At 45.5% G+C, this 1,068,923-nt stretch overlaps 1 protein-coding gene across 1 annotated transcript; it reads right to left on the bottom strand.

Annotated features, from left to right (window-relative positions):
- Nucleotides 1–211,967: 211,967 nt before the first annotated feature.
- Nucleotides 211,968–844,604, bottom strand: NOX3 (NADPH oxidase 3). The gene is made up of 13 exons (XM_078647785.1): nucleotides 844,128–844,604; nucleotides 829,413–829,508; nucleotides 829,211–829,321; nucleotides 801,750–801,834; nucleotides 538,201–538,346; nucleotides 534,471–534,652; nucleotides 520,976–521,105; nucleotides 487,259–487,351; nucleotides 347,772–348,025; nucleotides 325,246–325,408; nucleotides 298,759–298,905; nucleotides 213,993–214,117; nucleotides 211,968–212,168 (listed from the first exon to the last, which is right to left on the bottom strand). The coding sequence occupies exons 1-13, from the start codon at nucleotides 844,602–844,604 to the stop codon at nucleotides 212,042–212,044; spliced, it is 2,136 nt and encodes a 711-aa protein (XP_078503911.1). The 3' UTR covers nucleotides 211,968–212,041.
- Between the last annotated feature and the right edge of the window lie 224,319 nt (nucleotides 844,605–1,068,923).

The raw sequence follows: 1,068,923 nt of genomic DNA, 5'->3' as shown, positions 1-1,068,923 counted from the left end.
CAGTCCGAACTACCAAGCCATGTCTTTCCCAGACCGGAATCAAGCATCCAAGGACCGGTTTCTGGCTATCAGCCTTCATCAGCCTGGATAGCTTGACTCCAGTGGTGTGGAGAGCCTGGGACTCACGTCTGATCATACCCAGACCACTCGGGGTGAAAATTGCAAAAAACACAGTTGATGGACAGAATGTAACAATGTCATACATTCACCCCAGTACAAGGATCTGGGCCTAAATCCATCGTTTTTTTGCACTCCACACCACCCTGGGTTAGACACTGGCTATATGCAAATCAGCTCTGACCCTGTGCCTCATGGGAACAGTCCAGTCCGAACTACCAAGCCATGTCTTTCCCAGACCGGAATCAAGCATTCAAGGACCGGTTTCTGGATATCAGTCTTCATCAGCCTGGATAGCTTGACTCCAGTGGTGTGGAGAGCCTGGGACTCATGTCTGAGCATACCCAGCCCACTCGGGGTGAAAATTGCAAAAAACACAGTTGATGGACAGAATGTAAAACAATGTCATACATTCACCCCAGTACAAGGATCTGGGCCTAAATCCATCATTTTTTTGCACTCCACACCACCCTGGGTTAGACACTGGCTATATGCAAATCAGCTCTGACCCTGTGCCTCATGGGAACAGTCCAGTCCGAACTACCAAGCCATGTCTTTCCCAGACCGGAATCAAGCATCCAAGGACCGGTTTCTGGCTATCAGCCTTCATCACCCTGGATAGCTTGACTCCAGTGGTGTGGAGATCATGGGACTCACGTCTGAGCATACCCAGCCCACTCGGGGTGAAAATTGCAAAAAACACAGTTGATGAACAGAATGTAAAACAATGTCATACATTCACCCCAGTACAAGGATCTGGGCCTAAATCCGTAGTTTTTTTGCACTCCACACCACACTGGGTTAGACACTGGCTATATGCAAATCAGCTCTGACCCTGTGCCTCATGGGAACAGTCCAGTCCCAACTACCAGGCCATGTCTTTCTTAGACCGGAATCAAGCATCCAAGGACCGGTTTCTGGCTATCAGCCTTCATCAGCCTGGATAGCTTGACTCTAGTGGTGTGGAGAGCCTGGGACTCACGTCTGAGCATACCCAGCCCACTCGGGGTGAAAATTGCAAAAAACACAGTTGATGGACAGAATGTAAAACAATGTCATACATTCACCCCAGTACAAGGATCTGGGCCTAAATCCATCGTTTTTTTGCACTCCACACCACCCTGGGTTAGACACTGGCTATATGCAAATCAGCTCTGACCCTGTGCCTCATGAGAACAGTCCAGTCCGAACTACCAAGCCATGTCTTTCCCAGACCGGAATCAAGCATCCAAGGACCGGTTTCTGGCTATCAGCCTTCATCAGCCTGGATAGCTTGACTCCAGTGGTGTGGAGAGCCTGGGACTTACGTCTGATCATACCCAGAACACTCGGGGTGAAAATTGCAAAAAACACAGTTGATGGACAGAATGTAACAATGTCATACATTCACCCCAGTACAAGGATCTGGGCCTAAATCCATCGTTTGTTTGCACTCCACACCACCCGGGGTTAGACACTGGCTATATGCAAATCAGCTCTGACCCTGTGGCTCATGGGAACAGTCCAGTCCGAACTACCAAGCCATGTCTTTCCCAGACCGGAATCAAGCATCCAAGGACCGGTTTCTGGCTATCAGCCTTCATCAGCCTGGATAGCTTGACTCCAGTGGTGTGGAGAGCCTGGGACTCACGTCTGAGCATACCCAGCCCACTCTGGGTGAAAATTGAAAAAAACACAGTTGATGAACAGAATGTAAAACAATGTCATACATTCACCCCAGTACAAGGATCTGGGCCTAAATCCGTTGTTTTTTTGCACTCCACACCACACTGGGTTAGACACTGGCTATATGCAAATCAGCTCTGACCCTGTGCCTCATGGGAACAGTCCAATCCGAACTACCAAGCCATGTCTTTCCCAGACCGGAATCAAGCATCCAAGGACCGGTTTCTGGCTATCAGCCTTCATCAGCCTGGATAGCTTGACTCCAGTGGTGTGGAGAGCCTGGGACTCACGTCTGAGCATACCCAGCCCACTCGGGGTGAAAATTGCAAAAAACACAGTTGATGGACAGAATGTAAAACATTGTCATACATTCACCCCAGTACAAGGATCTGGGCCTAAATCCATCGTTTTTTTGCACTCCACACCACCCTGGGTTAGACACTGGCTATATACAAATCAGCTCTGACCCGGTGCCTCATGGGAACAGTCCAGTCCGAACTACCAAGCCATGTCTTTCCCAGACCGGAATCAAGCATCCAAGGACCGGTTTCTGGCTATCAGCCTTCATCAGCCTGGATAGCTTGACTCCAGTGGTGTGGAGAGCCTGGGACTCACGTCTGAGCATACCCAGCCCACTCGGGGTGAAAATTGCAAAAAACACAGTTGATGGACAGAATGTAAAACAATGTCATACATTCACCCCAGTACAAGGATCTGGGCCTAAATCCATCGTTTTTTTGCACTCCACACCACCCTGGGTTAGACACTGGCTATATGCAAATCAGCTCTGACCCTGTGCCTCATGGGAACAGTCCAGTCCGAACTACCAAGCCATGTCTTTCCCAGACCAAAATCAAGCATCCAAGGACCGGTTTCTGGCTATCAGCCTTCATCAGCCTGGATAGCTTGACTCCAGTGGTGTGGAGAGCCTGGGACTCACGTCTGAGCATACCCAGCCCACTCAAGGTGAAAATTGCAAAAAACACAGTTGATGGACAGAATGTAAAACAATGTCATACATTCACCCCAGTACAAGGATCTGGGCCTAAATCCATCGTTTATTTGCACTCCACACCACCCTGGGTTAGACACTGGCTATATGCAAATCAGCTCTGACCCTGTGCCTCATGGGAACAGTCCACTCCGAACTACCAAGCCATGTCTTTCCCAGACCGGAATCAAGCATCCAAGGACCGGTTTCTGGCTATCAGCCTTCATCAGCCTGGATAGCTTGACTCCAGTGGTGTGGAGAGCCTGGGACTCACGTCTGAGCATGCCGAGCCCACTCGGGGTGAAAATTGCAAAAAACACAGTTGATGGACAGAATGTAAAACAATGTCATACATTCACCCCAGTACAAGGATCTGGGCCTAAATCCATCGTTTTTTTGTACTCCACACCACCCTGGGTTAGACAATGGCTATATGCAAATCAGCTCTGACCCTGTGCCTCATGGGAACAGTCCAGTCCGAACTACCAAGCCATGTCTTTCCCAGACCGGAATCAAGCATCCAAGGACCGGTTTCTGGCTATCAGCCTTCATCAGCCTGGATAGCTTGACTCCAGTGGTGTGGAGAGCCTGGGACTCACGTCTGAGCATACCCAGCCCACTCGGGGTGAAAATTGCAAAAAACACAGTTGATGGACAGAATGTAAAACAATGTCATACATTCACCCCAGTACAAGGATCTGGGCCTAAATCCATAGTTTTTTTTGCACTCCACACCACCCTGGGTTATACACTGGCTATATGCAAATCAGCTCTGACCCTGTGCCTCATGGGAACAGTCCAGTCCGAACTACCAAGCCATGTCTTTCCCAGACCGGAATCAAGCATCCAAGGACCGGTTTCTGGCTATCAGCCTTCATCAGCCTGGATAGCTTGACTCCAGTGGTGTGGAGAGCCTGGGACTCACGTCTGAGCATACCCAGCCCACTCGGGGTGAAAATTGCAAAAAACACAGTTGATGGACAGAATGTAAAACATTGTCATACATTCACCCCAGTACAAGGATCTGGGCCTAAATCCATCGTTTTTTTGCACTCCACTAACCCTGGGCGTAGTGGGGCGTAGTGGGGCTCCGCGGAGCTACGCGGAGAGGGCGAGAAGCTACGCCCACTCCCGCACTTCACGTAGCCCCACTACGCACCTCCCTCCCGCTCTCCCCTACATACTTTATTTAAGCATATACACGGATTAAAACAACTTAAAAGCACTTACCTTGTCCGGGGCTCGTCCGGGTCTTCATCTTTGAATAGCGTCCTTTGCCTGGATACCAATGCGCATGCGCGGGTGCCCGCGCATGCGCATTTCTCCCGAGAAATGCGCATGCGCGGCCGCCCGCGCATGCGCATTGGTATCCAGGCAAAGGACGCTATTCAAAGATGAAGACCCGGACGAGCCCCGGACAAGGTAAGTGCTTTTAAGTTGTTTTTATCCGTGCAAATGCTTAAATAAAGTATCTAGTGGAGGGCGGGAGGGAGGCGGGTGGCGGCTGACTCGGCTACGCTCACGGAGTGGGCGTAGTGTTGCCGGCTACGCTGTCTACGCAAAATGCGTAGAAGGCAACACTACGCCTACTCCGTGGGCGTAGCCGATTCAGACGCCCACCCTTACACTCCACACCACCCTGGGTTAGACACTGGCTATATGCAAATCAGCTCTGACCCGGTGCCTCATGGGAACAGTCCAGTCCGAACTACCAAGCCATGTCTTTCCCAGACCGGAATCAAGCATCCAAGGACCGGTTTCTGGCTATCAGCCTTCATCAGCCTGGATAGCTTGACTCCAGTGGTGTGGAGAGCCTGGGACTCACGTCTGAGCATACCCAGCCCACTCGGGGAGAAAATTGCAAAAAGCACAGTTGATGGACAGAATGTAAAACAATGTCATACATTCACCCCAGTACAAGGATCTGGGCCTAAATCCATCGTTTTTTTGCACTCCACACCACCCTGGGTTAGACACTGGCTATATGCAAATCAGCTCTGACCCTGTGCCTCATGGGAACAGTCCAGTCCGAACTACCAAGCCATGTCTTTCCCAGACCAAAATCAAGCATCCAAGGACCGGTTTCTGGCTATCAGCCTTCATCAGCCTGGATAGCTTGACTCCAGTGGTGTGGAGAGCCTGGGACTCACGTCTGAGCATACCCAGCCCACTCAAGGTGAAAATTGCAAAAAACACAGTTGATGGACAGAATGTAAAACAATGTCATACATTCACCCCAGTACAAGGATCTGGGCCTAAATCCATCGTTTATTTGCACTCCACACCACCCTGGGTTAGACACTGGCTATATGCAAATCAGCTCTGACCCTGTGCCTCATGGGAACAGTCCACTCCGAACTACCAAGCCATGTCTTTCCCAGACCGGAATCAAGCATCCAAGGACCGGTTTCTGGCTATCAGCCTTCATCAGCCTGGATAGCTTGACTCCAGTGGTGTGGAGAGCCTGGGACTCACGTCTGAGCATGCCGAGTCCACTCGGGGTGAAAATTGCAAAAAACACAGTTGATGGACAGAATGTAAAACAATGTCATACATTCACCCCAGTACAAGGATCTGGGCCTAAATCCATCGTTTTTTTGCACTCCACACCACCCTGGGTTAGACACTGGCTATATGCAAATCAGCTCTGACCCTGTGCCTCATGGGAACAGTCCAGTCCGAACTACCAAGCCATGTCTCTCCCAGACCGGAATCAAGCATCCAAGGACCGGTTTCTGGTTATCAGCCTTCATCAGCCTGGATAGCTTGACTCCAGTGGTGTGGAGAGCCTGGGACTCACGTCTGAGCATACCCAGCCCACTCGGGGTGAAAATTGCAAAAAACACAGTTGATGGACAGAATGTAAAACAATGTCATACATTCACCCCAGTACAAGGATCTGGGCCTAAATCCATCGTTTTTTTGCACTCCACACCACCCTGGGTTAGACACTGGCTATATGCAAATCAGCTCTGACATTGTGCCTCATGGGAACAGTCCAGTCCGAACTACCAAGCCATGTCTTTCCCAGACCGGAATCAAGCATCCAAGGACCGGTTTCTGGCTATCAGCCTTCATCAGCCTGGATAGCTTGACTCCAGTGGTGTGGAGAGCCTGGGACTCACGTCTGAGCATACCCAGCCCACTCGGGGTGAAAATTGCAAAAAACACAGTTGATAGACAGAATGTAAACAATGTCATACATTCACCCCAGTACAAGGATCTGGGCCTAAATCCATCGTTTTTTTGCACTCCACACCACCCTGGGTTAGACACTGGATATATGCAAATCAGCTCTGACCCTGTGCCTCATGGGAACAGTCGACTCCAAACTACCAAGCCATGTCTTTCCCAGAACGGAATCAAGCATCCAAGGACTGGTTTCTGGCTATCAGCCTTCATCAGCCTGGATAGCTTGACTCCAGTGGTGTGGAGAGCCTGGGACTCACGTCTGAGCATACCCAGCCCACTCGGGGTGAAAATTGCAAAAAACACAGTTGATAGACAGAATGTAAACAATGTCATACATTCACCCCAGTACAAGGATCTGGGCCTAAATCCATCGTTTTTTTGCACTCCACACCACCCTGGGTTAGACACTGGCTATATGCAAATCAGCTCTTACCCTGTGCCTCATGGGAACAGTCCAGTCCGAACTACCAAGCCATGTCTTTCCCAGACCGGAATCAAGCATCCAAGGACCGGTTTCTGGCTATCAGCCTTCATCAGCCTGGATAGCTTGACTCCAGTGGTGTGGAGAGCCTGGGACTCACGTCTGAGCATACCCAGCCCACTCGGGGAGAAAATTGCAAAAAACACAGTTGATGGACAGAATGTAAAACAATGTCATACATTCACCCCAGTACAAGGATCTGGGCCTAAATCCATCGTTTTTTTGCACTCCACACCACCCTGGGTTAGACACTGGCTATATGCAAATCAGCTCTGACCCTGTGCCTCATGGGAACAGTCCAGTCCGAACTACCAAGCCATGTCTTTCCCAGACCGGAATCAAGCATCCAAGGACCGGTTTCTGGCTATCAGCCTTCATCAGCCTGGATAGCTTGACTCCAGTGGTGTGGAGAGCCTGGGACTCACGTCTGAGCATACCAAGCCCACTCGGGGTGAAAATTGCAAAAAACACAGTTGATGGACAGAATGTAAAACAATGTCATACATTCACCCCAGTACAAGGATCTGGGCCTAAATCCATCTTTTTTTGCACTCCACACCACCCTGGGTTAGACACTGGCTATATGCAAATCAGCTCTGACCCTGTGCCTCATGGGAACAGTCCAGTCCGAACTACCAAGCCATGTCTTTCCCAGACCGGAATCAAGCATCCAAGGACCGGTTTCTGGCTATCAGCCTTCATCAGCCTGGATAGCTTGACTCCAGTGGTGTGGAGAGCCTGGGACTCACGTCTGATCATACCCAGACCACTCGGGGTGAAAATTGCAAAAAACACAGTTGATGGACAGAATGTAAAACAATGTCATACATTCACCCCAGTACAAGGATCTGGGCCTAAATCCATCGTTTTTTTGCACTCCACACCACCCTGGGTTAGACACTGGCTATATGCAAATCAGCTCTGACCCTGTGCCTCATGGGAACAGTCCAGTCCGAACTACCAAGCCATGTCTTTCCCAGACCGGAATCAAGCATCCAAGGACCGGTTTCTGGCTATCAGCCTTCATCAGCCTGGATAGCTTGACTCCAGTGGTGTGGAGAGCCTGGGACTCACGTCTGAGCATACCAAGCCCACTCGGGGTGAAAATTGCAAAAAACACAGTTGATGGACAGAATGTAAAACAATGTCATACATTCACCCCAGTACAAGGATCTGGGCCTAAATCCATCTTTTTTTGCACTCCACACCACCCTGGGTTAGACACTGGCTATATGCAAATCAGCTCTGACCCTGTGCCTCATGGGAACAGTCCAGTCCGAACTACCAAGCCATGTCTTTCCCAGACCGGAATCAAGCATCCAAGGACCGGTTTCTGGCTATCAGCCTTCATCAGCCTGGATAGCTTGACTCCAGTGGTGTGGAGAGCCTGGGACTCACGTCTGATCATACCCAGACCACTCGGGGTGAAAATTGCAAAAAACACAGTTGATGGACAGAATGTAACAATGTCATACATTCACCCCAGTACAAGGATCTGGGCCTAAATCCATCGTTTTTTTGCACTCCACACCACCCTGGGTTAGACACTGGCTATATGCAAATCAGCTCTGACCCTGTGCCTCATGGGAACAGTCCAGTCCGAACTACCAAGCCATGTCTTTCCCAGACCGGAATCAAGCATTCAAGGACCGGTTTCTGGATATCAGTCTTCATCAGCCTGGATAGCTTGACTCCAGTGGTGTGGAGAGCCTGGGACTCATGTCTGAGCATACCCAGCCCACTCGGGGTGAAAATTGCAAAAAACACAGTTGATGGACAGAATGTAAAACAATGTCATACATTCACCCCAGTACAAGGATCTGGGCCTAAATCCATCATTTTTTTGCACTCCACACCACCCTGGGTTAGACACTGGCTATATGCAAATCAGCTCTGACCCTGTGCCTCATGGGAACAGTCCAGTCCGAACTACCAAGCCATGTCTTTCCCAGACCGGAATCAAGCATCCAAGGACCGGTTTCTGGCTATCAGCCTTCATCACCCTGGATAGCTTGACTCCAGTGGTGTGGAGATCATGGGACTCACGTCTGAGCATACCCAGCCCACTCGGGGTGAAAATTGCAAAAAACACAGTTGATGAACAGAATGTAAAACAATGTCATACATTCACCCCAGTACAAGGATCTGGGCCTAAATCCGTAGTTTTTTTGCACTCCACACCACACTGGGTTAGACACTGGCTATATGCAAATCAGCTCTGACCCTGTGCCTCATGGGAACAGTCCAGTCCCAACTACCAGGCCATGTCTTTCTTAGACCGGAATCAAGCATCCAAGGACCGGTTTCTGGCTATCAGCCTTCATCAGCCTGGATAGCTTGACTCTAGTGGTGTGGAGAGCCTGGGACTCACGTCTGAGCATACCCAGCCCACTCGGGGTGAAAATTGCAAAAAACACAGTTGATGGACAGAATGTAAAACAATGTCATACATTCACCCCAGTACAAGGATCTGGGCCTAAATCCATCGTTTTTTTGCACTCCACACCACCCTGGGTTAGACACTGGCTATATGCAAATCAGCTCTGACCCTGTGCCTCATGAGAACAGTCCAGTCCGAACTACCAAGCCATGTCTTTCCCAGACCGGAATCAAGCATCCAAGGACCGGTTTCTGGCTATCAGCCTTCATCAGCCTGGATAGCTTGACTCCAGTGGTGTGGAGAGCCTGGGACTCACGTCTGATCATACCCAGAACACTCGGGGTGAAAATTGCAAAAAACACAGTTGATGGACAGAATGTAACAATGTCATACATTCACCCCAGTACAAGGATCTGGGCCTAAATCCATCGTTTGTTTGCACTCCACACCACCCGGGGTTAGACACTGGCTATATGCAAATCAGCTCTGACCCTGTGGCTCATGGGAACAGTCCAGTCCGAACTACCAAGCCATGTCTTTCCCAGACCGGAATCAAGCATCCAAGGACCGGTTTCTGGCTATCAGCCTTCATCAGCCTGGATAGCTTGACTCCAGTGGTGTGGAGAGCCTGGGACTCACGTCTGAGCATACCCAGCCCACTCTGGGTGAAAATTGAAAAAAACACAGTTGATGAACAGAATGTAAAACAATGTCATACATTCACCCCAGTACAAGGATCTGGGCCTAAATCCGTTGTTTTTTTGCACTCCACACCACACTGGGTTAGACACTGGCTATATGCAAATCAGCTCTGACCCTGTGCCTCATGGGAACAGTCCAATCTGAACTACCAAGCCATGTCTTTCCCAGACCGGAATCAAGCATCCAAGGACCGGTTTCTGGCTATCAGCCTTCATCAGCCTGGATAGCTTGACTCCAGTGGTGTGGAGAGCCTGGGACTCACGTCTGAGCATACCCAGCCCACTCGGGGTGAAAATTGCAAAAAACACAGTTGATGGACAGAATGTAAAACATTGTCATACATTCACCCCAGTACAAGGATCTGGGCCTAAATCCATCGTTTTTTTGCACTCCACACCACCCTGGGTTAGACACTGGCTATATACAAATCAGCTCTGACCCGGTGCCTCATGGGAACAGTCCAGTCCGAACTACCAAGCCATGTCTTTCCCAGACCGGAATCAAGCATCCAAGGACCGGTTTCTGGCTATCAGCCTTCATCAGCCTGGATAGCTTGACTCCAGTGGTGTGGAGAGCCTGGGACTCACGTCTGAGCATACCCAGCCCACTCGGGGTGAAAATTGCAAAAAACACAGTTGATGGACAGAATGTAAAACAATGTCATACATTCACCCCAGTACAAGGATCTGGGCCTAAATCCATCGTTTTTTTGCACTCCACACCACCCTGGGTTAGACACTGGCTATATGCAAATCAGCTCTGACCCTGTGCCTCATGGGAACAGTCCAGTCCGAACTACCAAGCCATGTCTTTCCCAGACCAAAATCAAGCATCCAAGGACCGGTTTCTGGCTATCAGCCTTCATCAGCCTGGATAGCTTGACTCCAGTGGTGTGGAGAGCCTGGGACTCACGTCTGAGCATACCCAGCCCACTCAAGGTGAAAATTGCAAAAAACACAGTTGATGGACAGAATGTAAAACAATGTCATACATTCACCCCAGTACAAGGATCTGGGCCTAAATCCATCGTTTATTTGCACTCCACACCACCCTGGGTTAGACACTGGCTATATGCAAATCAGCTCTGACCCTGTGCCTCATGGGAACAGTCCACTCCGAACTACCAAGCCATGTCTTTCCCAGACCGGAATCAAGCATCCAAGGACCGGTTTCTGGCTATCAGCCTTCATCAGCCTGGATAGCTTGACTCCAGTGGTGTGGAGAGCCTGGGACTCACGTCTGAGCATGCCGAGCCCACTCGGGGTGAAAATTGCAAAAAACACAGTTGATGGACAGAATGTAAAACAATGTCATACATTCACCCCAGTACAAGGATCTGGGCCTAAATCCATCGTTTTTTTGTACTCCACACCACCCTGGGTTAGACAATGGCTATATGCAAATCAGCTCTGACCCTGTGCCTCATGGGAACAGTCCAGTCCGAACTACCAAGCCATGTCTTTCCCAGACCGGAATCAAGCATCCAAGGACCGGTTTCTGGCTATCAGCCTTCATCAGCCTGGATAGCTTGACTCCAGTGGTGTGGAGAGCCTGGGACTCACGTCTGAGCATACCCAGCCCACTCGGGGTGAAAATTGCAAAAAACACAGTTGATGGACAGAATGTAAAACAATGTCATACATTCACCCCAGTACAAGGATCTGGGCCTAAATCCATAGTTTTTTTTGCACTCCACACCACCCTGGGTTAGACACTGGCTATATGCAAATCAGCTCTGACCCTGTGCCTCATGGGAACAGTCCAGTCCGAACTACCAAGCCATGTCTTTCCCAGACCGGAATCAAGCATCCAAGGACCGGTTTCTGGCTATCAGCCTTCATCAGCCTGGATAGCTTGACTCCAGTGGTGTGGAGAGCCTGGGACTCACGTCTGAGCATACCCAGCCCACTCGGGGTGAAAATTGCAAAAAACACAGTTGATGGACAGAATGTAAAACATTGTCATACATTCACCCCAGTACAAGGATCTGGGCCTAAATCCATCGTTTTTTTGCACTCCACTAACCCTGGGCGTAGTGGGGCGTAGTGGGGCTCCGCGGAGCTACGCGGAGAGGGCGAGAAGCTACGCCCACTCCCGCACTTCACGTAGCCCCACTACGCACCTCCCTCCCGCTCTCCCCTACATACTTTATTTAAGCATATACACGGATTAAAACAACTTAAAAGCACTTACCTTGTCCGGGGCTCGTCCGGGTCTTCATCTTTGAATAGCGTCCTTTGCCTGGATACCAATGCGCATGCGCGGGTGCCCGCGCATGCGCATTTCTCCCGAGAAATGCGCATGCGCGGCCGCCCGCGCATGCGCATTGGTATCCAGGCAAAGGACGCTATTCAAAGATGAAGACCCGGACGAGCCCCGGACAAGGTAAGTGCTTTTAAGTTGTTTTTATCCGTGCAAATGCTTAAATAAAGTATCTAGTGGAGGGCGGGAGGGAGGCGGGTGGCGGCTGACTCGGCTACGCTCACGGAGTGGGCGTAGTGTTGCCGGCTACGCTGTCTACGCAAAATGCGTAGAAGGCAACACTACGCCTACTCCGTGGGCGTAGCCGATTCAGACGCCCACCCTTACACTCCACACCACCCTGGGTTAGACACTGGCTATATGCAAATCAGCTCTGACCCGGTGCCTCATGGGAACAGTCCAGTCCGAACTACCAAGCCATGTCTTTCCCAGACCGGAATCAAGCATCCAAGGACCGGTTTCTGGCTATCAGCCTTCATCAGCCTGGATAGCTTGACTCCAGTGGTGTGGAGAGCCTGGGACTCACGTCTGAGCATACCCAGCCCACTCGGGGAGAAAATTGCAAAAAGCACAATTGATGGACAGAATGTAAAACAATGTCATACATTCACCCCAGTACAAGGATCTGGGCCTAAATCCATCGTTTTTTTGCACTCCACACCACCCTGGGTTAGACACTGGCTATATGCAAATCAGCTCTGACCCTGTGCCTCATGGGAACAGTCCAGTCCGAACTACCAAGCCATGTCTTTCCCAGACCAAAATCAAGCATCCAAGGACCGGTTTCTGGCTATCAGCCTTCATCAGCCTGGATAGCTTGACTCCAGTGGTGTGGAGAGCCTGGGACTCACGTCTGAGCATACCCAGCCCACTCAAGGTGAAAATTGCAAAAAACACAGTTGATGGACAGAATGTAAAACAATGTCATACATTCACCCCAGTACAAGGATCTGGGCCTAAATCCATCGTTTATTTGCACTCCACACCACCCTGGGTTAGACACTGGCTATATGCAAATCAGCTCTGACCCTGTGCCTCATGGGAACAGTCCACTCCGAACTACCAAGCCATGTCTTTCCCAGACCGGAATCAAGCATCCAAGGACCGGTTTCTGGCTATCAGCCTTCATCAGCCTGGATAGCTTGACTCCAGTGGTGTGGAGAGCCTGGGACTCACGTCTGAGCATGCCGAGTCCACTCGGGGTGAAAATTGCAAAAAACACAGTTGATGGACAGAATGTAAAACAATGTCATACATTCACCCCAGTACAAGGATCTGGGCCTAAATCCATCGTTTTTTTGCACTCCACACCACCCTGGGTTAGACACTGGCTATATGCAAATCAGCTCTGACCCTGTGCCTCATGGGAACAGTCCAGTCCGAACTACCAAGCCATGTCTCTCCCAGACCGGAATCAAGCATCCAAGGACCGGTTTCTGGTTATCAGCCTTCATCAGCCTGGATAGCTTGACTCCAGTGGTGTGGAGAGCCTGGGACTCACGTCTGAGCATACCCAGCCCACTCGGGGTGAAAATTGCAAAAAACACAGTTGATGGACAGAATGTAAAACAATGTCATACATTCACCCCAGTACAAGGATCTTGGCCTAAATCCATCGTTTTTTTGCACTCCACACCACCCTGGGTTAGACACTGGCTATATGCAAATCAGCTCTGACATTGTGCCTCATGGGAACAGTCCAGTCCGAACTACCAAGCCATGTCTTTCCCAGACCGGAATCAAGCATCCAAGGACCGGTTTCTGGCTATCAGCCTTCATCAGCCTGGATAGCTTGACTCCAGTGGTGTGGAGAGCCTGGGACTCACGTCTGAGCATACCCAGCCCACTCGGGGTGAAAATTGCAAAAAACACAGTTGATAGACAGAATGTAAACAATGTCATACATTCACCCCAGTACAAGGATCTGGGCCTAAATCCATCGTTTTTTTGCACTCCACACCACCCTGGGTTAGACACTGGATATATGCAAATCAGCTCTGACCCTGTGCCTCATGGGAACAGTCGACTCCAAACTACCAAGCCATGTCTTTCCCAGAACGGAATCAAGCATCCAAGGACTGGTTTCTGGCTATCAGCCTTCATCAGCCTGGATAGCTTGACTCCAGTGGTGTGGAGAGCCTGGGACTCACGTCTGAGCATACCCAGCCCACTCGGGGTGAAAATTGCAAAAAACACAGTTGATAGACAGAATGTAAACAATGTCATACATTCACCCCAGTACAAGGATCTGGGCCTAAATCCATCGTTTTTTTGCACTCCACACCACCCTGGGTTAGACACTGGCTATATGCAAATCAGCTCTTACCCTGTGCCTCATGGGAACAGTCCAGTCCGAACTACCAAGCCATGTCTTTCCCAGACCGGAATCAAGCATCCAAGGACCGGTTTCTGGCTATCAGCCTTCATCAGCCTGGATAGCTTGACTCCAGTGGTGTGGAGAGCCTGGGACTCACGTCTGAGCATACCCAGCCCACTCGGGGAGAAAATTGCAAAAAACACAGTTGATGGACAGAATGTAAAACAATGTCATACATTCACCCCAGTACAAGGATCTGGGCCTAAATCCATCGTTTTTTTGCACTCCACACCACCCTGGGTTAGACACTGGCTATATGCAAATCAGCTCTGACCCTGTGCCTCATGGGAACAGTCCAGTCCGAACTACCAAGCCATGTCTTTCCCAGACCGGAATCAAGCATCCAAGGACCGGTTTCTGGCTATCAGCCTTCATCAGCCTGGATAGCTTGACTCCAGTGGTGTGGAGAGCCTGGGACTCACGTCTGAGCATACCAAGCCCACTCGGGGTGAAAATTGCAAAAAACACAGTTGATGGACAGAATGTAAAACAATGTCATACATTCACCCCAGTACAAGGATCTGGGCCTAAATCCATCTTTTTTTGCACTCCACACCACCCTGGGTTAGACACTGGCTATATGCAAATCAGCTCTGACCCTGTGCCTCATGGGAACAGTCCAGTCCGAACTACCAAGCCATGTCTTTCCCAGACCGGAATCAAGCATCCAAGGACCGGTTTCTGGCTATCAGCCTTCATCAGCCTGGATAGCTTGACTCCAGTGGTGTGGAGAGCCTGGGACTCACGTCTGATCATACCCAGACCACTCGGGGTGAAAATTGCAAAAAACACAGTTGATGGACAGAATGTAAAACAATGTCATACATTCACCCCAGTACAAGGATCTGGGCCTAAATCCATCGTTTTTTTGCACTCCACACCACCCTGGGTTAGACACTGGCTATATGCAAATCAGCTCTGACCCTGTGCCTCATGGGAACAGTCCAGTCCGAACTACCAAGCCATGTCTTTCCCAGACCGGAATCAAGCATCCAAGGACCGGTTTCTGGCTATCAGCCTTCATCAGCCTGGATAGCTTGACTCCAGTGGTGTGGAGAGCCTGGGACTCACGTCTGAGCATACCAAGCCCACTCGGGGTGAAAATTGCAAAAAACACAGTTGATGGACAGAATGTAAAACAATGTCATACATTCACCCCAGTACAAGGATCTGGGCCTAAATCCATCTTTTTTTGCACTCCACACCACCCTGGGTTAGACACTGGCTATATGCAAATCAGCTCTGACCCTGTGCCTCATGGGAACAGTCCAGTCCGAACTACCAAGCCATGTCTTTCCCAGACCGGAATCAAGCATCCAAGGACCGGTTTCTGGCTATCAGCCTTCATCAGCCTGGATAGCTTGACTCCAGTGGTGTGGAGAGCCTGGGACTCACGTCTGATCATACCCAGACCACTCGGGGTGAAAATTGCAAAAAACACAGTTGATGGACAGAATGTAACAATGTCATACATTCACCCCAGTACAAGGATCTGGGCCTAAATCCATCGTTTTTTTGCACTCCACACCACCCTGGGTTAGACACTGGCTATATGCAAATCAGCTCTGACCCTGTGCCTCATGGGAACAGTCCAGTCCGAACTACCAAGCCATGTCTTTCCCAGACCGGAATCAAGCATTCAAGGACCGGTTTCTGGATATCAGTCTTCATCAGCCTGGATAGCTTGACTCCAGTGGTGTGGAGAGCCTGGGACTCATGTCTGAGCATACCCAGCCCACTCGGGGTGAAAATTGCAAAAAACACAGTTGATGGACAGAATGTAAAACAATGTCATACATTCACCCCAGTACAAGGATCTGGGCCTAAATCCATCATTTTTTTGCACTCCACACCACCCTGGGTTAGACACTGGCTATATGCAAATCAGCTCTGACCCTGTGCCTCATGGGAACAGTCCAGTCCGAACTACCAAGCCATGTCTTTCCCAGACCGGAATCAAGCATCCAAGGACCGGTTTCTGGCTATCAGCCTTCATCACCCTGGATAGCTTGACTCCAGTGGTGTGGAGATCATGGGACTCACGTCTGAGCATACCCAGCCCACTCGGGGTGAAAATTGCAAAAAACACAGTTGATGAACAGAATGTAAAACAATGTCATACATTCACCCCAGTACAAGGATCTGGGCCTAAATCCGTAGTTTTTTTGCACTCCACACCACACTGGGTTAGACACTGGCTATATGCAAATCAGCTCTGACCCTGTGCCTCATGGGAACAGTCCAGTCCCAACTACCAGGCCATGTCTTTCTTAGACCGGAATCAAGCATCCAAGGACCGGTTTCTGGCTATCAGCCTTCATCAGCCTGGATAGCTTGACTCTAGTGGTGTGGAGAGCCTGGGACTCACGTCTGAGCATACCCAGCCCACTCGGGGTGAAAATTGCAAAAAACACAGTTGATGGACAGAATGTAAAACAATGTCATACATTCACCCCAGTACAAGGATCTGGGCCTAAATCCATCGTTTTTTTGCACTCCACACCACCCTGGGTTAGACACTGGCTATATGCAAATCAGCTCTGACCCTGTGCCTCATGAGAACAGTCCAGTCCGAACTACCAAGCCATGTCTTTCCCAGACCGGAATCAAGCATCCAAGGACCGGTTTCTGGCTATCAGCCTTCATCAGCCTGGATAGCTTGACTCCAGTGGTGTGGAGAGCCTGGGACTCACGTCTGATCATACCCAGAACACTCGGGGTGAAAATTGCAAAAAACACAGTTGATGGACAGAATGTAACAATGTCATACATTCACCCCAGTACAAGGATCTGGGCCTAAATCCATCGTTTGTTTGCACTCCACACCACCCGGGGTTAGACACTGGCTATATGCAAATCAGCTCTGACCCTGTGGCTCATGGGAACAGTCCAGTCCGAACTACCAAGCCATGTCTTTCCCAGACCGGAATCAAGCATCCAAGGACCGGTTTCTGGCTATCAGCCTTCATCAGCCTGGATAGCTTGACTCCAGTGGTGTGGAGAGCCTGGGACTCACGTCTGAGCATACCCAGCCCACTCTGGGTGAAAATTGAAAAAAACACAGTTGATGAACAGAATGTAAAACAATGTCATACATTCACCCCAGTACAAGGATCTGGGCCTAAATCCGTTGTTTTTTTGCACTCCACACCACACTGGGTTAGACACTGGCTATATGCAAATCAGCTCTGACCCTGTGCCTCATGGGAACAGTCCAGTCCGAACTACAAAGCCATGTCTTTCCCAGACCGGAATCAAGCATCCAAGGACCGGTTTCTGGCTATCAGCCTTCATCAGCCTGGATAGCTTGACTCCAGTGGTGTGGAGAGCCTGGGACTCACGTCTGAGCATACCCAGCCCACTCGGGGTGAAAATTGCAAAAAACACAGTTGATGGACAGAATGTAAAACAATGTCATACATTCACCCCAGTACAAGGATCTGGGCCTAAATCTATCTTTTTTTGCACTCCACACCACCCTGGGTTAGACACTGGCTATATGCAAATCAGCTCTGACCCTGTGCCTCATGGGAACAGTCCAGTCCGAACTACCAAGCCATGTCTTTCCCAGACAGGAATCAAGCATCCAAGGACCGGTTTCTGGCTATCAGCCTTCATCAGCCTGGATAGCTTGACTCCAGTGGTGTGGAGAGCCTGGGACTCACGTCTGATCATACCCAGACCACTCGGGGTGAAAATTGCAAAAAACACAGTTGATGGACAGAATGTAACAAGGTCATACATTCACCCCAGTACACGGATCTGGGCCTAAATCCATCTTTTTTTGCACTCCACACCACCCTGGGTTAGACACTGGCTATATGCAAATGAGCTCTGACCCTGTGCCTCATGGGAACAGTCCAGTCCGAACTACCAAGCCATGTCTTTCCCAGACCGGATTCAAGCATCCAAGGACCGGTTTCTGGCTATCAGCCTTCATCAGCCTGGATAGCTTGACTCCAGTGGTGTGGAGAGCCTGGGACTCACGTCTGAGCATACCCAGCCCACTCGGGGTGAAAATTGCAAAAAACACAGTTGATGGACAGAATGTAAAACAATGTCATACATTCACCCCAGTACAAGGATCTGGGCCTAAATCCATCGTTTTTTTGCACTCCACACCACCCTGGGTTAGACACTGGCTATATGCAAATCAGCTCTGACCCTATGCCTCATGGGAACAGTCCAGTCCGAACTACCAAGCCATGTCTTTCCCAGACCGGAATCAAGCATCCAAGGACCGGTTTCTGGCTATCAGCCTTCATCAGCCTGGATAGCTTGACTCCAGTGGTGTGGAGAGCCTGGGACTCACGTCTGAGCATACCCAGCCCACTCGGGGTGAAAATTGCAAAAAACACAGTTGATGGACAGAATGTAAAACAATGTCATACATTCACCCCAGTACAAGGATCTGGGCCTAAATCCATCGTTTTTTTGCACTCCACACCACCCTGGGTTAGACACTGGCTATATGCAAATCAGCTCTGACCCTGTGCCTCATGGGAACAGTCCAGTCCGAACTACCAAGCCATGTCTTTCCCAGACCGGAATCAAGCATCCAAGGACCGGTTTCTGGCTATCAGCCTTCATCAGCCTGGATAGCTTGACTCCAGTGGTGTGGAGAGCCTGGGACTCACGTCTGATCATACCCAGACCACTCGGGGTGAAAATTGCAAAAAACACAGTTGATGGACAGAATGTAACAATGTCATACATTCACCCCAGTACAAGGATCTGGGCCTTAATCTATCGTTTGTTTGCACTCCACACCACACTGGGTTAGACACTGGCTATATGCAAATCAGCTCTGACCCTGTGCCTCATGGGAACAGTCCAGTCCGAACTACCAAGCCATGTCTTTCCCAGACCGGAATCAAGCATCCAAGGACCGGTTTCTGGCTATCAGCCTTCATCAGCCTGGATAGCTTGACTCCAGTGGTGTGGAGAGCCTGGGACTCACGTCTGAGCATACCCAGCCCACTCGGGGTGAAAATTGCAAAAAACACAGTTGATGGACAGAATGTAAAACAATGTCATACCTTCACCCCAGTACAAGGATCTGGGCCTAAATCCATCGTTTTTTTGCACTCCACACAACCCTGGGTTAGACACTGGCTATATGCAAATCAGCTCTGACCTTGTGCCTCATGAGAACAGTCCAGTCCGAACTACCAAGCCATGTCTTTCCCAGACCGGAATCAAGCATCCAAGGACCGGTTTCTGGCTATCAGCCTTCATCAGCCTGGATAGCTTGACTCCAGTGGTGTGGACAGCCTGGGACTCACGTCTGAGCATACCCTGCCCACTCGGTGTGAAAATTACAAAAAACACAGTTGATGGACAGAATGTAAAACAATGTCATACATTCACCCCAGTACAAGGATCTGGGCCTTAATCCATCGTTTTTTTGCACTCCACACCACCCTGAGTTAGACACTGGCTATATGTAAATCAGCTCTGACCCTGTGCCAAATGAGAACAGTCCAGTCCGAACTACCAAGCCATGTCTTTCCCAGACCGGAATCAAGCATCCAAGGACCGGTTTCTGGCTATCAGCCTTCATCAGCCTGGATAGCTTGACTCCAGTGGTGTGGAAAGCCTGGGACTCACGTCTGAGCATACCCAGCCCACTCGGGGTGAAAATTGCAAAAAACACAGTTGATGGACAGAATGTAAAACAATGTCATACATTCACCCCAGTACAAGGATCTGGGCCTAAATCCATCATGTTGTTTGCACTCCACACCACCCTGGGTTAGACACTGGCTATATGCAAATCAGCTCTGACCCTGTGCCTCACGGGAACAGTCCAGTCCGAACTACCAAGCCATGTCTTTCCCAGACCGGAATCAAGCATCCAAGGACCGGTTTCTGGCTATCAGCCTTCATCAGCCTGCATAGCTTGACTCCAGTGGTGTGGAGAGCCTGGGACTCACGTCTGAGCATATCCAGCCCACTCGGGGTGAAAATTGCAAAAAACACAGTTTATGGTTAGAATGTAAAACAATGTCATACATTCACCCCAGTACAAGGATCTGGGCCTAAATCCATCGTTTTTTTGCACTCCACACCACCCTGGGTTAGACACTGGCTATATGCAAATCAGCTCTGACCCTGTGCCTCATGGGAACAGTTCAGTCCGAACTACCAAGCCATGTCTCTCCCAGACCGGAATCAAGCATCCAAGGACCGGTTTCTGGCTATCAGCCTTCATCAGCCTGGATTGCTTGACTCCAGTGGTGTGGAGAGCCTGGGACTCACGTCTGAGCATACCCAGCCCACTCGGGGTGAAAATTGCAAAAACACAGTTGATGGACAGAGTGTAAAACAATGTCATACATTCACCCCAGTACAAGGATCTGGGCCTAAATCCATCGTTTTTTTGCACTCCACACCACCCTGGGTTAGACACTGGCTATATGCAAATCAGCTCTGACCCTGTGCCTCATGGGAACAGTCCTGTCTGAACTACCAAGCCATGTCTTTCCCAGACCCTGAACTACCAAGCCATGTCTTTCCCAGACCGGAATCAAGCATCCAAGGACCGGTTTCTGGCTATCAGCCTTCATCAGCCTGGATAGCTTGACTCCAGTGGTGTGGAGAGCCTGGGACTAACGTCTGAGCTTACCCAGCCCACTCGGGTTGAAAATTGTAAAAAACACAGTTGATGGACAGAATGTAAAACAATGTCATACATTCACCCCAGTACAAGGATCTGGGCCTAAATCCATCGTTTTTTGCACTCCACACCACCCTGGGTTAGACACTGGCTATATGCAAATCAGCTCTAACCCTGTGCCTCATGGGAACAGTCCACTCCGAACTACCAAGCCATGTCTTTCCCAGACCGGAATCAAGCATCCAAGGACCGGTTTCTGGCTATCAGCCTTCATCAGCCTGGATAGCTTGACTCCAGTGGTGTGGAGAGCCTGGGACTCACGTCTGAGCATACCCAGCCCACTCGGGGTGAAAATTGCAAAAAACACAGTTGATGGACAGAATGTAAAACAATGTCATACATTCACCCCAGTACAAGGATCTAGGCCTAAATCCATCGTTTTTTTGCACTCCACACCACCCTGGGTTAGACACTGGCGATATGCAAATCAGCTCTGACCCTGTGCCTCATGGGAACAGTCCAGTCCGAACTACCAAGCCATGTCTTTCCCAGACCGGAATCAAGCATCCAAGGACCGGTTTCTGGCTATCAGCCTTCATCAGCCTGGATAGCTTGACTCCAGTGGTGTGGAGAGCCTGGGACTCACGTCTGAGCATACCCAGCCCACTCGGGGTGAAAATTGCAAAAAACACAGTTGATGGACAGAATGTAAAACAATGTCATACATTCACCCCAGTACAAGGATCTGGGCCTAAATCCATCGTTTTTTTGCACTCCACACCACCCTGGGTTAGACACTGGCTATATGCAAATCAGCTCTGACCCTGTGCCTCATGGGAACAGTCCTGTCCGAACTACCAAGCCATGTCTTTCCCAGACCGGAATCAAGCATCCAAGGACCGGTTTCTGGCTATCAGCCTTCATCAGCCTGGATAGCTTGACTCCAGTGGTGTGGAGAGCCTGGGACTCACGTCTGAGCATACCCAGCCCACTCGGGGTGAAAATTGCAAAAAACACAGTTGATGGACAGAATGTAAAACAATGTCATACATTCACCACAGTACAAGGATCTGGGCCTAAATCCATCGTTTTTTTGCACTCCACACCCCCCTGGGTTAGACACTGGCTATATGCAAATCAGCTCTGACCCTGTGCTTCATGAGAACAGTCCAGTCCGAACTACCAAGCCATGTCTTTCCCAGACCGGAATCAAGCATCCAAGGACCGGTTTCTGGCTATCAGCCTTCATCAGCCTGGATAGATTGACTCCAGTGGTGTGGAGAGCCTGGGACTCACGTCTGAGCATACCCAGCCCACTCGGGGTGAAAATGCAAAAAACACAGTTGATGGACAGAATGTAAAACAATGTCATACATTCACCCCAGTACAAGGATCTGGGCCTAAATCCATCGTTTTTTTGCACTCCACACCACCCTGGGTTAGACACTGGCTATATGCAAATCAGCTCTGACCCTGTGCCTCATGGGAACAGTCCAGTCCGAACTACCAAGCCATGTCTTTCCCAGACCGGAATCAAGCATCCAAGGACCGGTTTCTGGCTATCAGCCCTCATCACCCTGGATAGCTTGACTCCAGTGGTGTGGAGATCCTGGGACTCACGTCTGAGCATACCCAGCCCACTCGGGGTGAAAATTGCAAAAAACACAGTTGATGGACAGAATGTAACAATGTCATACATTCACCCCAGTACAAGGATCTGGGCCTAAATCCATCGTTTTTTTGCACTCCACGCCACCCTGGGTTAGACACTGGCTATATGCAAATCAGCTCTGACCCTGTGCCTCATGGGAACAGTCCAGTCCGAACTACCAAGCCATGCCTTTCCCAGACCGGAATCAAGCATCCAAGGACCGGTTTCTGGCTATCAGCCTTCATCAGCCTGGATAGCTTGACTCCAGTGGTGTGGAGAGCCTGGGACTCACGTCTGAGCATACCCAGCCCACTCGGGGTGAAAATTGAAAAAAACACAGTTGATGGACAGAATGTAAAACAATGTCATACATTCACCCAGTACAAGGATCTGGGCCTAAATCCATCGTTTTTTTGCACTCCACACCACCCTGGGTTAGACACTGGCTATATGCAAATCAGCTCTGACCCTGTGCCTCATGGGAACAGTCCAGTCTGAACTACCAAGCCATGTCTTTCCCAGACCGTGAACTACCAAGCCATGTCTTTCCCAGACCGGAATCAAGCATCCAAGGACCGGTTTCTGGCTATCAGCCTTCATCAGCCTGGATAGCTTGACTCCAGTGGTGTGGAGAGCCTGGGACTCACGTCTGAGCATACCCAGCCCACTCGGGGTGAAAATTGCAAAAAACACAGTTGATGGACAGAATGTAAAACAATGTCATACATTCACCCCAGTACAAGGATCTAGGCCTAAATCCATCGTTTTTTTGCACTCCACACCACCCTGGGTTAGACACTGGCGATATGCAAATCAGCTCTGACCCTGTGCCTCATGGGAACAGTCCAGTCCGAACTACCAAGCCATGTCTTTCCCAGACCGGAATCAAGCATCTAAGGACCGGTTTCTGGCTATCAGCCTTCATCAGCCTGGATAGCTTGACTCCAGTGGTGTGGAGAGCCTGGGACTCACGTCTGAGCATACCCAGCCCACTCGGGGTGAAAATTGCAAAAAACACAGTTGATGGACAGAATGTAAAACAATGTCATACATTCACCCCAGTACAAGGATCTGGGCCTAAATCCATCGTTTTTTGCACTCCACACCACCCTGGGTTAGACACTGGCTATATGCAAATCAGCTCTGACCCTGTGCCTCATGGGAACAGTCCTGTCCGAACTACCAAGCCATGTCTTTCCCAGACCGGAATCAAGCATCCAAGGACCGGTTTCTGGCTATCAGCCTTCATCAGCCTGGATAGCTTGACTCCAGTGGTGTGGAGAGCCTGGGACTCACGTCTGAGCATACCCAGCCCACTCGGGGTGAAAATTGCAAAAAACACAGTTGATGGACAGAATGTAAAACAATGTCATACATTCACCACAGTACAAGGATCTGGGCCTAAATCCATCGTTTTTTTGCACTCCACACCCCCCTGGGTTAGACACTGGCTATATGCAAATCAGATCTGACCCTGTGCTTCATGAGAACAGTCCAGTCCGAACTACCAAGCCATGTCTTTCCCAGACCGGAATCAAGCATCCAAGGACCGGTTTCTAGCTATCAGCCTTCATCAGCCTGGATAGCTTGACTCCAGTGGTGTGGAGAGCCTGGGACTCACGTCTGAGCATTCCCAGCCCACTCGGGGTGAAAATTGCAAAAAACACAGTTGATGGACAGAATGTAAAACAATGTCATACATTCACCCCAGTACAAGGATCTGGGCCTAAATCCATCGTTTTTTTGCACTCCACACCACCCTGGGTTAGACACTGGCTATATGCAAATCAGCTCTGACCCTGTGCCTCATGGGAACAGTCCAGTCCGAACTACCAAGCCATGTCTTTCCCAGACCGGAATCAAGCATCCAAGGACCGGTTCCTGGCTATCAGCCCTCATCACCCTGGATAGCTTGACTCCAGTGGTGTGGAGATCCTGGGACTCACGTCCGAGCATACCCAGCCCACTCGGGGTGAAAATTGCAAAAAACACAGTTGATGGACAGAATGTAACAATGTCATACATTCACCCCAGTACAAGGATCTGGGCCTAAATCCATCGTTTTTTTGCACTCCACGCCACCCTGGGTTAGACACTGGCTATATGCAAATCAGCTCTGACCCTGTGCCTCATGGGAACAGTCCAGTCCGAACTACCAAGCCATGCCTTTCCCAGACCGGAATCAAGCATCCAAGGACCGGTTTCTGGCTATCAGCCTTCATCAGCCTGGATAGCTTGACTCCAGTGGTGTGGAGAGCCTGGGACTCACGTCTGAGCATACCCAGCCCACTCGGGGTGAAAATTGAAAAAAACACAGTTGATGGACAGAATGTAAAACAATGTCATACATTCACCCAGTACAAGGATCTGGGCCTAAATCCATCGTTTTTTTGCACTCCACACCACCCTGGGTTAGACACTGGCTATATGCAAATCAGCTCTGACCCTGTGCCTCATGGGAACAGTCCAGTCTGAACTACCAAGCCATGTCTTTCCCAGACCGTGAACTACCAAGCCATGTCTTTCCCAGACCGGAATCAAGCATCCAAGGACCGGTTTCTGGCTATCAGCCTTCATCAGCCTGGATAGCTTGACTCCAGTGGTGTGGAGAGCCTGGGACTCACGTCTGAGCATACCCAGCCCACTCGGGGTGAAAATTGCAAAAAACACAGTTGATGGACAGAATGTAACAAGGTCATACATTCACCCCAGTACAAGGATCTGGGCCTAAATCCATCTTTTTTTGCACTCCACACCACCCTGGGTTAGACACTGGCTATATGCAAATGAGCTCTGACCCTGTGCCTCATGGGAACAGTCCAGTCCGAACTACCAAGCCATGTCTTTCCCAGACCGGATTCAAGCATCCAAGGACCGGTTTCTGTCTATCAGCCTTCATCAGCCTGGATAGCTTGACTCCAGTGGTGTGGAGAGCCTGGGACTCACGTCTGAGCATACCCAGCCCACTCGGGGTGAAAATTGCAAAAAACACAGTTGATGGACAGAATGTAAAACAATGTCATACATTCACCACAGTACAAGGATCTGGGCCTAAATCCATCGTTTTTTTGCACTCCACACCCCCCTGGGTTAGACACTGGCTATATGCAAATCAGCTCTGACCCTGTGCTTCATGAGAACAGTCCAGTCCGAACTACCAAGCCATGTCTTTCCCAGACCGGAATCAAGCATCCAAGGACCGGTTTCTGGCTATCAGCCTTCATCAGCCTGGATAGCTTGACTCCAGTGGTGTGGAGAGCCTGGGACTCACGTCTGAGCATACCCAGCCCACTCGGGGTGAAAATTGCAAAAAACACAGTTGATGGACAGAATGTAAAACAATGTCATACATTCACCCCAGTACAAGGATCTAGGCCTAAATCCATCGTTTTTTTGCACTCCACACCACCCTGGGTTAGACACTGGCGATATGCAAATCAGCTCTGACCCTGTGCCTCATGGGAACAGTCCAGTCCGAACTACCAAGCCATGTCTTTCCCAGACCGGAATCAAGCATCCAAGGACCGGTTTCTGGCTATCAGCCTTCATCAGCCTGGATAGCTTGACTCCAGTGGTGTGGAGAGCCTGGGACTCACGTCTGAGCATACCCAGCCCACTCGGGGTGAAAATTGCAAAAAACACAGTTGATGGACAGAATGTAAAACAATGTCATACATTCACCCCAGTACAAGGATCTGGGCCTAAATCCATCGTTTTTTTGCACTCCACACCACCCTGGGTTAGACACTGGCTATATGCAAATCAGCTCTGACCCTGTGCCTCATGGGAACAGTCCTGTCCGAACTACCAAGCCATGTCTTTCCCAGACCGGAATCAAGCATCCAAGGACCGGTTTCTGGCTATCAGCCTTCATCAGCCTGGATAGCTTGACTCCAATGGTGTGGAGAGCCTGGGACTCACGTCTGAGCATACCCAGCCCACTCGGGGTGAAAATTGCAAAAAACACAGTTGATGGACAGAATGTAAAACAATGTCATACATTCACCACAGTACAAGGATCTGGGCCTAAATCCATCGTTTTTTTGCACTCCACACCCCCCTGGGTTAGACACTGGCTATATGCAAATCAGCTCTGACCCTGTGCTTCATGAGAACAGTCCAGTCCGAACTACCAAGCCATGTCTTTCCCAGACCGGAATCAAGCATCCAAGGACCGGTCTCTGGCTATCAGCCTTCATCAGCCTGGATAGATTGACTCCAGTGGTGTGGAGAGCCTGGGACTCACGTCTGAGCATACCCAGCCCACTCGGGGTGAAAATTGCAAAAAACACAGTTGATGGACAGAATGTAAAACAATGTCATACATTCACCCCAGTACAAGGATCTGGGCCTAAATCCATCGTTTTTTTGCACTCCACACCACCCTGGGTTAGACACTGGCTATATGCAAATCAGCTCTGACCCTGTGCCTCATGGGAACAGTCCAGTCCGAACTACCAAGCCATGTCTTTCCCAGACCGGAATCAAGCATCCAAGGACCGGTTTCTGGCTATCAGCCCTCATCACCCTGGATAGCTTGACTCCAGTGGTGTGGAGATCCTGGGACTCACGTCTGAGCATACCCAGCCCACTCGGGGTGAAAATTGCAAAAAACACAGTTGATGGACAGAATGTAACAATGTCATACATTCACCCCAGTACAAGGATCTGGGCCTAAATCCATCGTTTTTTTGCACTCCACGCCACCCTGGGTTAGACACTGGCTATATGCAAATCAGCTCTGACCCTGTGCCTCATGGGAACAGTCCAGTCCGAACTACCAAGCCATGCCTTTCCCAGACCGGAATCAAGCATCCAAGGACCGGTTTCTGGCTATCAGCCTTCATCAGCCTGGATAGCTTGACTCCAGTGGTGTGGAGAGCCTGGGACTCACGTCTGAGCATACCCAGCCCACTCGGGGTGAAAATTGAAAAAAACACAGTTGATGGACAGAATGTAAAACAATGTCATACATTCACCCAGTACAAGGATCTGGGCCTAAATCCATCGTTTTTTTGCACTCCACACCACCCTGGGTTAGACACTGGCTATATGCAAATCAGCTCTGACCCTGTGCCTCATGGGAACAGTCCAGTCTGAACTACCAAGCCATGTCTTTCCCAGACCGTGAACTACCAAGCCATGTCTTTCCCAGACCGGAATCAAGCATCCAAGGACCGGTTTCTGGCTATCAGCCTTCATCAGCCTGGATAGCTTGACTCCAGTGGTGTGGAGAGCCTGGGACTCACGTCTGAGCATACCCAGCCCACTCGGGGTGAAAATTGCAAAAAACACAGTTGATGGACAGAATGTAAAACAATGTCATATATTCACCCCAGTACAAGGATCTAGGCCTAAATCCATCGTTTTTTTGCACTCCACACCACCCTGGGTTAGACACTGGCGATATGCAAATCAGCTCTGACCCTGTGCCTCATGGGAACAGTCCAGTCCGAACTACCAAGCCATGTCTTTCCCAGACCGGAATCAAGCATCTAAGGACCGGTTTCTGGCTATCAGCCTTCATCAGCCTGGATAGCTTGACTCCAGTGGTGTGGAGAGCCTGGGACTCACGTCTGAGCATACCCAGCCCACTCGGGGTGAAAATTGCAAAAAACACAGTTGATGGACAGAATGTAAAACAATGTCATACATTCACCCCAGTACAAGGATCTGGGCCTAAATCCATCGTTTTTTTGCACTCCACACCACCCTGGGTTAGACACTGGCTATATGCAAATCAGCTCTGACCCTGTGCCTCATGGGAACAGTCCTGTCCGAACTACCAAGCCATGTCTTTCCCAGACCGGAATCAAGCATCCAAGGACCGGTTTCTGGCTATCAGCCTTCATCAGCCTGGATAGCTTGACTCCAGTGGTGTGGAGAGCCTGGGACTCACGTCTGAGCATACCCAGCCCACTCGGGGTGAAAATTGCAAAAAACACAGTTGATGGACAGAATGTAAAACAATGTCATACATTCACCACAGTACAAGGATCTGGGCCTAAATCCATCGTTTTTTTGCACTCCACACCCCCCTGGGTTAGACACTGGCTATATGCAAATCAGCTCTGACCCTGTGCTTCATGAGAACAGTCCAGTCCGAACTACCAAGCCATGTCTTTCCCAGACCGGAATCAAGCATCCAAGGACCGGTTTCTAGCTATCAGCCTTCATCAGCCTGGATAGCTTGACTCCAGTGGTGTGGAGAGCCTGGGACTCACGTCTGAGCATTCCCAGCCCACTCGGGGTGAAAATTGCAAAAAACACAGTTGATGGACAGAATGTAAAACAATGTCATACATTCACCCCAGTACAAGGATCTGGGCCTAAATCCATCGTTTTTTTGCACTCCACACCACCCTGGGTTAGACACTGGCTATATGCAAATCAGCTCTGACCCTGTGCCTCATGGGAACAGTCCAGTCCGAACTACCAAGCCATGTCTTTCCCAGACCGGAATCAAGCATCCAAGGACCGGTTTCTGGCTATCAGCCCTCATCACCCTGGATAGCTTGACTCCAGTGGTGTGGAGATCCTGGGACTCACGTCCGAGCATACCCAGCCCACTCGGGGTGAAAATTTCAAAAAACACAGTTGATGGACAGAATGTAACAATGTCATACATTCACCCCAGTACAAGGATCTGGGCCTAAATCCATCGTTTTTTTGCACTCCACGCCACCCTGGGTTAGACACTGGCTATATGCAAATCAGCTCTGACCCTGTGCCTCATGGGAACAGTCCAGTCCGAACTACCAAGCCATGCCTTTCCCAGACCGGAATCAAGCATCCAAGGACCGGTTTCTGGCTATCAGCCTTCATCAGCCTGGATAGCTTGACTCCAGTGGTGTGGAGAGCCTGGGACTCACGTCTGAGCATACCCAGCCCACTCGGGGTGAAAATTGAAAAAAACACAGTTGATGGACAGAATGTAAAACAATGTCATACATTCACCCAGTACAAGGATCTGGGCCTAAATCCATCGTTTTTTTGCACTCCACACCACCCTGGGTTAGACACTGGCTATATGCAAATCAGCTCTGACCCTGTGCCTCATGGGAACAGTCCAGTCTGAACTACCAAGCCATGTCTTTCCCAGACCGTGAACTACCAAGCCATGTCTTTCCCAGACCGGAATCAAGCATCCAAGGACCGGTTTCTGGCTATCAGCCTTCATCAGCCTGGATAGCTTGACTCCAGTGGTGTGGAGAGCCTGGGACTCACGTCTGAGCATACCCAGCCCACTCGGGGTGAAAATTGCAAAAAACACAGTTGATGGACAGAATGTAACAAGGTCATACATTCACCCCAGTACAAGGATCTGGGCCTAAATCCATCTTTTTTTGCACTCCACACCACCCTGGGTTAGACACTGGCTATATGCAAATGAGCTCTGACCCTGTGCCTCATGGGAACAGTCCAGTCCGAACTACCAAGCCATGTCTTTCCCAGACCGGATTCAAGCATCCAAGGACCGGTTTCTGGCTATCAGCCTTCATCAGCCTGGATAGCTTGACTCCAGTGGTGTGGAGAGCCTGGGACTCACGTCTGAGCATACCCAGCCCACTCGGGGTGAAAATTGCAAAAAACACAGTTGATGGACAGAATGTAAAACAATGTCATACATTCACCACAGTACAAGGATCTGGGCCTAAATCCATCGTTTTTTTGCACTCCACACCCCCCTGGGTTAGACACTGGCTATATGCAAATCAGCTCTGACCCTGTGCTTCATGAGAACAGTCCAGTCCGAACTACCAAGCCATGTCTTTCCCAGACCGGAATCAAGCATCCAAGGACCGGTTTCTGGCTATCAGCCTTCATCAGCCTGGATAGCTTGACTCCAGTGGTGTGGAGAGCCTGGGACTCACGTCTGAGCATACCCAGCCCACTCGGGGTGAAAATTGCAAAAAACACAGTTGATGGACAGAATGTAAAACAATGTCATACATTCACCCCAGTAAAAGGATCTGGGCCTAAATCCATCGTTTTTTTGCACTCCACACCCCCCTGGGTTAGACACTGGCTATATGCAAATCAGCTCTGACCCTGTGCTTCATGAGAACAGTCCAGTCCGAACTACCAAGCCATGTCTTTCCCAGACCGGAATCAAGCATCCAAGGACCGGTTTCTGGCTATCAGCCTTCATCAGCCTGGATAGCTTGACTCCAGTGGTGTGGAGAGCCTGGGACTCACGTCTGAGCATACCCAGCCCACTCGGGGTGAAAATTGCAAAAAACACAGTTGATGGACAGAATGTAAAACAATGTCATACATTCACCCCAGTAAAAGGATCTGGGCCTAAATCCATCGTTTTTTTGCACTCCACACCACCCTGGGTTAGACACTGGCTATATGCAAATCAGCTCTGACCCTGTGCCTCATGGGAACAGTCCAGTCCGAACTACCAAGCCATGTCTTTCCCAGACCGGAATCAAGCATCCAAGGACCGGTTTCTGGCTATCAGCCCTCATCACCCTGGATAGCTTGACTCCAGTGGTGTGGAGATCCTGGGACTCACGTCCGAGCATACCCAGCCCACTCGGGGTGAAAATTGCAAAAAACACAGTTGATGGACAGAATGTAACAATGTCATACATTCACCCCAGTACAAGGATCTGGGCCTAAATCCATCGTTTTTTTGCACTCCACGCCACCCTGGGTTAGACACTGGCTATATGCAAATCAGCTCTGACCCTGTGCCTCATGGGAACAGTCCAGTCCGAACTACCAAGCCATGCCTTTCCCAGACCGGAATCAAGCATCCAAGGACCGGTTTCTGGCTATCAGCCTTCATCAGCCTGGATAGCTTGACTCCAGTGGTGTGGAGAGCCTGGGACTCACGTCTGAGCATACCCAGCCCACTCGGGGTGAAAATTGAAAAAAACACAGTTGATGGACAGAATGTAAAACAATGTCATACATTCACCCAGTACAAGGATCTGGGCCTAAATCCATCGTTTTTTTGCACTCCACACCACCCTGGGTTAGACACTGGCTATATGCAAATCAGCTCTGACCCTGTGCCTCATGGGAACAGTCCAGTCTGAACTACCAAGCCATGTCTTTCCCAGACCGTGAACTACCAAGCCATGTCTTTCCCAGACCGGAATCAAGCATCCAAGGACCGGTTTCTGGCTATCAGCCTTCATCAGCCTGGATAGCTTGACTCCAGTGGTGTGGAGAGCCTGGGACTCACGTCTGAGCATACCCAGCCCACTCGGGGTGAAAATTGCAAAAAACACAGTTGATGGACAGAATGTAACAAGGTCATACATTCACCCCAGTACAAGGATCTGGGCCTAAATCCATCTTTTTTTGCACTCCACACCACCCTGGGTTAGACACTGGCTATATGCAAATGAGCTCTGACCCTGTGCCTCATGGGAACAGTCCAGTCCGAACTACCAAGCCATGTCTTTCCCAGACCGGAATCAAGCATCCAAGGACCGGTTTCTGGCTATCAGCCCTCATCACCCTGGATAGCTTGACTCCAGTGGTGTGGAGATCCTGGGACTCACGTCCGAGCATACCCAGCCCACTCGGGGTGAAAATTGCAAAAAACACAGTTGATGGACAGAATGTAACAATGTCATACATTCACCCCAGTACAAGGATCTGGGCCTAAATCCATCGTTTTTTTGCACTCCACGCCACCCTGGGTTAGACACTGGCTATATGCAAATCAGCTCTGACCCTGTGCCTCATGGGAACAGTCCAGTCCGAACTACCAAGCCATGCCTTTCCCAGACCGGAATCAAGCATCCAAGGACCGGTTTCTGGCTATCAGCCTTCATCAGCCTGGATAGCTTGACTCCAGTGGTGTGGAGAGCCTGGGACTCACGTCTGAGCATACCCAGCCCACTCGGGGTGAAAATTGAAAAAAACACAGTTGATGGACAGAATGTAAAACAATGTCATACATTCACCCAGTACAAGGATCTGGGCCTAAATCCATCGTTTTTTTGCACTCCACACCACCCTGGGTTAGACACTGGCTATATGCAAATCAGCTCTGACCCTGTGCCTCATGGGAACAGTCCAGTCTGAACTACCAAGCCATGTCTTTCCCAGACCGTGAACTACCAAGCCATGTCTTTCCCAGACCGGAATCAAGCATCCAAGGACCGGTTTCTGGCTATCAGCCTTCATCAGCCTGGATAGCTTGACTCCAGTGGTGTGGAGAGCCTGGGACTCACGTCTGAGCATACCCAGCCCACTCGGGGTGAAAATTGCAAAAAACACAGTTGATGGACAGAATGTAACAAGGTCATACATTCACCCCAGTACAAGGATCTGGGCCTAAATCCATCTTTTTTTGCACTCCACACCACCCTGGGTTAGACACTGGCTATATGCAAATGAGCTCTGACCCTGTGCCTCATGGGAACAGTCCAGTCCGAACTACCAAGCCATGTCTTTCCCAGACCGGATTCAAGCATCCAAGGACCGGTTTCTGGCTATCAGCCTTCATCAGCCTGGATAGCTTGACTCCAGTGGTGTGGAGAGCCTGGGACTCACGTCTGAGCATACCCAGCCCACTCGGGGTGAAAATTGCAAAAAACACAGTTGATGGACAGAATGTAAAACAATGTCATACATTCACCCCAGTACAAGGATCTGGGCCTAAATCCATCGTTTTTTTGCACTCCACACCACCCTGGGTTAGACACTGGCTATATGCAAATCAGCTCTGACCCTGTGCCTCATGGGAACAGTCCAGTCCGAACTACCAAGCCATGTCTTTCCCAGACCGGAATCAAGCATCCAAGGACCGGTTTCTGGCTATCAGCCTTCATCAGCCTGGATAGCTTGACTCCAGTGGTGTGGAGAGCCTGGGACTCACGTCTGAGCATACCCAGCCCACTCGGGGTGAAAATTGCAAAAAACACAGTTGATGGACAGAATGTAAAACAATGTCATACATTCACCCCAGTACAAGGATCTGGGCCTAAATCCATCGTTTTTTTGCACTCCACACCACCCTGGGTTAGACACTGGCTATATGCAAATCAGCTCTGACCCTGTGCCTCATGGGAACAGTCCAGTCCGAACTACCAAGCCATGTCTTTCCCAGACCGGAATCAAGCATCCAAGGACCGGTTTCTGGCTATCAGCCTTCATCAGTCTGGATAGCTTGACTCCAGTGGTGTGGAGAGCCTGGGACTCACGTCTGATCATACCCAGACCACTCGGGGTGAAAATTGCAAAAAACACAGTTGATGGACAGAATGTAACAATGTCATACATTCACCCCAGTACAAGGATCTGGGCCTAAATCCATCGTTTGTTTGCACTCCACACCACACTGGGTTAGACACTGGCTATATGCAAATCAGCTCTGACCCTGTGCCTCATGGGAACAGTCCAGTCCGAACTACCAAGCCATGTCTTTCCCAGACCGGAATCAAGCATCCAAGGACCGGTTTCTGGCTATCAGCCTTCATCAGCCTGGATAGCTTGACTCCAGTGGTGTGGAGAGCCTGGGACTCACGTCTGAGCATACCCAGCCCACTCGGGGTGAAAATTGCAAAAAACACAGTTGATGGACAGAATGTAAAACAATGTCATACCTTCACCCCAGTACAAGGATCTGGGCCTAAATCCATCGTTTTTTTGCACTCCACACCACCCTGGGGTAGACACTGGCTATATGCAAATCAGCTCTGACCTTGTGCCTCATGAGAACAGTCCAGTCCGAACTACCAAGCCATGTCTTTCCCAGACCGGAATCAAGCATCCAAGGACCGGTTTCTGGCTATCAGCCTTCATCAGCCTGGATAGCTTGACTCCAGTGGTGTGGAGAGCCTGGGACTCACGTCTGAGCATACCCAGCCCACTCGGTGTGAAAATTACAAAAAACACAGTTGATGGACAGAATGTAAAACAATGTCATACATTCACCCCAGTACAAGGATCTGGGCCTTAATCCATCGTTTTTTTGCACTCCACACCACCCTGAGTTAGACACTGGCTATATGTAAATCAGCTCTGACCCTGTGCCAAATGAGAACAGTCCAGTCCGAACTACCAAGCCATGTCTTTCCCAGACCGGAATCAAGCATCCAAGGACCGGTTTCTGGCTATCAGCCTTCATCAGCCTGGATAGCTTGACTCCAGTGGTGTGGAGAGCCTGGGACTCACGTCTGAGCATACCCAGCCCACTCGGGGTGAAAATTGCAAAAAACACAGTTGATGGACAGAATGTAAAACAATGTCATACATTCACCCCAGTACAAGGATCTGGGCCTAAATCCATCATGTTTTTTGCACTCCACACCACCCTGGGTTAGACACTAGCTATATGCAAATCAGCTCTGACCCTGTGCCTCACGGGAACAGTCCAGTCCGAACTACCAAGCCATGTCTTTCCCAGACCGGAATCAAGCATCCAAGGACCGGTTTCTGGCTATCAGCCTTCATCAGCCTAGATAGCTTGACTCCAGTGGTGTGGAGAGCCTGGGACTCACGTCTGAGCATATCCAGCCCACTCGGGGTGAAAATTGCAAAAAACACAGTTGATGGTTAGAATGTAAAACAATGTCATACATTCACCCCAGTACAAGGATCTGGGCCTAAATCCATCGTTTTTTTGCACTCCACACCACCCTGGGTTAGACACTGGCTATATGCAAATCAGCTCTGACCCTGTGCCTCATGGGAACAGTTCAGTCCGAACTACCAAGCCATGTCTCTCCCAGACCGGAATCAAGCATCCAAGGACCGGTTTCTGGCTATCAGCCTTCATCAGCCTGGATTGCTTGACTCCAGTGGTGTGGAGAGCCTGGGACTCACGTCTGAGCATACCCAGCCCACTCGGGGTGAAAATTGCAAAAAACACAGTTGATGGACAGAATGTAAAACAATGTCATACATTCACCCCAGTACAAGGATCTGGGCCTAAATCCATCGTTTTTTTGCACTCCACACCACCCTGGGTTAGACACTGGCTATATGCAAATCAGCTCTGACCCTGTGCCTCATGGGAACAGTCCAGTCCGAACTACCAAGCCATGTCTTTCCCAGACCGGAATCAAGCATCCAAGGACCGGTTTCTGGCTATCAGCCTTCATCAGCCTGGATAGCTTGACTCCAGTGGTGTGGAGAGCCTGGGACTCACGTCTGAGCATACCCAGCCCACTCGCGGTGAAAATTGCAAAAAACACAGTTGATGGACAGAATGTAAAACAATGTCATACATTCACCCCAGTACAAGGATCTGGGCCTAAATCCATCGTTTTTTTGCACTCCACACCACCCTGGGTTAGACACTGGCTATATGCAAATCAGCTCTGACCCTGTGCCTCATGGGAACAGTCCAGTCCGAACTACCAAGCCATGTCTTTCCCAGACCGGAATCAAGCATCCAAGGACCGGTTTCTGGCTATCAGCCTTCATCAGCCTGGATAGCTTGACTCCAGTGGTGTGGAGAGCCTGGGACTCACGTCTGAGCATACCTAGCCCACTCGGGGTGAAAATTGCAAAAAACACAGTTGATGGACAGAATGTAAAACAATGTCATACATTCACCCCAGTACAAGGATCTAGGCCTAAATCCATCGTTTTTTTGCACTCCACACCACCCTGGGTTAGACACTGGCGATATGCAAATCAGCTCTGACCCTGTGCCTCATGGGAACAGTCCAGTCCGAACTACCAAGCCATGTCTTTCCCAGACCGGAATCAAGCATCCAAGGACCGGTTTCTGGCTATCAGCCTTCATCAGCCTGGATAGCTTGACTCCAGTGGTGTGGAGAGCCTGGGACTCACGTCTGAGCATACCCAGCCCACTCGGGGTGAAAATTGCAAAAAACACAGTTGATGGACAGAATGTAAAACAATGTCATACATTCACCCCAGTACAAGGATCTGGGCCTAAATCCATCGTTTTTTTGCACTCCACACCACCCTGGGTTAGACACTGGCTATATGCAAATCAGCTCTGACCCTGTGCCTCATGGGAACAGTCCTGTCCGATCTACCAAGCCATGTCTTTCCCAGACCGGAATCAAGCATCCAAGGACCGGATTCTGGCTATCAGCCTTCATCAGCCTGGATAGCTTGACTCCAGTGGTGTGGAGAGCCTGGGACTCACGTCTGAGCATACCCAGCCCACTCGGGGTGAAAATTGCAAAAAACACAGTTGATGGACAGAATGTAAAACAATGTCATACATTCACCACAGTACAAGGATCTGGGCCTAAATCCATCGTTTTTTTGCACTCCACACCCCCCTGGGTTAGACACTGGCTGTATGCAAATCAGCTCTGACCCTGTGCTTCATGAGAACAGTCCAGTCCGAACTACCAAGCCATGTCTTTCCCAGACCGGAATCAAGCATCCAAGGACCGGTTTCTGGCTATCAGCCTTCATCAGCCTGGATAGCTTGACTCCAGTGGTGTGGAGAGCCTGGGACTCACGTCTGAGCATACCCAGCCCACTCGGGGTGAAAATTGCAAAAAACACAGTTGATGGACAGAATGTAAAACAATGTCATACATTCATCCCAGTACAAGGATCTGGGCCTAAATCCATCGTTTTTTTGCACTCCACACCACCCTGGGTTAGACACTGGCTATATGCAAATCAGCTCTGACCCTGTGCCTCATGGGAACAGTCCAGTCCGAACTACCAAGCCATGTCTTTCCCAGACCGGAATCAAGCATCCAAGGACCGGTTTCTGGCTATCAGCCCTCATCACCCTGGATAGCTTGACTCCAGTGGTGTGGAGATCCTGGGACTCACGTCTGAGCATACCCAGCCCACTCGGGGTGAAAATTGCAAAAAACACAGTTGATGGACAGAATGTAACAATGTCATACATTCACCCCAGTACAAGGATCTGGGCCTAAATCCATCGTTTTTTTGCACTCCACGCCACCCTGGGTTAGACACTGGCTATATGCAAATCAGCTCTGACCCTGTGCCTCATGGGAACAGTCCAGTCCGAACTACCAAGCCATGCCTTTCCCAGACCGGAATCAAGCATCCAAGGACCGGTTTCTGGCTATCAGCCTTCATCAGCCTGGATAGCTTGACTCCAGTGGTGTGGAGAGCCTGGGACTCACGTCTGAGCATACCCAGCCCACTCGGGGTGAAAATTGAAAAAAACACAGTGTATGGACAGAATGTAAAACAATGTCATACATTCACCCAGTACAAGGATCTGGGCCTAAATCCATCGTTTTTTTGCACTCCACACCACCCTGGGTTAGACACTGGCTATATGCAAATCAGCTCTGACCCTGTGCCTCATTGGAACAGTCCAGTCTGAACTACCAAGCCATGTCTTTCCCAGACCGTGAACTACCAAGCCATGTCTTTCCCAGACCGGAATCAAGCATCCAAGGACCGGTTTCTGGCTATCAGCCTTCATCAGCCTGGATAGCTTGACTCCAGTGGTGTGGAGAGCCTGGGACTCACGTCTGAGCATACCCAGCCCACTCGGGGTGAAAATTGCAAAAAACACAGTTGATGGACAGAATGTAAAACAATGTCATACATTCACCCAGTACAAGGATCTGGGCCTAAATCCATCGTTTTTTTGCACTCCACACCACCCTGGGTTAGACACTGGCTATATGCAAATCAACTCTGACCCTGTGCCTCATGGGAACAGTCCAGTCTGAACTACCAAGCCATGTCTTTCCCAGACCGTGAACTACCAAGCCATGTCTTTCCCAGACCGGAATCAAGCATCCAAGGACCGGTTTCTGGCTATCAGCCTTCATCAGCCTGGATAGCTTGACTCCAGTGGTGTGGAGAGCCTGGGACTCACGTCTGAGCATACCCAGCCCACTCGGGGTGAAAATTGCAAAAAACACAGTTGATGGACAGAATGTAAGACAATGTCATACATTCACCCCAGTACAAGGATCTGGGCCTAAATCCATCGTTATTTTGCACTCCACACCACCCTGGGTTAGACACTGGCTATATGCAAATCAGCTCTGACCCTGTGCCTCATGGGAACAGTCCAGTCCGAACTACCAAGCCATGTCTTTCCCAGACCGGAATCAAGCATCCAAGGACCGGTTTCTGGCTATCAGCCCTCATCAGCCTGGATAGCTTGACTCCAGTGGTGTGGAGATCCTGGGACTCACGTCTGAGCATACCCAGCCCACTCGGGGTGAAAATTGCAAAAAACACAGTTGATGGACAGAATGTAACAATGTCATACATTCACCCCAGTACAAGGATCTGGGCCTAAATCCATCGTTTTTTTGCACTCCACGCCACCCTGGGTTAGACACTGGCTATATGCAATTCAGCTCTGACCCTGTGCCTCATGGGAACAGTCCAGTCCGAACTACCCAGCCATGTCTTTCCCAGACCGGAATCAAGCATCCAAGGACCGGTTTCTGGCTATCAGCCTTCATCAGCCTGGATAGCTTGACTCCAGTGGTGTGGAGATCCTGGGACTCACGTCTGAGCATACCCAGCCCACTTGGGGTGAAAATTGCAAAAAACAGTTGATGGACAGAATGTAAAACAATGTCATACATTCCCCCCAGTACAAGGATCTGGGCCTAAATCCATTGTTTTTTTGCACTCCACACCACCCTGGGTTAGACACTGGCTATATGCAAATCAGCTCTGACCCTGTGCCTCATGGGAACAGTCCAGTCCGAACTACCAAGCCATGTCTTTCCCAGACCGGAATCAAGCATCCAAGGACCGGTTTCTGGCTATCAGCCTTCATCAGCCTGGATAGCTTGACTCCAGTGGTGTGGAGAGCCTGGGACTCACGTCTGAGCATACCCAGCCCACTCGGGGTGAAAATTGCAAAAAAACACAGTTGATGGACAGAATGTAAAACAATGTCATACATTCACCCCAGTACAAGGATCTGGGCCTAAATCCATCGTTTTTTTGCACTCCACACCACCCTGGGGTAGACACTGGCTATATGCAAATCAGCTCTGACCTTGTGCCTCATGAGAACAGTCCAGTCCGAACTACCAAGCCATGTCTTTCCCAGACCGGAATCAAGCATCCAAGGACCGGTTTCTGGCTATCAGCCTTCATCAGCCTGGATAGCTTGACTCAAGTGGTGTGGAGAGCCTGGGACTCACGTCTGAGCATACCCAGCCCACTCGGTGTGAAAATTACAAAAAACACAGTTGATGGACAGAATGTAAAACAATGTCATACATTCACCCCAGTACAAGGATCTGGGCCTAAATCCATCGTTTTTTTGCACTCCACACCACCCTGGGTTAGACACTGGCTATATGCAAATCAGCTCTGACCCTGTGCCTCATGGGAACAGTCCAGTCCGAACTACCAAGCCATGTCTTTCCCAGACCGGAATCAAGCATCCAAGGACCGGTTTCTGGCTATCAGCCCTCATCACCCTGGATAGCTTGACTCCAGTGGTGTGGAGATCCTGGGACTCACGTCTGAGCATACCCAGCCCACTCGGGGTGAAAATTGCAAAAAACACAGTTGATGGACAGAATGTAACAATGTCATACATTCACCCCAGTACAAGGATCTGGGCCTAAATCCATCGTTTTTTTGCACTCCACGCCACCCTGGGTTAGACACTGGCTATATGCAAATCAGCTCTGACCCTGTGCCTCATGGGAACAGTCCAGTCCGAACTACCAAGCCATGCCTTTCCCAGACCGGAATCAAGCATCCAAGGACCGGTTTCTGGCTATCAGCCTTCATCAGCCTGGATAGCTTGACTCCAGTGGTGTGGAGAGCCTGGGACTCACGTCTGAGCATACCCAGCCCACTCGGGGTGAAAATTGAAAAAAACACAGTTGATGGACAGAATGTAAAACAATGTCATACATTCACCCAGTACAAGGATCTGGGCCTAAATCCATCGTTTTTTTGCACTCCACACCACCCTGGGTTAGACACTGGCTATATGCAAATCAGCTCTGACCCTGTGCCTCATTGGAACAGTCCAGTCTGAACTACCAAGCCATGTCTTTCCCAGACCGTGAACTACCAAGCCATGTCTTTCCCAGACCGGAATCAAGCATCCAAGGACCGGTTTCTGGCTATCAGCCTTCATCAGCCTGGATAGCTTGACTCCAGTGGTGTGGAGAGCCTGGGACTCACGTCTGAGCATACCCAGCCCACTCGGGGTGAAAATTGCAAAAAACACAGTTGATGGACAGAATGTAAAACAATGTCATACATTCACCCAGTACAAGGATCTGGGCCTAAATCCATCGTTTTTTTGCACTCCACACCACCCTGGGTTAGACACTGGCTATATGCAAATCAGCTCTGACCCTGTGCCTCATGGGAACAGTCCAGTCTGAACTACCAAGCCATGTCTTTCCCAGACCGTGAACTACCAAGCCATGTCTTTCCCAGACCGGAATCAAGCATCCAAGGACCGGTTTCTGGCTATCAGCCTTCATCAGCCTGGATAGCTTGACTCCAGTGGTGTGGAGAGCCTGGGACTCACGTCTGAGCATACCCAGCCCACTCGGGGTGAAAATTGCAAAAAACACAGTTGATGGACAGAATGTAAAACAATGTCATACATTCACCCCAGTACAAGGATCTGGGCCTAAATCCATCGTTATTTTGCACTCCACACCACCCTGGGTTAGACACTGGCTATATGCAAATCAGCTCTGACCCTGTGCCTCATGGGAACAGTCCAGTCCGAACTACCAAGCCATGTCTTTCCCAGACCGGAATCAAGCATCCAAGGACCGGTTTCTGGCTATCAGCCCTCATCAGCCTGGATAGCTTGACTCCAGTGGTGTGGAGATCCTGGGACTCACGTCTGAGCATACCCAGCCCACTCGGGGTGAAAATTGCAAAAAACACAGTTGATGGACAGAATGTAACAATGTCATACATTCACCCCAGTACAAGGATCTGGGCCTAAATCCATCGTTTTTTTGCACTCCACGCCACCCTGGGTTAGACACTGGCTATATGCAATTCAGCTCTGACCCTGTGCCTCATGGGAACAGTCCAGTCCGAACTACCCAGCCATGTCTTTCCCAGACCGGAATCAAGCATCCAAGGACCGGTTTCTGGCTATCAGCCTTCATCAGCCTGGATAGCTTGACTCCAGTGGTGTGGAGATCCTGGGACTCACGTCTGAGCATACCCAGCCCACTTGGGGTGAACATTGCAAAAAACAGTTGATGGACAGAATGTAAAACAATGTCATACATTCCCCCCAGTACAAGGATCTGGGCCTAAATCCATTGTTTTTTTGCACTCCACACCACCCTGGGTTAGACACTGGCTATATGCAAATCAGCTCTGACCCTGTGCCTCATGGGAACAGTCCAGTCCGAACTACCAAGCCATGTCTTTCCCAGACCGGAATCAAGCATCCAAGGACCGGTTTCTGGCTATCAGCCTTCATCAGCCTGGATAGCTTGACTCCAGTGGTGTGGAGAGCCTGGGACTCACGTCTGAGCATACCCAGCCCACTCGGGGTGAAAATTGCAAAAAAACACAGTTGATGGACAGAATGTAAAACAATGTCATACATTCACCCCAGTACAAGGATCTGGGCCTAAATCCATCGTTTTTTTGCACTCCACACCACCCTGGGGTAGACACTGGCTATATGCAAATCAGCTCTGACCTTGTGCCTCATGAGAACAGTCCAGTCCGAACTACCAAGCCATGTCTTTCCCAGACCGGAATCAAGCATCCAAGGACCGGTTTCTGGCTATCAGCTTTCATCAGCCTGGATAGCTTGACTCAAGTGGTGTGGAGAGCCTGGGACTCACGTCTGAGCATACCCAGCCCACTCGGTGTGAAAATTACAAAAAACACAGTTGATGGACAGAATGTAAAACAATGTCATACATTCACCCCAGTACACGGATCTGGGCCTTAATCCAACGTTTTTTTGCACTCCACACCACCCTGAGTTAGACACTGGCTATATGTAAATCAGCTCTGACCCTGTGCCAAATGAGAACAGTCCAGTCCGAACTACCAAGCCATGTCTTTCCCAGACCGGAATCAAGCATCCAAGGACCGGTTTCTGGCTATCAGCCCTCATCAGCCTGGATAGCTTGACTCCAGTGGTGTGGAGAGCCTGGGACTCACGTCTGAGCATACCCAGCCCACTCGGGGTGAAAATTGCAAAAAACACAGTTGATGGACAGAATGTAAAACAATGTCATACATTCACCCCAGTACAAGGATCTGGGCCTAAATCCATCGTTTTTTTGCACTCCACACCACCCTGGGTTAGACACTGGCTATATGCAAATCAGCTCTGACCCTGTGCCTCATGGGAACAGTCCAGTCCGAACTACCAAGCCATGTCTTTCCCAGACCGGAATCAAGCATCCAAGGACCGGTTTCTGGCTATCAGCCTTCATCAGCCTGGATAGCTTGACTCCAGTGGTGTGGAGAGCCTGGGACTCACGTCCGAGCATACCCAGCCCACTCAGGGTGAAAATTGCAAAAAACACAGTTGATGGACAGAATGTAAAACAATGTCATACATTCACCCCAGTACAAGGATCTGGGCCTAAATCCATCGTTTTTTTGCACTCCACACCACCCTGGGTTAGACACTGGCTATATGCAAATCAGCTCTGACCCTGTGCCTCATGGGAACAGTTCAGTCCGAACTACCAAGCCATGTCTCTCCCAGACCGGAATCAAGCATCCAAGGACCGGTTTCTGGCTATCAGCCTTCATCAGCCTGGATTGCTTGACTCCAGTGGTGTGGAGAGCCTGGGACTCACGTCTGAGCATACCCAGCCCACTCGGGGTGAAAATTGCAAAAACACAGTTGATGGACAGAGTGTAAAACAATGTCATACATTCACCCCAGTACAAGGATCTGGGCCTAAATCCATCGTTTTTTTGCACTCCACACCACTCTGGGTTAGACACTGGCTATATGCAAATCAGCTCTGACCCTGTGCCTCATGGGAACAGTCCTGTCTGAACTACCAAGCCATGTCTTTCCCAGACCGTGAACTACCAAGCCATGTCTTTCCCAGACCGGAATCAAGCATCCAAGGACCGGTTTCTGGCTATCAGCCTTCATCAGCCTGGATAGCTTGACTCCAGTGGTGTGGAGAGCCTGGGACTCACGTCTGAGCTTACCCAGCCCACTCGGGTTGAAAATTGTAAAAAACACAGTTGATGGACAGAATGTAAAACAATGTCATACATTCACCCCAGTACAAGGATCTGGGCCTAAATCCATCGTTTTTTTGCACTCCACACCACCCTGGGTTAGACACTGGCTATATGCAAATCAGCTCTAACCCTGTGCCTCATGGGAACAGTCCACTCCGAACTACCTAGCCATGTCTTTCCCAGACCGGAATCAAGCATCCAAGGACCGGTTTCTGGCTATCAGCCTTCATCAGCCTGGATAGCTTGACTCCAGTGGTGTGGAGAGCCTGGGACTCACGTCTGAGCATACCCAGCCCACTCGGGGTGAAAATTGCAAAAAACACAGTTGATGGACAGAATGTAAAACAATGTCATACATTTACCCCAGTACAAGGATCTGGGCCTAAATCCATCGGTTTTTTGCACTCCACACCACCCTTGGTTAGACACTGGCTATATGCAAATCAGCTCTGACCCTGTGCCTCATGGGAACAGTCCAGTCCGAACTACCAAGCCATGTCTTTCCCAAACCGGAATCAAGCATCCAAGGACCGGTTTCTGGCTATCAGCCTTCATCAGCCTGGATAGCTTGACTCCAGTGGTGTGGAGAGCCTGGGACTCACGTCTGAGCATACCCAGCCCACTCGGGGTGAAAATTGCAAAAAACACAGTTGATGGACAGAATGTAAAACAATGTCATACATTCACCCCAGTACAAGGATCTAGGCCTAAATCCATCGTTTTTTGCACTCCACACCACCCTGGGTTAGACACTGGCGATATGCAAATCAGCTCTGACCCTGTGCCTCATGGGAACAGTCCAGTCCGAACTACCAAGCCATGTCTTTCCCAGACGGGAATCAAGCATCCAAGGACCGGTTTCTGGCTATCAGCCTTCATCAGCCTGGATAGCTTGACTCCAGTGGTGTGGAGAGCCTGGGACTCACGTCTGAGCATACCCAGCCCACTCGGGGTGAAAATTGCAAAAAACACAGTTGATGGACAGAATGTAAAACAATGTCATACATTCACCCCAGTACAAGGATCTGGGCCTAAATCCATCGTTTTTTTGCACTCCACACCACCCTGGGTTAGACACTGGCTATATGCAAATCAGCTCTGACCCTGTGCCTCATGGGAACAGTCCTGTCCGAACTACCAAGCCATGTCTTTCCCAGACCGGAATCAAGCATCCAAGGACCGGTTTCTGGCTATCAGCCTTCATCAGCCTGGATAGCTTGACTCCAGTGGTGTGGAGAGCCTGGGACTCACGTCTGAGCATACCTAGCCCACTCGGGGTGAAAATTGCAAAAAACACAGTTGATGGACAGAATGTAAAACAATGTCATACATTCACCACAGTACAAGGATCTGGGCCTAAATCCATCGTTTTTTTGCACTCCACACCCCCCTGGGTTAGACACTGGCTATATGCAAATCAGCTCTGACCCTGTGCTTCATGAGAACAGTCCAGTCCGAACTACCAAGCCATGTCTTTCCCAGACCGGAATCAAGCATCCAAGGACCGGTTTCTGGCTATCAGCCTTCATCAGCCTGGATAGCTTGACTCCAGTGGTGTGGAGAGCCTGGGACTCACGTCTGAGCATACCCAGCCCACTCGGGGTGAAAATTGCAAAAAACACAGTTGATGGACAGAATGTAAAACAATGTCATACATTCACCCCAGTACAAGGATCTGGGCCTAAATCCATCGTTTTTTTGCACTCCACACCACCCTGGGTTAGACACTGGCTATATGCAAATCAGCTCTGACCCTGTGCCTCATGGGAACAGTCCAGTCCGAACTACCAAGCCATGTCTTTCCCAGACCGGAATCAAGCATCCAAGGACCGGTTTCTGGCTATCAGCCCTCATCACCCTGGATAGCTTGACTCCAGTGGTGTGGAGATCCTGGGACTCACGTCCGAGCATACCCAGCCCACTCGGGGTGAAAATTGCAAAAAACACAGTTGATGGACAGAATGTAACAATGTCATACATTCACCCCAGTACAAGGATCTGGGCCTAAATCCATCGTTTTTTTGCACTCCACGCCACCCTGGGTTAGACACTGGCTATATGCAAATCAGCTCTGACCCTGTGCCTCATGGGAACAGTCCAGTCCGAACTACCAAGCCATGCCTTTCCCAGACCGGAATCAAGCATCCAAGGACCGGTTTCTGGCTATCAGCCTTCATCAGCCTGGATAGCTTGACTCCAGTGGTGTGGAGAGCCTGGGACTCACGTCTGAGCATACCCAGCCCACTCGGGGTGAAAATTGAAAAAAACACAGTTGATGGACAGAATGTAAAACAATGTCATACATTCACCCAGTACAAGGCTCTGGGCCTAAATCCATCGTTTTTTTGCACTCCACACCACCCTGGGTTAGACACTGGCTATATGCAAATCAGCTCTGACCCTGTGCCTCATGGGAACAGTCCAGTCTGAACTACCAAGCCATGTCTTTCCCAGACCGTGAACTACCAAGCCATGTCTTTCCCAGACCGGAATCAAGCATCCAAGGACCGGTTTCTGGCTATCAGCCTTCATCAGCCTGGATAGCTTGACTCCAGTGGTGTGGAGAGCCTGGGACTCACGTCTGAGCATACCCAGCCCACTCGGGGTGAAAATTGCAAAAAACACAGTTGATGGACAGAATGTAACAAGGTCATACATTCACCCCAGTACAAGGATCTGGGCCTAAATCCATCTTTTTTTGCACTCCACACCACCCTGGGTTAGACACTGGCTATATGCAAATGAGCTCTGACCCTGTGCCTCATGGGAACAGTCCAGTCCGAACTACCAAGCCATGTCTTTCCCAGACCGGATTCAAGCATCCAAGGACCGGTTTCTGGCTATCAGCCTTCATCAGCCTGGATAGCTTGACTCCAGTGGTGTGGAGAGCCTGGGACTCACGTCTGAGCATACCCAGCCCACTCGGGGTGAAAATTGCAAAAAACACAGTTGATGGACAGAATGTAAAACAATGTCATACATTCACCCCAGTACAAGGATCTGGGCCTAAATCCATCGTTTTTTTGCACTCCACACCACCCTGGGTTAGACACTGGCTATATGCAAATCAGCTCTGACCCTGTGCCTCATGGGAACAGTCCAGTCCGAACTACCAAGCCATGTCTTTCCCAGACCGGAATCAAGCATCCAAGGACCGGTTTCTGGCTATCAGCCTTCATCAGCCTGGATAGCTTGACTCCAGTGGTGTGGAGAGCCTGGGACTCACGTCTGAGCATACCCAGCCCACTCGGGGTGAAAATTGCAAAAAACACAGTTGATGGACAGAATGTAAAACAATGTCATACATTCACCCCAGTACAAGGATCTGGGCCTAAATCCATCGTTTTTTTGCACTCCACACCACCCTGGGTTAGACACTGGCTATATGCAAATCAGCTCAGACCCTGTGCCTCATGGGAACAGTCCAGTCCGAACTACCAAGCCATGTCTTTCCCAGACCGGAGTCAAGCATCCAAGGACCGGTTTCTGGCTATCAGCCTTCATCAGCCTGGATAGCTTGACTCCAGTGGTGTGGAGAGCCTGGGACTCACGTCTGATCATACCCAGACCACTCGGGGTGAAAATTGCAAAAAACACAGTTGATGGACAGAATGTAACAATGTCATACATTCACCCCAGTACAAGGATCTGGGCCTAAATCCATCGTTTGTTTGCACTCCACACCACACTGGGTTAGACACTGGCTATATGCAAATCAGCTCTGACCCTGTGCCTCATGGGAACAGTCAAGTCCGAACTACCAAGCCATGTCTTTCCCAGACCGGAATCAAGCATCCAAGGACTGGTTTCTGGCTACCAGCCTTCATCAGCCTGGATAGCTTGACTCCAGTGGTGTGGAGAGCCTGGGACTCACGTCTGAGCATACCCAGCCCACTCGGGGTGAAAATTGCAAAAAACACAGTTGATGGACAGAATGTAAAACAATGTCATACCTTCACCCCAGTACAAGGATCTGGGCCTAAATCCATCGTTTTTTTGCACTCCACACCACCCTGGGGTAGACACTGGCTATATGCAAATCAGCTCTGACCTTGTGCCTCATGAGAACAGTCCAGTCCGAACTACCAAGCCATGTCTTTCCCAGACCGGAATCAAGCATCCAAGGACCGGTTTCTGGCTATCAGCCTTCATCAGCCTGCATAGCTTGACTCCAGTGGTGTGGAGAGCCTGGGACTCACGTCTGAGCATACCCAGCCCACTCGGTGTGAAAATTACAAAAAACACAGTTGATGGACAGAATGTAAAACAATGTCATACATTCACCCCAGTACAAGGATCTGGGCCTTAATCCATCGTTTTTTTGCACTCCACACCACCCTGAGTTAGACACTGGCTATATGTAAATCAGCTCTGACCCTGTGCCAAATGATAACAGTCCAGTCCGAACTACCAAGCCATGTCTTTCCCAGACCGGAATCAAGCATCCAAGGACCGGTTTCTGGCTATCAGCCTTCATCAGCCTGGATAGCTTGACTCCAGTGGTGTGGAGAGCCTGGGACTCACGTCTGAGCATACCCAGCCCACTCGGGGTGAAAATTGCAAAAAACACAGTTGATGGACAGAATGTAAAACAATGTCATACATTCACCCCAGTACAAGGATCTGGGCCTAAATCCATCGTTTTTTTGCACTCCACACCACCCTGGGTTAGACACTGGCTATATGCAAATCAGCTCTGACCCTGTGCCTCATGGGAACAGTCCAGTCCGAACTACCAAGCCATGTCTTTCCCAGACCGGAATCAAGCATCCAAGGACCGGTTTCTGGCTATCAGCCTTCATCAGCCTGGATAGCTTGACTCCAGTGGTGTGGAGAGCCTGGGACTCACGTCTGAGCATACCCAGCCCACTCGGGGTGAAAATTGCAAAAAACACAGTTGATGGACAGAATGTAAAACAATGTCATACATTCACCCCAGTACAAGGATCTGGGCCTAAATCCATCGTTTTTTTGCACTCCACACCACCCTGGGTTAGACACTGGCTATATGCAAATCAGCTCAGACCCTGTGCCTCATGGGAACAGTCCAGTCCGAACTACCAAGCCATGTCTTTCCCAGACCGGAGTCAAGCATCCAAGGACCGGTTTCTGGCTATCAGCCTTCATCAGCCTGGATAGCTTGACTCCAGTGGTGTGGAGAGCCTGGGACTCACGTCTGATCATACCCAGACCACTCGGGGTGAAAATTGCAAAAAACACAGTTGATGGACAGAATGTAACAATGTCATACATTCACCCCAGTACAAGGATCTGGGCCTAAATCCATCGTTTGTTTGCACTCCACACCACACTGGGTTAGACACTGGCTATATGCAAATCAGCTCTGACCCTGTGCCTCATGGGAACAGTCCAGTCCGAACTACCAAGCCATGTCTTTCCCAGACCGGAATCAAGCATCCAAGGACCGGTTTCTGGCTATCAGCCTTCATCAGCCTGGATAGCTTGACTCCAGTGGTGTGGAGAGCCTGGGACTCACGTCTGAGCATACCCAGCCCACTCGGGGTGAAAATTGCAAAAAACACAGTTGATGGACAGAATGTAAAACAATGTCATACCTTCACCCCAGTACAAGGATCTGGGCCTAAATCCATCGTTTTTTTGCACTCCACACCACCCTGGGGTAGACACTGGCTATATGCAAATCAGCTCTGACCTTGTGCCTCATGAGAACAGTCCAGTCCGAACTACCAAGCCATGTCTTTCCCAGACCGGAATCAAGCATCCAAGGACCGGTTTCTGGCTATCAGCCTTCATCAGCCTGCATAGCTTGACTCCAGTGGTGTGGAGAGCCTGGGACTCACGTCTGAGCATACCCAGCCCACTCGGTGTGAAAATTACAAAAAACACAGTTGATGGACAGAATGTAAAACAATGTCATACATTCACCCCAGTACAAGGATCTGGGCCTTAATCCATCGTTTTTTTGCACTCCACACCACCCTGAGTTAGACACTGGCTATATGTAAATCAGCTCTGACCCTGTGCCAAATGAGAACAGTCCATGCCGAACTACCAAGCCATGTCTTTCCCAGACCGGAATCAAGCATCCAAGGACCGGTTTCTGGCTATCAGCCTTCATCAGCCTGGATAGCTTGACTCCAGTGGTGTGGAGAGCCTGGGACTCACGTCTGAGCATACCCAGCCCACTCTGGGTGAAAATTGCAAAAAACACAGTTGATGGACAGAATGTAAAACATTGTCATACATTCACCACAGTACAAGGATCTGGGCCTAAATCCATCATGTTTTTTGCACTCCACACCACCCTGGGTTAGACACTGGCTATATGCAAATCAGCTCTGACCCTGTGCCTCATGGGAACAGTTCAGTCCGAACTACCAAGCCATGTCTCTCCCAGACCGGAATCAAGCATCCAAGGACCGGTTTCTGGCTATCAGCCTTCATCAGCCTGGATTGCTTGACTCCAGTGGTGTGGAGAGCCTGGGACTCACGTCTGAGCATACCCAGCCCACTCGGGGTGAAAATTGCAAAAACACAGTTGATGGACAGAGTGTAAAACAATGTCATACATTCACCCCAGTACAAGGATCTGGGCCTAAATCCATCGTTTTTTTGCACTCCACACCACCCTGGGTTAGACACTGGCTATATGCAAATCAGCTCTGACCCTGTGCCTCATGGGAACAGTCCTGTCTGAACTACCAAGCCATGTCTTTCCCAGACCGTGAACTACCAAGCCATGTCTTTCCCAGACCGGAATCAAGCATCCAAGGACCGGTTTCTGGCTATCAGCCTTCATCAGCCTGGATAGCTTGACTCCAGTGGTGTGGAGAGCCTGGGACTCACGTCTGAGCTTACCCAGCCCACTCGGGTTGAAAATTGTAAAAAACACAGTTGATGGACAGAATGTAAAACAATGTCATACATTCACCCCAGTACAAGGATCTGGGCCTAAATCCATCGTTTTTTTGCACTCCACACCACCCTGGGTTAGACATTGGCTATATGCAAATCAGCTCTAACCCTGTGCCTCATGGGAACAGTCCAGTCCGAACTACCAAGCCATGTCTTTCCCAGACTGGAATCAAGCATCCAAGGACCGGTTTCTGGCTATCAGCCTTCATCAGCCTGGATAGCTTGACTCCAGTGGTGTGGAGAGCCTGGGACTCACGTCTGAGCATACCCAGCCCACTCGGGGTGAAAATTGCAAAAAACACAGTTGATGGACAGAATGTAAAACAATGTCATACATTCACCCCAGTACAAGGATCTAGGCCTAAATCCATCATTTTTTTGCACTCCACACCACCCTGGGTTAGACACTGGCGATATGCAAATCAGCTCTGACCCTGTGCCTCATGGGAACAGTCCAGTCCGAACTACCAAGCCATGTCTTTCCCAGACCGGAATCAAGCATCCAAGGACCGGTTTCTGGCTATCAGCCTTCATCAGCCTGGATAGCTTGACTCCAGTGGTGTGGAGAGCCTGGGACTCACGTCTGAGCATACCCAGCCCACTCGGGGTGAAAATTGCAAAAAACACAGTTGATGGACAGAATGTAAAACAATGTCATACATTCACCCCAGTACAAGGATCTGGGCCTAAATCCATCGTTTTTTTGCACTCCACACCACCCTGGGTTAGACACTGGCTATATGCAAATCAGCTCTGACCCTGTGCCTCATGGGAACAGTCCAGTCCGAACTACCAAGCCATGTCTTTCCCAGACCGGAATCAAGCATCCAAGGACCGGTTTCTGGCTATCAGCCTTCATCAGCCTGGATAGCTTGACTCCAGTGGTGTGGAGAGCCTGGGACTCACGTCTGAGCATACCCAGCCCACTCGGGGTGAAAATTGCAAAAAACACAGTTGATGGACAGAATGTAAAACAATGTCATACATTCACCCCAGTACAAGGATCTGGGCCTAAATCCATCGTTTTTTTGCACTCCACACCACCCTGGGTTAGACACTGGCTATATGCAAATCAGCTCAGACCCTGTGCCTCATGGGAACAGTCAAGTCCGAACTACCAAGCCATGTCTTTCCCAGACCGGAGTCAAGCATCCAAGGACCGGTTTCTGGCTATCAGCCTTCATCAGCCTGGATAGCTTGACTCCAGTGGTGTGGAGAGCCTGGGACTCACGTCTGATCATACCCAGACCACTCGGGGTGAAAATTGCAAAAAACACAGTTGATGGACAGAATGTAACAATGTCATACATTCACCCCAGTACAAGGATCTGGGCCTAAATCCATCGTTTGTTTGCACTCCACACCACACTGGGTTAGACACTGGCTATATGCAAATCAGCTCTGACCCTGTGCCTCATGGGAACAGTCCAGTCCGAACTACCAAGCCATGTCTTTCCCAGACCGGAATCAAGCATCCAAGGACCGGTTTCTGGCTATCAGCCTTCATCAGCCTGGATAGCTTGACTCCAGTGGTGTGGAGAGCCTGGGACTCACGTCTGAGCATACCCAGCCCACTCGGGGTGAAAATTGCAAAAAACACAGTTGATGGACAGAATGTAAAACAATGTCATACCTTCACCCCAGTACAAGGATCTGGGCCTAAATCCATCGTTTTTTTGCACTCCACACCACCCTGGGGTAGACACTGGCTATATGCAAATCAGCTCTGACCTTGTGCCTCATGAGAACAGTCCAGTCCGAACTACCAAGCCATGTCTTTCCCAGACCGGAATCAAGCATCCAAGGACCGGTTTCTGGCTATCAGCCTTCATCAGCCTGCATAGCTTGACTCCAGTGGTGTGGAGAGCCTGGGACTCACGTCTGAGCATACCCAGCCCACTCGGTGTGAAAATTACAAAAAACACAGTTGATGGACAGAATGTAAAACAATGTCATACATTCACCCCAGTACAAGGATCTGGGCCTTAATCCATCGTTTTTTTGCACTCCACACCACCCTGAGTTAGACACTGGCTTTATGTAAATCAGCTCTGACCCTGTGCCAAATGAGAACAGTCCAGTCCGAACTACCAAGCCATGTCTTTCCCAGACCGGAATCAAGCATCCAAGGACCGGTTTCTGGCTATCAGCCTTCATCAGCCTGGATAGCTTGACTCCAGTGGTGTGGAGAGCCTGGGACTCACGTCTGAGCATACCCAGCCCACTCTGGGTGAAAATTGCAAAAAACACAGTTGATGGACAGAATGTAAAACAATGTCATACATTCACCCCAGTACAAGGATCTGGGCCTAAATCCATCGTTTTTTTGCACTCCACACCACCCTGGGTTAGACACTGGCTATATGCAAATCAGCTCTGACCCTGTGCCTCATGGGAACAGTTCAGTCCGAACTACCAAGCCATGTCTCTCCCAGACCGGAATCAAGCATCCAAGGACCGGTTTCTGGCTATCAGCCTTCATCAGCCTGGATTGCTTGACTCCAGTGGTGTGGAGAGCCTGGGACTCACGTCTGAGCATACCCAGCCCACTCGGGGTGAAAATTGCAAAAACACAGTTGATGGACAGAGTGTAAAACAATGTCATACATTCACCCCAGTACAAGGATCTGGGCCTAAATCCATCGTTTTTTTGCACTCCACACCACCCTGGGTTAGACACTGGCTATATGCAAATCAGCTCTGACCCTGTGCCTCATGGGAACAGTCCTGTCTGAACTACCAAGCCATGTCTTTCCCAGACCGTGAACTACCAAGCCATGTCTTTCCCAGACCGGAATCAAGCATCCAAGGACCGGTTTCTGGCTATCAGCCTTCATCAGCCTGGATAGCTTGACTCCAGTGGTGTGGAGAGCCTGGGACTCACGTCTGAGCTTACCCAGCCCACTCGGGTTGAAAATTGTAAAAAACACAGTTGATGGACAGAATGTAAAACAATGTCATACATTCACCCCAGTACAAGGATCTGGGCCTAAATCCATCGTTTTTTTGCACTCCACACCACCCTGGGTTAGACACTGGCTATATGCAAATCAGCTCTAACCCTGTGCCTCATGGGAACAGTCCACTCCGAACTACCAAGCCATGTCTTTCCCAGACCGGAATCAAGCATCCAAGGACCGGTTTCTGGCTATCAGCCTTCATCAGCCTGGATAGCTTGACTCCAGTGGTGTGGAGAGCCTGGGACTCACGTCTGAGCATACCCAGCCCACTCGGGGTGAAAATTGCAAAAAACACAATTGATGGACAGAATGTAAAACAATGTCATACATTTACCCCAGTACAAGGATCTGGGCCTAAATCCATCGGTTTTTTGCACTCCACACCACCCTTGGTTAGACACTGGCTATATGCAAATCAGCTCTGACCCTGTGCCTCATGGGAACAGTCCAGTCCGAACTACCAAGCCATGTCTTTCCCAGACTGGAATCAAGCATCCAAGGACCGGTTTCTGGCTATCAGCCTTCATCAGCCTGCATAGCTTGACTCCAGTGGTGTGGAGAGCCTGGGACTCACGTCTGAGCATACCCAGCCCACTCGGGGTGAAAATTGCAAAAAACACAGTTGATGGACAGAATGTAAAACAATGTCATACATTCACCCCAGTACAAGGATCTAGGCCTAAATCCATCATTTTTTTGCACTCCACACCACCCTGGGTTAGACACTGGCGATATGCAAATCAGCTCTGACCCTGTGCCTCATGGGAACAGTCCAGTCCGAACTACCAAGCCATGTCTTTCCCAGACCGGAATCAAGCATCCAAGGACCGGTTTCTGGCTATCAGCCTTCATCAGCCTGGATAGCTTGACTCCAGTGGTGTGGAGAGCCTGGGACTCACGTCTGAGCATACCCAGCCCACTCGGGGTGAAAATTGCAAAAAACACAGTTGATGGACAGAATGTAAAACAATGTCATACATTCACCCCAGTACAAGGATCTGGGCCTAAATCCATCGTTTTTTTGCACTCCACACCACCCTGGGTTAGACACTGGCTATATGCAAATCAGCTCTGACCCTGTGCCTCATGGGAACAGTCCTGTCCGAACTACCAAGCCATGTCTTTCCCAGACCGGAATCAAGCATCCAAGGACCGGTTTCTGGCTATCAGCCTTCATCAGCCTGGATAGCTTGACTCCAGTGGTGTGGAGAGCCTGGGACTCACGTCTGAGCATACCCAGCCCACTCGGGGTGAAAATTGCAAAAAACACAGTTGATGGACAGAATGTAAAACAATGTCATACATTCACCACAGTACAAGGATCTGGGCCTAAATCCATCGTTTTTTTGCACACCACACCCCCCTGGGTTAGACACTGGCTATATGCAAATCAGCTCTGACCCTGTGCTTCATGAGAACAGTCCAGTCCGAACTACCAAGCCATGTCTTTCCCAGACCGGAATCAAGCATCCAAGGACCGGTTTCTGGCTATCAGCCTTCATCAGCCTGGATAGCTTGACTCCAGTGGTGTGGAGAGCCTGGGACTCACGTCTGAGCATACCCAGCCCACTCGGGGTGAAAATTGCAAAAAACACAGTTGATGGACAGAATGTAAAACAATGTCATACATTCACCCCAGTACAAGGATCTGGGCCTAAATCCATCGTTTTTTTGCACTCCACACCACCCTGGGTTAGACACTGGCTATATGCAAATCAGCTCTGACCCTGTGCCTCATGGGAACAGTCCAGTCCGAACTACCAAGCCATGTCTTTCCCAGACCGGAATCAAGCATCCAAGGACCGGTTTCTGGCTATCAGCCCTCATCACCCTGGATAGCTTGACTCCAGTGGTGTGGAGATCCTGGGACTCACGTCTGAGCATACCCAGCCCACTCGGGGTGAAAATTGCAAAAAACACAGTTGATGGACAGAATGTAACAATGTCATACATTCACCCCAGTACAAGGATCTGGGCCTAAATCCATCGTTTTTTTGCACTCCACGCCACCCTGGGTTAGACACTGGCTATATGCAAATCAGCTCTGACCCTGTGCCTCATGGGAACAGTCCAGTCCGAACTACCAAGCCATGCCTTTCCCAGACCGGAATCAAGCATCCAAGGACCGGTTTCTGGCTATCAGCCTTCATCAGCCTGGATAGCTTGACTCCAGTGGTGTGGAGAGCCTGGGACTCACGTCTGAGCATACCCAGCCCACTCGGGGTGAAAATTGAAAAAAACACAGTTGATGGACAGAATGTAAAACAATGTCATACATTCACCCAGTACAAGGATCTGGGCCTAAATCCATCGTTTTTTTGCACTCCACACCACCCTGGGTTAGACACTGGCTATATGCAAATCAGCTCTGACCCTGTGCCTCATGGGAACAGTCCAGTCTGAACTACCAAGCCATGTCTTTCCCAGACCGTGAACTACCAAGCCATGTCTTTCCCAGACCGGAATCAAGCATCCAAGGACCGGTTTCTGGCTATCAGCCTTCATCAGCCTGGATAGCTTGACTCCAGTGGTGTGGAGAGCCTGGGACTCACGTCTGAGCATACCCAGCCCACTCGGGGTGAAAATTGCAAAAAACACAGTTGATGGACAGAATGTAAAACAATGTCATACATTCACCCCAGTACAAGGATCTGGGCCTAAATCCATCGTTATTTTGCACTCCACACCACCCTGGGTTAGACACTGGCTATATGCAAATCAGCTCTGACCCTGTGCCTCATGGGAACAGTCCAGTCCGAACTACCAAGCCATGTCTTTCCCAGACCGGAATCAAGCATCCAAGGACCGGTTTCTGGCTATCAGCCCTCATCAGCCTGGATAGCTTGACTCCAGTGGTGTGGAGATCCTGGGACTCACGTCTGAGCATACCCAGCCCACTCGGGGTGAAAATTGCAAAAAACACAGTTGATGGACAGAATGTAACAATGTCATACATTCACCCCAGTACAAGGATCTGGGCCTAAATCCATCGTTTTTTTGCACTCCACGCCACCCTGGGTTAGACACTGGCTATATGCAATTCAGCTCTGACCCTGTGCCTCATGGGAACAGTCCAGTCCGAACTACCCAGCCATGTCTTTCCCAGACCGGAATCAAGCATCCAAGGACCGGTTTCTGGCTATCAGCCTTCATCAGCCTGGATAGCTTGACTCCAGTGGTGTGGAGATCCTGGGACTCACGTCTGAGCATACCCAGCCCACTTGGGGTGAAAATTGCAAAAAACAGTTGATGGACAGAATGTAAAACAATGTCATACATTCCCCCCAGTACAAGGATCTGGGCCTAAATCCATTGTTTTTTTGCACTCCACACCACCCTGGGTTAGACACTGGCTATATGCAAATCAGCTCTGACCCTGTGCCTCATGGGAACAGTCCAGTCCGAACTACCAAGCCATGTCTTTCCCAGACCGGAATCAAGCATCCAAGGACCGGTTTCTGGCTATCAGCCTTCATCAGCCTGGATAGCTTGACTCCAGTGGTGTGGAGAGCCTGGGACTCACGTCTGAGCATACCCAGCCCACTCGGGGTGAAAATTGCAAAAAAACACAGTTGATGGACAGAATGTAAAACAATGTCATACATTCACCCCAGTACAAGGATCTGGGCCTAAATCCATCGTTTTTTTGCACTCCACACCACCCTGGGGTAGACACTGGCTATATGCAAATCAGCTCTGACCTTGTGCCTCATGAGAACAGTCCAGTCCGAACTACCAAGCCATGTCTTTCCCAGACCGGAATCAAGCATCCAAGGACCGGTTTCTGGCTATCAGCCTTCATCAGCCTGGATAGCTTGACTCCAGTGGTGTGGAGAGCCTGGGACTCACGTCTGAGCATACCCAGCCCACTCGGTGTGAAAATTACAAAAAACACAGTTGATGGACAGAATGTAAAACAATGTCATACATTCACCCCAGTACAAGGATCTGGGCCTTAATCAATCGTTTTTTTGCACTCCACACCACCCTGAGTTAGACACTGGCTATATGTAAATCAGCTCTGACCCTGTGCCAAATGAGAACAGTCCAGTCCGAACTACCAAGCCATGTCTTTCCCAGACCGGAATCAAGCATCCAAGGACCGGTTTCTGGCTATCAGCCTTCATCAGCCTGGATAGCTTGACTCCAGTGGTGTGGAGAGCCTGGGACTCACGTCTGAGCATACCCAGCCCACTCGGGGTGAAAATTGCAAAAAACACAGTTGATGGACAGAATGTAAAACAATGTCATACATTCACCCCAGTACAAGGATCTGGGCCTAAATCCATCATGTTTTTTGCACTCCACACCACCCTGGGTTAGACACTGGCTATATGCAAATCAGCTCTGACCCTGTGCCTCACGGGAACAGTCCAGTCCGAACTACCAAGCCATGTCTTTCCCAGACCGGAATCAAGCATCCAAGGACCGGTTTCTGGCTATCAGCCTTCATCAGCCTAGATAGCTTGACTCCAGTGGTGTGGAGAGCCTGGGACTCACGTCTGAGCATATCCAGCCCACTCGGGGTGAAAATTGCAAAAAACACAGTTGATGGTTAGAATGTAAAACAATGTCATACATTCACCCCAGTACAAGGATCTGGGCCTAAATCCATCGTTTTTTTGCACTCCACACCACCCTGGGTTAGACACTGGCTATATGCAAATCAGCTCTGACCCTGTGCCTCATGGGAACAGTTCAGTCCGAACTACCAAGCCATGTCTCTCCCAGACCGGAATCAAGCATCCAAGGACCGGTTTCTGGCTATCAGCCTTCATCAGCCTGGATTGCTTGACTCCAGTGGTGTGGAGAGCCTGGGACTCACGTCTGAGCATACCCAGCCCACTCGGGGTGAAAATTGCAAAAACACAGTTGATGGACAGAGTGTAAAACAATGTCATACATTCACCCCAGTACAAGGATCTGGGCCTAAATCCATCGTTTTTTTGCACTCCACACCACCCTGGGTTAGACACTGGCTATATGCAAATCAGCTCTGACCCTGTGCCTCATGGGAACAGTCCAGTCCGAACTACCAAGCCATGTCTTTCCCAGACCGGAATCAAGCATCCAAGGACCGGTTTCTGGCTATAAGCCTTCATCAGCCTGGATAGCTTGACTCCAGTGGTGTGGAGAGCCTGGGACTCACGTCTGAGCATACCCAGCCCACTCGGGGTGAAAATTGCAAAAAACACAGTTGATGGACAGAATGTAAAACAATGTCATACATTCACCCCAGTACAAGGATCTAGGCCTAAATCCATCGTTTTTTTGCACTCCACACCACCCTGGGTTAGACACTGGCAATATGCAAATCAGCTCTGACCCTGTGCCTCATGGGAACAGTCCAGTCCGAACTACCAAGCCATGTCTTTCCCAGACCGGAATCAAGCATCCAAGGACCGGTTTCTGGCTATCAGCCTTCATCAGCCTGGATAGCTTGACTCCAGTGGTGTGGAGAGCCTGGGACTCACGTCTGAGCATACCCAGCCCACTCGGGGTGAGAATTGCAAAAAACACAGTTGATGGACAGAATGTAAAACAATGTCATACATTCACCCCAGTACAAGGATCTGGGCCTAAATCCATCGTTTTTTTGCACTCCACACCACCCTGGGTTAGACACTGGCTATATGCAAATCAGCTCTGACCCTGTGCCTCATGGGAACAGTCCTGTCCGAACTACCAAGCCATGTCTTTCCCAGACCGGAATCAAGCATCCAAGGACCGGTTTCTGGCTATCAGCCTTCATCAGCCTGGATAGCTTGACTCCAGTGGTGTGGAGAGCCTGGGACTCACGTCTGAGCATACCCAGCCCACTCGGGGTGAAAATTGCAAAAAACACAGTTGATGGACAGAATGTAAAACAATGTCATACATTCACCACAGTACAAGGATCTGGGCCTAAATCCATAGTTTTTTTGCACTCCACACCCCCCTGGGTTAGACACTGGCTATATGCAAATCAGCTCTGACCCTGTGCTTCATGAGAACAGTCCAGTCCGAACTACCAAGCCATGTCTTTCCCAGACCGGAACCAAGCATCCAAGGACCGGTTTCTGGCTATCAGCCTTCATCAGCCTGGATAGCTTGACTCCAGTGGTGTGGAGAGCCTGGGACTCACGTCTGAGCATACCCAGCCCACTCGGGGTGAAAATTGCAAAAAACACAGTTGATGGACAGAATGTAAAACAATGTCATACATTCACCCCAGTACAAGGATCTGGGCCTAAATCCATCGTTTTTTTGCACTCCACACCACCCTGGGTTAGACACTGGCTATATGCAAATCAGCTCTGACCCTGTGCCTCATGGGAACAGTCCAGTCCGAACTACCAAGCCATGTCTTTCCCAGACCGGAATCAAGCATCCAAGGACCGGTTTCTGGCTATCAGCCCTCATCACCCTGGATAGCTTGACTCCAGTGGTGTGGAGATCCTGGGACTCACGTCTGAGCATACCCAGCCCACTCGGGGTGAAAATTGCAAAAAACACAGTTGATGGACAGAATGTAACAATGTCATACATTCACCCCAGTACAAGGATCTGGGCCTAAATCCATCGTTTTTTTGCACTCCACGCCACCCTGGGTTAGACACTGGCTATATGCAAATCAGCTCTGACCCTGTGCCTCATGGGAACAGTCCAGTCCGAACTACCAAGCCATGCCTTTCCCAGACCGGAATCAAGCATCCAAGGACCGGTTTCTGGCTATCAGCCTTCATCAGCCTGGATAGCTTGACTCCAGTGGTGTGGAGAGCCTGGGACTCACGTCTGAGCATACCCAGCCCACTCGGGGTGAAAATTGAAAAAAACACAGTTGATGGACAGAATGTAAAACAATGTCATACATTCACCCAGTACAAGGATCTGGGCCTAAATCCATCGTTTTTTTGCACTCCACACCACCCTGGGTTAGACACTGGCTATATGCAAATCAGCTCTGACCCTGTGCCTCATGGGAACAGTCCAGTCCGAACTACCAAGCCATGTCTTTCCCAGACCGGATTCAAGCATCCAAGGACCGGTTTCTGGCTATCAGCCTTCTTCAGCCTGGATAGCTTGACTCCAGTGGTGTGGAGAGCCTGGGACTCACGTCTGAGCATACCCAGCCCACTCGGGGTGAAAATTGCAAAAAACACAGTTGATGGACAGAATGTAAAACAATGTCATACATTCACCCCAGTACAAGGATCTGGGCCTAAATCCATCGTTTTTTTGCACTCCACACCACCCTGGGTTAGACACTGGCTATATGCAAATCAGCTCTGACCCTGTGCCTCATGGGAACAGTCCAGCCCTGGGTTAGACACTGGCTATATGCAAATCAGCTCTAACCCTGTGCCTCATGGGAACAGTCCACTCCGAACTACCAAGCCATGTCTTTCCCAGACCGGAATCAAGCATCCAAGGACCGGTTTCTGGCTATCAGCCTTCATCAGCCTGGATAGCTTGACTCCAGTGGTGTGGAGAGCCTGGGACTCACGTCTGAGCATACCCAGCCCACTCGGGGTGAAAATTGCAAAAAACACAGTTGATGGACAGAATGTAAAACAATGTCATACATTTACCCCAGTACAAGGATCTGGGCCTAAATCCATCGGTTTTTTGCACTCCACACCACCCTTGGTTAGACACTGGCTATATGCAAATCAGCTCTGACCCTGTGCCTCATGGGAACAGTCCAGTCCGAACTACCAAGCCATGTCTTTCCCAGACCGGAATCAAGCATCCAAGGACCGGTTTCTGGCTATCAGCCTTCATCAGCCTGGATAGCTTGACTCCAGTGGTGTGGAGAGCCTGGGACTCACGTCTGAGCATACCCAGCCCACTCGGGGTGAAAATTGCAAAAAACACAGTTGATGGACAGAATGTAAAACAATGTCATACATTCACCCCAGTACAAGGATCTAGGCCTAAATCCATCGTTTTTTTGCACTCCACACCACCCTGGGTTAGACACTGGCGATATGCAAATCAGCTCTGACCCTGTGCCTCATGGGAACAGTCCAGTCCGAACTACCAAGCCATGTCTTTCCCAGACCGGAATCAAGCATCCAAGGACCGGTTTCTGGCTATCAGCCTTCATCAGCCTGGATAGCTTGACTCCAGTGGTGTGGAGAGCCTGGGACTCACGTCTGAGCATACCCAGCCCACTCGGGGTGAAAATTGCAAAAAACACAGTTGATGGACAGAATGTAAAACAATGTCATACATTCACCCCAGTACAAGGATCTGGGCCTAAATCCATCGTTTTTTTGCACTCCACACCACCCTGGGTTAGACACTGGCTATATGCAAATCAGCTCTAACCCTGTGCCTCATGGGAACAGTCCACTCCGAACTACCAAGCCATGTCTTTCCCAGACCGGAATCAAGCATCCAAGGACCGGTTTCTGGCTATCAGCCTTCATCAGCCTGGATAGCTTGACTCCAGTGGTGTGGAGAGCCTGGGACTCACGTCTGAGCATACCCAGCCCACTCGGGGTGAAAATTGCAAAAAACACAGTTGATGGACAGAATGTAAAACAATGTCATACATTTACCCCAGTACAAGGATCTGGGCCTAAATCCATCGGTTTTTTGCACTCCACACCACCCTTGGTTAGACACTGGCTATATGCAAATCAGCTCTGACCCTGTGCCTCATGGGAACAGTCCAGTCCGAACTACCAAGCCATGTCTTTCCCAGACCGGAATCAAGCATCCAAGGACCGGTTTCTGGCTATCAGCCTTCATCAGCCTGGATAGCTTGACTCCAGTGGTGTGGAGAGCCTGGGACTCACGTCTGAGCATACCCAGCCCACTCGGGGTGAAAATTGCAAAAAACACAGTTGATGGACAGAATGTAAAACAATGTCATACATTCACCCCAGTACAAGGATCTAGGCCTAAATCCATCGTTTTTTTGCACTCCACACCACCCTGGGTTAGACACTGGCGATATGCAAATCAGCTCTGACCCTGTGCCTCATGGGAACAGTCCAGTCCGAACTACCAAGCCATGTCTTTCCCAGACCGGAATCAAGCATCCAAGGACCGGTTTCTGGCTATCAGCCTTCATCAGCCTGGATAGCTTGACTCCAGTGGTGTGGAGAGCCTGGGACTCACGTCTGAGCATACCCAGCCCACTCGGGGTGAAAATTGCAAAAAACACAGTTGATGGACAGAATGTAAAACAATGTCATACATTCACCCCAGTACAAGGATCTGGGCCTAAATCCATCGTTTTTTTGCACTCCACACCACCCTGGGTTAGACACTGGCTATATGCAAATCAGCTCTGACCCTGTGCCTCATGGGAACAGTCCTGTCCGAACTACCAAGCCATGTCTTTCCCAGACCGGAATCAAGCATCCAAGGACCGGTTTCTGGCTATCAGCCTTCATCAGCCTGGATAGCTTGACTCCAGTGGTGTGGAGAGCCTGGGACTCACGTCTGAGCATACCCAGCCCACTCGGGGTGAAAATTGCAAAAAACACAGTTGATGGACAGAATGTAAAACAATGTCATACATTCACCACAGTACAAGGATCTGGGCCTAAATCCATCGTTTTTTTGCACTCCACACCCCCCTGGGTTAGACACTGGCTATATGCAAATCAGCTCTGACCCTGTGCTTCATGAGAACAGTCCAGTCCGAACTACCAAGCCATGTCTTTCCCAGACCGGAATCAAGCATCCAAGGACCGGTTTCTGGCTATCAGCCTTTATCAGCCTGGATAGCTTGACTCCAGTGGTGTGGAGAGCCTGGGACTCACGTCTGAGCATACCCAGCCCACTCGGGGTGAAAATTGCAAAAAACACAGTTGATGGACAGAATGTAAAACAATGTCATACATTCACCCCAGTACAAGGATCTGGGCCTAAATCCATCGTTTTTTTGCACTCCACACCACCCTGGGTTAGACACTGGCTATATGCAAATCAGCTCTGACCCTGTGCCTCATGGGAACAGTCCAGTCCGAACTACCAAGCCATGTCTTTCCCAGACCGGAATCAAGCATCCAAGGACCGGTTTCTGGCTATCAGCCCTCATCACCCTGGATAGCTTGACTCCAGTGGTGTGGAGATCCTGGGACTCGCGTCTGAGCATACCCAGCCCACTCGGGGTGAAAATTGCAAAAAACACAGTTGATGGACAGAATGTAACAATGTTATACATTCACCCCAGTACAAGGATCTGGGCCTAAATCCATCGTTTTTTTGCACTCCACGCCACCCTGGGTTAGACACTGGCTATATGCAAATCAGCTCTGACCCTGTGCCTCATGGGAACAGTCCAGTCCGAACTACCAAGCCATGCCTTTCCCAGACCGGAATCAAGCATCCAAGGACCGGTTTCTGGCTATCAGCCTTCATCAGCCTGGATAGCTTGACTCCAGTGGTGTGGAGAGCCTGGGACTCACGTCTGAGCATACCCAGCCCACTCGGGGTGAAAATTGAAAAAAACACAGTTGATGGACAGAATGTAAAACAATGTCATACATTCACCCAGTACAAGGATCTGGGCCTAAATCCATCATTTTTTTGCACTCCACACCACCCTGGGTTAGACACTGGCTATATGCAAATCAGCTCTGACCCTGTGCCTCATGGGAACAGTCCAGTCTGAACTACCAAGCCATGTCTTTCCCAGACCGTGAACTACCAAGCCATGTCTTTCCCAGACCGGAATCAAGCATCCAAGGACCGGTTTCTGGCTATCAGCCTTCATCAGCCTGGATAGCTTGACTCCAGTGGTGTGGAGAGCCTGGGACTCACGTCTGAGCTTACCCAGCCCACTCGGGTTGAAAATTGTAAAAAACACAGTTGATGGACAGAATGTAAAACAATGTCATACATTCACCCCAGTACAAGGATCTGGGCCTAAATCCATCGTTTTTTTGCACTCCACACCACCCTGGGTTAGACACTGGCTATATGCAAATCAGCTCTAACCCTGTGCCTCATGGGAACAGTCCACTCCGAACTACCAAGCCATGTCTTTCCCAGACCGGAATCAAGCATCCAAGGACCGGTTTCTGGCTATCAGCCTTCATCAGCCTGGATAGCTTGACTCCAGTGGTGTGGAGAGCCTGGGACTCACGTCTGAGCATACCCAGCCCACTCGGGGTGAAAATTGCAAAAAACACAGTTGATGGACAGAATGTAAAACAATGTCATACATTTACCCCAGTACAAGGATCTGGGCCTAAATCCATCGGTTTTTTGCACTCCACACCACCCTTGGTTAGACACTGGCTATATGCAAATCAGCTCTGACCCTGTGCCTCATGGGAACAGTCCAGTCCGAACTACCAAGCCATGTCTTTCCCAGACCGGAATCAAGCATCCAAGGACCGGTTTCTGGCTATCAGCCTTCATCAGCCTGGATAGCTTGACTCCAGTGGTGTGGAGAGCCTGGGACTCACGTCTGAGCATACCCAGCCCACTCGGGGTGAAAATTGCAAAAAACACAGTTGATGGACAGAATGTAAAACAATGTCATACATTCACCCCAGTACAAGGATCTAGGCCTAAATCCATCGTTTTTTTGCACTCCACACCACCCTGGGTTAGACACGGGCGATATGCAAATCAGCTCTGACCCTGTGCCTCATGGGAACAGTCCAGTCCGAACTACCAAGCCATGTCTTTCCCAGACCGGAATCAAGCATCCAAGGACCGGTTTCTGGCTATCAGCCTTCATCAGCCTGGATAGCTTGACTCCAGTGGTGTGGAGAGCCTGGGACTCACGTCTGAGCATACCCAGCCCACTCGGGGTGAAAATTGCAAAAAACACAGTTGATGGACAGAATGTAAAACAATGTCATACATTCACCCCAGTACAAGGATCTGGGCCTAAATCCATCGTTTTTTTGCACTCCACACCACCCTTGGTTAGACACTGGCTATATGCAAATCAGCTCTGACCCTGTGCCTCATGGGAACAGTCCAGTCCGAACTACCAAGCCATGTCTTTCCCAGACCGGAATCAAGCATCCAAGGACCGGTTTCTGGCTATCAGCCTTCATCAGCCTGGATAGCTTGACTCCAGTGGTGTGGAGAGCCTGGGACTCACGTCTGAGCATACCCAGCCCACTCGGGGTGAAAATTGCAAAAAACACAGTTGATGGACAGAATGTAAAACAATGTCATACATTCACCCCAGTACAAGGATCTAGGCCTAAATCCATCGTTTTTTTGCACTCCACACCACCCTGGGTTAGACACTGGCGATATGCAAATCAGCTCTGACCCTGTGCCTCATGGGAACAGTTCAGTCCGAACTACCAAGCCATGTCTCTCCCAGACCGGAATCAAGCATCCAAGGACCGGTTTCTGGCTATCAGCCTTCATCAGCCTGGATTGCTTGACTCCAGTGGTGTGGAGAGCCTGGGACTCACGTCTGAGCATACCCAGCCCACTCGGGGTGAAAATTGCAAAAACACAGTTGATGGACAGAGTGTAAAACAATGTCATACATTCACCCCAGTACAAGGATCTGGGCCTAAATCCATCGTTTTTTTGCACTCCACACCACCCTGGGTTAGACACTGGCTATATGCAAATCAGCTCTGACCCTGTGCCTCATGGGAACAGTCCTGTCTGAACTACCAAGCCATGTCTTTCCCAGACCGTGAACTACCAAGCCATGTCTTTCCCAGACCGGAATCAAGCATCCAAGGACCGGTTTCTGGCTATCAGTCTTCATCAGCCTGGATAGCTTGACTCCAGTGGTGTGGAGAGCCTGGGACTCACGTCTGAGCTTACCCAGCCCACTCGGGTTGAAAATTGTAAAAAACACAGTTGATGGACAGAATGTAAAACAATGTCATACATTCACCCCAGTACAAGGATCTGGGCCTAAATCCATCGTTTTTTTGCACTCCACACCACCCTGGGTTAGACACTGGCTATATGCAAATCAGCTCTAACCCTGTGCCTCATGGGAACAGTCCACTCCGAACTACCAAGCCATGTCTTTCCCAGACCGGAATCAAGCATCCAAGGACCGGTTTCTGACTATCAGCCTTCATCAGCCTGGATAGCTTGACTCCAGTGGTGTGGAGAGCCTGGGACTCACGTCTGAGCATACCCAGCCCACTCGGGGTGAAAATTGCAAAAAACACAGTTGATGGACAGAATGTAAAACAATGTCATACATTTACCCCAGTACAAGGATCTGGGCCTAAATCCATCGGTTTTTTGCACTCCACACCACCCTTGGTTAGACACTGGCTATATGCAAATCAGCTCTGACCCTGTGCCTCATGGGAACAGTCCAGTCCGAACTACCAAGCCATGTCTTTCCCAGACCGGAATAAAGCATCCAAGGACCGGTTTCTGGCTATCAGCCTTCATCAGCCTGGATAGCTTGACTCCAGTGGTGTGGAGAGCCTGGGACTCACGTCTGAGCATACCCAGCCCACTCGGTGTGAAAATTACAAAAAACACAGTTGATGGACAGAATGTAAAACAATGTCATACATTCACCCCAGTACAAGGATCTGGGCCTTAATCCATCGTTTTTTTGCACTCCACACCACCCTGAGTTAGACACTGGCTATATGTAAATCAGCTCTGACCCTGTGCCAAATGAGAACAGTCCAGTCCGAACTACCAAGCCATGTCTTTCCCAGACCGGAATCAAGCATCCAAGGACCGGTTTCTGGCTATCAGCCTTCATCAGCCTGGATAGCTTGACTCCAGTGGTGTGGAGAGCCTGGGACTCACGTCTGAGCATACCCAGCCCACTCGGGGTGAAAATTGCAAAAAACACAGTTAATGGACAGAATGTAAAACAATGTCATACATTCACCCCAGTACAAGGATCTGGGCCTAAATCCATCATGTTTTTTGCACTCCACACCACCCTGGGTTAGACACTGGCTATATGCAAATCAGCTCTGACCCTGTGCCTCACGGGAACAGTCCAGTCCGAACTACCAAGCCATGTCTTTCCCAGACCGGAATCAAGCATCCAAGGACCGGTTTCTGGCTATCAGCCTTCATCAGCCTAGATAGCTTGACTCCAGTGGTGTGGAGAGCCTGGGACTCACGTCTGAGCATATCCAGCCCACTCGGGGTGAAAATTGCAAAAAACACAGTTGATGGTTAGAATGTAAAACAATGTCATACATTCACCCCAGTACAAGGATCTGGGCCTAAATCCATCGTTTTTTTGCACTCCACACCACCCTGGGTTAGACACTGGCTATATGCAAATCAGCTCTGACCCTGTGCCTCATGGGAACAGTTCAGTCCGAACTACCAAGCCATGTCTCTCCCAGACCGGAATCAAGCATCCAAGGACCGGTTTCTGGCTATCAGCCTTCATCAGCCTGGATTGCTTGACTCCAGTGGTGTGGAGAGCCTGGGACTCACGTCTGAGCATACCCAGCCCACTCGGGGTGAAAATTGCAAAAACACAGTTGATGGACAGAGTGTAAAACAATGTCATACATTCACCCCAGTACAAGGATCTGGGCCTAAATCCATCGTTTTTTTGCACTCCACACCACCCTGGGTTAGACACTGGCTATATGCAAATCAGCTCTGACCCTGTGCCTCATGGGAACAGTCCTGTCTGAACTACCAAGCCATGTCTTTCCCAGACCGTGAACTACCAAGCCATGTCTTTCCCAGACCGGAATCAAGCATCCAAGGACCGGTTTCTGGCTATCAGCCTTCATCAGCCTGGATAGCTTGACTCCAGTGGTGTGGAGAGCCTGGGACTCACGTCTGAGCTTACCCAGCCCACTCGGGTTGAAAATTGTAAAAAACACAGTTGATGGACAGAATGTAAAACAATGTCATACATTCACCCCAGTACAAGGATCTGGGCCTAAATCCATCGTTTTTTTGCACTCCACACCACCCTGGGTTAGACACTGGCTATATGCAAATCAGCTCTAACCCTGTGCCTCATGGGAACAGTCCACTCCGAACTACCAAGCCATGTCTTTCCCAGACCGGAATCAAGCATCCAAGGACCGGTTTCTGGCTATCAGCCTTCATCAGCCTGGATAGCTTGACTCCAGTGGTGTGGAGAGCCTGGGACTCACGTCTGAGCATACCCAGCCCACTCGGGGTGAAAATTGCAAAAAACACAGTTGATGGACAGAATGTAAAACAATGTCATACATTTACCCCAGTACAAGGATCTGGGCCTAAATCCATCGGTTTTTTGCACTCCACACCACCCTTGGTTAGACACTGGCTATATGCAAATCAGCTCTGACCCTGTGCCTCATGGGAACAGTCCAGTCCGAACTACCAAGCCATGTCTTTCCCAGACCGGAATCAAGCATCCAAGGACCGGTTTCTGGCTATCAGCCTTCATCAGCCTGGATAGCTTGACTCCAGTGGTGTGGAGAGCCTGGGACTCACGTCTGAGCATACCCAGCCCACTCGGGGTGAAAATTGCAAAAAACACAGTTGATGGACAGAATGTAAAACAATGTCATACATTCACCCCAGTACAAGGATCTAGGCCTAAATCCATCGTTTTTTTGCACTCCACACCACCCTGGGTTAGACACTGGCGATATGCAAATCAGCTCTGACCCTGTGCCTCATGGGAACAGTCCAGTCCGAACTACCAAGCCATGTCTTTCCCAGACCGGAATCAAGCATCCAAGGACCGGTTTCTGGCTATCAGCCTTCATCAGCCTGGATAGCTTGACTCCAGTGGTGTGGAGAGCCTGGGACTCACGTCTGAGCATACCCAGCCCACTCGGGGTGAAAATTGCAAAAAACACAGTTGATGGACAGAATGTAAAACAATGTCATACATTCACCCCAGTACAAGGATCTGGGCCTAAATCCATCGTTTTTTTGCACTCCACACCACCCTGGGTTAGACACTGGCTATATGCAAATCAGCTCTAACCCTGTGCCTCATGGGAACAGTCCACTCCGAACTACCAAGCCATGTCTTTCCCAGACCGGAATCAAGCATCCAAGGACCGGTTTCTGGCTATCAGCCTTCATCAGCCTGGATAGCTTGACTCCAGTGGTGTGGAGAGCCTGGGACTCACGTCTGAGCATACCCAGCCCACTCGGGGTGAAAATTGCAAAAAACACAGTTGATGGACAGAATGTAAAACAATGTCATACATTTACCCCAGTACAAGGATCTGGGCCTAAATCCATCGGTTTTTTGCACTCCACACCACCCTTGGTTAGACACTGGCTATATGCAAATCAGCTCTGACCCTGTGCCTCATGGGAACAGTCCAGTCCGAACTACCAAGCCATGTCTTTCCCAGACCGGAATCAAGCATCCAAGGACCGGTTTCTGGCTATCAGCCTTCATCAGCCTGGATAGCTTGACTCCAGTGGTGTGGAGAGCCTGGGACTCACGTCTGAGCATACCCAGCCCACTCGGGGTGAAAATTGCAAAAAACACAGTTGATGGACAGAATGTAAAACAATGTCATACATTCACCCCAGTACAAGGATCTAGGCCTAAATCCATCGTTTTTTTGCACTCCACACCACCCTGGGTTAGACACTGGCGATATGCAAATCAGCTCTGACCCTGTGCCTCATGGGAACAGTCCAGTCCGAACTACCAAGCCATGTCTTTCCCAGACCGGAATCAAGCATCCAAGGACCGGTTTCTGGCTATCAGCCTTCATCAGCCTGGATAGCTTGACTCCAGTGGTGTGGAGAGCCTGGGACTCACGTCTGAGCATACCCAGCCCACTCGGGGTGAAAATTGCAAAAAACACAGTTGATGGACAGAATGTAAAACAATGTCATACATTCACCCCAGTACAAGGATCTGGGCCTAAATCCATCGTTTTTTTGCACTCCACACCACCCTGGGTTAGACACTGGCTATATGCAAATCAGCTCTGACCCTGTGCCTCATGGGAACAGTCCTGTCCGAACTACCAAGCCATGTCTTTCCCAGACCGGAATCAAGCATCCAAGGACCGGTTTCTGGCTATCAGCCTTCATCAGCCTGGATAGCTTGACTCCAGTGGTGTGGAGAGCCTGGGACTCACGTCTGAGCATACCCAGCCCACTCGGGGTGAAAATTGCAAAAAACACAGTTGATGGACAGAATGTAAAACAATGTCATACATTCACCACAGTACAAGGATCTGGGCCTAAATCCATCGTTTTTTTGCACTCCACACCCCCCTGGGTTAGACACTGGCTATATGCAAATCAGCTCTGACCCTGTGCTTCATGAGAACAGTCCAGTCCGAACTACCAAGCCATGTCTTTCCCAGACCGGAATCAAGCATCCAAGGACCGGTTTCTGGCTATCAGCCTTTATCAGCCTGGATAGCTTGACTCCAGTGGTGTGGAGAGCCTGGGACTCACGTCTGAGCATACCCAGCCCACTCGGGGTGAAAATTGCAAAAAACACAGTTGATGGACAGAATGTAAAACAATGTCATACATTCACCCCAGTACAAGGATCTGGGCCTAAATCCATCGTTTTTTTGCACTCCACACCACCCTGGGTTAGACACTGGCTATATGCAAATCAGCTCTGACCCTGTGCCTCATGGGAACAGTCCAGTCCGAACTACCAAGCCATGTCTTTCCCAGACCGGAATCAAGCATCCAAGGACCGGTTTCTGGCTATCAGCCCTCATCACCCTGGATAGCTTGACTCCAGTGGTGTGGAGATCCTGGGACTCGCGTCTGAGCATACCCAGCCCACTCGGGGTGAAAATTGCAAAAAACACAGTTGATGGACAGAATGTAACAATGTTATACATTCACCCCAGTACAAGGATCTGGGCCTAAATCCATCGTTTTTTTGCACTCCACGCCACCCTGGGTTAGACACTGGCTATATGCAAATCAGCTCTGACCCTGTGCCTCATGGGAACAGTCCAGTCCGAACTACCAAGCCATGCCTTTCCCAGACCGGAATCAAGCATCCAAGGACCGGTTTCTGGCTATCAGCCTTCATCAGCCTGGATAGCTTGACTCCAGTGGTGTGGAGAGCCTGGGACTCACGTCTGAGCATACCCAGCCCACTCGGGGTGAAAATTGAAAAAAACACAGTTGATGGACAGAATGTAAAACAATGTCATACATTCACCCAGTACAACGATCTGGGCCTAAATCCATCATTTTTTTGCACTCCACACCACCCTGGGTTAGACACTGGCTATATGCAAATCAGCTCTGACCCTGTGCCTCATGGGAACAGTCCAGTCTGAACTACCAAGCCATGTCTTTCCCAGACCGTGAACTACCAAGCCATGTCTTTCCCAGACCGGAATCAAGCATCCAAGGACCGGTTTCTGGCTATCAGCCTTCATCAGCCTGGATAGCTTGACTCCAGTGGTGTGGAGAGCCTGGGACTCACGTCTGAGCTTACCCAGCCCACTCGGGTTGAAAATTGTAAAAAACACAGTTGATGGACAGAATGTAAAACAATGTCATACATTCACCCCAGTACAAGGATCTGGGCCTAAATCCATCGTTTTTTTGCACTCCACACCACCCTGGGTTAGACACTGGCTATATGCAAATCAGCTCTAACCCTGTGCCTCATGGGAACAGTCCACTCCGAACTACCAAGCCATGTCTTTCCCAGACCGGAATCAAGCATCCAAGGACCGGTTTCTGGCTATCAGCCTTCATCAGCCTGGATAGCTTGACTCCAGTGGTGTGGAGAGCCTGGGACTCACGTCTGAGCATACCCAGCCCACTCGGGGTGAAAATTGCAAAAAACACAGTTGATGGACAGAATGTAAAACAATGTCATACATTTACCCCAGTACAAGGATCTGGGCCTAAATCCATCGGTTTTTTGCACTCCACACCACCCTTGGTTAGACACTGGCTATATGCAAATCAGCTCTGACCCTGTGCCTCATGGGAACAGTCCAGTCCGAACTACCAAGCCATGTCTTTCCCAGACCGGAATCAAGCATCCAAGGACCGGTTTCTGGCTATCAGCCTTCATCAGCCTGGATAGCTTGACTCCAGTGGTGTGGAGAGCCTGGGACTCACGTCTGAGCATACCCAGCCCACTCGGGGTGAAAATTGCAAAAAACACAGTTGATGGACAGAATGTAAAACAATGTCATACATTCACCCCAGTACAAGGATCTAGGCCTAAATCCATCGTTTTTTTGCACTCCACACCACCCTGGGTTAGACACTGGCGATATGCAAATCAGCTCTGACCCTGTGCCTCATGGGAACAGTCCAGTCCGAACTACCAAGCCATGTCTTTCCCAGACCGGAATCAAGCATCCAAGGACCGGTTTCTGGCTATCAGCCTTCATCAGCCTGGATAGCTTGACTCCAGTGGTGTGGAGAGCCTGGGACTCACGTCTGAGCATACCCAGCCCACTCGGGGTGAAAATTGCAAAAAACACAGTTGATGGACAGAATGTAAAACAATGTCATACATTCATCCCAGTACAAGGATCTGGGCCTAAATCCATCGTTTTTTTGCACTCCACACCACCCTGGGTTAGACACTGGCTATATGCAAATCAGCTCTAACCCTGTGCCTCATCCGAACAGTCCACTCCGAACTACCAAGCCATGTCTTTCCCAGACCGGAATCAAGCATCCAAGGACCGGTTTCTGGCTATCAGCCTTCATCAGCCTGGATAGCTTGACTCCAGTGGTGTGGAGAGCCTGGGACTCACGTCTGAGCATACCCAGCCCACTCGGGGTGAAAATTGCAAAAAACACAGTTGATGGACAGAATGTAAAACAATGTCATACATTTACCCCAGTACAAGGATCTGGGCCTAAATCCATCGGTTTTTTGCACTCCACACCACCCTTGGTTAGACACTGGCTATATGCAAATCAGCTCTGACCCTGTGCCTCATGGGAACAGTCCAGTCCGAACTACCAAGCCATGTCTTTCCCAGACCGGAATCAAGCATCCAAGGACCGGTTTCTGGCTATCAGCCTTCATCAGCCTGGATAGCTTGACTCCAGTGGTGTGGAGAGCCTGGGACTCACGTCTGAGCATACCCAGCCCACTCGGGGTGAAAATTGCAAAAAACACAGTTGATGGACAGAATGTAAAACAATGTCATACATTCACCCCAGTACAAGGATCTAGGCCTAAATCCATCGTTTTTTTGCACTCCACACCACCCTGGGTTAGACACTGGCGATATGCAAATCAGCTCTGACCCTGTGCCTCATGGGAACAGTCCAGTCCGAACTACCAAGCCATGTCTTTTCCAGACCGGAATCAAGCATCCAAGGACCGGTTTCTGGCTATCAGCCTTCATCAGCCTGGATAGCTTGACTCCAGTGGTGTGGAGAGCCTGGGACTCACGTCTGAGCATACCCAGCCCACTCGGGGTGAAAATTGCAAAAAACACAGTTGATGGACAGAATGTAAAACAATGTCATACATTCACCCCAGTACAAGGATCTGGGCCTAAATCCATCGTTTTTTTGCACTCCACACCACCCTGGGTTAGACACTGGCTATATGCAAATCAGCTCTGACCCTGTGCCTCATGGGAACAGTCCTGTCCGAACTACCAAGCCATGTCTTTCCCAGACCGGAATCAAGCATCCAAGGACCGGTTTCTGGCTATCAGCCTTCATCAGCCTGGATAGCTTGACTCCAGTGGTGTGGAGAGCCTGGGACTCACGTCTGAGCATACCCAGCCTACTCGGGGTGAAAATTGCAAAAAACACAGTTGATGGACAGAATGTAAAACAATGTCATACATTCACCACAGTACAAGGATCTGGGCCTAAATCCATCGTTTTTTTGCACTCCACACCCCCCTGGGTTAGACACTGGCTATATGCAAATCAGCTCTGACCCTGTGCTTCATGAGAACAGTCCAGTCCGAACTACCAAGCCATGTCTTTCCCAGACCGGAATCAAGCATCCAAGGACCGGTTTCTGGCTATCAGCCTTCATCAGCCTGGATAGCTTGACTCCAGTGGTGTGGAGAGCCTGGGACTCACGTCTGAGCATACCCAGCCCACTCGGGGTGAAAATTGCAAAAAACACAGTTGATGGACAGAATGTAAAACAATGTCATACATTCACCCCAGTACAAGGATCTGGGCCTAAATCCATCGTTTTTTTGCACTCCACACCACCCTGGGTTAGACACTGGCGATATGCAAATCAGCTCTGACCCTGTGCCTCATGGGAACAGTCCAGTCCGAACTACCAAGCCATGTCTTTCCCAGACCGGAATCAAGCATCCAAGGACCGGTTTCTGGCTATCAGCCTTCATCAGCCTGGATAGCTTGACTCCAGTGGTGTGGAGAGCCTGGGACTCACGTCTGAGCATACCCAGCCCACTCGGGGTGAAAATTGCAAAAAACACAGTTGATGGACAGAATGTAAAACAATGTCATACATTCACCCCAGTACAAGGATCTGGGCCTAAATCCATCGTTTTTTTGCACTCCACACCACCCTGGGTTAGACACTGGCTATATGCAAATCAGCTCTGACCCTGTGCCTCATGGGAACAGTCCTGTCCGAACTACCAAGCCATGTCTTTCCCAGACCGGAATCAAGCATCCAAGGACCGGTTTCTGGCTATCAGCCTTCATCAGCCTGGATAGCTTGACTCCAGTGGTGTGGAGAGCCTGGGACTCACGTCTGAGCATACCCAGCCCACTCGGGGTGAAAATTGCAAAAAACACAGTTGATGGACAGAATGTAAAACAATGTCATACATTCACCACAGTACAAGGATCTGGGCCTAAATCCATCGTTTTTTTTGCACTCCACACCCCCCTGGGTTAGACACTGGCTATATGCAAATCAGCTCTGACCCTGTGCTTCATGAGAACAGTCCAGTCCGAACTACCAAGCCATGTCTTTCCCAGACCGGAATCAAGCATCCAAGGACCGGTTTCTGGCTATCAGCCTTCATCAGCCTGGATAGCTTGACTCCAGTGGTGTGGAGAGCCTGGGACTCACGTCTGAGCATACCCAGCCCACTCGGGGTGATAATTGCAAAAAACACAGTTGATGGACAGAATGTAAAACAATGTCATACATTCACCCCAGTACAAGGATCTGGGCCTAAATCCATCGTTTTTTTGCACTCCACACCACCCTGGGTTAGACACTGGCTATATGCAAATCAGCTCTGACCCTGTGCCTCATGGGAACAGTCCAGTCCGAACTACCAAGCCATGTCTTTCCCAGACCGGAATCAAGCATCCAAGGACCGGTTTCTGGCTATCAGCCCTCATCACCCTGGATAGCTTGACTCCAGTGGTGTGGAGATCCTGGGACTCACGTCTGAGCATACCCAGCCCACTCGGGGTGAAAATTGCAAAAAACACAGTTGATGGACAGAATGTAACAATGTCATACATTCACCCCAGTACAAGGATCTGGGCCTAAATCCATCGTTTTTTTGCACTCCACGCCACCCTGGGTTAGACACTGGCTATATGCAAATCAGCTCTGACCCTGTGCCTCATGGGAACAGTCCAGTCCGAACTACCAAGCCATGCCTTTCCCAGACCGGAATCAAGCATCCAAGGACCGGTTTCTGGCTATCAGCCTTCATCAGCCTGGATAGCTTGACTCCAGTGGTGTGGAGAGCCTGGGACTCACGTCTGAGCATACCCAGCCCACTCGGGGTGAAAATTGAAAAAAACACAGTTGATGGACAGAATGTAAAACAATGTCATACATTCACCCAGTACAAGGATCTGGGCCTAAATCCATCGTTTTTTTGCACTCCACACCACCCTGGGTTAGACACTGGCTATATGCAAATCAGCTCTGACCCTGTGCCTCATGGGAACAGTCCAGTCTGAACTACCAAGCCATGTCTTTCCCAGACCGTGAACTACCAAGCCATGTCTTTCCCAGACCGGAATCAAGCATCCAAGGACCGGTTTCTGGCTATCAGCCTTCATCAGCCTGGATAGCTTGACTCCAGTGGTGTGGAGAGCCTGGGACTCACGTCTGAGCATACCCAGCCCACTCGGGGTGAAAATTGCAAAAAACACAGTTGATGGACAGAATGTAAAACAATGTCATACATTCACCCCAGTACAAGGATCTGGGCCTAAATCCATCGTTATTTTGCACTCCACACCACCCTGGGTTAGACACTGGCTATATGCAAATCAGCTCTGACCCTGTGCCTCATGGGAACAGTCCAGTCCGAACTACCAAGCCATGTCTTTCCCAGACCGGAATCAAGCATCCAAGGACCGGTTTCTGGCTATCAGCCCTCATCAGCCTGGATAGCTTGACTCCAGTGGTGTGGAGATCCTGGGACTCACGTCTGAGCATACCCAGCCCACTCGGGGTGAAAATTGCAAAAAACACAGTTGATGGACAGAATGTAACAATGTCATACATTCACCCCAGTACAAGGATCTGGGCCTAAATCCATTGTTTTTTTGCACTCCACACCACCCTGGGTTAGACACTGGCTATATGCAAATCAGCTCTGACCCTGTGCCTCATGGGAACAGTCCAGTCCGAACTACCAAGCCATGTCTTTCCCAGACCGGAATCAAGCATCCAAGGACCGGTTTCTGGCTATCAGCCTTCAACAGCCTGGATAGCTTGACTCCAGTGGTGTGGAGAGCCTGGGACTCACGTCTGAGCATACCCAGCCCACTCGGGGTGAAAATTGCAAAAAAACACAGTTGATGGACAGAATGTAAAACAATGTCATACATTCACCCCAGTACAAGGATCTGGGCCTAAATCCATCGTTTTTTTGCACTCCACACCACCCTGGGGTAGACACTGGCTATATGCAAATCAGCTCTGACCTTGTGCCTCATGAGAACAGTCCAGTCCGAACTACCAAGCCATGTCTTTCCCAGACCGGAATCAAGCATCCAAGGACCGGTTTCTGGCTATCAGCCTTCATCAGCCTGGATAGCTTGACTCCAGTGGTGTGGAGAGCCTGGGACTCACGTCTGAGCATACCCAGCCCACTCGGTGTGAAAATTACAAAAAACACAGTTGATGGACAGAATGTAAAACAATGTCATACATTCACCCCAGTACAAGGATCTGGGCCTTAATCCATCGTTTTTTTGCACTCCACACCACCCTGAGTTAGACACTGGCTATATGTAAATCAGCTCTGACCCTGTGCCAAATGAGAACAGTCCAGTCCGAACTACCAAGCCATGTCTTTCCCAGACCGGAATCAAGCATCCAAGGACCGGTTTCTGGCTATCAGCCTTCATCAGCCTGGATAGCTTGACTCCAGTGGTGTGGAGAGCCTGGGACTCACGTCTGAGCATACCCAGCCCACTCGGGGTGAAAATTGCAAAAAACACAGTTAATGGACAGAATGTAAAACAATGTCATACATTCACCCCAGTACAAGGATCTGGGCCTAAATCCATCATGTTTTTTGCACTCCACACCACCCTGGGTTAGACACTGGCTATATGCAAATCAGCTCTGACCCTGTGCCTCACGGGAACAGTCCAGTCCGAACTACCAAGCCATGTCTTTCCCAGACCGGAATCAAGCATCCAAGGACCGGTTTCTGGCTATCAGCCTTCATCAGCCTAGATAGCTTGACTCCAGTGGTGTGGAGAGCCTGGGACTCACGTCTGAGCATATCCAGCCCACTCGGGGTGAAAATTGCAAAAAACACAGTTGATGGTTAGAATGTAAAACAATGTCATACATTCACCCCAGTACAAGGATCTGGGCCTAAATCCATCGTTTTTTTGCACTCCACACCACCCTGGGTTAGACACTGGCTATATGCAAATCAGCTCTGACCCTGTGCCTCATGGGAACAGTTCAGTCCGAACTACCAAGCCATGTCTCTCCCAGACCGGAATCAAGCATCCAAGGACCGGTTTCTGGCTATCAGCCTTCATCAGCCTGGATTGCTTGACTCCAGTGGTGTGGAGAGCCTGGGACTCACGTCTGAGCATACCCAGCCCACTCGGGGTGAAAATTGCAAAAACACAGTTGATGGACAGAGTGTAAAACAATGTCATACATTCACCCCAGTACAAGGATCTGGGCCTAAATCCATCGTTTTTTTGCACTCCACACCACCCTGGGTTAGACACTGGCTATATGCAAATCAGCTCTGACCCTGTGCCTCATGGGAACAGTCCTGTCTGAACTACCAAGCCATGTCTTTCCCAGACCGTGAACTACCAAGCCATGTCTTTCCCAGACCGGAATCAAGCATCCAAGGACCGGTTTCTGGCTATCAGCCTTCATCAGCCTGGATAGCTTGACTCCAGTGGTGTGGAGAGCCTGGGACTCACGTCTGAGCTTACCCAGCCCACTCGGGTTGAAAATTGTAAAAAACACAGTTGATGGACAGAATGTAAAACAATGTCATACATTCACCCCAGTACAAGGATCTGGGCCTAAATCCATCGTTTTTTTGCACTCCACACCACCCTGGGTTAGACACTGGCTATATGCAAATCAGCTCTAACCCTGTGCCTCATGGGAACAGTCCACTCCGAACTACCAAGCCATGTCTTTCCCAGACCGGAATCAAGCATCCAAGGACCGGTTTCTGGCTATCAGCCTTCATCAGCCTGGATAGCTTGACTCCAGTGGTGTGGAGAGCCTGGGACTCACGTCTGAGCATACCCAGCCCACTCGGGGTGAAAATTGCAAAAAACACAGTTGATGGACAGAATGTAAAACAATGTCATACATTTACCCCAGTACAAGGATCTGGGCCTAAATCCATCGGTTTTTTGCACTCCACACCACCCTTGGTTAGACACTGGCTATATGCAAATCAGCTCTGACCCTGTGCCTCATGGGAACAGTCCAGTCCGAACTACCAAGCCATGTCTTTCCCAGACCGGAATCAAGCATCCAAGGACCGGTTTCTGGCTATCAGCCTTCATCAGCCTGGATAGCTTGACTCCAGTGGTGTGGAGAGCCTGGGACTCACGTCTGAGCATACCCAGCCCACTCGGGGTGAAAATTGCAAAAAACACAGTTGATGGACAGAATGTAAAACAATGTCATACATTCACCCCAGTACAAGGATCTAGGCCTAAATCCATCGTTTTTTTGCACTCCACACCACCCTGGGTTAGACACTGGCGATATGCAAATCAGCTCTGACCCTGTGCCTCATGGGAACAGTCCAGTCCGAACTACCAAGCCATGTCTTTCCCAGACCGGAATCAAGCATCCAAGGACCGGTTTCTGGCTATCAGCCTTCATCAGCCTGGATAGCTTGACTCCAGTGGTGTGGAGAGCCTGGGACTCACGTCTGAGCATACCCAGCCCACTCGGGGTGAAAATTGAAAAAAACACAGTTGATGGACAGAATGTAAAACAATGTCATACATTCACCCCAGTACAAGGATCTGGGCCTAAATCCATCGTTTTTTTGCACTCCACACCACCCTGGGTTAGACACTGGCTATATGCAAATCAGCTCTAACCCTGTGCCTCATGGGAACAGTCCACTCCGAACTACCAAGCCATGTCTTTCCCAGACCGGAATCAAGCATCCAAGGACCGGTTTCTGGCTATCAGCCTTCATCAGCCTGGATAGCTTGACTCCAGTGGTGTGGAGAGCCTGGGACTCACGTCTGAGCATACCCAGCCCACTCGGGGTGAAAATTGCAAAAAACACAGTTGATGGACAGAATGTAAAACAATGTCATACATTTACCCCAGTACAAGGATCTGGGCCTAAATCCATCGGTTTTTTGCACTCCACACCACCCTTGGTTAGACACTGGCTATATGCAAATCAGCTCTGACCCTGTGCCTCATGGGAACAGTCCAGTCCGAACTACCAAGCCATGTCTTTCCCAGACCGGAATCAAGCATCCAAGGACCGGTTTCTGGCTATCAGCCTTCATCAGCCTGGATAGCTTGACTCCAGTGGTGTGGAGAGCCTGGGACTCACGTCTGAGCATACCCAGCCCACTCGGGGTGAAAATTGCAAAAAACACATTGATGGACAGAATGTAAAACAATGTCATACATTCACCCCAGTACAAGGATCTAGGCCTAAATCCATCGTTTTTTTGCACTCCACACCACCCTGGGTTAGACACTGGCGATATGCAAATCAGCTCTGACCCTGTGCCTCATGGGAACAGTCCAGTCCGAACTACCAAGCCATGTCTTTCCCAGACCGGAATCAAGCATCCAAGGACCGGTTTCTGGCTATCAGCCTTCATCAGCCTGGATAGCTTGACTCCAGTGGTGTGGAGAGCCTGGGACTCACGTCTGAGCATACCCAGCCCACTCGGGGTGAAAATTGCAAAAAACACAGTTGATGGACAGAATGTAAAACAATGTCATACATTCACCCCAGTACAAGGATCTGGGCCTAAATCCATCGTTTTTTTGCACTCCACACCACCCTGGGTTAGACACTGGCTATATGCAAATCAGCTCTGACCCTGTGCCTCATGGGAACAGTCCTGTCCGAACTACCAAGCCATGTCTTTCCCAGACCGGAATCAAGCATCCAAGGACCGGTTTCTGGCTATCAGCCTTCATCAGCCTGGATAGCTTGACTCCAGTGGTGTGGAGAGCCTGGGACTCACGTCTGAGCATACCCAGCCCACTCGGGGTGAAAATTGCAAAGAACACAGTTGATGGACAGAATGTAAAACAATGTCATACATTCACCACAGTACAAGGATCTGGGCCTAAATCCATCGTTTTTTTGCACTCCACACCCCCCTGGGTTAGACACTGGCTATATGCAAATCAGCTCTGACCCTGTGCTTCATGAGAACAGTCCAGTCCGAACTACCAAGCCATGTCTTTCCCAGACCGGAATCAAGCATCCAAGGACCGGTTTCTGGCTATCAGCCTTCATCAGCCTGGATAGCTTGACTCCAGTGGTGTGGAGAGCCTGGGACTCACGTCTGAGCATACCCAGCCCACTCGGGGTGAAAATTGCAAAAAACACAGTTGATGGACAGAATGTAAAACAATGTCATACATTCACCCCAGTACAAGGATCTGGGCCTAAATCCATCGTTTTTTTGCACTCCACACCACCCTGGGTTAGACACTGGCTATATGCAAATCAGCTCTGACCCTGTGCCTCATGGGAACAGTCCAGTCTGAACTACCAAGCCATGTCTTTCCCAGACCGGAATCAAGCATCCAAGGACCGGTTTCTGGCTATCAGCCCTCATCACCCTGGATAGCTTGACTCCAGTGGTGTGGAGATCCTGGGACTCACGTCTGAGCATACCCAGCCCACTCGGGGTGAAAATTGCAAAAAACACAGTTGATGGACAGAATGTAACAATGTCATACATTCACCCCAGTACAAGGATCTGGGCCTAAATCCATCGTTTTTTTGCACTCCACGCCACCCTGGGTTAGACACTGGCTATATGCAAATCAGCTCTGACCCTGTGCCTCATGGGAACAGTCCAGTCCGAACTACCAAGCCATGCCTTTCCCAGACCGGAATCAAGCATCCAAGGACCGGTTTCTGACTATCAGCCTTCATCAGCCTGGATAGCTTGACTCCAGTGGTGTGGAGAGCCTGGGACTCACGTCTGAGCATACCCAGCCCACTCGGGGTGAAAATTGAAAAAAACACAGTTGATGGACAGAATGTAAAACAATGTCATACATTCACCCAGTACAAGGATCTGGGCCTAAATCCATCATTTTTTTGCACTCCACACCACCCTGGGTTAGACACTGGCTATATGCAAATCAGCTCTGACCCTGTGCCTCATGGGAACAGTCCAGTCTGAACTACCAAGCCATGTCTTTCCCAGACCGTGAACTACCAAGCCATGTCTTTCCCAGACCGGAATCAAGCATCCAAGGACCGGTTTCTGGCTATCAGCCTTCATCAGCCTGGATAGCTTGACTCCAGTGGTGTGGAGATCCTGGGACTCACGTCTGAGCATACCCAGCCCACTCGGGGTGAAAATTGCAAAAAACACAGTTGATGGACAGAATGTAACAATGTCATACATTCACCCCAGTACAAGGATCTGGGCCTAAATCCATCGTTTTTTTGCACTCCACGCCACCCTGGGTTAGACACTGGCTATATGCAATTCAGCTCTGACCCTGTGCCTCATGGGAACAGTCCAGTCCGAACTACCCAGCCATGTCTTTCCCAGACCGGAATCAAGCATCCAAGGACCGGTTTCTGGCTATCAGCCTTCATCAGCCTGGATAGCTTGACTCAAGTGGTGTGGAGATCCTGGGACTCACGTCTGAGCATACCCAGCCCACTTGGGGTGAAAATTGCAAAAAACAGTTGATGGACAGAATGTAAAACAATGTCATACATTCCCCCAGTACAAGGATCTGGGCCTAAATCCATTGTTTTTTTGCACTCCACACCACCCTGGGTTAGACACTGGCTATATGCAAATCAGCTCTGACCCTGTGCCTCATGGGAACAGTCCAGTCCGAACTACCAAGCCATGTCTTTCCCAGACCGGAATCAAGCATCCAAGGACCGGTTTCTGGCTATCAGCCTTCATCAGCCTGGATAGCTTGACTCCAGTGGTGTGGAGAGCCTGGGACTCACGTCTGAGCATACCCAGCCCACTCGGGGTGAAAATTGCAAAAAAACACAGTTGATGGACAGAATGTAAAACAATGTCATACATTCACCCCAGTACAAGGATCTGGGCCTAAATCCATCATTTTTTTGCACCCCACACCACCCTTGGTTAGACACTGGCTATATGCAAATCAGCTCTGACCCTGTGCCTCATGGGAACAGTCCAGTCCGAACTACCAAGCCATGTCTTTCCCAGACCGGAATCAAGCATCCAAGGACCGGTTTCTGGCTATCAGCCTTCATCAGCCTGGATAGCTTGCCTCCAGTGGTGTGGAGAGCCTGGGACTCACGTCTGAGCATACCCAGCCCACTCGGGGTGAAAATTGCAAAAAAACACAGTTGATGGACAGAATGTAAAACAATGTCATACATTCACCCCAGTACAAGGATCTGGGCCTAAATCCATCATTTTATTGCACTCCACACCACCCTGGGTTAGACACTGGCTATATGCAAATCAGCTCTGACCCTGTGCCCCATGGGAACAGTCCAGTCCGAACTACCAAGCCATGTCTTTCCCAGACCGGAATCAAGCATCCAAGGACCGGTTTCTGGCTATCAGCCTTCATCAGCCTGGATAGCTTGACTCTAGTGGTGTGGAGAGCCTGGGACTCACGTCTGAGCATACCCAGCCCACTCGGTGTGAAAATTACAAAAAACACAGTTGATGGACAGAATGTAAAACAATGTCATACATTCACCCCAGTACAAGGATCTGGGCCTAAATCCATCATGTTTTTTGCACTCCACACCACCCTGGGTTAGACACTGCCTATATGCAAATCAGCTCTGACCCTGTGCCTCACGGGAACAGTCCAGTCCGAACTACCAAGCCATGTCTTTCCCAGACCGGAATCAAGCATCCAAGGACCGGTTTCTGGCTATCAGCCTTCATCAGCCTAGATAGCTTGACTCCAGTGGTGTGGAGAGCCTGGGACTCACGTCTGAGCATATCCAGCCCACTCGGGGTGAAAATTGCAAAAAACACAGTTGATGGTTAGAATGTAAAACAATGTCATACATTCACCCCAGTACAAGGATCTGGGTCTAAATCCATCGTTTTTTTGCACTCCACACCACCCTGGGTTAGACACTGGCTATATGCAAATCAGCTCTGACCCTGTGCCTCATGGGAACAGTTCAGTCCGAACTACCAAGCCATGTCTCTCCCAGACCGGAATCAAGCATCCAAGGACCGGTTTCTGGCTATCAGCCTTCATCAGCCTGGATTGCTTGACTCCAGTGGTGTGGAGAGCCTGGGACTCACGTCTGAGCATACCCAGCCCACTCGGGGTGAAAATTGCAAAAACACAGTTGATGGACAGAGTGTAAAACAATGTCATACATTCACCCCAGGACAAGGATCTGGGCCTAAATCCATCATTTTTTTGCACTCCACACCACCCTGGGTTAGACACTGGCTATATGCAAATCAGCTCTGACCCTGTGCCTCATGGGAACAGTCCTGTCTGAACTACCAAGCCATGTCTTTCCCAGACCGTGAACTACCAAGCCATGTCTTTCCCAGACCGGAATCAAGCATCCAAAGACCGGTTTCTGGCTATCAGCCTTCATCAGCCTGGATAGCTTGACTCCAGTGGTGTGGAGAGCCTGGGACTCACGTCTGAGCTTACCCAGCCCACTCGGGTTGAAAATTGTAAAAAACACAGTTGATGGACAGAATGTAAAACAATGTCATACATTCACCCCAGTACAAGGATCTGGGCCTAAATCCATCGTTTTTTTGCACTCCACACCACCCTGGGTTAGACACTGGCTATATGCAAATCAGCTCTAACCCTGTGCCTCATGGGAACAGTCCACTCCGAACTACCAAGCCATGTCTTTCCCAGACCGGAATCAAGCATCCAAGGACCGGTTTCTGGCTATCAGCCTTCATCAGCCTGGATAGCTTGACTCCAGTGGTGTGGAGAGCCTGGGACTCACGTCTGAGCATACCCAGCCCACTCGGGTGAAAATTGCAAAAAACACAGTTGATGGACAGAATGTAAAACAATGTCATACATTTACCCCAGTACAAGGATCTGGGCCTAAATCCATCGTTTTTTTGCACTCCACACCACCCTTGGTTAGACACTGGCTATATGCAAATCAGCTCTGACCCTGTGCCTCATGGGAACAGTCCAGTCCGAACTACCAAGCCATGTCTTTCCCAGACCGGAATCAAGCATCCAAGGACCGGTTTCTGGCTATCAGCCTTCATCAGCCTGGATAGCTTGACTCCAGTGGTGTGGAGAGCCTGGGACTCACGTACGAGCATACCCAGCCACTCGGGGTGAAAATTGCAAAAAACACAGTTGATGGACAGAATGTAAAACAATGTCATACATTCACCCCAGTACAAGGATCTGGGCCTAAATCCATCGTTTTTTTGCACTCCACACCACCCTGGGTTAGACACTGGCTATATGCAAATCAGCTCTGACCCTGTGCCTCATGGGAACAGTCCAGTCCGAACTACCAAGCCATGTCTCTCCCAGACCGGAATCAAGCATCCAAGGACCGGTTTCTGGCTATCAGCCTTCATCAGCCTGGATTGCTTGACTCCAGTGGTGTGGAGAGCCTGGGACTCACGTCTGAGCATACCCAGCCCACTCGGGGTGAAAATTGCAAAAACACAGTTGATGGACAGAGTGTAAAACAATGTCATACATTCACCCCAGTACAAGGATCTGGGCCTAAATCCATCATTTTTTTGCACTCCACACCACCCTGGGTTAGACACTGGCTATATGCAAATCAGCTCTGACCCTGTGCCTCATGGGAACAGTCCTGTCTGAACTACCAAGCCATGTCTTTCCCAGACCGTGAACTACCAAGCCATGTCTTTCCCAGACCGGAATCAAGCATCCAAGGACCGGTTTCTGGCTATCAGCCTTCATCAGCCTGGATAGCTTGACTCCAGTGGTGTGGAGAGCCTGGGACTCACGTCTGAGCTTACCCAGCCCACTCGGGTTGAAAATTGTAAAAAACACAGTTGATGGACAGAATGTAAAACAATGTCATACATTCACCCCAGTACAAGGATCTGGGCCTAAATCCATCGTTTTTTTGCACTCCACACCACCCTGGGTTAGACACTGGCTATATGCAAATCAGCTCTAACCCTGTGCCTCATGGGAACAGTCCACTCCGAACTACCAAGCCATGTCTTTCCCAGACCGGAATCAAGCATCCAAGGACCGGTTTCTGGCTATCAGCCTTCATCAGCCTGGATAGCTTGACTCCAGTGGTGTGGAGAGCCTGGGACTCACGTCTGAGCATACCCAGCCCACTCGGGGTGAAAATTGCAAAAAACACAGTTGATGGACAGAATGTAAAACAATGTCATACATTTACCCCAGTACAAGGATCTGGGCCTAAATCCATCGTTTTTTTGCACTCCACACCACCCTTGGTTAGACACTGGCTATATGCAAATCAGCTCTGACCCTGTGCCTCATGGGAACAGTCCAGTCCGAACTACCAAGCCATGTCTTTCCCAGACCGGAATCAAGCATCCAAGGACCGGTTTCTGGCTATCAGCCTTCATCAGCCTGGATAGCTTGACTCCAGTGGTGTGGAGAGCCTGGGACTCACGTCCGAGCATACCCAGCCCACTCGGGGTGAAAATTGCAAAAAACACAGTTGATGGACAGAATGTAAAACAATGTCATACATTCACCCCAGTACAAGGATCTGGGCCTAAATCCATCGTTTTTTTGCACTCCACACCACCCTTGGTTAGACACTGGCTATATGCAAATCAGCTCTGACCCTGTGCCTCATGGGAACAGTCCAGTCCGAACTACCAAGCCATGTCTTTCCCAGACAGGAATCAAGCATCCAAGGACCGGTTTCTGGCTATCAGCCTTCATCAGCCTGGATAGCTTGACTCCAGTGGTGTGGAGAGCCTGGGACTCACGTCTGAGCATACCCAGCCCACTCGGGGTGAAAATTGCAAAAAACACAGTTGATGGACAGAATGTAAAACAATGTCATACATTCACCACAGTACAAGGATCTGGGCCTAAATCCATCGTTTTTTTGCACTCCACACCCCCTTGGGTTAGACACTGGCTATATGCAAATCAGCTCTGACCCTGTGCTTCATGAGAACAGTCCAGTCCGAACTACCAAGCCATGTCTTTCCCAGACCGGAATCAAGCATCCATGGACCGGTTTCTAACTATCAGCCTTCATCAGCCTGGATAGCTTGACTCCAGTGGTGTGGAGAGCCTGGGACTCACGTCTGAGCATACCCAGCCCACTCGGGGTGAAAATTGCAAAAAACACAGTTGATGGACAGAATGTAAAACAATGTCATACATTCACCCCAGTACAAGGATCTGGGCCTAAATCCATCGTTTTTTTTCACTCCACACCACCCTGGGTTAGACACTGGCTATATGCAAATCAGCTCTGACCCTGTGCCTCATGGGAACAGTCCAGTCCGAACTACCAAGCCATGCCTTTCCCAGACCGGAATCAAGCATCCAAGGACCGGTTTCTGGCTATCAGCCTTTATCAGCCTGGATAGCTTGACTCCAGTGGTGTGGAGAGCCTGGGACTCACGTCTGAGCATACCCAGCCCACTCGGGGTGAAAATTGCAAAAAACACAGTTGATGGACAGAATGTAAAACAATGTCATACATTCACCCCAGTACAAGGATCTAGGCCTAAATCCATCGTTTTTTTGCACTCCACACCACCCTGGGTTAGACACTGGCGATATGCAAATCAGCTCTGACCCTGTGCCTCATGGGAACAGTCCAGTCCGAACTACCAAGCCATGTCTTTCCCAGACCGGAATCAAGCATCCAAGGACCGGTTTCTGGCTATCAGCCTTCATCAGCCTGGATAGCTTGACTCCAGTGGTGTGGAGAGCCTGGGACTCACGTCTGAGCATACCCAGCCCACTCGGGGTGAAAATTGCAAAAAACACAGTTGATGGACAGAATGTAAAACAATGTCATACATTCACCCCAGTACAAGGATCTGGGCCTAAATCCATCGTTTTTTTGCACTCCACACAACCCTGGGTTAGACACTGGCTATATGCAAATCAGATCTGACCCTGTGCCTCATGGGAACAGTCCTGTCCGAACTACCAAGCCATGTCTTTCCCAGACCGGAATCAAGCATCCAAGGACCGGTTTCTGGCTATCAGCCTTCATCAGCCTGGATAGCTTGACTCCAGTGGTGTGGAGAGCCTGGGACTCACGTCTGAGCATACCCAGCCCACTCGGGGTGAAAATTGCAAAAAACACAGTTGATGGACAGAATGTAAAACAATGTCATACATTCACCACAGTACAAGGATCTGGGCCTAAATCCATCGTTTTTTTGCACTCCACACCCCCCTGGGTTAGACACTGGCTATATGCAAATCAGCTCTGACCCTGTGCTTCATGAGAACAGTCCAGTCCGAACTACCAAGCCATGTCTTTCCCAGACCGGAATCAAGCATCCAAGGACCGGTTTCTGGCTATCAGCCTTCATCAGCCTGGATAGCTTGACTCCAGTGGTGTGGAGAGCCTGGGACTCACGTCTGAGCATACCCAGCCCACTCGGGGTGAAAATTGCAAAAAACACAGTTGATGGACAGAATGTAAAACAATGTCATACATTCACCCCAGTACAAGGATCTGGGCCTAAATCCATCGTTTTTTTGCACTCCACACCACCCTGGGTTAGACACTGGCTATATGCAAATCAGCTCTGACCCTGTGCCTCATGGGAACAGTCCAGTCCGAACTACCAAGCCATGTCTTTCCCAGACCGGAATCAAGCATCCAAGGACCGGTTTCTGGCTATCAGCCCTCATCACCCTGGATAGCTTGACTCCAGTGGTGTGGAGATCCTGGGACTCACGTCTGAGCATACCCAGCCCACTCGGGGTGAAAATTGCAAAAAACACAGTTGATGGACAGAATGTAACAATGTCATACATTCACCCCAGTACAAGGATCTGGGCCTAAATCCATCGTTTTTTTGCACTCCACGCCACCCTGGGTTAGACACTGGCTATATGCAAATCAGCTCTGACCCTGTGCCTCATGGGAACAGTCCAGTCCGAACTACCAAGCCATGCCTTTCCCAGACCGGAATCAAGCATCCAAGGACCGGTTTCTGGCTATCAGCCTTCATCAGCCTGGATAGCTTGACTCCAGTGGTGTGGAGAGCCTGGGACTCACGTCTGAGCATACCCAGCCCACTCGGGGTGAAAATTGAAAAAAACACAGTTGATGGACAGAATGTAAAACAATGTCATACATTCACCCAGTACAAGGATCTGGGCCTAAATCCATCGTTTTTTTGCACTCCACACCACCCTGGGTTAGACACTGGCTATATGCAAATCAGCTCTGACCCTGTGCCTCATGGGAACAGTCCAGTCTGAACTACCAAGCCATGTCTTTCCCAGACCGTGAACTACCAAGCCATGTCTTTCCCAGACCGGAATCAAGCATCCAAGGACCGGTTTCTGGCTATCAGCCTTCATCAGCCTGGATAGCTTGACTCCAGTGGTGTGGAGAGCCTGGGACTCACGTCTGAGCATACCCAGCCCACTCGGGGTGAAAATTGCAAAAAACACAGTTGATGGACAGAATGTAAAACAATGTCATACATTCACCCCAGTACAAGGATCTGGGCCTAAATCCATCGTTATTTTGCACTCCACACCACCCTGGGTTAGACACTGGCTATATGCAAATCAGCTCTGACCCTGTGCCTCATGGGAACAGTCCAGTCCGAACTACCAAGCCATGTCTTTCCCAGACCGGAATCAAGCATCCAAGGACCGGTTTCTGGCTATCAGCCCTCATCAGCCTGGATAGCTTGACTCCAGTGGTGTGGAGATCCTGGGACTCACGTCTGAGCATACCCAGCCCACTCGGGGTGAAAATTGCAAAAAACACAGTTGATGGACAGAATGTAACAATGTCATACATTCACCCCAGTACAAGGATCTGGGCCTAAATCCATCGTTTTTTTGCACTCCACGCCACCCTGGGTTAGACACTGGCTATATGCAATTCAGCTCTGACCCTGTGCCTCATGGGAACAGTCCAGTCCGAACTACCCAGCCATGTCTTTCCCAGACCGGAATCAAGCATCCAAGGACCGGTTTCTGGCTATCAGCCTTCATCAGCCTGGATAGCTTGACTCCAGTGGTGTGGAGATCCTGGGACTCACGTCTGAGCATACCCAGCCCACTTGGGGTGAAAATTGCAAAAAACAGTTGATGGACAGAATGTAAAACAATGTCATACATTCCCCCCAGTACAAGGATCTGGGCCTAAATCCATTGTTTTTTTGCACTCCACACCACCCTGGGTTAGACACTGGCTATATGCAAATCAGCTCTGACCCTGTGCCTCATGGGAACAGTCCAGTCCGAACTACCAAGCCATGTCTTTCCCAGACCGGAATCAAGCATCCAAGGACCGGTTTCTGGCTATCAGCCTTCATCAGCCTGGATAGCTTGACTCCAGTGGTGTGGAGAGCCTGGGACTCACGTCTGAGCATACCCAGCCCACTCGGCGTGAAAATTGCAAAAAAACACAGTTGATGGACAGAATGTAAAACAATGTCATACATTCACCCCAGTACAAGGATCTGGGCCTAAATCCATCATTTTTTTGCACCCCACACCACCCTGGGTTAGACACTGGCTATATGCAAATCAGCTCTGACCCTGTGCCTCATGGGAACAGTCCAGTCCGAACTACCAAGCCATGTCTTTCCCAGACCGGAATCAAGCATCCAAGGACCGGTTTCTGGCTATCAGCCTTCATCAGCCTGGATAGCTTGCCTCCAGTGGTGTGGAGAGCCTGGGACTCACGTCTGAGCATACCCAGCCCACTCGGGGTGAAAATTGCAAAAAAACACAGTTGATGGACAGAATGTAAAACAATGTCATACATTCACCCCAGTACAAGGATCTGGGCCTAAATCCATCATTTTATTGCACTCCACACCACCCTGGGTTAGACACTGGCTATATGCAAATCAGCTCTGACCCTGTGCCCCATGGGAACAGTCCAGTCCGAACTACCAAGCCATGTCTTTCCCAGACCGGAATCAAGCATCCAAGGACCGGTTTCTGGCTATCAGCCTTCATCAGCCTGGATAGCTTGACTCCAGTGGTGTGGAGAGCCTGGGACTCACGTCTGAGCATACCCAGCCCACTCGGTGTGAAAATTACAAAAAACACAGTTGATGGACAGAATGTAAAACAATGTCATACATTCACCCCAGTACAAGGATCTGGGCCTTAATCCATCGTTTTTTTGCACTCCACACCACCCTGAGTTAGACACTGGCTATATGTAAATCAGCTCTGACCCTGTGCCAAATGAGAACAGTCCAGTCCGAACTACCAAGCCATGTCTTTCCCAGACCGAAATCAAGCATCCAAGGACCGGTTTCTGGCTATCAGCCTTCATCAGCCTGGATAGCTTGACTCCAGTGGTGTGGAGAGACTGGGACTCACGTCTGAGCATACCCAGCCCACTCGGGGTGAAAATTGCAAAAAACACAGTTGATGGACAGAATGTAAAACAATGTCATACATTCACCCCAGTACAAGGATCTGGGCCTAAATCCATCATGTTTTTTGCACTCCACACCACCCTGGGTTAGACACTGGCTATATGCAAATCAGCTCTGACCCTGTGCCTCACGGGAACAGTCCAGTCCGAACTACCAAGCCATGTCTTTCCCAGACCGGAATCAAGCATCCAAGGACCGGTTTCTGGCTATCAGCCTTCATCAGCCTAGATAGCTTGACTCCAGTGGTGTGGAGAGCCTGGGACTCACGTCTGAGCATATCCAGCCCACTCGGGGTGAAAATTGCAAAAAACACAGTTGATGGTTAGAATGTAAAACAATGTCATACATTCACCCCAGTACAAGGATCTGGGTCTAAATCCATCGTTTTTTTGCACTCCACACCACCCTGGGTTAGACACTGGCTATATGCAAATCAGCTCTGACCCTGTGCCTCATGGGAACAGTTCAGTCCGAACTACCAAGCCATGTCTCTCCCAGACCGGAATCAAGCATCCAAGGACCGGTTTCTGGCTATCAGCCTTCATCAGCCTGGATTGCTTGACTCCAGTGGTGTGGAGAGCCTGGGACTCACGTCTGAGCATACCCAGCCCACTCGGGGTGAAAATTGCAAAAACACAGTTGATGGACAGAGTGTAAAACAATGTCATACATTCACCCCAGTACAAGGATCTGGGCCTAAATCCATCATTTTTTTGCACTCCACACCACCCTGGGTTAGACACTGGCTATATGCAAATCAGCTCTGACCCTGTGCCTCATGGGAACAGTCCTGTCTGAACTACCAAGCCATGTCTTTCCCAGACCGTGAACTACCAAGCCATGTCTTTCCCAGACCGGAATCAAGCATCCAAGGACCGGTTTCTGGCTATCAGCCTTCATCAGCCTGGATAGCTTGACTCCAGTGGTGTGGAGAGCCTGGGACTCACGTCTGAGCTTACCCAGCCCACTCGGGTTGAAAATTGTAAAAAACACAGTTGATGGACAGAATGTAAAACAATGTCATACATTCACCCCAGTACAAGGATCTGGGCCTAAATCCATCGTTTTTTTGCACTCCACACCACCCTGGGTTAGACACTGGCTATATGCAAATCAGCTCTAACCCTGTGCCTCATGGGAACAGTCCACTCCGAACTACCAAGCCATGTCTTTCCCAGACCGGAATCAAGCATCCAAGGACCGGTTTCTGGCTATCAGCCTTCATCAGCCTGGATAGCTTGACTCCAGTGGTGTGGAGAGCCTGGGACTCACGTCTGAGCATACCCAGCCCACTCGGGGTGAAAATTGCAAAAAACACAGTTGATGGACAGAATGTAAAACAATGTCATACATTTACCCCAGTACAAGGATCTGGGCCTAAATCCATCGTTTTTTTGCACTCCACACCACCCTTGGTTAGACACTGGCTATATGCAAATCAGCTCTGACCCTGTGCCTCATTGGAACAGTCCAGTCCGAACTACCAAGCCATGTCTTTCCCAGACCGGAATCAAGCATCCAAGGACCGGTTTCTGGCTATCAGCCTTCATCAGCCTGGATAGCTTGACTCCAGTGGTGTGGAGAGCCTGGGACTCACGTCCCAGCATACCCAGCCCACTCGGGGTGAAAATTGCAAAAAACACAGTTGATGGACAGAATGTAAAACAATGTCATACATTCACCCCAGTACAAGGATCTGGGCCTAAATCCATCGTTTTTTTGCACTCCACACCACCCTGGGTTAGACACTGGCTATATGCAAATCAGCTCTGACCCTGTGCCTCATGGGAACAGTCCTGTCCGAACTACCAAGCCATGTCTTTCCCAGACCGGAATCAAGCATCCAAGGACCGGTTTCTGGCTATCAGCCTTCATCAGCCTGGATAGCTTGACTCCAGTGGTGTGGAGAGCCTGGGACTCACGTCTGAGCATACCCAGCCCACTCGGGGTGAAAATTGCAAATAACACAGTTGATGGACAGAATGTAAAACAATGTCATACATTCACCACAGTACAAGGATCTGGGCCTAAATCCATCGTTTTTTTGCACTCCACACCCCCCTGGGTTAGACACTGGCTATATGCAAATCAGCTCTGACCCTGTGCTTCATGAGAACAGTCCAGTCCGAACTACCAAGCCATGTCTTTCCCAGACCGGAATCAAGCATCCAAGGACCGGTTTCTAACTATCAGCCTTCATCAGCCTGGATAGCTTGACTCCAGTGGTGTGGAGAGCCTGGGACTCACGTCTGAGCATACCCAGCCCACTCGGGGTGAAAATTGCAAAAAACACAGTTGATGGACAGAATGTAAAACAATGTCATACATTCACCCCAGTACAAGGATCTGGGCCTAAATCCATCGTTTTTTTGCACTCCACACCACCCTGGGTTAGACACTGGCTATATGCAAATCAGCCCTGACCCTGTGCCTCATGGGAACAGTCCAGTCCGAACTACCAAGCCATGCCTTTCCCAGACCGGAATCAAGCATCCAAGGACCGGTTTCTGGCTATCAGCCTTTATCAGCCTGGATAGCTTGACTCCAGTGGTGTGGAGAGCCTGGGACTCACGTCTGAGCATACCCAGCCCACTCGGGGTGAAAATTGCAAAAAACACAGCTGATGGACAGAATGTAAAACAATGTCATACATTCACCCCAGTACAAGGATCTGGGCCTAAATCCATCGTTATTTTGCACTCCACACCACCCTGGGTTAGACACTGGCTATATGCAAATCAGCTCCGACCCTGTGCCTCATGGGAACAGTCCAGTCCGAACTACCAAGCCATGTCTTTCCCAGACCGGAATCAAGCATCCAAGGACCGGTTTCTGGCTATCAGCCCTCATCAGCCTGGATAGCTTCACTCCAGTGGTGTGGAGATCCTGGGACTCACGTCTGAGCATACCCAGCCCACTCGGGGTGAAAATTGCAAAAAACACAGTTGATGGACAGAATGTAACAATGTCATACATTCACCCCAGTACAAGGATCTGGGCCTAAATCCATCGTTTTTTTGCACTCCACACCACCCTGGGTTAGACACTGGCTATATGCAAATCAGCTCTGACCCTGTGCCTCATGGGAACAGTCCAGTCCGAACTACCCAGCCATGTCTTTCCCAGACCGGAATCAAGCATCCAAGGACCGGTTTCTGGCTATCAGCCTTCATCAGCCTGGATAGCTTGACTCCAGTGGTGTGGAGATCCTGGGACTCATGTCTGAGCATACCCAGCCCACTTGGGGTGAAAATTGCAAAAAACAGTTGATGGACAGAATGTAAAACAATGTCATACATTCCCCCAGTACAAGGATCTGGGCCTAAATCCATTGTTTTTTTGCACTCCACACCACCCTGGGTTAGACACTGGCTATATGCAAATCAGCTCTGACCCTGTGCCTCATGGGAACAGTCCAGTCCGAACTACCAAGCCATGTCTTTCCCAGACCGGAATCAAGCATCCAAGGACCGGTTTCTGGCTATCAGCCTTCATCAGCCTGGATAGCTTGACTCCAGTGGTGTGGAGAGCCTGGGACTCACGTCTGAGCATACCCAGCCCACTCGGGGTGAAAATTGCAAAAAAACACAGTTGATGGACAGAATGTAAAACAATGTCATACATTCACCCCAGTACAAGGATCTGGGCCTAAATCCATCATTTTTTTGCACCCCACACCACCCTGGGTTAGACACTGGCTATATGCAAATCAGCTCTGACCCTGTGCCTCATGGGAACAGTCCAGTCCGAACTACCAAGCCATGTCTCTCCCAGACCGGAATCAAGCATCCAAGGGACCGGTTTCTGGCTATCAGCCTTCATCAGCCTGGATTGCTTGACTCCAGTGGTGTGGAGAGCCTGGGACTCACGTCTGAGCATACCCAGCCCACTCGGGGTGAAAATTGCAAAAAACACAGTTGATGGACAGAATGTAAAACAATGTCATACATTCACCCCAGTACAAGGATCTGGGCCTAAATCCATCGTTTTTTTGCACTCCACACCACCCTGGGTTAGACACTGGCTATATGCAAATCAGCTCTGACCCTGTGCCTCATGGGAACAGTCCTGTCCGAACTACCAAGCCATGTCTTTCCCAGACCGGAATGAAGCATCCAAGGACCGGTTTCTGGCTATCAGCCTTCATCAGCCTGGATAGCTTGACTCCAGTGGTGTGGAGAGCCTGGGACTCACGTCTGAGCATACCCAGCCCACTCGGGGTGAAAATTGCAAATAACACAGTTGATGGACAGAATGTAAAACAATGTCATACATTCACCACAGTACAAGGATCTGGGCCTAAATCCATCGTTTTTTTGCACTCCACACCCCCCTGGGTTAGACACTGGCTATATGCAAATCAGCTCTGACCCTGTGCTTCATGAGAACAGTCCAGTCCGAACTACCAAGCCATGTCTTTCCCAGACCGGAATCAAGCATCCAAGGACCGGTTTCTAACTATCAGCCTTCATCAGCCTGGATAGCTTGACTCCAGTGGTGTGGAGAGCCTGGGACTCACGTCTGAGCATACCCAGCCCACTCGGGGTGAAAATTGCAAAAAACACAGTTGATGGACAGAATGTAAAACAATGTCATACATTCACCCCAGTACAAGGATCTGGGCCTAAATCCATCGTTTTTTTGCACTCCACACCACCCTGGGTTAGACACTGGCTATATGCAAATCAGCCCTGACCCTGTGCCTCATGGGAACAGTCCAGTCCGAACTACCAAGCCATGCCTTTCCCAGACCGGAATCAAGCATCCAAGGACCGGTTTCTGGCTATCAGCCTTTATCAGCCTGGATAGCTTGACTCCAGTGGTGTGGAGAGCCTGGGACTCACGTCTGAGCATACCCAGCCCACTCGGGGTGAAAATTGCAAAAAACACAGCTGATGGACAGAATGTAAAACAATGTCATACATTCACCCCAGTACAAGGATCTGGGCCTAAATCCATCGTTATTTTGCACTCCACACCACCCTGGGTTAGACACTGGCTATATGCAAATCAGCTCCGACCCTGTGCCTCATGGGAACAGTCCAGTCCGAACTACCAAGCCATGTCTTTCCCAGACCGGAATCAAGCATCCAAGGACCGGTTTCTGGCTATCAGCCCTCATCAGCCTGGATAGCTTCACTCCAGTGGTGTGGAGATCCTGGGACTCACGTCTGAGCATACCCAGCCCACTCGGGGTGAAAATTGCAAAAAACACAGTTGATGGACAGAATGTAACAATGTCATACATTCACCCCAGTACAAGGATCTGGGCCTAAATCCATCGTTTTTTTGCACTCCACACCACCCTGGGTTAGACACTGGCTATATGCAAATCAGCTCTGACCCTGTGCCTCATGGGAACAGTCCAGTCCGAACTACCCAGCCATGTCTTTCCCAGACCGGAATCAAGCATCCAAGGACCGGTTTCTGGCTATCAGCCTTCATCAGCCTGGATAGCTTGACTCCAGTGGTGTGGAGATCCTGGGACTCATGTCTGAGCATACCCAGCCCACTTGGGGTGAAAATTGCAAAAAACAGTTGATGGACAGAATGTAAAACAATGTCATACATTCCCCCAGTACAAGGATCTGGGCCTAAATCCATTGTTTTTTTGCACTCCACACCACCCTGGGTTAGACACTGGCTATATGCAAATCAGCTCTGACCCTGTGCCTCATGGGAACAGTCCAGTCCGAACTACCAAGCCATGTCTTTCCCAGACCGGAATCAAGCATCCAAGGACCGGTTTCTGGCTATCAGCCTTCATCAGCCTGGATAGCTTGACTCCAGTGGTGTGGAGAGCCTGGGACTCACGTCTGAGCATACCCAGCCCACTCGGGGTGAAAATTGCAAAAAAACACAGTTGATGGACAGAATGTAAAACAATGTCATACATTCACCCCAGTACAAGGATCTGGGCCTAAATCCATCATTTTTTTGCACCCCACACCACCCTGGGTTAGACACTGGCTATATGCAAATCAGCTCTGACCCTGTGCCTCATGGGAACAGTCCAGTCCGAACTACCAAGCCATGTCTCTCCCAGACCGGAATCAAGCATCCAAGGGACCGGTTTCTGGCTATCAGCCTTCATCAGCCTGGATTGCTTGACTCCAGTGGTGTGGAGAGCCTGGGACTCACGTCTGAGCATACCCAGCCCACTCGGGGTGAAAATTGCAAAAAACACAGTTGATGGACAGAATGTAAAACAATGTCATACATTCACCCCAGTACAAGGATCTGGGCCTAAATCCATCGTTTTTTTGCACTCCACACCACCCTGGGTTAGACACTGGCTATATGCAAATCAGCTCTGACCCTGTGCCTCATGGGAACAGTCCAGTCTGAACTACCAAGCCATGTCTTTCCCAGACCGTGAACTACCAAGCCATGTCTTTCCCAGACCGGAATCAAGCATCCAAGGACCGGTTTCTGGCTATCAGCCTTCATCAGCCTGGATAGCTTGACTCCAGTGGCGTGGAGAGCCTGGGACTCACGTCTGAGCTTACCCAGCCCACTCGGGTTGAAAACTTGCAAAAAACACAGTTGATGGACAGAATGTAAAACAATGTCATACATTCACCCCAGTACAAGGATCTGGGCCTAAATCCATCGTTTTTTTGCACTCCACACCACCCTGGGTTAGACACTGGCTAAATGCAAATCAGCTCTGACCCTGTGCCTCATGGGAACAGTCCACTCCGAATTACCAAGCCATGTCTTTCCCAGACCGGAATCAAGCATCCAAGGACCGGTTTCTGGCTATCAGCCTTCTCAGCCTGGATAGATTGACTCCAGTGGTGTGGAGAGCCTGGGACTCTCGTCTGAGCATACCCAGCCCACTCGAGGTGAAAATTGCAAAAAACACAGTTGATGGACAGAATGTAAAACAATGTCATACATTCACCCCAGTACAAGGATCTGGGCCTAAATCCATCGTTTTTTTGCACTCCACACCACCCTGGGTTAGACACTGGCTATATGCAAATCAGCTCTGACCCTGTGCCTCATGGGAACAGTCCTGTCCGAACTACCAAGCCATGTCTTTCCCAGACCGGAATCAAGCATCCAAGGACCGGTTTCTGGCTATCAGCCTTCATCAGCCTGGATAGCTTGACTCCAGTGGTGTGGAGAGCCTGGGACTCACGTCTGAGCATACCCAGCCCACTCGGGGTGAAAATTGCAAAAAACACAGTTGATGGACAGAATGTAAAACAATGTCATACATTCACCCCAGTACAAGGATCTGGGCCTAAATCCATCGTTTTTTTGCACTCCACAACCCCCTGGGTTAGACACTGGCTATATGCAAATCAGCTCTGACCCTGTGCTTCATGAGAACAGTCCAGTCCGAACTACCAAGCCATGTCTTTCCCAGACCGGAATCAAGCATCCAAGGACCGGTTTCTGGCTATCAGCCTTCATCAGCCTGGATAGCTTGACTCCAGTGGTGTGGAGAGCCTGGGACTCACGTCTGAGCATATCCAGCCCACTCGGGGTGAAAATTGCAAAAAACACAGTTGATGGTTAGAATGTAAAACAATGTCATACATTTACCCCAGTACAAGGATCTGGGCCTAAATCCATCGTTTTTTTGCACTCCACACCACCCTGGGTTAGACACTGGCTATATGCAAATCAGCTCTGACCCTGTGCCTCATCGGAACAGTCCAGTCCGAACTACCAAGCCATGTCTCTCCCAGACCTGAATCAAGCATCCAAGGGACCGGTTTCTGGCTATCAGCCTTCATCAGCCTGGATTGCTTGACTCCAGTGGTGTGGAGAGCCTGGGACTCACGTCTGAGCATACCCAGCCCACTCGGGGTGAAAATTGCAAAAAACACAGTTGAGGGACAGAATGTAAAACAATGTCATACATTCACCCCAGTACAAGGATCTGGGCCTAAATCCATCGTTTTTTTGCACTCCACACCACCCTGGGTTAGACACTGGCTATATGCAAATCAGCTCTGACCCTGTGCCTCATGGGAACAGTCCAGTCTGAACTACCAAGCCATGTCTTTCCCAGACCGTGAACTACCAAGCCATGTCTTTCCCAGACCGGAATCAAGCATCCAAGGACCGGTTTCTGGCTATCAGCCTTCATCAGCCTGGATAGCTTGACTCCAGTGGTCTGGAGAGCCTGGGACTCACGTCTGAGCTTACCCAGCCCACTCGGGTTGAAAATTGCAAAAAACACAGTTGATGGACAGAATGTAAAACAATGTCATACATTCACCCCAGTACAAGGATCTGAGCCTAAATCCATCATTTTTTTGCACTCCACACCACCCTGGGTTAGACACTGGCTAAATGCAAATCAGCTCTGACCCTGTGCCTCATGGGAACAGTCCACTCCGAACTACCAAGCCATGTCTTTCCCAGACCGGAATCAAGCATCCAAGGAACGGTTTCTGGCTATCAGCCTTCATCAGCCTGGATAGCTTGACTCCAGTGGTGTGGAGAGCCTGGGACTCACGTCTGAGCATACCCAGCCCACTCGGGGTGAAAATTGCAAAAAACACAGTTGATGGACAGAATGTAAAACAATGTCATACATTCACCCCAGTACAAGGATCTGGGCCTAAATCCATTGTTTTTTTGCACTCCACACCACCCTGGGTTAGACACTGGCTATATGCAAATCAGCTCTGACCCTGTGCCTCATGGGAACAGTCCAGTCCGAACTACCAAGCCATGTCTTTCCCAGACCGGAATCAAGCATCCAAGGACCGGTTTCTGGCTGTCAGCCTTCATCAGCCTGGATAGCTTGACTCCAGTGGTGTGGAGAGCCTGGGACTCACGTCTGAGCATACCCAGCCCACTCGGGGTGAAAATTGCAAAAAACACAGTTGATGGACAGAATGTAAAACAATGTCATACATTCACCCCAGTACAAGGATCTGGGCCTAAATCCATCGTTTTTTTGCACTCCACACCACCCTGGGTTAGACACTGGCTATATGCAAATCAGCTCTGACCCTGTGCCTCATGGGAACAGTCCAGTCCGAACTACCAAGCCATGTCTTTCCCAGACCGGAATCAAGCATCCAAGGACCGGTTTCTGGCTATCAGCCTTCATCAGCCTGGATAGCTTGACTCCAGTGGTGTGGAGAGCCTGGGACTCACGTCTGAGCATACCCAGCCCACTCGGGGTGAAAATTGCAAAAAAACACAGTTGATGGACAGAATGTAAAACAATGTCATACATTCACCCCAGTACAAGGATCTGGGCCTAAATCCATCATTTTTTTGCACTCCACACCACCCTGGGTTAGACACTGGCTATATGCAAATCAGCTCTGACCCTGTGCCTCATGGGAACAGTCCAGTCCGAACTACCAAGCCATGTCTTTCCCAGACCGGAATCAAGCATCCAAGGACCGGTTTCTGGCTATCAGCCTTCATCAGCCTGGATAGCTTGACTCCAGTGGTGTGGAGAGCCTGGGACTCACGTCTGAGCATACCCAGCCCACTCGGGGTGAAAATTGCAAAAAAACACAGTTGATGGACAGAATGTAAAACAATGTCATACATTCACCCCAGTACAAGGATCTGGGCCTAAATCCATCATTTTATTGCACTCCGCACCACCCTGGGTTAGACACTGGCTATATGCAAATCAGCTCTGACCCTGTGCCTCATGGGAACAGTCCAGTCCGAACTACCAAGCCATGTCTTTCCCAGACCGGAATCAAGCATCCAAAGACCGGTTTCTGGCTATCAGCCTTCATCAGCCTGGATAGCTTGACTCCACTGGTGTGGAGAGCCTGGGACTCACGTCTGAGCATATCCAGCCCACTCGGGGTGAAAATTGCAAAAAACACAGTTGATGGTTAGAATGTAAAACAATGTCATACATTCACCCCAGTACAAGGATCTGGGCCTAAATCCATCGTTTTTTTGCACTCCACACCACCCTGGGTTAGACACTGGCTATATGCAAATCAGCTCTGACCCTGTGCCTCATGGGAACAGTCCAGTCCGAACTACCAAGCCATGTCTCTCCCAGACCGGAATCAAGCATCCAAGGACCGGTTTCTGGCTATCAGCCTTCATCAGCCTGGATTGCTTGACTCCAGTGGTGTGGAGAGCCTGGGACTCACGTCTGAGCATACCCAGCCCACTCGGGGTGAAAATTGCAAAAAACACAGTTGATGGACAGAATGTAAAACAATGTCATACATTCACCCCAGTACAAGGATCTGGGCCTAAATCCATCGTTTTTTGCACTCCACACCACCCTGGGTTAGACACTGGCTATATGCAAATCAGCTCTGACCCTGTGCCTCATGGGAACAGTCCAGTCTGAACTACCAAGCCATGTCTTTCCCAGACCGTGAACTACCAAGCCATGTCTTTCCCAGACCGGAATCAAGCATCCAAGGACCGGTTTCTGGCTATCAGCCTTCATCAGCCTGGATAGCTTGACTCCAGTGGTGTGGAGAACCTGGGACTCACGTCTGAGCTGACCCAGCCCACTCGGGTTGAAAATTGCAAAAAACACAGTTGATGGACAGAATGTAAAACAATGTCATACATTCACCGCAGTACAAGGATCTGGGCCTAAATCCATCGTTTTTTTGCACTCCACACCACCCTGGGTTAGACACTGGCTAAATGCAAATCAGCTCTGACCCTGTGCCTCATGGGAACAGTCCACTCCGAACTACCAAGCCATGTCTTTCCCAGACCGGAATCAAGCATCCAAGGAACGGTTTCTGGCTATCAGCCTTCATCAGCCTGGATAGCTTGAATCCTGTGGTGTGGAGAGCCTGGGACTCACGTCTGAGCATACCCAGCCCACTCGGGGTGAAAATTGCAAAAAACACAGTTGATGGACAGAATGTAAAACAATGTCATACATTCACCCCAGTACAAGGATCTGGGCCTAAATCCATCGTTTTTTTGCACTCCACACCACCCTGGGTTAGACACTGGCTATATGCAAATCAGCTCTGACCCTGTGCCTCATGGGAACAGTCCAGTCCGAACTACCAAGCCATGTCTTTCCCAGACCGGAATCAAGCATCCAAGGACCGGTTTCTGGCTATCAGCCTTCATCAGCCTGGATAGCTTGACTCCAGTGGTGTGGAGAGCCTGGGACTTACGTCTGAGCATACCCAGCCCACTCGGGGTGAAAATTGCAAAAAACACAGTTGATGGACAGAATATAAAACAATGTCATACATTCACCCCAGTACAAGGATCTGGGCCTAACTCCATCGTTTTTTTGCACTCCACACCACCCTGGGTTAGACACTGGCTATATGCATATCAGCTCTGACCCTGTGCGTCATGGGAACAGTCCAGTCCGAACTACCAAGCCATGTCTTTCCCAGACCGGAATCAAGCATCCAAGGACCGGTTTCTGGCTATCAGCCTTCATCAGCCTGGATAGCTTGACTCCAGTGGTGTGGAGAGCCTGGGACTCACGTCTGAGCATACCCAGCCCACTCGGGGTGAAAATTGCAAAAAACACAGTTGATGGACAGAATGTAAAACAATGTCATACATTCACCCCAGTACAAGGATCTGGGCCTAAATCCATCGTTTTTTTGCACTCCACACCACCCTGGGTTAGACACTGGCTATATGCAAATCAGCTCTGACCCTGTGCCTCATGGGAACAGTCCAGTCCGAACTACCAAGCCATGTCTTTCCCAGACCGGAATCAAGCATCCAAGGACCGGTTTCTGGCTATCAGCCTTCATCAGCCTGGATAGCTTGACTCCAGTGGTGTGGAGAGCCTGGGACTCACGTCTGAGCATACCTAGCCCACTCGGGGTGAACATTGCAAAAAACACAGTTGATGGACAGAATGTAAAACAATGTCATACATTCACCCCAGTACAAGGATCTGGGCCTTAATCCATTGTTTCTTTGCACTCCACACCACCCTGAGTTAGACACTGGCTATATGCAAATCAGCTCTGACCCTGTGCCAAATGGGAACAGCCCAGTCCGAACTATCAAGCCATGTCTTTTCCGGACCGGAATCAAGTATCCAAGGACCGGTTTCTGGCTATCAGCCTTCATCAGCCTGGATAGCTTGACTCCAGTGGTGTGGAGAGCCTGGGACTCACGTCTGAGCATACCCAGCCCACTCGGGGTGAAAATTGCAAAAAACACAGTTGATGGACAGAATGTAAAACAATGTCATACATTCACCCCAGTACAAGGATCTAGGCCTAAATCCATCGTTTTTTTGCACTCCACACCACCCTGGGTTAGACACTGGCTAAATGCAAATCAGCTCTGACCCTGTGCCTCATGGGAACAGTCCACTCCGAACTACCAAGCCATGTCTTTCCCAGACCGGAATCAAGCATCCAAGGAACGGTTTCTGGCTATCAGCCTTCATCAGCCTGGATAGCTTGACTCCAGTGGTGTGGAGAGCCTGGGACTCACGTCTGAGCATACCCAGCCCACTCGGGGTGAAAATTGCAAAAAACACAGTTGATGGACAGAATGTAAAACAATGTCATACATTCACCCCAGTACAAGGATCTGGGCCTAAATCCATCGTTTTTTTGCACTCCACACCACCCTGGGTTAGACACTGGCTATATGCAAATCAGCTCTGACCCTGTGCCTCATGGGAACAGTCCAGTCCGAACTACCAAGCCATGTCTTTCCCAGACCGGAATCAAGCATCCAAGGACCGGTTTCTGGCTATCAGCCTTCATCAGCCTGGATAGCTTGACTCCAGTGGTGTGGAGAGCCTGGGACTTACGTCTGAGCATACCCAGCCCACTCGGGGTGAAAATTGCAAAAAACACAGTTGATGGACAGAATATAAAACAATGTCATACATTCACCCCAGTACAAGGATCTGGGCCTAACTCCATCGTTTTTTTGCACTCCACACCACCCTGGGTTAGACACTGGCTATATGAATATCAGCTCTGACCCTGTGCGTCATGGGAACAGTCCAGTCCAAACTACCAAGCCATGTCTTTCCCAGACCGGAATCAAGCATCCAAGGACCGGTTTCTGGCTATCAGCCTTCATCAGCCTGGATAGCTTGACTCCAGTGGTGTGGAGAGCCTGGGACTCACGTCTGAGCATACCCAGCCCACTCGGGGTGAAAATTGCAAAAAACACAGTTGATGGACAGAATGTAAAACAATGTCATACATTCACCCCAGTACAAGGATCTGGGCCTAAATCCATCGTTTTTTTGCACTCCACACCACCCTGGGTTAGACACTGGCTATATGCAAATCAGCTCTGACCCTGTGCCTCATGGGAACAGTCCAGTCCGAACTACCAAGCCATGTCTTTCCCAGACCGGAATCAAGCATCCAAGGACCGGTTTCTGGCTATCAGCCTTCATCAGCCTGGATAGCTTGACTCCAGTGGTGTGGAGAGCCTGGGACTCACGTCTGAGCATACCTAGCCCACTCGGGGTGAAAATTGCAAAAAACACAGTTGATGGACAGAATGTAAAACAATGTCATACATTCACCCCAGTACAAGGATCTGGGCCTTAATCCATTGTTTCTTTGCACTCCACACCACCCTGAGTTAGACACTGGCTATATGCAAATCAGCTCTGACCCTGTGCCAAATGGGAACAGCCCAGTCCGAACTATCAAGCCATGTCTTTTCCGGACCGGAATCAAGTATCCAAGGACCGGTTTCTGGCTATCAGCCTTCATCAGCCTGGATAGCTTGACTCCAGTGGTGTGGAGAGCCTGGGACTCACGTCTGAGCATACCCAGCCCACTCGGGGTGAAAATTGCAAAAAACACAGTTGATGGACAGAATGTAAAACAATGTCATACATTCACCCCAGTACACGGATCTGGGCCTAAATCTATTGTTTTTTTGCACTCCACACCACCCTGGGTTAGACACTGGCTATATGCAAATCAGCTCTGACCCTGTGCCTCATGGGAACAGTCCAGTCCGAACTACCAAGCCATGTCTTTCCCAGACCGGAATCAAGCATCCAAGGACCGGTTTCTGGCTATCAGCCTTCATCAGCCTGGATAGCTTGACTCCAGTGGTGTGGAGAGCCTGGGACTCACGTCTGAGCATACCCAGCCCACTCGGGGTGAAAATTGCAAAAAACACAGTTGATGGACAGAATGTAAAACAATGTCATACATTCACCCCAGTACAAGGATCTGGGCCTAAATCCATCGTTTTTTTTGCACTCCACACCACCCTGGGTTAGACACTGGCTATATGCAAATCAGCTCTGACCCTGTGCCTCATGGGAACAGTCCAGTCCGAACTACCAAGCCATGTCTTTCCCAGACCGGAATCAAGCATCCAAGTTCCGGTTTCTGGCTATCAGCCTTCATCAGCTTGGATAGCTTGACTCCAGTGGTGTGGAGAGCCTGGGACTCACGTCTGAGCATACCCAGCCCACTCGGGGTGAAAATTGCAAAAAAGACAGTTGATGGACAGAATGTAAAACAATGTCATACATTCACCCCAGTACAAGGATCTGGGCCTAAATCCATCGTTTGTTTGCACTCCACACCACCCTGGGTTAGACACTGGCTATATGCAAATCAGCTCTGACCCTGTGCCTCATGGGAACAGTCCAGTCTGAACTACCAAGCCATGTCTTTCCCAGACCGGAATCAAGCATCCAAGGACCGGTTTCTGGCTATCAGCTGAGCATACCCAGCCCACTCGGGGTGAAAATTGCAAAAAACACAGTTGATGGACAGAATGTAAAACAATATCATACATTCACCCCAGTACAAGGATCTGGGCCTAAATCCATCGTTTATTTTGCACTCCACACCACCCTGGGTTAGACCATGTCTATATGCAAATCAGCTCTGGCCCTGTGCCTCATGGGAACAGTCCAGTCCGAACTACCAAGCCATGTCTTTCCCAGACCGGAATCAAGCATCCAAGGACCGGTTTCTGGCTATCAGCTTCATAAGCCTGGATAGCTTGACTCCAGTGGTGTGGAGAGCCTGGGACTCACGTCTGAGCATACCCAGCCCACTCGGGGTGAAAATTGCAAAAAACACAGTTGATGGACAGAATGTAAAACAATGTCATGCATTCACCCCAGTACAAGGATCTGGGCCTAAATCCATAGTTTTTTTGCACTTCACACCACCCTGGGTTAGACACTGGCTATATGCAAATCAGCTCTGACCTTGTGCCTCATGGGAACAGTGGGAAAGTGTGGCAGGGTATGCTCAGACGTGAGTCCCTTGTTCACTTGGCCACTGGATTCAAGATAGCCTTCATCCCCTTTTGTATCGCTTTGTTCGCCCTAAGTGTGGCAGGGTATGCTCAGACGTGAGTCCCTTGTTCACTTGGCCACTAGATTCAAGATAGCCTGGCTGATGAGGATTATGAATCCGAAACCGGTCCCAGGATGCTTGTTTCTGGTCCAGGGAAGACATGGCTTGGCAGTTCGGGCTGGACTGTTCCCATGAGGCACAGGGTCAGACTGATTTGCATATCGGCATGTCTGAACTGAGGTGGCTGAGTGAACTAAAGAATGGTGATGGATTAAACCCAGATCAGTTGACTGAGGGTGAGTGTTTGATTTGTTCAAGCGCTCCGTCCATCATCCCCTTTTGTATCGCTTTGTTAGGCTTAAGTGTAGCAGGGTATGCTCAGACGTGAGTCCCTTGTTCACTTGGCCACTGGATTCAAGATAGCCTGGCTGATGAGGATTATGAATCCGAAACCGGTCCCAGGATGCTTGTTTCTGGTCCAGGGAAGACATGGCTTGGCAGTTCGGGCTGGACTGTTCCCATGAGGCACAGGGTCAGACTGATTTGCATATAGCCATGTCTGAACTGGGGTGGCTGAGTGAACTAAAGAATGGTGATGGATTAAACCCAGATCAGTTGACTGGGGGTGAGTGTTTGATTTGTTCATGCGCTCCGTCCATCATCCCCTTTGTATCGCTTTGTTCGCCCCAAGTGTGGCAGGGTATGCTCAGACGTGAGTCCCTTGTTCACTTGGCCACTGGATTCAAGATAGCCTTCATCCCCTTTTGTATCGCTTTGTTCGCCCTAAGTGTGGCAGGGTATGCTCAGGCGTGAGTCCCTTGTTCACTTGGCCACTGGATTCAAGATAGCCTGGCTGATGAGGATTATGAATCCGAAAAAGGTCCCAGGATGCTTGTTTCTGGTCCAGGGAAGACATGGCTTGGCAGTTCGGGCTGGACTGTTCCCATGAGGCACAGGGTCAGACTGATTTGCATATAGCCATGTCTGAACTGGGGTGGCTGAGTGAACTAAAGAATGGTGATGGATTAAACCCAGATCAGTTGAATGGGGGTGAGTGTTTGATTTGTTCAAGCGCTCCGTCCATCATCCCCTTTTGTATCGCTTTGTTCGGCTTAAGTGTGGCAGGGTATGCTCAGACGTGAGTCCCTTGTTCACTTGGCCACTGGATTCAAGATAGCCTGGCTGATGAGGATTATGAATCCAAAACCGGTCCCAGGATGCTTGTTTCTGGTCCAGGGAAGACATGGCTTGGCAGTTCGGGCTGGACTGTTGCCATGAGGCACAGGGTCTGACTGATTTGCATATAGCCATGTCTGAACCGGGGTGGCTGAGTGAACTAAAGAATGGTGATGGATTAAACCCAGATCAGTTGACTGGGGGTGAGTGTTTGATTTGTTCATGCGCTCCGTCCATCATCCCCTTTTGTATCACTTTGTTCGCCCCAAGTGTGGCAGGGTATGCTCAGACGTGAGTCCCTTGTTCACTTGGCCACTGGATTCAAGATAGCCTGGCTGATGAGGATTATGAATCCGAAACCGGTCCCAGGATGCTTGCTTCTGGTCCAGGGAAGACATGGCTTGGCAGTTCGGGCTGGACTGTTCCCATGAGGCACAGGGTCAGACTGATTTGCATATAGCCATGTCTGAACTGGGGTGGCTGAGTGAACTAAAGAATGGTGATGGATTAAACCCAGATCAGTTGACTGGGGGTGAGTGTTTGATTTGTTCAAGCGCTCCGTCCATCATCCCCTTTTGTATCGCTTTGTTCGCCCTAAGCGTGGCGGGGTATGCTCAGACGTGAGTCCCTTGTTCACTTGCCCACTGGATTCAAGATAGCCTGGCTGATGAGGATTATGAATCCGAAAACGGTCCCAGGATGCTTGTTTCTGGTCCAGGGAAGACATGGCTTGGCAGTTCGGGCTGAACTGTTCCCATGAGGCACAGGGTCAGACTGATTTGCATATAGCCATGTCTGAACTGGGGTGGCTGAGTGAACTAAAGAATGGTGATGGATTAAACCCAGATCAGTTGACTGGGGATGAGTGTTTGATTTGTTCAAGCGCTCCGTCCATCATCCCCTTTTGTATCGCTTTGTTCGCCCTAAGTGTGGCAGGGTATGCTCAGACATGAGTCCCTTGTTCACTTGGCCACTGGATTCAAGATAGCCTGGCTGATGAGGATTATGAATCCGAAACCGGTCCCAGGATGCTTGTTTCTGGTCCAGGGAAGACATAGCTTGGCAGTTCGGGCTGGGCTGTTCCCATGAGGCACAGGGTCAGACTGATTTGCATATAGCCATGTCTGAACTGGGGTGGCTGAGTGAACTAAAGAATGGTGATGGATTAAACCCAGATCAGTTGACTGGGGGTGAGTGTTTGATTTGTTCAAGCGCTCCGTCCATCATCCCCTTTTGTATCGCTTTGTTTGCCCTAAGTGTGGCAGGGTATGCTCAGACGTGAGTCCCTTGTTCACTTGGCCACTGGATTCAAGATAACCTGGCTGATGAGGATTATGAACCCGAAACCGGTCCCAGGATGCTTGTTTCTGGTCCAGGGAAGACATGGCTTGGCAGTTTGGGCTGGACTGTTCCCATGAGGCACAGGGTCAGACTGATTTGCATATAGCCATGTCTGAACTGGGGTGGCTGAGTGAACTAAAGAATGGTGATGAATTAAACCCAGATCAGTTGACTGGGGGTGAGTGTTTGATTTGTTCAAGCGCTCCGTCCATCATCCCCTTTTGTATCGCTTTGTTCGCCCCAAGTGTGGCAGGGTATGCTCAGGCGTGAGTCCCTTGTTCACTTGGCCACTGGATTTAAGAAAGCCTGGCTGATGAGGATTATGAATCCGAAACCGGTCCCAGGATGCTTGTTTCTGGTCCAGGGAAGACATGGCTTGGCAGTTCGGGCTGAACTGTTCCCATGAGGCACAGGGTCAGACTGATTTGCATATAGCCATGTCTGAACTGGGGTGGCTGAGTGAACTAAAGAATGGTGATGGATTAAACCCAGATCAGTTGACTGGGGGTGAGTGTTTGATTTGTTCAAGCGCTCCGTCCATCATCCCCTTTTGTATCGCTTTGTTCGCCCTAAGTGTGGCAGGGTATGCTCAGACGTGAGTCCCTTGTTCACTTGGCCACTGGATTCAAGATAACCTTGCTGATGAGGATTATGAATCCGAAACCGGTCCCAGGATGCTTATTTCTGGTCCAGGGAAGACATGGCTTGGCAGTTCGGGCTGGTCTGTTCCCATGAGGCACAGGGTCAGACTGATTTGCATATAGCCATGTCTGAACTGGGGTGGCTGAGTGAACAAAAGAATGGTGATGGATTAAACCCAGATCAGTTGACTGGGGGTGAGTGTTTGATTTGTTCAAGCGCTCCGTCAATCATCCCCTTTTGTATCGCTTTGTTCGCCCTAAGTGTGGCAGGGTATGCTCAGACGTGAGTCCCTTGTTCACTTGGCCACTGGATTCAAGATAGCCTGGCTGATGAGAATTATGAATCCGAAACCGGTCCCAGGATGCTTGTTTCTGGTCCAGGGAAGACATGGCTTGGCAGTTCGGGCTGGACTGATCCCATGAGGCACAGGGTCAGACTGATTTGCATATAGCCATGTCTGAACTGGGGTGGCTGAGTGAACTAAAGAATGGTGATGGATTAAACCCAGATCAGTTGACTGGGGGTGAGTGTTTGATTTGTTCAAGCGCTCCGTCCATCATCCCCTTTTGTATCGCTTTGTTCGCCCTAAGTGTGGCAGGGTATGCTCAGACGTGAGTCCCTTGTTCACTTGGCCACTGGATTCAAGATAACCTGGCAGATGAGGATTATGAATCCGAAACCGGTCCCAGGATGCTTGTTTCTGGTCCAGGGAAGACATGGCTTGGCAGTTCGGGCTGGTCTGTTCCCATGAGGCACAGGGTGACACTGATTTGCATATAGCCATGTCTGAACTGGGGTGGCTGAGTGAACTAAAGAATGGTGATGGATTAAACCCAGATCAGTTGACTGGGGGTGAGTGTTTGATTTGTTCAAGCGCTCTGTCCATCATCCCCTTTTGTATCGCTTTGTTCGCCCTAAGTGTGGCAGGGTATGCTCAGACGTGAGTCCCTTGTTCACTTGGCCACTGGATTCAAGATAGCCTGGCTGATGAGAATTATGAATCCGAAACCGGTCCCAGGATGCTTGTTTCTGGTCCAGGGAAGACATGGCTTGGCAGTTCGGGCTGGACTGATCCCATGAGGCACAGGGTCAGACTGATTTGCATATAGCCATGTCTGAACTGGGGTGGCTGAGTGAACTAAAGAATGGTGATGGATTAAACCCAGATCAGTTGACTGGGGGTGAGTGTTTGATTTGTTCAAGCGCTCCGTCCATCATCCCGTTTTGTATCGCTTTGTTCGCCCTAAGTGTGGCAGGATATGCTCAGACGTGAGTCCCTTGTTCACTTGGCCACTGGATTCAAGATAGCCTGGCTGATGAGGATTATGAATCCGAAACCGGTCCCAGGATGCTTGTTTCTGGTCCAGGGAAGACATGGCTTGGCAGTTCGGGCTGACTGTTCCCATGAGGCACAGGGTCAGACTGATTTGCATATAGCCATGTCTGAACTGGGGTGGCTGAGTGAACTAAAGAATGGTGATGGATTAAACCCAGATCAGTTGACTGGGGGTGAGTGTTTGATTTGTTCAAGCGCTCCGTCCATCATCCTCTTTTGTATCGCTTTGTTCGGCTTAAGTGTGGCAGGGTATGCTCAGACGTGAGTCCCTTGTTCACTTGGCCACTGGATTCAAGATAGCCTGGCTGATGAGGATTATGAATCCGAAACCGGTCCCAGGATGCTTGTTTCTGGTCCAGGGAAGACATGGCTTGGCAGTTCGGGGTGGACTGTTCCCATGAGGCACAGGGTCAGACTGATTTGCATATAGGCATGTCTGAACTGAGGTGGCTGAGTGAACTAAAGAATGGTGATGGATTAAACCCAGATCAGTTGACTGAGGGTGAGTGTTTGATTTGTTCAAGCGCTCCGTCCATCATCCCCTTTTGTATCGCTTTGTTCGCCCTAAGTGTGGCAGGGTATGCTCAGACGTGAGTCCCACTCCCTTGTTCACTTGGCCACTGGATTCAAGATAGCCTGGCTGATGAGGATTATGAATCCGAAACCGGTCCCAGGATGCTTGTTTCTGGTCCAGGGAAGACATGGCTTGGCAGTTCGGGCTGGACTGTTCCCATGAGGCACAGGGTCAGACTGATTTGCATATAGCCATGTCTGCACTGGGGTGGCTGAGTGAACTAAAGAATGGTGATGGATTAAACCCAGATCAGTTGACTGGGGGTGAGTGTTTGATTTGTTCAAGCGCTCCTTCCATCATCCCCTATTGTATCGCTTAGTTCGGCTTAAGTGTGGCAGGGTATGCTCAGACGTGAGTCCCTTGTTCACTTGGCCACTGGATTCAAGATAGCCTGGCTGATGAGGATTATGAATCCGAAACCGGTCCCAGGATGCTTTTTTCTGGTCCAGGGAAGACATGGCTTGGCAGTTCGGGCTGGACTGTTCCCATGAGGCACAGGGTCAGACTGATTTGCATATAGCCATGTCTGAACTGGGGTGGCTGAGTGAACTAAAGAATGGTGATGGATTAAACCCAGATCAGTTGACTGGGGGTGAGTGTTTGATTTGTTCATGCGCTCCGTCCATCATCCCCTTTTGTATCGCTTTGTTCGCCCCAAGTGTGGCAGGGTATGCTCAGACGTGAGTCCCTTGTTCACTTGGCCACTGGATTCAAGATAGCCTGGCTGATGAGGATTATGAATCCGAAACCGGTCCCAGGATGCTTGTTTCTGGTCCAGGGAAGACATGGCTTGGCAGTTCGGGGTGGACTGTTCCCATGAGGCACAGGGTCAGACTGATTTGCATATAGGCATGTCTGAACTGAGGTGGCTGAGTGAACTAAAGAATGGTGATGGATTAAACCCAGATCAGTTGACTGAGGGTGAGTGTTTGATTTGTTCAAGCGCTCCGTCCATCATCCCCTTTTGTATCGCTTTGTTCGCCCTAAGTGTGGCAGGGTATGCTCAGACGTGAGTCCCACTCCCTTGTTCACTTGGCCACTGGATTCAAGATAGCCTGGCTGATGAGGATTATGAATCCGAAACCGGTCCCAGGATGCTTGTTTCTGGTCCAGGGAAGACATGGCTTGGCAGTTCGGGCTGGACTGTTCCCATGAGGCACAGGGTCAGACTGATTTGCATATAGCCATGTCTGCACTGGGGTGGCTGAGTGAACTAAAGAATGGTGATGGATTAAACCCAGATCAGTTGACTGGGGGTGAGTGTTTGATTTGTTCAAGCGCTCCTTCCATCATCCCCTATTGTATCGCTTAGTTCGGCTTAAGTGTGGCAGGGTATGCTCAGACGTGAGTCCCTTGTTCACTTGGCCACTGGATTCAAGATAGCCTGGCTGATGAGGATTATGAATCCGAAACCGGTCCCAGGATGCTTTTTTCTGGTCCAGGGAAGACATGGCTTGGCAGTTCGGGCTGGACTGTTCCCATGAGGCACAGGGTCAGACTGATTTGCATATAGCCATGTCTGAACTGGGGTGGCTGAGTGAACTAAAGAATGGTGATGGATTAAACCCAGATCAGTTGACTGGGGGTGAGTGTTTGATTTGTTCATGCGCTCCGTCCATCATCCCCTTTTGTATCGCTTTGTTCGCCCCAAGTGTGGCAGGGTATGCTCAGACGTGAGTCCCTTGTTCACTTGGCCACTGGATTCAAGATAGCCTGGCTGATGAGGATTATGAATCCGAAACCGGTCCCAGGATGCTTTTTTCTGGTCCAGGGAAGACATGGCCTGGCAGTTCGGGCTGGACTGTTCCCATGAGGCACAGGGTCAGACTGATTTGCATATAGCCATGTCTGAACTGGGGTGGCTGAGTGAACTAAAGAATGGTGATGGATTAAACCCAGATCAGTTGACTGGGGGTGAGTGTTTGATTTGTTCATGCGCTCCGTCCATCATCCCCTTTTGTATCGCTTTGTTCGCCCCAAGTGTGGCAGGGTATGCTCAGACGTGAGTCCCTTGTTCACTTGGCCACTGGATTCAAGATAGCCTGGCTGATGAGGATTATGAATCCGAAACCGGTCCCAGGATGCTTGTTTCTGGTCCAGGGAAGACATGGCTTGGCAGTTCGGGGTGGACTGTTCCCATGAGGCACAGGGTCAGACTGATTTGCATATAGCCATGTCTGAACTGGGGTGGCTGAGTGAACTAAAGAATGGTGATGGATTAAACCCAGAACAGTTGACTGTGGGTGAGTGTTTGATTTGTTCAAGCGCTCCGTCCATCATCCCCTTTTGTATCGCTTTGTTTGACCAAAGTGTGGCAGGGTATGCTCAGACGTGTGACCCTTGTTCACTTGGCCACTGGATTCAAGATAGCCTGGCTGATGAGGATTATGAATCCGAAACCGGTCCCAGGATGCTTGTTTCTGGTCCAGGGAAGACATGGCTTGGCAGTTCGGGCAGGACTGTTCCCATGAGGCACAGGGTCAGACTGATTTGCATATAGGCATGTCTGAACTGAGGTGGCTGAGTGAACTAAAGAATGGTGATAGATTAAACCCAGATCAGTTGACTGAGGGTGAGTGTTTGATTTGTTCAAGCGCTCCGTCCATCATCCCCTTTTGTATCGCTTTGTTCGCCCTAAGTGTGGCAGGGTATGCTCAGACGTGAGTCCCTTGTTCACTTGGCCACTGGATTCAAGATAGCCTGGCTGATGAGGATTATGAATCCGAAACCGGTCCCAGGATGCTTGTTTCTGGTCCAGGGAAGACATGGCTTGGCAGTTCGGGCTGGACTGTTCCCATGAGGCACAGGGTCAGACTGATTTGCATATAGCCATGTCTGCACTGGGGTGGCTGAGTGAACTAAAGAATGGTGATGGATTAAACCCAGATCAGTTGACTGGCGGTGAGTGTTTGATTTGTTCAAGCGCTCCTTCCATCATCCCCTTTTGTATCGCTTTGTTCGGCTTAAGTGTGGCAGGGTATGCTCAGACGTGAGTCCCTTGTTCACTTGGCCACTGGATTCAAGATAGCCTGGCTGATGAGGATTATGAATCCGAAACCGGTCCCAGGATGCTTGTTTCTGGTCCAGGGAAGACATGGCTTGGCAGTTCGGGCTGGACTGTTCCCATGAGGCACAGGGTCAGACTGATTTGCATATAGCCATGTCTGCACTGGGGTGGCTGAGTGAACTAAAGAATGGTGATGGATTAAACCCAGATCAGTTGACTGGGGGTGAGTGTTTGATTTGTTCATGCGCTCCGTCCATCATCCCCTTTTGTATCGCTTTGTTCGCCCCAAGTGTGGCAGGGTATGCTCAGACGTGAGTCCCTTGTTCACTTGGCCACTGGATTCAAGATAGCCTGGCTGATGAGGATTATGAATCCTTAACCGGTCCCAGGATGCTTGTTTCTGGTCCAGGGAAGACATGGCTTAGCAGTTCGGGCTGGACTGTTCCCATGAGGCACAGGGTCAGACTGATTTGCATATAGCCATGTCTGCACTGGGGTGGCTGAGTGAACTAAAGAATGGTGATGGATTAAACCCAGATCAGTTGACTGGCGGTGAGTGTTTGATTTGTTCAAGCGCTCCTTCCATCATCCCCTTTTGTATCGCTTTGTTCGGCTTAAGTGTGGCAGGGTATGCTCAGACGTGAGTCCCTTGTTCACTTGGCCACTGGATTCAAGATAGCCTGGCTGATGAGGATTATGAATCCGAAACCGGTCCCAGGATGCTTGTTTCTGGTCCAGGGAAGACATGGCTTGGCAGTTTGGGCTGGACTGTTCCCATGAGGCACAGGGTCAGACTGATTTGCATATAGCCATGTCTGAACTGGGGTGGCTGAGTGAACTAAAGAATGGTGATGGATTAAACCCAGATCAGTTGACTGGGGGTGAGTGTTTGATTTGTTCAAGCGCTCCGTCCATCATCCCCTTTTGTATCGCTTTGTTCGCCCTAAGCGTGGCAGGGTATGCTCAGACGTGAGTCCTTTGTTCACATGGCCACTGGATTCAAGATAGCCTGGCTGATGAGGATTATGAATCCGAAACCGGTCCCAGGATGCTTGTTTCTGGTCCAGGGAAGACATGGCTTGGCAGTTCGGGCTGGACTGTTCCCATGAGGCACAGGGTCGGACTGATTTGCATATAGCCATGTCTGAACTGGGGTGGCTGAGTGAACTAAAGAATGGTAATGGATTAAACCCAGATCAGTTGACTGGGGGTGAGTGTTTGATTTGTTCAAGCGCTCCGTCCATCATCCCCTTTTGTATCGCTTTGTTCGCCCCAAGTGTGGCAGGGTATGCTCAGACGTGAGTCCCTTGTTCACTTGGCCACTGGATTGAAGATAGCCTGGCTGATGAGGATTATGAATCCGAAACCGGTCCCAGGATGCTTGTTTCTGGTCCAGGGAAGACATGTCTTGGCAGTTCGGGCATAACTGTTCCCATGAGGCACAGGGTCAGACTGATTTGCATATAGCCATGTCTGAACTGGGGTGGCTGAGTGAACTAAAGAATGGTGATGGATTAAACCCAGATCAGTTGACTGTGGGTGAGTGTTTGATTTGTTCAAGCGCTCCGTCCATCATCCCCTTTTGTATCGCTTTGTTTGCCCTAAGTGTGGCAGGGTATGCTTAGACGTGAGTCCCTTGTTCACTTGGCCACTGGATTCAAGATAGCCTGGCTGATGAGGATTATGAACCTGAAACCGGTCCCAGGATGCTTGTTTCTGGTCCAGGGAAGACATGGCTTGGCAGTTCGGGCTGGACTGTTCCCATGAGGCACGGGGTCAGACTGATTTGCATATAGCCATGTCTAAACTGGGGTGGCTGAGTGAACTAAAGAATGGTGATGGATTAAACCCAGATCAGTTGACTGGGGGTGAGTGTTTGATTTGTTCAAGCGCTCCGTCCATCATCCCCTTTTGTATCGCTTTGTTCGCCCTAAGTGTGGCAGGGTATGCTCAGACGTGAGTCCCTTGTTCACTTGGCCACTGGATTCAAGATAGCCTGGCTGATGAGGATTATGAATCCGAAACCGGTCCCAGGATGCTTGTTTCTGGTCCAGGGAAGACATTGCTTGGCAGTTCGGGCTGGACTGTTCCCATGAGGCACAGGGTCAGACTGATTTGCATATAGCCATGTCTGAACTGGGGTGGCGGAGTGAACTAAGGAATGGTGATGGATTAAACCCAGATCAGTTGACTGGGGGTGAGTGTTTGATTTGTTCAAGCGCTCCGTCCATCATCCCCTTTTCTATCGCTTTGTTCGCCCTAAGTGTGGCAGTGTATGCTCAGACGTGAGTCCCTTGTTCACTTGGCCACTGGATTCAAGATAGCCTGGCTGATGAGGATTATGAACCCGAAACCGGTCCCAGGATGCTTGTTACTGGTCCAGGGAAGACATGGCTTGACAGTTCGGGCTGGACTGTTTCCATGAGGCACAGGGTCAGACTGATTTGCATATAGCCATGTCTGAACTGGGGTGGCTGAGTGAACTAAAGAATGGTGATGGATTAAACCCAGATCAGTTGACTGGGGGTGAGTGTTTGATTTGTTCAAGCGCTCCGTCCATCATCCCCTTTTGTATCGCTTTGTTCACACCAAGTGTGGCAGGGTATGCTCAGACGTGAGTCCCTTGTTCACTTGGCCACTGGATTCAAGATAGCCTGGCTGATGAGGATTATGAATCCGAAACCGGTCCCAGGATGCTTGTTTCTGGTCCAGGGAAGACATGGCTTGGCAGTTTATTTATTTATTTATTTATTTACAGACTTATAACGCGCTAGGAACTCGACTCCCTAAGGAGTATCTCCGCGCCTTTGGCATCATCTGTGAACAAAAACTCAACCGAATGTGTAATAAATGCCCTAAAGAGCTAATAGTTAAACAGGAACGTTTTTAATTTTTTCCTAAAAGGAAGATGTTCCTTACACACTCTGATGTAATAGGGAAGATTATTCCACAGCTTTGGTCCAGCTACTGACAGAGCCCTTCCCCCTTGTCTAGATTTCCAGAACCTGGGGACACATAACAATTGTTGCTCTCCAGATCTGAGGGACCTCAAGGGGGTATAGGGAAGGAACTTTTTGGTCAGATAATCGGGACCTTTGCCAATAAGGCATTTGTGAATGGTGCAGCATGTTTTAAACAACACCCTCTGTTTTACAGTAAGCCAGTGGAGTTTGTTTAGAAGTGGCATAGAGGGAGTACGGGCTGGGGCATTGAAAACAAGTCGCGCAGCAGTATTTTGCACGACCTGTAATCTGGTCATGACATCCTCATTGGCGGCCAGCAGCAGACCGTTACAATAATCCAGTCTGCTTAACACTAGCGACTGTACTAGTGTTTTCCTTGTTGTATCAGGTAACATGGGAAATACCCGTCGGAGAAGACCAATAACATGGAAACAGGAGCTTACAATCTGGTTGGCATGATGTTTAAGAGTAAGCTCCTGATCCAATTTAACTCCTAGATCTTTCACAGCGACTCTAGGTAAGGGGACTGGGCCTAGATCTTGAGGCCACCAGTCAGGAGTCCAGAGTCGTTTGGCTTCCCCAAAGAGCATAACCTCAGTCTTTGAGACGTTACACTGAAGGAAATTTGCTGCCATCCAATGCGCCACCTCTTCCATTCCCTGTGCAAAGGAGTTGCGCACCTCAGGGGTCAAGGTTTTAAAGGGAAAGAGGAGTTGGGTATCGTCTGCATACGATACAGGAATGAATCCATGAGATCTCATGATGTTAGCTAGGGGGGCCACATAGATGTTAAAAAGCGTTGGGCTCAGACAGGAGCCCTGTGGCACCCCCTTTGAGATCTCAACCTCCTCTGACTGGTATGGACCCAGTATGACTCTCTGAGTGCGGTTGGTAAAAAAGCTCTTTAACCAGGCCAGCGCCTTGCCTTCCAGACCGATGTCAATTAGTCTGGAGGTCATGATCTCATGAGAGACAGTGTCAAACGCCGCTGACAGATCTAGGAGCACCAGGATAACGGAAAACCCTTTATCCTGTAGCATACGAAGATCGTCAGCGACGGACAGTAAGGCAGTCTCTGTGCTGTGCCTGGGTCTGAACCCCGACTGGGAAGGATCAAGCACCCCTGCACTCTCGATGTATCTAGACAAATGCCCGTCCACAAACTTCTCCGTAAGCTTCCCTAAAAAAGGGAGGAGAGAGATGGGTCTAAGGTTTGTCAGGTCTGTCCACGGAATGGAGTTATTTTTCCGTAGTGGTCTTACCAAAGCCTGCTTCCAACCAAGGGGGACTGAACTGTTCCCATGAGGCACAGGGTCAGACTGATTTGCATATAGCCATGTCTGAACTGGGGTGGCTGAGTGAACTAAAGAATGGTGATGGATTAAACCCAGAACAGTTGACTTTGGGTGAGTGTTTGATTTGTTCAAGCGCTCCGTCCATCATCCCCTTTTGTATCGCTTTGTTTGACCAAAGTGTGGCAGGGTATGCTCAGACGTGAGTCCCTTGTTCACTTGGCCACTGGATTCAAGATAGCCTGGCTGATGAGTATTATGAATCCGAAACCGGTCCCAGGATGCTTGTTTCTGGTCCAGGGAAGACATGGCTTGGCAGTTCGGGCTGGACTGTTCCCATGAGGCACAGGGTCAGACTGATTTGCATATAGGCATGTCTGAACTGAGGTGGCTGAGTGAACTAAAGAATGGTGATAGATTAAACCCAGATCAGTTGACTGAGGATGAGTGTTTGATTTGTTCAAGCGCTCCGTCTATCATCCCCTTTTGTATCGCTTTGTTCGCCCTAAGTGTGGCAGGGTATGCTCAGAAGTGAGTCCCTTGTTCACTTGGCCACTGGATTCAAGATAGCCTGGCTGATGAGGATTATGAATCCGAAACCGGTCCCAGGATGCTTGTTTCTGGTCCAGGGAAGACATGGCTTGGCAGTTCGGGCTGGACTGTTCCCATGAGGCACAGGGTCAGACTGATTTGCATATAGCCATGTCTGCACTGGGGTGGCTGAGTGAACTAAAGAATGGTGATGGATTAAACCCAGATCAGTTGACTGGCGGTGAGTGTTTGATTTGTTCAAGCGCTCCTTCCATCATCCCCTTTTGTATCGCTTTGTTCGGCTTAAGTGTGGCAGGGTATGCTCAGACGTGAGTCCCTTGTTCACTTGGCCACTGGATTCAAGATAGCCTGGCTGATGAGGATTATGAATCCGAAACCGGTCCCAGGATGCTTGTTTCTGGTCCAGGGAAGACATGGCTTGGCAGTTCGGGCTGGACTGTTCCCATGAGGCACAGGGTCAGACTGATTTGCATATAGCCATGTCTGAACTGGGGTGGCTGAGTGAACTAAAGAATGGTGATGGATTAAACCCAGATCAGTTGACTGGGGGTGAGTGTTTGATTTGTTCATGCGCTCCGTCCATCATCCCCTTTTGTATCGCTTTGTTCGCCCCAAGTGTGGCAGGGTATGCTCAGACGTGAGTCCCTTGTTCACTTGGCCACTGGATTCAAGATAGCCTGGCTGATGAGGATTGTAGCGATTGCTGGGTCCAAGGGGCGGGGTACAGGTCAGCTTGGAAAGTTCCGTCGCTGGTGTGTGCCTGGGAGCGTGTGCAGGACAGGCCGAACGAACTACAAGAACCAGCATGCCAAGGGACAGGTCAGAGGAGTCACGGGACCTAGCTCATTTAAGCACCTCCCTTCCTCCAGAAGGGTGCTTGTCAATCAATCCGGAGGCTGTAGGAATGGCGGATGGTGTACCCCGCCGGATTTCAGCTAGAAGCCTGAAGACTACCGAAGAGCCGAAGCCGTTTTGAAACCTGTTGTCCGCATTAACGATAAGTACTGAGGCGATTGGAAGCGGGCTCGCTTCCGTTGCAAAAACTGTGTTCGCGTTGTACCATAGTTAGTTAGGGATTTAATTGGTACAGTGCGACTGACTGTGTCTGGACCTTGTTTATACCTAGGAGGTCTCTGTGGGCGAACGCGTCTGCAGTTAAGACGGGGATTTGCCTTCATTCATTGCGCTTCTCTCCTGAGAGGTATTCTGGGAGACGTGGTTTCCTGTTGTGTCCCGGACGGGATTGCATTGCAAAAGAGACAGAGACTATTTTCTTCTTTGTTTTTGTTTACACTCACACTTCCTTGGACAACGGTCGTGTTCGGCTTGTGCAGTAACAGCCGTCACGGTATCTGTACTATTTACCGCTGCAGGCAACGGTCCGGAACTCCATAGCTAAAGGGAAATCAGCCATTCTCCGGACTCATTCATGCCTGTGCAGTCAGAGAGCTATCTGTCCCGCAGGAGTTCCGTTGTTTGTTCCTAACCAGCCTGGGTGGTGTGTGATTCTGGTGAGTGTCAAAACCAATGGGGGGTTAGCGGTATTCATAAGCACAGAGGGAGTGGTGATAACTATATTCCTTACTCTTCCTCGAACAGGCGGGATGCCCTTGTCTATTCTCGGCCACCGCTTGACCAGACCCAGAGGGATCCTGAAGATTCATCACTACCTGTTTTTTATTTTATCCACTTACCCTTTCCCTGCTGGGTACGTGTTCACACATTGAGTGTTCCTTTCGCTGTGGGATCCGTAGCTGGTAGGGACTGGGGAACTTAGCGTCAGACGTCGTTTCTGCCGGACATCCTGAGCAAAGGTTAGTGGCGATTATATGCTTGCGCTGCTGCCAATCCTCGACAAGGATTATGAATCCGAAACCGGTCCCAGGATGCTTGTTTCTGGTCCAGGGAAGACATGGCTTGGCAGTTCGGGCTGGACTGTTCCCATGAGGCACAGGGTCAGACTGATTTGCATATAGTCATGTCTGAACTGGGGTGGCAGAGTGAACTAAAGAATGGTGATGGATTAAACCCAGATCAGTTGACTGGGGGTGAGTGTTTGATTTGTTCAACCGCTCTGTCCATCATCCCCTTTTGTATCGCTTTGTTCGCCCTAAGCGTGGCAGGGTATGCTCAGACGTGAGTCCCTTTTTCACTTGGCCACTGGATTCAAGATAGCCTGGCTGATGAGGATTATGAATCCGAAACCGGTCCCAGGATGCTTGTTTCTGGTCCAGGGAAGACATGGCTTGGCAGTTCGGGCTGAACTGTTCCCATGAGGCACAGGGTCAGACTGATTTGCATATAGCCATGTCTGAACTGGGGTGGCTGAGTGAACTAAGGAATGGTGATGGATTAAACCCAGATCAGTTGACTGGGGGTGAGTGTTTGATTTGTTCAAGCGCTCCGTCCATCATCCCCTTTTCTATCGCTTTGTTCGCCCTAAGTGTGGCAGGGTATGCTCAGACGTGAGTCCCTTGTTCACTTGGCCACTGGATTCAAGATAGCCTGGCTGATGAGGATTATGAACCCGAAACCGGTCCCAGGATGCTTGTTTCTGGTCCAGGGAAGACATTGCTTGGCAGTTCGGGCTGGACTGTTCCCATGAGGCACAGGGTCAGACTGATTTGCATATAGCCATGTCTGAACTGGGGTGGCTGAGTGAACTAAGGAATGGTGATGGATTAAACCCAGATCAGTTGACTGGGGGTGAGTGTTTGATTTGTTCAAGCGCTCCGTCCATCATCCCCTTTTCTATCGCTTTGTTCGCCCTAAGTGTGGCAGGGTATGCTCAGACGTGAGTCCCTTGTTCACTTGGCCACTGGATTCAAGATAGCCTGGCTGATGAGGATTATGAACCCGAAACCGGTCCCAGGATGCTTGTTTCTGGTCCAGGGAAGACATGGCTTGACAGTTCGGGCTGGACTGTTCCCATGAGGCACAGGGTCAGACTGATTTGCATATAGCCATGTCTGAACTGGGGTGGCTGAGTGAACTAAAGAATGGTGATGGATTAAACCCAGATCAGTTGACTGGGGGTGAGTGTTTGATTTGTTCAAGCGCTCCGTCCATCATCCCCTTTTGTATCGCTTTGTTCACACCAAGTGTGGCAGGGTATGCTCAGACGTGAGTCCCTTGTTCACTTGGCCACTGGATTCAAGATAGCCTGGCTGATGAGGATTATGAATCCGAAACCGGTCCCAGGATGCTTGTTTCTGGTCCAGGGAAGACATGGCTTGGCAGTTCGGGCTGAACTGTTCCCATGAGGCACAGGGTCAGACTGATTTGCATATAGCCATGTCTGAACTGGGGTGGCTGAGTGAACTAAAGAATGGTGATGGATTAAATCCAGAACAGTTGACTTTGGGTGAGTGTTTGATTTGTTCAAGCGCTCCGTCCATCATCCCCTTTTGTATCGCTTTGTTTGACCAAAGTGTGGCAGGGTATGCTCAGACGTGAGTCCCTTGTTCACTTGGCCACTGGATTCAAGATAGCCTGGCTGATGAGGATTATGAATCCGAAACCGGTCCCAGGATGCTTGTTTCTGGTCCAGGGAAGACATGGCTTGGCAGTTCGGGCTGGACTGTTCCCATGAGGCACAGGGTCAGACTGATTTGCATATAGGCATGTCTGAACTGAGGTGGCTGAGTGAACTAAAGAATGGTGATAGATTAAACCCAGATCAGTTGACTGAGGGTGAGTGTTTGATTTGTTCAAGCGCTCTGTCCATCATCCCCTTTTGTATCGCTTTGTTCGCCCTAAGTGTGGCAGGGTATGCTGAGACGTGAGTCCCTTGTTCACTTGGCCACTGGATTCAAGATAGCCTGGCTGATGAGGATTATGAATCCGAAACCGGTCCCAGGATGCTTGTTTCTGGTCCAGGGAAGACATGGCTTGGCAGTTCGGGCTGGACTGTTCCCATGAGGCACAGGGTCAGACTGATTTGCATATAGCCATGTCTGCACTGGGGTGGCTGAGTGAACTAAAGAATGGTGATGGATTAAACCCAGATCAGTTGATTGGCGGTGAGTGTTTGATTTGTTCAAGCGCTCCTTCCATCATCCCCTTTTGTATCGCTTTGTTCGGCTTAAGTGTGGCAGGGTATGCTCAGACGTGAGTCCCTTGTTCACTTGGCCACTGGATTCAAGATAGCCTGGCTGATGAGGATTATGAATCCGAAACCGGTCCCAGGATGCTTGTTTCTGGTCCAGGGAAGACATGGCTTGGCAGTTCGGGCTGGACTGTTCCCATGAGGCACAGGGTCAGACTGATTTGCATATAGCCATGTCTGAACTGGGGTGGTTGAGTGAACTAAAGAATGGTGATGGATTAAACCCAGATCAGTTGACTGGGGGTGAGTGTTTGATTTGTTCATGCGCTCCGTCCATCATCCCCTTTTGTATCGCTTTGTTCGCCCCAAGTGTGGCAGGGTATGCTCAGACGTGAGTCCCTTGTTCACTTGGCCACTGGATTCAAGATAGCCTGGCTGATGAGGATTGTAGCGATTGCTGGGTCCAAGGGGCAGGGTACAGGTCAGCTTGGAAAGTCCCGTCGCTGGTGTGTGCCTGGGAGCGTGTGCAGGACAGGCCGAACGAACTACAAGAACCAGCATGCCAAGGGACAGGTCAGAGGAGTCACGGGACCTAGCTCATTTAAGCACCTCCCTTCCTCCAGAAGGGTGCTTGTCAATCAATCCGGAGGCTGTAGGAATGGCGGATGGTGTACCCCGCCAGATTTCAGCTAGAAGCCTGAAGACTACCGAAGAGCCGAAGCCGTTTTGAAACCTGTTGTCCGCATTAACGATAAGTACTGAGGCGATTGGAAGCGGGCTCGCTTCCGTTGCAAAAACTGTGTTCGCGTTGTACCATAGTTAGTTAGGGATTTAATTGGTACAGTGCGACTGACTGTGTCTGGACCTTGTTTATACCTAGGAGGTCTCTGTGGGCGAACGCGTCTGCAGTTAAGACGGGGATTTGCCTTCATTCATTGCGCTTCTCTCCTGAGAGGTATTCTGGGAGACGTGGTTTCCTGTTGTGTCCCGGACGGGATTGCATTGCAAAAGAGACAGAGACTCTTTTCTTCTTTGTTTTTGTTTACACTCACACTTCCTTGGACAACGGTCGTGTTCGGCTTGTGCAGTAACAGCCGTCACGGTATCTGTACTATTTACCGCTGCAGGCATCGGTTCGGAACTCCATAGCTAAAGGGAAATCAGCCATTCTCCGGACTCATTCATGCCTGTGCAGTCAGAGAGCTATCTGTCCCGCAGGAGTTCCGTTGTTTGTTCCTAACCAGCCTGGGTGGTGTGTGATTCTGGTGAGTGTCAAAACCAATGGGGGGTTAGCGGTATTCATAAGCACAGAGGGAGTGGTGATAACTATATTCCTTACTCTTCCTCGAACAGGCGGGATGCCCTTGTCTATTCTCGGCCACCGCTTGACCAGACCCAGAGGGATCCTGAAGATTCATCACTACCTGTTTTTTATTTTATCCACTTACCCTTTCCCTGCTGGGTACGTGTTCACACATTGAGTGTTCCTTTCGCTGTGGGATCCGTAGCTGGTAGGGACTGGGGAACTTAGCGTCAGACGTCGTTTCTGCCGGACATCCTGAGCAAAGGTTAGTGGCGATTATATGCTTGCGCTGCTGCCAATCCTCGACAAGGATTATGAATCCGAAACCGGTCCCAGGATGCTTGTTTCTGGTCCAGGGAAGACATGGCTTGGCAGTTCGGGCTGGACTGTTCCCATGAGGCACAGGGTCAGACTGATTTGCATATAGCCATGTCTGAACTGGGGTGGCTGAGTGAACTAAAGAATGGTGATGGATTAAACCCAGATCAGTTGACTGGGGGTGAGTGTTTGATTTGTTCAAGCGCTCTGTCCATCATCCCCTTTTGTATCGCTTTGTTCGCCCTAAGCGTGGCAGGGTATGCTCAGACGTGAGTCCCTTGTTCACTTGGCCACTGGATTCAAGATAGCCTGGCTGATGAGGATTATGAATCCGAAACCGGTCCCAGGATGCTTGTTTCTGGTCCAGGGAAGACATGGCTTGGCAGTTCGGGCTGAACTGTTCCCATGAGGCACAGGGTCAGACTGATTTGCATATAGCCATGTCTGAACTGGGGTGGCTGAGTGAACTAAAGAATGGTGATGGATTAAACCTAGATCAGTTGACTGGGGGTGAGTGTTTGATTTGTTCAAGCGCTCCGTCCATCATCCCCTTTTGTATCGCTTTGTTCGCCCTAAGTGTGGCAGGGTATGCTCAGACGTGAGTCCCTTGTTCACTTGGCCACTGGATTCAAGATAGCCTGGCTGATGAGGATTATGAATCCGAAACCGGTCCCAGGATGCTTGTTTCTGGTCCAGGGAAGACATGGCTTGGCAGTTCGGGCTGGACTGTTCCCATGAGGCACAGGGTCAGACTGATTTGCATATAGCCATGTCTGAACTGGGGTGGCTGAGTGAACTAAAGAATGGTAATGGATTAAACCCAGATCAGTACACTGGGGGTGAGTGTTTGATTTGTTCAAGCGCTCTGTCCATCATCCCCTTTTGTATCGCTTTGTTCGCCCCAAGTGTGGCAGGGTATGCTCAGACTTGAGTCCCTTGTTCACTTGGCCACTGGATTGAAGATAGCCTGGCTTATGAGGATTATGAATCCGAAACCGGTCCCAGGATGCTTGTTTCTGGTCCAGTGAAGACATGTCTTGGCAGTTCGGGCATAACTGTTCCCATGAGGCACAGGGTCAGACTGATTTGCATATAGCCATGTCTGAACTGGGGTGGCTGAGTGAACTAAAGAATGGTGATGGATTAAACCCAGATCAGTTGACTGGGGGTGAGTGTTTGATTTGTTCAAGCGCTCCGTCCATCATCCCCTTTTGTATCGCTTTGTTCGCCCTAAGTGTGGCAGGGTATGCTCAGACGTGAGTCCCTTGTTCACTTGGCCACTGGATTCAAGATAGCCTGGCTGATGAGGATTATGAATCCGAAACCGGTCCCAGGATGCTTGTTTCTGGTCCAGGGAAGACATGGCTTGGCAGTTCGGGCTGGACTGTTCCCATGAGGCACAGGGTCAGACTGATTTGCATATAGCCATGTCTGCACTGGGGTGGCTGAGTGAACTAAAGAATGGTGATGGATTAAACCCAGATCAGTTGACTGGGGGTGAGTGTTTGATTTGTTCAAGCGCTCATACCATCATCCCCTTTTGTATCGCTTTGTTCGGCTTAAGTGTGGCAGGGTATGCTCAGACGTGAGTCCCTTGTTCACTTGGCCACTGGATTCAAGATAGCCTGGCTGATGAGGATTATGAATCCGAAACCGGTCCCAGGACGCTTGTTTCTGGTCCAGGGAAGACATGGCTTGGCAGTTCGGGCTGGACTGTTCCCATGAGGCACAGGGTCAGACTGATTTGCATATTGCCATGTCTGAACTGGGGTGGCTGAGTGAACTAAAGAATGGTGATGGATTAAACCCAGATCAGTTGACTGGGGGTGAGTGTTTGATTTGTTCATGCGCTCCGTCCATCATCCCCTTTTGTATCGCTTTGTTCGCCCTAAGTGTGGCAGGGTATGCTCAGACGTGAGTCCCTTGTTCACTTGGCCACTGGATTCAAGATAGCCTGGCTGATGAGGATTGTAGCGATTGCTGGGTCCAAGGGGCGGGGTACATGTCAACTTGGAAAGTCCCGTCGCTGGTGTGTGCCTGGGAGCGTGTGCAGGACAGGCCGAACGAACTACAAGAACCAGCATGCCAAGGGACAGGTCAGAGGAGTCACGGGACCTAGCTCATTTAAGCACCTCCCTTCCTCCAGAAGGGTGCTTGTCAATCAATCCGGAGGCTGTAGGAATGGCGGATGGTGTTCCCCGCCGGATTTCAGCTAGAAGCCTGAAGACTACCGAAGAGCCGAAGCCGTTTTGAAACCTGTTGTCCGCATTAACGATAAGTACTGAGGCGATTGGAAGCGGGCTCGCTTCCGTTGCAAAAACTGTGTTCGCGTTGTACCATAGTTAGTTAGGGATTTAATTGGTACAGTGCGACTGACTGTGTCTGGACCTTGTTTATACCTAGGAGGTCTCTGTGGGCGAACGCGTCTGCAGTTAAGACGGGGATTTGCCTTCATTCATTGCGCTTCTCTCCTGAGAGGTATTCTGGGAGACGTGGTTTCCTGTTGTGCCCCGTACGGGATTGCATTGCAAAAGAGACAGAGACTCTTTTCTTCTTTGTTTTTGTTTACACTCACACTTCCTTGGACAACGGTCGTGTTCGGCTTGTGCAGTAACAGCCGTCACGGTATCTGTACTATTTACCGCTGCAGGCAACGGTCCGGAACTCCATAGCTAAAGGAAAATCAGCCATTCTCCGGATTCATTCATGCCTGTGCAGTCAGAGAGCTATCTGTCCCGCAGGAGTTCCGTTGTTTGTTCCTAACCAGCCTGGGTGGTGTGTGATTCTGGTGAGTGTCAAAACCAATGGGGGGTTAGCGGTATTCATAAGCACTGAGGGAGTGGTGATAACTATATTCCTTACTCTTCCTCGAACAGGCGGGATGCCCTTGTCTATTCTCGGCCACCGCTTGACCAGACCCAGAGGGATCCTGAAGATTCATCACTACCTGTTTTTTATTTTATCCACTTACCCTTTCCCTGCTGGGTACGTGTTCACACATTGAGTGTTCCTTTCGCTGTGGGATCCGTAGCTGGTAGGGACTGGGGAACTTAGCGTCAGACGTCGTTTCTGCCGGACATCCTGAGCAAAGGTTAGTGGCGATTATATGCTTGCGCTGCTGCCAATCCACGACAAGGATTATGAATCCGAAACCGGTCCCAGGATGCTTGTTTCTGGTCCAGGGAAGACATGGCTTGGCAGTTCGGGCTGGACTGTTCCCATGAGGCACAGGGTCAGACTGATTTTCATATAGCCATGTCTGAACTGGGGTGGCTGAGTGAACTAAAGAATGGTGATGGATTAAACCCAGATCAGTTGACTGGGGGTGAGTGTTTGATTTGTTCAAGCGCTCCGTCCATCATCCCCTTTTGTATCGCTTTGTTCGCCCTAAGCGTGGCAGGGTATGCTCAGACGTGAGTCCCTTGTTCACTTGGCCACTGGATTCAAGATAGCCTGGCTGATGAGGATTATGAATCCGAAACCGGTCCCAGGATGCTTGTTTCTGGTCCAGGGAAGACATGGCTTGGCAGTTCGGGCTGAACTGTTCCCATGAGGCACAGGGTCAGACTGATTTGCATATAGCCATGTCTGAACTGGGGTGGCTGAGTGAACTAAAGAATGGTGATGGATTAAACCTAGATCAGTTGACTGGGGGTGAGTGTTTGATTTGTTCAAGCGCTCCGTCCATCATCCCCTTTTGTATCGCTTTGTTCGCCCTAAGTGTGGCAGGGTATGCTCAGATGTGAGTCCCTTGTTCACTTGGCCACTGGATTCAAGATAGCCTGGCTGATGAGGATTTTGAATCCGAAACCGGTCCCAGGATGCTTGTTTCTGGTCCAGGGAAGACATGGCTTTGCAGTTCGGGATGGACTGTTCCCATGAGGCACAGGGTCAGACTGATTTGCATATAGCCATGTCTGAACTGGGGTGGCTGAGTGAACTAAAGAATGGTAATGGATTAAACCCAGATCAGTTGACTGGGGGTGAGTGTTTGATTTGTTCAAGCGCTCCGTCCATCATCCCCTTTTGTATCGCTTTGTTCGCCCCAAGTGTGGCAGGGTATGCTCAGACTTGAGTCCCTTGTTCACTTGGCCACTGGATTGAAGATAGCCTGGCTGATGAGGATTATGAATCCGAAACCGGTCCCAGGATGCTTGTTTCTGGTCCAGGGAAGACATGTCTTGGCAGTTCGGGCATAACTGTTCCCATGAGGCACAGGGTCAGACTAATTTGCATATAGCCATGTCTGAACTGGGGTGGCTGAGTGAACTAAAGAATGGTGATGGATTAAACCCAGATCAGTTGACTGTGGGTGAGTGTTTGATTTGTTCAAGCGCTCCGTCCATCATCCCCTTTTGTAATGGCTTTGTTGGCCCTAAGTGTGGCAGGGTATGCTCAGACCTGAGTCCCTTGTTCACTTGGCCACTGGATTCAAGATAGCCTGGCTGATGAGGATTATGAACCCGAAACCGGTCCCAGGATGCTTGTTTCTGGTCCAGGGAAGACATGGCTCGGCAGTTCGGGCTGGACTGTTCCCATGAGGCACAGGGTCAGACTGATTTGCATATAGTCATGTCTAAACTGGGGTGGCTGAGTGAACTAAAGAATGGTGATGGATTAAACCCAGATCAGTTGACTGGGGGTGAGTGTTTGATTTGTTCAAGCGCTCCGTCCATCATCCCCTTTTGTATCGCTTTGTTCGCCCTCAGTGTGGCAGGGTATGCTCAGACGTGAGTCCCTTGTTCACTTGGCCACTGGATTGAAGATAGCCTGGCTGATGAGGATTATGAACCCGAAACCGGTCCCAGGATGCTTGTTTCTGGTCCAGGGAAGACATGGCTCGGCAGTTCGGGCTGGACTGTTCCCATGAGGCACAGGGTCAGACTGATTTGCATATAGTCATGTCTAAACTGGGGTGGCTGAGTGAACTAAAGAATGGTGATGGATTAAACCCAGATCAGTTGACTGGGGGTGAGTGTTTGATTTGTTCAAGCGCTCCGTCCATCATCCCCTTTTGTATCGCTTTGTTCACCCCAAGTGTGGCAGGGTATGCTCAGACGTGAGTCCCTTGTTCACTTGGCCACTGGATTCAAGATAGCCTGGCTGATGAGGATTATGAATCCGAAACCGGTCCCAGGATGCTTGTTTCTGGTCCAGGGAAGACATGGCGTGGCAGTTCGGGCTGAACTGTTCCCATGAGGCACAGGGTCAGACTGATTTGCATATAGCCATGTCTGAACTGGGGTGGCTGAGTGAACTAAAGAATGGTGATGGATTAAACCCAGAACAGTTGACTGTGGGTGAGTGTTTGATTTGTTCAAGCGCTCCGTCCATCATCCCCTTTTGTATCGCTTTGTTTGCCCTAAGTGTGGCAGGGTGTGCTCAGACGTGAGTCCCTTGTTCACTTGGCCACTGGATTCAAGATAGCCTGGCTGATGAGGATTATGAATCCGAAACCGGTCCCAGGATGCTTGTTTCTGGTCCAGGGAAGACATGGCTTGGTAGTTCGGGCTGGACTGTTCCCATGAGGCACAGGGTCAGGCTGGTTTGCATATAGCCATGTCTGAACTGGGGTGGCTGAGTGAACTAAAGAATGGTGATGGATTAAACCCAGATCAGTTGACTGGGGGTGAGTGTTTGATTTGTTCAAGCGCTCCGTCCATCATCCCCTTTTGTATCGCTTTGTTCGCCCTAAGTGTGGCAGGGTATGCTCAGACGTGAGTCCCTTGTTCACTTGGCCACTGGATTCAAGATAGCCTGGCTGATGAGGATTATGAATCCGAAACCGGTCCCAGGATGCTTGTTTCTGGTCAAGGGAAGACATGGCTTGGCAGTTCGGGCTGAACTGTTCCCATGAGGCACAGGGTCAGACTGATTTGCATATAGCCATGTCTGAACTGGGGTGGCTGAGTGAACTAAAGAATGGTGATGGATTAAACTCAGATCAGTTGACTGGGGGTGAGTGTTTGATTTGTTCAAGCGCTCCGTCCATCATCCCCTTTTGTATTGCTTTGTTCGCCCTAAGTGTGGCAGGGTATGCTCAGACGTGAGTCCCTTGTTCACTTGGCCACTGGATTCAAGATAGCCTGGCTGATGAGGATTATGAATCCGAAACCGATCCCAGGATGCTTGTTTCTGGTCAAGGGAAGACATGGCTTGGCAGTTCGGGCTGAACTGTTCCCATGAGGCACAGGGCCAGACTGATTTGCATATAGCCATGTCTGAACTGGGGTGGCTGAGTGAACTAAAGAATGGTGATGGATTAAACCCAGATCAGTTGACTGGGGGTGAGTGTTTGATTTGTTCAAGCGCTCCGTCCATCATCCCCTTTTGTATCGCTTTGTTCGCCCTAAGTGTGGCAGGGTATGCTCAGACGTGAGTCCCTTGTTCACTTGGCCACTGGATTCAAGATAGCCTGGCTGATGAGGATTATGAATCCGAAACCGGTCCCAGGATGCTTGTTTCTGGTCCAGGGAAGACATGGCTTGGCAGTTCGGGCTGGACTGATCCCATGAGGCACAGGGTCAGACTGATTTGCATATAGCCATGTCTGAACTGGGGTGACTGAGTGAGCTAAAGAATGGTGATGGATTAAACCCAGATCAGTTGACTGGGGGTGAGTGTTTGATTTGTTCAAGCGCTCTGTCCATAATCCCGTTTTGTATCGCTTTGTTCGCCCTAAGTGTGGCAGGGTATGCTCAGACGTGAGTCCCTTGTTCACTTGGCCACTGGATTCAAGACAGCCTGGCTGATGAGGACTATGAATCCGAAACCGGTCCCAGGATGCTTGTTTCTGGTCCAGGGAAGACATGGCTTGGCAGTTCGGGCTGGACTGATCCCATGAGGCACAGGGTCAGACTGATTTGCATATAGCCATGTCTGAACTGTGGTGGCTGAGTGAACTAAAGAATGTGATGGATTAAACCCAGATCAGTTGACTGGGGGTGAGTGTTTGATTTGTTCAAGCGCTCCGTCCATCATCCCCTTTTGTATCGCTTTTTTTGCCCCAAGTGTGGCAGGTTATGCTCAGACTTGAGTCCCTTGTTCACTTGGCCACTGGATTGAAGATAGCCTGGCTGATGAGGATTATGAACCCGAAACCGGTCCCAGGATGCTTGTTTCTGGTCCAGGGAAGACATGGCTCGGCAGTTCGGGCTGGACTGTTCCCATGAGGCACAGGGTCAGACTGATTTGCATATAGTCATGTCTAAACTGGGGTGGCTGAGTGAACTAAAGAATGGTGATGGATTAAACCCAGATCAGTTGACTGGGGGTGAGTGTTTGATTTGTTCAAGCGCTCCGTCCATCATCCCCTTTTGTATCGCTTTGTTCACCCCAAGTGTGGCAGGGTATGCTCAGACGTGAGTCCCTTGTTCACTTGGCCACTGGATTCAAGATAGCCTGGCTGATGAGGATTATGAATCCGAAACCGGTCCCAGGATGCTTGTTTCTGGTCCAGGGAAGACATGGCGTGGCAGTTCGGGCTGAACTGTTCCCATGAGGCACAGGGTCAGACTGATTTGCATATAGCCATGTCTGAACTGGGGTGGCTGAGTGAACTAAAGAATGGTGATGGATTAAACCCAGAACAGTTGACTGTGGGTGAGTGTTTGATTTGTTCAAGCGCTCCGTCCATCATCCCCTTTTGTATCGCTTTGTTTGCCCTAAGTGTGGCAGGGTGTGCTCAGACGTGAGTCCCTTGTTCACTTGGCCACTGGATTCAAGATAGCCTGGCTGATGAGGATTATGAATCCGAAACCGGTCCCAGGATGCTTGTTTCTGGTCCAGGGAAGACATGGCTTGGTAGTTCGGGCTGGACTGTTCCCATGAGGCACAGGGTCAGACTGGTTTGCATATAGCCATGTCTGAACTGGGGTGGCTGAGTGAACTAAAGAATGGTGATGGATTAAACCCAGATCAGTTGACTGGGGGTGAGTGTTTGATTTGTTCAAGCGCTCCGTCCATCATCCCCTTTTGTATCGCTTTGTTCGCCCTAAGTGTGGCAGGGTATGCTCAGACGTGAGTCCCTTGTTCACTTGGCCACTGGATTCAAGATAGCCTGGCTGATGAGGATTATGAATCCGAAACCGGTCCCAGGATGCTTGTTTCTGGTCAAGGGAAGACATGGCTTGGCAGTTCGGGCTGAACTGTTCCCATGAGGCACAGGGTCAGACTGATTTGCATATAGCCATGTCTGAACTGGGGTGGCTGAGTGAACTAAAGAATGGTGATGGATTAAACTCAGATCAGTTGACTGGGGGTGAGTGTTTGATTTGTTCAAGCGCTCCGTCCATCATCCCCTTTTGTATTGCTTTGTTCGCCCTAAGTGTGGCAGGGTATGCTCAGACGTGAGTCCCTTGTTCACTTGGCCACTGGATTCAAGATAGCCTGGCTGATGAGGATTATGAATCCGAAACCGATCCCAGGATGCTTGTTTCTGGTCAAGGGAAGACATGGCTTGGCAGTTCGGGCTGAACTGTTCCCATGAGGCACAGGGCCAGACTGATTTGCATATAGCCATGTCTGAACTGGGGTGGCTGAGTGAACTAAAGAATGGTGATGGATTAAACCCAGATCAGTTGACTGGGGGTGAGTGTTTGATTTGTTCAAGCGCTCCGTCCATCATCCCCTTTTGTATCGCTTTGTTCGCCCTAAGTGTGGCAGGGTATGCTCAGACGTGAGTCCCTTGTTCACTTGGCCACTGGATTCAAGATAGCCTGGCTGATGAGGATTATGAATCCGAAACCGGTCCCAGGATGCTTGTTTCTGGTCCAGGGAAGACATGGCTTGGCAGTTCGGGCTGGACTGATCCCATGAGGCACAGGGTCAGACTGATTTGCATATAGCCATGTCTGAACTGGGGTGACTGAGTGAGCTAAAGAATGGTGATGGATTAAACCCAGATCAGTTGACTGGGGGTGAGTGTTTGATTTGTTCAAGCGCTCTGTCCATAATCCCGTTTTGTATCGCTTTGTTCGCCCTAAGTGTGGCAGGGTATGCTCAGACGTGAGTCCCTTGTTCACTTGGCCACTGGATTCAAGACAGCCTGGCTGATGAGGACTATGAATCCGAAACCGGTCCCAGGATGCTTGTTTCTGGTCCAGGGAAGACATGGCTTGGCATTTCGGGCTGGACTGATCCCATGAGGCACAGGGTCAGACTGATTTGCATATAGCCATGTCTGAACTGTGGTGGCTGAGTGAACTAAAGAATGTGATGGATTAAACCCAGATCAGTTGACTGGGGGTGAGTGTTTGATTTGTTCAAGCGCTCCGTCCATCATCCCCTTTTGTATCGCTTTTTTTGCCCCAAGTGTGGCAGGTTATGCTCAGACTTGAGTCCCTTGTTCACTTGGCCACTGGATTCAAGATAGCCTGGCTGATGAGGATTATGAATCCGAAACCGGTCCCAGGATGCTTGTTTCTGGTCCAGGGAAGACATGGCTTGGCAGTTCGGGCTGGACTGATCCCATGAGGCACAGGGTCAGACTGATTTGCATATAGCCATGTCTAAACTGGGGTGGCTGAGTGAACTAAAGAATGGTGATGGATTAAACCCAGATCAGTTGACTGGGGGTGAGTGTTTGATTTGTTCAAGCGCTCCGTCCATCATCCCCTTTTGTATCGCTTTGTTCGCCCTAAGTGTGGCAGGGTATGCTCAGACGTTAGTCCCTTGTTCACTTGGCCACTGGATTCAAGATAGCCTGGCTGATGAGGATTATGAATCCGAAACCGGTCCCAGGATGCTTGTTTCTGGTCCAGGGAAGACATTGCTTGGCAGTTCGGGCTGGACTGTTCCCATGAGGCACAGGGTCAGACTGATTTGCATACAGCCATGTCTGAACTGGGGTGGCTGAGTGAACTAAGGAATGGTGATGGATTAAACCCAGATCAGTTGACTGGGGTGAGTGTTTGATTTGTTCAAGCGCTCCGTCCATCATCCCCTTTTGTATCGCTTTGTTCGCCCTAAGTGTGGCAGGGTATGCTCAGACTTGAGTCCCTTGTTCACTTGGCTACTGGATTCAAGATAGCCTGGCTGATGAGGATTATGAACCCGAAACCGGTCCCAGGATGCTTGTTTCTGGTCCAGGGAAGACATGGCTTGACAGTTCGGGCTGGACTGTTCCCATGAGGCACAGGGTCAGACTGATTTGCATATAGCCATGTCTGAACTGGGGTGGCTGAGTGAACTAAAGAATGGTGATGGATTAAACCCAGATCAGTTGACTGGGGGTGAGTGTTTGATTTGTTCAAGCGCTCCGTCCTTCATCCCCTTTTGTATCGCTTTGTTCACCCCAAGTGTGGCAGGGTATGCTCAGATGTGAGTCCCTTGTTCACTTGGCCACTGGATTCAAGATAGCCTGGCTGATGAGGATTATGAATCCGAAACCGGTCCCAGGATGCTTGTTTCTGGTCCAGGGAAGACATGGCTTGGCAGTTCGGGCTGGACTGTTCCCATGAGGCACAGGGTCAGACTGATTTGCATATAGCCATGTCTGAACTGGGGTGGCTGAGTGAACTAAAGAATGGTCAAGGATTAAACCCAAATCAGTTGACTGGGGGTGAGTGTTTGATTTGTTCAAGCGCTCCGTCCATCATCCCCTTTTGTATCGCTTTGTTCGCCCTAAGTGTGGCAGGGTATGCTCAGACGTGAGTCCCTTGTTCACTTGGCCACTGGATTCAAGATAGCCTGGCTGATGAGGATTATGAATCCGAAACCGGTCCCAGGATGCTTGTTTCTGGTCCAGGGAAGACATGGCTTGGTAGTTCGGGCTGGACTGTTCCCATGAGGCACAGGGTCAGACTGGTTTGCATATAGCCATGTCTGAACTGGGGTGGCTGAGTGAACTAAAGAATGGTGATGGATTAAACCCAGATCAGTTGACTGGGGGTGAGTGTTTGATTTGTTCAAGCGCTCCGTCCATCATCCCCTTTTGTATTGCTTTGTTCGCCCTAAGTGTGGCAGGGTATGCTCAGACGTGAGTCCCTTGTTCACTTGGCCACTGGATTCAAGATAGCCTGGCTGATGAGGATTATGAATCCGAAACCGGTCCCAGGATGCTTGTTTCTGGTCAAGGGAAGACATGGCTTGGCAGTTCGGGCTGAACTGTTCCCATGAGGCACAGGGTCAGACTGATTTGCATATAGCCATGTCTGAACTGGGGTGGCTGAGTGAACTAAAGAATGGTGATGGATTAAACTCAGATCAGTTGACTGGGGGTGAGTGTTTGATTTGTTCAAGCGCTCCGTCCATCATCCCCTTTTGTATTGCTTTGTTCGCCCTAAGTGTGGCAGGGTATGCTCAGACGTGAGTCCCTTGTTCACTTGGCCACTGGATTCAAGATAGCCTGGCTGATGAGGATTATGAATCCGAAACCGATCCCAGGATGCTTGTTTCTGGTCAAGGGAAGACATGGCTTGGCAGTTCGGGCTGAACTGTTCCCATGAGGCACAGGGCCAGACTGATTTGCATATAGCCATGTCTGAACTGGGGTGGCTGAGTGAACTAAAGAATGGTGATGGATTAAACCCAGATCAGTTGACTGGGGGTGAGTGTTTGATTTGTTCAAGCGCTCCGTCCATCATCCCCTTTTGTATCGCTTTGTTCGCCCTAAGTGTGGCAGGGTATGCTCAGACGTGAGTCCCTTGTTCACTTGGCCACTGGATTCAAGATAGCCTGGCTGATGAGGATTATGAATCCGAAACCGGTCCCAGGATGCTTGTTTCTGGTCCAGGGAAGACATGGCTTGGCAGTTCGGGCTGGACTGATCCCATGAGGCACAGGGTCAGACTGATTTGCATATAGCCATGTCTGAACTGGGGTGACTGAGTGAGCTAAAGAATGGTGATGGATTAAACCCAGATCAGTTGACTGGGGGTGAGTGTTTGATTTGTTCAAGCGCTCTGTCCATAATCCCGTTTTGTATCGCTTTGTTCGCCCTAAGTGTGGCAGGGTATGCTCAGACGTGAGTCCCTTGTTCACTTGGCCACTGGATTCAAGACAGCCTGGCTGATGAGGACTATGAATCCGAAACCGGTCCCAGGATGCTTGTTTCTGGTCCAGGGAAGACATGGCTTGGCAGTTCGGGCTGGACTGATCCCATGAGGCACAGGGTCAGACTGATTTGCATATAGCCATGTCTGAACTGTGGTGGCTGAGTGAACTAAAGAATGTGATGGATTAAACCCAGATCAGTTGACTGGGGGTGAGTGTTTGATTTGTTCAAGCGCTCCGTCCATCATCCCCTTTTGTATCGCTTTTTTTGCCCCAAGTGTGGCAGGTTATGCTCAGACTTGAGTCCCTTGTTCACTTGGCCACTGGATTCAAGATAGCCTGGCTGATGAGGATTATGAATCCGAAACCGGTCCCAGGATGCTTGTTTCTGGTCCAGGGAAGACATGGCTTGGCAGTTCGGGCTGGACTGATCCCATGAGGCACAGGGTCAGACTGATTTGCATATAGCCATGTCTAAACTGGGGTGGCTGAGTGAACTAAAGAATGGTGATGGATTAAACCCAGATCAGTTGACTGGGGGTGAGTGTTTGATTTGTTCAAGCGCTCCGTCCATCATCCCCTTTTGTATCGCTTTGTTCGCCCTAAGTGTGGCAGGGTATGCTCAGACGTTAGTCCCTTGTTCACTTGGCCACTGGATTCAAGATAGCCTGGCTGATGAGGATTATGAATCCGAAACCGGTCCCAGGATGCTTGTTTCTGGTCCAGGGAAGACATTGCTTGGCAGTTCGGGCTGGACTGTTCCCATGAGGCACAGGGTCAGACTGATTTGCATACAGCCATGTCTGAACTGGGGTGGCTGAGTGAACTAAGGAATGGTGATGGATTAAACCCAGATCAGTTGACTGGGGTGAGTGTTTGATTTGTTCAAGCGCTCCGTCCATCATCCCCTTTTGTATCGCTTTGTTTGCCCTAAGTGTGGCAGGGTATGCTCAGACTTGAGTCCCTTGTTCACTTGGCTACTGGATTCAAGATAGCCTGGCTGATGAGGATTATGAACCCGAAACCGGTCCCAGGATGCTTGTTTCTGGTCCAGGGAAGACATGGCTTGACAGTTCGGGCTGGACTGTTCCCATGAGGCACAGGGTCAGACTGATTTGCATATAGCCATGTCTGAACTGGGGTGGCTGAGTGAACTAAAGAATGGTGATGGATTAAACCCAGATCAGTTGACTGGGGGTGAGTGTTTGATTTGTTCAAGCGCTCCGTCCTTCATCCCCTTTTGTATCGCTTTGTTCACCCCAAGTGTGGCAGGGTATGCTCAGATGTGAGTCCCTTGTTCACTTGGCCACTGGATTCAAGATAGCCTGGCTGATGAGGATTATGAATCCGAAACCGGTCCCAGGATGCTTGTTTCTGGTCCAGGGAAGACATGGCTTGGCAGTTCGGGCTGGACTGTTCCCATGAGGCACAGGGTCAGACTGATTTGCATATAGCCATGTCTGAACTGGGGTGGCTGAGTGAACTAAAGAATGGTCAAGGATTAAACCCAAATCAGTTGACTGGGGGTGAGTGTTTGATTTGTTCAAGCGCTCCGTCCATCATCCCCTTTTGTATCGCTTTGTTCGCCCTAAGTGTGGCAGGGTATGCTCAGACGTGAGTCCCTTGTTCACTTGGCCACTGGATTCAAGATAGCCTGGCTGATGAGGATTATGAATCCGAAACCGGTCCCAGGATGCTTGTTTCTGGTCCAGGGAAGACATGGCTTGGCAGTTCGGGCTGAACTGTACCCATGAGGCACAGGGTCAGACTAATTTGCATATAGCCATGTCTGAACTGGGGTGGCTGAGTGAACTAAAGAATGGTGATGGATTAAACCCAGATCAGTTGACTGGGGGTGAGTGTTTGATTTGTTCAAGCGCTCCGTCCATCATCCCCTTTTGTATCGCTTTGTTCGCCCTAAGTGTGGCAGGGTATGCTCAGACGTGAGTCCCTTGTTCACTTGGCCACTGGATTCAAGATAGCCTGGCTGATGAGGATTATGAATCCGAAACCGGTCTCAGGATGCTTGTTTCTGGTCCTGGGAAGACATGGCTTGGCAGTTCGGGCTGGACTGTTCCCATGAGGCACAGGGTCAGACTGATTTGCATATAGCCATGTCTGAACTGGGGTGGCTGAGTGAACTAAAGAATGGTGATGGATTAAACCCAGATCAGTTGACTGGGGGTGAGTGTTTGATTTGTTCAAGCGCTCCGTCCATCATCCCCTTTTGTATCGCTTTGTTCGCCCTAAGCGTGGCAGGGTATGCTCAGACGTGAGTCCCTTGTTCACTTGGCCACTGGATTCAAGATAGCCTGGCTGATGAGGATTATGAATCCGAAACCGGTCCCAGGATGCTTGTTTCTGGTCCAGGGAAGACATGGCTTGGCAGTTCGGGCTGAACTGTTCCCATGAGGCACAGGGTCAGACTGATTTGCATATAGCCATGTCTGAACTGGGGTGGCTGAGTGAACTAAATAATGGTGATGGATTAAACCTAGATCAGTTGACTGGGGGTGAGTGTTTGATTTGTTCAAGCGCTCCGTCCATCATCCCCTTTTGTATCGCTTTGTTCGCCCTAAGTGTGGCAGGGTATGCTCAGACGTGAGTCCCTTGTTCACTTGGCCACTGGATTCAAGATAGCCTGGCTGATGAGGATTATGAATCCGAAACCGGTCCCAGGATGCTTGTTTCTGGTCCAGGGAAGACATGGCTTGGCAGTTCGGGCTGGACTGTTCCCATGAGGCACAGGGTCAGACTGATTTGCATATAGCCATGTCTGAACTGGGGTGGCTGAGTGAACTAAAGAATGGTAATGGATTAAACCCAGATCAGTTGACTGGGGGTGAGTGTTTGATTTGTTCAAGCGCTCCGTCCATCATCCCCTTTTGTATCGCTTTGTTCGCCCCAAGTGTGGCAGGGTATGCTCAGACTTGAGTCCCTTGTTCACTTGGCCACTGGATTGAAGATAGCCTGGCTGATGAGGATTATGAATCCGAAACCGGTCCCAGGATGCTTGTTTCTGGTCCAGGGAAGACATGTCTTGGCAGTTCGGGCATAACTGTTCCCATGAGGCACAGGGTCAGACTGATTTGCATATAGCCATGTCTGAACTGGGGTGGCTGAGTGAACTAAAGAATGGTGATGGATTCAACTGTTCCCATGAGGCACAAGGTCAGACTGATTTGTATATAGTCATGTCTAAACTGGGGTGGCTGAGTGAACTAAAGAATGGTGATGGATTAAACCCAGATCAGTTGACTGGGGGTGAGTGTTTGATTTGTTCAAGCGCTCCGTCCATCATCCCCTTTTGTATCGCTTTGTTCGCCCTAAGTGTGGCAGGGTATGCTCAGACGTGAGTCCCTTGTTCACTTGGCCACTGGATTGAAGATAGCCTGGCTGATGAGGATTATGAACCCGAAACCGGTCCCAGGATGCTTGTTTCTGGTCCAGGGAAGACATGGCTTGGCAGTTCGGGCTAAACTGTTCCCATGAGGCACAGGGTCAGACTGATTTGCATATAGCCATGTCTGGACTGGGGTGGCTGAGTGAACTAAAGAATGGTGATGGATTAAACCCAGAACAGTTGACTGTGGGTGAGTGTTTGATTTGTTCAAGCGCTCCGTCCATCATCCCCTTTTGTATCGCTTTGTTTGCCCTAAGTGTGGCAGGGTATGCTCAGACGTGAGTCCCTTGTTCACTTGGCCACTGGATTCAAGATAGCCTGGCTGATGAGGATTATGAATCCGAAACCGGTCCCAGGATGCTTGTTTCTGGTCCAGGGAAGACATGGCTTGGCAGTTCGGGCTGGACTGTTCCCATGAGGCACAGGGTCAGACTGATTTGCATATAGCCATGTCTAAACTGGGGTGGCTGAGTGAACTAAAGAATGGTGATGGATTAAACCCAGATCAGTTGACTGGGGCTGAGTGTTTGATTTGTTCAAGCGCTCCGTCCATCATCCCCTTTTGTATCGCTTTGTTCGCCCTAAGTGTGGCAGGGTATGCTCAGACGTGAGTCCCTTGTTCACTTGGCCACTGGATTCAAGATAGCCTGGCTGATGAGGATTATGAATCCGAAACAGGTCCCAGGATGCTTGTTTCTGGTCAAGGGAAGACATGGCTTGGCAGTTCGGGCTGAACTGTTCCCATGAGGCACAGGGTCAGACTGATTTGCATATAGCCATGTCTGAACTGGGGTGGCTGAGTGAACTAAAGAATGGTGATGGATTAAACTCAGATCATTTGACTGGGGGTGAGTGTTTGATTTGTTCAAGCGCTCCGTCCATCATCCCCTTTTGTATCGCTTTGTTCGCCCTAAGTGTGGCAGGGTATGCTCAGACGTGAGTCCCTTGTTCACTTGGCCACTGGATTCAAGATAGCCTGGCTGATGAGGATTATGAATCCGAAACCGGTCCCAGGATGCTTGTTTCTGGTCCAGGGAAGACATGGCTTGGCAGTTCGGGCTGGACTGATCCCATGAGGCACAGGGTCAGACTGATTTGCATATAGCCATGTCTGAACTGGGGTGGCTGAGTAAACTAAAGAATGGTGATGGATTAAACCCAGATCAGTTGACTGGGGGTGAGTGTTTGATTTGTTCAAGCGCTCCGTCCATCATCCCCTTTTGTATCGCTTTCTTCGCCCTAAGTGTGGCAGGGTATGCTCAGACGTGAGTCCCTTGTTCACTTGGCCACTGGATTCAAGATAGCCTGGCTGATGAGGATTATGAATCCGAAACCGGTCCCAGGATGCTTGTTTCTGGTCAAGGGAAGACATGGCTTGGCAGTTCGGGCTGAACTGTTCCCATGAGGCACAGGGTCAGACTGATTTGCATGTAGCCATGTCTGAACTGGGGTGGCTGAGTGAACTAAAGAATGGTGATGGATTAAACCCAGATCAGTTGACTGGGGGTGAGTGTTTGATTTGTTCAAGCGCTCCGTCCATCATCCCCTTTTGTATCGCTTTGTTCGCCCTAAGTGTGGCAGGGTATGCTCAGACGTGAGTCCCTTGTTCACTTGGCCACTGGATTCAAGATAGCCTGGCTGATGAGGATTATGAATCCGAAACCGGTCCCAGGATGCTTGTTTCTGGTCCAGGGAAGACATGGCTTGGCAGTTCGGGCTGGACTGATCCCATGAGGCACAGGGTCAGACTGATTTGCATATAGCCATGTCTGAACTGGGGTGGCTGAGTGAACTAAAGAATGGTGATGGATTAAACCCAGATCAGTTGACTGGGGGTGAGTGTTTGATTTGTTCAAGCGCTCCGTCCATCATCCCGTTTTGTATCGCTTTGTTCGCCCTAAGTGTGGCAGGGTATGCTCAGACGTGAGTCCCTTGTTCACTTGGCCACTGGATTCAAGATAGCCTGGCTGATGAGGATTATGAATCCGAAACCGGTCCCAGGATGCTTGTTTCTGGTCCAGGGAAGACATGGCTTGGCAGTTCGGGCTGGACTGATCCCATGAGGCACAGGGTCAGACTGATTTGCATATAGCCATGTCTGAACTGGGGTGGCTGAGTGAACTAAAGAATGGTGATGGATTAAACCCAGATCAGTTGACTGGGGGTGAGTGTTTGATTTGTTCAAGCGCTCCGTCCATCATCCCCTTTTGTATCGCTTTTTTCGCCCCAAGTGTGGCAGGGTATGCTCAGACGTGAGTCCCTTGTTCACTTGGCCACTGGATTCAAGATAGCCTGGCTGATGAGGATTATGAATCCGAAACCGGTCCCAGGATGCTTGTTTCTGGTCCAGGGAAGACATGGCTTGGCAGTTCGGGCTGGACTGATCCCATGAGGCACAGGGTCAGACTGATTTGCATATAGCCATGTCTGAACTGGGGTGGCTGAGTGAACTAAAGAATGGTGATGGATTAAACCCAGATCAGTTGACTGGGGGTGAGTGTTTGATTTGTTCAAGCGCTCCGTCCATCATCCCCTTTTGTATCGCTTTTTTCGCCCCAAGTGTGGCAGGGTATGCTCAGACGTGAGTCCCTTGTTCACTTTGCCACTGGATTCAAGATAGCCTGGCTGATGAGGATTATGAATCCGAAACCAGTCCCAGGATGCTTGTTTCTGGTCCAGGGAAGACATGGCTTGGCAGTTCGGGCTGGACTGTTCCCATGAGGCACAGGGTCAGACTGATTTGCATATAGCCATGTCTGAACTGGGGTGGCTGAGTGAACTAAAGAATGGTGATGGATTAAACCCAGATCAGTTGACTGGGGGTGAGTGTTTGATTTGTTCAAGCGCTCCGTCCATCATCCCCTTTTGTATCGCTTTGTTCGCCGTAAGTGTGGCAGGGTATGCTCAGACGTGAGTCCCTTGTTCACTTGGCCACTGGATTCAAGATAGCCTGGCTGATGAGGATTATGAATCCGAAACCGGTCCCAGGATGCTTGTTTCTGGTCCAGGGAAGACATGGCTTGGCAGTTCGGGCTGACTTGTTCCCATGAGGCACAGGGTCAGACTGATTTGCATATAGCCATGTCTAAACTGGGGTGGCTGAGTGAACTAAAGAATGGTGTTGGATTAAACCCAGATCAGTTGACTGGGGGTGAGTGTTTGATTTGTTCAAGCGCTCCGTCCATCATCCCCTTTTGTATCGCTTTGTTCGCCCTAAGTGTGGCAGGGTATGCTCAGACGTGAGTCCCACTCCCTTGTTCACTTGGCCACTGGATTCAAGATAGCCTGGCTGATGAGGATTATGAATCCGAAACCGGTCCCAGGATGCTTGTTTCTGGTCCAGGGAAGACATGGCTTGGCAGTTCGGGCTGGACTGATCCCATGAGGCACAGGGTCAGACTGATTTGCATATAGCCATGTCTGAACTGGGGTGACTGAGTGAGCTAAAGAATGGTGATGGATTAAACCCAGATCAGTTGACTGGGGGTGAGTGTTTGATTTGTTCAAGCGCTCTGTCCATAATCCCGTTTTGTATCGCTTTGTTCGCCCTAAGTGTGGCAGGGTATGCTCAGACGTGAGTCCCTTGTTCACTTGGCCACTGGATTCAAGATAGCCTGGCTGATGAGGATTATGAATCCGAAACCGGTCCCAGGATGCTTGTTTCTGGTCCAGGGAAGACATGGCTTGGCAGTTCGGGCTGGACTGATCCCATGAGGCACAGGGTCAGACTGATTTGCATATAGCCATGTCTGAACTGGGGTGACTGAGTGAGCTAAAGAATGGTGATGGATTAAACCCAGATCAGTTGACTGGGGGTGAGTGTTTGATTTGTTCAAGCGCTCTGTCCATAATCCCGTTTTGTATCGCTTTGTTCGCCCTAAGTGTGGCAGGGTATGCTCAGACGTGAGTCCCTTGTTCACTTGGCCACTGGATTCAAGACAGCCTGGCTGATGAGGACTATGAATCCGAAACCGGTCCCAGGATGCTTGTTTCTGGTCCAGGGAAGACATGGCTTGGCAGTTCGGGCTGGACTGATCCCATGAGGCACAGGGTCAGACTGATTTGCATATAGCCATGTCTGAACTGTGGTGGCTGAGTGAACTAAAGAATGTGATGGATTAAACCCAGATCAGTTGACTGGGGGTGAGTGTTTGATTTGTTCAAGCGCTCCGTCCATCATCCCCTTTTGTATCGCTTTTTTTGCCCCAAGTGTGGCAGGTTATGCTCAGACTTGAGTCCCTTGTTCACTTGGCCACTGGATTCAAGATAGCCTGGCTGATGAGGATTATGAATCCGAAACCGGTCCCAGGATGCTTGTTTCTGGTCCAGGGAAGACATGGCTTGGCAGTTCGGGCTGGACTGATCCCATGAGGCACAGGGTCAGACTGATTTGCATATAGCCATGTCTAAACTGGGGTGGCTGAGTGAACTAAAGAATGGTGATGGATTAAACCCAGATCAGTTGACTGGGGGTGAGTGTTTGATTTGTTCAAGCGCTCCGTCCATCATCCCCTTTTGTATCGCTTTGTTCGCCCTAAGTGTGGCAGGGTATGCTCAGACGTTAGTCCCTTGTTCACTTGGCCACTGGATTCAAGATAGCCTGGCTGATGAGGATTATGAATCCGAAACCGGTCCCAGGATGCTTGTTTCTGGTCCAGGGAAGACATTGCTTGGCAGTTCGGGCTGGACTGTTCCCATGAGGCACAGGGTCAGACTGATTTGCATACAGCCATGTCTGAACTGGGGTGGCTGAGTGAACTAAGGAATGGTGATGGATTAAACCCAGATCAGTTGACTGGGGTGAGTGTTTGATTTGTTCAAGCGCTCCGTCCATCATCCCCTTTTGTATCGCTTTGTTCGCCCTAAGTGTGGCAGGGTATGCTCAGACTTGAGTCCCTTGTTCACTTGGCTACTGGATTCAAGATAGCCTGGCTGATGAGGATTATGAACCCGAAACCGGTCCCAGGATGCTTGTTTCTGGTCCAGGGAAGACATGGCTTGACAGTTCGGGCTGGACTGTTCCCATGAGGCACAGGGTCAGACTGATTTGCATATAGCCATGTCTGAACTGGGGTGGCTGAGTGAACTAAAGAATGGTGATGGATTAAACCCAGATCAGTTGACTGGGGGTGAGTGTTTGATTTGTTCAAGCGCTCCGTCCTTCATCCCCTTTTGTATCGCTTTGTTCACCCCAAGTGTGGCAGGGTATGCTCAGATGTGAGTCCCTTGTTCACTTGGCCACTGGATTCAAGATAGCCTGGCTGATGAGGATTATGAATCCGAAACCGGTCCCAGGATGCTTGTTTCTGGTCCAGGGAAGACATGGCTTGGCAGTTCGGGCTGGACTGTTCCCATGAGGCACAGGGTCAGACTGATTTGCATATAGCCATGTCTGAACTGGGGTGGCTGAGTGAACTAAAGAATGGTCAAGGATTAAACCCAAATCAGTTGACTGGGGGTGAGTGTTTGATTTGTTCAAGCGCTCCGTCCATCATCCTCTTTTGTATCGCTTTGTTCGCCCTAAGTGTGGCAGGGTATGCTCAGACGTGAGTCCCTTGTTCACTTGGCCACTGGATTCAAGATAGCCTGGCTGATGAGGATTATGAATCCGAAACCGGTCCCAGGATGCTTGTTTCTGGTCCAGGGAAGACATGGCTTGGTAGTTCGGGCTGGACTGTTCCCATGAGGCACAGGGTCAGACTGGTTTGCATATAGCCATGTCTGAACTGGGGTGGCTGAGTGAACTAAAGAATGGTGATGGATTAAACCCAGATCAGTTGACTGGGGGTGAGTGTTTGATTTGTTCAAGCGCTCCGTCCATCATCCCCTTTTGTATCGCTTTGTTCGCCCTAAGTGTGGCAGGGTATGCTCAGACGTGAGTCCCTTGTTCACTTGGCCACTGGATTCAAGATAGCCTGGCTGATGAGGATTATGAATCCGAAACCGGTCCCAGGATGCTTGTTTCTGGTCAAGGGAAGACATGGCTTGGCAGTTCGGGCTGAACTGTTCCCATGAGGCACAGGGTCAGACTGATTTGCATATAGCCATGTCTGAACTGGGGTGGCTGAGTGAACTAAAGAATGGTGATGGATTAAACTCAGATCAGTTGACTGGGGGTGAGTGTTTGATTTGTTCAAGCGCTCCGTCCATCATCCCCTTTTGTATTGCTTTGTTCGCCCTAAGTGTGGCAGGGTATGCTCAGACGTGAGTCCCTTGTTCACTTGGCCACTGGATTCAAGATAGCCTGGCTGATGAGGATTATGAATCCGAAACCGATCCCAGGATGCATGTTTCTGGTCAAGGGAAGACATGGCTTGGCAGTTCGGGCTGAACTGTTCCCATGAGGCACAGGGCCAGACTGATTTGCATATAGCCATGTCTGAACTGGGGTGGCTGAGTGAACTAAAGAATGGTGATGGATTAAACCCAGATCAGTTGACTGGGGGTGAGTGTTTGATTTGTTCAAGCGCTCCGTCCATCATCCCCTTTTGTATCGCTTTGTTCGCCCTAAGTGTGGCAGGGTATGCTCAGACGTGAGTCCCTTGTTCACTTGGCCACTGGATTCAAGATAGCCTGGCTGATGAGGATTATGAATCCGAAACCGGTCCCAGGATGCTTGTTTCTGGTCCAGGGAAGACATGGCTTGGCAGTTCGGGCTGGACTGATCCCATGAGGCACAGGGTCAGACTGATTTGCATATAGCCATGTCTGAACTGGGGTGACTGAGTGAGCTAAAGAATGGTGATGGATTAAACCCAGATCAGTTGACTGGGGGTGAGTGTTTGATTTGTTCAAGCGCTCTGTCCATAATCCCGTTTTGTATCGCTTTGTTCGCCCTAAGTGTGGCAGGGTATGCTCAGACGTGAGTCCCTTGTTCACTTGGCCACTGGATTCAAGACAGCCTGGCTGATGAGGACTATGAATCCGAAACCGGTCCCAGGATGCTTGTTTCTGGTCCAGGGAAGACATGGCTTGGCAGTTCGGGCTGGACTGATCCCATGAGGCACAGGGTCAGACTGATTTGCATATAGCCATGTCTGAACTGTGGTGGCTGAGTGAACTAAAGAATGTGATGGATTAAACCCAGATCAGTTGACTGGGGGTGAGTGTTTGATTTGTTCAAGCGCTCCGTCCATCATCCCCTTTTGTATCGCTTTTTTTGCCCCAAGTGTGGCAGGTTATGCTCAGACTTGAGTCCCTTGTTCACTTGGCCACTGGATTCAAGATAGCCTGGCTGATGAGGATTATGAATCCGAAACCGGTCCCAGGATGCTTGTTTCTGGTCCAGGGAAGACATGGCTTGGCAGTTCGGGCTGGACTGATCCCATGAGGCACAGGGTCAGACTGATTTGCATATAGCCATGTCTAAACTGGGGTGGCTGAGTGAACTAAAGAATGGTGATGGATTAAACCCAGATCAGTTGACTGGGGGTGAGTGTTTGATTTGTTCAAGCGCTCCGTCCATCATCCCCTTTTGTATCGCTTTGTTCGCCCTAAGTGTGGCAGGGTATGCTCAGACGTTAGTCCCTTGTTCACTTGGCCACTGGATTCAAGATAGCCTGGCTGATGAGGATTATGAATCCGAAACCGGTCCCAGGATGCTTGTTTCTGGTCCAGGGAAGACATTGCTTGGCAGTTCGGGCTGGACTGTTCCCATGAGGCACAGGGTCAGACTGATTTGCATACAGCCATGTCTGAACTGGGGTGGCTGAGTGAACTAAGGAATGGTGATGGATTAAACCCAGATCAGTTGACTGGGGTGAGTGTTTGATTTGTTCAAGCGCTCCGTCCATCATCCCCTTTTGTATCGCTTTGTTTGCCCTAAGTGTGGCAGGGTATGCTCAGACTTGAGTCCCTTGTTCACTTGGCTACTGGATTCAAGATAGCCTGGCTGATGAGGATTATGAACCCGAAACCGGTCCCAGGATGCTTGTTTCTGGTCCAGGGAAGACATGGCTTGACAGTTCGGGCTGGACTGTTCCCATGAGGCACAGGGTCAGACTGATTTGCATATAGCCATGTCTGAACTGGGGTGGCTGAGTGAACTAAAGAATGGTGATGGATTAAACCCAGATCAGTTGACTGGGGGTGAGTGTTTGATTTGTTCAAGCGCTCCGTCCTTCATCCCCTTTTGTATCGCTTTGTTCACCCCAAGTGTGGCAGGGTATGCTCAGATGTGAGTCCCTTGTTCACTTGGCCACTGGATTCAAGATAGCCTGGCTGATGAGGATTATGAATCCGAAACCGGTCCCAGGATGCTTGTTTCTGGTCCAGGGAAGACATGGCTTGGCAGTTCGGGCTGGACTGTTCCCATGAGGCACAGGGTCAGACTGATTTGCATATAGCCATGTCTGAACTGGGGTGGCTGAGTGAACTAAAGAATGGTCAAGGATTAAACCCAAATCAGTTGACTGGGGGTGAGTGTTTGATTTGTTCAAGCGCTCCGTCCATCATCCCCTTTTGTATCGCTTTGTTCGCCCTAAGTGTGGCAGGGTATGCTCAGACGTGAGTCCCTTGTTCACTTGGCCACTGGATTCAAGATAGCCTGGCTGATGAGGATTATGAATCCGAAACCGGTCCCAGGATGCTTGTTTCTGGTCCAGGGAAGACATGGCTTGGCAGTTCGGGCTGAACTGTACCCATGAGGCACAGGGTCAGACTAATTTGCATATAGCCATGTCTGAACTGGGGTGGCTGAGTGAACTAAAGAATGGTGATGGATTAAACCCAGATCAGTTGACTGGGGGTGAGTGTTTGATTTGTTCAAGCGCTCCGTCCATCATCCCCTTTTGTATCGCTTTGTTCGCCCTAAGTGTGGCAGGGTATGCTCAGACGTGAGTCCCTTGTTCACTTGGCCACTGGATTCAAGATAGCCTGGCTGATGAGGATTATGAATCCGAAACCGGTCTCAGGATGCTTGTTTCTGGTCCTGGGAAGACATGGCTTGGCAGTTCGGGCTGGACTGTTCCCATGAGGCACAGGGTCAGACTGATTTGCATATAGCCATGTCTGAACTGGGGTGGCTGAGTGAACTAAAGAATGGTGATGGATTAAACCCAGATCAGTTGACTGGGGGTGAGTGTTTGATTTGTTCAAGCGCTCCGTCCATCATCCCCTTTTGTATCGCTTTGTTCGCCCTAAGCGTGGCAGGGTATGCTCAGACGTGAGTCCCTTGTTCACTTGGCCACTGGATTCAAGATAGCCTGGCTGATGAGGATTATGAATCCGAAACCGGTCCCAGGATGCTTGTTTCTGGTCCAGGGAAGACATGGCTTGGCAGTTCGGGCTGAACTGTTCCCATGAGGCACAGGGTCAGACTGATTTGCATATAGCCATGTCTGAACTGGGGTGGCTGAGTGAACTAAATAATGGTGATGGATTAAACCTAGATCAGTTGACTGGGGGTGAGTGTTTGATTTGTTCAAGCGCTCCGTCCATCATCCCCTTTTGTATCGCTTTGTTCGCCCTAAGTGTGGCAGGGTATGCTCAGACGTGAGTCCCTTGTTCACTTGGCCACTGGATTCAAGATAGCCTGGCTGATGAGGATTATGAATCCGAAACCGGTCCCAGGATGCTTGTTTCTGGTCCAGGGAAGACATGGCTTGGCAGTTCGGGCTGGACTGTTCCCATGAGGCACAGGGTCAGACTGATTTGCATATAGCCATGTCTGAACTGGGGTGGCTGAGTGAACTAAAGAATGGTAATGGATTAAACCCAGATCAGTTGACTGGGGGTGAGTGTTTGATTTGTTCAAGCGCTCCGTCCATCATCCCCTTTTGTATCGCTTTGTTCGCCCCAAGTGTGGCAGGGTATGCTCAGACTTGAGTCCCTTGTTCACTTGGCCACTGGATTGAAGATAGCCTGGCTGATGAGGATTATGAATCCGAAACCGGTCCCAGGATGCTTGTTTCTGGTCCAGGGAAGACATGTCTTGGCAGTTCGGGCATAACTGTTCCCATGAGGCACAGGGTCAGACTGATTTGCATATAGCCATGTCTGAACTGGGGTGGCTGAGTGAACTAAAGAATGGTGATGGATTCAACTGTTCCCATGAGGCACAAGGTCAGACTGATTTGTATATAGTCATGTCTAAACTGGGGTGGCTGAGTGAACTAAAGAATGGTGATGGATTAAACCCAGATCAGTTGACTGGGGGTGAGTGTTTGATTTGTTCAAGCGCTCCGTCCATCATCCCCTTTTGTATCGCTTTGTTCGCCCTAAGTGTGGCAGGGTATGCTCAGACGTGAGTCCCTTGTTCACTTGGCCACTGGATTGAAGATAGCCTGGCTGATGAGGATTATGAACCCGAAACCGGTCCCAGGATGCTTGTTTCTGGTCCAGGGAAGACATGGCTTGGCAGTTCGGGCTAAACTGTTCCCATGAGGCACAGGGTCAGACTGATTTGCATATAGCCATGTCTGGACTGGGGTGGCTGAGTGAACTAAAGAATGGTGATGGATTAAACCCAGAACAGTTGACTGTGGGTGAGTGTTTGATTTGTTCAAGCGCTCCGTCCATCATCCCCTTTTGTATCGCTTTGTTTGCCCTAAGTGTGGCAGGGTATGCTCAGACGTGAGTCCCTTGTTCACTTGGCCACTGGATTCAAGATAGCCTGGCTGATGAGGATTATGAATCCGAAACCGGTCCCAGGATGCTTGTTTCTGGTCCAGGGAAGACATGGCTTGGCAGTTCGGGCTGGGCTGTTCCCATGAGGCACAGGGTCAGACTGATTTGCATATAGCCATGTCTAAACTGGGGTGGCTGAGTGAACTAAAGAATGGTGATGGATTAAACCCAGATCAGTTGACTGGGGCTGAGTGTTTGATTTGTTCAAGCGCTCCGTCCATCATCCCCTTTTGTATCGCTTTGTTCGCCCTAAGTGTGGCAGGGTATGCTCAGACGTGAGTCCCTTGTTCACTTGGCCACTGGATTCAAGATAGCCTGGCTGATGAGGATTATGAATCCGAAACAGGTCCCAGGATGCTTGTTTCTGGTCAAGGGAAGACATGGCTTGGCAGTTCGGGCTGAACTGTTCCCATGAGGCACAGGGTCAGACTGATTTGCATATAGCCATGTCTGAACTGGGGTGGCTGAGTGAACTAAAGAATGGTGATGGATTAAACTCAGATCATTTGACTGGGGGTGAGTGTTTGATTTGTTCAAGCGCTCCGTCCATCATCCCCTTTTGTATCGCTTTGTTCGCCCTAAGTGTGGCAGGGTATGCTCAGACGTGAGTCCCTTGTTCACTTGGCCACTGGATTCAAGATAGCCTGGCTGATGAGGATTATGAATCCGAAACCGGTCCCAGGATGCTTGTTTCTGGTCCAGGGAAGACATGGCTTGGCAGTTCGGGCTGGACTGATCCCATGAGGCACAGGGTCAGACTGATTTGCATATAGCCATGTCTGAACTGGGGTGGCTGAGTAAACTAAAGAATGGTGATGGATTAAACCCAGATCAGTTGACTGGGGGTGAGTGTTTGATTTGTTCAAGCGCTCCGTCCATCATCCCCTTTTGTATCGCTTTCTTCGCCCTAAGTGTGGCAGGGTATGCTCAGACGTGAGTCCCTTGTTCACTTGGCCACTGGATTCAAGATAGCCTGGCTGATGAGGATTATGAATCCGAAACCGGTCCCAGGATGCTTGTTTCTGGTCAAGGGAAGACATGGCTTGGCAGTTCGGGCTGAACTGTTCCCATGAGGCACAGGGTCAGACTGATTTGCATGTAGCCATGTCTGAACTGGGGTGGCTGAGTGAACTAAAGAATGGTGATGGATTAAACCCAGATCAGTTGACTGGGGGTGAGTGTTTGATTTGTTCAAGCGCTCCGTCCATCATCCCCTTTTGTATCGCTTTGTTCGCCCTAAGTGTGGCAGGGTATGCTCAGACGTGAGTCCCTTGTTCACTTGGCCACTGGATTCAAGATAGCCTGGCTGATGAGGATTATGAATCCGAAACCGGTCCCAGGATGCTTGTTTCTGGTCCAGGGAAGACATGGCTTGGCAGTTCGGGCTGGACTGATCCCATGAGGCACAGGGTCAGACTGATTTGCATATAGCCATGTCTGAACTGGGGTGGCTGAGTGAACTAAAGAATGGTGATGGATTAAACCCAGATCAGTTGACTGGGGGTGAGTGTTTGATTTGTTCAAGCGCTCCGTCCATCATCCCGTTTTGTATCGCTTTGTTCGCCCTAAGTGTGGCAGGGTATGCTCAGACGTGAGTCCCTTGTTCACTTGGCCACTGGATTCAAGATAGCCTGGCTGATGAGGATTATGAATCCGAAACCGGTCCCAGGATGCTTGTTTCTGGTCCAGGGAAGACATGGCTTGGCAGTTCGGGCTGGACTGATCCCATGAGGCACAGGGTCAGACTGATTTGCATATAGCCATGTCTGAACTGGGGTGGCTGAGTGAACTAAAGAATGGTGATGGATTAAACCCAGATCAGTTGACTGGGGGTGAGTGTTTGATTTGTTCAAGCGCTCCGTCCATCATCCCCTTTTGTATCGCTTTTTTCGCCCCAAGTGTGGCAGGGTATGCTCAGACGTGAGTCCCTTGTTCACTTGGCCACTGGATTCAAGATAGCCTGGCTGATGAGGATTATGAATCCGAAACCGGTCCCAGGATGCTTGTTTCTGGTCCAGGGAAGACATGGCTTGGCAGTTCGGGCTGGACTGATCCCATGAGGCACAGGGTCAGACTGATTTGCATATAGCCATGTCTGAACTGGGGTGGCTGAGTGAACTAAAGAATGGTGATGGATTAAACCCAGATCAGTTGACTGGGGGTGAGTGTTTGATTTGTTCAAGCGCTCCGTCCATCATCCCCTTTTGTATCGCTTTTTTCGCCCCAAGTGTGGCAGGGTATGCTCAGACGTGAGTCCCTTGTTCACTTTGCCACTGGATTCAAGATAGCCTGGCTGATGAGGATTATGAATCCGAAACCAGTCCCAGGATGCTTGTTTCTGGTCCAGGGAAGACATGGCTTGGCAGTTCGGGCTGGACTGTTCCCATGAGGCACAGGGTCAGACTGATTTGCATATAGCCATGTCTGAACTGGGGTGGCTGAGTGAACTAAAGAATGGTGATGGATTAAACCCAGATCAGTTGACTGGGGGTGAGTGTTTGATTTGTTCAAGCGCTCCGTCCATCATCCCCTTTTGTATCGCTTTGTTCGCCGTAAGTGTGGCAGGGTATGCTCAGACGTGAGTCCCTTGTTCACTTGGCCACTGGATTCAAGATAGCCTGGCTGATGAGGATTATGAATCCGAAACCGGTCCCAGGATGCTTGTTTCTGGTCCAGGGAAGACATGGCTTGGCAGTTCGGGCTGACTTGTTCCCATGAGGCACAGGGTCAGACTGATTTGCATATAGCCATGTCTAAACTGGGGTGGCTGAGTGAACTAAAGAATGGTGTTGGATTAAACCCAGATCAGTTGACTGGGGGTGAGTGTTTGATTTGTTCAAGCGCTCCGTCCATCATCCCCTTTTGTATCGCTTTGTTCGCCCTAAGTGTGGCAGGGTATGCTCAGACGTGAGTCCCTTGTTCACTTGGCCACTGGATTCAAGATAGCCTGGCTGATGAGGATTATGAATCCGAAACCGGTCCCAGGATGCTTGTTTCTGGTCCAGGGAAGACATGGCTTGGCAGTTCGGGCTGGACTGATCCCATGAGGCACAGGGTCAGACTGATTTGCATATAGCCATGTCTGAACTGGGGTGGCTGAGTGAACTAAAGAATGGTGATGGATTAAACCCAGATCAGTTGACTGGGGGTGAGTGTTTGATTTGTTCAAGCGCTCCGTCCATCATCCCCTTTTGTATCGCTTTTTTCGCCCCAAGTGTGGCAGGGTATGCTCAGACGTGAGTCCCTTGTTCACTTGGCCACTGGATTCAAGATAGCCTGGCTGATGAGGATTATGAATCCGAAACCAGTCCCAGGATGCTTGTTTCTGGTCCAGGGAAGACATGGCTTGGCAGTTCGGGCTGGACTGTTCCCATGAGGCACAGGGTCAGACTGATTTGCATATAGCCATGTCTGAACTGGGGTGGCTGAGTGAACTAAAGAATGGTGATGGATTAAACCCAGATCAGTTGACTGGGGGTGAGTGTTTGATTTGTTCAAGCGCTCCGTCCATCATCCCCTTTTGTATCGCTTTGTTCGCCGTAAGTGTGGCAGGGTATGCTCAGACGTGAGTCCCTTGTTCACTTGGCCACTGGATTCAAGATAGCCTGGCTGATGAGGATTATGAATCCGAAACCGGTCCCAGGATGCTTGTTTCTGGTCCAGGGAAGACATGGCTTGGCAGTTCTGGCTGGACTGATCCCATGAGGCACAGGGTCAGACTGATTTGCATATAGCCATGTCTAAACTGGGGTGGCTGAGTGAACTAAAGAATGGTGATGGATTAAACCCAGATCAGTTGACTGGGGGTGAGTGTTTGATTTGTTCAAGCGCTCCGTCCATCATCCCCTTTTGTATCGCTTTGTTCGCCCTAAGTGTGGCAGGGTATGCTCAGACATGAGTCCCTTGTTCACTTGGCCACTGGATTCAAAATAGCCTGGCTGATGAGGATTATGAATCCGAAACCGGTCCCAGGATGCTTGTTTCTGGTCCAGGGAAGACATTGCTTGGCAGTTCGGGCTGGACTGTTCCCATGAGGCACAGGGTCAGACTGATTTGCATATAGCCATGTCTGAACTGGGGTGGCTGAGTGAACTAAGGAATGGTGATGGATTAAACCCAGATCAGTTGACTGGGGTGAGTGTTTGATTTGTTCAAGCGCTCCGTCCATCATCCCCTTTTGTATCGCTTTGTTCGCCCTAAGTGTGGCAGGGTATGCTCAGACGTGAGTCCCTTGTTCACTTGGCCACTGGATTCAAGATAGCCTGGCTGATGAGGATTATGAACCCGAAACCGGTCCCAGGATGATTGTTTCTGGTCCAGGGAAGACATGGCTTGACAGTTCGGGCTGGACTGTTCCTATGAGGCACAGGGTCAGACTGATTTGCATATAGCCATGTCTGAACTGGGGTGGCTGAGTGAACTAAAGAATGGTGATGGATTAAACCCAGATCAGTTGACTGGGGGTGAGTGTTTGATTTGTTCAAGCGCTCCGTCCATCATCCCCTTTTGTATCGCTTTGTTCGCCGTAAGTGTGGCAGGGTATGCTCAGACGTGAGTCCCTTGTTCACTTGGCCACTGGATTCAAGATAGCCTGGCTGATGAGGATTATGAATCCGAAACCGGTCCCAGGATGCTTGTTTCTGGTCCAGGGAAGACATGGCTTGGCAGTTCGGGCTGACTTGTTCCCATGAGGCACAGGGTCAGACTGATTTGCATATAGCCATGTCTAAACTGGGGTGGCTGAGTGAACTAAAGAATGGTGTTGGATTAAACCCAGATCAGTTGACTGGGGGTGAGTGTTTGATTTGTTCAAGCGCTCCGTCCATCATCCCCTTTTGTATCGCTTTGTTCGCCCTAAGTGTGGCAGGGTATGCTCAGACGTGAGTCCCTTGTTCACTTGGCCACTGGATTCAAGATAGCCTGGCTGATGAGGATTATGAATCCGAAACCGGTCCCAGGATGCTTGTTTCTGGTCCAGGGAAGACATGGCTTGGCAGTTCGGGCTGGACTGATCCCATGAGGCACAGGGTCAGACTGATTTGCATATAGCCATGTCTGAACTGGGGTGGCTGAGTGAACTAAAGAATGGTGATGGATTAAACCCAGATCAGTTGACTGGGGGTGAGTGTTTGATTTGTTCAAGCGCTCCGTCCATCATCCCCTTTTGTATCGCTTTTTTCGCCCCAAGTGTGGCAGGGTATGCTCAGACGTGAGTCCCTTGTTCACTTGGCCACTGGATTCAAGATAGCCTGGCTGATGAGGATTATGAATCCGAAACCAGTCCCAGGATGCTTGTTTCTGGTCCAGGGAAGACATGGCTTGGCAGTTCGGGCTGGACTGTTCCCATGAGGCACAGGGTCAGACTGATTTGCATATAGCCATGTCTGAACTGGGGTGGCTGAGTGAACTAAAGAATGGTGATGGATTAAACCCAGATCAGTTGACTGGGGGTGAGTGTTTGATTTGTTCAAGCGCTCCGTCCATCATCCCCTTTTGTATCGCTTTGTTCGCCGTAAGTGTGGCAGGGTATGCTCAGACGTGAGTCCCTTGTTCACTTGGCCACTGGATTCAAAATAGCCTGGCTGATGAGGATTATGAATCCGAAACCGGTCCCAGGATGCTTGTTTCTGGTCCAGGGAAGACATTGCTTGGCAGTTCGGGCTGGACTGTTCCCATGAGGCACAGGGTCAGACTGATTTGCATATAGCCATGTCTGAACTGGGGTGGCTGAGTGAACTAAGGAATGGTGATGGATTAAACCCAGATCAGTTGACTGGGGTGAGTGTTTGATTTGTTCAAGCGCTCCGTCCATCATCCCCTTTTGTATCGCTTTGTTCGCCCTAAGTGTGGCAGGGTATGCTCAGACGTGAGTCCCTTGTTCACTTGGCCACTGGATTCAAGATAGCCTGGCTGATGAGGATTATGAACCCGAAACCGGTCCCAGGATGATTGTTTCTGGTCCAGGGAAGACATGGCTTGACAGTTCGGGCTGGACTGTTCCTATGAGGCACAGGGTCAGACTGATTTGCATATAGCCATGTCTGAACTGGGGTGGCTGAGTGAACTAAAGAATGGTGATGGATTAAACCCAGATCAGTTGACTGGGGGTGAGTGTTTGATTTGTTCAAGCGCTCCGTCCATCATCCCCTTTTGTATCGCTTTGTTCGCCGTAAGTGTGGCAGGGTATGCTCAGACGTGAGTCCCTTGTTCACTTGGCCACTGGATTCAAGATAGCCTGGCTGATGAGGATTATGAATCCGAAACCGGTCCCAGGATGCTTGTTTCTGGTCCAGGGAAGACATGGCTTGGCAGTTCGGGCTGACTTGTTCCCATGAGGCACAGGGTCAGACTGATTTGCATATAGCCATGTCTAAACTGGGGTGGCTGAGTGAACTAAAGAATGGTGTTGGATTAAACCCAGATCAGTTGACTGGGGGTGAGTGTTTGATTTGTTCAAGCGCTCCGTCCATCATCCCCTTTTGTATCGCTTTGTTCGCCCTAAGTGTGGCAGGGTATGCTCAGACGTGAGTCCCTTGTTCACTTGGCCACTGGATTCAAGATAGCCTGGCTGATGAGGATTATGAATCCGAAACCGGTCCCAGGATGCTTGTTTCTGGTCCAGGGAAGACATGGCTTGGCAGTTCGGGCTGGACTGATCCCATGAGGCACAGGGTCAGACTGATTTGCATATAGCCATGTCTGAACTGGGGTGGCTGAGTGAACTAAAGAATGGTGATGGATTAAACCCAGATCAGTTGACTGGGGGTGAGTGTTTGATTTGTTCAAGCGCTCCGTCCATCATCCCCTTTTGTATCGCTTTTTTCGCCCCAAGTGTGGCAGGGTATGCTCAGACGTGAGTCCCTTGTTCACTTGGCCACTGGATTCAAGATAGCCTGGCTGATGAGGATTATGAATCCGAAACCAGTCCCAGGATGCTTGTTTCTGGTCCAGGGAAGACATGGCTTGGCAGTTCGGGCTGGACTGTTCCCATGAGGCACAGGGTCAGACTGATTTGCATATAGCCATGTCTGAACTGGGGTGGCTGAGTGAACTAAAGAATGGTGATGGATTAAACCCAGATCAGTTGACTGGGGGTGAGTGTTTGATTTGTTCAAGCGCTCCGTCCATCATCCCCTTTTGTATCGCTTTGTTCGCCGTAAGTGTGGCAGGGTATGCTCAGACGTGAGTCCCTTGTTCACTTGGCCACTGGATTCAAGATAGCCTGGCTGATGAGGATTATGAATCCGAAACCGGTCCCAGGATGCTTGTTTCTGGTCCAGGGAAGACATGGCTTGGCAGTTCTGGCTGGACTGATCCCATGAGGCACAGGGTCAGACTGATTTGCATATAGCCATGTCTAAACTGGGGTGGCTGAGTGAACTAAAGAATGGTGATGGATTAAACCCAGATCAGTTGACTGGGGGTGAGTGTTTGATTTGTTCAAGCGCTCCGTCCATCATCCCCTTTTGTATCGCTTTGTTCGCCCTAAGTGTGGCAGGGTATGCTCAGACATGAGTCCCTTGTTCACTTGGCCACTGGATTCAAAATAGCCTGGCTGATGAGGATTATGAATCCGAAACCGGTCCCAGGATGCTTGTTTCTGGTCCAGGGAAGACATTGCTTGGCAGTTCGGGCTGGACTGTTCCCATGAGGCACAGGGTCAGACTGATTTGCATATAGCCATGTCTGAACTGGGGTGGCTGAGTGAACTAAGGAATGGTGATGGATTAAACCCAGATCAGTTGACTGGGGTGAGTGTTTGATTTGTTCAAGCGCTCCGTCCATCATCCCCTTTTGTATCGCTTTGTTCGCCCTAAGTGTGGCAGGGTATGCTCAGACGTGAGTCCCTTGTTCACTTGGCCACTGGATTCAAGATAGCCTGGCTGATGAGGATTATGAACCCGAAACCGGTCCCAGGATGATTGTTTCTGGTCCAGGGAAGACATGGCTTGACAGTTCGGGCTGGACTGTTCCTATGAGGCACAGGGTCAGACTGATTTGCATATAGCCATGTCTGAACTGGGGTGGCTGAGTGAACTAAAGAATGGTGATGGATTAAACCCAGATCAGTTGACTGGGGGTGAGTGTTTGATTTGTTCAAGCGCTCCGTCCATCATCCCCTTTTGTATCGCTTTGTTCACCCCAAGTGTGGCAGGGTATGCTCAGACGTGAGTCCCTTGTTCACTTGGCCACTGGATTCAAGATAGCCTGGCTGATGAGGATTATGAATCCGAAACCGGTCCCAGGATGCTTGTTTCTGGTCCAGGGAAGACATGGCTTGGCAGTTCGGGCTGGACTGTTCCCATGAGGCACAGGGTCAGACTGATTTGCATATAGCCATGTCTGAACTGGGGTGGCTGAGTGAACTAAAGAATGGTCAAGGATTAAACCCAAATCAGTTGACTGGGGGTGAGTGTTGATTTGTTCAAGCGCTCCGTCCATCATCCCCTTTTGTATCGCTTTGTTCGCCCTAAATGTGGCAGGGTATGCTCAGACGTGAGTCCCTTGTTCACTTGGCCACTGGATTCAAGATAGCCTGGCTGATGAGGATTATGAATCCGAAACCGGTCCCAGGATGCTTGTTTCTGGTCCAGGGAAGACATGGCTTGTCAGTTCGGGCTGAACTGTACCCATGAGGCACAGGGTCAGACTGATTTCCATATAGCCATGTCTGAACTGGGGTGGCTGAGTGAACTAAAGAATGGTGATGGATTAAACCCAGATCAGTTGACTGGGGGTGAGTGTTTGATTTGTTCAAGCGCTCCGTCCATCATCCCCTTTTGTATCGCTTTGTTCGCCCTAAGTGTGGCAGGGTATGCTCAGACGTGAGTCCCTTGTTCACTTGGCCACTGGATTCAAGATAGCCTGGCTGATGAGGATTATGAATCCGAAACCGGTCCCAGGATGCTTGTTTCTGGTCCAGGGAAGACATGGCTTGGCAGTTCGGGCTGGACTGTTCCCATGAGGCACAGGGTCAGACTGATTTGCATATAGCCATGTCTGAACTGGGGTGGCTGAGTGAACTAAAGAATGGTGATGGATTAAACCCAGATCAGTTGACTGGGGGTGAGTGTTTGATTTGTTCAAGCGCTCCGTCCATCATCCCCTTTTGTATCGCTTTGTTCGCCCCAAGTGTGGGAGGGTATGCTCAGACGTGAGTCCCTTGTTCACTTGGCCACTGGATTCAAGATAGCCTGGCTGATGAGGATTATGAATCCGAAACCGGTCCCAGGATGCTTGTTTCTGGTCCAGGGAAGACATGGCTTGGCAGTTCGGGCTGGACTGATCCCATGAGGCACAGGGTCAGACTGATTTGCATATAGCCATGTCTGAACTGGGGTGGCTGAGTGAACTAAAGAATGGTGATGGATTAAACCCAGATCAGTTGACTGGGGGTGAGTGTTTGATTTGTTCAAGCGCTCCGTCCATCATCCCCTTTTGTATCGCTTTGTTCACCCCAAGTGTGGCAGGGTATGCTCAGACGTGAGTCCCTTGTTCACTTGGCCACTGGATTCAAGATAGCCTGGCTGATGAGGATTATGAATCCGAAACCGGTCCCAGGATGCTTGTTTCTGGTCCAGGGAAGACATGGCTTGGCAGTTCGGGCTGGACTGTTCCCATGAGGCACAGGGTCAGACTGATTTGCATATAGCCATGTCTGAACTGGGGTGGCTGAGTGAACTAAAGAATGGTCAAGGATTAAACCCAAATCAGTTGACTGGGGGTGAGTGTTGATTTGTTCAAGCGCTCCGTCCATCATCCCCTTTTGTATCGCTTTGTTCGCCCTAAATGTGGCAGGGTATGCTCAGACGTGAGTCCCTTGTTCACTTGGCCACTGGATTCAAGATAGCCTGGCTGATGAGGATTATGAATCCGAAACCGGTCCCAGGATGCTTGTTTCTGGTCCAGGGAAGACATGGCTTGTCAGTTCGGGCTGAACTGTACCCATGAGGCACAGGGTCAGACTGATTTCCATATAGCCATGTCTGAACTGGGGTGGCTGAGTGAACTAAAGAATGGTGATGGATTAAACCCAGATCAGTTGACTGGGGGTGAGTGTTTGATTTGTTCAAGGGCTCCGTCCATCATCCCCTTTTGTATCGCTTTGTTCGCCCTAAGTGTGGCAGGGTATGCTCAGACGTGAGTCCCTTGTTCACTTGGCCACTGGATTCAAGATAGCCTGGCTGATGAGGATTATGAATCCGAAACCGGTCCCAGGATGCTTGTTTCTGGTCCAGGGAAGACATGGCTTGGCAGTTCGGGCTGGACTGTTCCCATGAGGCACAGGGTCAGACTGATTTGCATATAGCCATGTCTGAACTGGGGTGGCTGAGTGAACTAAAGAATGGTGATGGATTAAACCCAGATCAGTTGACTGGGGGTGAGTGTTTGATTTGTTCAAGCGCTCCGTCCATCATCCCCTTTTGTATCGCTTTGTTCGCCCCAAGTGTGGGAGGGTATGCTCAGACGTGAGTCCCTTGTTCACTTGGCCACTGGATTCAAGATAGCCTGGCTGATGAGGATTATGAATCCGAAACCGGTCCCAGGATGCATGTTTCTGGTCCAGGGAAGACATGGCTTGGCAGTTCGGGCTGGACTGTTCCCATGAGGCACAGGGTCAGACTGATTTGCATATAGCCATGTCTGAACTGGGGTGGCTGAGTGAACTAAAGAATGGTGATGGATTAAACCCAGATCAGTTGACTGGGGGTGAGTGTTTGATTTGTTCAAGCGCTCCGTCCATCATCCCCTTTTGTATCGCTTTGTTCGCCCTAAGTGTGGCAGGGTATGCTCAGACGTGAGTCCCTTGTTCACTTGGCCACTGGATTCAAGATAGCCTGGCTGATGAGGATTATGAATCCGAAACCGGTCCCAGGATGCTTGTTTCTGGTCCAGGGAAGACATGGCTTGGCAGTTCGGGCTGAACTGTTCCCATGAGGCACAGGGTCAGACTGATTTGCATATAGCCATGTCTGAACTGGGGTGGCTGAGTGAACTAAAGAATGGTGATGGATTAAACCCAGATCAGTTGACTGGGGGTGAGTGTTTGATTTGTTCAAGCACTCCGTCCATCATCCCCTTTTGTATCGCTTTGTTCGCCCTAAGTGTGGCAGGGTATGCTCAGACGTGAGTCCCTTGTTCACTTGGCCACTGGATTCAAGATAGCCTGGCTGATGAGAATTATGAATCCGAAACCGGTCCCAGGATGCTTGTTTCTGGTCCAGGGAAGACATGGCTTGGCAGTTGGGGCTGGACTGTTCCCATGAGGCACAGGGTCAGACTGATTTGCATATAGCCATTTCTGAACTGGGGTGGCTGAGTGAACTAAAGAATGGTGATGGATTAAACCCAGATCAGTTGACTGGGGGTGAGTGTTTGATTTGTTCAAGCGCTCCGTCCATCATCCCCTTTTGTATCGCTTTGTGCGCCCTAAGTGTGGCAGGGTATGCTCAGACGTGAGTCCCTTGTTCACTTGGCCACTGGATTCAAGATAGCCTGGCTGATGAGGATTATGAATCCGAAACCGGTCCCAGGATGCTTGTTTCTGGTCCAGGGAAGACATGGCTTGGCAGTTCGGGCTGGACTGTTCCCATGAGGCACAGGGTCAGACTGATTTGCATATAGCCATGTCTGAACTGGGGTGGCTGAGTGAACTAAAGAATGGTGATGGATAAACCCAGATCAGTTGACTGGGGGTGAGTGTTTGATTTGTTCAAGCGCTCCGTCCATCATCCCCTTTTGTATCGCCATGGTTGATATATGGACATATTATCTCCCTCAACAGGAGACGCAGACTAATATATTTACAATTTCTAAATAGAGTCTATTACACCCCGGAGCGTCTACATAGATATGACTTGAGAGAAGAGTCTACATGTGGTAGGTGCAATGCCCAGGCTGCTGATTTTTTTTATTTGGCCTAGACATGTCCAGATGTAGCTCGTTTTTGGGGACTGATCTTTGCAGAACCGAGTCGGGTGACGGAAATGCAGCTGGCACCGGAACCAACGCTTGCTCTGCTTGGATACTTCAAGGTGGTACCCAAAGGGAAATGGAAATTGATTGATATAGGCTTGTTATTAGCAAAGCGGTGTGTGGCGATATGCAGGTCGAGAGGCCCCCCTCCCACAATTGTACAATGGTCGAGAGACATGCTATATTGTAGCACTCAAACCGAAAATTATAGTTACATGCTACCACTGTGTAGTAGACCGAAAAACTTCTGGGCATTGTATAAAACATATGTGGAGAGTAAAGGTACAGATGAGGTGGGCCATGAGAGCGGGATGCGGGAGGCTGCACATCCAGTGACGCAGACGAACGTCTAGGGCTGCAGTAACGATGCCTATGTTGTATGCTGCGACGTTAATTTAGGAGGGAGCGTTAATAGCAGGTACGATTGGGCGGATGAGGATAAAAAAGACGCAAAAGTTATGTGGAACGCATAATAATTTATTGAAGTATGTACTGTGCTGGACCTCCTATATGCAAAATGCAACTTTGTTGATAATGCTAATGTATGTGTCTCATGCTGCGATGTATAAAACCAATAAACATATTTCAAAATATATATATATATATATATATATATATATATATATATATATATATATATATATATATATATATATATATATATATATATATATATATATATATCCATAGGCTATATCGCACTCCTGTTTCACTCCATAGAATCGGACTCCTCAACAGTGATAGATGCACACGTTGCTCCGCTCCAGCTTCTGATTTCTCATAATTGGCCTGGTTGTGTCCTAGGGTCTCTGCCTACTGGCTGACTGTATGTTAGACCATAGGCGACATTACGCTAGAGCGGCTAGCTCCGGATCCGTTGGTGTGTCTCCTAGGTTATGTCAAGCATGTGTCCAACGCTAACCGTAAACTCACTGCCATGCTTCTGGTTCTTGCCAGATGAAGAGTGTCTCTTCACTGAGGATGTCAACCGGTGCCCCCAGTCACTGGCTGGCTGGACGATGCTGCCCATTGTCAAACACTTTGGGAGAATTATGAGATTTAATGCCTGCCGCTAGCCAACCTCCTGACATTTGGGCCCCCTTGTCTCCTATTTGCATCGTATGCAGGCCACTGACAGCTCCACACCCGGCTCTCCCATTGGAGGTGTTCCAATCATTAACTATGGAGCTACCACTGAGCCTTCCAAGCCTTCCTCGCTTTCTAGCCCTTTGAGTGTCACACTTTAACTCCCACATGATATCGTGTAATATGAAGGTGCCTTGCTATGATCCGTGATTCTCTATTTTCTTTCCTAGGTTATGTTGTACAGGAATGATGTAACCCCAGTGAATTGCATCAATATGTTATTATCTACTGTGCAATGCCACCATTTGTTTTCTGTAGTGCCTTTTTCTTTTGAAAATCGATAAGTACAATAAAACATTTTTTTTAAATATAATTTGTTTCCAATATTCCGCTATGAGCCCACAGGACCAGGCAAGGTGGAGGAAATCTGCTTCGTCTGTTCCACAGCGTTTACATTTCGAGTCGTGGCCTAACCCATATTTATGTAACTGCTGAGGGGTATAGTGTGCCTAAATTACAATTAGAGGTGAGCTTATCAAATAAACCACAACATATTTCCCAGGCTTCTGGCGTGATTTGCTTATCTAGCACTGCATTCCATCTTTCTCTGGCATTGTGCACTGTACATTTGGTTTCTCTCTGTGCGGCTTTGTATAATTTAGTTATCAAGTTTCTCCTGTCAGTGCTCACTAGCATGGCACGCAGTGACAGTAACTCGGGTGGCTCCAGGGGGAAACTGAGGTATAGTGCTTTCATGGCCGCTCTTAATCTGTAGTGTACAAACCTCTGCATCAAATTGCCGCTGCGGCCACCGATAAAATCATCTAGCGAGATGAACTCCACGGTCGGGAAGACATCGCCCATGGTGCAGAACCCTGCTTCTTGTAATATCGCCTGTGCTCCAGAAGCCTCATTTATGAGGCCTTGCGTCAGTTTTGCGCTTCCGATGCGTCACTTTTTGTGGCGCATCGGTGGCGTAAAGCATGCCTCCTGTTGCGCTCTATTTACAAAGTGACGTATCTAAGCAGATGCGTCACTTTGTAAACCCCTGCGCTACATTATACCTGCATCAGGTATAATGTATGCAGAGGGGGCGTTCCCCCGCAAAAAGCCTCGTAATAGTGACGCAGTGAAATCTATGAAATTTCACTGCGTCACTTTTAGGACGCTGTTGCGTCAAAATCTTGCGCCTGCCTCACAGCAGGCGTAAGACTGACGCAAGCCCTTTCACACAGGGCTTTCCCCATGTGAAAGGACGTATTGCTGGAGTTGCGTCACTTTTGTGATACACCTCAGCAATGCGTGACTTTTTCGCTTACAGATACGTCAGAAATACTGACGTATCTGTAACTCCTTGCGACATGATGCGTCATACTGTAAATATGACGCATCAATCATGTCGCAAGGAGACCGCACTGAGAAGTGACGCATCGCTGCTTTCACGCAGCGTTGCGTCATTTCTCATAAATGAGGCCCCTGTTTCGCCTGTTACAGATATTGAGGGATTGTGGAGCAGTGGCAGCTTTCTACACACATTGGAAGTTTGCCTGATGTGATGGAAGTGTATTCTACGCTCTGATTGTGCTCTCTAGCAGGCTAGCAGTTTTAGGATTTGCTAGTTTGCGCTCATGTAGCAGGATGGCGTTAAGGGGTGTCAGGTACACATCATTTGATTCGATTGCCACATGCGCAATAAAGTTATAGGGTTGGTACCAGTATTGAGCGAAGTAGGCCTGAGCACACAAGTAATATAGATACAAATTGGGGCATTAAATCCTCCTTGTGCATATGGGCAGGGTCATCTACATTGGGCCCGTATACATTTACCAGCATTAGATTATTACCTCTACAGATACCCTACCATATAACAAACCTCCCTTGGCTGTCAGATTCCGAGTGAGTAGTAGCAAAGGGGACTCCCTTGCGAACCAGGGGAAGTACTCCTCTGGAATAAGATGAGTATGAAGATGCCTTTTTGTCATGTGCCCAGCGTGAATCAATGTTTGGTTCTGCGTGTAATGTGAGATGCGTGTCTTGGATGAGCGCTATGTAGATCTGGTGCCTATCAAGGTAGGCAAAGACCTGCTTGAATTTTTTTGGGTTGTTTAGCCCACATACATTCCATGTTACTATCGTAAGTGTGTGTACTTTAGTGTGAATTGAGAGAGCCTTACTGTTGTATCGGGGCGAACTAGTGATGCGACTTTAAACCGATCAAGTAGTTGTGATTTTCGAAGTAGAGGTGTGTGAACACTCGGTGACTGCAAGTTAAGAACCATGAAAAATAAAGCCCCTCCCACTCTGGTGAAATAACAGTGCCAAAGCCATACCCAACAGGAATAAAACATTTAACAGTGAGCCCTCCCGTACTCGCATTGGAGCGCAGTATGACCAAATTGTTTAATTAAGGTTGGGGTCTCGGAAGGGTGCTGGGAATATACCTGTAAGGCCCAGGAGATCTGGACTAGGCTTGTAATTAGGGGTGGGTGTGTAGTGTAGTTCCTATATTCCCAATAGGCTCTGCGCATTGGAATAATATATCCTATAGAATTGATGTAAGACTTAAGTCAATAGGTCTCTATCGAACATACTAAACTTAATAGTGAGTGCCAGCTAGCTCAAAGGTCACAAGAAACTTTCTCGAATTCACAAGAAGGGATTCGTTTCTGACCACCGCATAACCATGACAACTTTGTTTCCCAAGAATAAGAATATATCTCTCAGAGTCATGGAAACAATAGATAACTATTTTACTCAATCGTGCATGCTTCGTTTCTAAAGAGTTGCAGAGAAATAGTGAGACGGGTGTTTTCAATAAAAGATTTATTGAACAGTCTTCTTTCTCATGCAACAGAGTTGAACTGCTACAATCATTAGACAGAATGCAAAGTATAATGTGTACAGCGTAAACAGTAATATGAAATAATACTGTAGGAGCATTGTATGGTTTCTAAGCCATATAAAAATACATACATAAATAACATAGACTAAAATACTCAACTGGTGCTTCTAGAATACGCCTACCCCAATGTACCTAACCTACGTCTAATACGAGGGAAGTAGTAAGTATTGTTTAGCATAGGTTTTGTTTTTGCCAAGAATTTTACCAAAGGTTTCTCTAGGTTCTAATCAGCTCCATACCTTTTTAGAATGAAGGAGGTCTGGTATCTCTGTCTCGAGACTCGATTTCCCAACACCCCCCAAGGGTAGCCGGAAACACTGGAGCTGGATTCTAGGCAGAGAAGGGCAGCTTCCTGATCAATGCATTAGTTGTAGAGTTGGCTTCCTTCGGCACTTGCTGTAGCGAGCTGCGTTGGGCAAATAGGTCTTCGAACTGCCACGAACCACTGTATCTTGCTATAGCAAGTGATGGTATATTTATACCTTGAAGGTGTTTAGGAATGCCATAGTTGACGTAATTTCGAGCATATGAACTGCATGAATGAACCCCTGGGGAATAGTTGTTCATTGTAAAACTAACTGAGTTCTTGGAGAAATCAATATTCAAGCAAGGGGGAGTCCCTAACGGCTTAAGCTGGTTTTCCAAGAAATCGTTGTGATGTTTGGTGAACGGATGGAAGTAGCCATGCCTGTATTTGGGTAGCTTGGGCTATCCCTAAATAACGGCTTGATTTCAATGCCTATATAAGGGCAACGTGAATTGTACCTATATAAGGGCATGAATCAGGAAAATTCAATCGGAGCCTAAGACGCCACACAACACCCACTCCACTTTCTTATGTTTGACATTACTAAGTTCTAAACACGTTAAACATATCTAAACATGATGTGTTAAAACCCACCCAAAATACATAAAAATGCATTGGTACTGGTTGAACACGAAAAACGCATTGGTGCTGTACGCATTTAAAGCAATGTTTCATTCCAAGGATATAGGTGACATTCTCAAACAAGCATTGGCATAGCCAATAGGTCTTGCTTTTGGGACTTATAAGTATTTAGTTATACAGCACAATATCCTCGGTGCAACAACATTAAATGTTGCATGGCTAAACAGTTATAAGGTCCCAAAGGCGAGACCTATTGGCTATGCCAATGCTTGTTTATGTTGGCAACTGGAAGCAGGATTTAGGATTTTGGGAGAATAATATATTTAATATTGTATTCATTAATTATATATTCTCCTCAAGGATGTCTCATGCTTCTTCCAGGAGAAGGTTCTTCCACCAGCTTATTAAATTTGTTCTTGCTAAATGTAACAGGTTTCTGTCATGTGATTAGGTTCCATAGATTTGTGTTGAGAGAAAACAAAAACCTAGTTGTAAATTTCATGTATTTTAGTATTAGGCTCCAGCTGACCCTTTTCTAGTGAAAGCACTTCACAGTTGGAATGCCAGCTTGATTTTGATTACTTGCTGTGCAGCTTGATACTTTTACATTAAATACAAGTTATCCTTGTGGCTTTCTGGGAGAGTGAGATGTGCACCATTAATCCTTTCGAGGGAACCACTGCCTAATTCGTTTCCTTCCAAATACTGTCAAACATTTAATGTTTTTTCCAAACCATCACGCATTGCCCCCTACACTTCCAGCTGTCACTGGTTAGGCCTGAGGAGAAGAGTGCCACTGGTACGCTGTGCACACTCCTGTCTCACCTAAATATGGACCCTGTTTGGTTTGTTCACTTTTCACTGCTGGCATGAGTGTTAAATAGAATAGAGAGATAGCATAGCTGAGCCTAGGACCACAGTGTAGCAGCAGTGCCTGAGAATTGAACCTTGCGTCTCAATGTAAGTGGCCTTCCTTCATGCTGCCCCCACCCATCCTCCCTGACCATCACCCCTGTAGTTCTCCCTCTGCAGGAGCATTCTTCACTATTTCTCATGCCGGGTGGGCCACATCTTGCTACCCCTATCTACCCCTCCTGGTTATCCCTAAGCAACAACCTCAAACATGATGCAGATATGCCTACTTACATTTACAGTTGCGTACCTGGGAGTGAAAGGTGACCAATGTGTCTGTGGAATTGTGGAGTCAGAGATGAAGCAGTGTGAGTTAGGATTAGCAGTGGGCAGTGTGTGAGATGGGGCAGTGCAAGCAAGAATGAGCAGTAGGTTAGTGAGAGTGAGAATGAGCAGTGAGTGAGGATGAGCAGTGGGGCAGTGCCAGTGAGGAGGAGCATGGAGCGTTCTGTGCCCGTCTGGGCACAGGGTGCGTACTGCTGTTTGAGTGCAGGGTGTGTGCTAGGGTCACGCTGAGCCCTGCAGGGTGCGCCCTGTGCCCGGCAGAGCGCAGGGTGCGCCCTGTGCCCGGCAGAGCGCAGGGTGCGCCCTGTACCCGGCAGAGCAGAGGGTGCACTCTGTGCCCTGCAGAGCGCAGGATACGCCCTTTGCCCAGCAGAGTGCAGGGTGAGCACTATGCCCTGCAGAGCGCAGGATGCGCCCTTTGCCCGGCAGAGCACAGGGTGCGCACTGTGCCTGGCAGAGCACAGGATGCGCCCTTTGCACGGCACAGCACAGGGTGCGCACCGTGCCCGGCAAAGCGCTTACTGTGCCGTCAGAGCGCAAGGTGCGCACTGGGCGCTTGCTGTGCCCATCAGAGCGCAGGGTGCCCATTGTGCCCATCAAAGCACACGATGCGCGCTGTGCCTGTCAGAGCGTAGGGTGCGCGCTGTGCCCGTCTGAGTGCAGCCAAAGATTACACCTGTCTGACTCCAGGGTAAAAGTGGGGGTTTGTGTGAGTGCAGAGTGAACAATTCAACGGTGTGAGTGCAAGGATAATTAATGTGTCTCTATGCAGGGTTCCAGTGTATATCATGAGTGCAGGACGAGTGGTGTACCTCAGTGAGTGCAAGGTGGGGGGAGTGCCTATGAGATTGCTGGTTGATGGGAGTGCCTGTGCGAGCGCAGAATGAAGGGTGTGCCTATGCGACTACATTATGAATAATGTGCTGTGTGCAGAGTTTGACTGTGTATTTGAATGCAGGGTGAGGAGTGTGCTAATTTGAGTACAGAGACAGGGGTGTGCTTCTTTGAGTGCACACGCACGCTTGTGCTCAAGTGAGTGCAGGGTAAATTATGTGCCTACGTTCAGGGTTCCTGTCTGTGCCTGTGTGAGTGCAGAGAGGCCCATGTGACTTACCAAGAGCAGAGAGAGGAGAGTCTATGTGAGTGCAGGGTGAAAGGTGTCTGCACGAGTGCAGGGTGAGCAGTGAACTGATCGCCGCCATTCCAACCATCAACTGACTGGTCAAAGAGAGCTGCTGTTTTTTTGTTACATATCAAACTTTAAGAGCAATTAATATCGTCTGCCAAGTGGGAAAAGTACTAATTAAAGAGAAGCACAGTTTTAGCTTTACGTGCCAACCTTCCTGCATGAAGAGAAGATGGTATCCACTGGAGGCTGAGAGGAGATGCTCTTTGTCCCACTCGTATGCACCCAGCTGCCAGCTAACAGAGAGATCTTTCTGGCTAGACAAATAGGGGAGTAAGACAATGTACCCCCACCCCCTACTGGCCTGCAGCATGGAAAGAGAACAAAAACCCTTCACAGCTCATCATTTCAGAATCAGACATTAACTCATACAAACATGTCTGCGGCCTGTTTGGCTGGCGGCTTCAAAGAAAAGGCACCTATTCATCCCACAGGGAAATACGCAATGCACTGACCTAGATGACGGTTCTGTTTCCAGTGCACTAGTCATATGGATAAATTCAGCCCAATCTGCCTTTTATTTTCATTATTTTGAATTTCAGTTTCTCTCTGTGCAAGATTACAACCAGGACGCACTATAAGTCCTAATAACAAGCTGTGCTGCTACTGAGGGGGCTACAGCACCCTTAGTTTCACATTTTGAGAGGTAAACTAAGGGTTTAGCCCCCACCTTTGACCCATACATTGAAAGTAAGACTTTTTACGTGGAAATGGAGAAAGGACAAATGGGTTCTCAAGTTAGCTGGTGAATTCAATGGAGAAGACAGGCAGACTACATCATACTCCAAACAAATCATGAGAAACTGGTGAGTTACGTAAAACTCTAAAGTATTGAAGAGCTGTTATTCCCACTGCAAGAAAATTACATGGGAGAGAAAATCCATTTTGCCACTTAAGTAGCCAAATCATAAATAAAAGAGCAAGAATTCAGACTGCTCATCTAAAAAGGTGTTTTGCTGAATTTTTAATTGGAAAAAAAAGTATGCAAAACGGTTACACAGAATTTTTAATTTAAAAAAAATGTATGCAAAACAGCCTTGTGAAAAGCCCTCACTAATGTAAAGTAGAAGAAACAACTGAAACGATTGGTGGGGGGGGGGATATCTAAGGTAGCAGAAAGAAAGCCTGTTATACGTGCTCCGAGCAAAGAACGACACTGACAATTATCTTCTTACCAATCAGACTGAATAGACACTAATTTTGATGGACAGGAACTATAAGGAGCTGGGGTTCTAACGACCTGATAAACAACATAAGATGATGTAAATACGGAAATTAAAATTGACTGTAAACATGCTTTTGTATCAATATCAACATGTAAATATTTTTAAGGCTACAAACCTCTATTGATTGGGTACATTTTATTTACCTTACGTATTTTATTATGTGCCTTGCTGAAGCAGCAATCTGAAATAAAGCATTGAAATCTGTTTTTTTTACATACATATGTTTTATGAAATGTTTTGCTGCTGATGCTGCGCCGCGACATTAAAAAAAATAGTAATAATTCGGAAGTCAAAAGGATACAGACTCAGATTTGCCACCGGGACGTTAGAAATACAACAAAGGATTACTTCGACACAAACTGAGCAACGCCCAGAGCCAGGTTGCAGAAGTGTCATGTGATGAAAGCCCTTGTGAAAGCCCCGGCACATAAAATAGCTCCAGATACCAATTAGGGGATATTAAAGAAAGTGTCAAAAAGTTAACGCAAAAACAGGACCACATATTAATAATTTCACAATAACACTGTGTATTGTCTGACTAGGGCCACTGAAAAAATCCTATTTAGACCCAAAGCACCTGCAACCTATGTGAATGCAAGCAGTGCTTTCAGGATTCAAATGAACAATCCTGACCTGTGAACTTGGACCTTTAGTTAGATACTGCCTTGCAGACGACCATGTTATGCCACCAGGTAGTGCTGCTTTCACAAGCCGGAAAAAGACTCTTACACGACAGAGGAATCCCCTGAAATAGAATAATTTCAATTGTAACTAGGGCGAATTCAGTTTGAAAACAAGCACGCGCCTTGCTGGAGCGTGCGACCATATGGCGCCACACATTCACGCAAGGAAATCGACAAACGTGCACGCGTTGCTTTTTAGGCAATGCAACGCGTGCACGTTTTTGCCCCCAAAGCAGTGCTGATGGCATTAGGTCTCTCCTATTCAGCGCATGCGGGCTGCACAGGCGAGACCTAAAAAGAAACATTTTTATATTTGGATTTCTATCTTTATGTTTACATACACCAGCAGCCATGAAAATGATTTTAGGTAGTGTTTATTTAGAGAATGTGTTATTTCAATATTATATTCAACTTCTTGCTGCAGATGCTTTCATGAAAGGAGACCTCCAGCAGCCCCCTTCACCCACTTCTCATCTTTGGGATTGCCAAGACGCTAAAGAGGATTTAAAAGTATACGACTTTACCCACTTGTTAAAACGTATATGGGTAAATGATATATTTCTATGAGCTGTAATTCAGAATGTTATTCATTCCGGGTCTCATAAGGCAAGTATCTCCTTGCCGATCAGGCCCCATGCAGACGTCAGATGCCCTTGGAATAGTGCACCCCCCCCCCCCACCCCCCCTACAAGCAGTTACAATTCTCGTAACGCTTTCACGGAATGGCTGATTCTCGGCTGGCTGAAGGGGACAGATTCGTCCCCTGGGAGTCTGGCCCTGCGCCTGGATGTGCGGGGTTCTTTGAAAAGTGTTCAGAGCTGTCGCTTCGAGTTCTTTCGATGTGAGTTACTGTCTCAATATCCCTCCTGGTTCGAGTTCTTTCGATGTGAGTTACTGTCTCAATATCCCTCCTGGAATGCCTTCACGCCTGCAGTGTGTACCGAGCCGCGGGCGCCGACACATTTACATTTTAGTGGCGGGGAGCGATCGCCAGCGCGTGGCAAGTCAGCGGAGCCACATTTTAAACAAATCAAAATGACTGGCGACAAAGTCGTTTGCTCCTTATTTTAAAGCCTGCGTTTCTTGCATGAAATGTACAATAAGAACATTTGTCAAAAGGAAGACTGCTGCAGCTTTTCCTGGAACAAACAGGTGCAATAAGTCTTGAAAAGAATTGGGTGAATGTTCTTGGGCAGTGCACACCGAAAATGTAATCGCCGTCTTTCCTGATTTTTCTATGTCACTTTTTTTTGGGGGGATGATAATGTAAGAGTGCATCAAAACAATTCAGGCAAAAAGGAAGCGCTTTCAGCCCTCGTGATCATTTAATCCACTGCCTCTCTGATCATCACCCTGAGTGGTTATCGCAGCGGACTCCGGGATTCATTATCATCTGATCGGGAAGGGGTAATGGTAGACATTGGGAATTGTCGGCCTTGAGGGAGCTATTGTCCGCGCTATATAAAAGCGCATAAATAAATACATTTACATTACCCAGCGCTGTCGGAGCGCTTTAAAAGTACGTTACATGAGAAATTCCTAGTAACAGGCTAGTAGTATGGTAATCTGTAATGAATATGTATAGTCAACTCTCACCATGAGTAACCCTATTAGCTACATGTAAATTGCAAATACGTATTTGTAAAGATGTAATAAAGATGTGTCTAACCTTAGTCGGTTTAACTTTTCAAAAGTTAGAGCTGAAGGGTCTTGATAGCCAGGGCCGGACTGGCCGTAGCAGGCACTGGGCATTTCCCCGGTGGGCCGCCAAGGTGGGGGCCGGTATTTGACCCATGGGAGGCTGTTTTTGTTACGTTGGTCAGTTTTGCAGCATAGATGCAATATCGGCAAACTGTAACATAAGCTGCAGCAGTGAGATGGGAGTGGTGCTTCCACCTTGCAACCCCCGGCACCGGAGCCCGGCCGAGCTGTTTGCCAGGGCCGGTTTCGGTTCCCAGTCCGGCCATGATTATAGCTCTCGAGAGTTTCTTGTAACAGTGTATGGCTGGTGGAGAGCCTGGCAAGAAATGTTAGGCCTTAAAAATATTCTCTTCCAATGACATTTTTCTCAATGTTTTGTACATCCAGAAAGAGGTGGTTGTAGAAAGGCTTGGAGGTAGCGAGTTCCAAATTCTAGTCGCATTACCTGAGCTAGATTATGCCATAAATATTTCTCTTTCGAAATTTGAAAGGTTCAAGCAGTAGATTTTAAGCATTTCGTGAAGGTCTAGAGCCTTCTGATACCTTGTATTTCTTGGGCTTTACGGGTGATACAACCATTCACACTTCCATCTCTCGCTATATGGCAGTCTTGTATAGGGTTCTAGCTTCAATAGGAAGCCAGCGAAAAGTTATCATCATAAGTGTGATTTGGCCATTTCTTTTGGCCCCGTAGATGAAGCGTGCAGCCTAGTGGAGGATGGACTTTGAAGGAGATAGGTGGGCACTGAGAGTTACTTATTATTATTATTATTATTAATAAAACTTTTATAGCGCGCTCTATTACCACGGGGTATCCTGGCGCGGTGAGTAGTTTAACATCAGGAGTGATAGATCGGGAGCAAGTCTGTTAAAGTGGGGCATTAAACAGGTGAATCTTGAGTTCTTTCTTAAAAACAGTGATGGTTGAAGAGGCACTAAGGGATAGGGGGAGGGAATTCCAAGCATAAGCTGCCTTAACTGAAATAGATTGGCCACCCAGTCGAGCGTATCTATATTTGGGAATGATCAATTGGCATTGGTTGGCCGATCGCAAGGCACGAATGGGAATGTAGAATGAGAATCGTTTCTGCAAATACGTCGGTCCCTGGCCATGAGCTGCTCTAAATGCCAGCACAAGAATTTTAAACAAAATTCGGTGTGGTACTGGGAGCCAATGCAGGCTACGTAAGTGGCTCCGCACGCTCGACCTCCTGGGGAGCGAGAAAAGCAGACGTACTGCAGCATTTTGTATCACCTGAAGGCGATGAATCATGTACCCAGGCAGGCCGCTAAATAAGGCGTTAGCATAGTCGAGCCGAGACAAAATCAGGGCTCGAAGAACAGTTTCCTTAGCTGCCCTGGGGAGGAGAGGGAAAAATCTTCTCAGGGCTCGCAGGGTACCAAAGCAGATGCCAGTCAATTTTTTGACATGGTCCGAAAACTTCAGGTCCTGACCGAACCATACCCCCAAGTTCTTAGCTGGGCCTCCCATCGCACTAGGGCAGGGCAGGTCTGAGGGCCAAATCTGGTCCTTGAAGTTGACAGGGAAGGAGCCAAAAAACAGAACCTCAGACTTGTCTTCGTTGCACTTAAGTTGGACTTGTGCAAGCCACCGAAAGACTTCCGACAGACAGTGCTGGATTGTTGATGGATCCAACACACCCTTAGGCCAGGTGAAAAGCAGCTGTGTGTCGTCAGCGTAGGCCATTATTTTGGCTCCCAGTTGTTCCGCCAGGTAGAGTAGGGGGGTCATGTAAACGTTAAACAATAAAGGGCTCAACGTAGACCCCTGCGGAACTCCAGTTGTCAGTCTCTTTGGGGCCGAAGAGTAGGGGGGCATCCAAACCTGCTGAGTTCTATCGCTCAAAAACGATGATAGCCAGTCGAGGGCCAGCCCTGAAATGCCAACGGCTCCCAGTCTTGCAATAAGCAAGGCATGGGGCACCGTATCGAAGGCAGCAGAGAGGTCCAGTAGAATCAGGACCGCTCTGCCGCCCCCGTCCAAGCACTCCCGAACTGCCTCTGAGACCTCAACCAGTGCCGTCTCGGTACTGTAGGCCGCCCTAAACCCTGACTGGGCAGGATGTAGGGCGTGAGAGGACTCGATGAAACTATCCAGCTGTTTGAAAGCCACCTTCTCACACACCTTCGCCAAAGCTGGCAGCAGTGAGATGGGCCGATAGCTCGATGGTGTTGATGGATCTAGACCAGCCTTTTTTAACAGCGGGAGCAGTTTTGCCTCCTTCCAGCTTCTCGGAATCGAGGCAGTGGAAAGGGAGAGGTTGACGATCTGAGTCACCTCTTGATTAATGATATCCACTATCCCTCCCAAAACCCTGGCAGGGCAGGGGTCCGAGGGGGATCCGGACTTTAAGGCCACCAGGATTTGCCGTATGTCAGATTCCGAAGCCGGCCGGAAAGCAGCAAACTGAGCCTCTAGACATCGTCTATCAGATAATGACAGGACAGATGAGATCGCAGAGGTCTTTTGAGCCACTTCCAGGTCCAGTTGGATTTTTTTAATTTTGTCCGTAAAGTAACAAGACAATTCTTCACACCATTGAGCGGAAGAAGGGAGCAGGGATTGGGCGGCACATGGGGATAAGAAATTTTGGACAATTGAGAAGATCTCTTTGCTGTTGTTATCCGCCTTCTCGACTCTGTCCGAATAATATCTGCTTTTAGCTGTCTTAATCGCAGCATAATATTCCTTTTGAGCTACCCGTAAAGTCTTCTTATCGGCTGGCAGGTAGGCATGTCTCCAGGCTCTCTCTAGTTTCTTACAGACCAACTTCTGTTCCCGCAGAGCATGCGTGAACCATGGTTGAGAGGGTCTTGATCGCATCCGACGGATACCCCCCACATTAGTGGAGGCAGCGGAACCATTCGCAATCCAAAGATTGAATGCATCAACCGCCGCTTCCGTTTCCGTCATTGGATCCGGACGGGTGCCAGAAAGGGTCTCAGATAATGACACCAGATTAATTCGTGGCCTATGTACCAGAGAAGGAATTTTTCTCAGATCCTTATCTAACTGCCAAGCGAACTTAATCAAACAATGGTCGGACCACAACATAGGCATGGGGGGGGACATACTGATGTCAAAGTTGGTGCAAACCAAATCAAGGACGTGACCTCCCACATGTGTAGGAGCGTCCACCCATTGAGTGAGGTGAGCCATACTAAAAGTCTCGCTGAGACGAGTAGCTGCAGTGGTATTCCCGGAGTCCTCATGAATGTTAAAGTCGCCCAGCAGTAGGAAGCGGGGGAACCGTAAAGCTTGTGGCACGATGACCTCCTCCAGGGTTCCAATAAAGTTTCCAACATAACCTGGGGGACGGTAAATTAGCGTGCCACCTAAGGTAAAATGCGGGCTGAGCTCCAAGCAAAAGTGGAGAAGTTCTGCCTCCACCAGCTCATCCAGGTGTTCACAGGTGAAGGTCCAATGATCCCGATAGATCACAGCAACCCCTCCACCTCTTCCCTGTTTGCTGTCTGCACGGCAGATCCTAAAACCACGGGGAATAGCCAACTCGACTACTGGCGCGCAAGAATCAGTCATCCAGGTCTCGGTGACAAAAAGCAGGTCAAAATCATTTTCTGCTAGTAGGTCAAAGACCTCAGCCGTGTGGCACACCATTGATCTGGCATTGATTAAGCCCGCCTGAATGCTTTTGATTTCATGGCCGGGTTGGGTGGGCAGGGTTTCAGGACTGTTGAGTTGGTAGTTACAACAAGAGCAAACTCTGAACCGACTATCCAAAACCACCCAGGTATGCGCAGCCTCACAAGCGGGGACATTTAGAGTCCTTAGCTCTGCAGATGAGTACCGGAGTACTCCAGGAGGGGCAGAAAAATTGGGGGGAAAACTGCCAGGAGTCATGGCCCTGTGCCCGGCCGGTGCACGGACGGGCACAGACGGGCCCTCCTTTGGCGCTCCTTCGGCGCGCAGGCAGCGCGCACGCTGCGCGCGTCCGCTGCGCGCACGCCTCATCATGACGTTTAATACGGGCGGGCGAGCAAAAGGCTAGAGCGTCAACCCCTGTGCAATGCGGCCCCGCCTCACTTCCGGGGACCGCTGGGGCCGAACGCTAAGGGCGGAGGCATATGTAAAAGCTACCAAAGTGCACAGTGCCAGGGAGGAGCAACAAAAGAGGGATCAAAAAGGTAGGAAGAGGTTCTCACTATGGGGGTGTAACAGAAATCGAATCCTAACAATATAAGTTAAAAATGCTCACACAATGTCAGCGCTATAATATTGAAAGATATTAAAAACGAATTGAGTAAAAACGGCAAGTTACTATTTAAAGGAGCTAAGTACAGACAACAAAACGATAGACCATTGCAATTTCCAAGCGAGCTAGGAGCAAGATCGTGCACTCGTAGGTCAAATACTCACGTACAGCTGCGCTCGCCTCCCAGCTCCAAATTAATACGGGCGGGCGAGCAAAAGGCTAGAGCGTCAACCCCTGTGCAATGCGGCATAATAATAATAATAATAATAATAATAATAACTACAGTAGCCCACCAGCTACTGCTTGGAGACCCCTGTTTAAGAATGTTCAGATTACCTCAAACTCTCTACCTTTGAATTCCTTCTTATCCTCATCCATCCAAGATTGTACCAGTTTTAGAGGGATTCAGTTTTAGGTGATGAGATGTCATCCATTCTTAGATGGAGTTCAGGGAGGTGCTATAAAGCATTGTTGTGCACAAAGAAACCCATGAGCTAGAGTTGGGTGTCGTCAGCATAGAGGTGGTAAAGGATTGCGGCCTCTTTTAATAGGGCTCCCAGTGGTTCAATGTAAAAATTAAATAGGGTCAGAGAAAGGATAGAGCCTTGAGGGACACCTTGATCCCAGGGGCGGCTCCTCCGTAATGGCAGAGGAGCGTCGAACCACTGAGTCAGTCAGCAGAAAATAAAATGATAATATAACTTTATCATTTTTTTTCCGGCTGACAGATTGTGCTTGGGAGTCTTGGGTGGGGGCGGGCATGTAAGGGGGGAGGGAGTAGTGTGCACTGTAAAGTGCACATGTCGGTTTGGCTGTCTGTCGTAGGCTGGCCAAACAGACATGCACCGTTAGGTTTCTCCAACCCAGCTGCGTTGCACAGCACTGTTTGGGCCTGCAGAATTTCTCCTTCAGAGCAGCACCCGGATTGGTCTTAGCGGCCTTGTTTGCCGCTTAGATAGCATGAGATCTGCATCTGGATTGGCAGGGAGCCTGTGCAGGTGTCCTAAGCACTGCTGGGACACCATCATGAGTGAAAAGGAGCACTGACGCGTCAGGGGCAGGTGAGGTACGTTTTCTAAAATTGTATCTCCCTTACCTCCCCCGCCCCCCACTGGAGTTTGTGGTGGCCATCACTGGTTAATCCACGTCCTTTTCAAATCCAATTTTAATCATACTAGATTGCCTGTGAGATAACACACTAAAACCAAGAATGGGAATTGAAGGTGTAGTACTTATGTGGTTTGTATCTTAAGAAGTGTGTGATGGTTTACAGGATCAAAGGCTGCAAAAAGGTCAAGAAGGATCAGGAGGTATGAGCTGCCTGAGTCTAGGACTCAAAGGGTATCACTGATAACCTGTAGCAGTGCTGTTTTGGTGCTGCAGCCTTGACTAAAGCCAGATTGACATTTTTCTGAAAGATGTCTTGCGGAGCAACTCACCCAACACATCAAGGACAACAATCGTTTAGTAATTTTGGCAATAATAGGGAGGTAGGTGATAGGGTGGAAGTTGTTAGGATCCTTCAAATCAGCTGAGAGTTTCTTTAGTAGTGGGGTCACCTGAACAGTTTTGAGGGCTTCAGGAAAGAATCCTTGGCTGAGAAAGAGGTTAACCAGATTTGTCCAGTATGGGAGCATGTGGAAGTAGAGGTCTATTACAATGTCGTTTGGTATAGGGTCTAGACACTGGTTTGTAGGTTTGCTTTTCAAGATGTCTTCACTGAGGATGCCCTCCTCAAGAATGTCAAAACTGTGCCTGGAGCATTTGAATTTGTATACCTGATGTTGTGTTGGGTGTGTATCATGATCAAGGAGCGATTTAACTTTGTACGATTCTTCAATGCAAAATACTTCTGCTTTCTTGGGTGGGTTGTCAAATTTGATGGTTGAAGGTGAGAGGGGTTGCTGGTGGTTTTCATTAGCGATACAAAAGGGGATGATGGACGGAGCATTTGAGCAAATAAAACACTCACCCCCAGTCAACTGATCTGGGTTTAATCCATCACCATTCTTTAGCCCACTCAGCCACCCCAGTTTCGACATGGCCATATGCAAATCAGTCTGACCCTGTGCCTCATGGGAACAGTCCAGCCCGAACTGCCAAGCCATGTCTTCCTTGGACCGGAAACAAGCATTCTGGGACCGGTTTCGGATTCATAATCCTCATCAGCAAGGCTATCTTAAATCCAGTGGCCAAGTGAGCAACGACTCACGTCTGAGCATACCCTGCCACACTTAGGGCGAACAAAGCGATACAAAAGGGGATGATGGACGGAGCGTTTGAGCAAATCAAACACTCACCCCCAGTCAACTGATCTGGGTTTAATCGATCACCATTCTTTAGCCCACTCAGCCACCCCAGTTCAGACATGGCCATATGCAAATCAGTCTGACCCTGTGCCTCATGGGAACAGTCCAGCCCGAACTGCCAAGCCATGTCTTCCTTGAACCGGAAACAAGCATCCTGGGACCGGTTTCGGATTCATAATCCTCATCAGCCAGGCTATCTTAAATCCAGTGGCCAAGTGAGCAAGGGACTCACGTCTGAGCATACCCTGCCACACTTTGGGTGAACAAAGCGATACAAAAGGGGATGATGGACGGAGCGTTTGAGCAAATCAAACATTCACCCCCAGTCAACTGATCTTGGTTTAATCCATCACCATTCTTTAGCCCACTCAGCCACCCCAGTTCAGACATGGCCATATGCAAATCAGTCTGACCCTGTGCCTCATGGGAACAGTCCAGCCCGAACTGCCAAGCCATGTCTTCCTTGGACCGGAAACAAGCATCCTGGGACCGGTTACGGATTCATAATCCTCATCAGCCAGGCTATCTTAAATCCAGTGGCCAAGTGAGCAAGGGACTCACGTCTGAGCATACCCTGCCACACTTAGGGCGAACAAAGCGATACAAAAGGGGATGATGGACGGAGCGTTTGAGCAAATCAAACACTCACCCCCAGTCAACTGATCTGGGTTTAATCCATCACCATTCTTTAACCCACTCAGCCACCCCAGTTCAGACATGGCCATATGCAAATCAGTCTGACCCTGTGCCTCATGGGAACAGTCCAGCCCGAACTGCCAAGCCATGTCTTCCTTGGACCGGAAACAAGCATTCTGGGACCGGTTTCGGATTCATAATCCTCATCAGCAAGGCTATCTTAAATCCAGTGGCCAAGTGAGCAAGGGACTCACGTCTGAGCATACCCTGCCACACTTAGGGCGAACAAAGCGATACAAAGGGGGATGATGGACGGAGCGTTTGAGCAAATCAAACACTCACCCCCAGTCAACTGATCTGGGTTTAATCGATCACCATTCTTTAGCCCACTCAGCCACCCCAGTTCAGACATGGCCATATGCAAATCAGTCTGACCCTGTGCCTCATGGGAACAGTCCAGCCCAAACTGCCAAGCCATGTCTTCCTTGAACCGGAAACAAGCATCCTGGGACCGGTTTCGGATTCATAATCCTCATCAGCCAGGCTATCTTAAATCCAGTGGCCAAGTGAGCAAGGGACTCACGTCTGAGCATACCCTGCCACACTTAGGGCGAACAAAGCGATACAAAAGGGGATGATGGACGGAGCGTTTGAGCAAATCAAACACTCACCCCCAGTCAAATGATCTGGGTTTAATCCATCACCATTCTTTAACCCACTCAGCCACCCCAGTTCAGACATGGCCATATGCAAATCAGACTGACCCTGTGCCTCATGGGAACAGTCCAGCCCGAACTGCCAAGCCATGTCTTCCTTGGACCGGAAACAAGCATCCTGGGACCGGTTTCGGATTCATATCCCTCATCAGCCAGGCTATCTTAAATCCAGGGGCCAAGTGAGCAAGGGACTCACGTCTGAGCATACCCTGCCACACTTAGAGCGAACAAAGCGATACAAAAGGGGATGATGGACGGAGCGTTTGAGCAAATCAAACACGCACCCCCAGTCCACTCATCTGGGTTTAATCCATCACCATTCTTTAGCCCACTCAGCCACCCCAGTTCAGACATGGCCATATGCAAATCAGTCTGACCCTGTGCCTCATGGCAACAGTCCAGCCCGAACTGCCAAACCATGTCTTCCTTGGACCGGAAACAAGCATCCTGGGACCGGTTTCGGATTCAAAATCCTCATCAGCCAGGCTATCTTAAATCCAGTGGCCAAGTGAGCAAGGGACTCTCGTCTGAGCATACCCTGCCACACTTAGGGCGAACAAAGCGATACAAAAGGGGATGATGGACGGAGCGTTTGATCAAATCAAACACTCACCCCCAGTCAACTGATCTGGGTTTAATCCATCACCATTCTTTAGCCCACTCAGTCACCCCAGTTCAGACATGGCCATATGCAAATCAGTCTGACCCTGTGCCTCATGGGAACAGTCCGCCCGAACTGCCAAGCCATGTCTTCCTTGGACCGGAAACAAGCATCCTGGGACCGGTTTCTGATTCATAATCCTCATCAGCCAGGCTATCTTAAATCCAGTGACCAAGAGAGCATGGGACTCACGTCTGAGCATACCCTGCCATACTTAGGGCGAACAAAGCGATATAAAAGGGGATGATGGACGGAGCGTTTGAGCAAATTAAACACTCACGCCCAGTCAACTGATCTGGGTTTAATCCATCACCATTCTTTAGGCCACTCAGCCACCCCAGTTCAGACATGGCCATATGCAAATCAGTCTGACCATGTGCCTCATGGGAACAGTCCAGCCCGAACTGCCAAGCCATGTCTTCCTTGGACCGGAAACAAGCATCCTGGGACCGGTTTTCATTAGGTCAAAGAGTTTCTTTGGTCTGTTATGGGCAGAGATGAGGAGGGTTCTAAAGTGGTTTGATTTTTTGCTAATATGTTTGTGATAACGTACTCTTGCATATCGTAGGTTTGAGAGATTATTGACAGAGGGTGACGGTCTCTATTTCTTCTCCAGTTTTCTTAGATCTTTCCTTTCATCTTAGAGGGACTTATCAAACCATGGGGTAAAGGGTGTGGGCTTTGACATCAAAGCAAGAAGAAAATCTGTGATAATAGACAGGTGAAACAGTCAGTAGTCAAGTATTGTTGAGGAGCTATATTGTCTGATTTCAGGCTGATGTTTGGTAGTGCCTTCTTAGCGGTGTTGCTGAGAGTATTGAGGTCGATCTTCTTTGTGTTGTGAAACCAGGTAGTTGCCATTTTTGTTTGGCCCAGGATTACAACATAAGAAAGATGCCGTGACAAAAGGATGAGTAAGTGGTCAGGCCAGTCTACTGGTATAGAATCATTTACTGTGAGCAGGTCATCTTTGGCAATAATGTCAAGCATGTAACCCCTGGAATGTGTTGGTTTAGATTTGTGTTACAGAAGATCATCTCTGGAGAGAAATATTGGAAGCTGGTTGGCAGCCGAGTCTTCAGAGGTGCCCCAGTGAAGATTAAAGTCTCCAAAAAGCGATAATCTGCAAGTGACCAGTCTTCTAGAAAGATCAAAGTCAATGAATTCCTCAGTAAATGCGGAGCTGTCCCCTAGTGGGTGGTAAATGGTGTTGATCCTGATAGGGGAGTTGTGCTGCACATGAATGCCTTACTCTGGAACTTCAAGTGTAGAGAACGAGCTACTGGGGTAGTTCCCTGCATTGAAGGGAGTTTCTGAAGATGCCAGCTACGCCTCCCCCGACTCTACCTAGCCATTGCTGATAATAGGTCTCAGATATGTTCTTCTGCTCCCCCTAACTATTCTGATTCAATTACACTTCTCACACAATTCTCCATCACTCACTACAACCTTGACCTAGAAATCCTCACTGAGATTTCCAGTTTGTGTATTGTTGCCGATCTGCAGTTCTGAAGCATATAACACACCTCTGAGATGAGGGTTCCGATGTAGGGGGTGTCCGGGCTTTTGGTGTCAATATGAATGATGTTCCTATAGGTCGGTGCCCGGGTTTTAAGGGGCTGGCATTTGGTTCGGACCAGGGAGATTGTGGGTATTGTGAATTGTTTTGTATTGTCTGGAGAGGAGATGGTGGGGGTTAGAGGTATTATAGCTAGCGTTTAAATTATTAATTGCAGTTTGGGAGAGACTGTGCAAAGCTCTTTTGGGGCGTGAGAGAAGAGTACTCCTCGGGTTAAATGTTTGACTCCTTACTCCTCTAGGTGAGAACTCAATACCCCAAATACAGTGGACTTTTTTAGCTTAAATATGGCCAGCTCAACTGCACAATCTCCCAGCTTGAAGTCACTATCTCCTACTTGTTTTCTAGGAAATGCAGAGCTCTGAGGATGTGCATTCGATAAGACAGGAATGCCTAATGAAAGTGTTTTGACACATAATTACCTATGAATAGGAAAATGCAACTGTATTATCACTGTATTGCATTATCGAAGGATACACTTGAACTAATCATTGTATAACTCTATTAAACATCATACAATTTGGCAGCATGCATTTATCTAAAACATTAGTGCTATGAAGTCACCCCAAAGTAAACTGCATGGAATGATAAATGGTATGAGACACAGGGAGCAGCAAACCTTCGGAAGGGAGTTACAACTGCAGAACACAGGGCCACATTAAGCACAACTGCCCATAAGCAACTCCAACAGTGCAGGAATCAAACTTACATTTCGCCCTGGAAGAGAGTTGCCAGAAGGGCCCTGCTGGAATAATTTTGTTATCTGCGGGTGGTTGGGAGGACAAGAGAGGCGATTGATTATGAGAAGGATTATAAACCAAAGACTATCTGGAGCTTGCATGGGTGATGTCACCACACTGATTGGCATGTAGAACACTAGTGCCATACACAGTATAGTTGACACTTGGAAGGCACCTTCAAGAATATTTGTAAAATCTACTGTCTTGAGGTCTCTATCATTGGGTGTTTACAAAATTCACCAGTCATCTGCACGAGGCTGTCGTTAGGGTGAGAAGCCAGAGAGCTTTAAGGAGGCTAAAACAGGACCTCAGAAGGTTGTTCCATAAAAGTGCCAGATGCTTTCAACACAAAGCCTCCACTGTATCCTATCTCTAAGGGAGGCCTGTGTTCTCATGATCAGTTTATAGGGAAGGGCAGATCCCTCATAAGATACTGCCACCCTGAGACAAGGAGGTGCCTGAGGCTGTTCTAGATAAAGCACCAGTGCCTTGAGTTGCATACCTTTTTGGAGGAGAATCAGAGCTGCCGGGAGCAGACCAACTACTAGATTCGAGGAGCTTGTCAGAGAAGCCGGCTCTCTATATAGTGTACTTAAACAAAGTACGCTGTGGAGCGAGCCCAGTAAGTCCCAGACTGGTACAGAGGCAAAGGTAGATAATATTAACGCTCTATTTGTGGTAGTGTGGGCGATCAGTTAGGATTATCAGAGGGTAGTGCTAAGCATTTGTTGTACTCACAGTGGCAATAAATGACACAGACTTAAGAAAAAAATTATATAAACATCAGTATTATTTTTGCAGATTGGTCTCAGATTTAAAGACCAAGAACTTCGTTCACAGGTAGGTACTTTTTCAGTTATGACTTTTCAAAGTTCGGCAATAAACTCACAATAGACATTTATGGAGAAAATACCAAAAATGCACATAATTCGTACAGTTAGTTCTTAGGAGTCGGCAAGGTTAGGTTCAATGTTCCACCAGTGGAATTTTGAGGGAGTCCCAGATTCAGCCAGGAGCAGGGTGCTGAGGTCGTTGGTAGCAGGTGCGCTACAGGTAAGGGAGCAGCACAAGGGGACTAACAGGTAAGTACGGGGGACCCCAAATGAGGGATCTGGTTGCAAGGGTGAGCCAGGCTTGGTGCGTCTAGGCGGCGCTTGCGGTCATGGGAAGGCAAGTTTCAGGGACAATTCCGGGACAGCTGGGACATTCACAGAGTAGTTCTCAGGGGTCATTATGTCCCACAATTGGTGCATTCCTCCTGGGCAGTTGGCGTTCATAGTGAACTCTCGTCTCAGTGTAGGTTGCAGGGGGTCCAGAACCAAGGGTATTGGTATGGTAGGTCCTGGTGTCTTCATACTTGGTGGGGAAAATAGATCTGACCATCCGGAGCTGATGTACCTCTTCTTGTTTAGTTATTGCATTGGAGTCACAGGGAGCAGCAAGTAGGTAAGCTGGTGCTTGCCGAGTGAAGGGGAGTAGCTCCTCTGTCAAAGAACTTCCTTGAAGTAAAGGGCTGGCAGTGCATCAGGGTTCTTAGGGGCCTCACAGCAGCAGGACTAGTCAGCACACCATGATGGTTGAGTCCTTAAGGCAGCAGGCAGGGTTTTGCACCAATATTACTGCAGAAGGTACTTCGTTCTCGGGTCAGCATCTCTTATTGTTCTGTCTTCTTCTTGATCCATAGACTCTAAAGTTCAGGGTCCTGGTAAGCTACCTAAATGCTAAATTTACGTGCGTTACAGGGAGTGACAAGTAATAGCCAATGGGCTACCAACCTTTAGGGTGTCTACACACTATGTAACCACTTCCGTTGAGGCGTGGGCACAACCCTGACCTCAAGTGGCTAATTCCTTCCAACACAAGAAGGATCTGAAAGTGGGGTCCACATCACCTGCCCCATCTTATGGGTGGTGCTGGCTGTATGTAGGCCTACCTCCTCATCTAACTAATTTTTCTGCCTGTCCTCCCACCAAAAGCTGGGGCAGGACGGGGGGTTGGCATCCTCCACTAGAGGTAGATACCTGGGTTGCATTTCAAAAGCAGCACCACTATACAGGCTATTCAGGCATCCCGCTTGGAATGCCATACCAGCCTGGAGGAGGTGTGAAGCACCTCTGACTAGTCTTTGCCCAGAGCAGGCATTGTTCTAGACCTGGAGGTCAGAAACATGTCTTGCGATGGCAGGCAGGCTGAGGCCACACCAGTGTTAGGTGTTCAGGGGCCACCTCTAAGATGTGCTCTTTGTTCCAATCAAAAATCTTGTCTGGCATCAATGAGGATTTAAGTGTTGGATCTATTATTAATAGATGCACAAACATCCCTGGGCACAGTGAAGCCATCATGATGCTGGGGAATCCGTAATGATGGGTGTTCAGCGCATGTACTATCGCTTACCTGCGCACTTACAACATCCAAGCAGTTATGACCCTACAATATATATGACCACACATGTGATATAATGAACCCTGCCTTAGTGCTGTAAAGTCTGCAGTAGGGGGTGACTTACCTATCACAACACAATGTAGAGGGGGGGACCGGGAGCTAATTGGAAAGGAAGGTCCAGTAAGGGAGCTCACAAAGAATCACATAGTAATCACTAGGGGGTAACGGTTCCTAATGGAGAGAGACAGGGAGCAGCCTATTCTGGTCGCTGAAGTAAAGATTCAAGAGTGTGGTCTTGTTTGTGGGAAAGGTTGGTTATCAATAAGGTGGTGGAATTTCTCCTATTAGAAAAAGTGCCCTCACACACCCATGCAGGTGTCATGCTTCATCATCGGGTGTGTGCTCCTCGTGGGTGTGGCGCTGCTGCCCCCCACGGGCCCGCTGAATAAAATTCTGTGTCTGGATACCGCGGGGGTAGTTTTAACTCACTCAGACAACTTTTAGACCCACACGCACAATTGCAGCATCTCTCCTAAAAGATCTCTTACAAAGAGCCCTCTTGCAGGGCCCTGTGGGGGACAGCAGCGCCACCCCCACGAGGAGTACAAGCCCAATGATGAAGCATGACAACTGCATGGGTGTGTGAGGGCACTTTTTCTAACAGGTGACTTACCTATACCTCATACAGTGTCTGTGGGCATGGCACACATGTGTGCCATGTCGACTCTTCAGTTTTCTCTGCACCAACATACGGAGCCTGCAATGGCAGTTTGCATGATCTTGGTGAGGGGTCCCTAGGATGGCACAATTCGTTCTGCAGCCCTAGAGGACCCTCTTCAGTACTAAGGCCCTAGGTACCAGGGGTACCATTTAGGGGTAAGTGAAGTTGTGCCAATTGTGATACAGTTTGGGGAAAGAGCTCTAGCACTGGGAACCTGGTTAGCAGGGACCCACTGCACTTTGTCAAATTCACATACTGTTTCAGGCAAAAAGTTGGGGCTAAACAAATGAAAACAGGCACTTTGACCAGTATATTCACATGCAACCTGTAGGAAAGCCAAGAAAGGGTAGTTGGTCGCTTGATAGCAGCTTATGCAGATGTTTTGCTGTACAGCAAGCTCTCAGATCCAAAACATGGAACATGGGGAAATAGGTTGTCTGAAGTTTTAGTGTAACTCTGAGAATAAGATTCATCCAGGTAGCACACCATCCTGAACACTTTATGGTTAAAGATACTTAGGAGAGGTTGTTCTCTCGTGGCCCAGAATGGATATAGAATTTGAGCATTTTAGTCAAGTAGAACATGTGTGACAAGAGTAGGAGACTGGCGTAGCATACGGTGAACACTTCATTTGAGTTTGTGGAGGTTGATGGATATTAAAGGAGATACAAGAAAATAGATCACTTAAACATTTTTGGATTAGGAATTGGAGTTCTCTGTGAAGCACAAAGTAAAGCGGTCTCATGGGAATGCGAAATGACTTTATCCTCACCAATTCACACTTTTTGAGACTGATCCTCTCTCTCTCTCTCTCTCGCTCAAAAGTGTATTCCATCAAATGACAGACAAATGGCCACTGGATCAAAATAGTCTTCATTTTATCATTCTGGCATTCCCTGTGTGTTTTTCTGGCACAAGTGTCCAGTGTTGCAAGTCTCTTGCACCACTCATCTACATGATTATGCTGTGCAGCTCATCAACAGTGATAGACTTTGTTGCTTTATTGGAAACTCTATCCAGGGTGGTATTTATTTTAATATTGTCCTGAACTTAGGCCTGTCCAGTGATTAAGGGCCCACGGAATGGAGTGACGGAGGTAATGAAGCAAGTTACGGGGTTGACATGCCAAACAACGTCCAGTTGGCCTCTAGTGGGATTAACGGGGGAGGAAAAATGGCCTAAATGTATACATACATGGTTAAATACAGTAGTGGGGGTGGCAAAGCGCAACTTGGCAAGACTCTGGGGTGGATAGGCCCCCCACAGTGAGCGACTGGGAAGAAGAACTAGACTGGTGCCAGCTAGCAGAACGCGAAACCTATCAGGCCTGGTGTTGTCCTCATAAGTTCCAAACGGTCCGGGGACCGTGGATGCAGTACAGGGACATCAGTGTAGAGGGTTGAGAGAGGGGTTTGGGATATGGGTCAGGCCCCCAGGGCATATAGCAATGTCAAAGACCAGAGGCCATATGATCTAGCTAGTAGGGTTCAGGAACAGGGTCCATTTGGTTGAAGATACTTAATAATATTAGCAGGCCTCCTGTGTGTGTCCCATAATGTACTTGTTGTTTTACTGCTCGCCGCTTCCAAATGTTCTTAAATAATTGTTTAATAAAAAAAAAATATTAAAAAAATATATTGTCCTGGACTGGTCATTAGGATAGTATCTGCCAGCAACTTTTAGCATGGTTTGTGTCCAGCTATTTTACAGTGGAAAAAATGTGTACTAACTTTCCCTGGTAACTCTAATGTCTTATATGGCAGAGCACTCTCAATAGCCATTTCATGTATGGTGTGCTTGCCTGTGCTGATTCCATGTGAGGTGGTGTACTCATGTGTAGTCATTAAGCTCCTAAAGTAGTAGAGGGATCCATTGGGTTAGTGGTAACCTCTTCTCCCATGCAGGGCTCACACACAACTTTTTAAAGAATTTGTCTGGAAGGCATAATTTAAAAAGCTAAATCTAGTATGTGGATTTGAATCACAATCCAAAGGAAGGACCTTGTGTTTCAAATGCCAGAAACCGAACCATTTCAGGACAAGATTGTCGTGACATGGCCCAAGGGCCGCACTCAAAGGGTTAACTTGGATAGCAGGCCTTGATCCCTCCTCACATCCTCAGAGAAATACTGGGGCTACCCACATCTCTCCAATTCCCATTCTTTGTGCTGAGAGAAGGAACAGTCTATCTCTAATCCACAAAAGCACGCCAGCAGTGTTACTGTTACAATGGAGCAGGGAAAAAATGGAAAATGCACTTGACTGTGATTCATTCCCAATAACTATTTGTTGTGAGTGTTGAACTTGATTAGATATTTGAAACCACCAACTGTCGCCACAAATGAATATGATTTTGACCCTCAAGCATACAAAATGTTTATCTGTCACTCAAAGCAGCTCTACGTACTAGTATAGACAAAGGGGAAGACCAGAGACAGAATGTGTGTTGTCTCCCTTTTACAAGTATTGCCTTCATCTCTACTGTTGACAGCAGCTGCTGTAGCAGAGCTTTTTGTTGCTAAATAAACCTGGAGATTAATCAAGCAGATCATTTCCAGGCTAAACAGTCAGTCAGAGTTCAAGTTTCATCACCAGCATATACTGTGAGGATGACGGAAAAGCTAAGTTCGTTGAGATAAGGAACTCTGAATCTCTGCTCCTTCAATTTATGTGTTTCTTCTAAAGCCAGCATGCTCGCCCATTGCTGTGCACGTGATAGTGAGAGGCCTGAATCCTGAATTGCCAAATCCTTGTCTGCAGTTCGTGACCATGAAAGTCACTTCAGCCTGAATCCTACATCTCCACATCCTACCCTTCATTTTATTATCAGAAGAGGCTTGTGTGCCTGAACCCTGCACTGCCTCACCCTCTTCTACATCTGATTAAGTTAGGGGCCCTTGTGCTTGCCCCATGCATTGTTGCATTCTATTCTGCACCTGATGATCTGAAAGTCGCCATTTACAGTCATGTTACTCACAAACAGACCACATAAAAATGCCCAGATTCTCTTCTAACTCAAAATCTGACTTCACCAATGAAGGCACAGATTAAGTTAAATTACGATTTTAAAGATAGATAGAAGTATTTATCTACCTTCTCCCAAGCCAAGGTTTGCACTTATTAACTGTTATAAAGCAACCCAGTTGTATCATATGGGAGAGTACAACAACCAAAACAATTCAGGAATGTTTCACTACCAGGATATGAATAAAAATAAGATATCTTGGTTTAATTTTTAATACCATGCTCCCTACTTTTAAGGCCTTCCTTAGAGGTGACTTATGATTATTAAAAAGAAAGGTTTGGGTCTTGCAAAAGGTTTGTTTTTCCAGGTTAAAATAGCAGTATACAAGTGAACTACTGGCTGCAATGGCAGGCCTGACACCTGTTTAAAAGGGGCACCTTAGTGGGTGGCACAATGAGAACTGACGGATCACTAGTAGCATTTATTCACATTCTCTGGAGGCATGTAGTACCATCTACAAGGGTCTTACAAGTAAATTAAATGTGACAATTAGGTGTAGGCCAATTTCGCCATGTTATTAAGGAGAGAGCACAAGTACACTGTGCACTTTAGTACTCTATCACTAGTTAGCAGTGGTAAAGCCAGCAAAACAAATTCATAAAACAGGAGGAATGAAGGCTAAAGTGTTGAGGGTGGCCCTGCAGAGAGGTACATGTACAACACATTTAACCATATTACAAAGATTGTGAATATGCAGATGATGCAGAACTGTAACTTAGAACAATACTACAGATCACGTCACACTAGATATCAAGGGTAACATTAGCAGTGATGACTCTAAAGTAAAAGGACTGTTGCTCGCCAAACAGTTGAATTCATTGCAAGTGACTTGCAAAAAAAAAAAAATTACATTCATTGAGAGAGTCACAGTTTCACAGAGGACCAAATGGTAATCCACGTACATTGCATCATAGTAGGGAAATAGAAAGTAAAATCTAGGTGAATGGCTAGGGAGACATATTTGAAGGGAGATTGTCTTACAGACAATAGAGAATAATTTACTGTAAAATGATGGAGGTTAGCCCAGGTTTTGATGTTCATCTCCCCATCTCTAGCGGAAAAACCAGCAGGGATATACTCCAGAAACAGAGGGTGCCTCTTATGTGAAGCAAACAATGAGAATCTCCTGCACTTAACATGCATCTGCTCCGAGCTGGCCATGGAGAGGATGCGCCTCCTTAAGTTTCTAGACAGAATATCATGGCATGCTTACATGTACGGACTCCTTTACTGTTGAATAGAGCCAGACAACCCTGTATCAAACTGCTCCTACATGGTTAGGTTTTTTCAAATGTGTTTAAAAGTTCAAGTAGGTAAATAACTGCACTGTGGCCCAGTGAAGCTGCCAATCAACAGGGGCTGGCCACATCTTTACACTTGTCTAAATTATGGGCTTGCTGGAAGCCCCACATCCCGCTCCGGTGCATTTATACCTTACCTTCCAAATGCCGAGGCCACCTGGGGCCTTTTGGGTCCCCCAGGAAAGCACTAACAAAAGTATGAAAATAGGTTGATCTGTTAGATCTAATTTTAGAAGAAAAGGAGCGTGTAAAAGTCCATCATTAATTTGTCTTTCTAAAATACAAAGAATTATAATATTCATTCCTTAATTCTCATCAGTCCATTAAAAAAATAATCACTTGGGAGTATTGTGTTTCTTAATGGATCCCACATTTTTTATTCATTCAATGCTTTCCATCAAAAGCAGTCAATGCAGCCCCGCCAACGTGTTTCGTCCCTACGGGCATCATCAGGGCTGTAAATCAAAAAATATGTATCAATCATATGAAGTTGGCTTTACAATTTACATATTTACAACTATAAAACAGTATTCCCATTAATACAACAAATTGCACAAAATCCCCTCCACAATACTCCCTACCTATATAGACATTCTGTCCACTAACCTCTTAGTGACATATCAAAAATATTTTTATTTCTATTTTCATTGTATCTTGATACCCCCTATTTATGCATGGTCAACATCTCTAAACACACCCCCAATGCCTGTATACCACATCGTAATGTTTAGGAAAACCTCCCATCCATGTATTTTGCAATACTACACTCCCCCTCAAGGATTAGAAGTTCCATCTCGAACATGAGCAAAAAACAAGTAAATATTACCTCAAAATAAAGATTCAGTCACACACAACTGAGGAATTAACATAGTCTTCTATCAAGGTACTGCAAAATTCACATAAATGTTTCATATCCCATTCTCATTGTCCTCTTTAACAAAAGAGACACCACTTCAGATCAACATCCAACCAATGTCATTTAACCCAAATCGATAAATGTACATGCCAAATTGGTTAATTTACTTTAGCCAAAAATAATAATCAATTCGACAATTTACTAAAGCCATTTTCAGTGCCCAAGGTAAAGGTATCCTTCTTCTTGCCCCTACTCCACCTCTACCTATTTCTTTAAAATAAACCCATCAAAGCTGCCAATCTCCTTCCAGTTTTCCTCCACAATCCATTCCAGCAAATCCTCTACACTTGCCCCAATCAATTCCCTCCTTCTGTTCACATACCATGCTGTTAGTCCAAACACCGTGTCCATAGAGACCTCCTGATTGCTGCTCACCCAGTATCCATCTGGTTAATGCTAAGCCATAGTCTCCAATCCTCCCTTTTTTAAATACTTTTGAATCACCCAATCACGAATCTGTATGCACTAGTAGTGTGCAAGTTCCCTATCTGGGTCTCTCCCTCCGGGGACAATAAAAAATCTGGATTTCTATCCCCTCATTAGAATAAACCATGTATCCTCCTTCTTCGGTAACAATCCCTATTATGGCCCTAGTATCAGGCTTCCGTTTCCTAAGCCAATCACCTGCGAGCCGGACGAGAAGGGAAACCATTGGAGATGAAAAAAAAAGACTGTTCAGCCTGTGAAGATATCTAGAGCTGCTAAAATGGGATTTAGTTTCCGATCTGTGTTCTAACTCCTAAGGCAAGGGGGACTACATTCCAGCCTCTTCCTACAATCACCGTGCCATTTTAATTGGGCAAGTTATTGGCATCCCAGTCACCTCTCTCCAATCAGACTGTGCGATGGCGAGCACAAATTCCTGTGGATCTCCTCAAACTACATCCATGTACCAATCCCATGTCCCAACCATTTACCCATCTGTTGCATAACTCTATTATGTGACCTATAACACAAAGGACAGTGTACCCCACATCCCGATCCTAGGCCATTTTCATACATCCTGAGTCAGGATTACAAAAAGTAATGGAATTCATTTTCAATATTCAGGCCCACTTGCACTGTCCTCAATCTGCTAATCCATTTAGTCTCCTCCTGCCTCATTCTCAGTTCATATTTGCCTTCTCTCCTGTTGGGAACAATTGTTTGTATCCCATGAAATCTAAAACTGGTGTTTTCTGGGTGGCTGCCCTGGATTTATTTTTAAACCAGATTTTATTGATTTTCAAGGCGGTCATATTAATGGTGATGCATATGTTGTGTCTTACAGAGTTCCTTTATGCATTGCTGATAACTCATTATGGGTGGCTGTCCCTCATGTGTTAAAAATGGGGGACCTGCTGTCTTTATTGACTATGGATTTCTTATGGTCATGGATCCTGGTCTTCAACACTCTTGGTACTGCCACTGTATATGTCATTAAAGGTGAGTGTGGAAAAATTTACACCACAGCTATTGCAATTGATAAATCTACTGTTAGCATTGAGTTTGAAACTCACTGGGCCAGGCTGCTAACCTGGCTGTGGCATATTGGGCCCTATGATAAAACTGCCCACTGTTTTTTATCAATAGTGGCTAGATCTTTGAACCTACTTGAAACTGCCTGTGATTACTTTTTTTCTGTGTATATTTACCTTTAACATCTTGTGGACATTTGTACTTTAATCTAGCACCTGGATGGTGGGTGAGAGGGTTTGCTGGTGAAGTCATCTGCTTGGCAATTACTGGATAGCACCCATGAATGTTAATAGCTGCTGCACACTTGCACCTTACCTTACAGTTGCCCCATATATACCTTTGAGCAAACAGCTCAAGTGGGTAAAAGCATCATCTTTTAAACATCAGCTTCTACCCCATTAGGTTCATCCTCATTATGGTCTGCTTTTTATGAATTTTGTGATTGAGTCTTCTTTGATTAAAGAAAATCTTAATAATAAAAAATGCACCTGCTGTTTTCCGGCCCTGCTGGGGGACCGAGTGAGGAGGAGGAAGCTAACCAGGTCTGGGAGACTGGAGGAACTACACCTCCCAGCCACCCAAGGGGTTCTCAGCGCCGTCGCGCAGCCGCCTATGCTCACAGCGCGTCAGTCAGCACTTTAAATACCTGACGGGGCTCCTGCGTCGCGGGACACCCTTTTACTGCACCAGCTGTTTTCCGGCCCTGCTGGAGGGCCGAGTGAGGAGGAGGAAGCTGACCACGTCTGGGAGACCGGAGGAACTACACCGCCCAGCCACCCAAGTGTTTCTCAGCACTGTTGCGCAGCTGCCTACGCTCACAGCATGTCAGCCAGCGCTTTAAATTCCTGACGGGGCTCCTGTGGGCCCGTCTGCGCCCGTCAGAGCCCAAAGGAGACTAGGCTGGGTCGACCCTCTGATATAGTTGCTGAGAGGTGTTTGGATATAAGGTACTGCTGTTCTGTGTGATCCCTTTTTTGTCATGACGAAACATGTTAAACGCAGGGATGGCCAATTGCAAGGGGGTGGTTGGGTCGTGGGGACTCTGGATGCCTTTCTTTTACGGGCAGAGTCAGTATTAACCCATGAGATCCTGCTTTCAGAAAAGAGACTTTCTTTGGACACTATAGTTGCACAGAAGAGATCTTCAATGGGTGGACTAAGCAGGGCAAAATCCCCCGTAGCTGTGCTCCCTGACACCCTGTCTCTGTTTAATAACAAGGCGAGTGAGTCTTGCCCTGGGAAGGGGGAGGGTTATTGTGTACAAACTGATTCAGGGGACATGCAAAACTGTGTAATTGCTCAGGGTGTGGAATTGGGGAGCCTGGTGTGGTTGATATATCAAACCAACAAATTGTTATCTCGCCCCAGTCAATTATTATAAAGCTAGCAGTACCTCCCACAACGCTAGATGCTCAGGCAATATCTGTTGGTAGGAGTGGAGAAGTTATAACAAGGTCCAAAAGGAGCCAAAATGTTATCCTGGCGAAGGGTGGGGAGGCGCAGTCTTCTATCACTGAATCGCCTCTTAGGCGCCACGGGGTGGTACTTCGGACAATCCCAATTCAAAGTCAAAAGCAAAGCCCAGAGCAAAGAAGTATACCCCCAAGATACTCCCACATGATACCATGGTGATGGATAACAACCAAGGGTCAGCTGAGCCTATGACATGTTCGAGTTCAGTATCAAATTAACAGACTGGTGAATGTAATAACGACAAGTGGAGCAGTTTAGAGTTGCTAATCTCTGTATTGCTTGACCCTATTCGTAATAATTTACGTTTGATTGAGGATAAATTATCCAGGCTCGAGAATCTGATTAGCAAACACACTAATGGTGTTAATGTGGTGGTGACATCTCCCCCTGAAGATATAACAAATAATAACTTCCTTCCAATATTGCAAAGATTTGATCAATTAGAATCTACTGTAGCATCTATGTGCACAATGGTTTTATGTTCTGGGGTAAAATCTAAAGATTTAGTTGGGGGTTCAGCTTGTTGTGGGCACTCAGAATTAAATGAGAGGCCATCTACTAACTGCTAAGGTATGAACGCCTTCAAGGGATTTATTTCACAGAATTTTGTCTCTTCTTAGAGAGTTTCAACTTGTTAGGGTCAAATAAATGGACACCTTTCTTTTGAGGAACAATTCCTATTATGAATTTAGCACCATATAAATTTAATAATGTATGAAACTATGTCATTCGGTCTACTGCCAAAATGTATTAAGTAGACTTACACATATTGTCAGAGGAATCATGCAAATAAAAAGAAAAAGTTGAGAGGGTGTATATAAGAAAATAGATAATTTTATCTTGGTCAAATAAATTTTAGAGTACATAGAAAACAATTACACAAATGTGACAGATAGGTGACACTATTATTTAAATAACCTCACTGTGACATTAAAAAACACCTTTCTTCAAAATGTTAATTCAAAAAATAAATCGTGGAAGAGACGATGTAAGCCGACATTTCGGTCTCTACGTTGTCATACATGAGACCATTTTCAGGACAAAAAGTAAGTGTTACAGTTGACCCCTATTATAATGTAGAAAAAAGAATATTATTTCTTTTTTTTAGTTTCAAAAACCTTTATTGGGTCGTCTTACAATACACGGTTCTTTGCCTACAACCCGGAGGCCGGCAGCAATCGTCCAACAGTTAAACAATAATCACAGCTGCGTGGCCAACAACATCAGGGGCAGGCAGCGTAATGTTCAAAGTTGTGAGCTTAGTCAGTTATGGAATTTGAATCAGCGTATTGCAACACGGAACGGCAAATAGCACAGCATCAACATCTCACAGTGCAGCGGTTAAAGTCACATATTAAAGTCAGCCATATATGACCCACTTTCCCCCTCTCACATACCGTCTAGGTTCCTCAGTGTAGGCATATAACATGTCGCTAACGTGTCCCCCCGTATATTCTGGCGTTGGTGACTAACTGAGTGCGAGCTGTCCTGTCCGGGGGTCAACATCTTTCATTCTCAGCCATTCTGCAAATGGGGCCCATATGTCCTTTGGTCTAGACCGTTCCGGCATCTGTTCCCAATAACCCTCAAGTTGATCTTTGCAGTATGCAACTGCCTTTACCCAGGCCACCACCATCGGGGGTTGTCTCTTTCGCCAGTGTATGGCCACCTGTCTCTTGGCCATCAGTAGCAGCATTGCCGTGAGTTTCCGTCGCCTCACCGGGATATCTCCCACATAACCCAATAACGCCAGTCCGATCGTCCTCTCAACAGTGGTGCCTATTATGTGTTCAATGTGTGTGAGGACCTCCTCCCAGTAGCGGGAGATCTCCGTGCACTCCCATGCCATGTGTGTGAAGTGGGCGTTATGTACATTGCATCTCCAGCACCTGTCATCATCTCTCAGTCCCATACGGTGCATCTGAGTAGGCGTGCGGTATAAGCGATGCAAATAGTTAAAATGAATGAGCCTGAGCCTATAATTGGGCGACAGATACTGCAGTTGGGTACAGCAGTAAGACCACTGTTCCTCTGTAAGTTCCAGGCCTGCCTCATCATTCCAAGCCTCCCGCGATCTAGGACTTATGAGTGGGTTTTCCTTCTGTGATGCTATAAATGCGCGTGACTAACTTGTAAGGCGAGGCGTTTGCTAGAATGTTTTCAAGCGCCGGTAGCAGAGGCGGCTCGTTTGGGAAGTCGCCATAGGTGGCCTTGCATGCAGCCCTCAGCTGGTAGTAGAGCAAGGTATCGGACGCCGTAGGAGCCTCCGTGCCACACATAGCCTGCAGCGTCAGGAATGTCCCTGCTGGGTATAGGTCCCTCCCTTTGTGTAAGTTGTGCGCCTGCGCTCTTTTCGCTACTGCCGCATCCATCAGCGGTGTCAGCAATGGATTGCCCCTCAAGGGCATCGACGGGGCGTATAGTTTGTCAATGTGTGCTCTATTCGCTATCTTTCCCAAAGCCCATCTTACACTTTCGGCGGTGTCAACATCTTGTCGTGGGTGTTTGTAAGAGTGGAATACTGCCGTGTTTAAGGGGGTAGGGGAGACTCTATCTATTTCAATCGCTACGTGTGGTTGGTAGGGAACCGGATGTAGCCAGTAATGTAGGTACTGTGCTTGCGCGCTGTAAGCATATAGTTCAAAGTCTGGAGCCCCCAGACCACCTTGTGATAAGGGCAAAGTCAATACCTGCCAGGAGACTCGAGGCTGTTTATCCGCCCATATCAGGATCAGCACCGCAGTGCGTAAGCGTTTGAAAAAGTGCACATTCAGGGGAATGGGCAGGTTTACAAAAAGATATAGCAGCTTGGGAAGTATTATCATCTTCGCAATGGCGATGCGTCCTGTCAGAGACAACGGAAGGTTTTTCCATCTAGCCACCTTGCACTCTATCCAGTCTATGACCCTGCCATAGTTCAGTGTCCATAGTTCCTGTAGCGAGCGGCTCAGCTGTACGTCCAGATAGCGCACCCCCTCAGTTGCCCACCCTATAGGAAATTCCGAGGTAATCGGAGCTGTATCGTCAGTCAGAGGGAACATAGTGGATTTGGTCCAGTTAATCTGTATGCCTGTCAGACCGCCGTATCTAATGAACTCACGCATGATCGTGTCAAAGTTCTCCCGGGGATTATTGAGATAGACAGTTATGTCGTCTGCGTATAGGGAAATAAGGATTGCCCGCGTAGTGAAGCCTATGCTCTTATGGGCATGCTGCTGTCATACTTTAGCTGCCAGGGGTTCCGTCGCGATAGCAAATAGCAGGGGAGACAGTGGGCAACCCTGCCTCGTGCCTCTGGTTATGTGGATAGGCTCAGATGTGCGTCCATTCACTCGGATCCTGGCAGAGGGGTCGGTGTACAATAGCTGAATTTGTTTCAGGAAGAGAGGGCTGAAACCCAGCCGCTGCAGCAGGGTGAACAGGAAGCTCCACTCCAAGGAATCAAACGCCTTTGTGGCGTCCAGTAGAGCCGCCGCTGCCTGCGCGTGGGGGGCCAAATAGTGGAGCATACCAAAGAAGGTTCTCAGGTTATGCGCTGTGGATCTCCCCGAGACAAACCCCGACTGATCTGTTAGAGCGATTTGCGAGACCATGGGCGTCAGCCGATCCGCAAGCAGTTTAGCGTAAATTTTAGCGTCGAGATTAATAAGGGACAACGGGCGGTAAGAGTCCGTTCTAGTAGGGTCTTTATCCGGCTTCAGGATCGTAATAATTATGGCTTCGCAAACAGTGGGCGGCAATCTACCGACCTCAAGCGCCTCCTGAAACATCTCATGCAGCCAGGGAGCCAGTAACTCAGCATATTCCTTATAAAAGGCAGCCGTAAGTCCATCTGCTCCCGGTGCCTTGTCCCTTGGCATGGCGCTTATTACCTTCTTAATATCTTCTACCGTGAACGGTAGCTCCATATATTGCCGTGCTCTGTCGTTAAACCACGCAAGGCATATCTAATCTAAGTATGTAATCAGATCAGCCTGCGTCGGGGATACTTTAGAGGTGTACAGCTCCGCGTAGTAAGCAGTGAATTCCCTCAGAATGTCCGGTGGCGTGCGCACCGTCTCATCTCCCATCGTCCGTATCTCTGCTACATAAGAGGTGCCCCTTGGCGCTCGAAGCAAGTTAGCTAGAGTCCTACCACGTCTGTCACCTTCACCATATTTACGTGCTTGCGCGTGTTTATGTAGGTAAACTACTTCCCTTTCCGCCTCAGTTTGATATTCCGTTAGTTTGGATCTAATGGTTGCTAGTGTGTCGTGCGATGGGCTGTCTACCTGCCTCCTCTCTAGGTCCTGTAGGTCTCTCTCTAGTCTCTGCAGGGTGTTTCGTATGTCTCGTAGTAAACCAGTTTTCAGAGCGATGCAATCCCCCCACACAACAGCCTTAAAAGCCTCCCACAGCACCCCAGAGGAGTCCACCGAACCCACATTCAACGTGAAGTACTCTTCGATTCTAGTTCTAAGGCCCTCGCGGAAAACCTGATCTCTCAAGGCCTCGGACGGGAATCTCCACGTATAGGGCTGGGTGTATGCCGGGGGCACTCTGATGGTTAACTGTACAGGGGCGTGGTCCGACAGAGTGCGGGCGAGGTGTGAGGTCTCAGTCACCCACGCGTGTATGTCTCTTGTAAGTAACCAGTAATCCAATCGTGACCATGCCCCTCTGTGGCGTGTTATACAAGTGCCTTCCCTGCGCGCCGGGTTCGCCACTCTCCATGCATCTACCAGTAGGAGATCACTTATTATCTCATGTAGCAGTTTCGCAGCATTAGGGTAGTGCGTACGTGAGGCTCCCTGTCTGTTTAGTGTCGCAGATAGTGGGATATTAAAGTCTCCGCCCCACAGTATCGCTATAGGGCCTAGTTTCTGTATTTCGTGCCATAACTCACCATAGACCTCAGGGCTGTCTGTTTTAGGACCATATATGTTTACTAGGGCAACAGTCGTATTGTACAATGCTCCCACTAGTATGATGTATCTGCCCTCTCTGTCAGCAATCGTGGATTGTGTTCGCCAATGTAGGCCCCTCCTAATCATTATCGCCACCCCTCTAGAATATCTAGAAAACCCAGCCGCAACAATCACCTCCCATCTCCTATTCTTCAAAGTGGTCGTGTCTGTAGGGAGTAAATGTGTTTCCTGTAGCATACATATGTCCACATCATGCCTCGCCAGGTAAGCGTGTGTGAGTCTAATTTTTCGGCGGTCATTGAGCCCCCTAATATTCCACGTGAGGCATTTCAATGTGTTCATACAAGTCTCAGTCGTGCGTGTCGCCATATCTCAGTGAAGTCAGGAACAACTGTAAGTGACAGCCGCCAATACGGCGACTGTCTCGCGGGTATGCCAACCGGCAGTCCCAGAGTGCAGGAACAACACACAGCAAGCACGGCACACATGTCGCAAATCTGACAGTCACAACATTCCATTGCAGTGGTATGCTCGACGACCCAAAAGATAACAAGAATGCTAACAACAACAAGTTTCCCCTCCTCCCACCTCCCACACCAACCCCCCAACTAGGTTGTGTATCACGTTCCCCCCCACCCCTTCACACTTCCCAGTTTGCAGTGCAGTAGCATCGATCAGGGATCAGTTCAACTAGTTCAAAAACTGTGGGAATCCTCCCAGAGGGTACGCAGGGGGACCACCTACTACCCTGTACTCGCGACAGGGTAACCAATCGCTGCCAGGAGCACCGCCTCCCCGGAACCCATCGAAACCATACCGTACATCATGTCAGATGATTAGTCCAGGTCTCCTCTCTCCGCAGTTACGTCTCTTTCCCCTTCGCTGCGGCACAGGCCCAGGCAGCGTGCCTCAAATAGGCAGCGCAGGGATACATCATTCAACATCACTGAGTTGGCCCGGCGCACTCTGCTCGCCCTGATTTGTCTTTTGCTTTTGTTCTTTCACCAAGTGTTTAGCATACTGTAGTGTAGCTTTCGCATCAACAAAGAACGTCGGCTTTCCTGGACCCTGTACTCTCAGTTTTGCCGGATAGATCATACTTTGTTCCCGTTTTTTGGAATATCTTCTTTGCGGGTATGAATTCCCTGCGGGCCGCCTGTACCTGGAGAGTAAAATCCGGATATATTTCTATGTTATTGCCATTATACTGAATCTTGCCTTTTTCCCTGGAAAGTCGCAGTATAGCGTCTCTGTCCCTGTAGTTCAGGATTCGGGCCAGTATTGGCCTAGGCGGGGCCCCCGGTTTTGGCGTTGGCCCTAGTGATCTGTGTGCCCTTTCCACTAAGAACATTGAGGACAAGCCGTCGCCAAAGAGGTCTTTCAGCATGGTCTCCATGTATCGCTCCATGTTCGGGATGTCCGTGGATTCCGCCACGCCCGTGACGCGTACGTTATTTCGGCGCGATCTCGCTTCCAAATCCTCATTCTTTTGTTGTATCAGTTCCAGAACCTTATCCATGCCCCGAACCTTCTTCTCCAGCTCTGTCTGGCCCTCCTCAGTTTCAGTTACCCTAGTTTCCAGGACGCTCACCCTGCCTTCCTGCTTGTCCATGCGCTTAGTAATGCCATCCATTCGGGCAGCCAGGGTGTTCATTTTAGCGTCAATTGTCTGCAGGCTTGTTTTCAGTTCTTGAAACATGTGGCGAATATCCTCCGCTGGGAACTGCTGCGCGCCCTCAATGCCAGTATCCGGCTCAGATTGGTCCTGGTTTGGAGCCTTCTGCTTTGTTTTGTCAAATGTAATTTTCGGTTGCCGTGTATCTGGCTTCCCCATGGCGCCACCAGCCGCAGCTATGTATGTCCTGCACTACAATCCGTGCCACTCAGTGGTCCAGCTCGGGCACTAGCGCACCACTTGCGTAGTCAGCTTCCTGTGGCAGCTCAGACGTCACCTGTCTGTGGGTCGTCTCCCAATTCACACCACGCTCATGCCTCTCACGTATCAGCAGCAGGGCCCCCAGTTAGGCACGTGTTATTATGTCTATGTTCCCCCCCCACGGCCAGCAATGAGCGCCAGAAAGTTAAACCAGGGGCCACGTGTCCCGGGCCACTAAGCAGAACTCAGCCTTCAGACACAGCTCACCCGAGGTCGCTGCGCCTCCGCTCTCAGACCAGGCAGCCGTTTTCAGGATTCTTCGGCAGGGCTCGGGGAGTGCCCAGTCTCGTCGCCAGCATTCAGCAGGGAATGGCAGTGCGGCCAGGCAGGCCGACCGTTCCTAAAATGGCGGCTTGGATGCGACTCCCCTCGCGGGAGAAACAGCTCCGGTTGCTTCTGCGCTGCCGCGTCTGGGCGGCTCGACAAACTCCACAGGAGCCCGAATCGGCCCCCCTTCGCTCTCGTCGTGTCGCTCACAGTGCCGGCCGCATGGAGTGGAGTTCAGCAGGGGGATGCTCGTCCTCCCGTTTTCCCTCGTAGCAGCTGCTACGTCCCGCTCTGAGGCTCCGGCCGGGAGGTCCCGAGCACCAGCCCGCTTTCAGTCACGTATCAGCCGCAGGGGTTCCGCTTCGGCCAGCAGCCGTTATCGTGCTCCAGGCGTCAGCGATTACCCGCAGCAGCTCTTGGCACAGCCGCCGCTCCGGACTCCTCGCACTCGGGCTGGGTGTAAATCCAGTCCCCGGCTCAGCTCACTCGCGCACGCCGCGCCCCCTCAGTCAGTCATCGGGCAGCGGGGCCGTTTTCACGCGACTCAGGGATCCGGTTCCGTCAGGGAGGTGATCGGAGGATCGGTCAGACCGGTAGGCTCTTCGGGGGTCCTAGGTGCAGTGTCAGCTATAAGGATTAATGCCGGATTTATGGCTTGGTCGGCGGAGCCGCCGAGTTAAGCGGCCATTTCACTCGGTGGTCAGACCACGCCCCCCCAAGAATATTATTTCTTATTCGCATTATATCGAATACTTTACTGGAATCCATTTGACATATATATATAACACCCATCTCATACAATAAAAAGCAGCTTTTTGTAAGTATTTACATTAGATTTACTTGTGTATAGTACAATATTATATCCAATCTTATTGAGTTTCTACATTCAATGTTTCAAATTCACATTCTAATAGAACAGAGGAAACAAATGTGATTTCAATTGCTAATAATTCGTTATTCTGTTTAACCCAATTATTCATGTTGTCCACACATTGCTTTCGGACTATCAAATGAATACAATACAAGTCCTAATGCTATTTGAACACACATTTCGTAATTATAAAACATCAAGATTCTCGACATAAATCATGGGACATTCATTTTTGGGTGACCCAAGTAAAGCCCATCTGTTTTTTGTGCTATACGAAATATTGGTTCTATACCCATTTAGATATGTTATTAATTGGCTTTTACCTTGGTAGAGATTTAGATGACGTTTATGAATTTCCACCTTGGCAATAGGAAAGGGGCGACTTTTGTATGTCTGCAGGTTTATTTTCACAGGTTTATTTTTGCGGAGTCTATTAATCAGAAGCGAACATATATGAAAAAAGATTAAGCTCAACAGAATTTAAATGGAGCATACAAGGCTAGTGTCGTTCACTAAGTCGATAGAGTGGCTTATTTTTTAAAAAGGGTTTTGTTTATATCAAAAATAGACCTTTTGATCGACTGCATGATAGTCCCAAGCTAATTTAGACAAAGTTTGTCTATACACTAGTCTCTAAGATCTTATATCCTAGGCATCAAATGAGTAATATTAATGTTGCATTAGTTACCTCTTTTTTATGTATCAGGCTATTCCGTGCCTTTAATGGGGAGATAGTAGAGGCAATTCTATGTCGTGTCGCTATAAAACAAAGACCACAATCAAGTTTAAGGATTATTGGGATATTCATCTTTTAAAACCAAGATGACTATCCCAACTAAAAGACTTTTTTCATCTTTGCCTTTTAGTATAAGAAACTCTTCCAAGACTAGATCACCGTCATTGTGCAGTGCTCTGTAATCGATCTAGGAAGCCTTTCGGAGATATACACAAGAAGTATGCCATCTCGTGGCCTTTAAGTAACTTAATAAGGTAATATATTCCAAATGGTGTGTCCTAAATCGTAACCCTTTGATAATAGATAATAATCCTTAAACTTGATTGTTTTCTATGTACCCTAAAATTTATTTGACCAAGATAAAATTATCTATTTTCTTATATACACCCTCTCAGCTTTTTCTTTTTCATTTGCATGATTCCTCTGACAATATGTGTAAGTCTACTTAATACATTTTGGCAGTAGACCGAATGACATAGTTCATACATTACTAAATGTATATGGTGCTAAATTCAGAATAGGAATTGTTCCTCAAAAGAAAGGTGTCCATTTATTTGACCCTAACAAATTGAAACTCTCTAAGAAGAGAAAAAATTCTGTGAAATAAATCCCTTGAAGGCGCTCATACCTTATCATTTATCTTGCCCAAGCCCTCAAGGGTTGTTTGGGTTGCCCATTTTTCACTAGAGATCTACTAACTGCAACGCTGAATTGCTTAGGTTAGTGAGGAATGGTGTCAATAGAAGAAGAAGCTAGTGAAGATGTACAGAAGCACGGAAGGCCTGAATTCTCTAGCCACTTGGCAAACACGGATCGCCCCCCTAGTGGTAGCAGGCAAGGTCCCTCTTCTACAGATATTAATGCTACTAATAGGAACAACGGGAACAAAAAGGGTATAAATGAGCAGGCATCCCCACTGTTGTCCCCTAAAAGGAAAGTCGTCAAAACTCGAGATCATAAGGTGACGTTACATCTTCCACCAGATTGTGGTCTTTATGTAGCAATCCTCATGAATGTTCCTCCCTTGACTAACATGCAAGTTGAATCCCAGCCACAGTTAAAAAACAAAGTTTGTTATTGGCTCTCCCAGAATACAAATTTTCTAAAGTCAGATTTTGATGTCATCCTATTTGTGAGACGAGTCAACTGGGTGAGTCCTCTTTGCAAGTCCCATTATTGTGATTGCATTGTTATTAACTGTAGATCTCCACATATTACAGGTCGATTGTTGGGGTGGGGGACTTTTTCTCCTAATCGGAGGCTGGATAAGGCGATAACTATCTTACCGCTAGGTTTTTTCTATAGACATTGTGATAATAGAGGGAAGAACTTTGACGCTGCCAAAATGGATAGCACAATGCTCCGTGCACCCATTGAGGCACCACCCCTGGAATTGAGTAATAGGTATTATCCTCTGAGTGGTCTAGATTCCCAGGATTGACTGGGCAGTGAACTCCCCTCTTCATTACAGTCACATGAGGTTGGATCTGCTCTGGAATCTGCTGTTGTCCCTGGCACTATTTCAGTACCACACAATCATGGTAACTTAGGTTCTTGTGACCAAGTTACCAATACCTTGCTCCTTACCCATCATTATGATCTTGAAGGGCCCAAAACCCCAGTAGGTCACTCACAGGAAAATGTTTCTGGTTGCTGTGATTTAAAGTTTTTATCCTGGAATCTAGCGGGTCTAAACTCGAAGATAAATTAACCAGATTGGGGTAAATTTATGGATGCTTTTCAATCTGCCTACTACAGGAAACCTGGGCAGTACGGTATGTCCATAGAATTGGCTTCACCACGTATAGTATCGAAGCCATACAGCCTCCGGTTGGTCGCCCATCGGGTGGCCTCCTGATCCGGGTTAAAAACTCACTTATCTGTAAACAAAAGGTCTTGCGCCTTGGTTGTCCGGAACTACTTAGTTGGCTAACTACCTTGATTCGACCATGGGAAATAACCAGTTGAACCTGTGAATTACATACAGGATCTTATCCTAGAAGGGAATAAAGTTAGGGGGATTGCGAAACTCCAGATTACACCCATTAAGAAAACTACAAGGGTGGTTAACAAGTACTATCGTTTACTACTGCCCATGGTGTCAGAGCCTGTAATGGTCGAACCAACTGTGATAGAGCAGCAGGTCATACTTTTAAGAGGGGGGCATCGAAAACACGGATTGATTATATCCTTGTTGACCTAGATCTGTGGCCCTTAGTCAAGGATATGGTCATTATAGCCAGGGAAGATAGTGATCATAATGCTTTGGCACTTACAATGTCGGGACTAATTACCCAGTGTAGGCACCTAAGGCCTGAGTCCGCACAGGTCATCACAAATAATACCAATAGGAGAGTTAAATGGCCAATGATCCTAGCTGATTCAAACTCTCTCCCCCAAATATATTCTGTGGTGGAGCGGTCTCTTAAAGATCTAAGTACCCCCTACTATTGGGTTAGAGGCTGTCATGAGCATCTTTCAGGAATTAACTATAAGTCTGAAATCATTTTTTATAAACAAAGTTATAGAGTTAAGCAGCAAACAGCACCCTGGTTCAACGATGCATGCAAAAAGGCTAGGAATGAGCTAATGGTGATGGTAAAAACGAAATTCCATGTAGAAATTGCTAACAGTAGGAGGTTATATAAATTAGCCCAAAATAAAGAAAAAGAGACTGGGAGTGTGAAAACTGGAAATTGCTTTTAGAAGCCACTAAAAAGAAGAACAGTCAATATTTTTGGCATTTATTGGCAAAAGGATCACCAAATTTGGTAGCACAAACTGATTTCTACATTCAGCCCCACATATGGGAAGAATACTTTGGGGCTTTGTTTGCAGATCAAGGGCCGTTGTTCGCTTCAGCCTTAAGCTTTAATCCTTGTGAACAGGTAGTGGCTGATGTCGAAAATATCACTCTTGCGGAAACAGTTATGGCCATTAAGTTCCTGCAGAGTGGCAGAGCACCAGGCCATGACAAGCTTCCGGGGAACATGTTTAGGGCAGAACCGACTGTCTGGGATCCACTGCTTCAAAGGGTTTATTATACTATCCTGAAGGGGGGTGCTATTCGTGAGACCTGGCAGGGTGCCGAAATTATTCCCATTTATAAAAAGGGCGATAAAGGGTCGCCGGGGAATTATAGGCCCATCAGTCTTATCGATGTGATGCAAAAAATCTTCTGTAAAATCATTCTGATCAGAATTCAAAACTGGATAGAGGAAAATAATGTTCTGTCTAACTTACAGGCATGATTCAGGGCTGAAACTAGTAAACATGGACCAAGTATTTGGGTTCCTCCTGCTAATTTGGAAAGAAGTTACAATCAGAGGAGGGCACCTATATGTAGTGTTCGTGGATTTAAAGACCGCCTTCGATTCCATCGACCGGTTCCAACTATGGCTAGCGCTGAGCTCAATGGGATTACCATCTTATTTGATCAGATTTCTTGTCAGGTTACATCAATACACCTTCCCCTGGGTCAGGTGGAATACTGAAGGCTGTCTAACTAACGCCATAGCTGTTCAGAAGGTCGTTCGTCAAGGATGCGTTATTGCCCCTACATTGTTTATCCTTTACATAAATGGATTAATAGGAGAGCTTTTCTATTGTGGTGGCGATCCCCCAAAATTGGCTGGCAAGGTAGTGCCTTGTCTGCTTTTTGCAGATGATACACTGCTTATTGCCAGAGCACCCGTTGCATTCAAAATCTTTTGAATAAATTTGCCTTAGTTTGCAAAGATAAGGGTCTAGAAATAAATGTGCTAAAGGCTAAATATATATTTTTTAAACCATATAAATCAAATAAGAGGAAACTTACCGTGGGCACACATAGTTTGGAGCAGGTTAGTTTCTTTGACTACCTGGGTATCCGTATCAACGATAGGCTGTCATGGACACTGCAGATAGAACAAGCATTGGCATAGCCAATAGGTCTCGCATTTGGGACCTTATAAGTGTTTAGCCATGCAACAGTTTATTTTGTTGCACCAAGGTTATTCGGCTGCATAACTAAATACTTATAAGGTCTCAAAAGCGAGACCTATTGGCTATGCCAATGCTTGTTTAATAGTTCTGCCGGCACCAACATACACAAAGACAGACACACAGGGCGCATGCAGGAGGACACTAACGCCGCGCTGCAATAAAAAAAAAAAACAAGCATTGGCCGCTGGCGCTTGTTCTGCAGGCACCAACATACACAAACACAGACACACAGGGCGCATGCAGGACACTGTAACCCTGCGTGGCAATAAAAAGAAGGCAAAAGCTAGTTGGATTGCTCGGTAAAGTGGTTAATACCTTTAGTGAATGTGCAACAACTCCCTGACTGTGCAGTAGAGCCTGGTGGGGGGGCCGGATGCGAGCGAGGGGGAGGGAACGGGCCAAGCCGCGCTGGAGAAGCATCACGGAGAAGCGAAAGGGTAAGAGAAGAGACATGGGGGCGGGGGAGAGCATTCCATTGAAGTGTGAAGTTCTCGCCAGGTCTGATGGGGGCGGGGAGCGGCATCAATGCGGGACTCTGCACACCAAGGGCTCTTGCCTCGTGGCCCCTGAGAAAAAGGTTGCGATATAGCTGATTCTTTCTTTTTTTCACGTTTTTTTCCCTTTATGTCGTCATTAACATGCCCCCAAAACAAAAGATTTCTCACAGGTGTGCTTCTGCCAAAATACTGCAAAAGCAAGTCTGGCGACTAAAGTGTTGCAGCCTCTCTTTTCCAAACAAGCAAAGAGAAAAAAAACAAGATGACGAGGAAGGAGGGGGAGAAGGGAGGGGGTAGCATGAAAGAGATTCTGCAAAGCGGACACATGGCTCCGCCCGGAAGGGCTGAAGCGGAATTAGAATAGTAAACAAGTTGTGAATAAAAGAAGGGACAGAGAGGAGGAAAGGTGGGAGGGAACACGGCCTGGGGGAAGCTGGCTGGGGAGGGGGAGGAGAAATGCAAGTAAGGCTGTGTGCGGGGAGAGAGAGGGGAGGTGCTGGAGCTGGAGCTGGGGAACAGATGGCCATGAAAGTTTATGGCCCAAAAGCGCCTGCCTGTGGCCACGTGAACTCGAAGAAAACCGCAGGAACGAAACCCTTGGTTTCACGAGTTTTTTGAGCACTTGAATTCTCGCTCCACTCAATGCGCTTGCGCGCATTGATAGGTCGCGAGACCTAAAAAAGCATTGCACCCCTCCAGCATGTTGATTGTGCTATAGTTCAAAGGGCTAGAGCTTTCCCTTATTGGCCAATATCCCCCCTTATTGAAATTCATAGGGCTAAGGGATTAGGTGCAGCTCTACATGGGGCCGAATTGTGGGGGCTGAAAAACCTGACAGACTTAACTTGTGCTGAAAATTAATTTATCAGAGCCATCATGAACCTCCCAGTGAATACACCACTCTTCCCACTCAGACTAGATCTTGGCCTAAAACCTATAGACCACTATGCCACTCTGAGGTCAATTTTGTTTTTGATCAGGGTGTGAATAAGTAAAACACAGGTGCCCCTGAGAGAGGCAATGGTAGAGCTGATTGCCTTGCACAATCAAACAGGCCGCATTAAGTAGTTTAGTAAGATCAAGGTCTGGCTTACAAAAATTGGGATGGCGCAACTCTGGGAGGACCCAGGGTCTATGACTAAACTTACGATTCCTCTAGTAAAAAAAGGTTTGGGGAATTAATGGTCTCAGAAAGGGTTGACAGGCTTGCACATGGCACTTTTACTGCATTTTTTTTAATATTATAGGGGTATTTGCTTTTGAAGGGTTTCTGGATGATATTGAACCGCCCCAGGCACGAGCTTTGTATGTTCAGTTCAGATATGGAACCCTTCCTTTGAATGCATTGAAGAGCTCATGGGGAAACTTGTCTGTCAATCCATTGTGTCCTCTATGCCATATCCTCCCTGAAACCATCGAGCACTTTTTTTTCCTGTTGTTCCTTTTACGCTGAACTTAGGAAAATCTGTCTGGCCCCTGTATGTCGCACTTTATCTTTAAATTGTCCATTGAAAGCCAAACGTATATTTAAATCAGATACTACAAGTTGGTTAGTATTTGCTGTCTCGAGGTTTTTAATGTTTGCATGGTGAAAAAGGTTAAAAATGGGCAAACTTGTTCCTGTGTCGTAGTATCGTTAATGTAACTTCATTCAGGCTTAGTGGTATTTTTTTAGTCGCAGGTATATTGACTATGAAAGATTTAAAAGCTTGTTTTACTGTATTGTATACATTTTAATGGTTTTTATATTGGTGCACATTTTTTATTGTTTTATTGATTATGTACTGTATTGATTCGATATCAGAATAACAGAGCATATATTGCTGCATTGCAAATATTAACAAATGATGAAGTTACCCTGGTTAAAAATGCTATCTGTGTGTCTACATTACATTAGGCTTTTAAGGTATGATATATTATTGCTAATATTTTAATAAAAAGGTTTGGTCGATTCACATTCCTTCCAATCACGCCACAAACATTACCTACATTTGAAAATGTACTCGGAAGCACGGGCAGTTAGAGCAGCCACTTTGAAACACATTCATAGTTGTGAAATTACATTATATTTTGACATAAAAGTAGTGATCAACATGCTTGTTTTGTTGGCAGCACAAAGGATTTTTCTGAACCCAAGCTACACACAACTGCTCTCAGTGGGGCTTTTCTTTCGGTATGCTAAAAATACGCTTTCCATATACCAATGGATCTGGTTTTTAACAGTCCATGCATTGGGAGTAAACATTCAAACAGATAATCCCTGTAGAATGTAGAGCAAAAAATACATCTAAGGATATATTCAGGGCTGTGGCTCCATCTTTACAACCAGCACTGAAAGCAGGAGCTATATTCCAGTTCTCCAGGCGTTTCCCAGTGGTCAGTCCAGCTGTGGGTGAGATGTCTTCTCTAGAAAGGGATGTGTTTCAAAGTTAGTGTACAGGTAATCTGTGATCAAACCAGCTTTGGTTGCAATCTGGCATTCAGAACATGGGCTGGTCACCAACTGTCTGATCTCATATCCTTGGCAAATACATCATGTGGTGTACATTTTATGTATAGTAGGGTCTGCTTAAAGGAAATGTGCTGCTTAGAAACTCTCCTTATTGTAATGGAAGCAAACACCCCGCGGATCCGTCGAAGAATACACGCTGCTCATTTTTTGAAGCGTCTTGGACAATGCTTTGGGGCCACAGAAAAACACTCCAATGGTTTTGCTGAGGAAAGAAAAGATAAAAATAAAACTATTATTCAGGCTATTTGTATGTTTTCTATACCTGTCCACGGTTCAGAAGCTAGCACTTGTATTAAAACAGCAGCCTTTATTCACAAAGCTCCTAAGTCAGTGTTTATTTTTCCTGAACAGAGTGTCGGTGGGCATCACCTGAAACCACTGCCTCAAATTAAGTGCTGTTCCCCAAAGCTCACCTTGTATCTCTTTTGCTATGAAATAATCAGGAGGAACGAAGGAGGAAGAGGAAAACAGGAAAAAACAGCGACAAAGGGAGAAAGTAGGAATAAAAAAGAAACTGCAAGAATAAAATTATGAGACGAGGAATATCTGGTGGGGGAATAAAGGGACATGAGGTGGGATCAAGACTATGCAGCCTTAGGATTTGGCACCCCAATATTTTATTGTGCCAGCCGCAGGCTTCTGAACATAATTTTGTACTTGGATACCTTTTTCAAATGAATTACTGAGTGTAGTTTACATGCTCAACTAGTCTAAACCCACTTTAGCAATTTCTCAAAGGAGGGTTTACACTAGTAAAAAGATTTACTCGCACAAAGGGCAACCTTCTTACAAACATTGAGGTTTTCAAATGTCATGAATTCACAAAAGTTGAACGTTTTCAGGATTTAGAGGCAGATTGTGAATTCTCTCCTGCCTCTAACATTTTCCTGTCCTGAATGAGGTGCACTATGTAATATTACAAATCTGGAAAGCCCCACTGTACATGAAAAAAACGTTTGCATTTGTACAAGAAAGACTGATCACTTTTACTTAGGACATAGGAACTCATTCAGGAGACCACTTTTAATAGCAACATCAAACTCCTAAATGCCTTCTGTGAATACCGAAAGTCTTAAATTTAGGATTTTTCTCAGTTTAGGAGTTCTAAAGCTAACTTTACTACTTCTAAACTGAGAAAAATCCTAACTTTAAGACCTTTGGTATTCACAGAAGGCATTTAGGAGTCCTGAAGTTAGGAGTCCTAACTTTATTACTCCTATACTGAGAAAAATCCTAACTTTAAGACTTTCGGTATTCACAGAAGTCATTTAGGAGTCCTAAAGTTAGGACTCCTAACTTCTGTGAATACCGAAGTGAGTAAGTGCCTTCTGTGAATACCGAAATGAGTAAGTGCCTTCTGTGAATACCAATATGGTAGTAATTTTAGGATTTTGTCTTAAGTTAGTTCTGTGAATCGGGCCTGTTGTTTTAGATATACTTTCATCTAACCTATTTTCAAAAAGCAAAGAGGTGCCCAACCTTGCACTGCATATTGGACTCAGAATGAAGTGAGGGTTTGTTTGGTGATAAGGAGGAACAAAACATGCCTAAATTCTTGCTTTAAAGGAACCAATAACAAATAAGTATTTCTTCAGTGAAGATCAATCCACAGCGCTGAACTGCCTTTTCTTCTGTCACCGTACCACACTAAGAAGAATCATAATCTGGCAAGTGGGCCTGGGTACAAATATTTCATTGTTACGATGATAAAAAAAATAACAAATCCGTTCATCTCATTTTTAATAACCATCCTGAGGAAAATTAATGTTCCTCTGTCCTTTGTGCAGAAGAGTAATTGAATTGCGTGATTTAAATTATGCCTGGAGAAATACCAGAGAGATTGAGGTTTCCACCTATTAGATTTTTGCATACCAATATTAGATTTCGTTGGCGTTGTGTTTGAGATTTCGTCTTCTTTATGAACTCTGTTGGGTGTGTAACATTTGAAATCGCGCACGCTTGTATTTTATTAACGTTTTTGTCGGAGCAGCGCTGCACACCGACGGGAAACCAAAGCTAGTCTTACCTCGGGTGATTGTCTGCTAGTTGTCTGAACTCGCTGTGCCAGTTTGGTCTTCCGTAGAAGGTTTTCTGTCGCAAGCCAGTAATGACGTCCGTCTTGTCGTCACAGTGCAGAGCTATGTGGGCAGCCTGATGTAAAACATTAAATAGCTTCAATTTTACAGCAACACAGGCAACTGTCTAAACTGGCTAAGTAAGGCAAATATAACAAATACATCCCAACAGCGTCATCAGGTCGGACCTCATATGCAATTCGAACTATGTTATGCCAAAGTGTGTTCTGTGGTACAAGTTGTAAGTTCTCAGAATGGCAGTTAGACCACTACCTTCATAGCTCCTCATTTATGAGGCCTTGCGTGAGTTTTGCGCTTCCGATGCGTCACTTTTCGTGACGCATCGGCGGCGTAAAACATGCCTCCTGATGCGCACTATTTACAAATTATACCTGTGTCAGGTATAATGTATGCAGAGGGGGCGTTCACCCGCAAAAAGCCTCGTAATAGTGACGCAGTGAAATCTATGAGATTTCACTGCGTCACTTTTAGGACGCTGTTGCGTCAACATCTTGCGCCTGCCTCACAGCAGGCGTAAGACTGACCCAAGCCCTTTCACATGGGGCTTTCCCCATGTGAAAGGAAGCATTGCTGGAGTTGCGTCACTTTTGTGACACACTCCAGCAATGCGTCACTTTTGCGCCTACAGATACGTCAGAAATACTGACGTATCTGTAACTCCTTGCGACATGATGCGTCATATTATAAATATGACGCATCAATCATGTCGCACGGAGAGCGCAGTGAAAAGTGACGCATCGCTGTTTTCACGCAGCGATGCGTCACTTTTCATAAATGAGGCCCCGTGTGTTCTGTGGTACAAGTTGTAAGTTCTCAGAATGGCAGTTAGACCACTACCTTCATAGCTCCTCATTTATGAGGCCTTGCGTGAGTTTTGCACTTCCGATGCGTCACTTTTCGTGACGCATCGGCGGCGTAAAACATGCCTCCTGATGCACACTATTTACAAAGTGACGCATCTAAGCAGATGCGTCACTTTGTAAACCCCTGCGCTACATTATACCTGCGTCAGGTATAATGTATGCAGAGGGGGCGTTCACCCGCAAAAAGCCTCGTAATAGTGACGCAGTGAAATCTATGAGATTTCACTGCGTCACTTTTAGGACGCTGTTGCGTCAACATCTTGCGCCTGCCTCACAGCAGGCGTAAGACTGACGCAAGCCCTTTCACATGGGGCTTTCCCCATGTGAAAGGAAGCATTGCTGGAGTTGCGTCACTTTTGTGACACACTCCAGCAATGCGTCACTTTTGCGCCTACAGATACGTCAGAAATACTGACGTATCTGTAACTCCTTGCGACATGATGCGTCATATTATAAATATGACGCATCAATCATGTCGCACGGAGAGCGCAGTGAAAGGTGACGCATCGCTGTTTTCACGCAGCGATGCGTCACTTTTCATAAATGAGGCCCATAGTTTCTTGTTTTATTTTTTTATAAACTTTATTTAAAGTTTTACATAAACATTAGCATGGGTGTGCACCCAGTTGCAAGCAAAGGAAATACATATTCATGCAATGCAGTGACAGTGGTTCATGACATCGGACCCTCAGCAACACCCCCCCCCCAAATTCTAAGACTAGGCAGCTAAACATTCAAAACATTTACTCCCCCTCTCCATCAGAACTCACAAGACTACCCACTCCAGTGGCACTTTGTGAGCCTATCAAGGGACCATCAGCTAATAAATCGTGACATAGCTCCCTCCAAAGCCTCAAGTCTTCCTCTAATTTTTCATCCTTGCATCATAGTTTCTTGTTCGTCTCATAAATTACCTTTTTTAAAAGACCCTTGTGTGTGCTAGATTAATTCATTTTAGCGATGAGAACCCCCAGTCCTTGTATAGACATTTGGCCAACAAAAGGCCAGTGACAGTGGTACGAGTGGCACTTAGGCATCCTAGGAAACCCAATTGGAATTTCCAGGTCACCTTTTGTTGCACCTTATAGCAACTCTTTACTGGGGCGTGATGCAAGCCCTTGCGCAGCACAGGGGCCCCCCAAACTTTCGGAGGCCCGCAAACCGTTCAGGGGTCCCCACAGAGCCCAAGACCAATGAATATCCATGAGATATAGGATACTAAGGGCCTCCCTTCATATTCTGCAGACGCGTCCAATCCCTTTGCGTTACGCCACTTTTTTTCCACCCGGCGACAGTGTCAAGAGAGCAAATATCCTGTTTGACACACCATGGCAGCTCTACTATTTGCTGCACTGAGATTAGGGGAAGACCAAGAAGTGGAAACTACTTTTAGTTAAGCTATCAGGTCTCTTTCTTGTTTACTTTCTCTTCCTACAACAGCCTTCATGTCCAATTAGGCCAGGGATAGCAACGGCAGTGCTACCCCGTCACCTAGTTGAAGCACAAGAGCCCTGGCAAAGGCGGCTAAACATTTTTCATACCATCAAACATCCAGTCAGTAACGCACCCCCTCACATGAACAATTTTATTATTATATGTGAGGAATAGTGTGAAGATAGGAGTCACGCAATGCAATGAGACTTTGATGAAATGCGCTTCATGACAGGGAGAGGACAGGAATGCACCATTTCTACTATGATATGATGCATTCCTCCTCACTCCCTGCGCTTGCCCACTGACAGCAGCCTTGCGTCATAGTGCGCTCACACGTGCCACTCGCTGCGCCCACTGCATCCCTCTCAAGGAAATGGACAAAAGTCATTCCTGTGGTTTAACCAAGAGCGTAGCCTTTTAATCACATAGACACAACATTGTGCAAAGATAAGTGACCACTTTCGTCATAGTAAAGCATACATCGTTATGAGAACACCGTTCATAAGATCCACCAGATCACACATAATTGTTTGAGAAGCAGGATATAGGGCAGATAAACAGTTCATCGATTGTGTAGGCAACACATCAGTATCTCGACCTTCCTCTACCGAGGAACATTTCCAAAAGGTTAATGGCAAGTGCCAGCAGGCCCCTTACCTTATCCATCGCCCTCACCATCAATCAAGGGTATACATTTATTAATAACTTCCAGGGCACCGCAGCGCGGTCCATCCCTGGCAGAGTTACCTACCACTAGGTAACTCCCCCAAAAGGTTCAATTTTTCAGGCATCCTGGGGTAGAGCCGAAGGGTCCAGGACCACCAGCAAGGACAGTGCTGTTGTAGTGCTGAGTGATGATGTGGTGGTGCCCCTGAGTGATGTGGTGGTGCCCCTGAGTGATGTAGTGGTGCCCCTGAGTGATGTGGTGGTGCTCCTAGAGTGATGTGGTGGTGTCCCAGAGTGATGTGGTGGTTTCCCAGAGTGATGTGGTTGTGTCCCAGCGTGATGTGGTGGTTTCCCCGAGTGATATGGTGGTGTCCCCGAGTGATGTGGTGGTGTCCCCGAGTGATGTGGTGGTGTTCCCGAGTGATGTGGTGGTGCCCCTGAGTGATGTAGTGGTGCCCCTGAGTGATGTGGTGGTGCTCCTAGAGTGATGTGGTGGTGTCCCAGAGTGATGTGGTGGTTTCCCAGAGTGATGTGGTTGTGTCCCAGCGTGATGTGGTGGTTTCCCCGAGTGATATGGTGGTGTCCCCGAGTGATGTGGTGGTGTCCCCGAGTGATGTGGTGGTGTTCCCGAGTGATGTGGTAGTGTCCCCGAGTGATGTGGGGTGTCCCAGAGTGAAGGAGGGTGGCATTGGAGGGTGTAGTTGGAGGGTGGAGTTGGAGGGTGGATTTGGAGGGTGGAGTTGGAGGGTGGATTTGGAGGGTGGAGTTGGAGTTGGAGGGTGGAGTTGGAGGGTGGAGTTGGGAGGTGGAGTTGGGGGTGGAGTTGGAGGGTGGAGTTGGAGGGTGAAGTTTGAGTTGGAGGGTGGCGTTGGAGGGTGGAGTTGGAGTTGGAGGATGAAGTTGGAGTAGGGGGGTGGAATTGGAGGGTGGAATTGGAGGGTGGAGTTGGAGGTGGAGTTGGAGGGTGAAGTTGGAGTTGGAGGGTGGAGTTGGAGTTGGAGGGTGGAGTTGGAGGGTGGAGTTGGAGTTGGAGGGTGGAGTTGGAGTTGGAGGGTGGAAGTGGAGTTGGAGGGTAGAGTTGGAGTTAGAGGGTGGAGTTGGAGGGTGGAGTTGGAGGGTGGAGGGTGGAGTTGGAGGGTGGAGTTGGAGTTGGAGTTGGAGGGTGGAGTTGGAGGGTGGAGGTGGAGTTGGAGTTGGAGGGTGGAGTTGGAGTTGGTGGGTGGAGTTGGAGGGTGGAGTTGGAGGGTGGAGTTGGAGTTGGTATGTGGAGTTGGAGGGTGTAGTTGGAGGGTGGAGAAGGAGTTGAAGGGTGGAGTTGGAGGGTGGAGTTGGAGTTGAAGGGTGGAGTTGGAGGGTGGAGTTGGAGTGTGGAGTTGGAGGGTGGAGTTGCAGTTGGAGGGTGGAGTTGGAGTTGGAGGGTGGAGTTGGAGTATATTGTGGAATCTGAATGTAATTAAGGTAGAATATAACTTGCATTGAAGACTGTATTTTGTATTACTTTTTGTTTTAGTAACATTACTAGATTGATTTATGAATCTGCAATGAATAACTTGTAGCTACAGCTTGAAGAATAACCAGATATGTGGTAGTAATGTGAATTACACTTTAAGCTCATTTGGTCTGTTTCATATGATGAAACCACATCCTAGGTATCAGATAAAGGATACACGAATCCAGAATACAAATCATAATGAGGGTCAAGGTACAACTGATTGATTTTCAAATGGATATATTACACTACACATAAATGTCCTACTTTGGCTTGTATTGGTGAGTATGGGTAAATGGTTTGGAAATAACTGTGTACATCTACTTGAGATAATATACACTGGAAATGTGTGTGCTATTATGACCTGTGCTTGGTCAAAGTATTTTACTATGATCCAAGATGGCATCACTTTTTATACGTCGTAATACTATAAATATGTGAAGAGGTAGATGTCTCTAGCACATTCCAGCAATTTAAAAAGAGGATGAATTTCGAATGATTGTAATAATTTTCAAATTTAGGAATTATACATACGTACAAGTTTATCTTTCGATATGGTAATTTTTGGTGCTTCGCGGATGTCTGATTTAAAATTATGAAGGTGGAGTTTGCCTGGATAATACAGGCACATAAATATTGAGTGATGCAGCATCGACTTATGTGAACTGGAGATCGGGTTTATATAAATATATCTTTGCAAAACATGAACATTGAGGATTTACGGATTGACACAGGAGTCACGTGACCATAAGTGAAAGGTTAAGAATGCCGGATTCCCGGCAATCGTCCTCGTACTTGAGGGACCGGCACAAGGGCTGCACGCGCTGCGAGGGACGCATACACAGTAAGAGGAGACTGGGTTATGTGAAGTAGGATTTGGAATAAGCATGTTTGGGTGCCTGAAATATAGGGTATAAATGCAATTTGTTTGAGCTACATATTAATAGGACATTTTGAAAAATACGGAGCATATAGGGGATGCATGGCTACAATTGGGATACCGATTTAAACCGTACTTGGACGGTCGGAGGGATGTGTTGAAGTAAAGATACAAACGAGCTGGGAATGCAAGTGGGACTGCTGCCTGGCGCGAATGGCGTGAAGATAACAAGCTCTTGGCATTGCTGTGGCGGGGGCGGGGTAGCGCATTCCTTTGAAGTCCGATAGGGTGGGAGCCTCTGAAGTGATGCGAGGCACAGACAAATGGTGGAATGGTGGTGTGCGAGCGGTTTCCTTTCAAGTCGGATGCGGGGGCGGGGGAGCAAATGGCAAGCGCGCGCACGGAGCACATGCACTGTCCATAATCCGCATTCAAAAGCCCTCTCGGTAAGCTTTCCTGGAGCACCTCTCTATATCTCTCGCATAGCGGTTGCTTACGCAATACGCTAGGCGAGTCCTAAACGACTAACAGGGGAGAGGAGTTGGCCTAACGGCTAGGGAGGTCGACCTCAAATCTGGAGAGCCCGGTTCGAGTCTTGGCAATGACGCTGAACATCCCGTGATTCTGGGCAGATCACTTAATCTTCCCGTGCCTAAAAAAAAAAAAAATTAATATGTCCTCATGTAACACAACTGGTGCTATGTAAAAGCGCTCTGTTACCCAATACCGGGTCAAGTTTGCGCTATATAAAACACCGAAAAAAAAAAAAAAAGGAATCCAGAAACAAAAGTCTTGGAAAACACAAGGAAAGTATAATCACAATTTCATCAGAGGACACAGCCCTGACAAAGGCCGACGTGGAACAAACAAATAAGTGTTTTTCACTTCTAGAGCATCCACCTGCACATCATCTGATATCAGGATGGTCCTAGAGTATCCTTACAAGGGTCAAATAAATGCATTAAACACAAGACACAATGATATCATCAGAAACAACATCGAAGATGAAGCACACCCAGTAGGTGACAATAATGGCCAGTTGGGCCAGTCTGGTTTCTTTACTACGTTACTTAACACATTACAAGCCAGTACAAGGACAATGGTAATGCGGTAATCGGACAAGCTAGACATACAAATAGACCTAATGAACATAGTGGCCACTTACATTTCAGGAATTAACACAAAATTAGGACAACTTACAAACTTAGATCAAGCTACTCATAGTTCAAAACAGGTAACCTACCAATGTGGGCCGATAGTGGACAAACTAAGCTCCCTACCATCAATCCAGGAAGAAATAATAATAAAAAAAGCACACCTAGCAAACACACAAACTATCACTGAACAGCCAATCTACAAGAGGCTAGTAAAGGCAACGATTATCACAGAAAAATTCAACAAAAACCCAGTTATGGGGGGAGGAGCCGAACGTCGGCCCAAGATGGCAGAGTGAAACCTCGGCTCCCCCGCGACCATCCCCGGAGCCCAATATCCAGCAACTTATCCTGCCCCTGAAGTTCGGCCATCACGAGTGAAGTGAAAGCAGTGCCAATTGCTGCAAGCTCGGTTACCCGACATCCCGGGAAACCGGAGCTATGCGTCCTGCCAGTTTGAGCCTATATGAAGACGTGGAGCTGGGGTCCGGCGTGGTTTGCTTGCTGAGGTGGAGGGGAGCAACTTGGGCGGCCCGGACTGGAAGTCGCAGGTCGGACCAGAATCGCCACCCTATATCACGTCTGCCCCTGTAGTGACACTTGCGCGATTGACAAAGGAGAGGGGAGCGCCCCCCCCGGGCTCCCTCCCTGGGAATCCACTCACCTTGGAAGCCCGGCATAAGGACAGGCTCGAGTGACGCCGACGCGCCTGTGCTTGCCGTGTGTCAGTGACAGGATCGGAGCGTTGCGGGACAGCAAGCGGAGAGGGGGTGAGTAGATTTTGTGTTTCCCCCCCTTCCTTGGACTGTGTTGGGAAGCGGAGCAGCCGAGATCGGGGATCACTTTATCCCGCAAAGATACACTGTCCATCAGAAGGCCACTGTACCTGGATCAGGACACTGCCAGGGAGCGGTTGGGAATGAGGCCAAACCATAACCACGGGAGGTACAAGTAAAACTGCGTGTACAAGGGCAAAATGATACCTGACCAAATGAAGAGCGGTTGACCGTGGTCGTCCTGCCTGTGTGAGCCTGGGCAGTGCCATGATTTGACAACCTCCCCCCTCCTATTGACATTCCTCTGGGGCACCAGTAATACTTGGCGATTTGGTGCTGGTTATACTACTCTGTCAGACGGCCCGGAGTGGTCGAAAGCGCCCTATCCCACCCTGTGATCAGCATTTAAATTGGGCCCACCGAGTTCTGTTAGACTGATCGCTCCCACCAGGCTGCTTTTATTCGGTAGGGCCCCCTCCTTGTTTTCACCGACACTTGAATTTGGCAGCTAGATTCCTTTTCTAGGTGCCATTGGCATACCTCGTGAATCAGCCCTCCAATGGCAAACAAACCAGATTCAGATAAGAATCAGACCAGGTTGACCAAGGGAATGCGGCAGGTCCAGACCAACAAACTGGATCGCTTTAGCCTACCTAAAGGCTCACCAACAGATCACCGCCACGCCCTAACGGAGGGGGGGGAACCGCGAGCCCCATCTCAGAACTTACCCTGCATGACGTCATGGCAGCAATAGACGGGGTCAAATCATCCTTAGGGCACAAAATGGAGTCCCTGGAACATAAGCTAGACATGGTCTCCATAGAGGTGAATCTCATCCGAGTGGACCTGACTAAGGTCTATGAACAAGTCAAATCCCTTGACATAAAGGTGGCCAGTCTCATGGACGATGTGTTGGAACTCTAACGAGAAGTACGGGACCTTAAATCATTTTGTGCAACAGCCGAACGAAAGTTGAACTATGAAGGGAGATACAAATGCAATAATATTTGCATACTGGGAGTGCCAGAGAAATCAAATGGGCCTGCCCCGGATCTATTCGTGGAGGAAATTATTTTATCACACCTTAAACCCAAGGGACTGGGTAAATTCTTCACCATCCAATGTGCACATAGGGTCCCAGGGGGACGGCCAAAGCCCGGGGCGCCGCCTCGTCCGATGATTGCAGGTGTCCTAAACTTTAGAGACAGATATGCTATCCTGCAGGTTGCCCGAGCGGCTCCGCCCTTGCACTATGAAAATGCCACTCTCTCCTTTTTCCCCGATTTCACGCATTTGGTGCAGAAACAATGCAGGAACTTCCTCGCCTTCAAGAAGAAACTAAGGGACAAAGGACTCAAGTACGCCATTATGATCCCGGCGCACCTGCGTGTGAAGGCTGAGGGGAGAGCGTGGTTCTTCGACAATCCTGAAGTGGCATCTGACTGGCTAGACAGTCAGATCCCCTCAATGGTTCTGGGGCATGAGACCGATGGGGAGATCGGGAGGCACAGGAACAGGAGTGAGGTCCGGCGACAGTGATTGCAGACTGGGTAAATGTGGGCAGGTACAGGAGCCATAGTCCTACAGTTGGACAAAACTTTCACTATACTATGGTACTGCATCAATGCACTCAATAATCTTCAAGGGACAATTAGTTTGGGTAGAAATGGGCTCGGGGATGGAGGGGCGGAGAGCCAGCTCTCTTTACTACTTTTAGTTGTCAGTTAGTATTAGTGTGTAGGGCGACAGGCACTCTGCCAGTTTGTGATGTGTGGGGGGAGTTGGGAGAGGTGTGTAATGGTTTTCATTTTTGAATTTGAATTGTATAATGTTTTGAATTTTTCGACACTATCAAAGGGAAAAGCAGCGGTAGAGCGATATCCACAAAGACATAATGACGACGGATAAACAAGGATCGGGGGTCAGAGTCCTCAGTTGGAATGTGAATGGACTGGGGGACAAAATAAAGCGAGGGATGGTCAGCCAGTTTATTAGAAGACACGCCCCGGATGTGGTCCTTTTACAGGAAACTCACCTAATAGGAACAAATGCATGGCCTTGCATAGAAGAGGGTATAACTTGGTAGCACACGCAGGATTTACTTCTGGGTCACGAGGGGTGGGTATACTGATTAAAAATTTGTTCCCATTCGTAGTACAGGCCACATCGTCAGATAAGAGGTCTAGGTATATAGGGGTTTCGGGCCAATGCGAAAGGAAAACAGCCACATTCGTCTCAGTATATGTCCCATCTGGCCTGCAGACGGAGACATTCAAAGATCTGGGCTCGATTTTCTTGACATTTCCACTGGGATTTCTGATGTTGGTGGGGAGACTTCAATGCAGTGATGGACGGGGACCTAGATCGCCATCCGCCTCGGGTGATTAGACCCGCTCAGAGGTGGGTGCCTGAATTTGTAATCACGGTGGGGCTGGTGGATAGCTGTCGATCACACAACCCAGACAGAACACAATTTACACATATATCTGGTGTACACCGATGATGAAGCATGTCAACAACCAGTTTGGTGAGTGAGGGGTCTTCTAACAAAAGAATAATTTTATTTTGTTCTCTCCATCTCCCTACAGCCTGTTAGGACCAACCCCTTGATCCAATGGTAACACTACTCCTTTTGTTTATATAGTACACCACAGTTTGTCACGGATAGACTATATCCTTGTCCCGGCGGCACAGGCCCATATTATCCGAGAGATGCGTCATCTGGGGCGGGGCATTTCAGACCACTCCCCTGTGTAGTTTAGTGTGGAATTAGATCACGTAAGCGTTGGCAGGGTAGCCCCTATTAATCCGTGGTATTTGAAGGATCCGGATATCCGGAAGAACATCGTCAAAGCAACTGAAAATTACTTTCAAGAGAACGCGGGTACGGTTAACTCTGCTCAGACCCTATGGGAGGCATATAAAACAGTTATCCTGGGGGAAGTACTCTCCCTGATAACAGGCTGAAATGGAAAGGGCTGAAGAGGACGTGTTGAGAACAGAAGAGGAGTTAGACCGAGCAGTAACCCCTGAAGGCCTTCACCTCCTGCAATTGAGGCAAGATGAGTTCAACAGCATTGTCTGAGATAGAGCCAGGGCGCAGAGTAGAGAGGTTCAGAGTAGAATCTATGAACATGGAGACAGGGCCGGAAAGCTGATAGCGTGGCTCGACAAACGGGAGTGGGCATCTAGACTGCTGCCTGAGGTGCAGGGAAAAGACTCCAGTTCTATAACAGACCACAGGCCATAGCAGACACATTTGCAGATTATTATCGCTCGGTGCATACTACGGCCGGTAGATTCAATTAGGAAGAAAATAGTGAGATGATTAGGGATATTAGACTTCTCATGCTCTTGGACGAAAACAGAGACTACTTGGACTCCCCACTGACAGATGATGAAGTGTCTGAGGCTATTAGAGGTGTGAATTTGGGAAAGGCTACGGGGCCCAAAGGGATCCCCATTGAACTGTATAAACTGAGGCCTAATAAGCTAGCCCCTTACATCCGTTCTATGTCCATGGAGAGTAGAGAGAAATGAATGCTCCCCTATGATCAAAGCGTTGCCAACATAGAGGTCATATATAAAGAAGGCAAACCCAGAACCAGTGGCGCGTCCTATAGGCCAATATTGCTTTTGAATGTGGAGCCCAAAATCCTTGCAAAATTACTGGCGATGCGTCTGATTAAAGTTATCACCTCCCTGGTTCACCCAGATCAGACGGGCTTTATGCCTCATCGCAATACAGCCCTTAACCTGTGTTGACAACACGGAGTACTGAGTAGGACACCTACCATATTGGAGCCGGCATCGCTAGTATCACTGGACGCCACCATGGCGTTTGACATGGTTGAATGGCCCTTCCTATTTGTGGTTTTGAGTAGATTGGGATTTGGTCCGGAATTCACAGGCTGGATGTGTCTCTTGTACACTGGCCCGATGGCCCGGGTGGTTGTAAATAATCGCAAGTCCCCAGACTTTCAGCTAAGCAGGGGCACTCTGCAGGGTTGCCCCTTGTCACCGCTCCTCTTTGCATTGGCATTAGAGCCGCTGGTGGCCTGGAGTACGCAGGACCGGTCCATCAGTGGAATGTGGTGGTCGCTGGACTGGGAAGACAAGATCTCCCTATATGCAGACGACATCCTTCTTTACTTCACTAATCCAAGAGCATCATTGATATGCCTCATGGATGTGTTGGCAATATTCGGAAAATACTCTGGATTCACGGTGAACTGGTCCAAATCAGTAGTTTATGTCCTCCAAGGTGACCCGCCCAAAATACAGCGACATTGCCCGAGCCAGATTGCACCTGAGGGTTTCCAATATCTTGGTATCTATGTGACACTGCATTTGAAACTCTGCTTTGCCCGCAATCTGGACCCACCCATGCAGAGACTTAAGAACAATGTTGTGCACTGGAGATCACTTCCTCTTTCCATGCTAGGCAGGGCGGTTCTGTTTAAAATGATGGCACTGCCTCGTTTTTTGTATGTCTTCAGAATACGATGGATCCGGTTCCTGCGTCCTACTTCAGAGAGATTGAGAGTCTCCAGAGGCAGCTTCTCTGGGAAGGCAGGCCCCGCAAAGCATTCTCAAAGTTAACTCTCAACTGGTACGACGGGGGAATTAGTCTTCCTGACTTAAAGAAATATTATTGGGCATCGCAGCTAGCGGCTATCAACCACGGGATATATGGCCATCTGGGGGAGCCCGGATATGCCATGGACCGGTGGCTGCTCCCAGGGGGAGACTACACTAGGGCGTTATACGCCAATCCCCGCAGATTCCCACTGACCGGACCGATAGCACATGCCGTCCACATATGACACACAGTCATAAGTGGGAGAACAAACGTACGCTAGCCACTCCACTTTGGAGTTCGGAGAAACTGGGGAACCTCTGGAAATCCAAGGGTTTTGATAAGTGGGACCTCAGAGAACTCGCGGATCAAAGACATCTGGGGAGAGGGATCGATTTAGCCTTTTGCATCGCTCAAAATACAGTATAGCTTGACAGACACCGAGTACTACCGTTACCTCCAAGTACGCCATGCATTACTCACTCAAATCCCTAGCAACACAACACTTCCGGAAGCCTCCCCATTGGAGGATAGAGTGCTGGATGGGCATCTCCCAGAGAAGACCATTTCCCTCATATATAGAAAATTGATTAACAACATGGAAGATCCGTTACGGACCCTTAAAGGAAATTGGATCGGGGACGGGTTAGAACTTGATGACTAGGAGACTGGCAGAAGCTATTTCTTCCCCACGAGTAGTTCCAATCCAGACCAGACTGAGATTAGTGCAGCTTAAAATACTGCTTAGGATTTATGTGAGGGGACCCTGCCTGGTGCGTATGGGACAGGCAGAAAGCGGAGAGTGCAGGAGGAGATGTGGGGAATTGGGAATATTCATTCACATACTGTGGCACTGTCAACAGATACAGGTGTATTGGAGGGACATCCACTGCACACTGCGGACAGTATTTGGGGTTGAACTACGGCCAGAGGCTCGGAGGTGCATATTGAATGTCTGGAAGCCCACGGACCTCAACACATACACAACGCAGTGGGCAACATTAGCATATATGATAGCGAAACGAAACATTGCACAGTCGTGGGGCACTAGTCAGCCGCCTTAATTGGGGAAATGGAAGGAGGACCTAGACTGGTGCATGTACAGGGAAAAGTCAGTCTTCATAGCGAGAGGGTGCCCTGGGAAACGGAACAAGGTTTGGGAAGCTTGGAACCGCTACAGAGGCGACATTTGTCTCCCACCTAGTCAACAGGCGGACACTGACACTCTGGATACCCCCTGATCTAATCAAGAATATAACTGTAGTGTATTATGTACTGTATACAATGTCATTGAGAAATGGTAAAGTCGCCTGCATGTAATTAATTGGTATATGATGGTCGAACAGTTTAATAAAAAGAATTATAAAAAAAAATAAAAAAACAGTTATGATGAAACCCCAAAGGCAGTGACACATGGCATATCAGGTGCACCAACAGGTCTGCAGCCGCAAATACCTCCAGTTCGGTCTGGACTGTTCCCATGAGGCACAGGATCAAGACTGATTTGGATATGGCCATGTCTGAAGTGGGGTGGCTTGGTGAGCAAAATAACGATGGATTAAACCCAGATCTGTGACTGGGGGTGAATGTTTTGCCATTGTACAACATTCCGTCCATCATCTTGTGTGTTTTGCGTTTAGTGTTTAGCCCACTTCTCCATCAACCTCGACGGAGTTAACATAGCAAGCAGCACATTTTGTTTGGAGTACACAATTTAGCACTGGCAGGCACATTAAATACAACAATTGGAACTGAATGGAGTAGCGCACTACCGAAGTTCAGTAATGTTCAATTAGGAAGCACGATCAGTTTCTTCTTTAAAATATATTCTTTATTAAAGTTCATCAAAGACTTGTGCAAACACGAAACCTCAGCCCAACGCGTTTCGCTCAAGAAGAGAACTTCGTCAGGGCAAGATATTTTGCGAAGAGTCAGAGTCACGGTTAGGCAAACGAGGATGCAGTCTCATCCCAGATTCCATCAAGTTACAGAAAAATTCTTGAAGCCTCCATGATAAGGACCAATATTAACTCAATTGGGAATGTACGTGTCTCGGATCTTCTCAGTGTCTTAAATACAACAAACCTAAAACTTCTGAGGTGGACAAACACATCATCACAAGAATTGGATCTTATAATAATAACCTAATCTCTGATCAGTCGCAAGAACAAAAACATCGATCTAATAAGCACTTGGACAGACTTTACATCCAATATGACATCTTTAATTACAAACAGCAACAGGAGGAAATCAGTGAATGACAATAAAATCACCTCACACGAATTGAAAATACTAAAACAAGAACTGCGAAAGGCCGTCAGGAGCAATAAAACTACGGACAGAGAACACCAAGGATGGGAAAAGGTATGCCAGCTGAGTAAGGGCTACAAAAAACTCTTCTGGGAAGAGAAAAAAGACCTTACAAAAGGCAAACTGGGCCAAATTATTATTCAGTGCAAAGCAATTAAACTCGAGGGTTTTCTGGGACCAAATAATTAATTTGCATAGGCCAATTAATACTTTGCACATTTCCAAAGTGTAAGAGCTGATTTGGTCAGATTTCATGGTAAAAGGATTAGAGAGGAAAATCCTTTCAGATACACCTCAAACGAAAATACAAGATCACCAATCAAACAATAAAAATACAATAGTCAAGACAACCACAGTAACAGAACAACCAAAAAGAAAACAGTCTCACCAACAATTCTCAATCAATGACCCCAATGAAATAATAAAGAGAGGAAGAAGCAACGGGGCTCCGGGTCCAAACGGTATTCCACAGGCTATATTCAAGGGTGAAATTAAAGTTTGGGGTACACAACTTTCAAAGCTGTTTAACGAAATAGAAATACTGGGTAGTATCCCCCTAAGCTGGTATGGCTCCATAATAAATCCAATTCACAAGGAGGGCAATCGTACAAATCCAGCAAACTATTGACTCATCGTCCTACTTGATGTTGAAGCAAAATATTACGCTTCCATGATTCTGTCCGAGCCAATTGAGTGGTCAAAGAAGCAGAACCTGATTCCAGTTAATCAAACTGGATTCAAGAAAGGAACTGGAACCATATATTACTAGCGGTATCTCAGATCGTGACAAATCCAAATGGAGTAGGACCTGAAGGCAGCCTTTGGTTGATTGGACTTCAACAGGCTTTGGAACAACAGCAAAAAGACTGGAAAATTGCAGGAAAGATACTAAGTGGAATAACCCAACTATATACCAATACCTGGGTGAGAGTCAAAGTATGTGATGTGAAAAGGGTCTCGAGGAAAATCCTGACAAATAGGGGTTTGAAACAAGGATGTGTGCTGGCCTCCCACCTATTTAACCTGTTCATGAGCGACCTAGCCCAAAGGTTGGTTCAAATTAACACTCACACCCCACGGCTAGGACTGCTACCACTGTCACACCTCTCTCACGCTGATGATGTCACACTAATGTGCCATACGCAAGTAGATCTTCAGAGAGCGTTGACAGAAATGCAGAATTACGTAATAATAAATACACTGGAAATTAACATAAATAAGATGAAAACCATGCTGATTCAAAACAGATCCCGCTGCAAACTCAATATCTGGCTGAAGTGCAAAAAGCTGGAGGAAGTTACAAAGTACAAATATTTAGAAGTCTACTCAGACAACAGATTCAATCAACAAGCACACTGAAATTACATGGAAAAAAGGACTAGTTCGTTAACATTTGCCTTCAGCACTCTAGCAAAAAAGCTGGCGTGTCCATCATTCAAGCCAGTACTAGCAGTGATGGCAGCAAGGTTCCTGCCAACACTATCTTACGGCAGTATCATTAAACACGGGAAAGATTCCGTATTTCTAAACCAACTGCAGGTAACTACTTCTAAACGGACCTTCCAGCTGCCGAAAAACGCATCTCCAGCTCAGGTGAGGCTGGAATTTGGTTTAATAAATAAAAAACTGGTAAGGATGTTTGATAGTAAAAAGATTGTTCAAAATAAAACTTAATTGAGATCAGTGTAAACCCAGCGAAGCACTTTGTACGAACATTAAGAAAGAAAAAGAATCATCATACAATATTTTCTCCACAAAACCCTTCAAAACACCAAGACAAGATCTGTGGAAAAAAGTCTGTCCTTCTCAGAATTCAGATGCGTTGGCAACAAAATGGCAAGATTTCAACCATTGCTGGAAGATAAAACAACATTTAGCAGGTGATCACACGCATGGATGGTAATTAACTACGACTCCTTAACCCCTTCCATGCTGGTGACGAACCCCAGCCGTCACGCTCCACGGTGCTCGTGTGCTGATGACGGCTGGGGTTCGTCAGGGCCCCGCCCTGTTCGGGCCGGCGGCAGCACACGGGGGGAATCGCGGCCGCACGGAAGGGGTTAAAACAAGCTCCCTACTTAAGTGCCACATGCTCTGTTCTTTACAAGAAATGACTGAAGGCACTCCGGTTTGGCGACCTACCAACAACAGCAGACCAACTTAGCTGGAAATACAAAGGCCCCACCAACATGCAGACTTTGTGGTCAAATAAAAGAGGATTTTATTCATGTAATTTGCATTTGCCTGTATTTTTATCCAGCACGATTCACTTTATTGCAACCCAGCCTTAAAAAAAGGAATGTTAGGACATGCAGGGCTGCCATAACCCAGAGTCTTAACCCATTGGACACACAATTGAACTGTAAGATGATAACATTTTTAAAGTATCATGAAGTAGCTTTCAAAAACATACCACTTCAAATGATAACAAAGAAAACTTCTTGTATTACACAGAAAAGTCATTATTTTTTTCTTATTTTTACAAGTATCTGCTGAATTTTTATTATGTACATAAAAAAATGTTTTTATGCAATAGTAATACGGTTTTAATTAACTAAACAATAAAGATTCATTCATTCATTCATAGTTGCCATAATATTAGTGCACTGCTGCTATATTAGAATATCAAAACTGCATATACGATGGAAACATGGAAATATGTTTAGAATGTGAACTAGTCTGTCTGTGCAGTGTCAACGACCTGGTCAAAGAGGGCATGAAAAGGCTGAAATTTGTTCATAAATTTAAAGCTGTTCCGAAAAGGGGCCTAAAACATATGTTTGGCCCATGGCCCCCACAATCCTTAAGATGTCTCTGCCTTTTTAGCAGTGGTTTCACCACAACAAATTCTTCCATCTGCCGGAGAAGCGATGGTATTCTGGAAGAATGCAAGAAGTACTTCCATGATTATATGGCAGTAAATTCTGATATGCATATTTCGCCAGGAAAGAAAAGACACTTTTAGAAGACAATATGATTATGCTAAATTCTTATTGCTTCTGGAAGCTCTGCATTAGGAGTGTGCAGTTTTTACTAATCGAGAAAAGGCTTTCGTAGATCCTGATTACTGGCCTAGCCCTAGTTTGAGGAGTTTCCATCTTTTCTAACCTTTAACTCACGGATGTAGTTTTCTTTTCCTGGAAACAGGCAATAGTTCCTCAAAAGCACTAGTCGGCACAGGACATGGATGCAAACACAAGGAGATGATGGATGGAGTGCTGAGACTTTTCAGACACTCACCAACAGTCACAGATCGGGGTTGAATCCATTATCGTTCTTTAGGTCACTTTGCCACCCCAGTTCAGACACCGCTATATGGAAATCAGTCTTGACCGTGGGCCTCATTGGAACAGTCCAGCCCGAACTGCCAAGCCATGTCTTCCTTGGACTGGAAACAAGAATCCTGGGACCGGTTTCAGGCTAACAGCCCTCATCAGCCAGGCTAGCTTGAATCCAGTGGCAAAGTGAGCAAGGGACCCAGGTCTGGGCATACCCTGCCAACTTAGGGCGAACATAGCAAACACAAGGAGATGATGGACGGGGAGCTGAAACGTTTGAGACACTCACCCCCAGTCACAGATCTGGGTTGAATCCACCATCGTTCTTAAGCTCACTTCGCCACCTCAGTTCAGACAGAGCTATTTGCAAATCAGTCTTGAGCCTGTGCCTCATGGCAACAGTCCAGCCAGAACTGCCAAGCCATGTCTTCCTTGGACCGGAAACAAGAATCCTGGGACCGGTTTCAGTCTAACCGCCCTCATCAGCCAGGCTAGCTTGAATCCAGTGGCAAAGTGAGCAAGGGACCCACGTCTGGGCATACCCTGCCAACTTAGGGCGAACATAGCAAACACAAGGAAATGATGGACGGAGAGCTGAAACTTTTGAGACACTCACCCCCAGTCAGAGTTCTGGGTTGAATACACCATCGTTCTTTAGCTCACTTTGCCGCTTCAGTTCAGACACAGCTATATGCAAATCAGTCTTGACCTGTGCCTCATGGGAACAGTCCAGCCTGAACTGCCAAGCCATGTCTTCCCTGGACCGGAAACAAGAATCCAAGATGCACCATTTAAATAAATAAATCGTGTTTATCATTATTTCGGAACTGGACTGATGTTCATGACTTTAAAAGGGGTGCAGACGTTGCCATTGAAATACGAAAACCCCCATGCCAAAAACTTTGCATGTATTTGCAAAAAGTAAGAAAAGTCTGTGAGAGGAAAACTTCTCAACATCTTACACCCAAGTCTGCATACTAATAGAGTCCTAAACTGAAACCAAGGAAGTCATGAGCGTATAGATAATAATGGTTCTAGTTTGCACACATTTTCCAGCGTTTCTAGTTCAATCAATCAATCAGGGATTTATAGAGAGCACTACTCACCCGTAAGGGTCTCAAGGCCCTGGGGGACAAGGGGTTCGGCAGCTCCGAGGTCAACAACAGAGCCAGGTCTTGAGGTCCTTTCTGAAGGCTTGCAGTGTTGGGTTTCGTCTGATGTTGAGGGAGAGTTTGTTCCAGGTCTTGGCCGCGATGTAGGAGAATGATCTGCCTCCCGTTCTGGCTCTATGAATGCAGGGGATTTTAGCCAGGGCTAGGTCGGCAGCGTGAAGGTTTCTACTGGGGGCGTGGAAGGAGATTCTATTGTTGAGATATTGAGGTACAGTGTTGTGGAGGGTTTTGTAGGCATGTAGGCAGCTTGAAGGTCACTCTTTTTCTGACAGGGAGCCAGTGGAGGTCTCGTAGGTGCTGGGTGATGTGGACATGTCGTGGGAGGCTGAGGACATGTCTGGCTGCAGCGTTATGGATGGTCTGAAGTTTGTGAATGGAGAGATTTGTTGATTCCGGCGTAGAGAGCGTACCCATGGTCCAGCCTGCTGGTGATGAGTGCGTGGGTTACAGTCTTCCTGGATTGGGGGAATCCGTTTGAAAGTCTTACAGAGTATGCGGAGGGTGTTGAAGCATGTGGAGGATACAGCGTTGATCTGTCGGTTCAAGGTGAGAGAGGAGTCGAGTATGATGCTGAGGTTGCAGGCGTGGTCCATGCGGGGGAGGGATTCTAAGGGCGGGGCCACCAGGTGTCGTCCCACGCGTTGGGGATAGATTCGAGGATGAGGACTTCTATTTTCTCAGAGTTGAGCTTCAGACAGCTGCTGCTCATCCAGGATGAAACGTTCTTTATTCCTTCCTGGAAACTGTGCCTGGTGATATCGGGTAATTTGGTGAGGGAGAGGATGAGCTGGGTATCATCGGAATAGGATACTATGCTGAGTCCATGTTTTCTAAAGATGGTTGCAAAGGGGGCCCATGTAGATTTCGAAGACCGTGGGGCTGAGGGGGGATCCTTGGGGTACTTCACATCCGATCTCTGTGAGAGGAATAGCGGGAGTCTTATCCTTTGTATTCTGCCGGAGAGGAAAGAGCGGATTCAGTCTAAGGCAGTTTCCAGTATGCCGGTGTCGTGGAGTCTGGAGGCTAGTGCGCAGTGTAAGATGGTGCCGAAGGCTGCCGAAAGGTCTAGTAGGAGGAGGACTGCAGTGTGACCATGATTGAGGAGTACACGGATGTCATCAATGGCAGCTAGGAGGGCGGTCTCTGTGCTGTGGTTGCTGCGGAATCTGGATTGAGATGAGTCAAGGATGTTGTTGGATTCTATAAAAGAAGTTCATGGAGGAATGTGAACAGTATATTACACACATAATTTCCTGGGCAGGGAAGCCCACAGCTTTACATGACCACATCCCTGCAGCTAATCACAGCCATGGAATGAAGCACAGAAAGCACTAATCGTTGTGCTAAAGCATTAAGGAAAAGAAGGACAATGGGAGAGGTGAGTTGGAGAATAAAACAGTCATGCATTTTAATAAAAAAGGGAATCATTCAAATTGTTAATATTATGACAGAAGATGGCATTCAGCAAATACACAGCCACAAAATAAAGGGAGCAAATACTGAAGTGTTCCTAGGCATTTTACCCTCATGTCCAGAAAGAACATGGAGGTGAAATGCTCAATAACGTCACAGTGTTACTGGGCCTTAGAGCAGAGTTCTTCAATCTGTGGGGCGCGCCCCCCTGGGGGGGCGTGACACCATCTCAGGGGGGGGGGGCGCACTCCTCTGCAATCTGACCTTCCCCTTGGAGAACTCCGGTATGGCTGGAGGGAGGAGGGAGGGGAGATCGACGGGGCACAAAATGCCCTACTTTTGTTATGTTAACCCTCCCAGGAGGGGGTTAATGCTTCAGCTGCAGTGGGACGCAGGATTACTCCTCTGCTAAAACCGAAAACAAACCAAGAGACATGCTTTGGGTTTTAGGAGAGGAGACCTGTTGCCTCCCACTGCAGCTGAAGCATTTCAGCTCCATGAGTTAACCCCCTCCTGGGAGAGTTAGCTGTTCCCAGAGAGGAGACAAAGTTTCCCCGGACGTTGCAAGGCTTGAGTGAGGTGGGCCCTGGGCAAAGTGGGCTCTGGCCCAGGGTCCCAGCCTTTCAAGGGGGGTGGGAGGGGGAGTGGTTTTGGGGTGGGTGATTGAAAGAGCCAGCTCTGTTCTACAGAGTCTTGCCCTCATGACCTTGACATTTTTTTAAACAGTGTTGTAAATAGAGTTTTTCATTAATTTATTTTTAATGTGTAAGAGTATCACAGACATTTTGCAGACCAAATGTGTTTATGCGTCAAGCAACATCCATATAAAAAGTTTATTTTAGATTAATACAGGACCTCACACATGAGAAATGGGAGGGTGTGACAGATTATTCGCAGTAATATTAGTGAACTGCTGTTGTGTTACATACTGAAAACACACATCACTATCCCTGAATATCAGATGTTCACACATGTATTATTTGACCAAAGAAGGCATGAAAGAGCTGAGACTGGATCATAAAATCAAAGCTTGTCCGAAATGGGGCCCCAAAATACATTTGGCCCAGGGACCCCAAAATCCTTAAAACGTCCCTGAAAGTTTCTTTTAAAATTACACAGGCAGGCTCGCAAAATGCCAACCAGCCATGTGTTGTTTAAACAGCCTGCAAATTGCCTGTCTTGACACTAAAAAGTATGTATTCATGGCTGGCTTTAGCACTGGTGGTGCCTGGTGCGAGAATCGTTTCTGGTGCCCCCACACCCCTTGACTGCCTCCTCGGATCCTCTCACTACCACCAGACATATGTGCCATTCATAACTTATTGATAAACACAGCACCTCCCCATGAGGTCGGCGCCCCCTCCATAGGTCAGCGCCCAGTGCGGCCGCATCTGTTGCACTGCCCTTAAGCCGGCCCTGTACGTATTCATTTGTAATGTGACTTTTCTGTCTTTGTTCCCTGTTATTATCAGTCATAGATCCTTCAGGCAGATCTAGAAAACAAATAATAGTTATTTCTATTTATATTTGCTGTTCAAAATATGCACAGGCAAGTGCTGAAAATTCAACTTTAGGTGACGGCTTATTTGTATACCATCTGTGACATCAAAATAATAAGCTGGCAACTCTAATCATAAGATTGGAAGTTTGTTGAGGGATCAGCACATTATTTGTCTTCCACCACCCTGATCCTTGGTTACTGCCATAATAGCAATAGTTTATTTGAAACCCTACACTGCCGTCAATAACATGCTGAGTTATTTCAAGTGTCTGGGATTGCACCTTGCATTCAGACAACTCGCTCCTCATTCTCGCCCTTCACTTTCATCCTCACCCTGCACTCACACTGATCCTGATACACTCACACGATTCACCCACTTACCCTCCACTCACAGTGATCACTCTGCACTCACAATGCACTTGCGCTGTTCACCCTGTACCTCACCCTGTAGTCACACACAACATAAGCCTGATGTGTCCTGAAGCCCCATTACTTCAGGCAAGCAACTTATCGTACCACTAAGGAATTCTTAATTAGGTGTTCGTTCAGTGCCCTCTCTGCGGACTTTCGACTGTTTTCGAATCCATAACTGGTTGGTGGGCAAAAATCCCATTATAATGCTGCCTAAGACATTTGTAAATGATTTCTAGAGAAGATTTGTTTCTGGTGTATCAGCTCTGAGCTAGGGAGTGCTTGAAAAATCTGACAACACTTTCTCCCTTACGGTCCCTGTCTTGGCTGAAAATGTCTGCAGAATATTCAGCTTTGGGAGAAACTGCTATCAAACCTCTCTTGCCTTTCAGCTCGTCCTATTTATGTGAGATTGGGTTCTCAGCACTTGCAAAATTAAAGGCTAAGTACGGTTCAAGACTGGATGTGGAGCACAACCTGAGGATGGCAGTAGCAAAAATCCATCCAAAGATTGACCGTCTCTGAAAAACAGGCACACCTGTCACATTTATGTTGGTGGTGTTATTATCAATCTATGTTCTGTGTAAAACAAAGCTTTCTTGTAAAAACTATTTGCGCACATTTTATCTTGGAAAGTGGCGTTTTGAGCTGTGTAATAAGCCTCTGTCATTTCACCACACCCACTCACAAACCTGCAGTTTACTAAACACTCTTATTGTATTGAACATTATTTGCTGGATATGACCGGAATATGCGTGTGGGGGTCAATTCCAGACATTTCCGTCAGGTTGTGGGGGGCCCAACATCTAAAAAAATTGCGGTGGGAGGGCTCAGCCTACAAAAGTTTGAATACCTCTGCCTTAGAGTGAAACATGCTGATGGCAACAGTTCTGTGAATAGTGATATAGGAGATATTATGCTGATTATCTCTGGCAAATTAATAGTACCTCTGCTGAATCCACCATGACAGTTGATGGGATATCTTTAAAAACGGTGGCTGATCTCGACTCATCATATGCCACTGATCCTAAAATATTTGGAGTACCAGTCTCACAAATAAGTTAGACATATGTGTTAGAGGGTCTAGAGCTGACTGATGTCACTTTAGCATGCAATAAATTGGATTTTAGGTTTCAGGCATGTGAATTTATGGAATTTGCATCAGAATATCTATGTGGTGAGAAAGGGCTCATCCATTTTGGGATAGTACTACATTCTAACAGCACTCCCAACGTCAATGGATATCTGCGATAAAGCAAAATAGCATCAGAGCTAAGCTCCTTCAGGTCTTTAATGGGATTTGAATTCAGATGTGGCGCACCAGGTTAGTTCGAGATGCAGAGAATTTCCTCACGGAGAGATTAGCCAATACATTTAAAGGTTTTTTCAGTTGCAAGTTACTGAAATAAACGAGTCATCCCTGATGCTGAATTCTCAAACAATAGTGTAGAGTTAAGGTAGGGTAATGATCCTAGAAATCCTAATCATGATAAAGGGGTCTACTGGTGCCCTTTATCGAATCTTGGTGAAATTCTGGACTCCATCCATCCTGCAAAGATATTTAGCAAGACTAATCTTTCAGCTGCATTGAATCAAATACAACCTTACTGAAATGGCAGACAGTAAAGAGCATTTATTAGGCCCAATTGAACATTCCAATATAAGAGGTTGTTGGCCAGTTTTAACTCCACTGCAGCTATTTCCAAGTATCTTCAGAATAACATTTTGAAATTTGTCACAAGAAGAAGATATCTTGGGGCTTCATGATAATGCTAAAAATAAAATCCAGATTTTATGCCTGTGAACAAGTGACAGGAGAATGGTCAGTTCTCACAACAATCACAGCCAGCTAGCACAGTATATGCACAATGACAATTAATGCCCACTCAGCAATTATGCGTAGAGCAGATATACCTGAATGCATCCCCTTCCACAAACTGGACCCTATATTTATATGGCAGAACTGGCTCCACCTCACCGACCTCTCCTAGAATCAACTTAGGATTTATGTCTTGGATTTTCCACCTCATCACTAAAGTATTCACTAGCTTTAAGAACAGTATTTTGTTCCAATACTTCAAATTCGAATGCAGTGCATTAATCAAGGCCATGAACAACACAGTCTCAATCTCATAGCGACTGTGGCAGGTTGCTCTACTGGTCACAGGGCTAACCCACAGCATCAGGAACATCCTGAACCTCATCTTGCTCCACACTAACCAACGTCACTTGCTACCCACCAACGCATGTGGAATGGACTCATCTTGCTACAGTCACCTTTGACATATTCTACAAAGCTTTAGCACCCCCAGATCAATAAAAAAAATCCTAAAGGATGTGCTTAGTTTTAACCTGATATCATTGGCAGCCATTTTTGACCCCAACACAGAAGTTTTAATCTTACTAAAAGTTTTCAAACAACCCTTCCAGATGACTGCAGATGACCAACAATCAATGAAAGTCAAACACTCTGTACCATGGCACATCTAGAATCTCACTGACAGCAAATGTACCATCAGACAAGAGAAAAAGAAGAGCCACACAACTAGGGGAAACAACTTAGCAACATTGAAAGTCTCCTTTCCATATATAGTCTGCTCATTTCAAAGGACAAGAATGCCTAAAATGAAATCGTCACCTCTGAAATCTTCAACTTCATGCAAGCATCATGTGTAACCTGTAAGAAAGTCAACTGTCATCCACTCAAAAGAAAAGAGTTCAACAACTAATCCCTAATCCCTATTTTAAGGACAAGATTGAGAACATCTGACAACACATCAACAAACCAACTGCACAGGATATCACAACAGTGCCTGCAAGCATCTCACCCAATTGGACTCATTTCACCACCCGTTGCCATGATGACTTGGCTAAACGTCTATCCCTGAACACTATGTTATACACAGATCATACCTTCTTATCACCATCTGTGAAGGAGATCTGTAGGAATGCCCGTCACTTCTACTGAACATTGTCAGTGCATCACTAGTCCAGGACATCTATCTCTCTGGTCACCCTTCAGGTTGGTCAGACCCTGTCTCAGATGAATAATCTCAACATGATACCGGGAGAACTTGCAAAATATCCCGAGCTTACTCACTCACCATTAATGGAGATGATGATTGAGACGGTCATTGCCATCCAGCCTCATGAGTGTCCTGTGGCATGAAGCGCCACTAAGTTTCGATACTTCGGCATAAACATCTATCACTCAAATGTGGATCTGCTTGACAGGAACTTGATGAAGGCTGTATTTTCCTTATGCATGCAGGTTGCGTTCTGGTGGTCACTCCCACTAACAGTACAGGGGCAGGAGTTACATGCAAAAATGATATTGCTACAACAGTTTCTGTACTACCTCGCAAACCAGCCCAACCCAGTTCCTAAGAGCCTGTTTCATATCTTGAACGCCTTACTGGCAACCTTATCTAGATTAATGGCTGATGCAGAGTCACCCTAGCAAACCTAAAGGTACCAACGGATCTGGGTAGACTTGGTGCACCAGACTTTGAGCGCTACTATGTAGCTGCACAGCTCAAATTGCCAGCCTGTTTTCTTGCAGGCCGGCACCTCCTGGAGGAGGGCCATGCAAACAATAGAGCCGTGCAGAAGCTAATATTAGAGCGCTCTTCCCAAAGCAAACCAGCCTCGGGCCCCCTATAAATTACTTTACTCTGCTCACAAGAGGTACGCAAAGGCCCTGGAAGTCACATTGTCCCTAACGCCCTACATTCCAGAAATACCACTGCGATGCGCACACATCTTTTGTCAAGCTACACTGGGCAAAGTGGGAAGGTCCTGGGACAATGCAAAGATCACATGCATGGGCTACCTACTTCAAGATGCTGCACTGATTCCTTGATGGAGCAGTTTGGCCTACCAGTGGGCCAGTTCTTAAACCACAGACATCCTCTAGCTAAAGTATTGCACCTCTAGAGTATAACCAACACAGCAACGCCTCCACAGCACCTAACTCAAGCTCTATATCTCTGGGAAACGATTGATCACCTGGTTGGTCCAGTTTAGTCAATTCCACACCACCCACAACCCCCAGAGCCCACTTAGAGGCACAGTGGGAGACTAACCTGGGACATCCCTCCATAAGGAAGGAATGGGACAGGGCCCTTTCCCTCCTTCACAATATTTTCTGGAACACCACATTCCAACATATACAGCACAACATATTACATTGGACATACCACACTCCAGGTCGATTTAGCAGGACCTACACAACAGCCACCTCAACTTGCCCGCTCAGTCACATCACACAGGCAGCCTTAAAAAGTGTTTTGGGATTGCCTGAATGCCCAGACAATGGCGTTTCCTGTCTTTGAGTGTTGCCCGAGGGTCGGATTGGGATCACAATTTGGCCCGGGCACTGACGAAAAAAGTGGCCCACATTCGCGGGGCACGGCCCACATTCGTGGGGCGTGGCCCACATTCATGGGTCGTGGCCCACATTCGCTGGGCGTGGCCTACATTAACAGGCGTGGCCCTCATTTGTGACTGTGCCCTTTCATGAAACACACAAGGAATGTAAGTGGAAGGACATAGGGCCAAGGTGACAATGTCCTACAAGCTGAGCACCTGAAAAACAGCCAGCCCCCTTTCTATTACCAAATGATTCTCAGCCCTCCAGCGCAGGAGCATCTAAAAAGCAGCGAGGCCCCTTTCTCTTAAAAAATTATTCCCGAGCCCTCCAGCGCAGGAGCATCTGAAAACAGCGAAGCCACTTTCTCTTAAAAAATTACTCCCCAGCCTCCAGTGCAGGAGCACCTGAGAACAGCGAGGCCCCTTTCTCTTAAAAAATTATTCCTCAGCCCTACAGCGCAGGAGTATCTGAAAACAGCGAGGCCCCTTTCTCTTAAACAATTATTCCCCAGCCCTCCAGCGCAGGAGCATCTGAAAACAGCGAGGTCCCTTTCTCTTAAAAATGATTCCCCAGCCCTCCAGCGCAGGAGCACCTGAAAACAGCGAGGTCCCTTTCTCCTAAAAAATGATTCCCCAGCCCTACAGCGCAGGAGCACCTGAAAATAGCGAGGCCCCTTTCTCTTAAACAATTATTCCCCACCCCTACAGCGCAGGAGCACCTGAAAACAGTGAGGCCCCTTTCTCTTAAAAAATTATTCCCCAGCCCTCCAGCGCAGGAGTATCTGAAAACAAAGAGGCCCCTTTCTCTTAAAATATTATTCCCAAGCCCTCCAGCGAGGGAGCACCTGAAAACAGCGAGACCCCTTTCTCCTAAAAAATGATTCCCCAGCCCTCCAGCGCAGGAGCACCTTAAAACAGCAAGGCCCCTTTCTCTTAAAAAACGTATTCCCCAGCCCTCCAGCGCAGGAGTATCTCAAAACAGCGAGGCCCTTTTCTCTCAAAAATTATTCCCCAGCCCTCCAGTGCAGGAGCACCTGAAAAATAGTGAGGCCCCAGCTATTTGTAAATTACTCTGCCCTCCCCAGCTCTTTAGTGCCTCAGGGCAATGGCGTGGCAGGAGAGTGGCTAAAGCAAAAACACAGCTTCTGGGCCATCCATGGGGGTTGGGGGGAGGCTAAGGTGAAGATGGTGCGAGTTCCCCACATCACCTGGGCCCCATAGTGAGACCCATTCTTCCTCGCCCACTATGCCCTGAATGAGAAGGGCTGTGGGCGAGGACTAATGCAAGCACTGTTTCTGGGCTGCGTGGGCCCCTGGGGGGCCGAGATGAAAATGGCTCATAGGCCTGAGAAACACCTGGCCCCCTGGGAGGCACACACTCACCCTTTCCAAGCCCACGATCAGCATGATTGTGTGGCAGGGCAGGGGGTCAAGGAGAGGCCACAGCTGATCATCGCTGAACGGCCGGCCGCACAGCGAAGCTGCTTTCCTCTCCCTGTCAGTGCTCTCTGTGGGCTGGTAAAGGGGGAAAGACCAGCCCACAGAGTGCACTGAGACACCGGCCCTTCGGCCCATGCCCAAGTGTCCGCAGTGCCAATCCGCCCCTGCCTGATCCCCCTTTTATTTGCACATATTATATTAAAACACTTTGCCTGCATTCCTTCTTTATTTTCATGCACCATGGCAGTCAGCCTTCAGCTGCGGGCATCAGCGGCTGTGAAGTGGGTGGGGTTTCAATGATATTGACACCACACAGCAGTAGTATGAAGCAAGCGCAAGGCACCTAGGCCCAAAGTGCGCATGTCGAATTTCCCAGCTACCTTCCTCCAACCAGCCAGACATGCGCACTAGAGGCCTCTCTTTACCGGCACATTTGGGACGGGGGTTGATCAAAGCTGCAACCCCTGGTCTCCTAATGAGCAATGAGTGTGCCCTCTCCAGACAATCCTGGCACAGCTCTCATGCTGCAGCAGCATCTGGATTGGCTGAGAGACACCACCAGTATGCCGTTTGTTTTTCCATTACTCTCAGTTCGTGCGTACCTTTTTGGACATAGGTGGAGTCAATGCGTATGCAAGGCTGGAACGTCTTTTGGGATACTTCCTTCTGAGGGAGGGCAGACTCTCAAGAGGAGATTGAATCTCACAGCAGGAACGACAGAGTAATCTATGAGGAGGTGGAGGCAACCGGACTCGGTTGGTAAGTCCACTAGCTCAATATAAGCATTCGCAATCCAAACCAGACATCCGCTGCTCTTTCCTTCATCCACTGTTCGCGCAGAACAGTACCTGTACACCATGTCATGTTAGAATGTACGGCGTTTTTTTTTTTCATGTGCTTTTTGTTAGTTGCTTTCCCAGCTGTATAGTGTATTTACTGTAGTGTAGACTGCCTCCTGCACTCCCAGGGACGGAAGCCATCAAGAGCTTACTCGACGCTTCCCGTCAGTAAAGCACCAGGCACCTGTGCTAAGAGTCATCATCAGGACCTGGATGTGTTTATTTTGTGTGACGCGGGTGCGCCTCCCGAGACTGTCAGACACTCCAGAGCCTAAGATAAACAGATACTATAGACAGTTGCCTAACATTTAGGGCTAGATGTAGGTAATTCTATTTTACGACTCATAAATACCGAATTTTACCGATTCGGTATTTATGAATCGGTAAAATAGAAGGAGGGAGATGTAGGTAAAATCGTTATTTGATTTACCAAATCTGTAAAAAAAGGTATTTACCGAATCGGTAAATACCGATTCGGTATTGCCCATTGATTCCTACGGGCCTTGAAGCCCATAGGAATCAATGGGCAATACCGAATCGGTATTTATCGATTCGGTAAATACCGATTTCTGCAAGGGTGCAGGGGGTGTCACTTTGACACCCTCTAGCACCCCAAATACAGGCACGTCTAACATGTGGCACACATACATGCCCTAAGGGCATGTCTGTGTGTCACATTGCACAGGTGTGCATGCACAGATGTGCATGCACACCTGTATTCGGTATTTTACCACCCAATCGGATTGGGTGGAAAAATACCGACTCTTAAGGGCCTGTGGCACTTTCTGAAGTGCCACCTACATCTCATTTACAGAATCGATAAATTTACAGAATGGTATTTTACCGATTCTGTATATTTACAGAATTGGTAAATTTACCGATTCTGTAAATGACATGCCCCCTACATGCCAAATCCTAAATACCGGTCGGTAACGGCCAAAATCGGCCGTTACCGACCGGTATTTTGGCTCCTACATCTGGCCCTTAGTGAAGATTTCAGCCTTAAAGATGGAATGTACAAATCTGTGCAACCTCTTAGTACACATGAGACCCCCTCGCTCACCCCTCCATAAGCTAACACCACGATAGTAAATCTGAATGACCATTTAAAACATTTTCCAAAAACTCCTTTCATGAATGCTTTTAAATAATAATTATAACGGATTTTTAACTATTCAGAACAGCTCCCCCACTAAATTGAACACCTGTACTTATATCTGACTACGTCTTAACAGTGATTTATGCTTGCCCAGAAATTCGGAGAAGCCTACTTTAGTTGGTATTTTTCTCTTGCTAGTTAACATATGTTCTGCTCTGTCTCTGGTGATTCATGCTTGCCTGGAGATCACGTGGCCCAGCTTTCTAGATCTCTTGGGAGTACTACTGATTGATTTCACACCAAGGCAATAAAAGTTAGCCTGTTCAAACTGTTGCCATTGAATCTCTGTGCCACTGTGTAATGTCCCTGACAAAGGAGGGTGTCCAGTGTTACTGGGGTGTCAAATGTCACGACTATAATACGTAATCTATATGCTTTTGGTTTGAACTTGGGGCTTTAATTGTCTTAGAAAGTTAGACCCTCAAATTAACTCATATTTCCCTATCATAATCCACTTCCAATCGTTTTTGGATTCCGGAGTTGCCCAGAATGCCAATCTGACAGGTTAAGGAAACATCCTTGCTGCAGGCAGTAAGCCCCTACAGCCAAATCCAAGAGGCAAATAGGTTCTTCTTCTGTATAGCAGCGTATTATTTGGCCCAGTCCTGCATGCCATCAGCGCGGTCCAGGGGAAAAGAACAGTAAATGGTCAACTGAAACATGCATGCTGGAAACCATATTAGCCCTGGCCAAACTGTTTAAACTTTTCCCAAATTTGCTTGAAAATGCACCATTTGCCCACTCTTTTTTCAAAATTTGCTCTGGGCAAGAACCCCCCAAGCCCTCCTTATGACAAGCTCACTCGCTATGCTTGCTCACCATAGGGCACTCCTCCCAGAACTTTTACAGCCAACCACTTTCAAATGTCATCAGCCGCCACTGTGCTCAGACCTTCTGGAATACAGTTTGCATCACTCTCACAGCAACGACGGGCCATCCTGACCTTCACAAACTAAAATGCTGCCTACTTGTGCTCCATCGTCGTCCGTGACAACAGGAGTCACAACAACTTTCTCAACCTGGCCTTCCTCACTGCCCGGCGTCCAATTATGATGCGTTGGAAAGCCCCCAAATTATTAGGACTGACATTTTTGGGGCAGGAGACCATTCAATGGGCTTACGTGGAATCCACAGCCCTGTGGCATGTGGAAGCTTGGGGGCTCTGCAAGTATCCTATTGTACTATCTTGCGGTGCAACTGTCTTCTTCAAAGATTGTATAAAAGGCAATTGTAGGTGACCTCAAGTAACGAAATTCCTTACAATATAATCCAAACAGACATCAGCCTATACCGGTCACCTCTGGCCCTGCAAACCCATTCTCCCGTCCATACAGCATGCCGTCACTAAACTGCCACTAAGCGTGGCGGTGAACCATCCAACACATGACCCCCTGACATACCAGCTTTGAAACACTACACTGGGACCAGACCTGTCACAGTTACCATTGTTGTTACTCCTATTGTTTTTCTTGGTTACCTCACTGTCACACCTTTATACAAGTCCGCCATACGAATCTAGATTGCAACAACACAATCATCTGTTCTGTCACACTTTGCTTGTTGACCCAATAGACATGTGGCAATATAACACACCTTTGCATTGAACGGATATGTGTTCAAATGTTGCATCACTGCAAAAAAACAAAATAAAACTTGTTTAAAAAAAAAACCCAGCTTAATGAGCAATTCAAATTCAGTGCTCTTCTACATAACTACCAGTCTGGATTCAGATTGTAGTACAGTACAGAAGCAACCAACATTCTCATGGTTAACAATGCTCTTCTGATCTCAGACATTTTCAAACTTTGGCTTCTTGTCCTACTTGTATACAGTCTATCATTCAACACGATAAAACACTGAGCCATATTCAACTCTCTAGCATTCTGAATCTGTTTTGCAGTGCTTCACCTACTATGCGAAAACCAAAGTCAAACTAGTCAGACAGCCTCATCCAGGTTAGAAATCGTTCCCATCTCCTGTGGAAACACCCAGGCCTCTTTCCTCAACTCTAGAGTGATCTTCAAACTATTTACCGAGTCCCTGGGCGTCATTGTTTACAGCAGCATATAAGTATTCACCAATAAATGGATGACACAGAGTTGTATGTAAAATATCATTGGCCCACAGCATTGGCCACCACCATTCAAGAATGAATGAGCAAATACTTCCTCGAGCCAAATCCTATCAAGACATAGTTTGTTATCAACAACAAGAGCAGAAAGAATGTGTTCAGAGATAAATCTTCATGGTTTCACCACACGACTCATTGGCATCACACAGTCTGAGATCGTCCACGTTGAAATCAACCTCAGGTTCAAGGTCTACACCACACACAAGACAAAAACCGCCTGACAACTGCTCACCCTGTTGAGCAAGGTGAAGACAATCCAACCAGATGCTGATTTCAGAATGGGTGACCTGGCACTCATTTTATCCTAGTCACAACTCCGGGGTGACAGGAGAGTACGCCTTCCCTCACTCTCTCAAAATATCAATTCAAATCACAAATCAAGAAGGACTCTTAAAAAAAAAAAGCTAATAAACAAGATAAATACACAAAAGGGAGACCCTATGGACTACAACCTCCCAAAATACATTTTTGGGGTAAAACCTAAGTCGTTTTTCTGATTGCCCTCACCCACTAGAGAGTGGTATGTGAAATCATACGGCCCGCTGACACACCCTGAAGTGATCCAATGTTGAGGGTGGAGTGCTATTTTTTTACACAAAGAATTATATATGTGTTTGAAACACAGTGGTTTCGAACCTGGGATACCCTAATGCAGAAAGCAAAGAAAGTTGAAACTACCCAGAAGGGTACCCGCCTATAACTTTATTAAGGGTCCCTCTTGGCAGGATAACAAGTTCGAATAAATGGGTATATGTGAGAACCTACGACTCCATTACCCTGTCTGCTTATTCCAATATGTTTCAGCCTATTATGTCGCCCACAAGGGTGAAGGCCTTCCTAAGGATAGAGATCCCTTTCTAATAAGTTGACACTTACTCCTAGTGAATCACTCTATTTTAATTAGGAGTGTGTCTATGGCCATACTTTCCCTTTTTAGACAGTTTTGTAGACCCACATTGTGTGGCGTACCTAAAAACAGATAACAAAAATCTAAGTTATATTGGTCTACCCCTTAGCCAAACATTTTATTCTTACATGATACTATAATTCATGCAAATCAAAATAATTTTTTGAGTCAATACTCTGTGTTCTATATTTTACAAACCTTCTCCAGGCATTACACCCAGTGGTAATTCGTACTCTATAGTTAGTAAATGTGTCAGACAGGGAGAAACATGCTTCATTTTAATTACATGTACAAAGTAGGGAGCGTGGCCAGCCAAGATGGCTGAGCCAAGGCTATGCGGCAAAATATCAGAAAAGTCATACAATCAAGCACACTGCAGGGAAATTATGCCCCTACGGGTATTTATAAGAGCAGAAAGACACAGAGGAAAACAGAAAGCAGCCTGAGAGGAGCAACTAAGGAGCGGATGGTGATAGAATCACAATGAACCCTCAAGGCCCACTGATAACGAGACAGCCCTGGTGCAGGAAAAGATGGCAGAGAGACAAAGACTGCGTAACATCAGCACCTGAGCGCCCTTCAACTGACACTGGCGCAGTGAAGAAAGAAGCAGTGGGCGAAGAGTGGCAGCCCACCATGTACAGTCTCAGACCCAATGGACACTTAAGTGAAGCAGACGCGACACTGGAGAGAAGCGCTGGCTCTGCACAACCCCGTGACAGACAGGCATCAGCACTGAGGCCGTAGAGGTAATCGGACCTACCGGCAGATAGTCGTTGCTGCGCTGAAGTGGGAGAGGCCCTGGCTGGCTCCCAGGAAGATGTGTGGCAGCTGGCGCCTGACCCCAAGATGGCGGCCATGTGAGACGCGAGCACAATGGCAGACATCCAAGAGTCGCGAGTTGGTTAGAGAAAAGTGAGCAATACTACCAGCACAAAGAAATAGAGGGGTGGAGCCCCCCACCGGGCTTTATATATTTTGCCAGTGCTAATTCGTTGATCCCCCATCCTGGGTGCCTGATCTTAAAATGGCGCCTGTCTGGACGATCTGGAGGCAGACCCAAAAGTAATCTAGCTGGTAACTGTGGCATATCAGGGCCAGTGGGGGGTTACTGCCAATGGCAGACCGGTGGAGGCGGAAAGGACTGTAAACAACTGGATGCCCTAATCGTGCAGCAACAGCCTATGCCAAATCACATGCAATAGGAGAAAACAGATCTGAGCGGGAGAGACCAGGAAATTGAGACCTATTAGGATATCCTGTCAGATCAGAGAACATGACCTAGCACGGGTTGCTCCAGAGCCTGGGAACAGATTCTTCATGGAAAGTATGGGGAAACAGCAACCAGTATAAATCAACGGGCACAATAACAGCGACGTGCAGAAGCCCCAAACACATCGAATAACTCACAGAGCCAAGACTGGGTGGAGGCCTCTGAGGCACAGATGGCACAGGACAAGGGCGACCAGCACACACGAGGAGGGTCCAGCCTAGGACGATGCCCGCCCAACTCTGCGGGGAATCCCAGCAGGTACTGCAGACTCTATGCTACCCAAAAAGACCCAGACGAATAGAGTTTCCAGTTACTCCTCATGCATGTAAAAGAGAGGGTTGACTGCGGAAGAAGGATGGGAAGGAGGAATGGCCTTCACTAAAAAAGACCTGCTGGCTTCATTGAGAGACTTTAAGCTAGAGCTTGAAGAAGAAATCAGACCTGACGTGGCAGGTTTTATGGAGGCCTTGCGCCACGACATGCAGGGCAAACTCACATCCCTGCAGCAGGATATTGACTCAGTAGGCACCCATACATTAGACGTGGAATCGAAGATACAAGAGTTGGAACGCAAAGCGGAGGGAGTAGAAAACACGACAAAAATGCTTCAGGAGCAATTGCATGTCAATATCCTAAAATGCGAAGACCTAGAGAACTGGTCCAGGAATGACAATGTACCACTACAGAATCTGGAGAAAGGAGCGGATGGAACAGACTTGGACGCGTTGATTCTAGGCCTGTTTGTAGAGGTACTTGGCCCTGGAGGTATGACAATAAAAATAGGTAGAGTCCACAGGGTGGGCCCTCCAATAACTGGAGGAACTAGATGACTGAGGGACATCCTGGCCAAGCTACACTCCTTCAAGATGAGGGAGGCAGTTATCCAGGTGGCAAGATCAAAGGATAAGACAACCTTCCGAGCTTCACATGTTCCCCATTCCAAGATGTGGCCCCAGCGACACTGGCACGCAGACAACAATTTGGTACAGTCACAGAAAATCTGCAAAAGTGTCACATATAATACAGATGGACATACCCATTCGGAGTTGTTTTTTCCCTCCAAAATAAACATTATCACTTCATTTCCTATGCAGGAGCAGCGGAGCTCCTTGGCCTGGAATGTTGGCACATGACGTAAACAAAAGGGCGGATACTGAACATATATTAAAGGAACGCTCCTAAAGGTTTAGGCCCACCCAACAAGAAAGGCCAAGAGGCTAGGAAACAACTAGGTGCTACGGAAGTCTCAATGTCTGGAAGGTGTAATAAAAGTCAGGCACAGGGAAGACAATGGAGTAATGGTAATTGGGGGGGCATCTACCCACAATCTCTCCTGAAGTGATCTGGTAGTAATTGACTTGAATATAATATCCTAAAGCTCGCTATACAATATTTAAAGAGATCATTAACCGTCCTTGATTTTACAGGAACTGGGGACGTCAGCTACTTTACACAGCGGGTGGAACGTGTCCCCTTAGAACATTGAGAAATCTGTGAGAAGTGGGCAGGTTACCTTACTGTTCAGAAATAGGTTTGCATAGCACATGCATATTACCCAACTGATAGGTTGTTATACTTCTCATGAGCAATTTTTTGACACTGTATGTCATTGTCTACTTAGAAAGAAAATAGTTGGATATGAATACAGTAACTGTGGTCGTAGAAAGTGTTGCTGTTTTTGTTATTGGTGTCTGTTATTAGTTTCCAAACTAGTGTTACACTTTTGTTATTTATTTTGATAGTGTGTGACTACAGGGCAATGTCCCCACTCTATCCCCGGGTACGGACAACAAACAATGAAACTTGGGGAAGGACAAGGTGGATGGTACAATATTTTGCTTGTGTATCCCCAACATTATACTTTGTACTTTTAATTAAAATGAGGCATGTTTCTGCTTTTCTATCGTACACATTTACCAGCTATAAAGTATCGAATTACCACTGGGTGTAGTGCCTGTAGAAGGGTTGTAGAAAAAGGAGCAGAGTATTGACTAAAAAAATTCTTTTGATTTGCATGAAATATGGTATCATGTAATAATAAAATGTTTGGCTACGGGGGTAGACAAATATAACTTTGATATTTGTTATCTGTTTTTAGGTAAGCCACATCATGTGTGTCTACGAAACTGTCTCAAAAAGGCAAGTATGGCTATAGACACACTCCTCATTAATACAGAATGATTCACTAGGCTTAAGTGTCAACTTATTAGAAAAGGATCTCTATCCTGAGGAATGGCCTTCGACCCTTATGAACTAATGCCCTGTTGGCCGTTGTTCTGGATCCCCATTGGCCACAGCTGAAGAGAGATCAACATGGCACAGCCATCTTAATGAAGGTCTTCATAAAGATGATAGAATTACTTTAACACTCCGAGAACTCCACTGGATTCCACTACCAGCATGTGCTACAAGGCAGTCAACTCTAACCACGCCATACCTAGAGATCTAGATAAGGAACTCCAGAAGAACAGGCATAGCATGTAACAGTGGCATAACTAGACTGGAAATGTTAAAATGCAAAAAGAAAAAGGTGACACAAAGCCCTCTTCTAAAGTGAAGCAATGGAATGGATCTATATGCCATTTCAAATCTGGCAGGACTGATTCCATCTTCACTTCCAGAAAGAGAAAAAGATTAATCTTTTAAGACAACACCATGTCGCCATATAAACCTCTGTACCACTGAACTCTATGAGTGGCACCTCCCACAACCACTCACATATTTTTCCACTCCCCACCAACATCCTCCTCTCCCCTCTCTGTGCCCTACCATATGCTGCTCTACCTGCCCTAATGGAAATTGCCTGCACTCCCCAAACAAATGCCTCCTCTCTCTCCTGTAAATCCTGTGCCCACCTTTCAGCGTGTACTGTACATATCTCTCCTGTATAAACACCCAATTGCTTTGTAGCTAGATTCAAGCTTCATAGGTCTCAATGGTACAACATACATACATATATACATACATACATGCATACATACACACACAAATTGAAGGCGTGTACAATAAATTTAGTCGTTGACCCTTCATGGCTGTATACCAGGAAACTGGAAGTGATGGGATTCAACTGCAGAGCAGTTTAATAAAAGCCAGCAAGAGGGTCCCCACATGCACCAACAAAGTTGGCCCCATGGCTTTCCTTCAATTAATGGAATTTTATTGCAAATTAATGGCCAGATTTATTTAAAAGACTTTCCCTGCAAGGCATCTAGTAAAGAAAGTGTGTGCTTTGTGTGGGTAATTGAATGCAGTCAACCCTTCGACTGACAAAAGTGTGAGGATTTGATAGACCCTGCCTAACAGGTTTTTTTGGTCAATCTTTATTATACACCATCATGACACAGTACTTAATGCATACAAACAATTTTCTCTCAGTAGTATGACTGGGGTGAGGACATCATAGATGGTAATGATGATGATGGCAATGATTTAGATCTGTAGAGCACACTGCTACCCCAGGTGCAGTAGAGCTCTAACATAGATGAATAACGTAAATAAAGTAAGTAGAGCTGTAATGTGGGAAAAGAGGAAGCTTTGCAAGTGGGTTAAAAACGTTTAGGATGATTGGAATAGCACAAAAAGAAAAGAGGAGACAGTGGCAGCATTTAGGGCAAAAAATGAAAAGGTCCAGCCATCCATTACAGCTTTATGATTCTTGCGACCTGTAACAACATATGTAAAGAGGAACATAAGGTTTACCTTGGTGATAAGGAACCAGCATCGGTAAGAGTTACTTAAAGCTGAGGCATTGAATAGCTTTGTGAAGATACTGAGAGTCTTAAACACACATCATAGGCAACCATGGCATTTTGTAGCTGATATGAAAATGCCAACAAACATTCCTTTAGTAACTGCATGGAAATATTTCATATTGTATTGTGAGCATCAGCAAAAAGAACAATTGATTGACATTGTGAAACATCCTGTCCAACATTCACCCCAGTACAGAGATCTGGGCTGAAATTCACCATTTTTTTTCTCCCCAAGCCTTTCCAGTTCAGACCTAGCCATATGCAAATCAGTCTTGACCCTGTTCCCCCATGGGAACAGTCCAGACGAACTGTCAGGCCAGGTCCTCCCTGGACGGGAAAAAAATATTTACCCCAGATCTCTTGACAAGGGAGTAAATTTTTGATTTGCTCTGCATTCCGTCCATCATCTGTGTGTCTTTTGCTTTCTCGCCCATCGTGACCATCAGCTACTCACTAATTTATTGATAACTGCTGTAATGGTAAAACGTCTGTACAAGCTGGAAAGATTGCCTGATGCTTTAGGCGACTGTAAATATCTTGTTGTATAACTTACAGTCATAGCTTCAAATCCTGCCATTGCCAACTTGGCTAATAAAGTTAGTGCAATTGAAGGGGGCATAGTATCTTCAATTAATAAAGATTCTTGATGCACAAGGCCACAAAATCACAGGACACATGCTATACAATTGTGAGGACACATCAAAATATGAAAGGAGACAACTATTCTTTGCTGGACAATATGTCATCTTTCTTCCAGGAATATTTTGGCAATTACTATTCCCACTGGGATGCTCCCTTTTTATAGACAACATCTGGAATGATTTAAAAAAAAAAAAAAATATTTTTTTATTTCCAACCAGCAGTTACATAGCAGGAGTGGCTTTACAGTTTTCATGCATTAACTGTACACATTACTTGTTGTTACAATCTTTACTGTACACACAGCATGTATTACATTAGCAATTCCGGCTTCCGCAGGTGATAACCCTATCTACATGTGACTTTGCGCTTCCATCTGACACATAGCATCTGTTGCGTGCATGGCACACATGGCAATTTAGCATAAGAGCATGTGGAGCTACAAGTCTGATCGTAAATCGGGCTCCGGGGTCGCAAGTAAGTATTGGACAAGTGGTTCCCAAAAGTCTCTGGGTCGTGAAGCTTGGGGAATGTCCGCTGCATAGGTCTCTAGCGTTGTCTTACAATAGGACATATCCTTGATCCAGTCTTTAAGCCTTGGGGGTCTCTTGCTTCCCCATCTCATCGCCATGCGTCTTTTTGCTAGCATAAATGCCACAGCTAGGAATTTCCTACGTCTGGTGTGTTTAAGTTTCCTGACACCCAGAATGCACGCCAAAGGTGTATTGGGAATCTGTTCCGACAGCATGTCAGTTAGTGTGGAGGTGACTTCGCCCCAATATGTCTGCAGTTGTGGGCATGACCACGAGATATGTTAAAAGTCAGCCCTCGGTGCGTTACACCTCTGACAGGTGTCCGTCTCTCGTAGGCCTAGTCTGTGTAATTTGGCCAACGTGTAATATAGCTGATGGAGGAATTTGAAATGGATAAGTCGCAAGTTGCAATTTGATGTGAGCAGTGTGAGTTGTGTGCAACTGTATTGCCAGTCCTGTTCATCTATTGCCTCACCCAGCATCTGGAATGAATTTAGAACACTTTGGTAATATGTGTACTAAATAAGCTATGGTGGAGATATTTTCCATATTAATAGTTTTGCATTTATATCAACATTTAACATGAAACACGCAAATGTACTGATTGTGCATTATTTACTTTAGATTGACTATAGCTAATAAATGCTGTATTTTAAAACGGCTAACATCTGGCTGCAATCTTGCTTCAAATAATTTTGATGTGCTCTTGATTTGGCGTTCTCATGTGAAATGTGATCTTTTGTGTGATTCTTATAGAATACGCTAACGACCTGTAGCGATGCACCTGCAGAGTACAGCTTGGAGTTATATATATGTATATATATATATATATATATATATATATATATATATATATATATATATATATATATTTATATATATATATATATATATATAAAATACCCAGTGGCGGTCGCCAGTAGGTAGTTATAGTTAGGACCTATTATCCATAGGAAATCCGCAACATTCTATTACCAAAAACTTTGGCGCCGATTCATGAATCTTTGCGAAAATTTCCGAACATTTGACCAGCTTTTGTCTGCCACAAGAGGCCTTATTTTTGGTTAATAACAACCCAGTGACCCCGTATTTTTACGCACTGCCCAAGATACATAAATCAGCCAGGCCAACCCCTGATCGGCCCATTATATCGGGCATTGGGTCCCTTTTGGAGCCACTTTTTACGTTTGTAGATTTTTTCTTTAGACCTCTGGTCCGGAGGATGCCCACCTACCTCCAGGACACGAAGGACGTCCTTCGTCTGCTGCCTGAGGTGGAGTTCAACGTTGAAACTGACTACCTTGTCAGTTTCGACGTTGAATCATTGTACACCTGCATTCCGCAGGAGGAAACACTGCAGACAGTGAGGGACCTTCTGGAGGCTCAAGATCAGGCAAGCATTACCCCGATAAATTTCATCATGGAACTAGCTAGGCTAGCTATGACTGAAAACTTTTTTCAGTTTGAGGACTCACTGTATCTTCAAACTTCTGGGACCTCGATGGGGAGTGTTTTCGCCCCCAGCCTGGCGAACCTATATGTCCATCGATTTGAGACACAGTCTGTACTCGACCACAACAATCCGTTTTACCATCATACGTTGTTGTGGAAGAGATACATCGACGATGTCCTGGTAGTCTGGCGAGGTGATATAACCACCATACTTGCTTTTCAGAATTGGTTGTATACCCAGAACCAATTCCTCAAATTTACAGTGGAGTACAGCGTGACAGAGCTGCCGTTTCTGGACCTACTTATCTTTCCGAAAGACGGCCACCTAGCTAGCAAGCTGTATCGCAAGCCTATGTCGAGAAACTCTCTCCTTCAATTTGATAGCCATCATCCACGTTCCCTGCGAGAAAATTTGCCCTTTGGGCAATTCCTAAGGGTCCGCAGAAATTGTTCGGAGAAATGTGACTATGAAGAGCTATCTCGTGATATAAGCACTAAGCTTAGACAGCGTCACTATCCGAGTGTTTTGATTCGTAGGGCGCGGAAGAGGACCTCGAATAACCATCGCGAGGCGCTACTTGGTCCACCCGCGGAAAAACCTCCCCTAGAGAAATTGACCTTTGTCACTACATTCAGTACAGCCTCTACAAGGGTACAAAAAATCATTCGCAGGAACTGGCGTATTTTGAATACTGCCGGGGTTACTATTCCGCCCCCGCTTTCCTCCTTCAAAAGGAGTCACAATTTACGGGATGATCTAGTACACACAAGACCACACTCAATACAGGAAGAACCGATCACTACACTATGGGATCTTCCTCCAGTACAGGGTCATTATGCTTGTGGTGTGTGCTCAGTATGTCCACAGACAGAAAAGACCAAGACTGTGGACATTGACACGGAGCGCCCATGGCTCCTGAAACGTCATACCAATTGTAATAGCGAAGGGGTGATCTACCTGATAACTTGCCCTTGTTCCCTTCGCTACGTTGGTATGACCACGAGGAAAGTGAAGCTCAGGATTCAGGAGCATAAGAGTACTATCAGGTGCAACCGGCAGGCTACTCGAATGACCAACCACTTCCTGACCATGAGACATACCGCTGATGATATAAAGTGGATAGTACTTGAGCAACCTTTTGTTCCTCAAAATGTTAGTGATGTTTCTCGCTATTTATTTATCAAGGAGCAAAAATGGATTTTCAGATTAAAATGCAATACGGTTGTGCTAAATGATGAGATCCCCTGGGTTCAAATGTGAAAATTCCAGTGTCCATTTTGCTCATGGACATTTCCAATGTGACAGTCAGTTACAATGTAAATGGAGATTTTTATTAATTTAATGTCCGTCTTTACTGCTGTCACTGTCTCTTTTATAACATCGTCTCTGTGACTGTACATTGTGAGACACTGGGTTCACATGTGTTATCTTCCACTGTATAGTAGTGTGTTTCTCCATGGAGCCGCCATTTTCCACACTAGACACTGTACGTCCCTGGTGTGCTGTTGTACGACTGTTCAAGTCATCTGGACCATTTAGTCCTCCCGAGACCTTCTGACTACTCGCTGCTCTCAACATGCAGCAATGGTAGATAGTTATACTTGGGAGCTACTAAGATGTGTCTCCTTCCATTGCAGTTGCGTGCACTTAATACATACTTTATAAACATCTAATCTGGCCATCAGGCACTGTATGCACCCCCGCTGCGAAATGTTCTCTAACCACGTGTTCATTTAGACACGGGCGACTTACCAGCGCTACCTTTCATCGTTACATATCGCTGTGACTACTCGCTGTTTCCAGTATTCAGCAGCGGTCGGTAACTATACATGGGGGTTTGTAAGATGTGTCCTCATTGCAGCTGCGTGCACATAATATATACTTTATAAACACCTAATCTGGCCGTCAGGCACGACGTGCATCCCCGTTGTGACATGCTCTCTAGACATGGGCGACTTCTCAGTGCTACTTTTCACTGCTTTATATCGCTGTGCCTAGACCCACGGATCAGTCTGCGGGGTATGTCATGCAGCTTTACGAATTAATAGTTCAGGTGTAACTATGAGCCAAGTTGTTCATGGAATATCTAAGTACTCCCGGACAATCTACGGAAGTTACCTTAGCTATCGGGTTTTGCTGTATTCTATTGGCAGACAGGCCGACCAGTGGCGTACTAGAACACAAACGTGTAACCCAATCGAATGCCGCCTTCCTTTTTCTTTCACGGTTCTAGTCTTCTGCCGCGTGTTGTTTACATATGCCTGCAGCGTAGCGATAACATCCGGACCTGGAGGCGTATTCCGCAATTGGTCCGCTGTCTAACCAATCAGAGACTAGCGGTTACGCTCCCCCTCCGGTCCGCAAGGGCATAATTTAACCCGGCCACGCTGCCTGGTACGCTACCTTCCCCTCGGCTCAGTAGGGGTTGGAGGTACCGACGGACAGGTGGGTCTGGGTTTCTCGCCTTCGAAAGCAAGTTGCTCCTCTTTACTGCATGTCAGAGGCTTTCTCGGTGCCTTTACTCTTTATTTTGCCAGAGCTCTCTTGACCAGAAGCTTGCTTCAGAACTTACCTCTTTTTTAGGCAAGTACTGTATGTAGTAGTACTCTGCATGTGTAATAGCGCTGTAGTTAGAGCTGGCTCTATAGTCCAGGTATGCTTATAGTTTTACCTCCATCTTTTTCTGGTTTAACTGTTCACAGTATTGATAATATGTGAGTTTCACTTGTTGCAATTGTGCGATTTACAAGTATTGCAACAGAATTGTTTTACATAGGGGCTACATATGTCCTTTGGACAAACCCCTATTTTGCAGTTCCAATTTTGGGATTAAGTTGTGAAGACTGCATGGTTGAGTATTTTGGGTGCTTCATCTTACACCCAGGAACTTTGCAACTCTTTCTCAGAATTAACAGACATATTTTTTGACAACATCAACAAACACCATTTAAACAACGCTTTATTACCTAGTATTGATCATTACTCCACGGGGCTAGTGGAGTTCGCAGCATTTTTGATTCCCCCTAGACATTAGAGTTGATATAAGGAGATGGCTTATATACCATTGCAATTTTGATGTAATGGTGTGTTATGCTTTCCATCTCTTCAGAGCGGGGCCTCTTTTTCCTGAGCGAGCGCCAGGCGAGGTGATGCCACACCCAAGCAGATTTTGGGTGAGTGATTTAAACAATAAATTTTCTCGTACTGAGCTATTGCTCTTAGGCTGGTACATGTTAATAAACCATGTATATATTGCTTTTCATTTTTCATGACTGTGTGTCTGCATGTATCTTGTTCTGTTTTAGGAGAAGATCCCCTTAAACCATGACTTCATTGCCTACCATTTAGCATCACTTCATGGTATGTCACATGTTTTTTTGCATGGTCTTTCGGACAATTGAGTTCACTTTTGTCTCCACGGTTGCAGTAGTGCTAACAATAGGTCCTGAAGAAAGCCATTAGTGGCTAAAACATGTTGAACAGTACATTTACCATCGGATAGTAATATTTGTTTGAAATACTATCCACAACCTGCTTTTAACGTTCCCATCATGGTGGCCCTCTTAATAAAGTTTCTTGTTAGGCACCATGATAGTCAATTTTAACATCACATTACTACACACCTTTTTTGAGCACTGCAACACTCTTTCTTCCCACAGCCCCCAACCTTAACATTCTTTTGGCTTTTCATCACTGTTGGATACGAAACCAATAGTTCTCTTGCGATTCTCAGTAGTAAGGAACTTGGTGGATACCAGCATACACAAAAAAATCCCATATGATGAAGCTCCGCCATTGGGTGGGCTGATGGGTTTTCTTCTTTCTTCTCTTTACTCAGTAGTTTCTGCACACACACTATATCTTTAAGTAAGCATTAATCTTACCAGCCCGTATAGACCATTAGTACCCCCTTGTGTTCTTTTACTAGTTAGATTAGGGGATAGGGTGCTTGCAGGTCTTTAAACTTTCTTCCCCTGGGACCCTGTCACAATTTCTGTTTTTTGTCAGCTTTTGTCTGCTCCTATCCTGAAAGTTTTGGGATGATTCGTCAAACGGTGGCCGAGAAAAAAGGGGGGGTCCCAAAATGCATTTTCCCAAAGCAATTTCCCATAGGACCTTTAGCCACAGCTACAGCCCGAACTGCTGAACGGAATTACGCCAAATTTGGCAAAGATGTAGTCCTCAGTTCAGACTTGTGCCTTTTGCTTAAATGGTGTCAAAGCATTTATATATCTATGGGCCCGGTGGATCCGGGCACTCTGAGCACACCATGAGCGCACAATAAGTGCACCCTTCTAATCACACGCTGAATGCTAATTGGCTGTCAAGTGGTTGTCAACATTCAAAACCAGGAACTGTTGGCAGCCATTTTGTGCCTTGGTAGAAGGGAGGCTGAAGAAGTCAGTGGAACAAGTTTGCAAAACGTATAAAGGGGGCGGGGTAGAAATATCCTGATCTTCTAGACCTGCTTAGGGGGTCCCAGAAGGACCCCCAGGTCCCACAATTTTTTATTCTTTTTTAAAAAGACCCAGCAGGTGCGTGTAAGATGTGCGGACTCTGCCGTAAAAAAAATAAGAAAATAAAACAGAGCTTTTTCTATAAGAAGCCTCTGGGGGGCTTAATACCGGGGGCAAAATTATAAAATGTTATGGGGGGCCCAGAGGGGCGCCCCAGCCCCGGGGATCGTCACCCCCAGGGCTAAAAAAAATAAATGATGGTGGAGGGGACGAAGGTCCCCAAAGCCGTGGGGACCACCACCCCCAGGGCTTTATGTTTTGTGGGAGGGGGACTACGTGGCCACCCTCCTGGAGCACTGAAGGGCCCCATCACCCCCCTGGGCTACAAAAAAAATGGTTGGGGGGCTGTAAGGTCTTCAAAGCCCCAGGGACCACCATTCCCCGGGGCTTTATGTATTGTGGGAGGGCCGGTTCCTGCAGTTTCCCGGGGTGTCCATCCCGCCCTCCTATAGCAAGGAAATCTGTTCTCTTTCAAAATCTAAATCAGATTGCTTTTTCACATGGGGAGCTGCATGTTAGTAGCTCCCCATGTGGAAAAGCAATGCCGGCTCCCAAACGCGTAGAAGTTGTGCACCAAAGGCGCTGGAGTTGTGCACCCTACAGATTATGAGTCGTGCATTCAACGCGTGCACACCAGGGGGCCGCACTGAGCACTGCGCTGGGTGCGCGACTTCTAATTTTACCTTAAAAAAAAATAGTTCCTATCAGTAATTTCTAATATCCCCGGGGACACTTTCCCCCGGGTCTTATAAAAAATGTTGGGGACCGTAGGGGGAGCCACAATGCCCCAATGGTCCTGCCGGATCCCCGCGTCCTTTAGGAGCCGGCATTGTTTTTCCACAAGGGGAGATGCTAACTTGCATGTGGCAAAGCAATCTGGTTTGGATTTTGAAAGTGAGAACAGATTTCACTACTCTGTCTTTCAAAATCCAAACAAAGTTTGCTATGGGAGGGGCTGGAGCTGCGAGACTCCCGCCCTCTCATAGCAAACACCAGTGTCCCGGGGGTAGGCACGCGGGACACTGCAGGAGTCGGCCCTGGGGCGTGGCAGTCCCCAGGGTACTCAAGGGCTCCGGGCAGAAGGCCACGCAGCCTTCCTCCCACAATACACAAATCCATGGGGGTGGTGGTTCCCGGGGCGTGAGCGGGGTTGTTGAGGCCCACACACTTCTAATTTTGCAGGGGGGCCTTGGACGCCAAAGTGGCGCAAGGGGGTTGTAAATATGGTAAAAAGTGTTCTGTTTTACTTTGCTTTCCTTTATGTCATGTAGAGGATCCTGGGTAAATATAACAGTTTCTGTACAGCCAGTACCTTTCAACCCTACCCCCAAACTGCTTACTGCCTGTTACCATAGTAACAGTTCATGGAACACTTAAGTGAGCACAGAGGTTAGAAATTCACCACACAATGTTGCTAATCGAAACAGTTACTGTGCTGGAGTTTTAAATGTTTTCCATAGGAACAGTTAGTCGTAGCTATAGACTCTGGTAAAGAGTTAACCTCAGTATTATACTTCTAGTTATAAATATAATTTCTATTTTTAAATGTTTTATAACTATATAATTATCACACTAAATAATAGTAAATGTTGTCAGAAAAAGAAGATGTATATACTTTTTTTAATTAACTTTTATTAAAACAACAATAAATAACTAGAAACGTAACTTTAAGATAACAATATAATAAATAACTAGAAACATAACTTTAACATAATACTATAGTAAACAAAATGTTATATGGTCTCCAATGGAAGAAGGGTAGGTAATCTGCAAAACAAAAATAAAAATAAGTTCAAAATTAGATTGATGTGACTAAATGAGGTCAAACATTACAGTTAAGGTAATACTTGGCGATTTTTTTAAATTTGTGCCTGATACATTCCACCTCTCTTAAAGGCTCGCGTTCAAGAGGTGTCTGTACGGAAGTGGCTACTGCGTCAGATTTACAGTATGGATCAACAGGTCTTTAAAATTATTCAGATATGAGACAGAATTAGATGAGAGATCAAGTCATTATGCAGGACAATATTCTTTGGGGCTTATTTACAAGTCCCTTGCGCCACTTTTGCGTTATTTTCCCATGTTAAAAGTGACGCAAAAGTGGCGCAAGGGGCTTGTAAATAAGCCCTTTTATTTCTAACGCATTTAATCGGAGACATTATATATTTAGGCTGCTCTGCTTACCTTGTGTAAACACTGTGACTAACAGAGTTCACAACTTGAACTCAGCTTTGGTTGTACACGGCAGAGTGGACAGCAGCATCCATAACTTTAAAAGAGAAAGAGAAACGATGTGAGAGAGAGTAATAGAGAGAAAGAGAGGAAAAACGACATTAAAACGTGAGAGAGAGAAAGTTATAGATGGAGCAGTTAATACTGGAGTAAATACTCGTAGCTCACCTTTTGCCTTCGTTGTGTGTCCAAGCACGTGCTGGTTCATAGTGCACCCTCTAGTTTAGTGATCTGAAAGATAGTATATAGAGTTAGTAATAGCACAGTACATACAACTGCACAAGTATATTTTTGGTTTATTTATTTGTATACTCAGGATAATGTAGTTCATCAACTTCCACTGTAAGGAGGTGTCTGTGCGCTGTTTTTCTTCCAAAGTGCTATATCCCATGCACTCCTACTGCATAGCGGTGAGTTCTCAATATTGCGTACCTAGACTGTTGCACCCCATTGACTCGCAGAGTCCGGAGGTGAGTGCTTTTTCCTGCAAACTCAGAGGCAGATTTACAAGCTCCTCGTGCCACTTTTCCCATGTTAAAAGTGAAACAGAAGTGGCGCAAGGGGCTTGTAAATCTGCCCCTCAGACTTTTGTAACCTATCTATTCTCACAGCTCGGAGGTAATTGTACATTCCTATGCAGTGAAGCTGCTGCACACTATCCACTCTCTCCGTCCACAGATGACTTGTCGTTGTTTCGGAAACAAGCTTCTTTGCTTACGTTGTGCCATTGGCATGATTTAAAGAGGGTGCACCACATGTCGAGGCAGCCTTCTCAGACGTTGTTACGATGGCCACGCATCATCGCAGCATGCACGAACGTAGAACTTTGGAGGGTTTGGGGGGGATAACGCCAATTTATGAAACACAACCTGTAAGTTAAAAAGGAAGTTAACATTGTGTGTCATTTGTTTATCAAAGGAGAGAGGAAGTGAGAGAGTGACTGCAAATAATATTCGCAGCTCACCTTTCTGTCACCGGTGTGTCACTTTTTCACCACGTGCCAGAACATAATGCACCCTGAAGCTCTACATCTAAAAGATAGTAAAAGAAAGATGTTATGATTGGTATTTGTTACTATCTTAATGTGGAGTAGAATTACATCGCCCTTTCACACACCTTCCTCTCGCATTTAAAAAACCTATTTGTACAGTTTATATACCGGACATTTGACCGATTATAAAAACGTTCCTGCTGTTGGAGTTTTTTTTTTTTATGCAATAAGATACGGTATATAGGACTGGATACGCCTAAATTGCTGCGTCACTTTTTTGTATCTAATCTTGATATCGGTATGGCTAACGACATACTCGTGCTCCCATCATCATTGTAGGTTCCTCACCCGCTCAGTCCTTGCGGTACCACTAACTCAGTGACCAAAGAGGCCAGGCACGGTGGTTCGGGCCTACATGAGGCGTCTGAACCACCAGGATGGACCATCACAGCGCTTGCAATGGGAGCAACTCTAAAATGGCGTAGAGCATGTGCGCTCCGTATTTTTTATTGGTAGGGTCATGTATGTAGTGGCGCATGTGCAAGAAGGGTGCGGTGTGGGTGTATACCAGCCATGAGAGAGTGTGCGTGTACCGTTTTGACAACTAGACCTGGAACTAAGAAATCAGTACAATGGAAATCTGGCCAATGTTACGTTTTTGTTTTTTCCTGGAAGCGTAAGCGGAGTGGGCTGGTATGACGTATGCCGGTGCGTGAGAATCTGAACCATGATTCCGGAGCTATGGGAGTGGTTCTGTTGTGAGTTACATGAAAAATCAAGTGAATTGGGTGTCCGTTTTGTAGTGCTGACATCACCCGGTCTTAAACGCAAATGTATTATTATGTCTGTAACTTTTCACAACATGGCCAATATGAAAGGTACGGTGTATCACTGTGTTGTACCTTCCGTTATATTACTCTTCCATATCTTTTACCTTATTGCCTAATTGTTGTATTAGCGCTGTTGTATTTCTTCCCTTTATGAACTGAGACATCCACGTGACTATGAGTCACCATGGAACTCCCATTTGGTATAAATGTGTACGGGGTATCACTGACTCTATATTCATTCATAGATGCACACATAAAAGATGGTGGACAAGACGCATTTCTGTGATTATGAATGTTTGTTGTACATTCAGTGGAGTGTTGTAGCTGTAGTAATACAGGGCTGTGAAAGGTTTAGGTTGCAGTTTTTGGCACATGAAGGGCAGATAATATATATACGTATGTGGTCATTCAGGTACACTGTCGAACTTGGTGCTGGAAATCAGAGTTCGAGGCTTGGAATTGCATCCATATCCTGATATTGTAGAGTAATGACGTTATCTACGCGTGCCTGAAAATGTACTGTAAATACGGTGCTCATGTAAATTGCTGATATAGTTTCGGGTTGATTTTGCGCTGTATAAACACCCTAAAAAAAGGAGGAATAGTCCACACTTACTGTCGGAGGTAAGACGGTTGCATACGCTATTTATAGCACAATATAATGTGGTAGGGCGCAGGAGCAGCATTGTAGAAACATAATAAATACCCAGACACAGATAGATATTTGAAGTGGGTACGGGCACATGCGTTCTACTCCATTTTCTTACTTTGCTGTTGGTAACAAGTAGAATAGTAATCATGAAATCATACACAGTTATTCAATCATAAATGGTTTATGACTTCTGCTATACTAAGGTAAGAGCAGTATATGTGAAATAATAGACAGAAGATTCTATCGTAAAGTGCTCATGAGTTATGGTACACTGAGGTAGGGCGGTTTATGTAGAGCCTGCGATGATGCTTGTTTCAAGCAGAACGAACTGGTAGGACTATCTTTTGGCAACTGAATTTTGCCTTAATAAGGCCACGTGGCGATTATTTATGGTATACTGAGTTAGTGGTACGTCTGGTGCTCAGTGTGTGCTCACCCTGCGATAATGCGTGGTTCGAGCGATCTATACCCAAAATATTGAGTGTTGCATACTGGTCTGCATGAATTTTGAGGTTGGAAAAAAAAACTATCGTCAATGGTTATCAATTACTCTGCAAACTAGGTCTACCGATTGCTCTCCATAAGAAATGAAACAATTGCATTTCACGCAGTGCATTCTAACTTTCTCAAAATGGGGACGTATGTCTGGTTGTGATGTTAAAGGTGATACCCCAGAGGTACTTGGTATTACCGGTGGTGGAGGTACATTTTGGCGCTGTGTTGTACTTTCTTTGTAAACAAGTTCACAGGATGTAGGATTAAAGGTTCTTGTGCATACTAGCAGTGCCACAGGAGTATTTTTTGTGTGTGCCTTAAATAAACTAAGGCTAAAAGTTCTACTGTAGTGTAGATACAAAGCAGAATTGAAGTTGTAAACTCTGTTGTCCTCAGTGTAGATCTTAGGGTGGACTGCATCATCTGCGATCATGATTGAAGTAGAAGATAGAACATATATGCAGCGTACATTTTATTATTCAAATAAATCTATAAGTGATATAAAATAAGTTTTTCAAGGAAGCATAATAAAGGGATATTGTGTAGGGTTTGATAGGTGTTATACTTAGTTTAGTTTGCACTGAGTTAGTGGTATCTTAAACAACAAGGTTCTGGGGAGCCTGCGATGATGCGTGGTCCGGGCAGGCCGTACTGATAGTAATTTTTTTGTGTTGTGAATGCTGCCTTAGTAAGGCCACGTGATAATCATTTTTGGTGCACTGAGTTACAAGTATCTTTGGTGCTTAGCGTGTACATATCCTTCGATGATGCGTGGTCTCGGGGGGGAGGGGAGCACAGTAATTGGAGTAATGTCTTTTGTCGATTGGATTCTGCATGAATTCCACTTAAAAGTGATAGTATGCCTCATTGCTGATATAAAACTGTTCACTCTTCTTTCCGATGAATTATGGTGCACTGAGTTAGTAGTATCTTTGGCGCTGACCTTGTACGTACCCTGCGATAATGCATAATGCAGGGGGGCTGTACTGGGAGCAATGTTTGTTGCCTAGTGAATTCTGTCGCAGTGGTATAATGTCTCTTGTCTACTGGAATGCGTCATGTCCATTCGTCATTCTATCTGAATGGTGAGCCCTCACAATGTAGATTGAAGGCAGTAGTCATCACTGACATCAAGAAATTCTTTTTTGTCGTATCTTTTAACAAAATCTGAGGACATAAAGTCCAATTAACTCTACCTTAAAAAAAAACAAGGCTACATTTCATGCTGTTCGTAGTATAGATTCAAAGCTGAATTCAAGATGTGAACCCTGCTGTCCGCACTGTAAATCGAAGGCAGTAGTCAGCAGAGATATGGATGAATGATTTGCGTCACCAATTTTAACAAAATCAGAACACATACAGTACAATTGTCTCTGCATTAAAATAATCAAGGTTGAATTCCTTACTGTCCATAGTATACATGCAAAGGTGACTTCAAGTTGTGAACCCTACTGTCAGCAGAGTACATCGAAGGCAGCAGGTGACACAGACATTGAGGAATGCTTTTTTTGTCACATACTTTAACAAAATCTGAGGACACAGTACTATTTTTCTGCCTTAAATAAATCGAGACTGAATTTTATGTTGTCTGTAGTGCTTATGCGCCACTGGTATCAAGTGGTAAACTCTTTTGATCGCAGTGTACATTTGAAAACAGAACCCAGTACAGTAATTGAGGAATGTTTTTTGTGGCATCCTTTAACAAAATAGTATTTGCCTTACATAAATCAAGGATAACTTGAATGCAGTCCGTAGTATAGATGGAAAGCTGAATTGAAGTTGTGAACCCTGCTGTACGCAGTGTAGCTCGAAGGCAGTAGTCGACACAAACAACGATGAATGCTATTTTGTCACAGTTAACAGAATCGGAGGACACAGTTCAATTGTCTCTGCCTTAAATAAATCGAGACTGAATTAAATGTTGTCTGTAGTGCTGATGCGCTTCTGGTATCAAGTAGTAAACTCTGTTGATCGTCGTGTGCATTTGAAGGAAGTACTCAGTACAGACATGGAGGAATGTTGTTTGTGGCATTCTTTAACAAAATAGTATTTGCCTTACATAAATCAAGGGTAACTTGAATGCTATCCATAGTGTAGATGGAAAACTGAATTGAAGTTGTGAACCCTGCTGTCCGCAGTGTAGATCGAAGGCTGTAGTCAGCACAGTTATAGACAAATGCTTTTTGTCACATCCTTTTACAAAATCGGAAGACATACAGTACAATTGTCTCTACCTTAAATAAAGCAAGGCGCTGGATTCAATGCTGTCCATAGTGCAGATGCAAAGCTGAATTCAAGTTGTAAAACCTGCTGTCCGCAGTGGAGATCGAAGGCAGCAGTCGATACAGACATAAGTATGCGGTGCTGTGGCGTTGAGTTCGGAATGAGCCTGTATCGAGGAGGCACGTGGTCATGGCGGCAGCCACGAGGCAGGGTGGAGTTTCTTCTCTTTGCAGAAGTGAACCACGCCCAAGGCGTAGGCTAATTATTTATAGTCTTATGCTGACATTGCGTATGTTGGTGCAGCCCCCTCCGCTTCTGCTTCAAGGGAGGGGGGAAACAACACAGCTACATGACCAAAATATTCCCCAGTGTCTGAGATAATGTGGTTGCGTCCACTGTGCAGTACACTACACGTATCAATAGCATATCTACACACGGAAATGTTTTTGGTTTCTATAGTGTGTTGTGTATAGCATATCATCAGTAGTATTAGCAGTGTGTGAGATCTTCCCTTATCCATAGTTGATTGCCACATCTCTGAACATTGAGCTAGTGTGCTGTTGAGGGGATATATTATTTTGGGAAGTTCTGTTGTCCTGTTTTGTGCTGCGTCTGAGGTAGTAGAGAGGGAGCGGTCAGGAGGGGTGGTTCTTTTGGTGGGGGCGCTAAGTGTTGTTATTTTGTTGGGTGTTGGAAGTGTATAATTAGTACCTCTATTACATATTTGTCTTTAGATATGGTGTGAGTTGGATGTTCATTTCATGAAGCTTTATTCGGTTCATAACAATTAATGACCATAAAAGCACATAGCAAAATGCATCAAGATAAAATACAGGTAAATTACCATAATGTTTAAAAGATCATGCTTTTCCTAAAAACCATAGATTTACAAATAAAACTCGCAGTATTAAAACATATATAGGGGCAGTCCATATTATATAATAAACACATTGCATCCTCCACAGTAAGAATACCATACTTAGGAAATATTGGTTTTAGATATGTGATCCTTACATTATGGAACAACGTACAAATGAGCATAAAGTGCAAGGTGCTTTGTTTAGAGTGCCCGTCGCAGGGACAAGGGCCAACCGGGTGCCTTTTTTGATGTGGGAAGGCCACCAATGCATGAGCAATTCCAGCCCTTAATCTAGTCAATACAAATCTATGCGCAGGCCTAGTTACCACGCTCAGGTAATTCTGGAATCCCTCGGTAACAATATACTTATTATAAAGATTAACAGTGACGAGAGAATTAATCACATCTGAGCGTTTTCGAACTCTATGTAACTTAAAAGAATTTTTCATGTCCTGCTTGGCAAGACCTCTAGGAGGGCAATGATCTAACAACAGGTTGATATCATAAATACTCTGGTAGCAATCCACAACATATTTAAGCCATGGTATCATCAAACAGTTGTCTAAACCAAGGCAGTCCCTAATTACAAGTTGATTAAACTCGGTCTCTTCCTTGAGCCAAATTGCTCGATAGAGTGGTAGAGGCCTAAGTAAAGCAAGGTCGCCCAAATAAGCAAGCCCTACCTCTTTGTGAATCAACTCTGTTGAAGCAGATTTAGGGAGGCACAGTAATTTCTTTAGGAAGTTATTTTCTTCCCTCTGCAGACACTCAGTATTACAGTTGCCCCAAAGCCCCGCCCCATAAAGGGCGATGGATACACTACGTGCCTTATAGGTCTCCGTCATATCTTTGATTCGCCTATCCCCCAGCTTAGAGGCAAATTTGAAAATGCCATAGGCGCTTTTGCTCATTTTGCTCCTAACATTGGTTAATTCTTGCCCCCAACTGCCATCACTGGAAAAGGTAACCCCCAGGTAGCAGAAACTATTGACATGCTGCACTTTTACCCCTTATATAAAAAAGACACGATTGTTCCCCGTCTTTGTACCGCAGGTCATAGTGTGGGTTTTATTTTTATTAATCAGCATTCTCCTACTCCCAATGAAATCAGTGAACCTGTCCATCAAGCGCTGCAGGCCAACAGGTGTTTAGGACAGGAGCACCGCGTCATCTGCATAGAGCAGAACTGGAACACTATTCCCAGCAACCTGTGGGGCATCAGCTTTGGCAGTTTTCAGGGCAGATTCAACCTCATTAATAAAAAAGAGTAAACAACAGGGGGGCAAGAACACACCCCTGTCTAATTCCCCATTTGATATTATAATTTGGGGTGCACTCCCCACTAACCCCGTAGCGGACACATGTTTGCATCTTACTATACAATCTAGCAAGGAAAAAGATAATTTCTTTAGGGGCACCCATATCAAGCAAAACTGACCACAGGAGTGAATGGTTTACTAAATCAAAGGCAATGCTAAGGTCGGCAAAGCAAAGATAGATATTACCGGGCTTAGCTCTAGTGTACTTGCCAATCAATAATTCTAGATTCAGGCACTGATCTAAGGTCCCTTGTCCCTTCCTGAATCCGTATTGGGAATTGGCAAGAATCCCGTTCTCATCCGCCCACTCTTCCAATCTATACAGCAATACTCGACTCATGATTTTAACCGATGAGTCGAGCAGACTAATCGGCCGGTAATTACAGGCTGATGCCTTATCCCCCTTTTTATAAATGGGGACAATGATGGAGTCACCCCAAGAAGGTGGGATCAAGGTGGTTACTGCCGCATTGAGTGCCAAGGTGAATATTGGCCCCCAAAGCTTCGGTTGAGCCCTAAACACATCAATTGGGACTCCATCTGGCCCCTGGGCCTTACCACCCTTACTGCTTTTGATACTACTTTCCACTTCCTTCAGGGCGATATCTAAAGGCACCACGGGCCAATGCCTTTGCTCTATGGATATATGGGTATTGTCCTGGAAAATTGTGGAAAAGTGTTTCACCCAGTCCTCGCTGCCAACGTTGGAGGGGAGCTGTGGGTTTTTATCATCTTGGAGGAAAGGGGAGTTAACGGTGGACCAGAACAGGCGACTATCAGCGGTTTTTACTGCCTTGGATAGGTGATCCCAGGCTTCCTGCTGTAATTCCTTCTTCCTTTTGGCTAGCTCCTTTTTATATTCAATTCTTAAAAGTCTGACTCTATTCTTATCTCTTGGGGTAAGGGCTAAAGCGTGTTTAAGTTGCGAGAGAAGGGTCGAGCAGGTATGGTCAAACCATCCGATCCCTTTTCCGCTTCTGCCCAATTTAGTCCCCGTAAAGATGTTATTAATAACGTTGTTAATGTTAAGAAAATGAGTCATAACAGAATCGGGCGGACATCCTGGAGTCAAGATAATATCGATGTCCGCCAAGCATTTATTTACAATTATTGGTTCCACAATGTCTGCTTTTTCCCCTTTCCACCTAAGCCTAGTCCCATTAGCCCTTTGTGGCTCAATATCATCCAAAATTCTTGTAGGCAGTTCTACTCTGCACTTCCACGTAGTTATATGCATTGTGATATAATTATGGTCGCTCAGGGCAGACGCATCCTTTACCTTGGTCAGGCAGTGAGGTACCAAGCTAGATGAAACCATAATATGGTCGATAGTGGATCCGCTATTCCGCCCAGTAAAGGTTGGAATTGAACTCTCACTACCCCCCAGGTCAGTACTCACTAGCTCTAAATCATAGGGAGCCATGACGTTATTGATAGCTTCCCCATAGGCATGATGTGGGAAATGCAACATGCTCTCCCCACTATTGGTTTGAATCTCACATGCCCTGGAGGAGGACAAACTACAAACAGTTAAATTAAAATCCCCTAACCAAATATAAGTAAAAGTGCATTTTGCCTCAGATGTCAACTTCATGAGGGCACAGTGTAACTCCTCTATTACTTTGTGCCGTAAGTTGTTAAAAATATTGTTATAAAAATGTATTAAAAGCACAAAAGTAGTCCTCCCTTCGCTCTGCAATGCCTTGATTCAATTGCTTCTAGACTATAGCATGTGTACCCTTCGAAACTGGGTTTAACAGCACACCATGTCTCCTGTAGGCATAGGATGTCATAAGACCTAATAATGCCCTCCCACTCCAATTTGTGTACCTTAGAGGCCCAACCGGCAATATTCCAGCTAACAATAGAAATCCCCATGGTACAGTCACTATTTGGAATGCCAAAAGCATTCGTACTGTAATTGCCTTTACTACTTTGTTCAGTCACAGACCCCCCTATGTGACTACCTTCATCCTTCCCTAGGTCCTCGTAGATCTCAGTCACACAGGTCTCGATTGAACCACTACTCGTACTACCCATGGTATCATTAGTATGTTGGCTCTCAGCGACCACCTTTTCTTCACTAGGATTATTCAGATTAACATCCCCGGTGACGTCCCTCCCAAGCCCAGGTCCCTTATGAAGTCAATCATTCTGGTCCAGAGAGCTTAGGGGTTGATACCTGTTCTGGACCGGGACTTCATAGACATCCCATGAGTTGGCTGAAAAAATCTGTCACCAATAGGTACAAAGTTAGAGTTAGATGGAAAAAATCTATCACCAGTCGGTGTAAAGTTTGTTGTCGGTAGGGAAAATCTATCACCATTAGGTACAAAATTAGGAGTAGGTTGAAAAAATCTCTCACTATTGGGTACAGAGTTAGGAGTGAATGCCCTATCTCTGCTAATAGCAGATGGAATCTTATTAAGATGGTTATAAAAATAGCCCAAAGGACGTGCAGTTACATCGGTCTCATACTGTGTAATAGCAGCAGCTCTTAGTAGGACCGTCGCAACATGCTGGGGGTATTTAAAATTGACAATCACACAGTCTCCCCTGCAGTTCTTTCTAGTATTGCCGATCCAGTTAACCCTTCCGGTAGATAGAATTTGATCTGAAAAATTAACTGGAAACCCACAATGACTATGTAGCCAGGAGACCGTTTTGTTCTTTAACGAGTCCCGCGGCTCTTGGGAGGACAAGGCCTGGCTAAGTGCTAAGGGGGGAACATTGGTTAAAACCACTACGTAGGGTACACACTCGGGTGGGAGATCTACTACCAACAGATGCCCCTACAGCCGGCATTGCTGGTATTTGCACTGCCCCACCAGTCTTAGGAGTTGGTAAAGTTTTTTTATGAATAGGTCCCACTACAGACCCCACAGCTGCAGCCGCAGCCGTCGCAGGTGGTGCCTGCCCTACCCTATCCGGATAGCATGCTGGTAGCATACTCGTACTTGGCAAGGCAGATGGGACCTGCAAACTATCCTTGTTGGAACCAGATGTTGCATTGTTCGTGGAGCAAGGCATCCCCTTAGCAGGTTTTGGGACAGATTGAATACTAGGGGCATCCTTGCTAGCCGGTCCAGTGTTAACTATCTTGGCTGTATACACATCTAGCTGAGACCCCAATCTAGATACTTCAGCTGATAGGGCATCAATTTTAGAAAGTAACAGTTCAACAGTCAACTTCAGTTTACCATCTATACAACCCACTAACGAATCAAATTGGTCAGCATTAATAGTAACACAATTGTCTTTAGTTAAAGTCCCTTTGTCACAAACATTTTTCTTAGGTGTGGATTCCCTTTTCCTCCTGGTCATATGGCCTCCCCGCTTGGTAGTTAATTTCCTACATGCTCTCATAGAACGTGTAGCCCTTGTGCAGGGTTGTAGAGTACCATCAGGATTATCAGATTGGTCTTCCACATGGATAGAATCATCTAACACCTCAACGGGGGGAGTTCCGATGTTACAGCTGGTGTCCTTAGGCTCAACTGTCATAGTGGGAAAAGTGTTATCCTCGATAGTGGGATCCAGTGAAAAATCCGGTGGTGGGTCAGGTAGATTGCCATGACCTAATTATTTTCTTCTGTCACTGTTAATCCTACTAACAACTTTAACAAGATAGTTATCCATAAGAGAGGTTTGTTTTGTCATTGTTGGCAGCTATTTAAGGATATAGGGCACAAGTTGCAAGAAAGAATGGCGTTCAGAAATGTCAAATCACACAACATTCAAAAAACTTCTCGTTGTCCAACATATATAGTTAATGAAAGTCGGGGCACTTACTCCAAAAAACAGCCAAGGGGGGTGGCCCAGCCCTGCCTACTCCTGCCCCGGACGGCCACAGACGGCCCGCCCTCTGCCCGGGCTCAGCCCGGCGCCGCCCGCGCGCGTCCCGCGGGAGGAGCGCCGCGTCTAAATGCGCCTCCGGGGGCGGGAAAGTGGCGCTGCTGTGGGCGTCTCGTCCTCCCAGCAAGGTGCGGCGGGAAATGTAGTTTGTTGCTTGCTTGCTCGCTCCCCCCTCTCGGCGGCCGCGTGTGACAGCTGCGGCGGCGGGGGAGAGCGGTAGGATGCTGGCGCGGGTCCGAGGTTCAACAGGGCTGCCTGGTGGAGTAAGTCACAGCCACAGCCCCCAGTAAGAAAAATCCCCCGGAGAGGCGTGCATCGCCACAGGGGCCTGGGCTGCTTGGATATGAATGTGATACTCAGGATATACCATGATCCCTCTCCTGTCCTCCTGCAGGGTCCTCCCCGGGCGGGGCCTCCACACCTGTGCGTGGACTCCTCAGAGTGCAGTGAGATGTGGCGCACAGGTCTGCTTTAACACACGTGACATCACAAACACCCCCAGAGGCGCGGACCCTCTCCTACCTGAGCAGGGGCCAGGGTGGACATGTCTGGGCTCTCTCTCCTCCTGGGGCTGGGGCCGGGGGTGGGGGCGGGCCTGTGAGTGTCTGAGAGAGAAGCACACCGCACAAACAGACGCTCCTTGTCTGGACAGAGGGACAGACGCCCCTCCTCCTCTGGACAGACTGTCAACGCTCCTCTGACAGACGCTCTTCCCCCTCGGTACAGACAGACAGACGCTGCTCCTCCTCTGGACAAACAGACGTTGCGTTTCTGGACAGACAGCGCAGGGCCCGGCTTCCTCTGCTGCTCACATTCGCCACTGGTGCTGTTGGATGTAATTTACACAGTACATAGTCGATGTCCTTACACTAGTTAAATGTTAATATTAATTTGTTAGTGGTAAATGGTACTATTGCCTTTTTTTTGATAGCATTGTAGATTTGGTTTGTTTTTGAAAGTTTTTTTTTTCTATGAGAACGCCTAGTTTGTGTAATATTAACGTTAGTTGTGGTTCTGGTTTGTAGCGATTTTCTTGGAGGAAGGAATAAATTGAAGAGTGGTAATATTTGCAGTTTTTAATACGTTGAGAATGGGATGATTAAAAAAGATAGAAAAAACAGATATGCTTATTGAACATTATAAATAGGAATTATCATTTAAAAACCTTACAAATTCACTTAAAAAACCATAGGTTTCAAGCACGTTATAGTTAGGAATTATCTTTTAAAAAACCTTTGAAATTCACTGAAAAAACCATAGGTAACAGGCACGTTATAGTTAGGAATTAGCATTTAAAAAACCTTATAAATTCACTGAAAAAACCATACGTTTCAGGGGCGTTATAGTGAGCTGGACATTTCTCTCATACAAAACCATTGAAATCCCCCCATTATAGTTAGTTCAGCTAACTATAACTCGTGCGCCCGCAATGCACTGCTGATGACGTCACATATTACATCACTCATGACATGGTCAGTGACATTACTCATGAGATCACTTAAAACATCTAAAAAGACATCACTGATGACATCATCCTTGTGATAAATTTGCAGACCTCCTCTTACCCTAATATAACCTTTGATACAGTACGGAGAATTTCTGAGAGTCCGGCGGATATGCAGTGAACAAGATCAGTGGGAAACAAACAGCAAAAAGACCATGGAGAGATTCATAAAGAGAAAATACCCACAAAAAATTGTACGAAAAAGTTTGAATAGAACAAGGATGAAGACAAGAGAGGAATGTCTAGAGAGAAAAAACTTGGAAGAGGACACAGAAAAAGAAAAAAAAATACAAAAAATTCGTTTGATCATGGATTACTCTCAAGAAAGTGAAAAAATTGGGAAAATCCTAAGAAAGAATTGGAAACTGTTACAGTTGGATGACACAGTGAAGGAAATTGTGGGAAACCATCCAACGATAACATATAGACGTGCTAAAAATCTGAAAGATCATTTGATTCACAGTCATTTCCAGAAGAAACGACAAGATGATTGGCTCAAAACCAAAGGGTTCGTGAAATGCTACGGATGCAAAATGTGCCAAATAGCTAAACCTACAAAAGAGCTAACTTTAGCAAACAATAAGAAGTGGCAAATTAGACAGTGCATTACTTGTAAAACTCCATTTACTGTGTATGCAGTTGAGTGTCCATGTCCAATGAAATATGTTGGCAGCACAACAGTGGAATTGAAAAATCGAATATTGCAACATATGCGGGCAACAATCCACAAGGACCGCTCGAATGCCATAGCCAAACACATGGAACAATGCCATCAGGCAGACTGGCAAAAATTGAGATTTTATGGCATACAAACAATTCCAAAAGGAGAACGGGGAGGTGATCGTGAGAGAAAATTGAGACAAGCAGAATCGAGATTTATCATTAACCTGAGGAGCTTGCACCCAAACGGATTAAATCAATCAGAGGAATTATATGTGCACTTATAAAAATGAAACAGAGCAAAAGAACTTTATGATGAACAATGTCAGAACTGTGCTGAAGTGGCCATAGAAAAAGTCAGCCTATTGGAAGGCATAAAAATATAATATGGACAGCCTATTGGAAGGCAGTATGCACAGGAGGATTAAAAACATAACAAAGACCATGAATGGAAAAAAACTTTTGGTTAAAAAATACCACTAGGTGCACTATGTGGTCTTATCTTTTGTTTAAAACAATGCGAAAACTACAAGGACCAGAATCCTTGGGAAACATGTGACAGGAAATGAGAGTAACGGGAAAAAAATGTAATCTTTTAAAAAACAAAGGGGTGGGGCAAACCTATTGATCGTGAGCAAGGTGGCGAGACACCGAAACGCGTAGATCATTGCGCTATTGCCCTGTGAAACTTTGAGCAATAAAAAGAGATTGCTGTAAAAATCAAAACTGGTTGTGCGACCCATCTTTCCCCTTCGGGGAAAAGTTATTGTTATATTTGAGCGGCGTGGGTTCAGCCGCAGGATAACGCACATGCATGAGCGCTGCACAAATCCCGAGTGGTGAACCAACGTGGAGGTGATATATATATATTTATATATATTACCTACTGGCGATAGCCAGTAGGTATATATAGTTAGGATTTTTTCTCTATGGGATTTCTGAAAATTCTATGTCTAATAACTTTGGCGTTTGTCGACGGAATTGGCTGAAATTTTCAGGAAAATGGCACATTTTGTTTCTGAGCAGCCCCTGAAAATTTGGGGGGGTTTCGTCAAGCGGGGGCGGAGAAAACAGGGGGGTCCCAAAACGTGTTTTTAACATTGAGTTTTCCATAGGGCGGTTGGACTCACTTTTAGCTTGAACGGCTGAATGGATTTCCACAAAACTTGGCAAAATTGTAGGGACTGGTAGCCCGATGTGCCTTTGCTATGTCTCAAGATGTATGCTCCAGTGGTTTTTACGAAAATTAACTTTGAAAAATATATATTGGGCTACATTGGGCTATATATATGTTGGAGCCCAATGTAGCCCAATGTAGCCCAAAGATGGCCACCAGAGACAAAATAGCCCAAATGTAGCCCAAATATCAGCCAGATGTAGCCCAACTATAGCCCAGTGACAGAATGTCCCAGAGTGTTCTAAAGAACAACTAGAGCGCTAACAGTCTTACTTATGACAAAAGTATGGCACACCTGAAGTCATCTTGATTGGAATAAAGTGTTAACACTTAAAACATTTAATTTGCAAAGGAACAAAATGAGGGGTTTCATTTTGCCATAGAGATGTTATATATATATATATATATATATATATATATATATATATATATATATATATATATATATATATATATATATATATATATATATATATATATATATTACCTACTGGCGATAGCCAGTAGGTATATATAGTTAGGATTTTTTCTCTATGGGATTTCTGAAAATTCTATGTCTAATAACTTTGGCGTTTGTGGACGGAATTGGCTGAAATTGTCAGGAAAATGGCACATTTTGTTTCTGAGCAGCCCCTGAAAATTTGGGGGGGTTTCGTCAAGCGGGGGCCGAGAAAAAAGGGGGGTCCCAAAACGTGTTTTTAACATTGAGTTTTCCATAGGGCGGTTGGACTCACTTTTAGCTCGAACGGCTGAATGGATTTCCACAAAACTTGGCAAAATTGTAGGGACTGGTAGCCCGATGTGCCTTTGCTATGTCTCAAGATATATGCTCCAGTGGTTTTTACGAAAATTAACTTTGAAAAATATATATTGGGCTACATTGGGCTATATATATGTTGGAGCCCAATGTAGCCCAATGTAGCCCAATGTAGCCCAAAGATGGCCACCAGAGACAAAAGAGCCCAAATGTAGCCCAAATATCAGCTAGATGTAGCCCAACTATAGCCCAGTGACAGAATGTCCCAGAGTGTTCTAAAGAACAACTAGAGCGCTAACAGTCTTACTTATGACAAAAGTATGGCACACCTGAAGTCATCTTGATTGGAATAAAGTGTTAACACTTAAAACATTTAATTTGCAAAGGAACAAAACGAGGGGTTTCATTTTGCCATAGAAATGTTATATATATTACCTACTGGCGATAGCCAGTAGGTATATATAGTTAGGATTTTTTCTCTATGGGATTTCTGAAAATTCTATGTCTAATAACTTTGGCGTTTGTCGACGGAATTGGCTGAAATTTTCAGGAAAATGGCACATTTTGTTTCTGAGCAGCCCCTGAAAATTTGGGGGGGTTTCGTCAAGGGGGGGCCGAGAAAACAGGGGGGTCCCAAAACGTGTTTTTAACATTGAGTTTTCCATAGGGCGGTTGGACTCACTTTTAGCTCGAACGGCTGAATGGATTTCCACAAAACTTGGCAAAATTGTAGGGACTGGTAGCCCGATGTGCCTTTGCTATGTCTCAAGATATATGCTCCAGTGGTTTTTACGAAAATTAACTTTGAAAAATATATATTGGGCTACATTGGGCTATATATATGTTGGAGCCCAATGTAGACCAATGTAGCCCAATGTAGCCCAATGTAGCCCAATGTAGCCCAAAGATGGCCACCAGAGACAAAAGAGCCCAAATGTAGCCCAAATATCAGCCAGATGTAGCCCAACTATAGCCCAGTGACAGAATGTCCCAGAGTGTTCTAAAGAACAACTAGAGCGCTAACAGTCTTACTTATGACAAAAGTATGGCACACCTGAAGTCATCTTGATTGGAATAAAGTGTTAACACTTAAAACATTTAATTTGCAAAGGAACAAAATGAGGGGTTTCATTTTGCCATAGAGATGTTATATATATATATATATATATATATATATATATATATATATATATATATATATATATATATATATATTACCTACTGGCGATAGCCAGTAGGTATATATAGTTAGGATTTTTTCTCTATGGGATTTCTGAAAATTCTATGTCTAATAACTTTGGCGTTTGTGGACAGAATTGGCTGAAATTTTCAGGAAAATGGCACATTTTGTTTCTGAGCGTCCCCTGAAAGTTTGGGGGGGGTTTTGTCAAGCGGGGGCCGAGAAAAAAGGGGGGTCCCAAAACGTGTTTTTAACATTGAGTTTTCCATAGGGCGGTTGGACTCACTTTTAGCTCGAACGGCTGAATGGATTTCTATGAAACTTGGCAAAATTGTAGAGACTGTTTGCCAGATGTGCCTTTGCTAGGTCTCAAGATATGTGCTCCAGTGGATTTTGAGAAATTACCGTTCAAAAAAATATATATATCTGTGACAGCGTCCCGGTTAGCGCCCCGGTTCGCGTACCAGACGCGTAACGGAACTTCGCGAGGAGAAGCAGATTGGCTCTCCGGTGACTCTCAACATTCTAAACAGTCCGGCCGGAGCGGCCGCCATCTTGTCTCTCGGTAGGATCGAGAGACAAGAGGTGGAAATAAACAAAGGGGCAAATGAATGAAAGGGGCAAGGTAGACCCCTCCTGACCCCCTAGGATTGATGTGGGGGCTATTAAAGGGACCCCGCGGGGCAAAAGAATAAAATACATTTTTTTTCGATTTTTCGCGGTGGAAACGCTACCCGGTACGCGAACCGGGTAGCTCACCGGTAGCGTAACGGGAGTCCGCCATATTGTGTTTCGGACGAATTTAGTCACAAGATGGAGGATAAACAATGTTGGGAATGGGTATAAGGGGGCACGGGAGACATATCCTGACCCCCTAGGTTTTCTGAGGGTGGCAGAGGAGGCCCATATATGTTAAAAAAAAACACTTTTTTTTCATATTTTCGCACGGTTAGCGCCCGGACCGCGCACCGGGTAGCGTTCCGGAAAGCGTAACAAGGGGAAAACAAAGGGAAATAGTAAAATAATATTTTAGAGTGCTTTGAGGTAGGGTAGCTCTGAATAGAGCTGTTGTGTTGTGTGGGTGATGTAAGTACCAACATGTAGGTACCAATGAAGAGTCTAAAATTCAATGTACACCGTCTCCTCTGTAGATATTTTGTATGTTCTAATATGGGTTATTTAAATGTAAATGTGTGGAAAAGCACTTCATGCTTTAAAGCAATTGTATTTTTGAACTGATTGTTCTTTCCTCTTAGTCCTCCTCTTTGTTTTTTTTTTCCCACACTCTTCTTCAGCATGATAGTTGATAAATTTGTTCCCTCAAAAAATTTATATACATAAAAAAATTATATTAAATACATATAAAATATATTTTTCCTTTAAAAGAAGAATACATTTTACAGCTTTTGATATTTGCTATTAAAAAACCATTGAAATTCACTGAAAAAACCATAGGTTATAGACCATATATAGTTAGGAATTAGCATTTACAAAACCTTGAAAATTCACTGAAAAAACCATAGGTTATAGACCATATATAGTTAGGAATTAGCATTTACAAAACCTTATTTTACTCACACAAAACCATTGAAATTCGCATATATAGTTAGTTGCACTAACTATATATCGCGCACCCGCAATCCACTGCTGATCATGTCACATATTACATCATTCATGACATGGTCAGTGACATCACTGATGACATCACTGATGACATCTCAAATGACATCACTGATGACATCACTGATGACAACATCCAGTGACTGTATGTTTCTGTAAAGTTAAAATATGTCTAACATATTGAAGAATGAGTGGATGTATAAGTGTCTGGATGAAGGATTTAGTAGGTGCATGACTGACTGTATGAGTGAGTGATTAAATGTGTCTCACTGAGTGCATGGGTTAGTGACTAAACTGTCTCAATTTGTGCATCATTATGTCTGTTGTTCTGTAAACTGCTGCATGTGTTGATGTGGCGCCTCGGGGTCGCTATGTACGGCTAGCGGGGCAGGGGTCGGGACTACAGTCCCTTCAAACAGACTGACAGAGACCGGTAGTCGGGGTAACGCAGGTTTTATTGCTTTAAACGTTCTTTTACGGGGTACTGTCTTTCTGTAGTATGGTAAGGCTGTCTCCGCCTCTTCTGAGAGTCTTTGTAGGCGTTTCTCCCGCTCTGCTCTTCGCACGTCCCGGTGGGTTCTGGGACTGGGGGTCCTGGAGCTCTCCTCCACGATGTCGAGCCGTCCGCCGTGCAGGGGAGAAAAAAGAACAGCGTTTCAGCTGACTGTTTGAATCCGAATCACGGGTAAGGGAGTGAGGGTTCACACGTGCACAACTCCTTCTATGGACTACGGTAGTGGTAGGTGAGGGAGGGGTAGTGCATTAGGGTGTGAGTGCCAAACTACTTTCGTGGTCTAATCCACTTAAAGCCCACCCAGCCTGGAAGCCGTGAACGTACCTCCGGTAGCCACACTTCCCTCGATGAAGTGTGGCTGGGCGAAGCGCCTTCCTGGTGGCCTCCTGGCTTGTCGGTTTCTCCCTTCCGCTGTCGACTCTCCGTGCTTTTTTCACTCTCCTCGTCTGGGACCGCCTCCTCGCTTCTTCGCCGTTCTCCCGCTCTTGCCTCTGCCTCTGGCCTCCGATGTTCCTTCGTTTCCCGGCTCCACTCCGCTCCTCTGTCTCCCTCGCTCCTCAGCTCTCGGCTCTCCTCCGTACTCCTCTCGCCTTCGTCCTCTCCTCGCCAACCGTCCGTCTCTCCTTCTTCACCTCCGGGTGTGTAACACACCTGTGCGGAGTCATGGGCGGCTTTTACCTGCACATAGGGGGCGTGTTCAGCGACGTATTCCCTGTCCAGCTCCGCCCAATTAAAGTAGCAGGACTCTCCAGCCTCCTCGGGGTCCGGACCGTCTGTGTCCTCCGCGTTCCTCCAGGCGCCGGCATGCTGTTCAAAGAGAGGGGAGACAGGTAAGCCAGGCCTCCCCGGACCCACCCCGTCACACCCCTCCCCCCTTAGATTCTCCCGATCGGGGAGAGGAAACCGGGATAGAAAGTCCGCATTGGCATTGTCTTTCCCCTTACGGTGCAGTACTTGGAAGGAAAAAGGTTGCAACGATAGGAACCACCTCATGACTCTCGGGTTGTTGGAGGCGTTGCGGCTCATCCATTGGAGCGGGGCGTGATCTGTGTACAGTTTGAATGTGTGACCCTCCAGGTAATACCTCAGCTTGTCTACTGCCCATTTTATCGCCAGACACTCTTTCTCGATGGTGGGGTACCTCACCTCCCTGGGGAACAGTTTCCTGCTGATAAAGAGGATGGGGTGCTCGAGTCCTTCCTCTGTTATTTGTGACAGGACAGCCCCGATCCCAAAATCGGAGGCGTCCGTGTGCAGAACGAAGGGACTGGTGAAATCAAGGGATATGAGAACTGGGTGTGAGGTGATTGTCTTTTTGAGGGTAAAAAATGCTTTTCTCATCTCCGGGGTGGGATTCAGGAAGTCCGACTTCGGGGTTTTCTTCAGGGTGTCTGTGAGGGGGGCTGCAATGTTCGAAAAGGCGGGTATGAATCTCCGGTAGTATCCCACCAACCCCAGGAAGGCCCTCATCTCGCGGAGGTTGGTGGGAAAGGGGGTGTCTGCGATGGCCCGCACTTTTTCGTTTTGGGGTTCGATGAGCCCCCGTCCCAACACGTAGCCCAGGTATTTCACCTTCTGGAATCCGATCCTCGATTTCTTTGCGTTGATGTGGAGCCCGGCTTTGGTTAACTGCAGCAGGACGGTTTCTAGTTGTCGGAGGTGTGTTTCCCAGTCCGGGCTGAAGATGATGATGTCATCCAAGTAAGCTGAACTGTATGCCTGGTGTTCTCGTAGTACCTCATTCATTAACCGCTGGAATGTTGCGGGCGCTCCATGTAACCCGAACGGGAGGACAGTAAACTCATATAAACCGTCCGGGGTTGAGAACGCTGTTTTCTTGCGGTCTTCTTCCCGTAGTGGCACCTGCCAGTATCCCTTGGTGAGATCTAGGGTGCTGATGTATCTGGCCTCGCCCAACTTTTCGATTAATTCGTCTATCCTTGGGATTGGGTAGGCGTCAAAAGAAGACACAGCATTCAGGGCCCGGAAGTCCATGCAGAACCTGCTACTCCCATCCGGTTTGGGTACCATCACGATCGGGGATGACCACTCACTTCTTGAGGGGCGGATGACTCCCAGGCGGAGCATTTCCTTCACCTCTTTGCTTATGGCTTCTCTTTTGGCGGCCGGTATTCTATAAGGACGCTGCTTGACAATGGTCCCCCTTGGTGTGTCGATTCTGTGTTCGGCCAGGTTCGTGGATCCCGGGAGGTCGGAAAAAATGGTCTCCCGACGCGTAAGAACACTTTGTAGCCCTTCTCGCTGCTCAGGGAATAGCTCTTCATTGATAACAAGATGTTGTACGGTGTTTTCCTTCTTGGTGTCTTTAGCGGGGTGAGAATAGGCTATGACGGGAGGGGCTCCTAGCCATTTCTTCAGGACGTTGATATGGAAAACCTGGCTTCTCCTCCCCGATAGCCGTAGCCGGTAGGTTGTGTTGCCAATGCTTTCGATGACCTGATAAGGTCCCTGCCACTCCGTTCTGAACCTCTTTGTGGTGGAGGGTAACAACACTAGTGCCCAATCGTTTGCTTCCAGCTTTCTCCATTTCTTTCCTTTGTCGTAGTGGTGTTTTTGTTTGGTTTGACTCTTCTCCAGTTGTGAATAAGCCAGCTCCCGTATTTTCCCTATTTGGTTTTTCAGGGTTTGGCTATACTCAAGGAGCGTTTTCGTGTCTCTTGTAGGCTCAGCCTCCCAATACTCCTTTGTCATGTCTAACAGACTCCGTGGCTGTCTTCCGAACAGCATTTCAAAGGAAGAACATCCTAGGCTGCTCTGGGTTTGGCCTCTAATGACATAGAGAGCAAGAGGAAGTAGCCGGTCCCAGTCCTTGTGGTTTGCTGTCAGCATTTTCTTTAGGATGGTCTTGAGGGTCCCGTTATATTGCTCCACAAGACCGTCCGTCTGTGGGTGATATATTGATGTCTTGATCTGATGCATGTTCAACAGGTGGCACACCTCTTTCATGACTCGTGACATGAAGGGGGTGCCTTGGTCGGTAAGCACCTCCTTCGGGAAACCGACTCGGGAAAATAGTTCCAGGAACTTCTCGGCTATATTTTTGGAGGTGGGGGACTTCAGGGGAAAGGCCTCGGGATATCTGGTGGCGTAGTCCACAATGACCAGGGCGTATTGGTTTCCCCTAGTCGTTTTTGGGAGCGGGCCGATGAGATCCATTGCCACCCTCTCGAAGGGGGTCCCGATGATCGGTAGCGGCTGTAGGGGGGCTGCTGGGGGTCTGTGTACGTTTTTGCGCTGACATACATCACAGACCTGGCAGTGGGTCTTGATGTCTTGGTAGACTCCTGGCCAGTAGAAATTCCTCAGGATGTTCTGGGTGGTTTTCTCGCTCCCGATGTGTCCTGCTAGGAGATGGGTGTGGGCGTAGAACAGAATCTGATCCCTAAAACATACCGGGACCAGAAGTTGTTTTGGGTCGTTTTCCTTCGCCTGTCTGTATAACAGGTCCTCCTGTATCAAAAACCGAGGGTATCGGGGGCTCGGGTTGTCCTGCTCTGCATGGGCCTGTTCCCAGGAATTGAACAACGTTGAGTCGTTGGCTTGCGCAAATTGGAAGCTCCGGTCGCCCTCCCACGGGTCAGGGGCTATGAGCACTGATTTTGGGCCCACCCTCCCTCTGTTCAGCTTCTTAGCAAACAGGTCTAGGAAGTGGGGGTTATCAGTCCCCAGTAGGAGCTCCTCTGGAAGGTTGTCCATTATCCCCACCTTTACAACCACCTGCCGCCCCCCCTCCATCTCTATAGGGACGCTGGCGACCTGGTAGCTCTTTACGTCTCCATGCACGCACTTGATATGTACCAGGGAGTCGGGCATTACCTGGGAGTCACACACAAACCTACCCTGTATCACTGATTGTTTGCACCCAGAGTCCAACAGGGCTTTTACCATCCTGCCATTTACTAGGACACTCACGTGATAAGCGCCTCCAAGCTCCGCTGAAAACAGAACAGCACGAGGTAAGTAGCCAACCTCCATGGGTTCTTCTTGTATTCTCTTCTTTGGGCAAAACCGGGCTATGTGGCCCCATGTGCCGCAATCGAAACATTGAGGGCCTCTCGCAGGAGACGCATCTGGGTTCAGAGGTCTGGGTGCAGGAAGCCCGGGAGGAGGTCGGGGTTTCCGGTCTACTCGAACCGGTGGTCTTGTGGGTTTTTCGGGTTCCGTCGGGTGTAGCCTGGGTTGGGCCCGTGAATAGGTGGAGGCCATCTCCATCGCTTGAGCTGTGGTCAGGTTGGAGTGCTGTCGTAACCTGCGCTGGGTCCCAAACGGCAGAGCCTCCAGATATTGCTCTAGGTAGATCTTGTCCATTATGGCCTCCTTTGTACTCAGGGCTGGGGTCAACCACTTGTCAGCCGCCGCTTTCAGCCGGAAAAACAGTGTTTTAGGGTTTTCGCCCGGGGTTCCTCTCTCCTTGCGGAAGCGGGCGCGATAGGCTTCCGCATCCAGCCCTAAGTGATCAAGGATGATAGTCTTTATCTGCGCGTACGGGGTCTGTCCATTTCCGTTGGCCACTTGATATGCGGCCTGGGCTTCTCCTGTCAATAGCGGGGCCAGAAAGAACGGCCACTTCTCCAATGGCCACCCACACGCCAGGGCAACTCTTTCAAAGTTTATCAGGAAGGCATCCGGATCGTCCCCAGACACATATTTTTGTAATGAGATGCCGGATGGGGTGGGGGTGTGTTGTCTTACTACTTCTCTCACTGGGTTACCGGCGGGATCGGTCCTTAGCGGTTGCAGTTCCTCAATCGTCTTTACCACACTTTCTCTGAGTGCAACCCTGTCGGCCTGGGCGGTGACTAACTGCTGTTCCACGGCCCAGCCCAACTGCTCCTGTCCTTTCACTAGACGTTGTAGCAGCTCTTCCATCTTTGGATCCCAGATGGCTATCGGTGTGCCCGCATTCTCCACCACTTGTGGCGCCTCGGGGTCGCTATGTATGGCTAGCGGGGCAGGGGTCGGGACTACAGTCCCTTCAAACAGACTGACAGAGACCGGTAGTCGGGGTAACGCAGGTTTTATTGCTTTAAACGTTCTTTACGGGGTACTGTCTTTCTGTAGTATGGTAAGGCTGTCTCCGCCTCTTCTGAGAGTCTTTGTAGGCGTTTCTCCCGCTCTGCTCTTCGCACGTCCCGGTGGGTTCTGGGACTGGGGGTCCTGGAGCTCTCCTCCACGATGTCGAGCCGTCCGCCATGCAGGGGAGAAATAAGAACAGCGTTTCAGCTGACTGTTTGAATCCGAATCAAGGGTAAGGGAGTGAGGGTTCACACGTGCACAACTCCTTCTATGGACTACGGTAGTGGTAGGTGAGGGAGGGGTAGTGCATTAGGGTGTGAGTGCCAAACTACTTTCGTGGTCTAATCCACTTAAAGCCCACCCAGCCTGGAAGCCGTGAACGTACCTCCGGTAGCCACACTTCCCTCGATGAAGTGTGGCTGGGCGAAGCGCCTTCCTGGTGGCCTCCTGGCTTGTCGGTTTCTCCCTTCCGCTGTCGACGCTCCGTGCTTTTTTCACTCTCCTCGTCTGGGACCGCCTCCTCGCTTCTTCGCCGTTCTCCCGCTCTTGCCTCTGCCTCTGGCCTCCGATGTTCCTTTGTTTCCCGGCTCCACTCCGCTCCTCTGTCTCCCTCGCTCCTCAGCTCTCGGCTCTCCTCCGTACTCCTCTCGCCTTCGTCCTCTCCTCGCCAACCGTCCGTCTCTCCTTCTACACCTCCGGGTGTGTAACACACCTGTGCGGAGTCATGGGCGGCTTTTACCTGCACATAGGGGGCGTGTTCAGCGACGTATTCCCTGTCCAGCTCCGCCCAATTAAAGTAGCAGGACTCTCCAGCCTACTCGGGGTCCGGACCGTCTGTGTCCTCCGCGTTCCTCCAGGCGCCGGCATGCTGTTCAAAGAGAGGGGAGACAGGTAAGCCAGGCCTCCCCGGACCCACCCCGTCACAGTTGATCATTAGCTATATGATTAACTATATGGGTTATTGATTGGTTGCCCAAGTATTTGTATGGGAGACTGAGAGTGTGTATGGGTGGCTGGGAGGTGTATGACTCTGTGCATAGATGTGTGAGCAGTTGATTCACTAGATGTATGGGTTCAAAAGTGCATGTGGAAACAGCTGTATGGGCAGTTGACTGTGTGCATGAGTGTATTGGTGAGTGAATGGATATCTCAGTGCTACATGTCAAAGTAAGTACATATGTAAAACACAGTACATGTGAGAGTTGAGATATATAAATAACTGTGCATAAGAGCCAGTGAATGTGTGAGTGGCTGTATGGATCATTGTGAACTTGTATCAGGGATTGTATAAGAGAGTAAATATGTGTTAGTATATGTTTGAATAAGTAAGGTGTGTATAACTGTATAGTTGAGGAAATGGAGGTGTGATTGATTCTTTGCATGACTGACTAGGTGTGTGAGTAACTCCATGGATGAGTGACAGTCTGTGAGTGTCTGTTTACACTGAGTGTATCTAAGGTTATATTAGAGTCTGAAGAGGTTCATCGTATTATCACATGAATGATGTCATCAGTGATGTGATCAGTAATGTCAAATGAGATGTCATCAGTGATGTCATTTGAGATGTCATCAGTGATGTCATCAGTGATGTCATTTGAGATGTCATCAGTGATGTCATCAGTGATGTCACTGACCATGTCATGAATGATGTAATATGTGACATGATCAGCAGTGGATTGCGGGTGCGCGATATATAGTAAGTGCAACTAACTATATATGCGAATTTCAATGGTTTTGTGTGAGTAAAATAAGGTTTTGTAAATGCTAATTCCTAACTATATATGGTCTATAACCTATGGTTTTTTCAGTGAATATATATATATATATATATATATATATATATATATATATATATATATATATATATATCCAAGCTCACTGCTCCAAAGTCCGGTGCACACTTACAGCGGGTGCTCGTCTCAGCGCGTCAGAGCTTCGCGCTTCTAATATGAAAGCTCACTCCCTCCCAGTCCTGGGAGAAAAATAAAGACAGCACACACGGGAATCTTTGCAATGGCAACTTTACTCGCACAGACGCGTTTCGGAAGCAACGCTTCCTTCCTCAATGTTAGTTACACCGTAACACGCGACTTGGCGCCATTTATTTCAAATTCAACAAACGAGCTGTATTAGCAAACACAGAGAGAGGACTGACGCGTGTGCGCCATGTTGCTAATGCATTTCATCCCGCATTAACATACTCGTATTTAAACAATACATTTTTCATTCATTAATTACCACATTTCTTACTTGTGAAAAAGCCACTCGACTTTCCAACCAGAATTTACATAATAAAATACTGCCGTGAATCGGCACATCTCCTCTCATTAATCTACCGGGAAATGGATTATAAATCTTGCCGTGGATCGGCCTAAGGCAACGCTAAGGTTGCCGTATAAATTTCCAAATACCCAATACCATCATTTTTGCCAATCACTCTCGGATGTTGCATTATAAAATATTAACAAAAAAGTTGCAAGATTTCACAAAAATCCTGAAAAAACAAAAGAAGTATAATACATCACAGGACATGCATCGTCCCGTGATACCAGACACTCAATGATGACTAATTGCTGAAAGACACTATTTACAAACAAGCATTGTCGTGTAGCTGTAATTCACTTTATATTTACACTGGAAATACTGTGTGGCATTGTCATTTCAACTCCCTAGATGCACAGTCAATTCCTCCCCACAATTTAATCCCCAGGGGGCTTTGGTTTGACAATCTATGATGTATCGGGATTCTAACCTGCGAAGTTTTTGCAGTTTATCCCCTCCCCTGATATTGTCTGGGATCGCATCAAGGCAAAAGTACTGTAACAGGTTCCTGTCGCTCTTGTGTTTGATCGAAAAGTGTCTGGCGACAGGGTATGTAAAATCTCTGTTTACTATCGCCCGCATATGCTCCAGAATACGTAATTTCACGGGGTTGATTGTACTGCCTATGTATCTAAGCCCACAGGGGCAGAGAAGACAATAGACCGCAAAAGGGGAGGTGCATGTGAGGAACTGATTTATTTTCTTCTTCTTTCTAGTACCACAACCCATGATTTCATAAGAGTAAACCCTTTTACTGTTGGCACAGGCTTTGCATCGGCCACAAGGAAAGTATATATATATATATGCTCCAAGTTTACCCACCAGGTAAAAACGCACTCCGGCATCCATCAGCAAAAGTCTTTTAATGAGGTAAAAGCACGGTCAGCGTGCCAAACGAAATTACAGCATTCTTGTCATTTTAACGCCAGACGCGTTTCAGTTCTTCCTGCACTTCTTCAGAGGCGTGACAGTCTGATTTGTAAAGCTGACACATCTGCCCACTTATAAATTAGCTCGAATGAGACCGGGTTGGAATTATGGGACATGTAGTGTTAACAGCGGCTCTCAACTGCTGTAACAGCATTGCAAGCCCTCCAATGGGCCTCGGCATATGGATCCTGCCTATTAATGCTATCCAGATGTCTCCACAACCAACCTCCATTGGATATGAAGCTCCGTGGCCCCTGTGATCATGGGGTGGTGTGTTTTCTGAGGGAGGGCTGCCGCACATAATGAAAGCTCCAAGTTTACCCAGCAGGTAAAAACGCACTCCGGCATCCGGCAGATGAATGAAGTGCACTCATACAGTGTTTTAATAATGAGGCACACTACATTAACCAGAATTCCCTGCCCATCAGAGGGCGTGATATTGCCATAAAGGAAGGTGTGTCTTAAACAGCACATGGGAGTGAAGCCTTTGAAAAAGAAGCATGGAAGATTCGAAACGTGCCGGCGTAATCGACTTAAGCTGCGGAACGTGGTGAAACCAACCATAAAGCTGAGAAAGCAATCTTTCCAGGGGAAGCATTTTTACCAATAAATGGATTCCCTCCTGTCAATGGTCTGAGTGCGTTCCTGCCCGATGGGAACCGTGGAGCTTGATATATATATATATATATATATATATATATATATATATATATATATATATATATATATATATTCAGGGCTGGACTGGGACTCAAAACTGGCCCCGGCAAACTGCTCAGCCCCCCCCTGAGGGGTGGGGTGGCGTGCTGTTTGCAGGGCCAGTTTCAAATGATTTTGTTACAGGGGGCCGATATTGCCGGCCCCCAGTAACAAAAATGGACCTCCAGGGACCCAAAACCGGCCCCCACCCTGGTGACCCACCGGGGAAACGCCCGGTACCCGCTATGGCCAGTCCGGCCCTGTATATATCAAAGCTCCAGGTTGCCCAACGTTTAGGAAGCACTCTGGCCACAGTGCTTGCCATAAAAGCCTTTAATAGTTACGGACGTACTTCATCTTGCCGATAAATTTCACAACGGTTGTTCCGTATGCCTGACGCATTTCAAAGTCAGTGCTTCTTCATCAGAGGCTGAACGGAAGAGATTTGTGCTAGTGGGGGCACTCCCCATTCCTTTCCCTTTGATTAGCAGCGTGTTTTATGGCACGCCCCTCAATGGGCTTTTCAAATGAATCTGTACCAACGCATTATGGGAATTGTAGTGTCTGCATTATTTAGTCCTCAAATGGATGCACTTTAATGACTGTTTTTCATTTCTAAGCCCTCTATGGGCCTCCGCATTTGAAGACATCCTCAATCCTCACTGTAGTCCCCCTGTAGAGGCTCAATACTTATCCAACCTCTTGGCCCCCTATGACGGGGTGGTGCACTCTGCGCGGCTGGACTGCCGTGTATATATATATAAAACCCGTGATTTTGCACCTGCATCCTGATCACACTCTGGGCGCTGAAGAAGGCTACGACGCCGAAATGCATTCGCCATTCCGTGTGAACTGCGATTAAAGCTGGCTCCGAAACTTCCCCTGTGTGGCCTCTGCTCTTTCTTCGAGGGAGTTTGCTTTGACATTCATTCGCGCAGTTCCAGTGCTGCGCTCAAGAGGCTCTCGCAGCTTTAAGTGGCCCTGGTTTGCTGGACACTGCTTCGGCGGATCTTTGTTTCTTCCAGGTTACTGGTATTGCCAAGGCCCGCCTTCAGGCACGGGAAGACAGGTGGCGGTGTATGCGGTCATTGACTGCACCGTGGCAAGGTGTACCCACATACTTGCCCACGCTGAATTAATTCCTGATGTCTGGAGGTTGCTGCAGCGTGGGGACCAGAGGAGAAAGCAGAATGCGCACTAACACGGACTTTGGAGTTTTGTGCTAAATTATGTTGCTGTTCCACCCTCGCAATACCCACCCGTTAAGAACAAAGCATTATGGGATATGTAGGCGCCTGCCACTGGGCGGCCCACATAAGGTATTAGCGCATGTGACTCACCTGGGGGAGGAGCATCTGAACACCTATCAGGAGGGGGCTGGGTATTCTAAACCCGTGATTTTGCACCTGCATCCTGATCACACTCTGGGCGCTGAAGAAGGCTACGACGCCGAAATGCATTCGCCATTCCATGTGAACTGCGATTAAAGCTGGCTCCGAAACTTCCCTGTGTGGCCTCTGCTCTTTCTTCGAGGGAGTTTGCTTTGACATTCATTCGCGCAGTTCCAGTGCTGCGCTCAAGAGGCTCTCGCAGCTTTAAGTGGCCCTGGTTTGCTGGACACTGCTTCGGCGGATCTTTGTTTCTTCCAGGTTACTGGTATTGCCAAGGCCCGCCTTCAGGCACGGGAAGGCAGGTGGCGGTGTATGCGGTCATTGACTGCACCGTGGCAAGGTGTACCCACATACTTGCCCACGCTGAATTAATTCCTGATGTCTGGAGGTTGCTGCAGCGTGGGGACCAGAGGAGAAAGCAGAATGCGCACTAACACGGACTTTGGAGTTTTGTGCCTAATTATGTTGCTGTTCCACCCTCGCAATACCCACCCGTTAAGAACAAAGCATTATGGGATATGTAGGCGCCTGCCACTGGGCGGCCCACATAAGGTATTAGCGCATGTGACTCACCTGGGGGAGGAGCATCTGAACACCTATCAGGAGGGGGCTGGGTATTCTAAACCCGTGATTTTGCACCAGCATCATGATCACACTCTGGGCGCTGAAGAAGGCTACGACGCCGAAATGCATTCGCCATTCCGTGTGAACTGCGATTAAAGCTGGCTCCGAAACTTCCCCTGTGTGGCCTCTGCTCTTTCTTCGAGGGAGTTTGCTTTGACATTCATTCGCGCAGTTCCAGTGCTGCGCTCAAGAGGCTCTCGCAGCTTTAAGTGGCCCTGGTTTGCTGGACACTGCTTCGGCGGATCTTTGTTTCTTCCAGGTTACTGGTATTGCCAAGGCCCGCCTTCAGGCACGGGAAGACAGGTGGCGGTGTATGCGGTCATTGACTGCACCGTGGCAAGGTGTACCCACATACTTGCCCACGCTGAATTAATTCCTGATGTCTGGAGGTTGCTGCAGCGTGGGGACCAGAGGAGAAAGCAGAATGCGCACTAACACGGACTTTGGAGTTTTGTGCTGAATTATGTTGCTGTTCCACCCTCGCAATACCCACCCGTTAAGAACAAAGCATTATGGGATATGTAGGCGCCTGCCACTGGGCGGCCCACATAAGGTATTAGCGCATGTGACTCACCTGGGGGAGGAGCATCTGAACACCTATCAGGAGGGGGCTGGGTATTCTAAACCCGTGATTTTGCACCTGCATCCTGAACACACTCTGGGCGCTGAAGAAGGCTACGACGCCGAAATGCATTCGCCATTCCGTGTGAACTGCGATTAAAGCTGGCTCAGAAACTTCCCCTGTGTGGCCTCTGCTCTTTCTTCGAGGGAGTTTGCTTTGACATATTTATATATATATATATATATATATATATATATATATATATATATATATATATATATATATATATATATTTATATTACCTACTGGCGATAGCCAGTAGCTATATATAGTTAGGATTGTTTTCCATAGGGAAATCGCAACATTCTATTGGGAATAACTTTGGCGCCGGTTGAGGAATCTTCCTGAAATTTTCCTTAACATTGCCTCGCAGCGCTCCGCTCCTTCCCTGAAAGTTTGGGGGGGATTCGTCAAGCGGGGGCCGAGATAAAAGGGGGGTCCCAAAACGTGTTTTCCCCATGTTAATTTCCATAGGGCGGTTGGACTCACTTTTAGCCCGAACGGCTGAATGGTTTTCCACCAAACTTGGCAAAATTGTAGGGACTGGTAGCCCGATGTGCCTTTGCTATGTCTCAAGATATGTGCTCCAGTGGTTTTTACGAAAATTAACTTTGAAAAATATATATTGGGCTACATTGGGCTATATATATATGTTAGAGCCCAAATGTAGCCCAATGTAGCCCAAAGATGGCCACCAGAGACAACAAAAATCAAATGTAGCCCAAATATCAGCCAGATGTAGCCCAACTATAGCCCAATGACAGAATGTCTCAGAGTGTTCTAAAGAACAACTAGAACGCTAACCGTCTTACTTATGACAAAAGTATGGCACACCTGAAGTCATCTTGATTGGAATAAAGTGGTAACACTTAATACATTTATTTTGAAAAGGAACAAAATGAGGGGTTTCATTTTGCCATAGAAATTTTATATATATATATATTCACTGAAAAAACCATAGGTTACACACCAGTTATAGTTAGGAATTAGCATTTAAAAAACCTTTGAAATTCACTGAAAAAACCATAGGTTTCACACCAGTTATAGTTAGCTGGAAATTTTACTCGCATAAAACCATTGAAATTCCCACGTTATAGTTAGTTGGACTCACTATAACATGCACGTCTGCAATGCACTGCTGATGACGTCACATATTACATCACTCATGCATATATTTAAATATTTAAACATTACTCGCTAATATATGTATTCACTAAGATACACTTAATAAGCCAGTTAACCAATCAATTCATAGGTTTCAGGCCTCATATAGTTAGGAATTAGCATTTAAAAAACGTTTGAAATTCAATTAAAAAACCATAGGTTTCAGGCCTTATATAGTTAGGAATTAACATTTAAAAAACCTTTGAAATTCACTGAAAAAACCATAGGTTTCAGGCCTTATATAGTTAGGAATTAGCATTTAAATTATATGTACTCATACACCTATACATCCTGTTACACACCGCCACTCATCCATAGAGTTACTTACACACATAGTCACTCATGCTAATAAAGAATTAAACATCCATTTACTTGCATGTTCAGTTATACACACACCACTACACTCACTTCTACAGAAACGTACACATACTTACTCTCTTAAACAATCACTTATATAAAAACATACTTATTTATACAGGAACTTTTCCAATCTCTCACTATCACATATACTCACTTATATACACCAATACTTTCATATACTAGTTTAAAACATATGTAGTTATTCATAAAGACACTATTGAGCCAGTCATTCATTCATTAACACACTCATACACACACTCATCCACCCATACAGTCCTGCACACATGCTGTCTTCAGAACATACAAGCAGTGAGTCACTCATTCATGGAACTATGCACTACGTAAGACCCCCCACTGAACCATACAGACACTCAGACATTCATACAGATACTCAAAAAAACAACTAATAACCCATATAGACACTCATGTAGCTACTCACCAACCCATGCAGTAACATATACAAAGTGAAAGACTAATACTGATTATTATATATTTAAACATTACTCACTAACCCATATATTTACTAAGATACTCTTAATTAATGCGTTATACAATCAATTTTTCCCTTATATACCCATTTATTCTTCCATCTACCTTTACATATATATATATAAAACATATTTAATTTTCAAAGAAACACACATTCACTGGATGATGTCATCAGTGATGTCATGAGTGATGTCACTGACCATGTCATGAGTGATGTAATATGTGACGTCATCAGCAGTGCATTGCGGGCGCGCGAGTTATAGTTAGCTGAATTAACTATAACGGGGGAATTTCAATGGTTTTGTATGAGAGAAATGTCCAGCTAACTATAACGCCCCTGAAACCTATGGTTTTTTCAGTGAATATATATATATATATATATATATATATGCTCCAAGTTTACCCACCAGGTAATAACGCACTCCGGCATCCATCACATACAAAACCATTGAAATTGCTCCTATATAGTTAGTTGTACTAACTATATTGCGCGCACCCGCAATCCACTGCTGATGATGTCACATATTAGATCATTCATGACATGGTCAGTGACATCACTGATAACATCTCAAATGACATCACTGATGACATCATCCAGTGAATGTGGTTTGCTTCGTTATTTAAATATGCATTATATATATAGTAATTTACATTGAAGAATGAGTGGATATATATAAATAAATATTTGGATGGAGGATTTAGTAGCAGTGTAATTGACTGTTTACTTGACCAATTTATAATGTCTCACTAAATATAGTGGATAGTGACTAAACTGTGTGAATATCTGTATCACTTTGTCAGTTGTTGTGTAAACTGATTCTACAGTTGGTTACTAGCTATGTGAAAGTCTATATTAGTTATTGATTAGTTAACTGAGTATTTGTATGGGAGTGTGAAAGTGTGTGTGGTTCGGTGGGGGGTGTGTGACTGTCCAAAGATGTGTGAATAGTTGATTCAGTAGATATATGAAGTTAAAACTACATGTTCTAACAGTTTGGGTGAGGGAATCTCTTTATGGGTGTGGTGATGAGCAAATATATTTCTCAAAGGTACAGGTCCAACAAACTAGAAAAATAAAAGGCAATGTATGTGTCAGTTGTTGTATATAAATAAGTATACATAAGACACAATGATTGTGTGAGTGACTGTATGGATAACTGTATACTTGTAATAATGATTTTATAATTCACTAAGTATGACTTACTATCTAAATGAATAGAAGAAGTGGTGTTTGTATAAGTGTTTTGCTAAGTAAATATGTAAGTATGATCTATTGTTTGCATAAGTGAGTAGGATGACTTCATATGTGAATAGGATGCGTGCTGTTGTTTAATGTCGATATAGATGTATAAGTATTTTTGATAGTGTTCTATTGTTCATTGACAGCATGTATGAGTGAATCCATAGGTAAGTGATTAGATGTGTGTATACATCTATGAATCACTGAGTGGATTCTTAGCTACTTGTATTGCTGTGACAATGGATTTAAATATGATACTCTGTATTTTACAAACAGTGATGAAAAATTGTAATAATGTATGAAAAGGTGTATGTGATTGTCACGTGGATGATGTCATCAGTGATGTCATCAGTGATGTCATTTGAGATGTCATCAGTGATGTCACTGACCATGTCATGAATGATCTAATATGTGACATCATCAGCAGTGGATTGCGGGTGCGCGAAATATAGTTAGTACAACTAACTATATAGGAGCAATTTCAATGGTTTTGTATGAGTGAAATGTCCAGGTAACTAGAACACCCCTAAAACTTATAGTTTTTTGAGTGAATGTTAAAGATTTTGTAAATGCTAATTCCTAACTATATAAGGCCTGAAACCTATGGTTTTTTCAGTGAATATATATATATATATATACATATATATATATATATATATATATATAAAACAAGTGGCTGTGACTGCGAAACGTGTCTTGGCATTTCAGGAATAAAGAGAACTTGAAAAGCACTTACCTGGGTCCGTGTTGCGGCAAGCGGCGAAAGTCTGCGTGAGTCGTTTTGTGGAATTCTTTATATATATATATATATATATATATATATATATATATATATATATATATATATATATATATATATATATATATATGCAAAAAAGAAGGAGAGAACTCTGGGTAGGTCTCAGTTTAGGTGGAAAGCAGCTCCTGTTAGAGCTCTCTCAACACCAGCGACACTCTAGATCTGCTCACCTCAAATGTCTGTTTTTCTATCAAAGTTTTTAAGCATAGGATTAGACAGTGCTATCCATGCCGAGATAGAAAATGACAAAGTCTTTCGCCATTTAAACAGCAAAGTCTTTAAGCATAGGACTAGTACAGTGCAGTCCTTGCCGAGCTGTCAAATAACAAAAGGCATTTATCACTCCAGGCACAATATTACAGCTTTGAATTGGTAAAATACCAACTCAAGCCAACCTGAAATGAATAAAAGCAACCCCTGACACAGTGTTTCGCTCTAATTAGAGCTCTTCAGAGAGGTATAGCTTTGTCCAGACACAAGGGAGCACCCAGTATTAAGTCAAAACAAAACCCTTTCAGGCATAGAGTGACGCATAAATTATGCAAAAAAGAAGGAGAGAACTCTGGGTAGGTCTCAGTTTAGGTGGAAAGCAGCTCCTGTTAGAGCTCTCTCAACACCAGCGACACTCTAGATCTGCTCACCTCAAATGTCTGTTTTTCTATCAAAGTTTTTAAGCATAGGATTAGACAGTGCTATCCATGCCGAGATAGAAAATGACAAAGTCTTTCGCCATTTAAACAGCAAAGTCTTTAAGCATAGGACTAGTACAGTGCAGTCCTTGCCGAGCTGTCAAATAACAAAAGCCATTTATCACTCCAGGCATATATATTATTTGTATAATATATTATGTTGTATAAGTTTGAAGGACGTTTAGAGAGGTCTCATGGTGCAGTAGTTTCAGAAAATAATGAGCTTAGTTACCTGTGTGCACTTTAACATGATTGGTTCATTATGTGGGAGCCATGTGTATCAAATTTTAGAAGTGTATGATTTAAACTAGTGAAATGTAGATGATAATTTAGAACTCTTTCGTCCCAGGCCTACTAGTAGAAACTTTTCCCCACTTGGCAAAGTAGGGTTCTCTCTATATGGGAGAACTGATTTTGCTTAACTCTGCTTTCGAGACAATTTAGTAATAGTTGTCTTTGGGATATGGCTTTTTGGATTGCTTCGAAATATATTGATTCAATCCTTTATGTATTGGTCATTGATTTGGAACTAATTTGATGATTAACTTTGTTAATATTCCTTATGGTTTGAAACCTAACCACTCACTCTCTGTCTTCCTAGTGGAGGCTAATGGGCTTCACCTTATTGAAATGTATTCCTTCTGATGCCTAGCCTCAGTTGGAAATAAAGATTCAACAGAGAACGCTTAATCGGCCAAGAATCTGCACCGGTATTTGCACTGGTAAAGCCCTCAAACAACTATCCACCAGTATTAGCCTAAAGACTGAAAATATGTTTTTAATAGAGTGTCAAACTTCCAAGCTACAAATTATTGTATTTTTGCAAGCCATCTTGTCTAGGTTTTATCGCGAATGTAGAAAAGAAAGGCATATGTAAGCAGAAGAAACAGAGAGGCAGCTGCATGCTCTAAATTGTTTTTACTGGAGGCAGAAATCAGAAAATATAAGGTTTTATAATGTTTTGGCCTCATCTGTCAAGATCAGTAGCAACTTTGGCTATCTATAAGAACTCTCTGTAAGAAAACATCTTTGGACCTCACTACAATTTTCCCATATTGTGGTGTAAGCGTCCCGGGAACCAGAATTAGAGATTATGACTGACATTCCCACACCAAAATGCATGGTCTGCCAACTAAACTCCCCTGAATGGGGAATGGCATGCAGACCCAGGAACACCGGGACCAATACTCAATGCTCCTTGTTTTCCAAGGAATATAAGAGGCCCAAATCTGCATTCATCACTACCTAGTTGGAGCTGGTGGTAAACTGATGAGGCACCTATTTGAAGGCTGTGGTACACGTGGCTTTGGGAAGGCGGACGGAGGGAGGATAGAGTAGGTGAGAGAAGAGTGGGGGGAGAGGTTGTTGTTCACCCCAGCATGAAGGAGAAGGCCAGCTGCAGTTGCCGCAGTCCCTTCAGCACTGTCTTCATCTCTGGGTCAGGTGTGTGGGCACACAGTTTTGGGGCTAGGAGACACCAGGAAAGTTGAAATGGCTAGGAGTGGTGTCTACCTAGGGTTATTGCTCTTGCCGGGAGTGATATCTATCTAGGGTTATTGTTCCAGCCAGGAGTGGTATCTAACTATCTACCTACGGTTATCGCTCTAGCCAGGAGTGCTATCTACCTAGGGTTATCGCTCTAGCCATGAGTAGTATTTACCTAAGGTTATCGCTCCAGCCAGTAGTGGTATCTACCTAGGGTTATCGCTCTAGCCCGGAGTGGTATTTACCTAAGCTTATCGCTCCAGCCTGGAGTGGTATCTACCTAGGCTTACTGCTCTAGCCAGGAGTGGTATCTACCTAGGCTTTATTACTCTAGCCAGGAGTGGTATCTACCTAGGGTTATTGCTTGTGCAACTCTTGATGAGAGTCTTTATCAGCGTTTGTGAGTGGCGGAGAGTTAGCAGGTGTAGCATATCTATTAATCTAATTTTATAGGCCAAAAGTTAGGAGCAACACACTCGCTTTCATTTTTTTAAAATACCATACTGTATGAACTCTTAACCAAAGTAGAGAAAAGAGTGGTATGAAAAAGAAATAACGTCAAGGAAGTCATAAACCGTCAATTTCTTTTTTTTCCACGTGATTCAATGCAACTGTAAAGACGTTTATTCCACTAGCACAGAAAAAGATGATGTAGCGTTCTATGGCCTAGCTAAGGGATAGGGCCTACCCCTAGGTACTATCCAAGTCTGCTAACCAAGAATGTGCAGATTCCTCAACTGGTTTGCCAATATGGATGTCACTTGCAATGTGACCCATGTACTAGTAGGCAGCACAGCAAATTTCCCATTCGTAAAGTGTTGCAAAAAGACTCTTCTAAAGTATGTTTGTTTTTCAAAAGAAGCCCGTGTTGCATTAATCAAAAATGTTTTTCCTGTTTTTGAGAACATCATGAGCATGCGTGGGTCTCTAAAATTATTTTTGTAAAAAAATAAGTACTGCTTTTATGCAATGCTAGCTTGTTTAAGTGACGAGAAATTGATGAAACACCCGACATACAATTGGCTGTGGCTTGTTACCTGAGTTTCATCCCAGCCAGTCAGAAACAGGTGATAGCTCAAGAAATGGGTGCTGCCTCTTTCCGCCATTTGTGATTCTAGAGACAGCAGCAGATCAATAAACCACTCAAAGTAGCATGTATCCCGACAAATCCAGTAAAAATAGACCTATTGAAAAAAGGAGAATGCAATTTAGTTAGATATTCTGCTAAAACCCATATTCTACACAATCAAAATGATATGCCCATCTTAGTGCGAGGCCTTTCTTTTTGTTTCGACCACAGTGAATCTTATCATGTCAATCAGGCCATATCTGTTTTGCCAGAATTTGTATCCCAACTCTTGTCTTCCACTTTAACTTCTCCCACTAGTTTTGGACCAGTCTTGGAAAAGTTGGAATTTCCTATCCCCACGTATTGGATGGGGAGCAGTGGCAGTTGGTGATCACTCAAAATGGGCACGATAGGGTTTGAGTGGCGGCTCCTCCGCTATGGAGGAGGAGTGTCGCTCCCTCTGCCAACAGCTTCAAAACTTGAAAAATAAAACGGTAATAAAACAGGTATATTATCGTTTTATTTTTCAAGTTCTAAGGGCTGAGTCTTGGGGGGGTGGCCACCAAGGGGGTATTAATGGAGGGGGAGTGGTGGATACGGATATCAGTGTGCATGTGAGTTCAGCCAGTCATCTTATGACAACCAAAACGACAAGCGCACTGAGATGTCTCTAACCCGAGCTGCGTTGTCGGGTTGGAGACAGCAGATACAGGCTCCCAGTCTCTCTGGGAGCCCACATTCAGGTTAATCCCAACTCTGCTACCAGCGTCTGGATTGGCCCCAGTAAGTTATTATTATTATCCACTCTTTTGATAATTAAAAAACAGGGCTCAAACAAGCATGGCAGCGCCCCAACGCCCATTACACCTAAATGCCAATGTGCACTGATGTCACAGAAAGTCCCAAATTTGTTTAATAAGCACATACACAATTTGTATCTACGGAAGATGAATACACCCTCTGAAATGTACCAGTACATGAAGTACTGAGAAAAACGTAACTAACAAGACCAATGTTTCTGGGTTTTGTCATGGAAAAGATTTAATTATAGATGGCCGTCTTTGTGTGCATGTGGCGCTCCCAGCTGTTCGTGAATTAGAATTCCAAAACAAAACAACATCTTGGGCTATAACAATATGGAGGCTGGCTAGCTGGCTGTTTGGCCCCTGTGTAGTGCATAAGAAGAGGTAGACTGCCCTCACAGAAGAGAGTGCTGCACAGGCGTTAGAAGAAACATTTCTCATTATAAGTGGTGAAATTAAAAGGTATATGTCGGGACTCAGTCTGGGAAAATGACATGTGTCAGGGACTCTGGCAACTGGTGCCAGGGAAGACAACGTAGGCAGAATACAGGGTACAGAGCTGCCCAAGATCACAAAGCGAATCAAAGGAGAAAGGAAATCCAAAGAGGAAGCTCTGTACAAGAGAATAAGAGAGGGAAGACTCAGAAAGGACAGGTCCTCAGAGGTGATTTAGCATTCAGAAAACTACAGACAGGACGGATATGCAAGACATATATATATATACCAACATTAACAATAAAGGGAATGTAGGGTAAAGCACTCAGGAGCTCCACACGGTAAGACTGAAGATCAGTAAATTCCTCACCCACAAATGCTGTTAGAGATACTCACTGCACATTCCCACATATAGGACATGCATGCAAAGGCAGGGTCTGTGGAGCTGATACCTATGGTGATGTTATAAATGTAACTCAAAGACAATACTCTCAGTGAACAAGAAACACCAACTAGGTAGTCAGCTGTGTCCACGGATACTTACGATCAAACAGGATCACACAAGGCAGTAACAGCAAGGGGGTGAAACTAAACACAGGCAAAATAGACAAGGAGCTAGCACGGAGGAGTGCTCAACAGGACAGGAAGAAATCACAGGGCTCAAGTGGCAGAAAGCAAGTAACAAACATACAAAGTAATAGAAGCAAGACAGTAGAATAGAAAGACTGAAAACTATGAACTGGGAACAATGAAATGGGAAGAAAGGCAGGGACTGGAAAAGGATATACAAAAGGGGAGGCTACAAGGGTATACTAGAAGAGTGCTTGTTCAGAAATAAAGAAAACAAAGTAGCACTAAAGACAGTGCTGGAAAAGAACTAACATTGAGCAAAAGCTCAGGAGTCAAGGTAGCACTGCTGGCAGTGCTAATTCAGGAACAAGGGAAACTGCTGCAGGTCAGGAACAAGGAATGCTAAGGCTCAGGAAACAAAGATATCAAAGGCACAAGAAACACTGGAAATAAGGATATCAAAAGATCAGGAAACAAGGGTCTGTCTTACCGGTACACAGCTATAATGACCAACTCTGGACGGAAGGGTGCTGGGGCTTAAAAGCGCCCACATTAATCACATGCATCAGGTGTGGGCAGGCTAGCAGGGGCCAGACACAGGTGTGCCAAATTCCTAACCCATCCTTGACCTGGAGGGGTGGAGACGAGGCATTAAGCAGGGAATTCTAGGTAATGGAGTGTCAAACATGAGCAGGCGGGCTTCAAGCATGAGCAGGCTTGCTTTCATAAAACCGGGCATGGATTGGGAATGGATGATAATTTTCTAGTAGAATCCAAATGACTGGAAGTCAGTCTATGCATGCAGGGGAGGGTCTGGAAGCTTATTAGAACACTGGAGAGCCCCACAATTCAGCCCCCTGGTGGTGGGCACGAGAATTCAGGGAGCGAATTTTGACAGTATACATTTAAAATCATAGATTTTTTGGGAAATGTGACCCCAATCTGACACTAGAAAGTGAATTTTCAGAGCACAACACTGGAAAACAGTGAACGGCTGTGCTAATTACAGGTAACAAGAGGGAAGAAAATATATATATAAGTGTAGGTGGAAGTAAGCAAAATAAGTGTATATGAGGAGCGTCTCAACCACTCACTTTTCTCACATTTCTCTTACAAAATGGATGAGAGGGAATTTAGTAAGATTGCAGCCTTGCCACAAATTGTTGAAGCAGAAGAGGTTTTTTTAAACAAAAATCTTATCAGGAAATTCAACACGGTTAAATAAACGCACGAAAAGAGACTGTCAATCACATGCAGATGAACAGGGGAGCTGTTAGTTCGGAAGTAATCACTATAATTACACAGGCAGCGGAGCAATATCTCATGTACTGGAACCAAATCCAATGAAAACATCTAATTTTGGCTAGTAAGTTCATTTGTTTTTATCAATTGTTCACATACTATACACTGAGGGAGAGTAAAGGAATCATTTTGTCTCTTTATTTTGAGTTTAATATGTAATTTTGGAGGTCAATTGAGGTGCATTGCATCATGTATAGAAGAAAATGTTCAGAAAGATAGGTGAAGTTTCTGAAATGCAATAGAATAGTAATCTCAAAGAAATAGTGATTAGATACAGTTGTGTTATTCAATAAGGCAAATATGTTGGCATATAAGAGTGAAAGAGATTTTTATAATTTGAAAATTCCATATATTAGTGGAAGTGCAAGGTTGTTTCTTGTATGGGGAGGCAGATAATATGTTAACCCCTTTATGCAATGGGGCAAGGCACAATGCCTCTGTGGTCTGCCTACCACTTCTTTTTTTTTTAAAGTATCCCTGGTGTTTAGTGGGCTAGAGTATACCTTACAATCTGCCCCAGTGGAGTTGAAAGATTACTGGAGCCATTATGGGGTGAAGGCACTCCCAATGTATGTGCAGACTGACCCATCCTTTTTTTCCTTCATTTATTTGCCATGGTGTCTAGTGGCCTTTATGCCCCCAGGTAGAGATACTGTTTTGCCACTTGTGAGGTGGTGGCCAGGCCTTATGCTTGGAAAGACTGCCCCGCAACTGATGTTTTGTTTAAAAGTTATCTCTGTTGGTCTAGTGTGCATTCTGCCTTCTAGGAGAGTGGGCAGATTGGGGTAACCCCCAGGGAGGCAGAAGACTATTGATTTTCTTGGGGCGGAGTACTTCCCTTGTCCTAGGGGTGACTATTCCCCCCTCCAAAAGTATTCCTGGTGGCTAGTGAGTGGTTCAAAGTCATGGCAGAATCCCCAAGCAGGGAGACATTTTGAGTAGGTATTGGTAAAACAGGGTCATTGTTGTTCTGTACCTGTACCTCTGTCGTCTTGATCAGTGCACGAGGGCAGAGTTATGCTTGATGACGCTGACTGGTTTCACTTTCATCAGTGGGACATCAGTGTTCTGAGCATGCTGTATGTTACACTAATGATAAAACAAACTCATCTTATGAGGAAATCCTTCTCCTCATGTCCCTACGTTATTGTTTAAAAAGAAAATCCTTCTGGAACTTGCACCAGATTATTTTATGCAGTGACATTGCAGTGGAGAAACTATCCACTGAACTACTGAGTTAATACAGTGGACATGAACGGTTCATCTATCACATTCAAGCAGTGAAGATGATGTGATTGCTTGCCTCACACTTCCTTACACCAATTTACCAGCTATCAGAGCACACATCTTGTGCAAAATACCTAAATTGGACAGCTTGATATCAAACTGAAATTGGATCAACTTGCAGAGCGTGGGTGATTGGGACATACCGGGGTTGGATCAACCATCCCCTCCCACTGCACAAGGGCAAAGGCTGTGCAGAGCAGGGGGTTGAGTGGCCATGGGGAATGCAGGGCCTGGGCAGAGAAAACCCCATGAAGCCTACTTCATAATGCACATAGCCACAGGTTACGCTCAGTTGGAGCTTTGGCCTCAAGTTGCCAGAGGGGGTAGGCATATGCCAAACTTCAAATATGATAAAAACACTGAAATACCCTGAAAATAATTCTCACAGACATATACAGCATAGAGTTACTGTGTGTACATGTATGAGTGCACCAGTGGCTATCTGGACACAGGTCTACGCTAAAACGCTGTTATACAGAGCTTTAGACAAATTATATGTAAAGAGAATGGCATTACATGTCCTTATTATGCTTTGTCTGATAAACTACCTCAGGCAACTGTCTTTGTGACCCTGGGAACACTAGACGTATTTTATTGAAAGGAAAGGTACCATGTAGGTTGCACATTTGATAGAATATGTTGTGTGTGTCCATTGGAGAAGTGAAAAATAATGTTACCACTTAAGTGTTACGGAAAAAATATAAGTAGAGTGATCCCAGTTTTATTATCCGCAAAAGATGGTACTAAACAGGTCGCTGCCGCCTGCCCTCCATTTTTCTGTTATTCTCATATTTCTCTTTTCCTCATTTATATACAAAATTACAGTGTTGTTACTGTGTATTAGAATCCTGATTGTTGTCATAAGCTCTCAGAGCATCTAAGTGAAAATAATGGGGAAAAATTGTATGCTGCTCAAATGCAAAATTGAGATTTACTGTGTTCATATATGGATAGCTCAGAGCTGAGATGTCTGGCAAAAGAAGGGATGTATCATTACTGTGAACTTTATGTGCAACATTTTCAACAAAGATAAGTTGAAAAAACGAGTGATCCCAGTTATGAAGACATGGGATAAACTATCCTAAGACCAGTGATTATTGAACAATGATGTCAAATGTGTAGTGGCTTGCGAGTTAGAAACAATGGAACCCTTTTGACTCCTGATGGACTCCATAGAATTGTGACATGAGTGTTAGAGCAGAAAGCAATGAAGGTTGGTTTTGAATGTTGAGTTTGCGGTTACACACAGATGAATAAAGATGTGTAATTCTAAGCTCAGTGTGTGGCGTAGTCTTTGGGAGGTAACCAGGCTGGGGAGGATGCTACAAATGGCGACGAGTTAGGGGATAAGTAACCTGAAGAGCGACAGTGCTCTACCAGAGAGTTTGCTGTGGTCCAAGCAAACTGCCTGTGTGTGCTAAGTGTGTTACAGTTGAAATAAGGAACCAATGCATGTGAAGTCGACTCCAGCCGCGGGAGAGAAACTAAAAACAATGAAAGCATTGCAAAGAAATCTACTTCCAGTGACTATGTACAGTCTGACCAGCAGATTCTCATAGTTACTGTGCTGCTACACAACATACAGTCATATGTAATCCAGAGCATTAATGCTGAAGGCAGATGCAACCAGGTATACAAAGAGCAACTATTGATAATCATGAATTGCAAGATAACGTTACAGTTAGAAATTTGGGAAGACAAAGAGCTGGCAAAGAGCTGCCAAAGGATAAAATAGTTATTTACTCACCAGAACCTGAGTAAAGTGAGCCGTTATGACCTCAGCACCAGGTGTTGCAACACAGACAAGTGCATCACAAGTGCACGGCATTCACCACAATCTCCAATATGTTTGGAATAGTGAAATGCTACTTTTCTAATGGAGACAAAGACTGAGGCCTTCTTTCTAAAAATCATAAAGGATGATCCAGAAGCCAGCTGGTCCCAAGGCCCTAGAGATAACTTACACAAACAGGTTCAAGATGAACAGCCACAGAAGACGGAGATTGCTCCACACTTGATGCCGTCCACTTTCATAAATGGCTAAAATGCTGCTGTTTTCCGGAAACAGCCACCACCGTTTGGTACCGCCAAAAGGCTAATAATTGGTGAAAGATGGACTGCTTTGATGATTTCATTGATGCACTTGAAGAGACTGATTGCAAAAACATTAAAAAGTGTCTCAAAACTCATGCTGGTTGTGGGGTAAAAAAAGTCATAAAGAAAATGCTGGGGACCGATGAAGAAGTCACACATTGTCAGATTAGAGGAGTGTTGAATCTCAAGTTGGATCAGACACTGTAAATTCAATTATATTAATGACGAAGAAGCTATGCGTCTGAGAGTTATTGATGGATGCTTGTCAGATTCATTTATGAAGGCAAATGCTGAGAAAAACGTATAGTCTGGAGCTAGTGTTAATGGCGGCCAGGGCTGCAGAGCGTGCTGCTAGACAACAAGGTGCTGACATGGAGGCCAGAGATGCCCAGAATGAATATGTCATGAGTGTGAAAAGTAAGCCAAAACAATACTGAAGGACAAAAAGTGATGTCAACCCATAAAATGTAGTTGTGTTTGGGAGGTTGATTTTCATTTCCACACGAAAGTAACAGTCAGGACATATATGTAAAGGCGGTGGAAAGGACAACCATTTCATAACAGTTTGTAAAGCGAAGGAAAAAGTAAGCGCATCACATCACCAAGACAAAATGGTAGCCAGAATGTTGCAGGAGCAATATTCGACGAACACTCACAAGGCCAAGCGGTGACAACTCAACACTGAACGAAGTCGATCGTCATCTAAATCATTGTCAAACAGTTTTTCGGTATCAGTATCAAGTGAAAATGATGAAAATTATTGTGCCATATTGATGTTTACCTCATAAAAGTGTGTGCATGTTGGTTTGGGTGCTTGTGAAGAAAAACGTCAGTCAAAGAAAGATCGACATGCCAAAGCACCAAAGTCATTCAAACATTGTTAGAAGACTACACTGAAAGTAAATGGTTGTTCGATACCTTTCATTATAATATTTTTTTTGTGGAGTTCTATATAGCGGAACTAGACCCGGAGGTATCAAAGCACTTTACATGAACACCAGCTACATTACAGACAGACACATTCATTTTTCCTATGCACGGGGAGATTAAGTGACTGTCCCAGAATCACAGAATGTTGAGCGTCCCTGCTGAGACTCAAACCTGGGTCCCCAGCTCCGAGGTCAACCGCCCTTGCCGTTAGGCCACATTCTCTCCCTCATTATCGTGGTGCATTGATAAACATTCTTGAGGAGAAATACAGTGAACTATCTCCATTGCCGCAACATACGGCATAAAAAAACAAAGTGTATACATGGGTTGCATTGACGCCCTTTAAAAGTCAAGGTTCATTTGTAGCGACTATGAAACACAAGAAAACAAAGGGACATGCACCCATCCGTGTGCTTCAAAGCACAGCGTCAAGTGCCTGTCTATTCAGTCTATACACAGCCACTGATATGGGACTGATTTCCATGAATTACAACATGAATGCTCACCACGAAATAGTAATTCAGTTCCCTTTGTTATTTCATGGTTTAGAAAAGCTTAAGATTATGAAAGTAAAGTTACATATTAATGAGGACATACATCCTGTTGCTCAGGGGCAGACAAATTGCTTTTCATTTGCAAGAAGCTGTTGAAATAGAACTTGAAGCGTTACCAAAGCATGATATTGTTGAGCCTTCAACTGGTCCATCCGCATGGGTATCTCCCATAGCACTAGTGCCTAAAAAGGACAGCAAAGGAGCTGTACGTATATGCATTGACATGCGTCAGACAAACATGACAAATGGACGAGAACAACATCCAGGTCCACACATTGCTGACATGATAATGCAATTAAATAATGCAAAGGTCTTCTCTCACTTTGATTTAGATAAAGGTTATCATCAGTTCGAGATTGAAGATTACAGCTACATTACAACCTTTTCTACACATGTTGGTTTGTTTCAATAAGAAAGACTAACTTTTGGTGTGTCATCTGCTGCGGAACTATTTTAAGAAGTTATTTGACGTATCATATAACCTTTTATAAATGCTTTCAATCACAGCAATGCCATATTGGTTTTTGTGTTCGACACAAAAAGAACACAATAGAGCTCTTACTCAAGTATGTTGTTTACTTGCTGACGCAGGTTTGAATTTGAATGCATACAAATCTGAGCTCCATAAGATAAAGCTAAAATGCTTTGCCTACATCTTTTTTGACTGAGGTATGACACCAGATCCTGCTAAAGTACAGGTGTTGTCAAATGCAGATCACCCTACAAAGGTTTCTATGGTGTGTTCCTTCCTTGGCATGGCCAGTTACTGTTTCAGATACATACAAGACTTTGCACTGTGAGCGCTCCATTGAGAGACTTGACGAAAAAAAATGTTTTATTTCATTAGTCCCATAAATGTGAAAAAAGTTTAGAGAAAATCAAAAATAAGCCATTGAGCATGCCACTGATGAAATACTTCAACCCAAAGCTTCATAGAGAGGTTGCTTTTGATGCTAATCCAGTCTGGGTAGGCGCTCTATCCTTGCACAGAACAGCGTGCAAGGTATATTGTAGCATATGCAAGTAGAAGTTTGTCCCAAACAGAAAATGCTTACTCACAACCTGAAAATGAAATCTTAGCTGTAGTATAGGCTTGTGAAAGTTTCCATGTATTTCTGTACGGAAAACCTTTTACGCTTGTTATTGATCAACAAGCTTTAGTGACTATATTTAGCAATCCAAAGGAAAAAATGCCTCCTTGCATTGCACATTGGAGACTAGGGTTAGAAGAGTATATCTATATCTTTGTGCATCTTGCAGGGAAGGATCTGAACCCTGCTGATTACTTTTCCAGAGTGCATATCCAAGGTCACGGTACTCCATCCAAGACGGCTGAGGCCTACAACAAATTCATTGTAAAATTAAACACACCAGCTGCCATTTCAGTAGCCCAGATTAACACTGCCATGAGCATGATAGTTATATGTTAAAGTTGAAGGGTATAATTACATATTCATTCATGGAACCAACACACTTGATCGCTGACTAGTGTTATAATCCCTAACCTAGGCCTAAGTAGCAAAGTGACCTTTTACCTACAATTGTCCCACCTTGCTCTGCATAAAGGTTCTAGCACTGACCTTTTACCCAGTTATGTGCTGAATAAATGTCGATTGGTGTCCTTGAAACTAGCCTCATGTAATATGTAGAGGGTTCTTAGTAAAATCCCCTGCACATGACGTACATAACAGGATTAACATACTCTGCACAAAGTCATTGCTATCTTCATCCTAGGGCGACAGGGCTACTTTGCATAGATACAATTATTGATTTAGGCTCATCTACATAATTGTACTCACAACATATCGATTGTAGTAGAACCCTCCAGGCTACTTTTTTGGTATGAAAGAACCGCACCTTCACGAGGTAGGGGGAGGGGACGCTTCCACACTGACACAAACATGGAGGTCCCTGCATGCTGAAGCTTCAACACGCAGTGGTCTGACATCCCTTGCGGTGTTTTCAACTCATGACCAAGACGGGGTCCTTCATTCTCCCCTATCGGGTAATGGGGTTGGCTCTTTCCTAAGGGAATTTTTGGCTTCACACCCACTTACATTCTAGGTGCACTTAGGTACACCTAGGTAGAGTCCGCATTGTAGGAGTACGCTTGATTACTGACATGTTTATATGACTGCATATATTTACTGTTTTAACATCATGGTAACATTCTACCTTCTGTTTACTCTATTTGTGCTTGTAATCTCTTACATTTGCTTCTGTCTATTGATTGTCGCAGCACACATGTTTTATACTGGATTGACGTAGTTCAATAAATACTTATTGAAAACGTCCTCAACGTTTATTATGTGCATCTCTCTGAGAGTAAGTGAGCGCGATTGAATGAGCAAAAGTACTGTTTCCACAATCCCTGAATGGTCAAGGGTTGTCATGTTCAATGGTTGCCAGAACCTATTCACTCCTTGAAATGATTTGTGGAATTATGGTGGCACTGTGAGCTAGTTGGACTACAGGCTGACATATCCTGTGGGGGTGTCCGGAATCAGACTAGACACCAATCCCTTAGTTTATGTTATTAAACAATCACACGGATCCTTTGTATTTTTAGGAACTACACAACACCAGTGATGGTGAATATCAAAAATACAAAAATGTCAAGGATGTGCATGACTCTGGAAGGAGTTATACAACGAGCGTTGAAAATCCCGATTCTGGAGAATCTGCGACAGAAAATAATTGGAGTGGCCCATGAAGGACATTGTGAAAATGTTGCCACAAAATGAGCTCCACAAGACCAAATCTGGTATCTTTATCTTGATGACAGGGTTGAAAAGGAATTAAAGGCCAGTCATCTATTTAACTGCCGTTCTACAAAAACTACTCACCACACCTTGAACATATCAGAACTACCAGAGCATGCTTGGGAAAGAATAGCCATTAACATTTTCGGACCACTCAACAATGGACATCACCTGCTGGTAATTATGGATGAATACTCACGATTTCCATTAGCTGAATATTTTTCATCTGCTACTCAAGACGAGTCATTGAAAGACTAGATGGCATCTTTGCGACATATGGTGTTCCAGCCATAGTGAAGTCTGATAATGGCCCACGTTTCAACAGTCAAGAGTTTAAAGATTTCTTGGAGCATTTGAATATAAAGCATTTTAATTGCACACCTTTGTGGCTGTCAGGAATCATTCAGTCAGCTCTCTATACAACACAGGACATTTCCGCCCCAAGAAGACATTCAGGGTTGTGGTGAAACCTAGAATGGTGAACTTCTGGGTAAATATGAATTAGTTGGGGAATTCAAGATGGTCGCCGCTATTGCCGTGGTGACCTTTCGGCGACGTTCTAGTCTCCCGCTATCTTGAAGAGCGAGAGCGCTGAGAACTGCGCACTTCAAAATAGACTGTACCGTGAGTGGCCGTAATCCAAGGCGCTCACAGGAGTTTCGAGTTTAGTGTTTCTGTGAGAATAATTCATAGTCCTGTTCCTGAATATCTTAGTCCAGAGTCGAAGTTGGGTGTAGCTGTGAGAACCAAGACTGTGAACGGTTCTCGTCTTTCGACTTGTCAGTGAAGAGAAGTCCGTCGAAAGCAGGTTGCGCTTTGACAGCTATTCTAGCAAGAGTCTGAGGAGTTTTTGTGAGAAAGACTTTTGGACTCTTTCTGAGGACAATTATCCTCAACTTGCAGTTCCTTCCCCCGCAGCGTGGACAAGTCTACGAACGTCAGAGGACAGCAAGTCGGCATCCACTGAAGGACCAAGTAAGACTTTTCCAATTGCCTGGAAGATCTTCTAGTTTTCCCCAGAGCTCCCCCATTGCGATGCCCTATCGCTTCCCTTCCCCTCTCTCCTTCCTGATTCCTTTTTGCGCGCATCTTCCAAAAGTTCAAGGCTGTCTCCATGAACTGCATGACCAACTTCACATACTTGTGAACAGACTCCCATTTGACAGCAACGTTATCATTGAAGAAGGTAGGCGAGAGAATACTGGGTTTAAGATCAAGGAACATTTCCTCTAATTCAGTTACTAACGGGGTGTCCTCCTTTTTTCAGTATTGTCCACTCCTTCATGGTAACCACTCGCAACCACATACAGAGAGGGGCAAGGCTCTAAAGACAACTGGTAGGATAAACTGGATTTGTGTACTATATGTCCTGGAAGTGTAGATGGAGTTTCTGCATTGTCTTTCTCTCTTCCCTCTGTGCATTAGGAACTCATATGCAGTCCTGACCACCAATAGAATATAGAAGGTCAAGTGGGTGCCAGTTGTCGTTGGAGTGTCTCTCTTTTCTGTCCACTTCCCCTTTCCCTGTCTCTGGTGCCGTTGCTCGCGAAGCGGCGTCACTGGGGATAGGGCATTGGGAGCCAGCATCAGTTCTGCCTCTGCGAAGAATCTGGGACCTGACAGTTTGAAGTGCCCAAGTGGTTCACTCGCCCAGGCAGAATGGTTGAAGAGTTTAGTCTAAAGTCCCTTGGGGAAATGTTAGCAGGGATTCAGAGAGAGATTGGAGCTGTGAGGGAGGAAAATAAAATTTTTAAACAAGAGTTAGTAGTTTCCCGTCAGGAAACCTTGCTGTTGTCCCGGAAGGTCGATGGGTTGGCAATGAGTAATCCCGCAGGGCCTTCCCCAAGTGCTAGTAAGAGTACCACAGAATCTGATACCAGAACGGTAGCGCAAGTTATTCATTCTGTTTCTCCCTTAATTCCTTTAGCGGCTCCGGAGCGATTTCATGGGGACCCCCAAAAGGCCCAGTTGTTTCTGACCCAATGTTCGTTAAATTTTATTGTCGTCCTACCCTTTTCCCTGATGCTCAGTCTAGAGTGGCGTTTGTCTTGTCATATCTAGGTGGGGACGCTGCAAATTGGGCAATGCCTCTGGTAACACGAGATGATCCCTTCCTGCATGATTTTGATCAATTTAAAACGGAGTTTCTCCGCATATTTGATAGAAGGAGGATATCTCAGGCTACTGATAATGAATTGCTTGAGGTCAGACAGGGGTCAGGAGATTTGATTACCTATTTGGCACAGTGTAACAAACTCATTGTCGAAACTCAATGGCCTGAGGAGAAGAGAGCAGCTCTGTTTTACCGAGGACTTCGGGATGAACTGAAGGATTCCCTAGCCCAGATACCTAACCGGCCAACTGAGCTTTCGGCCTTGGTTGATTTGGTGTTGGAGCTGGATTTTCGTAGTGTGGAAAGAAAAGGGGAAAAGAAAAGAGATTTTCGAGTCAGTATTCCACGCTTTGATAGAATGAAGACAGAAGGGTCTAAGAGTGTCAGTGCCCAGTCGGATGTCGAACCAATGCAGATTGGAGCAGTTCGTGGACCCCTGAGCAAGGAAGAGAAAGAACAGAGAAGATTGAAGAGATTGTGTTTGTATTGTGGAACTTTATCAAGTAGATGGTCATCATGAGCAGGTGCAATCAGATTTTTGTCATGAACATTGTTATAGTCAGGATCCACCGAAGCTCATTCCGACTCAATCGCAATTACTTTCGTATGGGGGGCAGACGGTCAGTGTGATTACGTCTGTGGAAATCCGAGCGGAATACCAAGAATACAGGGAAGTCTTTAATGAGAGGGAAGCTGAAGTATTACCTCCACATCGCTCTTATGATTGTACTATCGATTTGGAGCCGGGAGCGGTGCTTCCTTGTAGCAGAATCTATGCTCTTACGGAAAAAGAGAACCAATATTTGAAGGAATATCTGGATCGTTATCTGGCAAATGGATTCATTAGACCCTCCCAATCCCCGGTATCCTCGCCATTGTTTTTTATTCCTAAGAAGGAAGAGGGAACCTTAAGAACCTGTATTGACTATCGAGCGTTAAACCGAGCCACCATCAAGAATCGATATCCTTTGCCTTTAATTTCGGTCTTGTTGGATCAGATCAAAGATGCTCAGATCTTTACTAAACTGGATCTGCGCGGGGCCTACCATCTGGTGCGGATGAAGGAGGGATACGAATGGAAGACTGCATTCCGAACTAAGTTCGGTTTTTTCGAATATTGCGTGATGCCCTTCGGCCTTTGCAATGCCCCTGCTGTGTTCCAGCATTTTATTAACGATGTCATGGGAGATCTGATTGACAAGATTGCAGTAATCTATCTCGATGACATTTTGATTTTCTCTAAAGACCCTCAAGAACATCCAGAACATGTGAAGACGGTGCTGCATCGTTTACAAACTCATCATCTATTTGTAAAATTGGAAAAATGTACATTCAGTTCCAATCGAGTGGAGTTTTTAGGATTTGTGCTATCTCCACAGGGAGTGATGATGGATCCGGGAAAAGTACGAGCTGTTGAGGATTGTCCGTCGCCCAAGGATGTGAAGGTGATTCAGAGATTTCTGGGCTTTGCTAATTTTTACCGTCGATTCATCTCCGGTTTCTCACAATTGATTGTTCCGATTACTCAACTTCTCAAGAAAGGGGTGAAATTCCAGTGGTCCAGTGAGGCAGAGAATGCTTTCGTTACCCTGAAGAAGAGTTTCACGTCCGCTCCGCTCTTACGTCATGCTGATCCAGCTGAACCTTTCTTTGTGGAAGCAGACGCTTCGGATCAGGCGATTGGAGGGGTCTTATCACAGAGACATCCAGATACAGGACAACTGCATCCCGTAGCTTTTCGATCACGAAAACTGAATGCAGCGGAAATCAACTACACGATTGCTGAAAAAGAGCTTTTGGCTGTGAAGGATGCCTTCGAAGACTGGAGACATTATCTTTTGGGAGCTCGACATAAAGTAACGGTGTTCACGGATCACAAGAACCTGCAATTCTTGAAGACGGCAAAGACTTTAACCCCCCGGCAGCTACGTTGGTCTCTCTATTTTTCTGACTTTGATTTTGTTATTACTTATCGACCAGGCAGTAAGAATGGGAAGGCAGATGCATTGTCCCGAATTGATACTGTAGAAACGCAGCATTTGGTGGAGGTTCAACCAATTATTCCGGAGACTCAAGTTATCTGCACAGTCACCTTGAATGGATTTCAAGAAGAAGTCAAGAAAAGACTGTCTGCAGAAGAAATTAAGGCTTGGGTAGCTCAAGATCCAGAACGCAAGTGTCACCAACAATTGCCGTACTATCGAGAAGCGTTATATCTCCCAACCCTGTCCTTACAAGAAAAGGCCTTGAGGATGTGCCATGATCAACCATTAGCTGGACATAAGGGCATTATGAAAACTCTAGATCTGGTTCAGCGTTATTTTTGGTGGCCTGAGCTGTCTGCCTCTGTCAAGCATTATGTGTTGTCTTGTGATTTATGTGCCCGAAGTAAAGCTACACGACAAGTTCCACAGGGTATGTTGCAACCCTTACCAACTCCTACCTGTCCGTGGCATACTGTATCCATGGATCTTATTGTAGATCTGCCCCTTAGCAAAGGGTTTAACACCATTTTGGTCTTTGTGGATACTTTCTCCAAGATGTGTCATTTTGTCCCCCTGACTGGACTTCCTTCTGCAAAAGAGTTGGCGAGATTATTTGGGGAATACGTAGTGAGGTTACATGGAGTTCCCAAGATAGTGATTTCTGATCGGGGGGCTCAATTTGTTTCCCACTTCTGGAAGGCTTTTCTTCATGGGTTAGGGGTTGAGCCTAGGTATTCTACAAGTTATCACCCCGAGACTGACGGTCAAACTGAGCGTCAAAATCAGGAACTTGAACAATATTTAAGACTGTTGCTTATGGATCAGGGAGGGGAGTGGGTTGATCAGTTGTGGATGGCTGAGTTCGCATGTAATAATGCGAATAGTGCATCTACAGGCTATTCTCCTTTCTATGTCAATTATGGCAGACATCCTAACCCTTTTTGTGTTCAGGAGGAATTGGGGGTGCTAGCAGCAGAGGAGTTGTTGAAAGACATGTCTTCCCTTCACAAATCTGCAGAAGAGAATTTAATTCAGGCTAAGGAAAAGTACAAGCAATATGCAGATAGACACCGTAAACCAGCTCCAGAGTATCAGGCAGGTGACAGGGTGTGGTTGTCCACTAAGTATTTGCATCTCAAGGGGAATAGGAAGTTTCAGCCTCGGTTTGTGGGTCCATACTTAATTGAAGAGGTTCTGGGTCCAGTCACGGTGAAATTAAAACTTCCTCCTACCATGAAGATCCACCCCGTCTTCCATGTGTCATTGTTGAAGAAGACTTTCCCTCAGGTTAGGATAGAGAAGCCTCCTCCTCCACTTCTTGTTCAGGGACATTCTGAATATGAAGTCAAAGGTCTTCTGGACTCCAAGATCCGTTCCAATAAGTTGTTCTATTTGATCGATTGGAAAGGATATGGTCCGAAGATCGCTCCTGGGAAAGAGCTGAAGATGTTCATGCTTCTCAGTTAGTCAAACGCTTTCATTCTCAGTTTCCATCCAAGCCAGGACCGCTGTCTCGGTCGTTGAGAGGGGGTACTGTCAGGAATCATTCAGTCGGCTCTCTATACAACACAGGACATTTCCGCCCCAAGAAGACATTCAGGGTTGTGGTGAAACCTAGAATGGTGAACTTCTGGGTAAATGTGAATTAGTTGGGGAATTCAAGATGGTCGCCGCTATTGCTGTGGTGACCTTTCGGCGACGTTCTAGTCTCCCGCTATCTTGAAGAGCGAGAGCGCTGAGAACTGCGCACTTCAAAATAGACTGTACCGTGAGTGGCCGTAATCCAAGGCGCTCACAGGAGTTTTGAGTTTAGTGTTTCTGTGAGAATAATTCATAGTCCTGTTCCTGAATATCTTAGTCCAGAGTCGAAGTTGGGTGTAGCTGTGAGAACCAAGACTGTGAACGGTTCGTGTCTTTCGACGTGTCAGTGAAGAGAAGTCCGTCGAAAGCAGGTTGCGCTTTGACAGCTATTCTAGCAAGAGTCTGAGGAGTTTTTGTGAGAAAGACTTTTGGACTCTTTCTGAGGAAAATTATCCTCAACTTGCAGTTCCTTCCCCCGCAGCGTGGACAAGTCTACGAACGTCAGAGGACAGCAAGTCGGCATCCACTGAAGGACCAAGTAAGACTTTTCCAATTGCCTGGAAGATCTTCTAGTTTTCCCCAGAGCTCCCCCATTGTGCTGCCCTATTGCGCTGCCCTATCTCTTCCCTTCCCCTCTCTCCTTCCTGATTCCTTTTTGCGCGCATCTTCCAAAAGTTCAAGGCTGTCTCCATGAACTGCATGACCAACTTCACATACTTGTGAACAGACTCCCATTTGACAGCAACGTTATCATTGAAGAAGGTAGGCGAGAGAATACTGGGTTTAAGATCAAGGAACATTTCCTCTAATTCAGTTACTAACGGGGTGTCCTCCTTTTTTCAGTATTGTCCACTCCTTCATGGTAACCACTCGCAACCACATACAGAGAGGGGCAAGGCTCTAAAGACAACTGGTAGGATAAACTGGATTTGTGTACTATATGTCCTGGAAGTGTAGATGGAGTTTCTGCATTGTCTTTCTCTCTTCCCTCTGTGCATTAGGAACTCATATGCAGTCCTGACCACCAATAGAATATAGAAGGTCTGGCGTGGCCAAGATGGCGTCGAAGTAGGTCGCCTTTCCGAGCCTCTCCGGCGCCGATTCCACACAGCTTCTAATAGCACGGTGCTGGGGGAGCTGCCTGGCTCCAAAAGGTTGGCAGAGGTTGCCGAGGTCTAGCGGAGCGGTCCGGTGCCATCGGCGGGGCTGAGTGGCGTTTGTGGCGGCCGCAGGAGCAGCAGCGCTTTGAGGCCTACGAAGCCCCGGCCTTGCGTAGATCGGAGGCCGGCTCGGTGGGTCGCGGCGCCCGCTGTGGAGGAGGAAGGACCCGTCCGCGACTCGCCCACGATTTTCCCCTGCGCCGGCCGACAGAGGAGGAACGCTCCTTGCCGGTGGTGGGCCGGACCTGGTCGCCAGTGGGCTCCGGGGGAGATACTGGCCTGAGGTGTGAGAGGAGGCCCAGAGGCGACGGAGCACAGAAACGCCGCAGCGCCCGCCCGGGGGACGGCCAGAGGCGCCTGAGTGCTGGCGGTGGCGGCGCTCACGACGGCTGCGGGGGTGAGTTGGCTCAACTAGCGGGCCCGCATTGGACACGGGAGGAGGCGAGTGGAGCCTGGGCCGGCGGGAAGGGCCCGGCCGGTGGACTGCGCTGAGCGCTGACGGCCCGCATTGAGGACGCGGCCTGGGGATAGCTACGGCGACTTGGCCGCCCAGCCTCAGCTTATGGATCTTCGGGGTGCTACCTGCCCCGGCCGGTGGGAAGCGTGACGCGCGTAGAAGCCTGTACGGCCCCGTGGGCCGCGTGAGCGGACCGGGACGCCTCGCTGCACGGACTGCGGTCTGGAGGGTGCGAGGAAGGGGCACTGGGAGCACGGACCTCGACTTTGGTTCGGAGATGGAGTAGGCTGCTGTTACTGGAGCTCTGCACCGACTACCCTGGGAGTGCACCCAGGCAGAGGACATCGCGGGCCATTTTGTCTGGCTATCACTTGCGCCTGGATTGAAGGAAGCTACCTTGCCTTTCCACGCTCTACCTTCCGGGGTACAGCCATCGGGGGTCGGGCGCCCCTTGACCCTTGACTGTGGAATACTCGCTAACGGTCTGCCGCCTGGTGCCTTGGCGAACGGGGCGGCTGTGAGGGCATCCTGGACAGAGAGGGGAGGATCGGCGGGGACAGTTGCCATACCTGCGGCCCCAGTGGTCCCCTATACCATAGCATCCTGCCTTGAGTGTTTGAGGAGGGAGGATCATCCGGGCTGGGGGCTGCCCGCCACAATGTCCAATGCGCTACGCAAGGGGCGTCCAGGGAAAGATGGGGCATCTAGATCCTCACAGCAGCCAGCATCCCCAGGGGCCAGTGGCTCGTCGAAGCACTCGGACGATGAAGCCCCTGTAACGAAGGCCTTTATGTCTGAGCTTTTTGCCTCCATCAAGGAAGATATTTCTGAGCTCCGTGCGCAGTTGGCGTCTGACCTCCGGGAAGTGCGGAGAGATGTGGATGGACTTGGCGAAAGGGTGGCGACCTTGGAGGACCATGATTTGAGTGTGGCCAATGATGTACACCAGCTGCAGCAAGATATCATCCGTCTCACGGAACAGAATTTGGACTTGCAGTCCCACACGGAGGACTTGGAAAACCGGTCCCGAAGAAACAACATCCGCATTCGAGCAGTGCCGTGGGATGGTGAGGCGGGCGACTTGTGTGGCTACGTACAGGAGTTGTTTTTGCAGATTCTGGACGAAGAGGATGTGCGGGAAATTAGAATGGACAGAGTACATCGAGTGGGGTTGCCCAGGCGAGGAGGGGGCCCCCCCCCGGACATCCTCGTCTGCGTACATGATTTCCAGGTGAAAGAGCGCATCCTCCGCAAGGCCAGGGCCATCACCTCACTGCGATTCAGGGACCACCACCCTCAGCTTTATCAGGACCTGGCAGCCTCTATGCTGCAGAAGAGAAGGGAGTTCCGTCCAGTGACTTCCTTCCTGCGGGAACGCAACATCGCCTACTCCTGGGGTCACCCATTCAGGATCATCTTCCGCTGGCAGAATCGGCTAGCACAGATTCGATCTCTCCAGGTGGCAAAGGACCTTTTGGGTTTGAACGACGTTGCGCCTTCCCAGGGAGCGAACACATCCCCGTCGCGGAGGCGCCGTCGCTCTTCATCGTGGCACAGGATTGGCGCATCCCCGGACCGGCGGCGACCGGATGACCATACCAGCTTGCAGGAAAGGGGTGCCGCGGTGGCTTCGGTGGCTTCGGCTACTCTGGCAGATTCCCAAATAAGCTCCGGAGCAGCATGACACCGGTTCTAAAGGCAGTTCGGCGCTCGAGGGGATTCGGCTCCTCGGTCCTGGGGTATGGTTGTACTTTTAGAGGAGAGACCCCGGACCGTGGCCGTGGGGGACATCAAGTTGGTTCCCCTACCCCCCCTCCAGTCTGGAAGAACTTTCACGAACTTTGGACTACTGGACCTGATGAGTATTATCCTTATCTTTAATGTTTCGGGTTTTTTCTTCTTGATAAGTTCGCTGGGTTGTATTGCCTTGGGCTCTTTCCTATTGTTCTTTTGTTTGGGGGGAGGGTTCGGGGGTGGAGGGGCTTGGGGGGGGGCTGCTTGGGGGTTCGAGGGTGGCGACATGGGTGCTCTTTGGTTTGTGTGGCTGGGATGGATGGGGGTGAGTGTGGAGTGTGTGCTGTGGGGAGGTCTGATGCCGCGGTCACTGACGGCCACTTGCCAGGTGGTTGGTGGCCGGGGGAGAAAAGTTGGGGTGCCTGTTCGCGATGCGTTTGTCTGATGGGTTATTGCATGTGGGTTGGGGGATTCCTGGGGAGACTGTAGTGCGTTCTGCTCTGTTACTCCAATATGCCTGTTAGTATAGGGACTTGGAATGTTAAGGGCCTGAATTCACCGCAAAAGCGACAGAAAGTATGGAAATATGTGACTGATCACCAGTTGGATGTGGTGGGGCTCCAGGAGACCCACTTAGCGCGCAAGGACGAGCTGCGTCTCAAGCATAGGGCGTATCCCCTTATATACAGATCTTCTGCGTCCACAAAACACAGGGGGGGTTGCGCTCCTGTTCCGCGCTGCGTTGCACTTCCAGCCTGTTGACGTACGCAGCGATAAGGATGGCCGCTGGCTGATGGTGAAGGGGCTCGTTCAGGGGCGCCTCTGTACCTTTGTGGTGGTGTATCTCCCTAATGCTGGCCAAAACAAATTCCTACAGAGCATGTTGCAGAAGGTGGGCGACTTTGTTGAAGGGCATCTGTTCCTTCTGGGGGACTTTAACTTGGTGTGGGACAAGATACTGGATAGCTCTGGGGCTCATAGGACAGATACTGGGCTGTTTTCTGCTTCATCGCAGCAGTTGGTGGAGGAGATGGGGCTATTCGATGGTTGGCGCTTTATCCATCCTGCCTCCCGAGATTACACATTTTTCTCCGATGTGCATCACTCCTACTCCCAATTGGACCACATTTTCCTTAGCCAGGCTCTTAGAGGGGATGTTCTTGATTCCGCCATTCATCCGATCTCAGTCTCTGACCACAGTTTGCTGGTGCTTAGCCTTCGCTGGACGTCGTCTGGTGCCGGGCAACGGAAATGGTACTTCCCAGCCTCAGTGGTAAGGGACGATACCTCCAATAAGGCGTTGCGGGGAGCTATCAGGGACTTCTTTGACTTAAATCCCGTGTCCGACACCTCGGTTTCCAACACATGGGACGCCTTTAAAGCGTCAGTCCGGGGCACGTGCCTAGGCCTCAGTGCGCACCTCAATAGGTTGCGGCGAAAGGATCGGGAGGATCTAGAGGCTGAATTGACGAAACTCGAACAGGCCCACAAGCTCAACCCCTCGCGGGTGACCCTCCGACCCCTGACAGCGGTCCGAGGGAAATTGAGGGCCCACTACAATAACAGGGCCGAATTTACTCTACTGCGGTTGGGGAGACAGTCCTACTCCTGTGGGAATAAAGTAGGCAGACACCTGGCGCGTCAATTGAGAGACAGGAGGGAACGGGAATATATCGGCGGGATACGTGATGCGGCGGGGGTACTACAACATCGGGATGAAGCAAAGGCAGCCGTTTTTGGCCGCTTTTATGCGGACCTCTACACGGGGGACAGGTTGGACGCCGGAGCTCAGAGGGAATACTTGCGGCGCCTGCCTCTCCCCCAGGTATCCAAAGAATGGAACGAGCTGTTGGGAGCCCCGATTGCCAGGGAGGAGGTGCTTGATGCCATCAAGAATCTCAAGTTACATAAAGCCCCTGGGCCGGATGGCTATACCACCGTTTTTTACAAAACATACGCTACCGATCTCTGTGATTTTTTGGTATCCCTCTTTAATGGCATGGCCGAGACCGGCTCTTCCACCGGTTCCCTGGCGGAGGCGGTGATAACGGTTTTGCCGAAACCTGGGAAGGACCCCACCCAATGTGCCTCGTTTCGCCCCATAGCGCTTCTCAACATCGACGCTAAACTATATTCTGCGATTTTGGCGCGTAGGCTGCAGGACTTAATGCCGGCAATCATACACCCTGACCAGTCGGGGTTTATCAAAGGGCGCCAGACTCACGATAACACCCGTAGGCTGGTCCACTTAATTGAAAAAGCGAACAGGTTCCGCATCCCGGCGGTCCTGGTGGGGCTGGACGCCGAAAAGGCTTTCGATCGTGTGGACTGGAACTTCTTGTTTCACACTATGACGGCCTTTGGCTTCTCGGACGCATTTATCACCATGGTGAGGGCTAACTTCTGCGGCCCTAGATCTCGCGTGGCGGTAAATGGCCACGTGTCGGGGTTTTTCCAGCACACCAGAGGCACTAGGCAGGGGTGCCCCCTTTCCCCGCTCCTGTTCGCGTTGAGCATAGAGCCTTTAGCGGTGGCGGTGCGGGAGCATGAGGGAGTTCGGGGCCTCCCGTTTACAGGAGAGCAACATACTATCACGCTCTTCGCGGACGATGTTCTATTTTCTGTAGCGGACCCGGAACACTCGCTGCCTTGTATCAGGGAGATCTTGTTGCAATATGAAGAGGTGGCCGGCTTCAAAGTTAACTATAGCAAATCGTATATCCTGAATCTTACGCTCTCACAGGCTGCGGTGGACCGCGTGCGGCCCTTGACGCCTTTAGCCTGGGCCGATGGTTCCATTGTTTACTTGGGGGTCCACCTGACCCCGACAGTGGGCAAGCTGTTCTCGGCCAACTTCCCGCCCGCGCTAGCGAAGTCCCGAGCGGACTTGGACAGGTGGAAACCGAAATTTTTGTCCTGGCTGGGTAGAATCCATGCTGTAAAGATGGTTCTCCTCCCTAAATTTCTGTACTTATTCCAAGCACTGCCCATTCCCCTGGACAGCGATTATTTTCGACGTCTCAGGACTCAGATATTGCGCTTTGTGTGGCAGGGGGGACGGGCACGACTCTCCTTCGCGGTATTGCGTCGGCCGAGGTCCGAGGGCGGAGTGGGACTCCCGGATCTACAGCTCTACTATAAGGCGGCGCAATTGAGAGTCCTGGTGGAGTGGTCGCAGCAATCGTCAGAAAAACATTGGCTGCATATGGACCGGAGCGTGGCTCGCAGATCGGTCTGGGACTTGGCATGGAAGCCGAAGAAGGACCGCCCCCTGAACGCCTATATCAGTACCCCCACGGGTACCACTCTGAAGGTATGGGACACATTGGCCTCGGACGAACAGTGGACTATGTTCCCATCGCCGTTCACGCCCTTGCACTTTAACCCGTCCTTCCCGCCGGCAGGTCGTGAGGGAGCCTTTGACGCTTGGAGGGAAGGGGGCTGCAGGGCCTTGACTCACCTGTTTCACGGACAGGATCCCCTCACTTTTGCTAATTGCGTGAGGGACTACGGGGTCCCCTTGTCCGACCGTTATCGTTACGCGCAACTGATCCACTGGGCCACGTCCCCTGGGGTACGGGAGGCGGCTACGAGGCCTCCGTCGCCATTCGAGGCCTTCCTTCTACGGACGTCCGCAATGAAGGGTGTCATCTCCTTCCTATACCAGCTCTTGCTTAAATCGGCAATGTCACCTCGGCCTCGCTACATGGAGCAATGGGAAGAGATGCTAGGGAGAGATATCCCTGATACTGAGTGGTCGGCGCTGTGGCGGGATCTGACGACGTTTAACCATTCGCTGCACCTACGTGAAGCGCATCTTAAGACCCTTATGCAATGGTATTTATGTCCGACCAGGCTTCACCGCATCTACCCGGCCACCTCCGATAAATGCTGGAGGGGCTGTGGTTCCCTCGGGGATTTCTGCCACATCTGGTGGGACTGCCCAGCGATCCGGCCATACTGGGAGGAAATCCTCTCACACATTAGGGATATTCTCCAGTACCCCATCGAGGATTCTATGGCTTCTGTCTTGTTGGGCCTGCGTGACCCCAACCTTGAACATCAGACCCGGGCGGACAAGAAAATACTATGGCTGTGTCTGGGTGCTGCCAAGCTCACGCTGGCAGCCGCGTGGAAACAGAAGGAGGCGCCGGCAATTTCTTTGTGGCACGCGAGACTTTGGAAGCTCCTAAGTTTGGAAAGAATGGCGGATATCTTTCTCAGCAATTTCAAGAACTTTCGCTATCAGTGGGGTCCCTTGGTTGCCTTCCTCCCTAAGGGGTTGCCTTCAGCGGTTTGCCCTGCGTCCTTGCGGTCACTCCACCTGTTTCAAGTCTAGTCTGCATGATAGAATGTGAGTTGGTATGAATGGTGTCACCACCCTGGGAGGGGGGGGAGGGAGGGAGTGTTACTTTCCTGGTTCACGACTCACCGGGGTGCCTGTAACTGGGACCATAGCTTAATTAGTTTGGGCGTGTGGGCCATGGACCGGACAGCATTCCTGCTTGGACTTTACGAGACTCAGGCCTGCTGATGGCCTCGCAGAACTGTCCCTACGCGCAGGTGTGGCTATGAGGGTGTGATTTCGGCCCTGCTTGCATGTGTCCTTTTTGAGAAAATGCTGTTTCATGGTCCCGGATTGTACCCCCTGCGTGGGGAAATGTGCGGCACCTCGGTGGCCGTTCTTGTTTTCCTGTTTTTCTCAAAAATAAAACTTGTACAAAAAAAAAAGAATATAGAAGGTCAAGTGGGTGCCAGTTGTCGTTGGAGTGTCTCTCTTTTCTGTCCACTTCCCCTTTCCCTGTCTCTGGTGCCGTTGCTCGCGAAGCGGCGTCACTGGGGATAGGGCATTGGGAGCCAGCATCAGTTCTGCCTCTGCGAAGAATCTGGGACCTGACAGTGGCTGCAGGCCAACAGACTTGTTGAGCATTTTCTGAGTAGGCTAATGAAAGCAGTGCAGCAGGCTACTCTTGAGAAGCTTGATTTGAAAATTGTGTTGAATTCTACCTTGAAAGCTTCAACACCCCACTCGACCACAGGTGAAATTCCTGCATCATTGATGTTCCGGAGAGCAATGAACACCAAGTTACCTCAATGAACCGATTGGAGAAAGAAAGATGAGAAAGCAACTCATGAGAAGGACTTAGTGAACAAATGAAAGATTAAAACATATGCTGACCAAAGATGACATGCAAAGAACATTGTCTTTCAGAAAGAAGATTAATTGCTCGCATGAAAAATGCGGGGAAGAAAATCTGATGCTCCATTTGATGAAGAACCTTTTCAAATGGTGCCTACCAGGGACATGTGGTAACTGTCCAGAGCCCTGGGAAATCTATTATCATAGACTATTCAATCTTTCGACACTTAACTAATTGTTCAACAGATCTATCTGTTGAGGAGAGAATGGGTCTGAAATATCAGTGACTGCTGTTGCATCTACACCTTTGACACAGATCCAGGACATTGGTGATGACAGTTCCCAGTTTACGAGCACAATTAAAGCACCAAAAAGATTGCAACCAGAGGTGCACTACATCCAAAGAATTCAAAATGATCACAGGAATTTTGAAAATTAGTAACAACGAATTTCATGAATCTAATGATATTCTTCTTTTATTAATAGTTGTCAAACAATTTGCAGTGAGGTAAGTAAATATACATAACTAAATAAAGGGGTAATATGAAGTCAAAATGCAAAGTAACATTCCACCCACAAACCACTGTGTGTTTCCCCCCCCCCCCTCGGTTTTTCATTTTATAGTGTATTCTCACAACCTTTCTCCATTCTGTTTGTGTCCCATTGTTTGTGTAAATAGGATTTATCAATGTGTGTCTATGCATATACTTGTATATATTTTTGTACAATTTGTTTATACATGTTACATATTTACTTAATTACAGCCCTGAAGATGTCCATTGTTTGTTGGACAAAACGCGTTGACTGGCTTTATCAATATCTTCAAAAAGCATCAATAAAAGAAGAATATCACTGGATTCATGAAATTCGCTGTGACTAATTTTCAAAATGTCTGTGATCATTTTGAATTCTTTGTATGTGGTACACCTCTGGTTGTTATGTTTGAAAAGATTTCTCTATTGGAGTGGAACATCATTTTGGGCAGATGGTGCATATAGGGTAGTGTACACTGTATGAAAGATATTTTCCAAATTTGCTTACTTTAAGGGTATAACGGTGTGGATATGACAATCCGTTGAAGTCCACTGCTCACCTTTGTTTTGGGGTTTTCACCAAAAAGATTGAGTGAAGTGGTTTAACTTTATATATATATATATATATATATATTGTGGAATTTCTTTTTTTATTTAACAGAGGGGGAGATGTTGTGGTTTTGGTTCCTGATGGACTCCATAGAACTGTGACGGAAGTATTAGAGCTGAATGCAATGAAGGCTTGTTAAGAACGTTGACTTCCCAGTTACACACAGATGTATAAAGATGTGTAATACTAAGCTCTTTGAATGGCATAGTCATTGGGGAGTACCCAAGCTGGGGAGGAGGTTACAAAATGACAGAGTTACTCATTTGATCCTTCAAACGCTAGGTACACAAAAGAATATGTCCTTTATTTGGGCTAGAAAGGGCTTTAAACAGTATGCCTTTCGTTGAATATTCTAATAAGCCACTATGTAAGCTTTGTTGATTTTGATAATGTGTTATCACTTACCTTCTCTGGTTTCTGTTGAGTTGATGAGCTGCAGAATCTGTACCAAATAGATTTTAGAACTGAAGCGAATGGTGTCACTCCAATTCCAGCTGCAATGCACACACTGACTTCATAATGGAACACACCTGTAGTTGCTGATCCAAATGGCCCATCAACTGCCAGTCTAGATGAATGAAAAAATTAAACACATGTTCAAGCAGATACTTTCATCATGTGTTGTAGTGAGCCCTTACAAAAATCACTGGTGTAATGTCATTTACATATTCACCAAGTCTAACTGCAGAAAATGAGACTGGCTAGACCATTGGATTAATACCAGTGCTGCACTCTGTGTACACAACTAGTTTTATTACATCCTTGGAATTTATTATGATGTTTATCCTCGTGTCTCTTAAATGATTACCTAGGCAACCACTATATACTCACAGTGCATGAAAATTCTACAGACCACCCTCAATGAAATGCGTTTATTTTTACTTATTTGTTTCTCAAAAGTGACTAATATTCAGCCAGATGGTGTCCTGGTTGTTAAGTAATCAGAAAATAGAGGCACTGAAGATCACAATCAGAGAAAAAAAGTCTAGTTTAACAAGAAAACAGCTGGGGTTTGAGCTTTCAACTGAAGCTGAAAGGACTTTTCATGCAACCCCAATCCAATTGAAGATTGTTCTAGGCTGTACAAAACATAACAGAGAACGACTAATGGAAATGCTAATGTTTTCAAAGTGTGCAGATTAAAAGCAGACCTTTATTGTAGAAGGTTTGATGGGTAATGTTTTCTGTCTTAAAGGTGATGTGTTTTTTACTGGAAGCTAGTGACCAGGAGATAGATTGGATCCATATAAGCTTTTAGTCAGGTGTAGAATCAGTCTTGTCAACGTGATTTGTATAATCTGAAGTAGTTGAATTAGTAAGGAGAGCAACCCCAACAGGAAGGAATTTTCAGTTTAGTCTGAGCCTAATGTTGTCTGGACCACAAATTTCCTGACGTTAGGAGATCACGCCAGAAGGGCCTTTAGAAATTATACACAAAAGTAAGACAGTTTCTTCACATGTTCTTAGACAATTATTAAAGGAGAGTTGTTCATTTGTTGAACTCTAAAACAGTCTAATAATTCACTGTGTAATGTCCAGGAAGGCATAAAACATAAAACTAAAGGACAAGATCAAACAGATAAAGAGGGACATGATTGTATGTCAGAATATTGATAGCAAAAATATTATCTGGCAGAAATATCATGTCTTAAATATCATTTACAAAAATATTGTCCCATTGGGTGTAGATTTTCTTTTGGTAATTTCAATGGGGTGACATGTTTGTAAATTATACTTGTAACATGATATTTGTGTCAGACAATATGTTGGTTATGAATTTATGGTCCCATATGAGGGCCAGAAATAGATTAAATGGATGTTTGAATGAACATTGAACCCAAAGGCACTCCACATGTACAGACCTACTTTCCAGTAGGATAGACGGAAAGGAGAATACCTAAGAGTGCCCTGGAACAAACACATCTGGGGCAGCATCTTCCAAGACACAAGTCATAAAGAAGAAGTGGGAGATCATGTCAATTGCCATCAACAGATACACAAGTTCCAGTGCAGCAGAACTTCCCAAATCCAAAAATGAACATAAGTTGGTTAAAGACTAAGACCAAAACTACTGGATGGGTGACATCCAGCTTAAGCAGACTCAAATTACTAGCATTTTTCGATGTGTGTTGAAAGCTGCATATTAAACACGTTTCACTTTTTAGCAGCTAAAAAGAGATGACATATTGGGCAAATATTGGCCTCCATATAACGCTCAAATTTATTTTATTTGAGAAGAGGTGTAACAATGGCTTTTTTCGAGAGGAAGAAACAAAGCCCTATTTACTAGGAAGAGATTACAAAGGTAGGTGAATTTTGGAGATAGAATCTGCCTATAAAGTTCAACTCTATTCACCACAAATAAGTTAAGGGGTGATACCAAACAGATCAAATACATTTTTAAAAGGATAGTGTGGCCCATAATGGTCTTAAGCAAGATAGGCACATTGTGGGGAGTGCATAATGCCAAAATAGACAAGGTGCATTTACTGTATGGTTTAAAATAGTTGTCACAAGTAGTGCTAATCTTGCCCTGGAAGTAGGTTGGGAGTTTTGAGCAGTACTCTTGAGAAGCAATGATCAACAATACAATACAATACAAATACAATACAATACAATAATCACTGTGGAATCTGTAGCACGATAGGACAGTGAGTTTGCAATGTGGAAGGTTTATTTCGGTTGGTTTGTGGTATGGGAAATATGCAAACGGTATGGGGAGTGTAGATTTTTAGCTGATCCCCATGTTTAGATACAACATCTAGAATATAAGTGCGTGGCATCAGCACTAGTATTTGCATTCTTTTTTAATGTCACTCAACTCCTGCAAGGAAGCTTCAGCTGTAGTCCAGAACAAGTGTTCTTTAAAACAAAAAGCTGGTTATATTATTAAATGTATTATTTATGCAATTTTTTGAAATTGGAAATGTAATATCTTTTTTCAATCAAGTTTACAATCTAGAAAAATTATGGTTATATATTTTGAAACGGATTGTGGGGTATATTGGGATATGGGTGGGTAGATTCTTTATAAAAAATAATAATAATACGTTATTAGTGATTACAAACTTAAATATGCAAAACAAAATAAGTATACTTTTTGTTTGTGTGTTTTATGTGAGTTTGTTATTTTTTTTATTTAGAATTTTTTTAACAATTCAGTTATTTTCTTACGTTTTTTCTTTGTAAATTTGGAATATTGTAATGACTTTTTAGTTTTTTTTTTAATTTCTGAAATCATTTGTATGGGTTAATAATACCATTTGGATGTAGTGAATCTGATCCCCAGATAAATGCACCTTGCCCATTGTTTAATAGACTGGGGTTAAAACAGTAAATTGGAACCACCCCTCCCATGTATGCATTTGTCTCAGTATTTATTGGAATGGAGTTAGAAGAGTAAATCTGACCACCCCATGTATTCTCTTTACCCGGCGTTTCTTAGCCTGTAGCTAGGCTTATAAACCCGATCTGCCCCAGTGGATGCACATTTCCCAATGTTTGTTAGACTAGAGGTCGAATACTAAATATGAACAACCCACTTTCTTGAAAGTTGATAGGCTGCAGTTAGAACAGTACATCTGACTTTCCCAATGTGTACATTACCACATGATTTGTTATTCTGGAGACAGAATAGTAAATGTGACCCCTCTGCCCCACAGTGTATGTATTTTATGCAGTTTGTAGAACTGTAGTTAGAGTACTGTATTTAATTTGTTTGTGTTTGTTTTTTTAATGCTTCTAGATTGGAGTTAAGTTACTACATTGACTTCATTCTGGAATTTTATCTGATATTTTGAGGTTGTTTCATTTTCAAGTTTATTTTATATTTTAGTGTGTTTGATTATTTTTATAATAGTCTAATTTTTACATAATTTAGATTTAACAATCATTTTTTATTACATATTTATAACATTTATTTTGAATTGCATAATAATATATGTGATTTAAGTGAATTAAAAATATTAATGATTATAAACGTTTATATTGGATTATATAAAGCAACATAAAGAGTATATTCTCAATTTACAAATTATATTTGTTTAGTAATGGATTTTGATTTATATGCCATTACTGGAATTCTTTATTTTATTCAATTAAATATATTTTACAGTTATATGTATTTTTAAGAATACCTTTTCAAAAGTTAGTATACCATTGTTCGTATGTTAGTTTTTGTTGTGTTTTTTAATGTGTTACACTTTTTAAAAGAATAATTCAACTTTTTAAAAATACAATAAGGTAAATAAAATTTAAATACACATACCTGCCAATATAATGTTGATATTTTTGGCCATGATATTTTTGTAGTCCTTATTCTTTCACTTGACACTTTATGTATTTAATGTCGATATTGTGATTATTGATACTTTCACAATGATATTCATTTGTTCCTTTTGCTTTTGTCGCCCTAAGTGGTATGTCCAGACATGGGTCCAATTACCACTGGTATCAAGCTACCCTGGCTGATGAGGGTTGATGCCCAGAAATCGGTCCCAGGATGCTTGTTTTTGGTCCAGGAAGGACCTGGCTTGACAGCTCAGGCTGAACTGTTCCCATGAGGAGTAGGGTCAAGACTGATTTACATATGGCTGGTCCAAACTGGGGTGGCATGGTGAGCAAAAGAACGATGGATTAAACCCAGATCTTTGTAACTGATGGTGAGCAAAAGAACGATGGATTAATCCCAGATCTTTGCAATTGCAGGTGAATGTTTGCATTATTCAGCATTCCATCCATCATTTGTTCTTTTTGCTTTTGTCTCCCTAAGTGGGAAGGAAATGCCCAGACTTGGGTCCTGCGCGCACTGCGCCACTGGATTCAAGCTAGCCTGACTGACATGGGGGGATCCCCGAAATTGGTCCCAGGATGCTTGTTTCTGGTCCATGGAGGACCTGGCTTAGCAGTTCTGGCTGGACTGATCTCATGAGGAGCAGGGTCAAGACTGATTTGCATACGGCTGGGTCCAAACTGGGGTGGCGATGGATTAAGCCCAGATCTTTGTGACTGGGGGTGAATGTTTGCATTGTTCTGCATGCTGTCCACCATTGTTTCCTTTTGCAAGAGTAATGTCTGGCATTGAAAATATTTTCCACCTTGTTCCAGTAATAAAAACAATATTCATTATGTGGCCAACAGTAAATCATTTCTGTGAGTGCTGGGCAAAGTGTATGTAGTAAAATACAATGAAAGGTCAGCAAGAGACATACTGAACGTGAAGAAAGCGGAATCAGGCCAGCGTTGTATGTTGCAGAGATCAGTCACAATACCAGGAGAAGGTTGCATCTAGCAGGGAGACATAATACTAATTTGCATAAGTTTGTTTTTTATCAAAGGCCCAAAAAAGAAGGACGAATTTCCAACTCTATACAGGGAAGGCACATATTGGAAGGGGAGTGACAAGCTTCTGTTTGTCAAGGTTTCGGCCTGCTAGCTGTGCACCCACTGCATGGCTGTACACACTTTAGGATTAAGTTTCCCCAGTATGTTCATGGCAGTGCCTACTGCCTGTGTATAAGGGACTTTACCATCATGAAATCTAAGGGCAGACCAGAAAGAAAGAAACCCCACCTGGAAAAGTGATTGTTGAGTGTATCGTGGAAAATAAAATTAAGCTAATATAAAAAGAAGTTATAGAACTCTGAGAACAGACAGCAAATAAAATAAGAAAAGCATAGAGCGCTATGAACTGGCATACTAAATTAAAACAATTTATTGGAGTTTAGGTTGGGGACTCAAAATTACCAGCTAAGACAACTGATAGTGGAAGAAGCCATTGAAATATGTTGTTCCAGCAATAGAATAGCTTCAGAAGTTGTTGCACAAGTTTTCACCTTGTTAATTCGATTTTCTTCACTGAGAAATGGCATCAGTTCATTTCTAACACTTCCAGTTGTTTCACTTCGGAATAGCAGTGTGATCCATTGACATTAGTTCAGTGCAGTGCCACTGTGAAAAGCAACACTTCAATGTTTTTAATTTCGAAAAGACAGAATACAAATAGTTTTACAATCATCACATGCCTTGAGCACTATTCAAGCAGAGACATTAAACAAATGCAACTCTTTCTTGAACTCTAAAAACTGCTTACTAACCCGTAATTCTATTTTTCCCTGAACCCTATAAACTCCTCAGTACCCATAATGCTGTCCTTCACTGCACCCCAAAAGTCCTTAATATCCATTAACGCTACCCATCCCTGAACCCTAAAGACACAATATTAACTCTTAATGCTAACCTTTCTTGAATCCTAGAAGCCCTTTACTACTAATATACATTGAGGAAGCCTAAAAATCCCTTACTACCCCTCCCTGAACTCTAAAAATTCCTGACTGCCACTTATCACCAATTCCTGCACCCTAAAAAACCCTTACTGTCCCTTAAAGCGATACTAAACTGAACCCGGAAAACCTTAGTATCCCATAACACTACTATTTCATTAACCTAAAAAACCCAACTACCCTTTAACGTTACCAATATCTGAGCCCCAAATACCCCTTACTATCCCCTAATGATGCCCTTCCCAGAGCCGTTAAAGACTCTTTCCTCCCATTTAATGCAGCCCTTTAATGAACCCTAAACCCCTTAATACACCTTATTCTACCTTTACCTGAACCCGTAAAAACGTCATACTACCCTTTAATGCTACCCATCCCTTACCCCTAAATATCCCTAACTGCCCATTAATGTTACCCATTCTGGAATCTTGAACAACCTTAGTACCTGTACATGAAATTTATATTTTTAAATAGTATAATCATATCCGTTCTATGCCCCTAGCCTTTGCAATAACTCTATGTCCTAATCATAGTCTTCCTTTTCACACTGTCCTTTACTTCAATATATTTTTGGAACAAACACTTTGGAAGTATTCCTTTCTGGAAGTATTTATTTTTAGAACTATTTCATTGGGACAAGTTTTTTTTAGAAGTGTTATATCAAATTATGAATCCATTACATTGCACAATATGGTAAAGCTGTGGACACATCATTGTGAAAAAGTACCTATTTTTCGATCGTCATTTCCATTTTATGTGGGCTGATGCTGCTGGTTTTTTGACTGTGTACTGGGACACTGCTAACCAACCTAAGTGTGAGTGCTTTGGCCACTAAAGACATTGAAATAGGCTAAACCCCTAATTGACATAATTAACTTTCCTATAGACCATAGTACACACATGGCATAGAATGGTGAGTTTCACCTGGAGGCTGATGTTTATTAGCTTTCAACTGTCAAGCATATGCTGAATGGCCTTGATGAGGTGCGAAAACTGCTCCAAGAGAAGAGACAATGGGCTGGGTGTTGTGTGGTGTTTTTTCTCTGGCAAGAATGCAAGTTGAGCAGTGCCCAGCAACATAATTTACTTCACAGGTGCATCTCATATCACAAGCAGATGGCAGTTGTGTTACCAGACAGGCCTCTTCATTCGTCTCACCAGCCAGGCAGGCACCATACCCATTGGTGAGAAAGCTGCTCCTAGAACTGATTTGCCGTAACCAAGGAGGAGGGGACTGTTCATTCCCTGGCCACACTTCATGGTGGGCACAAAGGCTCTGCACAAGGGAAAAGGGGATTCTCCATCTTGAATTTAGTGAGTGAGAGGCACAGTGATAATATTTACAGTAGGACACACAACAACTGCTGCAAATGTGGGTAGGTTCATGAACATTTAGCCTATTGGTCACCACCAACCACAAGTTAGTGCCAGGCATAAATGTGGCACCAAAACACCTTCTTCAAAACTCTATTGGACCTGTGGAAGAACAGGAGGAATGCACCTGCTGTGTGAGACCTCTGAGGAAACCTGAAAAGCTAGACCTGCTCCTACTTCTGCCCGGGACAAAAAAGTAAACTCCAAGGGTCTGTCGGCTAACCTCCTGAATAAGTCACAGTGCCACACTAAGCTGCAAGAGGCCTTTTCCATGAAAAGCCAACCTGACTAGTCCCAACTGGACCTTCCAATCAATCAGTCAATCAGTCATTTGTTAAGCGCACTACATACCCGTGAGGGTCTCAAGGTGCTGTTCCCGAGGTCTTGGGACCCTTGGCTGCATCTAATTGTACTTTTCCTAACAACCCTGAAAACCTGAGACCTTTTGGATTTGAAGACCTCTGGAGAACCTGGACAAACCTGCCAACCTGTTCTGCCCAAGACGTTTTGCCTCTGGCTGACTAAACAGGTTCCCCCATTCAGAGCTTCACCACAGCAGCAAATCAGATTTAGTGAGACCTAAAAGTATCTGGTCACGTAGACTCCTCTCTGGATGCAGCCCACAGTCCTGCCTGCTGGACAATTCTGAGCTCCAAGAAAAAGATTATGTGGAAACATAGAAAGAAGTCTTGTCCAGAAGAAGCTGCCAAAAGTATCCAACCAGCAAGAAGACTTACCTGGGCACGAAATTAAAATTCTTCCAATCTGAACTTTTCATGCCAAACCTAACAGGCTTTCTGGGATCTCATTCAATGCCTGTCTCATGTCATGGAGCCCTCCTCAAATACAACCCTCAAGCCTGGCCTTGCAGAAGAATTTTGTATTCCAGAGAAAAGTCCAAGTCCACTGTAAAATCTCTGACTGGGTCAAACCTGGTTGATGTATTGAACCCACGCTACATCGCAGTGAACCAGAAATCACACCTATATCCCGGTCTACCACGACCAGTTAACCCACATTGATGCTGTGCTTTTTTACTCTTTTTATTTAAACCGCTAAAAAATTGTGTCTCCGTTTCCCTGTACTGCATTTTAGTTGCTTTGGTGTAGTTTTGTTCATTAAATTATTCTCTAATTTTATAAATTGGAGTGTGGTTATTATTGTGTTTCTGATACCTCTTCATTTATGCCAGTATGCGCTGTTAGTAGCAACTAAGATCATGTTTAAATTACCTTTAACTGGACGTAAAAGATAGTAGCCTTATTACTTGTGGTGGACTTGCCATCCACCCCAACTAAGAATTCACTGTCTCAAAATAAGGACTGAATATCTGCACTGCTGCTTGTTGCCCAGAGAGACAGGATGCACGAAGAGCAAACCCATAGGGCAGAGCAGAGTGAGACCACCAGGAAAAACAAGTACAGCAAGCTAGAGTAAAGGCAAACACCTTAGCAGAAAATAAAGGCAAGCTATTGTGATGTATTTCCTATGGGTACTGTATCGATCCCCCTATTTCTGACCCTTGTCTGGTTAATAATTAACTAGCAGCCATTCAACTGCACAGAAACCCGTTATCTGATTAGCCAAACAACGGCACAGAAGCCCGTTATCTGATTAGGTCATACTGCATGCCATCTCATTAGGCAAGCACTATTTCTCCAGCCCCCTAATAGGCATACGGTGTTCTCAAAACAAATCAAACCTACCACGACCTGGGAAATCCCCACAGCCATTATTTTGATTTAGCCGAGAACTTCAGTAAAGAATGTGCGAACGACCAGTTCGTATGACATCCTTATTGACGTATTTATGTCCATCCTTACGTCAATCTCGGCACCTTTCAGGTACAAATAATACCGACATTGCCTTAAGCAAACACACGATGTGGTGACAAGATTGGAGCAGCGAGACTTGCCGAGGAGCCCAGCTGACAGCGAAGCCCACAGACGCTGCCCCTCCTTTCTGATGCGCTGAGAGAGAGACGCTGCCTTTTCTCCTGCCGAGAAATCCAGCTCCGGCGCTTCCAAGCCGCCCTCGCAGGCAGCTGGAATATCAAGCCCTGAGATAGAGATACCAGCCCTCCAGCCTTCTAAATCCCAGGTACTGAACTGAATAACCCCTTGCAGAGAATTCTTGAAGCAGACCCTTGGCAAAGCAAACTTAACTTAAACTGCTACTTATCTACTCCCGCCCACGTATTAGGCTTAGGTCAGGTACATTGGGGTAGGCGTAGTTAGAAGCACCAGTTGAGTACGATTAGTCAATGTATATATGTATGTATCTATTTTATCCATTTTAAATATCATATGGCTAAGAAACCATATCAATGCTTTTACAGTATTATTTTATAATTCTGTTATTACTGTATGCACTTTACTTAACAATAAGTATTGCAATAATAGCGATTCATTTCTCTTGTATGAGAAAAGAGACTGATCAATAAATAACATCTTTTTATTGAACACGCCCGTCTCTTCCTTTTCTCTACAATCTGGTGAAACTAAGGGTGCAGAGCGGGAATATCGTCGTAAAAATATCGACTAACCTTAATATCGCCGCAGAAATATCTACAAAAAGAAATATCGATGTCAAAAATATAGTTTGACCAGAATATCGACAGACAGGTAAGTAATATCGTTAACATTAATATAGTTGTAATAAATATCGTTTACAAAAACATAGTTTACAAAAATATCGTTTTTTAAATAATAATAAGTAATTAAGTGTTTTTAATGAGTATTGGTTGTCAAAGTAGTATTTTTTGTAGTATTTTATTAGTTAATAACGTATTTTATGTTGAATTTAGTGTTAATAGTTCCGTAGCGGGTTGTGGGTTTATAGGGGAGTAGGGTGGGAAGTAATTTAAATATAATAAAATAATTGATTAATTAATGTGTTAATTGAATATAAATAGTGTAATAAATAATAGTTAATTAATTTCAATTAGTTAATTGATTAATAATTATGTAAATTAATTATGTTAATTGTTTAATTAATTTTAGGTGTGTGTAGTGGAATTTTTAAGTGAAAAAGTAGTGAATTAATTACATTTTAATTGAATAATTATTTAATTAATGATTAATTAAATAAAAATAAAGATTTGTTAATTTTTAAACATTGTAAATACATTTAGTAATTTTTACCCCTACACTATCCAACACCTTCCCTACTGTTGCACCCTCTGGAGTGGGAATAGTAATTTTTACCCCTACACTATCCAACGCTTTCCCTACTGTTGCACCCTCTGGAGTGGGAATAGTAATTTTTACCCCTACGCTATCCAACGCTTTCCCTACTGTTGCACCCTCTGGAGTGGGAATAGTAATTTTTACCCCTACGCTATCCAACGCTTTCCCTACTGTTGCACCCTCTGGAGTGGGAATAGTAATTATTACCCCTACGCTATCCAACGCTTTCCCTACTGTTGCACCCTCTGGAGCGGGAATAGTAATTTTTACCCCTACGCTATCCAACGCTTTCCCTACTGTTGCACCCTCTGGAGTGGGAATAGTAATTTTTACCCCTACGCTATCCAACGCTTTCCCTACTGTTGCACCCTCTGGAGTGGGAATAGTAATTTTTACCCCTACGCTATCCAACGCTTTCCCTACTGTTGCACCCTCTGGAGTGAGAATAGTAATTTTTACCCCTACGCTATCCAACGCTTTCCCTACTGTTGCACCCTCTGGAGTGGGAATAGTAATTTAAACCCCTACGCTATCCAACGCTTTCCCTACTGTTGCACCCTCTGGAGTGGGAATAGTAATTTTTACTCCTACGCTATCCAACGCTTTCCTTACTGTTGCACTCACTGGAGTGGGAATAGTAACTTTTACCCCTACGCTATCCAACGCTTTCCCTACTGTTGCACTCACTGGAGTGGGAATAGTAATTCTTACCCCTACGCTATCCAACGCTTTCCCTACTGTTGCACCCTCTGGAGCGGGAATAGTAATTTTTACTCCTACGCTATCCAACGCTTTACCTACTGTTGCACCCTCTGGAGTGGGAATAGTAATTTTTACCCCTACGCTATCAAATGTTTTAACTAATAATATATTTTATATTTTAATTATATGTATGTATTATTGTTGTTATATAAAGTAATGTGTTAAATATATGTATATGTACACATTTATTAAGTTTAGAATGAAAAAGTGTAGTTAATTTGTTTTCAATAGTCAAAAAATAAAAGTAATGTAATGTATTTTGTTAATAGTACTTATATTTATTTATTATTTAATGTAATTTGAATTAATTTAAAAAGTCGATATTTTTTACATCAATATTTATTACAACGATATTTTTGAGTAGATATTTATGTACTTACCTGTTTAGGTATAGGGTGTCGATATTTTTGTAAACGATATTTTTACAACTATATTTTTGTCAACTATATTTTTGTAATCGATATTTCAACACCCTACCGAAACTAAGAATGCACTGAACTGACTGAGTAAAATAAATTGTCTTTTGTTTTCACACGACTCTAGAGATACACTCTTGATTAGGGGAGAGCAAAGTTGTCATGTTCTATGGTTGTCAGAAACTAAATCCCTTCTTGTCTATCCAGGGAGGTTAAACTCCTCCTTGTCTATTCGAGAAAGTTTCTAGTGAACTCTGAGCTAGCTGGCAAACATTAAACTTTAAGTCTAATATCGACAGTAGAAGACCTAGTTAACCTCTGTCCTACGTCTATACTATTGAAGATATTATTCCAATGCGCAGAGCCTATTGGGATAATAGGAACTACACTACATGGCGCCCAACGTTTGGATAGGCGATAAATCTAACGTAAGACATTAGAGTAACTCAGTCGTGCTTTTTCACACAGACCCCTTTTCCCCATAATACTCCAAAGACGTCTGGAGTGGGTGAAAGGTTAAATCCGCCAAACTTAGTAGGAGGAGACTCCTATGTATGGTTCTTGGTTTATTCAACGTTGAAGGATACACTGTTCCAAAATATTGTGCATCTAATCTTTGTTTCCATAGAAACCTGATCTGCAAATAAATAAAATAACTTTCTTGACATTAGAATGTCACAAGCTGAAGAAGAAAGGGAGACAGTTAGAATAGCAGCTGAACTCATAGCGGCTGACAATAGTCTCCTACAGCAAGACCCGGAGGCAATACTCATCCCGGTCAACATAAGGAAATCTATAACTTTAAAACTTATAGAAAATGGGCTGACACCGAGAGGTGGTACAGTCATATACGTAATTGAGGCACACGAATATCGGCAGACAGAGGTATTCTATTCATGGATAAACTTTCCAGCAGCAAACGCTGTAACAAAGGACTTCCACTATTACAAAATAGAGGAACCTCCTAATGAGTACACTCCTTTCGAGGAGGTGGAAATACCACTCAAATACCAAGAGCACCTGCTCTGGTTTAATGGCGCCCTAAAACATAATAATCACATCACCAGGCTCGGTCCACTAGGTAGACCAGGAGCAACGTGGCCGGTCCTAGCCGGATACACACCACATCCAGACATTGAAGAAATGTCTGCACCAGATCTTTTAGCACAGCTAAAACAACTAATTAAAATACACAGACAATTAGTCCAATATGTAATGCGGACTTCAACAGTCCAACCAGCTATTAAAATTCCACAGCTGATCCCTCACCAGGGGAACACAAATAAAATTACACCACAGAACATACAGTCCTGTCTAGGTAAAGTAACCGCAAAACGGGAACAAATTCCATTCTGGTTAGCACAAAAAATCACTCAAATAGAGGCGGTATATTCAGATACCACCCCGGTTGAGAAACACAGGATTCTGACTATCTGTCTTCCAATGGGAATCGCACCACAAGTGGAGGACTGTGACACTTGGGGTACAGTCTTTGCTTCCATTTACACAAAAACACATGGTGTTCCACCCATGTCAGTAATACCAGATGTGCTAAAACAAATTCAAGATGAATACGGTCCAGAACCTGCTTTAACTCTTGGTATGAAATTACTAAAAGACTTCAAGCAGGTCTCGGCAATATTATTAGCCAATATAAAAGGAGAAGCAGCAAATGTGGCGATCCGCCAGAGATTGAAAGAGACAAATATCGCAGACCAACCATTTGAAATTGCCAGAATCATAGAAAAATCCTATGAAGAACTAGGAAGAGATAGTTTGGGTGGAAAACCGGTGAAACCCCAACTTATTGAAAAACCTGAAAAAGTATTTATTAAAAATAATCTAAACACTCACAAAAAGAGCTGGGATGGAAATAAACAATCCACTCCTAAAGAAAAAAGATTCCAGTCCAGAGGAAGGTCTCCTCGGCGGAGAGAAAGATCTCCGGACCAAGGACACAAGTCTCCCCAGAGGGAGCCCTCTGAGAAAAAATACAACCTTAGAAATAGGGATAATCTGAAGAAACCTGATAGATATCAAGATATTGATACTCGTCCCTCTCAATCTTTTCAGACTTCCTTGCAGAAATCGGAAAGAAGAGGACGATCAGAACACAGGGAAGAGCACGTCAAGTCCAAAGACAAGGAACCTGCTCATCAAAATAAAAAATTACAGTTTCCAAAAAAGAAGGTAGCCAGTATTAAAGTAATCAACCATGCCGAGAATACTGAGGACACAGCTGAAAAACGGAGAATGGGCTCAGACAATGCTAGACAGCGCAGCAGAAGTGAGCATAGCTCGCAAGATCCTTATGAATCATCTGGAGACAGTGGACACGAATGAATACATTCAGGTGGAAACTGCAGATACCAGAGTTAGCAAACCTCATAAAATATATGAAATAACATTGCGTATAGAAGGGGATAAGACTAGGAAAATAAGGAGTCTCTTTTGGGATAATCTCTCCAAGGGCTATGATATCCTTCTAGCTGAAAGAGACTGGCCACCAGAGTTTGTCAGGGAGTGCCCTCATGGCGAAGAAATAATTATGCCTGCCTTCTCAAATCATATTCCAATTCATAAAAAATATACACTTGCAAGAAAGTGGGCAGTAGCCCAAGCTCCTGCATTATATAAAAACCATGTGGGATGGGATGAGGACTCTCCTCCTCACAAAATCCAGTTAAAATCACAACCTACTGCTCAGAGGCAGTACCCAATTAAGCAAGAAGCAAAAAAACGGGTAAAAGAGATCCTAGATCAACTGGAATACCAGGGGGTGATTGAAACTTGCACCTCACAAATGAATAATCCTTTGTTTCCTGTCTCCAAACCAGACAATTCATATCGTCTTGTTTTGGACTACAGACACCTTAACTCATGTTGCAAAACCTTTGCAGTACAAAACTCGCATAGTGCTGCACTAATGAATAACATAGTGCGCAAAAAATACAAAACAACATTAGACATTTCTAATGGATTCTTCTGTCAAAATATAGCACCAGAGAGCAGATATTTGACCGCGTTCTCAATAAATGGCGCTCAAAACAATTTCTGTCGTTTGCCCCAGGGGTTCAAGAACAGCCCAGGATTATTCTCAGCAAGAGTAACAGAGTTACTACAAATATATGATGATGAGGCATTATCTTATGTCGATGACATCTATCTAACAGATGATGACTTGGATACTCACTTGAAGAGAGTGAACACCATAATACTTGGGTTTGCAGCAGAGGGTTACAAATTCAACTTTAAAAAGTCAAGAATTGCCCATCTAACTGTCCTGTTTTTAGGATATGAACTATCAAGTGAAGGCAAAAGCCTGGCTGACAATTTCCTAGAGAAATGTGCTGTAATCCAAGCACCTAGAACACTAAAAAACTTACAATCAATTCTAGGTTTCCTAAATTTCGGAAGAACTTACATTATAAATTATGCAGAGAGAGTTAAACCTCTCTATGATCTTATAAAAAGTGCTTTGGGAACAAGTAGTTCTTTTACAGAAAGAACTACCAAAAACTCACGTGATACACTCACTGAGTCATCAGCGTGATGGCGTTCACGTTGCAGGGAATTCATTGGCTGAGACAGCCACAGCAGCAGCAACTAAATCGGCTTCCGTAGCTACAAAAAAGCGTGCAGTAAAATACATTGACGGTGAAACTGTGCTGGCAGTAAAAACGTCATCAAAAAGCGACTGCTCAGCACTACCGATCAATTACCCACTCAATTATACATACATAATCGATGCAAACTCAGTCCCTTTTGCTCGAATCCCTGGAGTGGGGGATAGAGTCATTCCAAACACGGACAGGAGAGGCTTGTTAATAGCAGACGCACATATGGGTGAGGGTCTCAGACACCTTAAGCTAAAAGATTTTCTGGAAGAATTACAATCAGTGTACTGGTGGCCAGGCATGAGCCTGCATCATCACATTTTTGTAAAAAACTGCCCAGACTGCAATAGAGATCGCAGTGGCGAGAGAAACGGTTTAATACCATGGCGTTTCACTCCAGAATGTATCAAATCAACAAAAAAATAAAAACCAGTATGAATAATGCGTCGTATTAACATGTAGAGACTATCTTCACTTATAAAGTAGACCCCAACTTTCGGCTGACGTCGGAACTGTTATACAAAGATTTGCGAGTCTATAATGGCATATACGCTAGAAGCATGTTACGTTCTGACCAAAATCTTTCCTTTAGCTCTAAAACAGCTTATGGGGGGTGCCTGGCCAGAATGAACATTGCATTGCGGGAGTCTTCTCACTTCCTTCCTGAGGGAAACGGGATGGTGTAAAGAAAAAACCAAGGCATAAAGCAATCTATAACAGCAAAGATATTAGGTTCAGGAGTTGGGTGGGTCAAACATTTAATAAGTGTCTAACGTAGTCTAAATAACCTGCCAAGAAATTCTCTGAAAGGACTCAGTCCGTACGAACTATTGTTTGGGACTAGAATGTTAATCCAGGACTTAGATAGTCAGACTTCAGTGGTTAAAGAAAAATGCTTTGATATCAAAGATCGCTTGGCTATTTTACAGGACTTAAATGAAACAAGAAAAGACCTGAGCAACATAAAGTTGAAACACCAGCCAACCACCTGTCCCAGAAAGGCCTGTCTGGATTCCAAAAGTCGGGGATCTGGTCAGAGAGAAGATCGCGGTAAAGAAGGAATTTGGGCCTTCTTACAGAAAAGCAGTTCCTGTCTTGTCTATCAACGGGACAAGATCAGTAGTGCTACCGCCCCTTGCTGGTAAAAAGGAGAACCGAGTCATATCCATCGACCTGGTTAAACCACAATCATGTGACCGATAACAAATAGTAGGCCAAGTGGACTCCCAAGAAGTAGCAGAACACCAAAGTTTGCTACATCCACAGAGGTTCAAACTGAAAGACTGATCACATTTGGAAAATCTACAGTGAAACAACAAGGAATATGCAACAAAGCAATGGAACTTGAACCTCTTAAAAGCCAAATAAAAGCTTTTCATCAAGAAACAACAACCTACGATGATGTAACTACAGACTTTTCTAATGAAACAAAGCAAAAGCCAAAAGCAAGAAGTAATCCAGAAGCAATTGGAACAATTGACAGAACGGCATCCGGCTACTTCGTCAACTTCGATGATTCTTCAGAAGAACAAAGCGAACCAGAAGTACAGCCATCAACAAAAACCTTTAAAGACAAAGCAAAGGAACTTTTTCATCAACTAAAGAGAACCTATCTGACTTCTCCATGGATTGAAATTTGGGTGACATTAGGTGCATTTATCCTCATACTTTGGCTCATCATGGTACTATGCTTGGGACATTTCATTGAGGGAAAATATGCTAAAATGGACACAGCAAGCCAGAAAATCAACTTGGTCCTTAAACCACACACATCTTCACACGTCAAGAAAAGAGAACTTTCTTCAGTAAACTTCACAGCCAATCCTATACCAGGCGGTGTAGCATGGGACAATACTGATTATGAAATCTATGGCCCGGTTGAAATCCTGAAGTATCCACACCAATTTAAGATCTCGTTAAGTGACTTTGTAAAACCAAGCACATTTGCTGATGATTGGGACTTTGAAAGTATAAATGATATGATGTCTGACCTAGTAATGTCTGCTAAATTTACAGAACATGATTATTTGCAGGGTTCATCTAATTATGATCAAATGTTCTGCTATAACCACTATGGTAACCATTATCTCCATAAATCTGCACAACCTAGAAATGTTTTATATTATAACCAATGGGAACATTGTGCTACTCCTCCAAAGGGTAGTTCTAAAACATTTTATGATAAATATTCATACTTTTCAGGGTTTAACACAAGTAATGCAGAAACATTTTATTTCAAATTATCGAATAAGACAGGTATGAAGACCATGCTTACAAACACGAAATTGATTTATTCAGATTCATTTTTTGAGCAAATGAATACATTTGGTTTTGATTTCTGGAACAATAACATTGAAACAAAAACTGTTTGGGGTACAAAAGATTGGCAAGTACAAGGTATAGAATCATTGTTCAGAGCCTGCATGATCCCAGAACAAATTAAATTTTTGAATGACACTATTCAACAAACTACCTGTCTTGGCTTAGCCAAAATCAAAGACTTAAACAAACCGTCTATTCCAAAGCCAACAACGAACAGTAATAGCTCTATAGATGTTGAGATAGACGTGAACCATATTTTAAACCAAAACAGAACACATCCTGATTGGAAACAATGGTTGATCTGGCCCACAGACACTAATAACTGTCAAGACAGATTCCTGAACAAAATACAGGGGTTCAAATTGACCAGGCCAGACCCTAGATATTCCCAAAGACAACATCCAGGGATAGTAACTACTTACAGTGTGGGCAAACTCTGCCTTCAATGGCTACAAACATCCAGACTGGCAGAAATTAAGCAACACCTAACTTTACTTCAAGAGGGTGCTGACTTGCGTGATTTCATTATGGCACCACGCAAACAGCGTCAAAAACGTTTCATAGCGGCCTCTATATATGCAGCTTACAATGAAGTTTGGAAAGTAACTCAAATTGAGACAGCAGAAAAAATACGGGAAATTGACCGTATTCATTTGGAAAAATCACTTTCTGTTGTGGACAATGGGTTAATGACTCTGTCCTCCAGAATATATTCACTGGACAGTATTGTGTCTTCAGCAATCGATATAATATCGCAAGACTTACTGATGTTACAACACGGTCAGTCCCAATTGCGTTCTATTGTACAACTTGGCTGGACGTTACAAAATCTGCGTTCAGGCTATGTGCCTTGGCGTTTAATCAACACAACGTCACTATTTAATATCTCTAAGCTTACTGATAAACAAATCAGTTTGGCACAGAAGGGTGCTGACTATACAATTCTGAGCATTGAAAAACTTGAGAGATTACCATTGACAATGTCAGAACGACCTGTCATTGAATGGATAATACATGGGATAATAAATATTCCGATAACAACTTTCCAGTTTCAATACTGCCAAAAATATATACAGGCAGGCCAGTATGAAAGGTTGGGTAAAGGATACATTAAGTCAACATGGAACTTGCCCTATACACACGCATGTGTTAGTAATAAAGGACAAAGTGTGTTCCTTAGTGGCACTAATTGTGAAAGGTCACTAAGCGGTATACTTCTGTGTCAGGGTATTAGTTTGCATGGAGCATGTGAAGGGACTTCAAATAACCTTTCAAGTCACCAGCTAGGCACACCTGCAACACAAATAGAACCATTCTTTAGGAGACTCTCGAACGGGAGTTACATTCTAATTGTAGATCGCAGATGTTGCAGTCTGCTGCCCGTAAAACCTTATCTCATAACCGTGACTACGAAGGTCATGTGCTGTGAACGAGTATTGTTCCCAAACGATGCCCGAGACAGGGAGGCAAGGTTATGGCCCAGTTTGAAAATGTCTTCTATTCAAATTGATACTTTAAGCAGACTGAAGACAGTGCTCCTACAGACGCCAACCATGTTAACGTCATCAAAAGAAACGTATGATCTCCAAGTTGCAAGGACAACTGCTGAGATTCATTAACTGTTATCAACCAATTCCTCCATACATTTCGCAGAAATACTGAGCGAAATCTTAAATATTTCTGATACAAGTGGAATCGCGAGTGTATTTAAGACAGTGTTTTCGGGAGCTTTAACCCCATTCAAAGCCATCCTGGGTATTTTTCCTGATTTTGTCCATTCCATCTTTGGCGGACTTCCTCTCCTTTTGGGACTAGTGGCAGGCATCCTATTTTTGATCCTGTTACTTCGCTATGCCAAACCACGTCACAGACAAGACACCAGCGACAATGGAAGAAACAATCCGAGCTATTGGCTACCGGGACCGCATAACTAAAGTCCTTGGACTAGCACGGCTACGAGATTTAAACATGACTTGGTTTCTTTCATTTAGACCGATGTGGCAAAGTTGTGTTATGCCTGTATTAAGGTGCTTGCTATGCGGCGAAGAATGCGTGTTGGACACCTGTCGGACACTACAATCGGATGTGCCAATGGACGCAGAGACTTTGTTGGGTCCGGTAACGGCTCATGCATTGTGCTGTCCCCAGCGGCTACCAATCCTGATGATGGCATTCGTGGGGACTTCACCAATACGATTGAAGAGTTGTGAAGTACAAGATGAAAGCAGCATCGATCAGGTACGACCTTCTGTCAGCTATGCTGATCGAAACATCAAAGAAGGCAATCATGCTCATGAATGCATGTTACAAAATTTTTCCGAGTTAGTGGAACTTTCACAAGAAACAGTTGACAGTTTTTTTGAAAGTCTCAACAATATGATGTTTTCACCAGAGCAGAAAGAATGACTTTGAACAAACTAGCACACGGCGTTCCCTACACCCTGAATTTGGCCTTCAACTTTGAAAATAAAGCAATAAGAAATTTTCTCACCAGTTTTTACGGAGAGCGAGACATTTTTTTTTCCCCATCCATTTCCAAAAATATTTACGATTTTTTGGGACACTTATCTTCTGCTTAAAGTAAAACTATTCTTAGAGAACAACATTTCTAATTTTAACTACTCTAGAGACATTAGCTACCCTCTAGCATGTTCACAAGTATTTATGATTTTTGTGATGAGATGGTCTCGACTTTTTCTTCTGTATTAAGAGCCATTTCATGTGTAATTTCCGCATTTCGTTCATGCTGATTTCAAAATATGCGTTTAGATTTAGCATTTATTATACTGCTTGAAGTGCATATAGTAACTATACTCATCTTTTCGTGTATTTCACATTTCCAATTTTCCGAATGCATTTGATTGTATTTTGGGGTGGTCAGGTATACACATGCACTACTAGTTTTGTTTACTATGCCTAGATTTGTAAATATGGATATAGATTACGTGGAGTGGGTGTGATGTATTTCCTATGGGTACTGTATCGATCCCCCTATTTCTGACCCTTGTCTGGTTAATAATTAACTAGCAGCCATTCAACTGCACAGAAACCCGTTATCTGATTAGCCAAACAACGGCACAGAAGCCCGTTATCTGATTAGGTCATACTGCATGCCATCTCATTAGGCAAGCACTATTTCTCCAGCCCCCTAATAGGCATACGGTGTTCTCGAAACAAATCAAACCTACCACGACCTGGGAAATCCCCACAGCCATTGTTTTGATTTAGCCGAGAACTTCAGTAAAGAATGTGCGAACGACCAGTTCGTATGACATCCTTATTGACGTATTTATGTCCATCCTTACTTCAATCTCGGCACCTTTCAGGTATAAATAATACCGACATTGCCTTAAGCAAACACACGAGGTGGTGACAAGATTGGAGCAGCGAGACTTGCCGAGGAGCCCAGCTGACAGCGAAGCCCACAGACGCTGCCCCTCCTTTCTGACGCGCTGAGAGAGAGACGCTGCCTTTTCTCCTGCCGAGAAATCCAGCTCCGGCGCTTCCAAGCCGCCCTCGCAGGCAGCTGGAATATCAAGCCCTGAGATAGAGATACCAGCCCTCCAGCCTTCTAAATCCCAGGTACTGAACTGAATAACCCCTTGCAGAGAATTCTTGAAGCAGACCCTTGGCAAAGCAAACTTAACTTAAACTGCTACTTATCTACTCCCGCCCATGTATTAGGCTTAGGTCAGGTACATTGGGGTAGGCGTAGTTAGAAGCACCAGTTGAGTATGATTAGTCAATGTATATATGTATGTATCTATTTTATCCATTTTAAATATCATATGGCTAAGAAACCATATCAATGCTTTTACAGTATTATTTTATAATTCTGTTATTACTGTATGCACTTTACTTAACAATAAGTATTGCAATAATAGCGATTCATTTCTCTTGTATGAGAAAAGAGACTGATCAATAAATAACATCTTTTTATTGAACACGCCCGTCTCTTCCTTTTCTCTACAATCTGGTGAAACTAAGAATGCACTGAACTGACTGAGTAAAATAAATTGTCTTTTGTTTTCACACGACTCTAGAGATACACTCTTGATTAGGGGAGAGCAAAGTTGTCATGTTCTATGGTTGTCAGAAACTAAATCCCTTCTTGTCTATCCAGGGAGGTTAAACTCCTCCTTGTCTATTCGAGAAAGTTTCTAGTGAACTCTGAGCTAGCTGGCAAACATTAAACTTTAAGTCTAATATCGACAGTAGAGGACCTAGTTAACCTCTGTCCTACGTCTATACTATTGAAGATATTATTCCAATGCGCAGAGCCTATTGGGATAATAGGAACTACACTATTACACTAAAAAAAAATTGTGTCTCCGTTTCCCTGTACTGGATTTTAGTTGCTTTGGTGTAGTTTTGTTCATTAAATTATTCTCTAATTTTATAAATTGGAGTGTGGTTATTATTGTGTTTCTGATACCTCTTCATTTATGCCAGTATGCGCTGTTAGTAGCAACTGAGATCAGGTTTAAATTACCTTTAACTGGACGTAAAAGATAGTAGCCTTATTACTTGTGGTGGACTTGCCATCCACCCCAACTAAGAATTCACTGTCTCAAAATAAGGACTGAATATCTGCACTGCTGCTTGTTGCCCAGGGAGACAGGATGCACGAAGAGCAAACCCATAGGGCAGAGCAGAGTGAGACCACCAGGAAAAACAAGTACAGCAAGCTAGAGTAAAGGCAAACACCTTAGCAGAAAATAAAGGCAAGCTATGAACAGAAGTCAAAGAACTCTGAGGCCAGAAAACAAATTCCAATCCAATTCATGAATATACCACTGTCATTACCACTCAATCTGTGTGTTAACTGTTGATGCCAATGGGCAGAGAGGTAAATACATTTATGTGATGACAATACATTTCAAACGTCTGGTTTCACAAAAACCAATTGGAAATACTTGTATTCCTTCTGTGGTTTCAGCAAAGGACAAAAAGAATTCCGACAGCGCTACAAACCTTGGCATTTTCCATGGATCCTGAAATTCTTTTTCCTCTGCACCACAAGCCTTCCAGAGGGCTTCTGTCCAGTCTCCCACTACTCTCACATGCACACTGAAGTATTCTTCTTCCGGGGCAGAAGTGAGGGTAAATGGGTGCCACTCTAGCTGAGATATGGAGGGGCACTGCAGAAAGACATATTGGCCAGGCTCCATTTTAAAATCACGCTTATTCATGTGAAGCTCAAGCACTCCAGAGGAATGAGCCATGACCTAAAAAACAAAAAGAAATGACATCACTATGTTCATTTTTCAACATGTCCAATATTGGAACAGTATTGCATTTTAAGTAGCTAATGGTACTGTCTTAAAATAATAATTTTCCCTACTTATGTAGTTATTACAAACAAGCTTGTCCAACCGGATTTATGCTACAGGGTGATAACCTCGTACCAGTCGTTATAGTGTAAGTCATGGAGGGCCATTCGAACAGGAATTTACTATTCTAGTCGTGTACCCCATTGTTTCTACTGCAGGAAGAGAAAGGCTTAACCTAGGTAGACTCAGCCCCAGCTCAGATCACATAAGAGAAGCTCACCAAATGCTCTGCTTATGTTCTCCTTGTGTTGAATTCATGGACATCGTTCCTATCCTGTCCTTTCAGGTATGTCATGGTTTAATATGTCAAAAAGTTTACTGTGTACTGCGGTCCCTTCATCTGTGCTTTAGCCATCTCAGGGATTTTAAATATGCAATTATCTCTATTTTGATATGAAATATCTACTTCAGTTGTCTCATTAAGTATTTATTAATATCTGCACTCATGCCTCCTACAACGGAGCCTCTTATGGCTTTATTCTAGACAAGTTTGGGTATATTGAGGTGAGTGCACATGAGCATTCTTAGTGTACACTCATATATTTTGGGTCTATCCTGCATGCCAAGTGGGTTGATGAGAAAACAATGCAGGATGAAGCAGAATGTTTCTTTTATCGCATGTACGGCCACCTGTGTCTGATTCCTTCACAGCGGCTATCAAGAGAGCGGGTGTCATCAGCATGACGTTCTTGGTTGGTAACATAAATATATGGAAAGCCTCCTTGTGTTGCTGAAGATGTTTTGCTTTGTCCAGTGTGGTGCTCACCTCTCCAACAATGGAGAGAAGAACACATTCTGCAAAATGACACCATATTGAACCCTTGCTAGCTGAGCCTGAGAATGAATCCTCTCAAGCTGATGATGGCATTTTCGATTATTCACATGCCATAGTCCAGGTTGTTAATAGAGCCTTGAGATCAAAAGAGGGCCCTACAATACCAGCATAAGGAGTCTTATTCTATGCCCTTTCTTAATGCAATTCTGAAAAGTGCTCAATAGAAAGTAGAAGGAGGTAGACCAGACTCGGTCTCCAATCTCCTTACTCATTTCTATCTCCTTTGACCAATTTTTGAGACATACATTCCTTCAATTGATAAGGAGGACGCCATCATAACTAGTTTGGCATCGCAGGGCATGATAGTGTCTGAGGATGGATCTCCCTCTGATGTTTTTGATCAGATGGGAAAGGTAGCTATTAAGTACCCTTATTTACAATCTAGGACTGATACTATGCTACCTAGCTATCTATGCAATTCAGTCCTTATTGTAAAATTTGGCTGAATGCAAGGAGAGGATTGTTTTATTTGATGCAGAAACAATGAAGGGTCCTTTTCGATTTTTCATTTGATTGTCTTTGATCAATCAGCAGCAGTACCTGGATTTTTTATATCAGACAGATGCTATATCTCAGGTCATGGAAGGCTAATACCACTTAGAAAGCTCTTTTGTCTCATATTCCTTTCAAGGAAGCCAAACTTTATATCTCAGCTTGAGGAACAGGTACAGTTTGTGAAGGATAGTGATCTGTTGACATCTGTCAATCCCCCAACTGCAAGGAGAGGTTGTGAATTCCATAGAGCTTTGGTCCTCCTCCTTTTGCTAGTATGCCCTTTCAGCAGACCTTTTGTGGCAGGGAATATGGCCAGGGAGGCCCATATGTCATGAAAGCACTGTATCAGCCAACCTACTCCGTTCCTGCTCCTTCCTACTCCAAACCTTGGCTTTGCCAGTCCAGTGTGACCTTATCTGTTGATTTTCACTATAATTACAGCGTTTGGGTGGATTCAATATTAGACAACTGAATTGCAGACTGTGGGAGGGGGCTACAGAACACTCTCCAGGACCATCCCCTGCTTTGCTTCAAAGCAACTACAGCTCCACATTGCCCTCTAAGACGTCTAGGTTTTCTGTTGGTAATTCAGGACTCAGAAGTTATTATCAAAGGCAGCAATAGTTTCAGATACAGACGCAGAGGGGGGTCAACAATTTTCCTCCATTTTGATTATTGTTCAGCAGTCTTTGGGAGGATATCATCCAATACTGGACTGTAAAGGGTTGACTTACTTGCTTACACAGCAGGCTTTTAAGATCACAAGAGACTGTCTGGCTTCACTGGATTTAAGAGCTGCTTTCCTTCACAGTGCAGTGTATCTAGACTCACAAAAGGACTAAGATTCTGTCTAGTGGGGGTTCATGATCAATTCTGAATTCTTTCATTTAGAGCAGCATCAGTTGCAAGAGTCTTCACCGAAGTGTAGGCTCCATTCATAGTCATTTTACATTCTAGAGGTAATCTAGTCTTTAGCTACTTTGACAACTGGTTACTCTACGTCCTTTTTTCAGCAGGGACCAATGCTGTTGTGCTGATATGCATACTTCTCTACCCCCATCCCTTTACTCTGAACCTTGACAAGTCTGTCTGACTCCGTCTCAAAATCTTCAGTTCAGAGGGACACGTTTCAAGACAGATTTAGAACAAGTGTTCCTTCTGTGGTGTCTTCCACTGCAGGGGGCTACCCTGGTGTAGTAATCCAGGAGTCAAGTAGATTGATTGAAGAGATTTATTAGATAAAATCTACACAGCTTATCATCTGCCAGCATTTCCAGAGTGTACAGTTTCCCAAGTCTTGAATCATAACATTCTATCATGTACATGAAGCAGATGACATCATAAGTAAAGGGACAGCTGAGCAAGACAGCTGAGTAAGACAATTCACTTAAAGTGACAGTGTACAAATTTAACAGGTAATGGAATATAACATACCTCCTTTGCTTCCAGCAAAAGGAACAAAATATATCAAAAGGAAAGATAAATAGGTATAAGCACTTATCATATAACATGTAAAGAATCTATCTAAAATAAGAAATTAATAAAATATAAGAAAACAAAAGTAAGAAAACAACAACGTAACAAAAGTCAATAATGAAAATAATGTTACTTACGAAACCTATGAGGCAAAATAATAGGTCTAGTACTTTTTCTACGAGAGGAATCCTTATTGTTGACATGTATATCATTTTCTTTAGGTACTTCAAGATTAGTTTTAACCTTTACAATTTTCGAGATGTTCCACCAGTACCCCCCTTCAACTTGAACAGCATTTCCACCAATTCTCACAATCTTGATAGGTTCACTGTATTTACTCTTTCCTTTCTTTGTGTGAGTAGAATTCTTTATCTTAACAAAATCCCCCACACATAACGTGACCATCCTGGCATTTTTCTTCTGATCAAACCACATTTTTTTTTCTTTTGTGTCAGGGTGGAATTAGATTTGACTGTTTCTAAAACAGACTCAATGTCAACTAAGGGACAAGACCATTTAGACATCCAATTGGGTCTAAAACTGGTGTTGGCTTTCCTCCCTCTTAAAACTTCAAAAGGGGAAACTTTCGTGGAAGAGTGTGGTGTCGTTTTATACGACCAAAGCATACTTTCAAGAGATGTAACAATATCATGTCTTCCCTCAACTGCCCATTTGATGCACTCACCCACAACACGATTCATCCTCTCAACTAGACCATTTGTTTGTGGGTAATAAAGTGAACTCCTAAGGTGTTTGATCCCACATGACTCAAGAAAGGATTTGAACTCAAAACTAACAAACTGAGTCCCATTGTCTGAGACAATAAATTCAGGAAACCCCTCTCTCAAAAAAACTTCCTTGAGAAACTTAATTACAGTAGAAGCACTGACATCCTTAACTATTTTGACCTCAGGCCATTTCGATGTGTAATCCATCAAGACAATAATGAATCTCAACCATAGAGGTAAAACTTCATAAGGACCCATGATGTCAATACCTACTTTAGTCCAGGGAATGGTGGGGCACTCAATAGGGGACAAAGGAGGAACAACAACTTTAAGTGATTTTTCAGACACAGAACATACTGGACAGTTTTCAACAAAAGTACGAATCTCATTGTCCATGCTTGGCCACCAAAAATCTTGTCGCACTCGACGTATAGTTAAAGAGATGCCCAAGTGTCCCTCATGAGCCTCCTTCATGATGACAAGTCTGAGACTATGAGGTGGAATAAGTTTGTCACATCTTACTAACAGACCGTCTTCAATCGAAATCTCAGATTCAACCTTCCAATACGGTTGCAACACGGAAGATAAAGACTTCTCCTTGGCCCACCCCTTCTTGACAAAATTGAACACTTCTTGTAACACCTTGTCCTTCGACAAAGACTCTCTCCAATCTTCCTCAGACCCCACAGCTAGGACAGGAACATCTATTGAAGCCACAAAACAATCGTCTTCATCTTCATCATTCAAGTCAATAAAACTTGTACCTTCGCTCACACCATCATTCTGAGGAAAACGTGACAAAAAATCTGCACGTGTGTTTTTGCCACCTGAAATGTGTGTGACATCAAACTGATATTGAAGTAATTTGGTAACCATTCTCGTGATCCTGGGTGTACAACATTTATTGGGACCAGCAGACAAAATAGACACCAAAGGCTTGTGATCAGTAATCAAATTGAAATGTCTACCCCAAACATAAGGTCGATATTTGTCAATAGCCCACACACACGCTAGTAACTCTTTCTCTATGACTGAGTATTGAATTTCAGCACTCCTAAGAACCCTGGAAGCAAAAGCAACTGTAAACTCTCTTTCACCAGAACGTTGAGTAAGAATCGCTCCTAAACCCACCTTGCTCGCATCTACAGTAATGTAACATGGCAGATCTGGGTGAAATGGAGTAAGAGCATCACCCTTTTTCAAAATATCTTTAACTTCCATAAAGGCACAATCACATTCACGTGTCCATGTGAATTTTGTGGAAAATTTAAGCAAATTACTAATGGGTCTAACAATTGACGCATACCCAGGCACGAATCTCGAATAATATTCCAACAATCCAAGTAGAGACTTAACACCAGATCTATCCTTAGGTACTGGTGCTTTCATAATAGCCTCAATTAACCCTTGTCTAGGTTTTATCCCTTCAGAGGAAAGCAAATGACCAAGATATTCAATCTCGTTGGAACTAAATTTACATTTCTCTGTTTTCAAAACAACACCATTTTCTTTAAAAATTCTCAAGACCTTTCTGACAATGTTATCATGGGCTTCATCATCTACAGCATAAATTAAAACATTGTCTTGAAAAACAAGTACACCCTCAACATCTCTCAAGAGATTTTGCATCACCCTCTGAAAAACAGAGGCTGCTGAGGCCAGTCCAAAAGGCATTCTTTTGTAGCGGAACGTACCAAGTGGTGATACAAAAGCTGTTAGTGAACGAGATTCAGGGTGAAGTTCTATTTGATGGTAGGCACTAGCCAGATCTAACTTTGAAAAATCTTAGCACCCTTGATATTGGTAAAAAGATCTGTAATCTTGGGTAGAGGATGGGAGTCAACCCAGATTTCCTTGTTTAAGGACCTAAGGTCCACACAAATTCTGAGTTTTCCATCTCTCTTCCGTGCGACGACCAAAGGGGATAACCATAGTGAAGACTCTGTGGGTTCTATGATTCCTTTTTCGCAGAGCATAGTGATTTCCTTTTTAAGATCTTCCCTAATGCTAAAAGGAACACTCCTAAGTTTGTGCTTGATGGGAGTAGCACCATCCTTAACAATTATTTTGTGTTTGAAACCTATGATCTTTCCAAGTCGATCACTAAACACAGAAGGAAATTCATTAACCCACCTTGTGTTTTCTTCTTCACATGAGACAAGTAAAACTTGTTCTTTCATCCCTGGTCTAAGCTGCATCCCAAAAAGACCCTGATGAAACCAACCTAGAATGTTGAGTCCGTCTACAGCTACATAAACTTTGCCTCTGATTCTCCTACCCTTAAACTCTAGATAATCTTCGAAAAATCCTAAAAGAGGAATTTTACGTTTTTGATAGGAAATAGGTTTCCTGTCAGGAGGGAAAAGTGCTCTTTCACCCCATGTTTTATTAAATAATTCATTGGTAATTATAGTAATCCTTGCACCTGAATCTGCTAAAAGATTGAGTTTCTTATCACCAACGAGTATCTCCACAATGGGATCTATACAGGTAGAAGGATCACCAGTGAGGGGTATTGATGTGTTATCAGAATCAGTAACAATAGAAATATTTTCAGAGTCCGATTCATCATCTGATTCTAAAACACAAGCTATAGTATTTTTTTGAAATTATTTTTTTTAAGCAAACAGTAGCATAATGTCCTATTTTTTTGCAATAGTTGCACGTAGAATTTATAGCAGGGCATTTCGAACCTTTGTTGTGAACAGCACTACCACAACGCAAACATACATTGCTTGGTACGGATACAGTATCCTTGAATCTTGAAGAAAGATTATCCTTAAGTTTTGGAGAGAAATTGTTAACAGCTTTAACAAATTTATTTTGGACCTTTTCAGAATTACCAACAAAATTGATACTATCTACTGGTTTGTCCTCTAATTCCTTAAGAGAAATATGAGAAGTTTCGATACTTTTTGCAATTTTGATAGTCTCATCAAGAGTAGGATTATCCATTGTGAGTAACTTTTGTCTAGTCTGCTTGTCTTTACAATGACCAGCAAATTGATCGCGAATCAACTGCTCAGTAAAGTTTTCAAAGAGACAGACAGAAGCTAGTTTCCTAAGAGTGGAAAAATACGAGTCAACATCTTCACATTCAGATTGTTTCCTCATAAAAAATGTATGTCTAAGTACAATTAAATTAGGCTTCTTATCAAACATTAATTTAAGTTTAGTAATAGTAGTTTGATACTCGTCTATTATTTCATAATCTAAAGGAGGATCAGGTAAATGTTTGAAAATAGATCTACCTTCAAAACCAAGAGAATGCAATAAAATACATTTTTTTCTTTCAGGACGATACCTTGAAGCACCTATAGCGCCTAAATATGTCTCAAATGCGTCAAACCAGATATCCCATTTCACAGGAGGTTCTCCTGGAGTGTCAAGGAAAGCAGGAGGAGCATTAATGGATTGCAATGTAGACATCTTGAAGGAAAAGCAATTAAAAAAACGTAAAGTACTTTTAAGGAAAATGTATGGGAAAAATAATCCTTTGTGGAAAATGGGGTTTTTCAAATGCAGTCTTGGATCAATATAGTACTTTTTGTGAAGTAGGAAAATAATAATCCATTGTAGAGATGTACCCTTGAATTGTTTCTTTGATAAAGATTTATCTTCTTGTTGATGGAAAAAATTATGTCATAGTGTCTTCTTGAACAGATGTCGTGGGAATGGAACACACAAAAGGATGCTAGAATGTGGGATTGTTGTTCAGCCAGTGATTGTCAAAACAAGAAAAAATTGATTGTTCAAAACAAGAAACGTTGCTAGGTGATGAAGTAGAATTCTTTCGTGTGGCCTTGGAATGACTCGTGTTGTTTTTCTCACGTGATGGCTCTCGAGATAACAACCTCGTGCGTGCGCTCATGTAGAGCTGATCATTTCAAATGTCAACAATTTGAAAGGTTGCTGGCGCTTGATAGCATGTGCGCAAGGACACGAACTGTATTAATGCCGCTCTAACGTTAATAGAATGGAAATGCGGCTCGAGTTTCACAGCGCGCTCTTGTTCTTGATAAATGTTTCTAAAATAAATAAAACACCAGTGAGAACATTGTTCAAGCTACTTAGCGCTGGCTTACATAGACGCTGGAAATGTTCAAAACTCAGCGCTGGTTCACAAATGTTGGAAGACGAGCATGTTGGGATTCCAAATTAGGAAAGGTCACTCGCTCGCTCTTTGACACACTCGTTCGTTCTTTGATAAACAAACACGCACAAGAAATGCTTTTGACAGGAGATGCTTTGAGCGAAGATTTATGTGCCAAAGTACTCGCTCCAGCAGTTTCTCTCCAGCAATGTTTATATATCGATTGCAGAGCTCAAGAGGCACAACGTAGAGGTTGAATAGAGATTGATACAAATAAAATGAAAAGAGTCACTTATCTGGAGATGAGTGGAAATTCATCTTGAGGGTTGAAAGTTGAAATTGATTAGAGTTGAGTTGAAGTAAAATTGAATAAATGTTCTTTTGAAGGGTTGAGTTGAATAAAGTTCCTTTGAAGAGTTGAAGATGGCAGATGGTTTGTAGAGGATAAAAATATCTTTGAAGAATTGAAGGTGGTTGCGTGGGTTCAGCTGTGTAGAACCGCGTCGCCAAAAATATGTAGTAATCCAGGAGTCAAGTAGATTGATTGAAGAGATTTATTAGATAAAATCTACACAGCTTATCATCTGCCATCATTTCCAGAGTGTACAGTTTCCCAAGTCTTGAATCATAACATTCTATCATGTACATGAAGCAGATGACATCATAAGTAAAGGGACAGCTGAGTAAGACAATTCACTTAAAGTGACAGTGTACAAATTTAACAGGTAATGGAATATAACACCTGGCCTTGCCACTCATCCCTTTCCTGGGTTCACAATGGTTCACACCACTGTGACATGCTGTGGAATGTCACAGTGGTGAAGGTTCTAAGGCGAGCTCCCTGTGCGGAGTGAGATAACACTGGTGACGAACATGGGATCTGAGAGTAGAGGAGCGCTAATGAAGGCGACCTCAACACGCTGAAGACTCCTATAATTACAGCTTCAGTACCGTGAGTACGGGAGGAGAGTTCCCTGCTGCCTGCCTGGGAGTCGCATGCCTAGGAGTGGAGTGTATGTGCACGACTAGGCGCAGAAGAAATATTAATAGTGCGAGGAAAGAATAGCAACCACCTTCTGCCATAAACGTTCATTAACCCACGTCTAGATGTAGCGATCATTCCCCGGCTGTACCCCTGACCGCCAGTCACTTTTACAGTCGTTGAGGCGAGTGATGCTTGGGCACAGCGGGGAAGGACATAGGCTGGGAGCACCTCATCAGGCAGTGGTCGCACCAGTGTGGCGAAGTGGTGTGGAGAAGATTGTTGGAGCGGGCAGCACCTTAGTCCCGTTTTGCCCTCCTCGCATATCACAGCATAACTGCTGCTAGTGGGACTGCTCATGGAAGCCTGCCGTTCTTGTATGGACACTTGGGGTGGAAAGCGCGTGCTTGAGGTGCTGGCTTGGATGGTGTTATTTTAATTGGTGACAGAAGGCTGTGGATAACTTAGTGGTCCCGTCATGCTGACTTCAGCCTTGGCAACATTGTGGTTAGAAGCCTGATGGAGCGACGTGGGAAGATTCAAACTGTCAGGAGTGAAGCGCCTGCTCTGAGGGGAAGGCTGCGGATCGTGTGGAAGAAACCGCCCGCAACCACGTTGTTCTGCCGGTCGCGCTGACTAGCACCGCTGGTAGAATAAATCTTCCAGGAAAGCCTAGGTTTGGGCCGCCAAAGTGGTCACTGTCAGCTTTCACCCTTTTGACTGACGACTCCCTCACACCCATCAGGCAGCAATAGCGTGCGCAGCGTTGGCACCAGGGGGAAACACCAACAGGAACCTGTGTCACCGTCGGGTGCTAGCGTGCGAGCAGACTACAAGGAGGATTGGCTTGCTGCTTTAATGGTGATGATGGAGGGGAAGGGGATGTGTTCCCTCAATTTCAGGATGTAATCGTTCTGCCAATCCCTTCTAGTAGAACGAGAGAGTGCTCCTTCACTAACAATAACAGTTTGACTTTAGAACAGTGCCATTTAGTGGTTCCCACTTCTGTTTTTCCCCAGTCCTTTAAAATATACTCCTATGCCACTGAAAGAAGCTGCTATTTTATGGTGACATTGCTGTTCCCTGCATATTCTTGGCTATGGTCAGTAAAGTGTGAAGGTCCGATCTAGCAGGGTACCTGGTGTTGGTTGTCTGGTCTCCCCTGGAAATGTCACAGGGCCTCCTTTCTTTTCTTTCTCATTCCCACTCACCACAGCCCCCAGTCACAATGCAGAATGTCACACCCCGCCTTTCTTTCCACTCCAGGGGAGCCAACCCTCAAGTGGAATAAATGGAAAAATATTTTCCAGAACTACGCAGTAGTATGTGGACCAAATTTGGGACTGGAAAGAAAAGTAGCTTTGCTGATAAACTACCTGGGTGCTGAAGGGCAAGAGATACTAGAACATCTTCCGGAGCTGAACGCTAATGATGCGAGGGGGATGAATGAATATGAGATAAATTTGAAGAAACTAGACACCCATTTCTTACCTAAAAAATGCACAATTATGGAACATTACCATTTTGGAAGGAGGGGACAGAAGAAGGGAGAGACAATGGAGGAGTTTGTCTGTGAGCTGCGCAAGTTGGCTGCTATGTGCAAGTTTGGGAGATCTTGTGAGGAACGGATACATGACCAGTTCGTCCTAACTTGTAAGACTGAGCGTGTGCGTGAAGAGTTATGGCTAAAGGATGACCTGCCCCTTGGGGAGGTACTCATTGTAGCAAAACAAGTAGAGCACATGATGAAGTGTGTGAGTGAAATAAAGCAGGATAGTGAAGGAAAAGCCAAAGTGAGTGAGGTCTCGGTCGCGATCGGAAGTATACTCGCAGTTAAAGAGCAAAAAAAAGAACAGAAAGAGGACAAGGGTGTTGGAGATTTAAAGGAAACTGTTACCGGTGTGGCAGACCAGGTCATTTAGCGAATGACAGGGAGTGTCCTGCTCTAAAAAGTACATGCAACAAGTGTGAAAGGAAGGGACACTTCAGACAATGTTGCAGAAGCAGTGCCAGCTACAGGAAACAGAGAAGACATGGCAATGCCCATGTCTGTGATGAGATAGTGTTACAAGTACAGGGTGGGTCAGTGAGCAAGCCCAAAGACTTTGTAGCTATGGAAGAAACCATAGTTGAGGCGATGTTTGATTCTTGTTCCAAACTGTCAATAATCTCTGCTGAAGAGTTTGAGAAAGTTTTAAAAGGTAAACTAATGCTGCAGAAGATGGATGTACGACCGGGAGGTTATGGTGGTCAGCCCATAAAAATGAGGGGTTATTTCTGGAAGACGGTAGGCTACAAGGATAGGTTGACTGTTGCTAAAATGTAAGTGTCCAGGAAGGGGGACAACATCCTGGGGTGGCAGGCACAGAAAGAGTTAGGTATCTATCTAAATCCTAACAAGAATCCCCAGATACTGGTACAGGAGGTGAGGAGGACCACGGTGGGGATAGAGGAAGAGTACAAGGAGGTCTTCACAGAGAAATTAGGAAGCCTCAGAAACTATGCCCACAGAATAAAATTTAGAGAAGGTTCCAAGCCAGTTACAGCCAAGGTTAGGAATCTCCCAATTTCCATAAAAGTGGCTGTGAAGGAAGAATTGGAGAAATTGTGCCGGCAGAAGTGATCAAACCAGTAGAGGCCATGGAGTGGTTGGCACCCATCATTGCAGCCAAAAAAGGGGATGGGACAGTGCGCTTGTGCATTGATCTTAGAGGATTAAACAAGGAAGTCATAGTCGACAAGTACCCCCTACCCAACATTTCACAGATGTTGAGCACATTAGAAGGAGCAAAAGTATTCACCACGCTAGATCTAACCTCAGCTTATTACCAAGTCAAACTCCCACTGACTCACAAGAACTCACAGCATTTGTAATACCTATGGGGGCATACAAATTCAAGCGGATGCCGTTTGGACAAGTATCTGCCACTGCAGTTTTCTCAAAGGATAATGAGCAACCTCCTCAATGGCATTCCGGGGGTCATGTGCTACCAAGACAACGTGCTGATCTTCGGAAGGGATGACAAGCAGCATGAGGTTAGGCTAAGGCAGGTCCTGGGAAGATTCCAAGAACAAGGACTCACGGTGAAGAAAGAGAAGTGCAAGATTGGCTGTGCGGAATTGGAGTTTCTGGGCCACAAGGTGACAAGGGAGGGCATTCGCCCAAAAGCAGAACTTCAAAACACGATTGTCAACCTTGAACCACCAAAAAGCAAGGAAGAAATAAAATCCTTCATGGAAATGGTGGCATTTTATAGTAAATGTGTGCAGAACTTTGCCAGACGCACATATGCCAGACGCAATCTGCTCAAGAATGGACTGCCTTTCGAATTGAGTGTGGAGTGCCAGAAGGAGTTTGAAGATACAAAAAAGGTGCTAGCTGAAGCACCTAATCTCAAATCGTTTATACCGGGCAGGAAGACCGTACTGACCACTGACGCAAGTTCGAAAGGATTGGGGGCAGCTTTCATGCAGGTGGGAGAAAGAAGGGAGGAAACAATAGCTTTTGCGTCATGCTCGCTACGAAAGGCAAATGTCAACTACTCAGTAATCGAGAAAGAAGCGATAGCGGCGCATTGTGGCATGAACAAATTCAAAGACTTCGTGTGGGGAATGAAGTTTCAACTGAGGACCGATCACAAGCCCCTAGTCGAGGTCTTCAGCAGAAAAGGGGTGGACTCCATCTCGAGCAGGATCAGAAGATGGGTAGTGAACCTCCAGGAGTACATGTTTATGGTGGAATACATACCTGGAGTGAAGAACCTGGCAGCTGACTGTCTTTCTTAGTTGGTGAGTGAGGACCGCGGTCAAGCAGTCGAGGAGGAGGAGGAGTTGGAGGCTGATAAAGAAATACCAGCGGAGAACGTGTGTGTCGTCACTCAAGGAGCCATTGAAGAAGGTAACTGGAATGAAGCACTCAGAGCTCACGAGCTTCTACAGAAAGTCTGTGAGAAGACAAAGGGAGGTTGGATGGACCAAGACAAACGAGAAGAGCTGCTTAGACCATTCTGGATGGTCAGAAACAAACTCTCTCTCAACTATGATTGCCTGTTCAGAGGTACTAGGTTGGTCCCCCCCAAGACCTTAAGAGAGTTTAGTCACCCTGACCCAAACAAAGATTGCGGTTAGACTACTGGTGGCCGAACATGGATATCGAAATTGAGAGGAAGATAAGAGACTGTGTGCCCTGCTCCGCCAGTGACAAGATCCTAAAACAGCACACACCACCCATGCAGTGTAGGCCCCTTTCCATGGGTCCACGGGTAGACGCAGTTTTGGACATAGTGGGCCCACTGGTCGGGAACTTCCACTGCAGAGGCCCACCCTGGCCTTGCCACTCACCCCTTTCCTGTGTTCACAATGGTTCACGCCACTATGACATGCTGTGGAATGTCACAGTGGCAAAGGTTCTAAGGCGAGCTCCCTGTGCGGAGTGAGAAGAGGAGTCGGTGACTAACAGCTGTGGCTGAGTTCCCTGTGTTGTAACTTTATAAATAAAGTCTCCCGTTTTAATAAGAGTGCTTCCTGGCTCATGATTGAACTATCACAATTTAACGCCTTCCTCCTAAAACAGCTGGATTATCTAACAGATCTTGTGTCACAGCCTTGAAAACCTGCATGTGAATGGTTGTGAAACCAGGGCAACATGAAAGTCTGATTCCTACTTTTTCCCTGGTCTCTTCATTATGTGTAACTTTTATTTCATCATCTACTGGGACATTGGACACCAGTAGTAGTAAATTGTTTATTTCAGGCACAGCCCATAAAACACATCAGGTTAATACAGCAAAAACACTCTTGAGTACATTGACAGGTTATGGAGTATAAAAACAGGAAAACATCATGGTTAGGTAGGCATACTGTTAGAACTGGGATTTCTGGTTTGGCTAAGGCTTGCGCCAAAGCCAGGCAGAAACCACCATTGTAGTCAGGGCAAGGGAGTCACACGCCAAGATAACCCCTGCTCACCCCCTTGGTAGCTTGGCACGAGCAGACAGGCTTATCCCGGAGGCAATGTGTAAAGCATTTGCACACGCACACAACAGCAACAACATCCCAGGCACACTACAAAAGGAACTCCACACAAGGTTATATAAAAATAACTTTTGTATTATCAAAAACACATCAGATAGTATCACACAATATACATTGTGCCAACTGGCACGGGCAATATTCACACGGGATTATTTACATAGGACAGTGCCACGTGGGCCACTGTCAGGAACAAGCACTTGTTAGAACTAGTACTAGAACAATTGTAGCACAAATAACAATTGTAGAACACCACCAGTAACCACTGGTAAAGGTAGGTACACACTACGTAATACTAATAACCATAGGCCTAGATCACGCAGGGATACAAACTCACTAGTATAACATACTAGGCAAAGCAAACTTCTAAGCATGAGCACCTTTAGAAGTATAACACAAGCATAAAGGCAAAGCACATTACGCAGCAATCACATTTAGGCCTAAATAGTATAAATACAGTAGGCAATCGCCTCACTAGTCTAAACACATTAGACCCTACCCCCTAAGCATAACTCATATTTAGGGGCGTAAATCACAGTGAAGTAAAATCTCACTAACACCAACCTCCATAGGTAAAACCATCTCTAGAGGTATCATCACAGGGTGCGTAAAACATACTAGATGCATTACATTTCCTAGCACCACATTTAAAGCACATGAATCACATTAGGCAATTATCATCACAAACCTAGTAGGTAATCACATTGCGCAAAAATCACATTAGGGCCTTGCGCCCTATCCATAAACCAGCCCCTCTGGCCAACTGGCCATCTCAAGGAGGGGCTCAAATGCCCTGTGTCCAGAATGTCAGGGCGCGCTGCCAATGCAGCGCCAGTCAGGGGTGCGCCGCCCTAAACGTTGCAGCTGCCCACTACTTGCTGAGCAGCTGAGAACAACAACAGGGCCTAAACATTGCAGCTGGCACTAAGTGCTGCGCAGCTGTAGAAGGCCTGGCACCTCTGTGCCACTGCTGTCCCTCTCAGGGACTCTCTCTCAATTGCGCCTAAATGGTGCAGCTGCCCACTACTTGCTGGGCAGCTGTAAATCAGCCAAAACTGTGACAGGGGCCCTCACTGCCCCTTCAGAACATTGCGCCCAAAACGTTGGAGACCTCTGGCTCTAAGAACAACTAGGCCCCATGGAGCACACTGGCTCCTTAAATAACTTGTCGGCACTAGGGAAAACTAGCCCGTAGGACAAATGTGCGCCTATTGGAGCCCCACGGGGCTCTGAAAATATATATTATGCAAACGGTGGAGCCCTCTAGGCTCTGCACACACATGTGCCCCCTGGAGCACTCTGGCTCCTCAAAAAAAAAACATAATGCCCCCAAAGTAATTATGTCCCAATGTGGAATGTGGAGCGATAGGGGCTTTAAGCAACACATGCCCCCCAAGTCCCTCGTGGGGACTCTAAAATCACTGTGGGCCTCGTTGGAGCCTTTAGGCTCTAAAGGGAATCATGAAGCCAACCAGAGCCATCTGGCTCAGAAAACTAATGGGGCGGGGAGCCACCTCGGCTTCTTAAGACAAACATGCCCCCAAACGTAGGAGCGGCCCGCTGCCAAGCCGGGACCGCTCGAGGCGCAACAAGGGCCTGGGACCTCGACTGACCCCAGGCAACATGGAGCCCCCACTCACCGGGGCTCCGCAAATGGGGGGGACAGCGTTGGGGCAGCCCTCTGCCAAGCGGGGCTGCCCTGACGAGAGGCACCGGCATGGTGCTTCCCTGCAACCCCCTCCAGCCGGCTTTATTTACCGGCTCAGAGGGGAGTCTCTCTTCGTTGCTTGATGGGGCAGGCACCGGCAATGTGCCTTGAGCCCCGCTGAATCTCCGTAATCTCCGTGGCGCCTGCGGGGCTCCGCCTTTGCAGCGCTAACCTTCACCCGGTCCTCTCTCTCCTCGGGGACCGGGACTCGAAAAGGGAGCCCGCGAGTCTCCGGACGTGCTCGCAAGCACTGGCCCCGCCCACCACCCTCACTTCCGGGTCGCGATAGGCAGCGGCACAGCAACGTTTCGCCAGACAACTCGGGCAGCAACGGTGAACTCTTTGGGCATAAAACGAGAGGTAGGCTCCCTCCTTAAATAAAAATAAACAGCCATTTTGTTTACAAGTTAGGAAGCGCCATGAGGGATAGGCTCCCTCAAAATTTGGCGATAAAGCAGGGATCGGCTATCTCGGGGGCATACACAGGGCAGGAGCGCTTCCCTCCGAGGGAAAACGACAGCGCCCTGCCCAGAGAGTAAAAATAAAGCGCTGACAAGGCGCTGTGGGCACAGCCAAAACCACAGGCCCCAGAGAAGGAAATAACCGCTACAGCAAAAAAAAGGGTCCAAAGAAGTCCTGGAGCATCAAGATGGAGCACAGCAGCTCCCAGTAAAGGACAGACCTCCAGGAATCTAGGGGCTGGGCAGGTCCCAGGGAGGCAAGCCTTTCCCTGGGCCCCAGCAGCAGCACGCCCCTGGTAGATTCAAGTTGGCAAACAAGAACATTGAACATGAGGTCACAGCCACATTTTATACACAAAAATCCCTTTGTCTCTAGGGTGCAGGGTGGGGGAAAAACCAGACGCAGCTCTGGAGCACTCTGCTATGCTTAGCACCTCTCACTATTCACTGGCCAGGCTAGGGTCATCAGTCGCACCACAGGGGGCGGAGCCAGCATTGTGGAGGTAAAGCCCAGCCCTATTCAGGTCCCAGGTGCACTCCTCCCCAGCCATCAACATGCATAGCTCCCATTCACCACCGGGGCAGACCCATCCTCAATCAATCAATCAATCAATCAATCAATCAAATCATTTGTATAGCGCACTACTCACCCGGAGGGTCTCAAGGCGCTGGGGGGGGGGGTCCGCTACTGCTCGAACAGCCAGGTCTTGAGCTGCTTCCTGAAGGCCAGGTGGTCTTGGGTCAGGCGGAGGTGGGTCGGCAGGGAGTTCCAAGTCTTGGCGGCCAGGTAGGAGAAGGACCTTCCTCCCGTGGTGACTCTTCGGATGCGGGGGACGGCGGCGAGGGCGTGGCTGGTCGATCGAAGCTGGCGTTTGGGAGCGTAGAAGTTGAGGCGGCTGTTGAGGTATCCTGGGCCTTGGTTGTGTAGGGCTTTGTGTGCGTGGGTGAGGAGCCGGAAGGTGATTCTCTTGTTGACCGGGAGCCAGTGCAGGTCTCTCAGGTGTCCGGAGATGTGGCTGCGGCGGGGGATGTCCAGGATGAGTCGTGCTGAGGTGTTCTGGATCCGCTGGAGTCTCTTCTGGAGTTTGGCGGTGGTTCCGGCGTAGAGGGAGTTGCCGTAGTCCAGACGGCTGGTGACGAGGGCTTGGGTGACCGTCTTCCTGGTCTCGGTTGGGATCCATCGGAAGATCTTACGTAGCATGCGTAGGATGTTGAAGCACGACGAGGAGACGGCGTTGACTTGTCTGGTCATGGAGAGGGAGGAGTCCAGGATGAAGCCCAGGTTGCGTGCGTGGTCTGTGGGTTTGGGTGCGCTGCCCAGGGCGGGGGGCCACCAGGAGTCGTCCCAGGCGGAGGGTGATGATCCCACGATGAGGACTTCCGTCTTGTCCGAGTTCAGTTTCAGGCGGCTGCTCGACAGCCATTTGGCTACGTCTGTCATCCCTACGTGCAGGTTGGCTCTGGCGGTGGCGGGGTCATTGGTGAGGGAGAGGATCAGCTGGGTGTCGTCGGCGTAGGAGATGATGTTGAGGTTGTGCTGGCGTGCGATGGCTGCGAGGGGGCTCATGTAGACGTTGAAGAGTGTTGGGCTGAGCGAGGATCCTTGAGGGACGCCGCAGATGACTTCGGTGGCCTCCGATCTGAACGGGGGGAGGCGGACTCTCTGTGTCCTTCCGGCGAGGAAGGAGCTGATCCACTCCAGAGCCTTCTCCTGGATTCCGACGTTGCTGAGGCGCTGTACTAGGGTACGGTGGCAGACAGTGTCGAAGGCCGCGGAGAGGTCCAGGAGGATGAGGGCCGCTGTTTCTCCGTTGTCGAGCAGGGCTCGGATGTCATCGGTAGCTGCGATCAGGGCGGTCTCGGTGCTGTGGTTGGCCCGGAAGCCAGACTGCGAGAGGTCGAGGGAGCCGTTTGTCTCGAGGAAGGTGGCCAGTTGCTTGTTGACGGTCTTCTCAATGACTTTTGCCGGAAACGGGAGCAGCGAGATGGGGCGGTAGTTCTTGAGGTCGGTGGGGTCGGCTGATGGTTTCTTAAGTAGAGCGCTGAGTTCGGCGTGCTTCCAGCTCTCCGGGAAGGTGGCGGTGTCGAAGGAGGTGTGGATGATGTCCCGCAGGTGGGGTGCGATGACAGCGTCGGCCTTGATGAAGACGTGGTGAGGGCAGGGGTCGGTCGGAGATCCGGAGTGGATGGAGTTCATCCTGCGGATGGTGTCTTCGGTGCTGATCTGGGTCCAGGCGTGGAGGGTGGTGGTGGGGGGCGCTGGTTCGGTCGTGGCGTGCGTCGGTTGGGTGCTGAAGCTGTTGTGTATGTCCGCGATCTTGTTGTGGAAGTAGGAGGCGAGGGAGTTGCAGAGGTCTTGCGAAGGGGTGATGTCGTTGTTTCCGGCGTTGGGGTTGGAGAGCTCTTTCACGATGTTGAAGAGTTCCTTGCTGTTGTGTGCGTTGATGTCCAGTCGTTCCTTGAATGCAGTTTTCTTGGTGGCGTGGATCAGTTGGTGGTGTTTTCGGGTGGCGAGCTTGAGGGCAGTCATGTTGTCCGATGTTGGGTCTCTGCGCCAGGTTTTCTCGAGTGCTCTGCAGTTCTTCTTGGAGCTCTTGAGTTCGTCGTTAAACCATGGGGCTCTCTTGCTGCCGACTCCTGGAGCCAGGCTCACCAGCCAGCTCCAGCCAATCACAAGCCAGCACATTCACTGCACAGACACATCAACTTCTAGAAGTGGCACTTCCACACTAGACACATTAAAGCCGCACACATCATCGCGCAGCATTCAATCTCACGAGTTCGCACATACCAAACTCGACCCTGCACTCCCCACACATCAGGAACTGCCATGGTCACACATATTCCCCATGCATTCCTATGGGAGGGCAGGCCACTCACCACACATACACAGAGAGCTCACACACTTTACACTGTACCACAGTGAAAAAGTGCACAGAGGCCTAAATTCACCAACACCAGGTTACAGAAATAGGCTGAGAAAAAGCAAAAAGTTTCGGGTGAACCTGCCAAAAAGGGCCAGGTCCAACACATATTATAAAAGAACAAAGTAAAAGTCAATCTATTGACATTAAAAAGAGAAGAAGGGACATCATCTGATTGGATAGTTTTTGGATCTGGCATGACAACCATTTATACAATTTGATGGTGGCTATGGGAAGGTATAAAGTGCTGAGGTGGAATTCCAGCTGCTGCCCGTAGCAACCAACCAAAGTGATATTGGCTACTTGCCTTGAGTCTGATAAGTCCAGACAAACTCCATAATAAAAACATGTTCTTTGGCACTCGCACTGGTCAAGAGAAATTCACTTAGTTACAACAGGGGGAATGTGCAAAATGGCAGTCAAAGGGGGATATGCAGAAAAAATATATACATCATTTCATGGTAATTAGTTTGGTAGATAGATAAATGAGACAATAATTGGAAATTAAAGAACAAGACCGGTGAGGACACAAAGTATCCTGGCAGGACTTATGCTTATCAAAGTGTCTATCATGCTTTGGGGTTGAGAAGGGCCTTCTTCCTTAGTACCCAGGCGATGTGCAAATACCAGGAGACCGCATAGGCTGAAAGTTTTCTTGAGTCTCAATGCTTCCCAGTAGCGTCTCACACCCATGAGGTTGCATGCGTTCAACAAACATTTTTTCCGAGACTTCCTGTATAGAGGATAGAATAACATAAAATAGGTCTCCGTTTCCACTACATTTGGACAGTTTGGACAGGAATCAGACTGGAAATGTGCAGTGGTCCATTTAGAAGTATGTAATCTCAAAGGCAGAACCCCACATCTATATTGCACATACAAACATTTTGAATGGTATGGGTGCATCCTGTTTATGTATAGTTCGAACCTTGGTGTGCTCCTTTGGTTCAGGAACATGCCTGAAAGGGTGTTAGTCTGATATACTTCCCACGTTTGGACTAAAACTGCCTCCCAAAAAGACTGTTTTACTCTTAAGGCGTCTCCTTTTACTATTAAGTCAGGGGCTGACCATAGCTTACTCCTGCCTATTCTATGTGTTGTTTCTTGAATATGTTTCAGCCTCGATCTCCTCGAGTTTCTATTGAGAGCCAAGAGATCTTTCACACACTCTCTGTATGTTGCCAGTTTGTGAGTAGACCATAGTCTGACCCAGTATAACAGAGGTTTTAAAACAGCTGTTAACTGGATAGGGTTGAGGGTCAGGTCTAGGCACAATGGGGTGGCAGGGGAGTCTGAGGGAAGTTTAAAAAGTGTTTTAATTAACCTATTTTCTACTTTTGTTAAAGTTTCTGCATTTCTCCAGATCTCAGCTCTATATATTGCTAATTCTATGGTTGAAGCGTTGTATGTGGTGATGAGGGGGGAGGCAGCTCCTCCCAATGCTATTTTGTAGAGCCTCACTATGGAAGAGGCATTCTGATGGAGAATGGTTTTGCTTGTTTCCATTTGGGAGCCCCTTGATTGTGTGTCACTTAGCCTCACCCCGAGATAGTTTAAATGATGGACTATCTCAAGAGGTAGACCCTCTACAGTCTTGATGGCTCTGCATTTTGTGGAGGGGTTAATCGTCATAACTTTGGATTTAGATGAGTTTAGTTCTAGTCCTCTTTCCCCACAAAAAGTGACAAAGGCATTCAGTTCAGATTGGAGGCTCATTGGATTTTGGGGAATAGCAGGGTGTTGTCTGAAAACATTAATATTGGGGTTGGTATTCCCGCCATTCTAGGGACATCGTTTTTGCATTCCTTCAGTTTCTTTACTACGCCATTGATGAATAGGCTGACCAATGTTGGGGCAAGGACGCACCCCTGTCTGACCCCTTTCCGAATATCTATCTTGTCTGTCATGTCCCCTGTGGAGTTCCATCACACCCTCGCATATGTGCTTTCAGGAAGAAGACTAAGTATTCTTAATAAGTCTGAGGTGATGCCATACCCATCTAATACCTCCCACAGTGTGTTTCTTGGGACCAGGTCAAATGCCCTCTCAGGTTGATGAAGGCGATGTATAGATGGTCATGTATCAAGGTGATCTATTTCCAGTTTATCACCTTGAAGAGGAGGACCTGGTCAGTGTGCTGGTCTTTGATCTAAAGCCTGCTTGGGACTCTTGAAGGATGTTGTTTTGATGTATCCACTTGTTTAGTTTATATAGAACCTGTCTGCAGAAGATTTTTTGCGAGTTGTCAAGTAAACTTGTAGGCCTATAATTTTAAGGGATAGTTCTCCCACCTTTTTTGTAGATGGGTATGATGACAGCACCTTGCCATGACAGTAGGATTGTGTTGCCTTTTATGATACTATTGGCTACAGCATTCAGATAGGAGGCCCAGATGTCTGGTTCAGAGAGAAAAAAGTCTCCTGGGATGCTATCCATTCCAGGGGCCTTGCCCTATTCCATTTGTTTTATTGCTTTATGTGTTCCGGATAGGGTAAATGTAAGGGTGGATTGTGCAACGTGGATGGAAGGTGGGATAATCTCATTTGATGTTTGAAGGCCACTAACCTCTTCTAGGGGAGTGCTCTCTACGATATTGTTTCGCTGCAGGCAATCATATAGTTCACTGACATGGGTGACCCAAGTGTCAGGCTTAATCACTGGGTCTAAAGAGTTAGAGTTAGAGGGGTTAACTGCTATCAGTTTCCAGAAGCTATTTTGGTCACCCTTCTCTAGGGTCTCAGCAATCATTAACCATTGGTCCTCTTCCCATTCTCTTTTAGCTTTGGCTAAGAGGGTTTTGTAGTCACGCCTGGTCATTATGATTTCAGGCCTAGAACCCTTTTTGATTGCAGTCAGCAGGTGGACCTTTCCCACAAGACAAGCCTTGCTGTACCAGAATGGCTTTTTCCTTTTAAGAACTCCTCTCCTGTGTTCTCTCATGAAACACGGTCTTAGTGTGTCCATGAGTTAAGTGTAAAGGGACAAAATTAAAGTTATAACCATTAGTTTGGGAAAGTTTTGGACACAAACAGATTGTAAATGAGTGTCAGTTTGTTTTCATCTGCCAACAGTTCTGCCCACTTAACATTTCTCATGTTGTTTGAGGTTGTAATTAACACAGTGGATACGGCCATTTCCAGTTTTACATCTCTGAAGCGGTACATAGAATGAGATGCGCTTAATGCCGGATAGTCGCTATCCGATCTGGGAATAACTTGCACATCATACAGGTTTGGCCAGAGATCATTGTCCATTAATATATAATCCATTCTTGATTTGCTAAGACCTCTTTTAAAGGTGAAGCAGGGGAGACAATCAGATTTAGTGTGGGCATTTACAATTCTTAGGCCATGATCAGTGATAAACTCAACAATTTGAGTGCCAACCTTTAATGTTTTTTGTTATTTTCTTTTGCTCACGAAGGGGATATATTGCTGGAAGTCTACACCCCACCGATAAAGTAATACAGGTGTTTATGTCTCCTGGTACGATTTTCAAGGATTTCTGGGCAAACTGTCCCAGGAGGCCATCTATCTTGCTAATTATGGGGGATTGTACATTTGGGGGTATTGACCTGATCTATGTATTTACAAAGTTTACATGTCTAGGGTCTAACCGGGTGTTAATGTTAATTTGCAGGGCACGTAGATCTTTGGATTCAGTCAGAATAATTTTGACCACTGGGAACATGTCCAATCTTAGCCATAGTAAAAGGCCACCTGATGGTCGCCAGATGGTGAGGGGACTGCGCTTTTACTAAAGGCGACAAAGCCTGGGTGGGGTACAGGTTCAATAGCCCAAGTTTCTTGAAGCAGACCAATGTGGTGAGAGTCGATGAATGTTCCCCACTCGGGGTCTGAGAGTTTGGACTTGATACCCGCTACGTTCCAGGATAATATTTTGGACACCATCTGGCTACCAGGCTTGAATTCCAATGACTTCTCAAATGTGTCAGAACTTGCAATATTGATACCTGTCCATTTGTGAAAGAGAGTTCCCCAAATCTCCTTGGTTGACCATCATAACAAGATACACAGGCAGAAAGGGTTGCAGGAGCTTTAAAGCACCAGACTGTATCAGACTGTTTGCCAGAGAAGGATGCAATGGGATCTTCCAGTTGAAAAGTCAGCTGCCATGCAATGTACCCAAGTTCCATTTGTTTCTTACTTGAAGGACCCAGCAGTAAGTTTCTGTGAGTGAGAAATAGGAAGCCCAAAGGCAGCCATCACTCAGTTGATCAACATTTGGGCAGAGTCCAATCTCCTTTACTTAACTGTAGTATTTTTTTCAGTAGAAGAACAATCGGTTTGTGGATAAACTGAGCAGAATTGTTCCATCATCATGCTTGTTATGTCTGTCCTCCTGCCTGTTTCAGGCGATACTGTAGCATTTCAGTAATCCCTGGCTAGACTCATCTGCCTTGAGCCCGAGCACTCATGTTTCTCATTTTTTCTCTATTTTCCAGCTCTGGGAGTGTAGGTAGTGGATGCAAATTCAATCATATGTTCAGAGGCCTCCTTTATGCTTTCCCTAATTTTCTGCTCATAGAGATTGTTCTCAGGAAGATGATGGAGGCCCATGTGAAGTTCTTCTGGTGGCTCCATATCGGTCACAGTGGACCAGCCTCTACCACTACAGCTATCTGTTCAGGCTCCGTGGTTCTTTCCAAGATATCCATCCTACTGTCAGTTCTTCTTTTGTCAGGTCTCCTTCTCCAATTCCAGCAAATGGAGGTATGGAACTTGAGAGGTTAAACCTTCTGGCTTTGGGATCTTTAGAAGTCATGGCTCTTTCTATTCAACAATCCAGTCTCCAGGTAACTTTAAACTATATTTCCGCCATTGGAGGCACTTAAATGTTGGTGTTCATTCAGAACATGAAGGCTTCTTCTTAGAAACCTGTTAGGGTTTCTGATTTTCTCTGGATGTTTTTTGCTAGATTTAGTCAGGGCACTCTAGGTACTCAGTAGCCTTCTATTCACGCCAACAGAGGTTCAGAGCTCCAGTTGATTCAGACTACTTTCTCATATTTTGAGAAGTTTCTCTTATGTACACCCAGTTCTGCATTTTCCTTTTTATGAGATTAGCCTTTAGTGCTTCAAAGTTTTTATGATCTTCCTTATGAATCCTTGGAAATAGAAATATATATATTTTTTTTAGTAAAATCGTTTTTTTGCTTGTAGCCTCTACCTGTGGACATCATTGGGGAGAAATGAGTGCTTTACTTCGCTACAAATTTTCCTCAATTTCTTCCAGCAAAGTGGTTATTGTGCCTCTCCCACATTCTTTGTGCACATTTCATTGCTCAGATCTGCTTCTACCAGTATTTTTTCACCCCACTCCTTGGATGAGGAAGTGTGACTTGGCAGTCTATATCGCACTCTCAATCTGTTTATCCTGAACAGTCTACTTTTACCAGGTTCATTGTTTTTGTAATTTTTGGCCAGAGTGGTCAAAGCCGTGGTCATAGCTTCTCTGAGCTGTTGTGTCCAGCTAGCAATCTCGCTGGCATATGAAGCGAGGGCAGCATCTCTTCCTGGCTGGGTAGAGGCTTATTCTACTAGAGGTATTGATGCATCATCATCAGATTTCAAGGGAGTCTCTTTAAGGGATATCTGCTGTGACTCCAGGTGAAAGAGATTTCTTTTTTCTGCTATAATACCTATTTACCTGCGTGGAGCAGGAAGGACATGATTGGTTCTTCATTCAGTGTTTCAATTAGCTAGGGTTAGCTGGAGTACTTCCTCACGACAGAAGAACTGAGACAAGCAAGGAAGTAATCTTCATTACCATGAGTCCTCTATGAGTCCTGGCCTTCGTTGTCATAGTCTTTAAGTTCCCTTCCATCTTGCTCGATACATTTTTCGGACCTTCAACATCTTCAGTAACTGAGGTTGAGCTTCCTTTTTGGAAACTGAGCAGGATTGGGGCCAACCTAGGGTGACCCTTCCCTTTTCTGATGTAAATAGTGGGGTGTAAAATAGAACCCAGAAAATTCATATCTGGGTAGCAAGACAAAGCTCATGGCATGAGACCTGCAAGAAGAAAAATTAATACTCCGAATAATGAAGTAGTCCATCGTTAAATTGTTTCAGCAACAGAAATGTGTACTGCAAACTACAGCACAGATGCAAAGAGGAAATAAAGAGGAGAAATCAAGCTGCTTAATTATTTTGAATTAGTTCAGAATTTTGTGTCTCTTAGGAAACACACCATTCTGGCACAAACCCAAGTCTACATCTTTGTGTGAAAATCTATGGATGGATGAATGGGAAAGGCGATGCATGACCAATGGAACTTCTACCTGATGCTAAGTAACGATGTGTCAAAAAGTGACGCAACCCAGATGTTAAATTTTTGTAAATGTGGGCCGACTGTAGGGAGGCTGCAGACATGTCATTTACAGCTGCATAATTAGTGGCTGCGCTGAAACACTGATTTACACCCATACTAGAGCTCGTCTTTATTTAGCGGCAGATGGAACACTAGATGCAGGGAAAAGATATTGCTTCTTCACATTACTTTTCATTAAGAGCTGTAGTTTTTATCAGTTCAGGATAGCAGAAATTTGGTTATGCCTTATAAGCAACTATTTTGAAGCCAGGTATTTGATGATACGGCTACCTTCATGCACATCAATGCCCCTGCTTGACCAGCTATTCGGCTGACGAAAGGCTTGTGCTGATAGCACAGCAACTCAGCTGCCCACAGCCATTTTGCCCTCTCATGTAAAGATTTAGTTCAGAAGGCTCATTGTTTTTGTAAGACATGTTTTTTTTAAAACATCCTTTTATTGAAGTTTTCGCAAGCACTGTAATCAATTCAACACCACATGACATGAGCTAATTACAATAACAGGAGCAATGTAAAAGTGCACTTGGTGTACTAGTTTCAAAACAAGTGGGGGGTAGGAGTGGCACAGATAAGTGCAAATGCACAGCTGCAGAAAAAAGGGGGGAGATAGATTGGGAGTGAACAACAGGTGTGCATCCAGGCAACACACAAAGACATCTGGTCCATCCCTGTGCGCCTAAGGATATTGATAAGGTAAAGTTGCCTTCAAGGGATTTATTCAATTACTTAATTTAAATTATTTATATAATTACAAGGTCAAATAAATGATTTCCTTGAGCAATGATAGATTCCAGCAGTTTTAGTACTTCCATTTCGTTTCGGTCTCTACTTTTTCATATACGAGACCATCTTCAGGACTGTTAAGAATCGAGAACTTTTTCACTGCAAGCACAGTCATTGCATTGTGTGCTCTATTTGTTTGGATACAACGCTCCTTTCACAAATTACACAGATTGAACACGTGTCTTTTGGCCAGACTAAGACTAATGCATGTCGGGGCTTAAATCTGAGAAGATAATCAGCTGAGTCACAAGATTCTGCTAAAATTCAGAGGTCAACAATTACAATACTTAACAGTTCTGAAGATGGTCTTGTATATGAAAAAGTCGAGACCGAACCGTCGACCTACGCTTTTTCTTCTGAAATTTGTTTTAATTCTCATTAAGAAGAAAGGTGTTAACAATTGTTACAGTGAAAGCTTCAAATCTATATCATTACCATCTTGTCACAACGTTTGTATTCCTTTTTTAAAAAAAAGACCCTGATTTGATTTATCAAGATAAAAAGTGAACATTTTTCGATATACACCCACCTTTGTTCTATTTTTTTTACATGCTTTTGCACTTATGATTCATAATTTGCATGATAATCAATGTTCTCACCTGTGATTCTTATAGATTATTGCATTGAAGGCTGGAACGAAGATGGCCGCCTGAGGAGGAGCTGCACTGGGAAGCTCCTGGTTTTGGGATCACCTTCGGGTGTAAATCCCTGATAAACCACCCAGCCCGCCCACCCTCCGTCCAACTACCACAACCGGAACATGGAAACAGGCGACACATGAATACAAACTGGAAATTGGAACGATTCTTACTACGTTCTCCTGTCTGGTCACTGTCTGGTCACTAAGCAGCTCGGCGTGCGGCGAGTTTCCTGTGATCGGTGGATCACCCGAGTGAAGTGCTGAGGAGCGGTTCTGAGACCAGGCGACGGACCACCGATGCATCTGCGAAGCTGGTTGCGGTGTGCCGGTAAGCGGGATCGGAGGAAATAGACCAGTGTTTTTGGTGCCGCGACGGAGGACCTGGAGCAGGGCTCATGACTGGAGCGGCTGTGCGGGAGCAATCAGGGGAGCGGGCGAGGAATAGTGATTGCGCCACCAGAGCGGCGGGAGGAATTCTGGGTACGCTACCGGGAATCCGGCCCCGGTGAGGAGCATGGACACAAAGGAAGGACAAGCGACGGCGAGCTGAGAGAAGAGTGAGCCACGATAGAGGCTCTGGATCTCCCAGTCGGCGTTTCCAGCAGAAGGGAGGGCAGGACAGAAAAGGTCTCCCCATCTCATTTGATTACACACGGCTACCGGGGAATCCTTCATAAAACAGAAGCTGTGAGACTGATACGGCATGCCTGACCCTAAGATGGCGGCTAGATCAGACAAATAATGACGAACAGATTTGCACAGAGAGACAAGAAATAGAGATAGGAATGTCACAGTCCCTTATTGGTGGAGGAAAGGGAAACTGATAATTGAGGGAAATCGAGAAAGGACATTTGAAGCTGATAATTGAGGGAAACAGAGAAAGGACAATCTAAACTGTGGACATATTGGAATAACTAAAAGTTACACCAGAATACCTAAGACTCAGCTTAACAAGAGCGATTGAATTAACGAACCAACAGGGGAGAGTCTCCTCAAGACCACTTAACGCGAAATTAAGATGGATGAAAGGCACACAGCAGCGGCTGGCTCCAATGCCTTGAAAATAGAATACCCTGCTAAACTATCCAAAGCTGCTGCAAAAAAATTCAAACACAATACCCTGAGAAAAAATCCGGACACACTGTTCTACGACCCTTATTTTAATATAGCTAAAGGCATAATATTGAACGACCTGATATTCTACACCAAGAAATCGGCTCAATGGCGTAATGCCATCACTAAAATGCTCTCCATAAAATCTACGAAAAACATCCCACATGGAACAAAAATTATGACCGCATCTTCAATAAGATGCAGAGCAGACCTATGCATAACCATTTACAAAACTGGAATAGTGCTAATACAAGCTGGAAACAACGAATTAAAGAAGTTTGAAACGATATTTCAAACGGTAAAAGAATCACTGGAGGGGCCAAGATATCCACAACACCAGTCACCAGCAGAAGACACCCCTGACAATAACGCCTTTAATACGGCCGGGGACGCCAATAGATATGAAGGCCTACACGAACAAAACAATAGCCCGAGAGTTAAAATCATAGGTGACTCGAGATTACCAGAGAATGAGGGTGAAGGGACAGAGGGAACCTTTAATCATGCAACTGAAGAGCATGATCAGCGCCGAAGGGAAGAACAAACGCCACCTCCAAAAGATGAGACTTCACGTCTAGAGCGTCCACTGACCCAGAGTGATTCACTCTATAGGAACCGAGAATTGAAGAAAACAGAAGAAACCTTCACTCTGCCACATACCTCAAGCACAACACCGGAGGCTTGTAGATTCTCTCTGTTAGAAACGGGACCCTGGCCGGCCAAGACTCGCGTCGAGGTCAGTCAGGGATCATCATTTCTAAGGTCAGGGCTAGGGAGTCACACACCAAGATAACCCCCGCTCACCCTCTAGGTAACGTGGCGCGAGCAGCAAGGCTAATCTCAGAGGCGATGTGTAAAGCGTTTGCGCGCGCACCCCAGCGACAACAACCAAAGGCCCACCACAAAGGAAACTCCACACAAGGTTATATCAAAAATAGCCTTTGTATTATAATAATAAAAACACATTAGATAACACACACACTTTACAATGTGCCAACAGGCACGGGCAAGATTTACAAGGGATTATGTACAGGACAGGGCCACCTGGACCACTGTCAGGGGTATGCACTTGTTAGAAATAATACTGGTAGGTATAACACTTTAGCACATCAACATATAATGACTGTAACACAGAAGTAGTAAATGTAGCATACAACCAGTAACTACTGGTAAAGAGAAAATACCTCCTACGCCACCCTAGTCTCTGTAGGGAAATCACGCAGGGAGCTAGGACCTATGGAAGGAAAACCTATCACCTACTACGCCACCCTAGTCTCTGTAGGGAAATCACGCAGGGAGCTAGGACCTTATCATCAGGACCTATGGAAGGAAAACCTATCACCTCCTACGCCACCCTAGTCTCTGTAGGGAAATCACGCAGGGGGAAGGAAACCTAAAATAATCACCTAGGCAAGTAACATTTAGCAAAGGCAATCAAACATCAACATTCCTCTAAGCAGGTTACTTTTAGCAAAGGGGAATAAAAGAACAAGGCATTACCTAAGCAGGTCACTTTTAGCAAAGGTAATAACAAACAAGAATTGCACATGAAACATTAAAACACATTCAGAGGTGCAGGTTAGAACTTTTGCGCAAGAATCATATAGCAAAGAAATCACAATGCGCAGGGTGCATGTAGCACAACACTCAAAATGTCCCTCAGGCCAACTGGCCTCGAAAGGGGCGGAATGCCCTGAGTCTCAGTGTCAGGGAGGTCTGCGCAGGCAGCACAGAACAACAGCCTAAACGTAGCAACTGTCCACTAAGTGCTGGACAGTTGTAAATATGGTAGGCAACGTTGGAGCCAGGAGGGCTCAAGAACAAAGTGGGCAAGGAGCCTCTTAGGGGCTCACAAATCAAAGTGGGCAAGGAGCCTCTCAGGGCTCGTAAACCAACTACCCCCTCGAGCCTCGGGGCTCGGCAAACAACTGGCGCCTCAGAGCCACGGGGCTCTACAATAACTACTGGGCGGGAGCCCCTCACAACAGCTGTGGCACCTTGAGGAGCCTCTCGGGGCTCGTGAATCTTAAATTGCCCCCATGAGCCTCTGGGCTCCTCTCGCTAAGAATGCGGGCGTCGTTGGAGTCCCTAGTGGACTCAGAAGGCTGAGATGCCCGCAAGAGCCTTGGGGCTCAAATCAATGCCACGGAGCCTCTCAGGGCCCTAACACCATGGCAAGACGACCGGAGCTCTCCCCCTGCCCGTGTACACTCACCGGGCTCTCAGGCGGAGGCTCCTCTCTCTCTGCATGGAGGCCTCGCGGCCAGTCCGGCGGGCGGCTTCTCTTTCTCGTGGGCGGCGGGGCTCTCCTTCTCACCACGGAGCCCCGCCTGCACCTTCCGCCGTCCTTCTCTTCGGCTTCCCCTCGGCAGCCAATCACCCCGCTGGTCGCCCGGCGAGCCTCCCGCTGCCTAAGCCAATGGCAGCGCGGCTCCCGGGTGACGTCAGCGGTGGTTCCCTCGGCTTCTCCTCGGCTCCGGGCTGCGGCGGTGATTACAACACGGGGTGGGCTCCCGTGTTAATTAAGTAAAGAAGCGAGGTAGGCACTCGCTCAAGGCCAAAAGAACAGCGCCAGGTCCCTGGTAGGGTGGGCACCTGCCAGGGGACTCGAAAAACGGCAGAAACGGGCCAAATGCCGGGTGGGCACCGGCGAGGAACAAGTAAAGCGCCCTCGAGCGCTAAGGGTAAAATAAAGCGCTCCCAGCGCTATAACCAGCAAATAAAGCGCTTCCAAGTGCTAGGAGGCAAATCAAGCGCTCCCAGCGCTAGAAATATAAGCAAAAGCGCTCCCAGCGCTGAGGGGAGAAATAAAGCGCTTCTAGGCGCTCTGGCCAAAAGCAAAGCTCCAGCAGGGTCTGGAGGCAGGCAGGGGGGCAAGGCAGGGCCAGAGCCAGCACACTGGGTCTCCAGGCAGGGAGACAAGCCAAGTGGCGGTCCTCCTGGCCCCAGCAGCAGCAACAGCCCCCTCTGGCAAGGATCCAAAAGTAGAACAACTTCTGTGGGGACACAGCCCCATATTTATACAGCGAAATCCTTTGTTAGGAGGTGCAGGGTGGGGGGAAACCAGTTGCAGCTGGCTTGGGAGTACCCTTGATGGCCCAACCACCCCTTTCATTCACTGGGGAGGCTTGGGTCATTAGACAAACCACAGGGGGGCGGAGCCAGCATTGTGTGGGGAAAACCCCAGCCCATCCAGGACCCAGGTGCACTCCTCCCACACATTACTCATGCTGATCTCACACTCACCACCGGGCAGACCCATCCAGACTTCCTGGAGCCTGGCATGCCAGCCAGCTCCAGCCAATCACGCTCCAGTATACTCACTGCACACATACATCAATGTCCAGAAGTAGCACTTCCCTTCTAGACACATACAAGCCGCACATACCATTGCGCAGCATTCATTCTCACGAGTTTATACATACTAAACTCGAGCCTGCACTCCCCACACATCAGGAACTACCAGGGCACACACATTCCCCATGCATTCCTATGGGAGGGCAGGCCAGCCATACTACACGCACGCACTTTCACTCTGGGACACAGGGAAAAAGTGCGCCAAGACCCAAAAATCACTACACAGGGTCACAAATAAAGGCAAAAAGATTAGGGGTGAACCTGCCCTAAGGCCCAAGTCTAACACGACCCCCTTCCAGCCAAAACGCAGGGCAGACCGATCACCACCGTGATGGGCTTCCCTGCTTGGGGCGATAAAACAAGGACGCGGGCCCACAACTGCAGGGACACCCTCCTGTTTTACGCCACGGTGAACCCCTAGGGTTCCTTCTAAAACTACTGTAGGGACTAACTGGGGTACCCCACTGATACTCTCCAGCTGCCCTCGGCCAGGACCAGGCCCTAGGCCATCCAGGTACCACTGGATCCTGCCTACTCACAAAGTGGGGGGTAGTAACCCCTGGCACATAATAGCCATGCTCCACTCTTCCTGTCTGCAAGACAGGGCTAGACTGCCACTGGTTCTCCAGCCTAGGGTCTACAACCTCAGGCGGACCAGGAGTCTCAGGGAAGGCTCTCCTCCCCTTACCTCTTCTCCTAGGGTTCCTCCTCCTCCTGCGAGGGGTTCCCTCTAAACAACATTCTCCCAACCTAGGGTTTAACCCCTCAGGTGGTACCGGGGTCAGAGGTGGGCTCTCCCACCCTCTGCACCCCCTTCCAGAGTCCTGCTCCCTCCCAACCGGGGCGGTACCTCTGGAGAAAGAACTGGTTAGGACACTGATTACAGTAGTCCCACCCTTCAGGTCAGGCTGATCCTGAACCTGGCCATCCAACCTCTGGTCTAAAACCTTCGGTGGAACCAATGCCTGGCACTCCAGGACTTCTGGGGATTCACACAACATCCCCAAATCACTCCTTTCACTGGACTTCTGTACTCTCCCTCCTGGAGCGGTACTGCCAGCTTCTAGGACCATAGAAGCTCCGCTTACAGATGCTCCAGGTTCTCTACACACTAGGAGATCTCCCTCAAGTGAACTAACAGGCAAGTCTAGGTTCCTTTCCTGGTGTTCCCTAAAGAAACCATCCAGGCTCTGTGACAGGGCTTCGGGCGTCTGGGGACTCTCGGTCACACACTCACTCCCGCTCCACTGAGACAGGCAGTCAGCCCCTACACCCTTCTCACTAACCAAGGACCTAGCTGGGCTACTCTCACCCTCCTCCACCACACTGGGCTGGAAGACACCTGACCCACTATTGTTGGAATCACTCACTAGTGACTCAAAAGAACCTCTCGCACTGTCCCAGCGTTCTGCTTCCTCTGCAAGGTCCCAAGGACAAAAACACTTCAACTTCAGCAGGTGCTGGCGCAACTCTGGACAAACAACACTGAGCAACTGCTCTTTGAGGAACATATTCACCACACCGTCCACCTCATTGTCCGAGTTAGCCGTCAGCCAACCCCACATTGCATCCGAACAGTCATCCACAAAATACCCCCACTTCTGGTGAGATGGTTTCTTAAGGTTCCTAAACCTCAACCTATTCTCCTCCTCTGGGGAAACAGGAACCATACTCGGGGAACTGGGAGTGGGACTGTCTACACTGACATTTAAAAAGCTGCCACCACTGGACTCCACCCTCCCTGGGGAATCCAGACAATTACAACTGTGCGCAGGGAAGAGTCTATCCTCTAGGGCTGCTCTCTCACGGATGATGGCCCTTCTCTCCACCTCTATCCTCTCCTGCGCTAAGAGTCTTTCGATCTCTAGCTGCGCCATAGCCTGGGCATGCTCTAACATGAGCTGTTCCATCGCTAACTGATGCTCCCTTTCTTTCTCCCTATCTTCCCACTCTTCTGGGGACAGGACAAGGGATGGGGCGCTGGTACTGACACTGGGCCTAGCAAGGGACTCCCTATCTATGGGGTCCTCACTATCTGCTGGGGCCCAACCACTGTCATCATCCAACTCACATTCTTCATCAGAATCTTCAGGGCTCCCTACAGACTCACCACCCTCATGGCATGTGGCCTGGGCCCTTTCCTCGCTGCGCTCAAGATCCCTTTGATCCTTATACCATTGGACCAGGTGGTTCCTAAGTTGGTTCTCAGTATCTGACTCATCCACCCCTATGTCTCTCTCTCTACAGAACCTTTCCAACTCCTGCATACTGTACCAAACTAGATCACTGAGATCAAAAACAGGCTCCATTTTGGCAGACGTTCTAGAGACGAGATCACACAGGGAACCTGGGGGTCTGAGCTAAACAGGAGTATACAATCAACAAAATTCAGCAAGATTCCTATCTCAGAACTTGCACTCCACTGTCCAGTGTAACACACCACTCATTCACACACACCCTCCCCTCGGACCGGTAAGGCAGTTTCTACCACCCCTGATTATCTCAACCTGACCACTAGCGACACAGGTACCAAACTCTGGGAGCAGGGCGGGGAACAAGGTACTGGACAAAATACAAATGACACCTTTCAGGAGAAGCAAAACTGAACTTCCCTAAAAAACAATAATCCCAAAAATGTGGTTATCTAAAATTGCAGAGTTTTGAAGTGTGGCCTGTCGCCACTGTGGTACAACGCAAACGCAAGTCCAATCCGCACCGCTAGCCACCAATGTTAGAAACGGGACCCTGGCCGGCCAAGACTCGCGTCGAGGTCAGTCAGGGATCATCATTTCTAAGGTCAGGGCTAGGGAGTCACACACCAAGATAACCCCCGCTCACCCTCTAGGTAACGTGGCGCGAGCAGCAAGGCTAATCTCAGAGGCGATGTGTAAAGCGTTTGCGCGCGCACCCCAGCGACAACAACCAAAGGCCCACCACAAAGGAAACTCCACACAAGGTTATATCAAAAATAGCCTTTGTATTATAATAATAAAAACACATTAGATAACACACACACTTTACAATGTGCCAACAGGCACGGGCAAGATTTACAAGGGATTATGTACAGGACAGGGCCACCTGGACCACTGTCAGGGGTATGCACTTGTTAGAAATAATACTGGTAGGTATAACACTTTAGCACATCAACATATAATGACTGTAACACAGAAGTAGTAAATGTAGCATACAACCAGTAACTACTGGTAAAGAGAAAATACCTCCTACGCCACCCTAGTCTCTGTAGGGAAATCACGCAGGGAGCTAGGACCTATGGAAGGAAAACCTATCACCTACTACGCCACCCTAGTCTCTGTAGGGAAATCACGCAGGGAGCTAGGACCTTATCATCAGGACCTATGGAAGGAAAACCTATCACCTCCTACGCCACCCTAGTCTCTGTAGGGAAATCACGCAGGGGGAAGGAAACCTAAAATAATCACCTAGGCAAGTAACATTTAGCAAAGGCAATCAAACATCAACATTCCTCTAAGCAGGTTACTTTTAGCAAAGGGGAATAAAAGAACAAGGCATTACCTAAGCAGGTCACTTTTAGCAAAGGTAATAACAAACAAGAATTGCACATGAAACATTAAAACACATTCAGAGGTGCAGGTTAGAACTTTTGCGCAAGAATCATATAGCAAAGAAATCACAATGCGCAGGGTGCATGTAGCACAACACTCAAAATGTCCCTCAGGCCAACTGGCCTCGAAAGGGGCGGAATGCCCTGAGTCTCAGTGTCAGGGAGGTCTGCGCAGGCAGCACAGAACAACAGCCTAAACGTAGCAACTGTCCACTAAGTGCTGGACAGTTGTAAATATGGTAGGCAACGTTGGAGCCAGGAGGGCTCAAGAACAAAGTGGGCAAGGAGCCTCTTAGGGGCTCACAAATCAAAGTGGGCAAGGAGCCTCTCAGGGCTCGTAAACCAACTACCCCCTCGAGCCTCGGGGCTCGGCAAACAACTGGCGCCTCAGAGCCACGGGGCTCTACAATAACTACTGGGCGGGAGCCCCTCACAACAGCTGTGGCACCTTGAGGAGCCTCTCGGGGCTCGTGAATCTTAAATTGCCCCCATGAGCCTCTGGGCTCCTCTCGCTAAGAATGCGGGCGTCGTTGGAGTCCCTAGTGGACTCAGAAGGCTGAGATGCCCGCAAGAGCCTTGGGGCTCAAATCAATGCCACGGAGCCTCTCAGGGCCCTAACACCATGGCAAGACGACCGGAGCTCTCCCCCTGCCCGTGTACACTCACCGGGCTCTCAGGCGGAGGCTCCTCTCTCTCTGCATGGAGGCCTCGCGGCCAGTCCGGCGGGCGGCTTCTCTTTCTCGTGGGCGGCGGGGCTCTCCTTCTCACCACGGAGCCCCGCCTGCACCTTCCGCCGTCCTTCTCTTCGGCTTCCCCTCGGCAGCCAATCACCCCGCTGGTCGCCCGGCGAGCCTCCCGCTGCCTAAGCCAATGGCAGCGCGGCTCCCGGGTGACGTCAGCGGTGGTTCCCTCGGCTTCTCCTCGGCTCCGGGCTGCGGCGGTGATTACAACACGGGGTGGGCTCCCGTGTTAATTAAGTAAAGAAGCGAGGTAGGCACTCGCTCAAGGCCAAAAGAACAGCGCCAGGTCCCTGGTAGGGTGGGCACCTGCCAGGGGACTCGAAAAACGGCAGAAACGGGCCAAATGCCGGGTGGGCACCGGCGAGGAACAAGTAAAGCGCCCTCGAGCGCTAAGGGTAAAATAAAGCGCTCCCAGCGCTATAACCAGCAAATAAAGCGCTTCCAAGTGCTAGGAGGCAAATCAAGCGCTCCCAGCGCTAGAAATATAAGCAAAAGCGCTCCCAGCGCTGAGGGGAGAAATAAAGCGCTTCTAGGCGCTCTGGCCAAAAGCAAAGCTCCAGCAGGGTCTGGAGGCAGGCAGGGGGGCAAGGCAGGGCCAGAGCCAGCACACTGGGTCTCCAGGCAGGGAGACAAGCCAAGTGGCGGTCCTCCTGGCCCCAGCAGCAGCAACAGCCCCCTCTGGCAAGGATCCAAAAGTAGAACAACTTCTGTGGGGACACAGCCCCATATTTATACAGCGAAATCCTTTGTTAGGAGGTGCAGGGTGGGGGGAAACCAGTTGCAGCTGGCTTGGGAGTACCCTTGATGGCCCAACCACCCCTTTCATTCACTGGGGAGGCTTGGGTCATTAGACAAACCACAGGGGGGCGGAGCCAGCATTGTGTGGGGAAAACCCCAGCCCATCCAGGACCCAGGTGCACTCCTCCCACACATTACTCATGCTGATCTCACACTCACCACCGGGCAGACCCATCCAGACTTCCTGGAGCCTGGCATGCCAGCCAGCTCCAGCCAATCACGCTCCAGTATACTCACTGCACACATACATCAATGTCCAGAAGTAGCACTTCCCTTCTAGACACATACAAGCCGCACATACCATTGCGCAGCATTCATTCTCACGAGTTTATACATACTAAACTCGAGCCTGCACTCCCCACACATCAGGAACTACCAGGGCACACACATTCCCCATGCATTCCTATGGGAGGGCAGGCCAGCCATACTACACGCACGCACTTTCACTCTGGGACACAGGGAAAAAGTGCGCCAAGACCCAAAAATCACTACACAGGGTCACAAATAAAGGCAAAAAGATTAGGGGTGAACCTGCCCTAAGGCCCAAGTCTAACACTCTCCAACAAAAACATCACCACTGGCTTCACCACCAAAAGATGAGACATCACGTCCAGAACGGCCACTGACCCTGAGTGATTTACTCGATGTGAACAGGGAATTGGAGAAAACGGAAGAAGTTAACACTCTGCCAGATACCTCAAGCACAACTCCGGAGGTCTGTAGATTCTCCCCAACAAAAATATCACCACTGGCTTCACTTAAACCTGAAACCACTCTTGTCATCCCAAATAATCTCGGAACTAGCAATAGTACAAGGGAGAGAAAGAAAAGGACTGTGGCTCGGAGTACTGATCTAAAACAGAGAAGAACAGAATACAAACCCCGAATACGCAGGCCAAACATACCTAAGAGATCGGCCCGAAACTTGAAAGATATTAAAGAGCTCCAAAACCTGGTTAGCAACCTAGCACTTGAAGCTAATAACACCTCCCAAGCAATCAGAAGAATCCTGGAGATAACGGCAAGCACCCACTCTAAGATAACGAATATCCAGAATGTCCTACACTCCTCAAATATAATGTTTAATGGTAGGGCCCTGGCACTAGCTAACAGATTGAATCAACCACATAGGACTAAATCCTTGACACAAGAGGAAATACGTGCCTTACTCCAAATATACGAATCATCTGACCCCGGGAGTGAGGAGATAATCAAAACAGTAGCAATCGATTCCAACAGAACATCCAGAAAGAACAACAGAAAACCTAACCTTCACAATCTACAACAAGTCCAGTTAACTACAACTGAATCCAATGACAGGGACTTCAGCAACTCAGGGAAACCCCTGTCGTGCCTCCTACTCAATTGTCGATCGGCAACAACTCATGCATCAGATATAGCTGCCCTCATCATCAATAAGGAAATTGATCTGGCAATCCTGACTGAAACCTGGTTAACGGAATCATCTGCTCCAACCATGGATCTGTTAGTACCACCACAATATAACATTGTGAGACGAGACAGACCAATAAAAACAGGAGGAGGTATAGCCTGCATCCACCGCTCGGAGATTGAGGTCAAAGAAATTCAAGCTGACCCCTTAGAATCATGCGAATACCTAGGACTTAACATAAAAGCGGCTAGAAATCAAACTTGCAACCTGCATGCGTTTTACCATCCACCGGGTGACAACGCAAAGTTCACAGAGCAGTTAATGGAAATCATAACTGCCTACCCCAACACTGATGTCAATAACATATTCCTAGGCGATTTCAACCTACACTGGGACGACCATAATGACAAGCTGGTTAATAAGCTTAAAGATTTCCTTGTCGAGCTAAGCCTAACTCAAGCATGTGCGCTACCGACACACCTGAAAGGATCGACCTTAGACTGGATTATTGCAAGAGACAAAAATGCATCGATCCTCTCAATAGACCCTTGTGATTGGTCTGATCATCACGCAATATCATTTGCGATACCCACAGTGAGAAAGGGCACGACTGTGCAACCCTTCAAGTGCAAGAAATGGATCCGCGACACGAAAGAGGCTAATACTGAGCTACTGGTTGAAAGATGTGAGAAAGACTTAAAGCCACCCAACCATCTACAGAATGTAAATGAGCTTACTGATCACTACCTTACATCAATTGAAAACATCGTCAACAACACCATGCCACTAAAACTGAAAAGAGTCACAGAGAAGACAAAAAATCCTTGGTTTAGTGGATCACTGAATGAAGACAGAAGGAAACTGAGAATGGCCGAAAGGAAATGGAGACAACACCCCTCATCCCCGGAGCTGAAAGCTCTCAGAAAAATCAGAAGCCAATATAACAAAAAGATCATCAATTCCAAAAAGGAGTTTATCCGATCAGAACTGGACAATGCCAAAAACAGACCACGAAAACTCTTTGAAATCCTTAAACAACAATCAAATAAACTAGCCAAATCCTCTCAAGAGAACACGATTACTCCGTTAGGCTGTGAAGAATTCTCCACATTTTTTACAGAGAAGGCAAAAGCGCTGGAAGAAGAGCTCACAAATGTGGCGACCAACCTCGCTATACATGCCTTGCCCCCGAACGATGACATCCAGTCACTAGAATGTACCAAGACAAAAAACGAGGCAAACTGGGACACATTCAAACTATACGACCAGTATAAGATCGCCAAAACGCTGTCGGAAATTAAACCTAATAACCACTACCAAGACCCTCTACCCGGAAAATGTGTTAGAGATATCAGCCACATCTTGGTTCCAATATGGACCAAAATAATAAATGCATCACTATCACAAGGGATCCTCCCTGATTGCCTGAAAACAGGCCAAGTGGTTCCCATAATCAAAAAACCTACAGCGGACGCAACAGATCCGAACAACTTTCGCCCAGTGACTAACATCCCTCTACTGGCCAAACTAATCGAGAAATGTGTACAGGGGCAGCTAAGCCAACACATCTCCGAGTTCTCACTACTAGATGACTGCCAATCAGGATTCAGAGCAGGACATAGCACGGAAACGGCTATACTACATATTGTGGACGACGCGCTACAAGCCCTAGACCAAAATCGAGCGTGCCTGCTGATTCTCCTGGACCTGTCATCTGCATTTGACACGGTAAATCACGAAGCCTTACTGGCTAGACTTCGAGATAGGATGGGATTAACTGGAAATGTGCTGAAATGGTTCGACTCCTTCTTACGGAACAGAACACAAAGATTCCTGGTCAATCATTCTACCTCAACTCCATGTCCCAACTCAATAGGAGTCCCACAAGGATCGACACTTTCCCCAGACCTGTTTAATTTGTATGTCGAACCACTCACAGAAATTCTCCGAGAATCTCAGATATCCTACCACATGTATGCGGATGATACGCAAATTTACTTAAAGGTCGCCTCTGTTGAAGACATTGATCGGATGAACGAGGCCTTGAGAAGGGCACTGCAATGGTTATCCACCAATCACTTGAAGCTAAACGCTCACAAAACAGAGTTCCTTCTAATTTCACCACCTAGGTGCCAGTCGGAAATAAGGGAATGGACCAAACTAGTGTCTGCACTAAACTGCACCCCAACACTAGTCGAATCAGCGAAATCACTTGGAATCACCCTAGACGAGAACCTCAACATGAAAGCTCATATTAATGCAATGGCTAAAAGTGCCCGCTTCCACCTTAACTAATTAAGGAAAATGAAACCCTACATCTCGGAAACTGATCTAAGATTAGCAATCCAATCTCTTGTTATCTCTAGGATTGAATATGGCTGCTCCACCTTAGCAGGTTTACCAAAAATCTCAACAGCTCCGCTAAAAGCCTGCCTCCACGCAGCGGCAAGACTGATCACAGGATCAAGGAAATTTGATCATATATCCCCTCACTTGAAAGCATTAAACTGGCTTCCTTATGAAGCCAGAATACAAATGAAGTTAGCATGTATCACCCATAAAGCGCTTCACTGCAACACTCCTAGATATCTAGCCAAGAAAATTAAGATATCTGGAGGTGACAGACCAGCTCGGAGTGCCGTTGAACTGCTATTGCGGCCAGCCAGATTCCGAAAGAAAAAGACTTACGACAGAGCGTTCTCTGGAACTGCCCCTAGAATCTGGAATTCTCTTCCTCCAAGCATTAGGAAGATTCGCAATATTTCATCATTCAAACGGGAAGTGAAGAGCCACATGATGAGCAAATATCTTGCATAGTGACGCTGATCTGGGGCTGCTCTCAGAAGGAGAAGCACCAACCTGAATAATATGAAAGCTAATTGTTTGACTCAAGACTGGCGCTTTATATAAGACGCAGATGTACCCTTACCTAATTGCCCTGAGGGGCGATGTGATAATATACATTTATCTCACAGTCTAAACCTACCCTCTCCTACCTCACCCCTGTCGGGGTATATGATATATGATATAAGCCCTACCCCACTTATTAATGTGAATTGCATGATGTCTGTGTTTTCATATATATACTGTCTCACATAGTCATAGCCACACTATTATCTATCTCACAACGGTTTTGTTCTTGGAAAGATTAACTTGTTGTTAAGCCAAAACCTGACCATCGCCTACCTCACTTTTCGATGCAGATGGCATATGAGTTAATCTTAGCTTTACCCCACCTCCTAAGGCGGTTTGCACATGTACTTATGTTTGCACTTATATTGCTTACACAATCACATTCATGCTATTATATACCTCATATCTGTTTGTTCTTTGTAATGTCAACACTTGTGTGAGTTAACTATTTTGATGTTAAGCGCTCTGATACCCACGGGTCTTGTTCGCGCTATATAAAACTCTACAATAAATAAATAAATAAGTACTAAAACTGCTGGAATCAATCATTGCCTAAGGAAATCATTTCTTTGACCTTGTGATTTAATTATATGAATAATTTAAATTAAATACTTGAATAAATCCCTTGAAGGAAACTTTACCTTATCATTTCATTTTGCCCGAGCCCTCAAGGGTAGTTTGGGTTGCCCATTTCCTTGTGTCCTATTGATATTGGTGATCATTATATGATAAGCAATCATAGAAGAGAAGCACCGATATGATGGGTAAGGGGTGAATTCAGGGGAACGGCGCCCAGGGAGTGCTCTGGGTTCTCTTCTAGTTGACGATTGTGGATGAAGGGTTGGGTGGGTCCTCTCTATCCCTTGTTTATTCAGGTGTAGGGTCTTTTTAGCGGATCACTGAAACAATATCGATGACACAAATATAGAACTACCAAAATATCGAGTAAAAAGATATAGAATGCAAAAATATCGACTTCCTACCTCCAAACAGGTAAGTTTTAAATGCTTTCAAGTAATAAATTAATTAAATAATAAATATAATTAACTTAAACATACTTAAAATACTTAAATAACCTTAACATTAATAAATAATTATTGTAAGTTTAAAAAAAACATACCAATTGATTTATTAATACATATATATATATATATATATATGAACGTAATTTTAATAAAAAATATAAAATATTTTTACCGTAGGATAGCGGAAAGGGTCACATTTACTATTACCACTCCAGTGAGTGCAACAGTAGAGAAAGCGTTGGATAGCGTAGGGGTAAAAATTACTATTCCCACTCCAGAGAGTGCAACTGTAGGGAAAGCGTTGGATAGCGGGAGGGTAAAAATTACTATTCCCACTCCAGAGAGTGCAACGTTGGAGAAAGAATTGAATAACGGGAGGGTAACAATTACAAATCCCACTCCACAGAGTGCAACAGTAGGGAAACCGTTGGATAGCGTAGGGGTAAAAATTACTATTCCCATTCCAGAGAGTGCAACAGTAGGGAAAGCGTTGGATAGCGGGCGGGTCAAAATTACTATTCCCACTCCAGTGAGTGCAACAGTATGGAAAGCGTTAGATAGCGTAGGAGTAAAAATTACTATTCCCACTCCAGAGAGTGCAACAGTAGGAAAAGCGTTGGATAGCGTAGGGGTAAAAATTACTATTCCCACTCCAGAGAGTGCAACAGTAGGGAAAGCGTTGGATAGTGGGAGAGTAAAAATTACTATTCCCATTCCAGTGAGTGCAACAGTAGAGAAAACATTGGATAGTGTAGGGGTAAAAATTACTATTCCCACTCCAGAGAACGCAACAGTAGGGAAAGCTTTGGATAGCGTAGGGGTAAAAATTACTATTCCCACTCTAGAGAGTGCAACAGTAGGGAAAGCGTTGGATAGCATAGGGGTACAAATTACTATTCCCACTCCAGAGAGTGCAACAGTAGGGAAAGCGTTGGATAGCGTAGGGGTAAAAATTACTATTCCAACTCCAGAGAGTGCAACAGTAGGGAAGGCGTTGGATATTGGGAGGGTAAAAATTACTAATCCCACTCCAGTGAGTGCAACAGTAGGGAAAGCGTTGGATAGCGTAGGGATCAAAATTACTATTCCCACTCAAGGGAGTGCAACAGTAGGGAAAGCTTTGGATAGCGTAGGGGTAAAAATTACTATTCCCACTCCAGAGAGTGCAACATTAGGGAAAGCGTTGGATAGCGTAGGGGAACAAATTACTATTCCCACTCCAGAGAGTGCAACAGTAGGTAAAGAGTTGGATAGCGTAGGGGTAAAATTACTATTCCAACTCCAGAGAGTGCAACAGTAGGGAAGGCGTTGGATATTGGGAGGGCAAACATCACTAATCCCACTCCAGTGAGTGCAACAGTAGGAAAAGCGTTGGATAGCGTAGGGATCAAAATTACTATTCCCACTCCAGGGAGTGCAACAGTAGAGAAAGCGTAGGATAGCGTAGGGGTAAAAATTACTATTCCCTCTCCAGAGAGTGCAACAGTAGGGAAAGCGTTGGATAGCGAGAGGGTAAAAATTACTATTCCCACTCCAGTGAGTGCAACAGTAGGGAAAGCGTTGGATAGCGGGAGGGTAAAAATTACAAATCCCACTCTACAGAGTGCAACAGTAGGGAAAGCGTTGGATAGCGTAGGGGTAAAAATTACTATTCCCATTCCAGAGAGTGCAACAGTAGAGAAAGCGTTGGAAAGCGGGAGGGTCAAAATGACTATTCCCACACCAGTGAGTGCAACAGTAGGGAAAGCGTTAGATAGCGTAGGAGTAAAAATTACTATTCCCACTCCAGAGAGTGCAACAGTAGGGAAAGCGTTGGATAGCGTAGGGGTAAAAATTACTATTCCCACTCCAGAGAGTGCAACAGTAGGGAAAGCGTTGGATAGCGGGAGAGTAAAAATTACTATTCCCACTCCAATGAGTGCAACAGTAGAGAAAACGTTGGATAGCGTAGGGGTAAAAATTACTATTCCCACTCCAGAGAGTGCAACAGTAGGGAAAGCGTTGAATAGTGTAGGGGTAAAAATTACAATTCCCACTCCCGAGAGTGCAACAGTAGGGAAAGCGTTGGATAGCGTAGGGGAACAAATTACTATTCCCACTCCAGAGAGTGCAACAGTAGGTAAAGAGTTGGATAGCGTAGGGGTAAAATTACTATTCCAACTCCAGAGAGTGCAACAGTAGGGAAGGCGTTGGATATTGGGAGGGCAAAAATTACTAATCCCACTCCAGTGAGTGCAACAGTAGGAAAAGCGTTGGATAGTGTAGGGATCAAAATTACTATTCCCACTCCAGGGAGTGCAACAGTAGAGAAAGCGTAGGATAGCGTAGGGGTAAAAATTACTATTCCCTCTCCAGAGAGTGCAACAGTAGGGAAAGCGTTGGATAGCGAGAGGGTAAAAATTACTATTCCCACTCCAGTGAGTGCAACAGTAGGGAAAGCGTTGGATAGCGGGAGGGTAAAAATTACAAATCCCACTCTACAGAGTGCAACAGTAGGGAAAGCGTTGGATAGCGTAGGGGTAAAAATTACTATTCCCATTCCAGAGAGTGCAACAGTAGAGAAAGCGTTGGAAAGCGGGAGGGTCAAAATGACTATTCCCACTCCAGTGAGTGCAACAGTAGGGAAAGCGTTAGATAGCGTAGGAGTAAAAATTACTGTTCCCACTCCAGAGAGTGCAACAGTAGGGAAAGCGTTGGATAGCGTAGGGGTAAAAATTACTATTCCCACTCCAGAGAGTGCAACAGTAGGGAAAGCGTTGGATAGCGTAGGGGTAAAAATTACTATTCCCACTCCAGAGAGTGCAGCAGTAGGGAAAGCGTTGGATAGCGTAGGGGTAAAAATTACTATTCCCACTCCAGAGAGTGCAACAGTAGGGAAAGCGTTGGATAGCGTAGTGGTAAAAATTACTATTCCCACTCCAGGGAGTGCATCAGTAGGGAAAGCATTGGATAGCGGGAGGGGTAAAACTTACTATTCCCACTCCAGAGAGTGCAACAGTAGGGAAAGCGTTGGATAGCGGGAGAGTAAAAATTACTATTCCCACTCCAATGAGTGCAACAGTAGAAAAAACGTTGGATAGCGTAGGGGTAAAAATTACTATTCCCACTCCAGAGAGTGCAACAGTAGGGAAAGCGTTGAATAGCGTAGGGGTAAAAATTACAATTCCCACTCCCGAGAGTGCAACAGTAGGGTAAGCGTTGGATAGCGTAGGGGTACAAATTACTATTCCCACTCCAGAGAGTGCAATAGTAGGGAAAGCGTTGGATAGCGTAGGGGTAAAAATTACTATTCCAACTCCAGAGAGCGCAACAGTAGGGAAGGCGTTGGATATTGGGAGGGTAAAAATTACTAATTCCACTCCAGTGAGTGCAACAGTAGGGAAAGCGTTGGATAGCGTAGGGATCAAAATTACTATTCCCACTCCAGGGAGTGCAACAGTAGGGAAAGCTTTGGATAGCGTAGGGGTAAAAAATACTATTCCCACTCCAGAGAGTGCAACATTAGGGAAAGCGTTGGATAGCGTAGGGGATAAAATTACTATTACCACTCCAGAGAGTGCAACAGTAGAGAAAGCGTAGGATAGCGTAGGGGTAAAAATTACTATTCCCACTCCAGTGAGTGCAACAGTAGGGAAAGTAAATACTTCAATTATTAATAATTTTTTTAATATTAATACCAATTACAAAATAATTAAAAATAATTACGAATTTAACATAATATAATAATTAATCAAATACAAATATAAATAAAAATGATTTATTAAAAATCATTACCTATTAGTACAAATTAATTACCAATTTACAATTAATTAATTAGCAAATGAAAAATATTTAACAATTAATTAAAAATAAATACCAACAAATAAATAAAAAAAAATAATTAATAACCATTAAATTACTTCCCACCCTATTCCCCTATAAACCCACAACCCGCTACAGTAAATAAATTAATAAAATTAACATAATAATCAATTTATCAATTAATAAAAATTAATTATCAATTATAATTTAATTAATTACCAATTAAAAATTGTTTAACAATTAATTCAAGATAAATACCAATAAATAAATTAAACCATTGAATCAATTATAATTAAATTACTTCCCACCCTATTCCCCTATAAACCCATAACCCGCTACAGAAAAAAAATTAATACAATTAACATAATTATGAATTGATCAATTAATAAAAATTAATTACCAATTATAATTTAATTAATTACCAATTAAAAAATTAATTAACAATTAATTCAAGAGAAATACCAATAAATAAATTCAAACATTTAATCAATTATAATTAAATTACTTCCCACCCTATTCCCCTATAAACCCACAACCCGCTACAGAATTAAATTATGCAAACATTAAATACCATAAAATTAATTACTTAAAATAAATTATAAAATAAATATACACTTTTCACACATATACTAACATAAAAAACCCTTAAAAAATTCGATATTATTAAAAAATCGATATATTTAACATCTTTATTATATACTTCGATATTTTGACTTTCTATATTTGTGTAAATCGATATTAACTTACTTACCTCAAATTCGATATTTTTGTTGTCTATATTCTGTCCATTCGATATTTTGTCCATTACATTAGATATTTTTGTTATCTATATTCTGTCCATTCGATATTCTGTCCATTCTATATTTTTAACTTGATATTAATGTAATTCTATATTTTTTACTCGATATTTTGACTGTATACCCTGTTTAGCCTCCCCTCTCACGCTTATATCACTTCTGTATCCTGTCTTGCCTGTTGTAGCATACTTGGGTTTCCTAGATTTGGTGACGTGGTTAATTGGTTGGGGGGTAGAGTTTATCGTATTTTAGTTTACACGCTGCAATGACATAGCCTGTAACATATATGACATCATTGTATAATCACTGTTAATCCTATGTCATTTGTTGCTGTAAGTACCGTCATTCCTTTAAAAAAATGCAATAAAGTTTGTGTTAAAAATAAAAGTTAGGGGAAGGGAGACCTGGGAAAATAAGGAGGGTGAGAAGCAATGATTCAGTCCTGCAGTGGCAGGCAGTCAGATAATGTAGCAGGCTCTGGTCAGAAAAGCAGACTTTGGGCTATGGGGGACTAACAGCTGTTCAGATGAGAGGGGGTAGGGGACATCTGCCCCAGATCCAAAAGCTTCAAGCAGGGCAGCCCACTGTTACGAGATTGGGAACTTCCGGAGAGCCCGCAGCTCATCAGACTGCAAGGCAGTACCCTCTGCTGGCACCCACACATCCAGTGATGAAGCTCAGGCAAGCGCCAAGGGTGAGGCTCTCAGCTTCCAGGCCCGTGTGATTCTCCCGATTAGCCAGGTCAATGAACCTGTTGACTGCCCTATTTTTATTGGGACGTGGAAACAGACCAAGGGCACACACACACACACCAGGTAACCAGCGAGGAACCAAGGTACACAGTGGGAGAACCCCAGTGGCATGGGAGAAACAGGAAGTAACAGACCATCAGTAGTCAGTGAGCAGAGGGTAGGACCAAAGCATGTGAACAAAGTTGTCATCCTCATGCTAGCAGGGTAGGCTTGAGGCATCTGTGCATTGGAAAAAACGGTTAATCTGCGCTGGGTAAGATATGCTCAATGCAGGACGTACAACTGTATTAATTTGAATCACACATTCTGAGAGACTATGACAAGGCAGGCAAGGATCGTGGTCGCACTCAATGCACGTTACCGCACGCCCCACCCAGATCCTCACTCCACCGATCATGAAAAGTCAGAATGGGAAGGCAGGTATGCTCAAGCAGTGCCTTGGTGAACCATGTGATCAAGTGACACCCGTGCCCGGCAAGGTGTATGTTTTGAAGCACCTGATGTGTACGTGGTTCGGGCTGCAGTGGCCCCCAGCGTGCTCAGAGTATTTAACATGGAGTTGTATGTGAGGAACTGTCTGGGGAGACTGTTTTTTTTCACTCAGATTAGCAAACAGGAAGAGCACAGCTTTCAAGAAGAGGTCACCCAAAGTACAAAGGTCTGCTTCAAGCTAAGGGGCGATAGCGCTGCCATACGACGCACTCGCCCCCTGGGTGTACTGAGCAGCAGTAGCAGGGGGCATAGGGTACTGAGGCATTAGTAAGGCATAGGCTACAGCGGAAGCAGTGGAGTGCCACAGACAAAACTCACATGGGCGGAAAGGGTGCTTGGGCTATGGAGTTAAAGAGGTCTAATAAGCACTCCAATGTACACAGGAGCGACGTCAACTTCCCTGTGTCATACCAATCACAGTTTGCAAACCACCATCCCACCCAGTGCAATTGAGCAGTAAGGTAATAAGGCTCCAAGTTGGGGCCCCCAGGCCTTCTGTATCTGTCGGCAGGCACAGTTTCCTCAGCGCAACATGGAGGCGGGTGCCGTGCTCTCCATGCCACAGGAGTCCAGTTATCCTGGCTGATGAGGGCGGAAAACCCGAAACCGGTCCTAGGACGCTTGCTTCCAGTCCAGGGAGGACCTGGCCTGGCAGGTCAGACTGGACTGTCCCATTGAGCGCAGGGTCAAGACTGGTTTGCATATGGCTGGGTCCAAACTGGAATGGCATGGTGAGCAAAACAACGATGGATTTAGGCCCAGATCTCTGTACTGGGGTGAATGTATGACATTGTTCTGCATTCTGTCCATTAATTGTTCTTTTTTCCTGTGCCAGAGGAAGTCACCAAGCAGGCGCTCAAGCGTAAAGAAGAAGGATTTCTCCAAGTAGATTGGGACGTTAACAAAATAGTAAAATAAATGCAGCAGCGTCACCATCTTAGATACAGCAATGTGCCCACACAGTGGTAAAGACGTCTAGAAAGAGATTTGCCCACGACGGGAGTACACCACAAGGCGCAGGTTTCCATCTGCCAGTGCCGCTCTATCACGTTAACTCAGGTACCAACGTAAAGGTTCGTGTCCAATTGCCACTGCACCAGATCCTCTCCTAACCGGAGGGCAGGGTCCACCACTCCAGTCAACGGGGGAAGAAGCAGAATTTTCCACAATTCGCTTGTAGCCCTGAGACAGCAGTAAAGGCAGCGAGCAGGCCTTCAATCGCAGGAAAGTGTTCAGAAATGTCAATCACGCAGAGATGCAGATCATCAGCGTAAAGCAAAATAGCCGTCTCCTAGCAGGATCCTCCAGTCTATCCTTGAACTCTCAATCAGGGGCTCCATAGCCAGAAGAAAAAACAGGGAGAGGGGACAGCCCTGTGGGTGCCGCAGCCTTTAAGATATTCCTGCCCATTGTGACGGGGACAGAGGTATGGTTTGAGCTTTATAAGTTCAAGCATGTGGGGCCCAATCCAAAACTAGATAGTATGGCAAAAAAGGAAGCTCCACTGCATGGAGTGAAAGGCTTTCTTCAGATCTAATACCAGGCAGCCAGATCGGGGCCAGTGGTCCAGCATCTGTTCCAGGACCTGTAAGAGGCGATGGAGATTCAGAGACGTGCTATGACCAGTAACAAATTCATTTTGTTTTTTGCGGACCAACTGCTGAATCACTAGAGCCAGGTGATCCGCTAGGATTTTACCAAGAATTTTGGTGCCTGCCTTGAGCTTCGCCATGGGTTGATATAAGCCAAGATTGCTGGGATCGCACAATGGCTTAGGTATGGAAATAATCAGTGCTTCCAAGAAGGACTGTGGGAGGCAGGAGCATGAAAGCACCTCATCATACAATATTTGGAGACAGGTGACCAACAGTGCGGCGTATGTTTAATAGAACTCCTGACGAAGCCCAAGGTTTCACCCAACGCTAGCAATTAGGTGGCTTCATGGATCTCAAAAGGATCAAAAGCTGCATTAAGTTCCAGTGCCAAATTGGGTGAGACCCACAGGAGGTTTACATCAAATAGGAATGCCTCAAGAACCGAGTCGGTGATCCCCATCACCGGTGTATAGTATTGAATAAAGGCTGCATGGATCTCGTGCTGTATTTGTAACTCTATGGTCGGAAGCACAGTAATGGACAAGAAAAGGGTGCTGTGGGCTATCGTGTCTAATTAACCAGGCCTGTATTTCGCCTGACTTGTCTGTCCCAGCATGGGTTGGGGCAGAGTGTACAGTGTAATTAAGGCAGTGCAGGCACTCCAGCAGGTTTGTGTGCTCCCTTCTCCCCTTAGTGAGCCAGCATCTACCCCGAGATCGCACTCTATTCCTGTAAGGTCCTAGTCCAGCTGTTTTCGCATGGCAGTGACCGAGCTCATACAGTGTCACCTGACAGCGTCTTTAAACACATCCCATTCCACTAGACAGGATGCTGGAGTGCCAGTGTTCACTTCAAAGTACTCTATACAGGAGGCACTCAGGGTGGTGCGAAGTGCCTCATCATCTAGTATCTCAGGGCGGAGGCACCAGGTTGGTATAGGAGAGGGCGCAGTGTCCCAGCTGACCTGCGTGTATTGAGGATTGTAATTGGAGTGTGTCCTTCTCAGAAAATTAGTTTGTGTCACATCCGTGCAACAAACAACATGATCAAGGACTATGTGATAGTCATGCGGATAGGAGAAACTGTCCCTTGCTTGGCGCAGGCACAATATGTCCACTGGTGCCCAGTGATGAAGCCAAACAGCCAAGTGTTTGGCACTGGGGTGTGTGGGGGACTGAGGAAGTGGGGGGTAGGAGCTAGGGTTATGTCCAGTACACTGTTGAAGTACCAGCCCAATAACCAAATAATGCCTCTCCAACACACATGAACTCCTGAAAGCTGATCAAGGAAAAATAGTTTGTTCCGTGTTCAGAGCATATATTGTGCCGAGCACCAGATGAAGTCCCTCCAATGTGCCCTCCACAAAGAGGTAATAGCCGCGGTGGCCAACAGCAGAGTCGATGACCACAAAGGGAATCCCTGATCTGATCCAGATTATGAACCCCCCCCTCCTAGTGTAAGAGGAGTAGTTAGTTGTGAAAACCTGACCCCTCCAGCACCAGAAGAGGCACGTGGGCTGTGGCTGGATGATGTGTGTCTCCTGTAGAAGTACTATGTTGGCACCCCAATGGCGCCAATAAGAGTAGATTGAGTAACGCCGGGAAGGGGTGTGCATCCCCTGAAGTTTCAAGTAATCACAATGAGCTCAGATGCAGAAGGTGTCGGATTGGGGTGATGGGTCAGGGATAGTCTCCTTGGGAGCAGCAGGGTCGGGGTAGAGTGTGAGTGAAAGTTAGGGCTTGAGGGCTAGGGTGCAGTCTAGAACAACAGAACAGGGGGAAAAATACTAAAGGCAGGGCGCAAACTATGACCCGTCCAAATTTAGCAGAGCTATATACCAAGTAAATAGTGCAGTAAGGGGAGACTCGGCTGTAGAGACAGAAAGGGATGCCTCCGGGCAAGACCTCATGCCAAAGTAGCAATCCTGCAGGAGGTTAGGAGTGTAGTGGAAAATGCTAGAAACAGGGATGTTGGGGCAGGAGCCTTGTGGCATGTGTGGGGGCAGGAGCCTGACCAGGGTGGAAATGAGCAGTGCTCACACTTTGCTACAAGGGTCATAGAACAAGAAGGAAAGAGAAGAGGGGGAAGATTGCAGCCTTTTGCATAGGGCACCCAGTGGGCAGGGGCGGGTATGGAGAAGCTGAGCTTCACATAGAAAGCCAAGTCATTAGCCAATGCACACGTGCAAGCTCGCAAGATGGGGGCAGAGGGGTCACTGGTCACACAGCAGCGTGGGGTGGAGAAGAGGAAATAAAGGAGACGGGTATAATCTGCCTTTTGCAGCATAACTGCTGGTGGTGTGATTGAGCTCCACATAGGGGAGCAGGACCACGACAAATCACTGCCTGTCTTGGAGGAACTCTGAGGACTGGCGTCAGAGTCCATGGCCCAGTCAGCAGCATGGAGGGATGCCTCATCTTCAAGAGTCCATTTTCTCTCGCGGATCACCTGCTCTAGGTCAGGGGCCCAGTGATTGTGTTTGGCCGAAGGTCCAGTCTGAAGCCGGAGGAGGAGTCACCGCAACCCTATTAGCATGTCGCTCCCCCCAGTCCCAAGCTGATGTGGGGTCGGTGAAGAAGGACTTCCTGTCAAGGACCATCCTCATGAAGGCAGGTAAGAGCAAAGAGTACTGATGGTGGAACTCTTGCAGCTTACATTCAACATGTTGGAAAGTGGCTCTCTGGCACTATACCACCAGCTTGTAGTCCGGGAACAGAATCATGTGGTGATTCTCCACCATCTAGAGGCCTGCAGTGCAGGCCCCACGGAGGATGGCATCCCTGTCTTTGAAATTAGTTTGAGGACCACAGGATGTGGGAAGGAATCTGGTGTAGGCCAACGGGCAGGCACCCTTCGTCCTTTTAAATTGAGAAAAAGGGCAATAGAGCGCGAAAGGGCGTAAAGGATAAGAGTCAGTCTTCAATGTAGATAACAGTATCTTGCCACTCTGAGGCTTCAGGAAGGCCCATAATGCACACATTGCTTCTCCGTGATCGGTTCTCCGCATCGTCTGCTCGGACTTCTAGTTGTTTAACACGGTCCTGTAGCACTTGTAAGCTCTTGAGAGTGGCATCAGATGCAGGTTGAAGATCAGCCAGTTTGTGTTAAGCTCCAACCACTTTGTCAGCCAATTCCACTGATCGTTGTGAAGGAGGTTGAAATCTACTGTCAGAGAGCTAATATTCTTTTCCATTGAGACATGCAACCTCTCAATTGCTGACAGCACTATGTGAAGTTTGTCCTCAGCAGGTGAGCATGGCGTCTGCTCACTCACTGCTCGGTGGATCGATACCCGCCATTGTGGATCTCCAGAGCACAGAGTTTGGGAAGCTGCCGTAGATTGAAGGCACCCATTATAGAGTATTGCCGTGCCTCACTGGTAGGCGGAGGCCGAAAAAAAGCACTTGAAGGGGGGTTCAGTAGGATATCCAGATGACAGGCAGAAGTCCCCTGCCGTCACAGATAAAGGGGTCTCACAGGGGAGGAGGCTTGTAGTTGGGGTATTTGAAGTGAATCTAGTAGAGGTCCCCTCGTTCAATGCATGACAGTTTCATAGCAGACAGTGCGTAGTTTGAAGGCAAGGACAAATTCCCTTGCAACCAGTACAGTTTCAGGGCAAAGAAGAAAACACACAGGGGTAGGGTGGCAGACACCCAGGCACCAGAGTCCATGAACCTACAGGCATCACCACAAGAGATGCTGATCTTCCTCTATAATCCCCTCAGGCCACAGCTTGGGCAGTAAATCAGAAGCTGGAGGAGGCAGGGGCCCGGGGATAAGAAAGGGGAGGAAGGAGGCAGCCAGAAACACCAAGTCATGGTTGGCTCCCAATGCTGAGAGCACAAAGCCCAGGTCCAGGCAGCAGCAAGCACTGTTGCATCATGCCTCACTCTGCTGCCTATCTCTTGTTGCGGCCCACAGACACCAGTATAGGAGGGGTATGATAATATTCCAGACAGGAGGGAGGGTAGAGTGTAGGCAGCTGCTGCAGCGGTCACGGTGCCCGTGAATGCTATTGGTAGCCCTCACCCTGTAGCTCACCCACTGGTTCCTACCCCTTAGCTCATCTGTCCTGCAGCATGTCAGCAGAAGCACAGAGGAAAGCATCAGTTGGGGCTATACAGGCAGACCGCGTTGCAGGGCTTCCACCATGGCCTGTGGCCTGGCCACCCTCCACCGCAAATTAAACCACAGGCCCCTCTGTAGCTCCGAACACAGCAAGGAAGGATCCACCATGCCTCTCCTGTCTGTAGCATCATGCAGTGAAGGCAAATGCACTCAATAACAGCTGGCTGAATGCAGATAAATAGGTGCTCGCCTGGGAGCCTCCGTGTATTCAGCCTGCCATCTTGGCTCGCCAAGACACGTTTAATTATGTATTTATTTATTCATAAAGTTTTAAATAGCGCGAACGTAACCCACGAGGGTATCAGAGCACTTTACAGTATAAGAACATAAATGGATGAGGTGGTATACACGTATTCAAATGTGTCAATTCGTACAAAAGAGATATAAAATATATGAATAACAAACATAGAGGACCGTGAATCTGCAGGACGTTGTACAATATACAGTTAATGAACATTAGGTGATTGTGCTAGCAAACAAACATATTATAACCTTGTTCGATTCACAGTGGATATAATGTAAATAGATTACCAAGGGAGACCCGGGGCCACCTAAGCTTTACACTACATACAGTTATTGAGCGATAAGGACTGTGGTATTAGTCTTACATAGAAAAGTCTTGTCCATTCCATCTGAGATAGGCAATGGTATTCGGGTCTTTAAGATGACTTGGTAACAGCCTAGAATTAAGAAATGGACATGAATTTGTTCATTAGTAGTATTTTTACTTCTTTTTTTAATGCGGTAAAGGAAGTGTTTCCACGCACTACTGGAGGTAAGGAGTTCCAAATCTTTGGTGGAATCCCTGAGAAAGCTCTGCAGCCAGTTCTCTTCTTATGGAAGGCTTGAGTTTTCAAAAGGAAAGTACTCGCACTTCGTAGTTGTTTGAAACCTCCATACCTTATCAGCTTTAGAGCCAAGTAACTGGGTATATTGTTGTGAATTGCTTTGTGTGTCATGCAGGCCACTTTAGGGTCTACTCTTGCCTCGTAAAGCAACCAATTCAGGGCTTCCAAGGTTGGAGAGAATTGACTATTTCTTTTGGTTCCTGATACCAGTCTAGCCGCAGCATTCAGAGATGCCCTCAGAGGAGCCAGCTTGTACTTATGGAGACCACAGAGGGTGGTGCTTCCGTAGTCTAATCTTGGCAGCACTAGGACTTGTACTGCCATTTTTAGATCAGCCTGAGGGAGGAAGGGTTTGAGTTCGCTTAATATACTCAACTTGAGATTAGCTCACTTGGTGGTAATAAAGATGTGCAACTCCATACTTAGATGTTTGTCTATGGGGATTCCTAGGGATTTTGCTGAGTCAATGATGAGGGGAACACAGTCAAAGGAGGTTAGGTGTTTTAACCATAGGTCTAGCTTCGGTGTGTGGCTCGGTGGCGAGATAAGAATGAATTCCGTTTTTTTGGTATTCAGCATGAGGTGGTTGTTAGTGAGCCAGCTTTGCGTGTTCAGTAGAATAGTGGTGAGGGCAATGAAGTCTTCTGGGGTGGAGATTTTCAGATGCAGCTGGGTGTCATCCGCGTACAAGTGATATAGAATATTCGCTGATTTCAGTGCCTTCACCAGAGGCTCCATTAGGAGGTTGAAAAGAATGGGTGATAGGGCAGATCCCTGAGGGACACCCAGGGTGACCACAGAGGGTTGCGAGAGTGAATTCTTCATTGATTCTTTGAGTTCTGTTATTCAAGAATGAGGAGAACCATTGCAATACTGTGCCCGAGAGGCTCAGCCTTCGTTCCAATAGGGACTGAAGGATGTCATGCTTAACCGTATCGAAGGCGGAGGGCAGGTCAAGCAGTATCAATAGGCATGATTCATTGCGGTCAAGCATTTTTAGTATGTCATCCATAATCCATAATATGTGTGAGTACAGATTCTGTGCTGTGTCCTTGGCTGTAGCCGGATTGGTGACTGTCTAAGAGGTTGTAACTCTCTATATGGTTATATAATTGAATTTGTACACATTTCTCCAATAGTTTCGCCAAAGTGGGGATGTTGGTTATAGGACGGTAGTTGTTTAGATCAGATAGAGTGGGATCAGCTTTCTTTAATATAGGTGTGACCTGCGCTATTTTAAGGGAGTCCGGAATGGCATCTTGACTCAGGGAGGTGTTTACAATGTTAGCCCATTGCAGTAGGATAGATGTTTTTAAAATTTTGAACAGGGCAGGAGGCAGGGGGTCAGAGAAATTATTGGAGGGGTTGATTGCTTGAAGAGTGTTGTCGATTATTTGTTGAGAGATTGGCGAGAAGGTGTGCCATGAGGCATTGTTTTTTTTTACTTCTTCTGGATTATTAAAATGTACTTTGAATAGAGCGCGACATTTAGAATCTTAGACTATAGTTTGCATGAGCGCCATCATGGATTTTATGTCTAGCTCGATGGTCTTAGTCTTTTCGTGGAAGAAATTGGCAAGTACATCACAGGTAGGTGTGGCCAGGTCGTTTAGTTCCCTAGAGTTAGTCGTATTGCATGATTGTTGCTTAACGATTTCAAAGAGTCTTTTTGGCCTGTTGTTAGCTTGGTTCAGCTGGGTTCTGAAAAAGTCTGCCTTTGCCTTAAGAATCTTCCTATTGTAAGAATTCATTAACCTTCTAAGGTGCTCAAGGTAATCAGTGGTAGGAGCAGATTTCCATAGACGTTCTGCAACTCTTAGATGTCAATGCTCCGAGTTCAGGGCCTCATTGAACCAAGGTTTGGAAATCTTAGAGGTGACTTTTTTCCTAGAGGGGTGCTGTAGAGTCCAGGATTTCAAGTAAAGTGGTATTGTAGAAGGTTGTGAGGTCATGTACATCAGTCATGTCCGTCATGAGGGTCAGAGCGGAGTTGCAACGGTTTACCAAGGTGATGGGGTTGATATTTTGTAAGTTCCTTTTCCTTTGCCTTGTTTTTGAGCCTTGGCCCGTTTTTTGAGTAGCTTCGACATTGATGGAGAAGACGATGCAATAATGATCAGACCAATCGCATGGGGTGATGGATTCTAGTAGGACGATGTTTGTTTTTGCAATGATAGGTCCATTGTCTCTCCCTTGTTATGAGTTGGGCTGTCACAGAACTGATATAGCTCCTGTTCTGACAGAAACTCTTTCAGACAGCCTACAATATGATTGTTTGCGTTTTTCCAATGGAGGTTAAAGTCACCCAAGAAAATATGAGGAACTTGTGAGTTGGCATTGGATGCCATGATCTCCATTATCTCGTCAATACAAGTCAAGTTATCGCATAGGGGGTGGTAGAATAGGTGTAGCTTGCTGGCGATGCGCTTAGCATCAGAGATATTAATACATAGATAATCACAGGATAGCCCGATGGAGTCCGCTTGCTTGACTGATATTGAGTTACAATAAATGCAGGCTACCCCTCCGCATAGTTTCCCGAGTCTGTCTAGTCGGATTAGGTCATGGGAATTAAGAACTAGTAAGTCGAGGATGGGTGAGGAGTAACTATTAAACCAAGTTTCTGTGAGAACCATAATGTCTAAATCATTCTCTAAAATGAGGTTGAATATATCAGTAGCATGTTTGGTAGCAGATCTACAATTAATGAGCCCGCACTTCAACTTGTTAATAGAGTGGTTTACGGTAATCTGTTCTAAGTTGATATTTGTGAGGTTATCTCTATTTACGGATCTGTTGTTGAGAGTCGCTTCTCTGAGGGGATTGGTTACAATGGATTGAATAGTGTCACATTGGGACTTACTGTTGTCTGTATTCCGGGCATAGGATGTGAGGAGGTTGTTTATGTCTCAGTCTGATAGTTCATCGCTTTACCTCCTAGGCCACGAAGGGGAGGATAAAGTACTCGGATTAGTGTTTTTGGGGAGTGTGAACTTGGATATGTGTCTAATAGGTTGGACGCTGATTTGGTTATACTGACTAGTGTTCTCGGTGTGAGCATTTGTGGGGATGCAGTTTCTCGTTTGGAGACTGATTTAGTTCACGGTGTCGTTGGTGGCTCTGTGTAAGTTAAGAAGTTCTTTAGTGATAGTAAATAGGTTATGCATTTCGTCCTGGAGATGGGATAGGCCAGTGGCTAACTCATTGGGAAAGTAGGTAGTAGGTGTGGGCATATCAGTTATGGAGGGCGATCCGCCCGTAGTGTCAGTATTCACTGTCATGTTCTCCAATTGCTTGGGGATATCTACATTAGGTATGGGTGTATGATCCGTTATGGAGTGCGGTCCACCAGTATGTTCTGTTTACAAAATCATGTTCTCCATTTACTTGCGGATAACTTCAATAGGGGTCAATGCGGGAAGCTGAACCAGGATGTTTATTGTGGGATCCACGTCCGTGAGTGGTGTGGAATACAGGCGGGGCAACCAGATGGGGGCTACCTCGTGAAGTTGGGGAATGGTCACTTTGCTCTGTGATTGGATGGGCGGGGTGAGTGTAGCGGGTGTAAGGGTTCACTCAGATATCGAGGGATATCCCTCTTCAAAGACGTTACCACACCTAATGTGTAGATAGATCAAAAGAGTGAATTAATTTAAAAGAATAAGTATGTGTCTTTATAAATGTTGCTGCTTATTTTGACAAATTAAGTATGTACAGTGCACTTTACACTTAATGTGCCAAAATCGTTTTCATGGGTCCGGGAAATGACTGAAATTCTGCATTTTTCTATTAAGTTTTAATGCCTACTTACATCTTTCATTATCACATGTTGTAATCGCAAATAAAATTGTATGAGAGAGAGGAGAACATATATGGAAGTATATAAAAATGTTACTTAACACACTCAGGCAAAATCCCCCAAAATATTTGAAATCCTACTCTCATACATTATCTCCCATGCACCCACTTTATTTCTGAACATTTTTTCTCTTACAGGGCCTTCCAGGATTCTGTTTGGTAATGCAGTTTTCTCAGGAGGTCTGCTGCAATTCTTAGTGAATTTTTGCATGTACAACTATACAGAGTATGTTTGCCAATGTGAAAACATCCAAGTAAATTTACTTTCTAACTTCTTTGTTTCTCTAGTGAGAAAATCTTTTTGCGCAAGGAAAACACCCTTCCCATACAAACCCACCAATTTTGAGAGTAGTTCCTCCCCATACCCAACCTTAAAAACGGTTTCTATCTTACATTTTACAGTAGTAGAGGATGGTTCAATAAAGCATCATTACAATCGTGAGGGCTTTGATTCAGTGTTTGCGACCATAAAAATGCTGAGATAGATTTATCACATTATTGGGCTCAGAAGTTTTTCTGACTCTTAAAATGGAATTGAGAATGCATACCAATTTGATTCCTGGAAGGGGTGTGTTGTATGCGTCCCTTCCAAATACCAAATCGGTATATGGCATATCAATGTTTTGTGACCGAAGTGAGGTTACAAAACATTAAAAGTAACAAAACCATCAATGTTGGTGGTAACCCACTCACAAAACGAAATAGATCCCCCAGGGACCATTTCCGCTTTGTGAATAAAAAAAAAAGTTTGTTGGGCTATAGGCAATGGATCATGGAAACACTGATAACTCTAAAAAGAAGGTGTCTGATTTCCATAAAGAAAATGGAGCTGTGTTTAAACAGACAAGGTTTTTTTTAAAAGTTTGCTTTATGTTAAAGCAATCACAGATATGGTGGTCTGCTCACCCCAGCTTGCCACCATCACTGAGATAGTCTCGAATAGTTGTGAGTCGGAATTTCCTTCCTTCTGAGTCCGACACACTATGATTCAATGTTTTATGAACAGACCTATTAGTACACATGTTGATTTGTAAAATTTGCCCTTGGTCTAAACAATACTGTTCTCATTTTGCAACCAATATTTTGCGACCAGTAATTCAGAAATCTGGCCAGTAATCCTCGACTAAATCCCCTCCAGATGGAATGGGTAAAGGAAATGTTTACAAAAACCCTTAAATCTGCACCAACTTTCCAGTGCATCCTGACTCTGGAAGGCCCACTCTCAGCCCATGGAAGTAACTGGGCATTGTATTATATCATACAGTACTTTTCCTGTGTCTCGTCTATTGCCAACAAGTCTCTGATGTTCGAGCCCTTGACCTTTTGGGTAGATCTTTTACTCCAGAAGGCGTTACCTTCCTGATTTCCAAGCAGACATAATCAGCAACCAGACAGGTGGTATTTCCAGCACTCCCAGGAGACAGGAAGCTCGGTGCAGTTCAATATCTACAAGATTATTAAAAGGTTACTGCCCTTTTAAGGACCATCCCTTCTGGTCCACTACTATTGGCACCTTCAATTTTTGAGCTCATTCTCCAAGAAGCCGTATCGTCAAAGTCTTCTTCTGTGGGAGTACTCTTTGAAGAAATTATCTGCATGGTTGATTGGTTGTCAGATTCCATGTTTAAATAGTCCCCCCAGAGGGGCGTGGCCAAGATGGTGGCGGTGTAGGACGTGTTTCCCGGTCCTCCGGCGCCGCCTAGCATTTAGCATTGAACATCGCCCTACCTGTGCCCATCCATGTTGCTGAAGGGGTGCCCAGAGGTCCTCTCCCTGCCCTGGCCCCAACGGTACCTTTATTTTGGTGCTGACCGGGGGGGACTCGCCTAGTTGCGGCTGCTCGGCCCCGGAGGCACCTGAGACCGGCCGGCCTCGTAGCGAGTGGAGTTGAGGCTGCTGCAGACTGCTGGCAGGCTGTGCTGGCGTCGGCTCCTAGCTTGAGGAGGTTCCGGCCCGATTGCAAGCGGAGGCCTGGTCCGGAAGGAGTTGGTGCTACCGGCTGGCTCCCGCTGTGGTTCCAGTGGTCGAGTGCTTCGGGTGGTGGTCCCTGGGCTGCCGTGGTGAGGAGTGAGGTAGCGGCTGACTGGCGGCTGGCGGATCGCTCCGTGGATCGGCGGACGAGGTGAGGCCCAGTGCGAGGGCGTGCGGCGGCAGGAGGAGTGGGGACGGACGGGCCCCCCCTGTGGTGACGGCCGGCCAGCTGTCTGGGCCTGGCGATCTTGGGAACCGGCAGCGCTCTGTCCCGGTCCGCAGATCGGGGGGCGGCGCATCAGAACTGGTGGGGATTCTGCCTCCCCCCCTTCCTAGCTGGAGCATTTGAGGAGGCGGCTTCGGCCTGGGCCCATGCTTTGGTGGACAGCGCAGGGCACCTTGCAAGCACGGACGGAGACGGTCCCCGGCGCGGGCGACGACTGCGGCCCCCCGCTAGGTTTGACCGCGGCTGGCGTTGCCCGAGGATGAGACCCGCAGGCTTCAGTTCGGCGGACAGGGAGCGCTAGTGCACTGGTGGGGCCTCCCTACACCTGTTGCTGGGGGCGCCCCGAGTGTACTGCTGAGGGGCTGGTGATCGGCCCAGCATCGGCCCGCTTTTCGGTAGGCGGAGGCTCCGCGACTGTGTGCCCCCCCATCGACTGCCCACGTGGCTGCTTGCTCGCTGGCCTTGGGTGGCTGGTGAAGGTGACTGAGTTATTGGGCCCCGGAGAGCTGCAGTGCCCTCCCACATAGCTGCTCCCTCCTGGTCTGGGGCCCAGCGGTGCTTGGTTTCGGCCTGCGGTTCGGCTGGAGGAGCGGCAGTGGTCCCCTCTCCCTTGCTGGCAGGTGCGCCTTGGGAGTGGTCGCCGCGGGCCTGGGCTGTGGCTCCATATCACCCTGCAACCCGGAGTGCAAGGACCGTTCGCACTGGCGCTTCCCCCCTTCTGCTTGGCCTAGTGCGGAGCGTTGTTCGGAGAGCGGGGGGCCTGCCATCGGACCACGTGTCGGCGGGTGGCGCTCTCTCGGCGCCCGTCGCAGGAGGCCTGGATTTGGACTGAACTGGGAGGAGTGGGGCCCCTAAAGCCTGTTGCTACCCTGCTGGACCCCTGGGGACGCCAATATGTCGGCTTCTCGGGGCAAGAAAGATAAAGTCCTGAAGGACTCATTGCAGACGCTGGCGGGTCGGCCAGCCTCGCGGTCAGATGCGCAGACCGCGCAGCATGAGGATGTTGACGCGCCGGCTACCAAAGCTTTTATGCTGGAGCTCTTTGCTGTCATTAAGGAGGACATCCCGGAACTCCGTTCCCAGCTTTTCTCAGACGTACGGGAGATGCGAGGGGACGTCAATGCCATTGGTGAGAGAGTAGCGACACTGGAAGAACATGACCTGGGTACGGCTGAGGAGCTGCATCAGCTCCAGCAGGAAGTTATCCGCCTGACAGGGCAGAATCTGGACCTTCAGGCGAACACCGAGGACCTGGAAAACCGCTCACGGAGAAACAACATCAGGATCCGAACGGTCCCCTGGAAGGGAGAGGGGGATAACCTGCGGGAGTACGTGACGGCGCTGTTTAGACAAATATTGGGTGAGGGGGATGACTTTGACCTCCAGCTGGACCGGGTGCATCGAGTTGGCTTACCGAGGGGCACCAAAGCTCCCCCTCCTGACATTTTATTCTGCGTCCATGATTTTCAGATTAAGGAACGGATCCTGCGCGAGGCAAGGGCACTCCCCTCGGTGCAGTTCCGTGGACATCAGCCTGCCCTTTTTCAGGACTTGGCGGCCTCGACCCTCGTCAAGCGTCGCAGTTTCAAGCCGATCACCACTTACCTGCGGGAGCAAAGCATCCCTTATTCATGGGGGTACCCGTTCCGCATCATATTGAAGTTTAAGGGAAAACTTCACTCTCTGGATGCGGCCTACGAGGTGTTGGGCTTGGAGAGGTCCGCTACACAGGCGGGGTCAACTGAATCACCTGGTCGCCAACGTAGGCGCTCCGCGGAGTGGCAGAGAGTTGGGAGATCGCCTCCGATGGGGAGGCCGGAACCTTCTGCGAGTCTTATGGAGCGAGAAGCAGCTGTATCCTCGGTGGCACTGGTGACCGACAGTGAGGGTGTTGCTTGAATGCTGTTACTTGGCCCAGGTGGGGCTGTGCAGCGGCGTCAGAGGGTGGGCAGGAGGGTTAGGGTTGTGTCACCTGCTTCCTTTTTGTCCTTGGTGGGTGGTGGTGCCCTGTATCAGGGTTGGGTGAGGCTCCGGATGGTGCCATGTTCCCCTTCCAGAGTGATACTTCTGACGGACGTTGGTCATCTAATGGAGCTTTTTGTTGTGTCGGTAGTGGTTCTGTACTGTTATGCGGAGGTTAGGGAGGGGTTTCTGGGGATGGGTTGTTTTTGGGGCTCCGCATCAGTTTTCTAGGGGGTTAGGGCTGGGTGGGAATGGATGTGTGCTGCCCATGTGCCCGCTTGCGACTCTGTCTTGGATACGCTGGCTAATGCTTTCCTCCCCTTTTTTGAATGACTATGGGTAAAGATCTGAAAATCGTTAGTTTGAACGTGAGGGGGTTAAATAACCCTGTTAAGCAAGCGGCCATCCTGTCCCTGTTGGAGAATGCAGATGGGGATGTATGTTTGTTACAGGAGACTCATCTCCTCTCCAAAGATATTGGGAGGATGAAAGACAGGCGCTTCCCTATGCAGCTATGGTCGTCAGGCCCGGCCAAGAAACTTGGGGTTGCGATTCTTTTCAGTGCCATGGCTCACTGCAAGATTATTTCCCAGGTTGCTGACATTAGAGGTAGATTCCTGGTGGTCCGTGTTCAATGGGGGAACATGCTACTTACTGTGGGCTCCCTGTATGCACCAAACGAACGCCAAGAGCCCTTTTTAAAGGTGGCTCTCTCTGAAGTGCTTGCTTCCCCAGATGCGTTTGTATTGGTGGGGGCAGACCTGAACGTAGTAATGGCCTCAGGTTGGGATAGCTCTGCTGCGCGCTCACACCAAGCGGGGGCCTCTCGCAAGAAGGGAAGCAATGGTTGCAAGAAGGGGGGTTACATGATGCATGGCGCACCCAGCACCCCCTAGAGCCCGACTACACATACTACTCCGCAGCTCATAAAACGTATGCGCGCCTTGACCACTTTCTAGCCATGACTTCTCTCTTACCACACTTAACCGAGGCTGCCATTGCCCCGTGCTCCCTGTCAGATCACACCCTTATCTCTGTGCAGCTTACTTGTAAGGGGCAGCAACCGCCGTCATCTAGTTGGCGTCTTAGAGACTCTCTCCTCAGCTCTGAATCTGCTTTCAAACTCATTAGGGATGCTATCACCCAGTACTTCAACGCCAACGATAGGGATGGTATGGCTTTGGGGTCCGTTTGGGAGGCCTTCAAGCTCGTGGTTCGGGGGAAGTTTATTGCGCTGTCAGCGACATATGCCCGGCTGCATAGAGAGAAACGCGGGGAACTAGAGAAGGAGGTGGGTGAACTGGAGATGATACATAAGAGGACAGGGGCCCCACGAGTATGGAGGACATTAGAAACTAAAAGGCGCATGCTGAAACACCTTGACTTAGATCGAGCAGAGTATGCCCTTTTGCGCTTGTGTCACAAGTTTTATCTTAGTTGGGACCAAGGGGGCCGGATGCTAGTGCATAGATTGCGGGCGAGGGCACAGCGTTCAGCTATCCTGTCCATTAGGAACTCACAGGCAATGGAACAGACCACCGATACCCTCATTGTAGATTCCTTTCTGCAGTTTTACCAAACCCTGTATTGTGGTGAATTCGTGGACCCCGAGCGAGTCGCTGCTTATTTGGCATCATGTGGCATTACACCTCTTGTTCAGGTGTTGGCGGAGGCTCTGGACGCTGGAATACGTATCGAGGAGGTCATCTCTGCGATCTCACGGCTGAAACCGGCTAAATCTCCGGGGCCGGACGGCTTCTCAGCCGTCTTTTATAAGACCTTTTGTGTGGAGCTGGCTCCCTTCTTGACGCGCCTTTTTAATTCCTTACTTGAGGTAGGGGAGGTGACCCCATCTATATCGGAGGCTGCTATCACAGTTATTCCCAAGTCGGGGAAAGACCCTAAGGAGTGCGGGTCGTATCGTCCGATCTCACTCCTTAATGTGGATGCCAAGCTCTTTGCCAGCATTTTGGCTGCACGCCTCGGCCCATTGATGGATGGCATTATTGACCCAACCAGGCGGGTTTTATTCCGACGCGACGGGGGGGGGACAACACTAAGAGACTACTGCACCTTATGGGCTTAGTCCATCGTTCGTGTGCTCAGGCCCTCTTCCTATCTGTAGACGAGGAGAAGGCCTTCGACCGTGTAGATTGGACATATCTGTTTGCTGTCTTGAAAACCTTTGGTCTGGGGGACAACTTCGTGCGGTGGGTCCGCTGTCTATATGCGGCTCTGACAGCGGCGGTCCGGGTGAATTGTTGCAACTCTACTCTGTTCCCTATCACAAGAGGGTCGAGGCAGGGGTGCCCCCTATCCCCGCTGCTCTTTGTGCTCTATATGGAGCCTTTTACTCGGAAAGTGCGATCCAGCGGGGGTATTGCGGGGATCCTGTTTGGCGCCGATACGCACAAAATCAGCTTGTACGCGGACGAGGTGATTCTCTCCCTTAAGCAGCCTCATTCCTCCTTGCGGCACCTGTCGACAGAACTGCACGAATTTGGTAGCGTGGTGGGATTGAGTTAATTTTTCCAAATCGCAAATACTTGATGTGTCGGTTCCAGCGGATGAAGTGCTGGATCTGCAGCAGGACTTCACCTTTCAGTGGGTTCACTCCGATATTCCGCATCTGGGTATCCGCCTTGCCCCCTATATTGCGCAGACAGCTTCAATAAATTATAAGCTCTTAATAGATCAGACAGCTAAATCCCTGTCCAACTGGTCCCGTCTTCATCTGGCCTGGTTCGGTAGATTGGCCGCGGTTAAAATGACAGTGCTACCGCGTATCTTGTACCTCTTTCAGCTACTACCACTGAGCCCTCCGTCAGGTGCCATTCAGAAGCTGCAGGGGCTTATTAATAAGTTCTTGTGGAATCGTAAACGCCCACGGCTCGCTTCATCGCTGGTTACGACCCCTAAGTCCAGCGGCGGATTGGGTTTCCCCCTGCTGAAGGCGTACTTCCAGGCTGCCTGCCTACGATTTATCCTTGAATGGAACAGGCCATGGTCCAGTAAGCACTGGAACTTCATGGACCAGACGGTGGCAGGGCGCAATATATGGCGAGAGTTGTGGCTTCCCCGGAAGCATAGAGCATGGGGTCTCTACTCTTCCCCAGTTAGGCCCGACTATGAAAGTCTGGGACCGTTTAGCACGGCGTAAAGGTTGGACTACGTTCCCGTCTCCTACGACACCCATTGTGGACGATCCAGATTTTCCGCCGGGATGTGCGTCCTTGACCTTTCAGCGCTGGAGGGAGGAAGGTTGCAAGAGAATGGGCTCCCTCTTCGATGTTGATGGCCTAATTCCGTTCAATACCAAATAATCCCTGTACCCTGGACATAGATGAGTGTTCTTCAAGTGGGCATGAGAATCTACGTGGTTGGAGGAACAACTGTTTCAATCCAAACTCACCCCCTCTATATTTGACGTTGGGTGTATTTTCTCTAATGCCTATTTGTCCATAACAACACGCTATTTGTGTACTGCAAAGGGGAGATCCCAGACAGTGTTCAACTCGACATTATCAGGAGTGTCTGTTCACTGAGACAGTACATCCATACACATTTAACCCATAAACCAAACTGAAAAAATGTGTGATGAAAAGGAAGGCACCTCACGAGCGAACAACCCTCAGGGAACTTGGCAGATGTTACCAAAACTATGCCCCTTTCTCATCATCGGTTGCCATTCCTTTTCAGAAAAAGAAATAAGTGTCCAAAGCAAATAAAACAAAGTGGGTGCTTGACAAGAAACGAATGTTCCTTGATGTGACAGACAGAAAAGTGATTAAAATCAACAACCACACCAATTGTACACCTTTATTACTAAATCAGGTGTGAGCTGTTGAAGTAAAAAGGCTGGTAGCTTACTATCGCATACCACTACCTGTAACCGACATGTTCACTGCCGAATAGATTTTATGGCAGATTCATCAGGGTTTCACCAATCGGTCACCGCACCAGTGTTGGACATAATGTTTCTGAAAACTGTCGAGTTGAAACACTGATTAAAAGACACTCCCGGCACCATGCTCCTCACACTCATCATATATTTTCAAATGCTGCAAAGTAAATATAACTGCCATTACCCTTAACCAGCAGAGTCCTCTCATACCAGCTGGCCAGGTGGGCTCTTAGCCCTAATGTCGATTGTGGTATCAATCTGTGGACAAACAGAACCTTGTTCAAACACAAGCTCATGTGGATAAAATGGCCTGACAGACATCAATATTTATCAAGTAATGAACAAGTCCCCCATCACTTTACTCATGACCTCTCATTACATACAAATATATCACTCGGCTAGCAGCCACGTGCTTGCTATGCCCTGGTTCACCAAACAGGGAACCTGATGTCTATGATTGCATAGCACCACCATCACTCTGCACTTACTCATAGGGAATAGCGTCACCATATCTCTACAAAGACTCATCGGGAGTGACTATGTTAAATAAGCACAGACTGAGCCCACTCCCAAGCAACCAGCTGAACACATGCCATACAGACTATACTGGTTCACCCCAAATAGTGAACCCGATGTCTATAATTAGATAGTGTCACCGTCACTATGCGCAGACTTGTGGGGAAATTTTTTGTTCAACAAGCACCGATTAAAAACATTACCGCGCAGCCAGCGAACCAGCGACATTTAGACTGCCCCCAACTCCTCACCGTACAAATAACGGAACTGGACCATAAATCATCCCAGGAACGCCGCGGTAACCCTGCACACGTCTTTTAAAGCTCAACCGCTTTACCGATCCCCTTGAAAGTTCCGATGACGTGATCGAAGTAGGCGTGATCCAGAGCAACATTCGAGATCGCTAGGGATTGCGGGCGCCATATTTAAACGGAGAGTGTCTCCATACATATCAATGTGTGTAGTGGCTTTATATGTAACATGTTGTACTCTTACACAACCCAAACCTTCTTGGAATCACGGCCATCAATTAGATTGCTCAGTCCTGTACCTTTGTTAAGGACACCACCGATGTTCTTAACATCTTGGAGAATGTCTCTTATGACTCGGGGGTACAGTTCTTGGTGACAATTGACATCGAGTCCCTGTACACGAGTATTCCCCAGGACGCGACGCTGGTGGCAGCAGCGCGCGCCCTGGGGGACCTCGAGTGGTCTATGACACCCCGCAATCTTTTGTCATGGAGTGTGTGGAGTTGGCCCTCACTCGTAACTACTTCATGTACAAAGACCAACTATACTTGCAGACGTCAGGCACGTCAATGGGGGCCACTATGGCCCCAAGTTTGGCGTGTATATACGTTGGACAGTTTGAGGAGCACATCGTATATCCAGATACCAACCCTTTCCAGAGGCATATTTGCCTCTGGAAAAGATATATAGACGATGTGCTCTGCATTTGGTCAGGCACTGAGGAGTCTCTGTTGGAGTTCCTTGCATGGTTGAACTCACAGATCAGAGTCTTAAATTCACCTGGACTTACAGCCACACAAACGCTACATATTTGGATCTTGAAATTGAGGCAAGGAGAGAGGGAGGTCTTAGCACCCGGGTCCATCAAAAACTTACGGACAGAAACTCCCTTCTTCTATATAACTCATACCACCCGAGGGCCCTCCGGGATAATCTCCCGGTGGGCCAATTTCTCAGATACCAGAGGAACTGTTCAGACACGGATGTGTTTTTGGAACAATCTCGTGATCTGACCGTGAAACTTGAACAGCGGAACTATCCTCGCAAGGTGGTCAGGAATGCGAGAAAGAGGGCATTGAATACTCCACGCAGTGCCTTACTTGAACATACTAGAAAAGAAAAACAAGACTGCTTACCTGTAGTGATGAGCTTCGATCCCATGGCTAATAAGATAAGGCAATCGATCCGGAGGCATTGGAATCTATTATCCAACAAAGATTTTTCGATGCCACCGCCTAGATTTGCGTTCAAACGTTCAGGTAATCTAAAGGACAGGCTTGTCCATACACGTGACCGAGTCCCCCAGGGTAATGAACTTACTACTATCCCTAATGGGCATTATCCCTGCGGGATGTGCTCGGTGTGTTCACTAACCAAGAAGTGTAGCAGTGTCACTTTGGCAGCAGGAAAAGAATGATTTCTAAATCATTTTAGCAACTGTAACACCACGAACGTGGTATACAGATTGTTGTGCAGCTGTGGTCTTCAATACATTGGACTCACCACGAGAAAAATAAAAATCAGTGTACAGGAACACTTAAGTACAATAAAAGCTGGAAAATTAACTACTAAACTGGTACAGCACTGTCACCACGAGAAACATAATTTCACATGGACTGTCCTGGAGACAGTGAAGGGCAATCCGAACAACATTGAGGCGGTGTTACTGAGTAAGGAAGCCAGATGGATATTTAGAGAAAGGAGTGACACACAGGGCCTTAATGAGATAATTGAGTGGAACAGAGTAAAATAAGAACCATCTACAGTGACCATTCAATCCAGATTTGCACCAGCTGAGTATTGGATAGCTGGTGGTTACACTGGACAGGTGCCCTTAGTGTACATTTGGAGTGATAGGTTATACCCTACTTTCCTCTATATATATGGCGATATCCTGTAAAGGACTGTCGGTGGGCCTTGTACTCCGATGCACGGTTGACACAAGCTGCCTGTGAAACCACTTATAAAGTAAGGGAATGTCCAGGCCTCCGCAATACAATTTGAATAATACCATTGCCTTTCAAACCGTTTCTCTGAATGGGGGTCTTGGTAGATGCTGGTGGCCGAATATTGGCCGTGTGTGTTAGAACTACACTTGACACAAAAAGATTATGTATATAATTATGAACACTCAATCACGTCCGAATATACAAACATCGTAATTCGCATCAGTTTCTCGGTTCAGGTACAGGACTGAGTAATCTAATTGATGGCCGTGATTCAAAGAAGGTTTGGGTTGTGTACGAGTACAACATGTTACATATAAAGCCACTACACACATTGATATGTATGGAGACACTCTCCGTTTAAATATGGCGCCCGCAATCCCTAGCGATCTCGAATGTTGCTCTGGATCACGCCTACTTCGAACAAGTGATCGGAACTTTCAAGGGGATCGGTAAAGCGGTTGCGCTTTAAAAGACGTGTGCAGGGTTACCGCGGCGTTCCTGGGATGATTTATGGTCCCGTTCCGTTATTTGTACGGTGAGGAGTTAGGGGCAGTCTAAATGTCGCTGGTTCGCTGGCTGCGCGGTAATGTTTTTAATCGGTGCTTGTTGAACAAAAAATTTCCCCACAAGTCTGCGCATAGTGACGGTGACACTTTCTAATTATAGACATCGGGTTCACTATTTGGGGTGAACCAGTGTAGTCTGTATGGCGTGTGTTCCGCTGGCTGCTTGGGAGTGGGCTCAGTCTGTGCTTATTTAACGTAATCACTCCCGATGAGTCTTTGTAGAGATATGGTGACGCTATTCCCTATGAGTATGTGCAGAGTGATGGTGACACTATGCAATCATAGACATCAGGTTCCCTGTTTGGTGAACCAGGGCATAGCAAGCACGTGACTGCTAGCCGAGTGATATATTTGTATGTAATGAGAGGTCATGAGTAAAGTGATGGGGGACTTGTTCATTACTTGATAAATATCGATGTCTGTCAGGCCATTTTGTCCACATGAGCTTGTGTTTGAACAAGGTTCTGTTTGTCCACAGATTGATACCACAATCGACATTAGGGCTAAGAGCCCACCTGGCCAGCTGGTATGAGAGGACTCTGCTGGTTAAGGGTAATGGCAGTTATATTTACTTTGCAGCATTTGAAAATATATGATGAGTGTGAGGAGCATGGTGCCGGGAGTGTTTTTTAATCAGTGTTTCAACTCGACAGTTTTCAGAAAAATGATGTCCAACACTGGTGCGGTGACCGATTGGTGAAACCCTGATGAATCTGCCATAAAATCTATTCGGCAGTGAAACATGTCGGTTACAGGTAGTGGTATGCGATAGTAAGCTACCAGCCTTTTTACTTCAACAGCTCACACCTGATTTAGTAATAAAGGTGTACAATTGGTGTGGTTGTTGATTTTAATCACTTTTCTGTCTGTCACATCAAGGAACATTCGTTTCTTGTCAAGCACCCACTTTGTTTTATTTGCTTTGGACACTTATTTCTTTTTCTGAAAAGGAATGGCAACCGATGATGAGAAAGGGGCATAGTTTTGGTAACATCTGCCAAGTTCCCTGAGGGTTGTTCGCCCGTGAGGTGCCTTCCTTTTCATCACACATTTTTTCAGTTTGGTTTATGGGTTAAATGTGTATGGATGTACTGTCTCAGTGAACAGACACACCTGATAATGTCGAGTTGAACACTGTCTGGGATCTCCCCTTTGCAGTACACAAATAGCGTGTTGTTATGGACAAATAGGAATTAGAGAAAATACACCCAACGTCAAATATAGAGGGGGTGAGTTTGGATTGAAACAGTTGTTCCTCCAACCACGTAGATTCTCATGCCCACTAGAAGAACACTCATCTATGTCCAGGGTACAGGGATTCTTTGGTATTGATTTGAATTGAGTGGAGGGCTATCCCATTGGTACCCGTACTTCCCTCTCTGCTCCTTTTTGTATTACACGGCCTAAATCCGTTCCCTGCGCTCCGTCGGGATTATTTTTCTCTTTTGGAATCCGATGCATTTCCCTACTCGCAGATCGCACATTGGGTCACCCAACCCTCTAATGTGGCTGCCATGTCCCGCCCGATGTCGGCTTTCGAACGGTGGGTGGTCTGTAAGAAAGGTGATCGCAAACTTATATCTGAGCTGTATGCCATGATTATGGCCCGCCCCAACGCTCCCCGCACTAAGGCGCAGGTACGCTGGGAGACGGAGCTGGGGCGCCCGCTGTCGCATAAAGAGTGGGAGCGGGTGTTCTATCGTGCGCACCACATCACTGCCAACGTGGCGGCACGGAGTCCGCCTTTAAGATGGTTACCTCTTGGTACTATACCCCAGCTCATATTTAGACTGGGGACCGGAAACAATCAGGCCTGTGTTGGAGGGGTTGCGGTTCCCCGGGCACGTTAACGCACTTATTGTGGCATTGTCCGAAGCTAGAGCGGTATTGGCAAGCGGTCCTTGACGACCTAGATGAGGCGTTCCATGTTGCGTTTCCTCGGGTCCCTGACCATGTGTTACTGGGGCTTCCTCATGCAAAGGCGTTTCCCATGCGCTCACTGAGGGGTAGACAGATGGCTTTGGCTTTGCTAGCGGCACGCTTAGTTATCCTCGCGCGATGGGGGTCCCCTGATGCTCCTGATCCAAGGGACTGAATCCGCCGACTGTGGCATCTTCTCGCTATGGAGAGGTTATCGCTGCGTATGGATGGGAAGGGGCAGAGTATGCGGAACTGTGGGAGCCTTTCCTCCATCTTCTATCCAAGTATCTGCAGGAAGTAACCTGTCCAAAGTATTTGCAAACTCTTCAACTTATTCCCCTGGAGCCTCGGGGTTCCGCCACGAAGACATAAGTGGGTTGGGAGTTGATGAGTGGAGGGTGTGGCACAGAGTCTGAGGGGGGTAGATGAGAATGATGCGGAGGAGGGTGGTGGGAGGTGGGGGAGGTGTGGAGGCGGGAGGGAAGGGGGGTTTTCTGTTGTCCTTCATGTTCCTGTTTTTATAATTGAGTGCAGTAGATTGGTGATTATACTGGCTGCTCATCAAGGCATTGCATTTTTCCTCGCGGGGTCGCCCCCCGGGGTGTAGGCCCAAACGCTGTGTTCCACTCTGATGCTGCTTGCTCTGCCGGCCAGTGGATGTAGGCAGCTGAGCTGTGATATGCGTTGTTAAACTGCCCAATAAAAATTATTTATTCTAAATAGTCCTCCCATAAGCCAGTCGGTAACCCTTTTTGTGTTGTGGTTGATTAGCTTTAAACTTGCATAATCTAAAACCTCCAGTCCTGACATAAAAGCACAAATGTTATAGCATTAGTGAACAAGAATTTTCAATTCAATTGTCAATTAATTTCTATAACTGTGTGTGTATTTTTCAAGGTTATTTTTCCCCCCTCAGTACTCGTATTCTCATTTCCACCCTAGTGGGGCGAATATATTGTGCAAATATTACCATTCTAAAATGACTACCATAATAGGTACCAGTATTTTCTATTGCAGTTATTGTACAGTTTAGAATCTAGGCACAAGGATAACCATTTGTAGACAATCATGAAAGTAATCAACTGTTATGTTATGAATTTATTCAGAACTTAACATTTATGTTTATGTATGGACTAGATTTAAAGTACAAGCCCAGTATGCAAAGATCATTTGATGTGTTAAAATGGACACCATCAAATAGGCACATCTACTTTCTTTTGTAGACCTTCACTAGTGATGATATTGAGAAGAGTATTCAAGCTGTTTGTATCAATTGCCCCCTAAACCTGTGAGCAAGGCTTTGGTAGCCGAAACTCTTCTGGGTCAGCAGCCATATCAATAAAGCACGATTCAGGCATCTTGGAGCGTGTGACTATTGTTATCAATGTAAAGCATGCAAAGTTAATTGCATATTATAGTTTCCCTGCCCATGGTAGTACCACTGCTGAAAGGGTTGAGTTGGACACTTGGGGAATGAGAAGTTGTGGAAGATGCATATAAATGTATATAAATGTTTCAGCATTTAAAAGGAAACATACTGTATGGTGAAATGCTTTGAGCTAAGCGTAATTGTAGCGCTAAAATTGATGCTATAGAATGTCACAAGGATATGATTGTGAGATTCAATCAAAGAGGGTACAGCGTGAAATTGATAACGCAAACAGGAGGTAGTGAATAAGAAAGAAAGGTATGAAATTCTGTTTGCAGTCTGAGAGCATAGTGAGGGGGAAATTAGATTAATAGCACCTTACAGTAATCAAGTTCAGGTAGTAAGATCACTAATTTACAGAAATTGGCACTCTTTATCTGTTGGATCCGGTTATAGAGTCTAAAGTCCCTAGGAGTGCCCTTATTGCGTATCGCAGGGCTTACTCAAAGAGGGATGGCCTAGTAAGATGTAGTCCTGAAATGCGTAAACCAAAATACTGGCAGAGTCCTAAGAAAGAATTCTATAAATGTACAAAAGGAAACGCATGCTCAAAAGGAATGAATGCCTTGGAGTACTCAACCCCCTTTCATGCAAAACCTCACAAAATTACTGGCCTTTTCAACTGTAGAACTGCGTTCACAGTGAAGGTACTGACATGCAGCTGCAATTTGCGCTATGTAAGGAACACTGTGTTACAGGTTCATAAGTGCATATGGCAACATATGTGAGCAAATACTAATGTTGATCAAACATATACACTGGTGAGGCATCGTGCAGAATTTCACATTTATGATGTGATGCAGATGAGGTACTTTGTAATCAAAGCAATTCCCAGCAAAAAAGGAGGGAGGAGATTGTGTGAAATCATTGAGGCAGTTGGAGACAAAATATATTTTGAATCTTAATTCAAAGTCCCAAAATGAGCTTAACAAGGATGAGGAGCTATATACTTGTCAGCAAAAATGAATTCATGCCACATCACAGTAATATAGACTTACTCTCCATATTTTGCCTTTAATTTACTTTCCTGTTCTGTTTCCTCTTTCTACTTTCAATTTATATATATATATAAATATATATATATTTATATATTTTTATATATATATATATATATATATATATATATATATATATATATATATATATATATATATATATATACACACACACACACACGTGGCAGTCTCACCGGTAGAGTGTAATTGATTCTAGATGATGATGTGGAAAAGTTGCTGCTAACCCTCTTGTAGTGTAGATCCTATCTTCCCAATAGGCTCTGCGCATTGGAATAATACCTACAGCAGTAAAGGCCTAGGCCAGACGTTAACTAGGTCTACTACTGTCGATACTAGACTTAAAGTTTTGGGTTTGCCAGCGTAGCTCAGAGTTCACTAGAAACTTTCTCGAATGTTCAAGGAGGAATTAACTTCCCTGATTAGACAAGAAGGGATTTAGTTTCTGACAACCATAGAACATGACAACTTTGCTCTCCCCTAATCAAGAGTCAATCTCGAGAGTCGTGTGAACAAAAGGCAAATTATTTTACTCAGTCAGTACGTGCATTCTTAGTCTCATCAGAATGTAGAGAAAAGGAAGAGACGGGTGTGTTCAATAAAAAGGTGTTATTTATTGATCAGTCTCTTTTCTCATACAAGAGAAATGGATCGATATTATTGCAATACTTATAGTTAAGTAAAGTGCATACATTAAAAGCAATAGTATAAAATAATACTGTAAAAACATTGATATGGTTTCTAAGCCATAAGATGTTTTAAAATGAATAAAATATATTATATACACATATACATTTGACTAAACGTACTCAACTGGTGTTTCTAGATACGCCTACCCCGTGTACCTGACCTAAGTCTAATACGTGGGCGGGAATAGATAGTTACAGTTTAAGTTAAGTTTGTTTTTGCCAAGTGAATAACTAAAGAATTCTCTGTGAGGGGTTATTCAGTTCTGTACCTGGAATTTAGGATGAATGAGGAATGGTATCTCTCTCTCTGGTCTCGATATTCCAGGCTGCCTGCGAGGGCTACCCGGAAACGCCGGTGCTGGATTCTCGGCAGGAGAAAGCAGCGCGTCTCTCAGCGCGTCAGAAAGGCGGGGTTGCGCCAGCGGGGTCTGCTCTGCTCTGCTCTTCGCTTCGGCAAGTATGGCTGCTCCGTCTCGTCACCACGCGTGTGTTTGCATATGGCAAGATCGGTAATATTTATACCTTTAAGGTGCCGAGATTGACGTAAGGATGGACATAGATACGTCAATAAAGATGTCATACGACTTGCTCGTTAGCACATTCTTTTACTAAAGTTCTCGGTGAAATCAAAACAATGGCCGCAGGGTTTTGCCCAGGTTGTCATAGGTTTGATTTATTATGAGAACTCCGTATGCTTTATCAGGGGCTGGAGGAATATCGCTTGTCTAATTAGATCGCAAGTGTTATGACCTAATCAGATAACACGTTCCTGTGCCGTAGTGTGACTGCGTCAGATAACGGTATCTGCATCATGGGGGTTTTCTGCCTCATGGGCTGACTGCTAGTTAACTTGTTGGTTTGTTTAACTAGAATAGGGTCAGGAATAGGGGGATCGATTCAGAACCTATAGGAATACATGACACCCACTCCACGCTAACTATGGACATATTTACTAATCTAGGCATAGTATAACATAGTACAACATACTATAGAGTAGTGTGTATACCTTACCACCCCAAAATACATAAATGCATTTTGAAATTTTCAAATATACTGAAAAAAATTGCAGACATATATATATGGTATGCACTCAAGCTGTAGAAAAATGCCAAAGTAATCGCATTTGTATACATTATTGCTTATTTGGTATATGAGAATTACACATGAAATGGTTTCTTACAGAAAAAAGTTTCGAGACCATTCCATCACAGAATAAAATATCTTTATGAACATGCCAGCGGGCAGCTAATGTCTATAAGCTATCTAAAATTTAGAAACCTTAGTTCTCTAAGAATAGTTCTTACTTTAAGCAGAAGATAGTGTCCCGAAAAATTTTCAAAAATATTTGGGGCTGCTGGAAAAACTGCTGTCCGTGAACTGGAGCGAAAATGTTCATGTGACTTTATTTTTAAAGTTGAAGGCCGAATTCAGGGAACGCCGTGTGCGAGCTTGCTCAAAAGTCTCTATTTCTGTTCGGGTGAGAACATCATATCATTTAGGCTTTCGAAAAAACTGTCAACAGCTTCCTGGGAAAGTTCCACTAACTCGGAAATAGTTGTAATCATGCATTCTTGCGCATGATTGTCTCCATTGACATTCTGATTTGCATTACTGACAGAAGGTCGTACCTGTTCGATGCTGCTTTCATCTTGAACTTCACTACCCCTCAATCGTAGTGGTGAAGCTTCCACGAATGCCGTCATCAGGATTGGTAGCCTTTGAGGGCAGCACAAAGCATGAACCTTGATCGGGCTCAACAATGTTTCTGCATCCATCGGCGCATCCGATTGTAGCGTCAGACAGGTGTCTAACACGCATTCTTCTCCGCATAGCAGACACCTCAATACAGGTAAAACACATCTTTGCCACATTGGTCGAAATGATAGAAACCAAGTCATGTTCAGGTCTCTAAGCCGGGAGAGTCCCAGGATTTTTGATATCCGGTCCCGGTATCCAATGGCTAGGATTGTTTCTTCCCTTGTCGCAAGAGTTTTGTCTGTGACATGGGTTGCCATAACGAAAAATAAGGACTAAGAATAGGATTCCTGCAATTAGTCCCAGGATCAAGGGAAGTCCGCCAAAAATCGAATGGACGAAATCTGGAAAAATACCCAGTATGGCTTTGAATGGTGTTAATGCCATCGAAAATACTGTCTTAAATACCTTTGAGACCCCATTGGTATCAGAAATATTTAAGATTTCATTCAGGATTTCCGCGAAATGTACGGGGGAATTAGTTGATAATAATGTATGTATCTCTGCAGTCGTCCTTGCGACTTGTAGATCATACGTTTCTTTTGATGACGAGAGCCTGGTAGGCGTCTGAAGAAGGACTGTTTTCATTCTGCTTAAAGTATCTATTCGAATAGAAGTAATTTTCAAATCGGGCCATGCCCTTGCCTCCCTGTCTGGGAAGGAGCTGGGGAACAATGTGCGTCCACAGCACTTGACCTTCGCAGTAGTAGTTACTAGATAAGGAGTCCCGGGCATAAGACTACAACATCTGCGGTCTACAATAAGAATGTAACTCCCATTATAGAGTCTTTGAAAGAATGGTTCTATTTCTGTTGCAGGTGCGCCTTGCTGGTGACATGAAAGGTTGTATGAATTCCCTTCACAGGCTCCATGCAAACTAATTCCGTTACACAGAAGTGTGCCACTCAGTGACATCGCACAATTGTTGCCACTAAGAAACACTTTCTGTCCTTTATTACTGACACATGCATGTGAATAGGGCAGGTTCCATGTTGTTTTAAGGTACCCCTTTCCCAATTTCTCGTACATGCCAGCCTGTATATATTTTTGGCAGTATTGAAACCTGAAGGTTGAGATTGGAATATTTATTATCCCATGTATTATCCATTCATTGACAGGTCGTTCTGACATTGTCATTGGTAATCTTTCTAGTTTTTCAATGCTCAAGATTGTATAATCAGCACCCTTTTGCGCCATACTGATTTGTCTATCAGTAAGGTTAAAGATTTGGAATAGTGACGTTGTGTTGATTAAACGCCAAGGCACATAGCCTGAACGCAGATTTTGTAACGTCCAGCCAAGCTGTACAATAGAACGCAATTGTGACTGACTGTGTTGTAATAGCAGTAAGTCTTGCGATAATATATCGATTGCTGACGACACAATGCTGTCCAAAGAAAAAATTCTGGAGGACAGAGTCATTAACCCATTGTCCACTACAGAAAGTGATTTTTCCAAATTAATACGGTCAATTTCCCGTATTCTCTCTGCTGTTTCAATTTGAGTAACCTTCAAGGCCTCATTGTATGCTGCATATACAGAGGCTGCTATGAAACGCTTTTGACGCTGTTTGCGTGGTCCCAAAGTGAAATCACGCAAGTCAGCACCATCAGTAAGTAAAGTTAGGTGTTGCTTAATTTCTGCCAGTGTGGAAGTTTGAAGCCATTGAAGGCATAATTTGCCCACACTGTAGGTGGTTATTATCCCTGGGTGATGTCTATGAGGATATCTAGGGTCTGGCCTGGTCATTTTGAACCCCTGTGTTTTGTTCAGGAATCTGTCTTGACAGTTATTAGTATCTGTGGGCCAGATCAACCACTGTTTCCAATCAGGATGTGTTCTGTTTTGGTTTAATATATGGTTTACGTCTATCTCTTCACCTGTATCAGAGTTATTGCTAAACATTATTGGCTTTGGAATAGACGGTTTATTTAAATCTTTGATTTTGGCTAAGCCAAGACAGGTGGTCTGTTGAACAGTGTCATTTAAAAATATCATTTGTTCTGGGATCATGCAGGCTCTAAACAAAGCTTCTATACCCTGTACTTGCCATTCTTTTGTACCCCAAACACTTTTCAATTCAACATTTTTGTCCCAATAATCAAATCCAAAAGTATTCATTTGTTCAAAAAATGAGTCTGAATATAACAATTTTGTGTTGGTTATCATGGTTTTGGTTCCTGTCTTGTTCGACAATTTAAAATAAAATGTTTCAGCATTACTTGTGTTAAAACCTGAAAAATATGAATATTTGTCGTAAACGGTTCTTGAGCTCCCTTTTGGAGGTGTTGCACAATGTTCCCATTGATTATAATTTAAAACATTTCTAGGTTGTGCAGATCTATGTAAAAAGTGGTTACCATAGTGGTTATAGCAATACATACTGTCATAATTTGTAGAACCCTGCAAATAATCATGTTTGGTAAATTTAGCAGACATTACTAAGTCAGACATCATATTATTAATGCTTTCGAAGTCCCAATCATCAGCAAATGAGTTTGGTTTTGCAAAGTCACTCAGTGAGATCTTAATTTGGTGTGGATATTTCAGGATCTCGACCGGATCATAAATTTCATAGTCAGTGTTGTCCCATGCTACCCCACCAGGTATCGGATTGGCTGTGAAGTTGGCTGAAGAAAGTTCTCTTTTCTCGACGTGTGAAGATGTGTGTGGTTTGAGGATCAAGTTGATTTTCTGACTTGCTGTGTCCATTTTAGCATATTTTCCCTCAATGAAGCGTCCCAAAGTTAGTATCATGATGAGCCAAAGTATGAGGATAAATGCACCAAAACCCACCCAAAATTCAATCCATGGAGAAATCAGATATGTTTCTTTCAGTTGTCTCAAAAGTTCCTTAACTTTGTCTTTAAAGGTTTTTGATGATGGCTGTGTCTTTGATTCGCTGAAGCCCTCAGAGGAATCATCGAAGTTAATGAAGTAGCCGGATGCAGTTCTGTCAATTGTTCCAATTGGTTCAGGATTTCTGTTTCTTGCATTTTCACTTGGTACTTCATTATAGATTGGTGTGTCTCTGCTAAATGTTTTTATTTGGGTATTCAGAGGTCTTAGTTCTATTGCATTGTTGCATAGTCCTTGTTGTTCTTCTGTAGGCGTTTCGAATGTGATGAGCCTCTTCGTTAGGACCTCTGTACTGGTAGCAAACCTTGGTGTTCTGCTACTTATTGGGAGTCCACTTGGCCTACTGTTTGTTATCGGCCACATGTTGTGGTTTTACCAGGTCGATGGATACAACTCGGTTCTCCTTTTTACCAGCAAGTGGCGGTAGTACAACTGATCTTGTCCCGTTGACAGACAAGACAGGAACTGCTTTTCTGTAAGAAGGCCCAAATTCCTTCTTTACCGCGATCTTTTCCCTGACTAGATCCCCGACTTTTGGAATCCAGACAGGTCTTGCTGGGACAGGTGGTGGTTCTTCAGTGGTTGTTGGCTGTTGTTTCAACTTTATGTTGCTCAGGTCTTTTCTTGTTTTGTTTAAGTCCTGCAAAATAGCCAAACGGTCTTTGATATCAAAGGTTTTTTCTTTCACCACTGAAGTCTGACTATCAATGTCAGAGATCATCATCCTAGTTCCAAATAATAATTCGTACGCACTGAATCCCTTCAGAGAATTTCTTGGCAAGTTATTGAGACTACGTTGGACACTTATTAGATGTTTGACCCACCCAGCTCCCGAACCTAATATCCTTTCCGCTATAGATTGCTTTATGCCTTGGTTTTTTCTTTACACCATCCCGTACCCTCAGGAAGGAAGTGAGAAGATTCCCGCTGGGCTATGCTCATTTGGTCATGTTTCCCCTCAGGCTTGAGGGCTAGAGTGGAGACAATGGTCAAACGTAGCATGCTCTTAGCGTATATGCCATTTAGACTCGCAAATCTTTGTATAACAGTCCGGACGTCAGCCGAGTGCTGGTGATCTACATTATAAGTGGAACTAGCCTGTATATGTTAATCGCAACCCTTCCTTTTTACTCCTGATTTTTTCTGGAGTAGAACGACGAGGTATTAAACTGTTTCTCTCCCCACTGCGATCTCTGTTGCAGTTTGGGCAGTTTTTTACAAACATGGTGTGACGCAGGCTCATGCCTGGCCACCAGTACCGTGATTGTAATTCTTCCAGAGAATCTTTTAATTTAAGGTGTCTGTGACCCTCGCCCATGTGTGCGTCTGCGATTAACAAGTTTCTCCTGTCCATGTTTGGAATCACTCTATCCCCCACTCCAGGGATTCGAGCAAAAGGGACGGAGTTTGCATCGATTATGTATGTATAATTGAGTGGATAGTTGATCGGTAACGCTGAGCAGTCGCCTTTTGATGACGTTTTCACCGCCAGCATTGTTTCACCGTCAATGTATTTTAATGTACGCTTTTTTCGATCTACGGGAGCCGGTTTAGTTGCTACCGCTGTGGCTGTCTCAGCCAATGAATTCCCTGCAACGTGAACGCCATCACGTTGATGACTCAGTGAGTGTGTCACGTGAGTCTTTGGTAGTTCTTTTTGTAAAAGAGCTATTTGTTCCCAGAGCAGTTTCTGCTTTATTGTTGCACCTGTGTCATCTTTGTAACCGTTTTGAATCCATGTCTGCAAATCGTTGTTATATGATTTGACGCAGTAATATGAATCGGACACTATAAGTGTCGGGAATTCGCGATCCGCATTATCTAGCGCCATTTTCAATGCTATTATTTCAGTTTGTTGTTCTGAATTAGTTTCTACTGAGTGTGTTTTTGTTAATAGAGGTTTTAGTTTACCTCCGCGCCACACTTCTTTTGTAATCTCACATGTGGGGTTGTATGCTTGTTCTCCCCAAACGGAGGGTTGAGCATGTCCGTCTGTATAGATTACACAGGCGTAATGTCGTAAAGGCAGAATGTCGATTGGCAGAGAATATGTTTCTTCATATTCTAGATTTTTTAATTCTTCTAGTTCTTAGAAAATTGTCAACCAGGCTATACTTGATAATTCATATCCTACGTACAAGACTGTTAGATGGGCAATTCTGGATTTTTTAAAATTGAATTTGTAACCCTCTGCTGCGAACCCAAGTATTATGGTGTTCACTCTTTTCAAGTGAGTCTCCAAGTCATCATCTGTTAAGTAAATGTCATCGACATAAGATAATGCTTCATCATCATATAGTTGTAGTAATTCTGTTACTCTCGCTGAGAATACCCCCGTACTGTTCTTGTACCCCTGGGCTAACCGACAGAATTGTTTTTGAGTGCCATTTACTGAGAATGCAGTTAAATATCTGCTCTCTGGTGCTATGTTTTGACAAAAGAATTCATTAGAGATGTCTAAGGTTGTTTTGTATTTTTTGCGCACTATGTTATTCATTAGTGCAGCACTGTGTGAGTTTTGCACTGCAAAAGTTTTGCAACATGTGTTAAGGTGTCGGTAATCCAAAACTAGACGATATGAATTGTCTGGTTTGGAGACCGGAAACAAAGGGTTGTTCATTTGTGAGGTGCAAGTTTCAATCACCCCCTGGTATTCTAGCTGATCTAGTATTTCATTTACCTGTTTTTTAGCTTCTTGCTTAATTGGGTACTGCCTTTGTGCAGTAGGTTGTGATTTTAACTGGATTTTGTGAGGAGGAGAATCCTCATCCCATCCTACATGATTTTTATATAAAGCAGGTGCTAGAGCCACTGCCCACTTTCTAGCAAGTGTGTATTTTTTATGAATTGGAATTTGATTTGAGAAGGCAGGCATAATTACTTCTTCGCCATGAGGGCACTCCCTGACAAACTCTGGTGGCCAGTCTTTTTCAGCTAGAAGGATGTCATAACCCTTGGAGAGGTTATCCCAAAATAGTCCCCTTATTTTCCTAGTCTTATCTCCCTCTATACGTAATGTTATCTCGTATATCTTGTGAGGTTTGCTAACCCTGGTGTCTGCAGTTTCCACTTGAAGATATTCATTCGTGTCCACTGTCTCCAGATGATTCATAAGGACTTTGCGAGCTATGCTCACTTCTGCTGCGCTGTCTAGCATTGTCTGAGCCCACTCTCCGTGTCCTCAGTATTCTCGGCATTGTTAACTACCTTGATACTGGCTACCTTCTTTTTTGGAAATTGTAATTTCTTTTTTAGTTGAGCAGGTTCCTTGTCTTTGGACTTGGCGTGCTCTTCTCTTTGTTCTGATCGTCCTCTTCTTTCCGATCTCTGCGAGGAAGTCTGAAAAGATTGAGAGGGACGCGTATCAATGTCTTGATATCTATCAGGTTTTTTTATATTATCCCTATTTCTAAGGTTATATCTTTTCCCAGAGGGGTCACTCTGGGGTGACCTGTGTCTTTGGTTCGGAGATTTCTCTCTTCGCCTAGGAGACCTTCCTCTGGACTGGAATTTCTTTTCTTTAGGATTAGATTGTTTGTTTCCATCCCAGTTCTTTTTTGGTGAATTATTATTAAAAAATATTTTTTCTGGACTTTCAGTCAGTTGCGGTTTTACTGGTATTCCACCTAAACTATCTCTACCTAGTTCCTCATAGGATTTTTCTATGATTCTGGCAATTTCAGCTGGTTGGTCTGCTATATCTGTCTCTTTTAACCTCTGGCGGATCGCCACGTTGGCTGCTTCACCTTTTATGTTGGCTAATAATATAGCCGAGACCTGCTTGAAGTCTTTCAGTAATTTCATACCAAGAGTTAAAGCGGGTTCTGGACCGTATTCGTCTTGAATTTGTTTTAGCACATCTGGTATCACTGAAATGGATGGAACACCGTGCGTTTTTGTGTAGATGGAAGCAAAGACTGTACCCCAAGTGTCACAGTCCTCTATGTGTGGTGCGATTCCCATTGGGAGACAGATAGTCAGAATCCTGTGTTTTTCTAGCGGGGTGGTGTCAGGAAACACCGCCTCTATTTGGGTAATTTTCTGTGCCAACCAGAATGGTATTTGTTCCTGTTTAGCCGGTACTTTACCTAGGCAGGATTGGATGTTCTGTGGTGTAATTTTATTTGTGTTCCCCTGGTGAGGGGTCAGCTGTGGAAGTTTAATCGCTGGCTGAATTGTTGAAGTCCGCATCACATACTGAACTAATTGTCTATGAATTTTTATTAATTGTTTTAGCTGTGTTAGCTCTGCTGCAGACATCCCATTGATGTCTGGATGTGGTGTGTATCCGGCTAGGACCGGCCACGTTGCTCCTGGTCTACCTAAAGGACCGAGCCTGGTGATGTGATTATTATGTTTTAGGGCGCCATCAAATAAGAGCAAATGCTCTTGGAATTTGAGTGGTACTTCCACCTCCTCGAAAGGAGTGTACTCATTAGGAGGTTCCTCTATTTTGTAATAGTGGAAGTACTTTGTTACAGCATTTGCTGCTGGAAAATGTATCCATGAATAATATACCTCTGTCTGCCGATATTCGTGTGCCTCAATTACGAATATGACTGTGCCACCTCTAGGTGTCAGTCCATTTTCTATAAGTTTCAAGGTTATAGATTTTCTTTTAATGACCGGGATGAGTATTATATCCGGGTCTGCATTTTGTAGTGCAGTATCAGCTTCTGCTATGTCAGCTGCTAATCTAACTGCCTCTCTTTCTTCTTCATTTTCTGACATTTTACTGTCCTGAAGGTTATTTTGTTTGTTTGCAGATCAGGTTTCTTATGGAAACAAAGATTAGATGCACAATATTTTGGAACTGTTTATCCTTCAACGTTGACTATACCAAGAACCATACATAGGAGTTCCCTCCTGCGAGGTCTGGCGGATATAACCTTTCACCCACTCCAGACGTCTTTGGAGTATTTGGGAAAAGGGGTCTGAGTGAGAAAGCACGACTGAGTTACTCTAAATGTCTTACGTTAGTTTTATCGCCCTTTCCAAAAGCGTTGGGCGCCATGTAGTGTAGTTCCTATCTTCCCAATAGGCTCTGCGCATTGGAATAATACCTACAGCAGTAAAGGCCTAGGCCAGACGTTAACTAGGTCTACTACTGTCGATACTAGACTTAAAGTTTTGGGTTTGCCAGCGTAGCTCAGAGTTCACTAGAAACTTTCTCGAATGTTCAAGGAGGAATTAACTTCCCTGATTAGACAAGAAGGGATTTAGTTTCTGACAACCATAGAACATGACAACTTTGCTCTCCCCTAATCAAAAGTCAATCTCGAGAGTCGTGTGAACAAAAGGCAAATTATTTTACTCAGTCAGTACGTGCATTCTTAGTCTCATCAGAATGTAGAGAAAAGGAAGAGACGGGTGTGTTCAATAAAAAGGTGTTATTTATTGATCAGTCTCTTTTCTCATACAAGAGAAATGGATCGATATTATTGCAATACTTATAGTTAAGTAAAGTGCATACATTAAAAGCAATAGTATAAAATAATACTGTAAAAACATTGATATGGTTTCTAAGCCATAAGATGTTTTAAAATGAAAAAAATATATTATATACGGTGTGTATCACTTACAACGCAACTTTTACGTCGTAATGCTGTTACAACGCAGCTATTACAACGCAGGATCCATTACAACGCATGGCATTAAAACGCATGGCATTACATCGCAGATGCTATTACAACGCATACCATTACATCGTAAGTATTGGTAAGTATATAATTTATTTTAATTTTATTTAATATTATATAAATGATTTAATTAATATTAATTATAAATAAAAATAAATAAAAATATTTATTTATGTTTTTAAATATTATAAATTAAATTTATTAATTTAAGTAATTTTGTACAGGGGTGTTTTTAGGTTTCAGGGTAGGGTTTAGGTTTTGGGGTACAGGGGTGTTTTTAGGTTTCAGGGCAGGGTTTGGGTTTTGGGGTACAGGGGTGTTTTTAGGTTTCAGGGTAGGGTTTGGGTTTTGGGGTACAGGGGTGTTTTTAGGTTTCAGGGTAGGGTTTGGGTTTTGGGGTACAGGGGTGTTTTTAGGTTTCAGGGTAGGGTTTGGGTTTTGGGGTACAGGGGTGTTTTTAGGTTTCAGGGCAGGGTTTGGTTTTTGGGATACAGGGGTGTTTTTAGGTTTCAGGGCAGGGTTTGGTTTTTGGGGTACAGGGGTGTTTTTAGGTTTCAGGGCAGGGTTTGGTTTTTGGGGTACAGGGGTGTTTTTAGGTTTCAGGGTAGGGTTTGGGTTTTGGGGTACAGGGGTGTTTTTAGGTTTCAGGGTAGGGTTTTTTAGGTTTCAGGGCAAGGTTTGGGTTTTGGGGTACAGGGGTGTTTTTAGGTTTCAGGGCAGGGTTTGGGTTTTGAGGTACAGGGGTGTTTTTAGGTTTCAGGGCAGGGTTTGGGTTTTGGGGTACAGGGGTGTTTTTAAGTTAAATAAAATTAATTATATTATATTAATTACATTTCTTAATTAAAATAATTAAATTAAATACATTATTTTAAATAATTTATTTTAATTACAATCAAAAAAATATTTAAATTAAACTAATTTAATTATATTAATTAAATAAAATTAATTACATTTTTTATTAAAATTAATTTAAATAAATAATTACTATTATTTTGATTAAAATAATTTAATTAAATTAAAATAATTACATTTTTTTTAAAAAGGTATACTTACCTATACTTACGATGTAATACCATGCGTTGTAATAGCATCTGCGATGTAATGCCATGCGTTGTAATGCCATGCGTTGTAATGGATCCTGCGTTGTAAAAATTGCGATGTAACGGTCTGCGTTGTAAAATAACGCGTTGTAACATCATAGATCCATTATATACACATATACATTTGACTAAACGTACTCAACTGGTGTTTCTAGATACGCCTACCCCGTGTACCTGACCTAAGTCTAATACGTGGGCGGGAATAGATAGTTACAGTTTAAGTTAAGTTTGTTTTTGCCAAGTGAATAACTAAAGAATTCTCTGTGAGGGGTTATTCAGTTCTGTACCTGGAATTTAGGATGAATGAGGAATGGTATCTCTCTCTCTGGTCTCGATATTCCAGGCTGCCTGCGAGGGCTACCCGGAAACACCGGTGCTGGATTCTCGGCAGGAGAAAGCAGCGCGTCTCTCAGCGCGTCAGAAAGGCGGGGCTGCGCCAGCGGGGTCTGCTCTGCTCTTCGCTTCGGCAAGTATGGCTGCTCCGTCTCGTCACCACGCGTGTGTTTGCATATGGCAAGATCGGTAATATTTATACCTTTAAGGTGCCGAGATTGACGTAAGGATGGACATAGATACGTCAATAAAGATGTCATACGACTTGCTCGTTAGCACATTCTTTTACTAAAGTTCTCGGTGAAATCAAAACAATGGCCGCAGGGTTTTGCCCAGGTTGTCATAGGTTTGATTTGTTATGAGAACTCCGTATGCTTTATCAGGGGCTGGAGGAATATCGCTTGTCTAATTAGATCGCAAGTGTTATGACCTAATCAGATAACACGTTCCTGTGCCGTAGTGTGACTGCGTCAGATAACGGTATCTGCATCATGGGGGTTTTCTGCCTCATGGGCTGACTGCTAGTTAACTTGTTGGTTTGTTTAACTAGAATAGGGTCAGGAATAGGGGGATCGATTCAGAACCTATAGGAATACATGACACTCTCTTGAGTTCGTTTTGTAAATATGCCAATGGATAATTATGAACACTTCAATTATAATGTTGGTGGCATGAATGGTGTGTTCAGTCTGCCTCATTTGGGCTTTAGGTTTTGTGCAATAAGATGATTAGAAAAGATGCAATGTAGTCATTATTAACAATGTAATTTTGAGCGTTGATAATTAATTTGCTCACTTGGGCTCAACTGTGTAGCAATTTGATTAGAAAAGATGCAATGTACCAATTATTCACAATCTGATAGGGGTTTTGAGCATCACCAATTAATTTGCCCACTCAGGATTAATTGTGTAGCATAATGATGATTAAGCACATTGAGATATTTGAAGTTAGAAATGTGTTAGTATCATATGAATATTTTATATGAGCTAAATATGAATTGTATCATTTGATGGGAAACCAATCATTGAACCGCCGCAAAAAAAACGAATGAGTGTTAATAATTTGTCAGTTTCCATGATGATATGATGAATATAAACAACAAGATGGTGGCGCGCATGTGATCAAGGCCGTGAGTGGCGGCAGAAATGCGTTATCACACACATTTGGCAATTTGAATATAATGAAATTATGAACAGTATCCTGAGTCTGCATCGATCCTGTGGGAGGTAACGCGAGCAGGTGATTGATTGTGTTTCGACATATATATATATATATATATTTTTGCACAGGATGGAGTAAGAAAAAGGAAAGGACTCGTAACAGTGATGGACACTGAAGAAGGCCTATTGCCGAAATGCATCTGCCGCCACTGACGACACCAAAATAAACGTGCTGTTTCCTTGAAGCTTCCTTCGGCCTCTTATTTCTTCCTCGAAGAAATTTTCCGCCATGTAATCTGCGCCTGCCAGAGACGCAGTAAAGAAGGCCCTGCCACGCAAGTGTCCCGGTTCCCATCTGGCATCCTGCTGCTGCAGCGTTGTTGATAATTGGGCTATCAATAGGACCGGAGACCGCCAGGACCCTCGGGTGAAGTTGGGAAGATGGGGGTACTTTATCGCAATTGGGCGTGACGCCTCGCATTAGGCAGCCCCTACCCGAACATTTACCTGAGAAGAATGGCTGTGGTGGTATGAGGGAGCCCAGGGGAGCACTCGTGGACTTTTGGGAGCTGTAGGGGTGCCGTTTCAACTCACCTGTTTGCCTGCACGGACCTACTGTCTTCTGTCTGCTCGCCCACGCCACCGGCCCAGTTTTGACCAAACAGTGCATTCTGGGATGGGTAGTTCTCAGGACTGACAATGAACTGCCCAGGTGTGTCTACTACTTAAGGGGGAGGAGTCGTAGTGCAGACGCGCATTTTGCACAGGATGGAGTAAGAAAAAGGAAAGGACTCGTAACAGTGATGGGCACTGAAGAAGGCCTATTGCCGAAATGCATCTGCCGCCACTGACGACACCAAAATAAACGTGCTGTTTCCTTGAAGCTTCCCTCGGCCTCTTATTTCTTCCTCGAAGAAATTTTCCGCCATGTAATCTGCGCCTGCCAGAGTCGCAGTAAAGAAGGCCCTGCCACGCAAGTGTCCCGGTTCCCATCTGGCATCCCGCTGCTGCAGAGTTGTTGATAATTGAGCTATCAATAGGACCGGAGACTGCCAGGACCCTCGGGTGAAGTTGGGAAGATGGAGGTACTTTATCTCAATTGGGCGTGACGACTCGCATTAGGCAGCCCCTACCCGAACATTTACCTGAGAAGAATGCCTGTGGTGGTATGAGGGGGCCCAGGGGAGCACTCGTGGACTTTTGGGAGCTGTAGGGGTGCCGTTTCAACTCACCTGTTTGCCTGCACTGACCTACTGTCTTCTGTCTGCTCGCACACGCCACCGGCCCAGTTTTGACCAAACAGTGCATTCTGGGATGGGTAGTTCTCAGGACTGACAATGAACTGCCCAGGTGTGTCCACTACTTAAGGGGGAGGAGTCGTAGTGCAGACACGCATTTTGCACAGGATGGAGTAAGAAAAAGGAAAGGACTCGTAACAGTGATGGGCACTGAAGAAGGCCTATTGCCGAAATGCATCTGCCGCCACTGACGACACCAAAATAAACGTGCTGTTTCCTTGAAGCTTCCCTCGGCCTCTTATTTCTTCCTCGAATAAATTTTCCGCCATGTAATCTGCGCCTGCCAGAGACGCAGTAAAGAAGGCCCTGCCACGCAAGTGTCCCGGTTCCCATCTGGCATCCCGCTGCTGCAGCGTTGTTGATAATTGAGCTATCAATAGGACCGGAGACCGCCAGGACCCTCGGGTGAAGTTGGGAAGATGGAAGTACTTTATCTCAATTGGGCGTGACGCCTCGCATTAGGCAGCCCCTACCTGAACATTTACCTGAGAAGAATGGCTGTGGTGGTATGAGGGAGCCCAGGGGAGACATCGTGGACTTTTGGAAGCTGTAGGGGTGCCGTTTCAACTCACCTGTTTGCCTGCTTTGACCTACTTTCTTCTGTCTGCTCGCCCACGCCACCGCCCAGTTTTGACCAAACAGTGCATTCTGGGATGGGTAGTACTCAGGACTGACATTGAACTGCCCAGGTGTGTCCACTACTTAAGGGGGAGGAGTCGTAGTGCAGACGCGCATTTTGCACAGGATGGAGTAAGAAAAAGGAAAGGACTCGTAACAGTGATGGGCACTGAAGAAGGCCTATTGCCAAAATGCATCTGCCGCCACTGACGACACCAAAATAAACGTGCTGTTTCCTTGAAGCTTCCCTCGGCCTCTTATTTCTTCCTCGAAGAAATTTTCCGCCATATATATATATATATATATATATATATATATATATATATATATATATATATATATATATATATATATATATATATATATATATATATATATATATATATATATATATATATATATATATATATATATATATATATTACCTACTGGCGGTCGCCAGTAGGTATATATAGTTAGGATTTTTTCTCTATGGGTTTTTTGAAAATTCTATGTCTAATAACTTTGGCGTTTGTGGACGGAATTGGCTGAAATTTTCAGGAAAATGGCACATTTTGTTTCTGAGCAGCCCCTGAAAATTTTGGGGGGGTTCGTCAAGGGGGGGCCGAGAAAAAAGGGGGGTCCCTAAACGCGTTTTTCCCATGTTAATTTCCATAGGGCGGTTGGCCTCACTTTTAGCCCGAACGGCTGAATGGATTTGCACGAAACTTGGCAAAATTGTAGGGACTGGTAGCCCGATGTGCCTTTTGTAGGTCTCAATATATGTGCTCCAGTGGATTTTGAGAAATTAACGTTTAAAAAAAGATATATATCTGTAACAGCGGACCGGGCAGCGGCCCAGGACGCGTACTTGTCGCGCAACGGAGCTTTGTGAAGCGAAGCTGATTGGTTCTCCGGCGTCTGTCAACATTCCAAACAGTCCGTAGCGGCCGCCATCTTGTCTCTCGGTAGGATCGAGAGACAAGAGGAGGCCGAAGCGAAGGGGCAAATGACCATAAGGGGGCATAGTACATTGTCGCTCACCCCCTAGGTTTGATGTGGAGGTTTTAAAAGGGCCCCGCGGGGCAAAAAAAAATAAAAATAATAATAATCGAACAGCTGAATGGATTTGCACGAAAGTTGGCAAAATTGTAGGGACTGGTAGCCCGATGTGCCTTTGCTAGATCTCAATATATGTGCTCCAGTGGATTTTGAGAAATTAACGTTCAAAAAAAGATATATATCTGTAACAGCGCACCGCTTCGCGTACTTTTCGCGTTACGGAGCTTTGCGAAGCGAAGCTGATTGGCTCTCCGGCGTCTGTAAACATTCCAAACAGTCCGTAGCGGCCGCCATCTTGTCTCTCGGTAGGATCAAGAGACAAGAGGAGGCCAAAGCGAAGGGGCAAATGACCATAAGGGGGAATAGTAGATCGTCGGTGACCCCCTACGTTTGATGTGGAGGTTTTAAAAGGGCCCCGCGGGGCAAAAAAAATAATAATAATAATAATCGAACGGCTGAATGGATTTGCACGAAACTTGGCAAAATTGTAGGGACTGGTAGCCCGATGTGCCTTTGCTAGGTCTCAATATATGTGCTCTAGTGGATTTTGAGAAATTAACGTTCAAAAAAAGATATATATCTGTAACAGCGCTCCGCTTCTCGTACTTTTCGCGTTACGGAGGTTTGCGAAGCTGATTGGTTTTTCGGCGTCTGTAAACATTCCAAACAGTCCGTAGCGGCCGCCATCTTATCTCTCGGTAGGATCGAGAGACAAGAGGAGGCCAAAGCGAAGGGGCAAATGACCATAAGGGGGCATAGTAGATCCTCCCTGACCCCCTAGGTTTGATGTGGAGGCTTTGAAAGGGTCTCGCAGGGCAAAAAAAAAATGTACCGTTTTTTTAGTTTTTTTGCGTGGAGTGCGCCCGGTTCGCGAACCGGGAAGCGGTCTGGGGAGCGTACTTTCTTGAAAATTAGTGAAAAAAGTTAGAGTAAAATAATAATTGTGAGTGATCAGATGTAGGGTAGCTCTGAGAAGAGCTTTTGGGTTTATGGTACATTTAGGTACTTATAAGTAGGTACCAATGCACATTCTTAAATTCAGAGTGAAAACTCTGTTGCCCTCATCTGAGAAGTGAACTCCATCTGCTCTGTAGATATCTTGCATGTAGTAACGCAAGTTATTGTTGTACAGGGAGCCCATTCCATGGTCTCTCATGTAAGCTGAAACAGATTTGTTTACATGCTTCCTCGATTTCTCAATTTGTGGACAAAATTGGTTCGACCACCTCCATTTCTGTCTTTGGCATATATTTGAATATACCAAGGCAGTCTGAGGAAAAAGTGCCATCAATTGCTCAAAGGTGTCCTTTAAAAGCATTTCCAGACCTACCCCAGTCAAAGTGCCCAAATCATTACCTCCACAGTGCACAATTAACAGGTCAGGTTTTGGCAAATGCATAAAGGTTTTCACCAATGGTATCAATTGGTGACATTTTAATCCTCTGTGGCCAAACCACTTAATTTCCACATCTTGTAAATTGAGGTTAGGTAAATTCCTGTTTTCAGCGTACCTTTGAGCCCAATAGATGTAGCTATGTCCAACAATCCAGACAGAAAACATGGCGAGAGAAGGTTCTCCTGCAGTCAGATGAAGTGTGGCAATGAAATGGCAGTTGAAAAAATGAGAGTGTAAAATGAAAAAAACTGAGGAGTTTCTGTGTTAATGAAGCAGTAAGAGTGATTGGTGGATTTTGATTGCTGAAAACAGAAAGTTAGTGTGCATGGATGAGTTCGTTGAAAGATGTATTTTGAGTGGCGAAGAAAAAATCATTAAATGAAAGAATGCTCTGGATATGCAGGTGCACTGAGAGTTCAGAGTTCAATTGCAACATTGTTGTGTGAGAGGTCTTGCAAGAGGTGGTTGCTATGCAGAAAAAGCAGAGAGGGGGCAGAGGGGGGAAGGGTTTTGCTTTGAAAAAAAGTGAGGGAAGAGTTTTGATTGGGTGACATGAGAGATCTGTGTGAGGAATTACAGCATTTCTGTGCTTTTGATAGCTGCAGACTCTGGAGTGCATACCTTTTGCTCTGCTGAAGACAAATTGGTGTGTTTCTGAGACTGTTTTGAAACTCAAAGTATTTGCTAAGGTGAGAAAAAATTTCTTTAATTTAGATAGAAAATAGTGTGCTTTAAGGAGAAAATTATGAAGAAAGTTGTGTTTTTCAAATGTTGCTTTGTCTCAAGTGTTTCACAAATAGATTTTGTTTCTTTGAGAAATTGTAATTGGAGAAAATGTGAAGTATTAGTACTGACAGGGCTTTTATGTGCATAGGAGCTGTGGAGTGTTTTCAAATTATGACTTGTAAATCGTTTTTGAGAAAAAGCAATGGTTTTAATATTGATGAGAAGGACATAATGGTGTCTGCTTCTTTATAAGGTAATTGAGAGTCTCTGATGTTATTTTTCCCATTTCAATGTAAGATGTTTGTCTGTGGAGCAAATTGCTTGTAAATATGCTCCCACCTGTGCATGGCAAATTTAGATTTTGAATGTTTCCGTTACATAGGCATGTTAAAGGTGACTGAAACATGCTGCAAAGGCAATCAAAAAATGCTTTTATGTGTTTTAAGGACATTTTAAGTCATTTCCCCATGTGCAGTGTTTTCAAATTATGAGTTGAAAATCGTTTTTGAGGTAAAGGAATGTTTTCAAAATGTATGTGCGCCATATGACCCCAAATTTTTTTTTCTTTTCAGGGGTGCAGCAGGGTGTTCTTGAGACACCCCTGCACCGTCGGAAAAATTCGTAATTTGTGATGAGGTAATTCCTAATCGCAAATTGCACCTTCATTCCTATGGGCCTCCTGCTGCATGGAAATGAATGGGTAATCTTGCTGAAATGCAAAGTCGAATCTGTATTTAAAAGGGTCTGCACCTCTGTACGGGTGTTCGCTATGTGAAGCACGAAAGTTTCACGGGCCGAACTCAAGGCCACCTCTCTCTGAGACAAAAGAGCTCTTATTCTTGCCATGCCGTTGAAATGTGCTCCCAAGGTTGGTATTTGTGGCCAGATTGAAAACTCCCTATGTTCATGTGTGGGAGGAAATAGAACATTTCTGCAGCAAATAACCCGTTCATTTACTGTTACGATAAAATGAATACTTTTAATTAACCCAGAACAATCTTCATTATTGAGCATCAAATAACTACCATTTTCCAAGAACTTGAACGTGGGGATGATAGCAGGAACTGGCGTGCCTTGCAACACGCAAGCCATATTTGGTCGGTGTTTGTTGCATGAACCGTGTAACTGTATGTGCCTACACATTAGTGAATGATCTGGCGTCTCAGTGCATTCCTCTCCATTCAGATAAAGGTCTTGATCATCTTTGAAAATCTGTATGTGTATGGAAGCGACCAGACCTCATGAAGAAAACCACTACCTAAAGGTTAATAACGACCTATTGGTATATATTTCATACAATTTGAAAACTTATATAAAGCAAAAGGCAGCGTTATTAAACCGTGGATAAGGCACGTTGCCAAAGCAGTGAACCTTTTGGATTTATACTGGAAATGTTAAAGGAAGAATTACGGAGTAGGGCCTGTAAATCTTTAATGGACAACGAGTAAAATTACTCCAACCATCATATTCCTCTAACTCCGGGATAGTAGGGGTGTTTAATTTTTTAGAAGTAGCCAATCCAAAGCATTTGGTCTGGGAAATTGTTTCATTCACAAACAACATATGATTTGGGATGAGACATGCACGGTGGAAAGCCTCAGTGCCTTGTACCTGCCAGGTTCGTGAACCCCAAACTGATATAGATCCTGGATATTTTTACACTGTGTTACGTTAGCATGGGTCATTACTGGTTTAAACGCCATTTTTCCTTTTTTGTAACTTCTGCACACGATACTTAGTTGTTGCTTTAGCTTTCAGCCTACCTGCGTCAAGATCTATGCCTGCTTCAAGCAGGCGCAGGGTTTTGATGTAGCTTTGTCCTATCTGATTGTAAATGCGGCACACCGTGGGTGGCAGAGCAGCGGTGCACGTTAACTGGTGCATCCCTGGGGATGTGCTAGTTAATATAAATCTGCCCCTTTACATTTAATTATGTGCAGGGGACACAGAGTAGGTGAGGTTTATCCAAGGTTAAGAAGAGATGAGTCCTGTTCAGTGAAAAATTGGAGATAGGCTTCAGTATATTATATACTTAAGTAGTGTGTTAAGTTTTTGATGACTGTTATTAATTTACTGTTGGGTAATAGTGGTTAATAACATTTTTTATTATATTTTACCACAGATTCAACTGCAGATTATTTCAAGATTTAAGGATGCCTAGCAAAGAAAGAGTAAGAAAGGCTGCAAAACGTCAAAGACAGCAGGACCATGGAAGAATGCAGCAGTCCTCTAACAAAAAGATTTGTCAAGTCACCAAGAAAGCACCGGGTAAGAGTCGAAAAACAGTCATAAGAAATATGTGTAGTAAAAAAAATATTACTACAGAAAATGTTTCAGTCCAGAAAAGGAGACAGAATTCAAATGGTAAGGAAAGGCCAATGAGAAATGTTACTGCTAGAGTAAGAGATAACTCTATGCATGAAAGTAGAAGGAAACAAGAGTTTAGGGATATTCGTAAACGAATGTTCCGCAACAGGATAATTGGGAATTTGTTAAAAAATATTAGGAAAGGTCAGCAGAAAGTGGTTTTTTATAAGAGAAAAAAAATTGTTGAGAAAGTTATTGATCAGGCATTTGAAATTAAACGTAAGTTATTTATTTTGACAATCAATAGAATTCGGAAGCTAAACAAGGTAATTTATGATTTCAAAAGAAATAGTAGATGGAAGAGAATAGTTAATCGTAGTAATTTTTGTGAAGTTTTTTCTGGAGAATGGATGCATAGTTCAAGCTCTGAGGCATTTTTTAATGAGGAGAGTTATTTCCAGGATAATGATTTGGTGCATGCAGTTGACACCAGTGGTCGAGCTTATGAAGTGAAAGATGGTTGTCCAGTTGAAAAAGAAAAACTTGTGACAACAGAGATAGAAGAGGTGTTAGGTAATGAGGTTTTAGGGAGACGTCCTAAGGGTCCTGTGTACACCTGGAAGTGTAGTAGTATTTGCAGTGTACGACAGGATTCCATCAATTTGCTTTGTGATTTTATACGGTCATTTAGTAAGAACAGTTTGAAGCAGAAAATGAAGTTGTTGCAAGAATTAGATCCTTGCAGAGTGAGAGAAGTGATAGGTTTGCATGGTCATTCACTGGCTTGTCTTTCCAGGAGAGTATGCCAGAGTGTTTTTCATCATTTCAGGATGCTAGCAGTGCATCATAATAAAGTGAGGAAATTAGTTAGAATGTTGTATTATGCTAAGAGTCCAGCAATTATGCTTAAACAATTATGCGCTGCTCTTTTGCATGGTTCTGAAATAGATGTGAAGAATATATGTGAAGAAATTGAGTTTTGTTACTTTGGAAGTAAAGAGGAGAATGTTGAAATTGACCAAGAAGAAGAGAGTAATGTGGAAGATAGTGTACAGGTTTCCAGTACAGATAATTTCCAGAGGGAAATTGCGACGTTTGAGGTGAAATCAAGTGAGAGGCCAAATTTCACTTGTGTGTGTTGTCGACGCACTTATTATAAGAATCAGACTAAGTTAGTGGATTTATATGGAAAAAGTGAAAGGGAAAATAATAGTGAATGGAAGGATTTTACAACATACTTGATGGTAGAAAATTGTTTTGATTTGGGATTGGATCAACGTGTGTGTACTTATTGTTGTAACAAATTAAATCAAAACCAGATGCCTGCTAGAGCAGTTCATAATAATCTGGAATTGGTTGAGATTCCTTCTGAATTGAAGGATTTAAATACTTATGAATCTATTTTGATTCAAAGTATCCATCCCTTTCAGGCTATTGTAAGAATGGAGCCAAAGACAGGGAAATTGCCTCCATCAGATTTACAGAGAGGATTAAAGGGAAGAGTTGTTTATTTGCCTCTAGATTTGAAGAAAAACATTAACACAATTGGAGTAGAAAAAGTGGAAGAGGAACCTCTTGTTATCTTAGTTAATGGGGTTCCGACAAAGAATAAGAAAATATGGCAAGATTTAGTAGATGTTAGGAAAGTCAAAAGGGCAACATTGTATTTGAAAAAATATAATAAGTACTATAAAAATGTATATGTTGCAGAAGGGGAAGTAAGTGAGGAAGAGGATAACGATTTGTGTGCTGGTCAAATTGAGAAAGTAGAACCCTGTACTAGTGAAGAAATATATGAACATTATAGTGTTCATCCTTTGCATTCCAAGGAAGTCATGGGGAATGCTATTGAGTTGTTTCAAATGAAACAAGCGAAAGGGAGTCCCATTAGTGTTTGGGAGGAAAGTTTGGAAGCTCGGTGTTTCCCACAGCTTTTTCCAACAGGTCAGGGAGGAAGATATGATGAGCGACCTCATCAAATTCCTGCTTCTGAATACCGGACTTTGCGATTGTATGCAGGAGATCCTAGGTTTCGACAATGCATTCCTTATTTGTTTCATCTCCTGTTTGAAAGCGATCTGTCTGGACTGTCATATGCAGTGAACCACATCTTGAAAAGTGGTATACACATGCAAAACATCTCGGCAAGTGACTTTATGGATAAAGTCAATGTCCAAGACAGTATTTTGGATTCTCACCTGATTAATCTCATGGCGTGTCAGCGTGGTACTAATGAGTACTGGTACCGTCGTCATGGTGATTTAAAATGTATGCTAAGGAACTTAGGAACTCCCACATGGTTCCTCACTTTGAGCTGTGCTGAGTATGGCTGGGAAGACTTACTTGAATTTCTACGAGAGGCAAATGCTAACGTAGAAAACATCGAATTCAAGACACCCGGAGAACTGTGCTCTTTGGATCCAGTCAATGTATGTAGGTACTTCAATCATAGATTTGAAGGTATGATGTCTTTCATCATGAATAAGAAGAATCCACCTCTTGGAGAGGTGTTGGATTTCTTCTGGAGGAAGGAGTACCAAGCAAGAGGTGCTCCTCATATACATATGTTGCTGTGGATCAAGGATGCACCTAAATTTGGAACGGATGCAGAAGACTCAGTGATGAGTTTCATAGAACAGTATTCTACGTGTGCTGTTCCAAACGCAAAGGAGAAAAAAAGCCTACGAGAAAAAGTTCTACGTTTCCAAAGCCATCGATGTGGAAAGTACTGTCGTCGTAAATTCCGGAACAAAGACAAGTTCTACACCAAATGTCGTTTCGGCTTTCCACGACCGGTGATTTCTAAAGGAAGAGTGAACAGTTTGATGTCTTCGCTGCGACATAATGTGATGAAGAAATCACCTAAAAACACATACAATTTGAAGAGGAACGAAGAGTCTAAGTACATTAACGACTACAACCCGGTGATTTTGTCCATGTGGAATGCTAACATGGATATACAGTTTGTGGCTGATAACTGTATGGCTGTGGCTCGGTATGTGACATCTTACATCACCAAAAAAGAGAAGACAGAATTGAAGGATATGTGGGAGGACATTTCCCATGAAAAGAGCCTCAGCAAGAAGTTGTACAGTTTCAGTCTGAAGATGTTGTCGCATCGAGAAATCGGAGCTTACGAATGTTCTGACCGGTTGTCTTCAGCAAGTCTCTATGCCAAGTCCAGGAGTATCGTTTGGGCGAGTGTTGGTCTTGCTGCAACGCGTAATCGAGTTCTGAAACCTGTGCGGGAAATTGAGTATTTGGCGGAAAAGGAGCCAAACAGTACCGACATTTTGAAGAGCAACATGTTGGATACATATTATCCAAATCGAAGCAGTCACCTCGAGAATGTTTGTCTGTATGAGGTTCTGCAAAATTACATATTCAAGAGGAACATCAAAGAAGATACTGAGAAAGGAGTGTATGCTGTAATAGGAAGTGAGGGATGTCTGGTCAAGCAAAGAAAATGCCACTTGATAAACCATCGAAAATTGAGTGGCGAATCTCCTGAAAAAAAGGAGTTTTTCTATTTAGCACTTTTGCAACTTTTTAAGCCTTGGCGTGCAGAAGAGGAACTGCTTGGAGATTTCCTTTGTTACGAAGACTCATTCAATGCTGCCAAGGAGACCATAGAATGTCCTGCTTTTCCCAAATATGTAGAAATGTTGAATGTGGAAATTGAGCAGGAAGCAACGATTGCAGCCGAGATTGCCAGAGACAGTTCTCAGGACAGTCAGAGTTCTGCTTCATTGAGTCAGGATCCACTAGGAGGACCTCTTATCGAAAATGAAGCTGCCACTGCTATGAATGAAGTGGAAAGAGCCATGGCACATGCTCAGGAGGATGCGGTTAACTTAGAAGAGTTGGAAAGACAACTCAACGTTGAGCAGAGGAAAATATATGACGAACTTACCATGCAAATTGATCATGGATTAAGTCATGACAAGAAAGAGTGCTCATGTACGTCGTTGAAGCCTGTCCGACTGTACGTGAGTGGAGAAGCGGGAACTGGAAAAAGTTTCCTTATTAAAGCAATTTCATGTTATTTGCAGGAAAGGACAGAGTCATCGCTGTCTTGTGTTGTCACCGCTCCAACTGGACTGGCAGCACATAACATTAAAGGGATTACTTTACATCGTTTACTGATGCTGCCAGTGGAGCATGACAACAAATTAGAATATCACAAGCTATCTGGAGATGCTTGTTTTGAAGTTTCAAGAGTCTTGAGGAAAATGAAACTTCTTATCATTGACGAAGTAAGCATGGTTTCCAATGTCATGCTTGCCTTTGTGCATTTGAGAATGCAAGAAGTTCTCAAAACAGAGTATGATGTGTTATTTGGTGGCAAACACATCATTGTTTTCGGAGATCTTCTGCAGCTGACACCAGTGAAAGGGCAACCTGTGTTCAAAATGCTCACGCATGAAGATACCAGGAAGTGCTTAGGGAGTATTGGCAACGTCAATATATGGTTAAACTTCAATTATGCTGAACTGCATGAAAATATGCGTCAGGCAAAGGATGAAGTTTACAAGACTATTCTACAAGATGTTAGAATTGGAAAAGTGACCGAGCATGGGAAAGAAGCTTTACATGCACGATTACTGACAAATTTATATCCAGACGAAGATGTTGTGCCTGAGAATATTTTTCAGAAAGTTACTGAGAAAAAATCTGGAATATGTTTGATGCCAACTCTTGCAGAATGTGCCAAATTCAACAACAAAATGTTGCATTTAGAAAAGCAAGAGATTGTGAAATTGGAAGCTATTGACAGAGTAGAGCATATGGGATCAACAATTATTTTGTCTGAGAATCTGAAAACAAAATTGGATTCATTAGAGAAGAGTATATCTAAAACTGCGGGTTTTGAAAAGACTCTGAATGTGTGCTTGAACTGCCGTATAATTTTAAGAAGGAATTTACATGTTGAAAGAGGTCTGGTAAATGGATCAATGGGTAATGTTGTTGATTTTGTGAAATACAGAAATAGAGATGGAATTGAATTTTTAAAAATTAAATTTGATGGCATTGAGGAAGTACAGCTAATTGCTCGTTGTTCTGCTAGATTTTTGCTTGTAAAAGACTTATATGTTCGTCGTAAGCAGTTTCCTGTTTGCTTGGCATATGCGGTGACAATCCATAAATCGCAAGGTTTAAGTGTAGACTGTGCATTGGTGAATATTGGCAGTTCTGTGTTCAAGGAGGGTATGGCATATGTGGCATTGTCACGAGTTAGGACTTTATCGGGATTGTACTTGATTGAGTGTGATGTCACAAACATTTGTGCGGATCTAGATTGTGTTAAGGAATACAATAGGTTGAGAAGAGAGTATGCGCCACATTTGCCTCAGTATCCTTTGTTTGAGAAACGTGTGGTAGGCCGGAAACGAAGAAATGTGACCAATACTGGGGAGGTTGTAGCAAAAAGACGAAAAGTCGATGAACCTGAAATTATAAGCAGAAACAAAAAGGATTCTGTTGAAGATGTTGTTGGTTTTCAATTTGAAAACAGTTCTGGTGTCAACTGCTATGCTAATGTAGTGATTAATGTTTTGTTTTCTCTACAAAATGTAAAAGAAGAGATTGTGGTCAATTCTGATCAAAGATTTTGCAGTTTGTTAAATTCTGTGTTAGAGAAATGTAGCACTGATAGAACAAACATAGAAAGTGTGTCTGAAATTCGAAATCTGTTAGACAGATGTTCAGGCCAAACACAATTCTCTCAAAATAGTCAGCAAGATTGTCAGGAGTTTTTAATGTATATGCTTGATGTATTGTATGCTGAAGGTGTAGATGTAGATCATCTGTTTGGGCTTTCTTATCAATGGCAGCATGACTGCGAGAACTGTAGGGTATCAAGTAGTACTAGTGTAGACTCAGAAAGATTTATATATTTAACTTTGCCAGACAGTAAATCAGTCTCTTTTAATAAGCTAGTAAAAGCAGCTGATCACAATATGGAGTGTAGGCAATGTAAATCTGAAATGATGTCCACATTATTTATACGAACATATGGCCAGTATGTCATTTTAATGTTCCAACGATGTAGGCCTGATGGAACAAAATTGACAACTTTAATTAAAAATTTTGTGGCTTCACAGTTGTCAATATCAGGAAGGACTTTTGTAACTGTAGCAATTATATATCATGATGGTTCTTCAATAACATCAGGACATTATACAGCTTATTTAAAGTGTAGAAATGGCTGGTCATTCTGCAATGATTCTGTTTTAATTTTCAAAAAAAAATTGCCATATGACCTTAAAAACTCTTACCTGGTGTTTTTAAAACCAAAATTTTAGGGAAAGAATCTCGGGATGTGCTCTGAGGAATTTCAAGAAGTTCTCATGGCTCCTACACTATTTGGCCTTGAAGATAAGTGTAGTACAGAGACATAACTTTTTACCATAACACTGGACGTTATTGAGAAATATGTGCACTTTGAATGAGTTCAGAAAAACTATTTCTTTTTATAAGCTAATTGAAGCAGCGAATCAAAACATGGAGTAGAGGGAATGTAAGTCTGCAATGCTGTCTACTGTTTTACATTGCTTTGTGATTAAAAGTGATGTAGAGAATTAAATAATTGTACTAGTCATAAAGGTAGTGTAAGTCTGCTTCATAGTAAGCAGTATCAGTGTGATAGGAAATGTAGAACATGATTGAGCAAGAAGGGGAAGATATTACTAGTCCAGGATTGTGTAAATGATCTTCAACATTTTAATTCTGAAAGTTGTGGAAATGCGAAAAGACGGGATTGGCTAACAAGAAATCCAAGAGTTATACATGGCTCTGACAAGATTTGGCCTTGTGGAATCTTGTGGTAGAGAGCAAGAAGTCATTTATTGTATGTAACATGTTTTTGAAAACGATGGAGGTTTTCTTTCAGAAAGTGGCGGGTTGAAAGTAATAACAGCACAACAGAGTGTAAGCTGTTCATAGGACATCCTTGGCCGTCATGGAAAGTAAGTTAACTTTAAGGAGTTCTGAATTCTGATTTCTAATGTTGTATGGGTTTTTTAAACACAATCATTTTGATTGTGTTTTTTTTTCCCCGCTGTTATATGATGAATACCTTCAAGTCACTGTTTTAGTGAAATTTGATACATTCCGAGAACAGCAAAAATAAACCATTTAACATGTATAATTAATTCTGTTCTGTTTGCATTTATGATGTACATGTAGAACTGTGTAGGAGGCATGGAGAAGGTGAGGCTTCTGTAAGTGTCAAAGTTGTTGCATACAGTGCTCATATTCTACGTAGTCTTTTATATTTCATTACTTTCACTGTTTCTGACTGATCTAAAAATTTTTTTTTTAAAAAGAACAGTAAGTATAAGGGAAGGAAACAGACAGTTATGTTAAAAGAAACACAGCTATAGGGAATAAACTAGGGATACTGTTACCCGCAATCCTCTGCTGATGATGTCACTGAGCATGTCATGAATGATGTAATATGTGACATCATCAGCAGTGGATTACGGGTAATAGTATCTCTAGTTTACTCCCTTATAGCTGTCTTTCTTTTAACATAAGTGTCTGTTTCCTTCCCTTATACTTACTGTTCTTTTTTAAAAAAAAAATTTTTGGGTTCGCTTCCGGTTCGCGTACCGGGGAGCGAACTGGGAAGCGAACTAAGAGAAATAGAGGTTGGCACAGTTGCAAATATTGTACCAATTTTTTAATAACGGGGAGGTAGTTCTGAAAAGAACTTTTTTTTAAATTGTTTTTGTTGTTTTATATTTTTTTTATTATTTTTCTGAACATTTTTTTACTTTTTTTGAATTTTTCTGAACAGTTTTATATTTTTTTTTGTTTTTTTTTTCGGAGGGGGCAACGAAAACGATTCATTGTAAAGGGCTCAACAGGAGCAAGAAAACAAAAAAAAAAGAATTTATTGTTTGGGGAGTTTCGGACAAACATGAGCATGATTGTCAATAGCTCTGTTGATCAGAGTGATGCTACTTTCTGCGTAGCAAATGAATCCACTGCAATGTACGCAGACTTGTTTTACTTCACGAAATCTCGTTTGTATATTTGGCACCATCTCCCTGCCCTCTGGTCCCGTTACTTCCGGTACAACAGATCTTCTGGCCATAATAGGGAGATTATCTAGGTCGTCCTGTTCCTCTTCTTCCTCTTCTTGCTGAATTATAACTTTAGCAGGTGGTCCACTCTTCCTTGGATGTGGTGGAGGTGGTGGGGAAGCACCAGCTGAAGCTAGTAAAGAAGCCATTGCTCACTGGTAACAAAGGGTCTTTCTCTCACAATGATGAAAGTCAGAGTGAGGAAAGAAGGAGGGATTTTCACCATTTGGGAAAAAAAATAGTTCTCAACCAATGAAAAGTGTTCATTTTAGATCATATGACCTAGTCTTACATCATTAGGAAACCGAAAGTGAAATGAACCAATGAAAAGTGTTATTACCAAGTCACATGACCTGCTGTGTGTATGTTACGCGCTTTGCAGGGCCTCCCGGTTTGCTTCCAGAAACCTGTGCTTTGCGACTCGGTAAGCGTACGAGTTCGCTAACGTAGCACGTCATATGACGTATCACGCGACAACGCGAAACGTCATGCGGACGGGAGGCGTCACGATGTTGTTTTCTAACGCGGCAGTTGCGGTAAAGAAACGTTTACCGGCTCGCGGTCTATTTCGCGGCATCAAGGTCAGCTAACGGGAAGCTTCCCGATTCGCGAAGCGGGAACGAAGAAAAAAAAATATTAAAAAAAAAAGTTATTAATAAACATATAAAATATATTTTGGGATTTAAAGAAGAATACATTTTACAGCTACAGATATTAGCTGTTAAAAAACCAATGAAATTCACTGAAAAAACCATAGGTTATAGACCATATATAGTTAGGAATTAGCATTTACAAAACCTTGAAAATTCACTGAAAAAACCATAGGTTATAGACCATATATAGTTAGGAATTAGCATTTAAAAAACCTTATTTTACTCACACAAAACCATTGAAATTCCATATATAGTTAGTTGCACTAACTATATATCGCGCACCCGCAATCCACTGCTGATGATGTCACATATTACATCATTCATGACATGGTCAGTGACATCACTGATGACATCACTGATGACAACATCCAGTGATTATGTGTTTCTGTAAAGTTTAAATATGTTTTACATATTGAAGAATGAGTGGATGTATAAGTGTCTGAATGAAGGTTTTAGTAGGTGCGTGATTGACTGTATGAGTGAGTGATTAAATGCGTCTTACTGAATGCACGGGTTAGTGACTAAACTGTCTGAAAGTGTGCATCAGTATGTCTGTTGTTGTGCAAGCTGCTGCATGTGTTGATCAGTAGCTATATAAGTAGCTATATGGGTTATTGATTGGTTGCACAAGTATTTGTATGGGAGACTGAGTGTGTGTATGGCTGGCTGGGAGGTGTGTGACTCTGTGCAGATCAATGTGTACTTGTATCAGTGATTCTATAAGAGAGTAACTATGTGTTAGTATATGTTTCAAAAATGTAAGGTGTTCTGTGTTTAACTGTATAGATGAGAAAATGGAAGTGTGATTGATTCTTTTCAGGACTGACTAGGTGTGTGAGTAACTCCATGGATGAGTGGCAGAGTGTGAGTGTCTGTATAGGTGTATGAGTGCATATGATAGTGTTGTAAAGATGAGTGATTGTATGTATGAATGATTGTATGAGTGAATGTGTGTGTAGACATAGGAATCAGTGAGTGCGTATGTAGTAACTAGTATTGGTGTGTCAATGGTTTCAAAAATGATACTCTCTATTTAACACTGGGTGTAACGGAGGTTATATTACAGTGTGAGGAGATGCATTGTATTATCACATGAATGATATCATCAGTGATGTGATCATTGATGTCAAGTGAGATGTCATCAGTGATGTCAAATGAGATGTCATCAGTGATGTCATCAGTGATGTCATTTGAGATGTCATCAGTGATGTCATCAGTGATGTCACTGACCATGTCATGAATGATGTAATATGTGACATCATCAGCAGTGGATTGCGGGTGCGCGATATATAGTTAGTGCAACTAACTATATATGGAATTTCAATGGTTTTGTGTGAGTAAAATAAGGTTTTTTAAATGCTAATTCCTAACTATATATGGTCTATAACCTATGGTTTTTTCAGTGAATTTTCAAGGTTTTGTAAATGCTAATTCCTAACTATATATGGTCTATAACCTATGGTTTTTTCAGTGAATATATATATATATCTATCTATCTATATATATATATATATATTTATATATATATATATATATATATATATATATATATATATATATATATATATATATATATATATATATTACCTACTGGCAGTCGCCAGTAGGTATATATAGTTAGGATTTTTTCTCTATGGGTTTTTTGAAAATTCTATGTCTAATAACTTTGGCGTTTGTGGACGGAATTGGCTGAAATTTTCAGGAAAATGGCACATTTTGTTTCTGAGCAGCCCTTGAAAATTTGGGGGGGGTTCGTCAAGGGGGGGCCGAGAAAAAAGGGGGGTCCCAAAACGTGTTTTTAACATTGAGTTTTCCATAGGGCGGTTGGCCTCACTTTTAGCCCGAACGGCTGAATGGATTTGCACGAAACTTGGCAAAATTGTAGGGACTGGTAGCCCGATGTGCCTTTTGTAGGTCTCAATATATGTGCTCCAGTGGATTTTGAGAAATTAACGTTTAAAAAAAGATATATATCTGTAACAGCGGACCTGGCAGCGTCCCAGGACGCGTACTTTACGCGCAACGGAGCTTTGTGAAGCGAAGCTGATTGGTTCTCCGGCGTCTGTCAACATTCCAAACAGTCCGTAGCGGCCGCCATCTTGTCTCTCGGTAGGATCGAGAGACAAGAGGAGGCCAAAGCGAAGGGGCAAATGACCATAAGGGGGCATAGTACATTGTCGCTCACCCCCTAGGTTTGATGTGGAGGTTTTAAAAGGGCCCAGCGGGGCAAAAAAAAATAAAAATAATAATAATCGAACAGCTGAATGGATTTGCACGAAACTTGGCAAAATTGTAGGGACTGGTAGCCCGATGTGCCTTTGCTAGATCTCAATATATGTGCTCCAGTGGATTTTGAGAAATTAACGTTCAAAAAAAGATATATATCTGTAACAGCGCACCGCTTCGCGTACTTTTCGCGTTACGGAGCTTTGCGAAGCGAAGCTGATTGGCTCTCCGGTGTCTGTAAACATTCCAAACAGTCCGTAGCGGCCGCCATCTTGTCTCTCGGTAGGATCGAACAGCTGAATGGATTTGCACGAAACTTGGCAAAATTGTAGGGACTGGTAGCCCGATGTGCCTTTGCTAGGTCTCAATATATGTGCTTCAGTGCATTTTGAGAAATTAACGTTCAGAAACAAGATATATATCTGTAACAGCGCTCCGCTTCGCGGAGATAAAATTATATGTGTATTACCTAGCTGTTGCTAACACCAGTTAGCGACGGCTAGTAGAATATAGCGACCATCTTGGGCCCCACTTTGCATGTGAGTGATATTTATCACTAATGACATGCAAAGTGGGCATGCCAAGATGTTAGCGACTGGAAACAGTCGCTAACATCGCTATCTCCTATTATCAACTTTTGGAAATATTCGAGATAAGCGCGAATATCTCCAAAAGCTACCACCTGCCCTGAGCAGTTCTTAGCCATGTTATCCAATGGGAGGTGGATAACATGGCTAAGAGCATTAGCTCGGTAATGCATGAATATCGCTGAGTTTTCAGCGATATTAATGCATTGCGGTCGTTTTTTATCGCTTAGGAGATAAACCTTGATGTCTTATGCATGGGTAATAAACCTCCCCCCATCTGCGCTGCTCTTCCCTGAGAATCACACCCTGTGCCCGCCCGACACCTCCCTTTCGCCCTATTCACTACCGCACCCTCTGACACTCCTTTTCCTCTGTGTCCGATTGTCCAGGCTGGTCCTAGGGTATCAGCTAGCCCTGCAGATGTAGTTTATGGCCACAGCTGTAAAGAATCACCCCTCTTCAAAGGAGTTATAGTAGATCAAGGCCCACACTCGATGAGATCCGTCACAGCAGAAGCGTTGCTATTATCTGAAAACCATCCTGTATTGTGATTGGGGAGGGGACCGAGCCTGAAGCGGAAGATTCCAGGGATGACTCTTTGTACATCAAAGTTTTTACAATTATGTGTCACATTAAAAATATATAGCACTCCGACAAAGTAGTAAGATTATAAAACTTTAATAATTTATAAATATATACAAGAAAATAAAAATAGTAATAACATATAAACATTTTTAGGGAAAAACAACGAAGTAGCGGTCGGCTGTGCGAATAGTCCCAACGCAGCACAACGTCCAGATTTCCGGCCTGGGGCGTCGCGGGGGGTGGGTCATCAGTAGCAAACTGTTGTGCGAATAGTTCCAAGGCAGCAGAACGCGCTGAAATCTAGATGACACGAAAGTGATGTCTAGTAAGTTGCCACCCAGCAAATAACGGCATGGGGCGTCGCGGGGGGTGGGTCATCAGTAGCAAACTGTTGCGCGAATAGTTCCAAGGCAGCAGAACGATGGCACCAAGGTGATGTCCAGTAAGTTGCCGCACTGGTTTTGGTATCCTACAATGCTGCTCCGAATAACGGCGCGGGGCGCCCCGGGGGAGGCGGCGTGAACGGGCCTCTCCAGGTGGAGTGTCATCTGTTGTAGTGGGGCGCCCCTTTACCGTTTCAGTTGCCATTCCGTCCGTTTTTGGTCCACTGTGTCAAAAGCCGCAATTCAGCTGAGTTGCGCCCACTCTTGCGGTGCAGCGATAGGCGGCTGTCACAGGACTCTAAAAATGGCGGCAGGCTGTTTCCTTTTTGGGCCTGGTCCACTGAAATGGCCCTGGGACACCTTGGAAATCGGACGCTTGTCTGCTAGGTCTTGGACCCCATTCTCGAAAGCGTCCCCTCCGCCTTGAGAATTCATCAAAAGTTTTGGGGGCTCCGACTCCTGCAGGCTTCTGGTGGGGAGCGGCTGCCATGATTGCTCGCGGAATGACCACGACTGAGCTACGAGATGGTGGTGCTCTCATGCTGACGCCAGCTTCAGTCTGAAACATCCAGAAACAAGGTGGGGCTTTCATCGTTTGGGAAAAAAAAAAAGTTTTCATCCAATGAAAAGTGTTGTTTTTAGGTCACATGATCAAGCCTTCCATCATTAGGAAACCAAAAGTAAAATGAACCAATGAAAAGTTTTATAAACAAGTCACATGACCTGTTATGCGGCATAGGGTGTAAAATGCGGAGAAAATACGTTGGCACGTGAGGCGGCGTCAGTAGCGGACCGATGTGCGAATAGGCCGAAGGCAACACAACGCGCCAAGATCCGGATGGCACCGAGGTGGTGTCCAGCAAGTTGCAGCACTGGTGTGGCCATCCTACAATGCTGAAAGTCGGCGTGGGGCGCCCCGTTGGCACGTGAGGCGGCGTCAGTAGCGGACCGATGTGCGAATAGGCCGAAGGCAACACAACGCGCCAAGATCCGGATGGCACCGAGGTGGTGTCCAGCAAGTTGCAGCACTGGTGTGGCCATCCTACAATGCTGAAAGTCGGCGTGGGGCGCCCCGTTGGCACGTGAGGCGGCGTCAGTAGCGGACCGATGTGCGAATAGGCCGAAGGCAACACAATGCGCCAAGATCCGGATGGCACCGAGGTGGTGTCCAGCAAGTTGCAGCACTGGTGTGGCCATCCTACAATGCTGAAAGTCGGCGTGGGGCGCCCCGTTGGCCTGTGAGTTTGCGTCAGTAGCGGACCGATGTGCGAATAGGCCGAAGGCAGCACAACGCGCCAAGATCCGGATGGCACCGAGGTGGTGTCTAGTAAGTTGCCGCACTGGTGTGGCCATCCAACAATGCTGAAAGTCGGCGTGGGGCGCCCCGTTGGCCTGTGAGTTTGCGTCAGTAGCGGACCGATGTGCGAATAGGCCGAAGGCAGCACAACGCGCCAAGATCCGGATGGCACCGAGGTGGTGTCTAGTAAGTTGCCGCACTGGTGTGGCCATCCAACAATGCTGAAAGTCGGCGTGGGGCGCCCCGTTGGCCTGTGAGTTTGCGTCAGTAGCGGACCGATGTGCGAATAGGCCGAAGGCAGCATAACGCGCCAAGATCCGGATGGCACCGAGGTGGTGTCTAGTAAGTTGCCGCACTGGTGTGGCCATCCTACAATGCTGAAAGTCGGCGTGGGGCGCCCCGTTGGACTGTGAGATGGCGTCAGTAGCGGACCGATGTGTGAATGGGGCCGAAGGCAGCGCAACAATATTTTCGGAATAGAAGACACCACTAGGCGCTGAGATTCCAAGATCCGGATGGCACCGAGGTGGTGTGTAGCAAGTTGCCGCACTGGTGTGGCCATCCTACAATGCTGAAAGTCGGCGTGGGGCGCCCCGTTGGCCTGTGAGTTTGCGTCAGTAGCGGACCGATGTGCGAATAGGCCGAAGGCAGCACAACGTGCCAAGATCCGGATGGCACCGAGGTGGTGTCTAGTAAGTTGTCGCACTTCTGTGGCCATCCTACAATGTTGAAAGTCGGCGTGGGGCGCCCCGTTGGCCTGTGAGATGGCGTCAGTAGCGGACCGATGTGCGAATGGGGCCAAAGGCAGCGCAACAATATTTTCTGATTTGAAGACACCACAAGGCGCTGAGATGCCAAGATCCGGATGGCACCGAGGTGGTGTCTAGCAAGTTGTGGCACTGGTGTGGCCATCGTACAATGGTAAAAGTCGGCGTGGGGCGCCCTGTTGGCCTGTGAGATGGTGTCAGTAGCGGACTGATGTGTGAATGGGGCCAAAGGCAGCGCAACAATATTTTCTACAATATTTTCGGAGTAGAAGACACCACAAGGCGCTGAGATGCCAAGATCCGGATGGCACCGAGGTGATGTCTAAGTTGCGGACCGATGTGCGAATGGGGCCAAAGGTAGCGTAACAAGATTTTCTGTATGGAAGATACCACTAGGCGTTGAGATGCCAAGATTCGGATGGCACCGAGGTGATGTCTAGCAAGTTGTGCCACTGGTGTGGCCATCGTACAATGGTAAAAGTCGGCGTGGGGCGCCCTATTGGCCTGTGAGATGGTGTCAGTAGCGGACTGATGTGCGAATGGGGCCAAAGGCAGCGCAACAATATTTTCTGACTGACAGCACAAGGCGCTGAGATGCCAAGATCCGGATGGCACCGAGGTGATGTCTAAGTTGCGGACTGATGTGCGAATGGGGCCAAAGGCAGCGTAACAATATTTTCTGTATGGAAGATACCACTAGGCGTTGAGATGCCAAGATTCGGATGGCACCGAGGTGATGTCTAGCAAGTTGGTGTGGTCATCCTACAATGCTGAAACTCGGCGTGGGTCACCCCATTAGCCTGTGAGATGGCGTCAGTAGCGGACCGATGTGCGAATAGGCCGAAGGCAGCACAACGCGCCAAGATCCGGATGTCACTGTGGTGGTTTCATAGTTGAGAGGCACTTCATCTGCAGTGGGGCGCCGAGATCCGGATGGCACCGAGGTGATGTCTAGCAAGTTGCTGTACTGGTGTGGTCATCCTACAATGCTGAAATGTATTGGGGCGCCCATTTACCGTTTCAGTTGCCATTCAGCTGAGTTTTGGCTGCTCTTGATGCTACAGCGACAGGCGGCTGCAAGAGGACTCTCAAAATGGCGGCCTGTTCTTTGGATTTGGGCCTGGTCCACTAAAATGGCCCTGGGACACCTTAGAACTTGGACGCTCGATTTTTTTTTCCTTTCCTGTACATGCAAAAAAAGGTAAATGCCCGGTACGTTACACGCTTCAACTGCCACGATGAACTCTCCAGAGGAACCGAAAAAAAATATAGTTGTGGTAACTATACCATGCATCGTCATATGGAGAGGTGGCACCAATTAATTATAGTGCTGCATAAAAGAGAGATTTGGAGGAGAACCCCTGACCTGCTAGTACATTCATCAAAGAAGTGGCACTGAGAGCTTCAGAGGCAAGGGAAACGGTCCCAAATATTTAGAAGAACTTTGGAAAGATTAAAATGACATGTTTTGATTGTGGTAAATTAATTTCATGTGGACAGATGAGTGTTACTCTAATAAATACAGCATATGAACATCATCATAGTCGATGGTTGGTAGAGACATTTTGACTATATCCTGGACCTGCCCGTCCTCGCCCAAAATGGCGCCGGAATAAATGGGACTCGTAACTCCTTGTTGTGTACTGGTTGCAGAACCTTGAAATCACGAGATACGTATGCAGTTTTGAAGCACATGGCGGGCGGGGACGAGAATTGATTGAATATTTCGACATCCCTATTGATATTAAGTTCTGATGTGTTATTGATTACTGTACTGTTGAAAGTTCGAATTAACGTCACCCATGGTACTTGCCCGCAAATGTATATCTAGATAATTTTATTGTAACTGGCCCTGTCGTATTTTAATTATAAAATGTACGTCCACCGATTCCGTAACTGTTAGACACCTTAGTTCTTGCAACCTAATGGCCCGCCCGTTACGTTCCTCTACAGTGTAAATGTCTATTCATCATATACGATTACAGTTTGCTCCGTGGCAGGCCCACGTGGTTATAGGCTCGTATTTGTATAATGAAATTTTCACAATAAAGGTTTTTAAAAGAAAACATGGTAGTAGTATATACATTGGTAAAGTTTTTAATAATAGTCACTGTTTTAGAATCATTAAAAGGCAAGTGAAATAAAGCAGACCAATTACATGAAGGGTAAAAGGTATAATACGAAGGAACGCAGTAAAGATAAATGGTCAAGGGCTGTTGTGTTTTCTATTCCTGCAACATAAAGTGATCGATAAGAATCTCATATTCAGGCGTATCGGCGACTAAGACAGCAGGTCGACCCTCTTTTGCTCAACGGCTCCGTCATGGGACGAAGAAACGCTCTTTTTCTCGAAAAAAGAATATATTTTACTTGCAGGACAGTTGTAAAATTTCCGGGAAAGTACATTAGCCTGGAACATTATAACATATATTTAAGAAAAAATAATGTTCGGAAGTAATTAAAAGCGTAATTTTTAGGTGATATGACCAAGGCTTTCATCCTTAGAATAAGAAAAGTAAAATGAACCAATGAAAAGTTTTATTAACAAGTCACATGACTTGTTATGCTTACGTTACGCGCTGCGCGCCCCGGATGACTTCCGGATGCGCTAACGCGGCGCGTCATATGACGCATTACGCGACAACGCAGGTCCAGAATATAGTCAAAATGTCTCCACCAACCAGCGGTCGAAACACAACCCCTTTCAGCAGGCTAAATAGTTCTGTTAAATGACAACAGAAGGGACAGGCAACAAGAACCATCAGTCAAAGAGGGGAGGGCTAGTTCTTCTCTACCGGGTTACATTGGGGCGCTACCGGAACGGATCGAATTGGTAGTCTACAGTGTTTCTGGATGTTTCAGACTGAAGCTGGGGTTAGCATGAGAGCAGCACCATTTCGTAGCTCCGTCGTGGCCATTCCGCAACCAATCATGGCAGCCGCTCTTTATCGTTATTTTGGGCGGGGTGGGTGGCGGAGCCGAGCTGTTTTGCAGCCATCATTGTGTGGAGTTCAGTTCATCTCACTAGTTTTGTATTTGTCATGAGGGGTTGTTCCTAATGTTTCTATTTTAGCGAGGTCAAAAAGAGATCCCATTAGTGGCCTACTGATTTTGCTCGATTCCTTTTCTTTTTTTTTACACGATTTTTCGTTATCTGCAAAGACTAAACAGAGTATTGCGACTCTGTGTTTGTTTGTAAATAGAGAATGAACCAAAGAGAACTAATTCTAAAACAGTAAATACTTGGATAACAATCAATCAAATGGAGAGAGAAGCAGGCACGGCGGATTACAACGGGGGCAAAGGCCTGCGTTAACTACCTTTCACTATCTGCAAAGAGAGAGTACTCCTAATAGAAATAAGGGGGGGGGCACCATTCAAAGCAGATCAGTGTGCATAAACACGAAAATGTTTTCACTTACCACGTACTTGACATTCGACAGCTTATGATATTTGCTATTAAAAAACCATTGAAATTCACTGAAAAAACCATAGGTTATAGACCATATATAGTTAGGAATTAGCATTTACAAAACCTTGAAAATTCACTGAAAAAACCATAGGTTATAGACCATATATAGTTAGGAATTAGCATTTAAAAAACCTTATTTTACTCACACAAAACCATTGAAATTCCATATATAGTTAGTTGCACTAACTATATATCGCGCACCCGCAATCCACTGCTGATCATGTCACATATTACATCATTCATGACATGGTCAGTGACATCACTGATGACATCACTGATGACATCTCAAATGACATCACTGATGACATCACTGATGACATCTCATTTGACATCATTCTTGTGCTAATACGATAAACCTCTTCAGACTCTAATATAACCTTAGATACACTCAGTGTATACAGACACTCACACACTGCCACTCATCCATGGAGTTACTCACACACCCAGTCAGTCATGCAAAGAAACAATCTCACCTCCATTTCTTCAACTATACAGTTAAACACACCTTACTTATTGAAACATATACTAACACATATTTACTCTCTTATACAATCCCTGATACAAGTTCACAATGATCGATACAACCACTCACTCATTCAGTGGCTCTCATGCACAGTTATTTATATATGCCAACTCTCACATGTACTGTGTTTTACATATGTACTTACTATGACATGTAGCATTGAGATATCCATTCACTCATCAATACACTCATGCACACAGTCAACTGCCCATGTAGCTGTTTCCACATGCAGTCTTGAACTCATACACCTAGTGAATAACCTGCTCACACATCTATGCATAGAGTCACACACCTTCCAGCCACCCCCACACAAACTCAATCTGCCATAGAAATACTTGGGCAACCAATTAATAACACATATAGCCTCTCGTATAGCTAATGATCAACACATGCAGCAGTTTACAGAACAACAGACATAATGATGCACAAATTAAGACAGTTTAGTCACTAACCCATGCACTCAGTGAGACACATTTAATCACTCACTCATACAGTCAGTCACGCACTTACTAAATCCTTCATCCAGACACTTATACATCTACTCATTCTTCAATATGTAAAACATATTTAAACTTTACAGAAACACACAGTCACTGGATGATGTCATCAGTGATGTCATCAGTGATGTCATCAGTGATGTCACTGACCATGTCATGAATGATGTAATATGTGACATGATCAGCAGTGGATTGCGGGTGCGCGATATATAGTTAGTGCAACTAACTATATATGGAATTTCAATGGTTTTGTGTGAGTAAAATAAGGTTTTTTAAATGCTAATTCCTAACTATATATGGTCTATAACCTATGGTTTTTTCAGTGAATATATATATATATATATATATATATATATATATGTATATATATATATATATATATATATATATATACAGCATGCCTGCTATTCAGTGTACCACTATAAAGTTTCACCATATAATGTTCCCTTCCGTAGCTTCTCATACATTTCAGAGCTTTCTTTAAAGCTCTGTCAATTGCCTACAAAACACTATATCAGAACACACCTAGCTTTTGGGGTTTGAAATTTATTTTGAATCATACAAGATGGTCCCTATGTTCATCAAATCAAGTCCTCCTTGTGATTCTGAACACAAGACAGTGACGCAGACCTGGCTATCTCCATAGGCGGCAAACGCTGGAACTACTGACCCTACCAAATGCGAGCAGAACCAAAACTTTATTTCTTTTAGGAAGCTTTTGACAACCTAGCTTTTTAATAAACTGTTTCTCTCATCTGCCTTAGTTCTTTTCGGTCATTTAGTCTTTTGCTACTGATGTTTTACTCACAATATTTTCAATTTCTTCTTGTCCGTCTTATGTTCTCACCTATGTCACTTTTTTTTACTTGGCTATGTCCTGTAAGTTAGTGTTAAAAAGCTCTGCAATTGTGCTCTCAGAAATAAATATTACATAACATATGGGTAGATGTAACGAAGTGTACCAATGTTTTGTGTCCCTTTGTGCTCTTGCAATAGCTGCAGCTATTGGTTTTGTCAAAGTTTCTTTAAAGTAAATTTTAGCTTAAGAAATAGCTAAGGACAATACAGTGGGGAAATGGGGCTGTGGGGGACAGATAACCAAAGGGAGGTTACTTCAGAGGGTGGCATAATGAGTGCTGCATGCCCACTAATAACATTCCATTTACAGACCCTGGATATGTGTAGTATCATTTACTATTAAATGTGGCAAACATATTTATGCCAAAGCTGGAAAGAGGGGAGATGTTGCTACCTACTTTTAAATTATTCAAGCCCCAGGACGATGTTTCAACAAATTTGAAACTAAATATAAGAATGAAATTCATGCAAGTTAAATGTAATGTTTTTGCATTAGGTAACCTATGTGCACACTGGAGTTCATAACGCAAGAAGACATGTAAGTGTTGCAGAGGTTGCAGCTACAAATGCTAAAAATTCTCTCATATATGGTGCATGTGCCTATAGAACCAAGGATTAGATTACTATGGCCTCGTCTTTTTAAAATTGAGGAGGCGCCGCTGCTTGTGTGCTGGTCCAAGATGTGCAGTTGATCTGCTGAGTAGTTACTATGAACTGGCCATCATAGAACTAGATAAGGTAACAAATAGAACACATGCTAGAGATTGCAGGGAAGGAAACCCCAAGGATTAATGTAGACAGTTGCCTCTGAGCAGCAGACTTCCCTCAAAGTGGCCTTAGATGCAGTGGACAGTATAATCAGTGTGATCCAGTACATAATTTAGTTTTAATCATAGATTTACAACCAATATTTAATGATGGATTTTATTTTTAGCTATCAATTCCACATTTAGCAGGTTAGATTGATGAATGGCAGACAGCCAATGATATTTGCAGATAGTACACATTCGTATTTGAAAAACTGCTCTTCTTTATTAAAGGGTTACTTGAAGCCACGCACGTTTTGATGAATTGGATTCAGGCTTTATGATATATATTACATTCTTTTATGATCAGGTCTTTGTAGCTTTTGCTATATGGCTCCATTTTATATCATATTTAAATGAACTGGCCATCTGAAGGGTGGAGTATCTGGGAGTATGTTCATGTGACAACTTCTCCACCCAGGACACATTGCACTTTGTTTTATATTGCAAATTCGGAAACGTTTTATCCTCCCAATTCTAAAGGACAAAGGATTTTTACAAGCAAAACCAGCACTTATGTATTTACAGTTGCTGTCCAATGTCTGGGAGATTTTTAGTATAGCGAGTTTCCTTACTGCAGCAGTTTGAAAAAAAGGAAAAAAGTGAGAGTGATTTCTATGACCTAGTTTACATTAATTCATTTTAACAAATCAGGGTTTTTAATGTCGTATTTTAAATAGTTTGTCTTTGATTATTCCATGTTTATAATTAGCGTAACATTTTTGCTGCTAACAAAAGGTATATCAATTTAAAGTTCTGTGTAAAGAATGCTTTTATGGTTTTAATTAACCGAATAAAGTACTTTTTGACTGACTAAACTGACCGTCAATTTTTGTACTGTTGATGGTTTACATTATTCAATAAAATGTATTATTATTAATACTTATGTTTTATTTCATGTAATCTGTTTTATTACATCAAAATGAAATATAACTATGAGTTTCATGAAACAGTCATTGAGTGTAGGCACCAACTATAATCATCTTTGAATGATGTTTTATCAGGTATATTCTATTGTTTCTGTTTTGTTTTATGCATGTTGTACGAAACAATGTCATTGTGAGTTTTCCCAAAATAAATTATTGATGATCTCTAACATATTCAAGGGCCTCAACATGCCTTATATAATGGAAACACTTCAGCTCACAGATTCATGGTCAACCTACTCTTATGGGGGATACTGCAGGTTGTACTTGTTAACCCTTTGGGTGCCGAGGATGTAAAGGTTACGTCCTCGGTTGAGGCGCTGGTTTGCCGAGGACGAAACCGTTACTGCCTCTGCACATCAGTGTGAAATCCCTCTGCTGTAAACAGCAGATGAATGTCCTTTTCTTTTTTCAGCCTTGGGAGCTTGCCCAGCTGCAAGAGGCATTTTCTTTTTCAGCGCGATGATAATCGGCGCACATTGTGTGCCATCATTACACTGAAAGTGAAATAAGCCAATTGGCTCATTTCACTTTCAGTTCAACAAAGCTTTATTTCGATATGAAATATCTTAAAAAGCACAACCCACTTAAAAATACATTTCTTACAGGGAATAATCTGATAAAAGGTTAAAACTAACAAACATTTTTATAGTACAATGGTAAAAAAGCATTAAACCAAGAATCAGCTTTGATTAAAGTTACAATACAATAAATATTATAAAAATACATTAATAAAAAGCTTGATTAGAAATCTAAATCCAATAACATCTTTCCTGAGGAGTAACCGTGACAATTCATCGTAAGGCTTTTGTTCTTAACAGCCAGGCCCAGCTTAGATATTTGGCCACCCCACATGCTAGCATAGTATTTGCATCCGACTGAAGAATCCTGAGAACGGTTGAATGGTTGCTTGTGTCTAACTGTCAGCAGACAGGTCTTAGCCATTTCATTCTCGGTTTAAGATAGGCAGGGCACACAAAGAAAAAGTGCGGGATAGTTCACTTTCACTGCCTACATGCTTGCATACCCTAGAGCCCATAGGCCGACGGGAGAGGTACCATTAAAAAAGGGAGAATCCTAGTGGATCCCTGCAATAGGGCGATCCCCAAGCAGGGATACATTACTAGACAACAGGGAGGGGAGGAGCAGCCCCTTGGGCAAGGGCCTTTGCTCCCCCATATTTATTTGGGATTTATTTTATTGAAAAATAGGAATGGGAGCTGCCCACAATGGGCAAGACCATGCCTCGAGGCAGAAAATTCACTAGGAACTAGGGATTTTTTTAAATGTAAATTTAGCGGTGGGAGCTGACCTGAATGGGCATTTTACTGCCCCCACCCCACCAAGAAATAGGCAGTCTTTCTGCCCCGCTGGCATGCATATGGGGACAATAGCACCCGATGTGCCCCCTATGGAAATCAGAAAGCCCACTAGGAACCCAGGGACTATTATTTTTTTTGTAGTTCACAGGTGGGGGCGGCCCAGAATGGGGATGCCAATGCTCCCAACCCTTCATAAAAAATAACCACATTTTTACTGCCCCTGGGGCAAACACGCCACGAGGCACCAGAGATATGTTTATGGGCATGTCTGGGAGCGGCCCCTTAGGCAAGAGTTGCTCGCCTTTTTTTTTTGTGCACACATTTTGGCTGCTTCTGCCCCCTCAGTGATATCTTTAGGCTATTGGGGTCACACAACCACTAGACACTAGCAAACGTTCCTGTGTGTATGTGAACTGAAGTTCAGCTGACAGTCTGTGTTTACAGGCGTTTGGCTGTGTTTGAACCTGCATTTTGCTTGCAGTGTGTGTGGACTTGCGCTTAGCTGGCAGTGTATGTGGACTAACGCTTGGCTGGGAGTGTGCATGGACTGTCGATTGGCTAGCTGCCTGTGTGGATGGCACATTTCTGGCAGTGTGTGTTGACTGCTGTTTGGCTAGCGGTGTGCATGGACTGTCACTTGGCTGGCGATGTGCGTGGATAGTGCTTGGCTGGTGGTGTGGCTTGCGTTAATCTTCCAGCATTTTACTACCCAAAATATACCACAAACCTGAACTTTAGCTTAAAAGTCACGCTCTCCTTATATATCTGTGTGGAATAATTGTGGGATCACTGGGCTGGCATAAATTACCCACCACCCAGCCTTCCCCTCTGACTCCTGATGAAAATGATAGTTCACTTGTGTGGGTGCTCAAAGCAGAGAACCTAAAAACATATCAAATAAAACCTTAGGGGGAAACCAAAGTGGGTCCAAAAGGGCAGTTTTTAAAAAAAAGTGTTTAGGTTGACTCCTCTTTGGGCACCCACACAAGTGAGGAATCATTTTTAGCGGGAGACTAATAGAAACTTTGGCTGGTGGGAAATTTGAGCCAGCGCGGTGATCCCAGTCAGTAATATAAGGAAAATGTGTTTTTTAGCTTAATTTGAGGTTTGCAGGAAATTTTGGGTATGAACATGTTGGGGGATCCACGCACGCCACACATCCCTGGACTCCCCTATGTATCTATCCTTTATTAATGTCTGGGTTTGTTAGGTTTCCTTAGATGGCTGCCGAGCCTTGGACCAAAGACTCAGATACCGCCTATCTATTACAAAACAACCAGTTTATGCAAGGGGGCACCAGCGTTTTTGGTCCCAGTCTCTGGCGGCCACCTAGGGAGACCTAGACAACCTAGATATTTTTGAATAGTAGACATCAGTGGGAGTCTACGGAGGTGTGACTTGTGTGGATCCTCCAACATTAATTTTACCAACAATTCCCTGCAAACCTCAATATTAGCTAAAAATAAAAAAAACACTTTTTCCTCACATTTCTCTGTGGGAAAGTGAGGGGATCACTGGGTCGACACAAATTTTCTACCACCTAGCATTCCCCCAAGTCTCCCAATAAAAATGCTACTTCACTTGGGTGGGTGGGCGAAGTGCCGCGACAAGGAGGGGCTTAACACGCATTGTGGAGGCATTAAAAATTATCAATCAAAAAACAACCTTTTTATGCCAGGTGGTCACCTGCGTTTTTAGTCCACGGCTCATCAGCCATTTAGGGAAACCTACCAAACCCAGACATATATAAAAACTAGATACCCGGTGGAGACCAGGGAGGCGTGCCTTGCATGGATCCCACAACATTTTCTTACCCAGAATGCCCTGCAAACCTCACATTTTAATAAACAAATCACATTTATTTCACATTTCTGTGTAGGAAAGTTACGGGATCACCAAACCGACACAAATTTCCTACCACCCAGCAGTCCATCAGGTCCCCCACTAAAAATGGTACCTCACTTTAGAGGGTGGGCCAAGTGCCTGCAACAGGGAAGGGCCGAAAACATATTTTGGCAACATCAAAATTATCTATCACAAAAATGACCTTGTTTTGCAAATGGAGCACCTGCGTTTTTTATTTCGGACTTGGTGACCATCTAGGGAAACCTACCAAACCCAGACACTTCTGAAAACTAGATATCTGGGGGGGTCCAAGGATGTGTGGCTTGCATGGATCCCCCGACTTTTTTAGGTCTCGGCCGGATCCAGAGCATGCGCTGGTCTGGCCGAGACATTTAGTAGCTGCTTTTAAAAGTGCTACTTTCCTGGCGACCAGCTTACTATCACGCGCACAAGAGCGCGCGCACATGCGTGTAATAGCAAGCTGGTGGACGGCAAGGTAGCACTTGCGGTGACGGGCGTGCGCACCACTCGCGTCACCACTCGCTTTTTTTTTTTCGATCACGCTAGGTGTGCGCTTGTTTGTAATCCTGTTTGACGGTGTCTCTTCCTCCGCTAGATCTCCCCAAAGGGAGCGACACACACAGAGTTCAGGCTGTTCCCAGTAATGAATTCAATTTCCCCGTCCCTCCTTGGGTCTTAATGAGGTCTCTCCTCCCCACCGCTCCCACTAATGTGTAATGAGCTCTGCTCACCCGCACCCATTTCACTCATGATTTCCCCCGGCGTCTCTTGCAAACGGCAATGCAGTGTTCACTGGGAAAAAGAAACTGGTTAGTAATGTCCGCGGGCTTAAACATGGATTTGCCCAGTTATGTGTCTAATCCACGTGCGCTTGTTTGTAATCTTGTTTGACGGTGTCTCTTCCTCCACTAGATCTGCCCAAAGGGAGGGACCCACGCAGAGTTCAAGCTGCTCCCAGTAATGAATTCGATTTCCCCGTCCCTTATTATGTCATGTGAATTGATGAAGGTTCTCCACTCAGGATCCACAATTTTCCCCTTTAACCCTGTGGTGTTCAATCACAATAGCAGGAAACGTACCTTGGGTACGCTTGAGTGTGTGTCAAGTTTGTTGGGGTGGATTGGGAGAAGCGTCTGGCGTGTGAGAAGATTGATGGAATACATGTGGTCAGGGAGGCTAGTGCACCTGGGAGGAGATTCAGTGGTAGTATGGTTCAGAGTGGGGCATGCTGGGTCGATCTTAAACACAACCTCTTCCTGTCTTTACTTTCGAGTGGGGGGTATGAGGTGTCTATAAAAGTACCTCACGGAACTATTCTCATACAAGTGCCAGCACCCTCCCGGTGCAGCCTGGTACCACAGTAGATTAGTCTCTCAACGAGGCTTGGATATCAACAGCTCACGACAATTCTTTCCCCACTCTCGTTTTTGGGTGACGGGCCAACCCACCAAACCCTTCTTACAAATTAAATGTCCTTTAATTCATTAATCCTACAGCCCTGCCCCAAGGACTTTACTTCTTCAATTAGGTTAACGATCTTGCACTAGAATTGCAGCAGCTGATCTACGGCCTATTAAGAATAATTTCACATTACATGGACACATTTGTTTTGTTCAGCTCGAGATGAAGTGTCACTCAATTATTACACTGAAGCACACTGCGACCATGGAAATGTTGTACACGAGCAAACTGAAAACGTGTGAGATATTGAATGCTGGCTCCACTAGTGTAACATTACTCATTATGTCATGTCACTTTGTCACTTTGTCACTTTTTTTCTCTTTTTGCCATCTGGGACAGATGACTCTCATGCCTGAGAATACTTCTGCCTGCACTAAGGATAAATACCTGTTTATTTAGGTTATGTTTGTTCTAATATGTGTAGTCCGTATCTTGAAGAGATAATGATTCTGATGCTATAGGAGCTAATCCCATGACTGTTTAAATTCAAATGTGTTATTTTTGCTCCATGGTGATTACTGATATGAATCTGATATTCATATTTGAAAACTGGCTCAGGCTGGACTCGAATGGTTCCAGTAGCGGCTGCTACCAGTAGAGATTGGGGGCGGCGGGCAGAAGGAAATGGAAATGGGAAAAAAACACTTACCTGGGCCGGCCAGCCGCCACCTCTCTTCCGTCCTCTTCTTTCTGTCTTTGCTGACAGCAAGAAGCAGCAGGAAGCACCCCATAGCCAATCACAACGCTGCCATGCATGGTCTGAGCGCTGTGTTTCTGCGCTCAGATGGGGACTGGGAGGCTTTGCAGGTTCCTCACCAGGCTGTGTAACGCAAGCCTGGTGGTGAAAATGGGCTATGGCGCGTAGCGGAATGGCTGCCTGTTAGAGGAGCTCCGCGTGCTGGAACCATATACTGGGCAATTACCATCCTTTTAAAGCTGCTGTGCACTGGAAAAAAAAACCTCGGAGGGCCCCGGGATGCCAGTGGCATGACCTGAGTCGGTGAGGAGGGCTTGGGTCCCGCGCTTCCTACCCTAGTGGAGTGCGGCAGTGGACTGCGGCGTGAACGAGAAAATGGCGCCGGCGTGACGAGCGGTCTGAGCGCTCTCAGCCTGTGAGGCTCCCCGGCGTGGCTGCTGTGTGGGGACGTGATTGGAGCAACCGACGTACCTCGGCTGAGGATCTAGATGCTGAGGCTGGCTCTTTGCTGACCAGCTGCTGCCTAGCGGGGTGAGGAGGCCCGGCAGTGGAGGTGGGCCTCTACTGACGGCAGGCACAGCCCCGTTTCATTGGTGGATTCCGTTCTGCACTGTTCGGCGAAGGACTGGCTGGCCGCTGCTGCAATCCGGGACCGGAGGAGAGACGCTGCCCTGCTGGAAGTCGCTGGTGGCTGCGGACAGAGGGCACGGAGGCGGGCTCTGCACGGGAAGCGCCGGAGTGGTGAGTGAGACGCCAGGGAAGGTCGGGCCTGCCGGGCCGGGCGGTGTGGGCCTCGCGGGGTGTTGTGCCCCCTCGGTGTGGCGGTGCCTTGCAGGGCCTGTGTGGCGGTGCTCTGGAGGGCGGAGGCTGGAGCGGCGCTGCTCACTGCGGCTGGCTGGGTGCTGGGCTATTCTCGGGGCCACTGGGGTGCTTCCTGTTGGCCATCTTGACTTGCTCTGGGCTGGGTACGGCCACGGGCGGTTGAGGGGCCGTGGGGTGGCTCCGGAGCGGCCGAGGACGGCAATAGTGCCTGTCCTGGTTTGCGGGTTCCTGCCCTGAGTGCTGTTGGACTGGGGCCCAAGTGAGAGGAGCGGTCGGCCGGGGCCTGATTGGCCTAGTGTGCTTAGAGAGGAAACAACCTGGCTGTGAGGAGCGGTGGTGCTATAAGGGGTGGTGCTCAGGCGCTGCACCAGGAGTACTTGGCCTACTGACGGATCGCGCGCCACCTGGTCGTAAGGCCATCCTGTTGGGCCCACGAGAGCGTTCCGCCAACTGGGCAGCTGTTGAATGTTGCTGTGTGGCAGGTCTTTACTGCTGATTGTTCTCCAGCTGGCCCGCTGGTGCTACCGGACTGCTGGTCCCAATAGCAGATCGCCATGGGCATGTCGGAACCTAAACAAGTGAAGCTGACTTTTGAGAATAAAAGGCTGATGCGCACCACAGATGGCTCGGGTGAGCAGGGTGATTCACGGGGTGTCTCGAGTCTAACAGATGACGCAGAAGACGACACCAGGACAATACTCCTGGAGCTGCGTGCGGGAATGAAATCTATAGACAGTAAAATTGATGCCTTGGCGACTGGACTGGATGTCGTAAAAAAGAAAGTGGACAAGCATGAACACCGCTTAGCTGTTCTTGAAAATTGGGTGTCTGATGGACACGACGCACAGGCTGATCCTACAAATGGAAAAGATACTTGAGGTGATCAGTGCAAAGAACGAGGATTTGGAAGCGCGCTCCAGGCGTAATAACGTACGCATTATTGGTCTTTCGGAAACCACGCCCATATCTAAAATGGAGCCCTTCATTGATGGCATGCTGCGTGAATTCTTTGGGTCCGTTTTATCTAATGTAATGATAGTGGAAAGAGCGCATAGATCTGGCTATGCTTTCACTGGTCTCGCCTGGGCTAGTGTGTATCATGTCGGCTGCGGTGCTTGGGTTGGGGGAGCGGGGACACTTGTCCTATTGGTGCTTCCTCTGTGTGTTTCCGGGGGGCTGCAATTATGATACTCATGATATTCTTTGATTGTGGCATGGCAGGTGCGATATTGGTATAGTTCCGGCGGCCGCACTTCGGTGCGTGTACACGCTGCCGTGCCTCTTCCCCAAGAGGGTATCACCCACATGGCTGTAGTATTGAGGGTGGAAGGGGGGGTCTGGTCTCGAACTGATTGGGAGGTTGGAGTGGGAGGTGGGGGGGCGGTTGGGTTTGGGAAGTTTTTGTATGTTTTGTATTTTTTTAGTATTGACTTCAGTCAACTGTGCGAGCTTAGACACGATGGTATTGCAGTGCTTGTGTTGTGTTACTGTTGCTTATGCCGTGCCCCTCTGGGTCCTATGCTACAGGCTGTAGTCAATAGGATTTCTATTGTTTGATGGCAGATAAATGTGCAATGCTAACCTGGAATGTCCGCGGCCTCAATTCTCCTAAAAAGGTGAAGCAGGTGCTCGCATACTTAAATAGACATGATATACAACTAGCGTTGCTGCAAGAAACGCATCTGACTCCGTTGGCGGCGCGTGGAGTGATGGGCAGATGGGAAGGTTTTCGGTTGGCTGCTTTGTATTCCTCCGATGCGAGAGGTGTGATGATATTGGTCAAGAAAGGTGTCGACTTTCAGGCATTACACACATATACGGATGATGATGGGAGGTGTGCAATGGTATGTGGGAAGTTGCGGGGCACGTTGGTCACCATTATAAATATGTATGGACCAATAGCAGATGACCCAGGGTGTGTTGACCGCATTTGTGGAAAGTTGAGAGAATGGCCGACTGCCCCTGTTGTCTGGGGTGGGGACCTGAACACCTACCTGAATGCGCAGCTACATAAGTCGAATCCTGTGTCACACCACACCCCTAGAGTAGCTGGGAGAGTGATACGGGCTAAGGAAGAGTTTGGGCTGTGTGATGTCTGGAGAGTGCGGAACCCGCAGAGGCGAGAGGGCACGCACGTGACACCTATGCATGGAAGTTGGTCTAGGCTTGATTACTGGCTGATTGGTGACGAGTTGATGGAATGGATTGAGGAGGTGGTGCCACTCGCTCGCACACTGTCATATCATAACCCGGTGAGATTGGTTTTGAGGAATCCGACAGGTGTGTATTTGCATGGAGGTTGCGCTCAGAGGCACTTCTGGATCCCATATATTAGAAGACCATACATGAGGCCATAGTTCAATATTTTGCGTTGAATAAAGGTCGACCAGGCAGCGACACTCTGGGAGGCCATTAAGGTCACCATTAGAGGGGTGTGCATCGGGACTGCTGCGGGCATACTCCGAGATATACGGATACAGCTACAGAGAGTTGAAAACGAACTGCGTGGCTTGGTAAGTGATTACACGAGTAACCCTGAGATGAACAAGCTGGCTAGGATACAAGAACTGATAGGGGAATATGATTCTTTTGCTGAGGCAGAGATTAAGTAATTGTCCCGTAGACATACAGCCAGACGGTACGGAGAGGCGGGCAGACCGAGTCGCACGCTGGCTTTGAAGATTAGGGAGAGACTTGAACACCAGCACGTGGATAGGATAGTAGATGACGCGGGAGTTGAGCATTACACTCCGGAGGCTATCACGGAGCAGTTCCGTGTGTTCTGTGAGGATTTGTATAGCACGAAGGGTCCACTGTCGGTGGCAGATTTTGACGCGTATTTGGAGGATATAGCCTGTGCTTGGTTGTCTGACATGCAGCGTAAATATCTCGGTCTTCCAATAGCTGAGCAGGACATAAAACTGGCGATAGCGGCGCTGCCTAATGGTAAAGTGCCTGGCCCGGACAGGCTCACGGTGGAATTTTATAAGAAATACACAGATCTGCTTGCGCCGCATCTGTTGGAAGTTTACGCGGAAGCGTATGATACGGGGATGCTGCCCCAGTCATTAAGGGAGGCACTAATTGTTACCTTGCTTAAGAAGGACAAACCGGCGGACCGATGTGAGTCATATCGCCCGCTGTCATTAATAAATAAAGACGCCAAGATTCTGGCAAAGATCCTCGCCACCAAACTGCAACCCCTGTTGCAGGGGTTGATATTACCTGATCAGTCGGGATTCGTGCCGGAGCGGTCCACCTCGTACAACCTTCGCACACTATTGACTCAGTGGAATGGCATTATATGCATCAGGTGCTGCGGCGTATGGGGTTTCCCCCATTGTTTCTCCAATGAATAACGGTGCTCTACTCTGCACCGTCGGCGAGAATACGGGTAGGGGGCTGACATCCGATTCCCTGCCTATTGAGAGAGGCACTCGGCAGGGATGCCCTCTCTCGCCACTGTTGTTTGCGATCATCTTGGAACCTCTGGCCTGTGTCATCCGTCAGCGTCACAGGGAGGCCGCACTTAATTTTAATTACCGGCCGGTATCAATATCACTGTACGCTGACGACATGTTTTTTTTTGTGCGTGAGCCGTCCAGGTATTTGGCGCAGTTGCTACGGGAGTATTTCAGATTCTGACTTATTTCCGGCCTTCACATAAATTGGAGAAGTCATTTATAATTCCACTAACAGCCGGGACTGCACAGCCAAGTCTGGAATTCCCGCTGGTGTGGTCTGCAGACCCAGTTAAGTATCTGGGTGTTTGGGTACACCGGGACCCCACAGTTGTGATTAGGGAGAACTACGGCAGGGCATGCTCGAAACTGGAGACTATGGTTGAAGCCTGGCTTTTATTACCACTGTCGCTGGCGGACCGCATTGCTCTTATTAAAATGGTTGTCTTACCTAGATTTCTTTATTTGTTTGCGAATGTGCCGATCGTGCTAAATATGGAGTTTTTTAAGACTCTCCATAGCCAATTGCTCAGGCTGGCGTGGGGGGGCAGAGCTGCACGAGTGCAGTGGTCGGTCCTCACCAAAGGATATGAGATGGGGGATTTGCGGCGCCGGATTTTTATGCATATTATCTCACTGCGCAGGCTCAATACCTATATTATTGGTATAGGCCGCATGCCTTTACACCGCACGTTGTAGTGGAAGAGGGAGATGCGGCTCACATTCCGTTGCACAACTGTCAGGACTAGGGTGGCTTGCGGTCTAGGGCCCGCCCCACTCTGCAGAAGTTGCTATCTTCCGCCATGTCTGCTGCCATTATGTGGTAAGATGCATCAGTCTCCTCCAAGAGGACGTTGGTGGCAGAAATGTTCAAGGGGGCTTTCTTAGTTTAATTGCCTCATGATTTGTGCTGAAACATCTATTTTGCCTATGTATCGTCCGCTTTGATGCGTGGGTTTTGGCACTCTTATCGCGTCCGCGAGATGCGTGAGGTTTCGTACCTTGGTCGCATGCGTGGGAAATGCAAGGGCGTAGTCACGTCGACGTACGCGACCGCGCCCTATCTTTCTTGCTCACTATTCTGTGTACATCGAGGGAGTAGCAGGCTGTTCCTATTGCTCCAATCTTTCTTGGGATATCTTGCATCTATTTCACAGAGCGGAGTTCAAGCGGTGAGGAAGCCATTCCAGGAGACGTGTTCGTTTCGAGTTCTTCGTGTTTAAAGGCGGAGAGGCTGATCCGGGTCTGATTTCTTCAAGGAGAAGCATCTTCGTTGGGTCCTGAGAATCGTTCAAGCCCTTCCATATAGTAGAGTAGGTTGCACTCTATAGGTAGGAGGATCTCCAGTGAAAAAACAGATTTCAAAGTTAAATTTCAAGAGTTAAAGAAATCGCTAAAACCTCTTGAATAGGGTAAAAGTTTCTGAAAGTCTGCAAGGTTATTTCATAAGTACTTATCGCTACAATTTAATGTTCTTTGAATTTATTTAGTGCATTTTATCTACAAAGTCCTTAGTAATATTGTGGCGCATTTGATTAATCCTGACATTGTCGCATAAGTAAACAATACCAAAGCATTAAGTATCATGTAAAGAATTCATTTACTGATTCTATAAAGACGCAAATTTCTTGTATTGTTGATTAATGTAAAGAGGTCATTTACAGGCTTTATGGTCACAAATTTCTGTGCGTTAATTCTTTGGGAGTCTAGTTCTTCGAATATTCTTGTTTGAAAAAGATTACAAGTTAAGAAAGAAGGTGAAGTTATAGTACATATGCATAAATACGTGATCAGTCTTTTTCTACTGAAAACTAAGTAGATTTCATTAATAGGCTGGCATAGTCTTTTGTGTTATTTTATTTCTTGATCGTAAAATAAAGCAATAGTATATGTGCAACAATAACTTTTCCTTTTCAGATCTCCTTCCCAGCTGTTCCCTTCCTAATCCCCTTTTCCCCCCCGCTTGATCACTTCAATATTCTGTGTATTTACTACAATCAGAATTGGAGGTATCGAGAGGTGGGTCCTTATTTCATCACATCAGATTCTGAGGAAGACTTCGTCTGACAGAATAGTGAGCCTACGAATCATTTTCCTCCCGATCTGATTGTGCTGTCATAATGGCCACCATCGATGACTTAATGACGGTAATTGTTCAGATGCAGGCTGATTTAAATGAAACCATGAATGCTACTGCATTACTGTCTGATAAGGTAGATCGTATTCAACTTTTGAACACTCCCCTTCCAGATGAAGCTCAAGACTCTGGCGCAAGGGCGACCACAAATATTGCAGTCACTGTTCTACCTCAAATTCCCTTGGCTTCTCCAGAGCGTTTTTCAGGGGATCCTACAAAGGTGCAAATTTTTCTAACACAAATTGAGTTGCATTTTTCTTGTAGACCAGCAGCTTTTCCTACCCCCCAGTCTAAAATTGCGTTTTTAATTTCTTATCTGTCTGGAGATGCTGCAAATTGGGCTGTCCCGTTAGTTAGACAAGATAGCACCCTATTGTATAATTGGCGACGCTTTGTTGAAGAATTCGAGAAAGTATTTGATAGACGAACAGTGACTTTATCTGCAGATTGTGAGTTGTTACAGTTAAGACAAGGAAATAGAGATCTTATTACCTACCTATCACATTTCAATAGACTTGTTGCGGAAACCTCTTGGCCGGAAGAGAAGAGAGCAGCTCTTTTTTATCAGGGACTGAAAGACGACTTGAAAGATGTTCTGGCTCAAATTGACGCGCAACCAACAGCTTGTTCGAATTTTATAAATCTAACTTTACGTTTAGATCACAGACTTTCTGAAAGAAGATCGGACAAGAAAAGAGGAGACAAACCTAATTGGAAAATTGAAAATAGATCTCAAACTCAATTAGTTAACTCCGAATCAAGCTCACAACCAACGGAAATAGGAACTCTTAGACAGCCATTATCTAAAGAAGAAAAAGACAACAGACGAAAAAATGGACAATGCCTCTATTGTGGTCGTAAAGGGCATTTCGTGAAAGACTGTATGATGAAACCAAAAGGTAAGTCTCCAACTGTCAGCAAGACAGCAGTAATTGAAACAACAGATCAGACATCGGAAAACTAACATGCCAAAGATGTTTAGAGGGGGATCTCTTGGGAACCATCGCCTTCCCTTCAATAAACTCTTGTGTGACCAATTATAAAGCTCATTTTCTATTAGCAGTCCAAATACAGTTAACTCATAAAATTTGGCAAATGGAAGTTCTAATTGATTCTGGTGCCACAGGAAATTTTGTAGATCTGGAAACTGCACAACGATTATGTATAATCTGTGAATAGAAAGAAACTCCAGAAATTGTTCAAGCAGTAGATGGAAAAATATTGTCTGGAGGCCCTGTCACTATGCAAACTTCAAAAGTGACTATGTTTTGTGAGGATTCAAAAAAAACAACAACATAAGGAGGAAGTTCAGTTTGACGTAATCCAAGCACCTCAATATGGATTTATTCTTGGGATGCCATGGCTTTGTTTACACAATCCTTTAATTGATTGGCAAAAAAGAGAACTTGCATTTCTCTCTGAGTTTTGCCATTCATCCTGTTTAAAGTCCTTCACGTCAACAGTAAGCCAAATAGCAACTGCTGACGAAAAGGAAACAATCTTACCCACATCTTACGAAATGTATCAAGAGGTATTCAGTGAAATAAAAGCAGCAGTTCTCCCTCCTCATCGTAGTTATGATTGCCAAATTGATCTCACACCAGGTTCTTGTGTACCAAATTGCAGAATATATGCTCTGTCCGAAAAAGAAAATCAACATTTGAGACAGTATCTGGATCAGTATTTGGAGAATGGTTTTATCCGCCCTTCTAAGTCACCAGCCGCCTCCCCTTTGTTTTTTATTCCAAAAGCGAATGGGGAATTAAGAAAATGTATTGATTACAGGGCGTTGAATAAAATACCAATCAAGAATAAATATCCTTTGCCGCTGATCCCAGTTCTTTTGGATCAAGTTAAAACAGCTGTAATCTACACAAAACTTGATCTTAGGGGAGCTTATCATTTGGTGCGTATTAGACATGGAGATGAATGGAAAACTGCATTCAAAACTCGATATGGATTGTTCGAATATTTGGTAATGCTATTTGGCCTTTGCAACGCACCAGCGGCTTTTCAGTTTTTTTAAATGACGTTTTAAGAGAATTTTTGGATCTTTTTGTTATCGTCTACATAGATTATATTTTAATTTATTCAGATTCCGTGGCAAAACATGAGGGACATGTCAAACAAGAGCTAAGTACCTTACAATCACATAATTTGTATTGCAAACTATCTAAATGTGACTTTCATGTTTTTGAGGTTGAATTCCTGGGAGTTTTACTCACACCAACTGGCATGAAAATGACTGATAGAAAAATCCAGGCAGTAGCAGAATCGCCCATATCCAGTACTTCGTCAAGTCAATCCAGTAACGTACAAATTATTGCTTCCCAAAACCTTGCGGATCCATCCAGTCTTTCATACTTCCTTGTTGAAACCAGCTAGACATGATATAGCGCCCAGGCCAGCTCCGGTTTTGGTCCATGGCAATTGGGAGTACGAAGTGCAAAGCATATTGGATTCTAAACATAGGGGAACTAAATTGTGGTATCTTGTGTCTTGGAAAGGGTACGGATCCGAGAATGACTCTTGGGAGCCAGCAGAAAATGTTCATGCCTCTCGCTTGATGCGACGATTCCACCTCCTTCACCCTTCGAAGCCGGGCCCTAGACCGCTCCAGGGAGAGGGGAATACTGTCAGTACTAGGGTGGCTTGCGGTTTAGGGCCCGCCCCACTCTGCAGAAGTTGCTATCTTCCGCCATGTCTGGTGCCATTATGTGGTAAGATGCATCAGTCTCCTCCAAGAGGACGTTGGTGGCAGAAATGTTCAAGGGGGCTTTCTTAGTTTAATTGCCTCATGATTTGTGCTGAAACATCTATTTTGCCTATGTATCGTCCGCTAGATGCGTGAGTTTTGGCACTCTTATCGCGTCCGCGAGATGTGTGAGGTTTCGTACCTTGGTCGCATGCGTGGGAAATGCAAGGGCGTAGTCACGTCGACGTACGCGACCGCGCCCTATCTTTCTTGCTCACTATTCTGTGTACGTCGAGGGAGTAGCAGGCTGTTCCTATTGCTCCAATCTTTCTTGGGATATCTTGCATCTATTTCACAGAGCGGAGTTCAAGCAGTGAGGAAGCCATTCCAGGAAACGTGTTCGTTTCGAGTTCTTCGCGTTTAAAGGCGGAGAGGCTGATCCGGGTCTGATTTCTTCAAGGAGAAGCATCTTCGTTGGGTCCTGAGAATCGTTCAAGCTCTTCCATATAGTAGAGTAGGTCGTACTCTATAGGTAGGAGGATCTCCAGTGAAAAAACAGATTTCAAAGTTAAATTTCAAGAGTTAAAGAAATCGCTACAACCTCTTGAATAGGGTATAAGTTTCTGAAAGTCTGCAAGGTTATTTCATAAGTACTTATCGCTACAATTTAATGTTCTTTGAATTTATTTAGTGCATTTTATCTACAAAGTCCTTAGTAATATTGTGGCGCATTTGATTAATCCTGACATTGTTGCATAAGTAAACAATACCAAAGCATTAAGTATCATGTAAAGAATTCATTTACTGATTCTATAAAGACGCAAACTTCTTGTATTGGTGATTAATGTAAAGAGGTCATTTACAGGCTTTATGGTCACAAATTTCTGTGCGTTAATTCTTTGGGAGTCTAGTTCTTCTAATATTCTTGTTTGAAAAAGATTACAAGTTAAGAAAGAAGGTGAAGTAATAGTGTATATGCATAAATACGTGATCAGTCTTTTTCTACTGAAAACTAAGTAGATTTCATTAATAGGCTGGCACAGTCTTTTGTGTTATTTTATTTCTTGATTGTAAAATAAAGCAATAGTATATGTGCAACAATAACTTTTCCTTTTCAGATCTCCTTCCCAGCTGTTCCCTTCTAATCCCCTTTTCCCCCCCCACTTGATCACTTCAATATTCTGTGTATTTACTACAATCAGAATTGGAGGTATCGAGAGGTGGGTCCTTATTTCATCACATCAGATTCTGAGGAAGACTTCGTCTGACAACAACGTGGTCACTCATCATTCACGGGGCACCCCGAAATCGGAGATCAATGCGGTAGACGCCACGGTCTCGGCTTGGTAGAGAATCGGGAAACTAGCACTGAAATTGCCGTTATACGCGCCGGATATGCGTCTGGAACATCATGCATACCATTCGGTTACACGCGAGTCCCCGTCCATGAGGGTGTTGAGGGAGGCAGGTCTTTCTCATATGCGGGATATCTATCCCAACGGCGCGTTTGCCACGCAGGAGGACTTACAGCATATTACTAGTCAGCAACTTCTCTTCCGGTTTACGATTCATAGGCTGAGACACGCAGCCCGGGTGCATTATACCACCCTTCCGACTGAGCCTCCGGAACTGCTGGTTCTACAATCTGTTCTCACTGTGCCCAATAATAGGAGGCTGATATCCAAATTATATAAACTTATTAAAGATGAAACGGTGGATGTAGCAGATAAGAGCTGGATCAAATGGAATGAATGTTTGCCTGCTGCTATTTCAGAAGATAATTTGAAGCATGTCTGCGGATTAACGGGGAAACTCTGTATGAACGGTAATCTTAAGATTATCCATTTTAAATACATACACCAAGTGTACTACACCCCGGCACGATTATATAGGTATGGGCTGCGCGAGTCTGCATGCTGTGACAGGTGCGGGCAAATGGTGCAGACTTTATGCATTTGGTGTGGAATTGCAGGACGGTGGCAGATTTTTGGATTGCGGTGGTGAATTGCTTGAGGGAGTTAGTTGCTGTGGACCTCCCGTGTACTCCCCTGGTGTGCCTCCTGTGCTGTGTGCCGCACGTGAGAGGGGCGAATGGCACTTTTGTACGACTGGCATTGCTGATGGCTGCTCGTAGGATGGCGATCACGTGGGGGAAGGGGCGCCGGCCTGTCCTCAAGGCGTGGCTGACTGACCTGGTGTACTGCCAAGATAACCTTAATATTAATGCGGAAGAACTCCCCCTTTGATCGAGACCAAGAGACATCTGGGAGCCGTTACGAGTATATCTGATTGATAAGGCCGAGTAAGGAATAGGTTGGCGTGGGGCTTGGGGGGGGGGCGTGGTATGTGGAGAGAGTGTCTGTGGGGATCCTCCAATAGGAACAACACAAAATAGAAAGGGAGCAACCGTGCGGACGGCTTGCACAGTGCCTGTGATTTGTAGTTGACACTGCTTTGTGCTTGTTAATGTATTTTTTCTTGGATTTCTTTTGTATTTTATTTTGGTCTTTAAATGTGGACTATTTTGTTTGATTGTTTAACATGTGGGAGAATTTCACTGCGGCTTATGGAGGTATTGTAAGATTTAAGCGATGGAAGTTGATGATGCCTTTATCATTGTACCATATACGAGTATCAGCTACAATGCAGGTGAAGATGTATTTTTGTTGATTTGTAAAATGAATAATTTTTTTTTTTAAAAAGCCTGGTGGGGAAAATGCAAAGTGCGCAGGACTGTTTGGCCGGTCCTAAAGGGCCGGACAAGCAGTCCTGAGCACTTAAGGAAAGCAAACCACTCCTCTCCCTGCCCACGCCAGCCCAGCCCTTCGAGCCACTGACTTCAATAGGAAAATAAAATGATAATAACAATACGTTATTATTATTTTATTTTTCCTCTTGAACAGTGAGGCGACGCACCTTTGCCTTAGTGGAGGAGCCGCTACTGCAGGGTACTGTAAAAAGAATGTTATAGTCATTTATTGTCAGGGCACGTGGATCTCTGCCAGTAGTCTCAGAGTCTAGGCTCTGTATTTCCTTTACTGCAAGTTGATACTGAAGTTATTTACTGTGTCCTACTTCTAAATTAGTTGCGTTTTGTTGCACTTTTTTCAAAATTCTTTTTTAGTGCTGATTTGACAGCTCAACTACTGTCTAACCTTGTGTGAGCAACACTGAAAGAGCTTTAAAAAACAGTCATGATAGGGGGTTTTGACTCCGCCCGCACGTTGATAGCCTTCGGTACGGCTGTTGATTGGGCAGATCTGCTTCCACTGAATAAGAGTGTATGTATTCCGGTTGGCTAAGGAGACAGGGTAATGATCAAACCTAAAAGCCTGATCTTATTACTGTTAAAAATTACGACAAAGTCAGTAGATCTAATTTTTTAATTGTGAAGGGCATGTATTAGAACACATAGGTATTTAGTATTGGGTTTTTATCATGCAGTGTTAAAGCAGGTGGGCAGCAATTTGATAGTTGAACTCTCAACAGATTATCCCAGTAAACAATGGCTTTGGTATTGATTACTTGCTTTGACAAAACCTGCGGTTAGAAGATATGCACTATGAAAATGCTTGTTAGACCCTCTTAGCAGGGGTTGTATATTGCTTTGCCATTTGTAATCATGTACGTATTTGCAGTTTTACGACAGTAAACGTAATAGTTGTCTTGTGGGAAATTTTATGTTTAAGGCCTGAGCTAGTTATGGTGACAAGCCAGTGATAAAAAACTTCACATCTGATTAGTTCATTGGTAAAAGTTACGTCAGATGCCATAGGTATGATCTGCTCATTATAAAAAGTTACAACAAACAGTATTCTTGACTTAATTTACTGTAAAAAGCATATTTTAAAACATTTAATGATGGATTGGTCTTACTCTGTGTGAAAGGATGTAGATGGGAATTTTGTAAGAGGAAACCTCGCAGACTGCTGTACCAATGATTCTGATTGGCTCATTGGGAAACATTGTGCCAGACCTCTGGTCTGTTTAGTATGAAAATCCACGACAAAAGCAAAAATCCTGGTTAATTCATTGTGAAGAACATATTATAAAGTATTCAATGGTGGATTCGTATTACACTGTGTTAAAGCCTGTTGACAGGCATTTTGTAACCTGTTTCTCACAGATTATATGGTAGGCAAGGGTGTTGTGTGTTTATTACCCTCTGTGACAAATCCTGGGTGTAGAAAAGTTGCACCTGTAATATTCTTTTTAAACCATTTTAGCAGGAGTTATATAATGTTTTGCCAACTGTTGTTTTGCACATATTTCTAATTGTATGACTGTATGCCAGATGTTTGCCTACTTTAAAAGCTTATGCTCAGTACAGTACTGTTGATTTGGGTATGGGGACAAGCCAATGATAAAGGCTGTAGGCCTTATTCGTTAATTGGGAAAAGTTGACAGACCATAACTCTAATATGTTTATTATAAAAAGTCACGACCAACAAAGGAAGTAGGTCTGCCTTACTTATTGTGAAAACAAATGTTAACGGACATAGGTTAAAAAAAGGCTGGTGTTGGGTGCGGCTAGGCAACTCATTGCTCTATACTGGAAGCGGGCTGAGGCACCGCCGATAGCCTCTTGGTTCGTGCGCCTCTGGCACGTCCTGACCATGGAGCTACTCACGGCGCGGATACAGTCACGGGGGGTACGCTTCAAGGCAGTGTGGGAACCTCTCGTGCGATACCTGTGCTCCATCAGCTATGCCCGCCACATGCCCCCCAGGCTCCGCGCCCTGCAATTGTTTGAGGATGCCCTCGTCCCTGCTGACCCGACCAGACTAGCCGCCTAGTCGCCTCCCACAGTGTCAATTTGCGCTCTCCATCTCATATTGGCGACTGCAGCCGCGCACCCTGGACCCCTCTCCACCCCGCTACAGCTCACTCCTCCTCTGACTTTTCTTCTTTCCTACTTGCCACTCTGGCTTCCACCCCTCTTTGGGGCAGTTCGGCCCCTGTTGGGCCTTTGAAAACTGTGGCACCATTGCTCTCCCTTACATACGCACCTCCCCCGTGCACTGATGCATTACCGTCATCTGACCACCTCTTGTTGCTCTATCCCCTAAGCCACGCGGCCGGCCCCCCCAGGGGTTGTAGGCAGAACGCTGTGTTAATGGTTCCACCTCCCCCGGTTACTACTACCCACTGATTTTTCCTTTTACATCTGCGCGGCCGGCCCTGAAATGGGGTTGTAGGCTTATCGCTGTGTTCACAATAAAAACAGATTTGAACAAAAAAAAAAAGGCTGGGTTGTTATTATACTGTGCTAAAGCCTGCAGACAAGTATTCTGTTTCATGAAATCTCACAACTTACTGTAGCCAATAGAGGTTTTAGTGTTGGCTACCACATCTGAAAAACCCTGGAGGTAGAAGATTTTCACTATGATAATTCTTAAGCGAACCTTTTAGGATGTTCTGTCAGACTGAGTTGCCTGCTTGTCATTTATAATCAAAACTATTTTTAAAGAAAGACCTGCATATTCATACCTACACATGCTGTTCGAATGTCATACTCTGCCTGCTTCCACCCATGATAAAATACAACAAGGGGCAATGGGACAGCCTATTTCAGCCTATGTCCTGTGTGTGACTGCATTTGCCTGACTATTTGTTCACATCTGTTTAAAAATTAATGCAATTTAGTGCCAAAGGTGGTTGGCTAGTCTTTTGTTTCTGAATTTTTGCTTTTTTTGTCCTCTTTCATTTCTGGCCTTTTTTATTCTGTTTTCAAAGAGCACAGCTGATGTCCAAACAGTAATGGAAGGCCGCTTGCTTGCCCCTCAATTTTGTCTGCAGTACACCTCATTCCACATGACCATTGCTTCTAAACCTGGCAGTCATCTTGGTATATTTTTGCTCATCTGTATCATTGTTGTTTTTTTTTCAAAAACCTTTATTAACAAAATTGCATAGACAAAATACATTTTTGCATCAAATCAGAATACCGTATACATTGGTACATTTGCGGATTACAAAGAGGGGGCAATAAAACAGATCAGCAATGAGCACATAGGCACCGTTGAACAATAAACAATTGTAGGAGTGAATCTTACCACTATGGGAGAAGGAGCAGGCCCGACTGGAGGGGAGTGAGGACAGGGAAGGAGGTGGCTACTGACCTACGCTGGGGGCCGCCGCAGGCGAAATGTTGGCGGGGAGCACAGGAGAGGCAGTCCGGCTCAGGGGTGAGCGAGCATGAAGGTATGTCACTAGGGGGCCCCATATGTCATGTTGGCGAAATCTCGCAGGCATGAGGTCCCAGAATTCAGATAATAGGGTCTGGCATTGCGATGCATCCTCAAGCCATTGGGCGAACTTAGGCGCGAGGACGAGAAGCATAGCAATCAAGAGGCTGGAGGTGTCTGGGCACTACTTAACAAAGCCTAGGACGCAGAGCAGGGGGTTGGGCTGTAAAAGAGAGGAGGTGATCTCGGATATGGCAGAACAGACCTCCCGCCAGTAGTTGGAGTACTTTGGGCATAACCAGGCAGGTGAAAGAAGTCAGCAGCAGGGACAGAACAGCGCAGGCACCTATCACTCGGAATGATTCCCAATTTGTGTAGCTGAACGGGGGTGCAATAAAGCCAGTGTAGATATTTAAAGTGTATAAGACTCAATCGTAGTTTGGAGATAATCGCTTCATTTGGTTGCAACAGTAAAGCCATTGGGCCTGGGAGATATTCACACCAAGGTTCTCGCCCCATGCCACACGAGCACGGTCAGTGGAGATGGAGGTGGCTGCCAGCGTGAGGGTGTAGAGATTGGTAACCAACTTCCGTGGAGTGGGGGATGAATATAGGAAGTCAAGAGTGGTCATCGAAGGAGGTGCTGGGGGATCGTGAGATGCAGCTCCCTACAGATGGCCCTTAACTGATAGAAAAGCAAAGTATCCATGGGACCTGAGGCAGCAGGGGGAGAATAAAACGTGTTCCCAGGGTAGAGGTCCGCCAATGTTGCCAGCCCCGGGCGGGTGGTCTGTATCATTGTTTTACCATTCCAATATGTTTTTTTGTTTTAGCAGCATTGTGTTAGCCATCTGAGATTGGTGCAACCATGATACTCTATGCACAATACCATTGTAGGATAGCTTCTCACTACAATGTTTATTGAGCGAATGGAGTACCACTGGATTTTTGCTTTCTGACAATCTGGTTTCGGACTTTACTGGACTGAGTCTCACCATCCAGGTCTCACTCCCTGTAAATTATGTGTAATTGGACTCAGAGATCTAACCCCCTACTGTCCGTCATTTAAGAGAAGGCCACTGTTGTGCAGCTAGGGTAAAAGGATCTTGGCTGGTTACAAGAGAACATGTGAGTATTTGCACGCATGTGTAGGTAGAGCATGTGAGACTACAGTCTAATTCAGCCCGGTATCTTCACAAGGTAGCCTGCCGGAGAAGGAAACTTTCAGGGATTGATGCTGACCTAATGTGAGTGTGCATTCATAATGTACATGTGTAATGATTATTGAGAAGCCTGTGAGATTTACTTGTATACACTTTACGGGTGAAATTTTGGCCACAGCATAGTTTTGCCCCATGTAGGCCTAGAGATACTGGTCGGGTATCAATCCAAGAGTAAACATGTAATGCAAGTGCAGAACCAATGTTTTTCTATGTGATAACTGTTCTGCAACTTGCTTTTTGACGATCATGGATGGACTTGTGCTATTTCACTTATTGCGCAGCTGCTAGAAGCCATTTCACCAACATTGTTATCTAAATATTGACCTTGATAACTGAGTCACCAGATCTGGTACTGGACGTAGAAATATTAGTATGGCCCTGAAATATGATGGTCAGGCAGGCTAGTTGTATCAAAGACCACTTGGGTTCTGTAGCACAGTCACATCCCTTTGCCCCGAAACACTAGGAAGACAGTGGCCTGGTCCGCAGGGATACAACACAGTCACAAATGTTACTGGTAGATCCTGCATCAAGTGTGTTGAGACCAGGGCCAGCACTTCTGCCTCCCATAGCCAGCCAACAGATTCCAATGGTGACAGTTTCTGCATACTCCTCCTACAGATGATCAAGTGTGAATTACATACTGGTCAAAATATGTATGTTCTGGTTGTTCCATCTGGGCAATACCTAGATGATACGGTGGCATTCCAGGTGACGCCACCATGTGTGTTGTAAGTTAATGAACCAATTACGCTTGGATTACCTCTCAGGAAACATGATGGGCAGCCATTTTGTGTTAACTTAGGGCCAGTGGCAAAGTGAGCAAGGGACCCACGTTTGTGTTACCTGATGGCAGGCAGATGACAAAAGAAGATTTTGGCTACTATTTAATTAATTTTAATAGTAATACGGTATGAGTTTTTTTCATTGATAAAATAATGACAGTTTCTGAACTTCTATGCATTGTTTTCCTACATCATTATCACAGTATTTGTTTTTAACATTAGCTTCTGATCACAACCTCCTGAGTGATCTCCTGATATTTTCGGACATACTAATGTGGTACAGGCATCAAAGTAGACCATAAGTTTTAGTATAAAGAAAAATGTGACTGAAATTATTCACAGTGGGAGAAGTATTCAAAACGGCATGCTGGCACACGATTAATTAGAAACAGGACGTAAAGAGGAAAGGAAAATGTAAGTTGCTAATAAATTGCCGATCCCATGTGTTTTTCCCCCCAAAACTTCGTTTACCTTTGTAATGACAACTTGCTGCTGGGAACGCCAGAACCTAATTATCCGTTCGCACACGTAGAGCACCATAGGACCCAAAATCCATTTCCAAGACTGAAAAAAATACCAAAGAAACAAAGCATCGTAAAATACAAATGGCTGCAGTCCCGGGAGTCATTAGAATGTTAGATTAAACAAATCTAAAACATAAACCTCCTATATAAGGCTATATGATGTGCTCAGTGCGTATCTCTACAGTGCTCGAAAGTGTTTTTCCAAAAGCAAAACCTTATTAAGAACCGTTTGGAGGGCTGGGATCCGAACTCAGGGCCTTATTTATCAGGCCGTGCGCCACTTTCACGCTGCCGGTTTTGTGACGCACCAGCAGCGTAAAAAATGTGCCTTGTTGCACCATATTTACAAAGAGAAGCATCTAGGTAGATGCGTCACTTTGTAAACCACTGCGCCACATTATACCTGCGCCAGGTATAATGTATGCAGGGGGGAGTTCTGATGCAAGAAAGGGTCATAGAAGTGACGCAGTGAAATCTATAAGATTTCACTGCGCCACTTCAAGGACACAAATATGTCAATATCTTACACCTGCCTCACAGCAGGCGTAAGACAGACGCAGGCCATGTGAAAGGACACATTGCTGGAGTTGCGTCACTTTTGCGCCATACAGATACGTCAAAAATACTGACGTATCAGTAACTTCTTGCGACATGATGCGTCATACAGTAAATATGACGCATCAATCATGTCGCAAGGAGGGCGCACTGAGAAGTGACACATCGCTGCTTTCACGCAGCGATGCATCACTTCTCATAAATGAGGCCCTGTGTATTTTGAAAAGGTTATAGGGGATAAAATAGAGTGAGTTACCAACACCTGGCAACTCGTTTCCTTGCTTTTCGGTGCTACACCTCGCACACCCTAAAGTCACCACGATCATATCCCATCAGAGAGCACTAAGTTCCCATATGCCCAGTGAGCCCACTTCCATCTCTACATCACTCAAAGCGCTACTTTGTTTTTTATACACAGGTCAAAAAACTACAATTTCCCATAAATACACAGACCTACGAATCTAAGATTTTTTTTTTGTCTGCTAGAGGGCACAGGGAAAAGAGGGAGTGGTTTTGGCGAAGGTGTGGGACAGGGTGAATGGGGCTTTGGGCCCCTGGCTCCGCCTGAACAGCCACAGCTACCTACTCACAGACGGCATGAGCAAAGTGGGCAATTGCACACGGCTCCCACCTACCAAGGTGAAGTGAACTATCTCTCCATCTCACATCTGTCTATTTCACCATCTCAACCTTTAATGTATTATTTAATATTACTTGGTATTGTGGAGCTGAAATTAAATGGGTAGTAAATTACAAAGATGTTCTAGACAGAGGCAACTACAGTTTGTCTTCCTGGTGCTCTCGAAATCCTTAAGATAGCACTGTACCTACCCACAGAGCAAATAGGCAACTCATTCGACACCAATTCCTATGTCCTAGGTGGGTTTTAATTGGAGCACAGCTGTGTAGAATGTTAACCGCTAAGTTAGAAACCTGTTTTGTAGAAGGGTTTCCAGCTCACAATGGGAATGTACCTCTTCTCTGTGTAACCTTGGGATGAGTTATTAATCCATGTGTGTCACAGTTGCACCTTGGGAGGTGGCAGGCCTCGCGGTCCCTGATTTCGAACTCTATTTGGCAGCACAATTGCAACTCTTCACGCAGGAAGTGGCGAGAGTATACAGGGGCCCAGTTCAGGAGAGGGAGGGGGGAACGCCGTGACATGTACTTGCGTACATAACACTGCAGCAGAGGCTGGCCTTGCGAGATCTTACTGTGGAGGAACAAACGTTCCGCCTTTGCTGGAATAGATCCCAGCGGCGGGCGGGAGTCCGCCACCCATATGCGCCGGAAATACCCATTGGCATGGTGACAGCGCTACCGCATGGAGGGGACTGGTCGCAGCTGCAGCTCTGGGAAGAGGCAGGGCTGCACGTGATAGGAGATCTATACGAAGACGGTGTGCTTCTGCCTTATCAAACGCTCCGGGAACGGTTTGATTTGCCGAGGGGAGATTTCCTCTTGCACGCCGCGCTCACTGGAGCCATGCAGTCACACTGGAAGGAGGAGCTATTAGAACCCAAGACAACTATGGCCTGTCAATACACCATGATGGCGGCGGGTACTTACAAAGCGGTCACATGTCTCTATGCTAGGATGCTCCGGGAATACTTGCCGCCTTTACTTGAGTTGAAAAACAAGTGGGAAGCTGATCTGGGAAAGGAGATCCCTGAAACAGTTTGGGTGCAGCTACTACGGAGAGCCCGTAAGAGCACCAGAAACGCACACTTCCAACTGGTGCATTTTTTTATACTCCACAGAGCGTACTTAACGCCAGGAAAAATTTGCCAGTATTTCGGGACGTAGGTAGCGGAGTGTCCTAGGTGCACCAAGGAAGGGGCCGAGCTAGACCACATGTTGTGGAATTGCCCGATGCTGGGAGAATACTGGAAGGAGATAGGAAACACACTGAATGAGGTGACGGGTAGACAGCTGCAGTTTGATATGGCTATCAGTATCCTGCATTGGTTCCCTCACACCCCCAAAAACAAGACTACAAGCAAATTCATTGACATGGGCCTTATCTTAGCCAAGCGTGAAATAACTAAACACTGGAAGGCTCGGAATGGTCCTTCGTACAGACGCTGGGTGAATGACTTCCTGAAATGGGCTGCCAGTGAAAGTTCCCTTAGATATCAGATGGCACGTAGAAGACGAGACGACAAAGCACAGGACGCGGCGACGGCGTGGGAGGGGATGGTACAGGCTTTACGAGACATAGACTCCCGCGATGAAGAGGAGGAACAGGTCGGTGAAAAGGAGCCCCTGCGACACAACCAGGTAGCATCACACGCCTAAACACTTAACACTCCTGACACATAGATACACATGACTAATTGAGAAGACGCGCGGAGGTGGTGGGACATTGGGGAGGGAGGGAGGGAGGGGGGGCCTGCCTGGTCTTAATCTAGAACCGAGTATTGAGAAACAGCGCCACTTAGCGGGTACTTCTGGGAGACCCTTTTGGATATAGAGCATGACATTGCTGGGCTGGCTAGGGGCACCCGGATTAGATGAGTGGAGGTCACTCTGCAAACCACTAAAATAGGGATGCTCCAGATGAATATAGTCACCTGCATCGGGGCTCACGCGGTGCCAGAGGGGGCAGAGGAACGATTTAGCCGGGGGGACGAGCCTGGATGCCACTGTTCGCTCATACTCGCCTACAGAGGCTGATCACAGGAAGAAGGGGTTGAGAGGGGGGGTTTTCTTGAGAAGTTTGTTTGACAAAATGAAAAGCGGACTTGAGATCATACTGTTGGACAGCTGCAACTAACTATTGCTTTAAGGTCGTTCTCCTCTCACAGTTTACGCCGCCCGGCCTCCGGGATGTGGGCAAAAGGGCTGTGTGATGGATCACGGAGCGATTGTTGAACTACGAATGCCGGAATTTGCCGTATGGAATATGGAATATGTAACTCTTCTATTGTCTGCAATAAAAATATATTTAAAAAAAAAATGGGAGGTGGCAGGCCTAACAGCACTCATTCAAAAATGTATTCTCCCTCTTTCAATGAGTCCCCTACACAGGAACTGGCTATCGACCACACTCCTCTGTCCCTTTACTCTGAGATTTCAGTTTAAATATTGCAGGATTCATAGATTTTGATGTTTCCCGCTCCTTCTCTGTATGTAGTATTCTTGCAGATTGTTATCAGGGCAGAAAATATCTCAAGATAAAGTTTGGGGGGAATGTACATTAAACTTTTTTGAGAAATCCCATACTCTGCATCCCCATGAAATATTGACATGTTAGTGAAATATTTGATGTCAAATCTTTTTATTAACGAGCGTAAACACATACCACAGTGTAAAGCATATGCCAGGCAGGTGCTGATAATCATTACTTGCAGATGAAAGGGAAGCCTCAAAAGCAACTGACATCTTGCATCACATGTCTAGGAGATTAAGGATTAAGAATGAAGCCATGACCGGCCGGAGAAGCAACAGCTGCGGCAATAGAAGGAAGCAAAAACGTTCCCTGGTCTCAAGGGGGAACAACGCCTTTGTCAACATTACATGAAAACAGGGCAGGGGAGAGGGGGATGGGGAAGGGAAAGAGCCAGAGGTACAGTAGGTGGTTGAGCCCTAACGGGCTAGCAATTGGTAAGGGGAGAGCAGAAGAATAGAATCGATTCGAATATAATAGAATAGAATACAAGGAAGAGAAATAGACAAAGAGAACCAAGATGGAAAGAAAGAGAAAAAGGAAATAGTGGGGGGGAAAGGAGAGGAGGGTGGAAAGAGAGCAGGGGATAGAGCATCTCGGGATGGGTCTGTCAAGGCCCCTGTCAGAGTGTGGTAAATAAATAATTAATTACCGGTACTATTTTTGAATACATTGAATAAAACAGATAGCTCAATAAATAAGAGACAGGATTCGAGGTATCTGAGTCTAACAGGCTTTAATCAGGCATGAGGAAAGGGACAGGAACGGGATAGCCTGCACGGAAATAGAATGGATGGCAGCTGCCACGTCTAAGTAACAGTACAAGATATATATACATTACAATTACATTCAATACAGTAGGCGTAGCAGTAGGCGTAGCAGTCGTGAAAGATAAGGACACTTTGGTGGAAGAAGAAGGCGTGTACAGGGCGTGCACTGAGACATGTGATGTGAAACGTCATAGAAATGTCATGAGTGGGCGGAAACATGGAGGGGGCTACCTGAGAGCAGCTGGGACCTTTAACCTAGTGGTGCGCGCAAACGGGCAATGACGTGTTACCAGGGAGAACTGGGGGCTATGACTTCTGCACTAGAAGAGGAGACTAAAGTCTACGGTGTCAGGACGACATGTACCTATGGCATATCTGGTATCTTGTGTTTGGAATACATGTTGATAGAAACTAAAAGTTATCAGGGCAGAGGCTACTTGACTCTAAGGCTGGTGCATGCATATATTCTTCGTGTAATGCGTGGGCTATGAATCTTCTATGAATATTAATACAGTAATTCTCTTGCATGGAGACATAAAGACTAGACTATAGCTGAAGCTGTTTATACGGTTCAGTAGCTAAGGAATGCAAAGACGAGGAGCTGAACTGATAACTAGAAGCATAACATACTCTTGGCAGACTGGCAGGCAGAGCTGGGCACCGCGCTGCGCGAAAGGAAGTAAGTGAAGGGTCAGGGATGCAGGTGGGGGCTGCATCGCTCCTCGGAGTGAGTTCAGGAGACTGGAGCTTGAATCTGGTGTCCGGGCCCTTTTGAGGCCTAGAAACGGGGACAATTCAATGAATTAACGTGCACACTGTAAACGTGGCAACATAGGCCTAATACTCGTTGCTTTCACGAGAACTGGAAACTGGCATACTAGAGTTGGACACAACTATAATTGCGTCTTTAATCGATCATAGGGGGATACATATGCATATTAATCATGCACATATAACATAGGATGGGGAACACGTAGGCACATATAACATGGCAAAATTTACTTTTCCACAAGAGACTAGGGTGAGGGCAGCAGGTTTCCCATATTATGAGGCTGAGCATCTTCAGAAGGAATTTCAGCTCCACGAGCTAGAAGGACATCCTCGAAAAGCTGGAGGGCGCGGAGTTGGGGAGGAGTGAAACAAGTGTGTTCCAGTTTGGAGAAGTGATCGATCAGTGGAACCCAAATGTGAGTGAATTTGATTTCATATGTGTGATTTGGCATGTTAAGAGTTCCATCACCATGACTTGCCAGAGACATTTAAACCAGAGTAATAGATGGAGCAGAGGTCTTCTTCCAATGAAGGGCAAGTACTTTTTTGCCCGCTCCAACATATACGCGATAAGGTGGTAGTAAGAGTGTGTCATAGCTGTGAGCAGCTGGGGGCAGACACCCAGGATGGCCACGGTATGTGAGCTTGGTAGGGGGAAGCCTACAGTGTCTTTGATATGGCTAAGGAGTTCCTTACAGAATAAGGTGAGTAGTGGGCAGGACCACCAAATGTGCATGAAATCACAGTCACCAATTGGCAACGGGAGAGGAGGTGGGGAACATTTTCTGTTAACATGTCAGAGTGTAATACTAGTGGGTCATGAGTTAATAAGCGGATTCGCTTTGGGGTATGCTCCTGTATGCTAGTGACATTTTACACCACATTTCCACACTTGCTTCAACTTTTGTTTTAGATTAAAGCTGCATATGCAAATGGAAGAAAACCCACTAGAGAGGTGTGTTGCCATCCAGAAATATACATCTTTGTGGGTGTTCACTACCTTCCAATTGAACACCCTTAGTCCCTTCCCTTCGAATTACCATGTTTTTGCCCTTACCTCCAAAGTTAACACTGCAGAAAATGTGCAGATTTGTAGTGGTATTAAGTTTCATTTGCCTTCATAAACTTTCAGAAATTCCAATCTACCATTCACAACCACAAATGGCATTTTAAGCACACCAAATTTTCCAAGTGGATCCACTGTAGACATAAACGAATCAAAGTTCGACTTTTCAAGCAGCAAAAACAGGATCACCAATGCATAGATATCTGTAAAGTGTCACTGTTAGGTGAAACCCAAAACCTCACACAAACATTATTGTGTGCATGTCAAGTGCATGTGTGAGTACAGTGAGCACTCCTTATTTTTAGAGAGCTACATTGTCAGTGTTGCAACAGGAAAGTTCTCTACTAGGTAGATGGGCGAGTCTCCCTGCCCTGAGTTTTCGGCTTCATGTGAAACTGGTATCATGACTTTCATTTTTGGCCATGGCATTACAGTAGTCTAGCATGTGCACAGAGACCTGTCCATGACAATGTGAGATTCTGGACCTGGACTATGACCTGGAGAGGCCCATCAAGCATGCCTGATAGTACAGTGGACTGCTGTCCCTGAGATAGAGAGATAGATATGAATTTTTATATTTTTATTACTAATCATTTTAATAATGTGTTTTTTAAATGCTTACATATTGTCTGCATTTTTTAAAATAAATATAATTAGAATATAGCAGCCGCACTGTGGACGAAGGGCAGTGGCAGTGCTCCTAGTCCGCTCGCGGTTCAATTTGGACAACAGTAACATCTTTTTAAAAAACTTTATTTTAATTTGTGGGCATTGCTCTGTTTTTTAAAACATTTGGGTGTGTGGAGTCTATGTGAGAGTGCCAGGCTTACCTGTGCTCGATCATCTGGTCTCCCTGCCTCGGTCGGATGCGGTGTTCGCCGTTGTGCGGAGGTCGGGGGAGACAGAGACAGGTACTTCCGGTTGGGGAGGGCAGCGGTCTAGTTGCTGGGAGGGCTCTGCTTTAAATTCAACATGCCCCAGCGGCTGTGCGCAGTGGGCATGCTGCTGGCATGCCAAAGGCAAGCCCGTCTGCGCCCGTCTGCGCCCGTCCGCGACCGACTGGACTAGGGGCTAGAACCCCTGCTGGATTTGGTTTGAGATGCCATTATAGTTCCCAGAACCTCCGCGCTCTCAGCCAACTCTGATTACTAAATGTAAGCACAGCATTAATGTTGGAGGGGAGGGCTGGCAATGTAACTACTGCTCATTTAGGGAGGAAGAACAAGTAGACATCAGGAAGGGAAGCCTCGTACTTAGGCTAGCGCTAATTAATTGTAGATCCCTGAGAAAGCACAGAATTGAGATCTGCGACCTATTATCGGAGGGTCAAACCGATGCTATATTTCTTACTGAGACATGGTTGGATGCTGACTCTGTGCTCTGAAATTCTGGAGACACTCCCTAGTGGCTATGGGATTATGAGAGTGGACAGACGGTCAGGAAGGGGAGGGGGCATCGCAATCATCCATAAGCATGATATTCGGTGCTCCCTTGTACCTGCTGACATAGCTGATGGTGAGGCTGGTTTCTTCACTATCAGGCTAGCCACTAACTACGTTATGAAGGGGCTATTGATTTATAGACCCCCAGGACTACATTCGCGTTTCATACCCAGCCTTGTTGACTATCTCATTCAACCAGCTCTCCGTTACGAAAAGCTACTGATGCTGGGGGATATAAATCTGCATTTTGATGATGCACTCGATTCCGGGGCACATGAGCTGCGCCAGGAACTTGAAGTGCTGCAAATATTCTTAAAATCGGAACTCATTTTCTGATCACGTTTGTGATAAAGCTGCCCCTGTAGCTTTCTCACCTCCGCTGTTACCCTATCTAGGTTTATCTTTGTTATCTTATTTAAGTTTTTAACCAGCTCTATTCCTAAGTATCTGATTTTTTCTCTGGTGAAGTTGCTGTTTACTTGAGTATTCCAGCTCATGATCTCTGTTTTATCTCGGTTTGTTTGATAGCCTGATACCTTCCCAAAGTCTTTTAGGGTTTCTTCGATTGCATAGATGGAGCCTGCATAGGTGCTGGTAAAGATCATCAGGTCTTCTGCATACAAGCCTATTTTTTTCCCATCCGCGGTAAGTAAACGGGTTTATTTCGGTGTGAGCTCTGAGCTTGTTTGCCAGTGGTTCGATGTATAAGTTGAATAGGAGTGGGGATAAGGGGCATCCCTGTCGGGTCCCTCTATGTATTGATATACTCTCTGTGAAGTTCCAGTTTACTAGTACCTTGGCTTTAGGTGTTCGATAGAGTTCTTTAATTGTTCGTTGAAAGGTTTCTCCCAGATTATATTTTTTTAATATTGCGTTCAGAAATGCCCAGGCTACTAAAAACTTGGGGAGGACTCCCCCTGACATTTCTTGGTAGATCTAATCTAATTAAAATGTCTATTCCACCCAAATTTACATTCCTGTTTAGTGCTTTACCCTTAGAATTTAAGATGGAAACCCTGAAGAAAATACAAGGAGAGCTAGCGAGTTTTATTTGGGCTTCTAAAAGTACACGAATAGCCTGGGCAAAACTGCGAAGACGTAAAGTAGAAGGTGGAATTGCCAGTCCAGACCTATTTGAATATTATAGGGCCTTTCAATTTAAACACATGAGAATCCTGCTGGGTAATTATGATCTATATCCGGAACGTCTAAAAGCAAATACCAATAACATCGGTCACTTCCTATTCAAATATGGTCACCCTAAGTACTTTAAGAAAGTTAAATTAAAGACATTAAGCTCAGCGGCAAAACTCTGGTACCAGATAAGGTGCACTTGGAAACAGTGAGTCTGCAACAATATGGGACTCTCCAGGAACCCCAGAGTGCCTCAAGGACAAGCTAGCTACACCGTTGAAAACATCAGGCTTTCAAGTTTGGGGCCAGTTAATGGTGGATAATAACATAATAGACTGGGAAACTCTATCAGAAAATACAAACGCATCCCTCTCAAAATTCAAATGTTACCAGCTCACTGGGTGGGCAAAAACAATAAAAGAGAAAAATGACGGAAACAAGTCCATAGAAATAAACATGACAAAGTACGGCCCGCTGAAAAAAGAAATAGCTTTATGGTACTGGGCCCTTATTGAAGCCGGGGAAGAGAACTTCTTGATACCAGAAGCAACCTGGGGGAAAAAACTGCCGTCACTGGATCTCCAAAACCTGTGGCAAGTGTCTCTGAGCAAATGTTGGTCCATTGCGAAATCTGCTACTCTAAGGAGAAACCACCTCTTTACTATTCACAGAGCCTACTGGACGCCAAAGCGACTATCCAAATTCAGTGGACCAAATATGAAGGTGTGTCCTAAATGTGGCTTGGCTGGAGCAGATGATGTGCATATGTTCTGGCAGTGCCCCCAGATTGATGGTTTCTGGCAAGAAGTGAGTAAAGTTATAGATGCAGTACTAAGAAGACCAGTAACTGTAAGTATGGATCTTGTTATCTTCGGGGTTAGCAGGCATGAGGGGTTAAATCTCTTAACATCTAAAGAAGAGAACCTTCTATTTATGATGATTTTATTAGCTCGTAGGGAACTCTGTATTAAGTGGATAAAACCGGTTGCCCCTTGTAGGAGAGTAGGGTCTGCAATCCTATGATCACCCAGATTTTTGCTTTTTGCTGCACTGGTTTACGACTTTCCCTGGCTGTGGGCCTGCTAATCAGACCCACAGCCTAGCTGTTCTCTCTATCCAAAATTGTACTCAGGTACTGAATTGGCACTGGGCCCTCTCCAAGTCCCTGTACCCAGGGCTGAGGTGCACCCAGAAGTCTCCCAGGGGCTGAAGCATGTATTATGCCACCCCTGGGCTGACTAACTAAACTGACACAACTGGCTGCACGACAGCTGGGGCAAGGTGGTGTACTCACCCTTTGCTTTAGATATAGTATACCTATATCTAACCCTAAAATGGACACACAGATCTCCTATCAGTCACTCCTATGGCAGGCCTTAACAATCCTGAAGGCAGAGTGCTTGGAATCGTGTGAGATGGTGCTCTGGCATGAGCTGAGCCTGTCTGCGGCTTTCGGGATCTATCCCTTAGCCGTTTCCATGATATCGCATACCATATACTCTTAAGTGCATTATAATCCTCGCGGTTATATGCCAACTCTGGTATCGCTTTATCAAAACATGTCGAGTAAGGTGTCATACGAATTGGAATACTAACCCCTCGCCAATTCTGGCGACGGGGTTAGCATTCCACCCTTCTAGAGGGACACGACATGTATGTAACCTGTAACCCCGGTTAAAGTCAGACAGAGCCTTAGCATCCACAAAATGGATGCTGCCACCGAGACACAAGTCTGCCCTTCTGCTGCTGGGAGTCCTCCCAGAGCAGGAGGCAAGGACAAAGGGTTTCCTGCCAGGGGCGGTGCCAGCACCGTCCCAGACAGGGTTTTGTGTATTCCAGGTAGGCAGGGCTACAGAGGAAGGTGACTGCAAGTGGCACCCCGGTGCTCACTGTGCATAGGCCGGCTGAAACCAGTTCCAGGGGCACTCCAGCCCCTGGCCTGGGGAAAGCCCGCCAAAGGAGAGGGGTGTAACCACCCCCCTCCTGGTCCCACCCATAGGGCAGGACTTAGTCGCGTGCCAGCCCCCTTTTCCCAGATAAAGGTAGGAGCAGGCCCCCTTCCAAATTAGATCATCTTTAGAATCAAGACACGACTTTCTACGAAAGGACATCAAGATTTCTTCTTCAAGATTCTCCCTTGTGGCTAAGGAGTAGTCACCCTGCATCCGCAGGCACCACCTTAAGAACACTGCGGTCTGCTGTAAGTCCTTCCTCCGTAATCCGACTGCCCAGCTCGACAAGACCCGGCTTCCCTGGCCCCTCCGACCTCTACTCACCTCTACAGCCAAGCTGAGAACCGTGAGTGCGACGAGACCTCAAGGGACCGACTATTGCCAAGACTGCACAACTTCTTCACAGCAAGCCCGCCGAGTAATCTCCTGGCGAGTGCTTTGGGGTCCGAGAAGCCCCAACCCTGAGCAGCTCCAGCACCGAAGAGCAGCCCCCCAGCATCTCCACGATCGGCGTGGGGCCCTTCTGCTTTTTGCTGCTCACCGCGTTGTTTGGCTACTAGCCCGCTGGCTTGTGGCCTTCTGAACGACGCCCGACGACATCACTGCTGCTGGTCTGGTTGCTCCAGACTGGCTCTTGCTCCCTTCCAGAAGAGGAGCACCCCGGACCCTCCTGGTCCACTCAAGACGCCATTTTGAGTCCACCGCGTGGGCTTGAACTAGCCAAGGCTTTGTTGCCCAATCCTGGGTTCTTCGACGCCGACAGCTTCATCCATCGTGGGACAGCTCGCCCCTCCATCCGGGTCGCCGACAACGCCTCCTGGTCCGTGAGATCTGCAGAGCACAGCGTCGCCCACTCACCTAGCCGAGGTGACTACCATCCGGTGCCCTCCTGGTGCCACCTGACTACTGGCTAGTAGTCACGAACTTGGTCCCCTCTGCTTTCAGGTATCATCCATCTTCGAGATCCAGGCTTGGATCACTTCGAACTCTCTTCACTGGTCGCCTGCCAGCATCTTTCTTCCAGGCTCCTGGTTCGTCTACGAGGATTCCCGACGTCTTTTGAGACCTATGCAGCTGCAGCCCCTGGGCTAGGTAACTTCGGCATTTCGGTGCCCCAGCATAGCCTCACTATCCAAGGGTCAGGATCCACTGTCGTTTTCTCCCTACCAGGTCGGGTTCGCCCGTGAACACTAACTTTAACTTTACTAGCTATCATAGACTTTGTCCCGCATCCCGCGTGAGAGTGCACACTCTGCACCCGAGTCCCCTGGGCCTCCTAGAAGTAATCTAACGATTCTATAGTCAAGTCCTAGCGATTCCAAAGCCTATTAGTACTGTACTTACCTGCTAGTAATTTCGCATTCCACTTTCAGAATATATGGTTTTTCGTGCCCCTCGGGCATTTGTGTATACTGTGCTAACTTAAGTATTTTTTATAAGAGTTTTGTTGTGTGCTTAGCTCCCTGTCTCATAAAGAGCCAGGGTAACCTTGTTATAAATAAATACACTGTTTATTTTCATAACAACTTGTGTGGTGTCCTTTCACTGGGTGTTCAAGGGGTAATGTGATGGTAAAACAGCTGGCTTAACACTCCCTCTAGAATCTTAGCCTTAGACTGCTCGTATCCATGCTACTAGGATAGCTGGTCTATAAGGTTGACTTACAACCAATCATCAATAAGGGTTGTTTGGACTGATATGTAGTGATCACTAGAATAGTGAACACTGCACATCAGGCCAACTTCTCACATTGGTGAGCAGCGGTTGGGATTTGAGCTTGCTGTTGTTTTACCACACATATCCTAAGAATATCTTGTGAAAGATCACATAAGTACTAAAGGTACATATAACTTAGCTTAGAATACTCTGAGTTCTACTGAACCAGCTGTTGTAGCTCCTAGGGCCTAGCACACCCTAAACTACAACTCTAGCAAGGGATCAGTAGGCAAACATATAGTGTAGGTAAGTGCACCACTTACACCTCACTAGAAAAAAGCATGTCTACCCAAGGAGAATCTACTGAGACTCCCCTTGTGGATGTTGACCCTCCACAGGTCAAATCAAGATATGCAGCTCTCAGTTTTCAGGAGATGAGACAAGTGTGTACCTCCAGGAAACTGAAACAGGGGTCTAACCCCACCATTCCCTTTTTAATAGGTCTCTTAGAGACTTATGATGCGAGAAAGCTTTCTCAGCTAGATGGGAATATGCCAGCCTTAGAGGGTACCTCTGGGGATCCAGACCTCCCCAACATTGCCAATGCAGTTGAGGAGGAGGATCAAGAGGAACTCTCTGGGGACGAGGTAGACAAAGGTCTTGAGGTAGTCAGAAGGCTAACTAGGGCCAACTTAGACTTGCTTGGGCTAGGATCTGGGGGACCCCCAGTACTGACCCTAAGTAGGCCTAACCTTGGAGTTAGGAGAGATAGATCTCTTTCTAGGGACTCCAATAGATCTCTGCACTCTAATGCCTCTTCTCAGAGGAGAAGGAACTCTCCCCAGAGGAGATTGACGTCCCCTCAGAGAATGGAGCATGAAGCTAGGATGAGACAGGCTACTCTGAGGATTGAAAGGGAAGAAATTGCCCTGGCCAAAGAGAAGCTTGCCTTGGCTAGAGAGCAGCAGATGAGTGGGTTAGCTCCCACTGGTGGCAGCAATCTCCCAAGAGATAGAGAGAAGGGTTTAGATACTAAACACCTGACTAAGATAGTGCCCCCCTTTAAGCAAGGGGATGACATCCAGAAATGGATGGCTGCTTTGGAGAGAGCCTGCACTGTGCAGTGCATTCCCCGAAGTCAGTGGGCAGCTATACTGTGGCTCTCCTTTGATGGTAAAGGTAGAGATAAGCTCCTCACTACAAGAGTGGAGGATGCTAATGATTACCAGGTCCTGAAAAATGCACTGGTTGATGGGTTTGGTTTAACCACTGAGCAGTACAGGTTGCTGTTCAGAGACACCCAGAAAACTCAGTCTCAGGACTGGTCTGACTTTGTGGATTGTGCCACTAAGGCTTTGGAGGGCTGGTTGCTGGGTAGCAAGGTTACTGATTACACAGGATTGTATAATCTGATGATGAGAGAACAAATTTTAAATAATTGTCAGAACCAGTTGTTGCACCAGCACCTTGTTGATTCAGATCTGACCTCTCCCCAAGAATTGGGAAAGAAGGCAGACAAATGGGTCAGAACAAGGATCAAGCAGAACCAGAACCAGAACCAGGGTGGTCAGAAGAAAGCAGACCAGAAGGGTAATACTAAGAGTGAACAAAATGACCAGAAGTCTTCACCAGGTCCCCAACAAACCAAAGAGGGTGGGGGTCAGGCTTCCCAGAAGAAGAAGGCTCAAGAAGGCCAGTCAAAGAGGTGGTGCCAGTACTGCAAAAGTAAGTCTCACTGGTTTAGTGAGTGCACCAAAAGAGGAGGACAAACTCCTGCCACTACAGCCCCTAAGGCAACTGCACCCCCTAGTACAGTCAGTAGTGGTAGTGTACCTCCCAAGGCATTAGTTGGGTTAACCGTGGGAACTGAGGGGTCTGACAACTTAGTTGGCACACTCACTCAGGCTGTCCTTGTCTGTACAGGGGATATGGATATATCCCCTGATATAAGTCCCAATACTTTGAGCAAATACAGGCAGACACCTTTGATTAATGGCAAGATGGCTCAGGCCTATAGGGACACTTGTGCCAGTGTCACCATGGTGACACCTAACTTTGTGGACCCTGGACAGATCATGCCAGGTACAGATTTCCTGGTGACCAATGCCAGCAACGTCACTACCAGTCATAGTATGGCGATTGTGGCTTTCTCCTGGGGTGGAGTGAAGGGTCAAAAAAAAGTTGTAGTCAGTTCAGACCTCCCAGTTGATTGTTTGTTGGGCAATGATTTGGAGTCATCATTATGGTCAGAAGTGGAGCAGAGGACTCACATGGAGATGTTAGGCTTGCCAGCACATGTGCTTGCTGTGACTAGGTCACAGGCCAGAAGATGCCCCACTGAACAGGTGCTGGATCCTGAAAGTATGGACCAGACACCTTCCAAGAAGAAGAGCAGTAGGGTTAAGGCTTTGCCTTCCCCCTTGCCCCAGGTTGAGGATCAAGTCTCTGAGGAGGCTGATCTGAGAGAGCTGAGAGAAACTGAGCCTAAAGAGCTTGAACTTGATCAAGTTGAGTTTCTGGGCTCAGGGGGACCCTCCAGAGCAGACCTGGGGAAGGCACAGTTAGACTGCCCTTCCCTTGAACCCCTCAGACAGCAGGCTGCTGCTGAGGCTGCAGGGAATGCCACAGGTGCCCACAGGGTATACTGGGAAGATGGACTCCTGTACTCTGAGTCAAGAGACCCCAAGCCTGGTGCAACCAGGAGGCTGGTCATCCCCTTGTCTCTGAGAGGTTTCCTTCTCACCTTGGCCCATGAGATTCCCCTTGCAGGTCATTTAGGTCAGACAAAGACGTGGGACAGGCTTGTCTCACACTTTCACTGGCCCCACATGAATGAGAATACCAAGGAGTTTTGTCGCTCCTGTGTCACTTGCCAAGCCAGTGGTAAGTCAGGTGGCACAACAAAGGCCCCCCTCATACCACTACCTGTGGTGGAGGTTCCCTTTGAAAGAGTGGGGATTGACATTGTTGGTCCAATGGAACCCCAGACAGCATCAGGGCACAAGTTTATACTGGTGGTGGTGGATCATGCCACCAGGTATCCTGAAGCTATTCCACTTAGGACCACTACAGCACCTGTAGTGGCAAGGGCCCTAGTTGGAGTGTTCTCCAGAGTGGGCTTCCCTAAGGAGGTTGTTTCTGACAGAGGTACAAACTTCATGTCAGGATATCTGACTGCAATGTGGAAGGAGTGTGGTGTGAACTACAAGTTCACCACACCCTACCACCTACAATGCAATGGGCTTGTTGAGAGATTCAACAGGACCCTCAAAGGGATGATTCATGGGCTACCTGAACCTCTTAGGAGAAGATGGGATGTCCTGATCCCCTGCCTCTTGTTTGCTTACAGATAGGTCCCACAGAAGGGGGTTGGCTACAGCCCCTTTGAGCTTCTGAATGGGCATCCTGTAAGAGGACCCCTATGTTTGGTGAAGGAAGGATGGGAGAGACCTCTCAAAAAGCCTGCAACCAACATAGTGGACTATGTACTTGGTCTCCGCTCCAGGATGGCTGAGTACATGGAAAAGGCATCTAAAAACCTTGAGGCCAGCCAAGAACTCCAAAAAGCTTGGCATGACCAAAAGGCTGTTCTGACTGTGTACCAGCCAGGACAGAAGGTGTGGGTGCTGGAGCCAGTGGCCCCAGCAGCTCTGAAAGACAAATGGTCTGGGCCCCACACCATCATTGAGCAAAAGGGAGAGGTTACCTACTTGGTGGACCTTGGAACTCCCAGGAGCCCTCTCAGAGTGCTCCATGTAAACAGGCTCAAGGCATATGTTGACAGGAAGGACATGAGCTTGCTCATGGCCACAGATGAGGGACAGGAGGAAGAGAGTGACCCTCTCCCAGACCTGCTCACTCAGAATCCTGATGATGGGTCAGTAGATGGTGTTGTCTTTTGTGGCAGCCTCACTGAGCATCAGCAACAGGATTGCAGGCAAGTTCTGCAATCCTTCAGACACATGTTCTCTCTAACACCCAGCCAAACTGATTGGTGCACCCATGATGTTGACACTGGGGACAGTCTGCCTGTCAAGAGTAAAATCTACAGACAGCCTGATCCTGTTAGAGACTGCATCAAAACAGAAGTGCAGAAAATGTTGGAGCTGGGAGTCATTGAGCCCTCAGATAGCCCTTGGGCTAGCCCAGTAGTTCTAGTGCCAAAGCCTCACACCCAGGGTGGTAAGAAAGAGATGAGGTTTTGCGTAGACTACAGAGGCCTCAATGCAGTCACTAAGACTGATGCCCACCCAATACCAAGAGCAGATGAACTTATAGATAAATTGGCTTCTGCCAAATTCTTAAGTACATTTGATTTGACAGCTGGGTATTGGCAAATCAGGTTAGCTGAGGAGGCCAAACCCAAGACAGCATTTTCTACCCCTGGTGGGCATTATCAATTTGTGGTAATGCCCTTTGGTTTGAAAAATGCACCTGCCACCTTCCAAAGGTTGGTGAATCAAGTCCTCACTGGGCTGGATGACTTCTGTGCAGCATACCTTGACGATATTGCTGTCTTTAGCTCCACCTGGGAGGACCACCTGGTCCACCTGAGGAAAGTGTTAGAGGCTCTGCAAAAGGCAGGCCTCACTATCAAGGCCACTAAGTGCCAGATAGGGCAGACACAGGTTGTATACCTGGGCCACCTTGTAGGTGGAGGCCAGGTTCAGCCATTGGAGAGTAAAATACAGGCCATCCAGGACTGGGCTCCTCCAATCACCCAGACTCAGGTTCGAGCTTTCTTGGGCCTGACTGGTTACTACAGGAAGTTTGTCAGAAATTATGGGTCCATAGTGACCCCTCTTAATGACCTGACAAGCAAAAAGATGCCAAAGAAAGTTCAGTGGACAGCAAGCTGTCAGAAAGCATTCAATGACCTCAAGCAGGCCATGTGCACAGCACCTATCCTTAAGAGTCCAGATTACTCCAAGCCATTCATTGTCCAAACAGATGTTTCTGAGTTGGGTGTGGGAGCTGTTCTGTCTCAACTGAATTTTGATGGTAATGATCAGCCTATTGCTTTCATTAGTAGGAGGCTGACCCCCAGAGAGAAAAATTGGTCAGCTATTGAGAGGGAGGCCTTTGCTGTGGTTTGGGCCCTGAAGAAGCTGAGGGCCTACTTGTTTGGCACTCACTTCACCATTCAGACCGACCATAAGCCCCTCTTGTGGCTAAATCAGATGAAGGGTGAAAACCCCAAACTGCTTAGGTGGTCCATTTCCCTACAGGGGATGGATTTTACAGTGGAGCATAGACCTGGTACTGATCACAGCAATGCTGATGGGCTCTCCAGGTATTTCCACTTAGAGCAAGAAGACTCACCTGGTCAAGGTTAGTTTATTGTCCCAAGTTTGGGGGGGGTCATGTAGGAGAGTAGGGTCTGCAATCCTATGATCACCCAGATTTTTGCTTTTTGCTGCACTGGTTTACGACTTTCCCTGGCTGTGGGCCTGCTAATCAGACCCACAGCCTAGCTGTTCTCTCTATCCAAAATTGTACTCAGGTACTGAATTGGCACTGGGCCCTCTCCAAGTCCCTGTACCCAGGGCTGAGGTGCACCCAGAAGTCTCCCAGGGGCTGAAGCATGTATTATGCCACCCCTGGGCTGACTAACTAAACTGACACAACTGGCTGCACGACAGCTGGGTCAAGGTGGTGTACTCACCCTTTGCTTTAGATATAGTATACCTATATCTAACCCTAAAATGGACACACAGATCTCCTATCAGTCACTCCTATGGCAGGCCTTAACAATCCTGAAGGCAGAGTACTTGGAATCGTGTGAGATGGTGCTCTGGCATGAGCTGAGCCTGTCTGCGGCTTTCGGGATCTATCCCTTAGCCGTTTCCATGATATCGCATACCATATACTCTTAAGTGCATTATAATCCTTGCGGTTATATGCCAACTCTGGTATCGCTTTATCAAAACATGTCGAGTAAGGTGTCATACGAATTGGAATACTAACCCCTCGCCAATTCTGGCGACGGGGTTAGCATTCCACCCTTCTAGAGGGACACGACATGTATGTAACCTGTAACCCCGGTTAAAGTCAGACAGAGCCTTAGCATCCACAAAATGGATGCTGCCACAGAGACACAAGTCTGCCCTCCTGCTGCTGGGAGTCCTCCCAGAGCAGGAGGCAAGGACAAAGGGTTTCCTGCCAGGGGCGGTGCCAGCACCGTCCCAGACAGGGTTTTGTGTATTCCAGGTAGGCAGGGCTACAGAGGAAGGTGACTGCAAGTGGCACCCCGGTGCTCACTGTGCATAGGCCGGCTGAAACCAGTTCCAGGGGCACTCCAGCCCCTGGCCTGGGGAAAGCCCGCCAAAGGAGAGGGGTGTAACCACCCCCCTCCTGGTCCCACCCATAGGGCAGGACTTAGTCGCGTGCCAGCCCCCTTTTCCCAGATAAAGGTAGGAGCAGGCCCCCTTCCAAATTAGATCATCTTTGGAATCAAGACACGACTTTCTACGAAAGGACATCAAGATTTCTTCTTCAAGATTCTCCCTTGTGGCTAAGGAGTAGTCACCCTGCATCCGCAGGCACCACCTTAAGAACACTGCGGTCTGCTGTAAGTCCTTCCTCCGGAATCCGACTGCCCAGCTCGACAAGACCCGGCTTCCCTGGCCCCTCCGACCTCTACTCACCTCTACAGCCAAGCTGAGAACCGTGAGTGCGACGAGACCTCAAGGGACCGACTATTGCCAAGACTGCACGACTTCTTCACAGCAAGCCCGCCGAGTAATCTCCTGGCGAGTGCTTTGGGGTCCGAGAAGCCCCAACCCTGAGCAGCTCCAGCACCGAAGAGCAGCCCCCCAGCATCTCCACGATCGGCGTGGGGCCCTTCTGCTTTTTGCTGCTCACCGCGTTGTTTGGCTACTAGCCCGCTGGCTTGTGGCCTTCTGAACGACGCCCGACGACATCACTGCTGCTGGTCTGGTTGCTCCAGACTGGCTCTTGCTCCCTTCCAGAAGAGGAGCACCCCGGTCCCTCCTGGTCCACTCAAGACGCCATTTTGAGTCCACCGCGTGGGCTTGAACTAGCCAAGGCTTTGTTGCCCAATCCTGGGTTCTTCGACGCCGACAGCTTCATCCATCGTGGGACAGCTCGCCCCTCCATCCGGGTCACCGAGAACGCCTCCTGGTCCGTGAGATCTGCAGAGCACAGCGTCGCCCACTCACCTAGCCGAGGTGACTACCATCCGGTGCCCTCCTGGTGCCACCTGACTACTGGCTAGTAGTCACGAACTTGGTCCCCTCTGCTTTCAGGTATCATCCATCTTCGAGATCCAGGCTTGGATCACTTCGAACTCTCTTCACTGGTCGCCTGCCAGCATATTTCTTCCAGGCTCCTGGTTCGTCTACGAGGATTCCCGACGTCTTTTGAGACCTATGCAGCTGCAGCCCCTGGGCTAGGTAACTTCGGCATTTCGGTGCCCCAGCATAGCCTCACTATCCAAGGGTCAGGATCCACTGTCGTTTTCTCCCTACCAGGTCGGGTTCGCCCGTGAACACTAACTTTAACTTTACTAGCTATCATTGACTTTGTCCCGCATCCCGCGTGAGAGTGCACACTCTGCACCCGAGTCCCCTGGGCCTCCTAGAAGTAATCTAACAATTCTATAGTCAAGTCCTAGCGATTCCAAAGCCTATTAGTACTGTACTTACCTGCTAGTAATTTCGCATTCCACTTTCAGAGTATATGGTTTTTCGTGCCCCTCGGGCATTTGTGTATACTGTGCTAACTGAAGTATTTTTTATAAGAGTTTTGTTGTGTGCTTAGCTCCCTGTCTCATAAAGAGCCAGGGTAGTCTTGTTATAAATAAATACACTGTTTATTTTCATAACAACTTGTGTGGTGTCCTTTCACTGGGTGTTCAAGGGGTAATGTGATGGTAAAACAGCTGGCTTAACACGCCCTCTAGAGTCTTAGCCTTAGACTGCTCGTATCCATGCTACTAGGATAGCTGGTCTATAAGGTTGACTTACAACCAATCATCGATAAGGGTTGTTTGGACTGATATATAGTGATCACTAGAATAGTGAACACTGCACATCAGGCCAACTTCTCACACCCCTGCACATTTGGAATGGGTGGCCTCTATAAATAGAATAAATAAATGGGATAGAGAAGGAAAATCCGGCAGGAAGCTTAAATATTGGGAGATTTGGGAAGAATCTCAGTTTGTGAATTAACCGGGTACTAACAGCATCGTCACGCTATGGCCTATATGTTCCAATGATTATGCAATGGCAATAAAAAACACAAACAACATGCTTGTGTGAGTGGCCAGGATGGCCAGCTCCCCCAGTCAGAGATTGAAAGTGTTAAGGACATAAGGGGACCTCACTCTGAACACACGAAACGTGAACACCTTTGAATCCATGGGCCGTGACGGAACAGAAAACAGAGAAGAGGGTCCCTGATAACTCCAATTAAACTCTATTGCAAAATGAGGAATAAAAAAAAAAAAAAAAAAGATAAAGCTGCCCCTGCAAAAAAAGCAGGAGAAAGCTACGTCTGATATTAGGAGAAGGAAGTGGGTGGGCTTTTCGCAAGGGGCCTTTAACCTGGCCTTATTAAGGGATGGTCCCCCTTCTGGCTGGGATGTAAATGGGGTGTGTAAAGCTCTCAAGAGATGCATAACTGCAGCTCTTGACTGCACTGCACCCTGGTCAACTAAAATGTCGACAAACAGACTTAGATCAGCCCCTTGGTTTAGCTAAGTGCTATGAGCTGCTAAATCAACGTGTAAACAATTAGAAAGGCGCTGGAGGAAGCATTTCTCAGTCGACCTGGAAGTAGAATATAAAGTCAGTCTTAAGAACTACCACTCGCGCATTAGAAAGGCAAAGGCAGCTTATTTTAATACAAGGATCCAAACAGCGGAGAACTCTACAAAAGAGCAGTTCAAGATCTTTAAAGCGATATCCTCCTTGGCATCCATTGCAGCGCCTCTTGCGGGCTCTGAAGAGTCATGCAATCGAGTTGCCGAATATTTTGCAGATAAGGTAGAGAGGATTTATTCCTCTTTTCCTGATTCTGCTCGTGAGGGAAAAAGAGTGGAAAAGGAATGTGTGGTCGTGTCTGAAATACAGGGTCTCCATAAATTCACTGTGCCCTCTCAGGACACTCTTAAAAAGGTGGCGACCTGCATTAAGTCGGGCTCGCCTAGGGACCCAGCTACCCCGAGGGTGCTTAGAGGCAGTATTGACGTACTTGAACCTTTTATGCGACATCTTTTAGAACTGCCCTTTAACTCTGGAGTGGTTCCGGAAATGTGGGACGAGGCTGTGGTACTTCCCTTACAGAAGAAACCCCATATTAGCACTGATCAGCTCGATGATTTGCGGCCCATCTCCCTGCTTCCTTATTTTGCAAAGGTTGCGGAAAAGATTGTAAACACTCAGCTCACTGCACATTTCTGTACCAACAACCTTCTTTATCCCTCCCAGTCTGGCTTTCGGGCTTTGCATTCCACCGAATCTGCTCTGCTTTACTCCACTGAGACCATCAGGAAGTATGTGGACGAAGGACAGACAGCGGCCTTAATTCTTTTAGACTTGAGTGCCGCGTTTGACACTGTTGCCCACCATACCTTGCTTCATGATCTAGCGAGAGGGGGTGTAACGGACGGAGCACTAAAGTGGATGGAATCCTTTTTATCTGATCGTAGCTTCTCAGTTATGCAGGGCAGCTTCTACTCCAGAACCATCAAGCTGACCCAGGGGGTGTCTCAGGGCTCCATTTTGAGCCCAACTCTATTCAATCTCTATGTTGCCCCCCTGGCTAAAATCTCAGATAAATTTGGGATTAATGCCCTGTCCTATGCTGATGACACCCAGCTGGTGGTCTCTATGACCCAAGCACAGGCCGTTGCTGCCTCCAACTTTGTATCCTGCCTTCAAGAACTGGCAGGCTGGATGGCAAACAACTGCCTAAGGCTGAATGGCAGTAAGACCGAGGTGCTGGTGATAGGCAAGGCTCCATCAGTATGGTCTTCGGTGTGTGGTGGCCCCAGTCATTGGGCCCTACCCCCATACCTTGTGAACAAGCTAAGAACCTTGGGGTTTGGGTGGATAATAAGTTGTCCTACCACATCGGGCGGGTGGCAGGCGCTTGCTTTGGTATTCTGAGGAGACTTCGGAAAACCCTTGACGCCCTCCCCACGGAATCTAGAAAAATCCTTGTTCATTCGCTGGTAACTTCTCGCCTAGACTACGGCAATCTTTTGTATCTGGGTGCAACTGTCAGATGCCTGCGGTGCTTGCAATGCATCCAGAATGCAGCAGCAAGATTAGTCCTCATACTCCATAAGAGTGCCTCAGTGACAAGTGCGCTGACTTCTTTGCACTGGCTCCCTATCAGTGAGAGAGTGAAATTCAAGGCTTTGTGTGTGAGTCATCAAATTTTACAGAGAAAAGAGCCCACATACTTGCATGATTTTCTAACTCCCTATGCACCAACTAGACTGTTAAGGTCCAGTGGGAAAGGTAGGGTCTATGTCCCCAAAATTGAAAGAGCCAGGATGGGTGGACGCTCGTTCTGTTATCTAGCAGCCCAGTTGTGGAATTTGCTTCCTCGGCTGGAGTCTTCTGAACCCATCTTCAGGAAAGGTCTGAAGACGCATCTATTTCCTGCTCCTTAATTATTGTTCTGTTAAATGCTTGCTGCTGCTGTTTTTATTGCTACCGTAGCACGGGGACACACTGGCCTCAGTGTAACCAGGCGCTTTACAAATGTAACTATTATTATTATTATATCGAAATTTTATTTTATGTTAATAAAATATATTTATTTCTTATTGAATTATTATTTTAAAAATGAATACTTTAAACCCATAACAAAGCATTGTAGATGTATATTTCAATATACTTCTCCTTGGACAATATCCTGGTATAAACAATTACAATAATGTAATTTGCATACAAACTATCGGGGACAAAAATATTTCGATACACTAATACCCCATGAAAAATATTTTTGTTGTCAATACTGAAACGTGGATAAATGAGTAAGTGGAACTATAATTTTATAAAAGGGTAAATGGATGAGAGGATGGATGGATGGATCAGATAGATGGATGGGTCAGAGTGTAGATGGGGGAGTGAAAGGCTAGGTGGATGAGTAAAAGGGAGGATAGTTGGAAGGAGTGAAAGTGTGGATGGATCAATGACTGAAGGAAAGGGTGGGTGGATGGATAGGCTTGAAGATGGATGTATAGGTTTGGATATATATATATTTTTTTTTTTTTTGGGAGTTTTGTATAGCGCTCGCCAGACCCGAGGGTATGGGAGCGCTTCACAACAGATTTTAGAGCAGAAGTCACATACAGAGAAACAAAAATGCCAAAGGTATACGTAAAAGTTTGACGGACTCCTTGAGGTTTGCGTCCTTGAGGTAGGGAGGTCCTGAGATAGCGTCGATGAGTGCACAATGTCCTGGGTTCAACCTCTTTCCATGGGGAGGGAACAAGGAGGGGTAGGGGAGTGGGGATGAGGTAGATCGAGGGGGAACATTGTCAAGGGGTTTTAAAGTGCTGTAAGAGGTAGGATTGTGGTGGAACATTGTCAGGTGCCAGCAGACTTCCGGTTTGTGCGCTTCATCGGCGATTCATTTTTCGGGAAGGAACGGTTGAGGTAGAGGTCTTTTAGGAGACTTTTGAATTTTATAAAGGAAGGGATAGTCCTGATATTGACTGGGATGGAGTTCCAGATTTTGGGTGCGCTTCCAGAGAAGGATAGTGCAGCGGATTTTTGTTTGTGTGTTTTCATCGGGATGAGTAGGAAGGTGTTGGAACTCCTGAGGTTTCTTGTCTGGCCAGCTTTCTTGAGTTTGGAGGCCAGGTATTCCAGTTTCCATGTGTGCAGGGTTGTGTGCGTGAGGCAGGCAGTTCTGAAGCTGGCATGCATTTCTACTGGGAGCCATTTTAGTTCTCTGAAGATGGGAGATAAGTGGTCGTATTTCTTAACCCCGGAGACCATTCTGGCATCAGCATTAAGGGTTGTTTTGAGTGGCGCTAGGTGGGATTGAGCTGTACCGGTGAGGGCTGCGTTCCCCTATTCGAGTTTAGATAGCACTAGAGATTGCATGGCTTGTTTGAGGTCCTTGGGCAGAATGAAGGGCTTAATTTTGTTTGAGAAGCTTTAGATTGAGGAAGGCACTCTTTGCGGAAGTCTTAATGTGGTCGGCCATGTTCAGTTTTGCATCCAGGGTGATTCCTAGATATTTTACAGAGTTAGCTAGGGTGAGATTGCTGTTGAGAGAGTCGATTGATTTCAGCCATTCCACAATTTGGGGGTTCTCTTCTTTGTTGGAGATAAGGAGGATTTCCGTTTTGTCTTGATTGAGTTTAAGGTGGTTTGTTGCAAGCCACTGTTGAACTTCTTTGAGAGTGTTGTTGAGTCTTTGAATGTCGTTGATGGAGGAGGTTTCCAAGTAGATCTGGGTGTCTTCTGCATATAGGTGGAAAGGGATGTTGGCTTCTTTGAGGAGGGTAGTCAGGGGTTCCATGTATATGTTGAACAATTGAGAGGAGATCACCAAGCCTTGGGGGACACCTCTGTTGATGGGGTGTAGGTCGGATGTGAAGGTTTTAATTTTTATCCTTTGGGCGCGGTTGTGTAAGGAGGAGAACCATTCTAGGACCACCTCATCTGCACCTACTCAGTCTTGAAGAGCCTTGATGAGTAGATTGTGATCCACCATGTCAAAGGCTGCCGTAAGGCCTAGGAGGATGAATAGGCAGCATTTGTTAGCATCAAGGGATTTGTAGATTTCGTCCACGATGTTGAGGATCGCAGTTTCAGTGCTACAGCCTTTTCTGAAGCCCGATTGTTGGCTATTTAGTAGGTTGATGTTGTTTATGTGCTGCGACAGTTGTTTGAGAACACACTTTTCAAGGATTTTGGATAGGAAGGGGAGGTTGGAAACAGTTCAGAAGTTGTTCAGGTCGGTGTTGTCTAGGCCTGTCTTTTTCAATAGAGGCGTGACTTGGCCTTCTTTAAGGCATTCTGGAATGCTGCCGGTTTTCAAGGAGTGTTTATGATTTCGCTCCAGAGTGGGGCAAGTGAGAATTTCAACTTTTTGTATAATTGGGAGGGTAGAAGGTCGAGGGTTGTGGGATGCAGGCTTGGAGGAGGAGATTAGTTTAAGAATCTAAGCTTTGGGTACAAGGTCGAAGGATTTCCAGGCTTTCGAGGAGGGCTTTTTTGGGTTGGTTTCGGTTGTTGGGGTTGGGTTTTTGCAGGAGTGGTAGAGGTTGGTGTCAAGAGATAGTTCAATTTTGGTGATTTTGTCATTGAAAAAGTTGGCGAAGTTGTCGCACAGGTCTTTGGAGGCCTGGGTTGGGGTTGCAGAGGTCTTGGAGGTCTGTTGCCTGATGATGTTAAGGAGTTCTTTTGGCCTGTTTTTCGCATTGTTAAGCGCGGTGCAGAAAAAGTTGCTTTTTCCTTGTTGATATGTTTTTTGTAGTTCCTTCAAGTTGCTTTGAGTTGCTCGCTGGGGCTTGTAGAAGGATTGTTTCTCCATAAACGTTCAGTAGCTCTAAGTTGTCTCCTTTCAGAGTTAATGTCCTCGTTAAACCAGGATCTGCAGGGAAATTTTTAGTTTTTTTCAGTTTCAGGGGGGCAAGTTGGTCTAGAATGGATGCCATGGTTGTGTAGTGTGATGTGAGTTCTGTTGCGGAGCGGCCGTCAGGGGAGATGGGCAGGAGCGTGCCTATTTTTTCTTCTAAGTCGCTCATGTTGATCTGTGATAGGTTTCTCGTCCACGTGGGAGGATTTTGGATGGGAGGTTGATACATGATCGGTTGCGTGATATGGAATCGGATTAAGTGGTGATCTGACCAGTCAACTGGTAGGATGTAATTTATTGTGATTGCGTCATGTTGGGCGATGATGGCATCCAGGATAGCCCCTTTGTTGTGTGTACCTTCTGAGCAGTGTTGGGTAAGGTTATTGATTTGTAGTAGCTCGTTCAGGTTTTGTATAGGTGGACTGTTTTTGTCATTCCAATGCAAGTTGAGGTCACCCAGAATTAGGTTGTTATTGTCTCGGAGTGCGCAGTGTGCAATCAGGTCTGACAGGTGTTCAGTGAAAGTGGGGGTGTTGCCTGGGGGATGGTATAGGAGATGGCATTGCAGTACTTTGTTTTGCTGGTGTTGAAGTTGGCGGTTAGACATTCAAAGGTGTTGTTGTTGAAGGTGTCTATTTGGGTCACAGACAGGTTGTTGTTGTGACTGATTACTAAGCCTCAACCTCTTTGGTCTTTTCGGTCTTTGTTGATGATTGAGAAGCCTGGGGGTAGGAGGGTGTCCAGGATTGGAGGCGAGCAGTCATCGAACCATGTCTCTGTTATGAAGGCTATGTCTATGTCATGAGTGAGAGTGGAGTCAGCAAACTCTGTGGCATGTTTGGTGGCTGATCTGCAGTTTATGAGCATGCAGTTAGTAGATGGTGACTCTATTACTGTTTTTTTCTTGAACCCCTTAACCGCGGCGGCAATTCCGCCGCAGTGCGGGTGTTCTATTAAGTGGGCGGGGCTGCGACTGCCGTTGGCCATTCGCAGCACTGGGGAGGGAGTGCTCCTGTCGGCCAACGGCCGACCGGAGCACGGAAGGGGTTAAGGGTGCAGTGGGAATGTTGATGAAGGAGGCTGGGGGTCTACAGGGTTTCGGAGTGGAGTGGTCTCTTCTGAATCCATTGATTACCTGATTCATAAATTGGGGAATGGAAGCAGCGGAGGTATCATACGAGAAGGCCAGATCAGCCGCTTTATCCGAGGACATAGCCTCCGTAGTTCTTTTGGGCCTCAGTGTATGACTCGAAAGGGGAGGTGAGGTCTCGCTGGGACGCATAGACTTGACGTGCCTTTGGTGTGCAGGGTTCGAAAGAGTGGGGGTACTGTGGTGGTTTTTGGATGGATTAGTGAGTGTAGCGTGGTTGTTTAGTATGTCGTTGAAACTCTGTGCTATAATAGCTCATTGGCTTTCAAGCCGGGAGAGCCGACGCCCCGTCTCATCTTGGGTTAGGCTGGATGGGTTCTGGGCGGGGTCTACCTGGAGGGGCGAATGCCTGATGATGTTGTGTTTCCTTCCCGTCGTTCTTGCGTTATCCGTGAGGGCTTTGGGGAGGGACTTGGGCGTGGGGTGCAGGTGGTTGTGATGTGTCAGCTGCTTTCTATTGCAGGTATATATGGGAGGGTTATTGGAAGTCTTTGTTTGCATAGTGGGGGCAGACGGAGTTGCTGGAGGCGGGTAATGAGCCGGGGCAGTTCGCGGGGGTGAGCTTGTGGTGGCATGAGGGTCTTGTTCTTGGTGCCAGAGGTGCTGGTGGTGGCACGAGTAAAAGGAAGGGGGTTTATGATATCGGGTGCAGGAGTATAGTGGGAGTTCCTCTGGGGGTTTGGATGTCGAGGTAAGGGGGTGGGTTGGGTGGTCGAGATGAGTATGAGCAGAGGCAGTCCTAAGTGAGGGGAAGAGGGAACCAAATGTCTCAAGGTTGTCGTTATTGGCTTGGATCAAGACTGTGTCATTGAAATAGATGGTCACCGAGGTGTACCCACTTCTTGTTGAGCGGTTAGGGATAGGGAGAGAAAGTTTGTAGCTATGGGGTGTATTCGTAGTTTTGGTAATGTGGAGTTGTGATCTGAGGGTGGAGATCCACTTTTTGGGTCTTTCGGTGTGAAAGATGAGGTTCATTTTTATTTGGCCTTTAGAGGAGCAATGATATATGTCTGCAAATAGTGATTCGGGGAATTGCCTGATCATTTTATGTTTGAGGTTTTGATGAGAGGTTTGGGGGTGATTAATCGAGAAGGAGTTCGGGCCGTGCGGTTTGACGTAGCTCGACATGAGGGGGTTGCCGTAGGTTGGTTTGATAGAGGGCATTTTGACTAAGCTGGGGGAGGGGTTGGTTACTATCGGGATTGGTGTGTTACACTAACATAGGGGTCACATGGGTTGGGAGGTGGCCTGGGCTGGTGGGAAGGTCGTAGGCTCTGAGCTGTAGAGGTAGCTTAATCTGGACGAGGCCGGCAAGAACAGGGGGTAAAGGCGTTTTTGGTGTGAAAGGGGACTCACTGGAGCAGTCTGATCCTCGGTGAGAGGAACTCCTTCTGTGTGGCCGGTTTGGGTTCAGGTGTTATAGAGATCGTGATTGCTCGCAAAATTGATTGCCCAGTGGATTTGTGTGCTTTCCTGGGGTTGTTTGTAAGCATGAGCGCAAAATCCGCTCCGATCGCGGATTTTGCGGATTTTCGGTAAATCCGCGATCCGCGAACTCTCGCGAATTTACCGAGAATCCGCAATCCGCAATCGGAGCGGATTTTGTGGTCAAAAGTTCAAACCTAAATAATTTACGATGGCGCCGGCAAGCTGCCAGCGCCATCCTCAAATGGTTACTTAATTAGCTTCGACAGGAAGCTCTAACAGATAAGATAAAGCAGGGGCTCGAGCGCCTGCTTTATTTTATCAGTTGGAGCTTCCTGTTGAAGCTAATTAAGTAACTTTTGCAGGATGGCGCTGGCAGCTTGCCGGCGCCATCGTAAATTAGTTACATGGTGTGTCTTTCTTCGTGAATAAATATGTGCCCTAGTTGAAGCTTAAATTCAGTGACTCATTCATCAGCCCAAAAATAATCACGTGGCTTTCACGTGCGCAATCCCCGTGCTGTTCCTGTGACCAGGGGCTTCTGTCTCTTAATCTGCTGCTCTGATCGGTCTCTGACCTTTTGTATTCACACAAGGGGCATGTGCGCTCGCATGGAAGCCCCGTCCGTTTGGCCCCGCCCACACACTCGAGGTGTGCACCCACCCGTCTTCCCGCCATTTACCCACTATGATGGACATTTCACTCAAGGGACCCCCCCTGCGCACTTCGGCGCGATTGCATAGTAACACACACTTGGTCGCTGGAACTAGTTGAAGCGCAAATACAGTGACTCATTCATCAGCCCAAAAAAAATCGTGAGCGTTGGGAGGCTGGGCAGATGTGCCTTCTTCCCAAATATACCATCGGAAATCCGCTGTGATGCTGCCCAGAGGCATTTGCATCTTTGGCTTTCACGTGCGCAATCCCCGTGCTGTGACCAGGGGCGTCTGTCTCTTAATCTGCTGCTCTGATCGGTCTCTGACCTTTTGTATTCACACAAGGGGCATGTGCGCTCGCATGGAAGCCCCGTCCGTTTGGCCCCGCCCACACACTTGAGGAAGCCCCGCCCCCAAATCCGCCAATCGGCAAAATCCGCGGATTTTGCGGATCCACGATCCGTGAATCCGCAAATTCGTGAATCGTGGATCCGCAAAATCCGCCCATGCTTAGTTGTTTGTCTTGAGCTTCAGTGTTGGAGTGCTCTACAAGGCAGCTGTTTCCATGCAGGGATCCTGCCTGCTCGTAAATTGATGGCCCAGTGGATTAGTGTGCTTATCCTGGGGATGTTTGTCATGAGCTTCAGTATTGGGAAGCTCTTCAAGGTGGAGGTTTCTGTGGAAGACTCACAAGCATTAGGTACTCGTGTTGGTTTAGGCAGCTATCTTAGGGCAGGCATTGTGGAGCTCTGTGTGGTGCCTTGAAATTGCGTGCAGTCTAGTGTTCCTGGAGGGTTATCATTGTCAGGTCCACATCGGGGTGGCCATTTTGGGTCCAGGCGCTGCAAGGCTCAACAGTAGCTTTTAGTGCGCTAACTGAAGACCCCTTGATATCCTTTTATTGACCCTTGCAGGTAGGAACTCTCAATTACCCCGATTAGAGTGATTTTTTTTCAGTTCACTTGCAGTCTGCTGGTCAAGCTTGTTTTCTTTAGTTATTATTCCATTTCCGGGCGGCCATTTGTAGGTCAGGCGTCGCGGGCTCGGCAGTAGTTCACGCTCCATTTTTCCCGTTCTTCCGCTTTTTAAGAAGGGGCCTTGGTTGCTAGTGCTCGCTTGTGACCACTCTGGCGTGTTTAGTGATGCTTGTGTCCACTGTGGGGTGTTTAGTGACGAACAGGGTTACTTTTATCTGCTTCATGATTGGTCAGCCATTTTGGGGACAGGCGCTGCGGGGCTTAGCAGAGGCTCATAGTCGGATATCTATGGGCCCCCCAGTGACCATTTGGTGGTCGACTGCAGGTCGTGATTCACTAGTGTCCACCTGAGAAACTAAGGCTTACTTGCAGTATGTTTGACCAGCCTAGTTAACTTTTTATAGTTCCATACCTTGTGCGGCCATTTTGGGGTCAGGCGGTGCGGATCTCATCCACCAATCATGCTCTGTTTTTGCATGGTTCGGCCCGTGAGTGCTGTGAGGAGGCAGCGGTCCGGTTTCGGGGCAGTCTGGACTCTCGCGGGTCCGAGAGGGATGTCCTTGAATTGGGGGAGGTCTGGTTCGTCGCCGATCACTTACGAGGTAACAGTTTCCCTCGTAGAGATGTTGGGGCGCAGAACCTCCACACTTCGGTTCCGGCTGAGGGCGGGAGCTTGATTCAAGCGTATCCTCCTTGGGTTAGACCGGTAAGTCCTCGTTTTCGGGTTGCAGAGATGGTGGGGGGCAGCATGGGTTAACCTTGTAGTGGTGATCCCAGGGCCCGGGAGCTCGGTTTCAGAGCTCTCTGCCCGAGGCCATCATAGAGACTTTGGGTATGGATGGGGCGGATGGAATGTTGACAAACATGATGGATGAAAGATTGAATGTATGACAGAATGTAAAGACAAAATGATGGATATCAGCGGGTGGATGGAAGGATGAATGGACAGATGCACGGATGGAAGAGAGAAGCCAGATCTTCTGGGGAGGGTTGCGACGATTTGCTTAGCTTGTTTGGGGTCATAAGAACATTGGTTCAAAGTGGGGGTTATTTTTATTTTCTGGCAACTTCCTTGTTCAGAAGTTTTGGTATGTGCTACTTCAACCCATGCTAGCATGAAGACCAAAGTTTTAGCAAGATCTGGATGCAGAAAGCAAAACGAAAAGCATGATGAAATAGAAATGATTCCCTTCAAATTTAGCTGTTGAGGTCAGAGGACAAGTGTTAGTACGAGTACACAAACAAACACAGAAAAACAAACACACACACACACAGAAAAACAAACACACACACACTCTCTCTCTCAGTACTCTTTTTAAAGAAATAAAGCAAAAAGTTCTTGCCATTTTAAAGGTCAAATTTGAGGCGTGATGAAACGTGTAAACACAACGCGCTAACGTGAAACACAAACATGAACCATGTTAACATATATCAAGGCCTGTAATATATCAACACCGCCATCGCACAGGCAATATGCAGCAACACGCCACACATTGACAGTCTGCAAATCTAGAAGACTTACAAAGAGCACATACTTCAAGTCGCTAGAACAGGGGTCTTCTATAGGCTTTTCTTAATGAGAGCTGCTAATATTGAATAAAAATCAATGCAAGCTACTAATATTATCAGTGTTTTAACAGAAACCTCATCAGACACGATTACATTAGTGGCCACCATATGCCAGATGCACGCAGTCATTCATCAGTTATCGTTGCCAGCAGTAACGAACGGAAGGCTTCGCCAATGCCTCTACGTGGTTTATACTTAAAAGCCACAGCTATAACGCCCATGGCAACAAGGTGATATTAGTAACAGGCCTTCCAGTGCCATATGCATTATAACTCAAATATCAGCTTTACCTTTTTTTTAATTCAATTATTTTTTTTCAAACATAAGCATATAAGGTCTGAAAATTAACATATTTTCGTTTCAAATACTGGCGTTTCCATTTTTGAATACATACATGAAAACGTTTTGAATTTAGAAAGATACTTACAGGTCGCTGGAGAGCTAACAGTAACTCACGAGCTACTCGTTGGAGAAGCCTGCTTCTAGAAACCTAGACTTACTTCCTCTTCGGTGGTGCTGTTCGGCATATTTGCATTTTTACAATCTTCCTACCACCCGAGACTGTATCTTCCTGGCACCCCATTGTGATGTTGCGTCCTCTCTTTATTCGTATACACTAGTCTTGAGTTCCCATTGTTTATGTACTATTATGTCTCTGTATCGTCTATGGCTATGCATCATGGTGCTTTGTACAGAGTCCGCCGGCCTCAGGGCCTAGATTCAGGTTTTATAAATACCCTGATAAAACAAAATTAAAAACACAACTTCTCTTGAGGCGATTATGGTCACCCATATCCACAGCTTCTTCAAGACTGATGTCATCCCCTTCTGCCATGGGACTGTTGCATCCATTAAGACCAGCTAGCAGGAACCCCCTGTCATTCACCTGCTTTCCTACCGGTGCCCATAAACATGCTGCAATACACAGCTTTAAGTGGACCGGGCCCTGCCTGTGCTCAGCACCGGCTGTTCTAAAAAGTAGGTGCAGAGACGGGTCCTATCAGGCTCTCCATTTTTGCTCTCACGTTCAGGATGAAAGGTAACTCTGCAACAGTACCACCACCATTCACTGCATTTATGTAACTTCAAAAAAACTGGTCATAGTTCTTTCACAGTCTCATCATTCCAAAACTGAGGTATTTTCAATGTTCTATACAAAGAAGCCATAGTTGTTGCTTATTTATCTTATGCAGTTAACAACCATTGGCAAAGCCAATAGCCCTGGCTTGTTGTAGGTGTAATGTTACTTTTTGTATTGCATATCTGGATGTAATGACAGAAGCAGCAAAATACCGGACGGGCAGCACACTATGCTAAGCACAGATTTGTAGCTTACTTTTTTAAGCTACCCTCTAATTGCATCGGCCACGTCCCTTTGAGAGACCCTCCAGTTTTTTCATCCCACTTCAAGCCCTGTGCAATAATATAGCTTACAATATGATAACATTATCAAAGCGTGGAACTACATTACGTTATCTAGAATAGTGCAATATTTAACAATGCATGGATAGCTTACCATAGCAGTACAGGGCATAACATAACACAACACACCTTAAAAAACATTTTGTAAGTGATAAATATTTAAACTATAATCAAATTTGATCAAAACTCAAGAGAAACGGTTTGCCAGTTTTAAGGTTGCATTTAAAACCACACCAGAAGGTATTGACATTTTCTGTAAAACATAGCATACGCTTTGCACATTGCAAGATCTGAACTAAATTAACTTATGCATCATTCAAGCACCTAAGTCTAGCAATATAATGACATGATATAAGGAAAATGAGTTACGGATACCGCTGGTTTGTTGCCGGAAAACTCTGGTAAGGGACATTGAGCATCTTCTCCCCACTCGTAGTAGTGATCTCTGCAGTGCGACACATTATGCATGAACAAGCTTTGTGGAGTCTGGCCTCGAACCATCTGACTTAAGATCAAAAGAAAAACACTGTAACTCAGTCGTTAAACAGACGATGGTCATCTACACTAACAGAAATATGTTAGCTTATAGACTATAAATCTTTACAGCACTCTATCTGACTTCAATCTCATTTACACTTGTCTTTCACACAGAAGGACATCATTTGTTCTGCAAATGCTAGTCACTTTGATAAGAAAGAAAATTGTGCAATCGAAATTGCAGAAGATGGGTTTTCACTTTTGAGATGATGATGTTACCTTTATTTTTTAGCACAACATATTTGTGTGGCTGCTTCATCAATAGACGTTCCAGTTTTAGCCATTTGAGACATTAGGAGCATTATTGAGTTCATATGCTTGATTCTAATTGTGCATTTATTTTGTGTATCCATCATACATTTATTCTTGCTGAGTATCCATTTATGCATGAGCTACTTTTACATGCTTTAAAATTATTGTTACATGCATTTATGATTTCACTGTTTTAATGTGTGTTTCAATTATACTTGTACTTTCAGTTCAGCACATGAGTCTATAATGTTACTGCTTTAACATGTGTTTCAATCATAGTTGTTTTTTCAGTTAAGAAATGCAGTTCTTCAATCATAGTTGTGCTGTCAGTTAAGATATTCAGTGTTTTTATATTTATGTTTGTGATGATAGTCAAAGGTCATGGGTGGAATGTAGTGTTGAAGGCACTCTTGTGGTCTGACACCCTGTGATGAACTCTGACTACCATTATTTTAACTGACTTTAGTGTGTTATTTTATCCTAGCCTGAATGTAGGACGGTCCTGCATATGCCTTGTTTCTCTTACAAGTTTCTTTCTTGTAATCTTGCTGTCTTTCAGTGGGAGCTGTCACGGAGTAGAACAGCCATGTCAAGAACAGAAGGTCAGGGATGTGCATTTGAAAGTGTGAGAGGGAGAGAGAGGTGTGGAATGTACTCTTTGGTTTCAAAGTGCAGTCTTGTGGGCAAGTGCTCGGTGTTGTACATTGAGAGATGAAGTATGTGATGTTATAGGATATTGAGAGATGGAGTATGTGAATCTATAAGCAGTTGTGCACAATTGTGCATTGTGTTGTACATTGATGAGAATTATGAAGTTCCTCCTATTGGCTTTGACATGGCCTCATGTCATCCTTTTTCTGACTTTGCCTTGCTTCAGCTTTTCTGCGTGCACAGCAGCGTTTGCAAGTTGTTTGGGTTAATCACGTTCACAGTCTTTTTGTTTTTGTGAGAGATTGTTTATGTACCCCAAAGGCTTTGTGAGCTTCGTCAAGATGAAGGCTGAAACATATGAGATTTGGAGAAGGGAACATGAGAACTCCTTTCTGCCATGGGAATGTTTGTTTGGAACCTGGCCAGTTCCGGTAAGATTCCTCTGGTCCGGGGGGAGGTCTTTCACGGACATTCTAGTGTGCTTTGAGATCATGAAGCTGAGGGTTATTGACTCAGAAACCGGGAGTTTGGAATCTGAGTGGGGACGGTCACGTCTACCTCGGAGTGTGGAACTCTGGTTGCTGAGGCTCTTAACCACAGCTGTTTAACTGCCCCAGTCAGAAGTGAGTGAGATGCAGTGTTTGCACCAGGTGAAGTATTGCGTTTTGGTTATTGCCATTGTGATATTTGGCCAGTGGCTTTGATCATTTGATGTGTTTTCTTTGTGATGTGTGAGTGAGTCAAGGTGAACCTCCAAAGTAATCATTTGATGTATATATATATATATCTTTCTGATCTCTTGCAGGACATCCTAGTATATTTGCTTGAGTCTTATTTCATATTATTTGCTGCTTGTTCATTCATCAGTATTATTCATGCATTGTATTTACCAAGTGTGTTATTATTGCTTGCATATAAACATATATATATCTCTTTGTGTATTTGAATCTTGTTCATTTGGCATCTGGGAAAGCCTTTCTGTTAGAGAGCATTGTGTAAAATAAAACCCCAAGCCTTTTTCTAAAAGAGAGAGAGTCTTGCATTTTGTAAAAAAAAAACCTTTTCTAAAGGTCCTGTGTTTATGTCTCCTGCTTCGCTTTGTGGGTTTGGGCTACCCTGTGGAAGATTCTGTATTATCTGATAGGCGCAAGGAAGACAACAACTTGTTAGATCCTCCAGGGGGCTGCTGGAGGGTATGAACTAACTCAACCTCCTGAAGCTATGGAGTACATAGCATGGCACTACAAGAGGTTACTCTTTTTATTCTCTCCACATGGGACCTTCTCCAGAATAGATGACATATTTTTTCACCCGAAACAAATTGTGCAATTTGTTATGGCCCAGTACCTGGAACAAATATTATAGGACCATGCGACACTCGCAGTTGAGTTGCAGGATCAAGCCTATTTGGCACCTGTGCCACAATGTTGTTTACAACCCCCGGCATTATTAGACCAGGTAGTTTGGGAGGAAATTAGGAGGCGGCGCCGGGATTTTTAACCATAAATACAGGAAGAGTAAAATTGGCTGGGTTACTTTAAGAAACTTTTAATGTAACCATACAGAAGAAATATATGGCCACAACCTATGGGGTATGTAGATCCCTGGGGAACACAGTCACAAAATTAGCACAGCACCTAGCGGACATTAACAGACAGGCCCCACACACTGTGAAAGTATGTGAAACATGAAAAGGATGGGAGGGGGAACTAAACGAGGTCTGGATACCCTCAGGAAACACGATTACAACTGTATACAGAAATGCAATGCTAGCAGGGAGACTATCCTGGTAGGCTTTTGGCTTGGATAGTCAACAAGAAGAGAGGAGGAAATGCTGGAGTGTCCATTTGAGATGCAAATGGGGTATTTCTGAACACCAAAGAGCACATTCTTACCCGATTAGCGGAGTTCTAAAATGCACTTTATGCACAAACGGGACTGGACAATGACCCGTTTGTGCACGGCAACCATTAGCCACACTAAATGCACCAATTGACGAGTAAGATATAAGATGGGCCATCAAACACATGAATATGGGGAAGAGGGTGGGCTTGTAAAATGGCCATACTCGAGTGAGGCTCCTGGAGTCCGGGGCAGTTATACATAATAATCCTGCATCTGACACATGTTCAGGCATTAAAAAACGTGTGGATTGAGTAGAAGAAGCTTTGGTGCATTAACTGGAGCTGTCAATCTAGACCTCGCTGGCAAAACAGCTGGAGCAGACCAGGCAGGGATGCCTACTCGAGAGCTGCAACAGACCCAGCAGGAGACAGAGACAGGCGAGTAAGCACTTAACACCTAAATAAAGCAGCACCCGGAGTCGCGATACTGGGGAGGTCTCACTGCTACCGGCAGTGGTCCCAACATGAGCAAGGACAGAGCAGCTCGGTCCCAGATGACCAACACTATTACTCAATACACCACCCCAGGCAGACCTCGCATAGACTGACAAGGCAGACGGGCCTGATGGAAGAGGGGGAAACAGACGGGCCTCCGACTTCGGAGCCATGCAGGCAGAGCACCTGATGGTCATACAGGGATACCACTCAGCATTAGAACATCAGACAGAAACAGTCTCTATTGACGTGAGGCTGCAGAGGGCCGACTTGCGTAAAGGCCGCTCTCGCCGCAGTAATATCAGGGTGCTAGGTTTCCCAGAAAGGGCAGAGGGAGTGTCCACTGAACAGTTTCTCGAAGACTGGATCTGGAAGGTCTTGAAACCAAAAGGACTCTATGAAATATTTATCATTGAAAGAGCACACAGAGCCCTGGTCCCTCCACCACCACCGCCCCCAAGAACGATCATTGCAATGATCCTTAACTATAGGGACAGGGATTGTATCCTGAGAGCGGCATGGAAACAGGAAATACCATGGTTTGAGAACTCCAGTATCAGCATTTACACGGACTACACAAAATTGGTCCAGGAGCAATGCAAGTCTTTCCTGGCCATTAAGCAAAAACTCTGGGGCTGGGACTCAGGTATATGCTATTATACCCATCCAAATTAAAGGTACTGTACAAAGACTTTTCTGACAGACCAGATGAGGTGTGGCAGTAGCTTGAGATCTGGGACCCTGGGAGGCCCAGAATGGGGGCCCCTCTGGCCGAGGAGCATGGGGCTGATGCTCTCGGAGACCTCTTGTGAAGAAGGCTGTCAGCCCAAGACCTGTGGAGCAGTCCCCTGGGACTCCGGAGAGAATCCATATTGCGGAGGACAGAACGATGCAGTTGTCCAACATCGGCATCCGGGGGTGCCCCTGCGACGAGGGCACCAAGCCCTACAGCTGAAATGATATGAATGAGGGGGTAACGAGAAGGGGTGAAAAGGAGAAAATTAACGACGTAGAGAAAGAACTGGTTGGGGAGGGGGGGAAACTGAAAGTTGGGACACTGTGCAATTGACATATATGCTTCCCACATTTGCACTGCAATGACAATGAAGAAGGGGGCAGGAGGTGGCCCACTTCCGCTATGAGGGGTAGGGGAGGTTTGCTTGGGCAAAGGTTCACGAGCAAAGGAATAAACAAGCATGGGAGATCTACGGGGTACCCGAGGGGAGGGGAGAAAGCATGGTTAGAGAGATTTTTCTTTGTTTTTGCTGGTCTATGTTGGGCCAATGGGGAAGTTGTGTCAGTCTTCGCACAACAGCAAGTGGGCTTCCGTAGGCTGATGTTGTTACTATGGCTGTCCGTGGGGGGGGGGGGAGCAGTGAGTTCTAAATTAATTGCTTATATTTACATGGTTGACGGGTTGTTCTTGAAAGGAAATAGCCATCTTTCTGCCCGGGATTGTGCGGGGATAAAAAAAACACACTATAGAACATAATGGAGGTCTCTAATAAAGCTAACTACTTTGAATGTATGGGGACTTGGCCCAGCCAGAAAAAGGTACAGTGTCTTCGACACATAATACTAGTATAGCAAGTCTCCAGGAGACGCATTGACAGATGTTGAAGCAGCAAAACTAGTGAAGAAATGAAGAGGACAGACACATCATGTAAATGTAAATGTAGTGTATTTTGTAAAGCGCACAGCTGCCCCAACGGGGCGTCCCGGCGCTGTATAACGCTGTGGAACCCTTCCTGGCTCTCCCTGTGAGAAGCCCCTCCTGGGCACCTCCAAGGTGAAGCCAGGCATCCCAGTGTTGTAGGGGCCGTTGTGGAGATTAGGCAAGCTATTGCCCAGAGTTGCAGCGTGGGACCCATGATTAGAGTAGGCGTCGAGGCGAAAATTATCGAGTCTGCGGACATTGAGCTCAAGACCCTGCCGCGTCGGGACTTGAACCCTGGTCCCAGGCCTGATCTCTGCTTCAGAGTCTGCCGCTCTAACCAGTGAGCCACACTTCTCCACTGTGTGTTCCTCATCATGCCACTTATTCATCCTTCTCTAGGGGAGTTTCGATCTGGGCAGCCCCGGGGGTTCCATTTGCAATTAAATATATGGAAGCTGACATGGAGGGCAGATACATACTGATCCATGGCACACTAGACGGATGGGAGATAGTAATCCTGAACTCCTATGGCCCGAATATAGATGATGGGACATTCTATGCTACATTGAGAGATGTAATGTCCACCTGCAGTGGGAAGAGATACCTTTTGGGTGGGGGACTTCAATTGTGTGATGAACGGGAGACTGGATTGCCTCCCACCCTGATAGCACACTAAACTGAGAATGACAGCGAACTTGTCAGAAGTGATGTCGCAAATGGAACTTGGAGATATTTGGAGTGATACACACCCGAAATACTGGAGTACACCTGCTACTTGGCCACGCCCGGAACCAACAGCAGACTCAACAGGGTCTTGGCACCTTGTCAGACGACTCTGAAGGTGCAAGAGGTCACATACCTGCCAAGATACTTGTCTGACCACGCACCAGTGACATGTGGTTTTAGGTGGGGGAGGGGGACCAGAACCCTCTACTCATGGAGGTTCCCCTTGTAAATATTGAAGGACCAAGTGGGGAAGGATGATATTGCTAATGCGCTGGATGACTACCTTGAATTAAACTGGATTATGGCGGGAATCCGCTTGATAGAATGGGAAACGATTAAGACTGTCCGATGCGGGTGCTGCACATTCTGCAGGAGACACTCACTGAGAAGGAGCTCGACTTAGCAGCCCAACAGGGGGAGATGGGGGACGAGGGGCGACAGAAAACTATAATTGAGTTTTTATGACAAGTTACGGAAGCACGAGACAGATTAGAAAAATACACACTAACATCATACCATCAGTTACTACATCAGTAGTGGTACAAATTGGGACAGTCCTAGACTGGATTCTGAAGTGAGAGATGCCACATACAGAGGTGCTCCATCTAATGAATCCCAGAGGAGGTGAAGCATGACCCAGAGTGCTATAGTGGAGGTATTCAAGGGCCTTTTCGAACAGCCATACGCACCCCCGGGAGACCCTACCCCAGAACAATTAGCTGAGTACTTAAGAGATCTCTTGGTCCCACAAGTGGGTTAGTAGGGGAGAGAAAACCTGTAGAAACCTCTGCTAGTGGAGGAAATACAGATGGCCATTAATATGTTGCCATATGGTAATGCAACGAGTTCACTGCGGAATTTTATCGGACATTCTCGGCAGTTGTGACCTCCCGCCTCTGGTAGGTTTATACAGAGGCCCTGGAAAGAAAGGGCCTCCCCCCACTTTTGAGAGGGTATTATAGCAATGATTCCAAAGACAGATGCAGAACCTTCTGACCCGGCCTCCTACTACCCAATCACAATGATAAACCTAGACATGACAATTTTTACCAGGACATTGGCCCAGAGGCTGGGTCCGGAGATGGGTGGACAGGTCAACCCAGACCAATGTGAGTTCATACCTAGTATAAAAATACCAAGATGAGCATCGGAAGGCTCATGCATGTCATTCATGAAGTGGAGGACGATGATCAGGATCTTGCCTTGGTATCTATTTATATAGCTAAGGCGTTTGACACAGTAAATTAGTGTTATCTCCAAGCAATTTTGGTGCGAATGTGGTTTGGAACCCGCTTACAGTCCTGGGTAAGTCTACTTTATATCGAACCCTCTGCCAGGGCCAGGCTGGGGAGATTAATCTCTGCACCCTTTGTGGTCCAAATGGGCACCTGGCAGCGGTGCCCATTGTCACCCCTGCTGTTTGTGCCAGCGCTGGAACCACTGGCCATCAGAATTAGGACGAAAATGTGTCGATATGGGATATAAATTTGGGGAAGAGAGCATCTGGTTTCTTTATACGCTGATGACATCTTGTTTTGGAAGAGGTGTGGCGCAGCGGCCAGTGTGCCCGACTCCGGACCACCGGGTTCACGGTTCGATCCCTGGCTCCGGCGGCAAGGTAGCCCAGCACCATGTGACTCTGGGCAATAGCTTGCTTAATCATCCTAATGGCCCCCAGCGCCGGGACACCTCTGTCGGAGGTAGCTGTGCGCTTTACAAATGCTGGCATTTACATTTATTTTATCTGATGGCGCCGGCAATTTCGCTACCATACTTGTTGGAGCACTTTAAGGCCTTCGGGAAAGTTTTGGTCTGTGTATAAATATGTCCAAATCCTTGATTTTTCCTCTTGCCGTTCGTGCCATACGGACCCCGCCACGCTTTCCCTGATGCCCTTACGTTGGGAGACGGGCTAGTTCCAATATCTGGGCATCATAGTCAAGCATACCGCCCAGAAACAGAAGAAATTTAATATAGACTGAATGGTAGAGGGATTGGTCAGTTCGGTCACCTTCTGGAAGGCACTCCCCTTGTCCCTTATGGGGCGGGTAGAGGTAGCCAAAATGGTGTTCCTGTCCGATGCCTATATACCCTTCAGCACTCACTGGACACACTCCCTTGGTCAGTGTTTAAACAACTTCATTCCCTGCTATTAAAACTGGTATGGGCGGATGGCAGAAATAAAGTGAGCAAAGAGATACTTCAGCTGCGCTCCCCAATATAGAACTCTATTATATAGCGTCCCAACTCCAACATGCAGCACACTGTCTGACTGAAGAGAACAACTGGGAGAAAGAACTCCTGACAGATGACGCCAGAGAAAAAAACCTTGCATCAGCTGTTGCATGGAGGGGGGAGGGGTCAGGGAGTGGACCCTTATTTGATTAAACACACAACAGCACTCTGGGAAAGAGCGGTGAGGGTGGTTCTGAGACACGCCCCCTTTGCCAGAAAGTTTATGTTTTGGGACCTGTCAGCGTTCATCCACGTGGATTTATAAGTGAATGTTATTGGCTGGAAAGTCGGGCGATGCTTGACGTTAGCAGACCTTTTCCCTAATGACAGACTGGTTTCTTTTGAGGCGTCGCAACAAAGCTTTGGGGTAAGACAGGGTAAATTCCTTCTCTACGCAAGCATTGTTAATATATTCCGGGACATCTGGCCTACGTGCCCGGCTGCCCCATAATCTTCAGCCCTGATCAGGACGCTACTAGAGTTTGGAGGGGGAAGACACTTGATATCCCACTTGTACAATGCTAGGATTATGGATATGCCTAGACCAAGACCAAGAGTGAGAATAACTTAGGAGGATCATCTGGGTGCACCAATGACGGATACAGGGTGGAAGGAGGCCTGCAAACTAGTAAAAAAGGGCTCATGTAATGCGTGGTTTAAAGTAGCCCATTGAGGGGGTTCGTATACCATAGAGCGGCACACACCACTCGTAATACTAGCGCCAGGGAGTCGGCGGTGAAACTGGCCATCTACTGGCACCTTACCCCGACAAGACTCAATCAGGGCAATCCTCTTCGAAGCGCTCTGTGTTGGAGGGGCTGCGGTGAAAGGGGCACTCTGACCCATCTCCTGTGGGAATGCAACGCTCTGCAAGGGTACTGGAAAGCGGTATTAGACGATATTGACTCCACCTTTGAAACTGAAATCCCGCGCTTTCCTGCATACACTATCCTAGGGCTACCCAACGCACTCACATTTCCCTTAAAGTCACTACGTGGCAAACAGATGGGCATTGCCATGCAGGCAGCGTCACAACACGTTCTGTCACTATGGGGCTCCACCACATTACCCACCCACACTGGCTGGTTACACAAATTGTGGTTCACACTGGGCATGGAGCGCATCCAAGCCACACTCACACATTCGACTGACTCCTTCCAGAAGACCTGGCAACCGCTCCTGTCCCTCTTATCCAGGGAATTTCACGAAATCACATGCCCAAAATATCTTCGCATTCTACGGCTCACGACACCACCGCAGAACCCGCCACAAACTTAGACACCTTGCTACACACTAGCCCGAGAGTGAACTCAGGGAGACTCCGAACTATTGGCATACTGGCCGGGGTGGGGGGAGGGGGGGAGGGGCTGTTGGGTGAAGGGTGGGGGGTTGAGTTTTTCCTTCTGTTTTGTTTGGTTGTAATTCCCACATGGCATCTTCACCTAAATGTCGGCAATGCAATATTGTGTAGGCGTGATTTATATGCTTCTTGGTTGCCTCTCAGAGAAGACGTGCCTGTCTGTCTCGCTCGCTACATAAACCTACTGCATGCTATTCGCCTTACTATGCCTGTTTTTCTTGCTCTTAAACTCAATAAAACAAATTTGAAATTAAAGTAGCCCATTTCAATTTTTTGCATCGTTCGTATGTCACCCTGGTACTGCTGCACCATATAGACCCCACGAAACCGGATATATGTTCCCGATGTCAACCCACACCAGCAACATTTCTACACCTGGCTTGGGAATGTCCCACAGTACAGATTTAAAGGGGCTGGCTGGTTGAGGCACTACAGAGTGTAGGAGGTGTGACACTGAGGCTAGAGCCCACTACCTGTCTGTTGGATATACTTAAACAACGCAAGGGTGGGAAAATGCAATGGAGATTTGTATAATTGGTGCTATTACTTGCGAAAAGACGAGTTTCTATGGCTTGGATGTGCAATGGGTGGCCCAATCTACAAAGATGGGGTAGAGATGTGAAAGAATGGGGCAGTAGCAGGGGAGGTCAGGCTACGAGAGTGTAGGGTAGATGAGCATGCCGGTAAAGATTTAGCGACATGGAGAAAGTTAACAGACGAGTTTGAAGCAGCAGTGGGAGGGCAGGACTCAGTGGATTCAGAATCCGACTAGGATGGATGTGGTTCGCCTACGGAATGTCCTGAGTCTAAAACAATGGAAACTGCTATACTAACCGCATGCAACATACGACCTGTATTACTGGGGGCCTTTAGAAAATGGGACTATTTCGCTAAAAACTGCACTGGGAGTGGGTGGAATGGCTATAACGTTTGTTTCACATTTGTAAATGTTGTTCAGTATAACGCTTTCCATGTGTTTAACAACTGTGAAATTGAAAAATAAACATTCTTTAAAAAAAAAGAGGATCTGGAGGCTAGAGGAATGACTGCTCAAGTATAACACAGGGGATAGGAGACCATGTTGATCTTGTGGATCAGTGCAGGAAAAGAAGCAGAACATTTATGTTGACAAAGGGCAAGTGAAATAATGATTGGGAGATGATTTGGTTCTGAAGAAGGTGAGAGTTAACCAGTTATATTTGTTATATATGTGGAGTCCTGTGCCGGATTCTCACGAGGGAGAGGCAGGGCTTAATTTGTTGAAAAAAAAAAGTAAGTGCCAGGACCCTTCTTGGGAGTCCCCTGCAGCTTGCAACACCCATTGCTCCTGCCAAGACTATCAATAACGGTACTAACATAAGTAATAACCATCTGACTTTTACAAGTGGGACAATTCTGAGTACTCCAGGCCACCCAAAGCTATACCTATGGCATAAGTGGCATATATTATTCATTTGTAATGCATATTAAATTATTAAACATCGTTTGCCTGCTCATCTAACAATTTGATAGGCAGCACCACCATATGGGAGACTGTCATTAGAGCTGTTGTTGAGAATAATGTGTTGGTGCCGAGCGCTGAAAACCATTGGCTCCAATACAGCACGGGGTGAGAGAGGCTTAAGGAAAGCATGCCAGTTCTTGCATGTAGAATACATACGAGGCAGCTCATGAAAGTCTTAAACCCCGGGAGTGGGTTGTACCCACCCAAATCCACCATATTTGGTCCTTTTACAAACAAGGATCAGGACTAGAGGTGTGTATAGTGCAATATTTGCACTAACCTATTAATGCCAGACCTAAGAGTGAGTGTAAAACATGTCATAGTGTTGATCAATGGCTGAAAAGGTCTCTACAGGGCATGGGCTAAGAGCGCGAACAGCCTTTCGGGGAAAGTCATGAATGATCATCAAAAATCCCACAGGAGCAGTGAGAGAAACTTTATGAGGGATTAGATGGGGTAAGAAGCAGGTACATGCTCCCTCAAAAGCACAGCACTGTTTGCTGGTATCAGCTAAATAATTGAGTACTCAAAATCCACAAATTTAAACAAAAAATTCAATTCAATTATTTTCTTCATTTGAAATCTATATAATCTTTTGTAAATGATTTTGTTTGTTGCAATGGTGTATTAAAAGTAATAAATTACATCCTTTTAGTACTTCATACTTTCGCTCACAATGCATTTTGGATGATAAACCGCGTACAACAAACGCTCAATAAGGCCCTTAGCTGCTTCTACTCCTACGTGAAGAACCTGTTTTTTCACCAGTAGATTGTCATTGGAGAGGTTTCATTGGTTTTCCTAGCCATTCAGTAGTGGAACACTGTAAGTAAAGGAATTAAGGAATGGTTTATAACTAGATGTTGTGATAATAAACAAGAAGTTGCTTTGTTGATGGGTTTTTGGGTAAGAGGAAATAAGAGTTTCTCATTATTGTCTAAAAAGGTACTCCCTTACTTCTTTAATGAACCTAAAACAATTATGCACTTGTGAACACAATATAAACAGGGAATGAAACTATTGGCTGGAAACTAATAGTTTTATGTTCTGAATATCAACTAAAACAAAAGTTACACATCATATGTATTGGCAATCACTACAGGCTTAGATTAGATTCTGGCCCACAAAGTACTCCACCACAAATAGTGCAGAGTATCCAGTCTGCTGACCTGAAGGTCCAACCACTCTAAATGGAGTCAAACAGCCCATCATATTTCTAACGCCGATGCTCCAACTGGCTTTGTCGGTGGAAACCCTACCTGAGCAGAGAAGGCCTGGCAGTCCAGAGCAGAACAAATTAAAAATGGCCCCTTCCACATTGACGATAACTCCCAGGGTGGAAGGATCACTAGTATTTTTTTTCTAAAACAAACTCCTGCTTTGGGAGTTTGTTTTTGAAAAACAAATAAGTCTGCTGAGTGGTTGAATGAAACAAGGCTGCTACTCAGCAAACTTACAGAGCCCACAAAGGAGATGCCATGGCAGTGGCTCGTCTGAAGGCACAGAGATCACCACAGGGCCGGGGTGGATTTAGTCTGGCCAGGGTGGCGAAGGTAAGGAGCTCTGCCACCGTGACGGATGGCTGACCACACTCCAAACTCTAAATCAGGCCCTGAATTATCATCTAAGCAGAGCTGATTTACAATATTTGCAATGCCTTAAGTTTTTGAGTAAGTGAAAGAACAACACAAAACTGCCTAATAAACCTAATTGGAGTAAAGGTTTACCTAAGAGAACAGCATGTAAAGAGGTCTGGGAAGAGTTCTCAATGTTTAATTGCACTTTTAAGATTTCTGTGTATAGGCTTGAAACGTATGATTAGACCTGGGGTGTCCAACACAAGGTCAAGAGACCTATTTAATCCCACATAACATGAAATTGAATGCACTGAATGTGGAGAGAAATCATTTAACCGGTTTTGGGTTATTATAAAAATGTGGCATGTAGCAAACCCACTGGACCTACATTGGACATCCTAACATTAGACAGAAATAAATGTCCCTACGTTAAATGCAGTTATATTACACAAAATTGTCCATTTTCAAATCCAACATCAGCGGACAGCTCTCTAGATCATGGAGAAAGTGCCGTGAATACATCTTGTCCCACAGTGGGAACAAGCACAAATTTTTATTTATGCTGAATATTTGCTGAATATACATGCCGTATACAGTCTACTGACACCTTCTCAATGACAATATTTACATTGCAAGTGCAGGAAGGTTAGACGTGTTGAGTGACTAAATGTGTTTTAATATATGATAATTTAAGTAAGTTCCTAAATAAAATTTTCTAGATATTTCTCAGCTCAAAGAAGTCGAGACCTCCTCTGGTTCTGATTTAGTGTCCTCTGCCTATCAGACCAGAATCTCAAGATCCTCATCGAATGAGTCGGAAAGACTGAGAAGCCTTATGAGAGAATGTATCCTGCCGCCATTCAAGGAAATCAGGAGAACGTAGTTTTTTCTGAATTTAAAATAAGTGATTTTAAAATAAGTGTGTTGCCCTCCCCCAGACTTAGGTCAAGGAAGAGATTCTGAAGGCACCAGATGGCACCAGTCATGTTAATGGTAAAAGCATCACAAATGTGTGTGTGGGTTTCCACCTACCCAACACCGTGGACAATGAGGCCAATGAAGAACGCGATGGCAAGATGATGCGTGTACCAGAACACCTCATAGAAGGACCTGCGAATCAGCTCTGTGGACGAGGTCAGTATCAGGATCAAGGCCAGGGTGATGACAAAGCCAGTAGCACCGGCTATGGTGCACAACACCTCCTTCATTGTGTTCTAAAGATGAAAGATTGAACAGAAAAACAACAAAGTTGCAATATACTGTGATAAAAAAAGAAGTTGACTAGCATAACATGTCTCATTCTACTCATTTTTTTTTGAGGGATGTGAGTATGAGTACAGTACCAAAATATCGTAGTTAGCATATCACCTGACATTATCATACCTTAGGTACCGTCTGCAAACATATCACGCCATTGGATTTAATAATGGAAAACTTATAGCCAATCGTGCGATATTTTTGCAAATGGAATTTAAGACAGAACATTTATGTCAGAGGATATTTTTGCTCACGATTATCATGCATATTTCCTTGAGTGTTTGCTGGGGACTGCAGAATAAACTGATGATGCCACCTGTGACGACAAGGGATCTACTCTTTCTTAAAGACTGTAATATTACTTTCAGCAGACCTGCATAGATGGTTTATTCCAGGCTATTTTTTCATGTGCAGATGTTGTAAACAACAAGAACACGAGGGGTTAAATCCATGAAATAGGATTGAATCTCAATAAATAATCGTGACTATGGGCCTGATTTCGATGTCAGATGGACCCGATACCATCCAACATCAATTGGGTACTGGGACCAGCCGACCTCCCGTCGGCCGTCCCAACCCAGCAATTAAGTTGCGACTCCTATTGTTTACAATGGAAGCATGCATTCCGACTGGAATACATGCTCTCTCTGTAAAGAGAAGAGGTGCAGTTCATCCCTGCACCCCGTGGCTGGCACCTCAAGGTGTCTGCCATGGGGTGCAGGGATCAACAGGAGGGCACCACAGGGGCCCCCACTGCCGCCATCTGGAGGCCTTGCATCCATGGGGCCCCCAAATTCGACTTCCAACAGCCTTTCTGTGTCGGAAAGGCCGACACAGAAAGGCTGTCGGAATCCAACATTGTAATCCCTAGGGCGGAAAGAGTTGCACATGAGATTATAGGAGGCTTCCTGAATGGCAGACTGGCTCTACAAGCCCATCGGAAGCCATTCGGAAATCCAGTTTTGAATAATTTCCTACTGACTCCATCCAAATGGGTTTGGTTGAAAATGAATCCAAACTGCTGATTACGCTGTTGTAGGAACAGCTTCGATCGAGGGTCGGAGCAGTTTCCTACGGCATCGTAATCAGCCCCTATGTGTCCAATGTTTCCCGCTGTGATTTTACTGTAAAATGGAATCTCTTAGTGATTTCACAATTTCGCTATACTGCACTACGCTAATAACTTGGAATATGACGTTTGCACTGTTGTAATGAATGTGTTTTTATTGGTTCACCTGTCCACATAACATGTTTTATTGGGTCACATATCCCCCACTGACATGGTATAAATGTATATTTATTTAAGATGTACATGCGTGGACACTTAAATCGTGTTTTTCCCGTCTTCTGAGATTTTGTGTTGCAGCCAGTATTGACCCTTACTTCTTTTTAAACTAAACCATCGCATCTCAGAATTGTGCTAGTAAATGTCATTGTTTTTTGTACGGAAACAAGTTTTAATGAGGATGAATCTCCCCCCTCAGGAAAGAACACTAGGGCCTTCGGTGGTAATAAACCTTGGGCAATAATGAAACCTAATATGCCTAAACAGTAATAAACAGAAGTAGGCCAGTAGTGAAGAACATTCATTACAATCTTGGTTAAGTAGAATAATCCACAGGATATTTACATTTTGGACTGCGGATAAAAACTGGAAACCACTTGGTTTCCTCGCTAGGGTGCTTCATTTTTAATTCCGAGCACATTGATCAAGAAGGACAAATAATGTGGTTAAAAAACTATTTTTTTCCCATCCGAAGTACTTTAGGAATATTTGCTGTCTGCTGCAGCGAAAACTGCTGAATGGAATAGCACTAAACTTGTTATGATGTACCCATAATAGATCCTTTTATTGGTGTGTTGGCCAATGAGTAGTTTTTGAGTTATTATTGTTTAAAAAAATGCTGGGTCAGCTTCCGGTCACCTTTGAAGCTTTTACCCACATACAGCAGTCTCGAGATCTGGGACATATTAAGGATTTTGGGGGCCCCTGTTCGGAACAGCTTTGAATTTATGATCCAGTTTCTGCTCTTTATGCCCTTTTTAGCTGGGGCACTGGCAGTGCCCAGACACACTGGTCCACATTCTAAATGTGTTTGCCTCTAATATTTAGGGATAGTTTTGTGTGGGTTTTCAATATTGTAACACAGCAGCAGCTCACTGATATTACTACAAATAATCTCTGTGACACCCTTCCATTTCTCATATGTGAGGTCCTATTGTGATTTGAAAAAGTTTTTTATGGATGTTGCATGAAACAAACACTTTTTCTGCAAAATATCTGTAATAGATTCTCACAAAGCACTCACATTTAAAATAAATGAAACAACGATGGTGTTTAAAACTATCTGTTTAAGAATTATTCAAGGTCATCAGGTCAGGACTCTGCAGAACAGAGCTGGCTGTATCAGGTGGCTCCCTGAAAGGCTGGGGCCCTGGGCCAGAGCCCACTTTGCCCATACCTTAAAAGGCCTCTGCTCGAGATGCATGACATGGACTTTGGCTCAGTGCAACAAAGCCTACTGCACTCATGCGCTCAGACATTGTGCACAGCACCAAGTTCTCATGGTTCCAGATTTCGCACTGTGCAGCCTTTGACTGTTAACAGTTGACCCTGGGAACAAACACTAGTGGTTGCAGCACAAAACCGAAAATCAAAAGTTAAAGTACTAGCCTCACCCTAACGTCATATTTTGAAAGGTGGAAACATGTGAATGAGAGTCTAGGAAGACTAGGCAATTCACTTAAATATTAGGTTTTGCGATTCTCAATTAGCAAATTTTTGAGAATCGCTATTTGAGAATCGCAAAACGCTATGTATGTAGGATTTGCAATACATTTTGGGAATCCTACATATTCCTTAATTTCGAATCGCAAATTGCAATTCACAATTAAGGAATACTTCTCCATTCATTCCTATGGGCCTAGAGGCCCATAGGAATGAATGGGAAAACATTCTCAATTTGCGATTCTCATTTAGGGAATCGCAAATTGAGAATGCAATTTCAAGTGTGCCAGGGTGTCAAAAGGACACCCTGTTGCACCCCTGAAATGAGCATGGGTGCACATGAGGCGCACATACATGCCCTAAGGGCATGTGTGTGCGCCACATGCCACTTTGAAAAATGCAAAAATGTGCATTTTTTAAAGAAATCGCAAATTATCTTCAACCTGTAGTTGGTGGTAATTTGCGATTCCTTATGTCATATTCGCACAACTTGGGTGCCTCATACATTCCATTTAAGGAATTGCAAATTACGATTCCTTAAATGCATTCGCAAAATAAGGAATCGCAAATTTTGTGATTCCTTTTTGTGCGAGGCAGTTTTTCTTTGATACGTACCATTAAGCCTAATTGCAATCGCAAACGCCGAAATTCTGCGAATTTCGGCGTTTGCAATCCCAATTTTGAATGATACATATAGCCCTTAGTCTATAAAACATATTTCAGTGTGATTTCCCGTTTAACTGTATGTAAAAAGAATGAAAACACACTACAACTCACTGTGTTGTAGCTTCTTATAGGGTTGAGGTAGGTCTCATTCGAATTCTCTCCAATGCATGAAAGCATGTTCTGAAGCGCTCCTGCGTCTTTTGATTGGCTCATGTGATATCTCTCCACGTTTACCAGATGAGCAACAACATGGATGGCTACAGGAAAGAGAACAAGAGATTTCACTGCAGGGAAAATGTTGGGTGAAGTTTTTTCAACCGCTTTTGTGTGTGCGGCTCTCAATCCGCTAACAATTCCTGGTGAAAGGAGATGGTGTGTCTTCCCAGACAGGCCCTGTGATCTCACAGTAGGAGGCTTAATATTACACCTTCATTACCAAGAGAAAGAAACTAACATTGATAAATAGGATGTACATTGAGGATTTGCACGACTTCTATGAGCAATACTTTGTTTATGGAACAGCACAGAACCTAGTTGGTTACAATTGCCTCTGAAAATAACTCTGTGAGGCCCTGGGGCCTCAGTCAATCTAGATCTAGAAATACCATAGGCGTCATGTTTGCCAACAGACGAAAGACAACCTCCCTCAAGAAAGCTCTCTAATATTTACCACCATGAGGTAAAACGAGGGAATTTATTCACATGCATTAACTTGCTGCTTTGTAGTGTCATGTGATGTTTACAGCAGCCTCAAGGAACTAGCAAAATTTCCCAAATGGAGCACGAGGATGCACAAAAAGTACACTACAAAAATCCTGATAACAAGGAAAAACACCACTTGTCTGCAAAAAAGTATTTAAAATGCAAGCAACTCAGAGTAGGGGAAAGCAAAGTTGGATCCATATAATTTTTGAACTGAATTAGAAAGTAAATGCATGATTACATACCCCCAGGACCCTAAAAATACCACATGTTGCATAATGTCCAACCTGTGATAACTGTTGACATAGTTCTTCAATAATAAATAAAGTATGCGCTGCTAAATCACAATCATGAAAGTCAGCAATAGAATTCAATAGAGTGAAAACGCTCTATGAAGTTCAAAAGTCTTGATATTAAAAAGAAGGAGGGAATAAAAGTAAAGTGCATGGTAGATTTCCACCTCCAATTTTCATACACCAGTGAAGGCTGGTGATCTTAGAAAGTCGTGAGGCAAAACATTATTCTGATGCACTATGCAGGCTCCATCTATTGGTTGTAAGTGATTTAAGGGGAAACGGTTTAATGGAATACCGTTAATGAGAGACTATTTAGTCTAAACAATTTAATGGACATGTTCTGGATAAATGGCATTTAGCATTCCATAGAAACCAATTTGTCTTTGAAATTTGAAATTTGCTTCTGCATAGTTATTTTTTGATGTGTAAATGAAACATTTTTGTCGAAGGTATTTATTTCAATCCTTTATGTTAGGGGACATTGTTTCAGATTTAAATCTTTTACATTGCAAACAATTACTTTGGATGCTTTTAATTAGCTCAACACTCACCACAGCTAACCACCATCCATTTATGCCCCTTAAAAATGCCTCCCCATGCATGTACTCCGCCCATCCCTGACCTTTAACCTCCACCCATCCCTGAACCTTAAAAGCTCTTCCTAACCATAAACTCCACCCACCTCTCAACTCTAAAAACTTCTCACCACACCTAAACTCCACCTATCTCTGAAACCTGAACCCCACCCATCCCATAAACCTTAAAGCCCACTATACTGCTAAACTCTACCCATCTCTTAAGCTAAAACTCTCTCACTACTCCTAAACCCCACCCATTCTTTTTTTGTTAACCAACTTTATTGGCATATAGGGATATCACACAATCAATTTGTACCATACGTTCTCCATGTACAAGTGTCCCTCATTCCTCCTGCCTCAACCCTGCATATATATGTAATCCAAATTACAATACTAGTTCGACATTTTCAGATGTGTCCAGGTTAGAGAAAAAGGAGGGACTAAGAGTTACACACATTCCCCAGAAATATAACTGGAGCACCCAATGATATTCAAAAGGGTACATATTTGACTTGACCATGAGTTAGCCATACAGGAGGAAAGACCATGTGCATCAGCTAAATAATACCCATGCCGATATAAAACTGTTTTTAACCCCTCCCCGCTTTCGTGTTAGGCCAGCACAATAAATAATGAGGCAAGACTTAAAATATAGATATGTATTTTTGTTACGCTCAGATGTTGCAGCCCTCCATCACCTCTAGGGTTCCTCATATTCACACACCCTGGGCAAGGGTTGTCAACTCGCCAGTCGCTCCCTCCAATGCAGGCGCCTTATGCAGCTCCCTTAACACAGATAGCATGGATGCTCTGGGCAGCAGATCATCCTCAAATTTTTCATCCCTTTGCACATGTTGCATTCGCACCTCCTCTACAATCGCCCACTCAAAGACATCCCTCAAACATACGTGGTACCTGGGAGGTGTAGGGCTAAGCCACTAAAACGCAATATGCCTCTTGGCCAAAACGAGACACAACATACAAATTTCTGCTCAACCTACTTTTCGTAGGGAAGGGTACCAATCCAAGCACTACCTGTCTAGTCTCCATTTGGATGCTCCACCTGAAGCCCCACTGAGGCAAGTAAGTATTTCTTGCCAATAGGAAGTCAGGGATGGGCATGTCCACACCATGTGGATACCATATGCCCTTGAGGCTTTACAACGTGGGCATTCCTCTTGGCGTTTGGGGTAAATCACGTGTAGTGTCCGTGGAATACGGTTGGTCTGGTGGACAAAGTTATATTGGAGAAGTTTAAAGTGTGCCTTGGAACTGACTGTTCGGACCCCCTCATGGACCTTCGCCCAGACCTTAGTGGACAAGGGTTCCTCCAATAGGGTGTCCTATTTTTTCTGTGTAGGAGCTCCACTTGCGATAAGTCATTGGGCAGAGCACAATAAAGTTAAGACACCAATCGGCGTCCCAGGGCCATGTACAACATGACCATTGATGTAGCACAAATTACACTTTTCATTTGTATGGGTGCATCATAATCATGAATAGTTCTCACCTGCATATATTATTTTTCTGTATTAATCTGGGACAGTAGAACGAGAACTGTAATAAAGTGAATTTTGGTGTATTAGGGATATTTTCAAATAAATGTGACAAAATTAATGTTGAATTCATACGTGTTTATCTGAAATCATTACCATGTACAATTCGTGCATGCTGCATACAATTATTCACATATTTGATGTGCTTATGTAACGTGTTAATTTAGAAATGCTCAGTAAAAGTCTTCATTTCATATGTAATTTCTTAAGGCTTGTTTGCTATTCTCTAATGTTGGTTGATTTCTATAGGCCTGAAATCCATTTTTCCTGGGAGCTATTGCATTAGATTTAGAAGCCGAATTTCATGTGCATGTAGGATTTGTTCTTTCCCATGTTTCTGTTGCCAGTGGAAAATTCATCTTTGTTAGCTAGAATAATGTCTTTGTTCTAGGAGCTAGGCTCAGGGAGAAGAGGATACATTGAGCGCTGATACCGGAGAACTGTTGTACTTTCTCAGCGGAGCAAGGCTGAGAATCAAGTTCATTTCGCCAAGGCCTAGGAGCATCGCTGCCTAATGGAAAATCACCTACGAGGAAGTGGCCTGACTGGATGGTGGACTGCTGCAATGCATCTGGGGATACCCCCTATGGTATTGATGTATCAAATTTAGGGAAAGTGTCCGTGGGACTTCTGCCTTGCGTTGAGAAAGAGAGCAACTTAGAATGAGCTCTGCAGCTTTATACTATTTGACCCATATAATGTGAAGATACTTTTTACAAAGACTTCACACGCTGACACCTTAATGAATCTTGCAGTGGGAAATGCTATTTAGGGATGTCATGCTAATGATAATGTAGGGGTTAATGCTTTACACCCACGAACTTCCAATGAAGGGTAATCTCTATGCCTGCTCTGTTATTTTCTGTATCCTGATTCTTGAACTCATCATCCTGTCCATGTTGTACCACCTTAACTTTATCCATAGATTTGGCTTTGTATTAGTATCAATGTATTTCTACACCCTCGCTTTGAGGTGCCTGTTTGTCCAACTGTTTTTGGCTTTGTAATAAACTAACTAAACTTAACTGGGAATCTGTGATTCTTAGGAGTCATGGTAAATTGGAACTAAAATGTTTGATTGGCTAATGATTTCTCTTCACTCCACGCTTTCACGCTGACAAAAAGTACTATCGACCTGAGGTTCTATAGCGGATCTAGAATGTGGAACCTGTTTCCTTCACCATCAATACATTGGACTTGGGAGGCTCTACAGGTAAGGATGGCCATAACTCTTGAGCAGTACTCGAAATGTTCATGTATTGCAAATATTGCCCAGTATCCGAGGCAAAGGTAGCTGTCGCCGCGGCCTGTGTGATAAAACTTTGGTTAATGTACAAGTCGGCTATTAAATTGCTGTCCCTATTTTTCCAACGCTGAACAAACATGGATTCAGAGATAGGCAGGAAAAAGGTCACAATGCCCATCGAGGCATATCTGGTGCATAAGGGGCTCCTCGGACAATCCTCTCCCATATGATCGCAACGTGCCGTATGATATAGGAACACAATGCAGGGGTGCGGGATCCAGCCATCAGAATAGTTGGTAAATGCCTCCCTCCATGTATGCCAATAGAAGCAGCTTCTCCCAATTATTGTCATAGTCCGACCAATGGATTGCATGTTGCAGCTGGGCTACCTTATAATAGAATTCCAGGCAGGGAACTTCAAGTCCCCCCTGACTCCAAGCTCTTTGCAAAGTGGCTAGCCCAACCCGCCTACATCTGGACCCCCAAAGGAGATCTATCATGAAAGCTCATAGTGTACAGAAATAGTGCCTACGGATCTCATAAAAAGTGTTTTGCATGGCAATGCAGTATAATTATCATTTTATCTATCGTGGTCCTGCCCATAAGGGACAGAGGTAAGTCCTTCCAGAACCTAACCAATGCTTGTATTCCCTCCACCACCCTTCCCTTGTTTAGATCCAGTAATACTAGAGCCAGGGGTGCCAGGTAAACCCCTATGAAGCCCATATCAGAGATCACCCAAAGGATCTCTATCAAGGGTAACGCATCTCCCAGTGCCCTTAGCAGCCTTCCCAAGGGGAGAAGCCTGAATTCCAGATTGATTCTGTGGCCCAAGACCTCTCCAAACATCTGCATAGCTTTAAGTAGGGTACTTGTTGAACAAACCAGTAGTCGAAGATATACTAAAGCATCATCTGCAGAGAGACAGACCACATGGTTTGTAGTCCCCAAGGGTATGCACCACAGTTACATTGTGCCGCTTAGGGTCTCCGCTAATGGTTCTTTGGCTATCGCAAGCAAAAGTGGTGACAGAGGGCATTCCTGCCAGGTGCTCCTGTGCAGTCGAAATGAATCAGAAATCCCACCTCCATTTCTCAACATACAGCAGTAGCAGAGTAAACAAATCCACTGAATAATACAGAGCCCAGCCCAATTTTTCAGAGCACCTGCCATAAGTAGGACCAATTAACAGAATCAAAGGCTTGCTCAATATCTAGAAACACCAGAGCAAAGTCATCTGTCAGAAGCCACGGGGCAAACCAAACATGAGCCAATCGCCGTAGATTTTGGGCAGTACTGCGCCTCGGGCAGGTGTGGAAGGAGACGTGCCGCCAGAGCTTCACTCAGAAGAATTTTTACATCTATATTTAAAACTGATATCGGTCTATACAAGAAGCAAGCGAAGGATCCCTACCAGGTTTTGGTATCATGACCACTAGGGCCTCAAGCATATAGGCCAGAATAGAACCAATGTCCAGAAATTCATTGTACACCACTAACAGTTGGTCTGCCACTGAGGCTGCAAACTTATGATAGAATTCTGCCGGCAATCCATCATTACCTTGAGTTTTGCAGGTTTAAGATGTCTAATTGCCAAAAGGATTTCCTCCTTCATCAGCGGGCTATCCAGGTCCTCCGCAACGCTTGGGTCTAGATTCGGGAGCTCAACGCTTGCAAGAAAATCCTGCATATCCTCCTGAAGGGTGTACAAGTTCCCCATCGACGCTCATGACGAGCTGGGCTCGTCATGTAGTAGCCTCCTGCTACGCTGATGACGAGCCTAGCTCGTCATGAAAGCATGAGGATCCCGGAATCCCAGCACAGCAGGGGAATTCCCATAGCATTCAACGTGTTAAGTGATCAGCAAAATCACCATTAATTGCTTTTTGAGTATAGGCCACGCCTCTTGTTGCTGTATGTAACTGTAGGAAAGAGGTCCCAGGGGCATCCTGTATAATTAATCGAGTCATCATGGCACCGGTCCCATCCCCATCCATATGTATTCACTGACAAGAGGCGTATAGGTATGTTTGCCAACCTACGCCAGTCCTCCAGAAGGGTCTCCCACATTTTGCACAATTCTGATAGCTTATGAGGGGCTGAGGGAAGTACCTGCTCAACCTTACCCAGCTTAGTCTCCTGGGTTTTGATGTTGCTTTCTAACTGACATAGAACCCCGTAGGACTTCTTCATACACACCCCCTGAAGAACAAACTTAATAGCCTCCCAATGGAGCACCTGAGAGGATGCTGACCCCCAGTTTTCCTAAAAATAATTTTCAAATGGATAAGTGACAGTCACAACAAAGGGGGAGGGGTCCCCCCAGGGGCCTCAGCGTGAAGAAGCTACAGGGGTATCACTGGCCAGTCAGGTGTACCACCAAGGCTCATCAAGACGGGAGAATGGTCTGACAGATATCTGGTAAGATAGGTGACATCCAGCAGAGTGGACACCAGATTAGGAGAAATAAAACAATAATCTAAGCGGCTGAATGTACCTGTTGCTGGGGTGTGGCAAGAAAACGCACATCTCCTGGAATGGCACTCGTGCCAGACATCACACAGGTGTAAACCATCCAGTAAGTCCCGCAGTGCCCCAGTGAGTGGGGTTTAGTATGTGCTCGATGGGGTTCTCAGTCCAACATCCCATCCATAACACTGTTAAAATCCTCTGCCAGGATCACAGCCGCAACCAGATAGGGGGCTGCCGCCAACATGAGTGTAGGGAAAAAATGTGTGCAGTCAGCATTGGAAGCATAGACATTATTCAAACAAATCTCACAACCTTCGAGTGTCCCATGCACAACAATGTATCGTCCCACTGGGTCTACAACATGGTGTAGGGGTTTAAAGGGGATCCCCGTAGCCTCCCAAACCACCATCCCTCGAGCAAACTGAATGGGGTTAGCATAAGTTTGTCCTCTCCATTGCCCCCACAGACAAGGGATGCAATCACCCCAGACATGGGTTTCTTGCAGAAATGGCACAGCTACTCTATAGCGCTTTAGATGGCCAAACACTCTTGTATGTTTCTCAAAGGTGGCTATGCCTCGGACAATTGATCAACTTTAAGGAGGCAGCCATTTCTAATAAACCATCCTTACACCCCTCCTCGCATGTGCAGCTCCAACACCCACAGAGCACCAGTAGGGGAACCCAGTCAGTAATCCAGGCATTTCCATTTTACACAGAAGCAGAAAATCCCAATACAAACCAGAACATGTAATTCACACCCCACCCACAACATCCCCCTCCCCATGGGCAGTACAACCATCCTACCCAGCCCATGCTCAGACAGGCTGGAGGCCAGCAGAAACCGCCCCACACCTCAATATGAAAAAAGAGAAAGATTAAAGACAACACCCCCCAACCGCAGCCCTCCATCTCTGGGGGCCAAGCCCTCCCACCAACACAGGTCACATATGAAATTCTATAAAAACCGTTAATAATAAGCATAAATGGCCCATTAGGTGGCTTGATAGGGAGGCGGAGCTAAGCCTAATGACCCTGTATTGTCACTCCAGCCCCCTTGCAGGCAGGGGAGGAAGGGGATTCTCCGCAATTTAAAGCAACTGTTTAGAAGCTTCATCCACCTTCCAGAACCAGGGCACCAAAGTGTAAATACTGGACCTCAGACACCACCACTTCAGTACATTTGTGGACCTGTGGATACTCTGCTAGGAAGAAGGATTGCTGTGCTGTTACTAGGATGGCCTCTCTGCTGGACTGCTACTCTGCTGGACTTGTGCTTTGCTGTGCTGACCTGCTGCCTGCTGCCCTCTTGACTGGGAGTGAGATGGACTGAACCTGCATCTCTCCAAATCAGAACCAAAGTGACACAAAGGGCTTGCCTGCGTGCCTCCTGTTCTGTAGTCTAAGGGACATCAAAGACTTCCAACCCGCTTACAAGAGTCTGCCGTCTGTGAGCCTTGCCCTGCCAAATGGTGCAAATGCATCCTTGAAAGTGGGTATACTTTTCTGCTCCTGTAGAACACCAACACATTGCTTGGCTGCAACTCACATCTATGTCGACGCAGCCAGTATTATGGAGCTTTTGTACAGTAGGCCTTAATGGGTCCCTGTATCTGACCTGGGCTTCATCGCAGCCAGCCTGAACTCTTGACTTTGTCCTGGTTCAACATGTCCAGATAACCCACATAAACACTCTTTGCTTCTAAGCTCTATTTTGCAGTTTGTTCTTTAAAAATCCACAACTTAAGTTCTACCTATTGGATTTTTGTTGTTTTGGTCTTGGATGGTTTATTAAATTAAGCTCTATTATTCTAGCTAGTAGTGGTAATGTTTTGTGTGCTCTTTTCACTAGTTTACTATTTTAAGTGTTGCACAAATACTTTACACATTGCTTCTTAAGTTAAGCATGACTTCACGTGTGCCAAGCTACCAGAAGGTGAGCACCGGTTAATTACGGGCATGTATCTGACTTACCCTGACTAGGATTGTGGTTCCCACTTGGATCAAGGGCATACCTTTGCCAACTAGAAACCTAGGGGCATATTATCAACAACTAGTGATATTTATCGCTAAATGAGCTTAGCGATTTTTTCTTATCGTCGCGCTTCGCCGGATTTTATCGCAGAGATAACCTGCTGTTAGCAACGTTTATCTCAAATGCGATAAAATATCCGGCGATAGTGGCTCAATGAGTGAATATAGCTTGAAATCCAGCAATATTCAGGCATTAATACCAATAGGGTCTTAACCTGAATAACCAACTCCCATTGGCTATACAGGTTAAGAAGTGGTCTGAACAGGCGTTAGTTTTTGGTGATATTCGCTCAGCGCAATTTTTTTTATCGCTGTGCCTGAGTTGATAATAGGCGATAGCGATGTTAGCGACGGTTTTCAGTCGCTAACAGGTTGGGTACGCCCACTTTGCATGTCATTAGCGATAAATATCCCTGATATGCAAAGCGGGCCCCAAACCGCTTCCTATCGCCTACAAACTGTCGCTAACAGCAGTTAGCGACAGCTTGCTAATAGAGCAATGAAATTATCGCCACTTTAGCGGGAAAAGTCCCGCTAAATAGGCGATAAGGCCCTTGATAATATGCCCCCTGATTTCTAACATTAACCCATCCAAAGTCCAAAGCTTTCCCTACTGTTGCACAGACTTGGGTGGAAATAGTAAATTTGAGCCCTCCTAATTCCAACACTTTCCTTCCTGTTGCACAGTTTGGAGTAGGAGTAGTAAATGTAACACCTCCGAAATCCAATGCCTTCCCTGCTGTTGTACAGACTGGAGTGGGAATAGTAAATTGTACCCCTCCGAAGTCCAACATTGTCCCTATTATTGGTTCACTGAAAGGGATGATGCGTGTATTCTAGTGACAGTGGCGCTTCCCTTTGTGTTTGGTCTAATTTTTTGATCTGGATCTAGTTTGTTATGGTGCTTAGGGAGGGGCTTATCATCCACAACCCCATCAATCAAATCTCAAAAGAGATCCTCAACAATTGTTGCAATGTCCTAGCACACATAAACCAATTGTATTATGTTTATGACATTAAGTATATACCACAGCAACAGTAATTCTTATCAGTCTTTTTTTCTCTTTATTCCAGTTGTTCCCGCCGACACGTGTTTCGTTGCTGATTGGGTGGGTCACTCGCGACTACGTCAGGGCTGGAAATACATATATACAATGTGATGTAACAACATCACACATATGTATTTCACAGTTTGACATAATCATTAGTGAGGAAAGCGCTCAGTCCCAATATGTAAGAACAACTCAAACACCCGGAATTGTGGGTTGGTGAGACAGAAACTATGTCATGTTATGTAACAATGTGCGTAATTCCATGTATATGCCAAATTCTGTTAAGCATCCTTTTAGATATTTACACACTACTAAATTTGATCGCCCCAAGTGCCAGGTAATATCTCGTGCTAAAGTCATTGTATTCAGTGTACAGAGTGTAAACCCCAAGTCATATGGCATACCGGTATTACTAGTATCTAAAGCGTCTGATCTGTAGGTTGTGAAAGTAAAATAAGCATACGGGCAGTGATGGAAATATGTATCATTCAAAGTTAAAAACAACATTAAGACTGTGTGTGATGCATACCTTACAGCCGGTTCTAATTCCGTCCCGGTCAAAATAGCGGCCTGGGTAGATGCACTTCCGTGGTCCTATTCTGAAGTTTTTTTAACACCTGTAGAATTCAAGGTGTATCCAAGTGTGAGTATACCTCCATATATTTAAGGCCAACAGCATTGTCTATTACATGTAATGCATGAGGCGGCAACTCTCTATCACGTGTGTCATATTGAGTCTGTCATATATTTCTAACATTCCCCAAAATTACGCGTTTAACAAAGACGATATGTATGACACACTGCCTGTATACTTATTTTACTTTCACAACCTACAGGTCAGACGCTCTAGATACTAGTGATACAGGTATGCCATATGACTTGGGGTTTACACTCTGTACACTGAATACATTGACTTTAGCATGAGATATTACCGGCACTTGGGGCGATCAAATTTAGTAGTGTGTAAATATCTAAAAGGATGCTTAACAGAATTTGGCATATACATGGAATTACGCACATTGTTACATAAGCTGTGTTTCAACACACAGATGACATAGTTTCTGTCTCACCAACCCACAATTGCAGGTGTTTGAGTTGTTCTTAAATATTGGGACTGAGGGGCTTTCCTCCCTAATGATTATGTAAAACTGTGGAATACATATGTGTGATGTTGTTACATCACATTGTATATATGTCTTTCCAGCCCTGACGAAGTCGCGGGTGACCCACCCAATCAGCGACGAAACACGTGTTGGCGGTAACAACTGGAATAAAGAGAAAAAAGACTGAGAAGAATTACTGTTGCTGTGTTGTATACTTAATGTCATAAACATAATACAATTGGTTTATGTGTGCTAGGACATTGCAACAAGTGTCCCTATTATTGCGCTTTTTGGTATGAAAATAGTACATTTTACACCTCTGAAATCCAATACTTTCCCTAGTGTTGAACTGTTTAAAGTGGCAATAGTAAATTTGACCCCTCTGAAGTCCAACACTTTCCATACTGTTGCTTAAACTGGAGTGGGAATAATAAATGTAACCCCTGCAAAGTCTAAAACTTTTCCTATTGTTGCAGTGACTGGCGTAGAAATAGTAAATCTTACTCCACTGAAGTCCATCACTTTCCCTACTATTGCTGTGACTGGAGTAGGAATAGTAAAACTAAGCTCTCCGAAGTCCACCTCTCTCTTAGACATCTTTTTCTTAGACTCCACAAGTTTTCATAATATTGGTTAAATAGATTTTATAGAATTGCTTTTTTATATTTTGTTATTATTTTATTTTTAAATTTATGTTAATGTTTATAGCATTTTTAGTAAGCATATATTTATATATAGTATTACATATCAGTTGAATGTATTTAATTTACATTATATTAAAAATATATATATATATCTATATATTTTTTTAACTATTTAACATTTACTATTTTAACCTGTATTTGAATGAAAACATTAATATTGTTGTATATTTTTTCACAGCTAGTGCCAACACTATTTTTTCCAACATTTTGGTGCTTACCATTATAAGTATAGGAGAACACTATTTTAGTAATTTATATTTTGTACGCAGTATTTTTGTCAACAACGTTGTTTATCATGATATTGTGTCAGTAATTCAAATTAGCTTCATGTTATTTACAAACTATTCGTCCTTTATGGCTTTGCATTATCCATTATTTCAATGATTATCTTTATGTTTGTTATACGGTGAAAGGAAATGGAGGGTAAGCGGGGTACTTGTTCATAAGTCATTTTAACACCTGCCTTATTCTTTGCCGAAAAGCTCTGTCTACCATTGTTAGTAAATAAGGCTTTTTATCAAAAACCATGGGTGAATAGATAGGAATGCCTTTTGGCCACCCATGCAATTCCACCTTGACACAAAACAATGCCAAGCAGGGTAAAGAACTGCATTGCATTGCTTTTAGACAACTTTCTAATACTAAACAAATTTTGCACTGGGAAGTAAATTGCAAAGAAACATGTTGTGCTGGGTTTTGTCACTTAACACAGGCCTGGGACAACATTTTGGTGAATATGCCAATTTGTTTGAAAAAAGAAGAACATTTAATAGTGCACACAACGACCAAATGTGGACATTATTACTGACCTTGCAGGATTGAATAATGAATATATGGAGTGTCCCTCCCTATTCTGGATATGAGATGCAGGGACAATGGATGCACAATGTTGACAAATAGTGTATGTAATCGTATAGTAGGTGAAATTCGTTGTGGACCACTTCACATGCACGTAAGAAATAAAATGAAACTGTTATTTAGCTACACTTACACTCAGAGTTGCAAGTTTCCATAGGGCTCAGGTCTCAGTCATCACTTCAATGAGGTAGTTTAGAGCCTGTCTTATTTTATGTCAAGAGCGTAAAAAGAGGGGGGATAGCCCTTTGATAAAGTGCTTTGATATCTTTGCTAACAATAGGCAAAGTTTTACACCTGAATGTAAGCTTAAACTCCCAAAGTAAACCTCCACTATTTATGCCAAATTTAACCTGTTTGGTGCTTGCATCGGGCAACGGCCGACGCATGCACTATCACCTGGTGCAGCGCACGTCCATTGGCTGACACCAGGGCGCGCTCCCTTTAATCTTCCGGAGGTTTCAACCCCCCCCCCACGGGAGACGGGAAGGCTTTCCGCGTCCCTCCCTATCCCCCCTCGCACCCATCTGTGACGTCAGCGTTCTGCGAGGCACTCAGACATCACAGTTTTCCCCACCGGAGCTGAGGAAGCAGCAGGTAAGGCTACGCTCGACTTTGATGGGGAAAGGAGACCAGCCGGAGATGTCATCAGTGATGTCATGAGTGATGTCACTGACCATGTCATGAGTGATGTAATATGTGACGTCATCAGCAGTGCATTGTGGGCGCGCAAATTATAGCTAGCTGAACTAACTATAACGGGGGAATTTCTATGGTTTTGTACGAGTGAAATTTCCAACTAACTATAACTCCACTGAAACGATGTTTTTTTCTGTGAATTTCTAAGGTTTTTTAAATGCTAATTTCTAACTATAACGTGCCTGAAACCTATGGTTTTTTCAGTGAATTTCAAAGGTTTTTTTAAATGCTAATTTCTAACTATAAGGTACCTGAAACCTTTGGTTTTATCAGTGAGTATATATATATATTTATTATACTATGTATACATGTGAAAAAATTTCGGTCTGCCTGTTTGCCTCGGTGGCACAGAAAAAATGGGTGGAACTGATGTCAGCACGCCGACGAGGTCCTCTTATGGCTCCGATGACGTCATACGGTGTCACGAGTGGAGCCATGCTATTATGACATCCATGTTGACGTGGGAGAGCAAGGGAAGAATTTCCGTGAATTGATGGTGCAGGGGATATTCACCTAAGTGTTCAGGCTAGTCCTTTGGGAGAAAATGTTTATGTTGCCACTTCAGAAACCGAAACCAGTGATCCGAGGGCAGAGGCCCTGCAAATGGCATACAAGGTGGGGTGCCCAGTCGTGTGCACCGGCGGGGCAGCGAAGTGACAAGCACCACAACTCACAAAAAAGGTACCGAGGGCACTGAGTAACACAGGATTTTCTCTTTGTATCTGGCAGGAACAACAAAGTTAAAATGCCCTAGTACCAAAATGTAGAATTAGTGCTACAACGGTCTTCAAGAGGACCTGCGATGCCGCTTCTGCCTCCCGTACCCTGGAGGCGGCACATGGGTCACGAGGTACGGTCATACTGCGGTGAGACGCACACTCGTTGACCTCTCATGGCACTGCTCCACACTTCAGGGAGGACGCTTTCCATTAGCTATGTTTTCTGATGACGTGTCGCGCCGGCCCCTTCCAATAACAGAACCCCTTTAGATCCAAAGAGACTCTTCCACTCTCTCAACGGAAGTGAAACCAGGCCACGCGGACACTTTCACAATACAACAGCCGGGAAGCACTTTTCGGTAAAAAAAACACATTCCTTCCTCCTAATTAATCAAATAAACGTCTCACTGAAGAACAGGGGTCAGCTTTGATTGGTAAACAGCCGTTACAACGACTTTTTTACTTCGCGATACCATTACAACTCATGCATTACCACGCTTGCGTTGTATATCGCAAAGTCATTACTAGGCATTTTTTTAGAACGCATGGTCATTTACCACGCATGCCTTTACAACGAATTTTGTTGTAAAGGTATGTTTGGTAAATGACCATGCATGCTAAAAAACATGTAGACGATCCACGTTGTTGCAAGGAAACAGAGGCTGTTCCATTTCCTCATAATGAGGTGCACCGCCCCTCAGAGACGACGTGAAGCAGGAACCACGAGTAGAAAGGAACCACGAGGAGTGAGAGGTAAGGGGGATTATGCATGGGGTGGGGTTTTTTTTCTAGGGTTTAGGGTAGAGCAGTGGTGTTTGGGTTGTGAAGGGGTCGTGCTGGGGGTAGTGTTTTAGGGTTTAGGGTAGTGCAGTGGTGTTTGGGTAATGTAGGGGGTCATGCTGGGGTAGTGTTTTAGGGTTTAGGATAGTGCAATAGTGTAGGGGGACGTGCTGGGGGTAGTGTTTTAGGGTTTAGGGTAGTGCAGTGGTGTATTGGTAGTGTAGGGGGTCATGCTGGGGTAGTGTTTTAGGGTTTAGGGTAGTGCAGCGGTTTTTGTGTAGTGTAGGGGGTCATGCTGGGGGTAGTGTTTTATGGTTTAGGGCAGTGCAGTGATGTTTGGGTAGTGTAGGGGGTCGTGTTGTCGGTAGATTTAGGGTTTAGGGTAGTGCACTGGTGTTTGGGTAGTGTAGGGAGTCATGCTGGGGTAGTGTTTTAGGGTTTAGGGTAGTGCAGTGGTGTTTGTGTAGTGTAGGGGGTTGTGCTGGGGGTAGTGTTTTAGGGTTTACGTTAGTGCAGTGGTGTTTGGGTAGAGTAGGGGTAGTGCTGGGGTAGTGTTTTAGGGATTAGGGTAATGCAGTGGTGTTTGTGTAGTGTAGGGGGTAGTGTTTTAGGGTTTAGGGTAGTGTAGTAGTGTTTGGGTAGTGTAGGGGTTCTTGTTGGGGGTAGTGTATTAGGGTTTAGGGTATGGCAGTGGTATTTGGGTACTGTAGGGGGTCGTGCTGGGGGTAGATTTAGGATTTAGGGTTTAGGGTAGTGCACTGGTGTTTGTGTTGTGAGGGGGTCGTGCTGGGGGTAGTGTTTTAGGGTTTAGAGTAATGCAGTGGTGTTTGTATAGTGTATGGGGTTTAGGGTGGTGCAGTGGTGTTTGTGTAGTGTAGGGGGTCATGCTGGGTATAGTGTTTTATGGTTTAGGGTAGTGAAATGGTGTTTATGTAGTGTAGGGGGTAGTGTTTTAGGTTTTAGGGTAGTGCAGTGGTGTTTGTGTAGTGTAAGGGGTTATGCTGTGGGTAATAATTTAGGGTTTAGGGTAGTGCAGTCATGTGTGTGTAGTGTAGGGGGTCATGTTTTAGGGTATAGGGTAGTGCAGTGATGTTTGGGTAGTGTAGGGGTCATGCTGGGGTAGTGGTTTAGGGTTTAGGGTAGTGCAGTGGTGTTGGTGTAGTGTGGGAGGTCATGCTGGGGGTAGAGTTAGGGTTTAGAGTAGTGCAGTGGTGTTTGGGTAGTGTAGGGAGTCGTGCTGGGTGTTGTGTTTTAGGGTTTAGGATAGTCCAGCGGTGTTTGTGTAGCGTGGGGAGTCGTGCTGGGGTAGTGTTTTAGAGTTTAGGGTAGTGCAGTGGTGTTTGCGTAGTGTAGGGGGTTGTGCTGGGGATAGTGTTTTAGGGTTTAGGGTAGTGCAGTGGTGTTTGGGTAGTGCTGGGGTAGTGTTTTGGTTTACGGTAGTGCACTGGTGTTTGTGTAGTGTAGGGGGGGTCATGCTGGGGGTAGTGTTTTAGGGTTTCGGGTAGTGCAGTGGTGTTTTTGTAGTGTGAGGGGTAGTGTTTTGGGGTTTAGGGTAGTGCAGTAGTGTTTGTGTACTGTAGGGGTCGTGCTGGGTTCTAGTGTTTTAGGGTTTAGGGTAGTGCAGTGGTGTTTGTGTAGTGTAAGGGGTTTTGCTGGGGATAGATTTAGGGTTTAGGGTAGTGAATGAATGAATGAATGAATGAAAAAGACATTTGTACAGCGTACGTACACCAACGGTTTCTTGGCGCTTTGGGACTAACTGAGACTAACAGCAGAGAATGAGGATTTTAATCAAAGGCCTGTGCAAACAGCCACGTCTTCAGGGCTCTCCTGAACACCGGATAGGAGGTAATGTGACGTAAGTCGGGCGGAAAGGAGTTCCTCAGGCGCGGGGTTTGTGATGCAAATCTGAGGCCCCCAAGCCTTTTACGCTTAAACGTACAGGTGGAGAGAAGATTGAGTCCAGCTGACCGAAGCGTTCGAGAGGGGGCATATCGATGGAGCAGAGCACCTATGAAGGAGGGACCTTGATTAGCGAGGGCTAGGTACGTGGTACAGCCAACTTTAAAGAGACTGCGCTGGACTACTGGGAGCCAATGCAGGCTTTTCAGTGGCGGTTTCACAGAGCAGGACTTAGGTTGACGAAAGATCAGTCTGGCGCCTGGTTTTGGGCGAGTTGGAGTTGATGGGATTGGTAGAGGGGAATCCCGATGTAGAGGGAATTCGCATAATCAATGCGGGACACTACTAAACCCAGTACGATGTGGACCAGGGTATCGTGGGTAAGAAATCTTCTGATCTTCCTGATGCGGCGCAGGTGGAAAAAGCAAGCCGACATCACAGATTTAATTTGGTGTTTCATGAACAGATCGTTACTGATGGTTACTCCAAGACTCTTGACAGAGCTCGCCTGACAGGGGGCTCCGCCCAGCGTGGGCGGCCAGAAGCTGGGATTCCATGGATTATTTGGGGGACCAGTGAGCACCAGCTCAGTCTTGTCTGGGTTGAGTTTCAACTGGTTAGCATTCATCCAGCTGCAGATGAACAACATTGTGCTCTGGACGTTTTCTATAGAGGAAGGGGAGGAGTCAATGTTGAAGATGAGTTGCATGTCATCTGCATAATTGAAAATGACCACTGGTTTCTCCCTAAGTTTGGCAATCAGCGGGAGGATGTAGAGATTGAATAGCAGGGGGGAAAGGGAAGAGCCCTGGGGGACCCCATAAGTAAGGTCCTTCGCCTTGGACATGAAAGAACCAAGACGAACTGCTTGCTTGCGATCTTGGAGGAATGAGGTAAGCCACCTGAGCGGGGTGCCCCTGATGCCGGCATTCTCGATCCGCTGAATAAGGATGGAGTAATCAACGGTATCGAATGCCGCCGACAAATCAAGGAGCACCAGGGCCTGGGAGATGTTCTGATCCGCTCCCTTCCTGAGTTCATCGTGAACTGCTACCATGACCGACTCAGTAGAGTGCTGAGGTCTGAATCCGGCCTGGTGCTGATCAAGGCACCCAGAGTTTTCTATGAAGGAGCCCAGGCAGCTGGCGACATGAGCCTCCAGCAGCTTGCCCAGAAAAGGAAGCAGGGATATCGGCCGGAAGTTACTGAGGGTGGCCGGGTCCGCCCGTGGTTTTTTCAGTATGGGTGTGGCAATGGCTGATTCAAAAGAGCTGGGAACCATACCCTGGCTGAGGGAGTTGTTAAGCAGGGCAAGGGGGACCTCAGGGAGGTCAAGAAAAACTTTCCGAGCAACATGGGCTGGGCAGCTGTCGGAAGGCGAGCCAGAGCGGACTCTACAGAGGAGCGGACGAAGTGTATCAGTGGTGATTGGGGGGAAATTCAACAGTGAAAAAGGATTGATTGGGGGGCTGCCTATGTCAAGTCCCGGGTCAGGGGTAGTGCAGTGGTGTTTGGTTAGTATAGGGGGTCATGCTGGGGGTAGTGGTTTAGGGTAGTGCAGATGTATTTGGGTAGTAGAGGGGGTAGTGTTTTAGGGTTTAGGGTAGTGTGCCCAACCAGCCACAATATCCGTGGACAAAGGGGATCCTGACTCTTTTGAACACTCTGCCAATTGAATTATTTGGGTCAAGGGCCCTACCACATCCAAGACCTATCAATTACTTTCTTGAGATCTCTCATATACTTGGAGAAAAAGGTACATAGTGTGTAATCAATTTCAGGCTTGTGTGCCACCTTCCCCTTCAGTGAGGGCCTGGGGCATTCTCCCCTCATCCTATTCCTGACCTCCCTTTAAAGAGGTTGATGGATTTTCCCCACCACATATTCTGCCACTTTGGCAGCAGGGGTCCACTCCGCCGACCTAGGATAGTAAATATGTATAGGCTCGAACATGTCCGAGGGGACCCCGTCCCCAACCGGGGACTGAGAGGAGTGGGACTCTGGATGCCAGGGACCCCCGAGTCCTTATCCTCATCGGTGGAGAAATCATCCTACGATACACCCTGTCCTACTAAGGGAAACCTGCCGTTGGGGTCTACAATAGTGGTGACAGCGTCGCAATTTTCTCCTGGCTCCTCCTTCTCCCAGCAGGGTGCATGTTTTAGCGTTTGCGCACTTTTGAGGAAGGTCTACGTAAGTTTATCAAATCCTTCCAAGTGCCCCGCGTTATGCTTAACCTTTATTCCCCATCTGGGAGCTACTGGGACCCGCCACCACCAGATCTGGGTCACTGAACATCCCAGGGTTGCTTTTCGCCAGCTTATCAACCTGATCCTAAGAGGAGCCAGCGCCCTAGAAATAGCCAGAGAGAGGGCTTGGTCCACTGCCGGAGGGAGAAGTTGGGGGGCCATTCCTCCTCCACTTCCTGGTAGGAGGAGTAAAACTGGTCTTCTGGAGAAGACATGATAGCAGAGGGTCTGGGCACAGAACAAATGCCCTTAAAATCCTTAAGGCAGACCCTTCGCCGGTGCTCCAACAGCTGGGCTTTCCCCGAAGCTGTTATAAGAATAGACTGAAGCGCAATACCAATTACCACCACCAGGTGGAGCTGGTCACTAACGTGACCATGTGGGGAAATCACCACGTAGCGGTGTCAAAATTAGGCGAGGGTTGGTCGGGAATCAAGCGGACACTAAAGGAGTGACCGGATTCACAAACGTGCGTAAAGACCAGCGGGAGTGCTCGATGGAGCTGCCTCGCTCGGACCAGACTCGTCTGACAGGATCTCACCACGCGCAGAGCGCACAGCGGGACAAACTGCGACGGGGAGAACGCGTTCGGGCAAGAGCGTGCTGCGCAGGGAATGTGAAACGATACATTGGCAAAAATGCTAATAACGTGCACAAGAAACCGCTATACAAACACAACAACGTCAGATTAAGCCAAGAATGTAAGGAATGCACTTAACTGATGGGCAGTGTAGAAAGAGGAAGCGGAAGGGACGTCACGATATTATATACGATGGACTGTGATATGATTGGACTATAGTTGCCTTGGAGACTACCCCCCCCCCCAATGGCTCATGGGTTGTGTAGTCTACATAAAAACAGTAAATCCTCTTTCCTAATACAACACAGTGAGAATTAATTAAAACCAGTAGGTAAAACCGGGTGATACAAAGCCCGGTTCAGAGCAACATCAGGTTAACAGAATGGTAAAGTTCAATGTTTCTCAAGATCAATCTAATGTACTTCGTGCAAAATACCCAATAAGGGGTCCAAGTAAGATGTAACGCTCCAACACCTGACCAGTCTGCACTATACAAAACTGCAGAAAAAAATAAAATACAAAGTGTTTTGCACAATTCTGTCATTGGGCTATATGTGGGTCACATCTGGGTGATATTTGTGCTACATCTGGGCTCTTCTTTCTCTGGTGGCCATCTTGGGAGACTTATTTGTTATGAAGTTTCCTAATTTCCTCATTTACTTCAGTCTCCTCAGTAGGAGATGTTTTCAGTTTTTTACTTTGATTCCATCAAGAAGGCATTCAGATGTGTCACACATTTGCCATAAATTCAGAATGTTAGCACTCTAGTTGTTAGAACACTGTAGTAAAGCTACTGCTCACCAGGGAGTTAACTGGAAGTCTACTGCTGGTATTGAAAGTGATTGTTTCAGTCTGCATGTCAGAATTTTCTAATGAAATAGAAGAGGATTTGAGATCTCACTTAAAACATGCCCTAAATGTTCTTTCTGCAGCACTAACTATAATTTCTATGGCAAGATGAACCCCCTCATTTTGTTCCTTTTTAAATTAAATGTTTTAAATGTTACCAGTTTATTCCAATCAAGATGGCTTCAGGTGTGCCATAATTATGTCATAAGTAAGAGTGTTAGCTCTCTAGTTGTTCTTTAGAAAACTCTGGAGGGCTGTAGTAGAACACAAAGGCATCAACTGACAGGCTGCTCCTGTTGACATATAACAGGAAGATATTTGAGATCTCACTTAAAATATGTCCTAATATTTCTTTCTACAGCACTAACCATACTTTCTATGACAAAATGAACCCCCTCATTTTGTTCCTATTTAAATTAAATGTTTTTAGAGTTACCAGTTTATTCCAATCAAGGTGACTTCAGGTGTGCGATCATTTTGTCATAAGTAAGACTGTTAGCACTCTAGTTGTTCTTTAGAACACTCTGGGAAGCTGCAGTAGAACACAAAGGCATCAACGGACAGGCTGCTCCTGTTGACATATAACAGGAAGATATTTGAGATCTCACTTAAAATATGTCCTAATATTTCTTTCTACAGCACTAACCATACTTTCTATGACAAAATGAACCCCCTCATTTTGTTCCTATTTAAATTAAATGTTTTTAGAGTTACCAGTTTATTCCAATCAAGGTGACTTCAGGTGTGCGATCATTTTGTCATAAGTAAGACTGTTAGCACTCTAGTTGTTCTTTAGAACACTCTGGGAAGCTGCAGTAGAACACAAAGGCATCAACGGACAGGCTGCTCCTGTTGAAATATAACAGGAAGATATTTGAGATCACACTTGAAACATGTCCTAATTTTTCTTTCTATGCCAAAATAAACCCCATCGTTTTGTTCTTTTTTAAATTAAATGTTTTAAGTGTTACCAGTTTATTCCAATCAAGATGGCTTCAGGTGTGCCATACGTTTGTCATAAGTAAGGCAGTTAGCGCTCTAGTTGTTCTTTAGAACACTCCGGGAAGCTGCAGTAGAACACAAAGGCATCAACTGACAAGCTGCTCCTGTTGAAATGTAACAGGAAGATATTTTAGATCACACTTGAAACATGTCCTAATTTTTCTTTCTACAGCACTAACCATAATTTCTATGACAAAATTAACCCCATCATTTTGTTCTTTTTTAAATTAAATGTTTTGAGTGTTACCAGTTTATTCTGATCAAGATGGCTTCAGGTGTGCCATACTTTTGTTGTAAGTAAGGCTGTTAGCGCTCAGTTGTTCTTTAGAACAGTCTGGGAAGCTACAGTAGAACACAAAGGAATGAACTGACAGTCCCTGCCCTAGTTGGATGTACATGTTTTACAGAGAATGTCAGACTTCATTCTCACATGACTGAGAAAGATAATGTGAATTTACAGGAAATATGCTCTCATTTTAGCTTCTGGAGCACCTTCCAAAACTCTATGGGACAAGCATGTGAAAATAGTTTTCTCTCAAAAATGATTCATGATATCCCAGCAGAAGGTTTTTCACAGGGTAAAATCACCTTATAACACACGACAATTCCTGAAATTAGTATGGTACCATCAACAAATGAATTCTAATGTAACTAAAGTCTGTTATCACCCTTTATAGTTCTCCTTTTGGTAACCCTCAAAATCTTCGATTCACTACAATGCATTTCAATGGGGTTCCATCATGTATATTGGTCCCAAGATGGCTGCCAGCAATTCCAGGATGAAGTGCTGACAGCCAATCAGATCTCACAATGACATTTGTGGTTAGGCTCTGCCCAGATATCGATATTTTTTCTTTTTCAAATTTCTCTGGGACTACTAAATGGATTTACACCATTTAACAACATGAGTTCTTTCTGAACCAAGGGCTACCTGTTTGCCAAATTTGGTGTAATTCCGCTCAGCAGTTCAGGCTATAGCCGCGGCTAAAGTTTCCTATGGGAAATTGCATGGGGAAAACATGTTTTGAGACCCTCCTTTTTTCTCAACCCCCGCTTGCCAAATCACCCCAGAACCTTCACGATAGGAGTGGACCGGAACGGGCCATAAGTTTTGAAAATTTTGCAAAGATTCGTCAATCGACGCCAAAGTTATTGGGAATAGAATGTTGCAATTTTCCTATTGAAGCTGAAAGTGTACTATCAGATCGGATACGAGCAACTTATTAACACAAACACCTCACATGTGGGTGTGGCCTGGCCTGTGGCCTCCTGGTATTTGAAGTTTTTCGTTTCAATACACCTCAAGTGAGTCTGTGTGAAGTGCACCAATTCATGCACAGCTGCCACTGACGAAGGGTCGAAAAGACTTGAAACGCGTTTGGCTAAACAGTTTGCTGGTTTGACGCTGTTTGCATACCTGCGTGATTAAAGGCTGGAACATTACTTACCTTGTATATAATATATTCACTGAAAAAAACATAGGTTTCAGGGGTGTTATGGTTAGCCGGACATTTCACTCGTAGAAAACAATTGAAATTCCTCCGTTATAGTTACATGTACTAACTGTAAATCTCGCGCCCGCAATCCACTGCTGATAATGTCACATATTACATCATTCATGACATAGTCAGTGACATCACTGATGACATCTCAAATGACATCACTGATAACATCATCCAGTGAATGTGGTTTGGTTCGTTATTAAAATATGCATATTATATATAGCAATCTGCTTTGAAGAAGAGTGGATATATAAATATCTGGATTGAGGATTTAGTAGCAGTGTGATTGACTGTTTACTTGACTAATTTATAGTGTCTCACTAAATATATTGGATAGTGACTAAACTGTGTGAATATCTGTATTACTTTGGCAGTTGTTGTGTAAACTGCTGCACCAGTTGGTTACTAGCTACGTGAAAGTCTTTATTAGTTATTTATTAGTTTTTTTTTTTTTTTTTAATATATTTTTATTGCAGAAACAGAAATAAACCTGTTCAATAGGCCAACCTATACACTGACGGCCCCCAACACGCAGTATAACAGCAAACCAGTACACAGCCGATTAGCCCACATCCCGGAAGCTGGGCGGTGCTTCAATTGACCAGTTCGCTGTAGGTACCTCAGTGCCTGCCCTGTCCGGGCCATAGGTCAGTTATAACACATCATATCTGCTTTTACCCCATAACAACCAACCCATCCCTCTCCATCTAGCCCTAGGCCACTCCACTGTCACTTCTCACCAATCGCTATGACAACCTCCCAGGGCCACCCGGTTCCGGGAGGCTGCCGCCTGGCGGCAACCACCCCCTCCTTCGGTTTCTTCCCATAACCCCCCCCCCACCAACTGCTGCTAATGCGGGTTCCAATATTCCCTTCCTGCTCTAAGGATGGACATCTACCAGGAGATTCAGACAAACAAGTAGTCCCCATGGAATCCCTTCCTATACCTGATCGAGCTCCTCGCCTTCAGTTATGTAGTCCCTTAACGCCTGCACTACCAGCTCCCAGGACCGCGCCAGTTCTAAACTTTTCTCGTTGCCAGTTCTGGTCGCTTGACGCATCCTAAGCACACTCTCACAGCCCGACCACTTCAACAATTCATTCCTCCATCTCCGCACAGACGGCCCCTCTTTAGATTTCCAATGCCAAGTGATTTCGCGCTGTGCCAGTATTAAGCCCATGCCAATGAATTTGCTCGTCACCTTGGTCTTCTTAGTGTGCGGGAACCAAAGAAGCAGACATGCAGCCATGTCAAAGTCCACCTCCCTATCCGTGACAGCGTTCAGGAGTTCCCCCACCTCCGGCCAGTAGTCCCCTAACTTCGGGCACCCCCACAGCATGTGGTCTAGATCTACCTCAGGCTCTAGACATCTCGGGCACATGGCATCAAGCACCTGGAAGTGTCGACGTAATCTCTCCGGGGTCAGATACGCCCGATGGAGAACGAAAAAATGCACCTGCTGAAACCTTGCATTCCTCGTCCCTTTCCAGGTCCTGTGTAACACCTGACCCCACACGGTGTCCGGGATTTGTTTGCCTATACTGGCCTCCCATCGCGATTTCAACTCAACCAAAGGCACCAGTCCTTCATGTAACATTCTGCTGTGGAGGCACGTCACCGCCTTGACGGTGCCCGCGGCCATCACCACATATTGGCACACCATCGTCACCTCCGGTTCCACTAGTCCACCCCCCCAATGCCGCTGCATCGCCGTTACGACCGCCGCATGCAACAGGAAGGTGCCACCCGGCAGGCCGAATTGTTCCTGTAAGGTCTGGTATGGGGCCAGCGTCCCGTCCACATAGAGGTCTCCCACCATCTGCAAGCCCAGTTCTTCCCACGTCAATAATGGGGACCAATCCCCCCCGTGCGGCAAGGCGGTCAGCATTCCCAGCGGAATCTCCGGCGCATACGGCCGGCGCTTCCCAGCCCTCTTCAGGTTCCTATTCCAACACAATCTCAGTGTCCGTTCCTCCATCGTGAGATCCCTTCCCGCCAGTCTCTGTTGCATCACGATAGATGACAGGACATGTCTCCGAACGCCGACCCCTCGGGCGCTATCAGGCCCCCTAAATTCTCTGGCCACGTTCTGTGTCAGGACCTGGAGCTGCGCCGCCAGATAATATAATTCAAAGTCGGGGACTGCCATCCCCCCCTCACACTTGGGTCTTGTCAAGGTGGCCAAAGCCACCCTTCGGCGACCCTGGCCCCAGAGAAAGCCAGTCACCAATGTCCTCAGCTCCCTAAAGATTCCCTGCGGGATCCATACCGGCAACGTTCTAAAATAATAAAGTAGCCGCGGGAGTGCCACCATTTTCAACAGTGCTACTCGACCTAGCACGGACAGTGGGAGAGAGGCCCAGAAGTCCGTACTGCCCCTCAGCGCTCGGATGCAGCGCCCCACATTCCCCTCAAGGAGGTCCGCTGCGTCGTGGTAGATGCGCACACCTAGGTAAACAAAACAAGAGGGTTCCCATACTACCGGTCTTGTGAGTTGTGGGCAGAGCGTGGACTTTCGCAACGGAAACACACATGTCTTAGACCAGTTCACCCTGAGGCCTGATAGCCTACCGAACCTGCCCAACATGTCCACCGCGCCTTCCAATGCCCTCCCAGAATCAGCCAGGTACAATAACAGGTCGTCGGCATACAACGATATATAGTGCGATTCAGGTCCCTGTGCAATCCCGTCGTAGACAATGCCCGACCTTGCCTGCGCCGCTAGCGGCTCCATTGCTAAGGCAAAGAGTAGAGGGGACAGTGAACAGCCCTGCCTCGTGCCCCTACAAACCGCATAAGCCGGAGAGACCATGGTCCCCAGCCGCACCCGCGCCGTAGCCGAGGAATAAAGCACTCTTGTCCAACCCCGGAACTCTTCCCCAACTCCGAACTTCTGCAGCACGCCATCCAGATAACCCCACTCTAAACTGTCAAACGCCTTTTCGATATCGACCGTCAACACTACCGGACCCTGTTCCGCTGTAGCAGCATCATCAATGACCCCGATCAACCGACGGATATTCATCGATGTGCTCCTAGCGGGGATGAATCCCGCTTGATCCCTATGCACCAAGGAGGTCATCAGTGGTAGGAGCCTGGTAGCTAGGATACGACTCAAGATCTTGTAGTCTACAGTTAGCATAGACAATGGACGGTAAGAAGAGACATTAAACACATCCCTGCTCGGCTTCAGCAGCGGCACTACCAGCGCCTCCCTCATAGAGTCAGGCAACCGCCCCACTCGGCTCGCTTCCGCGTACACAATCTGCAGCCTGGGTGCTAACTCTTCCATAAATTTAGCGTAGAACTCTATCGGTAGTCCATCTACCCCTGGGGTCTTATTCCGTGCCATATGACTAATTGCCCCTTTTATTTCTGCTAGGGTGATGGGGCCTCCCAGGTCCCGGGCGTCCTCCACATCCAGTAACGGCAAAGGGATCTGATCTAAGTAATCATCTATCTCCGTAGCAGCTGCTTCGAGGTGGCTAGCAAACAGTCTCGTATAGTAGGACTGAAAGCGCCCCAGGACCGCTGACTGCGAGTAGACCACTTCCCCGTCCTCCTGTCGCACAGTCATGATCGGGCACCCTCTAGGGTTCGGATCAGCCAGCTTTGCAAGGAGCGTACCCACTTTATCCCGCTCCTCATGCACTCTGACAGCATACAATTTATAATCAAAACACCTCAATCTCTCCGTCTCAGTCGCCACTCCCTCCTTAGCTTGCAACAATCGTTCCTGCAACTCCGGCCTCTCGGGTCTCTGTTGTTCCACCCCTCTCAGCACTTCCTCCGCCTTCGCAAGATCATTCAGCACTGTTCCTCTCACGGTCAGAAACCGCCCCATACACACCCCTCTCACCACCACTTTCATTGCATCCCATTCAATCGCTCTAGACGCCGTCGACCCAGCATTATCCGTAAAATAGTTGTCTATGCCCTGGCGGACCGCGTCGCAGAACACCGGATCTTCCAGCGTCTCCGGACGAAGTCGCCACGTTGGGACCGCAGATCTCGCCAGCTGCCACTGCATAGAGAGCAACAGGGGATTATGGTCCGAGATGGTCCTGGACAAATACTCAGAGTGAGTTACCACATTCGCCAGTGAGGCGCTGCACAGCACTGAATCCAGTCTAACATGCAGATCGTGCAGCGCGGAGAAGTAGGAGTAATCTCTAGTTTCGGGGTGTTGCGCCCTCCACACATCCACCAGGCCCCACTTTTCCTGCCAATCCCGCCTATGGGTCGCAAGGCGGCGCACCGGGGAGTCCACTAGGGGCGGGTGCGACCTGTCTAACAGCACATCAGTAATGGAGTTAAAATCCCCCGCCAGCAATACAGGGCCTGCCAAATAATACGCCAGTGAGCGCGATAAACCCTCGAAGAAATGTGCTTGATCAGCGTTGGGGGCATAGATGTTACACAGCACCACCTCCCTACCATATAGCCGTCCCTCCACTACTGCATATCGACCCTCCGGATCGATTCTCTGACTCTTGACTTGGAATGGCGTGCCCGCCCTAATCCATATCAACACCCCTCTGGCGAATGCCGAGTATGTCGTACCAAACACCTGACCCCGCCACCTCTTCTGCAATGCCCCGCACTCCTGCTGCGTCAGGTGAGTTTCCGGAAGCATCGCTATCTGAATGCCCCGCCTCACTAAGTAGGCATGTACCTTGTGGCGCTTCACCATAGTTCGAATACCTCGGACATTCCATGTGACACATTTCAGGTTAGGTAACGTCCCCATAAAGCATCAATTCCAACAGTGGCGCACGCCAATAAATGTGACCCGCATTGCAGCAATTGTGTAACCCCCTCAAAACATCCCCCTGAACTCCCACCAACCCCCTCCCCAGGACAGGGCCTAATAACCCAGCTTCAGCCCCGTTCCAAACCTTAAACACCCAACACATCACGCTAACCTGTGGTCGTCACCACAGAAGACCTTAAGGGTCTGAAGAAGGCTATGGAGCCCCAGACCAGGACGACAGAGCTACCACCCCGCGCCCGTAGCCCCACACTGCTAATGCAGCCCCATACCTGGCAGTCCAATAGAAGTTAGTAGTGTCCGCACCTACAGGTCTCCCAAAAATGTTCAGTTGCCATTGGCCTCATCCATTAAATATACCATCGGATGTCTGTGGGGTGACCTCTGGCCCCTGCGCTCCTCCCACCTCCGAGTCATCATCACCGGTCTTCTCCCCTTCCTCGTCCGAAGCGGAGCCTCTGGAAGCGTCCTCACGCTGCGATCCTGTGATGCTCGCCGTGGCCTCCAATGCGCTCTGTCTGTCGGCCAGCATTTGTGCCTCTCGTTCGGCCCGTTGGCGCCTATTCCGGGAGCGGATGCGCTGTGATTTCCTGATCTTGACCGGTTGTTGACGATCCCTGGTGGGCCTGTGTGCATGATCCGTCCCCGCACGGTACAGTTCCAGCCAGGACCAAGCTTCATCGGGCGTTTGGAAGAAGTGAGTCCTGTCATCAACGATGACCCGCAGCCTGGCCGGAAAAAGCAAGGAGTATTGGATCCCTTCCTCTCTCAGCTCTTTCTTCACCGACAGAAAAGAAGCTCTACTCCGCTGCACCTCCTGCGTGTAGTCCGGAAAAATTGTCACCTTGCTGTTATCCACCTGGAAGGGCCCTTCGGATCTCGCCCTTTGGATCAGCAGATCCCGATCCTTATAGTGCAGCAGTTTGACCACCATCAGTCGGGGCGGTCGGCCCTCCAGGGGCGGCCTGGCGGGCACCCTGTGTGCTCTTTCCAGAGAGAAGAAGGGGGACAGGCCCTCCGGCGCCACCACTGTCCTGAACCAGTCCTCCATGTAGGCCACCGCGTCACCCTTCTCGATCTTCTCCGGAAGCCCCACCACCCGCACGTTATTCCGCCGGTTGCGGCCTTCCGCGTCCTCTGCCCGCCGTTCCAGTATCGCCAGTCGGTGAATAACGTCTTCAAGCTTATGTTCCGCAGTGACCACTGCCGGTTTCTGCTCCTGGAGCAGTTGTTCGTTGGATTTCACTCTGTCAGAGAGCTTGGCGTGGTCTGCTCTCAGCAGGCCAAGCCCCGTCGCCACCTGCGCAATGTCCTGGTGCAGCTCATCCTTCGTAGCAGTGATCGCGGCCAAGATTGCATCAAGGCGGAGGTTCAGTCTCTGTTCTTGTGGTGAGGGCCCCGTTGGGAAACCGCCATCCGTGTCCTCTGGCTTCCTGTCCCCCCGCTCTGGCGGCGCGGTGTCGCCAGTTCCCTGCGCGGCCATCTTGAACGTAGGAAATCAGCCACTCGAGCAGCCCCCTCTGACGACGGCCAGGCCCACCCGGAATCGCCCAACGGAATATCTCAAAGAGCGCGGCTCTCCAATCCCCAGGTCCAGCGGGAACACGCGGTGCCAGCCGTCCTCCCTCCACGTTCAGCCGTCAGCCTCCAGTCCAGAAGTGCACTCCGTGCTGCCCCACTGTCACTCTCAGTGCGCCTGCAAAGTCTACCAGGTCCAGGGGGAGCAAGCCCAACCGAAAAGGCGGTCAGTTATGAGTTTGTGTCCCTGGTCAAACTGAGCCCGCTGCCCCCGGCAGCACTGGCCCTCGTGGGTCGCAGCGCACGTTGGGGTTCAAGCACCGTGTTGCCAGCCCGGCGCACTCCTGCCTTCCACCGGGTGGGCCCACCTCCAGAGACCGATCCGTCGGCCGCCGCCCTGTCCGCCCGTTTCTCGGGGTGCTCAAGCGCCGTGGGCGGCCGCCCCCCTAGTGCCTCGCCAACTCGCTGCACTCCTCCGTGTCTTATCGGCCCCTGCTGCGATACACTCAGTGGTTGGGCGGCCCCACACTCCAGCAGCGCCTCCACCGGCGCAGCGCGAGCCCAGGCCCAGCTCTCCAGCCGTCCGAGGGATCAGGTGGGGGAGGGGCGCCGCTCTCACCAGTACTCCCCCGCCGACCTCCTCCGCTGCTCAGGACCTGCTCCCACGGTCCACTCCTCGGCTCACCGCCTCGCGAGGGCCCTCCGGGTGCCTGCAGCAGGTCTGGCACCCCTCACCGCTCAGCCCCCGGAGCTCTCACACTGTCGGCGCCGCCATCTTGCCTTTGTTTTCCTGCCTGGCCGATCAGGTCGCCAGGTCCTTCCTCACGCGTCGCCCAGGGTTCCGACTGGGGTCAGATGCTCCCCACTAGGTCAGCGACCCCTCCGGACCACGATTTCAGCCGCCAGGCGATACGGGGCGAAGTTTTGCAGGAGGAAAGACGGGACTCGGCGCGGAGCAACTCGCTCACGCAGCCATCTCGGTCGGCGCCGAAACCACGCCCCATTAGTTATTTATTAGTTAACTGAGTATTTGTATGGGAGAGTGAATGCGTGTGTGGAATCGGAGGGGGGAGTGACTGTCCAAAGATGTGTGAATAGTTGATTCAGTAGGTATATGAGGTTAAGACTACATGTTATAACACTTGTTTGAGTGAGTGAATATCTTTATGGCTGTGGTGATGAGCAAATATATCTCTCAATGCTACATGTCCAACAAACTAGAAAAATAAAAGGCAGTGTATGTGACATTTGTTGTATATAAATAAGTATACATAAGACTCAGTGATTACATGAGTGACTGTATACTTGTAATAGTGATTTTATTACACACTAAGTATGAGTTACTATCTATATGAATACATGAAGTGGTGTTTGTATAAGTGTGTAGCTGAGTAAATGTAAGTACGATCCATTGTTTGCATAAGTGAGTAGGATGACTGCATAAGTGAATAGGATGTGTGCTGGTGGGTATTGTCGATATAGGTGTATAAGTATATTTGATAGTGTTCTATTGATCATTGACAGCATGTATGAGTGAATCTATAGGTAAATGATTAGATGTGTGTGTAGATCTAGGAATCACTGAGTGGGTTTTTAGAAACTTGTATTGGTGTGTCAATGGATCCGAATATGGTACTCTGTATTTTACAGTGAGTGATGAAAGGGTATACTAGTGTATGATGAGGTGTATCTGATTGTCACGTGGATGATGTCATCAGTGATTTCATTTGAGATGTCATCAGTGATTTCATCAGTGATTTCACTGACTATGTCATGAATGATGCGATATGTGACATCATCAACAGTGGATTGCGGGCGCGAGAGTTACAGTTAGTACAACTAACTATAACGGAGAAATTTCAATGCTTTTGGACGAGTGAAATGTCCAGCTAACTATAACACCCCTGAAACCTACGTTTTTTTCAGTAAATTTCTAAACTTTTTTACATGATAATTCCTAACTATAACATACCTGAAACCTATGGTTTTTTCAGTGAATTTTAAAGGTTTTTTAAATGATAATTCCTAATTATAATGTTCATTAAGCATATCTGTTTTTTCTATTTTTTTTAATTATCATCCCATTCTCAACTTAGTACAAACTGCAAATATTACCACTCTTCAATTAATTCCTCCAACAAAATTGCCACAAACCAGAACCACAACTAATGTTTATAATATACAAACTAGGCGTTCCCTTAGTAAAAAAACAAAAAAACACCACTTCCACATATTTTCAACAAGCAAAATCTGCAATGCTCCCTAAAAAAACAGGTGATAGTTCCACTTACCACTAACAAATTAACATCAACATTTAACTAGTGTAAGGATGTCGACTATGTACTGCGTGAATTACATCCAACTCACACCCATATTTAAAGACGAATATGTGAAAGAGGTACTAATTATGCACTTCCGACACCCAACAAAATCACAACACCCAGCGCCACCACCACTACAACCACCCCTCCCTCCCCCTCCCCCTCTACTACCTCCGAGGCAGAGCAAAACAGGACAACTGACCTTGCCAAAATAATATATCCCCTCAATAGCACACTAGCTGAATGTTCAGAGATCTGGCAACCAACAATGTATAAGGGAAGGAACTCGCACATCAACAATAATTTACACAATGCCAAGACTACCGGTGATATACAACTCACTATACAAACCAAAAACGTTTCCGTGTGGAGATATACTATTGATACGTGTAGTGTTCTGCACAGTGACACAACCATATTATCTCAGACACTGGGTAATATCTAAGTCATGTAGCTGTGTTGTCCGCCCCCCTTGAAGCAGAAGCGGAGTCAGCTGGTCTACCGTACGCAACTCCAGCGTAAGAGTATAAATAAATAGGCTACGCCTTGGGCGTGGTTCACTTGTGCAAAGACAAAAGACTCTACCACAGCATAGGTCCTCATTCTGCCACGTGGCTGCTGCCATGACCACGTGGCTCCTCGATACAGGCCCATTGCGAACTCAGTACCACAGCACCGCAGACTTATGTCTGTATCGACTACTGCCTTCGGTCTACACTGCAGACAGCAGGGTTCAAAACTTGAACACAGATTTGGATCTACACTACAGACAACATTGAATCTAGCCTTAATTTATTTAATGGAGAGACAATTGTACTATATGTCTTCAGATTTTGTTAAAGGATGTGACAAAAAGCATTCCTGGATGTCTGTCCTGACTACTGCCTTCGATCTACACTGCAGACAGCAGGGTTCACAACTTGAATTCAGCTTTGCATCTACACTACAGACAGTAGGAAATTTAGCCTTGATGTATTTAATGCAGAGACGATTGTACTGTATGTCTTCAGATTTTGTTAAAATAAGTGACAGAAAGCATTTGTCAATATTTGTGCTGACTACTGCCTTCGATGTACACTGCGGACAGCAGGGTTCACAACTTGAATTCAGCGTTGGTTCTACACTACGGACAGCATGAAATTCAGCCTTGCTTTATTTAATGCAGAGACAATTGTACTATATGTCTTCAGATTTTGTTAAAGGATGTTACAAAAAGCATTCCTCAATGTCTGTGCTGACTACTGCAATCAATCTACGCTGCGGACTGCAGGGTTCACAACTTGAATTCAGCTTTGGATCTACACTGCGGACAGCATGAAATTCAACCTTGTTTTATTTAAGGCAGAGACAATTGTACTCTATGTCCTCAGATTTTGTTAAAGGATGCGACAAAAAAATCCTCAATGTCTGTACTGACTACTGCCTTTGATCTACATTGTGAGGGCTCACGATTCAAGCGGAATGGCGATTGCACATGACGCATTCCAGTAAGCAGGAGACATTGTGCCAGTGCGACCAGCCCAAACCACGAATCATTGCAGGGTACGCACACGTGGAGTACTTCAGGTACCACTAACTCACTGCACCACTAGTCATCTTCACGTGGCCTTATTAAGGCAGAATTCACACGGCAAAAAACATTGCTACCAGTGCATGTTGCCTGGACCACGCATCATTGCAGGCCCCACAGAACCTTGCTTCAAGTGCCACTAACTCAGTGTTATTATCGCTGCCTGCACACACGCTAAATTACCAATACTGTGCACCTCTCCTCAACGCCACGTGTTCGTGGGCCCTTGCTATTCGCTGCCTCCTGCCTACACTGTGGTCATCAGAGCTCACAATTAAATAGACTCTTCATTCATTATTTGCAGAGTGCAGTACCAAATTAAGTATAACGTCCCTCAAACCTACACAAAATCCCTTTAGTATCCTTCCTTCAAGAATTTCTTTAATATCAGTTATAGGTTTAGTTCAATAGCAAAATTCACCCTGCAAGTGCAAAGGAACACAGAATGGCAGTCTACACTGAGGACAGCACAGGTCACAATTTGAACTATAATGTCCCTGTAACCTACATATTTCGAAAACGTATTCCATATATGTTTCGTCTTTTATTTGAATCATGATTAGAGATGATGCAGTCCAGTAAGCAACAGACAATGCTTCCAGTGCAGTCCGTTCGGACCACGCATCATCGCAGTGTGAGCACACGCTGAGCACCAGACGTACCACTAACTTAGTACACCATAAATAATCGCCATGTGGCCTTATTAGGGCAAAATTCAGTAGTCAAAAGACATTGTTACCAGTGCGGTCTGCCTGGACCACGCATGATCGCAGGCTCCACACAAACTGCCCCAACCTCAGTGCACCACATCTAATGAACCTTTTACAATAGAATCTTCTGTGTATTATTTCACATGTAGTGCTCCTACCTTTGTACAGCAGAAGTCATAAACCATTTATAATGGAATATCTGAGTATGCTATGATGATTACTATTGTACTTGTTACCAACAGCAACGTAATAAAATGAGGTCGAGCGCAAGTGCCCGTACCCACTTCAACTATCTATCTGTGTCTGTGTTTTCATTATGTTTGTATAATGCTGCCCCTGGGCCCTACCACATTATATTGTGCTGTAAACAGCGTATGCAACCATCTTACCTCTGGCAGTAACAAAAACTTTGGTTAAATAACTTTCTCTCGCTCATTCTACAAATACGAATTTTGAAACTGGATCATTACAATACTGCAAGCAAAGTGTAAAGTAAATTTATAAGTGTGTGCTATTGCTCGAGTTTTCTTTTTTTTGTAGCATATTTATATAGCGTGAAGTCGACCCAAAACTATGTCATCGATTTATATGAGCATCGTATTTACAGTACACTTTCAGGCACGCGTAGATTATGTGATTTGTCTACAATAACAGGATGTGGACGCTACTCCGAGGCTCGAACACTGATTTCCAGCACCAAGTTCTACAGTGTACCCGAATGGCCACATAAGTATATATATTAGCTGCCTTCATGTGCCAAAAACTGCAACCTAAAGCTTTCATAGCACTGAATTACTACAGCTACAACACTCCACTGAATGTCCAACAAACATTCATATTCTCAGAAATGAGTCACGTCCACCATCTTTTATGTGTGGAACTATGGATAAATGTAGGGTCAGTGATTCCCCGTACCTTCCATGTTGGCTATATTGTGGGACTTCACAGACATAATGACACATTTGCGTTGAAGACCCGGGTGACGGCAGCACTACAACACAGACACCCGAATCAGTTGATTTCTCATATAGCTAACGAAGGAGCCACACCCATAGCTCCAGAGTAATTTTTCACATCCTCGTGCAGCACTAGCATATGCCAGGCCAGCCTACCTTGCTTACGCTTACAGGAAAACACAACAACGCTACATGGTCCAGATTTTCATTGTAGTGATTTGCTAGTTCCAGGTCTAGTTGTCGGAACGGCACACACACACACTCCCTCATGGCTGGTATACACCCAAACTACACCCATCCAGAACAGGCATCACAACACATGTGACCCTACCAATAAAAAAGACCGGGCGCACGTACTCTATGCAATTTTAGAGTTGCTCCCATCGCAAGCGCTGTGATGGCCCATCCTGATGGTTCAGACGCCTCATGTAGGCCCGAACCACCAAGCAAGGGGGCCCACCACTACGTCCATGGCCTCTTTGGTCACAGAGTTACTGGTACCCACAAGGACTGAGCGGGTGAACAACCTGAGATGATGATGGGTGCACAAGTATGTCCTTTGCCAAAGCGATATCAAGACTCAGCACCAAAAGTGAGAAGGTGCTCTGTCTGCAAATACAAATAGGCGACAAAGCGATTTAGGCGTACGCAGTCTTACATACCCTATCTTATTGCATTTGTATTTTTTTTCTCCAATAGCAGGAAAGTTTTTATAGTCAGTCAAATGTCCGTCCCTCCCCGAGCGTAGCAAAGTAGATGAGCATTTATTTTTTAATCTATATACACTTAAATTTACCTTCTTATTTTGACAACCTTTCCTTTCTCAATTCATTTAGGACTCGCGCCTCCGTTGCTGTGCGCAGTAGAGTTCGTGCCTTTGTTGGAGTGCACAGCACTGCTCACTCAGTGCGAGATATTTTCTATGCGAAAAAACGGGGATATGAACTTAACCTTCGATTCGCACACGCTCGTGAGTGTCTGTTTCCTTCCGTGCTAAACCATTGACCTTTGCGTGCGACTTATTCTAAAAACTGCACGCAATTGGCCAGAGTCTGACTCCGTCCATGGCCTATTGGTATCTATTACGCATTTGCTGCGTGCAATAAACTTCAATAGCACATGATGTTTCAATTATCGTGCCCAGACACGGGCGTGATGATTGAAACCACGTGTATGACTGCGCACCACTTGTTTTCTATAACCGGATGGAAAACATTACTACTCTACTAATTGTTCATAAATCGAAGCCCATTAAACAAGTTGGAATCGTACAAATGGTTCTATTTTTAATGGGGGAGGGAAGGTGTGTGAAAGGGCGATATTATTCTACTCCACATTAAGATAGTGGCAATTACCAATCATAACATCTTTCTTTTACTATCTTTTAGATGTGGAGCTTCAAGGTGCACTATGCCCGGCACGTGGTGGAAGACACACCGGTGACAGAAAGGTGAGCTTCGAATATTCTTTTCAGAGTCAGTCTCTCACTCTCTCTCTTCCTCTCTCCTTTGATGAACAAATGACCCACAATCTTATCTTCCTTTTTATCTAACAGGTTGTGTTTCACAAATTGGCATTCCCCCCTCAACACCCCCAAAACTCAACGTTTGAGGAATCTGCAATGATGCGTGGCCATTGTAGCAACGCCTAAGAAGGTTGCTTGGGCACGTGGTGGACCCTCTCTGAAACACGCCGGTGGCACAAGGTGAGCAGAGAATCTTGTTTTCCAAGCAACCAGAAGTCACCTGTGGGCAGGGAGAGTGGATAGTGTACAGCAACTTGAGTGCATGGGAATGTACAATCACCTCCAGGCAGTGGGAGTGGATAGGTTGCAACAGTCTGGGTGTGCAGGAACAGGCACACACCTGCGGACACTTGAAGTGGATGGGGTGAAGCAGTCTGGGTGCGCAGTAATGAGAACTCACCGCTATGCAGTGGGAGTGCATGGAATATAGCTACCTGGGAGAAAAACAGCGCACAGACACCTCCTTGCAGTGGGACTTGATGTAATACAGTAGCCTGGGTGTGCAAAGGCGTAGCACGGAAATATACGTGTGCAGTTGTATGTACTCTGCAATTACTAATTGTATACTATCTTTCAGATCACTAAACTTGAGGGTGCACTATAGCCCGACACAAGGTCAGACACACACTGGTGGCAAAAAGGTGAGCTGCGAAGATTTTCTCCAGTATCAACAGTACCTCTACTGCTCCATCTATTACTTTATCTCTCTCACACTTTCAATGTCTTTCATTCTCTCTCTTCCTCTCTCTCACACTGTTTCTCTTTCTCTTTTCAAGTTATGAACCCTGCTGTCCACACTGCAGATGAATAAATCAAGGCTGAATTTAACACTGTCTGCAGTATAGATCCAAAGCAGAATTCAAGTTGTGACCTCTGTGTAGTGAAGAAGGTCCACTCAGGAAGGTAGTATTTCAAGATGATTTATTTCATGAAGATAACAGGTTGTAAGGTACAAGACATCATGTAGATATGTGGTAGATCAGAGCCCCACTAGGAGCTATCTGTCAGCTGCTCAGCCCATGACCAACTCACTCTGCCTCCCTTAGTCCCAATATTCCAAGGCATCATCAGACTCCAACATTCTAACGAGTCAGAGCACAGGCACTGGCAGAGCAGGGCTGGTAAAACACCTTACAGTATAAAATGCAGGATACTACACTCTGCTAAAAGCAGTGGTTGCAAAGGGTAAGCAGAGCGGCCTAGGTGCACAAGGCCTCCAATTAAACGAGGTGCGAACATACGATAATGTCCTGCATAATGATGTGATCTCTCACCTCATTCTGTCTCATCTCTGAATCATTTTAAAAACCTGCTGGACCATACTGTACATCTGAGCCAGCAGGCACTTCCCTACTGACACCTCTTCAGCGTGGGCCTACGAGAGGGGTGGGATACATTAGGCACACTGCACATGTGCGAACAAGGAATATTGCCAAGTATTATGTTAATTTGTGATCTTTAACCTCATTCAGTCACATCTCTGTCTCATTTTAAATGCCATCTATACCATAAGATAGGCCTAAGCCTATGAGCAGTGCTGCCGTACAGAATACTGTTGAGGGTGATTCAGCGGGAGGGGAGAGGTGGGGTGCACTACCCTGAGTGTGCATGTGAGAAAAAACGATCTTGCCTTCCGTAATGATATAATCTCTCACCTCATTCAATCACATCGATCTAATTTTAAGGACTTATGTTTAATTTTTGTTATGCAGGCTAACTACACTGCTACCACTGGAGTCCATCTCACGTTTTGTTTATTATATTGTTCTATTAAATTTCCGTTTCTATTTATTATTTTCTGTTTTAATAAAGGATCATTTAAAAAAAACCTGAATGTATTTGTCTTCTTTTTCTGACAAAATTTGACTATTATTTAGTGTGATAATCATCTGCTTAGAGAAGATTTTAAAATCAAAACTATTTTACATTACAGTGCACCTACAAAAAATAACTGACGGGGCTCAAAGTTTTACTAAGAAAATAATTATGTTTAGAACTAGACATGTAATACCAAAGCTAACTCTTTACCAGCTCTTTACCAGAGGCTGTAGCTTCGATTAACGGTTCCTATGGAAACATTTTAAAAATGAAGCACACTTTCTGTTAGCATTAGTAACATTGTGTGCTGAACTTGCGACCTGTGTGCTCAGTTGAATGTTCCATGAACTGTTACTATGGTAACAGGCAGTAAGCAGTTTGGCAGTAGGGTTCAAAAGTTCCGGCTGTACAGAAACCGTCATATTTACCCAAAGTCCTCTACATGACACAGGAGAAAGCAAACAGAGACGAAAGAGCACTGTGTACATTAGGAGCAAAAGAAGTACACAACTCTACAAATTAACTTCAAGAGAGGACGCCAGCAATAGCCACTGGTGTTACAAAACACCATGTACAATTCGCCTACTCTGTACTCAACAATGGGCAATTCTTTATCGATCCCAATCAGACACTGCTGCTTCACGTTTCACAGTATGCACTTCACTAAATAATTTGTGACTATTTAAAAGGAAGACGGCATTGTCGACATTCCAAAACTTAGGGGCATATTTACAAGGATGACGTTAAAATTATCGCCGCTTTAGCGTTAGCAAACTGCGGTTAAAACGGCGATAATGGACTTGAAAATCCTTTGTTGTCTTACTGGAAGGTTTTTTCTATACTGCTGTTTGCTATGGGAAGGTGTGAGCCGAAGCTCCCACCCTGCCATAGCAAACTTGGTTTGGATTTTGAAAGAGAGAACAGGAAAACCTACTCACTCTTTCAAATTGCAAAGCAGATTGCTTTTCCCCACGGGGAGCTGCATATTAGCAGGTCCCCATGTGGAAAAGTAATGGCGGCTTCAGAACGGACACGGGGAGCTGGCTAGGACCATAGAGACATTGGGGCTCCACGCACGGTCCCCAATGTTGTATATACACACCTAAACAGTAAACAAGGCGATATAATTTTCCCCACATTTTTGCCTTTTTTTTTTAAAAATGAGGCGAAATGACCCTTGTTAATATGCCTTCAAGTTTGCTATAACAGAGCGGGAACCTTGACTCCCACCCTGCCATACCAAACAGCAGTGTCCCGGGGTAGGCACCCCGAGACACAGCAGGAGCCAATCCTGGGGAGTGGTGTTCCCCAGGGGCCTCGACTGCTCCAGAATTGGGGCCACGCGACCCCCTCCTACAATTTAAAAAGCCCAGGAGGATGGTGATCCCTGGAGCTTAGAGGGACCTTCGAGCCCCCCCACCCATTTTTTTAAAAGCCCCAAAGAGTAGCGGTCGCCGGGGCTGGAGAGGGCCTTTAAGCCCCCCACCCAAGTATTTTACTGGGGGTGTACCTTTGAGCCCCCTCACCCATTTATTTTGTAGCACCGAGGGATGGCGGTCCCCGGGCTACAGGGCCCCTCTGGACCCCCATTAAATTTAATATTTTAGACCCCTGGATTTGGCCCCCCCAGGTAACTAATTTTAAAACAAGCACAGAAGCCCGCACTTCGTTTTTTTAATGGCGGATCATTTCACCCAGCGCACATTTCTCTGTTTTTTCAACAACAACAAAAAAAATTGGGGGGGGGGCCTAGGGGTCCTTGTGGGACCCCCTAAGCAGGTCTAGACGGTCAAGATATTTCTAACCGGCCCCCTTTATACGTTTTGAACACTTGTTCCACTGATTTCCAGGCCCTCGCTTCTACTGAGGCCCAAAATGGCTGCCAACACTTCCTGGTTTAGAATGTTGACAGCCAATTAGCATTCAGCGCAAGATCGGGACGGTGCGCTTAGGGTGCGCTCAGGATGCGCGGATCCACAGCGGGGACATAGATATATATGCCTTAACATAAAAATTTAGCAAAGAGGTAGTCCTTGGTTCAGACTCGGGCCTTTTGCTTAAATGGTGTACATCAGTACAGTAGTTACTGAGAAAATCACAATTAAAAGTACATATATATCTATGGCCGCGGTGGATCCACACATCCTAAGCGCACCCTGCCGTGCACGAGCTGTATTCTAATTGGCTGTCAACACTCCAAATTTGGAAGTGTTGGCAGCCATCTTGTGCCTCAGTAGAACCGAGGCACAAGAAACCTAAAAAACGTGAAAAGGGGGCAGTGTATAAACACCCTGACCCCTAGGACTGTTCAGGGGGTCCCACAAGGACCCCAAAGGCCCAAAAATCGGCATCCTGCACGGTGCCTGCTGATCAAAAAAAAAATGACGCATGGGGGCATGATGTAAGAAGAGTGTGGGGTGGGGCCCAATGCCCCCACACAGCCCCGGGGACCGCCACCCCGGGGCTTTAACATAATATAGGCGTGGCTCACGGCCCCCCTGCAGCCCCAGGGACCGCCACCCCCTGGGGCTTCTTTAAATTGGATGGGGGCTATCAGGCCCCCTCCAGCCCCGGGGACAACCACCCCCGGGGCTTCTTAAAATTTGGTGTGGGCTGGCTCTCAGGCCCCCCCAGACCCGGGGAACACCACCCCCATGGGCTTTAAAAAATGAATGGCGGGGGGCTCATGACCCCCCTGCGGCCCGTGGAAACGCCACCCCCCGGTGCTTTTTTTTATTTTTAAAAACCCTGTGTGGGAGGGCTCAAGCCTCCATCAGAAGTTAGTAGATGTTCAGTATTCTGTATGATAAGTATATTACAGTCACTGCACATAACGGTGGATTGGACATATGCTACGTTGTCACGGACTACTCGTGTATCACATTCTACCATTCTTCATTGTTTATGAAGGTCTCTTCAGAAAGCTCTAGAAAATTTCCAGCTTGTTTGTCTTATTTTCAAAGGTAGATGTGCTTGCTCAGTTCAAGGAATGACTTTGTGCGGGCACCACCCAACTTTCATCCACGAACTGGAAGGAGTTAGATTTAGCACAGTGAGTACGCTAATGGCACATGGAAGACATGTGGCTGACATGGGAGCCATTAGCAAAGGTTCACTCGGCATGCGTTTGGTAATGATCAGGAAGAAGGCGGTGGATACTTGACAGGTGGTAACCCGTAGTCACACTCATTAAGTCTGGTGGCATATGAATGTGATGGGCCCTTGAATTGTGGCAGTATGTTTATGTGAGCGCAAGTGATCTGTTTGACTGGGCCCGTGGCAGTCTTGTATGTGGTTGGTGAATGGTGTGTGAATGGACCATAAAGGGGTTGGTGTCGTGAAGTGGCTTTATGGCTCATCTTCAGAAGGCTTGGATTCAATATTGATATACTTTGATAAGTAATTGTGCTTTGAAGCCAGCATTTCTAGAGGTGTAAAAACCAACCAGTGTAAGTGGTGTATTAACTTTAGCAAATTAGTGTCCGATTTATATTTGTGGCGGTTTAATGGCCTTGTGTAAGAACTTTTTTTGGTCAATATTAGTAGCTGGGGACAGTGTGCCCTGGCTCAGGTATCACTTAGGCAAACTTTCACGTTTTAGATTATTAATCAATAAGGGGAGTACAGGGGTGAATGACTTGAGTGGCTCTGGCAGTTTTTTTTTTACCCAGAATCCACTGCAAACCTCAATTGTAGCTAAAACTCAAAATGTCTTCACATTTAAACAATGGGAAGTTCCGGATTCTGCGACGACCTACAAACTTCCATCCACCCTAGTGTTCTCCCAGGTCTTCCGATAAAAATGGTACCTCACTCGTGTGGGTGAGCCAAGTGCCCGGGACAGGCATGGGGGCCCAAAACGTATTGTGGAGACATTGAAAGGGGGTCACCTGGGTTTTTGGCCCCGGGCTCGGTGGCCATCTAGGAAAACCTACCAAACCCAGACATTTCTGAAAACTAGACACCCAGGAGAGTCCAGGGAGGTATGGTTTGCATGGACCCCCTAATGTTTTCCCACCCAGAATCCACTGCAAACCTCGAATTTAGCTGAACAAAATCAAATTTTTCTCACATTTCTGTGTGGGAAAGTTGTGGGATCACTTGGCTGACACAAATTTCCTACCACCCAGCGTTCCCCCAGGTCTCCCGCTAAAAATGGTTCCTTACTTTTGTGGGTGGGACAAGTGCCTGCGATAGGTAAGGGTCCAAAAGGTATTGTGGAGACATCATAACTGCCTATCACAAAACAACCTGGTTTCGCAAGCAGGGGTCACCTGGGTTTTTGGCCCGAGCTCGATTGCCATTTAGGGAAACCTACCAAACCCACACATTCCTGAAAACTAAACACCCAGGTGAGTCCAGGGAGGTATGATTTGCATGGATCTCCCAAAAAAATTCCTACCCAGAATCCCCTGCAAACCTCAAATTTAGCTAAAAGAATCACATGTTCCACATATTTCTGCGTGGGATCACCGTGCCGGCACAAATGTCCTACCACAAAGCGTTCCCCTCAGTCTCACGAGTAAAATGATACCTCACTTGTGTGGGTGTACAACGCAGAATTGGCTAACAAGGTATTTTTTTTAAATGTAGCGCTTAATCCCTATGTTTTTTGGCACTCCTCAGTCCAGGCCCTTGCCCCACCAACACAAATGAGGTATCATTTTACTATGGAGACTGAGCGGAATGCTGTGTAGTAGGACATTTGTGCCGGCATGAAATATTGCAGTTTTCATGTTCACTTAATCTTTTGCCTGTTTGACGAGAACATCAAATCCGAGGTAGATGAAAAATTGGTGTCAAGACATATTTTATTCTTGGTCACACCTTGGACAAATCACTTAAGTGGTTGACTAAATACTTCATTCTCAATGCCCATGTAGTCCTTTGCTCACTTTCACATTTCTTCAATGCTAATATTTAACACACTAGGTTGGTCAGGTTGTTCCATGTACACCAAAACTCTACACCTATCATTTTACTTTCTCTCCAGTGTTAAACGTACATTTAGTGTTCATGATGTCCTAAGTTGTATTTCAAGATTCGGATGTACGTTGTTACAACGCATGCTTTTACCACGCATACTTTTACAGCGCAGGTTTTTCAACGCAAGTCGTTACAACGCCCTGCGATGGGGGGTGCTGGATAGTGAATAGTTTAATTTACTATCCCAACTCCAGTCCCCGTGGATAGTAGGTAAGGTGTTGGATAGTAAATTAAACTATTACCTATCCTAGAGCACCCCCCACGCTCCCAATTCGTTGTAATGACTTGCGTTGAAAAACCTGCGTTGTAAAGGCACTGTGTGGTAAAAGTTGCGTCGTAAAGGATGTTTCCCCAAGATTCAAACACATTAAACCTGTTTTGGAATTTGGCAACATTATGAAACCCAAAAACCAAATGCGAACTAAATTATGTATAATTATTTTACCTTAATTGCATGTATTTCGTTTTTTCTTGCAGACTATGGCTTCAATGCAATACATTATTGTAAAGAGACACGGGTTGGAGAGCAAAGTGCCCTACTTAGAAAAACGCACACAACCATAAGGCAGCAGGCATGGATATCGATGAGATACTTTTCGAAACAATTGCCTGCCTGAAAGTGTTTTCTATTTCAACCAGGAGCAAGTCACCAAGCCAAACCTAAAAATAAAAGATTCAGAGTATAAACATCATCTTTTACCTGTAGGGCCCAGTGTTGTTACAGCAGCAAAAATAAGACATTGTGTTTAGACTACACAGAAAATTTACAGACACTGCTATTGACTGCATTAAAATTGTAAAGACATCTACAAGAGTTAAATAGAGCATAATTATAAATAAAGTATGTCAAGCTAAATAGCATATCAGTGCAAATTAGCACGACCTGGACAGTTAATGCAGCTTGAACCACTGCACCATTTTCAATGTGTGGAATTAGTAATGCAAATGAACTACGGAAGCTGCTCGTTTTCTGTGCATCCAGCCCAAAATTGCCATCGCTAATAAAAACAAATGCAGACATTATATGGCATGACATTCATTCGGGGTGCCTCTAGTCTTCTGCTATGCCCCTTAAGGTGAAAGAAAATTGCATGGCAGGTGAGAGGTGGATAGTTGCCTATTTTAGGTGCCTTCACATTACTGCTGATTAAAAACAGATAGTCTTACCTTCTGCCCACTTCAATTTGTTTGTTGTTAAATCTAATGCACAATGGATGAAAATCAGCCACCTGTTATTTCTGCAAATCTCGCAAGGTTGGAAAGGTTGCCTAGATATATGTTCCAGACTTGTACATTTATAACTTCCCAAAATGCCTGGGGTAGCCGAAGTGACTTAACTGTAACTTTGTACCCACAATTAGCCTCTCTCTGGCCACATGTAAGTTGCTTGTAAAAGGTACCATGGGTACCAAGGGCACTGTGATCAGGGAAGGCCTCTAAGGACTGCAGCATATATTGTGCCGCCATTAGAAGTCCTGAAACTTAACACACATGCACACACACTGCCATTGCAGACTGTGTGTTTAGGTGCAGAGAAAAGTGAAGAGTTGACATGGCACACATACCTGTCTGCCATGCCTGCAACCCACTGCCTATGGTATGGGTAAGTCACCCCTCTAAGTGGGTGCACTATACCACTGGGGGAGGCATCGTTGCATGAGCACTGTACTCCTACATTGTCTAAGTCCATTATTAGATATTGTAAGTGCAGTAAAGCCATAAAGATTATATGGTTCAGGAGTTTGTCATTAGGAACTCCAAAGCACCATAATGGCTTTACTGAATTTTAGGAAGTCTGGAACAACCAGCCTCTGGTGGATTCCCTGACTGGTAAATACCAGCCTGTCACCATGAGACACATTTCTGGATCCCTGGGGGGGGGAGCATTTGCTCCCTGGCCCCAGAAACAAATCCTTTCCTGGGCAGAGGTTTTCACACCTCCTCCAGGTCAGGAAGAGGCATCTGTGGCAAGGGAGCTTCAAAGGCCTTGCTGCCTTTGCAACACGACCCCCAGCCATTACTGCTATGAGGAGCGAGCCCCCTTCCAGTCTCACCCCCTTTTTGGCTGGAAGACAGTAAGGAAAGATTAGAACAGCCCAGAAGGTGTGCCCAGCTCTGCTAACCTCACCCATCGGGTGGGGGAGGTGAGTTGAAGCCCACTCTTCAGTGCCAGCCATTATGCAGATGGCAGGCACTCTCCAATCAGGATTAGGGATTGTGTCCACTCCTCTACATGGGGTGAGCACACCAGGGTGTAGTCTCCCTGAGGTCAGTTGCCCATTGGCTCCTACCTTGAGACCCCTAAAACAACCCCTAAATACAGTATTTAGGGGGCAGCCTTGAACCCAAAAGGGAGATTACTGCAATCTATGAAGAAGAACAAGAGAAGAAGTTGCACAGCAGAGGAGACTACATAGATGGACTGACTTGGCCTCAGCCCCACCGGCCAGTCTGCAGTTTCCGTAGATTCTGCGCCAAAAGTTGACTTGTCCTGCAGCCATTGACCTCCAAAACCCCTGGAGGGAATGACTGCCTTCAACAAAGACCTGATCTCTGGCGGACAGGAGCTTTGTTCAAAAGAAACTCCAAAGACAGACTCTAAGCCTGCTGAGGACGAAGAAACTCAACGCCTGGAGCCACCACTGAACCCATGGCCTACAGCCCAAGTCCAGGTGGCCCACCTGTCCCAGCAAAGTCCCTCAGTGCTCCAGAGTCCAGGTCCCCCGTGGGTTGGCCCCTTCAGAACTCCCCAAACTCACCTGCAGCGTCTGCATGGAGACCCCCTAACTGCGAGTGGCTCAGTAAGGTGAAATCCAACCTCAAAAGGCACCCCTGCATCTGGCAGCCCTGCTCCCTGGAGAAGAGGACCTGAGGTGCACCTACATCCCTGAGCCCTCCAACTTACCTGCCCTGCTGTTGGACCTTAAATCTAGGAGTTTTGCTCCCAAGATGGAGTAGCCTGCGGTGAGCAGCCCCCAACCAAAGTGCCCCTTAGACCAGAGGACTAAACTTTTTGAGGCCGAGAGCCACCTGTCAAAAACTTTTAGGCATACGGATCCATTCCTGACAAAAATTACTGGAACTTGGTCCTCCTCATCATTGCCAGCTATTAACAACCTTAAACAGCCCCAATTCCCACAGAAAATCATATCTACATTGGTGAAATAAATGAAACAGTGTTTAGCAAACCAAATGTCAGTGGTTGGGGGCGTGGTCAAAGGTGTGGCTAAAAATAAAGGGCCACATTTATGAGGCATTGGTGAAGGGCAACGCTGCAAGTCTTATGCAAGCTCACTCTGAGCAAGCCTTCAATGGCAGACCCGCTCTAACTCCGGCTCTGTCTCCTGCTCTGGCTGCTGGTTGCCGGTCTCACCGGTCTAGCTAGTCCCAATCTCCACAACACGGTCTCCCGGTCTCCTGTGTTGGCGCTGACGGCTCCCAACCAGCTGCGGCTCCAAGCACCGAACAAAACTCCTCCTCCTCCTAAAGCTGCAGCTCATTGAGACTCCAACTATCTTGAGTCACACACAGTGGAATATGGATCTACTATCCAAGGCAGCCTTTGTATGACTGCAGGAAGCCAATACAAACATGTAACTATTGCAAATTCTACCACTACTGCACTTCCTTGTAAAGTATTACATTGGAGAGTATATTTTACTTGCCTGTGCCAAGTCCTGCTCTGTTATAAAAATAAAACTTAGGTATACCTTTTTTATACTTACCAAATTGGTCTGGTTTCAGTCTCTGAGTGTATGCCATCAGTCTTGAGTGAGTGAATACAATAAATGCTTAACACACCTTCTAGATAAGCCTAACTGCTCACCCACACCACCACAAGGAGAGCTGTTGTACTAACCTAAGTTAGCCTCTGCTACGCCTATAGGGACTCCCTGGACTGTGTGCACACTATACCTTTCTTTGGTATAGAATATTCAGAGCCAGCTGTCTACACAGGCACACAAACACACTCTCACATGCAAGCATGCATACAACATGCATTTAACAGCATTTTTTTCTTACCTTAGCTTCCAGATTCCAGCTAATGTACTCTATTTTTTATTACACTAATAGTGAATGATATTGTTCACTTGTATAATAAAAAATTGAACAGATACCAGGCAAGTGGAGCGCCAACCAGCGTCCATTTGGAAGAGCTGTCCCTGTGTTCCAGGCATTGATTTTGCCACCTCTGAGGTCAGGAGTGGCAAAAGTAGTGCCAGGGGTAGCAAGGTTCAAGCCAGGGGGTCACAGCTGCGACTCCTGGTGACCCATAAACGCATACATGTGCACCTTACTGATAACTGTCTGTTAGGCCGAAACACATCTGGGAGCATATTTATTACATTTCCATGCAACGCAGGGCAGCAAGCAAAGATGCTGTGCTACATTGCAAAAAAGGGAAAGAGCAGAAATGCTCTACATTTACAAAAATATGGCACATTTCTGTTCTCTCTTTAAGCTGGTGCACTGTGTGCTACCTAGCGCCAACACAGGCACCCTTGCTCCATATAGCACAGGTTCCTCAGTTACGGGCGAGATTGTTTTAGTGCAGGAAGAGACAACTTCTTGCACAAAACCAATCTTAAGAGGTATATTTCTCTTGCTATCCATGCTGCCAAATGCAGCATACTTAGAAAGAACAAATAAGGGGAACAAATAAGATATTTCTCCCCGTTAAGCCTCACTGCAGAAGGTGTTGCATTTTGACGCATTCCCAAGTTTACAAGTCTGGGAATCTTGCTAAATCCATTGGTGGATGCATGGGCACTTCTATGCTCCATTCATGGCACACCTTCCAAGTTGAAATGTAATGTAATGCAGCACAAGCAGCTGTGCTGTGTTAAATGTATTTTCAAAGCCATGCAAGTTGATTCAAATCAGGCATTGAGTGGATTTGTAAATATTAAGGAAGCTTTTGTGTTGTCCTTGCATTGTCTTATGTGGCACAAGTATACCGCAAAGGCTTCTATCTGGCCCCTCGTGTAACTTGTGGTCTCATAATGGATTGAGGGGGTCTTGTAATTTTTGGTAGAGATTTCCTTTGGGGCAGGGCTCAAGGTTGATTTGTTTATTTGTATAATGGCACAGACAAGCTAAAATCAAAATAATGGAATGATTCCTACAGGTTTTACCAGTAGCTGCAAAGTGTTGGTTAAAAGATTTCCAAAATACTTAATTGTTTTGGTAATGCACTTTTCTAAGTGAGAGTTGGATTTCCATGCATGGGTTTCAAGCTTGCTGTTCCTGAAAACTCAAGCTGCACCTCATAGCTAAGTACCAAATGTAGGAGAGTAGGATCTGCTTCTTATAGTTACTCCCACTGTTTGCTGATGTTTCACTGTTTTCAACTTAGTCTGGCTGGGAACCTGCTATTCAGGACCCCAGCCTAGCTGCTTTCTCTTATAAACTGATTGCATGTACTTTAAGTACACTCCAGATTGGATTTTGGGGTACCCCTATACGTCCCTAGTATATGGTATACTATGTACCTAGGACATAGGTACCCCAGAGGCCTCCCAGGGGCTGCAGCATGTATTATGCCACCCCTGAGAGGCCACTCAAATTGACACCACAGGTCTGCTACTGCAACCTGTGTAAGGTGGTGCATGCACCCCTTACATAGATATAGGTTCACTATATCTACCTTATCACTGCACATATAAACCTTATAGTCACCTCATGGCATGCCTTATCAATCCTGAAGGCAGGGTGCTGGGTTTTATGTGAGAGGGTGCCCATGCATGAGCAGGGCCCCTTTGCAGCCTTCGGAATCTATTCTCCGGGGTTGTTCTGTGATGCAGCCATACCATAACCTTGCGGTAAATGCTAACTTTAAAACGGCTGCACAGAAAACTATCGTGTTTGGTGTCAAACACCTTGGAATCATACCTCCACACCAGTAACTGGTGTGGGAGGTATGATTCCACCCTCCTAGAGGTATAAATATAACAACACCGGTACACACGGTACCAGCTTTCTCGACCCTGCCATCACAAGATGGATGCTGTCAGCCACAGACACGAGTCTGTGTTCCTGCTGCTGGATGAAACTCCGTCAGGGGACGGCTGGACAATAGGTTTCCTGTCATAGGGAGGTATAACCACTTCCCAGACAGGCTTTAGTGTATTGGGGCTGGGTGAGTGCACTCTGAGAGTGCTTTGATGTCTGCACTGGGGGCACATTTGGTGTCCCTGTGCTTAGTCCAGCTCAAACCGGTTGCAGGGGCTATCAGCCCCTGCTCTGGTGCAAAACTGGACAAAGGATATGGGTGTAGCCACCCCTCTGTCCTGACCCTCTCATAGTTGGGTCCCCAGAGTTTGTCCCACCCCTTCCTTGGGTATAAAGTAGGAATCACTGGCTACAGGACTTTAGATTTACCTGGATGAAACTCTGTTACAGAAACCAAGTACTTCGACGATCTACACTGCGCTAGATGACTGAAGAATCTCCCTTGGAGTAAAGGAGTTACTCCCCTGCTAAGCAGGCAGGCACCAAAGATGCATCTCACGGGTTTGCAACTCTGAAGACTTTTGCAATACAGGAAGTGGATTTCCAAGTGTCCCCGAGGTCGACTAGTGTGCTCAGCAAACCTGAGTCGCGTATCCCTCGTGGGGACCGTGCAACCTGAACCCCTGGGCGCCGTGTTCATTTGCAGAAGCATCTGCTTTCCGGCAACCCCTGAAGCTGTGCTTTACGCTACTTTATAGTCCAGACCCCGAGCAGTGATTCCACTGAAGATTACTGGCCTACACTCTGCGAGTGTTTCGAGGGCTGGTATTTTGTGATTCCTCTCGAGGTCCCTTCGCAATCCCTGGCCCGTTGGCCTGTGGGGCCCTGTGAAGGCAACTTTAACTTTCAGTGTGCTTACCTGGTTGCTCCAGATGTGCCCTGACTCTCCATTGTTTGGGGAGTTCCCAGGACCTTGCTGGTCCTCACCGAAGCATCTTTTCTCTGACCGCATGGGTGGCAGTTGCCAAGGCTTGTTGGTGTTCAATCCGGACACTGACACCCCGCTCCCCCCCCCCCAGCACTCGACATCCTTCGTGGGACAGCTCGCCTGTGGACTTTGGTCATCGTAGACATTTCCTGGTCCCCGTGGCTGCAGAGTGAAGCTTCACCTCTTCTCACCTGCAACACCCGATATCAGTGGGCATTCGTCTACCGAGCCCCTGGTCACTGGCAAGTGACCCAGACTCCGTCCCCTCTGCTTTCAGGTTCTTCTCAGCTACGATCAATGCTTGGATCACATCGAAAACTTTTCCTCTTCACGGCAGCAGCACTTTGCAGCATCACGCCATTGAAAACAATGAAGATTCCAAACACCATTTGACACCTATGCACCCGGATTCCCTGTGTTAGGTAACACAAGTACTCCGGTGCTCACATGGGTGCTGGCCTTAGAACCTTCTAAGTCTGAAAGAGTTTACTCAAAGTCCTCTCCTAAGTGTACTTAAACTTTAAAACTCCAACTGCGACTTTCCTACAGGATTTTACGGAGCTCACAGCTGTGTTCTCACACTGCACGCATCCCCCGTGGGTCCCCTGTGTCACTACCTTGGGTGGTTCCTTGGAGTCTAAGCGATTCTATGTACTCTAGGCACTGTGTTAAGTCAAGTTGTGGTTGTTATACCTCTTTCTAGTTTATGGTTCGGTCTCCCTCTGGAGCCCGCTGTGTATTGAACTATTTACTGTCGTTCTAGTACTGTAATATTGTGTGCTTTGTTCTCTAATCTCATAAAGAGGTTAGTAGAGAGTGTTTAGTATTAAATACATATATTTTATATATACACCTTGTAGGGTTCTCCTTTCATTTGGTCATTCAGGAGGTTATAGACTGGTAAAACAAGCTGCTTTACATTCCTTCAAGACTTAGCCTTAAGACTGCTCTCCATAGCTACCACTAGGATAGCTTTTAATAAAGGTTGTCTTTAACCTAATCATCAATAAGGGTTGTTTGGACTGGTAGAAGGTGCCCACTTTAATTAGTGGCCAGCATATACCAGGCCAACTTCTCACACCAAACACATCTGGCATTGCTTCTAATCTACTGCACAGTGGAACTGGACCAGAAAAAAGAGCTGGACTGCTCTTTTTGGCCAGCTTCGAAGCTGGTGTCTTTTTGGTTTTGTTCCTTTTGTAACGACACAGTTCGAGCATTATAATCAGAGGAATGATTAGAGCTTTAGAGGCATCGGTTGAAACATTTCTGTCCTTTTAAGGTCGAGCATTCGAGACCTCTTGTATATACTTTAGTGGGCTCTGGAGATCAGCCCTATGACTTGTCTGCTTCCGTTTAGGGAGTTTTTGTTATGTTCAACTGCCTCTATTTAACTGTCTTGATAGAAAACGACCAGTAGAGGTCAGTAAAATACCAGAATTTGCTTTCTGCTTGTTCAACTGCCTCTATTTAACTGTCTTGATAGAAAACGACCAGTAGAGGTCAGTAAAATACCAGAATTGCTTTATGCTGAGGGACTTTCTTTTTTAAAATTTTCTTCCAACTGTCTCTATTTAACTTTCTTGATAGAAAACAATCATCAGAGGTCAGTAAAACACCAGAATCACTTTAGCATTCTCTAGATTCCAGTCCATAGAAATTGTCTTCCATGAGCACCACTAGACATTAATAAGTTTTTCAAATCTTGTATTTTCAGTGATATGACCACCTAAGGGCCTGATTTTATATTCAAAACAGAGCTTTGGACTATTTCCTGCTGAAAGGTAATATTTCTCTCCATGTGTTCCCATACCTGACGTGTCACGCAATTTGGTGCTTACTTTCCCTCCATGTTGAAGAACAGTAGATGTTTCAGCACCCAGGCTAATGTGCTGCATAGTTATATACATATTAGGTCCCAAAGGCAAGACTGATTGCATTGCCGATGCTTGTACTTTTCTCTGTGCTGTAAACCATGAATAGGCTAGAACGTGCAACCCCACGTATTAATTTGAAAAGTTACACATGTATAAGATACTAGCGATAGCTAAAGAATGTATTCAGGAATCGTAAAAAAAATAATTTCAAAAATCATTTTTACTCATCTTTCTTTTGGACATTCTGGATATGGACATTTGATATGCTAGTGTCACTTCAATAAACAAATAGCTTTCAAATCAGTCCTTGACAACCCTTTATACATTTCAGAAAATGTTCACATCCGGGGTCCAAGGAATGCATTGCCGGTGTGAGACATTACGTGATTTTCTGCGTGTCTGGAATTAGCAGTTAAGTTGAATGGCAAATGCAGCGTTTGTCCTCTGCTTTCAATGTTGCCCTCCAAAATACGAAAACAGCATTTGTTTTATGGACATTAATTCCTCTGTGGTAGGCAGGGTTTTGCTCAATGGAGCCCCGGGTCGGCTATAATAGCCGAGCAGGTGAAAGGTGGACACTTAGGGGCAGATTTATGCTAACTGGCGCATCCCCAGGGATGCGCCAGTTAATGTGCGCCACAGTGCGCCACAGCTCCGCAACCCATGGTGCGCCACATTTATAATGCGGCGCACCATGGTGCAAGGCAGGGAAGATGCGTGACGCATCTTTCGGCGTACGGGCGGCGCATTGCTGGAGTCATGTCGCAAGTGCGACATGACTCCTGCAATGCACAGGGGCCACCCCTACATTGCATGGTGCATCACCATTACGCCTGCTTCAAGCAGGCGTAAGGAATTGACGTAGAAAGTGACTCAGTGAAATCTTGTAGATTTCACTGAGTCACTGTCCAGGGGCGTTCCTGCGACGGAACGCCCACCCCTGCACCGTAACGCCTACATGAAACCTGATGCAGGTTTCATGTGGCGCAGGGCCTTACACCGTGACGCATCTCCATAGATGCGTCACGTTGTAAATGCCTCGTAGGGATGCGCCACGTTTACGCCGCCTTGCGTGACGCAACAGCGGCGTAAACGTGGCGCAAGGGCCTCATAAATCTGCCCCTTGCTATTTAAGATATAGGCACACATCTTTTTCAAATAAAATAATTCAGCCTTCTGCACCAAACCATGCATTTAATGTTAACTAATGTGAAATGGATGGGAGCCCGAGAACTGAATTCACCAGGCTCTCACAGAAATGCTGATAATATACATTTCAATCTATCTCAGGTCGCAAGATGGCACTGACTTTATGCAAATCCTCAGCAATTGCCTTAGACATTTTAAAGAGCTCTGAGGGGATACATGAAACCACTCGCCACTGCTTTAACTGCAGTGTTTTCGTTTTATTTACTATTTGCAGAAAATCTTCCTTTTTTCATGGTCATCCCAGATATTTTGCCATTTTCTGGACCCTCTTTTTGCTGGCCTGATAACTGTGCACTTCATCCTTGCTAACTGGAGAAACATGTCTGTCCACCCTTTAACATGTCGAAATTGGCTTAAACTTGATTGGCACAATTGACATTTTTTTTCTTTTTTTTTTAAACAGTGTTTTATTTAGCGCGAACTTGACCGGAATCGGGTATAAGAGTGCTTTACACAAGCACCAGTTGTGTTACTTGAGGACACATTCATTTTTCGAAGGAGATTAAGTGATTTGCCCAGAATCACAGGATGTTGTGTGTCCTTGCCAAGACTCGAACCCGGTTCCTCAGATTTGAAGGCGACCGCCCTAGCCATTAGGCCAACTGCTCTATCCAGACCAACTCATATAAGCCATAATATATAATGCAGAAATAAACTCCTCACATGGAAAGTTAAATGCCACCTGTGGACTGAGCGGTACAAAAGGGGGTGGTGATGGATGGAGCATTTGAACCAATCAAACACTCACACCCAGTCCACAGATCTGGGTTTAATCCATCACCGGGTGGGGTGGCAGAGTGGGCTAAAGAACGGTGATGGATTAAACCCAGATCTGTGGACTGCTCACTTTTCCACTGGATTCAAGCAAGCCGGGCTGAAGACGGCTGAAATGCCAGAAACCGCTCCTCGGAAGCTTGTTTCCGTTCCAGGGAAGGCATGGCTTGGCAGTTCGGGCTGGACTGTTCCCATGAGGCACAGGGTCAGACTGATTTGCATATGGCCATGTCTGAACTGGGGTGGCAGAGTGGGCTAAAGAACGGTGATGGATTAAACCCAGATCTGTTGACTGGGTGTGAGTGTTTTTTTTTTCTTTTTTAAAGTTCAAAAACCTTTATTGTGTCATCTCAGTTTTGCATACAATTAGTCGTAGCATGAATATATACAGTTTAGCATGGATCTTATACATCGTAATAAGCTGAACATGTTGCAGAGGTACATAATATTGATTGCGTAGTTGTAGCCATTGTTACAATGCAGTTTTAAAGGGGGGGGTGATACCTTTCTTCTCTTGATTCATATGTAAACTTTGTGTAAGTCGAGCTTCTGCCCAATGGATGTGAGTGTTTGATTGGTTCAGATGCTCCGTCCATCACCACCCCCTTTTGTACCACTTTGTTAGCCATAAGTTGGCAGGGTATACTCAGACGGTTGTATGTTCTTACAACAAACTCCGTTGTAACGCATGCCTTTACCACGCATGCGTTACAACGGAATGCTATTTTCACGCATATCCTTCTCCACGTAATTTTCCGTGGTGACGTCATACGTAATAAAAAAAACGGCCGGTTCCTTCCTCTATGACGCCGATTGCCTGCACATCTCGACTAAAGGTTAGTGGTTTTTTTGGGAGGGGAAACCCCCCACCCCCCTTTTTTTAATTGTACCCTTTACCAGACATGACTTTACTACGTACCTCGTAGTAAAAGTATGCGTGGTAAAGGCTTTCGTTGTAACCACGCATGCGTTGTAATGCATGCGTGGTTAAGGATTTCGTTGAAACGGCCGCGTTGGAGTGGCCGTTTCCCACTCAGACGTGAGTCCATTGCTCACTTTGCCACTGGATTCAAGCAAGCCGGGCTGAAGACGGCTGAAATGCCAGAAACCGGTCCTCGGAAGCTCGTTTCTAGTCCAGGGAAGGCATGGCTTGGCAGTTCGGGCTGGACTGTTCCCATGAGGCACAGGGTCAGACTGATTTGCATATGGCCATGTCTGAACTGGGGTGGCAGCATGGGTTAAAGAAACGTGATGGATTAACCCCAGAGCTGTTGACTGGGTGTGAGTGTTTGATTGGTTCAGATGCTCCGTCCATCACCACCCCCTTTTGTACCACTTTGTTCGCCATAAGTTGGCAGGGTATGCTCAGACGTGAGCCCCTTGCTCACTTTGCCACTGGATTCAAGCAAGCCGGGCTGAAGACGGCTGAAATGCCAGAAACCGCTCCTCGGAAGCTTGTTTCCGGTCCAGGGAAGGCATGGCTTGGCAGTTCGGGCTGGACTGTTCCCATGAGGCACAGGGTCAGACTGATTTGAATATGGCCATGTCTGAACTGGGGTTGTAGAGTGGGCTAAAGAACGGTGATGGATTGAACCCAGATCTGTTGACTGGGTGTGAGTGTTTGATTGGTTCAGATGCTCCGTCCATCACCACCCCCTTTTGTACCCCTATGGACTGCAGCATCTTGTGTGGCATCCAATACCCCAGCAGTGAGGACATGGCTTTAGGCCAAATCTGTGTGCCTGACAGTGGCAGCTAGAACCCTGCTGCACAGACTTGTCAAAATCACAGGATGGAAGAACACGAGGAGTTAAAATAAACAATATACATGGAATCTGTTCTGCAGCAAACATAGCGCTTTTATATGTAGAGGCAACAGTGTTACACTGATAGACTTGGGTCGTTGTTGATATATTCTTCAAGGTACAATATAGAAAATTAATTTGACAAGTATAGATTTTGTAATCTATTATTGTTTTAAATGTATTAGTGTACTTTTTGAATGAAATTATAACACTCAGTTATGCACTATAGTAATAGCTTTATTGTTACCTAACAGTGGCCCCTGACGAAGGGCGTATTCCACCAGAAATGCATTGGGCTATCAATAAACACTGCTTGGAATTGAACCTTGGCATCTTTCGTGTTTTAACAAGAGGCCTGGAATGGCACAGTTTTGACATGAGAAACCTGAAAAAAAGCCAAATGAATCCCGCATGTAGAGCGTTGTATATATATATATGAGAAAACATTAGTGAAACTGTGGATTAACTTGATAATATGGATGAATTGATGGATGTATAATGAAATGAATTGGCCTAGACGGCACCGATAGCTGTGCAATTGGTTTGGGACGTAAACTCGCCTCACTCTCTGACATTGTCACTATAAGTGCCACCAGGGCAGAGCACTTTACCAATGCTGCACGCATTTTCGCACAAGGTTTGGATTAGTTTGAGAAAATTGAAAAAGAAGGTGTGCACCCTGTTCTTCTTCACTGAAAATCACCCCTTTGCCAGGTAGGAAAACCTGTTTTTATATATTAAATAAATCACGCCTAAGCACACCTTGAGTCCCACAGTATAGAGTGCATAGTATCTAAGAGTGGAAATGTGTGACCGTAGAAATGGCATGATTTCCTAGTCACTGAACCTAAAGCAACATTGTCACGGGTCAGGCTGTAGCTGGCCCATAGAAAAAGTCAAATTATATACGGTACACTTTAATCTATAACTTTCAACTTGTACCAGATACAGACTCCATCCAAAGACTTATTTGAATATTTAATATAAATCTTATTTAATGGTGAAGTTGGATTTTTACTCAATGTATGGGAAATGTGCTTTTTTTTTTCACAACAGGTTTATTGATAAAGATGAGCACATGAATTAAAGTGGCATCCCACATTCAGGACGATACCACCAGGCATTGTAATTACAATCACAATATAAATCTGAGCGTTGAAACAATGAATCAATGGAATCAAGGATACACGAAAAGATTAACCCCACCTTCATCTTTTCAATAATCTACCCACCCAACTCCCTGAGCCCTCCCTCAACCCTCCCTAACCCCATGCATGTGTGTGTGAACCATGATGACGGAAGCTTTTGACGTGTCAAGTGTGTGTGCGGGAACGGGTTTCGCAGGAGCATATAGGGCTATAGGTCCTCCACTGGTTCCGCCGGGGGGTCCAGTGTCAACCCTCTGTAGTCCGCCCACCTCTTCCATATTTTGAAATGTTTACGAGGGCATCCTCGTGCCTCAAAGATTGGCTTCTCCAGGCCCATACAAAAGTCTAATCCTGCCTTCCATGCATTCAGGGGGGGGGCCTCACGTCCTTCCATGCTCGGGCCATGTCTCTTTTGGCTACCACCAGCCCCAGTAGGAGCAGATGCCGCTTATAGGTATTACCACCAACCCCTTCCAGGATGTGTAATAGACCCAGGCGGTGGGTACGGGGAAGGGTCCAGCCCAGCACCTCCGACAGACAGCCCCAAACACCCCTCCAGAAGCCAACTAGTTTGGAGCACGACCACACTGTGTGGAGCAACGTACCCACCTCCGCCCCACATCTCAGACATTCCGGGGACCCAATCAGGCCCGCCCTCCACAGACGCTCTCGGGTATAGTAGGCCCTGTGTAGAATCTTGAACTGTATGAGGCGAAACCGTATCGCTATAGCCGCCCCCCTCGGGGATTCTAATGCCTCCCGCCAATCATCCTCATCTAATGGTCCTACATCGGCCTCCCAGTGCGCCTTCAGCGGAAGAAGAGTGGATGAGCAATGCGTGACCATGGTCTGGTAAATGCGTGATACTTTTTTGTCCTCAAGATCGCCCATGAAGACCTTCGCTTCGATCGGGCTGAATTCCGGGAGCGAGTCAAGATTGGCTATACTGGGCGTCAGCGCATGTCGGAATTGTAAATAACGAAAGAATTGAGATTGGTGCATATCAAATTCGGTACGAAGGGCCTGAAAGGACTTAAGAGTCGTCCCGGACATCACATGGCCGAGCTGCGAAATGCCTATAGAGTCCCAGCCATCAAAGCCTGATAGCTTAGACAGTTCCGGCAGTAACCCGTTGCGCCATAACGGCGTTTTCGCGGTCAGTCGACCCCACCAGCCCACGCGACGCAGTGCCTGTCGCCATATCGCAAATACAAGTTTAGTGACTCTCGGCAGTGGCCGACGTAGCCGGGATGAGTATAGAATGGTGTGGAGCGAGTGATCACCCATCAGCGCACGTTCCAGGGCATAGGCCGGATCTCCACCGTCACCATACCACCATTCATTTAAAACAAGGAGATGAGCGGCTTGGTAGTACGACTGTATATCCGAGGCGGCTAGGCCCCCACAATATGTGGACAGAAAACAAGTGCGCAGCGCTACCCTGGCAGCACCTCCAGCCCAGAGGAAGCGGCCCAGCACCGAGTTCACCTGCCGAAACCATTGGGGTGGGATAGGATACGGATGGTTCTGTAGTTGGTAGAGTAGGCGCGGTAGTGCAACCATCTTAAAGATAGCTGACCGGCCAAAGATCGATAGTAGCATCCGGGACCAAGTCTTGACATCCGTCTGGACCTGCTCCCAGACGGGCAGCAGGTTACGCTCCCAGGCCGTATCCGCCGAGTTTGATAGAAACACCCCGAGGTATTTCATACCAACTGTGGCCACTTGCAGTTCCGAAGCCCAGGGTTCCGTCACCGTGTCCCCATGTAGTACCCATAGGGTGGATTTACGTAAGTTCAGGTATAAACCTGAAACTTCCCCAAACAGTTGCATGACCTCTAGGACACGTGGGCCGGAGCGCTGTAGATCGGTGAGGAAGAAGAGGACATCGTCCGCGTACAATGCAATTCTATCCGATAGGGTGGCATTCCATTCGAAGCCCCGAATCAGCGCATCACTACGGACTCTGGCAGCTAGGGGTTCCATGGCTAAGGCAAATAGATAGGGGGAAAGAGGGCACCCCTGCCTAGTCCCCCGGCCAATGTGGAACGTCTCCGACACCGCCCCAGCGACTCGCACCGAGGCCGTGATGTCCGTATAAAGTAGTTTGACATAGGACCGGAAAACTGGGCCTAGGTTGAGCCACGATAGCAATGTAAATATGTACGACCACCTGACCGAGTCGAAAGCTTTGTTGATATCGGCCAATAGTAACGCCGCCCGGTCCCCAAAGGCTCCAACAGCGTCTATCGCCGCCTGTGCCCGTCGGATATTATGTCGCGTCGCCCTGTGGGGCATGAATCCTGCCTGATCCGAGTGGACCAGATCCGTAATATACGGAGCCAGACGGTTTGCTAGGGCCTTGGCCAATATTTTGGCCTCGATATTGATGAGGGAAATAGGTCTATATGAGTCATGGCTACCCGGGGGTCTACCAGGCTTCTGAAATACCACTATTTCGGCATGGCGCCAATCGGGGGGCAACGCGCCCCGCGCTCTCGCCGCCTCAAGAACTCTGCGATAGTGGGGCCCCAGCTGTACGTGGAATTTCTTAAAAAATTCACACGGGTAGCCATTAGGGCCAGGAGCCTTGCCCGCATTGAGTTGCCCCAGAGCGTCTCCCAGCTCCTCCGCTGTGAGGGGTGCGTCCAAGGCCTTCCTGGCCTCGTCTGACACCTGAGTGGGCGGGAGGTCCGCGAAAAACCGGGCTAAATCGCCCTCAGGCAATTGGTCACATGAGGCGTATTGGGCTTCAAAGTACGTGGCGAAGCTCGCTGCCAACTCGTTAGGGTCAGTCAGTACCTCCCCATTGTCGTCTGTGATGCTCGGCAGCACGAGGGGTTGAAAGTTGTGTTGGCATAATCTATGGAGCATGGAGCACGACTTGTCCCCCCATTGATACACCCTACTTCTTGTGGCCAGCCACGCCTGTCTGGCTTCATCCATCAAGAGGGACGCGTACGATTGCTGTGCTTGTAGAAGCAGCCTCAGTCCGACCTCATCGCCACCCTCGCGGCGTTCCCGTTCAAGGGTCTCCACTCGCTCAGCCGCCACCGCAGTCTGTTCCCGGCGCCGCCTACGGGCCTCCGAGCACCATGCGATATCCACCCCACGTACGGTAGGCTTCATCGCTTCCCACACCACTTCCACGTCAGCCCCCTCTATCAGGTTTTCCCGCCAGTAGTGATCTATGGTTTCCCGCAAGTGTTTAGCATAGGCTGGCTGTAGCAGATGCCACGAGGACATCCGCCACCTGAACGGCTGCCGTTTTCGCAGGAGGTCCACGCTAACTGAAACTGGGGAGTGGTCGGATAATCCTCTCGGCAAGATGTCTGCGCTCTTCACCCTACTCAGGCATTCACGAGGTAAAAACACATAATCTAAGCGCGAGAATGACCCATGCACCGCCGAGACATAGGTATATTCACGGGTCGCTGGGTGCATATGTCGCCAAGCATCCACCCATCCCAGCCCCTCACTCATGGCATGCAGTCTGGTGGGTGGAAGGGAAAGGGGAGGAGTTTCAGTCGTCTCTTGGCGCCTCCGGCGATCCACACACACATCCATTACGTCATTCCAATCTCCCCCAATTACTGCCACCGACCCGGATATATCTTCCCATACAGAAAACAGTCTCTCAGCCAGGGCCCACTGTAGGGGGGGGGGGGGCGTACACACTCCCAAACACTATAGGTTCCGTGCCCACCATGCCTTTCACAAACAGGTAGCGACCCTGGGGATCCACCCATTGTTTCTCATGGACGTATGGTATTCTACGGTGTATCAATATGGCTACTCCCCTGGATCCCCTCGAAAACCCGGCATGGAAAACCTGCTGATACCCAAACCTCTGCAGGCCCAGCGCCTTTGTGCCCATCATATGAGTTTCTTGGAGCAATAACACATCTGCCGCTGCACTCTTACCCCATCGCAACACTGCCCCACGCTTGATTTTGTCCAGTAATCCCCTGACATTCCACGTAATCACCCGCATAGAGTCTTCTGGAAGCCGACGAGTCGAGTCAGCCATAGTCCTTTGGAGTCCACCACACGAGCCCCCCACTCCAGCGCCACCCACCCCACGTCACACGAATCATTATAACAACACACACATGCAGTGCACCATCTACCCCAGAGAACAGCACCAACCCCCTAGCCCCACAATCCCCAACATTCCCCAACCCCAACTCAGCAGCCACAACCCTGACCGCCCGTCCCCTGCCTCCCCCCACCCTATACCCCAATGAACTATGAGGTACCTGTCGCGGCATGGGTAGTCCCGAGACCAAAACAGAGGGCTCAGGCCCATCCATACCAATGGATCCCAACATCCCAAAGAGGAACAGTGAACTCACCCCCTCCCCTCAGTGTCCCTCTCACAAACGGGAGAGTGGCAGCCACTATTATGGAGTCCCCGAACCCCACCCCACAACCTCGTCCACGCCCAGTAGACATTAGGTGTACTGTCACAAGGCCGCGATACGGCTGAAAATACAGTGGGTCTCAGGCGACCAGGTGCGTCCATCTAGGATTGGCAGCAGTAATAGCAGAAGAGGGAGCCGAGGCCCCGGAGACTTCAGTGATCCGTGCTAGATTGTTCGGAGTCCTCGGTTCTAACAGTGTTTCGTGTGCCATCGGCCGAGGCTGCGCGCTTGCGTGATTTGGAGCGTTTGGTTCGTCCGTGTCTAGACGTCTGATCTCGCTGTGGCCGAGGCGAGCCCTCAGGGGAGCCTGGATTGAGCCCTGGTTGAGAATGTGGTCTGACCTGCACCGTTTCATCGGTCCATCTGAAAAGGTCCTCCGGCGTATCAAAGAACAGTGTCCGTGACTGGAAGATCACTCTCAGGCGCGCCGGGTACAGCAGGGAATACTGTAGCTTAAGGCCTCTCAACTTTGCCTTGGCTGCCATGAAAGAGTGGCGTTGCTGTTGGACGAGTTTGGTGTAGTCAGGGAAGATCAAGATCTTTTGATTTTCACATAAGAGGGTTTCTTTATTTCTAGCTTCCCTCAGTATGGCGTCCCTGTCGTGGTAGTTCAACAGCCGTGCGATTACCGCCCTAGGCCGCTCGCCCTCAGGTGGTTTCTGCGTCAGGGCGCGGTGCGCCCTTTCAATAACGAAGCATGCAGACAGCGTCCCCGGGGGCATCCATGATTCTAGCCACTGTGTAAGGAACTGTTCCATGCCACCCTTCCCACAGCTCTCTGGAAATCCAAGGAAGCGGAGGTTGTTTCGGCGCGCCCGCCCTTCTGCATCCTCCACTCGGAGCGCCGTAATCCGCTGCGCAGTTTCCATCGCCGCCATCCTCTTTTTAAGGTTACTCACGTCGTCCTCCACCACTGACACCCTGGATTCTGCTTCCGTGATCCGCGCCACGGCGTTCCTCAGGTCCTGGCGCAATAGGGTCACATCTGCGCCAACAGCCCCTATCTTGGCATCCAGCATGTCTCGTGACTGGGTTATGGCCGCCATAAGGGCCGCGTTGTCCGGCCCCCCTCCAGGCGAGCCGCCCCCTGATGGCCCAGGGCCCCCACCAGGCCCGGTGAATTTATCGATGGTTACTTGCTTAGCGGTGCTGCTACCCCCCCTGGTCATGATCGCAGAGTTATCAGGGCCACTGGACTGCTGCTGGCCCCTGGGAGGGGGGGAGTCTCAGACAAGTCACTTCGGGTCGGCTTAGTGTTGGGTATAGCACCGGGTGGACCTCAGTCACTGCCCCCACTTACGCTGTCCCCCCCAGCCGCCGATGGTTGTGGCTCTCAGTGACCGGTATCGCTCCTCCAGTCGGTGCGTGGACCCACTGCGTCTCGCGCCACAGCGTTGATGTCCCTTCTGGTCTGTGGGCCCGGGGGGGGGGGGGGGGCACTACTCACTGTTGCCGTCGGTAGGCCGAATAGTCGCCTCGGCACATTCACCGCCGATCGGGCTCTCCAGGGTGTCCGTCCCTCCTCTACGCTGCTGGCCCCTGACACCGGGCCGCGAAAATCGAGGTCCCGGCTGTGCCCGGGCCACCAGGCCACCTCTGCTGCTCCGGTCCGCCTGTCACGTCTACACTGCCCCAGGGCTCAGCCTGGCCCTGGGAGGATGGGTGCCAGCAGTCTCTCGGCCCCAGGGCAAGCGGGGCGCCGCAGCCGTCCCCTGGCCGCAACCCACTCCTCGGCTGCTCCAAAATCGAGGCCCCGGCTGCTCCGCAGTCCACTAGGCCGCACCTCGCACCCCGCTGCCCAGCTCCGCTCGGGAGCGCTGGATCACCACCGTACACACCGGATGGTCACTGGCGCCTCTGGTAATCTTAGCCCCGTTTTGGTTGCGGGTCAGTGGCTCGGGGACCAGGATAAGTCGTCGGATCAATGGCGGGCCGGCGGGAGCTCTAGCAGGCTACAACCGCCATCGCCGCTTGCGTAGCCACCGGGAAATGTGCTTTTTGAAAAGTTACTTTTACCATTCCCAAAGCTGCCAAAGGCTAATTGGCATTAGCTCTCCAGCAAGTGACCAATCTGTACTTGCTTTGAATGAGGTGTGAAAACTGTGCCCAGAGCAGAAACAATAACCTGGGCGTGGGAAGGTGTTTCCTTCCCCTTTCAGGAAGACCAGTTATGGTGGGTGCATTACCTTCATTAACTGGAAAGAAGATCTGTCCTTTCATAAGTAAATGTAAGAGAGACCTGGAGAAAGCAGTCTTTGTCCCCTTCTCAGGTTGGCAAAATATCTGGTAGGAGGGCAGCTACTTGGAGGATTGGTTTAAAGTCCACACAAGGGAATTGACCCCTCATTTACTCAATGGTTGGCCCACAGATTCTGCACAAGGGTGAATGGGTTTTTCCGTCCAGAATTTTTTATCTGAGTGACGCTTTTGGATTGATTGTAATAGGCCAAATAGGTAGTGCTCAAAAAGTGGTTAAGGTTGTCTCCGGAACTTTAACTTCATAAGGTAGGCAACAGGCAGCAGTCAATCCCACCCACCAGCTACTGCCAACCATAAAAGTGGCACCCCAAGTCACCGTCTTCAGAACACTTGCTGGACTCGTGGAAAAACTGAAGAAGACTGGGCCTACAGTCGGTGACCTGAGAAAAGCCCTCAAAATCTGCACCTGCTCCCTCTTGTACCCAGGACACAGAAATGAACTCCAAGGGTCAGTTGGCTGTCTTCCTGTCTGCCTACACATCAAACTGCAAAAGGTATTTTCCATGAAGTGCCCAGCTTATCAGTGGCATTGGGACCTAGATTGGATTTTGCTGTTAGCCTCTGCCTGACGCCCTGAGTGCCTTCCCCTGAGGATCCAGGGGACTTCAAAGCATACTCTTGTGTTTGTTTGGACACTAGAAGAAAGTTTGGGAAGCTTTGAAAGATTTTGCTCCAGAGCTTCAGCATGTCCCTGTGGGGAAAAGTATCCCAATGGCACAGCATCACATGGAATTTCAGCTTAATTCCAAGAGTCTCCCACATCTCAGAAAAAAATTACTTATTTCCATTCAGTATTAGGACTTGGATTAATTTCTGCGAGATGTCTCCAGAGCTCCAGAGGGACCAACCTGCTTCAAGTATCCGGCCTTAGGTTCCACCGTGACGCCCACAATTTCAGTGCCTTCCCAGCAGGAGAAGATTTTCCTTCTCAAACGATAAGGCCTCTTCTGAATTGGGACTTACAAAACGTTTTTTATGGTTTTCTGAAGAGGGACATGTGAACTTATTTCAACTTTTTGACCACCACACTTTCACCATGGCCAATTCATTTGGTGCACTTGACTCTGGCTCCAGCAAGATCAACCTCAAATTGCAGCCAGGTCCTAGTATACTGCTTCTGTACGCTATCATTGGCTCATAGTGCATTTTGGTGCTATATCTACTTAAAACTAACAAACATATTCAATTTGGTTACCCTTATTGGATTTTTGGCAATTTCGTATTTTTTTGTTTTTTAAATTTTACTCAAATTTTCTAATTCAGTTTGGGATTTGAATTGCATGGTGTTTATTACTGTTTTGGTACTGCATACATACTTTACAGATGACCATAAGATAAGTATGCCTGCTTTGTACCATAGCTACAAGGGGCTGAGCTCAGGTTAATATAGTGACATTGGGGGATGTTCAACCTGACAAGAGAGGTTATTATTCTTTGAGGTGGGCAGCTGCCTACTTCAAATAATAAATAATGTAAAAGGAATTTTGCAGGAGATTAGATTGGGGTATCCAGTGGAATAGTATTTGAAAAACGAATTTGATTAGGAGATTAAATATTAAATCACATTTTTAACTTGTAACATTCTACCTTAGGAAATATTTGCAAAAAATAGTAGGATAGTGTGTATTTTAAAGCGCCCTAAGTTAGGAGGTTGGGTGAATAGAGGATTTAATTTAGTAGGTGTATGCAAGGGAAACCCCTTAGGAATTTCTGTGAAATTTACGACAAAACATGTTTTAAAGCACCATATTTGAGCCCGTGAAATTGATAAAAGCTGAACAGAAAGGAAAAGTAGTTTATAAAGGGAGATGGGAGGTCTCGCCTGAGTAGAAAGCAGTGAATTTTGGACCAGGAACATTGGTAAAAACATTAAAGAATTTATATGCAAATTTATAGTGGATATGAGGGCACTCTCTGCTGGGATGTATGTGTAAACATATATCAAATGGTGCATTTTTAGACACATTAAAATTCTGCCTGTGCTGGAAATGAAAACCCAATTACTCAGCGTTACAGCGGAGCAGTTTGGGGTGTCTAGATATTAGTCAGCTGATAAACTATATAAGTAGAATATAGTGAAAGGAGCCCATTAAGTTACTACAATTTTAGTGAAATAACTTTTCACCAATGCTATGAAATCTAATATGATGAAGGGCCAACACTATTTAAGTGATGCTGCTATATGTTTCATGACCATTAGCAACATTTCTAGACAGAGCAGCTATATCTTTATTTGAGGCCATGAAGATATCTCTACAGTCAGCTACGCTTTATCACTTTCTAGCTCAGCACAGATGGCACTGTCCTAATTCTATGCTTAAAAAGCCTGCTAGAAAAACAGACATTTTGAGGTGAGCAGATTCAGAGAGTTGTTAATGTTGTAGTTTGCCCCATAAAAACGAAATGCTCTCTGCCTCAACTTGGGAACAACCTAGGGTTCCTTACTTATATACATATTTTTTTCACTGAAAAGAACAAAGGTTACATGGACTGTAGGAGGCTGGCATAGAATATGGTGTACATTTATTTGAGTGAAGCACCATGCACGAATCCAGACAACCTTTATGGGGGGTTTAGTGGTCTTAGACAACCTTCGAAAGCTCTCTAAATGGTAGCAGTGGGGAGCATCATTCAGGCTTCGTCCAGGAGTATTAAGCAGCTTGTTTTACCAGATCTAATCATGGGATCACTGACATAATATTGAATACAAAAATATAGGCATTTAAAATATCGACATCAAAATATCGACTACAAAAATATCGAAGTCCTATCTACAAACAGGTAAGTACAAAAATATCGAATCAAAAATATCGTTTAACAATAATATAGTTAGTCAAAATATCGAATTTTTGTAAATGTCTTAAAAGTAATTTAAGATAAATGAAATATTGAAAATAATTAACTAAAACATACTTAAAAATACTTAAATAACCTTAAAATGATAAAATTATTAATTTAAGTTGAAAAAAACAATTTTATTTTTTAAAACATATATATATATATTCACATGATATTAATTTAAAAAAACACAATATTTTTACCGTAGGATAGCGTAGGGGTAAAAATTACTATTCCAACTCCAAATAGTGCAACAGTAGGGAAAGCGTTGGATAGCGTAGGGGTTAAAATTACTATTCTCACTCCAGTGGGTGCAACAGTAGGGAAAGCGTTGGATAGCGTAGGGGTAAAAATTACTATTCCCACTTCAATGAGTGCAACAGTAGGGAAAGCGTTGGATAGCGTAGCGGTAAAAATTACTATTACCACTCCAGGGAGTGCAACAGTAGGGAAAGCGTTGGATAGCGTAGGTGTAAAAATTACTATTCCCACTCCGGAGAGTGCAACGCACCTGCCCCAACCATCAATATCCAACGCGTCTGTTCCCGTCATCGCCACCTATATCTCTGGCTCTCAGCTTGTCGAACAGAACATTGCCTTGGAGGATCTGTCTCAGAGAGACTTGAAAAACTCACCTCTAAGCCCTCAACCAGATCCAAGTCACCCTCCTTTTCAAAATGATCTCCTCAATCAAGAGGCTTGTCTCACCCAACCATCATCTCTGACTCACACGGGAAGAGAACCTCAAAATACACAACCAAGTCACTATCCCGTTTCAACCCAGCCACCTTTGCATCTTGACCCCTGCAAGCAAGAGTCTTGCTCCAGTCAATTATTTCCTTTGTCTTTAACCGCTAACCATAGCACCCAAACACGGCAATCTCAGCAACCAGAGAAATTCTCCGCTTGCTCACCACAAACCCATGGAGCCCCCAGGGAGAGCCCCTTAATGCCTCACTCTCAGCTAATCTTTCCACAAATACATGCACAAAAGGGTTCGGTATTTAATTCTGACATACTCAGTTCCCCTATTTCCCATGCCCTACGCCCACCAGAGGGAAGTGCACATCAGATAAACCTTCATCGCCCTCTCTGGGCACTTCCAGTTGAAAGAGCAGTCCTCATAAAACCTTCCCAAAATACAGATCCCAATGATCAATTGCTAGCGGACCTGTCATTCTTTTTTAAAGATTCTCAGAATCCACCTAATTTAACATCAAAAACAGAGTCCCACCCAGACACCCCCACCAACTCGAACATCTGGCACCAATTATTACTCACCTTTCAATCAACGGTCACCGCTCTAAACTATCACTCGGATAAACTGGACATCCAGGGCGACCTGCTAAACACTCTAGCTCTGTTTACAGCAGGGATAGACAACAAATTAGACAAATTAAATAATTTAATCACAGGAGCGCAATCATCCTCTAAACTAGTGCAATCTGTTTGCTACTGCTCGCCCATTATTGACTCGCTGTCCTCACTCCCGGCCTTTTCATCCACAGTCATAAGCGAGGTCAAGCAACTGCAGGGAGATTACCGACCAGAATGTCTGCTTAAGCCAAATCAAAAGTCTTCAACTGTGATCCCTGAATCATCTAACTCTGTGAAAGGCCCAGTGGCCACTCCACACTTGAGCGGGGGGTCAGACTTCTTGGCAATAGAGACCGCCCAGCGAGATGGGCATCGTTGCCCTAAAGACCTCTCCACGGCAGCGGTGCCGTGCGCGCCACCAACCACTAGCCCAGCAAATGGGGTGTCGCACTGTATCAACGACAACAGGGCAACGGTGCCTGTGAGCGCAGCCTCAGTGGTCATCGTGTCTACCTCTACCCTAGACACAGCCTTTGATCCTCCCCCTCACATTAGTAAGAGGGAGCGCAAATGACAGCGCAAACAGAGATATAAAATAAGATTAGACCCTATAACCGACCCTCCTAAACTATTCCCATTATTTTTAAACGCTAGTAATAAAAAAGTAAAAAATACCACTCAGACTACACCTACGACAGTAAACATCAGCCAAAGTACTCCTAAGGACGATCCAGCCCCGAGTGTCCGTCAACAGACTCTGGGCTGCAGACAAGACCTCATTATTACATCTCGAGAACCAGCAGCAACTGAGTGTCAACCCACAGTAGAATCACCAAGGGTCAACCCTAGTGACCCCATTCAGCCTATGAGCACTGTCATGAGAAACCAACCTCAACCCACCCACATATCTAGTTTATCCCCGCAGGCTAATCGAACCATTGGACACAATTTTGTTAAAGTCATTCACAATAACAAACTAACCCAGGTAACTCTAACCACTGGGCTTAATTATGCAAAAAAAACATAACAATAAAACAATTTCACCTCTTAATCTTGAGACATCAGGCACAGGCCCATCAACTTCTCTCCAGTCTCGTTCGGCTCCAGATGCAGGTTGTCTAACCAAAAAAACACCACATCCCAACGCAAGGCCTAGTAGTAAGGGGGTTCAAAGCAGCACAGAGGTCACCAAAATACTCCTTTCCCCGGAATACATTTCCAAGGGTCGGCATGACACCCTGAATAGGTCGAATATAATAAGACTAGCCAATGGTGTACCGGGTTTTGAGGCCCTTACTTCTGAAGACATTGACTCAATTGAATTCCTCCCACCTAGAGGCACACAACCATCCGAGGTAACCCTGGTGTCATTTAAATCATCAACCTGGGCGCGAGTATTCATTGAGCAAAGGGCTATCTTCCGGGAATGGGGTATTAAAATGTATCCGCACAATCCTCCAGGTTATCCTTTGTTACTGTTAAATCATCCGGAGACCCAGCAAAAAGTGGAATGCATGGCATTAGGAACCAAAAGTAGGCCCTACTCAATTCTAAAAAATGCCTTAGGCACAACAGAGGGAAATCAAACTCCTTCGATCAGAAATTCTAACCCGAACAACCCTCAAGATTGGGGGTGGCTTCCGGCAGTCTTGGTTTGCAACAAAAATGCCTGACCCCTGGAGTCTTATCTTGAACACTTAAACTGCAAGGTTTCTTCTCTAACGGTATCACAAGTACTTCCACCCGCAGAACCTTCAATCCTGGAACGAGCCCCCTCATTTACCTTGTGCTCATGGAACATCAGTGGGCTTCAAAACAAAATCACCAATTTGGATACACACTCTTTTATATTCGGGCACACCGCAATAGCACTACAAGAGACATGGGCCACTCAATCAATCCCAGTGACCGGCTTCATTGAATTTGAGAAACCAGCAGTCAGAGACTGTCTCTACGGCCACCCAAAAGGGGGCCTGTCGATTTATGTCTCTAACAACCTAAAAGGCCCGATTGTGCCACTGAACATCGACGAAGACTGGGTCCTGGGAGTTAAAATCAACTCTTGGAGTAACCAACGCCCCCTTTTACTCCTTAACATTGACATCAACCCCAGTACCCACTCCAAAAAGTCACATGTAACACGCTTAATGAAAATTGCGAGAGGTTTGGCCGTGGACCAACAGCACGCCGATTGTATAATCACAGTGGATTTTAATACCAACCTCTTTCAGGACAATACGGAAGATCTTGAAGGGCTAATCCCCCTTGCAGCTGCAGATGTCGAGGCGCAATCGAAACCACCAAACCAAGCCTATTGCAGCCTGGGAGAACTCTGTGTGCTGCAACTTCACAGTGCAGGATTTCTGGTAATACATGGAAGATCCACTAAAGACTCACCGCCAAACTGGTCTTGGTCGAATGGCCGCAAGTACTCCTACCTAGACTACAGTATTTGCAATTTGGCACTGCTGAAACATCTGGGCAACTTTAGTATTCGACCACGAACTGAAAGCGACCATCGTCCCCAGTTCCTAACCCTTAAAATAAAGCCAGAGTTCAATAAACCTGCCCCAACTACATTTGCAGGAATGCACTGTGATAATTTGAAACGCCTAAGATGGAGCGACGTAATAATACCCCTTGTCATGGAGGCAAGTTTGGCCCTTATTCCAGACCGCTCTGACCTTGGGACTCTCACAGCTGCTGCATGGTTGAAGTTTCGTTCACAACTTATAATGTTATTTCGAACCAAACAGTACTCTCAGTCAGACTCTGTTACCTGTCAGGGTGTGATCTCACGAGAGACAAGGGCTTTGAAGTCATTCAGAAACAGTGCCTTGCGGTCCCTGATGAAATCCCCAGGAGATAACGAGCTCGCTAGGGCATATAAACCCGCTCAAAAATCATTTAGGCAGGCAGTACAAAAAGAAAAGCAACTTCAACAAGACGAATTCAGGTGCAAGCTACTATGGGAGAGCAAAAATCATAATGCAAGGAAATTCTGGGCCTTAATTAACCGGCAAATCTCCGGTAAGCTCAGCACCGGGTCAGCAAACATCCAAGAAGCTAGCTGGTTTGCTTTTTTGGTGGATCACTTTAAGTCCCCAGAAGGAATAGTGCCAACTGACGCATGTTCACCTAGGTTGGCGCCGACAATTTCGAGCAAGAGTGGGAGTATGTCAACTGGTAGCTTGTATCTCAGTACCGACGATCTTCAGACAACTCAAGGAAGGGTCACAAAATGTTTGTTGAAATCAAGAGCGGACGGAGCACCGGGCCCCAATGGACTACCCTCAAACTTATTCAAATACGATATACCCCTCTGGTCGGGTCATCTAACCAACCTTTTCAACTACTCCCTTAGAACCTCGATAATACCGGACTCTTGGCATGGAGCAATATTCCATCCAATCTATAAATCAGGTCCCCATTCATCTCCAAACAACTACAGACTGATAGCTCTCTTGAACGTTGAGGTTAAACATTATGCGAGCATTCTCCTGAGCGAGCTCAGAGCATGGGCAGACGAGAACAATCTGGTACCAATGAACCAAACAGGTTTCACTGCCAAATCCGGGACCATGACTACCCTATTGACATTAGCCATCATTGTTGATAAAGTTTGTTTAACATCTAGGGCTGTATTTTGCTGCTTTGTTGACTTTAAAGCCGCTTTTGATACAGTTCCCAGGTCAGCTTTATGGGAAAAGTTAAGGAGATGGGGAATCCCTCGAAAACTTCTGGAGGCAATCATTCAGCTACATTCAGGTACATGGGTTCAGGTGAAGTTGGGGTCCGGCACACATCTCTCTTGCAAAATCATGACTATTAGGGGTGTCAAACAGGGCTGTGTGCTGGCCCCTCTTCTTTTTAATTTGTTTATTGCTGACCTGTCGACAACTTTAGATGAAACTAATAGTCACCCTCCAAAGATGGGTGGTGTCCCCATAAGTAACCTGCTTTACGCGCATGACTTAGTGCTTTTCAGTCTAACACGCGTCGGCTTATAAAGGCTCCTGGTAAAACTACACAACTACACCGCTGCAAACCAGTTAGAGGTTAACCTAAAGAAAACCCAAGTGGTTACCTTTGGGAAAAAAAGAAAAGTAGGGGGAGGATGGTCGTATAACAACATGACCATTGCAGTAGGCAGTGTATATAAATACCTAGGGGTCAATCTTGACTCAAGGGGCAACTTTGCGAAACAACGTAAGGAGATATCTGCTAAAGTTGTGACTTTACAGGTGACCCTCTCCAAGCTCTCGAAAAAACTGTCTGGCCCAAGTCCAACCCCTCTACTAGAGGTCATGAGAGCGAAGATTGGTCTGACACTGTCATATGGTAATGAGATCTTCAGGGGTAAATTAAACACAAATTTAAACCAACACGTGACTAGAATTTACAAAAAAGTCCTCCATTTGCCCAGTAATGCCTCTGCTGCACAGATTAGGCTAGAACTCGGCCTATTAAATTACGAAGTCTCCAGCATCGGCACATTTCTAAATCTCTGCCATAAACTCAGACAGGCAGACATAGGCTCACTTGAGTCACTAGTCTGGCAAGACATCTCTGAGAAAAACTCAGGGGACACATATGGTCGTCTTTTCAAGGAGTCCATTCAAGAACTCTCCGCAGGCGACCTATGGGATCTTAACCCCAGTATGACAGTATTCAAATCCCTCATTAAGAAAAGTGTCCGAATAAGTTCCCTTATTATGGATAAAAACCATCTTGCCAAACGTAGACACGCATGGGCCGATATGAATTCGTACGGGCGATTAGCTCCTGCAACCTATCTGTCCTGCACCTACCCCTCGTACCTAAAACTTAGTTTTATGGCCATCAGACTTGGTGACTGGCAATTTTTAAAAGATCTGCCAGGCTGGCGTCGCATGACAGATGAAATATGGTGCAGAGGGTGCGGCAGGACAGCTGAAACCCTGGAGCATGTGGTTTGTCTTTGCCCAGCACTCATGGCACAGCGCAGATGCAAACTGAAAGTGGAGTAGAATAGGTGGGGGATCCGGTCCTGCAGACAGGCAATCATTGCGGCCCTATGTCCAGAAAATACAGCTTTAAATATTGCCCTTACATTGTTTATACGCCTTGCATATCGCAACTTTCTGCATGCTCCCCTCATGTTGGGAACAGCTTAAATCTAATCGTATTATTTGTAACTTGATAAAAAAAAATGTTTTAAAAAGTCCCTCATCCATTACTGCACTATCATGATTTGCTGCTATTGATCTGCTGTTGCTATTTTTATCTGATATTTTTTTTAACTTTTATAACTATTTATCAACGGTGGGTTGGCCAATAAGTTTAATACTGTAAATTACTGTATAACAACCTCCGTACTTTTAAAGTTATTTTTAACGCAACCCGGACTGTTTAACAGGGAGGCGAAAATTGCAATGTGATAACCCTGCATCCATTTAAAGTTGATTATTGATGTCAGTTTTAATTTTACAATGTATATTGCTGTCGGTGCTTCTTTTAAGGATATTGTTTTATATCCAAATAAAGATTATTATTACCAATTTAATATAATATAATAATTAATCAATTAAAAATACAAATTAAAATTAATCATTACAATTAGTTACCTATTAATACAAATTAATTACAAATTAACAATTAATTAATTAGCAATAAAAAATTAATTAACAATTAATTCAAAATAAATACCAATAAATAAATTTACATATTTAATTAATTATAATTAAATTACTTCCCACCCTATTCCCCTATAAACCCACAACCCGCTACAGAAAATAAATTAGTAAAATTAACATAATTATCAATTAATCAATTAAGTAAAATTAATTACCAATTAAAATGTAATTAATTGGGGGGCGTGGCCAAGGCGGCGAGCATGGCGGACGCAGCCTGAGAGAGCTCCGTCCCGCCTATACATCATCCAACGCTTGGCATCCGGTGGCGGAGGGGAGGCTCCGGTGGAGATTTGGGCTCGCTCCGTGCTCTAGCTCCGGCGCGGTGACCCGGACGAGGTGGGGCCTGCGCGACAATCAGCAGCCGGGACCTCGAGTTTCGAGAGGCCCGGCCGGAAGTGATACTGAGAGGAGGGGGTCCCAGTGTGTTGAGGAAATGATTACATACAATTATCAATGGAATTACTCAACAACAAATGATTTTATCCACACAGTTTAATTCACAGTGGGATAAAGTATATTAAATATACATCATGTCAAAAACAATCAACTGTATTGAACGTCATACAGTGCCCCGAGGAGGGAAAAGGGGAACCTGGTGGTGAGGAGATCGTGCAGTGGTGGGATTAAGTGACAGTAAAATCAATCTTTAAAGCACTTATTCATGCTATCAACAAAGTAGCAACAACTTGCATGCCGCATAGTATTATTATTCAAAGGAAGGCATACGACAAAGAGTACAGTGTATATACAATTTTTGGCGTGAAGTTGCCACAGTAAAAACAAACAGTCGACGTTTCGACCCTCTAGTGGTTGCAGGATCGATTAACCTTGCTGTGGGGTCTTCATCAGGACCATAGGGGAGGGTTGGGGCAAAGGACCTATTGAGGGTATAAATTGCGAATTAGAGGGTACTGAATAAGCCTCAGATTTAACACATAGGTAGAGACAGACTAGATTAAATCATAACGTGACTAAAAATAATTCAGCATTATTGCATGATGCGAGTACTGACAGTAATAAATACATTAAATGCCCGTTGATGGGGACAAGAGGCTTGAGCGGGCGCCTTAGAGAACAGGGACTAGTATGCATAGCCGGACAAGGGCCTGCTAACCGCGATACCAAAAGGAGCAAAAAACAACTAGGTGTGCTGCCAAAACGATCATTGGGGGGAAGAGAAACTTAATTGGGGAAGACGCTAATTGCGAGGGCGTGCATCGATGGATGCAACATCCAACCATTAACAGATTCAGTGCTAATACAAGATTAGACTGTAGAGCGGACACTGGGAGTGCTTAGGAAAGCTATGGCTGTGTGCGCGGCCGTGGGTAATCACCAAGTAATCAAAACATAGAGACTCGGGGTAATCGCCGTGCGCGCTGGCGTGTACCAGTGGGTACAACGTCGATCCTTAGATCAAAACGGTGCTGATACATTGGGGTTCTCCCGGATGATGAGCATAGTGTGAGGATTAAAGAATAATAACGGACAGTAAACCAGCGGACGCATAGAGAACTCTTACCAAAGGTCCGCGTGCCGTGGTTGTCGGGTCAGGCCGATGAATCAGGTAAAATCCGGTGGCGTGGTGCTGTATCTGCGGGGATTAGCAGGCCACGAAATAAACTCAGTGTTACAGAATTAAGGAAATACTTTATCAAACATGGGGCGGGGGCCGCGTGGCTTACCGACTAATATCATAAAGATGAATGATCAGTGCTTTCGAAGGTTCATGGCTTCTGGCGTATTCCGGAATCGAGATGAGTCTAGATGGAGTATAGCAAGATTGGGAATAATAAGTTAAAACTGAGTAAGTTAAAAAATGAGAACGAATCCCGGTGAAATAGGTAGCGGGCCGAGATGCACTTACTCGATCCGAGTGACTCGCAAAACTCCGGGCGCGGGTTGCGATGTCCAAAGACGCGCTTCCTGGTTAGAGCTGGGAGTCATGGTGATGAGACACGTGATTACCCCGGATGGTAATGAAGCTGGCAAAAAGACTAAGTGGTCAGGCAGTTGAATTGGGACATAAGGGAGTGGGAGGAAATACTAAAACCTGAAATCATGGATCTCCCAAGACAATAGTAGTCGTGTTAGGATAATACAATTATCATAATATTATACAATTGTAATTATTTTTAAGAGAACCCATTATTGGAAATGGAGATAAGCAAGGTGCATATGATAAGAGCGTACCTCTTCAAACATGAGGGTAAAGGCTCAACACGTATTCAATATATTGAATGACCAGCATGACCATAATGAATACCAACTTGGTGGAACTAGATATAATTATATATTTATCAGAAATACTTAGAGCGTACCTCTCAAGCATGAAGGTAAAGGCTCCACAGATTTGTACACAAGCAATTATTCCCTCCCAACCCGTGGAATAGTCATAGGGAAGACCACCCTAGGAGTGGGAACATCATGAAAAGGTAGTGGGGAGACCAACTGACTAATCAATTAGGATAATATGGCCAGCTGAGAGAATGAACTATCATATTCATTGAGGCCGGTTTCAATTGAGTTGAAGAAATACATCCATTTCAGTTCTCGAATATTGAGAATATCCGAGATGTTACCGCCCCTTGGTCCAAGTGTTGCTCTTTCTATGACTAACCAACGCAAGCTTTCGGGCGAGTGATTGTTCAACTTGAAATGTTCTACAAGTGGTGCGCCTTCAACATCGCAACGAATCCTGCTCATATGTTGCAGTATCCGTGCCTTGATTTTTTGCTGGGTCTGTCCAATGTAGATCTTGTGGCACGGGCATACGATGGCGTAGATGACGTTGTTGGAGTTGCAGTTACTAAAAGATTTGAGTTTGACAGTTAGATTTAGGTGTACGAAATCCTTGGTCTGTATGGTTGAGTCGCAAGCCTTGCACCGGCCACACTTAGAATGACCAGTGATGGGTGGTAAATTCCATAAGGTGTTAATCGTAGGCTGACATTCAGAGGATAAGAAAGAATTAACCACATGGTCCCTAATGCATTTGGCTTTCTTGAATGCGTGAAGTGGAGTCATGGGTTGTTTGATGTCATCTGATACCAAGTGCCAGTGTCTGTTAATAATTTTCTTGATACTGTTGCTTTTGGTGTTAAAGGTCGTTACACACACTATACGACTCTGCTCCAGATCAGTTCTGTTTTTAGGCACCAATAGTTCCTCCCGGGGATAGAACCATGCCCGTTTGCGGGCCTTTTTGACCAAACGTCTTGGATAGCCACGGTTCAGCAAGCGATTAGACAAATCCTGAGATTCAGAGAAATAATCCTCTTTGGTGGAACAATTACGCCGTATCCTGAGAAATTGCCCGAAGGGCAAATTATCTCGAAGGGCACGAGGGTGATGGCTGTTGTAGGCCAATAAAGAATTTCTCTCGGCCGGTTTCCGGAAAAGTTTAGTCTGGAGTCTCCCAGATTCATGATATATAGTGACATCCAGAAAGTCAATAGAATTGCTATCCGATGTGATAGTGAATTTGACCTGTTGGGATTGCTGGTTGAGCCAAGTGAAGAAGTTGTTAAGCTGATCTTGGCTGCCATTCCAGATCAAGAGAATGTCATCGATATACCTCATCCAGAGGCCAACTTGGTCTCTGAATGGGTTGAGTTGACTGAAAACCGTATCTTCTTCGAATGCTGCCATATACAGAATGGCTACGTCAGGAGCAAATGGAGCCCCCATCGCAACTCCGGACGTTTGTAAGTAGAAGTTGTTGTCAAATAAGAAGAAATTTCTAGTCATTGCGATTTTCAGCAGGGCTACAATGAATTCGGTTGGTACTTGGACTGGTGCAGGACGTTTCTGAAGGCACCGAGCTATCACTGTTAATGCTTCATGTTGAGGGATGCAGGTGTAGAGAGAGACAACGTCACAGGTGGCTAGTATTTGGTTTGAAGGATCATAGGATAGGCTTTCAGTAATGTTGATGGTGTGCATGGTATCCCGAAGGTAGGATGGGGTAGACCCTGCCAAAGGTTTAATGAAGAAGTCAATGTACTTTCCAAGCGGTTCCAGAATGGACCCACAACCAGAAACGATGGGGCGTCCCGGTGGGTTAGTCATGCTCTTGTGGAGCTTGGGGAGGGTGTAGAGTGTTGCCAGCCGTGGGTGCTTATTATTGAGAAAGTGGAATTCATTCTCCGAGAGGAATCCTAAATCCAATCCCTCCTGTGTTATTTGAAGGATCTCTGTAGCAATGGATCTGGTGGGGTCAGATCTTAGAAGTTGGTAGCAATTAGTATCCTGTAGTTGTCGTAGAATTTCAGATTTGTAAGCTGATTGATCCTGGATGACAATGGCACCACCTTTGTCAGCAGGTTTGATCACGACTTGGGTATTTTTTGCCAGTGATTGTAAGGCTGTTTTTTGGAGTTTGCTGATGTTGTACCGGACAAACGTTTTGTCTGACAGGACCCGTTGTACATCACGCCAGACAACCGCTTCATATGCTAAAATTTGGTTGGACATGCTGCTGGCATATGGAACAAATGTAGATGGTGGTCGTAGGCGTGTGACAGATGCTTTCAGCTGTGAGTCAGAATTGCGGAAGAAGTACTTTAATCGGATTTTCCTAAAGAATTTGTATAGTTCAGTTCTTACCATGAAGTTGTCTGGATTGTATGTGGGGACATATGATTCCACTTTCTCAATAATAAGCACCCACGGCTGGCAACACTCTACACCCTCCCCAAGCTCCACAAGAGCATGACTAACCCACCGGGACGCCCCATCGTTTCTGGTTGTGGGTCCATTCTGGAACCGCTTGGAAAGTACATTGACTTCTTCATTAAACCTTTGGCAGAGTCTACCCCATCCTACCTTCGGGATACCATGCACACCATCAACATTACTGAAAGCCTATCCTATGATCCTTCAAACCAAATACTAGCCACCTGTGACGTTGTCTCTCTCTACACCTGCATCCCTCAACATGAAGCATTAACAGTGATAGCTCGGTGCCTTCAGAAACGTCCTGCACCAGTCCAAGTACCAACCGAATTCATTGTAGCCCTGCTGAAAATCGCAATGACTAGAAATTTCTTCTTATTTGACAACAACTTCTACTTACAAATGTCCGGAGTTGCGATGGGGGCTCCATTTGCTCCTGACGTAGCCATTCTGTATATGGCAGCATTCGAAGAAGATACGGTTTTCAGTCAACTCAACCCATTCAGAGACCAAGTTGGCCTCTGGATGAGGTATATCGATGACATTCTCTTGATCTGGAATGGCAGCCAAGATCAGCTTAACAACTTCTTCACTTGGCTCAACCAGCAATCCCAACAGGTCAAATTCACTATCACATCGGATAGCAATTCTATTGACTTTCTGGATGACACCATATATCATGAATCTGGGAGACTCCAGACTAAACTTTTCCGGAAACCGGCCGAAAGAAATTCTTTATTGGCCTACAACAGCCATCACCCTCGTGCCCTTCGAGATAATTTGCCCTTCGGGCAATTTCTCAGGATACGGCGTAATTGTTCCACCAAAGAGGATTATTTCTCTGAATCTCAGGATTTGTCTAATCGCTTGCTGAACCGTGGCTATCCAAGACGTTTGGTCAAAAAGGCCCGCAACCGGGCATGGTTCTATCCCCGGGAGGAACTATTGGTGCCTAAAAACAGAACTGATCTGGAGCAGAGTCGTATAGTGTGTGTAACGACCTTTAACACCAAAAGCAACAGTATCAAGAAAATTATTAACAGACACTGGCACTTGGTATCAGATGACATCAAACAACCCATGACTCCACTTCACGCATTCAAGAAAGCCAAATGCATTAGGGACCATGTGGTTAATTCTTTCTTATCCTCTGAATGTCAGCCTACGATTAACACCTTATGGAATTTACCACCCATCACTGGTCATTCTAAGTGTGGCCGGTGCAAGGCTTGCGACTCAACCATACAGACCAAGGATTTCGTACACCTAAATCTAACTGTCAAACTCAAATCTTTTAGTAACTGCAACTCCAACAACGTCATCTACGCCATCGCATGCCCGTGCCACAAGATCTACATTGGACAGACCCAGCAAAAAATCAAGGCACGGATACTGCAACATATGAGCAGGATTCGTTGCGATGTTGAAGGCGCACCACTTGTAGAACATTTCAAGTTGAACAATCACTCGCCCGAAAGCTTGCGTTGGTTAGTCATAGAAAGAGCAACACTTGGACCAAGGGGCGGTAACATCTCGGATATTCTCAATATTCGAGAACTGAAATGGATGTATTTCTTCAACTCAATTGAAACCGGCCTCAATGAATATGATAGTTCATTCTCTCAGCTGGCCATATTATCCTAATTGATTAGTCAGTTGGTCTCCCCACTACCTTTTCATGATGTTCCCACTCCGAGGGTGGTCTTCCCTATGACTATTCCACGGGTTGGGAGGGAATAATTGCTTGTGTACAAATCTGTGGAGCCTTTACCTTCATGCTTGAGAGGTACGCTCTAAGTATTTCTGATAAATATATAATTAGATCTAGTTCCACCAAGTTGGTATTCATTATGGTCATGCTGGTCATTCAATATATTGAATACGTGTTGAGCCTTTACCCTCATGTTTGAAGAGGTACGCTCTTATCATATGCACCTTGCTTATCTCCATTTCCAATAATGGGTTCTCTTAAAAATAATTACAATGGTATAATATTATGATAATTGTATTATCCTAACACGACTACTATTGTCTTGGGAGATCCATGATTTCAGGTTTTAGTATTTCCTCCCACTCCCTTATGTCCCAATGCAACTGCCTGACCACTTAGTCTTTTTGCCAGCTTCATTACCATCCGGGGTAATCACGTGTCTCATCACCATGACTCCCAGCTCTAACCAGGAAGCGCGTCTTTGGACATCGCAACCCGCGCCCGGAGTTTTGCGAGTCACTCGGATCGAGTAAGTGCATCTCGGCCCGCTACCTATTTCACCGGGATTCGTTCTCATTTTTTAACTTACTCAGTTTTAACTTATTATTCCCAATCTTGCTATACTCCATCTAGACTCATCTCGATTCCGGAATACGCCAGAAGCCATGAACCTTCGAAAGCACTGATCATTCATCTTTATGATATTAGTCGGTAAGCCACGCGGCCCCCGCCCCATGTTTGATAAAGTATTTCCTTAATTCTGTAACACTGAGTTTATTTCGTGGCCTGCTAATCCCCGCAGATACAGCACCACGCCACCGGATTTTACCTGATTCATCGGCCTGACCCGACAACCAAGGCACGCGGACCTTTGGTAAGAGTTCTCTATGCGTCCGCTGGTTTACTGTCCGTTATTATTCTTTAATCCTCACACTATGCTCATCATCCGGGAGAACCCCAATGTATCAGCACCGTTTTGATCTAAGGATCGACGTTGTACCCACTGGTACACGCCAGCGCGCACGGCGATTACCCCGAGTCTCTATGTTTTGATTACTTGGTGATTACCCACGGCCGCGCACACAGCCATAGCTTTCCTAAGCACTCCCAGTGTCCGCTCTACAGTCTAATCTTGTATTAGCACTGAATCTGTTAATGGTTGGATGTTGCATCCATCGATGCACGCCCTCGCAATTAGCGTCTTCCCCAATTAAGTTTCTCTTCCCCCCAATGATCGTTTTGGCAGCACACCTAGTTGTTTTTTGCTCCTTTTGGTATCGCGGTTAGCAGGCCCTTGTCCGGCTATGCATACTAGTCCCTGTTCTCTAAGGCGCCCGCTCAAGCCTCTTGTCCCCATCAACGGGCATTTAATGTATTTATTACTGTCAGTACTCGCATCATGCAATAATGCTGAATTATTTTTAGTCACGTTATGATTTAATCTAGTCTGTCTCTACCTATGTGTTAAATCTGAGGCTTATTCAGTACCCTCTAATTCGCAATTTATACCCTCAATAGGTCCTTTGCCCCAACCCTCCCCTATGGTCCTGATGAAGACCCCACAGCAAGGTTAATCGATCCTGCAACCACTAGAGGGTCGAAACGTCGACTGTTTGTTTTTACTGTGGCAACTTCACGCCAAAAATTGTATATACACTGTACTCTTTGTCGTATGCCTTCCTTTGAATAATAATACTATGCGGCATGCAAGTTGTTGCTACTTTGTTGATAGCATGAATAAGTGCTTTAAAGATTGATTTTACTGTCACTTAATCCCACCACTGCACGATCTCCTCACCACCACGTCCCCTTTTTCCCTCCTCGGGGCACTGTATGACGTTCAATACAGTTGATTGTTTTTGACATGATGTATATTTAATATACTTTATCCCACTGTGAATTAAACTGTGTGGATAAAATCATTTGTTGTTGAGTAATTCCATTGATAATTGTATGTAATCATTTCCTCAACACACTGGGACCCCCTCCTCTCAGTATCTATTCAACCCAGGTCCCAGTGACTTATATGGGTCAACCCCCCTTGTTCATATACCCGGCCGGAAGTGAGGCGGAGGCGGGGCCGGTCGCGAGGCCTGTACCGGCTCCCCGGACCTGCGGATCTCCGCTTGGGGCAGGAGAGCCCGAGAGACCCACGGACAGTGTGGAGTCACCCTGGAGCCGGGACACTGGCAGCGGTGAGGTGAGCCGGCGGGGGGAGGCGAGCGCCACAAAAGAGGGGGAGAGCACTCTCTGCTGCAGGCCGACCCACTCGGCAGCCAAGTCGGGCTGCGGGGGCCGGGGTCCCCGGAGTGCTAGGGGGCTCCTGCCTTCGCCCCTGCTCCCGGGGACGCCTCCATAATTGCGACCCTACCACCCTCTCTCCCCTCCCTCCCCCCCCCTGGTGGGGACCAACGACGCTTGTGGAAGCCCGGCCTGGAGTGGGCTACTGCTGGGGGCCGACGGCGGGCCGTGGACAGCTGGGGGTCGCCCTCTGATAATTGGATTCCCCCCTTGTTGGCCGGAGCTATTGACGATCCTGAGGCACAGGGCCCCCCTTGGGGGTCTACTATCACTAGCTCTGCGAACGGACCAGGGGGCATACTCCAGTGGCTGAGGCGGAGGGGAGGTGGCGCTCAGCAGGGAGAAGACTCCACAGCCAGATACGCCGACATCCTTGGAAACGTGCCCACCTTCCCCTCGGATCAAGACGCGACGCGGGGGTCCCTGACCGTGAGGGGAGCTGCCAGTAGCAGGAAGATACTTGGACGCCGGGCCTGCTCCTCATCATGACGCGAGGCGGCAACAGTGGAGGCGCTACGAAGCAGGGCCCCATAGATAAGTTTACGGGACCGAGTGGTGGAGCAGGAGCGTCCGGGGGCCAGCCCGGCCCAGGCCCTGGCCCAGACAATGCGGCCCTGATGGCGGCAATCACGCAATCAAGGGACATGCTGGACGCGAAAATTTGGGCTGTTAGGGCTGATGTCACATTGCTTCGCCAGGATCTACGGAACGCAGTGGCCAGAATCACCGAAACTGAAACCAGAATAACGGAGGTGGAAGATGATGTGGTCGTCCTGAAGAAGAAGGTTGCCACTCTGGAGGGGCTACAGAAGAACTTGGCACTCAGGGTCGAGGACGCGGAAGGACGGGCCAGACGAAATAACCTGCGATTCCTGGGTTTGCCGGAGGATTGCGAGAAAGGCAACATGGAGGCATTCCTGACAAAATGGCTGGAGGGGTGGCTCCCCCCGGACTCCCTCTCAAGATGCTTCATCATTGAACGGGCGCACCGAGCGCTTCTCCCGAAACCGCCGCTGGGAGCACGCCCCCGCCCGGTCATCGCCAAACTCCTTAACTACCATGACCGCGACGCGATCCTCCGGCAGGCGCGAGCTGAGGAACCCCTGATGTACGAAAACCACAGAGTCCTGATCTTCCCAGATTACACAAAACTGGTGCAGCAACAGTGACAGTCCTTCACTGCAGCGAAGGCTCGGCTACGAGAACTTAAAATCCAATACGCCCTGCTCTATCCGGCCCGCCTGCGTGTAGTGTTTCAGTCCAAGACGCAGTTCTTCAACACGCCGGAGGAGGTCTTTGAATGGACAGACGAGACGGTCAGAGTGAAGGTGCATACTCCCCCGAGGCGCAACTCCGAGCCCTCCTCGGAGACGAGACCCTCGAGGACTCCCAGGAGATCGCGTAGCAGAAGCAACTGGAGGGCGCGCTCTCGGAAGAACCAACCTCCCACGGAGGGCGAGTCGGGGGGCGACGATGTGGTGGAGGCCCCGGCTCCGGACCCGTGACGATCCTTCACGACTTAAAGCTCTCTAATGGATGCCGCCACACGCTTTACTGCAAGAATGCGGTGTGGGACGAGCAGTGGGTCGGGGGATGCCCATGAGTGGGCGGTCATCACCCCGAGGACTAACAGTAGTTAATCGGGTTACGGGTTAGTTGAAGTTGGGTGGGTGGTTGGTGGGGATCCATTGGCATAGACGGTTGGGGGTCTCCCGTTGGAGGCTGAAGACTGTCTCTACCGCGACAGATACTTCAATGTTACTGAGGTATAGGGTGGGGGGAGAGGGGGTGGACATAGTTGGGGTTGTGGTGGGGTTTGGGGAGTTGGTGGGGGTTCGGGGGATCAGGGAACGGAGTGGAGAGGGAGGTTGGTGGGAGGTGGGATGGTTGTTTTCGGCACAGTACACTTTCAAGGTTGGTTGTCAGCGCTGGTGTTTGGATGGCCCCGAGGGCTCGGATCTTTGATCTCTACACCTATTGATGGCGGGTGGTACACAGGAGTCTAGCCCCACACGGGCGGGGTTTCGAGTGGTGAGTTGGAACGTCCGTGGGAAGCTTGACAAAATTAAGAGGGGTGCAGTACTGCAGCTGGGGAAGAGAGAAAGGGCGGATGTGCTTTTCTTACAGGAAACTCACCTCCTGGGCAATAAAACGCTTAGCCTACAACGATATGGCTATCACCAAGTGTTCCACGCGGGCTTTGTGAGGGGGTCACGGGGAGTGGCGATTCTGATACACCATCGACTGAATTACACTCATGAGACGCAGTGGGTGGATGCGCAAGGACGGTTTATATTCATTAAAGGGATGGTGGGTGATGAGCCGATGGTCTTTGGCAGTGTGTATGCCCCACCCCCGCTCCAAGAAGCACTCATTGAGAAACTGTTTGATGTCTGGGCTGATATACCTAGTGTGATGTCTATTGTGGGCGGAGATTGGAATGATGTCATGGATGGGCACAAGGATAGATATAGATCGGATGGGGGGACCATTTCACATGTTCCCACTAAATTGAGTGGTATGGTACGAGGGATGGGGTGGATTGATGCATGGCGGTACCACCATCCCCATGGCCGAGAGTTTACCTACGTCTCAGCAGTGCACAAATCCTTCTCCAGACTTGATTGCTTGTTTGTTCCTAATGGGTGGATGGGGAGGGTTGCTTCTTCATCTATACTCCCGCGTGGCTTGTCGGACCACTCTCCGGTCGCAGTTGATGTCCTTCTTGGTAGGACACGACAGCCATTTCGGTGGCGTTTGTCTGCATGGCAGCTACAACAGGACGACTACAGGTCACGCTTGCGCGAAGCCATTTCTCTGTACTGGGACTGCAATGATCAGCCCGACATGGACGCTATAACCCTCTGGGAAGCCATGAAGCCCGTGCTCCGGGAGGTAGACATCGCTTGGTGCGCGGCGGCGCGCAAGGCCCGCAGGGGAGAGATAGAGGAGACTGCGCGGCGGGTTCGAGACCTTGAGGAAGAGAGTACTGCCGAAGGGTCTGTGGATACCGTTGAGCGGTTGCTACTAATGCAGCAGACGTACAACTCTCTTCTAATGGACGAGGCCCGCCAGCTGTGGCTGGCTACACAGAGTAGGATTTATCAGTGGGGGGACAAATCTAGCTCTATGCTATACAGACTCTGTCAGGGGACTTTCCATGCGCAGACCCTACCGGGACTTCGCGACGAGGCAGGAGAGCCTGTGACGGCCCCGGTGGAACTGGCGGCCAGTTTCGCCCGATACTATGAATCCCAATACGCCCCGCGAGAAACAATCCCTGAGGCGGAAGTGGACAAATTCCTAGCTGACCTCCCGCCAAGGGCCCTCTCAGACGAAGACCGGGACCTACTGGACCACCCACTGTCCATGGACGAATTGACCGCGGCACTCGGGGAGCTGAACACTGGTAAGGCTCCCGGGCCTAATGGTTTCCCGTGTGAATTCCTTCAGACATTTCATGTTCAACTGGGTGCGCACTATGGACAGGCGCTGGAGGAGGCCAGAGACCGTGGTCGCCTACCGGCAGACTGGCGCCACGCCGAGATTGTTGTCTTCTGTAAACCGGGAAGACCCCCGGAGCAGCACGCGTCGTACAGACCGATCTCGCTCCTGAACGTTGAAGCAAAAATACTGGCGAAAGCCCTAGCCAATCGCCTTCTCCCGTATATTACGGACCTGGTACACCCGGATCAGGCCGGTTTTATGCCCCATAGGGCGACTAGGCACAATATCCGGCGCGCACAGATGGTGATAGAGGCAGCCAAAGCCGCTGGGATCCCGACAGCGCTCCTCCTGGCTGACATTGATAGAGCCTTCGACTCAGTCAGCTGGGTCTATCTTCGTGCGCTTCTGACCCATCTGAACTTTGGGCCTCGATTCCTCTCGTATCTGCACCTACTATACACGGACCTGACGGCCTCGGTGAGGATAGCGGGAGCGACCTCGGCCCCCTTCCCCATAGGCCGGGGCACCCGACAGGGTTGCCCTTTATCGCCGTACCTGTTCGCCCTGGCCATGGAGCCGTTGGCGGCATGGGTGAGAATTGACGCGCAGATGCGGGGACTTGAATGGGTGCGGGGACCGTCTGATCGTATTGCACTATATGCGGACGATGTCCTTTTCTTCCTCACGGACATTGATAGATCTGGCCCCAGAGTTCTGGAAATAATGCGAGTATTTGGGGAGGTCTCTGGCCTGCACTTAAATACACGGAAATCCACGCTGTGGATACTGGGTCAGCGCGGACGGCTTGGGCACTGGGCGTCGACGCTACAGGAGGCGGCAGGTGGCATCAAATACCTCGGTGTCTTTCTCACGGACGTTCCGGGAGTTGCCTGGACCCGTAATGTGGTGCCGGTCTGGGATCGCGTACGGTCCGACATGAAGGTCTGGTCCAGGATGCCACTAAACATATATGGCCGCTCCGCCATTTTTAAGATGGTGGCTCTCCCGCGCCTTTTATACCAGCTACAAAATCATCCATGCCCCATTGCACCACACTGGTTTAGGCAAGTGAACTCTGCACTGAGCCAGTTTCTCTGGGCTGGTGGGGCGGTCAGAGTGGCGCTCCGCACCTGTTTCCTTTCCACGTATTGCGGGGGTCTGGCGACTTCGGACATCCTATCTTACTACCAGGCTTCCCATCTTCTCATACTGAATGACTGGTGGTATGGAGACCGGGGCGACCCGGCCTATGCCCTTGAAAGATACCTGATGGACCCGGACACGCTCCACACCATCCTTTATTCGGCAGGCAAGCGAAAAAAACTCCCAATTGTTACTCAAGTGGTTTTCCGAGTGTGGCGGGGAGCCTTCGCCGCATGGGTTGGTGGAATGTCTTAACGCAAGAAACGCCCCTTTGGCACAATGGACGTCTACCGGCACTCGCGGCTCTCCAGGGGTTCCGGGGCTGGGATGACATAGGCATCTCGACACTGGGCCACGTTATGCAAGGCACGACCCTTAAATCGTTTCAGGCTCTGCGGGATGAATACGATATGCCGCAGACCCAATTTTATAAATACCTACAGTTCCGCCACGCTCTGTCCCCCTCGCTGTTAGGACTGGACAAACTGCCCGAATTTAGTCCTGTGGAAGCCAAGGTCTTTATGGGGGAACTGGGGGACAAGAAAATCTCCAATATATATCAAACTCTGGTCACGCACTGCTCTGCCTCACTAGATAAGCTACGCAAGGCATGGGAGGAAGATGTTGGTGACTTAGACGAGGATGACTGGAGGGAGGCCTTAGAGGCGCCACGAGGGGCGGCTGTTGCGGTGCGACTGAGATTTATTCCGTTTAAATATTTGCATCGTGCGTACTACACCAGAGAACGGCTGTGGCGAGCTGGCCTGATTGCCTCCCCTGAGTGTCTGAGATGTGGTAGCACGGTTGGAACGTTCTTACATACAGTGTGGTCATGTGTGCGGCTGACGCGGTTCTGGTCGGGTGTGTGGGACTGCCTGTCTGAGGTGCTGGGCTGGGACCTCCCCCGCTCCCCTAAACTGGGTCTCCTTCACGTAATGGAACAAGTGGGAGGGAATATCTACAAACGCCATCTACTACTCCTGGGCCTTACAGTAGCCAAACGGGATGTGGCTCGTGCCTGGAAAGACCCCCGGGCTCCTGTACTAGAGGTGTGGAAGAGAGGGTTGGACTTTACCATGGGGCTGGAACGTCCGGTCTTTGAGGCCAGGGGGTGCCCCCGAAAGCACTTTAAAATATGGCAGCGCTGGGCTGAATATAGAGGGCTCTGGCTGGAACCGCCAGTGCAGCGGGACTCCGATGTGGACCACTTACCGATTGACTCTGAGTGAAGGGGCCAACACACTGATTGCGACTCCAAGAACTAATGCTTTGAATCATACGAACACTGTGCCGGGGGGGGGGATCCGGGAGGGGAGGGCCAGGGTGGGAGTAGGGAGGGGGGAGTTGGTGGGGATCCTTTCCCTTGAAAATGTTGATTGCACTGCTGTTGTTTATTGATTGCCTGCTTGTTCATTGGACCCCTGATACATAGGGGACGGTGACCTGATTATATGCTATTTCAACGAAATAAAATCTGTTCTGAAAAAAAATATGTAATTAATTACCAAATAAAATGTAATTAACAATTAATTCAAAATTAATACCAATAAATAATTTGACATATTTAATTATTCTACATGTAGTGCGTGTGTGTGGAATATTCTATAATACTAATACAGTATTTCTCTTACATGGAGACATAAAGGCTAGACCATGACGGAAACTATTGATGCGATTCAGTAGCTGAGGAATGCAGAGAAGGAGGGCTGGACTGATAACTAGAATCATAACATACTCTTGGCAGACTGGAAGGAAGAGCCAGGCCGAGCCGGGCACTGCGAGGCATGAAAGTAAGCTAAGGGTCAGGGATACAGGTGGGGGCTGTATCGCTCCTCGGAGAGGGTTCAGGAAACAGGAGCTGAATCTGAGTCCGGGCCCTTTTGAGGCCTAGAAACGGGGATAATTCAATGAATTAACGTGCACACTGTAAAAACGTGGCAACGTAGCTTTACATAGGCCTGACATTCGTTGTATTCACGAAAACTGGAAACTGGCATACTAGAGATGGACACAACTATAATTGCGTCTTTAATCGATCAGAAGGGAATACATGCATATCGATCATGCACATATAACATGAGATGAGGAACACGTAGGCACATATAACATGGCAAAATTTACTTTTCCACATTCCCTCCTTGTGCCCTACGTTTCCATCAGGAAACATCTATATTCATGATACCATCTATCATTTCATACAGCATCATTTGCTCGTCTCGAATTGTCTTGGGACGGGACTTAGGACTAGGAATACAAGAGGTAGCACAAATGCCGCAAATCGCAGGGCCACATTGTATACAGAGGCAGCAACTGAATATGATCATTACTGCAATACCTAGGAATGACAATACTTTCCATCCCCAGGCAGATATGATACTCCAGAGCCAACCGGACCATGTCGAGGTGCCTGGATTCTGGTGTAACTGATGGGCAATTTTATGAAGTCTGGTTATAGCTGAATAAACAGACGGCACGTTATTAGGAATGAAAATGCAGCAACTAGATCTGATGACTCTACATGCTCCTCCTCTATCGGCCAGTATGACGTCAAGAACGAGACGATTTTGGAGCACTGTGGTAAATAAATAAATAATACCCTATTTTTGACTAGATATAACAATAACAGATAGCTCAATAAATAAGAGTCAAGATTCGAGGTAGTAGGAGTTTGCAGGTTTAATACAGAATAAAGGACAGGAACAGGACAACCTGCACAGGACTAGGATGGCAGCGCTGCCGGGGGCAGGATCGGAGTCGGCGTCGGCGTAACATTTAATAACAGTGCACAAGTATATATACTAAAACAATTGCATTGCAGTACATACAATAGGCGGAGCAGTGGGTGTGGTGCATAGCAGTCGCGAAAGATAAGGGTGAAAGTGGGTGTAACAGGAGGCGTATACATAGACATGTGATGTAAACGTAACAGAATATGTCATAAATGGGGCGGAAACATGGAGGGGGCTGCCTAAGGAGCCGGGACCTCTAACCTAATGGTGCGCGCAAACTGACAATGACGTGTTACTAGGAGAAGCTGGGGGCTATGACTTCTGCGCTAGGAGCAGAGACTGAAGTCTGGAGAGTCAGGGCGACATGTACCTAGACACTATCTAGTATCTGATGTTTAGAGAACATGTTGACAGAATCCAAAAGTTATCGGGGTAAAGGCTAACAGATTTTAAGACTGGTGCATGCATAATTCTACATGTAGTGCGTGTTGAGGAATATTAAATGACCATTATATGCAGTATTTCTCTTACATGGAGACGTAAAGACTAGACCATGACGGAAACTATTGATGCGATTCAGTAACTTAGGAATGCAGAGAAGGAGGGCTGGACTGATAACTAGAATCATAACATACTCTTGGCAGACTAGCAGGCAGAGCCAGGCCGAGCCGGGCACTGTGAGGCAGGAAGTAAGTGAAGGGTCAGGAATACAGGTGGGGGCTGTATCGCTCCTCAGCGAGGGCTCAGGAGACAGGAGCTGAATCTGGTGTCTGGGCTCTTTTGAGGCCTGGAAACGGGGACTTTTCAATGAAATACCGTGCACACTGAGAAACGTGGCAACGTAGCTTTACATAGGCCTAATACTCGTAGCTTTCACGAGAACTGGAAACTGGCACACTAGAGATGGACACAACTATAATTGCGTCTTTAACCAATCACGGGGGATACATATGCATATTAATCATGCACATGCAACATAAGATGGGGAACACGTAGGGACACAGAACATGGCAAAATTTACTTTTCCACATTCCCTCCTTGTCACTACGTTTCCATCAGGAAACATCAATATTCATGATACCATCTATCATTTCATACAGTATCATTTGCTCGTCTCGAATTGCCTTGGAACGGGTTTTAGAACGGGACTTGGGACTAGGAATACAAGAGGTAGCACAAATGCCGCAAATCGCAGGGCCACATTGTATACAGAGGCAGCAACTGAACATGATCGCTACTGCAATACCTAGAAATGACAATACTTTCCATCCCCAGGCAGAAATTATATTCCAGAACCAACCGGACCATGTCCAGGTGCCTGGATCTTGGTGTAACATATGGGCAATTTTATGCAGTCTGGTTATAGCTGAATAAACAGACGGCGCGTTATTAGGAATGAAAATGCAACAACTAGATCCGATGACTCTACATGCCCCGCCCCTATCGGCCAGTATGACGTCAAGGACGAGACGATTCTGGAGCACGACAATTCTCATAAAAGATTGCTCTTCGGTTAAGTTACCTAGAGCAGAGGTAGTCTCAATCACTACTGCTTCAAGGGTTCTGGTTAATCTACGTATCAGTTTACTATTCACGACAGTACCTAAGTAGGGAAAGACACCTTTATTGATATCTATGTATTGTTCTAGAGTAGTTTCAGTATAATCGACAATCGGGAGGTCTCTCTTGTGTCTAGTATGTACTAGGTGGGAGTTTCTATGATAGTCAGGTGGGGCTAGGAAAACTGGTGGCAGAAGGAATGCAATGTAACATGTACCATCCCAATCAAGGGGCAGACGAACATATGCGGTCTGACCACAAACAAAATAAGAATGACGTGAAGCTTTGAAAATAGATTTCCCACTGTCACTATACTTGACAATAGTAGTACAATCACTATGGCCTACATGTACGGAACCATTCTTTCTGACACATAATTCGCCTTTAACGGGTAATACTGACATAGAGGGTAAGTCTGGAGTAGTATCAGACTGAACATTCAGGACCATAAAATTCGAAGAATAATTACCCAGATTATAAACTTCATTTTCTAGATCTAACCCTGTTCTATGGGGAAGACCTTGCTTGTCTGGAAAACATGTACTATTAAGAAAAGACATATCTGTCGAGGATGACGTTAACGTGGACCATGCTCCACATGAACCGTTATGTGAAAATGGATAAGGAAAAAGTGGTAGAACTCCCTTCGGTGTCTGGAAAGGGGGGAGTCGACCACACACCCAACAATTAGTGGCATTGCTGGTCTGGTGTGAATAATGTAACATGCGGATAAAGGAATTATTTCGCATAGCAAGACGATAAGATAGTTCATGAGGAGGCAGATCACTAAACGTATGCTCTACTGTAGTATTAAAAGTCTTATTTACATGAGGAATTGGAAAACATAAATGCAATGCATAACTCGTGCAGATAATCATAAGGCTGAGATATAGCAGAAAACATAAAATAATAATGCAACTGTTAGAGTTCTCACTAACTCTCTCTCTGTGGGGGTCTATTTTATACATGTCAGAAACCTGTCTAACCGTTTCACCTAGGGGAGGACTTAGACAATCAAACTGGCTGACTTATTTTACTAGACCTTAATTTCAACTTATACTCCTGTTGCGGAGTTTTCTCTAACAGGGAGGGTTTTGTATCATTGTCTTTTGCGGGACAGTCCTTGAGAATAGTACTTTGGCAATCTTTAAAATCCTCGGAAATGTTCTTGGAAACAGTCTTTAGTCCATAAAATTTCTTCACGTGAGACAGATGGACCCACCCCTTCCTGCCTTCCAGTTTGACGGCAGTACGGGTGGCCAGGAGGACCTGCTTTGGCTCCTTCCAGCGAGGCTCCAGCGGACTTGAACGATCAAAGTTCCTTACAAGAACCAGACTTCCGGGAACGATTTCATGCGGTGCCACCTCGGTATTGTCTGGAAATGCGGCGGCAACCTGTGAACGACAAGAGTGTAGGGCAGACATCAAGGAAGCTAGGTAATCTGTCAGCATATTACTTGAAACATCTGTAATACTTCGGGGTCTAGGTGTACCCCACATATTAGGGGGGCGGCCGAAAACGACCTCATAAGGGGACAGACCTGATCTGGAATGTGCGACCATGCGCATATAAAACAGAGCGACTGGCAGAGCAACTAACCAGTCTACACCTTTTTCTTGACAAATTTTGGCAATACGGATTTTCAAGGTTTGATTATGTCTCTCTACTAGACCAGCTGCTTCAGGATGGCGTACACAATGGAACTTCCACTGGTACCCTAACAAAAGGGAGATGTGTTTCATGAGCTCAGATGAGAATGGCTGGCCGTTATCAGAATATACGACCCTAGGGAGTCCATAGCGGGGGAAGAATTCACGAACCAACTGCTTGGCAGTGGTCGCGGCTGTGTAATCTGGAACTGGATATGCTTCTGTCCATCTGGACAAAGCGCATACAACTACAAGGACATACTTGAAACCTCGACATCGCTCCATCTGAATATAATCCATCTGGAGGACTTCAAAAGGGTGGTCAGGAGGCTGGAATCCCCCTTGTTCCACCGGGACACTTTTACCTGGATTAAACTGGCAACATATCATACAGGTACGGACTTTCTGCTTGGCTGCAGCTCGTAAATGCTTGTTGGACCAAATGTTCTGGATACTGTCTAACATAGCTTTTTCTCCTAGATGTGCTGGACTATGTGCGGTATTGATAATGACTTGAACCATAGAGTCGGGGAGAAACCATGTGGCTTTTCCCTTCGTCACCCATCCCTGATCTGTCTGGACCCCTCCTTGTTCGGACCATTTCTTGATTTCATCGGGAGTAGCATGTAACTGGATATCTATGACATCTTGAGTAGGGTCCTTAACTGTCATACATGTAATCGGATCTGGAGCATGTGTCTGTGTCGGATTAACTGAAATGTCTAGAGCCTGTGCTGTAAGCTTGGCTGTACGATCTGCTAGGTCATTACCCTGGGAAATAGTATCAGTAACTTTCGTATGTGCTTTGCACTTCATGATAGCAATAGATGTCGGTAAATGTATGGCATCTAACAGAGCTTGAATAAGGAGACCATGCTGAATCTTGGTTCCATGAGAAGTCATGAAACCTCTCTCCTGCCAGAGCACTCCAAAGTCGTGTACGACTCCGAATGCATAACGTGAATCTGTATATATGTTAACTTTCAGGTTCTTGGCGTGTATGCAGGCTTGGGTCAGAGCAACTAGCTCTGCTGCCTGAGCAGACAGGGTATCAATACGGTGTGTTTCAATAACTTCAGTGTCAGTAGTCACTGCATACGCGGCTACTAGATCTCCTGTACTTGTTCTCATACATGAACCATCCACATAAACTGTCAGGTCAGGATCTGGTAATGGAATATCTGTCAGATCTTGTCTTGGCTTAGTCATAGTATTCACAACTTCCACACAATCATGTGTGGCAGGATTTGGATTAACTGACGGTAACAGTGTAGCAGGATTTAGAACGTTGCAGCGTCTGATTTCTATGTGTGGCTGGAACAGTGTCAGTTCATAACCTGTCAAACGTGCAATTGTCAAATGCTGAGTCTGTGTCCGGTTTAAACGAACTTCCACGGAGTGTGGAACTTGTACTGTCAGGGAGTGTCCTAATACTATGGAATCACTTTGTCTGATAGCTAGTGCCGTGGCTGCAACTGACTTGAGGCACGCAGGCAAAGCCTGGGCTACAGGATCTAATGTGCTCGAAAAATAAGCACAGGGCTTGTATTGTCCTGCTTGATCTTGTGTGAGAACAGATAATGCTGTACCATCACGTTCTGTGACAAAAAGTGTAAAAGGCTTACTGTAGTTCGGTGTTGCTAGAACTGGAGCTTGGCATAGAGCTTTCTTTAACTCATTGAAACTAAGTGTATGTTCCGATGTCCAAGGGAGGAAAGTCGATACGGCTGCCTCCTGTGTCGTTAACTGTATCAGTGGCTTAGCTAGAAATGCATACTGAGGAATCCATTGTCTGCAATAAGAAGTAAGGCCGATAAAAGCACGTACCTCCTTCTGTGTCTTGGGATGAGGAAGACTCGCTATTAACTGGATACGGTCTGGTGTCAACTGCCTACCCCACTTGGACAGCAAGTGGCCTAAGTAGATCACTTGCTGGACACAGAATTGAAGCTTCGAAGGGGACACCTTGTGCCCCATCTCGGCCAGGAAATACAGAACTGTAAGTGATGCTCGCTCGCAAGCACGTTCAGAACGGGCTGTGATCAGTAGATCATCGACATACTGGAGCAGGGCAGTGTCAGTTGGCATGTGAATGTTGTCTAGTTGTCTCTTAAGTGCTTGACTGTAAATGCTAGGACTTTCTGTGAAACCTTGAGGAGCGCGTGTGAATTTATAGCTCCTTCCATTGAAACAGAATCCGAAAAGAAACTGGCTATCTGGATGAATGGGGACACTGAAAAACACGTTCTTGAGGTCTATGACTGTGAAAAATGAGGCTTCGGAATCAATGGCTGTCAATAGGGAAGAGATATCTGGGACAACTGGGTACTGGGGAATAATACATTTATTGAGTTCTCGAAGGTCAATCACTAATCGATATACTGGGGGTGCATTTGGATCAGTACGTTTCATGACTGGAATGATCGGAGAATTACATACATTGGAGTCAGTTTCTACAACTACTCCTTGAGCCATGAGCTCGTCAATTATTTTGGATAAGGCTGCTACAGCCTCAGGTGGTAATCTGTACTGTCTGATTCGTGGTAACACTACACCTGGTTTGAGAGTCACACGATGGGGTGTGATTTGCATGTAACCTACATCAGTTGGACCTTGCGCCCATAGATGCTGCGGAACATTAGACAATCTCGGATCAAAATCTCGTAAGACATAGTGACCCTTGAAGTCACGTAAAAACAACCGTATTCCCTCTGGGGAACAGCATATAACTGCACCTAATTCTTTCAGTGTCTTAATGCCTAACAGATTTTCTGGACATGATTTCGTAAGTAACAGATCAGTAGTACGGGACAATGGACCTACTTCTAGAGTAACTGGCTTAGATATCTCGTTTAACACAAAAGAAAGAAGACCAGGTCAAGGTGTGGTGTGCTGTCCCAAATGGTGTGTAGGAATCACACGGAAAACCCTGTGGCTGGAGATGCTATGTTTCAGAGGGCTTGGAAAGTCCCATCAGACCACCCTCTAGGCGGTATATCATCATTTGGGGGATGGCAGTAATTCCTGCACCGCCAATATAACAGTGCGGGCCAGAAAATCAACCATATTCTGCCAACATAGTGCCCAAAATGAAATGTGTGTTAAAGAAAAGCAGTGCCGTGAAAAAAGGTGATACTTAAAAATGACTACCTATACTGCGTGGATAGCCTGACAGTAAAAGTATAGGTGTCATGATTAAAAACACGCCTAGTAGCGAGAGAGTAGAGCTACATGATGGCGTTGTGTGGACTGGTCAACTAGTTTCAGCTGTTAAGAGTAGTGCTCCAGCTTTCATCAGGACCTTAAATTAAGTGTGCTACTGCCAGATTAACTAAAGGGTGTACAAGTATAACGAAGCACAGATTGCATCAAAATACTTTATAAATGGAGACGTATCACCCAGACTTGGAGACTCTGTGTCCTCTGCAGACAGGAAAGGAATGTTCTACCTGTCGGATAAGTAGAAGATAACATATCCATATTACCACCCAGTCAACCACATAACTCCACACACACAATCAAGACAATCACCACCACTTGCATGAACAATTTGCGTCCTGCATTTATAAATAAGCATATTAGCTATATCTAGATAAGCATATTAGCTATATCACAAGGAGGCATTTCCTCTCAGTGATACTTACCCAGCCTTGTGTGGGTAAAAGCCTCACCTTACCCGGCAACCGCTCGGGAAATTGAGGCCCCGCTCTAATGTGTAGAAAGAAGAGGAAAGAGAGAAGGACACAATAAGCAACAGTTCAAAAGTGTCCAGCCCACTCGCTCTATACACAAACCCAAAAAGCCTAGAAGACCCCTTGCTGTCCAGACCTCAACAAACTATGTCAGTTCTGCACACACTTTACCTACAACTCTAACCGCTTAACTGTCTAGTCAGCTCTGTGAAAACTCACCTGTCCGTCGGTGCCTCGGCTCGGAAGCGAGCGGAAGTGAAGGGACCGAAGGAGGTGCCTGATGAAGTTTAAATAATAAGGCTACCTGTTGTATCAGCCAATAACAGCCAAAATGAGGCCAGAATTCAAAAAATGATTGGTGCCGAAGGAAAGGCTCTCCCGCGTTAGTCGGGAAGCAGCCTGGATCTAGTGTATCCGGCACTATTCCAGCCGCGCAGGCGCGGGAGGTGAAGTGGCCATATGATAGTGCGCATGCGTGGAGCTGAGCTGGTGCCCCACGGCAGATGTATTATAACAGTCGATACAGATCGGCAGTGAACAGCGTTTATGCTGAAAAATAGGAAACTAGTGGGCAAATAGTCGAAGTACCTTTGGACATTTATATTTAGATATGTCCCACGGAAAAGACATTGCTGGTAAGTAAGACAAGTATGGTAGCAAGAAGAGGGGGGCAGAGGGGTCACACACAATACAATTTGGGTGAGCTTAAAACATGCAAACAGCAAGTCCGTTTGCATCTCAGAAAACGACCCGCAACTAGGAAGTGACAGTTTAGATATCTCGTTTACAATAGGCTTTCCTGAAAATCCAAGGGAAACATTTCTAGAGCCTGAGAGCGGAGCCCCTGGAACTTCGGCGTGACTTATAGTAGTCCTACTTGCCCCTGTATTAATCAGAAACTTTCTGTCTTTCCCTAGTACTTGACTATGAACATAGGGACCTTCTTGATCTACAGGAATCTCGATGAGAGGCAAGCCTACCTCCCTCTCTAGGCTGTTTCATGAATACTGTTGATACTCTGGGTACTCTGTCTGGGCATACTGGTACATCTGCTGTGTAACATGCTGTGTTGCAGCAATAGGCTGCGGTGCTGTAACTGTCTGTTGTGCATTCTGTGGCTGAGAAGTCTGTGAAACTTGTTCTTGTCTAGGCGGACGTGGTCTTTCTTTAGTTTTACCGGTAGCTATATTATGTTTCAGAACTGCACACTCGTTTATGAAATGACCTGGCTGTTTACAATAATTGCAGGTCCCTTTAACGGGAGCTGCAGGATGACTGACTTGATTCGGGCCCCTCTTCTGACTGTCTTGAGGAACAGATTGTGCAACTAGTACTTTCATTTTCGTGTCTTTCATACGTTTCCTTTCATGTTCTTGCTCTTCTCTGATTCTATTCTGGTGATACTGAAGTATCTGAAGCATTTGTGACGGAGTATTAGCTTGCCATGTACTTTCGACTTTTAAAACTCGATTCTTAACTTGTGGGCTTGAATTCTCGACTAATTTAGTAACAAAAAGATGAGGGTATGACTCGCTACTCGTCTTGAGTCCACTGTTAATGCTAAAACATTTCTCAAACCTAGAATAAAAATCACTCGTATCTTCGTCTGGTTTCTGTTTACAGGCTGAGATTGCATCCCAGTCTTCCTTTTTAGTTGCTAACAATCTAGGCAGAACTTGTATTAATAATTCAGGTAATTCTTTACATTTCTCTCCAAGACCGGTACCTGGTACTCGTATCTTATCTTCAGCTTCTAGGACTGCCCAATCGATCTTTTTCTCTCCCACCTCCCATTCTTTTTCCTTGAGTTTTTCGTATACCCCTGCGGGCAACAGGACTTTTAACATTTTAATAATATCTGGATACGTGTATTCTCCCATACGGAGCATGTCATTTAATTCTCGGTGGAACCCTGCTGGATCTTTGTCATGACAAGGAATTAATTTCTTCATCTCTAAGAGTTCCATTTTTGTAATCGGGGTGTAAACAAATACCCGTTGCATTTCACCATCTGCTGTCCTGACTGGGTGTACTTCTCGTAGCGGGTGCTGTCTATCCATGTAAAACGGTTTACTTTCTGGAGGTGAGACATGAACAAAATGCGGGTTCAGAAACGTTCTATATTTGTGACGCTGTTCTAGAATAACACTAATTAAATCGGTACCTAGACCTTTCCATCTATACTGGAGTAACTCGTTTAATACATCGTGTAACGGACCTGGATCGGAATGTTGACCCTCATAGAGTGTAATGAGGTGCTGAATCATATACATACCCACCAGTCGCTGCTCGGCTGGGGGCAGTTTCAGAAACATTTGTGCCACTATTTCGTCCGGAAAAGTGGTAGAATCAGAAGTCCATCGGACTGCTGATCGGGCTAGTTCTTGGTCATGCATAGTACTTAACTCACTATAACCAATTCGTGATTTCAGGATATGATCGGTAGCTTGAAACACTTGTTCCAGAGAACCTTGTTCCGGTGCTGGATGATGAAAGATTTTCTTGTGTTCCAGACGTGAATGTCGGTCGGAAAGTCTAGTTTTACCTACATCCGCTATTCTAGCGGTATTCTCGTCCTCTATCTCTTCTGTAGGAGAGTCATTCTCTTTCTCGCTTACTTGTGCTGTTTTACGTTGTTCGTGTAACCTTATTATTTCCTTACGAATTTTCTTGTACATACTCTCTATACTACTGATGGTTCTGTGTTTACCCTCGGCTATATTATCACTCCACCTTGTCAGAGTTCTCATTTCGGTCGGATCTTTGGACGGGTAATCTTGTTCCCTTATTAAACAATTAATCAGAAACTTTAATATCATGAGCTGGATCTCAGCTTTCCTTTGAGACATGGTTTCGCCAATACTTTCTGGATCATCCCCTGTACGGATGAAACGATATATTCTGTCTAGATCCTCTTTCATATCCGGTAGGGTGTCCAAATACCCGGTCACCCGTCTTACACGTATGGAATATATAACCGTACTATCATCGCCTGGGACTGGATCATAGCGGCATTCAGTAAGGGCTCGTCGGATTTCTGCAACGGACTTATATTTGGGCGTACGCTGTAACGCACGTTCATGTAACTCGACTAACGTTACACGTTGGTGTGGTGGCGGGGTACCAGGAGGACCTCCTCCTGCGGCCCCTATACTGGAATCGTCGACTGATACTCTTCGTGCTGGCGCGGCGGGAAATTGTAATGTGGGCTGAACCGGGGGTACCGTAGCAGGTACTGCAAAAGGTGCCCCGGTGTCTGGAGGAGCAGGAATTGCATTATTTACAGGAACTGGCGGAACAGGATTTGCATATTCCGGGACTGTGTCGTCCAAATAGGACGAGATAAAAATATCAGCTGCGGTTGGTTTGTGGCGTAACTTGGTCGGAACTAAAGGTGGCGGAAAATTACTGGATGCCTCCGGGGTTGCTTTTGGCAAGCCCTCGGCAAGAAGAGGATACATACCCTTAATAAGGGCATGCCTCTGTCTGTCTAACTGTTCGGTTTTAACTTGTTCACCTATCTCGATTAATTCCCTTTCTTGGGCTCTTTCCAAGGATTCTCTACTTAATTCTGACTTTCTGATTTCTTTTTCGGTTCTTTTATGAGATTCTTTGCGCCATAACTCGATGGCATCTTTCTGTGACTGTCTGGCTTTCTTTTTCCATAATGCTTCTTCTACTCGCATGATGCACTCGGCATCCCACGTACCTGATACGGGCCATCTATACTTTTCTTCTAACTGTTTGGTGTACTCTACCCATAAATCTAGATACAATATGGCACTTATGCCATGCTTTTGATACACAAAGTGACCTGGGCTGTCCCTAGGCGGGACAGGAACTGCTGCTTCTAACAGACCTTTTCTGGTTTTTAACTGACGTAGTTTGGAAAACAAAGGCATGACTGAACTGTAGTCTAGACACAATACAATACAGAACGAACACGATAATTACACCACTTTCATACCACGACATTAAAATACATAAATGACATTTTAAAATAACAGTTCTGACAAAATACTACCTGGAATACTGAAAACAGAATACAGAATTTTTCGAGAACAGAACGGACTAGAACAGAAACTAGATGCACTGCTAAAACAGTACGAACTTACCGGTCTCATAAAGAGACACGTCAGGACCCGCATCCACCGGAGTGGACACTTCGTGTTGGGTCTGTGTACCACCAAAACCCACGGACCAGAGTCAATTAGATTGACCCTGTCGAGATACTACCCCAGCAACGGTACTCACCGGGCAGCAAGAACGGAAGGCCTCGGACTGGACTGGACTGCTTCGACGCCGGACGGACGAACTTCGGACTTCAGTTACGGGTGGGCCTCCGGATACCTCGGACCTTGGACTCTCGGCTTGGGCTCTGGTCGGGACTCGCCGCGTTCCTCCACCGCCTCGTCTGGATGCTGGACCGCAACCTCCGTCTCCTCCGTGGGCCTGAGGGATACTTGAAGCAGAAATATCTGCACGTGCACGGTATGGTTCCGTCACGGCTGCAGAGGATCAGGGGGCCTGCGTGGCTTCACCGGCGCGTGGGGAAAGGGCAAGTCCCTATTCGGGCGCCATTATGTGGTAAATAAATAAATAATACCCTATTTTTGACTAGATATAACAATAACAGATAGCTCAATAAATAAGAGTCAAGATTCGAGGTAGTAGGAGTTTGCAGGTTTAATACAGAATAAAGGACAGGAACAGGACAACCTGCACAGGACTAGGATGGCAGCGCTGCCGGGGGCAGGATCGGAGTCGGCGTCGGCGTAACATTTAATAACAGTGCACAAGTATATATACTAAAACAATTGCATTGCAGTACATACAATAGGCGGAGCAGTGGGTGTGGTGCATAGCAGTCGCGAAAGATAAGGGTGAAAGTGGGTGTAACAGGAGGCGTATACATAGACATGTGATGTAAACGTAACAGAATATGTCATAAATGGGGCGGAAACATGGAGGGGGCTGCCTAAGGAGCCGGGACCTCTAACCTAATGGTGCGCGCAAACTGACAATGACGTGTTACTAGGAGAAGCTGGGGGCTATGACTTCTGCGCTAGGAGCAGAGACTGAAGTCTGGAGAGTCAGGGCGACATGTACCTAGACACTATCTAGTATCTGATGTTTAGAGAACATGTTGACAGAATCCAAAAGTTATCGGGGTAAAGGCTAACAGATTTTAAGACTGGTGCATGCATGTAGTGCGTGTTGAGGAATATTAAATGACCATTAAATGCAGTGTTTCTCTTACATGGAGACGTAAAGACTAGACCATGACGGAAACTATTGATGCGATTCAGTAACTTAGGAATGCAGAGAAGGAGGGCTGGACTGATAACTAGAATCATAACATACTCTTGGCAGACTAGCAGGCAGAGCCAGGCCGAGCCGGGCACTGTGAGGCAGGAAGTAAGTGAAGGGTCAGGAATACAGGTGGGGGCTGTATCGCTCCTCAGCGAGGGCTCAGGAGACAGGAGCTGAATCTGGTGTCCGGGCCCTTTTGAGGCCTGGAAACGGGGACTTTTCAATGAAATACCGTGCACACTGAGAAACGTGGCAACGTAGCTTTACATAGGCCTAATACTCGTAGCTTTCACGAGAACTGGAAACTGGCACACTAGAGATGGACACAACTATAATTGCGTCTTTAACCAATCACGGGGGATACATATGCATATTAATCATGCACATGCAACATAAGATGGGGAACACGTAGGGACACAGAACATGGCAAAATTTACTTTTCCACAGCACGACAAATCTCATAGCAGATTGCTCTTCGGTTAAGTTACCTAGAGCAGAAGTAGTCTCATTCACTACTGCTTCAAGGGTTCTGGTTAATCTACGGATTGACTTACTATTCTGGACAGGTCCTATAAAGAAAAAGAAACCTCTATTGAAATCTGTATACTGTTCTAGAGCAGTTTCAGTGTGATCGACAATTGGGGGCTCGATCTCCCTTCTATGTCTGACGTGTACTAGATGTGTGTTTCTGTGATAATCAGATGGGGCTAGAAAAACTGGTGGCAGTAGGAAGGCAATGTAACATGTTCCATCCCAATCGAGGGGCAGACGAACATATGCGGTCTGACCACAAACAAAATAAGAATGACGTGAAGCTTTGAAAATAGATTTCCCACTGTCACTATACTCGACAGTAGTAGTACAATCACTATGTCCTACATGTGCGGAACCATTCTTTCTGACACATAATTCGCCTTTGACTGGTAGTACTGAAATAGCAGGTAAGTCTGGAGTAGTATCAGACTGAACATTCAGGACCATAAAATTCGAAGAATAATTACCTAAATTATAAACTTCATTTTCTAGATCTAACCCTGTTCTATGGGGGAGACCTTGCTTGTCTGGAAAACATGTTCTATTCAGAAGGGACATATCATTGGAAGATGACGTGAACATGGACCATGCTCCACACGAACCATTATGTGAAAACGGATAAGGAAAGAGTGGCAGAACTCCCTTTGATGTCTGGAAAGGGGGGAGTCGACCACACACCCAACAATTAGTAGCATTGCTGGTTTGGTGTGAATAATGTAACATTCTGATGAATGTATTATTACGCATAGCAAGACGATAGGATAACTCGTGAGGAGGCAGATCACTAAATGTGTGCTCTACTGTAGCATTAGAAAACATATTTACATGTGAACGTGGAAAACATAAATGCAATGCATAACTTGTGCAGGTAACCATCAAACTTAGAAACAATATAAAACTTAGAAAAACGATACATCGGACAGAGTTTTGACTAACTCTCTCACTATGGGGGTCTATCTCATACATGTCAGAAACCTGTCTAACCGTTTCACCCGAGGGGGACTTACACAATTAAACTGGCTGACTCATTTTACTAGACCGGAGTTTCAACTTATACTCCTGCTGTGGAGTTTTCTCTAACAGAGGAACGTTTAGTTCGGGATTCAGATTAATGTCTGGTTTCAGGCAGTCTTTCGAAATGGAACAGTCTTTAGAAATGTCCTTTAAAAATGTCTTTTTTCGGACTCCATGGAATTTCTTGATATGGGACAGATGGACCCATCCCTTGCGGCCTTCCAACTTCACGGCCGTACGGGTGGTCAGAAGGACTAGTCTTGGCTCCTTCCAGCGAGGCTCCAGCGGACTTGAACGATCAAAGTTCCTTACGAGAACAAGGTCTCCTGGAATGACCTCGTGCGGTTTCACTTCAGTATTGTCTGGAAATGCAGCGGCAACCTGTGAACGACAAGAGTGTAGGGCAGACATCAAGGAAGCTAGGTAATCTGTCAACATATTACTGGAAACATCTGTAATACTGCGGGGTCTAGGTGTACCCCACATGTTTGGGGGGCGGCCGAATACGACCTCATAAGGGGACAGACCTGATCTGGAGTGTGCGACCATTCGCATAAAGAATAAAGCGACTGGCAGGGCAACTAGCCAGTCTACACCTTTCTCTTTACATGTCTTAGCAATACGGATTTTCAGGGTCTGATTATGTCTCTCTACGAGACCGGCTGCTTCAGGATGGCGCACACAATGGAACTTCCACTGGTACCCTAACAGAAGAGAAACATGTTTCATTAACTCAGATGAGAATGGCTGGCCGTTATCAGAATACACGACCCTAGGGAGTCCATAACGGGGGAAGAATTCACAAACCAACTGCTTGGCAGTGGTCGCTGCTGTGTAATCTGGAACTGGATATGCTTCTGTCCACCTGGACAAAGCGCATACAACTACAAGGACGTACTTGAAACCTCGACATCGCTCCATCTGAATATAATCCATCTGGAGGACTTCAAAAGGGTGGTCAGGAGGTTGGAATCCACCTTGTTCCACCGGGACACTTTTACCTGGATTGAACTGACAACATATCATACAAGTACGGACTTTCTGCTTGGCTGCAGCTCGTAAGTGCTTGTTAAACCAAAGTTTCTGGATACTGTCTATCATGGCTTTTTCTCCTAGGTGTGCTGGACTATGTGCGGTATTGATAATGACTTGAACCATAGAGTCGGGGAGAAACCATGTGGCTTTTCCCTTCGTCAACCATCCCTGATCTGTCTGGACCCCTCCTTGTTCGGACCATTTCTTGATTTCTTCAGGAGTAGCATGTAACTGTATGTCTATGACATCTTGTGTAGGGTCCTTAACTGTCATACAAGTAGTCTGTTCTGGAGTGGATGTCTGTGTCTTGTTAACTGGAATGTCTGGTGTCTGAGCTGTAAGCTTGGCTGTTCGATCTGCTAGATCATTACCTTGGGAAATGATGTCAGTAACTTTCGTATGTGCTTTGCACTTCATGATAGCGATAGCTGTCGGTAAATGTATTGTATCTAACAGAGCTTGAATGAGGAGACCATGCTGAATCTTGGTTCCATGAGAAGTCATGAAACCTCTCTCCTGCCAGAGCACTCCGAAGTCGTGTACAACTCCGAATGCGTAACGTGAATCTGTATATATGTTTACTTTCAGGTTCTTGGCACGTATGCAGGCTTGGGTCAGAGCAACTAGCTCTGCTGCTTGAGCAGACAGGGTGTCAATACGGTGTGTTTCAATAACTTCAGTGTCAGTAGTCACTGCATACGCGGCTACTAGTTCTCCTGTACTTGTTCTCATACATGAACCGTCCACATAAAGTGTCAGGTCGGGATCAGGTAAGGCAATGTCTGTCAGGTCTTGTCTTGGCTTAGTCATAGTGTTAATGACTTCCACACAGTCATGTGTGGCAGGATTTGAAGTAACTGACGGTAACAGTGTAGCAGGATTTAGAACGTTGCAGCGTCTGATTTCTATGTGTGGCTGGAACAATGTCAGTTCATAACCTGTTAAACGTGCAATTGTCAAGTGCTGGGTCTGTGTTCGGTTTAAAAGAACTTCCACGGAGTGTGGAACTTGTACTGTCAGGGAGTGTCCTAATACTATGGAATCACTTTGTCTGATTGCTAGAGCTGTAGCTGCAACTGACTTGAGGCACGCAGGCAAAGCCTGGGCTACTGGATCTAATGTGCTCGAAAAATAAGCACAAGGCTTGTACTGTCCGGCTTGATCTTGTGTGAGAACAGATAATGCAGTACCATCACGTTCTGTGACAAAAAGTGTAAAAGGCTTACTGTAGTTCGGTGTAGCTAGAACAGGTGCTTGGCATAAGGCTTTCTTTAATTCCTTAAAACTAAGTGTATGTTCAGATGTCCAAGGGAGAACAGTCGATACGGCTGCCTCCTGTGTCGTTAACTGTATCAGTGGCTTGGCTAGAAATGCATACTGAGGAATCCATTGTCTGCAGTAAGAAGTGAGGCCAATAAAAGCACGTACCTCCTTCTGTGTCTTGGGCTGTGGAAGACTCGCTATTAACTGGATACGGTCTGGTGTCAACTGCCTACCCCACTTGGACAGTAAGTGGCCTAAGTAGATCACTTGCTGGACACAGAACTGGAGCTTTGAAGGGGACACCTTGTGTCCCATCTCGGCTAGGAAATACAGAACTGTAAGTGACGCTCGCTCGCAATCACGTTCAGAACGGGCTGTGATCAGTAGATCATCGACATACTGGAGCAGGGCAGTGTCAGTTGGCATGTGAATATTGTCTAGTTGTCTTTTAAGTGCTTGACTGTAAATACTAGGGCTTTCTGTGAAACCTTGATGAGCTCGTGTGAATTTATAGCTCCTTCCATTTAAACAAAAACCGAAAAGGTACTGGCTGTCTGGATGAATGGGGACACTGAAAAATGCATTCTTGAGGTCTATGACAGTGAAAAATGTAGCTTCAGAATCAATAGCTGTCAATAGGGATGAAATATCTGGGACTACTGGATACTGGGGTATGATACATTTATTAAGTTCTCGAAGGTCAATCACTAATCGATATACTGGGGGTGCATTTGGATCAGTACGTTTCATGACTGGAATGATAGGAGAATTACATACATTGGAGTCAGTTTCTACAACCACTCCTTGAGCAATGAGCTCGTCAATAATTTTGGATAAGGCTGCTACAGCCTCAGGTGGCAATCTGTACTGTCTGATTCGTGGCAGGACTATACCTTGCTTGAGAGTCACACGATGGGGTGTGATTTGCATAAAACCTACATCAGTTGGACCTTGCGCCCATAAATGCTGCGGAACATTGGACAATCTTGGATCAAAATCTCGTAATACATAGTGACCTTTAAAGTCGCGTAAAAACAATCGTATTCCTTCTGGAGAGCAGCAAATAACTGCACCTAATTCTTTCAATGTTTTAATGCCTAACAAATTTTCTGGACACGATTTCGTAAGTAACAAATCAGTAGTTCGGGACAATGGACCAACTTCTAGCGTAACTGGCTTTGAAATCTCGTTAACTATAGGTTTTCCTGAAAATCCAAGGGAAACATTTCTAGAGCCTGAGAGCGGAGCCCCTGGAACCTCGTCATGACTGATAGTAGTCCTACTTGCCCCTGTATCAATCAAAAACTTTCTGTCTTTCCCTAATACTTGACTGTGTACATAGGGACCCTCTTGATCTACAGGTATCTCGATGAGAGGCAAGCCTACCTCCCTCTCTAGGCTGTTTCATGAATACGGTTGATACTCTGGATACTCGGACTGGGCATACTGGTACATCTGTTGTGTAACATGCTGCGTTGCAGCGATAGGCTGCGGTGCTGGAACTGTCTGTTGTGCATTCTGTGGTGGCTGAGAAGTCTGTGAAACTTGTTCTTGTCTAGGCGGACGTGGTCTTTCTTTAGTCTTACCATTGGCTATGTTGTGTTTCAGAACTGCACACTCGTTTATAAAATGACCTGGCTGTTTACAATAATTGCATGTCCCTTTAACGGGAGCTGCAGGATGACTGGCTTGATTCGGACCCCTCTTCTGACTGTCTTGCGGAACAGATTGTGCAACTAGTACTTTCATTTTCGTGTCTTTCATACGTCTCCTTTCGTGTTCTTGCTCTTCCCTGATTCTATTCTGGTGATACTGGAGCATCTGTAACATCTGTGACGGGGTACTAGCTTGCCAGGTACTTTCGACTTTCAAAACTCGATTTTTAACTTGTGGGCTTGAATTCTCGACTAGTTTAGTAACAAAAAGATGAGGGTATGACTCGCTACCTGTCTTCAAACCACTGTTGATAATAAAACATTTTTCGAATCTAGAATAAAAATCACTAATATCTTCATCCTGTTTCTGTTTGCATGCTGAGATTGCATCCCAATCTTCCTTTTTCGTGGCTAGTAACCTTGGCAAAACTTGAATCAATAACTCTGGCAATTCTTTACATTTGTCCCCAAGACCGGTACCTGGTACTCGTATTTTATCTTCAGCTTCTAGAGCTGTCCAATCAATCTTTTTCTCTCCCACCTCCCATTCTTTTTCCTTGAGTTTTTCATATACCCCTGCGGGCAACAGGACCTTTAACATTTTAATGATATCTGGATACGTGTATTCTCCCATACGGAGCATGTCTTTTAATTCTCAATGGAACCCTGCTGGATCTTTGTCGTGACAGGGAATTAATTTCTTCATCTCTAAGAGTTCCATCTTTGTGACAGGGGTGTAAACAAATACTCGTTGCATTTCACCACCCTCTGTCCTAACTGGGTGTACTTCTCGTAACGGATGCTGTCTATCTATGTAAAATGGTTTACTTTCTGGAGGTGAGACGTGAACAAAATGCGGATTCAGAAACGTTCTATATTTGTGGCGCTGTTCTAGAATGACGCTAATTAAATCTGTACCTAAACCTTTCCATCTATACTGGAGTAACTCGTTCAGAATATCATGTAACGGACCTGGATCAGAATGTTGTCCCTCATACAATGTAATGAGGTGCTGGATCATATACATACCCACCAGTCGCTGCTCGGCTGGGGGCAGTTTCAGAAACATTTGTGCCACTATTTCGTCTGGAAAAGTGGTAGAATCAGTATTCCATCGGACTGCTGATCGGGCTAGTTCTTGTTCATGCATGGTACTAAGTTCACTATAACCGATTTGTGATTTCAGAATGTGATCGGTAGCTTGGAATACTTGTTCAAGAGAATCTTGTTCTGGTGCTGGATGATGAAAGACTTTCTTGTGTTCTAGGCGTAAATGTCGGTCTGGAAATCTAGATTTACCTACATACGCTATTCTGGTAGGATTCTCGTTGTCTACCTCTTCAGTAGAAGAGTCGCTTTCCTTCTCGCTTACTTGTGCTGCTTTGCGTTTCTCGTGTAACCTTATTATTTCCTTACGAATTCTCTTGTACATACTCTCTATACTACTGAGTGTCCTGTGTTTTCCCTCGGCTATATTATCACTCCACCTTGTCAGGACTTTCATTTCGGTCGGATCTTTATCTGGATAATCTTGTTCCCTTATTAAACAATTGATTAGAAACTTTAATAGCATGAGCTGGGTCTCAGCTTTCCTTAAAGACATGATTTCGCCAATACTTTCTGGATCATCTCCTGTACGGATGAATCGATATATTCTGTCTAGATCTTCTTTCATGTTCGGTAGGGTGTCCAAATACTCGGTCACCCGTCTTACGCGCAATGAATATAAAACCATATTGTCATCGCCTGGGACTGGATCATAACAGCATTCGGTAAGAGCTCGCTTAATTTCTGCAACGGACTGATATTTGGGCGTACACTGTAACGCACGTTCATGTAACTCGACTAACGTTATACGTTTGTTTGGCGGCGGGGTACCAGGAGGACCTCCTCCCGCGGCCACTAAACTAGAATCGTCGACTGATACTCTTCGTGCTGGCAGAGTGACTGATGTAGCGGGAACTTGTACTATGGGCTGGACCGGGGGTACCGTAACAGGTGCTGTAACAGGTGCCCCGGTGGCTGGAGGAACAGGAATTACATTATTTACAGGAGCTGGCGGAGCAGGATTCGCATATTCTGGAACTGTGTCGTCCAAGTAGGACGAGAGAAAAATATCAGCTGCGGTCGGTTTGTGACGTAGCTTAATCGGAACTAATGGCGGCGGAAAATTACATGGTGCTTCCGGGGTTGCTTTCGGCAAGCCCTCGGCAAGAAGAGGATACATACCCTTAATGAGGGCATTTCTCTGTCGGTCTGACTGTTCGGCTTTAACTCGTTCACCTACTTCGATTAATTCCCTTTCTTGGGCTCTTTCTGAGGATTCTCTACTTAATTCTGACTTTCTGATTTCTTTTTCGGTTCTTTTATGAGATTCTTTGCGCCATAACTCGATGGCATCTTTCTGGGACTGTCTGGCTTTCTTTCTCCATAATGCTTCTTCTACTCGCATGATGCACTCGGCATCCCACGTACCTGATACGGGCCATCTATACTTTTCCTCTAATTCCTTGGTGTACTCCACCCATAAATCTAGATATAATATGGCACTTATGCCATGCTTTTGATACATAAAATGACCTGGACTGTCCCTAGGCGGGACAGGAACTGCTTCCTCGAGCAGACCTTTTCTAGTTTTTAACTGACGTAACTTTGTGAGCAGAGGCATAACTTAGACTGGAGTCTAGACACAATACAATACACGATAAACACAATAATAACTGAAAAACGAATCATTCATACCACGACATTGAAAACACATGGAATAACATTTAAAATGACAGTTCGGACAGAATACTACCTGAAATACTGAAAACAGAAACACATGAATTTCTCGAGAACAGAACAGAACTTACTGGAATGACTAGATGCACTGCTAAAACAGTACGAAACTTACCGGTCTCATAAAGAGACACGTCAGGACCCGCATCCACCTAGGTGGACACTTCGTGTTGGATCTGTGTACCCAAACCCACGGACCAGAGACAAATTAATTGACCCTGTCTAGATACTACCCCAGCAACGGTACTCACCGGGCAGCAAGAACGGAAGGCCTCGGACTGGACTGGACTGCTACGACGACGGACGGACGAACTTCGGACTTCAGTTACAGGTGGGCCTCCGGATACCTCGGACCTTGGACTCTCGGCTTGGGCTCTGGTCGGGACTCGCAGCGTTCCTCCACCGCCTCGTCTGGACGCTGGACCGCAACCTCCGTCTCCTCCGTGGGCCTGAGGGATACTTGAAGCAGAAATATCTGCACGTGCACGGTATGGTTCCGTCACGGCTGCAGAGGGTCAGGGGGCCTGCGTGGCTTCTCCGGCGCGTGGGGAAAGGGCAAGTCCCTGTTCGGGCGCCATTATGTGGTAAATAAATAAATTATTACCTGATCTATTTTTGACTATAATCAATAAACGGTTAGCTCAATAAATAAGAGTCAAGATACGAGGTAGCTGGAGTATACAGGCTTTAATCAAGCATAAAAGGACAGGAACAGGACAGCCTGCATGGGAATGGGATGGCAGCTGCCGGGGGCAGTATCTGGGAGCATAAGGGTAACTTTTAATAACAGTGCACAATATTTATAGTTAAACAAATACATTGCATTCAATACAGTAGGCGTAGCAGTAGGCGGAGTTTGTAGCAGTCGCGAAAGATAAAGCATAAAGTGGGTGTAACAAGAGGTGTGTACAGGGCGTATACATAGACATGTGATGCAAACGTAACAGAATACGTCATAAACGGGGCGGAAACATGGAGGGGGCTACCTGAGCAGCTGGGACCTCTAACCTAGTGGTGCGCGCAAACTGACAATGACGTGTTACTAGGGAGAACTGGGGGCTATGACTTCTGCGCTAGAAGAGGAGACTAAAGTCTGGAGTGTCAGAGCGACATGTACCTAAAGCCTATCTAGTATCTCGTGTTTAGAGAACATGTTGATAGAATCCAAAAGTTATCAGGGTAAAGGCTAACAGACATTAAGACTGGTGCATGCATTATTCTACATGTAGTGCGTGTGTGTGGAATATTCTATAATACTAATACAGTATTTCTCTTACATGGAGACATAAAGGCTAGACCATGACGGAAACTATTGATGCGATTCAGTAGCTGAGGAATGCAGAGAAGGAGGGCTGGACTGATAACTAGAATCATAACATACTCTTGGCAGACTGGGAGGCAGAGCCAGGCCGAGCCGGGCACTGCGAGGCATGAAAGTAAGCTAAGGGTCAGGGATACAGGTGGGGGCTGTATCGCTCCTCGGAGAGGGTTCAGGAAACAGGAGCTGAATCTGAGTCCGGGCCCTTTTGAGGCCTAGAAACGGGGATAATTCAATGAATTAACGTGCACACTGTAAAAACGTGGCAACGTAGCTTTACATAGGCCTGATATTCGTTGTATTCACGAAAACTGGAAACTGGCATACTAGAGATGGACACAACTATAATTGCGTCTTTAATCGATCAGAAGGGAATACATGCATATCGATCATGCACATATAACATGAGATGGGGAACACGTAGGCACATATAACATGGCAAAATTTACTTTTCCACAGGGACTCCGATGTGGACCACTTACCGATTGACTCTGAGTGAAGGGGCCAACACACTGATTGCGACTCCAAGAACTAATGCTTTGAATCATACGAACACTGTGCCGGGGGGGGGGGATCCGGGAGGGGAGGGCCAGGGTGGGAGTAGGGAGGGGGGAGTTGGTGGGGATCCTTTCCCTTGAAAATGTTGATTGCACTGCTGTTGTTTATTGATTGCCTGCTTGTTCATTGGACCCCTGATACATAGGGGACGGTGACCTGATTATATGCTATTTCAACGAAATAAAATCTGTTCTGAAAAAAAAAATGTAATTAATTACCAAATAAAATGTAATTAACAATTAATTCAAAATTAATACCAATAAATAAATTGACATTTAATTAATTATAATTAAATTACTTCCCACCCTATTCCCCTATAAACCCACAACCCGCTACGGAAAATTAATTTGTAAAATTAACATAATTATCAATTAATCAATTAAGCAAAATTAATTACCAATTAAAATGTAATTAATTACCAAATAAAAATTATTTAACAATTAATTTAAAATAAATACCAATAAATAAATGTACATATTTAATTAATTGTAATTAAATTACTTCTCACCCTATACCCCTATAAACCCACAACCCGCTACAAAATTAAATTACGCAAAAATTAAATAACATAAAATTCATTCATTAAAATAAATTATAACATAAATACACACTTTTCACACATATACTAACATAAAAAACACTATAAAACATTCGATATTATTAAAAATTCGATAATTTTTATAACCTATATTATATACTTCAATATTTTGACTTTCTTTATTTTTAAAATTCGATATTACATTACTTACCTTAAAAACGATAATTTTGATGACTATATTCTGTCCATGCGATATTTTGTCCATTCTATATTTTGAAGTCGATATTTTGTCAATTCGATATTTTCTACTCGATATTTTGTCTGTTTACCCTAATCATGTAGTGTAGGTTAAATGAAAAAGAACCAGACCAGACAGTGTAGTTATAAAAATATGTCTATTTATTACACAACACTCGCTAATACATTGGTATATCTCCTACCCAGAGATATCAACACAAATACACAATAATACTTCAAACGCAAGAGGTAAGTAAGAACAATTCACAGTGGTCTCCAGGGGGAGAACAAACCGTATACTAAGAAACTGGAATCCGAACTGCGACCGAAGTTGGGACTGGGACCAGGAGACTCAGAAGAGCTGGGGACACAAGTAACCATCCAAGGTTAGTACCCAGGAACCCCACGAGGCTGTGTGCAGAGTGGAAACACAGCCACATACTCAAAACAAGTCAACAGTAAAGTTGCGGCTTCAGTTTTGAAAATTAAGGACCCTTCCCAGTGGACCCTGAAGAGACCCAGTGGAAGAGGGAAGGTTGGAGAGTCACCCCACCCATGGATCCACCAGGAACAAGGATACTTACACCAGGGAAGCCGGGTGCATAGGTTCGAAGTGACATTGGAAACCACAGTAGACCACAATGGAGGACTTCCGTAAAGATGCTGCTGGCGAAGATTGTGCAAGAGCCCGGTGGAATCCAAGGGTGGATTCTTGAAGAGAAGAACCTGCAAGCATAAGGGACAGAGTCTATGCCACTAGGAGCTGACCAGGAGGTACAGAAGAGCAATGCCCACCGATGATGGAAGATGTAGTAGCGAGAACGCTGACCATGTCGCTGCAGCTGTGAAGACCAGGTGGCGCTGAGGAAGACTAGGAGTTGTGCACAAGCTGTCCCACATCGGAAGTTGAGAATCAGTGTCAGGTGTCCGGCGAGAGCACCAACAAGCCTTGGCAGCAGCAACAAATGTGGTAAACGATGAAGAAGCAACATTGGGACCAGCAAGTGCAAGAGAGTGAGAGCAGTCCCCGAGCAAGCAGGAGAGCCCACAGAAGCAAGATAAGACCCTCGAGAGGACCCACAGGCCAAAAGGTACAGAAGTCACAATAGGGTCTCGAACAGCTCACCAAAGATGAAGGCCCATGGTGCAAAGGATGTGGTGAAGATGAAGATCTTGGTAAGAAGGGATGCTGGAGGCTGGAGCGTCTTGTTGCTTGAAGATCTCTGGAGTGCAGAGCCAACAAGCCTTGGCAACGGCAAGCCGACGCAGTACACAGGGGTTTGATCGCAGCGGTTCCAAGGGACACTGGCCTCAAAAAGAGGACAGGGTAGGCCTTGAGGGAGTTGAAGAAACACCACTTGTGTTGCTGAGCCTTTTGAAGTCCATGGGATGTCAAGAGCAGCAGACCAGTCATCTTTGTTGCATTGCCTGCAGATGCAGGGAAGTGATTCCTTTACTCAGAGGGAGATTACTTAGGTCTGGTGATGATCCTGGAAGAAGCACAAACACAGATGACCTAAAAGACTTGCAGAACAGCAAGATCAGGAGTAGCAGGAGTCTTCCTTGATGCAATCTCAGTTTCCAGGTGAAGTCCTGCAAAGTTCAAGTGTCCAGATGGTCAAAGATGCATGTGTCTTCTTGTCCCACCATGAATCTGAGGATCCACCCAAAGGTAATTCTTCATACCCTAACAAAGGGGTTAGGATGACTCAGGGTCCCTCCCAGAGGAGGGGCTGAACATAGGAGAGGATACTCCCATGTCCCTTGTCCAATTTCATGCCAGAGTGGGAGCTAAGGGCTTCTTGAACAGGAGTATGCAAGGAGGGCACTAAATGTGCCATTCAAAGCAGTCTGGTGGTTCTGGCAAGCGACCCCACCTCAGCCCAATACACTAAGTCCTGTCTGGGAGGTAGTCACACCTCCCTGTGACAGGAAACCTATTGTTCTACCCACCCTTGCTCGAGGTCAGCTCAACAGCAGGGGGGCAGAATTGAGTCTGTGGTGGGCAGTAGCACTAGCTTGCTAGCAGACCCTGAAAGGCTGTTACCGGGAGTACTGGGGGCTTTGCAGAGGAACCCCTCATGTGCATGGAATCACACCTCCAACACCGGTCATGGTGTTGGGGTATGATTCCAACATGTTATGATACCAAATATGCCAAGGTTCAGCACATCCACTGTATAGTTAGCTATCTCGTGGTGACGCATGGCCACTATATATATCAAATGGTTGACCGTACTTACAAAGCCTGGAGAATTGACTACACGGTTTGTAGGGGTGTGCTGCTCATGCAGGGGCACCCTCACAAGTATAGCCTAAGACCCTGCCTTCAGGATTAATGAGGCCTGCCTTAGGGGTGAATTATAGGTTTTAAGTGTAGAGACCTCAGATATAAGGAAACGTATATCTGTCATAAGTGGTGCTAGCACCAGCTTCACAGGCTGCAATGGCAGGCCTGTAGTCACAGGTTGAGTGGTCTCTCATGGATGGCATAATACATGCTGCAGCCCATGGGAGACCCCTGGTGTAACTATGACCTGGGTACCTTACTACCATATACTAGGGGCTTACGAGGGTACATCAGTAGCCATTTTTCAAGGTACCAAAGTACCTACCATGTCATATTTGTGGCTGATTAGCAGGATCCCAGCCAGACTAGTCAATAAACATATTGGCACCTGCAAAAAGTGGGGGTAACCATGAAAACAGATCCTACTTTCCTACAGGGGTGTTATAGTTAGGCTCAGATTTCCCCCATACAAAACCAGTGAAATTCAGCAGCTATAGGTACTTGAGCCAACTATAACTTACGCCCAGCAATGCACTGCTTATGACTTCACATTACACATCACTGATGACATGGTCAGTGACATCACTGATGACATCACAGATGACATCTCAAATTACATCATGATGATATCATCCAGTGGGTGTAAGTATTTTCTAAGAGTTTATGATTGTTTAACATATATACTAAACTACCACAAAAGTTTAATTAGTATGCTAGGTGTACTACTAAGGAGTGATACCATACATATTATGTGAGTGAGTGTGTTACTTGGTGTATCTGTTTGTGAGTGGGTGTCTGAGTGGCTGTATAGTTATGTGAGTGGATGTGTGAGTGTCTGTATGGGTGTATAAGTGGGTGCGTGAATAACTGTACGGGTGAGTGAGTGGCTGTGTGAGTGAGTGGGTGGGTATATGAGTGACAGTATATGCTTGTGAGTGGATGTCTGAATTGCTGTATGAGTGAGTAACTGGGAGTGTAAGTGGCTGTATGGGTGAGTGGGTGTTTGAGTCGGTGTTTGGTTAAGTAAGTGTTTGAGTGGCTTAGTGGACATTGTCAGTAAGAATGGCTGTATGGGTGAGTCAGTGGATGTAGGAGTCTTTGTATGGATGTGTGAATGGGTATGTGGGTGTGTGAGTGAGAGTGTGAATGCCTGTATGGGTGAGTGAGCAGCTGGGTTGAGAGGCTGTATGCATGAGTGACTGGTTGTATGAGTAGCTGTATGGATGAGTGAGTAGGTGAGTGAGTGACTGTATAGGTGAATAAGTAGGTGTACGGGTGGCTGGCTGGGTGGGTGAGTATGTGGCTGTGTGAGTGGTTGTATGAGTGAGTGACTGGTTGTATGAGTAGCTGTATGGATGAGTGGTTTTGTGAGTCGCTATATGAGCGAGTCGGTGTGTGCGTGTTGCTGTCGATATGTCAGTGGTTGTGTGAGTACGTGTATGGGTATGTGAGTCTTTGTGTGGGTGTATTAGTGGGTGCATTAGAGGTTGTGTAGGGGAATGAGTGTGTGTGTGAATGATTCTGTGGATTATGTCAGCAGTGCTGTCATCAGTGATGTCATTTGAGATGTCATCAGTGATATCACTGACCATGTCATGAGTAATTTAATTGTGTGGTCATAAGTAGGGCTGGGCGTAGTTTGCGAAGTAGCGCTACGCGAAGCTACGCAAAGGTCACTTCGCACTACGCGAGCTACGTGTAGCACTATGCGAACTGCGTAGTACCCTGTTCGCACTGTGCAAGATGCCGTTTTCAAGGATTGCACAGTGCGGACAAACATCCGGCACTGTGCAATCATTGAAAACACCATCTTACACAGTGCGAGCTGTAGTTTTCTGCCGCTCGAGTAGGTTTGTACTCGAGCGGCAGCTTTCTCAACGCGGACTGGTAGTTTCTCATTGCGAGCGGTCGCGGGCATACGCGACCACTCGCATTGAGAAACCTGACCTCCCCGCGTTAAGAATCTCATCGGGAGGTTTATTTTCAACGCTCGCGATCGGCAACTTGATGTTGCTGATCGCAAACGAGGAAAAAGTCTCGCTGGGATGTCATTGTGCTTGCTCGCGGTCGCCAACTTGATGCTGAGGACCGCGAGCAAGCAAAAAAGGACTGCTGCACTATGCTACGCTAAGCGACGATACGTGTGTTGGCACTGTGCTATGTGCAGTTCGCGAAGTAGCACAAACTTCGCAAACTACACAAGCGTAGCGTAGTGCTTTGCCCAGAGTTAGTTATAAGCAGTGTAAGTTAAAGTTAGCTCATGTAACTATAACTGCTAAATTACACTGCTCTTGTATGAGTGAAATCTAAACCTAACTATAATTTCCCTGTAACCTTTGTTTTTTTCAGTGAATTTCTAAGGTTTTTTTAAATTCTATTTCCTAACTATAACACCCCTGTAACCTTTGTGTTTTTAGTGACATTCTTCAGTTTTTTTATGTTATTTCCTAACTATAACATGTCCGCACTCTAACACAGCTGTGCACAAATTGCTACCAATCAGGACAGACTTCCCTGGCAGAATGGCACCCATCTAGGGTGCACCATACAAACTTTAGATACTGGCTCACCGGATATATTATGCATTCTACTCTCGTTTAAAGACCAATATAAGCTGGCTAATATAAATTTGTATTTGCGCCCTGATAAGCTGGGGCAAACCTCCAAGATTTTAGATTCCCTGTCCCATTTCCTTTCCTCATTATCTGCTCCTGTCCATCGAGTCATTTTTAAATTTTTTATTTATTTATGTGCAAAGTTTTATATAGCGCTGGCTAGACCCGGAGGTATCGGAGCGCTTTACATGAGGGTCAGCCAGTTACAGATTACATAATTACTTCAGTTACAAATTCCAAGCATTGACATAGGAGAAATATAGAGGGAAGGAAGCATAATGGTGAGGCAAGGAAAACAATGTTAGATGTCCGGCTGGGTGTAAGGCGGCCGAGGTGGTGACCCAGGGCCAAACTCCTCTATAGCTGCATAGCACAGCTTCACCGGGCATCGGCCAAGGTTGTTCGGACTCCGCGATGGGAACAGACAGTAGAAAAACATGTGATTACACGATAATATAAGTTATATTTGCGTTACGTAGCAAAGACAAAACATCTTATGTGGAATGGAAAGTCGAGGGGGGGAAAGGTAAATAGGGGAAAAGGAATGCAGATAGTATCGGGAAGACCAGAGGGGGAAGAGACTTTAGGGGAAACAAGCAGTCAAAGTGAAAGATAGACAAGACCGTGAAGCACCGTTAAAAACAGTGTCCAATGTCCGGCTGGGTAGGTGACGGCCCAGGGGGTGAACCATAGCCAGACTCCTCTGTAGCTGCATAGGACAGCTCCATCGGGCATCGGCCAAGGTTACTCGGAATCCACGGTGATTGGTGGTGACTTTAACTGCCACTTTGAACCTTTAAACGGTATGAGTTCTAGTATTACCAGTGAAGAAGATGCAGTCTGGTCAATCCCGATATGTAATACATACCCGACTAGAGGGTGGTCCCCCCTCGTCCTTCAATTGACCTCATTGACTCTAGCAGACAACCCAGGCAATACAACCTTTAACAAAATAGGCCAGGCTTCCATTATTGATTACATACTGGTCAATGTTGAGTTTTGACCTAAAATCCAGGACTTTGCTGTTCACCCGAGATGTGAAAGCAACCATAACCCACTAGTCCTGGATATGTGTATTTCCCAGCTTGGGAATCCCCAGGAGTACTCCACCCAACCCCCCCCAACCTTAATTACAATCACAGGAGGCAGAAGAGTTCGTTGGGGTACTCTGGTGGCTTCGGATGAGAAACTTGCTACCTTGTACTCTGAGATCTTCCTTTTTCTTGAGTTTGTTTTTAATATTACTAGAAACTATCAAGTCCAAGAATCTCTGATATTAATAAAAAATAACCATCATGAGATGTTTCTTAAACTGGTGGATTTTTTCTACACACACGACAAAAAGGGTAGACCTGACCTCAAACTCAAACATCCATGGTTCAATAAGGCCTGTAGAGAAGCTAAACTACCACTTCTCCTTAGAGTTAAGAACAAGGACATCCCTGGCACTAGGATAGCTAGGTCTCGCTATAAATCCATCCTGGCTGAGGCGAAAGCAGCCTGGGAAACTGAAAAATGGGAAGCGATACGTAAAGCTCTAGATAGCAAAGATATGCGTTCCTTTTGGAACCTTGTAAAGAAAGGCCATACAGAAGGTAATATGGCCATTGCTCCCAACTTGGCCGAAGAAACTTGGAGAACACATTTTAAAACCCTTTATTCTAGGTCCAAGAACTCAGTTGAACCTGAGAGCCTAAAGGATGTTTTACAAATCCCCATGATCATGACACCACCTCCTTGCACACTGTTGGAAATAAACTCGGCACTTGGTAAGTTACTCCCTAATAAAGCACCTGGTCTGGATAGGATCCCAGGTGACCTGTTCAGATCTGAACAGGGAGTATGGGCTCCTTACCTACAGCTGTTGTTTAATGCAGTTTTCCAAGGGATGGAGCTACCGCCAACCTGGCTCGGTGCTGAAATTATCCCAATCTTCAAAAAAGGGTCCCCATTGGACCCGGCAAATTACCGGCCTATTAGCCTGGTTGATGTCACCCAAAAGATTTTCGCCCGCGTCCTTCTTGGGCGCCTGCAGGAATGGATAGATGACTCCGACATTCTTACCCCCCTACAAGCAGGATTTAGGTCCAGAACATCGACTATAGACCAAATCTTCAGACTTCAATTAATTTATTGGAAAACTGTTACCTTGGGTGGGGGAAGTCTCTATCTCACCTTTGTGGACCTTAAGTCCGCATTTGACTTGGTCCACCGAGAGCAGTTATGGGGCTTGTTACTTGACATGGGGGCCCCGGTGTATCTTTGCCAAATTTTAAAACGACTTCATGTGGGCACCTATGCCAGGGTTAGATTTGGAAAAAAGGGTAAACTGACCGAGCCATTCCCGGTGGAACAAGGGGTTAGGCAGGGATGTGTGTTGGCCCCTACTCTCTTTTCACTTTTCCTTAACGGCCTAATAGACACTCTTTTGACCGTAAAGGATATAGATTCTCCAAGGTTGGCAGACAGGAAAATACCTTCTCTAATGTTTGCTGACGACACGCTGCCCCTCTCTAAATCATCTATGGAGATGCAGTGTCTCCTGGATGAGTTTAACTCATTCTGCAGGCAAAGGAACCTGGAGATCAATATCAAGAAAACCAAATATATGGTTTTCTATGCCAATACAATGAACTGCCCACACCCCCAAATGGATGGAAGACCGCTAGAGCGTGTCTCCACCTTCAATTAGCTGGGTATCTCACTAAACGACTCAATGGACTGGAGATCCCAGATAACGAAGGCAAACTTGAGGCTAACTCAGTATTTGGGAGGCATCCTTAAAGAATTTAAAAAGTGCTCCCAAAAAGTGATAGGGCCACCTGCCGAAATATATAAAATCCAAGCAAGGGAAGCATCTCTCTATGTTGCTGAACTTTGGGGCCACTGTTCATCTCAAACACTACAGGCATCGGAGAACACCTTCCTTAGACAGCTGCTTGCGCTGCCAAAGAACACGCCCTTGACTCCGCTTAGGATGGACCTTGGCATCGGTCCGATTTCTGATATCATTGCCTCTCGCCCTCTCCTCTTCTAGCGCCGCATATGGAGTACGCCAGAGCTAATTAACTACAGGGAGGAACTGAGGGATGTACTGTGCAAATTGGGGGCCAACAATCTACCTTACTTATCCTATGTTAAGAGTCTGTGTTTTTCCCTAGGCTATGGTAACCTATGGTCGAATCCAGCAGATTTCTGCCCCACCACTCCGAAAAAACTGAAATGTGCTCATTTAGTCAGGAGTACGACTTCTAGCTCCTTAACTTCAAGGTTCCTTAACGTTAAGCAGCAATATAAATTGGAAAAATCTCAGGACGATATTCAACCATTCTTTGCAAAAAAACTATTCATCCAATTTAGATTTGGAACCCTCCCATTGGGTGCATTTACAAACAAATGGAAGGGCTCCGCCCAATCTCTCTGCCCAGGTTGTGCTATGACAGAGGAAACAGAATTACATGTAATACTCTTCTGTCCTGCCTACCACAGATCCAGATCAAGGTGGGTTTATCAGCTGTTTAGAAATCTAGGGTTAAGAAATTATCATGAAGTTTTTAGGCTACTTAAATATGAAACCTCACCACTTTTTGTAGCCACAACCTCAAAATTCCTATTTGCTATGTGGTGTACTCGCAAAAAAATCATCAAGGGATTAGAGCGGGGAGCAATTGATGTTCCTGTATCTATTAGCTCTATACTCCCTTTTGTATTACCACCCAAGATGAAAATAATCATGCTCTTATACTCCTTTTAATGTGCTGGTTTTAACTCACTTTTCTATTTATTAATTTTTTTAATATGTATTTTTATAGTTATGGATTGAAGCACCAGTGATATTTCTATCATTTTTATATATCTGTATAATACATTGTACTCTTGGTTCCTTCGGCAAGTTTTGTAGGATTGGTCAGATACCTGTCAAGAGTCTGGCTGGTATTATCACATTTTAACATTATATATCATTAATTTTGGTCTTTGTTTGTCACAACTCTACTTGTGCTTGTAATCTTGTATAAATTATGTTACATTGAATGTATGTATATTTTATCTTGCTTTTATGGCTGAATAGCCGAAATAAAGTATTTTTTGACTTGACTTGAAAATGGCACATCACATACAGTCCTATGAAATCCTATACCACTCTTACACCCAACAGAGCCCACTAATGTGGCAAGCACATGCAAAGCGCACACTCACCCAGGGGGGCCCTCACTGCTGACAGATGACAATGCTTGAACTTGCATCTTGATAATCTCCTTACACCACCGGAACATTTCTAAAAAAGGCCTTCTTTGAAGTTCTCTTTGAAATGCTGTTCCAGAAGCTGTTCTTGTTTTAAAAAACAACCTGATGCCGGTTACCATGAACATGCAGTGAAATATTGCCTTTTGTTTTGAAGCCATAGCAAATAGTGAGCTGGTTGGAGCCAAAAACTTCAAGTGTGTGAAGAAATATTTTCATTGCTTATGGCACTGTGAGTGACTGAATAGTCATGCAGATGTGGATAATTACGCCATCACCAAGAAAGAATGCACCTAGTGAGACACACTTGGCCCAGATCTGACTGATCCGTCAGTGGTATGATAACACTGAGAGCACTGTTAATAAAATGAGTAGAGTAGATAAAACGGGAGCACACAGAACAATTGAATACTCAGCACGGGGTATTACAAAATAAGGAGCACTTCTAGGACAGAATGCAGATTGCTTTAGCGCCCGTTGCTGGAAGATTCACATTGCCAGCAGCCTCCAGACCACGGCCGCCGTCAGGGACTCACCTGCTGCCCATCACTAGTCTTCGCTTTCTCAGCCCTTGGCACTCGTTGATCCCTGCACACACAGTGCACCCCCCTGCTGAGCCCCTAGCAAAACATTGTGACCTACAGTTCATGTATTGACCTCCCCCCAGTGCATGCCTTGGGTGTATCAATGCAAACATGCCATTGCACATTGTAGGCTGACGCTGCAGTAAACATTTCAAGTATATTCTTTTTTTTCGGATCCACATGTATGGTAGTTGCCCAGAATCTACATTAAACACATTAAAAAACCCTTTCAGATAAAACTAGATTAGAACACTTTCCAAATTAACCATTAGCATGTCTCTGTGCTGCCATGTGTTTCACGTTTAGTGCTCCATAGTACTTAACGTGCGTCACAACACCTTGATGCTTGTTCCTACAGCATCATTCATGATCCAGCACACCGTGGAGGCGCTAAACCTGCGGTCAGATAGCAAATAGTACTGTTCAACTTTACAAAGAGCCTGGAGGCGCAGAAATGGGTATGGGTCCCCTCCTCGAGAGATTGACTAGCAGTAGCATGCCAAAGATGCCAGCAGCTGCCGAGAGGTAAAAATGTTCCCTGCATGCACACAGCCTTACCTTCAGCAGCTACCGGTGACTGCAAACTCCAAAGTCTGGGAATCCTCCTCAAATTTCAAGCCGGCTGCTGAGTCCCAAATCAACAAGTTGCTTTGACATGTACTGGCCTCTTCTGCAACCCCTGTGACACCCTCTGAGGCACGTGGGCTGGGGTCTTGGGCATGGGCGCCACTGACCCCAGAACTCTAGAATCCAGATTCCAATGTGATCAGGACAATGAAGCATGGATGTCGTGTTGGTGGTCCCTGCCCTATGCTACAGAAGTTCACTCCCATGCAGGTTGGCTGCAGGACTCCAGAAATCCTTTACAGCAAAGGGCATCCTCGGCCTCACGGTTCAGCACTCCCAAGATGGACTCTTCAGATTGTGAACTCACACTATGGTTTATCACGCATATGTCCTCATGCCCCAATGTCCTAGCTCACCCGAGGGCTCTTTTCAAAACAAGCATGAGCATCTGCGCTTGTATTTTAATTATTATTTGTCGGAGTCCTGGATCCGCTGCGATTTTCAGTGAAAATTCTTTAAAATGCATTTTTTCCTTGGCAGGGTCCCTCTGGTGCCCCACAACCAGAGCTAAGAGGTCAGGGTATTGCTACCCTGCCCCTTTTTATTTAAAAGAAAACAATTCTGGGACTTGGAGGGAGCTGAGTCCTAAGATGGCTGCCAACACTTCCTGCTTGAAGTGTTGGCAGCCGACCAGTTCTCAGCATGAGACTGGGAAGGTTTGTGGAGCCTTTGTGTCCCTAAATATATATGTTTATTCTTCTTTAATATCTCCCAAACTACTGAACAGATTTATACCAGTTTACAAAAATGTCTCTTTCTGAACCAACAGCTTCCTTTCTGACAAAACCTCTCCATTCTTCAGTGGAGTTGAGGCCTTCGTTGATTGAGTTAATTCTATCGATCCAATGACATTCACGACGTTGGAGTAACTGTGCAATGTCACCGCCTCTTTCTGGTAATTTGGCAATGTCCACAATTTGCCATTTAATTTCATCCGCTGACTGTTGTTTGTCAATGTAGTGGGAGACTAGGGGAGCGGTCATAACTGACCGTCTGATGCGGCTGCGGTGCAGCCCTATCCTGGCTTTGATCGGTTGTTGTGTCTGTCCTATGTATGGTAGGCCGCATGGGCACCAAATGCAATACACGGCATTCCGTGTGTGGCAGTTTGAGAAAAAGTCCAGCTTGTGTTCACAGTTTCCATGTTTGAAAGTAGTGGTGTTCTCTGTGAAGGGACATATCACGCAATTTCCACATTTGTGGTGTCCCACAAGTGGGGGAAGACACCAGGCTGATTCTAGTGTGCCGCCATGATTCCTCGAGATCTCTGTGGAGGATCTGACTAAGTGATCTTTATGTAAATGGCAAATTGTTGACATTGCCAAATTACCAGAAAGAGGCGGTGACATTGCACAGTTACTCCAACGTCGTGAATGTCATTGGATCGATAGAATTATCTCAATCAACGAAGGCCTCAACTCCACTGAAGAATGGAGAGGTTTTGTAACTACCCTAGCTCAGTAATTTAACATACTCTGACGTCATGTAGACCATCACACCATGTGCACCTACAACACTGTTACATGTTGAGTGAACATTCACACTCTGTCCCGGACTCCTGTTGGCTCAACACCACACTTGCCACCTGGCCTGAGTCACTAGCGTATTTCCACCAGCCATGGAGACAACCTTCTCCATACACCGTTCACGAACTTAGATGAATAATTATAATGTGTCTTCTGTATTATGAATTATTATCCTCAACTGACAAGCGACTCAGACACCAGTTAAGCCCTCCTATAACTCCGAGTTTAAGCATATAGGTGCACATGAACAGTACCCGTGGTTTTCCATTGTGTCTACAACCTGCGGTTCTTGCAGCTTGGCAAACCCCCTTTAACATGTCACTACAATGTTGTACCTTTTTCCAAGCATATGTATGAGTACACGTAATGAACCCATATACATGTAATGTTAAATCTTTTAATGACTCTCTATAATAGTATGTGTGTGCATATGTATTGACCCATGTGATTCCATTGTGTCAATTTCACTTAGTCCGGGATATTCTATTAACCTCTCATTGCAATGGTTAATTTTCTCATGACCTGCACTGTAATAGGCATTGGACAAATGTAAACCATATACATGCATTGTACTCAATAACCACGTCCTTCATGTCAATTGGCGTTATGCCGTACAGCATTAATCTGCCCAATTCTTATGTGAATCGCCGGGCCCGGCATTACATTCCCATCGCGACGTGCTTTTTCTCCCCCATTACACACTGGTCATAATATCCTGTCACTTCCCGAGAGCTCATCCTCGAACTCTGTGCCAGCCAACCCCCCGCACTCAGGCGAAGTTCGAGCGCTCTACTCACTTCAGCCGGCCTGCGCACGTATTACACAGCAAACGGTATATCCTCGTGTGCGCTGACTCACACCGCCAGCAGTCAGATCCAGACCGACTGTTGGAAGTGAGCGCGCATATCATAATCAGGTAAGACATGCCTCGCTGCTCTCCCCACCACTTTTTCGAACCGGTTCCACTTAGTACAATTGCCATACCGGTCCTTCATTTATCGTCCTCAGGCACCGTCCTGTTTGTCCTTCATCCGACGACCACACGTCACCAAGGCTGTGATTATCTCTCATGTTGTGGACATAGACTCTGCACCTGAATATTGAACGGGACAGACTGTTACCTCTGTGACAACACTACCCTCAGTAGTAAGTGCCCATACCATCTCGGTACTGCACATCAGTCTCACCCTAATTTTGTCCTTCCTGACCCCAATTTTCTCTCCTTTTCTCTTGCCATGCCACAGTACCCGGCTGGGTCCACTGTAAGTATATTATCTGATAATCAAACGCATGGATGGCATCCACCACCTAGGATTGAGCTCGCACTACCCAGGTAGACTACCTTCCCTGGCGGTCCCTATTGATCTTTCATGTTTAACCTACACGTAGTACATGTCCTCACCTATTGTTTTAACTCCCTTAGATGTCCTACATCTCCCTGGTCCTGACGAGACCCGATATCCACTCCCGGGTCGAAACGCCGTCGACGCCCAATGGAAATGAACCATATAATCAGTGTCTATGATTTAAAATAGTCACTGTAACATTTGTATAAATCATTGCTTTCATGGTCGTTTTCCATTTTCCTTGTAAATACCCCTTGCAGAAACCTTTATATAATTCACTCTATGTCACTGAACTGCTGTCTAGGTCAACACAATACACTTGGGACACTTTTGCACTTTTCACAATACTATGTGTATAATATATATGTCTGATTAATTTCCTGGTTGAAATAATACAAAGTCATTATTTATTGCAACAAACTCTGTTGTCTTGAGCCTTGCTTTTCCATCTGACGTCCCTCCGAAATCCCTCAAATGTGTGATCGCTATTATGCTATGTACTAATTTACAACCGTACATTCAATGCACCCCTGGAACCATCATTCTGTAGCCGAACGGGAAGGACCCTATGATGATGCATGCTACCAAGGGGTAACCCTGGTGGGTGCGGGTTTCACAGAAAACTTTATGGTTTTCCCTCACAGTTAAGAAACAAGGATAACTAAGAACTCCGCACAGCAAGAGGCTGGATCCTTTGTTTCTGTTTTCGAATTATATATGCTACCTGTCACACACTCTTTGCAAGTATTCAGGATAATTAGTAAGCTCTATAGTTGGATATAGATAAATGTGCAGATTTTTATATGCAGTGCTTCCCAAAATGTTAAATCTAATATTTTAAGTAGAGAAGCACTGTGATACTAAATACACCAGTGACACAGTGGTAGAGAGGCACACAAATAGCTCTTATGGTGTGTTTTTAGATTTACAGTGTTGAGACACTGTATGTACTTCTACACTTGGGTAATGCGGCGCAGAGCTGCATGCCATTTGGCTGCACCATGCCCCATTACTTCCAAAGCACAGAGATGCATGACATTACAACAATATAATGGATCCCTGTGCTCTACCATGCAGTGGCGCGCAACTTGCTTTCATGCCCCAATGGAGGCACCCTTGCACCATGGTGCAAGGTGCCTGTGTGACAGGGAAGATTGTACACCTTCCTGCAGAAAAAAAATCACAAGAGGTGTTTTTCTCTTTCTAATGTGTGCTGCAGAAGGCCCTAGGGAGGTGCAGAATTCTGACGCATTCCAAGGTGTACGAATCGTTGTAAATCTGGGAATGTGGCAAAATGCCTCGGTGTTGCGTGCAGCAGCAGGTCGGGGCTCCGTTTCATATAGGAAACGGAGCCCCCATCAGCTGCTGCACGATGAGCCAAGCACACTATCAGGTTCACCGCAATTGGGCACTGCTTGGTGCTTACGACTGGCGCAGCTCTTCTAAAACATATATACCATTTAAGCCCTCCGACCTGCTGCTGCACGAAGAGTTCAGCACACTATCAGGTTCACCGTAACTGGGGACTGCTCGGTGCTTACGAACGGCGTAGCTCATCTAAAAGATATATATTATTGAAGTTGGGCTCTTTAGATAAATACACGATATCCCGTGGATCCCAAGGCATTCGTTTGGATTAAATTACCCACATAAGAACCAAAATCTATACACAAGGTTGTATCCCCTGAAACCAGTTGGTTTGAGGAACGTACAATTTGAATAAATATATCATTAGTTGATAATACTTGAATAAGAGACAACGTATAGTTTCCTCTTGATAAAGGTGGTGCAATATATAGTCACAACACCGAAACGCGTCAAGGCATATATTCACCATTAAATCCGAGGAACTACCAAGGGTGTTATTAGTTGATATCAGTCACACCATAATTGATTCTAATCGGATTAATATATTCCCATGTTTTCCAATTGATTCACTTTCCCTTTGTCTGTTATGTATATTTTATTATGACATTATGTGTATCTTTGTGGATACTTTGTTTTTAATATTATGAATTTGTGATTTTTATGTATTTTTAAATGTTTGATGTTATAACTGTATAATAAATGTACAACAGACCCAACATCAGTTAATTTTTGCTATATTCATATATTTTATGCTATGTTTAGTTCAGGAGTGTTCTGATTTCTGACACTGGAGTGAATGAAGGGTGTTTTTATTATCATTACGTAAGTTCTTTTACTTCCCAAGGGGCATTTTCTTTGTTGATTATAATCAGTACCCAGTCCCTTGGTTGGTGGGTCACTCCCTCTCTCTTTTTTGGTTTATTAGTATAGGTACGGTTTGACTTGTCTATACGGCAAGTTATGAGTAAGTAGTGTTACAATAAATTAGAAGATAATAAAATGAACAAATAGATATTAGATACCCATTTTGTAAGATAACAAAATGCCTGCTAATGTAGAAAAACCATGAAGGGTCAAAACTAAAAAAAACATTTATTATTCTTTGCAGCATTGCTAAGGGCCATATGGACTGCCCTCCAGCACTCATTACAATTCTACAATCCATGCAGTATAATGCCATTGGGGAAAACGGTGGCACCAAATATTAAAGTTGAGATTGGACTTTTGAATGGACTCTCTACGTCGGTGTTGTTGTGGCTGCTACTGAAGTCGAGGGTCCTTCAGCTTTGCGTTGCCTTCTTGTTGCTCACTATGAAGTCCGACGATGAATGTTGTAGATATATAATTGGTTGTGTTCATTTTAGTCTTTTAGTTTAAAAGTGAATTATCCAATGATATTCCTTTATTTCCCAGTGACGTGATTTTCTGTTTAGATTTTGAAGTTTTTTTATTTTAGTGGTTTTGTAAAGTTTAAATAAAGTAGCTTTTTTATGCTAACAAAAATAGCAACTGTGACAGAAGGAAGAGGAATTCGATAAATGTGCACTGAGAAATGTGCATAAAATTTAAATGGGAAAATAAAGAGCATGTAGGATGTTTGACAGCATTGTGAAAAGCTGAAACACCCTGCTCACCAGCTTTTATAACAACACTACACTCAGCAATTCTTGAAAACTCTGGAGCCATGTCTGTTGTAGGAGTCTGTACCTCTGGAAGGACTTTCTGGCCAGTAATTGTTGCTGCTGCCACTGGTGTAGATGGTCCTCTAGCTTCCCTCTGCTTGATCGGCAGTTGGAGGTGTTTTCTATGATAGGTGTTAAGATGATATAACATGAACGTCGTCCCACTGGAGTCCGAAAAAATGGCTCCAGCCAAAATCTACCACCTGCTCACAAAAGTTCTGGAAAAGAAGATTCAGGAAGGAGGAGTGGGTTTATACTTGCTATTCATTTTACTGAAAAGTATAATATCCAATGATATTCTTTACTTTCCCGGTCATATGATATTTGAAGATTATGCATTGCACTGGTTTTGCAGCTGTTTTTAATCCCACATGAGTTTGGGTAACAACGAGTAGTTTGATGGGTGTTTGGTAGTTATGTTGTATTTGTGAGTTCAGATGTTGAGTTATGTTTTTAAACTGTTATTTTTATAAATGTGTTGTTAAAATAAAGTTAAACCAATATGTTACTAAACAGCTAGACTCAAACTGTGTGTAAAATATGTCTATATACCTGTTTTAAACTTTGTCATTTGTATTTGTGACTACTGATGTAATTGCGACCTCTGGTGTTGCTGTGAAGAAGGAAAATGCATTTTTGATTTAGTTATTTCGACAAACGAATACAAAGGGGAAAGTTAAATTACTATCTAACGAAATAGCTACACTGAAACCTTATGTAAAATATGTCTATATATGTGTTTTACACTTTGTAAATACCCCTTGCAGAAACCTTTATATAATTCACTCTATGTCACTGAACTGCTGTCTAGGTCAACACAATACACTTGGGACACTTTTGCACTTTTCACAATACTATGTGTATAATATATATGTCTGATTAATTTCCTGGTTGAAATAATACAAAGTCATTATTTATTGCAACAAACTCTGTTGTCTTGAGCCTTGCTTTTCCCTCTGACGTCCCTCCGAAATCCCTCAAATGTGTGATCCCTATTATGCTATGTACTAATTTACAACCGTACATTCAATGCACCACTGGAACCATCATTCTGTAGCCGAACGGGAAGGACCCTATGATGATGCATGCTACCAAGGGGTAACCCTGGTGGGTGCGGGTTTCACAGAAAACTTTATGGTTTTCCCCTCACAGTTAAGAAACAAGGATAACTAAGAACTCCGCACAGCAAGAGGCTGGATCCTTTGTTTCTGTTTTCGAATTATATATGCAACCTGTCACACACTCTTTGCAAGTATTCAGGAGAATTAGTAAGCTCTATAGTTGGATATAGATAAATGTGCAGATTTTTATATGCAGTGCTTCCCAAAATGTTAAATCTAATATTTTAAGTAGAGAAGCACTGTGAAACTAAATACACCAGTGGTAGAGAGGCACACAAATAGCTCTTATGGTGTGTTTTTAGATTTACAGTGTTGAGACACTGTATGTACTTCTACACTTGGGTAATGCGGCGCAGAGCTGCATGCCATTTGGCTGCACCATGCCCCATTACTTCCAAAGCACAGAGGGTGTACAGTCATAATATCGAGTCAATTATTTCGACTGGACAGAATATCGAGTAAAAAATATAGAATGGACATAATATCGACTAGACATAATATAGACAACAAAAATATCGACTACAGAAAATTAATATCGAATAGAATGGACATAATATCGAATCAAAAATATAGAATGGACATAATATCGACTAGACATAATATAGACAACAAAAATATCGAATTTAAGGTAAGTTAATAATAATTTTTATTTTTTGTGTAATATAAGTCTGTAGCGGGTTGTGGGTTTATAGGGGAATAGGGTGGGAAGTAATTTAATTCTAATTAATTAAATATGTTAATTTATTTATTGATATATATTTAGAATTAATTGTTAATTAATTATTAATTGGTAATTAATTAAAATATAATTGGTAATTAATTATAATTGATTAATTGATAAATATTTTAATTTTAGTAATTTATTTTCTGTAGCGGGTTGTGGGTTTATAGGGGAATAGGGTGGGAAGTAATTTAATTATAATTAATTAAATATGTTAATTTATTTATTGATAATAATTTAGAATTAATTGTTAATTAATTATTAATTGGTAATTAATTAAAATATAATTGGTAATTAATTACAATTGATTAATTGATAAATATTTTAATTTTAGTAATTTATTTTCTGTAGCGGGTTGTGGGTTTATAGGGGAATAGGGTGGGAAGTAATTTAATTATAATTAATTAAATATGTTAATTTATTTATTGATATTTTTAAAAAATTCATTGTTAATTAATTATTAATTGGTAATTAATTAAAATATTATTGGTAATTAATTATAATTGATTAATTGATAAATATTTTAATTTTAGGGTTCAGGGTCAGTTGTCAGTTTTTGGGTAAAGGGGTATTTTTAGGGTTCAGGGTCAGTTGTCAGTTTTTGGGTAAAGGGGTATTTTTAGGGTTCAGGGTCAGTTTTCAGTTTTTGGGGTAAAGGGGTATTTTTAGGGTTCAGGGTCAGTTTTCAGTTTGTAGGTAAAGGGGTATTTTTAGGGTTCAGGGTCAGTTTTCAGTTTTTGGGTAAAGGGGTATTTTTAGGGTTCAGGGTCAGTTTTCAGTTTTGGGGTAAAGGGGTATTTTTAGGGTTCAGGGTCAGTTTTCAGTTTTTGGGTAAAGGGGTATTTTTAGGGTTCAGGGTCAGTTTTCAGTTTTTGGGGTAAAGGGGTATTTTTAGGGTTCAGGGTCAGTTTTCAGTTTGTAGGTAAAGGGGTATTTTTAGGGTTCAGGGTCAGTTTTCAGTTTTTGGGTAAAGGGGTATTTTTAGGGTTCAGGGTCAGTTTTCAGTTTTTGGGGTAAAGGGGTATTTTTAGGGTTCAGGGTCAGTTTTCAGTTTGTAGGTAAAGGGGTATTTTTAGGGTTCAGGGTCAGTTTTCAGTTTTTGGGTAAAGGGGTATTTTTAGGGTTCAGGGTCAGTTTTCAGTTTTTGGGGTAAAGGGGTATTTTTAGGGTTCAGGGTCAGTTTTCAGTTTGTAGGTAAAGGGGTATTTTTAGGGTTCAGGGTCAGTTTTCAGTTTTTGGGTGAAGGGGTATTTTTAGGGTTCAGGGTCAGTTTTCAGTTTTCGGGTAAAGGGGTATTTTTAGGGTTCAGGGTCAGTTTTCAGTTTATGGGTAAAGGGGTATTTTTAGGGTTCAGGGTCAGTTTTGGGTTTTTGGGGTACAGGGGTACTTTGTAAAAATAAAGTAAAATTACATTTAAATTACATTTATTTAATAAAATTAAATTATATTAAATTATATTATAATATTTTTTATTAATTTATATTCAAAAAATTATTATATACTTACCAATACTTATGTTGTAATGGTATGCGTTGTAAAGGTATATGCGTTGTAAAATCTTGCGTTGTAAATGTATGCGTTGTAAAAGTTTTTGCGTTGTAAAAGTTTTGTTGTAATGGTAGGCGTTGTAAAAGTATGCGTTGTAACGTCATACATCCCTGGAGTGGGAATAGTAATTTTAACCTCTACGCTATCCAGCGCTTTCCCTACTGTTGCACCCACTGGAGTGGGAGTAGTAAATTTTACCTCTACGCTATCCAACACTTTTGCTAATGTTGAACTCACTATAGTTGTAACAATAAATTTTAAACATTTTCTAAAATGTTATATATGTTTATTTAATAATATGTTTAAATATATATGTGTGTGTGTAATTTTTGGTGATATAATTTTTTTAATTATATAAATTATTTATTAAAATTATATTTTTTTAATAATTATTTCTAAGTTTATATTAAATATATTTATTACTATATTAGTTTTAACTTACTTTTAAGACATTTTAAAAAATCGATATTTTGACAGTCTATATTTTTGTAAGTCGATATTTTGGAGTCGATATTTTGGTACTTACCTGTTTGAAGATAGGGAGTCGATATTTTGTCAATCGATATTTTTGACTCGATATTTGTGTATCTCGATATTTGTGTCGTCGATATTATGTCAGTGATCCGCACAGAGATGCATGACATTACAACAATATAATGGATCCCTGTGCTCTACCATGCAGTGGCGCGCAACTTGCTATCATGCCCCAATGGAGGCACCCTTGCACCATGGTGCAAGGTGCCTGTGTGACAGGGAAGATTGTACACCTTCCTGCACAAAAGAAATCACAAGAGGTGTTTTTCTCTTTCTAATGTGTGCTGAAGAATGCCCTAGGGAGGTGCAGAATTCTGACGCATTCCAAGGTGTACGAATCGTTGTAAATCTGGGAATGTGGCAAAATGCCTCGGTGTTGCGTGCAGCAGCAGGTCGGGGCTCCTTTTCATATAGGAAACGGAGCCCCCATCAGCTGCTGCATGATGAGCCAAGCACACTATCAGGTTCACCGCAATTGGGCACTGCTTGGTGCTTACGACTGGCGCAGCTCTTCTAAAACATATATACCATTTAAGACCTCCGACCTGCTGCTGCACGAAGAGTTCAGCACACTATCAGGTTCACCGTGCACTGAGAAATTTGCATAAAATTTAAATGGGAAAATAAAGAGCATGTAGGATGTTTGACAGCATTGTGAAAAGCTGAAACACCCTGCTCACCAGCTTTTATAACAACACTACACTCAGCAATTCTTGAAAACTCTGGAGCCATATCTGTTGTAGGAGTCTGTACCTCTGAAGGGACTTTCTGGCCAGTAATTGTTGCTGCTGCCACTGGTGTAGATGGTCCTCTAGCTTCCCTCTGCTTGATCGGCAGTTGGAGGTGTTTTCTATGATAGGTGTTAAGATGATATAACATGAACGTCGTCCCACTGGAGTCCGAAAAATGTCTCCAGCCAAAATCTACCACCTGCTCACAATAAAGTTCTGGAAAAGAAGATTCAGGAAGGAGGAGTGGGTTTATACTTGCTATTCATTTTACTGAAAAGTATAATATCCAATGATATTCTTTACTTTCCCGGTCATATGATGTTTGAAGATTGTGCATTGCACTAGTTTTGCAGCTGTTTTTAATCCCACATGAGTTTGGGTAACAACGAGTAGTTTGATGGGTGTTTGGTAGTTATGTTGTATTTGTGAGTTCAGATGTTGAGTTATGTTTTTAAACTGTTATTTTTATAAATGTGTTGTTAAAATAAAGTTAAACCAATATGTTACTAAACAGCTAGACTCAAACTGTGTGTAAAATATGTCTATATACCTGTTTTAAACTTTGTCATTTGTATTTGTGACTACTGATGTAATTGCGACCTCTGGTGTTGCTGTGAAGAAGGAAAATGCATTTTTGATTTAGTTATTTCGACAAACGAATACAAAGGGGAAAGTTAAATTACTATCTAACGAAATAGCTACACTGAAACCTTATGTAAAATATGTCTACATATGTGTTTTACACTTTGTTAAAAAAAACACCTGGTATCTGCAGTGTGTCTTTGGCAATGGCACTCATAGAATCATGCAAGCACTGCCTATGCACTCATCAAGGACGTCCTTTCTTCACCACTCTGCAAATGCGCTTCCTGGCATAGTACTAGTAGGGGGATGAAGTCCCCTTGGCTATTGAGGGTATTTGGGGGCCAACTATCCCTCCTGTTACCTCCAGCAAGTTCAACAAAGTCAGTTTGCTAAAAGGTCTTTGGAGGCCATGCCCCCTTCCTAAACCACTCTACAAACACGTCTCTTGGCGCACTACTGATCGGGAATAAAGTTCTCTTGGATGCTAAAGGACCATGGGGACCAAGAAACCCTCCTGGTACTTTCTGTAAGTCCTACATAGTGGGATTACTGAAATCTGGTCCGAGGTCATGCACCCTTTCCTCACCACTCTGCAAATATCATTGCTACTTAAAAAAACATGGAATTCATTTAAAAAACAAAGGTTACAGCCCGTTATAGTTAGGAAATAGGACAAAAAAAAACTTAGATATACAATAAAAAAAACAAAGGTTACTGGGACGTTATAGTTAGGCTCAGAGTTCACACTCACAATACCAAAGAAATTCAACAGTAATAGTTTGCTGAGCTAACTATAACTCATGCCCCCGCAATGCACTACTTATGACCTCACATAATTCATCACTGATGACATTTCAAATGACATTACTGATGAGAGTTTTTTTTTTTTTTTTTTTAATATTGAAAGCTGTCATACAAGGCCAGCACATGATACAGTGACATTTCGTAAATGAACAAACATCAAACAAAACCGTCCTCCCCCCCTCCCTGGTTCCTCCCTTCCACAGTCAGGCGCATACAATATTATCAACATTGTTGGCAACTTTGCCAGCTCACGTGCACCTACATGGTGGCAGCTCACGCCGTATTCAAGTGTCCGGTGATGGAGGAGCTGTTACATCAAAAGGAAAGGCACAGTTAGTCCTGCAAAGTGCTCACATCTTCATCTTCCTGTTCACTACGTGCCAGCAAATATTCTCATTCGTTGCCCATATATCTTTAGGTCTAGAGCTCTTCGGGAGGTCCTCCGCATAGAGATTTAATTGTTCTTGACAGCACACCATATCAGACAGCCATTTGGTAGCCTTAGGATAACGCTTCCCATCCTATGTAAACAGTACCCTCCGTTTAGCCAGTAACAGGGACACTCTAACAAAGCGGCCCAATACCCCTTTATTCTCCGGTACATGCCCCAGCAGACATACTAATGGTGTGCAGTCCAGAGTGTGGCCAGACATAGCCTCGAGCATGTGTAGGACATCCACCCAGTAGGAAAATACAGCCTGGCAGTGCTATGCTAGATGCACAAAGTCAGCACCTTCCTGCCCACACCGTCTGTGGCAATCTGTGTCCCTGAAGCCTATCCTGTGAAGTTTTACGGGAGTGTGGTATGTCTGATGTATGAACTTCAGGCGGATAATGCACAGGTTACTGTTAGAGGATAATCTCCCAGTGACCGAGCATATCTGCTCCCACATATCCTCTGAGATGTGTATACCCAAGGCCCTGCTCCAGTGCCCCATGCTACGATCTTCCGGGAGTACCGTTTCTGACATTACCATCCTGTACAGTCTGGTGAGTAAATGCTTCTTGGTGGCCGCTGTGATCACCAGTTGCAGTGAATTAGATATGGCTGGTTCCTGTGGAAAACTGATATAATGAGCCGCATAGTTTGGCGTAGTCGATAGCATGTGTATGTAAACAGCGGAGAGGAGTTTGAGATATAACTCAGATCTTCTCCGGACACACAAGTCCCATCCCTGTACAGGTCACCCAGAATCGAAATGCCAGCTTCTTTGAGTGTCCGCATCAGACCGCGTTCATGTGCAACCGAGAATGCGCTGTGTCCTTCTATAGGCATATTCGGTGCATACAGTGGGAGTCTGTCTGTCCGCTTGCCTATCTCATGCCAGGCAGTGATCGTAGCATCGATCGTATTTATCTCAGACCTAGGTGTGAGTCTGCGATTATGGGATATAATGCAGTGTAAGGGAGTGTCTCCCGCATCCCCTTCTTCTACAGCCACATGTGGAATAAAATTATGCGGCCGGAACCAGAAGAAAGCATATTGAGCCTGCCCACATAGGTAGTATAAATGGAAGTCTAGAGCACAGAAGCCCCCTTTATCAAATGGCAATGTTAGTGAAGCCCAGTTAATTCGGGGAGGTACCGTACCCCACACCAAACGGAGCAGTTGTGTTTGCACCGTCGCAAAGAAATGTTTATTCAAGCGAATGGGGATATTACAGAATAGATACAGGAATTTGGGGAGCACAACCATTTTAATCACTGCTATGCGGTCCGACATTGAAAGAGGAAGCCCCATCCACCGATCGACTTGCTGTACTAGTGTAGTGTAAGCCTGCCCATAATTTTGACGAATGACGATCACAGGATCCCGATGGATCCAAACCCCTAGATATTTCACTGGGTCTGCCGTCCAAACCCGGGGATATTCCAGCATGGGTGCCACCGCCACTGGCGTGAGGGGAATGATAACAAATTTCTCCCAGTTGATGTTCAGCCCAGAAAAAAGACCGAAGTGGATATATTCCCGGATGACGCTCGACAGGTATGTGTGCGGCTCTCGAAAGTATACCACCATGTCGTCTGCATATGCAGATATGCCCACCGGCCTATTATTGAAGTTTAGGGCAGCCGCTCTATGGTGCTGCCTGATCCTGCACGCTAGTGGCTCCAAGATGATGGCAAAAAGGAATGGGGAAAGGGGACATCCTTGCCTAGTACCGCGTTGGATGAGCAAGGGCTCTGAGGTAAAACACCCTACCCTCACCCTCGCCAAGACGTCAGCATAAAGAATCTCGATCCAGCGGACGAAGACAGGGGGAATCCCATCCTGTTCAGAATGAAGAACATATACCGCCATTCAATCGAATCAAAGGCCTTGGCTGCGTCCAGTAATACAGCCACGGCTGGCAAGTCCAGATTAAGGACATGGAACATGGCAAAGATCGTCCGGAAGTTCCAGGACGTGGAACCGTCAGGGATGAAGCCAGATTGGTCAAGACCAACATAGGCATCAGCGGGTGCAATTTAGTAGCAAGAATTTTAGCTAGAATTTTGGCGTCGATATTTATCAGGGACAAGGGCCGATAGGATTCACACCTGGAGGGGGTTTTGTCCTTTTTTAACAAAGTAATAATGAGTGCTTGTCTTAGAGACGGAGGAAGATGTCCCACTTCGTGCGCCTCCGCGTACATTGCAAGAATATAAGAAGCCAGAAGATCAGCGTACCTCTTGTAAAACTCCGCCGTCAGCCCATCCGGTCCTGGAGCTTTCTTGTTGGGCAGTGAGAGGATGGACTCCATTATATCTGCCTCATCAATAGGAAGACTGAGAAATTTTCTGTGCACATACGATAACCAGGCGCACGCAGTATCTTTCAAGTAGTCATGGAGCTCAGACTCCGGCATATCCCTGCTAGAGGTATATAATTGCTCATAGAATTTGTGAAATTGGCCAAATATGTCGTCAGGGGTAAAGTGGTCCTCTCCCGAGTCATCCACTATATGCTCTACTGGAGGGGCGGACATGCGTTCCCGTAAGCGGTTGGCTAGAACTCTACCCGGTCTGCCACCCTCCCCGTAGTCCCGCACTACATACCTCTTTGATATGTACTTCATCTCTGAAGCCGCTATTGAATTGTATTCCTCTATATAATCTCTAACGTGCACCAGTGTTTCAGGTGTGGGGTGAGCATCATAAGAGGCTTCCAACTCGCGCAGCTTAGATTCTGTGCGGTGTAGTTGCTCCCTCAAGTCTCGAAGGATGCCAGCAGAGGTGCCTATACACACCCCTCTTATGGTGACTTTAAATGCTTCCCACAAGGTAGCTGCACTATCGACCGTTCACACATTTAAGTCAAATTACTGGACTATAGCCTTATGGAGTGTGTCTTCATAAATGGGATCTAACAGAGAATCAGTCCGGAACCGCCAGGTGAAAGGAGGGCGCAGTGTATGCAGGACTTGGATCTTCAATATGACGGATTGTGGTCCGATAAGGTCCTTGGTAAAGTGCGGACCTCAGTCACCAAAGCGTTGGCCAACCCATCTAACAGCCAATAGTCCAAACGGGACCACGTGTTGTGCGATGGCGTGATGTATGTGCCCTCCCTGACCCCAACGTGTCTCAATCGCCACGCATCCACCAGCCCCATTTCCTCCATGAACTGTCGAACACATTGAGCAGTTTGTAACATTCGACTACCAGCCAGGGCGGATTTATCTAGCTGTGGGTCTAAATGTGTATTCAAGTCCCCCGAATGAAAAGTGCAGACTCCGGCCATCTACGTAGCACCTGAAACAAAGAGGATAACAACGCTGGTTCGTCCACTACTGGGCCATAAATATTTGCAATAGTCACCACCACCTTTCCCAATTTGCCATGTACAACTGCCCAGCGACCGTACCCATCCAGACTGGAGTCTATTGGTTGAAATGGTGTCCCCCGTTTAATGAGGGTCAATAGCCCTCGGGCGTAGTTGGAATAAGAGGAAGGCACTCTATAGGCAGCCCATTTCTTTGCTATGGAGCCCTCAGTGTGTTTCGTTAAGTGAGTCTCTTGCAGAAGTGCAATTTGCACACCTTGTCTGTCCAACTGTGCAAGGACCTGCCTGGTTTTCTTAGGCGTATTTAGGCCACGCATGTTCCATGTGAGACACGTATACCGCCATCTGTGTAGCTCAAATACAGTGTCGAACCAGCATCGTTGTGCAACAATCTAAGCAACAGCAAGTGTATGCTAGCTATAACCACATAAGCAGTTTTTACCTTGCAGCCCCTTAAGCAGAAAGGAAGACCAGGAAACCTACCCTCCACCCACTTTGGCAACCCCAACCCGCCAAAGACACAGCATTTCACCCCCCAACCCGAACAGCCAGAGCAACAACAATAATGCTTTTTGGGTCATACCCAGTGAGGGCTGTGGCGGCATCTCACACTACCAGCCCGAGGCGGAAGTGGGCCACCGCAGCTAGGAATCAAGGCCCGCTAGTCGTGTCAGCCAGATCTGGGCAAACATATGACTACGACCAGCCCGAACAACGTTCACATATCCAAACTGCAACAATAGTTGACTGGGTAACCCCCTCTCCCACGTACCCACTCATAACTGGCGATATAAAGATAAACATCACACACATCGTGCAATATTACTGAACCATGGAGAACTTCAACAACCAGTACACCCTCCAGCACAGCAGTCTGTTATACCACCATTAGCAGGACGCCCAGCACATCCTACCGACATGCTACAAAAGCACAGGAGTATTCAGTCTTTGACATCTGAGGTGTCACCATATGACTTGCGTAGTTTTTGCAAAGTCTTAGCGTACGCCATCGCCTGCTTCGGTGTTAAGAACATCTCCCCCCCCCTTCAAATTAACCAATTCGCAGTCTCGCGGGGTATAACATGGCATAGGGGATCTCCTCCCGCTGCAGCAGCTTCTTCACAGTCTGAAATTCCTTCTGTGCCGCCTGCACTTGTGCAGTGAAATCAGGATAAAACGATAACTGGTTGTTGTGGTATATGATCTTGCCCTTTTGTCTGGTAATACGCAGTACCGTGTCACGGTCTCTATAGTTCAACAGGCGGATAATGATAGGCCGCGGCGGTGTACCAGGAGGTGGTCGGGTCGCCAGCGATCGATGGGCCCGCTCAACTGCGAAAATGGGGGACAATTCATCTGCGCCACAGATTTCCTGCAACATGGTTTCTACGTAGTCCTCCAAGCGCCCCACGTTGGTCGTCTCCGGAAGACCCAGTACGCGGATGTTGTTGCGTCGGGATGTCGCTTCAATGTCCTCATTATTAGCCTGAATTACTGCCAACAACTTGGTGATGTTGGATGTTTTTTCTGCGACCTGTTGCAGTCCATCTTCCGCGTCGGAGATTCTCTGTTCCACCTCCCCAATCCGCGCCGCTTGCCTGTCCAGCTTGGCGGACAATTGATCCATGTGGCCATTCAGGGCTTCAATTTTACCGTCGATCGCCTGTAGACTAGCCTGGATCGCAACCAGAGTCGTTTCCAAGGTGGATGGGCCCTGTGAGGCAGCATCTTGTTCACCGTCAGGGGTTCCTGAGTGGGGCGGTTTGCCTCCCTTATGGAGTTCGAATGTCAGATTAGGCTGGGATTTCTCCGGTTTGCCCATTTTGCCCTCATAGAACGACGAAGAGTGTCTGCGGAGTGCTTGTCCCCCACTCGTGACGTCTGCCGTCAGTCTAGGCCCACAGCACGTGGCAGAACTTTGCAGCCCCCCTAAATGGATCTATGTCTATGCCGCGTCGTCTCTCGCTGCCCCCTCGCTCTCTTGCTGCCCAGTATGCGCTCTGACCCGGCGTTCGGGGATGCTAATTCGTGTGCGCAACACCCTCCAGGCTGCAACTGCCTTCGTCCTCCTCCCGCACCATAGGCCAACAGTGTTCAAAGGAGGAGAGCCCAGCACCAGAACAGCTCGCAGTGTGCAGATAATGGAGGGGAGGGGCGCCCGCAATTTCCCAGGCGCTGTCCAATTCAGACCTCTTCCAAAATCCCGTAATGCAGTTTATTCAGAAGGGGAGGCGGGAGGGAACGCACCCCCCGTGGGGCCCTCTGTGTGGCACACAGTCAGTCAAGCGGTGTCCAGTCTCTCACTCGATGCCCCCTCCAGCCAGCACAGGCACCTGAAGGGAGGTCCACAGACGTTAGCTGAGTTCTCCGATGCAGTCTTCCACCCAGGCCCGGTCTCTCGATGTCGGCCCAGCGGCCCGCTCGCGGCCTTCCAGGGGTGCCAGAGCCGGCCACTCCCGTTACAGGGCAGCCAGGATTGCAGCACCTTGCCCTGCATCGCCAAACTCGAGGGCCAGCCAGCCCCAGGCCCCGTATTGACCCCGCAGTTCGAACTCTCTCCTCCGCCCACAGCCGACGCCGCCGAGCCCCGGAGACTAGCGCAGTACTTCCAGCCGCGTTGAGTGGCTCAGCGGCTCACAGTTCGTCCGGCCTGTCAGAGTCAGCAGCCGACATTGTTACGGGCAGCAGATCACCCGAGACCCCGCAGCCCAGCAGATGGAGGCGGGGGTCACCCTTGACACAGGCCCACCAAAGGTTTCAATCGCCGACACGATCAGGGCAGGATATTTAAGGATTTTGTCACGGTGGCCGGCAGAGCAGCTCTACTGTGCTGCCATCTTGCCGCGCGCTAAGCCACGCCCCCATCACTGATGAGAGTTAAATATATATACCAAGGTGTATTCGTGAATCAGTGTGAGTATCAGAGCCTGTATGGATGATTCGGTGGATGCATGACTGACAGTATAAGTGAGTGATTAGGTGTCTCAATGAATATATGGGTGAGTGACTTGGGTTAATGCCTGCATCGGTTTGTCAGTTGGTGCCTAAGTGGTTATATATGTGTGTGAGTGGGTCTATGAGTTTCTGTATAGGTGAGTGATTTGTTATCTGAGTATGTGTATGGGTGCCTCAATGTCTATGTCGGTGGGGGGGTGTAACGATTGTATGGATGAGTTAGTGGGTGAGTGAGTGGCTCTACGGGGTAGGGAGTGTGTGTTTAATGGGCTGTATGTGTGAGTGAGTGTCTGTGAGTGAGTGTCTGTATGGCTGTGTCAGGGAGTGAATGGATGTGTCAGTGGTACTTGGGTGAGTAACTGCATATGTGAAAGTCAATATAGGGGAGTGTTGGAGTATATGAGTGACTGTATGTGTGACTGAGTGACTGCGATAGTGGCCGTATGGGTGAGTGTGTGCTTGTGTCAGTGAATGTATAGGTGAGTGAGAATGTGTTAGTATCCGTATGAATAAATGAGTGGGTGTGTGTATAACTGTATAGGTGAGTAAATGCCTGTGTGATTGACTATAGGTGAGTGAGAAGGTGTGTGAGTAGCTCTATGAGTGACTGACTGAACATGAGTTGCTGTATGGGTGTGGGAGTGGATATATCAGTGGCTGTATTAGTAAATGAGTTGGTGTATGTGTGGCTGTATGGGTGTCTGAGTGGATGTGTGTTCAGCCCTATGAATCAGTGAGTGGGTGTGTAAGTACGGGTATGGGTGTGTCAATGGTTTTGAGAATGCTAGTGTGGAAGTTGGAGTTGGTGCATGTAAGGTTATATTGGGGTGTGAGTGGATACATTAGGAACACTTCTGAAAGACGAAGCACTTTGAAAATAAGTGAAATTGAGATTCTACATACTATGAATGAGTTGGAAGGGAATATTGACATTATTCAAGACCCCTTTTTAAATTTGGATAAATTATGACATTGAGATGGACTTAAGTTGTACCAGTGGTTTTCATGCCACAATTGTTGAATGGAAGTTATTGACACTTTTAGAAGCGGTGTGGTAAATGAATTTAAGAAAAGTGATAAAAAGAAGGTTTTTACTCAAAACAACTCAATGTAAAGCAATCAAGGAGTTGAGATGTAACAAGAATATTGTCATAAAAAAATCTGATAAAGGTGGAAACGTAGTGATATTTCCTATAGAAATGTATTTGAACGAGGGTTATAGATAGCTAAATAATATAGAAAGGTATGAGTTGACTATAAGACAAAAATATGAAAGTAAACAAGGAATATCAAGAAACATCTATTGAAGGGCGAGATCAGAGCTTATTACAATGGGATGAATATCAGTTTCTAACTTTTACATTTCTGAAATTACCAGCTTTATATCTCCTGCCCAAGTTACACAAAGATAATGTTAATCCATCAGGCAGACCGATTGTATCCTCAAGAGGAAGTGAACTTGAAAACACTTTAAGATATGTAGATTTTTGCTACAGCCTTTTGTACAAGCACTCCCATTGTACATTAGGACACAGGAGATTGTTTTAAGGTGATTAATGAGATTGTCTGTGAAAATAAATACATACTAATGTGTCTAAATGTTAACAGCCTTCATGCATGTATTCCCCATTAGCTTGAAATCAAAGCCAGTCGACATTTTTTGAGAGCAAGATCTTTCTCTTATCTATTTCACACAGAGATGCTTCTCGATATGATGCATACATGCCTTCGCCATAACTATTTTAACTTTAACAAACAAATTTACAGACAAATACAGGGGCCAGCAATGGGGGCCTGCTTCGCCCCCAGTTTTGCCGGGCTGTATCTGGGCTGGTGGGAGGAGCAGGTCGTAATTAACATTGACCATTTTGACAATCATGTTGTAGGGGGGAGTCAATCAGGAAGGAGAGCTAAGGAGGAAAAGGTGGAGGTGGAAGACGTGGAGGGTGTGAACGAGGAAGAACCTGGAGGACACAGCCAGGTGGATGAGGAGGATTCCAAAAGAGAAAAGTGGGAAGAATCACCGAGAGACCAGAAAGACAAAGGAATCGAAAACGAGGAAGACGGAGAGGCGTGGAGTGAGAGTGGTGGATTCCCCCTCCCCAGGAGGTGCGAGAATGCTGCTGTAGCTCAGGAGAGCTGCGGCTAGGATGGTGAGTGACCCGGGCTAATGTGTGGGAACCACACTAGGACAGGGGCTTACTAAGATACAGGGAGGAAATTTAGGGGTGGTCAAACTGCTTCAAAGGTGGACGCCTAACGCTATTTCTTTATTGAGACATTTTTTTGTGGTTACCAATAGCGTGGTTTCTAACATTATTTGGTGTCTAATATTATTTGGTGTCTACCAATATTGAGGTATCTATTATTATTTTTCCTTTACAGGTTTGCCAATGTTTTGGGGGTATACTTGTCACTGGTGAAACTCTCTCGAACCTTTTGAGAGACTCAAATTGGGTTTCTTCCACAAAGAGGGGGGAATTGTTCAGCCCGGGGTCACATATAACCAGGCATTAAACTCTTTCCCTACACAACATGGTGTGCTGACGGACCTTATCCTGTTCATCCTGGGTAAGCATGGGCGGATTTTGCGAATTGGCAATCCGCGAACTTGCGTATTTACGGATTCGCAATCCGCAAAATCCGCGAACTCTCGTGAATTTGCGGATTTTTTATTTTTTTTGTGTTCGCAAGGGTTTCTGCCAATTCGCGAGGGTTGTGTACCAGTTCGCAATTGCGAACTTACTTGTCGGCTCGCAACGGCCGCGACTATGTTGTTTCTACGTCTGGTTCATCATCACAGGTTCACAGCACCCTCTGTTTCACCACTGCCACCCTCTGGTACACCCATGCCACCCTCTGGTACATCACTGCCACCCTCTGGTTGGTTTATCACTGTAGATTATGGGGGTGAAAAAAAGCAAGCACACCTGCCCTGCTTCAACTGACATGAAATAATTTGGGGTTGATTAATGTGTCACTGAATTTAAACTTCCAGTCTGGCTGGCACCTGCTTCCTTATCTGTAATTTGCTTTCTGTTGCAGTGCAATTTTTTTTCACAGGACCTTTGTGGCCTACTTGTAGCTATTCTCTGAGCGTGCTGTGAGGGTCAGAGCAGGGTCATAGAATAGTTGCAAGTAGGCAACTGAACTCTGAAGGAGCCCCTCAGGAAGCACTACAGGGAATGGTTACTAATGATAAGATTGAACTTTTGCACCTGCTGAGTGCTTTCAGTTTTGTCTGTAATTGCTTTCTGTTGCAGTGTAATTTTTTTAACAGGACCTTTGTTGTATCCTTGTAGCTATTCTCTGAGCCTGCTGTGAGGGTCAGAGCAGGGTCATAGAATAGTTGCAAGTAGGCAAATGAACTCTGAAGGGGCCCCTCAGGAAGCACTACAGGGAATGGTTACTAATGATAAGATTGAACTTTTGCACCTGCTGAGTGCTTTCAGTTTTGCAAAAATCCAAATATCCAGCAGCATCCACAAAAAGTAATCCTTCAAGGTCAAGATCCAAATCAAAGTGACCAGCACATGAAGAAAGCACTGGGAGGAGCCTGCTGCACAGGAACAGGAAGTTGGAGACTGTGGGGCACTTCCTTCCCCCCCCCCCCCAAAATGGACTCCTTGCAAAGAAAAAGTGCAGGCAAATGTCAACCTGAGGAGTTATTCTGATAAAAATCATAATTTTCAAGGTTTATGCTGCCTGCTGGTGGATTTCTTGTGCGAAATTGCAAATATTGCAATCTCGCAATTGCGAGATTGTCGCTGCCCGCCGCATCTACGTGTTCGCAAGTGTTTACTCCCGCGAAATTGTATAGTATTCTAGTTGGCAAGTGCGACCAAGCAAAAAATCCGCTTCGCACGGATTTTACGAATTTTCTGCAAGTTCGCAGAGTTCGTGGATTGCGAATTTGCCGAAAATCCGCGAGCGGAACAGATTTTACGCTCATGCTTAATCCTGAGGCCATGCTAACTCGGGATCAACCCCCTCTTCCGACACAACGTGGTGTGGTGAAGGATCCTATCCCTATTTTCTCTCAAGCACACTGGAGAACGGACAACTGCAAGCAATCCCCGGGAAACTGAAAACACCAAAGAAGAAGGCCTCCAACCACGCACCACGACATCCACTCCAGAAGAATTCTTGGTTTTCCTAGAAATTATAAATAAACCAGAACCATTGATAAACACATAAAATCCTCCTAGCTTCTATTTCCACCCATTCTTCCCACAATCCTGTTCTGTAAACAAAAACAGCAGGAAATCATTTACTGCATGCAAAAAGTTGTCACCCCTAGAGCTTGATTCAAAGTATCCTTTTCGGCGAACTATTAGGAGCAAAAAGAAATTGTAGCTCAGAGGAAGGGTTTCCAAAAGAAAAGCAAGTTGACAGACAGATTCGTTGAGGGAGGATATTCCCAAAAAGTTATCAAACAAGCGTGTGATAAAATTAATAAATATGTGAGAACGTAACTTCTAACCCCCACCATTGAGAGCCAGGTAGAAAACCATACAATAAGATTCATGACTTCATTTCACAGCCAGGCCTGGAAAGTAAAACGAGGGAACAAAAAGTTCTGGGAAGTCTTAGAAACAGACCTGATTTAGTAAAGCACATAGAGATTAACCCCCAAGATGGCTTTAAAAAGGCCAAGTCATTGAAAGACCCCCCTATGCCAGAGCCTAAGAACATCTAGTAATGAAACGAACAGCGTAGAAGGATTTTACATGTGTGGGATGTGTAAAGCAATCAGAAATAGCAACAATTGAAAAACTGCAAAGCTAAACCTGCAACGATTTAAGATAACCAAACATTTACCTGTGATTCAGATAATGGGGTTTATGCATTAGGCTGTCCTTGCAATAAATACTACATTGGCAGTAACATACACAGAGCGAAGAAGAGAGTATTAGAACATCTGAGGGTGATCAACAAAGATGATAAGCAGTATCTAATTGCAAGGCACTTTAAAACACAACACAATCAGAGTACCAGTCTGTCATCAGTTTGTTGGTTGGATAGGATTCCAGTAAGAGAAAGAGGAGGTAACAAAGTGCAAGAATTAAGGCGGCTGGAATCCAGATTAATCATTAAATATAACACTTTACACCCCACTGGCCTCAATCTGTATCAAGAATTGGCAGTACATTTTTGGTAAAGTGTGAATAAATACAATATATACTGTTGCCTCATGCCTCATGAATATAACATCTATACGATATGCAATTATTGATCACACAAAAAAACTGTTTTTTAGTGAGCTTTTGTTTTAATTTTATTACAGATGTGTTCGGACAACACAAGCAGATATTAAGAAGCAAGAGAGCTAATAATATCTAGTCTTCTGAGGCATGTGTGAATTTTAATACGTCAAAGCACGTGATGTTTTGATAGTCAATAAGTAGTAGTAATGTCTGTTCGATTTATATGAGAATTGCAGTTTAATGGCAAAGGTCAATAAGCCTACTAGGGCAGAATTGCGTAATGACACTACTTGTAATTTAATTTGTTTTGGGGCAATGAAAATATAGAGCATGTGAGGAGGTTTTTAGTTGATTAAACAGGTGGGATTGTACACAATGTAAAGAACAAGCAGAGTGTATTTCATGATTATAATATGCCCACTGTTGGGTCCCGTGATTAACGAGAATCCCGCTGGGCTTTGGTCTTTTCCTTTTTGTGTGTGCTGAGAATTCATGGGTAGGTGCACTTGCGGGGAGTGCCGTGTGAAGGCAGTGGATATTTAAATGTCGTTTGCCTTCACTTCCTCTCTTGGTTTTACCTCCGGTTCACACTGCCAGAAGGACTTTGCCTGCAGCGTCTTTGGATCGCATGCTGCATCCGTTGTGCCTTGCTCAGCTTTAGATTTCCTCTCTTTGGAACGCAGATTCCTGCATCATTGGGTTCTTTCTTGTTGGATTCCGCACCATCTTGCCACTGACTTGATTATATTTAGGGACACTCGTCGGTGAGTACGGGAGGGAAGTTTGTTTTCCCTGGCTCAAATGGGATTTTGTTACCTCACTTTTTTGACCTATCTCTTTCCTTGTGGGCTTATTGGGCGCTCCTATGAAGTGTTTTAAAGTAGAGCAACTAAAACTTATTAGTTTTAGTATATAAACAGTTTTTTTGCCTGTTTGGATATTTTTCTGGAAGACCGTAAGTGTCGAGGGTGGCAGCCTCTACCTGGTCTTCGTTGACCTGCGGGCCGCTTTCGACCTTGTGCCGAGGGAGAGTTTGTGGAGGGTCTTAAAAGACCTTGGCCTTCCTCCCTATCTATTGGAGGTCTTGAAGCGGTTTCATGAAGGGAACTATGCCCGGGTGAGGTGCGGGAGGAACGGGGAACTATCTGCACGTTTCCCTGTAACTAGAGGCGCACGCCAGGGCTGCGCACTGGCACCTACACTTTTTAGTCTATATATAAATGGCCTGATGGGGGAACTAGATAGAGTCAGGTATAGCGACGCCCCTTGGTTGGCGTCAGGTCGGGTGCCTGCTCTGATGTTCGCAGACGACACCTTATTGTTGTCGCGAACATCAACAGGCATCCAGCGGGTTCTGGACGGTTTTGTTTCATTCTGCGCCTCGCGGGGACTCGAGAATAATTGAGATAAAACGAAATATATGATATTCGGTACCCCGAAACGCACCCGCCCTAGCCCTACACTAAACAGCACCCCACTCGAAAGGGTGAGAACCTTTGTATACCTGGGGGTCACCTTGACTGAGGACTTTGGTTGGGGCCCCCAGGTAGCCAAATCTACCCTAAAGCTCTCACAGATTCTAGGGGGCATAGGCAAGTTCCAGCGGACAACGCAATTTAAGCCAGTCTCCCCAGCACTTGAAATCTACAGTGTTCAAGTTAGACCTGCTATAACCTACGTTGCAGAACTTTGGGCACATTCGGGCATAGCAAGCCTTCTCAGGGTTGAACGGGCCTTTATGAGGAATCTGATTGGTCTACCCCAAAGCACCCCGCTCATACCCTTGAGATTTGACCTAGTTGTGGAGCCCATCTCTGAACTATTAGCGGCCCGACCCCTCCTGTACTGGAGAAGGCTCTGGACAGTACCTGAGCTTGCGGACTACAGAGCTGAGTTCGCTGCTGTCTGGGGGTTGTTGAAGAGTAAGAAAATATCCTGGTTGCTCCACATTAAAACTTTTGCCTATCGAATAGGAATGCCCCAAATATGGGAGACCCCGGCGGAGAGTTGTCCAGTGGTGCGGAGAACTGAGCTGCTGGCCTCTCTGAGGAACTACAACCTAAGAAGTTTGCTGCACCGCTTGCCAAGTATGGGCAGGTTGTCTTTGGAATTTTTGCAGGTAAAACTCGTGCCCAGAAGGGAGGAATTTCTGGACCAAATAGAACCTCCCCTTGCAAGAAAACTATATACACAATTAAGGCACGGTTGCCTGCCACTTGGGACACTGACCTGCAAATGGGCAGGTCAAGAGGAGGGAATCTGCCCTGTCTGCAACAATAGCAAAGAAGACATTGCCCATGTTTTGTTCTTTTGCCCTGTTTATAGCGCAATCCGGAGAGCTTGGCTGGTACCACTATGTAAAAATTTGGGACTAAAACATTGTGCTCAAGCTGTTAGAATTTTAAAATATGATACATCCCCCTCATTGTCTTTTCGGTCTCCCGCTTTTTGTACGGCATGTGGCGTAGAAGGTCCACTTTGATTAATTGTGACTGATTATAATGATGGCCATTTTTCGTTTGATAACTGACTGTATAATAATGTTTTAACCGTTGGTTCTCAATTATTTATGTATTTTATTGTATGTACATATTTTATCTGTGCTTTTATGGTCGTTGACCGAAATAAATTTATCACAAACGAAACAATATTTTTCTCCCATTTTAAGAAGGTGGCACTAAGTGTTAATTGGCCTGGACAATCTATCTTTGTGTTTCCAGTGACTGCATCATACTTGTTACACCACAACAGGATGGAGTAGAACCTAAGTAATTTTTTCCTATGCTCTTGGATAAGGACTGTAAACAACAAGGGTAAGAAATACATACATTCCTGTTCATGAACGTGTATCTGGTAATGTATGAATGGTGATACTCAAAGCACACACTGCTTAATACTTTCTTCTTCTTTTTATACATGTATAAATACATATATATATAAATCCACACGGCCTGAATCAGTCGGAGGAGTTGTATATTCATCTCTTGTAACAGATCAAAATGAGCTTGTGAAGTGCAAAACTGGATTGAAAAACACAACCATCAAGAAAACAAATGTCTGAGCAAATGGACTCCAAAGTGACAAATCCCACTGGAGGGAAAGAATATGAAAATAAACATGTAGGTGCCAAGATGAACATTTTGGACCCCAAGGAACTGACCCATAAGTGACAAATCCCACTGGAGGGAGGGAAATGGATTACAATTAATGTCTAACATAGAAATCCGACAGATGTTCATGACGCAATGAATAAATGAAGGGTCACTGGTTTCTTCCCATGTAAAAATGAATGGTTTAACTTCACTTTAAAGACTCTTTTTAACTTAAACTACAAATACCACAATGCCTAGAGAAAAACAGGATGTGAGGTAACATCCGATACTATTGGTTACTTTAAATATCATGAAAAAATGTGAGAAAAGTGATCGTGAGCAAGGTGCCAGGAGCACTGAAACGCGTAGATCGTTTGTTTGTTTTCATGCTGAAATAATCAATAAATCAAATTGTGGAAATTCAGCGCGAGTGCGCCCATTACTTTCGTTTTTGCGAAGGAGTGTGAAATATTGAACGGCGAGGTTCCGCCGTGGGGCACGCACCCACACTGAGCGCTCGCAAGGCTGGGAAACCAGGAACCGGCGTGTGAAGATTTAATTTCACCCGGCCGGAGTGAACGCTGACGAGAGAAGAAGCAGCTGCAGCTCGGGACACACACACCGCTCTGAGAGGAGATAAGAGTGTGACTGTGTTGGGGAGAGCGAAGCAGTAAGCAAAACGTGCACATTCAAAAGGCAAAGTCAGCTTTGTGCCGAACAGTTATACATTGGGAATTCAATAGCGCAATTTCAAAATCATCACAGAATGATACGTGCGGAAGTCTCCTATTTGTTTAATGCATAACAGGACGGGCTCTGCTTTTCCACGTGCCACGACGAAAACATAATTGAATAGCACACAGCAATTTGAAAACAAAAATGGGACAAAGGGCAGCAAAAAGAGATTAAATGCTAACGACGATGTTTGTGAAGGGCAATGTCGAAAAGGACAAAGGGGGAAAAACAAACAAAATCAGATACCCCAAAATCGGATGTGAAAGGAAAATTGAGATTGTGGGAAAAACTAAGCCGCAAAGAGATAAACAAGTCCTGGGAATTTATTACATTACAGAAATACTTGGAAGTAAAAATGATACCAAGAGGATTGCGAATAATGCTGATGCCCAGCCATCAGGATACATCAAATGAACTCCTGGAGGAATGGGGTGAATTTATCCTACATTCATCTCTAGGATTAGTGGCAATTTTGGTAAAACACATAGAAATCAGTTTGAACAAAATACAGGAGGAACTCAAGGAAATGGAAAAGGAGATTGCCTCATTAAAATTGAACAGCGAAATGATAAAATTCAAGGAAGAGTTGGACAGCCAAATCGAAAAACATGAAGACACCGTGCGAGAGCGCAAACACAACAAATTCATAAGGGACACGGTGGATTATGAGGAGGGTTGTATTTTCACCTTCTCCAGAAAATATGATTTTTTCAAACAAATGTCCCCACAAAAACGAGGTTCCAATTTATCGAGTAGTGCCTCCTCCTCATGCTCATTAATATCAACAGAAGGGAACGAAGGAGAACCAAGCACATCAGTAAACACAGAAAGAATGCCTTTTTTAGGGGATATGCGCCTCGTGCTACAACAAAGACAATGGGAACAGAGCCGGGCCGCACAAAATCAATCAAGAGGAAGAGGAAGAGGACGACGTTGGACAGCAAACAGAAGAAGACAAGAAGGGGCAACCGAAACAAATCAATCAACCGAGAAGATAGGCACGGAAACCAGGAGCATGCGCCAGAAGAAGGGGAAATGATGGATGAACTACAAATCATAAATCTCTCAAAATGAACAATCACCGAAACGGAAACCAAGCTTCTAAAACGAGGCATAAACTTCTGCCCAAAGAAGAAAATGAATATCGCTCAAGCAAGGATAGACCTATATCTATATGTGAGAAAGATTAAACTAGCCAAGTTCTTTGAAGAAAATAAAAACAAAAACATCACGCCTAAAACCAAAGCGGAAAATCAAGACACTTCAAACTTATGTGTAAGAGAAGCAGAGGCCTTCGTCACACTTTTGAATCTGGATGTAACTGATGAGGATGAAATAACAGTGAGCCAAGTAATCACACAAAAGGGAGCGGGCATCAGTAAATTAAAACCAAAATCAAAATTTTATCCCCAGCTACCACCGGGAAACAAGGTAGATACCTTCCAAGAAGCGGTAATACAGGGCCTATACAAAATCAAGGGATCCAATTATCAAGACAACTTGACCCAGGAAGAACGAAAAGCATTAGAAAACCTCTGCAATGATGATCAAATAGAAATAAAAATGGCCGATAAGGGCCGAAATATCGTGATCTGGGACAAAAGTTCATATATCATTGAAGCACACCGTCAATTGAAAAACACAATATTACGAAAGATTAAAAACCAATCCAACCCAGGAAATCAAGTTAAAACTAGATGAGAAATTGAGACAATGGAAACTAAATAATCTCATTGACAGTGATGAAGAAAAATACCTAACAACTAATCATCCAGTCACGGCAACAATATATTTCCTGCCAAAAGTGCATAAAGACCGAAACAAACCACCGGGCAGACCAATTCTATCTGCAAAGGGCTCTTTGCTGGAACCAATCTCAAACTATATTGATCACTTCCTCAAACCACACGTAATGCAGTTAAGTTCATATATCCAGGACACTAACGATCTATTGAGACGTCTGGAAAGCACACCATGGCAGGAAAATTATCAACTGGTATCCATGGACGTTGTATCTCTTTATACAAACATACAAAACAACATCGGGCTAAAGGCATGCAATTACTTCCTGCAACAAAGAGACATCCAATATAAAAACCATAATCAAATGCTGCAAGACATGATGGAACTATGCTTATCACAAAATATCTTTCTATTCGGTGAAGAAATATACAGACAATGCAATGGAACCGCGATGGGTTTTTCATTCAGTCCTAACTATGCCTGTCTCACAATGGGATATTGGGAAAAGGAAATAGCATGGGCCTCTGAATATGACCAATTCACAAGTAAGATCATGTGTTGGATAAGGTTCATAGACGACCTGTTGATAATTTTGGACGGTACCAAAGATGAATTCCAGGAGTACTACAAAATCATCAATGCCAGTATGACAGGATTAACATTCACATACGAAATCAACAATACAGAGATAACTTTCCTGGACACTCGCATCTATATCAAAGATAACCATATCCACACAACACTGCACAGAAAAGAGACGGCCACTAATGCAACACTGGAAGCAACCAGCTGCCATCAAGCTTCTCTTATATCAAGCATCCCATACGGAGAGTTCCTCCGGATTAGAAGGATATGCAGTGAGGATTCTGAATGGCAGGAACACAGCATTAAATCGAAACAAAGGTTCGAAAACCGCAAATACAATCAAGGAAACATCGAAAAGTGTTGGAAAAAGGCAAATGACAAAACAAGACAGGAATGTTTGAAAAAGCCAAGCGAAGGTAATGACAAAACTGAACTTGAACCTATCCGACTCATCATGGACTACTCGGAAAACAGCAAAGAACTGGTGAAAATTATGAGGAAAAACTGGAAAATACTGCATTTGGATGACACAGTAGGAAAGATAGTGGGCCCACATCCAGTTGTAACGTACAGAAGAGCACCAAACCTGAAATACCAACTGATTCACAGCCATTGCAAAGCAAGCAAAAAGAAAGACTGGCTAAAAACCACAGGATTTGTAAAATGTTACAACTGCAAAATGTGTCACATTGCAAAACCAACTAAGGAGATACCCCTACCTAACAACAAAAAATGGCAAATAAGACAACTGATCTCATGCACTACAGAATTCACAATCTATGGCATTGTATGTCCTTGCCCCCTAATGTATGTGGGGAGCACCAAAGGGGAACTGAAAAAACGAATAATGGAACATGTCAGAGCCACAATACATAAAGACAGAGCGAATGCGGTGGCTAAACACATGGAGCAAAAACATAATGGAGACTGGCTGAAATTGAAATTGTTTGGCATAGAAACGATACCCAAGAACATACGTGGAGGAGATCGTGAGAAAATTATGCGCAAAAAAGAATCTCGCCACATTCTAAACTTCAGAACCCTAAATCCACACGGCCTGAATCAGTCGGAGGAGTTGTATATTCATCTCTTGTAACAGATCAAAATGAGCTTGTGAAGTGCAAAACTGGATTGAAAAACACAACCATCAAGAAAACAAATGTCTGAGCAAATGGACTCCAAAGTGACAAATCCCACTGGAGGGAAAGAATATGAAAATAAACATGTAGGTGCCAAGATGAACATTTTGGACCCCAAGGAACTGACCCATAAGTGACAAATCCCACTGGAGGGAGGGAAATGGATTACAATTAATGTCTAACATAGAAATCCGACAGATGTTCATGACGCAATGAATAAATGAAGGGTCACTGGTTTCTTCCCATGTAAAAATGAATGGTTTAACTTCACTTTAAAGACTCTTTTTAACTTAAACTACAAATACCACAATGCCTAGAGAAAAACAGGATGTGAGGTAACATCCGATACTATTGGTTACTTTAAATATCATGAAAAAATGTGAGAAAAGTGATCGTGAGCAAGGTGCCAGGAGCACTGAAACGCGTAGATCGTTTGTTTGTTTTCATGCTGAAATAATCAATAAATCAAATTGTGGAAATTCAGCGCGAGTGCGCCCATTACTTTCGTTTTTGCGAAGGAGTGTGAAATATATATATATATATATATATATATATATATATATCCAGCTCCAGGGTACCAAAAATCCCAAGGCACTCGTAGGCGGGTGCTTACACACGTCGGTACCGCATGTATCAAATTCAGGCTCCAACACTTTGTTCCATTCTCCAAACAAAGTACAAGCACTCCGAGGTGGGTGATCAGAAAGCTTTTAATCCGGCAAACAAAACAGACGCGTTTCGGACGTCAAGTCCTTCGTCAGTGTTTAGCACATAGCACGTATTTCCTGGCTATATCAACACGTCATTGCATGGAGTCATGGAAAGCAATGAGGGCATAACAAAACATTTCATTTGACATGCAAAGAGCGCGGCCATCATTGAATGCATATATATACACAATTTTATAATCAATTGGCGCTCGAAAATCACTGTGCCAAATTTCGTTAGAAGATTAATTAAGCCGTGTGTCGGCAAGTAAGCCGCTATGGGCCGGTGTGAAAACAACAATAGAGCCGTGTATCGGCACCACACCAGCCATCATAATTGCATGTAGAAACGAACTTAAAAACCACGCTACTAACATCATGATCATACAGTATATCTGTAGTTAGAGTACTACGGGATTAGGAGATAGATAAATATTTCATAAAGATTACAGATTACATATTACCACAAGATTTTAGCCAAAATCTTTTTAAGAAAAGAACTTTTTCAACACAAATTCATATTCGTAATCATAATCAAGGTCACCAGTTACTTTACCCAAGGATTCATGTGATTTTCATTGTCCTGTTCTGTAAGTTGTTATTTCTCCAAGTGTACTGTTAGTTCTTCTCCGCTATTCATCCCCAGGGGTGTCTTGGTGTCTAGGTCAATGATGTAACGTGACTCTAGTCTTCTTAATTTAAGAAGTCTATCCCCCCCTCTTGGTTGTGGAGGTACATGATCTACACCCCAATACTGCAATAGATCCCTATTGCTATTGTGTGTTTTCGCAAAGTGACGGGCTACTGGGTATGTTTCGTCCCGATTTGTTATTGCTCGTTGATGTTCTAGAACTCGCAGTTTCACACTCTTTATTGTGCTGCCAATGTATTTAAGGCCGCAAGGGCAGGATAGGCAGTACACTACAAAAGGCGTTGAACATGTGATACATTTATTAATTTCCCTGTTTCTTGATTGACCCGGTACTGTATAAGTCAGTACCCTTCGACTATTTTCACATGCGCGACATTTCCCACATGGGAAAAAGCCTTTCATTTCTTTCAGGGTTCCACTGTTTTTGGGTTTCTGTGGCATTAGATGACTCTGAACTATGGTGTCCTTGATAGATTTTAATTTCCGAAATGTAATTAACGGACAATCCGGGATATCCTTACCTATTACAGGGTCAGTTTTTAGTACATTCCAATTTTTTGTAAATATTTTCCTTAGATGATTTACATCGTCAGAAAAGGTTGTTATTAACCGAAATTTGTTGGTGGTAGGAAGAAGTTCACCCATCTTTTCCTTAGGCATCAATAGTCTGTCTCTAGGGATCTTAGCCACTTTGCTATACGTTTTCTGTAAAAATGTGCTATTATATCCTCTAGTTTCAAACCTCTTGATAGATTTCTTGGCCTCTTTGAAGAAATTGCAGTCTCGCGAGCAATTGCGTCTAATCCTTAGCAATTCTCCGTATGGTATGCTGCGGACTAGACTAGGGGGATGGCTGCTTTGAGCGTGTAAAATGCTATTCCCTGCGGTGGGTTTTCTATATAAAGTTGTTTCCAACTTGTTCCCGCCATTGTTTAAGACCCTGAGATCTATGTAATGGACCTCCCTCCTGTTTATTTCGCTGGTGAATCTCAAGCCCAGATTATTCCTATTTAAGGCGCAAATGAAATCCTCTGCCTCGCTGGAGGAGCCCCTCCATACGAGGAAGAGGTCATCAATATAGCGTCTCCATGCTACCACCTGGGTTGCCCATTTGGCATTTTCTCCTGTCAGGGCCACATGCTCCTCCCACCAGCCAACGAAAAGATTCGCGTAGCTGGGGGCGAAGCAGGTTCCCATGGCAGTCCCAGATATCTGTTTGTAGTAAGTCTCCTGAAACATAAAAATATTATGAGTTAGGCAGAATTCTAACAGTTCCATTATCATGACCCCGTGTTCTGTGTATATTGCTGGTCTTTTGTTGAGAAAGAATTGTATAGCCTCAACCCCCTTTTCATGTTTAATGCAAGTATACAAACTTGCAATGTCAAGGGTTATTAATACATAGTTGGGGTCCCAAACAATTGTCTCAATTTGGCGAATGAAATCCTTAGTATCTTTTACATATGACTTTAACTTCATCACATGAGGTGCTAAGAAAGAGTCAATAAAAATTGAGAGGTTTTCAGTGAGTCCGCCTTTCGAAGAGACTATCGGTCTGCCTGGGGGTGATTTTATGTCTTTATGTACTTTGGTCATTTGGTAGAACGTGGGTATAATAGGTTCAGGATTTCTTAAAAATAGGGATTCATCCATGTCCAGCATTTGTCTGTTGCGCCATTTGTTTAGGAGTTCATGATATGTCTCAATGCTCAGTAGATATTCCTCTTTGTTGGTTTTCACGTAATCATATGGATTCTCTAATTGTCTTAATGACTCCTGGCAGTATTGTTGTCTGCTCAGTAACACAATGTTCCCACCCTTATCCGAGGGCTTTACTATTATCTCATCCATGGCTCCAATATCCTTGATTATGTTGGCCTGCATGGTGGTCAAATTATTGTTTCTCTTATTTTTCTTTTTGTGTTGTTGAGTCATTCTGAATTTTTTGAGATCCAAGATTACTGCCTCCGAAAAGCAGTCGATGGCATCATACGGCATTTGTGGGTTAAATTGGGAGGGTGCCTTAAACTCTGTGACAGGGGCCCGTTGTTCAATTCCAGCTCTTCTGGCCCTTGATATATCATCAGCGCATACCTCCTGTGTCTGTCCCAATCGTATGCCTTCCAATAGTTCTATTGTATTAATATCCTCACTGATAAGAATATCTGTGGTTTGTTTAGAGCATTTCCTTTCAGATTTTTTCAGTTTTTCAGTTGATGGTTTCAATTTGAAGAATTTATGGAGTTTGATTTTCCGTACTAGTTTATATAAATCAATCCTTGTCTGAGTGTATTCCAATTCCTCATTCTTGCAGAACGTTAAGCCTAGTTGTAGTGTCTCTTCTTCATATTTGGATACATTTTTCTCAGTCAGGTTGATGATCGTTAGATTGGCTTCAGAGTTTAACGTCTGGTGCCCCTCTTCTTGCGGGTGGTATTCTGTGGAGGATTTCTGGCTCTTCCCCTTCCTGTTCCAGCCACCCCTCCGGGTTCTTCTTCTCCGTCCGGTGATCTTGTCTTGCCATCCCTTAGCCAAGTTTTGCGTATGAGGTCGAATTCCATATGAAAATAATTTTTCGTAATTCCTCCCGATGTTCCAGCTGCCTCCTCTCCTGATTGTTCATCCTCAGTTACGCTTGACTCGGATGTTTCTATCACAGTTGGTGCAGATGTTGTTGCCTTTTTCTTGTTTAAAGCTTTTCTTGGTCCATCAAACTTTTTTGAGAAAGTTAAAATCCTCCCGAGAGCGTAATCTCTCTCGTCTCGTTCGTATTTCTCCTGTTTTCTTTGTCTGATCTTCAATTCATATTGTATTAGGCGCTTTTTAATTTCTTCTCGTAATTGGCTCTGTTTTGCAGTATCTTGGTCTTTGCTTATTTCTTTTTCCAAATTACTTATTTCTTCAAAGGCTTTGGCCCGGTCACTCCATGCAAATTTTACTAGCAGATCGAGCATGGCTTTACATGAGGCTGCAGTTAATTCCGCCCATTGGTCTAATAATCTTGGGTCCGGATTTTCATAGGCGGGCACCGTATCAATTCGTAGTCCCCTCGGCACCCTGTCGACATCAATATAATTTTGTAGGGAGGTAGCCTCCCACCATTTACGAATTTCTCTTTCACTGCATCTCTCAAGTTTTGTAAATAAGATATGAAGTGTGCCTTTGGTCATGCTGCCCTCTCCTCCTGTTCCCGAAGTATTCTCGGTGGTCACAGTTCGTTTTTTGAAAATGTCTTTTGCCGCCTCGCGACGGTCTTCCTCGTCGCACATACTGTATGTTTGGCCGGAAAACACAGAGAAGCCTCTCTGTGTGCCGTTTCTGTCACCCACTCGCCCTGCTCTACGTATTCAGTCCTGTCACAACTTCAATATACATCAGGAATATATCAAGGACCACGTGTTATCGGCTTACCGGTGGTATTTGCCTCCACTCCTGTGTCCGTTTACACGTGGCGAGTCCTTCTGTATTTACAGGTCTTCGTCGAGCGGTGCCTCGTTAAACACCAAATCCAGCTCCAGGGTACCAAAAATCCCAAGGCACTCGTGGGCGGGTGCTTTCACACGCCGGTACCGCGTGTATCAAATTCAGGCTCCAACACTTTGTTCCATTCTCCAAAAAAAGTACAAGCACTCCAAGGTGGGTGATCAGAAAGCTTTTAATCCGGCAAACAAAACAGACGAGTTTCGGACGTCAAGTCCTTCGTCAGTGTTTAGCACATAGCACGTATTTCCTGGCTATATCAACACGTCATTGCATGGAGTCATGGAAAGCAATGAGGGCATAACAAAACATTTCATTTGACATGCAAAGAGCGCGGCCATCATTGAATGTATGTATATACAATTTTATAATCAATTGGTGCTCGAAAATCACTGCGCCAAATTTTGTAAGAAGATTAATTAAGCCGTGTATCGGCAAGTAAGCCGCTATGGGCCGGTGTGTAGTTATAGTTAGGACCTGGCTTCCATAGGAAATCCGCAACATTCTATTGGGAATAACTCTGGCGCCAGTTGAGGAATTTGCGTGTAATTTTCCTAAATTTTGCCCCGCTCCGCTCCTTCCCTGAAAGTTTCGGGGGGATTCGTGAAGTGGGGGCTGAGAAAAAAGGGGGGTCCCAAAACGTGTTTTCCCCATGTTAATTTCCATAGGACGTTCTGACACGGATACAGCCCGAACCGCTGAACGGAATTACGCCAAACTTTGCAAAATTGTAGGGACTGGTACGCAGATGTGCCTTTGCTATATTTGGTGAAAATTGCTCCAATGGTTTTTTTGTAAATTAACTTCAAAAACACATATATATCTATAGGCGCGCTCCGAGCGCTCATCTGTACGCGTACTGGGGAGCGCACCAGGTGCGCTACGGGAGTGCGCGAGCGGAAAGCTGATTGGCTGTCGACATTCTAAACAGTCCGGAGAGTCCGCCGTCTTGTGTCTCAGTAGAATCAAGACACACGAGGTGAAAATAAAAAGGGGGAAATGATTAAAAGGGGGCAGGGTATACACACCCTGACCCCCTAGGTTTTCTGAGGGGGGCCTAGAAGGACCCTGAAGGGCGAAAAACCTTTTTTTTTTTTCAATTTTCACGGGGTAAGTGATGTGTGCGTTCCCATGTACGCTCACCGGTACGCGCAATCAGAGCGTACCACAGGGACAACATTGAAAGAAAATAGTGTATATAAGAATTTGGATTACTTAGAGGTAGGGTAGCTCTAAAAAGAGCTGTTGTGTTATGAGGGTGATTTAAGTACCTACAAGTAGGTACTGATGCAGAGTCTAAAATTCACTTCAATACAATCACTTCGCTACTACCTCATAAATTAGAAATAAAAATGAATAATATGTCAACTAATTTTTAATTTGTAAATATTAATTTATTGTTCAGAATTTTCATAATTTAATAGAACTTGTAGCATGTCCTCATCTGGAATTTCCTCTTCAATCATATGATCAGGAATCTGCTCATTATAAGTGTGCCATGATGATTGTTGGAATTCTTTTGTATCCAAACATTCGATAAATTATTCGTCAAGAGATTCATCAAAATAAATATTTATGTCATCTCCTCCTTGTGATAAAATGGTGCTGTCGATATCCGTGACATTTTGAATTTCAATAAATGTAGTTGAAATTTCAAAAGAAATTTCCTTGGTCTCCTCATTCTGATCCATTTTAATTTCAAATTTCTTGCTGTAAATTGCAGAAAAAAGTAATCACTTTCATTTATCGTTTTTAGTAATACATAATATAAAAGTAGCTTAATCAAGTATTTAGATCTTTAAAATTAATTGGTAGTGTATAGTATCAGGCAGGAATTAGAAATATAAAGCACTGCATGTGATGAAGCCGGCACCCGGCGCGCCACGGAAGTGCGTGGGTGGAAAGCTAATTGGCTCTCGGGTGCCTGACAACATTATAAATAGTCCGGTGAGTCCGCCATCTTGTGTGTCGGTAAAATCGAGACACCTGAGGTGAAAAAAAAGGGGGAATTGATTAAAAGGGGGCAGGGTAGACACCCCCTGACCCCCTAGGTTTTTTGAGGGGGGCCTAGAAGGACCCTAAAGGGCAAAAAAACAATGTTCTTTTTTATTTTTTATTTTGCGGGGTAAGCGCTGGGTGCGTTCCCATGTGCGCTCACCGGTACGTGCACCCTGAGCGCACCACGGGGAAAACAGTGTAAAAAAATAAAGTAAAAAAATAATTTAGAGTGCTTAGAGGTAAGGTAGCTCGGAAAAGAGCTGTTGTGTTATGTGGGTGTTTTTTGTACCTACAAGTAGGTACCAATGCAGAGTCTCAAATTCAAGAGGAAGACTCTATTCCCCTCATCTGTAAAATGTACACCATCTCTCCTATAGATGCCTTGCATGTTGTAACGCAAGTTGTTGTGGTAAATGGAACCCATACCATAGTCTCTGAGGAAAGCAGAAACAGTTTTATTCACATGTTTCCTTGCTTTCTCAATCTGTGGACAAAATTGGTTGGACCAGTTCCATTTTGCCTTTGGCATATATTAGAAAATACCAAGGCAGTTTTTGGAAAAAGTGACATCAATTGCCCAAAGATGTCCTTTAAAAGCATTTCCAGACCTACCCCAGTCAAAGTTCCCAGGTCATTGCCACCACAGTGCACAATTATGAGGTCAGGGTGTGGTAGATGCATAAAGGATTTTATCAATGGTATCAATTGGTGACTTCTTAATCCTCTCTGTCCAATCCAAACAATGTCCACATTTGGTAAATCAAGGTTGTAAATACCTCTGTTACTTGCAAATTTTTCACTCCAGAAGACATAGCTATGACCCACAAACCAGACTTTTGGCATCTTGAAGGTAGATGTGCTTGTATTCAGATGAGTTGTGGAAATCAAATGGCAGTTTCAAAGTTGGAATTATGAAAAAAAGTGGTTGAGATTCAGTGCACTTGAAAAACAAGAAATGATTGGTGCTTTCTTAAAATTCACCACTGAAAATTAGGGTGCATGCTTTTTTTTTTAAAGAACTAATTTTAATGGTTGAGAAAAAGTAATTTAAAGAAACATTACACATGGTTAGCTAGTACATTGGGAGGTCAAACACCCTTGCTGGATTCTTTGGCAACACAGTATGATGAACTTTTCAACTGTGTGCTGGGTTAGGAGGGAGTTACCATGGTAACAGGGTGAATGAGCACTGGGGGGATGGGTGAATATTATGTGAGTTTCAAAGTGTTCAAATGTACAACCAATTAAAATGTGCAGTTTGGTTTTGAATTTGTGAGGGAAGAATTTTGATTGGTTATGTACACGAATATGGGTCTGAAATGAAAAAGAATCTGTGCCATTATTCTGAGGCTCCAATGACAGAAGCATTATTCACAGATTCTGCTTAAGAAAATCTGTTGTGTGTGACTGACACTGTTCAACATCTTTCAAAGCATTTTTAAAGGTGAGTAATGATTATTTTAATAAAGATAGGCTGCTGTATGCACTATGGGGAAGATTAAGAAGCATATTGTGCTTCTTTATTCTTACATTTGTGTCATTTTTTTATAATGCTGTTTAAAAATAGAATGGTGCATATTGGAAATGTATTTTGAAAATTAGTTAGGTTTCTGCTTTGTTTTTGTAGTGGTCATTTAAATGAGCTGTGCTTTGTGTCAACAACGATTTACTTTGGGAAATGTTTTCTGGAAAAAAGTCTGGCTTTTAAATTTTGGTCAAGGATCACACTGAGTGTCTGTTTGAAATAAGAGATTACATTTTCACATTTTTCAATAATGTCACCTGTGCCTTCTAACAGTTTGCCTCTCTTAGCTTAAAGGGTATTCTTTGCTTGTGTCTTACCTTACTCTGTGCCTGTGTGTTATCTGATATTTGATTCATTTAATGAAGACACACTGCTGTATGCAGTATGGGGAAGATTAAGAAGCATATTGTGCTTCTTTATTCTTGCATTGTGTGTCATGTTTTTTTGTAATGATGTTTAAAAATTGTATGGTGCATATTGGAAATGTATTTTGGAAATGAGTTAGGTTTCTGCTTTGTTTTGTAGTGGTCATTGAAATGGGCTGTGCTTTGTGTCAAAAACAATTTACTATGGAAAATGTTTTCTGGTAAAAAGGCTGGCTTTTAAACTTTGGTCAAGGATCACATTGAGTGTCTGTGTGAAATAAGGAATTATGGGCTAGATGTAGGTAATTCCCATTTACAGACTCTTAAATACCGAATTTTACCGATTCGGTATTTAAGAGTCTGTAAATGGGAAGGGGGCAGATTTAGGTAATTTTAAAATCTGAATTACCGAATCTGTATAATTCGGTATTTACCAATTCTGTAAATACAGAATCGGTATTTCCCATTGATTCCGGTGGGCTCTGAAGCCCATAGGAATCAATGGGAAATACCGATTCTGTCTTTACAGAATCGGTAAATACCGAATCCTGCAAGGGTGCAGGGGGTGTCACTTTGACACCCTCTAGCACCCCAAGTACAGGCTTGTGTGACATGTGGCACACATACATGCCCTAAGGGCATGTCTGTGTGTCACATTGCACAGGTGTGCATGGAATTCGGTATTTTACCATACAATAGGATTGTGTGGTAAAATACCGACTCTTAAGGGCCTGTGGCACTGTAAAGTGTGCCACCTACATTTGTAATTACAGAATCGGTATATTTACCGATTCGGTAATTTACCGAATCGGTAAATATACCGATTAGTAATTTTCAGCCCCCTACATCTGAAACCCCTAATACCGGTTGGAAACGGCCGAAATCGGCCGTTTCCGACCGGTATTAGGGCTCCTACATCTGGCCCTATATTTTCACATTTTTCAATAATGTCACCTGTGCCTTCTAACAGTTTGCCTCTCTTAGCTTAAAAGGTACTCTGTGCCTGTGTCTCATGTCACTTTGCACGTGCATAATCTCTCTTTTTCTGTGTGTCATTTCTCTCCTTGTGTGTGTGTCATGACATGTGTCTCATGTGCCTAAGATCACACTGTGAGTCAAGCTTGATTTTAAATGGATCTGGGTGAATAATTTGCTTAGTTGAGGAGTTTAAAAATATGGAAATACATGTATTCTTAAAGTCAGTTAGGCTTTAGACATAGCATTCATTTTTCATTTCAACGGCACACCCTGGATCTTCATTGCACGGCTTAGAGCCTATTTGTAAAGTAAGAGGCCTAACAGACATGTTGCCTAAGATTTCCTACTAGTACATATGCTAAAGTCTAACTGACTTTAAGAAAACATATATTTCCATATTTTTAAACACATCAACTAAGCAAATTATTCACCCAGATCCATTTAAAATCGAGCTTCACTTACAGTGTGATCTTAGGCACATGACCAAGATGTTACATGTAATGAGAAATGAATGTTATGTCTTGCTTATATATAGGTGGCCTGTTTTTTGCCAGTAGAGAGTGAAATAATATGAGCTGAGACACACATACTGCTTGCAGAGACAGACATGGTACATTACATGTAACATCCTGGTCACGTGCCTAAGATCACACTGTGAGTCAAGCTTGATTTTAAATGGATCTGGGTGAATAATTTGCTCAGCTGATGAGTTTAAAAATATGGAAATACATGTTTTCTTAAAGTCAGTTAGGCTTTAGACATAACATTCATTTCTCATTTCAACGGCACACCCTGGATCTTCATTGCACAGCTTAGAGCCTACTTGTAAAGTAAGAGGCCTAACAGACATGCTGCCTAAGATTTCCTACTAGTACATATGCTAAAGTCTAACTGACTTTAAGAAAACATGTATTTCCCAAAAAATTTTGTTTCAAAGAAGAATAAGCTCTCACTAAGTAGAAATAAGAAACTGTGCCACTCAAAAAATGTTCGACCTGTAGAAGGAGATGATATTGTCCATGGAAATAGAAGGAGAAATGAATTTATTGAAATTCGTAGACAAATGTTTTATAACAGAATTGTATCCAATTTATTAAAAAATGTAAAGAGGTATCAAAAAAAGAGTGCTTTTTATAAGAAAAAAAAAGCATAGTGAAGATTGTGGATGAAGCATTTAAAGTAAAAAATAAATTATATAGTTTAGTAATCAATAGAATTCGTACACTAGATAAGGTAATCAATGTGTTAAAATCAAAATGTAAGTGGAAAAGAGTAATTAATCGGACTCATTTTTGTGATGTTTTTTCTGGAGAATGGAAGCATAGTTCAAGTTGTGAGCCATTTTTTAATGAAGAAAGTTACTTTCAAGATAATGATTTGGTGCATGCAGTTGACACCAGTGGTCGAGCATATGAGGTGAAGGACGGTTGTCCGGTTGAAAAAGAAAAGATTGTGCCTAGAAATACAGAAGAGGTGTTAGCTGATGAGGGGCAAGATGGCCGCTGACAGACCGTAGGGAGCAGTCGCTCCCCTCCCAGGCTCCCGCTCCTGCTCAACGACGCATAGAAGCGGAAAAAACGGAAAAAAAATGCTGGCGTCCGTCTTCTACAGAAGGATAGTATGCAGCCTTCAGTGAGCTTTATAAAACGGCTCTTTCACTGGATAGTGAGGAGCAGATCGAGTTTTGCTAACGTGATTTGCTGGTTTGGATCTCAGGCTAACTCCTTGTCTGCTCTTCGACAAATTTTTATGCAAAATATGGCTCCTCGCGGTCCAAGACCACCGAAAGACTCTCAGAAAGAGAGAGAAAAGGATTACGCTACTCTAAGTGACCCTGGAGTAGCCCCAAGCTCTAATCTTCAGTCTATGACACAGACGCAGACTCGAATCCTCAGAAACATGGTGAAGGATAACTTGGATACCGTAGACCATCCAGAGGAGGAGGAGGAAGAAAGTATTGAAAACTACAGAAGAAAAACGAACCGAAATTAAAGGAATTGAAAGATAAATTTAAAGAGAAAAAGGAGAAAGCCCAAGTAAATAAAAAAACAACAAAGCGCCAGAATAATGAAGTGACTGGTAAGGCTGCGGGTAAAGAGGGAAACATGCGACAGCCTACCCTCCGTGAATCTTTTGCAGTGCCCGCTCTGATCCAACCTTCAGGAACGGCAGTGGCGGCAGGGACGGGAGCAGTAACCGCCTCATTACAGGCATTTCCACAGATAGACTTCGGGGCTGGCGGAGTTGGCGGAGTCGAGCATGGGCTGACAAAATCGAGTGCAGAGCCCCGAGCGGTTCTGACAGAGAGCGCAGGGGAGACTAATGCTCGGAGAGCAGAGGATGCCTTGCGGTCGCCGGATGTGTGCCTGACTGATCTGGAGAACAAGCTGCAGGCTGAGAGGACGCCGCTGGAGACTGAGAGGACGCCGCTCCTTGAACAAGAGCAAGAGGAGATACATGATCAGACTCTAGACGGGGGAAGACAGACTCCCGTTTTACCAGGAGATCCAGGAGATCCAAACCGTGTGGGAGCTTTGGACACAGAACAGTACACAGTATACAACGACTCAAGCTCTGCTCTGCTTGCTGGTAAGGAGGGAAGTGAGGGTCTTGACAATGTGCTTAATGAGGGGATACAGACCCAACTAATGGAACTGGTGGATGGGGTAGATGAGGTAGAGAGACCTATATTTACACAGAGGGCGGACATTGCAGTCGAGCTGACCCCGGACGGGGTGAATGGTGCGCAGGCTGTTTCTTTTGTTAACTCTAATATAACCCTACCCCCATCCCCCTTACATTGCATTGAAGAGCGCTCTGGAGCTCTAATCGGAGAGAAGGGTGCTAGAAATCAACAATCAGAACAAGATGGTGGAAACCAGGGATCAGGGATAACTGCGAGAGAAGGCAGACCAACCTCTATTATGCAACTTTTAGTTGGTCCTTTGATGAATTTGGGATCCCCAAGTGACGAATGTTTCTATTCGGTTAATGATGAGGAAGATAGTAATGAGAATGAGGATTCCAATTCTGAGAGTGATATTGGGGTCTCTGAGACTGAATCTGAGTTGGAATCCAAGCCTGTGACCTCGGACAGTGAAGAAACACACAAAGTGACCACTAAAAGAAGGGGGAAAAGACTAAAAAACATATCACGCAGTAAATCAAAAACAAATCCCTCACATACAGAAGTTTCGAAAAGGTTAGACTGGGATTATTCAGCAACTTCGCAGCTTCATCAAGAGGGCGCTGTCGCTGCACCAGACTCTTTATCCAACTCCAACTCCTCTGCACAAGCCTCAACGATGGACTTGTTGTTTTCAACATTAGAACAAATGCAGGGGGAGGCTAGAGCTGAGTCTCGGAGGGCAAAGCAAGCTAATCAAAAGATACAAGTATCTCTTTGAAAAGTTAATAAACTATATTCAGATATGGCTTCAAGGGTTACTGAGGTAGAAACAAGAACTGAGAAATTGGAGGAAGAAGTTGGGAATTGGAACGAGTTTCGGAAGGAGCAGGAAAAGATGGCAACCGATGTACATTGGAAGCTCGAGGACTATGAGAACCGCCAACGCTGTAACAACATAAGATTATTGGGGATGCCAGAAGGAAGGGAAGGGCAGGATGTGCGGGCATTTGTCATTGAGTTGCTTAAAGGGGCTCTTCCTGAGTTAACGGGCTGGGCATGGGAAAGGGAGATTCAAAGAGCGCACAGGTTCCCTATGGTTCAAAAAAGGACCTCACCTAGTGATAAACCTAGGGCAATTTTGATATTTGTAGGGAATTTCCTTTTAAGGCAGGAGATTATGGACAAAGCCAAGCCTGAAGCTAGACGGACATATAATGGTATGACTTTCTTTGCCCGCCCCGATTTCTGCCATGTCACGGTTGAGAGGAGGTGGCGGATGAGGAAAATGATAACCCCTTTTCAAAACATGGGTTGTGAAGCATATTTATTGTTCCCTTCTCGTCTTAAAGTAATAGATAAGGGACAGATTAAGATCTTTTTTTCTGAGATTCAAGCGCAGGAGTATCTAGAAGAGATCAAGCAAAGAAAGGGGCACAAAAAAAATATGGAGGTTGCACTAACTCAGACAAAACAAAAAGTTTAACAATAAGGTGGATTATAATGGCATAAAGAAGTGAATGGTAACTAGAGAAGGGGGGAGGGAGGGAGCGGGTGACACCTGGGGCTCCAGCTGTCACGCATAGGTCAGGACTGACCTATTTGCCTGTATGGGGGGGGAGGAGGGGGGAGGAGTGGAGGGGAAGGGGTACAGGGCACTTGGTTGATTTTTGGTTAAATATTTATGTACAGGGAAGACTTTATGAAATATGCAACATTCAGTGGATAGATAGATCACTTAAAGCAGTAAATGATAAAATAATGTCTGCTGTTGATGTTAATCTGTTGAGGCAAATAATCGATGTGCATTAATGGGTACGCGTATAATTACAGTAAATGTCTGTGGGTTAAATGACCGAACCAAGAGGCAGCGAGTGGCGGCATGGCTATGATCTTTAAATGTGGATTTGGTGTGTCTCCAAGAAACTCATATAGCGGGAGACCAGGGGCACTTGTTAAATCAGTTGGGATATCAAGTTCTAGCCTACTCTAAGCAGGGTGCCAAAAAAAGAGGTGTGGCAATTTTGTCTAAACAAAGGGATCTTACAATAAGGAGAAAACTCGAAGATAGATGGGGGAGATGGGTCCTTATAGAGTATAAAAGCAATGAGGAATGGTTTACTTTAGGGTGTGTATATGGCTCAACGGAGGATGATCCTGACATCTTTGATTTTTTGGATCTGGAGTTGTCCACATGGTCACCAACTATTATTTTCACTGGTGATTTTAACATTAACGGGGCAGGGGAGCTTGGGCTGGCTTCTAATAGGGGTATCAGGGTAGAAAAAGGAGAGTCTGGTGCTCATTGGGTAACCTCGCAAGGAATAATGCTTTGATGGATGTATGGGGGACACTTTATCCCGATAAACAGGGGTTCACTTACTATTCAGCACCCCATAGAGTATGTGCTAGGTTAGACTACTTTTTTGCTTCAAACTCTCTTCAATCAAAACTAAAAATCGAAAAGCTACCACGTATAGTCTCTGACCATAACCCTCTTATTTTAACAGTAAGCCGTAGTAGTAAAAGACTGGATCGTACGTGGACATTTGAGAGGGGATTGCTAAAGGATGAGGCATATATCACCCATATGAAAGAGTGGATTACTGATTTTTTAAATATCAATAGAGGCAGTACGGAAGCTGGGAATGTTTGGGATGCATTTAAGGGAGCCATTAGGGGGGAGACAATAAGTTACAGTGCAGCGAGACTGAGGAGGGAAAGGCAAAAAGATGAAGACCTCATTAAAGCGGTGATAGAAGCAGAGGAGGAATTAACTAGTAACGTTATAAGGGGAGCACCTCTAGATCAGGTTTTAATAAAAATAGCTAAGGCAAAGATGGAAGCATCAGAGAGCATAGCCAACAAAGCTGCTAAAACATACTTAGCAAATAGAGAGAGATGCTATGAGTTTAATGAATCCGTGGGTCGAACTCTTGCAATTCGAACTAGGCAGAATGTGTCTACCAGTCAAATCCGTGAGGTTCAGGATGAAGTAGGAACAACGGTCTCGGATGAAGAGGGAATAAGAGAAATGTTTAGAAAATTCTATACCTCGTTATATAATCAAGAGAACCCAGCGGATACCTCTAAGATGGGTGATTACCTCCGAGATATCCCAGTAACAAGGTTATTGGAGAATGAGGCAAAGGGGCTGGAAGACCCACTTAGTTCCGATGAGATTTTTATTGCCTTGACTAGTTTACCCTCTGGGAAGGCCGCAGGACCTGATCAGATCCCAGTGGAATTTTTTTTAATTGTTTGGGATATAATCAGACAAGATCTGACATCTAAAATGCAGCAGGCACAGGGAGGGAAATCAATCCCGAAAAGCTGGGCAGGGGCGGATATTGTCATAATTTTGAAAAAGGGCAAGCCCCCTAACCAACCTGGATCATATAGACCCATAACATTGATGAATGCGGACACAAAAATATATTTGAAGGCATTGGCCCTCAGAGTTGCCAAAGTCATCAACAGACTTGTGAGCATTAATCAGCATGGGTTTATACCGGGTAGAGGCACTACCCATCACACACGAAAAGTCATTACCCTTCTTGATGCTACAGAGGTAACAGGAGGCCCGATGGCGATTATGTTATTGGATGCCGAAAAAGCCTTTGATCGGGTCTCCTAGGACTTTCTGTGCTATATATTGAGGAGATTGGGGTTTGGAGGGGGGCTTGTAAGAGCGTTACAGGTGCTATATGAGGCTCCAACTGCTCGCATTCGAGTAAATGCTGGATATACGCTTCCATTAAAAATAAAAAGGGGAACGCGACAGGGATGCCCCTGCTCCCCACTTCTGTTTGCTCTTTATATGGATCCTTACATACGCCGCATAGAATTAAATAATAATATCTGCCCACTAGATACTTATGGGACTCAATGCAAAATTCTGGCTTAAGCCGATGACGTGGCGATTGTGACTCCCAAACCTATGGAAGCCATGGTAGCGGTTAAGATGGAAGCCCAACAGTTTGGAGAAGTGTCTGGTTACGCTCTTAACACTACTAAAACACAAATCATTAAAAATAGTAAAGCTCATTGCTCAGATAATCGGGTGGTGGAGAGTGGAGTATATCTAGGGGTAACAATCACAGCGGATCTAGATAAATTAGTGGAGGTAAATATAGCACCGTTAATAAGTAAAACCAAGAAGGAACTAGACAGGTTACATAATATACATTTTTCAATAGTAGGACGAACTAATATAATTAAAATGATTTTTTTACCAAAGTTTTTATACCTATTTAGGGCTATACCCTTATCATTTGAGGCGAAATGTTTTAAAACTCTGGAGCATATGATAAACCGCTTTGTCTGGTCGCATGTAAAGACCCGAAGGGCATTGAGATTTATGGCACTACCTAGGGAACGTGGTGGATGGGCCCTGCCAGACTTAAAATTATATTACTGGGCGGCATTCCTCCAAAACATGGCAGGGTTACTAGGAGGAGGAGAAAATGAAGGACAAGACCAGTTAGGAACACTCGCAATCTACACATTGGTTTTTAGGAGATCATGCTGAGAATCTTCTGTTGAAAATCACTGACCATAGTTATTTTAAAAGGACTAAATTTAAAACAGTTAAAGCAGCACACAGAATTTGGATCTCATTTGCGAAAAAGTTTGGTTTGGGTAGGTATAACGCTTACACTAGGTTAAAAAATAATGTCAGTCTTCCTGATGAAATATTTTCAGGAGTGGTTTTTAATGATTGGGTAAGATGTGGGATTACGAAGATGGGGGATATGATGGGAGCACAGGGGTAATGCAGTTTTCTGGTCTGCAGGCAATTTATGGTTTGGATTCAACTCATTTTTTTAAGTATCTGCAAATAAGAAGCTTTATGTCGACAAAAACTGGAGGATTGGCGGGATTTAACACGAACCCCATTCTGGATATCATAGAGAATGGTACAGAGGGTACAATAAGAAGATTTTATTCTGAGTTGATAGAGCATCAAGTTGATGATTTGGAAAAGTTTGAGAATAAGTGGACACAGAAATTGGGGGTAGAGAAGAAGTGTTTTCATAGATCATTGGAATTGGGTCAGAAACTCCTGTGCTCAGCACCACTCCAGGCACAACATTATAAGACTCTCTATCTATTATATCACACACCCGCAAGGATAGCGCAATGGGGAGGGATAGCAGGAGTTACGTGTCCAAGATGTGATAGCGATGAAGCTGATCTTGTTCATATGCTTGCAACATGTACTCATTTAAAAACCACCTGTGATGAAATTGAACTATTTTTTTTAAAATTCGTTAAGGATTGAAATCACATTTACCCCAGTAGTGGTGATGTTTGGAATAAATCAGAGTGCTATCCAGGTGCCCTTCGAATATTTCATATTTTTGGCCATGGCTGTTTTGAGACTATGCATTGCCACAGCTTGGCTGGACCGTATACCACCCACATTCCATCAATGGTTAGCAAAGCTGTTGAATGTGTATAACCTCGAAAAAGCAATTTATGCTAGAAAAGGTGCAAATGCTAGGAAAATAGGTAAGGAAATATGGGAACCTTATTAAAGATGGAGAGACATAGATCCTGGGTAGGATGTCTTTATGTTTTGATTATATCTGATGAAGGTTGATTGCAATTGTAGTGTGATTGTCTATACCGATCTAACCTGTATAGCTTAAGATATATTCTTGGATTATATGATTTGGATTAATTGGTTATGTTGTATTATTGTATATGTTAATTTCTATTATCCTATATGTAAATGTGTGCCCTGTACAAACATAAAATGGGGAAAAATCTGAATAAAAAATATTTTTAAAAAAAGAGGTGTTAGCTGATGAAGTTTTAGGGAGATGTCCTAAGGCTCCAGTGTATACTTGGAATTGTAATAGTATTTGTAGTGTGCGACAGGAATCAATTGATTTGTTTCGCAGTTTCTTACGGACATATACTAAGAAAAGTCTAAAACAAAAAGTTAAAATTTTGCAAGAGTTAGATCCTTGTAGAGTGAGAGAAAAAACAAGTTTGCATGGGCATTCACTGGCTTGTCTTTCAAGAAAAGTATGTCAGAGTGTTTTTCACCATTTTAGGATGTTAGCAGTGCATCATAATAAAGTGAGGAAATTAGTGAGAAGGTTGTATTATGCAAAAAGTCCAGCACTTACGTTAAAACAGTTAAACAGTGCTCGTTTGCATGGAACTGAATTAGATGTGAAGAAGATTTGTGAAGAAATTGATTTTTGTTACTTTGGTGAAAAAGAGAACAGTGCAGAAACTGATACAGTAATAGAAGGTAATGTGGAAGAGAATGTAGAGATTTCAAGTACAGAAAAAATTGACCATGAAATTACAAAGTTTAAGGTCAATTCAAGTGAAAGGCCTAATTTTACTTGTGTGTGTTGTCGACGAACTCATTATAAGAATCAGACTAGATTAGTTGATTTATACGTAAAAAGTGAAATGGAAAATAATAATGAGTGGAAGGATTTTGAAACTTATTCGTTGGTAGAAAATGTTTTGATTTGGGTTCTGATCAACATATTTGTAAATATTGTTATAATAAATTGAATGAAAACAGAATGCCTGCTAGAGCTGTTCATAATAATCTGGAATTGGTAGACATTCCTTCTGAATTGATGGATTTTAATACCTATGAGTCTATTCTGATTCAATGTGTGCATCCATTTCAGGCTATTGTTCGCATGGAGACTGAGACAGGGAAATTGCCTCCTTCAGATTTACAGAGAGGATTAAAGGGAAGAATTGTTTATTTGCCTCTAGATTTTAAGAAAATATTGATACAATTGGTGTAGAAAAAGTAGAAGAGGAACCTCTGATTATTCTAGTTAATTGTGTTCCGACAAAGAGTAAAAAAATCTGGCAAGAATTAGTGGATGTTAGGAAAGTCAAAAGGGCAACGTTGTATTTGGTAAAAAATAATCACTACTACAAAAATGTATATGTAGGAGAAGAAGAAACAACTCTAGAAGAGGACAGTGATTTCTCAGCTGGGCAAATTGAAAAAGTTGATGTCTCTAAAAGTGAAGAAATTTATGAACATTATAGTGTTCATCCATTGCATTCCAAAGAAGTAATGGGAATGCTATTGACTTGTTTCAAATGAAAGAAGCAAAAGGAAGTCCCATTAGTGTATGGGAAGAAAGTTTGGAAGCTCGTTGTTTTCCACAGTTATTTCCAACAGGTCAAGGTGGACGATATGATGACCGACCTGTGCAGATACCAGCATCTGAATACCGGACATCCAGATTATATGCAGAAGATCCAAGGTTTCGTCAATGCATTCCATATTTGTTCCATCTACTGTTTGAGAGTGACTTGTCTGGACTTTCTTATGCAGTCAACCATATACTGAAAAGTGGAGTACATCTACAAAATGTTTCGGCAAGGGACTTTATGGATAAAGTGAAACTGCAAGACAGTGTTTTGGAATCTCACCTAATTAATCTCATGGCATGTCAGTGTGGTACTAACGAGTATTGGTACCGTCGTCATGGGGAATTGAAATGTTTGCTAAAAAACTTAGGAACTCCTACATGGTTCCTCACTCTTAGCTGTGCTGAGTATGCTTGGAAAGACTTACTTGAATTTCTACGAGAGGCAAATAAAAACATTGAAAACATTGAATTCAAGACACCTGGAGAACTGTGCTCTTTGGATCCAGTTAATGTATGCAGGTATTTCAATCATAGGTTTGAAGCTATGATGTCTTTTATTACAAACAAAAAAAAATCCTCCGCTTGGAGAGGTTTTGGATTTCTTTTGGAGAAAGGAGTATCAAGCAAGAGGTGCTACATATGCTGCTATGGATTAAAGATGCACCAAAATTTGGAACAGATTCAGATGAGAAAGTGATGAGTTTCATTGAACAGTATTCTACATGTGCTGTTTCGAAAAGTACAGAAGAAAACAATTTAAGACATCAAGTTTTACGCTTTCAAACCCATCGTTGTGGAAAATACTGTCGTCGAAAATACAAATCCAATAACAAGTTCTACACAAAATGCCGTTTTGCATTTCCACGTCCAGTAACATTGAAAGGAAGAGTGAATAATTTTATGTCTTCTCTGCGACATACTGTAACAAGAAAATCACCTACAAATACATACAACCTAAGAAGAAATGAGGAGTCCAAATATATAAATGACTACAACCCAGTCATTTTGTCCATGTGGAATGCTAACATGGATATTCAATATGTTGCTGACAACTCTATTGCTGTGACTCGATATGTGACGTCTTACATCACAAAATCAGAAAAGACGGAACTGAAGGAAATGTGGGAGGAGATTTCACATGAAAAGAGTCTAAGCAAGAAATTATACAGTTACAGTCTGAAGATGTTGTTGCATCGAGAAATTGGAGCATATGAATGTTCTGATCGGTTATCATCAGCAAGTCTATATGCCAAATCTAGAACCATCATTTGGGTGAGTCTAGGTCTTGCTGCAACACGAAACCGAGTTTTGAAGTCTGTACAAGAAATAGAGTATTTGGCGGAGAAAGAACCAGACAGTACAGATATTTTGAAGACAAACATGTTGGATACATACTATCCAAATAGAAGTAGTCATCTTGAGAACGTTTGTCTCTATGAAGTTCTGCAAACCTATACTTTTAAGAGGAACGTCACAGAAGATATCAATAAAGGTATATATGCTGTAATTGGATGTGAAGGCTGTCTGGTGAAACAAAGAAAAGGCCATTTGATTAATCATCGAAAATTGAGTTGTGAATCTCCAGACAAAAGGGAATTTTATTACTTAGCTCTTTTGCAACTCTTTAAGCCTTGGCGTACCGAAGAGTAACTACTCGGAGATTTTCTTACTTATGAAGATTCGTTCAATGCAACCAAGGATACCATTGAATGTCCTGTTTTTTCAAATTATCTGCAAATGTTGAACGAGGAAATTCAGCAAGAAGCTACAATTGCAGCAGAGATTGCTAGAGACAGTTCTCAAGACAGTCAGAGTTCTGCTTCATTGAGTCAGGATCCACTAGGAAGACCAATTATACAAAATGAAGCTGCCACTGCCATGGATGAAGTTCAAAGAGCCATGGAACAAGCTCAGGAGGATGTAGTTAACTTAGAAGATTTGGAAAAAGAACTAAACGTTGAGCAGAGACAAATATATGACGAAGTCACAGAACAGATTGAGCATGGTTTATCTCATGAGAAAAAAGAGTGCTCATGTACATCATTTATACCTGTCCGACTCTAAGTGAGTGGAGAAGCAGGAACTGGAAAAAGTTTTCTGATTAAAGCAATTGCAACTTATTTGCAGAAAAGAACGGAGTCATCGCTGTCTTGTGGTGTTACCGCTCCAACTGGGTTGGCAGCACATAACATTAAAGGGATTACTTTACATCGGTTATTGACGCTACCAGTAGAGCATGATAATAAATTACAATACCACAAGCTATCTGGAGAAGCTTGTTGTGTAGTTTCCCGAGTCTTGAAGAAAATGAAACTTCTTATCATTGATGAAGTAAGCATGGTATCAAATGTAATGCTTGCTTTTGTGCATTTAAGAATGCAAGAAATTCTTAAAACAGAGTATGATGTGTTATTTGGAGGCAAACACATCATTGTTTTTGGAGATCTACTGCAACTAACTCCAGTGAAAGGACAACCAGTGTTTAAAATGCTTACACATGAAGATACAAGGAAGTGCCTAGGAAGCATTGGAAATGTTAACATATGGTTACATTTCAAATACGCAGAACTGCTACAAAATATGCGACAGGCAAAGGATGAAGATTCTACAAGATGTAAGAATTGGAAAAGTAAGTGAGCATGGGAAAGCAGTTTAACATGCACGATTAATTTCAAATGTGTTTCTAAAAGAAAACATTCTCCCAGAGAATATTTTTAAGAAAATTCCAGAAAACAAATCTGTCATATGCTTGATGCCAACTCTGCAAGAATGTTCAATCTTCAATAACAAAATGTTAAAGTTGGAAAATTAAGAGATTGTGAAACTGGAAGCTATTGATAAAATAGAACATGAAGGAGCAGCTATTATTTTGTCAGAAAAGTTGAAATCAAAATTGGATTCTTTAGAGAAGACAATATCTAAAACTGCTGGTTTGGAAAAGACTCTGTATGCATCTTTAAATTGTCGTATAATTTTACGTCATAATTTACATGTGGAAAGAGGTTTAGTAAATGGAGCAATGGGTCATGTTGTTGATTTTGTGAATTACCGAAATAGAGATGGAATTAAATTTATAAAAATTAAATTTGATGGTATTGAGGAAATACAACAAATCAGTCGTTGTTCTGCCCATTTTTACTTGTGAAAGATTTATATGTCCGCAGAAAACAGTTTCCTGTTTCTTTGGCATATGCTGTGACTATTCATAAATCTCAAGGTTTAAGTGTAGATAGTGCTTTGGTGAATATTGGAAGTTCTGTGTTCAAGGAGGGTATGGCATATGTTGCTTTATCTCGAGTCAGAACTTTATCTGGATTGTACTTGATTAATTTTGATGAGACAAAGATTAATGCAGATCTAAATTGTGTGAAAGAATGTAATAGGTTAAGAAGAGAGTATGCTCCAAATTCACCTCAATATCCTCTATTTGAAAAGCGTGTGGTAGGCCGAAAAAGAAGAAATGAGTAAAATTGTAGTGAAGTTGTAGCAAAAAGAAAAAAAGTAGATGAACCAGTAATTGTAAGCAGAAACGAAAAGGATTCAGTTAAAGATGTTGTTGGATTTCAGTTTGAAAACAGTTCTGGTGTCAACTGCTATGCTAATGTAGTGGTTAACGGTGTTTTTTTTCTCCAAACTGTACAAGAACAGATTACTGAAAATCGTGATCAAACATTTTGTTGTTTGTTGAATTCTGTGTTTCAGAAATGTAGCAGTGATGGAACAAAAATCCAAAGTGTTTCTGAAATTCGAAATGTTTTAGACATATGTTCTGGTGTAAATCAATTTTCACAGAATATTCAGCAAGATTGTCAGGAATTTCTAATGTATATGCTTGTTGTATTGCAAAATGAAGGTGTAGATGTAGAAAATCTTTTTGGCCTTTCTTATAAATGGCAGCATGACTGCGACAATTGCTCCTTTTCAAGTAGTACTACAATACACACTGAAATATTTATATATTTTACTTTACCAGACTGCAAATCAGTGTCATTTATTAATCTAGTTAGACAAGCAAATCAAAACATGGTCTGTACTCAATGTAAATATGCAATGCTTTCAACATTATTTATACAAAGATATGGACAGTATGTAATTTTAATGTTCCAACGATGTAGACCTGATAGAACTAAATTGACAACTTTAATTTAAAATGTTGTGGCTTCTCAATTATCAATTTCAGGAAGAACCTTTGCAACTGCAGCAATTATTTACCATGATCCTTCAACAACATCAGGACATTACACAGCTTATTTAAAATGTCAAAAAGGCTGGAAACACTGTAATGATACTCAATTGACTTTCAAACAACGTTTGCCTTCTGACTTACAAAATTCTTACCTAGTGTTCTTACAACCGAAATTTTAGGGAAGGTAATTGGCATATGAAGATTGCAGCAGTTAATAAAACTTAGTTTGCTGTTCAAAATTACTTTCCGAGTGAGAGTGATCAAGATAATAAAAAACATGTAGTTCTCATAGAGGTAGTATAAGTATATCACGTAGTGTGTGCTGTGAGTATTATAGAAAATATTAATAAAAAGTAAGCTAGAGGTGGAAAAAAAACTCTTGTTTCATAATGTAAAAGACGGAGCTTTTCTTTCAGAAACTCGGGTAAATGAGAGATTAAGAATACTCTTGAGTAATTCCCAAAGAAAAGGAATTTCCATATACTATTTGGCCTCGTGGAAAAGTACATGGATCAAAAGTGAGTTAAGATAAGTTTTTTCTAAATTTTACATTATTTATTGAAACGTTGTATGGGTTTTTTAAACATAATCATTTTATTGTGGTTTTTTTTGCCCGCTGTTATATGATGAGTAGTATTGAAGTCACTGTTTTAAGTGAAATTCAATATATTCTGAGAACAGCAAAAATAAACCATATAACATGTTGTACACATTATTTTGTATTTTTTATTATCAAATATATATTATTGTCCCCTTCTCTTATGCTCACTCACCCTTTTCAACCCTCTATCACTCCTCTTAACTCACCCTCAGTGGCCTTCTCTCACTCTCCCTCACCTCCCTTCCCGTATTCCACTTTCCTCAATTATTCTCATTCTCCATTCCTTCACTGCCCTTTCCCTCTCTCCCATCCATCACTTTCCAGCTGTCAGTCACTCTACTTCACTCCCCTTCCCCTTCTTTCCTTTCTTTGCTCCCTCAATAATTCCCCTTCTCTCACTCACCTTACTCCACTTCACTCACTCCTTCTCTCACTACCTCTGTCCTCTCACATCCTCACTCCCCTTCCCTCACTCCCTCTCTCTTAGCCTCACTCTCTTGGTCCTCTCACTCTTTCAATCCTCTTTCATCACGCTCACTCCCTATAACTCACCCACACTGCCTTACTTACCTTTCTTTGCTCTCTCACTCAGTCCCTTTCTGTCACTCTTTCCTTCACTACCTCTATGTCCTCACTCCTTCACTTCTCTTGTCTCATGCTCACTTGCTTTTATCCTCCCTTTATCTTCTCTTTCCTCAACCTCACTGTCCTTCACTCACCCTCCCTCACCCTTGTTCCCTTACTCCGGTTCCCTCAGTTATCCTCATTCATCATCCTTAACTCCCCTTCCACTTTCTCTCCTCACGCACTTACCTTTTCCAAGTCCTTTTGCTTCACTTCTCTTCGCCTTCTTTCCTTCCTTTGGTCCCTCAGTCATTCTTCTTCCCTTACTCACCTTACTCCCCTTTACTCACTTTTTCTCTCACTCTCTGTTCTCTCATATTATCACTTTTCTTCCCTCACTCCCTCTCTGTTACCCTCACTCCCATTGTCCCCTCACTGTCTTACGACCCTACATTCACCCTCACTCACCTTCCATCCCTCATTGTCATGAATCCACCGTCACTCACTCCTGCTTCCCAGTCACTCACTCCCCTTTCTTTACTCCCCTTTCTTCCTTTAGTTTTCCTAATGCACATTCCTTTAGTATCTTACTCACTTTCACTTCATTTCTCTCTCCTGCTCTTCTTCTCTGTCACTGAAGATATCCATGTCATTATCCTTTTAGTAATTTGCTCTCCCTTTAATTTTTTTCACTCTCTCTGACCTTCACCATGCCTTTGTTTTCCTTACTGAGTCCTTCACTCCTACTTTATCTCTTACTACCTTTTATGACTTTTAATCTCCTGGTTTGTCTCTTGTATTGTGAAATCTATATTGTAAATATTATAACTTACTTTTTTTCTCTTTCACAGATATTAAATTTACTGTAAATATGTAATTAAGTTTACATTACTTATAAGGTAAGTTTGATGTACAAAATGTACTTTCTCAACACTCTTTTCCTTAACCTCACTACTCTTCTCTCACCCACCCACACCCCGTTCCCTTTCTGCGCTTCCCTCACTTATTCTCAATCCCCACGTTTACTCCCCTTTTCCTCACTCCCCTCCCACACTCACCTTCTTTCAGACCTTCTACTTTACTTTCCTTCCTCTCTCTTCCCTTCCTTCACTCCTTCACTCTTTTCCCTTCCCTTACTCTGCTTACTCTACTTCACTAACTCCTTCTCTCACTCCCTCTGTCCTCTTACTTCTACACTCCCCTTCCCTCATTCTCTCTCTGTTAGCCTCATTCTCTCCGTCCTCTTAGTCTCTCACTCCTCTTCTGTTACGCTCACTCCCTATAACTCAGCCAAAATCCCACACTCACTTTCTTTCAGATCTCCTGTTTTACTTCCCTTCCTCTCTCTTCCCTTCCTTCGCTCCTTCACTCTTTTCCCTTCCCTTACTCTCCTTACTCCACTGCACTAACTCCTTCTCACACTTCCTCTGTCCTCTTACTTCTACACTCCCCTTCCCTCATTCTCTCTCAGTTAGCCTCATTCTCTCCGTCCTCTTAGTCTCTCACTCATCTTCTGTCATGCTCACTCCCTATACCTCTGCCACACTTCCACACTAACTTTCTTTCCGATCTCCTGTTTTACTTCCCTTCCTCTCTCTTCCCTTCCTTCGCTCCATCACTCTTTTCCCTTCCCTTACTCTCCTTACTCCACTTCACTAACTCCTTCTCTCACTCACTCTGTCCTCTTACTTCTACACTCCCCTTCCCTCATTCTCTCTCTGTTAGCCTCATTCTCTCCATCCTCTTAGTCTCTCACTCCTCTTCTGTCACGCTCACTCCCTATAACTCAGCCACAATCCCACACTCACTTTCTTTCAGATCTCCTGTTTTACTTCCCTTCCTCTCTCTGCCCTTCCTTCGCTTCTTCACTCTTTTCCCTTCCCTTACTCTCCTTACTCCACTTCACTAACTCCTTCTCTCACTCCCTCTGTCCTCTTACTTCTACACTCCCCTTCCCTCATTCTCTCTCTGTTAGCCTCATTCTCTCCGTCCTCTTAGTCTCTCACTCCTCTTCTGTCACGCTCACTCCCTATGACTCTGCCACACTTCCACACTCACTTTCTTTCAGATCTCCTGTTTTACTTCCCTTCCTCTCTCTTCCCTTCCTTCGCTCCTTCACTCGTTTCCCTTCCCTTACTCTCCTTACTCAACTTCACTAACTCCTTCTCTCACTCCCTCTGTCCTCTTACTTCTACACTCCCCTTCCCTCATTCTCTCTCTGTTAGCCTCATTCTCTCCGTCCTCTTAGTCTCTCACTGCTCTTCTGTCACACTCACTCCCTATCACTCACCCAAACTCCCACACTCACTTTCTTTCACCTCTCCTGTTTTACTTCCCTTCCTCTCTCTTCCCTTCCTTCACTCCTTCACTCTTTTCCCTTCCCTTACTCTCCTTACTCAACTTCACTAACTCCTTCTCTTACTCCCTCTGTCGTCTTACTTCTACACTCCCCTTCCCTCATTCTCTCTCTGTTAGCCTCATTCTCTCCGTCCTCTTAGTCTCTCACTCCTCTGTCACGCTCACTCCCTATAACTCACCCACACTCCCACACTCACTTTCTTTCACCTCTCCTGTTTTACTTCCCTTCCTCTGTCTTCCCTTCCTTCGCTCCTTCACTCTTTTACCTTCCCTTACTCTCCTTACTCCACTTCACTAACTCCTTCTCTCACTCCCTCTGTCCTCTTACTTCTACACTCCCCTTCCCTCATTCTCTCTCTGTTAGCCTCATTCTCTCCGTCCTCTTAGTCTCTCACTCCTCTTCTGTCACGCGCACTCCCTATAACTCTGCCACACTTCCACACTCACTTTCTTTTACCTCTCCTGTTTTACTTCCCTTCCTCTCTCTTACCTTCCTTCGCTCCTTCACTCTTTTCCCTTCCCTTACTCTCCTTACTCAACTTCACTAACTCCTTCTCTTACTCCCTCTGTCGTCTTACTTCTACACTCCCCTTCCCTCATTCTCTCTCTGTTAGCCTCATTCTCTCCGTCCTCTTAGCCTCTCACTCCTCTTCTGTCACGCTCACTCCCTATAATTCACCCACACTCCCATACTCACTTTCTTTCACCTCTCCTGTTTTACTTCCCTTCCTCTGTCTTCCCTTCCTTCGCTCCTTCACTCTTTTCCCTTCCCTTACTCTCCTTACTCCACTTCACTAACTCCTTCTCTTACTCCCTCTGTCCTCTTACTTCTACACTCCCCTTCCCTCATTCTCTCTCTGTTAGCCTCATTCTCTTCTGCTCTTCTCTTACCCTTCCTCACCCTGTTCCCTTACTCCGCTTCCCTCACTTATCCTCATTCCCCTTGTTCACTCTCCTTCCCCTCACTCACCTCCCACACTCACCTTCTTTCAATCCCCCTACTTCACTTCCCTTCCCCTCTCGTCCCTTTCTTTGCTCCCTCACTCACTTTCCTTTCCTCTCTCACTGCACTCCACTTCACTCACTCCTTTTGAATTTGTAAAGAATACAGCTCTTTTCGGAGAATTGGAGGTAGTTCTAAAAAGAACAGTTTTTTTCTTCTTTTGTAGTTTTTTCTTCTTTTTCCAAAAGTTTTGAAATTTTTCTGTTTTTTTTTTCAGAAAAAAAACAGAAATAGGGAATGCCAAACTGCTCAACAGGAGCAAAAAAAAGGGGAAAAATTAGGGCTGGGGAGGGCAGACGTGTTTTTCCCTTTTTCGTACAATTAGCAGAATACTCTACTCTCCGTAGCAAAGCAGTTCGTCACACTGCTTACACTTAATTGCAATGTCCGTAAAAACAGGTTGAATATTTGGAATGAACTCAACTGGTCTTCCTCTCACGGATCTGGTTGGTCCTCCGGTGGAAGTTGAGGCGCCATCTCTTGGGGGATTACGTGCCAGGTCCCTGACACTCTCCCGGGCATAGTTCTGGGGGCGCCTCCTTTGAACATGCCGAATCATCGTGGAGTTTCCGAAACTATATTTTCTTGTTGGGTCACCCCGTGAAAGAATAGTATTGCAAATTTTGCACTCCACCTTTGGAGCATTTACCTTTTTATGTCCTTGTGGAATGGTAAAAAATTTCTAAATAAAGTGTTCTTTCACCTTTGGCTGAGGAGGGTCCTCTTGAAGAAACTCATCAGAGTCCTCACTGCTGCTAGGTGGTCTTGCAGCCATTCTTTCTGAACAATTGAAGAGCAGAAGGGAACAGGTCTTGTTCTCTCCAAAGTGAAAGAAGAAGTGAAGGAAATGGGTGGGGTCTTCATTAGTTGTAAAAAAAACTGTTAAGAACCAATGAAAAGTGTTATTTTAAGGTCACATGACTTGACGCGCTTACGCTACGCGCACCGGAGCGCTTCCGGGGGCGCTTACGCGGCACGTACGTAGGCGCATCCGGGGGCGCTTACGCAACGCGCCTGAATGACGTTTTGTAAGATTTTACGAAATGTGTTTAAAGTTAAAATATGGTTGTTTAAAATAAAAAATACTACTTTTATAAGTATGCCACTGAATGTCTTGCATTATTATTTACTTTAAATACATACTTTTTTTTCCGCACGCAGGAATAGTGCTCTCGTTACGCTAACAGGTGCACTTACCAGTGCGCGCACCCTAAGCGCTCCGGGGTAAAATGATTAAAAAAACATGAAAAATACTTGAATGTGTATAACCTCGAAAAAGCAATTTATGCTAGAAAAGGTGCAAATGCTAGGAAAATAGGTAAGGAAATATGGGAACCTATTCAAAGATGGAGAGACATAGATCCAGGGTAGGATGTCTTTATGTTTTGATTATATCTAATGAAGGTTGATTGCAATTGTAGTGTGATTGTCTATACCGATCTAACCTATATAGCTTAAGATATATTCTTGGATTATATGATTTGGATTAATTGGTTATGTTGTATTATTGTATATGTTAATTTCTATTATCCTATATGTAAATGTGTGCCCTGTACAAACATAAAATGGGGAAAAATCCGAATAAAAAATATTTTTAAAAAAAAGAGGTGTTAGCTGATGAAGTTTTAGGGAGATGTCCTAAGGCTCCAGTGTATACTTGGAATTGTAATAGTATTTGTAGTGTGCGACAGGAATCAATTGATTTGTTTCGCAGTTTCTTACGGATATATACTAAGAAAAGTCTAAAACGATGCTGGGGGCGTGGCTACGGCGGCGATGTGAAAGGACGCACCTCGAGTGAGCTCCGTCGCCCTGCTGCCTACTTAAGCCATAATAAGCGATAATCGGGGGGATCTTCGAGGGACCCTGGCTCAGATTAGGCCCCTGGACGAGGGGTGACCCTTGCGGCGTCCGCTCTGGGGCAGGCGTCTCTGCGAGAGGCAGTTACAGGCTTGGGACGCTCAGCCCCGGTGCACAGCCGCCATTTTACTGCCGCGGCTTGGCTTCATCCTCTCGGGCGGTGTGCAGCGCTGGCAGAGGGCTGGAGGTGCTGAGGACCCCCTGCAGTGAGCCCCCGGCAGCGGGCGACGCACCGAGGGTCCAGCGGAACGAGGCGGTGGAGCTGCAGACGGCGGCACGATCCCCGGGCAGAGACGTGGTGATTGATCGTCCGTCGGCCCTACGCCAGGACCCGGCTTCAGTGGAGAAGTGAGGCCGCTCTGGGTGCGGGACGACTGCCGGCTCCCCTGTTGAGGTATCGCTTTGTTCACCCTGGCCCTTGGTGTGCTGTCATCGGCGCCCTCCCACCTGATTTGCTGACTGCTGTTCTGCCGGCGCTCTGGGCTGCAGTGCCGTGCCTGGACACGCTGCTTGCTTTCCCTGCCACTTTGCCTCCCTGACCTGGAGCTGAGCCGCCATTTTGAACCCTTCCATCGGTGCTTCTGCCTGACTCCGCTGCCCTTGGGGGCCCTTTGGGGGACATCGGTGAGCGCCCGGTCCCACTGGTCAAGCCCCGGAGCCCCCGCTGGACCTGCACCTGCACTCCTGCTCCACGGCCCCTAGGGGGATCTTTTGGCCGATCGGCTGCCTGGAGCTGTGGCGGCACCTGGAGCTGCCGCGCTGTGACCTAAAGCGCCGGAGGAGTTGCCCGCCACCCCGGGCTCCCGGGCGGGAGATCGCCCTCCGTCCTGACTCCGCCCGCCGACATCTCCACCCGGTGTGCTTGTCCCCGCAGCCGGTGGGGGCCTTTGGCGAGTGCCTGACGTGGCGGACCCCGTTGGTGCGCCCGCGCTGGCCCTGGATCCTTGCCCCCCGACCTCCGAGCGGACCCTGGAGTGCTTGTTGCTGCATACGAACACCGACTGGTCGTGGAGACGCTCACTGGACTGGCGCTGTGAGAGCGTGTGGCCCGCCCTGCTGGTGGCGACTTCTCTGAGGCCTGGGGCAGGGACGAGTGCCCCCTACAAACAGTGAGTACCCCTCCATCTTCTAGAGGGTCCTGGAGCCTGGCTGCCTCTCCGGGGGAGCGTCTGTGGAGTCGCTGGGGGGCTTACCTGCTGAACTGTGCCCGGAGGACCCTTACTGCCCCGCCGCTTACAGCCGTGAAGGCGCCCTGCGCTGCTACACTGGGGGTTGGCGCGCTAGAAGAGCAGCCCGCCATTTTGTCCTCCTGAGCGGAGACGCACCGGCCGTATTGCCCTTCCTCACTGGCGCCAGGGTCTGGGGCGCTCACCCCGGCGGGCTGTGGGGACTAACGGAGAGCACCCGGCGGCGGCGGCCCCACAGGAGCATTGGAGTGGACCTTGACGCCCGACCCCCTGGCACCTGATCTACCCCCCGAGCGCCTGCTGCTGCCTGGCTGGCCATAGAGGCGGTTTGGGCCTTTTCTGCTCGCTCGCTGGCCGGTGCGGAGTGAGCGTGTGGCCTGCGCCCAACCCCCTGCTGGTGGGGGCTTCACGAGTGGCTACCCGACCGGCCTGCGCCATCTGTTGGAGGTCATAACCCCTGCGGCCTATGGGCCCGACCTGAGGCAGGATCAAGAGTCCCCTGCAACCGTGAGTGACCCCACTTCTTTCAGTGGGACCGGAGACCCAGCGAGGGAGGGCGATAGAGGTGGGAAGTGACCCACACGGCGGCAGCCTCTGGGGGGCACAGTTGCTGGCGAGGAGGGCGAGAGACACTGCGTTCTGAGTCCGAAGAGAGACCTGCCCCCCAGTCCATCGACTGCTGCCACTGAGATTACCCTGCGACTCCCTGAAAGGGGGGGCTTCCGTGTCCCATCAGCTGGGAGGCAGAGAACGGCGTGGAAGAAGGCGCTTGTCACGAGAGAGGTGGATTGGTGGGGTCCTGCCCCTCAGCCACGCTTCTACAGCACCAGGGGGGTGCCGGGCTAAAGACAACGAGCGGCACGTTGGGTGGCTGGGTGCCACGCTCACGACGGATCATGACTCGCGGGAGAGGAGGCAGGACAGATCAGACGACGGCTTCCAAGGGCACCTCGGTGGTTGCCATGTGGGGAAAAGCAGGAGCAACGGCATCGGCATCGGCCGAAGAAGTGCCACGAACGGCCACTGAATCCCCGCCGGTGACGCAGGCCTTCTTGTCCTCTTTCATGGCGGACCTGAAGTCTGAAATTGGGTCCCTACGGTCGGAGGTGCAGTCATGCGTCAAAGAACTGCGTACGGATGTGACAGAGCTGGGGGACAGAGTCGACGGTCTCGAGAAACTGATGGACACACGCACCGAAGACTTAGAACAACTGTGGCACAGGGTGGCAACCTTGGAGGAGCAGAATATCGAACTCCAGATCAAACAGGAGTACCTCGAAAATAGGGGACGCCGCAACAATCTCCGCATCCGGGGTGTGCCACTCGGAGAAGAAGGGACGGACACTATGGCCTACGTGGCGCGGCTCCTGCACGAGGTGAGGGGCGACAAGGAGGCCCCCCTGCCGCTTTTGGACCGGGCTCACCGAATCTTCGGAGCGGGAGGCAAGACGGGCCTCCTCCCAGACATCATCACCCGAGTACACTATTTCACAGAAAAGGAGGCCATATTGAAAGCGGCAAGAGACAAGCAAGACCTACGATATGGCGCCCACAAGATTCAAATATTCCAGGACTTGGCCCCCAACACGTTACACAGACGGAAGGTCTTTCGCCCGGTGACGGAGAAGCTGAGGGCCCTCGAGATCCCCTATCAGTGGGGACATCCCTTTGCTCTCATCTTTCGCTGGGAAGGTAAACGCAAAGCTCTCCGCTCCTACAACGAGGCCGCGCAACTGCTTAAGCTCTCGGAATCCCCGGAACGTAGTCCCGCTCACAACAACCGCCCGGAGAGGCCCCCGGCCCGGCCAGAGTGGACCACGGTGCCTCGACGCCGCCGATCCCCCCCGATGGACGCAGGCTCCATGTCTCAGGCAAAACAGGACATCATTGAGCACATCCGCTCCCTTGAACGCGACGGTGAGGTCCAACCCTTGGAGCCCCGCACTCCGTGACTGCTCCCGCCCTCATCATTGCTTTATACCTCTGAGGTGAACTGCCAAGGCGCGGAGGAAGGCCGCACAGGGACTTCGATGAGACAGTGACTATCCTAGATGGCGGTGGCACACAGCTGTTCTCCGGTGGGCGACACTGACGCTCGCTATTGGCAACCGAGTGCCCCGAGTGGGGTGTCTTGCGGGTTGGGGCCTAGCACTGCTGAACCGCCTACCATGGTAAGACCCCCCTTGCACTGCCTCCATGCTATTTACCCCCGAAACAACCCCGAGCAGCGGGGTTGACGGACCTCGAGGAGCCTGAGACTGATTTCTCGGACAAGAACACCCCCCACTTTGTCCCTTAGGAAGTGACATTCCTGAGTACATCCAAACCCTTGGGTAGAGGATGCCCGGAACCTGGGACATTGTAATACGGCCACGTTGGCCTGTTGTGGTTCTGTTCCTCTTCTGTGTTCCTCTCTTTCTTGCCTGCTCTATTCTTCCTACTTCTTGCTCGACCTTTCCCTTCCTCTGGCCTTCTCTCCAGTTGCGTGTTGTGACGACTTGGGGGCTGCTGGGGGTGCTGGCGCGTTTGCAGTGGGCGGGGGAGGCGCACCCCCCTTGTCTGATGGGGTGGGAGATGCTGAGTGTTGTGGCGGCCTTTTTCCCCTTAGTACCATGGCGATGACTATCCCCACACCTCTCAAACTCTTCACCCTTAATGTCAAGGAACTTAACTCCCCCAACAAGCGGAACCAGGTGTGGCGCTACCTCCTACAGCACTCCCCTGACATTGTCTTTCTTCAGGAGACACACCTCCTGAGGGGAGACACTGGACGCATGACACACCCCAGGTACCCCACACAGTTTTGGGCATCAGCTGACACTAAAACGGCGGGGGTGGCTATTTTATGCAGAGCTGCCATTAGACGGGGACCCACAAAGCCCTACAAGAGTGGGGACGGACGCTTCCTCCGGGCCACGGTACAGATGGGAGGAACGCAGTACACCCTTAGCAATGTATATGCACCTAATCAGTCGCAAGATAAGTTTCTCCAGACACTTCTACGGGAACAGTTTCAGTCTGACGCGCCGCGCACAATCTTAGGCGGGGACTTCAATTTAGTGTGGGACCCTGAGGTAGATCGTGGGGACACAGCCTTTAGCGGAGCGGGTGCAATGTCGGCTGCACTGAAAGACCAGATTACGGACTTAGGGCTGGTGGATGCGTGGATATACCACAACCCTGGAACCAGGGATATACTTTCTACTCGCATTCCCACCGAACGTACTCGCGCATTGACTACCTCTTCACATCTCTTGACCTGGCGCGAGACATACTGAAGGTCACCGTCTCCGATATCTCGATATCGGATCACGCACATGTGGAACTGCAGCTACAGGACCCGATGGCGTGCGCCCCTCGAGAACGACGCTGGACTCTTCCGCCGAGTATCCTTCGGGACCCGGAAGACGTTGACAGCATTCGGGAAGCCATAGACTCGTACTTCGCCCTCAATGACATTCCGGAGACACCATTTCCGGTGGTGTGGGATGCCTTTAAGGCCACCATACGGGGGCACATCACCTCCCTGGCGATCGCGAGGAGAAGAGCGGCACACAAATTGGAGGCTGAGTTGGCAAGCGAGATCAAGCAGGCGGAAGCCCAGGACAGAGAGCGACCCTCGCTGGCATCCAGGAGGAAGCATGGCCAATCTCAGGGGACAGCTTCGCCTCATACGCACTAATAAGGCTGAGCATTCCCTTCTTGCGTTGAAACAAAAATACTACGAAGGGGGGGATAAAGTGGGGCGTCTGCTGGCGGGACGGCTGAGGGCACGGACAGCCAGAGCCCATATAGCTACTATACGGCATCATGATGGCACATGTGCTGTCACCGAGCGAGCCAAACAGGACGCCTTTGTGGCATACTACACCTCCCTGTACGCGGAGGAACCTACCTCGGCGGAGGCGCGGGCGTCTGTCCTCGCTGGCTTCGAGGGGACCCCCCTGATGCTGCCCCAAACAGCGGAGCTGGAAGAGCCCATACTAGAAGACGAGATTTCTTTGGCTCTCAAAGACCTTCCCGTGGAGAAAACCCCGGGACCTGACGGCTTGCCGTTATCCTTCTACCGAGTCTTCCAAGCCCAGCTTCGCCCTCAGCTGCTGAGACTATACAGCTCCTTCTCAGACGAGGTGGGACCGTCCTCCGACATGGGAATGGCGGAGATCGCACTAATACCAAAGCCAGGGAAAGACCCTGCACTATGTGCCTCCTATCGGCCTATCGCCCTCTTGAACACCGACCTGAAGATTTACACCAAGATCCTGGCCAAACGACTAGACCCATACATGCCGGGGTTGGTGAACCCGGACCAAGTGGGGTTCATCCGAGACCGACAGGGGGCCGATAACGTGCGCAGGCTGACCCACCTGGTGGGCAAGGCGCGACACTGGGATATCCCCGCGTGCCTTCTCTCGCTCGATGCAGAGAAGGCTTTTGACCGGGTGGACTGGTCCTTCTTACAGGAGGTCCTCCGGAAGATGGGCCTTGGCCCCAAAATGATAGCGCGCGCCATAGCCCCATATCTGGGACCACAAGCCAGGATCAGGGTAAATGGCCAGCTAACACCATCCCTGGCGATCCACCGAGGCACGAGGCAGGGGTGTCCGCTCTCGCCACTCCTGTTTGCCCTGGCAGTAGAACCCCTAGCGGCACTGATCAGACGGGATCCCAGAATCCACGGCATAGCCCTCGGGGCGAGGGTCAATAAGGTGGCGCTCTTCGCGGACGACCTGATCCTCACTCTCACACACCCTCGGACATCTCTGCCGGCAGTTCACGACGTCCTCTGCCTCTACGAACGGGCGTCGGGCCTCAAAATAAATCATACTAAATCTTGGGCGCTCAACCTCACTATGGCTGCTGAGGATGTCCTCTACCTAAAAGAGGCTGTGGGCGGAGAGCCACATTAGGTATCTGGGCCTCGCCCTTACTCCACACTTGGACTCCTGGTCTTCGGTGAACTGGACGGAATGCCGCAAAGCAGTGCTGGAGGATCTTCGGAAGTGGAAACCTCTAATGATATCCTGGCTAGGGCGCCTCAACGCAGTCAAGATGTCGATCCTCCCTCGCATCCTTTATGTGTTCCAATGCCTGCCCACCCCTATTCCTCTGCACTGTATTCGGAGCCTCCAACGCGAGATCACATCCTTTATCTGGGGAGGGAAGCACCCCCGGTTCTCGCAAAAGGTCCTCATGGAGCCGAGAGACAGAGGGGGCCTGGCGTGCCCCAACTTGGTGCATTACTACTGGGTGGCACATCTCCGCTTCGTGGAGGAATGGGGTGCACGCGAAAGTGATAAACACTGGTTTCATATGGACCGAGCGGTCACGGGCCGCACCATATGGGACTTGCCCTGGCTTCCGCGGGCGGCACGATCCAGAAGTGCGTACCTTGCAATCCCCACGAGAACGGTGCTAGATATCTGGGATAGCATAGCGGTGACGAGAGGTTTGACTTCGTTTCCGTCCCCGCACACTCCGATGGCTGGGAACCCGCAGTTCCCCCCGGCCCACCGGACTCGGGCGTTTGATAAATGGACTCAAGGGGACTGTAGAGTAGCTGGGGATCTGTTCCTTGAGGGCATGCCTAAACCTTGGAAAGACTGCAGGGAGGAATTCAGAGTGCCACCACAGGCTAGCCTTCAACATCTGCAGCTCCACCACTGGACTACCAGCGAGGAAATGTACCAAGCAGCTACTCGGGCATACACGCCCTTTGAGAAGCTGGCGCGCTCACTCGGGGGCCTAAAGAGGCTGATCTCCCAAATCTATAGCATACTGCAGCACCCTCCATTGGATCCAGTGCATCCCTATCAGAGGAAATGGCATTTGACGTCGGGCACAGACATTGACCCCTCCCAGTGGAGCAGATTATGGCGGGATATACCCAAGGTGTATCGCAGCATTCCACAGAGGGAAAATGCCTACAAGCTACTCACACAAGGGTACTACACCCCCCTCCGCCTTAGTCAGATGTTCCCCAATGCTTCCCCGATGTGCTGGAGGTGTAAATCAGCGACTGGTGACTTTGTGCATATCTGGTGGACGTGTCCGACCCTTGCTGTTTTCTGGAAGGAGGTCCTTAGCCACATCAAGGGGGTGCTGAGGTTCCCTCTGCCCGAAGAGGTGACCACGATCCTGCTTGGCATACGCCCTGCCGCGCTCAAGGTGCTTACCCGCGGCGATTGGATTCTCACGCTCCAAATGCTGGGTGCCGCCAAGCAGCTCATTGCATTGTACTGGAAGCGGATGGAGGCGCCACCTATAGCTTCATGGTTTGTGCGCCTTTGGCAGGTCCTTGCGATGGAGCTCCTAACAGCGCGGCTGCAGGCGCAGGCTACGCGCTTTAAGGCGGTATGGGAACCTTTAGTGCGACACCTCTGCTCTATAGAATACGCGCGATACATGCCCACTAGGCTCCGCACTCTGCACCTCTTCGAAGACGCGCTTGTCCCTAGTGACCCGGCCAGGCTGCACCCTTGACCTCCAAACGCAACACCACTGCGACCACAGTCACGCGCGCCCCCGCACCAGCTGCCCTCTACCATACCGCCTATGCCTGACATTTTGCTCCCCCCCCCCTCTCTGTCCCCACTTAGGATTCTCTGTATTTCCTACTCTCTTTCTTCCTACTTGCCACTATGGCACTTGTTTCTCTTAGAGACGGTTACGCCCCGTTGGGCAGTTAGAGACAGACGGGCCATCTGCCCTTTACATATCCTACCTACCAAAGCGGATAACCTCCTACCTGCCGCAAACGCTTCGACACTGCATCTGCTAGCCGTGCGGCCGGCCCTCCAGGGAGGGTTGTAGGCAAGGCGCTGTGTTAATGTTTGTTCTCCCGGCCGCTCTGGCGCCACACTCAAAGAACTGCCTTTCACGCGGCCTGCCTCGATACGAGGTTGTAGGCTTATCGCTGTGTTTAAAATAAAATAGATTTGAATATAGAAAAGTCTAAAACAAAAAGTTAAAATTTTGCAAGAGTTAGATCCTTGTAGAGTGAGAGAAAAAACAAGTTTGCATGGGCATTCACTGGCTTGTCTTTCAAGAAAAGTATGTCAAAGTGTTTTTCACCATTTTAGGATGTTAGCAGTGCATCATAATAAAGTGAGGAAATTAGTGAGAAGGTTGTATTATGCAAAAAGTCCAGCACTTACGTTAAAACAGTTAAACAGTGCTCGTTTGCATGGAACTGAATTAGATGTGAAGAAGATTTGTGAAGAAATTGATTTTTGTTACTTTGGTGAAAAAGAGAACAGTGCAGAAACTGATACAGTAATAGAAGGTAATGTGGAAGAGAATGTAGAGATTTCAAGTACAGAAAAAATTGACCATGAAATTACAAAGTTTAAGGTCAATTCAAGTGAAAGGCCTAATTTTAATTGTGTGTGTTGTCGACGAACTCATTATAAGAATCAGACTAGATTAGTTGATTTATACGTAAAAAGTGAAATGGAAAATAATAATGAGTGGAAGGATTTTGCAATTTATTCGTTGGTAGAAAATTTTTTTATTTGGGTTCTGATCAACATATTTGTAAATATTGTTATAATAAATTGAATGAAAACAGAATGCCTGCTAGAGTTGTTCATAATAATCTGGAATTGGTAGACATTCCTTCTGAATTGATGGATTTTAATACCTATGAGTCTATTCTGATTCAATGTGTGCATCCATTTCAGGCTATTGTTCGCATGGAGACTAAGACAGGGAAATTGCCTCCTTCAGATTTACAGAGAGGATTAAAGGGAAGAATTGTTTATTTGCCTCTAGATTTTAAGAAAAATATTGATACAATTGGTGTAGAAAAAGTAGAAGAGGAACCTCTGATTATTCTAGTTAATTGTGTTCCGACAAAGAGTAAAAAAATCTGGCAAGAATTAGTGGATGTTAGGAAAGTCAAAAAGGCAACGTTGTATTTGGTAAAAAATAATCACTACTACAAAAATGTATATGTAGGAGAAGAAGAAACAACTGTAGAAGAGGACAGTGATTTCTCAGCTGGGCAAATTGAAAAAGTTGATGTCTCTAAAAGTGAAGAAATTTATGAACATTATAGTGTTCATTCATTGCATTCCAAAGAAGTAATGGGAATGCTATTGACTTGTTTCAAATGAAAGAAGCAAAAGGAAGTCCCATTAGTGTATGGGAAGAAAGTTTGGAAGCTCGTTATTTTCCACAGTTATTTCCAACAGGTCAAGGTGGACGTTATGATGACCGACCTGTGCAGATACCAGCATCTGAATACCGGACATCCAGATTATATGCAGAAGATCCAAGGTTTCGTCAATGCATTCCATATTTGTTCCATCTACTGTTTGAGAGTGACTTGTCTGGACTTTCTTATGCAGTCAACCATATACTGAAAAGTGGAGTACATCTACAAAATGTTTCGGCAAGGGACTTTATGGATAAAGTGAAACTGCAAGACAGTGTTTTGGAATCTCACCTAATTAATCTCATGGCATGTCAGTGTGGTACTAACGAGTATTGGTACCGTCGTCATGGGGAATTGAAATGTATGCTAAAAAACTTAGGAACTCCTACATGGTTCCTCACTCTTAGCTGTGCTGAGTATGCTTGGAAAGACTTACTTGAATTTCTACGAGAGGTAAATAAAAACATTGAAAACATTGAATTCACGACACCTGGAGAACTGTGCTCTTTGGATCCAGTTAATGTATGCAGGTATTTCAATCATAGGTTTGAAGCTATGATGTCTTTTATTACAAACAAAAAAAATCCTCCGCTTGGAGAGGTTTTGGATTTCTTTTGGAGAAAGGAGTATCAAGCAAGAGGTGCTACATATGCTGCTATGGATTAAAGATGCACCAAAATTTGGAACAGATTCAGATGAGAAAGTGATGAGTTTCATTGAACAGTATTCTACATGTGCTGTTTCGAAAAGTACAGAAGAAAACAATTTAAGACATCAAGTTTTACGCTTTCAAACCCATCGTTGTGGAAAATACTGTCGTCGAAAATACAAATCCAAGGACAAGTTCTACACAAAATGCCGTTTTGCATTTCCACGTCCAGTAACATCGAAAGGAAGAGTGAATAATTTCATGTCTTCTCTGCGACATACTGTGACAAGAAAATCACCTACAAATACATACAACCTAAGAAGAAATGAGGAGTCCAAATATATAAATGACTACAACCCAGTCATTTTGTCCATGTGGAATGCTAACATGGATATTCAATATGTTGCTGACAACTCTATTGCTGTGGCTCGATATGTGACGTCTTACATCACAAAATCAGAAAAGACGGAACTGAAGGAAATGTGGGAGGAGATTTCACATGAAAAGAGTCTAAGCAAGAAATTATACAGTTACAGTCTGAAGATGTTGTCGCATCGAGAAATTGGAGCATATGAATGTTCTGATCGGTTATCATCAGCAAGTCTATATGCCAAATCTAGAACCATCATTTGGGTGAGTCTAGGTCTTGCTGCAACACAAAACCGAGTTTTGAAGTCTGTACACGAAATAGAGTATTTGGCGGAGAAAGAACCAGACAGTACAGATATTTTGAAGACAAACATGTTGGATACATACTATCCAAATAGAAGTAGTCATCTTGAGAACGTTTGTCTCTATGAAGTTCTGCAAACCTATACTTTTAAGAGGAACGTCACAGAAGATATCAATAAAGATATATATGCTGTAATTGGATGTGAAGGCTGTCTGGTGAAACACAGAAAAGGCCATTTGATTAATCATCGAAAATTGAGTTGTGAATCTCCAGACAAAAGGGAATTTTATTACTTAGCTCTTTTGCAACTCTTTAAGCCTTGGCGTACAGAAGAGGAACTACTTGGAGATTTTCTTACTTATGAAGATTCGTTCAATGCAACCAAGGATACCATAGAATGTCCCGTTTTTTCAAATTATCTGCAAATGTTGAACGAGGAAATACAGCAAGAAGCTACAATTGCAGCAGAGATTGCTAGAGACAGTTCTCAAGACAGTCAGAGTTATGCTTCATTGAGTCAGGATCCACTAGGAAGACCAATTATACAAAATGAAGCTGCCACTGCCATGGATGAAGTTCAAAGAGCCATGGAACAAGCTCAGGAGGATGTAGTTAACTTAGAAGATTTGGAAAAAGAACTAAACGTTGAGCAGAGACAAATATATGACGAAGTCACAGAACAGATTGAGCATGGTTTATCTCATGAGAAAAAAGAGTGCTCATGTACATCATTTATACCTCTCCGACTCTAAGTGAGTGGAGAAGCAGGAACTGGAAAAAGTTTTCTGATTAAAGCAATTGCAACTTATTTGCAGAAAAGAACTGAGTCATCGCTGTCTTGTGTTGTTACCGCTCCAACTGGGTTGGCAGCACATAACATTAAAGGGATTACTTTACATTGGTTATTGACGCTACCAGTAGAGCATGATAATAAATTACAATACCACAAGCTATCTGGAGAAGCTTGTTGTGTAGTTTCCCGAGTCTTGAAGAAAATGAAACTTCTTATCATTGATGAAGTAAGCATGGTATCAAATGTAAGGCTTGCTTTTGTGCATTTAAGAATGCAAGAAATTCTTAAAACAGAGTATGATGTGTTATTTGGAGGCAAACACATCATTGTTTTTGGAGATCTACTGCAACTAACTCCAGTGAAAGGACAACCAGTGTTTAAAATGCTTACACATGAAGATACAAGGAAGTGCCTAGGAAGCATTGGAAATGTTGACATATGGTTACATTTCAAATATGCAGAACTGCTACAAAATATGCGACAGGCAAAGGATGAAGATTCTTCAAGATGTAAGAATTGGAAAAGTAAGTGAGCATGGGAAAGCAGCTTAACATGCACGATTAATTTCAAATGTGTTTCCAAAAGAAAACATTCTCCCAGAAAATATTTTTAAGAAAATTCCAGAAAACAAATCTGTCATATGCTTGATGCCAACTCTGCAAGAATGTTCAATCTTCAACAACAAAATGTTAAAGTTGGAAAATCAAGAGATTGTGAAACTGGAAGCTATTGATAAAATAGAACATGAAGGAGCAACTATTATTTTGTCAGAAAAGTTGAAATCAAAATTGGATTCTTTAGAGAAGACAATATCTAAAACTGCTGGTTTGGAAAAGACTCTGTATGCATCTTTAAATTGTCGTATAATTTTACGTCGTAATTTACATGTGGAAAGAGGTTTAGTAAATGGAGCAATGGGTCATGTTGTTGATTTTGTGAATTACCGAAATAGAGATGGAATTGAATTTATAAAAATTAAATTTGATGGTATTGAAGAAGTACAACAAATCAGTTGTTGTTCTGCCCATTTTTACTTGTGAAAGATTTATATGTCCGCAGAAAACAGTTTCCTGTTTCTTTGGCATATGCTGTGACTATTCATAAATCTCAAGGTTTAAGTGTAGATAGTGCTTTGGTGAATATTGGAAGTTCTGTGTTCAAGGAGGGTATGGCATATGTTGCTTTATCTCGAGTCAGAACTTTATCTGGATTGTACTTGATTGATTTTGATGAGACAAAGATTAATGCAGATCTAAATTGTGTGAAAGAATATAATAGGTTAAGAAGAGAGTATGCTCCAAATTTACCTCAATATCCTCTATTTGAAAAGCGTGTGGTAGGCCGAAAAAGAAGAAATGAGTAAAATTGTAGTGAAGTTGTAGCAAAAAGAAAAAAAGTAGATGAACTAGTAATTGTAAGCAGAAACGAAAAGGATTCAGTTAAAGACGTTGTTGGATTTCAGTTTGAAAACAGTTCTGGTGTCAACTGCTATGCTAATGTAGTGGTTAACGTTGTTTTTTATCTCCAAACTGTACAAGAACAGATTGCTGAAAATCGTGATCAAACATTTTGTTGTTTGTTGAATTCTGTGTTTCAGAAATGTAGCAGTGATGGAACAAAAATCCAAAGTGTTTCTGAAATTCAAAATGTTTTAGACATATGTTCTGGTGTAAATCAATTTTCACAGAATATTCTGGAAAGGGGCGACCGCTCGGTCCCCCCGAACGTATGGATGGGTGACCCGAACCTCCTGGGAAGCCATTTTGGGCGGGGTGGGCGTAGCCCGGCTGGTATGCCCAAAGCGGCGTAGCCGGGGCGCGCCTTCCCCCGCCCGAGAGGGGTTGTCCTAGACACCTCGACGGAAGACCACGCCCCGTAGGCGTATCGGGGACGGGTACACGCCCTCCCGCAGAAGGATAAAGGAGCGGGAACTCAGAAGATCGTCCTCTTGTTCCTCGGATCGGAAGGCTGCACCCACTCGTTGCTCGTGAGCCCTCGACGGAACAAGCAGCAATTTTGAACGTGGTAATCCTGTTTTTTATCTTTCAGTTTCGACACAGATTTCAGGACCTCGTGGATCGACCAAAGGCGGAGGACTCGAAACCATGCCTAGCAAACAAGCAGGAAAGGGTTCCGAGATGGAGAAGGTGTTACGCCTGTTGTCGAACCGGATGGCTTGTATGGACCGAAAGCTCGGTCAAGTCCAATCGCTCGGTAGAGGTTTGGCGGAGGTGAAGAAGCAATTGGCCGCATTGAACGACCCAGGTCAGCCGAAAAAGGTAATAGGCCCGGCCTTGCCGGGAGTTGCCCCCAAGGTTGGCGGGAAGAGGGTCAAAGAGAGGGCGGTTTCGGGGGGGGTCACGGTCCCAGAGGTACCTCCCAATGTGGAAAAGTAAATTTTGCCATGTTATATGTGCCTACGTGTTCCCCATCCTATGTTATATGTGCATGATCGATATGCATATGTATTCCCCTCTGATCGATTAAAGACGCAATTACAGTTGTGTCCATCTCTAGTATGTCAGTTTCCAGTTCTCGTGAAAGCAACGAATATCAGGCCTATGTAAAACTACCTTGCCACGTTTCACAGTGTGCACGTTAATTCATTGAATTGTACCCGTTTCTAGGCCTCAAAAGGGCCCGGACTCAGATTCAGCTCCTGTCTCCTGAACCCTCTCCGAGGAGCGATACAGCCCCCACCTGTATCCCTGACCCTTCACTTACTTCATGCCTCGCAGTGCCCGGCCCGGCCTGGCTCTGTCTCCCAGTCTGCCAAGAGTATGTTATGTTTCTAGTTATCAGTCCAGCCCTCCTTCTCTGCATTCCTAAGCTACTGAATCGCATCAATAGTTTCCGTCATGGTCTAGCCTTTATGTCTCCATGTAAGAGAAATACTGTATTAATATTCATAGAATATTCCTCGCACACGTACTACATGTAGAATTATGCATGCACCAGTCTTAATGTCTGTTAGCCTTTGCCCTGATAACTTTTGGATTCTATCAACATGTTCTCTAAACATCCAGATACTAGATATGCCTGGGTACATGTCGCTCTGACACTCCAGACTTTAGTCTCCTCTTCTAGTGCAGAAGTCATAGCCCCCAGTTCTCCCTGGTAACACGTCATTGCCAGTTTGCGCGCACCACTAGGTTAGAGGTCCCAGCTGCTCAGGTAGCCCCCTCCATGTTCCCGCCCCCGTTTATGACATATTCTGTTACGTTTACATCACATGTCTATGTATACGCCCTGTACACGCCTTCTTGTTACATCATTTTGCCCTTATCTTTCGCGACTGCTACAAACCACGCCTACTGCTACGCCTACTGTATTGAATGTAATGTATTTGTTTTGGTATATATACTAATGTCTTGTTACTGAAAGCCAGCCTTATTCCCAGATCCTGCCCCCGGCAGCTGCCATCCTATTCCCGTACAGGCTGTCCTGTTCCTGTCCTGTTATGCCTGATTAAAGCCTGTAAACTCCAGCTACCTCGAATCTTGACTCTTATTTATTGAGCTACCTGTTTTATTGATTATTCTGAAAAATAGATCCGGTATTTAATTATTTATTTACCACATAATGGCGCCCGAATAGGGACTTGCCCTTTCCCCACGCGCCGGAGAAGCCACGCAGGCCCCCTGATCCTCTGCAGCCGTGACGGAACCATACCGGCCACGTGCAGATATTTCTGCTTCAAGTATCCCTCAGGCCCACGGAGGAGACGGAGGTTACGGTCCAGCATCCAGACGAGGCGGTGGAGGAACGCGGCGAGTCCCGACCAGAGCCCAAGCCGAGAGGCCAAGGTCCGAGGTATCCAGAGGCCCACCTGTAACTGAAGTCCGAAGTTCGTCCGTCCGTCGTCGTAGCAGTCCAGTCCAGTCCGAGGCCTTCCGTTCTTGCTGCCCGGTGAGTACCGTTGCTGGGGTAGTATCTAGACAGGGTCAATTAATTTGTCTCTGGTCCGTGGGTTTGGGTACACAGATCCAACACGAAGTGTCCACCTAGGTGGATGCGGGTCCTGACGTGTCTCTTTATGAGACCGGTAAGTTTCGTACTGTTTTAGCAGTGCATCTAGTCATTCCAGTAAGTTCTGTTCTGTTCTCGAGAAATTCATGTGTTTCTGTTTTCAGTATTCCAGGTAATATTCCGTCCGAACTGTTATTTTAAATGTTATTTCATGTGTTTTCAATGTCGTGGTATGAGTGATTTGTTTTCAAGTTATTATTGTGGTTATCGTGTATTGTATTGTGTCTAGATTCCAGTCTAAGTCATGCCTCTGTTCTCGAAATTACGTCAGTTAAAAACCAGAAAAGGTCTGCTCGAAGAAGTAGTTCCTGTCCCGCCTAGGGACAGTCCAGGTCATTTTATGTATCATAAGCATGGCATAAGTGCCATATTATATCTAGACTTATGGGTCGAGTATACTAAAGATCTAGAAGAGAAATATAGATGGCCTGTATCAGGTACATGGGATGCCGAGTGCATCATGCGAGTAGAAGAAGCATTATGGAAAAAGAAATCCAGACAGTCCCAGAAAGATGCCATCGAGTTATGGCGCAAAGAATCTCATAAAAGAACCGAAAAAGAAATCAGAAAATCAGAGTTAAGTAGGGAATCCTCAGAAAGAGCCCAAGAAAGGGAATTAATCGAAGTAGGTGAACGAGTTAAAGCCGAACAGTCAGACAGACAGAGAAATGCCCTTATTAAGGGTATGTATCCTCTTCTTGCCGAGGGCTTGTCGAAAGCAACCCCGGAAGCACCATGTAATTTCCCGCCCCCATTAGTTCCGATTAAGCTACGTCACAAAGCGACCGCAGCTGATATTTTTTCTCTCGTCCTATTTGGACGACACAGTCCCAGAATATGCAAATCCTGCTCCGCCAGCTCCCGTAAATAATGTAATTCCTGTTCCTCCAGCCACCGGGGCACCTGTTACAGCACCTGTTACGGTACCCCCGGTCCAGCCTACAGTACAAGTACCCGCTACATCCGTCACTCTCCCAGCCCGTACGATACCCGTCGATGATTCTAGTCTAGGGGCTACGGGGGGAAGTCCTCCGGGAACCCCGCCCCAACACAAACGTGTAACGTTATTTGAGCTACATGAACGTGCGTTACAGCGTACGCCCAAACCCCAGTCCGTTGCAGATATCAAGCGAGCTCTCACCGAATGCCGTTATGACCCAGTCCCAGGAAATAATGATATGGTCATATATTCATTGCGTGTAAGACGGGTAACCGAGTATTTGGACACCCTACCAGATATGAAGGAAGATCTAGACAGAATATATCGTTTCATCCGTACAGAAACAGACCCAGAAAGTATTGGTGAAGCCATGTCTCAAAGGAAAGCTGAGACTCAGCTCATGCTATTAAAGTTTCTAATTAATTGTTTAATAAGGGAACAAGATTATCCAGATAAAGATCCGACTGAAATGAAAGTCCTGACAAGGTGGAGTGATCATATAGCCGAGGGAAGACACAAGACACTAGCTAGTATAGAGAGTATGTACAAGAAAATTCGTAAGGAAATAATAAGGTTACACGAGAAACGTAAAGCAGTACAAGTGTCCGAGAAAGAAGATGACTCTGACACTGAAGAGGTAGACGACGAGAATCCCACCAGAATAGCGTATGTAGGTAAAACTAGACTTCCCGACCGACATTCACGTCTAGAACTCAAGAAAGTTTTTCCTCCTCCAGCACCAGAACAAGGTTCTCTCGAGCAAGTATTTCAAGCTACCGATCACATTCTGAAATCACGAATCGGTTATAGTGAACTTAGTACTATGCATGAACAAGAACTAGCCCGATCAGCAGTCCGATGGACTACTGACTCTACCACTTTTCCAGACGAAATAGTGGCACAAATGTTTCTGAAACTGCCCCCAGCCGAGCAGCGACTGGTGGGTATGTATATGATCCAGCACCTCATTACACTGTATGAGGGACAACATTCTGATCCAGGTCCGTTACATGATGTTCTGAACGAGTTACTCCAGTAGAGATGGAGAGGTCTAGGTACCGATTTAATTAGTATTATTCTAGAACAGCGCCACAAATATAGAACGTTTCTGAACCCGCATTTTGTTCATGTCTCACCTCCAGAAAGTAAATCATTCTACATAGATAGACAGCATCCGTTACGAGAAGTACATCCAGTTAGAGGAACGTGTGGTGATCTAGAACGAGTATTTGTTTACACCCCCCTTACAAAGATGGAACTCTTAGAGATGAAGAAATTAATTCCCTGTCACGACAAAGATCCAGCAGGGTTCCATCGAGAATTAAAAGACATGCTCCGTATGGGAGAATACACGTATCCAGATATAATTAAAATGCTAAAGGTCCTGTTGCCCGCAGGGGTATATGAAAAACTCAAGGAAAAAGAATGGGAGGTGGGAGAGAAAAAGATTGATTGGACAGCTCTAGAAGCTGAAGATAATATACGAGTACCAGGTACCGGTCTTGGGGACAAATGTAAAGAATTGCCCGAGTTATTGATACAAGTTTTGCCAAGGTTACTAGCCACGAAAAAGGAAGATTGGGATGCAATCTCAGCATGCAAACAGAAACAGGACGAAGACACTAGTGATTTTTATTCTAGATTTGAAAAATGTTTTATTATTAACAGTGGTTTGAAGACGAGTAGCGAGTCATACCCTCATCTTTTTGTTACTAAACTAGTTGAGAATTCAAGTCCACAAGTTAAAAATAGAGTTTTGAAAGTCGAAAGTACCTGGCAAGCTAATACCCCGTCCCAAATGCTCCAGATGCTCCGGTATCACCAAAACAGAATCAGGGAAGAACAAGATCATGAAAGAAGACGTATGAAAGACACGAAAATGAAAGTATTAGTTGCACAATCTGTTCCGCAAGACAGTCAGAAGAGGGGTCCGAATCAAGCCAGTCATCCTGCAGCTCCCGTTAAAGGGACTTGCAATTACTGTAAACAGCCAGGTCATTTTATAAACGAGTGTGCAGTCCTGAAACACAACATAGCTACTGGTAAGACTAAAGAAAGACCACGTCCGCCTAGACAAGAACAAGTTTCACAGACTTCTCAGTCACCACAGAATGCACAACAGACAGTTCCAGTACCGCAGCCTATCGCTGCAACACAGCATGTTACACAGCAAATGTACCAGTATGCCCAGTCAGAGTATCCAGAGTATCAACAGTATTCATGAAACAGCCTAGAGAGGGAGGTAGGCTTGCCTCTCATCGAGATACCTGTAGATCAAGAGGGTCCCTATGTACACAGTCAAGTATTAGGGAAAGACAGAAAGTTTCTGATTGATACAGGGGCAAGTAGGACTACTATCAGTCATGACGAGGTTCCAGGGGCTCCGCTCTCAGGCTCTAGAAATGTTTCCCTTGGATTTTCAGGAAAGCCTATAGTTAACGAAATTTCAAAACCAGTTACTCTAGAAGTTGGTCCATTGTCCCGAACTACTGATTTGTTACTCACGAAGCATGTCCAGAAAATTTATTAGGCATTAAAACATTGAAAGAATTAGGAGCAGTGATTTGCTGTTCCCCAGAAGGAGTCCGATTGTTTTTAAGAGACTTTAAAGGTCATTATGTATTACGTGATTTTGATCCAAGATTACTAAATGTACCGCAGCATTTATGGGCGCAAGGTCCAACTGATGTAGGTTTTATGCAAATCACACCCCATCGTGTGACTCTCAAACAAGGTATAGTTTTGCCACGAATCAGACAGTACAGATTGCCACCTGAGGCTGTAGCAGCCTTATCCAAAATTATTGACGAGCTTATTGCTCAAGGAGTGGTTGTAGAAACTGACTCCAATGTATGTAATTCTCCTATCATTCCAGTCATGAAACGTACTGATCCAAATGCACCTCCAGTATATCGATTAGTGATTGACCTTCGAGAGCTTAATAAATGTATCATACCTCAGTACCCAGTAGTCCCAGATATTTCATCCCTATTGACAGCTATTGATTCTGAAGCTACATTTTTCACTGTTATCGACCTCAAGAACGCATTTTTCAGTGTCCCCATTCATCCAGACAGCCAGTACCTTTTCGGTTTTTGTTTAAATGGAAGGAGCTATAAATTCACACGAGCTCCTCAAGGTTTCACAGAAAGCCCTAGTATTTACAGTCAAGCACTTAAGAGACAACTAGACAATATTCACATGCCACCTGACACTGCCCTGCTCCAGTATGTCGATGATCTACTGATCACGGCCCGTTCTGAACGTGACTGCGAGCGTGCGTCACTTACAGTCCTGTATTTTCTGGCCGAGCAGGGGCACAAGGTGTCCCCTTCGAAGCTTCAATTCTGTGTCCAGCAAGTGATCTACTTAGGCCACTTACTGTCCAAGTGGGGTAGGCAGTTGACACCAGACCGTATCCAGTTAATAGCGAGTCTTCCACAGCCCAAGACACAGAAGGAGGTACGAGCTTTTATTGGCCTCACTTCTTACTGCAGACAATGGATTCCTCAGTATGCATTTTTAGCCAAGCCACTGATACAGTTAACGACACAGGAGGCAGCCGTATCGACTGTCCTCCCTTGGACATCTGAACATACACTTGTTTTTAATGAATTAAAGAAAGCCTTATGCCAAGCACCTGTTTTAGCTACACCGAACTACAGTAAGCCTTTTACGCTTTTTGTCACAGAACGTGATGGTACTGCATTATCTGTTCTCACACAAGATCAAGCAGGACAGTACAAGCCCTGTGCTTATTTTTCGAGCACATTAGATCCAGTAGCCCAGGCTTTGCCTGCGTGCCTCAAGTCAGTTGCAGCCACAGCTCTAGCTATCAGACAAAGTGATTCCATAGTGTTAGGACACTCCCTGACAGTACAAGTTCCACATTCCGTGGAAGTTCTTTTAAACCGAACACAGACTCAGCACTTGACAATTGCACGTTTAACAGGTTATGAACTGACACTGTTCCAGCCACACATAGAAATTAGACGCTGCAACATTCTAAATCCTGCCACACTGTTACCGTCAGTTACTTCAAATCCTGCCCCACATGACTGTGTGGAAGTTGTTAACACTATGACAAAGCCAAGACAAGACCTGACAGACATTGCATTACCTAACCCCGACCTGACACTTTATGTGGATGGTTCATGTATGAGAACAAGTACAGGAGAATTAGTAGCCGCGTATGCAGTGACTACTGAAACCGAAGTTATAGAAACACATCGTATTGACACCCTGTCTGCTCAAGCAGCAGAGCTAGTCGCTCTGACCCAAGCCTGCATACGTGCTAAGAACCTGAAAGTAAACATATACACAAATTCACGTTACGCATTCGGAGTCGTACACGACTTTGGAGTACTCTGGCAAGAGAGAGGTTTCATGACTTCCCATGGAACCAAGATTCAGCATGGTCTCCTCATTCAAGCTCTGTTAGATGCAATACATTTACCGACAGCTATTGCCATCATGAAGTGCAAAGCACATACGAAAGTTACTGATATCATTTCCCAAGGAAACGATCTAGCAGATCGAACAGCCAAGCTTACAGCTCAGACTCCAGACATTCCAGTTAACATGACACAGACACTAACTCCAGATCCGACTACTTGTATGACAATTAAGGACCCTACACAAGATGTCATAGACATACAGTTACATGCTACTCCCGAAGAAATCAAGAAATGGTCCGAACAAGGAGGGGTCCAGACAGATCAGGGATGGGTGACGAAGGGAAAAGCCACATGGTTTCTCCCCGACTCTATGGTTCAAGTCATTATTAATACCGCACATAGTCCTGCACATCTAGGAGAAAAAGCTATGTTAGACAGTATCCAGAACCTTTGGTTCAACAAGCATTTACGAGCTGCAGCCAAGCAGAAAGTCCGTACTTGTATGATATGTTGTCAGTTCAATCCAGGTAAAAGTGTCCCGGTGGAACAAGGTGGATTCCAACCTCCTGACCACCCTTTTGAAGTCCTCCAGATGGATTATATTCAGATGGAGCGATGTCGAGGTTTCAAGTATGGCCTCGTAGTTGTATGCGCTTTGTCCAGGTGGACAGAAGCATATCCAGTCCCAGATTACACAGCCGCGACCACTGCCAAGCAGTTGGTTCGTGAATTCTTTCCCCGCTATGGACTCCCTAGGGTCGTGTATTCTGATAACGGCCAGCCATTCTCATCTGAGCTTATGAAACATGTTTCCCTTCTCAAACTCTGAAAATCCGCATTGCCAAAATATGTAAAGAGAAAGGTGTAGACTGGCTAGTTGCCCTGCCAGTTGCCTTATTTTATGTGCGAATGATTGCACATTCCAGATCAGGTCTGTCCCCTTATGAGGTCGTATTCGGCCGCCCCCCAAACATGTGGGGTACACCTAGACCCCGCAGTATTACAGATGTTTCCAGTAATATGCTGACAGATTACCTAGCTTCCTTGATGTCTGCCCTACACTCTTGTCGTTCACAGGTTGCCGCTGCATTTCCAGACAATACTGAAGTGAAACCGCATGAGGTCATTCCAGGTGACCTAGTACTGGTCAGGAACTTTGATCGTTCAAGTCCACTGGAGCCCCGTTGGAAGGAGCCACGACTTGTTCTTCTGACCACCCGCACTGCTGTGAAATTGGAGGGCCGCAAGGGATGGGTCCATCTGTCCCACATCAAGAAATTCCATGGATTACGAGAAAACATATTTGCAAAGGACATTTCTAAGGACTGCCTAAAAACAGACTCTGAACGTAAAGTTCCTCTGTCAGAGAAAACTCCGCAGCAGGAGTATAAAAAGAAACTCAGGTCTAGTAAAATAAGTCAGCCAGTTTAATTGTCTAAGTCCCTCTCGGGTGAAACGGTTAGACAGGTTTCTGAGTGAGAGAGTTAGTCAAAACTCTATGAAATGTATTATTGTTCTAAGTTTTCTATTATATGTGAGTCTTATGGTTACCTGCACGAGTTATGCATTACATTTATGTTTTCCAGTTTCACATGTAAATAAGTTTGCTAATGCTACAGTAGAGCACACATTTAGTGATCTGCCTCCTCACGAGCTATCCTATCGTCTTGCTATGCGAAATAATACATTCATCAGAATGTTACACTATTCACACCAGACCAGCAATGCCACTAATTGTTGGGTGTGTGGTCGACTTCCCCCTTTCCAGACACCGAAGGGAGTTCTGCCACTCTTTCCTTATCCGTTTTCACATAATGGTTCGTGTGAAGCATGGTCCACGTTAACGTCATCCTCCAATGATATGTCCCTTCTGAATCGAACATGTTCTCCAGACAAGCAAGGTCTCTCCCATAGAACAGGGTTAGATCTAGAAAATGAAGTATATGATTTAGGTAATTATTCTTCGAATTTTATGGTCCTGAATGTTCAGTCCGATACTACTCCAGATTTGCCCGCTATTTCAGTATTACCAGTCAAAGGCGAATTATGTGTCAGAAAGAATGGTTCCGCACATGTAGGACATAGTGATTGTACTACTACTGTCGAGTATAGTGACAGTGGGAAATCTATTTTCAAAGCCTCACGTCATTCTTATTTTGTTTGTGGTCAGACCGCATATGTTCGTCTGCCCCTCGATTGGGATGGAACATGTTACATTGCCTTCCTACTGCCACCAGTTTTTCTAGCCCCATCTGATTATCATAGGAACACACATCTAGTACACGTTAGACATAGAAGGGAGATCGAGTCTCCGATTGTCGATCAAACTGAAACTACTCTAGAACAATATCAAGATTTCAATAAAGGTTTCTTCTTCTTTATAGGACCTGTCCAGAATAGTAAGTTAATACGTAGGTTAACCAGAACCCTTGAAGCAGTAGTGAATGAGACTACTTCTGCTCTAGGTAACTTAACTGAAGAGCAATCTGCTATGAGATTTGTCGTGCTCCAAAATCGTCTCGTTCTTGACGTCATACTGGCCGATAGAGGAGGAGCATGTAGAGTCATCGGATCTAGTTGCTGCATTTTCATTCCTAATAACGCGCCGTCTGTTTATTCAGCTATAACCAGACTTCATAAAATTGCCCATCAGTTACACCAGAATCCAGGCACCTGGACATGGTCCGGTTGGCTCTGGAGTATTATATCCGCCTGGGGATGGAATATATTGTCATTCCTAGGTATTGCAGTAATGATCATATTCAGTTGCTGCCTCTGTATACAATGTGGCCCTGCGATTTGTGGCATTTGTGCTACCTCTTGTATTCCCAGTCCTAAATCCCGTTCCAAGACAATTCGAGACGAGCAAATGATGCTATATGAAATGATAGATGGTATCATGAATATTGATGTTTCCTGATGGAAACGCAGGGCACAAGGAGGGAATGTGGAAAAGTAAATTTTGCCATGTTATATGTGCCTACGTGTTCCCCATCCTATGTTATATGTGCATGATCGATATGCATATGTATTCCCCTCTGATCGATTAAAGACGCAATTACAGTTGTGTCCATCTCTAGTATGTCAGTTTCCAGTTCTCGTGAAAGCAACGAATATCAGGCCTATGTAAAACTACCTTGCCACGTTTCACAGTGTGCACGTTAATTCATTGAATTGTCCCCATTTCTAGGCCTCAAAAGGGCCCGGACTCAGATTCAGCTCCTGTCTCCTGAACCCTCTCCGAGGAGCGATACAGCCCCCACCTGTATCCCTGACCCTTCACTTACTTCATGCCTCGCAGTGCCCGGCCCGGCCTGGCTCTGTCTCCCAGTCTGCCAAGAGTATGTTATGTTTCTAGTTATCAGTCCAGCCCTCCTTCTCTGCATTCCTAAACTACTGAATCGCATCAATAGTTTCCGTCATGGTCTAGCCTTTATGTCTCCATGTAAGAGAAATACTGTATTAATATTCATAGAATATTCCTCGCACACGTACTACATGTAGAATTATGCATGCACCAGTCTTAATGTCTGTTAGCCTTTGCCCTGATAACTTTTGGATTCTATCAACATGTTCTCTAAACATCCAGATACTAGATATGCCTGGGTACATGTCGCTCTGACACTCCAGACTTTAGTCTCCTCTTCTAGTGCAGAAGTCATAGCCCCCAGTTCTCCCTGGTAACACGTCATTGCCAGTTTGCGCGCACCACTAGGTTAGAGGTCTCAGCTGCTCAGGTAGCCCCCTCCATGTTCCCGCCCCCGTTTATGACATATTCTGTTACGTTTACATCACATGTCTATGTATACGCCCTGTACACGCCTTCTTGTTACATCATTTTGCCCTTATCTTTCGCGACTGCTACAAACCACGCCTACTGCTACGCCTACTGTATTGAATGTAATGTATTTGTTTTGGTATATATACTAATGTCTTGTTACTGAAAGCCAGCCTTATTCCCAGATCCTGCCCCCGGCAGCTGCCATCCTATTCCCGTACAGGGTGTCCTGTTCCTGTCCTGTTATGCCTGATTAAAGCCTGTAAACTCCAGCTACCTCGAATCTTGACTCTTATTTATTGAGCTACCTGTTTTATTGATTATTCTGAAAAATAGATCCGGTATTTAATTATTTATTTACCACACCATCACCCCCCTTATACCGGCTGAGAACCCAGAGTTAGGCCAGCCGATCCCAAGAGTGATCACCCCGGCCGAGGACGATGAGATGCCCCCAGAATTGGCCGCACAGTTGACGGCATGGCTCAAGACAAAGGTGGGGGGCACAGTGACCCTGGGAGATCCGGCCGAAGATGCCAGGGTACTAATAAAGCAGTTACGGCAATCGAGAGATGCCGCAAGGGCGAGTGTTCCTCTTGTTCCTCCACAGGTGGCGCCTGGAGTACCAGCAGCTGGTCAAGAGAAGACGGCGGCAACAACAGCCGATCCGGGTAAGCTTGCATTGCCGATGGTGGGGGAGGGCTCGATACCCTCAAGGCGGGAAAAGGTTGCACAGCACATTCCCATGGCCACGAAAGAGTTAATATGGGGAGACAAGTATGTCAACATGTTTTCATTGTTAACGGACCATCGTGAGATGGAGTATGCTAAAACGCAGAAAGATTTGTGGCACCCTGGTGTCTGGCGCGCCAAGATGGCCGAGTTCAGGGTGGACGAGACAGTGACGAACTGGGTTAAGGCCTTCTCTATATTTACCGCAGTTATGGGGGAACGTAAACCTGAGGTTATGACTGAGTTGGTTTGCTATCAGAATCGCATTATGGATTTTTATTCAATGTATGAGGGGGAAGAATGGAAAGGCTATGACATGAAGTTCCGTAAAGCAAAGGAATATGATGCTTCTTTGTCTTGGGATTGTTTGGACTCGGTGTCATGGCACAAGCAACTTCTGCCAGGGGCGATAGGTACGTCCTCGCCAGGCGGGAGCGGGTCCGGAGTGGTCCGCCAAAAGCCTGGGGTGCCCTTTCGAGCAGGGACAGGCGGGGGTTATCAGCCTAGAGTTGGCGGGAATGGCGGAAAAGGGGGGGTCTGTTGGGGCTTCAATCGAGGCAACTGTAACAGACCGCAGGGGACATGCAAGTTTAAGCATGTGTGTGCCGGCTGTGGGAATTCCTCACACCCGGAAAGTGCATGTAGATCAAAAAATGGCGGGACGGGAGGAAAAGGTGGGTCTAAGCAGGAGTGAAGTGGACCTTTGTGACCGATTGCCTACACCCGTTGATCTCATGGTTATGATTCCGTGGTTAAACAAATACCCTGATCATGTATCCGCTGGGGTGTTGAGGAAGGGATTCTTACATGGCTTCCACATCCCGGCGGGGGACTTTCGGGGGAACTCCTTTTGTAGAAACCAGTTATCGGTACGACACAACCCAGGCGTGGCAGAAAAGAAAATAGCAAAAGAGGTCAGTGTGGGGCGAGTGGCTGGCCCCTTTTCTTGCCCGCCGGTGGCCGAGTTCATCTGTTCCCCGTTAGGGGTTGTCCCAAAGAAAGATCCGGGGGAGTTTAGGCTCATACATAACCTTTCTGCTCCTAGGGGTTCCTCGGTGAATGATGCCATTGACCCAGAAGTTTGTTCAGTACGATACGCATCGTTCGTCGATGCCGTGGCCATGTTGAACCACCTAGGCCCTGGGACGCTGATGGCGAAATGTGATATCGAATCAGCATTCCGGTTGCTGCCGGTGCACCCGCAGGATCAGCGCCTGCTAGGTTTTGCATTTCAGGGAAGTTATTACATGGATAAATGCATGCCCATGGGTTGCTCCATTTCATGTGCATATTTTGAGATGTTTAGCTGTTTTTTGGAATGGGCATTTACCGAGGCTACAGGACATAGACATGTTATGCATTATCTGGATGACTTTCTGTTTTTGGGGGCAGCCGGGGATACGAACTGCGCACAGGCACTGTATGATTTCTGCATCCTCATGAATGAATTTGGTGTCCCATTGGCACCAGGTAAGACGGTTGGACCATCTACTTCACTGGAGTTTCTGGGAATTGAGCTCGATTCTGTGGAGGGGTGTTTCCGATTACCAGTTGAAAAAGTGATCACGTTCCGGGCTTCCTTGATGCAATGCCTGGGTGGGGAGAAAGTGACCCTGCACCAGTTACAACAAACAGTGGGTCAGCTTAATTTTGCCTTGAGGGTGATTCCTATGGCCCGCCCGTTTTCGTGCTCTATCGCGCAAGCTATGGGAGGTCTCAAAGAGGGTCACCACCGTACGAGACTGTCTGGAGAGGTTCGCCAGGATATGCGTATTTGGTTGGCATTTCTGGCGGACTTCAACGGTCGAGTCGTCTGGAACTCCCCGCCAGAGTCTTCGGAGGAATTAGGTCTATGGACCGACTCGGCAGGGAGCGTGGGTTTTGGCGCCATCTTAGGTGATCGATGGTCGGCACAACCATGGCCAACATGGTGGCACTCCAATGGTCTCACAGGTAACATTGGGTTCTTGGAGTTATTCCCCATCTGGGTTGCTCTGATGACATGGGCCGACGACTTTAGGGACCGCTCAGTGGTTTTTTTTGGTCTGACAATATGACTGTGGTCGAGTGCATTAACCAACAGGCAGCACGCTGCAAAAAGATCTTGAGATTGTTGAAAGAGATTGTGCTATTTTGCATGAGACTGAATGTACTGTTCAGGGCGAAACATGTGCCAGGTGTACTGAATCATGCGGCTGATGCACTCTCTCGTTCACAAATACAGGCATTCAGGGGTTATCTGCCCACAGCAGACCCAGAGGCAGCACCATTCCCAGAAGCAATGTGGCTAATCGGTGCCTCGGATTACAAGACCTCGTGGCAGCGAGTCTAGCCCCCAGGACAAGGAAAGCATACGAAGGAGCGTTTCGTTCCTATTGCACATATTTAGGTCCCACAGGGAGTCAGAATTGGGGTCAGGAGGAATCCTTCCTGGGGTACCTGGTAGCACTACACAGGGAGGGCCGATCAGTGGCAACGGCCGGTAGGCATAGGGCGGCCATTTCCTTCATGGCCCAGGTACACGGCATAAAACACCCTACAGGTTCTTTTTTGGTGAAGAAAGCCCTCCGCGGCTGGCAGCGCCTTGAGGGTTGCAAGAAAGATAGGAGGCACCCGATTGGCTTAGACAGACTGTCTCTGCTTTTAGCAAAGCTGGATGAGACGTGTTCCTCCCATTACGAAGCAGTTCTGTTCCGGGCAGCGTTCACATTGGCATTCCATGGGGCCATGAGGGTGAGCGAACTTGTCGCACAGAACAAGAGAGATATGGAGGGAGGTTTGTGCAGGGATCACATCCAGATAAGGGGTGATTCGATGGTAATCATGATAGCCAGGTCCAAAACTGACCAGGGGGCTATGGGAGATAGTGTTGTCGTGCAGCGCAGCCGTGGGTCCCCCGTCTGCCCATTGAAGTGTGTGGAAGACTATTTGGCGCTAAGAGCGGCCGCCTGGGGGGGGAGCTTGCTACGACACAAGGATGGCACCCCACTGACGAGATTTCAGTTTCAGAGGGTGCTAGCACTGGTAATCGCTGACGCGGGCATGGACCCGTGCGATTTTGGGACCCACTCCTTTAGGATAGGGGCTGCTACTGAGGCTACAGCCAGGGGTCAGAGTGCTGAGGAAGTGAAACAATTGGGCCGTTGGTCCTCGAATTGCTTCAAGAGGTATGTGCGCTTGCACATGTTGTAAGTGATCAATTGACATGCACTCACGTTTTCTGTCTTTTGTTTACTTTGCAGTTTCGCGAGCCTGCCACGCAGGGCGGAATTGGAGGTCGACCCAGCATCAAGAGACCAGCGGTCAGAGGTCACCGTCTGGAGAGAGGATGGTATGGGTCGTGGGCCACTCATACGTGAGGCGCGCCGGTGACGTATTCAAGGAAGGTGACGCCATTCACGCACCTGGGGAATACGGGTTCAGAGTGGCCTTCCATGGGAAGGGTGGGCTCGTTTTTGACAACTTCGAGTCATTTTTCGAGGGACTTCTAGGGCGGCATAGGTCACCGCCATCTGTAGTCATAGTACACCTGGGAGGCAACGACTTGGTGGCACTGGGTAGACGAGTGTTACTTGAACGTATCTTGTCTGCTGTTAGCTGGTTGGCTAAAAGAGTCCCGGGGTGCACGATTGCCTGGTCCCACATGATTCCTAGAAGGAGGTGGCAGGGGGGCCTTTCGGTGTCAGCTCTGAACCATTCAGTTAAACGGGTCAATAATAAGATTGGTAGATTGTTCCGTTCTGCACAGTTGCATGTCATTCCTCATGGGTGTATCCGGGGTGACCATATGTATCTGAACGATGGGGTTCACCTGTCCAGGGAGGGGAATGATTTACTCATAGGAGACTTTGTTGCATGGCTAAGAGGTTTGAGGAAGCATGACCTATAGGAGGAGTAGGGGGGGACCGGATCGTCGGTCAACTATCCGGTCTGTGGCGGTAAGGTCATGATCGGTGAGCAGTAATTTCAAGGTCCCTAGAGTGGGGCGCCACCCACAATGGATGGGAGCGCCCGGGGGAAGACGGCCATTGGCCCCTTCCACGGGGAGGCGGCACCCACTAAGGATGGGGCGCCTAGGGGGAGATGGCCATGGGCCCCTCCCAGGGGGGGAGGCGGTTAGATGCCCCTCCTTACTAATTTCCCGGGGGCCGGATATCCGCGACGGCGGATAGAGAGTGTGGGGTTGGGGGGAGAGTCCACGCTGTCCTTCCTACAGAGACCTCATACGGGAACTCGGACGACCCTTAAGATGGCGTCGAGTAGAAAGGGGGCCCCCACCACGACAAGGGAAGTTACAGTTGGCAATGAGGGTAGAGCCCTCTGCGCATGCGCCGCTCACACAGTGAGGGCGGGAGTTTGGTAGTAGGGATCTGACACCGGTTAAGACCTTGCCGTTGGCCCTTAATGCTAGGATGTACAATTTGAGTTAGAGTGTATGCATTTTCAGGATGTTAGCCAAAAGTACATGACTGCATCTAAATGTAATAAATGACAAATTGTACATAATGCATAATGATGAAACTTTTATTTAATGTTTTAAATTTTGTTTCATATTTTAATAAATACGGCCGGGAGGGTGACTCCCTCCCGCCTTCCAAAAGTTCAACTATTGTCCGACTTCCCATCCTTGGGGATATGTGTTGGGAGGGGGTGGCGGGCATCCCGGCCATATGGAAAGGGGCGACCGCTCGGTCCCCCCGAACGTATGGATGGGTGACCCGAACCTCCCGGGAAGCCATTTTGGGCGGGGTGGGCGTAGCCCGGCTGGTATGCCCAAAGCGGCGTAGCCGGGGCGCGCCTTCCCCCGCCCGAGAGGGATTGTCCTAGACACCTCGACGGAAGACCACGCCCCGTAGGCGTATCGGGGACGGGTACACGCCCTCCCGCAGAAGGATAAAGGAGCGGGAACTCAGAAGATCGTCCTCTTGTCCCTCGGATCGGAAGGCTGCACCCACTCGTTGCTCGTGAGCCCTCGACGGAACAAGCAGCAATTTTGACTCACCCACCAGCCCCTTATAGCAAATGTCTAGAGGAAATAAAGTTTTGCTGAGTGATGAAAGTATAGGCCTTCTTTTTTTTTTTTTAAGATTTGGTTTGCATTGGAGAAATGTCTTCTTGCAGGAAAGATCAGTGGATAACACAGTAAGATGATGTGGAATTTTCTTTTTAGTAGGTAAACAACTGTCGTATTTATTTGTCGGGCGGTAAGGTCATGATCGGTGAGCAGTAATTTCAAGGTCCCTAGAGTGGGGCGCCACCCACAATGGATGGGAGCGCCCAGGGGAAGACGGCCATTGGCCCCTTCCACGGGGAGGCGGCACCCACTAAGGATGGGGCGCCTAGGGGGAGATGGCCATGGGCCCCTCCCAGGGGGGGAGGCGGTTAGATGCCCCTCCTTACTAATTTCCCGGGGGCCGGATATCCGCGACAGCAGATAGAGAGTGTGGGGTTGGGGGGAGAGTCCACGCTGTCCTTCCTACAGAGACCTCATACGGGAACTCGGACGACCCTTAAGATGGCGTCGAGTAGAAAGGGGGCCCCCACCACGACAAGGGAAGTTACAGTTGGCAATGAGGGTAGAGCCCTCTGCGCATGCGCCGCTCACACAGTGAGGGCGGGAGTTTGGTAGTAGGGATCTGACACCGGTTAAGACCTTGCCGTTGGCCCTTAATGCTAGGATGTACAATTTGAGTTAGAGTGTATGCATTTTCAGGATGTTTGCCAAAAGTACATGACTGCATCTAAATGTAATAAATGACAAATTGTACATAATGCATAATGATGAAACTTTTATCTAATGTTTTAAATTTTGTTTCATATTTTAATAAATAAGGCCGGGAGGGTGACTCCCTCCCGCCTTCCAAAAGTTCAACTATTGTCCGACTTCCCATCCTTGGGGATATGTGTTGGGAGGGGGTGGCGGGCATCCCGGCCATAAGCAAGATTGTAAGGAATTTCTAATGTATATGCTTGTTGTATTGCAAAATGAAGGTGTAGATGTAGAAAATCTTTTTGGCCTTTCTTATAAATGGCAGCATGACTGCGACAATTGCTCCTTTTCAAGTAGTACTACAATACACACTGAAAGATTGATATATTTTACTTTACCAGACTGCAAATCAGTGTCATTTATTAATCTAGTTAGACAAGCAAATCAAAACATGGTCTGTACTCAATGTAAATCTGCAATGCTATCAACATTATTTATACAAAGATATGGACAGTATGTAATTTTAATGTTCCAACGATGTAGACCTGATAGAACTAAATTGACAACTTTAATTTAAAATGTTGTGGCTTCTCAATTATCAATTTCAGGAAGAACCTTTGCAACTGCAGCAATTATTTACCATGATCCTTCAACAACATCAGGACATTACACAGCTTATTTAAAATGTCAAAAAGGCTGGAAACACTGTAATGATACTCAATTGACTTTCAAACAACGTTTGTCTTCTGACTTACAAAATTCTTACCTAGTGTACTTACAACCAAAATTTTAGGGAAGGTAATTGGCATATGAAGATTGCAGCAGTTAATAAAACTTAGTTTGCTGTTCAAAATTACTTTCCGAGTGAGAGTGATCAAGATAATAAAAAACATGTAGTTCTCATAGAGGTAGTATAAGTATATCACGTAGTGTGTCCTGTGAGTATTATAGAAAATATTAATAAAAAGTAAGCTAGAGGTGGGAAAAAAACTATTGTTTCATAATGTAAAAGACCTGGGAGCTTTTCTTTCAGAAACTCGGGTAAATGAGAGATTAAGAATACTCTTGAGTAATTCCCAAAGAAAAGGACTTTCCATATACTATTTGGCCTCGTGGAAAAGTACATGGATCAAAAGTGAGTTAAGATAAGTTTTTTCTAAATTTTACATTATTTATTGGAACGTTGTATGGGTTTTTTAAACATAATCCTTTTGATTGTGGGTTTTTTGGCCCGCTGTTATGTGATGAGTAGTATTGAAGTCACTGTTTTAAGTGAAATTCAATATATTCTGAGAACAGCAAAAATAAACCATATAACATGTTGTACAAATTATTTTGTATTTTTTATTATCAAATATATATTATTGTCCCCTTCTCTTATGCTCACTCACCCTTTTCAACCCTCTATCACTCCTCTTAACTCACCCTCAGTGGCCTTCTCTCACTCCCCTTCCCCTTCTTTCCTTTCTTTGCTCCCTCAATAATTCCCCTTCTCTCACTCACCTTACTCCACTTCACTCACTCCTTCTCTCACTTCCTCTGTCCTCTCACATGCTCACTCCCCTTCCCTCACTCCCTCTCTCTTAGCCTCACTCTCTCGGTCCGCTCACTCTCTCACTCCTCTTTCATCACGCTCACTCCCTATAACTCACCCACACTGCCTTACTTACCTTTCTTTGCTCTCTCACTCAGTCCCTTTCTGTCACTCTTTCCTTCACTACCTCTATGTCCTCACTCCTTCACTTCTCTTGTCTCATGCTCACTTGCTTTTATCCTCCCTTTATCTTCTCTTTCCTCAACCTCACTGTCCTTCACTCACCCTCCCTCACCCTTGTTCCCTTACTCCGGTTCCCTCAGTTATCCTCATTCATCATCCTTAACTCCCCTTCCTCTTTCTCTCCTCACGCACTTACCTTTTCCAAGTCCTTTTGCTTCACTTCTCTTCGCCTTCTTTCCTTCCTTTGGTCCCTCAGTCATTCTCCTTCCCTTACTCACCTTACTCCCCTTTACTCACTTTTTCTCTCATTCTCTCTGTTCTCTCATATTATCACTTTTCTTCCCTCACTCCCTCTCTGTTACCCTCACTCCCATTGTCCCCTCACTGTCTTACGACCCTACATTCACCCTCACTCACCTTCCATCCCTCATTGTCATGAATCCACCGTCACTCACTCCTGCTTCCCAGTCACTCACTCCCCTTTCTTTACTCCCCTTTCTTCCTTTAGTTTTCCTAATGCACATTCCTTTAGTATCTTACTCACTTTCACTTCATTTCTCTCTCCTGCTCTTCTTCTCTGTCACTGAAGATATCCATGTCATTATCCTTTTAGTAATTTGCTCTCCCTTTAATTTTTTTCACTCTCTCTGACCTTCACCATGCCTTTGTTTTCCTTACTGAGTCCTTCACTCCTACTTTATCTCTTACTACCTTTTATGACTTTTAATCTCCTGGTTTGTCTCTTGTATTGTGAAATCTATATTGTAAATATTATAACTTACTTTTTTTCTCTTTCACAGATATTAAATTTACTGTAAATATGTAATTAAGTTTACATTACTTATAAGGTAAGTTTGACGTACAAAATGTACTTTCTCAACACTCTTTTCCTTAACCTCACTACTCTTCTCTCACCCACCCACACCCCGTTCCCTTTCTGCGCTTCCCTCACTTATTCTCAATCCCTACGTTTACTCCCCTTTTCCTCACTCCCCTCCCACACTCACCTTCTTTCAGACCTTCTACTTTACTTTCCTTCCTCTCTCTTCCCTTCCTTCACTCCTTCACTCTTTTCCCTTCCCTTACTCTGCTTACTCTACTTCACTAACTCCTTCTTTTACTCCCTCTGTCCTCTTACTTCTACACTCCCCTTCCCTCATTCTCTCTCTGTTAGCCTCATTCTCTCCGTCCTCTTAGTCTCTCACTCCTCTTCTGTCACGCTCACTCCCTATAACTCAGCCACACTTCCACACTCACTTTCTTTCAGATCTCCTGTTTTACTTCCCTTCCTCTCTCTTCCCTTCCTTCGCTTCTTCACTCTTTTCCCTTCCCTTACTCTCCTTACGCCACTTCACTAACTCCTTCTCTTACTCCCTCTGTCCTCTTACTTCTACACTCCCCTTCCCTCATTCTCTCTCTGTTAGCCTCATTCTCTCCGTCCTCTTAGTCTCTCACTCCTCCTCTGTCACGCTCACTCCCTATAACTCACCCACACTCCCACACTCACTTTCTTTCACCTCTCCTGTTTTACTTCCCTTCCTCTCTCTTCCCTTCTTTCGCTCCTTCACTCTTTTCCCTTCCCTTACTCTCCTTACTCCACTTCACTAACTCCTTCTCTTACTCCCTCTGTCCTCTTACTTCTACACTCCCCTCCCCTCATTCTCTCTCTGTTACCCTCATTCTCTCCGTCCTCTTAGTCTCTTACTCCTCTTTTGTCACGCCCACTCCCTATAACTCAGCCACACCCCCTCACTTATCTTTCTTTCAGATCTCCTGTTTTACTTCCCTTCCTCTCTCTTCCCTTCCTTCGCTCCTTCACTCTTTTCCCTTCCCTTACTCTCCTTACTCCACTTCACTAACTCCTTCTCTTACTCCCTCTGTCCTCTTACTTCTACACTCCCCTTCCCTCATTCTCTCTCTGTTAGCCTCATTCTCTCCGTCCTCTTAGTCTCTCACTCCTCTTCTGTTACGCTCACTCCCTATAACTCAGCCAAAATCCCACACTCACTTTCTTTCAGATCTCCTGTTTTACTTCCCTTCCTCTCTCTTCCCTTCCTTCGCTCCTTCACTCTTTTCCCTTCCCTTACTCTCCTTACTCCACTTCACTAACTCCTTCTCTCACTCCCTCTGTCCTCTTACTTCTACACTCCCCTTCCCTCATTCTCTCTCTGTTAGCCTCATTCTCTCCATCCTCTTAGTCTCTCACTCCTCTTCTGTCACGCTCACTCCCTATAACTCAGCCACAATCCCACACTCACTTTCTTTCAGATCTCCTGTTTTACTTCCCTTCCTCTCTCTGCCCTTCCTTCACTTCTTCACTCTTTTCCCTTCCCTTACTCTCCTTACTCCACTTCACTAACTCCTTCTCTCACTCCCTCTGTCCTCTTACTTCTACACTCCCCTTCCCTCATTCTCTCTCTGTTAGCCTCATTCTCTCCATCCTCTTAGTCTCTCACTCCTCTTCTGTCACGCCCACTCCCTATGACTCTGCCACACTTCCACACTCACTTTCTTTCAGATCTCCTGTTTTACTTCCCTTCCTCTCTCTTCCCTTCCTTCGCTCCTTCACTCGTTTCCCTTCCCTTACTCTCCTTACTCAACTTCACTAACTCCTTCTCTCACTCCCTCTGTCCTCTTACTTCTACACTCCCCTTCCCTCATTCTCTCTCTGTTAGCCTCATTCTCTCCGTCCTCTTAGTCTCTCACTGCTCTTCTGTCACGCTCACTCCCTATCACTCACCCAAACTCCCACACTCACTTTCTTTCACCTCTCCTGTTTTACTTCCCTTCCTCTCTCTTCCCTTCTTTCGCTCCTTCACTCTTTTCCCTTCCCTTACTCTCCTTACTCAACTTCACTAACTCCTTCTCTTACTCCCTCTGTCGTCTTACTTCTACACTCCCCTTCCCTCATTCTCTCTCTGTTAGCCTCATTCTCTCCGTCCTCTTAGTCTCTCACTCCTCTGTCACGCTCACTCCCTATAACTCACCCACACTCCCACACTCACTTTCTTTCACCTCTCCTGTTTTACTTCCCTTCCTCTGTCTTCCCTTCCTTCGCTCCTTCACTCTTTTCCCTTCCCTTACTCTCCTTACTCCACTTCACTAACTCCTTCTCTCACTCCCTCTGTCCTTTTACTTCTACACTCCCCTTCCCTCATTCTCTCTCTGTTAGCCTCATGCTCTCCGTCCTCTTAGTCTCTCACTCCTCTTCTGTCACGCGCACTCCCTATAACTCTGCCACACTTCCACACTCACTTTCTTTCACCTCTCCTGTTTTACTTCCCTTCCTCTCTCTTACCTTCCTTCGCTCCTTCACTCTTTTCCCTTCCCTTACTCTCCTTACTCAACTTCACTAACTCCTTCTCTTACTCCCTCTGTCGTCTTACTTCTACACTCCCCTTCCCTCATTCTCTCTCTGTTAGCCTCATTCTCTTCTGCTCTTCTCTTACCCTTCCTCACCCTGTTCCCTTACTCCGCTTCCCTCACTTATCCTCATTCCCCTTGTTCACTCTCCTTCCCCTCACTCACCTCCCACACTCACCTTCTTTCAATCCCCCTACTTCACTTCCCCTCCCCTCTCGTCCCTTTCTTTGCTCCCTCACTCACTTTCCTTTCCTCTCTCACTGCACTCCACTTCACTCACTCCTTTTGAATTTGTAAAGAATACAGCTCTTTTCGGAGAATTGGAGGTAGTTCTAAAAAGAACAGTTTTTTTTCTTCTTTTGTAGTTTTTTCTTCTTTTTCCACAAGTTTTTGAAATTTTTCTGTTTTTTTTTCAGAAGAAAAACAGAAATAGGGAATGCCAAACTGCTCAACAGGAGCAAAAAAAAGGGGAAAAATTAGGGCTGGGGAGGGCAGACGTGTTTTTCCCTTTTTCGTACAATTAGCAGAATACTCTACTCTCCGTAGCAAAGCAGTTCGTCACACGGCTTACACTTAATTGCAATGTCCGTAAAAACAGGTTGAATATTTGGAATGAACTCAACTGGTCTTCCTCTCACGGATCTGGTTGGTCCTCCGGTGGAAGTTGAGGCGCCATCTCTTGGGGGATTACGTGCCAGGTCCCTGACACTCTCCCGGGCATAGTTGTGGGGGCGCCTCCTTTGAACATGCCGAATCATCGTGGAGTTTCCGAAACTATATTTTCTTGTTGGGTCACCCCGTGAAAGAATAGTATTGCAAATTTTGCACTCCACCTTTGGAGCATTTACCTTTTTATGTCCTTGTGGAATGGTAAAAAATTTCTAAATAAAGTGTTCTTTCACCTTTGGCTGAGGAGGGTCCTCTTGAAGAAACTCATCAGAGTCCTCACTGCTGCTAGGTGGTCTTGCAGCCATTCTTTCTGAACAATTGAAGAGCAGAAGGGAACAGGTCTTGTTCTCTCCAAAGTGAAAGAAGAAGTGAAGGAAATGGGTGGGGTCTTCATTAGTTGTAAAAAAAACTGTTAAGAACCAATGAAAAGTGTTATTTTAAGGTCACATGACTTGACGCGCTTACGCTACGCGCACCGGAGCGCTTCCGGGGGCGCTTACGCGGCACGTACGTAGGCGCTTCCGGGGGCGCTTACGTAACGCGCCTGAATGACGTTTTGTAAGATTTTACGAAATGTGTTTAAAGTTAAAATATGGTTGTTTAAAATCAAAAATACTACTTTTATAAGTATGCCACTGAATGTCTTGCATTATTATTTACTTTAAATACATACTTTTTTTTTCCGCACGCGGGAATAGTGCTCTCGTTACGCTAACAGGTGCGCTTACCAGTGCGCGCACCCTGAGCGCTCCGGGGTAAAATGATTAAAAAAACATGAAAAATACTTGAATGTGTATAACCTCGAAAAAGCAATTTATGCTAGAAAAGGTGCAAATGCTAGGAAAATAGGTAAGGAAATATGGGAACCTATTCAAAGATGGAGAGACATAGATCCAGGGTAGGATGTCTTTATGTTTTGATTATATCTGATGAAGGTTGATTTCAATTGTAGTGTGATTGTCTATACCGATCTAACCTGTATAGCTTAAGATATATTCTTGGATTATATGATTTGGATTAATTGGTTATGTTGTATTATTGTATATGTTAATTTCTATTATCCTATATGTAAATGTGTGCCCTGTACAAACATAAAATGGGGAAAAATCCGAATAAAAAATATATTTAAAAAAAAAGAGGTGTTAGCTGATGAAGTTTTAGGGAGATGTCCTAAGGCTCCAGTGTATACTTGGAATTGTAATAGTATTTGTAGTGTGCGACAGGAATCAATTGATTTGTTTCGCAGTTTCTTACGGACATATACTAAGAAAAGTCTAAAACAAAAAGTTAAAATTTTGCAAGAGTTAGATCCTTGTAGAGTGAGAGAAAAAACAAGTTTGCATGGGCATTCACTGGCTTGTCTTTCAAGAAAAGTATGTCAGAGTGTTTTTCACCATTTTAGGATGTTAGCAGTGCATCATAATAAAGTGAGGAAATTAGTGAGAAGGTTGTATTATGCAAAAAGTCCAGCACTTACGTTAAAACAGTTAAACAGTGCTTGTTTGCATGGAACTGAATTAGATGTGAAGAAGATTTGTGAAGAAATTGATTTTTGTTACTTTGGTGAAAAAGAGAACAGTGCAGAAACTGATACAGTAATAGAAGGTAATGTGGAAGAGAATGTAGAGATTTCAAGTACAGAAAAAATTGACCATGAAATTACAAAGTTTAAGGTCAATTCAAGTGAAAGGCCTAATTTTAATTGTGTGTGTTGTCGACGAACTCATTATAAGAATCAGACTAGATTAGTTGATTTATACGTAAAAAGTGAAATGGAAAATAATAATGAGTGGAAGGATTTTGCAATTTATTCGTTGGTAGAAATTTTTTTGATTTGGGTTCTGATCAACATATTTGTAAATATTGTTATAATAAATTGAATGAAAACAGAATGCCTGCTAGAGCTGTTCATAATATTCTGGAATTGGTAGACATTCCTTCTGAATTGATGGATTTTAATACCTATGAGTCTATTCTGATTCAATGTGTGCATCCATTTCAGGCTATTGTTCGCATGGAGACTAAGACAGGGAAATTGCCTCCTTCAGATTTACAGAGAGGATTAAAGGGAAGAATTGTTTATTTGCCTCTAGATTTTAAGAAAAATGTTGATACAATTGGTGTAGAAAAAGGAGAAGAGGAACTTCTGATTATTCTAGTTAATTGTGTTCCGACAAAGAGTAAAAAAATCTGGCAAGAATTAGTGGATGTTAGGAAAGTCAAAAAGGCAACGTTGTATTTGGTAAAAAAATAATCACTACTACAAAAATGTATATGTAGGAGAAGAAGAAACAACTGTAGAAGAGGACAGTGATTTCTCAGCTGGGCAAATTGAAAAAGTTGATGTCTCTAAAAGTGAAGAAATTTATGAACATTATAGTGTTCATCCATTGCATTCCAAAGAAGTAATGGGAATGCTATTGACTTGTTTCAAATGAAAGAAGCAAAAGGAAGTCCCATTAGTGTATGGGAAGAAAGTTTGGAAGCTTGTTATTTTCCACAGTTATTTCCAACAGGTCAAGGTGGACGTTATGATGACCGACCTGTGCAGATACCAGCATCTGAATACCGGACATATATGCAGAAGATCCAAGGTTTCGTCAATGCATTCCATATTTGTTCCATCTACTGTTTGAGAGTGACTTGTCTGGACTTTCTTATGCAGTCAACCATATACTGAAAAGTGGAGTACATCTACAAAATGTTTCGGCAAGGGACTTTATGGATAAAGTGAAACTGCAAGACAGTGTTTTGGAATCTCACCTAATTAGTTATTATGTCAGTGTGGTACTAACGAGTATTGGTACCGTCGTCATGGGGAATTGAAATGTATGCTAAAAAACTTAGGAACTCCTACATAGTTCCTCACTCTTAGCTGTGCTGAGTATGCTTGGAAAGACTTACTTGAATTTCTACGAGAGGCAAATAAAAACATTGAAAATATTGAATTCAAGACACCTGGAGAACTGTGCTCTTTGGATCCAGTTAATGTATGCAGGTATTTCAATCATAGGTTTGAAGCTATGATGTCTTTTATTACAAACAAAAAAAATCCTCCGCTTGGAGAGGTTTTGGATTTCTTTTGGAGAAAGGAGTATCAAGCAAGAGGTGCTACATATGCTGCTATGGATTAAAGATGCACCAAAATTTGAACAGATTCAGATGAGAAAGTGATGAATTTCATTGAACAGTATTCTACATGTGCTGTTTCGAAAAGTACAGAAGAAAACAATTTAAGACATCAAGTTTTACGCTTTCAAACCCATCGTTGTGGAAAATACTGTCGTCGAAAATACAAATCCAAGGACAAGTTCTACACAAAATGCCGTTTTGCATTTCCACGTCCAGTAACATCGAAAGGAAGAGTGAATAATTTTATGTCTTCTCTGCGACATACTGTGACAAGAAAATCACCTACAAATACATACAACCTAAGAAGAAATGAGGAGTCCAAATATATAAATGACTACAACCCAGTCATTTTGTCCATGTGGAATGCTAACATGGATATTCAATATGTTGCTGACAACTCTATTGCTGTGGCTCGATATGTGACGTCTTACATCACAAAATCAGAAAAGACGGAACTGAAGGAAATGTGGGAGGAGATTTCACATGAAAAGAGTCTAAGCAAGAAATTATACAGTTACAGTCTGAAGATGTTGTCGCATCGAGAAATTGGAGCATATGAATGTTCTGATCGGTTATCATCAGCAAGTCTATATGCCAAATCTAGAACCATCATTTGGGTGAGTCTAGGTCTTGCTGCAACACGAAACCGAGTTTTGAAGTCTGTACAAGAAATAGAGTATTTGGCGGAGAAAGAACCAGACAGTACAGATATTTTGAAAACAAACATGTTGGATACATACTATCCAAATAGAAGTAGTCATCTTGAGAACGTTTGTCTCTATGAAGTTCTGCAAACCTATACTTTTAAGAGGAACGTCACAGAAGATATCAATAAAGATATATATGCTGTAATTGGATGTGAAGGCTGTCTGGTGAAACACAGAAAAGGCCATTTGATTAATCATCAAAAATTGAGTTGTGAATCTCCAGACAAAAGGGAATTTTATTACTTAGCTCTTTTGCAACTCTTTAAGCCTTGGCGTACAGAAGAGGAACTACTTGGAGATTTTCTTACTTATGAAGATTCGTTCAATGCAACCAAGGATACCATAGAATGTCCTGTTTTTTCAAATTATCTGCAAATGTTGAACGAGGAAATACAGCAAGAAGCTACAATTGCAGCAGAGATTGCTAGAGACAGTTCTCAAGACAGTCAGAGTTCTGCTTCATTGAGTCAGGATCCACTAGGAAGACCAATTATACAAAATGAAGCTGCCACTGCCATGGATGAAGTTCAAAGAGCCATGGAACAAGCTCAGGAGGATGTAGTTAACTTAGAAGATTTGGAAAAAGAACTAAACGTTGAGCAGAGACAAATATATGACGAAGTCACAGAACAGATTGAGCATGGTTTATCTCATGAGAAAAAAGAGTGCTCATGTACATCATTTATACCTGTCCGACTCTAAGTGAGTGGAGAAGCAGGAACTGGAAAAAGTTTTCTGATTGAAGCAATTGCAACTTATTTGCAGAAAAGAACGGAGTCATCGCTGTCTTGTGTTGTTACCGCTCCAACTGGGTTGGCAGCACATAACATTAAAGGGATTACTTTACATCGGTTATTGACGCTACCAGTAGAGCATGATAATAAATTACAATACCACAAGCTATCTGGAGAAGCTTGTTGTGTAGTTTCCCGAGTCTTGAAGAAAATGAAACTTCTTATCATTGATGAAGTAAGCATGGTATCAAATGTAAGGCTTGCTTTTGTGCATTTAAGAATGCAAGAAATTCTTAAAACAGAGTATGATGTGTTATTTGGAGGCAAACACATCATTGTTTTTGGAGATCTACTGCAACTAACTCCAGTGAAAGGACAACCAGTGTTTAAAATGCTTACACATGAAGATACAAGGAAGTGCCTAGGAAGCATTGGAAATGTTGACATATGGTTACATTTCAAATATGCAGAACTGCTACAAAATATGCGACAGGCAAAGGATGAAGATTCTTCAAGATGTAAGAATTGGAAAAGTAAGTGAGCATGGGAAAGCAGCTTAACATGCACGATTAATTTCAAATGTGTTTCCAAAAGAAAACATTCTCCTAGAGAATATTTTTAAGAAAATTCCAGAAAACAAATCTGTCATATGCTTGATGCCAACTCTGCAAGAATGTTCAATCTTCAACAACAAAATGTTAAAGTTGGAAAATCAAGAGATTGTGAAACTGGAAGCTATTGATAAAATAGAACATGAAGGAGCAACTATTATTTTGTCAGAAAAGTTGAAATCAAAATTGGATTCTTTAGAGAAGACAATATCTAAAACTGCTGGTTTGGAAAAGACTCTGTATGCATCTTTAAATTGTCGTATAATTTTACGTCGTAATTTACATGTGGAAAGAGGTTTAGTAAATCGAGCAATGGGTCATGTTGTTGATTTTGTGAATTACCGAAATAGAGATGGAATTGAATTTATAAAAATTAAATTTGATGGTATTGAAGAAGTACAACAAATCAGTCGTTGTTCTGCCCATTTTTACTTGTGAAAGATTTATATGTCCGCAGAAAACAGTTTCCTGTTTCTTTGGCATATGCTGTGACTATTCATAAATCTCAAGGTTTAAGTGTAGATAGTGCTTTGGTGAATATTGGAAGTTCTGTGTTCAAGGAGGGTATGGCATATGTTGCTTTATCTCGAGTCAGAACTTTATCTGGATTGTACTTGATTGATTTTGATGAGACAAAGATTAATGCAGATCTAAATTGTGTGAAAGAATATAATAGGTTAAGAAGAGAGTATGCTCCAAATTTACCTCAATATCCTCTATTTGAAAAGCGTGTGGTAGGCCGAAAAAGAAGAAATTAGTAAAATTGTAGTGAAGTTGTAGCAAAAAGAAAAAAAGTAGATGAACCAGTAATTGTAAGCAGAAACGGAAAGGATTCAGTTAAAGACGTTGTTGGATTTCAGTTTGAAAACAGTTCTGGTGTCAACTGCTATGCTAATGTAGTGGTTAACGTTGTTTTTTATCTCCAAACTGTACAAGAACAGATTGCTGAAAATCGTGATCAAACATTTTGTTGTTTGTTGAATTCTGTGTTTCAGAAATGTAGCAGTGATGGAACAAAAATCCAAAGTGTTTCTGAAATTCAAAATGTTTTAGACATATGTTCCGGTGTAAATCAATTTTCACAGAATATTCAGCAAGATTGTAAGGAATTTCTAATGTATATGCTTGTTGTATTGCAAAATGAAGGTGTAGATGTAGAAAATCTTTTTGGCCTTTCTTATAAATGGCAGCATGACTGCGACAATTGCTCCTTTTCAAGTAGTACTACAATACACACTGAAAGATTGATATATTTTACTTTACCTTTACCAGACTGCAAATCAGTGTCATTTATTAATCTAGTTAGACAAGCAAATCAAAACATGGTCTGTACTCAATGTAAATCTGCAATGCTATCAACATTATTTATACAAAGATATGGACAGTATGTAATTTTAATGTTCCAACGATGTAGACCTGATAGAACTAAATTGACAACTTTAATTTAAAATGTTGTGGCTTCTCAATTATCAATTTCAGGAAGAACCTTTGCAACTGCAGCAATTATTTACCATGATCCTTCAACAACATCAGGACATTACACAGCTTATTTAAAATGTCAAAAAGGCTGGAAACACTGTAATGATACTCAATTGACTTTCAAACAACGTTTGCCTTCTGACTTACAAAATTCTTACCTAGTGTTCTTACAACCGAAATTTTAGGGAAGGTAATTGGCATATGAAGATTGCAGCAGTTAATAAAACTTAGTTTGCTGTTCAAAATTACTTTCCGAGTGAGAGTGATCAAGATAATAAAAAACATGTAGTTCTCATAGAGGTAGTATAAGTATATCACGTAGTGTGTCCTGTGAGTATTATAGAAAATATTAATAAAAAGTAAGCTAGAGGTGGAAAAAAAACTATTGTTTCATAATGTAAAAGACGTTGGAGCTTTTCTTTCAGAAACTCGGGTAAATGAGAGATTAAGAATACTCTTGAGTAATTCCCAAAGAAAAGGACTTTCCATATACTATTTGGCCTCGTGGAAAAGTACATGGATCAAAAGTGAGTTAAGATAAGTTTTTCTAAATTTTACATTATTTATTGAAACGTTGTATGGGTTTTTTAAACATAATCCTTTTGATTGTTGGTTTTTTGGCCCGCTGTTATATGATGAGTAGTATTGAAGTCACTGTTTTAAGTGAAATTCAATATATTCTCAGAACAGCAAAAATAAACCATATAAAATGTTGTACAAATTATTTTGTATTTTTTATTATCAAATATATATTATTGTCCCCTTCTCTTATGCTCACTCACCCTTTTCAACCCTCTATCACTCCTCTTAACTCACCCTCAGTGGCCTTCTCTCACTCTCCCTCACCTCCCTTCCCTTATTCCACTTTCCTCAATTATTCTCATTCTCCATTCCTTCACTGCCCTTTCCCTCTCTCCCATCCATCACTTTCCAGCTGTCAGTCACTCTACTTCACTCCCCTTCCCCTTCTTTCCTTTCTTTGCTCCCTCAATAATTCCCCTTCTCTCACTCACCTTACTCCACTTCACTCACTCCTTCTCTCACTTCCTCTGTCCTCTCACATCCTCACTCCCCTTCCCTCACTCCCTCTCTCTTAGCCTCACTCTCTCGGTCCTCTCACTCTCTCACTCCTCTTTCATCACGCTCATTCCCTATAACTCACCCACACTGCCTTACTTACCTTTCTTTGCTCTCTCACTCAGTCCCTTTCTGTCACTCTTTCCTTCACTACCTCTATGTCCACACTCCTTCACTTCTCTTGTCTCATGCTCACTTGCTTTTATCCTCCCTTTATCTTCTCTTTCCTCAACCTCACTGTCCTTCACTCACCCTCCCTCACCCTTGTTCCTTTACTCCGGTTCCCTCAGTTATCCTCATTCATCATCCTTAACTCCCCTTCCTCTTTCTCTCCTCACGCACTTACCTTTTCCAAGTCCCTTTGCTTCACTTCTCTTCCCCTTCTTTCCTTCCTTTGGTCCCTCAGTCATTCTCCTTCCCTTACTCACCTTACTCCCCTTTACTCACTTTTTCTCTCACTCTCTCTGTTCTCTCATATTATCACTTGTCTTCCCTCACTCCCTCTCTGTTACCCTCACTCCCATTGTCCCCTCACTGTCTTACGACCCTACATTCACCCTCACTCACCTTCCATCCCTCATTGTCATGAATCCACCGTCACTCACTCCTGCTTCCCAGTCACTCACTCCCCTTTCTTTACTCCCCTTTCTTCCTTTAGTTTCCTAATGCACATTCCTTTAGTATCTTACTCACTTTCACTTCATTTCTCTCTCCTGCTCTTCTTCTCTGTCACTGAAGATATCCATGTCATTATCCTTTTAGTAATTTGCTCTCCTTCTAATGTTTTTCACTCTCTCTGACCTTCACCATGCCTTTGTTTTCCTTTCTGAGTCCTTCACTCCTACTTTATCTCTTACTACCTTTTATGACTTTTAATCTCCTGGTTTGTCTCTTGTATTGTGAAATCTATATTGTAAATATTATAACTTACTTTTTTCTCTTTCACAGATATTAAATTTACTGTAAATATGTAATTAAGTTTACATTACTTATAAGGTAAGTTTGACGTACAAAATTTACTTTCTCAACACTCTTTTCCTTAACCTCACTACTCTTCTCTCACCAACCCACACCCCGTTCCCTTTCTGCGCTTCCCTCACTTATTCTCAATCCCCACGTTTACTCCCCTTTTCCTCACTCCCCTTCTTTCAGACCTTCTCCTTTACTTTCCTTCCTCTCTCTTCTTTTCCCCTATTGAAATTCCCACGTTATAGTTAGTTGGACTCACTCACTCACCCGGAAGTGTGGTCCGGGAAGCACACAATCAAGTCCTGTATGGACTCCACAAGTGGGCCCATCCTCTATTCCAAGTACGACTGCTGCTTCACTGTGGTGACCCCCAGGGTACCGGGGTGGTGCATACTCCGTGGCTGGACGGCCGCGTATAAATCAATGCTCGAAGGTGTCCACCTTTGAGTAGCACGCGAACAGCAGCTTGGTTTATGTATAGGTGAGGACGGGGATCCACTCGTAGACGCCGCTCCGTACGGGATCTGCCCGACGCATTTCGAAGCTTGATTGTGTGCTTCCCGGACCACACTTCCCAGAATGCACAGTCTCATTTGAGCCTCCCATCGGTGGGTGTGTTATATATAAAATGGGGAAGTGGGTCGGCGGTTGCGCACACCGCTTCCGTTAAAGCCCCTGAAGAGAAGCATATGGAGCTTCGAAACGCGTCGGGCAGATCCTGTACGGAGCGGCGTCTACGAGTGGATCCCCGTCCTCACCTATACATAAACCAAGCTGCTGTTCGCATGCTACTCAAAGGTGGACACCTTCGAGCATTGATTTATACGCGGCCGTCCAGCCGCGGAGTATGCACCACCCCGGTACCCTGGGGGTCACGAAAGTGAAGCAGCAGTCGTACTTGGAATCGAGGACGGGCCCACTTGTAGAGTCCATACAGGACTTGATTGTGTGCTTCCCGGACCACACTTCCCAGAATGCACAGTCTCATTTGAGCCTCCCATTGGTGGGTGTGTTATATATAAAATGGGGAAGTGGGTCGGCGGTTGCGCACACCGCTTCCGTTAAAGCCCCTGAAGAGAAGCATATGGAGCTTCGAAACGCGTCGGGCAGATCCCGTACGGAGCGGCGTCTACGAGTGGATCCCCGTCCTCACCTATACATAAACCAAGCTGCTGTTCGCGTGCTACTCAAAGGTGGACACCTTCGAGCATTGATATATATATATATATATATATATATATATATATATATATATATATATATATATATATTACCTACTGGCGGTCGCCAGTAGGTAGTTATAGTTAGGATTGATTTCCATAGGGAAATCGCAACATTCTATTGGGAATAACTTTGGCGCCGGTTAAGGAATGTGCCTGAATTTTTTAGCAACTTTGCCTCGCGGCGCTCCGCTCCTTCTCTTAAAGTTTGGGGGGGATTCGTCAAGCGGGGGCCAAGATAAAAGGGGGGTCCAAAAACGTTTTTTCCCCATGTTAATTTCCATAGGGCGGTCGGTCGGTTAGCTCGAACGGCTGAATGGATTTTCACCAAACTTGGCAAAATTGTAGGGACTGGTAGCCCGATGTGCCTTTGCTACGTCTCAAGATATGTGCTCCAGAGGATTTTGAGTAATTTAGGTTCCAAAAAATGTATATATCTATGGCCGTGCCCCGGTACGCGCACCGGGGAGCGCTTCGAGCACGCCACGCGACTTGCGCACGGAAAGCTGATTGGCTCTCGGGTGTCTGTAAACATTCCAAACAGTCCGCAGCGGCCGCCATCTTGTGTCTCGGTAGGATCGAGACACAAGAGGTGGCAAAAAACAAAGGGGGAAATGACCAAAAGGGGGCAGGGTACACCCCCCCTGACCCCCTAGGTTGGATGTGGGGGCCATAAAAGGATCCCGCGGGACAAAAATCTTTTTTAATGTTTTTCGATTATCGCGGGGGGAGCGCCCGGTACGCGCACCGGGGAGCGTACCGGGGGGCGTACCACTGGGAAAACACAGTGAAACAGGAAAATAATAATTATAGTGATTAGAGGTAGGGTAGCTCTGCATAGAGTTGTTGTGTTGTTTGGGTGTACCGGGCGGTGTTTTATGGCGCCGATGCGTCACAAAAAGTGACGCATTAGCAGTGCAAAACTGACGCAGGGCCTCATAAATGAGGGTCATCTTTTTTTGCACACTACTCCAGTTTAGTCCTGTCCATTGCACTCTTGGACACTAGCCTCACCTTTTGTGCTCCCCTGGACAGGCTTTATCTCATCTGTACTCCTGCTTAGGTGTCAGAATCCTATCACATGGGGAAAGCCCTATGTGAAAGCGTTTGCCTCAGTCTTATCCCTGCTGTCATGCAGGTGCAAGATTTTGACGTAACAGCATCCTAAAAGTGACGCAGTGATATCTCATAGATTTTACTGCGTCACCTCTATGACCCTTTCTTGCGTCAATACGTCCCTTTTGCATACATTACACCTGACGTAGGTATAATGGGGTGCAAGGTTTTACAAAGTGATGCATCTACCTAGATGTGTCACTTTGTAAATATGACTGAATAAGGTGCATTTTTAACAGCACTGGTGCGTCACAAAAAGTGACGCACCGGTGGCGTAAACGTGACGCATGGCCTAATAAATGAGGCCTTCAGTCTTCTACTCATGCGTCATATTAAATATATGACGTATTATGTCGCAAGTACTTTTAGATACGTCAGTATTTCAGACGTATCTGTAAGCGCAAAAGTGATGCATTGCTGGAGTCTGTCACAAAAATGATGCAACTCCAGGAATGCATCCTTTCACATGGGGCCAGGCCCCATGTGAAAGGGCCTGCATCAGTCTTACGCCTGCTGTGAAACAGGCGCAAGATTTGGACGCAACAGCGTCATAAAAGTGACGTAGTGATATCTCATAGATTTTACTGCGTCACCTCTACGACCCTTTCTTGCGTCAATACGTCCCTTTTGCATACATTACACCTGACGTAGGTATAATGTGGCGCAGGGGTTTACAAAGTGATGCATCTACCTAGATGTGTCACTTTGTAAATATGACTGAATAAGGTGCATTTTTAACAGCACTGGTGCGTCACAAAAAGTGACGCACCGGTGGGGTAAAAGTGACACATGGCCTCATAAATGAGGCCTTAAGTGTTCTACTCATGCGTCATATTAAATATATGACGTATTATGTCGTAAGTACTTTTAGATACGTCAGTATTTCAGACGTATCTGTAAGCGCAAAAGTGATGCATTGCTGGAGTCTGTCACAAAAATGATGCAACTCCAGGAATGCATCCTTTCACATGGGGCCAGGCCCCATGTGAAAGGGCCTGCATCAGTCTTACGCCTGCTGTGAAACAGGCGCAAGATTTGGACGCAACAGCGCCATAAAAGCGACGTTGTGATATCTCATAGATTTTACTGCGTCACCTCTACGACCCTTTCTTGCGTCAATATGTCCCTTTTGCAGCAACTCCAGCAATGCATCTTTTTTTATCCTTCCACACCCCCGTTCCTTTTCTACATTTTGTTTGAATAACCACATTCCCCATGTTCACTCTCCTTCTCCTTACTTTCGTTCCCAACACTCACCTTCTTTCAGTCCCCCTACTTCACTTCCTTTCTCCTCTCATACTTTTCTGTTCTTTCTTACTCATTTTCCTTTCATTTATCAATGCACTCCACTTCACTTACTCTTTTTCATTTTTTTAAAAATATAGCTCTTTGATGAGAATTGGAGGTAGTTCTGAAAAGAACTTTTTTTTTCTTCTTTTTTCATTTCTTAGAACTACAACAAAAACAGGGAATGGAAACTGCTCAACAGGAGCAAAAAAAAACAAAAAAAAATTAGGGCTGGTAACGGCAGTGATGGTTCTCCAATGCTCGAACCATGAGCAGAACACTTTGCTCCCCACAGGAAAGTAGTTGATCACAGTATTTGCATTTAAGGGCGCCTTTGTTAAATGCAGGCTGAATGTTCAGAATCTGCTCTTGTGATCTGCCCCTCACCGATGGTGTTCGTCCTCCGGTTGATGTAGAGGCCCCATCACTGGGAACCTTTTGTGCCAGAGCCCTGACACTTTCCCGGGCAAAATTCTGGGGGTGCCTTCTCTCCACATGGCGAATCATTGTGGAGTTTCCAAAAGAATATTTTTTATTGGGGTTACCCCGTGACTGGACTGTGTGACAGATCCTGCACTCCACTTTTGGAGCATTTACCTTCTTCTGGTCATGAGGTATGGAAAAAAAATTCCAGATGAAATGTTCTTTGTATTTTGCTGCAGAGGCTCTTCATCGATGAATTCATTGGAGTCATCTTCACTGCTGGATGGTCTGGCAGCCATGATAATCCAATATATCCAACAAAGAACCGACAGCAAAACAGGCGGGTCTTTCAGTCACAAAAGTGAAAGAAGAAGTGAAGGAAATGGGTGGGGATTTCATTCTTTATAAAAAAAAATGTTAACAACCAATGAAAAGTGTTATTTTCAGGTCACATGACCCGACGCGCTTACGCGACGCGCCCCGGGGCGCGCCCGTAGTCGCGCTCCGGGGCATGCCCGCGGGTGCGTAGCGTAAGCGCAGCAGGACGTTTCGCGATCGTATGCGATCGCGTGCTTTCGGTTGCGATTACGCTGTGCGTCATATGACGCAACACGCGTGTACGCGATACATCACGATGTTGTTTTCGTTCGCGGCAATAGTGCTCCCGGGACGCTCCCCGGTACGCGCCCCAGGGCGCGCCGTAATATTGCGCTTACCCGTGTGTTCACCGGTACGCGACCCGGGAGCGCCCCCGGGTTAAAAGTAAAAAAAAACTATTTATACAATATAAAATTCTTTTTAAAATTTTTCACTTTCTATACCTATAAAGATTTGCTATTAAAAAAAACATTGAAATTCACTGAAAAAAACATAGGTTTCACACCAGTGATAGTTAGGAATTAGCATTTAAAAAACCTAATAAATTCACTGAAAAAACCATAGGTTTTACACCAGTTATAGTTAGCTGAAAATTTTACTCGCATAAAACCATTGAAATTCCCACGTTATAGTTAGTTGGACTCACTATAACTTGCGCGTGCAATGCACTGCTGATGACGTCACATATTACATCACTCATGACATGGTCAGTGACATCACTCATGACATCACTGATGACACCATCCTTGTGACAGAGTGAGAGACCTCCTTTCACTGTAATGTAACCCTGGAAACACATATTCAAAAACAGAAACTAAAATTTTCAAAAAAATGGAGATACCCATACCACTTACAACAACCAATTCAATAATTCCACCATCTATATACACATCCACTCATTCACCAACAGTTCTATTTAGTCACTCATACTTATACTCACTCATCATATGTAGTGATACACCTATACATCCTGTTACACACCGACAGTCATTCAAAAGTTATTCACACACATACTCACACATGCAAATAAACTATTGAACATCCATTTATTTGCATATACAGCTATACACACACTACCACTTTACTTCTAAGGAAACTTACACATACTTACTCTCTTAAACAATCACTTATAGAAACACATACTAATTTAAACCGGAACTCTTAAAATTCCTCACTCTCACATATACTCACTTATATACATCAATATTCACATATACTAGATTAAAACATATGTAGTTACTGATAAAGACACTACTGAGACAGTCATTCACTCACTAACACACACATATACACACTCATCCACCCATACAGTCCTGCACATATGCTGTCTTCAAAACAGATACAAAGAGAGAGTCAGTCATTCATGCATCTATGTGCTAAGTAATACCCCCACCAAACCATACAAACACTCATACTGATACTAAGAAAAACATCTAATAACCTATATACATACATATGTACCTACTCACCAACCCATGCAGCCACTTATACACAAAGTGAAACACTAATACATATATTTAAATATTTAAACATTACTCACTAATATTTATTTTTCAAAAAGACACACATTCACTGGATGGTGTCATCAGTGATGTCATGAGTGATGTCACTGACCATGTCATGAGTGATGTAATATGTGACGTCATCAGCAGTGCATTGCATGCGCAAGTTATAGTGAGTCCAACTAACTATAACGTGGGAATTTCAATGGTTTTATGCGAGTAAAATTTTCAGCTAACTATAACTGGTGTAAAACCTATGGTTTTTTCAGTGAATTTAATTGGTTTTTTAAATGCTAATTCCTAACTATAACTGGTGTGAAACCTATGGTTTTTTCAGTGAATATATATATATATATATATATATATATATATATATATATATATATATATATATATATATATATATATATATATATATATATATATATATATATATATATATATTACCTACTGGCGGTCGCCAGTAGGTATATATAGTTAGGATTTTTTCTCTATGGGATTTTTGAAAATTCTATGTCTAATAACTTTGGCGTTTGTGGACGGAATTGGCTGAAATTTTCAGGAAAATGGCACATTTTGTTTCTGAGCAGCCCTTGAAAATTTGGGGGGGGTTCGTCAAGGGGGGGCCGAGAAAAAAGGGGGGTCCCAAAACGTGTTTTTAACATTGAGTTTTCCATAGGGCGGTTGGCCTCACTTTTAGCCCGAACGGCTGAATGGATTTGCACGAAACTTGGCAAAATTGTAGGGACTGGTAGCCCGATGTGCCTTTTGTAGGTCTCAATATATGTGCTACAGTGGATTTTGAGAAATTAACGTTTAAAAAAAGATATATATCTGTAACAGCGGACCGGGCAGCGCTCCAGGACGCGTACTTTTCGCGCAACGGAGCTTTGTGAAGCGAAGCTGATTGGTTCTCCGGCGTCTGTCAACATTCCAAACAGTCCGTAGCGGCCGCCATCTTGTCTCTCGGTAGGATCGAGAGACAAGAGGAGGCGAAAGCGAAGGGGCAAATGACCATAAGGGGGAATAGTAGATCCTCGCTGACCCCCTAGGTTTGATGTGGAGGTTTTAAAAGGGCCCCGCGGGGCAAAAAAAATAATAATAATAATAATCGAACGGCTGAATGGATTTGCACGAAACTTGGTAAAATATTAGGGACTGGTAGCCCGATGTGCCTTTGCTAGGTCTCAATATATGTGCTCCAGTGGATTTTGAGAAATTAACGTTCAAAAAAAGATATATATCTGTAACAGCGCTCCGCTTCGCGTAACGGAGGTTTGCGAAGCTGATTGGTCATTCTGTCACTGGGCTATAGTTGGGCTACATCTGGCTGATATTTGGGCTACATTTGTTTTTTTTCGTCTCTGGCGGCCATCTTTGGGCTACATTGGGCTTCATTGGGCTACATTGGGCTACATTTGGGCTCCAACATATATATAGGCCAATGTAGCCCAATATATATTTTTCAAAGTTAATTTTCGTAAAAACCACTGGAGCATATATCTTGAGACATAGCAAAGGCACATCGGGCTACCAGTCCCTACAATTTTGCCAAGTTTTGTGGAAATCCATTCAGCCGTTCGAGCTAAAAGTGAGTCCAACCGCCCTATGGAAATGAAGGAAATGAATGGGTAATTTGTAATTAGCAAATAGCTCATCGCAAACTAGGAATGGTAAAGAATCGCTATTTATTCCTTAAAGTTCGCTATTTAGGAAATGCAAAAAACTTTGATGATACATATGGCGGTTCATCTCTAACAAGATAAGAAGCATAGGGATAGATTTATGATGACTGGCGCATCACCAGGGATGTGTTAGTCATTCTGTGCCGCTGTTCCGTCACCTATGGTGTGCTGCATTTACAATGCGGCGCATCATGGGGCAAAAACAGCACAGATGCGTGATGTATCTGTGCCGTAAAGGTGGCGCATTGCTGGAGTTGTATCGCAAGTGTCATGAAGCTCCAGCAAGGGTCGGGGGTGCCCCTGTCGCAGGGTTTCTGTTCTCACACAGAACTGTGGACAGAGGATTGGAACCTCGGCGAATTAGGGTGTCCCAAAACTCACCTTAGTAATCAAAAACCCCTTAGCAAGCTAGGTACAGTGTCACATTGGATATAACAAACTCTCAATGTTTAGACAATCCAGAATATGAACTTATAGTACCTCAGGATACGTGGAACTCATGAACAGTCGGTCGTTATATATTTCTTAGAAACCAGAACATGGAGTTAAGAAGAACACATGTGTATTTTAAATGTTTATTTACTAATGCCGTCTTCTCAGGCGTAGTATCTTAGATAATACAAGTACACATATTATCAGTAGCAAAATTACCAGCATAGTTACCAGTACATAAAAAGCGAATGGTGATAGTATGTTAACATGCTGTAAATGAATAAGAGTTAGCAACACTTATAAGCAGCCGCGGGCCGTGGAGGGAGTTACGGTGGGGCAGGGAGGCGGGGAGGGGGAGGGGCAGGGTGGAGAGGGCTCCACCCTGCTTCTCCCCCTCCCCGCCTCCCTGCCTCACCGTAACTCCCTCCACGGCCCGCGGCTGCTTATATCTCACCCTCCCTAATACACATATTATATTATTTGCTAAGAAGGTCTCTTTGTGTTGGTTTAGGGCGTGCCCATACTTTAGTGTCTTAGATTTGAAGGAATCACATCAGCATACACCAGCTCTCTCTTCATGTGAACCGCATCAAGTGTTGTGTATGTGTGTTCGGCAAAGCAATATAAAACCCGCCTCATGCCCAGAATTGGCAGAAGTTGCACTTATGTTATGAGTATGAAGTCGTGGAGATCAGACCTCATAACAATTCTGTATCGTGTTGTTCTTGAAACTTTAGCACTCGCTGTACAGATATAGTTTAACAAGCAAAGCAGATAGTAGAGCAATAACATATTATTCTCATGTAAACCACGATGAACTACTAGGTTGAAAGCTAAAGCAACAACTAAGTGTCGTGTGCAGAAGTTGCAAAAAAGGAAAAATGGCGTTTAAACCGGTAATGAGCCCATGCTAACTTAACACGGTGTAAAGATATCCAGGACCTAGATGACACCTCCCCATGATCCGGAAACGAACTGAATAAGATAATAGAAGTGCCATCTCATGAGAGCAGATTGCAAGTTTATGTGTGGACGGTCCGCAAGGTAAAGCATTAAAAACTAGGAAAATTTAATGCTAAAGAAAAATAAAACAGCCAAGTACTTTATCGAGTCTTAAGCCAATAGGCAAGGTAAATAATAAAAACTTGACAAATAAGTCAATGAATTGTCAATGAAATGCTAGTACTCAGCATATCAAACATGAAAAAGGTCTATGACATAACTGTGTATGCAAAATAAGCTGCAACAGCCTCCAATAGGAAGTCACCGTCTTCATCCGAAAACAGTTCAGCCATCCAATTTAAAAGCGGAAAAGAACATACGTGCTCTCCCAGCACCGGATCCTCTATCACCATCAGAGGACAGCTCGGTGGGTTTTCAAGAAAGCTCTGTTCCAAGAAAGACTGTGTTGCCGCCAGTAAATTCCAGGGACCAATTAGTCCATGCATCAATGCCACAGCCATAATCCTTTCGCCAGGACAAACCAACTCGTGAGTAATGATAGGAGTCATCAGCTGATTAAAGTTGACGTCAGGAGAAACCGGTCCGCAGAGACACAAATCAATGGCCCAATCGAAATCACAGGTCAGGCAGTGAAATACAGGCTGGACACAGGTGAAGTAGGAGAATCGAAAAGATAATCCATATGCCGTGCTTAATATCGCCAACGGCATTGTGCCATAATATTCTAGCATGCGATTGCGGAACAGTGTCAGCAGCTGCAGGGCGGGAGGTTGCATAGGAGGGACATCCATATTTAAAAATGTAAAAAAGCACAAGAGCGTCCGCTGGTAATGCAAGTAAAAATGGCAATCCACGAAGCAGAGTGGAAAAAATAGAATGAAAGAAAGCAGGGATGACTCCAAAGATTTTCTCAAATGAAGTCACGAGACCACTGGTAACAACTTTAAAAAAGTGCGCCAGGGCCTTTGTGCAGGATGCGTTAAAGATAGTCCGAACCATCTTGCTAAAATGGAAAGGCAAATCTGAATTGAAAAGGGTCTGCACCTCTGTACGGGTGTTCGCTATGTGAAGCACGAAAGTTTCACGGGCCGAACTCAAGGCCACCTCTCTCTGAGACAAAAGAGCTCTTATTCTTGCCATGCCGTTGAAATCTGCTCCCAAGGTTGGTATTTGTGGCGAGATTGAAAACTCCCTATGTTCATGTGTGGGAGGAAATAGAACATTTCTGCAGCAAATAACCCGTTCACTTACTGTTACGATAAAAGGAATACTTTTAATTAACCCAGAACAATCTTCATTATTGAGCATCAAATAACTACCATTTTCCAACAACTTGAACGTGGGGATGATAGCAGGAACTGGCGTGCCTTGCAACATGCAAGCCATATTTGGTCGGTGTTTGTTGCATGAACCGTGTAACTGTATGTGCCTACACATTAGTGAATGATCTGGCGTCTCAGTGCATTCCTCTCCATTCAGATAAACTTCTTGATCATCTTTGAAACATCTGTATGTGTATGGAAGCGACCAGACCTCATGAAGAAAAGCACTACCTAAAGGTTCATAACGACCTATTGGTATATATTTCATACAATTTGAAAACTTATATAAAGCAAAAGGCAGCGTTATTAAACCGTGGATAAGGCACGTTGCCAAAAAACCCGCAATCCTCTGCTGATGATGTCACTGAGCATGTCATGAATGATGTAATATGTGACATCATCAGCAGTGGATTACGGGTAATAGTATCTCTAGTTTACTCCCCTATAGCTGTCTTTCTTTTAACATAAGTGTCTGTTTCCTTCCCTTATACTTACTGTTTTTGGTTCGCTTCCGGTTCGCGTACCGGCGAGCGAACTGGGAAGCGAACTAAGAGAAATAGAGGTTGGCACAGTTCCAAATATTGTACCAATTTTTTAATAACGGGGAGGTAGTTCTGAAAAGAACTTTTTTTTTATTGTTTTTGTTGTTTTATATTTTTTTTATTATTTTTCGGAACATTTTTTTACTTTTTTTGAATTTTTCTGAACAGTTTTATATTTTTTGGGGTTTTTCTTGGAGGGGGCAATGAAAACGATTCATTGTAAAGGGCTCAACAGGAGCAACAAAACAAAAAAAAAGTATTTATTATTTTGGGCGTTTCGTACAAACTTGCATATGATAGTCAATAGCTCTGTTGATCAGAGTGATGCTTCTTTCTCCGTAGCAAATGAATCCATCGCAAAATACGCAGATGTGTTTTACTTCACCAAATCTCATTTGTATATTTGGCACCATCTCCCTGCCCTCTGGTCCCGTTACTTCCGGTACAACAGATCTTCTGGCCATAATAGGGAGATTATCTAGGTCGTTCCGAAACTGTGCAGCACTGTAGTTGTTAGGATGCCACCTAGTCATATGGCGATGCATTGTGTAGTTTCCGAAACTGTATTTTTTCTCGGTTCCTCTGGACAGTCTATCTTGACATATAAGGCAAGTTACGTATCTTGCATTTACTTTTTTCTGACCTTTGGGAATTTTAAAAAATTGCCAAATGAAGTTTTCTTTCCGGTGAGACGTCCTGGGCTCCTCAGGCAAAAACTGCCTCTCTTCGTGTTCGTCGTTCTGTTCCTCTTCTTCCTCTTCTTGTTGAATTATAACTTGAGCAGGTGGTCCACTCTTCCTTGGATGTGGTGGAGGTGGTGGGGAAGCACCAGCTGAAGCTACTAAAGAAGCCGTTGCTCAGTGATCACAAAGGGTCTTTCTCTCACAATGATGAAAGTCAGAGTGAGGAAAGAAGGAGGGATTTTCATCATTTGGGAAAAACAAGAGTTCTCAACCAATGAAAAGTGTTCATTTTAGATTATATGACCTAGTCTTACATCATTAGGAAACCAAAAGTGAAATGAACCAATGAAAAGTGTTATTACCAAGTCACATGACCTGCTGTGTTTACGTTAAGCGCTTTGCAGGGCCTCCCGGTTTGCTTCCAGAAACCTGCGCTTTGCGACTCGCTTCGCGTACCAGTTCGCTAACGTAGCACGTCATATGACGTATCACGCGACAACGTGAAACGTCATGCGGACGGGAGGCGTCACGATGTTGTTTTCTAACGCGGCAGTTGCGGTAAAGAAACGTTTACCGGCTCGCGGTCTATTTCGCGGCATCAAGGTCAGCTAACGGGAAGCTTCCCGATTCGCGAAGCGGGAACGAAGTAAAAAAAATATTTAAAAAAAAAATTATTCATAAACATATAAAATATATTTTTGGATTTAAAGAAGAATACATTTTACAGCTACAGATATTAGCTGTTAAAAAACCAATGAAATTCACTGAAAAAACCATAGGTTATAGACCATATATAGTTAGGAATTAGCATTTACAAAACCTTGAAAATTCACTGAAAAAACCATAGGTTATAGACCATATATAGTTAGGAATTAGCATTTACAAAACCTTATTTTACTCACACAAAACCATTGAAATTCCATATATAGTTAGTTGCACTAACTATATATCGCGCACCCGCAATCCACTGCTGATGATGTCACATATTACATCATTCATGACATGGTCAGTGACATCACTGATGACATCACTGATGACATCTCAAATGACATCACTGATGACATCACTGATGACATCTCAAATGACATCACTGATGACATCATGACACACCAATACCAGTTACTACATACGCACTCACTGATTCCTACGTCTACACACACATTCACTCATTCACCCATACAATCACTCATACATACAGTCACTCATTATTACAACACTATCATATGCACTCATACACCTATGCAGACACTCACACACTGCCACTCATCCATGGAGTTACTCACACACCTAGTCAGTCCTGTAAAGAATCAATCACACTTCCATTTCCTCATCTATACAGTTAAACACAGAACACCATCCTTCAGTGACATCACTGATGACATCACTGATGACACCTCAAATGACATCACTGATGACATCTCAAATGACATCACTGATGACATCATGACACACCAATACCAGTTACTACATACGCACTCACTGATTCCTACGTCTATACACACATTCACTCATTCACCCATACAATCACTCATACATACAGTCACTCATTATTACAACACTATCATATGCACTCATACACCTAGTCAGTCCTGTAAAGAATCAATCACACTTCGATTTCCTCATCTATACAGTTAAACACAGAACACCATACTTTTTCACACATATACTAACACATACTTACTCTCTTATACAATCACTGATACAAGTACACATTGATATGCACAGAGTCACACACCTCCCAGCCAGCCACACACACACTCAGTCTTCCATACATCCACTCATTCTTCAATATGTAAAACATATTTAAACTTTACAAAAACACACAGACACTAGATGATGTCATTTGAGATGTCATCAGTGATGTCATCAGTGATGTCATTTGAGATGTCATCAGTGATGTCATCAGTGATGTCACTGACCATGTCATGAATGATGTAATATGTGACATCATCAGCAGTGGATTGCGGGTGCGCGATATATAGTTAGTGCAACTAACTATATATGGAATTTCAATGGTTTTGTGTGAGTAAAATAAGGTTTTGTAAATGCTAATTCCTAACTATATATGGTCTATAACCTATGGTTTTTTCTGTGAATTTTCAAGGTTTTATAAATGCTAATTCCTAACTATATATGGTCTATAACCTATGTTTTTTTCAGTGAATATATATATATATACTCTACTGGCAGTCGCCAGTAGATAGTTATAGTTAGGACCTATTAACCATAGGAAATCCACAACATTCTATTTGGAATAACTTTGGCGCCGATTGATGAATCTGCCCAGAATTTTCCAAACTTTTGGCCAGCTCCGGTCCCCTCCTATCCTGAAAGTTTGGGGGTGATTCATCAAGCAGGGGCGGAGAAAAAAAGGGGGTCCCAAAACACGTTTTCCCCATGCAATTTACCATAGGACCTTTAGACGCAGCTACAGCCCGAACTGCTGAACGGAATTACACCAAATTTGGCAAAGAGGCAGATCTTGGTTCAGACTCCTGCCTTTTGTTTATTTGGTGTAAATCCAGTCAGTAGTTCCTGAGAAAATGACAGTTAAAATAATTTATATATCTATGGGCGTGGTGGATCCGTGTATCTATCCCCGTACCCTAAGCGCAGCCTGCACGCACCGTGCCGTGCACGAGCTGTGTGCTATTTGGCTGTCAACATCAACAGAGAAAATCAGAAAGTGTTGGCAGCCATCTTGTGCCTCGTGGAGCCTTGTTTAGGCCCTGGGGACCGCCACCCTCCAGGGCCGGCTTCTGCAGTGTCCCGGGGTGCCCACTTCCCATAAAAAAAATATGACACGAAGCAGAGTGAATTTGCGGTAAACGCCGAAGCCGAAAGTTCCCCCTTTGGTGAGAAGTCGCGGAAAGTTGGGAGGATCGGAGGATTACCCTAATGAGAAGCGATTGATCCTGGGAGGTCTGAGGTGAGCGATATCTGCATAGCACGAATTCAAAGTATTGACAAATCCGGGAGAGAAAATACGTGAGAGAATATGACAATAAGGCAGCGGGTGGTTGTAACAACAACGCATCTATCATAGCTGCAGTGCTAAGATTATTACCCTATTAACGCTATAATGGCAGAGGCAGCGGATGTGCTTCGTGACAGTGAGGCAATGGCAGAAGCATTGTACTCGAATGTGTGTGTTACAGATAAAGGCAAAGGGAATGAAAGCACGCAAACCAATAAGAAAGAGGCAAATGTAGAGACTGTTTAAAAAAAATTGGAAAAACTGCAAAAAACGGAACTGACTAAATGGTGGGAGAGTAAGTCCCTTCAGAAGTACAAGGAAGCCGGGAGAGTGCCCAGGGGGTTAAGAGTACTGATAGCACCATCTTTTGAAAAGCCCAATCCCCAAATGTTAAAAGAATGGGCAACAAACAATTTGGATGCGTCAATGAATATGGTTTGCTTACTTATAAAGCACGCAGACATTCACAGAGCGGAAGTGGTAAAAGAAATCAATGCAATATTACGGGAATTAGACGCTTTTGAAGATCAAGATTTCATTAAAAAAGAGAAGGAAAATATAAATAAGCATTTGGAAAAACAACAGGACACAATTAAGAACAGAAAGATCTTCAAATTTGCAAGAGATAAAAATGATTACGTGGCTGGAAAAATATTCACTTTTTCCAAGAAATTCGACAACGTAAAAAGAAAAGCGCTTATGCCCAAAACAACAGCTGTAGTAATGGGAAATGCAAACATTGATATCTCATCAGGTGAAGAAACCAACTCTATTACCACCTCATTGAGCAGCAGTAGTGTGGAATCAACAGATGAGATGGGGATTAACTTAAGTGAAGCGAGCTTTACCCCATCAGAGGAGTTGGGGTATGGTGGAAGATCGCAGATACTCCCTAAAGTCGAGGGGGTCACAGCAGAAGCCACACAATCCAAACGCAACAAGCGTCGGAACCAGAGGCGGAAACGCAAGAGGCAACTGGAGAGGCAAAGGAGGGAAAGGGAAAACACAGTTACTCAAGTAACTGACAACGATGAAAGCAACAACAATAGAGTGATAAATTTGAGCGACCTTGAGCTGGATGTTGCGGAATTACAATTATTATCTTTAGGCCTCTCATTTTGCCCCAAATCCGGTTTTCAGTACAAGCAGTCTAGAATTGACGTTTTCAAATTTATTCGCAAGTTAAAGTTGGTAAAATTTCACAAATTAAAAAAAGCTAATGAAAAGGCAACTGACATCGCAGTTTCAAACACACCTAGTATGCAACTTCAAGTCTCTGACATTGCAGTATTAAGAACAATACAAGCATTGGCTGATACGACAGAGAAAAAAGAATATGAAAATACTCAAGAAGAACTGAGAGACATGGGCATTGGTTGCGCCAGCGCCGCTACAAGCCCATTCAAACCAGCTTCAACATTCATGCCGATCATGCCGCGTGATGCTATTGATGTATTCAGTGAGGTTGTTATTGATGACCTAAAGAAATTGAACAGGGACACGATCAACAAAAAAACAAAGAGAAGTTATAAAGAACAACAGTACACTAAATTGATGAAGAAAATCAAGGAAACAGACAGCATTATTGTAAAAAATGCAGACAAAGGTGGGAACATTGTCCTTTGGCCGAGAGCTATCTATATTGAAAAGGCGAACAAACATTTGAATGATGTTTTTTGTTATAAAAAAGTGACATTTAATGAGCTCAAAACAGTAAAAGAACTAGTGTTTAAGGAATTAGCTCAATGGACACGTATGGGTCTCATCAATAAAGAGGAGTATACTTTTTTTAAAACAGATCATCCTATTACTCCTACTTTATATTTCCTATCTAAAGTGCATAAACAGATAAATACAGTGCCAGGGCGGCACATTATATCCGCTCAGGGAGGACTGATGGAACCTATTTCCAAATATGTTGACTTTTTTATTAGAAACTATGTGGAAGCTCTTGACTCTTATATTAAGGACACGGGTCATTTCTTGGAAAAACTCAGTAAAATAGTATGGTGTGAGCATTACTGTTTTATTGTCATGGATATATGTGCCCTATATACGAGCCTAGAACACGAACAGGGTCTAGCAGGAGTGAAATTTTACCTGTCTAAACGTGATATCAAATTCCATGAACATAACAAAATGATACTGCAAATGATCAATATATGTCTCAAAAATAATTATTTCCTGTTTAATACATTGGTGTACCAGCAACTCCGGGTGTGGCTATGGGGGCATGCTTCTCCCCCAGCTTTTCATGCTTGCATGTAGGCTGGTGGGAGGAGCATGTCTTGAAGCACATCCTGGAGGAACATTTCTCTAATAAGGTAGTTGCTTGGTGGCGATTTATTGATGACGTATGTGTAATTTGGCAGGGCTCTGTGCAATCGGCACAGACATTCGTCAATAAAATGAATGTCAATGATTTAAATCTTAAATTCACAGCGAACATTAGCAAACAAACAGTGGAGTTCTTAGACGTAGAAATCTATATTGCCGATGGCAAGATTAACACGAAATTACATAGAAAAGCCACGGCGGGAAACTCCATTCTTCATGCCAGCAGCACCCACCCGGGACACCTAATCAAGAGTATTCCATATGGAGAATTTTTAAGGATCAAAAGAATTTGCAGCAATAGTGATGATTTAAAGGAATGCCTAGATGAAGCAGTGCAGAGATTTTTAACCAGAGGATATAAAATAGATGATTTGAATAAATCTTTATCAAAATTGGATACCCCTACAACAATGCCTAATGAGACCCTGCTAGAGTGCAACGCAGAAACTACAAATAAAAAGGCGCCTATGAGGTTAATACCTACTTACAATTGCCAACATAAAAAAAGTACGAAAAATTACATCTAAAAATTGGCCTATCCTGAAATCAGATATAACTCTGTCACCTGAAATTGAGGCGTCTCCGAGTATCACTTATAGAAGAGTGCCATCCATGCAGGACGCTTTAGACAGGGCTATGCCAGAAACTCTAACTAAAACTAAAACTAAGAGTGATTGGTTATCCAAAAGGAAAGGATTTTATAAATGCAGCTCGTGCAGAGCTTGCAAATTTGGTATCAATATAAGGAAAAAGGAGAGGGTTATTTTCATGCAAAACAGAGTTTGCAGTTTATCTCCTAGAATGCACTTGCAAACTCAAATATATAGGCAGTACTAAGTTACCTGTATCTACACGCATTTTACAGCACCTTCGGGCCATTGTCAATCCTGACGCCAGCTACCCTGTGGCCCGCCATTTTAAACTTGTACATAAGAACAATCTTAAAGATTTAACTTATTTTGGATTGGATGCGGTACCTAAAGAACTAAGAGGAGGAAACAGGTACAAAAAATTAAGACAGCTGGAAAGTCGTTATATCATGCAATTTGACACCAAAATGTGGCGTGTTTTAAGTTGGGGAAATAATTCTCTTTCAATACTGAGGGTCCTTGAGGGCCAAATAGGCCAACAGGTATCTCCAGTATGCGCCAGGGAGCTGTGTTGCAGACAGGTGTTCAGAGGCCACTCCCCTTATAACACCTCGTTGCAACACAGCTCTGTGGCGCTTACTGGAGGTACCTAGTGGCCTAATTTGACCCTAGGGACCCTTAAGATTGAAGAGGACTTAATCTCTCAACTTAGAACGGTGACAGGGAGCATTTACACAGTGGTGAAGGGAGGGGAGGGGCATGACGTGATGTGTGCAAACACGCCCTGTGGCGCGTTTTAAGTTGGAGAAAAAATTCCACTTCAAACCTGACGGACCATGGGGGCCAAGTAGCCCACCAGGTGCTTCCAGTAAGCGTCACTGTGCTGCGTTGCAGAGAGGTGGCGCAGGACGTGCCCCTTTTTACACCTTTCTGCTAAGCAGCTCTGTGGCGCTTACTGGATGTACTACGAATTCCGATTTACTCACCTGTTATCAGGAGAGACCTCATTGCTGCATCTATGAGCCCAATACTGATCCTGAAAAATAATTCTAACCATACTTACCAGTAACTTGAATTTCCTTCCATAGGCTAACATTGACTGGTTTCACTTGGAAATTCTTCTAAGTGTGGAGTTTTTAAATATTCACCTAAAATCTGACGGACCATGGGGGCCAAGTAGCCCTCCAGGTGCTTCCAGTAAGCGCCACTGCGCTGCGTTGCAGAGAGGTGGTGCAGGCCATGCCCCTTTTTACATCCTTCTGCTAAGCAGCTCTGTGGCGCTTACTGGATATGCTACGAATTCCGATTTACTCACCTGTTATCAGGAGAGAACACAGTGCTGCATCTTTTAGCCAGACACCGGTCCTTGGATGCTTGATTCCGGTCCAGGAAAGACATGGCTTGGCAGTTCGGGCTGGACTGTTCCCATGAGGCACAGGGTCAAGGCTGATTTCCATATGGCCATGTCTGACCTGGGGTGGTGTGGAGTGCAAAATAACGATGGATTTAGGCCCAGATCTCTGTACTGGGGTGAATGTATGACATTGTTCTGCATTCTGTCCATCAATTGTTGTTTTTGCATGCATCTTTTTGGCCCAGCACTGACTCTGAAAAGTAATTCTAACCATACTTACCAGTAACTTGTATTTCCTTCCATAGGAATCAAATGTCTGGGTTTCACCAGAAAAGTTTCTAAGTGTCTATTTTCACAAACTACAAATATTCTTAAAAAATCGCCTGTATGACTTAAACGCATTCTTTCAACTGTTTACAGGAGATGCACCAGTGCTGGATCCAGGATCCACCACTGAGTAAGAACAAGTAACGATAACACTACTTACCTGTCAAGTGAATTTCCTTCCATAGGGTAACATTGACTGGTTTCACTTGGAAATTCTTTTACGCGTGGAGTTTTGGAACTTTTAAATATTCACCTAAAATCACCCGAATAACGAATTCCGATGTACTCACCTGTTATCAGGAGATAACACAGTGCTGTAACTTTTAGCCCAGCACTGACCATGAAAAGTAATTCTAATCATACTTACCAGTAATTTGTATTTCCTTCCATAGGAATCCATTGTCTCGTTTTCACCAGGAAAGTTTCTAAGTGTCTATTTTCACAAACTAAAAATATTCCTTTAAAATTACCTGTATTACTTAAATGCATTCTTTCGACTGTTTACAGGAGATGCACCCGTGCTGGATCCAGGATCCACCACTGAGTGAGAAAAAGTAATGTTAACACTACTTACCTGATAAGTGAATATCCTCCTATAGGATAACATTGGTGATTCTATGTGAAAAAGTTTCTGTCAACTTTTAAAATACAATAATATTCCTTAAAAATCACTACTGTAACCAATACGCTTTTACTCATGAATGATGTAATATGTGACATCATCAGCAGTGGATTGCAGACGCGCGAGTTATAGTTAGTACAACTAACTATAACGGGGGAATTTCAATGGTTTTATACGAGTGAAATGTCTAACTAACTATAACACCCCTAAAACCTATGGTTTTTTCAGTGAATTTCTAAGGTTTTTTAAATGCTAATTCCTAACTATAACTTGTCTGAAACCTATGTTTTTTTCAGTGAATATATATATCAATGCTCCTGATCACCTTTGCCCGTGCCCTCGTGGGCGGGTGCTTTCGCGGGGGTGTACCCACATTGTAAAATGTAAACTCTGTGTCTCTGAACCCAATACGCACAAAATGAATAATTCACAGGGGTGCGTACATGGAATTTATTTATCGAAGTCTTGCAAAAACTGTTGCGTTTCTGCTGTGGCCTTCGTCAATGTCAGGCGTGCCGGAAACAGACATGTTAACAATCGATTTGAATAATACAGTAAGAATGTTAGAACACAATTAGGATTCATATCGTATGTGAGATCAATTGATTCATCACTAATGTATCAGGATTGCTCCCTGAATGGGCTTAAAAAATGTGCACCATTAAATGCACAGCACACTGTTGGGATATAAATTGGATGTATGTACGTAATTGTTAGTACTTAATTAGTAATGCCCTGTATAGGCTTATGTCTCCAAATGCTAATATGAATTTGTTCTACTGTCAACAATATTTTTAACCTCAAAAGAATTCATAGCCTGCACCATTTCCCCACATATTGTAACTTAGGAACAGAGAAACATGAAAACATTTAACTAAAAGTGATAAGAGAAGGTGGAGGATCGATAAGGGAGAAGAAGAAGAAGAAAACACGTACCGTTGAATCCAATCTATACATATATCAGCCTTTGCCAAGGTGAACTGAAAGTTCCTCATTAATGTTCATCTCTTTGGGGGCCTTGATTTGTATGTCAATGATGTAGCGTAATTCGAGCCTCCTAAGTCTTATAATCCTGTCACCTCCCTTGGGGTTCAGAGTTACATGATCAAGACAGAAATACATGTGAAGGTCCATGGTACTGCCATGTTAGGCACTGAAATGTCTGGACATCAGGTAGGTTGCACCCCTATTCATGATTGCCCTCATGCATTCAAAGATATGTGTTTTCAGAGCATGTATTGTGCTACCGATGTATTTTAGTCCACACGGACAGACAAGACAGTAGACAGTGTACGGTGTGCTACAAGTTATGAACTTATTGATCATTTTGGGTTTCTTGAGCCATGGCACTTTGCAGGACTGTGTCTGCTTGCTGTTAGCACATGCCTTACATCTGCCAAAAGGGAAAAAACATGTAGTTCTTTCCGGATAGTTTCAGAATTCTCATTGGCATGATGACTACTCACCAAGTTGTCATTCAGAGATCTTGCATTCTTGAAAGTTAGCAGAGGTCTAAAAGGTATATCTTGTCCTATGATCGGATCTGTTTTCAGAGTGCACCAATTCTAGAGCAAGATATTACTTAATTCGTTGACATTCTCTGAAAAAGTGGTGATCATTCTAAATTTGCCTGCATCTTTTGTGTCATTAGATTTGTTTTGTAACAGTTCTATTCCTGATAAAGAATTCACCTTATGAAAGGCTCGTTGCAGTGTCTGTAGCCATATGCACTGAATCTAATCATACTATCATGGGCTGTTCTTTGAAAATCCTACTCTTTGGTGTTGTTCCTTTTGATTCTCAGCAACTCTCCATAAAAGATGCTGTTGATGAGCCTGCATGGGTAACTGCAGGTTCTCCGCTGTGGACTTTCTACAGAGCTTGGTGCATAGCTTGTCCTCGGAGAATGACCTTTACAATGCAGTTGTTACACCACAATAGCTTTACAACGCAGTCATTACAACGCAAGTCGTTAAAATGACTTGTGCTGGATGGCACTCTACACTAACGAATAGTATGATTTACTATTCCAACACCTTCCCTACTGTTCCACACACTGGAGTTGGAATAGTAAATCAAACCATTCCTAAGTCCAGCACCTCTAGCGCAAGTCAAACGACTTGTGTTGTAACGAACGTGATGTAAACTACCACGCTGTGAATGTATGCAATGTATCGTCATACATTTCTTGTCCTCCGATACAAAGACCACTATGTCTGGATAGTTCACTGAAGTGGAACTCACTTGTCTGGTGTACTTTAAATTGACTTTGTTGGTCTTGATGACCTCTATGTATGCCTGTGCTGACTCGGGGGACACCCTCCATATTAGGAAGAGGCCATGGATGTACCTATGCCAAGCTACTACCTTCGCTGTCCAGATGTTGTTGTTATCTGACCAAGCAACCTGCTTTTCCAGCCAGCCCATGAATACATTTACGTAGCAGGGGTTGAAGCTGGTGCCTATGGCCGCTCCGGAGAGCTGTATGTAAGATTGATCTTGATGAAGAAAGACATTATTATTCATGCAGCACTCTATAAGTTCTAACTACATGTTGTTGTGTTCTACATATTTTAAAGGGCAACTCTTCAAGAAAGATTGTATGGAAAGATTGTATGTCCATGAGACATCCTCATGTGCGATACATGTGTATAGATTTGAAATGTCCCTGACAATCATTTGGAATCCTGTTTCCCATTCAATATTTTCAGTATGTTGCAAAAAGTCCTTAGTATCTCTAATATACGATATCAATTAGACCGTAAATTCAGACAAAAAAAGTCTATGTATATTGATAGATGTTCCTTGAGACTCCCTTGGTAAGAAACAATTGGTCATCCTGGAGGGTGTTGGTTGTCCTTATGTATCTTAGGTAGATGATAGAAGGTTGGTGTAATGTGATTTAAACATCGGAGGTACAGATACTCATCCATTTCTAGCATGTTCTTTTTGTACCATCTCCGTATCAGCTGATGGCATACCGAGATGTTCTGCTGGTACTCCTTTTTGTTAGTTCTTTGGTAGTAGGTTGCATCAGATAATTGTCATTGTGCCTCTTTGCTGTATGCTTTGCATGACTGTAGCACAATGTTGTCCCCTTTGTCAGAGGGTTTGCACACAATGGATTTATCCTTGCGTAGCCTCAAGTGCTTATTTTTGTTCTCTCGCAAAGTTACCCTTCACTTTTGATATAATGTCCTTACATCTTAGACTTAATAAGTCCTTATTAACTGCCTCCGCAAAGACATCACTGTTATCTCTAGGTATTTGAGGTAGGAACATTGAGGCCGGATTGAACGGACTCTTGCTGCCACTTTGAGCTACTCCTGCAGCTTTGGTGCAATGTGATTCATGTGAGGCAATCTCCTGCGATTGCCTATCTTCAGTTCTTAAATTTTCTAATATTCGGATGGTTTCAAGGTCTTCCCCAGTCAGGATGTCCATTACCAATGGTTGCTCTCCAGATTTTTTAGATCAGTACATCGTTGGTCTTTGTTTAAAGTATTTATGTAATTTTAGTTTATGAGTGAATTTATACATGTCAATCCAAGTTTGTGTGTAATCCAGTTTCTTTGGGGGCAGAAGGTTAAGCCCAATTTCAATACTGACTCCTCGCTCTTGGATCGAACCATGGGGGTCAGATTCACAATTGTTAAGTTATTGTTGGATATTTCCTTCTGTTTGTCTTTTTGCTCCTGGTAACGGGGGGAGACCTGTTGCTTTTTGAGCCACCAGCCACCTCTCCTTGTCTGTGTGCGAGTCTTTGATCTGGTGGCTTTCCCTTGTTCCCTCTTTGCCAGGACTGGTGTATGTGATGAAACAAAAGAAGAGTGTCCCTCAGAGAAGCGTTGTAGCACGTAAGATTCGAGGCCAGTTGTAAGTGGTCAGATACACAGACCAATTTCACGAAACAATACAAGATTTTTTCAAGAAACCCTCACTCACCCTAGTGGTGACATGCTTCATCATCGGGTCCACCGGGAGAGATCGAATACCTCCCCGGTGTGCTGCGACGCCAGGAGACTGCGGAGCAGGTTCTTGTGAGGGTAAAGTGTGAAAAAAGTTAAGTGAATTTAAAAATGTCCAGGGTTGTACCAAAAAATCATTTATTGGCTGGTCAACCTGACATATTAAAAATTAACTATGTGTAGGGAGAACTAACCAAATAGAATATACTTGTGTTTCCCTATTAAAGAGAGGTCAACATGTTTCTGCCCGTGGTATGTGTGACTTTACAGGGCTTTCTTCAGGACCAGTTTGTGAGTGTCACCTTAACAGGTGTGTGCGCGCTAAGGCCCACCCTGCCAAAGGCGGTGAAAGTTAAAAATAGCACTAAGTATAAAAAAGGTGCATTAAAAGAAAAAAACTAATAAGTCTGGGGAATTACCTCTGTTACGAGGAACCTAGAAGTTTGTACAAGAAGTGAACCACGCCCCATAGAACTCAGGAGGGGGGTGGGAGCGACAATGGCACACCGCCCGCAACGCTCTGCACCCTCTCGGTACCTAGCTGTTCCCTCGCTGGATCTCGTGGTTCACTTCTTGATTGGTATGTGATGAAACTCCTTGTGAAAAAGGGTCTTGTGTACTGATGTTGTTGGCCGGTTGCCACTTTCGTCCCCTGACTGTCCATTATCGGTGATATCTGACTCTGAGGTCTTCTGGTATTCTACAGTGGTGAGGATTTTCTCTGTTTAGAGTTCTCTCCTTGGAGCATCAAATTTAATGGCAAACGTCAACACCCTGCCTTGCGCATAATCTTTTGCATCCCTGTCGAACTTCTCTTGCTTTCTCGGTTTGATTTTTTGTTCGTAGTTTCTTAGACCTCTCTTCATCTATTCTTTTAGTTAATCTTGTTTAGTCTTATCTTCCTCCTTAGCTAACTCACTTTCCAGATCATGAATGTCCTTGAGTGCTTTCTCCCTATCACTCCATGCACATTTCCCCAAGATGGTTAATATGCCCTGACAGGAGTTGGCCATATGTCCTGCCTGTTGGACCTGGCCCTTTTGGCAGGTTCACCCCGCAACTTTTTGCTTTTGCCTAGCCTGTGTCTGTAACCTGTGTTAGTGATTTTTGGGTCGCTGCGCACTTTTTCCCTGTGTCCCAGAGTAAAGTGTGTGCGTGTAGTATGGCTGGCCTGCCTTCCCATAGGAATGCATGGGGAATGTGTGTGTCCCTGGTAGTTCCTGATGCGTGGAGAGTGCAGGCTCGAGTTTAGTATGTGTGAACTCGTGAGAGTGAATGCTGCGAGATGGTGTATGCGGCATGTATGTGTCTAGAAGGGAAGTGCTACTTCTGGACATTGAGATATGTGTGCAGTGAGGGTGCTGGGGCGTGATTGGCTGGAGCTGGCTGGCATGCCAGGCTCCAGGAAGTCTGGATGGGTCTGCCCGGTGGTGAGTGTGAGATTAACATGAGTGATGTGTGGGAGGAGTGTACCTGTGTCCTGGATGGGCTGGGTTTTCCCCACACAATGCTGGCTCCGCCCCCCTGTGGTGCGTCTAATGACCCAAGCCCTGCCAGTGAATAGAGAGGGTGGTTGAACCATCAACAGTACTCCCAGACCAGCTGCGACTGGTTCTGCCCCCACCCTGCTCCTAAAGACAAAGGGAAAAGGTGTATAAAAGAGGGGCTGTGACCCCATGAAAAGGTTCTTGTTTCTAACTTGAATCTGCCAGGGGCATGCTGCTGCTGGGGCTCAGGGGAATCCCTGGGCCCTGCCCAGCTCCTGGACATTGGATGGACTGCTAGGGGACTCTTCCTGGCTGTCCCCCTGCCTGCTGCATTTCCTAGAGGGCTGATGGATTTTCCTGCAGTGAGCGCTTTCTGTGGACCCTTCTTGCTGTAGGGGTCTGCTCTGGGGACCTTGGGCGCCTGGTAGCGCCGTGCTGTGATCCTAGCGCTTGAGAGCGCTCCTGGCTGCATTTCGAGTGTTTCGTTGCACGCATTTTGCGTGAGGATTGGCGGGTGCCACCCCGCTTATTTGACTATTTACTTTGCGAGTGCCCACCTCGCTTATTTTCAACGTTACTTTATCCTCGGCTGCCCACGCCGATATTTTGATTGCCTGTCCGCCTGCCTGCCTAGCGAGGGCCGCCGCGCTGCCCGTGGCGACCCGGAAGTGACTGGCCGGCCGGCCAATCTCAGCGCGTCCCGCCGGAAGTCCCGCCCCGCAGCCTGTGAGGCGGAGAGAAGAGGAAGAATGCGCGCAGGAGATGGCGGCTGGTGGCGCCGGTGCAGGGCTCCCATTGCTGAGGGAGCCCTGGAGGAGCAGAGCGGAAGCGGAGGGGGCGCGAGGCACATTGTCGGTGCCTGCCCCCACCGCGAGCGAGGAAGAGCCGCCGCCCATAGGAGCCCGCCCCTGAGTCCCGGTGAGTCTGGGCTGGGGCCGGGCAGAGTGGGGCAGAAGAGAGGAGGGGCGCCGGGACACGTTGTCGGTGTCTGCCCCTCCCCAGTAGCGCGAGCTCGCGCTTCTTGCAGTATGAAGCCGTGAAGGCTTCAAGGGCGGCCCCAGTTGGCAGTGGGTCGCCCCAACGTGCCTGAGCCTAGAGAGGCTCAGAGTGGCCATATTTTGTTTACGAGCCTATTTGGCTCCAGAGAGGGCCCTATTAGACATGAGGGGCGCCTGTTGCCAGTGTGAAGCCATGAAGGCTTCAAGGGCGGCCCCAGTTGGCAGTGGGTCGCCCCAACGTGCGTGAGCCTGTGTGGCTCAGAGGGGCCATATTTTGTTTTAGAGCCTGTGAGGCTCCAACGTGGGGGGCATCATTGTTTTAGAGCCTGTGTGGCTCAGGTGGCGCAGATTGGTTCTAGGGGCTACTGAGAGCCCTGCCACAGATTTCTGATCCCAGCTGCCCAGCACTTTGTGGGCAGCTGCCACGTTTAGGACCTGGACATTGGGACACAGGGCGTCCTAGCCCCAACAAGGCCAGTTGGCCTGGGGACTGCCACAGGTAGTGGCTCATGTGAGTTTTGCGCAATTGCTTGTGCTTGCACCTCTGAATGTGTTCTCATGCATCATGTGTTTTCCTTTGTGTTTACACCGCTGAATGTAGGTTCTGCATCATGTGTTTTCCTTGCATACACCTCTGAATGTGTTCTGATACATCATGTGATTTCTGCGCTTACACCGCTGAATGTTAAGGCATCATGTGTAATGTTCCTATGCTTATACCCCTAGATGTTGGTGATTCTTAGGTGGTTGTTTTTCTCCTAGTACAGGTGTTGCTAGTGAGGTCTTGGTTCCCTGCGCAATATTTTCCTAAGGTGGTTAGGGTTGCGTAGGAGGTACTTACCCTATACCAGTATTACTGGTTGTGTGCTACATTTTCTAACTTGTTCTAAAAGTGTTCTATGTGCTTATTACTATTCCTAAAAAGTGATGATTCCTGACAGTGGTCCATGTGGCCCTGTCTTGTACATATCCCCTGTAAATTCTGCCCGTGCCTGTTGGCACATTGTAAAATGCGTGTTCTTATCTAATGTGTTTTTGGTATAATACAAAGGCTATTTTTATATAACCTTGTGTGGAGTTTCCTTGGTGGTGGGCCTTGGGAGTTGTTGCTGGGTGCGCGCGCAAACACTTAACCTACATAGCCTCCAAGTTTAGCCTGGCTGCTCGCGTCACGTTACCTAGAGGGTGAGCAGGGGTTATCTTGGTGTGTGACTCCCTTGCCCTGACGTGGAAGTGGTGGTCTCTGACTGACCCTGGCGCAAGCCTTGGCCAGCCAGAGATCCCGTTTCTAACATTGGTGGCAGGCGGTGAGGATCCGGATTTGTGTTTGCGTTGTACCGCAGTGGCAACAGGCCACACTACAAAACTCCGCATTTTAGATAATTACATGTTGGGGATTGTTATGATTTTATTTTTCCTCAAGAGTGTCATTTTCAAATGGTGTTCCTGCGCTTTATGTCTAGTGGCAGAAGAGAGAAAATGACAGGGCGGGACGCCAGTAGATAGGGAGTTCCTTCCTGGGTCCAGTGTCCAATCCCCGTTCCTGTCCCCAGAGGTGTGGATAGAGGAGAGAGAGGGGGTGTGGAGGAGAAATGGCTAGCTCAGGAGGGTGGTTATCCCTGAGTGTAGTATGTGTGTCTGGATTCACCAGTATGGTAGGATCCAGTGGTGGCAGCTAAATTATGTCCAGTGCGTGAAGTCCCATTCCCAGTTCCCAGAGTATGGTGCCTGGTGCTCAGTAAGAGGGGTACAGGTTGAGAGTCAGGGTCAGTGAGGAACTGTCTTGCCAGTCTGGAAGGGGAGTGTGTGGATGAGTGGTGTGTTGAACTAGAGGAGTTGGTGTGAGGTTTTTTTTTTTTTTAAAGGAGCTTGCATAGGAGGTGTACCTCTGGTGGTGTGCAGGAGGTCCTGCAGAGGCACTGGACAAGAAGGTGGATGTCTGGCGGTGTGCTAGATGTCTTGCACAGGCATTAGGGAGTGATTCTAAAAGTAGTGGCTTGTGTATCTGATGATCCTGTGTAGGTGAAGGGGTTCATGTGTAGCCCAGCTAGGTCCCATTAGGATGATAGGGGTGTAGGGGCTCACGTCCTGTCTCAGTGGAGGCGGAGTGAGTGTGGGACGGTGTGTCTCACGTTGGCCCGAACCCTGTCTCAGGGCCTGGAGGGTCCCCTAAGGGAGCGCCAGGTCAGGGGCCTAGGCTGTACTTAAAGGTCATTTGAGGAGGATCTTCCTGTGTCTAGAGGATGGGGAGTTTCTGTAACCAGAACTCCGGCGGTCCTAGTATTGGGCAGTACCACTCCTAAGTGGAGGGTGCAGAAGTCCTGGTTGAGGAGTGAGAGGGGGAAAGAGTCCCCAGTGGAGGAACCAGTGGGTCAGGGTCCAGCCAGAAGGGCTGGGCCACCAGTGAGGGACCATGGTGATGCCACTTCTGTCCTGGGGGATCTCTGCGCCCTGCCAGGTGGGCAGGAGGTCGCGAGATTAGAGCCAGGCAGACTGTCACAAGACACAGTAGTTATGTGTCACCCTCGTAGTGGGGCATGCGTGCTCCCCGTGAAGTCCTGGTTCGCTGGGCATTTGGCCGTCTAGAGTGCTTGACCATTTGTGGGGCCTCTGGAGGTCGTTCCCCGAGGAGGGGAGAGGCCAGGTTCAGGTTCAGCCTGACCTGGAGGGAAGAGCGTCTGTGATTAGGGTCCTGAACAGTTGGGAGGAAAGTGTGTTGCTGATACGCTGCTGGCGTGTGCTCTGTCTAGCCTGAAACATACTGAGAATCCCACTGTGATGGGGAGTACTGGAGGAAAGTGTGTTGCTGATACGCCGCTGGCGTGTGCTCTGTCTAGCCTGGAACATACTGAGAATCACCCTGTGATAGGGAGTACTGGAGGAGAGTGTGTCGCTGATACGCCGCTGGCGTGTGCTCTGTCTAGCCTGAGACATACTGGGACTCGCCCTGTGATCATGGAACTGGAAGGGGGTGCAGAGGGAGGGAGTCCTCGCCTCTGACCCCGATGTAGCCGGAAGGTAGATCCCAGGTGGTAGACCAGTTGATGGAGTGAGGTCCTGATCTGGTGGGAGAGTTGTGTTCTGGTGGGTGCCTCCCTGGGAGGGTGCGGAACCCCAGAAATAGAGGTGGGGTGGGGCATGCTTGCCCGTGACCTCTGGTCAGCCTGAGGGTGTGGACCCTAGGTTGAAGGATCAGTGGTAGTTGGGACTACACTGAGAGGGAGAGTGGAGAATGGCTACTGTGTGCCAGGTGTTACTGCCCCCCACTCTGTGAAGTGGTCAGGACCTGTGACATTTGGATGGCCTAGGGCCTGGTCCTGACCGTGGACCACTAGAGGGTGCCAGTGGGGTATCCTAGTTGGGACAGAGAGCTCTTATTGAGAGAAATCCATGTAGGTTCAGAGTGGCGAAAAACCGGAGGGTGTCCCTGCCGTGCGGGCCCGTGTCCGTGTTTTGTCGCCCAAAGCAGGGAAGCCCATCAGTGGAGTGATTAGTCTACCCTGCGTTTTGGCTGGAAGGGGGTTGTGTTGGACCTGGCCCTTTTGGCAGGTTCACCCCGCAACTTTTTGCTTTTGCCTAGCCTGTGTCTGTAACCTGTGTTAGTGATTTTTGGGTCGCTGCGCACTTTTTCCCTGTGTCCCAGAGTAAAGTGCGTGCGTGTAGTATGGCTGGCCTGCCCTCCCATAGGAATGCATGGGGAATGTGTGTGTCCCTGGTAGTTCCTGATGCGTGGGGAGTGCAGGCTCGAGTTTAGTATGTGTGAACTCGTGAGAGTGAATGCTGCGAGATGGTGTATGCGGCATGTATGTGTCTAGAAGGGAAGTGCTACTTCTGGACATTGAGATATGTGTGCAGTGAGGGTGCTGGGGCGTGATTGGCTGGAGCTGGCTGGCATGCCAGGCTCCAGGAAGTCTGGATGGGTCTGCCCGGTGGTGAGTGTGAGATTAGCATGAGTGATGTGTGGGAGGAGTGTACCTGTGTCCTGGATGGGCTGGGTTTTCCCCACACAATGCTGGCTCCGCCCCCCTGTGGTGCGTCTAATGACCCAAGCCCTGCCAGTGAATAGAGAGGGTGGTTGAACCATCAACAGTACTCCCAGACCAGCTGCGACTGGTTCTGCCCCCACCCTGCTCCTAAATACAAAGGGAAAAGGTGTATAAAAGAGGGGCTGTGACCCCATGAAAAGGTTCTTGTTTCTAACTTGAATCTGCCAGGGGCATGCTGCTGCTGGGGCTCAGGGGAATCCCTGGGCCCTGCCCAGCTCCTGGACATTGGATGGACTGCTAGGGGACTCTTCCTGGCTGTCCCCCTGCCTGCTGCATTTCCTAGAGGGCTGATGGATTTTCCTGCAGAGAGCGCTTTCTGTGGACCCTTCTTGCTGTAGGGGTCTGCTCTGGGGACCTTGGGCGCCTGGTAGCGCCGTGCTGTGATCCTAGCGCTTGAGAGCGCTCCTGGCTGCATTTCGAGCGTTTCGTTGCACGCATTTTGCGTGAGGATTGGCGGGTGCCACCCCGCTTATTTGACTATTTACTTTGCGAGTGCCCACCTCGCTTATTTTCAACGTTACTTTATCTTCGGCTGCCCACGCCGATATTTTGATTGCCTGCCCGCCTGCCTGCCTAGCGAGGGCCGCCGCGCTGCCCCCGGCGACCCGGAAGTGACTGGCCGGCCGGCCAATCTCAGCGCGGCTGGCCGGAAGTCCCGCCCCGCAGCCTGTGAGGCGGAGAGAAGAGGAAGAAGGCGCGCAGGAGATGGCGGCTGGTGGCGCCGGTGCAGGGCTCCCATTGCTGAGGGAGCCCTGGAGGAGCAGAGCGGAAGCGGAGGGGGCGCGAGGCACATTGTCGATGCCTGCCCCCTCCGCGAGCGAGGAAGAGCCGCCGCCCAGAGGAGCCCGCCCCTGAGTCCCGGTGAGTCTGGGCTGGGGCCGGGCAGAGTGGGGCAGAAGAGAGGAGGGGCGCCGAGACACGTTGTCGGTGTCCGCCCCTCCCCAGTAGCGCGAGCTCGCGCTTCTTGCAGTATGAAGCCGTGAAGGCTTCAAGGGCGTCCCCAGTTGGCAGTGGGTCGCCCCAACGTGCCTGAGCCTAGAGAGGCTCAGAGGGGCCATATTTTGTTTACGAGCCTATTTGGCTCCAGAGAGGGCCCTATTAGACATGAGGGGCGCCTGTTGCCAGTGTGAAGCCATGAAGGCTTCAAGGGCGGCCCCAGTTGGCAGTGGGTCGCGCCAACGTGCGTGAGCCTGTGTGGCTCAGAGGGGCCATATTTTGTTTTAGAGCCTGTGAGGCTCCAACGTGGGGGGCATCATTGTTTTAGAGCCTGTGTGGCTCCGGTGGCGCAGATTGGTTCTAGGGGCTACTGAGAGCCCTGCCACAGCTTTCTGATCCCAGCTGCCCAGCACTTTGTGGGCAGCTGCCACGTTTAGGAACTGGACATTGGGACACAGGGCATCCTAGCCCCAACAAGGCCAGTTGGCCTGGGGACTGCCACAGGTAGAGGCTCATGTGAGTTTTGCGCAATTGCTTGTGCCTCTGAATGTGTTCTCATGCATCATGTGTTTTCCTTTGTGTTTACACCGCTGAATGTAGGTTCTGCATCATGTGTTTTCCTTGCATACACCTCTGAATGTGTTCTGATACATCATGTGATTTCTGCGCTTACACCGCTGAATGTTAAGGCATCATGTGTAATGTTCCTATGCTTATACCCCTAGATGTTGGTGATTCTTAGGTGGTTGTTTTTCTCCTAGTACAGGTGTTGCTAGTGAGGTCTTGGTTCCCTGCGCAATATTTTCCTAAGGTGGTTAGGGTTGCGTAGGAGGTACTTACCCTATACCAGTATTACTGGTTGTGTGCTACATTTTCTAACTTGTTTTAAAAGTGTTCTATGTGCTTATTACTATTCCTAAAAAGTGATGATTCCTGACAGTGGTCCATGTGGCCCTGTCTTGTACATATCCCCTGTAAATTCTGCCCGTGCCTGTTGGCACATTGTAAAATGCGTGTTCTTATCTAATGTGTTTTTGGTATAATACAAAGGCTATTTTTATATAACCTTGTGTGGAGTTTCCTTGGTGGTGGGCCTTGGGAGTTGTTGCTGGGTGCGCGCGCAAACACTTAACCTACATAGCCTCCAAGTTTAGCCTGGCTGCTCGTGTCACGTTACCTAGAGGGTGAGCAGGGGTTATCTTGGTGTGTGACTCCCTTGCCCTGATGTGGAAGTGGTGGTCTCTGACTGACCCTGGCGCAAGCCTTGGCCAGCCAGAGATCCTGTTTCTAACACTGCCCATTCCTCTAAAAGCAGTGTGTCTGGGTTCTCATACACAGGTACTGTGTATATTCTAAGTCCTCTTGGGACACGGTTAACATCAATATAACTGTGAAGGAATGTTGCTTCCCACCACTTGCGTATTTCCTGTTCATATACTTTTTCCAGGGCTGTGAATTTAGAAGCTAGGATTGGTTGCTCGTGCTCCTTTGCTGTTGCTCTCTAATCTTAAAACAGGTCGTTTTTTTTAAAATGTCCGAAGCTGCTTCCCGGCGTTCCAAATCACTAAACATCATCCAAAATACAATTCAAGCATTGACATCCTCTTGCAACAGTTCTGCTTTAATGCCCCCTTCTCCTGCCGTTGTATGTTGTTAATAAGTCAATATACTCCTGAATGGCTTACCAGCTAGACAAATGCTGGTCTGTTTGGGCTCCCCCATGGAATCCGGAGTTTCTGTCCCTATTTTACGTTCTTCTCTGCATTGCAGAAAGGGATCCTACAGCGGCGATGCACAGGAGCACAAATCCAGATCATGCTCCAGATCACCTTTGCCAGTGCACTCGTGGAGGTGTACACGCGTTGTAAAATGAAAGCTCTGTGTCTCTGTACCCAATACGCACAAAATGAAGCGGTCGTGGGGGTGAGTTCATTGGATTTATTCATCAAACTCTTGAAAAAAAAGACATGTTTCTGCTGTCGCCTTTGTCAGTGTCAGGGGCAGCAGAAACAGACATGATTATTTATGTCTGCAATCATGTCCACAACAGATTTAACCCGTTAAATACTGCCGTCGGCCGTTGGACGTCGCGAGCACTACCTTCGTAGTGCTGCGCACGTCCAACAGACGATGCGGCCCGCCCATTTTGCAGAAGTGCCGCACTGCTGCGAAATCGCGGCCGCGGCAAAGGGGTTATAGGACTCGTCAAGAGTGGACAACGTCGCCATCTTGGGTGTTGTACAGTCTATCAGTTACTCCTTATACTCATTGTTAACAATTGGTTTGAATAATACAGTAGCAATGTTAGAACACAATTAGGATTCAAATCGCAAATTAGATCAATTGATTCATCACTAATGTATTGTGGCAAAGATTAGTTTATATTTATAAGTATTGCGCCCTGAAGGGCTTAAAAACCGTGCACCATTGAACGTACCGCACACTGTTGGCCTATACATTGGATGTATGTACTTAATTGTTAGTACTGGGCATATGTCTCCAAATGCTCATATGAACTTAAGAGGTAGTATAAGATTTGTAATCATTCTTCGACTATAAAGTTTTAGGCAACCAGGAGAATGTGACCCATGTTCTCCAGTCATTCTACGCAACTCAAACAATTAAAAAAGATGACGTGTTAATAGCCTAATAACAGGAAAAGATTGAGCAAAAGAGATGATGATCACAAAGCGAGTAAATGAGAGAAAGAGAGAAAAGGAGTGATAGACAGAAAGAAAGAGAGAATACAGCAAATGGCATAATTACTTAAAAGAGGCGGGCTACTCAAATTATACATTATATGAAGTAAATTATTTTAGTGTCCATCATCAGGGCTGAATCTTTCCATATTGTGAAACCATTCCTAAGAATAATAAAAGCTTACTTGTGTGCAGTGCTATCATATAGCCAACCATCCGATGGAAAGTTATGTTTTTATCAAGTTGTCTTCTCAACATTCGTCTACAGCACTAAAATAAAACAAATACAGAATTAAAAAGAAAGTTGGGTAAATTTTAGGTGTAAACAAAGCTGTTTCATACAATATTTATTCAGGGCTGCGGCAGGAGAACTTCAACTAAGAACTGTTATATGAGGCAGGGCTAGGTGCATGGATAAATACTTGCAGACTGGAATTGTGGGGACGATTCACAGAACTAACTTAAGACAAAATCCTAAACTTACCACTTTTGCTATTCACAGAAACCATTTAGTAGTAGTAAAGTTAGCATTTTGTCTTAAGTTTGACTTAAGACAAGCTTAAGACAGACTTTAGACAGACTTAAGACAGACGTAAGACAGACTTAAGATAGATTTAAGACAAACTTAAGACAAACTTAAGACAAACTTAAGACAAAATCCTAACTTAAGTCTGTCTTAAGTCTGTCTAAAATCTATCTTAAGTTTGTCATATATCAAACTTAAGACAAAATCCTAAATTTACTATTACTAAATGCCTTCTGTGAATACCAAACAAAAGTAGTAAGTTTAGGAATTTGTCTTAAGTTAGTTTTGTGAATCCGGCCCTGTGTGATTAACAGGTTACTACATAGTGCCTCTTTTACATAGAAACTTAATTGAACTCAGCAAGCAGCAAGAAATGTAATAACAGTTTATGTGATATCCTATGATGAAGAGGAGGGTTTGTTCAACATAATCTTTATAGCTTTTCCGATCCTAGCTGGTACTACCACAAACCGTAGTGCTCCTTGAAATATCCACAACTCAGACTTGTTGTCTCCATAATGCGCTTGCTCCTATTTTTCTGTCTCTTCTATCTGCCAATAAAATTGAGGTGGTAAGGGTAAGTATTAGGACGTCTGCTAAACCCAATGCGATGTCAAAGTGTTATTTACTATGTCTAACTGAATGTTCACTTTCGGAAAGTTCCTCTTGAAATACTATTAAGTTGGACAGGTAATACAAATACCACTGAGAAGGACTATGACACTTTACCAGGATGGGTAGTGATGATTATCCAGATCTGTTCGGGGTTAGTATTAAAAACCTAGGGGCCTATTCACAAAGGGCCTCCGCACTAGTGAAGGAGGCCCGACAGTCATAGCGGGGGTTCTGCACGAGTGGTGGAATCGCTGCAATGGATAACTGCAGTACTGAGCCCCCGCCATGACTGTTAGGTTTCCACCACTTCATTGGAGGCGATTTGGAATCTGCCCCTTGATGAATGTCTCCTTACAACTCAGCATTGTTCAATATAAACTTTAAAAAGCCAGCATCACACCATTATTGAAGACAACATTTTTGGATCCAGAAGATCCACTTAACTGTATGATTGCCTGGAATCAGAAGAATTCTAGATAAAGTTTTCACCATTCAGATGTATGAGTACCTTGAAGACCCAATGTGTCTTGATGAGGCTCAATCTAGTTTCTCTCCAGTAAACAGACTGATCTTGTGATCTAGATATTAATTCATAGGATTGCTGTTGGTGATAATCTGGTTGTTATGGTGCCCTTAGAATATGGCGCAATAGAACGCCCTTCCTCTTTTAAATACTGCTCCTGTTCAGATAAGTATCAATTATATGTATGCTCTTATGGAATTATAAATTGTTTGATTGGTGGTTGAGATTTAACAAGCTTCTAATTCATGGCAGCAACATGAGAGTGTGGTATTTAGATATATGAATTCTTAAGTTGAGGTCATTTAAGGAAAACCAGCTTTGTGGGAGAAAGATACACAGATTTTTTTATTGAAGGTTTAGGTCCAGGTATGTACAGCACAGGTTTGCATGTGCGTCTCTTCTGAATTATGGTATTTTTATTTTGGGAGTGCTTCAGTTTGTTTTTCTGCAGTAACAATGGATCAGTGTGAATCGTGGTATTTGAAAAAGAGCATATGAGTGGTGCGAGTGGATTATTGCATTAGGAACCGGGTGAGAATGCACACAAGCCTACCTTGCTGGAGTGTTCTGTTTCAGTCGGAGTTCAAACTGAAGCAGCTCGCTCTGGTATCAAGGGTGCATGTGAGCTCAAGGTAATATTGTGTAAGTTGGCAGCCATCATTAGCTGGTCAGCTTAAAATCAGATAGAAAGACGTTCGCGGAAGCATGCATCTAGGCAATCTAGGAAGGTAAAGATTTTTGGGGCCGATTTTGGATTATAAGGATAGTTTAGAGTAGAGTATGTCTTCAGAGGATAGCAATATGAGCCAAGAGATTACGGTAGGTAGAATGTGTGAGGATAACATTAGGAAAATAATTCAGAAAGAGGTGAGGGCCTTGGTGAAAGAGGAGGTGGATTTTGTTATGGAAAAGAAAAGAAAGGATTTAGCTTCTAGTGAGGAGTATTGGTCATTATTAGATGAAGAGAATGTGGAAAATGTTATAGTTGGGAAAAGAAAGAAAAAGAGCAAACATTTAGCTAATAGTAAATGGAAGAAAGATGGATTTAACTCCATGACTAAGAGTGGTGTCCTTCGCGGCACATAGAGCGGAGGTATCCTTCAGGGCACACAGGATTCATGTGATGATGAATTCATTCATTTGGATAGTGGCGTGGCTCATGGTTCGGATCAAGTGTACGAAGAGTACATTTTGGATTTGAATCAGGACGATGTTTTAAATGAGGATTTAAGAAATAATGTGGGGGTTTCTGGAAAAATAACAATTAAGAACCTACTTGGAGAGGACATGTTTAGCCCATAACGTCATCCAAGGACTGCTGATTAATGGCCTCAGGACCATGTGAGAAGATTTATAAAAGAATAGATAAGGAAGCTGTTAGATAAGGAAGTGAAAAGTGTCCTTAGGGCAAAATGTTCTAGACCAGTGATCGAGGGTAAAGTGTGCAATACCCCAAATTTTGACCCTGACTGATGACTTTTTGTTTAAGATGGGTAGAAATCCATGGAAAGGTTTGGAGCGTTCTTTGAAACAGTGCCAAGATCATCTCTTGGATGTCATAGGTCCATTAGCAAAACCTTTGGATATGGCAGAGGCGGCGTATTTGAATGAAAAACAAGTGGATGTGGATTTTTAAGAGGCTGGAGCCAGAGGGCTATCATATTATTGGGCAACGCTAATGCGGGTCTGTTAGCAGAACGCTGAAAGACAATTCTGATGAAAATAAATCCCAAATTAGGAGAAATGGCAACTAAAGAAGCCAGTGATAAGGTAAATGGATTGTGTTTTGAGGAAGGCCTAGTAAAGAGTATAGGGAAATGTGTTGCAACATTTACTGCACTGGATAAAGCGCAGAATAACATGAGGAAGGTGTTTGGAAGTGTTTTTCGCCGGGCCAGCAGACGAGGACATTATGCTGGCAGAGGGATGCAAAGTTACCAATATAACTTTACATTCAGAGGATCAAGTACATGTTTTCAGGGAACATCCATCTTTTTTACCCAAAGAGGAAGATCAGCGGAAACCAGGAGTTTCAGAGGAAGAGGGCAGTCTTCATCAGGATTTACAGGTGAGTACAGAGATTTATTTTGGTTGTTCCCAAATAAGAGTAGGGGGACATACAGTAAAGTTTTTTAAAGATTCAAAATTGACTTTTTGGAGTACCAATACAGAGAGAAAAACCAAAATGATTGTATTTGACACAAACAAAATCATTGGTGATCGATGGAGAGGTGGAAGCAATGTTGCAGAAAGGAGCAATACAAGAATAGAGAATCAATTCAAGGGCCTGGAAGCACAATTTTTGTGGTATTAAAAAAAGAAAAAGGCTGGAGACCGGTAATAAATAGGAGGTCTCTTAATGGGTTTTTGGTTTACAGGCATATCAAGATGCAGTGGTTCCATCTCTTGAGGGGCATGCTTTTAGATCAAGATTGGTTAGTGAAACTGGATGTGAAAGAGGCTTACTTTACTATAACAATGGAGGAGGTAAGTTAGAAATTCTTACAATTCAGATCAAGGACCAACTTTACCACTTTTTATGTCTCCCTTTTGGTTTAGCATCTGCCCCATGGTGCTTTACAAAGTTAATGAGGGCAGTTGTGGCTCATTTGAGAAAAAGGGGATTCTGTTTGATTGTATATCAAGACGACATTTTGCTGATATCTCAGGATTTTCAGGAATTGACAGATCAATTGAAGGTGATGAGGAGTCTCTTAATAAGTTTTTTTTAAATAAACATGGAGAAATCTGTTATGATCCCTTCTGAGAGGTTGCAGTTTTTGGGATTCGAGGTGGACACAGTGAAGTCTATGCTTTTGTTGCCTATGAATAAGCTAAAGAAGGAGGTGTTACATATGTTGAGGAAGGACAGATTAACTTTAAGCAATCTAGCGAGAGTGGTGGAATTTTGTTGTCATCAATACAAGCGATCTTTCTGGGGCCATTGCATTATCGTACATTACCAAGAGTGAAGGTGGATTTGGATCAGAAGGCAAGCAAGGAGTTGTTCTGGTGGTTGCAGAATCTAGAGGCATGGAACTGATGCGCAATTTTTGGTTGCAGACTGTCTTTTGTGTTAGAGACTGATGCCAGTCTTTTTGGTTGGGTAGCTCGGATGGGCATGCAAGAGACAGGTGGAACTCAGCCAGGATTGGGGAGGAAACAACTCAAACTGTTTGGAACTGACAGCAGGTTGGTCTGCCTTGAGCTGTTTCAAGGAGTTATTCCAGGGCCAAACAGTGTTGATGAGGATGGACAATGTGTCAGCGGTAGCCTACATAAATCGACTGGGTGGGAGCCAATCGCAGAATTTGTCAGACATAGGGGAAAAGTTGTGGTATTTATATTTAGACCACAGGATAAGTTTGAGAGTAGAATAATTGCCAGGGAGCTTGAATTCTTTTGTGTTCTTTCGTGGAATGGAATTCAAGACATTTGAAAGATTACAGCAATTGGAAGTTAGAGAGTTCAGTTTTCAGGAAAATAAATCAGTGTTGGGGTCGGTTGGAAGAGGATTTGTTTGCAAGAAGATTATCCTTTCAAATTGACAGATGTTTCAGTTGGATGCCAGATCCAGAGGCAGAAGCAGCAGATGCATTTCAGGAGGATTGGTCGAGGATAAGAGGTTATGCGTTTCCACCTTTTGCAATGATACAGAGAGTTTTGGAATCATGGAAAAATGGGTGACCCGTTCGCTCTCAGGTTTCCTGGAAAACATCGGCTGGTTCGATGAGGCACAGTTTGGCTTCCGCCCCGGGCACGGGACGGAGTCCGCGCTGGTAACCGTACTGAACAACCTTCGTTCGCGTGTCGACAATGGGCGGGCAGCCTTTCTAGTGCTGCTCGACATGTCGGCCGCGTTCGACACGGTTTGCCATCGAACCCTTATCAGGAGACTTGAAGAGTGTGGGGTCACAGAGGACGCAAGAGATTGGCTTATATCGTATCTTGACAGGCGGCAACAGCTGGTCTCGCTTCCTCCTTTCTGTTCTGAGCCAAGGAAAGTAGGGCAGGGGGTGCCACAGGGCTCGGCCATCAGCCCAATACTTTTCAAACTGTACCTCTGCCCCCTGGTCCAGCTTATAAAATCTTTTGGTGTCTCGGCTTTTAATTATGCCGATGACACCCAGCTGGTCTTTTCCTTGGAGGGCATTAAGGCAGTCTCGCTGGAGACGTTCCATCGCGGCTTGGCAGCCACAGCGGACTGGTTACGGGCCAACTCTTTACAATTTAACAGCGCTAAGACTGAGGTCCTCTACTGTTCCGCAGATCGGATCCCGCGGGCACTTCCAGAGGACTTTTGGCCTGCCTCCTTCTCCGAGCCAGTTTCGGCTGCGTCATCTGCCCGCAACTTGGGAGTGATCTTCGGCCCGAATTTACAGCTTGACTTGCACGTTAATAAAACCACGTCTACGTGCATGATGCTGTTACGCATGTTGCGTAAAGTTCTGCCCCTTCTCCCCGCCCATGCCAGGCCGGAAGTAGTTCGCGGTACTATACTAAGTCGCTTAGATTATTGTAACGCGCTACTGCTGGAGGCCCCAAAAAATCTAGTGGGGAAGTTACAATGAGTGCAGAACATGGCCGCCAAGTTGGCGCTCTCATGGCCTAGGTCTAGCTCCTATACCCTAGCTTTGAGAGAATTACACTGGCTCCCGGTACATCTGAGAGTGCTGTACAAAGCTGCTTGTTTAGTGTTCAAAGCTTTACATCATTTGGGCCCGATACCTCTGCAGAATATGTTCTCCTGGTACTCCGTCCCGCGACTTCTTCGATCCTCTTCTGCGCATCTGCTGGTAGTCCCGAGGTTCTAGAGAGTCAGGATGGGTGGCCGCTCATTCAGTGTGGCAGCGGCCAAACTTTGGAACTCCCTGCCTCTCTCCTTGAGAAGTCACAGCAACTATCTTCCGTTCAGGAAAGCTCTTAAAACGCACTTATTTCCTAAAAATGCTGTGTAAGTGAATAGTGCTGACGCTCAAGCTCAAGCGCCAGGATGCCCTCTGGGTGACAGGTTTTGCGCTCTATAAATACACTAAATAAATTTTGTTGAAGGTGAGGAAAGAGCAATGTTTAATAGTTCTGGTGACTCCTTTTTGGTTTTCACAGGCTTGGTTTCTGACTTCCATGGAATTGACATGTGAGGTTCCTATGTTAATACAAGCAGAAGAAGGCTTGCTGAGAGATGGAGATGGAGAGGAGCATCCACTGATTTTGAACAAGTCCTTGCACCTTCTTGTTTGGAGAGTTTCATGGATTGTGCAGCTTTCAAGGGACTTATGCATTGGGCTTCAGAGCTACTTGAGGAGTCCTGGGGTCCAGTAACTAGGCGTAGGTACAAAGGAATTTGGCGAATATGGGTATGTTGGTGCATGGAAAGAAGTTTGGATCCCGTGAAGGCACCTGTAGTAGAAGTTGTGAATTTCTTAGTGGAGCAATTTGAGAAGGGTCAAAGCTATCGGACATTAAACTGTTACAGATCTGCGGTTTCTGCAGATCATTCTCATGTAGGAGGAAGGTCATTGGGGAGTAATGTTTTAGTGTGCAAGATTATGAAAAGCAAGTGGCTTAGGAAGCCTCCAAGCATCAGGTATGATTTTTTACGGTATGTGAATTTGATATTGAAGCTGGTGCACAGTCAAAATGTCGATTCCCTATTATCGACCTACAGTAATATCGAGTCAAAAATATCGAAGGGGAAGAATATCGAGGTGAAGAATATCGTTGGACAGAATATCGACCCTAAGGTAAGTAATATCAATTGTTTTTATATCGATGTAAGTAATATCGAAGTTAGTAATATCGATATCAAATATATCGTTGTCACTAATTTCGATGTTACTAATATCGATATTAGTTTGTTGTTATGTATTTTATTATGTATTTTATATGTATGTGTTAAATGTTTTTTGTTAAGTATTTTATTTCTTTTAAATTATATGTGTACTATTTTTTATACATTAAAAATGTTATTTTTAATTGAATTTTATGTTTTAGTACTGGAACGAGTTGTGGGTGTATAGGGGAATGGAGTGGGAAGTAATTTAATTATAGTAAATTAATTATTAATTTTTAGTAATTGTAAATTAATTTTAATTAATTTTTGCATTTACGTTCTGTAGAGGGTGGTGGGTTTATAGGGGAATTGGGTGGGAAGTAATTTAATTGTAATTAAGTAATTAATTATTTGTTATTGGTATTGATCATTATTTTATTTCTAATTAATTGGTAATTAAATATTTTAATCGGTGATTAATTATTTTAATTGGTAAATAGTTTATTGGTAATTAAGGTTTGTAATAGGTAATTAAATTTTTTATTTGGCAATTAATTTTTTTAATTGGTAATTAAGGTTTGTAATTGGCAATTACATTTTTTAATTGGTAATTACTTTTTTTGATTGGTAATTAATTTTTAAAAATTGGTAATTGATAAGTTTATTAGTTAATTATTTGGTAATTTATATTTATTAATTAATATTTATTGGTATTTATTGTTATTTTATTGTTAATTATTATTATATTGTAATTATGTTTTTAGTAATTATTAATGGGTGTTTGCAACTGATGTAGAGTTATTTAAAAATAAAAATGTTAATTATTTTATGTACAACAATTATTTATAAGTATGTTATATTTAACTTCTACACTATCCAATGCTTTCCCTACTGTTGCACTCTCTGGAGTGGGAATAGTAATTTTTACCCCTACACTATCCGACGCGTTCCCTACTTTTGCACTCTCTGGAGTGGGAATAGTAATTGTTACCTCTACGCTATCCAGCACTTTCCCTACTGTTGCACTCTCTGGAGTGGGAATAGTAATTTTTACCCTCCCACTATCCACCGCTTTCCCTACTGTTGCACTCTCTGGAGTTGGAATAGTAATTTTCACCCCTACGCTATCCAACGCTTCCCCTACTGTTGCACTCTCTGGAGTGGGAATAGTAATTTTTACCCATACGTTATCCAACGCTTCCCCTACTGTTGCACTCTCTGGAGTGGGAATAGTAATTTTCAACCCTACGCGATCCAACGCTTTCCCTACTGTTTCACTCTCTGGAGTGGGAATAGTAAATTTTACCCCTACGCTATCCAACACTTTTCTTACTGTTGCACTCTCTGGAGTGGGAATGGTTATTTTTACCCCTACGCTATCCAACGCTTTCCCTACTGTTGCACTCTCTGGAGTTGGAATAGTAATTTTTACCCCTATGCTAGCCAACGCTTTCCCTACTGTTGCACTGTTTGGAGTTGGAATAGTAATTTTTACCCCTACGCTAGCCAATGTTTTCCCTACTGTTGCACTCTCTGGAGTGGGAATAGTAATTTTTACCCCTAAGCTATCCAACGGTTTCTATACTGTTGCGCTCTGTGGAGTGGGAATGGTAATTTTAAGTTCAATGCTATCCAACATTTTTATTACTGTATTTTGTTACCTTATGGATTTTGAATAGTATTTTTATTTATTTAGCTATTTAAGTTTTTTTTGTATAAATTTAGATAATGTAGTATATAATTAATTTTAAAAATATTGAAATTATATATTTTTTTTTTATTTATTAAACATAATTCTTTATTTTTTATTTATGTTTTTGTTTTATGTTTGTAAATGTATTTGTAATTTATAATATTTTGTATTAATTTATAAAGTATTAAAATAATTAATACAACCTATTGTTAAGTATGTATATATTATATATTTTCTGTATATGTTTAATTAATGTATTATTATTATATATGTATTATTTATTAATTTTAAACATTATTAGATATTTTTAACTATGTTTATTTTATGTATTAGTGTTATTTACTTTATTTTACATTTATATTTTTACAGGTAAAAAACGATACTTTTAACATCGATATTTTTAACATCTATATATTTTTTTCGATATTTTTATTAGTTAATTATTTGGTAATTTATATTTATTAATTAATATTTATTGGTATTTATTGTTATTTTATTGTTAGTTATTATTATATTGTAATTATGTTTTTAGTAATTATTAATGGGTTTTTGCAACTGATGTAGAGTTATTTAAAAATAAAAATGTTAATTATTTTATGTACAACAATTATTTATAAGTATGTTATATTTAACTTCTACACTATCCAATGCTTTCCCTACTGTTGCACTCTCTGGAGTGGGAATAGTAATTTTTACCCCTACACTATCCGACGCTTTCCCTACTTTTGCACTCTCTGGAGTGGGAATAGTAATTTTTACCTCTACGCTATCCAGCGCTTTCCCTACTGTTGCACTCTCTGGAGTGGGAATAGTAATTTTTACCCTCCCACTATCCACCGCTTTCCCTACTGTTGCACTCTCTGGAGTTGGAATAGTAATTTTTAACCCTACGCTATCCAACGCTTCCCCTACTGTTGCACTCTCTGGAGTGGGAATAGTAATTTTTACCCATACGCTATCCAACGCTTCCCCTACTGTTGCACTCTCTGGAGTGGGAATAGTAATTTTCACCCCTACGCGATCCAATGCTTTCCCTACTGTTTCACTCTCTGGAGTGGGAATAGTAAATTTTACCCCTACGCTATCCAGCGCTTTTCTTACTGTTGCACTCTCTGGAGTGGGAATGGTTATTTTTACCCCTACGCTATCCAACGCTTTCCCTACTGTTGCACTCTCTGGAGTTGGAATAGTAATTTTTACCCCTACGCTAGCCAACGCTTTCCCTACTGTTGCACTGTTTGGAGTTGGAATAGTAATTTTTACCTCTACGCTAGCCAACGTTTTCCCTACTGTTGCACTCTCTGGAGTGGGAATAGTAATTTTTACCCCTAAGCTATCCAACGGTTTCTATACTGTTGCGCTCTGTGGAGTGGGAATGGTAATTTTAAGTTCAATGCTATCCAACATTTTTATTACTGTATTTTGTTACCTTATGGATTTTGAATAGTATTTTTATTTATTTAGCTATTTAAGTTTTTTTTAAATAAATTTAGATAATGTAGTATATAATTAATTTTAAAAATATTGAAATTATATTTAATTTTTTTCATTTATTAAACATAATTCTTTATTTTTTATTTATGTTTTTGTTTTATGTTTGTAAATGTATTTGTAATTTATAATATTTTGTATTAATTTATAAATTATTAAAATAATTATCACAACTTATTGTTAAGTATGTATATATTATATATTTTCTGTATATGTTTAATTAATGTATTATTATTATATATGTATTATTTATTAATTTTAAACGTTATTAGATATTTTTAACTATGTTTATTTTATGTATTAGTGTTATTTACTTTATTTTACATTTATATTTTTACAGGTAAAAAAACGATACTTTTAACATCGATATTTTTAACATCTATATATTTTTTTCGATATTTTTGTACTTACCATGTTGTAGATAGGATGTCGATATTCTTGCCTTCGATATTTCTGCATCGATATTCCTGTAGGTCGATATTTTCTTGGTCGATATTTTGTCAGTGATCCGTGGGGTTTCTTGTAGAAGAGTTTCGGATGTAAAGAGCTTGAAGGTAAGTAATGGATTATATGGTCCCGGCGGGGTGTTTTTGAGATTTGGAAAATAATAAAAACTATGTCTTCCTCAAATTTTTCATCCAAATTATGATGAATGTAAGAAATGGTGTGTGGTGGACTGCATGCGTGAATATGAAAGCAGAGGGAGTATAGGTATGATGGTGAACTTCAATTGTTAATTTCGTATGTGAAACAATTTAAAGCAGTAAGCGCTACCACGATTGCAAGGTGGGTTAAGGAGGTTATGGGTGTCTCTGGTGTGAACGTGGATACATTTAAAGCTCATTCTGTGAGGGGAGCCATGGCAAGTAAGGCACGCTGGTCAGGTGGTACCTTGGAGAGTATTATGAAAGCAGATGATTGGTCTAATGTGAGCCCGCTTTCACAACATCATTTTAGGCCAGTTGATCATATGTCTAGAGTGGTGTTGAAGGGCTTTCAACTTGCATAATGGTAACCTCCGGTCTGGTAATGGAACGATGATTTGCAGATTACCATGAATAGAGAATCAGGACTTCATTAAAGACCCGGCAACCAATCTTCTATTCTTTATACATTCATTGTTCAAAATTTGGTAATAGTGTAGGTTTTTAAAAGGTTGTGAGTAGTGAGCATGAATTAATAATGCAATAAACACATGATTTGATTATGGATGTTCAATAGTGATGTCTAAAAAGTATAGTGGTATAAAAGTATAGTGGTTTAAGAGCTGGCATTAAGCGGATCCTAAAAGAACGGCTGAGAAAATAAAATGCTTGCTTAAAACTGTGAGCTGAAAACATATGAACAACATATGTTGCCAATTCCCCATATGCATAGTAGATATAGCTTCGACATTTAGGTGAAATAGAGGAGGAACTTTATGGAACCTGCTGGTTGGGTAATAGAGCCTCCAATTGTTCAAAAACATTCTGTGATGAAAATCAGTGCTGCGAAGTGCCAAGTATGTGATGCTATTCATTGTTTACAAACCTTTAGTCTCCAGTGCTACCTCCCTTGAACTAGCCAATTTAAATGTAATTTGAGCTTTACCTTTGATGAACTTTCTAGGATTTTTTACAGCAAAACAGGTATATTGGCTGGTGAGTATGACATTCCTGCTATACTTTTTGATTATGTAATCTCTAATGGGGACCAATGTTTATTTATCAGTTAACTGACTCCAAGTCAAGTGAAACGCGCCTGGATATGACAACACTGTGGCATGAGTGTGGAGCTACCTTACAACTTGTCACCACAAAATAAGTCATATATATTGTGATGTAGCTAAAAAGATGTTGAAATCCTTGTCTGGGGCATGAACCAATTATGAGACGTATTGAATAGCATCCGAATAAACGCCCCTTGGGTCTTTCACATTAAGGTGGATCAAAACTGGTGATAGCAAGTGCCCTAGCTTTCAGACATCTAATGAATCAGTTGCACATAAGCTTTTTGTTTGCCCAGCATACGAAGTGCCACGTAGGGTCTGGCTGAGCAGTATATGTAAGAACATGAGGACAAAGAGTAGTCTAGTAGCGGAAAGAATTCTATGTATGTTATGTTATGTTAATGCGTGTTTTATATAGCGCTCAGCTACTCCGAGGAGTGTCCCGGCGCTTCTGTACCAATGCCGCACCCCCTATTTCTATAGCAGTTGCAAAATATGGTGGATGTGGATAATCAGGGCAAATTCAATTACTGATTAATCTGCGTTTGTCATGATGAATTTAAACATTTTTTAGGGCTTGTACTCATACTGTTGCTGCATGATTTCTCACCCACAGTCTTTTCTGTATAGAGATTCTATGTGCTAACATTTGACTGCTGTATGATTTATCACCCAGAGTATTTTCTGAATTGAGATTCTAATGTGCTAACATTGGACTAAAAGCCAGTGATTGCTCCAGTAAATAATGAATTTCTGGTATACCTAATGATGTATATAATTGTTCCCTGGTAAAACAAGATTTCTTTTTAGTACTTTCTCATGGTCTTTTTTAAAAATGTATTTATATTTATATAACAGGTTTAATGTGCTTTTATGATTATTCTGTCAAATAAAGCTTGTTGGATTTGACTTGTAATCTCTAATGGGACCAATGTTTATTTATCAGTTAACTGAATCCAAGTCAAGTGAAACGAACCAGGATCTAACAACACTGTGGCATGAGTGTGGAGCTACCTTACAACTTGTCACCACAAAATAAGTCATCAATATTGTGATGAAGCAAAAAAGATGTCTAAATCCTTGTCTGGTGCATGAACCAATTATGAGACGTTTTGAATAGCATCCGAATAAACGTGCACTAACCAATTGATAAAGAAACATGGGAAAAAAATGTAAAAGAACTTAATTACCCCATTGTAAAGGAATGCTGATAACTGTAGAATAAATTAAATCATATCCTTTTGAATATTATAGGTTAATATAGTATTGACTAGCTTCTATATGTGATTTCAATATGTATTTAAAGGTTACAATGATGTACTCACGTGTTATGAGATTCCTAATCATTAAATATATTATATTGAACTAGAAAGGTGTATAGAGAATTAATAAACCCTAATGCAATTTAGATTCTTTTACATGTGATATTGAAGGGTTTCATTCTAAACGTCATCAGTTGCATATGTGAAATTGTGCACACAAGGAGAAAAGCAAAACGTGGTGGTACACAGTCATATTGATTGTAATTTTCTTGATACTGCCAGATAATAATGATCATATACGCATTAATATAGACCATGTGACATGATAGTAGTATTTTATGAATTGAAATAACGTTGCACTTTAGGATTTTGAAAATGTATTAGTGTGTCATAATTACATGTGATCTTTGCAATCCAAAAACATATTTTGAATGCTTATAAGTCGACAGGGTTTTTAAATGTTGATATTCCCTTATGTAATATATATTTCATTTACTTTATATTCTGCATATTTAAAAATTATTTTATTATAGACCTGCACTTTTCTTGCTTTGCTTGGTCTTACACTCGTGGGAGGTTTTCCTGAAAATTACAAGCTGAAGCGAAACTGTCTCTTACCGAAAGAGGGATTGCAACATAAGTTGATACTTTTGTAGCATCTGCTATGGGAAACTGTCCTCTTGTACTCACTCATGTGTCTGTTACTTAAGGATCACTGTTTGGAGGTTTACATTTTCCAGATGATCTGACAAATTATGTAATTAGTACCATCTCTTGCTATACTATGGATCTTCCGTTATGCCGTGTGACAATCATCTTAGAAGAACTGACCAGTGGCCTGAGTGGTCTGACACAATGAGGTGACCAAGGAGGTGTCACCCCGTAAAGTGAGGATATATTATACTTTGAGTTGATGGACTTCTACTTTTTCTACTTCTTTTGCCTGATTATGTTTGTGACAGACCCCGGAGACTGTTATTTGGGAACTTTTGAGGACTTTAATTGTTCTTTACCGGCTGACGCATATGCTGTGTGTGCCATACTTGGACTCTTTCCTGATGGAACAATGCACATGAGTGTCATGGTTCATGTCCTTGCTGAACTCTCAAAATCCCTTTCCATTTTATGGCAAGCCTAACTAATTAGACTGTCCTGCACTCTTTACATTTTAAATGTTTAAGAATGCTGTATTGCCCTTTCGATATCTTTGATACTTTTACCTTTAACTAAACCATAGGCTCTGTTTATCATGAATTGTCTCCTTAAGTTGATTGTGTATTCCAATTATTGTTAATGACAGGGAGTGTAATTTCTGAGCATTATGTACTAATGTTATTATTTTGTATTGCCTTAACAGAATTATTAGTCTGAATGATTATGGTCCGGTGTTAAGAGTTAAATACTCAAGATCCTCATTGGATATACTGGATGTTCGATTTCCTATAACCAACCCCTCAAGTGGCACAATTCAAGATTGTAGGAGACTTGCTTAGTATATGGTAAACTTATTTAAGTGATGCACCTTGCACTAATCCTGACTACCCTTATGGTGATTTTAGTGGTCTTAGACACCCTTAGAAAGCTCTCTAAGTGGTAGCTGTGGAGAGCAGCCTTCTGGCTTAGTCCAGGAGGAGTGTTAGGCAACTTGTTTTCCCAGGTCTAATCATGTAGTGTAGGTTAAATGAAAAAGAACCACACAGTGTATTTATAAAAATAAGTATTTTTGATAGACAACACTCATTTACACATTGGTAGATCTCCTACTCAGAGATTTCAACAGAATTACACACAATACTTCAATTGCAAATGGGTAAGTAAGCACAATACACAGTGGTCTCCAAGTGGAGACCAAACCAAATACTAAGAAAGTGGAATGTAAACTGCGATCGAAGTTGGGACTTGCACTAGGAGACTCAGAAAAGTGAGGGAAGAACGGAATCACTCAAGGGAAGTACCCAGGAACCCCAAGTAGGCTGTGTGCTGAGTGGAAACACAGCTGCAGGCCCAATGGAAGTCAATGGAGGAGTTGCGGTTGCAGTTTTGAAGAAGGACCCTGCCCAGTGGATCCTGAAGGAACCCTTTGAAAAATAGAAGGTTGGTGAGCCACCCCATCCGTGGATACCTCAGGCACCAGGATACCTACATCAGGGAAGCCGGGTGCATAGGTGCCAAGTGGCGTCGGAAACCATCGTAGAAAACAATGGAAGACTTCAGAAAAGATGCCGCTGGCAAGGACTGTGCAAAAGTCCAGGGGAATCCAAGGGTGGATTCTTGAAGAGAAGAACCTGCAAACAGAGTGGACAACGTCTATGCCCCTCGGAGGTGATAATGAGGAATGAAAGAGCAATGACCACCGATGACAGAAGATGCAGGAGTGATGAAGGTGACCTCGTCGTTGTAACTCCGGGGACCAGGCAACGCTGAGGAATTCTAGAACCAGGGAGTTAGTGTCCGGCAGGAGCACCAACAAGCCTTGGCAGCAGCAACAGACGTGGAAAACGATGAAGGAGCAACATTGGGACCAGCAAAGTCCAAGGGACTCACTATAAGAGTCAGAGCAGGCCCCGAGCAAGCAGGGGGACCCACTGAAGCTAAAGAAGACCTTCAAGAGGACAAAAAGGCAAAGACACAGGAGTCGCAAGAGGACCTCGAGCAGCTCACCAAAGATAAAGGTCCACGGTGCAGAGGATGCAGTGAGGATGAAGATTTTGGCAGGAAGAGATGCTAGAGGTTGGAGCTTCGTGTAGCCCAAAGATCTCTGGAGTGCAGAGCCAATAAGCCTTGGCAATGGCAAGTCGACAGGGTGCACGGAGGTTCAGTCCCAATGATTCAACGAAGGATAGTGGCCTCAAACTTACTGAGAGGACAGGTCAGGCCTCGAGGGAGTTGCAGAACCACCACCCATGTTGCTAGGCCTTTCAAAGTCTGTGGGATGTCAGGAGCAGCAGACTTTGTTGCGGTGCCTGCAGATGCAGGGAAGTGAATCCTCTACTCCAAGGGTGATTACTTCGGGTGTCATTGATGCCCTCAGGTCTGTTGAAGATCCTATATGAAGCACAGACAACAAAGAAGTCTTGCAGAACAGTGAGATCAGGATCAGCAGGAGTCTTCCGTGATGCAGTCTCGGTTCTAGGCAAAGTCCAGCAAAGTCCAAGTGTCCAGACAATCTAAGACTGACGTGGTTTCAGGCTTGATTCTTGTCCCGTGATGAATCTGAGACCCCACCCACAGGTAAGTCCTTTTATATCCTAAGAAAGTGGTTAGGACGACTCAGGGGTCCCTCCCAGAGGAGGGGCTGGACACAGGGGCAGATACTACCATGTCCTTTGGCCAGTTTTGCACCAGAGCGGGAGCCAAGGGCTCCCTGAACTGACTCAAACTAGAGGATGTGAAGAGGGCACCAAATGCGGCCCCAGCCCAATACACAAAGGGCTAGATGTAGGTAAATCTTATTTAACGATTCATAAATACCGAATTTTACCGATTCGGTATTTATGAATCGGTAAATAAGATGTAGGTAAAAATTCGGTAATTTTTACCGAATCGGTAGGATTCGGTATTTACCGATTCGGTAATTACCGAATCTGTATTTGCCATTGATTCCTATGGGCCTTGAAGCCCATAGGAATCAATAGCAAATACCGATTCGGTAATTACCGAATCGGTAAAATTACCGAATTGCCAAGGGGGACAGGGTGTCACTTTGACACCCTGTTACACCCCTGTTTCTGGCTTATGTGCCATGTGACACACAAACATGCCCTTAGGGCATGTATGTGTGCCACATGGCACAGGTGTGCATGCACAGATGTGCATGTACACAGGAATTCGTTATTTACCACCCAATGGTATTAGGTGGTAAATAACGAATTCTAAAGGCCCTGTAGCACTGTTTAAAGTGCTACCTACATAAGAAATTACAGATTCAGTAATTTTACTGAATCTGTAAAATTACCGAATCTGTAAAATTACCAATTCGGTAAAATCACCGAATCTGTATGGTTTTGCAACTCCTACATGCCAATGTCCAAATACCGGTCGGAAACGGCCGAAAATCGGTATTTTCGGCCGTTTCCGACCGGTATTTGGACACCTACATCTGGCCCAAAGTCTTGTCTGGGAGGTGGTGACATCTCCCTGTGACAGGAAACCTATTGTTCTACCCTCCACTGCTCGAGGTCAGCTCAGCAGTAGCAGGAGGGAAGAATCATGTCTGTGGTCGTCAGCAGCAGTACTAGCTTGCTAGCAGACCATGAAAGGCTCTTACTGGGAGTACTGGGGGCTTCCTGGAGGAACCCCCCCCCCCGTGCATGGAATCCTACCTTTAAAACCGGTAGCAGAGTTGGGGCAAGATTCCAACATGTTTGATACCAAACATGGAAAAACCGAAAGAGAGACACATATCGGTTTTCCCTTCATTGGCAGTGCGAATGGGCGGAGCACAAAGGGCTAGCATGCCGACAATGTTTAATATGGACAGTACAAGCAATGATGAACTAATAGAGGAAGAATCAAAAAGGAAGAAAGAAAGGAGTGCATCTCTACATTACTTATGCATTACTCATGATACCAAACATGCCCAGGTTCAGCAAAGCCACTAATTAGTTAGCCATCGCGGAATGACTGATGGCCGCTATATGTATCAAAATTTATGGCTGCACTTACAAAGCCTGGAGAATAGACTCCAGGATTTGTAGGTGTGTCCTGCTCATGAAGGGGCACTCTCACACTTATAACCCAGCACCCTGCCTTCAGGATTGAAAAGCCTTAGGGTTGCCTGATAGGTTTTAAGTGAAGTGCCCTCAGATATAATAAAAAAAATATATCTGTCGTAAGAGGGGCTAGCACCAGTTTACTCAGGCTGCAACGGCAGGCCTGGATTCAGTGTTTGAGTGGTCTCTTATGAGTGGCACAATACATGCTGCAGCCCATGGGAGACCCCTGGTGTACCTTTGCCCTAGATACCTGGGCACCATATACTAGGGACTTACAGGGTACACCAGTAGCCAATTGTGGAGGTACAAATAATTCTTACCATGTCAAAATTAACCTCTCTAAGGTTTATTGACATTCGATCTGTGTCGTCAAAAACACTTAGCCCGGGATCTCTATTTGTTGTTGCAGGTGCCCACGATTGGGGTCATTTTTCCGTGCACATTGAGTTTTGGTCCCCCCCGCCCCTATCTCCCTTTGTCCTGATGAAGACCCACGCCTGAGGATAACAGTTACCCTGTTTTTTTCTGGGTCGAAACGTCGACATTACCTTTTGGCGCCTGTACCAATAGTGTTACCTCCCCCTTTCCCCCCCTTTCCCCATTGTCATTTGACGCATTGATTTAAATTTGGAGGACATCTATGATTTACTATTAGCAAGAAAGAAGGACATTTTTTGCTAAAACGTGAGGGCAGGCTCATGTCCACCACTTTAAGGATTCTTATCTTAAATGTGGTTTAAAGAACTCTATTGTATTTCTATTTTCTCACTGACCTCTTTGGTCACTTTTCTCACTCACGAGCACGTACTTTCACTCTCTTCTGTGCACATTTAACCGTGATAAAATGAACCCTTGTTTGTAAATTATTGCTTTTTATATTGTAAAGATGAAATGTTTTTTTGTAAATTGTATAGTAAATATGATAAATCCTCATCATATGGATACATTTCCTTTTGTTTTAAGTGTGTTTTCCTGCTTCAACAAAATTATCTTGGGCGCAAGATTGTTTGTTTGTGTTAAATTTCTAATTGATTCAATCAAATGGTAATCTACAGTGAAGGGATTATTTGATTCTTGCTGACTAATGCGTAAGCTGAATTAACGTCTGGGACCATTTTTTCTATAACATATTGATACCCAGGTCCTTTTGACTCCTATTGGGTTACCCCTTGTTAATAAAAATTAGGGAGGAAGCATAGTAGCTGGTGTCCAGGTTAGCAGGATCTCACCCAGACTAGTAAAAAAGAATACTGACACCAGCAAAAAGTGGGGGTAACCATAAAAGCAGATCCTACTCTCCTACAAAGATTCGTCGGAGGATCAAGTGAGTGCCATTTAGCTAAGTCATATGAAAAAGAAAATGGAAATAAGAAATCAGATTTAAATTATCAAGAGAGGGCCCAGTATCCACTGCAACAATTGTGTTTGCCCATTATAGCCATGCGAGAGATCCAGCCTAGTGTTGGGGCAGGAAAAAACATTTTCAGCTTGATCAGGGGTCTCATAGTGGACTGATCAGATGCTTATTCTTAGCAAGTATAGTTTAGGACTTTCTTTGGAGATTTTGGAAGCCTGACGAAGCTAGGAAGATTCGGATTGCCTTTATGATTTGGCATAGATTACATAATACTATTGTCATAGGGTTTGTTAGCCACAAATTGTTGGATTTGAGAAGCAGCAGCAGCAAAATGTTATTAGCCACAGACCTGGGACGGTAAGTCCCCACCATTCATTAGGACATTGGCGAACTCTAATTGATATATGTATTTTGCCTAATTGGAGATTCTAGAATTCCCTTAACTCCCGGTGTTTTTGATGTTTACTTAGTACACCAGTTAACTGAGAGCCTGACGCCTCTACTGCTACCCCATAATTTAATTACACAATTGGTTTGTTGACTTATATTGCCTCAGCTTTATAAGGTAAATATAAGAGGAAAAAATGCGAGCAGTGGTGCTCAGAAGCATCGGTGGAATTCATCGATTCAGAACTGTTATAAGGTGTATTTAATTACTTGGGGAGAGATCTTGCCTCTACTGTCTGTCTCTCGTATGAGTGAGTCACTCAGTCTCTCTTGCAAGTCTCACCTTGGTTTCCCTGTTTCTCTGAACTCTTTCCTCTTCTGTGTTGTGCTCGGCCCTCTCTTTCATGCCTCTTCTCTCTCTTATCCCAATAACACTTAGCTTACTCACTTAAGGTGACACTTTTGATTTTGTTTAACTCTTTGTCCTATTTCCTGTTTTATTCCTTGTGACACATTTTGCCCAGTCCATAGTGTGTCATCACAAGTGTCCCTTCCTGTTGACTCTCCTCCTTTTCTGTCTCCCCTTTAGTTCCGTTTCTTTCTATCTTCTTTAACCTATCTCTCCCTCATATTATTTTGAAATTCTGTCCTCCCCCTTTTATCTATGTGCCATTCTCTTTCTTGTATCTCCCATCTTCAAAATCTTACCGTGTGCCAAATCTTCTTTGCCACTCGTCTCTTCCTTTTGTCTCAACTGTGCCATCCCTCCCTCGTGTTCCTGTCAGGCTTTACAATTAATTAGCTCTGTATTATCAATGTTTTATATTCAGCTCTCTCGGTTATATGACACTTTTTACCATTTCTTGTGTGCCATAAATATTTCTTCATGGTGTCACTCTCTTCTGGCCTCCATTTTCTTTCATCTCTGTATCATTGCCATGAGTCTCCTCTTTATAGTTGCCCTTCTCTCATGAATGTCTTATTCTGTGCGTTTTTTCCCTGTCACTCATTTATCCTTTTCCTCCGTCAATCTCAGACCTGTTCGGGTAGTATCTGCACTGTATTTGCCATGTCTCACTGCCAGGTGCAAAGTTCTAGAGGTCAGTGTGCTTGGCAAGAAAAAAATATTGATATTTAAAAAAAAAACATTTCAAGAGGTGTCCTTTACGAATGCCTGTTCAATCTATAACTTTTTCGCCCCCTTCCTTGATAAATTATTCTTGAAAACGCACTATTTCATTTATTTTTAAAAGGGTTTTCAGCCGCCTCTCTCAGGGACGGGGGGTAATGCTAAAGATTTCTACACGTTTATAAGCTTGTACACATTAACATTGTGGTGAATGTAATTTCATACACACTTCTACATGAACATACTGGTATAGTACTGTTGTCTTTTAAACAAATTCTCTATGGTGTGTAAAAGTAGTTCATTCTGATACTTGTTAACTTGGCCTCATTTTAGATGTAGATGCCATTTTGTCAGGATAGAAGTCACCCTTGTCACTCATCTCTTTCCACCTTGCCCACGCCTCTCCCCGCAGTTTCTTCAGTACACAGTCAAGCCCAGATGTTCTTGCTTATTTTCATTGTCTCAGTCGGCTCAGTTATGAAACTGCAACTTCCTTTACTTATAGTTGTGCGCCTCACCACTTTCAAAGTTCATCAACTGCTAAAGTAGTTAAAGCAATGTTATGAGTTGAACGTTGAGGCTGTGGCGAAGAGAGAATCCGTAATTGGTCGGTAGTCAGTTGTTGATAGTTGGAGCTTACACCACTGGGATGAGCCAGTTAAGACTGGGGTAGGATGGAACTTCCCAGATACAGGGGATGATGTGGGGGCACTACATTGCTGTACCTGCATATTTTGTGCTATGTTAAACCACAACTACGGTGCATTCATGCTATGTAGGTCAGTTCAGAAATAGAAAATATGTTGCTGCTGATGTCACTGGCATCCTTTCGATGTGCAAAATGCCTACCTCTGCTACCTCATCATCACTTGTGTGTTTCCCGTTAAGCATTGCCTGCAATGTTGTGCAGCATGCAACAAATTCTGACCAAGAGACCCACTTTATGCGGTTGTATGTCAAAGCTCTACCAGTGTGCTACAAACTCTGTAAACTGCACTATTAGTAGTCAAATACACACCCCCTTGATGATGTGTGCTTTTTAGATAAAGACATGCAGGCAATGATGCTGAAAGTGCATATTTACAAGCTTATGCATACTTGATTACATTTGTGAGGGCATTCTCAGTTCTTGATACGTGGGCAGATGATTTTATAGGCAAGAAGGCGAGATGCTCATCATGGTCTCCTGCCACATACAACATTGCCTTTGCTAATGTGTTACATCACATGACATTCCCCAAATATTTTCAAAACAGCAACGCACATCTTTGTGCTTTGGGAAAAGGCTCAAACCATCCTCACTAAGCATCTGTCTTGAGTATGTGATGTTTCTCCAAGGTGCATGGTATGCAGCAGCTCGTGAGGATCATGGAGTCATCGGCTGTACGTAGGAATCTAGTATTATTAATTAAGCACCATGCATCGCCTTGAAATTACTCCACAGCGCTAAGGCTCAATTAGAAAAGGTACTGTTTATGGACGAGAAGTTGGATTCCAATCAGTGAGGGGGTGCCTCAATCTGATATAGTTCAGTGTACCCCAGTGACAGTCCATTTTAGTTGTATGCACACAGGGAAAGTTTGGTTATCAGATTCTTGGTGAAATGCATATATTTTGCTTCATACCTGAAGCTTGGATGGAGGGCATTCCATTTCCTAGCTCCCTGGATTCAGTGAGTTTTGCAAATGTTTAAAGCACCGGTCTGCATCAGACACCATCTATATATTGATGGAGTGCTGTGCTTTCTTGTTGCATTGCACTTGCCATTGGAGCAATACTTAGTCCCTAGCACATTAGTGAAACTCGCTATGGAAGCAAATGCTGTTGTCACTGCATTCAACATAGACGAGTGGCTTGAAAATATGATACAGAAGTCAACTAAAATCAGAAGGGCATTGATGACCTGGTTCAGTATTTTTCAAAGGGTGAGCCAACCAGCAGTACGTTGCAACAAAAAAAAATGCAGCACTGCAACAAATTTGACAAGTGAGTATGGCAATCAGTATCCCACTGTTTGGCTCCAGTGCATCTCTTGAACCCATCAGTGGTTGCAAGTGCTATACAAATGCAAACCTTTTTCCCTCTTCTATCCCTCCACTATTCTTTTGAATCCAAATAACTGACTAACATATCCACCACTCAAATTACTTTCATATTTCACTTTACTAATTCACCACTAATCCTTTGTGGGATCAGGAGTAGCGTGCTACTTGCCGAAAACGCGCATTGGCACCTCATCAGGGGTAGTAACCGCTATATAAATGCACTTTCAATACAGCACAATCTCCAATGGCAGAGAGAATGTAGTTTAAGATGTCCGTGTGGTTTGTCAGGACCGGAGATCTTTGCATATTAAGGTGATTGGTCCTTGCCCTGGAAATCCTGACCACCCCTCTTTGTCAAGAGGCTGATATTTCCCTTTGGCACTGTGCAGCTTCCTTCTTTTCCTCTAGAATCATGCATGCTGGAATCAGCACTGGGATCTGGCGAAATGGCAGCGATGTTGGGTCCATGTAAGTAATTTAGAGTATTCTTTCAGTAAAACAAATAGCCAATGGTCCTACCTGGCAGGACATTTCCTCATCTGGGTGTCAGGATCATTGCGTCATGTACCTACCTAGGACCGATAAGCCTCACATAGTGGCCAGAGCAGGGATATCCAGAGATGGCTACCCCTCCAAAATAGGGTGGACGACAGCGCTACATTGCTGTTTTTGTTAGGTAACGGTAATATAGCCTTCCAATTGGTCAGTGATAATATTTCGCTGGGTAACTTGCCATAATATTGAGAAAAAAATATATAATGGACATAATATCGAAGTAAAAATATAGAATGGGCAAAATATCGAATGGACACAATATAGTAGTTAAAAATATCGGATTGAAGGTAAGTAATATCGATTGTCAAAATATAGAAGTCAAAATATCGAAGTATATAATATAGTCATTAAAATATATCGAAATTAATATCGTTTTTTTAAGTGTTTTGTATGTTAGTATGTATGCGAAAAGTGTATTTTATTTTTGTAATGTATGTTTAATTTATTTTAAGTTATGAATTTTATGTTATAGAATTTTTGCGTAATTTAGTTCTGTAGCGGGTTGTGGGTTTATAGGGGAATAGGGTGGGAAGTGATTTAATTATATTCAATTAAATATAATTTTTTTTAAATTATTAATTATCTTTAATTTAATTTTGCTTTTTAGTTCTGTAGCGGGTAGTGGGTTTATAGGGGAATAGGGTGGGAAGTAATTTAATTGTAATTAATTAAATATTTTTTTTTATTTATTGGTATTCATTTAGAATTGATTGTTATTTTTTATTGGTAATTAATTTTTATTAATTGATTAATTGATAATTATGTTAATTGTATTAATTTATTTTCCGTAGTGGTTTGTGGGTTTATAGTGGAATCAGATGGGAAGTAATTTAACCCTTTAAATGCTGCTCACGTTCAGCGGACGTCACGTACACTACCTCGGTAGTGCTGCGCACGTCCGTGGACCATTGCGGCCCCACCCGCGCAATAGAACGTTCCGCACCAGCGCAGAACGTTCAGCACAGCGGAGGGGTTAATTGTAATTAAGTCCATTTTTTTTACTTATTGGTATGGATTTTTAATTTATTGTTAATTAATTTTTAATTGGTAATTATTTTGTATAATTGATTAATTGATAATTATGATAATTGGATTAATTTATTTTCCGTAGCGGATTGTGGGTTTATAGGAAATAGGGTGGGAAATAATTTAATTGTAATTAATTACATATTAAAAATACTTTTTGTGTATTGATAATTAATTTACTGTTAATTAATTATTAATTGGTATTCATTTGTATTATTAATTAGTTTTGGTTATTGAAAATTAATTAGTTGTTAATTATGAATAGGTAATTAATTTTTTATAACTAATATTTATTTGTATTTCTGATTGATCAATTATTATATGAATATTAAATTGGTAATTAATGTTAACTAATTTGTATTGGTATTGATATTTAACTTATTTTTTATTACTATATTAAATCATTACTTTCCCTACTGTTAAATTCACTGGAGTGGGAATAGTAATTTTGACCCCTACGCTATCCAACGCTTTCTCTACTGTTGCACTCTCTGGAGTGGGAATAGTAATTTTTACCCTCCCGGTATCCAACGCTTTCCCTACTGTTGCACTCTTTGGAGTGGGAATAGTAATTTTTACCCCTAGGCTATCCACCGCTTTCCCTACTATTGCACTCTCTGGAGTGAGGACTGTATTTTTACCCCTATGCTATCCAACGCTTCCCCTACAGTTGCACTCTCTGGAGTGGGAATAGTAATGTTTACCCCTATGCTATCCAACGCTTTCACTACTGTTGCACTCTCTGGAGTGGGAATAGCAATTTTTACCCCTATGCTATCCAACGCTTTCCCTACTGTTGCACTCTCTGGAGTGGGAATAGTAATTTTTACCCCTACGCTATCCAACGCTTTCACTACTGTTGCACTCTCTGGAGTGGGAATAGTCATTTTTACACCTACGCTATCCAACACTTTCTCTACTGTTGCACTCTCTGGAGTGGGAATAGTAATTTTTACCCCTACGCTATCCAATGCTTTCCCTACTGTTGCACTCTCTGGAGTGGGAATAGTAATTTTTACCTCTACGCTATCCAACGCTTTCTCTACTGTTGCACTCTCTGGAGTGAGAATAGTAATGTTTACCCCTAAGCTACCCAACGCTTTCCCTACTGTTGCACTCTCTAAGGTGGGAATAGTAATTTTTACCCTCCCGCTATCCAACGCTTTCCCTATTGTTGCACTCACTGGAGTGGGAATAATAATTTTTACCCCTATGCTATCCAACGCTTTCCCTACTGTTGCACTCACTGGAGTGGTAATAGTAATTATTACCCTCCTGATATCCTATGTAAAAATAAGGTATATTTTTTATTAATATTACGTTTATATAAATATATGTATTAAAAAATAAAATTATATGTGTTTTTAATTTACATTAATTATTTATTAAGTTTAAGGTTATTTAAGTATTTTTAAGTATGTTTTAGTTAATTAGATTTATTATTTCATTAATTTTAAATTACTTTAAAGACATTTAACAACATTCGATATTTTGACCAACTATATTTTTTACAACTATATTTTTGATTCGATATTTTTGTACTGTTTGCAGATAGGAATTCAATATTTTTGCATTCTATATTTTGTCCACTATATTTTGGTAGGTCGATATTTTGGCATTCCATATTCTGTCAGTGATCTATTCGTGTGTGGTAAGCCCAAGTGAACTCAATTCTGAAGAGAATGAATGCAGGTATTTTGTGTCAATGGCATTTTACACACACATCCTAGACTAATTCAACTCATTTTTTATGGTAAACAATATGAACCGTGTCGCTTTATGGCAATATTGGTATCTATTTTTTATTTTTTCATTAGGTCTGGTGTAAAGGCAGCGTTAGCTTGGTTGACCCATACATTTCCTACTGTATATCTCAACATTCGTTCCAGTATAATGTGTTCTCGGTCTGTAAGATTGGTGTGCTGACAGTTGATTCTGTAGATTTGCAGTTTGAAATTAAAATAGGTGTTAATTTAAACAGGTCAAACATGGCTGGGGATATTATTATCAGGTCAAAGCCACTGCAAGGTAAAACGAGCACTGGCAATGCCAAAAGGTCTGCCTTTAAAGGAATGTTGCATGTAATGTGACGTATTACAAGTAAATAGCATGGGAATAGATATGTATTTGTGTTGACACAAAGAACTATAGAATAATATTGGTGTAGGTTGAAAGGTCTAGCGACAGCTGCACTGTCAAGCCAGACCTAAAAATCCATGTAGGTTAATGCCTGGCCTCCTCCCATCTGTGCTGCTGCCAGAGAAAAGCAACATGAATTATCTAGTTATCGAAGACACTTGAAGAGCAGTCCAATGTCGTATGTGCCCCTGAAAGTTGGATCTTAAATAAAAATAAAATAAACACATCTGCATGGCGGGCAAGCACTTTTTGTGTGCAAGCACACAACTTCTGCCCAATCAAAATATGTACTCCTGGCTCTCAACATGTGGGCGTGGCCAAAGCCCTTCTCTAGGGATTCTCACATAATCATCTGGCGACAGCTGCACTGTCAATCTAAACTTTAAAAACAGATGCCCAGCTTTTAAAAAACATAAGAGTAACCTGACAAAAGATAGATTTTTCTTCACATCAGTCACCAAAGGAACCGAAAAAATGATTTCATTTTAAACACTATAGAAATAGATAATATTTGGAGTAGTGGACTTAATTTTAAAGCCACTGTCACTCTTTATTCTATCAAAACTTGTATTGCCTCATAGGCCTTCTCAAAGCTACAAACCCTGCCCCACTTCACACTTCATAACACCTGGAATTTTTATTTATCATGTTTTGTAGACTTCTTAATCTCCCAACAATGAAAAACAAGAACATTTTACTTGCCGAACTTGTGCCTCTGAGGAAGGACATAAGATTTCGACACACTGGTAGCAGTATCAGCATACAGTTGAAATTTAGGCACATGGCGGATGCTCTTGCCCACGCCAAAGTTGACTGCAGAGAAAAAGAATGCACAGAACACATTAGAAGAGGCCAATTGAATGAGCAATCTATGCAAAAGTAAGCAATATTCATAGCTCCTTACGCCCAGCATGATGCGTGTGTACAGGTATGCGTCTTCCTGCTCAAACCACCGGAAGGTGTCGATAAACAGGAACAGATTCAATCCCAGCCACAGCAGCTGAAAGACAGCATGGAGAATAGTTATTGAAAGGACCATGCACAGACAGTTGTTCTTAATAAGCAGATCCAGGGGTCCTACTGGTGACTTCAAAAGTCATAAGCAACCAATCCTTCTCTGGGCACATAATGTTCTGTCAACTCAAGAAGTGTGCAAAGTGGCCTCAAATGTCATAATTTAAGAATGGATGGAAGTTAAAGCGCATGGCATATACCTACTGGCAAAAATGTGAATACAATATGCTAGGAGCTCCCAATTGCATAGATGGGGAAGGGGTGGGGAGAAGGGTTAATAAAAGCGGGTCTAATGTGTCAAGGTGTGTTAGGCAGCTAATTGTTTGCCTAAGGAAAAAGTGCTCCAGGAAACCATCATGTTACTACCATATTATTGATGGCATAGCTTTAATGTTATATGACTACCACTTCTCACTAGGACTAGCATACTAGTAAACAACCATTTCCACATTCTCTGTAGAGCTGCTGCACTTTTATGGGGCAGTACTAGCAATTGTCAGCCCAGCAGGCATACTTTTACAAGGGAAGTGTCAACAGTTATCAGCAATATGGCCATATCCATAAGACAGAGTACCAGAGGTCAGAGACTTTTAAGACATCGGCAAAGTGGCCAATACTCAGGGCCTCCACCTTCCAAGAGGCCCCTGGGGTAGTGAACATTTTTTATATTTGACTTTTGTATCGCTAGCGAGTGCCATCTAAGGATTTTTGTGGGTCCTGGGCAAGAACTATTCCAACTTTTTAGTGATCCTTTTAAAATTTAACATATGATTTTATATTGTTTTGCCTCATGCATGCTTGAATTATCAGGGAATGGATAGTAAAATTCAAATTTCTTCTCAAAGGGGGCTCCAAAATAAGTCATGCCCGTGGCCCCCAAAATTTTTAGGGTGACACTGCCAGCACTTCTCAGCAGTGCAGCCATATGTATTGATAGGACTGGTATACTTGCAGTTGACAGTACAAACACTTACCAACAGATCTGCTATAGTACAATATACAGCACCAACATTTTCCAGCAGGGCTTCTATACGTAACATAGCATCTATATGTAGCAGAATTCTGGTGGGCGGAGCAAGGAGTGTGAGTCGCTGCCGCCAGGAGGAGTCCGAAGAGGAACAAGCAATTGAGAGGGCAGCTCAGCGGCAGCAGCCCTGTAGGTCCGAAGCTCTCCGGGACTGATTCAGAGCCTCACTCAGACTGCAAGAGGCTCCAAGAGTTGCAGTCAAGCACTGCACAAGTCTGCAGGTCCAACGAGCCAGCAGACATGCAAACGCACACCTCCACGCCGGGCCACCCACTAGTCCATTAGTTCATCAGGATATACTGACCAGCAATCAGTTTTCTAGTAACCTGGTCAGCACCCGCTGCCCCCCTTCTCCTTTTTTTTGGCGCTTCTCATTTACCTCCAGTCACTGCACTGCAAAGCCAAGAAGGAAACAGCGAAGCAGCGGAGGCGACCACCCCGACATCTCGGGCATTTCCGTATGGCCTAATGGGCAATTGACTCTGGTTACTCCCTCTTGTTGAGCGCCCTGTGGCTGGGTGCAGCTTGCTCCAGTGCGAGCTCACCTACACTTGCAGGATAGTCTGGGGCAACTCTTCCCTCCCAGCTGTTGATTTCTCCGACTAGTTCACAAAAATCTGTAAATGTCAGATTCAAAAATTTCTCTGACTAATCAGTGGCCCCTCCAGCAATTAACTTTCCACAAAAGGGCCCCCAGCACCGGTCTCTTCAGTTACTCCTCAGTGGGCCTAAGGTCAGTCTCCTCAGTCTCCTTCTTGACCCCGAAATTTAAAGACTTAGGAGCAATACATACGACTGAGCACATGATTGAACACACGACTCAGCCAAGGCCAGCCTGCTCATGCCCCCCACCCCCAATATTTAATGATTAACTCCTCTCAGGGTAGGTGTGGCAGTGCTAGGCTCTTTGCACCATGACCTCAATCCTGAGCCGTTGGATTGGCACCACTACCACTACCGGTACTGCTAACAAGACTGGGCAGAACAGTCCCGCACATTACAGTCCTAATCTAAATAAATGTGTAGGTAGTACCAGTAATCATCCTACAATAGATATACTGCCCTGCACACGCCGTTCAGAAGTAGGGGCTTTTCTAAGAACTCCGTGGTAATTACTGGACACCTGAAATGCGTACGAAGAGCTTGCTACTCCTGAAATCCCATACAGCCAGAGCAACAAGTTAATCAGGGGTGAGAGTCAACTCTGGCAAAAGAAAACAGGTAGAACACCCTATGAATAAACAGGGTGCCAAGACATCCTTTTTAAAAAAGCAAAACACCAAGACCCTGGCTACTCCCCCTTTGTGGATAAGAAAATACTACAATACTAAAAGGCCACATTGTCTGACCCTGAAAGTGGCTTGCCTTTTCCAGGATCTCTCAACGTTGAACATAATCGGCAGGCAACTCCAGTCGAACATAACCTGGAGGCTAGCAAGGGACTGTCCCTTCAAGAAATGTATCCCCACCAAGTGGCAGATGGGAATTTTATGCCTCAACCCGAGGAAGCAGTGCAACCTCTATTTATATCTCAGGAAGGAAACTAAAAGAATCAATATAACATCAAGGAGGTTCCCATCGGCACAAGCCTTAAAAGAGGAAGCCCTCAATGTTCTGCTCCACCGAGCACAGACCACCCACTCCCTCCCAAGTGACAAATTGGGCAGCAGAGGGGCAGTCTACAAAACCATTTTGGCCCCTGCTACCCGACATCATAATTATGTCAGGTCCCACATGTCAACCTCCAAAGGGGATCGATCAAATAGAGGGTAACTTAATCAAGGAAACTACTGACTTTAAGACAACCTTCAGTATCAACTGCGAACAAGACTGCATTGATTGGGGCACTGAAGCCAGAGAACCCAGCACAGTCCATAGGGGTCAAGCCACAGCTATAAAATCAGCAACACGTAAATGTAAATGTCGGAATTTGTAAAGCGCACAGCTACCTCCACCGGAGGTGTCCCGGCGCTGTCCGTATACCGCTTAGGAACCCTTCCTGGCTTTCCTGGGAAATGTCCACTCCTGGACACCCCCCAGGTGCAGCCAGGCATCCCAGCGCTTTTGGGGCCGTTGTGGAGACTAAGCAAGCTATTGCCCAGAGTTGCAGCGTGGGACCCATGATCAGAACAGGCACTAAGGCGAGAATATCCAGTCAGGGGAATTAATGAGCCAGAGACCCGCCGAGGCGGGAATCGAACCCTGGTTCCTGGCCAGAGCTCTGCATCAAGGTCTGCCTGCTCTAACCATTGAGCCACACTTCTCCACGTAAGCCCTTGTTCCCTGTCAATACATTCAGAGTACATCATGTGAAGTTGGAAGAGCTCTATAAAAAGGAAGAGATGCTCCTCAAGGCAACAGACCTGTTTGATTTCCCCCCCGCACCACTAAACTAAGGGGCCGATTAGGATAGCGGTTTTCCCGCATCCTCCGGGCCGGCGGAGGCCACTGCCGGCCCAGAGGATGCGGGAAAACCGCTGTGGAGGCACAAAAGACCCACCACCAAATTAGGATGGCGGTGGGTCTCAAAATCGGTCCGCTGCTGGCGACCGCGGCGGAAAAGCTCTAACATGGCTGGCGGTGTCTATCAGATGCCTTTCCGCGGTGGATTCTCCGCCGTGGAAAGGCATACGGTGAATTCTTTGGGGGCCCGTTACGGGCCCCCTGGGCGAGTGAGGGGGTGGGGGGTGCACATGGTAGGTACCTATGGTACCCCCCTGCAATTGCGTGCACGAAGCGGCAGGCACCGAGCGTTGCCTGCCACTTTGTGCATGCAAATGCTAAGCATGCATATTTAACCTTGCGGCGGGTGCTGCTTCAAGCAGCACCCGCCGCAATGTTAAATATTGAGGATGTGACCACCAGGCTGGCCGTCACATCCTAATTGCACTGGAGGGACCGCCACTGCCCCTGCGGACGGTCCCTCCTCCTCTAGGGTGGCGGACGGGTGCAGGTCCGTCCGCCATCCTAATAAGCCCCTGAATTGAATTCTACAGGGACCCCAGACGAGCAATGGGGCATAAGAGGATATCCAGACTAAAGCCCCACTACTCATAATGGTGGGTTGGTACTTAATGTCCAACCAACTGAGAAATTCCACACAGAACAGTAAATCGAGGACTAAAATATTCCAAATCTAACCAAGATGAGAAAATTATTGGTGTAAATGATCTGAATTGGTGGGCTGCCATTGGCAATACTTTGACAACCATGAGTCAGGCAGCCATTGTGTACACTAAAAAGTTGGATACGCAGATATCTATACTACAATCCCTACAAATTACTTTAAAAAAATTGAGATCCGGCTAGATAATCTAAACTTTCTTATAATGAAATCACAGTAGTAAGTGGACAAGCCCCCGACCTTTGCTACTACTCAATATTCCTAGACACAATCTTAGCCTTGCCTGGAATCATGTCTGACTTACTGACAGAGTATAAAGCAAGAAACAGCAATTGCAGGTCAAGATCCATCTTGGAAAAATGGCCAGTAATGAAAGGGCGCTTCCATGTATATCTCCAACCTTTGCCCCACATTTGGTGCGCCGACAAAAGACAATGGCGTGGCCGCCGAAGAAAACACCATGACCCACCTTTCCGAAATGAGCAGAACAGACACCTTAAGCACATAAATCTTCTAATCTCATAAGAGACGATCCACCCTGAATCAAGCTTTCGAAGAATAACAGAAAACATTTGAAAAAGTTAAACTAGAAGCAAAAATATCAGTCAAAATCAGAACTTTATCCCATATTCGGAAATTCCTCATGGGTACATAAGGAAAAAACCACAACCATCGGAAAGGTGAACTCGCCGGATCAGGCCAGTATCTAGTCAAGTGATTCACAACTCTCACGTGAAGTAACTCACCCCCCACCCCCTCCAAGTATAGAAACAAGAAGAGCAATAGAAAACATGGATAGGGGCACTGAAACATCCTCCAGAAGGATCTTTTGGCAGATAATCCACCAGTACCGGCCAAACAGTTTCTCTCAATGATCATAAAGCCGAGAGCCAATTTCAACAATGTGGAAACCAGTACTGCACAGAGTTGAACTGATAAATTGGGCCCATAACCTTGGATCACTACAGCCCACGTGCACACACCCCAGTATGCCAGAATCGATGCGCTGGCTTCAAATATTGCGGGGTTAGGTCTCTGGCCTAAAACCCCACCTTTCCACAAACCTCTACCTAGCTAGCAGTTGAACAACAGGAAGCAGAGAACTGGGAGAAGATTTTTATTTTCCTGCCCAAATATATCTCCTGTGACCAGGAAGAAATTCTGAACAGGTCCAATCTACTTAAATGGAACAGGATTTTTCTATTCTCCAACATTGATAATCGCAATTACAATCCATTCTACTATTGAGCTGAACGCTACAATCGTTGTGTTCTGGTCATGTGCCCTGGCATTACATCAACAGTACATCGCTGATTTATGCATATAATCTAACAGAAAGACAGATGGTAATGGCACAAACAGATGCAAAACATACAATGCTACACATTGAAAAATTGGACCAATTACCTTTCACCATGGCTGAGTCACCTTCCACAGAAAGGTTAATCGATGGCTAGATCACACTGCCTGTCACAACATTCCAATTTCAATACTGTCTACAGTATCACCAGGTAGGCAGATATGAGGCACTGGGAGACAGGTACATACGAGAGCACTGGGAATTACCGTACAGATGTAGATGCAGGAATGGGGATACAGACGTTTTTCTCAGCAGTTGGAACTGTGAAAGTGCCTTAAGTGGTTCCCTAGTATGCAAAGACATTTCACTTCACGGAGCCTGTAGTGCTTTGGTTGCTAACTTGTGCTGCCACTTGAAGAGTTCCCCAGCTGCAGTGATCCATCTGGCATTCAAACTGCTTTCGAATGGGAGCTATTTGTTGGTGAATGATCAAGGCTGTTGTGGGATGTTACCAGGCATCGCGTATCTAGTCACAGTAAGTTCCAGTATTACTTTGTTGTATGCAAGTATTGTTTCCACCAACCCACACAGTTAGGGAGGCGACGCTATGGCCTTCATTGAATGTTTCCTTTATACGGTTTGAACCTCTGAGCAGATTGAAAGTCATGGTTTTGCAGAAGGAAGTGGCCTTGACCTCAGCCCAAGAGACTTTTGATCTCTAGGTTGCAAGGTCTTCATTTGAGATACAAGCGCTAGTCGGTACCAACCTTCCGCTCCATTTTGGGGAAAAGGTTAAAAAGGTTAAAAAGGGGCACTCCTTGTGCGATGTTGCTGTGGACACATGGAACTCCATCTGAGCACACCTCTGCTAAGGGGGCCATTGGTTCCTATCATTCAGACCAGTCTGGGTTGACTGCATCTTGCCAGTTCTCCGCTGCCTGTTCTGCAGATACCAATGCATGTTGGACATATATCGGACTCTTCCATCGGTTGCGCCACCGGACGTTGATGTACTTCTTCACCCCCAAAGGCCCATGTATTACAGTGTCCTCAACATATTCCCATGTTGATGACAGCATTCTTAGAGCCCCCACAGGATGCTTCAGCTCCTGTTGGAATGGGCAACGGCGCTACAACAGGTTCACAGGTATTGAGTGTTCCCTCATGGCTACTGTGGAAACTGAAGATGATCACCTTTGATCCATTGACCTGATATAAGAGGTGTCTCAGCAGTAGCAGCTCCTGGAGGGAGTGCTGCGGGGCGGTGGGGCGGGGCGGGGAAGGGGCAGGGTGGGGTTAGTAAACTCCGGCATACAGCTGATCGGAGTTAGGTAAAGAAATAAATAAATACAACAGATTAAATTATGCCCGTTGCAACGCCAAATGTGTTGCAGCGCGCGCAATTTAATTTGTTTTATTTATTTATCTATTTACCTAACTCCAATCAGCCATATGCCAGCGTTTACCACCCCCACCATGCCCCTCCCCTGCCCCGCAGCACTCCCTCCAGGAGCCGCTACTATGTTACAGGGTTCGTCGCCTGTGGATGTAAGCGACAGTGATGTTGTGTCTCCCACACAAGACACAAACATTTGGCTCTCCATGTGATGGGAACAATTCAGGCTTTTTCAAAACATTCTGAATCGTAATGCGATAAAATTGTTTTGTTTTAACTTTTCTGCTCTTACTAAGCACCATGGATTTCGGCGTGCTCAGTCAGTCTGATCATATATTGACTCTTTTATAGAATTATAGAGCTTTTTAGTTTTTATAGCATTTTTTTTAACAGTACCATGTTTTAGATGTTTTATACTAGTTTTTAACCATGTTTATTATGCTTTTTATCAGGCATATTTTACCATTAGTTGACCTTACTGACCTGTGGATGAGGAGTGGGTGTTATGTACCCCAATGTATGCCAATCTAGGCCAAGGTAGCTACACGTCCTTTTACCTACATTTGTTCTACCTTGCTCTGCATAACGGTGTCTAGTACTGACATTTGACCTAATTATGTTTCATGGAAAGTAGCCTCATTTATTATGGATGAGGATTCTTAGAAATGTCCCTGCACATGACGTACACAACAGAATGAACATAATCTGTGTAAACGCATAGTCATCTTAATCCTAGGGCGAAAGAACTGCTTTATATAATCGCAGGTATTGTTCTAGGCTCAATTGCATGATCGTACTCACAACATATTGATTGGGTATACCACCGTTTCAACGCAACTTTTACAACGACTTCCTTTACAACGCAATTTTTACAACGCAGGATCCATTACAACGAACTACCTTTACAACGCATGTTTTTACATCGCAGATGCCTTTACAACGCATGCCATTACAACGTAAGTATTGGTAAGTATATAATTATATCAAAAATGTTATTTAATTAAAAAAAAAAAATTAATTAATTAATATATTTTGAAATAAAATATTATTTATTTTAAAAAAAATTATAATGTTATTATTAATTAATATTTTTACCCCTACACTATCCAGCACTTACCCTGCTATTTCACCCCCCTGGAGTTAGAATAGTAATTTTTACCCCTACACTATCCAGCACTTACCCTACTATTACACCCCACTGGAGTTAGAATAGTAATTGTTACCCCTACACTATCCAGCACTTACCCTACTATTTCACCCCCCTGGAGTTAGAATAGTAATTTTTACCCCTACACTATCCAACACTTACCCTACTATTTCACCCCCCTGGAGTTAGAATAGTAATTTTTACTCCTACACTATCCAGCACTTACCGTACTATTTCACCCCCCTGGAGTTAGAATAGTAATTTTTACCCCTACACTATCCAGCACTTACCCTACTATTACACCCATTATTATAAAACACCTAAATTATTAAATAAAAAAATATATATTTATAAAAAAATAAAAATAAAGTAAAATAAAATGTAAATTAAATTATATTAATTTTAATTAATTACATTAAAAAAAATATTATATACTTACCTATACTTACGTTGTAATGGTGTGCGTTGTAAAGGCATCTGCGACGTAATATCATGTGTTGTAAAGGATCCTGCGTTGTAAAAATGCGTTGTAAAGGAAGTCGTTGTAAAAGTATGCGTCGTAACGTCATACATCCTATTGATTGTGTAAGGCATCCCAAGACTATCTTTGTGGTATAATAGAACCATACCAACACTAGATAGGAAGAGGAGAAGCTTCCACACTGACACTAGATGCTCAGGTCACGGCCTACAGAAGCTACAATAAGCAGCGGTCTGACATCCCTTGAGACCAAGGCGGGTCCTTCATACTCTCATCAGGTAAGGGGGTTGGCCCTTTCCTAGGGGATTCTTGGCTATACAACTACATACATGCTAGGTACACTTGGGTACATCTAGTTAGGGTTTGCATCGTAGGAGTACTCATGATAATTACCATGTATCTATAGGCTTACATATATTCACTGTTTTAACACCATGGTAGAATTCTACCTTTTATTTACTCTAATAATGCTTATAATCGTATACATCTGTTTCGATCTAATGGTTGTTGCAGCACATGTCTTTTATACTAGAATGACGCTGGTTCAATAAAATCTTATTGCAAGTGTGACCACCGTTTATTCTTATAGCTCTCTGAGAGCGAGTGAGCATGAGTGGCTGAGCGAAAAACCCTGTACTGTTTCCACGACCCTTGATGGTTCAGGGTTGCCATGTTTGATAATTGCCAGAAGCTACTCGCTCTTTAGTAAGGTTGTGGGGCTTATAGTGGCACTGTGAGCTAGCTGGTCTATGGACCAACGTATCCTTTGGGGGTGTCTCTAATCATTCTGAACACCAATCTCTTAGTTTATGTTGTCCAAAGGTGCAGATCCTATATAGATTTGTAGGTACTACACGACATGACGCCCAACTTTGGTTTGGTTCTTATTAAACATTCAAATCCGAATAGTTCAGTCACGCTTTCTCAGAGACCCGTATTCACATGTACCCAGAGATGTCTGGGGTGGGAAGGGAAAATACGCCACTGCTGAGTAGGTATACCCTATGCATTGGCTGTAGGTTTATTCAAGTTCGAAGGATTACAGTACCTTACATTGTGCATAAACCTTATCTCTAGTTCTCTGAAACTCCTTTTGCAGTGTCTATCCAAGATGAAGCTGCAGCTGCATTAAATGCAAACGCAGCAGAGGACGGAGGGCAGAAAGGTGCTATAAAAATATCAGAACATTGTAGAAATGCACCAGCATTAGGTGGGACTGTTACCTTTGTGATTGATATATGTAAGCAGCGGCGCTTAATTCAGTGACGGCCCCATGGGCACAACGTCTCTGCTCACAAACAGTGAGCTATTCTTTGTTAAAGGAAAAAATATATATCTCCAATGCGTTGAGTTTGAAATCACATGTGGAATTTTAATTCATTCCCTTATGATGTAAACAAATTTGGATGCAATCCATCAAACTTGTAATCTTCAATCAACTCCAAATTCACAATGTTCCCTATGCATTTCGGGCAATGCGCCCTTCTTCGGGGTATTTACCTACAAAGACAAATATTGTTTGATGCCTTAATGTTACCTCATAACACTAGAAAAGCCTTGCTCAAAATTTAACAACGTGGTGCCTGTAATCATAGCGATATCAGTGCCAAATGTGTGGATTAGAAAATGCAAATACGATAAAAAATGATATATGTTAGAAACGCGGTGTCAAAAGATGATATATCCAAAGCAGGCAGTTAAACGTGTGCAAGATGTGAACCGAGATATATACAATGATGTGTAACAGTAAAACGAGTATAGAAGTACACAAGGTTGTGCTGTGGGCGATACAAAAATAACGGAACAAGGTGAACGACGTAGTTAGGTGAACCCATGAACAAAGGGAAAAGTACCAGTGCAAAACTTACATTTGAAGTGAAATATAAAGCACTCTCGGTAGGCTCAGTGGATCGGCTCAAACACTGAATGTTGAAAACATTGCTGCATATAACGTTGCTAATGCATGGCATAGAAAAAGGACTAATCAATGAAACGACGTGTGTCGAGAAAGTATAATCAGCGCCATCTTGGAATAGGGCAGAATCTGACAGGCTGATGGAACACGAATACGGGGACTGGTGTGAAATTAAAAAATAAATTAAAAATAGAAACAAATTGAACGGTGTAAATTCGAAAAAGTCGGAAAAAGAAATAAACAATAAAAACTGGAATGTGAGTGAAGATAAAGTGGAAGGTTAAAACCAGTATGACATGTGCAATGAAAGTGAGACAATCAAATAAAAACAAGGGGTTAATAAGAAAAATTTGAAACGCGTGAGCATGCTTGCGGAGTGTGGCATCCAACGGATAAATCTCAATGTGTGTCAAAAACATTCAAAATAAGCTTTATAAAACATTGAAAATGGACTTTATAGATAACACGAGAACTCCATCCGATCATTCAGACCTTTGGGTTTCACCGAGTTCAGATATTTAATCCCAAAATTCTCTCGCTGAAAAGAAAGTTATTGTTGTTGCAGCGTTCTCGTCTTTTCACCACTTCAATGACGGCAACCTGCAGTTGACATATGTTATGACGGTGTTCTTTAAAATGAACGGCTATGGTGGACTTGGTGTTCTCAGTCAGGATATTGCTTTTATGTTCGTTAATGCGTGTTTTAATTTTCTCTGTTTTCTCGGTATAAACCAATCCACAAGGGCACTTGAGGATGTAAATGACATTTTTGGTGTCACAATTGGCATTCAAGTTGAGTTTTATCTTGGTGCCTTTCATATGGTGTGCAATTGTAACAGGGTGTATTGCCTTTTGAAGTGGATGCTTTATTGGATAAAATGGTATTGGTGATTATTTCTTTGATGTTTCATCCACGATTATATGCAAAAATCGGTGGCCCTTTGAGAATACCCTTGAAGTCAGGTTCAGATGCTAAAATGGGCCAATGCTTCTAGATGGATTTCTTGTAAGAGTAACTCACTGTGGAGTATTTAGAAACAACTACGGGTTGCTTGGAAACTTGTTTGCATTTGAAAGTGAATAAATCTGACCTGTTGGTTTTGTTACAGCGTTCCATGGCAAGATTCAGTATGTCAGGAAGATAACCTCTTTGTTGAAATCTGTGTACCATTTCAGATGCCTGTTGATCAAACTTGTCTGGGTTGGATACAATTCTTTTTACCGTCAGTGGCTGAGAATATGGTAAATGATTCTTTAGTGTGGTCTGATGGAAACTTTGGTAGTGTAATAAATTGTTGCGATCAGCTTTATATTTGTATAGCGCTAATCACCGGCAGGTCTCTAAACGCTTTTTGGAGGCGAGGCCAGGGGTTGTGGGCAGATCAGAGAGATCCCACAGTGATGAGGCGGGTTAGATGGTGGTCAGTGCTCCCTGAACAGAAGTGTTTTGAGTTGTTTCCTGAATAAGAGGAGCGCCGGTTCTTTGCGTAGATGGTATGGTAGCTGATTCCAGAGTTGTGGAAGGGTGCAGAGTAGTAATATCGACGTAGAAATATCGTCTGCCATTAATATCTCCGCAGAAATATCGAGTGGAACAAATATCGACAACAAAAATATAGTTTGACCAGAATATCGACTGACAGGTAAGTAATATCGATAACAATAATATAGTTGTAATACATATCGTTTACAAAAATATAGTTTACAAAAATATCGATTTATTAATAATGTTATGTATTTTAGTGTTTTAAATGAGAATTGTTTGTTATTTTATTATATGTTTTGGAATTGTATTAGTTATTAATGTTTTTTATGTTTAATTTTGTGTTATTACTTCCGTAGCGGGTTGTGGGTTTATAGGGGAATAGGGTGGGAAGTAATTTAATTATATAAAATTAATTGATAATTTAATGTGTTAAGTAATTAATAATAGTTTAATAATTAGTTGTTCATTGATTTAAATTAGTCAATTAATAATTAATTATGTTATTTGTTTAATTAATTTTAGGTGTGTGTTGAGGAGTTCATTTTTTTTTGTTTTTGTTTTTGGAAGACCTTTATTGTGCATAACATCGTTAACATACAGTGCACTTTTCCGTGGCATGCAAGGGCCGGTCAGGTCAAATACAGTCACGTGGAACCTTAAATAAATGACACAGCCATTTAGCCGGCAGCCCGGGGGTCCGCCAGCGATATCCATGGACATGCATGTGTAACATTCTGGTACTTTGTTGTATAAACGATAGGTCTGTATTTTATCTTTTATCAGTAACATAAACAGTGCAGGTTCAGTCAAGCATTAGTACTGTTATGCTCAGCGTTCAAGTCCCCATTGAGGATCCGGAAATCCGGTGTGGTTAGGCAATAGCGGGGGAGCCATCAATGGGTGGAAGTTCAGGTGTGTGCGCGTAATGCCGACGCGGATGTGTCATAACGTGTTATGGTATAGCTCACTGAGGCATAGGAGCAGACGGTTAAGCTTGGCGTGTTTGACTTGCAGCCGTTGCGTATGGAGAACAGGATGTCCGTGAGTGTGGTGTGTATGCGTCTCTCCAGCGTTGTGAGTAGGAGGTCGCAAAAGGAAAGACGGGGGATAGTGACAGTGGTATGGCGTATCCTGGTCATGGCCCAATGTGAGCGAGGTTGCGGTGCGGTCCTGCACCTTACCGCAGTCCCTGGAAGCAGTCGCAGCTCAGCAGTCGGTAGGTGCCATATGTCCCGAAAGGGGGTCGTCCCTTGCTAGCTGTATGATTCATCGGTTATCTTCATCTGCAATAAGGGAGGGGGTCTGGTCGGGGAACATGACCAGTGAACTAACTATCCCCCAGGTCTAAACTACAGTGGGAGAGAAAAAAAACCTCTGTAAGTGAGAAGGTAAGTGGGGTCAGGGGAGGTGAGGGGGGGTGGAGATCAGTGTGGGTTCCAGTTGAGGGCTGGTTGGTGTGGGGCGGCGTGTAGCAGAGTGTTCCGTATTGTAAAGCAGCAGTGGGCACTGGGGGAGGGGAAGGGGACATAGGGCTGTGATCGCTGTGTTCGTTGGTAGGTGTCACAGTGGCAGCGGGGTTTGGTGGTTCAAGTTATCCCTTGTTCCTGGCAAGTGTGCTGGAATGTTGTAAGGAGGTCGCCCCAAAGCTGAGCAATGGGGAACTTTCGGAGCCCTGCAGTTTCCTCACGGAGGAGGACTGTGCTTTCCGCCCGCGCCCAGTTAGTAAAGGAGGCATACCAGTGTCGGATGTGTGGAGGGGACACGGCTTTCCAGTGCTTAGTGAGTAGACGTTTCGCAGCTATGAGACCCATATCCCAGAAGCGCGCCTGTACTTTGTTAAGTTTCGTGCGCTTGTACAATCCCAGGATACACGCCTCCCATGTGTGGGGCAGCTGTTCGTCAGTATCGTGTGTGAGTAGCGCCGTGACGTCGCCCCAGTATGCTTGTATGTCAGGGCAGTGCCATAGCATGTGTAAAAGGTCCGCCCCACGCAGGGAGAATCGTTGACACGCAGCAGTCCTGGTAGCGAAGTACCTGTTGTTTTTGTCGGGCGTGAGGTAAGCTCGGTGTAGAATGTAGAATTGAATGATTTTAAAGCGGGGGTTGCGTGGGATGGTTGTCGGCCCGGCTAGGATCATCTCCCATTCCTTATCAGTCCAGTCCCGTCCCCTGTCCGCAGCCCATTTGTCCCGTAGTGGCGTTGTTGGCGGTTGCGAGTGTGTTTGTAGGGCTTGCGCCAGCCAGTGTATGATGTGTGAGCCATTGCCCATGACATGCAGATATTGCATAAAGGTGTGTATCGGTGGTTCCATCGTCATGTCGCCCCAGGAGGTGGTAAGCGTGTGCAGTAGGGATGCATGTAACAGGAACTGGCCAGCCGGAAGGCCTGTGTCCACCACCAGATTCGCAAAAGGAAGCAGCTCTCCATCCGCATACAGATCACTGAGCGTGTCTACCCCTGCCTGCGTCCAGGCGGTCAGTCGTGTCTCAGTCAGTGCGCCCGTCGGGCTGGGTGTGCCCAATAGGGGCAACGTCGGGGCATATGGTGTCGTCGTCCGTGTAAGACGTAGGCATCGCAGGAAGCACTTGCGTGCTACGGCAAGGTGCAGTTGGGAAGGGCAGGGGGCCTTGGTTAGCGGATGGAACAGTGTACAGATTTGGGTTTGCGTCCAGGCTGCGGTGTCCGAGGCGGTGTCATCAAGGTGGTTGCCGCTTAGCCACCCTGTCACCCATTGCAGCTGCGCTGAGAGGTAATATAACTCCATGTTGGGGACCGCTAGGCCTCCCGAGTCAGTGGGCGTATACAACTTGGACAGTGCTACTCGTGGGCGGCCAGCATTCCAGATGAGGCTGCGCAACAGGACCTCCAAGTCTCGAAATAGTCTGTTGGGCACGTATGTGGGAATGTTAGCAAAATAGTACAGCAATCTAGGCAGCACAATCATCTTGGTCAATGCTATTCGGCTAGGAACATTGAGGGGCAGGGTGTTCCAGAAGCCGATTTGTGCCCTAATTGAGGCGATCATCCGCAGGAGGTTGCCTTCCAGGACATCTAGTGGGTCCCGATAAATTCGTATCCCCAAATACCGGAAGGTGGTAGGGTACCATTGTAGTCTCCCACCGCCCAAGCGGATCTCGCATTCCGGTGTATCTGGGCTGAAGGGATAGGCCCCCGATTTAGCCCAGTTGACTCGCAGACCCGACATCTCCTCAAATGACTGGAAGACGGCGGCTATGGAGGCAGGGAGATCAGTTATGTCCCTAACGTATACCAGTAAGCCGTCGGCACAGATTGACACTGCATGCAGTCCGTCCGCTAGTGGTATCCCCCATTCAGGTCCTTGGGTCCTGAGGGTTGTGGCCAGGGGTTCCATAGCCAGTGAAAACAGTATGGGCGATAATGGGCAGCCTTGTCTAGTGCCTTTCCGCACTCGGATTATATCCGTAGAGCAGTGCGCCCGTGCGGACCCGAACTGTTGGTTTGTCATATAGAAGACCCACCATGTCTATGTAGCCATCCCCCAGCTGGCACTTCTCAGTGACCGCTCTCAGGTATGGCCACTCAACCGAGTCAAAGGCTTTCTCTAGGTCCAGTATCAGGCATCCAGATCTGGGCCATTGCTGGACAGCATATTTCTGTACCCGGAAGAGGCGGCGGATGTTGTGGGAGGTGTGTCTCGTTGGGACAAAACCGTTTTGGTCCTGGTGTACCAGTCAGGGAATGTAGGGGGCCAGTCTGCGGGCCAACGTGGAGGCCAGTATTTTGTAGTCCGTGTTCAGTAGCGCTAGGGGGCGGTAAGAGCCCATCTTTGTACCGTCTTTGTCAGGTTTAAGGATAGAGATCAGGGTGGCTTCGTTTAACGTTGGGGGTAAGGACGCGTCTTCCGTAGCAGCGGCGTACAACTTCAGGAGTTCCGGGACGAGGACATCAGAGCCAGCCTTGTAGAATTCGGCCGGGAGCCCGTCCGGTCCCGGGGATTTACCATTGGACAGGTTAAATATGGCGTCTCGGATCTCGTCTGGGTCAAGCGCGGCTCCCAATTCGTCTTGCTGGGCAGATGTGAGTTGTGGCATCTGCAGGGGGGAAAGGTAGTCAGTGATGTCAGGACAGGGGTTTGGCAGTCGGGAACGATATAATGTGTCATAGTGTGTGGTGAACGCTTCATGTATGTGGTGCTGAGTATATAGTAAGCCCCTTCCCTCCACATGTATAGCTGTCACTGGGGTCGAGCGGTTTTCCTGTGATATCAGCCAATCTAGGAGTTTGCCAGGTCTATCACTCAGGTGATGTGTTCTCGCTGAGTGTGCTGCATAATTGATGTTGCGCAGTCGTTCCAGCAGCCGCGCATGCTCTGCCTGTGCCCCCTGTAACGAGTCTACGGCTCCCCGACAGCCTCCCCCTCTCTGTCAAGCAAGTCAGACTCGAGTCTGGTGAGGTCGCCCTCCAATTGGTGTTTTATGTGTCCCTGTGTTCTCAAGCAGTGGCCTCGGATCACTATCTTGAAAGCGTCCCATTCTACCTGAGGGGAGGACGCCGTGCCTGCGTTGTCCTCAAAGTACTGGGCAGTGTGTGTGAGGAGGGAGTCGCGAAAGGTCGCATCGAGTAGCAGCGCGGGCTGTAGTCGCCAGGTGGGTACAGGGGGGCGCGGGCGTTCCCAGGATATAGACAGAAAATGTGGGTTATGGTCTGAGTGTGTGCGGCCCATGTATCGTGCATCTGTTGCTAGAGGTAGGAGTTCGGTGGATGCCATGAACCTGTCAAGGCGGACATGTAGGTCGTGGGCGCCAGAGTAGTAGGAGTAGACGCGCGTATCGGGGTTGCACAATCTCCAGACATCATGGAGGTCCCATCGCGCCGCCCACTCAAGCAATGCTTTCGTGGCGCCCCGTGTGGGCGCGTTAAGCGTGGGTGGGGAGGAACGGTCCAGTGTTATGTCAAGCGTGCAGTTATAGTCCCCGCCCAGTATCCATGGGGCCGCGTGCCAGGTCGCCATTACAGTGGAAAGGCGCGACAGAAAGACCCCCTGATCAATATTAGGTGAGTATAGGGACACAAGGACCACCTGTTGCCCATCCAGCCTACCCTGTATAGCAACAAACCTACCCTCCTGATCTATGGTGGTATCAGTGGCCATCCAGGAGGTCCCAGGACGAACCCATATGAGCGGGCCGCGAGCAAATGAGGAGTATTCTGTGGCGTAAAGTTGGCCACGCCATCTGTGGCGTAGTGCTTGCACCTCTGTCTTATTCAGGTGTGATTCTTGGAGTAGCGCTATGCTTATCTTGTGCCTTTTCAGGTATGAATAGATCTGGTAGCGCCATGTGTTGGGGAGTTCATACGTGTAAATGGTGTGAAGGGTGGTAATTAATTAATTTAGTATTGATTAATTAATAAATAATTTTTAAATTAATTACCATTAATTAATTAGTCATTATTAATTGTAAATGTGTAATTAATTTTAGGTGTGTGTTGTGGTGTTTTTAAGTGTATATGGTGTGAAAGCTGGTAATTAATTAATTAGATAATTTAAAAAAACATTAATTTTCAATAATTAATTAGTAAAAATTTAATGTAATTGTGTAATTAATTTTAGGTGTGTGTGGTGGATATTATAGTTTTAAATAATGTGTAATTAATTAATTTTTATTATCTTTGTTAATAATAATATATTTAAATGTATATATTAATTATGTTTATATTGGAAATTACAATTAAAAAACCTTTTGATAGTTATTTTTTTTATTGTTTTGTGTTCCAGCGCTTTCCTTACTATTGTACTCACTGGAGTGGGAATAGTCATTTTTACCCCTACGCTATCCAACGTTTTCCCTACTGTTGCACTCTCTGGAGTGGGAATAGTAATTTTCACCCCTACGCTATCCAACGCTTTCCCTACTGTTGCACTCTCTGGAGTGGGAATAGTAATTTTCACCCCTATGCTATACAACGCTTTCCCTACTGTTGCACTCTCTGGAGTGGCAATAGTAATTTTCACCCCTACGCTATCCAGCGCTTTTCCTACTGTTGCACTGTCTGGAGTGGGAATAGTAATTTTTACCCCTACGCTATCCAGCGCTTTCCCTACTGTTGCACCGTTTGGAGTGGGAATAGTAATTTTTACCCCTACGCTATCCAGCGCTTTCCCTACTGTTGCACTCTCTGGAGTGGGAATAGTAATTTTTACCCCTACGCTATCCAACGTTTTCCCTACTGTTGCACTCTCTGGAGTGCGAATAGTAATTTTTACCCCTACGCTATCCAACGCTTTCCCTACTGTTGCACTCTCTGGAGTGGGAATAGTAATTTTTACCCCTACGCTATCCAGCGCTTTCCCTACTGTTGCACCGTTTGGAGTGGGAATAGTAATTTTTACCCCTACCCTATCCAACGCTTTCCCTACTGTTGCACCCTCTGGAGTGGGAATAGTAATTTTTACTCATACGCTGTCCAACGCTTTCCCTACTGTTGCACTCTCTGGAGTGGGAATAGTAATTTTTACCCCTACACTATCCAACGTTTTCCCTACTGTTGCACTCTCTGGAGTGGGAATAGTAATTTTTACTCCTACGCTATCCTGCGCTTTCCCTACTGTTGCACTCACTGGAGTGGGAATAGTAATTTTTACCCCTACTCTATCCAACGCTTTCCCTACTGTTGCACCCTTTGGAGTGGGATTAGTAATTTTTACCCCTACGCTATCCAACGCTTTCTCTACTGTTGCACCCTCTGGAGGGGAATAGTAATTTTTACCCCTACGCTATCCAGCGCTTTCCCTACTGTTGCACTGTCTGGAGTGGGAATAGTAATTTTTACCCCTACGCTATCCAACGCTTTCCCTACTGTTGCACTCTCTGGAGTAGGAATAGTAATTTTTACTCATACGCTGTCCAACGCTTTCCCTACTGTTGCACTGTCTGGAGTGGGAATAGTAATTTTTACCCCTACGCTATCCAGCGCTTTCCCTACTGTTGCACCGTTTGGAGTGGGAATAGTAATTTTTACCCCTACCCTATCCAACGCTTTCCCTACTGTTGCACCCTCTGGAGTGGGAATAGTAATTTTTACTCATACGCTGTCCAACGCTTTCCCTACTGTTGCACTCTCTGGAGTGGGAATAGTAATTTTTACCCCTACACTATCCAACGTTTTCCCTACTGTTGCACTCTCTGGAGTGGGAATAGTAATTTTTACTCCTACGCTATCCTGCGCTTTCCCTACTGTTGCACTCACTGGAGTGGGAATAGTAATTTTTACCCCTACTCTATCCAACGCTTTCCCTACTGTTGCACCCTTTGGAGTGGGATTAGTAATTTTTACCCCTACGCTATCCAACGCTTTCTCTACTGTTGCACCCTCTGGAGGGGAATAGTAATTTTTACCCCTACGCTATCCAGCGCTTTCCCTACTGTTGCACTGTCTGGAGTGGGAATAGTAATTTTTACCCCTACGCTATCCAACGCTTTCCCTACTGTTGCACTCTCTGGAGTAGGAATAGTAATTTTTACTCCTACGCTATCCAACGCTTTCCCTACTGTTGCACTCACTGGAGTGGGAATAGTAATTTTTACCCCTACGCTATCCAACGCTTTCCCTACTGTTGCACCCTTCGGAGTGGGAATAGTAATTTTTACCCCTATGCTATCCAGCGCTTTCCCTACTGTTGCACTGTCTGGAGTGGGAATAGTAATTTTTACCTCTAGGCTATCCAGCGATTTCCCTACTGTTGCACTCTCTGGAGTGGGAATAGTAATTGTTACTCCTATGCTATCCAACGCTTTCCCTACTGTTGCACCTACTGGAGTGGGAATAGTAATTTTTACCCCTACGCTATCAAATGTTTTCACTACAAATGTTTGTATTTTGTTATTAAATGTATGTATTATTATTTTTTAATACTTTAATGTGTTATTTAAATATAGAATTTTAATTTTTTATTCAAAATGTTTTATATATGTGTTTATTTTATTTTTATATAATTATTAAAGTTTATAAATTAAATAAAGATAATAATAAAATGTAATTAAGAAAATATATGTATATGTACACATTTATTGTGTTTATATTCATTAAAATAAGTTTATTTGTTATAATTAGTTAAAATATAAATGTAATTTAATTTATTTTGTTAATAATATTAATATTATTTAATTATTTAATTTAAGTTATATTATTTTTTAAGTCAATATTTTATACATCTATATTTTTTACATCTATATTTTTGAGTCGATATTGTTGTACTTACCTGTTTAAGAATAGGGATACGATATTTTTGTAGTCGATATTTTTACATCTATATTTTTGTTAACTATATTTTTGTTATCGATATTTAAACATGGAACCTTATGGAAGTACTACGGAGAAGGTACTACCCCCTTTAGATGCAGTATTGTAACTAGGGGTGGCCAGGTTACAGGCCTCTGAGGATCGCAGCGTGCACCATGGAACGTAAGTCTTTAAACATTCCTTAATGTAGGCCGGAGCTTTGCCATAGATTGCTTCATGGGCAATGCAAAGGCCTTTAAACTTCACTCTTTGCCTGATGAGAAGCCAGTGAAGTTTATGAAGCAGAGGGGAGGCATGGGCTCGTCTGGGCAGCCTAAAGTTCAACCTGGCTGCATCATTTAGCACTACTTGGAGCTTGTTAATGAATTTTTGCGGAAGGCCAAGATATAGTGCATTTCCATAATCCAATCTACAGACAATTGTGGCTTGCACAATCATTTGTAGGGAAGTAGTGGAGAGAAGTGGGGCAAGTTCCTGAAATTGTCTTAGAAGCCCTATACAGGTGCCTACCACCGTGGTGATTTGGTTAGTCATGGAGAGCTCTTGGTCAAATTTAAGGCCTAGGCTTTTTACGGCGTGGCGGGAGTGGTGGTGGTACCCATCTCCTGGGGCCAAAAACAATCATTCCATGGGTTGCTTTGCTTTTTGTGGGGATCACAAGAACTTCAGTTTTCTCAGGGTTAATTTTCAATGAATTTTCGGTCATCCAATTTGTGGTGAATCTGAGGATATTTTGTGCCGTTTCCTGGGAGCCGGCGGTGTTGTCAATTCTAAAAATGAGCTGGGTGCCATTTGCATAGTTGAAGACATGACAGTCCATGTGGGCCAGGGCTGTTACCAGGGTTTGTAGGTAGATGTTAAAGAGGAGCGGGATAGGGTCAAGCCGTGTGGGACGCCACAAGTGAGGGCACCCCTGTTTGATACCCGTTCCCCCAGTTGAATCCTCTGGGATCGCTCTGTGAGGAAGAATTCCAATCACCAGTAAGCTGATCCTTGAAGACCTAAGGCTGTTAGACAGTCCAAGAGCCATATATGACCATATCGAACTCCGCTGATAGATCTAATAAAATCAGGGCACCTGGTTGTTTTTTATCCTCCATCATTCTTAGGTCATCAAGGACCGAGAGCATCACTAGTTCAGTACTATAGTGTGCTCTAAAGCCCGCTTGTCACAGTTGGAGCAGTTTTTAGAACTTGTTGTTCTATCACTTTAGCCAGAAAGGGTATTTGGTAAATCAGTCTATAATTCTTGAGACTGGTGGCGTCAACTCCCGTTTTTGTTAGGAGGGGAGTTACTCTTGCTTCCTTTAAATTGGACAGAGCTGTTTAATAGTGCCAGAAACTGGTTTTCCAAGCCAGGAGCAGCCATACGGAAGATGCTTGGGGGGCAGGGGTCGGCAGGGCAACCTGATTTAGTGCAATTCATTAATTGTGTTAGTGAGGTATGGTCCAATGGAGGGAAGGCCGTAAGTTGATGGCCGGAGGGGTAATCTGTCTGAAAGTGGACTGTCACATTTTGATTGATTGGGATACTGTCAATCTCAATGATGATGTCTTTGACTTTTTGCAGGAAGTGGGACTGGAAGGTATTACAGTCTAACGAGACCTCAGCAGTTTTCACCTCTGCTTTTTGGCATAGTTCTCTCAATATTTTGAAAGTCTCTTTCTGCTTGTTAGAAGCAGCGGTAATCCTTGCCTCATAATATTCGGCCTTCCTATCAGTGATAGATTCTTTGAATAGGGTGAGCTGGATTTTAAATATTGTTAGCTGCTCTGGTTCATAGGCTTTCCGCCATTGCAGCTCGGCATGGCGGAGGCTTTGTTTTTGAACTCTTAGAGATTCATTAAACCAGGCTGCTCCCTTTCCTTTGTTTCTAGCTCTGATTGTTTTCTCTGGAGCTACCTTATCTATGGCTTGGCGCAAAGTGGTTTTGCTCTCTAGGTCTAGATTTTCTGATTTGAGCACTTCAAACGTAAGTTTGGAACTGGTACTTTCCCCTTTGTTCACGGGTTCACCTAACCACGTTGTTCACCTTGTCCGTTATTTTTGTTTCCCCCACAGTACAAACTTGGGTACTTCTATACTCGTTTTACTGTGACATATCTTTTGTATATATCTCGGCTCACATCTTGCGCGCATTTATCCGCTTGCTTTGGATATATCATCTTATGACAGCACGTTTCTAACATGAATCATTTTTGATCGTATTTACGTTTTCTAATCCACACCTTTGACACTGATATCTCTATGATTACACGCACCACGTTGTTAAATTTTGAGCAAAGCTTTTCTGTTGTTATGAGGTAGCATTAAGGCATCAAACGTCATTTGTCTTTGTAGGTAATTCCCCTGAAGAAGGACGCATTGCCCGAAAGGCATTGGGAACATTGTGAATTTGGAGTTGATTGAAGATTACAAGTTTGATGGATTGCATCCAAATTTGTTTACATCATAAGGGAATGAATTAAAATTCCACATGTGATTTCAAACTCAAAGCATTGGAGATATATATTTTCTCGTGCAACAAAGAATAGCTCACTGTTTCTGAGCAGAGACATTGTGCCCAGGGGCCGTCGCTGAATTAAGCAAACAAACACAGAACATAAAAATCAACTTTACTAAAAGATGCATTTTTTCATTCTGAGTCCTGGCATACTAAACTACATTTCCCTATCTTGTCCCAATGGGAAGTTATGCTTATAAGATTTTATAAGTAAACTCCTATTCTATCCTATGGGAAAGATAGCTGTTCCATAGTGAAAAACTAAATGTACTGTACTTCCCTACCAGTACATGTCCTGCCTTTAACATACAGAGCACTCTGCTCACAGGGGTACCTTGGGCCTACCAGAGGGGTGCCACATGTAAGAACGATTAGGGTGTGGCAAGTGGGTGCATTTGCCAGGTTGACATGGCAGTTCCAAACAGATCTGAGAACCCTTTTCAGGGCTGCTTGTGTGGGTGGCACAATCCAGTACTGCAGGCCCGTTAGCAGCATTTGATTTACAGGCCCTGGGACACTCATTACTCTTTACTAGGGACCTACTAGTAAATCAGATATGCCAATCATGGAAACACCAGTCCATAACAATTTTACAACAGGAGCACTTGCACTTTAACACTGCACATCAGTGAAAAAGTGTGCAAAGACACTAAAAAAGCAAAAACAGGGTCAAAACTGGGGGGTCAGAAAGCAAAGAAACAGAGCATACATGCCAAAAGATACCAGGTCTAACAGTGAGAAAATGCTAATCTGGGTCATACAGAAAATAGCACAGCCAGCGGCAGTGTTTCTGCACACAGGCCTGCAAGAAAAACACAGAATACTGACAATTTGCTTGCCAATGGGGATAGCTCCCCAGAGAGAGGATTGTACCACTTGAGGTACATCCTTCACTGCTGTCTATACCAGGACTCATGGTACCCCCTCAATAGCAGTCATACCAGAAGTTTTAAAACAAATAAAGAGTGAGTCCGGGGCAGAACCTGCCCTCGACTCAGGGATGAAACTGATAGTCGATTTTTTCCAGGTATGTACAATTATATTACCACACATAAAAGGGGAGGCAGCTGCGGCGGCTACACGCCAATGTCTAACGGAATGTACTCCTGCACAACACGAGTGGGAGTTACGTAAATTCATCGAAGAGACCTATGCTTCGAAGTGAGGAGATAATTTGGGAGCGAGACTTATTAAACCACAATTAGTGGGTAATCCTGAAAGGGATAATTCCAAGCAAACACCAGATTTTCCTAAAAGGAAATAGATTGATAAACAATCAAAAAATAAGCAGAATAAATCACAATCACAGGGTGGGTCTCCTCAACAGGAGCTCTCTGACAGGAAATATAACCTGAGAAAACGTGATAATATTAAAAAACCTGACAGGTATCAGGATACTGATACACGTTCCTCTTGTTCCTTTCAGGGTTCATCTAAAAACTCAGAGAGGGAAGGACGGTCAGAACGCAGATCAGAAATGAGAGCAAAGCCAAGAGACACACATCGCACTTCAGACTGTATTATCAAAAAAGAAGATAAACAGAAAAGTAAACCTCAATTTAAAAAGAAGAAAGTTACTGCTTTAAAAATAAGAAATGCCCAAGCTACTGAGGAAGCAACTTCTGAACCAGGAATGGGCTCTGACAATGCTAGAAAGTGCTGGACCCAGACGGGTGGTTTCCTAGCAATGAGGCTACGTCCTCGAGGGTAATCGCGGAAGAAGGTGTATTAGCGGTCCCGCACTCTGAGCCAACTTAACACGGAGAGACCGTAACGGATGGTAACCATTTTTAGACTCCCGGATGAGATATTGAGAGTCCCAAGCTATGGTGAGTGTAGCGGCTATCGCTTGTACGTATCAAACACGCCGGCTTTGAAGCCCGCAATTTGCTGAACACAATGCTTGGGCATTTACCAACCGTTATTTTAACCTGCAGATCGCCGGATATAAATGACAGACGATCTGGGTGTAGCAAACACATTGAATTGTTTCGGAGGCCCACGGAGGAGAAATTGAAACCCTTACCAAATGGTGAGTGTAGCGGCAAGCGCTCATACAAAACGAAGAGATCGGCACCAGTTTAAAGCTTGTTAGATGTCGGACATAATTCTTTTGCATTGATTCACCCAAATTTTAATCTACAGATCGTTGGAAGTAATTAACAGACGATCTGCACACAACGAGGAAAACATACTAAATCAAAAGACTGAATCAAGCCAACCATCGGAGGCACGATTCTGCGCTCAATTGGTGAGTTTGTGGAAAAGTAAATTTTGCCATGTTATATGTGCCACGTGTTCCCCATGTTATGTCATATGTGCATGATCCATATGCATGTATTCCTTTCTGATCAATTAAAGACGCAATTACAGTTGTGTCCATCTCTAGTATGCCAGTTTCCAGTCTTTGTGAAAGCTACGAATATTAGGCCTATGTAAACCTACGTTGCCACGTTTTACAGTGTGCACGTTAATTCATTGAATTATCCCCGTTTCTAGGCCTCAAAAGGGCCCGGACTCAGATTCAGCTCCTGTTTCCTGAACCCTCTCCGAGGAGCGATACAGCCCCCACCTGTATCCCTGACCCTTAGCTTACTTCCATGCCACGCAGTGCCCGGCCTGGCTCTGCCTCCCAGTCTGCCAAGAGTATGTTATGTTTCTAGTTATCAGTCCAGTCCCCCTTCTCTGCATTCCTAAGCTACTGAATCGCATCAATAGTTTCCGTCATGGTCTAGCCTTTATGTCTCTATGTAAGAGAAATACTGTATTAATATTATAGAATATTCCTCACACACGCAATACATGTAGAATTATGCATGCACCAGTCTTAGTATCTGTTAGCCTTTACCCTGATACCTTTTGGATTCTATCAACATGTACTCTAAACACCAGATACTAGATATGCCTGGGTACATGTCGCTCTGACACTCCAGACTTTAGTCTCCTCTTCTAGCGCAGAAGTCATAGCCCCCAGTTCTTCCTGGTAACACGTCATTGCCAGTTTGCGCGCACCACTAGGTTAGAGGTCCCAGCTGCTCAGGTAGCCCCCTCCATGTTTCCGCCCCGTTTATGACATATTCTGTTACATTTACATCACATGTCTATGTATACGCCCTGTACACGCCTTCTTGTTACCTCATTTTGCCCTTATCTTTCGCGACTGTTACGAACCACGCCTACTGCTACGCCTACTGTATTGAATGTAATGTATTTTGTTTAACTATAAATATTGTGCACTGTTATTAAAGTTATGCGCATCATTCCCAGATCCTGCCCCCGGCAGCTGCCATCCTATTCCCGTACAGGCTGTCCTGTTCCTGTCCTTTATGCCTGATTAAAGCCTGTAAACTTCATCTACCTCGAATCTTGACTCTTATTTATTGAGCTACCTGTTTATTGATTAATTCCGAAAAATAGATCCGGTAATAAATTATTTATTTACCACATAATGGCGCCCGAATAGGGACTTGCCCTTTCCCCACGCGCCGGAGAAGCCACGCAGGCCCCCTGATCCTCTGCAGCCGTGACGGAACCATACCGTGCACGTGCAGATATTTCTGCTTCAAGTATCCCTCAGGCCCACGGAGGAGACGGAGGTTGCGGTCCAGCGTCCAGACGAGGCGGTGAGAAACGCGGCGAGTCCCGACCAGAGCCCAAGCCGAGAGTCCAAGGTCCGAGGTATCCGGAGGCCCACCTGTAACTGAAGTCCGAAGTTCGTCCGTCCGTCGTCGTAACAGTCCAGTCCAGTCCGAGGCCTTCCGTTCTTGCTGCCCGGTGAGTACCGTTGCTGGGGTAGTATCTAGACAGGGTCAATTAATTTGTCTCTGGTCCGTGGGTTTGGGTACGCAAATCCAACACGAAGTGTTCACTTAGGTGGACGCGGGTCCTGACGTGTCTCTTTATGGGACCGGTAAGTTTCGTGCTGTTTTAGCAGTACATCTAGTCCTTCTAGTCAGTTCTGTTCTCGAGAAATTCATGTGTTCTGTTTTCAGTATTTCAGGTAATATTTTGTCCGAACTGTTATTTTAAATGTTATTCCATGTGTTTTCAATGTCGTGGTATGAGTGATTTGTTTTCTTAAGTTATTATTGTGTTTATCGAGTATTGTATTGTGTTCAGACTCCAGCCTAAGTTATGCCTCTGTTCTCAAAGTTACGTCAGTTAAAAACTAGGAAAGGTCTGCTCGAGGAAGCAGTTCCTGTCCCGCCTAGGGACAGTCCAGGTAATTTTATGTATCATAAGCATGGCATAAGTGCCATATTATATGTAGACTTATGGGTGGAGTACACCAAGGAATTAGACGAGAAATATAGATGGCCTGTATCAGGTACGTGGGATGCCGAGTGCATCATGCGAGTAGAAGAAGTATTATGGAAAAAGAAAGCCAGACAGTCCCAGAAAGATGCCATCGAGTTATGGCGCAAAGAATCTCATAAAAGAACCGAAAAAGAAATCAGAAAGTCAGAATTAAGTAGAGAATCCTCAGAAAGAGCCCAAGAAAGGGAATTAATCGAAGTAGGTGAACGAGTTAAAGCCGAACAGTCAGACAGACAGAGAAATGCCCTTATTAAGGGTATGTATCCTCTTCTTGCCGAGGGCTTGCCAAAAGCAACCCCGGAAGCACCATGTAATTTTCCGCCGCCATTAGTTCCGATTAAGCTACGTCACAAACCGACCGCAGCTGATATTTTTCGCTCGTCCTACTTGGACGACACAGTCCCAGAATATGCCAATCCTGTTCCGCCAGCTCCCGTAAATAATGTAATTCCTGTTCCTCCAGCTACCGGGGCACCTGTTACAGTACCTGTTACGGTACCCTCGGTCCAGCCCACAGTACAAGTTCCCGTTACATCAGTCACTCTGCCAGCCCGTACAGTACCCGTCGACGATTCTAGTTTAGGAGCCGCGGGGGGAGGTCCTCCTCGTACCCCGCCCCAACACAAACGTGTAACGTTAGTCGAGTTACATGAACGTGCGTTACAGCGTACGCCCAAACAGCAGTCCGTTGCAGATATCAAGCGAGCTCTCACTGAATGCCGTTATGATCCAGTCCCAGGCGATGATAATATGGTCATATATTCATTGCGTGTAAGACGGGTGACCGAGTATTTGGACACCCTACCGAATATGAAAGAAGATCTAGACAGAATATATTGTTTCATCCGTACAGGAGAAGATCCAGAAAGTATTGGTGAAATCATGTCTCAAAGGAAAGCTGAGACTCAGCTCATGCTTTTAAAATTTCTAATTAATTGTTTAATAAGGGAACAAGATTATCCGACTAAAGATCCGATCGAAATGAGAGTTCTAACAAGGTGGAGTGATCATATAGCCGAGGGAAGACACAAGACACTCAGTTGTATAGAGAGTATGTACAGGAAAATTCGTAAGGAAATAATAAGGTTACACGAGAAACGCAAAGCAGCACAAGTAAGCGAGAAAGAAGACAACACTGATACTGAAGAGGTAGACGATGAGAATACCGCCAGAATAGCGTATGTAGGTAAAACTAGACTTCCCGACCGACATTCACGTCTAGAACACAAGAAAGTTTTTCACCTTCCAGCACCAGAACAAGGTTCTCTAGAACAAGTATTTCAAGCTACCGATCACATTCTGAAATCACGAATCGGTTATAGTGAACTTAGCACCATGCATGAACAAGAACTAGCCCGATCAGCAGTTCGATGGATTACTGATTCTACCACTTTTCCAGACGAAATAGTGGCACAGATGTTTCTGAAACTGCCCCCAGCCGAGCAGCGACTGGTGGGTATGTATATGATCCAGCACCTCATTACATTGTATGAGGGACAACATTCTGATCCAGGTCCGTTACATGATGTTCTGAACGAGTTACTCCAGTATAAATGGAGAGGTTTAGGTACCGATTTAATTAGTGTCATTCTAGAACAGCGCCAGAAATATAGAACGTTTCTGAATCCGCACTTGGTTCACGTCTCACCTCCAGAAAGTAAACCATTTTACATGGATAGACAGCATCCGTTACGAGAAGTACACCCAGTTAGGGCAGCGGGTGGTGAAATGCAACGCGTATTTGTTTACACCCCTATCACAAAAATGGAACTCTTAGAGATGAAGAAATGAATTCCCTGTCACGACAAAGATCCAGCAGGGTTCCATCGAGAATTAAAAGACATGCTCCGTTTGGGAGAATACACGTATCCAGATATCATTAAAATGCTAAAGGTCCTGTTGCCCGCAGGGGTATATGAAAAACTCAAGGAAAAAGAATGGGAGGTGGGAGAGAAAAATATTGATTGGACAGCTCTAGAAGCTGAAGATAAAATACGAGTACCAGGTACCGGTCTTGGGGACAAATGTAAAGAATTGCCCGAGTTATTGATACAAGTTTTGCCCAGATTACTAGCCACGAAAAAGGAAGATTGGGATGCAATCTCAGCATGCAAACAGAAACAGGATGAAGACACTAGTGATTTCTATTCTAGATTTGAAAAATGTTTTATTATTAACCGTGGTTTGAAGACAAGTAGCGAGTCGTACCCTCATCTTTTTGTTACTAAATTAGTCGAGAATTCAAGTCCACAAGTTAAAAATCGAGTTTTGAAAGTCGAAAGTACCTGGCAAGCTAGTACCCCGTCACAAATTCTTCAAATGCTCCAGTATCACCAGAACAGAATCAGGGAAGAGCAAGAACACGAAAGGAGACGTATGAAAGACACGAAAATGAAAGTGTTAGTTGCACAATCTGTTCCACAAGACAGTCAGAAGAGGGGTCCGAATCAAGTCAGTCATCCTGCAGCTCCCGTTAAAGGGACTTGCAATTATTGTAAGCAGCCAGGTCATTTTATAAACAAGTGTGCAGTTCTGAAACACAACATAGCTACTGGTAAAACTAAAGAAAGACCACGTCCGCCTAGACAAGAACAAGTTTCACAGACTTTTCAGCCACCACAGAATGCACAACAGACAGTTACAGCACCGCAGCCTATCGCTGCAACACAACATGTCACACAGCAGATGTACCAGTATGCCCAGTCAGAGTATCCAGAGTATCAGCAGTATTCATGAAACAGCCTAGAGAGGGAGGTGGGCTTGCCTCTCATCGAGATACCTGTAGATCAAGAGGGTCCCTATGTACACAGTCAAGTATTAGGGAAAGACAGAAAGTTTTTGATTGATACAGGGGCAAGTAGGACTACTATCAGTCATGACGAGGTTCCAGGGGCTCCGCTCTCAGGCTCTAGAAATGTTTCCCTTGGATTTTCAGGAAAGCCTATTGTGAATGAGATTTCAAAACCAGTTACTCTAGAAGTTGGTCCATTGTCCCGAACTACTGATTTTTTACTTACGAAATCATGTCCAGAAAATTTGTTAGCCATTAAAACACTGAAAGAATTAGGTGCAGTTATTTGCTGCTCTCCAGAAGGAATCCGATTGTTTTTGCGTGACTTTAAAGGTCACTATGTATTACGCGATTTTGAACCGAGACTATCAAATGTACCGCAGCATTTATGGGCGCAAGGTCCAACTGATGTAGGTTTTATGCAAATCACACCCCATCGTGTGACCCTCAAACAAGGTATAGTCTTGCCACGAATCAGACAGTACAGATTGCCACCTGAGGCTGTAGCAGCCTTATCCAAAATTATTGACGAGCTTATTGCTCAAGGAGTGGTTGTAGAAACTGACTCCAATGTATGTAATTCTCCTATCATTCCAGTCATGAAACGTACTGATCCAAATGCACCTCCAGTATATCGATTAGTGATTGACCTTCGAGAACTTAACAAATGTATCATACCCCAGTATCCAGTAGTCCCAGATATTTCATCCCTATTGACAGCTATTGATTCTGAAGCTACATTTTTCACTGTTATTGACCTCAAGAACGCATTTTTCAGTGTCCCGATTCATCCAGACAGCCAGTACCTTTTCGGTTTTTGTTTAAATGGAAGGAGCTATAAATTCACACGAGCTCCTCAAGGTTTCACAGAAAGTCCTAGCATTTACAGTCAAGCACTTAAAAGACAACTAGACAATATTCACATGCCAACTGACACTGCCCTGCTCCAGTATGTCAATGATCTACTGATCACAGCCCGTTCTGAACGTGACTGCGAGCGTGCGTCACTTACAGTTCTGTATTTCCTAGCCGAGATGGGGCACAAGGTGTCCCCTTCGAAGCTTCAGTTCTGTGTCCAGCAAGTGATCTACTTAGGCCACTTACTGTCCAAGTGGGGTAGGCAGTTGACACCAGATCGTATCCAGTTAATAGCGAGTCTTCCGCAGCCCAAGACACAGAAGGAGGTACGTGCTTTTATTGGCCTCACTTCTTACTGCAGACAATGGATTCCTCAGTATGCATTTCTAGCAAAGCCACTGATACAGTTAACGACACAGGAGGCAGCCGTATCGACTGTTCTCTCTTGGACATCTGAACATACACTTAGTTTTAATGAATTAAAGAAAGCCTTATGCCAAGTACCTGTTCTAGCTACACCGAACTACAGTAAGCCTTTTACACTTTTTGTCACAGAACGTGATGGTACTGCATTATCTGTTCTCACACAAGATCAAGCAGGACAGTACAAGCCCTGTGCTTATTTTTCGAGCACATTAGATCCAGTAGCCCAGGCTTTGCCTGCGTGCCTCAAGTCAGTTGCAGCCACAGCTCTAGCTATCAGACAAAGTGATTCCATAGTATTAGGACATTCCCTGACAGTACAAGTTCCACACTCCGTGGAAGTTCTTTTAAACCGAACACAGACTCAGCACTTGACAATTGCACGTTTAACAGGTTATGAACTGACACTGTTCCAGCCACACATAGAAATCAGACGCTGCAACGTTCTAAATCCTGCTACACTGTTACCGTCAGTTACTTCAAATCCTGCCACACATGACTGTGTGGAAGTTATTAACACTATGACCAAGCCAAGACAAGACCTGACAGACATTGCATTACCTAATCCCGACCTTACACTTTATGTGGACGGTTCATGTATGAGAACAAGTACAGGAGAACTAGTAGCCGCGTATGCAGTGACTACTGACACTGAAGTTATTGAAACACACCGTATTGACACGCTGTCTGCTCAAGCAGCAGAGCTAGTCGCTCTGACCCAAGCCTGCATACGTGCCAAGAACCTGAAAGTAAACATATACACAGATTCACGTTACGCATTCGGAGTTGTACACGACTTCGGAGTACTCTGGCAGGAGAGAGGTTTCATGACTTCTCATGGAACCAAGATTCAGCATGGTCTCCTCATTCAAGCTCTGTTAGATGCAATACATTTACCGACACCTATCGCTATCATGAAGTGCAAGGCACATACGAAAGTTACTGACATAATTTCCCAAGGTAACGATCTAGCAGATCGAACAGCCAAGACACCAGACATTCCAGTTAACAAGACACAGACATCCATTCCAGAACAGACTACTTGTATGACAGTTAAGGACCCTACACAAGATGTCATAGACATACAGTTACATGCTGCTCCTGAAGAAATCAAGAAGTGGTCCGAACAAGGAGGGGTCCAGACAGATCAGGGATGGGTGACGAAGGGAAAAGCCACATGGTTTCTCCCCGACTCTATGGTTCAAGTCATCATCAATACCGCACATAGCCCAGCACATCTAGGAGAAAAAGCCATGTTAGACAGTATACAGAACCTTTGGTTCAACAAGCACTTACGAGCTGCAGCCCAGCAGAAAGTCCGTACTTGTATGATATGTTGCCAGTTCAATCCAGGTAAAAGTGTCCCGGTGGAACAAGGTGGATTCCAACCTCCTGACCACCCTTTTGAAGTCCTCCAGATGGATTATATTCAGATGGAGCGATGTCGAGGTTTCAAGTATGTCCTCGTAGTTGTATGCGCTTTGTCCAGGTGGACAGAAGCATATCCAGTTCCAGATTACACAGCCGCGACCACTGCCAGGCAGTTGGTTCGTGAATTCTTTCCCCGCTATGGACTCCCTAGGGTCGTGTATTCTGATAACGGCCAGCCATTCTCATCTGAGCTAATGAAACATGTTTCCCTTTTGTTAGGGTACCAGTGGAAGTTCCATTGTGTGCGCCATCCTGAAGCAGCCGGTCTCGTAGAGAGACATAATCAGACCCTGAAAATCCGTATTGCCAAGACATGTAAAGAGAAAGGTGTGGACTGGCTAGTTGCCCTGCCAGTTGCTTTATTTTTCATGAGGATGGTTGCACATTCCAGATCAGGTCTGTCCCCTTATGAGGTCGTATTCGGCCGCCCCCCAAACATGTGGGGTACACCTAGACCCCGCAGTATTACAGATGTTTCCAGTAATATGTTGACAGATTACCTAGCTTCCTTGATGTCTGCCCTACACTCTTGTCGTTCACAGGTTGCCGCTGCATTTCCAGACAATACCGAAGTGAAACCGCATGAGGTCATTCCAGGCGACCTTGTCCTCGTCAGGAATTTTGATCGTTCAAGTCCGCTGGAGCCTCGTTGGAAGGAGCCGCGACTTGTTCTCCTGACCACCCGCACGGCCGTGAAGTTGGAAGGCCGCAAGGGGTGGGTCCATCTGAGCCATGTAAAGAAGTTCCATGGAATTCGTGAAAAAACATTTTCAAAGGACATTTCTAAAGACTGCCTGAAACCAGACTCTGAACTTAATTCTGAACTTAAAGTTCCTCTGTTAGAGAAAACTCCGCAACAGGAGTATAAGTTGAAGCTTCGGTCTAGTAAAATAAGTCAGCCAGTTTAATTGTCTAAGTCCCTCTCGGGTGAAACGGTTAGACAGGTCCCTGACATGTATGAGATAGACCCCCATAGTGAGAGAGTTAGTCAAAACTCTATACGATGTATCGTCATTCTAAGTTTCTTATTGTTTCTAAGTTTAATGGTTACCTGCACAAGTTATGCATTACACTTATGTTTCCCAATTTCTCATGTAAATAAGTTTTCTAATACTACAGTAGAGCACACATTTAGTGATCTGCCCCCTCACGAGTTATCCTATCGTCTTGCTATGAGAAATAATACATTTATAAGAATGTTACACTATTCACACCAGACCAGCAATGCTACTAATTGTTGGGTGTGTGGTCGACTCCCCCCTTTCCAGACACCGAAGGGAGTTCTGCCACTCTTTCCATATCCGTTTTCACATAATGGTTCGTGTGGAGCATGGTCCACTTTAACGTCATCTTCCAATGATATGTCCCTTCTGAATAGAACATGTTTTCCAGACAAGCAAGGTCTCCCCCATAGAACAGGGTTAGATCTAGAAAATGAAGTTTATAATTTAGGTAATTATTCTTCGAATTTTATGGTCCTGAATGTTCAGTCCGATACTACTCCAGATTTGCCTGCTATTTCAGTATTACCAGTCAAAGGCGAATTATGTGTCAGAAAGAATGGTTCCGCACATGTAGGACATAGTGATTGTACTATTACTGTCGAGTATAGTGACAGTGGGAAATCTATTTTCAAAGCCTCACGTCATTCTTATTTTGTTTGTGGTCAGACCGCATATGTTCGTCTGCCCCTCGATTGGGATGGAACATGTTACATTGCCTTCCTACTGCCACCAGTTTTTCTAGCCCCATCTGATTATCACAGAAACACACATCTAGTACACGTCAGACATAGAAGGGAGATCGAGTCCCCAATTGTCGATCAAACTGAAACTACTCTAGAACAGTATCAAGATTTTAATAAAGGTTTCTTCTTCTTTATAGGCCCTGTCCAGAATAGTAAGTTAATCCGTAGGTTAACCAGAACCCTTGAAGCAGTAGTGAATGAGACTACTTCTGCTCTAGGTAACTTAACCGAAGAGCAATCTGCTATGAGATTTGTCGTGCTCCAAAATCGTCTCGTTCTTGACGTCATACTGGCCGATAGAGGAGGAGCATGTAGAGTCATCGGATCTAGTTGCTGCATTTTCATTCCTAATAACGCGCCGTCTGTTTATTCAGCTATAACCAGACTTCATAAAATTGCCCATCAGTTACACCAGAATCCAGGCACCTGGACATGGTCCGGTTGGCTCTGGAGTATCATATCTGTTTGGGGATGGAAAGTATTGTCATTCCTAGGTATTGCAGTAATGATCATATTCAGTTGCTGCCTCTGTATACAATGTGGCCCTGCGATTTGCGGCATGTGCGCTACCTCTTGTATTCCTAGTCCTAAGTCCCGTTCCAAGACAATTCGAGACGAGCAAATGATGCTATATGAAATGATAGATGGTATCATGAATATAGATGTTTCCTGATGGAAACGTAGGGCACAAGGAGGGAATGTGGAAAAGTAAATTTTGCCATGTTATATGTGCCTACGTGTTCCCCATGTTATGTCATATGTGCATGATCGATATGCATGTATTCCTTTCTGATCAATTAAAGACGCAATTACAGTTGTGTCCATCTCTAGTATGCCAGTTTCCAGTCTTCGTGAAAGCTACGAATATTAGGCCTATGTAAACCTACGTTGCCACGTTTTACAGTGTGCACGTTAATTCATTGAATTATCCCCGTTTCTAGGCCTCAAAAGGGCCCGGACTCAGATTCAGCTCCTGTTTCCTGAACCCTCTCCGAGGAGCGATACAGCCCCCACCTGTATCCCTGACCCTTAGCTTACTTCCATGCCACGCAGTGCCCGGCCTGGCTCTGCCTCCCAGTCTGCCAAGAGTATGTTATGTTTCTAGTTATCAGTCCAGTCCCCCTTCTCTGCATTCCTAAGCTACTGAATCGCATCAATAGTTTCCGTCATGGTCTAGCGTTATGTCTCTATGTAAGAGAAATACTGTATTAATATTATAGAATATTCCTCACACACGCAATACATGTAGAATTATGCATGCACCAGTCTTAGTATCTGTTAGCCTTTACCCTGATACCTTTTGGATTCTATCAACATGTACTCTAAACACCAGATACTAGATATGCCTGGGTACATGTCGCTCTGACACTCCAGACTTTAGTCTCCTCTTCTAGCGCAGAAGTCATAGCCCCCAGTTCTTCCTGGTAACACGTCATTGCCAGTTTGCGCGCACCACTAGGTTAGAGGTCCCAGCTGCTCAGGTAGCCCCCTCCATGTTTCCGCCCCGTTTATGACATATTCTGTTACGTTTACATCACATGTCTATGTATACGCCCTGTACACGCCTTCTTGTTACCTCATTTTGCCCTTATCTTTCGCGACTGTTACGAACCACGCCTACTGTATTGAATGTAATGTATTTTGTTTAACTATAAATATTGTGCACTGTTATTAAAGTTATGCGCATCATTCCCAGATCCTGCCCCCGGCAGCTGCCATCCTATTCCCGTACAGGCTGTCCTGTTCCTGTCCTTTATGCCTGATTAAAGCCTGTAAACTTCAGCTACCTCGAATCTTGACTCTTATTTATTGAGCTACCTGTTTATTGATTAATTCCGAAAAATAGATCCGGTAATAAATTATTTATTTACCACAAGTTAGGATTCATTTTTTTCCCCATGGCTCATTCAAAAGCTTAGGACAGGGCGTAATTGTCACACCCCTGACAATTTTATCATATTACACAGATTTACCTACCGAGAAGATGAGACCTCAGCCAGTATAGCTCCATGGTGTCCGACTCATGAAGGGACTAGAGGTGAGTGTCCTAACTCGTGGAATCCTGGATTTTTAATATTAAAATCCATTTTATCCCTTTTAAATGGAAGCATTGTGCAAAATCCGAACCTGATGGTTTTCAATTTAACCAACAGGCACAATATCACTTTCCCTGCCCCCGTCCTGAAGAAGACCCGCCAGAGACCCACAATCAAGGCGTCAATAGGGTCGAAACGTCGACAAAAATCCTACAGGGACCAGTCAACCGAGTCCAGCATACCACAGCCAACTAATATGGCGCGTTGGATTTGATTACTATCAAATCAGAGACTGGCCTTCTGAATTTCTTTCCCCCCCTTAACATTCCCCATTCACTTGTATATAGATCACTAATTGTTATGTCACTAAGTCACAATATTTCACTTTATGTCACATTTCACTGACTTAAATTGATGCGTCGTTTTTATAAATAATTTCTATGCATACTATAGGGTGTCAGCCAAAAGACAAATCATGAATGGAAAATAATTCAATGATTAAAACAGTTACTGACCCTTCTCTTGGTTTGGATTTGCACTCAATGATTGAATCTAGATGTCATAGTAAGTAGTATAATTATGTCTGAGTATATGTTGCAAGATATGTACAGATTTTGAAGCAATTTTGTACATACCCGACAGGACCATTGTTGATATCAATATTGTATTGCCCGGGTTCTGAGGGATACTGGGTTGCCCCATAAGAAGTTTACTTTACAATGCTAGAAAGTGCAGCAGGAGTAACAATAGCTCTCCAGAACCTGATGGAATTTCTGGTGACAGCCGCATGAAATTAGCATATTGCGGTGAAAACACCTGAAACAAGGGTAAGTGTCCCATATCAGTTATATGCAATAACACCCCAAATGGAGGGGAACATCTCCAGGAAAGTGAAAGGTTTCTTTTGGAAAAACATGACTTTTAGATATGATATCCTTTTGGCTGAAAAAGACTGGGCGCCCGAATTTGTAATGGACTGCCCAAAAGGAGAAGCCCTAATATTACCAGCCTTTTCCAACCTTGCTCCAGAATCACTTAACATTCCTATGCACAGGAGTGGGCAGTGGCACTAGTTCCTGCATTATACCGCATTCATGTAGGATGGGATGCATCTCACCATGAAATCCCAGTTAAAACTATCCCAATTCCACAAAGGCAGTACCCAATAAAGCATTATGTGAAAAAGCAAGTTAGGGTGATCTTAGATCAAATTAAATATCAAGGTGTTTTTGAGAATTGCACCCCTTCCATGAATAATCCTTTGTTTCCCGTAATGAAACCAGACAATTCATACCGTCTAGTTTTAGACTACCGGCATTTGAACACGTGCACAAAAACATTGACAGTAAAAAATGCACATATTGCCGCATTAATGAATAACATTGTGCGGAAGAAGTACAAAACAACACTAGATATCTTAAATGGATTCTTTTGTCAAAATATAGCGCCTGAAAGTCGTTATTTCACAGACTTCCTGGCCCTAGGCTCTCAAGCCAATTCTGTGAATAGCCTCGGGTTATTCTCAGCAAGATTATCAGAGTTACTTCAACATTCTGATGAGAAGGCATTGTCCTATGTAGACAATATTTATCTGACAGACGATGAGTTATTGGATCATTTAAACAGGGTGAACAACATAATTCTGGAATTCACCTCTGAGAGCAACAAATTTAACTTAAAAAAAATCTAAAATTGCCCACCTCAATGTCCTATTTTTTGGGATATGAGCTCTCAAGTGAAGGGAAAAGCCTGGCAGCAATTTTTTTTCAGAAAATGTGTGTTGCTTCAACTTCCAAAGACTCTGAGAAACTTACAATCCATTTTAGGGTTCCTAAATTTTGGCAGAACATACATTTTGCATTAGTCAGAAAAAGTAAAAGCTTTCTACAACTTAATCAGACCTGATTTTTCAGTCCGACATTGGACACAGGTACACACAGAAATTCTTTGTTCCTTGCAAGCTGACATGATAGCTTCCAAACACTTACACACATGTGTAAATACCACAAACTTGGTGATCCGTGTATTAGTGGGTCAATCAGGATACACGTACCCAACCTTCAATGAAGGCGAAACTGTACCAACTGCATACACATCACATTTGTACAGAAATGCTGAAATATGTTTTACAACCACAGAAAAAATACTTACAGCAGTACAGACTGCTGTACTGAAAGAAGGAGCACTACCTCAGGGGAAACAGATAATTGTCCTAACTCCAGTACCAACCTTAGAGGCTGTTACAAAAGCAAGTGTTTCAAATGCGAAAGCACTGTATCCCAGATGGATACAATGGGCTAATCCTCTCACTGCCACAGATGTAGAATACAAATTTGATTCTACATTAAAAACACAAGCATTGGGGGCGTGGCCAGGAAAAGCCAGCATGGCGGATGCAGCTTAGCAGAGCTCCGTCCCCGCCAGCAAGATATCTGCCTATTCATCCTGCCTTCCCCACTCTAGAGCCACCCAGAGGGGGGAATCCTCTATCAGAACCTAGCGGCACCCCACTGGTGAAGTTTTGGCTGATTTGGCGAGCCAGGGGACTGGCGGTGGCAGCCGAGAGCAGAGCGGCACCCGCCCTGGTGGTGGACCTCCCCAGATGGCGCTGGTCGGATGGCCAAGACAGTAAGGAGGCGTGCGGTGACTCTCAGGCGTGGGGAGGCCCTGCGGACAGCAATTCTTGGGGGGGCCTGGGACCAGTCGGGCGGCGGCCGGGTAGGCCATTATCTGCAGCCCATAAGGAGTGTGCGGCCCTGGGAGCGGGGGGAGCAGACTGGAGACCCTATTGGCCATAGCGACAATGGAGGGGATCCTCGAACGTCGCCTCGGCGGCCAGGCCGGGCCACGGTGGAACCTTGGGTGGTGCTGCCGGCTACGCTCCTGTTGGATTTGATGGCGGGATTCTGTGAGGCGGCATCCAGGCCGTCATGACGTGCGGTGCAGGTGGTGGGGGGGCCCCCAAGCATAGCCTGATTGATAAGTTTACGGGGCCCATTGGCGGTGCGGGGGCCTCGGTAGGACATCTTGATGCCGGGCCGGACAATGCGGCCCTCATGGCGGCCATCACCCAGTCACGGGACATGTTGGAGGCAAAGATAGGGGCGGTGGGATCTGATGTTACACTACTGCGCCAGGATCTACGGAACGCTGTATCTCGCATTACGGAGGCTGAGACACGTATCTCCAGGGCAGAAGATGACATTGTGACCCTTAAGCACGAGGTGGCCAGCCTGGAATCGGTTCAGAAGGGTCTGGCGCTTCGTGTGGAGGATGCAAAGGGACGCGCCAGGCGCTTTGTCGGCCTGCCGGAGGGATGCGAAAAGGGCAATATGGAGGGCTTCCTGGCGCAGTGGATCAACAGCTGGCTCTCTCCTGACACTTTGTCTAGAGGCTTTGTAATTGAGCGGGCGCATCGGGCCCTGATGCAAAAACCACCAGTGGGGGCCCGGCCGCGGCCTGTGATCCCCAAGCTCTCAAATTACCATGATAGGGACATAATCCTACAACAGGCAGAGAGCGAATATATCTTTGCTGTATGACAATCACCGTGTCATGATCTTCCTGGATTATACTCGTATGGTATAGCAACAACAGCAGTCTTTTACGGCAGCCAAGGCTCGGCTGCGTGACCTGAAAATACCGTACGGCCTGCTCTACCCGGCCCGCCTTCGGGTCGTGTTTCAATCCCGCACCCACTTCTTTGAATCCCCAGAAGAGGTGTTCGCCTGGACGAACGAAACGATGCCAGTGAGGGTGCATACACCTCCGGGGCTGGACTCTGACACCTCTCACAGTGGAACGCAGGCACGGCCCTCCCGGGGGGCACAGCATAAAGTCAACTGGCGGTCCAGGTCCAGGCGGCGGTCCGCAACGGGCGATGCCTCAGAGAAAGAGAAAGATGCTGCTGGAAATCCGAAGAAGGGCAACTGAATGTTTCCATGGACATACTGTTGATATATTGCAATTGCCCTCTGTGATAGTGTGCCATACCTTTGGTTACAATAGGCCCCCGACCGTATGGGTGCGAAATATTGTTGGAGTGTATAGATATTTTGGTAGGCGAATCAAGGGTAGCCGGGGTGGAGGGAGGGTTAATCACAGGTGGGAGGGGGTTCCCCCCTAATTGTGGGTTGGTAGTTGAGGGTTGTCCAGGGGTAGGGTAGTTCTATGGGGATCCATTGGCATGGAGGGTCCTCGACCTCATGTTGGGGGTGGAGGCCCCGCTACACCGCGACAGGTACTTTATTGTTTTTTGAGGTATGGGGTGGGGAAGGGAGTTGGGGGCAGGGTGGGCTGTTTGAGGTTGGATTGGGGGTGACGCACGGTTCTGGCAACGTAGCATTGGTGGTCGAGTGTGCACCTTCATGGCGCGTATTGTGGCTCTTTGATCCATGTGGTCCTTGATGTCGTGCTCAGATAGTAGGGTCAGGGGGCCCGGGGGCTCTATTCGCGTCCTCAGCTGGAATGTGAGGGGAGTGCTGGATAAGATAAAACGGGGGGCTGTATGGCAGCAGGCAAAGAAGGCGGGCCGATATAATGATGTTGCAGGAAACACATCTCCTGGGTAATAAAACATTATGCCTCCAAAGATTTGGCTATCATCAGGTCTTCCACGCAGGCTTTACAAAAGGGTCTGGGGGTGGCCATTTTAGTGCACCGCAGGGTTCCATATGTCCATTCCACCCATTGGATAGATACGCAGGGCCGTTATATATTTATTCAAGGTACACTAGGGGAGGAGCCCATTGTGCTGCGTTATGTGTATGCCCCACCCCCTCTGCAGTGGTCCCTCGTTGAGAAGATTTTTGCTGTGTGGTCAAACATCCCGAATGTACTTGCAGTGGTGGGTGGGGATTGGAATGATGTAATGGACAGTGCTCAAGATAGGCGCCGGCCTGGGGGAGGGAGTGTGGCTGCTGGTCCCACCTAACTGAGTGACATGATAAGGAACCTGAATTGGGTGGATACCTGGAGGCACATGCATGGCGCCCAACGAGAGTATAGTTTTCTCTCCGCGGTTCATAGATCCTTCTCTAGGCTGGATTACATATTTGTTCCCAGGGCGGCAATGAGTAGAGTGGAGGCCGCAGATATACTTCCGCGCGGGCTGTCGGACCACTCCCCCACTGCTGTAGACATCTGTTTGTATAGGCGGAGACAGCCGTTTCGCTGGCGTCTCTCCGTTTGGCATCTGCAATTAGTAGACTATCAAAAGCATATGAGTGAGGCCATAGCTCACTACCTGTCCGAGAATGTAGGGACGGTGGCAGATGCGATGACGCTATGGGAGGCAATGAAACCCACACTGCCGGGAATAGATATTGCGTGGTGTGCGGCGGCTCGAAGGAGGCGCAGGGCGATCTTGTCCAAGCTGAGGCGGAGATCACGGAATTGGAGGATCGAGGCGGGGTTGAGGGGAGGACCAGACGGTTGAGCAGCTCTTGCTGGCGCATGAGTCCTATGCCTCTTTATTGCTGGATGAGGCGCGACAGTTGTGGCGGCGACCCGTAGTAGAGTATACCAATGGGGCGACAAATCAGGGACAATGCTACACAGACTGTGTCAGGGCATATTTCAGACTCAGACCCTCCCGAGGATTCAAGATAACACCGGGTCCCCCATCACAGATCTCAAGGAGCTCGCTGAGGGCTTTGCGGCCTATTACTCAGACTTATATGCCCCGAATGAATGCCTCTCGGGAGATTTAGTCGACAAGTTTATAGCAGATCTGTAGGGTTTCCTGTTTTCAATTTCTATTTTTGGTAAATTCTGGTGGGGTTTTTTCAGTGTTTTCAATATCTTAAAAAATAGTTGTTATCAGTGGTTACACATTTTCATGCCAGTAAAAACAACAGAAAAAGTGTTTTTCCGGTGTTTATGGAACGTTTTGCTTTTATTATTGGTTGCTTTCTGCACTGAAAGAACATGGTATATAAACATTATACTTATAGTGTATATGAGGTCCAAATGGATTTTTGTAAATTAATCTTATTGTAGTACACCATGAAATACTTCTTCAGTGAGTCTTTGGGTCATGTGCACTCGCTCTTTCCTTCCCATGTAATCTTCTGTGAAAATCCCCTCTCAGAATTCATAGCCCCTTGGGCTGAGAACCATCAGCTAAGGGACTCAGTTGGGATGACTCCTTCTTTGATGCCACATAAAGCACAAAATGATAAATATTTGCGTTTTAGTTCCTGTGCATAAGAACACAGTGCACCAGAATGGACTAAAAAGTCAATAGCATCCCTCATTAACTCTGAAGATGGTAAAGATGCTTTCAGCATACCATCTAACAAGTGGCAAGGATCTCCTAAAGGGTATCACTTCAGCTCGAGTATCAAATTTGACAGGTCATCACACAACTTTTTTATATACGTAGCTGAATCACTGCAAATACAAACAATATCACTCCAATCTTTGTTGAACTTGGAAAGAACCTTTTTTGCAGAGCATTACAATTGACACTGAGTTCAAAGCTTTCCAAAAGTCTGGTGTCATGTTTTCACCACTATCCCAGATGCTTGGTGATATATATACTTGTCACTATACCTTGCATTGAATGTTTAAAGCCTGAGGTGTTGGCAATTCACCTACTATCAATACTGACCCACTAGAAACTATGGTCTGATATATTAAGGGTTTTTACCCATTCTCTATGGATAAATGTGATGACACATATTAGGAAAGAATTTTATGAAACCAGCCATTTTACCTATCAGTGAAAGAATCAAATGCAGCCAAAATATCAAATATGAGTTTGATATTTTCTGATTCTCTACAGTTTATAAAATAATTAAACTAGACCTAAAACATGAAACTAAACCCTGCATCTTTAGACCAAAGGCCACAAAACTGAAAAAAGTAAAACGAAGAAGAAACAACATTTTGGTGGCATCCCTAAATAACAAAACTCAAGCAGAATAATGTTAGCCAGTCTTCCTTACTGCTAGCTTGTATAACAAAGTTACATTGTATTGGCACCTTCAGGAAGAAAAAAATGACTCTTTCACTCTCTTTTTCCTTTCTTTGAATGGCATTTAGTTTGTGGTTGTGCAGGTGTTTTTTCAGTGTTTATATGTTTTCACCGGTGAGGGCTATTTATCTTTCAGTGGTGTTTTATCAGTTATTATAGGTTTAAACCTAAAACCCCACAGTCTACAGATCTGCCACCGTGCGCCGTTTCAGATGAAGCACGAGACCGCCTTGAACTCCCGTTAACGGAGGATGAGCTGGGTGCCGCCCTGGGTGAGCTTAACACCGGCAAGGCTCCCGGCCCCAATGGGTTCCCCAATGAATTCTTAAAAAAATGTCATCTACAATTCGGGGCCCATTATAAGGTGGTGGTGGTGGAGGCCAGGGATCGAGGCCGCCTACCTCTGGACTGGAGACATGCTGAGGTAGTGGTGTTTCACAAGTCCCCCGGAGCAGCATGTCTCGTACCGCCCGATTTCCCTATTAAATATAGAGGCCAAAGTATTGGACAAGGCGTGCGCTAATAGGTTATTGCCGTACATTGCAGATCTCATACACCCTGACCAGGTTGGCTTCTTGCCTCAACGGGCGACACGGCATAATATCAGGCGGGCTCATGTTGCGGTAGCAGCGGTTCGGTCGGCGGGGGTGCAGGCGGTGCTTTTTCTGGCCGACTTGGACAGGGCGTTTGATTCGCTAAGTTGGACGTACTTGTTCTCGCTCCTGCCCCGGCTAAACTTTGGACCCCACTTTATGTCCTATTTGAGATTACTAGACACTGATTTGACGGCTTCGGTCAGGGTGGCGGGGGTCTCGTCCTCGAATTTTGCTATCGGGAGGGGTACCAGGCAGGGCTGCCCCCTCTCGCCCTACCTGTTTGCCTTGGCCATGGAGCCATTGGCTGCATGGGTACGTATGGATGCGCAGATGAAGGGGTTGGAATGGGAGCACAGCCCGTCGGATAGAATAGCGTTATATGCGGATGACGTCCTGTTCTTTTTAACGGACCTCAATAGGTCGGGCCCCGTCTTTTGCGCATCCTCCAGATCTTTGGCAAGACTTCCGGGCTGTACATGACCCCACGTAAATCTACCCTTTGGGTATTGGGAAGTGGCCCGGTGGTAGAGGACTGGGCCTCAGCGCTACAGGTAGCAGTCGGGGGCATCAAATATCTGGGGGTGTTCCTGTCGTAGATCCCCGAGGTATCTTGGGAGTGGAACGTGGCACCGGTCTGGGAGCGGACCCGGGCGGATATTAAAACGTGGTCCCGCATGCCCCTGACTATATATGGCAGATCGGCCATTTTTAAAATGGTGACCCTGCCTCGGCTGTTCTACCAACTGCAAAACCACCCCATCACATCCCACCTCACTGGTTTAAACAGGTGGACTCCGTTTTAGGACAATTTCTTAGGGTGGGCGGCTCGGTTCGGGTGGCGCTGCTCACGTGCTTTAGGTCAATGTATAGTGGTGGATTGGCGACCTCTGATTTCCTCTCCTATTACCAAGCTTCGCATCTCCTGCTATTGAATGAATGGTGGTATGGGGACAGGGGAGACCCAGCCTATGCCCTGGAGCGGTTTCTGATGGAACTTCACACACTACACACTCTTCTATATGCGGCTCAGAGGCGTAGGGCGCTGCCACCAGTTACACAGGTAGTGTTTGACATTTGGAGGCAACCTCTGCATAGAATGGGGTGGGGGCGGACCCTGACCGAAGAAACCCCCCTTTGGCATAACGGCCGCCTACCCGGCCTGGCAACGCTGCAGGGCTTTACGGGGTGGGACGCCATAGGGATATCTAAATTGGGGGATGTCGTGTCAGGGACGTCACTTAAGTCGTTCCAGGAACTGAGTACAGAATATAATATGCCTGCACCCAATTTTTTAGGTACCTACAGCTACGCCATGCTCTGACCCCTTACCTGGAGGGGTTGACCTCCCTTCCTGAGTTTAGCCCCCTGGAAGCTAGGGTTTTCATGGGCGATATAGAAACTAAGAAAATTTCACGCATATACCAGTCCCTGATCATACATTGCTCCTCCACATTGCAGAAGCTGGGGGAGCCTTGGGAGGAAGACATTGGAACACTGGAGGAAGAGGACTGGAATTAGGATCTCACAAGCCCTAGAGGCGCTGTCATATCTGTCCGCCTTAGGCTTATCCAATTTAAATACCTACATAGGGTGTATTTTACTAGGCGGAGGCTGTGGCGGGCGGGCCTCATTGCATCTCCGGATTGTACTAGATGTGGCCAGGAGGAGGGAACGTTCCTGCACACGGTGTGGAGTTGTAGCCACTTAGACAGGTTCTGGAACGGGGTATGGAATAGATTAGACGAGGCACTGGGGTGGGTGCTCCCACGTACACCACAATTAGGCCTTTTGCATGTGATGGATGGGGTGTGGGGTAACCTCTACAAGAGACACTTACTGCTGTTGGGGCTCACAGTAGCCAAAAGAGATATCTCGTTTCAATACTTTATTCGGTCATAAAAGCATTTTATCCCTATTCTAAACAAAAATAAATACTATACTAAATTTAAGATCAATTTAAGATACGCATTAAATTCAAATTGCTGGCGAATTCTTTACACTAAAAAGGATTTATACAGTTTTTAAAAAACAGGAAATCTATGCCTGGTACATAAAGAGTAAGTCTAGCTTAAAACGACATACTTTTCATCATTCATGAATAATTGCAGTTAAAATGCGAGTGCGAATAATCCAGGCCCATCCCAAATATTTGGCTAGGGCAATTGCAAGATTGGGAGCACAATTTGATCTTAATATTCTTAGTGCTTCTAGATATTTTCTTAAACCCAAATTCTTGCATACTGATTTTAGCCATCTACTTCTTGGAGCAGCATACAAGGGGCATAAAAACAAAAAGTGAGGGATATCCTCAACGTGAACCTTGCAGTAACAACATGTGTTTACATTACTTGGTGACCACTTTAGAGTAAAAGCATTTAGAGGTAGGCAGCCCACTCTGAACTGGAAATACAGCTTTCTGTCCAGGGGTTTTGTGATCAGATCCCAGTACTGTTCACAATTTGGGGTTAATTTGAACTCCAAATACTGGGCTGTCAATGTAGAGGGTTGATTGGAAATTAAGACAGATTGATGTACCATGTCCCAATACATTTTTTTCAACGACGCCTTAGATGGAAAGGCGGAAGGGTCAGTAGTAGTCCATAGGTGGTCTAGATGCAGTTTTTGCAGCAGGTTCCTAATTTTTTTAAGCCAGGATATTTTATGGAACCGATCAGAGCTAATAATATCCATAAGAGCAGATGCATAATGGCCCAATTCAGGTGTGGTCTTTATGCGCCTCCAGAATAAAAGTGGGCGCAATCGAGCCAAATCCACGATCTTTTTCCTCCCAAGATCGTATAGGAGAGGGATCGATGGAGTGCTCTGCGGGACCCCAACCAACCAGGGAAAGAATTTGTTCTCTGCAATAGCCAAGACATCCAGATTGGCGAAGCCCCAGAGCTCTGAACCATAAAGGCAGGCGCCCAGCACTTTCATACTATAAATCTCCATAATAGGCTGGATGGGTTTTGTTAATGAAGATTTATGTTTTTGTGCTATGGCCCCAGCCAGCTGGTGGAACTTTAAAACCACAGTGTCAATATGTGATTTCCAATTCATACTGCCCTGCAAGGAAATTCCAAGGTGGGTGAAAGCGTTCACCTCTTCCAAAACAGACCCATTGAATTTTATTTTTCCCTTGAATTGCTTAGCGGGGTTCAAATTCATAAACTTGGTCTTTGTGGTGTTTAATTCCGAGCCACGAATCCGACAGAAATCTCCAAATGCATCAATTGTCTTTTGTAATCCGCTAGGGGTCCGCGAGACCAGTAGAGTGTCATCAGCAAACATTAGTACTGGGACCCGCTCCCCATCTAGTGTAGGGGCGTCAGTTGGTGATTTCTTTAAGTAGTCTACAACGCCGTTGATATAAAGGGAGAATAAGGTGGGGGCCAGGACGCATCCCTGCCTCACCCCACGCTCCACAGGGAAGGAATCTGTGACGTCCCCCTGTGCACCCCACCGAATCCTGGCGTAGTTGTTTTCGTGCATACGCACTAACAGAGTCAATAATTCGGGGCTGATTCCAAGCTCACTAAGAACAATCCATAGTTTTTGTCGAGGTACTAAGTCGAATGCAGTCTTTAGGTCGACAAAAACGGCATATAATGGGCCATTTGTCAAGGTCACGTTTTTCCAGTAAAGGGTTAAAAAATGGAATACCTGGTCGACGGAGCTAGTTAGGGGGCGGAAGCCAGCTTGGTACGGGGAAAGGATATCCTTATCTTCTATCCAGGCTTGTATTTTATTTAGTATCATTCTACCCATCAGTTTTTGCGCTGAATCGATAAGGCTGATGGGCCTATAATTACCTGGTGAAGCCTTTTCCCCTTTTTTAAAAACTGGAATGATCTCCGCACCCTTCCACGAGGCTGGTATCTCAGCTCCTTGAGCGATGGAATTTGCAAGCCAAACAAAATATTGGCACCAGTTAGCCGGTCAGATAAAAATACATCTGCCGGTATTCCATCAATCCCTGGGGCCCTACCTCTTGTCACCCCGTCCAATGCTATATTTACATCCCCATGTGTGAATACTTCATGGCTATAAAATACCATTTTGGGGGGCGAGTGGAAGCCCGAAGGCGAATTTTCAGCATATTGCGGTTTAAAGAAATCCACCCATGCTTCCTTAGCCACATGATTTTTTGGGCACTCTGCAATTCCCCCCCTGCCCCATTTTAAGATAGCCCAAAACTCTTTCTGCTGTTTAGCTGCGCAGGCTTTTTTAAGATCTATCAAAGTAAAGGGAGGTTCCCCAAAGAAATATATATCAGGGAGGGGGAAATTCAGTCAGAAGAAGAGAGTCCCTGTTAGAGTGTGGCAGGCTGGGATCGCTGGAGAAAAACTAAGGGGAGGTGAGAAAGTGTATCTTCTATTACAATTGGGTATATCACAAAACACCCTACCTGGCTCTATAAGGTATGCAGTACACTACGACTCAAAAAGTAACTGACAATGATACATACAAATTATAAAAATACGAAAAATGTAATATAAACCTCCCAACTGGGTCACATTCTAAAACATAATTCAGACATTTTAAAATAGCATTTAGGATAGCATCAAATTTAAAAGGTTACAGTCAAAAAACTTTAAAAAGGTCGACGCGGCGTTTCGGTGTCACTTAATCTTGGCACCTTCATCAGGACATTAAGTCATTTGACTCCGTATCTATATGTAAATAACAGTGTTTTAGTATACTTGTGTACTGCATGTTATACATATACTAATTGTTTACCTAATTATTATCTAGACTTTGCACATTATGCTGACATTCTACTCACACCTCCCCCGGTTAACAAACCTGTTCTCATTTTTCTATTAGGACGTCAGGATGGTACTACTAGTCATGGTTTTATTAGGCTAGTAGTTACAGACTGATACTTTTGCGGTTATACAGCGGCTATATGTACCTGTATCTTGGGTTGGGGAAGCTTTTTCAATTGCTATCCGCCTTGAAGCAAGTTTAATCAAAGGTTGTGCCCGGTTCTTTTATTCGTCCGGTTCTTTTATTCACACAAGGTAACTCTATGAGGAATACATGAACCAAAATTGACCTATGATTTATCTCAGGTGCCCAAATTCCCCCGTATGCAACCATCGACTCAGTACTGTTACCTTACTGATGGAACTTGTTTTTCTAAATGTGCACGGAGAAACCACCGTTAGGGATCGAAGTAGATTTTTCGACAGCTTTAGTGATCTAAGTATAAAGAAGGGGGATCACATATAATAGGTCGCATATCTGTTCTACCCAATGGTAGGACCTAAAGGTCTCTTGACTTTAATCAATAACCTATCAGTTGCAACTCACCAGCTATCTTGTAAATATCCTTTGTATATAGTCTTTGAATGCGGTTAAGACGAAATTTTCCCGCTGTTCAGGATTGTATTCAACCGTCAATTAATTGATGGCTATGGATATAAATGGGAAAAACTGATTATAATTTCTGAGGTGTTTTACTTTATACAAGTTAGTACTCATTTGCCCACTTCTTTATATTAATAGTTAGACAGTATACACGGAGGTTGCATCCAGTCCCCAGTTTATCAAAAAAAACGAAAGTTCAGAGTTACTGTCAGAGTTACTGACAGACTCCACAATCTCCGATATTGTATGGGGCTGTAGTTTGATTACCACCCATAGAAAGAGTCCTAGTTCTAGCTGAAATTCTGAAGAACAGACCCTTCGGTTGACGTACCTTATCTTCTGTGGTCGGCCTCCCTGTTTCTCCGTGCTGTTTCCTTCATGTCAATGCGAAGTGAAACAGACGAGGAAAGGGACCGCGTTTTTATACTGCCGCTTCCTACCATGACCCGGAAGTCAGTTTTGTTTCGATGTCCGAAATTGGAAAAGACATGCTGAATTCCTTATTTTTTATTATTAAGTCCATATATTCTTGAAGGGCTATATAATACTGTCTATCCCTCTTTGTATAACGGTATTTGCACAATCGAGCTCCGGTCGGGCGCTTCGTTCCGAAGAACCGGAAGTGATTGTTACTATCCCAGCAACTCAAAGTCGTGATCTTTTCCCAATTAAATTTATGCGATATTACAAAGAAATGTGTGCCTATTGTTGGCAACTAACAATTGCTGGGTATTATTTACTTATTCTCTAATTTAGGTGCCCCGTTGACTCGGACTCTATGTACTTTACAAACATGGCGGCCATCTTGGTTTGGGACAATAACTCCGTTCGTCATACAATGAAGTCTAAGCATTTAGTGATAATATTTTACTTCTTCCACTCTATACAATTTATACATGGCATCAAATAGTTTGCAAACAGACAAATAGTGAATTGGTAACACGTCTACGTACTGTCTCTAAAACCAATTGAAAAGCATTATGTTCATTATTTTGAACGCTTGTTTATTCTAGTCATGATGAACAATTTTACTTTATGCCAATTTAAATCATGAGGACCATTTAAATAAGGAAGAGAACAAAAAACAGATGCATGCAGTAGGCTATATGTCTGATTATAGAAATAATGGCCATCTGGCTATCTACATAGTCTTTTCAAAACAAATTTCATCACTAGATATAATTTACCATTTGATGAGGTAGATAACAAAAAGACAGATACATGCATTAGGCTATATGTCTGATTATAGTAGTAATGGCCATCAGGCTATCTACATAGTCTCTAGAAATTGAAATTCATCACTGGATGTAGTTGTGTTCATACAACTACCATTCTCATCCTTAATGTGGCCATGCTAGTCTCAGGGCGCAAATGGAGGGATGGTCTGAATAGGATCTAAGATGATAATCTCATGTAAACAGTCTTTCCCATTCCTCTCTATTGTTAAGACCTGTTCTAAAGGTGTTGAATAAGGACATATAGAACTGCTCCCTTTTCTTTCTTTTGGTATTGTCATCACCTCCTCTAATACTATGGGTAATGGCTTCTACGCCTCCCCATTTCAGATTCTCTATTCTGTGATTATGAGGGTCAAAAACATCCAGTCAATTTGCACTGATCTGGGGCTCCCTGAATTGTGGACTGAACCAGCAAATGCAGCACCAGGAATCTCTAAAAGATCCCTGGCGATTCTGTACCACGAACACAAAAGGACTAGGGCCTTAGCTACCCAGATAGAGGGGTCCCTTTCTTCCATATTCCTGCAAACCAAGGATCTCTACAGATTTGAGAAGGCTTTCGATCCCATATATCCGATACTTACCAGAAAGTTATTTCTCCAGTGGAGATACGGCACATTGCCTTTCCGGTCCTTTTCAAGCACTTGGTCACAAGTCCCTTCCACTAAGTACTGTCCTCTTTGCGTTGATAAAGAGGAAAATGATCTGCATGTGGTCTTCTTCTGCCCAGCCTACAAGGCAGCCAGAAAGTATTGGCTGCTTCCCTTGATTAAGAATCTGGGTGGCAGGGAATACACACCTATGTACAGGATTTTAAAATCCGATGTTTCTGGCCCTACCGTTTTTGCACTTTCCAAATTCTTTACGAATGTTTGGCATACGCGTAATTGTCTTTTAAAAAATGCTGGGTAGACTTCAGAACCGCTTCAATTTTTAAAAATAATTGTTTTTATTGTGTGTGTTGATCTTAAAATCTTGTATTGATGTTTTACTAAATTTGACAGAATTCATGTGATTTTACTGTATGTATATCTTTTATGACCTAATGGTCGAAATAAAGATTGGAAATGAAATGATTATGAGTAATCCAGTGTTCCACTAAGGGAGCTGTAAGTTTTTTGGTTCTAATAGCGGATTTATGCTCTGTAATCCTAGTTTTAACTTCTCTTGCTGTTTCACCTATGTATGCCTTATTACATGGGCATTTGATTATGTAGATCAAATTTTTAGTTTTACAATTAATAAAGCTTTTGATCCTATGATTGACTCCATTATAGGTGATTGTGTTGCCCTTCAACTGTGATGTGCAATTACAGCACATATTACATGTAAAATTTCCTGTAGGTAGTGGATTGTTGTCCATGGTACCTTGGGTTATACGACTATTTTCTTTAAAAGTATGGACTAGGCAGTTTCTTATTGTTCTGTTCCTGCGAAAGCTGAACATTGGTTTTGGTATATTGACATTCTGTCTGTCGTTTAATAGTGACCAGTTGCGGTTGATAATGTTTTTAATTTTATTACTCACTGTACTGTAGTTGGTGACAAAAATTAATTTGTCTTTTGTATTGTCCTTTTTCTGTTTATCTTTTTCAAACAGTGCATTTCTGTCATAATATTTGGCGCGTTTGTATGCCTTTTTAATCAGGTTTTTGGGATAACCCCGGTTCCTCAATTTACCCGATAGGACATCTGCATGTTTATTGAAGTCCTGTATATTAGAACAGTTTTGTCTTATTCTTAAGTATTGGCCAAAAGGTATGTTATCCTTTTGGCTTCTTGGATGGTTGCTTTTATAATGTAATAGAGTATTCCTATCAGTAGGTTTGGTATAAAGATCAACCCCTAAGGTTGCATTTTCTACTCGGATTTTAATGTCTAGGAATTCAATAGTTTTATTGTTATAATTTTTGGTGAATTTAAGATTTTTGTCGCCACAATTTAGCCAAAGAATAAACTCAGTTAATGTCTCAAGGTTACCTGTCCAAATAAAGAAAATATCGTCGATATACCTCGACCAGTGCGATATATTTTCGCTAAATGGCGCCATTTCGTTGAATATGTGCTTGTCTTCAAAAGCCGCTACGTATAAACATGCCAGGCCGGGGGAGGTGTGAGTAGAATGTCAGCATAATGTGCAAAGTCTAGATAATAATTAGGTAAACAATTAGTATATGTATAACATGCAGTACACAAGTATACTAAAACACTGTTATTTACTTATAGATACGGAGTCAAATGACTTAATGTCCTGATGAAGGTGCCAAGATTAAGTGACACCGAAATGCCGCGTCGACCTTTTTAAAGTTTTTTGACTGTAACCTTTTAAATTTGATGCTATCCTAAATGCTATTTTAAAATGTCTGAATTATGTTTTAGAATGTGACCCAGTTGGGAGGTTTATATTAAATTTTTCGTATTTTTATAATTTGTATGTATCATTGTCAGTTACTTTTTGAGTCGTAGTGTACTGCATACCTTATAGAGCCAGGTAGGGTGTTTTGTGATATACCCAATTGTAATAGAAGATACACTTTCTCACCTCCCCTTAGTTTTTCTCCAGCGATCCCAGTCTGCCACACTCTAACAGGGGCTCTCTTTTTTAAGATCTAACCATTGATTTTCATCCCACAGCCTTTTTGCACTAGCTTGAACCTTTCTATAATCGTCCCTGGCCTTCAACACTCCATCTTTACTCTTCAGCGCTAGGCTGAGGATCTGCCGTGCCTTTCTACATGAATGGTTATACCATCCTTTATTTCTCTGTGGACAGGCACCCTTTCCCTGCTGTGCTTTTTTTAAGAAGAACCCCTGTATGTTAAGGAAGAATTTGGAATGAGACTCTTCGATTAGTTTATTAAAATTAGGTTCATGACAATGATCCTGCAATCTACTAACCTCTTTTACAACAACCTCCAATAGAACCTGCATTTCCCCTGGCTTATCCAACAGAGTTGCCCATTTAACGTGGCGAAGGTTATTAGTTGAGATAATATCTAGTGGCATGACACCCCTCTCAGAATTTGGTGATATTACTCCATGGTCCAATTTGAAGAGCAAGGACAACGGGTTGTGGTCACTCTCCAATCTTGGTATCACTTTCATGTCTATCATCTTATGCCAATCTCTGACATCTACAAGGATGTAATCAATCCGACTAGTTGCCCTAGTATTGTCAAAAGTATGGACACCCTGGAGGTCTGAGGGGGTGCGGCCATTTGCTGCCCTCAACCCCCTAGCCAAACACAAACTCTTTATTTGTACTGCCACTTCTGACCATTTCTTTGCCGTGGGTAAATCCAGTTGAGGGACTCCCCATTTAGTGTCTTCCTCTAAAGATATTTCATTATCCTCCTGGCCTAGTGGTTCGAACGTTGTATTCATGTCACCCCCCACTAGGATGGTGATATGCGTTGGAAGATTCTCTAGATCATTATCTAGTGCTACTACCACCTCTGAAGCTTTGCCCCCTATTGTTCCCCTAGCATAAATGTTATAGAGAGCCATCTCATGACCATCAGCCCAGGTTATCACAATTGGAAGTAAGTCACAATTGTTAATGGGTCTCGCTCTAATAGTGCATTGAAGTGATTGGCGTACCCATGTAGTTAGTCCCCCTGAGGGGCGCCCTTTTGGATTCTTTTTCGCGGGAACAAAGAAGTTTAAAAAACCCTGTCGATGGACAGGGATCACTGCCCAAGTTTCCTGGAACATAATTACATTGTGGTTGTCGACAAATTTGCCCCATTCTGGGGACTCTAGTTTGTGGGAAATTCCCGCCAAATTCCAAGATAGGAATTTAAGACCTTCCTTCGGCGGACTGGCCCTCCCATTCAATGGTAATATATATTGGGCTTGCGGGAGTTGAGCCAGAATGGGTGGAGGGCTCGATACCCTGCAGTTTTCAAAGATACGGGAGTAGGAGTCAAGTACCCCTTAATGCGAAAGTAATCCCCATTACAGCAAGGTAACCTCATATTACTAGAGTTAGTGACAATAGTCTTCTTACCAGTTCCAGTACCCCTCTCTTGAATCCCAGCTATGTTACCCTTAACTATGCTCATCCGCCCTTTCAGTCAATCACACTCATTGAGATCAGAAAGGGCAGAGTATCTATTTTCCGTCGGTATGCCCCAATTACTTCTTATACCAAAGGGTTTGCCTTTTCTTACCACAGAATTCCATTTTGTTCTAAGTACTGTGGGATTTAAAATATTCCCTTTCTTTGCATAGAAAAAGTCTAGCGTTAGAGGGACTATCTCTGTGGATCTACGCTGGGGAGGGTAAATGTTTGCTAGAATGTTTGGCAGCACTTCAGGATCAGAAAAGTGTAACACCACACAATCCCCTCTGAATTTTTTGCTACTACCCCCGATCCATTCTACTCTTCTAGCCTTCACAACTTCTTGTGCCAACTGCTCCATCCCCCCCGGAGAAAAGGCCATGTTCTTTGATAGCCAATGCAATGATTTATTTATTAGGGATGATGGATTCTCTACTTGCCCAGATTCTAAATGGGGAACATTCGCCAGGACCAATACCAGGGGGGATGCCTCTACGATTAGTTCTACTGGTCCCTTCTCTATGTTAAAATCTACCAGCCTGTCCCTTTGTCTTGGCCCTTCGAAATCACTGTTAATATTATCCAGTCCCCTAGGGCCCCCCTCCCTATATCATTGGACAGCATAGGGATAAGGGGAGTATTTTCTAAGGGTTCTAGCCTGTGGGTTGTCTGTGTATTTTTTGACTCGACTCTAAGTGTCCCCTGTTTGGCAATTTTTGCTGATTCCTCTAATGATTTTTGCAGAAGTCCCCCAGCCTATTCACCTCTTCAGAGAGGTGATCTATTTTGCATAGGAGAGGTTTGGTTATGGTCTTGATTTTACTATCTAGGGCGTTTAGCAGTTTCTTAAGTTGGTCTTCGTCCAAAAGTAACTTCCCCCCAGAGATTCCCCTTGCATCTTCTCCAGTGCTTTTCGGTGGGGATATATCTAGGCGTTTTTTGCCTGAGCGAAGCCCGCCCCGTTTTGAAAGACTCTTTTCCCCCCCCTTAGCTACTCTTGGAGCTGGTACAGGTGCCGGGGGCTCTTCCTCTAGCAGTACAATATCTTCATCAGGTATACTCTCAGTAACAGAGTCGGCTATGGCTACTAATAACTGGGTTAAAGGGTTGTTCTCAGGTTGCAAAAAAACCTCGTTGCTAGTGTCCAGGGCAGGTGTATCAAAAGACACATTATCAAGTGCTGGCAGTACGGGGGAAGGGCTCAACCTCAGTGAGGATCTCCTATCACTGTTTATTTTTGCAACAACTTGTACCATATAATTGTCAATGGTATTAACAGCTTGAGTCGATTTTGCCTTCGACATATTAGGGGGCTATAACGCTAGTTTCCCCCCGAGTTATATCGAACAGTGCTTTTGCACAGGATGACTTTCCTGTAGTTACAAAAATAGATATGAAAACTGAAAGCTCACGAATGATATTTTGGCCAGCGTTCCAGGCCCTGTCCCTGTCTCTTCCTGCCGATGAGGGCCGTAGAGGGCCCGCCCTTTGCCCGGGCTTAGCCCGGCGTCCAGCTCGCGTCCCGCGAGGCGATTCCTCTTCTGATTTTATTGGTGGGAGGGCGGCTGTGGGCGGGGCACGCAGGGGCCGCTGACCGGATGTTGGTTGGTCACGCAGGGACTACTGGGAGAGTGCGTCCCTGCCGCGCGGCTCCCCTGCAGCCTCTCAGCACCGCAGCAAGCACAGGACAAACAGGCAGCGTTGGTGGGCAAAGCTTCCACGTAGCGGCTCCCGCGAAGCGGGAGCGGCAAGAGGTAGCACTGATGCAAGTTCAGGTAGGAGCAGGCGAGATGTCCTCACGGCGTCCCGGGAAGGTTTTTAGAGGTCAAAAGAGATATAGCCAAGGCGTGGAAGGACCCGAGGGCCCCGTCACTAGTGGTGTGGAAGAGAGGACTAGATTTTTGCATGGAGATGGAGAAGCCCATATTTCTGGCCCGGGGATGCGCACGTAAGCACTATAAAATTTGGAAACACTGGGCCGACTTCAGGGGTCTATGGCTCGAACCTCCGCCAGAACTGGACCCAATACTGGACATTTGAGAGTGCTGTGTTGATGGATGTGTGTGTGCTGATTGCCGGAAAGTTAGTAACCGTGCGGGGGGGGGATCCGGGATGGCGGGAGGGGCGTTTGGGGGGGAGGGGTGGGAGGGAGGGCTGTTCATTGCATACATTATGTTCTTTTGTTACCTATGTAAAATGTCAAGATGGATTGCAATGTCACTCATGTCTACATTTGACTGGCAGATACCTCTGGGGTACAGAGCTCTGCGATTTGTGTGTGATCTGTCAATAAAATCTGTTTTAAAAAAAAAACACAAGCATTCCTGCAGTACGAACAAGAATATCCTCTCCCAAAAGAAATAATGCCTCTAGATCAGTATGAATATATCATTTACACTGAAGGATCTGCTTGCCTGCCATAGGATCTAAACAGCAATACAGTGCAGCCTGTGCAATTGTAAAATGACGTATGCAGGACGGAAGGTTCCGACCTAGCAATACACAGACACAGTCTCTAGGAGATTGCACAGCTGGTAGAGCTAAAAGCACTAATACTGGCAATAAAAAAATACAATCGAGAATTCCCAACCCTAATTGAGTGCGATTCATTTTACTGTGCCCAGTGATAAAATTAATATCTTCACTATTGGGGCCAAAATGGGTTTAGAGTTTCAAATGGTTGCACAATAAAGCACAAATTGCTTTGGGAACAAGTGGCAGAGCGAAATAAAGCTTGCCACAGACTCACATGATTCATACACTAAGCATCAGCATAATGGCATGCACGTTGAAGAAAATTCATTGGCTGATGATGCCCTCAAGGCGACAGTGAGAACTGCTGCTGATGTTGCTACAATCACTCGTTCTAGCACAAGGACTCCTACAAGTTAGATGCACAGAATATTCAGTATGCTCAAATTCCAGGAGTGGGGGATAAAGTAATACCAAACATGGATCACAGACTAGGTTTAATTTTATCTGCACAAGAGGGTCTGGGTTCCGCTCACCAGCTATTACTGCAAGAGTTTCACTTCTGAAACAGTGTTATTGAAGCTGAAGAAAGGGCTTTGTCCTTAAGTGCTACATCTGTCAACAGATGAAGGGTTCCACCGAAGCACATCCACCACAGACACCACTGCTGATATCAGACAAACCACTTGCATGTGTCTATTTGGGTCACTGTTGCCCCTTACAATCTGACGGGGCTTAAAAGTACATCTTGGTGGCAGTAGATTCATGCTCTAGATTGCTATAGGTTTGGCCCCAGCACTCGGCTGACGCTCAAACTCTAATAAAGGATTTGCGAGGCTTCATAGGGACATACACATTTGACACATTTGGTGGAGTGGTGTGGCTCACTGGTTAGAGGTGGCAGACCCGGGAGCAGAAGTCGGCCCGGGACCAGGGTTCAATTCCCGACGCGGCAGGGTCGTGGACAAGGGTCAGCGGACTCGACAATTCTCGCCTCAGTGCCTACTCTAACCTGGGGTCCCACTCAGCAACTCTGGGCATTAGCTTGCCTAATCTCCACAACGGCCCCATCAACGCCGGGGATGCCTGGCTCCACCTTAGGGATTCCCAGTAGGGACCATCCCACAGGGAAAGCCAGGACGGGTTCCCCAGCGGTATACAGCGCCGGGACGCCCCTTTGCTGGGGCAGCTGTGCGCTTTACAAGTATACAACATTTAACATTTAACATTACATTCTGACCGTGGCCCTGCGTTTAGCTCTCTGGCTTACAAAGAAGCTATAGAAAGTTTGTGTGTGGTCTTGCTGTACTCCTCTGTGTATAGTCCCAAGGGAAATTTGAGTGTGGAGATGTAAAACCGGGACTTAAAGCAACCCTTAACAGCGAGGGTATTAAACTTGGGTGGCCTTTGGGTCAATCATGTATATGGGGTCCAGGAGGCATTTAACATGCCAAGAAGTTCCCCAAGAGGCTGTACTACATATGAGGTCCTGTTTGGGACTAGAATGTTGGTATCCAACCCGGATTGTGGCCGAAGAGTGGCAGATGAAAAAGCATTTGACATCAATGATGGTTTGGCTGTTTTAGAGGAACTCAAATAATTCCAGGCATTGCAAAGCAACCTCCTAGTAAAACGCACCGCCACTGGGGAAGTGAAAGCAGTTCTGGCAAGACCTGCCTGGATCCCAGAAGTTGGGGATCTGGTCAGATAAAAGATTGTGGACAAGAAAGAATTTGGGCCATCTTGCCTGTACCTGTCCTGGCTGTAGAAGGAACAAGAACAGTAGTTCTTCTGCCTCTTGCCAGCAAGAAAGAAAATCGATTCATCTCCTTTGATCTAATCAAACCACACTATGTGGCCGATGCTAAATAGCAGGCTGCGTGGGCTCCTGGGTAGCAGTCGATCTCATCTCACTACCATACAGGAAGTTCAGACAGAAAGACTAATAACGTTTGAGATGTCTACATTAAGTAATGGAGAAACCTACAGTGGAATGGAACTCGGGCCTATGAAAATTGAACAACAACAAAACACAAATGAAACACAGATGTCAATTTGGCCAAATACCGAGATCTATGTGAATATGTCTCGAAATGAGTCATGTGCCAGTTCTACACAACCTGCTGAGCTACCAAAGATAGATCAAACAGTGTCTGGCTACTTTATCGATTTTGACACCTTTTCTCAGGATCTGAGTGAACCCGAGACACCCCCAGCTTCTGTTTCCCACAAAGAAAAAATATATGATCTCTACCTTTGGCTGAAACAGACTTACTCTGTTTTCCCTGGCTACAGCTCTGGATTGCATTTGGTCTTCTTTTCTCAGTCCTTTGGATAGGTGTAGTGACTGTCTTTTTCCTGCTCCTGAATGGACACTATCTCCCAGAAGGCTATGCAGTACCACATGTAAACTTGGTCTAGAAACCACATACAACATCTCATCAAAGAGACCTGTCCTTTGTGAACATTACAGTAGGTCCAGTTCCTGAAGGAATAGTTGGTCATAGGGTTTTGTATAATGTATTTGGTACTACTGAACGTTTGAAAATACCACATTTGTTTAAAATGTCCTTGAGCGCCAGAGTTTCCTTGGAATTAAGAAGAGACTCAGAGAAAGGGGTCTGAAATACGCCATGATGTTTCCGGCCCGGCTGAGGATCGAGATTGAGGGGAAGGTCCGGTTCTTCGACAATCCAGATGTTGCTTCGGACTGGTTGGAGAGACTCCCCCCCCCCCCCCCCAGGAGGCCTGAGGGACAGTATGGCGATGGTGGGGAGGGGAGGGCTCGCAAGAGCAGGAATGATACGCGCCACATTAGTCCGAGACATTGGGAACTGTCAGGTGGTGAGTCACACGCAGGTGTTGTCCGCTTTAATTCTTGAGAGAGTGAGCTACTTTAAGTGCAAGACGTGATATCCTGGGGGTGGGGGGTGGGGGTACTGGGTCCTGACATCCTCCTCAGTTCTACTTTTAGATAGTTGGTTAGTTACAGTATGGGGCGACAGGCACACTGCAGGTTGGGGTTTGGCGGATGCCGTGAGCAAGGGTGCAGGGTGGGGGAGGGGGGTTGGGAATGTTGTTGAATAGTTGTTTTTTGCCTTTTTTTCTTTCTTTTATATCAGGAAGCAGAGCTAGATTTATTTGCGCGTTTCCACCTTCTTTTTTCCTTCTACATCAGGTGACAATGTTGCAGCCGGACGTGTTTTGTGTTTGTCGAATGTCGAATGTTAGTCAGGATCGGGGATAAAGGTGCTGAGCTGGAATGTGAATGGCTTGGGTGACAGGATTAAGAGAGGGATGGTAAATGAACTTGTTAGAAGGCACTCCCCAGATGTCGTATTATTGCAGGAAATGAATGGTTGGTGGTATTGCACTCAGTTGTCAGAATAGATTGCTTATTCGATATGTGTGCTGCACTAGATTGGTGCCTGCCAACACTCAATAGATCAATGCATGTAGCCTGGGATCACTAGATCACCAGGACTCGAGTGCGCACTACTAGAAAACAATTTTTCAAAGTTTTACGATTAACACATTTTAATTCAAGTGTTTTGTTTCTAATTTCATTTCAAGTTCAAACGAATAAAATATAATTCAATGTAACACTTTCATAAACAATACGCAATTAATGCATTTTGTCATACATTTCCATTGATCAAATAATACACAACACAGTTATATACACAACCCAATGCATTTCGGGGTTTGAACCCCTTCGTCAGGGGCCTATGAAAGAAGAAAAGAAAAGAGAAAGGAAAACCTAATTAATTCGATGCTTTAAAGGAAGTATGATTTCATTGACCTGAATAATGTAGAATTCTCTTACCTAACTAACTGGTTGCAGTGTAATTACGTGCACTACATAGTTTCTGAAGAATCTAAAAAAATATAATTACGTGAGTATATAAACTGGAGCTTTAGAAAGCACAGTATGTCGTATTATGTTTATGGGTCGTTACCTTAATTTCCGGCAGTTGTAAGGCTGTCTGCGAATAATTAAAAATACATAAAGCAGTCTGATTATAATTTTCATCTTTCACGAACCACAAGGATTTATTTACCATAAAGTTAACAAACGCTCACCTGAAGATAAGCGTCGCTTAACTGTATTGTTAAGGGGATCTAATAAAGTAAAGAAGTAAAGACCGTTAAAAGGCCATTCTTTTATGATACCACTCAAGACTAATGTCATTCTCTCAAAAACAAAGGGAAACTTGTGTTTACCTGCGAGCCTTCTGACCGTTTTTCAGGGTCTCGCTAAATCTCAGCATACTCCCACTCTAAATGTAATAAACAAAGCGGAAACCGTGTTTTAATATTCGGTTGTCAGAACCGATAATCCTCATGTTGAGGTGTATGCCTAACTCGCATGCTTACCGGAGATACGAAAAAAGATCGCGTTGTACCGGCGTCTTCCCTCACTGCTAGCTCCGGAGTCTCTGGTCCTTTGTTTATGCTAATGCGACTGACCCAATGTTAAAACCAAAGACGGACTGGATCTCGAACTTGTGGCGGCCATATTTGAAAGGGGTTGTTCGCAACTAATGTATTGCGACAATTATAAAAGGACTTTTTTTGAAAGGTTTGCCGTTGATATAAGTAAAGTATTACGACTCATGTACGACTATTTCGCAATTATAAACAAATTCAGTGTATAAATTACAAGTGACAGCAAAGAGAAAAGAATAAAAGAAGGGAAATAAACATATGAATCAATTGCATATATTACACATTTTCTTGTCAAAAATACGGTTCCAACTAAAAACCAGTAAATCATATATGAATTTTGATAATTACACCATGCATTTTTTCATCTATTCAAAGTACCACTATGTTAGTTATATCCCTCAGGAAATTAGCTCTTATTTCTGGTCTGAATCTAAAGGAAGCATATCATATCTAATTTGTCATTGAGCCCATCAGGGACTGAGGTGTATGCCTAACTCGCATGCTTACCGGAGATACGAAAAAAGATCGCGTTGTACCGGCGTCTTCCCTCACTGCTAGCTCCGGAGTCTCTGGTCCTTTGTTTATGCTAATGCGACTGACCCAATGTTAAAACCAAAGACGGACTGGATCTCGAACTTGTGGCGGCCATATTTGAAAGGGGTTGTTCGCAACTAATGTATTGCGACAATTATAAAAGGACTTTTTTTGAAAGGTTTCCTTGGAATTAAGAAGAGACTCAGAGACTCAGAGAAAGGGGTCTGAAATACGCCATGATGTTTCCGGCCCGGCTGAGGATCGAGATTGAGGGGAAGGTCCGGTTCTTCGACAATCCAGATGTTGCTTCGGACTGGTTGGAGAGACTCCCCCCCCCCCCCCCCCCAGGAGGCCTGAGGGACAGTATGGCGATGGTGGGGAGGGGAGGGGAGGGCTCGCAAGAGCAGGAATGATACGCGCCACATTAGTTCGAGACATTGGGAACTGTCAGGTGGTGAGTCACACGCAGGTGTTGTCCGCTTTAATTCTTGAGAGAGTGAGCTACTTTAAGTGCAAGACGTGATATCCTGGGGGTGGGGGGTGGGGGTACTGGGTCCTGACATCCTCCTCAGTTCTACTTTTAGATAGTTGGTTAGTTACAGTATGGGGCGACAGGCACACTGCAGGTTGGGGTTTGGCGGATGCCGTGAGCAAGGGTGCAGGGTGGGGGAGGGGGGTTGGGAATGTTGTTGAATAGTTGTTTTTTGCCTTTTTTTCTTTCTTTTATATCAGGAAGCAGAGCTAGATTTATTTGCGCGTTTCCACCTTCTTTTTTCCTTCTACATCAGGTGACAATGTTGCAGCCGGACGTGTTTTGTGTTTGTCGAATGTCGAATGTTAGTCAGGATCGGGGATAAAGGTGCTGAGCTGGAATGTGAATGGCTTGGGTGACAGGATTAAGAGAGGGATGGTAAATGAACTTGTTAGAAGGCACTCCCCAGATGTCGTATTATTGCAGGAGACACATCTTGTCGGCAACCGCTGCATGCTCCTCCATTAAGGGGGGTATAAATTGGTGGCACATGCTGGTTTTACAACTGGGTCCAGAGGGGTCGGCATTTTGACGAAAAACTCCTTTCCCTTGGCGATCCGGGCCACAGTGTCGGATCAGAGGGGCAGGTATGTCGGTGTCTCAGGGCAATTGTGGGTTAAGACGGTTACCTTTCTATCAGGATATATACCGCCTGGCCTTCGGTCAGACACTTACCACGACCTGAGTGCCATCTTCCTTACTCTTCCCCTGGGCCTTTTGGTGTTGGGGGGTGACTTTAACGCAGTGATTGATGGGGAGATCGACAGATACCCGGCGCAGGTGCTTAGACCGTCACAGAGAGGGCTCTCGGACTTCCTTGAGACGTTGGGGCTGGTAGATAGTTGGCGAGTTTGTAACCCAACACAGACACACTTCACCCACATATCGGCTACACATGGTAGCATGTCCAGATTAGATTACATATTGGTACCGGCGGTTATGGCAGCGACAGTTAAAGAGAAACGGTATCTTGGTAGGGGTATCTCCGACCATTCTCCACTGTGGTTACAAGTCGATTTCGGACAGCCAGCGGTGGGCAGGGTAGCCCCTATTAATGCGTGGCATTTAAAAGACGCTGCCACCCAAAAAGAGGTGGTCCGGGTTTTGGAATGTTATTTACAGGAGAATGTAGGCACTGTTGCCTCAGCGCAGTCTTTGTGGGAAGCATATAAACTAGTGGTGAGGGGTGAGGTTTTGTCATTAGTGGCGGGGAGGAAGAGGAAATGTCATGCTGAGGTGGCTAGGGTAGAGGCTGAGGTGATAAGATTGGAGGAAAGGGTGGGCAGATCAGCTGTTCCAGATGACCTCCACCTCTTGAAGTTAAGACAAGATGAATATAAATGCCTTGCTAGGGAGAGAGCGATTGCCCAGACTAATGCTATACAGAGTCGAATATATGAGCATGGAGACAAGGCTGGTAAATTGATTGCGTGGCTTGAGCATGAGGAATGGGCATCGAGGCTGGTGCCTGAGTTAGAGGGAACAGAATCAGACATATTTACAGACCCACAAGCGGTGGCTGATAAATTTTCTGATTATTACAAAGGGGTTTACACCACGGTTGGTGGGTTTACAGAGGCAGAAAATAGTGAAATGATCAAAGACATCTGCATGCCGGGTTTATCTGGGGATGATAAGAGTTATTTAGACTTCCCTTTCTCCGACGATGAAGTTGCATAGGCAATTAGAGGGATAAAATCTGGGAAGGCGACTGGTCCCAATGGGATACCAATAGAATTATACAAATTGAATGCCCATAAACTCGCCCCGTATATGCGGGCCATGTTCCTGGAGAGTAAAGAGAAGGGTCAGCTTCCATATGACCAGCGGGTTGCGAATATCGCGGTCATTCATAAGGCGGGCAAGCCTAAGACACTATGCTCTTCGTATAGGCCCATTTCACTTCTTAATGCCGAGCCTAAAGTCTTGGCGAAATTGTTGGCTACCAGGTTGGTCAAGGTAGTCACAACCTTGATACACCCCGATCAGCCTGGCTTCATGCCGCGCCGGAACGCGGCTCTAAACCTGCGGAGGCTGCACGGGATTCTGGGTGGTTGCTCGAAGATACAGGAGCCGGCGGTCCTGGTGTCCTTGGATGCCACTATGGCATTCCATAGGGTTGAGTGGAATTCTTTGTTTGCAGTGCTGGCGAAATTGGGTTTTGGAACAGAGTTTATTGGATGGGTATGATTGTTGTACGCTAATCCCCTGGCCAGGGTGGTTGTTAACAATTTTAAATCGAGCGATTTTTCTCTGGGGAGAAGCAGGAGACAGGGATGCCCTCTGTCTCCGCTTCTCTTCGCTCTAGCATTGGAGCCTCTGGCGGCATGGGTCAGGTGGGATCGGTCGATACGTGGCTTGCGGTGGACGCCGGAGTGGGAGGATAATATGTCATTATATGCTGATGATATCACGCTTATCCTTCTTGGGTGCAAGGTCAATTTGTAGCTGTCATCTAGGGAAAGCTGGTCATGACGTGAGTCTGGAAGGCGAGTGATGGCCCTCACTAATAAGGGAGCCGTAAGACTTGATTGGAAGAATAACCTCAGTGTAAGGATGGTAGAAACAGGTGTTTGTGATTCCTTGTTGCCCTGTTCTGAGGTGGAAGGGTGTCAATGTGCTAATGTGGGATCTGGGGGACACTCTTCCGCTGCATATTGAATGTATTGTATGGGTGCCCTTTCTCTGGGTGTCAGGTTCGGAAAGAGAGCGGGCTTGCAAAATTGCAAGCATTACTCTGGAGGAAGTTGTGGTCCTGGGCCCTTTGGCGGGGGGTGGATGTGATTTGCCGCCTTAAGTTGGGAAAGGGAGGTAGGGCTTACCTGCCCTGGTGTATGGCCCTTTACCTTCCTATCATTCACAGGGTTTCCGGTCTCAGGAGACGTTCGGGCAATTGATCCTCCGATTGGGTCGTTATTTTCCAAAATTACTGTACGGTTTTGGTGCGGGATGTCGAGGAACAGCGTCGCTCCTCACACTGACTGCAATTGCTTATCAGTGGGGGCTGTACTCATGGGACCTCCATTTTGGGGTCCGGCGTGGTTTGGTCTAGAACAGCGTTGCTTCTCACGCTGTCTAAAAATGCCGATCAGGGATTACTGTACTTACGGAGCCGCCATTTTGGGGTCAGGCATCCCAGTCAATTATCCGCAGGTCTGCGCCTCCTTAATTGCGAGTTGCTGCATGGGGCACTTGCTTTGAATCTATGTTTACAGTTTACAGGGGCATAGCGGTTCTCAGGGTCTCATTTGCACCATTTCTTGGTACTGATGAGTTTGTTGGAAGAACCGAGGGCGGCCATCATGAGATCAGGCGTAACACTGGGGTATTAGTAGTGGAAGACCGGTCTGCGCCCTGTTGGTACGAATTACCCAGCAGGTCTAGTGCAGGGGGTATGATTGACCTGAGACAAAGCCCACTTCCTTTGGGCGGACCGGGCATCACCAGTGCCGCTAATGCAGTCTGGGAGTTACCCTTTTGGCAGCCATCACCGGGTCAGGCAAGTCCGGCTGTTTCGTGGAGGTAGGACTTTTCTTCTCTACAGTCCCATGGCCGTCGTATTTGTTGACATTTGTTATCCATTAGAGTCCTTAGGCGCATGGGTTTAGTGTGTTTAGTCCCATCTTTAGCTGCATAAAAATTCTGGGACGGACCGAGTGCGTGCCAGAGTCGGCCATCTTGGGGACATGGCATTTCCGATTTGAGGTACTGAGCTCCGTGCTGGTCTGGTGAAGGCTTTGTCTCCGTCCTGGGCCTCCTCTGATCTATTTGAGGGAGGAGGGATCTGATTTAACTTGCAGCACACATACGAAGTCAGAAAAAGAAAGGAGAAATGGAGGCGTTTCTCCTTCCTTGCGCCTACTTTAAAAAGGCATTGTTTTCTGGTGCTAAACCTTGTCTACTTTATTTGGTAAATAGGGTTTAGGGTCAGAAACCTTGGATGGTTGCATGGGAACGCAAAAGCACCACCCATGGTACATCCCCTTGGTGCTTTCTAATGTTAAACAATTTTAGCGTTGGAAAGGAAAACAGTAAAAAAAATTGCGCCGATTTGCATCACTTTTGTGACGCAAACACGGCGTAATTTCTTAGTAAATCTCCCTGTAAACGCTAATATCTCTTGCATCTGAACTTAACCTTGTATTCTCAACACTTTGAGGCAATTTCGATTCGAGTGCGCTTCCTCTGGGCGATATCACTCACTGTCTCAAACCATATAGCCCTTACATCTCAGGGCTACTACATGAGACAGACAGCCTTTCCTGCTAAAATACTTGGACAATACTTTAACAGTCTTGGAGCAGACAAACAGATGCTGGCCCTAAAGTTAAATAAAAACAAGCAATGTTTTCAACAAACACATTCGTATAAACTGACCACTAGAAATACCTTAAAAATGCAGACATGAAGCAGATCAGTATAAACCCAGGGTGCAGGTGTGAAGCGCGGAGAAAGTTTATCATGTAAAACACAATTCTGAAATTTAAATACATAACTAGTAGACTCAAATATTTCGCAGACATAAATTAAAAGAATCCCAAAACTGGCCAGGAGTTGCTAAAATGTCATTGTATGCTGGAAAGTGAGAAAGACTGCAAGATCTGGTCCCAAAGTCGACATGGCCTGAAATATAGGTAGGGGCAGGTGTGTTTTAAAATGTTAACATATGTCCCTCTGCTTGTGCGGTGAATCAAAGGGGCTTTTTGCTAGTGGTCTTCAAATAAAGAATCTACAATTCAAATGGCGTTGTGTTATTTATCGATTTTAAATATTTTAAATAGTACAAACTTAGCTAGGAAGCAAATGCATATTGTACATTACCTTGAGAAGCTGGGAGACGATTTTAGTTGTGTACATTAAGTGTGGATTAAAGAAAAAACTGATTGGATGCAGGGAGATGGCGTGGTTTGTCCAAACTCACACGATACTCAACCAAGAGCCGTGACCCGATTAGAATCCAACTCCACAAGTTGGGAAGGGGAAACGGCCACTACAACGCGGCCGTTTCCACGAAATCATTTACCACGCATGCATTACAACGCATGCGTGGTTACCACGAAAGCCTTTACCACGCATACCTTTACAACGAGGTACGTAGTAAAGGCATGTGTGGTAAAAGCTAACATTAAAAAAGGGGGCTTGGGGGGGGTCTCCCCCCCCAAAAAAAGAAACTCACCTAAAGACACTCGGTGTCGTTTAAGAGGAAATGGAAAGAAACCCGCTTCCTCTTAACGACGTACGACGTCACCACGAACAAAGAGAGGAAAAGGTTATTCGTTGAAATAGTATTCCGTTGTAACACATGCGTGGTAAAGGCATGCGTTGCAACCGAATTCGTTGTAATAACATACAACTGTTGGGAAGTCGACAGCTCTAGCAATTAAGCCACATCTTCTCTCTATAGAAAACGCAGCTTGTCATCGTAGCATGAGAAATACCTGCCAGACTACAAGCGGCAGATGATTTGCAGATTTATTTTTGACACAAATGAATAAAGCAAAAGGAAGTTGCATTTCTTGTCATGGAAGGTCAAATTTGAACAGCAAAAATGACAGTACAACTTCAGGCATACCTGCTCTGAATATGGACCTCCGAAGAGCAATATGGCACATGATCGTATTTCTGGATTACCAGGGAGTAATTCTGTTTGACAAAGGTTTAGAGTGCCTGCAGAGGTCAAAGCGGGGAGGGGATTGTGGCGCGGCGGGGCCCAGGGTGATAAGGGCCTGCACAGCGCTGCAATAAGGGACAACCGCACAGTTAATTATAGTTTGGTGGGAAAACCCCGAACGGTCTCACATCATTTATTTTATCTACTCCGGTCGAGCCCGTCCCGAGGAGTGCATGGTCGATACATTGTTGGGGAAAGCCCGGGTGGCTCTCTACATCCCTCCTTTTCTTTAGTTACTGTCCACACTACTCTGCATGCTCAGGGGAATGTGCACATGAAATCCTTCAGCTTTTGGCTGGGTACAGTGTTCGGCCGGAGGCCATACCTCTGGCTCCGGGAGTTGGCGTCACAATGTCTTGGCCGGGCCCTGGAGCGGCCGGCACACTGACTCTACCTCCTGCCTGCAGGTGTCTTGGAGCGGAGGTTACAGGTCCTGGCGGGTCAACAGGCACTTGACACGGAACCTCGCCCAGGTCTTCTGTCTCCTCTGAGCTGGTGCCTGGCCCACAGACCCTCTTGAAGCAAGATACATTCCGGGTGACCACTTGCTGTCCCCTCTGTGCGGTGACCATGGTTCTTTGTACCTTGACTACAGTCCATTCTTCCAGTTCGTACGGCGTCCTGAATTTTCAGCCCGGGGGTCTCTCTTTGACCAAGATGCTATCTCCTACTTTCAGCTTTGGTTCTTTTGCTCCTCTGACAGCACCGGCCCTCTGATTAGTCACGGCCCTCCTAGCCTGTGTGGCTACGTTGTCTCTCTCTTGAGGTTTCCATGCAGACTCAGTCCGAATGCTGTGTAGGCATCTAGAAATTGGTTGAATGCCAACTCAACATCTTTCCCCTGATCCACTGCGATTTGCAGGACTCGGTTAAGGGTCCGCATAAAACGTTCCACCTCTCTGTTGGCTTGAGGCCACAGAGGGGTGATCTTCCTGTGGTGGATCGCCTTGTTTTCCATGTACTCTTGAAACTCGGGGCCTTGGAGTGGGGGTCCATTGTCTGACCGGATTTCATCCAGCAGGCCTAGGCGGGCAAATGTCTTTTCCAGGATTTTCTTGACATGGGGGAATGCCGTGGATGCCACCACTTCCACCACTGGAAACTTGAAGAATGAGTCGACGATCACCAGCATGTGGCGAATGTCAGGGAAACTCCCAAAGTCAATGTTGACCTTAGACCATGGGAGATCACAGTGTTCCTCTGTGATGACTGGGACTGGTGCCGGGTCTCCGCCCGTGATGGTGCAGGAGTGACATTGGCGCACCATGTCTTCCACTTGGGTATCCATCGCTGGGAACCAGACTTTGTTTCGTAGCCGGGCTTTGGTTTTTGCCATCCCTTGGTGCCCCACATGCACTAGCTGGATAATGCGATCCTGCAGTGTCCTGGGAATCACAATGACGTGCCCCCTCAGAATGACACCCTACTTCCCTTTGCTCAGCTCATGTCGGATCTGCCATAGCTGTGCCGAGCATGGCTCTCTTCCACCCAGAGCGACTGGGCTCCATCCAGGAAGTGGGTCAACCCATTGTTCATTAGGGCATTCTTTATCCTGGCAAGAGTCTCATCTGCGGCCGTGGCTTGGCCAATCTCCTCTAGTGTCATGGCTTTTGGACATGCCTCATACAAGACCATCTTCACAAATGCCTCTGAGTATGCTATGTCCATAGGCAGGGCTCGAGCGACCGGTGGCTCGGGGTGCCGCAAGAGGTAGTCTGCTGAGTTATGCGCCCCTGGATGGAACACAACCTTGAAGTTGTACGCCTGCAGCTGACCGGCCCACCTTTCGATCCTGGGAGGCGCCAGTCTTGAGGACCCTGTGAAAAGTGGGAGCAGCGGCTCGTGGTCCGTCACTACCTGGAACTCCATACAGATAGAGGTGAAAATGCTGACATGCCCACTTTATAGCCAGAGCTTCCCTCTCGATCTGGGCGTATCTGGTCTCGGTGTTGGAGAGCGATAGGCTGGCATAAGCGACTAGCTTCCATGTTTCTCGGCCATGCTCCTGTAGGAGGACAGCTCCTAGACCTACTGGGCTTGTGTCCACCACCAACTCCGTGCGTCGACCCGGGTGGAAGTAGGCCATTGTCAATGAGGGCCGTCTTGATGGTATTAAACACAGTGTTGGCAGCTACAGTCCATTCCCATTGGCGGTAACTGCAGGTGAGGGCGTGAAGTGGCTCTGACAGAGAGGCCAGGTTCGGAATGAACCTGCCGCAGTAGGTGGCCATACCGAGAAAACTACGAACCTCTATGGGGGACTTCGGGGTGCTCACCGCCCGAATGACCATCACCTTCTTGGGGTTCACTCTCAACCCTTCTCTGTTGAAGATGTAGCCAAAGAAGTCGACCAACTCCTGGTAAAAAGAACACTTGGCCCTGTGGTGGGTCAGTCCACAGTCTTCTAGCAGCTGGAGGGTGGCTCGGAGGTGGGTGTGATGTTCTTCCAAGGTGTTCGAGAACACCAGGATGTCGTCATTCTGATTTGTGATGCCCAGCAGACCTGACAATGCTTCCTGGATGGCATTCTGGAAGACCTCAGCTGCAGACAACACCCCAAAAAGCAGTCTTTCGTAACCCCGAAGGTCGACGTGGGTGGAGAATGTGGTGATGTACCTGCTCTCAGTCTCAAGTTCCACTAGATGGTACCCCGCATTCAGGTCCAGCTTGGAGAACCAATTGGCTCCGTTCATGTCTGCCACAATGTCATCCATGGTAGGGGTAAGATGACGGTCCATCTTTACTGCCACTTTTGGGAGCCTCATTTATTTATTTATTTATTTATTTTTACCATTTGTTAAGCGCACTGTTACCGGGCGGTGTCCTGGCGCTGAAATGATACATTATCTCCGAGAGGCAAAGAAGTCACTAGAGGTTAAAAAGCCATGTTTTAACATTTTTCCTGAAGGTCATAAGGTCATAAGGTCATGTCCACACACAGCCATATGTCACCTGGCTGTTTTGGCTTGGGGGCTATGACCAACAGGGACACCCACAGGGTGGGGCCAGACACCTTCTCGATGACATAGAGGTCCTCGAGCTTCTTCAGTTCCGGGCTGAGGTTGAACGGCACCCTCCTGTGTATCAGGTCCATCGGGCTTATGGTGGGGGTCAATGTGGAGCTTGAACTGCTTCCCTTTCAGCTTGCCGAGCTCTGTGAACAGTCCTGGGAATTCGTGCAAGATGGCATCAGTGTGAGAGTCGTGGATTTTACAAGCAAATTAAACCAGACTGATGTCTTCTGCGGTGTGGCAACTGAGAAGGATGCCTTTCATGCCTTCTGTGATGTTGAAATGGACCCTTGTGACGTGTTCATCACTTGTAACTTCAGTCTCGATTACTCCTCTTAGCGGTAGAGGATGTGTACCTCCATAGGTGCAGATCCTGGCCTTGGTTGGTGCGAGAGGGGGTCATGGCGACAGCCGTTCGTACTGCTCTGAGTCCATGACATTGACCGATGCGCCCGTATCGATGAGGGCCTGGACTGCTGACCCTCCAACCAGGACAGAACACATCGGCGGCGGCCGTCGGTGTTTGTCCGACCTGCTGACGAAGGATATGACAAACACCCCATTATAATCTTTTTCCTGCTCGAAGCAGCACCCACGTGTTGCTCCTTCATCTTGTGACTGTGCATTGTCGAGTGATACCTGGCATAGATGTTGCGTAATTCCCCAAGGCCTGGGGAAGGTCTGTCGAGACTGGCCGCTTCTACACACCTTGGCGAAGTGATTCACCTTTCTGCAGTGGGGGCATGTCTTCTCCCTTGCTCCGCACACAGCCATTGATGGGTGTTCGACCCAAAAGTTGCCGCGTGCCCCACTTGTAGATGGCTGCGATGCAGGGCGGGCCGTATTCAGGCATCGTTGTATGACCTCGACTCTCTCATCCTTCATGGTAGCATACATTAGCGTGATGGCACTGTGGCGGTCCTCTGTAGGGCCACTTCCATTTCACCCTCCCGGGCATCTGAGAGTCCATGGGACCTGGCCAGGATGAGGATCTCGTCAAGAGAGATCCCCGGCTGTCAAAGCATCAGTTTCCATAGCAGCGCTGACCGAAATTCCTGGATGACTTGTACGCTAATTTGTCCCCTTTGGTCTGTGAAGGCGCATGAGCTTGCCAGCCTGCGCAGCCGCGCATAAAACATGTCCATAGACTTTGTGTATGACTGCTACGCTTGCCTGAACTTAAAACGTTCGAAGTCTGGGTTGAGCTGGGGGTCGAAATGCCTGTTGAGTGCGGCGACTGCAGCTTTATAGTCATCATCATTTCCTGTGTTGGGCAATGTCTCAAACAGATCATAGATCTTGACACCACCATAGAAGATAAGCAGCAACCTTTTCACAATACCGTCTGTCTCTCTGGTGCCCCTAAAATAGTGATTCAGTCGTCTGATCCACGCTTTCCATTACAGGCCGCCGTGGCCGGGTCAGCTGCCTCGCTGAAAGTTTGTAATGGTGAAAAAACCAAATGACTGTGCCCTGGTGGCAGGCCGTCATTGCCTCCACGTGGACCGCTCACTCCGGCCTCCTGGCCATCGGCGCCTGTTGCGGCCGGCGTGCTCATGGTGTCAGTGGGCTTGGGCGCAGTTGCGGTGCCGTGGCGTCTCCCCTAGGGGTCCTGGATGTGAAGCGTATGGCAGCAGGTGGCCACATGACTGGTAGCCCTGAGGAGGTGCGGTGTGCCGTGTCTGTCTGCCCCTGTCAAGAATGGCTGTCTCTCTGTTTTTCTAGTGGGCTGTGTGGCCGAAGAAAGAAGGTACCCTTTTTCACGGTCTTCCCTTGGCTGTCAGTATGTGGCCTGTGGGTGCTGTAGGGTTGCCTCCAGGTGTGTGCTGAATGTTTTATTGTCTCTTTATTCCCAGTGTCATGGATGAAAACCAGCAGGGACCACTTGTCCCTCTGTTGGAGAGTCACTTTTAATTGCCAGCCGTGATTGAGGCCTGCAGGGCCTAACCGTTCCTCTGTGGCTTTGTTTTCTTCCACAGCTTCCCCTCACGGGATGCGCTGGACACAGTGGGTTATTCACTGCCAGGCATGGGCGCCTGCCGCTCAGCAGCGCGTCACTGAGGCAGTTCGTTGGGGCCTGACGGACTCACCGGAGCGTGTGACGTTGTCTTGTGGGGCACACCGCTGATCTGGGCGCGCTCCCCGCAGCCTCCTTGGAACATGGAGGTGCGGCTTGAAAGTGGCATTGCGGGGCCCGGGGTCATTGCGGCCGGAACAAGCTGACACCAGACATGCCTGCGACACCAGACATACCTGCGGCAGGGCAGGTGAGGCAGGTGCAGCGAGGGGGCAGCTTAGGGCACAGGAGCACAGAGCAGCCCGCCGATAGCAGGCACGAGGGGGGGGCAATCTTTCTTCGACCCGCAGGTGATGGAGTGACGCGGGTGGGTACCGCACACTCAGCAGCAGGCACAGTGTTGCGGCGCACCGGGTTTCAACCAGCCTCGTCGCCAATGTTGCGCGGCGGGGCCCACGGTGATAAGGGCATGCACAGCGATTCAATAAGGGACAACCACACAGTTAGTTATAGGTGGTGAGAAGACCCCAATCTGTCTCACTCCGTTTATATTATTTCCTTGGGTCGAGCCCGCCCGAGGGGTGCATGCTCGATACATTGCCGAGGAGAGCCCGGGTGGCTCTCTACAGGGGTGACTGTGGGCAGAGCATCAGGGGCAGGAATAACCCGAGGATTGGGTCAGTGGGCAGAGTCAGAGGTGTAGCTAGAAAGAGCAAAGCATACCGATTTTTTGTATGTTTGCCATTGCACTGACCAGTTACAGTTAATAATATTTAATATAACCAATGGATGCACATGTTTATTTGAGGTTTAATATATGAGTTATTGACATTAAACTGCATTCGCAATGTGGGATACGTTTTCAATCACAGAATGTCCCAAATATGCTCATACGAAGAATCATGAACCATTAGGATTCGAAACGTAACACATAGGGTGACCAGATGGCATGGGTGCAAATTCAGGACGGAGAGTGTAAAACTTCATAACAAAGGGTCAAAATTCAGGAGAAAAATTTAGGACAGAAAGTCAAAATTGAGGACAAAACTTCGGGGCAAAATGTACATTTTACAGACACATCAGTGCCATTGTGAGATGTAAAGCGGCACACATAGGATGTAGCTAATTGGGACCTGCAGTGCTGGACTAGAGTGCAGTCCTCCAAGTGACCAGCTTTGTGTGTCAGATCGCTTCAGGTATTCCATTTCTGTTCAGCTGATGACTTGCATAGGGGCTGGTACAGTACTGAGTAATGGATAAGGCCAACAGCGGACAATTCTTGTGTGAGAGTAAGAGCATTAAGCAGGAAAAGGGAGTTATTAACCAGCCTGCATGAGCTATAACTGGATGAACACTGCTGAGCGTTATTGTATTATTATGGGTCAGAGTGGTTAGATAGGAGTTGACATTACTATATGATACCCTTGTTAGCCATAAATCAGCCCTCCTTATTTTACCTGTATATTGTAAATAGTATACTGCTTGTGGTGTTTCCTTTCTGTGAGCTGTAAACTGCAGATTTTCACTGATGCACAGAAGTGTGTTACAGACAAGAAACTGTATACACTGCAGAGGCATACTTGTAGGGCAGAAGGAGGCACTGTCTTTTACATACAAAACCTTTTCTATTGAATGGAAGCAAAATGCCAACATGCAGTTTTACTGTTAAAACGATATAGCGCACAAATACTAATGTGTGGAAATGTGATTTCCGGAAATATGTATCAATTGAATATCACCAAGTACAACTCAGTTTTCAGCACAAACGGTTAGCTTGCAGCCTTTGTTTTCGCAGCCCCAAAAATGTTGGGAAAACACGCTGCATTCCACAACACATTTGTCATTATATATCTTGTATTGGCTCCTAAAGCATAATAAATTATGACTTTACTATGCACCAGGATAAGACAATATTTGATGGGGCTCTTCAATGATTCCCTCACTATCACCAACAGTGCCTCTCTCTCACATGTATTTCATTTGTTTTATAGCACCTCTCAACCTAGTGTAGGGTTCTAGAGCACTTTACATCACACACACATACGGAGACAATGATTCATACGTGTGTAAATCAGTGTTAAGAAAGTGTTACATAAGGCAACGGGGACTACAAGGTGTAGGGTGCACGTCACCCATACTGGTAGGCATTTTGTAAGAGTGCTTGATCTGAACAAGCTCATACTCAGGATTCAGAACATAACACAGTAGCTTGCCTTGACTTTAATGATAAGAATGTATTACTACGCAAACAAACCTTTTTAGCAGCATCAGGATAATGAAAAACTGGGAAGAAAACATAACTTTATAACCTATACCATGCACCTTGCATGCAGCTCTTTGATGGCAGTTCATAGCTCACTGGCCTAGATTACATATGTAACTAATGAACTGCCCAGTAACAAAAGAATCTCAGTGACAAAAGCAGTAACCCACTGAGCGCTGCACACAAAATACTGTTCTTTGATATGCATAGTACATATTCTTTGCAGCAGGCATGTTAGCCCTATGTGCTACCTTAGATGATTCAAAACTGCCAGTAAACAAAGCTCCCATCTCTTTCCAGGAGCTACATTAGTCACCAGAGTTATCGTGACACTTTTATTGTTCCCTGAAAACTTCTGGATATGCATGGAACTTTGCAGTGCCAGCCCCCATAACAAAACCGCCTCCCAACCCTTTCAGCCTCCCAGGGACATGCCTGATGCCGGGTACGCCCAATACCACCTTGCTACAAACCTCCAATGGTGCCCCTCATCTTCCCATAGAACCTCTATCATGTGTATTTAATTTCTTTTACAGTGCTACTCATCCGAAGTATGTATGGCAGGGTGTCAGAGTGCATTACATCACACACATATTACATAGAGACAATGACTCATAAATGTGAAAGTTAATGTGTAGGAAATGTCACTTAAGACAATGAGGGTTACAAGGTGTAGAAGTCAGATGTAATTCATACTGGTAGGCAGTGGTGTAGCATGGGTGGGCCACAGGGTCGGTTGCTCCTGGTGCAATATTCTTTGGGGTGCAAAATTTCACAAGGAAAAAAACTGTGGTGGAAGAGGGTCGAGTCACGTCGGTGCTGTTGTCTGCAAGTGTAGGTTATGTTGTCGTGCCCGCCTTTTCCCGCAGAAGGGCTGCACGGGCCACATCATCACACATCTAACATGGCCTTGGGGAAGGTGGAGGGCTGCTAGCTCAGCTTTCCGGTGGCATGGGAGCAGCACCACCTAGCGGCACAACAGCAGACCATCCCTTGTGGTACCACAGCGCTGTACAAGGAATAGGTTTCTGCTTTTTGGCAGGCAGAAGAACCATTTCAAGCCTGAGTTCCGTGCTTGCTGCCAGAAGTCATGTGTCGGTTTGTGATGGAGGGTTGAGTCAACCGAGGGTGTGGCATCCATTCATTATTTCATCCATCATTCAGTATTTCACCATTCATTCTGTCCTTCCATCTTGGGGCCCATCCATATCCAAACCTATTCAACAATTTCCAAAACTATTCATCATCTATCCTCCGATCCATCATTTCACTCATCCATCCCTCCATCCACCCTTTCACTCATCCATCCACCAATTCACCCCTTTCACTCAGCTGTACACACTTCCACCCATCCATCCATCCATCCACTCATCCATCCAACCATTTACCCTATCACCCATTTAGCTATTTTTTCACTTACTCATCCATCCATCCATCCATTCACCCAGTCACTAATCCGTCCATTTGTCCATGCATTCACCATTTCACTCATCCATTCATCCTTTCTCCCAGCTCTTCACCCTCCCTTTCACTCATCTATGCATTCTTTCACTCATCCATCCTTACATTCTCCTTTTCACTCAACCATTCACCCACCCATCCTGTCAATCATCCATCCATACGTTTACTTATCATCCATCCTCCCTTTCTCTCTCCTTTCTCCTTTCACTTAGCCATCTCTTTACCCACCCATCCACTCATGAATCCATCCATTGACTATATAACTCATCTATCATTTCACTCATGTATCCATCCACCCTTTCACTCATCCATCCATTCTTTTACCCATCTACCCTACCATTCACTCACTCATCCACCCTTTAATTCACCTGTCCATCCATTCACCCTTTCAGTTATCAATTCATCAATCCATCCATCATTTCACTCATCCATCCACCCTCACTCACCCATCATCCACCCTTTCACTCATCAATCCATCCTTTCGCTCAACCATCCACCCTTTTACCCATCCAGCCACACTTTTACCCATACATCAGCCATTCCACCCACACTTGCACCATTCCACCCCTACATCTATTTATGTACCCTTTCTCTCATCCATCCTTCCAATCACTTATCCATCTTTTCTCTCATTATCCATCCCTTCATCCTTTCACTCATCCATTCATCCTTTCACTAATCCATTAAGTCATTCACCCATTCCTTCAGTTACTTACTCAACCACCTTTTCATATTAATTATGAGCTGAGACTTTGTCTGCAGGGTTGCAGACAGAAGAGGCCTATCAAGAACTTCACCCTTGCTGTAATTCCTAAAGCAAGTGGTGGGGTGGAGGAGGGCTCACTATGCCGTTGCACAGAGGCAATGTGAAAACTTGGAAGTCATGAGTCACGCATGATGCACAGTGCCAGGACTTGAGGCGACTGTGACGTGGTGTTGTTTCCAGGGCTTTAAGTGGGATGAACAAACTGGGGGGTCTCTCCAAAGGGCGTGACTGATATACTTAAGGGCTTAGCATAAAATAAATACGCTAAAAATCTGTGCTTAGCATAGTGTTCTACCTGACTGATATTCTGCTTTTCTGTTATTGCATCCAGATGTATAATACATTACACCTACAAAAAAGCCAGGACTATTGGCTTTATCAATGGTTGTTAATTGCATGAAATAAAAAAGCAACTTTAGCTTCATTGAATACAATATTGAAAATGCTTGATTTCCAAAATGATGAGACTGTGAAAGAACTCTAATCCCTTCTTTTTAACTTCTTTCACTGGCTTCTTTTTATGAACTGGATTCTGTACATTTCTTCCATCTGGTTAGGTACAACATTTGTCATTATGTACTGTTAAAACAGAATGCCCTGCCCTAGACCGAGGCAGGAGGCCCACCACATGCTTTAACAGCCCAGACTGGCTCATTGTCATTCTGTATGTGACAATCAGCCGGCAGACAGAATGACAATGGGTGGGTTGGGGCTGCTTTTTTGCTTAGAGGAAGAGTGCGAGGCAGTCCTATCCAGGCGTGAGGCTTCTCGCAGGAGAACAGTGCCACTCCCTGCAATGCCCAAAATTACGGACAAACGGCATCCGTAAAAAGGATCATCATGGACAATAGACATGAGATCAAAATCACGGACGGTTGGTCACCCTAGTAACACAGTGGTTGGATTTACTGATGAGAATGGATTTCTACCTAAACAAACCCATTTTAGCTGTATAAGGATAATGAAAGACTGGGGAAAAAACATAACTTCCAAACCTGCACCATGCAGTTTGCATGCAGCTCTTTGATGGTAGGTCTTAGCTCGCAGTACTAAATTTATTATGATTGTAAGTTATGCACTGCAAGTAACTAAAGGATCTCTGTGACAAAAGCAGTCACCCACTGAGCTATGCACAATAAATACAGTTCTGTGATCTGTATGGTACCCGTTCTTTGCAGCAGGCATATTAACCCTCTGAGCTGCAATAGGGGAGTCAAAACTACCAATGGACAAAACTCTGATCTCACTCCAACAAGAAGATAAACCACCAGATATATCAATCTTGACACTTTTAATGTTGCAGGAGAACTGCTGGGTTTACAAGGAACTCTGCAATGATATATACGTTTTTGAGAGTGAGAAGTGAGTCATTGTGCAGGACAGTCCCGCTGTTTTTTTTTTTTTACTGGGGGCCGGTTTTGCAGCCTCCAGTACCAACACCAGCCTCCCACCCCTCCAGCCTCTCGCCCGACGCCCAGTACGCCAGCCTGCCCGTGGTGCCTGGGCATTTTTGTTCGCTGTCACAAAGCTGGACACCTCGGGCTGCTTTTATATTTATATCCTTAAAAAATGTAGACAATATGTTTTAAAAATACCACATCCCTGAACACAGACTGAATAGCAGTACATATTTTATCAAATAAAATAATAAAAACAACTGATAAAACATTAAACGTTTTCCACAATTTTTTATTTTTTTAAGCGCCAAGGTTTGAGCACAGTCTGTCACAAATTTCATACAGGGGTCCTCTTCCTTTCCCGGTGGCATCATGGGTCTGGATGAGTCAGAAAATAAAGGGCAGATGAGGTCAAGTTCGGGGCCACCAATGCATCCTGGATGTGACCATTGTATTGGTCACAGTGGAGGCAGGCGGGTATCATCTTCACTAAATGAGGTATATCACTGCAGCAGCAGGGCCATAATGGGTAGTAGCCATTTTTGCACGCTAACCTAATATTAACGGCCCCTTCAGTATTGCTTAGCAGGCGCCTGCCCTCCAGATACAGAGGGGAAGGGGGAGGAGGTTGTGGGCACTGCAAAGACCTTCCTTGATATGCAATACACAGGGCTGGATGATCACGCTATCATTTTAAAGTTCGGACCATTCCTGCCGTCCTGGAACGCACTTTTAAAATAAAGAAGTTGGGGAACGGACTGTATTATATCTAAACAAGTAGGGGCACGCAATGCCTTTCTGATCCCGCCCACTGAGTCTCAGGAGACTTTTACTTTTGTGAAGGAGTTTTATATATCACAAACTTGACCTTTCACTTTCTCTACTTCCTGCAAATCCCTTCACGGAGGTTTCCCTGTTGCCCGGGAGGGCTCTGCCTGCTGCTCGCCTGCTCACAGAGGTCCCCCACTGGTGGGAGCACACCCGCAACTGGCGGTTTGTCACCTCGCTCCCAGTGGCTGAGAGACCAGTAAAAGTACGAGGCGCATCACCGGGGGACTGCGAGGCCCAGCATTCAACATCACAGCTGGTGCCTCTTCCCCCGGCGGACACGCCCCTATTTTCACAGCCGGGATTTACCTTTCGCGACACCGGCTGCGCGGGTGCCGCTCACTTTCTCTAGTTCCTGCAAATCCCTTCACGGAGGTTTCCCTGTTGCCCGGGAGGGCTCTGCCTGCTGCTCGCTTGCTCACAGAGGTCCCCCACTGGTGGGAGCACACCCGCAACCGGCGGTTTGTCACCTCGCTCCCAGTGGCTGAGAGACCAGTAAAACTATGAGGCGCATCACCGGGGGACTGCGAGGCCCAGCATTCAACATCACAGCTGGTGCCCCTTCCCCCGGCAGACACGCCCCTACGCCCGTGAGTACTTACATACCATCATTATCCCGCGACGCGGGACGCGCGCGGGACTAAGCGCGGGGCGAAGACCGGGCAAAGAGCGGGCCCGTTTAAGCCCGTTCAAGCCTGAGTAAGACTGGACTGGGCCACCTCATTTGACTTTTGCGCTTTTTGACTGTGTTGTTATAATTATTATCACGATCCTGTCTCGTATCCCCGAACCATGTCCCCGAGAGGTACTAGGAGCAACAAGGCACTTCGCATTGCCCAAACCACCGGCCCAATCGGCCAGTTTATTGCTAAAGCAAATGATGCCATCAATCAAGGCGTACTTCTCCTAGAACGGAGGGTCTCACAGGACTTGAACGCCGCTAAGCGCTCGTCGCTGGGCTTACTGGCGGCAGCAAAATCCCCTGTTAACCCTCCAGAACCTGTCACGCTTCTTACAGACCATGTCGACTCCCATTCAGTTCCAGCCACAGTGGACCTGTCAGTTTCACTTGAACTATCAGTCCTCCACCAAACACAATTATCCCCGTCCTTGGAGCAAACTCCGGCTCTTTTTACTAGCCCGAGCCGGGATGACTCCACTTTAACCGTAAAACGGGGAATCAGGGAGGGTGCGATCCCCAAGAATAAAAAGACTAAAAAGAACCCTTGCCATATTAGGAGTCTCCAGCATAATAACAACTCCCACTCAAAGCCTTCAAAAACAACGCATTTAAATTCTCAACCACTTTCTGCAATTCAATCCTCTAACCAAGTTGTAGTGTAGTTCCTATTATCCCAATAGGCTCTGCGCATTGGAATAATACCTTCAATAGTATAGGCCTAGACCAGACGTTAACTAGGTCTACTACTGTCGATATTAGACTTAAAGTTTTGGGTTTGCCAGCTAGCTCAGAGTTCACTAGAAACTTTCTCGAATGTTCAGGAAGGAATTAACTTCCCTGATTAGACAAGAAGGGATTTAGTTTCTGACAACCATAGAACATGACAACTTTTCTCTCCCCTAATCAAGAGTGTATCTCAAGAGTCGTGTGAACAAAAGGCAATTTATTTTACTCAGTCAGTACGTGCATTCTTAGTCTCATCAGATTGTAGAGAAAAGGAAGAGACGGGCGTGTTCAATAAAAAGATGTTATTTATTGATCAGTCTCTTTTCTCGTACAAGAGAAATGGATCGATATTATTGCAATACTTATAGTTAAGTAAAGTGCATACATTAAAAGCAGAAGTATAAAATAATACTGTAAAAACATTGATATGGTTTCTAAGCCATATGAAGGTTTTAAAATGAATAAAATATATTACATACACATATACATTTGACTAAACGTACTCAACTGGTGTTTCTAGATACGCCTACCCCGTGTACCTGACCTAAGCCTAATACGTGGGCGGGAATAGAAAGTTACAGTTTAAGTTAAGTTTGTTTTTGCCAAGTGACTGACTAAAGAATTCTCTGCGAGGGGTTATTCAGTTCTGTACCTGGAAGTTTAGGATGAATGAGGGATGGTATCTCTCGTCTCTGGTCTCGATATTCCAGGCTGCCTGCGAGGGCTACCCGGAAACGCCGGAGCTGGATTTCTCGGCAGGAGAAATAGGCAGCTGCTCGATTTCAGCGCGTCAAGAAGGCGGGGCTGCGCCAGCGGGGTCTGCTCTGCTTCTGGGCTTCGGCAAGTCTGGCTGCTCCGTCCTCGTCACCACCGCGTGTGTTTGCATAGGGCAATATCGGTAATATTTATACCTTTAAGGTGCCGAGATTGACGTAAGGATGGACATAGATACGTCAATAAGGATGTCATACGACCAGGTCGTTAGCACATTCTTTTGCTGAAGTTCTCGGTGAAATCAAAACAATGGCTGCAGGGTTTTTCCCAGGTTGTCATAGGTTTGATTTGTTATGAGAACTCCGTATGCCTTATCAGGGGCTGGAGGAATATCGCTTGTCTAATTAGATGGCAAGCGTTCTGACCTAATCAGATAACACGTTCCTGTGCCGTAGTGTGGCTTTATCAGATAACGGTTCCTGCATCATGGGGGTTTTCTGCCTCATGGGCTGACTGCTAGTTAACTTGTTAGTTTGCTAACCAGAATAGGGTCAGGAATAGGGGGATCGATACAGAACCTATAGGAATACATCACAAAGTAGTTTCCTCGCCGACTGAAGGGACTATCATTCCTTCTGATACCTTAAATCTTTCTTCCACATCAGCCAACTTTAGCCCCCATTTTAGTCCCAGCTCTAACGTAGACTGTAGTAGCTGTCCTAGTGGGCTAAACAACGATCTTCTTGACAGCATAGGGGCACTATTTAAATCCTATCTTCAACCATTTGAACTGATCCTTACAAACATAGCAAAACAGCTAGACGTGTTATCCTCATCACTAAAATCAAGTAAAGGGCCCATCTCTGGTCCCACAATAGCTCAAATCCCGGTCCCCAAACCCAATCCCAAAAACCCCAGTGACGGGGTACCGGTAACAAATCGTACTACCATAGTAGCAAAAAGCACTACCACAGTAGCGGCAACTAATTCCAAACTTCCACTACCAAGGGAGTTAAATGCTCCTACTTCAACAGCTATTTCTACAGCTATTTCTGCTTCCACTCCCGTCCCTCTGTCTGCTCAGCCTACTGTCTTGCCCATTAAGCACTCAAATACACTTGGCCATCAAAATTTTATCCACAAGAACAGGAGGAAGGGAGCTCCTCCCATCCATCTTCCCCCCGAAGCAGCTCCATTCGTCGTTATTATGACGGGGGTCCCCGAACTGAACTCAAGCTCGGAAGAACCTAGCTGGTCCCTTAGAAACAAGGTACTCCATTGGTTATCCAGCAACAGGCCCCTTCCCCCTTACTCAAATAACAGAGTTACATCAGTTCGTAGAGTTCCCTGGCTAGGAAAAGTACACAAATCTCTTCCGGGTGATTGTGTTATTGTTAACTTCGAAGATCCCCACACGGTAGAGCACATTTGCTCCTGGGGCTCACAATACACATCCGATGGAATTGGTACCAGAAGACTCTCTTTCTTCTACCCTCCAGTCCAGCACTACAACTCTGGGCCAGAGTGGAACTGGACCCAAGTTGGAAACTGGGACAGAAGACGTGACTGGAACGACAGGCCGAGGTACGGGGGCAGCGACGCAGTTCCACATTTCGGTTGGAACGGCATGCCAATGTCCAACAGATACGACTGTTTGGAAATGGTAGACTGACCATTACCTGCCAGTCCTTATGTAAATCTTCTTCCACTTTTCCCAATAGCTAATCTTCTCGAACAATCCGATTTTGTGCAGTCCCCGGCTTTGTTGTCCAGTATTACACCTACCCTTGTCGCAACAATTCCTGAGGTATTAATTCCAGAAGTGTTATTTGCTCCGCCGACTCCCCTTCAATCTAAAGTTTCTACGAAACTCGTACTTACCACTCCTGATCATCATATAACCAATTCACCTGTTTCTCATTCTCACCTGCCTCACAGTTCACCCACATTTACTACTGTACACATACCGACTATAATTAAGAGATCTCCCCCAACTTTCCAACTCCCAGTTCTATTCTGGAACGTGGTGGGTCTCCGCTCAAAATTAAAAAATTAAATCTTGGTTGGACTTAGTTTCCTCCCATCAAATAGTCTGTTTGCAGGAAACGTGGGCCATTGACCCGTTACACATCAGGGCTATATTACATACCACTCCCCTGCTGGTCCCACTACCCATGGCAGATCTAAGGGGGGTTTAGCGGTTTATATTTCTAACACCCTACCTCTGCTGAAATCATGTGTTTTATATTCTACTTCGAATTTTCAAATTATTTTGGTTGAATTCAGTAAATGTACTGTATATTTCTTTATTAATTTCTACAACAACCTCAGCCCATCTGATTGCATCAAGTGTGTGAAAGAAATGTTCCTTTGTTGTAAATGAACATTGCAACAAACACTCAATACCTGTATGTTACACAATTTGGGGGGGGGGTTTCAATGTTTCACTGTGTCCTAACCATCAGAAAGGTATTTGCGGCTTGCTGGACGAACACGATTGCACATTAACTCATTTTACGCACTCCTGTGTAGGTAATGCTTTGAATGACAGCTTGTCCGCAATGGAACTTGATTTTGCTAATGATTTAGTGGACCCTGCAATTGATTTTAAACCCACTTTTCACGGAAGGGGCATGCTGAGCACCATTGATTTTATTCTATGCTCAACAGTGTTAAAAGGTTATCTCCAACAGTTTAGTACGGGCACTGACATCTCAAGTGATCACTACCCTAATAGTATCACTCTGTCCATATTAAATGGCGTTTCGCAACCCATTAAGATCAGCCACTTATCTCAGCAGTCTTTGGCCATGGATAGAGTGAATGGTTTTTCGGTAAAATGGTCAAAAATAGACCCTCTAGCTACCAGTGCCAATGTCATTTCTAAATCTCTCCCGTGGATAAACAATTGCCTCGGTGAGGATTCCCCACCTCAGCTGATTTTAACCAGTTTTCTAGAGATTGTATCTGTAATGCGTTCTGTGTTACTTCGCAATCATAAACCTGGTACTCCCGGTTCTCTAGGATGGTTTGACACTGCTTGTCGCAAAGCTCTATCAGCCCTAAAGAAGGCTACACACAACGCCAACAGAAACCCAACTGTGATAGCCAAATTAAGAAGGGACTATAAGGTGGCCCAACAGAATTGCAAAAAGGCTCTGAAAAGAAAATTATGGGCCCAACTGCACGATAGCTGCCTAACCAAAGACAGCTCTCAGTTTTGGCGCGTCGTCAAGTCACCATTTTTAACTGACGCCAACAGCCCCCAGCACCTAGATGTTGCTGTCCCCGCCGAGGTATGGGTGTCTCACTTCTCAAAAATATTTGGGGGGTCTCCCGACCTCGCCCCACCAATGGGCACCCCAGCTGATGATCTCGCTGGGGCTCCAACTTATCCCATTGATCTGTATTTTAGCATAGGCGAGGTTCTACATGCCCTAACATCCTCCAAAACTGGAAAAGCGCCTGGCCCCGACGGTGTCCCTTTGGACATCTTCGTTAACAACATAGATTTGTGGTCACCAGTCATCACCCAGGTGATGGCGGCAGTCTCGACTATTGGCCTGTTAGATTCCTGGTCCTCCTCCATACTACTACCCATCTTCAAGAAGGGGGATCGTAACAACCCTGCCTGTTACAGACCCATTTCCCTCCTGGACTCTCTGGGGAAAGTCGCCGGGCGGCTGCTCCTGGAACGTCTCCAGGACTGGGCATCTGAAAATAACATCTTGACCGATCTTCAGTATGGGTTCCAGGAGGGACTTGGTACAATTGAACAGGCTTTAAATCTAACTGTACTGATAGGTAAATACGTCGGAGCAAAGCGTGGTAATTTATATATAGTCTATGTCGACCTCAGCTCTGCCTTCGACTGTGTGATCCACTCTAAGCTATGGTCCATCCTGAGTGACCTTGGTGTGGAGCCACCTCTCATTAACTTCTTGCGCGAGCTCTATTCCGATACTACCGCGCGTGTGCGGTATGGGCTAGCTGGCGAATTAACGTCTTCATTTCCCATCACGAGAGGAGTAAGGCAGGGTTGTGTCCTGGCCCCCTTCCTGTTCAACCTATATACCAACGGGGTTGAGAAGGCCATGTTGGAGGGAAGCCAGGACCTACCTTCTATCAACCACCGTTCAATCCCTGCCTTACTGTACGCGGATGACTCCGTCATCTTAGCTAGGACCCTAATACAGCTGCAAAAGCAACTAGATAAATACAACCAGTTTATGTCCTCTCTGGGGCTAAAAGTGAATAAGAGCAAGACCTACGTCATGCACTTTGGTCCCAAGGCGAAGCATCCTAAATCCATCTACTTAGAACAGGTTAGATTGGAGCGCGCCAGGGAATACCCATATCTAGGTATCCTAATGGATGACCAGTTAGCTTGGAAGCAGGCCGTGGCAAGCAGAAAAATGCTCTTTCAAAGAGCAACCTCAGCTCTGTTTTCCTTTTCGAGAAAACTAGGTATACCTGCTCCAAAAGAGCTGCTTAAAATCTATCTTGCAAAATGCCACAGTGTAGCTACCTATGGTGCCCCCGTTTGGGGGCACGCTCAGGTAGACAGCTTACAACTAGTTAAAAACGGGTTCATTAAATACATCCTGGCTCTCCCTCACAGTGCTCCAATATACGGCTCCCATATCGAGCTGGGCATCGATTACATAACCGATACCATCAGATGCCAGCCGATCCTCTTATGGCACCGTATTTGGACAAAACCTCAATGCCATCTTACCCGCTCCCTTCTTCAAGACTGTCTCTCCCTGGTAAACTGGCAAAGAATTCCTTGGTTAGTTTATGTTTCCAATTTTTTAACGGACTTGAATTGTGCACCCTATTTTTTAGATCCACCGTCTCTGTCTGACATCAGTAGAAAGGCGTTGAAAGCTCTCTGTTTGAACCACCTGAGAGATCTCCGCCTTTCCACAGAGGTATTGAAACCAACTAATGTGCATATTTTATCATTACAATCCTCTCCTGGAATTCAGCCTTATTTATCTTTCTTTTTATCCAGTTATGAAGAATTCGTTTTACCAAGATTTCGTTTCAATTTCTTTTTTCGCCTTGTTATTTTTCCCAAAGTGCAAAATTGGTCACACGAATTGGCTTACTGCCCGTGTGACAGTGTATCCTCACAATCGAACATTCACACTATTTTGTTCTGTCACTTTTATGATCAGCCTCGTAAACGATGGATCATCCCTCTTCTACGAAGTATGGGGTTGAGAACCTGTCGGCCAGCTTTTCTGGCACTCCAGATGTTAGATACACCCTATGTTGCCAAATGTGTAGCACTCTTTTTGAAATCCTGTTTAAGAACACGCTGTAAGATAGGGCTCCCTACATCATGAATTGTTGTTATTTTTTATTCTGATCACTTTGTAACTGTTGTTTTTTTTTTTTTTTTTATTTATGTTTCAATTTACACTTTCATTTTTTTCTGTATTTTAAATTCTGCATTCTTAATACTTATTCAATTTGTATAATGTACTTTTTATGATTTAACTTACTGTTAATCGAATAAAAGTTTTTGAATCGAATCGACCTAAAGTATCAGAGTGTTTTACATGAGCACCAGTTGTGTTACATGAGGGCACATTGATTTTTTTTTGTTAGGCACTGGGAGATTAAGTGATTTGCCCAGAATCACAGTATGTTGACAGCCTTGCCGAGACTCGAACCTGGTTCCCCAAATTTGAGGTCGACCACCCTAGCCTTCAGGCCACATCCTCTCCTCTTGTTCTGTTTTGGATGTATGTGCCATTGTGACGGGTCAGGGAACGTAAACACTAATCGCTATGTTAAAAGAATTAGGCAATAGACATAACTTGACGTCTACCTCAGTTTATGAAACCACAGCAAATCTGACAAAATAAAAAAAGTTTAAAGGCATCTTTATTATTCATGCACTTTTTGAACTGCAGCATTGCTATTTTGGGGGTGCTTCAGCACCCCTAATTCCAGCGACTATGTTAGTAAAGAAGGCATTTACTGTTGTTGGAATAAACTTTTTGAAGGGCATTTTTGCCGGCAAAACTTATTTTACAGGCAATATATTTCAATTTGAAGAACATAATTGAAACAGGCATGGGAATAATCTTAGGAGGTGTGCCTAATATCATCCAAGCCTTTACAGTCACTGCGAGAGAACGCATACGGTGGTGACGGAGGCCAGTCTCTCTCTCTAGGGCTTTAAGTGGGATACAGAAAGTGGTGAACAACCTTTACAACGCAACTTTTACCACGCAGTGCCTTTACGAAGCAACTTTTACAACGCAAACCATTACAACGCATTGCGCTGGGGGGCGCTCTAGGATAGGGAATAGGTTTAATGTACTATCCAACACCTTCCCTACTATCCACGGGGACTGGAGTTGGAATAGTAAATTAAACTATTCACTATCCAGCGCCCAAAAGCATTATGCGTTGTAAAGGTATTCGTTGTAGATACCGCGTTGTAAAGGCATGCGATGTAAAAGCATGCGTTGTAATGTCATACATCCAATGTGTGTGTGTGGTCTCCAAAAGGTGTATGGCCTATGCAATTAGGGGCATGACTTAAACATGTAATCTAAGGGGATTTTTATGGGATTTTGACATAGGGCAGCAAACACAGCAAAGCACCTTGCTGCGCTGCCCTATGCCAAAGTGAAAGGGCAGGAATGCACCATATTTAAGCAATACGGTGCAATACTATCCATGCATATGTCGTATAAAAAGAAGAGGGGGAACTGACCAAGTAAGACAATATGCAAATGACCGCATGACGTCATGATGTACTGCTATAAAAGAAATAAAATAGTGCTATTTAAATTATTTGTGTACATACTGGGACAGACTAACCCATCTGACAGTCTTACAGTGTCTGCATTTATATACAGGGACAGAACAAATGCAAAAGCATGCCTCTCTTAAGTACCTGCGAAGAGAAGGCAAGCTGTGTGCCTTTGTTTCCCTCTGTGGCATTTACATTTAAATTTAAGGTTCCAGGCCCCCAGTCAGCATATACAAACAAAGGGAGGCCGGAAGGCCCCTTAACTTCAGCCCAGATGGAGGTGAAAAAAGGTTCCCTCGCTGCCTGCTTGTTGCTGATGGGAATGGAAAGCAAGCAACATGCAGGTGTTGCTGAATGTGTCTCAGTGTCTGAAAATTACATTGGGACAATTTCAGCATATTTCTGTGGGGCCCAACTTCTTGGCAGGGGAACGGCGTCCACCCTGTGAAAAGAGTAGGGGGACGCCGTGTACCTGATTGTACCCCTGACTCGAGCCCTGATTACTATCCTTTCTCCATGCGCTGGCACAGTTTTGCCAGCCTAGGTATCAACGTGGGCACCCTTGCACCATGGTGCAAGGGTGCCTCCGTTGCATACAGGATTGTTTTTGTGTAGGAAGGGGCACCTTTCTGAACAAAAACAATCCTAAGAGGAATTTTCCTCTTTATGTGTTGCAGAATGTAGAGGAAAGAGGAAAAAACCAGGAAAAAAATAACCACATTTCTCCTCGTTACGCCTCCCAACGGAAGGCCTAGTGACTTTTACTGGAATAAGTGTGGGTGTGGGTGCGTGTGTTGGGGGTGCAGTTGAGGAGATGGCGCTGCATAAAGTGCTTCGTCGATCTACATGTGTTTCTTTATTTTATTTACATATACGTAATATACTGCAGTGCGCTGCGTACAACAATTTAGTTACTTCAGAGCTAAATAAAAAGTACAACAAAGTGTATTGTTGTTTGATAAAGTGTTTCCGCAGTCCCCTTTTCTCCCCTGCATCGCTGATGCCACCAGTGCTGTATCCTGCAGACGTAAAGACACAGCGCTGCGCTACGGGGCTGCCGGGCCAACCCTTTTGCTCTATAGCCAGTAAATGTGTGGTACTTGAAGGAACCGATCACACCAACGTTGAGGTGCTGTAGTTTTTATGTCATCTTGTTCGTATGTAATACAGAGGTGCCCGCAAAAAGAGCAACAGCCTCCGTGACAAAAGGCATCCTCCAACTGAAAACCAGCCCCCCACCCCTCTACTAGAACTCTCGAGATTCCCCACAGTCCTTCTGGTTCCGAAAAGGAGCTAAAACCCAGACCAGCAGTGGTGAATACTACAGAATGCCATCTGAGCACTGTACTGCTGCCGGAATGGCAATCCAGGCGATTTGTTATTTTTTTTTTAAAACAGCACTTCATACATCGCAAAATCATTCATTTGCAAAGCAAAACTACACATGTAGTGTAGCACGAAAGGGAACTACCGCTACTGACCAACCCAAAAGTACTTATTTTATCAGCTTTAGAAGAATTAGCATTGTGTGGATACAACCCAGCCAGAGTGATGTAGGCGACAAGTAGTTCTGGAGCAGGTGCCTACTGAACCTAGTGCATCTGAGTACTTATTCGGACCTAGATTGAAATGGCGATCATCACCAGGCAATGAGCAGTTTAGCACAGACGTTCCCAGATTACAAAGACAGAATTGGTACCAATGCAATATGGCGCTGGCAAGCGAACATCCTCATCCTTACAAACGCAGAAAGGGCAGTCACATTTGGATCAAAAAAGACATTTTGAAAAAGCAAAAACAGGACGGGTGCGGTGAAAGTGGAACTTGCAGGTGTAATAGTTAACTGATTCAAATAAACAACAACGGCTAAGCACTATACAACTGGGATCATCTTAGAATACCAAGTTTCTAATCAATGTGAAGGTATACGTCTCTGTAAAGGTTTAAAAGCATTGCTGTGTCTGACGGTAACTGCATTATACATTTAATGTAACTAAATTACACAGTTAGTAGCAACTGGCACTATAAAATTATAGCGCATGGTTTTGTAACATATTGTTTGCATCTAAATTTTTTACTTTTAGTGCGTTTTACAGGAACATAGGCAATCAAAACATTGCCAAAAATGTATTGTTTTCGTGCAACTCTTATGGGCTCGCTTCATTTTATTTAACTATTTTATTAACCAATTTGATTATAGAAGCTATTTTAATACCTAAAGGTTGAGCCATCCCCGCTAGGGTTCATACCTGGGAATGTAAAGTGGGTCCCAAATCTCTGCAGGTGCATTACTCACCTGAGCTATGCAATCGATAAACTAATGACATTAAACCAGGATACTTACAAACATCGCCACACTAAGGCTTTCATTCAGACACCAGTAGCCCATGGTGAGTGCCGGGATGCTGAGGTAGTGGCCGGGCTCGGGCCTGCTCTCCAGTCCCTCGGAGTCCGTGTCCCACCGACCTTTCCTGTATTTGAGGCTCCTTTTGAGAGAATCGTCAGTTTTATCTACCTCTCTCCCCACTCCCTCTCCCTAGGAATTTTCTAATTAATGACCTCCTGCCAAAAGAGCATCCCTGAGCTGACATGCCAGGTGACCAAGGAAAAGAAAGCGTGTGTCATCCCTGAAATTCCTTTCCGTGGCCCCCACCGCACACACCAACCCAAAGGTGGAGGTCTTGTTTGTCTTTTTTTCATTTCGATGACTCTGAGGCCTGATCAAAGGGAATTCACAGGCGCTGCAGCAAAGGCCAACAATGAACAATAGCCGGTGTCTTCGCGTTCTTCTTCTTTGATAACCTTTAGCCGTTTCCCCCTTTCATGTCCTCCACGATTAGCAGCTTTCTTTAATAAGTCGCTGCCTGTTCCTGGAAACAAAAGGCGCATCTCGTTTGTTCTGTGTATAAACAGTTCTGCATTGCGACAGGGTAATAATGAGTTTAGTTGGGGTGTTATACTATCTCTACTAATAATAAAAATGCTACTGCTGCTACTTATAAAAACGAGCCACCTGCCTGCATACTGTGGTTCTTGAGCACTGGTGTCATTCTCAGATACACATGTTTGAATCCTCCCCAGTGTCAAACTGGGAGTCTCACAGTCCTTTTTAGGCGAGCAGTACAATGCTAAATTGTGCTTTGTAAGCTAGAAATGGCAACTTTGATAATCTGTTCACATCAATTAAAAATAACCAAGCTTCTGCCAACCAGGAAACAGATGAGACAACAGCACGCCCTACAGTGGCCACCATAATTCAGATTTTATAGCAGTATAGTGAGGTTAGAACCTGGTAGAGGTGAGTCCATACTGGGAAGGAGAGTGGATCTCGTGAATCTATAGATATACGTAGTCATACAAATAATCAGATTGTGAATGGAAGGGGAACTGTTAAATTGCCTATAGAAAGCCTGTCCCACTGCTTATTATTTACTGTTCGGTCAAGACAGTAGTGTCAAGGAAATGTGTACCCGACATTCCATGCCATAGTCCTACAGATGTGCAACAAAGGCACACTTGCAAACAAGGCAGTGGAAATTGATATAGTTCGTGTGCAATATGACTTGATCTTTCCCTCTAAAGGCCATCCTGCCTTTTGGTGACAGAACACTATGGTTGAAGACACCCAGCGTGCCCCAATTTGTTCAGAAATAGCCGGCTCCTTTCTCAGCGTGGGAGGAACATGTGTGAATAATAGTTGATCATATTTCCTGAAATGTTGCATTCTCTCAGTGAAAAAGCCTGCAACATTTTTTTCCGTTAAATATAGGCAGAGCTCTCTCCGCTGCATCCTTAGAATGTTAAAAAAATGTCTTTAGCGCAACTGGATTTTGTCTCAAGCGACATTAGGAATAAAGTTAGGTTTCTCCCCAGACTCTGTCATCTCAGAATTGCATGTACGGTTCCTTGATGGTAAAGGTTTGACATTTGCTTACCCGTTTAGAAGACTTCAAAGCCAATAATAGAGCGGTTTTCCAAGACTAGTATTTTATTTCTGCATTGTGAACAGGTTCCTAAGGAGTTTTGGTCAATGGTTATAATATTGTGTTAAGTTGTCATGAAATTAGTGGTTTTCTAGTAGAAGGATAAGTACTGAATAAACCTTTCAGAAACTCTTTAATAATTCTATTTAGTGGGGCGTGGCTTAGGGCGTCAAGATGGCGGTCGCACTCTAAGAGTGCTCCGGACCCCCATCCATTATCCGCTCTACATCTGCCCACAGCAGCTTCCTCAGACAGCCGTACCTGCTAGTCCTGATCTCTCCTGGCCGCGGGGTACCCTCTGCTGTGATTTGGGGTCCCTTGGGGGCCTGCCGGCGCCTTTGCTGACCTGACTTCTCCCGGCCATGAGGCCGGGAAGATGGTGGCCCCCTCCTCTGGACAACGCCGGGCCTTACCAGACGGCCCTGTGGATTCTGGAGCCCTGCCGGGCGCGGCACGCCACCTCTGCTCCCCCCGGCGGTGAAATCCTGCCCGGGGCTGCTGCGTCTTCCCTCCTGATCCGGAAGGCGGGCTGGTGATCGGGACAGCGCCGGGCCTTCCCTGGCGGCCCTCTGGACTCTTGGGCCCTGATGGGCGGGGAGCATCGCCTCCGCTTCCTCTGGCGGGGACATCCTGCCGGGGCCGCTGCGCCTTCCTTCCTGCTCTGGCGGCGCGGACCCCGGGGCTGAGCGGAGCCTGTAGGCCCGGCGGGGGCCCGCCTGAGCATCCGGATTGGCGGACACACCTGACGCGGCTGATTCTGCAGCCCAGGCCGCGGACCCGTCCGGTCCTGCCCTTGAGGTCTACTGGTGGCGGGGGCGGCGACGGGCCTAGTGCTGGTGGGGAGAGGCCCGCCGGTCGCGAGGCCTGAGAGGACAGGAGGCCCTGCACGCAGCACCGGAGGTGGCGGCCCCTCACGGACCATCCTCCGCGTCGCATTGACGCCCCCGGTGGGGCTGCATGATTTGCCGCGGGGTTGGACCTGCACCCTAGGGACAGGCTGCTGGGCCCTGCCGGGGGAGGGAGCGCTCGGCGGAGATGATTCCCCGGTCCCCCGCAGTACTGTGGCCCTCCATCGTGATCAGGGGGCGTCCCCTAAACCCCCCAAGGAGACGCCCTGCCTGAACCCCGGACGTCCCAAGAACTCCCGGTGGACCTGCCCGGCCATCATCTGCGACGGACCGCACCCTGGGGGCCCCTGTTGAGGACCTGGAGTATCTGAGGCTGAGGTGAGGAGAGGGCAGGGAAGGGGTTGGTGCCCCTGAGGGTCTCGCCCGTGGATCGCCTGCCAGGGCTGGGAGACCAGATATCCCTGCATCCCCACGCAGCAACTGATCCCAAGACTGCCCACGGCTTTACCCCCATCCCGGGAGGACTGGTCTGGACCCTCCTGCCTCGCGGCTCCCGGAGGCGCAGCCTAGTCTCCCCCAGAGCACTAGCTGCCGTCTGCCTCCCGAGCCGACGCCACAGTGCCCTTCCGGAGGCCTCCCCGCTGCTGCCACCTGCGACGAGATTAGGAGCCCAAGGACTGACCCCTGGCCACCACACCTGCCCGGGTGCCGTCGCTATTCCTCCTCTGGGACTCAGGCGGAATCGGGGGCCGGAGGGGACACGGAGGCCTGGGGCCGGGCTGACGGGGGTCTGATCGGCCCTGATACTCTAGAACTGGCCCTGCTGTCACTTGGCGCACCAACTGCAACGCCCGCCTGGGTGCCCCTTCTAGCTGCGAGCGGGCGGCTCCACCAGCGCCACCGCGGGCTCTGGACACCTAGGTCTGCTGCGCGTGTGGGCGGCTCCTCCGGCCGGACTGAGGGCCTGCACCTGGGACACCCCCCCCGACACACGACCACCCGGAGGGACCATGGTCAGGGGAAAGAACACACAGACCCCGGTCCCCTCCTCCCAGCTAAGTATGGACCAATTTGCCAGGGTGGACCATGCCCCCGAATCCGGACCCCCTCCTCCCCCGCGGGCGGAGGGAGGAGACTTATCGACAATCCTCCAGGCGATCAGCGCCTCCCAGATATTGGTCAAGACCAAAATTGGGGAGGTACGGTTGGATGTGGCCCTAATCCGGCAGGACCTCAGGAATGCCACGGCACGTATCACCAAAGCCGAGTCCCACATATCCAGGACAGAGGACGACCTGACCATTCTCAAGAACCAAGTGGCCCGCCTCCAAACCCTGACGTCTGATCTCCATCATAGGGCGGAGGATGTAGAAAACCGGGCCCGCAGGAACAACCTGCGCCTCCTGGGCTTTCCGGAGGGGGTGGAGAAGGGCCCGGTGGCCGACTTCCTGGACACCTGGTTCCGTTCCTGGATGCCGGCGGAGAAACTCTCCCCCTGGTACGCCATAGAGCGGGCCCATCGCTCCTTGGCGCCCAAACCTACCCCTGGAGGCCCTGCCCGACCCTTCATCCTCCGCATCTTTAATTTCCGAGACCGGGATGCCATCCTAGGTGCGGCCAGAGACCTAGGCCCCCTGCTATTCCAGAACTCTAAAATCATGATCTTCCCGGACTACTCGAGGGAAATCCAGTCCCAAAGGACATTCTATGACGAAGTCAAGCAAAAGCTTAGGGCGATGGGTCAGCGGTATGGTCTGCGGTACGGCCTCCTGTTCCCCGCCCGGCTCAAGGTCCTCTTCCAAGACAAGTCCTTCTTCTTTGACACGCCGCAAGCCGCCTGGACTTGGCTCACAGAGGAACGTCCCCTTCTGCCTGGGCGGATGCCCTCCCCTACCCGAGGATCCAACGTCCGCCCCGCCCGCGAGGGACCCAAGCCTATGCGGCGCCGGACGGGCTCCCGCAGACGGGGTCACCAGCGTCAGGATGCCTCTCGCTCACCAGGGGGGGACTGCGCGGCGGTCTCCTCCCCCCCGGATCGTGGATCTCCCCCAACGGCAAGGCATTCAACTGTGACCACCACTGATAAGCCCTTGGACTCGGGCACGGGCCTGCGTAAATCCAGATCGGACTCGGACCTGTCCAGCAGCCCGGTGATCCAAGATTCTTCACAGGAGGCAGAGGCGTGAACCTGGCTTTGAGATGTTTATTTGCCCGCGGCCGTCCTGAGCGGCCGGACTGCAGGGAAAGATCTCCCAGGTCTTACTAGACGCCCGGAGGGCGGCCGACCTTGTGGGGGCTACACCCGAGATCTGCAATTTAACCAGCTCATGCTTTTCTTCCCTCCTACACTCCCCCTTTCTTCCCAATTTTTCTTCTGCCTATCTCTTTCTAATCTCCGCCTATACATCCTTCTGTCTCTTGTGACTATGCAGATACCTGTCGATGTACTAGGTTTACTACTTAAACTTCACTGTTTATGGCTGTTGATATTTATCCGGCAATACGGAGGAGGGTCCTCCCTTGATTGACTCTGGACTAGGGCCACTGCTCCCAACTAATCGTTTCAGTTTAGTTTCAGTCCCCTAGTGAGGGCTTTCCTTTTGGGTGTTGTATTTTATGGCGACAGATGCTTCCCGTTCCGAAGTGTAGGGTGGGGGGTGTTGGGGGGAGTCGGGGGGGGGGCCGTTGTCTCCCACGTGTTTACTGTTTTTAGCCGCCTACGGGCTGCTTTTCGGTTTGGTATTGTACGGCCGCTCCTCGGCTTGCATAGTTGCTGCTTACGAGCGGCTGGTAGCAGCTCCTCCTACTGTTCTTCAATGGTGGGCACATCCCTGTCCGACACACAGTTTTTGCACACCGATGCTCTGGCAACCCTGGGTCCCCACGGGCCACCAAAGGAGCGGACCGTGGGCGGCCGCCCCCCTTTCCTCATATCCCATTGGTGCCCCGGGCGCCTGGGCCCTGTTGGCCCGCGCTGCATACCCTGTTCTCTGGCTCCAGAGCGATGTGATGGCTCCTACCCCTGCGGGGCGCCCCCTGCTGCCCCCGGGCTCCCCACGTCCCTCCCTCCTCCAATGGTGTACTCTCTGACTAGGCCCCTCCACGTTCTCTCCTGGAACGTCAAAGGTCTCTTCGACCGCATCAAGCGTGCGGCGGTCCTCCGAGCGGTGCATCGCCTCTTGGCGGGCGTGCTCCTTCTCCAGGAGACCCACCTCTTATGAACCCAATGCAACTTCCTAGCTCGCTACGGATTTGCGATGGTCTGGCACTCTGGGTTCCAGCGCGGGTCCCGGGGGGTGGCGATCCTGCTCCGGAGGAGTCTCCCCTTCACCCTGATTAGAGCCTACAGTGACCCACAGGGGCGATATGATGCAGTCTCGGGCGTGATGGAGGGTTGTCCCCTGAACATCCTGAATGTCTATGTCCCACCCGCTATCCTGCCCCCGACGCTGCGGTCCCTCACACAGATCCTCTCCGCTTTCCCGCCCTGCCCCACAATTGTTGGCGGCGACTTTAACGCTGTAATGCAGCCGGGAAGGGACACGACTGGTCCCCCTTCAGCAGCCCGCTCCTCATCTGCGGCGGCCCTCTCGAGCTGGGCATCGGCCCTGGGGCTTTGCGATACCTGGCGGGTATGGAACCCTCGCAAGACACAGTACACTCATACCTCAGCCTCCCACCACACCCACTCCCGCATAGACCTCCTCCTGCTCCCGGCCACAGATTGCCACTTGGTCTCCAGAGTGACTATCTTGCCGAGGGGACTGTCGGACCACTCCCTGGTTTCCCTCCACATGGGTTCCGCCCCGGGGGGCCCGCGTGCGGTATGGCGCCTCAATGCATGGTTCCTACAGGACCAGGCGCTGATAGATGACCTAGGGCAGGAAATTACCCACTACTTCACCGCCAATGAGGGTTCTGTCCCGTCGCCGGGGACCCTATGGGAGGCTGGTATGGGGGTGATTCGTGGAGTGGCGAGGGGACTGGTCCACGCCAAGCAAGCAGACCGGCTGGCCCGGCTTGTGGAATTGGAGTCCCAGGTGGCCCAGCTTGAGGCCGAACTAGCTACAAGCGGTCGGGAGGACCCCACCCGGCAGTTAGCGTTGATCTGAGAAGAGCTCCGCCAAGTCTCGCTCGATTCGGCCCAGCAGCTGTGGCGATTGTGTGTAGCGCGGATATATGGCTGGGGTGATAAAAATGGTAAACTCCTCCACAACCTGGTGTCCTACCCTAAGATTCACCGCGTCATTCCGGAGATACTTGCACCGGATGGCACCCTCCGGATGACCTCAGGGGCCATAGCGGGAACCTTCACCGAATTCTACACTCGCCTCTATGCAGCTCGCCCTCCGGATGCGCTTCTAACTAACCTCCTGGACGGGGCCAGCGTCCGGTTATCCTCCCTTACTCCACAGGATGCAGAAACCCTAGAGCAGCCTTTCACACAGGATGAAGTCCTGGAGGCTATCCCCCTTCTGAACCGTGGCAAAACGCCTGGCCCGGACGGATTCCCACAGGAGTACTACGTGGCTTTCCGGGATACTCTGGCCGCCCAGCTGCTGCACCTCTTCCACCATGTGATAGAGAGGGGCGCCTTCCTCCCCGAGTCGTACTTGGCCACAATCGTGGTCATTCCTAAGACCTATCCGCCCTCTGTGAATTGAGTGGACTTCCGTCCTATCTCCCTCATCAACACCGAGATCATGCTCTTCGCCACAGTACTGGCCCAGAGGGTTAAACCCTTCCTACAAGACCTGGTCCTCCCGGACCAATGTGGCTTCATGCCGGCCAGAGGTACCCATCACTGTATCCGCCGCCTCCATCTGGCCCTGGCCCATCGCTCCCGCCTATCTCCCTATCTGGCCCTCCTCTTTCTCGACTTCGAGAAAGCCTTTGATACGGTGTGCTGAGGGAGATGGGCTTCGGCCCGCGGTTCCGCAGCTACATTGGGGTCCTCTACGCGAACCCCAGGGCTCGAGTGCTGGTCAACGGGACGCTCTCAGAGGCATTCCCGATATGTAGAGGGACGCGCCAGGGGTGTCCCCTATCTCCACTCCTATTCGCGTTAGCGATGGAGCCCCTGGCGATGCTCATACGGCATGACCGTCTCATTCAGGGGTGGACCTGGAATGAGAGTCACATAGACAAGATCGCCCTCTACGCCGCCGACGTGCTCTTGTACTTGGCAGACCCGGTGAACTCGGATCCCAAATGTCTGCAAATCCTCCTAGACTTCGAACAGGTCTCCGGCCTTCGGCTTAATGCGGCGAAGTCTACCCTCGTCCCGCTGCACCCTTCTTAGGAATGTTTCGACTGGCAGTCGTCCATCCCCCTTAGACACCACTCGGTCAAATATCTGGGGATATGGGTGACTCTTCTGCCGGAGTTGGAATGGACACTGAACATCAGGCCCCTAGTGACCCGAATGAGATCGAATTTGAAGAAATGGCAATCCCTTCCCCTTAATCCCCTGGGGCGGAGCGCGCTGTTCAAAATGATGATTCTCCCCCGTTTCCTGTATATACTACAGAACACCTCCATTCCCCTTCCCCGTGCCTGGTTCCGGGAGCTAGACGGAACCCTGTCCAGGTTCCTCTGGAGCGGGGGACGACCGCGGATTTCCCTCGCACACAGCCGCATTCCACCCTTTGAGGGAGGCCTATGGGTGACTCATCTCTACCTCTACTATCTCGCCACCAAACTGATCGTCATCCACGACTGGTATGCGGGTGGCTGGTCCGACCCGGCATACCGGGTGGAATTGGAAGAGATAAACTTCCCACAGCTCCAAGCACTCCTCTATGGGAGCCCGGTCCCGCAAACCTTGGCCCCAATTACTAGAGCGGTCTTGCTGGCTTGGCGCACTGCCCTACGACATACGGGATGGGATCGCAAACTTACCCGCCAGACGCCACTCTGGCTCAGGAACTGGCTCCGAGAGGATTCGTCCCTGGGCGGGTTCAGATGCTGGGATCTCATTGGGGTGTCGGTGCTCGGGGATGTATGGGTGGGGGACCACATTCGAGCCTTTGCCGACCTACAGCAGCGCCACGCCCTTCCCCATGCTCAGCACTTCCGCTACCTGCAACTGCGTCACGCCCTCCATGCGCATCTCCCAGCGCCAACTACCCTTCCAGAATTTAGCCCACTAAAGGCCCAGGTGATGATGGGGGACCTGGGAAGGGGGGGAGTGTCCTGAATCTACCGTGCCCTAGTCAATAATAGCCCCGCGTCCCTTGACCAATTATGTACCCGGTGGGAGGGATTGGTGGGACCGCTGGAGGAGGCCGATTGGAGGGATGCCCTGATGGCTCCACGTACCCTAACCACGTCCTCCAAGTTGCGGCTGGTACAGACATACTACCTGCACACGTCCTACCTCAGCCCAGAGAGGCTTTTTCGAGCCCGCTTGAGAACCTCCCCGGAGTGCCCCAGATGTGGACAATCCCCGGGCGATTTTCATCACATGGTATGGACATGCCCGGGGCTTGGGAGGTTTTGGAGGGGAGTGGAGAGAGAGCTTTCACAGGCCTTGGGCTGGGAGGTCCCTCATGACCCGCTTCAGTTGCTCCTCGGGATCTTTGATGGCCTGGATTGCACTAGATCAGATAGACGCCTGCTGGGGACGGCGGTGGCCGTGGCTAAGCGGGACATAGCATGTCACTGGCTGCGAGATTCAGCTCCCACGGTGAAGGGCTGGAGGAGAGGGGTGGATTGGTGCGGGGCCCAAGAAGAGGCCCTCTTCGAATCCCGGGCTCGCCAGCACAGTTCTCCAAAATCTGGGGGAAATAGTAGAATCTGCTTCCACCCTGAACCCAGATATATGCTTTGTCTCTTGCCAAAGCCATGTATATGTAATGTCGGACCAGATTGCTTTAATCCCTTTTATGTATACTGCTGATTTTATCCCACTGCACCTATTAATTGTCGAGCTGCTGCCAATGAATTTTCTTTGTAGTTTTAAAAATGCCAATAAAGTTGATTATCAAAAAATATATTTTTTTTTAACCATAAGGATAACTGATTAGCCAATCATCTACAACATGACATTGCCGCCAAATGGTCTTTGAATGAAGCACAGGAAAGGTCTGGATAAGTTAAGGGAAGCAAGTATGGAAGAGTCGGTTCAGCTGGGAGAAGACATAGAATGAATATTGTGATTGGAATGCCATTTACAAAAGTGTTTCCATTTGGCTCCATATGTTTGATTTGTCAATTCTGCTCTGCCTTTGAAGAGTATTATTCTGCAATTTTAAAGAATATTTAAGAGTCAATATTCATTGGGTTCTGGAGCAAAGTCAATAAATTGAAAGATTTCTGGTTCAGATGAAGAACTTGGCCTTAAGAGTGTGTTAATGGCCTGAGAGGAATATGGTCCCCTCTGAAGGGAGAAGTAGCTCTGTGTACCAGTATTGTCTGGGCCACACTGGTGCTATTAGAATGACACAGCATAATTTCCATGTAATCTTTGTAGTATTCTTAGTTAGAACATTTCCTTTAGAATGTTATGGTTTCTCTGGGGTGGACGTTCTGTAAGTGGAAGTTGGGCAGAGGAAGATTGCACTTCATGTACTGTGGATGTTTAAGCTGTCTGCTATGAATAAACTTAATTTCTTCATGAACCTGACTATTGCATTACTTCACAATTTGGCGACGATCTGGATTTTTAACAGAATAATGTAAGCTGACATTGTTCACTTATTTCTAAGGTACTTTGTTTTTACTTCAATTTTGTGTTTTGATTGCACCTGCGGCGGTTCTACTGTGTTTGTGTTTTGATTGTACGAGCGGCTGGTTAATAGGCACAGGGACAATTATCTCCATATTAAGTGAATTTAAATTTTGGATTTTATGCTGTTTCTGTGCTTACGTGTATGTTGATTGCACCTGCGGCTGTGTCGAAGTTTTTTTTTTTCTGCGGCTGTTGTGGACATTTGTGACATATATCTTTTGTGCGCATCGTGTGTATAGCGGCTTATGTAATTATACTACGTTTCACTTTATCCTGAATATTACAAGAGTTGATGGCTTACTTTTAAAAAATGCCAACTGTGGAACCTTTGGTGCGCTGAAAGATAATTTTGCCGGTGCCTTGAACGCGCTGCGGTTCCATACTTGAAGCGTGAATGGAATCTGCTCTGCTGCGTTCCTATCGCTGACATTCTTTCTTCTAAGCCCGGATACATGATGCAAGCACGTTACGTACGTGACCACGCAATTACGCGGTGACGCTTGCAGCCATTTTTTTTAGATGTTTCCATGGTGACAACGACAATTTACAAAGTCTTCTCACGGTGAAAACTCCTTCGTTTCTCATTTCCTGATGCTCTTATTTTGTTTATTTTCAATGGACAAGTTCGTTTGCTGAGAAGATTTCAAGGAAGCTATAGTCTCTGATTACATTATTTTTTTTATTTTTCACAAGTTTACTATACTATACTAAAAAAAAATACCTTGACATCATATTGAAACATCTGACCTCGGTGACTACATTTGTTATTTTAATTTTATTACTTTTGTAATCACAATTTGTTTTTCAGCTTCAAGATGAGCATTTTGAACTAAATCACTTGTGTGTCACTGATGTTTAAAAATGTGTTTTTATGAGATTGTTGCTTTCTGTCTATTCAATCATTCAATATGTCTAACATTGTTGCACCCCCACATTTTTTACCAACAGCAGGGGAACCTAAAATGGAATGGGATCTTTGGTATCCAATGATTTTTAGCTTATGTGGATGTGTTAGAGGAGGATGGTTGCTCGGTCAAGAGAAAACTTGCACTTTTAAGGAACTGTTTAGGAGGAGCAGGCTTGAAAGAATTAGCGAATTTACCTCCCATAGAAGGGTCTGGGGATACCAATGTTTTTGAAGTTACCGTTAAACAAATGAGCATTAGATTTGGCAGGAAGATCAATACAGTTATGGAAAGATTTAAATTGTATTCGCGTGCTCAAATGGAGGATGAATCCATTGAGGATTATGTAGCTGCGTTACGTACATTAGCTGGATCTTGTGCTTTCGAAACTATTAATTTTGTAAAGCTTTTTTCCACTCCAGACCACTTTTTATAGCTAATTGGATAGAGTCTTTAATAACCCTATTGAAGCGTTCTACTTGCCCATTGGCTTGAGGGTAATAGTTGGACACTCTTTTATGCACTATACCACATCTATCAAGAAACAAACCAAACTCTTTGCTAATAAATTGGGGACCATTGTCTGAAACAACTTCAGCAGAAATACCCTCGCGACAAAAGACTTCATCCAAAAATTCAATTACTTGTGTAGAGCTGATCTTATCTACAACTTTCAACTCAGGCCATTCAGAGAAATAATCAATTAGAACCAAAGCATACACATCCTTGTTGGGAGACAAACTAAGTGGACCAATAATGTCAATGCCAAGTTTCTTCCACGGACTTAAAACATACTCAATTGGGGAAAAATCAGCAGACAATGGTTTGACTGATTTATCACTTTTGGAACAAGGAGAACATACAACCCACTTATCGACTATTCCATCAACACCCGGCCACCAATAGAACTCTCTAAGACGTCTTTTGGTGCTGGACATACCCATATGTCCTTCATGAGCCATGGAAATAATTTTTTCTCTTATCTTGAATGGAGGAACTATTTTATCCCCTCTTGTTATAAAACCATGGGAACACATAAGTTCATCTTTTATTTTACAAAAGAACAAAGGATCACCAGATAAGTTTGGCAGAGGGAGATTGCACTTCATGTACTGTGGATGTTTAAGCTGTCTGCTATGAATAAATTTCTTCATGAACCTGACTATTGGATTACTTCAATCTTGCTTATGACTTTCGGTACCATGGAAAGCGGGGGGAAGGTATATGCCAAAATTCTGGACCATGATCTCTTGTATTGTATTGTATTGGAGGTTTTGTAGCGCGGTCAATTACTCAAGAGTATCCTGGCGCGTGGAGATGCAATGGAGACAGAAAAAAACAGAATCTGCTTGTGTAGAACCCTCATTTGTGGTTCTGGATGTTCACGAACAGTTGTGGATTTGGAGCTGTAAGAAATTGGGTTACTAGTTGGTGTGAAACCACATCTTTGTCAGGGTGAAATTACAAGAAAACCCCAAATTAACCTGTGCTCAGCCCTTTGGTAGCTTGGCACAGAGCAGTCAGGCTTAACTTAGAGGAAACGTGTAAAGTATTTATGCAATTACAAGCCACAGGAGAAACCCGTAGATCCAATTGATACCTGGGTAAATATAGTATCATGCAACAATGTTTCAATCGATGTCAATGGAAGGGCACAATTAAAGAAAATATTGTTGATAATATAATTGTACACGTTTTTGTTTCGTGTATAATTAAATTACTTTGAAATAGTACCCTTCTATTGATACCCATTGAGACATTGTTGCATGAGGGTGAAGTATTTATGAAGCACTTCAAACAATATTAAAGTGAAACGCAATACAAGAAAAATCCCATACCAATTTAGAAAACCAGAGTAAATTTTAATAAATAATTTAAGACCTAAGCAACTAAAATCCTGTCAGCAGAACCGGAGATATGCAATGTTGAAGATTTAAGTGAAAATATTGCAAAAAAGCTTCAAACGACAACTGTGGGTATTTGGTCACATCGGACCGGGATAAAGTCACACGTTCAGACCGACCAGGGTGGAGTGCGGGCCGTATACATGGACACAGTTAGACCTGTTAAACCTGAGTACCTTAAATCCTGTTTGAGGAGCACTGCGTGATCCCGCCTCAAGGATGCGTTGCACAGCTGAGGTGATGCAAGGTCCTAGAGGGGCGATGTATCACGCAGCTCTGGTACCAGAAGCTGCAAAGCTGTGATGCAAGGTCCTGTGTCATGGTTGAGGAGTCACCAATGAGAGCTTGATATGCAAGGTCCTGCATCAAAGATGCACCGGCTGGTTCCGAAGAATTTGTGCTGCTTGCGATGCAGAGTTCTGTATCATCATCAAGGATGTTGTTCGGAAGGAGCTTGCGATGCAAAGACTTGTATCGAGGATGCCTCGTGCAGTAGTTCTGATGCAGAGTTTAGTCAGGTGATACATGGTGCTGCGGTTCCAAGGCACAGTTTAGGGAGGCGATACTTCATGCTGCGTCAACACTGCTGGGACCGCAGCTGGGCTGGCAGAGCACTTTCAGGCCCACTTCTAAGTCTCCAGGATTAGGGTGGCACTACTTGGGAAGACATGCCTCACAGCTAGCAGAGCCCAGGTGCTGGGTTCTAGCTTGTTGAAGCCTGTTCTGTCCCTGAGACTCTGATCAGGAGTCCAGCCAGCTAGTCCTTGGAGTCGCTCTGGTAGTTCTGGGTTCAAGATGAAGGAACAGTCCTTCGTACTCAGGCAAAAGGGCACCAGGTCAGAGGTCAGCAAAGCAGGTCAGCAGAGTGGCAGTCCTTTTTACAGCAAAGCAGCACATCAGTTTTTCTTCTGAGTCTTCCACAGGCCCAGATGTGTACTAAAGAGCTGGGTATGAGGGTCAATCATTTATACCTGATGCTCACTTTAAAGTAGGAAAAGGTTCTGGATGTTTCCACACCCTGAAGTATCAGCCATTGCCCTGGCCCCAGCTTGTCTGGGTACACAAACAATTGGTGACAAACCTTCGGGAGAGCCTTTGTAATATACAATTGTGGTATGTGTCACCCTCGTTAAGACAGAGTCACCCATCCTGCCAATACTTAGCCCCCATTTGTCTTACTGTCAGGGAACAATACACAAAGACCAACTGCCAGCCTCCCTTTGTTTTACTGTCAGGGAACAATACACAAAGACCAACTGCCAGCCTATACCTAGCTATGTGATCCAGGGAAAGGCTGCAGGCACCAAATCATTAGGACACGAAAATGCCAGCATTCTAAAAGTAGCATTTTCAGAATGGAGACTTTAAATCTGACTTTACTGTTACAGAGGGCTTTAAATTACAATTCTTTAGACACCAAACTCGACCTTCACCCCTGCTCCCAATTGAAAGTTATCCCATATTAATTATGATAAGTTAACCCAATGTTATCCCATGGGAGAGGTAGGTCTTGCAGTAGAGAATAATACATTTAAGAGTGTTTCACTACCAGAACATGCAAAACTTTAAAGTACATGTCCAACTTTTTAAATAAACTTCACCCTGCCTTATTGGCAGTTTAAGGCATATCTTAAAGGTGACTTATATGTATTAAAAAGGAAGGGTTGGGCCTAACAAAAGGTTTATATTGCCAGGTCAAATTGTCAGTTTAAAAGTGCACACCCAGGCTGCAAGGCAGGCCTGAGACATGTTTTACAGGGCTACTGGAGTGGGTGGCAAAATCAGTGACTCAGGCCCACTAGTATTTTTACTAATATAGGGAAGTAGAACTGATCAATCCTCCCATTAGGTCAAACAATGTACCTGTGAAACACATATACACATAGGCAAGAAATTGAATAACCTAAAAATTCATCTTTTCTTAGTACAATCTATTACAAATCTTCATAATTCATAGTAAAAGGACAGGTGCTCCATGTGAAGTGAATATAAAGTGCTTGTGCACACAATGTTTGTGCTATTAACAAACAGTAATGTGCAGTTGATATGAATATTATTCAGTACACTGTCCATTTCTTGATTTCAGAGTCAGAATCTGCTGTGGCTGTATATTCTTTTTTAAGTTTTAAACATAGATTTTATTTTTGAAAAAATGCAACCAACTGCAAGCAATCAAAACAGCTAACAAATGATAAGTAAAAACATTAGGGAAATTAAAGCTTACGAAATAATGAATCAAAAATAGTTGCATATAGAACTTTTAGTATAAAAGCGTATGAAAGAAAAGAGAAAAAAGAAAAGGGGCTGGGAAAGGGGGAAGGAGAGACAAGGGTAAAGGAAATATTCATACTGTAATTAAATAAATATATGTGCAGGTAAAATAACTTAATACATTTAAAAGAGATCGAACAATATAGGAAAGAGACTGTTGTGTAACTGAGTAAGATAACAATTTAAAATGAAAGACAAAAAGAGAAAAAATATTATTACAACTATAAAACAACAGTATATCATTATTAACAAATCATGGTGGTTTGGGGACCTCTTAAGACAAAGGATGATGATGGGTAGATCTTTGTGCAGAGAGGTCTAAGAAAGTAGTCACAGGAGATCATATGCGTTCTCTTTTGAGGAGTAGGCACATAGGAGAAACATAGGTATGATCTAATCGATGATTATAACATACACTGTATCAGCAGGATTGAAAGGAAAGTTGTGTAGAATGTTTCCAATTTTTTGTTATTTGTTGGAAAGCAATAGCAATCAATAAGTCTTCAATGTCCATGTTATGAGAAAGGGTTTGCCAATGATCAGATAATGTGCCTAGAAATGGCAAATGATGTTAATTTGAGCCCATACCTTCAACCAAAATTGATGTGTAGAGGAATAGGAAAAAAGCATATGTAATAAGTCTGCGTGGAAAGCAATACAAGGCCAACAATCTGAACAAGGTGTGGGTTGAAGGTTATGTAAGGATAATGGTGTAAACAAAAGTCGATTGTATATAGAGAAAAGTTTTGGGGTCGTACTAGCTGATCTTGAGGTCTTATGGAGTTTCAACCATAATTTATCCCAAAGTATAATAGGCCATGAAAAGTGGAAATCAGATTCCCATTGGAGATCTGTGTGAGTCTTAGATCTATGTACAATGGGAGTACTGAGTAATTTGTAAATGGATGAGGCACTAGCTTGTGCACTTAAAATGGGAAGACTAATGCGTTGAGATGAAGAGGAGTGTGGTATAGAAGGTAGAAGAGGTAGATAGTCTGTTAAATGATTGATCAATAAATTACATTTGACAGAAAAGGATTTTGGCAATTGATAAAGTGATTGTGCATCAGAGAAGGTAAGGAAAGAATCGTTCCATAATGGAGAGGGATTAGGAGCAGAGTCCTTTAAAGATTTAGAGAGTTGCTTAAGAAGGAAGGCGTTATGGTAAAGTTGAAAATCTGGAAGATTAACCCCACCCTGAGATGTAGGGCGCCTTAGCTTAATTAAAGACATACGTGTTTTTTTCTTGTTCCATAAGAATAATGAAAGAATAGAGTTAATTGTTTTGAAAAAATATGCAGGAAGACTGAGAGGGATGGCTGAGAGCATGTAAAAAATGATGGGAGCAAGCATCAATTTAATGGTATCAAGTCTGCCCCACCAGGACAAATACAAAGGATGCCATTTATCAGTGGAGTTAGTCTAAGTAGAGAAGAGACAGGTCATATTTAGGGAAAGTGTTTTCTTAATAGAAGGAGCAAATAGGAGACCTAAATATTTAAGTTGTTGGGGATTCCATGAAAAACTTGTAGAGAGGAAATCCTGTTTAAAACAAAAGATATTCAAGGGTAAGATTTAACATTTATCGTGGTTTAGCTTATAACCACAAAGTAAAGAGAAAGCATTGAATTTGTGTTGTGGAGTTGTGGTTTAGATAAAAATAACAGAATGTACTGGCCTGGCTGGGCTCCTTTCTGTCTGACCGCACCCAGGCTGTCCACCTGGTTGAATTTTCTGCCCCGCCTCGCAGAGTGCAATGTGGTGTCTCTCAGGGATCCTCTCTTTCTCCTCTTTTGTTTAATCTTTACATTTTCCCTCTCATTTCTGCACTACAACAAATGGAGGTCACAGTCTACAACTATGCTGATGACCACCAACTCATTTTTAATTTTTCTTCCCCCACTTCAGATGTCGCTAGCTTCCAGTCCGTCATGCTGTTTATCCGGGATTGGATGAATGCGAACCACCTTAAACTCAACCCGGATAAAACAGAGCTGGTTCTGACGGGGGCAGCGGCAACCCTTGGTCTCCCTCCTTTTGGCCCCCTTCCCTTGGTCTTCCCCCCACCCCCTCGGATTCTGTCAAAACTCTTGGAATCACCCTTAACCATCATCTCACACTTCACTCCCACATCAGTTCTGTTGTCTCTTCTTGTTTTTTTACTTTGCGTATTATTAGGAAAATATCCCGGTTTTTCTCCTTCCCTGCCCTCAAACCTATTCTAATGGCCATGGTCCTATCCAAGATCGATTATGGTAACATCATCTACAATGGTGCTCCTGCCTATGCACTTCAACATCTCCAGCTGGTGCAGAATCAGGCAGCCCGATTGGCATATGGCCTACCTAATTCCCATCACTCCTCTCCTCTCCTTCTTTCTCTTCACTGGCTCCCCATCAAACAACGGGCCCTCTTCAAACTTTGATGTCTCACTTTTCAAGCTAGGGTGGGCACGGCTCCTGCCTTTATCAACTTGGCCATTACCAACTATTGCCCCCCTAGAGATCTGCGTTCATCCACTAAATCCCTATTAGTTATCCCCCGTTTTAAGAAATCAAGGTCGGGGGGCCAGAAATTTTCGGTCTTGCCACCCACCTTCTGGAACACCCTCCCGTCCTCAGTCAGACACTCCTCTTCCTACATGGAATTTCGTAAGGCCCTCAAAACCTTTCTGTTTCAGCAAGCTTTTAGTCCCTAGTCCTGTGCCTTCTCTACCCTGTATTCCCCCCAGCGCCAAGAAACTGCATAGTGAACGTGCGCTTTACAAATCCTTAAAAATTCAAATTCATATTCAAATTCAATGTCATCTGCATATACACTCAATTTAATACGAAGTTTATCATGTTGGAAACCATGTATTTCAGAGTTTTGTTTGTTTTTAGCTATAAATGGTTCTAAAGCTAAAATAAAAAGGAGAGGGAAAAGGGGACATCCTTGGCAAACTCCTCTCTGTAGAAGAAAGGAGTCAGAAAAAGAGCCATTGGTAAAAATGGTGGCTTTGGGCGAAGTGTATAATAAAGAAATATAAGAAATTAATTTGGGACCAAAACCGAACCAGTATAACGTATGAAAAATAAAAGACCAATCCATTCAGTCAAAAGCTTTCTCTGCATCTAAAGAGATGGCTGCAAGAGAGTGGGGATACTTGTTTGCTTCATGTAATATATTAAAGAAGGTTTGGCTATTGTCTGAGATATTCCGTCCTTTAATAAAGCCAGACTGTTCTTTACAAATAATAGATTGTAAAATAGCATCCAATTGGAGAGCAGGTAGTTTAGCGAATACTTTATAATCAGAATTGACTAATGATATCGGCCTTTCATTTTTACAAAGATGAGGGTCCTTTCCATCTTTAGGAATTAAGCAAATAAGAGCATCATGAAAAGTGCCAGAGGAGGCTTTAGAGGAGATAAAATATGAAAACAAAGAAAGGAGATGGGGAACTAGGGTTTTGGAAAAATGGGAATAAAATTCCACATGGGAACCCATCTGGGCCGGGTGCTTTCCCTGTTTTTAGAAGTTTTACGGCTTGAGAAATGTCCTTTATGGAGATATCTTGTTCTGATACAGAAAAATTAACATCTGTGGGAATAAGTTGTTGTAAGGAAGCAAGGTCATTTTGTATGTCAAGGGAGTCTGGAGAAGATTCAGGAGTGTATAAAGAAGTATAATATTTTTTGAGCTCATCAAAAATCTCAAGAAGTTTAGTGACTGGAGAAGAGGCAGAGTTTAGTACATAATCAATATTGGAGCAGTCCTTTTTAATTTTGAGGTATGAAGCAAGAAGCTTGCCCGCTTTGTTTTGACCACCATAATAACGAGCACTACCTCTAAGAAGGTAGGCCGAGGCATTCTCTGTGGATAATTTATTATATTTAAATTTTTATTTGAGTAAGTTAGCTACAGTCAGCTACAGAATTAGTTACTATATAGAGGGATTCAAGTAATTTAATGGATTTAAGAATGTAATTTGCTTTATGAGAATTCTAATATTTCTTTGTAGCAACATAGGAAATAACAAAGTCTCTGGGAGAAGCTTTAAAAGAATCCCAAACAATAGAGAAGGACGAAACAGAAAATAAATTAAGTTAAAAAAAAATCAGTAATGAAATTTTCGAAGGAGGAAGGGATAAATTGGTCAGCTAATAATGAAGTATTAACACCTTAACCGTGGCGGCAACTCCGCCGCGGTGCGGGCGTTCTGAAGAGTGGGCGGGGCCGCGTCGGCCAACAGACGTGCGCAGCACTACGGAGGTAGGGCTTGCGACGGCCGTGGCCGACAGGCGCAACAAAAGGGTTAAAACGCCATCTCTTCTCAGAGGTAGTATTGGGAAGTAGTTCTAGATCTAATATTACAGGACCGTGGTCAGAGATCAGAATGGATCCAATGTCTGCATGTAAAATAGATTGAGATAGTGCTTTTGAGACAAATAAATAGTCTATTCGTGATTTTGAAAGTTGCATGGGCTTGAAGGAAGTATATTCACGAAGTTGTGGGTAGCATAGTCTCCAAGAATCAGCGAGGGATCTGGGAGCAAAGAGATTGGTGAATTACTGGTGCATTGATGAAGAAATAAAAGGTGTTTTAGATGTAGAGTCAATGTAAGGGTCAACAATTAGATTACAATCTCCACCGAAAATAACATATGGTGAATCAATAGACATCAAAAGCGAGGAAATGTGTGGCCAGAAGGTGTTGTCTGGTTTAGTAGGTGCATATATGTTAAACAGGGTGATAGGGACATCATTAATTTTAAGGTGAATAATTAACCAACGACCATCGGCATCTAACTCTTGAGAAAGAAAAGACACTTTATGTTTTTTATGTATAAGAATTACGGTACCATTTCACTTACTAGTGCCTGGGGAGAAAAAATCATGTCCTACCCATTGTCACTTAAGTTTAAGAACTTGTGAAACTACTAAATGAGATTCTTGTAGGAAAACAATAACTGACTTAAGATTAGATAAATGGGAAAGTACCCTTTGTCTTTTAATAGGTGTACCCACACCTTTAACATTCCAAGAGATAAAACGTAAATCCTTAATCTACCATATAAAATAGAACATTTACAATATTACAGCATAAGTTCAAATGCAATAAACAATGCATAATAATAAAAGGGAAAAGAATGGTAAACAGTTTTCAAGCTAGAGAATAAGAGAGAAAAGGAAAATGATGGTGAGATAAAGATTGAATTGGAATGTAAGAAAGGAAGGGAGAGTGATATCGAAACAGAACCAAATAAGGGATGGAGGAAAGCGGAACAAGGAAGAGAGAAGAGGAAGAATAAAAGAGGAAAATATACAGTGGTAATAAAAGATGAACATCAAAACATACCATAAACTCAAACATGGGTGGAGGGTATTGAGGCAACAGGACGAGAAGACAAACCAACTGAACACCTCCGGGTGAGACCACGAGGAAGGAAACATTCTAGACAATAATAAACAATAAAGGATAAAAACCTAAGGGAGACAGCACCTAAAAAGGAGGGTAAGGGAAAAAAGGGAAAATTAGTTCATTTGTCATGAACAAGGAAAAACACAGGATAAATACATGACTACAAATAAAACATAAAGATGATAAGAAATGTTCTAAAACGTAAAATATTTTAAACAATCAACATCAATGGAAGATAAGAACTGAAGGAAGACGATATCTGAACTAAAAGACATGGAAAAAGAAAAAATTAAATTCAATTATCAAGAATAAGGAAGACATAAAATAAATACAAGACTACAGCACAGACATTGAAAAAATGATAAGGTTCTCAGGAAGAAGATGGTCCTGCAAAATCCATGGATTCTTCTCTGCAATTTTAAAGAAAACGTTGAAGTAAAGCTGGGTCTTCATATGTGGTGGTTTTGTTTTTATAAGTTACTTTGAAGAGGTAAGGGTGTAGCAAACCAAATCTGGCATTCAAATCTCGTAGTGCTGGTTGCATTGCAAGAAAGCTTTTCCTTTTATCTGCAGTGGTTTTAGCGTAATCCTGTGAGAAAAATTGTTGTGAGCCTTGCCAGGAGATGCGACGTTTGATTTTGACTGCCTGCAAAACTTTCAATAAGTCAGTATATTGCAAGAAATAGAGTATGAAACCTCTTGGTTTAAATTGAGTTGAAGCAGCAGATGCGGGACAACCCAGTCTATGAGCTCTTTGTCTGTTCAAAAGAGGAGACTTTGGAATTCAAGCAGTTGTGGGAGAAAAGATTGGAAGAAGGTTAAAGGATTGGATCCTTCCAATCCTTCGGTTAGGCCATAAATACGTAGATTATTACGTCTGCTGCAATTTTCGAGGTTTTCGACCTGTTTCTGAAGTTGTAAAATTGCTGCTTTCATAGGTAAGATTTGTCGTGAAGAGGTCTGTAACGACTCGATTTGATCTTCCACAGAAGTAAGTTTATTTTCAAGTGAAAACCAATTATCCTCCAAGCTTTGTAGACTAATATAAATTTCCGTCATATTCGGCTTAAGAGTACGTATTTCATCCAGGAGCAGTTTTATTGAGAGAGGAGCAGGAGAGACAGTAGGTGTGGAAGGATCTTTTGTGACTCTTTTAATGGAGGATAGGGACAATGAAGTATTTGGTTTAGGTGTAGTTTTAACATTGACTTGAGAGGAAGTAGGTTCGGAAGCAGGTATATGAGAGGGCATGGTAGACAAAGCTTCAGTAAAGTGAGGTATATTTGTTTGCGTAGGGTCTTCCAGGTCCTCTTGAAGAACAGAAAAGGGGTTAGAGGTAGGCAGCATGGTGGGTTTTGACCGTGAGGTAGACAAATTGGGTGAACTGTTACCTCACCCCCCTCTGGTTCTCCCCATAGACTTGAGAGAAACAAGTAGGCAAGTATTTGTAGACAGAAAGTTTATAGCTCTCAATGGGAAAGCACTGATATTTCAGAATGACCGCAACATAAGCAATGATACTGCTAAGAATTAGTTGTCTGATTATAGGATGACTTCCAGCAATTGAGAGATAGTTATTGCAGACCGCAAGGTGGAAGGAATGACGCAGAGATGAGTTAGTTATTAAGTAGTCAGCAAATAGAAGGGAAGATCCTCTTCCAGGAAATCAAAAACAAAACTTTTCCATGAAAAATTGGTATTAATGTGAAAAGAAAATGTAGTAATTAGCGCCACAGAGAACCACAAGATGACAGTCACTCTCGTCCAAAATATGGAAAATAAAATGTTCTCATGAAAAATCGCATTTGTGTTTAAAAGTAATTGCAGCAGCAGATAAATACTAGAAAGAACCACCAGATGGCAGTCCCTCATCAGCTAGAAAACTTACTGCAAGCTAGAGCAAGTTTCTAAAAAGTAAAAAAAATACTTGCTGTAAAATAGAGGATGTCGCTCCATGTGGCACACATTCTTTTCATAGTAGCACACTGTGCGGAGGAAAATGTTCTGAGAGGAATATGGAAATATATCAGCTGCGTTCCAATTCATCAAGGTTGTCACACACAATAGGACAAGAAATACGAGGAGAGTGGTTTTTGCGTTGTAAAGAAAGAGGTGACTTTTAAGAATTAACGCGTTTAAAGACCTTGAAGTGTTGCGTAGAGAACGGCATTCCCACAAGAATGTTGACTGCTATGTGAGGTAAACTCACGGTGAGCCCAAAATGGCGGTTGTGAGCTTTTCACTCAGTGCGCCTCATATCCAGGACAGAGTTTAAGGGGAATGCGGGCTTACCACAGCACAAAGAAGGTATCTTGAGAAGCCGTAGAGGTTCCGACGTTCAAATCCTCAAGTACAGTTTCCCGCAGAGCTCCTCCATCGGTGAATGTTTTCTGACTCCCTCAATATCGGCTGGGAGCTAAATTAGCTGGCGCTCAAGCCATGCCACCCTGTGGCTATATATTCATAAATGCAGAATTCACTAACAGCCTGTCTCAATGGTATAGCAGAAGTATAATTGTTGACTTTTCATAACTAAACATCCAAAGTGTGTCTGACCACATCAAATGGGGTCGTCATCAGAACAAGAAAGGAAATAAGCCGTATGGAGACACCCCTAACATACAAGTGATAGTCTTCACAAAATAGGGTTCCAAGAGGTCACAGATGGCCAGGAATTACTTTCTCCAAAATATATCTTCAGCCCACAACTTTCTGTCAGAAGCAGGGTTATTACACATCCACCCAGGGTAATGGCTCTATGTATCAAAATGCATCTGAAAAATAAAACAGGGGTACGTTCCCCCAGTTTCACCCTCAAAATGTTACAAATCAGAGGATAGCCTCCGTGCTTGCGCCTGGAGGAAAGCAAGCGCAGAGGTAATCCTCTCATTTTTACCATCTTGGGGCCGAAATTGATTGATGTGAAATACAGTATTGAAAAGAAAATGCAGCCCCATTGAAATAATTACAACCTGTCATTGCTTACGTTGGGTATCCATAAAGGCCATGGTATTTTGTGGATGGTAACATTATTCTGTTTATGTTCCCATTTATTTTTGGTGATGGAATATAAAGTATCCCTTTTATTAGACTGCCAATGTGACAAGATATGTGCCTTTTTATTTAGCGCCACCATATGTTTTCTGCTGTCTGCACTTTGAAAATAGAATGGTATTTTAATTACCAATGTAAGTCCATTTTGATGTTTATATGCCTTAATCTATTATAAAGACATTCATTCAAGCATTCATTTGTTTTACCTTCCTGCTGAAATTTAATTACTTACAACCACTCGCTTTAAACAATTCGCTTCACTCATAGATCAAGAACTCACCACTAACACTAATCTTTTTTTAAACATACTGAACAACCATTATCTACCTCATTTAGTTGCACCAACAAAATCCTAACAAAATATAATCATAGTAACACACTCGAGAAAACGAAAAAATCATCCTATTGCAACAAATATCCTTCCTCTGCTGCTTCATGTGTTCTAAGTGTATACCACCCACAAATAAAACAAATCCTCAATTAATAACATATATATGTACACATATTTTGTTTAGTACTCTATATCTAACCACTCTGTTTTTCTTAACACGTTTCCATTATCTTTCAGAAACTTCTAATTCATTTTTGATACTTTTCTGCTACTCTGGAAACATTGCACATCAATTACTGCATCAAATTACATAAGAAGATTAAACTATAACAAACAACAGGGTGTGGCTTGTATGTAGGTAGTGTAGCCCATGGCTCCATAGAACAACAAGGGCATCCAAGTTAATCATCCTAATCAAATGCAGTTACAAGTCTCATAACTGCAAGCAGTAACATCCCTGAATCAATTGGAGTCAAAAGAGGTGGTCATCCAGCTCCATACAAGACTAAGAGCCTGATTACGAGTTTGGCGGTGAGGTGGCAGACACCACCAAACCCGGGTGTGCACCACCTGCCATATTATGGCTTTTTAAGTCACTGGCTGGAGATTCTTGAAACAAGCAACGCAATAGGAACATCAAAGACAGCACATGCATGGCATGGACTGGTGCAATCCAGGCCGTGCAGGTACTGGGGTCCATGCACACAGGGGGTACAACTTGTGCCCCCTTGCATGCACCCCAAGACCCAGAGGTGACAGGGGGACCTGTAGAGCCCCCTTTGTTTCCTCTCTGCCATGTTCTCACGGCGGTGCAATTGATGTTTAACCGCCCTAGTTGTAATAAGGTGGTCAGAAGACCAACACAGCTGTGCCCCCGCGAGTCTGGCAGTCCACGGGCCGCCAGACTTGTAATCAGCCCTTAAATATACACATGTCACAGTGCAGCTCTCGCTGAGGACCCACTTGATGGCGAATACACAAACGGATAGGCTGCAGTGATAGAGTTGTGGAATCCCTATGCCAGCATGGACCACAGTCTTCCATATACGGCAATAATGTGAGCCCATGGGGGGCGTGGCCAAGCACGGATCGAAGATGGCCGCATAGTGTATTAGCTCCACTAATTGTCCCTGACCTGCGTCTATCCTGAAGACACATCCTTGTCACCAGAGGACAGACCCCGATGTCGGAGTAGTGGCGGTTCCTAACCGGCTTACCCAGGCTCACCGAGCAGGTCAGACAGGTGAGATATCATCCCCGGAGAGTTGAGGCCTGCTGGCGGACTAAAATCCGGGACCCACAGTGAGACGGGGCACCGGAAGAGAGCTCCGGCCGGCCTGATTCTATCGCGCGGTGGTGCCGCGCTTTTAAGTGCCGTCGCAATATTTTGAAGCGGAGCTGTGGGGAGGCATCCGAGACCCACCACCATCTGAGTCCCTAATCCAGTGAGGCGAGGGTGCTCAATCAGCAGAGACTGTACAGAGCACGCCCGACGGGTGTTGGGTAATGGCGGCTGCTCGCTCCTGACAGCGAGAGCTTTCTTGCTGCCAGCCACATGCCCGGATTGGAGCTAATGTCTCCCACACGCCCGGGTCAGTAGCGGCCTTGTGGAGTCCGTAATTGCCCATCAGGACACTGGTGCTCCAATCGATTTGACCGCACTGTGCGAGGCGGAGCTGCGGGGAGGCATCGGAGACCCAAGGCAGCGGCGGTGATTAAACACCCAAGCCAGTAATCCGATGAGGCGGGAGGGCGCAATTGGCAGCAAAGACACAGAGCGCGCCTGCTGTGAGTCAGTTAATGGCGGCGGTGCACTCCTGACGGCGAAAATTTTCCTGCTACCCGCCTCATCAGCACGGATATTTGCTATACATCCAGAGCGGCAGCGACCCTGTGGGACCCAGTTTTGACACTTCCAGGCGCTGAGGAGGGGCAAGGAGAGAGCAGGTTGCCCTCTGCACTTTCGCTGGAGTTCAGGACAGCTCAATGATGAGGGGGCTGTGGCAAATTTCCAAGGAGGTAAGTGAAGGAGGCGTTGCTTGTTAAATTGACAGTTACCATCTTTTGGGTCCACGTCTAGCTTATAGGTTGGTCCCCGAGATCTATTAAGGGATCCATCTCCCTGGGGTGGGTAGAAATTGGTCTTGAACTTCCAGGAGCCCAAGCTTTAGATATTGGTATCCTGACTGGTTGGCCCCTCTGGTGAGCGCTGTGAGGTGTGGTGCTTCTGCCTACCTCGAATACCCCAGTCCAGTTGGAAGCATACATTGGACGCCACAATGGATCGCGTCAAGGGTTCCGGGTCCTGTGGGGCGAAACTGGTCCAAACGAACAAACTGGACCGATACACGGTTACCAAGGACGCTCAGCGGAACCGGCTGTCCGGAGAGGCTACTCAGGGAAGCCCGGGGGAAGAGGAACAGGAGCTATCGCTCAAGGAATTTTATGAAGGCTATCATTGGAGTCAAAACTTCACTGGAACATAAAATGGACACTATGGCGATTGACATCAATCTTATTAGGGGCGACCTAGGGAAGCTCAACGAAAAAATCAAGCAGGTAGAAATAACGACCTCCAGTCTCGTTGGCAATGTCACGCAACTGCAAAGGGAGGTCCTCGAGCTCCAGGACTCTCGCAAATTCGTGGATCTCAAGCTGGATGATTATGAGGGCCGGATCCGGCGCAATAATCTCCGCATTCTAGGAGTTCCGGAGAAATTGGAGGGGCAATCCCTTGACCTGTTCGTTGAAGACCTTATTCTTAAACACTTGCAGCCCAAAGGCCTTAGTAAATTCTTTGTTATCGAACGTGCTCACAGGGTCCCGGTCGGCCGTCCAAAACCGGGTGCTCCCCTGTGGCCCTGCTGGCTCGGGTCTTGAACTATCAGGACAGAGATGTTATTCTCAAGAACTCCAGAGCGGGTGCCCCCCTTGGCTACGAAAATGCTGACATTTCCTTCTTTCCGGACGTCACACAGAGAGTACAGAAGCAAAGGAGGGCCTTCCTTCTGTGAAACGTGACCTGAGAGAGAGGGGCCTGAAATACTCAATGCTGTTCCCAGCCTGCTTTCGGGTTGAGGCAGAGGGAAGAGCGTGGTTCTTCGACCAGCCTGAAGCAGTGGCAGAGTGGATCAAATATCGCGGAGCGAAGAGGCCGACCGATCGCGTTGCCGGGGAACATGCGGACATCGGACCTCCTTGAAATAGAAACTTTGAGGACAGCGCCCTTGAACTGAGTAACGGGGTATTTGATGTGGGGTGGTCCGGGGTTTATGGGGTATCTGAGTTTCGTTGCGGGGACTGGTGATTTTATTTGGCCTTAAGTCACTTGTTTACTAGGGTTACACTTGACATGAATAGGGGCGGGGACACGGAGCACACTATTTCCCCTTCCTTTCTTCCTTTGAATTTCTTCTAGGGCGACAGGCACTCTGCACGTTTCCAATGGGCAGTTCTAAGCCCAGAGTGCCAGGCAGCGGGGTGGGGGGTTGTTGGCTTGGGGTATTTTGTTTATTTGTAAGTTGCTACACCTGTTCCATCGGTGCAATGTATGGATACACCCACAGAAGAGTTGCTGGAGGAATACAAGCGGGGGATTTCTGGACCTACAATTTGCATGACAGGCGTGATGGGGGGTAAAAATGTTAACATTTTAAGTTGGAATGTTAACGGGTTAGGGGACAAAATCAAGCAAAGTGTGGTTCTCCAATACATTAAGAGGCATGCACCTGACATAGTCTTGCTCCAGGGGACCCATTGGGTTGGGAATTTATGTAAGGCAATGCACAGGGAGGTATAAGTTGATTGCACACTCTGGTTTCACTTCGTGTTCTAGGGGTGTGGGTATCATGACGAGAAACACTTTCCCACTGGCAGTTAGTTCTACATGGGTGAATGATAGAGGCAGATATGTTGGTGTTTGCGGGATGTGGGAGGTCCGACTCGATACCTTTATGTCTGTCTATGTTCCCCCAGGCTTACAGGGCACGACATTCGCTGACCTGGGTGCAGCCCAACTCACCATTCCGGATGGGCTCTTAGTCCTAGGGGGGGACTTTAATGCAGTGCTCTCGGGTACATTGGATAGATATCCCCCTCGGGAAGTGAGACCATCTGCCCGTTGGCTACCAGATTTCCTTGAGACGATGGGACTGGTGGATGGCTGGAGAGTATACCATCTGGACCAAGTACAGTGCACCTTTCACTCTCGGGCACACAACAGTCTCTCCCGTTTGGACTATTGTCTCGTCCCAGCTGCACAAGCCACATATATAATCGAAATTAAACACTTAGCCAGAGGTATCTCTGATCACTCGCACGTTTGGGCTCACCTGCTCATATGTGTGGGTGGAGTTGGAAGGTTGGCCCCCATTAACCTTGGTACCTTCGTAACCCCAAGATCCCTAAAGATCTTATTAAGGCTATCGACACATTTTTTTTGAAAATGTGGGGTCAGTGTCCTCTTCCCAGACCTTGGGGGAAGCATTTAAAACTGTAATTCGGGGACAAGCCCTGTCGTTGATATCTGACTCCAAGAGAGACAAACAAAAATAAGTCCACGAGCTCGAGTTGGACATATATAGACTGGAGAGGGAACTAGAGTACGGGGTGACGCCGGAGAAGCTCCATCTGCTGAGTCTGAAGCAGCACGACTACAAAGCACTAGTCTCGGACAGGGCCAAAGCCCTGCATAGAGAGCAGCAGGGTAGGATATATGATCTGGGAGATAAGGCCGGGAAGCTCATAGCGTGGCTGGACAAAAGGGAATGGGCGAATTGGCTAGTCCTGGAGCATAAAGTACAGGGAGGCGTCTCGATCACGGAACCGCAGGAAATAGTAGACAGGTTAGCTGACCATTTTCACACAGTCTATACGGCAGTAACCTCTCATTCCCTGTTACAATAGGTACAGTGCTCTGGAGGCTGTTGATTGACTTACGGAAGCCCCGGTAATTTCTTGCTCTCATATCCCCTTAACCAAAACTGTAAAAAACCAAACTAGTAACTTACAGAGCCTAAACCTAGTCTGTGGCAACCCAATGCCCACCTTTGTGGTAACCAGGGATGATAACCACAAAGTACAGGGTAACGATTGTTTCTTATGTGAGAGAAGAATTGAGGTAGATTGTATTGCATCGCAGGATACAGGTAATGCTGGGATCGAGGAGCTCATAGTTCCCGCCAGTCCCAACACTCCAATTTCCACAGTTGGCCATGGGATTGAACCGGTCACCTTACTCATCAATGGTAAAAGTAGGGATTTGAGCGTTGTTTCTTGGAATGTCGCAGGTCTCGGGAATAAAACAACCCTCCCCGATTGGAACGAACTGATAGAAAGGTATGACCTGTGTATCTTCCAAGAGACATGGTGCTTGGAACCAGTATATAAGCCCGGCTACTCCACTTTCCATGTCCCTGCAACTCCCTCTAGAAGGGGTCGCCCATCTGGAGGTCTGCTTGTTTGGGTTAAAATCTCATTAAACTGTAAGATCTCCCACTCCCCTAACATCTCCCATGACATGATGAGGTTAACAATTCGGATTCCCCAAGCCCCAGAGACTCTGGAAGTCTTTAACATCTATGCTAGAGGTATACAGGGGGGGGGAAATCTCCAACCATAGCTCTACTTGCAGACTTACTCTGTAACTGTTCCCCGGATACACTGCCGTTAATAGCTGGCGACTTCAACTGCACATTTGAGCCGTTGGCTGTCAACGGCACGGCAGGTCTACTGGAGGAGGATGCGAGATGGGGAATCCCGCAATTGACAACCGCGCCGATTAAAAAGTGGTCACCTATCACTATCCAAATAAATGCCTTGCTGTTGGAACATGGTTTGGTAGCAGTGAATGACGCACTCCGTCTGACTGGAGCGTGTACCTACAATAGAGTTAGTTGCCCCAGCAGAATTGACTACATTCTGGTAGATAGGAGATTGTGGAAACATGTGTTGGATATGGTGGTTATCCCTTCCATCCATAGTGACCACAACCCCCTATCTCTTAGCCTGTGCAATCTGATAATCGTGGGGAACCCCCGTCTAGCAATAGACTAACAATGGCGACAAGAGAAATAGTACATTCGAACTGCAAAAGGTTTATCAAATGGCACAAATTTGCCATCAATGAGCCAAAGATCAATGCCCTGGGGGAAATAGTTAACGATCAGACGGAGAAGCTTTCTACACTCTGTGCCGATGATCCCGGTTCCGCCCAGGTCAATATGGTCTATGAGGAGACAATAGATAGGATGGCTGCCCTCTTCCACGATGGACGTGGGACTAGCCGGCTGAAACGTAGGAAGCCTGCCGCCAGGTGGTATACCCACGATTGCAGGGAGGCCAAGTCTAATTTGATCTGTGCTATCAAAACCCGAGATCCAACTGAGGTTCGCCTAGCCCGTGCCGTGTACAGGCGTGCACTTATAGTGGCAAAGAGGGCTTGGGATGATTCCCACTGGGAAGAGTTAAAATTGGCTAGCCAGAATAGGAATGGGGAACGATTTTGGGCTCTAGTGAGAAATAATAATGATGATGGGACAGACCAACCACCCAACCACATTACGGATGGGGAATGGTTTGACCACTTCAGGAAACTGTATGTTGGGGTAGGGGCCCCCGAGAACACTGAAGCGACAGCTGAATGCACACTACCCCACTATGATATACCCCCACTCATGGATCGAATAGGGCAGAGGGAGGTAGAATCTGCAATCAGTAAAATCATCCAAGGCAAGGCACCAGGCCAGGATGGCATTCCTGGCGATCTGTTCCGTGCCAACCCCAAGCAATGGTCCAAATTCTTCTCCTTTATGATCAATGCTCTCCTCCTAGGGTCTCCAGTCCCAAACTCATGGAAGGGAGCAGAAGTGATCCCTATATATAAGAAGGGGCCAAGGGGTGACCCTGCCAACTATCGTCCGATCAGCCTGATTGACGCTGGTCAGAAGGTGGTTGGCAGAGTCCTCCTTGAAAAGATCCTCTCCTGGGCAGAGGAGAACAACATTATCTCCCCCTTCCAGGCGGGGTTTAGGGCCTGTACAAGCACTGTAGACCAGGCTTTCAGGCTGTTATTACTGCATTGGAAGACAGTCTCGATTAGCAAGGGTGGTCTGTACCTGGCCTTCATTGATCTGAAGACCGCATTCGATCTGGTCCCCCGAGGGCAGCTGTGGGCAGTCCTTCACGAGATGGGGTTCCCTCTGCCCATCCTGCACCTGCTGGTCCGCATGCACGATGGAACTTATGCACGCATTCAGTGGGGCACGAAGGAGCAGTTAACAGAAAAAATTCCGGTGAACAGAGGTGTCCGCCAAGGATGTGTCCTGGCGCCGACCCTCTTTTCCCTATTTGTTAATGGTGTGGTTTCTTTTTTAACTGACATTAATGCTGACGCCCCTAGTCTGGCTGGCGTGAAGGTCCCCGCCATTCTCTTTGCCGACGACACGCTACTAGTTTCCAAAACGCCCATGGGGCTTCAAAAACTGCTGGACCGGTTTTGTGTCTTCTGTAACTTAAGGGGCTTGGTTATCAATACTTCTAAAACAAAGCTCCTCTATTTCAATCCCAGTAGAAAAGCTAATTGCACGCTTACTCTCAATAAAGAGCCGCTAGAGCGGGTCAAAACGTTTGATTACCTTGGGATTAGGATATCTGACCAACTCAAGTGGAAACCCCACATTGAAAAAATGGCCCTAAACTACAAACGGGTCGTGGGCGCCATAAGGAGGGAGCATAGATCCTCAGTCTCAAGACCTATAGCCCCTGCCTTAGAGATCTATTCAGCAAAAGCAGTAGGCAGTGCACTGTACGGGGCAGAGCTCTGGGGCTTTAGTAATGTCGATCTGCTAGTAATGGCTGAAAACCAATTCTACAAGGAGCTGTTGTCCATCCCCAGGAGTTCCCCCAGCAAGCCCATTCAATATGATCTTGGACGCAGATCTATCAAAGATCTTATAATTCTACGTCTGCTTCTTTATTGGGCCCGCCTGTGGCGCACACCAGAGCTAGAGAGCTACGCAGACGGCCTCAAAGAAATCATGAGCTTGCAGGGGTCACACAAAATAGCCTGACTTTCTAAAATAAAGGAACTTCTCTTGGCCATTGGCCTTTGGGTGGCATGGGAGTCCGGTGCTTCCTTGTCCAAACTAGACGTCAAGCGAGCTTATTGGAGGTGGGTCGACGCCCAGGAATCTAGAGCGGATAACTTGGGCAGACTCACCGATGAGTTTCGACTGCACAAAACTGTACCTTCACTTGAACCCTACATGGACTTTATTAGAAAACCCAAAGTTAGGGCATTATATGTACAGTTTAGGATAGGAACCCTACCAGTCCGTGAACGCACCTCTAAATGGAAACCGACCCACCAGACGCCTGCCACCTGTCCGCACTGCAGCACCGAATTGGAAACTATCCCACATGTTTTCTCTGTCTGCAGTGCCTATAATAAGCCTAGATCCAAATGGCTAAAACCTGTCTGTCGCCTTCTTGAGACCAGAGGCTATGCCCCAGCATTAAGAATTTTACAATCTGACCCTAACACAGTACTGGCATGCGGGGTAGCCAAATTCCTTAGTTGGGCGTGGGTGATCAGATGTAAAGCTATGTGACGAATCTTCTTCTAGGCTCCCTATTTTTCCTAAACTCAAAGCTGTAAATTGTTTAATACTGTTTTAAACTGTCTTTTTAACTATTTATTGAGTGTTTTTTTAATAATATGAATTGTATTTTAATTGTCATGTGCTTTTAAGATATTAATATATCGAAATAAAGCTTTGTACACAGTAACCTCTCACACAGGAACGGACTCTCAGGAGCTACTGCGTGATATTAGGCTTCCTTGTCTTTCCCTTGAAGATCAGGAATATATGGATAGCCCTCTTACAACTGATGAGATTGCACAAGCAAATTCTGGGAAAGCTTTGGGCCCAAATGGACTCACTATTGAGCTCTACAAGCTGAGACCAGATAAACTGGCCCCCTATTTGAAATCTATGTTTGAAGATTCTAGGGAAGTTGGAGCGCTGCTCCAGGAACAGAGAATGGCCACTACTGTCACCATCCACAAAGAAGGAAAGGCCAAAACAGACTGTGCCTCATACCGGCCCATCTCTCCTTTGAACGCTGAACCTAAGATTTTGGCCAAGCTTTTAGCTAACCGCTTGGTGAAAGTGATCAGCGGCTTAGTGCACCCAGATCAATCCAGTTTTATGCCTCATAGAAGTACAACCCTAAACCTACGCAGGGTTCACGGGGTGATAGACAGAGCCCACACCCTTCGAGAGCCAGCTGTGATTGTGTCCTTAGACGCAGCCATGGCATTTGATACTATTGAATGGCCCTACTTATGGCCAGTGTTGGTGAAACTGGGATTTGGCCTGGAGTACATTCAGTGGGATTGTCTTTTATATTCTGAACCACTGGCTCAAGTGGTGGTAAATAACAAAGTATCAGCCTCAATTTTACTCAGTAGAGGAACTCGTCAGGGTTGCCCACTGTCTCCCCTTCTTTTCTCTCTGGCCTTGAAACCCCTTCCCACTTGGATACGTTGGGATCCAATGATAAGGGGCCTGCGTTGGTCCCCCGGATGGGAGGCCCGCATATCCTTGTACGCAGATGACATATTGTTATATTTGCCCTCCCCTAAGAAATCTCTTACAGTAGTGCTGGACATTCTTACTGTCTTCGGTAGATTCTCTGGACTTTCCATCAATTGGGGAAAATCATTATTATTTGTATTGAGGGGGGACCCTCCAGTCGCACCCCGGATTTGCCCAATACAAATCAACTCGGTTGGATTTAAATATTTGGGGATTTTCGTCTTACTGGACCCCAAAATCTTCTTACCCTCTTCGTAGACTCAAAAATGATATCGCCAGCTGGAAGACACTCCCTATTTCACTCTTGGGCAGAGCTGCTTTATTTAAAATGATGGCTTTACCACAATTCCTCTATGCCCTGCAAAACACCTTAGATTTAGTTCCAGCACATTATTTTAAGGAGATTGAGGGCCTGCAAAGGGACCTATTATGGGACGGCAAACCTCGAATCGCCCTGAACAAACTAATGCTACACTGGTATGATGGAGGCATCAGCCTCCCCAACATAAAGATATACTATTGGGCTTCCCAGCTGGTAGTCATTAATCATGGCACGTACGGTCGTGCGGGCGACCCGGGTTACGCCATGGACAGATGACTCCTTCCGGGTGGCAATTATGGCAGAGCGTTGTACTCCTGACCTAAACGATTCAAGCTAACAGGCCCCATGAAACACTCCGTTCAAATTTGGCACGATGCCTCTAACTCTCTTCGTTGAAGTCACAAAGTAACATACATTGACCACCCGTCTTTGGGATTCTGAGAAATTGGGCGACTTGTGGAAAACGAGGGGCTTCGACAGGTGGGACCTTATTGGGATTTCAGCTATTAAGGATCTTTGGGGAAGAGGGGGGATCAAGTCCTTCAGTGCGCTTCAGAGTGAATATGAATTGGCAGACACAGAATTCTTTTGTTATATCCAGGTCCTACATTCACTCCAGATTTCATTGCCTAGAGGAACCGATCCCCCCAGAGGATTCTCCCCTGGAGGACAGAATCTTAGACGGTCACCTCCCTGAAAAAATGATATCATTAATATACAAAAAGCTAATTAATCACATGGCAAACCCTCTCCTGATACCTCGAGATAAGTGGGTACAGGATGGGATAGAGCTAGACAATGAGGATTGGCAAGCAGCAGTGCCCTCCCCTAGAGTGGTGGCTATACCGGCACGCTTGCGACTAGTTCAGCTTAAGATCCTTCATAGGATCTACATAACGGGACCCAGGTTAGTGCACATGGGGTGGTCTGATACAGGGGAATGCAAAAGGCGATGCGGCCTTACCGGAACGTGTATGCACATTATCTGGGAATGCACACATATCAGCTCATATTGGCGCCAACTACATGACACAATTAACAAGGTGTTGCATTTCTCCCTCTGTCCCGAGGCGAGACGATGCCTCCTAAATGTCTGGGAGCCCACGGATTTAAACACTTCTCAGACGCAAAGGGCCACTCTAGGGATCATTTTGGCAAAAAAAAACATCGCTCAACTCTGGGGGGCAGCACATCCACCCACATTGGAAGCCTGGGAAAGAATTCTTGATTGGTGCATGTTAAGCGAAAAGACAGTGTATTTGGCAAGGGGGTGCCCTAAGAAGTGGTCCCGTATCTGGAACCCTTGGAATATTTATAGATGAGAGATCTGTACACCACCTTTAAATGCAGAGCATGGTGACCCTATTTCTCCGTAATGTTCCTCTCCTTCCACTCATGCGTATTGTGAAGTGTCAACTACCTGGTCCTGTGTAATGTACCATTCACCTATTTTTGTTAATAAAAATATTTGTTAAAAAAAACAATGTGAGCCCATTATTCTGTCCTTCTTATATCTTCTGCAGTACCTTTAGCTCATTTGTTATCTGTGCCTGCCTAGTCTGCCTTTCTCTGGCCCTCATTGCAAAAAACACAGTTGATGGACAGAATGTAGAACAATGTCATACATTCACCCCAGTACAAAGATCTGGGCCTAAATCCATCGTTGTTTTGCACTCCACACCACCCTGGGTTAGACACTGGCTATATGCAAATCAGCTCTGACCCTGTGCCTCATGGGAACAGTCCAGTCCGAACTACCAAGCCATGTCTTTCCCAGACCGGAATCAAGCATCCAAGGACCGGTTTCTGGCTATCAGCTCAACCTGGGAGACTGTTCAAATCAACCTACAAAACACAACACATCCTTGCTTTATTTTGAACTATCTCCCAATGGGTTGCTCTTTTACAGCTGACTTTCATTACCCTTCTATTCTAGTCAGTCTATGTAACCCGAATATTTCTAACTAATAGCACCAAAGAAGGGAGCCAATCCCCAGTATTTTTCTACGATGACACTCTGCCGTTCGACCCCACATTTTAATTGTCTGTCAACCTCCATTTGCTTATTTAGTGATTCATACTGGTGGCTTAAACAAAGGTCTTCAATTGCTGGTGGAAAATTGTCACTCACAGTTCTGAGCCCTTTTTGCCAGTGTAGTCTACCTGCAGTGCACGGCCAAGAAGAAGAAAAGGTGATCTTTGAAATAAACAAAAGCAGAACTGCCTAACCCAAACTCTGATTTACAACAAAATGGACTTAGACAACACAATGGAAACCACTCTAAACTCTCCGCTTTGCGCGATCACGCACAAACCACTAATGCAAATACTGATCAAATTCAACTTGACATTGCTGGCATCAACAACGTCATCAAACAGGTTACAGACAGGATTACAGAAATGTCAACCAGAATAAGTTATTTCGAAGCTTAAAAAAGTCTTCTCAATCTGAAAGACCAGTCTTCAAAATGACCTAATATAACTAGATGATCATAACTATAAATTAAACTGAAGGATTTTGACATCCTTGAGGGAGCAGAAAACAACATAAAGTTGTGCACCAAGTTCACCGAGTGATGGTGCTTGAAAGGTCTAGGAACTTATTGTTTGCCAATATGTTCAATTGTTCACTTAATATGTATTGTGAAAGTATAAAATACCATTTGATCACAGTCTTATTGTTTTGAGGGTGCACAAGTACTTAATTAATGCAGTTTACGTGATTACTGTTCTTGATCACTTAAAATCCCAGTTATTGACTCAAACTTGGGTGATGGCAGTCACAAAGGCCATTTTACGGGGATTGGTAATACTCTTAACACTCACGTTCATAACAATTCTCAGCTACTTCTTTATTAGTGGACCCAGTGTGCTGGAGTTTCCTAACCTTTGTGTCACACATATTCTATGTTAATGTTGGGAAAAGATTGGGTGGTACCGTGAGTCTAGGGGAAGGCGCTTTTTCTGGGGTTTATATATTACTGATTTTGCTTTTCTTTATATTTTCCGGATGTGAGACAGTCATCTTTTTTGCCCTGATAACTCCCATTTCTTGACTGATACTGACGGTTACTGAATCTGATTGTGCCCTGGACTCTGCTCACCAGGCCTAGGGCCAGTGCTCTGTTTAAAAGGTATATGGTAATTAGGTGAAATTACAATTGGTTCAGACAACCTACTTGTAAGCCCCTGGTATATCATGTAGGTTTAGGGATCTCAGTGGATTTAATGCATTAAGTGTGCACTGCTGTGGTTTCTGATGTCATTTTAAAGCATGTCATGCTTATAAGACTGTTAAAATAAAACTCAACTTTGGAATCAAAATTACTTCCGAAGTCTAAATCCTATTTCTTGTATTTCCTATAAGTAACCACTAAGGTCTGCCCTAGGTCCCTAAAGGTAGGGTGCCTTGTTTCAGAAAAGCACGGACATTAAAAAATATGTTTTATATGCCCTGGTGAGGAGATAACTGCCAATGTAGTTTTTCCCAAAGTTGTGTTCCTTGTTACATAGGCTAACATAGGAAGGCTTTGTTAAACTTTAATAAAGTCTTTTAAATGTAATGATTGTGGAGCTATCGGCGCTCTATATGGGCAAATAATTGTTTTTTGTATAATCTGTTGAAAAATGCAATTAAAAATAAGATTAAAAAAAGAAAACTTTCATAAAATCTAACTTTTGACCAGCGGTGGCTCCTCCGCTATGGCGAAGAAGCACCGCCCCCCTCCCTTCCAGCAGCGTAAAGAAAATAAAAATAAAACAATAATAAAACATGGTTTATTATCTTTTTTATTTTGTGCCCCAGAGTCTTGGGGGGCAGAACCAGGGGGATAACAGACAACCACGGGGAGTGGGGTGCAGTGTTATCAGTGTGCATGACAGTTTGTCTCAGGCCGGCCAAACCGTCATGCACACTTTGCATGTTCTCCATGCAGGCTGAATTACAGCCTGGGTGGAGAACATGCCCTGGCTCCCAGTCCCTGGCTGAGTGCAGAACCACAGCACTCAGACCAACCACAACGCAGCACTGCAGCATTGTGATTGGCTCAGGGAAACCTGGGTGCTTCCAGCTGGAGCGGAGCAAAGACAAGGAGTGGCGACGAGAAGAGATGCGACGGCAAGGAGGTACATTTAATTTCTTTTTTTTACTAGCTCCCTGCCTCCTAACCCCGATCGGTTGCAGCCCCCACTGCTTTTGACAAGAGTGAGCTAGAACAAAAAAATCTAAATATCAAAATAATAATTACAATAAATAAAAACAACTTGCCAACGTTAGATTTATTATAACCATTGTAGGAAAGTTATTTTAGAACTTGCTTTCCTGAAGTTACCAAAAGAAGCCATGTAGCAGCCTTTTCTGATTGGTCGGCCTTTGACAAGCTGAGCCAAGCTGCTCCTGATTAGGTGTGAAGTGGCCAGGGCTCAAACCATAGAGACCATCTGTTGGGAGGAGATCTGCTGCCTGCAGATGCCAGCACAGGAAGGGGACTGGGTAGCCAAACTGGTCTTCAAAGTAGGGAGAAGCTCAGATAGTCCAGGAACCAGGCCCACCTCCACTTCCTGTATCCCCAGCTAGATGGAAGCCCCTGTAATTCAATTAGGGGGTGTAGGGGAGTGTAGGGAAAAGTTAGACACACCTGTGGGTTGCTTAGCCAGACCTGACCTCCAAGGAGAGAGTTTCTCCAGTTTGATTTGGTCTGAGCTGTGCATTCTGGGACAGAAAAATATACCACACTCCTAAGAAAGTGGTACTCACAGAAGGTGGCACCTTGCCCCCTTCTGTCCAGCCCAAAAACTAGAATAAATATGGGAGAGCTACACAGCACCTCAGATCCCTCTTTTAAGATATCAGAAGCTGCAGAAAATGGAGTGCCCTGCTGATCCCTTGGTTTGACCAAAGAGAGGGCTGCACTCACAAGGACCGCACCTGCTGAACACTCAAGCCTTCACAAAAGAGGCCTTTGACTGACTTCCAAGATTAAGAAGTGGGCTCCCAAATCAGCAACAGGAAGCAAAGTGCTGGAAGAAGTCACCTGTATCATCTCCAGCAAGGACAAACCCCGCTGAACAGCTTCACCTAGACTTTACTGGATTTACCCAGGTGCATGGTATGAATTGTAGTCCCAGACCCCTAAGGGGCAAATGAGAGCTTCTGGGCCATTGGCTGGTGTTGTGGACCCTCAACGACCCTCAAGAGACATTCCAGTACAAGTTATGGAAATTTGGAAACTTTTGGGCAACTGTTGGGAAAGAGCCCCATAGGTTCGCCGACCTCAACGACGAGAATCAAGCTGTTGACGCTGAACCGTGACCCCCCTTGACTTGCATGTTTGCCCTGCTAAAAGCTCCAGAGGTCTTCGATGTCGACGCTGAAGACAAAGACCCCAAGACTCACCTAGGCATCTCGCTGAAGCAGGACGCCGTTGTCAAACTGAAAGCCGGATTGCTGAAAATGACCGCTCGACGTTGATAGACAGAGCTCCAAAAAAGCGACTATGTCAGAAGGTAAAAACTTGACTAGGCCCGTCTGCTCAGCATGCAGGCCTGTGCTCCATCGCGGTCAGTCTGAAATGTTGGCTTTGTCCCGTTCCAACATGTCCAGTTAGCCGTGGTTGGCCCTTTTCAATTTTATTCGCTAGTAAGCACATTTTTTTTATTTAAAATTTTAAAATTTATATCTCTGGTTTCCTATAATGGATTTTGGTTGTTTTGGTGTCATATTAAAGATGAAAATATTCTCTCTTTTTAGAAATTGGTGTTGGAGTTTCAGGGTGTGTTGTGTCTTATTTAGCTACTGTCTTTGTGATATTGAATGCTTTATACACCTATCTCCTAAATTAAGCCAAGCTAACAAGGGTTGAGCAAGGATTAATTTATTGAGACTTGACTGGACTCTATTTGTGATGATGGGGTTATTGCTAGTTGTAGGTATCTATCTGCATCTACTAATAAACCATCTTCTAACACTAGACGTTTACCCTTCTCCCGTATCTGTCTCCTTCATGTTATCCAAAGCTGTAGGAAAATACCTTCACTCTGAGACTTACTAGAGGTTATGCTACATTAATTCTGCAGAAATTATTTACCACATACTAGACCGCAACTGCAATTTTTCCCGTCATACAAAAGACTGTCAGTCATGCAACCACACCCTCTCGTTCATGCTAAATTTCTAACAACATGAATTAATTTAAAATAATTTCCTTGAAAACCTATGGTATGAATAATCAAGTTATGAGGAGAGAAATGTGGGAGTATGCGTACAAATTTAAAGGAAATATAATTCTTCTTCAGGAAACACAAATCAGTGGTGAATAAGCTGTGACATGAGGTAATTATTGGGTCTCTGATTCATTTGATCTCCTGCTAAACAAAAAAAGAATGGGGTCATTTTGCTAATGTTCTCAAAAGCAAATATCGCCATCATAGCTGCATTATATGAAGATGGGGGAAGATGGTCAATCTGCAGACTTAGCAGAAATGGCTTTAAGTAATAAACATGCAGGTTTATCTTTAGAATGACTCTGTCATGTCAGAATTACATGTACGGTCCCTTTATGGTAAAGTCTTGAAATTTGCGTACTTGTCTAACCGACTTCCAAGCCAATAATAATATGGCTTTTTTCCATGATAAGTATTGTATTTCTGCCTAATAAATAGGCTAAAAAGCAGTTTTTGTTAATGGTTGTAATGTGTTAAGTTGCCATGAAATTGGTGATTTTCTAGTAGAAGGATAGTTAATGAATAAACCTTTGAGAAACTCTTTGATAATTCTATTTAACCATAAGGATAACTGATTAGCCAACCATCTAAACCATGAAATTGCCACGACATGGCCTTCAAATAAAGCCTGGGAAAGGTCTATACAAGTTAAGGGAAGTAAGTATTGAGGAGTCTGTTCCGCTGGGGAAGATATAGAATGTATATTGTGATTGGAACATCATATACAAAGGTATTTCCCCTTGGCTCCAAATGTTTTGTTTCTTGATTCTGCTTTGCCTTTGGAGAGTATTATTTTCCAATTTTCCAGAATATTTAAGAGACCATATTCAATGGGTTCAGGAGCCAAGCCAATAAATTGAGAGATTTCTGGTTCAGAAGATGAACTTGGCCTTAAGAGAGTGTTTAGTGGTTCGAGAGGAACATGGCTCTGCTCTGAAAGGAGAAGTAGCTCTGTGTACAAATATTGTCTGGGCCATACTGGTGCTATTAGAAGGTGAGCCAACCGCCCTTGGAGTCACTCTGTGGTTCTGGGTTCAAGATGCAGGTCCAGTCCTTCTCACTCAGGCAGAAGGGCTGATGGCAAGGGCGAGTGAATAGCCAGAGTTGCTGAGATCTTAACTAGAAGCATGTCTAGAGGAGAACCTGATTTTGCTGCCATCAGAGCTTCAAAAACGGAGTAAAATCTGGAGTGTACATGGGGAATGTGGACCATGTTTGACTACTTGTTGGTGTTTCATGGGGCTAAGTTGTCTATTGCTGTTTTTAGGGACTCATGATAATCTGCTAGTGCCATGTCCACTTCCCCATCTCCCCTATTATTGGAGTAATTAACTCCTTGGTGAAGGCGTCCGGAGTGACTTTACACCATTGTCAGCCCCTTTCACGCTAAGTATAGCGTGAAAGGGTATCTTATTCACAAGGCGGCGTTAAGCGACGTTAAGTGGCTTAATGCTGCCTTGTGAATAAGATGAAGCCCTTGTAGCCACCACAACGTCAAGAAAAGTGATGTTGTGGTGGCAAAAGGGGCCTGTAGATATGCCCCTCAATGTTATCTTGTATAACTCAATATAATTACAGAAAGTGCATTTCGGTCATTAAAATTAGCATAACCAAGCTAGCAATGTTTTCCTTTTATGGCGTTTTAGAGCTGGCATTCTTAATTAAATATGATATTCTTCCAGCAGTGTTTCTTATATTTCAACATTATAACCTTCCCCGTGCCTGTCATTAAAGAGACAGGATAAAAGACACTTAATATTATGGCTAGAGGCCTAAATACAAAGCAATAGGAAGTGCTCAGGCAATTTGCGGAATTAAATCAAGGATGTTCAGACTAGTTAATCAGATATGGTGTCCAAAACTGTCACTTTCCACCAAACTTGTAAAGAGCTTAATTAAATTGGAATTGGAGTATGAGCAGGACACTGTGGTCTTATGCAGCAGGTAGTGTAGATATAACACATGATTAGCAAAAGTATGCGATTTTGCGGGAGAATAAAGGACAAAAAGAAAAGGAAGCAAAACAAAAGTTGAAAAGATATCGGGGCATATTACCAAGGAGGGCGATAGGCGAATATCGCGGCGTCAGCGGCCGTTTTCAGCCGCTAAGCGGCGATAATTCTATCGCCCTATTAACAAGCTGTTGCTAACAGCAGTTAGCGACAGTTGTAGGCGATAGCGAGCGGTTTGGGGCCCGCTTTGCCTGTCAGCGATATTTATCGCTAATGACATGCAAAGTGGGCGTACCCAACCCGTTGGTGACTGACAGCAGTCATTAACATCGCTATCGCCTATTAGCAAGGCAGGCGTAGCGTTGGAAATATTCGCGCTAAGCGCGTATATCTCCAAATACTAACACCTGCCCAGACCAGTTCTTAGCCATGTTATCCAATGGGAGATGGATAACATGGCTAAGAGCATTTCGTCGCTAATGTGTGAATATCGCTGTATTCACAGCGATATTCGCGCATCTCGCTGCTGTCGCCTGGATTTTTATCGCTTTTGAGATAAACCTTGCTAATAGCAAGTTATCTCAGCGATAAAAACCGGTGATGCGCGGTGATAAAAATATTGCCGCTAACTCTACTCAGTGATAATTATCGCTATTTGTTGGTAACATGCCCCAACTTTTTTAGCAGATTAGAAAGCTTAGTGTGAACTGAAAACTGGGTATGGAACTACCTCTTATTTGGAAGGGCACTGGTCTGGAAGAATACCTCATTTTTTATGCGTGTTTTTCTTTTTTTTTTTTGTAAGACCTTCCCAGCGAATACCAATTCAGGGCACAAAAGTCTAAAGATTAGTGAGGACGATGGTGTAGTTTTAGAGACACAAACTTCAACAAACAGCAGATGACAATTTAAAAATGATACACACAAATGCACACACACACACCCATACATGTGTTACCATCCTTGTGGGGACTATATGTGGATACCTACCTTGTGGGGACTAACCTTTCCCAATGTTTTTTAAAATATACTAATAACAGAAAAATTTTAAGAAAAAATTCATGATACAGGATCCTGCTTCAATTTTGCAAATATATTGATATTTAATCGTGCGCACAGAACCATTCTTGTGGGGACTTGAACACGTGTAATCATCCTTGTGAGGACCTAGCCTATAATACTATTTGTAATTGAATGAATTCAAAGGCATATGGCTGAAATGTTTATTTTATCAACAATATACACAAACAACATTATAATATATTAACTGCTGCATATATACTAGGGGTATACACAAAAGATAGATTATGTTAATGTGTCTGCAAATACATCATGTTCTCCTAAAGGCACTAAAAATAGTATTTAACCTATTTATTATCGCTTAAAAACGTAAGAACCCAGGGGGGCGTGGCTAGCAGCCAAGCATGGCGGCCGCATAGCGAGTGAGCTCCTGAGGGCACTGTGACCTTAAAGCAAATCCGACTAATTGATCCGATACCCAGCCCACCTGAAGCGGCGGCGTTCGGGTCCGGGGCCGAAGCGGTGCTACCGGTCCGCTTTTGGACTGAATTGGAGGTCTGGAACCGGGCGGTTCCCAAGCGTCACATCAGGGCCTACTGGCAGAAACGCAGCGCCGGCCTCGCGTGCCACCCGGACCCCGGCGGAAGTGCGACCAAGCCGGCGGAGAGGGGTGGGCGCGCCCCGGTGTCCGCCGGTCCAAGTTCAGCCTGCCTGAAACACTTGGCGACAGCACCACACAACGCTCGTGTAAGCACTCCACCTGTGCAGGACAGCAGTACCACGAAGGGAAGTCCGGATTCCAACTTGGACGTGCTGGGCGCCGCTGCGATCTCGATCCTCCCCCCCGGCGGACTGCGAGGAACGGCAGAGGCGTCTCCGCGACTCGCCTGGCTGGCGGATCGCCGTGGAAGCGCAGACCGGCTCCAGCGGGAGGTGAGAGACTTCGGTGCCCCCGGGGGACAAAGCCATGCGGTAGATCAGCACAGGAGCTCGCAGAGGGACCTCGGGGCCCGCATCCGGCCCGGTGTCGCCATTCGCAACCCTGGCTTGACAGGGGCACAACTTCAGGATACTGAGGCCTGCCTGGCCTCTGGAGGGGCGACTACCCGAGAACAGACCCAGTGGGAACCGGAGTGCCTGTGAGTACCGGACCGGCGCGGGGGACCACAATATGAGGCAGCTGTGACCATTAGGGGTGGCGAGGGGTGAGAGCGCAGGGCTCGAAACACGACCTGTGGCCCACACAGAACCCTCCGAGTCTATCCTGCTCCACTACGACGGCCGGTAAGGCATACCCGGGGGCAGAAGAGGGGACTCTGTCCAGCATACGTCAGCCTAGAGCCTATAAACTGTGAGACAGGACGTGGCGCAGACCGCGACTACATAAGACGAGACTCCGGAGTTCACGAGCCCCAGCACCATGGCGGGCAAAGGCACTCGGAGTTCTTCCACGCAGGCCAAGTTGGACAAATTTGCATACGGTCAGCAAGGTCAGCAACACTGCGGAGGACGCACTTCCACCGGAAATGCTCATGACTCGGATGGTGCGAAGAAAATAACGCTAGAGGACATTATGAAGACACTCTCGGAGGTTAAAACTACAGTGGGCGCCATTTCCTCTGAGGTCTCCCTGCTGCGAGCGGACTTTCATAAAATGGCGGAGAGGGTGTCGCAGGTGGAGGTGGTCACAAACTCGCTTAGGGAGGACACCTCGGACCTACAGATGGCCATGGAAAAGATGCAGAAAGTGACCAAGCTCCTACATGACAAACTGGACGACCAGGAAGGGCGTCGCGACGCAACAACGTGCGCATCCTTGGAATTCCGGAGACGGAGGGGAAGGGGGCCATGGACCTCTACGTGGAAGATCTCATCAAAAGCAAACTGCAGCCCAAAGGCCTGTCCCACTTCTTCTCGGTGGAGAGGGCACACAGAGTCCCGGGAGGTCCGCCCAGGACGGGAGCGGCGCCAAGGCCTGTGCTGGCCCGGCTTTTCAATTTTAGGGACAGAGACGCGATCCTGCAGGCGGCAAGAACCTCGCCGCCGGTGCGGATCCAAAATGCAACCTTGGCCTTCTTCCCAGACTACACGGCGGAGGTGGCCAGACGTCGCAAGTCCTTCACGGAGGTTAAAAAAGCGCTGCGAGACAGGGAGCTACCATACTCCATGCTGTTCCCAGCTAAACTGCGAATCGTAGCCGAAGGAAAGACCTGGTTTTTTGACACGCCGGAGGTGGCGCAGGAATGGTTGGAGGGCTGGAGACCAGCAGGACAACGGCATCGTTCGCACCGTGACCGGCCGCAACATCGTACCGAAAAGACAGTGACCAGTCAAACCTCCCAATCACCCCGTCAAGAGGGCGCGGAGGAAACAGAATCGGATCTTGAAAGGGACCCGCTGGACTCCGGACAACCGGCTCCGGTTTGAAGCCGATCTATATTTGTATGGGACTGAGTGTGCCGCGGGGGCCGTGGACCTGGCGTGGCTGAGTAGGGTGGGCGCAGGCAGTGCCCGTCAGGAACTCACCGACCCTACGAGCAAGTAAGATGTCTGGGGGAGGACTAAAGCACTCTGCAAAGTTGGGGATACGGGCGGGGGTTGGTCCGTGGAGCAGGGTAGCAGGGTGGGGGGATGGGAACACAGTTTTCTTGTTAGTGTTTATGTTATTGTTCATAGTCATCATTCAGCATTCACGTTGTACTGTCACCCCGGCACTCACATGTCTCCTGCGCAGATTGACACGGAACGACACGTATGCTAGCCCTGGGGACGTGCTAGGTGCAAGTCTCTCTTACCGGCTCCATGGCCAGGCCACTTAACGTCACGCCCGCTGAGGGCTCCCCTGCCACTGTGGGGATATCCCCACTGCGCATGTTAACATGGAATGTCAGAGGCCTGGGTGATAAAATCAAAAGAGGTCTGGTACTGCAGGCCATAAAACGACACAGCCCGGACTTGGTCCTCCTACAAGAAACCCACCTCATGGGGTCCACCTGCAAAGCACTTGATAGGCGTGGCTACACAATGAGGATACACGCGGAATTCACCACCGGTTCCAGGGGCACGGGTGTCCTGGTAAAGAATTCGTCCTCCTTCATCATAACCAGCCGAATGGCAGACGACCAGGGTCGTTTTGCTGCGGTCCATGGTCAATGGGAGGGCAGATCCTTCAACGTGGTATCGGTGTATATTCCCCCAGCACTACACTCAGTAGCCCTGCCTGCACTAGGCAAGTTTCTCCTTGACCTCCCTGATGGAGATACGACTATTGGGGGTGATTTTAATGCAATCATAGACCCACTTAAGGACACCTTTCCCTCAAGGGCCCGACCTCGGGGTAATGCACCACTCTCGGACTTTGTAGAAGCCCTAGGCCTTACAGACCTCTGGCGCCACTTACATACCGGGGACACTCAATACACTTACTACTCAGCTGTGCATAATAGCTTATCCCGGATAGACTACTTTATGGCACTGGGGTTGGGGCTGGAAATGGTGGAAAAGGTGGACGTTCTGCCCAGGGGGATCTCTGATCATTCTCCACTTGTTCTGTCAATCACCACCGGGGGGAAAAGATGTGCACGGCTCTACCCGATTTACCCCAATTTTTTGAAAATCCCCAAGATTCGGAAAAAACTCAAACTGGTGACGACACAGTATTTTGAAGAAAACACAGGCACGGTGACATCACCGTCCATATTATGGGAAGCATACAAGGCGGTCCTCCGGGGGGCAGCCATTGCAACAATAACGGGGTACAAACGGGATTCCAGAAAGGAACTCACAGACTTAGAACTGGCGGTTAACGCAGCCAGTACTGCACACATGAAAGACCCATCCCCAGCCACGACACACACTCTCATGATTCGGCAACAACAATACCTAGCCCACCTTAAAACGACAGAAAAGGGATACATTGCTAATACTAAACATAGAATATATGACGTGGGCGATAAGGCGGGTCGAATGCTGGCGTGGCTAGATAAAAGAGGGAATGGAGCGAGGGGTATTCAGAGCTTAGAATCAGAGGATGGGAGGACACTGACACACCCAGAAGATATAGTTTGCACACTGGCACGACACTATCAAACAATATATACACCAGACAGGACAGTCACACAGCAAATGGCAGCAGCAACTCTAGCGGACATTACTATCCCCAGCATCTCGCAGGAGGATAGAGATACCCTGGAAATAGACCCGACGGTGGAAGAAATTCAGCTGGCAATCCAGGCGTTACAGTCTGGAAAAGCACTAGGCCCGAACGGGATTCCAGTAGAATGGTATAAGTCCATGGCTCCAGAACTCAGTACCCCATTGCTGGCCATGTATTTGGACAGCAGGGACAAAGCAGAATTGCCACTGGATCAGCGCACGGCCACAATTGTGGCGATACCCAAACCGGGGAAACCCCCGACTGAGTGTACCTCGTATCGCCCGATATCATTACTGAATATTGAGGCCAAGATATTGGCTAAACTTCTAGCCACCCGCTTACTGCCCCACCTCGGCACCCTGATCCACCCTGACCAGTCGGGCTTTATGCCTCACCGGAGCACTGCGATGAACCTCCGGAGAGTGCATAATGTACTGGCCCGTGCGCACCTCCTCTCGGAACAGGCAGCGATTCTCTCTCTCGACGCTAAAATGGCGTTCGACCTTGTGGAGTGGGAATATCTCTTTCAAGTGCTAGAACGCGTGGGACTTGGGCCGAAATATATTGCATGGGTGCGGCTGCTTTATAAGAATCCAGTCGCACAGGTGGTAGCCAACGGCCACATATCACCGAGATTTGTGTTGGGCAGGGGGACTAGACAGGGCTGCCCCCTATCTCCCTTACTCTTCGCACTGGTGCTTGAGCCCCTGGCTATCCAGATCAGGTCTACGCCCTTATTTGCAGGCATTAAATGGGAGGAGGGATGGGAGGACAAAGTCTCATTATATGCGGACGACATGCTCGTCTACATGACTGCACCCGATACCGGCATCCCGGCCCTGTTAGATCTCTGTAACGACCATGGGCACACGTCAGGTTACACACTAAATTGGTCGAAATCCATCGTATACACACTGAAAGGCCCGGCACCGAGGTTGCAGGATGGCTGTCCGTTGCTTACGACGGCGGTCTCCTTCAAATACTTAGGTATTGTAGTCACGAACACGGAGGCGGACTTCTTTGCCAGTAACCTAAAACCACCTATAGATCGCCTGCGGGCGGACGTCAAGCATTGGGCGGCACTCCCATTGACCCTGCTGGGTAGGGCAGCGTTATACAAAATGATGGCGCTCCCGAGGCTCCTCTTTATCCTAGAAAATACCCCATATCTAGTCCCGCCGCGATACTTCAAGCAGATAGTAGCGTTAGTCACTGCCTTACTCTGGGACACTGGCCCAGCGCGCATAGCGTACGAAAAATTGGTTAAAGGCTGGTATGAGGGGGGTATAGCGCTCCCCAACATCCAACTGTACTACTGGGCGGCTCAACTTAAAATCATAAACTACTGGATCCACGCCCCAAAAGACGACCCGGCCTACCGGGCGGACTGGACGCAGCTTGGGACGGAATGCATGCTGTCTGTACTCTACAATAAATCGCAACTTAAAACCCTACTCGGCCCGACCAAACACACGGCGACTCTATGGCACATGGCACAGGCCCGGTTGGGGTGGACAGGACGTATCACCAAACTGACACCCTTGTGGGACACAAAGACATTTGGGAACCTCAGAAGCTGTGTGGGATTTGGGCGGTGGGACTCCATAGGCATCTCCACGGTAGGGGATCTCTGGGACAAAGACACGGTAGTGCCATTTTCACACCTACAACAACAGTATAACCTTGGACCTACAGAAACGTTCAGATATGTGCAAATTAGGCACGCGTTACTGCGGGCGATTCCTGCGGGCACCGAGCTGCCGGAATCATCCCCGCTAGAGGATAGACTGTTAACAGAATTCATGGTCCAGAGCGCTACCTCCCTCACATATAAAAAATTGGTCAATAATCTCAAAGATCCAACATTGAAACTTAAAGAAAAATGGGAGGGAGAATTAGGCGGGACAGATGAATTTGAATGGAATGAGGCGCTGGCCTCCCCGAAAGAGGTGGGGATCTCCAGTAAGCTCAGGCTGGTGCAACTTAAAATCCTGCACCGCATCTACTATACCAGAACGCTGCTGCATAAAATACAGAGAGCACCACATCCCTTTTGTTTGAGAGGCTGCGGGGAAGAAGGAACACTGCTTCACACACTCTGGGACTGCCCACAAATACAGGAATTCTGGAGACGAATAATGCGCTCGATCTCCCAAGCCCTCAAACACACAATACTACCTGAACCACGCAAGTGCCTTTTAAATATCTGGGTCCCCAACGACCTAGGCAGGTATGAATTAATTTGGGCAACGCTGGCTATAACTGTGGCCAAGCGGGACATAGCACAGAAATGGGGCGCAACAGAACTACCCACCGCAAGTAGATGGGCCAAAAACCTGGACATGCTAATGATAACGGAAAGGGCAGTGTATGTACTGCGTGCGGCGCCGCGCAAGTGGAACAAGGTGTGGACGGCATGGAATATGTACAGGGGGGAGATTTGTGACCCCTTACCGGAGGGAGAAGACCCAGACTCAGAGGAGGAAGAGGGCTAATGAAAATTAAGGGGAATACACCTCAGCACACTATGTTATGACATTACTGGCATAGACCTGGCTAGCTACCACCATGCACACCGGGAGACTGAGGATGTGGAGGAAGGGGTGGAAACAAAATGACAATGATGACACATGGTTGGGGGGGAAGGGGGGGGGAAGGGGAGTTTGTTGTTTCTGTATTATTAAAAGTGATGATGACGTTACATTATACATGGCAGGGGGGGTAGATAGAAGAATACAATATAAATGTACAAACCGTCTATTAATATGTCCGTGAGACTTAAATGGTACCTATACAGTAATCCTGAATAAGCAGAGGATACTTGATGTTTATGAATGTTGAAATGTACAAACTGTCACAGTTACCTTTTGAATGTGTAAAACTGACTAATCACTATTCCTTCCTATTAATAATAAAGTTTAAAAAAAAAAAAAAAAAAAAAAAAAAGTAAGAACCCACTGATGGACCCATTTGCGCTCAGGCTCTCCCCCAGGGCCGTAGGAGCCAGCACACTGCTACTGACATTGATACTGAGAGACACTTACTGACGCACCTGTTACCTCTTGAAGCTGTAACTTGTCACTGGATCTGTTCATGGGACAGGGATACGTATATCTAGACCCTTGGGCTCCTTCTTAGCTTGTTTTGCCTGTAGGCTTTGATCTGGTCGCCCCTGTGTGGGAACATGGGCGGACTGTGCCATGAGTTGTTTCAAAAAAATTTATAAAAATATCTTTGACAAAAATTTAAGAACCAAGGAATATGGTTAAGTGGAACCCTGAGCTTTATTAGCTGCTTACATTCTTTACCAAAAAGCTATTGGACAAAACCTCCCTAGGAATGCATATAATGTTAATGTATGCATAGGGGTAGTATCAGATGATGCCTACAGAGGTAGTATGTCATCACTGCATTGAGATAGTGTGTAATAATGTCAATAGAGGTGGTTGTGATCACAGTAACACTAAGGTCTGTATAGAGATGGTGTCTTCAGCCATGATGAAATTCCCACAAAGGTAGAATGTGAAGATAATTTTATTCATGTCAATATAGAAATAGCATATGATTAGTCCTCACAGAGATAGTGTGTGAATGTAATCATATCCATGTCCGCACAGATATTGTGTTAGATTATTGGGATGTTCAAGTTATCAGAGTTAGTGCATGAAGATGATTGTGTTCAAATCCCCACTGAAATAGTGTGTAAAGATAAAGCTTAAATCCCCATACAGTGAATGTGAAGCTAAGATATTTAAGTCCAAACTGTGCTTGTGTGTTGTTATAGGAATGCTCAAGTCCCCACAGAGATGGTATGGTATTATAGTGATGTTCGAGTCCCCACAAAGATAGTGCGTTATTATAGAGTAGTTAAAGTCCCCACAGAGATAGTGTGCTATTATAGTGATGTCCAAGTCCCCACAAAGATAGTGTGTTATTATAGAGAAGTTCAAGTCCCCACAGAGATAGTGTGTTATTATAGAGATGGTCAAGTCCCCACGGAGATAGTATGTTATTATAGAGATCGTCAAGTCCCCACAAAGATAGTGAGTTATTATAGAGAACTTCAAGTCCCCACAGAGATGGTGTGTTATTATAGTGATGTCCAAGTCCCCACAAAGATAGTGTGTTATTATAGAGATGGTCCAGTCCCCACAGAGATAGTGTGTTATTATAGTGATGTTCAGGTCCCCATAAATATAGTGTGCTATTATAGTGTTGACAAAGTCCCTACAAAGATAGTGTGTCATTATAATGATGTTTATGTCTCTACAGAGATAGTGTGTGAAAATGATTGTGTTTAAGTCCACATTGAAATAGTGTATAGATTAAAAGCTTAAATCCCATTATAAAAAGTTTGAATCTAATGATGGTCAAGTCCATACAGAGGTTGTGTGTAAGTATTGGAATGCTCAAGTCCCCACAGAGATGGTGTGTTATTATAGAGATGTTCAAGTCACCACAAAGATAGTGTGTTATATTGAAGTTCAAGTCCCTACAGAGATAGTGTGTTGTTATGGTGATGTTCAAGTCCCCACAAAGATAGTGTGTTATTATAATGATGTTTAAGTTTCTACAGGGATAGTGTGTGAAGATGATTGTGTTTAAGTCCCCATTGAAATAGTGTATAGATGCAAAGCTTAAATCCCATTGTAAAGAGGGTGAAGCTAATGATTGTCAAGTCCATACAGAGGTAGTGTGTAATTATCGGAATAATCAAGCCCACACAAAAATGATATGTTATTATAGTGATGTTCGAGTCCCCACAAAGATAGTGTGTTATTATAGTGATATTCAAGTCCCCACAAAGATAGAGTGTTATTATAGTGATGCTCATGTACCCATGGAGATACTGTGCTATCATAGTGAAGTTCAAGTCTCACAGACAGTGTGGGAAGATGATTGTAATTAAGTCTCCACTGAAATAGTGTGTAGAGACAAAGCTCAAATCCCAATACAAAAAAGTGAAAAGCTATTGATGTTCAAGTCCAAATAGAGGTTGTGTGTGTTCTCGACCTTCCCCAAAGTGAACCCTTATCACAACCCACATCAAGCGACTCCATTGGCTCACTGTACAACAGAGATGCCAATTCAAGCAGCTGACCCACACATACAAGGCTCTTCACAACTAAGCACCTTCCTACCTTAACCACCGCCTGAACGTTGACCAACCATCAAGAAAACTTCACTCTGCCTCCCCTCCCTTGCCCACTCCCTGCATCTATCGAAGCAGAAGTGGAGGACGCTCCTTCTCTCACATTTTAGCAAAGACCTGGAACAGCCTCCACACAACTCTGCACCATTACCTCACATCCGGAATTTCAAAGTGCCCCGAAGGCCTGACTGTTTGATTGAACCTCTAGGACCTGCAACCACCTGTATACTCGGCCAGGTAATAAGCTGCGCTTTACAAAACCTGATTGATTGATTGACTTCACCTCTAATGTTTGCCTTCTCAAAATCTTATGCTTCAGCCATAATGTGTTCCCCTTAATGTACGCAACAAGTGCACTGGCATTCGGGGTGTGAGTATTGTCCCATCCCATTCAATTTGTAGACCTCAAGACATGTTCTCAAATTTTACTACCCCCAGTGGCATGTCAATCCAACATCCGCCACTCAAAATTACCTTCACCACCTCATCTCCAGCCTCTCTCTGCAGCTACAGCTGTGCCCTCTCAGGTTCTAGCATATCAGAGCACAGCTGGGCTCTTCAAGATCATTCTGGCTATGATTCATCCAACTGCACACAGGAAACCAAGCTGCAGCTGTCAATCTTCTAATACCTGGCCCTTGGGAATCTCTGGAGCAGCCTGATTCCCACTCGTTATCTCCACTAAATACAACCATATCAGAATGACATCCTACTAAGACCCAACCCAACTTTAGTTCATCTTTTTCAGACACAGTGGAACAGACCGAGTATTGACTCTGACTCCTTGATATACTAATTCTTCTAAATTCAGCTGCCAGTCGCTATTTTTGGACATTCACCCTGTGAGTCCATCTAGATGTACACCTTCTTAAGCAGAGCTGTAAAGAAGCAGAGAAAGCTTGGCATAGAAATCTTTCTCGACCATTATTGCACTACCCTCAAGAACCACCAAAAAAGTTGCGTGCAACACGGTATGCACATTATTCCAATGTAATGCATCAGCCACTAACATCTTCGGAGAAATAATTAAAATGGTAAACTCCTTAGCAAAACCTGTCTGCTGTAATATGATACTTAAAACTTCTGTTGTGCGATGATTTATCCCGATACTTTCATTACCAAATTGGTAACATTTGATATAACTGATCCGCTATGATGTCTCATGGCCTGGCACTACACCCACTTGTGAGTCTTCTTCAGTCAACATTGATAATCCTTCTCTATCTTTATATACATCAACATTCCTGTTTGCAAAATCATATCTGCTGGGTTAAATCTGGATCCCTTTGGATCCATGCCTAGCACGTGTTCCAAAACTTTCCCAATGTGGTTTGTCCCATATTCTAATATCTTGGCAATCTGTCTCTTGGTAGTCCAACAGTCTTTTATTTGTAATAAGTCCACATTGCCCCTTTGTTAAGAAACCCATCACCTGATCTTGCAGCTCTCAGTAATTAGTGGCTCATTGCTCATCTTCCTTTTCCCATCAAAATCTTAGAAAGAGAGATCAATAGTCATCTCTCTAATTTTGTAGAAATCTATGACCTGCTGGATCTGAATCAGTCTGGATTCAGAGCTAAACATGCTACTGAATCAATACTAGTTTCTGTCTTAATGACCTGAGGTTCATTGTCAAAATGGCACAGTTACTTTGCTCATGTTGGATCTAAATGCAGCTTTTGACATATCCGATTGTATTTACCCACCTTTCTTCAGCAGACTTTCATGAGCATACATTAGCCTCTACACCAATTAAACCCTTGATTGCCAATCGCATATGAAGTCCCACAAGGCTCTGCTCTAAGCCTTGTCTTGTTTATCATTTATATGGCCCCACTTGCAAAATTATTCTGCTCTTTTATGAATACCTGGCTGACTTATGCCGATGATACACAATTTGGTTCATTTTGATTTAGGTATAACCTTTCTGATTTCTATTTTTTATTCTGCTTACCTTGCCACGGACCCCTCCCCCGCTAACCGTCCCCTCCCTCGAGCCCCCTACTCCTAACACTACCCCCACCATCACCCCCATCAATTATCCCTGTGCCCCCCCTGACCCTTGTGGGCCATTCCCCTTTCCCCCACCACTTCCCTCTTCACAGAAAAAAGGGCTGATGGCCCTTACGATGGAAAGAGACTTGCACCTTGCTGTCTCCCCTTCGTCTTGATAATGATTAATCCCTGAAAAAAGTATATACCCATATATTATTGCTGTTGCTTATTTACACATTGTTTAGGCTCAATCCACTGTCCTTCATTAATATACTCAACGAACGTCCAGCAGTTTATCAATCCCATTTTCTGTCTTCCCCCCCCCGTGAAGTACCAATTGAGTCCAGATATTCTTTGGCTTGGATCTCTGATGTGAAAAACCTTGATTGGCCTTTATTGACAATTTTTAGTGTAGGTGGATTGAGTAAAAACTCTTGTGCGCGTTTATTCTCGAATGGTGTAATAAGCTGTCACAACAACCACCTCTTCTACAACGTATAGTGGCAGAAATCCGGCCTTACGAAAAACTGAGCACCCTTACCAAGCCACTTCTTATCTGGGCGCGCCAGGTCATATAAGGCCTGCTGTGCTAAAAAGTTATTTAAAGAAATCCTTCAGAGCCTTCCGGAATACCTAGCACCCTTAGGTTATTCCGGCCTAAGCGATTCTCCAAATCCACAATTTTCAGTTGAGTGCCATTTCTCTTCAAGGCCATAGAATTAAGAGTACTTTTCTGTGTCGTAACCTCATCCTCTAAGGTTGATATTCTGACCTCCACCTCATTTATTCTATCCGTGAATTCACTGCAGGTTTTTGCAATTTTTCTGACTGTGTTCTGAAGTTTCTGGCAGGCTTATGGGTCTTAAGGTTTTCAGTTCAAGTTTCAAGTCTGTGATCCATTGTGATTTGGTAGATCACTGCCAACGATATTTCTCCCACTCTGTCCACCGCCTGGTCCCCAGTCGCATCATCTTTATCTAAAGCCAGATCTGTTGATCCTGAATCTGGGGGGTGAGACTGAGGAGTCAGAGAGATCTCCCACATCAGACTTTTAGCCGTACCCGATTGGGGCACCTTTGCTGCATTTATCATTCCACTTTGCATCATTGTTATATCCAAGTTTGCCTCTTCCATATTTGAGGTGGTCGATTCATTCCATAAACTTATTGCCGATTGTTGGAACCTGGGATGTCAGGTCACCTAGGGTAGCCTGGCCTAGGGTAAGACACAAATACTAGAGGCACATGTGCGAAGGTTGCAAACCACCCAGCAGTAAATCAACGCAATAACACCTAAAAATGACACAACACCATTGTTGGAAAAATACGTGCTTGTTTATAAAAATAGTATACTCTGCTTTATACCTTTGGAAATTACAACTCAGTACATACAGTTGTCATGAAAATTAGTGATAGCACTTTCAGAAGTATCAACTTATCTCATTAATCAGCATCAACAGTACATTTCATTTAGTCAGGAATATTTAAAGACTTTCTCAAGTTCACAGCCCAATCCCCTTACTGCTCCATTTTCAGATGCAGAATTACACTTCCCACCAACTCCTCTCCTTCTGAGGACAAGCTGCCACAAATTGTCAAGCAACAGAGGCTAGAAGAGAATGTCACAGAAGACTAAATAAGCCTCAGTCTCCTTCTGCCCCTCATGAATATCTTAAGTTTCCTGAGACTGTAGACTTGGCAGATGTGCGGTTATACCAGTTCCTCTACCCCTTTCCAAGCGCAGGAATCAGTTAGCGCTGCACCACCTTAGTTAGTAGGGAGTTGAACGACCCAGGGCACAGTCAGCTCTCCTATGCCACCCCCTTGGGCTTCCCCGCTTACTTGTCAGTGGGCCGGAATGTGCGTTCCACGGTAACACCCCCTCGAGGTAGGGTTATTTCTGGGCAGAAATCGGGCCTCTTCGCTCCCTCACGGAGGAGCGGAGGTCCTTGTCAGGGAAACTTGAGGCACTTCGTCAAACACCAGCCGCTCGGCGGAGCCGCTCCTTCCTTGGCGCTCTCTCGCAGGGCCTGCCGACGGTTCTCTCACCAGGGCGCAATCGCGCATGCGTGGAAGAGAGGAGTCTCGGCCTCAGAGACTGCTCCGGCGTCCTGCCACCAAGTAGCGTCTTCACCGCGGGCCTGTTCGATCCTGGGCCCCTCCTGTGCTAACCACTGGCTCGGCTGGAATCATGCGCGGTAGCGGTAGAGAGAGTTGGTCAGCTTGCTAGCTTTTCTCTCTCCTTTGGAGGCGCTGACACGGAGCGCGATCGATGCCCCAGGGGTCCCGCTCTCAGTTTAAACAAAGAGAACTAGATCCTAACTCCTCACTCTTCTACCTCATAGGATGAGAGGCTTGCCACACGCCACAGGACCAGTCACTAGTAAGGAAACCTCAATGTCATTTAGAGGAGGTGCTTCCTTCTCACACTAGAGAGAGGAGGGGAGGTAAAAAGGGGGGCTCCTCCAGGATAGAGCCACAGAGCTCTTCTATAGCACTAATCCTCTAACCCTTCTTACTGGACAGACTTAGGGGCACAAGGGATCTCTTAGTTCAGTTCCCAGTGCAGGGTCCTTCTCAGCTCCACAGACTACTGGAATTAACCCCCTCACCTAACTGTCCAGGGTCAGCAGGATGAACTAACTTGGCTAGGACAACAGGAATGGGAGGTAGAAAAACCTTGACAGAGGGCTACCCTTGTAGAGCTATCCACCCTTCAGGATCCTACCCCTACCAGACCTCAGCCTTCACTCTAGCTGCTCCTCACTGACAGACAAAATGGCTGTCCAGCATTCCGCCTTTTATAGGCTGACCCTCAGAGGTCCAGAAGGGACCAGAAGGTTCTGGAACGCCCTATTCTACTCTATGGGACAGGTTCTAGGTTTGGCAGTTAGGACAGTTGGTAGCCACCATTTTGTGACTCCAACTATTTCCCTGTCAGAAAAGGCCTCTAGGCCTGAGGTGAAAAACTATGAGGGGGGGGGAAAACACCTATCCCCTTGACCAACACCTAGAAAAAGCTAGTGGACACAAAAATTAATAAAGGTATGGGGGGCAAAAAGGGGACAAAATAAATAATAAATTGGAGGGACTACGCAAAAAGCCAGACAGGTCTAACACCGATCCTTCCAGGGACCCCGGGCTCGGCCCCCAATCTTTATCATTCTGCCCATCTTGATCCCTCTCCAATAGATCCGAGGATTCTGAAAGAGAATAGCATTTTTCTCCTGAGTCACCCTCTTTAAGAAGCTTTGGCGTACTCCTATTTTTCTGCTCGTGACCCGAGGTAGAGTCCTGTATGGGAGTGCCTTGGCAGTACTGTGAATCCCCAGCTGCAATGCTAGACCCTACCCCCAATGGTACCTCTGAGATGGACTGCATTGACATCGATACAGGCGCGTTTTCCTGAGTGGAATATGTTTTAAATAGTTTGGCACCAGTGTCAATGCTATTCACCCTGACCAGAATTACAACAGCAGACGCTATTTTCTCCTCATTATTATTTTATTGCCTTTGTAAACATTTGAGGAATTTTTTTTTCCGCACCCAGCTTGTTATCCCCGCTAGCGCACTTATATCTCCGACGGCACCTTCCAAAGCTGTTTTAGCACTAATACCAGACTTGGATAGGGCTTACAGTCTACTCTCTTCCATACGCTCAGTCATGCCCCGGCTTTTGCTACCCTGAGCTGATTTTGGGGGCATAGTATCTGCTTCCCGTCATAAGCTACAGCCCTCAAGTAAGAAATAATTATTCTCCCTCTCTCTCCGTGTCACAGAGGACTCAGCAGTTATGTAGCCCCTAAACCTTTAGTTCTAAATGCCGGCATCTTATGTATTCCCCTTTTTACAGTCCAAGTGTTAATCCATATTTTCAGTCAGTCCTACCGCATCACAGCGTTTCACAGTTTTTTATCACTTCATCACTTTTAAATCACCAAGCAGCAGTCCATGAGCTTACTGGCAGTATTCTTTGAATCCTTCATACAGAGTTTGCAGTGAGAACGCCGTGGTCCTTCAGTACAGCCTCGAAAATGATCTCGGTGCGCCAGCCGGCAGCCAAACAGACTAACACCTTCTCCTTCTGTGTTGCGATCAATTACGAGCTGCTCGTTCCAAGAAGCGAGCAGCTGCAGGAGCAGCAACACGCCGTCGCCTCCTCTTCTCCTCGTCCTTCCAGGTAGGCAGGCACCAGCGGGCGAAAAAGCAATGTTGCCGTAGTTTAAAAAATTGTTGCGGCGAGGTCTTTTTCTTCACGCTTTCCCGGTGCCAATCTCCAGTTTGGTATCCTGCAGCAGACGTCCCGCAGCGAAGAAGGGGAGCACAGTGCGGAGCTCAACGTCCCGCAGCGAAGAAGGGGAGCACAGTGCGGAGCTCACCTCTCACATGGCTGACCAGCAGCCATCATCTTTGTCCCGCGCAGATTTAGGTATAACATCAGTGAACTATTACAGTAAGGCAAGATATGAAATTTGTTTGAGATTTAGGTATAACATCTCAAACAAATTTCATATCTTGCCTTACTGTAATAGTTCACTGAATACAATCCTATTCTCTTAAAATCAATACTGGCAAGGTATACAACCTTATTATTGACAATTTGCCACATATTTGGAAGTCAAAATGGTGGCCTTCATACCTTGCTCCAGCTCCTTGTCCAGTGACCACTGTTCAAAATGTAGGTGTCGTCTTTCATAGTTCTCTCTCCTTCATCTGGTAGAGTAACAAACTTTCCTTATTCTGGTTCTACCATATTCATCTGCTGTGTAAAATCCCCCTGTTTTTACCTCCATCAGCTGCACAAGTGGGTGTCTATCAAACCTTGACTATTGTAATTTTATATACTTAGGTTCATCTTTGACTCTATTGACTGATCTTTTTTCATATATTCAGAAAGCTGCAATCTTCGTTATTTTTTATCTCACTCCTTACTTTGTTCCTTTGCATTGGCTGTTTATTCCTCTGCATATAACATTTAAATATTTGTCTTGTTCACTGTGCCTTTGATCAAACAGGCCCCGTACCTTCAGAACTTTCTCTATTGCGAGCCGTGCTCTGTGATCGTCTTCTCATTAGTTCATCTTACCGTTTGTTCTGTCACTGGTTCAGCTTATTTGTGGCTAATGTCTGGAACGAGCTTCCTTTATACTTTGCATGATAAACAATATATGGGTTTCTGGGAAGCTCAAAAACACTCAAATTCCTACTATGGCTTTTCCACATTAGATTTTCTGCTTTGAATATAACACCATAGCAGACATCTACTTTTAGAACCAGTATATCATTAACATTGACGAAAGTGGTGACAGCATAAATAAGATATAGCGCTTGGTTGAGATTACATACACAGCCGATGTAAAGATGCCCGGATGCTCGTTTGGATTCTTAAAGAGCATTCAATCTGGTAAACTGATGCTCTCTGGAATGTGCACTTTGGGAGCGTCCTGCAAATAGCGTGACCAGTTACCATGTATCAAAGGTTATAATCTGAACAAACTGCAGATTCTACTGCCCATTTTTATTCATAGGGGTACTAGCCAACGCTGCCACCGGTTGCGTCTTATTTACTATGGCCCTTGCAACCATAAACCAAATAAAAACTCACTAATTCTGATATTACAGGAATAAATATTAGCCAAGACAACTTCAAATTGTCAAATGTATGTAGATGACATTTCAGAATCTCTGTATGACTTGATCAAATCTCTTTTTCCCTTGATGCAACCACTGGACCATTAAAGTTTTGCTGAGGAATGCAAAATTAACATGAACAAATCTGAAACCCTTCATAGAGTGGAAGCAATTCACCAGAAAGCTAGGCTTGGTGAATTACTCACCCTTCAATGGGCCTCTAAATCTGTCATATAGTTTGGTATTCAGGTTACACCCACAATTGACCAAATGATCCTACAAACTACCTTTCAAACCTCTAAGATATACAAGGCGATTTGCAAACCTGACATGAGTCGGCTCACATTGACAATCATGTGATCCCGAAATAACCTCCTGTGCGTCTCCCGCATCCCTTCCGCTGGACACACTTCAAGCATTTGAGGGGTGTCCATGTTATCAACTCCCATATCTGGTCCATCGTTGAGGGATCCTAATCGGTTTGACCATACTTGCGTAAAAGCAGCAAGAGAGCTAAAGGGTGCTTTGAAAATTATCCCCAGAGATCCTGTATTGATACGGTCTCTACGTCTGACTTATAAAAAAGCCTTAGGACAACGTAAAGCTGAATTAAAGGACAAGACCTGGCAAGACCTTTTAGACCCCAACACATTAGGGAACAGTGAGAGATTTTGGGGCATTATTAATATACCCCTGTTTGATAGGGAAGGGAAGCATGAAGTTAGTACTAACATCACTGAAGACAATTGGGTGACCCACTTTAGCTCCATCTTTAAGAGCAATACTCCCCAGTTACAATCATATGGCGGCGGGCAAGGTGCAATTTCACCTGTTTTTACTATGAATGAGGTGGAGGGAGGCATTCTAGGGCTGACAAGTAACAAAGCGCCGGGACCAGACGGCATACCCCCTGATCTCTTTAAGTCAAAAGTGTCACTATGGGCGCCAGTTCTTCCAGTCGTGCTCAACGCAGCGGCAGAGTCCGGCTGCCCAAGGTCATGGGGAACATCTACAATTGTGCCAGTGTTCAAGAAGGGAGACCGGAGTAGCACTACCTGTTATAGACCGATTTCCCTCATTGACTCTGTAGTTAAGGTCGTGGGGGGAGTAATATTGAATAGACTGACATCGTGGGCTGATGATAACTTACCTTGATGAAGCAAAGCTTCGCATATTTTGCGACTTGCTGAAATCATGAACCTCATTTATGTGTAACAAGGTAATAAGTGTACGTTTTACTAACGATATTTTTAAAGTTCAAAACAAAGTTAAAGAAGCTTGCACATGTGTATTTTAATCATACTAAACGGAGTCTGTAAAATGGCCGTCGCCTGTATTTAGTTACTGCGCATGCGTCAGTCACACTCACGTGTCCTGACGTGTCTGCAGAATTGGAGGGAAATTCATGCGCATGCGTAATACATAGCTTACACTGCTCGTGCAGTTTGCTCTTGTCATCGTTTCTATGTAGCTAACATGTTGATTGCATAAGTATATTTCTTGATGATAAGATAGAAGTACAAACCCTGTGATGTGTTTTCATGATGACATTATTATGTATTAATTTGTTTTCGCTTACTTTCCATGTACCGCGGGGAATGGGGGTCTGAGAGAGAGGAGAGCCATATTGGAGGTCCCTTCTGCGCTTGCGCAACTTCTGCGGCACAGTGGACCTTGACTGATGGAACACAGCCAGTTGGCAGTGATGGGCAAGATGTTCCTGAGAAAGTCACCTCTGCCCCGCGAGAACAGCGAATATGGCTCCTTATATGTTACATTGTAATGTTGCGCTATTGTTTGCCGTGTAGTCTCTCATGGGAACCCCTATCTCGCTAGGCGGTACCAAAATATGTTAATGTGGCATACAAATGGAGTATTATGATTGGTGTGTTACCCAAATCCTACCTTAGGACCAATCCAAATTGAGGGATTCTGACACTTTGCAACATTTGGGGGGTGGTACACTGCCCCAAACAGTATATCTACCCTGGGTTCACCTAGGGAAATTGTCCGACTTGTCTGGTTTAGCTGACCTGTCACTGACCCAACGCACTCAATAGGTGATTGAAGATACAGAGAGCTGCGGAGCACTCTGTCCGAATTTGACCATAGACTAAGGTTTTACTGAACCTTAAGGTGCTGGCGAAGCACTTTGCTGGGACTTCGCTGACCCAATCGGGGTCTTGATCGATAGCTGCAGAGAGGGTGGAGCGCAGGCGTTGCTTCCGAACTGTGGGTTCCGGTCCTGTCCTGAGCGGTCCTGTCCTGAGGGTTTGCTGTCCTGTCCTGATTCCTAAATCCGAGGGGTTCCTATCCTGTACTGGGTATCCATTCTGCACCTGCTGTCCTTTGAGGGGTATCCTTCCTTGAGGGTTTTCCTGTCCATAACTGACCCGTGGCCAGGGTTTGGTTTCCACACCATTCTAGGTAAATATTGCTCTGAACTTCTTAAACTTTGCACCTCCTGAATTTCTGACTTTTGCTTTAATAAAGTTACCCTTTGCATATATTATTTTTCCATGCTTTCCGCAAACTGTTGAAAGTCATTTGCATATTTTCTAGTAAACGTGTTCCTATGTCACCTCACCTGTTAGAAATTATATTTTGCATTTCAGTTTGTCATTTTCTGATATGGTCTAGAACCTCCTTACCTAGACTGTTTAAAGGTCCCTTCACTTTAAGGTTAGCGTGTTACTCTTTATAGGCCCTCCTATAGTTACCCATGCATAGCCTGTCCATGCTTAAACATTTCTGAGATTGTATAGTATTTTTCCCATTTGCATTTCATAACAGCATTTCGATGATTACCCTGTCTTTATTTCTCTATAGTTATATCATTTACATTATCCTAGTTATTGAATGCCTTATTTTTGTATATCTCATGAATGAAAATAACGAACTTTAGATAAACATTTTAAAACTTCCAGTTGTCCGTGGTCATTTTACACAGAATTTGAATGTTATTGGTTGGGTTTGTATTTTGTTGCCTTTCTTTTACAGCTAGCTCCCTGATTCATTGTGGTCATTAGGTACCCGTGTTGGTGGATGGTAAGTCGGGTACACTGAGAAACAATAGTAGAGAACACACACACAAATTGGTAGAGCTCGTGAAGTCACCCGGTCAATGTATATGGTGATTTGAAGTATATGGGCCCGAAGCCGGAAACGGCGAAATTATTGGTCGGGTGGCCTCGCGCGCTCTATCATTTTTCTGGTAAGCAGAGGATGGTTAGGGACTAGTTGAAAAATAAGGCAGGGACTAGTTAGTCTAGTCAAGTCGGTAGCTGCTAGTACATTGATGCTGCTATAAGAGCGGCCATTCCAGGGGATCTGATCAGTCTCTTGAAGTGTGTTGCCTTTGAATTCATGAACTGTTTTTTCATTATTATTCTTGTTCTTATATTGTTATATGTATTAATCCATGCGTTTGTCAACCGTTTAGTTTCGTGTTGTCCGAACTCCCCGGGGAATTGAAAGGGCAAGTGGTGAATAGAATCCATTGTCCTGAGGTCACAGGCTTGAGGAAAGTTAGGTGCAGGTTAGGATAACCGGGAAGCACTAACTAGGGTTTTTCTGAATACATATGTGAATAAATGTTAGTAACGAGGTTCATTGGCAAAATTCCCATAGTGGCGTAACCTAGTAAGGGTCACATCGGAAGAGTAGCAGGTTCCTCGGAGCTTGGGTGACAGCAAAGGGGTCCGCTGGGAAACCTTAGACTCGGAACATATCCCGGAAAGAAGTGGATGAGTTTAGGGGAATAACAGGTTCACTGATGCTAAAGTGAAGGGTAGGCGGAAGAGATCTACTCGCAGCGTGTGAAAAGTAAATGGAAGTAGTTTACTTGCAGTAAAACAAAGCGTTCCTGTCTAGACACTTGAGCACTGTGGCGAATGTGTATTTGTTGTTAAATAACCAAGCACTGAGCACTTTAAAAGAAAGAAAGTTTCCGTTACCTTGTAAAGGGAGGGAGTCAGTCGCGAAGCGTCTCTGACGTCACTCTGTGCCGCGCTGGGATTGGTAGAAGCAGCGGGCGGGTAGCGGAGCTGGAATTATAAAGGAGGGGTGAGCGCCGGAGCGTGAGAACGGTCTCACGAAGGGGCCGCGCACCCATTGGCGGAGATTATTTAGAGTCGCGCACCCATTGGTCGCACGGATTTCTGAAGCGCGTTCTGATGGGAGGTAGTTTGTAAACAAAGTTAAGCGTAGAAGTCGTATGTGGCACTCGCAGACTACAGGAACTAGACCTGATCCAAGGCACCTAGGGTTTGAAAGGGATCAGTGGAAGACTAATAGATACGATATTATGTACGGAACAAAGAGAAAATTGTCCTTTGTAAGTAAGGTGAAAAATTATTTCAAAACGGACAAACCGATTAAATCTAGAGAAGGTGTTCTTGTCCCATGACCCAATACTCCCGCCTCATTCATGATGTTTGACCGCGGGTACAATACCGGTGTGTGGTTGGAGAATTGGGTGAAGTACACAAAAGATGACGGAGTATTGGCTTTTCCGTTAGAAGGTACTTTCAATGGTAGGATCTTATTTAATTTAAGAACCCGAATGAATGAACTGCATCCCAGACCGAGACTAACGCAGTATGAAGCATTAGAGGAATGGGAAATTGAGGCTTTTGAAAGAGAAAGACCCCGAATGGACAAGGGTTTGACCAAGTGGTACCCCAGGCTGAAACAGGAGTCCAGGGATAAAAGGATGAAGCAGTGGAGGCAGAGCATGATTGTTGAGGGTCTGTTTCCCATGATGCCGGCATGTCATAACCCTGCAGCGGGTGAGAAAAGTACCGAAAAGTGTAAGCATTGGGGGGCCCCTGGGGAGTCAGATGATGAATTGATAGATGACATCTGTACCAGAAGTCCGCCACCTTATAATGAGGGGGCCCGACCTTCCAGTGTAGGAGATGCTCCCCGACGCCACTTCCTTAAGGAAGAGGACAGATCCCTAGGACTGGGAGGGGGGGGTCAGGTATTGCCCTATTTTGAGAAACCCGAACCGGCGGAAGCAAGGGATATATATCCCAGAGTGCCCACAAACCAAGAAGAAAAATATTCACGTACGAAAGTTTTCTTTCCCAGACCCCTGTATGAAAACGAAGAGAAACCATCGAGTTCAGGACTGCCTTTTGTTCAACCTCCATATGAGGAAGAGCGCAGGTCCTTTAACACCGGAACATTGTTCCCAAAACCAAATTATGGTGGGGGACCAAGTGAAACGCATCCTACTGCCCCGAGTTTTACTCCTCCATTGACCCCACAGATATTACATGACACGACTTTAGGAAGGATACTAGTGGAAAAGGAGCAAGAGGCTCTAGCTAGACAAAGGACAGAAATAATTCAGAAAATCTCCCAGTTAAATACCAGTCCTCAGGCGTTGACTATTCCAGTAACTATTGGACCAGTGGTTCCGTTATACGGAAATGGTCAGGGAAATCCGATTACTCCAGTTATTACCCCAGTCATGGCACCCCCGAGACAGGAACCGATAATCATAGATGATCAGTCCAGTGAGTGTGAGTCTGAAGTTGCGTTCTTGGACTTGCCAAACAAACAGACCGGAAAGGGAATGCAGCAGAGGCATAACCCTTTTAATGCGAAAGAAATTAAAATGGAATCAGCGACAGGTACTAGGAGTGTCTCTCTGGTAACTCCGGATGAAATTGAGAATTGGAGTCGCGAATTAGAGAAACAGACTCCGCAAACGAAACCTTTAGACCTCTACAAGCTGAGGGTAGAAATAGAAGAATTAATGGCAGGAAATGTGGGATTGGATCGATTGAATACCTACTCTGAAGAAGAATTGTCGTTTATGTGTAAAAGCCTTACAAGAAACACCAGAGTGCTCCACGAAAAACTGACAGACACCGCAGCCAGTATGGGGGTAGATATTTCAAAATCCAAGCCCTTGCAGAAACCGTACAGAGCAGACTTCTCAGACAAAGATGTAGAGCACCTGAATGTGGCAGGGAAAAAGTTGCAGATTAAAGAATTATTGGGGGTACTGCAAAAATGGGGAGATGTGGAAAGATGGAGAAGCAGGTGGGCGAGAAAGAAAGAAGAGGCTCGCTCCCGACAAGCGACTCCTGAGTTTGCTTTAAGGGAGGTAGAAAGACCTGAGCAGTTATGCCCCATGTGCGAAGTACCAGGAGGGAAATATGTGCATGTCCCCTGGTCCAGACAGGATATTGTGTCCTTTACGAACGATTTTCCAAAATTGCGCGAGAAGCCAGTTGAATGGTACAGGCAAGTGGAAAGGTTCGTCAAGGTACAAAAATGCCTGTGGAAGGACCTGGATGGGTTTTTCGACATTGTGGTGCCGGTAGATCTATGGACCCAGTGTAAAATAGCCATAGCCTGGCCTAGTGAAGAGTACCCAAGAAATAAAGAAACAGGGGAGCCATCGAAGGAAGTCATGGGAAAATATGAGCAGGTAATTCAGTACTTGAAAGAAAAGGTGCCAGCAAAGGAAACAGATTGGACCAAAATAGATAGAACAACGCAGGAAAGAGATGAGACAGTGCACTCCTATTATGAAAGGCTGTTGCAGGTGTTTAAAACATACAGTGGTATAGACAACATCGAGATGAAGGATATGACGCACTTCATTTACAGGTTTGTAAACGGTTTAAGACCTGAAATTTGTCAGTGGATAAAAGATAACAAAATTTGTTGGCACTCCAAAAAGGTAGACGAGGTCCTGCGGTACGCAAAGTACTGCGAGGACGAGATGGCAGAAAAGAAAAAGGCTCTCAAGGAAAAAGTAATGTGGCTCAGGTGAAGCTCGCAGAACAGCAGGAAAAGCAGTTGAGTAACATGGTCAAAAATGCAAAGAACGAAGGTCCTGGGGGAGGGGGAGGAGGCAAGCCCCGGCCCAAAATGAGTAGGGAAGAGGCTATGAAGAAATTTCCCTGCCATCAGTGCGGCGAAATTGGACACTGGCGCAACGAGTGTCCTTATTTGCCTGACGATAACCCCAAAAACCTGATTTAACTCCACAGACGCAGAAAGAAAGACCAAGAAAGACTCAACCACAGGTAAAAACAGTTCAGGTGCCCCGAGCACCAAAGCAAGTATACAGGGGAAAACAGGCAGAGGGGGATGAGATAGAAGTTTGGGAAAGCGGTGAGAACAGAAATGCAGCAACTTCGCAGTATCTGCTGAATGATACCTTCCTTTGTGATGACCAGTACTGACGGGGCCTGAGAGGGGAGGACGAGGAGTGCGTACTTGGCGCTTCCTTGCCGGTAGACCAGTCCGGACCATACATTGAAGGAAAGGTTGACGGAAATGATGTCACCTTTCTGTTGGACACTGGCGCTACCCGTTCTACTGTAAGAACAGTGGATGTTCCAAACCTACCCCTCTCGGGAGAAAATATCCAAGTAGTGGGTGTATCTAATCAATTGATTAGTACTCCTGTTACCGAGCCAATGGAGATTTCAATTGGAAATTTTAAACAAATGCATAGATTTGTCGTCTGTGACACCAGTCCAGTGAATCTACTGGGTCGTGATTTGCTGTGCAAAATGAACTGTACTATCTTTTGCACACCAAAGGGTGTTGAAATTCAGACCCCGGATGAAGATGGCATTTATAAATTATTGTTGCTCAGACCTGACTCAGAAATTAAACGATTGACCCTGCAGGACTTGCCCAAAGAACTCCAAGAAGCAGTGAAGCCAGATGTGTGGGACTTCACTGGAAAAGATGTAGGATTAATGAAGGATGTAGACCCCATACAGATAGCCATCAAGGACAATGCAGTATACCCTAACACCAAGCCCTACCGAATGAATGCTGAAGTGAGAGCTGGTGTTACACTGGAAATACAAAAATTACTAGAAGGAAACATCATACAGGAAGTAATGAGTAGCCCATGCAACTCACCGATTATGGGCATCAAGAAGCCTAGTGGCAAGTACAGGGTAGTGCAAGACCTAAGAAAGGTAAACAAAATTGTAGTTCCCTGCTGCCCTATTGTCCCGAACCCAGCGGTGATTCTGTACAAGATTCCCTGGGATGCTGAGTGGTTCACTGTGATTGATTTGTGTCATGCATTCTTTTCAATACCCTTGCACCCCGACAGCAAATTTCTCTTCTCATTTGCCTTCGACGGTCACGTGTATTGCTGGAACCGGGTCCCTCAAGGGTATACAGAAAGTCCCTCTATCTTTAATCAGATCTTGAAAAAATGTCTAGAAACTTTGATCTTGCCTGGGAACTCTGTCCTAGTGCAGTACATAGACGACCTTCTACTGGCGTCTAAAAGTCATAGGGACTGTGTAGTTGACACCATTGCCCTACTAAATCACCTGTGTGAGAAAGGACATAAAGTGGCCCCTGACAAACTACAGTTTTGTGCAAAATCAGTGAAATATCTAGGACACCAGATAGAAAAGGGCGTCAGAAAAGTAACATCAGAAAGAGTGAGAATAATTCAAAAGATGCAGTTGCCCCGTACTCAAAAAGAGATCAGAATGTTCCGGGGCGTACTAGGATACTGCAGGCAGTGGATTCTGGGATTTGCAGTCTTAGCCAGGCCTTTGATAAAAATGACCAAGAGAGGAATGCCAGACATTGTAGAATGGGACGATGAAAGCCTAATGGCCTTCACAAAACTGAAAAATTGTCTGTGTACAGCCCCTGCGTTGGGAATGCCAGATTATTCCAAAGAGTTTGCCCTATTCTGTGACACTCGCGATAATTGCGCATTGTCAGTCTTGACTCAAGAACATGGCACGACCAGAAGGCCTGTGGCCTATTTCTCTGCCACCTTGGACCCAGTAGCTGCTGGGTTACCAGGCTGTCTGAAAGCAGTAGCTGCTACCTGCGCAAGTTTGGAACAAAGTGAGTCCATTGTCATGGGACATCCTGTGACTGTGTATGTTTCACATGGAGTGGTAATTTTATTGACCAGAACCAAAACGCAGTATCTCACCCCTAGTCGGCTGACTAAATACGAGAGGATTCTTGTGGGTGCAGCAAATGTAAGCATTGTTAGGTGCGGTATTCTGGACCCTGCCACTTTACTCCCCGACCCCATGGATATAGCAGGTGGGGATGATGATGAACATGACTGCATTGATCTGACAGAGTTCAGCACCAAGCCACGCCCAGACATTAAAGAAACTCCATTGCCCGTGCCTGACATGGAATTATTTGTGGATGGTTCCTGTCTAAGACATGAACTAGGAGGCCTGAGTGCTGCCTATGCAGTAGTCTCCTTAACAAAAATTGAAGAAGCAGGTTATCTATATAACATAAAGTCTGCACAAGTAGCCGAATTGATCGCTATGATAAAAGCTTGTCAAATTGGGAAAAACATACGCATAACAGTGTACACTGACAGTCAGTACTGTTATGGTGTTGTGCATGACTTTGGCCAATTGTGGCTACAGAGGGAATTCCTGACTTCCTCAGGTACCCCTATTCGAAATGGAAAAGTTGTTCATGACCTTTTAGAGGCCATCCAGTTACCAAAGGAACTGGCAGTGGTAAAGTGCGTTGCTCATAAGAAGAGCATGGACAAAGTATCACTGGGAAATTATTTTGCTGATCGAGTGGCCCAATGGTGCGCCAGAGATCACTATATCATTAATCCTAAACGAGGGGGGATTGGAGCCAGCTGCCAACTTCAAGTGTTTGAAGAAGTGCCTACATGGGATGAAGTGAGAGAGTGGCAGGAGTCGGCCCCATGGCAAGAAAGAGAGAAATGGAAGGAGGATGGGTGTAGACCGAGACGTGTGGATGGTGTCATCTTGGGCCCAACTGGTATGCCTGTATTACCCAGACACTTGCTTGGCACAATGGCAAGATTAATACACGAAGGATCACACATTGGTAGGGATGCCATGATTCTGGTATTTCAACAGACTTGGTACAGTAAAAAGTTCAGGAAAGTAGCAGAGTCCCTCTGCCAGAGGTGCCTGTCATGTCAACAGATGAACCCAGGCAAGAGGACAATGGTAGAGCTGAGCAAAATTGGGAGATCAGGGGGTCCCTTTATAAGGATACAAGTTGATTTCATCACCATGCCACGTTGTGAGGGGAAGCGATATGTCCTTGTCATTGTTTGTGTATTCTCAAAATGGGTAGAAGCTTGCCCTACTTCCCAAAGTGACGCACTGACAGTAGCCAAGTGTTTACTAAAAGAACTGATACCTAGATTCGGGGTTCCATTCATTATTGAATCAGATAAGGGCGGACATTTTCAGAATGAAGTAATGGCTGAACTCTGTAAGGCCTTTGGAATAAGGCAGAAACTTCACTGTGCATATCATCCAGAGGCTTCTGGAGTAGTGGAACAAACAAATGGAACTAGCAAAAACAGACTAGCAAAGCTGTGCGATGCATCTGGCATGAACTGGGTGAAGGCCCTGCCCCTGGTCCTGATGGGACTGAGAAGTGCTCCTGACCGCAAGACAGGCCTAAGTCCCCATGAAATCATTATGGGAAGAGTGATGAGACAAGCATGAGTGCCAGGAAGCAAACTGTTGAGTATTACTGATGATTTGGTGCTTGAGTACTGCAGAAGATTGGGTGACCAAGTGCGTTCTATCTCTCGCCAGATCGGAGACGACGGCATCCTCAATCCAACGACTCCTCTCCACAACTTGGTTCCAGGAGACTGGGTCAAAATAAAGAAGCACACTCGGTCAAGCTGTCTGGCACCAAGGTGGGGAAAGAAACGCCAAGTAATCCTGGTAACAACCACTGCAGTGAAGTGTGCAGGTGTTCCCCAGTGGATCCACGCCGGCCACACCCAGAAGGTATTACCAGACGAGGAACCTGAAGAAGAAGGGCGTCCAGCAGAGGACTCTGCAGGAGCCAGACCAGAAGTAGCTGACAACGTACAGCCCAACACCAGTCAAGCTGCAAGAACAGCAGACGTTGGCTCAAGAGTAGTTGACTATGAACTGCCAAGAATCCAGCCTGCTGAAGGGGTCCAGGAAACTGAGCCAGAAGTAGCTGATGACGAGCTGCCAAGCATATGGCCAGAAGAGTGGATACCATTGATTGATCTGGCCGAAGATCCCATCCGAACAAGAGAGCGACTTTGCGAAGGTAGAGAGTGGACTAGTCAGGAAAAGCAAGGCACAGGCGAAGAACCTCAGCCTCTTGAGATTCACATCAAAACTGAGGAAGGAGAAGGTCAGACAGGGATAGAACAGGTGTTCGATACGCCTCCACTAACTCCTGATGTGGATAAGGGACAGACTAGACATAGAGTAATAGTTCGAGCAGAAGAAAATCAAGAGATCGAAGTGCTTGAACAGGATCAGATAGGGTTAGAAGAACGGGTTCAGGAAACAGAAACAGAGACAGTTGAAAGCCAAACACAAAATATTCCTGAACAAGGCCAGATTAGTAACCAGGCAGAAGAACTAGATGCTAGCCCTGGAACTAGCCAGATAGGGGAAGAAGAAGAAAGTGAAGCGGAATTGTCACATGTTAAAGAGAAAAAGAGGATAAGGGAAGAAAGCGAAGTCCAAGTGCCAACTAAAAGACTTAAGAAAAGAAAGCACCTTGAGCCTAGGTTCGTAAAGAAATTAAGGCTAAGGATAAAGACGGTGGAAGAAAAGCGTGCAGAAGCAAGGAGAAATGCGCGAATAGCAGAACAAGAGGAAAACACTTCCAAAAGAAGAAGTGATCGAATAAAGAAACAAAACAAGAAGTACAAGTCACCTGAATGGACACTTGTGTTGGAAGAACTTGAAGATCTTGATATAACTGACGTAAGCGACGGAGAGCCCGTCCCTGAGTACTCTGCTGAAGAAGAAGACGAACCACCGTGAATTTGCACAAAGTAAGCTAGTTGTGTAAAGACACAAAGAGGGGTCGAGAAACTTCTTCTGAGCCGAAATGTCTGATTCAACTGTGAATGGTAGACCTAGTTGCAGTCGTTGCAAGACGTGCTGCAAGGTGTGTATATGTAGTATAGTAGTACTGATAGTAATCTGGATAGGACTAACAGTTTTCATCCCTTTTGCAGTGAGTAAAGATACTAATATTGTCCCTACTGAAATTGTAAATACTGACAGTGAGGAACTGACAACACAGAGTGTAGCAAGACATGAGAGAGCACTGAGACAAACAAAACAAGACTTAGAAGCATCAGATGAGGGAGGACTACATTATCATGGAATTAAGAACAGGACACACTTAAATGTTTTCGCAAACTTATTAATACATTATGTAGAGACTATGGAAATTGAAGATTGCTATGTCTGCATGAAGCTACCTACCTCTGTGGCTGAAGGCGTGACATACCATCACTTACCTCTGACTTATGGAATTTCTTGTAGCATTTTAGCAAGTTTATTTTACAAAAGAGGACCGTTACAGTATTATTACTCTAATAATGACGTGATCTTTTCTGAACTTCCTATGCGTGGGAATTTGAATCCTGTACATACCAAAAGTGACGTTACTCGCTATATGGGTGAATACTTTCTGACTATAGGTAATATTGACATAGGTGACGCACACAGAGATAACTTGACTTGTTCTTTGCGTGAGCAGGAAAAGATGTTCCTGAACATGGCAGAGAAACGGAGAATTAAGATACAAAGAAAGGCGAATGACGAAAGTCAGAAAAGGCCAAAGTGGGCTGAGAACATGGAAGGCACCTCAAATGGTGGGGCGGGACCTGCTCTGTTGCTGGATTTTGAAAAGAAAGGAAAGCTATGTCTTCATCGTGAGAAGACTAGCTACTATAATAATGTTTTCATTGGTTCCAGTGAATGCGAACATAATTACAAGGTAATTGGAGGATGGGGTTTCAAAAATGGGTCAGAGCCTGTGTTTCCTGGAATTTATTATATTTGTGGGGACAAGGCTTATTTCAAATTGCCGGATCACTGGTATGGAAGTTGCTATTTTGGCATTGTCTTCCCGAAAATATACCATGTGAATGGAGTTGCTGGAAGTAATGAAAATACTAATGGCTTAATGCGTAGTAAAAGAGAAAGTATAGGTGAAATAATGGGTAGTATTTTCAGTGCACTGATACCTGGAGTGGGAGTGGTTCTGAACACTCACAGAATTTGCAAATTGTCTACTATAGTGGATGTGTTGTCTACTGACACAGCTCATGGATTTCTGCTGGTCAATACCGAAATGGTTGCGATTAGATCTATGGTTTTGCAGAACAGACTTGCTCTTGACACCTTACTAGCGAAAGAGGGCGGAGTCTGCCGGATGTTGAAGTCGCAACATTGTTGCATTTATATTCCGGACAAAAGTGTACAACTTAAAAGATATGTGAAAAACATTACTAATTTGGAAAAGGAACTCAAACCACTCGAGGTTGATAGTGCCTGGAAGAGACTGGTAGATGGTCTCTCAAATGTAGGTCATTGGCTTGCTAGCTTAGGTAAAAGCTTATTGTTCAAGATACTGATGCCAATTGGAATTATAGGTCTTATCATATTCTTCATTTTTATCTGTTGCAAATGTCGCAAGCATACCAGAAAACATCAAGTGAATGCTAGAGGAGTGAAACGAAGTGTGGATGAGATCGGATTGGAGGAAGTGAATGATCAGATATACAAAAAGGTGAAGACTTCTCACCCTACCAAAACTGAAAGAGAAAAATTGGAACGTTTGTTGGAAGAGATAGAATTATATAAAGTGTGAAAGAAAGTTGGCATCTGGTTCCATTTATTTTGTGATGATAGTAAATATCATCAAAGAGGGGATTGATGAAGCAAAGCTTCGCATATTTTGCGACTTGCTGAAATCATGAACCTCATTTATGTGTAACAAGGTAATAAGTGTACGTTTTACTAACGATATTTTTAAAGTTCAAAACAAAGTTAAAGAAGCTTGCACATGTGTATTTTAATCATACTAAACGGAGTCTGTAAAATGGCCGTCGCCTGTATTTAGTTACTGCGCATGCGTCAGTCACACTCACGTGTCCTGACGTGTCTGCAGAATTGGAGGGAAATTCATGCGCATGCGTAATACATAGCTTACACTGCTCGTGCAGTTTGCTCTTGTCATCGTTTCTATGTAGCTAACATGTAGATTGCATAAGTATATTTCTTGATGATAAGATAGAAGTACAAACCCTGTGATGTGTTTTCATGATGACATTATTATGTATTAATTTGTTTTCGCTTACTTTCCATGTACCGCGGGGAATGGGGGTCTGAGAGAGAGGAGAGCCATATTGGAGGTCCCTTCTGCGCTTGCGCAACTTCTGCGGCACAGTGGACCTTGACTGATGGAACACAGCCAGTTGGCAGTGATGGGCAAGATGTTCTTGAGAAAGTCACCTCTGCCCCGCGAGAACAGCAAATATGGCTCCTTATATGTTACATTGTAATGTTGCGCTATTGTTTGCCGTGTAGTCTCTCATGGGAACCGCTATCTCGCTAGGCGGTACCAAAATATGTTAATGTGGCATACAAATGGAGTATTATGATTGGTGTGTTACCCAAATCCTACCTTAGGACCAATCCAAATTGAGGGATTCTGACACTTTGCAACATTTGGGGGGTGGTACACTGCCCCAAACAGTATATCTACCCTGGGTTCACCTAGGGAAATTGTCCGACTTGTCTGGTTTAGCTGACCTGTCACTGACCCAACGCACTCAATAGGTGATTGAAGATACAGAGAGCTGCGGAGCACTCTGTCCGAATTTGACCATAGACTAAGGTTTTACTGAACCTTAAGGTGCTGGCGAAGCACTTTGCTGGGAGTTCGCTGACCCAATCGGGGTCTTGATCGATAGCTGCAGAGAGGGTGGAGCGCAGGCGTTGCTTCCGAACTGTGGGTTCCGGTCCTGTCCTGAGCGGTCCTGTCCTGAGGGTTTGCTGTCCTGTCCTGATTCCTAAATCCGAGGGGTTCCTATCCTGTACTGGGTATCCATTCTGCACCTGCTGTCCTTTGAGGGGTATCCTTCCTTGAGGGTTTTCCTGTCCATAACTGACCCGTGGCCAGGGTTTGGTTTCCACACCATTCTAGGTAAATATTGCTCTGAACTTCTTAAACTTTGCACCTCCTGAATTTCTGACTTTTGCTTTAATAAAGTTACCCTTTGCATATATTATTTTTCCATGCTTTCCGCAAACTGTTGAAAGTCATTTGCATATTTTCTAGTAAACGTGTTCATATGTCACCTCACCTGTTAGAAATTATATTTTGCATTTCAGTTTGTCATTTTCTGATATGGTCTAGAACCTCCTTACCTAGACTGTTTAAAGGTCCCTTCACTTTAAGCTTAGCGTGTTACTCTTTATAGGCCCTCCTATAGTTACCCATGCATAGCCTGTCCATGCTTAAACATTTCTGAGATTGTATAGTATTTTTCCCATTTGCATTTCATAACAGTATTTCGATGATTACCCTGTCTTTGTTTCTCTATAGTTATATCATTTACATTATCCTAGTTATTGAATGCCTTATTCTTGTATATCTCATGAATGAAAATAACGAACTTTAGATAAACATTTTAAAACTTCCAGTTGTCCGTGGTCATTTTACACAGAATTTGAATGTTATTGGTTGGGTTTGTATTTTGTTGCCTTTCTTTTACAGCTAGGTCCCTGATTCATTGTGGTCACTAGGTACCCGTGTTGGTGGATGGTAAGTCGGGTACACTGAGAAACAATAGTAGAGAACACACACACAAATTGGTAGAGCTCGTGAAGTCACCCGGTCAATGTATATGGTGATTTGAAGTATATGGGCCCGAAGCCGGAAACGGCGAAATTATTGGTCGGGTGGCCTCGCGCGCTCTATCAACCTTACCTATACAGGCATATGCTTTGGACTTCTCCGCATGCTGCGGAAGTTCTTTCCGCTGCTTTCAGAGGATCACAGGAGGATTACGGTGCAGGCCTTGATTGGTTCAAGATTGGACTATGCTAACATCTTATATCTAGGCCTGCCCGAATACCTCCTGCAGCGGATGCAGGTGGTCCAAAATGCGGCGGCCCGCGCCATTTTTGGTCTGCACAGGCGAGCGCATGATTCTGGCCTGTTACAGGCACTTCATTGGCTGCCTATCCGACAGCGGATAGTTTTTAAAACCTTGACTCTTGCTCATAAGGCCTTTTATTCCACCGGGGCTAAATACCTGCAGAGGAGGTTTAAGCAATACTGTCCGTCGCGATCTTTGAGATCAGAATCGCAGCTTCTGGCCATTGTTCCTCGTGTGAGGAGGGCCCGACTGGGAGGTCGTTCCTTTATGCTTCGGGCCCCTCAGCTTTGGAACTCTCTACCCTTCGTGTTACGTAGCAACTCCAACCTGCTATCCTTTAGAAAGGGCCTACAAACCTGGCTGTTTGCCTCTTAGATTTTAATTTTCCTTTTGTTCCCTTTTTTATTCTTTGTGTGTTATGTTTGCTTTCAGGATGTTAATAAAGCGCCGGGACACTCTCTGAGTAGCCATGCGCTATAAAAGTCACAAAATAACATAACAAAATAACATAACATAACAGGGTTATCTCCAAAATCCAATATGGGTTTCGGCCAGGTCACTCTACACTGGCGCAATGCCTTAACTTGTACATGGTACTCGGGAAGTATACCGTAGCCCGACGGGGCACCATCGACATGGCGTTCATGGACCTTTCCTTCGTGTTTGATTGTGTCAACCGGGGGAAACTGTGGGATTCCATGGACGCCATGTGGGTGGAAGCCTCCTTGGTTAACTTTCTGAGGGACCTGCACAGGGACACAAAGGCCAATGTTAGATTCTCGCTGGACCTTAGGGTATGCAGGGATTTTAGCGTCCATAGGGGTGTAAGGCAGGGCTGTATCTTGGCCCCCTTTCTTTTTAACCTCTATATTAATGACCTGGACGATTGCCTGGTGAACACTGGAGTTGACTTCCCCTATGTTGGGCGCAGGGGTTTGCCCGTTCTGCTATATGCGGATGATGCAGTCCTCCTGGCTAGAACTGAAAGAGGTCTGCAGTCTTTATTGAACGCCTTCTTTCGTTTCATGGCTGCCCGTGATTTAGCCATTAATAACACTAAATCGTTTATTATGCAGGTGGGGCAGCGCTCCAAGAATCGATATCATTTTGTTGTAAATACAGAGAAGGTTCCCCTGACTACAACATTCTCTTATTTGGAAGTCTTATTTGATAACCAATTAAAATGGGGGCCATTGCTGCAAAGGAAAAGAGGGGAGGTAATCAGGACAAACACTGCTACATTCAACTTTGCTAAAAAAAATGGGAAAGCGTCCAATCGCTGCATTATTAAAGATTTACCAGGCTAAAAGTTTTGCAGTAGGAAGCTATGGTAGCGAACTTTGGGGATATGTGGCAGCCGAGGGCATAGGGGTGGCTGAGAATAATTTTTTAAAACAGCTCCTGGGGGTACCAAAAGGAACCTCTAACTTAATAGTTCATGAGGAAACCGGTACACCCTGTATTGGTGACATCATAGCACTACGGCCTTCAGTATTTTGGTTAAAGTGCTCGTTAAACAAACACTTGGTCCTAAATCACCAGCTTTTAATGGAAGTACTGTCTTTGGACCACATGCTCAATATTCCATGGTTGAAATACTTAAAAGGTTGTTTTTTTGCACTAGGGCGCCCAGATCTCTTTTTAAACCCAGACTCGATTGTTAATGCAGATGTGGACTTTGTGAAAAAATCCTTTACATTAATGAAAAAACTCAATCGAGAGGGGGGGAAATGGTAAAACCTAGCGTCCGCAGTTATGTGGTGCTCAAAACCACACCTTCCCTGGAACCTTATTTTACATGGACAATATCAGGATACGAGCGGTTTTTATTAACAAGGTTCCGGCTGGATTATTTTCACCTTTTATTAGTTGTTCCAAGGAGCTCCCATAGAGGACAAGAATTACCGTCCTGTGGCTGCGACAATGTGTCTCCGCAGGACTTGGTGCACTTTTTATTTATTTGTCCCCTCTACAATGCACCCCGGAGGTCCTTTTTAAAGCCCCTTCTAAAAAAAACAGAATTTCATCCAGGTTCGCCCAGCCCTCTGTTATTTGCAAATGCTGAAGCCGGAAAGCACCTTATTCCTGATTGTTTTTTTTTTAAATCAGCCCTAAAATCTAGAAATCTTAGGGAGAACTAGTTGTTCCATAACTTTTTGTTATTATTACAGCTGTTCCCCAGTGGCTGTTTGCTTATATTTTACACCTTATAAATGGAATGTTTTTTATAATGGACTGTGTTTATAATTATAGACCATGTTTTTATTGTGTAATATATTAATTGTGGTATCGTTGCTTTTATGGTTTTTATATTGAAAAACTGAATAAAGTATTCCTGATTCTGATTCTGATTAGGGAAACTCAAATTAAAATAAGAGTAGTACCTAGGATTTTGTACCCTTTCCAGACAATATGATTGCCAGTGTTCCCTGTACTGTTTGAACAATTCCAATAAGACATACTAATTTAGCTTGATGTGGGATAAAACTTTCTATATGTGCACCTAGCTACAGAAGATATGGCTCATCTCAAAAGCCATTGCTATTGTCAGGCTACGTAAATAGGATTTCTTATTAAATGTGGAAAAAACATATCCAATTAACAATGGTCCATATCCATCAAGCCATTACAGGAAGCTCCTCTGGGTAGTTCTGTGGCTTCAGAAGAAGCATCGTATCTGGGAACAATACTTTTCACTGATTAGCAAGATCACCTTGATGACATTGGACAAATGTGTTTGAAAACTGAACTCTACCTTGCCATTTACTTCTATTGACCACTACTCAGCCAGTAGTGCCCAATGCGCAAACCTTTTTTGGCACCCCTCTCCCATGACCTCCTTCTCCACAGATCCCCTCACTACCTCACTCAACAGTGCCCCTCACATCTCCCTCACATCTCCATAGCCCCTCTTTATCATACCTTTTATTATTTTTTAGCACTACTCATACCAGAGTAGGGTTTCAGGGCTCTTTACATCACACACACAGTATACTGGGACAATGAATGATACATGTGTAAATCAGTTTATAGAAAATCTTACATAAGGCAATGAGGATTAAAAGGTGTAGGAAGCACGTGTCATCCATACTAGTAGGCAGTATACTTTAAGACTATTTGGCCTAGAGGAGCACAAATGTAGGATTTAAAATGTACCAAAGTGCTAGGGGTTGGCTTTACTAATAACATGTATTTCTATCCAAACAAACCCGTTTTTAACAACATTAGGATCATGAAAGACTGGTGAAAACGCATATAACATTCTAACTTATACTGTGCACTTTGCATGCAACTCTATAATGAGAGTTCGTGGGTCACTGTGCTATGTTAGGATTATATTTTATGAACTCCAAGATCTCTGTGACAAAATCAGTTTCCCACTGAGCTATACAAATAAAAGACAGCTCTGTGATCTACTTTGCAACTGGCATATTATTAACCCTCTACCCTACTTTTTGAAAAGTCAAAACTGCCATTAGATAAACCTCAAATCTCTCTCTCGAGCAGGAACATTATTCACCAAAGATATCCTGACCTTTTTATTGTTAACGGAAACTGTCTGGGCACACAAGGAACTCTGCAGCAGCTGCTTGTAAACCCATAAGTAAATTCAAAATTCAGCACTCCCTAAGGTCAGCATCAGGTGCAGCTGCACCGGCTGCACCACCCTAAAGCCGGACTTGAGACCACATGTATCACAGTGAAAAAAAAGTTAGGACTGAAATAACTCCTCGCCAAATCGGACAGGGGACAGACCCTTGCGAAATAGCGCTGCTCTCAGTTGTTTTCCTTAACTGCTTCTCTTTCTGCAGCAGTTTCTGCCCTCCCTGCTTTCTTTCTGTCTGCTTCTCTCCCCTCGTTATCCCTGTATCTGTATTTGCTTCAGAAGCTCTTGCTTTTCCTACCTTTCTACCCAGCTATTTGCTTGCCAGCACTGATCTCCCTGCATGTTTCCTATAGTTACTACTGTGTTTTAAATTTCGATTTTGCGCATACCTCTCTCAGATGATCCTGTTTTTCATTGTGTGCACTTTCATCTTCCTCTGTAATAGCGCTGATTCTCTTGGTCTTCCTACTCTCTCCTCCTCTTATCACTTCCTCTCTTGCATTAGGAAAGTTTGAGCTATTGGTATTGTAAAAAACAAATATTTTATTTATGTGTTGGTTTTGAAAATAGTGAAATTAATAGCTTTGTCATTTACAATGCCAATAGTGATAATTTTTGCAAATGTGACACCTTTAGCATTTGTAATGCAATATGTGTTGTATTTACGTGACTTAGATGTATTGATATTACAAATAGCAATGGCTTTACATTTTTTTAAATAATTAATACTTAGATAAAAGTTATTGTAATTTATAATGGCAATAGCTTAAACTTTTGTAAATAACTTTTGTGAAGATTATGTTCAGTATATTTTATTGTGAAGAAAATCTAAGAACAGAAGTGAAATATTAACATCTTTTTGTGACATTTGTAATAAAGCTTGAAACATTGAGAGAACATATTTGAACCAGTTGTTGTTGAATGGTTGCACAGATTGATGCTGTAGTGGCGCTGAGTGATGCAGTGGTGGCGACGAGTGATGCTTTGGCGTTCAGTGATGTTGTGGTGCCCCTGAGTGATGCTTTGGTGGTGCTGAGTGATGCTGTGGTGATGCGATAGATAGAGTGAGTGCGATAGCTAGAGTGAGGGCGATAGATAGATAGAGGGAGGGCGATTGATAGATAGAGTGAAGGGGATAGATAGATAGAGGGAGGGCGATAGATAGAGTAAGGGCGATAGATAGATAGAGGGAGGGCGATAGATAGATAGAGGGAGGGTGATAGATAGATAGAGTGAGGGCGATAGATAGATAGAGTGAGGGCGATAGAGGGAAGGCGATAGATAGAGTGAGGACGATAGATAGATAGATAGATAGATAGATAGATAGATAGATAGATAGATAGATAGATAGATAGATAGATAGATAGATAGATAGATAGATAGATAGATAGAGGGCGATAGATAGACAGATAGATAGAGTGGTGGCGATCGATAGATAGATAGATAGATAGATAGATAGATAGATAGATAGATAGATAGATAGATAGATAGATAGATAGATAGATAGATAGATAGATAGATAGATAGATAGACAGATAGATAGATAGATAGATAGATAGATAGATAGATAGATAGATAGATAGATAGATAGATAGATAGATAGATAGATAGATAGATAGATTGATTGATTGATTGATAGATAGTGATGGCAATAGATAGAGTGAGTGCGATAGACAGACAGATAGAGTGAGGGCGATAGATAGATAGACATATAGATAGAGTGAGGGCGATAGATAAAGTGAGGGCGATAGATAGATAGAGTGAGGGCGATAGATAGTGTGAGGGCAATAGATAGATAGATTGATAGAGTTAGGGGCGATAGATAGAGTGAGGGTGATAGAGTGAGGGCGATAGATAGATAGAGTGAGGGCGATAGTTAGAGTGAGGGCGATAGATAGATTGATAGAGTGAGGGGTGATAGATAGAGTGAGGGCGATAGATAGAGTGAGGGCAATAGATAGATAGATAGATAGATAGATAGATAGATAGAGGGTTGAGTGTGGGGTTGTGTGTGGGGGGGGTTGAAAGGAGGAGAGAAAATAGAGAAATATGAGGTGTTAGTGGGAGAAGAAGGGAGGGGACAGCAAGGCAGAAAGGAAAGAGGAATAATAAAAAGGAAAAGTATATATACATCCCAAAAATCACCTAAAAACCGTGCTAAGTCAGGGCCTATTCGTACAACACGGTACAAAAGGGGGTGGTGATGGATGGAGCATCTGAATCAATCAAACACTCACACCCAGTCAAAAGATCTGGGTTTAATCCATCACCGTTCTGTAGCCCACTCTGCCACCCCAGTTCAGACATGGCTATATGCAAATCAGTCTGACCCTGTGCCTCATGTGAACAGTCCAGCCCGAACTGCCAAGCCATGTCTTACCTGGACCGGAAACAAGCTTCCGAGGACCGGTTTCTGGCATTCCAGCCGTCTTCAGCCCGGCTTGCTTGAATCCAGTGGCAAAGTGAGCAAGGGACTCACGTCTGAGCATACCCTGCCACACGTATGGCGGCCAAAAGCCGTACAAAAGGGGGTGGTGATGGACGGAGCATCTGAATCAATCAAACACTCACACCCAGTCAAAAGATCTGGGTTTAATCCATCACCGTTCTTTAGCCCACTCTGCCACCCCAGTTCAGACATGGCTATATGCAAATCAGTCTGACCCTGTGCCTCATGGGAACAGTCCAGCCCGAACTGCCAAGCCATGTCTTCCCTGGACCGGAAACAAGCTTCCGAGGACCGGTTTCTGGCATTCCAGCCGTCTTCAGCCCGGCTTGCTTGAATCCAGTGGCAAAGTGAGCAAGGGACTCACGTCTGAGCATACCCTGCCACACTTATGGTGGCCCAAAGCGGTACAAAAGGGGGTGGTGATGGACGGAGCATCGGAATAAATCAAACACTCGCACCCAGTCAAAAGATCTGGGTTTAATCCATCACCGTTCTTTAGCCCACTCTGCCACCCCAGTTCAGACATGGCTATATGCAAATCAGTCTGACCCTGTGCCTCATGGGAACAATCCAGCCCGAACTGCCAAGCCATGTCTTCCCTGGACCGGAAACAAGCTTCCGAGGGCCGGTTTCTGGCATTCCAGCCGTCTTCAGCCCGGCTTGCTTGAATCCAGTGGCAAAGTGAGCAAGGGACTCAAGTCTGAGCATACCCTGCCACACTTATGGCGGCCAAAAGCGGTACAAAAGGGGGTGGTGATGGACGGAGCATCTGAATCAATCAAACACTCACACCCAGTCAAAAGATCTGGGTTTAATCCATCACCGTTCTTTAGCCCACTCTGCCACCCCAGTGCAGACATGGCTATATGCAAATCAGTCTGACCCTGTGCCTCATGGGAACAGTCCAGCCCGAACTGCCAAGCCATGTCTTCCCTGGACCGGAAACAAGCTTCCGAGGACCGGTTTCTGGCATTCCAGCCGTCTTCAGCCCGGTTTGCTTGACTCCAGTGGCAAAGTGAGCAAGGGACTCACGTCTGAGCATACCCTGCCACACTTATAGCGGCCAAAAGCGGTACAAAAGGGGGTGGTGATGGACGGAGCATCTGAATCAATCAAATACTCACACCCAGTCAAAAGATCTGGGTTTTTATCCATCACCGTTCTTTAGCCCACTCTGCCACCCCAGTTCAGACATGGCTATACTGTTCCCATGAGGCACAGGGTCAGACTGATTTGCATATAGCCATGTCTGAAATGGGGTGGCTGAGTGGGCTAAAGAATGGTGATGGATTAAACTCAGATCAGTTGACACGGGGTGAGTGTTTGATTTGCTCAAACGCTCCGTCCATCATCCCCTTTTGTATCGCTTTGTTCGCCCTAAGTGTGGCAGGGTATGCTCAGACGTGAGTCCCTTGCTCACTTGGCCACTGGATTCAAGATAGCCTGGCTGATGAGGATTATGAATCCAAAACCGGTCCCAGGATGCTTGTTTCCGGTCCATGGAAGACATGGCTTGGCAGTTCGGGCTGGACTGTTCCCATGAGGCACAGGGTCAGACTGATTTTCATATAGCCATGTCTGAAATGGGGTGGCTGAGTGGGCTAAAGAATGGTGATGGATTAAACCCAGATCAGTTGACTGGGGGTGAGTGTTTGATTTGCTCAAACGCTCCGTCCATCATCCCCTTTTGTATCGCTTTGTTCGCCCTAAGTGTGGCAGGGTATGCTCAGACGTGAGTCCTTTGCTCACTTGGCCACTGGATTCAAGATAGCCTGGCTGATGAGGATTATGAATCCGAAACCGGTCCCAGGATGCTTGTTTCCGGTCCATGGAAGACATGGCTTGGCAGTTCGGGCTGGACTGTTCCCATGAGGCACAGGGTCAGACTGATTTGCATATAGCCATGTCTGAAATGGGGTGGCTGAGTGGGCTAAATAATGGTGATGGATTAAACCCAGATCAGTTGACTGGGGGTGAGTGTTTGATTTGCTCAAACGCTCCGTCCATCATCCCCTTTTGTATCGCTTTGTTCGCCTCAAGTGTGGCAGGGTATGCTCAGACGTGAGTCCCTTGCTCACTTGGCCACTGGATTCAAGATAGCCTGGCTGATGAGGATTATGAATCCGAAACCGGTCCCAGGATGCTTATTTCCGGTCCATGGAAGACATGGCTTGGCAGTTCGGGCTGGACTGTTCCCATGAGGCACAGGGTCAGACTGATGTGCATATAGCCATGTCTGAAATGGGGTGGCAGAGTGGGCTAAAGAATGGTGATGGATTAAACTCAGATAAGTTGCCTGGGGGTGAGTGTTTGATTTGCTCAAACGCTCCGTCCATCATCCCCTTTTGTATCGCTATTCATACAACAGGCATAGCATGGCACGCAGTATATTTATATAACTTTGTGCCTACTTTGAAATATATACGCTTGTCTTAGATTTATAAACAGCTTGTTTCTCTAAAGCCTGCTTTGCTTGTTTCATACCTGAAAAATGATATGGATCTTTGTAGCATTTCTTAACTTGGAAAAACTAAAGATATGGGCATCAGTGGCCAGTTCCTCACTTTAGAACGAGGTATTCTGTGCATTTATCTTCCTTGTTCATGGGGTTATAGAGCAGGACCATAAATCAATCACCTAATCAGGGAAATGTAAGAGACAGAGATGCCCTAGGGAAGAGGGCTGGAATGCTGACTAGAGTAGTGCAGGTGACACTAATCACGCTAATAAATACTACGCTTTTCCATTCCAGAGACAATTAAATTGCAGGCCACCAGGAACAGATACTGAAACAAACCTTGACAAAGACCCTGTCAAGCATGACATTTATTTTATATTTTTTCAAGCATTTACAATAGAAATTGAACGTTTTAAAGCCTAAACATAGTTTAACAAGCACTGAAAAGCGAGGCGCGAGATTGTATCGACTGCACGGTGATCTGTGTAAAACTGTGATGTAAATAGTGCTACCAGGTGTTACGTTTCTAACTGAACAAGGATGCTATACATCTGATTGACATCATGGAGAGTACGGGTCTTGCCCAACATGCCTCAGGCAGACTTTGAGGCCTGTGGAGCTTCCACTTCCTCAGCAGGTTAGGCTCAGAAGAGGCGCACTATTTACAGGGCAAAGCAGGTCTAATTTGAGACACTCCTCTCATTTCTATTTTTATTTCGGTTCTTATAAAAGCATAACAGCACACATAAAATATACACAGTGCATAAAAACATGAAAGGTTAAAAATAGTCCACTGTAGTGCACATACACTTAGTACAATCATAATCACTCATGTGAGGACAGAAATGGTCGAAGAAGCAAGAAATGTAAAGAAAGAAGAACATGCACGAGGGTGCACTAGAGCAGGATGTGCTGGGAGGAGTGATCCAGCATTCAGATAGTGAGCGGGGGTGCAGGGCCTAAAAAAAAAAGTTACATAAATGAAGAAAATAAAAAACAGAACAAAATCATTCCATCTGCAAAATGTGTTGGGCTTATTCCAGCATCAACGAGCAGCACTGCTGCCCATTGTCAAAAGCCTGCTGAATGGTTGCAACCCATGACTGCCTTGGGCTATCCAAAAGCGTATCGTGGTGTGAGTAACAACATGGGCCCTCGCCAAACAGCTACAGCAGGCTTTGGGCTACAACTGAAGAGGGAACTGAGGAATAAAACGACAGGGATAGAGATATACCCTAGGAAGAACGTGTAGACTGAATATATGATCCTGTAAAATTAACAACAAAATAATGAGTGAGTAAAACACCCGTAGAGACGCTGTGGGAATAATAAATAATGGTGCCGCACCATATATACATTTTGAACGTTTTTTAATGCATTTCCTGTAAAATCTGTCTCCGGTTCAGATATCTAAGTTCACATTGAAATTTAAGACCGATATGATCATGGGCACATCAGGACAGTGAGATGACAGAAGCGGGGCAGGGCAGAAAGAAGCGGTGGACAAAGACGAACATAACAAAATAAATCATTCATGCAGCAGGTGTTTAAATATCTGCTTCTAATGAAAAACACAGTATCAACAGGAGTAGAACAAAGGGAGGAGGCAGCCGAAGCCAAGACAATATCAATGTGCAAAATAAAACAGTCACAGATGCAATGGTCTCTGAGGCAAATAGTCTTTGTTAATATGTGCGGCCTGCAGGACGTTCCTGAAAACACTACGGTCTTCTAAACCATCTTCAAATTAAAACTCAGAAGGACAAGCAGGCATAGTAGGAGGAACCCGGACATTCCTGGGTACAGAACACTGGGGGTGACAACACATCCAACCAATAGCTTATTCACGTACAAAACAACGTAAGCAAACGGTGACACGGACAGACTACTAACACTGTGGGAAGATGCAACCAAAAACACTGCCAGAGGTACGCACTTTGTAAAGCAAGGTAAACTGGCCAGTGGCAATGAAATAAAAAAAGTTGTTTCGGGAAGAGTGCCGCGCGGCCGCGAGTTTTGCGCACGCGCGACAGGAAAAAGTGCTGTGCACATCGCACGCTTGTGCGTGTTCTAGCAAGCTGGTCGCCAGCCAGCAGCACTTTCTAAACTCACTACTCTACTAAAGTCTCTCCGAGCAGTGCATGCGTGCTGACTTGGCGAGACCTAAAACGACATTGGTCAGTATGGGTCTGCGGCATCTGTGGGCTGAGCCAGAGAGCCATCAATTCCCCCCCCCAAAAAAGATGAAAAGACTATACTGGTATATGGTGGCAATTAATAATATAACTACCTTAGAGTCCACAACACTGACGGATACATTTTTAGAGTTCAAGCCCCGCCCACAATATGAGCAGTATTGGGATATCATCACCAAACCCAGGGATAGACGTCTATACTTTTAATTCCGGGTAGGCACACTACCCCTAAAACGTATTGACATGTAAGTGGCACAGTGGCAATGATAGTTTGTGTAAGTTGAGTCAGGAACATGATGAAACGGTGAACAGTCACAATATCGAATTTTTAATATTGAAATGTCAAAATATCGAGTTTTAAATATCGAGTGGACATAAAATCGAGTTACAAAAATATAGTGGTGCAGAATATCGAAATTCAGGTAAGAAATATTGATTTTTATAATATCGAAGTTAGTAATATCAACAGTCATAATATAGTTGTTAAAAATATTGAATTTTTTATAGTGTTTTAAGTGTTAGTATATGTGTTAAAAGTATGTATTATTTTTGTCATGTATGTTTGAATTTTTTTAAAGGAATGAATTTTATGTTATTTAATTTTTGCGTAATATAATTCCGTAGCGGGTTGTGGGTTTATAGGGGGAAAGGAATGGAAGAAATGTAATTATAGTAAATTAAATATTAATTTTTAGGAAATATTAAATATTTTTAATTTAATTTAGCGTTTTAGTTCTGTAGCGGTTTGTGGGTTTATAGTGGAATAGGATGGGAAGTAATTTAAATGTAATTAAGTAAATATTCATTTGTATTTATTGATATTGCTAAGTATTGTATTGTTAATTCATTATTAATACATTTTTATGAATTGGTCATTAATTTTTATTAATTGATAATTATATTAATTTTTTTAATTTATTATTCGGAGCGGGTTGTGGGTTTATAGGGGAATAAGGTGGGAAGTAATTTAATTGTAATTAAGTATTTTTGTGTATTGATACTTAATTTACTGTTAATTAATAATGATTTATTCATTATTGGTATTGACAATTAACGTGTTGTTAATTAATTATTAATAGGTAATTAATTTTTTATAATTATTAGTTATTGGTATTTATAATTAATTAATTATTAAATAATTTGTAATTGGCCATTATTTTATTTTTTGGTATTGGTAATTAATTTGTATATATTTAATTATTAAATCAAGTCAAAGTCAAAGTCAAAACAAGCTTTATTCGATTACATTTAAAATCATAAAAGCAACAGACAACATGTATTTAAAAATTGACTTACAATTTGATAAAATTCATTACAATTTGATAAATTCATGAGGGTTACAAAAACAGAACAGTTCAGTAAAATTCATAAAGGTTAAAAAGCAAGCCGGGAATCATAATGATAAAATCACCCTTCCAGTTGTCTCGGGGATAGCATCCTGGACCTAGTGCGCATAGCGGCGACCAGGAAGCTAGCAACCCCGAGAATTGTCCTGATGCTGCCTAATATCAGAAGGTAAAGTAGAGCAGGCCGTACCTGAACAAAACCTGCATCTCTTAAAATGGGTGCCAAAAACCTCAACCTACTCGCTTTGTAGTGGCTACAAAACATGATGAAATGCATGAGGGTTTGGTCAGAAAAATTGTCACAGCTACACAGGGTAGATTCATCAGGAACACCCCACACGGGAAGATCGCCCAAGGAGTATTGGATTAAATTGAACCTAAATCTAATAAGCAGGTGACGATGGTAAGGTCTGCTCACGATTTTTAAATAAGGTTCAATTTGGGGCGAGGTCAGGAGTAAGAAGTTGGCTCTGACTCTTGGTTTAGTTAGTTCTTTCTCCTCCCGTGTTTGAACTGCCCTCCTCATGAAGTTTTCTTTGATCCATTTCAAATCTCCCTTGAGTATAGTGTTTGGGTGGCTGTATAGATTTGGTCTACCGAGTCTGCCCATCTCCCCCTTTATGTATTCTAGCCATGGAATTTTTGAGGCATTGTCCAAGGTCATGCAATCCCTGAGGATTTTGTGGTTCAGAGCAATGTCCTTGTTCAGCCAAGTTTTAGTCCAACACATAAGGGGCGCTAGTTGGAGTGAGTCAGTAAGATAACCCAGCCCTAGTTCGGTATGTATTGAAAGGACAGGTGTGGATTGTGGGACACCCAACAAGGACCTGAGGAAATGATTTTCTGCTATTTGTAGTTTGCCACAGTTTGCGTGGCCCCACAATGTGGCTCCGTAGGAGGCTATAGATAGGCATTTGGTTTTGTAAACCTTCAATAATGCCTCCATCGGTCGAGACCCAAGACGCTTGGCGAAACTCAAAAGTGCAGAGGTGGATCTGGTAACGGCTAGGGATTTCGCATCCACCTGTGGGGACCATGAACCCTTCTCTTCAAATATCACTCCCAGGTAGGTGAACACTTGTACTCTCGAGATCCCCTCTCCACAGCAACTAAAAGATTTCAACTTTTTTGGCCTTGGACGCTTCCCTGCCAGCATAATATGAGATTTTTTGTTATTGACCAGCAGGTCAAGCGAAGACATAAAATGACCAAATGCATTAAGGAGCCTCTGTAACCCCACCCCTGTGCGGGCTAGAAGCACCGCATCGTCCGCATAGAGGAGTACGGGAACTGCAGATCCCCCCACATAAGGAATATCGAGTGTGGACCCCTCCAGGGCTTTATCAAGGGAGTTGATATAGATGGTAAACAGGAGTGGGGCTAAGATACAGCCCTGCCTGACACCCCGTCTGGAACTAAATGGTCTGGTGGTTTTACCATCACGGGTAGTTCTGATGTTAGCTGAAAGATCTGCGTGGAGTGCGGCCAGGAAGTCTACTAGAGGGGGGTCAATCCCAATACCAGCCAGTATGGTCCATAGCTTGGCCCTATTGACCAAGTCAAAGGCCGAAGAAAGGTCCATAAAGGCCAGATATAGGTGACCCTCCTTGGCCATGGTGTATTTACTAATCAGCATGTGGAGGTTCAAGCACTGCTCTATTGTACCTCTTTTCTCCCTGAAACCATATTGCAGGTCAGAGAGCACCCCCTTCTCCTTAATAATGTCGCCTAATCTGTGTAGAATGACTCTGCCAAGAATCTTTACGGCAGAGTCGATTAATGAGATCGGCCTGTAGCATGCCGGGTCCGATCTGGAGCCCTTTTTAAATATAGGGATGATGGTTGAAGTGGACCAGCTTTTTGGAAACCCCACGGTGACAGTTGTATTAAAGACATTTGTGAGGATTTTGGCAAAGAATAGTGTCTGCGAGCTATATAAGTCTGCAGGGACCCCGTCTGGGCCCGGTGCCTTATGTTTAGTCATCTCTTCAATTGCCCTGATAACCTCAAATTCAGAAAAGGACAAAAGGGGGGGTTCGGTAGGTGGCTGATGGGAATGGGGTGTGGTTAAAAGATCTGCACTGTTATAAATTTTACTAAAGTGGTTCACCCAGTCATCCTCTGGTATCACACAATCCAGCACAGTGTTGTTGGAAGAGGCGAAATACGGATGATTTAAAATCGACCAAAATTGGGAACTATCTCTCAGCACGCTGACCGATGTTAAACTGTCCCATGCCTCACTTTTTATAGTTTTTTTGCGTGTCTCGATAGCCTGCCTATATTCTTTTCTGAGCCGACCCACCAACACCCTATCTCTGGGCTGATGTTTAAGAGCCTGTAGTAGAGCATTATGTTTTTGGGAGCACTCCCTATCGAACCATCTAGGACTAGTAGAAACCACTTGGTTTTTTGTGGACGTCAGGTCATGGCTAATTTGTGTACATATGGCGGTGAAAGAGGTAATAATGGCCATTCCCTCACTTGTACTCTCCATGCAGGTTATAATGTCAGCTTGTCTATTCTGAACAAGATTGTCCATGAAGTTCTCCGGGACAACCTTTGCCCAATTTAATCTACGACCCTGCTCCCTAGGGATGAGGGCGTCTCCACCGGCCCCCAGGCGCTCGACCTGGGTCGCAGTGTTGTCGCCCATATCCAATGTCAGGACTACAGGGTTGTGATCGCTAAAAGGGGAGGTGCACACATCATAGGCTACCGCCATGCTTATTAGGCCGGGAGTAATGAAGATGTAATCGATGATTGTACTGGCATCCCTGCCTACAAAGGTTGGTGCCCTCACTTCACCCCATGACCCTTCAGCCTCGTATAAATTTAAATTGGCAAGTAGGTGTTCTAAGTCCGCCCCATGCGCAGTGTGCTCAAAGTGGGTACTAACGGCTCCCAAAGGGCCCAATACCTCCCTGGACAAACAACCCCAGCCACATGGATGTACGTTAAAATCACCCAATAACAAGATATCGAATGAAGCGCGTTGCTTTGACTTGTATGAGGATAAAAACAGAGAAAGGGACTTCAAATGAGGACAGTTACTATCCTTTGAGGGGGCATTATAGAAGTTAATTATGAGAATTAGCGGGGAGTTTGGCCTGACCCACTCGATGCAGAGGATATTATCAGAGGTGCAATCAATCTTAGTGGTAATCCCTGCCAATTTTAAGGAGAAGAGAATAAGCAACCCTCCTTTATGCCTTCCGCCCTCCCCTGGGGTTGCCTTGACTGAGAAACTCCGGAACCCGTCCAGGAAAAAGTTGTCTCTGACGTCCCACGTTTCTTGGAAACCCAAAATCTCGTATTGGGACACAAATTTTAACCATCTAGCGTCCATGACTTTCTTCCCTAACCCAGCGATGTTCCAGCTTACCATTGAGATGTGGCAATTCCTACGGACAGTGGTAGCCTCCATGAAAGGGGGCACATTGGGTGGTTGTCAATCGTTGGAATCCAGAGGGGAGTCCGGAGAAAGAGGGGAGAACCTGTTAGTAAGTAAGATCCCTGCCCCCTGGATGCCATTGTGGTGTGCTTGGGTGGGTGGGGCTACTACGGGATTGGAGCTCACCCGCAGTAAGGCCTGTTGAGTTTGATAAGATATATATGAGGGGGCCCTTATCCAGCCGGCTTTATCTGGGTGTGGAATAGGGGGGTGGGAAGATCTTATCTGGGGGTGTATGGGAGGGGGATAAAAGTACCCTAGTGGGAGTGGTCTGATACCGTCACCGACTAGCTCAGAACCATCCCATAAAAGAGTGTCTGCCAGGTTACCTCTGTCAAAATTAACAATAACACAATCCCCAGGAATACATTTGGCCCTCCTTCCCACCCATTCCACCCTCCTCGCAGCTATAATGTGTTTGCCCACATCCACACTCCCGCTGCTGAACTGTGAGCACCATTTTCTAGTTCTATTTAAAAGCTCAGGTTCAGTTTCGATCTGTTGTGGTTTGAGACGCGGGATCCCAGTCAAGATAACAACTAAACGGGCAGCGTCCGGGGGAAGATGCACTGCCCGGGACGGTCTTTTACAAGAGTCAATGAATTTGTGCCCCTGTGTTGAAGAAGTTGGTGCCGCACTTGTTGCCCCATCCATCACACTGGCCACTGTTTGAGCCCCCCTCAATGAAGCAGTCTTGTCGTCATGTGCTATATCCATGGCGGTGCAGTTAGTGCTAGATGTTTGCATGCGTGGGCCAACTAGCACAGTGGCAGTGTCAATAGTTGTTAGGGGTATCCTCCCTTGTTGGTCAGGTATAAGATTGTTTTTATCGTGCGTATCACAGTGTACATAGCGCTCATGTAGGAGTTTGTCGATCTTGTCGCACTTACTCATGATGTTATTCACGCATGTTTTGAGAGTGTCCACGATATCTTTCGCTATATTTACTAGCAAAGGTTCCACCCGGGATTCAAATAAGCCCTCAATTACCTCGATCATGTGGGCGTGGGCATCCCCTGAGATCGATTTGTCCACACCACCCGAGTCACCTTTACGGGTTGTCCTACCTCTTTTGCGTTTGGCTTTAGCTGGTATATTATTAGCCTGTTCATGATATACAATTTCACTACTGGATTGAGGAGGATGGGTAGTGGTCATAGTTGCTGGGAGAATGTTAGGAGCCCTTACAACAATGCTGGGTTCTAGTGGAATCTGTGAGGCTTGCTCGGGAGCAACTGTGTTATTTAGGTCCCCCGGCTCTGTGATAGGCTGATCTAGACCCAGTTCTTTTTCGGCATTTGCTATTTCATCGTTCAGAGCACCCACCGCAGATGTGAGATAAGATATTATTGACTCAGCTTTCCTGGGTACCTTGGCATTCTTACCTTCGCCCGTGTTCACAGTCAGCTTACGTTTCCCCATTGTGAGGGGCAGAGTCACTGGCCCTGCCCTGCCTCCTCCTGCCACCGACTGCCAAAGACTGTCCCGCCCTTGTCCCGGGCTTCTCCCGGGCGCTTCCCGCGTGCTCCCGCGTCGCGGGGGGAGGTGCTGCACTAAATGCGCCGCCTGGCGCCAACTCGCGGTGTGCGGCTTCCGGCCGCTCGGGATGCTGGGGATTGAAGTCCTTGCTTCCCCGCTCCCTGTTCTCCGGTGCCCGGTCCGCGGCGGCGCTCGATGGCAGAGAGCGCCGCTGCTGTAGTCAGGCTGTCTGGTGGTGCTGGTCACTCCAAGCGGGACCCCTGGTGAGTGGCTTGAGTCCCCCGCTCTGCCGGGGGAGGTGCTGCACTAAATGCGCCGCCTGGCGCCAACTCGCGGTGTGCGGCTTCCGGCCGCTCGGGATGCTGGGGATTGAAGTCCTTGCTTCCCCGCTCCCTGTTCTCCGGTGCCCGGTCCGCGGCGGCGCTCGATGGCAGAGAGCGCTGCTGCTGTAGTCAGGCTGTCTGGTGGTGCTGGTCACTCCAAGCGGGACCCCTGGTGAGTGGCTTGAGTCCCCCGCTCTGCCGGGGGAGGTGCTGCACTAAATGCGCCGCCTGGCGCCAACTCGCGGTGTGCGGCTTCCGGCCGCTCGGGATGCTGGGGATTGAAGTCCTTGCTTCCCCGCTCCCTGTTCTCCGGTGCCCGGTCCGCGGCGGCGCTCGATGGCAGAGAGCGCCGCTGCTGTAGTCAGGCTGTCTGGTGGTGCTGGTCACTCCAAGCGGGACCCCTGGTGAGTGATTGATACTTAATTTACTGTTAATTAATAATGATTTATTCATTATTGGTATTGACAATTAACGTGTTGTTAATTAATTATTAATAGGTAATAAATTTTTAATAATTATTAGTTATTGGTATTTATAATTAATTAATTATTAAATAATTTGTAATTGGCCATTATTTTATTTTTTGGTATTGATAATTAATTTGTATATATTTAATTATTAAATCATTACTTTCCATTGCCCCAGGCTGGCAGAGGCTCCCGTCATGCTCTGTGTATGAAGGCGAGGCAGGCTTGGCGGCTGACGGCACTTTGCTCTTGGTAATGCGGAGAGGAAGAGCTGGTTCGACTCTCTCCCCGCGGTGACCAAAGAGAAAACAAGCATTTGCAATGCAATAGGTCTCGCATTAGGAAAGTTTGAGCCATTGGTCTTGTAAATGACAAATGTTTTATTTATGTGTTGGTTTTGAAAATAGCTAAATTAATAGCTTTGTCATTAATAGCTTTGTTGCGGCCACTAGACCTGCCCACAGAAGTGAGGTACCAAATTTATCAGGAGACTTGGGGGAATGCTAGGTGGAAGGAAGTTTGTGGCTCCTCATAGCTTCCGGAACTTTTCATCATTTAAATTTGAGAGAATTCGTTTTTTTAGTCAGAATTTGAGGTTTGCAAGGGAATCTGGGTAAAAATGTGGTGACAGCCAAGCAAGGCAGCCTACCTTGAGTATCCCTACTGCCTAGTTATCACAAAGGTACAGGGTGGCTAGTTTTCCCTGGGTCCCGGCTTCGCTAGGGTCCAAAATATAGAGCCACCCACTTTGGAAAAAAGGGTCTGTTGCTTTTTGGGCCATTTCCTGTTGCAGCCTCTATGCCTAACCACAAAAGTGAGGTACCATCTCTATTGGGAGACTTGGAGAGGAATGCTGGGTAGATGGAAGTTTGTGGCTCCCCGCAGATTCTGGAACTTTCCATCACAATAATGTGGGGAAAAGTAGTTTTTTAAAGTCAAAGTTTGAGATTTACAAGAGATTCTGGGAAAAAAAGACGTGGCGAGAGCCACATTGTCAGGTCACCATGGGGACCCCTAGTTGTCTAGTTTTCAAAAATGTACAGGTTGGCTAGGTTTCTCTAGGTGCCGGCTGAGCTACGGGCCAAAATCTAGAGCTACCTGATTGGAAAAAAGTGGTAGGTTTTAGGTGGAAAAACACGATTCGTCCATGTTTCATTTTGATCTGTTTCCTGTCATGGCCAATTGGCCTTCCCACAGAAGTGAGGTAGCATTTTTATTGGGAGACTTGGGGGAGTGCCGGGTGGATAGAAATGTGTTGCTCCCCACAGATTCAAGAAATTTCATCACGGTAATGTGAGGAAAATGTGTTTTTCTAGTCACAGTGTCAGGGTAAAAATAAAAGGTGGTGAGCGCCATTGAGGTCATTTCACCCTGGATACCCCTAAGTGTCTAGTTTTCAAAAATGTAACAGGTGGGCTAAGTGACAGAAGTGGAGAGCCAAGTGGCCACTCTCGAAGCAGAAGCCACAGCTAGCACAAAGCAGGTTGAAGGTCATGAGGCACGCTTCGTAGACACTCAGTCGAAACTCGAAGAGTCCACAAATAGAATAATGCCGAATAACCTTAGGGTCTTGGGGGTGGCGGAGGGCTTAGAAAAAGAAGATGCCTGGCAGTTTATTGCCAACTTGTTAAAAGCAGCCTTTCCAGAACTGCAAGACTGGTACTGAGAAGGCAAGATTCAGAGGGCCCACAGATTTCTCTACAAACAGCATAGTCGGCAGGAAAAAGCAAATAGTAGGCCCAGAGCAATACTGGTATATGTTAGGATTCTACGCCAGGCTATCTCCGATAAAGCAAGACCAGATTCATGGAGAGTGGTGAATAAAAGTTCCTTTGTCCGACTGGTCTTCTGCCATGCTACGGTGGAGAGACAGTGACAGGTTTGGCAACTAACGTAGCCCATGCAGGCTAAAGGAGCACAGGCATATTTACTCAAACCTGCTAAACTTAAAGGGGCTGATTCACAGATCTAATCTGAGATAAAATCCTAAATGTACTACTTTAGGTAGTCACAGAAGGCATTTAGTTGTAATAAAGTTAGGACTCCTAACTTTACTACTGCTAAACTGAGATAAAATCCTAAAATTACTACTTTTGGTATACACAGAAGGCATTTAGTAGTAGTAACGTTAGGACTCCTAACTTTACTACTACTAAATGCCTTCTGTGAATGCCAAAAGTAGTAAGTTTAGGATTTTATCTCCGATTAGATCTGTGAATCAGTGCCAAAGTTATCTCAAGAGACCAAATGCATTATTTATTTCTCATCAGAGATGAAAGCAAAAGAGTTTCTTGACAGATTAGGCTGAATAAGGGTATCAGGAGGTGGTAAAGCAGGGATCTCCAGGAAGAAATTAAAGAAAAGAAAAGGGGGGCTAGAGGAGAGAGGAGTGTGGAGTGAGAATCCAACCACTTTAGTAGCACATTGCAATTAGTATCTGAGCACTAAGCACTTAACACTTTGCATTTAAATTTGAAATGCATGCCTTTAAGTAGTACTATGCCCTTTTCCTTTTTTTGCACTTTATATTAAGATATGGCTGTAATATAACGTTGGCTGTATGTGCACATAAGAACTGGATTAATGAATTAATAAAATGAGGCTAGCGAAAGAAAGGGGGGAAGGAGAGAATGCAATAGAAATAACCTGATTTTACAATGGTGGGTGACTAGCGGACAAATAAATGATGTCCTACTTCGAATTAGTATTTAGTGCAGGGGAGGAGGGAGATCCAACTCCATCTATGGACCAAGCAAGGTCCAATTGCCTTAGTGAGGGGTGGTAGTGTGGAGGGGGGTTGGCTACAAGCTGGGGAAGACTAGGGGGGGAACAGAAGCTTGGGGTGCAGTAAAAAGGGTATGTGGAACCTATATGTTGGTAATCATCAGGGGATCAAAGGCAGAGGCAAGAAATCTGAGAAGTAGATGAAAATGTATTGGAATATGGCTTATACAGTCGGGAAGGTGGTCAGAGGACCCTTCCATGCGGGGTAAAATTGGTATTTGCACAATTAATGTATATGGTTTGAATGACAGAGCTAAAAGAGGTAGAATGGCAATTGGTTTCAAGGCTATGAGGCCAGATATATTATGCTTACAGGAGACCCATGTCCTGTGGGAGAGAAGGAAAGTACTAGATGAGTTGGGCTATACATTACTAAACTGTACAATGCTAGGGGCTACTACCAGAGGGGGTTGATATATTGGCAAATCGAGCAGTGGGGCAGTAATCAGAACTAAGGGGGATAATGTAGGGAGATTAGCTATTGCAGACATTCACATTGGTACAGGGAAAGTCAGAGTCTGCTCTCTCTAGTTTAGATGACCCAGGAACGTTTCATACCCTCAATAAGGAATTGTCAACATGGCCATCCCCTCTTATTCTATGTGGGGATTTTAATTTACATCTAGAAGTGACAAGAAATTTGGAAGAGGAGTAACTTACAGGGGTCGGAAACCATTAATCCATTAATTTTTATGTGGTTCAGCAATTAGTTAGTGATCATGGGCAGGTAGATGTTTGGGGGGGACCTGAAATATCGATATCCTGGCTATACTTTTTTCCCTATCCCCATAATACGTTGGTTCGACTCAATTATTTTTTGGTATCTGCATCTCTAGCTGAGCAAATTGGAATAGAATGCCACCCAAGGGCAATGTCAGATCATAATCCATTGATATTAGAATTTAAAATTGCAGGGTCCGAAAAAGAACCTGGACGTTTGATTGGAAACTACTCAGGGACAGAGACTACAGGGAACATATTCGAGAGTAGCTAAAGTTTTTTTTTCAAATAATTCAGGATAAGGCCGCACACGGGGTGGTATGTGACTCCCTTAAAGCGGGAATACAGGGAGAGACATTGAGCTAAAGCATAGCTAAACAACAAAGCTGACAGCAGCAGCAGGTATTGTATGACACACATTTGAGATATGAGTCAGATCTTGCTGGGATAATTGGGGGGGGCAGCGGGGAAATATTGCAGAAAATATGGATAATTAGGGCAAAAATAAATAAACATTTAGCAAAGAGGTTGCTGCCAAATATCAAAATCACTGGACAGAGTGCTATGAATAAGATGAAAGCACGGGGTGGCTGCTGGTACACTGTATTAGGCAAAAGGAGGTGCCAGGGGGATTGAGGCCATCAAGGACAAACAGAAATTTTAGAGGTCTTCCGTGAGTACTATTCAGATCCATATTCAGACCATCCAATCTCTTTGCCAGAATCTTATCACAACTTCCTTAGTACAACTAAGGGGCACACATTAGATTCAGAAGAATCTAATGTGTGTAGCTCTTGGAGCTACCTACATCTACGGTGGAACTTGGAACAGCGGTAAAATATATGGCAATAAAATAATATCTTTAGTCTTTTGGAATGCCCAGGAGGAAGGGGTAAAAACACCATCCTGTGAAGACACTAATATAGTCATTTGTTTTATTTAAAAAAAAATAGCAAGCCTTCATTAAACCCTGGGTCATATAGACCAATTTCTCTTATAAACGTAGATGTGAAAATATATGCAAACATATTGCCAACAAGATTAAGAAAAGTAACAGCAACTTTGGTCTACCCCCATCAGCATGCCTTTCCTCCTGGCAGGGGCACTGATGATCATGTACACACGGTAAAAACACTGCTGGATGTAGCTGAAGTGACTGACTCGCTGTTTGGCCTGGTATTCATGGATGTTGAAAAAGCCTCCGATGAGTCTTTGGGATTATCTGTCTGAAGTGTTAAAATGCAAGGGACTCGGTAGGGGCTTTATTAGGTCTGTCAAAGCCTTATATCAGGCACCCAAAGCTAGGACACAGATAATGGGTAAGAGCTCAAAGGAAATCAGCATCACACGGGGGACAAGGCAGGGTGTCCTTGCTCACCCCTAATATTTGCTTTGTTCATTGATTCTTTTTTAAGCCGATTGGAGGGGAATTTGATGATCCAGCCAGTAATCTCGACTCAAGGGCAATATAAAGTATTATCATATGCAGACGACGTGGTCGTTGTAACACCAGACCCCGGCAAAGCTATAGACCAGATAGAAGGGAAGGCATGCAGATTTGGGGTAATATCTGGATATCATCTTAACAAGGGTAAGACACAAATTGTCAGTACTGAAGGTAGACCAGGGGACCACCGCTGGGTAGGAGATGCAACATATTTGGGAGTGGCTCTTACGTCTGATGTTGAAAAGTTGGTCAAATTAAATCTGGCCCCATTATTTTATCAAATTAAGATGGATTTACATAGAATAAATAACTTACAGTTAACTCTGGATAGTAGGTGCAATGTATTACAAATGGTGGTACTCACAAATCTTCTTTATTGATTTAGAACTATCCCCCTGGCGATTCATAAGAGCTGGTTAACTTAGCTGGATAGTTGGTTTAATAGCTGTGGATGGCAGTTTAAGAAAACAATGCGGGCTTCCGAATATATGATTTTACCTACTGATCGGGAAAGGAAGGGAGTGCCTAGTATGGTTTTCTATCATTGGGCTTCTATGATGCAGCATTTGGCAATATTAATAAGTGGCAATAGCCGAGAGACAAGCCAGTCCGAAATATAATCAAATAGCAGCTGATGTTGGGTACAGGCGTGAGAGGATGCTTCTTGAGGAATATAGAGAAGAGCTACTACAAAAAACCAAGTTCAAAACAGTTGATGCAGCCTTCAAATGATGTTGCCAGATCAAAAAGTGATATATCACCAAAATAAATCAACACAACCCATTGAAATTCATTATTTTTAGCAAGTATATTTCAAGATAGCATGTATAAGCGATAAAGGGCTTGTGGTAATTTAAAGTTTTGGGATTTTTTAGCTAATGGACAACTCTGCTTGTTTATACAGCTGCTGGCAAAGTTTGGTCTAACTACGGAGAAATCTGCAGATTCGTGACTACCTCTGGATGACAACCAATGGTCAAAGTATCCAATAATAGATATAGTCAATCAGGGTGGACGTATTGGACTTATTTATATGGTTCTGATAAGTGATCATCCAGATGATATTGAACTACAGAACCAGAAGTGGGAAGTAAGGGTGGGATCATAGGGACCACTTTTGGAAACTTCTCTGAAACTCTCCAAGGAGACCGTCCTGACAGCCAGCCTCAAGAGCCAATATTATAAAAAAACTTTTGATTTATACTATATGCCCCAAAAAATGTTTTAATGGGGGTGTAGGCTGGATTTTAAATGCCGTAGATGTGGCCTACCAGAGGCTGATATAGCGCATATGTTTAGTACTTGCCCCCGGGTGGCTAATTTTCTCTAAGAGATGTCATGCTTGTTGAGAACGATCTTGAATGAACATATTAATATAACATCACAAGTAATTCTACTGGAGGTTAGTGAGGATGTGGATCGGTCTATGGGGGGGGGGGCGTAACTGATCTTTGTAGCCATGGCTATAGCACAAATGTGTCAGGCAACAGGATGGATTAATCCAGACTCTCTGACATTTATTGAGTGGATATCGAGATTGTTGGCTATATATAATATGGCGAAAAGCCTCTATGAAGAAGGGTGGGGTAACGCATGTTACCCCAAAACCAGTCGCAGCTGCCATCATTGCGCCTTCTGGCAAAATTCCATCCATGCTTTTCCATTTCCAAATATTCCATAGTTTTAGCCATAATAATCCACATTTTATCACATTTTCTGTGTTACTCTGTCATTTCACTTCACATTCAGGCTGTGTTCTGCCATTTTCCAGATTTCAAATGCTTGAACCGTGCCCTCCGGACCTCATTTTCAAACATGATCAACGCAGTGGTTCGTCCAAAGCAATATTTATTAAAAATCCAATGCATTTCGGGCACCCTCATTGCCCTTCGTCAGGGTACACGGTTCCACGGCCGCCATCTTACATCGATCTGCTCGCGCACACTACGGACCGGGACACCAAAGCATTCAAACCCGGAAAAGCCTTTATGAACATAAGCGGGGTAGCTTGATATGGGCCTCAGTTGATGAATGGATGGAAAGAGTGAAAGGGGCGGTTATAAAGTTAACAGGGGAACACACCTAGGAACATCAGGGAAATAGAGGCACCTCTGCAAATCCTGTTTTATATAGGCCTGTTTTGTACTTTGCTGAATTATATCTATGTGGGGATTACATTGCTCTTAACTATCTTCTTAGTTCTACAGTTCTGATATTGAATGATTTTACATGCAATGCTCATAATTTCATGTTGTTTTAAACACGTCATCCTTGTAATAACAATCCATCACTGTTTGCACTTTAAAATATCTTTCCTAAAAAGGCTGTTGGGAGCCATTACTATATAGTATGCCATGCATTTTAACCACTGCTATTACCTTGATTTTAATGTGCTTTGTCAATCAATGCGTTAATTAAATATTCTGACTGATTACCTTTGTTTATCTTGTTGAATGATATAATTGTGTATGAACTTGTACCTTTAACTAACAAAGTATAAATATTCTTTTTTTTAAACAGAATGAACATAAGTGGACTAAGGAAAAAATAGAACATTGAGTGGCAGGAAATAAAACAGCAATTACTTTATTTTGGAAACATAGAGGGAAATGGTGTACATTTGTGGACAGATCTTAATTTGCCAATCTTTTTGTGGGAAAATACTGAATGCGAACATGTATTTGAAGTTAGTGGAAATTGGAATATATTTTTGATGGGTAACGATTATGTTATTCCTGGGGTCTACTATATTTGTGAAGGACATGCTTATTGCAAACTGCCCAGAGGCTGGTATGGTGCTTGCTATCTAGGTGTAGTTTTTCCAAAGTTTTATCATGTGGACATCTTTATGACCCTGTATAGGAAAGAAAGTCCAGGTCTAAGCAAGGAGTAAGTGCCGGAAGAATAGTAAGAGGTATTTTTGGTGCATTGATTCCATTTGTGGGTGTGATTTTGAATGACATTAAGATTATAAAGTTCTCCGCAGCCAGGAGGAAACACTGATGCTCTCACACAGTCTGGAACCCTTGTCTCGCAGGTTAAGGGAACTGGCGGGACCAAATAGCGAACACGGCCGGGTGGGCCTGAGGGGCAGGATCTCCGCTTGGCCTTGGCGGAAGGGCACAGTTAAAGTAATAATACGCTAGCCGCAACAATATCGTCTCCCATCCCAGTCATCATCATGCCAGTGGATTCTTCACATACGGCCCTGTCCACCTGCTATCATATACATTGTAGCTCCATCCAGAAGGGAGGACAGTGTTGGACATAGTGCTTGGATTCTGTCAATCTATGTAATCTGTGGGTATATATACTACACTGTTCTGTCCAATGCTGCCTAGCTCTTAACAGTTATGTTTTTCACTCGATTTATATCACAAATACAGCTTGATCAGGATATGCAGATGTATTGCGTTTATTGGTTGCATGCTAGGCGGGTTTCTTTGCCTCCTCGCTTTGATATATCACTCACTATGCAACATGTGTTCCTTCTAGGGATTGTACTGTATGTGCGATTATACATGTCCTGAAATAAAAACAAATTAAAAAAAAATATTTGAGAGTTATCAACTGTACTGGATAAGTTGGTTACTAGTAAAGCCGGAGCTTTATTAGCTGTGGGTACTTAAATGGCAGGGATTAGGACTATGGTTTTACAGAATAGACTTGTGTTAGACCTCCTGCTCGCAAAAGAGGGTAGAGTCAGTTGGATGTTAAAGGTCAAGCAATGCAGCACCTACATTCCAGATAAGAGTAAGGAGTTGAAGATGTTTATCAGGAATATTTCTGATTTATGCAAGAATTAACAGGAGTTGGAAGCGGCAGGTGCTTGGGAAGCCATTGGAAATGGATTTTCTGTAGTTGGCAAATGGTTTGGAAACCTGGAAAGTGGAATTTTGGGTGCTATTCTAAAACCTCTAATGATAATTGCCCTTTGTGTAGTAATCCTGATTGTGATCTTTAAGGGATATAAGTGTCTGAAAGTCAAACAGGGGGAGAGGAGCAAGAGAGCGGATGTAGACATAGAGGAGAGTCAGAGTAAATACTATGATAACATTAAACATCTGGAGGGGGCGTGGCTTGGACGCCGATGGGAGAGGCGGCGTGAGCACGGAGCTCCGTGCCCGATCCCTGCAAAAATCCTGTTTATCCCTCACCACCGCAAATAAGACCCAGCACACAGGGTCTCTGAAGTGTTCACGACACACAGAGCCTTGGAAGCGAAGCGGCGGGGGCCTTCTGCACAGCCCAAGGAGGGAATTGATTTTACGGTGCTGACTGGCAAGGGACGACAAAATGGCGGCATAGCCTCAATGGTGCTGACTGGCCGCAATAAGGAGCGCATTGGAAGCCTGCGGCGGACATAACTTAAGTACGCGAGTGAATTGGGGACCTGCTCCGGTTGCGAGGAGAGGCGAAGGGCGATATTGACGAGTTCTGCGGTTTGAGGTCCGGGACCCGCACCAACCCAAAATTGAGCCCTGAACATGGCGGCGGAGCGGCGGACCAGTTGCTGAAGCGAGGGACCACTGCGGGGCACACTGTGGAGCAGTGCGCTTGGGGCACTGTCGGAGTGCAGTTTCAGCGGGATTATACCTCCGGAGACCGGTGGGGACCCGCGGTGCCGCCTGGTGGTGGAGCTGCCGAGAGCTGGTGCGCGTGACACTGAACACACCGGGCCTGCAGCGGGAGGAGAAGGCGTCCTGAGGTTACTGGAAGCGCCGCAGCACAGAGCGACACGAGGCGGCCAGCGCACAGAGGGAAGAGCGGCCGCTGGGGGGCCCCCAACGACAGTGCCCGGGTGAGTGAGGTGCGGTGTGCCTGTACCCTGTGCTGCGGAGGTGGGGCGGGAGTCAGGCACGCGGCGCTGCATGCACCAGGGCTGGGGAATGTGACAAATGTGACGGACCCCTGAGTGAGGCTCTGCATTGAAACAGCGCTGGGGTAGGAGCGAAGCAAACATCATCCCCCGTGTACTGAACGCTGGGGAAGGACACCCTGCGTCCTCAGTGATTGGCTCTCGGGGGCTGTGCAGCGGCCCCCTACGGAACTTTGAACCGGGAGAAGGCACCCCGAGCTGACCCGTGGGTCCTTCGGGCTGCGGACGCATCACACCAGGGCGTGATCCTTATGGGCCTCATGAGTGAATGGGCAATGACCAGCACGGACGCAGAGATCTGTATTTGGTGGCGATAGGTTGCTGGAATGGGCTGCTGGTACATTGTGATCTGAGCCTGGTGATAGAGCCGCATTGAAGGGGGCATAAGCAGTAGTACCTCCTACTGGGACTAGTGGCATAAGTGGCACGCTGGAGCAGCAATACACCTAGTGATCACTCCGGTGGGGACTGGTTCTGTTTCACACAATTGGCTGGATCCCTGCAGACTGCTACAACGAACTAAGTAGGGCCACACACATAATTCAGGGTCCTAGATGACGCAAGCGCTTTGTATAGAGCCGGGGAGTAGTTGGCTGGCCGTGATGAAGCCTAAAGGCAAGAAGGATGAGACAGTGGAAATAGATGGTACAAACAGGGCAGAGCAGGGGGCGGCGGAGGCGAGGCCGGAATCGGGAATACAGCAACAGTTAGACAAGATCCTAGACGCCATAGCTGCATCAAAAGAAGTCCTTCAGCAAGACATTGCGCAGGTGGCGACTGGGCTAGGACTATTGCGGGCAGACCACTTGAAACTGGCAGATAGGGTGAAAACGAATGAGGACGCCCTCCGGGAGTTGATCCCGGCTCACGCTGCCTTGGAAACGAAAATGGCGGACGCTCTGGACCGCGTGGTGGCACTAGAGAAGAAAGCGGAGGACTCCGAAAGTCGGAACAGACGCAATAATATACACGTGGTGGGTCTTCCAGAAAAAACGGAAGGGGCTGACATGATTGCCTACTTAGATAACTGGCTCAAGACAGTTGTTGCACCGGAGGGACTGTCCACCTTTTTCACACTAGAAAGAGCACATCCCGGCGTGGCCTCCATTATCGGGCCGTCCACCCAGGCCAGTGGTGGCTAGACTACTTAACTACAAAGACAGGGATCTGTTGATCCAGAGTGCGCGAACGGCTAGCCCCTTTGCAGTAGGAAACAGTAAAGTAACAATATTTCCGGATTACACACAGGAGATTCAAAGGCGCCGTGCTTCGTTCCTGGCAATTAAGAAAGAGCTCAGAGAATGTCGTGTTTTGGCAGCTCCTGAGTTAGCGTTTAGCACAGCTACACGGTCTTTTCTGTTAACTTGACCAAAACGAACGGGGGCCATTTTGAATCCCTCTGACTTCCGTTTCCTATGAACACGCTGCCTCGTGGTCAGTGTGCCCTTTCGTCCTTTCTCGATACCCATGGTCACTATTCTGCTCGGCAACAGGCTATTTTTAGTACTGGTCAAGCGCACATGCGCACTATGCATCAACTGGTCACTCTTTAGGAATGTTCACACTAACTGACCAGTGCCGTTGAACTCCTCCCACGTGCTGGCTGTGTTCCAAAAATGACCTTATATGTACCTAAAATGTGTAACTTGTAACCGCCTATCTTTTTATTGCTATTAAACTGTATAAAAGAGGTCGCACACCAATGTTCGGTGTGCTACTTCTTACATTGCCGAAGGGTGCTGTAGGAATGTATCACCACCCCATGGGGTCTTAATAAACTTGTCTTTTACCTTTTCCAGTGTCCGTGCCAACTTCTATACTAAGGCGTTCGAGAGTTTAGCAGAGTATGTAGGCCTGATTTGAACCCAACACCACAATTGGCGACCACGAAGGGACTCATCGGCGACTCGGATGCCCGAAGGAGAGGTCGTGACAAAGGTCAGGAAACTCGCCATGGACGCGTACGCTGCCACTGAGTGACCCGAGTCTTGGCACCCACGGTGTGTTTTCCCTTCCTTCCGATCTGACCTTCCAGGTGGCGCCGGTCCTCGACTGAGATTCTGATCTTGGATTGTCGTGATGTGCCGTTTTGGCTGATTTGACCACGGAACTTGGCAGTTGGACTTTGGACGTTTGAAAATATTTGGTAAGCTTTTGAGCGGTGAGGTAGTCTACTGACACTTACTGTGGCTTTTTAAAACTTTGAATTTGAATTTGAAATTTGTTAGCTGACGTTTTGAATCTTTGAATTTGAATTTGAATATGTGAAGTGCACCTCACATAGGCAGGCATGTAGGGATATTTCTCTGATTTATTTGATTTGAACGGTACACCGCGTTAGGTGACATTTTTGTAGTATCACATTTTCGTGGTACTTTTTTGGAACATGCCTGTTTTTAGCACACTCCGTAGGATGTGCTGTTCTGAAAATGGTACCAATTATCGATTAAGTGAAAAGCAGCCGGCTCCCCCAGAGGGGACTCCCAATCGTGAAATGTATGTCAAATTCGGTATTCCACCTATAATGTATAGTACATTATGGCATAAGTATACTAAGACTGATCGTGAGTTACAGTGGCCGCTATATGGGTCGTTTGACCTTCGAAAGGTACAGTATGTAGAGCAGTGTTTGTTTCAGCGAAGGTCTAGACAAGAGATGTTTGATTGTGTGCGTATGTGGGAGAAAGAGGTGCGTGAACGAGCGAAGCGTGAGGAAGCCTTGGCGGAGAAAGTGCAGCGGAAGGCTGCACATGACAAAGCTTTACAGCTACAGGAGAAGGAATTACAGGAAAAGAAAGTGAGGGAGAGACGAGAACGCAATTTACAGGTTAATGGTCAATTCCCTATCAGGCGTCCTCTTTATCCAGTCCTTACTAATGAAACAGATGATTTTTCATTACTAGATCGTTGTCCGCCTCCGTACGTCGTACCTACGGCTCCGAACGAGGACTCGGACGAGGATAGTGATCGAACACAGCGTACCAGGTTACATGCGGAACGAGCTGCGGAATTACGTTCATTTGCACGAAAACTAAATATTAATACTGTTACTGTTTCTGACGTTACTGAACAAATGGAACAGTGGCCTGATAAGGAACGACTGTATTTTTTAGATCATTTTGGAGATGAAGTTGTTGAGCGGTATAGAAAATATTCTCTCGAGTTAGAACCAAAGGAGATATCCAAGGGTCGTGAGAATTTTCGTAAAGGTCTTTTTGTTCTTTCAGATGCGGACGACTTCTTCAAACGTTTGATTGAACTGCGTAATGAGGCGACACGACTACGGGAGTTGGAAAAGTCGAAGAATTCGTCTACGTCCGGAGCGACGGGGATATCCAAAGAATGCCCTATCTTTGAAACAGATAAGATCGCTGCGATTAATGTTAGACCTATGCGAGAAGCTGCGCCTTTATATGTCCCTCATAAAGGGGATGGCACAGATGATGATAAAAGATCCAAAGACGCGAAAGGGTATTTTGTTTATAATTGGGTTTATACGCCTTGGAATAGAGCAGATGTCATGGCGCTTAAGAATGCTTTACCTGATCCCCGTAAAAACCCTGCGGCTTTTTATGAAAATGTTGAAAGTGCAATTTCTTCATGTATCATGACGTTAGTTGATATTGATCTATTTTTCGGGTTGATATTGCCCCCTGATATGTGGAGAGCGATTCGTAGGTTTGATGACCTCACGACTCTCGGGGCCACTTGGAAAGATCTTGTTCAGGCTGATTTAGATAGAGAACCAGCATGTAAGCCGTGTCAATTAATATTAGACCTTCCAGGGGCCATACTAACAAAACTAAAGACTCTTGCTCCCGCTAAAAAGATTGATTGGACTATATTAGCCTCTTGTAAGCAGAAAGCGGATGAATCAGTTTCCGATTTTTTCTCTCGCTTCGAGGAAGCGTTCCATGATTACAGTGGTCAATTATTGACAGAAGATACTGGCAGGCATTTATTCGTTGATAAGTATGTGGCTAATCTCCTACCGGAGATTGCGAAACGATTGAAAGCGAGTGAAAGTTCATGGACCACAGCAACCCCTGCTTCTTTATTGACTATGGCTCAATATTATGAAAGACAGGAATTAGAGGCAAAAGAAAGTAGTGAAAAGAAAGCAAAGGATTTGAAGACGAAGGTAATGTTAGCCCAGGTTCAGGCTACGAGAGGAAATAACAGAGGAGGGCGAGGATCATACAGTAATGCTCCTCCCCCTCGTTCTGACATTTCTGTGAATCAATGTGCATACTGTAAACAGTTTGGGCATTGGATTGCAGACTGTCCGGTGTTTCGAGAGCAGCGTAATTTGAGGGGACGAGGAAGTGGAAGGTCTAGGAATTATTATGGAGGGTCAAGAGGAGGTTATGGCACGAATGATCGTGGAGGATATGGAGCAAGGGGTCGTGGTCAGTCTGATTATAATACGTTTGATAACCGCAATCAATATCAGATAAATGAGGGTGGTCCTGCTGAACCACGGGATGAGCATTATGCATAGGATTGCGTAGGATGGGGTGTGGAATCGGTTGAGGTACCAGTTGATCAAAGGGGTCCATACATAGAAGCACATGTTCTGGGTTCCACTGATCAATTTCTGGTCGATACAGGAGCTACTCGTAGCGCTTTGTCCAAATGCTTGGTTCCAAGGGCTCCCCTGTCTGGCGAGGTAATTACAGCAATAGGGTTCGATGGAACACCTACTTCTAGCCCATTGTCTCAACCAGTTGCATTTCATGTTGATAAATTTGCTGCCCCATGTCCCTTTTTGTTGTCTCCAAATACACCAGATAATATTATTGGACTCGATATGTTAAAACACTTTCGAGCTACTATTCGCTGTGCCCCAGAAGGAGTGCGAGTTGTGTTGAATGAGAATTACCCAGACTTTGAGCGAGTGTGTTTTCTCCATGAATCTGAAGTATTGGCCTCCTTACCAAACACGTTGTGGGCCACTTCTGACACGGATGTGGGGCAGATGTTAATCCCTCCAGTACGTATTACTGTAAAGGAGGGAGTATCTCTACCACGTGTCCCACAATATAAGATTTCCAGAGAAGGAGAACTTGCTTTGATGCACATTGTGAACGATTTGATTTTGGCAGGAGTAGTTGAGGAAGTCCCCTACAATGTTTGCAATAGCCCAATTTTACTGATTCTTAAAAGAGATACAGATGCTAAGGTTTACCGTTTCATTATTGATTTGAGGGAAATAAACAAGATAGTAGTGCCTCAGTACCCGGTGGTGTCTGACATCACCACGTTGCTTACGTTGGTTCCATCGACGGCAACTACTTTTACAGTCATCGATTTGAAGAATGCCTTCTTTTCGATCCCTGTACATCCTGACAGTCGATATCTATTCGGCTTTACATTAAATAATAAATCGTACAGATTCTGTCGAATTCCTCAAGGCTATACTGAAAGTCCTAGCATTTATAGTCAGGCATTAAAAAGACAGCTTGATTCCTTTGACTTACAAGAGGGAGTGGTTCTCATTCAATATGTAGACGATATCTTACTTGCTGCAGACACGCCAGAACAATGTGAGAAGAGTACCTTTTCTTTGCTTTCCTTCCTGGCCAAACATAATCATAAAGTTTCGAAGAAAAAGCTACAATATTGTAGACCAAAGGTGACCTACCTCGGTCATCTTTTGTCTAAGGAGGGCCGTGCATTGACACCAGATCGAATTCAAGCAATCCTAGATACTCCAGTCCCTCGCACTCAGAAGGATGTTCGCGCCTTTATAGGTTTGACGTCTTTTTGTAGGCAATGGATATTGGGTTTTTCACATATCGTTAAACCATTGTTGGCATTGTTGTCTAAAGATACACCGATTCCCATTGAATGGACGGATGAATGTCAGAATGCTTTTGAGCAATTGAGACAAGCTCTTTGTTCTGCACCAGTGTTGGGTACACCTGATTACACGAAGATCTTTACATTATATGTACACGAGAAGGATGGGTGCGCATTGTCAATGTTAGTGCAGACACACGGAGACAAACAGAGGCCTTGTGCATACTTCTCGGCGGTACTCGACCCTGTGGCTCGAGGATTGCCTGGATGTTTTCGAGCAGTTGCAGCAACAGCAGTTGCGATACGACAAAGTGAGGGAATAGTTTTGTCACACAAATTGTTGGTGCTAGTTCCCCATGCGGTAGATGCGTTACTGAATCAAACAAAAACGCAGCATCTAACCAGTGCCCGTTTGACAGGATATGAGCTAACATTGTTGGCGCCGCACATCACACTAAAGCGATGTGCGACACTAAATCCTGCTACTTTACTGCCGGATCCTGTTGCTGAGACCCAGAAGGAAGAACAACATGATTGTGTTTTTCTGACTGAGGAACAGACAAAGGGTCGTATCGATTTACAGGATACGCCATTCCCAGATGTAGATGGGGAACTGTGGGTTGATGGATCGTGTGTGAGGTTACCAGATGGTACGACTTCCGCAGCTTATGCGATCATGACACTTAAGACCGTGGTAGAAGCAGCACGAATACCCCAGAAATCGGCTCAAGCAGCTGAATTGATAGCCTTAACGAAAGCATGTGAGTTAAGTGCTGAGCTATGTGTGAACATTTACACGGATAGTCGTTACGCTTTTGGAGTAGTGCATGATTTTGGCCTACTTTGGAAGGAACGAGGATTCCTGACTTCACACGGAGTACACATCATGCATGGAGAGTTGGTACGCGATCTCCTGAATGCACTGTTATGCCCAAAGAAAGTTGCAATAGTCAAGTGTAGTGCACACAAAAAGGTGACGGACAAAATAGGGCAAGGCAATGCTTTTGCAGACCGCATTGCGAGAGAGACCGCTATGCTGCAAAATAATTTCCCCATGTATGTGGTGAAGTCACAAGCTGAGCGGTGGCATGATGCTAGAGAAGAAATACTAGATATACAGAAGTCAGCATCTGAGGCAGAACGTATGAAATGGGCCACTGAAGGAGTATTGGATGATGAGGGTTGCTGGCGTAGTAAAGATATGGAGAGATGGAAACTACCCATGGCCTATTTACAAACAATGGTGCAAATGACACACGGGCTGGCACACATTGGAGCTCTCGCAATTACTAAATTGCTTACACGAGTTTGGGAAAATGCTGACATTGCTAGCACGGCTAAGAGAGTAGTGCAGACCTGTCTGATATGTTTGCAGCACAATCCTGGACAAGGGACTCATACTCCTAAAGGAGGGTTTGTTCCACCTACTGCACCATTCGAAGTACTACAAATGGATTACATCCAGCTGGAACGCTGTAATAATCTCAAGTATGTCCTAGTAGTGGTGTGTGCCTTCAGCAAATGGATTGAGGCTTACCCTACGAAAGACAATACAGCATTGACAACAGCTAAGGTGTTACTCAAGGAGTACTTCCCGCGCTACGGTGTTTGTAAACTTATGTGGAGTGATAATGGCCCTCATTTCATTGGAAAAGTAGTGGAATACGTCCTGAAAGGATTGGGAATCAAGCAAAGATTCCATGCTGTCTTTCATCCGCAATCAGCAGGTTTAGTAGAGAGATACAATGCAACTCTGAAGCTGAAGCTAGCAAAGATAGTGGCATCTACATCTCTGAAATGGCCGGACGCTTTGCCTCTGGCATTGCTGTCCATTCGGTCAGTGCCACATTCTCGATCTGGCCTCACACCCTACGAAGTGGTGTTTGGAAGGCCTATGAATATTTGGGGAGTTCCAAAACCTCGTTTGATACATGATATGCCTTGTATAATGATGAACGATTATCTGGCACGATTAACAAATGATTTGCTTTCTATCCATCAACAGGTTCGAGAGGCGCTCCCTGATAACTCCACTGGTGAGGCTCACGATCTCCGCCCTGGGGACCACGTGATGGTCAAAGTATTTGAACGATCCAGCAGTTTGGAACCGAGATGGCATGGCCCTGAGCAAGTGCTGCTGGCTACGCGAACTGCTGTGAGAGTCACTAACAAGAAGCGGTGGATACATTCAACGCACTGCCGACGTGTCTCTCCGGATCTGGTGAGCCCTGTGGTGCTATCCGACTACAGAAAGATTTTGGATACAGAAAAGAGCCCAGCTGTCACGCCTGATGAATTGGAGGGAGCCTTCCCGGACCACGTTGTTTCTGATAAAGTGAAGTACAATCTACGCCCCAGGAAATAAGATTCCTTTTGTGTTTTTGAAACTGGTTGGTAACCGCTCTGAGGTTTGTGAAACGGAAGCCGGGAATATCAAGGGGGGGGGATCAGTTCTGCCCAGTGTAGCGACACCCGTCTTGAATCCCGGAGAACAAATCAACGGCAGCCTCGGTTCAGAACCATCGTTTTTATTTTTCCCGCTTAGTGTTGTTTTCTTGAAGAGTATTGTTTTGTGAACTATGGCATCTCCTTCGACACGAAGAAGGAGAATTCTTGGTGTTGTTTTGTTTGTCTTGACCGTAGTGGTGATCGCAGTATTAGCTTGGACTATAGAACTGTTGTTTCCTGTACGAGAACATTTGCTGCCCACCACTCCAAGTCCATCTGAACATTTTCATTTCACTCTGCCTTTTCACGAAGAAAGACATAGGCAGACTTATTTGAATAACAGCTTTATTAAGATTTTGCATCATACTCATAACATGACCAACACGTCCAATTGTTGGGTATGTGGAATGTTGCCCGGACATCAGAAGAAGGGAGGAACACCACTCATTCCTCTCCTGTTTTCTCATAATGGTTCTTGTCATGCTTGGTACACTCTTCTTTTTACTCTGCGATGGCCAACGAAAGGTGGACTACTTTTTCGGTTGAATAAAATATGTTATAACGACAAAGACGGCTATCCACACGCTGAAGGAACTAAGTTTGAATGGGAAGAGTACCGTCCGGACAATGTTTCTACACCTCGTGTATGTACGAATCAAAGACTTATAAATGTGACGAGCTCGCATATGATAACAGTCATTGATACAAAAGCAGATTTGTGTATTAGAAATAAAGGTACAATCCCTGTAGGCCGCAGTGAATGTAATATTACACTTACCTTTGATACACCAATTGGAATTGCATTTGTAGCTTCACATAACACATATTTCATTTGTGGAAATAAGGGATACCATCGTCTACCATTGGGATGGTTGGGAACGTGTTATATAGCTTTTGTATTACCACCTGTATTTATTGCTCCTCCCATGTACCACAATGATTACGTTCTGTACCATGATTTCATACTAAACAGGGTCAAACGAACAGTAGATCTTGATGAAATAGACCAGACTGATACCACTTTACAACAATATGTAGATTTCAATTTGGGGTTATTCTCATTCGTAGGAGCTTCACTGAATAGCAGGAAGATAAGGCGGCTTACGCGTGTGGTGGAAGCAGTCGCTAACGAAACTGCCTCCGCTTTAGGGAATATTACTGAGGAATTGCAAATTACCAGAATTGTGGCGCTCCAGAATCGAATGGTTCTAGATGTGATACTAGCTGACAGGGGCGGAGCATGCCGCGTCATCGGAAGTAGTTGTTGCGTGTACGTACCAGATAACTCACCTTCTGTATATGATTCGATTACAAAATTACATAAGATAGCTGCTGAGATCCACCCAGAAAATGGAACATGGACCTTTTCTGGTTGGTTCTGGACCCTGCTTAGTACTTGGGGTTGGAAAATATTAACGATTCTCTGTGTTTTTATTGGAGTACTATTTTTCCTTTGTCTATGTATTCAATGTGGCCCTACGTTATGTTCTGTATGTATCACAGCCTGTATTCCGTCCAAACGAGCTATTGATAAGCAAGAGAAACTGATCAATGATGAAGTATTGAAAATAATGGCTATTAACATTGAGGATGAACATTCTGACTACGTCCACTATGAGGTAGCTTTTGCTAAACGCTAAAAGGGCCGTCTGTCGTGTTTTGGCAGCTCCTGAGTTAGCGTTTAGCACAGCTACACGGTCTTTTCTGTTAACTTGACCAAAACGAACGGGGGCCATTTTGAATCCCTCTGACTTCCGTTTCCTATGAACACGCTGCCTCGTGGTCAGTGTGCCCGTTCGTCCTTTCTCGATACCCATGGTCACTATTCTGCTCGGCAACAGGCTATTTTTAGTACTGGTCAAGCGCACATGCGCACTATGCATCAACTGGTCACTCTTTAGGAATGTTCACACTAACTGACCAGTGCCGTTGAACTCCTCCCACGTGCTGGCTGTGTTCCAAAAATGACCTTATATGTACCTAAAATGTGTAACTTGTAACCGCCTATCTTTTTATTGCTATTAAACTGTATAAAAGAGGTCGCACACCAATGTTCGGTGTGCTACTTCTTACATTGCCGAAGGGTGCTGTAGGAATGTATCACCACCCCATGGGGTCTTAATAAACTTGTCTTTTACCTTTTCCAGTGTCCGTGCCAACTTCTATACTAAGGCGTTCGAGAGTTTAGCAGAGTATGTAGGCCTGATTTGAACCCAACACCACAGGAAGAGGGGATCCAATACTCATTGATTTTCCCTGCAAAGCTGAGGGTTATTGTGGACGACAAGACACAGTTCTTTCTCACACCGGAGGAGGCATGGACCTGGCTGGAAACCTTTAGGGCAGGCACGGATCGGAAAGAGCAAAGGCGTTCAGAACAGCCCAAAGCACCACAAATACGTAAGTCCCACAGAATAAGGAGAAGAAACAGAAAACTGCAGATGCAATCGCTGGAAAGACAAGGAGCATTGGCGGCGACATCGGCGATAACCGGTTCACAGGGGACTGAATCGATAGCAGGGACCGACTCAGAGGAGGACAAGATGCATTCGGAAGCTGAACACTCCGAAACGGACAGCAATAAGGGTCCGGAGGTCACGCCCGGGACAGCGGAGGGCATGCTTGATGAATAATCTCACTGAAGGGCCGTTGGTGGCGACCACATTAACGTAGAATGGTTGGACACACGATTGTGATTGGAAGTGACGTGGGAGGGAATGGATCTTGCAAGTTATATAGAGGATCACAAGGCAGTGAGAGGCTGGCGCGGCCGCCTGTTGGGTCTGAGCAACCTCCAGTTGCCCTTAAAGCAAACCTGTAGTGACTATTACGGGGTATAGTTGTGTGAGTTGTAACATGGTTTGGATGGGGGCTGATAGTTTCATATTAGGTCCTGTTCTGGGGGGAGGAGGGGGGAAGTTGAATGGGATGTTGTTGATTGGGGAAGCAATTGTGGTGTGGGCATGCACATGGTGAGAACCAGGGAATGGAGAAATAATCACAATGGGGACATTACCTGAATTGCGATGTATCACATGGAACGTACGAGGTCTGAATACCATGGCAAGGCGTCATAAGGTACATGCTTATTTGGTACGAAGGGGTGTCATGTGGCCCTGCTCCAAGAAACCCATCTCACTAAGGCGGAAGGGCAGGCGCTGCAACGTAGGTGGAGGGGTCAGGTTTTTAGCACGTCGTATTCGGCGTTTGCTAGAGGGGTGCTAATCTGGGGGAGAGCAGGTGTCCCTTTTCAGGCAACGAACCACATCTTGGACCCGGAAGGCAGATACGTAGCAGTAGAGGGGAGGTTATATGGCAGAGAGGTTGTATTTGGTAGTATCTATGCTCCGAATATGGATCAAGCACGCTTCCTGGACCAAGCATCGGGGGCACTGGCACATTATCTGACTGGCCCAGCAAAAATAGGAGGGAATTTTAATTCAATAACGGACGTGGTCCTTGGTAGGTCACATCCCCCACTAGTTGACTCTCCAGTTCGCCGATTAGCTAAGAAGCGATCAGACTGGCAAGATAGGTGGGGCTTAATGGACATATGGCGCACACACCACCCTCAGGATAGGGACTATTCCTTTTTTTCGGCCTTGCACGAACTACATGTCAGGATAGATACAATTCTATGTTCTCAAACCATAGCCCACATGGTAACACACACTGAGTACTTAGCTAGGACTATTTCTGACCACAACCCACAGTTACTGACTATTAATTGGCTGAGGGTGAGATCCGCAATACCTACTTGGAGACTCCGCCCCGAAAAGCTAGAAGACCAGGTTTTCCAAATAGAGGTAAAAGAGGGCATTGAACGCTATTTTGAGGACAATCAGGGAACTGCATCGACTAGAGCAGGAGAATGGGACGCCTTTAAAGTGGTAGTACGAGGGCTCTGTATTAGTAAATATTCAGGGGTGAGGAAGGAGATATTAAGTAATGTAGCGAAAGCAGAGGAACACCTGAGGGAAGTAGAGAAGCAAAGGCCAGAACAGCCGACACTGCAGGCGAAGCTCATGGAGGCGAAGGAAGCAGCGGCAGTTGAAATAGAGCGCTTGCGATGTTTTGACTACAAGAATTACATGGTAAAGGCCCACGCGGAACGGGACAAAGTAGGAACGCTACTAGCACGGCTGGTGAACCCGGTTCCGAGGGGAGGCCCGGTCCAGAGGATAGAGACAGCCGAGGGGGACATGGCTTACTCACAGAATGAGGTGCTGTCACGGTTTCTAGCCTACTATGAATCCCTGTACAAATGTAATTTGAGACTAGATGAAACTGACATTGAATGAATACTTAGAGGGGATTCCGCTTCCGCGACTAGATGAAGAACAGTCGGAGCTATTGGGGAAAGATATTAATTACATTGCCTGAGATCCGGTGCGCGATCAAGCACATGGCTCGGAATAAGACACCGGGTGCAGACGGCCTGCCCATAGAATTTTATGCACAATATGTGGATATCCTGGCACCCCGTTTGCTGGAAGTATACACTGAGGCTAAGGTGTTAGGCCGGTTACCCACGTCCATGCGGGAAGCGCTGATTATCCCCCTTTTAAAACCAGGGAGGGAAGACGCGGATGTGACCTCTTATAGACCGTTGTCTATGCTGACAATGGACTACAAAATTCTGAGCCGAGTATTAGCAACCCGATTACTGCCATATATGACCTCCCTGGTGCAAGCTGACCAGGCGGGATTCATTCCAACTAGGAATACAACTTCGAATATTCGGAGATTAGCACGGATTATGGGAGAAAACCATCACGACGCACGACTACCAGCTGCCCTGTCAGTAGATATAGAAAAGGCTTTTGATAGTCTGGAATGGGCATTCCTTTACAGAGTGCTGGAGCAATTCGGTCTAGGGGAGCACTTTGGGGCCAGGATGAGGGTATTGTATACCTCAGCGACGGCTAGAATACGATTGGGAGCGGTGATATCCACCCAATATCCAGTCCTAAGGGGAACGAGACAGGGGTGCTCCTTGTCCCCACTATTATTCGCTTTGGAGATAGAACCTCTTGAAGTGCAGGCTAGATCAGGACAAAGCTATCAGGGTCTATGGTTGAAGGACGTACCACAATATATATTGTTATACGCAGATTACCTGCTCCTATTTTTGGAAAACACAGAGGACGCATTGCAGGGTGCAGTGTCCCTGCTGTCACGATTTGGAGAACTATCAGGCCTCAAGGTGAATTGGCGTAAGACGTGCCTCTTCCCGATGCAGCCACATGCACAACCGCCGACGTTTGAAGAGATGAAATGGGAACCAACATGTCTCACATATCTGGGGGTTCGAATCTATCATGACACCACAGATATGCTAGAAGGGAATGTGGGGCGTTGTATTAGAGCCTTGAAGGGGAGCATGGCGTTCTGGTCCACGCTCCCTCGTTCGGTGGTAGGGAGAGTAGCCCTCCTTAAAATGGTGGCTTTGCCCAGACTGCTTTACTATTTCTGGACCCTGCCTATTTGGATCCCTCCGCGCATGTTTAAAGAATTGCGGTCATTGACCATTGGTTTTCTGTGGGGCAATGGACGGAGGAGAGTAGCGTTAACTACATTGATGAGGCCTAAGTCAGAGGGAGGGATGGCAGTTCCTGACTTCGAGCTCTATTATTTAGCAGCCCAGCTGCAGGTACTCACGCAAAGCGTTGCAGCAGAATTTTGGGGCCCTGAACAATTGCGAGGCACAGGGATACAGAGGCATGTCCTTTCGTACATAGTCTTACAACAGATACTTCACTTACGGGACTTAACAATGGAGGAGAAAACCCTGAAGCTGTGTTGGAACAGGAGTCAGCGTAGAGCGGGGGTGGCGCATCCATATGCGCCGGAAATTCCATTGGGAATGTTGACAGCACTGCCACACGGTGGGGACTGGTCCACCCTTATGGAATGGGAACAGCTGGGACTTCAAATGGTGGGAGACTTGTATAAGGATGGGAAGCTGATTCCCTTCCAGGTGATACAGGAGAGGTATGGTCTCCTAGACGGTAGCTTCCTGATTCATGCAGCGGTAACAGCGGCAATTTGGAAGCATTGGAGGGGGGGCTAATGGAACCGGTGACTACCATGGCTTGCCAATATGTTGCAATGGCTGCAAGAACCTTTAAGGCGGTCACTTGCCTTCACTCTCAGGTGTTGCATGAGGGACTGCGACCGCTAGATGGTTTGAAATTAAAATGGGAGGCGCAGATAGGCAGATCAATACCAGACACAGCATGGGCCCATATTCTTGGAAGGACATGGAAAGGGAGCAGGAATGCACGTTTCCAGCAGGTGCAATTTTTTATATTGCACCGAGCTTACTTGACCCCAGGGAAGATTCGGAAATACTTCCGGGTCGACGACGCAGCTTGCCCTAGATGCTTAGAACCGGGTGTGGAAATGGAGCACATGCTCTGGAACTGCCCATTTTTGGGGCAATATTGGGCTGAGGTAGGGGAACTCCTAAAAGACATAACTGATAGACAATTAGATTATGACATGGCAGTATGCCTGCTGCATTGGTTCCCACACACAACCAAAACCAAAATAACTAGCAAATTCATTGACCTAGGGTTATTAGCTAAGCGGGAAATAACCTGGCACTGGAAATCAAGAGAAGGGCCATCGAGCAAGAGGTGGAGAACAGAACAATGTAAATGGGCTAGCAGTGAGAGCCTCATTAGATTACAACAGGCCAAACGATCAGATAATGAAAAAGCTCTGGAAACGGCCAGGGCCTGGGAAGCATTGGTGCAGGCTCTGCAGGATTCACGAAAGAACGATGAGGATTAATGTATACGAAAAGTACATGTGATACTTACTATGTGAATTGTGTTATGAACGTTACCTGTATAACTGATATTATGCTGTGATATATACATTTGGAATGTGCCCACACCAACAGCCAGGGGGGGATCCGGGGGTTAGTTGGGGATAATGTGGAGACATATTTGATGATTACAAAGGATGCAAACTATATTTTGAATTGTATGATGATAAAAAACTCTTAATAAAATATGTTTTAAAAAAAATGTAACATTAAACGTCTGGAAGAATCACTGAGGCAAATGTTAAAAACCACAAAGTTTTAGATGGGCCATCTGATAAGATTTAAATCTTGAATTGTGATTTCTTGATTCGCCATCAGAAGGGAGCAGCATAATTTAGCTCCACCCTTTCACATCACTATGTCATATACATACGTACATGTAGTATCATATATTTGAGTGCTTTAATATCATTACTGTAAAGTGGTGCACTTGACCGAAACCCTGAAGGTGCATTTCCTATAAAATTCAGACATTTATATGAGTGTACATACTAATTTCTTTCCTATAACAATAACACATTGCAATTTTCATATACATCTAAATTTATGTAGGTAATTTTGTTGACACTACATATACACTCACATATTCATTTGACTAGTATCCTGAATTTACTTTATAACTGTATATGTATCCATAATGATGCATTTAAAATGTGTATTGAAGTGTTTTGCTACCTTAACTTGACCAAAGTCCTTAAAGGTCTGGACTCAAATGTTTTACCTTCAATGTAAACTTTTGCTTGGTTGCAATGTTTCTTCTTCCTTGCAGGTGCGTTCACATGATCTCATAGTTAGTGAAAGGCACATTGTGTATGAGAGATAGTGAGGCTCGGGAGGCCAACTCTTGACAAGGATGAGGGGCGCTAATGAACAAAGGAAGGACCCTGATTCATGTGAATATCTGGAAACGGGAGAAATCCATGGACGTTCTGATGTTCAGATTAAAATATGGGAGTATCGAGTGAAACAGCCACGTTTTACTGTGAAAAGGTGGAAAAGTACTGAGACACATGATGTGGGATTCTCAAAGGTTCTGTGAAGTTTAATTAGTGGCCACACTTTAATTTTAGTCAGATTCCACTTGAGACTTAGAGGGTTGCCGATCTTTTTGCTATATTTCTCTTGTGTGGCGATATGCTATACAATACTATTGAATTTGGAGAATTTCTACAGAAGTCCTTGCAATGCTGACACCATCCTGGTTTACTGGATCTAAATAGGGTGTCCTCAATTAGTGCTTCTTAGTTTAGGCTTCGTTTAGGTAATTTAGTTTTACTCATACAAAGGGAAGAGGATTGGAAATCATATACTGATCAGATTGTATGTCTTATTTTCTGCATCACAATTACTATTGTATGCTACTGAGGTTAAACTATGTTAGAAAATATGGACTACCAGTAGTGAGTCTATATTTTTATAATATATTCTTGAGACTTGTATGTATCAGTTTGGCTGTGTATTTGTAATAAACCTACATTTAATCCCATTTATAGACTTGGGTCCTCACTGTGTGGCCAAATGGGTTCAACTGCAAATTGAACTTTTGGATGTTGTCACTTCCTCTTTATTTTTAAGACTCCTAAAATGGTCAGTCACAGGAAAGTTTGTATGTACAGCTCAGTGCTTTGGCAGTGGAGATGGCTGTGTGGTAATGGTAATGCGTGGTAATGGCTGCATGGTAAAGGTTTTTACCCTACCTTTCAGGTTCCTTGATACATCACTTCACAGATAACCTAGGATGTCCCTAACTATGGGATATGCCACTACTTTTGACAATGTCTTAGTTTTTCTTGTTATTATGAACACCATCCTTTAAGAAGCATACAACCAGTTCAACAAATTCAGAGAGCTCGTATCTGAGATTCTCCTGAAGCAAACAACATAGAAATATTATCAGCTTCCCAGTCAAATTCTTTAAAGTTAATCACCATTAAGCAGCCAATTCTTCAGTAGCCATAACACTATAATAACATCCCATAAAACAAAATATCTAGGTTTAGGACACTTTTTGAACTTAGTACTCTTCATAAGTCTACAAATCAAATCATTCCTTTCAGCAGACAAACCATCTATCAGTGAATGAGCTGATTCAATCGCCGATCTATACTCATATATTGTCTGGATACTCAAGCCTTTACTGTCAAGATTGATAAATTTTCATTGCCAGAACTACAGGCGCTCCCAAAGCATCCAAACCTTTTTCAACACAACATGTATTACAATGCTTCAAAGCTGGCTTATACCCTTTTCTAATAATTGATGCCAATACCTCTTTCACCAAAACCAAAGCTTCTGTAGAAATTCCTCTGACTCCCCAGGTACTGCTGAAATCATCTACAATATCAAATGTAATTGGCATATCTGATGCATCTTGAGTAACTCTCCATCCGTATTCCTCTGCCATGTCAGAAATATCAGCAGTTACAAAGGAATGTCCACACTTATTCTCATTGTGGTTGGAAACCAAGCCTGTGCCGGCTACTACGGAGTAATAAAAAAACAGACAGGTTTGATCTTTATCGGTCTGTAATAAAACCTTGGCAATCAGTTGAAAAGGTGGGGAAGCATATGTGCCTCTGTTGGCTCTGTCTGGCCACTGCTATGAAAAAGCATTCAATGCCTCCACTTCTGGGTCTGACCTCCAACTAAAATAGCTTTGAAGCTGCCTTGTTACTCTTGAAGCAAAAATATCTATTATTAAAGGCTCTCTCCTGTTCCGGAACTTCAAAATCACTTCCCTGTCATCCATTCCTCAAATCTGTTAAATACTTCAAATTTCAATCTGCCTCTATGTTCAACTTACCCCAGCACATGCTTCACCCTCAAAGATAACTGGTGAACTAGACAATAATGTCTGAATTCTTTTACAAGTTTTTTCAATCTTGCCCCCCCTAATTTATTTTACATAATAAGTCGCCAACACACTGTCCATCCTCAAAAGCATTGACTTGGGAGGACAATATGTAAATTCCACTCCTCTTGGTCCACTTAACACCAATTAAACAAGAACCTCGTCTTGTTCCCCATACTGTTTGACTTGTGTCAGACTCTATTATCGCCCTCCACTTTGTCTACACAAATTGTTTTGCTGTTCCAGGCTTCCTTATTCCTTACTACCCAATACCACCAGCCTTTCCAAAATCTGTAATGAGTGATAATGCATAGGACATGGGAAAATGGGTTGGATTTTGGAGGAAAAGAAACCTCTATTTTGTTAACAGTTTCTTTGCTCAGCACTTTCATCAATTCTCTCCTCACATGTCCTGTTTTCTCTAATGGGAGGCACAACATGGATTGCTATGAATCCACAGCAAAAACTAAAACAACAGTCTTTTTACCTGTTCATTACATAACCCATTCTCTTCAACTGAGACACCATCATCTCCATCTGTTGGAAACAAAATGTGATCCTTAGCCATTATCAAAATATCTTCCAGATAAACAATTAACCAGACACCTCTCTGTGTTAAATAACCCATATCAGGCCTCAATAATATTGAAAAACATACGGTGCTGAGGAAAAACCAAAGAGTAGACCAGTACATTTCCACCATGTGTTTTTCTAGCCACCAAGTGCCTGCGATGTTCCTTGAATACAGGGACTGTAATTAAAATATATTTGAGATCTAGTCTTATCACCCGATCCTGAGATTTTAAAAATATACAGTACAACATCCTACACCGCGCCTATCTTACACCCGAAAAACTGGGGAAATTCTACCCAGACACGGAATTCCAGTGCCCTCGGTGCCATACGTCAAACGCAAATTTCAAACACATGTTTTGGGAGTGCCCAACCCTGCATCCGTATTGGACTAAAGTGCATCACACCTTACAGACCTTGGTCCACCTTCAGCATGCGGACACGTGGGAGGCCTGCGCCATGGGAATTTACAGGAGAAAGAAGTCCGACAAGACACAATGGCGGTTCGCGTCCCTGGTCCTCCTCCTCGCCAAAAGAAGCATTGCCATGCATTGGAGGTCCCCTGCGGGACCACCGGAGGCGGCCTGGATAGGAGCGGTATCTAAGTGGGGGGGCGGCGGAAGAGGAGACCTTGAGAGAGGAAGATGTAAAAGGCACACGCAAACACCCAATCTCAATAGAGTGGGCGCATCTTCTCATACAATTTAAGCAAGAGACAACTGTGGAGGACGCCCCAGAGCCGACACAACCCCCGCCCTGTAGCCCCGCTTTGAACCAAGTCCCCCCCGTCCCTGATGGATTAATGACACTGACACGCGTTGCGGGGAAGTCTCATTTCACGAGATGACCTGCCAACGCAGAGAACCCGCTGATTCCTCTCCCCCCTCTCTGGGACGCGTACGCCGGTCCCCGCTGCCTGGCGGCCGCTCTCCGTGCTGATCGCATAGACTATCTGACCATGCCCACCGCGCTGCCCCCCCCCCCCCAGATAAACCGACCCGCCCCTCCCTTGTTTTTATTTCCTGGTTGATTTTGAGGGAGGTAACCCCCTTTCACCGTTAGTAGCCTAGTTTCAGTCGGCAGTTTGAGGTCCGACTCCGTTACACACACATGATTCTGTACACATCTATTCAAGGGTACCACAACACCAGCAGGGGTAATAACCTCCTCTGACCCGGCTCCCTTACCATGGGAGGGGCCGGATCTATCCCAGACCGTCATATAACGATAAGACAGTTTCCCACAACACACAGGGGGTCACGTTATGGATCCCTCACTTTCTCCCACCTACCGCACTCTGGAAACTGGAGTTTGTTTACTGTTGATGAGCCATGATAGCTGATACTGAGCACTGTTTATGTTTATACTGCAAGACTTGTAATTTGTTATGAGTCCCACATGGGATCTTGCTTGAACATGTTTAAAAAACCCTAATAAAAAGATTTAAACAAAAAAAATCACCCGATCCTGAGCCCTGAGAATATTTTTCTAAATATGTGTCTTGAAATGCTGATACATCACCCACAGATTCATATCCCTCAAGTCTATTACTGGTCTCATCCCAGGATTCTGTGATCGTATCTTTTTTTTCACTAAAAATAAATTGCTCCCAAACTCTCCCTCTGTTAAGCAAGTCTTCAGAGACTTCTCTAACACTTTTTGGGATTATTTCCCAATTTAAGCATGTATTTTCCCATTTTAAGATCCAACTCAGGAATATGGCAAACTTTATCAGAATCATATGCCTTGAAGAATCAGACCTCAAAACGTAGCATACCAGTTATTACCCTTTGAAATGTATATATATATTTGGCAATAAAATCCATCTGCCGAAAATCCCTAAATCTAGGATGATGGGTTTCTCTCTGCTCAAACATGTCTCCACCGTGGGCATCCCTTATCACTTCCATTCCTACACCATAGTCTCCCAGACCGTCATCAAAAAAATCATCACACAAAAATCTTGTCCATCTTGAAAGATTTAGGGCCATATGTATCAACAAAATCTTTTGCGATTACTTAATAGCGATTTTTAAGGAATCGCTATTTAGGAATCGCAAAATGGTATGTATGAAGAAAATCTCTATTTTTTGCGATTCCTTATTCTTCCTTATTTGCGAATTCGCATTTTGCGAATTCGCAATTAAGGAATAATTTCCAATGCAGTCCTAAGGGCCAGGAGGCCCATAGGAATGATTGCGAAATAATTCTCAAATTGCGAATTCGCAATTTGCTAATTGCAATTTGAGAATTATTTCAAGGGTGCAGGGGTGTCTCAAAGACACCCCTGAAATGTACATGTGTGTGCATATGGTGCACATACATGCCCTATGGGCATGTGTGTGCATCACATGCCACTTTCAAAAATGCCAAATTGTGCATTTTTTGAAGAATTCGCAAGTTACCATCAACTACAAGTTGGTGGTAATTTGCGAATTCTTAACCAAAATTCGCTTGCCAAAAATGCTACATACATAGCATTTAAGGAATCGCAAAATTGCGATTCCCTAAATGCTATGGCAAAATATGGAATCGCACAACTTTGCAATTCCTTATTTTGGGGATATTTCATACATCCCAAAACATGCAAAAAGGCCATTTGCGATTCGCAAAAGGCTTGATACATATGGCCCTAAGTCTTCCTGCAAAAATCATCTGAATCTTTAAAAGTTGTTTTTCTTATCTCGTAGAGGTCAAACTTTTCCTTGCCAAAAACTGATTCTGTTTCTTAATCAGTATTTTCTCCTGGATATGGCTTGAATTACAGGATTATTGTTACACACTGATAGTTTAGCATTTAATCTCTTTCTGTGGTCATTCGTTATCTGATTCTCCATCAGATTCTGAAAGAAACAAAAAAATGTTTACCTCAGCCTCTGCACTAGCACTTTTTTTCACTGCCTTTCTCTTTGTAGGTTTAGTTATAAAGGCTCACCTAAATGCTCTGGCAACAATCCAACTCATGTCAGAGGCAATCAAATTTCTCAATTCCTCTACTACCAACCAACTGGTTAAGGAAGAGGATCCATACATTTCTCAAGTCTTACCTTGTCAGCCTTCTGGTTGAAGGAAGCAGATCCATCTTCAAAAATTTGCTGAGATTCTAAGCGACTAACACGTCTGACTACTAGCTGCCTCACACTGCACTCGATCTGAGGATATCAAATTTCTAATCTGAGGAACAATGAAAAAATGAATCTACAATAGCGCTGATATTGTGTAAGCACAATGAAAGCATATAGCAAATACCCAATCAAAGATGGTCTCCTAGCCACCTGACACAATAGTCCTTTGTCTCTATTTATGGCCTACTAACCTGCTTCAACAAATGTTTGCTCTCGCACAAGCTCTGCACAAGTACCTTGTGCATTAACAAAATGCTTTAGCAGGAAACACATGAATAAACCTACATGCACTGGCTTCATTGCTGCCTATGGCACTCCTCTAACCAATGCTCGCTGAGCAGGTCTAACCATCATCCATGCTTTAAGGGCCCCCGTGGGCTCACCCTTGATGGCAAGATGCTCTGTACAATGTTATTTTTCATTAGGTTATGTTCCTATGGTTTCGTGCTGCTTGACTCCATGGGTCCTGTTCTAACCATAATCCAGATGATATACGATGAGTAGTACTAGAGAAAGCTTCCCTAGACCCTAGGGGAGGCAACATTGGTGCCATTCTCAACTTGAGGGAACGTAAGTAGATGTCACACCTTGATTCTATCAGGAATGGCTTGAACGAATATGAGATTAGCCATGCTCAATTTGCCTGTCTGACGTTTGACTAATATGTATGGACTCATATGGACTCGTATGTACGCACCTTATGAATATAATGTCAGTTTACATGTTCTATAATGACTCATTTGTACCAACATGCAATACCTTAAGGCATTTTCCTTCCCTGTATCTACATTTGACCAACACTCAATCATGAATCCAATGTATGCACCCTATGTACATAATGTGACTCTATATTGACCCTTGTTCGCCAGCATGTAATACCCAAATATGCCTTCGTTCCTGTGACCTTAACTGTACTAGGCCAAGTGTAGGCCAAGTGTTTAAAGATTATCTCCACTGTGGTATTTCTTTTTAAAGGCATATGATGCAGTCATGAGGTGTACAGTCTCCATGGGCAATTCTATGCATATAAATGAGCCAAATGCTCTTAGAACGTTACTACACAGTTTTCACAATGTGATCAATCTCAGTGATTGTGGGCTCATGGACCCAAGAACTGCTCCCTACCAATGTACCATGCGGTCTTCTTACTAATGACCATCTCTTCTCTGGTACTAGTAATCGATGTTAGGACGTGGTTATAGTTATTTCTAATGTCTGCTAAATACTAATCTGTACAATAGGCTTTCTGCATTTTCCCAGGATGACATTACTTAACAATATGAATATAAATACTGTTTATTCAAACGATCTGTGTGAGCGCTGCTCCAGTCCTTATTTTAACATTGCCCAACAGTACTTTCACACTCCTATTCTGTGCCAACATGATTCCTTCCAACATCATGACAGTAGTCTTTCCTTTCTGACTCTACCTGTCTCCCTGCAAGCTGCGAGGCATCCAGCGCCTGCACGCTTGTGATTAACGCTTGGGAATGACAGCTTTTTTTAAACAGATGTCCCCCAGCCTTCCGGTTCGCTCTACTCGAACGGAGGCTTTCAGCATGAACAGAGGTGAGTATCTGTCAGGCCCGGCACATTCATCCTTTGCAAGCAACACTTTATTCTAATAGGTAGCTTTCAGCCTGACTGATTCCCATTCCCCCGTTTTTTTAGGTCTTGCGCCTAGCGTTGCAGTGCGCAGCACTGCTCACGCAGCGTGAGACCTCTTGTAAGGGGATTTAGAAAGCTGACCACACGCTTGTGCATGTGATCAGGCTTTCGCCGGCTGCCATTGGGTTTCGCGTGTTTTTTTAAAAAAAAGGCACGCAATTGGGCAAAGGCGGGCGCATGTCCTGCCTTTGATCCGCCCATTCCCGCCAGTGTCTAGCACGCGCAGCATCTTGCGTTTGTGTCGCTGCCGTGCTCCCTAGCCCCCGCTCCTCCGTGGTGCGCGCGCACCACTGGTTTCGATTACCGCTCCTCTGTGGTGTGCGCGCACCACTGGTTTTGAAGAGAGCTTATTTTTAGAGCATTGTGAAATGTCCTAACCCTTTGCAGGAATCAAGTCAGCTGTTGTTAGCCATCCTCGGACCCTTATCTGGCGATTTCCCTCGTTCCACACCCGATTGCTGCTGGCATTGAATGCGGAGGGCTGGTGAATAAATGAACCTGGTGTCGCTTGGTGCAAGGGTGCAGTAGCACTACACAGTTTTCTCGTGTATGGAGTTTGCCGCCTTTGCGCGCCACTTTGAAAAGCACACGTTACCCTTTGGCGAGGAGACGTTGCTACTTTGCATTCATGGCGCCAGTGAGTCAGCGAGCTCTGCTTGCAAGCCAAGGGGTGCAAACATTGGCACCGAAGGCACGAGGGTCAGGCGGGCCCGCCAACTTGGGACTAGCATCACCTTTTCTCAGTAGACAAAATGAAAGGAGGAGGCAGAGCTTTCCTGGTTTATTGTGAAAGAAGTGACCAGGAAATGATTGTGCCCAATCCAAAGGAGGCACCTTTCCCTTTTTATGTTACGTTGAAAATACACTGGCATCTACTTTTAGTGCACTTCAAAAGTGCTATCAATATATATTTGGGAATTTTTCATATTATTCCTGCCCTGTTTAAGATGAAGGATTTTTTTTTTGCTAAGTCTGAGAAGCGTTTAGAAAATAACCTACCTTTAATCTGTGTGTGAATGAATGAATGAATACGCACTTGTATAGCGCATGGCTACCCAAGGGCATCCCAGCGCTTCCTGTGACACCAATCAAAACACCACTGATCACTGAAAGAGAAAAGTCTTCAGCTGCTTCCTGAATCTAAGATGGTCAGATTCAAGACGAATTAAATCTGGCAGCTGATTCCCAAATTTGGCTGCGTTATAAGAAAAATGTCGGCCGCCAGTCCGTTCCCGTTTGATCCTGGGGACTGCAAGCAGTCGCTTATTATTGGTTCTTTAAGTCCTCTTGGTGCAGTATAATTCCACCATGGACTGAATCAAGGAGGGACCATTACCAGAAATGGACTTGAACCTGATTCTTTCCTGAACAGGAAGCCAATGCAGCCGACCAAGCGCCAGCTTAGCAGAAATACGTTTCGGGATGTTCAATAAAGGCGGGCCGTGCAATTCTGGGCAATCTGTAATCTCTTAACACCTTAGGAGCTCGTAAACAAACCTCCCCAGTGCTGCGCTGTCCATTATCCAGTGCTGAACTGGACGTCCAGCGGTCGCACGCAGCACTGGGGAGGTAGTGCCCGTGACGACCGTTGGCCGACGGCAGCACCTAAAGGGTTAATAGTTCCCTGTGGCGCACCCAAGTAGACTGCGTTTGCGTAGTCCAGCCGAGACAAAATGAGGGTTTGAACCAACATCCGCCTGGCATCAAATGGGAGCAGGGGAAGGATCTTACGTATCCGCCTAAGAAGACCATAACAGATAGCAGCAACTTTGCATGCTTGAACAGTGAGGTTCAGGTTGCAATCCAACCAAACGCCCAGGCTCTTAATTTGTTCCTTTGGGACAGGCAGAGAGCCAGGACAGCTGGGCCACATAAGATCTAAATTATTGGGGGCTGCATGGCCCAAGATCATAATTTCTGTCTTGGCACCATTTAACTTAAGAAAGGACATATCCATCCATCCAGATACCTTTGCCAGGCAGGCAGCTACGCCCAGCTCAGATTTGTCTTGCTGACTAAGAGACACCATGAGTTGGGTGGCATCAGCATAAGTAACAGGATGAATTTCCCAGGGAAGTACCACCTCCGCCAAAGGCCTCATGTAGATGTTAAACATGGTGGGACTCAGTGAAGATCCCTGGGGAACTCCATACTGCAAAGGCCTTTGCTTCGAGAGTGCTCCTTCTTCAAAGACAGCAAAAGATCTGTCTGCAAGAAAGGACTGTAGCCATTTTAGGGCAATGCCTGCTACCCCCACCCCCCTGAGTCTTTGTATCAGGATATGATGGTTCACAGTATCGAGGGCTGCAATGAGATCTAATAAAATAATAGCAGCGCAGCCTCCGTCGTCCAAGATCTTTCTTGATTCATCTACCATGGCGAGAAGGGCGGTCTCCGTGCCCTGATGGCACCTAAAGCTGGTCTGAGTAGGGTGGAGGTAGTTATTTTCCTCAAGATGAGCTATAAGGAATTCACACATTTTTCTGTTAATTTACTAATTCCTGGCAGTAAAGAGATGGGACGATAATTGGCCCAATCCTCAGGGTCTAAATTGCTCTTTTTTAAAAGGGCTTTAACTCTTGCTTGTTTCCAAATAAAGGGAACCTGGCCCGTTAAAAGGGAAGCATTCATTACATCCTGCATAACTGGGCAACTTATCTCTGAGACCAAATTAAGGATAGCAGGGCGGGGAAGGATCTGCTGGGGATCGCTATTTTAACCGCTTTAGAAGATCCTGCAGTAAAGAGAGGGTGAGGGGAGGAAATTCTTCCAGCATATCTTGTTGTGGAGGCAATAAAAGATTTATATCTAAAATCTTATGCTGGAAACTAGAGTAGATGTTATGAACTTTGGTGGAAAAAAAGTTTGCTAACTCCTCACAACGCTTTAGAGCATTATCACCGCCAATAGGGGGACTAGGGGGGGGGGGGGTAAGATGAGATTTCACAATTTTAAAAATTTCCCGAGGGGAGTTAGATGCTGAAGTGATTTTTCCATGATAATACCTAGCTTGGGCAGCTTTTATTTCCTTTTTATAGAGCTTAATAGCTTCTCTATATTTGCCCTTACTTATTTCGGTAAAATCCTTCCTCCATTTCATTTCAGATTGTTTACAGGACTGTTTGAGCTGTCTCAGAGTATGAGTATACCGTGCTTTCTTATTCGAACCTACTCAATGGCATAATTCCTTCTTCGGGAGAACTATGTCAAGGGAGGACTCCAGCCAATTATTAAAATTCTCATTCGCCATCGAAGTAATAAAATGGGGAATAGGAGTGGAATCTAAAAGATTAGTCGCCCAGCTATCCACTGAAAATTTAGACCATATGGGGCCAAATTGTTTAGTCCTAACAAATGGCTGTAATGACTCTTGAGGGGTCCAAATAAAAGATAATAGAAAATGATCAGATCAAGGCACCGCAACGGACTCAGCCAAAGTAATATCTGTGAGATTTGTTAGTAAAGGGTCAAGCAAATGTCCCAAGTTATGAGTAGGGCCAGTCACTATTTGCTTGAATTGAAACGTTTCTAGACATTCAATAAGGTCCTGCACAGGAGAAGCGTCACAGTCATCAAAATGTAGATTCAGATCACCCAGGATGGAAAAATTGGAAGAAAGACTTGCCCTATTGGTAGCTACATCTGGAAGATCTTTACAAAAATTACCCAGCGCTCCTGGAGGATGATATATAGAATCCCTGAAAAAGTACAGGTTGGAGAGAAACTTATGCCAAACGAAAGGATTTCACAATCAGATAAATGATAGCAATTCCCCCGCCACGGCCGTTGGCACAATCTTATCTCAAAATGGCATAATTAGAAGGGAGAGCTTGAACTATGTCAGCATCAGAGTCCTTCTTGGTCCATGTTTCTGTCAAAAAAAGGACATCAGGGCTCCTCTCTTCGAGAAGTAGGTGAATTTGACTAGAATGTTTTTGAAGGGAACCACAGTTAAGTAATAACATGGAAATGGATTTTGTTTTACCCTTACCGGTAGTCAAGGGGAGAGCAACTTGGGGGGGCTTGAAGTTGTAGTTACACAAAGGGCAACATATATTCTCCTCCTCTAAAGACAAACTATGCACACAATCACTCCTACTCTGACCCTTTATTCTGAAGAGCTGCTCCCTGTCATAACCATACTAGTCTGAGGAGAGTCGGACAGGGGTTCCGGCCCCTAGCCCCGTCCTGGGGCGGACGGGCGCAGACAGGCTTGCCTTTGGAGCACCCATTGCGCGGAGGCGTTATCGGCGTGATTTAAAGCCGATAATGCGCGCATGAGTGCGCGTCAGCAGAAAAAACTAGAGCGTCAACATGACTTTCCCCAAAACAAAGCGGAATTTCCCCCGGAGCCTTTCAGCCAGCTCAGAGTACCCCCAAAACTGATTAAGGTATAAGTAGAGAAATTGTTACAAAGCAGTTTTAAAAACACAGTCACAACAAATTTTTAAAAAGAAACTCTCGCTTCTGACCAGGATCAGAGCAGGAGAAAAGTGCCACTGCGCGGCCGCGTCATCGGCGTGATTTAAAGTCGAAAATGCGTGCATGAGTGCACATCAGCAGAAAAAACTAGACCGCCAACTTGACTTTCCCCAAAACAAAGCGGAAGTTCCCGCGGAGCCTTTCAGCCAGCTCAGTGTACTCCGAACAATGATTAAGGTATAAGTAGAAAATTTTTTACAAAGCAGATTTAAAAACACAGTCACAACATTTTTTTTAAAAGAAACTCTCGCTTTTGACCAGGATCAGAGCGGGAGAAAAGTGCCACAGTGCCTAATAACAATAACAAACACGTTACCACTACATCACCTTCCCCCTTACATAAAAAACAAAGAACAAACATTAATATGAAATAAATTCATTGTATCTTGCAGGAGTTTTTCTGATTCTACCGCTACGACTGTAAGAAGGGATGGAAGCATTCTCAACACTATAGGAAACAGAAGAATTCCCATTATCATGAAAATGAGCACTGTCCTTGACATCTCGCTGTAACGAATGCACCCAACCACACCCTTCCTGATTTAAATTACCTTTCTTCTTACTGATTAGAGCAGCTTGATTCTCAGACAATTTTACCAGTTTTCTTACATTCCACCAACCTTTCTCCCCCAAGAACACTGCTCCTTTACTAAGTTTACCACCTGTACAGGATTTGTAAAAATTGAATTTCCCTTGGACACTTTGAAAGGTTTTTTAATCATTACTCAGTCACCAATGGATATTTGTACATCCTTCACACTCTTAGTTCTATCAACATTTTTCTTCATCACATCTTGTTTCTGTCTAACTGCATTATTCAGTTCCTCTGCGACACACCCCTTCCGATCAGAACTTTTTTTACTTAGCCAAGAAGTAAATAAAGTAGAGTGTACTTTTCTACCTCTTAACAATTCAAAAGGTGTAACCGGAGTTAAACAATGTGGAGAGGTATTATAATTCCAAACTTTTTTTTCTAGAAATGTACTCACATCTAAACCTGAAGCTATCGCAGTTTGAATACCTTCCTTCAAGATTTTATTCCCACGTTCCACCAAACCATTGGAGGAAGGGGAATAAAGAGCCACCTTAAGTTGTTTAATATCTAGTAACTCCAGGAATTTACGCATCTTATCAGATACAAAATGAATATCTCTCACTGTCATTCCTCTTTCCTCAAGAATAGAAAGAACTTTTCTCAAAAGAATATTATGTTCGTCTAACGTTTTAGCAAAAATCAAAATGTGGTCCAAGTAGGCTTGGACTCCCACCAGGTCTTTGAATAATGAATCCATAAGTCTTTGAAAGACACTGGCTGCCGATGCTAACCCAAAAGGAAGTATCAAAAATTTTAAAGCGCCGAATGGGGTAACAAAGGTAGTCAGCTCCTGAGATTCATTAGACAAGGGGATTGGATGGTACGCAGGCTTCAAGTCTATTAAAGAGAACCATTTAGCCCCGCCTAAGTTTGCTAACAATTCATGGATCTTAGGGAGTGGATGACAGTCTACTTTAATATTTTTATTAAGACCTCTAAGGTCCGCACATAATCTGATCTCATTATTCTTTTTTCGGGCCACGACAATGGGGGCGACCCATTGAGAGGATTCGGTAGGTTCAATAATCTTATGTTCACATAAATCCTCCAGCATTTTTTTAAGCTCTGATCTCATACTTAAAGGTACAGGACGTACTTTATGTGTCACAGGCGTTGCCCCAGGAATTAATTTAATCCATTGTTCAATGCCTTTCACCAACCCAATCTTATTGCTGATAACATTCTTAAATTCATTTAAGAGATCTAAGCGATCTATTTTTGCATCCTCCACATAACAAACTGGAAACTCCCGTACTTTAATAGAATTCTCATCACCTGGGACAAGATACAAGCCCATTCTGCTAGATCCTTCCAACCTACGATATTTTTTCCTTTTATTGCTACATACATTTTTGTAACAATTGACCTTTTTAGTATTTGCAAATTTCCCATAAAGAACCCCATGTCAATATCCTTCTCGCCAAATGCTTTAGGATTTACATCAGTCTGTATCAAGTTTACATTTTTTCCCCACTTCTCATAAAAAGTGGTATCTCGAAGGATAGTGATAGGCGCTCCAGAATCTGCCATTACTTGAATTTCAGTGTCATTAATAGTAGCATCACACAAAGGACCTTTAATACAGGTAATTTTCTCATCTGAATCCAACATCAACAATAGATTATCAAAGGACTCCGAACAATCATCCATTTAAACGAAGTTAACCTTTACCTGTTTCTTTTGAAACCTGCAAACTTTTTGGAAATGCCCAATTTTCTTACAAATGGAGCAACGCTTATTCACAGCTGGACAGCCTTTAAAATTCCCAATGTGAAATTTAGATCCACACCTAAAGCAAAAGTTCTGTTTGGTTTGGTTTGATTTGTTCGCCAATTTATCTTTTCCTCCAATTGCATATAATCCCTCCTCTTCCATTTCCTCCGAAACCATATTCACTTTAGGAGAGGAATCCGCCATCATCGCCTTTGTAGAAATTATAGATCTTTCAATACTGAGACTCAAATCTATAACCTCAGACAAAGAAGGATTTTTACAACTGAGAATCCTTTCCTTAACTTTAGGGGAAGCACAATTAAAAACAAATTGGTCTCTGAAATAGTTGTCAAAAAGTGGACCAAAATCACATGAAATTGCCAAAACTCTCAACGCAGAAATATATTCTTCTACTTTTTCATCTTCTTTCTGTTTTCTTTTATAATATGTATGCCTTTTTAACATAATGTTAGATGACTCTTCAAATTGTTTTTTTAGTCTTGCAATCACTTCCAAATAAACATTCCACTGTCTATCCCCTGATTGTCCTGAAGGAGGAGGAATAGGTGTTAAACTGTTAAAAATATGTTGAGCAGCCAAACCCAAACTGCCGAACAACAAAACGAACTTACGAGGAGGAGAATTGTCAGCAGCATCTATAGCTACTATATGGTTTTCAAATAAACCAAACCATTCAGACCATAACATCACTGGTTTCCCCGTTTTTTCTAAAAAAGGAGGTGGCTGTGTGACTTCTCTCACTGAAGACATTTTAACCCCCCCCCCAAAATAAAAATATTCACTGAGTAATATGTCCAAAACAAACACTCTTAAAATATCTATAAGGGAATAAGCAAAATAATAAATATGTCCAACGCTGTGAAGTCAAAAGCGTTAAAATACAGAAGACATTCTTTTTCTAGTCAGACATTAACATAACTAGCGTTATATATTTAGCCACTAATTAAACATGAACAACTAGAGCCTGCGCGCTCAGCATCATGACTAATCAGCACGTAAAATTGAGCTTTATCAAAATAAAACCAAAATATAGTCACTTTTCTTTATACACCGTCAAAAGACTCTCGAACAAATCCGTGACTTCCGATCAGCTCCAAAATCAATTCAAGATGGAGTCACGTTTCTTCACGCACAGCCTGATGGCTCACGGTGCCCAATTGCGTGACTTCGCCGTAGATGAGGAGCGGAAGACGGAATGACGTAGCAGAGTTCGTCTAAAGATCGAATGAAGACCCTCAGGTAGATCGAGATCAGAATCTCATGTGAAAGACATCATGAATCTCTCAGGTAAGGCGCTCCGTTCAAACAACTCTTCGAAATGTTCAAAGATCCAAAACAAAACAACTTGAGCTTCGCAGTAATCCAAAGCGATAACACGCTGAAAATACTCAATCCAAGTGTACCTTTCTACACAGGTTCAAAACACGGACAGATGGCATAACTCCAACATGAATGAATCCGAATTGATGAACTCACACTACTCTCAACTTAATCCTTCCGCAACTTTAACGTTTACCAGATGATAAACACGGAGTCACAGGATACCGAAGAGACGTGCAGATCAAACCATCCAAAAATGTCATCAAACGCCATAAAATTGTCCTTAGGCATATAAAAAAATGCCTTGAATTTGAAAATCCAAATTATAATAAAAAAATAAAAAATCTTTGCTGTGTTGATCGGTGGTTGGAACAAATCCCGATCGTCGTCAATATGTAAAAGATGAATGTTATAATAATCCAGGAAACCGCAATGTGTAGAATTAGGAATATTTATTATAACAGTTCCAACCACAGGAGGAGTGCTTCTTCAGTCAGGAGTCCGACAAGCAACTGAAGCAGCCTGTCGAACCCAAGACTCAAGAAGACTCCATACATTCAAAGAAATACATTCCATGACATATACACATTCTGTATTGCCTAATATCAATAACAAACACGTTACCACTACACTCAACTAATTATTAAAAATAATCTCTCGCTTCTGACCAGGATCAGAGCGGGAGAAAAGTGCCACAGCGCAGCCACGTCATCGGCGTGATTTAAAGCCGATAATGCATGCGTGAGTGGGCGTCAGCAGAACAGAAAAAAATAAAGCGCCAACTTGACTTTGCCCAAAACAAGGCGGAAGTTCCCCCGGAGCCTTTCAGCCAGTTCCGTGTGTAGTTTCAGTTTGCGGGTGTGCAGGGAAGGAGCCCTATCGTTGTGTATGTTTAGTGTGTACACACTTGTTGTCAGCAGTGCCACTGACGGACTTGCAGTTAGCTACCGTGAACATAGCAGTAACTCGTAATACTGAGGCTTCCATTTTACAGTGCTGTAAATTAAACGCGTGCCGCAGGATGTGTCAGTGTGACGTTTAACAGCACAAGCTGTCATTCCTTAGCTTGTCAGAAATGTAAACCTAGCTCCCTGCTACTGTGGGAGCCATTCTTGGATTGCTGTGTTTGTCCACGAGTCGAAATTGACAAAGGTTTGGAATTGTGCTAAGGACAAACCAAATGATTGCATTGCACTGTGTGAAGTGGAGAGGGGTCAAGTTGAAGTTTTGGCTCTGACTAGTGACGTCATGGTTGTGTGCTACCCTATGAATCCTTTTATTGTGGCTGCACCAGCGTACCTTAAGATGCCAAAAAGGAAAGGAAAACCTTCCGAAATTGGCATTTTCTATGCTTAGTTACATAGCACTTGGTTCTGTGGCATCTTTGAAAAGCAGTTTTAACATTTACTGGGGAATTGCCAAATGTAATTCCCCCCATGACATTGCATAGCCATCCATAAAATACCAGTTGATGCAAGCACAATTCCTCAGAGCCTTCGGCTTGTAATCTCACACCGGATTATTGTCCACATACCACATACTGAGTGCGCAGTAAACACTCAAACTACCGTAAGTGCGTACGCAGAGGACCCACGCTATGCACAAAAATAATTGCTCTGCCCGATTCATGCATCCCGTCGACACTGTAACTCAATCACAGTTTGTCCAGTACTTTAAGTGCTATGATTCAACACTCTGGCCATACCATCTCCCCCCACCCCCGGTTCAGTTCTCTGTAGCAAACAATTAACTACACAAGCAGACCTATCAGATCGCTACATTTGCTCCCTATCCAGAAGTAACCACTTCCTATAGCTACAGGCTATCCACTCTCACTATCCAGCACAAACTTGCCTGGCCACTCACACCCCTTGTTACTTTTAGGAGGAAGTTGAGAAGCACCTATTGGATCTGCCGGTTCAGTATTTCCTTCAATCCCAAGGAACCTCCACACTGTAAAGGAGACCATGGATTTTTTCATAATTGGCTCTAAGAAGTCGAATGGCCTTCCTTATTAAAAAAAAAGCCAAACCTACTGAAGGATCTATTTTTGTTTGTCAACTTTTTTTTAAAAAGCCCCATACCGCGCTTTCACTTTAATGGTGGCTGAGCCCCTTTCTTCACACGCGGCTCCTCTGAAGAAAGGGGGCGTGGTCGACATTAATGTAAAAGAGTGGCATGGGGCGCTTTTCCAAAAATGGCATTTGCAATGCAGTAGTAGATCTCGCATTTGCAATGCCAATTACAATGCCAACAGCTCAAACTCTCGTAAATGCGAGACCTATTGCATTGCAAATGCTTTTATTTTCTTACCAGACATAAAAGATTCTTTAGAGCCGAGAGACCCGCTTCTATTAATCAGGTATTTTCCTTTGCCCTGACTTGCCACGTTAGCAGTTGCTTCCTTTCTGTAATTATGCGCTGCCACTGCTCTTTTCTAAATATATTCTCATACCCCCGACTTTCAGATACTTCTGGATTTAATTCAGTTATCGAGTCCCCAGGTATTTGTTTCCCCTTTTTTCGCGCATACTTTCATTTTCATTATGTTTCAAACACAATTGTACTAAGGTGGTGATCTCATGATCAGCTCTATTAAATAATGGCCCTGTCTATCCATTTTTCAGACCCTTCCTTTTCATCAACACAACCCGACTTACAAGTTAATGCTTACAATATAGGAAGTAAGAGTCCTTGTGTTGTTTCTATATTTTTAATTTGTTTATACTAATTCCTGACATAATTGTTCGGTCCCCACTGACTCTGCACCTTAATCCTTTTAAGTGCTCTGGTCACTCTCTCGCCCTAGGAGCCATTGGGCTCTTCTACGCCCCTAGCCTGGGGGCAAAGGCTTTACGGTAATATCGGATCTAATCCCTGTTTGGAGCAATTTATACTCTCTCTACACAAATTATGTTTCTAAGGCTATCATCATGTCCTTTTCTAGATCACACCCTCCCCCACCCCCACTCTTTTGTTCTGAAGAAGACCCTGATGTAAGGGATGCAACAACAGTTCCATAGGGTCGAAACATCGACATTTTATGGCACAAACCAGCAATCAACAGATATCTCATACTGTGCAACTGTTGAAAACATGGCTTTATATTGTCACTTTTCAATTGTGATTGATTGGCTCAAGGAATGAGCCACATGTACCTTAAATAACACATTGTTTTTGATTGATTCAATCACTTTCCTACCCTCATTGAAGCACAAATACCCGACCCTCCCTTTTCCCGTCCCTCACCATGCTCCCGCTTTGGGACATTGTTGTATATAATAATATGTAAATATTTTCATTAATAGAACATTGCTCAGTGTGAATTAAACACTGTGTATAACAAAATACTGTGTTTTATGTTCTGTTTTGAATATTTGTTTTGAATTTGTTTACTATGTATGCCTGCTTTCTGGGACCATTGCCCCTACGTATTGTCTTGGGACGTGGGCGGCAGATCCGACTGCAGGGTGTAGGGCTGATACAGGCGACGGACAAAACTGCTGCTGGTGGATATGACGAGCCGACAGGCGACACCAGTGCTTCGGTCAATGGAGGCCTCTCCTGCAGCGTGGGTAGCTGTGCTCTGCAGGCACTGAGCTGCTGACCCAGCGATGCCAACTGTCCACTGCCTGATGTGGTGGGGGCTGTACACACGTAATATTGTGGTGGCGTGAAAAATAGCAGGCTGCTGTCCCATCAGTGGAGCAAAACTGCATGTCCCACAATGCTGAGTATTTCTGGCCTACTTATAACTTCCAGTTCCGCAATACTGAAAGTTAGGCACTCACGCGTAGGAGTGCTGTGCCGCTGAAGCCTTCACTTTCCCCTCACATGCTTTACAAGCGTTCTTCTCGCCTGCCGGCTGCCGGGTCAGCCACATAACTGTGGCGCGCGCAGCTGGGCCTCTTCGCTGCTGGGCACTGGCTCGACCACACGGTTGTGGGAGCGGCGTGTCTGGATGGAGCAGACATGCGCAAGGCAGGTTTGGCCTCACCTGCACGGAGACGCGTCGGACATCGTTGTCTTCCTCCTTCCACGGGCCTCCACACGATCCCCTCGGCAGTGATGGGTCGCCAGGCAGCCGTGCAAGGTGGGCACCCGCTAGCGATACACACGACGACGTGCCTCCGCTGATGCGCAGCCTCGAAGTGCGGGGTGGGCTCACGCTGAGACGGCACCCGCAGACTCAACAGGGCGGGCCACACACGTCGCGCGGAGCTCCTCCGTGGCACCAGGCAGCCTCGATCACCGGCAACAGGGACAGACACCGCAGGTGAGGCACGCCAGAGGAGTGGGTAAGGACCCGCCTCTGTGGCATCAAGGCCTGGCTGGACGCATGCTGCGTGGATGCTAGGCCTCTAGCGTGACTCCACAGCAATGAGGGACAACCACACTGGTTTACTGGTATGGGCAAAGACCCTGAGCGGTCTTGCGCCCTTTATTTAACCCCTCGGGCAAGCCCGCCCTGAGGGTGCGTGCGTGCGCAAATATTGCGTGAACGGAACGGGTGGCACCGTCACTACAGGTAGTATAATATAGAGTGCAGACAATTATCGATCTCTCAAATAAACAGGTATGCGGTGCACCCCCACATTTCATGTCTTGCAACATGGGTGCATTGCTCTCCCTGGATCTCCTGCAAGGCTTGAACGGTGTGTGCGTGGGATGTTGGGAGCTTGTGGGTGCGGCGACTCAGACTACAATTAACCACTTTGCTCTTGAAAGGCCTGCGTGGTCTCTATTTTCCACAGAGATGCTCTTTCCACAAATGTGCCCAAGCATTTTGGAGAATAGAAGAGGTTGTTGCGTCGTTTGAGTGAAAGGCTAGTAAAGAAAGTGTTGCGGTCATAATGCTTTGATTGGACTGATCACTATGCAGGCTGCTACAGCATGTTACTTGCCATGGCATTCTTTAGCCTGAGCTGATCAATGTGCATCTCTCATTGGAGTAAACATTGGTCTCCGTTTGAGGGACCAGATTGGCTAGAAAGTCATGGTATAAGATATTCTTTGATTGAATTCTAGTATTCTGTCCCTTCTACACAAATAATATCTGCTGTGCTAAAGGATGAAGGCTTGTCACATGCGCAGGCTGTTGCTTGATTGATGCTGGGAGAGCGTTCGGAGATAGCCGAATGACTAATAGCGCGGTGTGCACGGGTGGTGGGCACGCCTGGGGAGCAATGACACTGCACCCCCTTGCCTGAATAGGCCTGAATAGGCTATGTGTATTTTTATTTCCCTAGTGTAAGTCAGGGTATTGCAGCACCGATATTGTCAATGGGCAACTTCCTCGCGAGTGGGCTTGAGGAGCGAAAACAAGGTCTACGATGGGGGAATTGTATTAGTCAGTTAAACAGAATGGGAGGGACATTGACGCACATCGGGCAAGAAGGCACAAAATAAACAGACCAACTTGGGAGTGAAAGGCCACTTTATTTACGACAGACATGTAGACTGTGAACTTTTAATATTACAAAACATTTTATCAAAACCTCCCCTCACTAATACAATCAACATTCCTGATCCCCTACCCTTAAACCTCCCCCAAGCAGTAAACAGTCCCCAACCCTCCATAAAAACATTCATTTCTTGCCAACCCATTTTCTTTACATTCACTGTCCTTCACACTCAACCCAACCATCGCTCCCCTGTATTCCCTCTGTCATGCCTACCCTGCAAGGCCCCCAACCATTCTGGTCTGTCGCAAGCTCCTACATTTCTGCCACATGTCTCAAAGTGAAGACTAACCAACAGTCTTCCTACCTATCCCAACAAAAAACAACCTACTCTTACAAGGAAACTCAAACATTTGGGGAGAGCGGCAGGGGACAAAAACCCAACAGCCTACCCCCAGGACCACATCGACTGAATAGGTTCGGCGCCAGATCGCACAGGACTCTAACTGCCACTGAGCCCCCCCAGCCTAACTACCCAATGGGGATCCCTGTTGGCCTGGACTGCGCCACCCGCCTGAAGAACCCCTGGGGAGGACAACCTTTGGATGCCACCCAAGGGCTCCCATCGGGCAAGAAGGCACAGAATAACCAGATCAAAGTGAGAGTAAAAGGCCGCTTTATTAGGACAGGCATTCAAACTGTGAACTTCCGATATTACAAAACATTTTATCCAAACCCTGCCTCATTAATACAATGAAAATTTCTGACCCCCCACCTTAAATCTCCCCCAGCAATAAACAGTCCCAAATCCATCATCCAAACATTCATTCCTTGCCATCCCCTTTCCTTCCATTTGCTGTCCTCACACTCAACCCAACTAGCACTCCTCTGTATTTCCTCTGCCATCTCTACCCTGCAAGGGCCCCAAAGCTTCGGCCTGTTGCGAGTGCCACCAGGAAAAAACCCCGCCATGGTGCTTTTCCTGCCCCCACCCACTTTCCCTGTAGTTCTTCATTGATGTATTGTTCAACAATGCAGGCGCGGTCGCCACAATAGACTTCAACTTATACTTGATATAGACAATTCAATATAACTTGATGTAGTGCCAGAGGCACTCTTGTGGTCTGACACCTTGTGATGACCTTTGACGACCATTATATTAATTGACATTGGTGTGTTATTTTATCCTAGCCTGAATATACGACATCCTGCATATGCCTTGTTTCTCTAAAAGGTTTCTTTTTTGTAATCTTGCAGTCTTTCAGTGGGAGCTGTCAAGGAGTAGGCCAACCTGGCCAAGAAGAGAACGTGTGGGATGTGCATTTGAAAGCATGAGAGAGGTGTGGAATGCTCACACAGAAAGGAAGATTCGTGTGTGCATTCTGGAGCACAAGAGTAACATTCGGACCAAGAATACAAAGTCGACGGTGGCAACGCACTTCATGGAAAAAAATCACACCGTAGCTCAATTGAAATTTCTCATTTTGGAACAGATCAAACCCACCAAGAACAGCAAGAATACACGGTTGAAAAGAGAGAACTTTTGGATCCGACTAATGGCCACGATGCAACCTAACGGGTTGAATGATAGGATGGAGTTCCTATGTTATCTATGATTAGATTTGTTTATTCATGAGTAATATGTGTTAATTAACATCTAGTAACGTTGGTACTGTTTTCACTGATTCACATGCCGGGAATCAGCAGCATGCAACTTGTTTAATTTCTATCCATACCCCGAACATTTCACAACTTTTTAGCGTTTCACACTAATCACGTTCTATAACACTTAACCACTCTAAGATGGCGACCACATGCGGATGGTTTAGAATTTCCACTCCGTCTTTCATGTTTAGCAATTTTCACCAGCCGGTCTTAACGCACACGCCCCACACTCGCCAGTAACAACCACGATTTACACGGAGGAACTTACAGCTCACGAAGTTATCGCACAGCTCAGTAAGTACCGCTACGTAGGACCGTTGACTTTTTAAACTGGTAATTGAACTCATTCAGATTAGTAACTGTACATTATCCCCTTGGTATCGTTTCAGGTCCAGTTATAGAACTGACTACCAGTTGCGTGAGTGAACCTCCACCATATAACTTGGTTTAGAGAGTCACATAACCTGACTCTGTGTATATTTGAGCACCCGTTGAGTTTAATCCGAGCACTGATTTAAATGGAGCTTGAATGCTTCATCACACCCACGTTATTTTTCACTTGACCGTTATTTTTCACTTGACCGACTAATGAGAACATGCACGATCTTTGATGCATATACGTAACCTTCATGAGCACGGATTGATCTAACCCAGCGCATCTATCCTTTACAATGTTTTACACCACGCATGATATTGCAGCATGCATTCACTCCAAGATTAATGCACATAAAACCTTTAGCGTTACGTGGACACATTTACTTACAGGCATTTGTTTCTTTACTTGTAGAGTGATCCCCTGACGAAGGGCTCCCGCAGAGCCCGAAATGCATTGGGAATAAGTAACAGGGAGGATTATTTATTGGCGATAACCACATGATGATGTTAACCAAGAAATGAACTTTTCAAGACAACCATGAAATTAATGAGTTGAAAATAAAATAAACCAGTAACAAACATTTGTTTGTATTCAACAAACTTTATTGTTCAGTAATAATGAATTAGACTGTTCAGTCTATTAAAGCAGTGCACAGAGGAGCCTCCCCCATGCAGGGGCAGCCTAGTAATAGAGGTGTGGAATGCACATTTTGGTCTCGAAGTGCAGTGTTATGAGCAGTGGTACACAAATGTGCACTTTGTTGTACATTGAGAGATGAAGTATGTGATGCTATAAGCAGTGGTGCACAAATGTGCACTGTGATGTACAATTATTAATTTCTTACTATTGGCTTTGACATGGTCTCATGTCATCCCGAATTCTGACTCTGCCTGGCTTGAGCTTTATCTGTGCGCACAGACACGCTTGCAAGTTGTGTGGGTTAATCATGTTCAAGGACGGTTTTTAATTTTTTGTGAGAGATTGTTTAATGTACCCTAGAAGGCTTTAGTGAGCTTCGTCAATAAAAAGGCTGGAACATGTGAGAATGTGGAAGGGACGTGGTAACTCCTTTCTGCCATGGAATGCTTGCTTGAAAGCTGCCCAGTCCCAGTAAGTTTCCTTGTGCGGGGAGGAAGACTCTTGAATCTTCTAGTGTGTGTTTTGAGAATATAAAGCAGAGGGTTGTTGACTTAGAAACTGGGATTTTGGAATCCGAATGGGGACGGACATGTCTACTTCGGTACAACAGAACCCTGGTTGCTGAGGCTCTTACACCAGGAAGTTGAATCCCCTGGTCAGGAGTGGGTTAAGATGCAGTGTTTGCACCATGTGAAGTGTTGAGTTTTGATGATTGCTATTGTGATGTGTGGCCAGTGGCTTTGATCATTTGAGGTGTTTTTTTTGTGATGTGTAAATGAGTCAGTGTGCACATCCAAAGTAATAATTTGATGTATCTAGTGTATATATATATATATATATATATATATATATATGGCCGTCCTAATCGTTGTACTACTATTTTTGCACATGGTGTGTAAATAAACTTTTGTTCAAACTTACCTGTTGCTGTGCCGTGACTTCAATTGCCAAGCTGAGGGGCTAGAAGAATCCAAGAAATGTATATATGTAAATGAGTCAGTGTGCACATCCAAAGTAATAATTTGATGTATCTAGTGTATATATATATATATATATATCTATATCTATATCTCTCTCTCTCTATATATATATATATATATATATATATATATATATATATATATATATATATATATATATATATATATATATATATTCACTGAAAAAACCATAGGTTATAGACCATATATAGTTAGGAATTCGCATTTACAAAACCTTATTTTACTCACACAAAACCATTGAAATTCCATATATAGTTAGTTGTACTAACTATATATCGCGCACCCGCAATCCACTGCTGATGATGTCACATATTACATCATTCATCACATGGTCAGTGACATCACGGATGACATCACTGATGACATCTCAAATGACATCACTGATGACATCACTGATGACATCTCAAATGACATCACTGATGACATCACTGATGACATCTCAAATGACATCACTGATGACATCTCAAATGACATCACTGATGACATCTCAAATGACATCACTGATGACATCACTGATGACATCTGATTTGACATTACTGATCACATCACTGATGACATCATTCATGTGATAATACGATGAACCTCTTCAGACTCTAATATAACCTTACATACACTCAGTGTAAACAGACACTCATAGACTGTCACTCATCCATGGAGTTACTGAGACACTTAGTCAGTCATGCAAAGAATCAATCACACCTCCATTTCCTCAACTATACAGTTATACACACCTTACTTATTCAAACATATACTAAAACATATTTACTCACTTATACAATCCTGGATACAAGTTCACAATGATCCATACAGCCACTCACACATTCACTGGCTCTTATGCACAGTTATTTATATATGTCAACTCTCACATGTACTGTATTTTACATATGTACTTACTTTAACATGTAGCACTGAGATATCCATTCACTCACCAATACACTCATGCACACAGTCAACTGCCCATACAGCTGTTTCCACATGCACTTTTGAACCCATACATCTAGTCAATCAACTGCTCACACATCTATGCAGAGAGTCATACACCTCCCAGCCACCCACACACACACTCAGTCTCCCATACACATGCTTGGGCAACCAATCAATAACCCATATAGTTAATTATATAGCTACTGATCAACACATACAGCAGTTTACAGAACAACAGACATAATGATGCACAAATTAAGACAGTTTAGTCACTAACCCATGCACTCAGTGAGACACATTTAATCAGTCACTCATACAGTCAGTCATGCCCCTACTAAATCCTTCATCAAAACACTTATACATCCACTCATTCTTCAATATGTAAGACATATTTTAACTTTACATAATTATAGAGTCATTGGATGTAGTCATCAGTGATGTCATCAGTGATGTCATTTGAGATGTCATCAGTGATGTCATCAGTGATGTCACTGACCATGTGATGAATGATGTAATATGTGACATCATCAGCAGTGGATTGCGGGTGCGCGATATATAGTTAGTACAACTAACTATATATGGAATTTCAATGGTTTTGTGTGAGTAAAATAAGGTTTTGTAAATGCGAATTCCTAACTATATATGGTCTATAACCTATGGTTTTTTCAGTGAATTTTCAAGGTTTTGTAAATGCTAATTCCTAACTATATATGGTCTATAACCTATGGTTTTTTCAGTGAATTTTCAAGGTTTTGTAAATGCTAATTCCTAACTATATATGGTCTATAACCTATGGTTTTTTCAGTGAATATATATATATACATACATATATAAACATATATCATCTGTATATCTATATAAATACAAACATAAATGCATGCATACATATACTTATATGCATACAGATGCATGTTATTTACATGAAAGTTGAAAAAACACTAATAAAAGCAAAGCTAAAAAGCCACCTCATTACAAACAGAATGGCTTTAACTTAAACGAGGGCGAGATCTATTGCATTTTCAATGCTTGTTTACTTTGGTTCCATCAAGAAGGCATTCAGATGTGTCACACATTTGCCATAAATTCTGAATGTTAGCACTCTAGTTGCACATTAGATCACTGTAGTAAAGCTACTGCTCACCAGGGACGTCTGCTGCTGGTATTCAAAGTGCATGTTTCAGTCTGCATGTCAGAATTTTTTTAATGAAATTGAAGAGGGTTTGAGAAGTCACTCAAAATGTGCCCTAATTTTTCTTTCTGCAGCACTAATCATAATTCATATGGCAAAATATACCCCCTCATTTTGTTCCTTTTTAAATTAAATGTTTTAAGAGTTACCACTTTATTCCAATCAAGATGGCTTCAGGTGTGCCATACCTTTGTAATAAGTAGGACTGTTAGCGCTCTAGTTGTTCTTTAGAACTCTCTGGGACATTCTGTCATTGGGCTATACTTGGGCTACATCTGGGTGATATTTGGGCTACATTTGGGCTCTTTTGTCTCTGGTGGCCATTTTGGGAGACTGCATGTCAGAATTTTTTAATGAAATAGAAGAGGATTTGAAAAGTCACTCAAAATGTGCCCTAATTTTTCTTTCTGCAGCACTAATAATACCTTCTATTGCATAATATACCCCCTCATTTTGTTCCTTTTTAAATTAAATGTTTTAAGAGTTACCACTTTATTCCCATCACGATGGCTCCAGGTGTGCTATACCTTTGTAATAAGTAGGACTGTTAGGGCTCTAGTTGTTCTTTAGAACACTCTGGGACATTCTGTCATTGGGCTACATCTGGGTGATATTTGGGCTACATTTGGGCTCTTTTGTCTCTGGTGGCCATTTTGGGAGACTGCATGTCAGAATGTTTTAATGAAATAGAAAAGGATTTGAGAAGTCACTCAAAATGTGCCCTAATTTTTCATTCTGCAGCACTAATCATACTTTCTATGGCAAAATATACCCCCTCATGTTGTTTCTTTTTAAATTAAATGTTTTAAGAGTTACCACTTTATTCCAATCAAGATGGCTTCAGGTGTGCCATACCTTTGTAATAAGTAGGACTGTTAGCGCTCTAGTTGTTCTTTAGAACACTCTAGGAGGCTGCAGTAGAACACAAAGGAATCAACTGACAGTCTCTGTCCTTGTTGGATGTACATGTTTTACTGAGAATGTCAGACTTCATTTTCACATGACTGAGAAAGATAATGTGAATTTACAGAAAATATGCTTTCAGTTTAGCTTATAGACCCCCTTCCAAACCACTGTGGGAAAATCATGAGATATTAGTTTTCTTTCAAACAATATTCATGATATCACAGCAGAAGGTTTTTTCACATGGTAAAATCACCTTAGAACCCACCACAATTCCTAAAACGAGTATGGTACCATCAACAAATGATTTATAATGTAACTAAAGTCCTAAAACCCTCTATTAACTACAATGCTTTTTAATGAGGTGCTATCATGTATATTGGTCCCAAGATGGCTGCCAACACTTCTTGGATGAAGTGCTGACAGCCAATCAGATCAGATGTGTGGTTAGGCTCCGCCCAGATATATATCTTTTTTTGAACCTAAATTACTCAAAATCCACTGGAGCACATATATTGAGACCTACAAAAGGCACATCGGGCTAACAGTCCCTACAATTTTGCCAAGTTTCGTGCAAATCCATTCAGCCGTTCGGGCTAAAAGTGAGGCCAACTGCCCTATGGAAAACTCAATGTTAAAAACACGTTTTGGGACCCCCCTTTTTTCTCAACCCCCCCTGGACGAACCCCCCCCCAATTTTCAGGGGCTGCTCAGAAACAAAATGTTCCATTTTCCTGAAAATTTCAGCCAATTCCGTCCACAAACGCCAAAGTTATTAGACATAGAATTTTCAAAAATCCCATAGAGAAAAAATCCTAACTATATATACCTACTGGCGACCGCCAGTAGGTAATATATATCTTTCTTATCTCTTGCAGGATGTCCAGTACATTTTTTTGAGTGTTATCTCATTATTTGCTGCTTGTTTATTCATTAGTATTATTCATGCATTTAACTGTTGCATTTACCAAGTGTGTTATTATTGCTCGCATATATATAAAAAAAAAATATT

This window comes from Lissotriton helveticus, chromosome 6, assembly GCF_964261635.1.
Source record: "Lissotriton helveticus chromosome 6, aLisHel1.1, whole genome shotgun sequence".
NCBI lineage: Eukaryota > Metazoa > Chordata > Amphibia > Caudata > Salamandridae > Lissotriton > Lissotriton helveticus.
The sequence above is the reverse complement of the archived record's forward strand: the minus strand, read 5'-3'. Positions and strand labels throughout refer to the sequence as shown.

What these genes read in the sequence shown, in the direction of transcription:
- NOX3 (XM_078647785.1), bottom strand. Translation starts at nt 844,604, where the DNA reads ATGTCGGGTCTGCGAGTCAACTGGGCTAAATCGGGGGCCTATCCCTTC. An exon ending in TCTCAGCGCAGCTGCAATGG is followed by an intron (nt 829,509 to 844,127) that starts GTGACAGGGTGG and finishes GCTGTCTTTCAG; the next exon opens with CTGCTGTGGCTGGGATTGAA. An exon ending in ACACACGCATCATGCTGGGC is followed by an intron (nt 829,322 to 829,412) that starts GTAAGGAGCTAT and finishes TTTTCTCTGCAG; the next exon opens with TCAACTTTGGCGTGGGCAAG.